We start from the raw sequence: 1,153,433 nt of genomic DNA, 5'->3' as shown, positions 1-1,153,433 counted from the left end.
GGTAAAACACAGGGAGCGAAAGCTATTTACGACTTGCACAGAATACAGATGACAGTTATCTGAATCGAGGGGCATGAAAGGGAAGCAGTGGTTGAGACGGGAGACAGGGTTGTAGCCTATCCCCGATTTTACTCTATCTGTACACTGAGCAAGCAGTAAAGGAAACAAAAGAAAAATTTGGAATAGTAAGTAAAGTCCAGGGGAAAGAAAATAAAAACTTTGACGTTTGAAGATGACATTGTAATTCTGTCAGAGGCAGCAAAGGACTTGGAAGAGATCTGAACGGAATGGAGTGGGTCTTGAAAGGAGGATATAAGATGAACATCAACATTGATCACATCACCCAGGACAAAACTTGTCCTACTCATTCACCTTAAGCAAGTGGTCTATTTGTATTCAATGCCGTGACGTAACCTGATACCGGTCATGTGATATAAAATTGGTGGAAAACCCCTGGACCAATGGGAGCACATTAAAATGGTGGCAAACCCCTCCCCCTCTGCCTAGGCAGATAAAATTAAAGCTCCCACTCCCCCGTATCATCCTGTGCAACTAGTTCAATCGTGTAGGCCTCTCATTCCAGGACTGTGCATCATGGAGAAAAAGTTCAGTTTTTTATAAACAAATTAACAATAATTCCATAGCGAAAGGTTTGGAAATAATAACAATGACATAAAAAATTAACTAATGATAATATTAAAATTTTGTTTTTTAGTAAATATTTATAGCATTTTGTTTATTAACCATTTTTTAGGGTTTTATATGAAAAGCTATTTGTTCCTGATTATATACACACAATAGTTGTTTTACAAAGCTTTTTTCTAATACAAAATCATTTTCAAAGTCAATTTTTCGTACAGCTTTTTTGTTGGTGTATGTACAAAACCATTCTTTTCTTTTATATATGGGTTTTATTTACAAAATAATTTATATTTTTCTTATGACTTATGACTACCAGTTGCTTTTATTTGTACTAAGGCTAGTATAGAAATACATTTCCTATTCTATTTCTATATGCAATATTTAAATTTTAATAGTTTTTTATTTCTGATAATTCTGTATACAGTGTTTAAATTTCGTTCTCATTATTCTCCGTATAGTATTTACATTTTAATCATTTCTTTCCATACACAATGCATGGGGAACGAGCACTTTCAGCAGCAGGTGAATACTACACACACACACACACACACACACACACACACACAACTATGGACTATATTTTCAGGAATACATAGTATGTACGCAGTATACATACACATATAGTATGCAATCATCCGTCCCACCCGGTTGGCCGTGCGGTCTAACGCACAGCTTTCCGCGCGGGAAGGAGCACCTGGTCCCCCGGCACGAATGTCACAGCACAGATAGGGAATGTAACAGACCAAATGAACAAGCTAGACAGTGATGTAAAAACCCTTACTGAAATGCACAATAACCTGACGACACAACTGACACAACTAAAAAGAGAGGTAGCGGATCAGGTAATAGAAGTGTTGCGTGAAGATCTAAACTGTATGAATCGAGATACTGATGATTTGAAAACCAAAGTCAAGGATGTGCAAAATCGGACAAGTAAATTAACTGTGTACAGCAAACCGAGCTCAATACAAAAATGCTTGACAAAACAGCAGAAACAGCAATTCGAGGACTTTTTAGAAGAAAAAGACAACACACATAAACCGTACTCTAGAAACAGAGCTACAAAAAGCAATAAGTAACACAATGGAGCAAGTATACACTACACAGAACACATTTGTAGTTAAACTGTAAGTTGACTTAGACAAGGTAAGGAAAACTGACACAGGACTTACCAGGTTGGCAGAATCAAATAGTCGAGCAACTAAACAGGAAACTTGGTACAATGAAAGAACGAAACCAACATGCAGCAGAAGAACTTGACAACACACCCACAGGTAAGAGCGACAGTGCGGTCAGTGAAAATCCTACCCCGAATGTACATGTGTATTCACCAAACTATGAGGTGTACGGTAATCAACGACACCGTGACGAAAGAGGGGAACAGCAGATAGCTGAACCCACTTTGTCATCAGTTTTGTTAGAACAGAGTCTTATAAAAAACCGTCTATTTCAAGTGTTTATCCCGGAAAAAAAAATCCAGGCATCCAGTAATTTTTATAAAGTCATTCAAAAATGTATTGCCTAAAACGTGGTCAGAACAGCAAAAGACACAATATGTTACGGGTTATATCCAAGGCGATAGAGCGTTATGGGCGATGGAAATGTCAGAAACTTATCAGACATTAAAACAGTTTGAAAACGCGTTTCTTTCAAAGTATTGGTCACATGGCGTGCAAGAGAGATTAAGAAAAGCCTTATTCAACCCTGAGCAATATAATCCAAAATTTGGATCACTCCGAAAGTACTTTGAAAAATATTTAAATAAAACAAGATTCTGGGATGAACTAGTGGCACACACGGACGTCCTACGCTTTCTAAAAGCTAAACTACCGCTAAATATTCGGGAATAGCTAGTACAAGTACCCGAAAGCAATTTGGAGTATTTTCTATCTGTCTTGGACTCTACTGACTTAATTAATGAGCAAACCAAAGCCACACCAATCAAAATAATTTCCGTAGCAGCGGTGGCAACCAGTCTCCGCAGCGCGAGCCGCAGTACGGCGTCAACAATGTAGCGTGCGCGGCTGAATCACGGCCGGCTTCTGTCGATTCCGCCGCAGCAGCGCATATGCCAGGCCCGAATTCGGGAGGCAATTTCAATAACTATAATCAAAATTTTAATCCAGGATTTAAAAGAAAAAGAAAAAATGAGGGCAGAAACTACTCTGGCTATTCCGGTAACCGGAAGCGAAACTGGAATGTCAAATGTCAAATGGCTCTGAGCACTATGGGACTCAACTGCTGTGGTCATAAGTCCCCTAGAACTTAGAACTACTTAAACCTAACTAACCTAAGGACAGCACACAACACCCAGCCATCACGAGGCAGAGAAAATCCCTGACCCCGCCGGGAATCGAACCCTGGAACCCGGGCGTGGGAAGCGAGAACGCTACCGCACGACCACGAGATGCGGGCGAAACTGGAATAGGAACGATAACGGAAATCAGTGGGATAACGCTCACAGTAATTTTCAGCCTCAATTTAGTAACAACACGGCTACCCCACGAAATGTGCAGTGGCAGTACCCGATTAACAATCAACACTATCAGTCGCAAGCTCAAAGTAACATTACGCCTGTTAAATTCAGGGGAAAATCATGGATCGCAATGTGCAATGGAGTAACAACACGTCGGGCGTGAATACTATAGAAGTGACGAACGAAACACCTGCAAACAGTAATAATGGAGCGTTAAACTAAACATGGCCTCATTATGCTCCCCAATGTTGGCTATGCTACCATGGTAATAACTTGATAAGATATTTAGATGAAACGGACATGCGTGATTTGTTAACCAATGAGGGAGAACCACAGTTGTATGAAGAGGATGGTATAATATAGGTAGCATACAGGCTATAGTAGGAAAATACACACTCATATCCTTGTGGATACTGGCGCAAAAATTAGTTTTATGTCGAAGGCATTATTAAAAGGGATTGACAGCCACAAAGCTTTACCGACCTATCCAGTGCAGAACTGCAGGATATTAGGAGCCATAAGTGGAAAATCTAAATTAATTAACGTACAAACCATGGTCGAAATACAAGTTGAAGATATTGTTTTTCAGGCAATTTTTCTATTAGTAAGGACTGACGGAACGGTGTATTTTTGGCATGGATTTCTTAAGGGGAAAATGTGCAAAAATTGACCTAAAAACTGGGAAGTGTTATCGGTTCATAAATGGGAAGAACTGTACTGTAGATCTGATAAATGTCAAAACTAGCAACGCCAAGCCTTGTGAAGCTATACACATCCAAATTTTAAAAGTCAACACCTTTCGATGCCATGACTCGAACGAAATGTGGTGTCAGCAAGAAGAGCAGCACGAATTTGAGGATAAAATATCAGAATGCACAGGAATCTCTCGGCGGACGACCTCAGAAGTGTATTGTTACGTCATGTACGCATGTTCGACAAGAAACCTGGAGTTATTAGAACGTATCAATCAATACCGCATGGATGTCCGGCCCCACGACACATTCTGCAAAAACACTTATTCCATACCGTGGTCACAAAGAGAGACAGTGGCCCACGATATAAGAAGGATGCTTGCATGGAATATTATAGAGACCTCCTTATCGCCATATTGCAGTCCATTGCTTGCAGTAAAGAAAGTGGATAAATCGATGAGACTTGTTCTCGATGCCAGGGAAATCAATAAGATTATTGTTCCAGTAACCACCCGACTGAAAACCTAGAAGAACAATTGCAGCGGTTTCACGGAGAACAATTTTTAACTATTTTCGACCTCCGAAGTTCGTATTGCCAAATTACCCATCACCTGAAAGTAGGAAATACACAACATTCATATTTGCAGGCAGGTCGTACCAGTACTGCGTTTTGCCCTTCGGGCTAAACGTGAGTGCTGGTGTTTTCATCACTGCACTCGACACTGTGTTAGGGCCTGACCTCTTAGACAAACTCAACAATATATATATATATATATATATATATATATATATATATATATATATACGACATCTTAAAAGCAACACCTACTTATGTTGAACATATAGAACTTTTAGACTGGATGTTACAGAGGTTTTCAGCAGCTGGTGTTACAACGAACCTTAAGAAATCTAAATTTGTAAGAAAAGACATCAAATTTCTCAGTCACATAATTTCGCACGCTGGGATAAAGACCTGAGAAACTATTAGCGATAAAAAATTTTCCAGCCCCTTGCACAAAGCGACAGCTAACGGCATTCGTAGGCTTGTGTTCATTTTGCCGCCGGTTCGTTCCGAACCAATTGCTCAATAGCCCTGCAATATCAGACCTATTAAAGAAGGGCAAACAGTGGAACTGGACGCAACAGTGCCAATCTGATTCTGATAGTATAAAACATGCTTTGGTAAACTCCAATATTTTAGGACATTCTGACATGTGGAAAGAACTTTTTGTATAGCGACAGATGCTTCATTTTCGGGATTAGGAGTCTGTCTGTTTCAACTGGACGAAGGTGGGGCCACAGACAATGTTAAAGTTATTGGTTTTGCTAGCCGCACACTATCAGAATGTGAACGCAGATATTCCACCACACAGTTAGAAGCCCTTTCTATTGTGTGGGCATTCAAGAAATTTAATTATTATCTATTTGGCAAACATATACGAGTCTACAGTGACCACCAGGCGTTAAGCTTTTTACTCACATACACTCCTGGAAATGGAAAAAAGAACACATTGACACCGGTGTGTCAGACCCACCATACTTGCTCCGGACACTGCGAGAGGGCTGTACAAGCAATGATCACACGCACGGCATAGCGGACACACCAGGAACCGCGGTGTTGGCCGTCGAATGGCGCTAGCTGCGCAGCATTTGTGCACCGCCACCGTCAGTGTCAGCCAGTTTGCCGTGGCATACGGAGCTCCATCGCAGTCTTTAACACTGGTAGCATGCCGCGACAGCGTGGACGTGAACCGTATGTGCAGTTGACGGACTTTGAGCGAGGGCGTATAGTGGGCATGCGGGAGGCCGGGTGGACGTACCGCCGAATTGCTCAACACGTGGGCGTGAGGTCTCCACAGTACATCGATGTTGTCGCCAGTGGTCGGCGGAAGGTGCACGTGCCCGTCGACCTGGGACCGGACCGCAGCGACGCACGGATGCACGCCAAGACCGTAGGATCCTACGCAGTGCCGTAGGGGACCGCACCGCCACTTCCCAGCAAATTAGGGACACTGTTGCTCCTGGGGTATCGGCGAGGACCATTCGCAACCGTCTCCATGAAGCTGGGCTACGGTCCCGCACACCGTTTGGCCGTCTTCCGCTCACGCCCCAACATCGTGCAGCCCGCCTCCAGTGGTGTCGCGACAGGCGTGAATGGAGGGTCGAATGGAGACGTGTCGTCTTCAGCGATGAGAGTCGCTTCTGCCTTGGTGCCAATGATGGTAATATGCGTGTTTGGCGCCGTGCAGGTGAGCGCCACAATCAGGACTGCATACGACCGAGGCACACAGGACCAACACCCGGCATCATGGTGTGGGGAGCGATCTCCTACACTGGCCGTACACCACTGGTGATCGTCGAGGGGACACTGAATAGTGCACGGTACATCCAAACCGACATCGAACCCATCGTTCTACCATTCCTAGACCGGCAAGGGAACTTGCTGTTCCAACAGGACAATGCACGTCCGCATGTATCCCGTGCCACCCAACGTGCTCTAGAAGGTGTAAGTCAACTACCCTGGCCAGCAAGATCTCCGGAACTGTCCCCCATTGAGCATGTTTGGGACTGGATGAAGCGTCGTCTCACGCCGTCTGCACGTCCTGCACGAACGCTGGTCCAACTGAGGCGCCAGGTGGAAATGGCATGGCAAGCCGTTCCACAGGACTACATCCAGCATCTCTACGATCGTCTCCATGGGAGAATAGCAGCCTGCATTGCTGCGAAAGGTGGATATACACTGTACTAGTGCCGACATTGTGCATGCTCTGTTGCCTGTGTCTATGTGCCTGTGGTTCTATCAGTGTGATCATGTGATGTATCTGACCCCAGGAATGTGTCAATAAAGTTTCCCCTTCCTCGGACAATGAATTCACGGTGTTCTTATTTCAATTTCCAGGAGTGTATAAGTTATTACATAATCGCCTTGCGCGGTTTAGTTTGTTTTTGAAGTCTTATGATTTTGAAATTATATATGAGAAGGACAAAGACAACGTAATCGCCGATGGACTGTCACGGTTACCCCAAGGATTACCCGAGTTTGAAGAGTTGATAGAACAAAACACAGAATTTAAGGTTCTGCTCATAAGAGACACTAAATTTAGAAAATATTTTTTGGATATGTGTAACAACATGGCGAAATTGCAGGAAGAAAATAAGCGGTGGAAGAAAGTCGGATTTCAATTAAACAATAACCTATCTGCACCTGTACGACAGCATTACAAGTTGTATAAAGATGTGTTATTCTATAGGAGAAACCTAAGCAGCGATGTGTGGTGCGTTTGTGTACCAGAAGCGTGTGAGAAAAGTTTAATTTGGCATACTCGTTTCACTTGAAGACACTACGGTGCCCCCAAATGCTGTAAAAGGCCGAATGGGCACTGCTATTTTCCCAATATGCTTCGACGTACACAACTACTTTTGAAAACTTGTATTGTTTCTCAAAAGGCTAAGCCTGTCAGTCTGAACTGCTAGGCAGAGTTACATCCTACTTTACCAAAAAACCCTCTAGAGCGGTATGCATAGATGCTGTGTGTCCTTTACCCTCTGCAAGAAGAGGGGTGAGATATATAATTAGTGTACATGATGTATTTTCGAAATATGTGAAACTGTATGCCACAAAAACAACCGCAGCTAAGCCTATTATTAAACGTATGCTAAATGACTACTTTCCGTCTGTTGGGAAACCGCAGGCGATCTTATCAGATAATGCAACCAATTTTACATGCCATACTTGGAAACAATTTCTAAAAGAGCAGCAGGTGAAACAAATTTTGATATCCAAATATAGCCCGCAATCCAACCCGATAGAAGAGTTTTTCGTGAAGTGAACGGGTTTATGAGGACATATGTAGCCAACAAACAGTCTAATTGTATTGAATACTTAAACGTTTTTGAACAGGTAGTAAATAGTCTTCCGATTTACGAAACAATAGTTACCCCGTCGGAATTAATATACCATAGGAGAGAAAACAACGCATGGGTTAACCCCATCCCATCTGTTCCAAGATAACCTGGAGATTTAAATGAAAAGGTAAAACAGGTATTGATCTCTTACAGAACAAGCTCAACGCCGTAAGAAACATTTTGACAAACAGAGACATGGTGTTACCAGATTAGTGGTACTTAAGACCCATGTGAAATCTTCTCTGGAGCCAAGAAAAACACTAAGTGGCAAATAAGATATACTGGTCAGTATATTATTGTACATATTCCGCATGACGGATGTTATTTACTTGCGTATCCTCACAATGGTAAAATCAAAGGACTCTATGCACACGGAGACTTGAGGAAATTCCATCATGTTTAAGTATCACACTTTATCTATGCACACGAGTGAAATAAGTAAACTATGGTAACAAGAAGAAATACGATTAGGTTAAAGTAGGTGTATCTTCCTATGCAGCTACGTGAATCAAAGCATTTCACTACTTCTGTTTACATTTGTCAGTGATTGTGGACTCAATACACAACCATGCTAGGACATAAACGTCAATCGATGACTAAGTAGCAATGTTAACATAGGATGTAGGCCTACTTGGAAGGTTGACTGAATAGTTTCTGATCACAGTGGTGTTTTAGTTTTAAGTTTATGTACAAAGGATTCTGGAGCGAACAACTAGCACAGACTTCGGAACAAAGTAGAATTTTTTTTTGCCATTTGTGTTTCAAGATAAGGTACAGGGTAAGTTACAGAAAACATTGGACTCCCTAAGGTACATAAGTATACGGTCACGCAAGTATATGCCATGTTGCAGAGAGAATTTTTTTTTTTTTTCATGTCCAAACCACTGGGCTTTATTTATGAATATATCGAGCAAAGTTGTATTAAATTTTTTTATGCTCCGATGATAGGATTTCTGGCTGCTAATGAAAGTTTAGCGTGTTATACACCATACGCACGACAACCTGATCTAAGTAAAGTGCATCCAAAGATAGAGTTTAGGAATGATAAATAAACTAGCGTGATCTTACTGAAATAAAAATAATTTTTCAACTTTATACACACGTTTGAGTGCAAGAACACTGCAGGCCGGAGTGGCCGAGCGGTTCTAGGCGCTGCAGTCTGGAACCAAGCGACCGCTACGGTCGCAGGTTCGAATCCTGCCACGGGCATGGATGTGTGTGATATCCTTAGGTTAGTTAGGTTTACGTAGTTCTAAGTTCTAGAGGACTGATGACCTCAAAAGTTAAGTCCCATAGTGATCAGAGCCATTTGAACCATTTGCAAGTACACTGCTGAGGTACGATTTGTAAACATGATATGAGGCATACTTAATACCGTCTCTTCTAGAATAAAGTAAAAGAAATATATACGAGGTAAGTTACAGGAAACTGACGGGCAGAGAAATTGGAAAATGCCGAAACAACCTTAATTCTTCACAGGCGGCGTTCATCGAGATGCTACGAGACTTCAATCGGCGAAGAGAAGCAACTATATTACTCTTACGTCACTACGACTTTACGATCTCCGATACAGAATATTACTAAGTGTTGTGACAGCAAGACAGCCAAGTCACAACGAGAGGAAGCCGAAAGGCACGCGTTAAGCTCACGCAGATTGGCGTGAGGTCTGGAACAGTTAACAGGAAATGAGAACTTAGAAAATGGACGCAGTTGCTGTAATACTTAACTTTAATCCACATTTGTAGAACATCTCTCGTTACGGTACATGCTTCATAATATTAATTATCAATTGAATACGGCGCCTTGCTAGGTCGTAGCAAATGTAGCTGAAGGCTAGGCTAACTATCGTCTCGGCAAATGAGTGCGTATTTGTCAGTGAACCTTTCCTTGCAAAGTCGGCTGTACAACTGGGGCGAGTGCCAGGACGTCTCTCTAGACCTGCCGTGTGGTGGCGCTCGGTCTGCAATTACTGACAGTGGCGACACGCAGGTCCGGCGTATACTAATGGACCGCGGCCGATTTAAAGGCTACCACCTAGCAAGTGTGGTGTCTGGCGGTGACACCAGACTAAGATCACTTAGAAGTACACTACTTGACACTCAGTAACACCAGAAAGTTTGAATAACTGGTCTTATGTCCGGCATGAGAGAACCAAGAATCTATGCTGACTTTAGAGCAATGTATGCACTGATTTTCTCTAAGTTATTCAATATTTTGTCCAATCAGTAGGAAACGTTTTGTGAAAAATTACGGTAAGAAAGGACTTAGGTCTATATATTGCCAGTGATACAATGATGCACACAAGTAATCATGAAGAAACACGGAAAGCAGTATAGGATATAGCGGCCAAGCTTCGTTTTCAATCTGTTGCTCGTACTGCCTAACATTTTAATTTTTCTATATATGTATGAATTTTAGTTTAGTGATTCATTTAGGTATATGTATTTTTTTTTAATTTCTTTCTGCTTGTTCTTGATGTGTACCATCCGTTGTTACAATCTTGGGCGATGTAAAGATGAAATTCTTCCCCCCACAGTAACTCGCGGGTAGTAAATGAACAGATTTTGCCTCGTTTGGAGACAATTTCTACAAGCAATTTTTGTGCGTTCATTTTTGCAGTGTCATTTCAATGCGTAGGTGCGTCTCTAGCACGATCCTAAGTTAGGGAAGTGCTGTTGTTCACGAAAACGTGTTCTATTATGCCCTGTGAGATGTCAGATGGTATCGCGATTGCGAGCTGCAGTACTAGAGGCACGTATGTTCTGTGAACACATTCACCTACCAACTTCTATAAAGAAATATTTTGAGCAATTTGTACCCCGGTGAAGTTTTGAACGAGAATACAGGAGCAAATAACGAACTTGGCCATAAACTACTAAAAACCAGCCAGTGGTCTCATGAGCTATAATTTATTATATTTTATTATTTTTTTTTTTTTTTTTGACAGAAAGAAAATCAACGGAACGGTGTATAGTTACCCAACGACAGTGAGTTATTCAGTGTCAGTGACATGTGAGATATACGCATAGGAACCAGTGAGAATACTATTATACCACAAGCTTTCTCCTTCGAAATAAAGAAGACTTGGTAAATCGAGAAAGCCTGTTACGGCACGAGTGTTTGTGCAAAGTACAGGACAGTGTGCCGTTGGCAAGCTAAATAATTAAGTGCAGTACTTACCTTCGTGCAGTGACCGTAGGAGGTGCCTTGTGGTCCCTTCTCACAGCCAAGGTGTACGACGAGTGGAAGCAGATGCAGTAGTTTCGTAAACGCTACGGATGCTGCACAAGACACTTCACGAAAATGTATTGACCGGCGCGAGCAAAATGACTAACATGACAAGCTGGACTCCAAACGGCGCGTAGCGTGCCGCCAGACTCATTGTTGCGCGTGCGGTTGCTTGTAACTGACACATTATTGACTGACGGCGTGGAGCTGGATAAATCTACGTTTAAAGGGACGCTCACCATAGTGCAAAGAGGCGTAGAGACTCGATTTCCTGACCTACTAAATAAAGTCTTACCACTATAGCTCATGATTTTCGTCCCACGTTACAAAACAAAATATAAAAAAACGACATCCATGCAGTGTTGCCAATGTAGCGAGTTTGTCGCTAGAAATGGTGACTTTTGCTTTCGTCTTAGCGACAAAAAAAACCTTTTTAGCGACAAAAATTATATAGCGGCTTATCTGGCGACTTTTGGAGTACAGACGACTTTTGAAGTACAAATCAAAACTATTTTGGGCCAATATTTTCATTAACAAAACCAAGATTTTAACTACAGAATAGGTACTACACTGACTTTGTTCTAGAATTACTAAGTTTAATTAAGTTCTTAGCAGATCATGTAGCATTGTTCAGCATTTAGTAAACCTGAATGTGGGAATTGCCTACAGAGTAAGAAAACGTTGACTGTAGAACAATTCATTATTCATTACCCAACAGCCAGTTATCGTCGATAGCGTATCGATCTATAATTCTTCAACTTTTGAACTCCCTTTGTTTTTCGAATTGACAAAACACATACGTAATATTAAGTGCAATAAAACACATTTCTGTCCAGCAACCTCTAATTTTTCGAAATGTTAACTCACAGTCAAATTATTACCACATGCACAGTGGTAACGCACGAACAATTCGGTGGGGGTATCTCAGACATTATTACGTTTTAAACAATGAGGAATAGGACTGATATCGAGTTACCGAGTGAGTAGATTGTGTCATGACCTCTAGTTCGCCTGAGTTTTAATGTTTTTTCAGTGATTATAAATTGGTGAAACTTATGTTGTGGTGGCTTATACAATGGATTTACCGTAGAAGAAGAAGCGGTACGCTCAAAAATATCGGGATGCGTGGGAAGCAGTGCCTGAATTCAATGGGTGGCTGAAACCAGTCGTTGGATACTTATCCAAGGTAAGATGTCAAGTATGTGCAACAGAGTTTTATGCTAAATTGTGTGATAATAGAAAGCATTCGAAAACTATTAAGCATAAACAAAATATTGATTTCAAAAAACACAAACCACCTTACCTGTGAAAATTGTTCAGAAACCTACAGTTAGAATAGCAAGCAGAGCAGAAGGCACCCTTTCTTTATTTATTGCTGAACATTGTTCTATTTCAGCTGTAGATCATTTAGGAATACTGTGCAAGAAGGTGTTTTCCGGTGATGAGGGCGCTAAAAACATGCAATTACATCGTACAAAGTGCACTAACATTATAACTGACGTTTTGGCTCCATGTTTTACACAATCATTGGTTGAAGATAGTAACCAAAAATACAGTGTACTAATAGATGAATCCACAGATGTATCAATATCTAAAATGCTAGGTATCGTTATACGGTACTATAGTGTAAACAACCAAACCATTAGATCAGCATTTCTCAAACTCGCTGTAGTAGAAACTGCAGATGCAAGAAATCTGGCTGCTGTTGTGAATTCTTTGAAAGATCTCAAACTTCCAATCGCTAATATTGTAGGAATTGGCACAGATAATGATCTGCAATGGTTGGAATAAACAATGGGCATTTCGAACAACTCATTGGAGAATATGGTTTGAAGCATTTGGTATTGATCCGTTGCATTTGTCACTCTCTTCAGCTTACAGTTTCGCAAGCCTCCGTGAACACCATACCTAGAAACAAAGAGTTTCTTGTACGGGAAACCTACAATTGGTTCTCCATTTCACCCAAAAGACAGGAGGAATATAAAAAGGTTTATGAGACAATAAATTGTGGAAAACAGCCACAAAAAATTTGGAAGGACTGTACAACACGCCGGCTTTCAATTGAACCAACAATACGAAGAATTCTGGAGCAGTGGGAAGAACTGAAGCTACATTTTTCACTTGCCATGGTTCAAGACAATTGTTACACTGCCGATGTATTGTGACGACTCAAATCATCTTTACATGTTTTACCTTAAACATGCTTTAAAAGACATACAAAAAGCAATAAAAGCTTTTGAAGGAGAAGATAATGACCCCACTAAATTACTAGTTACACTTGTATTTCTCATGCAGTCACTCAGGCAAAACATAGTTTTTCCAACTGTTGATTTGTTGACAACACCAGTTCCAAGCGAATGTATGTACACGTATCCGAACCTTGGCTTTATGTTTGAAGAGAAATTGTCTGAGTCAAGTTTGTCTGAAGAAAATAAAATTTATTTGAAATAGAGATGCATTCAGTTTAGTCTGAAACTCATAAAAGAAATTCAACAAAGACTGCCAAGTAACGTTACGATCCTGAAAAAAATGTCAATGCTGAATGTTGAAGAAATACTAAAAGTGAATAACAATAATGCTGTAGCGGACGTAGCCAAAGAGTTGTATTTTAGTGGCGATTTCATAGACGGTATGCTGCAAGAATGCCATAATATCAACTTAACTTCATTAGGTGGAATAACACTACTAACACTGTTCGATTTTGGAGTGCGGTTTTGCGGTATAATAACGCCGCAGGGGAGAATCCTTTTTCTTTGATTTCACAGCTAGCAATGACTGTTCTATGCCTACCGCATTCAACTGCAGAAGTGGAAAGAATATTCAGTTCTATTAACATTATAAAAACTAAATAACGAAACAGATTATCGTTAAAGACAATTAATGTTTTGATCATGTTGAATGACCAGCTGAAGAAACAAAATAAAAATTGTGCATCTTTTGACATACCGTCAGACGTATTGGAGATTATTGGAATGAACAGAAGTTACTCTTTTGCGACAAAACCAGTCGAACTGCAACATCATCTTTTGATCGACATTCAACCCTCTACATCAACTACAGTTCTGTCAGAGCATGAAACAGAAGAGTTATTCGATCTTCTGAGTGACGACGATGAACAGCTCACATACCGGTATGTATATATTTTGTAACCTAATTTGAGTTCTTGCTTTCTTTTGTTACAAATGTAGTTGTATATTTCTAGTATATTTGACTACTGTGATTGAAACAACAATTTATGTGTTGCATCAATTATGATAATGTTTAATTAAACGTTAGCGTATTTTATATGTATGTTGTTGCAAGCGATGCATCATTTAATTAAGACAATATAGCAATTACGTATGAGACAATTTTTATTAATATTTTATTCTCCCCCCCCCCCCCACCCCCCACCCCCACTGGCTTATTGCACCATTCACAGCATGAAATTTTCAGTACACCCCTAGTAAAATCAGTTTTAGCGACTTTCTAGCGACTTTTGATATTGAATCTAGCGACTCAGGTTTTTTAGAGTTGGCAACACTGCACCCATGTTCATTGGACAGTACCCATGTTTGTGTATATGTTAGTGTTAAGTTAGAATAAGTACTAATCTCTGTAAATTTCATTTGTTACATGTTTATCTTGCCCATGATGAGACAACTATAAAACCCAGAAAGGACATTATCAAATAGATTCTGGTATAAAGGAGGGAGGAAGTGGAGAGCATAAGCAACTATAAAGAAGAATTTCTCCCAATTACTATTCCAGATACCCTTGTAGCCATACAGCCTGGATTGATACACTCAAATATACGACCTTCTTGTAAAACTTTCTTGTTTTCAGCAAAAATGTAACTCCAGAATCATAGAAAAGACTTGTGAATTGTAATGTTATTGCCAATGTGCGAAGGCTACATAGGAACAATGACACTGTGAATCGTTGTAAAGACCTGAACTATAAATTTGATCTAAAAGACGATGTAATGTAATATCCATATATTTGATGTAAAATATGATGTAACGTAATATCCATGTATTTAATGTAAAAGACGATGTACTAATTTTTGTATCTAGTATGTAAGTATTTTGCGTGCCCTATTGTGTACGTTTGTTTTCCTTGCTAAGTACCAGTGCCAGCCCCAGAACTGAATAAACTAAGTGATGAAGAGAACTCCATTAAAGAAATGAACAATGCCATTTAAGTACGTGTGAAGAGGAGTCAAGAGCTATCAGTGTGTAAAGTAGTTGGGCTCATTGCCCGGAATTTGACATTTCTTCGGACAATTCGCCAAAGGGGGCAATGTAAAGGAATTATATAAATTTTTTAATGAATATATAGACACTAGTTCAACTACCAGAGATTAATGCGTAAAGCATTTGCTGACCAAAAGAAGCTTTACGCTCTTCGTTTATTAGTTTTAGAATAAGTTACCTATTGCTGTTAGCCTGTCCTAGTGTTAAGACGTGTTGTGCCATTTCTTACTGATAAAATTGGGTTAAATAATGAAAGTGATTTTGAAACAGCGATTTCGCCTTTTGTGAGACCATGGGTCCCAGCTCCTGAAATTCTGGAAAATAATTACTATTATTTTAATTTTATGCAGAGAATTTAGATGGAGGCGACGATCTTCACGGCGACGTGAGTGTGTTCATCTTTTTCCTTTCATGGCCGCTACCGTCAATTTCAATATATCTGCCGCGACATTCAGAACCTGCAGTCTTTCGTTTCATTTAATTTCGAAGTCCACGCATTTACGATCTAAGATGAATAAATGCATTTAACTGTAATTCTTTTTATCCAGGCCACGGGGGATGATTGCACTCAAAATGTACGTGCCTCTATCCCGTTCGTATGATCGCATACATTTGAGTGTGTACAAGCGTAACTATATTTAAGACTCATTTCCTACACAGTATTAACGCTTATTATTATTATTATTATTATTATTTGACCACTCATTCGCGAATGTAGGTGCCCTCTTATTTGATGCAGTCAGTCGGCAGTATTCTTTAATGACATTATTTGTAATATTCAGTGGATTAGTTTCCACAATTGATCTTTGCCTGCGTCGCAACAGCGCTTCAAGCGAAATATTTATTACAAGACATCCACAATAACTTTCATTTCAAAATTTCGACGACCGACTGAATAAAGATTTTTCTAAGAATAACAATAGCAAAACATAATAATGCAAGAGGACGCATTACAAAGACTAAAAAAAAAAAACAATCAAGACACGTTCATTGGATTTGTCGACCTGGAAAAGCATTCGACAATGTAAAATGGTGCAAGATGTTCGAACTTCTGAGAAAAATAAGGGTAAGCTATAGGGCGAGATGGGTAATTTACAAGAGCTAAGAGGGAATAATAATAGTGAACGACCAACAACGAAGTGTTCGGATTAAAAAAGGTGTAATACAGGGATGTAGTCTTCCGTCCCTACTGTTCAATCTGCACTTCGAAGAAGTAATGACGGAAATAAAAGGAAGGTTCAGGACTGGTATTAAAATTCAAGATGATAGGATTCACTGATGACATTGCTATCCTGAGTGAAAGTGAAGAAGAATTATATGATTTGCTGAATGTAATGAACAGTCCAATGGTTACAGAATATGGATTGAGAGTAAATCGAAGAACGACGAAAGTAATGAGAAGTAGCAGAAATCAGAACAGCGAGAAACTCAACATCAGGATTGATGGTCATGAAGAAGATGAAGTTAAAGAATCCTACTTCATAGGCAGCAAAACAACCAATGACGGACGAAACAAGGAGGACATCAAAAGCAGATACCATTGGAAAAAACGGTATTCCGTCAAGAGTAGTCTACTAGTATCAAACATAGGCCTTAATATGAGGAAGAAACTTCTGAGAATGTACGTTTGGAGTAGAGCATTGTGCGGTAGTGAAACATGGACTGTGGGAAAACAGGAACGGAAGAGATTCGAAGCATTTGAGATGTGGTGTTATAGATGAATGTTGAAAACTACGAGGACTGATATGTTAAGGAATGAGGAGGTTCTGCGCAGAATTGGAGAGGAAAGGAATATATGGAAAACAATGACAAGGAGATGGGATAGGATGATGGGACCTTTTTTAAGACATCAGGGAATGACTTCCGTGGTATTAGAGGGAGATTTAGAAGGGCAAAACCTGTAGAGGAAGACAGAGACTGGAATACATCCAGCAAATAATTGAGGACGTATGTTGCAAGTTCTATTTTGAGATGAAGAGGTTGACACAGGAGAGGAATTAGTGGTGGGCTGCATCAGACCAGTCAGAAGACTGATGACTCAAAAAGTAAAAATAAGAAAAGGAGTCCTTATACTGAGGATAGTTGTATAAATGTATAGAGCAGTGGCGATAATGCCGTTTTTGATTGTTCAAATGAACTTCTGAACCAGTTGAATCTGGAACAATCAAAAACGGGTTGCTGGGTTTGCACCAACCCAAGGAGAGGAAACTGCATTTGCCAACTGACTAGTCAGAGGAACTTAGTTTATCTAGCGGTAGGCTACCCACATTAAAAATCGATTTACGAGATTCAAACCAGGAGGAAAACTGTACCTGATAATATTTGCCAGAAGATTTGAGGGACTACAAAAAAGAAATACAGATTATGATCGGGCATTTAGAGGCCGAAGCAGTCGAAATGGTTCAAATGGCTCTGAGCACTATGCGAGTTAACTTCTTAGGTCATCAGTCGCCTAGAACTTAGAACTTATTAAACCTAACTAACCTAAGGACATCACACACATCCATGCCTGGGGCAGGATTCGAACCTGCGACTGTAGCGGTCGCTCGGCTCCAGACTGTAGCGCTTACAACCGCTCGTCCACCAGCGGTATGCAATGCGCTAAAGGGCCAAAGACATGCAGTGTGGCAGGTACAGACTGAAGTGGTACATAACAAGTTAATACAGAACGCTGTGAGGAGAGTTTAAGTAAGGAATCAGGACCCTAGCAAGTAGGAGACTTAGTATTTGCTAAATCATGTCTCATAAGTTCTAAATCTGAGAAGGAATGTAAAAGGTCTTTTTATTCATATGAGGGACCGCTAGTAGTGGAAACCATGCCTCATCCAAAAGCCTTGTTAATGTAACAGCCGGTGTCAGATGTTATTAAAGGCCTATATAGGGTAGACCAAGTCAAACCATTTATAGACATATAAGGGTGCGATGCATCCCCCTTGCGGGCCGGCCGCTGTGGCCGAGCAGTTCTAGGCGTTTCAGTCCGTAACCACGTGCCTGTTGCGGTCGCAGGTTCGAATCTTGCCTCGGGCATGGATGTGTGTGATGTCCTTAGGTTAGTTAGGTTTAAGTAGTTCTAAGTCAAGGGGACTGATGACCTCAGATGTTAAGTCCCATAGTGCTTGGAGCCATTTGAACCATATCCTTTGCGGAAGGTGTTGTAAGTTGTTAATAACTAAGCAATTAACACGAGGAGAGGAATGATTGATTTTCAGTTGTGTTTAAGTATGGAGAACAATTATGAAAGAAAGGAAAACTGATCCACAAGTCATTAATCGAAAACAGATATTAGCTGATAGGCTGTAAAGAGACATATGGTGCAGTGTTATTACAAAGCATTTGTTGGCGCGAAGTCTAGTTCATAGGATAAGGAATGCCTGAAGAGCCTGTTCTGAAAACTACTTAGACATGGAATTAGTTATTTTAGTTACTTACCTTCAAGCACAGAGTCAGAGAGCGTAGGTTGCAAATAATTCATAATAATAATATTTCAAACAGAGGAAACAGTAAAGTCTCATTGGTACCTGGCGGTCCTTGGTTGGTAATGAGGACCACTGGCGTCCGGGACATAGTTGTCCATGAGAAGACAGTGATAGTGTCTTTAATATGGGTTTGTGAAGATACTATCGGACAGTACTCCAAAACTGACGTCATTCAAGTTCTTCTCATAGTTTTGTTTAGAGACATATTCCAAGTCCCTTGACATGCCAAAGCTGTGCAGTACCACACTGAGTCTGCCTGCGCCTACGCGGATGTTGTCGCCTTCTAATCTTACAACTTGATTGTCATTGTTATCTGGAAGAAAGTTTGATGTTGTTGGGAATAGAGTTCCCTGGTGATGTTCCTCTCAACTGAGGTTTTATTTGACTTACGTTAATTAAATCACAAGACTTCAGGCATGAAAAATCACATTATGAACACTCAGATGCAGATAAACAAGCAACTGCTTAAAATGGCAAAATAGAAAAAATGGTCCAACACAAGCTAATATGATGTAATTTAATGAACTGTCTCAATAAAGCTGATTAGATACAGTTATTTTGTCAGAATGGGGATCCGGGCAAAAACAAAAATCGCAATTACACGTTCTGACATTTTAAAAATCAAGTAAAACGTTATAGTATGAAAGAATGTTATATGGATATTAGATGTTTAAGCAAAAATAGAATGTCTTCATACTAGATACGAAAGTAACATGCAAGCTTATAACTAAAGGGAATGTTGTCAATGCACCTAGAATAACCTTATTAATCGACAATGTACTGTCAATGGTTGCCATAGACTTACTTAAAATATAGACCGGAGGCAGGCTAATTTGAAAATAATTGGTGGTACATGGCACCAGCCATTTAAACACTAGTTTTGAGCCTACAGAATTGCCCCATAATAGTAATAACTCAGGTAGGAATGAAAGAATGCAAAATATGTATATAATAGGAGTTCTTTACTGACACTGCTCCTCAGTTTGTACAGCAGATAGATGACACAGTGCCAATTTGCCACATAACTTCCCTGTGTCGGTATACCAGTTGAATCCTAATAATTTTACCATTTTGTTATCATGACTATGAGCATTCAGATTGAATACAATAGCTTCAGCTTTACTATCATTCTTCTGCAGTACATTTGCCTCAAACCAAGTAGCTCATCTCTCCGTTGCCACAGCCAAGTTGTGTTGCACATTTTCAAGTCTGGTATCACATGTGATGAGCATTGTGTCATCAGCATATAGCACTGCATCACATGTTACAACTGCAGGTAAATCATTTATATAAATAATGAAAAGGAAAGGTCCAAGAACAGATCCTTGAGGTACACCCTTTACAATTGAGAGACATTCTGACATATGATTACTTACCTTGACTAACCGTTTTCTATTCTCCAAGTAAGGCAGCATTAGGCATAGAGCATTCTCTCTCGCTCTGTAGTGGTAGAGCTTTTCTATGAGAATATTGTGCACAGATAATATCTTTATTTTCAAAACAATTGTATACTTTTGTTACCATACTCTTTTGCAACCTTTTATGATTCCCACAGAGGTCTCCAGAAATGTCATAATATGCAAACATAAAGCATATTCCAAAATACAATAATACGCCTAAGGTTTTGTGCGTCTATTCGCCAATCCTTGTTCTAATCTACAATTATCTGCGTGCTTTCCAATCACTTGGAATGCTTCGCTCGTCTGGAGACCTTTTGCACATTGCTGCTAGAAGAGGGGCAAATTCTTTCGCATACTCTGTGTAGAATCATACTGGCATTCCTTAGACACACTGATTTTCACTGTACGTATGCAATGATGTAATGGAAATATATTAAGGCTGACGAAACTTTAAACTTCAACCATCCTTCCTATGAACAGAACGTGATGTAACTTCCGAGCTTGCTCTGCATATTTGAGCGATTCCTAACATAAATTATAGTTGTTTTACATAGGTCATCTGACATTTCCAGTAACAAGATACTTAGCACATTTTCATATGAGATCAAACTTAATAGTTCAGCTGTTGCAATGTCAGTGAGTGACAGAGAGAAACTTAACAATAGCTGCAAAAAAATACTTTATATTGCAGGAAATTTGTAGCAAGATGCTCCATGTCACATTTCAAATTGTAAACACCCTCAGTACATATAACTGTTATACAGCTTTATGTAGAGCACCTATCAAAACTTTCAACTTCAGGTATCCACAGCACAATAAGTGTACAAGCATAAGACTATACCCAGAAAGCATTTTGCATTACAAGTTGTTGGTATGTTGATTGGACTTAGTAATGTACTTTAGACAAAACGAAACTTAACAGTTCAACTGCTGCAATGTCGGAGAGATACTTAACAGTTGTCGCTATGTTAGAGAGAAACTTAGCAGCTGATATATTTTCAGCTGTTGTTGGATTTAGCAGTTCGTGCTAGAAGAGGGAAAATGTATGAGTGGAATGTAGTTTTCAAAAATTAAAGTGTGTAGAGGTGACCCAAGCAAGATTTCTGAGGAGGGAGAGAAGCCACGCCCCTCATGAGTTCCACTGTTACATACTTGTTACTTGGCTGACATATGTTGATGGATGCAGTGCCTCACAGGATAGTATGACTCAGCACCCAATGCACTACCAGGATTATGCGATGTGAACAGCGTTTCTCTGATACACTACCTGGACTATGGCATGGACCAGTATGGCGCAGAATATCCGAACCATACAATGTGTGGTGTTGTACACACATGCAATACCAGGCACAGCGCAGATCGGGGTGCAAGTTGCGGGTGATCAGCTCTTCACAGTGGGTCACGTGCACATTTTAGAAAAATTTTTGAAAAACCGCATTCCACACATACATTTTGCCTGTTTTCGTATGAGGAGGAGGAGGATATTAGTGTTTAACGTCCCGTCGACAACGAGGTCATTAGAGACGGAGCGCAAGCTCGTGTTAGGGAAGGATGGGGAAGGAAATCGGCAGTGCCCTTTCAAAGGAACCATCCCGGCATTTGCCTGAAGCGATTTAGGGAAATCACGGAAAACCTAAATCAGGATGGCCGGAGACGGGATTGAACCGTCGTCCTCCCGAATGCGAGTCCAGTGTGCTAACCACTGCGCCACCTCGCTCGGTGTTTTCGTATGAACTGCTACGTCCAACAACAGCTGAAAATGCATGAACTGCTAAGTTTCTCTCTAACACAGCGATAACTGAAAATGTATGAACTGTTAAATTACTCTCTCAGACATTGCAGCAGCTGAAGTGTTAAGTTGCATCTCGTGTAAGATAAGCTATGTACCATCAACGTACCAACAACTTGGACTGTAAAGTGCCGGTCTAGGTATAATCTTATGCAGGGGCGGATTAATGAAGTTTTGTGGGTCGGGGCGGTCGCCTAGAAGAGAAAGAAGATCCAGGGAGGCTTCTTTTGAAAGTTGAGGAAAAAACTTTCAAAAAGTACTGTGTTACACTGTTTTGACACTTAAAAATATCAAATAATTGCAAAAATGTTTTATTTTAGACAAAAGAGTTTTAAATTTCTTGAAATCTGTGGCATTCACAACCTTTTTTTGAGTAACTTCTTTTATATAATTGTTAACACACAGCAACAATCTCATAAGGCTTTTGTTAACACAGAGTTGGTAAGAAAATTAAAAGCAAATAAACTGAAATTAGAATAAAATACATTTAAAACCGTAGTTCTTAATTTGCTAACAGCTATATTTTTGCCAGTTTAGTTCATAAACATACATACGTTTATGTTTTGAAAATAATAATTGCAAAGTCTTAAATAGATACTCAGATATTTTTTTCTAATTTTTTTATTTTCAATAAAATCCACAAACCCTCTGTTTTTAAACAAACGTGATGGGAATATTCAGAACAATATAGTTGAGACTACTGTCTTCAAAGAAGTACAATGGAAACAGTGAGAATGATATTACATCTTTACAGTAGCTCAAAGTCTACCTGCAGGTACATAAGGCTGTAGTTTTGAATGTTATATTGTGTTTCTTTGATACACTGAGTCGTTAAAATCCGGCAAAGAAAATCTTTTTACAAAAAACCATCGTGTTTATGTTTTTCATTTTAGTTCTCTACACATGCAGTGCATATTTGGCATGCTTAATGCTTATTAGCATCTGATTCGCACTTTTTTCAGTTTTTGTACAAAATTGTAATATAAGTGTTTGGATGCTAATTACTCAGTCTTTTTACATCACAGAAGAACAACTGTCATTATATTAAATACTATCTGTACTTAAGGAAAGCGTATTCTTTTCGCCCTTCTTGATATGCATATCCATAATTTTTTTCTTTGTTAATAATGATGTCTCTATGGACTTACAGCGAAGTAAGCCCTGTTAAACGATTTTGCCCACCATGGTTTCTCAACCAGTTCTTAATAAGTCTGAGTGTCGAGAAAGATCTTTCTGCTGTTGCAGTTGACAAAGGAAGTGAAGCGGCAACTGTTCTGGTGGCGGCGCACCGCACCGCAGTGTGTGAAGGCTGGGACGCTGCAGAGAAGCACTTCTTGTTGGCGTCACGTCCAGGCGCTCCTGGATATGTACCTGAATTCTGAACAAGCAGGCTAACAATACTAGCAACAACTGCAATGGGGTCAAAACATATGGTGCCCTAAGGGGAACGCGAAGTGCATGCTGGTGTGGCAGATCGGGAAGCCCTGCTAATAGTTGATGCCCAAAATCGGAATGGGAGGGGGAGTACAAGTTACTGGCACAGATAGTACATTCTCTCGGGCACACAAAGTGGTATGGCTTGGTGAATGATGAATTAAATGACTTATTTCACTGACCAAGAGTCTAAATCCGCGTGCTTAATTTTAGCGCAGTTTACAAAAATTACCATTTGATTTTAATTTAGTTTCAAGTCTCGGCGGATCGCCCCTCCTTCCTCTAAACTAACCTTGATCTTATGCCCCTCTAATCTGCCCCTGATCTTATGCAGTGGATGTCTGAAGTTGCCCGTTTTGAGAGTTGTATACTTAAAGCAATGTAACATTTATGTCTGTTGAGAGGTGCTAACTTAAAATCTGAAATGTGGCATGGAGCAGTTTGCTACAACTTTACCGCATATTAATTTTGCTTTGAAGTACCAATTCCTTTAGCGTGAAATCGCCAATGCTGTTTGCAAGACAGTTACCTCTAGTGGTACACTGACACACCTCTCCGAATGTAGGGCGTTATGACAGGATGGGATTCAAAGCAACAGTCGGAGTGCAGACAGTGCTAGCCTGCTTTACTGTATACTGAGGAGATCGTTGACAGTGAAAGCAGGTGTATCTAAAGTTACTGTAACGTAAATTTGAGGTTTTACTACTGCTTTTATAAATGGTTTCAAAATGAAACTACTGGAGCAGTATGTAGTCCCCACACCAAATAAAATTTATTAGATCTTACGCCCATTTTTGCTTGTTGTTTAGGACTATAATTTGTTTGAGGCATTATGAGTTCATGGAAGTTCATGAATGTAGGATTGTGTCTAGTACAAAACGGGAATTTGCTTTCAAATATATCACATGTAATGATGGGTGGTTAATAATGGTCCCAAAGTGAAATCAACTCCTTGAAACAGTTGATTACTTCTTGTCAATTTCTTCTTGTTTTTTCGTTGCTTACTGTGATAATAATGGTTAGTTTTGTTAAAAATTATATATTTTTTCATTTTGTTGGTACCGAAAGAGCTAAAAAGGAGAGGTGTCGAACGTACGGTGAAAGCAGTACGGACGAAGATGTACCCGATGTAGAACAGATCGTGCGGATACAGATTCCAAAGTCGGTATCTGAAACGAATGTTTCAAAAAAACTGCAGTAGAAGAAGTCAAGGTAAGACTTCACGCAGAGGCCAATTTGACGCCTCACATGCAGCAGCAAGCCGTCAAAACAAAACAAGCGAACTATCGATAAGCAAAACAAGGGAAACAGTGCTTCTGCACAAACAAACACGGCGAAAGAACTTGTGCCGTCAAACTGACAGGAAACGAAAGAGAAAGTGGAAGCACATTGATGACTGTCTTTCTCACCACAGCAGCGATCTATATCGCTGCTTAGGTGTTCTGCTTATTACTTTTTCGTATTAAATGCAGTACCCAATTGCTCTGTTGAAATTGAAATAACAAAATAAATGGTCGTCCAAATAAAAAGGAACCTCACACAGTGACAGAAGTATGTGCTGCATTTGCCCCCGGGACATCTAGTACCAATTCCGCCTATAGCCGCACCATTGTACAGAATTGGTTTCTACCTCTTAGGGAGGTACCTGAAGTCCAAACAGGAATCAGTGCATAATAGTATGCACTGACTGATTACCTCACCGCTATACTATTGCCAAAGCTGTGCCGACTGCCAAAGCTCTCGAAATTGCTAGGTACCTTGTAGGAGACATCATTCTGAATCATGGAGTTCCCTACCACCCATAGACGAATGGCCTCACAGAATGTTTTAATGAAATGTTGATAGATATGCTCTTGATGTGCACTGATCGTGAACAGAGAGATTGCAATACAATAATATCCATTGTAAGATTCACATACAATACAGTGGAGCAAGACACTACAAGGCTTTATGCCATTCCTTCTGCTCCATGGTCACCAAACCAAAAGGGCAATGGATATATTATTTATTTCAACCAGATGGTACTCAGGATGATTACATGAAATACCTCATCAGCAGGACCATAGAAACAAGACAGTTGGCTCACATACAGATCATGGATGCCCAGGAGAAATACGGAGAGCCCTATAATGCCAAACACTGGCAATTGTACTGCAGCACGAGAGGCTTGGCATGAATTTTTACACCTGTGTAGAAAGTGGGACTATTGGAAGAGTTACTGAAGCACTACTTTGGCCTGTATCATATCCTCTGTCATGTAGCAGATGTCATATACAAAGCTGAGGATTATGACCATTCATCAAGAAGACAAAATTGCAGAGATGTCATCTAAGGTCCTCCATTCAAAAACCTACTATAGTCCTGAGGTGTGGATGGACAATGGGGACTTCTCACTCACGCACTCATGGAAACCGAAGACCTGATCAATGATCATGAAGCTTTGATGGGAGGGCTACCTTCAATGCTCATTATGGTGAACAGGATGTGACAACATGACCAGACCATAGAGATCCACTAGTGCTGCCATAAAGAGGACCATTGAAACATTTAGATCCAGGGTGCTGTAGTCGGCTCCAGCGAGAACTGAAACAGCGGATCACTGTTTCTCCAGGAGAGGGAACAATGCTGCAAAGGGTACTGCATGTAATGTGTTGTACTGGTTAGTGATACTGGGTAGCGTGTTTCAGGTCACCACTTCAAACCTGATGTTTGATGATGATGTTTGCTTTGTGGGGCGCCAAACTGTAAGGGAATAAGCGCTTGTACAAATTCCCAATCTTTACTCAGTCCAAACTCGCCACTTTCATGATTGATGATGAAATGATGAGGACAACACAAACACCCAGTCCCCGGACGGAGAAAATCCCCAACCCGGCCGGGAATCGAACCCTGGGACCCTGTGATCCAGAGGCAGCAACGCTAGCCACTAGACCATGAGTTGCAGACTCAGTTCAAACCTGACCACCAGCATTTATTTGTTATTTAATGCTCTAGCTAAACATTGGTGTTCATAATAAATGTGCTAAGTGCTGTATTTCATTGATGAACCTGCTTTTGGATTTAGACTCAAGTGTGGTTATGAAATGTCAGTGTAACAGTTACTGCTTTTCTTTTACCAGTACTTACCAGCATATTTGTTCAGACTGTAATTGATTATGTCAAATTTTGAGTCATATATATCCTTTACATGTGTTGAATTCAAGCTTTGTCACCCTAATAACGTTCTGATTGCTAATCTGTATCTTTTTGCTGACATTGTCTACAATGTCACTTTTCTTTGTTTCCAGACAGCCAAAAATTTATGTTTTGACATATTATTGGTAAAATGAGTGCGGTACACTTTGGTCCATACCACCAGTAGTGAATGCTTAATTATCCAGTGAATGCTTGGTAAGTGAAAGTCACCACATTGTTACTTTGGTCAGATTGTCTTCATAGTTTTCTGTGACTGTTGTAATTTAATTCAAAAGGACTCATAAAAGGATCACATCAAGTTGGCTAGAAATAACTGACTAATAAAGGATTTTTGCATACATTGCCAATGACAGCTAAATATTATGGCATTAGGTCATAACATGAAACTACAGAGACAATGGCATAATCATCGCATTTAGAGCAAAAGAAGAGAGGGAAATGGTTTTAATACACAATAAGCATAAAAGAAAAAGCTATGCCAGGAAAAAGCCACAGAACAATGTTCATGCACATTTGTCGTATGTTGTGTCTAGCGTATAGCTGTTGCTTATTCATGAAAGTCTGGTGTGGTAAAGTCACTAATATTTACTTTTCTTTTCTTTTCAACCTATTTGTTTACCTCTCTTCCTTCCATGATGAGGAATATTATAACATTATTATGAATGCTTCCACATAGTGCATATAACACCTACATTCCATTGCACATATTTGGGTTTGGGACAGCTGTTCATGTACCAGGGTAGCTTGAAAAGTTCTCCAATGGATAAGAAAGAAATGAGTTACCTCAGTAAGGGGCTTCACACATATATTGGGATAGTCAACTGCTATCCTCTAGCAACCAATGTATGCTGACTATACTGGTGACAGGCTGAAGCCTTTCCCTATACTGAGCGACATGTTGCACAAGCTGTTCAGCTGACATCCGCCCCTCTTGCTCTAAAATGGACTGGTTTAAGGATCTCAACAGACCTGGCTCCAGAGTTTGATTTAACAAGGTCAGATTCTGCCATGGCAAAAACTCTAAAGTGGCTCCTGGGCAGTACAGCTGTGGCTGCGTAACATTCAATTGTGCGACTCCTGAAATTGACGCTGGCAGGTGGGAGGTTGGTCCTATTATGTTACACTTAGTTCCATTGATTAAAATTCTGCTCCCCTCGAGCTCTAAGTTTCGCTGCAAATACTCCCCGCTCAAAACAACTTGCTACTACTACCAAATTCTCGTAGGTGGAGAGGATCCAATGCTTCCAGACCCATTGCAAGCTCAATTTTGGCTCCACAATGTCCCATGGATTGTCTATTCCTTTCCCCCTAGCTAAAAATAACTGCAGTGTGCATGTATCCAGATTGGTACACACCAGCCTCACAGGACATACTGTTACCTTCCCTACATGGCAGCTTCATAATTCCTCCATTGCCATCTCAGTGTACCGGTTGCTAGTTGCCAAGATCAGCAATACCTCTTTAGTTTTCACTTCTACAAACTTGCTCAACACTCCCCACTTCACTGGATATGGATGGACCATGTAACACTGAAACCTCACGTTCTTCCCCATAACTGGGAATTGGACCAAAATAAACACTTGTTTGCAGTCGATTGTTATGCTTACCGTTGCACCAGATAGAAAAATGGCAAATTTTGCTCGCTGGGCTCCATTATTAAATATAACCCTGAAGGTAGTTCCTTCTGCGTCTTGCACAACCTGCGTACATATTGGTCCAGCGGTAACAAATCGGTACCTATCTGGCCTTGCAATGCATGATGCAGCGCTTCTTGCAAGATTCGTTATTACTCCCTGCACATTCCACACACTGTCAGCTATTCCTTGCAAAAGTCTGGTTAACACCAATGTGCTATCAAGTACTTCTAGATGCCCCTGTAGGGTTCACAGGTTATGATTTATTCTGTCTTCCAACACTTTAGCGTATTCCACTACCTATCCTGCTAATGCACGGAGCAAACGTGTGTTATTCAGGACTTCCCCATCCAGTGTCCCTATCTGAGTTGCATGCCAAGCTTCCATTGCCCTACTCTCCTCTGCGAGATGCCTCACCGCTTCCACCGTGCTGTTCAGTTCTTTTATATTGCTTTTGTCTTTAAAAATTTTCCCCCCCGTGTTCAGTAATCCTTGTTTCCTTCTTACCCATGGCACCGCTTCCTCCATCCATCCTGCCTGCTTCCGTAGCATCTTATAAGCCTCATGCAATTTCTTATACTCCCCTGCAACTTCCTTCAGCATTCCCTTGCCATCTGCACATTGCCTAAGCTCTTCAAACACTTCCTCAAGCCTCCTTACTTCATTCCGCATTTCCCATACATTCCATATCAACCTTAATGCCCACTGGTGACTCGACACCACCACATCTTCCTGCCTTGAGTACAGTACACCCCCATCCAGGTGCTGAACTTGTAAGGCGCCCACCTCGATGGTGAAGAGATGAATCACTGCCACCGCTCACCCTTTCAGTGACCTGAGGACAGGGATCACCATCACCCTTCCTCCCTCTTCAAAAGGACTGCTGTCCGCAGCAGGCTATATTCGAAAATACATACAACATATGAAAATGCAATGCCTAATTACTCTACTCAAACCCAATGAACATGACAAGAAAACAAAAAAAACTACAAATACTCTACTACTTTCTGGATCGCAAAGCATACGGTACTTCATGCTGTACTCTATCTTCCTGGTTTTCTCTGTGCTTAGCACCTCTCTTCACTCTCTGTCTTCCTCTTTCCTTCCTGTGACACAGCTGGAATCACATCCGGGCAACCCTTAAATGGCCGTAACCACCCAATGTGTACTATCGTTGTTCTAACTGGCAGCTGAACCCTTAACGTTAATGGGTTATGTGGTTTCAACAACTTGGCATGGCCCTTGATACCTTGTGAGGAACTTCTTTGTTTTCCCTTTTTGCGTATAGGGGCTGGACGGCCTTACACATTGCCCCACTCTATACTGTGGTAAACTTCCTTCCCTCTTTACTGCATCTTCCTGCCTTTCCAAAGCCTTTATATTCACCTGTTGTACCCTTTTCCAAACATCCCGAATTGTCCTTGTGAACTGACATACAGATTCACTGGTCCTTCCTTTCTGTAGCCTCACCAAATCAAACAGTGATGGCATTTTTCGCCTGTACACTACCTCATATTGAGACAAACTGGTATTTGTATGGACTTTTGCATTGTATGTGCGTACAATATGCTCCAAATACTTGTCCCACTGATGGTGAAGAGAATCCACATAAAAACTCAGCATCTTCCTGATTGTTGTGTGCACCCATTCTGTCCTTCTGTTGGCCTGTGGATGCAACACACTCATCCTCAACTTCTTTATGTTCAGCAATTTAAACAGCTCCTTCATTAAATCCAACACCAAACTTCAAAATCCAGTTGTTTACTAACGCTTGCGCGACCATTGCTGCCTGTTGATTTGGCATAGCCACCGTCTCCACATACCTCGAAAAATGGTCTATTATTGTGAGAACAAATCTGTTCTCTGTTGGTGTTCACCTAAAAGTTCCTAAGACATCAATCCCAAACAAAGAAAATCGACATCTTGCATCCGGTAATCGTTGTAGCTGTATCTGTTTTTTACTCAAATCTGCTCTCTGTGTACATGGTAAACAATTCTTGACATACTGATCCACATCTCCTCTCCTACCTCTCCACCACTCTCCTATTTGTCACTCTACACCCACCATGACCAGATAACATGTGATCCCTCAATTTCGCTGGCACTACTGCCCTTGGCCCTAACTTCGTTCCCCTGCACAGAAGACCATTGTACATATTAAATTGTGGCTGTGTCCAATACAATTTACAATCGTTGTCCGTGTCCTGTAATTCTTGCCATACCGCTAGGTCATAACTTATGACTGCTACTTTTGCCACCCTCCTACTTAGTGCCTCTGCATTACCATGCTTCTTCCCAGGCTTGTACACCACCTCGTAGTTGAATTCACTAAGCCTCACAGCCCATCTAGCGAGTCTAGTGGACGGATCCTTCAATCCCAACAACCACTTCAATGCAGCATGATCTGTCACTACCCAAAATCTTCTCCCATATAAATAACATTTAAAATGTGTGATTCCATAAATTATGCTAAGCATCTCTCTCTCAGTTGTTGAGTAATTCCTCTCTGCTGCATTCAACTGCCTAGACACTTAGGCCACAGGATGTTCTTTCCCATCAATTTCCTGACTAAGAACACACCCTAATGTTTGATTCGATGCATCACATTCTAGTACAAACTCCTTTTCAAAATCTGGAAACACAAGAACTGGACTTGATGTTAACACTTCTTTCAGTTTGTCAAAAGCTACCTGACACTTTTCTGTCCTCACTAACAATCGTGTCAATGGCTGTGCTAAATCTGCAAAACCCTTCACAAACTTTTGATAGAAATTTCAAATTCCGATAAATGACTGCACTTCCTTAACTGTTTTCGGTTCCCAAAAATCCCTTACAGCCTGTACCAACCTCAGATCCGTTTGCACTCCATCCTTACTGATAATATGACCCAAATATTTTACTTCTTCTAATGCAAAATGACTCTTCTCCAGGCTCAATGTCAAACGAGCTGCTCTTAACCTCATAAAGACTTCCCTTAACCACTGTCTATGTTGCTCCGTACTACTTGAAAACACCATAATGTCATCCAAATAGACAAGACACTGCCATGGTTTCAAACCACTCAGGACACTGTCTAGCAACCTCTGAAACGTTGCTGGAGCGTTTTTCAAATCGAATGGCATTCTAATGTACTGGTAATGGCCTCCAAGTGCAGAGAAAGCAGTTTCTGGATGATCCTCTTGAGCCACCTCTAGCTGATGATAACCACTTGCCAAATACATTGTAGAAAAGTAGTGGCACTGTCCTAAGTGATCCAAAGTCTCCGATATCTTGGAATGGGGTATGCATCTGTTACTGTCTTATTATTGAGGTATCGGTAGTCCCAACAGAACCTGTAATTCTTAGTTCCATCCATAGATTTTTTAGGCACAACACAATGCCTGCTCCCCAGAAACTATTACTATGCTCTATAATACTGCCCGCAAGCTGCTGATCAATGAAATGCTCCACAATCAGCTGCAAATACCTCGGTATTCTGTATGGTTTACAGTAAACAGGTGCTTCATTCCCTGTTGGTATCCTATGTTGAACTAATCGAGTTGCTGGTAATAGCCCTTGTGGAAAAAACAAATCCTTAAATTCTCACAATAATTCTTCCTTGAGCTCTCTTTCTCCTCCTTTCAAATGCTTAATTTTGTCATGCAGTACAGTTCTGTCGGCAGTTAGTGGTTCATCACTTCGCCTACCTCTCGAACACCAGTCTTCGTCATCTGGCACATCCAAATTTGCTACTAAAACGCCTTTACTCAAATACGCATCTACAGCACTAAAATTACCCACGTTCATGGAAACTACTCACCCGTCATTCCCCTCCTGTATGCATACAATACTACGTTTCACAAAACAACCAAAATACTGTAAACACAGGTAGATTTATTTGACTCCACTCTTACCCAAAGCAACTTCCTGGTGCCACTAGACACACACTCATGTGACTTAAGCCTTAATGCTAATGTACACAGTTCAATTGATTTGTTCATTACACTGAATGCCCCTCACGACAGCTTTGCATTGACAACAGTTTCCCCTAGCTGAAATAACATTCCACCAAGTTCCACAGTTTGTTGTCCAAGGTCAATTTTGGCAAAATGTTGACGCAAGAAACCTACTCCTAGGATCATGTTGTAGCCCTTGCTTGCCCATGGTACTACCTCCATGCATGCATTAAATCAGACTTTTGCTATTCGAAAGTCAACTGTCACTGACTCCAAAGGCGTGACCTCCTTATCCCCCACTCCATGCAACCTATAGCGTGGTGGGTCTAGCTTCCTTCATCCCATGATATTCCTAGTAGCCACTGACACTTGTGCCCCTGTGTCCAACAAAATCTTAAACTTTTTAGTTCCTATGGATGCCACCATTGAATATTCCACCTCTGCATACGTATTCGTAGCATTGAAATTGAACAGGAGCTCCCTTAGGTGGGTCTTTGGCCCCCTCTGCTGTTTAACAATTGTCCACCCCTCCTATATCAACTTCTCCATCCTCCATGCTGCTGATTTCTACCCCTTCCTCTATTCCTCAGTGACTGGGTACATTGCCTCTGCACATATCCCATACAACCACACTTATAACATTTTATACCTGCTGTAAACACTGTTTGACTATCATGTACCCCCATTGCCACATCTATCTCCTCACATTGAATTGCCAGCTGAATGGCCGAATACAAATCTTTTGGATTCCCTTCACGCACTTTCCACAATATATGCGCAGGTAATCCTCTCAAAAATACATCAAGTGCCCTTTGCTCGGCCTCCTGCAACAGAACACCATTCGCTTCATCGCTCTGACCCAACTCGTAAGTGTACTCATTAATTTCTTTTATTCTGTCCACAAATTTCTCTATTGTCTCCCCATGTCTCTTTGTCATTGTACTCAACTTCCCCCTAAAGTACCGAGTGCTATTCTGTTTCTTGCACCTTTGTAAAAGCCCTCCTTCAACTACTTAAACTGTCCTGCCTTCCTTCAGGCTTCAGAACACCTTACATATGTCTTCACTTCACCTGTTAATCTAATCTTGGCTACATGTAACAACTGTTTATCAGACCATTCATCACAGCTGAAATTACCAAGTCCTGCACAAATCAACGCACATCCTCAGATGCCTTGCCAGAAAATGGAATAATCAAACTCGCAGCAGCTGGATCAATCTCCTGCTGTGGCATCCTAGACAACAACAACTGATCCAATGTTGTATCCCTTCTAGATGTTAATTCACTTCTCAACTGCATATTGTCTGCTGTCAATTGTTCTACCTTTTCCGTCAAAATCCTCACTGCTTCTGGTTCTGACACACCTTGCGTCCTTGACTCTGCTATTGTGTTGCTTTCATTCCCAGTTAGTCCCCAAACAAAAAATTTAATTACAAGAACAATCTGACTTCCTACAGTTCCATATCATCACACTCAGTATCATCATAAACCAATACAAAAGTAATTAAATGCCATGAAAAAAAAATCTTACTGCCCCAAATACACTAACACTTAATCATACAATGTAAGCTTTCACTGCAGTTCGCCGCTTTACCTCCGAGGATGTCTCCCGCAGTCGGAGACGAAACGTCAGGAGAGAGTTTTATATTTCGACCACGGCCTATCAGCCCGGAAGTTTTAAGTGAAGACACTAACACTTACACTGACAAAAAAAAAGCCTATGCAAAACATCTAAAATGTGGCTCCTCACAGGTCATACTCAAAACACAAAAAGGCAAGAAAAAGTCCAACACTCAAACGAAAACTGGTCAAAACTCACCATATCTTGTGAATGTAATGCAGACGGTGGGCTCGAACATCATACTGTACAGACGACGTCTGCTATTCTGGCACTGAATGTATCAGGATGACCAAATGTAGCAGGAAGAGGTAGAAGGCACCATATTAAAACTCATCTGAGCTTTCCAAGTGATTTATTGTTTCCAATTACAGCGCCCCGTTCACCTCCGTCCGCGTCACAGGGTCCCGCAATGCTGAGGCCACCACCCCAGCGACCCAGTGCAATGCACTGCTGCGTGTCGCCCTTGTAGGGCCGCGTTATCAGGGCTGTGCTGGCAGCCAACCCAGCAGTCTTCTTCCCCACTGACTCAGAGCTGCTCTGCTGGGAGCCGCCGAGTGGCCTGCTGCGTCCTTCCTCGCTGGTGTAGCTGAGATCGCGGCGACCTCAAGCACCAGCGATCCGGCATCCGAATCTGCGGCCCTCGCCTTGGGATGCCTCCAGCATGCATTGGGAGGCAAGACAACTGCCTGTGGTAGCGAGCAGAGAGTGGCCCGCCGCTGGCTGGCTGGTTACGGATCCTGCATCGGCCTTAGAGGGTTGAACCAACAATCCACCATGGACTGGGACGTTGGTGCCCCATCTGCTGTTGTGTGTAGCTGGTGGTGTGACACTCCCCGCCATCCAGGAGAGCTGCCACACTTGAATGACTCCCGTTAGAAAACGGCACCTGTTTATACTCAGCTGTGCACCCCTGTTTTCTAACACACCGCTCCGAGTCACGTACTCATAACATCTATGTTGTGCCAGTGGGCCCCTTCTGCCTGTAACTTGCACCATGCAAACCACTGCGTTTACTCTTTTCAGTGGTTCGACAGTCCTGTGGCCTCCATTCTATTTCACAACCACTGGTCAGCATAACTTACTGTCAACAGGCCCATGCCTGGCTGTAACTTGTGCGCTCAGAAATGTTGCAACAAATCTAACTTTCCTATCTTAAACTGTCGTGTCACTACAAATCACTTAAACCATATAAAGAAACTTTTTGCTTCCTATTCTGTAGATAAGACTTAATCCACTCATATGCTGTTCCATTTATACCACAGGATTGTAATTTCTGTAACAATGTCGTGGTTCACACAATCAAATACGTTGAGTAAGTTACAGAAAATTCCTATTGGTGACATTTTACTATTTAAAGACTCTGTATATTGGCAGTGAAACTGTATACTGCTGTCTCAGTGGAACAGAATTTTTGAAATGCAAACTTTAATTTACTGCGGAGATGGTTAACCGCTCTCGAGTACATTACTTGCTCAACAGTTTGTGAAAATGCTGTAAGCAAGGATACTGGCTGTAATTACTGACATCTGTGGTGTCCCCTTTTTTATAGACAGGCTTGACAATGGCATATTTTAACCTGTCCGGGAAAATACCTTGAGTTAGTGATGCATTACAGATGTGACTCAGAACATCACCTGTAGCTGCTCTACATTGTTTTAATACCTTGTTAGAGATGTCATCTACTCCAACAGAACATTTATTTCTCAAAGATTGAATGATTTTCCTTATTTCACAACAGGTTGTTAGATGAAAATTAATCTGAGTAGGATTTCTCAAAACTGACTCTTCCATGTACTGTTTGTCTGTTTCTTTTGAACTATGCGCAACAATTTTTTCACCTACACTTAAGAAATGGTTTTAAATACATTAGCCACTTGTGTACTGTTGGTTAAGATAGTCTCATTCTCTTTAATAGTAATATTACCTACCTCAGTGGTTATTTTTCCTGTCTCTCCTCTAACAGCATTCCATACTGATTTGATTTTATTGCCTGAATTGTTGATTACATCTCTAATATACATATTATTTTGATTTTCTGAAAACTTTTCTCAGTTTGTTACAATAATTTTTATAGTGTAAAATTACGTTTGAGTCTTTACTAATTCTTGCTGCCTCATACAACGTTCTTTACTTTCTGAAGACACTTTAACACCTGTAGTAATCCAAGGTTTCTTTGAAAATTGTTTGGTGTTACATCTAGTAATTTTTTTTTAGGTAACAGTGTTAAAAAAGGGATACAAATTTATCAAGAAATATGTTGCATTTATCATTGGCATTTGGCTCATTAACACATCTCCCCAATTAACATTTCTTAAACTTTCTCTGAAGTGCTCTGTAGATACCGGGTTGACCAGCCTTACAATATTACTTAATTGTTTCTGGACTGTACACCCTACTAGGTTTTGTAAGTTAATCAGTTGTGCATCATGGTCTGATAATTCATTTATCACAGGGAAAACATGTGTTAGTTTTACATTCTCTTGCTGTACAAGTACATTATCTATTAGAGCTATACTTGTAGGGAAATTGATCACTGATTCTACGTTATATGATATTAATAACACTTCTAGTTCACTTATCCTATCAGAACTGCTTAGGAAGTTTACATTGAAATCATTACAGGTTAACAACTTCTTCTTTTTATCTGACAGACACCATAATAGGGAGTCAAACTTTTTTATGAATAGCTCCCAATCTCCTAATGGGGACCAGTACACTGTTGCTAATATCAACACTACATTATTTAGCTATTATTCACATTCACAAACTTCTACAGTTTTGAACAATAACCTTGTTTTGTGTAAATGGCAACCCTTCCTTTATCCATGCTAGATCTGTAAGTGTAAGATGCTAAACTGTACCCATTTACATAGTAGCCATTTACACTGACACTTTCCATCCCCACAGTTTCTTGGTGTTCAGACAGACAAAGTGTATCAATCTCATTCTTATTTTTGAGATCATGTAAACACACCAACAGTTAATCTACTTTATTTTTTATTCCCCCAATATTTTAATGAAGTAAACTGATACTACTCTCAGCTTTATACCTATTTACTGTACATGAAGCTTCTTTTATTCTATTTTTCTTGATTGTTGTCTGCCTGGACTTTGGCTTTAACCTAAAAAAACCTTTCTGCCTGGTCCCATTAACCACAGGGATCATCCCTTGTGTGACTGTGCGCCCCCCCCCCCCCCCCCCCCCCATACAGTATCTGGTAATAGAGAAGCTAACTTATCTTTCCCCTTCCCATTTAGGTGCAGGCCATATATAGTGTATCCCCACCTACCAATAGCATCAACTGGAACAACATTTATGCGAGATTTTGCCAGTGTCTGGAGCATCCTGTTCAGCTCAGTGTTAACAAGTCTTATAGCAGTGTTTACCCAAGGCCGATCATGGCAGTGATGACCTCCACAAACCCCACATTTGTGTGCCCAGTTTCTGCTCCTATTTTATCCAGGTCACTCCTAATACTATATCTTGGATTCACAGCCAGGCTGTTTTCTGATCCCCCAGCTATAATTACCTGATCTTCCTTCTCCAAGTCCCTGCATAGCTGACCTACGTTTTCTGTGGCACAAAACTATTTTTTCATCAAACAGTATTTCTTGTTTGTTTATGAGGCTTCGCACAGCAATTTTCTGCAGTTCTTGATTTTTAATATGCCATTGATGTTCTGCACAGTGGTCAGAAACAATGTGTATGGACTGACCAATGTAATTTCTACTGCACTCACAAGGTGTGTCATAAATCCTGTGGAATCTGAGGGCAAGACTGTCCTTAACAGGACGTAGCATCTTCTATATCTTCTTAGGAGGTCAGACAACAGATCTTGTACCTCACCTTCCCAGGACTCTGCCTACTTTGCTGGATGTAATACCGCAGAAAGAAAGCAATACGGTCAGTTCATTATGTGAGTGTTCAACATTTTCATGTTTCCTTTTCTTGGAGAACATCACATGAACCATAGCCATTCTTTCATAACACATACCTCAGAGGATTAATTTCAGAATCCAAGTGGTCCTTGTTAGAAACGGGTTTTGCTCTGTGTACCAACAAATTTAAACTTCTCTCTTCTGGCCTGGGTGATGAAAACTCTGTGCACTAAGATATAAGACAGTGTGCATCGGCTTGAGTTACACTGAATGGCCAAGATGTCTGTCTGACTTTCTTTGTACCAGCACATCTCAAAATGGCAGCCTTCCTTCTTTCTGTCTCAACAGTGAGCTATATGTTTGTTTGCATATTGTTCATATTTCAATGAAGTGCTCAATAGCTTCTACACCATATGGTCAGACCATAAACATGTCAACATAATGATAAAATGGAGATGGATGCAGGGGAGCAAAACATTCCATAAAAATGTTGGCCTTTGCTAGACAGTGGAAAACTCATAGCAATTCCATCCGTCATTTCATGAAATTTACTGCCATACGAAAAGTAGGTGTTCATCATAACATGTCACAACAACTTTATTGCTTCAGGAGGAAAATACTCTGCCAGCAGTTTCAATGTGTCTTCCATATAAACTTCTGTAAATAGTGAGACCACACCCAGGGTGACTAAAATACTGTATGGGAGAACTCTATAATCTGTTTAATTTTCTCAAGGAACATCTGAGAGCTTTTTCTATGTGATGTTTGCAGTGGCCAACTGTCGGAGTTTTCTTGTGATTCTAGGTAATCTGTAAAGCCCGGGAGGTGTGAGCTCTCATGCTCTAAGGGTTTTGATAAGATCCTTTGGTAGACCAGAATTCTTCAGAAGCTCCACTGTTTTTCTGCTGTATGACAGAGTTGGGTCCAATTTTAGGCATTTGTATGTGCTATCTTCCAACAACAATACCACTTTGCTGTGATATTCAGTGGTATTAAGAACTACCATGGCATTTCCTTTGTCAGCTGCAAGCACCATGGTATCTTCATCTTCCCCTAGTGCATGGAGCCCTTCTCTCTCTCGGTTTTGACAGCCAGTCGCTCCTCACAAAGATGATGGCATTAACCATTGAAAGCTAGAGGTTTTACCCTGAACTGAGACAGCAAGACATCTGAGAATGTTTCATGTGTGTTTTCGGTTGTTACTGAACTGATGGTCATGTGATAGTGTGGTATATGCTTCATGAAACTATGGATCCTCTGTGTCAATGAGGCTGTGTCCAAGTAGGAGGTGGCTGAGTTATGGTATGAGCTGTATATGCATGATTGTAATTAGCCCCACTGCCCTGCTGCAGGGGCTACTGACAGTTGCATGTTAAGCAGAAATTCTTGCATCCCTGTCTAGTATGAGAGTACCCTGATAGGGATACCACATTTCAGCAGAAAAATGTGACATTCCATGACTTCCTGGTTACACATAGGTGGCTTGATGAACACTCCAAGAAGTCATTGCCTCCAATTGGCCTCCCCAGATCAAACGATCTTAACTCAAACGAGCATTTGTACGATGCTGTTGGTACCCCTGCAAGTTTGATGAAACCAGCACCAATTAACAAGGACAGCTGTGGGAAGCACTGCAAGATAGATGGATCAATATCTGTCCTGAATAATTCTAGTATCTTGTAGAGCCTATGTGTTGACATGTTACTGGAGTTCTGAGTCTTACATATGAGTGACTCGCTATTAATACCACATCTAGTGTTTTCCAACTAAGTGTTGTACATCTTTGATATGCACCAAACTCTACTTCTCCATCTGACAATGAGCTTTTTTCTAAATATTTTATTGGCATTTGGTGAGCATACCAATCAGTGACCACCATATAATATAAGAGGGTTATTGATAATCAAAGTAACCTGTTTAAGGACATATAGGCCACATAGTACAGAGGCTCTCTGTGAAAATAGTCAGTTAGTCATAAGTGCAGGTTACAATATTGTAAAATGTTTGTGATAATTGTATAAGATGCTATATTTCCTCATGGGAGTGTTGTAGTGATATTAGTGGGAAACTAGTATTCCAGATTCCTTAGACTCTTACACATTGAAGCTTGTTGCCCCAACATGAGAAGAAATATGGTATAAATGACATTGCACTTTTATTTCAATAGAGAATCAAACAATAACTAGTATAAAGTTCCTGCAGATTAGATAAACTTCAAACAATTGGGGGCTCTTTAGCTTGTATTCCTTGTAGTATAAATTTATTAATCAGGAACTAGTGCAAAATATGGGAGAAATGTCACTGCTTCCAAGAGCAGTGCATTTATCACTGTTCAAGGCATTTCTCAGATGCAGATTCTAATACAATGGTACTTTATTTTGTCTAATTTTGTAAGTACCAACTTGTTCGCACTGCTGTCAAAAATTGCACTGTAATCTAATAGTAGCCACACTAGTGGTTATTACAAATGTGCACATGGCAAGATGTTTGCCCTGTCAAGTATGGATAACATTTATTGCTTGTTCTGGCTTGAGAACAACATGAACATGTAAACAGTCAAAATAGATTTCACTTTAACTTTTACTGTGCAGTTTTCCCTTCTTGTTCAAACAGGAATAACATCTCTAGAACATGTTCAAGAAATGGTTAGGTTTTTCTGATGGGTTAATAGAAAGCTTAAAGACTTTCTACAGGGAACCATGTGCATTATCAGATCGAGGATGATGCATGTGTATGGGGGGGGCGGGGGGGGGGGGGGGGGGGAGGATGCTGAAAGTGATGAATCTCTGAATGAATTACTGTGTATGTGGAAATTTTCAAGTAGTACCTGAAGCTATATGAGGAATGAACTAGCTAAGTGATCCAGTAAGATTCCCTTATTTTTCTAGATAGTAATCACAATGTGAATAACATGTGATCTATTAAAAAAAACTTAATTCTGCAGGAGGCAATGAGCAGTGGACAGGGACAAAGTGATGATGATGATTTGAGGTGAGGGGCACTCAACATCATGGTCATCGGAGCCCTGACAAAAAGTCATCATGCCAATCTCATGGGTGGGGATGAAGCCTGTCCCCACATGCAGAGCGGGTTATAATGTATTAAAGTCTGCCTCCCTTCCCCACCAATTTAGGAATGAGGCCTGACAGTTTACAAAATTTCACCACTCTTGCAACACTGGAGTCACTATCTGTGAGGATGGTTGCCAGATCTCCAATGAGACTGAGGGCAGCCCTAATATCAGTATATAGGACACACATTGCCAAAATACGCTGAACTAAAAGTGGCACACCATAAACTTCATAGAGTGGTGTATCCTCCTGCCAGTGAAGGAAGCCAAGTGTTAAAATTCTATGTCTGAGGTGCGGTCTGATAAGCAGAACCTCTTTTCAGCAGTTGGGCTGACATGAAGTCCGCCATGCCTTTGTGATTAATTTGAGCAACCATAGTTTATTTTCTGTCATCTGCAACCATTCAGTCTCCCACTGGCACATGGTGTGTCTCTCAGAAAATGAGATGGTGTGCAGCGGGATGGGACATCGATGGACAGCACCATCCCAACATGCTTCCTTGGTGGCTTTGTCGGCTACGTCATTTCCCTGTATGCCAATGTGGCCAGGTACCCAGCAAAAGATCACCTCCTTGCCACAGTGTTAGAACTGCTACAAGGAGTCATGGATGAGCTGAATCAGCTGGTCTACTGGATACATTTGGTGAAGTGTTTGCAGTGCACTTAGTGAGTTGGAACAGATAAGAAATCTTGTGCGGTGATGTCTGTGAATACTCTCCAGTGCCATCAGAATGCCATATAATTCTGTATCATAATTTGCAAATTATTCGGGACTCTGAAGGCACCAAGGCAGCAATGTGTACCATCCCTGGCTGTGTATTTTGATGCCTGATAGATCCAGATCCCCGAGACAGTCGGTAGCACATATCCCAAATGGCTTGGCCACATGGGACCGATTCCTGAACAGCCATTAAAAGGTGGGTTGGTCAACTGCACTAAATGCCAATGACTGAGATGTCACTGAGAATTTCAGTGACTGTCAAGCCAAATGGGTACACCGTCAAATCCAGAGTAGTGGTTCACCAGCCTCGGAACTGGACTGGTTCGAAAAGCTCTAGTCGATATCCGAATTCCTTCATGGTGGACAGCATCTAAAATCTTGAGGTAGGAATTATGGGCCAATCCATAGACCACGCTGCCATAATCTAAATGTGATTGGGCAAATGCCCTATAAAACAACTGGAGGTGGGACCTGTCAGCTCCCCATGTTTTTCCACTAAGGCATTTCAAAATATTTAGTGACGAAAGCCCTTAGTTCGTAGGTCTTTCAGGTGTGGGAGCCAAGTTAATTTTGAGCCAAATAATAAACCCAAAAAGTGCACAGTTTCTTGAAAACATAAAATATTCTTCACCATTGTGAGCACTGGCTGGTTAAAACTTTGACGAGCACGGTTAAAATTGACACATGTAGTCTTCTCGGGTGAGAACCAAACACTTGTTGTCCTGGCACAGGTTTCCCGCCTCCTAATGGTCAGGTGTAGCTGCCTTTTCATCGTTATAACATCAGAGGAAGAGTACAAGATTGCAAATTCATCCACAAGCAAAGAGCATTTGACAGGGCTCCTGACTGGAGGAGATGTCATGGATAGTCATGGAAAACAATGTGACACTGCGGATACTGCCATGGAGGACTCCATTCTCTTTAACATAGCAGTCAGACAAGGCACCGCCAGTGTGATATTGAAAATGCTGGTCCTCGAGAAAGGATTGGATAAGAATTGGCACGCATCCACATAGTTCCCATTCATGAAGTTGGCGAAGGATGTTGTACCTCCAAGTAGTGTCATGTGCTTTTTCAAGGTCAAAACACACAAACCAAATGGTTTTAGTGTAAGGACGACTCCTGTATTGCTGTCTCCAATAGAATTAGGTTGTCAAGGGAGGAACAGGTGCCTGTAACCACATTGGGAGCGGCTCGGGTGACCTCCGGATTTGACCAACCAGATAAGGTGGCGATCATGAATCTTACCCATACAACTGGTAAGGGCTACACTCTGGTTAACTGTTAGAGGCACTACAGACCTTACCTGGTTTCCAGAATGGAATTAATATTGCCTCCTTCCAAGTTGTGGGTTACTGTCCGCCAAACCAGATCTAATTGAAACAATAGAGGAGATGTCCTTTTGCTTCAGGGTACAGATGCCGAAGCCTAGTGGATCTCATTAGGGCCTGGAGCAGTGTCTCTGGCTACATACAGAGCTGATTCCAGTTCCCACAAGGAGAACCGAAGGTTGTAGACTTCCTCATTATGCGAGAAGAAATTGAGCTTCCTCATCTTTGCAGTCCTACAGAACACCTGAAAAGCAGAAGCTTGTCTGGATGACGTAGCGATAGTAAAGAAGTTCCTAAAACTTGATCCGTGTCTTCTGGAGTGTCAACGAAGACCCCATTACTTGACAAGGCCGTAAGGGGACGTGTACTGCCCTTGCGTGAAATCCATCTTATCGAGTCCCAGACTTGTGCAGTGGAAGTGGACCAATTAATGGAAGTTGTGAATTCCCTCCAGAAAGCCCTCTTCCATTCTTTTATCACTCACCTCAAATGTGCTCTCGCAGATCTGAAGGCATGAAGGTTTTCTGTAGTTGGATGGTTTTTGAAGTTCCACACAGCTGTTCGTCTGGCCCTGATTGCTAGTCGACAGTCGTCATTCCACCAAGATATAGGCTGTCATCTGAGGTGGTTACTGGAGCGGGGGATGCACTCTGTGGCAGCCCATTGCGTCTCTCAAGTGATATGGACCACCATCTCCTGTACCCAGTCCTTTTGTTCAAAAGTAGCCTGTCGACTGTACTGCAACCAATTTGCCCTTTGTATCATCCATCTGTGTGGTCTCCTGACAGCCACCGTCCTAGTTGGCAGATGGATCCACACTGGTAAGTGGTCATTAGAATGTAAATCTGTAGCCACTTCCCACTGAACTAAGTCTGCAATAGATGGGGAACACAAAAAAATGGTCAATCGCTGAAAAAGACCCTTTTCCATAAAAGTGTGCCATCTGACCTGTGTTCAGAAGGCAGATATTCTCAGAATGAATGAGTCACTCTATTGTCTGACCCCTGGGGCAAATGGTAGCTGAGCCCCATAGCACATTGTGTGCACTGAAATCCTCCCCCCAGAGAGAATGAGCGTGGGAGGGCCCAGAAGAGTTCTGTCAGTGTGTCTGCTTTGGCATCATTAGGTGGAAGATACAAAGAACACACTGTGATATTAAAGGGTGCTAGAGCTTTCATGGCAATTGCTTATATGGTCATGGTAAGAGGAACAGGAGAGGAGTGGCATCTGTCACCAATGAAAACAGCTACTCCATCTTTATCCCTGACTCCAGTAATATCCTTTCTGTATGGGTGGTAACCTCGTAATGCAGGTGAGTCGGTGACTTAAAGATGCGTTTCTTGCAAGCAGATGCAGAATGGTTTCTCCTGGACCAGGAGCTGTAATTTTTCCAAATGTGAACAATATCCATTTAAATTCCACTGCAACACAGAATTCTCTGTGGAAGCCATTGTTTAGCAAAGGTTGTTCGTTCCTTTCTCCCTCAGAGGTGATGACTTACCAGGGGAGGTCATGGGTAATGTTAGCTGGTTCCTGGCCCTCCAGTTCCTCTGACTCTATGTCCGTATCCTCAAGAGCATAGTCTCCATCAGAGAAGGAAAGAGCTCGTCGATCCGAAGGTTTAATTACTACTTTCTTGGACTTGGAACTACTTTTCGAAGGACGTTTTTCTTTACTTATTGGTGGAAATGGTTGCTTTGTTTGTGGAGTGGTTTAGTTGGCTTGTGATGGTGGGCAGTGGTGTGACTTAGGTGGTAAGCCCATTACCAACAGCTTCCGAGTGACTTCTGTTTCATGTGGAGCATTTCCCCCATAGGTACACTAACAAGTACATGTGCTCGTACTTGAATATGTGGTCCGAGTTTGTGTGGAGGCGTCACACTTGGCGATTGGCACCTTAAGGGTGGATGCAAAAGAAGTAGCAAAAACCAGTGGTTGCATAGTTTTCAAAGCTTTTTTAGCTTCACCAGAGGGTATGCGCCTCTTGACTTTCAACACTTGAATTTTCATTTCCTCGTAGTAAACCTCACACTTTCTGCTCCACACTGGGTGGTCCTTGGAGCAGTTTTCACATTTCAGAGGAAGTGTACAAGAATTGCCTGATTTGTGAGCTGAGCCTCCACAATTACCACATGCAGCCCTCACATTACATCCCATAGTGGTATGGCCATATTTTTGATATCTGAAGCAGTGCACTGGGTTAGGAATAAATGGGCGAACCTTAAGACAGATACAGCCTGCAAGGATAGGCTCAGGTAATTCCGGAATACTAAATGTTAGATAAATGTTCCCGATTTTTCCAATTTGCCACTCTCCCCCCCTCAAATATTGCACTTCCGTGACACCCATATTTTACCATTCTTCATGTAACTCTGCAGGGTTCACCTCCATTATATTGGAACAGGTAATCACACCCTTACTAAAGTTAAGGGTGTTATGCAAACTCATCCTCGACTGGGTAGTCACCTATGGCTTCACATCCCTAAAGTTTAGATATTTGGTTTGAATTAGCAGTTTCAACTAGAAGTGTTCCCTTACAAAGTCATTTGACACTTTTTAGAGACCCAGCAATACCTTCCAATGGCTTGCGAATATAAAAAGCGGAGACCTTCTCAAAGGTTGCCCCCGTTTGCTTGATTAGAATGAAAGTGTTATGGCACACTAATGCCCAGTTACTATGATTCTGAGACTTCTTTTCAGGAGGACTGACCAATTGAGCTTTCTTTGATGAATGGGTGTAGGTACTACCTGATGGTACACCCGTCCTGTCAGGAGCAGTAGTTTGACGAGACCATTCCATAGGGATCCTACAAGACACTAGAGAAACAACCGTTTGACCCAGGCGGAGCCCTGCAAGCTTGAGCAATCCTTATAGAAGGGCGGCAGGTGCCCCAGAGGTTTCCCGCTAGAGATTGTTTTACTTCAACAGTCATTTCATCTCATCAGCACGTAGAACATCTTGAGGTTGGGGTTTTTTTTTTTTTTTTAATAGAGGTGTACTAACAGGTATCAGATAGATTATATAATGCTAAGACAGAGATTTAGGAACCAGGTTTTAAATTGTAAGACATTTACAGGGGCAGATGTGGACTCTGACCACAATCTATTAGTTACGACCTGTAGATTAAAACTGAAGAAACTGCAAAAAGGTGGGAATTTAAGCAGATGGGACCTGGATAAACAAAGAACCAGACATTGTACAGAGTTTCAGGGAGAGCATAAGGGAACAATTGACAGGAATGGGGGAAAGAAATACAGTAGAAGAAGAATGGGTAGCTTTGAGGGATGAAGTAGTGAAGGCAGCAGAGGATCAAGTAGGTAAAAAGACGAGGACTAGTAGAAATCCTTGGGTAACAGAAGAAATATTGAATTTAATTGATGAAAGGAGAAAATATAAAATGCAGTAAATGAAGCAGGCAAAAAGGAATACAAACGTCTCAAAAATGAGATCGACAGGAAGTGCAAAATGGCTAAGCAGGTATGGCTAGAGGACAAATGTAAGGATGTAGAGGCTTATCTCACTAGGGGTAAGATAGATACTGCCTACAGGAAAATTAAAGAGACCTTTGGAGATAAGAGAACCACTTGTATGAACATCAAGAGCTCAGATGGAAACCCAGTTCTAAGCAAAGAAGGGAAAGCAGAAAGGTGGAAGGAGTATATAGAGGGTTTATACAAGGGCGATGTACTTGAGGACAATATTATGGAAATGGAAGAGGATGTAGATGAAGATGAAATGGAAGATACGATACTGCGTGAAGAGTTTGACAGAACACTGAATGACCTGAGTCACAACAAGGCCACCGGAGTAGACAACATTCCATTGGAACTACTGATGGCCTTGGGAGAGCCAGTCCTGACAAAACTCTACCATCTGGTGAGCAAGATGTATGAAACAGGCGAAATACCCACAGACTTCAGAAGAATATAATAATTCCAATCCCAAAGAAAGCAGGTGTTGACATATGTGAGAATTACCGAACAATCATTTTAATAAGCCACAGCTGCAAAATACTAACACGAATTCTTTACAGACGAATGGAAAAACTAGTAGAAGCCGACCTCGGGAAGATCAGTTTGGATTCCGTAGAAATACTGGAACACGTGAGGCAATACTGACCTTACAACTTATCTTAGAAGAAAGATTAAGGAAAGGCAAAACCTACGTTTCTAGCATTTGTAGACTTAGAAAAAGCTTTTGACAATGTTGACTGGAATACTCTCTTTCAAATTCTAAAGGTGGTAGGGGTAAAATACAGGGAGCGAAAGGCTATTTACAATTTATACGGAAACCAGATGGCAGTTATAAGAGTCGAGGGACATGAAAGGGAAGCAGTGGTTGGGAAGGGAGTAAGACAGGTTGTAGCCTCTCCCCGATGTTATTCAATCTGTATATTGAGCAAGCAATGAAGGAAACAAAAGAAAAATTCGGAGTAGGTATTAAAATCCATGGAGGAGAAATAAAAACTTAGAGGTTTGCCGATGACATTGTAAGTCTGTCAGAGACAGCAAAAGGACTTGGAAGAGCAGTTGAACGGAAAGGATGGTGTCTTGAAGGGAAGATATAAGATGAACATCAACAAAAGCAAAACGAGGATAATGGAATGTAGTCGAATTAAGTCGGGTGATGTTGAGGGTATTAGATTAGGAAATGAGACATTTAAAGTAGTAAAGGAGTTTTGCTAGTTGGGGGAGCAAAATAACTGATGATGGTCGAAGTAGAGAGGATATAAAATGTAGACTGGCATGACAAGGAAAGCGTTTCTGAAGAAGAGAAATTTGTTAACATCGAGTATAGATTTAAGTGTCAGGAAGTCATTTCTGAAAGTATTTGTATGGAGTGTAGCCATGTATGGAAGTGAAACATGGACGGTAAATAGTTTGGACAAGAAGAGAATAGAAGCTTTTGAAATGTGGTGCTACAGAAGAATGCTGAAGATTAGATGGGTAGATCACATAACTAATGAGGAGGTACTGAATAGGATTGGGGAGGAGTTTGTGGCACAACTTGACCAGAAGAAGGGATCGGTTGGTAGGACATGTTCTGAGGCATCAAGGGATCACCAATTTAGTATTGGAGGGCAGCGTGGAGGGTAAAAATCGTAGAGGGAGACCAAGAGATGAATACACTAAGCAGATTCAGAAGGATGTAGATTGCAGTAGGTACTGGGAGATGAAGAAGCTTGCACAGGATAGAGTAGCATGGAGAGCTGCATCAAACCAGTCTCAGGACTGAAGACGACAACAACAACAACAACAACAGAGGTGTATACCTTCCTTGTGGTCCAGGTGGTGAATCCAATCCCCCCCCCCCCCCCCCCCCCATTCTCCGAAACACACAACATTCCACCGCTTCACTGCACAGTGATCACTGAAGCATGCCCAGAACATGCTTACCAGCCCCTAGCTCAGGAACCCCAGGGTTACAAAGCCTGTACTCAGCAAACAAATGCTGAGCCCCTGAGGGGACAGGCACGAAGTGTGCTATGAGGGAGTTTATGTAAATATTAGCAAATGACCGTTCTTTTCTATGGTAAATGATCTCTTTGCATTTGATGAGTAGTAAGCGATGGGGCCTGACAAAGAATATACGTTGTTAGCATTACTTAGGAACTTTTTGCCATCGTGTTTTAAGTACGGGTCTGTTTTTCAAACCTTGAACTGAGTTCTTATAATGAGAGAAGTTTCATAAAAAGGAGATCAATTTATTGACAGTGAGAAAGCAGGTTACAACAAGTGTGTAAATACGTTGTACTGGAAAAACAGTTTGAGCAAAGTCCTCCACAAAAGAAACTGAATAGATGATGCAAATTTGCTTACCAAATCTTTTTCATTAGTTATTGCCACCTGGGGGTAGGACTCAAGTGAGTCCACACATCTGAATTGGTTCTTCTGTTGCTAATATTTTTTATGCCTGTAATGTTTAGAGAGATTATAGTCAGTAGTTGTGTGAGCATGACCACCTATACTTGGCACTCTGTCCTTATGATTGTACATACTGTTTATTTTAAATTACACATGCCGATATCCAGTGATTTTCATACTCTTCAAATGCATATTGTTGATTTGACACAATACATAGCACAGATGGAGGAGATTATATAATTTATAAAGCATACAATCCAGAGAAGGTAATGCAGTCTTACTGAAAATTGTTACTAAAATACATGCTTTGCCAGCAATCTTCGTTTTTTAAAGTTTTTCTTCTGCTATTATTACACTGCAGATTGCCCCCATTCTGGCACACTGTCAGGACTGTATAACTGATTAGTGTTTGTCAGGATTTGCATGCTTTGAGAAACTAGTATTCTTCCAAATAAAACATTATTTGAATGACAATATGCCAGTAGAGAAATTATTAATGATACCACATTTCGCTCATGCCATAGCTACATCCTTGTTTTTACAAAGAGTACTCCATGGCAATGACCCATTGCATAGCTTGCATTTATCCCAAATCTCTTGTCCAGCACAAAGTCACACGCAACTGGAAAAAAATTGCATGTGACTCCAGTCTATAAGAAGGGTAAAAGAATGGATCCTCAAAATTACAGACCAATATCCCTAAACATCTGTTTGCTGCAGAATCCTTGAACATACTCACAGTTCGAATATAATTAAACTTTCTGGTGACAGAGAAGCTTCTGTCACTGAATCAGCACGGTTTTACAAAGCACCAATCCTGTGTAACTCAGCTTGCCCTTTCCTTGCACAATATACTGCAAACCATGGATGAAGGGCAACAAAGAGATGACATTTCTAGATTTCCAGAAGGTGTTTGACACTGTGCTCCATTGCACGCTGTTATACATCTACATGATTACTCTGCAATTCACATTTAAGTGCTTGGCAGAGGGTTCATCGAACCACAATCATACTGTCTCCCTACCATTCCACTCCCGAACAGCGCACGGGAAAAACAAACACCTAAACCTTTCTGTTCGAGCTCTGATTTCTCTTATTTTATTTTGATGATCATTCCTACCTATGTAGGATGGACTCAACAAAATATTTAGCATTTGGAAGAGAAAGTTGGCGACTGAAATTTCGTAAATAAATCTCGCCGCGATGAAAAACGTTATTGACTTTTATTTTAAAATAACACCTGCCACTTTAATGTGAACACAAGAAAAACAATAGATCAAGAGAGTACTGAAAGTATTGCAAACATTACACTACAGGATGAAAATATATTTTAGTCACCCTATGTCACACCCAAATCTTGATCTGAGCCAAGTCACAGTTATGTGATATAAAACAACAATTACTTTAAACCTGCAAACTAAACCTCAGATTATGTCTCTCAAAAACTCAATCAGTATGTTCAAAAAATTATTCAAACATTTTAAATTTTTTCCATCCATTTAATTCCTCATTATTTTACTCTTACCTCCATAACTTATTCTTGTTCACCATCACTATTGTTGGTGACACTTATTTGCCCTTCTCTGTATTAATGAATTATCTTCCCATTCTTATCTCCATCTTATGAACTACACTGAAATTCTTTCCTTCATTTACTGAGCAACAATGTTTTTTTTATTATTATTCCATCTACAATCAAATTCTGATTTACTCACTTCCTTTCTCTGTAAGGAATGCCAATGCGCAGTTTGGGTGATATGCGTAGCTGCTTCACAATGACACTAAAGCCAAAACTTTTAATTTGAGTCCACAGATAACAAGTTAAGAGTGGTAGCAACAGTTTTTACAGAGCACATATTCAGTATCACACTAGAAATGAGGGATGGAAATTTATCTTAATCTAGAATCTTTAGAAAAATAGCCACATTCTCAAAAGTGGTGACATGCGCTGCCTTTTTTTTTTATTTTAAAAAAAAAAAAAAAAAAAAAAAAAAAAAAAAAAAAAAAAAAAAGGCCACATAGGCAAATCAACATGCTGTTAGTGAGATGACCACTACCTATGTTTGCAGCTCTGGTTTACACTGTCTACGAATTATCACAGTCCCAAGAATGGTTATTACATTGCAAAATAACAGCTTCAGCTACTTTTGTCAGAAAGACCAAGTAAAAACGAATACTGTAAAAATAGTTTATTTTGCTTGCAATGAGAGGAAGACTTTTTTCTGCATGAAAGTTATTTAGTTCACCTATTTCCCTTCAACTTTACATCTAGGGCACAGATGCACTCACAGACCCAGCGCCTACAGTAATTTCAACTACGACACGCAGAGGAGTCAAAGTTTGCTTGGAAGTGCGAAAGTTCGGTCAGCATGAAAGATCTGCATTTCAGTTAAGCAATAATGGTAAACATGATGTATTTGACATATTGATGTCAATGTGGGAAAAAAAATCTGATAGAAATAGTGTGCATGTAGTACCCTCCACAAAACACTACAATGGATAAAAAAATTCACAATCCAACACCACAATGGTACTGACTGTACCATCACAAATACTATTTCTCTACAACAATAAAAAAATAGCTGAAGAGACACTGCTGATTTAACTACATCAAAAATTTGTGGAAGCCATCTGATGAAGCCACTAACAAAAACCTGGGGGCATGCATAAAATTGCCAGTGGAGGCATCAAGACTGCTAGAATCAGTTACTAAATGCTCCCAACGAGTGCTTATGCAGAAGAAATGAGACACTCTTAAGATCTATGTTTTCTTTGTGTATTTTTGTGAGTAAAAGTGTCTCTGTGACTTATTTTGATACTGTCACTAAAATCCCTATGCAACTTTCAACATCAAATTCCCTTTGTTACAGAACATTTTTTCAAAATCTCCATGTCAGCTTGAGAATGCGACCACAGGAACTGCTAAAAAGAAAGAAAATGGAAATCTGAATCATTTCAATGCTCGTTGAGCAACGGAAAATCCAGGATGGAATGTAACAATATTATGGAAAGGATAGTTGGTTCTCACCATATAGTGGAGATACTGAGTCGCAAATAGGCACAACAAAAAGACTGACGGAAAGTGAGCTTTCGGCCAGCATGGCAGAAATAGACAGTGTAAGTACACACACTCACGCAAAATGCATCTCTCTCTCTCTCTCTCTCTCTCTCTCTCTCTCTCTCTCACACACACACACACACACACACACACACACACACACACACACACACACACGAGACCACAGTCTCTGGGTGCTGAGGCCAGACTGCAAACAGAAGTGCATGGTGAGAGAGGCAACTGGGTGATGGGGGTAAGGAGGAGGCTGGGGCAGGAAATGGGAGGGATAGCATGGTAGGGGTGGGGACAAGGTGGTGCTTGTAGCAGTGTACAGAGATAAGGTGGAGAGATCCCATCAAAGGCACGGCCCCCTGCAAAACGAGTCATGTGATCTGCTAGCAAAGCAGCAACCACTGTGCTGCATGCTACGTGGGCATGAGAACCAGCAATCTGTCTGTCCACATGAATGACCATCAACAAACTGTGGCCAAGAAACAGCCAAACCACCCTTTTGCTGAGCATGCCATCCAACGCAACGTTCTTCATTCCAATGACTGCTTCACAGCCTGTTCCATCTGGACTGTTCTCGCCAACACCAGCTTTTCTGAATTGCACAGGTGAGAATGCTCCTTGCAATATATCCCATATTCCTGTAATTGTCCTGGACTCAACCTTAGTTAGTCATTGTTGTTACCCATCTAGCCCCTCCCCTGTTCCCATTCCAGCACTACACAGCCCTCTATTCCACAAACGTACCTCCTGATTGCACCTCGCAGCCCCCCCCCCCCTCTCTCTCTCTCTCTCTCTCTCTCTCTCTCTCTCTCTCTCTCTCTCTCTCTCTCTGTGTGTGTGTGTGTGTGTGTGTGTGTGTGTGTGTGTGTGTGTGTGTGTGTGTGTGTGAGAGAGAGAGAGAGAGAGAGAGAGAGAGAGAGAGAGAGAGAGAGATGAAAGCCTTGTTAAAGCTCACTTCCTTGCAGTCTTTTTGTTGTGCCTATCTGCAACTCAGCATCTCCGCTATTTGGTGAGTAGCAACTATCCTTTACATAATATAGTAACATATCACCCTCGATTTTCCATTATTTGATACAATACTTCAGGCAACACTGGTGGTTTAGCACTAACGTACATCTAAACAGATCTTTCATCATCAGAAAATAAGTAACATACTGTCATCATCATACCTGCATTGACAATCTGCAAGGAAGAGCTACTGGTTTATGCAGGATAGCCTAGAAATATTTTATGGTTCTTCAAATAGGTGAATCATGCCAATTGTATTCCACTGATACTGCATTTCATTTTTTGTGATATTTATGAAATATCAACAGACCCATTACTTTCTCTTCACAGCTGTCACTATGTACTACAAATATCTTGTGTTGTACTGCTCTTGCCTACTCAGTGACCAAAATGACTGAATTTTCCTCATTTGTTGTTTTGGTTTTCAGTCCTACACAACAACAAGTCTCCAATTCACTGTGGATAAGCCACATCCATGTTTATGACTCAGCCAATTGCCCATTTCACAAAACTCCGAGCCAACTGTTACCCTCCGACTCTCCAAGTGTTGCAGAACTGTGACATAAAAAGATGCTTACAGTACAAGGCACACTTTATAAGAAATTCATCAAAAGGTTCAATGTAACTGCTCTCATTTCCCATTCCTACTAAAAGATCAAACCGGTTTCAGCAACAGTACAAATGCTACACCCAGAAGAGGTATCAGCAATCTGAGACTACTTAAATTTTAGTTATCACATATCTACTGCAATTCTATTCAAGAGCAGATCTTATTCTGCATTAATATGCAGAATTCTAACTGTGTTTGCTTTCATTGTCATGTTTTTTTTCTATACTTGTGAGACCTTGCCTAATCATTTGCATTATAATTCAAGACACTGTGTTTGCATCAGTGTGCCAGAGGAAACTCAAATTAAATAAGCCATCAACAAATATTGAGTATGTTTCAAGACTTTCTTATTAAGTACGGGAGCCTTCATCAAGTGCTAAACAACAGCTTATTGCATTTCTTAGATATATGACGCAAAATTAAATCTGAAGCACTACCAATAAAAATTTAATATAAGGAAAAGAATTAACCAAAGACAAAGCATGTGTTTTATTGTTCTCTCTTTAAATAAAAATTTTATAGTGTTGACAAAACAGAGTCCCGTATTGCCAAGTTAATGTTCATTAATATACAACTTATAACATTCAATTACTCTTAACAAATATTAAGACTGTATATGTACAGCAATGGATCACTTGATTTAATAGGTTACAATTAACAATAACTGGAAAAAATACTGGATATCATTTCAGGCCACATAATAATTTTGTATTTATTTCCGTCCTCATAAGAAAGACTTGTTAAGAAAATTCAAATTCACTTAGATTTTTGTTACGTTACACAAAACTACTCAGAAATCATCACAAAGTTAAACAAAATGGTCTTCTGAGGACTTCAAAAAGTGGCAATGAGTCATAAAGCTAGTTCATTATCTCCAACCAACAAAACCCTACAATTTAGTTAAATGAAGTGGAATTACATTCAGGCAGTCAGTACCACTCAAATGCATAGTTACAAATTTTAGCAATTGACAATCACTAAAGCTTATAAGCTTAAACATGGAAGGTCATAACTTATAGAATCAAGACATTTCTCTTATATGATTCAGGATGTGTGTGAAAATTTCATATGTTATTTATCAGGAAAGTAATTTTTCATACTGACAGGTAACTTATGAGTACCACAGCATACTTTACTGTGGATCAAAGCATTTTGCAAAATACAGTCTTCTTTCTGGGTAAACTATCAACTGACACAGCCAAATATTCTGTTTATTTTATACATATATATAATATATCAATTTAAGCTGTAAAGACCCAGATGCAGAGACTTTTGCAGGGGTGTTAAACAACCAAGTGAAATCATCTGACACATCCTATGAAACACGTCAGTCACAAGAATTTACAAGGAAAATGCTGATAATTCCATCCACATTTCATTCTATCTTGAAAATAACAATTCAACAATCATCTTAGAATCAAACAAATATATTTCAATGAAGCAGTACTGCTATACTTTAATTAGTAAAAATTATGTACAATACTTATAGAAGAACAGAAACAATATGTAACAACTTTTACCAAAATATTTTTTTTTCTACAGTCTTACTCCACCTACGGTGCATTTCAAAATAATACAAATATTATAAAAAAGGGAACATATTTTCAGGAGAGAGATTTTGTGCAATAATGTTTGTTTATGGGCAAGAATGGCTTGCGTTTTCGTTTTTGAGGCTGCATGCCACAGCTGTACTACGATATGGCTTATTTCCAAATAATAGTTTTCTTACCATTTACCAACTTTCTCAGAAATAAATGATACATTCTTCAAAACATGGGTTGTGCATAATGACTTTCTGATAATGAAAAGGTTTATTTTTGTCCCCAAAAATAAATTTTTAGAAAATTATGAATTTAATCATCATTTAATTTTGCTCTATTATCAACAAATGCTGACAACACGAATCATGGGTCAGAAAATTTTCTAAAACAGATTTGACGATATAACTCTGGTGTCTGTTTATTCACATACGTGGGTATTTGTTTCCCACAAAAAACATATGCTACCAGCAAAGTATTAAAAATTATCTCTCAATTTTCCAGGTGTCAAATCTAATTTTCAGCTCTCAACATTTCTTGCTATTATCAATCACTAGTAAAAATCTCAATTTGTGGTCAAGTGTTGAACTTCTGTGCATAGATGTTAACTGTGTATTTTTGTTATAGTATGGCTTTCTTGAAAGAATGTTGATGGCATGATGAGAATATCATGGGTTCCCATAACAAAGAATTTAAGTCTGGATGCATTGAAAGAAAGTTAATTAAAAAGATATTCTTATCAACAATAAACAGACACATAATATGGAGCAGTTCTGTTAATTTATCTGTCCAAATTCCACAGTATTAGTTATTAAAACACAGAAGGTGGTATAATTATGTGTCAGCATCTTACAGGGTTAACCATACTCTTACATGCTTTATAGTATTAAAATGTGTGGGAGGCAAAGCAGCAAGGGAGACACAGGGAAACAAAAAAAATTAAAGATCTTGTACGAGTCACAAAATGAGAAATAAGAATGATATTATAATCAGTTATTTGTGACACTGTTGTCAATATATTTGTCAGAGTGTTTAAAAATATAATTTTCTTACTCTTGCTAACAAGAACACAGCTTCACATATAAAAGACATGAGAAAGACTTCTCATTCTGAACTGCCAAACCACATAACATCTCACCACCAGCCATCAGGGAGGCATCAAAGTTGTTCGCATCACACTGTTAAAATGCATCACTTCACAAATTCAGCATTGAGCTGACAAATCTACACATTTCCAGCAACTGTTAGTTGCTTATATCTACCCCTTCACATTCTTTTCATCCAAGAGTTAAGAATAGTAACATTTACAGTTTCTACAGCTGATCATCCTCTTTATATAAGCACACACTTCCTTTTCGGTTTAACTTGCAGCACTGGGCATAATACGGCTCGGATTGCCTCATCAAAAACTGTTTTGAGTCCCTTCTGAGTGAGAGCACTGCACTCAAGGTACTTCACTGCACCAATCTCCTTTGCCATAGCCAGTCCCTTTTAAGAAGAGCAGAAAATGTTATGTTAAGATTAAGTAGTGAAGATACTTTAGATACAGTAATATCAACATTGAATTCATTTCTTCAAGTTGTTGATAAATAATATTTTAACTCTTTTGTCAAATAAAATGACCAATGACACACAAGTTCATTTATTATAAATCAATAATAAATAAAATTATAAATTAATAATAAATAAGTTTAGTCAGCAAACTGTTAACTCAAGATATATGAAAAGTATCATCATTGTGGAATGGTGGTGATCTGTTTGTTTATATTCAATCTTCAGAAAACCAGTTAATATCAGAAAGTGCAATGTGAGAGAATGCAATTACAAAATTTAAAAAAATGTTAAAATACTCTTACGTTCTAATAATCCTGCAAAGCAATTATTTCCAAGATTACCAATGCCAGCTGATGTTTTTCTTTTATGGGCATTAAGCTCTTGTCCAAGGCATATTTCTCTGCCTTACATTTTGTCTTCCAACAAGCGAAGTGCCATCAAAGGCTATAAAGACTCAGACTCATATCAGTTTTGAAGTTAGACAAGATCAGCAAGCCAAACTGCTTACAGATGTCCATAAAAAAGTCTGTTCCAAGACATATTATGGTCAGTTTTGGTGTTTTATCACTCTTTATTGTGATTTCTGTTAATAAGCTAATGTCACAGTTGGAAAGTGTTTTCATAAGGCATATGGCATATCTCTAACACTGTCTCGCATCAACTTACTTTCAAAGGGACAACAGATTTTTTGAACAAACTGGAGAAGCTATTCATAACAACTGTAGTGAATTTTTATAGGGAAAAATCTCTCAAAATTTCTCAATTTTCTTAATGATAAGAGTGCTAAGATGAAGTTCACTATCACAAAGGAGAAAGGAGATCAACTTTCTCTTTTGCATATTAAGGTACATAGAAAACCTAAAAGAACTTCAGGGCATGAAGTCTATAAAAATCCACTCATGTGGAAAGATACCTTCACAGAAATTCCAATCACCATCCCAAGCAGAAAAGAGGGAAGAGTGATCAATATATTTATGTACCACGCTACAAGAATCTGGGAACCACAGAACTTGGACAATGAGCTCCATCATTTGAGAAATACTGTCAAGGAACAGTTACTCTGACGAAGTGAAATAAGGCATTACACCCTGAAAGATCTGAAGCTTCTAGTGAGAAAGAACCCGCCTAAGGTAAAGTTTCCTCCCATTCATAAAAACAGCCAGAGACAGCATCACCAGAGTACTAAGGTGCGACTGACACAGTGTTTAAATTAAAAGAAAGTTGTGTGAATATCTGAACACTTAAGGACATTTGCCCGCAACTTGTCACAGCAGGAGTACATGAAATCCCTTGCATATACTATCAAATGTTCACAAGAATGACAAAAAGGCCCATTAACATCCAATTTAAGGAACACAAGAGCAATTGTCATCTGAGAAACGTGGATAAATTAGTGATAGCACATCATGAATTGGGACCCGGGAACTGCCAAATTAGTTTCTCTGATACAAAGTTTTTATCAAGACTGAGTCACTATTATGTTAGGAGGTACAGACAGACCATAGAAACTCAAAAGCTCAGCAACAATTTCAAGAGGAGGAGGAGGAGGAGGAGGAGTGAAATTACCCAAGTTGTGAGCATTAGTTCTAAACAAAGCGAACCGCACCAACTCTTCCCCAGCTTAATAACAAGCGCAACTACATGATCTTAAGTAGCAGTCTGAGGATATTGCGAACCAACTGTTGCATGCGAGCCAAATGTTGCATGGATATGTATAGGCAGTTCAGCTTGCTGAGCTTGTTAAAGTTTGAAACTGCTCTCCGAGTCTCTATAGCCTCCGATTAAGCCTGCAGCACTGAAATACAAAATGTTAGGGACAGAAACATGCCTTGGACCAAAGCCAAATGAGTACAAAACAAAGGTCACCAGGTATGCAAAACACAGCTTTGATCATAAATGATCCCTATAATTTTTAGGTGACTGGTACTTCCAGCCACCACAACAGTCACATTAATTCAATGAACAGTTCTCACCTGTGGGTATGTAATTGGTGCTAACTTCTTGTCTTTTAGTTTTTCAATTGTGTCTTTGTCTTCCCTAAGATCCAGTTTTGTTCCCACAAGAATAATGGGGGTGGTTGGACAGTGATGTCTTACTTCTGGATACCACTGCAAACAGATGTTCCTGTGGTTAGTAAGCTCAAAATAAATGAAAATAATTTATCAATCAATCTACTCTTTAGATAAATGTAATACTGGTGTTGTATATATTTGAATACCAGAGTTTGAACCATATGAAATAAAAAGGAAACATTTGTTGGCAAAACCTATTACTATTTACACCTTTGTTTGCTTTTTTGACTTTGTTAGGTTCAAAAATCCTAATTCCTGCTGGACTGAAGAAAAGTGTTATTATCAAACATATCCCATTACTAGCCTCTAAAACTTCAGTGAAGTCTTGTGGAGCTTATAAAGCAAGTGACAGAATTATCTGCACATGTAAGCCAATTTTCGTAGCAACATGTTCATATTATAAATAAAGGATGCCGAAAAAAAAATTCATTTAACCTTCACTAAAATTCAGCAGATGGAAATGTTATTCTGTAGATATTATGTTTCCAATCACCACCACCAAACTGAATCCAACCTGTGCTCATAGTTTAAGTGTTTAATCAACCATCTAATGTGTACTGTCTTTCAAACTACAACAATCAAATAACAGAATTTTAATAAGACTCTGGATGAATCTGTATCATTTTATTTAAAATTCACACTGTATCACAAGTTTGCACGCAAGTGAACATTTTAGCCATAGCATGCATTTATAAAATCCTGTGAAAAAAGCCCCAAAAATACTGGATTACTACAAGAATGGTGCTACTGTCTTTATGTGGAGCATTTTTCTCAATGTTAACAATGGGTGTATTTCAACAACTGCAGAAGGTACTTGCAGCATCAACAGCTGTTAATGTGGAAACAAGTTTAATAATCCTCATTAAATGGGATACTTTACCTTCGCTCTAACGTTCTCGAAAGATGCTGGATTGACTAGTGAAAAGCAGATTAGGAAGACATCCTGAAAAAATTGAAATTATGAATCAGTACATGATAAATAACTAAGAGTATAAAAAATACTAAACTTTTAATTCATCTAGTCTCTGGCCCTAATCTGTAACACATTTGTAATTGTTTTAAATACATTCTCATCTCATGTGATTACTGTTTACTCTCCAGTTACATTTTCGTGAGCAGCAATTTTCCTTTTGTGAGAGACCACTTGTACAAGATCACGTCCCAATTTAAAGTTCTAGATTCACGTATTTTACTATTAGTGTCATTTTAGCATAATCTCTCATTGATTGTATCAATATCAATTTGTGTTGGGATATTGCGAATTTTCGAACATTCGTGAGTATTGAAATAAGGACTAACTGTTATCGTCAATGACAGGTTTAAACTTAAGTGTGCTTTTTTAAGATGTTTGAGAACAGTGGGCCTATCCACATTCAAAACAATCATTCCCTAATTTCATTGTACAAAGACATAAGAAATAAGTTTTTTTTTGTGAGAATTTTCGGACACTTACAAAACTGTATTTTTGTAAGTTATCAGTACAAATGTTTTGGGTACTTCGAGTATTTCATAGCAAATCAGCATTAGTGATTAGTTCTGCCAAAGAATATATCACCCTTGAACTTCATTGTATATGAACACAGAAATAAATGTGTGTTTTGCAAATTTTTGAAAGCTACCATTGCCCTTTGCATAATCTGTGAGCAATCTGTAGCAAATCGGCATTTGTGATTTAGTTACTATAGCTGATTTTCACTAACATATTGTGCTACATCTAGTTTTGCCTTTAAGAAAAGTAGCCCAATATATTATCTGCATTTATCACAAATTAAATCTGTTTTTGAGTTCGCTAACAACTATAATTAACCTCAAAACATTTTAGAACACTAGTAGTTATTGCCAAAGGTTTGTGTGTTGCTTTAATAGAAATCTCACTTTGTGTTTGTTTCACTTCTTATAGGGAATATTAATTGTCAGCAGTTCAAACATATGCCTGGGGGCCTCACTCAACTTGTGGATGAGGCTATTCCAGCAGCCATTGAAGGAACACGGTGCAACCAACTGCAGATTGTGGCACACGTTGGAACAAATAATGCCTGTCGTCTGAGTTCCAAGGTCATTCTTCAGTCATTCCAGTGACTAGCAAACAAGATTTAGAGGACCAGCCTTGCCCATGGAGTTTCAACGAAGCTCACAATTTGCAACATTGTCCCCAGAACTGATCGTAGCCCTTCTGAGTCGAATGGACAGACAGAACCAGAGCCTTCAAGGTTCTGTAACAAGGAAGGCTGTAACTCCCAGGACTTTTGCCATAGGGTTGAGAAATTAGTGTCACCCTAAATGGGTCTGGTTGTGACTACGCTCAACTGCTTTGTTTCTTCATTTGTTGCCTCGGTGTCAACATACTGCATTGTGATACTGGATAAAAACTGGAGTGTGGAAGAACAACAACGGACTACTTTAAATAATGTAGCCAATAGGTGCACAATTGCATTTCACAGTAGTTTATGTTCACTGTTTACAACCCCCCGATAATACACAATTATATATGCCCAGTGAACTATTGTTTAACTTTCGATAAGCCTCATTAATAAGTTGCAGGCGAACATCCACATACAGCTACAATAGTTTACTGATGAACATCTAAAAGCAGTAAAAAACATTATCACATAGTCCACAGTTCTTTCGGAATAATCAGGTACATATGGAGCAGACACTGTCATTGGTTTAACATATGTCCTATTGGTGTAAGATTTATTTCACTATTAAGTTGATGCATTGTTGTCATTCTAACCAACACAGGTTCCTCGTCTGAAACTCAGCCGTGGACTGACTGCCTCGGGACCAAAAACTGGGCCCTTATATATCCTCACAATGGTAGGTACTGAAACTACACATTGTTTGAAGTTAAACTTACAGATATTATAATTAAAACTTAAATCATTAAATTAACTGCATACATAAAAAAAATCTTTCCTTTCAACAGTTTCTTCTACCACAAGGTTTAGGCCGAATTATTTGTTTAAATGATTAAATTAACATATATAGATATGTAAACAATACTTTTGACAAAACTGTTAATTACTTTGGAATTAATGAAGGGCTGGTTTCTAACATGTTTTCGAATAGAGCCAAATATATTCTTTAAGAATACTATTGTTTTGTCTCCCAAATGTTTATAATTAGTACAGAATTTACATTTGTTTATACAACAACAACAGAATTTAAGTTACGAAACAATTACTGATTTCACCCTATAACATACGGTGCTAACTAGGAATAGTCTAAATAAATTAGAAAATCAATTACTTGCATAAAACTAAGCACAAAATTAGATCTGGTGTCACATTCTTTAAGACTCAGAGCCAACCTTTTTTTTTTATGAAAATGCAGTTTATACTCACATATGTTAATGGTAATTAGTTAAAACTGAAAAAACGGATTTAAGGAGGCAGATGGCAAAACAAGAGGGGGAAGTAAAAATATCCCAGCTTGCTTCATCACAAGGTGTGCGCTACACATCAAAGGGTGCTACTCAGGTAGCTGATTCTGTGTGGGGTGCACACAAGATTTTTTTTATATTAAGCAACTCTACATCCAATCCAGATAATGGCAGCTGTAGGAAACCCAGAAGTGTCAGTGTAAGACCGAAAGAAATGTATCCCGCAGTTGAGGATATTAAAGTTCTCATGGTAAACAGCCGAAGCAGTTGCAACAAAATGCCACAGTTTGAAGCTCTCATCAAAAGCAGTGAAGCTCACATAATACTAGTTACAGAAAGCCATTTGAAACCTAAAACTGATAGCACTGAGATTTTTGGGGAAAATTTAAGAGTATATCAAAAGGATAGGTAAATGGAGGTGGTGTATTTGTCACAGCAGACAAGAAACTCAAATCGCATGAGGTAGAAACTGAAGCTGTATGTGAGAATGTCTGGGTGGGTAGGCATAAATTGATAATGGATCCTTCTTGCGTCCATCAGATTCATCTCCTGATGCAACCAAAAGCTTCAGAGAAAACTTCAGTTCACTTGTATCCAACTTCCCCACTCATTTTGTAAACCCTTTGGCAACTTTAATCACCCAAAAATTAATTGGGAAAATTACAGTTTTGTTAATGTCGGGTGTGACAAGACATCCTGTGAAACTTTACTAAATGCCTTCTCTGAAATCTACCTAGAACAGATAGTTAGGAACCCCTCATGATGGAAATATATTAGATTTAATGGAAACAAATAAATCTGACCTCTTTGAGGATGTCCTCACAAACTGGTACCAGTGACCATGATGTCACTGTGGCAACAATGATTACCCAAGTACAAAGGACAACTAAAACAAAGATATTATGTACAGTAAACTAGATTAAAAAACTAGTAGTGTCATATCTCAATGAGGAACTGAAACTTTCAGCACAAGTCAGGAGCATGTAGAGTAAATCTGGCTCAAAGTTTAAAGAATAATCAACCATGGATTGGATAGGTATGTACCCAGTACAACAGTTCATAATGGGAGGAAACTTCCGTGGTATATAGTCACTGTAAAGAAACTTCTAAAGAAAGACAGGTTACTGCATAATAGGTGTAAAACAAAGTTTAGGACTATAGACAGATACTGAAGGAAATGCTTTTGACTGTCATGAGAGACATGCTTGATGCCATCAATGGCTGCCACAGCAGAATATTGTTAAATGATGTTTCACAAAATCCAAAGAAATTCTGGTTGTATGTAATGTTGTTAATAGCACCAAAGTTAGTGTCCAGTCCCTAGCGAATGAGACAGGAACTGAAATTGAGATTAGCAAAACAAAAGCTGAAATGCTGAACTCCATTTTCAAACATTCCTTTACAAAGAAAAACCCAGAAGAATTGCCCTAATTTAATCCTCATACCAACAGAAAAATGAATGAAATAAGTATTAGTGTCAGTGGTGTTGACAAACAGCTGAAATCATTAAAACTGAACACAGTTCCAGGGCCCAATGGAATCCCTGTCAGATTCTATACTGAATTTGCAACTGTGTTAGCCCCTCCTCTAACTATAATCTACTGTAGATCCCTCTAACAAAAAAATCATGTCGAGTTCTCAGAACGAGGTGGAGGTGACACCTGTCCACAAGAAGGGTAGTAGAAGTGATCCACAAAACTACCATCCAATATCCTCGACACTGATTTGTTGCTGAACCTTATAACATATTCTGAGCTCAAACATAATGAGATATCTTGAACAGAATGACCACTTGAAAGCCAAGCAGCGTGGATTTTGAAAACATCACTAATGTGAAACCCAATTCACACTTCTCACACATGGCATACTGAGCACCTTGGGTCTAGGCAATCAGGTAGAAGATGTATTTTTTGATTTCCAAAAAGCATTTGACTCAGTACTGCATCTATGCTTATTGTCAAAAATATCATATTGGACATCAATGAAATTTGTGACTGGAATTGAGGACTTTCTGGTAGGGAAGGCACATCATCATATCCTGGATGGAGACTCGTCGTCAGATCAAGAAGTAACTTCTAGTGTGCCCCAGGGAAGTGTGTTGGGACCATTTGCTGTTCATGTTGTATATTAATGACCTTGCAGACAATATTAATAGTAAAATCAGGCTTTTTGCAGATGATGCAGTTATCTTTAATGAAGTACTATCTGAAAGGAGCTGCACAAATATTCAATCAGATCCTTTAAAGTGGTGAAGAGATTGGCAACTTGCTTTAAATGTTTGCACTTCACAAAAAAGCCATGACTGTAATATCAATCCTATTGGAATCGGCCAACTCATACAAAATCCTGGATGTAACACTTTGTAGGGATATGAAACGGAATGATCACATAGGTTCAGTAATGGGTAAAGCAGGTGGTAGACTTAGGTTTATTGGTAGAATACTGGGAAAGTGTAATCAATCTACAAAGGAGACTGCTTACAAATCGCTTGTGCAGCTGGATCTAGAATATTGCTCCTGTACAAGATAGGACTAACAGGGGATATTGAACATACACAGAAAAAAGTAGTATGAAAGTTCACAAGTTTGTTTCATCTGTGGGAGTCACAGAGATACTGAGGGAACTGAACTGGAAGACTAAGATAAACATAAATATTTCCGAGCAAGTCTATTAACAAAGTTTTGAGAAACAACTATAAATGATTACTGTAGGAATATGCTACAACCCCCTATGTATCACTCACATAGGGATCATGGAGATAGGATTAGAATAATTACTGTACATACAGAGGCATTCAAACAATAATTCTTCCCACACTCCATAAGCGAATGGAACAGGAAGAAAACTCTAATCACAGGTACAATGTTATATACCCACTGCCATGCACCTCACGGTGGTTTACGGAGTGTTTTTGTAAATGCAGGTTGTGCAGCTGTTACTACAGAGAACGGCAGAAGGAGTAATATGGTTAGGGGAGGCTACTGCACCTGTAACACACTAAATCTCTGTAGCAACAGCCTTGTTGCTTTCTAATACTACTTCACTAAATATCCTGCTGACTCAAAATTCATAATCTCCTCTTCTGCTAACCAGTCGAACGAAATCCTACCGTAGCAACTACTGTATATGTGATACAGTTATGTAGTATTATGAGAAGCTACATCAAATTGCTTTTATTAAACATACCACTCTAATTACTATTTCACCAGCACTGTAATCCATATAAAAATCATCTGACAATCTTCTGCAGATTAATAAGCTATTGAAACTTCCTGGCAGATTAGAACTGTGCGCTGGACCGAGACTCGAACTCGGGACCTAGCCTTTTGCGGGCAAGGGCTCTCCTACCAAGGAGACGAGATACTGGTGGAATTAGAGCTGTGAGGAAGGGTCATGAGTCGTGCTTGGGTAGCTCAGTTGGTAGAGCACTTGCCTGCAAAACACAAAGGTCCCGAGTTTGAGTCTCGGTCCGGAACACAGTTTTAATCTGCCAGAAAGTTTCGTATCAGCACATACTCCGCTGCAGAGTGAAAATTTCATTCTGTAATATGCTATAGTTTGTATGTAGCTGAGTGCTATAGATTAGTTACTAATTTGCAGTTCTAACGTAACAGTATATCTTCATGGACAGTTTTCCGTAAGGAAAAATTAGCCAACTCCTTTAGTGCTGCCCCTAATTACTTTCCGACTTGAGCTAATATTTTCATCTTTACTCAATTATGGTAATCAACATTACACTGTTTTCCCTTACTGTAGCCTGTATGTACTTACAATTTATCCCCTTCGCTTTTCCTTTCAGCGCCAAATTAAGAATTTCTGAACTCGCTGCAAATATCCCAGTAACCCTTTCCCTTTCCTAGTGATTACGAGAGACTTTTCCACATATATATTTTTAATCTATCTTCATTATGTGCCTCATCCAGTCATGTAGCTTTAAATGTTTTTCAATAACACGATCTTTCAAATACTTCCACATTCTCCTCTTGAGCATTTCCTGTGTTCTATTTCTCACTTACGCACCCCAGATGAACACTTTCAAGAACTAATACTTCAATTCCACACCCATATTTGACAGCAGTAGAGCTCTATCTTAAAGGCTTTTTTCATCTGTACCAATGTTCGCCCTATTCTGGAGTACTGCTGTGTGGTGTGGGATCCGCATCAGGTGGAACTGACAGGTGCCATTGAAAAAGTTCAAAGAAGGGCAGCCCATTTTGTATTATCGCAAAATAGGGGAGATAGTGTCACAGACATGGTATGTGAAAGAGTGGCAACCATTAAAACAAAGGCGTATTTCGTTGTGACGGGATCTTCTCATGAAATTTCAATCTCCAGTTTTCTCCTCCAACTGCGAAAACATTCTGTTGGCACCCACCTACATAGGGAGAAATGATCATCACGATAAAATAAGAGAAATCAGGGCTCACACAGAAAAATTTAAGTACTCATTTTTCCCTCGTGTCATTTGAGAGTGGAACGGTAGAGAGACAGCTTGAAGGTGGTTCATTGAACCCTCTGCCAGGCACTTTATCGTGAATAGCAGAGTAATAACCTGGATGTAGACTTATTTTTGGTATCTTCCCTACTTTGGCTGCCATGTGTAATCTTTCAAGGGGCATTCAATTAGTAATGTAACACATTTTCTTTCTTGGACAATTTCATTTGAAAAATGCAGGATTTGTTGTGGAACATTATTGAATATTTCCATTTCAAGCCCCCTATAGTTTCTTGAAGTCCTGATAGGTGGTGGCATTATATGTAGCCTTCACAATGACATCTGTAACAGAGATTCTTTCCAAGAGGAGAGCTGTCATTGAGTTTATTTTGGTGGAAAACTAGAGCATTGTAGTTATTCAGAGGCACTTGCAGAATGTCTACAGAGATCTGGCTGTGAACAAAAGCACAATGGCTTGTTGGGTGACGTATCTGTCATCACTGCAACAAGGTCATGCAAACCTGTCCAATCTCCTGTGTGCCAGCCAGCTGCACACATCTGTGACTCCTACAAGTTTTGGATGTGGGGGCACACTCATTCGAGGTGATCAATAGATCACAATCAAATACCTCAATGCTCAGCCAGATGTCTCTGTTGATAGGACTGACACACTCTTCCACCAGATGGGGCAGTTAAAGGTATGTGCCTGCTGGGCTCCTCACCTCCAAACAGAAGACCATAAAGAGCAATGAAGCACCACATGTGTGGAATTGCTTGTGCATTACAAAGCTGATCGTGATCAGTTTTTGTTGAACATCGTCACAGACAATGATATATTGAGTCGCACTTCGAAGTGGAAATAAAATGGCACTCCATAGAGTGGCGCCATACCATTTCTGCCCTGGAGAAAAAGTTCAAAGTGCATCCCCAGCTGGAAAAGTCTTGGTGATTCTTCTGGGACTCTGAAGGGGTGGTTCTTTTTGATGTCCTCCATCGTGGTGTAATAATCAACTCCGTAGAGCTTTGTTATAGCCTCACGAAACTGAAGAAACAACTTCAGCATTTTTGTCACTACAAAAATGCAAACTAACTTCTCCTTATCAATGACAATGCAAGACTTCACACCAAACGAGAAGAGCTCACAATGCTTCATTGGACTATTCTTCCTCTTCCACTCTACAACCTGGATCTCACACCCTCAATCTTCTATCTGTTTGGCCCAATGAAGGGTGCACTCTCCAGGAAGCAGTACATGGGTGATGGGGGCGGTTATTGGTGCAGCAAGACAATGGTTCTGACACTGACCAATAGAATGGTACCCTGATGGTTTGAAGGCTCTCCCAGAAAGGTGGTGTAAGGCTATTGCACTGAACAGAGATTAAGTTAAAAATAGGGTTTTGTAGATGAAAGAATGGGGGATAATATGGTGTATTAGAATCCTGACTGAAAGCAACTTGCGTTCATAAAAAAGTGTTGCTTTCTTCATTAACCATACCTCATACTTCCTGGATAAGAAACTACTTTTAGTTTTTCTACTTCTATGCTGCTGCGAACTTTTATATTAAGCATATTGCTACCCAACATTATATTCTATCATTTTTATATAGTTTCAGTTTATATCTCACGTTCACCTAAGTCTTTCTTACTTTCAACTCTGAGAGCAATGCCATCTACAAATCTTAGTATTGCTGTCACCACAATTTTATTTCTCCTCTAAAGATTTCCTTAACAGCCTTCATTGCTTCTTCAACATGCAATATATTCAGTGGTGACAAATCACATCCCTGCACCACACCTCTGCTTACACTAACTTATTTCTTGCTTGATCTTCCCTTTTAATACACCCACTCAATTTTTGTAGGGATTTATTTTCCAATCTATTTTATTTTCCTTAAAACAAACTGATTTACCTCCAGTAACACTTAAATTTTTCTTTCAATTCCTTTATATGTTTGTAAATCATAAACACAATGCCATCTTTACTGACAGCTGTGCGTTTATCTACTTGCGCCTCCTTAAGTAATGTGATGCTAATACTTTTCTGTAAATCTAATAAGTCACTTGGTTGGCAGATGCCTAACAGCAGCAGCTTAATAAAATATCTAATTTTAGTAACCACAAATGCATATCACTGGCTACTGCCCCTTATGGAAACCATAACAGAACATTTGAGTGACCTGAAAATATAATTCTAGTGTCTTCCAAAAAGAATCTCCTTACTTTCAGGATTGGAATTTAAAAGAGACTACTTTCATCATGAGCAACCTTTCATGAAAAATTGTTGGTTTACTTTGGAGTGTCTTTTGTCCACTGTTTACAACTATAGCACAAACCCAGCCACAATAATCCTATATTTTTCTGACAAAATCTATTGCAGTGCATAAAAAAATAGCTCTGAAGTACGTCTTGGATGGCCTGTCTATTGTCATGTATATTCAGATCTAATTTCTTAAGTGTTAACCTTCCCTGTATTCTCAATAACAACACAAATCTGTTGGTGATCATCCACACTTTTTCAATCTTTCTTGATAAAAATTCCAATGTAACACTCAATTATATTATCTTACATTAACTGCTACACTATTTGTGTTTTATTTCTCCATAAAACCTCAAACTCATCACACATTTCATAAAATCAAAGGATCAACTGAACCTACTGATACCGGATGTTTGCTTCATCTTGTAACTTGATGTGGCACGTGACATGGTTATGCTAACAGAAAGAGAAGTTAACACTGACAATATTTATTTTGCATCTATATTAGTTTTTTTTTTTAAGCTGTGGGAACATACTAATCTATAGTGTAGCCCAAGGTGTACATTAGTTCAAAAGGTGACAGTCAGTGAGTTGAAGTGGTATCAAGTGTTTCAGTTAGTCCATCAATACAATCTGAAGTATTTCAGATGGCACCATGGAGTTTTTTCAGAAGCCTTCCAGAAGTGAAGGACCATAACATTTATTGACAATCTCAAGAAGTCTTTTGAGCTTGAAGAAAACTAGAGTGCCTATTTTTGCTGTTATTGAAATCTATGCTAAGTTTGGCATAGGTGGTTATTTGCCTTGATGAAAATCATGAAACAAAGTATGTCTAAAATGTTTGAAAACTTTCACTGAATTTATAGCTGGAGTCACGAACGATGGCAGTCGAGTTTAGGCTTGTTCTGCACGACTATGTCACAGACACTCCGACAGCCAATGAGCGTTCAATAGTGTTCTGAGCACTCTGCTCCGAGTGCGGTAGCTAATGCAACCATTACATGTGAACATAGCTGTTTAGTGAATTTCTATTTCATTTGTTGAGAGTTGTCGTTGCTGGTGATGGAGGCAAATGATAAATTCTACATGAGCAAGTGAAAGAAAATTTGCAGGATGTACGCTTCCTTCAAGCCGAAAGCAGGTGCGTGCCGCTACTGACACTTGGAATGTCAACAATGTCTTTACCGCCCTTGTATTTACGTGCACAAACTGCCATCATTTGTGGATCAGACTACAGTGTTTAAGCCCAGTGTTCACAAATATTAGACATTTTTATTCTAAAGCTTTAAACTTAACACTGCACAAGGATTACAATCTGTGCCCCCCCCCCCCCCTCCCCTTAAAAACAATCCACCTACACACTTTAAAAGCATAAGCATGTAAAATGAATGATGGTTCAACTGACATTTCTAGTTTTGAACGTCATACATATATTTGTAAGTCAAAGCAACTGAATTTGATACAAGATTAATACATCAAAGTTCAGTGCTTGTGAACTGTTTTGTGGCAAAATTTACCATCTCCTTCTAAAAAGGCTGATGTAGTACCATTTCAATAAATTTGGGTATCCTGGCTACTATTTCTTCTGGACTATTAATATTTCACAGAGAGATGTTTATAATAAACTGGTAACATGACTACAGGGAAGAAATATTTTACTAGTAACTGAGTAGTATTAAAGAATAATATGTTCAATCTTGTTAAATTTAAACAATCAAACTGTCTGCATGTAGCCATATAGCGATCTGTAAGCTAACTTGCTACATCGTATCAATAAATATCATGCAGTATATATGGAACATGTAACTAGCTAAAGATAAATAAAAATATAGTTCTGCACATCTACATCACAAAATGCCTTTAAAATAGTTCGCTACCAATTTGATCAAACAGTAATGAAATACATATTTCTTAAGTTAAGCAGTTTTACAGATATTACATGGATAAAATGCATATGGATTTTTGTTTCAATAATTTTGTAAACTGAATACAATTCTAATATTACTGCCACTTGTCTTCGTAGTGTGAATGTTACTCAAATTCTCTCTACTTACAATCACTAATTTCATTTACTTTTTGTTGGTAACACATTTTCCTGAGTCCATACTTCCAACTGGCCACAACAAATACCTGCCTATTAACTTTCTGTAGTACTAATAAAAAACAGTATAGGCTTCTTAGCATTACCGTTTGTGGATAAGACAATGGCCGCAGCCTATCGTAATCTTCTTGTCCTGCTGTATCCCATAGACCCAAATTGATAGGCTTCCCATCCACCATTACATTGGCAGAATAGTTGTCAAACCTGGAATAATAATGTCAAAATGTACAAAATTATTAACACACACATCCAAATTAAAAGATGATAACTACAGCAATGTTACTTACACAGTGGGAATATATTCTCCTGGGAAGGCATTGGTTGTATAACTGATGAGAAGACATGTTTTACCCACGGCACTGAAAAACAATGCAATCAATTAACAGCTGGTAACTCAGAGTGCAAGAAATTGGTTGCATTGTAATACTATGGGACAAAGCTATGATTTTAACTGGATCAAAATAATGATGCTAAATAACAGAATCAGCTGAACACTCAAGACTGGTCATCAATTTCTTGTCAGAGTAATAAGCAAATATTGTTTCCTTTGGCTCTGAATATAATAAATTAAGACATTCAGGAAGCAGATTGCATACAAGTCAAATAATGCTAAATATAAACAGTAGAAAACTGTCTTAAACCTCTCAACCTCAACCTTCATTTGACATCAGAGATGCATAATGAGATAGATCTTTTCCTACTACAACTGTAGTATTTACATTTAGAATAGAAAACATAATGAAGATTTAAACCTTCATAGCAAAACGGGGATTCTAAACCCTGCAACCAGGGGAAACAAAGCAGGCAAGCAGGAAAGAACCGAAATGGGAGATAATGGGAAGGATAATTTTTGTTACTGTATTGGATTAAAACTGAGGCACATAATTAGACTGCTGAACTTTGTGGTGAATTTGATATGGAATAACAGCATTTTGTTTAATCCTTGCAATACCAATGCATTTTCAATAACGCATACTACCAAGAGGAAGGGGGGGGGTTACCTTTATTAAAAATATAAATTTTGTTCATTGTTGTTGGCTTTTATTAACAACATACTTTTCCAAGCGATAGTGATGTATAAGTAGGATCCAGACACTGAAGATATTGAATATAGCTTATGCTGTGAAAAGTCAAGTCTGCCATTATGGCAAATTTTTGGCTTAAGTTTACCTGAAAAATTTAAAATATGAAGTTAACACCTTCCCCTCCTCTGTTGGTATTGCTAGGATTAATACGTAAACCATAAAAATTTGTTTGAACAGATTCAAATTTATGAAGAATAGTAACATATTTGGTGGAAGTGTTTCTTCTGCACTGACAAACAAAAACTAAAGCGTGCATATATTTTAACACATTACAGAGTCTATGCCTTAATGAAATGTTTTCAGAGTTATGTCTGTGTAAAAGCAGGCTACACACACACACACACACACACACACACACACACACACACACACACACACACACACACACACACACACACAAAAGATTGTTAGTTCTTAAAGTTCCACTGATGATCAGAAGGTGGATGGAGGACAATCACTGACTGGACAAGTATGTGGATGAAAATCTGCCTTAAATTTTTTGAAGGAATCGTCCTGGCTTGTACATTAAGTGACGTACCAAAATCACTGAAAAAATACTTGTGGATAATTTCTTTGCAAAGGATATGGATTAAATGTAGATGGCTGGATGAGACTTTAAATCCCACCTCTCCCAAATAATGATTTGGTTCTTTAACCACTACATCATGTCACTTCACATACAGCTTGTAAAGCTGCGCAAGATCTATATTTCCATAACAATGAAAATGACTACCATAAAACTAACCTATACATCTGTACAGATAAGTTCACCACCAACATCAAAGTACCAGTAAAGTGTTATGTTGGGGAAAAACGCACAGTACATTTCAGAAGTTTCTATTATTTGGTTATTTTCTGAAAAACGCTTCCTTATAAACATCTAAATCTAAGACTATAAATTTACCAAAACTTTAAAATTAAATTCATGGAGGCCTAGCTCAGAAACATCTGTGTGAGAGAAGTGCCACCTAGTGGACAGTAACACTTTTCATCAGAGCCTCTCATCTCATTGCTAACATCCTGGCAATTTGCACCTTGCTGGAAACAGCTACACGTCAGCCTCCACAGTGAACCCTGCCGGAACTTATCCGTGCAAATTACAGTGTCACTTAGAGCAGCTTAGCACATTTACAGTAGCATATATATGGATCCACAATAGTGGAAAGCCATCATCAAACTACTTCATGAAAAAGGCACACCAAATTGAGTCAACGGTGTTAATTTTTTCAAGACAGAAAGAGAAAACCCTATACTTTTCTCATTCTCAATAGGCATCTGAATGATGACATACATTAAATACAGGATTGAATTTTTGCCACTTAACCAAAAAATTCTGAAGCAAAGTGTGTTATGTACAAAATAAACAACAGAGCCATAGATGTTAAGTGCTTCTGACTGTTTCTCTGGTACATACTATTAAAATACTTTAACATGTGTATATTACTTGTAGCCACATCACAGCAAATCATTATCTAATTACTGGTTACTGTAATTATGTTGTGACAAGATAATGTAACAGCGGGTATTTGGCAACAAGCTAGCTGACAATCCACAGGAGCTACAATATTATTGTCTCTCGAATTCTTTGTACATGTAAACCAATGGCACAGTTTCTTTATTTGAATTACTCCTTAGTCTCTATCATCTGGCTGAGTTCTTATGGGACTGCCTTTTGAAGAACTTGATATTTGGCAACTTTTCTTCCTAGATCTGAATGAGTAATACGGGACGGAACATGCAACCACTGAATGGAAATAGCTCTGACAATGCTAGTAATGGTCTCCCATGGCCTTATTCAGATGTGCAGCTTTCTCAGTTGTAGGTGCACTGTTTTCCCATAGAGGAGCACAATATACAGCAGAAAGTACACAAGTGAAACTGCAATATTGCATAGTTTATATGGATTTGCTCCCCAGCTGCTTCTAGCTATTTTGTGGTGTAGATTTAACCTTCAGCCAAGCTTCTTTGACAGGCTCACGCAGTGCTCCTTAAGTGACATGTAGCTGTTTAGGGAAGCAGTTATGGGGAAACTTTGACCCCATCAAATAGCATAAGATACTTCCCGTGTTCTGCTTTATTATGGAGATGTATCACTGTGACCTCTCTTTTGCTTGGCTTTGGCTGGATTCTCCAGTTGCAAATGCACTCTATCAATATGGTGAGGTCACTTGACAGTGTACACAACTTTCATAATGCTCGACATCTTTGTTCTGACATGTTAATGACAAGATATCTGCATGCTGAATTTTTTTGGAATTAAAATGTCGTGGGCAGACAAATTAAACACAATGGGAACCAGGACTGATGCTTGCAGCAGACAGTTGTTTTAAAGTTCTTGACCTATTAGCTGTTCCATTCAGAACAACTGAAAACCACTCATCAGAGAACATGTTGCTGAATGAACTTGCCAGCTTGTGACCTACAGCAACTTGAAGAAACCTGACCTCAGGCTCTCTCCATACTGTATTGTAAAGCTAATGTCAGACTGACAAAAGCCTCAGCCGATTTGAGACATCTCTGAAATCCAGATTCAACTCATCTTGTCACAGCACCTGGTCTCAATAACTCTGATTTTTGTAAAGCCATCCTGTTGGACTGGATTTAATTTATGAATGACCTCGTTGATAGATTCGAGAATTTGCCTCTTCCGATTTCGTCTCATTATCTGAACGGGCAGTACGAACAGTGAACAGCTGCGACAATATGATTCAGTTTTTGAAAATAACTAATGTGTAATCAGTATCGTGTACACAAAGAGGAGTTAACGGCCTGGTAGCAGCAGGCTAGAATTCAACTACAAGGCAGTCTTGCTCGAGTTCTACTGCACCCAGCACGTGAGGAGTTATCAGTATAGCGGACCTGCCCTACGAAGTGCCGCGCGACCAGTGAGCGAGTTCTGAATCACTGGCGTGAATCAAGCGTCGGGTGTCCTTCCCGCAGGCGCCTGAGTCAACTACCCAACGTCAACGGGGGTCACTGGGCGAATCACTCTTCCGCGTCCAGCTGCCAGATCTCTCCTCGTTGTCTCACTCTTCTCTGAAATCTGTCTAGGTCCTCGAACTCTGATTGCAACACACAACAACCGGAACTGCAGAATTCTGTGGTCTGTGCATTAACTTTTAATGTCTGACTACAGCCCGATTAATAGTAGTGATCTCTTGACAGGTAACGGGAAGGAGTGCTCCCGCCAATTCGAACCTGTCGCTGTCGGCTGCCACTAATTGCTTCGTCCCCTGCGGAAAGCATTAGGCTTGCCAAGTTCTCAAGTGCTAAAGTTTTCTGGACCCGACTATATCGCCTATTTCAAAAAACGTTAACTGTCATTAATTAATATTAAGGGTTGATTTTTACATTATTAACTAAGAATAGAGATCTATACAATAAGTGAATTGCGATTATTTTTACGCTGGTTTCATGGAGGTAAGAGGGTTTTCAGTGATTTTTTTTTTTATTGCCGCAGAGAGCTATGGCGACTGCCTGCAGGTAGTATTTAACGGGACAACATCGCAACTTGGGACCTTAAACCTCAGGTGCTAATTAATTTAAATCGGAGTACAGTTATTTCGTAGGAACAGCTGTTCCAGCACTTAGTAATTAAGCTATCGTTATTTAAATTTAGGTTCTTTTTTACTCCCGTATTCCGCAATGCCGCGGTTCGTTGTCCTTTGTTTATACACAGGTGACAACGAAGGGAATTCAATCTACGGTAATAGATCCTGCCCGACTCGTCTTCTTACAACCGTTAAACGCTTTATGTGATAGTATTTCAACGTTTCATTGTGACTGATCTTATTTTTGAGTTTACTAAATCACAGTGAGTGCTTCCGCACTTAAGCCGGTTTCGAATAATGCACTGGAAGTAGGGATTGGGAAACTGGTGAGCACCGGATAGCGGAAACCATTCCACGTCATTCATCTGTCACGCCGGACGTGGCTTCAGTTCCTGTTTCTCAAGAAAGCACTTAAAGTGTTAAAAATGTGATCAGAACTTGCGTTCTTCACATTAATATTTGTAAACAATAATAACTTCTGCTACTTATCAAACGAAAATTATATTATTTTAACCATAATACAGAGGTATGTAGCACAGCAGTATCCCAATCCACGATGGAACACCTGGTTGGCGCAACCACAAAAGACAAGGTTAGTCGTGGTTACGATATTCGTGGAATGAACCTTAGGTACTACAGTTTAGAAAGACCACAGTGTGAAAAATGTACAAAATAATGAAAACGCACCCGTCAATCGAGATCGATGTGAAATATCTCTGGCAAACCAGCGCAGTTAACATTTCCGCAGTCTAAGGTGTGTAACAACCGTTAGCAGCAGCAGCAGCAGCAGTAGTAGTAGTAGTAGTGCGATCTTCACTTTGTTGCTTATCTATACTTCGAAACTTCCGTCTGTCAGTAGGCAGTAGGTCAGTAGACTTCCTGCTATTACGGATGCAATAGCGGAAGCCTGGTGTCTTTCCGCAACGTCGAGCACCCGCTGCTACGACTTCCCTAACGCGATATTTCAGTTATAATCCTAGAAACGAAATCAAAATTGCGCTTCCTACGAATCAGGTCTTTTCACCTCGCTCCTTCAGCCCCCACAACGAGTTTTTTTTGTAATAATGTAACCAAATTGTAGCCGACCAACGGATGGAACGAGGCACACGAAAACCGCACAAGGCTGTAATCCTGGACAAAAAGCTCAGTGTGTGTCTAAGAATCACGAATCATCACGCATCAGAATATAGCTTCAGACGGACGCATATTTCCTCGAAGTTGAACACAAAATTGAGAGACGAAAAAAGAACACTATCGACCTCCTCTGTTCGAACTAGAACGGACGCTGTGACGAAGAAAAGATCAACATTATATAGGTGAATAATTGTGGGGCTGAGATTGCAAGTGTTATAAGTGAAATTTCACAAGAAAATGATCCATACGCACATTTGGTAATTGAAAGTGTGAATATCTCTTCCGAGAAAAAGAAGTACAAGCGATTTCCCGCATAGTGGCGCACTATGTATTTAGACTACAACTAGTACAAGTGAAATGGGGGACAGAAGGAGAATTGCTGCAATCTTTAATGAATGTTCAGGTACGTAATTTTTTGAAAGTACTGTAGTAGCTTTATGTTTTTGCTTTTAAGAGTACTCATAGAATTATTTAATGCCTGTTTAAATAGGCAGTATTTTGAAATACTGTTTGTATACTGATGCAAAGTCAACATACTGACAACAGATCATAAGGCACTTTAACCTGGCCATACACATATGCAATGTTATAAAGATTTTGGTTTTTCTGGAAAAGCAAATAACAACGCCAAACATGTATTGGTTCCCTAAGGCTGGAAGCAAACAGCAAAAAGTTGTCGTAACGGAAATGACAGAAAACTTTAACTGAATGGAAGTCATTAATACCATAGCGAAGGACAAGTTGCAAAACATAGAAGGGAACAAATTACAATGGAGGAATACGAGATGAATCTAAATCGGCAAAGCAAACCCTATAAGCATAGAGATCAAATATTCACTAAGCCGTCATCCTGAGTTCATAGAAGCGGATTTTTGGAGGCCCCAATACTGGTCCCCCATCAATACCTCTTCTGCTGCGTTTGCATCAAGATGAGTTTGAAATAAAATGAGGAATGGAAAAATTTTCATATGATAAAGAACTACTTCCCTCCACTTTATCACAAGTTCCATAACAATAAATCTCATGCCCAAACAGCAGTTACCATGAGTGTAATAAAAGACCGTGGAGAAAGATAATGACATGGTCACAGAAGGGGGGCGGGGAAGACTGAAAAAATGCACCACACAATGGTACAGCATCACAAGTTTTGCCCAAGAGAGAGATTCTTCAATATACATCACATAAGGAAATGATTATGACTTTAGACACTGTCTTTGAGGGCATTATAGTGACTATAAATGATCTCTCGTATATGTTGGCACCACTCTAATATATTTTCGTTTTGGTGTTTTAATTTTGTTATTCACCTATTATTATTCATCTTGTTATATAAATTTCGCTTTAATTACAAATACCTGTCTTATGATGAACATGTATTTTGCTACATAGGTATCATCTGGGTGCTACCACGGAAAATTTTCAAAATATAGCACAATAAATAAAATGTTTTTGCACCTTTAACTGTTTCACTCTAAAAGTATCAAAACCAGAAGAATATAAGCGTTTTTAATGTATTTAAAAGAATAACGCTGGAGCACTACAGTCTCCACCCATAACTGGAACTAAACACAATGAGCCAAAACATTATGACCACCTGCTTAATCGCTTCTTTGTCCATCTTTGGAACGAAATACATCACTGACTCTGCGTGTCAGGCATCCGACAGTTTGTTGGTAGGTTTGTGGTGGTATGTGGCATAGATGTCTACGCACTGGTAATGTAATTCGCGTAAATAACGAGCCGCTGATTTACCTACGTGGCGATGGCGCCCGTTAGCGACCCAATTGGGTCCCATAGGTTCATATTAGGCGAATCTGGTCGCCGAGGCATCAACTTGAGTTCACTATAACGCGCCTCAAACTACAGCAGCACGGTTCTGGCTCCGAGACGCGGACAATTATAATGCTGAATGATGACGTCGCCGTCGGGGAAGTCATCAAGCATGAAGGGATGCTGGTGATTCGTAGATGTCAGCGAGTCTTTGATTACTACTATAGGTCCCATGTAAGCGCAGGAAAATGTCTCCCATAGAATAATATTGCTCCCGCACGCCTGCGTCCGTGGCGTGCTGCACGTTTCGAGCCGCTGTTGATCTCGATGATGGCGTTTGTAGAAACGATAATCGACCTAGTGTAACAAAAACATTCACTCTAAGAGCCGACACATTTCCACTGAAGGAAAGTCGAGTCCCTATGGTTCCGTGCCCACTGAAATCTTAACTGACCATGTCTTTGGGTCAACCATGTGAGAGAGTATACGGGAGAGTATTCAAAGCAGTGAGATGCGTGTTCTAAGGCCCTGTGCATGATTTTGATACTGATAAGTTAATTGTTCCAGAGCTCCTTATTCAACACTGCACGATGAACGATGTGCTCTGGAACACCGGTGCGTGCACCAGCACTGCGCTCTTTCCGTACAGATGCCACTGATAATTATCCTATTTTACACAGCAGACAAGCCTCCGAAACCCACGTTCTGTGAAGAATCGTGAATGTCCAACCATTTAGCACCTGGTGGTAGTTTCACTGTCCTCCTAACTCTTTCCGTAGATGCTCGCGACAGAAACATGTAAACATTCGACATGCTTTGCCGTTTTCGAGATAGTCGTTCGTGGTCAGTGGTCATAATGTTTTGGCTAATCAGTGAATACTGGACTAACTGACAGTTAGGGAAAAATATCTGATGTTTCGACAGTAATTCACGTAATTTATAAACAGCCATTTAACTTTGGCAGTCAGGTAGCTTCAGTAAGTACTTGTACCACTTGTACCCTCAGTTCTGAGTGAAGACAGTATTACCTGCGTAATGAAAGCATAGCTGGTCGATTTATTGTTTTCCCATATTTTCTATAAGTCTGCATAAAACTCGACGTAACGTGTCGCACTTTTGTAACGGTCCAGTTACGTGAAGTTCTTTATTCCTTACTAAAATACTTCAAATGTAAGCTAGGAAGATATTGATTTTTGCTAACTGATGAGAGAAGGGGGAAGTGAGAAAAATCTTTTTACTAACGATCTTTAGAAAAAACTGTTACCATGTAATCGACGGAGAACTTGCGAGCCGCCAGCCAGCTTGGAGTTTCGGGGAAAGCTGTACCCAGAAGACTTGTGCATGCAGTGGCTGCGCGGAACAAAGGGCCAAAAGGCGCAGAGAGACGCAGACAACCCGCTGCTGGTGTGCAGAAACTGACTGTACCAGCCAGTCAATGCTTCGTATCCACTCTAGTCTAGACTGACGTGTATGTATCTGTGCCTTGCTACGGCAATTCCAGCTACCATTAACACTAATTTCAAGACTGTTACGAAGTTGTTATAAACATGCACAGTGCTTGTAATTTTTATTTCAAGAATATATAATTTGTTGTTAATACCGTGATCGATAGTATTCTCTACAACGTGAACTAAAGCAAAAGTGAGTATTTTATTTTCAATCTATATGTAGATTATGATTTTCTTTTAACTGCGGCTGGAACCACGGAAATGAAGGAAACCTCTACAGTAGAACATCGGTAAACCGTCCCCTACGGGACCGACATCATGGTCGGAACGCAAAAAAGGTTAGATTTCCAGAGGAACAATTTTATTGATCCGTAACATCACAATACAATACAGTAATTTTCAACTGTTCTATGTAAAAAAAATCGATACACTAAAAAGTCTTATACGAAAGAGTAATGTAAAGTAGCGTATGTATTCCAAAATACGTCTGTATCGTACGGTAAGACATAACTATTGTGGGTAAAATTTTAACAGCTGTACATGCCTTACTACAGTACTGCAGTGACACAAAACTGATTCGCAATTAACTGTTGAAAACATGAGACAATACGATAAAATGTTTTGTTCTTAAGCAGGACGAGAAAAATCTGTAATGAGCTTTTGCTGTGCAACCAACAACCTCTATTTTACCGCGATGTTCCGCCATTAGCTATCCACTAAAGTGGATGTACTGAAAACCTACGTCAAATGCATTTTTACCCTGTACGTGATACTCGAGCCGTAAGTTTATTGTCTTCGTTGGCGTAGTCATTTTTCTCGTTCTCGTCGGTTCTTCGATTTACAGCGTCAATCATTTGATCGTCAATTGATTCTTCTTCCGTTGTGCAATCAAAGTCAGCTGTACTGATCCACTAACTCACGTCACTGGCTCCACGTCCGGTTGTAAGGTTTGCAAATACCTCAAAATCGCTGGAGTGTCTATGTCTTGATTCATCACTTGCCGGATGGTCTGTTTTATCTTATTCTCTTCACTCGTTCCTTTACATGTTTTATCTTAATTTCATTCATTTTTGGTCAGTTTGCGTTAAGATTTTTCAAGCGTTTATGCTGGCATTTCTTCCCAAACTTTGGCAATTACGTGGATCATATCTTTCATATTTATTGATTTCATCGCTTGAAACAAGCAGCTGCCTTCATGTGTCTTGTCTAAAAGCTACTCTCTTCAGTCACTCATTAACCTCCTGGTCCATGGGTTGGATTAGGCATGTTACGTGGGCAGGGAGAGCTAAAACTTTTACTTCGCCTTTTAATGTTCATCTTCAGATGGATCAAATGTCGCATTGTCGAATATCAATATGGACCGTTTAGGGACGCTTTTTTCCTTTTAGGTATTTTGTAACGGCTGGGACTAACCTTTCCTTAAAGAGGCTGAATTTCTTCCATGTTGACTTTTGGCTACAACATCATATAGGTAGGGCGATATTAATATTTTTGAACACAGGACGTATACACAGCCACTTCGGTTGCATAAAAGTTTTTCAACTGACACAGTTTCGATTGCTCTAGGGCAATGTTCACCAGAATAAAAAGTTACATGGAATACCTGTAATCAGAATTTTCATTTTCAAGTCTGCATTTCGTAACAACCTTAGAAACGTGGACAGGTAGGAACCTCGAAACACAAAAACTTGAAAATGAAAATTCTGATAACAGGTATTCCATATAACTTTTCATTCTGATGAAAATTGCCCTAGTGCGCAATCGAAACCGTGGTGAACTGACGAAATTTTGTACAACCGAAGTGGCTTTATATATGTCCTGTAATTAAACAGCGTACGGTTGCTGGATCACAGCCAATCAAATGTTTCAAATTTCATATCTGAACACCTTTAGTTTTTTGTCTTTTTCATCACAAACAATGACATCTTATGGCTGCCGTTAGCAGTACTACAGAGGGCAAGTTTTCTACCTGTTCCAGACTGATTTTGTGTAGCAAGAATTCTTGTAGGAAGCATTTTGTTGTTGAAGCTAGACTAATCAATGTTATACGCCAGACTCATAAATGTTATACGCTTGATCGGGAGTCAGGTAAAGCTTCAAGTTTTCAAATTTCGGGCCAAATTCGCTGGCGACCGTTTCGTCAGCAGACAGCTTCTCGACAGAAATAATCACATTTTGAATGTCATGACGTTTTTTCCGTCAATGTGACAAGCCTCTATTCGCTGTAAACTTTTACTGTAATTTTCACACAAAGTCAGTGCCTTTTCTTTTATGACTGGTCTGGACAACGGAGCCCCTTTTCTCCGCCGCTGCTTAAATCACATCCACGAAGTATTGTCTAGAACTTCACTTTTAGGCTTCTTCAAAGTCTTGCGTATTTTTAATTCTTTCAAATCACTGATCATCTTAGTATAACTTAAAGAATTTTTGTAATTTTTTATCCAGGCTAACAATTGTTATGCGAACCCCTACCTCACTTGCAATGTTTTGAAAAGACACGCCCTATTTAACTTTTCAAGCCCTGCCAGATTGTACACTAAAGACCTCGTCAAATGCTTACGTTTAGTTTATGGCATAGATTAGTTTTACACATTTTCATATGTAAGAAGACCAATGTCAATAATTTATAAAACAAATGTGTGCACAATAAACCTGTTGATAGAGTTAGAAAGAAGTTATTTCATACTAAAAGTGACGTAACTACCGGACCTATCAATGGTCAATTACCTACTGATTAATATCTCAATTGCCTACTGATTAATATCGAAGACGATGAGTTATCGAAGTCCAAAAAAAACACCGGAAACGGGATGGACGGACTAAGCGGGGAGTCGGACCATCTGAGGTCGGATTAGCGAGATTCTACTACATTAGTAATCTTTGGTGGTTATCGACGTCCCGAGTGACGGGAGAGTATTCAAAGCAGTGAGATGCGTGTTCTAAGGCCCTGTGCATGATTTTAATACTGATAAGTTAATTGTTCCAGAGGATTTTTATTTTAAGCAACTTGTAGCAGTGGTTCATTCGAGACGGACTACAGTAACTAACATTAAGCGCTGCGGATTCAGTCTTCAATTTTTTGTGAAAGTGAATCGCCACACTGAGTCCGTCACAAATTTCGAAATTTGTGGTAAGTTCCTATGGGACCAAACTGCCGAAGTCATCAGTCCCTAGGCTGAACGCTACTTAATCTAACAAAGTAACTTACGCTAAGGACAACACACACACACACACACACACACACACACACACACACACACACACACACGCACACACACGGGAGCCGCGCGAACCGTGGCAACGCGCCCAGACCACGCGGCTAAGGCGCGCGGCAGTCCGTCACATTCGAGATACCTAAAGTACCATTAGAAGTCAGGCGACGATTGTTCAATAAGAATTCAAACTTTTTCTGTCTTACGGAAGAAAAGCGGTTATGTTTATTGTGCTTTGAGAGATACGTAATCTCAGCAATAACGTTATGTATGTTGATGACTACACAAGTTTTTCGTGGACTAATTTTTCAACTTTCGACACACTCCCGCATATTATTGGTTGGTTTTTTATTCAAATACACCATCAAGTTGACATATTGTTAACTAACTATAACTTGGCATTTGAATTAACACAGCTTTACCTTCACACACCTGATACTCTAAATAACCTCCGTTTAAGAATCTGCCGAGTACGTGGTAATCATTTCAGCCCAACATGTCTTATTAACCGACGATGATGTATGTCTTTTGGATTATCTAAAGTAAAACGGCAAGCAGAAAGAGAGCAATAAGCTATTTTTTCCGACATGAAACTGCTAAATAAATTTTCTGGATATAACATGGCTTCCATCACGCAGAAGATGATTAAATAAGACATACACCGATGAGCTAAGACATTGTGACCACCTGTTTGATAGCGTGCTGTTCCACTTTTCAAACAAAGCACAACAGAGATTCTACAAATCCTCGCAGGGTTCGAGAAGTATATGGCACCAGTTTTCTACGCACATGTCAAGCAATTCCCGCAAATTCCGAGATGGTGGTTTACGGGCATGCGGCTGGCGCCAGATGTGTGTTCCAATGGGTACAGATCAGGCACATTTGTTGGCCAAGACATCAATATGAGTTCACTATAATGCTCCTCAAACCACTATAGCAAGATTCTGATCTTGCAACACGGGCAGTTATACTGCTGGAATATTTCATTGCCGTAAGGGGAAACTTCAAGCATGAAGCGATGCAGGTGGTTTGCAATAATGTTCACGTAATTCACTGCTGTCACGATGCCTTCGTTTACCATCATCACAGATTCCATGGAAGCCTAACTCCATACACCCCATAGCATAATTCTGTCCTCATGAGCACGCATCTGTGTTGCGGTACATGTTTCGTGCAACCATTCGCCTGGATGACGGCGCGTAAAGAACCAACCATCGACCTGGTGTAGCAAGAAATGCGATTAAGCCTACAGGCGACACGTTCCTGTTGAACCACGGTGGAAACTCAGTGATGCTGTGCTCACTGCAATCATACTGACAGTGTCGTTGGGTTAACACAGGAACACGTAGGGGTCGTATGACGTGGAGCTCCATGTTCAACAATGACCTTTGAACGGTGTACATCGAAACACTTGGACCTGCTCCGGCATTGTACTCTGTCGTCTGACTTGTCACAGATCGCTGGGGGGGGGGGGGGGGGGGGGAGAGAGTGTCGATTCCCCCTCGTCACATACAGCTTTCCGTCCAGCACTGCCCACTGTAATAAGTGTTCACGATTTCAATAACAAAATGTAAGAAGTTTAAAACAACAGTAAGTTGTTTACATGACACTTCAGTATATCGCTGTAGCTTAACGTCCAAGACATTGCATTTCATATAAATATAGCATCTGAAACCATTAGACCGAGAGTTCGATAAGTACGTACATCATGCGGTTCATTTAAGAGCTATAATAGCAATACATTCTTACAACGGTAACAAAATCATAATTTACACAACATAAAATCAAAGTGTACACTAATCACAATTGTAATCAAATGTCTGTAGATTGGCCATGTGAAGCGTGTAAATGAGACGAATGGTGTTTGTTTTAATCGCCTCCTCCTACTTTCCTCGGTGGACGCTCTTTTTCCTTTGTCTTCCTTTAGCCAGCTTCCTGTAGTTTACCGGTTCCACTAGTTGACTCACAACCCATTTGCGGTTTATTGCTGACGGCAGATCAGTCTGAGAATGTGCACTGGCAACTAGCTGGAATACCATTGTCAGGATCTGCATGCCCATTCACAAGGGCAGCAAGCTCTCACAACAGCTACGGAGAAGTATAGTGTGTTAAACGTAGCTTGTGATTTCTAGTATTTATGGCCAATTTTGAGACTTCGTGTTTATGCTACTTTATTCTCCCAAAGTTAGCTGAGAAATTTGGAAATTGATAAACGTAAAAACAAACGCTATCTCGCGTGTGTGTGTGTGTGTGTGTGTGTGTGTGTGTGTGTGTGTGTGTGTGATATATATATATTACCCCACCCTCTAACGCCCCCCCCCCCCCCGATCCGCATAGTGAACGGCTATTTTTTGCTAGAAAATTTAAGTGTGAATTGTGGCGTATACCTCGGTGACCTGTATCCATACGAAGCTCATCTCTCTCGTTCTGCTGCAGTTCAACCACCTTCTGCATTAGTTCATGAGGTGCTTGCTATGATCACAACTAATTTCCCAGCTCGAACAAGTTAAAACAAGATGTCGCGTATTACCAATCCTGTTACTACAAGGTTCAAGGGCCATGTTTTTCCGGTAGAGATGTGCCTAGTAGGGCGGTATGTATCCAAATGGGTGCAGCGGCCTGTACAGAGCAGAGGCCTTCACGCAGGCTACGGCGGAGCGCGTGTCGCAATATGGTGTCGCGCCGGCATAAAAACCGAGTTTCACCTTCGTGCTGCCGGCTGACTGCTGCTCCCCCCGACCTTGAGCCTCTGGCTGCAGACAGCCTCCCACCGCACACTCCACACGCCCGTCTTGCCAGTTCGCATACAGCCACGTCTCAAATACATGTTTTTTCGCAGTTGCCGAGTATCGATCGACACAAAACATCGATTTTGCAAACGCTGGCATCGCCTGCGAGGGCCGTAGCGACAGTTTTAACTGAGGTACAGAAACATCGCCGCAGGTCGCGTATTATTTACTTGACTAGTTTCGCTCATCGAACGCACGCATCCTCCACTTCGTGTTGACTGTGGTGCCGAGCGGAGCTTTAAACCTCTAACGTGTTGCCGCCGCGGCAATGAATGAGTATGTGAAGCTAATCAAATAAATAATACGGCAACTTGTGGTAGGTTGCCTGTACATAAAGATAAATTTACCTCTATTATGTTACCCGGAAAAAGTTTGCCAGCAATTTTAAAATACAGCATTCAAATCTTTTCTATGGTTTCACTTTCTTTCTGTCAAGAGGGCTACATGCTACGTTCACAAAATTAATGCATGAATCGTGGTCAAGATCACTTAGGTAAATGGTCCTTTACCGCATGAAGCAGTAAAATCACCGTTGACTTAACGATATTACGTTCAGCATCTGTGTACTTGGCGAATTTCTTGCGTAAAATAAACAATAGTTTAGAATCATTCTTTCCTAAAAGCAGTGTTTAAGGTAATTTGTATGTAAAGGTAAGATCCGCGTTTAGTTTCCTTTCGATATTAAGACGGCGGAATTCGCAGTTACAATAACATAACACACTTCAAATTCTGCTATAGATTCAAAAGGAAAAATGAAGACACAAGCGGTGGTGGTGCAAGCATACGAAACAAACTCTAGGTGCGGAAACGTGTAACAACGGTTCAAATGCTTTCGCGACGAAAAGAAAAGTCGATGATGTGTTAAATTTGACTCTACTGTCAACAACTACGAGTATAAAGAGACAATACAAGAATGTGCGACAGATTACAAAAGTCAGCTACTGTTTCTGATATCTGAGAAGAGGAATGACTGTATTAACGCAATTATTGACAAACCATTTGATTTGACAATGGATCTGTTACTGAGAGTGCCGTGCAAAATGGTCTAAAAGCAGAAGGCACACGTGAATGAAGATTTCACTGACATGTGGCACATTCATCATTCCTGCAAACCTCACAAACTATAGGACTTGATGCTACCAGTTCAATCTGGTGTAGGGTACGCAACAATCAAGGTCGCCGTGTGTAACTTTTCACGGTAGATTTCGACAGACGTGTAACGTCAATGGTCAGAAGATGATTGCTCAATATTGAGTCCATTAAAAACGAACGAAAGTGTTTCTTCGTTATCTTCCACTTAACTTGTGATACCATTGGCCGACCAGATTTCACACACTTTCAACATGAAAACATTTCATTTTGTTATGGGAATAAAGCGTTTGTCTTCAAATCTCTCTCTCTCTCTCTCTCTCTCTCTCTCTCTCGTTCGTACTACTTGATAAGGGGTTCCACAATAACGAACCATACTCAACAATCGATTGGACAATAATATAGTAAGGCTTGTCCCACTTATGGATGAATTAAATCTCCTTTGGTTTCCTACAATGCATGTTGATCTGTCTACTTACAACTAGGTTCATGTGGTCTTTCCACATTAAATCGCTCCAGATGGGCAACCCTTGACTTTGGACTGGCAGTTTTGAGAGCAAAAATACGGGGTGTTTTCAATATTTGAAGGCATTTAAAAAGCTGCTAGTCCTTTCACCAAATGCTGCCAATATGTACATCTTCCGCATTTCGCAAATATTTTCTAATGATGCGATTTCCTTGAACAGAATTATTTTCTCAGTTCATTTGTCCACTCCGTCAACAGCAACTTTTCTAGTACAGTTTATTGAAGCTTCTGAGAAAATCGTAAGGAGTTCTGTTACCTAGGTAGTCTTCAAAATAATCTCATGCGCGGTCTGACACTCCGAAAAAATAAGGCAGCGGTGAGAAACCTTATTAAAAAACTCTCCAAAAGTGTAGAAACAACATCAGTAAACAGACGCCTCAATGACGATCAGAATGAACGATTTTTTTTAGTTTTGGAAAATTGTACGTAAATACGTAACTGTGAAACGCATTTACGAGGAGATATCGCAAAGTTTTAATTATCATCCGATAATTATTACGGTATACTGAGAAAATTTTGTCAGTGTTGTCAGTAGTCCCTCAGCGCACGATGTTGAAAGTTTCAGTTAATTGTGCCGCCGCCGCCCCCCCCCCCCCCTCTTTTTTACGGGGAGTGCCAGAAAAGATTAAGGTGGAAGACGAAAAAAAAAAAAAAACTGAGGCTCGTAGTGTGATGAAGCTCCTGCGTTTGAAGGGTAAAAGTGATTGGGAAATCAATGATGAGATGACTGTTTATGGAAATTATTGCCCAGCTTATGACACTATTAAAAGATGGAACAGGAATTTCCAAACTGGCCACGTGTGTCTGACAGACGAGCCTGTCAAACCATCACAGGTAGGAACTACAGCAATCTTTTGAACAAGTTACGCGAAGCTCTGATTAAGAAACGCCGCGGTATACTTTCCAGAGGCGTTCGTCTTCTGGCTGACACTGCACCAGCTCACAAATCTCAAGTTGCAGTTGACAAAACGGGGGCAAGTAGCTTCGAATCTCGCAGCTTCCGCCTTATCAGATCTCTGATCAAATGACTTTTTGTTCAAGAAAATACAGAGTCGTTGCGTAGTCGCCGATCTGACAACATATACGTCGTCATTAACGAACTGGAAGAATGGCTTAAGATAAAATCTGCAGACTTCTACAATCAAGGCATTCGGTAGGTGAAGAACTTTGGGGTAAATATATGGTGACTGTAGAGAAGAATTAACAACAACAACAACAACAACAACAACAACAAACAACTATCACATTTTTAAGGTTTATAATTACAACTTGCCGATATCCCCTCATATGCCAGTGATGCAGGCAGACCTAATGATCTCGGCGGCCCACGGCCGACGAGTGTGGCTAGCGCTGTCCCCCACGTGCAGCCGAGCACACGGGAGGTGAGTGCTGGCGATAAATATACCCCATCCCGCCACGAGCGCGTCCGCACGCCGTTCTGCTTCCCTGGCTCGCGCAGCTCGTGCGTTAACCAACCATATACAGGTCAACGGTATGCTTTGGCCGCACAGTACGCTGACGCTCATTTCGCTGGTTAGTACAGTGCTCGACAAAACCCATTACAACAAATTTCACTTTCAAACTACATAAAAGCGAAACCTTTTTTTTTTTTTATAGCTACAGCAACATTTTCTATGACCTGTGGACGGGGGGAAGGAGGGGTGGGGGGATGCAAAGCGCTGTCGGAATTTTACACCTTGCACAATCCTACGTTTTTATTCCACCAAGCACTGAATACAGGCCTCGATGGAATAACTGTAACGGTGAAAAAGAAGTGCTCACACTGAAAACCAATGTGCAGCAGTTACAGCCCATATAAAACGAACACATACTACACGTGTCTAAGAGTGTGGCCTTTGGTCCACGGAAGCTCTTCCAACAGCGAAGTGTCACAGAGGCAAATAATCTGCCGTCGTAACTTTATAACGCATAACGAGTAGCAGCGGTAAAATGCCTACCATCATCTTACTCTAGGCTGTTACGTAACAGATGCAGAGTTCCATTTTACAAGGCTTTGCTGATCACTATCTTTAGCAATTGCATTGATGTTCGCGGATTCTTTTCCTTCCACTGTTACTTTCGTTATTAAATTAAAACAGTGCTGTCAATGACTTAGTAACGTAACAACACCATCCACAAACGAAGTAAAAACGTCTACATGCGTTATGGAATAAATAGAAGTAGTGTTTCGAATTTGTCACGAAATAAATTATTAAATCTTATTGATTCAGAGGCATTATTTAAAATCCAATGATCTCGATAACGAGGAGGCTCACTACATCTGGGATATTCCCCGATAACGCTACATCAACCACACGGAAAAGAAGAATGGCAAAATTGTAAGCACTTTTTCGCTGCAAGTGGACACAGTGCAGAATCATTTGAGAGCCTAGAACATTTAACCAGCTTTCCACGTTTTTTTGAAGACTCCACGAGTTAGAGAATACTCAATTCCCTATCAGGTGGCGTGGTTCTTTGGTTGAATATAACATGTGGAATACACTAACGGGATAGTTAGAACTCACCTTCAGATCTATGATCTCAGACATCTGAATAACTCACAAAACTCTACTTTCCTGTAGTTCCACTCTACTCCATTAGATTTTACATACATGCGACTGCAGAAGTAGGTAACTTGTTGGCAAGTACCCATTTAGTGGTTTTGTTCACCAACCAGTGCCTAACTCACTACTGTATCTAGTACCTCATCTGGCGCTATCGTGTTCTGCGTTTTACCAATGGCGATTCCTACTTTTAACTTGTGCATGGGAAGTAGCTCTTGAAAGTTATATTATGGATTCTCCAAATATCGAAAGATTAGGTGCTTTGTGGTACAACGTATTACCAGTTGCAGTCCATTAACTTACTAAGATATGTGGCCGCTACCGGTTTATTTACAAACGTTCCCACATGCTTACAGTACGAATGAAATATTTGTTTAGCAGCGCTGTCGTTGCCAAATTGACCCCAGAGGGCAAGAAAACACGTACGGTTTTGGCTCGCCTATCTACAAAGACATTACATTACTTCCTGCCATTCTGCAAGACCTTGACCTTTCGCGTCTTCGTAGAGCGCACGTTAACGGTGTTGGTCGCCAGTTTCGCATGCCTGACCGAGCACATAAACTAGAGAGAGCGACGCTGCCGCGTACAACATATTCGATTTTGTTTGCGCATATTGTTGGCATTGTTGTACATCATTAAATGCGAGGATGGAAAGTTTTAGATATGGTCCATCGTAACAAAAACTATCGTATTATGGTGGAATCATCGCTATTAGAACACACTGACGAATAAATCAACATGAATTATTCTTTCTTAACATTACAGAATATGACTGATGCAATTTTCGAGAGCAAGTGATAGTCACGCATCGCGGATAAACAAATTAGCGAACAAACTTTCATGTTGCAGACTGATAAACCAGGAACAATCGTTTAACTCAGATCGGATGTCGTGCAGTACTCCGAATTTTAAGAATGAATACTAAATACACACACAAAAAAAGTTCTGCATCACCCCCGTTCCCTGAACTCCTGAAGATAGACGTTGACTGTGGATATTGTATCACAGACACAGTCCCTTTGACTGTTCAGAGATGTCACTAAACCCGCCCAAAGATGTAACCAACGGTGCGTAAGCAGCGCCTATTAGACGGAGGGGGCCAACAGCCGCTCAGTTCCAGTCATTCCACCAGGAAGGAGGTACACGTCTCGTATTGTCTGTAGATCAACCATGCCTAGAGGGTCCGCATTGTTACTTTGTGCCACGAAGGGCTCGAGGGGAAGTGTCCAAGTGTCTCGGACTGAACCAGAGCCATGTTGTTCAGACGTAGAGGAGATAAAGAGTGATAGGAATTGTCGATGACATGCCTCGTTCAGACCGCCCACGGGCTAGTACTGCGGTGGGTGACCGCTACCTACGGACTGTGGTTCGGAGGAACCCTGACAGCAACGCCACCATGTTGAATAATGCTTTTCGTGCAGCCACAGGGCGTCATGTTATAATTCTAACTGTGCGCAATAGGCTGCTGATGCGCAACTTCACTCCCGGACGTCCATGGCGAGGTCCATCTTTGCAACCACGACATCATGCAGCGCGGTAAAGTTGGGTCCAACAATGTGCCGAACTGACCGCTCAGGATTGGAATCTCGTTCTCTTGCCGCGCCGTCTGAGGCGCCTTGTCACGGTCCGTGCGGCTTCCCCCGTCGGAGGTTCGAGTCCTTCCTCGGGCATGGGTGTGTGTTGTCGTTAGTTTAAGTTAGATTAAGTAGTGTGTAAGCTTAGGAACCGATGACCACAGCAATTGGGTCCCATAAGACCTTGCCACAAATTTTCCACGTTCTCTTCACCGATGAGTGTCGCATATGTCTTCAACCAGACAATCGTCGGAGACATGTTTGGAGCCAGCCCGGTCAGGCTGAACGCCTTTGACACACTGTCCAGCTGCTGATGCTTTGCAGTGGCATTATGCGGGGCCGACGTACGCCGATGGTGGTCGTGGAAGGCGCCGTAACGGCAGTACGATACGCGAATGCCATTTTCTGACCGATAGCGCAACCATGTCGGCAGCATATTGGTGAGGGATTCTTCAGGGACAACTTGCGCCCCCATCGTGCACATCTTGTCAATGACTTCCTTCAGGATAACGACATCGCTTGACTAGAGTGGCCAGCATGTTCTCCAAACCTGAACCCTATCGAACGTGCCTGGGATAGATTAAAATGGGCTGTTTATGGACGACGTGATCCACCAACCACTCTGACGGACCAACGCCGAATCGCTGTTGAGGAGTGGGACACACTCCATCAAGAGTGCCTTGATCAACTTGTGGATAGTATGCCACGACGAATACAGGCATAAATCATTGCAGGACGAGGAGTTACTGGGTATTAGAGGTACTGGTGTGTACAGCAATCTGGACCACCACCTATGAAGGACTCGCTGTATGGTGGTACAACATGCAACGTTGGAAATGATGTTTATGTTGATCTCTATTCCAATTTCCTGTACAGGTTCCAGAACTCTCGGAACCGAGTGGATACAAAACTTTTTGTGATGTGTGTATTTTATTGAGTTCAATAAATGAAATGTTTTAAAGTTCCCGTTCCCCCACCCGAGCACAGCTGACAGCACTTAAGCGTGCGTGTTGCCACGTGGGTTGCGGAGGCGTCGGTCTGAAATAGACCGTGGTGCTCTGGTATCACGTTCGAGTCTCTATTTATACAGCCGAGAATGCTGTGAAGTGCTATCTCAGCTGCACTTGCTGGGAGTGCCTCCTCCCCCTTAAAACACACACACACACACACACACACACACACACACACACAGACACAGACACAGACACAGACAGAGAGAGAGAGAGAGAGAGAGAGAGAGAGAATTCACTGCTACAGGACCACAGTTAAGCCCTTCGTTGTACTACTGTATTAGCTCGTCCAAAAAGTATCGAGACTGGGTTAATTAAAAGTACAGAAAACTTAAGATGGTGGGTTTAATGCTTCAGACGTTCTACACACTCTTCCTCACATGCGTAAAGGACAGACCCTTCACACAAGCAAGTGAAACTGTCAGAGAAGCCCTCCTTTGAGATGTTTAAGCCGCGCGTCACACTGGCTCGCATGTATGTTCAAGGCATTGACCCTTCATGCTATTTTATTTATTTTGCAGTTTTGTGGTACGTTCGTATTAATAATATCACTTCGTCACATGTGATTATTTCTGAAAAAGGTACTGTCCGCGAGTCCTCGTTCGTGAGTCACAGCGTGCGGGACAAACTTTGCACGCACTTTTCTCTTCATCAAAACATTCTGGAGAATGTTTAACACATGAGTCACAGATATTGCTCCATTCCGACTTCTGGCAACAACAATGACATGTTCACTGCACGTTCACTAGTTAACACTACTTTGTCAGAACTGACTTTTCGAAGCACATTTGTTGTTATCATTAGAGTTCAAGCTGACACCGCAGTTACTGCGCTGACATAGCTTATACGCCAGGAATACAATGAGTTTCGAAACTTTTCTGACAAAGTGTAATATAGCGTGAAAACCTAGAGAAGTGAAAGAGAGAACTATAAAAGTGACAGTTATGTTGTGAACGAACAGTAACTGATCAACAGCTCAGAAAAGGCAGATAAGAAAGGGACGAGTTGTTTTCCACAATTACGATTACCGCAAAAGAAAGATACACAGTTTTTGCAAGAGGCAAAAGTTAGACTCAGGAATTGTCTCAAGATTCCGTGAAGAAAATTATTTCTTATTGAAAGTTTTCGGATTTTCACATATACAAAACAAACCGTCACTCCCACTGACTCCTGCTATATCAGAATTGTATATTATAGGGTAGGCCTAAAATTCAGTTAACTACTTCTACGGCTACTAGCGACATTATAGCTTTTTATGTGCAGTTATTCAGTTAATAATGACTTGTTGAGACCAAACTTCGAGCTTACCAATACGTACCGTTAAAAAAAGTTTATCACTGTTAACGTAAAGAAATACAAAGCAGAGCAAGCAACAGAATTTTTTTTACGGTAGCCACACCGATCTTTATTAATAACCCGAAAAATTTGGTGACGGCAGTTTTAAGTTCCACAGAGTCTTAAAAATGTCTATCATCCTCCCACGTTACAGTCAGGAGTAAACCGCATCCGTCAACGAGGCTTCACCTTACTGCTGGGAAAACTCCACTGAGCTGTCATAGTGATTGAAATGTCTGTGTCTCATGTTAAGTTTCCCTGCCTTTGGCTAGGCATGCATTGCATAAACAAAGGTACGTCTGCTGAGTATGTACCGGGTGATCAAAATGTCAGTATAAATTTGAGTACTGAATAAATCACGGAATAATGTAGATAGAGAGGTACAAATTGACACACATGTTTGGAATGACATGGGGTTTTATTAGAACCCAAAAAAACACAAAAGTTCAAAAAATTTCCGACAGATGGCGCTTCATCTGATCAGAATAGCAATAATTAGCATAACAAAGTAAGACAAAGCAGAGATGATGTTCTTTACAGGAAATGCTCAATATGTCCACCATCATTCCTCAACAATAGCTGTAGTCGAGGAATAATGTTGTGAACAGCAATGTAGAGCATGTCCAGTGTTACGGTGAGGCTTTGACGTCGGATGTTGTCTTTCAGCATCCCTAGAGATGTCGGTCGATCACGACACACTTGCGACTTCAGGTAACCCCAAAGCCAATAATCGCACGGACTGGGGACCTGGGAGGCCAAGCATGACGAAAGTGGCGGCTGAGCACAGGATCATCACCAAACGACGCGCGCAAGAGATCTTTCACGCGTCTAGCAATATTTTTTTCCCTAATAATACCCCATGTCATTCAAGCATGTGTGTGAATTTTTACCCCTCTATCTACATTATTCCGTGGTTTATTAAGTTTTCAAATTTATACTGACTTTTTGATCACTCGGTATGTGACAAACCTGTGAGAAACTATGTACTTTTTATACGCGAGGAAGTATCACATCACTCTTGACATGTATGGATTTCCTTCTCGTCTTCGGAACCAAGTTTCCTCAGCGTTAATTTCGAACACTATATTTGCGAAAAATAGTGATTTCTAAGACACTCGATATACATTTCTCCCGATTACAATTGAATAACGCACACCTATAGGCTGGAAGTCTAAGATCTCCATTCCTCTATTTTGAGTCAAACGTCGCGTTTACTGTTCAGTACCACATATGAACTTAGCATTCCTCTGGTGTAGGGTTCTCTCTTACGTTATTTTAGTTGCTCGTTTTCTCACATTCTAGTGAACCGAAACCGTAATTTCCTTTACTAACGGAACTGCCTTTGCATAATCAAAATGGGAAATTATTGTCGTCGTCGTCGTCGTCGTTGTCGTCGTGGTCTTGTTCAGTCCGAAGACCGGTTTATGCTTCCTCAAAATAGGGAGTTAGTATGCACCCGTAATATACAATTAGTATTTTGACATCGATGGAGCTAAGTTTGATTTGTGATCCCCAATCGTCTAGTACTTACCTGGAAAAAACGACTGTTAGTATGTCCCGATCCCTATATGCTTCAGCCAGTACAATCAAAGATTGTTGTGGATGGGAAAGTATATGCTACTAAAATGCACACCACACACGCTATTTTCGTGAACATCATTTGTTCGCACTCTGGGCTGTTATGATGGTCTTCCAATTTCTATTGCCTAAAATAACTTTACGAACATGCGGCACAACTTCTCGCCACTGTCTGATGATACGCACATGCAGCTTTAGAGTTTGGAGGACAGCTGCAAACTAATGTGCTTTCCTTCCCACAGCGTTTCCCATTTCAATAAAAGCTTCTTCACTGCAATATTTTTAAAAATTATTTAAAAATTGCTTGTAATTTGTATTTCCCATTTCATACCGCACTGATTTACTGGGAACGAAAGCGAAAGAGACGATGAATGTGAAAACAAATATTCGGTGTACCATGACTATTTCGTGTAGCACATGTTCGACTACCATTCGTGTACACAAAGAGGTGGTAAATTCCCCCTGCCTACTCTTGATAAAGCCCAATTACACCTGACTCTTTACTTACGAGCTGCGTGGTCTCAGGCGTCTTGTCACGGTCCGCGCGGCTCCCTCCGTCGGAGGTTCGAGTCCCCCATCGGGCATGTGTGTGTGTGTGTGTGTGTGTGTGTGTGTGTGTGTGTGTGTGTGTGTGTGTTGTCCTTAGTGTAAGTTAGTTTAATTTAGATTACGTAGAGTGTAAGCTTATGGACCGATGACCTTAACAGTTTGGTCTCATAAGATCTTACCACAAATTCCCAAATTTACTTAAGATACGCAGACTATGGGTAGGATTCATTCTAACGAATAACAATGCCTGTCATGAGTTCCGATGACGGATAAGCTCTGAGAAAACACAGAATGATGTTGCAACTATACGTGGTTGTGAAAGACAAAGGGCGTCAGAAAGACTATTAGGATCGTAAGCGAAACGGCAATGCGATAATTATTTCCTTAGGGTAATCAACAGCGCATGGCGATAGCAATGCTAAGATGTCTTTTTCTGTTATAACGCTGTTGCTGAACGAACTTTTCACATGCCGCTGCAATGAGGTAATACAGTTCCAAAAGAAAAGGAAGAACACTGGGTTTTTACGTCCCGTTGATGATGTCAGAGACTGAGCACAAGCTTCATATCGGTTATGATGGGAAACTGGCCTGTCTTTTTCAATAGAAGAAGTACTTACATATACCTTTGATTGTCTTATGGAAACTATGGAAACGCTTGATTTGTGTGGTTCTATGGGGATTTCAACAGTCGTCTTCCTCCCGAATGCGAGTCCAGTATGCTAGCCACTGTGTGCAATGTAGCCGAGTAGTAACTTCAATGACGAGTTATTTGACTTGCATTCGACGATGAAACCACAGAAGCGAAAATATTGTTGACGAATTGTGTACTATGAACATTTCTCCGTCCAATCTACAATACTTTATTACGTCAATTTACATCTGTCTCACAGCACAAGAACCTTAAATAACAGAGATATGGAGACAACCTTATTCTACGAGATCCGTTCGCAAAGACGAAGCAAGTATTCTATCGATGGGAGGCAATGAAAACCTCGTAACTCCATTTTATTAAACTTTACAGAAGCAAAAACTGTTTCTTAAAAATAATGTAAAGTGATACAGATAAAGTTGCTACATGTGTAACTGTAGACTAGAAGCCTAGTTTATGACAGATTAGGGAAATCTATGCACTTTGAAATCTCTCTTTGATAACGGAGTTACTGGTTACTGGGATTACGAAGTTTTCGCAGACAAATGGAGTTAGAAAGTTTTCATTGCCTACCATTGCTATGCCAATAAGTTCTATTGAGAGAAAAAAATTCAGGAACGATCAAAAGAGGCGCAATAACAATATATAAGCCCAGTTGATACATCCTACTACTTGCAGTCACCTTCTTATGAACTTAACGTCATTCATGTACACTACTTTGATCAAAAGTATACAGACACCTCTATGTAAGGCGGAATTGACCAGAAAATGTCACGAGCGTCGGAGTCGGCAATATAAGAGGAGGCGGGGAGCACTGCGTTGTCAGCACACAAGCAGTAGTAGCGGAACTGGTCGGTCAGGAGAGCTCACTGGATGTCGCCAGAGTAATTAACCAACCAGACTTTTCAAACCACATAATGCTGCACAAGTCGACTGTTGCTGTGGACTGAAGTGGAAAAGTGAACGAACAACCACAGTTAAAACAAGACAAGGCAGACCTCAAGTACTGACGAACAGGAAGCATCGAGTACTGCGGGGGATGTTTGTAAACAAAACAAATAAAAAAACAGCATTAAATCAAAGGAAGGAATCACTCTTGAGTTCGAAAGTGCTACCAGCACTCCAGCTAGCACAATGACTATGGGTGCGGAGATAGAAAGAAGGGTGTACAATAGTTGAGCAGCTCCTCACATAACACATATTTCTTCTGCAGCCAAAGCTAAGTGAAGCTTGAGGTGGTATAAATAGCGACGCCACTGGGCAGTCGATGGGGAGGGGGTGGAGGGGGTGGGGGTGGAGGGGGGGGTGGGGAGTGATGAATCACGCTATACCCTGTGGAAATCCAATGCAACAGTTTGGGTTTAGAGAACATTACCTGCCGTCACTCGTACTCTTAGTGCCATCTGTGCAGTAAGGATGAGGTGTTACGGTGTGGCGATGTTTCTCGTGGTTATGGTCTCGTCTCGTGATTGAGCTTCAGAAAACGCTAAATACGGAAGACAGCAACACATTTTATAGTATTATATACTGCGTACAGTAGAGGAACAGTTCGGTGACGACGATCGATTTTATTAGCATGACAATTCACTCTGTCATATAGCAGCGTCTGAGAGGTAATCATCTGAGACAATGACGTCCCTGAAATGCACTAGCCTGCTCTGAGTCCTAGCCTGAATAAAATGGAACACTTTTGGGATATGTTCGAACGTCGACTTTGCTCCTGACCTCAGCGTCCAACATCTCTACCTTCTGTAGTTTCGGCTCTTAAGGAAGAATTCCTCCCCAAACATTCAGACACTTCACTGTAAGTGGCCCCAGTAGAGTTCAAACCGTTATATAGATGAAAGGTGGAACTTACCCTATTAATATCCACTAATGTAAGTCCAGATACTGTAGTCACATCAAGAACATAGCGAGTGCACACAAAACAGGAATTCGATGTCTGAAGACTTGTGTTCAATCTTTCTCTAACATTACGTGCTGTACGCAAAGTGTACCACAAGTTGCTAAATATTTACTAATGACGTTCACAGTAACCAAACACATTCTACAGTTCTTCCCTCAGCTATAGAAGGGTGAAAAACGAGCGTGTTTTTAGTCAATTGTGTTATACTTTTAACTTTGTTTTTATTTCAGTGAAATCACAGTTCAACACTTTCGCTCTCCTACCCGTACCTAACGCGATGAACATGTTAGCATACTTCCTTTCTTGTTCACTTTTTTTGTCTGCCTGGGTGTACATTAATGAGCAAGTCTGATTTATGACAGGTGGTGTATCGGTTTTAGCTGAACTAGTTAATTAGAAGCAATCTTTGACAGAAGTCAAAGAAAACAGTTAAGCCATTTAGCGCTTCATTCTGATGTGTGAGCACCTTGTCACAGAACTGCGCCCTCACCTCAAACTGAAATGTTAAAACGTAGCGGTAGTACATCGACGGACCTATTTATTCGCAGTTGCTCGTCGTCACTACTGGAAGTAGCCCATTGTTGGGGGTACCCACAAATTTACGCAAGGTTTTTTGTTGGTGAGGGTGGAGTGTGACTAAAATCGCCACTTTGATATAAATGATTTGGTCAGTCTCGAGACATGTCATGTCACAACAGCTTAATTTTATAGGTTACACAAAAAGCTTACAATATCCGAGAGAACTGATGGTTATTGACTCACTTCTAGAAGTGTATTAGACTTATGTAATAAAAACCTCTCCAATCTTGAGTCCAAGAGGGACGGAGAGGCATGGAGGGATGGGAGGGTGAGTGCCACTCTTGCGGATGCCTGTGCCTATTGCAGTCTTTGCTTGATAGCGAGATTGATTCTGTAACTTTCTTTTTTTTAATGAAATGTGGCTTCATTTATCGGGTAGCTGGAAGCAAATCGACTTGGATTTGTAAAACCCCTACTATTTGGATCAAGAGCCATGATTAGAAAACAGGAGTGTGGTGTACTACGAGTTATTGGGCTCATGTGTCACAACCAAACCACTGTGTGCTATGCGATCAATGTACTGCTGCCTTTTTTTTCCGGAAAAATAACGCGTAAGGAAAAGAGCAACTGTTGGTTTATGCAGAACAACATTAGAAAACCTACAAACAAGGTTTTCATGCCAGTACTACTATCAAATTCACCTCATTTTTCTCCGTTTTCTTTCCAAAGCGCTCGGAACCAGGTTAATTCGAGTAATACCCTTCCTGTCAAGAGTCCAAAGGAACGGGCCCGAAGCGTATGCGGCGATAAGGGCCTGTCTTTGCGGCACTTATTTTCTAGCAACGCCGGGGCAGAGCCTTTGCGTCGTACTTAAAGCACTCTGTCAAATGCAGTTAGCACAACTCCACTGTAAAGTGATGGCGAAGGTTACTTTCCAGCAATCCGATCTTAGGCCAGGCTTACAGCCTATCAGGTGAGAATTTAATACAGTTTGAAGCAATTCGAGAAACATTTAAGCCAATAATAATACCCGTGGTTAAAGGGGATCTACTTCCAGCATCTGCATGACAATAGAAAAACCACTATTTCGTAGACGGCGAACTATATATGGTATGTTCACGAGAGGAGCCGCTGCACGAAAATCTGAATTATTCCCCTAGCAAAACAAAGAACATTTCGATCGGCAATAAGTGAAAGTCGTGTTATAAGTGGTGCGAAAGAAGCAAAGCGCAATGGGAAGGAATGAAATTAGTAGTAGTAGTAGTGTGTATTTTACGCAAAGTTACCCATCACTGCATAAAACAGGGCTCCAAAATTATCGTGACGTGCCTACTTGACTATAGTTCGGTTACAATTACTTGATAATTTACGCCTGTCACTTGGTGCTAAAGTGTTGTCACATCGGCTGCCGGCTATCGCTTGTTACAGGTAACACACAAACACGGCAGGTCACATCGCAAATGCTATTATGTGTAACGCGGAGCAATGTTGGAGTGGCCGCCGCGAAGGTTGCCGAAAATGCGAGATGCTCTGTCGACTGCTGATTTTAAGTGAGCAATGACTTAACTGCGGCAGACGACACGTTTTGTAGACCTGAATTCAAAGTCATGTCCTTCGCTAACCACAACCTCGTGATGTGCAATGTATCCGAGGAAACAGCGGTTAATCTTCGTCAGAACTAAAACCATGATAGTTTGTTAACGGTGATTGAAGTTAGCGTCTACGAGTAAACACAAGGCAGGAAAAAATAATTTTTAGTCCTAAATCCAAATTGTAATTCGTTACCTGAAACTATTATCACACTGGATACAACAGCTGCGGCTTTACCAGCCAATGAGCAGTCCTAGTTGGCACTTGTTTGCAGATTATAGGTGACGGCAGATTTCAAACGAAAAACGAATGATAGACAGAAACACACAAAAAAATAAAATCAATACGATGAAGAAAAATGATGGGGCAAATAATCAGAAACAAAAAAATTGCATTTAAACCAAGTAACTAAATAAAAGTAATAATCAATTTCTTTTGGTTATATTTAGAAATGAAAAATATTTCGCTACATTTAATGAGATTTATAGCTACGACCTTCTACACGTCAAATCAGTACGCTAACCTTTGCGCTATGCCACATCACTGCGTGAAGCTGATATATTTATGGCTGTGGTGACCCAGTCGCAACGATGAATTGCAGCCTTAAAATTAACATTACGTGTGTGTGATTTTTATCTTGTGTGATGAAATACGAAATAAAAGTGCCAGACCATGATTCGGGATCCAAAGACATCAAGAAAGAATGCCGGACAAGGAATTGGAAGTGCTCTGACCAACTTTTGTGAAAGTTTGGCAACGGGGAACGGCTCGGGCGTGACGTTGAGCGCCCTGATTGGAGGAAACCAGCTCCAACAAGTGAAGTGTTAACTATCGAGTAATTTTAATCTGACTATGGACAACTGTGAGAGGCAGTGACCAGCCTACACGAGAGTGTGACGACAGTCTAGAGAGTGAATCGCGTGGCCCGCGTCCAGCCCCGGACGGCATGTGTGTCAAGGATGGGCGGCCGCCGGCCCACTTGGCCCCTCCCTGCCTGCCTGCACGTCACTGCCAAACGTGGTCCGCCGGCCGCCGCCCACGCGCTCAGCTGGTCGACCCAGGCGACGCGGCGGGCCTCCCTGCTTCCGCGCCGTCGCCAGGCGACAGGGCACGCTGCTCCTGGTTTTTTATGGCTGCACCCAGTCTCAGACCCGAAGCCAGTTCTCTAGTGTCACAATGCTCAATCTGCTCCGCTACAGCGACGACGCTACTCGCCTTGTCGCAAGGGCTAAGCGCACACGCGCAAAAGAACATTTGATCCCCTCCATTACAAACTGGCATCTGCCCTTGTAATAGAACCATGAAGTCTGTATAATTGATGGTTCATGAACTGTTAACCTCAATGCAGACTGTAAGATATGGATAGAAATTGGCAATTTACTTGGGCAGTCAAAGATCACAATATTTCCGTTACGTTTACTTGTTTACGTCGTACAATTTTCATTGATGTGGACAAAAGTCATGGGATCCTGTTAATATCGTGTCTGACGTCTTTTAGCCATCGTAGTGCAGCAACTCATGGACTGAACAAGTCGCCTGATGTCCCCTGTGGAAATACTGAGCCATGCTGCCTCTACAGCCGTATATAATTGCGAAAATGTTGCCTAGCAGAATTCTGTGCACGAGCTGACCTCTCAATTTTGTCACATAAAATGTCGGGCGATTTGGGTGGCCAAATCTTTCGCTTGAATTGTACAGAATGTTCTTCAAACTCGTGACATACTGAAGTCTCATCCATAAAAATTCCATAATTTTTTGGGTACTTGAAGTCTATGAATGGCCGCAAATTGTCTCCAAGCAGTCTAACATAGTCAATTCCATTCAATGATCGGTTCAGCTGGACCAGGAGCCCCGGTCCATTCCACGTAAACACGGCCCACACAATTATGGAGCCGCCACCACCATGCATATTGCCCTGTTGACAACTTGGGTCCATGGTATCGTGAGATCTGCGCTACATTCGAACCCACCACCAGCTCTTATCAACTGAAATCGAGACCCATATGACCAGGCCACGGTCTTCCAGTCGTCTAGGATCCAACAGATATGGTTACGAACCCAGGAGAGGCACGCGACGTTGTGCTGTTAGCAAAGGCATTCACATTGGTCGTCTGCTGTCATGGCCCATTAGCGCCAAATTTCGCCACACTGTCCAAACGGATACGTTCGTCGTATGCCCCACACTAATTTCTGCCATTATTTCACGCAGTGTTGGTTGTGTGTTAGCACTGGCAACGCTATGCAAAAACCCCTGCTCTCGGTCGTTAAGTGAAGGCCGTCGGCCAATGCTTTGTCCGTGGGGAGAGAGAATGCCTCAAAGTCGGTATTCTCGGCACACACTTGACACTGTGGATCTCGGAATATTGGAATGCCCTATGCATCTATATGTAACAATCATTTTGTGTTCAAAGTCTGTTAATTCCTCGTGCGGCCATAATCACCTCGTAAACCTTTTCACATGAATCATCTGAGTGCAAAGACTAATGTACTGCCCTTTTTACCTTGTGTACGCGACATTGCCGCCATCTACGAATGTGCATATCGCTGTCCTACGACTTTTGTCAACTCAGTGTACGTTATCTTCAGGTTTTGGTAGAAACATATATGAGAGAATATGATGTAAACCATAATTATCATGTGCTGAGACGTATCAACGTACTTGCCAGAACACGTAACTGAGATTATAAACGGCTGAAAACTGTGACAAATTAAAATGGTATCGATGCGATCGTTGACGTAAACCTTTAATTTACCACCCTCAAACGCGTAGAGATTTGTTTCGTTTCCTCGTATACAATGCAAAATTTTCTGTAGTGTAAACGTATAGAACAGGGTTCGCTAACTCGTGAGCTGGTAGAAAATAACTAACACCCAAGATCCCAAAGTGGCGTCAGATCCAAATGCTTGCATCAGGGTGGGAGCCACACAAGCAGGTTAGACTATGACGATACCATAACACTGTGGACGCGAAGCCAGCGACTTCACTCCGCCATATGTTGGGACTAAAACACTGTCAGTAGAGTGTGTTTACTGCAGTGTTATTCAATGAAATGCAAATATAAATTGTCTAAAAATGGTTACTCGTGCAACCTACGGGTGCACAACCATAGGCGGAAAGTCTGCTGTTACTTCCTGTAGGTAAATACTTAAGCTAAAATACACATATCAAAAAAGTTTTGCATCGTCCCTGTTCCCAGAATTCCTGAAGATAGACGTCGACTGCGGATATTTTATCACAGACACAGACCCTTTGACTGTTTTAGAGATATCACAAAACCCGCCCAAACATGTAAACAACCATGCATGAGCAGCGCCTATTAGACAGAGGGGGTCCGACAGCCGATCAGTTCCAGTCATTCCACCAGGAAGGAGATACACGGCTCTTAATCGGGCAGATAGGTTGGAAAAATTTTAAAAGGGAAACGGATAGGTTAAAGTTATATATAGTGGAAATTAGTGAAGCTCGGTGGCAGTAGGAACAGGACTTCTGGTCAGGTGAATACAGGGCTATAAAAACAAAATCAAATAGGGGCAATGCAGGAGCAGGTTTAATAATGAATAAAAACTAGGAACGCGGATAAGCTACCAAGATCAGCATAGTGAACGCATTATTGTAGCCAAGAGAGACGGAGCCCACACCTACCACAGTAGTACAAGTTCATATGCCAAATAGCCCCGCAGATTAAGAAGAGATTGAAGAAATGTATGATAAAATATGTTATTCAGATAGTTAAGGGAGACGAAAATTTAAGTCATGGGAGGACCGGAATTCGATAGTAAGAAAAGGAAGAGAAGGAAACGTAGAAGGTGAATATGGAATGGGGGTAAGGACTGAAAGAGGAAGCCGCCTGGCAGAATTTTGCACAGAAAATAACTTAATCATTGCTAACGCTTGGTTTAAGAATCATGAAAGAAGATTGTACACTTGGAAGAGACCTGGAGTCACCAAACGGTTTCCGATTGATTATATAATTGTTTGAAGAGATTAATAAGCCAGATTTTAAATTGTGACACATTTCCAGGGGAAAATGTGGAATCTGGCCACAATTTATTGGTTATGAACCGTAGATTAAAACTGAAGAAACTGCAAAAAGGTAGGGATTTAAGGAAATGGGACCTGGATAAAGTGAAAGAACCAGATGTACAGAGTTCAGAGGGAGCATTAGGGAGCGATTGACAAGAACAGGGGAAAGCAATACAATGGAACAAGAACGGGTAGCTGCTTTGAGACACAAAATAGTGAAGGCAGTAGAGGACCAAGTAGGTAAAAAGACGAGACCTTGGACAAATTCTTGGGTAATCCAAAAGATACTTAATTCACCTGATGAAAGGAGAAAACATAAAAATGCAATAAATGAAGCAGGTGAAAAGGAATAAAAACGCCTCAAAAATGAAAGACAGTAAGTGCAAAATGCCAAGCGGGAATGGCTAAAAGAAAAATGTAAGGATGTAGAAGCGTATATCACTAAGAGTAAGATAGATGCCGCCAACAGGAAAATTAAAGAGACCTTTGGCTAAAAGAGAACCACCGGAACTAATATCAAGAGCTCAATTAGAAAATCAGTCCGAAGCAAAGAAGGGAAAGCAGAAAGGCGGAAGAGGTATAGAGATCCTATGCAATGGCGATGTACTTGATGGAAATAATATGGAAATGGAACAGGATGTAGATGAAGAGGGATATATGATACTGTGTGAAGAATTTGACAGAGCACTGAAATCCCTAAGTTGCAACAAGGCCCCAGGAGCAGGCAACATTTCATTAGAACTACTGACAGCCCTAGGTGAGCCAGCCATGAAAAAACTCTTCCCTTTGGTGTGCAAGATGAATGAGACAGGCGAAATACCCTCAGACTTCCAGAAGAACATCATAATTCCAATCCCAAAGACAGCAAGTGTTGACAGGTGTGAACATTACCGAACTATCAGTTTAATAAGTCACGGTTGCAAAATACTAACACGAATTCTTTACAGACAAATGGAAAAATTGGTAGAAGCCGACTTCCGGGGCGATCAGTTTGGATTCCGTAGAAACACAGGAACACGTGAGGCAATACTGACCTTATGACTTATCTTGCCAGAAAGGCAAACCTACATTATAGCATTTGTAGACTTAGAGAAAGCTTTTGAAGATGTTGACTGGAATACTCTCTTTCAAATTCAGAAGGCGGCAGGAGTAAAGGCTATTTACAGTTTATACAGAAACCAGATGGCAGACGGCAATTTTAAGACTCGAGGGGTACGAAGGTGAAGCAGTGGTTGAGAAGGGAGTGAGACACGGTTGTAACCTATCCACGATGTTACTCAATCTGCATATTGAATAAACAGTGAAGGAAACAAAAGAAAAATTTGGAGTAGGAATTAAAATCCACGGAGGAGAAAAAAAAATTTCTTGAGGTTTTGTCGATAACATTGAAATTCTGGTCGAAGTAGAGGATATAAAATGTAGACTGGGGATGGCAAGGAAAGTGTTTCTGAAGAAGAGAAATTTGTTAGCATGGAGTACAGATTTGCCAGGAAGTCTTTTCTGAAAGTATTTGTATGGAGTGTGGTCATGTATGAAAGTGAAACATGGACGATAAACAGTATAGACAAGCAGAGAATAGAAGCTTTTGAAACGTGGTGGTACAGAAGACTTCTGAAGATTAGATGGGTAAATCACGTAACTAATGAGGGTGTACTGATTAGAATTGGGGAAATGAGTACTTTGTGGCACGACTAGAAGGGATCAGTTGGTAAAACACGTTCTGAGGCATCAAGGGATTACCAGATTAGTATTGGAGGGAAGCGTAGAGGGTAAAAATCGTAGAGGGAGACCAAGAGATAAATAAACTAAGCAGATTCCTAAGGATGTAGGTTGCAGTAGTTACTCGGAGATGAAGAGGCTTGCACGGGACAGGTTACCATGGAGAGCTGCATCAAACCAGTCCTTGGACTGAAAAACAACAGGTAGAGACGGCAAGTTTCAAGTGGGTGATGGAGGAATGCCCCTGGCTTCAGCCAGTGCCTGTGCTCAGCATAGGCAATGCCATCTTTATTCTAATCTCCTTGAAGCCACTCAACACTTTTACTACGGTGGATCGCCAGAGCAGCCAAGTGTTGCGTGCCCAGGTGCGGTTGGCTGCCACAGCAGTCGAGCTGTGACTTGCATATACAGACGGAAAAAATATAAAAAATGTAGATTAATGAAATTTTGGTAATACATTTGACTAGGTAACATATTTGATTGACATTACAAGATCACAGATTAATGTAGGCGCGAGATAAGCCTTTGCAAATGTGAAATGCTAGTAAATTGATAACCGGTGTAACCGCCAGAATATTTAATGCAAGCATGCAACCGTGCTCACATTATGTTTTAAGGTGCCGGATGTCAGTTTATGGGATAGAGTTCGATTGGTTAATGCTGGTTGTGGATGACTAAGAGTGGTCGTCCGATGTCCCATATTTGCTTGGTTGGAGACAGATCGTGTGATCTGACTGGGCAACGCAACATGTCGACATCTTACGGAACCCATCTGGGTCGCTATCGAGCGCCATCACCGCGTAGGCAAATCAGAGGCCCGTTATTTTCGTGTATTACATAACCTGTGTGTAGACATCGAACGTACCAACCACTGTGGGATCTCTGATACGCAGAATGTATAGTGTATTTTTGTTCCAAGGACCGACTCAAGCTGTGAAACAGGTGATCATAATGTTCTCGCTCACCAGTGTACTTGGTACACTACAGCACAAGAATACAGGGTCGGTATTTTCTGCCATCAGAAAGTCAAGACCTCTGAGCTTGTTCAATTTTACAATATACCAATGTTTAGCACACAGGCTAAAACAAAGCCGTGTTTTCTGCTAAACTACGACAACGCACATGCACAGATTAAACAAACGCTTTTTTTTTTAATAAATCGGTAAGTCGGCCACCCAACTTCTTTAAGGAATCGAACTCCCATATATGAGTCAAACGTCTGTTTGCTTTACAAATGAGTTAATGAATTAATATTTGACGGTAAGCATGTTGGCGAGAAAAAGTTTAGAAGAGGTTTCAAATTATGTTTAGTTTGTTAGAAGTCGCTAAGTGCTCTCTAGAATATAGTTTAGATAATTTTTGCGCTGAGAGTTACTATGCCTCGAGACATTTACAGTTTCTAACAGTTTTTAATTTTAATGCTTGTGTTAGGTTAGGTTAGGAACCTAACCTAACCTAGGTTACTCTCCTTGCAGTTGCAGATTACGTATCTAGCGGCTTCCAGGACCAACAAAAATTAGATTTGCAGTATTTCACATAATTATTGTCCGAATTTGAAAGTATAAAATCTTATAATCTAGCAGTTAAGTCTTTCGTGTAAGATTATACCTCTTAACTGCTAGATTATAAGATTTTATACTTTCAAATTCGGACAATAATTATGTGAAATACTGCAAATCTAATTTTTGTTGGTCCTGGAAGCCGCTAGATACGTAATCTGCAACTGCAAGGAGAGTAACCATTACAGCCGTTTTTTTATCGCAGCAAGAAACAAGCAGACCGCCAAAAAGTACCTTTACATCAACCAAAAGCATCTATTTTGGTTGGCAAATGACGTTCGCATACATTATATAGTATGTGCGTGGGATATGTCCTGGTTATCATCGGAAAAAAAATTGAAATGCGCCAAACGTGCAACGTATTATCCGCTTTTAGGTGACACTCTTAAATTAGCATATAAAATCATTTCTAACGTATTTTGCATTTTTTTGTACGTGGGACGGGTAGGTCACAGTGAGCACGGCCCTTGGCCGTACCCCTAACCCCACCGACGGCGGCGGCACGCGGCGGTGCAGTAGAGCGCGGCGTTGGACCAACAGGTGTCCTGACGTCACTGGCGGCTGTTGCTGACAGGCTGGCGCACTGGCAGCTCGCCTCACTGGAGCGCCATCGCCTTTACCGACAAAGCGAGGTCCAGTCCCAAAGGAGACGGAAATAGCACGAGCCGGTACACATGACTTTATAAACTTCATCCCTTCTTTAACTGAATACTGTCTGAATTAAGCTCTCTCTTCAATGCTCGGTTCACAGTTTCAAGTCTGCATATAAATTCGTACAGAAAATACACCTACATTTGTCACACGTTCTATTTATACGTCAATCCAAGTGTTTGTACTGCTTAAGTATGATAAATCGCATGTACAAATAGCTACATTTTTGTACCTTCGTACTGACTAATTAGGATCACGTAACTCTTTCTTTGCGGTTTTCTTTTTTACCAGTACTCCATGTTCTTCTCGTGCTTCCCCTTATGCCAATTTGTGCCCGATTACTGATTTCTTGTGGCTCTAAAGCCTAAATTTAATATTTTATTCTTGAAGAAGTTTCTTTCCGTTAGCCCCGATTCATTGATGTTTCTTTCTAGTTCTTCCTTATTCCTGTGATCCATGCTGTTGTCGATGTCGGTTCTCATCCATTCAGAAGACGCGTCCAAAAAGATTAATATTCGCTTTGCCACTAATTCTGATATTTTTTCTATATTTTGTAGAAATCCTTGTTACCTTTTTCCAACCACGTGTTGTTTGTATTGCAGCCATTATTTTTCTAATAATCCGTTTTTCAAGCACCTCTATTCCATCCAGCTTACAGTTCATTGTTAAGAATTCACAGGTATATACAGATTCTGGTCTTACAATTTTAGTATCGCGTTTCAGTTTTGTTTTTCCAGGCACGCAATGTATGTAAATATTATTTGTCAAACCATATGCTCTTTCCATTTTATTAACTCTTATAGGTTAGCACACTCACTTATTTGGGAGGACGACGTGAACCGTGGAGACCTGAAAGACATTGAGAAAATTGGAATACATGTTGCACGCTTTATTTCTCTCCGAGACTACTGCTGCATGCATGCCAGTACATGTTGAACAACAGATTTACTGTACTGTTTCCCTTCACTTGCCATATTGCTTCGTTAATCCTCATTAATTTATTCAATTTCTCTGTATTAATTTCTGTCTCCTTTTGTGAAGGCCATTGCAGAAAAAGACTGTCTCCTTATACACGCACGTTTGAGATGGTGACGTGTGTATGAAAAATCCAAAATCTTGTGAGACACAATCCCTCCCAGACCTTTAGGTCAGTAGCTAAAAACTAACTGCTTAAACAGTTTGCGCGAAACATACTGCTTCACCTACGTTCGAGGAAGCAAATATCAGGACGGTGTCTTCTACACTATCGGTTTAAACACAGCCATATACGAAAATTCTTTGTGGGGCGAGGTAGACTTAATACTGAACTGAAAAATCCCATGCTCATGAGAGACTAACAAATCTTCCAACAAGCAGCATGCTATTTTGTCATTCACAGCACTGGACAGACGCAGAATACAGCATAAGTAAGTCACATTGAATCACATTAGCCTCTCGCCATGTCAATGTAGGAAGAGCCTTGATACCATGTGTAAATTTTGTGTACTTAGGGGAAAACTTTGGCCCATTTCCGGGACTGTAGTAAACATTAGCATCTGTAACACTTCGGTCACTTCGTGTGCGAGACGAAATGAGCAGTTAATGGGGCCAGTGACGACTTGGCTGTCAATCAGCAAGAACAAGCGTGAGCAGTAAGTGCCACGGTGAAGTTTAATTACTGCTGTCGTAACGAGCGGCAGAAGTACGCCATGCAGCAGCTAAGGTCCTGGCAGCGCGACTGATTCACTTTGTGCTCTTGGCTCGGAGCGCCGGCAAAAAACCACCGCCGGCAGGAAATTGCGAATTTCGACGGGGAAATTGGCTACATGACTGCCGCGGCAACGCAAGATGGAGGCGCCGCTGTAGCTGAACCTACGCTCGCTCCTTCAGTTACTCTGCACCCTGTCGCTAACGCGGAGCACGTATAATGTCTGACCCACATCTCAGAAAATCTTAGTCGTCGAAATTTACATTATTCTACCGCTCATGTTAAAAATAAGCTCGTCTTGCGGTCTTCCAAAGTTGATAAGATTCTCCTTCCCTTCTCTTGGTTAAGTCTGGAAAGTCTGATGCACGGTATTTCACATGTTCGAAAAAATGTAATGTGAGAATATGTTATCAAAATCGTTTCGCAAATACTTCTGTACCGGTATATTTTTTTATAATACAAATGGTCAAATACATAACTAAGAGGATTTTCGTTCAGCGGTACTTTGTGCCATCATCCTTCCTCAATTGGCGACCGACCACCAATTGAAGAGGCCGGCGGACTGGATTGGATTGATGGGGTTAAAGGAATCAAACTACGAGGTCATCAGTCCCTCCGTCCTATGTGTGCCAAGCTGGGAAGAGTTATCAGAGAGAAACGACACGGAAGATACAATACGATGAACGCAACTGTAAACGACAATCAATAAAACCAAGAGAGAAGCAAGCAGAAGTGAGAGATGGATAAGTGGGTGAAGGTGGGTGAGCTGCTCCGCCCACAAAGCGGCTGGAGCCCTCTGCACATGTTATGCAATGGGCCCTCTGCATCCGACCCGCATTTCCCCACCATCTACTTACACACGAAAATCTTGCAACGGACGCAAGTTGATAAAATTTCAGGAAAGAGAAGAATGATGACGAGACAAACTAACGACAGACAGAGAAGAATACGAAGAATTAAAAAGGTGGACGGTCAGGAGCAAGGCTGGACCACCCAGCAAGGGCAGCCAAAGGACGGGGGAGACCAGGGGGGGGGGGGGGGGGGGGGGTTTGCGAGAGAGAGTGAGAGAGAGAGAGAGAGAGAGAGAGAGAGAGAGAGAGAGATATCTGGTGTCACCGGGAACTCTGCCTTGGGTAGAGAGGTGGTACATATGAGGTCTGGCGGCATGGGGACCACCGAAACCTCCTCTGTGTTGGAGATGATCTGTTAGTCACTCTTCTCCTTGGATGATTTAGATATCTGCAAGGGCTTGTCTGTCTTAATTTCAGGAACAGAGGATGAATGCAAAGCTCTTGTGGCTCCTTCAGTCATTGTCTGGTATCAATTGCAGATCAGCAAAATCCTGGGATGTGACCCCACCTTGGTGAGAGATGCCAGAAAAGGGCGTTTATTCTCCATCTGCGGGTTGGGGATCGACATCGCCTGTGGGTTGGGAGTCAACATTCCCAAACTGGGTGTGGGGGAAACGATAGGGGGGGGGGGGGGGGGCTGGCCCCCAACAAACAGGAGAGCAGGTTTAGAAAGGCTATCTTGAGGGTCCAGCATGGAAGACACTAAGGGCATTGATACTGTCGCCAAAGAGCATGAAGTCGTCATAGCTGTAGCAATCATCATCATCAAATAACCACCACCAAGTCACCACCAAGTCACCACCAAGTCACCACCAAGTCACCACCAAGTCACCACCAAGTCACCACCAAGTCACCACCAAGTCACCACCAAGTCACCACCAAGTCACCACCAAGTCACCACCAAGTCACCACCAAGTCACCACCAAGTCACCACCAAGTCACCACCAAGTCACCACCAAGTCACCACCAAGTCACCACCAAGTCACCACCAAGTCACCACCAAGTCACCACCAAGTCACCACCAAGTCACCACCAAGTCACCACCAAGTCACCACCAAGTCACCACCAAATCACCACCAAATCACCACCAAATCACCATCAAATCACCATCAAATCACCATCAAATCATCATCAAATCATCATCAAATCATCATCATGTAGATGGTCATATTACTTCTTGGCCTTCTGATAACAAGTATAATTAAAATGCAGCTACTCGGACGTGCAGTGTCGACTGTAATTATCGTATGGCAGTAAAACTTTGTAGATATTCTAATGTGTTAACGAGGAACAGTTTTTTGCTGAGAAAAACATTAGGTCTAATTCTGGCCACCTGGTGCATATCTGGAAACTACAGCATCTTGTCAACCTATCCAGTGCTTATATTGAACAAATTGTGTAAGTGGCAGTTAATAAGAAATCTTCATCATGCCTTTCTCACTTGTTTGACTTTTTTTGCCAATGCCCCATTTCTACTCTATTGCACATGGTAACATTTCAATACATCTTTCTTGCATTCATAGCGCCAGATTTGCACCGGGTGGTCAAGACGAACTAATTTTTTCTCAGCGTGAATCAGTTCCACATTAACACATTAGAATATCTACCAAGTTTCGCTGCCATACGATAATTACTTCTCACATTGAATCTCTCTGAGTAGGTCAGCAGTCTTATTCTAGGATTTTATTTTCTCTTTAGAAGATGGAGGAGTCCATTGGACAGTGTGAATGGTGCTCTCTGCAGTTGATACAGACCGGGGTGGAGGGGGGTGGGGGAGAATGGTGGGAGCCATAAGGAATGTCCGAGTGCAATTGACACCCACAATCCTTACAGATGGGGCTGCGTTACAATGCGAAGACATGTGCCCCGAACCACATACGTTTGAAGATCTGCAAGGGTGGGAGACATTCGGGTTTATTACGCATTGATACAGCATCGGTTTGACCTTTTCAGACAATGAGTAAGCCAAGGCTCCAGCATCAACCCTACTGTTCTTTGCCCGCTGCTGGACATGGACAAAACGCACACCGTGTCACTCGAAACTGGCAAGAAACTCTCCATCCGTCAGCAAAGGATGTCTTAGTGGGAGACGATACCTTGTACCATATTAACACTGTTATGGAGGAGGGGGGGGGGGTGTTGAGAGTTACAGGAATATCACTGAGCTTGTCACAGGCGAGCAGCATCCTCAAATGGTGGGGACGACATCAGAATGGAACCACTTTTCTTTTACGAAATCGCTGAAACTTCCCCAAACCTGTTCTCAAGGTGTTCAAAATAAAAGAATAGTGGGTTAGTGGTCGAAAAGGAATCGCCCTCGGTTCTAGAACAAACTACGCGCTGTGGGGAGTATTTCTCCCTTTGTCTCTAAGCTATATGTTCCTCCAACAGCACAGCCAGGGAAGGGAACGTTGTGGGGTCACATCTATCTGCATTGTAGTAGTTTTTCCTTTACAAGAGACTGCTGGAGCCTTGCAGCCACCAGCGGAAGAAAGTTTGATCCACTTCATTTATGAGCCATCTGCCTTGTTGGAAACAAACCCAAATTGGAGCCCTCCGAATGGGTGCCCCTAACCACAGCAATGCCAACCTGACCGATTAACCAATTAGTTCTCCTGAGTAATTCATCATCCTTATTTCCTTCTTAGGCGAACCTGTTCACTTACTATAAACAACACTAATGGCAGATAATAAACTGATGAACTTTAAAAAGATGAAGTACATGCAGTAAACTATAAATGTGAAGTGCCTGAAACTTTCCACTGTCCGTCACGTTTACAAATGTACTGACTGCAACTTCTAAAAATTTATGCATTAAAAAATTTAGCTCTAGACTGGAGGATCGAAGTATTCTTCCAGTTTAAAATAATTTAGAATAAAATGATGCAGGTAAAAAAAATACAATATTTTCGATCTCGTCAGATTTTATTACAGTACTTCAAATCGATATCTTGTTAAAAATACCTCTCGTAGGTCCATAGTATACACTGTAAGTCTATAATCAATATATTGAAGGTCCTGGTATGGAAGCATCTGAGACACGGCGTGTTTCGCTTACGCTTACTCTCTGGCTCGGGCACACCGCGCTGTAACATTGCCGTAATTTGATCTCTATCTTTAATTATCGTAGACAGTGTAGAGTTAGCATAGCAAAACTACATTTAGATTTTAGTTTTCGGCCATCAAATACCTTGTTGAATTAAAGTGGAACAGCGATTTCTTTTATACCAAAGTGTATACCACTGTGTCAAAGAAAACACAGTACCTCTATTTCACAACAATAAAGACGGAAAGACAGAGACGAAATTCACTGATCTCGATACTCAACTTATCATCTTCAACATCCATCACCAGTTTCGAAAACTGAAAAGTTTTGACCAGGCAGTATCCAAATACAGGCGGTAAAGTAGCAACCATTATTTACTTGAATGAAACTTTCACTTTGCAATAGAGTGTGCGCTCATATGGAATTGAGGAGATGAGGTATTGGTGGAAGTAAATATGTGAGGACGGATGCTGAGTCGTGCTTGGGTTGCTCAGTCAGTGGAGCACTTGCCCTTGTCCCGAGTTCGAATCTCGGTCTGGGACAGTTTTAATCTGCCAGGAAGTTTCATTATTTACTTCGTTAGGGAAAAAAGAAAAAAAAATCTGATGTCGCAATAGCAAGACACGTTTACCCGCGAAGCGAAATCTTTTCCTGGTCACAGAAAGGAAATGTTCGGTATTACGTTAACAGCTGCTCAGAAACTGTAGTATTGTTCCATGTTAACCGATTGTTCGTGCCAAGCGTTAATTAATTTTTACTCATGTTTATACATTTTAGCTAGTATCGATCTTACTGTATGTAACTTGTGACAATGTCCAGTTGGTATTTATCTGTTTTTGCTCAGCTATAAATCACCACGATGATAACCGATAAAATGTAGTGCCCATGTTACAGCACACACATACCTTGCAGAACGCTCTGAAGACAGAAGGGCCACTTCGCGTGGGAGAGCCTACTCCAATTAGCAGCGTCAAGTGAAGTTCAAGCACTGCTGATCCCTGACCCCCTCTTGTGAAACACTAAGCCCTCGCTGCTGCCGCCCCAAACTTGAGCGGTTGACCCCAATCATCACGTGAAACGACGGCAATCAGTAGGACGAGTTCCAATTAACCCAAATAGACAGCACATCGACCTCACATCAAAATACTGCACTTCGTCCAGTGTCCATGCTACTGGTGTTATCTTTCTAGATAGAACAAACAGTATAAGCACAAACTGCCAGGGATAAAGGTTGGTGGCGTGTACGTGGGACTGTGTGAAATGCGAAACAAAAGATTTACATTTTAGCCATAACGATGCCAACGTATATAGCAAAAATGAAAAGGGACAACTACTTTCATACCTTTTTTTAAATTTCCATTTTTTCCTGAACAAAGGAGAGCAGTGTCAAAACTGTGAATTCGTCATCGCGAGGAGCTGTGTCCAAATATAGACGCAAACTTTCCGATTTGTTTAACATGTTTTGGCTATGGTTCCTTCCAGTGGAGATCCTTTTCACATTTCCCTTTTTTCCCCCCAACTTAATAACTGGTTTTGTCGCGAAGGATATTACATAACAAGGAGGGGTGGTGGAGTGAATTATCTGACGTGAGTTACTAACGCTGCTTCTCACCAGGAAATTTATCCCCCAATGGATGTACAAGACCAAGTCAGTGACTGACAACCCAGGTGTTCAAGCTAACTACAAAGCCCAAGCGACTTACAAAGGTACGGCGAAACTGTAAATGTGAAATCGTACACGGTCGATAGTTAAGATTAGATATGACACGTTATCGATTACAGCATTTGTTTCAGAACCCACTGGTTCCATTTCTTCCAGTTGTTATTCCATACCTGTATCTTTAATGTCGCAATCTCGACTCTAGCGGCGTGGAATCTGCAAGCTTTCCGATCCCGTTATACGACCATATTCGTCAACATCCTGACAGAATTGTGGCAACACATGATCATCTAATCATTTGTCTCTCATGTCTTACTCTGGCCGAGTCTACTTTTCAAAAGCAAACATTTCATTCTAATGTCACCTGTATCTCAATTGCGAGAGTTTACTGGATGTTTGTTATCTGGATAGTTTATGATATTTCTGACTGTAACGAAAGAATGAAATATGACGCGCTTATTAACGCCCTGTCGAATTCACACGGCCCACATTGTAAGGACTCAATGATCTTTTCCTTTCCTTCCTTAGTCTGCAATAGATCATTTCGAAAGGATAGTAATGTTTTACTGAATGGGCAAATAATGCCGTTATTACCAGAAGAGTTTCTCGCATACCATTTGGACTTACAATAACGCCGATTAATTACTTTTGTTAACATGAATAAGACAATATGCCAATTTTAAGTACGGACAGAAATTGGCGCACGTATAACTTTAAATTTCGCGTTCATAAAATTCTTTTTACAAGCCACTTAGTACTATAAAAATATTTCGCGTTTCGTTCTTTAATAAATTTGAGAGGGAGAAGTATTTAATAGGGCATTATTATTATTATTGTTAAAAGGTTTAACTCATTCTTCTTTCTGATGCAAAAGCGGTTTTACGTGATCTGAAAGCCCGGTTCACTATTAAACCAGTCCGACTTTGGACAATGTTTAATCCATATATGTCCAAGGGGTCGAAAACGACCCTGATGCGACCTGACAAGGCGCCGACCCGCGCAAGTTGTACCAGTCGGGTAGCACCAAGCATTCGGTAGGTTTCCAAACGCTAAAACTCAGCCTAGGCCACAACGGCAAATGATGAAAACTGCACATGTTTCTGTAAGAAAACATTTAGCTCAAAATACTATTCTCATTGGCCAGATCAGGTCACAAAATGTGAGCACTGTAAAAATAAAACTGTCAAATTGTGCCGCAAATGTTACATATATTACCTTGACTAAGGATTTGCACAGTTTCATGCACAACTTATTATGCTTTATGATGATTGAATAGTTCATAACTTTTCACAATACAGTGATTATCAAATTTCTATTAATAAATACTGATTAGAGTAAAATGTGTTTTTATTTTGATTATTCCTGTACCACAGTGGTGTACGAGCTTACCGTGCCCATGGGGTCATTATTGGCCATCTGTAAAAACTTCCTTTCAGAACGGAGAACTACGAATTACTGTTACAGTTGTCATCTGTAATCATTAACAAATGATACATGTGAAAATCACATAACTCAGTGACAAAGATTCTGGGCATAATGGGTTAAACGTTAAGATTCTTTGCAATTCTTTTACTACTCAGATCGCAAGTGCCGTTACAACATGTTTCCAAGGTTGTTTTGAGTACGCTGCAGAAGTATGCGGTTTCCATATTTTTGGAGCCCTGAAGACAAACATTCGTGGCCGTCGATTTGATTCTGATGAAGAGGTGCACGCCTTCGTACAATTACCGTTCTGTAGGCAATAGTAAACATTTTCCCACGGAAGCACTGACGTCGTATCTAACAGTGGGATAAGTATCAAAAGTTATAACGATTATTTTTGGAATAATAAACTGTTTAACTTACCTTTTCCATCTGTCTCTTTTTCATTTGACTGCCCCTTGAAGAGTAAGAAGGTACTAACAATCATGATACCGACTATGTAACAACATAAAAGAAAGATACTGTGATATACCTTCGTGCCGTAAATTCTGATCTATTATTTCGTCTCTTATCAGAAAAGGACGCAGATAGTGCACACTGTACACTGAGGTGACGAAAATCATGGGACACCACCCAATATCCCAACACATTGTCTCTAGGGATAACACAATGAAACAATATTTTAAAAAATTAATAGTGACTGCGTATCTTTATTTCCGTATTGAGAAACTAGCATCACGTAACAAATTCAAGTCTCTTCAGTGTTTTCTGTTTTTCCAGTAGTCCATCTTCTCACTACGTTGTCTTTCACTTCCACTTTTTGGCCGGCGTAGTGCAGCAACTCGACCTAGCATGGACTTAAGTCGCTGGAGGCCCTTGCAGAAATACTGAGCCATGCTACCTCTATGGCCGTCCACATCTGCGAAAGTGTTGCCGGTACATGATTTTGCGCACAAACTGACCTCTCGATTATGTTCCATAAATGTTCGATGGGATTCATATCGGATGATCTGGGTGGCCAAATTATTCACTCTAATTGTCCACAATGTTCTTCAAACCAGACACAAAAAATTGTGGCCCAGTGATATGACCCTGTCATCCATAAAAACTCCGTAGTTGTTTGGGAACATGAAGTCCCTGAAAGGCCTGCAAATGGTTTCCAAGTAACCGAAAATAACCATTTCTAGTCAATGATCGGTTCAGGCTGGACCAAAGGACCATCCAATCCATGTAAATACACCCCACATCGTTATGGAGACACCACCAACTTTAACAGTGGCTTGACAACAACTTCGGTCCGCGACTTCTTACGGTCTGCGCCGCACTCTAACCCTATCACCAGCTCTTACCAACTGAACTCTGGACTCATCTGACAAGGCCACGGTTTTCCTGTAGTCTAGGGGCCTATAGATATGGTCACGACCCCAGGAGAGGTGCTGCAGCCGATGTCTTACTGTTAGCAAAGGCACTCATATCAGTTGTCTGCTGCCATAGACCATTAACGCTGAATTTCGCGCACTATGCTAACGGATATGTTCGTTGTACACCCGACATAGATTTCTGCAATTATTTCACGCACTGTTGCTTGTCCGTTAGCACTGACAACTCTATGCAAACACCGCTGCTATCGGTCGTTAACCCAACGTCGGCGGCCGACACGTTGTTCGTGGTGAGACGTAATGCCTGAAATTTGGTATTTTCGGCACGCTCTTGACACTGTCTAACTCTGAACACTGAACTCCCAAATGATTTCCAAAACGGAATATAAATGTCACATGTGTGTAGTTCGAACTACCATTCCACTTTCGAAGTCTTAATTCCCGTCGTGCGGCCATAATCACGTGGGTTCAAATGACAGCTCCGCCAACGCACTGCCCTTTTACACATTGTGTACGCGATGCTACCGCCATCTGTAGATGTGCATACCGCTATCTCATGACTTTCGTCACCTCAGTGTAGTAACTAACGTAGTTACTGTTGTGGCCCGTGATTTGCTGCCAGAAACGAGTGCGACAACCGCGTTAGGCGTTACGTATGAGGGAAAACGCGCCGTAAGGATGTCGGTTTGCGGTAACGGAAGCGCAGTCCGCACGCATCCCGCCAGTCTGCAGAGTTCCTTCAGAGCGTCGGCGCTCCCAGAGGGCTCCTATTACGGAGCGCCGTGGCGCATCGCCCAAGGTCGCCGAGCCAGGCGCAAGGCAGGGCTGTGGCCCACGCCACCTCCGGCCGCACTGGGAGCGGGACCCGGCGCAGCGGGCGGCTTTAAATGCCTGTTTACCAGTCGCTATCGCGCTGCTCTCTGTCCCGCGCTTTATCGCGCTATGCCTGAGTCAACCGGCCGCGGGCGGATGCGTGGCCCAGCAGAGGCTTCCGCGCTTTTCCTCTCTCCACGCCTCAGCTCAATTACGTTCGTCTACAACTAATGCTGCCACAGGTCCGACGTACGAGGTTATGAAATCAGTCGTGAACCGCTACGCGACTGAAAAGGCTAATAAATGCTGTAGAAACGAAAAGTAACGATACACGATCAGAATAGCTGAAGTACGGAAGCGTTTCCGTTGTCTCTAGGGAAACAATATTTAAAAAAATTAATAGTGACTGCGTACCTTTATTTCCGTATTGAGAAACTAGCGTCACGTAACAAATTCAAGTCTCTTCAGTGTTTTCTGTTTTTCCAGTAGTCCATCTTCTCACTACGTTGTCTTTCACTTCCTTCTGTCCATGTTGTTCCAGATTTCTTATTTCTCCTGCATTGAAAGCCCTCTAAATTTAATAATTTATTCCTGAAAAGATTGGTCTGTTATTTCCGATTCTTTGATGTTTTTTATATGTAGAATTTTCCTTATTTCTATAATCCATGCTACTGTCGATTTCTTCTTCAGGAATACAGGAGTATTTTTTACGTGATCCTGTCCTCATTATCCAAAAAAGATTACCTTTCCCTTAGCTACTACTTCTGATATTTTCTCTACATTTTTGTATCTCCTCATTACTTCTCATATTCCAGCCATTTGTAGTGTATTACATCCATTATTTTTCTACATCTACATACATACTCCGCAATCCACCATACGTTGCATGGCGGAGGGTACCTCGTACCACAACTAGCATCCTCTCTCCCTGTTCCACTCCCAAACAGAACGAGGGAAAAATGACTGCCTATATGCCTCTGTACGAGCCCTAATCTCTCTTATCTTTGTGGTCTTTCCGCGAAATATAAGTTGGCGACAGTAAAATTGTACTGCAGTCAGCCTCAAATGCTGGTTCTCTAAATTTTCTCAGTAGCGATTCACGAAAAGAACGCCTCCTTTCCTCCAGAGACTCCCACCCGAGTTCCTGAAGCATCTCCGTAACACTCGCGTGATGAACAAACCTACCAGTAACAAACTAGCAGCCGGCCTCTGAATTGCTTCTATGTCCTCCCTCAATCCGACCTGATAGGGATCCCAAACGCTCGAGCAGTTCTCAAGAATAGGTTGTTTTAGTGTTTTATAAGCGGTCTCCTTTACAGATGAACCACATCTTCCCAAAATTCTACCAATGAACCGAATCCGCCTTCCCCACAACTGTCATTATATCCTTGTCCCACTTCATATCGCTCTGCAATGTTACGCCCAAATATTTAATCGACGTGACTGTGTCAAGCGCTACACTACTAATGGATTATTCAAACATAACGAGATTCTTTTTCCTATTCATCTGCATTAATTTACATTTATCTATATTTAGAGTGAGCTGCCATTCTTTACACCAATCACAAATCCTGCCCAAGTCATCTTGTATCATCCTACAGTCACTCAACGACACCTTCCCGTACACCACAGCATCGTTAGCAAACAGCCGCACATTGCTATCCACCCTATCCAAAAGATCATTTATGTAGATAGAAAACAACAGGGGACCTACCACACTTCCCTGGGACACTCCAGATGATACCCTCACCTCCGATGAACACTCACCATCGAGGACAACGTACTGGGTTCTATTACTTAAGAAGTCTTTCAGGCACCCCTATATTCTGTCCAGCTCATAGTTCATTGTTAGGCACACACATCCATATAAACATTCTGGTCGTCTCACTATGGTATAGTGTTTTTGTTTTCTTTTTCACGGCATGCTTTTCTTCTTGTAAATATTCTTTGTCAAACCGCAACGCTATCTCCATTTCGTTAACCTTTACAACTGCCGCAAGTTTTTCTAGTCCATTCTACTTTAGAAGAAAGTTCCCTAATTGGGGGGGGGGGGTCCTCAATTTGAAGTGGTCATGTATTTCTGTCAAGTAGGTGGTGCTATCAAACGATGAACATTGGAACTAGAGGAATGCCATGTACTGACCTTGGACGCCCACGTTCAATAGGGCGCCACTGTATTGTGTTGCTACAAGCAGAAAAGCATTCTTCACGTTCCTCAATTTTTGATCGTTGTTAGAAGCCTGGAACTACGTTATACAGAGGTAAGTAAATGATTACGTAATTATACATACATTAAATCTATGCTGCTTTAGGACTGCAATGAGAAATAGTTTCGTTACTAACAAACTGCATAGTGTAATGAAACACGTATTATGAGCACGTGCAGGTGCCTCAATTTCGGGAAGTCTGGGATTCCTAATATGGGGCTCCCCAAACTGGGATCCCAAATTATTTGTTTTAACTTTAAGTTCGTCTGTATGTATGTTTAATCACATTTGCTTTCTATTAAATTAACTTAAGATAAATCCTACTTCTATATCGGTAAACATGTTTTCATTCTGTGTGCTCAATGACATACCAAAAAACTATATTAATAGAAACAGAGCGACAGTTCCTAACAGATCTATGTTTCTTTCGTAGATGGCAACCAGAAAACGCTGGGACCCCTAACAAATGAAGTCTGCCATTTTACCCATGCGCAATAAAGAAATGGGGAGCTATAAAGCATCTCCCGTCTTCAGTGTTCCACAAACAAAATTAGAACGCTTTGTTAAAGACTACAAACGTGCAGATGAATCTATGAAGACCAAAATAGGAAGGAAAGCTATTTTCCTGGAGAACTTTAAGAATTACTGCATCTAAATAGAACAGCGATTCTATGGTATCTCCAGAAAAAGTGCGCGTGGGCTTGCCTATCAGCTTGCTACAAAAATAATATTCAAACCCCATCTCCGGAAGAAAAACTGGAAACTGCTAAAAGTAGTTATGCGACTTCCCAAAAAGAAATCCTGATCTCCCTGTTAGGTTTCCCCAAGGACTTCCATTCGCTAGAGCTAAGGGTTTCACAGCCGAAACTGTTCTTTGACGTTACGATCCGACCTTAGCTTCAATCAAAAGCTCTCCAGCCAGACTAACTATGACGAAACTCTTATCACACTTGTGCAGCATAAGCACAGTGGAACTGTTGCACTGACGGGAGAAAGCAAATCGCTTCTCTGCACGCTGGTGAAAGGGGTGCACTAATTACTGGAGCGATAGGCCTGAGGCCTTCAGGATACTTCATGCCAGCTCTGATGATTCTCCTACGGAAGTATATGAAGACAGAATTATGGATGGTGCTCCTTTGTGTTCCATTTATGCATGCCATTCTTCAGGGGGGATCTAGCCACATTTTTAAATAATGGTTTCACCGCTTCTTGCTCCAAGTGAAACAGAGCAACAATTCCTAACAGAACTATGTTTTTGTCGTAGATGGCAACCAGAAAACCTGCGGTTCTCGTCGTTGATGGACACTTCACCCATGTTAGAAACAACGACTTTATTAATTTGGCCAGGGTAACCATACCTCCACTGTCTGCCTGCCGCCTCATAGCAGCCATAAAATGCAGCCATTGGACGTTTCTTTTTATGGGGCCACTGAAGACATTTTATGCCCAGGAGACAGAGCTGGCTCAACTGCCACGTTGTTCGTGTTGTAACTGTGTACCAAGTAAGCGACATTTTTCGAAAAGCTTACGTAAAGGTAGCGGCAGCAGGAACAGCAGCTAACGGTTTCCGGAAGACAGATTTGTTCCCATGTAATTTCGGACTCCATTAATTTGCTGCAGTTGCAAAAGTGACTGTTAAAGGTGCTACAGGTGCCAAACATTTGATTACTTGGTTTACATAGAATGGTCATAACGCCTCCCCAAATTAGGAACTCTTTTTCAAAAGAGAATTGTGTAACATTTATTTTGCAGCATGTCTAATGTGAATGTATAACGGCAGAAACTGAATATACATCATCATTCTAACGTGTTAAATGAGCTATGTTTAGTGTTTGTGCTAACATAAATGGTTTTCATTTTCTTCTACAACTTGCTTAAAAAAAAAACCTCCCCAAATTACGCGACTTTCCTTTGTAGTTCCTCCAACATATTTGAATTTACTTACTCGTTCTATTCTACCTATTTGTTTGTCTATGAATTTTGGTGCATTTTTGTGTTTGTCATGAATTTTGTTTTTCAGTTGAAATTCTGAGAACAGTTCCATTGCTATTTCTTCTGTTATTGTCTCGTGTTCACCCCATAAGTAAGCCAGGTACTGCAAGTTGTCCGTTAATTTAATTACAAAAATTATATGAATTGTGCGCGCCATGATCCATGTTTTTACGTGTCGCTTTGCTTTGGGAACTCGATTCCACACGGGTACGATGTCATTAGAAATCTGTATATTGCGGTATGTTTGTTCTAGTAATCAGTTGAATCATGTCTCTTTCTGTGTACCATATCGTGACAAATTTTGGGCGCGCAAAGCTATGTAGCCTCTGAATTAAACTTTCTACTTGCGGCTGACGGTTTTAACTGGACAGAGTAAAGCTCGGTTTGTCGCTTTGTACTATGTCGATCTGGCGTCTTTTGTTATTATTTTCATTGCTAAATTTTCCTAGACGATTTACTGATTGTGCTCAGTCGAAAGGAGGTAGGCTGCGAAAGCATCTTGCCGGCGCTGCGGTTCGCCGTGTTGCAGTTTGCCAGGCGGCAGCTGTACGTGCAAAACGCGCGCAGCTTCTGGAAAAAAAAACAAAAAAACGCGACTGGTTTTCAAACAACAAACCTTTGCCTCACACCCACACGTAAACTGTTGCGCCCTTCGAGCGCTGCGGCTGGATATACCTTCGGTTGTGTAAGCCATCTGGCGAGGACGTTTACAAGCGGAATTCTGCGAACTCTGCGCAAATACGCAAAACCAGCTACGTCGACAAGATACATACCGCGCACAGTCGGGGAGATATACCACAAACGTTGACCAGAACTAAGCACCTCGAAATATAATGTCATAATTACTTTTTTATACGCTAAATTTTCTATGTAAACACCTATGAGCTATCAAAGTGCCAGTAACAATCTGTTTCCTTCATATCCAAACGGGAAGAATTGCAGATGAAACCTACAGTGCAGATGAATGACAAAAAAAAATGATAAAATCATCCTACTGAGTATTTAGTACGTTTGAATCGCGCCCTGATTTCTGATTCTTGGGATATGGAGCAAATTGGACGCGCGTATGTGCTGACGTTTAATGAATTGCGCATTTTGTTGTTTAACGGCAACCTGCATTCCTGTATAAGTAACGAGATGCTGAGAGTCTTAAGATTATGATAACGTTTCGGGGAAGTGAAACAGAACGGCGCTGCGCAGGTAACCGAACGGACGCTGCTGGAATTTCGGCTGAGTCAGCTCTGTTACTGACGTATTATCGGCGTAGCGAGAGCTGGGGGAAACTGGTTTTGTTAATTGATGTTAACAGCGGCCTGTACTACTTTCTTCTCGCTGGAAAGGCAAACCTACGTGGTTAATGAATGGGGATAATTAAAATAAATAATAGGCAGCGTTTGTTTTGCTTTGACGAAGAAGGGTTTTAAAGGATATCCAATACCATCCCTTACCTTAAATGGTTGCATCTCCTTCAGAGTAATAATGTGACACACACACACACACACACACACACACACACACACACACACACACACACACACACACAAAACCTTTGTGGATAATACCAGTGGCTCCGTAAACCTCTCTTCTACGTTCAACACTAAGTCTGGTTTCTATCAATGTATCCCACATCATTCATGATCTGCTGCATGTGAGATATCCTAGGTCAACATCGGCGATTCCTCCCCCGTATAGCTTCTTCTGCTATTGTGGCAATAATGCTGCTGTGTATTAAAATGTGTCCTCTGAGTCTGTTTCCTCTGTCTTGTGGTGCTTCCACAGATATCTGGTTCCCTGCCCCTTCCTGTGAATCTCTTTATTCGTAACTATCTCCGCATCTGATCACCACCACCACCACCACCACCACCCTGTAGCACCGAATCTCCAGGGCATGTAGCCGATTTCTCCTCTGTTTTCCTATTGTCCAAGTTTTACAACAGTACAGGACTACACCCCAAACAAATGCGTTCATGAGCTATTTCCTTACTTCCAGACTGATGTTTCTGTTGAGCAAGTTATTTTTCAAATTAAATGTAATTTGGCCTGCTGTATTCTGCTCAGAATTTCTTTCTAGCTAATATCATACCCTGTGATCCTGCTTCCCACATACGTAAATTCCTCCATCACTTCTAGCTCCTCTCTCCTACTTCTTATTCTTAGTGGTTCATATTATTCTTCTTCAGTACTGCATACAATCTACCTATGGCTGTTATCATATTATTATTACCACACTCCAGAAACATTCCATACCGGCAGAGGAAAGAAACAAAGGGTAATTCAAACTTATCTCGAATTTTACCCCGCAAGGCACGTTACGGTGTGTGGTTGAGTGTACTTAGTGTACCAGTATGACTTCGCCCTTAGCCATTCCTGTCTCGAATGGTGTGCCGGAAGATTATAATAAGCTACCGTGTGAGCTCGAATATGCCCAATTTTACTTTCATAGTCTTTTCGCGAGATAGACGTAGGAGGAAGCAATGTATGGTTAACTCCTCTACGAACGCACGCTTTCGGAAATTTAACAGTCAGCCACGTCGTGGTGAACAATGCCTCTCTTGTAGCGTTTGTCACTGGAGTTGAAATAGCATCTCCGAACGCATTCACGATTACTAACTAAACCTCTTAGGACATGCACTGCTCTTCTTTGTATGTCCTCTGTACACACTACCAATCCAATCTGCCGTGGTTCCCAGACCGATGAGCAGTGTTTAAGTACAGGATGATCGAAGTATTTGCAAGCTACTTACTTCGTTGTTTAAGCTTATTGGATATTCTTCCAACGAATTTCAATTTGACACAATGCGCTTTGTTTTACAGGGTCGTTCCATTTTAAATCGCTGCGTACGCAGACTCCCGGATATAATGAGTGTCACTGCTTCCAGGATGATAAAACGTGCAAAATTAGTGAATGCAAAGAGAAATGGCGGCAATGACAGTTGTACCACAAGTAGGGCCTATCATCCGCCATACTCCGATAAGAGTTTTGCGGCGTGTCTATTCGCTTTTGAAAGTGTCAGACACTACTCCACCTGATTTCGTTCCTAAGAGGAGAGCACATGGTGCGTCATATGTCACGCATTTAACAGTAACAAAATCACAGAAGCCGTGATTACTTTTCCACAAGAAATCACCTCGTTAGAATCAAATTCTAAAACTTCTTTGTATGACAGTAGCGAACTACAAATTTGAACTGTCAAAGCTTTACTGGTTATTTCCAACCGGTGGTGTCATGTGGAATTATATACTGAGAAAATTCTGCATTCTGATAAAACACAGTCTATTAATAACAATACAGTGAAGATAATATATGCATGCTGTACACACTTAATACTTACCAACGATTAGTTCGCTAGATTTGTGTTAGCTATTGCGCCCTAAAGTTTTCGATGTACACTACGCCATATAAAATTCGCTAATTCTTTCTATACACTTTATCAACAAATCCCTACATTTGCGCTTTTCAGCTCTACTGTCATGAAACCCCTTGCGCATTTTCTAGATCAGTTGCTGTATTTCAAGATAACACAAGCTGCCAGTTGTGCAAATGTAAATGTTTTCACAAAATTGCCTTTGTTGTGGTTCTGAAAAATCAAGTCCGGCGTATATAATAATTGCTGTTTAACGAAATACAAATAAATCATTATGATAAACCACCCGAAAAAGTTCTGCAACAACTTCGTGAGGCGTATAGTTTGCGTGTTCTTTTTTAATTTTAAGTATTTCTAAGTACGCTTTTGATCGCACGAAGTCGCCCCGTAAAGTCACCTTTGTAATGGACGTAAAGAAACAAAGTGCTGTCAGCGCATTTCGGTAGACAGCGCTTCGACTTCTTCATGAATGGTGCAACGCGATTTGTATGAATTGTTCAACCCGTCAACAGGCCTCGAACGTTCATTTCAAGCTTAGGCATAGTGCATTGTCACTTCACAGGAAGAAATTTGTTTCGTATGACTCAGGCCTGACTGACGAGCTGTGAATCAGTGTACCTGTTTATACGAAAGGAAGATGGAGTTTAAATGCTCTGTCTACATGGTTTAGACTGCGAATAGCGTGTACACATTTTGGAACTCTATTACAGAAGCTGCTACAAGCTTTGCACTACCTGCGTATCTGCTACCGTTAGTGGTCCTAGATTCATGGGGAACACAATGTAACAGTTACTCTTACTAAACCAAAAATATGGTTCGACGTACCTAGACGCTCCATGATACTAGGGGTTTGTACTGCTGTTCGTAATGGATGACTGGAGGTCTAAACGATTACGTAGAAATGTTTATAATGTCCGGGTCTAAACAACCCTCCCAGTTACCTGCAGATATTTTTTCTGTTATGTTCTCTTCGCGGTACCTAGGAGCAGCTGCTGTTGACTGGGAGCGATCATTATGCGTTTGAATGATATCACTATGGTGTACTCCGATTCTGTGAGGAACTTCCCGTGCTGACAAACCGCTCTTTCCCTAAAATGACAAGTCAAAGGTGACTCCCTAACTCTTCAGCGGATTAATATATTAATCCCATTTTGTTTGTAATCGAATTTCATACAATTGCAAAAATATTTACGCCTACCCATTTCGTCACTGATTTTCAAAACCATAATCAATGATGATATTCTGGAAACATCTACATTTGCACTACTGGCAGCTTGTCTTTTTTTTTTGCATTATGTCAACTGGTTTTGAATATTACGGCATAGTTACCACTATCATATCTACTTATAAAAATTATTAAGTAATTATTCCTGCTTGAACCACAAATGTGTCTTGCCAGCTTGTTGCAGTACACCCAGAACGATAAAATAAAGTGAAAACGCAAGACGTCTTAGTCGGTGGACTTACGGTGAGGAAGGAGGTTTTGAGAGCGAATGAGCTATTTGCACTGCATACTTTGCAAGAAATGTAGTCAATCTCATACTAAACACAGGCACCCGGCGACACATTATGTGAAATTCCATACGTTTGTTAAATTATATGGCCGTGTGCGTCTAAGATCGACAAGTTTGCCAGTGTTTGACGAGTTTGTGTGAAATGTCGATAGGCGGCCGGTATGACCAATAAATTTGACGGTTTACGCATGCATTTGTCAAATAATAGCCAGGTGGTTGGTGGAGTAGCACCTACAACATTGAGATCTGGCAACTGGAGCAGATTTCCAAGATTTAGTAACAACTAAATATTGTCAAAACACTTCGCGACACGATACGCAACGCGTGACAGCTGCTTCAAAAGTGACGTTAAATTTGACAAACTTGGTTGATACGGCTGCGCTTTTGTTTCACAAGCTCGTCGATTGCTAACAGCTAATTTGACAAACAAGTCGGATAGTTTACACGGGCCTTTATTGCTGCAAACGTCGACTACGCCAGCCATTGGGAACAATGAAATGATTTACATTTCATGCTCAGAGCCACAACCAGTCGCTCAAGTAATAGGACAACAAGGGGATTTTTGATAAGACAACTTCTTCGGTTATGCTTAGTACATATGTTTAAAATTAGCCTTTTAACGTTAATGAATCCCTTGCGTGATGTTTTGGCATTGAACAATTATCTCCATTAGTGCCTACTGTCTTCACCTGCTTCATCGTATACTTGATTTTTTATATATAATCACTGTGCTTTGAATCAGCCTGTGAGTGTCATAGGCAAAGTGCAGTGACAGACGCACCAAGAAAGAAGCTGTATGTGAAGGAACGCCCTTTTCACAAAATTCGAGGAGCCACTTTCCCAAACGAATCAAGAAATACATTACTTTCTCTCATATACGTCTAGCATCACGGCTACGACGGTGCAATTTGGTAAATTCGGGCTCATTAGTACAGGAGTATGCCCAAGTTTTCTTCCCTGGTACCATCCATGAAAGGAAAAGGACGAGGATAAATGAATCTTGTACGAACGTACCCTCTGCCACATAGCGTACGTTGGTTTGGGAAGTACAGAGGCAGATGTCAAGCCGCCTAGCAATTGCACCTCCCAGCGAACAGAACGAATTTATTTCTCACAGACTGATTGTGAGTGAAGACGTTCGTTAACAGCGAACTGAATGTGCCCTTGTACCGGATCGGTAGCAGTCTTTAAAAGTTGTCACGTCAGGAGTTGTGCCTGACTATCACTACTGTGACGCGACCAGTAACATGAGACGGCAGCGAGGTTTGGCTTTTGTTCACGGCTTGTGTTCGTGTAGTGACGCCAACGCCCTCGTCGAGAAAGCGACCGGACGGGCGGGCATTCCGTTACCACGTGCAGCGTAGCGTTGCAATCAAGTCGCGGGCTTGGCTGATGCTCCCGGAAGCAGCCAGCAACAAGACTCCGAGCGTGCACTGACTGCCGACGCGATCACATCTTCCTTCTGTGCCTTATCGTCTTTTTATCGGTAGCCCTTTCCGCTAGGATAAGACTGGTAGAATCAAACTGACTCCACTGGTTTTTTGTAGGCCAATTAATTTCATGCAGCTTCGAGAACTTCGCATTTTAGAATAACTACACTTTTCGTTTTTTCTCGGCATTATTGCACTGAAATATCTGAGTAAACGTCAACCAGCAGCATGCTACTCACAGGTTGGAATTACAAACTATTCGCTGAGTGAGATAGGGATAAGATTTGGTTCAGTGTCTCTTTTATCAACAGTTTTCTGATGCACTTGCATACTCGTCTGTATATAATAATAAAATTGAGTTTCACACAAAGGAAGAAACTCTTCAAACAAGAGTAGTGACTGTATGTCTGATCTTATTTATTATTTTATCTCTAGCGATTTTTAACGCGTTGCTGCTAATCTTAAACAAAAAGTACTTAACATTAATATGCGTTTTCCACACCAGCCTGTATTTAACTAACCAGATGATTAAGTGTGTAAGACTGGAAATTTTTCCTACTACCTGCAGAGGAACTCGTCAAGAAGCCATTAAATGGAAGGAATATATTATGTATATGACAAATAGAAGCACAAGCATTTAAAGCAGCAATGCTTTAAAGACTTCCATCGCTGAAGATACACGGGAAAACTTAACACTTTTTCCACACAGAATCTTCAAAAGGATCGAGTCCAGATCGTAGTGATCTATGAATATGTCGTGAAGAATGAATATTTGTGCAAGACCGGGACTGTAAACAGCAGTTCCTGTTTTTCGCCTACGGCTGCCTTAACCATTAGGCAAACAGAGCACGCCTCCAGGCCCTATTCAAACTTTCATTGTCTCTACTGTTCCCATTTATGATTTTCAAACATTACTACCAGAGTGTCTCCCCCATTATCCCCAGAGGCTATTACGCCTCCGAATTACACTGGGGTTTCTGTATTTCTGGCCGCTTTTCGTTGATACATTTTGTCACTGCATCTTCATTTGATTTCATTCCCATTATCACCATCAGCGAAGCTAATCAACCGATATAGTAATTTATTTCATGTCTGTTACGTCAACACTACCCGACTGTGTGTTTCTGCGACCAAGTTATGCGAGTTGGCGTAGCAGTGTGCTGATTGAAATGTGTAAATGTGGTACGTTCGTTACAAAAATGAAAATAGAAATCACTGCATAGATAATATGAAAAGATAACAGTAAGGTGTGTGATAAGAGGGATACTTTCATTGCAGTCTTTAAGGGCCCAAAAGATCTTAAGTTTGTGATCAATGGTCTCTACTATTTTTTTTAAAAACCATAATCCGGATGCTTACTGAGAGCCCGGTTCTTGCACTGAAAAGGAACAGTTAACGAGAATCAGCCTTTCAGTAAGTCAAGTAGACTATGGTACTCCAATAGAGGGTAATCCTAGTTATCATTTTCATATGGAAGAGAGGAGAATTCCTTGTTCTTGATCTAACTGGGGTGTGCCAGCATGATATCTCTGAATGCTAGGAATCTACAAACAGCCTGTAACAGCCACATTTAACAATCGTGGACTACAACAGAAAATATGGCAGGCACTGTCAGCAATATATGCAGATTTCTAGGAATTACAAAAACTGCCGATTACAAACCAAAATATAACATTTCAAGAGTCGAGATATTAATTTGTTTAGTGTTTTAACTTTTTCACGAACCAGGGCTGATTTGCGTTAGTGTGTTTTGTTTCGTGTGAGTATTACTAAAAAACTAAGTTGGCTTCCGACGTACCATACATCCGAAAATGTCCAGTTATTTGTGTTGGTACGAAAGTTGAAACAAACATTTTCATTGAACAAATTAAACAGCGAAGCCAGCACATATTAAAGGCCTAATTATTACCTTAGGACTCAGCTGAAGCACAAATTTTAACTGCAGCCTTCCTTGCCATTTTGTGGCAAGCCCAGGGGTGGCAGTGTGTCTCGAGCGCACACAGTTCTACTGATTACAACCGCAAGGGCCTAAAGCACGCCGACATCGAGCACACATTTAAATGACTTTCAGAGAACCAGTGATACAGCTTTTCGTGAATGTTCATACACACAATGTGGGCCTACAGCACTCACCTTAACATCAACAGATGTCAGAAGCACGAATAAATGCTACACTCTCGCAATCTCCGATGACATGCTTTAGGTCCTTATGGCTCTCTGCGCCTCGAATCTATTGTGTGTCCTTGCTTTCTCATACAGCTGCAGCTACGTCTGGTTATAATACAGAGAGAGAGAGAGTTTTATCGCCGGTTCTGGGCGGCGATTTGTCGCGACAGACTTTTTCCACTTGTTTACATAAACCGCACTTTGAACTGTCCTTCGCAGCGCATTTCGAATAATCTCGCGCGGACTTGAAGGACGCGCAAAATGAGACTGGAGTATTTATGAGGGTAGATTACTATGGCGTTTCTCTTACGTTATTCGCTTTATAAAATGCCAGGGTCTGTAAGGAAGTGACAACCTTCACAAATCAAGTGAACACGTCAAAAGCTAGCTATATGGTGAGTGGTGTCTTCTAGAATCGTCCACACACAGCGAGAAATTTCTTAATGTCTCCTCGGTTCTGCAAGTAAACTAACTCACAAATAGTACAAAATTCTGTTTCAGGCACTCTGAAATCATCTTATGAATGACGAAATAAGAGGTAACGAAATGGAGAGTGTAAATGTTATCAGAATTGCTATTATTTTGCTGTTTCATAATGGTATCATTCCGTACTTTTAATTCACTGGTTAGATCCGATGGTCTGCTCCAATTTTTGTCTTCTAGATTGCTTTTTAAACGGCTGTAACGTCAAATAAGGTGCCCAATTAATTTAGTTAGGCTTCTCTGCGTCACGGTAATATTTTCTCTTTGATATCTTTTACTATTTGTTCAGTAATTTTTTTCAGTCCAGGATGCTTTCTTGTCTTTTCCGTACACATTGCTCTATTAAAATTATAACTTAAGATGCTCCAAATACAATGTGAATGAAACTTTCTCGTTTCTGTATAAAAGTGTTAATTAATACACTAATATTATTTCTGAAGGCTAATTCAGTCTTTGTATGTTTTTATATTCATTATACTTCTGTTATCTACTATTGTACTTCCCAAGCAGCAAAATTCACTTACTTCCATTATTAATGTACTTCCTATCTTAATATGTGCCCTTACTTGTTTGATAGATTTACCTATCACCATTATTTTAGTCTGTTTTGGAATTATTTTCAGCTGGTGTTGCCCATCGCAGCAGATAAAATTTTCAATATAGTTCATGTCCTTTTCAGAATCTGCTAAGGCTCATCAGCTAATCGAATGTCTTTTTTACCATTAATTTTGATCCTCTCTGAACAGCTTTTCATCGTTTGTATTGCACTTCCTGTAAATAAGTTAGAGAAGCAGGACAGCTTTGTTGGACACGTTATTCTTTCTTAATGTCACTGTGCTCAGTTCTGTATAGTCTGAGAAACGACCTTTTATCTCTTCAGTACATCTTGATTGTGTTTAGTTCTCTTAAACGTTACCTTCCAGTCAGTTGGAGTTTAATATGGGTTGAGCACGAGGTCTTGTTTATGGAACTGTACAGGCATTTTCCAGTATCTGGAGCACCACAGAAAAAAAAAACCACGCCAGTAGTAAACGCGGCTGCTCCTCAACATGAACTCTAAGCCTTCAGTACTGCGCCACAACGCCCGTCACACGCAGTCTGACAAGGCGGTAAAGAGTGAATGCTTTTCAGGCGAACAGTTTCAGATGCGGTGGCTGCCTCGCCACGAACTAAAATGTAAGAGACACCGGCATCAACTGAGCGCTCTTCACAGCGTTTGATGTACGGCGTGGTGCGAGGCTCTTTTACTCCGTGTACCGTAGAGCTCGCTTTAGCTACGTCTTGCGAAGTTGTGCAGGGTGAATTTTATCGGCGTCGGGTGCTGGGGCATTATAACGCGACGCGCGGTCCAGCGCGTTGTAAACGTCCCGGCAGAATTTACTACGCTGCGGGGGCGGTGACGGGCGGATGCCAACGCCGTGACCTGCCAGCCAATGAGAGCTGCACCCCATACGCTGAACACCAGCTACAGCAGTAGTAGTAGTAGAATTTTTTGCTAAAGAACCAATACTGAAACTGGGGGAGGCACCTCGGGCCGCATACTGTATGTAGCGATCTTATTATTAATTGGTAACCGACAAATTAATATGTTACGAGCCCCAAAACATTAGCTATAGTAAGGGTGCAATATGTTAACCGGCGGCCCCAAAGGACTGATCGTTGAAAGTCGGCACCATTCGTGTCAAGTGTGCTCTGTTGCGGATTGCTAGCACACATAGCAACCCAAAGTTTTGACAACGTAATTGCCTTACTAAGTGTTGTTCTGTCATCTGTGTGAATTAATGATTAACTGATTAGTAACTACAATTGTACCTACATTTAACACATTCACTCCAGCGATGATAAATGTTTTTCTGGCTTTGTAGCGGCGCGTATATTCATACTTCATTTGGTGGCGTTGCTTTTCGTGTTTCTCGTCGTGCTGCGTTGGTAGTATTCAAACGCCCGAGGTTACTATTTCAGCACACTGACCTTTACTGAATTAACCACTACGTATGTGATCTCATTTGTTCAGAAAGCACTCTCCGCTAAAGGGTCACACAAAATAACCATATTCAAAGCTGTTCATTGCGCCTGGCTGATAAGTAATTCATTACACGTTAGCGTTTTCCTGGTAGCACATTTGAGAGGCAACTGGGGCTGGACGACCTGCCGCTCAATCTCATTTGCCGTTCTCGGAGAATCACATTAGGGCGGCACAACTATAAACTGACAAACGGTCCGATATGAATCTGTATTTCATTACGTGGTGACCGAAATCATCAGGGCGGAAAGTTGCCAGAGATAATGAACGGTCATTTTAAACGAACATCAAAGCCGACTGTATTTACTGTGTTTCTAGTTTTTTAATTATATTAATTACTTTCTTTTACCACAGCCAGACCCCTCAATGGTCTATTCGCAGTTACAACTTCGTGTTGGAAGCTTTGTATAGCTCTTTAAATCTGTACATGCTGACGACCAGTTTGTCAAATAATAATAATAATAATAATAATAATAATAATAATAATAATCCACACATCTGTGAATACGGCAGTATGTAGAATGCCCCCCTTCGTAACGTTAGTGCTGACTAACATGAATGAATGCTCTGTTTGCCACATTTTTATGTTTGACGATGTAATTTATGTTGCTATCTGACAAGAGTGTAGTGTATGATGTGAACATGGTTCTTAGACTTCAATAAAGAATATTTATCAGTAGCTCTTGGCGGTAAAACATATCGGTTCTTGAAATTGCGGCGTATGTTGGATTCGTGTATTTTGGCTACGAAATACGTTCACTACACTGTTCGTTGCAGCCTAACTGCAATTATATTTTCTTTTTCATTGTTAGACTTATTGCAGCTCAGCTCATTACTCCAGAGGCCAACATAGCTGAGGTGCTTGCGCGAATTACAGATTCGTTTCACCGCATGAAATACACTTTTCCATGCTCGACTCAAACAGTCGCTGAGCATATAATGATGTTCATGGTAGACGCTACACCTGTTGGAGTTTATGCGAATACGTTATTCTTAAAATGTAATTTGTGTACAATTTTTATTTATTGATCCATGAAGTTCTGGAAATGCAGCAGTATTTCGGCTGAGAATAGTCGAGCCATCTTCAGCAGGACACACACACAAAAACAAACAATTTTTAATACTGATTGTTAACACAATGTTTTTTCACTCTGCAGCGTAGTGTGCGCTGATTTCAACTTCTTAGTATGTTAAGACCTTGTGCCGGGGCTGGAGAGAGGTGTGGATGATTCTGATAAGTCTATTGAAGTTGTAGAAAGTGGTGGGAGGGTGTAATTCCCACGTACGCTCTGTTAGCAGGTTTAATAACTCTTCATAATGAAAAATTTTAAAATGACTTCAGTGTGCGCAGCAATATTTTCTTTCGCTCTAGATGAGCCGTCTCTTACCCAGTACGCAGAACATTGGCTTCAGAACTGAGAGCAACGAATGTGGTAAAAGAATTGTGTACACAGGTGTAAACTGAGATATACTGTACATTGAGGTGACAATGTCGTGGGACAGCGATATTCACATCTGCAGATATGCAGATGGCGGCAGTATCGTGTGCCCAAGGTATGAAAGAGCAGTTCATTGGGCGGAGCTGTCATTTGTACGCACATTATTCATGGGAAAAGGTTCACCTCGTGATTATGGACGCAAGACGGGAATTAACAGACTTTGAACATGGAATGGTAGCTGAGCTACGCGCAATGGACATTCCGTTTCGGAAATTTTTAGGGATTAAATATTCCGAGAGCCGCAGTGTCAAGTGTGTGCCGCGGATACCAAATTTCAGACATTATCTCTCACCACAGAAAACGCAGTGGCCCACGGCCTTCACTCAACGACCGAGAACAACGGCGTTTGCGTAGAGTTATCAGTGCTAACACACAACCAACACTGCATGAAATAACTGCAGAAATGAATGTGAGACGTATGACGAACGTATCCGTTAGGACAGTGCGGCGAAATTTGCCGTTAATGGGCTATGAAAGCAGACGACCAACGTAAGCGCCTCTGCTAACAGCACGATATCGGTGTGCAGCGTCTCTCCAGGGCTCGTGACCATATCTGTTGGACCTAGACGACTGAGAAACTGTGGCCTTTGCAGATTAGTCCCGATTTCAGTTGGTAAGAGCTGATGGTAGGGGTATTGTGTGACGCAGACCTCACGTAGTCATGGACTCGTGATGTCAACAAGGCACTGTGCAGGCTGATGGTGGCTCCATAATGATGTGGGCTGTGTTCACATTGAATGGTCTGGGTCCTCTGGTCCAACTGACCCGATTATTGACTGGAAATGGTTATGTTCGGCTACGTGGAGACCATTTGCAGCCACTCACGGATATGTTTCCACACAATGATGCGCCATGCCACCACGCCAAAATTCTTTGCGACCGGTTTGAAAAACGTTCTGTCCCATGGAACGTTTATGGGCATAATCGAGAGGTCAGTTCGTGCACAACGTCCTGCACAGGCAGTATTTTCGCAATTATGGTCGACTATAGAAGCAGCATGGCTCAGTACTTCTGCAGGGGACTGCCAACGACCTTTGAGCCCATTCCACGTCAAGTTCCTGCACTACGCCAGGCAAAAAGATGTCAGACACGATATTAGGAGGTATCCCGTAACTTACCTCACCTCAGTGTACATACAGTCTTAACTTTTTCGAAACAGGCCTCATCACGTTTAGAGAAAAAACGGTCTCGACAAGCGGCAAATGTGTGTTTCTTGATGAGTTTGCCACCTTCCCAGTTGCTCTAGTTTCTCCGCCTCAAAAGTTGAAGCGCTCGTGCGAACCGATTTAAACCACTCGAAATAGTACTCTGCGCCTACGACGTGTTTCTATATGACGGAGGAGAAAGGCGTATCGTTGAGTCGTACGCTGTTTGGCAAGAGGCACTTTTAGACGCAAATTGATTATTTCTTAAATAGGGATGTGAACTTAGGTTTGCGAAAAATTGAAAATAACATTCCTTTGACACAAATATCCGTATGACCTCCGTAATGCCCCCCAGTGCTATTGGTAGCCGCAACGAGTTTTGCAAATCTCTAACATTTTGTACACCTTTCGGTTTTTGCTTTTTGGTTCACCGTCATCCAAGCGGATTTTTCCAAGTATTTTTCACGCAAAGAAACAACACCGAGAACGAGAGGCAGGAGGAGGAGGAGGAGGAGGAGGAATTGCAGAAGTCTAGACAGGCTGCACCAATTTCGTAGCCCTGCTCTCCGAAGCCACATAATCCTCTACCTCACATTCTGATGCCTTGTCCATCGGCATAATAGGTAAGCTCTCCTACACAATAGCCACCCTTGGAGATGCACTGATCAGTTATAAAGCGAGGCACTGGAGGGTATCACCATAGGGTCGGCCAAAGCTTCAACTTTCCTGGCACACTTCCCTTGTACTGGAACGTATCAGGAATATCAATCTCGAACAGTCCCTGTAAAGTTAACATAATTCGCCTACAATTAACTGTCCTCCAAAACTGAAGTACTCTACAGAATCAGTTCATAGTAGACGTACCTCAACAGCAATTTTAACTAGAACACTGTGTGTGTGTGTGTGTGTGTGTGTGTGTGTGTGTGTGTGGGGGGGGGGGGGGGGGGGGGGGGGGCGCACGCGCGCGCCTGCGTGTGTGCGTGCCGCTTGGTCATTTGACTAAACCACAAGTCTCCAGAGTTCCTCTGGCTGCACAAAATCAATGGGCTGCTAAAAAGAAACATTACTTTTGTTCTGCGATCATGGAAGGTACTAACGGCAACTTAATTATCAGTGCGAAAGAGTGTATAGGCTCTTGTCTCTTTTTCCGCAACAGCTAGTGGCGTGACAAATGCCTTTTGCGATGATATAAAAATTATTAATGGAGTCTGCCAATGAATGACATAATACAGCACAGCGACAGCAATATAAACAAACTACTTTTGGACAGTAGAAAGGAAGCTTCACACAATCTAGATCTCACTACATAAATTTACCTTCCGCAACTTCACATCAACTTTGAATGCTTTGAAACACTTTTTTCAACCTGACGTTAGCATTGGATTATATGCCTATGCGATACTACTATCTACGGACATTTCCACCATCTACAGGATGATGGCAGGAAGTTTCAATTTTCTTTTACAGATTCCGTAAAAAACAGATACACAATTCCCGAACGAGTTGTAATATATCATTTGCTACAGTACCTGACAGACTGGTGCCTGGTGAGTCATCTCTTATCTCGTGATAAAGCCTGTCTACGCAAAATGCCTCTGATATCTTATCTTGCAGCACCAAACGCGCTCTGCTCTAGTTACCAGGTACCTACTTTGAACGTCTTTTAAGTACGAATCAAACAAAGATATACCCGATTCACTTAATGCAGAGGGTTTTACAGCTTACATCATAAATAAAAGTTATAAGTACATAAGCTAATCCCAACAGCCGGGAGAGCAAAAAGAAAAAAGCTCTGCTATACAATGAAGACATCTTCAAGTTCCTGTATCCCTGAGTAAATTTCCGTCAAAAGTCAGGTATCGCTAAGAAGAGTGTGCTGGGTAAATTCTAAAAGGTATCTTGTAAAAGAGGCGTGTCACTATTCGGGTGGGGGGCTGGGAACTGCATTCATAATCGGTCATATAGTTTACGGCCGCCATAGAAAAACCAAGATTTGAAAGCGAAGGAAACCAGTAATTTACGAATGGGTATTTCTTCGTCTGTCATCTCGAGAAATGCGTTTTCTATCTTTAAACAGAAAGATTTATTTTACTCCTTATGCTATCTGCGTGTTGTCAATAGACTAAGACTGTAAGTGCGCGCAAACTTCACCACTAACAATGCCTTCTCTGTAATGTTTAGTGTGTCCAGAGAAAGTATTCTGCGGTTTCTTTTTTTCTGGTATATCCGTAACACAAATGAAAACAAAAAAAAACAACAAAAAATACGTTTCACCCACTTCGCAGGGAGTATTATAGTCGCAACCAGTGCGCCAATTCTGACGTTTAAACGGTCCCTCTGCTTTCCAACCAGTAATGGTTTTAGCTACGGGCTGAAACATATAAAAACGTTCTATTTTAATCACGCAAAGTAACTAGATGACTTTATAAGCGGATACAGCACACTGGGTTACTTGCAAGTAACGAACCAAATTTTAGAACGGAACACTCGTTATCAGTTACTGCGTTGACAGATTCACGGACTTTCCGAAAGCTTCTGACTCAGTTTCAAGAAATCAGTGCTAACAGCCCATGAGAAACAAGGCAGTGATTCATCCTAAATTAGCCTACTGAAAATTATATACGCCAATGCTTCAGTTTCCATCACTCGACATGAGGATAATCAGAACTTTAGAATTGAAAGGTAACTTAGGAAAGTGCGGAGAAAAGATTAGTGTACGACAAGGGCATTAGACAGTAAAAGCTCGGTTTGAGGGAAGACAGGGAGAAAAACCACACCTGTCCTTTTCTCAGGGACCGTCCTAGGATTTTTCTTAACCGATTTAGGGAAACCATGAAAATCCACAACTTGGATGACTAGTCATCGAATGAAAATGTCGTCCTTTCGAATATCAGACCAGTAGACCACTGCAGCACCTCGCTTGGTATTCTAGGGAATTCCGTATCAAAACTTTTTACCAGTCCTAGCCGAAGTTTTTAGATCTTTAAAATGGGAAAATGAAGGAATACATGCCCACGGAACATACCTCAACCATCTTCGTTTTGCTGATGACACTGCAGGTAGACCTCAACAACTAATGAAAGATCTTAATAGTTAGGAGTACTCAAAATCATTAAGATTAAGACAATGTATGACCAACATATATAAAACAAAACTGTATAAAATAACAGAAGTCAAAGGCAGTCGAGTTATTGCATTTAGCACAGTCGAAGACGACTGGATTGACAGCAAGAGCAACAGCAAAGTAGAAACGGCCTAGTGTGCTTTTGGCAAACAGACTTTTAAAAACACAGATTTTGATGAGTCTGAAACGAGGACTTTACAATCCGTGTATACTGTGACTGTGAGACATGGGCTAGAAATGACAAAACCATCCAGAACTGAGGGTTGCTGAGAGAGTAATGGGGAGAAGAGAGTTGATAATTTCAGGGAGAGACAGGAAACAAACAAACGCCTCAGAGACGAGCTCGGAGCAGAATACAAAGAAAATAAAGCCGGGCTGCACCTATAGCCAGGTGAGTGAATAGTAGATGGATCAAAGATGTCCTTAGGTGGAATCCAAGAGATAAGAAAAATTCGAAATAAGTAATGGAAGGCGGCCAGGTGGCATCAAATACCTGTAGTAGCAACGTCGGCTCATAGAGCTGGAGACCTTGTGGAAAAGTCTTGAGGGGGCCTTCAAATAGCAGTGAATGTCAAATAGTTGAGACACCTGCAAGCGTGATTACACACTTTTCCACATTTTCCTCTTTCTGACGCAATACCGTGTTGCTACGAACGGGGACAAAAAGGAAATTCTTTCTCCACCTTAGTGCCGACACCTTTATTCGAGAAAACTTATTTCTTGGAAATTCAGATATTTTATTTACACTAAACGAGTACTTGTCTCAACAGATCTCAGAAGCGACGCTCCTATGACATGAGACCGCAGCTGTTTAGCAATTACTTTATTTCTTACGGAAATGAATGAGTACCCGTGTACTGTCATCCGAAATCTAATCCGTGGTGTCCAAAACAGTTTGTCTATCTGAAAGATTAGATAATTTTGCCTGACTATAGCCTTCGTTTGAATAATTCTGTGCTACGTGAGACTTCAACGTAATCCTACCTCCTCCCCCTCCCCCCTTCGCTTTTCCCTGGCACATCCACTTATGATTTTCTTGTGCTGTTAATAAAACACGACAAGAACTTACAACAATATAAACCCATATGAGAAGCAGATCGAAGTGAATTCACGTAAATACCATTAACACATGTTGCAAATGAAGGGCGTACAAGCAGCACGAAAGTGGTGTTGAGATCCGATACCATGTAAAGTTAAGACCTGACTGCAGCTATAACTGGGCATGAACAAGGACGCGTTGGCATATTTTCCAACCTGTAGTGGCATGAGAGACCAATTTCAGCGGGCCACAGACTCACACCCGAGGTAAAACGAACGATGGTGACTCATTGGCCAAAAGCATTAAATGGAAATACACAGTCACGGCATAGTACCCGTAGAGGAAACGTTTATCAGATGAAATAAAGCAGTGTGTAGGATTCAATAGAAGTCCAGGCTACTGTTGAAGCCCACACTAACAGGATTGCTGTAACTGTCGGCCAATTGCTACTTTGTTGCCATTGGCGTACAGATCAACGACGGCAAGCTGTCTTCAGTGACCTGCATATTCATAGATTTTTATGGAAATTTTGGCCTGCGGGCTGTTCTTTTTCTCTGCGCCTTTGATATTTTACCAACGGCACGGTAGCGAGTATGCCATGGGCAGTAAACAAATACAATGTTCATCACAGTTAAACAAGACTGAGCGTCATGAATTTGAACGGAAGCGAAAAATGTTTGTACATTCCAAACCTAGGAACCAGATGCAAATATCAGTATTCAAGTTGGAACAGAACATTGAACTCGTGTAGTAGCTTGAGATGTAGGGAACAGGCAACGGACGCGTTTGCCCAATCGCCTGCTCAGAGCGAGACAAACTAGCGCCCGGCGGGACAGTTTATGTACACTCGGAGCGGTCAGAGGACAGGCAACTCATGACTCGAGAATTCCGCAATCAGCGCGTGATCGTGACCTTTCCCTCTTTATCCGTTCCCAATACGGTAATATCACACACATGCGAGGGGCGTATGTCATATGAAAGCGTCCAGAAGGATAGCAAACTTTACAAAAAAGGGGCCGCCCAGAGAAACGAACACAGTCGGGTAGTCGTCAGGGGACGCTACCTCTGTGGCGGTCGGCGCCGGGCTACGAACTTAGAACCATCAAAGTATGTCAGATAAGAGCATCGAGCAGAAGATATATTGGAATTTGCGGGAGAGCCGCCGAGTACATTAGCATCAAACCTGAAGTTAGTTAAACGCCGTTCAGTAGTGCCAAGGGTAATAGTCCTTTTTAAGCCTTTTTACCCACAGTTTCATTGGATATGAGTTCCTTGAGATTTGCTCCGCATTCCTGATCACCCTAGTTAGCTAGTAAGCTTTCCTGCAGTTGGAGACCTGCAAGCTGTCAACGTGATCAGCATCTCTGCGAGTGCAACGGTTGTTAATCAACAGCATCTTCACTCCCTCTCGGGATACGACAAGATGATCGAAGTAACACCTTACTGGCCGGCCACTACCCACTCCGCGAACAGAATACGAGACGTCGGCCTGTTACGAAGCGGCGGAAACTGGTGATCGGATTGGTTCAAAGGCAAAGCAAAGGCACGCAGCGTCGTGGTGCAGCTAGCATAAACACAATGTCATGCGAACCCAACTTGCGATTTTCTCACGGGACGTCTTTAAAAGCCACAGATCAGAGCTTTTCACACAGGATACCTTTAAAAGCCACAGATCAAACTAATCAGATAAATGACACACTTCTTTACTTCTGACAACCATTTGACTAGCCAACACACCAATGTTTATAAACAAAAGCATGGCTGCACGGCGCGATCAACAAAATCTTTGACTAAAATGAGTATTTTTTAGGGAGGAATATCCAGTGGACGAAGAGAGACAGAAGTAATTTAAGCCATGTCCCAGGGACGAGCGTTGGCTCTTTTCGTTCATGTTGCACAGTAATGACCTGGCATACAATATGAATAGTAACCTCAGGCTGTTCACAAATGATACAGTAACCTATACCAAATAACTGAAAAAACTGCACAAATATTCAATCGGACACTGATAAGCTATCAATGTGCAGTAAAAACTGGCAACTCGCTATAAACTTAACAGGTGTAAAATTGTACTCGTCACATGGAAGAAGAAAAAAACTGCATCATCCGTGATTAACAATTAGAATCAGGCAACGGAATACAAATACGCGGGGATAAATCTGTAGGAACATGAAGTGGAAGATCAAAACGTCTCGTTGTTGAGGCAGGTGGCAGACTTCGGTTCATTGGCGGAACACTAAGAAAATACAATCTACAAAGGAGACTGCGTACAAATCATTTGTGCAGCCCATATTAGAATTTTTATCAGCCATTTGTTACTAATACTTTATTAGAATACTGCTCAGTGTGTGCGACCCATACGAGATAGGAGTAACAGGTAACAATGAATGCGTACAAAGAAGGGCGGGCACAAATGGTCATCAATTTTTCGTGATTTATGAGAGAGCGTCACAGAAACGAAAAACCTAAATAGAAAAAAAAACCAGGAGTTAGCGCCAACTATCCCACGTAAGCGTCCTTAAAGTCTCAAGAGAAAGTATTACGTGAATATTCTTCAATCTCCTACCTATCGCTCCCGTGCGAATCGTGCAGATAAAAGTACACTGTATACAGCAAGTGCTGAGGCTTTTAAGCAGTCATTCCATCCTTGCTCCATCCGCGATGTGTTACCATGCAAGAACCCCCTTCCCTGCACTTTAGTGGTAGATTATTCTAGGCAGGATCGATTATAAAAGCAACATGGAATGTTGTAATGAGTCATAATGCAGTTGATTTCAATTACACGGCGCCTTTTAAGGCTCAACATCAAATATTTTTCTATTCGCTTCCCGAACACGGGGTCCTGGGTTCGATTCAATCATCATGGTCGGAGGAAGGCAATGGCAAACCACCTCCACTAGGACCTTGCCTAGTAAGGCGGCGCGGGTCTCCCGCGTCGCTCTCCTACGCTCTCAAAAGGAGTATGGGACTCATCATCATCATCATCATCATCATCATCATCATCATCATCATCTGAACTGGTGCCCGGATGGGACGCCTTTCTAGCTACGCACTGTTTTTCATTCCTAGAAAAAAACCACATAAATTAACAGTAATGTTTGCGTCGAAAGGAAACCAACCGAAGACAACGTTATTTGAGACAAAGCACAAACTCATCTCATATTGCTGCGGCACTAACCTCGGTCTGATGGTGTTCACATTACACTTAAGTCATCAAAACTTAACTGAAAGCTTTTTATTTTCGTGCTAACCTTACTGGAGGTCAGTCAACGGTCACACTTATAAATCATTTTTCCGTTGAAAATGTTCTTATGTCAAGCCAATGAAGCATGTTTACCACATAATGTGTACACTCCAATTACCTTCTGTTCCTTGTTTAATTTACGCAATTTTATTTATGCAGTAAATATAAGACTTCAGATGCGGAAGTTTGTGCGGATGCACTAGACAAATGAAAAAACTGTTCCTAGAATAATCTACGTATTTTCGGTCGTACACGGTACTTCGTATATGTTAGTGAAGACGTATCGGAGGATTTTTATTAGTGTTTGACAAAATGGAGAGAGAACATTTCACCGATCCATTTTAGTAGTGTTCAAACAAACCTTCAGCTTGTAAAATGCATAACGCTAATCACAAACTATCTGAATGTAAAAATCATGCCTTGTTTTTTGGGAATTTTTTTTCCCCTACCCGACAGTCATTGCACACGACAGGCACGGAGTAAGCCCTAAGCCCTAGAAGAGAAACTTCCCAATTCCCCCCCCCCCCCCCCAAGCAAAATAGGAAAGTGAACGGTCCAAGCTCAATATCTGCAACATGGAGCAAACTTCAAGAACGGCGTCGTAGTTGTGTGGTCATGGTGTTGGACTGCAAAGGGGAGATATCCATGTTCAAATCTCCCTCGTGCCCCATGTTTCTCACAAAATTATGAACTTTCCGTCCCGTCACTGACGTGTCTGTTCTCGTTCTGTAGTCTTGGCAATTGTCATACTATACACTGGTTACAGAAAATGAGTCATGTGTAAGGATATATTATCGTCGCAAGTTAATGTGATGAATAAAAGGAATTCAAGAGTCAAAACTTACAAAACGGAACGCAAGATTCATAACATGGGGCACTCGTACAGAAAAAACAGGATGTACATACGTCTGGAGGTCCCTTCCTTACAACTCGCTGTTGCAAACAGACGTTGCACCTCGACACAGACCAATTTTAATACAGTGAGCAGACACGCCAATGAAGGACGGAATGTTCGCTAGACTTTCATTTGCTCGATGTTGCACATCTTGTGCTTGGGCCGTTCACTTTTTCAATTTTGCTTTTTTCCCCACAGTTCATTGCACCTTCTTCCCGTTTTCATGCTTGATCTGTGTTCAGTTTCTGACGGGCTATCCACTGGGCCATCTTACCACTATATCAGAGGAAGGGACGGAGAGTGCGATGGGGAGTTTTCCTTGTTAGATATACCACCGTTCCACAGCAACGATGTCGACTGCAGCCTAGAATCGGGAACGATAACGGAAGAAATTTAGTACAATTAAATCAGTCCTAAATACCGAATTTTAAAAACCAAAACAAATGAAAAGTTTACGAAATATCCGCTATCACGAAAACGACTACTATGAAATTTTGGGCTGGCAGTAAGAAACGATTGGCTTTAAATCCGGGGAAGGGTACCACATCGGGCCGATGGTGGGAGGGGGGTGTACAATGAGATGAGGGGCGGTAGCACGTGGATCTGGCCGCTTCTGGCACAATCGATTTGGCGGAAGGGAAAAATGAGCATCCCTCGGACTGACCCAATTCCTGGCGACGGCCGCAGCCGGCTCTTACAGGTGTGCAGCCGCAGTCCAAGGCTGGGCGTACAAGCAGAAGCTGCGGTACCTGTCACTCCAACATCAGCACAGAAATCTCAACTCCGCTTCCTCATCCCTAAGACTAGGTTCCAGTTCGACTAAGTGTTCGTTGACACGTCGAAACCAAGGTTTGAACTTAAATTGTCGAGATCTTATATCATATCCTGGGAAGGCGATTAATACTCATCTTACCCGTTTGGTTAATGTAGGAAACTGTAATTACGAGACCAAGATCTACATTCAGTGTTTTCTGGCTCCTGTAACTGACGTCCAATACAGATAACAGTAAGCGTCTTTGTGACGACACTTTGTTCACGGTGTTACTAAATGCCTTCCTGTGAATTAAAAGATTTTGTTAGCTGCTATGCTCTGACAATATTTAGGGATAACATTATGTAACTACAGCAGTTGAAAATCTACTGGTTTCATACTACCGGTACACACTTCAAGTTCAGTTAGAACTGCGCCACGGCTGCGAGATTACCAGTTTTTAAATATTCCTTTGTATAACAATTTAGAAAGCACTTTTAATATAAAGTAAACAACGAATGAAACCAGCTGAGGTAAAGCCTTCTGTATGATAAAGTCTACATATGGCATTAAAATGAGATATTTCAGCATCGATGTACTTGTCTGAAGTAGCAGCATTCTATTTGGCAACGCGGTGGTGAACGGTTTACAAACAAGCTACGGTAAAAACACAAAAATCAAATCGAACAGGTAAAAAATTCCAGTGCTGAAGAGAAAACTGCCATGTCACTGTAACTACACCACTTCATGAGGTAAATGTGATTTTATTTGGTATTTCCCATTTAGGATGAAACTGGATTGCATCTGTACGTAAATTAATCAAATATGGTACGACTTTCCCTTCTAGAAGCGAGAGAAAGCCATTTAAAAAAACTAAAGAAATTGCCACACTTCCAACAACCTGTAGCTTCCTGAACCTCTCTTAATACATTTAGTCGGTAAAATAGTAAACTAGCAAATTGATCTATACTATAAAATTATAAGCCAATGGACTAGAACCAATTATGGGACTATAACACATTATGCAAGTAGAAACTTGTCATTGCTTAAAGCCATTCGCTGTGATATCCTTAAATAGCAGAATGTAATGTTACTCTGTAGTCACTTCTCAAAAGAAAAGAAACGAGAACTACTGGTCAGGGCAAAAACTTATTCCATATTGAAATCAGCGGCATAAATATCTGTTCTAGCTATAAGATACACAGATTCTATGCAAAAATCTGCTAATCGCTTCTTGAGACATGACGTCACATCCTAAATTCCTTAAATACATTTTTTTACTATTATGTTGTAAAACATCCATGTTGCACGAAGAAAAATGTTCCTGAAACCGTCCAGTCGCCAAGTCACTACTTGTAGGATAATTATCAGATGGTTAACAGTATGCATCAACTAAGTGTTAAGACAGTTGCCTTAAAGAGTTCAGTTTCTGACGTTAGTCCGTATTACAATAGTTTTTATACAGGCCAATTTTGTGTTGATTTTTACAATACAGGTCAAAATAATGGGCAACTGATAGCAAAATACTCTTCCTGAGAATGAAAATGTACTTATTCTCAAATAAACAGATAGTCTCCACAGTATGATTAATATCAAAAGCACACAAAATATAACACGACCATAGCAACTGCTTTAACACCAACATCGGCGATGTCTAGTCGACGAGTGGTACATGTAGTACCATAAATAAGCCGCAATGAATCAACAGAAGTCTTAAACTTCTATTTTAAGTAATAGTACCACAACAACTTACCCATCACCAACAACAACACATTTAATAGCTTGCATTTTCACTGCACTGCACGTATCTCCTCTCCTTGACAGAATCAACGGAAATAAGCATCCATGGGCGGGGAGAAATATGGTGGAGATAGCTACCAAACCCAAGTTCTATACTTATTTTCGAAAACAATATTCCTTCAGTTTCTTTACATATAATAACTATATTATAACACTCACATTTTGTCGCGTATGTATAGAATAATATTATTGAAAATGGTTTTGATTTTCCACTCTCATTTGACACTCGTATAACCGAAAAGTTGACATTCTACAACATCAAAACAATGGCTGGCGTGTGGCAACAGCAGGTGTTTGCTTTGGATGCAAAGTATAATGCTCATCGAGCGCCTAATCATCCAAACTTTAGTATGTGTCTTACACTCCAAATTTAATTGCTGTAGACAATCCCTGAAATTCTAGCCTTGGTTATGAAAAGTTTCACTGTTGGGGGGACGGCACCACCAGAGCTGTCAATTCGTGAATCAGTAGAAACACAAACATATCAAATGTTTTTGGAGTTTACACTGCTAACGCTCTAGGACTGATATAATGTTTTGATTTTTACAGGAACTTTGTACATTCGCAGACGAAGCCAGCTTCTGAGAGAGTATGCCAAAGGAGAGGTAAAACTATTTTATAAACTAACAAATGTACGCTCATTTTTACTCCTGAAATAAAAACTCCATAATAGTTTGCATATTTGCTGCACTCCGACTATTAAACAATGTGGTCTTGAGTTTATTATTTCAAGTTACAAGACCTCTGCAGTTGTTGTCATTGATTGCGATGAAAAATGGATGGTTTAGTAGATAACAATATGACAGAAATGCCAGTTACTGCCATATAAGCATTGCTTACTCCCTATGATCTTGGTAGCAAACGAATCATTCCAGATGAGAATGTTATTAATTATAGACGCTTCTGATAGAAGATCTCTAGAGGGCTCAGTTCTTAGCTAAATTCTTAATATCAGTAAGTTTTACCACACTACTGGTAATTTGTCATTATGGCGCTGCGTTTTGCGATGTTCAGGAGTGTTCCTCACTTTTTGTAACACCATAGTTTGATCGTAACAGTATTTTCTTGCGGCCCATTTTCTCTTACTTCTAAACTGGTTAGTATTTGCTTAATAGTCTCATCAGTCTTCACTTGAATCTGACCCAGCTAAATTATTTGAAACTAATGTACCAATACTGCCAAAGATAACCAACTATAAACACTTGTAATTTGTGCATGATATATTTGATGATGCTCCATATTTCACATTCATAGACGATCACAGGTTTCACAATGGTACTGAAGGTACTATTGCTTCTCCGTAATGTGAATAATTTGATGAAAGTGCCATTAGCCTTGTGTGCCTATGTTTTAACATCTTCTGTTCTGCATGTTTCTGTAGCAGTGTTCCACTGATGTTTCTAATAATACCATATGCAACAGGTGTGGATCTTGTGCTTTGTGATTTGTAAATTTTGTCGTAGACAGAATATCATTTTATTGTGAACGTGGTACAAGTGTCTCCCATATACCAACATACATTCTGTACAAACCTATCTGCCCTCAGCATACTTGATACACAACCATCAAAGGTATTTTGCAGACGGGTTACCTACTGGAGAAAGAAATTATTTTTATGATAAGTTGGCAGTTACCTAAAACACTATTCAAATATGTTTTTTGAATTGTAATTAAAACTTTCATGTTAATATGCTCCATTTTTAATTGTTTGATTTTGAGTCAATATGAGATAGGCTATCTGTCATTCATAATTTAATGATTCCATTATAACTTAGTGATTCTGAATTATCAGTGAAATACTAATTTAGTTGTTCCAGAAAATCATTGGCACTACCTTGACGTTTGTTTTCCAGAATTAATCTGGGTTCTATATCTATCGATCTTGCTTTGATACATCATTAAATGCTAGCATAAACTTATGTGTATTTAAATAGTTGAAATAAATTTAGGTTACTGAAGAGAGAAAGGCCACACATATCATATATATACAGATTTTGATTGGCACAACAGCTGCATAAATTTATCAGTAATGAATCTCTGTATTTTGGAACCGCAGATCCATACTTAAAGACCAGAAATACACCACCTGACAAAAAAAGTGAAGCATCCAGAAGACATGGTTGGATGTCAGTATAACTTTGTGCATGTATGTACCATTGCCAGGTATGTAAATGATTAGAGTTGTGATTCTTTGTGACAGGTAAAACGGCTGCCACAGTGCATTAGTGTTTTTCTTAGTATTTTTACCGGGCCTGGTAGGGTATGTAAGGGATGTGGGCAGCATCAGTTGTCGAGTACTCACTTTCAAGGACAAGGACGTGTTGTGTACTCAAATGAGACAGCATTATCAGTTCCTAATATAGTTTAAAAGAGATCTAGTTGTGGCTGGCTAGACGAATTTTGCGTTATCCAGATTTGTGAGATCTGAGGTAACAATGGGCTGATGTTCAACTGCGTGGGAACATGAGCACAGGCATGCTCATTGTCAAGGTTCTGGTCGACCATGTCTGACCACCACAAGAGGGGTCACCATATTGTTCATCAAGTACATCATAACTGCTTCACATCTGCACCTGTCATCAGAGAACAAGTACTCTCAGCAACATTCTGTGTCATCCTGCACCATTGGTTGGAGACTAGCAGCATCTGGATTAGAGAATTAGCATCCCGTGTGTAGGCTGCCATTAACACCACAACACAAACAACTCTGTCTGGAATGGTACTATGACTAGGAAGCATGGACTACTGATGAATGACATAACATTGTGTTCAGCAGTGGATCACAGTTCTGCATTACCCTGGATGACCATCGTCTGCAAGTATGGTGGCAAGCTGAGGAGGGCCCCATTCTTCCAATGGTGTGGAGAAGCACACGGTGTTACCCTCATGTCGTGGTGTGAGGAGCCACCAAGTATGACCTCAGGTCATGGCTGGTAGTGTTCGAAGGAAATATTGACAGCACAATAGTACATTATAGTTACCTTGCGACCTCATATGTTGCCTTTCATGCGCCAGTATTGTGGTGTCATTTTTCAACAGGGCAATGCTCCTTTACATGTGACACATGTCTGTATGAACTGTTTGTGATATGGTGTGGTACTCCTGTGGCCAGCAGGATCTCCAGATCTGTTCCCAATAGAACATGTATGTGCAACCAGCTTGGACGTCAACATTGTCCCAGTGCCAGTAGTTAGGATATCAAGAATCCATTGCAACAGTTGTGGGCCATTTTACCTCAGTAGCAGATACAGTTGCTGTATGATATCTTTCCATCCAGACCATACAGGGTGCAGTGTCATGCAGATAAGTGGGCTCTTACTGCCAAGTTGTTAAATTTGTTTCTTCTCTCATGTTCTTTTGACTTTTGAATCCCAATTGTTTCATTCCCCCTCCTCCACCTCTCCTCAACTTCCATTCAGTCCGTAATCATACTCTGCAGATTCTAAGATTGCATGAAGCAGAACATCCAGGGAAGTGGAGTAAGTCAAAGTACATATTAACAAAAGACATGCAAATCATACAAACATTGTCTCAACACTGTATTAACAATAAACTGTCACTATACTGTATAGTGCCAATTATGCTTGTGCCAGCTAAATTGAAGCAAGTAAATTAAGAACAAAGTTCATACTCTAAAAAAATTTGATGCTTTCTTATTTATATTACCTGCTAGTGGTAGCTTAATATGTAGTTGCTTACAATGATATTTTTCAAAGGAAATAGTTATGTGCATCTGTAAACACAGTGTCTTGTTTACAGTATTCACACATTACTACTTGTCATAAAGCATTACAATGTACACTGCTAATTGCCGTACAGCTAAAAGAATTTTTCAATCTTCGAGTGTTGATGTTGGGTGGAAGTGGGTAATGAGGTGTATTTTTACTTTTCTTTTGAATTGATTAGGAGTCCTGATTTTTTAATTTATGTTTGGTTGGAGGCTTGTGAAATACCTTTATGCCAAAGTCAATTTGATCTAAACATTGACAAGGATATAAAGTCTACATGAAAATTTATTTTCTTTGGTTTCAACTGCTGACATTTTAATGCAGCTTAAACTGATTTCTGTTGCCAGAAAAAAAATCATTAAGGAGTAACTGTACCTGGAAGTAAGAGTAGTGTAGTGCTTTAAAAAAAGGCCTCTCCAAGGTTATCCATTTGGATCAATATTCTTGCTTCTCACTTCCACTGAATAAATAAAAAAGTTCGTGAGACAACAAGGAGTGAAAAAAATGCAAAAGAAGCCAACACTCTTGTCATTAGGGCGACACAGATTGAGAGACATTTCTAAGGACAAAATATTGTGAACGAAGGTTCTTGATTATTTTATTCATGTGGTATTCCTCTTTAACTTGTTGTCTAACTGAACTCCTAGGGAGCTTACACAAGAGTTTTGTTTAGTGTATGACCACTAATGTCAGTTTCTGATGCTAGCTGGTCACTTTTGCTTGTTTGAAATTGTGTAATACTGGTCTTTGTGAGATTAGTTCTTAAACTCTGTACTGTGAATCAGTTGTAGGTCTGTTTAGCTATCATTTGACTCAAGTCTGGTAAGGCTGAGTTTGTACCATTGATTAATATTATTGTGCCATCAATGGAGTGATGTGTGCACCACGACCAAATAGTGGATAGAATTGGAAGGAGAATCAGCATTGGCCATATTTTGTTGTTTTATTGTCAGCAAAATCAATTTTCAGTCGCTTAGTGACCATCCAATTTTAATTGTATATTATAGCACTGAGGATGGTCACTAAGTGACTGAAAACACATTTTGCTGACAATAAAACAACAAAATACAGCCAAAGCTGATTCTCCTTCCAATTCTATCCTTTAAAGTAATTGGAAGATCATTTGTGTATATCGAGGACAAGAATAAGCTCCTTAATGATCGTTGAGTAACTCCACAAGTTATGTCACCCATTATGTGGTTAATTTTATTCCTGTGACACCCCAGTAGTCAGCATATTGGATTTTTGACATTTGATGCGCATTTTGTATGTTTGTAATGTTAGGCAGTAGATTGTCATTTGTTTAGACATGCTTGTATCTGGATCCTGGTGCGATTTGCTTTTAGTCCACACTATTGATTTCCACAGTGCTCTCTGAAAGTCTGATATCTGTGGCAGTGATACAGAGCCCTGGGTATTGACATACAAATTTATTGGGACAGTGTTACCCTCGTTAGCTTGTAACATCAGTGGATGGAAAGCTGACAATTTTGTTTATGTGTACTGTAGGTGCCATCAGGTATTGGTGTGAAAAGTTGATGTGAAGTATGTCCTGCTTTGTTTCAGTCACCATTGGTAAATGTGGAAGTGAAGCTATATCTGGGCAGTAACTTCCACTTAATTTACCAGTAGAATAAAACTACTGCTGTAAGTGAAGTACCTCAATCCCCTTCTACCAGTTCTTTGTGCCCACTAAGCAGATGTGTTTACATATTTTTTAATTATTATGATAGTGCTATCATGCTGTTTTTGTCTGTCAGAAGAGTACAAGAACACATCTCTAGTTAAATACTGACCCACCTAGCCAGTAGGCCTACCTTACAGTTGTCTTTAGGCTGTTTTTTGTTTTTATCTAATCGACGTAATGTATAGTAAGAAAGAGTTGCAAGAATTAACAAAAAAAAAAAAACCCATGCAGTTTAACCATAACTCTGGAAGTTACATTCTTATCTTATCTATGTTGTAAATGGAAATTAAGGAAGGCGAAGTTTCGGGACAAGGCAGTAGTGTCATAAACAATTCATGTGTTGAGAGCATCCTTTTTCTGTTGTATCTGTTGGATAACAAAACTGTAGTTTAGACTGTCATTACCTTGTTTATTTGAAGAGCTATAGAGTAAAGTTTTCTTATTAATTAATTATTCTAACAAATATGGAATGAGGCTTTGTAATTAACTAATCATTGTGAACATATGTAATCATTGATATGTAGCTTTAGTTCATTCACACTAATAACATACAGTGGGATAATCCAAGCCATCAACAACTGTTCCTTAGGTACAACTGTCTAGTCACATATATTAACATGATGATAAATAATTTGTCTAATTATTATGTTCAAGTAGTTACAATGATGTGTTCCATCAAGTTGGACTGAGCCACTAGAGGTTGCATACTGTATAACAGAATTGTAAACAATAAATGTATCATAATAATGGAAAATCCAGGATGGAATGTAAAAGTATTGTGAGGAGGAAAGTTGCTACTCACCATATAGCAGAGATGCTGAGTTGCAGTTAGGCATTGTGAGAGTTCTTTTGTTGTGCCTACCTGCTACTCAGCATCTCCGCTATACGCTAGCAACTTCCCTTCTCATGATAATGTATCATAATATTTAGACACACCATAAAGAGAGAGCAGTAACAAGAAGTGAAAAATGTAAACAGGAAATGCAATTCCTTCTTAAATGTGTTTCATCAGCACTTTCAGTATTGTTTTCCTCGCAGACCATAAAGGGGTAACTGAGGAAGAAGGATTTCCACATCTTGGATCAAAGTACTGTTTGTCAGGTGGGCGATGGTACCAAATTCAGAGTACTAAGAATTAGTAATTGAGGCTGCACTACAGTCGGTACTGTGACATCCTCCATGTCATAAAAGAAACTGAAAAGCAGCTCCTTGCATGACAAAAATTTGCAAAAGTAAAAGAAATTGTTTGATACATTATTGAAATGGAAAAAAGAAAGTAAGAAAACTAAGATACTGTTACCTATTTGCAGTCATGAGAAATAAAAAATAATTTAAAATTAGTGACCACCATATCCAGTGAATTAATATTTTCAGTGCAATTATGGATACAGGAGAGAAATGGAGAGTTCTCTCTCTCTCTCTCTCTCTCTCTCTCTCTGTGTGTGTGTGTGTGTGTGTGTGTGTGTGTGTGTGTGTGTGTGTGTGTGTGTGTCATAACTTGTTCGTTCGCCACCCAGAGCTTTCCAGCATCATATCAAGTGTGTAAATGGTATATTTACTGTGGAAAACATCTTGTATATTACTAAGGGATATCAGCTTCAAAGAAAAACTCACTAAAATGATTACAGCAATAATCAATTTTATTTTATCCCTGCTGAATCTTGTGAATTTGGCAGCCTTTAAGGATTGTTGGTGAATAGTGCAAACAGCCACAATTACTTTTAAATGTGCTATATTTCAATCTCATAACCATTTTCTGGCTATCATGCTCATCTACAGATGGCTAATGTCTCTGATTTTCAATAGAAGCATGTTGTCATGCTGTGTTAAATATTTTTGTGTAGTGCAGGAGCAGAAAACGTACTGCTGATGAAGGCATTAATTTAATCGGAAACATTAGCCATCTGAAGAGGCACTTGATAATGTAAAACCAGTTATGGCATTGAAATAACATGTATTTAAAATCAAAAGTATTTGTGGCAGCTGGTTGCATTGTCCACCAGCAGAAATCCTTAAGTTGTAGTAAGTGTGCTTAATGATGTACTGCACTGTTGCACTGACTTGATATGACCTTCTTTGAGCATTTTACAGTCAGTCAATGACTTGGTGTACTTTATGAAGTACTGAAGTATAGAGTAGCAACACATTTTGAAAAAAATTCTTATTGTGAATGCATCTATGTCTTTCAGTCTTCTCCAAAACCATTGAGGTAATAGTATACTGTCGAAAATATGATTTGATCTCACTAATGTAGTTATGACAAATCCAAACAAGGAAAACACGTAGCACCTTCAGTGACCTGTTGAATGTGTTTGGTAGTATGGATCACAAAATTTTAACTATGGAAATCGTAGCTTCATTGTACTAATTATTGGCTCATTAAATGACAGGATGTTTACATTCTTAACAAAAAGAAAAGGAAAAAAAAACAGACATTACTCAACAGTGCTGCAAAAAGAGAAAAACTTACTTTTCCTACTATAGCAACCCTCTAATGCTTGCAGGGGCATATTGACCAAAAACACAATGTCAACCACATCTGACACATTTAAGATAATACCTGAACAGATTTGTAATTCGTTCTCAGGAATCAGTTTCACTCTTAATCATAGAGAAGTAACTATGACCTGGCCCCAATAATAGGTATTTATAGTTATGCTTGAAGTGAAGAGAAGAAGGAAGAAGATTAGGATGACATGCCTCACTGACAACAGGCACTTTAGAGAAACAGCACATACTCAGATTAGGAAAGGATAAGGAGTAAATTGGCTATGTCCTATTCAAAGTAATTATCCTGGCATTTGTTTTATGCAGTCTAGGGTAAGCATGAAAATCCTGGGATTTTACTGGTTGGGGATTTGAACCACGATATTCGTGAATGAACAGTTCTATTGTCCGCAAAAAGAACTTGTTTCTCATTTCAAATTAAATGGTAAATCATTATCATTTAGACAAACAGCAGAAACCCCACAGTCAAACCATTCAGAATACTATTTTGTTTACCGTCTGTGCAGATGACATGGTATACGTATGTAAAATACTTGTGTTTGCATGTTTACAAAATTGATGATCATTGCTCAAAGTTATTGCACTATCAGAACTAAACAATATGTTGATAACAGTAAGTATTTTCCTCAATTTAACAAAAGCATTTGAGTGTGGGTCATGCAATACTTCTGCATATGTTGGCATTTATGGCATTATGGAAAATGTTCAACAATGGTCATTTCATATTTGAAGAGTACGAAGCAGATTATCCTCCAGCATTGACAAATAGAGGAAAGGTCTGCATCTGACTGGAGTTATACAAAGTGAGGGGTGTCACAGAGTTCCGTTCTGTGTCCATTGCTTTTCTTCTATTCTCTTTATAGATAACACAAGTGTTATTGTGAAAGGCATGGAATATAATATAAATAATATAGCTAACAAGGCAGTCCATAACAATAGTACATGAAAGAACAGATTAACACTTAACTACAACAGAATGCAATGCATACAGTTTCTGACATGGAAATCTTGTAAAAGCAAAATTTTATTGTCCCGGTCTGATTAAAGGGTCAGTGGAATTGATCATTTTAAATTCTTAAGACTGAGGGTGAATGGAAGACTATCTTCAAAGTATTACGTTCAAGATCTTCTGTAGAAACTGAATGCTGCTGTCTTTACTATAGAAATGATGTCCAGCATCTCTGACATTGAAATGCAGAGGTTTGTTTACTTTGCTTACTTTCACTTGACTGTCTTTTGTGGTATTACATTTTGGGGCAATTCTGTGCACTCGGCAAGAATATTCTTAGCTTAGAAAAGGGCAGTGTTGTTTGCAAACTTCATGTAGCCTATTGTTCAGATATTACAGAATTCTAACTCTGCCATCCTTGTGTACACACACACACACACACACACACACACACACACACAAATACACACAAAATGCAGCATCAAGAAGGATTAGGGCAGCACAAATGAAAGTTGGTAGGCATGATTCTACATCTGGAATATGATTTCTATACAAATTTCATGCCATTCGCATAAGAGTGGCACTAGTAGTGCCACTGTGAGGATGAAAATCAGGTTTCATTTGAATGTACGCTGTAGCAGTCGTGAGTTAGTTATCTTTGAGATTGGATGTAGTGAGTTGACGTTAGTCAAGAATGCCATTAATGTGACAAAGATTCCAGTATCAGCACCACACCGTGTTTGAACAAGGTCATGTAACAGGGCCTTGACAAGCTGGATGTTCCCTCTGTGATACTGCAGAAAAACTAGGCAGGATGCAGCCACTGTACTTGACGGCTGGCAACAGTGGTCACCAGAATGTAAAGTCTCAAGAAGACAGGTCTCTGGATGACCACACGACACCACCGACAGGGAAGTCCATTGTGTTCAGTGTATGACTCTGTCACATCAGTAATTTGAGCAGCAGTTCGCACCACAGTGACCCAACAAATTGCAACAAATCAGAAACTTCAAGGACAGCTCTGAGCCCAGCACCCTGTAGCATGCATTCCATTGGCCCCAAAACTGTCATTTGCGAGTTCAGTAGTGACAGGTGAGAGTTCATTGGAGGGCGGGGTGGAGGTCTGTTGTATTATCTGCCTCAGTGCCAGTGACGACCATATATTGGTTAGGAGGAGGCCTGTTGAGAGCCTGCAACCAACCTTTCTGTGTATTACACACACTGGATCAATGCCTGGAGTTAAGGTCTGGGGTGCAATTTCGTATGACAGCAGGAGCACTCTCTTGGTTGTTCCACACACCCTGACTGCGAATTTTTACATCAGTCTGGTGATTCGACCTGTAGTGCTGCCATTCATAAAAAGCATTTCACAGGGTGTTTTCTAGCTGGATAAGGCTTGCTCACATACCACTGTTGTAACCTAAGATGCTCTGTAGAGTGTCAACATGTTGCCTTGGCCTGCTTGATCACCAGACCTCTCTCCAGTGAAGCATTTATGGGACATCATCGGATGACAACTCCAGCATCATCTACAACGAGCATTAACCAACTGTCCCTGTATTGATGGACCAAGTGCAACAGGATAGAAGTCCATCCCACAAACTGACATCTGGCACCTGTACAACACATTGCATGCGTATTTGAATGCTTGCATTCAACATTCTATGAGTTACATGATTTATTAATGTAACAGCACTAACTTGTAATCCTGCAATATTAATCACTTAAATATTAAACCTAGACAAATGTAATCCCCTTATCTCATCACTCTACATCAATTATGTTTTGGTGTTGGGATTTTTTTTTCTATCAGTGTATTTAATGGGATTTTTGGTTGTCCATATTGAGTCATTCAAAAGAAAGTGCAACATTCATTCAGTGAACACTAGAAAGATAAACAGTATAAACTGGGATAACACTTCCTTAGGCATTAACTGAGTAATATGGTGCAGTGGTTAGCATACTAGACTTGCATTCAGGAGGATGACAGTTCAAATCCCCCTCTGGCCATCCAGATTTAGGTTACCATGATTTCCCTAAATCGCTTCAGGCAAATGCTGGGAGTGATCCTTTTTAAAGGATACGGCCAGTTTCCTTCCCAGCCTTGAAACAGTGTGAGCTTGTGCTCTGTCTCTAATGACTTCATTCTCAATGGAACTTTAAACCCTAGTCTTCTTTTGTTCCTTGAGCATTGTACATTGAGGTGTGCACTATTCGGTAGGTTTTGTTTTCAGTTGGCTTCCAACATAACTAAAAAAATTGGGTGTCAAATTCCAAATATTCAAATCCAAGTTGAAAGGTTTCCTTGTGGCACACTATTACTGTTCTGTACAGTAGTTCCTCACAGACATTGAGAACTTTTCTCTATAATGTGTTATTTATTCAAATACTCCCTTGTAATTTTGCTGTGTTTCATTAATTCCTTTGTTAATGAGTTTTGTAACCAACATTCTGTAAACTATGTGCTGACTTTACTTTGTGACCAAGTAGCTAGTTTCACATGGTCCCACAGAGCCTGATAGATAAATAAATAAATAAATAAATTGGTAAGACAGATCAATGCTATTATATAAGGTCTAGGAGCTAATAGAGTACCCTTGTCAAATATGCAGTCATTTTGACTTTCAAAATGAACTTATTTCGGCAAGAATTGCTCAATATAAAATGTACATTGTTTATACTATTTTCTGTTTGTTGCTATCATCATTCATAAGCCTGTGTCAGTTTTGCCTTCTTTCATTGCTATTAACTTCATGTAGCTGAAAATTTTCTTTTTTTTTTAAATGACATATTACCAAAATAAGTGTACTTGTCATGAAGAATAGTTTTGAGTTGAGACCCCTAATTTTTATAGTTTATCTGTTCAATAAATTATTTGTATGCACCTCACAATAATGACAGAAATAATAATTAAAAACCGAATGAGGTGGTGCAGTGGTTAGTACACTGGGTGGGCGTTCACAAGGACAGTGGTTCAAACCCATTTCCGGCCATCGTGATTTAGATTTTCTGTGATTTCCCTAAATCACTGTAGGTAAATGACAGGATGGTTTCTTTGAAAGGACATTGCTGATTTCCTCCACCATCATTCCCTAATCTGATGGGACCAATGACTTTGATGTTTAGTCACTTCCCCCAAATCAACCAACCAATAAATAAATAAAAATGAGGAATGGCAATGATTCACATGTAGCTAATTGATAAATTAGTTTAGATTGTGTGTGGTGTACAGACACATGTAATAGTACAGAAACTTTGCTAGCTTTTGAGACACCTCACCTTTTTCTAGTTTAAGTACACACACAACTAGAGAGACACTCAAACGAACACTAATTGAAACTCTAGTAAACTCTCTGTACTGTCACATGTGACTATGCACCTTGCACAAATCAGCTGTAGGCAAAGTTGTCTTTCCCCCCTTTTGTTTATTTAGTTGTAGAGCAGTACATAGTACTGCCTATAAGAAGTATTGTACATGTGGGTTAAATTATGTGTGGTTGTTATTTGCTTAAAGGATACAGTGTTGCGAAAGCAGTATATCAAAATAAGAAGCCAACTCCTGCAACAGAGGTATGGCCTATCATTTGATCAGAGCAGTCTACGTAGCAGGAGTGCGAGGAGTAGCAGTCGGGTAAGAAAGAAACTGTTCCAAAGAATGTCAAGCCTTATGTAAATTATTGCACTATCCATAAAAATGGAGAATTGTTTCAGTTGATGTAATTTATGCCAGGGTAGATCAGTGAATCTCCTGAGAGCTCAAGACTACAACAGGAAAGTATTATGAGTGAGCAAGGAATAGTGGTACCTACAAAACAGGCAGAGGCATCACGAGCTATTGTGGGTGGCACAACAATCGCTGAGAACTATGCTTTTGTTGGAGTGCATCATATATTTGATCAGGTAATCGTTAATGTGATATTTGGAGGAATAAATCTTTATCCTATGATGTCTTTCTTGCAATAGTGTTCTCTTGCATTTTCAGCACACAGCTGCTGTCACAGTATTGAAATTTGCAAATAATGATCGTTCTCATTTATGTTGTGCATCTTTTGATGGAACTGTTTCCATATGCAATGTGACAGCAACTCCTCCATGTGTTGAAGTTATTTTGAGAGGTCATAAGAAAGCTGTTACAGGTGTGTCAGTTACATAAAATATTGAGCTATACTTTTTCCACTACTCTTTATAATTGTGACATGAAAATTAAAATAAGAACAATTAATTTGCAGATTGTGATTGGTCTGTTTCAAATGATCTAATGGTAAGTTGTTCACTGGATGGGACACTGTGCTTGTGGCATGTGGCAACGCAGAAATGTTTAAGAGTTGTTAAAGACCAGATGGGTTCAGAAATGCTTTCCTGCCTCTTTCAGCCAGCAAATAATAATATGGTTGTTGTATCCTTTTGACACATTCATTGTGAAAGGATATCAGACTTAATAGCATTCAGTATTATTTTGGACTGTAGATTTTTATTCTGTTCCATCCCTCCCTGTCACCCTCCCCTCTCGTGTATGTATGTTTACGTGAACTTGGTGTTTCGAAGTATTTCTTATTAGTAGCCGAATACATGAGTCTATTTACCAGCTGATGTAATAATAATTTCAGCAGTTAATAAGTTGACACTCCTTATCTTCCCTTACAGAATTAATGTCTTATTTTCTTCTAACTATTTGTGCTTGTACCTTTTCTTTTAGATTCATGAAGGTGATACCAGAAACTTAAGGTTCACTTATGTTTCCCTTGTTACTAAATCTGAACTAATGAATGTTATATGACTGACTGCCAGTTGAGAAATCACTCTGAAATTGTTAAGTAAATTCTTGAAAACTGTATGTTTTGACTAGATTTTAATTCTATTGGTGATGGATAAACAAAATATTCAGCTCATAATGACTAATGAACTGATATTATTAGAAGAGCTAATAATATATATTTAAGTAAGTAAAGCTGTCCTCACACTGAAGGTAGGTTTGAACACTAAAGTTCTTTACAGTGCACAGTCCTGTTGGTATACCTTTGCCTTCCTCTGACTTTTGAACTGACTTATCCAGCCAATTGTAAGTAGGCTTACTATCTTTTTTGGGTCCTGAAACATTAACTTCATTTATTCAGTTGTACTCTCCACTAGATATAACAATAATTGCCTCAGTTTTAGTTCTAACAACTTGGTTCATGTCTAGCACTGTGGTATGATAGAGTAGCCTCTTTAGCAGCACCCTCCAGATCACTGTTATTCCTATTTTTGGCATTAAGAAAATCTCTTATATTTGATGAAGCAGTAGTATCAATAGCACTCGTATATTTAGCTGTTCACATAGTATCACCCTTTTCTTTATGTGCAACAGAAAATTCCCCAGTTCATAGTGTACAATTACAAAAGTTCATATTTGTGTTGCATGTTTACATTAAACACACTCTTTCTTTTTACCCATTGCTAAACGATAAGACAAAAAATGAATAGAGATAAAATTATCAAAATATGTAGACAAGTTACTTCACACATAAAAACAACATAAATACAGTGCCCCTGCTGTATTACCAAATGACTAAGGGAAAACTGGTAGAACAGTTAGGCACTCTTTCCCATTGCCATCAATGCTTGCTCCAAGGTCGTCTCAGAGAGGCACAGCGTAAGAGAATGTTTAAAAATGTGAACTCAAACATATAGGACTAAAGCTTAAAAAATTAATAAAATTAAAAAAAAAACTTCTTCCCAATGGTAAAATTTTCAAACAGCAGACATTTTTGTAAGCCCGGAGAGCACTAAAAACCAGAACTGTCCAAGCTAATACTGAGCAAAAGGTAAGCCTGATTATAAGGAGAGCTACAGTTTAATGTTGACTCGAGAACATGATTCAACTTGACAATTTTCAGATTAATAAATCATTGCCAGAATTGAAGGAAAAAGTAAGTGTCAAAAAGACATAGGCTCAACAGAGCATTGAACTCGAGTCCCTGGATTTGTAGTTGGGCAGTTATTCACTTAGTCATAGAGTCACATTCACTATACTGTAAAAACAGTATATTGACAGACTTTATGTCAAGGATGGAGTAGGCATTAATAATAAAGATAGAATTTTCATGACTTTTTGTGTTGTAAAGAACTTGTTAAGGAGAACTTGTAGAAGGGGAAACTGGTTTAGCATTAGTAAAAGAGATGGACAAGGGACACCATCTCTACTGTGCTTTCTAATCTGAGTCTTGAAAAAGCTTCAAATGTCTGGTTACAAAGGCAGAAAGTCAACCCAGATATGTCCGTGTGCTAATGATATAGCAAATATTAGCAGAAGAAGAGTTTCACTAGAGACAACAATAAGTGACCGGACAGAGGCCATACTTCCTAGAGGTTTTGCTATTAATGAAATTAAGACTAAGTACATGAATTTCAGGAGGAAGGAAAATAATAACTTTGATAAACCATCAGCGGATAAAGTATTAGCAGTGGAGTGTGATCCCACTAACATAGTGGACAAGAAGACCAGGGCTCTCCGGGAGAAAACAGAGATGGCTGATACGATCAACAGACAACTACAAGCACAAGCACCAGTGCCACCTGGACTATACGATCTGCCTAAAATACACAAGAACCACAAATGGAATGCAGCGGACCAAAAACGGAATGCCAACGCTTTAGCAGATTGCAGTGAGCAGGAGTGAACCACAGGGGGAATGCCTGGTACCTCAGACAAAATTCCAAACACAGCAGACCAAAGATGGAACACCCAGGAGTGGGTCTGGTGGCTGCAGACCACAGAGGGAACACTCAGAATGAAAGCATATGGAAAACAGAATGACAACATCCCAGAAGATCACAGCGAGTGGGCACGGACTGCAGAGGGAATGCCTGCAACCACCAGTGGAGGAGGAAGGCCACAGACATAAATACTGGATCAGATCCACTTGAGGAACAGTCTCAGGTTGCACCTGATGAAGGTTACGAGCTACGTTACCAAAATATCGTGCAAATACGAAACTGGTATCCGGCAGAACACCTGACAATCCAAGATGTCATTAGATTACCGGGGAAGCCTGAAGAGTTATATCTGCAGCTGGTTTCAATTTTCAACATGTGCAGAACTTTGACTGTTTATGACCTAAAAGGACAAATTCCATGTCAATTGAAATAAAACAGCACATCTTAAATGGTAAATAGATGCTTCCACATATTTAAGAAATTATTGGCCTCTAGGTAATTAAATAGCCAGCTGAAATTTGAAATTTATAAGGTAATGATCAGGCCAGTTGTAACCTACAGTTGTGAAACATGGACACTAACAAGTACTGATGAGCAGCAGCTCAGGATATATGAAAGAAAGGTTCTGCTCAAGATCTATGGGGCAGTTTAGGATAACAATGGTCTTAAGAGATCTAGAACAAACACTGAGCTGGATTGCCTCACAGAAAGAGTTGACATTGTGAGAACAGTAAAAAGTAGGAGAATAGCCTGGCTTGGAAATGCCCTTAGGATGGGTACTGGACGAACAACTAAAAATGTTTTTGAATGGAAACCCGCTGAAAGAAGGCAGAGAGGAAGCCCATAAAGTAGTGAATAGATGATGTGGAAGAAGATATAAAATCTCTGTGCCAGAAGATGGCTGACAACTGTGCTGAGAGAGTAGAATGGAGGAAATGTGTTGAAGAGGCTAAGACACTTGCAAAGTTATAACACCATAAAAAGAAGAAGAAAGAATGAACTTATCAAGCAAATTTATTACTTTGCACTTATGAAAGTTTTGAAGTTTTTGGTCTTTAAATTTTTTGTTTCTCGAGGTACTGCTAGACCGGACTGTTATATTTTGTTTTGTCCCATTTGTAATAGTGACAGTTATGATAGTAGAATGTACACCAGACAGTAGCGTTATCTGGAGCTGACATCTAAACTTACAGGCATGTTAGTCAGGAGCCAGTCATATCATCAGAACTTCTTATAATAGCATAGAATGTTTGTAATTGTATTAGTCATTTGAAGGAATTATTTGTGACACTTCACATAAAGTTTTCACTCTGTAAATCTTCACCAATAGATTCTTAGCACTGCAGACCTGAAAAAGGCACTTGCAGTGGGGACGTGCAGCCAAGAAGACAATAGTAGCATCAAATACAGGAGTCTTGCGTTGATTAGCATAATGTCTTGATAGCTCACTGAGCTAATTGACAGTTGGAAGCTTAGCTGAAGGACAGTAGCATTAAATTCAAATCCATTTTGTGCTTACGTTATGTATTACTGCATTAATTTAGTTTACATATGTTATGAGAGCATAGAGACTTTAGTTCATACATATTGCAGGATTGGACCCTCAGAAGGACATGGGAAAGGGCAGTTAATAATGCATCCAAATGTAAAGAAAATAAATTCCTGATATGAGTTTGTAATCATAATGAACTTTATTAATAATTCTGTTTGTGTCATATCAGACTTTTCTATCATATTATATGTGTCAGTTCTTGATACATTCATATTATTTCATGTTAAATGTTTCGGCTCTTGGCATACTCTTGGAACCAAAAGTTGGTTGAAACCAAAAATAAGTAGCAGTGAAACTGACAATGGAATATGTGCAGAGGGGATAGGTTTGACACTAGTGATGGCAGTGTACTTATCACTGTAAAAAAAACTTCATAATATATAATATATACTGAGATATACACAATTAACGTGCCAGGTAATCTGGGTGGAAATATGGAGTGAACTTGGATGTGAAATAATAATCTGATGTTTCTACTGGCCTCTCATATCCAGTAACATAGTGTGTATCACCTGAGGAAAAGCATGGAAAATAGATACTGTGTGTAAATTCCACAATCATGCTGTTGCGATAGGAAAAGATATTAATCTGTTTTCTATGCATTTAGAGTGGGATTCAGGGACAAAAAATCTTGTGACACTATACTAAACATATTTTCTGGAAATTATTTAGAGCAACTGGCGAGACACTCCATGTCCAAGGAAAATGTACTGGCTCTTCTGGCAATGAACAGGCCCAAACTTTTCAACTCAGTGGCTATAGAGACAGGAATCAGTTATTGGAGCATCCTTGATTACTCAAACAAAAATTTAAGGAAGGTGGAAAGATATTGCTGCTTAAAAAGTATAGAAGTGAAATGATTAGAAATTACTTGAGCAGTCAGCAGCAAATGTTTAGCTCTGGAGAGGAGAATGAAGAAGATCTGTGGCAGAAATTCAGGCTTGTTGTAGGCCATGTACTAAATAAGTTGGTCCCATGGAAGATAGTGACGGATGGGAAGGACCTACCATGGTTCACTAACAATATTAGGAAGCAAATATGAAAGCAAAGAGAACTGTATAGAAGTTCAAACAAAGCCTAACCCTTGCTGGCAAAGTCCAAAGAAGCATAAGTACAGCTGTGCTTGAAGTATTCAGTGATATTGGAAGCAAAATCTTACCTACTGAGTCGTCAAAGAACCAAAAAATTGGTCCTTCATAACATCAGTTAATAGAACAAATATTTTTTTCCAGATACTCGTATATCATGACAACACTGCAATGGAAGATGATCAAAGAATTTCCCAAGATACTAAACTCTGTCTTTCACCAAAGATTAGAAAGCGCTTTCCATGTTTGACTGTCCCACAGATGCAAAAATGGCAGATACAGGAAAAAGTAGGTGCAGAATTTAAAAACAGTTAAAATCGCTTGATAGAAAAAAGACCACAGGAACTGATGAGGCACCTGTGAGGTTCTATATTGAATATCCAAAGGAACTGCCCCCTCACCTGTTATAATTCAGAGTAAATAACTGGAACAAAATAGCAGGCCATGTGACAGGAAATTGCCACAGGTTGTTCCAATCTATAAGAAGGGTTGCAAGATGAAAGCCAAAACTGTAGACTTATAAACTTGGCGTCAATTTCTGGTAGAATTATGGAATGTGTATTGTGCTCATATGTGATGACGTTTCTGGAGACTGAACTCATGTTTGGGAAAACGGTAGTTCAAATTGATAGCTACCACTGTTTTGATAAACATATTTTGAGAGAGAACATAAATGCACAGTTTGATTCACCTGAATTATTTTGGACCATCAGTTGTAGTCTAGAGACTTATTGACTGCCGCAAAACAGTTCCTTGAAAAAAAAAATACCAGTTTGTGAATTATTTGCAGACTTGTTGATTACAATATAAATAAAATTAATGTAGCTGGAACTGATTATATCAAATGAGCTTGGGGACACAAGGAATACCTTGAAATTCAGTAGTTTATTCATTAAAATATGATTCTGTTATACTCAAGATGTCCCTCACAGGTCACGAGTAATTGATCAAATTGTTAATTCCAAAATGTATTTCAGTGCACAAACTTATGAAAACCCTGAAGTTTGTCTCTGGTCTCAATCGCAGAAAAATTCTGTCACTAAGTGAACTGGACTTGCAAAATAGTGAAGTTCTGCTATTTTGTTGAAAACTGACATTCTGAGCCCGTGACTGTGTACAAAATATAGGTTGACTCTTACAGAGAAGACAATAGCAACCAGACACTTTTTACAATTACAATTCTATTTATTTATTTAAATAACGCCGTAACTGGTTTTGAAACGAACTGTTCATCTTCAGTTGGCTAGTTCACGTTAAGATACATTTTACATTAACTTTCACTCTTGTTTTCCCAAATGATGAAATTTCCTTGGGATGGTGATGTACAGAGATATGTAGATATTTACATATGTATGTGACAGTAGGAATTTACAAATTACTGATGTTCCATTACTTACTATTTATATTAAAAGAGACTGGTTAAAATTAAGATAAACAAATAAGGAAGCCAGTTTGTTATAAAGTAATACAGCAGTGATATGATGTACATATTATGGTATACATTAGAACCAAAGTATATGATTCAGAATGGATGGACATAGATTACAACAGTGGACATGACATTTTTTTTCCTTTTTTTATAGTGAAAACTAGTGTAAAATGTATCTTAACATGAACTAGCCATATGAAGATGAACCTTTCTGTTCGAAACTGGTAACAGCGCTACTTAAATAAATAAATAAATAGCATTGTAAAAAGTGGCTGGTTGCTGTTGCCTTCTCTGTAGGAGTCAACCTGCATAGTGAGAGTCCTGCCGGTACACCAGTGAAGGCACATCGGCACCCACTGTCTAACATGTCATCTACCTGCTCCAGCCCCTAAATATGTTGACCAATCCAAATCTAATACCAGAGTGCACCCATTTGCCCCCCCCCCCCCCCCCCCCTGCCACATACGCACACATCCTGTCCTGCAATATTTCTAAAGAAACAAAACAATTACCACTGAAGTTTTATAAGTTGTGCTGTCAGTTCATGACTTGAAATTCATTCTGTTAAGTGCTCCATGTTCAGCATTCCTCATCATAATTCAATAACACAGTAAAACCCACACTCAGGAGTTCCCTGGTGGCCATTTGCATTGCTTGGGATACCTGTTCACGTAACTGAGAACCTTCATCTACACACTGAAATTATAGGTCTGCTCAAACAAAATGCAGGTGTCCATATTGTAACCTATCAAAATCCATGTTCTGACATACAGATTTACATTTTCTGCAATCTCTGTCACTTAAGGCAAATGCTGGGATGATTCCTTTGATAGGGCACAGCTGGTATCCTTCCCCAATCGAAACTTCTCCATCTCTGATGATCTTGTCATTGATGGGACACACAAACCCTAATCTTCCTTCCTTACTTTTCTGGATACTGAACATCTGCTACATAGGAAACAACGTGTATGCGAATGCAGGCTTTCTCGACAAATCACAGTGAGAAAACCTTCTCAGCTTTGCCTGAAAATGGCAAGTAAGAAACTTGCTGGAACATTGCCAGAGAACGATGCATTGACTCAGGTGTGAACTTGAGAAGATTTTATCATCAAATGAACAATATGGTTTCCACAGCACCCAGTTTATTCTGTTCACTCATGAGATTCAGAAGATAATAGAAAGTGGAGCTCACATTTATACTGTGTTTCTTGGCGTTCAGAAAGCATTTGACGTAGTTCCAGAGCATTGCTTGGTAAACACAAAACATGTATGCAGAATATACACTTTAACCGAAGACTTCCCAGTTGACAGAAATCAGTTTGTTATCCTTAATGTGACAGCATTGCCAGAAGAAAATAAAGTACAATGACCACATATATCACAGATGGAAATGCTCTTTACAGGTTGACAACAATCTTTAGAAATTTGTTACAGAATGAGAGGGGCTTGCTGATGATCAGAACCTGGAGCTAAAATTGGTAGCCCACCCTAAACATAAATCTCAGGTTTTTCTGTTGCCGTATTAGAACTCCTGTATTGCGTACTAACTGCTCCAGTTCTTAAAGGGAATTAGTAATACTTTAAACTTAACAGATACAGAAATTCAAAGGGAACTAGCAGGCCTATTTTGAAGCTGTTTACCAGTCTGTAAAACATTACCACAATGCAGTCTCACTGTGAATGCAGTTCTCTAACATGAGGTGACGTAGTTGAAAGTGCTAAGCACCTGGGAATCACATTGACTATTGTCAAATGATTGGAAGTGGCTGCAAATGTGTATGTTGCGAGAGCTCCCAAGAGTCATAAACCATAGACACCAAATATAACTCAAGTACTCTTCTCTACTGTGGATCCTATGTCTTCTACAAGAACCCATCACTATCCATTCTCTTGAGTGGGAGCTGCATGTCAGTGGTAGAGTATGTTTCCCTGGAGGGGGTAGACAGGGACCAGGGAGAACTCAAGATTCTCAAGATTTTAAACTAATCTTCCTAACAAACAAGTTTGAGGTGCTTTCTTTCTCTGAAACTGACCCAGTGAGACTCACTTCACCTGTTGGCAAACATGGTGCAAGCAGTCAGAAGAAACACCAGGTGCATTCACTGGGGGCCCAATTCAACATGTTTGAAGAGGGTATTTCAGCAGCCATTGAGGGAACTGGGTAACCAACAGCAGATTGTGGCACACATTTGAAATGATGTCTATTGTGTAGGCTCTGTGGGCATACCTGGGTCATTCCAATGACTGGGAGAGAAATTTGAGAAGACCAGCCTTACACATGAAGTTTCAATAAAGCTCACAACTTATGGCATTGTGCACAGAACTGAGTGTGGCCTGTGATTCTGAGTTGAGTGGAAGAATTGAGCCAGGAACTTTGAAAGTTCGGTGACAACTAGACTGTACGCTCCTGGACTTGTGCTATTGAGAACTTTAGGATCCCCCTAAATGAGTCAGGCGTACACTGAAAATCAGAGACCACTGCCAAGGTAGCGGACCGTATGTGGAGTGAGCACAAGATGTTTCCTTTTTTTAATTTTATTTTATAGCCTGGGCAAGTCTCTTTTCAATCTAGATAAAAATAGATGAAGGGCCCACAGAAGAATCACAATTGCCCCCCACAAACAAGAGAGTTAAAATCCTATTGGTTATCTTTTGAACCATTCAGGAAAAGTGTCAGAATTTGAAATTCTCATTAAAGAGCTGTGGATCTCCCACTATACATTGTAGAGATGGCTGGTTAAAACCCAAAATTGATAGCAGTGAAATATTTGGGGAAAATTTAATAGTATATTGAAAAGATAGGCTAACAGTAAATTGAGGTGTTATATTTGATACAGTAGACAGGAAAAACAAATCCACTGGGATAGAAATTGAAACTGCATGCCAGATTCGCTAGGCAAGACTCAGTATCAAGGATGGGCATAATCTTATAATGGGATCTTTCTATCAGCCATCAGATTCACCTCAACCTCCATATGTAGCTGAAACCTCTAGAGAAAAACTAAGTTCACTAGTACAGAAGTTTCCAAATCATACTTTCATCATTGGAAGAAACTTTAATTACACAACAATCAACAGAGAAAATTAAGCAATGGAAAATCCAGGATGGAATACTGACAGTGTTATGAAAATGATAGATTGCTACTCACCATTTAGTGGAAATGTTGAGTCACAGACAGGCACAACAAAAAGGCTGTTCAACAAGTAAGCTTTCAGCCAGAAAGCCTTATTCTGAATTAGGCAACACATGTCTGTGGCTTAACATTTCCACTATATGGTGAGTAGCAATCTAACCTTTGCATAGTATTGTCAATTGTGAAAATCACAATTGTTAAGTGGTAAATGTTACTAGACATCCTGTGAAACATTACTGAGTGCACTCTGCAAGAACTAGGCAAGACCAGATTGATAGGAAGCCCTCTCATGATGGAAACACATCAAACAAACCTGATTTCTTTGAGGTTGTCCACACGGAAACTGGTATCAGTGACCATAAGGCAATTGTAGCTACAGTGATTGCTAAAATGCAAAGGGCATCTAAAACAGTTATAAACATTTATATTTTTGCAAACCAGAGGAGGAGACAATGCTGTTGTATCTCAATAACATTTGTCTCTGAACAGGACTGTATACACTACTGGCCATTAAAACTGCTACACCACGAAGATGACGTGCTACAGATGCAAAATTTAACCGACAGGAAGAAGATGCTGTGATATGCAAATGATCAGCTTTTCAGAGCATTCACACAAAGCTGGTGCCGGTGGCAACACCTACAACGTGCTGACACGAGAAAGTTTCCAACCAATTTCTCATATACATACAGCAGTTGACTGGCATTGCCTGGTGAAACGTTGTTGTGATGCCTCGTGTAAGGAGGAGAAATGCTACCATCACGTTGCTGACTTTGATAAAGGTCGGATTGTAGTCTATCGCAATTGTGGTTTATCGTGTCATGACATTGCTGCTCGCGTTGGTCGAGATCCAATGACTGTTAGCAGAATATGGAATTGGTGGGTTCAGGAGGGTAATACAGAATGCTGTGCTGGATCCCAACGGCCTCGTATCACTAGCCGTTGAGATGACAGGCATCTTATCTGCATGGCTGTAATGGATCGTGCAGCCATGTCTTGATCCCTGAGTCAACAGATGGGGACGTTTGCAAGACAACAACCATCTGCACGAACTGTTGGATGACGTTTGCAGCAGCATGGACTACGAGATCGGAGACCATGGCTGTGGTTACCCTTGACGCTGCATCACAGACAGGAGTGCCTGTGATGGTGTACTCAACGACGAACCTGGGTGCACGAATGGCAAAATGTCATTTTTTTGGACGAATCCAGGTTCTGTTTACAGCATCTTGATGGTCACATACATATTTGGCGACATCATGGTGAACGCACACTGGAAGCGTGTATTCGTCATCGCCATACTGGCGTATCACCCGGTGTGATGGTATGGGGTACCATTGGTTATGCATCTCGGTCACCTCTTGTTCTCATTGATGGCACTTTGAACAGTGGACGTTACATTTCAGGTGTGTTACGACTCGTGGTTGTACCCTTCATTCGATCCCTACAAAGCCCTACGTTTCAGCAGGATAATGCACGACCGCATGTTGCAGGTCCTGTACGGGCCTTTCTGGATACAGAAAATGTTCAACTGCTGCCCTGACCAGCACATTCTCCAGATCTCTCACCAATTGAAAACATCTGGTCAATGGTGGCCGAGCAACTGGCTCGTCACAATACGCCAGTCATTACTCTTGATGAACTGTGGTATCGTGTTGAAGCTGCATGGGCAGCTGTACCTGTACACGGCATCCAAGCTCTGTTTGACTCAATGCCCAGACGTATCAAGGCTGTTATTACGGCCAGAGGTGGTTGTTCTGGGTACTGATTTCTCAGGATCTATGTACCCAAATTGCGTGAAAATGTAATCACATGTCAGTTCTAGTATAATATATTTGTCCAATGAATACCCGTTTATCATCTGCATTTCTTCTTGGTGTAGCAATTTTAATGGCCAGTAGTGTAGAATAATTGTTCGAATGGCTTTAAGCACTATGGGACTTAACATCTGAGGTCATCAGTCCCCTAGACTTACAACTACTTAAACCTAACTAACCTATGGACATCACACACATCCATGCCCGAGGCAGGATTCGAACCTGCGACTGTAGCAGCAGTGCGGTTCTGGACTGAAGTGCCTAGAACCGCTCGGCCACCGCGGCCAGCAGAATAATTGTGGTTCAGGTGTAGAAGAGTAGTTGACCATGCATTTGGTAGATATGTATCTAATAGAACAGGTGATAATGAGAAGGACACTCTGTGGTACATCACTGTGAAGAAACTTCTAAAGAGACAGAGACTGGCACACAATAGGTGTAAAACAAAGTATTGGGCTAGAGATACGGAGATGCTGAACGCTGAATTAAATGTGTGAAGCCTTCAGTGACTACTATAGGAGAAAGTTGTTGAAAGATCTATCACAAAACCCAAGGAAATTCCGATTGTATGTAAATGCAGTTGATGGCACCAAAGTTAGGGCCCAACCACTTATGGACAGCAGGAACTAAAACTGAGGATAGTAGCAAAGCTAAATCAGAAATGCTCAATTCCAATTTCAAATTTTTTTTACAAAGGAAAAACCAGGATTATTGCTCCAGTTTAATTCACATACCATCAAAAAGATAAGTGAAATAGTTATTAATATCAGTCACATTGAATAAAGAAATGTGTCCAGTATTTGGAAGGAAGCATGGGTCACACCTGCGTACAAGAAGGGTAGCGGAAGGGATCCACGGAACTATCATTTAATGTCCTTGACATCAATTTCTTGTAAAATCTCAGAATGTATTTTCGGATCAGACAAAATGTGGTATCTCGAACCAAATGAGATGATCCATGCCACCCAGCATGGATTCTGAAAACATCAATCATGTGAAATCCAACTTGCACTTTTCTCATGACATCCTGAAAACATGGATCAAGGTAATCAAGTACATGCAGTATTTCTTAATTTCCAAAAAGCCATTGACTCAGTGCCACATCTATGCTTATTAGAAAAAATACAGTCATATTGGGAATCAATCAAAATTTGTGTCTGAGTTGAGGATTTTCTGGGGAGGACACAGCATGTTATTTTGGGTGAAGGGTCATTGACAGATTAGAAGTAATTTTGAGCATGCCCCAGGGATGTGTGTTGGACCTCTGTCATTCATATTGTATATTAATGACTTTGCACATAGTATTACTAATAACCTCAGATTTTTTGCATATGATGCAGTTATCTATCATGAAATATTGTCCGAAAAAGCTGCATAAATATGCAGTCAGACCTTGATAAGATTTCAAAGTGGTGCAAAGCATGACAGCTTACTTTAAATGCTCAAAAACATGTAATTGTGCAATTTGAACAACAAAAAACTTAGTGTCCTATGAGTACAGTAACAACAAATCATGTTTGGAATTGGTCACGTCATACAAATACCTAGGTGTAACCTAGGTAACCTAGGAATATGAAATGGAACACCCACTTAGACTCAGTTGTACATACAGCAGGTGGCAGACTTGGTTCATTGGCAGAATGCTAGGGAAACTCTATCAGTCTACAAAGGAGATTGCTTACAAATTACTCATGCAACCCATCCTAGAATATTGCTAAAGTATGTATGACTCATGCCAACTAGGACTAATGGAAAATACAGAATGTATACAGAGAAGGGCAGCATGAAGGGTCTCAGGTTTGTTTGACTCATGGGAGAGTGTCACAGACATGTGGAACAAACTAAAGATAGATGCAAACTTTCTTGAGGTAGCCCACTTACAAAGTTTTAAGAACTGGTATTAAATGATGATGCTAGAAATATACAACAACAATATATGCATCACTTCTTTAGGGATTGTTAGGAAATTTTTTCTTGTACAGTGCTCACAGAGGCATTTAAGGGGAGTCAGAACAGAAAGAAATGGTTTTTCACATTTTTGGATTTTTTCTCTCGTTATAAAATTTTTAATTTTCTGATTAAAATGATATATATATATCACTTATAAACTCACATGGGAAGTATTTTATTTTTTTAAATCTTCACCAGTTCGAAATGTTAAAATTTTTATGTGCATTACTTAGAAATCTAATAAAATCGGTAATATATATATATATATATATATATGACCAACACATATATATATGACCAACACATTCCATATATATATATATATATATATATATATATATATATATATATATATATATAAGGCTGTGGATTGCTGTGTTTTAAACTGGAATGTGTTGGTCATGTCCAGAAGAGGATGGGCACCAGGTTGAGGAAGTTGAAACAAAGTTTGAGAGACAAGAAGCTTTCTGATTGTAAAACCATAAGAGGCAGACTGACAGATAAAATGACTGATGAACCACAGCAGTATTGTGGGATGACCATTAGAAATAATATGGAGGATTTGTTGAAAATGAAGCAGACAGTATGGGCTACCTTCTTCCACAGAGTGTCAACTTATGAAAAACCAGTACACCACCTTTGCCCTCCTGGACCTGATTCATGGTGCAATTACCACAGTGTACAGTACTTAAACAGTTCATATAGCCATAAACATCCAATCCCAGCAGCAGTCAGGGATATCATAAAACTTGTTTACAGATACCTTCTGAATTACTGAAGAAGTGTCTGCATGGTCAGACTCAGAATCCCAATGAGTCATTCAGTAATCTTATATGGACTCGCTTACCAAAAAATTTTTTTTGTTGGAATGAAGACACTAAATTGGGGGGGAGTCAGCAATGCTGTTATTGCTTTTAATGATGGCAACTTTGATAGGGTGAAAGTGCTACAGCATATGGGAATTAATCCTGGAGTAAACTGCATCAGAGAACTTGAATGGATGGACAAGGTTCGCATTGATAAAGCAGAGTATGCAGCACAGTTGGCCACTAAGGAGTCCAGAAAGAAGAAAAGAGGAAATAACTTGGAAAAGATCAAGAGGATGACATACAGTATGGTGCAGGATGCTACTGAGTGACTAAAAATAAAAATGAAGCATATTTTAAGTGAGTTACCGTCTTTTGAAACTTTAAAAGTCATTCCTGAAAATTTACATTATTCTATTGCATTTTTCCCTAAATCTCAGAAACCACTTTGAGTAGGGTATTCAAATTTTCAGGGGGTAATAACATACATATCCTGAGTCTACTGCACTAAAAGAACATGATGTTATGTATAATTAAAATCAGGATAATGTACAAGAAAAGTACACAAAATTTTAACTGTAATTGAAAAATTGTATTTTTGAAAGCAGTGGCTGAATGCAATTATTGTAGTTCAGTAGACTCAAAACATACAGTTTAATGTCCTGTAAAAGTTTCATGTCAATGGCTACAGTGGTTCCTGAAATACAGGGAAGCATAGTCACTAAATTTAACAGTGACGGGATAGAGCATTCAACTCCCTTTAAACAGTCACAGTCATTTAAACACAACTGATATGTGAATAGAATGGCCAGAAGCCCTAGTAACCTGTAGAAAAGGAAGTACCCTTTACCAAGCACTTCACAGTGGTTTGCAGAGGGTGGATGTAAGTGTAAGTAAGTGTAATGTAATAGGTGTGTAAAAATCAAATAATGGAAACTCCAGGTAGGAATATCAACAATGTAGGAAAAGACAGATTGCTATTTACTGTAAAGAAGATACATCAAGTTGCAGACAGGCACAATTAAAAGATACTTACATATATAGCTTTCAGCAACAGCCTTCATCAATAAAAGAGAGACATACACCATTCCCACACACAAGGAAGCACAACTCGCACACACACGATTGCCAACTCCAGAATATCAGGCTGGAGTGCAGCATCATGTGGGATGCAAGCAGCAATTTGGAGGGGCTGGGGAAGGGGAAGGGATGGTGTGCAGGTGGGGAGAGAGATGGATGCTCTCTGGTGTAGTGTACAGGGACTAGAATGTCAGCAGGTGCAGCGTCAGAAGGTTGTGGGGAAGGGAGGTGAGGAAAAAAGAGGCAAAAAAGGAGAGGGGTGGGGAAAGATGGGTGGATGCATTGGCAGAGGGTTGCAAATAAACAGGGTGGGAGATGAGAATGGGAATAGAGTGGGGTGGAAACTGTTGGGTGGAGGGTGTGGGGGCAGTATGTTACTGTAGTTTGAGGCTGGGGTAATTACTGGAACGGAGAATGTGTTGTAAGGAAAACTCCCATCTGTGCAGTTCAGAAAAGCTGGTTGTGGAGGGAAGGATCAAGATGGCTCGGGTAGTGAAGCAGCCACTGAAATCAAGTTTGTTGTGTTGAGTTGTATGTTGTGCCGCAAGCTAATCTACTTTGCTCTTGGCCACAGTTTGGCAGTGGCTGTTCATCATGGTGGACAGTTGGTTGGTGGTCATACTATATATAAAAATCTGTGTAATGATTACAGGAGAGCTGGTAAATGACACGGCTGCTTTACAGGAGGCCCGCCCCCTGATGGGGTAGGATAAACCTGCCCACTACACACAGGAAGCGGCTACACGGGTAGCGTGGGCTGTGTGGAAGGGACTGGGCAGTTTTTTTAGGTTAGAGGATCTCAGGAAATCATGAAAAGGGCGTTTGTCTAAAAGGGGGCGGGTAAAACACAGTAAGGTAGCTGCAGAAATGATTGGTATTGTAGTTGCAAATTGTCATAGCTGTGTTGGGAAAGAACCAAAGCTCCAAACATAATAGAAAGCACTGAAGCTCAAATAGTTATAGGTACAGAAAGCTGGCTAAAGCTTGAAATGAGCTCAGCCAAAATTTTTTCACATGACGTAACAGTGTTCAGAAAGGATAGATTGAATACAGTTGATGGAGGAGTATTTATTGCTGTCAGAAGTTGTTTATCTTGCAGCAAAATTGAAGTAGATAGTTCCTGCGAAATAGTATGGGTAGAGGTTATACTTGACAATCAGAATAAACTATTAATTGGATCATTTTACTGATCCCCCAACTCAGAAGATATAGTTGCCGAACAGTTCAAAGAAAACTTGTGTCTCATTTCAAATAAGTACCCCGCTCATACAATTATAGTCGGTGGTGACTTCAATCTACCCTCGATATGCTGGAAAAACTATACGTTTAAAGCTGGCGGCAGGAACAAAACATCATCCGAAATTGTACTGAATGCTTTCTCAGAAAATTATTTGGAACAATTAGTGTGTGACCCCACTCGAAGCATAAATGGTTGTGAAAGCATACTTGACTTCTTGACAACAAATAAACCTGGACAAATAGGGAGTACCATGACGGTTACAGAGGTTAGCGACCACAAGGCAATTGCTGCTAGGCTGAATACCGTAACACCCTCAACCACCAAAAAGAAACACAAAGTACATCTTTTTAAAAAAGCTGATAAAAATGTCTTAACACATTTTTAAGAGACAGTCTCCACTCCTTCCGTTCTGATAATGTAAGAGTAGAAAAGATGGGGAATGATTTCAGAGAGATAGTATCAACAGCAATTGAGATATATATACCACATAAATTAATAAGTGATGGTACTGATCCCCCATGGTACACAAAACAGGTCAGATCACTGTTGTAGAAGAAACGAAAAAAGCATGCCAGATTTAAAACAATGCAAATCCCCAGGATTGGCAGATTTTTGCAGCAGTTCAAAAGATAGCGCATACTTCAGTGTGAGATGCTTATAATAATTTCCACAATGGAACTCGGTCACATAATCTGGCCAAAAACCCAAAGAGATTGTGGTCATTCACAAACCACACCATTGGCAAGACACAAACAATACCTTCACTGCGCGATAATATCGGCGAAGTCACTGATGACAGTGTCACAAAAGCAGAATTATTAAATATGGTTTTCCAAAACTCCTTCATCAAAGAATATGAAGTAAATATTCTTGAATTCCAATCAAGAACAACTGCCAAGACAAGAAACAGAAATAGATATCCTCGGTGTAGCAAAGCAGCTTAAATCACTTAATAAAGGCAAGACCTCCAGTCCAGATTGTATACCAGTCAAGTTCCTTTCAGTGTATGCTGATACAATAGCTCCATATTTAGCAATTATATGAAACTGCTCGCTCACAGAAAGATCCGCACCGAAAGACTGGAAAATTGCTCAAGTCGCACCAATACCCAAAAAGGTAAATAGGAGTAATCCACTGAATTACGGGTCCATATCACTAACATCAATTTGCAGTAGGGTTTTGGAACATATACTGTGTTTGAACATTATGAATTATCTTGAAGAAAATGATTTATTGACACACAGTCAACATGGATACAGAAAATATCATTCTTGTGAAACACAACTAGCTCTTTATACTCATGAAGTAGTGAGTGCTATCGACAGGGGATGTCAAATTGATTCGTTATTTTTAAATTTCCAGAAGGCATTTGACACTGTTCCTCACAAGCATCTTCTAACCAAACTGCGTGCCTATGGAATATCGCCTCAGCCGCATGACTAGATTCATGATTTCCTGTCAGAAAGGTCACAGATTGTAGTAATAGACAGAAAGTCATCGAGTAAAACAGAAGTAATATCTGGCGTTCACCAAGGAAGTTACAGGGCCTCTATTGTTCCTGATGTATATTAACAACATAGGAGACATTCTGAGTAGCTGTCTTAGACTGTTTGCAGATGATGCTGTCATTTACCATCTTGTAAAGTCATCAGATGACCAAAATGAATTGTAAAATGATTTAGATACAATATCTGTATGGTGTGAAAAGTTGCAATTGACTCTGAATAAAGAAAAGTGCGTAGTTATTCACGTGAGTACTAAAAGAAATCTGCTAAATTTCGATTACGTCATAAGCCACACAAACATAAAGGCTGTAAATTGAATTAAATACTTGGGGACTACAATTACGAATAACCTAAATCTGAACAATCACGTAGATAGTGTTGTGGGTAGTGCAAACCAATGACTGTGATTCACTGGCAGAAAACTTAAAAGGTGCAACAGGTCTACTAAAGAGACACCACACTTGTCCGTCACCACACTTGTCTGCCCTACTCTGGAGTACTGCTGTGGGGTGTGAGATCCGCATCAGATGGGACTGATGGATGACATCAAAAAAGTTCAAAGAAGGGCAGCTCATTTTGTATTATCACAAAACAGGGGAAGTAGTGCCACAGACATAATATGTGAATTGGAGTGGCAGTCATTATAACAAGGGTGTCTTTTGATTCAATGGAATCTTCTCATGAAATTTCAATCACCAGTTTTCTCCTCCAATTACGAAAACATTCTGTTGGCACCCACCTACATAGGGAGAAATGATCATCACAATAAAATAAGAAAAATCAGGGCTCACACAGAAAAATTTAAGTGCTCATTTTTCCCGTGCACCATTCGAGAGTGAAACGGTTGAGAGACAATTTGAAGGTGGTTCATTGAACCCTTTGCCAGGCACTTTATCGTGAATAGCAGAGTAATCACATAGATGTAGAATAGGAAGGGCTGGGTGGGTGAATTAGGCAGAATTTACACCTGGGTCTTCCACAAGGATATGATCCTTGAGATTGGGAGTGGCTAAGGATGGACTAGTATGTTGTGGAGGTTGGGTAGGTACTGGAACTGCACTTTAGGAGGGATGGAAATATCTCGGGTAGGGTGTCCCTCATTTCAGGGCATCATAGTAGGTAATAAAGCCATGGCGAAGGCTGTAGTACAATTGTTTCAGTCCAGTGTGGTACTGGGGACATTCCTGTGTCTGGTTCTTGAGGTGGTGGAAGGATTTGGGGCGAAAGGGGAAATGGCACATGAGATCTGTTTGCAGAGTAAGTCTGGGGGATAGTGCCTATCTGTAAAGGCCTTGGTGAGATTTCCAAGAACCAGCTGCAGAGGAGTGTGGTCTGGAACAACTGAACCACATCCTTTCTAGGGCTTTGATTACCTATTATGATGTCCTGAAATGAGGGACATCCTACCCAAGATATTTCCCATCCCTCCTAAAGTGCTGTTCCATCACTCACCCAACCTCCACAACATCCTAGTCCATCCCTATGCCATTCTCAATCCCAGACCCTTGCCACAAGGATCATATCCTTGTGGAAGACCCAGGTGCAAAACATGCCCAAGCCACCCACCTAGCAGTTCCTACTCCAGCCCTGTCACAGGTTTTCCTACTTCATCAGGGCCCAGGCTACCTGTGAAAGAAGCCACACCATTTATCAGCTCTGCTGCAATCACTTCACAGTTCTTTATATCGGTATGACTGCTGACCAACTGTCCACCAGGATGAACTACCACCGCCAAACTGTGGCCAAGAGCAAAGTAGACCACCCTGTGGCACAACATACAGCTGAACACAACACACTTGATTTCAATGACTGCTTCACTACCCGAGCCATCTTGATCCTTCCCTCCATCACCAGCTTTTCTGATCTACACAGATCGGAGTTATCCTTACAAGATATTCTCCCCTCCCGTAATTATCCCAGCCTTAACTTACATCTACATCTACATTTATACTCCGCAAGCCACCCAATGGTGTGTGGCGGAGGGCACGTTACGTGCCACGGTCATTACCTCCCTCTTCTGTTCCAGTCGCGTATGGTTCGCGGGAAGAACGACTGTCTGAAAGCCTCCGTACGCGCTCGAATCTCTCTAATTTTACATTCGTGATCTCCTCGGGAGGTATAAGTAGGGGGAAGTAATAGATTCGATACCTCATCCAGAAACTCACCCTCTCGAAACCTGTCAAGCAACCTACACCACGATGCAGAGCGCCTCTCTTGCAGAGTCTGCCACTTGAGTTTGCTAAACATATCCGTAACGCTATCACGGTTACCAAATAACCCTGTGACGAAACGCGCCGCTCTTCTTTGGATCTTCTCTATCTTCTCCGTCAACCCTATCTGGTACGGATCCCACACTGATGAGCAATACTCAAGTATAGGTCGAACAAATGTTTTGTAAGCCACCTCCTTTGTTGATGGACTACATTTTCTAAGGAATCTCCCAATGAATCTCAACCTGGCACCCACCTTACCAACAATTAATTTTATATGAGCATTCCACTTCAAATCGTTCCGCACGCATACTCCCAGATATTTTACAGAAGTAACTGTTACCAGTGTTTGTTCCGCTATCATATAATCATACAATAAAGGATCCTTCTTTCTATGTATTCGCAATACATTACATTTGTCTATGTTAAGGGTCAGTTGCCACTCCCTGCACCAAGTGCCATGTCCTACCAACCGATCCCTTCTTCTAGTCAAGTTGTGCCACAAACTTCTCTTCTCCCCAATCCTATTCAATACCTCCTCATTAGTTACGTGATCTACCCACCTTATCTTCAGCATTCTTCTGTAGCACCACATTTCGAAAGCTTCTATTCTCTTCTTGTCCAAACTGGTTATCATCCATGTTTCACTTCCATACATGGCTACACTCCATACAAATACTTTCATAAACGACTTCCTGACACTTAAATCTATACTTGATGTTAACAAATTTCTCTTCTTCAGAAACGATTTCCTTGCCATTGCCAGTCTACATTTTATATCCTCTCTACTTTGACCATCATCAGTTATTTTACTCCCTAAATAGCAAAACTCCTTTACTATTTTAAGTGTCTCATTTCCTAATCTAATCCCCTAAGCATCACCCGATTTAATTTGACTACATTCCATTATCCTCGTTTTGCTTTTGTTGATGTTCATCTTATATGCTCCTTTCAAGACACTGTCCATTCCGTTCAACTGCTCTTCCAAGTCCTTTGCTGTCTCTGACAGAATTACAATGTCATCGGCGAACCTCAAAGTTTTTATTTCTTCTCCATGAATTTTAATACCTACTCCGAAATTTTCTTTTGTTTCCTTTACTGCTTGCTCAATATACAGATTGAATAACATCGGGGAGAGGCTACAACCCTGTCTCACTCCTTTCCCAACCACTGCTTCCCTTTCATGCCCCTCGACTCTTATAACTGCCATCTGGTTTCTGTACAAATTGTAAATAGCCTTTCGCTCCCTGTATTTTACCCCTGCCACCTTCAGAATTTGAAAGAGAGTATTCCAGTTAACGTTGTCAAAAGCTTTCTCTAAGTCTACAAATGCTAGAAACGTAGGTTTGCCTTTTCTTAATCTTTCTTCTAAGATAAGTCGTAAGGTTAGTATTGCCTCACGTGTTCCAACATTTCTACGGAATCCAAACTGATCTTCCCCGAGGTCCGCTTCTACCAGTTTTTCCATTCGTCTGTAAAGAATTTGCGTTAGTATTTTGCAGCTGTGACTTATTAAACTGATAGTTCGGTAATTTTCACATCTGTCAACACCTGCTTTCTTTGGGATTGGAATTATTATATTCTTCTTGAAGTCTGTGGGTATTTCACCTGTCTCATACATCTTGCTCACCAGATGGTAGAGTTTTGTCATGACTGGCTCTCCCAAGGCCATCAGTAGTTCTAATGGAATGTTGTCTACTTCCGGGGCCTTGTTTCGACTCAGGTCTTTCAGTGCTCTGTCAAACTCTTCACGCAGTATCTTATCTCCCATTTCATCTTCATCTACATCCTCTTCCATTTCCATAATATTGTCCTTAAGTACATCGCCCTTGTATAAACCCTCTATATACTCCTTCCACCTTTCTGCCTTCCCTTCTTTGCTTAGAACTGGGTTGCCATCTGAGCTCTTGATATTCAAACAAGTGGTTCTCTTCTCTCCAAAGGTGTCTTTAATTTTCCTGTAGGCAATATCTATCTTACCCCTAGTGAGACAAGCCTCTACATCCTTACATTTGTCCTCTAGCCATCCCTGCTTAGCCATTTTGCACTTCCTGTCGATCTCATTTTTTAGACGTTTGTATTCCTTTTTGCCTGCTTCATTTACTGCATTTTTATATTTTCTCCTTTCATCAATTAAATTCAATATTTCTTCTGTTACCCAAGGATTTCTATTAGCCCTCGTCTTTTTACCTACTTGATCCTCTGCTGCCTTCACTACTTCATCCCTCAGAGCTACCCATTCTTCTTCTACTGTATTTCTTTCCCCCATTCCTGTCAGTTGTTTCCTTATGCTCTCCCTGAAACACTCTACAACCTCTGGTTCTTTCAATTTATCCAGGTCCCATCTCCTTAAATTCCCGCCTTTTTGCAGTTTCTTCAGTTTCAATCTGCAGTTCAGAATCCACATCTGCCCCTGGAAATGTCTTACAATTTAAAACCTGGTTCCTAAATCTCTGTCTTACCATTATGTAATCTATCAGATACCTTTTAGTATCTCCAGGATTCTTCCAGGTATACAACCTTCTTTCATGATTCTTGAACCAAGTGTTAGCTATGATTAAGTTATGCTCTGTGCAAAATTCTACAAGGCGGCTTCCTCTTTCATTTATTCCCCCCAATCCATATTCACCTACTATGCTTCCTTCTCTCCCTTTTCCTACTGACGAATTCCAGTCACCCATGACTACCATGACTATTAAATTTTCGTCTCCTTTCACTACCTGAATAATTTCTTTTATCTCGTCATACATGTCATCAATTTCTTCATCATCTGCAGAGCTAGTTGGCATATAAACTTGTACTACTGTAGTAGGCATGGGCTTTGTGTCTATATTGGCCACAATAATGCGTTCACTATGCTGTTTGTAGTAGCTAATCCGCACTCCTATTTTTTTATTCATTATTAAACCTACTCCTGCATTACCGCTATTTGATTTTGTATTTATAACCCTGTAATCACCTGATCAAAAGTCTTGTTCCTCCTGCCACCGAACTTCACTAATTCCCACTATATCTAACTTTAACCTATCCATTTCCCTTTTTAAATTTTCTTACCTACCTGCCCGATTAAGGGATCTGACATTCCACGCTCCGATCCGTAGAATGCCAGTTTTCTTTCTCCTGATAACGACGTCCTCTTGAGTAGTCCCCGCCCGGAGATCCGAATGGGGGACTATTTTACCTCCGTAATATTTTACCCAAGAGGACACCATCATCATTTAATCATACAGTAAAGCTGCATGTCCTCGGGAAAAATTACGGCTGTAGTTTCCCCTTGCTTTCAGCCGTTCGCAGTACCAGCGCAGCAAGGCCGTTTTGGTTAATGTTACAAGGCCAGATCAGTCAATCATCCAGACTGTTGCCCCTGCAACTACTGAAAAGGCTGCTGCCCCTCTTCAGGAACCACATGTTTGTCTGGCCTCTCAACAGATACCCCTCCATTGTGGTTGCACCTACGGTACGGCCATCTGTATCGCTGAGGCACGCAAGCCTCCCCACCAACGGCAAGGTCCATGGTTCATGGGAGGGAACGACATGATACACGAGCAAAAAACATGTTCTAAAATTCTACAGCAGATCAACGTCAGAGATATACGTCTATAGTTTTGCGCATCTGCTCGATGACCCTTCTTGAAGACTGGGACTACCTGTGCTCTTTTCCAATCATTTGGAACCTTCCGTTCCTCTAGAGGCTTGCGGTACACGGCTGTTAGAAGGGGGGCAAATTCTTTCGCGTGCTCTGTGTAGAATCGAATTGGTATCCCGTCAGGTCCAGTGGACTTTCCTCTGTTGAGTGATTCCAGTTGCTTTTCTATTCCTTGGACACTTATTTCGATGTCAGCCATTTTTTTGTTTGTGCGAGGATTTAGAGAAGGAACTGCAGTGCGCTCTTCCTCTGTGAAACAGCTTTGGAAAAAGGTGTTTAGTATTTCAGCTTTAAGCGTGTCATCCTCTGTTTCAATGCCATCATCACCCCGGAGTGTCTGGATATGCTGTTTCGAGCCACTTACTGATTTAATGTAAGACCAGAACTTCCTAGGATTTTCTGTCAAGTCGGTACATAGAATTTTACTTTCGAATTCACTGAACGCTTCATGCATAGCCCTCCTTACGCTAACTTTGACATCATTTAGCTTCTGTTTGTCTGAGAGGTTTTGGCTGCGTTTACGCTTGGAGTGAAGCTCTCTTTGCTTTCGCAGTAGTTTCCTAACTTTGTTGTTGAACCACGGTGGGTTTTTCCTGTCCCTCACAGTTTTACTCGGCACGTACCTGTCTAAAACGCAATTTACGATTGCCTTGAACTTTTTCCATAAACACTCAACATTGTCAGTGTCGGAACAGAAATTTTTGTTTTGATCTGTTAGGTAGTCTGAAATCTGCCTTCTATTACTCTTGCTAAACAGATAAACCTTCCTCCCTTTTTTTATATTCCTATTAACTTACATATTCAGGGATGCTGCAACGGCCTTGTGATCACTGATTCCCTGTTCAGCACTTACAGAGTCGAAAAGTTCGGGTCTGTTTGTTATCAGTAGGTCCAAGATGTTATCTCCACGAGTCGGTTCTCTGTTTAATTGCTCGAGGTAATTTTCGGATAGTGCACTCAGTATAATGTCACTCGATGCTGTGTCCCTATCACCCGTCCTAAACATCAGAGTGTCCCAGTCTATATCTGGTAAATTGAAATCTCCACCTAAAACTATAACATGCTGAGAAAATTTATGTGAAATGTATTCCAAATTTTCTCTCAGTTGTTCTGCCACTAGTGCTGCTGAGTCGGGAGGTCGGTAAAAGGAGCCAACTATTAACCTAGCTCAGTTGTTGAGTGTAACCTCCACCCATAATAATTCACAGGAGCGAGGTGGTGCAGTGGTTAGCACATTCGGGATGAAAACGGTTCAATACCGCGTCTGGCCATCCTGATTAAGGTTTTCCGTGATTTCCCTAAATCGCTCCAGGCAAATGCTGGGATGGTTCCTTTGAAAGGGCACGGCCGACTTCCTTCCTCGTCCTTCCCTAATCCCGTGAGACCGATGACCTCGCTGTCTGGTCTCCGCCCTCAAAACAATCCTACTCAAGTGCCTAAAACAAAGCAGCAGCAGCCTTAACTTATGGTAACGTACTGTCCCCACACCCTCTACTGAATAGTGTCCACCCCCAACCCCCCCTCTATCCCCTTTCTCATCCACCCTGTTAATTTACAGCCCTCTGCCAATGCATCTGCTCATCTGTTCCTGCTCCTCTCCTTTTTTTGCTCTTTTTTTCCCCACCTCCGTGCCCCACAACCTCTCGATGCTGTGTCTGTTGACATTCCAGGCCCTGCACACTCCACCAGACAGCATTCGTGTCTCTCCCCACCCGTAGATCATCCCTTCCCCTTCCCCTTCTCCCTCCCATTACCCTTCTCCTTCCCCAGATCCTCTAGATTGCTGTTTGCATCCCACATGATGCTGCATTTTGGCCCGAGATGCTGGAGTTGGCTGTCATATGTGCTTGAGGTGTGCTTGCTTGTGTGTGTGTGTGAATGGTGTGTGTCTCTCTTTTGCTGATGAAGACTGTGGCTGAAAGCTGTATGTAAGTGTCTGTTAATTGTGCCTGTCTTCAACTTGACATGTCTTCTTTATGGTAAGCAGCAATTTGTATTTTCCTTTATTGGTAATATGTGTGTATATAGACAAAACAATCTTATATCATTTAACATCATGGTTAGTTTCAGGAGTATCAGTCACAACCTTAAAATGTCAAAGTGTCCAAGCAATTTAAGGTGGAACAACCTCTTAAATCTCGCCATGGGAAGGTCATTGCTAGACTCATTTATTGGAGGCATCCTACAGATATGTAATTCACATACAGAAGAGGACAAAGATCCTTGTTTGACCAGTTCTCAAGCATTTTTCATCACTCTAGGATATTTACCAATTGGACTGCAACTACATCTGCAGCCATACTCTGCAAGCAGTGTGAAGTGCTTGGCAGGGAGCACTTCCCAATGTACAATATACTGTATTAGGGCTTAGGGAATTAGTACGATCAAAGGAATCAAAATAATTTTGAAATTCTTGGGAGGATTTTCAGTTACTGATGACTGAAAATGGATATAATTGGTTCTAGGGATATTGCAGTTTTTCATTTCTGAACACTGTTTACTGTGATTAAAAGTGAATCATCAGAAAGTTGGAAGAGATGCTGTATTCTGATTCAGACAAAGACATGATATCTTTAATTAGATTTAAAAATTTGCAAATCCAGTAATTTCTTATATATATTTGTCCATTATTTCATGGCTGTGGATTGCTCATCATTATATCCTGTGTGTGTGTGTGTGTGTGTGTGTGTGTGTGTGTGTGTGTGTGTGCGTGTGTGTGCGCGCGTGTGTGCGCGCGCGCGCACACTAGAGCATTCATTCCAGCAGTGACATACAGAAATTTTTCTTAATAAAATCTTTAGGCTGGTAATTCACGAGGTATGATGGAGGTACTGAATGTATCAACAGGCATCTATCCAAGAGGTGGTAGCAGCAAGCTGGGAGGCAAAGTCTTAGGATTGGCATTTGATTCCAGTGGACAGATGCTTTGGGCGGGAAATGATAAGGTATACTAATAAATGCTCTTAATTTTCAATTTACAAAGTATATCCTATGTTCCTTACCTGCTTTATTACCTTCCATGAGCCTCACTCTCCTCATGTAATTTTGGTATGCGGTCCTTACCCATGCCATTCACAATTTAAGTACATTCAGCGTATCATGCGATGTAGTTTGCTTGTCCTATTGAGCAGTGGATTCTGTGGCACTTCTGTTCTGTCAGCAATCTCTGTTACAATTATAAGGCAACATTTTGTAAAGACGTTTCTTCAAGGGCTGTCTGTGAATGTAGGTTATAGTTGCAGATTTTTTTTCCCACTAATATACCAGCTTCAGTCACAATATTTTATTCTCCTACATAAGTCCAATGTGTTTTGGAATGACAATGCAGTTTTATTAAAGGAATTTTTTTGCATTACATCTGTTTCAGTTTAGTGCTTGTGATAAGATGGAGCAGTCTTATGTCCAAAAACGTTGATGTAGTCCCTGAAAATGGAGTGGTAGCTCCAGAATGCATTAGACTTAAACAGGAAACTAAAGACAGCATATTACTAGCAAAAATATTCATAAACTGTTAGGCCACTTTTACATAAATTGTGTGTTTGATCCTAAAGTCCTAATCTTTTCTATCAACCACCTTACATTATCATTTGTTGTTTTCTGTACCTGTTGTTCCAGAATCTAAAATGTCAAGAGGAACACATACATACCAACTGCCAAAATGGACCAATTACAGCTTGGCCAACAGACACAAATGTAATCAGTAGTGTGGGTGGAACAGACAAAAAACCTCCAACTTTCAGAACTTCAAAACTAGTTCCTATGTCAGGTGGAAAGGATAAGTAAAGATTTATAGGTTACTGAAGGTTTGTGGTCTTGTACTGTGGATAACATAAACAGTCCACAGTTGATGCACAAATCTGTGTTCTGTAGATGGCGATAATGCTGTAATATAATTTGCAGTATACAAAAGCTGACAAACATCAAGTCTACAAGATGTTCTTCCCTACTCTAACAAGGCTTTTCTGTATTGTCTGCCCACTTATACTATTCTTTGTTTTGTCCTTTGTTTTTGGTTTGGCTTTGTATCATAACGTAAGTTTTATTCTGTTCATTGCTTTGTATTCTAACTTAGAGAATTCTGTAATACAATGATGAGAATAATTTTTTAATGTCCATATTCCTTGTCTCCTCTGTGTCTCTGTGGTCAGATATCTTTTATTTGGTGTTGTTTAGAAATCTGTTAACTAGCATTAAGCATTCTCATTTCAGAAATTCAAATATTGCCATTCCCTTTATTTATATTCCCTTGTTTGTTGGTGAGCGACAACCTCGTCCCCCCTCACTCTCCCCCCCTTTCCAGTCTCATATCTGAGTGTTCCATCCTCCTCTCATATTGTCTTTCGTTTCCCCCTTTCTACAATGAGTGTCTAATAATTAACCATTTCTTAAAATCAACATAATGAGCATTAATATTTATTTTCAAGTGTAATTGTAATCACATTATAATTTTGCTCCTGTCTTGTGAGTGTAGCGTTATTAAACCATTTATTATGTGTATGATAGCTTTATGTAACATTGTATTGCAAATTTATGTTGGTGTGTGCTTTCACAGGGTGTGATAGTATCTTTCTTGTTTGAACTGGCTACTGGTCGTTTGAGTAAATGTCGTCGTATTGTGGTAGCAGAGAATTGCCCTATAACTTGCATTTCATGGCGAGCATGGATCAGTCGGGAAGCAAGAGATCCAACACTTCTTGTCAACTGTGCTGCAAATGTTGTTTGCCTTTTCAGGTATTTGCATACAATTTTAATTATGAGATTGATAACTTCTTGAATAGCTTCTCTTCTGCATAAAATTAGAATGTACACTTAAAATTTGATTGTCACTAGCACTTATGTACATATCCTTTTCAGAGAAACATTCTCATTTCACTGATAAAATAACGAAGCCATTTTTATTAAAATTCTATTTCTTTCATAGTTGTTTTTACAGACACTATTGTTCATTTTATAGGCCATAATGGATAAAACTAAATTAAACCTCCCATGCTAATAGTTATGAGCACTCAGAACACCATAATAAACTCAGTAAGCTAACAGTTAGTTAAAAATAAAAAAAATAACTTTTTTTGCAAAAATCATTAATTGCATTTTTGGTTTGAACAAATAAAGATTCTCAAACATCAAAGATGTCTAGCAACTAGTATGATCCAGTCTACTTGAGCCCAGTAAATGCTTTCTATCACTTGCAATTGCTGCCAGGTTATATACATTGTTTATTGTTACTAAAATGCATGGAACAATGTTTTATCAATGTGGAGTGACACATACATTAGAATTGCTTATAAACATCACAAAAAATTCTGATAATATAATCATTATTCCATCCTGGATTTTCCAATGTTTGAAAACACCTAAAAAAAAAATGTTGAAGTTTCAAGCAGTACAGCATCCAATAGCTGAAGATGGTTATTGGTGCAAACTCTGGCTGCTGATATTTTTTAGATGGTTTAGTAAAAAATATTTAGATCTGGGCTCGTCTTAGTTTCTTCAGGCAGTCTCTGAAAATCTAGACATTGTTCATCACATGAAGGAGGGACAGGTACTTCACATTAATATTAGTGACTTTTTGTTCTGTTCCTATATTATATACACTAATCTTTCACCTCATTGTCATAGCTTCTATGGTAGGTAGACAATAGAATCAGCAGAACTGTTAATTGATATTCCTCTGAGTTCTCTCATTTACCCAAAAGGTTTTTGTTGGCAAGTAAGCTAGATTGTCTACCTCAAAACTGGAAGAGTTATTTCATTGCCTGTTGGTTTCACCTAAACTCTCAAGTAGACATTTTATGTGTGAGTGCCTAAGCCTGACTAGGTAGTTTTCCCCTGTAGAGGCTGGCACCCTTGCATCACATTCCTTGTTCTTGCACAAAAGCAGTTATGTGTAGGTTTTTATGTATAAATTGAAATCAAAACATATTAGGAATGGATTAAATATACTAATGCAGCAGATTGTATTGTATTTTCACCTACTTGCAGACCATTTTCTTTGTGAAGTATTTTAAAAGATGGTACAGCACATAAAAGAACTATGTGTCTTACACCATTAAGATGTTCACTTTGATAGCTTAGTGGTGAGTGCACTGACTGCCATTCAAAGGACCTTGGTTTTATTTGCACTACTGCCAGGGATTTTTCTTTGGTGGGAGGGCTGGGATTGTGTGCACTTCACCTTGTGATGCCAGTTGAGGAGCTTCTTGACTGAGTAGTAAGGACTCCAGGTCACTAAAACTGACAACTGCCAGGAGAGCAGTATTCTGAACCTTACGTCACTCTGTACTGCATCCAGTGATTTCATTGGCAGTGTGTGATAAGGTGATCAGGTGGTACTGATACATCTGCCAGGGTCTGTGGATGGGTTTACTTTTCTTTAAAAACATTAAGATGTCCATGTGAAGTTCATTTTTCATTCTATATCCACAAATCATTGTGAGTTATGAAACCAACTGGGAGCTATGAAGCTGACTCCATAGTAGTTGGATCTGTCAGAAATGGCTAACAGGAAACCTTTGTTGTGCTTCGTGAAACATTTGGTAGAATATTATAACACAAGTCACTGATGGCATTTAAGATGGACGGCCAACAAATGATCTTGCAGTGCAAAGAGAGAGTTTATTTTTCACAGAGACTAATCATGAATTCCATTTTGTTTTTTCCATCACCAATTTTTTTCCAGAGAACATAGGCATTGAAACATACAACCTCCAAGAAAAGGCAGAAAAAGCTCTCGTAGGATGTTTTAGTCCATCTTCCTGTATGGCACACCTATGATGACTTGTCTTTTGCATAGCGCCATTCTTATAATTGATTTCAACAAATAAATTGTCATGGAGTGTGCTGATGATTTTGACATTTTTATTGCAATTGTATTTTATCAACAATATACAGGGTGATTCTTATTAACATTAAAAAACCCAATGTGACATAGATGATGCTGAGACAAGTAATTTAATATGACACATGGGGTCGTAAATGCTGGGAAATACTTCAGACGTGAATGATAAATGTTGAACATGTGACGTCACCGGATGACATACCTTGCCACATGTGCGGTGGTTGAGCCTATTGGTCTGTCACATCTGATCATCCCAACCCAAGTCAAGTATTCTGGTTGACAAGACTCTGGGGCTACGCGCGCTACTTTAGTGTATGGGGCTCAGGGTTTGAGTCTTGCATCTGACTGGTAGTATTTTTTCATTGTGTTTAGACAATTGGGTGTTTACATTGAGGTAAGATTTTCCTATATTATTTACTGGTCGTGTAGTCTATGGTGGTTTATTGCAAGTACAGTACAACAAACCCTACCGTATCATGTTACAAATAAATGAGTATAAACTTCTAAATTGTGTCATTACTAGTAAGTAACTTAAGATTTCTGTACTAAATAATATTGTAAACAAAAAAGAAGGATCAAATGGGAAGAAACACAAAATAAGAAAAGCTTTTGTTTGGTTATAGGGAGGACAATAATTTTGTAACTCTTATGTTTACATCAATCTTATTTATAAAAGGTGTTTGAAATTTGTACTGTTCTGCTTGAATGCAAGTATTGCATTTCTGGATCATCTCTTCAAGCTTATTCTCAAAAATACTCTCCATATTTTGGATCTCTGCAGCGGCAATGGCTATGTGGGTCATAAGGTCCATTTGGGAGGTGAGCTGTAAACTAGCTCCTCCATGTGACAAAATCTAGTGGGTTTAAGTATAGAGATCTTGCTGGCCAGCAATTTGGTCCTTGTCACCCAATGCACGTATCTGCATACACCTGCTTTCAGTACCTTCCTGTTGTGGTGGCATAGTGTGGTGGAGCTCCATCCTGCTGTAGCCACATGTTTGCTCTTGCTGTCAGAGGAATATCTTCAAGTGGCTGTGGCAGAACCTTCCTTAAAAAGACTGAGTAATATGGCCATTTAAATTATTGGGTAAAATTTGTGGTCCTATTGTTTGGTTTAGAATTAAGTTTTTCGTAACACCACTGTTATATAAAACATTCTCGGACTACTTTCCGCATAAATACACGATAAAACCTCAAGCTTTCAATGATTATCTCCATTGTCTTTGTCGAGAACAACTAACGGTCTAAACTGTTGCTGTGTTGGCCACACGTAATCCACAAATAGATTGTGACTGGTCAATAATTATATACTGCTCTGTCACAGATGGTGTCAATGGCTGTGCTACTGGTGCCACCCCCCCCCCTCCCCCCACCGTACATGCGTAAACATTACGATGAACACCTCTGCCTTTTCTTTCCATGGAGAGTTCGCTGTCATGGTTGAAGTTCTTCTCACACATTCACATTATTTCTACAGCCTCTTTAATTACAGAATCCGGGTATATAGGACCCTGGGAAACACCTTTCATTTTGTCAAACAATAGGTTTTGTTTGTTTGTGCAGTTTTGCTCAACAACTGCAGATTTCTTCAGTTATCGATTTTTTAATATGCTATTAATGTTCTGCACAGCAGTCAGAAATGGTATGATGGACTGACCAATGTAATTGCTTCTGCACCCACAAGAGTTGTTATAAATCTCAAGGATACAAGATGCAGTGTCTGCTTTATCTTCTTAGCAGGTCAGAAAATAGATCTTATACCTTGTCTTCCAAGGACTCTGCCTATTTTGCTGGATGTAACGCCACAGAAAGGAAACAATACAATTGGTGGCTCATCACATGAATGTTCAACGTATTCACATTCACATTTTCTTTTCTTTTCTTATATGGACTTCATGTCACGTGAACCATAGCCATTCTTTTGGAACACAAACTTCAGATAATTAATTTCAGAATCAAGTGGTCCTTGTCAGAAATAGTTTTTCCTCTGTGTACCAATGTATTTAAAACTGCTGTCTTCTGGACTGGACGATGAGGACTCCGGGCTCTGGGACTGTTGTCATCTCATAAAATGGCATGCACTGTCATTGGCTTGTTGGACAAGAAGATGAAGGCACTGTTTCAGCCCTTAATAAAGTATTAAATTTCACTCATATACCACACACTGTACCTGTCATGGATCTCATTAGTGGAGTGGAAAAGGCAGTGTAACATCTCTCACGAGACGACACCGACGAGGCAAGACTTACCACCAGTCACATTTTAACCTCAGCCAGGCCACCCAAATCTAACATCAGCAGAGCAGAGAGAGAGAGGATGGTGGTGGTGGGTAGTGTTTAACGTCCCGTCGACAACGAGGTCATTAGAGACGGAGCGCAAGCTCGGGTTAGGGAAGGATTGGGAAGGAAATCGGCTGTGCCCTTTCAAAGGAACCATCCCGGCATTTGCCTGAAACGATTTAGGGAAATCATGGAAAACCTAAATCAGGATGGCCGGAGACGGGATTGAACCGTCGTCCTCCCGAATGCGAGTCCAGTGTGCTAACGACTGGAGAGAGAGGAGCTCCATACATTGTGGGAAGGTGACGAGCTTGTAGTACTTACGACTGAGAAGGGAAATGTGATGGTTGTTCATAATATTATTGAATATCACAACAAAGTGGTATCATTGTTAGAGGATAGCACTTACAAATACCTAAAATGGGACCCAAATCTGTCACACCGCAAAAAATGGTTGAGCTTCTGAAGAATTCTGGTCTACCACAGGATGTCATGAAAAATATTAGAACATGAACTCTGGTCTACCACAGAATGTCATGAAAAATGTTAGAACATGGACTCCTAGACCGCCCAGGCTGTACAGATTACTTAAGTCTACAAGAAAGGTATTATGTTGAGACCAATTGTGTGTGCCATTGACTCTCCTACCTATAGGCTAGCCAGATATTTAACTGAGATAATGACTCAGGTATTTGGTTGCTGCTCAGATATATCTTGAGAAATTTAACCAGATTACAGTTGGCCCAAACAATATTTTAGTCATCCTGTATGTTGTCTCACTATTTACAAAACTTCCTGTGAAGGGCACATGGTAACTGCTGGCAGAGCATTTTCCTCGTGAAACAGTTAAGTTGTTGCAACATTAAAGTTGTTCCAACATGCTATGATGACCACCTACTTCTTGTATGGCAGTAAATTTTATGGAGTAATGGATGGAATGTCTATGGGTTTTCTATTGTCTTCAGCAGTGGCCAACTTTTTTGTGGAACATTTTGAGGAATGTGTGTTAAATTTGGCTACGTTTCATCCACCTTCATTGTATTCCAATGTTGACAACATATTTATGTTCCGATCACACAACATAGAAGCTCTTGAGCACTTCCATAAATACATGAACAGCTTTCACCCAAACACCAATTTCTCTGTCGACATAGAGAAAGAAGGATTCTTAGATGTTTTGGTACAATGAAAGTCAGATGGACATGTCGGCCACTCAGTATACCGCAAGCCAATGTACACTGAATTATATCTTAGCACCCAGAGTTCTCATCATCCAACCCATAAGAAAGGAGTTTTAAATGCATTGGTGTGCAGAGGCTGATTCTGACGAGGACCACTTGGATTTCAAAATTAATATTCTGAAGTATGTGTTCCAAAAGAACAGTTTTGGTTCATGTTATATGAAGTTAACATTCTACAAGAAAAGAAAATGTGAAAGTTTTGAACATTCATGTGATGCCCCACCAGATGTGTTGCAGAACTACGTCCAGCAAAATACACTATGTGATCAAAAGAATCTGGTACCTCTAAAAACATTTGTTTTTCGTATTAGGTGGATTGTGTTGCCACCTACTGCCAGGTACTCCATATCAGTGACCTCAGTAGTCATTAGACATTGTGAGAGGGCAGAATAAGGTGCTCCGCGGAACTCACGGACTTCGAATGTGGTCAGGCGATTGGGTGTCACTTGTGTCATACGTCTGTACGTGAGATTTCCCCACTCCTAGATATCCCCTGGTCCACTGTTTCCAATGTGATAGTGAAGTGGAAACATGAAGGGACACTTACAGCACAAAAGTGTACATACAGACCTTGTCTGTTGACTGACAAAGAGACGATTACACAGGAATTCCAAACTGCAAGCCCATTAAATGTAAATCATTTCATCTTAGGCTTGTATTACTGCTGCCACAAGCACTACTGTATCAAACTGCAAGCCCATTAAATGTAAATCAATTCATCATAGTCTTGTATTACTGCTACCATGAGCACTACTATATCACATTGGATAATGCAAGAATGAAAACAGAATAGCCTAGTGGAGTGATTTGTAGCACAGGATCGACAAACCCAACCACTGCACATGCGGCAAGTGAGGTATGTGATCTGGTGATGTCGTGTTCAACATTTGTCATCAACTTTTGTGGTATTTCCTGACATTTGCGATCCCATGTGTCTACATCAGTTCATGTGTTTTTTAACATTAATAAGAATCAGCCTGTATATTTTCTCCTTTATCCAGTTTTTATTTTTTTTATGAATCAAGGAAACTCTTTTCTGTCTTTCAGCATAGCGATGTATATTATAATGCCATACTGCCATCAGAAGGCTTTTCATCTATTTCACTTTTCTCATTGTTTATATCTTTAAACTTCCAGAGCTGACAAGGAGGTGTTATCATTTTTTTGAATGCAGCCATTGTACCTGTGAAACAGAAAGATGACTTCTTTTTACTTACTGAGCAGGGTGGTGCAATGGTTAGCACATGACTGGCATTCGGCAGGATGACAACTCTAATACCTGCCCAGCCATCTGGATTTAGGTTTTCCGAGATTTCCCTAAATCTCTCCAGGCAAGTGCTGGGGTGGTTATTTTGAAAAGTGCATAACTGATTTCCTTTCCTCATGCTTTTGTAATCTGAGCTTGTGCTCCATTTCTAATGACAGCACTGTCAACGGGACGTTAAACTCTAATCTTCCTACCTTCCATTCTTTTGGCCATTGTAAAAGATCACTCATTGGCAAACACTGTGAAAGCAACTAATATATGTAATTGAAGCAACTCATGTAAGAAACCATAGACTCAAATGAAAATACATTGTGCTAACTGATGATCACTACAGCCTAGTGAAGTAAGTATTAACTGACAGTAATGTAAGATCATCAGGCCTGTAATTTATTGCTCCCAGTGGCTAGAAGTTAAAGAATGCTACAGACACAAATATCCATTCAAGCCACTGTGAATGAACAAACTATAGATGTATAAATGTTTTCTGTCCACTGGAAGTGTTCAATAAGTTAATTAAACTCATGTGAAAAGTATAAGCACATTAGTTATATTGTCACATTGTAACCACACTCAAGCCCAAATCCGAAAGCAAGGTCATGAGAAACATGCAAAACTGAAGTAAGCACTGAAAGCACATTTATTGTGAGCACCAATGTATGGTCAGGACAGAACTGAGCTCCTTGATGGGAAGTGCTGCCATTTACACAGGCATTTAATATTCCGGAATGTACAAACAACACAAAGATAAGAAATTTCAAGAACCTTCTAGGAATAATAAAAGCTAACAACAGACAATTGTGAATGGTCAGGTTTGAACTGGTGACCTGCAGGATGTCAGCCAGTGGGTCTAGCCACTGTGCCACACTGCATGCACTACAGCTTGCAGTATTGCTCCATTTTGTGGAGAAACAGTGACTTGCTGTTTCCTAAGTTCTCATTGGAGCTGACTGGAGCACCATGGATATAGAGCTTGTCAGTGGTCCTGTGCATGGCATTGTTATTGGATCCTCACTTTCTGATCATGTTATTATATCCTCTCCACAATGATGATTACCAAAGATAGCCCTTCCCATCGAAGCTTCCCTGTCATTGACCAGGTCTTCAGTTGGCTTGAATGAAAAGCTTCCACTACCTGTCTATGCTTCGGAGCTATAGTAGGGCTGCATATGGATGACATGTATGACATCTCTACACTTATTCATGAAGGGTCTTAATCCTCTACTTTCAACAGGCAACATAGGATGTGAATATCCCAGAGTATCACTTTAGTAACTTTTCTGATTGTCCCACTTTGTGCTCAGCTGTAGTAATCCATACCATGTCTCCCAAGCTGTATCTCACTGAATGGTGCTTGGTGTGGCAGTGCTCTCGGTCTTTCTCTTGGGTGTCCAGGTTTATTAAGCAACTGTCATCCTCCTCCAATCCTGATGAGGAGTCGTTTCATGTAGTCATCCCAAGTATCATTTGGTTGAAACAGGAACAATGTATAGATTATCCTTTAATTCTTGTGACCATGGAGCAAAAAGAATGATGTGAAGCCTTTAGTGTCCTGCTTCATTAGATTGTATACAAATGTCATGGTGAGGTGGGCAGTATTGTATCCCAATCTCTGTTCATCAACATACATCAAGAGCATGTCTGTCAACATCTTATTAAAGCATTCTGTGATGCCATTTGACTGTGCGTGATATGTGGCTGACATCCTGTGGGTGATGCCAGAACATGAAATTACCTGAGGGTGACCAGATTTTCCTTGTGAAAAAATGTGACATGCGGAAAAAACAGGCACTTGACAAAAAGAAAATATTCTACATATATGGCTATGAAAACGAAAGTTTATACTCATAAAAAGGCATATATTTTAACAAGACACTTCAAAACATGCTTGTAATGGCACTGCATCATATGATAATTCATCGTTTTCCAAGAACTGATTATAATTCAAAGTGTTGAGAAATTAATAGAATAATTTCTAACAAATGAACACCACTGTAGGTATGAAAAATCCATAGGCCATTTAACTACTGTATCAGGACTACTGCCATTAACTTTGTGTTTATCGGAAGACTTAAAATCTTTCAAAAACTTTGAATTGGTTAACAGCAGGTTGTAGAACTCCTTGCAGGTAAGTTCTTGATAATGAGTCTTAATTATTACAATTTCTTCAGTAGTTTTGGTGATAAAACAGTTTTCCTCATCAATCCAAAGGGAATTTACAATTGAAAATACACTTTCCACAAGGCATGTGCAAAACTCACGAGCATCTCATATACTTTTATGTGAAGTACGTGAGCTTTTAAGTATATGGAATACAACACATTATCTCTTATTTGTTTCCAAATTAGCTTTTTCCCATTTCTCAAGTTTCTCATATACAATGTTGTTCATACATCCTACATCACCAAACAATACATCTTCATGTGTTTGAAATGTTGCACCTGAATCTACTGTCTTAAGAATTTTCAGACAGTTTAAAAGTTCAGCCCAAGAAGCAGTGTTATCCAATGAAATGATTTCAGAGGTTGAAATGGATAAGTCCACTTTTCTAAATAAGTAGCGGAAGTGTCATAAAATAAATTGGTAATCATCTTGTATTTTGACTGAGTGAAAACACATTCCTTTTCCAAATTAATTAAAATTAAGAAATAACTAAAGTTTGAAAATTTAGTATATCTCCTGATACTGATTTTTTTCTTTAAGTAGCTCTAACTCTTCAGCTGATTCTGTAGCTGATATCATGGTCTTTCCAATTTTTGGATGGATTTTGAAAACATTTTCAATTGTCTTTGTGTGAAACGATGCCAAAGAAGTCTACATTTACATCCATACCTTGCAAGCTACCGTATGATGTGTTGTGGACAGTACCATGTACTACAACTAATCGTTTCCTTTCCTGTTCCACTCACAGGTAGAGTTAGGGAAAAACGACTGTCTATATGCCTCCCTATGACCCCGAATTTCTCAAGAAGCAAAGTTGCTACTCACTGTATAGCGGAGATGCCGAGTTGCAGGTAGGCACAACAAAAGACTCTCACAATTACAGCTTTCGGCCATTAAGGCCTTCATCAATAATACATGCACATACGCACGTACATTCACGCACACTTGGCAATGTGGTTTGAGTTGCCTGAGAATGCAGTCGTGTGTGTGTGTGTGTGTGTGTGTGTGTGTGTGTGTGGGAGCGCGCATGCGTTCGTGCGTGCGCGTGTATGTGTGTCTGTTGTTGATGAAGGCCTTAATTGCTGAAAGCTATAATTGTGAGAGTCTTTTTGTTGTTCTTACCTGCGGCTTTCCTTCTCATAATATTGTTACATTCCGTCCTGGATTTTTCGTTGTTTAGTTTCTCATATCTTATCTTTGTGGTTCCCATGTGAAATGTATGTTGGTGGCAGTAGAATTGTCTGCAGTCAGCTTCAAATGCTGTTTCTCTAAACTTTCTCAGTAGTGTTCTTCGAAATAATGTCTTCTTCCCTCCAGGGATTCCCACTTGAGCTCCCAAAGCATAGCCATAACACTTGCATGCTGATCGAACCTACTGGTAACAAATCTAGCAGCTCACCCCTGAATTGCTTTGATGTCTTCTTTCAATCTGACCTGGTTCATATCCCAAACACTCAAGCAGTACTTAAGAATAAGACACACTCGTATCCTTTATGCAGTCTCCTTTACAGATGAACCACACTTTCCTAAAATTCTCCCAATAAACCGAAGTCCACCATTATCCTTCTCTACCACAATCCTCACATGCTCTTTCCATTTCATATCGCTTCACAACATTACACCCAAATATTTAAATGACATGGCTGTGCCAAGCAGAACACTAGTAATGCTGAATCCGAACATTACGGATTTGTTTTTCCTATTCATCTCCTTAAATTACAGTTTTCTACATTAAGAGCAAGCTGCCACTCATCAGATTATCAGTGAACAACTGCAGATTGCTGCCCACCCTGTCTGTGAGATCATTTATGTATTTATAAAATAGCAACGGTCCGATCACATTTTCCTTGGGCACTCATGATGTTACCTCCGTCTCCAGTGAACACTTGCCGTCGAGGACAACATACTCAGTTCTATTACTTATGAAGTCTTCAAGCAGTCTCATATCTGGGAGTTCATTCCGTATGCATATACCTTTGTTAACAATCTGCAGTGGGGTACCGTGTCGAATTGCTTTTCAGAAATCTAGAAATATGAAATCAGTCTGTTGCCCGTCATCCATAGTTTGCAGATTATCGTGTGAGAAAAGAGCAAGTTGGGTTTCACGCAAGCGATGTTCTTGAGCCATGCTGATTCATGGACATGAGCTTTTTGATCTCTAGTTAATTTATTATATTCAAACTCAGAATGTGCAGCAAACAGATGTTAAGGATATTAGTCTGTAATTTGTCAACTGCACTTTTTCCCAGTCGCTTGACACTTTGTTCTTGTCAAGAGATTCACAATAAATGCAAACAAAGTAAGGAGTCAATGACGCAGAGTACTCTTTGTAAAACCAAATTGGGATTCCATCTGGACCTGGCGACTTATTTGTTTTCAACTCTTTCAGTTGTTTCTCTATGCCAAGGATGCTTATTACTATGCCTTTCATACAGGACCTGTGTGATGGTCAAACAGTGGTACATTCTCCTGTGTGAACAATTTCTTAAATGTGGAATTTAAAACTTTGGCACCCCTTTTGCTATATTCTACTGCCAAACCAGACTGGTCAATGAGTGACTGAACTGAAGCCTTAGACCTGCTTAGTGATTTTACATAGGACCAGAATTTCTTTCAGGTTCTCCACCAGAGCTTCAGCCAAGGTATGATGGTGGTAGCTGTTCTGTGCTTCGTGCATAGATCTTTTCACAGGTCCTCAAAGCTCTACTAATCTTTGCCAGTTGTCATTTGCACGTCTTCTTTTGGACTGAGTGTGCAACAGTCTTTGCTTCTTCAGCATTTTCTAGATTTCGTTATTAAACTATGGTGGGTATTTTCTGTCCTTATCTCCCCCTGCAGGTCCGGGAGTTAGAATAGGCCCAAGGTATTCCTGCCTGTCGTAAGAGGCGACTAAAAGGAGTCTCTCATGTTTCGTCCTTTATGTGATGGTCCCTTGTAGGGTTTGACCTCCGTTTTTCAAAATTTTCCCAAAGAGCGAGCCAATTGGGAAAGGGTGCCTTACAAGGTTGCTTAGTGCCCATGTGCTGAGACCTCTCACATCCTTCATCAATGTAGACCTGCACTTCTGGTGATTCTCCAGCTGTTGGGCAAGGTCACCCTCTTGGGTGCGTTTTCCTCCATCCTCTGTGCAGTATTGCTTTCCACGCTGTTGATGATTAATGGACTTCTTAGCTCATTTGCACCTGATACCCAGCATGGTAGCCACTCCGTTGTGATCGAGCCGCCATGTACCGTGTTGGTTATAGCCCCCAGACCACACAGGGATCACTCTGCTGATGCCTGTGCCATTAACTCCCCACATATGCAAGGAGTAGATGCCCATCACCCTGGGGCATTGGGACTCCCAGCAGTGGCCATCCTGCCAGGTGACCTTTGCTGCGGCTGGGTGGCGCCCATGGGGAGGGCCCCTGGTCAGAGTGTGTGGCATCAGGACGGATGACATGCCAGGAAGTGTAGTTTGTCATCTCTTGCTGGTGGTCAAACACCGTGGTCGAAGTCTAACTTCAATGCTAAGAAATATGACCCCAAATTGTCCTACCCCCCCTCCCGTCTGGTCACACAATGGGAGGAACGCTAGGCTAAGGATGGCAGCGAAGCTTATTCAACTCGGTAACTCATATGTATGAGAGTTGATGGGGAATTTTTTGTGTCCAATAAGCCTCAGTTTTTGTGGAGCATTTGTAGGACAAGTTTGGGGAAGTGGAGGGCTTGATAAAAACAGCATCCTTTGCCCAGTCACAGGCACTACTTGCCTGTGACAAGCTGGAGGATGATTCCGTAACCATCACGCTCCATAAGAGCTTCAATATGTTCCAGGGTATAATATTTGACAGGGACCTTATTTTGCAGTCTGACGATGGGCTGCGGGGAAATTTAGAGCGGTGAGGTGTCCATTTTGTCCGGCACGTCCACCGGAGTCCAAGGGGTAATCAGGTTGCCACCAGTGCCTTCATCTTGGCCTTCGAGGGTGAGACATTACCCAAGAAGGTGAAGGTGATGGTCTACTGCTGTGATGTAAAGCCATATATCCCTCCCCCAATGCAGTGCTTTAAGTGCTGGAAGTTCAGCCATATGTCTTCCCGCTTTATTTCCAGCATCACATGTCAGGGTTGTGGACGTCCTTCACATCTCAATACTCCCCATGCCCCGTCTCCCATCTGTGTCAACTGCGGAGAGCACCATTCGCCTTGCTCTCCAGACTGCAGGATTCTCCAGAAAGAAAGAAAAATAATGGAATACAAAACCCTGGACTGTCTGACCTACACTGAGAAAATATGAGAGGCTACATCCTGTGCATATGACATCAATCTATGCTGTCGCTACAACAACGGTTCTATCATCTTCCGTTCCACCTCGTACAGTTGGCTCACAGAGCCCTCACACTCCACCTGCCTCCTTGATGGTGGGGGGCACTTCTCTCCCTGTTGCTCCTGCTCCACATACTTCGGGAGCAACGCCGCCCCAACCATCAGGGACATCAGTCCCCATGTCTCAGCTGGAGAAGCGTCAGTCTTCTTCGGCTCCTCTCGTCTGGAAGGGATCCGTTGGGTCACTCCCTTCCCAGGTTCATACCAGTGGCAAAGCTGACACCTGCCAGTGGCTGAAGCAACCACAGGTAGCTGGTCAATAGGGCTTCACAGTACTCCTCAGTCCCTGAGACTGAATCAGTGAAACCCTCCCAGCTGGACAAACCTAAGGAGCAGTGAGAGAAACCTAAAAAGAAAAATACTCCGAAGAACTAAGGCACTGCAGTGGCACCCACACCACCACTACCTTCAAGCTCTGTGTCCGAGGATGAGGTGGAGATTCTGGCGTCCGCAGAGGACGTAGATCTTGCTGGGCCCTCAGACACAATGGATGTCGATCGTGTAGGTACTCATCTGGTGGCAGCAGGTGACCCTGAGGCATAGACTGCCTCATTGAGTGTTTCATGCCTTCCCATTCTCACGATCACGTAATTTTTCAGTGGAATTGTGGCGGTTTTTTCCACCACCTGGCTGGGATACGGCAATTGTTTAGCTGTACACCTGCTTTCTGCATTACCCTCCACGAAATCTGGTTCCCGGCCTTGTGGACCCCTGCCATCTGTGACTATAAGGGATATTACAGGAGCCATAGTGACTTTAATAGAGTGTCAGGTGGAGTTTGCGTCTATGTCCTGAACTCAGTATGTAGTGAACTTGTGGCCCTTCAAACCCCTCTTGAAGCTGTGTCTGTCAGGATAAGGATGACACAGGAAATAACTGTCTGCAATGAATATCTTCCTCCAGATGGTGAGGTACCCCTGAAAGTATTGGCTGCACTGATTGATCAACTCCCGAAACCTATCCTACTTTTGGGAGATTTAATGCACATAACTCCTTGTGGAGTGGTGCCATGCTTACTGGCCAAGGTAGGGAGGTCGAAAATTTCCTGTCACAACTTGTCCTCTGCCTCTTAAGTACAGGTGTCCCCACACATTTCAGTGTGGCACATGGCACATATTCAGCCATTGATCTCTCGGTTTGCAGCCCTGGCCTTCTCCCATCTATCCACTGCAGAGAACATGACGATCTGTGTGGTAGTGACCACTTCCCCATCTTCCTTTCACTCCCTTGGCGTCATGCCCATGAATGCAGCGCCGCAACAAGCTCCAACAACGACAAAGGTAACGATGCACGATACCTCGAACTAACACAACCACACCTTGCATGCACTGTCGCAGATAGCAAGCCGCTACTGCCCTTACTACCCGTCCTACTGTCGCAGAGGTTTTTTTCCCTTGGCGCTGGCCTTGGCACTTTTTTTTTCCTCTGCTCTTACAACCGCTACCCTTCGATCGCTTTCGACCACTTCTATCTCCTGATGGACCATGTTAATGAGTAGTCTTACCCAGACACATGGATAACATCACAGCCTGCATCCTGTGACGCCTGATTCAAAACTAACATGCATACGGAGGTGACAGTAGAACTTTTGTGTTGGTCACCACGTTGGTGCGGGCGTGGAGGGGCCCCATCCTTAGCCCATGAATGCCTACCCAGATGGGCTTTAAACAAGGCAGACTGGGAAGCCTTCACCTCTGCTGTCACAGCCCACATGGTGCCATCGGTGTTGTCGTTGAGCAGGTCACTACAACGATCATTTCTGCAGCAGAAAACACAATCCCTCATTCTTTAGCGTGCCCTTAGCAAAAGACAGTCCCTTGATGGTCGCTGGAAGTCACTGAGTCAATTAAGAGCATTGGCGAGCTCTACAGCGACGTAAGTGACACCCTTCCCCACAGCACCTAATTGCCTTTAAGGAGTTCGATGCCCGCGCTTGCCAGCTTATAAAACGACGGAAACAGGAGTGTTGGGAGATGTATGTGTCGACCATTGGGTGCCATACGTCACCTTCCCAAGTCTGGATGAAGATCAGACACCTTTTTGGGTACCAGACCCCAACGGGTGTCCCTGGCATTAACATCAAGGAGATTGCTGAGCGCTATGCTCGAGCCTCTGCATCAGAGAACTACCCCCCAGCCTTTTGCACCCTCAAACGGTGGATGGAAAGGAAAGTCCTCTCATTCACTACATGCCACAGTGAATCCTATAACGCCCCATTTACATAGTGGGAGCTCCTCAGCACCCATGCACATTGCCCCGACACAGGTCCTGGGCTGGATCAGATCCACAGTCAAATGACTACGAGTGACATCTCATCATCATTTTCAACCGGATCTGGTGCAATGGCGTCTTCCCATTGCAATGGCGGGAGAGCACCATCATTCCGGTGCTCAAACCCAGTCAGAACCCGCTTGATGTGGATAGCTACTGGCCCATCAGACTCACCAACTTTCTTTGTAAGCTGCTGGAATGTATGGTGTGTCTGTGGTTGGGTTGGGTCCTGGAGTCACTTGGCCTACTGGCTCCATGTCAGGGCTGCTTCTGCTAGGGTTGCTCTACCACTGATAATCTTGTGTCCCTTGAGTCTGTCATCCGAACAGCCTTTTCCAGATGCCAACATCTGGTTACCATCTTTTTTTGATTTACGTAAAGCATACGACACAGCCTGGTGACATCATATCCTTGCCACATTGTATGAGTGGGGTCTCTGGCGCCCACTCCCAATTTTTATCCAAAACTTCCTGTCGCTCCGTGCTTTCCGTGTCCAAGTTGGTGCCTCCGTTAGTTCCATCCATGTCCAGGAGAAAAAGAGGTCCTGCAGAGCTCTGTATTGAGTGTCTCTTTATTTTTAGTGGTCATTAACAGTCTAGCAGCAGCTGTTGGGTCATCGGTCTCACCTTCTCTGTATGCGGATGACTTCAGAATTTCGTACTGCTCCTTCACTATTGGTGTTGCTGAGCGGCGCCTACAGGGAGCCATTCGCAAGGCACAGTCATGGGCTCTAGCCCATGTATTCCAGTTTTCAGCCACAAAGTCGTGTGTCATACACTTCTGTCGGCATCGCACCATTTATCCAGAACCAGAACTTTACCTTAATGATGATCCACTAGCTGTAGTGGAGACATATCCATTCTTAGGACTGGATTTCAATGCCTGATTGACTTGGCTACCTCACCTTCGTCAGCTTAAGCGGAAGTGCTGGCAGCACCACAATGCCCTCCGCTGCCAGAGCAACACCAACTGTGATGCAGATCGCTCTGCACTGCTGCAGCTCTATGGAGCCCTTGTTCAATCCCACCTTGACTATGGGAGTCAGGTTTACGATACGGCGTTGCCCTCAGCTTTGTGTTTACTCAACCCAGTGCGCACCACTGTGGCGTTCGCCTAGCAATGGGAGCATTTAGAATGAGACTGGTGACCAGTGTCTTGGTGGAGGCCAGAGTCTCTCCATTGAAGATAAGGTGTGCACAACGGCTCGCCAGTTACGTTGCACACATTCATAGTTCTCCTGTGCATCTGAATTACCGTCTCCTTTTCCCAACCACGGTGGTTCATCTCCCGCATCGGCAGCCCAGGTCAGGGCTTACGGTTGCAGTTCATGTCCAGTCCCTTCTGTCTGAACTTGAGTCCTTCCCATTACCACCTCTCCTCGAGGTCCATTCACTTACACCTCCGTGGTGTACACCTAAGCCACAGATTTTTCTGGACCTTTTGCATGGCCTAAGGACTCCATTAACCCTGCAGCTCTCCGTTACCGCTTCCTCTCAATTCTCGACATGTACCAGGGCCATGAAGTGGTTTACACCAACGGCTCAATGGCTGATAGTCACATAGGCTTTGCGTGTGTTCATGGAGGACATATTGAACAGCACTCCTTGGTAGATAGCTGCAGTGTTTTCACTGCAGAGCTGGCGGCCATATTTTGTGCTCTTGAGCACGTCCATTCATGCCCTGGTGAGTTATTTCTCCTGTGTACTGACACCTTGAGCAGCCTACAAGCTATCGACCAGTGCTACCCCACCATCCTTTGGTAGCATCCATTCAGGAGTCCATCTATGCCCTGTAAGAGTCCCGTCATTCAGTGGTGTTTTTGTGGTCCCCAGGAAACGTCGGAATCCCAGGCAACGAACTTGCCGATAGGCTGGCCAAACGGACTAAGCGAAAACTGCTTCTGGAGATGGGCATCTCTGAAATTGACCTGAATTCTGTCTTACGCTGCTGGGTTTTTTGGCTTTGGGAGACAGAGTGGCATAACAGTACGCACAACAAACTGCATGTCATTAAGGACACTACAAATGTGTGGAAGTCTTCCATGCAGTCCTCTTGCAGGGAATCAGTTGTTTTCTGCCAGCTCCGCATTGGCCATAAGTGGCTAACGCATGGTTATCTCCTCCATCGTGAGGACCCACCTCGGTGTTGCTGTGGCTCACAGATGATGGTCGTCCACCTCTTGCTGGACTGCCCACTTTAGCTGTTCTGCGGCGGACTTTTAATGTTGCCAGCACTGTAACTTCAGTGTTAGAAGACAATGCCTCAACAGCAGCTTTAGTTGTTCGTTTTATTCGTGAGGGTGGGTTTTATCCTTTGACCTAACTTTTAGCGCATGTCCTTTGTCCCTCTTGTGTCCTACACCCTGGTGCTTTCAGGGTGGAAGTTTTAATGTGTTGCAGAATGGCTGGCTTCTCCTTTTTATTCTCATGATTGGTCAGCCAGCCATGGTAATCTGCTCTCTTGTTTTGATCTCTTCTACATGTTTCTAGCATGTCTCTGTGGTTTTCTTGTCCGATTTTGTCCATTTTAGTGTTTGTTGCCCTTCTGTCATGCTTGTGGTTTTCTCCTTTCTGCCAATTGTGTTTTGTATGTCTCAATTATTTTACTCCCTCCCTTCTGAATTATTTTAATCGGAATCAGGGACTGATGACCTAGCTGTTTGGTCCCCCCACCCCCCCACCCCTCCCCCCACACACACTTTTAAACCAACCAACCATCCTTAATCCACTTACTAGGTACATACTTGTCCCAAGCACAATTTAAATCTCTTTAAACTTTGCCCATAATTCCTCTGTCGCCATCATTCTGGAACTGTGTGATTGCAGATCATTGTCTAAGTGAGATGCTAACAACTGCTTATGAGTTCTTTCTAGCAGAGACACTCTCTTAGCCCTCTTGACTGTTTTATTAAATTTCATAACCATAGTCACTATGACAACATCATGACCATTAATCCTTGTCTCTATACTGATGCCATTGATGAGGTCCAGCCTGTTTGTAGCTACAAGGTCCAAGATACTTCCATTGTGTATTGGCTGCTGAACTAGCTGCTCAAGATAGTTTTCAGAAAATGTGTTCAAAAGTACTTCACAAGACTGTCTGTCTGCACCCCCTGAAGTGAATTTATATGCGTCCCAGTCTAGGGACTTCGTAGGTTAAAGTCACCACCAACTAGTAATGCATAATCCGAGTATTTATGCACAACTGACCATAGACTTTCTTTTAATGAATCTAGAACTGTCACAGCGGAGTCAGGTGGTTGGTAAAAACATCCAACAATGAACTTGGGTTCACCTAGACCTGTTATGTGTGACCAGATAACTTCACTCAGTTTCAGCCTTAGTAGAGACAATATTTTTGTTGACTGCAATGAGCACTCCTCCTCCTAAGGCATCTAATCTGTCTCTTTGATAAACATTCCAAGATTATCTAAATCTCTCAGAGCTTTTTACTTTGGGTTGTAGCCAGCTCTCAGTCCCAAGAATAATTTGAAGTTAAGGACTTTCCTGGAGGGCAGTAAATTTGGGAATTTGTTCTGAATACTTCGACAATTTACTGATAAAAATTTGTACAGTAGAACTGTCTTTACTCTGAACACGGTCTGTTTTCCCTACATGCGTATCCACTGGCGAGTGTTCATGAGAGTACTTCAAACTACACCCTAGCCTGAAAACTCCCATAAGCACTCCACAAGTACCCTGGTACCTGAGTAGCTGCTTCCTTTGTGTAGTACACCCCTGACCTGTCAAGGGGAGTCTTACAAATCCCCACCTCATAACGCAGGTCCAGAAATCTGCAGACAAGACCAACACAGAGACAGCAAAGCCTTTGGTTGAGACCCTCCACTCAGAACCCCGATCAGCTCTGGGAACAAAGTTGCAAATTGCGAGCTCTGCCTGCACCTCCCGTGCGAGGCCAGCAGTCTTCAGTACCTCCATCAGCTGCCTGTAAGAACTGAGGATGGCCTCAGAACCCATGCGACAGGTGTCATTGGTGCCGACGTGAGCCACAAGTTGCAGATGACTGCACCCTGTATGATCGACGGTCACAGGCAAGGCCGCCTCCACATTTCAGGTCAGGCACCTGACGGACATACCAAGTGCACATTGGCTTCAGTGACTGTGGGTTCTCAAAAAACTGTTTCATCAATGTAGGGTGCCTATCCTGAAACAGAAAATATTTCAAAGGTTCGCACATATCAGTAACTCTTGTAACTTCCGGCAACAATAACAACCATCTAGTTTTAATACTACCTAGAACGTGCTTGTATTCAGTATCAATGAAAACACGTAATGATTTCAGTTCCTTCACATGCACAGTGTAAATTGAAAATCTTGAAAAATTTTATTCACTAAGGTTTTTATGTCAATGGGAGGAATGTCTGCACTTGTATGAACTCGATTGTGTACCACATGGACTGCAAAACTGATGCCATGAATGTTCATCTTGAGAATGCTGTTCAGTTTGGAATAAACATTGTTTGTTCCTACCCTCTTCTACCCACCAAAATTGGTATTACAATTATCTGTACAAAATGCGACACTCTTGTCAACTATATTTTGATTTTTTAATATATCCAGAATATGATTAGCTAATAATTCTTCCATTTCTCCACCAGTGTTCTGAAGGCAGTTACTTTGCACTCAACGCCTTTGGTAGGAATGAAATACCCAGCTAGAATCAGCACTAGCTTTAAGCTTTTGTGATTTGATGCATCCACCATCAAAGTCACATACTTAGCATCTTTAAATTCTGACTGAATTTCATGCATTGCATACGATGATAAATACATTCACTAAAATCAACTCACATGTTGTCCTAGAACATGAGAATTTCTTCCCAAATAGGTCTCTGATGAGAAGAGCCATGAGATCCATTGAATGGAAAGAATGATTAGGTTTTGCGGTATGGAACGCAAACCTTCTTCTGCAGCGATATGTTTGTCTTCCTCTGTTTGCAGTTTATTTGTACTTACTAAGGAAGTTATGCTGCTAGAAATTTTCACAGAAAATGGGAACAGGTGCTTCTTTTTCTTCGTGTGCTGCATTATATCAGCAGGTCCTTCGTGTTCAGTGGAAGAAAATGAGTGACACGATGTATATTCTACCTTCATTCTCATAGTTTCCATTAAGAAACGGAACTCATCTTTAATGGTTTTCATGAAAGAACTCTTTCTTTTCCCCATATTAATGGGCACGAGTTAGTACTACACACAGCAAATGACAGACAATGGAGCACACTAAAGCAAGGTTTCTGAACCCAGTGTTGAAACAGTTGCTTAATTCTCATTGTTGCCTGTAATAGTCCGAAGACATCATGTCAGTTGCATCTACGGTATATTTATGTCATCTAACAGTGAACAGATAATTTGTAACTACAAATAAATTGACTATTGATAGCCGTATGACATTTTTTAACAAAAACTTGTTACATCTATCTGTCATTTCTGCAATAGCAAATAATGGACACGAATCGCGAAGATCATGCATAAGTCACTGGCACTGAGCATGATGGCGGAAAATCTTCTGTTCACACCTCACCTCATCTCATGACAAAAATAATGCTTCTTTTATTTTGTCTTTGCATTGAAGACAAAGCAAGACTCAAGAAAATGTCAAAAAACTATGTCTGTGACACTACTTTGATGTAAAAATAAATAAAAACACAAAATGAAGCAAATAAATGAGGGTACTGCTTATTAAAATGGGATGTTTGGCATCCTGTTGAAAATTTTGTGGAACGACAGGGCACAGAATGAAATAAAAGGAGAGTCCCATTAAAAATGGTGCATCACGTCACCCAAAAATAATGGGATTTCTGGTCACCTTAATTTACCTATGATACTAGCGTTGACTGGAAAACTTACTCAGATATCATCACACAGAGTGCATTGTGCTTCAAAATGATGTTTTCCACAAGGAGCTTCACAATTTCTGGAGCTTCAGCAGTTGGCACAGCTTTGGTAGCTGTGTAGGGAGTGAAGTACTCAGTCCACATTCTTATCAATAAATTCACATTTTTCGACTCTAAGAATCTCACCAAGAGACCAATTCCAGTTTCACGAAATGGTGCTGCTGCAGGTGGAAATGATACCACATGCCCTGGAGGTAACTGTGACATTCCTTGCTCTGGAGATGCTCAGTCGCAGATAGGCACAACAAAAAGACTGTCACAAATAAAGCTTTCGGCCAGTAAGGCCTTCGTCAACTATAGACGATCACACACACACACACACACACACACACACACACACACACACACACGACTGCAGTCTCAGGCAACTGAAACCACACTGCAAACAGCAGCACCTGTGCATGGTGGGAGAGGCGACTGGGTGGGGGTAAGGAGGAGGCTGGGGTAGGAAGGCAGAGAGGGAGGGATAGTATGGTAGGGGTGGCGGACAGTGAAGTGCTGCAGTTTAGGAGGAGGGCATGGGGACAGTAGTAAAAAGACCAGGTGTGATGGTGGAATGATGGCTGTGTAGTGCTGGAATGGGAACAGGGAAGGGGCTGGATGGGTGAGGACAGTGGCTAATGATGATTGAGGCCAGGAGGAATATGGGAATGGTGGATGTATTGCAGGGAAAGTTCCCAGCTGCGCAAGTCAGAAAAGCTGATGTTCGTGGGAAGGACCCATATGCCACAGGCTGTGAAGCAGTCATTGAAATGAAGGATGTCATGTTTGGCAGCATGTTCAGCAACAGGGTGGTCCACAGTTTTTCAGGGGCCATTCATGCGGACAGATAGCTTCTTGGTTGTCATGCCCACATAGAATGCAGCATAGTGGTTGCAGCTTAACTTGTAGATCACATGACTGGTTTCACAGGTAACCATGCTTTTAAGGGGTAGGTGATTTTTGTGACTGGACTGGAGTAGGTGGTGGTGGTGGGAGTGGGAGGATGTATGGGACAGGTCTTGCATCCAGATCTATTGCAAGGATATGAGCCATGAGGTAAGGGGTTGGGAGCAGGGGCTTTGTAGGGTTGGATGAGTATATTGTATAGGTTCAGTGGACAGTGGAATACCACTGTGGGAGGGGTGGGAATGATAGTGGGCAGGACATTCCAGCATCACAACCTGTCTTTTTACTTCTCTCCTTTTCCACTATTCCCCTCCCCTCCCCCCCTCCCCTCCCCATCACCACCTCCACCTTGCCCTTCATCTAATGAAGGCATTACTGGCCGAAAGCTTTATTTGTGACAGTCTGTTTGTTGTACCTATCTGCAACTCAGTATCTCTGTTATATGGTGAGTAGCAACTGTAGCAACATTCCTTTTCATAATATTGTTACATTCCATCCCGGATTTTCCATTGTTTGATTCCTTGATGTGGCTCTCACATACTGTCTTAATGGGTCAATAGAGACCTGTCCAGTGATACCTGTGCCTGATTCTACCTAGAGTCTTCACGAATTTGAGGTAAACAGATGTTGGAGTTTTGGGGAACTACTTCAGGCACCTGGCCACAGATAATCTGGAATGATGAGCAAGTATTTCCACCCTGTTGGATCATAGGTCCTCTTATATGATACTCTGTTTATTAATTGTAATTTAATGCAGGACTGATTGAGATTCATCCATGCTGCTGTGTTTTGCCCAAGGGTTCCTCGAAAGGCAGTTGGCATCCTTGTGTTTACATCCTTTTGTGTACTACTGTGACGTAGTCCTGAATCCTCAGTGTCTATCTTACCATTCAATCTGATGGATCCTTCTGGTTAGTCAGCCATCATAGAGAATGTTGGTCCATCACAGCAGTGAATGGTTTGCCAAACACTTACAGCCAGAACATGTTGATGGCCCAAACGACTGCAAGGCATTCTTTCTCAGTTGTAGAGTAGTTCGTCTTTGATTTAGAGAGAATTCTGGAATCATATGCTATCACATTTTCAGCACCTTACTGAATTTTCACTGTAACTGCACCTATCCCACAACTGCTAATGTTGGTGTGAAGTTATCTCTGGGAATTCTCATCATACAACAACTAGGACTGGAGAAGATGTTATCATCTTCCTAAAGACAATGAAAGATCTTTCTTGCACCTTATTCCAGGAAAATTTGGTGTCTCCATGCAGGACATGCTTTGGTATAGAAATCCCAAATGAATTGCCAGTAGCATGAGCACATTTTGAGAAAACATTTAACTTCACGAATGGGCTGAGGAGTTGGCAAATCTGCAGATGCTCTTATTTTCTGTTGATAGAGATGCGCTCCTTCACCCTAGGTGCCCCAAGATCATTTCTTTGCTGACGAAAAGGCACTTTTTCACATTCTGATTGGTACCTGCAGTCTGAACACACTTCAACACGTTTTTCAGGTGCCGTACTTGGCCTTCAAAAATAGACTGTCATCTGGATGACAAAGACACAATGTCCATTTCAGTTATCAAAGCAGGTTGCCCACCATACGCTCAAAGGTGGCTGGAGTGTTACATAGTCCAAATGACTTAACTTTGAATTCATAGAGGCCATCAGGGGTTATGAAGACAGTCTTTTCGTGGTCAATCTTGTTAACCTCAGTTACTAGTAGCCTGTCTGCATGTCCATTGTTGAGAAATACTTTGCTTGTTTCAGTCAGTCTATTTTAGGGGGTTGTCAGTGCGCCGCAATGGATAGGAATCTTTCTTTGTAACTTTATTCAGTCATTGGTAGTCAACATGAAAATGCCATGTGCCATCATCCTGTTTCACAAGAACCACAGGGGAAGACCACAGGAGAGGACCAAAGGCTATCTGAAAGTTCAGTGGTGTCATCTTGCAGCCTCTTCTCCACTTCCACCTGGATTATCCGTCATTCAGCCAGCGACACCCTGTACAAGTGCTGACTAATTGGTGGATAATCCTCAGTGGCGATACAATGTTGGTCTGGTCTGTCTTTTCTTGACTCTGGATTTTAAAACATCTGAAAATTGGTGCAGAATGGCTGGCACTCACTAACTTTGTTCATTCGTCACTCGTATCCTATTGGCAGTTTGATAGTAGCTTGCTTCTCTGTGTTGTTAGTAGCGGTAAGGGAGCACAATTCTTCATCAATGGCACTAAGCTTCCCTTCCTGGACCAATTCAGCTGTGCCTATGCAGATACCTTTATGGATGAGTTGTAGCTGCCAGTAACAGTTAAGTGATCCGAAGTTTTCCATGACCACCTGCAATGCTTATGATCCTCAGTGGCTTGTAGAAACCTTTTGTGAACCTGAGTGGCCTTTTGGAACTGACAAAAGCTTCACAGTTCAATTGAGCACCTTCTTTTATGACTAGAACTTGCTTGTTGATGATGGCAGGATAATAATGTCTTCAGGAGCAAACACCTGTCCAAAGCAATCTTTGTTACGTGCACTTTTTGAAACAGCTTCATCAATCTGGAGCTTTGATCTTCCACAGTCAATTACCGCTTGTGATGCCTGCAAAAAGTTCATTCTGAGAATAACATTACAACAACAAACTTGAAGGGTTGTGTTCTAACATTGGTAGTTATTCTTGCAATACATGTTGCTGTCAGCTGAACATATTTCCCATTTGTTACTTTCAGTCCAATGATTTTGCATCACAGAACATAGCCATCGTTAGCTGATGACTATAACTATTCAACATTACAGAAAAGGAAGCCCCTGAATTGACTACTGCCCCAATAAGTCAGCTGACGATGAGATTTCCTGACATCTTGGAGATTGTCATCCATGAAGGATTTTCATATCTGACAGCCTCATGTCCATAGATGGTTTCCTCACTTAGTTTTCGTAAATTTGATGGCAAGGCAGTAATTAATACTTCCATATGGCAATAGGGAATGGCTAGGGTGAGATAGACAGGAACCTCATCCAACAATTGGCAATGGGCTTCATCCTACAGCTCAGCTATAATTGTCTGCACTTGATTGGCATCAATAGAACTGTAGTGATGGCTATCAACTGGTAGCAAGGTAGTCATTAAAAACTCACCTTCTTTCTTTGCAGCAGCCCCCAGGGGCTCAGCATTCATTTGCTGAGTACGGGCTTGGCGATCCCGGGGTCCTGAGCTGGGGACTGGTCTGCGCCACCAGTCTCCTGTCACCGTAACCCCCGGACATGCTTCAGCGACCACCGTATGGCGTGGCGGTGGAATGATGTGTACTGCGGGGAATGGTAATCTTGGCTTGACCGCCTGGATTGCGAGGAAGGCCAACCTCTATAAAAAACCCTCAATCTTACGGTGTGCTCCGCGCCTATGAGATGCATGGCTGTTGGGGTGGAACAGTCGCAAGCGGGCAACCTCTGGGGCACCTGCCGCACCCCAGTTGTATACGGCTTACTCAGGCATGCGGGGCTCTGTCTGAGCGGACCTTTAGTTCCCTAGCTGCTCGTGGGACCGCAATGGACCCTTCGACCTCTACATTTCCCCCTACCAGTGGATTGGGTGGGCCACTGGTAGGCAAACACACCTCATCGAAAAAGCGACTTCATGCTGCGAGTCCTCCAGCTCCTGGTGTTGCTAGCGATTTATCAGACTGTCGTAACAGAGCACATGCTGATAATCAGAATGTGTTTTTGATTATTAAACGGAAGGAGGGTAGCTTTGAGAGGGTTTCTCCCTTTTACATCCACAAAGGTCTTGAGGGAATTGCAGGTACACTTAAATCTGTTAAGCGACTGCGCAATGGTACTCTGTTAGTTGAGACTTCTAGTTCCCGTCAAGTTGCTTCTCTTCGGAAAGCAACCTGTCTCAGAGAGTACGCTATCGAGACCGAGCTCCACTCCACTTTGAATTATAGTATGGGTGTTGTGACATGTAGGAACTTGGTGGATATCTCCACAGACGAGTTAAAATCTGAGTGGGCTGACGAAGGTATTGTTGACGTGCAGCATATTATGAAACGAGTCGATGGGGACCTCGTCAAATCCGACTCGTTTATTCTCACGTTCAGTTGCCCGAGACTCCCAGAGCATGTTAAAGCAGGGTTCTTACGTTTGCCAGTACGACCATATTTCCCCAACCCAATGTGCTGTTTTAAATGTCAGCACTTTGGACATACTACGTTGGGGTGCAATGGGATAGCCACTTGTGGTAAATGTGGTCAGCCTGCCCATGAAGGAGCCGATTGTTCATCGCCTGTGAAGTGCGTGAATTGCTCTGGGAGTCACCCTGTCTGGAGCCGGATCTGCCCCATCTATCTTGTCGAACGGAAGATCCAGGAGATCAAAACATCTAAGCGCATCCCCTATGGTGAGGCCAAGAAGCTCTTTAAGGCCATGCAACCTCCTGTGTTTACAACATCTTTCGCTTCCGCTCTGAAACAACCGGTACAAATGGCCACTGTTGCTACGCAAACAGAGGTTGCTAGTGTTAGCACTAATACCTGCGTTTGCCAGTGCACTTGTGCTGCTGCGGTTGTTTTGAAACCTGCGGCTCTCCCCGCAACGTTGGACAAGGCCGTGGTTGCTGACATTGGGGTACTTCCTGCCTCTTCCCACATGGCGCCTTCTGCCCAGGCGAGTACAGCTCCACCTGCTGACAAGGCTCTGCATTCTAAGCCCCCCAAGACAAAGACGCCGAAGGTGAAGGTTTTGCCACCTGAGGAGACTGGTCAGGGTCGGTCCGATGACGAGGCCATTGTACTGTCTGACATCTCCCGTGGGTCGTCATCGGAGCTGATGGACATTGATGTCGACCGGGGGCGATCTACTCGCCCCAGGAATAAATCTCCGGCCAGTACGGGCTCTCCTCCAAAACACAGAGGCAGGGTGAAAGTTCAGCCACCCTGATCACTGGCTCCCATATTACAGTGGAACCTGATTGGGTTCAGGACGCATGTGGCCGAATTACAACTCCTTGTACGAGAGTGCCCTTTGTGCTTATGTCTCCAAGAGACACATTTTCAGGCCACTGATGCTCCTTCTTTACGGGGCTATACCGTATATCGGAAGGATGATCTGACAGGGGAAAGGGCAAAGGGTGGTGTTGCGGTTTTTGTCTGTGACATGCACCCATCATCTGAGCTCCCTCTCGTTACAGACTTGCAAGCAGTTGCAGTTGACCTTCATGTGGGTCGGAGGCTCACAGTCTGTTCACTTTACTTACCACCTCAGGATGCGATAGACTCTGAGGCTCTCACAGACCTTATTAGCCAACTCCCCCACCCATTTCTTCTTCTGGGGGACTTCAATGCTCATAATGTCTTATGGGGCTCTTCGACTACTTGCCTCAGGGGTCGCATTCTGGAAAGCCTCATGATGTCTGAAGAACTGTGTATCCTCAACTCTGGTGCTCTCACTCATTTCTGTACTGCTTCTGGGTCGTCATCAGCTATTGACCTTTCCTTTTGCTCTCCAGCACTCGCGGATTCTGCTCTGTGGGAGGTTGCTGCTGACCTCGATTCTGGTGACCACTTCCCCCTTTGGATTCGCCTCCTGGATGAGGCTATGGCATTACCAGTGCCGCCCCGGTGGCACCTCTGCCAAGCTGACTCGACACTTTTCAGCCAACTGGCTGTTTTGGAACACCGTGCCAGCGTCCACGAATGGGTAGACCATGTTACAGCCGTGATCTCCCATGCTGCTGAATTGTCAATCCCACGGTCATCCGGTCATCCCAAGAGGCGTCCTGTCCCTTGGTGGACCGCTGAGTGCCGCTCAGCCATCCGAGCCCGCCGTGCAGCTCTGCGCTGCTTCAAGTGCTGTCCCTCAGCTGACAATCTTGCGGCCTTTCGGGTGGCAAGAGCCAAAATGCGGCGAGTGATTAAAGAGAGCAAACGACGGTCAAGGCAATCGTTCTTGAACTCCATCTCCCGCTCCACTAGTTCTACGAAAGTATGGGAAGCCATCAGGAGGATTTCCGGGAAGCTCCGCCAGCTACCTGTCACGGCATTGCTGCATCAGGGAAGTCTTCTCCCGGCGCCGAGAGACATTGCCCAGACACTGGCCATGCATTTTGCGGCATCTACCACCACTATTAACTGTGATCCAGATTTCTGCCGCTACCGCACTGCCATCGAGAGGGGTCACTTGGACTTCCGGTCTCGGTCTCCAAATTCTGAACCCTACAACTGCCCCTTCACAATGTGGGAACTGGATTTGGCGCTGTCTGTGGCTCATGATACTGCACCTGGTCATGATCAAATCCGGTACAGCATGCTGCAGCACTTGTTACTGCCTTCCAAGGAAGTTCTCTTGAATTGTTTTAATATGATATGGTTATCCGGCACGTTCCCTGACTCGTGGAGGGAGGCGATTTTGGTTCCCCTCCTCAAACCAGGGAAGGACCGAACGCATCCCAGTAGTTATCGGAGTATTGCTTTGACGAGCTGTGTCGGGAAGACGTTGGAACGCATGGTCAACCTTCGCCTGGTTTGGCTGCTCGAGACCAGGCAGCTCCTTAGCCCCTCTCAGTGTGGCTTTCAGAGATGTCGTTCCACTATCGACAATTTGACCCTGCTTGAGGCGGCCATCCAGCAGGCCTTCCTACATAACCAGCATTGTCTAGATGTATACTTTGATATTAATAAGGTGTATGATGCTACTTGGCGCCGCCTAATCCTCAATCAACTCCATCAGTGGGGCTTTCGTGGCCGTCTCCCCATCTTCATTCGGTCCTTTCTTTCCCACCGCCTCTTTCGATATCGGGTTGGTACTGTGCTTTCTGATTTGTATGTGCAGGAGAATGGTGTTCCTCAGGGAAGTGTTTTAAGTGTCACCCTCTTTGCCGTCACCATTAACAGTATCGTGTCCACTATCCGGAGTCCTGCCCAATGCTCTTTGTTTGTGGACGATTTTGCTGTTTTCTGTTCTTCCTCTAGTCTTGTCACTGCTAGTCGGCAGTTGCAGCTTACGATAAAGCGATTAGAGGCATGGACTGCGAAGACGAGTTTTACCTTTTCTGCAGACAAATATGTGTGTGTTCATTTTAATCGTTCTCGACGTCTTTTTACCTCCCCTGAATTGCATCTGAGGGACACCATTCTTCCTTTTAGAGACACTGTGAGGTTCCTGGGCCTCACTTTTGATTCCAAGTTGTTGTGGTTGCCTCACCTTAAAGACCTCAAGGTGCGGGCCCTGAAGGCACTGAATATTTTGAAGTGTCTGAGCCATCGGTCCTGGGGAGCAGATCGGGCGCATCTGCTGCAATTTTATAGGGCTTTCGTCCGATCGCGTCTTGACTATGGTTGCACCGTGTATGGGTCAGCAAGGCCTTCGTATCTGAAGATTCTTGACGCAGTACACCATGAGGGTATCAGGCTGGCCACTGGTGCCTTCCGTACTAGTCCCATCCCCAGCCTGTGTGCTGAGGCAGGGAAACCGCCGCTCGCCGTCCGGCGGAATCTCCTCATGGTGCGAGGGGTGTGTCAATTCCTTGCCTGTCCTACCTCCCCTGCGTACCCTACCGTTGTCCGACCGCCTATGGAACGTCTCTTTTCCAGTCGTCCCAGGGCAACGGACCATTTGGGATTCGTGCCAAGCATTTGCTTGCGTCCCTTGGTGTGGAGCGTGTGGCCCCCCAACGACTGGGTTTTACTCGTCTCCCTCCCTGGTTGCTCCAGAGGCCGAGCGTCCTTTTAGACTTGTTGGAGTACCGGAGGAGCTGCACTCCTGCGTTTGTTTTTACCTCCTTATTTTCTGATATTTTACACCAGCATCCGGACCATGTACCAGTATTTACGGATGGCTCTAAACAGGGGGACTCTGTTGGTTGTGCTGTTGTTTTCCCTGATCGAGTCGTCAATTACGGCTTCCTGCGGCGTTTACCATCTTTGATGCCGAATTGTTTGCGATCCTGCGGGCATTGGAGCAGATGAGATGTGTTCCCAGTCGTAAGTTCCTCATCTGTTCTGACTCCCTGAGTGCCCTTCAGACCATTCAACACTCGTACCCAGCAGATACGGTCGTCCAGAACATCCATGATGCCCTACTCCACCTGCAACGGCAGGGGAAGGAGGTTTCTTTCTGCTGGGTGCCGGGGCATGTGGGTATTAGGGGAAACGAACTGGCGGATGTGGCTGCCAAAGATGCATGTTCCTTCCCTCACGTTGTTGAATGTGCCATCCCCCCCCATGCTATTACCTCCCTCCTGCATTTTCATGTTATGTGTCAATGGGAAGAGGAGTGGCTGGCAGTCGGTGACAATAAGCTGCGTCTGGTCAAGGCCACCACACGGCCATGGCGTACGTCCTACCAGTCATGCAGGCGGGATGAGGTTCTCCTCACTCGCCTCCGCATCGGGCACAGTCCCTTCACACACGGTTTTTTACTCCGACGGGAGGATCCTCCAATCTGCAGTGCTTGTGGCGTCCAGATTACTGTCCGCCACATTTTATTTGACTGTCTTTTATTCTCTGATCAGAGGGCGGTGGTTTCTTTGCCACCGGATTTGTCCTCTATTTTGAAAGACGACGCAACGTCTGTGGTTAAGGTTTTACGGTTTTGTGTCCTGTCCAATTTGTTGCCTCGGATTTCAGGGAGAGGGTTTTAATGTGCTGCTGGATGACTGGCTCACCCAGATTTTAGGTAAGAGGTCCGCCAGTCACGAATACTTCCTTGTTTCCCTTTGGTTTCTGTCCTCCCTTCCTTGTGTTTCCTTTCCTTTTTTAGTGCACTCCTTCTCCTCTTGTTTTGCCTCTGTATGTGAGGATTTAGAACTGCGTGAGGTCTGTGTCTTTTAGCTGTTCCCCTTGTTCGCTGTCCGTCTTAGTCCCTTCACTGCATATGTTCCTGTTTTTATGCGTTTGGGCGCTGATGACCCCGCTGTTTAGCGCCCGTAAACCTCAAACACACACACACACACACACACACACATGCACACACACTCTTTGCAGCAGCATATGATATGTCCAAGGCATCCGCAGTGGAAACACACTGGAATGTTATCCTCTGTCCTCCAAGTTTCTGTTCTTCTTCAGGTATTATACTTGGCGCCAGAGTTGGCAGAGTCCATTTTTCCTGGCACATTGAACTGGTGGAGGAAATTGATGCTAAAAGATTGAAACACCTCTTCTTCAACATTGTTTAGTACCTCCCGATGTATTGGGTTGATATTTATGGCAGGTATCTCCTGCTTACTTGGTCCAATAGTTCTGGTTACTATAGATTGCTGTATCTCTTCTCTCACTAATAGAAGTGTGTGAGAGAGAAAGGCACGGTGATCTTCAGCAGCTGTCATTGTGACCACATTAAGGAGTTGGTTATACTTCTTTCATCCACTCTTTTTTGTTGCATTTCCTTGATACACTGGTGCCTCTTAATGAATTCTTTGGTTGTTGTGACATTGTTTGCCAGAAGAGCTTGGTACGTGTCTTTTGGGACCTCTTTCATCAAGTGTGAGATTTTGTTGGCTTCTGTCATAGTGCCAAAACATTCTGTATGTGGGACTGTGTCATCTCCCATGATTGGGCCCCTTCTCTTACTGCCGATTATTACCAAACGTTTCCTTCAATTCAACGTGGAATTCACCCCAGAGCTTCTCTTCACTGTTCCAGGACTGTGCTATCTCGAAACCTGGCAGAAAATCCAAAGAGATTCTGGTCATATGTGAAGTATGTTAGCTGCAAGAAACAATCGATGCCTTCTCTGTGCAATAGCAATGGGGATACTATTGAAGACACTGCTGCCAAAGCAGAGTTACTAAACGCAGCCTTCCAAAATGCCTTCATAAAAGAAGACAAAGTAAATATTCCAGAATTCGAATCAAGAACAGCTGCCAACATGAGTTATGTAGAAGTAAACATCCTCAGAGTAGTGAAGCAACTTAATTCACTTAATAAAAGCAAGTCTCCTGGTCCAGACTGTATACCAATTACGTTCCTTTCAGAGTATGCTGATGCATTAGGTCCATACTTGACAATCATATACAACCGTTCGCTCAATGAAAGATCCCTACCCAAACACTGGAAAGTTGCACAGGTCACACCAATATTCAAGAAAGGTAGTAGGAGTAATCCACTAAGTTACAGGCCCATATCGTTAACATCGATATGCTGCAGGATTTTAGAATATATATTGTGTTCAAACATTATGAATTACCTTGAAGAAAATGGTCTATTGACACGAAGTCAACATGCGTTTAGAAAACATCGTTCTTGTGAAACACAACTAGCTCTTTATTTACATGAAGTGTTGAGTGCTATTGACAAGGGATTTCAAATAGATTCCGTATTTCTGGATTCCAGAAGGCTTGTGACACTGTACCACACAAACAGCTTATAATGAAATTGCGTGCTTATGGAGTATCGTCTTAATTGTGTGACTGGATTTATGACTTCCTGTCAGAGAGGTCACAATTCATAGTAAGTGACAGAAAGTCATAGAGTAAAACAGAAGTTATTTCTGACATTCCCCAAGGTAGTGTTATAGGCCCTTTGCTTTTCCTTATCTACACTCCTGGAAATTGAAATAAGAACACCGTGAATTCATTGTCCCAGGAAGGGGAAACTTTATTGACACATTCCTGGGGTCAGATACATCACATGATCACACTGACAGAACCACAGGCACATAGACACAGGCAACAGAGCATGCACAATGTCGGCACTAGTACAGTGTATATCCACCTTTCGCAGCAATGCAGGCTGCTATTCTCCCATGGAGACGATCGTAGAGATGCTGGATGTAGTCCTGTGGAACGGCTTGCCATGCCATTTCCACCTGGCGCCTCAGTTGGACCAGCGTTCGTGCTAAACGTGCAGACCGCGTGAGACGACGCTTCATCCAGTCCCAAACATGCTCAATGGGGGACAGATCCGGAGATCTTGCTGGCCAGGGTAGTTGACTTACACCTTCTAGAGCACGTTGGGTGGCACGGGATACATGCGGACGTGCATTGTCCTGTTGGAACAGCAAGTTCCCTTGCCGGTCTAGGAATAGTAGAACGATGGGTTCGATGACGGTTTGGATGTACCGTGCACTATTCAGTGTCCCCTCGACGATCACCAGTGGTGTACGGCCAGTGTAGGAGATCGCTCCCCACACCATGATGCCGGGTGTTGGCCCTGTGTGCCTCGGTCGTATGCAGTCCTGATTGTGGCGCTCACCTGCACGGCGCCAAACACGCATACGACCATCATTGGCACCAAGGCAGAAGCGACTCTCATCGCTGGAGACGACACGTCTCCATTCGTCCCTCCATTCACGCCTGTCGCGACACCACTGGAGGCGGGCTGCACGATGTTGGGGCGTGAGCGGAAGACGGCCTAACGGTGTGCGGGACCGTAGCCCAGCTTCATGGAGACGGTTGCGAATGGTCCTCGCCGATACCCCAGGAGCAACAGTGTCCCTAATTTGCTGGGAAGTGGCGGTGCGGTCTCCTACGGCACTGCGTAGGATCCTACGGTCTTGGCGTGCATCCGTGCGTCGCTGCGGTCCGGTCCCAGGTCGACGGGCACGTGCACCTTCCGCCGACCACTGGCGACAACATCGATGTACTGTGGAGACCTCACGCCCCACGTGTTGAGCAATTCGGCGGTACGTCCACCCGGCCTCCCGCATGCCCACTATACGCCCTCGCTCAAAGTCCGTCAACTGCACATACGGTTCACGCCCACGCTGTCGCGGCATGCTACCAGTGTTAAAGACTGCGATGGTGCTCCGTATGCCACGGCAAACTGGCTGACACTGACGGCGGCGGTGCACAAATGCTGCGCAGCTAGCGCCATTCGACGGCCAACACCGCGGTTCCTGGTGTGTCCGCTGTGCCGTGCGTGTGATCATTGCTTGTACAGCCCTCTCGCAGTGTCCGGAGCAAGTATGGTGGATCTGACACACCGGTGTCAATGTGTTCTTTTTTCCATTTCCAGGAGTGTATATAAATGATTTGGGAGACAATCTGAGCAGCCGTCTTAGGTTGTTTGCAGATGACGCTGTCATTTATTGACTAATAAAGTCATCAAAAGATCGAGGCTAACCAAAGACTGCATTTTATTGGCAGGACACTTAGAAAATGTAACAGATCTACTAAGGACACTGCCTGCATTATGCTTGTCCGTAATCTTTTAGAATACTGCTGTGCGGTGTGGGATCCGTACCAGGTAGGACTAACTGAGTACATTGAAAAAGTTCAAATAAGGGCAGCATGTTTTATATTATTGTGAAATATGAGAGAGAGTATCACTGAAATATACAGGATTTGGGCTGGACATCATTAAAAGAAAGGCGTTCTTCGTTGCAATGGAATCTTCTCACGAAATTCCAATCACCAACTTTCTCCTCCAAATTTTGTTGACACCGACCTACATAGGGAGAAATGATCACCACAATAAAATAAGGGAAATCAGAACTCATACAGAAAGATATAGGTGTTCATTCTTTCCGCACGCTATACGAGATTGGAATGATAGAGAATTGTGAAGGTGGTTCGATGAACCCTCTGCCAGGCACTTAAATGTGATTTGCAGAGTATCCATGTAGATGTAGAAGTAAAATTACGTATTTACCAGTATGTCACGAAACTTTGCCACCTGCTGTATATGGTGACTTGGTCAAATCCTTTCAGCCATTTCATCAGATCCTGACCAGTGTCTCCAGAAAACACTGATGGATGCCTGATCTGCAGGTGACTGGGTGCTATTTTGAAATCCTTTTGTTTCCTGAATATACAAATGTTAGGAACAATGTACTACTTGTATTCTGGTTCCGTCAGTGTAGGCGACAACTTTTCTGTTGCCTACTAGGAGCCACAGTGATATATATGTTTTGAAGTATGTGAGATCTCCTCCAAACAGTTGCACATCTTAACAACCTTAAAAGCCGGTCGCTGTGGCTGAACAGTTCTAGGCGCTTCAGTCAGGAACCGCTCTGCTGCTACGGTCGTAGGTTCGAATCCTGCCTTGGGCATGGATGTGTGTGATGTCCTTAGGTTACTTAGGTTTAAGTAGTTCTAAGTCAAGGGGACTGATGACCTCAGATGTTAAGTCCCATAGTGCTTAGAGCCCTTAGAACAACCTCAAATCCGAAAATAGGCTCATTGGTGATACATAATTCTAAACAGCTTACTCATGCAGAACTAATATGGGAAAAGGAGGTATTGTTGCATATATTAAGACAGAACACAAGTTCAAGGGTGTTGACACGAGTAGATTTTGTAGTGATCAGCACATAAAGTGTTTGCTTGTGAATTAATGCTGAAAAACAGTTCACTTTTAATTGTGACAGTATACAGATCCCCACTGGGAAATTTTGAATTATTTATGAGGAACCTGGATTCCTTATTGTGCTGTCTGTAAGACATCAGCAAGCAGTTAAAAGTCCGTGGTGACGTCAGTGTAGATTTTCTAAAGGATCCTGATAGGAAAAAGGATCTAGAAACCTTATTTGGATCCTTCAATTTGCTCTCAGTAGTTAACATTCTGACATGGGTGGATAAAGAAGCAGGTTTCTAATTGATAATGTTTTCTTTGGTGCAAGAAAATAACTGTTTACCCAGTAACAAATGCTCTCTCTCTGATCATGATGCACAGTTAGTCAGGATAAATGACATAGTGCCTTACAGTGTGGATATACCTCAGCGGAAGGCATTTAGAATTATTAATGATGACAGGGCAAATGTTTTTAAGAGTAGTTTACAAGAAACAACCTGGGGTGAAATTTATAAATAATCAAATGCCAATATAAAATTTAATCTGTTCCATGGTAAATTCCTATCAATATTTGAAAATAGCTTTCCGCATAAGCTAATTAGAAGAGACATTAAACAGCCATGTAAAAAACCATGGACCACTAAGGGGATTAAAGTATCTTGTGAAAGGAAAAGGGAAATTTTTCTTTTGGCAAGAACAAGTAGAGACCCTGCAGTAGTTGTGCACTACAAAAACTACTCAAAATTATTAAGAATGGTCATTAAAAACTCAAGAAACATGCACATAATATCAGAAATCAGTATGTCTGACAACAGCGTTATGGCAACATGGAATATAGTGAAGCAAGAGACAGGACAACCAACTACAGAAGAGGATAACATTACTATGGAATTGAATGGAAGGTTTATAAATGACAAGTCACAGGTAGCAAATGTATTTAATAACCATTTCTTAAACATAGTAGAAAGCTTAGGGATCAACAGTTCAAGAGATAGATCACAGCAATATGTTGAAGAAATAACTCTCATAAAATTACATCATATGAATGTATCAACAACTTCTACTTTTGAAATTAAGAGGGTCATACATTCTCTCAAGAATAAAAGCTCTTCTGGTTTTGATGGTCTTTCCAGGAGAGTACTAAAGACTTGTTCCCATATAATAAGACTGGTATTGTCAAAAATATGTATTGCATCACAAACTCAAGGCATTTTTCCAGAGAGACTAAAACATGCTGTTGTTAAACCCCTCTTTAAGATAGGTGATAAGAGTGCCATCAGTAACTACTGACGTATTTCACTCCTGACATCATTTTACAAAATTTTTGAGAAGGTGATGTATTATAGAATAGTATCTCACCTTGGCTACAATAATATCCTCAGCAAATCACAGTTTGGGTTTCAGAAGGGTTACTGAACTGAGAATGACATTTACATGTTCACACACCAGATATTACAAACACTAAATAACAAAATAGCACCGGTAGGTAATCTTCTGTGACCTGTCCAAGGCATTTGATTGTGTTAATCATAGTATACTGGTAGATAAATTGAAGTTTTTTTTTATGGGATTGATGGTATAGCCAACCAATGGATCGTGCCATATCTAAGCAAAAGAATGCAGAAAGTTGTACTTAGTAATAATTCAACTAACAGAATCGACGGACATAATTCTGACTAGGAAGAAATCATGTTTGGGGTTCCTCAGGGCTCAAACTTAGGTCCACTACTGTTTCTCATATACATAAATGATCTACCATCTAATGTACAACAAGCAGAAATAGTTCTTTTTGCAGATGAGACCAGTATTGTTATCACTCCCAGTATACACACAGAAATGGAAGAAATGGTGAACAAAGTTCTCAAAAGTATCATTGACTGGTTTTCTGCGAATGGTCTCACCCTGAATTTCATAAAGACACATCATATTCAGTTCTGCATCTCTAGGGGTACTGCACCAGTGATAAGTGTAACGCATGGTGATGAAATCAAACACAGGGTGGAAACTTCAAAATTCTTAGATGTTCCTATTGATAAGAATTTAAATTGGAAAAAACACATTTTGGAACTCCTAAAACAACTTAGTTCATCCACATTTGCACTTGGAATCACAGCAAATTTTGGGGGGAGAGAAATCAGTATGTTGACATATTTTTCTTATTTTTATTCAGTAATGTAATATGGAATAATATTCTGGGGTAACTCATCTCTAAGAAAGAAGGTCTTCTTTGCCCAAAAACTTTCTATAAGAATAATATGTGGTGCTCACTCGCGATCATCTTGTAGATGTCTGTTTAAGGAATTGGGCATTCTGACTACTGCTTCACAGTATATTTATTCCCGTATCAAGTTAGTTGTAAATAATCCACTACAATTCAAAAGGAACAATGAGGTACATAATTACAGTACTAAAAGAAAAAATGACATTCATTACTCAACATTAAGGTTGTCTTTAGCACAGAAAGGGGTGCACAATGCTGCAACAAAAAATTTTGAACACTTACCCAGTAATATAAAATGTCTAACAGACAGCAAGGTAAAATTTGAAAATAAATTGAAAAAGTTTCTCCTTGACAACTCCTTCTATTTTGTAGAAGAATTGCTATGTTTGTAATGTGTAAAAGGTGTTGGGGAGGAATTGCTAACTCAATCTGTATATCCTGTTTTCATTTCGGAGGGAAAAAAATTATATGGTGATGTTTAGAGTACAGATAGATGTACAAATTAATTTGCAATATGAATGTAAAATGACTCTTCCACATCATGACGATTTTTCATGCAAAATGATCCATGAAACATGAAAGTAACTAACTAACTAGCACTGAGAGCACGTTTGTTACGAGCACAAACATATAACCACAATAGTACTGAACTCCTGTATGGAGAGTGCTGCTATTTATACAAATATTGAATATTCCAGAATATACAAATGTAAGACATTGTGAGAACCTTCCAGAAATGATAAATACTAAACAACAAATAATTTCTGGTGTTAAGGTTTGAAATTGTGACCTTATCAACCAGTGACACTAACTGCTGCACCTTACAGCATGCAGCACAGTTTGTGGCAATGTATACTAAGTCTGACTCAGGAATAAAATACAAGAAGAAAGTACTTAGCCCATGGTCTGCAGTGTAGGCTCAAATTCCAGCCCTGCGATAATCATGTATGTTCTCTGCTGGTTTCGTAAATCTCTTCAAGAAAGTGTCAAAATGGTTTCTCCACAGTAAAGCTGGCAATATTACATAACACTGCTATATAGGCTCTTGTCTACATTTCTATGATGATCCATGTGAATTCCAGAAAATTAGGAACACTGTCCTGTTTTCACTGTCGTTAATTACCATATTATGTCAGTCGCCCCCGCCACCCCCCCCTCCCCTTTCCATCGACTTCTTCTCGTGTTCACGTTGTCAGGCGTTCTGCTACATTCTTTCTCCTCTGCCATATGCTGTCTTCTTTTTGCAACATTCATGTAATTAACCTTTACAATAACAAGGAAAGATTTTCTGAAAGAGAGAAATGCGTTAATATCAAACATAACTCTAAATCGCAGGAAGGCTTTTCTGAAACTAAATGTCCGGGATTAGCCGTATATGGAAGTGAAATATGGATGATAAACATTAGAGGCAAGAAGAATGTAGAAGTTTCTGAAACATGGCCTTACAGAAGAATTCTGAAGATTGGGTGAGTAGATGGAATTACTGTTGAAGAGGTACTAAATCGAGTCAGGTCTTTCTGGCACAGCTAGACTAAGGAAAGTGATATGACATAACCTGAGGCATCAAGGTATTGTTAATTTGGTAATGATAATGGTGGTAGGGGAAAATGGTAGAGGGAGGTTGAGACTCCTCTATAGTAAGCAGGTTCAAATAGATGCAGGTTGCAGTAGTTCTGCAGAGATGAAGAGACTGGCATGGAGTGCTGCATAAAACAAGTTTCCTTTTACAACACGTGGTGTTATGTTTGATCCTGTTGTAATTACCTTCATTCATAAAATGATAATATCATCTGTAGAAACAAACAAAGTAACTCAGATGTAATTTTGTTTACATCAGCGTTGCCAAAACTAATTTAGTAAATACCTGCCACATTATAACTTTTTGAACTTCTGCCCAAGGGAAGTGATTTTAAACATATTAAATGTTTACATCTGCAAGACAAAAGAACTGTATAATAAGAGTACAATCAAGTAAGGTCATCTGCAGCAGCAGGTGTAGGCCTTCTATTCATGCCCTGCCATTTTTCCTAACCTGAAGTCCTAATTTATTTTCATAATGAGTTACTGAAAAGTCCTATTCCCACCAACCCTTTACTGTCTTCTGCTAGACGAAGGAACTCCTGGTTCTAAAAGCTAGTATTTGGTTTTCCCCTTTTTTGCGTTGACATATTCTGTGACAAAAATATTTTTGTATCTCTATTTTCTTGCAATTATACATTAATAGCTTGCTGTTTTAGTTATTGACTATTATTAATTATTGATAAAATTATATTTGACCCACAATGTTAATTTTCGTTAAATTTTAGGGTTGTAGATAAGGAAGGAAGTCTGCAGCTAAGGCGCAAGTTCTCTATCAGGCACAAGAATTACTTAGTGCGATCCACTTTCTGCCCTATCATGTCCTTCCGGCAGGGAGCATGTGTTGGTGAGTTTTCCTCTTTTTCTCTCTCTCTCTCTCTCTCTCTCTCTCTCTCTCTCTCTCTCTCTCTCTCTCTCTCTCTTTCTCTCTCATAAATGTATGATTCAGTGTTGATGGCAATGAGATTGTCAAATTTATTTGTATATTTGTTTCCATACATAATTTTCCATTAACATATTTAAAAACTACACTCTCTTAGCTAAGCAATTGTGGCTAGTAAGTATCTGTTATGAAGTAGTAGCACTTGAATGTTTGGTGATTAACAAACACAGTTTTTCAGAAGTTTAATTTTGTTAGTAAGTGTGCTATATTTTCTTCTTCTGTTTCCCTTTGCTGCAAGAACATATGAAAATTTTGTTGGTAGTGGACCGTGAAATGCTATAGAGTGCATGTGAAATATGTTAACTGCTCTCAAAAATTGTAAATTTATTTATGCTGATGGTGACAACACAGATCCCTGCTGCTCAGTTCCCTCTCATTTTATCTGAGTACAATATAGCAGACTCATATTGAACTGTAGGCAATAATTTTCAAATGGAATCTACAGAGTAAGATTTTAAATTGTGTAACAACCTCAGTGTACCATAACATTTAATTCTAGTTTAACCTTTTGTTTTTCATTCAAGCTTTGTAATTGTTAGTTTTGTAAACATGATTGATATGATGTCCTTAATACATATTGTGCACTATAAATGCCTTCAGTGCTGTGTATTGTCCATGACCTTCTAGAAACTATGTATTTGTAAGGACAAAAAAAAGGAGGTCACATAGCCTTACAAACATTTTTATGTTATCTTTTATTTCAGGATTTTGTAATGTAACCTGTAAGTAGTTTACTGTTACAATTCTCAGAAGTACTTCATGCAGACTAACTTAATGTTTCCTATGTTTAACAACACTTTAGGGGACAATTATTTGTATTTAATATTGTGAACTTTAAAAATCAACCTTCAACACCTACATCTAGTAATATACACACTTTGCGAGCCACTGTACAGTTCATGGTGGAGGGTAATTGCTACCATTGCTTACCATTCCCTTTCTGCTCATAATGGAATGAGGGGAAAATGTCTGCCTTGTGGCTCCATATGAGCCCTAATCTCCCTTATTTAGAACTTACGTGATATGAATACTGGAAGCAGTATAATTGTTCTGCAGTTTGTTGCAAATGCTGATTCTCTAAACATGCTCATTGGCATTTGCTTGCTCTCTAGGGATTCCCATTTAAGCTCATGTAGCATTTCATACTGATTTAACCAGTAACAAATGTAGCAGAATTCCTCTGATTTACTTACATTTCTTCCTTTATTCTAGACTGGTGAGGATCCTAAACATTTGAACAGTACTCAAGAATGGGTTCCACAAGTCTTCTGTACATAGTTTGGTACACTTTCCCATAACTCTCCCCGTAAACCATAGTCAACCATTTGCCTTCCCTATAACAGGCTTTACGTCCTTTTTCTGTATCACATTATTTCTCAATGTTATACCTAGATGTGTGTAATTGCCATAACTGAGTTGAGAAGTGTACCATTAACACTGTAATCAAATATTACAGGAATTCTTTCCTATCCATCCAAATTACCTTACATCTATTGACATTTAGAGCAAGATGCCATTCCTCCCACCGATGAAAATTCCGTCAAAGATCTGAAATGGTCTATTAAAATTGTTATCGGTTTCTGAGACCCTTTTCCTAAGTGCTTACATGGCAAAATTATCATTATGTAACAGGCGCAATTGGAGATGTAGATGAACTATTTCATGAGGTTAAAAATATGTTTATATTAACTTATAGATTTCCTTTCATAATTGACAATTCTAGTAATTTTCAATTTAGATATCAATTTCAACATGAAGAGTTAAATAATATTTTTTCTTTTCCTTTCTTCACAGTTACTGGAAGTGAAGACTCCTGTGTGTACTTCTTTGACATTGAACGCGATGGGAAGGCTTGTGTCAACAAGTTGCAAGGACATGCTTCTCCTGTACTGGGTGTTAGCTTCAACTATGATGAGTCCCTATTAGCAACAAGTGATTATCAAGGTCTTGTTATAATATGGGAGAGAGAAAAACGACCCGGAAGTGAGAAATGTCGGGGAAATCCTAGCTGATATGCTATAGCTCACTATTTAACAAATAATTTATGAAATGCAATATTTTATTTACAGCATTTATGTTCAGTATCTGCAGTGTCTTATCATTTTTTTTGTTGTGTATTGTTACTACTTTATATACTAATTTATTTGGAAAAAATGTTGATTGTTACTATTTATTACGAGAATCCTAGTGAAGTTTTTGATGTTAATGTTCTTAAGAACTTTGGTGGGCACACTGTAATTACATGAGGACAATAAAGCACATTGTATTCTCTGAATTGTTGTTGTTGTGGTCTTCAGTCCAGAGACTGTTTTGATGCAGCTCTCCATGCTACTCTATCCTGTGCAAGCTTCTTCATTTCCCAGTACCTACTGCAACCTACATCCTTCTGAATCTGCTTAGTGTATTCATCTCTTGGTCTTCCTCTACGATTTTTACTCTCCACGCTGCCCTCCAATACTAAATTGGTGATCCCTTGATGCCTCAGAATATGCCCTACCAACCGATCCCTTCTTCTAGTCAAGATGCGCCACAAATTTCACTTCCCTCCAGTTCCATTCAGTACCTCCTCATTAGTTATGTGATCTACCCATCTAATCTTCAGCATTCTTCTGTAGCACCACATTTCAAAAGCTTCTATTCTCTTCTTGTCTAAACTATGTATCGTACACATTTCACTTCCATACATGGCTACACTCCATACAAATACTTTTAGAAAAGACTTTCTGACACTTAAATCTATACTCAATGTTAACAAATTTCTCTTCTTCAGAAATGGTTTCCTTGCCATTGCCAGTCTACATTTTATGTCCTCTCTACTTCGACCATCATCAGTTATTTTGCTCCCCAAATAGAAAATCTCATTTACTACTTTAAGTGTCTCATTTCCTAATCTAATTCCCACAGCATCACCTGATTTAATTCGACAACAGTACACTATCCTCATTTTGTTTTTATTGATGTTCATCTTATATCCTCCTTTCAAGACACTGTCCATTCCGTTCAGCTGCTCTTCGAGACCCTTTGCTGTCTCTGACAGAATTACAATGTCATCGGCGAACCTCAAAGTTTTTATTTCTTCTCCATGGATTTTAATTCCTACTCCGAATTTTTCTTTTGTTTCCTTTACTGTTTACTCAATATACAGATTGAATAGCATCGGGGAGAGGCTACAATCCTGTCTCACTCCCTTCCCAACCACTGCTTCCCCTTCATGTCCCTCGACTCTTATAACTGCCATCTGGTTTATGTACCAATTGTAAATAGCCTTTCACTCCCTGTATTTTACCCCTGCCACCTTCAGAATTTGAAAGAGATTATTCCAGTCAACATTGTCAAAAACTTTCTCTAAGTCTACAAATGCTAGAAACATTCCTTGATCTATTTTCTAAGCTAAGTCGTAGGGTCAGTATTGCCTCACGTGTCCCAACATTTCTACGGAATCCAAACTGATCTTCGCCGAGGTTGGCTTCTACCAGTTTTTCCGTTCGTCTGTAAAGAATTCGTGTTAGTATTTTGCAGCCGTGGCTTATTAAACTGATAGTTCACTAATTTTCACATCTGTCAACACCTGCTTTCTTTGGGATTGGAATTATTATATTCTTCTTGAAGTCTGAGTGTATTTCACCTGTCTCATACATCTTGCTCACCAGGTGGTAGAGTTTTGTTAGGCCTGGCTTTCCCAATGCTGTCAGTAGTTCTAATGGAATGTTGTCTACTCCCGGGGCCTTGTTTCGACTTAGGTCTTTCAGTGCACTGTCAAACTCTTCACGCATATCATATCTCCTACTTCATCTTCATCTACATTCTCTTCCATTTCTATAATATTGTCCTCAAGAAAATTGCCCTTGTATAGACCCTCTATATACTCCTGCCACCTTTCTGCTTTCCCTTCTTTGCTTGGAACTGGGTTTACATCTGAGCTCTTGATATTCATGCAAGTAGTTCTCTTTTCTCCAAAGGTCTGTTTAATTTTCCTGTAGTCAGTATCTATCTTACTCCTAGTGATATGCGCCTCTACATCCTTACATTTGTCCTCTAGCCATCCCTGCTTAGCCATTTTGCACTTCGTGTCGATCTCATTTTTGAGACATTTGTATTCCTTTTTGCTTCATTTACTGCATTTTTATATTTTCTCCTTTCATCAATTAAATTCAATATCTCTTCTGTAACCCAAGGATTTCTATTAGCCCTCATCTTTCTACCTACTTGACCTCTGCTACCTTCATTATTTCATCTCTCAAAAAGCTACCCATTCTTCTTGTACTGTATTTCTTTCCCTCATTCCTGTCAATCATTCCCTAATGCTCTCTCTGAAGCTCTCTACAACCTGTGGTTCTTTCAGTTTATCCAGGTCCCATCTCTCAAATTCCTACCTTTTTGAAGTTCCTTCACTTTTAATCTACAGTTCATAACCAATAGATTGTGGTCAGAGTCCACATCTACCCCTGTAAATGTCTTACAATTTAAAACCTGGTTCCTGAATCGCTGTCTTACCATTCCATAATCTATCTGAGACCTTCCAGTATCTCCAGGCTTCTTCCATGTATACAACCTCCTTTTATGATTCTTGAAAAAAGGGTTAACTATGATTAAGTTGTGCTCTGTGCAAAATTCTACCAGGCGGCTTCCTCTTTCATTCATTCCTCCCATTCCATATTTGCCTACTATGTTTCCTTCTCTTCCTTTTCCTATTATCGAGTTCCGGTCACCCATGACTACTTAATTTTCGTCTCCCTTCACTATCTGAATAATTTCTTTTATCTCATCATACATTTCATCAATCTCCTTGTCATCTACTGAGCTAGTTGGCATATAAACTTGCATTATTGTGGTAGGCGTGGGCTTTGTATCTATCTTTGCCACAATATTGTGTTCACTATGCTGTTTGTAGTAGCTTACCCACACTCCTATTTTTTTATTCATTATTAAACCTACTCCTGCATTACCCCTATTTGATTTTGTATTTATAACCCTGTATTCACCTGACCAGAAGTCTTGTTCCTCCTGCCACCGAACTCCACTAATTAACCTATCCATTTCCCTTTTTAAATTTTCTAACCTACCTGCCCGATTAAGGGATCTGACATTCCACACTCCGATCCTTAGAACGCCAGTTTTCTTTCTCCTGATAATAATATCCTCCTGAGTAGTCCCCACCCAGAGACCCGAAGGGGGCGCTATTTTACCTCCGAAATATTTTACCCAAGAGGACGCCATCATCATTTAACCACACAGTAAAGCTGCATGCCCTCAGGAAAAATTACGGCTGTAGTTTTCCCTTGCTTTCAGCCATTCACAGTACGAGCACAGCAAGGTCGTTTTGGTTAGTGTTACAAGGCCAGATCAGTCAATCATCCAGACTGTTGCCCCTGCAACTACTGAAAAGGCTGCTGGCCCTCTGCAGGAACCACACATTTGCCTGGCCTCTCAACAGATACCCCTCCGTTGTGGGTGCACCTACGGTACGGCTATCTGTATCACTGAGGTATGCAAGCCTCCCCACCAATGGCAAGGTCCATGGTTCATTAAAATATCATGATCTATAAAGCAAAAGAAAAACAACATCCTGTGTAAAAAATACGTATGTCCCCAATGTAATTTATTTGAAGAAAAGACATAGAATAATGAAGCTTGATGTGATTTGTAATTCAGTAAATGTCTCTAACATTAGCACTATAAGACAGGAGGCGTGGAGGTGTACATGCTGTCAGCTTGATTATGTCACCTTTTATGTAGAAAAGGCAGATGAATCATAGACCATCTGAGACTATATTTACCCGATGATAAGGCGAGGTTTTTACCTCAAACTTGTCATTAGAAAAATACAGTGTCATCTTACGTTCGTGTATTAAACTATTGCGGCTGAGGTTAACATTTTGACATTGTTTAATAGACTATATAGGGGTTATCTTACATTTACCGATAAAGCCATGGCTATTGACGTCACATGCAGATTTAATGTGAAGAATTTAGAAGGGCAGAAGGCTCAAGATTTCTGGATACGCTGAAGTGCTCGATACGCATGGAAGTAGTGCAAGGGATATGCGAGAAACTACGAACTAGGCACTACAACAGACTATTGTTCTGCTTAAAATCCGAAAATTTTGTGAAATGCAGGAGGAAACAACACTAAATTCTGTCATCTTACAAACACATGTTGTACTTGAACAGGTTTTTTAAGTAAAGGTAACATTCAAAAGCAGAAATATTGACCTTCAAAAAACATTACTTGTTTCAGAACCCAGATCTGTATTGTATTTGATTGTGAGATAATGTAATGATTTACTATGTGGGTTCCAAATGAGAAATTCAGTCACTGTTCATATATTAGAATACCAGGTAAAAATGTTACAGTACCAGCTTTAATCAGCTTTAGAACACGATGGCGACATTCAGATGAAACAAGAAGAAAAATTAATCCATAAATCATAGTAAACTAACTATTGTCACAAGAATAAACTACAAGACCCATTGTGGAGATAGTAACAAAAGATTTCAGTAAATTGCAGGAGGAATGAAAGTTTGAGAACTAGACTGAACCATGATTGTGATCTTTAATTTATGTATTAGTTGCATATGGCTTGCACAAGGGAGATATTTGTAATCCGTGTTTCACTGTTTCTCAAGCACAGCACTCTGGAGGGGTTGGAGGGGGAACAGTTATACCAGCTTCGCTGAGAACTAGACAAGTGCAGGAAGAGGAGTAGTGATTGGGCATGAATTACATCATATTGCGAACTATGGGAATCTATACCACATACTTTGGTTTTTAGGGACATCTACCATGTTTAAACTGCAGTTTGCCTGAATACATTTATAGTCAAAATTGAACTGACTTTAAAATTGGGCAAACACTCAACAATAGTATTCATTTCTCCAGGAGGCAGTAAAAGTCTAGATAGTCACCAGTTGTATACTCATGTGTTTGGTGCTGCAATGTTGTTGACACTTACCATGACACATGATGGGAACGAAAGGGGGTGAGTCAGCTGCTGCTCCTGCACAGTCAGTGAAAGAGTGGTGGGTAGACAACATGTTTGGAAGCAATAGACATTGTAAAATTCTCACAACAGAATAGAAGTGAAATCTGATATGTATTCAGATAAAAACAGCTGTGTTCTCAGGTCCCACAACCTCAGAAATCACATGTTCAGAAGAAACAGCTAAATATTTGTGACAACAAAGGAATAAATTTCACAGTTGTACTATTAGGACGATGACAGGGCTAGCAAGTGAAAATGTGGAAAAGAAAATGTTCCTCAAATTAATGTCAACCATTTATTTTTGTTTATTTTATTTCTGCTTGTATTATCAAAATGTAGAAAAACAATAAATGGCATAAATTTAGAATAGGTGTAAGTTAACTTTTTAGGCAGATACTTTGTCAGGATGATTAGTCGAAATATGTTAAAAATAATATTTTTTCAAAAAGCCTCTTGAAAAAAGGAAATCGTCTTATGATAAGGGTCATCTTATATGTGGGTCAATATTGTAGTTGACATAATAGCACAGTTATTGCCCACTTTACAAAATAGGAGCTTTGAGCTTTTCACCCTTGATCATCTGGTACAACAAGTTATAAGAAGAAATGACATTGAACAGGCCTGTAATAAGAAAAGAAAATTAAGGAAGTGAAGTTAATATATCATTTTTTTATATAATGAGTACATCGGAAATAAACATCGACAGATGTCGGCTACAGCTGAGATACAGCATGTAGTAAATAATGGTGATGCTGACTCAGTATTGTTTCTACTTCTATGTGTATACTCCTCAAGCCAGCTTATGGTATGTGGTGGAAGGTACTTTGTGTATCACTATCATTCCCCCTCCCCTCCCTTTTTCTTCTTGTTCCAGTTGTGGATGATCTGGATTAAGAATGATTGTTGATGTGCCTCCTTATGATCTCTAATCTCTCTAATTTTACCTTCATAGTCTTTTTGAAAGATGTACGTAGGAGGAAGTATTATATTTGGTTGGATCTTCTAAGAACATAGGCTTCGTAATTTTAACAGTAAGCCACACTGTGCTGCAGAATACCTCTCTTGGGGTGTCTGCTACTGGAATTGACTGAGCATCTTCATGATACTCCCACATATACTAAATGAACATGTACCAAAATGTGCTACTTTTATTTGAACCTTGTCCATTTACCACATCAGTCCTATCTGAAACAGATATCAGGCTAACAAGCAGTATTTAAGTTCAGGTCTAACGAGTTTTGTAAGCTACGTCATTAATAGGTGGACTACACACCTTGAGTATTCTTCCAATGAATCTCAGTCTGGCATCTGTCTTTATTGTGATGAGTTTTATGTACCTGTTCCATTTAAATCACTCTGTATGCATACTCCTAGATATTTAATGGATATGACTGTTTCAATGATTGTTCTGTAATCATCTAATCATACAATAATGTGTATTTCTCTCTGTTTACATACAATATGTTACCTTCATTTTTGTTGAGTCAACTGCAATCCCTGCAGCAAGTGTCGATCCTTTGCAGGTCTTCCTGCATTCCACACCAACTTTCTAATGTTGCAATCTCTCTGCATGCAACAGCATCAACTGCGAAAAGCCTCATGGAATTTCCAGTGTTATCCAGTAGCTCATTTATATATATTGTGATCCTATAACACTCCCTTAGGTAAGCTTTAAATTACTTTCACATCTGAAGTCTTCTGTTGGTTAAGCTGGTACACTAGGAACTCTTCAATCCAATCACACTGCTGTTTTGATATTCCGTATGCTTTTATTTTGTTCATTCAGTAGCAGTGTGGAACTATATTTAATGTTTTCTGAAAGTCAAAGAAATAGGCATTAACCTGGGTGCCAGTACCTACTGCTTTGTGGATCTCACTGCATCAACCAGCATGCCAGAACCTACTGATTGTGGGTCTTTTGAACAAGGAGATGGAGCTTGATTTCACAGATTCATTGTTTGCAGAATCAATGTTGATTCTTACAGAGAAAGCCTACCACAAAATTTTGTTTTCCGTTATAGTAGAATTTATGTGCACCCACGGGTAGGCAGCCAAGAGTTAAGCTTTACACAACACATTTCGATCATCAAAACTAAGGCTGGTGTGACACAGTACTTCATTCTTGTCCATTGCAAAGTCTTCTCTTCATTTGAGCATAACTATGGCCTTCTACATTGTCAACAATCTGCATTATATTCTCTTAACTAGGAATCTCCCAGCATGTCTGCCCTTCCACTTCCCTTCAGTTACAGTTTTCAATAAAAACTCATTTAATATACACCCAAACATTCTATTTCCCCAAGCTCTTTATGTTATTTCACATTTTTGTCTCATTGGCTAGTTGCAGGACATCTTCATTCTCTACTCAATCTATTCATCTGATCTTCCAACAATCCCCTGTAACACCACATAAAAAAGTTTTATTTTTGTATTCTCCAAATTTCACACCCATACAAAGCTGTGCTCTAAACTAACTTTTCATTAATTGTTTTGTTGTTTCAAGCTGTTTCTTTTTATAGAAAGTCCTTTTGTCCTGTGCAATTTTTGTTACTGTATTTTTCTTGTAAGTTTTCTTCTTTATCTGCTTTACTTTCTGAGATAGCAAAATTTATCCACCTCTTCAAAAGTATTTTGTCTGACTTTAACATTTAGCATGTCCACCTGATGTTTATACCATCACCTTAGTTTTATTTTTGTTTATGTGCATATCATAGCCATCACTTGCACTCATTCCATTTCACTAAGCACCCAAATCTGTTTCCATTCACTGTCAGTTACTACTTACAAGTCTTATCACACTGATTTTCTGTCCATAACAAACAATGCCTACATTTAAATTGCTTGGCATAAAGAGAACTGAGTACTTTCATATCTGTGTAATTGGTAGAGAACATCATATTCCATTCTATATTATCAAAAGCTTTCTCCAAATACAATGTACACTTCCATATTTTTCCTAAATCTGCCCCTCTTGTTGACAGCAGAACCAAATTGTTTCTTGTGTGACACTACTACTCCTACAACCAAGTTGGTTTGCTCTTAATTTACTTTCAGTTTTCCATTTCATTTTTTGATAAAGTATTCAAGTGAATATGTTTGATGCATGTGATACTACACTTATTTTGCAGTAATTTTCATACCTACCTGCTCTTGCTTTCCATGGAAGCATAATAATTGCACATTTATGACTGAGCAAGGTGGTGCAATGGTTAGCACATACAAGGATGACAGTTCAAACCCGCATTTGGTCATCCCGAGGTTTTCCACAATTTCGCTAAATCGCTTCAGGCAAATACTAGGATGGTTCCTTAGAAAAGGCACAGCGGACTTCCTTCACCATTCTTCCCTAATCCGGTGACCTCACTGTTTGGTCCCCTCCCCCTAATCAACCAACCAACCAACATATTTCTGATGGCACAGCCCCAGCAACATAAATTTTTATTTCTGTCCTTGTTTATTTTTTGTTCTACACTTTGGCTTAATGCCTGTAAGAGTTCCACTGGTATTTCAAAAATATCTGGAGGAGAGGTTGTGCTGCGAAATAATTGTTAGGAAAAAATTTGATTGCATCTTTTCCTACTTATTTAGCATTGAAGTTAGCCAATCTGTTTTTTTTCTCACGAAAATTCAAGCACTTGCACACACTAAAAAGCAGTAATTCAGAGGTCTGTGAGTCCATGAGTCACCACTTTTTGAAATGCTCATTACCAGTTAAAATGTGTCTTTATCGGAAGTGATAAATTTAAGCTATGTGAGCAGAAGACATGTTTGTTCAGTTTGAGGAAACCAACTGAAGAACTGTTTGACAGCTCTGCCTCTGGCAGGCTGCTTGCATTTGCACACAGTGATCTGATTGGCTAACTTCAACGCTAAATAACTCAGAAATAGTGCAACGTATTGAATCTTTTTCTTAACATAAACTCCCCTGCAACATCCTCATAAGCGTTTCAGGCTGTTTTTGACTACCCTGTACAGCGCACATGACTTTGAGTCAGGTGTGCAGTCTGTTCTTTCTCAAGAACCAAGTTTATATGCTGCTGAAATAAATTAGTATGTTGCTGACATATGTCAAATATTCACTGTAAGAAGACTCTTGGCATAGTTGTTTCTGGCCACTACTAAACTTCACTTCGGTACTATAATCCAAGAGAGTCGTCGTTATTTAACCAATAAGGAAGGGATAGATTGTTATTCACCAATAGAGGAGGCAATGAGTTGCAGACAGGCACAATGAAAAAGAAGGTTATAATTGTTCATTGTTATTCCATTCTGAACTTTCCAATGTTTGACTCAGTAAATTTAAATTTATGTGAAACTCAGTTACATATAATTACAATATTATGAAAAGGATACGCACGCACACGCGCGCGTGCGCACACACCATGTCTGGCCACTGAGGCCGAACTGAGAGGCATTGCGCACAATGGAAAAGCAATGTGCGTGGTGAGGGGAGGGTGGAGTCTGGGGCAGGGTGGGGAAGGGAAACAGGGTAGGGGTGGAAGCATGCAGGGACATGTTGGGGACAGAGTAGGGCAGCTAGGTGCAGTCGGGAAGTAATCTACACCTACATGGATACTCTGCAGATCACATTTAAGTGACACGGTTAAGTAACTGCCATCTGCTTCACATCTGCTGTGCAGCGAGCTATATTAATTTAAGTATTAACTGTGTTTTTCTTACTTGTCACTTCTTGTTCCATGTGTTTTTGGTTTTAGGAAGCTTTAATTTTCGAGTGCTAGTAATAGTGTTCCATAGATTTTGTGTTTGTTTTGAATACAGACAGAGAGAGTCCCTTTAGTCAGCTGTAGTGCCGGTAGTGCTAGTGTTTCTTCTGAATACAGTCCAGAGACAGGTAGTGCTTATTTTCATTGTTTTCAACAAGAAGTGTCTAGTAACCACAGTTTGGTCAGCTATCAGCTGCCTTTAGTGAAATAGCAGTCTAGTTAAAAGTTGATTAACTCTCTACAGTAAATTGATTTCTTAGGATGGATAGGATGTGTGACTGCTGTGTACAGATGCAGGAGGAGCTGGCCACTGTTCGCCAACAGCTGAACGTGTTGATGGCCACGGTCAGCCGTCTTCAGGCTGCTTCCTTGGAGTACAGCGGCAGTGGGGAGTCTGGTGCCTCGCATGGTACACCTCAGGTGTTACATGCTTCACCCACGGTCCCTGCTGTCGAGACATCTTCGCGGATACCGGGCGTGGTTGGGCCACCCTCTCCCCAAGGGGAGTGGCGGGTTCAGCGACGTTCGCGCCGCACGAGGCAGAAGGTCAATGTGGAGGCTGGCCGTGTGGCATTGCCCACTCTGCCTGTGAGTGGACATGTGGCCGCTCCTTCAGCAAGGTCCGAGCAGGTACACGGGGGTAGGGGTTTATTAGTGATTGGGAGCTCCAACGGTAATGGTAGGCAGGTGATGGAGCCCCTTAGGGAAATAGCGGAAAGGTCGGGGAAGAAGGCCAGTGTTCACTCTGTCTGCTTGCTGGGGGTCTCACCCGAGATGTGGAGGAGGCCCTGCAAGTGGCGACAGAGAGCACTGGGTGCACCCGACTGCAAATTGTTGCTCATGTTGGTACCAATGACTCCTGCCATCTGGGTTCAGAGATCATCCTCATTTCATGCAGGCGGTTGGCGGAGTTGGTGAAGGCGGAAAGCCTCGCTCGTGGGGTGGAATCTGAGCTAACTATTTGTAGTATCATTCCCAGAACCGATCACGGTCCTCTGGTTTGGAGCCAAGTTGAAGGCTTAAACCAGAGGCTCAGACAATTCTGCGGAGATCTGGGGTGCAAATTTCTCGACTCCGCTATTGGGTGGAGAAATGTAGGGTCCCCCTGAATAGGTCAGGCGTGCACTACATGCAGGAAGCGGCTACAAGGGTAGCGGAGTACATGTGGAGTGGGTTTTTTAGGTTAGAGAATTCCCTCCCTAGGCCCGACAAGGTAGTAGTAGGCAAAACGCAACAGGGAATAACAATTTTAATGTGGTAATAGTAAACTGCAGGAGCGTCTATAGGAAGGTCCCAGAACTGCTCTCATTAATAAACGGTCACAATGCCCACATAGTACTAGGGACAGAAAGTTGGCTGAAACCAGATGTAAACAGTAATGAAATTGTAAACTCAGATTGGAATATATACCGCAGAGACAGGCTGGACAGTGAGGGGGGAGCTGTGTTTATAGTGATAAAAAGTGCAATAGTATCAAAGGAAATTGACGGAGATCCAAAATGTGAAATAATTTGGGTGAAGGTCACGGTTAAAGCAGGCTCAAACATGGTAATTCGCTGTCTCTATTGGCCCCCTGGCTCAGCAGCTGTTGTGGCAGAGCACCTGAAGGAAAATTTGGAAAATATTTCAAGTAGATTTCCCCACCATGTTATAGTTCTGGGTGGAGATTTTAATTTGCCGGATATAGACTGGGACACTCAAACGCTTATAACAGGTGGCAGGGACAAAGAATCCAGTGAAATTTTTTTTAAGTGCATTATCTGAAAACTACCTTGAGCAGTTAAACAGAGAACCGACTCGTGGCAATAACATATTAGACCTTCTGGTGACAAACAGACCTGAACTATTTGAAACACTTAACACAGAACAGGGAATCAGTGATCATAAAGCGGTTACTGCTTCGATGATTTCATCCGTAAATAGAAATATTAAAAAGGTAGGAAGATTTTTCTGTTTAGCAAAAGTGACAAAAAGCAGATTTCAGAGTACTTGACGGCTCAACACAAAAGTTTTGTCTCAAGTACAGATAGTGTTGAGGACCAGTGGACAAAGTTCAAAACCATCGTACAATATGCATTAGATGAGTATGTGCCAAGCAATATCGTAAGAGATGGAAAAGAGCCCCCGTGGTACAACAACCGAGTTAGAAAACTGCTGCGGAAGCAAAGGGAACTTCACAGCAAACATAAACATAGCCAAAGCCTTGCAGACAAACAAAAATTATGCAAAGCAAAATGTAGTGTGAGGAGGGCTATGCGAGAGGCGTTCAATGAATTCGAAAGTAAAGTTCTATGTACTTACTTGGCAGAAAATCCTAAGAAATTTTGGTCTTATGTCAAAGCAGTAGGTGGATGAAAACAAAATGTCCAGACACTCTGTGACCAAAATGGTACTGAAACAGAGGATGACAGACTTTTTCCAAAGCTGTTTCACAGAGGAAGACTGCACTGTAGTTCCTCCTCTAGTTTGTCACACAGATGACAAAATGGTAGATATTGAAATAGACGAAAAAGGGATAGAGAAACAATTAAAATCACTCAAAAGAAGAACGGCCACTGGACCTGATGGGATACCTGTTCCATTTTACAGAGAGTACGCAAAGGAACTTGGCCCCCTTCTTGCAGCGGTGTACCATAGGTCTCTAGAAGAGCATAGCATTCCAAAGGATTGGAAAAGGGCACAGGTCATCACCATTTTCAAGAAGGGACATTGAACAGATGTGCAGAACTATAGACCTATATCTCTAAAGTCGATCAGCTGTAGAAATTTGGAACACATATTATGTTCGAGTATAATGACTTTTCTGGAGACTAGAAATCTACTCTGTAGGAATCAGCATTGGTTTTGAAAAAGACGATTGTGTTAAACCCAGCTCGCGCTATTCGTCCATGAGACTCAGAGGGCCATAGACATGGGTACCTAGGTACATGCCATGTTTCTTGACTTCCGCAAAGTGTTCAATACAGTTTCCCACAGTCGGTTAATGAACAAAGTAAGAGCATATGGACTATCAGACCAATTGTGTGATTGGATTGAAGAGTTCCTAGATAACAGAATGCAGCATGTCATTCTCAATGGAGAGAAGTCTTCTGAAGTAAGAGTGATTTCAGGTGTGCCACAGGGGAGTGTCGTAGGACCGTTGCTATTCACAATATACATAAATGACCTTGTGGATAACATCGGGAGTTCACTGAGGCTTTTTGCGGATGATGCTGTGGTATATCGAGAGGTTGTAACAATGGAAAATTGTACTGAAATGCAGGAGGATCTGCAGCAAATTGAAGCATGGTGCAGGGAATGGCAATTGAATCTCAATGTAGACAAGTGTAATGTGGTGCGAATACATAGAAAGAAAGATCCCTTATCATTTAGCCACAATATAGCAGGTCAGCAACTGGAAGCAGTTAATTCCATAAATTATCTGGGAGTAGGCATTAGGAGTGATTTAAAATGGAATGATCATATAAAGTTGATCGTCAGTAAAGCAGATGCCAGACTGAGATTCATTGAAAGAATCCTAAAGAAATGCAGTCCGAAAACAAAGAAAGTGGGTTACAGTACACTTGTTCGCCCACTGCTTGAGTATTGCTCACCAGATAGGGTTGATAGAAGAGATAGAGAAGATCCAACAGAGAGCAGCGCGCTTCGTTACGGGATCATTTAGTAATCACGAAAGCATTACGGAGATGACAGATAAACTCCAGTGGAAGACTCTGCAGGAGAGACGCTCAGTAGCTTGGTACGGGCTTTTGTTGAAGTTTCGAGAACATACCTTCACCGAGGAGTCAAGCAGTATATTGCTCCCTCCTATGTACACCTCGCGAAGAGACCATGAGGATAAAATCAGAGAGATTAGAGCCCACACAGAGGCATACCGAGAATCTTTCTTTCCACGAACAATATGAGACTGGAATAGAAGGGAGAACCGATAGAGGTACTCAAGATACCCTCTGCCACACACCGTCAGGTGGCTTGCAGATTATGGAAGTAGATGTAGTTGTAGATTTAATTGCCTGGCCGAGGGTTCATCGAACCACCTTCAGACTTGGGAGAGGGAGTACAAGAGGACAGAAGTAGAGGAGTGGGAAAAAAGGCTGTGATTGCATTGGTGGAGCAGAAGGTTGTGCAGTGCTGGAGTGGTTGCAGGGAAGGGGATAGGCTGGTGAATAACAGGGACTAATGAACATAATCAAATGAAACATTTACAGCTATCATTTTGCTGTTTGTTTATTGTATAGCAACCAGTTTCGGTGACTCAGTTCACCATCTTCAGGCTTTAACTGATACTGCAGGAGTGAACTCCAATCATATGAATGATCCTATCAGTGGTCTACATCTATGAACTGGCTTCCGTAGAATGTGGTAAAAACAATATTGTGGCTGGAACAAACAACTACCAGCTGTCTGGAGAAACATTCAAAACAGAACGTCCAAAGAAATGAGTCAAAAATCAATTACTTAAGTGAACAGCTGTCCTACAGACCGTTAACCACACGGATGGACATACAGGGATGGGGGTATATTTCAGGAAGAGTTCCCATCTGCACAATTCAGAAAAGTTGCTGTTGGTAGGAAGGATCCATATGGCACAGGTTGTGAAGCAGTCATTGAAGCAAAGAACATTGTGCTGGGCAGCATGCTCAGCAACTGTGTGGTCCAGCTGTCTTTTGGCCACAGTTTGTAGGTGGCCATTCTTGCGGACAGACAGTTTGTTGGCTGTCATACCCATGTAGAACACAGCACTGTGGTTGCTGCTTAGTTTGTAGATCACATGGCTGGTTTCTCAAGTATCCGTGCCTCTGACAGGATACGTGATGCTTATAACCAGACTGGATTAGTTGGTGGTGAGAGGATGTATGAGATAAATCTTGCATCTAGGTCTGTTTTAGGGATACAAGCCATGAGGCAAGGGGTTAGGAGTAGTTGTGGAGGAGGGATGGATTAGGATATTGTGTAGGTTCAGTGGGTGCCGGAAGGATGGGAAGGATAGTGGGTAGGGTACGCCTAATTTCAGGACACAACAAGAGGTAGCTGAAACCCTGACGGAGAATGTGATTCAGTTGCTCCAGTCATGGGTGGTACTGAGTCACGAGGGGAATGCTCCTTTGTAGCTGGGAGATGGTGGGACTCCAGGGAATGGTGAGAGATTGGAGGGATAAAGCAGGGAAGATCTGTTTCTGTACAAGGTTGGAAGGATAATTTCAGTCTGTGAGGGCCTTAGTGAGACACCTGGATATTTGGAGAGGGACTACTCGTCACTACAGACATGATGGTCATAGGTGATTAGACTGTATGGAAGGGACGTATTGATATGGAATGGGTAGCAGCTGTCAAAGTGGAGGTATTGCTGGTGGAAGGATAATTTCAGTCTGTGAGGGCCTTAGTGAGACACCTGGATATTTGGAGAGGGACTACTCGTCACTACAGACATGATGGCCATAGGTGATTAGACTGTATGGAAGGGATGTATTGGTATGGAATGGGTAGCAGCTGTCAAAGTGGAGGTATTGCTGGTGGTTGGTACATTTGATGTGGATGAAACTACTGATGTAGCCATCTTTGAGGTGGAGGTCAACAATGAGGAAGGTGGCTCGTTGGTTTGAGGAGGAGCAGGTGAAGTGAATGGGGGGGATGAAGTTGAGGTTCTGGAGGAATGTGGATAGGGTCCTCACCTTCTATCCAGATAGCAAAGATGCTATCAAGAATTTGAACCAGGTGGGGCATTTAGGATTCTGGAATTTTAGGAAGGATTCTCCTAGATGGCCCACGAGTAGGTTGGCATAGGGTGGCGCCATGCAGTTGTCCATTGCCGTACTACAGATTTGTTTGTAGATGATGCCTTCAAAGGTGAAGTAATTGCGGATGAGGATATAGTTGATCATGGTGACCAGGAAGAAGGTTGTAAGTTTGGAATCAAGTCAGGTGTTGGGAAAGGTAGTGTTCAACAGCAGCAGGTCCATGGGCATCAGGGATGTTAGTGTAAAAGGATGTGGCATCAATAATGATAAGCAGGGCACTGCATGTGGTAAAGGAACAGGAACTGTGGAGGGTCAGTTGAGGAAATGGTTGGTGTCTTAAAACAGGAAAGCAGGTTAGGCAATAGGCTGGAGGTGTTGGTCTGTGAGAGCAGAGATTCTCTCACTGGGAGCAGAATAACCAGCCACAATGGAGCAACCTATGTGCTTGTGTTTAAGGAATTTAAGAAGCACGTAGAAGGTAGGAGTATGGGGAATGGTATGGGTGAGGAGAGAGAGAGGCTCAGGGAAGAGGTTTTGGGATGGGCGTAAGGATCTGAGGTGAGACTAGAAGTCCTGTTGGGTTTCTGGAATGGGGTCACTGTGGCAGGGTTTGTAGATGGACAAATCTGGCAGCTGGTGGAGTTCTTCTGTCAGGCAATCCCTGCAGTTCAAAACTACAGTGATTGAGCCTCCATCGGCAGGTACGATTCTGGAATATTAATGGGGGGGGGGGGGGTGATTTGGGAGCTGTGGGGGTGGATCACAGTTGGATGGAGGAGTGAATTGACTCAGACAGAATTCAACATTAGTTTTGGGTTGAGTCCGATTAGTAGAGTTGGTGGTGAAAAAGTGTATCCATTGTAGGGACCAGGAGAAGGATGATGAATCTGGTAGTGGAGTAAAAGGTATGGCCTTTGGAAAGGACTGATACTTTTGTGGGACTAAGGCATTTGGAGGAAAGGTTCGTGACTGTGTTTTGGATCTGTTTAGGTTCTGGATTCTGTTTGGCGATGAGGGTGTAGTAAATGTAGTAAGATGTGTGAGGCAGGGTTTAGCTATGAGGAGATATAGGGGAGGTTTGGAGACTGTTGTAGAAGTGGTGGATAGTGGGAGTCCAGGATGGAAGTAACATTTCTGAGGTATTTAATTTCATGTGTTACATCTGCTTTTGTTTAAAAATACCTAAATGCACTGTGACCACAGTATCATCTGCTAGATAAGGTTGAATAGGTTGGATTTGCCGAGAAGGCTGTCAGTAGCAGCTGAGGCCATGTTACTTCTATCATTACATCTGTTGCTTTCAATCAGTGGATCAAGAGTTGCTTTACACAGAACAGTTATTAAATGACAGTGGCTCAAAAGGATTTCATTTAACATAATGGTCTTAGCCCGATTATAGACAGAGGTATAGCTGAGTCAGAAAATAGCGGCATTTTTGTTTGAAGTATTGAAAGAAGAAGCAGTATAGCATAAAAGCCAAAATGTTAGTGCCTCCCAATCTTCTGACTGGTTTGATGGTGCTCACAATCTCTCCTATTTCAGAGTATCCACAGTTACACCCAGTGTCCTCGTGTCCTCAATTATTTGATAGATATATTCCAATCTCTGTCCTTCCCGACAATTCTTGGCCACTGCACAACACCCCCCCCCCCCCCTCCCTCCTCCTCAAATAGCATCAAAGGTTTTCTCTGATGTATTAACACATATCGTATCATCCTGTCCCAGCTTCTAATCAGTGTGCCATATATTTTCTTTTTGATGTTGATTCTGTGAAGAACCTCCTCGTTTGTTATCAATCCATATAATTTTCAGAATTCTTTTGTAGATGACATGTCAAAACACTTCAGTTCCCTTCTTTTCTGATTTTCCCACAGTCCAAAATTGACTATGATACAGTACTGTGTACTAGATGTACATCCTCAGATTTTTTTCTTCCAGATTCACACCATTGTATGGTACTTCTGATGAGAAGTGCTCTCTTTGTCTGTGCTAGTCTGCTTCATATATCCTCCTTGCTTTATCCGTGAAGTGTCATTTTCCCTCCAGAATAGCTAAATTTCTTGTTTACTTTGTTTGTCCCTATTTAGATGTTAATTTTATCACTAATCTCATTTCTGCTCCTCAATACTTTTGTCATTCTTTGATGTACTCTCAATTCATATACTGTGCTAAATAAACTGTTCATTCCTTTCAATAGGTCCTGTAATTATCTTTAACTTTTCCTGAAAGTATCAATGTCGCCAGTGAAACTTGTCATTGATAGCCTTTCACCCTAAATTTTAATCTCACCCATGAACCTTTTTTTTATTGCTGTTATTGTTTCTTCTATATATAGATTGATTAATAGAGATGACACACTGAATCTCTATTTTCTCCCATTGTAGTCTGATCACTTCATTCATCGTTTTCCATTCTTATTTTTCCCTCTTGGTTCATTTACGTATTGTATATAACTCATCTATCCATATATCTTACACCCATCTTCCTGAGAATCTCAAACATCTTGCACCATTGTACACTGCGAACACTTTTTCGAAATTGATGAATCCTATGAAAGTCACTTGCTATTATCAAGGGCGTCACAACTTCTTCTGGGCTGCCTTTACCTTTCCTAAAGCTAAGCTGAACAGATCCTCAATTTTCCTTTCCATTCTTGTATATATTATAATTTTCAGCAATTTGAATTCCGAGCTGTCAAGCAGATTTTGAGATAATTATTTAAACTTGTTATTCTCTAGATGATAGATTTAGTTACATCATTAAATTTGAAAAACAATAAAGTGTCTGCATTAGGATAGATGACTCACTACTTACTGAACAGAGGCAATGTTGAGAAGCAGACAGGAACAGTACACAAAGAAGGCTGATTAGCACTTAAGGTGACAGATATAATCATTCATCAGAGAGTTAAAGAACAGTTCAAGCATTCACACATGTACTCTTCCATTCACAGGTCAGATTACACAGATTACATGAAGTTTAAATGACATAGTATTGCCAAATGTTATTTCATGTGACTTGTCAAAAGATTTTAATTGTGCAGTTCATGGTATTCATCTTGAGAGATTAACATTTGGCATCAGACAACTTGCTGGTAACTGGTTTTCATTCTATGGAGCAAAAAGGATGCAGAGTGTTGCAGTAAGGGACTCGGGGAATGTACACAATGAAATGACACCTTCCGAATAAAGAATAATCACTTTAGGTGTACCACAGGGATCAATACTTGGTCCACTCTTGTTCTTGGTAAAAGATCTTCCATCATATATTCAAGAAACAGGTATAGTTTTCTCTGCTGATGATGCAAGCATTACATTGAAGTCTAATGGAGTGACATCAGCTCTTGAAAATGTAAACGATATTTCCCTGAAAATGAACAGATAACACTTAATACGTGAAATGCAGTACTGCACAAGGCCTGACCACACCCTTAGAAATAATGCAGGAAAGAAAATCAGTAGATGAAATAGAATAATCTATGTTATTGTGTGTTTACATTGATAAGAATTTGAACTAGGAGCCACATGTTACAGATCTTCTTAAACATCTACAGGGGATATTGCACAACAATCCATCACAAACTGCACTGGCTTAGTGCAACAGTCATCTGGCAACAGAACAGGTGGATGAGGAAAATTAGTGCACACACTGTCCACATGCTGAAATAGACAGCGGTTCTTAACTCCTGTGAATTCGCAGATGCCCACTAGGTGAATGATTATGCACGCGTGCACAGAAGGGGGTATGCAGTGCATACTTTTGGCATTATTTGTTTATGGTGTAGTGTTATAGCTGATGTCTGTGGCCAGCAGCTAACATTGGGTTTTTGTACTGCAGATTCGCATATTTTTCAGTGAGCAAATTTTCATAAATGCAGTATTTCTTCCTAGCATACTTTGTTTTATACAGTTGTTTGTGAAAACGATTCTTTTCACTGATTGCTTCATATTCTAGAAATGGAATGGACCAAACTTGCATTAAGCATCCTAATTTAAGCATCTAGTGAGCAAAGGTTTCTGTATGATCCTCATGATCCTCTGTATCATAATAATATACCTTAGCAGTCATTTAATTCTAAGTAAATATACATATAACTGTACATGCATGATTTGGATTTTTATATAAAGTGCCATAACTGATGAAATTTTATGGTTGATTTGATTACATCTTTTACTTTATTTCAGTATGAGAAACTGTCAATAGTCAGCAAGAGGTCCAATCACAAAATGAATAAACAGATGGTTCAATTTTTACTTCCAAGTAGGTGAAATAACTTAATCATAAATCTGTCATAAAAATATGGAATGAGGAACAGCAACCAATCGAACTGTTGCTGAAGTGCAACTGTCAGCTGTCGTTTTTGAAAACCCTATTTAGGCTACCAGTTTCAATGCCTCAGTAGTGTCTTCTTCAGGCCCCTATGTGATTACAAACAATATTTAAAACAGTAAAGTTTAAAATAAGGTCGATAATAACAATACAACTGTTGCATCAAATAGATATAAATAAATAATTATGAACTGAATATAATAGGGAAACATTCCACGCGGGAAAAATATATTTAAAAACAAAGATGATGTGACTTACCATACGAAAGCGCTGGCAGGTCGATAGAAACACAAACAAACACATACATACACACAAAATTCTAGCTTTCGCACATGGATATGTGTGTGTGTGCGCGCGAGTGTATACCTGTCCTTTTTTCCCCCTAAGGTAAGTCTTTCCGCTCCCGGGATTGGAATGACTCCTTACCCTCTCCCTTAAAACCCACATCCTTTCGTCTTTCCCTCTCCTTCCCTCTTTCCTGACGAAGCAACCATTGGTTGCGAAAGCTAGAATTTTGTGTGTATGTATGTGTTTGTTTGTGTTTCTATCGACCTGCCAGCGCTTTCGTATGGTAAGTCACATCATCTTTGTTTTTAAATATAATTATGAACTGAAAATTATATGAACAACAGTAGCTCATAGACATAAGGCATGAGTACATCAGGTCTGTTGAGACAACTATGGAACACAATGGTGTCACTCTAATGGGATGTAGCAAACCTACAAATTCAGTGTCCAAGATATGAATCACATTTAATACGAAATCAAAAATAAGAATAAACCACAAACAAGATGGAATAGGGATGGTGTAAAAATATATAGTCATAGAGTATGAAAGATATACGCAAATTAGCACTAGAAAATTACAAAAATACAAAAATATGCCAAGCTATGCAGTGAAAATCATACAACTGGCACATGTGCGAAGTAGAGTGAAAACATGTAAACAGTAGCAAGGAACAGTGGCCACTCGGTTGCTAAAACATCCCATTGGTAAGAAAGGTTTGGAGTACTTGTCAACTTAGATAAGAACAGAACTATGGCTTGGAGACTAACAGGATAAGAATTTGTTAGCCTTTAGAATGATGGGAAGTCATAAAAATATGGATTGGTGTACCTTATCATTGAGTATATACATTATCCAAGAGATAACATTATCTCAGTAGAAATCACTATGAAAAGAAGTTTGGACTGGATTAAGATAACAACCCTGAGACAAAAGAGCAAGAATGTAGTGATGTCCCCAGAATGAGATTTTCACTCTGCAGCAGAGTGTGCACTGATATGAAACTTCCTGGCAGATTAAAACTGTGTGCCGGACTGAGACTCGAAATTGGGACCTTTGCCTTTCACGGGCAAGTGGTAGAGCACTTGCCCTCGAAAGGCAAAGGTCCTGAGTTCAAGTCTTGATCTGCAACACAGTTTTAATCTGCCAGAAAGTTTCATGTAGTGATGTGTTTATGTGTGCAACCCAAGAAGATCTTGTATCAAAATGATAACGAATGTGATGGTATGTCGTACGAGAGCGAACTCAGAATTAAGAAACACTGTGTAAAGGACCTATGTAGGGTTCAAGTGAAAAACTACACTCTGGATATATAAAAGGTATTTAAAATAACAATAAAATTACAATCATAAATAAGTAGAAAGAGATATGGATTAAAAAATTGCCAGACATACAAACATTTCATTATCACGTGGATGACAATGTGTCATTAAAATTCCAATAGGTGCATATAATTAATGTGGATACACACCAAACAGGGGAAAAACACATAAATCAAGTGAAAATACTGGGTAGGAAATCGTTTAAAATAACCACTCAATTAGAAAAATGAACAATGGAAAGTTGTAACTCAGATACGAGTAGCACTTAACACACCTTTTTGACAATTTATTTCCTTTTAGCGCCACTTGCACCAAGAAATGTTTTTCTCTAAAGTCATCAGTGATGACCCTCACTGATAGTCACCTGTAATCAGAGTACTCAGTAGCTGTACACTCTCTAGCAGTAGCTGTGCAGTGTTGGTTCTGAAGTTGGAGTAGCAGATATCTGTCTTCCAGTTACCAAATGGCACATGTGAACTGTGCTGTGTTTCAGAACACATTTCAGAGCTGTCTATTAGCTAGGAATTGAAGTCCATGCATTGATATAGTGAAGCATGCATTTGTGAATTGAGCTCATCATATGGTCTAAATGCCATAGCAATTTCATGCGATTACAGCTTGTCATTTCATGCAACTGGTTTAGGAACAGTAACAACATAATTCTTTGATAGCTGTCACAGAGAACAACATGTACTTCAGCAATAGGAACCCAGAGTCCTCAAAATTATTAATTTGACTGACAACTTTGCAAGAAATTAGGCATTCCTATTCCAGTTTCATGAGTTATTACTGTCCAGTGAGCATGCATGGGTTCACACTATGAATATAGGTATTGTGTAGTCGAGTGAAGTGAAGCAGTCTGCAGTTCCAAACCTGTATGCTTGGACATTGCTGAAAAAGTGTACATCTTAGGTATACGGTTAAATAGGGGCTTAATCACTGAACTTCTGTGTTCTACATCTACATCTACATGGATACTCTGCAAATCACAATTAAGTGCCTGGCAGAGGGCTCATTGAACCACCTTCACAATTCTCTATTATTCCAATCTTGTATAGCGCGCAGAAAAAATGAACGCCTATATCTTTCTGTGCAAGCTCTGATTTCCCTTATTTTATTATGCCGATTGTTTCTCCCTATGTAGGTCAGTGTCAACAAAATATTTTCACATTCAGAGAGAAAGTTGGTGGTTGGAATTTCATAAGAAGATTCTGTCGAAACAAAAAATGCCTTTGCCTTAATGATATCCACCCCAAACCCTGTATCATTTCAGTGACACTTGCTCCCCTATTTCCGGATAATATAAAACGTGCTGCCCTTCTTTGAACTCCTTTGATGTACTCTGTCAATCCTATCTGGTAAGGATTCCACACCATGCAGCAGTATACTAAAAAAGAGGACAGAAAAGTGTAGTGTAGACAATCTCTTTAGTAGATCTGTTACATTTTCTGTGTGTTCTTTTCAATTTAAGTTATTCATAATTGTAATTCCTAGGTATTTATAGCCTTTAGATTTGACTGATTTACTGTGTAACCAAAGTTAAAAAGATTCCTTTTAGTACTCGTGGATGACCTCACACTTTTCGATATTTAGAGTCAATTACCAATTTTCACACCATACTAAGCATGCAATTTCACTACAAGACACTTTTGTGGTACTGTGTCAAAAGCCTTCCGGAAATCCATAAATACGGAATTAATTTGAAATCCCTTGTTAATAGCACTCAACACTTCGTGTTGTGTTTCACAAGAGTGTTTTCTGAACCCATGTTGACTGTGTCAGATAATATAGATTTTGGAGAGGAATGTGTCAAATATTTGACTATTTTTTTTCATTTTCATTCCCTAATATCCTATGGTATCAGATCCTGTGGTAATTAGTCATTGAGGAAAAAAAGTGTGTGTTGCACAAAAGCCATGGCGTATTTACAATTTTGTTTGAGGAGGGGACTATGCCTTTGATTTTACAACAACTCAAATTGAAATTTAACTTTATTGATCCATAAAAATGTCCAAAATTATACAAATAAAGTGTATCATTTGTTTATTTAGAACACTGATGACATTATCAGAACAATTTATTGAGTTATTAATTATGGTACATCATGAAATCAGTTTTATAAGAGTATGAAGTTTGAATAATTTTAATAAAGCATGATCTAATTGCTAAGAGACTTTTCTGTGCTGATTTTGTTAATTATCTATTTTTACAGTCTAGCCGCATGTTAATTTACTTTTAACTATTTAAAATATGCATTGTCTGATACTTTAATACAGGTAAATAGAACAAATGATTAAACCATTTACTAGAAATTTAAAGTACAAAAGGAAGACTGAAGGCTCTCTGTTTTGCCACATCACGTATCATGATTTTGACATCAGTCCTTTCTTCTCGATAAAATGTCATCATGGCAAACACATTTGGACATGCCTCACTAGTAGTATTCTGTAAATAAGTCTTGATTCTCTTAAGGTTGGAGAAACTGCACTTATTCATGGTTGTTGTCACTGGTCAAGTTGCCAAGAGTTGTAGAAACCGAAACACATTAGAACAGATCCGACAGACAAAGCTTTCATTGCATTTTGAGGCAACTGCTCCAGTTGACTCAAACACTGATGAAAGAGTTTCAGCTCAGCCTTTGTCATTATTAAATCGAAATGGAGTTTTGAAACTCCAGCAATGATATCTATGTCTTCAGTTTATCAAAGTAGAAGACAATTAAAGCTGTCAAAAAGATCAGAATGTGTCAATAACTGACACTGCTGTGAACTAATGAAGGCATCCAGTAAGGGTATGAACACTGACACTTTGTAGTAACCTTGTACATTAACACTGATATCCTGATTTGCATGATGTACTTGCTTGGTGTAAGTGCGTGGTTGCTCGATTTCAACTCCACTGGATGAAGCTAATTCCTTGGCTTCAAAGAAAAGCCTCTTGAAAGTATCATTAACATTTTTTCTCACTGCCAGCAGTTCCCTTTTCAGATCCCTCACAATGTTGACTAACTCTGCAAATCTATATCTTGATCAGACAACAGAATCTCTCTTGATGATGGTCGCTAACAGAATTATGAAACTGTAGAATGTGGTCTTATTGTCAAATTCTTGAATCTTCCTCAGAAGTGAAACATCACAACTGTATATTATATGTAAGTTGAGGGTGGAGAGGGGAAGAAAGGAAAGGAAAGGGAGGCGATCACTGCTGTCAGCTGCAATTGGATATTACATGGCATCAGGTGACGACGAGTGAAAATGTGTACTAGACTGGGACTGGAACCCAGGATCTTCTGCGTGCTAGGCAGGTGCGTTAACCACTGCGCCATCGGGGACACAGCATTATCGCAACTGCGCGGACTATCTCGGCATGCCTCACGGCCAATTCACACTCCCATCGAGCACCACTTATCCACAGTCCCTGTCCATTTTCTCCATGTCCATTCTCTGAGATTCCCTCAGGCAGTTAGATGTATTTGTGAATCCGCACTGAAGAAGGTGGGTCCACTCCCCAAGTAGGCCCATCAAATTATATGAAAGCATGGAATCTGTTCTTTTGGACATGTCTGAAAGAACAGACACCACGCATTCATACAACCATACATTTCCACGAAGTCTTGTGCACTGCAAAGACACTCAATCCATCTAGCGAGTATGGTACATTTCAAACTCATGATTCAAACATCAGTCTGGGCATCATTTAAAATTTGCCTACATGTTGGGTGGCCCAAAGAAATTATGTATCATTTCCAGTGTTCCTTGAGAAGTCCTGATAAGTGGAATGCTGCTAGTGTTGGTGACTCCCAAATTGAAATTATGAGCTGCACAATGACAATATACAGACAGCTAAAGGGTAGTCCTTTTGTATGAATGCATGGGCTTTTCCTGACATGGATGCAACACTGTCATAGCCCTGTCCTCGTAAAAAATAATGCAGCAATACTAAATTTTACGAAGTTTTCTGTTACATATCCAGTTAATTCTTTGCCAGTCACATCAAACACTGGAACAAATTGCAGGAAATCTTCATGAATCTTGAGATCTGGGGAAATATAATGGGCACAGAGAGAGTTGCTGTATTCCAGCAACATCAGCAGTTTCATTTGCAAGAACTGTGGAAAATATCATTAACACACTAAACACTCCTTCCCAGGAGTTGGTTATTGATGCAACTGATCTGATTTTGGACTAGGCCACTGATGCACTTGTCACATTTACCAGTTCCTTCTAAACTTGCTCATAAGTTTTTGTCACCTTTCACACTGTATTTTAGAATGGCACAAAAGTTGTACACATTCTTGTCAATTTCAACAGGTCTGAAGTCCCTTTGTCCCCTTAACACAATTTCCCGGCATCCATTGAGAATCATTGCCTCAATGATAGGAACTGTGCATTTTCAATTTTTTCTCTCCTGCTCTACCAAGTCTTGATCCAGGCAACATTTTATACCTATTGTCTTGTTCATCATCAAGTGGACAAAATTGCCACCATCGATAACAGCAGCCTTATGGTAAGCACTACTCGTGTGGATGTTGAAATATTCAAGAGCATACTTCCACGAAAACTTGGAGGTTACCAGAACTCCAACATTTTGATGACTACCTTTACCTGAACTCATCTTAGTGAAAAATGCACAGTACTTACAGAAGGCACCTTCCTCTTTGGGTGAGTATACTAACCAAAAATATTCATCCAACTTAGGTTGAACTTAAAATATGGGCCACTTTGCAAAGTGAGGGGAAATTTGTAAGTGGTTTTAGACATAAGAACGTTTGAAAACGTTGTAGCTTCATGTGGTCATCAATTTTTCGTTGTTTGATAGCAAACAATCACTTTATGTCATACTTACAGCCTGGTGGTGGATTGTCAGAGCTTGATGTGTCAATGAAAGATGTCGAGTTTGCTACAGGACCCAACAAAGGTGATTCTGAATTAGCAATAATGCTACTATTGTTTGAAAACAGCAGCAGTGGCAACTGGTGGATCATCCATTTTCCCGGAATAAGAGAACAGAGTTTCTTTTAGTGATGGTGGTTTGGAGAAGTGGTTCAAAATGTTTCCACTTTTTGTTTTGGAATGCATTGTCTTATGTCTCAAAATGGAGATTTCACTATAGTAGCTTCAATAACACTGGTTTTCCTAATACTGTCATATTAACAATTTAACAACTGGTAATGCAGAGAATTGTGTACAAAGCAAACTAGAACATTACCTGGTCAGCATTTACAACAATGTGTGCACCACTATTATAATGCACATTGTTTCTGCATTCATTAACATTCGTTTATGGGTACTGCAACATGCTGTAACTGAGTTAATAAACTTTGTATTTAATTCGTCATTGGTGTGTGTTACCAAAAGAAAACTGAAAACATGTAATGTTACTACATAATGGAACATTTAGCTTCAATAAATAAGCTCGAATGCTTTGAAAAAAAAAAGTATTGGAAGCAGTCTGTCACTGGCATACTGTAGCAGCATACAACCTGCTTCTTTGTATACTGAAGCAGAGGTGTTCTTAACTCTTGTTTTCACTGCACTAAAGTACATGATGCTACACACAGTAATCCATGTGCTGATACCAGGTGGGATGAACTGGGCATCTAGCATCAGACTTTGTATAACTGCAGTCAAGGAAGGTCCCTCAAGGAAACAAAGCTCAGCAATGTGGTGCAGAAGACACAATAGCACTTCCCACATTAACCATAGTACGGAAAAACATGGAAACTGGACGTGGGTATGAAATCCTCCTGTTAGCGCAAACTCTGGCGAGACGTGACAGCTGACGACATGAGCCACATGGCGTTGCAAGGGATGAGCTGCCAAGAGCATGGCTGGGAGATGTTGCCTCATCGAAGCGGGAGCAGAGGCTGATCAAGTGATGGTTCAGTGTGCATTGCCCCCAGAAAGCATGGCAGTCTAAGCTCTACCTGGGGCAGAAGTGACTAGAAAGAGTGCTGGGGAGCTGCGGTGGTATTCGGCCAGCAGGCACTTCACTGACCACTGGTTTTCGGTTAGTGCAACCCGTCGTCTGCTGCTACAGGTGGAGGTGAATGGAAGGAGTCTCCATATGCTTATGAACTTTGTTGTCAGTGATCAAGCACAGTTTGGAAACAACAGTAACAGCCACAAATATAATACTAGAAGGAAAAAACAATTTAAGCTACTGAGCCTCTATTACAGTTACCTTTATCATTTTCTGCTCATTCTATTTTTCTGAATTATTTTCTTGTCTCCCGTCTCTTGCACATGTATCCTGGGGCAGTCTGTGGCAGTAGTCCTTGGGTGATCCATGTGATTCATTCTAGGTCATCTGTAGAAACACTGGACTTTAGGGTTTAGCAATATCATGTCCTAATCCCCCCTTTCAAATCCCTGAGATGTCATAGCTTTTGTCCCTAGTACCACTTCTTGCTGCATTTTCACAGCTTGACCATGACTGCTGATGAGAATGAGTGGTGATCTGATATTTGTAGCTAACCTTTGGTCACCAGATGCCCAGTACACTTCTGACTAACAAACTGTGTCTTTCTTTGGTGGCTGACTTATTGTTTATGAATGTCATTTCTGCTTGTGTCTGTGTATGTGCAGATGGATATGTGTGTGTGTGTGTGTGTGTGTGTGTGCGCGAGTGTATACCTGTCCTTTTTTCCCCCTAAGGTAAGTCTTTCCGCTCCCGGGATTGGAATGACTCCTTACCCTCGCCCTTAAAACCCACATCCTTTCGTCTTTCCCTCTCCTTCCCTCTTTCCTGATGAAGCAACCGTTTGTTGCGAAAGCTTGAATTTTGTGTGTATGTTTGTGTTTGTTTTTGTGTCTATCGACCTGCCAGCACTTTCGTTTGGTAAGTCACATCATCTTTGTTTTTAGATATGTCATTTCTTAACCTGTTTCACAAGATATTTTCTTACTTCAATTTCTGTTCTATTCTATATTTATTATTTTTAATTTTGTTGTTATCCTTACTTCATAGTTCATGTATTCATTATCTTCACCACTTTCATTTTAATTCTGTCCTCTTCACTCTTTTCTTGACTTTACTTTTGTTTTTGTTGTTTAAGCCAATCATCACATATCATGTAACTCCATTGCTTTGCAAGTCCCTGTTTCACTTTTCACTCTTTGCTCCATTCCTGTAGCCCACATGTTCTACCTCCCTAATCAAAATTAAATCCTACCTATTTACAGCTCTTTCCAGCCCATCCCCACCCCTCCCAAAGTTATGGCTTGACCATTGAAACACACGTTTGGCTGTAATCCCACTCTGTAACCCACACCGACCAATTCTGCAAAGGTATGTCTCCCATGCACAAGCATCAACCAACAACATACAGTCCCTCCAAAGATACTCTTATTTCTCGGTGCCAAATTTCTATATTCCATTCCCAAAGTGAAACTGTTGTCCACAAAACAGATCAACACTCACTCTCATCATCACTACATTTTTTTTCTTTTTCTAACACACTTTTAGCTAATAGCACCATGAGAACAAATGGGTGTCATGTAACAGAACTTTGTATGATTCTTAGATCCAAAACAGGATTTTGTGTCAAAGCTCAGCAGCTAATCAACCATTTGTATATACAACTCTGTTAGTTAAATGCCTCTTCTAGATATGTATAGCCCATCACGTTTATTTGATCACTGTATTTATGTAGGGATATTATAGTTACCTATACTGAGGCTCCATCAAATCACTTAAAAAAGGAGTAGCAGCAGTAGCAAACAGTAGTACTTACTAAGCAGGATGTAACATAGCTGTCCTCTCCAAACGGTCTAAGTTTTTCTTTTATTTAGGTATTATTAAACTACCATGTAGTGCAGAGAGAGAGAGATAGAGAGAGAGAGAGAGAGAGTGGAGGGGGAGGACCTAATGCAACAGGTGAAGGGTTTTCATGGGTACTGATGATGTATTAAGTAATTCTGCTGCTATCTGATGGACATTTTCAGATATTTGTGCAATTAATGTGGTTTTCAATCACATATAAATATTTGGTAATCACCTATCACTAGTTCCCACCACAAATGGAGATTCTATATTTTATTTAATTCCTGGAATTGGTATAAAACCCAGATTATTAATAGTATTTGTAAAAAATGCAAACTGTCGAATCTCGCTACTCCTTGTGTCAGACATAGGCCTGGTTGTATAAAAGTCTCTGACTAGAGTTCAATTTTGATCTTAGTTCAGAAAATGAACCCAGTTCACAAGTTCATGATGTTGTATGACACTAAACTCGGATCTACTCAACAGAATTCAACATTGATCTGAATTACCATGAGCTAGACTTGGCAACACTGCTAAATTAGCCATCCAACACAATTATCACACTTTCACCACAGATAATAATTGCACATAGGAGGTACACAGTATTTATTATTGAAGGATACATATTGTAAACACGGAGCAAAATATCCAATAGAAACTTCTCACTCTTCTTCAAAAAACTTCTCCATTGCTGAAAAACACTGAAGTATAATTCCCCAGCTCTTAAGCCTCAGGAACACAGTCTGCTGCCCACCACAGCAGCCCAGAGCTCTAGGAAAACAGCTAGTATCCAGTAGGTGTGGTTTCAAAACAGTGTTGTCATATATGTTCATAATTAATATCATCAAGAATACATTATTATGCAGCCAAGATTCATCGCCACCTGTTGTTGGCTATTAATTGGTGCAGCAGATTTGGCTTTGAATACATGCTGTAGACAACCATGGCACCATGACAGACTTAAGTTCAATGAACATGAAGAAAACATAAATACAAAAGATCGTTGACCATGGATTTAGACAGCTTTCTATGTGGACAAAAGTTCCAATAGTTCACAGGTTCTAAACTATTGTTATGCAATGGTAAGAAGCTATTGATGTGGAGAGGAACATAAATGTGCATTTGCATTGTCTGTATATGCTGGGCTGTCATTAACCCGAAGCTTGGTTTAACCACCAATCTCTCCTTCCTCAGACTTTTGAACAGACTTGCTCTTCCAGATATATGGAGGCCTATGGTTGAATGTGGACTTAGCCAGGGGAGCGAGTGCCTGCAATCATTGAGCCCCTGAGATATAGTTTCAATTTGTTATTAGTTGATTGATATGACTTTGCTAATTGACTTACATATTCTTCCTATTCACAATCTTTAACATGTCTGTTAATAGAAACTGTGAGTACCTTCAATTGATCTCTCCTGAAGAAGATACTCATAGTAGTATCAAAACGTAGGTCAAGTTTAAAGAAATAAACTTCTGGCAACTGGTTGGCTAATTACTATCAATTGTTCTTACTATTTCTATTGATAAACGCATGGACAGTTCTCATAGCAGCTTAAGCACCTATTTGCCAGCTAAAAATTTAATGTGAATTGTGTATTTACTACTTTTCAAGCCTAGAGAGTATTTTTGTAAGAGATGTTAAATCATTATTTGTTGTTTTTGAACTCCATATTGAACTTCACAGCAATTAGTTAGAATTTCTCTTTCTTACTGTACCACTAAGTGTCTATGGATTGCTTTCAAACTTTTTTCATTAATTATAAGTTGTTTCTAATTATCCTTATGGGAGTAATTATTATCTGCACTTGTTATGTATGTCACCAATATTATCCTCAATCTAGCCTTACACATTGAAAAAGTTATTAAAAATTCAGCAGTGTGCAGATGTTGATAACAACTACTTTTCAACTTTTATTTGCACAGAACAAAATCCATTCTTTTTTAGTGTCACTATGTTCTGAACAGATGATTGCATTTGACTTGATCTATGAAATTTTGCTACTCAGAGTTGATCGTAGTTCATGATGAAAGTGTCTCAGGCGAACATTTATACAATATGATTTCAGAGTTCTGCTTGATCCAAGTTCATTTTTTGTGCTAATCTAAGATCAGCTGTTTTATACAATTGATCCATAGTCTAAATGCCAGTTTTCTTTTCTTTTTTTTTTTCTTTCTTTCTTTTTTTTTACCTTGACTTATGATGTGCAGGCTTTTTTCTGAGTATTCATATATGAAATCTGCAATGCTTACCATTTCTAGACAAATGCACATATTATGGCAAGGCAAGTACTACCAGCCACAGTAGGGTGTTCATTCCTATTAAAAAGTGGGACATTTAAAAAGTTTAGAAAAGAAACTGGGCCAATTTTAAGCAAAAAAACAGGACACAAAATGTATTCACAAAATTTAATAGACATAGAACTCAGCCTTCACATCACTCACTCAGTTGATATCAAATGAATTTTTCAATTACTTTCCTGCAGTGTTATTACACTTTTCACTTTTTTTGTATTTTACCAAGAGATGCATTTTCTTTTGGCATTTTGTCATAAAAGTGAGCACACGATACCACAACTCAAACGTGTTTCGATGATGAGTGGGGTCTTCACTGTTTCAAGTTTAATTTTTTTTTCTTTTCCCACCCAATGATGAAGAGTTCACTAAGGAAAACACATGTACATTTCACAGTTTCTCCACTACCAGTGATAAAAAGAAACTTACGTTTTTAGATTCTGGTTGCTGGTAAAATTACACTTTCGTTTTGGCATGATGAAACAGTGACTGCATTGATTTAAAATTGTCAGGTAGCCACTATCACATCTTTACATTGCTTACCACAATTCGTGCTATGTAAACCAATCAAGAATAAAACTTAATATGAATCAGTACAACAAATAGTGCAAAATACTAACTATAAATTAACTAAGATTTTTGATCAAGATGTACAAACGGTGCTTTCTAACATATATACTTACACAGTAAACTGCTAGCATGAAATACTTTAGCCATATGGAATCACAAAGAAAGCAGAATCACAAAAAAAGTGGAACATTCTGGGGAAAAAATAAGATTACTCGAAGAACAATGGGATGAATGGACACCCCAAGTTACAGTCAACTTTTAGCATAGCAATAGATAGGATATGATACCAACAGAAAAGGATGTGTCATTCATTCTACAAGAATGGGCGAGGCATTGCAGGTGGTGATTGTAACACTCTGGAGATATACATTTCTCTTACTTTTTTCTGAGAACGAGAAACAGATACAAACCATTCATTTAGCTTTTTTAGAACTTTCAATAATATGTCAGAGCTTCTACTGACATTGCAATTGTGTATTTTGAGAGAACTCGAAGGTCATACTATAATTATTGCTCTTGGTATTAAATATGTTTAGCTGCTATTTAAACTTTTTCCTAGCTGTAACCTACATTGTTCTGTTATGAATCTGTCAACTCAGTTTCTAAAAATAAAATTTTACAAAAATACTGTTATTTAATTAAGTAATCTTTGTATGTTATTTATAAAGTGTTAAAAATGAATATAACAGTTGAGAATTCCTCACATTGTATTGAAGAATTATGACTTCGTTATCTTCATTTTAAATTATCCCTGAAGTGTAAAGTATGAAAATTAGCAATTTATCAATGCAATGCAGCAAGTTTTTGTGGTAGATATTTACAATACAATTGCCACATATCTTCTGTGTTGCTTTTGAAAACATAACAAATCTGCTGTTTGGCACATTCCTGATATTCATTGCAAAACATTATGGATGTATATCCATCTTCATATGAGATGTGTGTGCTACTTAAGACACAACTTAGTAAAAGGCTTAATGTTTACTTATTAAAAAAAAGAAAAAAAAATTGTGGCAAAGCCAATTACCAGATACTTTGGGCCTAACACTGAAACTTTTATTATTTTAATTGCAGTGTTAAATAAATATATTCTCTTTAGATTAATAGTTCCCACTGAAAGAACAAGATCCGCAACATTGCTGCTTCATATATTCTATTAGATAATAAAAAGGAATTAAAGTACAGTTATTATCCTAGTATTGTGGGTACCTTTCACATCCTTCAAGAAATTGTTACAAAAATCTGATACTTTAAGAAGTATTTCGGAAGTTACAGCTAGGTACATCATGCAAAAGACAGCATGTGGTGCCGAATTCTTGTTATTTAAATAGGCCTAGTTACAAACCACACAAACATAAGGAATGGTGAAATACCATCAACGAGTTGACAATTCAGTTTGGTCATGCTGTATAGAGAATGAATGAACAAACCACCTCTCTCTCTCTCTCTCTCTCTCTCTCTCTCTCTCTCTCTCACACACACACACACACACACACACACACACACACACACACACAGAGAGAGAGAGAGAGAGAGAGAGGTGGTTTGTTCATTCATTCTCTCACACACACACACACACACACACACACACAGAGAGAGAGAGAGAGAGAGAGAGAGAGAGAGAGAGAGAGAGAGACAGACAGAGTTACATGTATATGTGACCCACTATATTGTAAGTTAAGGAACAAAGGAAAACTCAACAGCCAGTATCCATGAGGAGTCAACAGCTTATGCCCTAAATGGTTCCTGGGAATAAACTGTATTAGAACTAAAATATGTGTGCAAATTCTAAGGCAATGTATTAGAATAGAAGGTCAGTCAAACACATGAGCTTTAATTCAATACCGATATCATCACTTCGAAAGAAAAACAATGGTTATTATAACTGCAAAGGGAGCTGCAATGACTCAAGGCTATTCTTAGTTTCAGTCTTAAAAAAAGTGAAAATTACTTTACACTACATTCAGTAAATGTACTGTCTAAAAATATGGTAAGAAGTGTGTCATACACTGACAGCTGAATATCATATCTGGACATAATTTACACACATTTCCAGCTCCCATTTCCAGAGATTCAATACACACAATTTCACTTGAGTATCGTACTTCATATGACATGCCTTTTATTTTAATTAACCAAAGATAAAGTGCAAATATTTTTTTCTAGTAGTCTAATAGTAAAAGGAGAAATTCTGCAACACTAACTGTTTATATATGGATAAGTCCAAAGTCCTGTGTTTTTATTACAGCATTGTTAAATGACAGAGACAGTTTAAACTGAAAAACACACACATTACATGGTATAAAAAATACGTTCACTGATATCTGTGCAAAGACTATTTAGTGAATTAAATTAACAATACTGATGTGTTATCTGAATATGAGTGCACTGTTCTCAGTATACCAATTATTGCTCCTTAGAGGGTAACGTTCTGCAAGGTTCTGTGAATATGAAAAACTAAATACATTAAAACAATATTTATTCACTTCACTCAGCTTTAATCATCATCACCAATTTGTGATACCTTTATATCTGATGATGCACGGAAAAGATTACACCATAGCCTAAAATGTGAAAATCTTCCCAATAATTACAGTTTTACAGTGTTGCCTTTAAAATTCGACTGTTCATGTCAATATATCATCCAGCACCTACTAATTGGACGGCTTCAGTTTTAGCTATCATGAGCATTATAATAAAATGAATCTCAGCTTGGAGTACATACAAGCTGTTCTTTAAACTTAAGCTTGTTCAAGGAGCAGCAGCAGCAGTAGTGCATATGCTTCAATAAAGAGAAACTCTAAACTGAAAGAACAGGAAAAACAATATGCAGATTATAAATAAAAAAGATTTATTCTCTAACAAGTGAACTGTATATCTTATAAAACTACTTTGTTTAGGAACACCATTTAATTTACCAAAAATATCTAGATAACAAAAGTTACTTTTTGCCTTCAGTGTAACATTTCTCCAGTAAAACAGCATTGTGTTCTATAAATCATAAATTCTTGGTAAACACAAACAGACTGAACATTTACATCATATTCACTACTGTCTGATACAACTGTGTAGAATACACAGATACAGTCAGAGTCACATAATCACAAACTGTTTAGCTGTCATTTTTATATTTTGAAATTTACAGGATGTCCTGATAGAGAGCTGGTACAGCTTTGTAATTCCACAAATACGTTTAAAGATAGGTTCACTGTGCTTTTCCAGAAATGATAGTGACAAAATTAACTAAGACACTGCGTAAGAATTGTCCTTTCTAGAGGTAAACAAGTTGCTAACACAACTTCTCTGTTAGCAAACTTCAGTAAACTAATCAATAAGTTCTTTTATTTTTTGATGCACTACTTTACAATACCATTTCTAATTTAAGTTCTTTAACAGAACAAATACTCAGTCCAATGAAGACTGAATCAGTGGTAGAGAAAATTGTTGTCGTGCCTAACTAGAAGGGAGAGTCACTTGAATTCAGCTTCACCTTTGCTGCACAATCTTTCATCTAAGTAACGAACATGCACACACAGTGTACAGAGACTGTTTATATGACCCTACACATGGGTTAAACAAAAATTAACCCCTGAGCCAAAACATATATAACATTTATTAAACTCGTGCTGAAAAAGCACCCCTGGGGAAGGAACACCCCAATGAGAACAGAGCCTTTGTAAGCCCTGCATGCCCCAGTGCACTGGTCTCTCTTGTCAAACCAATCACCTTCAACCTGATTAAATTTTAAAATGAAAATTCTGTTAACAAACTACAGTCTCATGACTGCACCTTTTCTTGTAAGGTGCTCTGTTGTTAACTAACAATGGTCACAGCCTTCAAAAATTTATATGTCCTTGGGAATGCCAGCTTCCCAGCAACTGATATAAAATTTTCTTCCACTCAACGTTCTCAGGAAGTGTCACTACAGTTTATATGTGACCAGATCCCTCAATCACATCTCCACCACGATGGCCATTGCTGGACTCAATCCCACTGTCTTCAGTCTCTTCTCCACTGTCAAGCAGCGACGCTTCTCCTTTAACAGCTTCCACCAGAGATCTGCGTTTAGCACCACTTGGAGGGTCAAGGAGGAAGGGAGATCCACTAGGCGGCAAGTCAAGCTTCAGGCGATCACGAGTATGTCTCAGTTCACCAAGGCCTGAAGGGGATAAAGGAGATGACGGCGATAGCAGTTCAGGGGGAGAGTCCCTATCATCAGGCCTTGCTACCCTATCAACTGTCAAAGGCGTCCCCTGTTTGGGCCTTAATGTAGGAGAGTCGGTAGCCAGTCTATCTTTCGACTCAATTTTTGATGAATTCCATGGAAATTTCTTGTCCTTGAATTCCAACTTCGTTGGGCTACCTGTAACACCTTGTGTCTGAATCTTTTGGGGACTAGTCTCTGCCACACAGGTACTATTATTCACTGTATCTGTGTGGTCAGCCTCACTATCACAAACACTTGGAACTTGCAGTATCTCCAAATTTGTACAATCCGAACTTTTTACACTGCTTAACATGGACTCTTTACCAGGGAAGAACTGACTAACATTGCTTCCAACAAGTGAGTCTGTACTTGATGGATTGAACTGGAATGGACGTGCTGTACTACTGATAAAAAATTCTCTGTCTTCGGGAACAGCACCTAGAAAAAAAAAAAAAATTCTTTTTACTGTTATAGATTTCAATGTTCATTAATATAAGCACAAAGCTTAAAGCACAAACAACACGTTTTTAAGTTAGACTATGTGAAAACTATTATTTAAATTGCTCCATACTTTTATTGCGATTAAGTAAAAGTAGATGTCTTAGATATAATGCGCAACGCTTTGGGAGATATAGTCAATGTGTGAAGAAAAAAGTTTAATCAACAGGTGGTTTACTATGAATAGCTAACGAGCTTCAAATGTTTAAATGAAACTACTAGGGATGTAGTTTCTATTTGTTGTTCATATTCAAGTGATAGAAATAACCTGTTCTTCAGTCTTTACCACTGGTGGCAAAAGCATACATTTACACAGATGACTGTTTCTTCTCGGTTGTGAATTGACTGGAGTAATGATCTGAAGGACTAGCTGTGTTTAATGACATTTTGGATAACATGTCACATATTTACATAACAGTTGAGTATATAGCCATCTTAAGTTCCATATATGCTGCAGAAAAGCACAATTTACACTATAAATGGCAGAGAATATATGAAACTCTGAAGCATGACTGTTTGTTGCAAAATGCGTGACAGGCTGCACAAGTTCAATTTGTGAAATATGCATCTTTATTATTATTATTACTATTATTTGTTCCACTAGATCCTACATGTACAAGGACATACAAAGATACTGGACAAACTTGAAGTTTTTGAACAAAATTCACTTTACAGTATGTGATACAAATTTTAAACTATAAATTATATGGCATTGCTAAACAGATAAGATTATGTGAGATGATACACTCATAACTGAGAACAACACACTTCATCAGACTAGATTTACATTTAAAACTTAATTAACGGCAAATTAGCGAAATTAAAAATTAAAACAAAAATAAATTCATAATAAGAAACTCAGGCCAGTTATACACTATTCCATAAACTTATACATTCAGATAAATGGTATCCGTAAATTATCTTTACAATGTAGCACTTAAATAACTTTAAAACTATACTACATATTAACAAATGATTTTCAACAGGTGAAACTGTGGACGCCACAGGAAGAAGCTCAGTGATTGGGCTGGTTCGTCCAGGCAATGCCCAAAACCTCACACCACTGGACTTCCTCCTGTGGGATTTTGTAAATTATCTGGTGTACAGAACCACCTACAGGACTCTAAGGCATCCATTTGCAGTGCATTTGAACATGTCACTGTCGAGATCTTGAATCATATGTGGAGAGAAATGGAATTCTTACTGGACATTATCCATGCCACTAAGGGTGTTTTGCTTTTTTGTTTGTTTGTTTATGAGATGCTCCATTAGAATATTTGTAATACTACGTGTGCATATTGTGTGTGTGTGTGTGTGTGTATGTATGTGTGTAGTGTAATGTAATGATTGTGTGTGTGTGTGTGTGTGTGTGTGTGTGTGTGTGTGTGTGTAGTGTAATGTAATGTAATGTTTGTGTTGGATGATGATGATGAGAGATGGTAAAACCTGCTGCTGCCACATAGCCTAATCCTTGCGCCATGGGGGCCACCATGCTTAATCTCCCAATCTGACTGATGGCTCACCATCAACAGTGTCACATGCCCTCACTTCACAAGACACTGCTGAGAGGTTTGGTATTGAAACCAGGACATTGACACAAAGTTTGATGATCAGGAACTTTGCCACCCTCTCTCCTTCCCTTCCCAGCCAAATATTGGCAGTGAAAATTTTTCCCACCAATGGATTCAAACTGGCTAACCTCAGAGGTGGAGCACCACCACACAAGCATGCGTTAGCAACCTCGGCAATGGGTGTGGGGGTTGAGAGGGGGGTAGGGGTCACTAGTCACTAAGGGTGTACACACTGACATGTATGAATGAGAAAACAAAGTTTTATTAATTGTCTTATCACATGCTGTAAACCATTTGTTAATACCTAGCGTTATTTTAAGGGAATTAAAGTCTTAAGTTGTAAGATAATTTATGGGCACCTTGTACTCTAGTACAGTCAAACACTGTTCACTAAGATTACAAGAATTGTTAAAACAAATTTGATTTCAAGCAGTCAACAACAGAATAAAAAGAATGTCTAAGAAATATATTTTTCACTTTATTCCCAAATGTGTTTCTATTTTCCCTACTGATACAGGTAATTAATTGTACAGCACAATGCCCACATTTCTAACATGAAGCAAAATTTTGGTCAGTCTTTGACTGATAAGGCAAATGTCTGCACTAGAACGAGTATTATGATCATGAACAGATTTATTGGTTCTTATTAAGAAAGGTCACAGTTTTCAGATATAAATGCAGGGAACAGCCAATATTTTCAATACCTGGAAAATACGCTTAGTGGAAGTATGGAGAGAACTTGCTTCATTATCTTTAAGACCCTATTCTGCATCACAAAAAATTTATCAAACACTGACCCCCAAAGTGGGATTTCATAAGTGATCAAGTGTACTAAAGCAAAATAAACTGTTTCTAGTTCTTATATATCACAGGACTTACTAAGAATCTGAAAAACATAGCACAGACTGCTCAAATGTCTTTAGCAGCTTTTTCTCTATGAATACTCCATATTACGTTACTGCCTGCTCACACTCTACTGAATCCCACTAACTTGATCTACTGTTTCATCATCAATTTGCATGGGCTCCATGAAGGTAGGATGATCCTTGGAGGCACTGAGAAAAGAATGCAGGCAATTTTGATTTTATTTAATAATAGTTTGTTTCTGTGTGTACAGATAATTAGCCTGTTTATAGAATCTGTTACTACATCCTCAACAACCTGAAGAGATGGATTTAAAAAAAAAGGAGATTTCTGTCATCTGCAACATTAGACGTAAAGTGTTGTCAGACAATGGGAAATCCAGGAAGGAATGTAACAACATAATGGAAATGATAGTTCTACTCACGAAATAGTGGAGATGCTGAGTCACAGAAAGGCACAACAAAAAGATGGTCAGAAAGTTAGCTTTTGGCCAACAAGGCCTTTGTTAGAAACAGGCAAAACACACACACACACACACACACACACACACACACACACACACACACACACAAAAATGCAACTCGCACACCCACGACCACAGTCTCTAGCTGCAGTCTCCAGCAAAACCATGTCAGTCAGCCCCAAACATTTTCAATACCTCCTCTCCATCCTCAAAATTCTACTGCTATGCAATCTCAAATCCCTGGATCCCATATCACAAAATGAAACTCTTGCCCTTCAGAAACTAGAGCAACGTGCACAACACCACCTCAAAAACTCTCTACCCTGTTCTCTTCCCCCTCCTGCCTTGGACTACCACTATCAACCACCTTTACAACCACCTCCAAACCTCCCCCACATTCCCTCACAGCTCAAAAACCCTGTCTCACAGACCTACTACATTTACCCCACCCTCAAACACTCCCTCACACCACCGTACAGAATTCAGAACCTAAACAGACCCAAAACACAGTCATGAACCTTCCCTCCAAAAGCCTTATACCCACAGAAGCATCTGTCCTTTCCAAAGGCCTCACCATTTGTCCCACTTCTAAATTCAATCATGCAGGACTTGTTAAAGACCTTCTCTCCTTCTCCCAGTCCATAAAGTGGAAACACTGCTTCGCCACCAACCCTACCAGCCATACTCAACAAAGATCTTACTGAGGCCTTCCCAGACTGTAAATATCCTCCCAACCCTGTACAAAATTGAATCTCTGATGCCTTATCTTTCCACTCACCCACCACCTCCCAAAGTCCCACCATTCGGCCACAGAGGAGCATTCCCCCCGTGATTCAGTACCACCTAGGACTGGAGCAACTGAATCAATTCTCCACCAGGGTTTCAAGTACCTCTCATCGTGCCCTGAAATAAGGAATGTCCTACCCGTTATCCTCCCTACCCTTCCCATAGTGGTTTTCCACTGCCCAACGAACCTACACAATAGCCTCATCCATCCCTACACAACCCCTGCTCCCAACCCCTTGCCTCATGCCTCATATCCCTTAATGTATCTAGATGCAAAACCTGTCACATACATCCTCCCATCACCACCACCACCACCACCACCACCTACTCCAGTCTAGTCACTAGAATCAACTATCCCATCAAAGGCAGGGCTACCTGTGAAACCAGTCATGTGATCTACAAGCTAAGCTGCAACCACTGTGCTGCATTCTACATGGGTAAGACAACCAACAAGCTGTCTGTCCGCATGAATTGTCATGAACAAACTGTGGCCAAGAAACAGCTGGACCATCCTGTTGCTGAGCACACCACCCAACATAACGTTCTTCATTTCAATGACAGCTTCTCCGTCCTTTTCTGCAATCCACCCTGCCCTTCGTCTAACCTCCCGTCTGCAACTAGCTGCCCTACCCTCTCTCCACCTCATTCCTGATGTGCTCACAAGCAGTACTTTGCAGTTCCACACCCGTACCCCACTATCCCCCCCCCTCACCATCCCAGCGTCTTCCATATCCCCAACACCCAGATGCCTCTCCCATCATGCGCTGCTGCTCGCAGTCTGGCCTCAGCAGCTAAAAACTGTAGTCATGTGTGCGAGAGTTGAGTTTTTGTGAATGTATGTGTGTATGTTGTCTATTTCCAATGATGACCTTGTTGGCTGAAACCTTACTTTCTGACAATCCTTTTGTTGTGCTACTCAGCATCTCCGCTATATGGTGAGTAGCAACTACTGTATTTACTCGAATCTAAGCCACACTTTTTTTCCAGTTTTTGTAATTCAAAAAACAGCCTGCAGCTTATAACCGAGAGCAAAGTAAGTGGAAGTACTGAAAAATGTTGGTAGGTGCCGCCACAACTAACTCCTCCCATCGAATATATTTAGCGCTACACAGGCATGCTTTGCAGGCACAAAGATAAATAATAGTGCCAAAGCCTCTGCGTCAGTAAATAAATTAAAAAAAAAAGGTAGAAGATGAGCTTTTTTTCTCCACCCCAAGTGTCGACCGCTGCATTTTCATACATTATCCAAAGAAGTAAATAGAAACTCCGTACTGTTCGTCTTCAAATGTAGCAGCAATTCAATTATTCATAGCAACAAAAATAAATTTCTTTACACAAAAATACCAACAATGCACAAGGCTTTAGGATTGTTGCACGAGTTGATATGCTGGGCTCAATAAGATTTCACGTAGCAGCACCTATTGCTTTGTGGAATTTTGTAAAGTGCTTGTTGGTGTTAGTGAACCATAATGAAGCACTTTCATTATAGTTTCAAATTCAAGAAGGGAGTTATTTCTTTTGCGGAACAAAATCTAATCATGCTGCAGGTCTGCAATACAGGATTGACGAGAGCAACATCCGGCAATGGCAACTGCAGAGAGACAAATTATTTGAATGTTCAAGTAGCAGGAAAGCATTTAATGAGCCAAAGTGTGACCGATATTGTGCACTAGATGTGACTTTAAATAAATTTGATAAGGAACGGTGTCAGAAATTCCTGCACATGAAACTGCTAGAGAGCAAAATATCGAAAATATTAAGGCTAGTTGCAACTGGATTGATCTGTTTATGAAGCACTGGGGTTTTTCACTTCAGAGGCAAACTTCAGTTGCACAGAAGTGGCTGAAAAATTATGAAGAAAAACTTGTGGAATTTCAGGACCTCATAATTAGGCGGCGCACAGAAAATCAATAATACCTTCTTGGTCAGATAGGAAATGCTGACCAAACTCCCATATATTCTGACATGCCATCAAATTATATGGTTGACACCAAAGGAAAGAAAGACATAAGTGTTCTTACATCAGGCGGTGAAAAACAGCAGATGTCCGTCATGCTTGATTGCACAGCCGGTGGACATAAATTACCCCCATTCATAGTTTTCAAGCAAAAGACTTTACCGAAATCAGAAGTGTTTCTAAAAACTGTTATTGTATGAGCAAACGAAACTGGGTAGTTTTCGGAGGACATGGTGCTGGAATGGATTAGGCGTGTGTGGAATCTTCATCCTCGTGCAATGCTCGGTTTCTGCACTCTGTTGGTATTGGATGCGTACGCAGGCCATAACAACACCTGCAGTAAAACGAAAATTAGAGGAAAGCAAAACAGACTTGGCAGTAATTCCAGGCGGGATGACATCAATTCTGCAACCACTTGACATCTGTTTGAATAAACTATTTAAGGACAAGCTTAAACGCATGTACACAGACTGGCTTTCAAAAAGCGACAGACAATTGACACCAACAGGATGTGTAAAACGCGCAAGTTTGTAGCAAGTGTGCCAATGGATTTATGATGCATGGAAGTGTGTTCCAAATCAGACTGTGCAACAAGCATTTAAAAAATGCTCGATATCCAATGCACTAGATGGTATGGAGGACGATGTTCTGTATGAAGAAATGAGAAACAAAGAATCGAGTGATAGTGATTCAGAATCGTGACTGATATTGTAAACATTTCATATAAGATGTATTACAAACCTAATAAAATTTCAGCATTTAATTTCTAAGTTATTTTCATTCTTATTTTATAAGTGTTGCTACTCTGCATTGCACAGGATAGAAAAGCAGAGCTGCATCAAACCAGTCTACAGACTGAAGACAACAAGAACAACAACAACACATTCGGCATTTGAAGTCATCACTAAAAATCTACTACGAAAATACAAGTGGCAGGACTGTTTGGGATGTATGTCAATATGGCCAACTCAATGTTCTGAATTTTTTCCTACCTGTGACAAGAGATGGTTGCTAATAGGAACTTTTATGAATCGTGAATGACATTCAGTATTCTCTTCACCATAAAAATAATACGAATGTAAACACTATGCCAGGTATTCTTTTGTGTTAGCTGCTATCTCATTTAAACCCTGTCTGCCTAATAAATTACGAAATTACAGTGAGGCAACAGCAAACGCAGAAGAATATACATATCATGTCATGTTTATATTCGTGTTATTCTTATGCTGAATAGTGATGCAGTCAGAAATGAAGCAAGGCAACTGACTAGATTTTTAAATCTAAGTTGACTCTAATTTCTGCGCAGAATGTAATGTACTAAAGAGGCGTCTGCAAAGATTTTCAAATGGAGAAAATTTTTCGCTAAACTCTCATTCAGAACATCATTTATCATACGCATTTTCACTAAGCTCTCATTCAGAATATCAACTATCATATGCAATTTATTATTTGGTTCTTGTTGATCATTATCAAAGAAAGCAGCAGTGTAAGTAACAGCAAATAGCAGTCTCTTCCCGTTGTTTCGCTATTGAGACAATTCCTCTCTTTTTTTTAATTTTTTTTTAATTTTTATTGTAAGCGGCGGTAGCGGTCACAAAAGCAAGCCATGCCTAGAGCTGCGACAGGTCGTAAACACTCATTATCAGAATGTGACAAACAATGCACGACACAGTACAATAATGCATTTTCAGCTTAGAGTGACGTAAACACCTATAACAAAGAGAACGGCACTTATCAGATCATAGCAAAATAAGCAATCAATTCAAACCAGGCGAACCATGTGAAAAAGGAATGGTACCCGTATAAATATGGACGGAGCACCTGACGCATAGCATTGGCTACCCGGTAAAGCTTAACTGCTAAGCTTACGACTCGAACCAAACTACTGTAGCTGTATATTCACCCAATCTACCTACATTGTGTCTCATGTTATAATGGACCAACTTTGTTTCGAATTGGGGGCGCGGTCTAAAACTTTTCTCTCCCTTTGAATTTTGAGTCTCTAATTTCAGGTGTGGCTTAGATTCAGGAAATTTTTTTTTTCCTTGATTTTGAGTCCCATGTTTCAGGTGCGGCTTAGATTCGAGTAAATACAGTACATATTTCATAATACTGTTACATTCCATCCTGGATTTTCCTTTGTTCTTTGAGAACTTTACTACCTGTCTCCCGTTAGTAAGGTGTGACTGAAACATTGAAACCAAATTTTGCTAGTGTCTCTAGTATGAAGTAACTCAAGTTTTTCACATAGCAGAGAGTGACCGACTAAGTCAAAAGCTTTAGTCAGGTCTATGAAAAGACTGAAATCACTCAGAACTTGATCAGTAAAAGAAAAGAAAAGCTTCATTTATGGATCCATTTCTGAGAGAACGAAACTGATATTTTGCAAGCATGTAACATCTATCAAGGAATGAAATTACACAGAAATCTTCAGTATGGCAGAAAGAATGAAGACTGGTCGATAATTTTTGGTATCATTTACGTCTCCTTTTCCAAACAGATGAATAATTTTAGCAATTCTTAAAACATGTAGGAAACAGCCTGCAATTAGGGAACTGTTAATTACATCACAATGTGAAATATAATTTCTAGAGCAATATTTTTAATACAAGAAAACAGATATCAATACTAAATGAATATGAACTGCTACTTCTGCTCGTAGTTTTTAACATTTCCCCTTGAATTACTAGTGTTAGAAACTATGGTTTTCCTGATTTTATAAACCTAATGAGAAAAAGACAATGCAGGTGAAGCAATCTCTGATGAAAGAGCAGAAGCAATACTTGAAAAATGCTTGTTAAAAGCTTCACTTATCTCCTTTGCATTTGCTATTTTAGTTCCATTATGTATTAGATGAACACAACCTTCAAAATCTCTAGTTCCAAGGGTGGCTCTGATGACATCCCAAATTGCCTTACTTATGTTGTTAGAGTTTTTTATAATTATTATTGGTGATTTTCTTAGCCGTACTTATGACTTGTCTAAGTATCTTTTTGTACTTTTTAAAAAATATATGAAAACTGTAATCATTTCTTGCTTTACTTTCTGCATATAATTCTCTCTTTGTAGCACAGGAGGCAGTTATTCTCTTTGCAATCCACCCCTTAAAAATTTATTATTTGTGCTATGAGTTGCCAGACTTTCAACAGGAAAGACAATATTAAAATAATGGGCCACAAGGTCAAGAAATATTTTTGCTTTCTTATCTGTATCATCCTCACTGAACACAACCTTCCAGGCTTCATAATACAGCATAAACCTAAATTTTGGGGATCTTTATTTAAACACCTGTAGGTAAATTCTGGCTTATAAGAGGTAATACAGCATGACAGCTCCAGTTTCATCAAGATCCCTTGGTTGTCAGAGAAGCCATTTGATGTACTTTCAACATTTAATAATGAAGTGTAAGACTACTTACCAAAATTGCATCAATAGTGCTGCTAGAAATAGCAGTTATTCTAGTGGAATTACTGAACATATTTGCCATATTAAATATAGTCATAAGGTTGCTTTCTTTGAGTGAATTTAGTGATACACTGGAGAAGTTAACATTTAAGTCCCCATATAAGATAATTTTCTTTCCTCTTGCACTATACACATCCATCACACATTCCAGGTTTTCTAAAAACTTTTAAAAAATGCTGGTAGGCAATCTGCATGCACAAATAATGGTTACTTTATTAAGAAGAACTTCAAGCACAAAGTGTCCAAAATGTTTATCATCATTAAAATGATTGGTTTTGTTTACAAAAATCAACCCTTTTCTCACAAGAATCAGACAGCCATAGCCACCAATACATAACTGACAATAGCTACTGTCAACTGTAAAATTAACAGTCCTTCATCCTTCAGGCAGTGCTCTGTGAAATTCATCAGATCTACACCATCAATAACAGTTGAGCAAAAGACTTCTAATTCAGGAATTTCTCTCTTACATACTGAATAATCTGATAATAAACACAGATGTTATTTGCACATTTTGCAGGGTTGTTATAATAATTGAGAACAGATAAAAACTCTTTACATTGATTTGGTGCACATAATGATCCAAAAGAGTTATTTTTATAAACTGAAATGTGTAAAAACATTTAGTTGGGCTATGGTATTTGCAGGGATCCAAAATTCAATACGGTATACAGTCTTTCAAAGATTCACTACTTGTAGAAAAAATTCCATGGAAGCTGGTCCTCTTTACTAGTTTCCCTGTGGAGGGACATCAGTTACAAAGATACGTTTATCCTTTATAGTTTTCCCAAAAACAGTAACTGTATTTTCATTGTTGAAAATGCAATATTTAACATCAAAAGTTTTAGTCAGTTGGAGTCTGTATTTAATTATCTCATTGATTCTGTTACATAAATACTACTATTCATTATTGAGGTGCATTCCATGGCTAGTGTGTTTTCTGCTGAAATCAGTTACATTTAATACATTGCAATTTGCATACTGTGAAAACAGCTTCCTAGATTTAATGTCTGTATTTCCAATATCTTTATTTATGCAAGAGATGTGAATTAAATTATGTCTAAAGGGTATTGTAATGAGTATAGTATTCCAGAATGAAGTATCCACTCAACAACAGAGTGTGCACTGATGTGCAATTTCCTGAAGTGTTAAAACTGTGAGATTTATATATGCAGACTGAAGCTGTGAATGAAAATTTGTACAAAGGCTGAGATTCGAACCTAGGTCTCCTGCTCACTAGGGAGATGCACTAACCACTACACCATCCTCACACAGATGCTTTGAACAACTGCATGGACTACCATGGCACACCTCCTCCTCAATCTAAATTCCCATTCACACCTCAGCCCATTGGTATTTCCCCTAAACTCGAACAGTACTGGGGAGGGAAGCATGCTAGGGTAGACTGTGCAGTTGTGCAAAGCCACTGTGCCAGAGTGGCAAGGTGGTTAGCCATATACCCAGGAGCAGGTGACCTGGGTTCAAATCCCGGCCATTGTATATATTTTCATTCATCACTTCAGTCTGCATATACCATATTTTGTGGACTTTTTTTCTTCAAAAAATTTCCTCAAACATTTAGGTGCATCTTACACTCAAAATTAATATAAAAATGTCCAGTGTTTGATCTAAAATTCCCACCAATCTTAAAAATCGCCTTATACTCGATGCTGCAGGAAACCTCTCTCTATCTGGCAACACTGGATTTACCTGGCAGCAGCAGTGCACCAATGTGATGAACAAACGTTGCAGGGCTTCACAAGCTGGCTGACACTGTCTCCCTCCCTCCCTCCCTACCAGCACGAACTCAGAACACTGCCTGGGTTATGATACGTCATTGCAGTCTACGGTGCCCGTGAACTTGAACTAAATGTGATTTGTGTTTTTGGTAACATTAGAATATTTCTGTTAGTAGCTAGTTTCATAATGGAAAAAAATAAAAGTTATTCATATGATGCGGGCTATACATTGAAAGTAATAGCATATGGAGCATGGAAACAGGGCAGCTGGGCAGCAGCATGTTGGACCTCCACTAACAGAAAAAACCATTCACAGTTGGCAGGCTGGAAAAGAAGAAGCGAAAAAAATGAGGATGACTAAATGTGCAAATACAGGATCAAATGCAAAATGGCCAAAACTAGATGATAATGTATTGAAATGGATTCAAGGACACCGCCAAAATGGCACTGGAATTAATACACAAATTATGCAAATATATGTTCATAATATAGCACTTTAATGGAATTAACAGACTTTAAGGCAGGACTTGGTTGGTGCTACAGGCTTATGAAGCATCATGGACTTCGCATGTGAACCAAAACCAGAATATCTCAGAAAATTCCACAAGAGTAGGAACAGAAAATATTATCTTTCCATCACTTTATTATTCAACATTGAAAGAAAACCAGTGTGGATCTAAACCAAATGGTGAATATGGACAAAACTTCTCTGACATCTGATATGCCAAGTAACAGAACTATTGCCATGAAAGGTCCTAAAACCATAACTATAAAAAGAAGTGGATACAAAAAAATGCACTACACTGTTGTCCTTTCACATTGTGCTGACTGTACCAAACTTAATCCAAGGATTATTTTCAACTGTAAAACAATGCCAAAACCTTCTGAAATACCACTGGGTGGTGTTGTTTACATACATGACAAGGATTGGAGGGCCAAGATTGGTCTGAAATTATGGGTTAACAGTGTGTGGAAGACGAAGAAAAGTGCTTTATCGAAGAAAGAGTTCTCTTCTTGTGCTAGATCAGTTTAGCAGTCATTTGAAAACATCTGTGAAAGAGAAATTGAGACTGGGAAATACAGTGCTTGCTGTTACTCTGGGAAGGCTTGCTTCACAACTGCAACCTCTTGAAGTCTCGACAAAGAAACCATCTAAAGTGTACATGAGAGAGGAATGGAACAAATGGTTGATGGATCAGACCTAACATGAATTCACACTGAAGGAAACTTTAAAATGACCTATAATCAAACAAGTGTGTCAGTGGATAAAACAGTCACAGTCTAGAGTGAAAGAACACATTATTGTTAAATCTTTCAAGATATGTGGCATAAGTAATGCTCTCAATGGCAGCAAAGACCATCTTATATATGAAGAGGAGAACAATGATGAAGAAGAGGAGGAGGAGGAGGAGGAGGAGGAGGAGGAGGAGAAGAAGAAGAAGAAGAAGAAGAAGAAGAAAGTTCAGATGATGATTTTCAGGGATTTTAAAAGTCAGTTCAGTTTTATAAAGTAAGAATTTTTTTTTAGTCTGGCTTTCCAATCTAATAATAAAACTGGTAAAAATGTTATTTTTAAAGAATTGCTAAAAAATTAAGGTGCATCTTAAAGTCCATAACACTGTATACTCCATAAAATTTGGTGTACAGCATAGATGTTTGAGACTTGAAAAGGTCTCTGGAGCCACATAGTTTCATTTGATTAAAACTATGTGATTATAGTGTTTTTAGATTCATTAATTCTTTAAAAAATTCTGTCGAGATCCCAGACAAGCTTCTGACTCCTTCTATCATTTGTACCCATAGTACAAACAATGAAATCATTTGGTGCAACATTCACCAATTGCTGCAAGCTTAATATACATACAGAAAGCTTTGGTATTTCTCTGTTGCAGTTACTAGAATCGCTCTTCTTCACAATACAGCTGTAACTTTTTTCCACAGCAGCTTTGCTCACTATACATGTAGAGACTTTGTCCAATATCTAAAATTAAGCCAGTGAATTGATGCCAATTCTCAATTTAAATAATGTTTTGAACCAATAAAAATCATTTCACTGGCATAATATTTCTTAACTGTCATTCTGATTGTAGTGTACCTATTCCCTGATCACATAGATCAGCACTCATTGCTTGGATCAGATATTCTAAATCTTCTACCTCTTGTAGTTTATAATCTTTCATCAACTTTTCAGTTTTGCAAGTGAGCCTATGTGGTTCTAAATTTTAAATCAATATTTATTCACGATGCTATTATTCAACTGAATTTAAATTTTGTACTGGGTGGCTATAATTGAAGTGCAGCAACTTGTGGAGATCCAGTGTGGGCTGTAATTATCAAAAGGCAGTGAAACTCATTAGATATGCTAATGCATTCATACGGAATTGATATACGCTGGAAAAAAAAAAAATAGTTCCAATTTTGGCCACCAGATGCAAATCTGTTGAAGTGAATGCAAGACAGACATACGTACACGTCTCCATATGTAATGGTACCCCTAAGGTAAGTCTTTCCGCTCCCGGGATTGGAATGACTCCTTACCCTCTCCCTTAAAACCCATATCCTTTTGTCTTTCCTTCTCCTTCCCTCTTTCCTGACGAGGCAACCATTGGTTGCGAAAGCTAGAATTTTGTGTGTATGTTTGTGTTTGTTTGTGTGTCTATCGACCTGCCAGCGCTTTTGTTTGGTAAGTTTCATCATCTTTCTTTTTAGATATATTTTTCCCACGTGGAATGTTTCCCTCTATTATATTCATATCATTAATTTGAAGCCAACAATCACGTTTGTTATTGTTATCGTTATTGTTATTGTCACTGTTACATTTCGAAGTCTTTTCTGTCGTCTTATTTCCTCCTTCTGTTTTTGCCATCACTTTCTATTCACCTTCTCCTTTTTTACCGTAATCCAGTATACAATTTTATCCCGTCGATATACACTCAATAATACGTAATAATACGTAAATCACTTCCAAACCATAACCAAAAAAATTTTTTTTTTCCGCTTTGCTGCTATAAAATCCACCGTTTCCAGTCCACAAACAGTTCCTTTCAGCTATTAAACAACCCTTTCGGCAGTTTTAATAACTTTTGCTTTATTTCCATTTCCGTTTTTCTCACATCACCGATCATTTTTAGCCGCTTCCCACAGGTTTTAACGTCATTATTTCTTCATCAAACAATTGTTAGCTTCATTTCCATAATCTGCCACCACCAAACCACTCCTTTTAATACATCCTCACGTAGTTTTTTCGAAATTTTCCCGAATTTCTCCACCCTTTAACGTGTTTTGGCGGCAACACAACCACCTAACCTTTATGCACATCATTATCTACCTACACAAGTTCACCACAGGATCAACATAGCCCAGCCCTAACCAACCCTTTTTCGCCTTTTTTCACACCAGATCTCCATTTGCTTTCTAATTTTACCTTTATCTCTCCCCATATATTTTTTCATATTTATTCTCATTTTCATTTCAGCCTCGTGTTCCACTTTCCACCTTCTAGTACCATGTCACCCTCACAACACCTTCACAACGACCCCATTAAGTTTTATTTACATTCCCTCCGCAAACATGCCTTCGCCCTAGCCAGATTACACTCCCATATTTTATTTTCTCAGGCTTGTCTGACATTTGGCATCACCCCCAAAGGCCTCACACTTAAAGTTCCCATCTCTGGCTGCAACCCTTCTTTCCATCAGTCCCTATACCAGTTCCAAACCAAACAATCCATTGCCCTCACCCACCTAATCCTTCACCTACACATCCACTCAGCCAATCAACACGCCCATCAACTCCTATCCTTTATAAAAATCCTCAATCTTTCCTCTCCCACATCCACACCTGTTGTTCAGAGCATCCTCCTACAGGCCAACCGCAAATTAGAGCAGCATGCCACCCTCCACCTTAAAAAACTATCCAATCTCCTGGTTTCCCACCTCCGGAAAGGCAACTCACTCACCCTTCACAACCTTTCCAGCAAACCTCAACCTCCTCTCATTGCACACAAACCCAGTCTCTCCCATCTACTCAATCTCCCACTTCCAGCTCCACTCCCTCCAAAACCTCAAAATTCCAATCAACGCAATCTGGAACCACAACACCCCAATTCAGTAGTTAACCTTTCCTCCAAACCTCTCTCCCAATCCGAAACCTCTGTCCTATCCAAAGGCCTCACCTTCAGCCCCACTCCCAGATTTAACCAAACAGCCCTCATCAAAGATTTACTGTCCTACACCCGTACTCTCTGCTGGAAATATCACTTTGCCACGAAGAAAAATGATCCTAATCCTACTCCTAAGGATCCAACTCCCCAAGACACTATCCAAATTGAACCATGCCTGGAACAGTTCCGTCCTCCGTCACAGCGGGACCCACCTCCTCTTCCTCAAAATCACCCTCTCCTAACCTTCCAGGAATTTCTGACTTCCAGCCTTGCCTCTCAATCCTTTTTAAAAAACCTTAATCCTACTCCCAACATCACCACTGCTGAAGCCCAGGCTATCCGTGATCTGAAGGCTGACCGATCCATCGTCATTCTTCCGGCGGACAAGGGTTCCACAACTGTGGTACTTGATCGTCGGGAGTATGTGGCTGAGGGACTGCGTCAGCTTTCAGACAACACTACTTACAAAGTTTGCCAAGGCAATCCCATTCCTGATGTCCAGGCGGAGCTTCAAGGAATCCTCAGAACCTTAGGCCCCCTACAAAACCTTTCACCCGACTCCATCAACCTCCTGACCCCACCAACACCCCGCACCCCTACCTTCTACCTTCTTCCCAAAATTCACAAACCCAATCATCCCGGCCGTCCCATTGTAGCTGGTTACCAAGCCCCCACCGAACGCATCTCTGCCTACGTAGATCAACACCTTCAACCCATTACATGCAGTCTCCCATCCTTCATCAAAGACACCAACCACTTTCTCAAACGCCTGGAATCCCTACCCAGTCTGTTACCCCCGGAAACCATCCTTGTAACCATTGATGCCACTTCCTTATACACAAATATTCCGCATGTCCAGGGCCTCGCTGCGATGGAGCACTTCCTTTCACGCCGATCACCTGCCGCCCTACCTAAAACCTCTTTCCTCATTACCTTAGCCAGCTTCATCCTGACCCACAACTTCTTCACTTTTGAAGGCCAGACATACCAACAATTAAAGGGAACAGCCATGGGTACCAGGATGGCCCCCTCGTATGCCAACCTATTCATGGGTCGCTTAGAGGAAGCCTTCCTGGTTACCCAGGCCTGCCAACCCGAAGTTTGGTACAGATTTATTGATGACATTTTCGTGATCTGGACTCACAGTGAAGAAGAACTCCAGAATTTCCTCTCCAACCTCAACTCCTTTGGTTCCATCAGATTCACCTGGTCCTACTCCAAATCCCATGCCACTTTCCTTGACGTTGACCTCCACCTGTCCAATGGCCAGCTTCACACGTCCGTCCACATTAAACCCACCAACAAGCAACAGTACCTCCATTATGACAGCTGCCACCCATTCCACATCAAACGGTCCCTTCCCTACAGCCTAGGTCTTCGTGGCAAACGAATCTGCTCCAGTCCGGAATCCTTGAACCATTACACCAACAACCTGAAAACAGCTTTTGCATCCCGTAACTACCCTCCCGACCTGGTACAGAAGCAAATAACCAGAGCCACATCCTCATCTCCTCAAACCCGGAACCTTCCACAGAAGAACCCCAAAAGTGCCCCACTTGTGACAGGATACTTTCCGGGACTGGATCAGATTCTGAATGTGGCTCTCCAGCAGGGATACGACTTCCTCAAATCCTGCCCTGAAATGAGATCCATCCTTCATGAAATCCTCCCCACTCCACCAAGAGTGTCTTTCCGCCGTCCACCTAACCTTCGCAACCTCTTAGTTCATCCCTATGAAATCCCCAAACCACCTTCCCTACCCTCTGGCTCCTACCCCTGTAACCGCCCCCGGTGTAAAACCTGTCCCATGCACCCTCCCACCACCACCTATTCCAGTCCTGTAACCCGGAAGGTGTACACGATCAAAGGCAGAGCCACGTGTGAAAGCACCCACGTGATTTACCAACTGACCTGCCTACACTGTGAAGCGTTCTATGTGGGAATGACCAGCAACAAACTGTCCATTCGCATGAATGGACACAGGCAGACAGTGTTTGTTGGTAATGAGGATCACCCTGTGGCTAAACATGCCTTGGTGCACGGCCAGCACATCTTGGCACAGTGTTACACCGTCCGGGTTATCTGGATACTTCCCACTAACACCAACCTGTCAGAACTCCGGAGATGGGAACTTGCCCTTCAGCATATCCTTTCTTCTCGCTATCCGCCAGGCCTCAATCTCCGCTAATTTCTAATTTCAATTTGCCGCCGCTCATACCTCACCTGTCTTTCAACTTCATCTTTGCCTCTGTACATCCGCCCCGACTGACATCTCTGCCCAAAAAATGCCCAAACTCTTTGCCTTTACAAATGTCTGCTTGTGTGTGTGTATGTGTGGATGGATATGTGTGTGTGTGTGCCAGTGTATACCTGTCCTTTTTTCCCCCTAAGGTAAGTCTTTCCGCTCCCGGGATTGGAATGACTCCTTACCCTCTCCCTTAAAACCCATATCCTTTTGTCTTTCCTTCTCCTTCCCTCTTTCCTGACGAGGCAACCATTGGTTGCGAAAGCTAGAATTTTGTGTGTATGTTTGTGTTTGTTTGTGTGTCTATCGACCTGCCAGCGCTTTTGTTTGGTAAGTTTCATCATCTTTCTTTTTAGATATATTTTTCCATATGTAATGGATTAGAAATGGGACATGGGCAGAAAAGGTCAAACAACTGACAAAAGCAAAATGTTGATTTTATTATTAATTGCATACACGCAGTTTGTTCCGTATGAGAACTGGAGATATCTATGAGATAATGAACATTGCCAGATGTTTATCTGGTGGCTGCAATTGGAACTAATTTTTCCAGTGTGAAAGCAGTTTGACATTAACACATTACCATGTCTACTAAGTTTTACTGCCATAAAATAATTACAGCCCTCACTGGACCTCTGTGAGTAACTGTACTTTAATTATAACAGTAAGTGCACATGAATTCAGTGCCAATGTAGTATCACTTCCACACAATACAAATTTAGGACAGTAGTTCCAACATAGTGTGAAACCAGAAACTGCTACTCCCATTTTAAGGGAGCTTTTTCCTTGTATTATAACATGGTTTACAGAGCAAAGGATTTTATCAAAAAAGTAGGAAAAATTAATGTCTGTTCCATACAAAATTTCTGTCAAGACAATAAAATACAGTTTATGAACATGAAGAAGAATTGTTAATTCTGACCTATAAACCTAACTCTCTCAGCTGCATAATTCTGAGACACTGTGTGTGTGTGTGTGTGTGTGTGTGTTTGTTTGTTTGTTTGTTTGTTTGTTTGTTGGCAAGGGGTTTATTCTATAGTGTTGGTTGCAAAGAAGCTTTTTAAGATGACCATATGTTCAATGCTGTGGTCTACTATTGGATGGTCAATCTTGATTCTGGGCACAGTTTGATAGCGGGCAATTGGTCCATTTATTAAAAGGCAGTGCAATACTTGTAATAAGCAGCAGAATTAATATATTATGTGGCCATACCTCATACTGTGTGTCATCCCCTGCACCTCCAACCCCACTCCCGTCTCACACAAGCAATTCAGAAAAAGTTTAGGGTGTTGCTTGCCCATCTGTGGCTGCAATTATTTTAATTTTTTTTAATTTTTAACACAATTAAGATAAAATTGTAGTCTGCAAGATGAAGTTCACATGAAGGCTAATGAGGATACGTCACACAGTGCATGCTGTTCTGCAGAAACATCAACTGAGAATTTCACTGTCTTGTACAAATCATACTGTGAAGTTGGTTTACAAATACATGATTTTATTACTTATTAAATGAATTTATGGATAGAGGATTGATATTTGCAAGGGAGTAAAGGCACAACAAAGCTGTCTAAACTTCAAAATTAGACAACTGCAAAATTTTGGACACAGTATAGGTATTTACGGTGCAGTGTAAACAAGGTTTCGCCAACATAAGGTGATAAATCAAGAATTTATGATGTTCATGAAAACCCTTCCAACTACATCTATCTCTATATATTTCCTAAAAATTAAACTGCAGTACTTAACATATGAACTATACTAAGGTGTTACAAACAACCACATCAGAACAGGATTAGAACATTTTAAACCATGATAAACTTTGTCATACCAGAGGCAAAGTCGTAATCCACGCTGCTCAGCTTATAAAAGTCAAACTGCTCAATAGATGATGCCTTCTTGACGTCAGGTTCTGCATCAGTATCTTGGCTTATCTGCTCTGGCACATCACCTTCCAACACTAGGTCCCAATCTGATAAAAAAAAAACCTCCAGATAAGTTGTTATAGTTTCTAGTGTCATATGGATGGTTATCAAAATAATAAAAAAACAACATAACAGACGGATTAATCTGACACTGAATATGGAGCACCATATACTGCCTCAAACCAGCTCTAATTAACAATTAATTGGATGTACACAACTTATTAATCATTTCCAGAGGAATTTTGTACCATGTGTCACATATCATAGCATTTCATTTTGGCAAAGAAACCAACCACAGGTGATTGATAACAAAGTCATGTGATTAGGCAAACCAGATGAGGTATCAATGCGTACTGGCTCTTCCGTCAGACCGTACTTGCAAACAGCAGTGAAAGTATTTCTTGATATTATGGTTAACTTGTTTATAATCCATTATATTAAAAACATTGTACACATAAATAAATCCTTCTGTCAGCCAAACTTTTCTGCAATAATATGGTCATAGGTGCGCAGGAATTGATTAACATAGTAGCTGATGTGATTCTTGAAGTCTTCCCGGCATCACAAGTATTCCGTGAGTTTCCAAGGATTGCAACCAGGTGACATCAACATCTTGCTATGATATTTTGGCTGTCACCTATTCATCTTCAGGTGAATGAGTTATACTGGAGGTTGCTGGTGCATGCCACTAAGTTTATACCAACAATTGGCATGAAGGTGTGTGCACATAGGTTACTGCTGTATAAGTGGCCTCTGTTAAAAAATGCTCCTGTTGAGTGTGCAGGCCCATGCGTAATGGTGATATTGCAGGCAGTTCCTCTGTTGAGTTGCAGGACTGCAGAATGTCAACATAATAAAATTAACTGTGGCTAAACATTTCATTAAGTGTAAACTGCTGTCTTTCTGAAGACATGAAATAAATCACTGGGTCTCACACCTATCCAGTTGATCTCCTCCTCCTGATTAATAAGATCATCCAACAAACATTCCTTAATAATTTAATCATTGTGTCCACGATTTCCTTGGCAGAATAATCCATAGAATGTCGTTTGGAGATGCAATGCTTGGCTGTTGTTGACTTACTGGCTGCAAAACATGTGTGTGGCAATCACATTTCATGCACCTTTCACATAATTTGTGTGTGGTCTGACCAATGTAGATTTTGCCACACTGCCATTTTATTCCACAAATTCCAGCATTCTGCAAACCCAGATTATTATTTACCATGCTCAGAAAAGCACACGTCTTTGTAGGTGAATGGAAGAGTACTTTATCATAATGTTTCTTCAAGATTCTGTCTAATTTCAGTGAGATAGTTGATAACATATGAAAAAAAGGCCCTGGACTTGAACAGTTCCTTCTCCTCTCGATCTTTTAAGCGGTCATGATTTTTCCTTCTTAAAGCTGTGCTAATATGTTGTGGAGTATATCCACTATCTTTCACCACAGACTGTAATTGTTCCAGCTCTAATGCAAGGCTTTCTCAAGCAGTTACAGCATGTGCCCAGTGTATCAACATCCAAAGGATGCTCATAGTTTGATAAGAGCAATGTCAGCTAGATGCCTGCAAATGTAGGTCTATGTATGTAGGCTTATGGTAAACTGAATGCCCTAGTGATCAATCCACTTTCTGAATGACTAAGATATCTAGGAACTGTAGACTTTTTCACTTCCATCGTAAACTGGATATTCTCTGGGATAGAATTTAGATGTGAAAATTGTGCCGCCTCTTCTTCACTATGGGGCTTCACTACAAAAGCAGAAGTGTGACTCAGGCATGCGAAGGTACTTTGTGGCCCCTGCCCCTCCGATAATTAGAATTAGGGGCCTAACCCCCCCCCCCCCCCCTCCCCAATATTTATAAGTAGTGGTCTCATCTCCCACCCCTCCCCCTCCCACCATTCAAATGTGCATTTCTCACCCCCTCCTCCCTTTACTGGGAAATCTATTAAAACTATCATGTACATTGCTACATAATAGTATGTAATCATTAACATGAAATAAATGCTGATTTAATGAGCTATTACAAGTTCATCTCTGCTACTGCGTTTACCTCTGCACGTGACGAGCTGTCTTGATGGGATTTCCCCTGCTCTTGTACTGATTATAAACCTGCTATATGGAAGCATGCTGGGGGTGGAAGCTTATGATTGGCCCGTAGGTCATTGGCTGCCCTCATTCTCCCAGGGCAGCCAGCTTACAGCTTATAAAAGAAATGAATGTGTAATATGGTGCTGCACTGCAGAAGTGACACAAAAGTTCATGACAAGTTGCTAGAAGGACCAGGTACGGGTAAAGATTCTTTATGCATTTTTATAAATAGTACTGATGACCACTAGGTACAATACTGCGTGTGAATCAACACTAATCAATCATCTGAGTTGCTTGTACTAATACAGCACACAGTGGATAGCATCACTGGTCAGCTAGTTTTACTGTGACTTGGTCAGATTATAAGTCAGTCTTTCATGCTACAATGCCCAATTTAAAATGGGAATTTTTTTAATTAGGAAGATAAATGCTACTGTGCAAAGTGTTAGTGATGGTGAACCTAGACCTAGTGTCAGTGGTGCCATGGGTGAAAATGACAGAAAAACACTTTTGTAGGAAAAAACCATCAGTTACCAGCCCTCATGGAGCCAGTAATTTACATGAATAAATAACTGAAAAGTAAAGGATGGTACTTTTTTGCAAAATTTGCACACAAGCATTGAAGAAAATTGTTTTCAGTTTTCTTATAAAATGGGAAAAGCTTTCATAACAACTAGTTTTTTTTTTTAAATGGAAGAAATGGGTAGAAAAGTTGAAAGTCCTGAAACATTGTGCTGTCATAGAGAAGCTGTACTGAAACTCAAATCCTTAAAATCAAATGTCAATGTATTTAGCCAGATTTCAAAGGAAAAACTGACACAAATGAATGAAAACCAAGCTTGTTTACCAAAAATCTTAACTTCCTCTGTTACTTAGTAGTGGAGGGGTTGCAATACCAGGGCATATTGATGAAACAGGCTACAGTGCAAAACTTATAAATGGACAGGCCGTGATGAAAAAAATTAAATTTTGACTATGAACAGTCTGTGATGTACAAAATGGAAGTTTGACTATGTTAAGTCAAACACTTCTTAGAAAATTATTATCGATATTTTAATATGTTTTGATTTGCCTCTGTCTAACTGTGGAGTCCAGTGCTATAATGGGTCAGCTAAGATGGCTGGGTTATACCCTAATGGTGTCCAGGGCAAGTTTACAGAAACTGAGAAGAGAGCCGTTTTTGTGTACTGCCTTGCACACTTTTTAAACCAAACACTACAAGACACTGTGAAAGCAGTCCAAGAATTTCAAAATGCACTGAATGTTATGAAGGTATTTAGTACAGTTTGTTAGAGGTTCACCTAGGAGATTAGATCTTTTTGTTCATTTAAAGGCAGATGCCTCTACAAATTTGAAATCACTCTGTCCTATTGGGTGGGCCATAAGGTACTTGGCGATGTTGTCTTCAGTTTTCTTTGACTCTACACAACTTCAGATTTTTTTCTAAATGTTTCAAAAAATGACAGTTCAGACATTTTGATTTCTTTTTCACATTATCAGTTTTTGTAAAACTGTTTGTTCCTGTAAAACTGTTTCATCACACTGACATGGAGATCACAGCAGTACAGAGGAAGTCCCTACACTTAGAGGAGGCCAATAAAGTGATCTGCAACCTTATAACATTGATTAAATTTATTAGAAATAATTTTGAATCATTCAACAAAATGTAAAGTTATGGACACTGATTCCCCAAAACTAACACATAAAAGAGAAACCCTTGTGAAATAGGACGACTCCAACAATTCATCTGTATATATATTCACTGAAGTATGCAATAAATATAGAAGATTTTATTATGAAATAATGGATTTGTCCATTAACTTCTTGGAATTATCCTTCAACACACAATCATTCAAGTTTTCTTAGCTTGGTCTGTGAAATTGTGGTTGGAATTGTTTTTGCTGGTTTGCTAGTGAGTTACTTTGATTTTGCGAATTGTGGCTAGTGGATTCATACTTGTGTTTAGAATTATAAGTGATATGTGTTGTTTAAGGCTGGAAATTTAAAGTTATTTTTCTTTTCTGACAGTTTTGGGTATGACAAATAAATTTACTGGGAGCTCATTGTATGCGGCTATGGGTAAAGATATATTGTCCACTATCAAGTTCTTGCAGTTATTTGGACTGTTTACACATGTACTGAGGGAGTGAGGTATGTGTGTGTATGTTTGTAGTTGTGTTTGTATATCAAAATAGGTGATGATGCAAGTTTCTATGAGTTTCAGGGTTTTTATTGTTAGTGTTCTGTAATTGTGTTAGACCAGGACTGGTATTGGTTTATCTTCATTTGTTAGGTTGAATGTTTGATATTAGTTATGGGAATGAGTTTTCCTTGGTGTACTATGGGCTTTGTTTTACCTAGCTAGGGTGGCCATTTGATGATATGAGTGTTATGGTTCTGGTATCACAGTCTATGTTTGAACTACGTAAATCATTTAAAATTTGCAATACTAGGTTTTTGAGATGTATGAGGGTTGTATGGTATCAAGGGCTCTGTTTGAGCAACATAGATCAAGGAAAACCTGTGATAATCGTGTTTTCAAGTTTGTGTGGTTCCTGGTATCGTGATCTTCATTTTGTTAAAGAAAATTTACTATACCATTTGTTTTGCTTTTTTTGGTTGCCAACTTTGTGTGTTTAATTTTTGGGTTAATATTTGCTGTTATTGGTGTTGTCGTATCTTTAGTTTGCACCACCCAAAACCCCCTACTTCCTGTGTTTGCCCTGTTAATTTCATGTTTTTGCTGCAGTTACAAAATTCATGGGTGTAATAAGTGAAATCATGGTTGTCATGCTGGCTATGCTTAAAATAGGGGCATCCACTCTCTTGATGATGTCATGGGTCAAAACAGATAGGTGGTATTTCAACTTCCAGTTTTGCCACTGGGAGCATTCAGTACATGAAAAATGTTGGCCACAAGTAAACAAATGTGAAGTTATCTGTCACATGTAGTACCCAAGTACCCACCACAATGATTCTATCCCCCCCCCCCAAATAACATTTTTATGTCAGCACCTCTGTACAAAAGTATCATCTGCAGTTTGCCAGAAGACATTTGCTTTAAGTTCCTCCAAATCTAGTGCATTCCTCTCAAAGTCATTCACAAAATAGTCTGTTAGCAGAGAAGAGAAACTGCGATGAAAGATCAGAAAGTAATTTACATTAATTTTACTACCAAAAAGTTTAATAGGTAACAAAACAAAAGAAAATCACATATTAACTTACATCTTTTACCTACTTTTCTACACAGTCACTAACATTCTCAGCACATTTCTCCCATTGTAGTACCAGTTTCAATATGCCCTGTAGATAAAAATCCATTTGGTTGGAGTATAGCCATCTGCAGACTGCTGATTTCACTTCTGCATCTGTCACACCGTGTTGACCAACCAGGAATTTCTTCAAGCAACCAAACAGCTGAAAGTCCGATGGTGCAATGTCTGGACTGTATGGAGGACGCTGGAGCACCTTCCACCCAAGTTTGGCAATTTTCTTACAAATAGGAGCAGCAACATAAGGACAAGCAATATCATGAAGTTTGACATGGTCAGCATAAATGTTGAGGTGTTTGTCATGAAGGGCATGATGCAGCTTAACCAAAGTTTTAATGTAGCCTACAGCATTCACAGTGGTCCTGTATTCAACAAAGTCCACTGAATAACACATCATGTATAGCCAAGAACACTGTCACACTTCTTTCCTAGCTAATTGAGTCACTTTGAATTTTTTCTGTACTGGGGAGGCCCGCTTGGTATCGCGTGTGTAGTGGTACATCCACGGCTCATCATCACTGTTGATTCTTTTCAGGAAGTCATGCCTTTCTGTGGCATAATGCGTTAACTGATACAAAATTTTCGTCATTTGCTGGCCCTTGTGACTGGTTTGTCACATTCCTAGGCATCCAGTGAGCACTAACATTACAAAATTTCAGCATGTCATGAATACACCATACCACAGAAATGTTGGGTTTCTAAGACAAGGTTTGTGGTTGCACACACCAGTCATTCAAAATTGCTGCCTCAATGGTTCCAACATTCTGTAGGGACATTCTGGAGGGTTGCAACTGTTACCAGCCATTGGAAATGTGGCAAATCACAGTTCACATGGCCCTCTTCAATGAATGCACACCACCTGGAGACATTGCTATGATTCACACAGTAGTCCCCTTACATGTCATGCACATCACTGTGAATTTCACTTGGTTTTCGCCATTTGGCACAGAAATGTTGAACTATACTGTGCTGCTCTTAACAAGTAAATGACAGTAATGTGCGGCATTTTTTGTTTCATTGTTCAGGCTTCTCTCACTAGAGCTGCACATGAAAACAAAATACCCTCTGTAGCACCAAACTTCAAACCATATTTCCATGAAATTTCAACATTCCAGCTGCAATATGAGAGAAGAAAAAAATTATTGTGCATTACTTTTTGATCCTCCCTCATACTCCTCATGGCAACACTGTCAATTTGTTCAAAGTATTCTCTCTGCAATAAAAGTAAGTTGAGGAAAGGGTATGATGTAGAAGTGCCATTATAATGGCTTTGAATTTACCACCAAAGAGTGACTACAAATCCGTGAGAAGGCCCCAACAAAGAGTGAGAAGACATCAAAAATTATTAGTAAATCAATAAATTTTAGTTGTAATGACTTCAGTCAGAAGAACTGCAAATATGATATGAACATTTTCCCACAAAAGGTTTCAGTCAAAGCAAGATATTCAAATAAGTTACACTTTGGTGTGCCAGTACTGCTCATTGGTCAGGGTGTATACATGAACAAGGAAAAAAAATTCCCGGGTTTTTCCCGGATTTCCAGTTGAAACTACACTTTCTCCCAGGTAAAAATAAACTTTTTCCATGTTAAGTGGCAGTATACTTTTCCTCGGCACTGTAAAAAAACTTATAAATTCTTTGAATGTTTATGGTTTCATACGCCGGCGTAGAATTTCCCAGCACTTTAGAAAACTAAACTCAGGTGGGGGGTGGAGGGGGGAGGGGAGGGGGGGGGGGGGGGGAAACACGTTTTGGAAATATTTTTCATGTGCACCAACATGTACGTTGCATATTTTTGTGTTACAAAGGTATAAATGTGAATTCCACCAAACACCGCATATTACTTTCTGAAGCACAGAAATCGAGATTGTGACGTGCTTTTCTAAGCCAGTTCTAGCTCATGTCATGTGATCTCGCCAGCTGATGTAGTCAGCCAATAGCAAGATCACTCTTATGAAGCACAAACATACATATAAGAAAAGTTAAAGGTTTAAATTAATATACATAGTGTTGCCACAAGAAAAACAAAGCTTTCACATATAATATTGGTCTACAAGATTTATAAGCTGCAAGAGAAGCTAAGCTTCCACATACAATGATGATCTTTCTTGCATGTGTTACACTTTAAGATACATCACACAAATGTGCCAGTAAATTTTTTAATAATGATGTAAATGTCTGATTTCTGGCCTCGAAATTCATCTAGATGGTCGTCCTCAGAGAGTTTATTTTTAAATGAGAGTCAAACGCTCTGTGATTTAAGAAATTCATCGTACATTCTCACACATAAGTCATCTTGCATAAAAGGAAATTTACTTTGATAGTAATGCTTTTCAAAACACCATTCGCAATATTTTCCCGTGACCTGTTAGAAACTGGTTCGTTTCAGTAGCTGCCATAGAGCACCAGGTAATGGGCGTCACTGTGCTTGTGCAGTTACGGTGACGCAGGAAGCCCACATGTTTGTATGTATAAAACATTAAAAGATCTTGCATTATGTCATAAAAGTAACAAGACAGTAGTGGATACTTCAAGAGCATCGGAATTTCATGAACCATATTAAAATGCAAAATAATAATTGGTATGTCCAGAGTCGGATGTAAATTTTCTTGAGTACCAGTACTGTATTATCAAACAGTTGAAACTAGTTAACAGTGTGAAATTAAACACTTTGTTTCAAATAAATTGACTGCCTCAGTGCAAAAGATTAATAAAAGCCAAATCTCTTTAGCAAACTGACAAAAATAACTTCACTATTCTGCAAGGCAATTAACGCTTGACTGTCAGAAAAGTGGAGGGGGGGGGGGGTTGTTTGGGGAAGGAGACCAGACAGCAAGGTCATAGGTCTCATCGGATTAGGGAAGGATGGCGAAGGAAGTCGGCCGTGCCCTTTCAAAGGAACCATGCCGGCATTTGCCTGGAGCGATTTAGGGAAATCACGGAAAACCTAAATCAGGATGGCCAGACGCGGGATTGAACCGTCGTCCTCCCGAATGCGAGTCCAGTGTCTAACCACTGCGCCACCTCGCTCGGTAGAAAAGTGGAAATAAAACCTCAAACTAGTAACATATTTTAGCCTTCTGTAACTGTACGAATGTATTTTAATTCATTTGATAGATTCCAACCACAGAAATCTGTTTTGTTTTCATTTAATGTGAGAGCAATAAATGACAAGGAAACAGCAAAATCTCTAAATGTAAACACAGGTCACGTGTAGTCTCACCACCTCCCCACTTCACCTCAGACTGCTCTGTGGAACAGCCCCAGATCTCCGATATTTCTGAACCGGGGCAATATTAGATAGTGGCGCCCAGCCACACATCTGTAGCCAAAAGCGGGAGAAGGTACTACTCATATGCAACTCACTGCATATGCACAAGAGCCCGCCCGCAACTACTCAAGTGAAACTAATGTAAACAGCTGTCACGCTCATCGGAGGCAATTTGTTGTTAGGAAGCACTGCACAGTCTTCCTAAAGCCTTTGACACACTTTGCTGTTGGAAGACACTTGTATGAGCACTGTGTTTTGTTGTTGTATATAGTGTATTTATTTTGTGACTTAAGTTTTATTTTCGTTTTTTTTTTCTCTCGTTCATGTTTTGTTGCTGAGTATTATTCTGCAGAAGTGGGATACAGTAAAATCACAAAAATTTAATTGAAAACTAAAACAACGAAAAATTCCCATAATTCTGAAAAATTCCCGGATTTTTCCCAGTTTTTCCTGGATGAAAAAATTCCCGGGTTTTTCCCAGATCTCCCGGGTCATATACACCCTGCTGGTGTAATGTTAGAACTTTATTGTGAGGTGACAAAAGTCATAGGACAGCGATATGCACATTTACAGATGGCGGTAGTATTGCGTACACCAGGTATAAAAGGACAGTGCAGTGGTGAAGCTGTCATTTATACTCACGTGATTCACGTGAAAAGACTTTTGACATGACCATGGCCACATGATGGGAATTAACGTACTTGAACATGGAATGGTAAGCGGAGCTAGATGCATGGGACATTCCATTTCATCAATCATTAGAGAATTCAGTATTCTGAGATCCACAGTGTCAAGAATGTGCCAAGAATACCAAATTATCTCTCACCATGGAAAATGCAGTGGTTAACGACCTACACTCAATGACCTAGAGCAGTGGCATTTGTGTAGAGTTGTTAGTAGTAACAGACAGGCAACACTGTATGAAACAGTAGGTCAATGGGGGTAAGATTTGGCATTAATGGGCTATGGCAGCAGGCAACCAATGTGAGAGCCTTTGCTAACAGCACAACATTGCCTGCAGTGTCTCTCCTGGGCTTTGTGGCCATATCGGTTGGACCCCAGATGACTGGAAAACTGTGGCTTGGTAACGTAAGTCCTGATTTCAGTTGGAAAGAGCTGATGGTAGGGTACGAGTTGGCGCACACCCCATGAGGCCACAGAACCAAATTGTCAACAAGCTGTTGGTGGTTCCACAATGGTGTGTACTATTTCTACAGGGAATGGACTGGGTCCTGTGGTCCAACTGATCACTGACTACTTGGAGATCACTGACTACTTGGAGATCATTTGCAGCCATTCATGGGGTTCATGTTCCCAAACAATGATGGAATGCACCTTGTCACCAGGCCACAATTGTTCACGATTAGTTTGAAGAATACTCTTGACTATTCAAGTGAAAGATTTGGCCACCCAGACCGCCTGACATGAATCCCATCGAACATTTATGGGGCACACTCAAGAGGTTGATTCACACACAAAATCCTGAACTGACAACACTTTCACAATTATGGATGGCTATAGAGGTAGCACAGCTTAGTATTTCTGCAGGGAACTTCGAATACTTGTTGAGTTCATGCCATGTCGAGTTGCTGCACTACGTCGGGCAAAGGTGGTCTGACACAATAATAGGAGGTATCCCACAACTTTTAGCACCTCAGTGTATAATCTGTGTGGGACAGAGTTTTGTAGCTTCTTGTGGAACGGATGAAGAAACTCAACAACGCTGAATTTTCTTTCTACCTTTGCTGCAGGATATTTATCAGTTTTCTGGTAGGTTGGTTCACACAACAGGCTGTAATTCTATTGGTCACAGACTTTATTTGACAACAAAACATTGGTGTTTCCCTCATCCACTGGATAGACATCACATGAGGATATTCTTGTAGCTTGCTTAGTGTAGTCCTTTCTATGGAGGAAATACACGAGATTTCAAAAATTAAATATTATTACGACTGGCCAAGTAATTATTATTGAATGCTACAATACACTTCAGAGTAAACATATTCACCAGGTCTCAGTGAACGGCGACTGGAACATTCTACCAATCGTTCAGTTCCTCAGTGATAGAAATCTGCTCTTTGATCATGGAGCCATTCAAGAACCACTGTGTGAACGTCATCATTGTTTGAAAAGCTCTTTCTCCCCTGATGTTACCTATCAGCATCACTCACATTTGTGTGTCTTGAAATTGTTGGCACCATTACACTACGGAAGGACATAATGTTGCATGTGGTCGATATACTGCCAGAATTTCACAGTGAATCTGAGTGCAATTTAGACATTTTGCCCACAAAAAACATATTGTCCTCTGCACTTTAATTTCGTGGACACTTCAAGTTGACATGTCATTTCAATTGCACACTGTGGTGCACCTGTTATCCATACTGCAAGAGAACTGTCTCTGCAGGAAACCCAGAACATGTACAATCTGACAGTACATCATGCTTGTCGCATAATGGTCTTAGCAACATGTGTAACTTACTTTCTGAAGTCACCATGCTTTACTTTTCTGAGGAGAAACTCTTGTTAGTGTACACAACAGCTTCTTCAATATCACTAATAAAATCAGTTAAAGGCAAGATTCTAGGTGTACGCCTGAAGTTCAATCTAATCTACAATCCCTCTCCTGGGAGAGGGTTGACGAAGTAAACTGGGTCGAGTCAGACTTGGTTCATAAGCAGTCTTCTTTGAGATAATCATCAAAGTTCACCCACCTGACAGAGCAACATCAACATCAGCGTAAGATGTTAGTCGTTAACGTTCCACGGTTAATTTCAAAGTTTTGGACAACATGATGCTATCAGTGCTTGGAAAATGTTTGAACTTCATAGCTATGCCTAGAACCCTGCCTTTACCTGATCCTATTAGTGCTGCTGAAGTTGCAGTTAGTCCTCTTCCCCATGATACAGCAGAAGGAATAAAGCGTGAAATGCTTACGAGAGTTCCTGAGTTCCTCCTCAGAAGAGTAATATTTCCTCCATGGAAAGATCCTCACATGATAGCTCTTCCAGTGGTCAAGGGAAAGCCACTGTTTTGTTGCCATATTAAGTTTATGGCCAGAAGAGTTTCAGCCTGTTGAGTGAACCAATGTACCAAAGATTGATAAAGATCCTACAGCAAAAAAAAAAAAAAAAAAACTCGGGTTATAAGGTCTTCCAAAAGGTCTACCATTATATCCTATCGTGGGAAACATTGACACACTAAAGTAGGACATAACTAGATACTGTGCATGGTTATTGAGATGCTTTGCGGAAAATTCTCACATCATATTTGTAACTCTGTTGACTTTATCAAGAGACTGAGTTTACTATGTCTCATGAATTGGACTTATTAATACTTTTTTTTATATTCTCACTCTTCACTAGGGTCCCCGTTGTGGATTCATTGTCACCCATTGAAACCAATATAACAGTACTCTTCCATAATGCCTTTTCCATAACTTAATTTTTTATCGAAGAGTGAGTTATTAGAACAAATTTATGATGTTTCCATGGGTAGACCTCTCTCTCCTCTGGCACAAAACTTTCTCATGGAAGACTTCAAGGAGAAGGCTCTCCATCTAACATAACTTAAACCAGAATTCTTCTGGCATATGTACATGATAGTTTTGTAGTATGGTCCCACAGTGAAGAAGAGCTGGTACAATTTTTACATAATCTAAATTCAATCCTTGAAAATATCTAATTTATAGTGGAAATTGGAAAAGGTGGCTACCCTTTCTAGGTGTCTCAGTCAGAAAGGGTATCAGTCATTCCATTTACTGCATGACTATATGTGGACTTATATTTGCAGACATCAAACTGCCACCACCTTTCTCAACTTATGGGCGAACCTTGCAAAAGAGCCAGAACACCTACAATCTGCATTCAAAGGTAATGGATGTTAACTGTGTCTGATCAGCACAGCTTTAAAGAGGGGGAAACCATGACCATTCGGAAGATCAAGAGGAGAAGGAGCTGTTCCAAAGACTTTCGAGTGTCCCCCTCATATGTTGGAAATATTTCATAGAAATAAGGCAGAATCCTAAAGAAACACGTTAAAGTAAAATCTGGCCACATACAAAAATCTTTCCTCTGCTCTTCTCAGCTCAGTAAAGGATGGGCTGGGGTAGATCACATTCACTGTATGTGAAAGGTGCATGGGGCACGATTTCCATTCTCACCTTTCTCAGCACAAGAAGTCAGCCACAGCTGGGCATTCTATCTCTACAGAACATCTAAAGATTAAGCTGCCATGGAAATATTGGTCTTGACAAGATCCTTCTGGGATACAGTTATTAAGGAATCTTTGGAAATATGTTTGTCAGACAATCTCATTAATCGAGATGGTGGCTTTTGACTGGTAAGCTGAGGGAGACAGTGATTTATTTAATGCCTTCACAAAAACATTGCAACTAATGACACATCTAATGACAGTTCATTTTTTTATGTAACACATGAATTTTAGCTCAGCTGGTTCACAACTCAACAGAGGGCAGACACCTAATATCACCATCACACATGCAAGTATATGCCGCAAGCATGTACCATGGAAACCTATGCACAGCTGCTTCTGCACCAATTTTTGGTGTAAATGTAGGGACATGAACTAGTAGTCTTCAGTGGCAAACACTAACCTGATGATCGCCGATGGTTGTCAGCTGAAATACCAATGTCATCCAGCTGCAATCCCAGAACCTCGTGGAAAATTTTGTGGCTGTTTGTTTCTTGGTGTCAGACATATTAAATCTCAAGAGTGTAAACAATATTCAGAGTATCATTTATAATAATTAAGCAATAAAACAATTGTAACTGTAAAATAAGTGAATCTACAGCTTGTCTAAAAACTACAATTTCCCAGTTCTGGCACTATTCAAAACCATTTGATGCTTAATGAATTTATTATATTATTATTATTATTATTATTATTCCAATTCTGCCAGCTGTGGAACAGTTTATTTCAGATGCATCTTTTCTGGAGTTTTAACTTTAACTTCCAACTAATATCCTATCACTCATTTTCTGTGAGCTGCCTTCCTTTCCTTGAGCCATTTATTGCCAATTTCCAACTTTTCCTTTCCTACGAAGTGCTGGTGTATTCCAAGTTCTTTCTGAAAAGGCCTCATTCCTGCATGTCTTTGTTTCTCTTCTAGCTCAGTGAATAGGGTATTTTTTCTTCAAAATAAATAAATAAAATAAAAATATGTACATGCCTGCTTGCACAGTCCTGGTTCATTTGTATTCTGTATCACAGAATGTGATCCTCCTCCACACTGTTTCACATGAATGTACAGGTTGTTGCTAAGCTGTCATCTATATTCACAATTCTATCTTAATAGGCCTAAGATCTTTAACATCTTTCTTTCCTCAGCTTTTGCCATTATGTTTCTGATCTTCACACACTATATCAATGTATGCATTTATATTTCAAGTTGTCAAGTCTCTCTGTAAAACAGTGTATAAAGCATAAGTTTGTTTTTGCAACAAAAAAATGATTATTTCTGACCTTTACTATTTATATCAATGCATGCACTTATGTATGTTACCTAAACCTTCATATACGTGAACTAAAATCTATGACAATGTCTGAAAACTGAATGTTATATGAACAGCAAACAAACAAACATTTCCCATTAATCACAAAGCATTCTACTGTGTACAGAGCCTATAGTCAAACTATTGCACGTTGCCATAGTTTGGCATTAAACTGCACAGGTCATTTGTTGTAAAACCAGACACCTCTAAACAGCTGTTACACCACTTCTCTCTTGTTGATCCTTTATATGAAGACTTCTTTTTCAGCAATGTTAAGTTCTATCCTTTTTTCTGTGTACTTGAACTTCTCTGCCCAGCTCATTTTTTCCTGGCATAGTTCCAGCTCTCTGAGCACAGGCTTGATGTTGCTCATCAACTCTACTTTTGAATGAGGTCTGGTGGCCAGCCTTGGATTTTGATTTATCATCATCATTACTATTAAACATTGGAAAATCCAGGATGAAATAATGACTATATTATGAAAAGAATAGCTGCTGCTCACCATATAGTGGAGACGTCGAGCCACAACTCACACACACATGACAATAGCCTCTGGTTGCCAAGGCCTGACTGCGAGCAGCAGTGCATGATGGCAGAATCAACAGGGTGGTGAGGGTACGGAGGACCTGGGTTGGGGAGGGGGAGGAATGCAAGGTAAGGGTGTGGGAACATACCGGGACAAGGTGCAAAGAGGGTAGGGCAGCTAGGTGCAGTCAGGAGGTTAGACGGAGGTTGGAGGAGGGGAGGGGGGCAGCAGAAACGGAGAGAAATAAAGAGACTGTCGGTGCATTGGTGGAATATAGGGCCGGGTAGTGCTGAAATGGGAACAGGAGAAGGGCTAGGTGGGTAAGGAATAATGACTAACAAAGGTTGAGGCCAGGAGGGTTACAGGAATGTAGGATATACTGCAGCAAGAGTTCCCACCTGCGCAATTCAGAAAAGCTGGTGTTGGTGGAAAGGATCCTGATGGCACAGCCTGTGCTGCTCACAGTCTGGCCTCAGCAGCCAGAGACTGTGGTCACGCATTTGTGAGTTGCATTTTCGCGCAAGTGTGTGTGTGTGTGTGTGTGTGTGTGTGTGTGTGTGTGTGTGTGTGTGTGTTTTGTTTAATTCCGATGAAGGGCACTTTGGCCAAAAGCTTACTAGCTGACAACCTTTTTGTTGTGCTTATCTGCATTTCAGCATCTCTGCTACATGGTGAGTAGCAGCTATTCTTTTCATAAAATTATTATTATTAACAATAATAATAATGTGTTGTTGTTGTTGTTGTTATTATTTTGCTCACCTAAAATGTCCACACATTCTTTCATCATACATTGTCCTAAGGTAATAACATCAAGCACGCCAGAATATCATAAAACTGTGGCCCATAGCACCCGAAGGTTGTCTCCATTGTTTAATGGTAAGAAACATATATGTAAGCTTCTTTGTAGTTCTGCCACACATTAACCAAACATGTCAAAAGTATGATGATAAATCTCATTACTCACTGTTGCAAATTCTCCATATCATTCAGATCATATTAATGTATTTGTGATGGGCAAGGTTTGAAACTGTGTCATTTGGCCATTATGTTAAGTCTTTGCAACTTTAATTGAATTATAATACAAAAGAAGATGTTTCTAGATCCTCTCTGAGTTCTTATGCCATCTGTTTTCCATGGTCATCACCTTGGGCACTAATGCTCTCTATAAATGTAAACCACTGGCAGTCTTCTATAAACCTGCTCAACAAACTTGCCTTGCTAAAAGTCTTTTGCTTTGTATCAACTGCATAGCTTACAACACACTAACATTTTCTAGAGCGCACACATGATTAGTATTACAATCTCACAAGGATGTTGTTTTTCAGACATACTATGATGTTTGATTTTTTCTTTGATATATCCTCCAAAAAAACAAGTGAGAACTTGGGAATCCACTTTGGTAGGAACTTCTGAAGACAGGCTACAACTAGCAGTGTACTTCACAATTTGTGCCTTTCTGTGGTCTTACTATTGTCACTCTTTGAAACATTGTCTTTAACTGCTGAGGGTTTGTGAGACTAGATATCACCAAACTGCACAACATACAATAGAAATTGGCAGTACTGAAGTCATCCAGATTATTTGCTAGAGTGAACAATGACTTGGCAGACCTGACATATAAACTCTGGTATTGTAAACACAGTACATCTTGTTTATTAAATGTGATGATGTGCCATATTAAACAGAAGTTACCCAGTATTGAGTTTTATTCAGTTGTCAATAACTAGTCATTGGTGGCCACATGATGAAGCAGTTATTGTTCAGTTGTAGCTTTAGATGCTAGCCGGTGCTAACCAACTACACCAAGTATGTCAATTTTCATCATGGGCAGAACATTGTTAACATTTCCCTTGGGGAAAAATTCCTAGTTCATCTCAACTGCACAGTTTACAGAAAACTAACTTCTTCTACAGCACACAAATCTCTTTCAATAATAGCTTTAATGGGCATGCGGCTTTCTTGATCAGCCACTGCTCAATTCGCAACCTACAGCACCAATTTCATTTCAACAAGAGCTGCTGGTCAGAAACAATAAATCAGGAGCACAGATGAGGTGTTTTGATGGATATAATATCATTCCTAGTCTTATACATCATAAAGGTATAGTGTAACTTAAATTTATGTATATCTGTATCTTCCTAGTCAAGAACATATGGTAGCTCATAGGTTTCTGTTACTCATATACACCTTCAATATCATAAATTCTATGTAATCATGTACAAACAATAACTTGTAAAACTAAACTCATTCAATTTCCTGTGAACTGTCTACATATGGGTCTATAAAGCTCGAAATAAATAAATAAATAAATAAAACTGGATGCTCATCATTGTACTTAAATGACCAATTAAATGGCGATCCCAAGAGTATGGCTATTTGCAATCACCAAATATGGTCTTCCACAACACAACATAATATGCTGTTGCAGGTAAGCAAAGTTTACAATGCAGTCGCATCAGGTAGTATTACTTTGATATTCATTCGTATTTAAGTTTGTTTCATTGAAACAGCACAAGTCAATGAATTATTTTTAAGTTTTACAGAAGACACTTGCCCATAAAAAGAGAGAGAAACCTGCTATGACATTCATTCTGATGTAAAGTAAAGGCAAAATAAATCTGAGAATAAATGATAGTTGGGTACTGTTCTATATGCCAGTCGAACTGTGACATTATATCCGAATTTAAATCTGACAGCACCCTCTCCCTTTTACTAATGTGTATTACTAAACCCTTTCCGTTACCCTCTTTTTATATTATGCTTCTCTTTTTCCGAGAGCAATATTTGTTTTCTTTTCTCATATCTTCCTTATTCTATCCTTCCCTTCTTAACTGAGCTCAAAACAAGTTCACCTTTTCAGCATTCTCCTACAGTAATATGGTATTGTTGACATAAGAAATATTACATTTGTGAAAGATAATGACTTCATTGAATACTGTGGTTTTCACATTTATGAAAGGTGTTTCTCAAACAAGAATATAGCCCACAGGATTATAAGATATCTCTTAGAAATATGTCTACATTATGCAGAATTGCATCTCTCCCCATATAGCTCAATCTATACAACTTTAATTCATTTCTCACGACATTAAGAGTTACACGTCACAAAACTTAACACACACACACACAGTTCCCAAATATTCCACAATCATCAGGTCTCTCCTTGTTGCATTGTCTCAGAACTCGTCCAACAAATTTTGCTGTATACTTTGCTAACTAAATTTATGTGGACAGTCAGCCTCAAACAAACGAGAATAGTCTGCACTAGCATAATATATTCACTCATTGTTTATAAGTACATAAATAACTGACTGACACAAAATGCTTCCCTTATTTTTGCATTATTAGTATATCAAAGCTCAGAAAAAGTATTAAATTATGAATGAAATAAAATTCGGCTTCAAACTGCACCAGACAGATACCGTTCTGGAAGATAATATACAAAAAGAGAGTTCACAACTGCAGCTAACATTTAATACACATCTATTTTGAAACTTAAATGATCAACAAGCAACAAAATGAATGATCTTTATCACCCAAAGGAGCTCTTGCCACAATTACTCCACATTTTCCCTATGGAGTTAATGATAAATATGTGACTTCACAGACAAGTTGACATACATTTCATTTGATTTTCCAGGCTTTTTATCCTTTTTTCTACCCTACACACCAATGTTGCTATGATATCATTGTAGTCATTAATTTTTATCCCCTATCTAATAATTATCTTTCATTTCCATATAATATTCCACAAATCCAAGTTCAAAGGATAACCTGTATGGATGTGGTTGTCACAGACTAATTTATCAGAGAGAAAGAGCTGCACTTATGTGATATTAATCAAACACATTTTGATTCATTTTGTTGGTACTTATGAGGACTTCAAAAACAAATTACTAGCCCAAACACCTGATATGTCTGTACTCCATATTCCTAAATAAATTCGCCATTTCACTTCAAAGGAACATTAATGCTCTAGAGCACTAAATACTGAAATCTATTTATGCATATCATTTGTGATCTCACACTTCTGAAAAATACATGTTTTGATGAAGGTCTGTCTATTGTACCGGGTGGTTATAATAAAGCTTTCACTATTTAAAACATTATAACATAAAAACTAATAACTGTTCAAGTACCAAACTTGGTAGCATTAATACCCAGAGCAGAAGGTGCACGATTTCTGTGCATCACAGTGCCACTGTGCAGTTCCAACTATAACCACCAGGTGCCGTGATCAGTCATTGTGATTCATACTCTCACGCACCTGACCAGTCACAGTGCACTTGTTGACATGTCAACATGAGCTTGGACAAAAGGAGCACGGCATTATTGGTGATGCTCTGTTATGAAAACAACAGTAATGCTGCAGCTGCACTTCAAGAATATCACCGGATGAAAGGATTACAGAAGTGTCTTTGTTCTCCACCTGTCATGTGGAGTGTGATGAAGAAGTTTGAATCAATTGGAGAACTGGGCGTTGCTCCCGGAAAAGGCCGATGACCAGTTGCACCACAGGTGGTTGATGAAATCACTGTTGCCATGGCAATACTGCGCGCAATTCCTGATCGTCAAGCAGTGCGCTTGCTGTGTCACAACAGTTGAACATCCATGGTCCACTGTATGGAAGGTGCTTCGAAACAGTCTCAAATAGTATCTGGACAAGAGCCATATGATATGGCAGCTTGCACCACAGGATGCACAACAACATGTTGACTTCACTCTCCACTTTCTTACAAAGATTGAAGTTGGTGACGGCTGACCCTGGACCATCCCATGGACAGATGGAGCTCATTTTTCTCTGACAGGTGAGGTGAACACACAGAACTGCCGAGTGTGGGGATCTTCACCTCCAGTCACTGTGCATGAAGTTCCTCTGAATGGTGAAAGTGTCACCGTATGGTGTGGCTACACAGCTACATTCATCACTGGCCCATTCTTTTTTGAACAGTTGGTGCTCGAAGACCAAAGATGTGCAGTGTGACAGGCTAGCATTACTGTGATATGCTTCACCAGAATGTCATACCCGCCTTACAGGGGAGAGAAATATTGAACTCTACAGTGGGGCCCCACCGCACATTGCTCATGAAGTTCACCTGCTTCTCTGAAACACATTTGGAAATGATCGAATTATCAGCCAATCAGTTTAAAATTTTTGGCCAGCATGATCACCTGACCTCACTCCCTGTGATTTTTGGTTATGGGGGTACCTAAAGGGTGGAGTTTACCAGGAGAACATTCACAAATTTGCTGATCTGAAGCACAGCATAACAAGAGAGGTAGCCAGCATACCTACAGACATGCTTAGTTCGTCTGTGCAAAATGCATTCCTGTGCTTTCACACTCTTCTGACACTGATGGATGCCATATTGAGCCCCTTTTGTAGCTGTAATGGTAATGGTATGTAATGGTAAGATGTACCATAGTAACAAATAAAAGTGTTTCAACTGAAATGATTCTGGTCTTTCTCTTTCCCATGTCCTTGACATTAATGCTACCAAGTTTGGTACTCATACAGTAATTAGTTTCCATGTTAAACAGGGAAAGTTCAATTTCACCCTCCCGGTATACTGCATAAATATTCCATCAGATCTCACTGAGATTAATATCCACAAACAGTAAGGAAATAGTAACCTTTGGCTAATGGATTAATTAGTCATAAGTAGAGTCATTCATGTCAAACAAATACCCGAGACAACAATATGTGAGTAAATAAAATGCAAAACAGCACAGTTAAGACATAAGTTTAGCAAATGTCATAGTTATGTCAGAGTTCAGTTTTGTGACAATACCTATGTCTTACAATGGAATACTGCTTCAGTTAGTGGCAGCACTTTACAATGGATCAACTGAAGATGACAACAAAAGCAGACACTGGGAGAAAGAAATCAAATGTTTCATGAAAACCCACTCAGAAAATTTCAAGAATCTGTTCAATTTTTTCCAGTAAACACATATAGAGATTTGACAAAAAAGCAAGTTCATTACTTGCATGAATGCAATGAAATGCAAATCGAAAACTTTCAACTCATACAAACCTGCATAGCTAGCGTAGTCCACGCTGGGAGGCTGGTACATGTCCCATCGCTTGCGACTTGGTGACTCTATTCCCTCACTATCTGAGTCACTTACTTCCCGAGGATATTCATAAACACAATGATATTTTTGCTTTTTAAATGATACATTTTTCTTCTGCTCCTGAAAATTTAAGAAAATAGAAATGCCTTAGTTCTAAATAAAATGTTCCTCTGATACCATTTCAGTAAATAACACAAAATTAGTTAGTTAATAATAAAACCACTAACTTACATTATATACAGGACTGTGTAACAATGGAACTAATTTTTATATAAGAGAAAAATTATTCCTGTATGTGCATTAAAATATTTTGCTGTATAAACACACTTTCTTGCTGCACCTTCAGTCTACTGTACATATGGGAAAATGAACAATTAACTTACAGCTGACTGATATGTGGAGCAAACACATAGAATGAAACAAAGTATATTCCACTAGCTCCTTCACTCCTGGGTAAACTATTTCTCTTTTCCAGTTCCCCCCCCCCCCAGTTCTAAGGGACACAATGAACATTTACACACTGTTACCTGGGTAGAAGAGAAGAAAGAAGGGTGGAGGTGGTTCACAGAGGTAGTGGTAACATGATGATTACATAAAATGGGCATTCTCCATCTCTCAGATGTTTCCATGAAAAAACTTCTGTTGATATCAAACATAAGAACCACCAACTGTCACAAATTCTACTTCAAGAAGTCCCACTTACCCCAAGGGTACCACCACCATGGGAGAGAAGGAAACATAGTAGGTGAATATGGATTGGGGGACAGAAATGAAAGAGGAAGCCGCCTGGTAGAATTTTGCACAGAGCACAACATAATCATAACTAACACTTGGTTTAAGAATCATGAAAGAAGGTTGTATACATGGAAGAACCCTGGAGATACTAAAAGGTATCAGATAGATTATATAACGGTAAGACAGAGATTTAGGAACCAGGTTTTAAATTGTAAGACATTTCCAGGGGTAGATGTGGACTCTGACCACAATCTATTGGTTATGACCTGTAGATTAAAACTGAAGAAACTGCAAAAAGGTGGGAATTTAAGGAGATGGGACCTGGATAAACTGAAAGAACCAGAGGTTGTACAGAGATTCAGGGAGAACATAAGGGAGCAATTGACAGGAATGGGGGAAATAAATACAGTAGAAGAAGAATGGGTAGCTTTGAGGGATGAAGTAGTGAAGGCAGCAGAGGATCAAGTAGGTAAAAAGACTAGGGCTAGTAGAAATCCTTGGGTAACAGAAGAAATATTGAATTTAATTGATGAAAGGAGAAAATATAAAAATGCAGTAAGTGAAACAGGCAAAAAGGAATACAAACGTCTCAAAAATGAGATCGACAGGAAGTGCAAAATGGCTAAGCAGGGATGGCTAGAGGACAAATGTAAGGATGTAGAGGCCTATCTCACTAGGGGTAAGATAGATACCGCCTACAGGAAAATTAAAGAGACCTTTGGAGATAAGAGAACGACTGGTATGAATATCAAGAGCTCAGATGGAAACCCAGTTCCAAGCAAAGAAGGGAAAGCAGAAAGGTGGCAGGAGTATATAGAGGGTCTATACAAGGGCGATGTACTTGAGGACAATATTATGGAAATGGAAGAGGACGTAGATGAAGATGAAATGGGAGATACGATACTGCGTGAAGAGTTTGACAGAGCACTGAAAGACCTGAGTCGAAACAAGGCCCCCGGAGTAGACAATATTCCATTGGAACTACTGACGGCCGTGGGAGAGCCAGTCCTCACAAAACTCTACCATCTGGTGAGCAAGATGTATGAAACAGGCGAAATACCCTCAGACTTCAAGAAGAATATAATAATTCCAATCCCAAAGAAAGCAGGTGTTGACAGATGTGAAAATTACCGAACTATCAGCTTAATAAGTCACAGCTGCAAAATACTAACACGAATTCTTTACAGGCGAATGGAAAAACTAGTAGAAGCCAACCTCGGCGAAGATCAGTTTGGATTCCGTAGAAACACTGGAACACGTGAGGCAATACTGACCTTACGACTTATCTTAGAAGAAAGATTAAGGAAAGGCAAACCTACGTTTCTAGCATTTGTAGACTTAGAGAAAGCTTTTGACAATGTTGACTGGAATACTCTCTTTCAAATTCTGAAGGTGGCAGGGGTAAAATACAGGGAGCGAAAGGCTATTTACAATTTATACAGAAACCAGATGGCAGTTATAAGAGTCGAGGGACATGAAAGGGAAGCAGTGGTTGGGAAGGGAGTAAGACAGGGTTGTAGCCTCTCCCCGATGTTGTTCAATCTGTATATTGAGCAAGCAGTAAAGGAAACAAAAGAAAAATACGGGGTAGGTATTAAAATTCATGGAGAAGAAATAAAAACTTTGAGGTTCGCCGATGACATTGTAATTCTGTCAGAGACAGCAAAGGACTTGGAAGAGCAGTTGAATGGAATGGACAGTGTCTTGAAAGGAGGATATAAGATGAACATCAACAAAAGCAAAACAAGGATAATGGAATGTAGTCTAATTAAGTCGGGTGATGCTGAGGGGATTAGATTAGGTAATGAGACACTTAAAGTAGTAAAGGAGTTTTGCTGTTTGGGGAGTAAAATAACTGATGATGGTCGAAGTAGAGAGGATATAAAATGTAGGCTGGCAATGGCAAGGAAAGCGTTTCTGAAGAAGAGAAATTTGTTAACATCCAGTATTGATTTAAGTGTCAGGAAGTTATTTCTGAAAGTATTCGTATGGAGTGTAGCCATGTATGGAAGTGAAACATGGACGATAAATAGTTTGGACAAGAAGAGAATAGAAGCTTTCGAAATGTGGTGCTACAGAAGAATGCTGAAGATTAGATGGGTAGATCACATAACTAATGAGGAAGTATTGAATAGGATTGGGGAGAAGAGAAGTTTGTGGCACAACTTGACCAGAAGAAGGGATCGGTTGGTAGGACATGTTCTGAGGCATCAAGGGATCACCAATTTAGTATTGGAGGGCAGCGTGGAGGGTAAAAATCGTAGAGGGAGACCAAGAGATGAATACACTAAGCAGATTCAGAAGGATGTAGGTTGCAGTAGGTACTGGGAGATGAAAAAGCTTGCACAGGATAGAGTGGCATGGAGAGCTGCATCAAACCAGTCTCAGGACTGAAGACCACAACAACAACAACAACAACAACAACCACATTTTCAATGGAGAGCATGGATACCAAAATATGCTGATAAACTTATCAGAGTCACTAAAGAAATACAATGTCCTGTCAGCTGGTCCTGGAAAAGATTTACTGTGACATTTCCCTCTTAAAGATACCAAACCTATTCCCTTCGAAAACTGGACCCTGTGGAGTACTCCCCTTATCATGTGTGCTTTGACTATCTCTTGCCATGTCACAATATAAACCCTGCAGTCATCCCCCAATGTAATACTCTGGCATCTATCAATCTACAAAATATCTTGATCTACCTCTATGTGACCGCTACCTCCATTCAGTCATTCTCTTGTGGAGGATCTAGTTACAAAATCTGTCACTTCCGCTCGTCCATCACATCATACAACATTTTAGTCACAAGTGTATCCTATCCAAACAAGGGTACAGCTACACATGAAATTCCAGCTGTGCTGCATTTACTATTCATTGATCTAACCATCTGTCTTCTTACATGAATAGCCAGTGCCAAACTGTCCCCAATGACAAATTTGATCATCCACTTGCAGAACACACTGCAGGCCACACTAGTTACTTGAACAACTTCTTCAATACCGTGTTTACTCGAATGTAAGCCACGCTTTTTTTCCAGTTTTTGTAATCCAAAAAACCGCCTGCAACTTAGCATTGAGTGCAAAGTAAGTGGAAGTTCTGAAAAATGTTGGTAGGTGCCGCCACAACCAACTTCTGCCGTCGAATATATGAGCGCTACACAGGCATGCTTTGCAGGCACAATGATAAATATTGGCACCAAAACCTCTGCGTCAGCAAATAAATTAAAAGAAAAGGTAGAAGAATGTAAACATAATGCCGTATATTCTTTTGTGTTTGCTGCTATCTCATTTAAATCCTGTCTGCCTAATAAACTACGAAACTAGAGTCAGACAACAGCAAACACGGAAGAATGTACATATTATGTCATGTTTATATTCGTATAATTCTTATGCTGAATAGTGATAGTCAGAAATGAAGATCTAAGATGACTAATTTCTGTGCAGAATGTAATGTACTAAAGAGGCGTCTGCATAGATTTTCAAACGGAGAAAAATTTTCACTAAACTCTCATTCAGAACATCTTCTATTATACGCAGTATATTATTTGGTTCTTGTTGATCATTATCAAAGAAAGCAGCAGTGTAAGTAACAACAAATAGCAGTCTCTTGCCTTTGTTTCGCTTATGAGACAATTCCTCTCCTTTTTTTTATTGTAAGTGGCGGTAGCGCACACAAAAGCAAGCCATGCCACAAGTGGCTACAGGTCGTAAACACTCATTATCAGAATGCGACAAACAATGCATGACACAGTACAATAATGCAGTTTCAGCTTAGAGTGACGTAAACACCTATAACAAAGAGAACGGCACTTATCAGATCAAAGCACAATAAGCAATCAATTCAAACCAGACGAAGCACGTGAAAAAGGAAGGGTACCTGTATAAATATGGATGGAGCACCTGACACATAGCAATGGCTACTTGGTAAATCTTAACCGTTAAGCTTACGACTCGAACCAAACTACTGTAGCTGTATCTTCATCCATTCGACCTAAATTGTGTCTCATGTTACAATGGACCAACTTTGTTTCGATTTGGAGGTGCGGTCTAAGACTTTTCTCTCGTCTTGAATTTCGAGTCTCAAATTCCAGGTGCGGCTTAGATTCAGGAAAATTTTTTTTCCTTGATTTCGAGTCTTATTTTCCAGGTGCGGCTTAGATTTGAGTGTGGCTTAGATTCGAGTAAATACGGCATCTGTCCCACATGGCTGTTCTGAACTGCTTGAATGGGAATGTCCTTTCAGCACATTCTCTGTTCTGGTAATCCCCTTGACCTAATTCTCTGCCACCCTCCATTCTCTACTCTTCCCTTACTGGTTTCCTACTATAACCCTTTCTTCTCTTATCATTTTTCATCCTACTTTTTTCTCATCTTTGTACCTTTCTCCTCCCACCCCCTGCCTCTATCTCCCATGATCCACTCCTCCCCTCTCTCTTCAGTTCTGTAGTTACTGATCTTTCTCTTATTTAATCCCAATTTTGTAACTGCCACAGAGTGTCATCGGTCTTCTCCTATGCCACACCAATCTGTCTGGACAACCATTCATGAAGAGTGGCCTTCATCCTAATCAGAAAGGAAATGAATGTCATATAAGGCAATATGAAGAAGCCTGCTGAGTATTGGACTGTTTTCTCGGTCACTTTTTATATTCTATACAGGACTTTTCATTATTGTAATTATGTGCAGATCAGTGTTCAAGCCACAAAGCATACTGTGTTTAAGTTACAGATAGTTCTATTATATAGAACTAAATTAGAGTACCATATGTTCTGGCTTTGGTAATACCTCTTTCAGCTTAACTGTTTATTTGCTTTTGGGCTTATGAAAATTTTCTGAAGTTAGTGAATCTTAAACTTTTAAAAACTGTACCTCTTTTTCAGGGATCTATAATTATAAAAGGACTCTGGATGACAAGACGTTCACAAGTAAATATGGAAATAAAGTGACTCAGTCTTTCTCTCCTCAAGTGTCTTTTTCAAGAACAGGGGGACGAAGCAAGGGGGTATATTTCCAGGGAGATGAATAAGCCATAAGGAAAACATCTTACATCATAACAAAATCAAATGAGTTCACTTATTATGAAAAGCTATCTGGTGAACTACCACAGGTTAAACGTGGCACTGCAGTGCAAAAAGTATCAGCTATATTAGATGATCTGTTGCATGTTCAACAATAGGTTGCACACATGCCAAATGAAAAATTCACTTAACATGCAAATACAAAGTGGTTTAGGAAAATCCAGTCCTGTACCAATGCTACTGCATGCATCTACAGGAAATAGCTGCAGAGACACTGAATGAAATAGTCAGGTGCAACAGTGCATGGTGCCATGATGAAGTATGGCATATCATTACCACCTGTGTGTGTCACAAAATAGTAATGCAGGTATCTCAAAAGCTGCATCACCACTCACCTTATAGGAGAAGCAACTAAATTTTGAAACTTACAATGAACTAATTCTATCTCAACCACTCTAAGTGGACAAAAGTGTGTAAATACAGGAAATGAAGATCTAAATCCCATTTTTCATTCTCTCTTCATCTACTGCACGCCAAGCAAAAAAATGGCTGGTGTTTTAGCCTCTTGAATGTTATAGTTCTATCAAAATTTAGATGTTAAGGAAGTAATATGTTTATTACAAGATAGACACACAAATACTTCTGCCTAAATTGTTATCTCCTTCAGTCAATAAACTAATCAGTGAAAGAAAATACTCTCTATTAAGATGCAGTAACTACCAACCAATGTTGCTGACATTAGCACATTTAATTAGCTGGACATCAAGCATTTATTAAGAATGGATAAAAAGTTAACAAAACCTAAATAGCATTTAAAAAGGCTCATTTGGATAATAGTAATGTTAATCATGAAGAATAGTAACAGAAATATTTTTGTGTGAATCTCATAATACTTTTTGATCTGTTTGAGTCAATCAATCTATTCTGGCATACAATTCATATAAAAACTTAAGATAATGAATGAACTGGAACCTTCCAATCTCCTCCACCCACAATCCCACTACCTCTGCCTACAACACACTCTTCCCACACAAAAGTTGTAATAGCTCATCTCACACATACAAAAATTCATTTATCTCATAAAATATGGCAGTTCAAAGTAAAATATTTGCAAATGAGGACACATTGAAATAAATAGGGCCTTAAACATTAGCTTCATGACCTGTTTTTACCAGTGAAATGAAACTTTTGCAAATACGCAACCATTACGGCCAAATCTTCTGTTTTGTTACAAAATACAATCTAAAATTCTTTATGTTTTTTCTTACTTTTGATCGAAGTTAAATTTTCTGTCCTTCACATCAAATTACAAAAAACACAAATAACATAACATAAAAGTAAATAATAATAACAATAACACTAATGATAATAATAAAATAAAAAATAAATTACATATGTTGTCTGTGACTGTTGATGAACCTCTGGCCAGTAAAAACAAATTTTCTTAAGAGAAAAACTGCTTTATAATACAGTACTTACAGATAATTCATCATCTTCCTATCCAATGCAGCATGAATAAATTTTAAAAACTAGTAACCATTTTAAAAAGTACATTTTTTGTAAAAGACAGCATGCAAAAACATACTATTTTCTTTTTACAAACTGTACACCACATAATTTGTTGCATATTTGTACACAGACTATATAAAGACTGTAAGTGTAAAAGTAACTGTGAATACCACATGTAGAATTAAAAGCATTCTCAGTGAATTAAGGTCTTGACATCTTGTGTCTTCTAACAATGTGATATACTGAAATGCTGTAATGTTCTCAATATCTGCTTTCCTCATTTTCACATTAAGCACGTAAAATATGAGGGTGCACTGAAAACTAATTCCTCCAAATATTTTGTTCTGTTCTCAATACAGGTCGAGGTGTTACATGTCATGCATATTACTCGGTCAACTTTCCTGATGCAACCCTGTGCTGCTAGAAGGTTCTGAATCATAGTATGTAACGTAACTATGTCAGTGCATGAGAAACAGCAGGCTTTAATCGAGTTCCTAAATACATGAATTTCAAAAGTTCATCAACACATGGAGCATCCTCTCCTTCAGCATGACAATTTCAGACCGCACACCCACTCTATGACATCTGCAACAATATGATGCCTTTGGTAGCTGTCATCAATCATCATCTGTATAGTCATGACTTGGTGCCACCCACTTCTCATCTGTTTCCAGAACTTAAAGAACACCTTGATGATAGTAAAGATGCAATGCAAGCAGAGGTGAGGGTATAGTTCCATCAGAAAAGCAAACAATTCTACAATAATAGAATCAATGAACTGGTCTTTTACTGGGAGAAATTTAAATCAAACAATGGAAAATCCAGGATGGAATGTAACAATATTATGAGAAGAAAGTTGCTACTCACCATATAACAGAGATGCTGAGTTGCAGATAAGCACAACAAAAAGAGTTTCACACTTAAAGCTTTCAGCCATTGGCCTTCATCACCAATAGACACACACACGCATGCGCGTGCACAAGAGGGCGGGTGTGCACACACGCACACAAGCACGCGCACACGTGCTTGCCCCAGCCCCCCCCCCCCCCCCCCCCCCACACACACACGATTGCAGTCTCAAGCAACTGCAACTACACTGGGAGCAGCAGTACCAGTGCATGATGGGAGTGGCGAGTGGGTGGGGGTAAGTCTGGGTGTGGTGGTGGAATGAGGACTGTCTAGTGCTGGAATGGGAGCAGGGAAGGGGCTGGATGGGTGAGCACAGCGACTAATGAAGGTTGAGGCCAGGAGGGTTACGGGAACAGAGGATGTATTGCAGGAAAAGTTCCCACCTGCGCAGTTCAAAAAAGCTGGTGTTGGTGGGAAGGATCCATATGGCACAGGCTGGGAAGCAGTCATTGAGAAGAGGGGTATCATGTTTGGCAGCGTGTTCAGCAACAGAGTGGTCCACTTCTTTCTTGACCACAGTTGGTCGGTGGCCATTAATGCGGACAGACAGCTTGTTGGATGTCATGCCTACATATAGTGCAACACAGTGATTGCAGCTTAGCTTGTAGACCACTTGACTGGTTTTACAGGTAGGCCTGCCTTTGATGGGATAGGTGATGTTAGTGAATGGACTGGAGTAGGTGGTGGTGGGGGGATGTATGGGACAGGTCTTGCATCTAGGTCTACAACAGGGGTATGAGCCACAAGGTAGGGGGTTTATAAGGCAACAAGAGAAACACAGGAAAGAAGTTTCAAGGCAACAAGAGAAACACTCGAAAGAAGTAAGGTCTTACAAGGCTTTTTGTTGTCTCAGCATCTCCACTATATGAAGAGTAGCAACTTTTCTCCCCATAATATTGTTACATTCCATCCTGGACTTTCCATTTTTGATTTTTGTCTGATGTTACTGTATTTCACAGTGAAAATTCTTACTTTTGACAATTACATGTAGACATTTTGGAGGATTTTAAAGTCTGACATGTGTTGAAGCAAAATCTTTTGCAGTACCACTTCAAAATGGCCCAAAGGCTGAAACTGCAATTGTGAAATAAATAAATTCCACAGTTAATGGCAAATATGATGTCCTTTAAGTAATTCTGCATGACCGTGGATCCCACCTTGAGAAGCTAATCAGTTGAAACTTTTAGCTTAGGACAGGAGCATATAGTAGAACTATAGCCGAAGTTTAAAGGTTTTTTTTAATCCTGCACTGAATAGATATGCACCCAGTAGAAGAGTTCATGATGTGAGGGACCCTCCATGGTATATTATTACTGTAAAGAAACTCCTACAGAAAGAAACTCTTAAAGGAAATGAGACTACTGCATAATGGATGTAAAATGAGGCAAAGGGCTATAGATAGAGAGATGCTGAGAAAAAAAGTGTTTGGTTCTGAAGAGAGCATTGAGTGAAGCCCTCAATGACTACACTAGCAGAATTTTGTCAAAGATCTTTCACAAAACCGACAGAAATTCTGCCTGTAAGTGATTGACACGACTCGTGGACAAGACAGGAACTGAAATTGAGGGTAGCAAAGTGAAAGTGAAAGTGCTCAATTCTGTTTTCAAATGTTCCTTTATAAAGGAAACCCAAGGAGTATTACCCAAATTCAGTTCTCACATTACTTAAAAGATGTATGAAATAGATATTAGTGTCATTGTCATTGCGAAAGGGCTGACACGGTTCAAACTGAGTGAAGTTCCAAGAACCAATAGCACCCTTACCAAAGTCCATACTAAAATTTTGGCTGAGTTGGCCCCTCTTTTAAGTATAACCTAACAAAGATCCCTTGAATTAAAAAAATGATCCCAGTAGTTGGAAGAAAGCATAGACAACACCCATCTACAAGAAGGGCAGCAGAAGTGATCCACAATACTAATCCACGAAACTACCATCCAAGATCCTTGACATCCATTTGTTGTTGGATTCTTAGAACATATTCTGAGCTCAAACGTAGTAAGATGTCTTGAACATGATGACATGCTCCATGGAGCAGCATGGATTCTGAAAACACAATTCATGTGAAATGCAACTCTCACTTTTCTCAAGTGACACATTGAAAGCAATCTATCACGACAGTCAGATAGATAGGGTATTCCCTGATTTTTTAAAACCATTTGACGCAGTATCACGTCTGTAGGAATTTTCAAAAGTGTGACTTGCCTTTGGTGGGGAGGTTTGTGTGCCTCAGTGATACATGTAGCCTTACTGTAGGTACAACCACAATGGAGGGTTATCTGTTGAGAGTCCAGACAAACGTGTGGTTCTTGAAGAGGAGCAGCAGCCTTTTCAGCAGTTGCAGAGGCCAACAGTCTGGATGACTGACTGATCTGGCCTTGTAACACTAACTAAAACGGCCTTGCTAGCTGAAAGCGAGGGGACACTACAGCCGTAATTTTTCCTGAAGGCATGCAGCTTTTCTGCACGGTTAAATGATGATGGTGTCCTCTTGGGTAAAATATTCTGGAGGTAAAATAGTCCCCCATTCGGGTCTACAGGCGGGGACTACTCAGCAGGACATTGCTATCAAGAGAAACAAAGCTGGCATTCTATGGATCAGAGTGTGGAATGTGAGATCCCTTAATCGGGCAGGTAGGATAGAAAAATTAAAAAGGGAAATGGATAGGTTAAAGTTAGATATAGTGGGAATTAGTGAAGATCAGTGGCAGGAGGAACAAGATTTCTGGTCAGGTGAATAGTGGGTTATAAAAAAAAAATCAAATAGGGGTAATGCAGGAGTAGGTTTAATAATGATTAAAAAAAATAGGAGCGCAGGTCAGCTACTATGAACAGCATAGTGAACGCATTATTGTAGCCAAGACAGACATGAAGCTCACACCTACCACAGTAGTACAAGTTTATATGCCAACTAGCTCTGCAGATGACAAAAAGACTGAAGAAATGTATGATGAGAGAAAAGAAACTATTCAGATAGTGAAGGGAGACGAAAATTTAATAGTCATGGGGGACTGGAATTCGATAGTAGGAAAAGGAAAAGAGCAAAAGTAATAGGTGAATATAGAATGGGGGTAAGGAATGAAAGAGGAAGCTGCCTGGTAGAATTTTGAACAAGCATCACTTAATCATAGCTAATACTTGGTTTAAGAATCACAAAAGAAGGTTGTATACTTGGAAGAGGCCTGGAGACACTGGAAGGTTTCAGATAGATTATATAATGGTAAGACAACAATTTAGGAACCAGATTTTAAATTTTAAGACATTTCCAGAAGCAGATGTTGACTCTGAACAGAATTTATTGATTATGAACTGTAGATTAAAACTGAAGAAACAGCAAAAAGGTAGGAATTTAAGGAGATGGGACCTGGATAAATGGAAAAAACCAGATGTTGTAGAGTGTTTCAGAGAGAGCACTAGGAAATGATTGACACAAACAGTGGAAAGAAAAACAGCAGAAGAAGAAGGGGTAGCTTTGAGAGGTGAAATAGTGAAGGCAGTCAAGGATCAAGTACGTAAAAAGACAAGGGCTAGTAGAAATCCTTGGGTAGCAGAAGAGATATTGAATTCAGTTGATGAAAGGAGAAAATATAAAAATGCAATAAATGAAGCAGGCAAAAAGGAATACAAACGTTTCAAAAATGAGACTGACAGGAAGTGCAAAATGGCTAAGCAGAGATGGCTAGAGGACAAATGTAAGGATGTAGAGGCATATATCACTAGGGGTAAGATAGATACTACCTACAAGAAAATTAAAGAGACCTTTGGAGAAAAGAGAACCATTTGTATGAATATCATGAGGTCAGATGGAAAACCAGTTCTAAGAAAAGAAGGGAAAGCAGAAATGTGGAAGGAGTATATAGAGGGTCTATACAAGGGCAATATACTAGAGTGAAATATTATGGAAATGGAAGAGAACAAAAACATTCCATTACATCTACTGATAGCCTTGGGAGAGCCAGCCACAACAAAACTCTACCATCTGGTGAGCAAGATGTATGAGACAGGCGAAATACCCACAGACTTCAAGAAGAATATAATAATTCCAATCCCAATGAAAGCAGCTGTTGAGAGGAGTGAAAATTACCGAATTATCAGTTTAATAATTCACAACTGCAAAATACTTACATGAATCCTTTACAGACGAATGGAAAAACTGGTAGAAGCCGACCTTGGGGAAGAACAGTTTGGATGCCGAAGAAATATCGGAACACGTGAGCTATGACATATCTTAGAAAATAGATTGAGGAAAGGCAAACCTACATTTCTAGCATTTGTATACTTAGAGAAAGCTTTTGACAATGTTGACTGGAATACTCTCTTTCAAATTCTGAAGGTGGCAGGGGCCAAATACAGGGAACAAAAAGCTATTACAATTTGTACAGAAACCAGAAGGCAGTTATAAGAGTTGAGGGCCATGAAAGGGAAGAAGTGCTTGGGAAAGGAGTGAGACAGGGTTGTAGCCTCTCCCCGATGTTATTCAATCTGTATACTGAGCAGGCAGTAAAGGAAACAAAAGAAGAATTTGGAGTAGGAATTAAAAACCTTGGAGAAGAAATAAAAACTTTGAGGTTCCCGATGACATTGTAATTCTGTCAGAGACAGCAAAGGACCTGGAAGAGCAGTTTAACGGAATGGATGATGTCTTGAATGGAGGATATAAGATGAACATCAACAAAAGCAAAACAAGGATAATGGAATGTAGTCAAATTAAATCAGGTGATGCTGAGGGAATTAGATTAGGAAATGAGACACTTAAAGTAGTAGACGAGTTTTGCTATTTGGGGAACAAAATAAGTGATGATAGTCGAAGTAGAGAGGATATAAAATGAAGACTGGCAATGGCAAGAAAAGTGTGTCTGAAGAAGAGAAATTTGTTAACATCAAGTATAGATTTAAGTGTCAGGAAGTCTTGTCTAAAAGTATTTCTATGGAGTGTAGCCATGTATGGATGTGAAACATGGACAATAAATAGTTTAGACAAGAAGAAAATAGAAACTTTCAAAATGTGGTGCTACAGAAGAATGCTGAAGATTATATGGGTAGATCAAAAAACTAAAGAGGAAGTATTGAATAGAATTGGGGAGAAGAAGAATTTGTGACACAACTTGACTAGAAGAAGGGATCGATTGGTGGGACATATTCTGAGGCATAAAGGGATCACCAATTTAGCGTTGGAGGGCAGTGTGGAGGGTAAAAATTGTAGAGGGAGACCAAGAGATGAAGGATGTAGGGTGCAGTAGTTACTTGGAGATGAAGAAGCTTGCACAGCATAGAGTAGCATAGAGATCTGCTCAAACCAGTATCTGGACTGAAGACTACAGCAACATCATCATCATCACCACCACCACCACCACCAACAACAACAACAACAACAACAAGATGCTTCTTTCTTTTTTGTTCTGTAATTTACAGAACTTATGGACACCTACTGAACATAATTTTACGACAGTCGACATCTCGTAGGCGTTGACACAAAGTGATACAAACCGGTTATCACTTTACGTAATTATTTTTAATGTATGTTAACAATTCTTTTGCTATTTGAATAAGTGCTGGATATCGTGCATAGTCTATGTTTAATTTCTCTAAAGTACGATGTACATTTTGGTATAAGTGACACTATTATTTGTCCTTCCTCACGATGGTTTCTCGATGATTGATGTATACTACTTGTTCGCACCTTATATTTGCACGGCATTTTAATTATTAAGTAACGGCAGTTTCGTACTGTGATTATTTTTTATATATTTGACTCCTTAGTATTAACGTTATTATTTCTTATATATTTGACTCCTTGGTATTAACGTTTGTTACATAAATTACGAACGTTGTACTTTTGACTTCCCACGCCAGATGGTGGGTGTTACGTTTTTTAAGAAAGACCTGTGTTGCGCCTCTTTTTATGTTGTTCATTTATTATTCTTTGGCATTATCTTTTGCTATTTATGGCATTATCTTTTGCTATTTATATGTTCTGCACTCTAACAACTTATCAATCTATTTTATGTTTTATAGTTTATAAAAAAGAATATGCCAATGTATTTTAGATATTCTCCTGCATCTGCTATGTGTTGTACGTACATTTTAAATTTGAATTACTACACCATTCACAAAAGTACAAGAGTTATTTAGTGTTAATAATTCGCAAAACCAATAATACTATGTCTTCACGTGACACATGTCACATAGAGGGCGTGTCAAGCCCCGTCACACCGAGGTCTGCTGAACAGGTGCAGGTAAACAGCGACCTCAGTCTGTGATTGCCGTAAGCTTAGTGACAACAGTGCATCCCAGTTTAAGTTATACAATATAGGTTTGTTTCTAACAAGTGTTATGTTCATATGCAGATGTAATTGTGATTTTCTATGTTGCACTCTCTGATCGTAATGTGAAAAAATTTTTAACTTCTAGCACTGAAGATGGTCACTCAGTGACAGAAAATAGATTTTGCAATAGTAAAAAATATATGACCAATGCTGTCTCTTTTTTCAAGTATAACAACAAGATCATTTGGGGTATCAAGCAATATTAGTGACCAGATTTAGGATTTTTCAGTAGGGAGTATACAGCAAGTTATCTTCGATAGAGTGTCATCATCAGATGTAGAAGCAACTTTAGATGTGCCCCAGGGAAATGTGTTGGGATCCTTACTGTTCATGTTGTACATTAATGAAATTGCAGACAATACAGACAATATTAATAGTAATCTCAGACTTTTTACAGATGATGCAACTATCGATAATGAATCACTGTCTAAAAATGCTGCACAGTTATTCAGTCATATACTGATAAGAGTTCAAAATAGTGTGCCAATACTGGCAACTTCTGTTAAATGTTCAGAAATGTAGAATTGTGCACTTCACAATGGCTATAATATCAACAAGTCACAGCTGGAACCGATTAACACACACAAATATCTGGATTTAATAATTTGTCAGGGTATGAAATGTAACTATCACACAGTCTCAATCTGTAGGTCAAGCATGTGACAGATTGCAGTTCTTTGGTAGAATACTAGGGAAATGTAATCAGTCTGCAAAGGAGAGTGCATAAAAAACATTCGTGCGACTCATCCTAGAAAACTGCTGAAGTGTGTGGAACACTTACCACTTAGGACTAACAGGGGACACAACAAATACAAAGGAGGACAGCACAAAAGGTCATGGGATTGTTAGGCCCACTATGCCCATGGGAAAGCACCATAAAGGTGCTGAAGGAACTGAACTGGCAGATGCTTGAAGATAGGCATAAACTATCCCTTGAAAATCTACTTAGAAAGTTTCTAGAATCAACTTCAAGTAAAGAATCTATGAATATGTTACAGCCCCCTATGTATTATTCCCATGGGGATCCAAAAAACAAAATTAGACTAAGTACAGAACACTTAAGGCAATTAAGCAATCATTCTTTCAGTGACCCACACATGAATGGAATAGGAGAAAGCTCTCATAACTTGTACAACGAGACCTATCCTCAGTCATGAACATCTGAGTTGTTTGCCAAGTGCATATATAGATGTTCTCATTGATCATAATATCAACAGAAATACAGATCTGTATTTACAAATAAACAAGTGGCATGACATTTTACAGTTAGAACTTGTACAAGCTACTCTACATCTGCAGTATGCACAATGCAGCTCTAAGGAAATTAAAACTGAAGTGAAGTAAAGGCATCACCACAATGGTACTGGGCACATGAATGATAACCACAGTTAACTGGTAATCTACCACATGACAGTTTTTGGTCACATCTTCGTCAAAAGACCACATATATCTTACTATGTGATGTGACATGCAGCCGGTAGATAGAATGAGTCAAATAGTTCATTATTCATGTTGTTGTCCATATTCCAACCACATTAACAAATGTAGGAAGTCTGTTAAGTGAAATATTTTTAGCTCATTCAATTTAGGAAAGTATCTAACATGACACGAGCACTGCCTAACAAAACTAACAATTTATATTGCCACAGAATAAAAAAAGAGAGCGGAAGAACTGACTTTTCTTGGAAGCCTTTCATTTTCTAAACTAATAAATGCCAACTTGAGACAAAATAGTGTTGCAACATGCTGTTAAAAAAACTGTACTGTGTCAGCAGAATAATTATACAGCAAGCCAAAGGAACAATGCTACTACCATACTCACAGATCTCTTATCTGGGCTCCGAAGTGCAGAACGATTTGGTGTTGCCTCGCTGTTCCATGCAGAAGGTACAAATTCTGCACCGCTGCCTGAACTTGAACTGTCATCATCGTCATCATCATTATCGTCATCATCCTCTTCTTCCTCTTCTATAACCTCCATGGGAAAATCTGAGAGTCCTTCATAGGCCTGCATGGCACAATGCAGAGGTCTCATTAAATTTTAAATACATTTATTTAGCTAAATTTTATTAAAAGAAAATTGTTTGTTGTATGAAAACTTGTTCAAATAGTACACTGAATTCAGAATGTTAAAATTGGAGCTCCTCAAGTTGAAAAAAAATTTCATTCACATATAATCTTTCAAAGTACTTTGTTTCACAGACCTTAAGTTTTTCTAGCACTCAGTCTTTAGTGGTTTATGTAATTTCCAAATCTTAGCATATTCTCCTAAACAGAGTTTTCAATGAGGAAAGAGAATGTTTTTACATGGACATCACATTTACAATCAAGTTATTGAATGGATAATGTTTCTAGCATGGCACTATTAAATTACTAATTTTCCTTCTTCAGTTATAAGTGTATCCACATCACATGCACAGTGTGCAATAAAAGTCATTCAGATTTAATGTTACTCAGCTGAAATCAATATGCATAATACTGTTCAGTGAAAAAATCTGCCGGTCTTTTACATGAGTTGTAGCAACTTTAAAAAATGAAAAACATAGAGAAAATAATGAAAATGTTGCCATAGTTTAATTTGGATCACTCAAGTGAAAGAGGAACACACAATGCAAAGGGCAACAGAAGTAATAGCTGAGGTTAGCAGACAAAGATTTTTATCTGCTGAGTGATAAATAATGTATAAAATCCAAAACAGGCTAAAGATAAGTGCTCATTAATCATTACAGATGAAGAGAAGCATAATTGTATTGGAGGAAGCAAATAAGACAAGCAGAAATAAAAAACAGAAAAAAATTCTAAAAAAAATAAAGATGAAAATGGCAAAATAGGATTAAATAATAAAGAAAATTGTGAAATTTTAGCAAATTTTTTTGAAAAGTTGTTAAACTGTCCCATTCCAACAGATAAATTAGAATTTCCAGTGACACCTCAAAATCTAGAGGAAGATTTCCCGCCAACAGAGCTAGAAATTCATGAACCCATCAAAACACTCAAAAACAATAAAGCAAGTGGTGAAGACTCCATTACAGCAGAATTATTGAAATGGTCAGAACCAAAAATCATAAAGGATCTACAGCTGCTTTTTCAGAACATTTGGAAAACTTAAAAGATTCCAGTTGAATGGAAAACAGCATTAATCCACCCGCTACATAAAAAGGGAGACAAACAAAATGTCAGTAATTACAGATGAGTGTCACTTCTGCCAGTGGCATACAAAATATTATAAAAAATTCTCCTCAACCGAGTGGTAGATACTTTAGACAAACAACCAGGAGAATATTAGGGTGATTTCCGAAAGGGAAGATCCTGTGCTGAACAAATTTTTAACTTAAAGTCAATAATTTGCCATAGAACGTTAACCAGCAAACCAATACTAGTGTCATTTATAGATTTCAAGAAAGCATTTGACTGTATAGACAGAGAAATGATAGATAAGGTCATTAGAGAATTGGTGTTAAATCAAAACTAGCAAACATAATTCGTGAAACACTAACAGGTACAATATCTAAAGTCAAATTTATGGGAGAAGTATCTCAGCCTTTTGAAATAAAAACTGGTGTTAGACAAGGTGATGGTTTATCACCTTTACTGTTTAACTGTGTTCTAGAAAAAATTGTAAGGATCTGGAATCCGGAGCTAAAAAATCACAAAATTGAACCAATAACTCTGGGAAGGAAAACAAATGGAATTAAGGTAAACTGCTTGGCTTTTGTGGATGATTTTGCAATACTTTCAGAAAACCTGACAGAAGCAGTTACTCAAATAAACAATCTGGAAAAATTAGCAAACAGAACTGGTCTCAAAATTTCAGCTGAAAAAACAAAATTCATGACAAATATAAAAAATGCACCAAAATACATAGAAACACAAATAGGTAAAATAGAGCAAGTAAATAAATTTAAATATCTTGGAGAAACTATACAACAGAATGGACTAGAAAAATCTGCAGAATGGACTAGAAAAATCTGCAATAGATGTAAGAATTAACAAAATGGAAAGAGCATATGGTTTGACCAAAAATATCTACAACAAGAAATGTATATCTAGAAAAACAAAACTAAAACACTACACCACAGTGGTACGACCAGAATGTTTATATGGATCTGAATGCCTAACGATGAACTATAAGATGGACAAACTAGAGGTACTGGAAAGAAGGATTATTAGAAAAATAATGGGTGTAATGAAAACTGCAGATGGTTGGAAAATAAGAAGTAATGAGGAGATCTACAAAAATATAGAGAAAATATCTGAAGTAATGGCCAAACGAAGATTAACCTTTTTCGGACATCTCTACCGAATGGATGGAAATAGACTAACAAAACAAATACTCCTATATTTCTGGAAGAAGAAATCGACAATAGCATGGATTACAGAAGTAAGAAAAGATCTTGAAAGAAACAACATCAAAGAATCAGAAATAGCAGAAAGAAACCATTTTAAAAACAAAATACTAAATTTGGAAGGCTTTCAAAGCAGAAGAAATAAAAAATCGGGAAAAACATGGACAGAAGAAAGGAAGAGACTTCATGGGGAGAAAATGAGGGAATACTGGAAAAATAGGAAACAACAACAAAGGAAGAAGAGGAACTGAAGTTGTTAATGTGATCCTAGTTGGTAAAAAAAAAAGAGCAGAGAGAACCATGTAGAGATGAACACAAATTAATAATTTAAATTACAGCAAGAAAGAGGAAATATGAAAGGAATGAAGAGAGTAAAGAGTCTAACATCTGCTAGAAGGCATTGTCCAACCTTTCAGCACATATGAATTCGAATAGCATGAACTGTAAAGCTAATTTTCAGAGTCTTCCTTGTTTTTAGCTTCTGGAACATGTATAACAATAAGGTACTTGAGTTTTTGATGTGCCCAGTTTGTCTGATACCTATTAAACAAAGATTCTGAGCTAATCAAACCAATAAAGAATGCTAGACTCCAGAATGAGATTTTCACTCTGCAGTGGAGTATGCACTGATATGAAACCTCCTGACAGATTAAAACTAATGTGCTGGACCGAGACTCAAACTCGGGACCTATGCCTTTCGCGGGCAAAGTTTGAGTCTCAGTCCGGCACACAGTTTTAATCTGCCAGGAAGTTAAAATGCTAGACTCAATCAACATGAAAAACTACAATTGAGCCAAAAGATAGTATGAGTATTCTCACAGTTTTCTCCCTCATGAATTCTATTTTATCACTTGCACTTCAGGGAATATCTGAAAAGAATCACAATCACTCATAGTTATCAACTTGCACGTTACAGCACAAAAAGAAAAAAGCTGCCCCTCTGACCTTTTGAAGGGTTGTTTACGATGTTTAGTACAACACAAAACCCGTTTAACTATAAGATCACCAGATTATACATGAAAAGTGGATGCACACAAAATGTTTGTGGCATATGTTAAGTGAATGTTCAAATTTGGGAAATGTCATGTTCTATAAATATGAAACGTTTAACACAGAAGAAACAACAACTGTCAAAATTAAGGTATCAATGAAACTGATGTGCAACCAGGTGTGAAGAGCCATGCACGGTAATGACTATCCAGGAATTCAGAAATCAGCAACTAAGAAACCAATAAAGGTCTGTTGCAGTGCAATTATCACATTAGAAATATCAGAGGAATTCTACAGCAATTAATGAATTGCCTATATGAGTATTACTGGAACAGTGAGTGGGTAACTAGTAAGAAAGATATGTGCCTACTTTACAGGGAACTGCATTCTGACTGCATGAAGGGAGATTGAGGGTAAGAGTTCCACCCAGTCACAAATTAACAGGGAGATGAGGATGAGAATTAAGTTTCTTATTAATGTCGCTACAACTCCGGTTCATGCTCCAAATAAAATGTATGAAGCAGCAAATTTATGTGGTTCTAGAGAGAAGCATTAACTACTGAGGTTGAATTATGCTGATATCAGAGGGTATGTGAAAGGGACATTTTATGGACTTATGTGGCCCATAATTAAGAGACAATAAATATCTTCAGCATATTTTGTTGTTGACTGATAACAAATTCAAAAAGTTACAATCAGAACTTAACACATGCCTTCTGGAACGGTCCTCTCCTGGCCAAGAAGGAAGCTGGTAGAGGCTTTGTATGCTTTGAAGAACTGGAGTGGACTTGTCGCTTTTGAATGTGTAGATCGGCAAATAAGTCACTGGAATACATTGACAAAAACTGAGGAAAATCTATGCACTGTGCTGCCTTTGATGAGTTCCTTGAGCATTTAAATAGAACAATATTTATGACACACGTGACTTCAGGCTGTCTTGGTGTATTTCAGCTATGAAATCTTCTTGGGTTATCAGCCGAAAGGCATCATCATCTTGTCGCAATATTTCAATGGATTCCGGATCATCTTTACCTGAAGATATGGATACGGAATCAACTGAAATGTTGCAACAAGATGACGATGCCACTTGGCTGATAATCTGAGAAGATTTCACAGCTAATATCTTGGATAATGCCAAAATCATGTCACAATTGTTTTGTTTTTGTTTTGTTTTAGGGCACAAAAACAACTGGGGTCACACATGCCCAAGTCAAAACTACAGAACACAAAGACAGAGAGGAGTTAAAAACTGACTACATGCAATCCCAATCAACTTACGAGAAGACAGCTAAAAACAGGGATGTGGAGAAAGGTCTATAAAATACACCATAGTGAAATGGAGGTCCAGAACTAAAAATTAAATGACCTTAACTATATTGCTACGATGGATAAAAAGTAAAACGCAGTCGACAGCCTGTGTGGCGTTTGCTTAAACGGCAGATAACTCAGACAGAAAACACAAGCGGGAATGTAAATGGTTGAAAAATGGGCATTTCATCAGGAAATGGTGGATGGTTAAAACTTGGGTGCAGTTCATGTTGTGATGAAAGATAAACATTTTCAAAGCAGAGTTCAACATCACATTTGGTATTGAAGTGGACTCCGCTTGTAGCTGTGTAAATTGAGTCTCCAATGTCCGAACTTCGTAGCTAATGTCAAAAATGTAGAACAACATAGCTTAATTTAAATTTCTCTTGCTTGAAGACAATGAAGTTACAGTTGAAATGCAGCCAAAAATGTGGTATTCAGCATTTCAACAAAGAAAATGAAATGTGAAATTTCACAGTGATTTTTAGGCACAGGAAGAGGAGATGAACAACAGACTGATAACAGGCCCTTGTAATACAATAACAGCTGGATAAGTATGAGGGGAGCAATCAGCTGGGCCTTATTGATAAACTATTTTCAGCAAACACTTAAAGTTGTTTGGTGGGATGACAATAACTACATGGGAAGGATCCTATGGACAATGAATGGAATGGCATTTTTTTAATCTTTGGCCAAGCAACCGAGTTGTAACATAGTTATTCTTTGCTAGTTTGAGTTTTGATAGTTCTCTGTTATTGATTCCACTGTCAAGTTGTTGGAAGAAATTTTGGAGAGAAATAAATAGTTATCATATTTACAGTCATCTTTCTGTGCAGTAGAGATAGTGCAATGGACTGTACCTGCAAGGCGGTGATCCCAGAAAAGCAAGGCAAGCAGTAAATTTGAGCACATCAAGAAAGCGCAATAGTAACTTCGCATTATGAATCCAAATGCAATCAAATACAACAATAAATTTCACTGCTACAGGGAGATTTGCAGAAACAATTTAAAGGCTTTCAATTGAAAATTACAGACAGGAGGACTAGATTTCACACCTACAGAGGCATCGGCAACAGCCTGCAGAACAGCGGCACATAATGCAGTCGCTGACCCATGAATGAAGACAAGTACCAAAGTTCCTACAAGAGAAGCCCAAGCTACAGTTTGCCATGTTGGAACTAGTATTCACACAGAACAATGTTACAGACATCAGCATTAAATTTTTGGTGACTGTCAACAATGTGGACACATGAGCAGTAGAGACGGAGTCAGATGTTATATTTAAACTGCCTGCACAAGACCAGTAGTGACACCTGAGAGACATGGTAATACAACATCCATGAAACTCCATATACCAATGGATGTAGCAGGTTCTGCATTCAGGCACCTTTCAAGTTTTGGCAGCATCTCTGAAGTATCGTAGACAATGTCAAATGACACACTATGACATGTCTGGGTCAGATACCTGCCACTGTTTGTAAAAATGGTAATAGTCACATGTACCTCTGATGACGTCAACTCTGTGGCAGACAAAATACACAAAACAGTGGGGTAAGTGGGCATGATAGTGATAACGCAAGGCATGGAAGATTTCAGCAAGGTGCAAGTTGCACCAATAAGGCAAGTGCCACGAGTTAACACTGATGCACAAGTCTGTGATATGAAGCTAAAAACCGATGCAATGCAGAAGCAGCTTTCAGCACTAGTGGCAAAGAAACAGACCTCTCTTGGACGACAGAGGCAGGAAGCGGGTGTACAAGATGAGCAGATATTTTGGTACTGCAAATTGTTCGACCCTGCAGCGATTATCGTGCGCTACACACCAAGGCAATCCCTGACTGCTACCCTTTTTCCAGTCTTCAGGATTTTACAAACGTGTTAGCCAGAGCCACAGTTTTCAGTGTGGTAGGTTGCAAAAAGGCCTATAACCAGATTCTGATGGACAAAGTAGGTGTTCCCAAGACTGCTGTCACAACTCCTTCCAGCCTCTTGAGTTTCTCTGCATGCAATTCATGATTTAAAAAAGTGCAGAGATTCATTGATGAAGTACTGAGAGAACTAGATTTCTTCTTCACATACCTCTGTGATATATTGTATTTTTACAGATGGCCAAATTACATGATGACCACCTCAAGATGGTGTTCGAGAGAATCGAGAAGTAAAGAATAGTAAAAAATGAAGCTAACTGTCTCCTCTGGCAGAAATAAATCACATTCTTAGAGCATGAAGTATCAGCACCAGGTATCTGTCCTCCCAAAGAAAAAATGTAGGCCATTAAAAACAGCCCAAGACTGGTGAATTATCATCAGTTGCAGAGGTCCACAGGGATCATCAACTTTTAAAGATGGTGTCTAGTGGGGATGGCAGAGATGAAGGCACCATTGGCAGCCACACTGCCAAGTAACAACTGTACTGGGAAACAGAACCTGCCTTGGATGTCTGTCATGCAACAGACCTTTGAGAGGTAAGAGCCAGTTTAAAAAAAGCAGTCCTTTTGTCACACCCTATTCATAATGTGCTGCTGGTGACAGTCAGCCAGTCTGTGATTGGGACAGCCTTGGATCAAAACGTTGTGGGTAGATGGAAACTTTTAGTGTTTTTGTCAAAAAAGCTTTCAAAAGCACATGCTAAGTGGAGTGTGTATGACAGGGAGCTCCTGGCCATTTACAAGGCTATCCAAAACTTCTGACCTTACGTCGAAGCTCAGCTGTTTACTGTTTATTCCGATCATAAGCAGATTACCTTCACCTTTCAGGGGAGGAAAGAAGATTGATCTCCACAGCAGTTCCACCAGCTGGAGTTCATTGGGCAGTTTACCACTGATAATAGGCACATAAAAGGGGCGGATAATATGGTTGCAGATTTTTTTTCTGAAGGTTCAGCACAGTTTATATGCTGGTAAATTTTGGCCAGCTAAGAACAGGGCAAGCCACAGCTGAATAGCTACAGCAAATTATTGCAGGGCAACTTGATGCCCCTTCAACTCAAGCAAGTGCAGGTACTAGGCAAGAAGGGGCTTATTTGGTGTGATGAGTCCAAACATCACATAAGACCATTCATTACTACAACAATGCAATGGTTACTATTTGACAACAATAAGTCACAGACAGTGTCGTGGGGGTGATGAAGCAAGCTGATGTGCTTGATAGAGACGCACCTGTACAACAGAAAGGTCAAGGAATGGCTATACCAACCACAGCAGCCCTATCTGAAGTGGGTACTGGGCAATCAACAGTTGTGACACAAACACCAGTGACTTTCAAATGTGGTGGGTTTGTCATAAGTACCCACACATACCAGGAGCTCCAAGTTATAACATAGTTATTCTTTGCTACTTTGATTGTTGACAATTCTCTCTTACTGATTTTGTTGTCAAGTTGTTTAATAGAATTTTGGGAAGAAATAGTTATTGTGCTTACAATCATCTTTCTGTGCAGTAGAGATAGTTCAATGAGCTATACCTGTAAAAAGGTCAGGACGGCTGGATGAGAACTGAATGCCTCTAATAAAAATAGCTATGAATTTAATGCAGTCTATTATGACAGATGTTATGACTACTTATACTGTCAGCACCAAAAACGTATGTAACTGCACAAAAACACAGTTTGAAAATATAACTGAGTTTATGATTAACACTACACTATGGAGGAGAAAATTGGCCAATTAATTGCTGAAACTAAGTTAGTCACAAAGCAAAAAAATATCTTATATATTAAACTGAAATTATAATTCAGCTCATAGTCCAGGACAGCACAATAAAAATAAGTTCTTATAGTTTTTCACAACAATCCCTTTGAATAAAAATTAATGAGTTTTTCAGTTACATCTATTCAACTGTTAATACCGATGGCCAGAAGATGTGAGTATTTGTGATGCACTACTGTTTCTGCATCTGCAGCCACTATTTAAAATTTTTCCAACTTGTCTCTTTATATTCACTGATATCTATCTGTCTATGTCCACTAAGTAACATAGTTTCCATTAAAAGTATTGCCACTAAGTTGAATTTCTGCAACTTCCTTTATTATAGAATTCCAAAATGTTGTGGTCTGGACCAGGAATTTTGTTTAGTTCAATGTGATTTTGTAACAATTTCCTAGGATATGATCTGCAACCACCTACTTGCACCACTTCCTCAGTTTCAGTTGGGATTTCTGTTCTGCACAGCATTCAGGAATAGTTCAAATTATCTGACTGAGCAAGGTGGTACATTCACTCAGATCTGTCAGATTTACCTTTTTCAATGTACATCAGCCACAGTCTAACACCCAAAATTTCAGTACTGGTAACTGATAAAAAGATACTTTTTTGTCTGTACACTTGTGGTTTGTAAGAAGAAATTAAAAAGGCATTCATGCCTTTACTACTAGGATCAATACATAATCATTGCTGCTTAACATTGACATTAAAATACACTCCTGGAAATGGAAAAAAGAACACATTGACACCGGTGTGTCAGACCCACCATACTTGCTCCGGACACTGCGAGAGGGCTGTACAAGCAATGATCACACGCACGGCACAGCGGACACACCAGGAACCGTGGTGTTGGCCGTCGAATGGCGCTAGCTGCGAAGCATTTGTGCACCGCCGCCGTCAGTGTCAGCCAGTTTGTCGTGGCATACGGAGCTCCATCGCAGTCTTTAACACTGGTAGCATGCCGCGACAGCGTGGACGTGAACCGTATGTGCAGTTGACGGACTTTGAGCGAGGGCGTATAGTGGGCATGCGGGAGGCCGGGTGGACGTACCGCCGAATTGCTCAACACGTGGGGCGTGAGGTCTCCACAGTACATCGATGTTGTCGCCAGTGGTCGGCGGAAGGTGCACGTGCCCGTCGACCTGGGACCGGACCGCAGCGACGCACGGATGCACGCCAAGACCGTAGGATCCTACGCAGTGCCGTAGGGGACCGCACCGCCACTTCCCAGCAAATTAGGGACACTGTTGCTCCTGGGGTATCGGCGAGGACCATTCGCAACCGTCTCCATGAAGCTGGGCTACGGTCCCGCACACCGTTAGGCCGTCTTCCGCTCACGCCCCAACATCGTGCAGCCCGCCTCCAGTGGTGTCGCGACAGGCGTGAATGGAGGGACGAATGGAGACGTGTCGTCTTCAGCGATGAGAGTCGCTTCTGCCTTGGTGCCAATGATGGTCGTATGCGTGTTTGGCGCCGTGCAGGTGAGCGCCACAATCAGGACTGCATACGACCGAGGCACACGGGGCCAACACCCGGCATCATGGTGTGGGGAGCGATCTCCTACACTGGCCGTACATCACTGGTGATCGTCGAGGGGACACTGAATAGTGCACGGTACATCCAAACCGTCATCAAACCCATCGTTCTACCATTCCTAGACCGGCAAGGGAACTTGCTGTTCCAACAGGACAATGTACGTCCGCATGTATCCCGTGCCACCCAACGTGCTCTAGAAGGTGTAAGTCAACTACCCTGGCCAGCAAGATCTCCGGATCTGTCCCCCATTGAGCATGTTTGGGACTGGATGAAGCGTCGTCTCACGCGGTCTGCACGTCCAGCACGAACGCTGGTCCAACTGAGGCGCCAGGTGGAAATGGCATGGCAAGCCGTTCCACAGGACTACATCCAGCATCTCTACGATCGTCTCCATGGGAGAATAGCAGCCTGCATTGCTGCGAAAGGTGGATATACACTGTACTAGTGCCGACATTGTGCATGCTCTGTTGCCTGTGTCTATGTGCCTGTGGTTCTGTCAGTGTGATCATGTGATGTATCTGACCCCAGGAATGTGTCAATAAAGTTTCCCCTTCCTGGGACAATGAATTCACGGTGTTCTTATTTCAATTTCCAGGAGTGTATTTTGCAACATAAAAATAATCAGATAAAAGTTAATTTTGTTTCATGCGTGCATTGTTATGCCTGTAACAGAATTATTGATGCTCTTCAATGATTGTATTTCTATATTATTCCCATAAAGATACTTGTATAGAATGATATCTCACCTCTCCCTCCAGGAGATGCTGCACTATGATAGGACTGGTTGTGTGGGTGGTGGAGTTTGTGTAATCACATGAAGTTGAGAGCTACACTGTGTAGCTGTGGCAAGGTCACTGCCCAGGGTTTCTAAGCTGTACAGGGCTCAGCAGATTAACCGTAGTGTGTCCCATAATGTCTCACCAATCTCATGTCACATATCCTGTACACCTCAACACTTCATACTACAACCACACATGATGATGAACCCCACCAACTTCAGTTTGGCAAACATACACAGAAGGGCAGCTCTCCAACCCGCAACACAAAAAGCATCAAAAATATATGTCTACAAGCTTCAAGAGAGATCACATAATCTTCTGCAGCGTACAACTGACCTACCATATGATGATATATCTTTACCGTCACATGTTCAACATATGAACTGTTTGTGAGGATGTCCATCTTCGACATTTAAAAGCAGTTGGAGGTGAGCTGAAAATGCTGTGAGCCTGGCTCTAGCAAGGCTTAGCATTAGATATGTGTCTCACCAAACTCTTTGCATCAGGCAGGCAGCTAGTTTAGCACAAATAGGTTTGTTGGACCCCTACTGCTAAGTGGACATTCCTGAGATGTTGGTATCTTGGCCTGGGTTAAAACATAATGGGAGTAATTTATTCTTAAAACAGGGCACACTCAACTACTTTTGTACTCAAATGCTGGCACACACAGTTCGATTAAAACAAAATATCTTGACTCCTTATGAGTTGACTGCTTCTACCACACCCATACAGGGACAATAAGAAGCAGGACACTTGTTTGGACTGAAGGTAAACTACTGAAACTGGGGGAATCAAACATATGCAGGAAGGAAGAGAATCGGATAGAACTACAGTCAGGAAATGTCTTTTACTACAGAGGTACAGGAAAGGAACTCAGGAGTAGGCTTTATCATCACCAAGAAAATAAAAGACTAAATTATTGATATTGAAGGAGTCCCAAACAGAATAGCAAGAATAGTATTATAAAAGATACTCATTGGAAATAATACTACTGAGCAAGGTAATGTGCAGCTGTAATATAAAAGTGGGGACAAAGTTTCAAAATGGCTCTTCACTAGGACACTTTGGATTCAATGCCAGGAATGATAAGGGAGACAAGGTAGAGAATTTTGCTCTCAACCATGACCACTTTATGAGAATCAAGGGTGGGAGTATAGCAGTTCATCTAAATTGGGAATTTGGAATAAGTTTTTATACCACTCTAACATAATTGCTATTTTCCATCTCATTATGATAGCCCTGTAATTGAGATTTTACACTTGATTCATTCCTGTGTCTTTAGCAAATCCAATTTCATACTCAGCATGTACTAAAACAGTTTTCTAACTGGCACTTCGGTTCATAGTAACTCTCAAATCCCATACTGCCAACACTACTTTACCCCAAGTATGGAGACATCTTGTCCATGTATACTGTTGGTCTTTTTGGTCTATTTTCAGTCTGCCATAGTGTATGTCAATATTCAGCACATTGTACTGCAATAACACCCTGCTCTATCAATAAGTGTCTGCCAAAGATTTGACAGCTCTCCAAAATACATTGCTTTTATCTGAGAAGGTTATCTTGCCTCTAACAATGGGGAGAACTTTATTAACTGGAAGAATGTCCTTTTATACTTCACAGTACTTGAAGAATGTTCAACACACTGAAATCATCTAGTTCCATCCTCTTCCAATGAGTATGATGTTTCCCATGTCTCATTCATAATTTATGTTTTTCCCACAATATGTTGCCTACTGCCTTGTAAACTCTTTGCACAGCTTTCCCAATAGAACAGCACGGCCTTTCATTACTTATTTTTCTAATAACTCACACAACATTGCTTACAAGTTTTCTGCTCTGCACTTGCTGTGATTTCTTTGAAGGTGTCTCGATCGTACTTATTTAAAGGAAAAAAAAAAATGTAGCAGGCATTCTGCACTGCAAGTAAATAATAACTACTGTACACTTGAGCAATAACTGGTGTGCCATAATCATTTCCACAGAGCATACCTACTGCTCTTATGACATGCATTTCCTCCATTCTCTTGTCCTTAAAGCTAACATTGTTAGTTTCAGTATTTACTGCCAGTAAAGATATTTCAGAGACACAACATCAAAAGTATATGGATTGTCACATTTTGTTTTGTTTATGTTTGGTTTAAGACATATAACAGATATCTATGTAACAGTAAAATCCACAAAATTTTTAGTGTCAGTCTCCCCAACCCTTGTTAAAACTGTTGTCATATTTATGGGTTTCAGTAGCCTCTCTGAGTAAACAAGAATGGTAATAGTTACTTTGTTTCAGAAACTTGATATAGTATGTTAAAGAGACATGCAATCCATAACAGTTCTCCATAAATTTATTCATCCTGATCACAATATAAAGACACTATTAGATAACTGGCTTCAGATGTTGAACAGCCATCTTCAGATTTATGAAAAGTACAGGATAACAGTTACCAAAATGGGAAATCATAGCAGCAATAGTTCATTATGCAACAAATCGGAATTATTTTGAAAACATTTAAGACAATGACAGGATAACACACCACAGCTCCCAATGCATCTGCCAAACAAAACTCATTCCTCACCCACCAAACACATGCATGTATGAATTCAGTATGAGTTTGAACAAGTGCAGAACATCTATTGGATATTCACTAGTACGAAATGCATCTCGATTCATGAAATTTTGACATCATGTCAGCATTTAATGCAAAAACAATATGATTTGCCCACCCTCCCTTTCTTCACCATCTCAGGTCCTGAGTACATCCTGCAATATTTGTTGGTTCTGTGGTATGTTGCCTCATTTTGACTTTGATGGTTTTTCAAAGATTTTTAATTTGTTATATCTGGAGCTTCCAGTAGCATGATTTTCATTACTAATACCCATTACCCTCCACATTCTGAAGATGATTGTTCAACAATTGAAGCTTGCTATGTAACTGCTCTTTTTATACTGTGATCAAGACAAATAAATTTACAGTGTTTGTTACTTTGGTTGTATCCTGCATGTAACTGAAATGGATGGCAAGATTAACAATTCTTCATTAATGCCTACCTACATCCTCTTTCCAAGCATCTTGTCATCCAAATGTATGATTTCCACAAGTATACGTACTGTTATACACCTTATTTTGCCTAGAAACAGTCATTAATCTCCCCCCCCCCCCCCAAAAAAAGCCATGATAAGAATTTTAATAAATCAATATCCATGCTCAAACTCAAAATGTGTATTTAAGATTTTTCTAAAATTCCTTTCCTTCTTTAAGCTTATCAATATTGCTCTCAAAATATTTGGAAAGGTTAGTACAGTATATGTGATGGTCTCACTTATGTCAAACATCTGACAACATTGGCTAGTATTCAGTCCATGTATTCTGCCAGCAGATATAAAAATACTGTTGAATAAATTAAGTTTGTATGTTCCAGTTAATACAATGGTCTGTGTTAATGATGACTGGTCACATGTGCCAGAGAATGCGACAAAATTGTAAGGAAGAAGGAAGGAATATTGAAGGTCAATGCTTCAACAACAATGAGTGTTTAAAAATGGTGCACTACTTCGGACTGGGTGATGATGAGGGAGGATATCAGCTAATGATATGTTTAAGGGCCTTAGCATTTACCTCTGGTGATCAGAGAAATCAAGAGTGTAACCACAACTATGAATAAGACAAGGCAGCTGCCAACCGCCCACCCCCCTTTCCTGTAAAAAATCATTGTTGTCCAAACTCACATCCTACCCTGTCAAACAAACCAGACCCATCAATTCAGTGCTAGTTTGAAGAAGGTCAGAATATTTAATGGATATTGACTAGTAGAGTTATCCCTTGAATCACGAAAACTCAAAATAATTTCATCATTTACCACAGAACTAATGTGACGAGTTGCCACTGCTTGCCCATGTCTACTCAGGTCCTGTATATGTTTTTGAGAGAAACTAAGAGAAACACACCATAACTTCAATCTAAGCTTTTCGGTTGAAATAAATACTTTCCTCGGCACTATGTAGGTACTGTTTTTGAGAAGCAGTTAATTACTGAGATGTTTACAGTGTCTGCAGTGCATTTGAGCATTTGTATGAACTCTGTACAGAGCTTACTGTACTGCTAGGGCATGCTATTCTGTATCTATAAGCAAACTTTTAACTGATTCTGAGTATGAACAGAATAACTATTTGAAATTTTCCAAACAATGACAGCTATTTCAAATATATTTTGGTAAACAATTTCCAAGAGCAAGCATTATCTGAGCAATGAATGTGGTTTAGATTGGGATATTAAACACATCAGCTGCTTGTGAATTTTAATTACAGTACAAACAGTGGTGTACATGCAACAGTTTTGTATCATATTACTGTATTGTCACTGCAATGTTATCCTATTCCAGTTTATTTGAAAAGAAAAAATGCAGGCAGTTAGTCAAGTTTTCTTTAGGTGACTTGGTCATCATTAAAACCACCATTTATTTCATTTTTCTTTGTGGTAAAATTGCTGTGCAATAAACATGCAGGTGAAGGAGTGACGAAGGATTAGTGTTGAACTTCCCCAACATTAATGTTGTGATAAAAGGAGAACTAGCTTGAAAAGAATGAAGATAGGGAAAAACTGTCAGTGGTCTTTTCAATTTCACCAGCACTGATTTAGAGAATTTGTGAGATTCATAAATCAGGATGGTCAGACAGGGATTTGGATCATACTACTCCTGAATTAGAGCACTGCTTCATTAGGTGCAGTGCAAATAAGGAGTCACATGAGGTTGAAACAAGTATCCAACACACTGACTTGGATCGATCACAGTAATTTCATCATATGAAAATCCATAATGGCAAAAAAGATTGCTAACAGACTAAACTATTTGTATCAAAAACAGAATGTTATATGCATACATATGGGTAAAATTTTACATGAGGATGCAACGAAATACAGCTGCCAAACAGATGTTATCCCAACTAGAGAACTGTGAAAATACAACACTGTAAAGGATTAAAAGTAGACAGATCAACAGAATATATGAAGGCCTGTCAAGTGTAATATCATTAAACATAGTGCAAGATGAAGACACAAGCTCTTCTTGTGTATCATGTTAACTATATACTTTGGAAGTTAGCAAGGTGTTTTGAGGTATATGATGCATTTGCATATAACACACGAAGGAAGGCAGAGCACAAGAAAACCCAGGGACATGTAATGATACGTTGCAATAGCCATTTCAGAGTAGCGGTGCATAAATAAGGCTGGTAGACACGACAAAGAGACAGGCTGAACAACTCACCTTCAACGGATTGCTGGCGGGTGTCACACTGAGAGCCTTCACCGGTGCTTCTTTGTCACCCTCCTAGCACAGGCCACCACACATGTACGCACACAGACAGGTAGAGAGAGACAGACACAGAGATAGAAATACACAAAAGAAACTTCAAGAGATGAAATTAACATAGGATAAACACAAAACACCCAATTACTAAGAAAGGTTAACAAGAGTTTCAGCTCAGTTACATGTCTGCATGTTCTTGCAAATTTTGGCAGCTAAGAAAATAATTAACAGGAAAAAAATTCATGCCATTACTACTGGAAATTAAAACTGTGATACTGTTTAATGGCAAGAGCGAATTAACTGCATAAAATAATGCAATTGACATTTTAATAATTATTACAAATATTAGCCTTAATCATTTCAGTTACTGCACTGAAGTCTTATTCCAGACTTGTTTAAATATTTAGCCAAAACATGCAAGACAGTATGTTCAAGCCACCAATGTAAGCACCAGAATGCTTACAAAAAATAAAATAAATAAATAAATAAATAAAATGAAACAAATTATCCAGAAAAACTATTTAAAAATAATAACTGAAGGTAATACTGCGCTTAAGGAATAAGATGTGCAAAAGAAAACATAAACTGAGTATAAAGTAACAGAAAAGTTGTGCTTCTCTAGTCAAACATGGTTACTAGCCACCAAAGAGATATGCAAATGAATTTTACCAAGAACATGTTTTCAAGTAGCAATAAGAAGAAAAGAAGCTGTAGCATGTAAGTAAGTATGAAAATGATTAAGATATGAAGATTGTAGTTTGACTAGCATTAAGGAAATTGTCTCCTCTTTCAAGAACATCCTATATGAATTACTGACAGAGGAACAGGTACAGCTCAGGGTTATTCCCATTAGGCCCATGCCACCATACATCTTCTTTTTCCCATTCATGTATGAATTATATCAAAAAGAGAGTGCTTGAATCCTAAAAGCTTCCTAACATATTGAAACTGTGTGTTAGATGAGAACTAGAACCTGTACCCTTGCCTTTTATGGCCTATACTCTTACCAACCAAGCTAGCCAAGTAGGACTGATGGCCTAGCTCAGAGTTTTAATCTGCAAATACCCCTCCCCTACCCACGTATCTCCTTCATAGCTTCCTGGTGAAGCTTACCTGGGAAAAACTCCATCCAAACAGGCCTCAGAAGGTCCAATGGTACCGACTGACCACCATGCCATGCTCAGCCGATAGGTGTCACTGGATGTGGATATGGAGGCATGTGTGGTCAGCACAATGCTCTCGCAGCCATTGTCAGTTTTTATAACAATGGCTGCTATTTCTCAGTCAAGTAGCTCCTCAATTAGTCTCACACGGGCTGAGTGCACCTTGCTTGCCAACAGTGCTTGGCAGATCAGGACAGTCACCCTTGCAACTTTGGTGATCTGGCGGGAACCAGTATTACCACTGTGGCGCGGCCATTGGCAGGAAAAAGGATAAGGTGGAGAATTATTTAGCCATAGCACAAAAGTTGTTTCCATAATGAGAAGTTGTTTCCATAATGAGCCTTTACTCTGCAGTGTAAAGTCTGCTGTGATAAAGCTTTCAGATAGGTTAATGTCAGTCTGCTAGACACGTTTAATTGACCACAAGTTTCAATCGGCTTAAACTACAATGTACTGTGAATAATTCATTCTGCTAGCATACTTATTTACATATCCTGGCAGGGCACTATTAGCAGCACAAGAAAAGACAAGCAGAGCTGATTCCTTGATCCATGAATAGGTAGAATGTGAGGGGGAGGGGAAGGGGTATATATTTCCTAATATAGTACCTTTACTGTGATCAGGTCTTCAAGATAAATGCATAAATTGATGAAACTGGTTAGAAAATATTATTTTATACAGAATACTGATAAATTCTGCTTTTTACTGTTCAGTTTCACTTCATAAAATTATGCTGAACAAGAAGCAGTTAAAAATAATTCCATTAATGCATCTTCCATTAATGCATTTTTACCTATCAACTACATTTTTAACAAATACCACTAAATAATGGAAACAGCACATCTTGCAGATAAATTTCTCAACTTCACATGAATCATGAGTCACAAAAAAATGACAGTTTTTGGCATCAGAATTAGCACATCTCCGTTTGGCACAAGAGGAGAGGCTGTTGCAGTATAAAAGAGCAACATGCTGTAATCAATATTTGCTATAGGGACAGCAGAGTATTGATTATCTGAACGTCAATCAACTGAATGGCTGCTTTAAAGAACTATTACTTGCTTGTGTGTGCCACCCTCCCTCAGCTATGGTCTTATTTCCCCCCTCTGCCCTCCCCTTCACTGCTCTTGCCCCTTCCCACTCTCTCCTGGATCAAAGCTGAGGTGCCAACGATAGTAACTGTTTGTATTCTGTGATGAACACTTGTGTCACCTTTGCGGTTCAAAGTTAACTTGCAATATGAAGTACCTAAGCATAAACGTGTTGTACTTTCTACGAGAAATAAATAGAAGGTTAATAAAAGGTTAGAGGAAGGTGAGTCTGCAACCAAGTTTTCTGATGATGAGTACAAGGTAAGTCGACATTTACAAATTAAAAAAAAAGAAAAAAAAAGAGCGTCATAACTTTTATATCTAAATTATGAATCTCACCATGAACATGGATCTAGATGATGTGGTTTACAAGTGGTTTATGCAAAAAAGATCACAAGGAGAACCTATCTCTACTTCCACTGTATGTGAAGTGGTAATTCACTTTATGGAAAATCTTGGGAGGACCGTCAAATTTTATAGTAAGCAAACGCTAATTAAAGTGCTTATAGTTGACACATGGCTTTCGTGAACTTCAAATACAAGGAGGAAAAATGTTTTCCAAGTCCTTCAAAACCAAACTTAGGGAAATATTGAGAAATTAGGGAAATATTGAGAAAAGAAAATTATGCTCTTTAAAACATTTACAATGTGGACAAAACTGGACTCAACAGGAAAGCTTTGCCAAGAAGAATTCTTGCTTTACGTCATGAATTAGCAGCACTTGGTCCTCAAATAAGCAATGATCGTATTATTGCTTTAGACCATTCTAATGTTACTGGTAGTCACTTATTGCCTATGCTCATTATTGGTAAAAGTAAGAAACTGTGTTGTTTTAAGCACATTAATGTGATCTGCCATGCCTATTGCTTACATCTCACAAAAGGGCACCTAGATGGATAGTAAGATTTTCATGGAATGGTTTATGGAAGCTTTTGTAGCCCCTGCTAAAGCTCGTCAGTTAAAGACTGGCAAAAGGGAGAAAACATTACTGCTATCTGACAATGCACCAACTTATCCATGATGTGAAATCTTAAACAAATAGGACGAGTAATGTTTCTTCCACCTAACATAACCTCTTTATTACAGCATATACATAAAGGCATCATTGAGAATTTCAAAAGTTCTCAAATTCTAATTGAAAATGACAGAATTAATGTCTGAAATGTGCTAAAAGAATTCAATTGTCATGAATGTGATGAAGAAGACATTCAAGAGCAGATGAATGAGTGTCAATGATGCAGATCCAGGACACCAAATCACGTAGGTTAGTGAAATTGTAAACCTCATCACAGAGCTGATGGCACCAGCATCTCTTCTACTCATGATCCAGAAAGTGAAGATGAAAATATACTGGCTGCTTCCAAAGAATTTACTTGTTTAGATATTACCTTGTGGTGGTTTGCAGCTCAAAATTAAAGTGACCTGTCCTGAAAAAAGTGTGTGACTTAGCTGCTCATAACTAGGTGGGCTTGCTTACACAGAGAAAAATTAAGGATCTTTTAAAGTGTTAATTCTGTACATGTGTACTGAACACTGCTCCTGAACACTGCATAGTTGTGAAAACCCTTCCTTCTGACAGCAGATTTTCAACAACACTGAAGATTTTGATTGTTCTTATCATCATTGCGACTGAAACTATGGAAACAAGTATCATGATCCTTAAAAAAGAAGTGACATATGCATTTAAGTTCCTTGCCACTTGCATCCCCAGCAATGTCCCTGTTTATGTCCAGTTTGAGATGTATGGCTGTGCAGAACACTAAGTTAGATTAAAGTACCATTTAAATTCTTTCATTCTACAATACCAATTTGTCACTCATTTTCTGTACAAAGAGAGATATAATTTCCAAGCAAAACTTGAAGGCAACATCTACTCAGATTTAAACATACAGCCAATGAAGAGAAGGTATTTTTTTCCAGGAATTAGTAACTAATTGCAGCAATTAAGGTGTTCTACTTAAGCCTGTTTTCATCTATTTTACTTTTAGATTACTTTGATCAGATAATGAAATGAAAAATTGTCTACTTGCAGGGAAGGATCTGTTCAGTATGTGTTATTGCGGATGCTCACTGAAAATTTATACACTGGGCTGGCTATACATATAAAATCAGGGAGAATAATGCTTACAATTTTTGAAAAAAATAATCAGAACAAAATCGCGTGTCTCGTCTCCTAGGTTTTCTTGGCGCAAGCAATAATCTCCAGATTTTTTTAAAAAAATTTGCCACAAATTTAATGTTATCATTTTACATTACATTTTGACAGCTTCCCCAGATATCTCTTCTGATTTGTCAAACACAGATCTCAGCTGCTCACTGTATGGACTTAGACAAAATAGCACATGAAATCAGCTGCAAAATACAATATCTGGAGATCAATGATATGGTTGACTGTACTACTAGCAAAATTTAACTTTAGAAGGACATGATGGGGGACAGAAATCAATGAAGATAAATGGTAAGGGGCAAAATTTTAGAACTGTTTCACCAAATTAAGAATAAAAATAAGACTGATTTCTTAACAAATGAAAATCACAGAAAGATGCTACAAAGCTCACCTTCCATATGAATTCCCCACTTGAACTGGAGTTGTCTTCTTCATTTGTGTCCTCTGAACCACTTTCCCAATCTGGAGTGTAACAATCACCAAAGTCTTCCTCTTTTAGACTGAAAGATGTTGACATGAGATCATCAGAAATTGCTGCTGGTACAGGTGAAAAACCTGTATCTTTCTCCTCAGCACTGTTCAAATCAGCTGAAAATGCTAACATTGATGGTAACTGTTTCCATGATTCCTCTTCTGGTGAAGGCATGGGTGCCTTGGTTGAAAGGGCACTGGCTTCTCGGCCTGCACTAAGCCAGTCACGTTCATCACTGATTGCAGCTTCAGCCTCTTTTCTTTTCCGATAAAGCTTCAGGGTGTCATTTAGAACAGGTCCTCTTTCACTCATTTGATCAATGAGTTGTGTTTCACTTTCTTCTTGCTTGGTTCCTTCATTTTTATCACTATCTGCTATCTTCTCTGAATAATTATCAGTCCTATTTTGATTCATTAACATTTTAAGTGAATTAAGAAGTTCATTGTGTTCTGTAAACTCTTTCATATCACACTTTTTATGAGAATCTGTGTCTGCTGATTTATCAAATGATGTACACAAATATGATTCGGGGCCTCTTTCACAAAAACTGGACACATCAAGTTGGTCTCCTGAATTAGTTTCTTCTGCTTGTGTTGTTAAATCTCCATCCTGTGTAAAACCTGTACTTAGATCATCATAGCACTGATGCCTTTTCAGTGTATTCTCCACTCCAGTTTGATGTGTTCCTAATGAAATTGGTTCTGATAATGCTTCACTAAATGACTCAGATTTTGAATTATCTTCTGGTGTCTTGTTTTCTGCTTCAGATAAGCTTTCAGACTTATCTTCTATGCTTTCATCAACAGATACAGCATCCATTTCCTCACTTCTTTTCACTTGCTCCTTACGATGTCTCTGAATAAATTCATCATAATCTTGGTCTTCTGTTACACAGGCTTTCTCTTTACTACTACTCATTGGTTCTAACAAAATTTTTGCAGGTTCATTATTCATATGATCTGTGGAGTTATTTTCATTCATATCACAGCATGTTTTACTGTGACTGTCACAATCATGAGATTCATCTTGGGTAAAACTACCTGTTATATCCAACATTTCATTTACCGGGGAACTTCTTTCATTTCCTCCAGGAGATATGCTATCTGGTGTGAATACTTCATCATCTGATGATATATCTCTGCTGAAATTAATACCACTTCTTATAATGGAATTACTGTCTGCTAACTGACTGGCAGGTTTTTCACTCATATCTTCAAATTCTTTTACAAATGCAACATAAGATTTTGGTTTTGGGCTTTCTAATAGAGTAACTTCATTAGTCTCAGTATTTACAACTAAAAAGTCGTCATCATAGTCATCATGTTGATTTACTGCATCCTTTACTGTCTTTTCATTTTTATCAATGCTTGCAACATCATTAGGTTGCTGGAAATCCTCCTCCAAGTCTTCAGAAATGACACTGTTTTTGTGCTGGTCACTGTCTGTGTCAACACTACTCACACTGCAATTTGCTAGTGCTTGTCGAATTTCTTCTTCAAATCTTCTCTTCTCCTGTTCTTCACAGTAATCAGATGATTCTCCAAATATATCATTCAAAAACACTGGGCTAACTGGCTCTGAATCAAATTCGTCTTTTTGTTTTCCTTTCATGATAGATGATGGAACGGGATAGTTTTCACTTATGGTGGCTGTAAGTGAACTGACACTTTCTCTTTCTTCAAGAATTGGTGAGAGCGGAGCAGTGTAAACATTGTAAAGAATAGTAATATCAGTGCGTTCTTCTTCTCTTTGTAAATCATCATCAACATCATCTATTTCATCAGGATGAGTTTGCTGCTGTGCACATGGTAGTTTATCACGAAGTTCATTTCTAATTGCAGCCACAAACTCTTCATCTAAACTAAGTGGAACATATTTATCACTGCCACTGCTATCATCATTTTTAAAACTATCTGAACTTGAACTTCCAGGGCTTAGATTTTCTTCTGGAATGTTCGAATCATAGTTGCAGCTGCATTCATCTTCATCAGAATTTTTAAATCTTTTATCATTTGGCTCATGCAAGAACCACCCAGAATGATCAGTCACAGGGAAATGGTCATTTTCTAAAAATATATCTTCTTTTTTTACAGAGTTTGAACAAACTTTCAATGGTGTTTCTGAAGTAACACCTCTCACAGCAGCTAGGACATGTACATTATCTGAGCAAATACATCTCTCATTACACTCCTCTTTTCCACAGTCGTCTTTGTTGTTAAGAACATCAGTATTTAACTGATCCTTTGACACACATTCATCTGACAACACAGGTACATTAACTTCAACAAAATTATCAGAAAACTGGTAGCTTTCATTTTCACCTTTCCAGGCATTTATGTTCAAATTCAGGTTCAGGGGCGAAAATTCTGTATTTAATTGCTCAAGAGAAGTTACATAATTAGTTGGTACATCACATTTTTCCATTTTATCAGGGTCATTTATATTGCTTTCCAAAATCTTATCAGAATCACATTTCTTATGGTTCATAATATCAATATTAGCTATTTCATCCCTGTTTCCTTGAATTGAAAAAGAGTCATCAGGAAAATCAAGAGCAGTACTTCTGTGTTCTGCATCTTCATCACATTCTTCCCCTTTAGCAGAATAGTTAAATCCACCTTTATTAAAAGTCTCTTCTAGTTCAGCTTCAATATCTTCTAAATTGTATTTTTCATCACATGCATCTTCACAGCTTTCACTAAGGCTACCTTTGTCACGAAATCCTGAGTCACTACTTCGTTCGTCATCTGGTGTAGAATGTTTCACAACATCAAGGCCCAATTCATCATCTAGCTCAACAATGACATCTTGGTTAAATCGTACCTGATAGTCATGTAGCTTTCGACTATGTTCATAGTTTTTCTCATCAAAGGTCACATGGAGCATTTCGTCACCAGAGATATGTGCTTTATGCTGATGGTTCCACTTCTCTACTTTATTTGGTGATGCCTCAGATAATGAATCTTCTCCAGAATCAAGAAATGATAACTGTTTGGATGTCAAACACATTTCAATCTTTTCATCAACACCTCCTCTAAGAAAATCAAGAGCAGCGTGATCCGTTTGTACTGCATTTTTCGACAAGAAAGATTCTAAATTGTTAATTTCTAGATCTTCTTTCTTAGTATCAATGTGAAGCTGTCTTGTGATTGTATTATTTATGTTGCCAGCAGGAATGTGAAATGATTTTTCTTCTGGGTGTAATCTGACACCACTGTCAGAAATAGTTTCCTTATCACTCTCTGTTTTACTTAATTCCACCAAAGGCAGTATTGCCTGCTTTGCTGCAAGTAAACATGATTTTTCTAGAGAACTATGGATGACTTCCTTGAGAATAAATTCTGATAATGTGGTTTTGAGATCACAGTTAGGGTCACTGATTGCTGATAGTTTTTCAGGATCTGCCACTCTTAAATTATCTTCCTCATTTAATGATGTACATTTCTGGGGTGTGTTATCTATCCACTCATCAACAATCTGTCTTTCATAAGCTATATCTTCGCCTGTCTTCCGCTCCTCCACAGGCTTTGTTGTGCTAACAAGTTCTACATCAAATATGTTAGCCACAATAGATGTATCTGGACTGGTTTGTTCTGAATCTACGGGTGTGGCAGAAATGAGATTTAAGCGTGGAATTTGTAATTCAGATTTTGTATCTTCTAATCCCATCTTTCCTTTCTCTGAAGTGCAGCTAATCATACTTTGTTCCTTAGTATGAATTTCGTACCCTGATGCTAGGTAAGGGCCTGTCCATATTTCATCATCCATACTCTCTTCTATTTCTTTCTTGCACTCATTAATGCTAGAGTCATTTCCTGCTGCATCAATGTTTAAAAATTCTGCTTTTCCATGGAGAGAATTTGAAGAACAATCACTAGACAATACATTAATGCTCTCTGTAACTTCACTTTCTGGAAGTAATGGTGGCTCAGTATAAACATCTTTTGAAACATTGTTTTCTAAAGTTGTAGTACAAATTCTGATGTGATCAGGCAGGCTAACACCAACTTGGGCTTCTACACTATGTGGTGCAGAACTGTTTACTTCTTGTTTCAGATTAACCAATGGGGGAATTACACTTTCTGTTTCCGCTTTTGTAGCATCTACCTTTGGTGCCAGTATTCCAATATTTACATTTGATGATTTGCTTTGATCTCCATGGAGCAAGTCTGCAACAACACATTCTGTCTCATTTCCGACTAAGTGACTGTCATCATTGTGCCCAGCAAAGGTTACCTTCTCAATCACAGTTTCACACTGGCAAATGTTGCTTGTATTATGGGTTGAAGACTCTGTAATTGTACTCTCAGATGATGGACGATAATTGAGCTCTTGCATGGGATTAGGATTATTGAGGTGAACATTGCTCAAAGAATAAAGTGCTTCTTCAGAAACTCCAGTTTGCGCTTTAGTACAGATAGTTTCGGTGTCATTATCAACAGTAAAGTGAACTGGACCACAGCTATCAGTTACAGCCAGTTCTGAAAACTCCCCTGGGGTTTCCTCTAGATATTTATCACTTTGTGGCATCTGCATGTAGTTTTCAGTTAATTTTCCTACTGTGTCTTGAGTATATCTCTCTGTAAGAACATCTGAATCGACAGAAGATGCATCTGCATTAGCATTCGATTCTTGACCACAATTTGTTTGTTCCAGACTTCTGCTGAACCCTGGATCTGCTTTGTTACAGCTATTACAAATGGAATCTATTTCCCCTTCAATTTTGGTATCATTCTCATTTTCTGAATTACTCTTTTTTGGAAACTGTTCATGTTCTTTAACTACCTCTGTAACAGCTTCTGATGATATGCTAATATTACTCTCATCTGGTGATAATGAAATACAACCTCCATTATTATTTTCTTTGTACTCCAATGGAAATGGAGATATATTTTCAGTAGTTGAAGATAATGTTCTTTCTGATGACACAAAATGAGTTAAGACATGTTCACCACTTAATTCTAATGGTTGTGATGTCTCATTCTGTTCCAGCATTAATTGAATGTGTGCCAAGGAGTCATCATTACCCATTTTTGCAATTTCATTAGGTTTTTTTACAATAAATGGAACATTCATACCTACCTCTAATTTACTGTCATCACCTCCCTCAGAATATACATAACTGTCACTGCCATATGTACTGTCATCCCTAAAGGCTGTATTAAGACCCTTAAAGTAATCCATAGTAAATTCTTCAGATGCTCCTAATATAACTGAACCATTATAATCTTCATCTGAACTTGTTATGTGTGGTATACTTAAATTATTACTTATTAGTATATTCTTTTCTCTTTCGTCTAGACTTTGTGTTGGTAATGAATGGCCACTGACTTGGATCTCATTGTCACTATCAAAATTATCACCAATTAAAACAGCAACATCTTGTTCACTTGTTTCATCTGGGCACAATTTCAGTCCATCTATAGAGTTGCTTCCTTTCTTTTCAGCATACAGTTGGTCACATACTGCATCAATTGATTCCACTGACTCATCATCAGCTGTACTTAACACATCTTGCACTTTGTTGACAAAACCTTCATCAGCAAAAAACTCAGGTGACAAACCCTTTAAACCACTAGCAGGTGCTAGAGTGGAAGTGTTACTGTCTACCAGCAGCATAGTAGAACCAGTATCACTGACAGAAATTTCTTTATTTTTTTTAATAGCAATATTTTCATTGTCACTGATAGGATATTGAAAAGAAGTGTTTGTTTTACTGCTATCCACATTTGAAATCTTATTATGTAACAAAGAAGGAACAGAGTCATTATTTGCATCATCTATTATTAAAGTATCTTCTCTCGCACTACTATTATCCTTAAGCCCTACACTATGATCTAAACAAGACTGCCTTTCAAATTCAGAACTATTATGAAATGAGTGCCTCGAGCAAGTTGAACCCATGGTTGGACAACAGCTGGATTGTCTTTCTGTTTCTAAAAAACTATTTATTAAACTTTTCAGTTCAGTAGGCTCTTGCTTACTGCAAGAAACCAAAGCATTTTCTATTGTGGATATCTCACGGTAATTTTTATTTGGTTGATAGTTCATATCAGGTAGGACTATCCTTTCTGTCAACTGTGAATCAATTAAAACTTCTTTTATAATTGGCTTAGCACTGTTTGAATTATCTGTCAGTTCAGATTTTCTTTCCGAGGCATTAATGGCTAAAAAATTTTTTTTATGCGGATGGTCTGAGGATAATAAACTATGTACTTCAGAAGCAGAATCATCACTGAAAGGTGATGATCTTTGTATGAGTGGATCATGCGTCGGAGAAGGAGTCAAATTAATTTCTGAGCTCTGTGATGACAATGAATTGATTGTCAATCTATTTTTGTTACCATCTTTTTGGGCTTCATGAAGTTTAACCAAAGTACTAAAGAACTCCTCACCCAATACTGCCTGGTGAATATTACCTTCACTGCCAGCTATCGGAAAACAAGCTGATTTAACAGCAGAGCCCCTGTGTTGCCGAGAAAGAGAATTTCTACTATTTACACTTCTCTCAAAATTCCATGTCAAAGAAGGAGGTTCAGAATCACTACCATCACTGCACTCAATGTGAGTTAGAATCATAAGATCTGCTACACTCTTTGATTTCTCTTTCACTTTTTCAGAAAACTCTCCACGTTCTATCCTCTTCCTCCATGTTTCATCTTCAGTATCTGTTCCCGAATCTGTAGTTTTACTTTCATGGTGGAAAGTTTTGTAAGGAAAACTCTCTTCCTGAAGACTGTCAAGCTGTGCTTCCGACTCTCTTAATTTACCAGTTTCAATTTCAGCTGGAATTCCAAGTCTGAAATCCAAAACAACATTCTGTTCACTTGCCACTATATCCTTGGCAGGACTCTCATGGTGCGAAACAGTGTGACTGGAAATTTCTGAAGATGATGATGAAGTTTTTTCTTGAGCAAGAGCATTGTCTAGATCTCTTATAGCTTCAGATATTTTCATTACAAACTTGGCATCTTCTTCATTTGTTGTTTCTACTCCCTGCAGCCACGAATCAAAATCAGGTTCAGATATTATATTTTCAAGTTCATTGTTCTTTGATTCAACTACACCCAAACTTTCTGAAAATTTCATTGTATTTCTATCATCATCTGCAATAGCAACATCTGTTCTCACAAAAGTATCTGAATGTTCATCTATTGATGTTTCACACAAATTCTCAACTGATCCATGTAGATCTTGAAGGCTAACAGATTTCTGTTTCTGCTGCAAATTTAGGGTAAAGAAATCTCCTCCTGAGCTGCTTGTCAATGACAGTTGTGGTGATGTTGTCATTGGTGAAGAACTGCTAACTTCTGGGGCAATTATTGACAGTGACATCACATCCATGCTTTCTCCAGATGGTCGTGGCAAAACAAAAGCCTTCTGTTCAATGAAAGAAATGGGCAGGCCACCTTGATGGTGCTGCCTAGGCAAAGTGTGATTGTCAGTCTTAGGTATGGTGTTTGGCTTGAAAGATTCCCAGCGCCTTTCAAAATCTTCATCTGTTTGTAGACTGGATTCCTCTCCAATGTATTGGTCATGGCTTAAATGCAGATGGTTTAACATTCTAACAACTTGGTCCAAAGCTGGCCTCTTCACAACAGGTTCCCAACAAAGCTTCATGAGAAGATACCTGCAAAATATGACATTTATGAATGGCAATCAGTAGTGTAAATGAAAAATGTAAAAAGAAATATACACCCCTTGTAAATTAATATGGAAAACATTTACATATAAATAACCATTTTAAAGTTGAAGTATTCAAAAAATCCAAATTAAAATGACATGTTTCTGTGTAATGAGATACATTAAGTTCAATAAAAACAAAGTAAGAAATACAGTCCAATTTGTCACTGTTTAAAATTCTGTGTGTCGTCCTTCCATGAGATAAAACTCTTATTGCATGATATAAGAAAAGTTTGTCACACTCAAAATACTTTTTTATAAACAAACAGTTGAAATGGACAAATTTTCTTGGAAAACACACATACTCTGGCATTATTATCTTCTAATAATGTCTGTGTTACACACACATCATGAAATTCAGCTGACATAATTACAAATATCTTGTAGATGACTGCTGGTATGATAATAATTTAGTAAGTGTCATTTCTTTACAAAAAAAGAAAATAATATTAATTTTGTGAAAAAACTATCCACCACTCTTATAACTAGTAAAAATAAATATTCCCATGATGCACTTCAGTAACAAGAATTCATGCAACATATATTGTATGCAGAGAATATTCTTGTTTCAGTGTCTTTAAAGTTTCTTTTAATATATGATATAATGATGTGTGATCTTCCAACAAATTTCAAATAATGTGGTCATCTGCATAAATTCTATGAAACACAATGACAAACGTATCAAGCAAAATACAATTACAAAACAAAACAAGCACTTCCAGTATGCGAAATTACATTCATATTACACATAAAGAAACTGTGAAAAGTTACAAAAATATTTGAAAATATGACATTTTTCCACAGATATACTGAAGACACTACATTAATCTACAGACTTTACACAAAAACTGCAATAACCTACATAAGAAAAATCCAAGAGTGACCTGCCAAACTAAAACAAAGGCTAATTCACATTACCAAATAACGACACAAGTAATCTGACATACTGTTCAACTTTCTGAATGTGTACCATGCTTCAAATGTACAACAAACACTAAACAGATGATACAGATACAACTGGAGTCACTTTAGCTACACATTCAGACACTTAATTTAAAAATGCAGGAAAGGGAAAATGGGTTTGAATGAAATACACACTTCATACAAGGCCTGAGAATCCAGAAGGCTGGAGGCAGGCTGCAAGAAACATAAGATTTAAAAGAAACAATGTTTTCATACTCCACAGCAGCAAGAAAATGTGTAAGTGAATGGTTATTTAATGAGAATGAATAGCAAAAGTAAAGTTGTGACAGTGACAATATTTTCTCAAGACTATTTCTGTGGCCTATTTTCAAAAATGTGTGTCACTACTGGGTGTTTGCTACATGGGACGACAAATAAAACTTATATTTCAGTTACTGAAATGCAGTACACTGGAAGAGTAGAATGGTTACAACTGTAGCATCTAAATATATGGTTTGCACTGCAATCCCTGTCCACATTTGCTCCTTTTCACTCACCAAAATACATTGTAACCAAGTCTGGCTCAGAAGTTATTAGATCTCCTCACAACTCATTCAAAAAACTGTGTACTCCATGCTATGTTTAACTACTAGATGTTGTCTTTGCCAGCACAAAACTGCTCATAAATTTTCTGTATGTGCTGACTTTTCAAATCCTTAGTTTAAAGCTAATAGAGAAATGTGATGAGAAAAAGGGCATGTTGCTGAAGACATTGCACATGATCATGATTCACAGAAGTAACACCACCTGATGGACTGAAAACTTTCAAAGTAAACTTCTCACCAAAAAGCAGAATTGTTATGTTGCCGATAGGTACACACAAGAAGAGAGCAAACTTGCTACTTTTGGAGCAATCCATTTTTGAGCTAGAGGACAAGCGCGCGCACACACACACACACACACACACACACACACACACACACATACACACACACATCCCCCTAAGCGCCTACATGGTGCCGGCTAGATGTAAATGTTCGTCCAGTCAGTGCACTGTAGCGGCATGGCCACGCAAGCGGGTGCACTCATTTGTGTGTGTTTTTCTGTGTATGTTTATATTGTAGCTTGAAGAAAGATTACTCTAAAAAAACTAGCAAGTCATCTTTCTTTTTTGTGTGCCTGTCGAGATTCAACACTTCTGCTTTTTGGGAGAGGTCTCCTTTAACCCATGTACACATTCACCAGGATTTTCTTATAAAACTTTCAAAGTGCGTCTATAAATTTTTTTAATATAAATCTCGATACAATTATTGAGCATTTGCGATTACACAAACACTAAATAAACACAGAAGAAATATCTATTTCAAAGGCAGTGACGTATGAAAGCATATACAAAATTTCACTGGCTTCGAGATGTTCAGGTTTCCTCACTAGCCAAATGAGAAAGGAAGTGTTGGCAAAAATTTACTTTACAATGGTCAGGTAACAAATTCCTTGAGTACTTTCAATGGAGATCCAGCAGGAGGGAGGAAGAGGGTAATTCAATACTGAAATATTATCAACAGACGGAACTTAAAAGTTAGAAGTAGTACAGAGAGTAAATAGTGTTTGAAACAAGGGCAGCGCAGGGCATACTGGGAACAGAAGTGCAGTACGAGAAAAAAATGGAGGATAGAGGCAAATAGTGTGGCTGTGATAACTCTGTCACACTGACTAATTTAATTTTCATTATTAGGCTGCATAAAGTGGGCAACAGTTATCCACACTGTACATTTCACTGCACAAGATCTGCCTCTTCTACAGTGCAGGGGCTACAATTAAGCACTTGCCACAGATGCTGCAATCTGGATGGGATGATTGCAGCCCTTTTAGGAGAATGTTTGCCTTCATAACCCCTGTTCCTACCCACATAGAACAGGATTATACACAAAAAATTATTTCATGATATTTTCTAACTATAATGTTGATACCAATTGACTACTAACCACCATAAGGAAAATGGCTACATGTGGCCAATCACATGCAATCATAACTAATATGTAGTTGTGCACTGCAACGCAGCTGTTCCATACATAGACCATGATGGAATCATACCTCCATGGATGCAATGTATAACTCATGAATTGTTTCTAAGTATTTGTTTTTGAAGATTTGACATTTTAATGGAGAGTATTACTTTGTGTTTTCAGATTGCATCTAATGCCATAATAAATAGTAAAAAAAAATGTATGCTGGACATTTTGCAATTCTGTGCAGCCATCCTAAATTATCAAATTTATTTAATCCACAGCAATAACAGCTCGACATGAAGTGAGGAAGGAGACTGTCTGATTTAATGGACTTTTACATTAAATAAATTTCCCTTGTGCAGGCTGTCATGATATCCAGCTGGGTAAACAACAAATGTTAGTTGTAATTGTCATCTCATGAGGTAGTCTGCCATGCAGGAAATGTTAAATGTGACCGTCTAGTTGGCTGGCGAGGTATTACCGAAAAGCCAAGGGCAAAATCAGTGAAAACAGAAAGTAAAACCAGAAATTGAAAAACATGAGAGTTTGAGTAAGAGGTAAACAAATGGCAGTTACACAAGTTTTTGCAGGCCAAAATGTGGAAACAATTACCATTAAAGATAATTAATGCAAGATGAACACATTTTAAAGACTGGAAATCATAAATAATCGCTTTCATCTCACAGACTGCTTAAACAATACAGAAATGTAACTACATAATCAGCCTGTTACTACAGATCGATAGTTGCCAAATCTGCAGCTGTTATTGAAAAAATTGTACTGCTACGTATTATATTTTTCACTTTAATGCAAGTAAAATGGTTAACTGTGATGTTTTAACGAAAATATTCCACAGAAGAATGATTTTTTCTTTCTTTTTCCGTTTTCCTTCATTTTCATTGCTTTGTCTATCTTGCATCTGCATATACTTCCTCTTCTTACCTGCATGATTAATTTTAGCTAGTGCACAATTTAGATGCAGCTAGCGTCTACTGCATACACCTTTTAAAAGTTCCAAGGCACATATAAGCAATGAGAGCTGCTTTCCAACAGTGTTTCTCTCTTATACTGGATTTAATTAAGGCACTGATCGAAGCTTAAAAATTAGCCATTACAAGTCGTGCACTGTCTCAGCTACAATGAATGACAAATTAAAAAATATCATGAGGTACTAATAACCAGATTTTAGGAACTTTAAATGAGAAGTTCTGGTATACACAATGATAATGTATGTTCTAGTGAAAACTGTTCCACATTTCCACCTTGCCTGTTTGATGTCAGAAGAGGTCGCTCTGCTTAGAGTTGCAATAGTGGGAATGCACATTGTTTCTTATTCACCTACACTAAGCATTCATAATGATTGTTTCAACTTAAAATTTCACCAAATGGGAAATCCATTCTGTATATGGTTTTCAGTGACAAAACAAACTCAAAACTATTGACATTCATCATAAAATTAAATGTGTATAAAATGTGTAATTAGTGAAGGTGTCATCTAGATAGCATCGACAATGACATAATGACAACAGAAGTCGCCATCCACCGGTAGTGGGTAATAAACAGGTACAGAAAGCTGACAAAAGATATCATGAAAATGTGTTCTATGATATCTCAACTGTCAATCAACCTTCAACAGACTTCTTGGAATGTTTCTCACGAGATCGTGAATGAATTGGTAGGGTATCATAAGTTCTGTGCTCATCTGATTCCAAAATTCTTATGTGAGAACCATAAAACTCAATAGATGACTGCTTCCCTGGATTTTCTTTTTTGTAAGAACTTGGAAATATAGAGATAGAGATAGAGATAGAGAGAGAGAGAGAGAGAGAGAGAGAGAGAGAGAGAGAGAGAGAAGGTTATGGCTATTGTAGTTTGAGACGCTTAAGCAAACCTGTTTTTGTATTTTATGGAACATTGAAGTACTGCCAGTTCTGGAACACTTCATGAGAAACATAAAAAACTTAGGGGAACCATTCAAAACAAGTGACATGACTCTCAACCAAAGGTATTATGTTTTTGTATGACAGTGCTTGGTCACACTATGCTAAACAGACACGAGAATTGTTGTCAGTTGCAAATATTTCTAAACATCCTCCTTACAGTGCAGACATGACTCCGAGTGTTTTCCACATTTTCACGAATATGAAAAAGTAGCTTGGCTCCCAAACCTTTGACTGCAATGACTGCAGCAGGATCTTATGGAGAGGGAATTTGACAACTCATAAAGAGAGATGATAAATGCTTGAATTTGAATGGTGACCATACAAACAAAGTAATAGGGAGGTGTCATTTCTAATTTTACACATGAATTTACCTTGCCAACTCCAGTATTTTATTTACAGCAAAACAGAGGTGAGTTTCCAACAGCCTTCACACAAAACATTCATTTCCTGATTTGAAAGAAATACCCACAAGTAGTTCATTCTACATAATGATGTCCTGCAGAAGATAATTGTACATGTTCACCAGCATATGTAAACAACGAGAAAATATTTTAACAGAACATGTACTATTTTTATTTAAGTGTGATTGTACTGCAACAGTTCAAAATAATTAAAATTAAATTTGTAATTTACTGTTATGAAAATAACTTCAAAATTTTCATTATGTAAATCACATCTGTTAACAGCAAACTTCATTATATTTATGACATTAAATTTCAGGTCCTGCTACCATATTTCTAGTAAATCAACTGAATGGAAGGAAGGGAGCTTCAGGGGTGTTATGACCATAAAACCTGGATACTGGCCAATGGTTCATGTAGTATTAATTTGAAAAGCCTACTTTGCATTTTCCTTGTCAAAGGATGTGGAAAACAACAAAGCAAGGGGTGCAGTCTAAGATACTTTGACAAACTGTGAAGCACTGTGAAGGTTCTTTAATGGTTTAAGCACTCATGTCATGGTTTTCAGTAGGCTCAATAGCCTGACTGAATGGAGAAGCAACTATTAAGTGTTAAGATAGCATTTTTTATGTTTAAGATGTTAACTCTTTGTCACAAGCATTGTTTCTAGGACATAACTGTTTCTTCCAATGTGATAATGTTCCCATAAACATGGCTGAAAATCTCCATAATTTGTTTGATCATTATGACACAAAATAACTTGTATTTCCTGTGATATCTGAACATTATTTGGCGATTGTAGTTTATATGGAAAGCCAATTAAGAGCCTATTACAGTCAAAGAAATTAGAATAGTTTCTCTACAAGAAACAGTATAAAATCCTATTAACCATCTTTTAGGACTTGTATACAATTAAAACTCCATGTGAATTCTTGCTGCTTTGGATGCAAAATGTATATTATTTGGTCCAGTCCCTGTAAGTGTAAGGGCAAAAAATTGAATCATAGATTATCTCAGTCTGGTCAGGATGTAATGTTAAGGGAGGGAGTAATATTGAAGAAAAGAAACAGCAAGAGTGAACCATGTAAAAAGTAGAGAACCACGTTGATGGGGTTGAAAAAAAAAATGTTAAAAACATGGTAAACAACAAGAAGACAATGTACAACAATAAGCTAAATTGAAGCAAACTATGTACAACACAATAAAACTAACTGGAGATGATCATAATCAAAATAATGACCCAATTGTATGGTAACAAGACACAAACATATGACAGAAGTTGAAATAATTACTAAACGCAGGTGTTCCATTTTATCACATATTGGGAAAAGGATAGATTGCTACTTACCATAAAGATGACCCCCTCCAGCTGGAGACAGGCACAATTAAAAGAATGTTAAAAATAATAGCTTTTGGTCAAAACCTTTTTCAGCAAAGAAAGCATGTACAAACAAGCACACCTCATGAGCACATGACCATTACCACAGGCAACTCCAACTGGATTCCAGTTGGAGATGCCCAGGGTAGCGGTATGTGTGTAGGAGGTGTGTTTGCTTGTGTGAATGTGTGTGCATCTTCTTTCCTGAAGAAGACTTCAGCCAAAAGATATAATGTGTAACATTCTTTTCGTTTGGCCTGTCTGAAACTCAACCGGTCACATTTACGGTGAGTAGCAACCTATCCTTTTCCTAATATTGTGATATTCCAACCTGAGTTTCCATTATTTAATCATTATATAATTTAAAATGATTTCATGCCAAATGATATATTTCACTTTGCACTAATGTGTGATCTGTGCATTCTACATAGTTGTAAATTATGTGCTACACTAGGAACTGAAGCTCGATCTCTGCTCCCCACTAGATGAGCTATCCAAGGGAGTTCCATGGATAGATATAGCTTCAGATTTACAGGGACTCCTCTAAAACCTCTCTTCTATAACAGTGTACAGTGATTCATCTGCCAAATAAGTCCAGTCTTCCAGTACATCTCAACTACTTTTCTATGCTCAATGGAAGTTCTACTGAAACTGGAGACTATAATCCCAAAATGGAAGGTTTTGGTGAAGAACAAAAGGAAATCTTGCAACTTGCAAGTAAGTGCTCTGCCTTACACTTTAAAACTGTGTCAGACAGAGCAACCACACAAAATCTCCTACTCTCAATGGTGTAAAATATCTCAAAAAGCATTAAGGGAATCTCAAAAAGGAACTGAAGTCTCAAAAACAGTGATACTGAAACCAGCATCACAACCCAAGGCTTCTTTCATTTCAGAAAGGTGACAGGATATTCATTCAAACTCACAGATTTGTTAAGTGAGAAACTGAAGGGAAATGTTTTCCTGAGTGTGCAGACTGACCTTACCAAACATTCTACATGATAGGGTTGAAGCTGCAAAACCTGGATATTGGAGTACAAAGAATTTCCCTGAAGATATCTACAAAACAAAAATATCTTTTGTTCTTGACAGTCATATCTCATAAACTGCTAACTATATGCACTTTGAACTTCTATATGTGCTGAAATGTAGAGATAATGGATGGAACTGAAGTACCAGCAAAAAAATATATACCTCATTCTAATATGAGGAAACACACACTACATTTTTATGTTACAATAATGTTTGACTTGCTGTACACTTGTGCTATCATACCACTCAGCAATAACAAAAATCATCACTTACATATTGTTCTCAAATATTGAAATCTCCAAGCAGATCTTGCCCAGATATTCCAAAATTCAAAAATGAAAATAAAAGAAGACAACTTCTTGGACACTTACAAGTTATTCCTATAAGGAGAAATATATGAAGGCAGAGGTAGCCGGTATGTTCCTTCACCCAGAACTTTAACTATTACTTCATCATCGGTCAGTTCAGCATAAGGCAACTTTCCAAACTCACATATCTCCCAAAGAACAACACCCAAATTCCAAACATTGGCATTTGGTGTAACCTGAAAAAAAAAAAAAAAAAAAAAGTCTGTTGAACATACATACAAAGCAAGCTCAAATATCCTGTAATATTTCTGTTCAATGTACAAATGAAAATCTAGTTATGAAATTGTGTACCTCTTTTGTTTCAATTGTAGTTTCTGTGCAATGTAATGTCTCTGGAGCACACCATCGAATAGGAAGGGCTATGTCTCCAGCACAATAGTAATCGTCCTGTTGAACATAAGAACAATATACTACGCTGTTCCAATAAAAAGAGTACCATCTATACAAGAATACAGTATGTCATGAGAGTTTATTGAAGGTAAGCCACTCACCTTGAAATTCTCAATGCTTGTGCCATAGTCTCCAATTTTGACTGTCAAATCTGATGTGATGAGACAATTCCTGGCCGCTAGGTCCCTTAAATAAAAACAGAAAGGAGGTTTTACATAAATTCATGACTTAATTCATAGTTACTAATAGATAAAATAAGAGACACAGAATGACAGTACTTAGCTAAGCTAATACTTAGTTTCAGACGATTCAATACTTAGTACTGCTAATAAAATCATTTAACGTAGAATGTAGTAATCATAGTTTTTACAACTATATGTTCCTTGTTTAAGGAGAAAAGAGTGATCAACACTGAAAAGTTGGAAAAAGGGGGGAGGGGGAATACATCAGATAGAGATTCATCATAAGACGTGTAAGATGCCCAAACGATGTCAATCAGTAAGGGCCATCCATGAGCTCTGGATAAGTTGTTCAGCGTTAACAACAGTATGGAAAGGACCAATTAAAATGTCACAATCAACATTACAAGCATTCAGTATGGCTGAGGTTTCTGCCACAAAATCAGTTTCATGGAAAACTGGAAGAAACGTGCAGAATTGAAAACGAAACTTTTGTCTTACCTACTTTCACACAGAAGAGAAATTTTATGGCTTCACAGGTGGTGACCTAAGTCGAATGGCTTGCCAATTAGTGACAAGGAATGACGTATAACAACTGTTTAAGAAGGTAGATGCAGGAAGAACCTGTTTGGATATATTTTTGCAATTTCATTGGAAATAGACAAGAATTATTTGCTTTTATGATAGGGCTGAAACAGATGATTCTTCAATGTGTTCAGTTGTTGCCAAGGGAAAAATTCATGTATATTTAGAGTTAAAATCACACGAGGGTTTGATACCATGGCTGAGTGATAGCTAGTAATTCATTTTTCTCTCCTGCAGTGTTTGAAACTAAATTAAACCCACATGAATCCATCAGCTTGCGATCGTAGCATTGACACCATTTAATAACTCACATTTACTTGCAAAAAAGGCAGATCTTGGTGTCAGTACAATTTCAAAAAACTTTTTTGATCTTTTAGCTACAGGGGGCTATTCAAACACATTGCTTTTTTTCTGAACACAGATGGGCCATATCCAGGATTCCAGTACAGCATGTTATTTCCCATACTTTTGGCTATGAAACCCTCTTTTTCAACATAATCTCTGGTCAATGCAATGGCCTTATGCCACCTTACTGGGAGGGCCTGCATGTGTGCATGGCACCACTCTATTGTGAACATTTTAGCCAATGTCTTGCTGGATCAATAACCCCCCCCCCCCCCCCCCCCAATCATCCATGTACTGCTTCCCGCAGAGTGCATCATTCATTGAGCCAAAGAGACGGAATTCAGAAGGTGCAGAATCTGGGCTTTAGGGTGAATGAGGAAGAATAGTCCAATGATTCTGTGCGCTCATCTCAGGTGCACTGACTTACTTGTTCAAATTGTTCTAAGATCTATGGGACTTACCATCTGAGGTGAACAGTCCCCTAGAACTTAGCACTACTTAAACCTAACTAACCTAAGGACATCACACACATTCATGCCCGAGGTAGGATCCGAACCTGCGACCGTAGCAGTGGCGCGGTTCGGGACTGAAGCACCTAGAACCGCTCGGCCACAGCGACTGATAACTTGTTTGTGATCTTGCACTGTCATGGAGAAGAAATTTGTTTGCATTCGTTGTGGTGATGAACATGATGAAGTCATTTCTTCAGTATTACACCTGTGTGGGGCCAGCCAGCACATAGGACATCGGATAGCGTTGTGAGTCTTTGTTGTGGTGATGACAGATGCCTCGCTCAACGACTCACCGCACTTTTATTCACTACCAGGTCTCTGGAGACATTCTGCAAGAGCCTATGAATATCCATGATGCTCTGGTTTTCTGCCAAAAGAATCTCAATGACAGTTCTCTGCTTGGAACACACCTCTATTACAGATGCCATTTTGAAGGCTATGTATATTGCCGCCATCTATCAGAACGTCATGGAATTATAGAGGCGGAAGCAGGAATATTCCACAATGTCCCACAACAAATTCCATATTTTTTCAACTGAAATTGGCTGAGAAAAATGTGTTGCTTTACTTTTTGAACACTGCTTGAACATTTGACTCAGAGTAATGTATTGTCTAAAAGTAGTGATCGGTACGGTGCACACTATCACACTTTTTCAATACAATATTTGTAAATCAAGTGCTTGAATGTTACAAATAATGAATAGGTAAATGGTTTATTAAGAAGCTAAGATTTCATACTACCATGTGCGAAAAAAATCAGTTTTTTAAATCATAAACTTACTTCAAAATTGACTGAGAAACGCTATCGAAAATTCCTTTGAAAACAAATATGAAATGAAGATTAGCAATTTTCTTTTTCACACACAAAAATTAAAGCTTTTGATGAAAAAATAAGTTCGTAAAATGGCATAGCATAGTCTTGTATACCTTGTAGTGGTTTTACAGAGTGAGAATTGGAGAAGTGGATTTTTCCCCTTTTTCCAGAGAGGATGATCAGGCCATTTGAACGTGGGATGCTTGAACAAGCATGAGGGAAGTCAAACACAATTGCTCCCTGTGAGCAAAGTGACTACACTGACATTTGCTAAACTTTCACTGAATTACATGCACCGATTAATTCGAGTGAGCACAAATGCTAAATGTAGACCTCCAGTAAGCAGGTGGAAGACAGGGACTACCGAATGTTGAAGCCAGAGGTTTACAGGGATGAAAAACATGTTGCAAACATAGTTCCCACATGTGCAAACTTGAAAAGCTAGAGTTGGTGGAAAGAATCCAAATGGCACAGACTGCGAAGCAGTTGTTACAGTGATGCACACTGTGTTGGGTGACAGACTCACCAACTAGGGGGTCCAGCTGTCTCTTGGCCACAGTTTGGCACAGTGGCCATTCATGTGGACAACTTGTTAGTTGTCATTCCCATGTAGAAAGTAACACAAAGGTTGCAGCTAAGTTGGTAGATCACATGGCTACTTTCACAGGTGGCCCTGCCTTGATAGGTAGGAGACACTCAAATATGAACTGACTGAAATATGGATGTTGTTTGGTTCCTACAATCTAGCATTAGAGAATAATTGATAATAAAAAACTGTTCTTACAGCAACTCTGGCTTTAAATAAACTCCCAGGAGTAGGAAAGGAAAGAGCATAAAAAAGATTCAATGCACACAGTAAGAAACAGCTGATTAATCTTTGAGCAAATTGCAGTAAGAAATTTGCAAAAATAAAATAAAAAAACTGCCATTATATGAGGGCTACTCATACATTAAACTTAGTGTGGTTATTAAAAATAAACAACTGCTTGTAGCTTCATGATAACTGTGTGTATGAAAAAGGATGTCATGTTGCATCAGCCAGCTCATTATTCCATTTATCAGTGTGTAAACAGCAAATTATCTTCATTGTTACAAAGCAGTTGAAATGTATGTTGTTAGTGTGTCTCCCATCAACTGTGATATACATTCTGTCATTCATTTCCTGCAAGCACATGGAGTCAATGCTGCTGTGATTCATCACCAATGTGATGTGTGTATGGGGCAAGGGTTATGAGTGATGGTGTTGTGAGGAAATAGTGCAGAAAATTCAAGGACAGTCACATAGATGTGCATGATGAAATCTCTCAAGAAAGACACACAGATGTGACTGATGAACTTGTGCAACATGTTTATGAAATTGTGAGTGCAAGTTGTCTATCCACAGTTCACACAGTTTCTGAAGATGTGGCTTGGATTTATAGGACCACCCTCTTTAACATCACAGAAAGGTTAGGTTAGCAGAAGTTCTGAGCTTGGATGGGCACCAAAATTTCTTATCAATGATCACAAAACTGAAGTAATGTGATCAGCCGAACACCACTTGAATGCTACATGGAGAGAGAGAGAAATTTCTGAACAAAATAGTGACTAGGGATGAGACAAGGGTGCAGTACGTGAACTCTGAAACTAAAGGGCAGTCCAAGCAGATGTTGTTATACCACAAAATGATTGTTACAGTTTTCTGGAATCAGAAAGAAATTTTGACAATAGATTTCACAAGAATATTTCTCGAGGACATTGCAACATCACAGGTTTATTGTGAGACTCTTTATGAAACTTTGAAGGACAAACCAAAACAAAACAGTACGTGATGATTACCGAAGTGATCATTACTACTTCACAACAATACACGACCACATGCTGCAAATTGAATGAAGAAAAAATTCAGACTTTCAGGCCAGTAGATTTTTCAACATTCTCCCTGCAGCCCACACTTGGCACCAAGCAATTTTTGTCTCTTACGAAGATAAAGGCCTAGCTGGCAGCTCAGCACTTCATGACCAAGGATGTACTCAAGGATGCTGTCAACAGCTGGCTGAAGCACCAGGCGGCACTGTTCTTTGAGGAAGGGATAATGTAGCTGGTGTCGCAATATGGCAAATCTTGCATGCCTGGTGATCTGCAGCTGTCAGATATTTATTAAAGGCCATCTCCTACACACCATGAATGGAGCTAGACAGGTTTATTTGCCAAAACTGGTTTTCAGGCTTATGACCCATCATCAGTGCTATAAACGTACATAATACACCACTAGTGATGCGTTATAAACCCAAAAAATGGTTTTGGCAAATAAACATTTCTAGTATAGCTCATGGTGTGTAGATGATGTCCTTTAATAAATAGCACAAATCATTGAATTTCCATTGTCTTTGTGAAGAACTAATGTCAACACTGTTGCTATCTGAGTCGTTATTTTGTCATTTAGAGATGGTGACTGGAGCTGTGAAGGCTAGAAAGTGGAGTGCCAAGTGGAGAAGTTGGAACATTTGTGACATTCTTCTGTCTGAGTTCAATAGAGGGGTGACAACAGAAGAGACAGCCAGAAATACTTGCACTGTGTATGGGGATAATGTCACTAGACAGAGCATGGCAGGAAAATGGTTTTCTCGTTTAAAGGAGGATTGTTTTGCCAATAGCGACTCTCCACATTCACAAAGACCTTCGGGGGTTGACGAACATAATTTAAATGCATTAATCCACAATGCCCCAATGTCGGAGTGCTCGAGAACTGGCAAATGTGATGATCTATGATCATTCCATTGTGCCACATTTATGTGCAATGAGGAATGTTCAAAAATCAGGTATGCAGATATACACTTTAGGCCTAAATCATAAAAATCAGTGCGTGGCCATATGTACATCACTGCTTGCTCAACGTCAATTGGCTCGTGAATAACACCGAACATTCCTATCACAAGAATAGGTGCCTTTATACTAATACGAGGGCTATCCACAAAGTACATTACGTTTTGGAATTAAAAATAAATAAATTATTGGAAATTTTTTTTATTATATACAGATGAAAGCCACACTTAAATACTACTTTTCTACATAGTTGCCATTTAAATTAAGGCACTTATCATAGCGATGGACGAGCTTGGAAATTCCTTCATCGTAAAATTCGGCTGCCTGCGCCTTCAACCACGTGGTTACCTCCCAAAAGAAGAGGTAACCACGTGGTTGAAGGCGCAGGCGGCCGAATTTTACGACGGAGGAATTTCCAAGCTCGTCCATCGCTATGATAAGTGCCTTAATTTAAATGGCAACTATGTAGAAAAGTAGTATTTAAGCGTGGCTTTCATCTGTATATAACAAAAAAAATTTCCAATGCTTCATTTATTTTTAATTCCAAAACGTAATGTACTTTGTGGATAGCCCTCATATAAGGAAAAGAAAGGAATGGCTGAGCTCAAACAAAGCGGTAACTCCCCATACAAAGACCTGCGTGCATCCACAAAACAATGTTCTGTGTCTGGTGGAACAGCAACTCTGTGGTCCAGTATGAACTGCTCCTTGAGGTGTAACCATCACTGCTGACATTTATTGTCAACAAGTGAGATGTCTTGCAGATGCAATCAAAGAACAATGACCAGGAGGACTGCAGAAAGTGATGCTACTCCACAATAACGCCTGCTCGCATTCTGGCAGACTCCTCTCTCTATCAAACAATCTTCAAGGATCTTCCCTTACATATGAAAATACACTTCAAATGAGGCTTGATGAGTTCTTTGCCTCAAAATCAGGTGACTTTTACAATTGTAGAATCAAAAGTTACCCTAGCACTGGGAGATTGTTGTAAATAGTGAAGGAGAATATACAACTTATGACTTACGCCTCTGTTATGCGTATATGTTATGGTTATTAAACTTATGGAAAAACACTACAAATTTATGCATCAATCTAATATGTAAAACAATTATGTAGTTTTTCTTTTCTAACAGCCAATCTGAGGCTAATTTATGAATATCCTTTGTAAAAAATATAGTCACCGAGATATTTTTTGTGTGAATGTAAAGGTGTGATTGATCTGTCTGAATACAAAAGAAGGAGAATCTGAAGCATAAATAAGTAGAACCAGAGAAAGAGAACTGATTAAGTGTAAAACCTCAGGTAGCTGAAACATTATATATTTTACCAACAAGTCACACACCAACACAGTTGGATACATGTTGAGGCTGATTTGCAGAAAAATAATGAAAACTACTTACGTATGTACAAATCCTTTTGAATGCATATGATGTAAACCAGCTGCAATATTGCAGGCCATTTTCAATGTCACACCTTGCTGATTAAGAACATCTGCTGTTGATGCATTCTGCATCAAAAATGTCTTCACATCTCCCTAAAATAAAATATCTTCCTACAGTGAAACAGATACAAAAAAAGTACTAGCATTGCACTTCACAGTTGCAAAAACAACTGCCTGTAACAGTAGTAACAAATTACAATGCAATCTTAAATAGTATTAAACAATGGAAAATCCAGGTTGGAATGTAACAATGTAATGAAAAGGATAGTTGGTACTCACCATATAGTGGAGATGCTGAGACACAGAAAGGTGCAACAAAAAGACTGTTGGAAAGTTAGCTTTCAGCCAAGAAGGTCTTTGTCAAAAGCAGAGAACATTCGCACAAGCACATACTCATGCAAATGCAACACGCACACACACACGACCACAGTACTTGGCAGGTAGAGCCAGACTGCAGGCAGCAGGGCATTATGGGAGAGGCAACCGGGCCGGGGGTAAGGAGGAGGTTGGGGCAGGGAAGGGGAGCGATAGAAGGGTAGGGGTGGGAGTGTGGGACAGTAAAGTGGTGCTGGAAGTGTGCAGGGATGAGATAGAGAGTGGGGCAACTAAGTGCAGTTGGGAGTTTAGACAGAGGGCAGGGGAGAAGAGGGGGGTTAGAGGAGAAGGAGACAAGTTAAAAATACTGGATGCATTAGGGGAACAGAGGACTGTGTAGTGCTGGAATGGAAACAGCTAGATGGGCACAGACATGACTAACAAAGATTGAGTCCAGAAGGGTTACGGAAACATGGGATGTACTGCAGGGAGAGTTCCCACCTGCACAACTCAGAAAAGCTGGTGTTGGTGAGAAGTTTACAGATGGCACATGCTGTGAAGCAGTCACTGAAATGAAGGACATTGCATTGGGCAGTGTGCTCAGCAACAGGGTGGTCCAGTTGTTTCTTGGACACAGTTTGTCAGTGGCCATTCATGCGGACAGACAGCTTGTTGGTTGTCACGCTCACATAGAATGCAGCACAGTGGTTGCACCTTAGCTCGTATATCACATGACTGTTTTCACAGGTAGCATTGCCTTTGATGGGATGGGTGGTGTTTGTGACATCACTGGAGTAGGTGGTGATGCGAGGATGTATGGGACACATTTTGCATCTAGGTCTATTACAGGGTTATGAACCATGAGGCAAGGGGCTGGGAGCAGGGGCAGTGCAGGGGTGGCCAAGAATATTGTGTACGTTCGGTGGGCGGCGGAATGCCATTGTGGGAGGAATGGGAATGATAGCAGATAGGACATTTCTCATTCCTGGTCATGACAGAAGATAGTTGAAACCCTGGTGTAGAATATAATTCAGTTGCTCCAGTCCTGGGTAGTACTGAGTCACGAGGGGACTGCTCCTCTGTGGCCGGATGGTGGGGCTTTCAGAGGTGTTGGGTGACTGCAAGGCATGGGAATCTGTTTTTGTACAAGGTGGGGAGGGTAATTATGATCTGCAAAGGCATCAGTGTGACCGTCAGTATACAGGGTGAATCAAAAAGGACCATACAATTAAAAAAAAGGCATAAATATTATGTTATTTGAGATATGTGTCATAAACAACATACTGTTGAAAATAGAAAACTCCTAAGTTTTACACGGTTCCTGCTTGGTACAGCAGTGTGTGCCCATTCAGTTCTAGCAAAAATGCTGTTGGGACAACAGAAAGCATTTTGTGTTCTACATTTTGTTCAGTGCAGGTCAGTAATAATTGTTCAGCATGACTTTCATACTAGGTATGATGTGGTTCCTCCTACAGCACAGAGCATTAGATGATGGCATGAACAATTCTGAGAAACAGTTTGTTTGTGTAAAAGCAAATCGCTGGTCCGTCCCCAAGTGTCTGACACAGACTTTGAACGCATCCACCATAGTTTCATGAGGAGTCTGCAGAAATCCATTCACTGTGCAGGTCCACAGCTCAACATCCCCCAATGTCCATCTGCTGTGTGTTTCATCAACATTTACAAATGAAAGCATACAAAATTCAGCTACTGCAAGCTCTTCATGAAGGTGACAAACAACAATGTGTGGAGTTCTGTAATACTGGCGAGATGGAGGATGACAGTTTTCTTCCACACTTAGTGTTTAGTGACGAGGCAACACTCCATTTAAATAGAAAGGTGAACTGTCAATGTGAGAATATGGGGTAGGAACAACCACATGAAGTTGTACAACATGAGAGGGACTCTCCAAAATTTAATGTGTTGTGCAGTTTCACAGGAAAAGGTGTATAGTCCATTTTTCTTTGCTGAGAACACTTTTACAGGAAGCACATATCTCTCAATATGCTTGAGACATTCTCACTTACACATTCTTGCCCTCTCTCTCTCTCTCTCTCTCTCTGTTCAGTTAATTATGAATTCTTACACTGATAATCACAAAAAACTACTGTCTTTCAAAACAGTTTCCACAATATGGAATTTCTGTATTGGTGACAAGTAGCTCAATTTTGTAAAATAGAATTTAACAGAAATTATGACAAATTCCTGTTCTAAAAATACAAAAACAAGTTATGGTAGAACACACATGAAGCAGTCACATTAATGTAACCACCAATCAAAAGCCTGAATAGCCACCTTTTACAGTATGAATGTGCAGGAAAAAAGCCAATGAGGTTCTGGAAGGTACTGACAGAGATGCGGAGCCATGCCGCCTCCAGTGGCATGACCAATTATGCTAGATTTTATGGTTGAGGATCCATGGTGTGAGCAGCCAGATTCTCAACTGGGTTTAAATCTGGAGGGTTTAGTGGCCAGGGTACTATGGTCAACTCCTCCTGGTGCTCTTCAAATTGCACACATACATTGCAAGCTGTGTTAACATGTAGCGTTAATCTGCTGGTAGATGCCATCATGCTGTGCTGAGGAAAAACAAACGTCATGTAGGGTGAAGATGTTGAGTCACACACAGGCACAACAATAAGTCTACTAAACACATACGTTTTCAACCAGAAGGTCTCCTTCCAATATACGTATTTTGGCAGCAAGTTTACGTGTTTAGTAGTTGTTTTATTGTACCTGTCTGCGACTCAAAATCTCTGCTATATGGTGAGTAGCAATCTATCCTTTTCATAATGCAATTATTATTATTCCATCCTGGATTTTCCATTGTTTGAAACTCCATGCAGAGGTGGTCATGGTTCCCAAGGATAGCTGCATACTTCTGTTAATCCTCTGTGCCTTCCAGAATGATGAGATCACCCAGGGAATTCCAATAAAACATTTCCCAGACCATAAGGCTCCCTCCTCTGGCCTGGACCTTTCCAGCAATTGTTATAGGTCTGAACACGCCAAAGACCATTTGTCGGATTGAGCATAACACATTATTCATCTGAAAAGGCCACTTGTCGCCACTCTCAGTTGCTGTCCAGTAGTGGTAATGGCATGCAGATTCCAGTCTTCATCGCCAATGAACATCAGTTAGCATGGTTGAATGAACCAGGTGCCTGCTGAAGAGTCCCATACACAGCAACATTTGCTGAACGGTCATTGAGGAAACACTGGCAGTAGCCCCTTGGTTCATATGGGTGGTGAGTTGCTCAACAGTTGCACATTTATTCACCAGTACAAATACCTGCAGCCATCATTCACTCCTCTCATCTATAGCTTGTGGCGCATCACAGTCTCCTTGGCACCGGTTTTGGATAGTGCCATTTTGCCATGCACAGTTTACTTTAACCTAGGCAGCAAGTGAGCAATTTACAAACTTAGCCATTTCGAAATGCTTCCACCCTTGGCCTGAAAGCCAATGTCATGCCCTGTTGGATGTCAGATAAATTGCTCCTTTTCTGCATTACGACAACAACTTCACTGTTTTCCGTGCCCTAACCCACTTTATATGGCCTCCACTGCTAGTGCTGCCACCTGCTGTCTGTGAATGGTTATTGCACAAAGATGTTGAACATCGGTGGTGGTCACATTAAAGTGACTGGACCATATGCACCAAGTTTTGGATAGGCATAATTCAGTGCTTCTGCTTTTTGGTGAGTGGTCTCCTTTAATCCAAACGTATTTACCAAACACTTTTTACTAGACACAGTGAAAATGATGGTAAATAACAGAAACTCCATCTACCTACCAACGTGTTAATCCAATGACACAAAATATCAACTGCCTTAAGTAAAACTCCAGCCATCTTTATTGTTAACATATCATGTAGTCCTTCCATCTCTGCAATGAGGAACATGTGATACTTAGGGGGATTAGTACTGAGAGCATTCCACACCATATATCCACAGAAATTTCACTCTGAAACTCTAATTTAATGGACAGTGAAGCCAATCAGGCACTGTAAAATGAAAATGTTATGAACAATTTGGATAACTCGGGAGTGATAATCAAAGGTCCACATGAGCATAATTTCCATGTGTTTCCTGCAGATATGGACACTGTGTCACATCACAAACTCTACAAATATACTTCAGCTTTTACTCTACATTAACAATCTGTCCACTGCTGTCTTCTCTGCCAACATATATTCAAAAGTATTAAGAGAGATGCTGACAGCTGTTTGTACTAGGTATAGCTCATGGCTGTTTTCATATGTGACAGAACAAATAATTTTCATGTTATAACTTAAGGTGGAAGTACAATTCACTGAATGATCTGATCTGTGGTATTTTTAAGAGCCTCTTCTCCTTTTTCCTTTTGCTTTTACTTAGATGCTCAGAAGTGGTATAATTAAAAAATCTTACCCCTGGACTAGCTTCCAACAACAGCAGAAAAGGATCTTTCTCAAGACACCGCCCAAGCAACCTAAGAATATTTGGATGGTTTAGATCCCGATGATACCGTACTTCGTGTAGGAAGTACATCTGATCAGTTGGTGTAGCATCTTCACGTAAGATTTTCACCACTACCTTTGAATTCTTCTCACTATTTATTATATTTTGAGCCTCACCTTCCACAACCTGCAATGAACAAAAAAAAAAAAAAAGTACATGAAAACTAACACATCAAAAACAATAAAAATATGTTCTTCCACATCACAGAAGAATTGTGTGACTAATAATAAATATATAATAGAGGGAAACATTCCACATGGGAAAAATATATCTAAAAACACAGATGATGTGACTTACCGAACGAAAGTGCTGGCAGGTCGATAGACACACAAACAAACACAAACATACACACGAAATTCAAGCTTTCGCAACAAACTGTTGCCTCATCAGGAAAGAGGGAAGGAGAGGGAAAGACGAAAGGATGTGGGTTTTAAGGGAGAGGGTAAGGAGTCATTCCAATCCCGGGAGCGGAAAGACTTACCTTAAGGGGAAAAAAGGACAGGTATACACTCGCACACACACACATATCCATCCGCACATACACAGACACAAGCAGACATTTTCCTTTACAAATGTCTGCTTGTGTCTGTGTATGTGCGGATGGATATGTGTGTGTGTGCGAGTGTATACCTGTCCTTTTTTCCCCCTAAGGTAAGTCTTTCCGCTCCCGGGATTGGAATGACTCCTTACCCTCTCCCTTAAAACCCACATCCTTTCGTCTTTCCCTCTCCTTCCCTCTTTCCTGATGAGGCAACAGTTTGTTGCGAAAGCTTGAATTTCGTGTGTATGTTTGTGTGTCTATCGACCTGCCAGCACTTTCGTTCGGTAAGTCACATCATCTGTGTTTTTAGATATAATAATAAATATATGTGAACTACATAGTATATCTACATATTTGTGTGAAAGCATTTGTTCTTCATAAACAACTACAAACTTTAAAAAAGCTTCTCAAATAAAATCTCATCCTAAGTTGTGATCCAGTTCTTAGATCCAAAGCAAAAAGAGGTCAATACAGCGGGAATTCAGCCATTGGCATAGTTTTTAAATTCTCCATTCAAATGATGTGTTCCAATCAGAAAGAATGCAACTTTAAGACATTCAGTGTTTTGAGCTCTCAGATCAAACATGCTTTCATCTCAACTAACATGCAAAGACTACAGAGGGACATGTATTTCTCTGGAATAGTTTCCTGTTTATCGTCAGCACATTTTGCAGTCTCATCTTCCATTCCTTTTTGAATAAGGATGATTTTTAAACCATGATATTCTGTACACATCTAAATTAGTGTTTGCTGTACTGTCACACATTATTTACATAAAAGTTGGCTATTACAGCACCTGTCTATACACAAATGTGTATAAGCACAGATAAAAATGTCAACAAAACACAAGTTTTGTACCAGATCTTTAAAAATGATCTTAATATCACTTTACTCAAAATATTCAGAGCTGCTTTAAAGTAATGGTGTTTATCTTAGTACTGTTCAACAGTTGAATATTATGAAATTTCTACTTACCCGACCAAACCACCCTCTACCCAATTCTCTAAGATACTTCAGCTGGTGTCTTGGAAAATTTGCATGGGGATCTTCTGAAACAAAATACATTATCATTTAAAGTAAAGCAAACTCTCAGTTATTTTACAATATTCTCAGATACACTATCCTAGAGAAAACAACACAAGTATCCTAATTTGATATAAAAATTACAAAATACTTTTATGTGTGAAGAATGTATACCAATTGCTACATCACATGTAAAATACATCACACGGATGATATTTTTTGATCAGCATCTTCATTTTATAGCATCTACTTTTCTTTTATTAGATTGGTTCCTATTTACACAGAAGTGAAACGTGGACAATACATGTTATAAGAAGAGAACAGAACTTTTGAAATGTTTTGCTCCAGAAGAATGCTGAAGATGGGCAGTCAGATACTAATGAAATAATATTGAATCAAGTCAGAGAAAAAAAAAATTAATGGCACAACTTGACTACAAGAATGGGCACAACGCAACCTGAGGCATCCAGAAATAGTTAATTTGGTAGGGGAAGGGGGTTAACTGTACAGGAAGACAAAGGCTTACTATAGTTAGCAGAGTCAATTGGATGTAGGTTGCAATAGTTATGAAGAGACTTTCACAGGAGAGAACAGTGTGAAGAACCGCATCAAACCAGTCTTTTGAGAGAAGACCAAGATCACCACCATCACCACCACCACCACCAACAACAACAACATAGCTGGGAGTTTTCTTACATATCTACTTTGCCAGTCTTATAATGCAGGTCACACGCTACGAAATTTAGAAGTCACATCCTAGAAACAGTCATTGCAATCTGAATTGACAGGTCCTATCTGTAAACTTCTTTTCAAGCATTAATAGAAGGCGTTAACCAAAACTGAAATTGCCTTATTGACATGTTTAGTAATAGCATATTTTGCTACAAATTATGATCTGATCAGTAGTTGATGGAGAAAAATCAGCAGCAGGCCAATAACTTCCCAGTTAAGCATTCCTATGTCTCATTCTTGGAGATCGAATATCTCACTCCTGGTCACAGCCATAATACATGCACTTGTAGCACTGTGCAGCATATGAAATAAGTAATATGATACATCACTTTGTCAGTTCATGAGGAAATGTTTATTAGCACATCAGATGCAATTATCAACAGTGTTTCACTTATAAACCAGTCTTAATAAGATGTCATGTTGCTTTGACCTGCAAAAAAGGATTAAAGTTATCACTATATCATCACAAAAACTCAAATGTCCTGTCATAACTTAACTGTATTTAGAAATATTCTGAAATTTGACCAATTAACTGGAAAACATGCTGCACAAATAGTTGATATGTCATTTCTAACTGATCCCTTGCACCTTCTGCTGATAATCTGTTCAAAGACAAACTGGGATGATTGGTGAAAGTGAACAAGTCCCAAGGCACACAAAAACACAACACTTCAAGATTCCATGGAAAGAAGTCCAATTGATTAGCTTCAATTAGATGTCACTATACCCATCCTCTTTCATCAAACTACCTCCGGCTAGCTAATGGCACCACAAGCTGACACAACATTGCTGCCTATTGACTGTGTGCACAATCACTGAGCCACAACATTCAAATAGATAAAAATTGAAAACTCCAAATCTGCACAGAGAAATGCACATGCAAATTCCTCTAAACTTTCTGTATTGATCACTGAAGATCAGAAACCTCCTACCTGAAACACACAAAACTTTTTAACATCACCTCCAGCCCACACCTCATCTCCTTCACCAAGAAGTGCTGCCACCTGACCTCCCAAACTGCTGATGTCCAACAACTTCCAAAAATGTTCAAACATTTGGGCCTACCTGCCACTGAGACTCATGAGTGGTATGCATTACCTTCAGCCACTAAGACAACACCTCTGGGAAGTGCTGCTTCCCACCAGGATTTTTGACAAGTTTATTTCCAACAATTGCTGGAGAATATCTGCTGTACTGCAAAAGTCAGCAGCCCTTAAATCAGTGCAGTAGCCTCCAACCATCAATCAAATTAGGTTTGTTAACAGACCTGCCCATCAGCTGTAAGTTAGACAATGCACATTTTCACTATATACCAGTTCTGCATCCATAACAATCTCAAAGATGACCCCATAGCACAGCCAGAGAACGATAAGCTCACAAGGCAAGCAATTAGTTATCCTATCACACTAATAATGTCTCTCATAGCCACTAGCCTGGATAAAGGCCTAAATTCAGTGAGGAAGATAGTCACCAAAAAAATTGTGTAGAATAATCACCAAGAATATCAAAATATATGTCACGGTTCATGTTTATGGATATCTGAGTGAGTATGCCCAGGTCATGGTACAAAAGTCACCCCTAAAACATCACAGAACCATCTCTGGGTGAACTACATCTTCTACACAGTGCATCTTAAATACTTCATTGTGCTATCGGTGTACTCAACAGCTTGTATCATTTGAAAAGAGGTAAAATCGTGACTCAGTGAATCACACTATATGCCTCCAGATAGTTAATGTCTAGTTTCTGTACTGATTTGCCACACACAATGTACAGCTTTACGTGCCACTGTGAGGTTCTCAAAATGTCCATTCAAGCATTTACCTCCAAAACATTGTCTAAGAAACTGTTTAACATGTATATGTGGTGACCACACCTATCCCGTTTGAACTCAACTGTTATTAGCAAGGCGTGGCACTCAGCTTCAGTCCCTGTTGGTAGGATCTTTTTACAACTATTGTTCTTACACCATGTTAAAACACATATGTGTGGTATACCATTTCTTGTAGACTTTTGGACATTCTGTGATAAACACAACAAATCAGACAGCTTCATTCACAGCATCATCGTGGGCACATCCAAATGCGATAGCCCCATTCCATCACATTCTATGCTGACCCTGATTCCATACAAGGGAATGAGACATAAATACCACTTCAATGCCATGACCTATGAGAACCATAAAGGCTAACATCAATACCTGGTACACCAGGTGAAAGTGTGCTACATCTGTTCTGTTGAATCAGAACTAGCAAGCCAAACCCTCACGATAAAGTTCATAGTAAAAGCAGAGGAAGTAAAAGAGTAATGAGATGTACCATCTGCCGTTCACCAGAGACAGGCTGCCTGTCTCCTGTACATATGACGCTGACTGGCTAACATTCTTGATATCCTAAGAAAGGCAGCACCATGGTTTTAAGCACAAACTGATAGATGTCTCTGCAGTCTTAGCCATCTGGTCACATTACTATGGTCTTTCATAGTGGCAATAGACAGACTGTATTATATACACTCCTGGAAATTGAAATAAGAACACCGTGAATTCATTGTCCCAGGAAGGGGAAACTTTATTGACACGTTCCTGGGGTCAGATACATCACATGATCACACTGACAGAACCACAGGCACATAGACACAGGCAACAGAGCATGCACAATGTCGGCACTAGTACAGTGTATATCCACCTTTCGCAGCAATGCAGGCTGCTATTCTCCCATGGAGACGATCGTAGAGATGCTGGATGTAGTCCTGTGGAACGGCTTGCCATGCCATTTCCACCTGGCGCCTCAGTTGGACCAGCGTTCGTGCTGGACGTGCAGACCGCGTGAGACGACGCTTCATCCAGTCCCAAACATGCTCAATGGGGGACAGATCCGGAGATCTTGCTGGCCAGGGTAGTTGACTTACACCTTCTAGAGCACGTTGGGTGGCACGGGATACATGCGGACGTGCATTGTCCTGTTGGAACAGCAAGTTCCCTTGCCGGTCTAGGAATGGTAGAACGATGGGTTTGATGACGGTTTGGATGTACCGTGCACTATTCAGTGTCCCCTCGACGATCACCAGTGGTGTACGGCTAGTGTAGGAGATCGCTCCCCACACCATGATGCCGGGTGTTGGCCCTGTGTGCCTCGGTCGTATGCAGTCCTGATTGTGGCGCTCACCTGCACGGCGCCAAACACGCATACGACCATCATTGGCACCAAGGCAGAAGCAACTCTCATCGCTGAAGACGACACGTCTCCATTCGTCCCTCCATTCACGCCTGTCGCGACACCACTGGAGGCGGGCTGCACGATGTTTGGGCGTGAGCAGAAGACGGCCTAACGGTGAGCGGGACCGTAGCCCAGCTTCATGGAGACGGTTGCGAATGGTCCTCGCCGATACCCCAGGAGCAACAGTATCCCTAATTTGCTGGGAAGTGGCGGTGCGGTCCCCTACGGCACTGCGTAGGATCCTACGGTCTTGGCGTGCATCCGTGCGTCGCTGCGGTCCGGTCCCAGGTCGACGGGCACGTGCACCTTCCGCCGACCACTGGCGACAACATCGATGTACTGTGGAGACCTCACGTCCCACGTGTTGAGCAATTCGGCGGTACGTCCACCCGGCCTCCCGCATGCCCACTATACGCCCTCGCTCAAAGTCCGTCAACTGCACATACGGTTCACGTCCACACTGTCGCGGCATGCTACCAGTGTTAAAGACTGCGATGGAGCTCCGTATGCCACGGCAAACTGGCTGACACTGACGGCGGTGGTGCACAAATGCTGCGAAGCTAGCGCCATTTGACGGCCAACACCGCGGTTCCTGGTGTGTCCGCTGTGCCGTGCGTGTGATCATTGCTTGTACAGCCCTCTCGCAGTGTCCGGAGCAAGTATGGTGGGTCTGACACACAGGTGTCAATGTGTTCTTTTTTCCATTTCCAGGAGTGTAGTAAAGTGGGTAAAGAGTTTGCAAGTTTTTGAACACAATAGTTGCCTATTATATGCATCAACTTGTTACCAACAGAGCATCATTTTTCATAAAAGTTTCTGTCATGTACTTGAGCTGAAGTGCCCTCCCCCCCTCCCCCTCCTCAAAAAGGGCAATGTCTGTCAAAGAATGAAAGAACAGAATTGTGCCCACCTTGCAGATGCAAATTTGATAAGAAAAGCTCTCCATGGTGACAGAGACTTTGAAACTGAACAGTGGAACCATAAAAAAAATTGAAGATCCAAATGAAAGTAGAAATTGATTTTAGATTTGTAAACAAGCATGCTGCAAATACTATTTAAGAGTGAAACTACTAACAAAATACTCACACGTATCATAGACTACCAATAGGGGAACTGCCTTGTCCAGTATAATGTGGACTTCATTCCATGGTGCAGTTTACAATTTTATGTGATAACAAATCACTGCCAGATGTGAAAGAAGATGAATGAAAAAAGTCAGAGCATCAATCCAGATTATTAAGTTAGTAGACCAATATTTACCAACTGAGCAGCAAAGTGGGCAGTTACTAACACTTAAACGTATGCATACTATCACATAAATAGATAGATGGTTGTTTATGTATCTATAGATGATTTATAAAATTATATAATACATGTAATGTTCATTAAACAGGAAACAATTTTTAAAAAAATAAATAGCTGATGCATTTAGCAATGTTACATTGCCAAAAAAATAATTTTACACGTCGTTTGGCTGATCTTAAAAAGCTGAATCAGTACCATACCTAGATGAATGAGACTGAGGTCAATAGCATGAAAAGAGGTTAGAATTTTCTATAACAGAACCTGAGCATAGGATTTGACAGTGAGCATAATTGAGTTATTACAGTTCAGTACTGACTAACAGTGTTTTGTATTTAAAAAGTGTCAATTTTTTTACCACCTTCTTTTCAGTGTTATCTAAATAACTGTTGACTTTGAAGTATGAATTATGTTGAAGATGCATGTCTTAATTTGCTATTTACATATTTGCATTTTAATTGTCTCATTAATCTGCTTCAGTAATTTAATGTATAATTTTATTTCACTGAAGAAAATGTTGATGGGTGTTGTTTGCTTACTCCTGGTAAATGCAGTTTACTCCAGCTCTTGTTCCATGATCACGAATGCTGCTGTTTGTGAAATAATTACTGATGTTCTTGATGCACATAAGAGTGTGGTGGAGATATTCACATGGTGCACTTAGAATCCTCAGCTGTTTAAACAGATCTTTACAAGGAACTCCATCATTACTATTTATAGTTAGGTATTACTCTAATAGTCCTTTTTTTGTAGTTTGAAGACTGTGTCCATGTTTTGTGTATGGGAACCTTTGAAAAAATGGTTCCACAGATACAGATGGAATGCATATAGGAGTAGTACGTAACATAAAGTACTGTCTGTTACACATTGAAGACAGGGGCCTATGGGCATAGCACACAGCTGGCATTTTCTTTCCTAGTGTATGTTCATGTTCATTCCACTTCATAATCAACATTAAGTCTTAAAAATTTTGTGTTTGTTATGATATCTATGAAATATTTATCCACATTTAATTTTATGGAGTTACACTGAGGTGACAAAAGTTATGAGATAGCGATATGCACAAATACAGGTGGCAGTAGTATCGCTTACTCAAGGCATAAAAGGGCAGAGCATTGGCAGATCTGTCATTTACACTCAGGTGATTCATGTGAAAAGGTTTCTGATGTGGTTACAGGTGGACGATGAGAATTAACAGACACTGAATGTGGAATGGTACTTGGAGCTAGACACGCAGGACGTTCTATTTTGGAAATCATTAGGAAACTTGGTAATCCGTGATCCACAGTGTCAAGAGCATTCCAAGAATACCAAATTTCAGGCATTACCTCTCACCACAAATGAAGCACTGGCCGACTGACTCCAGTTAATGACTGAAAGCAGCAGCATTTGCATAGAGTTGTCAGTGCTAACAGTCAAGCAAAACTGTGTGAAAAAGCTGCAGAAATCAATGTGTGAGTTACGATTAACGTACCCTTTGGGACAGTGTGGCAAAATTGGCGACAATGGTCTACGATGGCAGACGACCGATGTGAGTGCCTTTGCGAACACCACAACATTGACTGCATTGCCTCTCCTAGCTCGTGGCCGAGTCACTTGGATCCTAGATTACTGTAGAACTGTGGCTCGGTCAGATGAGTCCCAGTTTCAGTTGGTAAGAGCTGACGGTAGGGTTGAAGTGTGGTGCAGACTCCATGAATGCACGGACCCAAGTTGTCAACATCCAAGCTGGAGGTGGCTCCACAGTGATATGGGAGCTGTTTACATGGAAGGACTCTGGTCCAACCAGAGTGATCATTGACAGAAATGGTTACATTCTGCTAATTGGAGACCATTTGGAGACATTCACGGACTTCCACGTTCCTAAACAACAATGGAATTTTCACGGGATGACAATGCGCTTTGTCACAGGGGCATAATTGTTTGCGAGTGGTTTGAAGAACATTCTGGACAATTCAAGCGAATTGTTTGGGCAACCAGATCTCCTGACATCAGTCCCATCGAACATTTGTGGCACATAATCAAAAGGTCAGTTCGTGCAGAAAATTCCGTACCAGTAACACTTTCGCAATTACGGACGGCCACACAAGGAGCGTAGCTCAGTATTTCTGCAGGGTGCCGCCTACAACTTATCGCGTCCACGCCACATCTAGTTGCTGCACTACACCGGACAAAAGGATGTCCCGCTTTAAGCTGAATAGCTCTGTTCTCTTTTTCGTTCAGTGTGAGTCGCAAACTCATTTGTCGTGTAAGACGCAAGAATGGACATCTTCAACTTTTGTAGTCCTGTCTTCCTCAGTTGCGTGTAATATTATGGTATATTGATAATTTTTACTCATGGACCGTCTGACAGCAACTGAATAAAACACAATTTTAGTGCCATACGTGTTTCGCCTTTACTTTCTGCAAGGCGTTGTTGAGGAACAATCAATACATAGAAAATCTCATAATAGAAACTGAACTCATCCTTACACGTGAAGAACAACAAAATAATTGTGGAATAAACATAGGACTGGCAAGAGAACTAGTAAAAGAAGAAATAAAAGGCATAATAAAACAAACACGGTAGACACACAATAAGAACAACCAAACAGAAGCAGCCACTATGAAAAGGTTATGCAACAGGAGCGTAAAATGTAAAAATTGTCCACGCAACCTGCCACTGATGATGCCTTGCAGAAAATAAAGGCGAAACCCGTAGGGCACTAAAATTGTGTTTTATTCAGTTGCTGTCAGACGGTCCATAAGTAAAAATTATCAATGTACCGCAAGAATGGAGCTCGCAGATTCTCAGGTGTGAATGAAGAAAAGGCAGCAACAGCTTCTAAATATGCCACGGAAATTCCTCTCGAAGAAGTGACGAGCTGCTGCTTGAGTCGGCCTGCTAGAGAGTAGGATTCACGATAACGTGACCGCACAGACATCCCCCGGCATCGTACAGCTTTTGTCACCCCAGAGTACTTGGCCTGCTAGAGTGGCTACCACAGTGTAGGATGACGATAGGCTGAACCTCGAGGGCATCTACCGGTATTGCCTGTCCCTCGCGACTTACCGAGCCAGTCGCGGGCGGATAGGCCGCCGCTGACGACGTTGTTGAAGGAGGCGGGCTTGCGGCTGGGCGCGGGCGCCTGCGGCGGCTGCAGACGGGCGCTGCCCACGTCGGGCAGCGGCTCGAAGTGCACCACGGAGGAGCGGTCTCCGGGCGCGGCCGCTGCTGCCGCCGGCGGGAACATGGTGAACTCCGCGGAGCTGGCGGCGCTGTTCACGTAGCCGACGCCGCCCCCGCCGCCCCCGGGGCCAGGACCGGCGGCTGCCGCGGGCGTCGCGTTCGCTGGCCCGGGACCCGCCAGGCTGTGGCTGGACGCGCTGTCCGTGAACTCCTGCGCACACACAGGCACCTCACGTAAAACGCGCACACGAAAACACCACCCTCACTGACTCGAAAAGAGGTTATAGGATGAACATCAACATAAGTAAAACAAGGGCGACTCCAATATAGACGATTTAAATCAGAGAATGTTGAGGAACTTACACCAGGAAAGAAAGAAGTCAGTTTTATTATTTGGGCAGTAAAAAGTTGTTGTTGTTTTTTTAGGGAAGGAGACCAGACAGCGAGGTCATCGGTCTCATCGGATTAGGGAAGGACGGGGAAGGAAGTCGACCGCGCCCTTTCAAAGGAATCATCCCGGCATTTTCCTGGAGCGATTTAGGGAAATCACGGAAAACCGAAATCAGGATGGCCGGACGCGGGATTGAACCGTTGTCCTCCCGAATGCGAGTCCAGTGTGCTAGCCACTGCGCCACCTCGCTCGGTGGGCAGTAAAAAGGGCTGTTTCCACCATTAGGTAAGGCTACGCGGCCGCCTTGGGCGGCAAAATGTTAGGGGAGGTAAAAATTAAATTTCAAATCAAACAACGAAAAAATTGAGCAAATGAGGAGAAAAAATAAAAAAAAGAGGAAAAATTAAAACACTGATGAAAAAAAAAATCAAGCACATTTGTTGTCCTCAGTCAATTTTAAAGTAATGGAAACTGAGGACTGTCCCCAGAAACTGAGGACGTCTGGTCACCACAGTTTAATGATTAAAAGTGTAAGCAGGCTGTTTAGGTGTAAGTAGGCTGTTTAGGTTTTTTTTATGTTGGTGACGCCAGGTAGCGCTCTGTATGAAAATCACTGGCTGTGCTGTGTGCAGTCTGTGGCTGGATGGCATTGTTGAAATATTCGCTACTGTAGTGTTGGGCAGTTGGATGTGAACAGCGCGTAGCGCTGGGCAGTTGGAGGTGAGCCGCCAGCAGTGGTGGATGCGGGGAGAGAGATGGCGGAGTTTCGAGAGCGGGTGATCTGGACGTGTGTCCATCAGAGACAGTAAATTTGTGAGACTTGATGTCATGAACCGATATATATATATTATGACTTTTGAACACTATGAAGGTAAATACATCGTTTGTTCTCTATCAAAATCTTTCATTTGCTAACTATGCCTATCAGTAGTTCGTGACTTCAGTAGTTAGAATCTTTTATTTAGCTGGCAGTATTGGCGCCCGCTGTATTGCAGTAGTTCGAGTAACGAAGATTTTTGTGAGGTAAGTGATTCATGAAAGGTATAGGTTATTGTTAGTCAGGGTCATTCTTTTGTAGGGATTTTTGAAAGTCAGATTGCGTTGCGCTAAAAAAATATTGTGTATCAGTTTAGTGTTGATCAGAATAAGTAAAGTGAGTAATGTCTGAGTACGTTCAGTTTTGCTCAGCTGTTTGAAAATCAAATTACGTAAGGGGTTTATCAGCACAATCATTCATAAATTTTTCTAAGGGAATGTTTCAAAAGTATAATAGGAGATTGCATTTCACGTGCGATGTTGGTGGCAGTGGAGCTGGGGAGGGGTATCGAGTGGAGGGGGGGGGGGGGGGGTGCGGGGGGGGGGGGGACAATTATATGGGGAGACTGATAGTAGCAAAAAAGACGGAGCGGCATTTCTCAATTCTCGCCTAGGGCGGTAAAACACCTAGCAATGCCCCTGGTAGTAAAATAACTCATGATGCCTGGCGCAGAGAGGATACAAAGTGAAGACTGACTACAGCAAGAAAAACATTTCTGAAGAAGATGAATTTGTTACAATCAAGTATCGGTAGAAGTGTTAGGATGTCCTTTCTGAAGGTTTTTGTCTGGAGTGTAGCATTGTATGCCAGAGACACGTGGACACTGAACAGTTTATACAAGAAGAGAATAGCAGCTTTTGAAATGTAGTGCTGTAGAGGAATGCCGAACATTAGAAGTGTAGATCAGGTAACTAATGGAGAAGTACTAGGTCGAATTGGGAAAAAAAGAAATTTAGGCACAACTTCGTTTAAAGAAGGGATCAGTGATTATGACACGTCTTCGGGCATCAAGGAATCGTCAATTTGGTATCGGAGAGTAGTGTAGGGGGTACAAATTAAACAGGGAGATCAACGAATGAATACAGTACGCAGGATAAATGGATGTAGGTTGCAGCAGTTATTCTAAGATGGAGAGACTTGCAGAGGAGAGATTAGCATTAAGAGCTGCATCAAACCAGTACCAGTCTTCGGGCTGAACGACATAACAACCTCAACAACAGCGCGTTCCATAAATTAGGGAACACTGTGTGACGGGTGCTCATAAAGTTTTAAGCTTTTTTTGAGTCATCAGTCTACTGACTGGTTTGATGCGGCCCGCCACGAACTCCTCTCCAGAGCCAACCTCTTCATCTCAGAGTAGCACTTGCAACCTACATCCTCAGTTATTTGCTAGATGTAATCCAATCTTTTCTTCCTCTACAGTTTTTGCCCTCTACAGCTCCCTCTAGTAACATGGAAGTCATTCCCTGATGTCTGTTAAGACATTCCCTGATGTCTTAACAGAAGTCCTATCATCCTGTTCCTTCTCCTTGCCAGTATTTTCCACATATTCCTTTCCTCTCCGATTCTGCGTAGAACCTCCTCATACCTTACCTTATCAGTCCACCTAATTTTCAACAACAGTCTACAACACATCTCAAATGCTTCCATCCTCTTCTGTTCCGGTTTCCTCACAGTCCATTTACCACTACACACTACGCTGTGCTCCAAATGTACACTCTCAGAAATTTCTTCCTCAAATTAAGGCCTATGTTTGATACTAGTAGACTTCTCTTGGCCAGAAATGCCCTTTTCGCGAGAGCTAGCCTGCTTTTGATGTCCTCCTTGCTCCGTCCGTCATTGGTTATTTTACTGCCTGGGTAGAAGAATTCCTTAACTTCATCTACTTCGTGACGATCAATCTTGTGTCAAGTTTCTAGCTGTTCTCATTTCTGCTGCTTCTCATTACTTTCGTGTTGCTCCGATTTACTCTCAATCCATATTCTGAACTCATTAGACTGCTCATTCCATTCAGCAGATCATGTAATTCTTCTTCACTTTCACTCAGGATAGCAACGTTATCAGTAAATCTTATCATTGGTACTTCACCTTGAATTTTGATTCCACTCCTAAACCTTTCTCTTATTGCCATCATTGCCATAATTAAATATTTTCATGACGATTATTTCAATGTCGACAGTTAAGACTCCAGCAGCACTTGATATAGTATTGTGAACAACATGGGCAGGCCATCCAATTCCTTCTAAATTTTTTCCCAGTTCTTTAATTTGGTGAAAAACATTCCGCTGACCGCATCGATGAAACCCTCCGACGTTGGTGTTGGTACTGGTATTGCCTGCACAAAAAGCGATTAATTTATCTAATGGAATTTGCAGTTGTCTTAAACAGTCTATACAAAACTACTCAATTGTCTCCGATGTTTCGTTATTCAACTTCAACAGCTTCTGTTGGATTCCGCCAGTTTCTGCGTAAGAACTTACACAAACACACCAATATATATAACACAATACGAAATTGCAATTTATGCAGACCTTCAAAGTTTTGCTATTAAATTTTGCTAAATGGAACAGATTCCTATATTTTGTATTATTATTATTGTTCTCGTTGTTGTTATGCTGATTTTTTTTTTCGTTTCAATAAGTTGCATGCAAAGATTTATACTATGATTTCAAATCACTGACAGAGGTCTTGCTTAATAAAAATTAAATAAACAAAGTTATTCCTTATCTTGCACCTTTCTGTTGTTCTCACTGGTGGTGGTTGTGTTTTTGATGAACTGTGTCAACCACAGGTTACAGGGTGATACAAAATGTTACCACTGGCGCCGATGACCCAAGATAACACTCAACTTAGTTCTGTTTTACATTATGTCATTTATCAGAAAAATTGATGACACAGGCAAGGGATGGTTGCCCTTGTATTTATGAAAGGGCATAAGCCGTCATATTTTCTAAAGACAAAATTTTACTCACCTTAATGACCTTCCTCTCGTTCTCCTGGAGGCGTGCAAGTAAAAAAGAGACATGTGTTAAAAGAAGCGGATAAATATCTTAACGATACAGCTAGACAAAATCATTGTCTCATAACGAGTCGAGTTATATTACGCTGAAGTTGTAAAGTATCTTTTGGGACATCCTGTACACACCGATGGAAAAATAATCGCAACACCAAGGAAGAGTTGTGCGACATACACGAAACTGATTCTACATCTGAAAGATGATGTCTGTTCAAATTTCACATCATACGCATAAGAGTGGCGCTAATACAATACAAATCCCGTTTGCTTTAAATACACGTAGTAACGGTTTTGAGAGTTAGTTACATCTGAGACTGGACGTGGTGAGTTGATGTTAGTCAAGCCTTTAAGACGACAGAGACGCCATTATTATTTGAACGAGGTCGCTTGATAGGGCTACACGAAGCTGGATGTTCCTTCTGCGGTACTGGAGAAAGATTTGGCAGGAATGTAGCCCCGGTACACGACTGCTAGCAGCAGTGGTCACGAGAATGTAAGGCTCCGGACGGCCGCGTGGCACTACCGAGAGGGAAGACCATAGTGTTCGGCGTGTGTCTCTGACGCATCGTATTGTATCTGCAGCAGCAATCTCAGCAGTACTTGGCACCACAGTGACACAAGGCACTGTTACAAATAAACGGTTACTTCGACATCTCCGAGCCAGACGCCTTGTAGCGTGCATTCCACTGACCCTAACTACTGTCATTTTCGACTTCAGTGGTGTCAAGCGAGAGAAGATTGGAGGGCAGGGTGGAGGTCTGATGTGTCTTCTGATGAAAGCTGAATCAGCCTCGGTGCCAGTAGCGGTCGTGCGTTGGCTAGGAAGGGGTCAGTTGAAGGCTTGCAACCAACCTGTCTGCTTGCTAGACATACTGGACCTGCACCTGGAGTCATGATCTGAGGCGCGATGTCGTCAGACAGCAGAAGCACTCTTGTGGTTATCCCACGCACCCTGACTGCAAATCTGTACGTCAGTCGGTGATTCTACATCTACATCTACATACATACCCCGCAATCCACCATACGGTGCGTGGCGGAGGGTACCTTGTACCACAACAAGCATCTTTTCTCCCTGTTCCACTCCCAAAAAGACCGACGGAAACATGACTGCCTATATGCCTCTATATGAGCCCTAATCTCTCTTATCTTATCTTTGTGGTCTTTCCGCGAAATATAAGTTGGCAACAGTAAAATTGTACTGCAGTCAGCCTCAAATGCTGGTTCTCTAAATTTCCTCAGTAGCGATTCACGAAAAGAACGCCTCCTTGCCTCCAGAGACTCCCACCCGAGTTCCTGAAGCATTTCCGTAACACTCGCGTTTTGATCAAATCTACCACTAACGAATCTAGCAGCCCGCCTCTGAATTGCTTCTACGTCCTCCCTCAATCCGACCCGACAGGGATCCCAAACGCTCGAGCAGTACTCAAGAATAGGTCGTATTAGTGTTTTATAAGCGGTCTCCTTTACAGATGAACCACATCTATCCAAAATCATACCAAAGAGCCGAAGACGACAATCCGCCTTCCCCACAACTGCCATTACATGCTTGTCCCACTTCATATCGCTCTGCAATTCTACGCCCAAAAATTTAATCGACGTTGACTTTGTCCAGCGCTACACTTCTAATGGAGTATTCAAACATTACGGGATTCTTTTTCCTATTCATCTGCATTAATTTACATTTATCTATATTTAGAGTTAGCTGCCATTCTTTACACCAATCACAAATCCTGTCCAAGTAATCTTGTATCTTCCTACAGTCACTCAACGACGAGACCTTCCCATACACCACAGCATCATCAGCAAACAGCCGCACATTGCTATCCACCCAATCCAAAAGATCATTTATGTAGATAGAAAGCGACAGCGGACCTACCACACTTCCCTGGGGCACTGCAGATGATACCCTCACCTCCCGATGAACACTCACCATCGAGGACATGTTGTGCTGCCATTTATGAACAGCATTCCAGTGTGTGTTTTCCAAGAGGATAACGATCGTCCACATACCGCTGTCGAAGCCCAACACGTCCTACAGTGTGTCGACATGTTGCCCTGGCCTGCTCAATCACCAGATTTGTCTCCAATCGAGCGCATATGGGACATCGTCGGACGACCACTCCAGCGTCATCCACATACAGCATTAACCGTCCCTGTACTGGCCGGCCACGTGTAGCAGATACGGAACTCCATTTCACAACATGACATCCGGCACCTGTACAGTGCAATGTATGCACGTTGGCATGCTTGTATTCAACATTCTGGCCGTTACACCGGTTGTTAATGTACCAGCATTTCATATTTCCAATGGCGTATCTCGCGCTTTCATTAACCGGCTATATTGCAGTGTTCATCACTTAAATATGTTACGCAGACATAAGCATTCACTAAATTTCGTTACACTACATTAATTATTTTTTGGTGCTGCGGTGTTTTTTTTTTTTTTTTTTTTTTCGTCAGTGTATCTTCGTAATCTGATAGCGGAAGCGAGAAACTGGTAATATTCCTTGCACATGTAGACTGCTACACAACAACCGTACAGCCTTGCCCATACACAAAGACCGAGATTAATATTTTTTTGAAAAAATTTTGTTGTTCTGGATTATTTGAAAGCGAGACGGGCAACGAAGTGTTCCGCCCGTACCAGAGGGCACGATTTCGGGACTGATTGCAGCCGCCTTTGTCTGCCTGCCACGTCGTCGTTTATCTCCCTCGGACTTCGAAGAAGACAATTGTTCTAAAGCCTTGTCCCTTCCTTCCCGTTTCCCTTCTTCGTTTTCTGTGTGGTGCGCCCCCCCCCACCCCCCCACCCACCCCTTCCCTCCCCTTCCCAAGCCTTCCCACGCCATCACCACCGTCTGCATCCACTCCGAATGAAAGAAGGCGGCCGTGAAATGGCGAACAGAAAGGGTTGGAGGAAGTGGGAAGGGGCGGAACTTAGGGCGCTGACAAACATCCTGCGGGCAGGCGACAGTGGACTGTGCTGCAGAGGAGTGGAGTGGAGTAGAGTGCTGGCATCGCCAGGGGTCCTCTGCAGATTGCGGCGCCCAGGCGCAGCTCTTATCGGCACCTGCGGCCCTCGTCTCCGCAGTTCGTCAACGCCCGCAATCTCCTTCCCATTCCTAATGCCAGCCTCGCAACAACGAGTGGAGTGCTTCTGGTAAACTGCAAAGAGTTCCCAAAACAAAATTTTCTAGGTGTGTGTGAAACTTTCAGTTCACAGCGCGTTTTACCGGTATTTCATTATGACGGCGAAATAACGACTTTACACGTGAAAACCATTCAAAACTAGGTGTTACTCCATGAGCAATACAGAGATGCTTACAGAGAATTAAAAGGATATAGAGGAAAACAAATATACCGAAGTGGAGGACGTAATGAAACTGAAATGGAGAAAAATATGGCCAGGCGACTTAATGTAGATTGGCCAAGGAAGTACTTTGTTCAATTCCAAGCGTTAATAACTGATCTAGATGATGACCTACTCGAAAATGAGTACATAATATCGGAAAATATATTATTCATATATCTTTCCTTTCTCAGACATTATGTCTGGTTAAAATTGGAAAGTGACGCGGACCTTGATCAAGCGTGACTTCCTTTTAACGGTACGGTATATGATACATTGCATTTAGGAACTTTCGGGTAATTGAACATGTATCAATAATTACAGATTTCTGTAGTTGTATATATACGTTTGGATGTAGATGTATTGCGTTGATGTACTGGTGGATAGTGTGTGGTATGACTCCTGTAGTTGATAGTATAATTGGTATAATGTCAACTTTATCCTGATGCCACATGTCCTTGACTTCCTCAGCCAATTGGATGTATTTTTCAATTTTTTCTCCTTGGGTATGGATATTTCGATTAGTTGTGTTAATTTCTTCTTTTTATTGGTGAGTATGATGTCAGGTTTGTTATGTGGTGTTGTTATATCTGTTATAATGGTTCTGTTCCAGTATAATTTGTATTCATCATTCTCCAGTACATTTTGTGGTGCATACTTGTATGTGGGAACGTGTTGTTTTATTAGTTTATGTTGTATGGCAAGTTGTTGATGTATTATTTTTGCTACACTGTCATGTCTTCTGGGGTATTCTGTATTTGCTAGTATTGTACATCCGCTTGTGATGTGATCTACTGTTTCTATTTGTTGTTTGCAAAGTCTGCATTTATCTGTTGTGGTATTGGGATCTTTAATAATATGCTTGCTGTAATATCTGGTGTTTATTGTTTGATCCTGTATTACAATCATGAATCCTTCCGTCTCACTGTGTATATTGCCTTTTCTTAGCCATGTGTTGGATGCATCTTGATCGATGTGTGGCTGTGTTAGATGATACGGGTGCTCGCCATGTAGTGTTTTCTTTTTCCAATTTACTTTCTTCGTATCTGTTGATGTTATGTCATCTAAAGGGTTGTAGAAGTGGTTACGAAATTGCAATGGTGTAGCCGATGTATTTATATGAGTGATTGCTTTGTGTATTTTGCTAGTTTCTGCTCGTTCTAGAAAGAATATTCTTAAATTGTCTACCTGTTCATAATGTAGGTTTTTTATGTCGATAAATCCTCTTCCTCCTTCCTTTCTGCTTAACGTGAATCTTTCTGTTGCTGAATGTATGTGATGTATTCTATATTCGTGGCATTGTGATCGTGTAAGTGTATTAAGTGCTTCTAGGTCTGTGTTACTCCATTTCACTACTCCAAATGAGTAGGTCAATATTGGTATAGCATAGGTATTTATAGCTTTTGTCTTTTTTGTTGCTGTCAATTCTGTTGTCTGTATTATTATTATTATTATTATTATTATTATTATTATTATTAAATGACTGGAGCGGACCTTGAGGAAGATGAGTTTGGGTCCGGAGAAATGTAGGGACACGCGAGGTAATACCGCCTCAACGATTTATCTTAGAGAGTAGGTTAAAGAGGGGCAAATGGACATTTATAGCATCTGTAGATTTACAGCGACTGTTGACAATACTGACTGGAATACACTCTTTGAAATTCTGAAGGCAGCAGGGTAAAATACAGGGAGGGAATGCAATTTACAACCTGGACAGAACCAGACGACAGTTATAAGAGTCTGGGAGCATTAAAAGAAGCAGTGGTTGAAAAGGGAGTGAGAAAGGGTTGTAGCCTGTCTCTGATGTTATTCAGTCTGTATACTGAACAAGTAGTAAAGAAAACCAATGATAAATACGGTGATGGAATATCCGTTCAAGGAGAATACTTTTAAACTTTGATATTTGCCGTTGACATTGTAATTCTGTCAGAGATAGCAAAGGAAGAAAAGGAGGATACCAGCATTTAACGTTCCATCAACAACAAGGCTGTTAGAGACGTAGCACGAGGTCATATTAGGGAAGGATGGAGAAGGAAAGCGGCTTGCCCTTGCGTAGGAACCATCCCGACATTTCCCTGAAGCGTTTTAGGAAAAGCACGGAAAACCCAAATCAGGATGGCCGGGTGCGGGTTTGAACCGTCGTCCTCCCGAATGCGAGTCCTGCGTGCCACCACTGCGCGACCCCACTCGTTGACAGCAAAGGACTAGGAAGAGCAGTTGAACGGAATGGACAGTGTCTTGAAAAGAGAATATAAGACAAACATAAAAAGTAAAACAACGATAATAGAAGGTAGTCGAATTAAATCATACCTTGCTGTGGGAATTATATATTACGAAATCAGACACTAAAAGTTGCGGATTTCTTTTGCTATTTGGGCAGCAGAAAACTTGTAAGTCCGAAGTAGAGAGGATATAAAATGCAGACTGGTAACAGTAAGAAACGCGTTTCTGAAAGAGAGGAATTTGCAAACAAGTAATATTAATTTAAGCTTTAGGAACTATTTTATGGAGTTATTTGTCTGGAGTCTAGTCTTGGACAGAAGCGAAACATGGACAATAAAGAATTTAGTGGTTGATGAATCTCTCAGGGTCTTCCAGTAAATCTCTCAGGGTCTTCCAGTAAAAAGCGTCATACCACTCTCCTCTTTTTCTAAAAAGGATTTGAAAATAAGCCATGGAACACAAGTACAGCAGTTTATTTTTTTATTTATTTATGTAATCACCGTTAGTGTTTCTCCTGCTGCGGCACCTGCTTAGGGCGTACACTTCGTGTCTAAAGAGGGCTGACGAACCACAAAAGAGCGAATGGTAATGTGTTTTGGACTTCGAATGTGCTTCCGCATAAAATCTTCTTCTAAGATCAAGAGAGTAGTAGTTCTTCCCTTATTGCCAACTTATTTTTTCTCTCCAGCGAAGTTTGTTAGTTTTGATGGGTGAGAGAATGCAATAATATACAGAATTAGCACACCTGCACTTGATCGTCTTGTCGTCTCCTGTTTAATGGCTACACATTATCCGCCGATAGTTTTGCCATACGCTTCATTGGTAACGGCTGTTCGTGACAGGAAAAACTCACACTGCAGCAAGTTAAATCGTGAACAGATTCAACATACTTTGCACTTCAAACAACTGAGCTATGAGAATTTTTCTTTTTTTCCGTTGGCGAATCGAGATGTTTTCATTTCTTAGATTTTAGTTTGGACTACGGAGCCAAGAGCAAACCCATGTGTTTCGTCGCTTCTAGTAACATTTTCCACGCACTTGTTTCCTTCATACGTCAAGATAATACACTGGTATTTACGAAAGTTGGCACCACCTAGAAGATCACACACACACACACACACACACACACACACACAGGTAGAAGAAAAACAGCTGCCGCGGACCTAGAAATTGCGCGTTAGCGTTTCAGATTACTGCCTTGTTAATAGAACATCATTACAGGGGGAGGGAGGGGGAGAGGGAAGAGACTTACTGATCCACCAAGGAAATAGTAGTGACCGTTTATTTATCTCCTATAAATGTGTCGAAAAGTTAAACGACTGGACACCTTAAAATCACGACGATGTACGGCATAATGGAGTAAATTGTTGTCAGGATTATTTTATGCGACATGTTTGCCAAGTTGAATAACAATCAGCAAAATATGCTAATGTATTAGGAAGGCAATTATAAAAGATGATACCATCCGTACCCATGTCGTAACTAATCTCAAAACGAGATGCTTTGCTAACCATACACAGGTTTCCCACCAAAGAACACACACCTGTGAAAACAGCATTACTTTTTTTCCTTTGGTTCTGCAGGGCAATCTTAGCCAAATATATTCTCTTTTAGAGGTACGACTTCAAAGACTCCTCTGAACGATAACCACATCCATAAAATTTAAGTTAGTTCTTTCACTAAACACCAGTACAGAAATTGCAGGAAGTGTTTTGGCTGACAACGACTGGGATATGAACCCTTCTCCTAAGAAAACTTCTCATCATAACTGCTATTTCAATAAGTAATATATTCGTATATCCTATAACGAAACAACTATAAATTACGTAACCACTGATATTCGATGGTTTTAAGTGCAAACGAAAAATCATTGTTTTCATGTCGTGACAAAAATTTAAATGATCGATTCTTTCCTTTTGGCAATGTCAAGCTGTACAATTGTCGTCAATGTACTTTCCTCTTCTGGGCCTATTTCCTGTTGTTAATCTCTGGAGCTCTTTACGAGGCGATTGAGTTTCGTTGCCACACGTACAGACATACGAGGTGTGCTCAAAAAGTAATGTGAATTTTGTAATATCGGATGTCTTTTAGTCTGATCTGCGCTGTTTATTTCGTTGTTGTGTAGGTAAACATGTCTGATAAGGATCTACCACAATATCGGATATTTGGTCTGTTGTCAGCTGTCAAAAAGGTTACATGTGTTGGGTAGTATCGGCGATTAGTTACTTTCTACAAAAATAATCACAGTATTTCTATTAAATTTCACTATAAGAATGGCTAAAGTACAGCACAGTTGTAGAAATCCTAAATATCGTTTTTGAAAAGCCTGCTATGAGTATAAGAAAGGTTTACGAATGGTACAAGCGTTTCGAAGAAGGCCTGAAAACGATGAAGATAAGAAGTGCCCTGGAAGCTCTAACTATCATCAGCCGATGAAATAGTGAAAGAAGTGTTCACAAATTGTTTAATTTCGAACAAAGTAGCAACGACTTCAAAGTTCATCAGGAGTCGTAAGATGAAGTCAATAACGATGCAGAACAATACTAAAACTTGGCATAACAGGTGAAGAACTATGTGTTTACGAATATGACGTTGAAATTCAAGCTCTGTTGTCTCGGTGGAAGCGTTCTTGATCGCCTAGTCTGAAAAAATCTCAAGTGCGATCAATCAAATGCGAAGGTTATACTCACTGTGTTCTTCGATTTTAACGGCACAAGGCATCTGAATTCACGTCACAAGCTCGAAGGCTCTATGAGCAGTTTACGAGTTCACCGCTGTCTGCATGAAGAACTCCGAAAAAAAAAAGAAAAAGAAGAAGACATGGCGTCTGCACCACGATAAGGTATGTCTCACACACTTCGTTGCTTATTCGTGAACTTTTGGTCAAAATCAATACTGTAATGATGACCCGGCCGCCCTATTCGTCAGACATAGCTCTACGTGACTTTTCTCTGTTCCCAAAAATTAAAAGGACCGTCAGCTTACAAATATAAATGGGGTTAAAGACGCATCGCTGATAGGGCTAAACGCCATCCTAAATATCAAGTTTGAGAAGTGTTTCGGGGATTAGAAAAAGTGCTTGAATAAGTGTGTAATATCTAATAGAGACTATTTTGTAAGTGATAACATTGATATACGTGAATAAGCAAAATGCTTTCCAAAAAACAAAAATTCCAGTTATTTTTTGAACATACATGGTAATACCTTCTGTATAAGTAAAGTAGGCTAAAAAAAGTTACTAGCTCGCGATCAAACTCACTCTGTTTGACTCTTTACTACTCGCAAAAAGTTGGCTATTTCATCCACTTTCACCTTTTAATGTTTTTAAGATTCGTCATCCATCATCTTCGCAAGCCATTACATCAAAGGCGGGTGAAAGTAACCATTACTCTTCATTTCCAACTGTCGACAGGCACTAAATTCATCAAATTTGCTTTCATTAATTATTTCCGGGTATTTCAGTCTTCTGCAAATCCAGAAGCTTATCGGAAGGACTCGTGTTTGAAAACCCAAAGGTCAGGGTTCGAACACTACACAGAGCTGTACGCTGACTGCCATTCTTCCCAGAGTAACAATACGGAATTTTTTCTTCGTATTCAGTGTTCAATGTTAGAGTCAGTAATAACGCTTCCATTCTTAAATAACACGTCAGTGTACCTAGTTTTAAACAGCTCATCATCCAGTGGTTTGTAAATATCTTTTGGCGGTACTGCTGATGCTTTTCCTTTGTTATAAGAGATTTCTAACAATTTCGGACCTTTTCCGGCAATGTGTTTTTTATTGTACAGCCACCATTTTAAATAAAAAGGGAATGAATTACTTTGAAGATGGAAGTGAAATTCACGTTTTTACAAGAGGTAGATGCTCCTAATTACTTTACTTGTACTTGCAATGTCTGCGTTGATTTAGTTGTTTTGCTCAGTTTCAGTTTCATTACTATCAAAGAGACCTCATTGGCCTCCTGTGGTATTACCTAGTCTATATTCCAGCAGAAATCGCGGAGGTTCTCTTTCTATAGATGGGAAGCTTCAAATGTAATTAGGAAAATTGTATCCCATATTAGTATATGTGGACACATACGCGTTTTCATTGACCTATCACGAAAACTAAACAAAAGCTATTACATTTGACTGTCTCAGATCAGCACCAAAAAAAGGACGAGAGCGGCTAGTCCTTATCAGATCCAAACTATATAGCTATTATTTTACGTAACTAAAGAAGTTTTTCTAAGTGTTTTATTTTACACATAAAGCAATTCAGTAGCCTTGAAAATACACACTTATTATATTGTTGTATAATGTCTTTGTTGAAAATTCACATTATACAATGTCTCTTCAGACACGCATGCAAATCTGAAAGAACGGTCACTGTGTGACAATCCACAGCTGCTCATTAAATATTACGAAATTTGATTCGTAACTGAGAACCTAAACTGACTTAGCTGTACTGTTTATCGGTGGTATGAAAATTTGCGCCGGACCGGGGCTCGAAACCAGATTTTGCTTAACGTGAGCGGTCGCCTTTTCCACTTCGGCTATCCGAGCACACTTTCAGGACCGCTCACTCGCTCGCTCGCTCTCTTTCTCTCTCTCTCTCTCTCTCTCTCTCTCAATGTGATACCCACCAAAGAGGGACATTGTATGTGATGTCTGAAGGGACAGTGCATACTGTGAATTGTTTAACACAGACACTGTGGAATAAGAGAAGAACTATTACATACTTTCCCAGGTTGAAACGACGATCACATCGAACTTACCTCTTTGCCGGGGAATCGCATAGTGTGTGTGCGTGTGGGGCGCGGGGGGAGGGGGGGGGGGGGGCGAGGATTGGGAATTGTGAGCAAGTGAACCTGTGGAGGTCTGGGTCGATTTTGGAAGTGCGCTCGGATAGCCGAAGTGGTTAAAGCGACTGTTCGCGTTAAGCGGGAGATACGGATTCGAGTCCCAGCCCGGTACAAATTTTCATGTCACCGATGAATAAAACAAATGAAATCAATTTCGATTTGCAATTTTTGAATCAAATTTCGGAATGTATTTGTAAATATGTAATCGATAGATATACTCTCTCGCCTCGTAAATTCATTATTACGAATGTCACATTAAAACTACGCAAAATTTTTCGTAACGATAGCCTTACTATACTGAAAACATAAAAATAACGACAGCAACTTCTCGGAGTGCTGAAGATGATTATGTCGTGTACATCATCATTATCATCATCATCGTCGTCGTCGTCATCAGTCATTATCACCCCGATCCCCCAGCCCTCCCAGTAGAGTCCAGAATGAATCTTTCACTCTTTAGCGAAAGGAAGGTTATGGTTTAACGTCCGTTCGACAGCCACGTAATTAGAGACGATGCACAAGCTCTCATTGTTCTGTTAAGGAAGGCAAAGGAAATCGGCTGTGCACTTTCAAAAGAACCAAGCCTGTTTTTGCCAGGAAATCACGGAAAAAATAAATCTGGATGGCCGATGGCGGATTTGAACTGCAATCCTCCCGAATGCGAGTCCAATGTGCCGACCAGTGTCCCAGCTCGCTCGGTCCATCATTGTGTTTCGAAACTTCAGTCTGCTAGTTCAGCTGTTTGCGCACTCTACAAAACGCTACGGCACGCGTGCCGGCCTATTACTTCACGTAGATCTTGCTAGGTGAGTTCGAGTTCTATTCTGGCACAAATTTTGAAAATGTCCAAACATTCGCCTTCTAAGAACGATGTCTTGCAGCAAATTCTGGAATCCCGAAGAGTATATGAATTACGGGATATACGAGTATTTAAGGCCTCCGAAAGCACTTTATTTCGGACTAGCAAATCCTGACAATATCGCTGACTGGGTATGAACGGTATAATTTGCTTCGCGATTGACAACCAGAGAAATTACATGCAATCGTAAAAAATAACTGTTTCAGAAAGATATGATGGCCTTCCGTGCCATTCACTAAATTCTCGCATCCTACGTTTTCTGATGATGTGCACCACTCTCCACAATCCCTAAATAGCTCACGAACCTCATGAGTCACCCACAGAATCACCTGTCGTGCGGATAAATACACTAGGAAGGAAAAAAAACTCTCGCCAGCGAACCAGCCGACCATGTGCTCTAACACAGGTGCCCAGAAAAGTCCAACGGAGGCCGGCCAGTGTGGCCGAGCGGTTCTAGGCGCTATAGTCTGGAACCGCGCGACCGCTACGGTCGCAGGTTCGAATACTGCCTCGGGCATGGATGTGTTTGATGTCCTTAGGTTAGTTAGGTTTAAGTAGTTCTAAGTTCTAGGGGACTGATGGCCTGAGAAATTAAGTCCCATAGTGCTCAGAGCCATTTGAACCATTTTTGAAGTCTAAAGGAAGACTTTCCCCTTATCTTGTCGGGGGATACAACACTCATCCACAGAACTGGACACACGTAAGTCTCCAATGATGGATAAGGTGGCTAATTACTTGCCTTTGATTCTGCGGGCAACCTGCCTTTGCAACACGGCGAAACCAGTCTTAGTGCACCTACACACAACTACCCACACACATACGGGTCCGTAGATGCAGTAAGCTCGCATCGTGCTGCAAAACGCAGTTTCCAGCAGCACTATTTCACGTAATTGTCTGTTCCACTGAGTAAGTTTAGAAATGCCTGTTAAGTCTAGAAGTGATTTACATCACTGGGCGTGTCCGCTCACCAACCGAACGAGGTAACGCAATGGTTAAAAACACTGAACTTGTATATGTAAGCATACCGATTTCCATCCCTCCATCCTTTCCCCACTCAGCAAGTTATCTCTCTCTAATGACTTCGAAGTAGAGACGTTAAAAATCTAATACGTGTTTCCTTCAGAACCCACGCAACTGAATCAAAAAAGTTACCAACCTAAAGCCATAGCTTCCAACCTCCTCTTTCTATTGTTTTTAGTTACCGATCCGTTGCTGCTGAAGATGGATTCTTGGGCTGGTCAGGATAGGGTACTTCCAGTTCACTTGGGAGATGGACATTTAGAATTCCGTATTATTGCAATGGAAGATACGTGTTGTATAGAAATATCTGTGAAACAGTTTCCATGGTAAAGAAAGTGTCTCCAGTTTTTTTTTTTTTTTTAATTTTAGACAGACAGCGAAAAAATTACATTGGGAATACGTTGTCGGTGGATATACTCCTACGACTTGCAAATTCGTTATTACTAGTGTCAAAATTAGGCAAACATTTTCGTAACGGAAATCTCGCTACATCTAAAACCTAAAACTAGCGTCATTTACAACAGAAAGCCCCTCATCAAAACTTAGCTTTGTAAAGACGCGCCTATGACAATTTTCTATCATAATAATTAAATGTTATTTTGACCACGTGATTCTCTGTCTGACAGTACCTCTGTTTACTTCTTTCTGATTACATCCAGTCCAGTTAATGTAATATTAAACACAAAAATTTAAAACTGTACCGATACGAATCTTTTGCCTGCGGAACATCTTTGTTTCTAGCAGATCATTCTGCTGCCGATCAGGGAGAAGCTTAACGAACCCTTGAGAAACTGTGGACTGGTAACGGGAAGTTGTAGTGTCTTGCCAGAGACGTTAATTGAGTCTTGCCATAAAAAGACCGTATGGTTCACACACCACTAAACGAGTAATTCCATCCTGATATGTCAGTAATATAAGCTATCTGTTTTGCATTATAACCGATACTCTCAGATCCATTACAAAGCAAATTTAAGTAATTACATGTGATTAAATTTACTGTCTGCGGTATCATCATCAACAACAACGAACAATACTAGGTAAGAGATGGACTGAAGCAACTACGGAAAGAATACCACTACAACATTTTCATCTACATGCGACTGCATAATAATAGCTCTTTTCCTTATAACTTCAGCCTTTGCATCAATCTAAACAACCAGATTTACAAGGACGTCGACTGGAATTTCGTATAGTGAGCTCTTCAGTGAACCTTGGAAAGGTTCGTGTGCGTCGTATTTGGTTACCGATACGATTAAGAAACGCGTCTTAACTGGAGAGTAATAGGAAGTGCCGTGGTAATTATTCCAGGAAGGGATGTAGATTATGTGGAGACATCTCGTCAGTGTCTAAGTCATTAGAGACAGAGCAGCAGCAGTCAAGTTGGTGAAGAATGAGGAACTAAACAGTCGACTTGATAAAGGAAACAGCCGGGCACTCGCCTTGCATTACCTGCGGTCGCCATAAAAGACTAAACGTAAATGGTCGAATATTTACTATTAAAAACAGTCTTGATTACGATTTATTTATTAAGGTGACTGGTTTCGACCACTACTGTGGTCATCTTCAGACCATTGAGTAGGAACCTCTTTCTGCTGGAGTAGTGATTCTCCAGCAAAAAAGAGGTTCCTACTCAATGGTCTGAAGATGAACACAGTAGTGGTCGAAACCAGTCACCTTAATAAATAAATCGTGATCAAGACTGTTTTTAATAGTAAATACTTGTAACACATTGATCACTGTCACTCCCATAATGTATTCAAAAGCAAGTAAATGGTCGCGATTTGAAATTCGCTTCTCCTCAAGAAGTTCGGAAGATTAGTAGTTAACATTTCGTCGACCACTACGTCATTTAAGGTACGTCTAAATGGACTATATTTTACAGAAATATTTGACTGCAACAGCGTTGCAGTCAACATTGCTGCAATGTTACTGCAACAGACAGCAATTTTGAGGTGTGGGTGGGCAATACTGCCGATGTTGCAAGTAGCGGCCAACGAATTGCCCAGGGTTGCCGTGTTGTCCACCAGAGGTAGAAAATATTTCGTATTGCAGAGCAGTATCTCTCGATGTTCTACTCTGTAAATGCTTCCCCCGGCTCTCATCTTTGGTTCCTATGTCTCTCGCCGACAGCGCCTGCAGTCAAGTGTTTGAGCGATTTCGCTTTTGTTCGGAAGTTTGCACGTACATATTATACAGATTTTTGTTTCGTGGTTTCTCGCTCTGAATTTGTTTGTGTATAGCACGTCAGTTTGTTGTTTGTGTATAAGAATGGATAAGTGGTCAAATGAGCGAACTACAATGCTTATAAATTCGAGCCACCTACGACTGGAACTATAAGATCTTCGTTGATCCATTATGGATCGTGGGACGACGGCTGGCATGAACTTCTTGATGCAATAATTTACCAACAGCCGTACGTATTGTAGAAATTTATTTTGTTTTATGAACTTCTATGTGCTACCAGTTTCGGCATTACACTGATGCCATCTTCAGGCCTCACTCGTCATAGTCGTAAAATCGCTATACACGGAAGGAGCCATATAACTGGATCCGTGAATCAAATCGTCCTGCAACAACTACTTCCGGGTATAGCGACTTTACGACTATGACGAGTGAGGCATGAAGATGGCATCAATGTAATGCCGAAACTGGTAGCACATAGAAGTTCATAAAATAAAATAAATTTCTACAATACATACGGCTGTTAGTAAATTATTGCATCAAGAAGAGGAACTATAAGACATCGAAAGTAATGTTTACAAAGATCGGAATGCGAAAAAGCTGGCAATCTGATGCCACTGAGTTCGGAAACACGGCTTTCGATGCTTACAAACAAGTCCAAAGTCTTCGAACTTGTGCCAAATGTAAGAAAAGAGTGGAAGTGTTGGTGGCTCTTCATCCACGTGGTTTCATTTGATACAACTCGTTTCATCTTATCTCTAGATATACCTGAAGCAGGGACTGACAGTATGAACACAAGTTCAGAGGTACGAAAAATTTTTATAACAAGTCAATATAAACAAATTACTGTACAATCACCTTAAGATTATAGATTTTTCTAATACATCTCTTGCTACACTATCCGACTCTGATCACTTACTACATAATTCATGAACTCTTCTCTATTGTTTTGGACCTTGAACTTGCGTTCCTCGCTACTTGTTGAAGACACGCAATACTGACCTCGTTGTTTCGCCAAGATCTCGGTATCAGCATCTGCACAGTCAAAAACCCTGACGGTGAATACAGAATCTTGTTCTGTGCATTACGGCGCAAAAAACTGAATAGCACATATTATGCAAGTTATTTTTCCATGTAATAAGAGAGGGAGAAATTCCTAACCAGCTGTGAGCAGCAGAAAATGTAAAATACTGGACTATCTATGGGTCAATGATGGGACTGGCTACGTTGGATGAGAAGGAAACCGTGCTGATGCCCCCTGAGGCCAGCACATGTCCAGAAGGGTGAGTGTTTGCGTTCAGCTTTCGGCCGGTTGCACACATTTGCAAGGGTAAGAGGAAGCAGAAGCAGAGGCAGAGGCGGCAGGCAGCTCTCCATTAATTCCGAGCCGGCGGCGGCGGCACGCGCGCGCCCTGCTGACGCGTCAGAGCATCAGCAGCAGCGCGTCAGCGGCCAGCTCAGCTCTCCCCGTCCGCCGCTGTCGCGGGTTCCTTGACCTGACCCGGCGGTCAGCAATACGTGACTCTTCCACGAACCGTTCTCAACGTGGGCAGTGCGTCGCGATAAACGGATAAGCAACTCTTTCGAAAGAAACAAAAGCACGCGGTCAGAACAGCTCTGCGTTCTCTTGCTGGTTCATGAAAATCTTTCCTGATACGTGCCACAACTCAATTCTCTGGTGGCAGGTCGTTAAACCTTCACAAAAGGGGAACGCCGCTCGTGAACTTCGCTGAAAAGATTGTAACAGTACGCCGAACCGGGATTCGAACATCGATACAATGAATCACAATTATACATCATACTCTGAGTCACCTGAATGCCCACAACAGACCGAGTCAAAACATAAATCTATGAGTGCCTCTATACCACTTTTTCAGACTCTAAATAGAGCCATCTGCATTCCTTGTATGCTATCTGCTCCAGACAACACGTTATGGAGAAGAATCGCTTCGCAATAGACTAATGTTTTGTACCATACTCCGGTCGCAGGTTCGAATGCTGCCTCGGGCATGGATGTGTGTGATGTCCTTATGTTAGGTTTAAGTAGTTCTAAGTTCTAGGGGACTGATGACCTCAGAAGTTAAGTCCCACAGTGCTCAGGGCCATTTGAACCATTTGTACCATACTCCTCTTTCGTACTGCACAGGCGTTTCGTTGTGTAACCACTTAGTTTAATTCTGGAGTAGCTTAACCACAGCCGAGGTGTGAAGTTCTATATGAAAATCTCGCTCTCGAGCGAATATCTACATCGAAAGTAGCCCCTAACCTCCGGATATGCCATTCTCTCCCATTCGTTTTCCAGTGGCGGGTTACAGAACGGTACATAGGAAATGCTCTGTGCTCTCTCGAGATGTACGTTAGAGTTACTAGCAGGTTATGATCGCTTGCTTTGTCGGGGTCGCCGAGAGACTATTTATTGTGCGGTAAGCCTCTGTTGCCATGTAGTCAGGTGGAAGATGATACTTTCACGTGTAGTACTTGATCCACAAGGGAAACAGGTGTGACAGTGTTACTGATAACCTAATGCTGCGCTGATCTCGTACTTCTATACTTCCCTGCAATGTTGAGAGAGAATAGGTCTCTCTCTTGATAGTGTTCCATCCCTCGGGTGAGGGCGTTAAGCTGGACGTTATGTGACGTTAAAGCGCTCTAGCGTTGTGCGTCACCGCGCTTCCACGCTGGGTTTCAAGAGAAAATACTACCAAGTGTCTCTTATATAATGCGTTGTTAGTGTGGCGCCAAAGTATCATGCCACAATCGAACCTGGCGAGTTATCCTGGAGTTCTTTGTTCGAAGTGACTCCCAAGAAGACAGGAATTTCAAACTCAAGAGAAGCACCTAAGGGTGGGACTTCTTACGGTCTGTATTTGGATCCACGTTTCATATTTCTCGTTCCAAAGTCGAATGAAACTTTATCTAGACATTGCTCAAGTTCTCAGGGGCCGCTGTGTGTCTGAAAGGTGAGCCTGAAGAACCATTCCAAAGGGGCGTATTGCTGATGTCAGAATTTGCAACACGTTTTAAGACCGTTCTGGAGACTGAAACTAATATGTGGATGGATTTCGGAAACAATGATCTTGTGAAACAAGCCATTTCGATCGTCCGCGAGATCTACAAGGCTGTATAGTGGCGACCGTACTGATGACGTGTTCCCCAGCTTCCGGAAAGCGTTCGATGGAGTCTTAGGGTTTAATGTCCAGTCGACGATGAAGTCATTAGAGACGGAGCGCCATCTCGGATTGTAGGACAAGGAAGAAACCAATCTCTGATTCCCTTCAAGCGATTTAGAGAAATCACGGAAAACCTAAATATGGATAGCCGGACGGGAATTTGAACCAGCGCCTTCCGTAATACGCGGCTAGCGTCTCACAATATCGACATCTCGTACGGTCCACCAGAAGCCGTTCGACACAGTTCCGCACTATCGCACTATGAACAAAATACGAACGTGGGAAATGCAACGTGACAGTTACTGAACTACTTGAAAAAAAAGCTTAAATTAGTTATAAACTAAGGCGTGCACACACTTCATTCGACATGTAAACATCACTACAGATATTCGGATTTAGGTAATGTCATGTTCGATATGCCTGCCATCATTGGCGATGATGTGGCGCAGACGAGTGGCGACACTCTTCATGACCCGCTAACGTGTCGGAGCAACGATGCTGTCGATGACCTCCTGAATGGCTGTGTTCAGCTCAGCAATGGTTTTGGGTTTACCTGGTGTACCGGTATGAAATGAGCGTTTTTTTTTTTGTGTGAAAATGAAACACTAATTTTGAATTGAAAAGTAAAAACATTTTATTCAAAGTACTGACCATTGCTTTCTACACATTTTGACCACCTTTCTGGCAATTTGTGGACACCACGCCAATAGAAATGTTATCAGGCATGACTAATGAAGAGATCATTGAGTTGATCAACAGAAGTAATCCAGATGAACCTGACAGAGTTTGATAGATTTTATGATGAAGATGGTGCTTTGACAGAAAGAGATCAAAGTGAAGAAAGTGCATCAGAAAAGGAAACTGTGCCTCTTGCTCAAATTCGACAAGGATACTAATTCTGGAGACACAGAAACGAGAAAAAATAAGAATTTCTGTCTAGCACTAGACAGTTTACTTAGAAAACTCACTTGCCTTCTTTCAGTTTTCAGATGGGTGACACTTCCAGTAACCTCCAATCTAATATTGCAGTCAGCAGCCCAAGATGAACTCAAGAAGTCAGTAGAATATTTTACCAAATACTTTCTTGAGTCATGTTTTGAGGATATGTCTCGGTTCAAACCAGGGTAATCGCTTCAGTCTACTATAGGAGAAATGCACAAGTGTTACGGAGTCAGTATTGTTGCAGCACTTTTAGATGTACCAAGACTGAGAATGTGCAGACAGAGGGAAACTAGCTACCCACTAATTGCAGACAATGTTTCAAAAGGACAGGTTATATACCCCCTGTGGAATTATCTGAAATTAGTTGACGACTTATAAGTTTTGGTACCAAGTTGTAGTTTTAGCTATCTTGATACCTACAGCAAGTATGAACAATATGTGTAATGTTTATGACTGCGTTCTTGGTAATAAAGTAACATGAAAGTGTACGGATGAGTGTATAACTGTTCTGCTTAAGGCCCCAGCTAAAATATATGATATAATCTAAAAAAAATTCAGTATAGGCCCAAAATTTTTTGAGGATCATTGATTGTTAACGAGCATTAACACGAATGTAGCTCACTTCCTTTTTTTATACGTGCTCAATACTGAAGAGGGTACGTAAACCAATAACAGCTCGTAAACTTCCTTCGAACTATCTCCTAACGAATTTTGCGGATAATCTCCACAAACAGGAATACAATTCAATGTTAACAGATCAAGAGGCACACAAAAATTACTAAAATTACTTCGAAGACGAATGGAATTTACTAGATTCTGTTAAGCGTCACTCCGTCCGCTTCGTTCTGTGAACACTACATTCCGCTAACTAGTGACTTCACGGTCTGTTACAAGACGCCTGCTCTATCGAGCACTTAAACGTTCGCCAAGACCGCGTTCACATGTAACTCTCAAATCTGGACTTAGTAAAGTGATTTATCTCCCAGTACCGCTTCTTGGTTGGACATGTAAGCGCTCCAAAATCGATTCTGAAAATTCGGCTCCAGCTGCAGGATTTAATCTTCCATAATCGATTATCGGTTCTATACAAACGCACAACCGTTTCTGAAACGTGCTTGGTTTGTCAGTTCATGTCTTGTTCTTTCAAACTTTTCAGCTAATCTGAGAGGAGAGACATTTTGTGCGCCAAAGGAGAATTAGAAATTTTAGACTGCGTACGAAGCTGTCTACCTGTAATAATTAACTGAAGAGAAACCAGCCATTGTGTTGACTAAATCAGAATCCGGAACAGCTGATTTGCAGAGGCCATTCGTGTAAAACAACTTACGGCCGGAAAATAGACGGTTGACTGGTCTAGCAAACCGGCCGTAATGTGTAAACACGACGGCGAAAAACCGTTTCCGAAATCCGGGTTTCGCCTTCCCGAAGTTGTATATCTTGCAAACGTAGCATAAATGTCTTAAGTCCCCTAGAAAACAGGAAAACGACCACATAGGTTTCCACACCCACACAGGGGAATGGGCTTGTAGGATTTCTAAAAAAAAGTGGTTCAAGTGGCTCTAAGCACTATGGGACTTAACATCTGAGTTCATCAGTCCCCTAGACTTAGAACTACTTAAACCTATCTAACCTAAGGACATCACACACATCCATGCCCGAAGCAGGATTCGAACCTGCGACTGTAGCAGCAGGGCGTCTCCAGACTGTAGCGCCTTGAACCGTTCGGCCACAGGGGCCGGCTGTACGATTTCTGCACACGGGAATGCGCTTAATATGATTATAAGCTTTCCGTACACGAAGAGTGTAACTTCGTTGGTCACGAATGATCATTAACTACCGACTTTCATACACTTTACAACACTAATTCCGCCCTACAGGGCTGACGACTTACGATCTCAGCTCCGCCAGGGCTGTCGGCCGACCCCTAGCTGTCACTCTGTACGAAACAGTTATAACAGCTAGTCCTTTCAGCTGGTCAGACTGGGGAACAAAAAATCAGTCATTTCCATTGGCCATTTTAAGGCGCTATTTCCTGTCATGACTTACGGAAGTTTCTTTCCAAGCGGTGTTGGTAAACGACGGTCATCGTTGGAAATCATAAGCCCTTCAAGCAGTCTAGTCAGCTACGATTACAACCCATTTTGGAGGACTACGGAAAGAGCAGTGCATAATCTTCAGGTTGAACCAGAACCCCCTTCCCGCGGGCACCTTAATTAATGAGAACACAGGTGCGGCCAGGAGATGATAATTCATTACCATGTGACAGAGTGCACAGGCACTGCATGGTGGCTAGGAGAGTGTGACGCAGTTTATAGTGCTGGTAGCATACGGACTAAAAGGATACAGCGGCACATTCGTAGAGAGAGACTTCATCACAGAGGCTAAGGGAACTCGAAGGGTCCCCTGCAGCAGCATGGCCAGCGCGCAGATAAACGCGCCAGTTCGGACGATAAAGGGGGGGAGGGGGCAGAACACGGGCACGGGCTGGCCTAGCAGAGCACGCGAGAGGCTGCGATAACGCGTGACTCACCGCCGTTCCGGCCAGATAGCAGCTCCACGGGGCGACCGCTGCTGCGGAGCCTGACCTCTGGCGCAGCGCACTGGCGGCTTCTGAAACGTTCTACGCTCGCGTTCTACAGCCTTTCCGGAGGCCCAAAATTCTACTCAAAAAATGGTTCAAATGGCTCTAAGCACTATGGGACGTAACATCTGAGGTCATCAGTCCCCTAGGCTTAGAACTACTTAAACCTAACTAACCTAAGGACATAACACACATCCATGCCCGAGGCAGGATTCGAACCTGCGACCGTAGCAGCAGCGCGGTTCCGGACTGAAGCGCGTAGAACCGCTTGGCCACAGCGGCCGGCGAAATTCTACTCAACATGGATCCAGCATACAGCGATCGTGTGAAACCGAGCTCGTTCGGTTCGTCCACGGGAGCCAGAAGGCAACAGATACCATCGTCCAGGTCGAAGTCGTGTCTCTTGACTTCCGGGAGGCGTTCCAAGGAAGATCAGCGTTCGACGTCCCGTCGACGACCAAGTCATTAGAGACGGGGCACAAGCACTGGTAGGAGCAAAGATAGAGAAGGAAATTGGTCGTGCACTTTCAAAGGAACCGTCCCAGCAATCGTCTCAATCCATTTAGGGAACTCACACAAAAACCAAGTATAGAGGACCGGACAAGGATTTGAACAACGTGAGCCGCTCAGCAGCGGCATCTGATAATTTAATTCGGTATCCTCTCTTTCTCTGTCTCTCTAAAACGTGTGCGCCTACGCCTAGAGAGAGAGAGAGAGAGAGAGAGAGAGAGAGAGAGAGAGAGAGAGAGAGAGGGAGAGAGGGGGGGGCGGAGGAGGAGGAACAAAGTCTTAACTTGTGACATACGCAACACAGAAATACATACACTGGATGACAAAAAATGGGTCACACCCACAAGAAGGTGGGCAGGAAATGAAACGAAACTTCATGGTTAGAGAGGGCACATCATGTTCTTTCAATGATTCCAATATCGAAACAAACTAACATATATCTTGGCAGTATGAGCCAAATTATCACTATGACGTTGCACCTCTGCTGGTCTCGATGAATGGACTGATTCGGTTTGGAAGCGTGTCATAAGGCCGGTTTATCCTCTCCTGTATTGTGGTGTTCACGACAGCCTCTGCAAGGGACAGTAGTTCTCTAGTGGGGTTGCAGGGAGAGCGGTATTTGTCCCCGGATGGCGGACGCAGATGTGAAGGGGTTACGATGTGCCTGGTGCACAATGCGACTGGACACTGCACGATTCGACCAGACAACCAATTGACGACCCTGAGTAAGGCATCTTTCGAAGTCTGTTAGGTGTTATAATGCTGTCTCATCCGAATACGTGGCATTTCCGTGTCCCTGAGAGTGATCACTTAAGACGTGACGCTTTTACGCCCGTTATATATATCAGCCAAGATCGCTATTGTACAGCTTTTATTGTGATGACCGGTTTCAGCAAGCTACGTTGCCGTCATCAGATCTTCTGCAGCACATATCACTGATCCAGATTCAGTGAAATGTACTGCAGAAGATCTGATGATGGCAACGTAGTTTGCTGAAACCAGTCATCACAATTCATGCTGCACAATTGCGATCTTGCGTTGTATTTCTGTTTCTACTGCCATAGAGAATCGCAACTCTTAATCATTTACTTACATGTCCAACAATAGTGAGAATGTGCCATCCCACCACGCTTAACATTTTACAGGCAGTGTGCATACAGTGTGTCTCTTCAAAGAGTCGTCACGCGCATTCTGTCTCGTGTGTCGGCGCACACCGATAAACTAAAACAAAGGAACCACTGCCAATACCGGCAGCTATTCCGCTGTACAGAGCGAGCAAAAGTTCGACCTCAACGTTCTGTGGTGAGTCGTGGACGTCCAACACCCCATCGTCTACTCTTGGTTTCACCATCCTTAAACCACTTTCCATAGACGCTCATTATATTTGGACACGAACAGCCGATCAGTTTCGCCGTTTCCAAAATGCTTGCTCCCATTCGCGGAACCATAATGATCTGCCTCTTGTCAAAGTCGCTTATGTCAGTAGATTTGGGGACCATTCACGTGGGCATCCATGGATCCAGTGGAGCTCACGCCAGGCATCATGACGACTAAAGAATATCGTACATTGGTACATTGGTTGCAGACCATGTACAACCCTTCATGACGACCATGTTTCCCGACGGCAGTAGCATTTTTCAACAAGATAATGCACCATGTCACAAGGCCAGGAGTGTGATGGTATAGTTCGAGGAACACAGTGCCGAGTTTCAGTTGATGTGCTGCCGCCCCCCCCCCCCCCCCATTTGCCAGATCTGAACGCGATCGAACACATCTGGGATGTGACTGAACATGGCATCAGAGATCATCGCCTCCTCCCCGGAATTTACTTGTGGGTGCAATGTGACGCCAGCTCCCTCAAGCGACCTACCAAGGCCGAATTGTTTCCATGCCACGACACGTCGCCATGCCAAAGGTGGACACACAACGGTTATAAGGTAGGTAGACATAATGTTCTGGCTGATCAGTGTACACTCCTGGAAATTGAAATAAGAACACCGTGAATTCATTGTCCCAGGAAGGGGAAACTTTATTGACACATTCCTGGGGTCAGCTACATCACATGATCACACTGACAGAACCACAGGCACACAGACACAGGCAGCAGAGCATGCACAATGTCGGCACTAGTACAGTGTATATCTACCTTTCGCAGCAATGCAGGCTGCTATTCTCCCATGGAGACGATCGTAGATATGCTGGATGTAGTCCTGTGGAACGGCTTGCCATGCCATTTCCACCTGGCGCCTCAGTTGGACCAGCGTTCGTGCTGGACGTGCAGACCGCGTGAGACGACGCTTCATCCAGTCCCAAACATGTTCAATGGGGGACAGATCCGGAGATCTTGCTGGCCAGGGTAGTTGACTCACACCTTCTAGAGCACGTTGGGTGGCACGGGATACATGCGGACGTGCATTGTCCTGTTGGAACAGCAAGTTCCCTTGCCGGTCTAGGAATGGTAGAACGATGGGTTCGATGACGGTTTGGATGTACCGTGCACTATTCAGTGTCCCCTCGACGATCACCAGTGATGTACGGCCAGTGTAGGAGATCGCTCCCCACACCATGATGCCGGGTGTTGGCCCTGTGTGCCTCGGTCGTATGCAATCCTGATTGTGGCGCTCACCTGCACGGCGCCAAACACGCATACGACCATCATTGGCACCAAGGCAGAAGCGACTCTCATCGCTGAAGACGACACGTCTCCATTCGTCCCTCCATTCACGCCTGTCGCGACACCACTGGAGGCGGGCTGCACGATGTTGGGGCGTGAGCAGAAGACGGCCTAACGGTGTGCGGGACCGTAGCCCAGCTTCATGGAGACGGTTGCGAATGGTCCTCGCCGATACCCCAGGAGCAACAGTGTCCCTAATTTGCTGGGAAGTGGCGGTGCGGTCCCCTACGGCACTGCGTAGGATCCTACGGTCTTGGCGTGCATCCGTGCGCCGCTGCGGTCCGGTCCCAGGTCGACGGGCACGTGCACCTTCCGCCGACCACTGGCGACAACATCGATGTACTGTGGAGACCTCACGCCCCACGTGTTGAGCAATTCGGCGGTACGTCCACCCGGCCTCCCGCATGCCCACTATACGCCCTCGCTCAAAGTCCGTCAACTGCACATACGGTTCACGTCCACGCTGTCGCGGCATGCTACCAATGTTAAAGACTGCGATGGAGCTCCGTATGCCACGGCAAACTGGCTGACACTGACGGCGGCGGTGCACAAATGCTGCGCAGCTAGCGCCATTCGACGGCCAACACCGCGGTTCCTGGTGTGTCCGCTGTGCCGTGCGTGTGATCATTGCTTGTACAGCCCTCTCGCAGTGTCCGAAGCAAGTATGGTGGGTCTGACACACCGGTGTCAATGTGTTCTTTCTTCCATTTCCAGGAGTGTATAATGACAAAAATAAGATGTGTCGTTAGGATTCCTCGTTGTTCTCCAGAGTCCCGCGGAACTGTAGCGTTATCAACCTTCTTTACGAGCCCCTGAGCTGCGCATCTGACCTGCACTGCTGGCATTTCCCCACCCCCGACAACCTACGTACGCAGATTTCCCAGAAAGCAACGACATGTTACTCTGCGCGCTGTTGGCAGAATGGGACGATGCGCTCTCACCTGCATGCGCCACGTTTGCTGGAAGCAGAACGCGATTCTGTTTATTAAGAACTAATCGTAGTCCGTATTTTGTAAAAGATTAAACGGCGCAAAAAACACAGGGAACGAGTACAACATATTAGAGCGTCCAGCTTCATCGTAAAACCTACGACTAAACTACGCAAGTCAAACAAGTTCGTTTTCAAAAAACAGACCAAGTGCGAGTAAGACCTCGCGCACTGAGGGTTCCACACAAACATAATTTGTATATACATAGTTCATATACCCTGGCACTCGAGAATCTCGATTTTTCTCTGTTATCGATATATCAATACTGACAAGATAATTCTAAGACCGTATGAAAATCTCTACAATAGTTCCTCAGACTAGAAGAGACATACAAAAAGAAGCGAGCAGATGACTTCAGTTTATATATGTAGAGGCAGAAGATTTAATAAAGCATTTTTATTTACTTAGTAAAACACAACTGCAACTCATATTTTACGCTTGCCTGTTGTAATGTTCGTCTACGTATTATGCATTTGACGGATTATGAATGCAATGTATGCTGAAATGGCAAAATATATTTTTAGGTGATATAATTACAATTTAACAAGTTTCAGATCTTTTTCCTTTACTTGCATTGTGAAACTTTCTTGTAAAATTTCATAATTCTCTGTCAACGGAAAACACCCTGCAGGTTTTGATGAGTAGGTTTACCAGTATCAAAATATGCGACACAGATGGCCGTATCTTTTGATTCCACCGATTTGGAAGCTTAAAATTTTGATGCCGCCAAGACACCATGTGTGACATAAATCTGAACATCACACGCCAACCGGTTCCACAGAAAAAGGATGTTAAGAGACGGGACGGACGAAGACAGATAAAAAATGAAAAAAATATTTTTCGTGTCATATAATTCCAAATTAACAATTTCGGGTTTTTGCTTTATTTTTACTGCGGAACATGCTTCTTGCCAAATTTCATGATTGTAAGTCAACGGACAGGCAGACAGACAGACACAGCAACAAATCGATCCCACAAGGATTCCGTTTTTACAGACTGGGACATGAAACATTAAAATTGTACTGCTTGGTCTAGAATGAATGTTCAAATTGAAAACAATTCGATCCGTAATATCGTGATTTGCACGGACGTATCTCCCTTCACCAGTCTACTGGCTCAGACAATACTGTTAATTATTTAGATAAGCGATCATACGTACAGATGTCAGTGGTATACGCTGTTCTCGTAAACTGACGGTAAACTAGGAACTAAACTGGATACTCCGCGGGATAAAAGAGCGCAGGAGACTAAGAAAAAAAATCTGTATTTATTTTGACTGATTGGACAAAATTCTTCGACTATATGCAACACGTCAAAGAGTAGTATAAACTAGAGGAAGCATAATTTAGTTTTTGAAAATCACAATCATTGCAGACAGGAAACCGAAAGGAATTAAGATAAATACATTACTTTGCGATACTTCCAGTAAATTTGACAAAAGTCTCTTTTACAGAGAATGGTGATCCGAGCTTGTGTCCGAATGTTGTCTGAGAAAAATTTCTGGCATAAATAAATCAAACACAAAAATACAGGCTAGCAAAAGCATGTAATATACGAGTATATGAAAGGCAAGAAATTTAAGTATCTTGGAAATCGTACAATAAAAGGTGTTAGTAGAATCAGTAGACACAACAAATGGTTTGTGTAACTAAGAACATCTACGTCAAACAAAAGCTAATGAAATAACACTAAAACATTTAGATCATAGTGGTATATGTATACGAATTTTGAACAATTAACTGTAAAATGGATGTTCTACGGATGTAAGAAAGAAAAATTGCAAGAAAAACTACATTTGCAATTCCAAGAAAAGATGTGTCAAAAAGACAAGTAATGAGAAAATTTGCCGAATGGTAGAGAATATCGGAGGGAATCTTAATGTGAAATCTTTGGATACCTACACAGCCGGCCGGAGTGGCCAAGCGGTTCTAGGCGCTACAGTCTGGAACCGCGCGACCGCTACGGTCGCAGGTTCGAATCCTGCCTCGGGCATTGGTGTGTGTGATGTCCTTAGGTTAGTTAGGTTTAAGTAGTTCTAAGTTCTAGGGGACTGATGACCTTAGAAGTTAAGTCCCATAGTGCTCAGAGCCATTTGAACCATTTTTGATACCTACACGGAATGAATAAGGACAGATTAACCAATACATATTCCAGTGGTTTTGGAAAAATAGGTCCAGCACAGCTTACATCACGGAGATCAAGAGAGACCTAAAACGAAAGAATATTATAGAATCAATCATGCGAACGACTTTGACTTAATCAATCACAGTGCCGGTGCGATATATGAAGCCGTACATGACGCGGGTGGTTACCGAGAAACTTAACGGATTATCACGGCACTGCAACTGATTGAAACAATTTCCATAGCAAATCATGTTCGGTAATGAACAGAGATCTATCACTACGCTACTGAATGCATGTGAGCGGAATGAAGCAAATATCCCTGTCGCACCCACCGTCCTAGACACCGTAAAGTCTTCCGGGGGAATCCAAGAGTTTCAGTTCTACACGAGACGCCAATTAGTAACATCAGTGCTCTGCAGTAGGAAATATATCTACTGGCTTCATACAGAAGACGAACACTATCGTAGAGCCCAAGAAGAACGAAGAAAACGTGAATATTAGAATTCTGGTTTTCTACCCCCTCCCGCCCAAGGAGCCGGTCAGCTTCGGGTTACCGAACCCCACAGACAGTCAGTCATTTTCTCATGTGATGATGCCTGCAGGGCTTCGAATCGCACTTCTCCAGTTTGCGGTGGTCACTCCAGACCATGGTTCTACAAGTTGCCATTGCCTCGTTGCTACAACGAAACAACGAATGGGCGACTGTCTGTTTCACAAAGATAAGAATGTATGGCGTGCGTATGAAGAAAGTTCTGTGGACGTACATCGGTAGTTACGTGAAGCAACGAGGAACGTGCTCGAACGGAAGCGGAATACTGCGTTGAAAAATAGTTCGTGTCGTAGTCACAAATTGAATAATTGCTTATTCACTCAGTAACTGAATTATCTGGTGAAAGCAAGAACTTTCTTTCCATACATCCGATTCGTATTCTCGTTCGAACTTCGGACATTCCGTGGTGGAATTCATTTCTCTTTGACGTGTTCTCGTCGATTCTTTGAACTAGAGCCCGCTCATGTTTCCCTATTCTAGGCTGCAGAGGATACGGAGCATAACCAACACAACTGTGTGTTACAGCCGTTACGGAATGTAATAGGTCTTGTTGCCGCCCACAAGTAATGCGAATAAAAAAAATTTGAGGAGGCTTCGCTAAATTATTTATATTGAATTATTGTGTGCGTTATGCTCAAATGTGTTTAGAATTCTGTATCAATCATTTTGAACGACGTTTCGCAGTTTAATCACTGAACGGAGGAAAGCGTAAAAAAGTTTAAGTTTGATATATGTACACATATAAATAGCAGATACGTCAACCGGAAATGAATATGAAATGATCTATGGCTTTATTGGCCAGGAGACTCTTATTTGGGGTTGTTCGCCAACCTAGTGCAAGTCTTTTTATTTGCCCGTCAATGATGATGAAATGATGGTGATAACAATGACACCATGTATGTGCACTGAATGGCTGCAGAGTGAATACAAAATGCTAATAAGATTTAGGATTTTGTATCACTTTGCAGCCATTCATTGCACATATATGGTATCATTGTCAATACAGACATATACTTATCACACCAAATATATACATACAGGTGAGTCAGGAGGAAACATACATGATTTTAGGGGTGATAGTGATACTGAACAAAAACCGCCGTATGAACGTATGTCCTGTTCTTAAGAGTTTCCTCGGAAACTCATGAAAATAATCGGGACCATGAGAAATGCAGATGACAGTGAATGACACATTGTGATCTAATGTCTTGTTTGAGGACATTTCCTCATAAAACATGTTCAATAAGTCCAACGTCAACTGCTGCTTTGTTGCTGATACGAGCTCAATCGAGGGAGGCGAGCCTGTCTCGGACCGAATCCTCCTTTACTTGAGCACACGCATGTAAAGTAGGAGCGAGGCGTTCCTCCTTTGTGTCCACTCTGCGCTTGTAGACTTCGCTCTTAAGTTAGGGTGATCAAATTATTTTCGGTGAAAATCGGGACACATTTTCCCGGGTGCCAATGGACACCTCATTCCACATGTACCCAGGTTTCACAATTATAAATATTAATGTTTTGTTGATACATTTTGTTAATCCGATTATTATAACTAATAAGAGGATACAAAAGATTGATATAATCTAGATTCTCTGTATAATTAATGACATTTAATAAACGTATACAGTAATAAATAAATGTATTACGATTTTACAAAATTTTACAGCCATTCAACTTTTAATCAATTAATATTAACATGAGCTTTAATATTACTGAGCACTTGTGTATGGAATTGACGGTCCTTGGAGAAAAGGGTATTTTTCACTGCCTCCAGCCTTCTTGATCATGTCTTTGTTCTTTGAGACACAGTGATAAAACTCGGCACAATCCATTTTGTAGTTGTACAGGATCTGCAGAATTGCTTCAAGAGAGAGTCCACCTCCATTCTGTTTCTTTCATCAGTCCACTGGATATTCATGAACGAAAATATTCTTTTCACATAAATACCTTGCAATTATTACCAACTCAGATTAATGCTGAAGACAGTCACAGCTTTAAAAAAAAACTCACCCACTTCTCATGACATTCCAATGGTGCTTTTTTTTCATCATTCCACTTGTGAAGACTTTCTTCAACAAAATTTGTCAGTATGCCGAACTGATCAAAGAGAATGGAATCATCGATTTTAATCTCTTTACTCTTCAAATAAGAAACTGTCTCTTCAACACTTTCCCATTTTGCACTCTCTTCAGTAGCATCCAATCAAACACCGGCGATGAGCGTAAATATGAGGCGCTCCACTTGTTGAGATATTCTACACAAGTGTCATAAAACTTGTTAACTTCTTCTCTAAAACTCCTTTCTGCTGCTTCTGATACTTCTGCTCTTTTAAGGACAGATTTAACATTAAAAGAAATGAACTGCTGTTCTCTTCTCTTAGTAACAGTTCCCAGAGTATTTTTCAAAACATCATTTACCTCTATTACACTTTTCGTGCTTCCTTCAATTTCCTTTATCCCATGGTGCAAAGTGCTAAGTTGACTGTGAATGAACCATAAGTAGGCTTCACTTAAAGGGGTACTGAAAAACTGAACCAATATTTTGGGGGCCTTGTCTTCATTTAGGAAAAAATCTTTTAACGGTTCAAACAGGCGGATTACTCTTTCAACTGCTGGAAACAGTGATAACCAGCGAGTTTTCGAGTGACACATTACACTCATATATTCAGTTCCCACATAATCACAGAACTCCTTAAGTCTCTCTGTTCTAACAGTATATGTGTAAAAGTGTGAGTATACCTTCAGGACGATACTTTCAACATCACAGCTTAAACCGTCAGCAGATGTCTGCACGCTATTGTGTAACACATATGCAGGGCACCCTATGCCTTCAATGTTGCCTTTAATTTGGTAAATACGTTGCATTTGCCTTGTCTTTTTAAACCACCAAAGTTTGTGTTGGTGTTGTCTCCACAAAATACCACACATTTATTTTTCTCAGGATCAAACATTTCGATAGTATTCATACAAAATCTTGAAATTTCGTCAGATGTCTCATTAGGTAGGGATCTCACCTTCAAAAGTTCGGTTTGAATTCCCTGATTAATATCGAAAAACTGAACAACAAACGGAAATATTTTAGTGGCCTCATGGTTGCTAGCATCAGTGGATATCCCGTAGAAAGAAGACTTTTTGATGTATTCAAGGCTTTCCTTTACACTCTGGGGAGCAATAACTCCTTTCACTAAGGCTGACACTTTAGTTCTTGCTGAACTAAACTTTTTTGCAATGGAATAATCATCAAACATAATGCTGTTAAGCTTATTAGTACAATCACTAGATCTATAAGTTTGGTGATGTTTTACCGTGTGGTAGGCTAGTGTAAGCTCGGCTGCTCGAACTTTCGTCCCTTCACTTGACTGATGTTTCACAAAATAATTTTGTAGAGTTTTACTGCAGCTCGGTGCACTGTATCTGTTAATGTGTTTCTTTGACCTGATGTGATCAACTATGTCGGAACGTCCACCATGACTTATACTAATAAAACAGTTACATACGGAACACTCTGCTTCGTAATCAAAACGACCTTTCTTAATGAAATTCCATTCCTTGCAATAACAATCACTGAATTTGCAGGCACGTTTCGGCATTGCGTTTCACAGTACTGCAGCAATAATACCACTAATATGAGAAAAAACTATTGCAGTTTGTCTGACAAAACAACTGCTACACTGTTCTGATAATGAGTGTGTGAGTAATTGGCGCAACAATCGGACGGTTTCATAGCTCTGTTACAATAATACAACTTACTACTTGTTGGCCAAAGTACCGCTCAAAGTAAATTATTGCCTGAGTGTATCAATACTGATACTGTGATTACTAGTATGGGACAATGGAAGTTTTAGACAAATAAGCTAAAATATATTAATTTCTTGTGTTGTATTTCCTTTAATATAGCGAAATCCCAAAAATTTGAGAAAGTTTCACGAAATGTATTTAAAAACTGAATTCCGGGACTTTTGAGCGTCCCGAAACAAATTTTCGGGACACCGGAACACAGGAATGAAAACCGGGACAATCCCGGTTTTCCGGGACGTTTGGTCACCCTATCTTAAGCCAACCCCACAAACACCAATCTAATGCAGTAGGATCGCGTGACCTCGGTTGCGCAGAGTCGTCGTTAATCCACCCACAAGTGAAGTGCGAACTGAAATGGCCAGTAAAGAGAACACTGCGTAGCCTAATGTCGCTTTGGTTGTATTCGCATGTGAGTGCTGGTGAAGAAGGACATGTGACTGACGCCCGTGGCTTCAGTCTGGAACCGCGCCACCGCTACGGTCGCAGATTCGAATCCTGCCTCGGGCATGGATGTGTGTGATGTCCTTAGGTTAGTTAGGTTTAAGTAGTTCTAAGCTCTAGGGGACTGATGACCTCAGATGTTAAGTCCCATAGTGCTTAGAGCCATTTTTTGACGCCCGTGATTTTCAGAGAGCTGCATGTCGGATACATTTAAGAAAAGGGCATATGTTAATTTGAAGATTTTGTTCAGAATCACCAATAGCATCACCAGTGAAAACAAATTCCTTTCCTCCTAACTCATCCTGTACTTCGAACAATGTGCGCCCTACACACTCTCCTCACACAGTGTTACGTGGTTAAGGAACATATACGAAACAATGGATATGGTGGCCGAAAATGTGAAGACAATTCGCGTTGTCTTCTGTGTCACACAATCACATAATGGAGACTCGTATTATAGCTTCTGCATTGGTAATTTAATAGACTGCGCATAATTATTATTCAATCATTTTCCACCCGAGCTAATTCCTCACACGTGATGAACTCGTCACCGACGGGAAGGCGAACCGTAACTCACTTCTTTGCATGATGAGGGCGAACTCCCGTTTTCTCCCAGAACGAATTTTCGCTATGGAGCGAAGTGTGCGCTGATTTGCAACTCATTGTGAGATTAGAACTACGTGCTGGACTGGGACTCGAGCCCTAAACGCTCGCCTTTTGCGAGCACAGTGGTTAGAATCCCGGTCCAGCACAGAGTTTTAAATCGGCAGGCTTTCTTGTTGACTCTTATACAGTGATGTTTGGCGAAAGCGAATATTTGAGTCAGTGAGAGCGGAGACGACCCGTCTGCGTGAACACGTGCGGCGCTGGCGAATGGCGCCGAGGCGTCCTCTCCTCCTCGCCAGCTGTGGCAGGGGAAACAGGAGCCCGGCCGGCCGCTTTCCGTACACCACTTGTTTGGCTGCCGTCTGGAGTCCTTAATGCACCCGCGCGGTGACTCACGTAGCGCAGCGCTGCCTTGCGTAACACCTGCGAGGGCCACACGCAGGTGCGGACAGACTTATCCCGGTCACAGCCCAGCAGCGCACTTGTGACCTCGCAGTCAATCAGGCGGCGGACGCTCCTTACTGCAGTCCTCCATGGGCCGCGTGGTCACCTCCCCCCAAGCCAGGCTGCGCAGCCGTTGTTACAAACTATCAGATTCAATCTTACATCTGCTATGTCCCTTTCTCGTGCAGCTCTCACCTGAGATGTCAGATGATCAGACTGCCTCTACTCAGGGACCGTAACGAACACTTACGACTTTCTATCTTATCCATCCTAGACGCTGAATACCGTGATTTTGGTTTAAATTAGCGGATGATTTGTATCGAGATTGCAACCAGTCGCTTAAAATCTTATTTTAGCTTTCAGTTTTTTATATTTCCGTCTGCTTGCTGTTTTTAGTTGTCCCAAGTATAGAAATGCAATTGTTTCTTTAGCTTCGTCATTAACCTTTACTATTCCCCTACGGGTTTGCTAATTGTACATTATCTTGTTCTTACTATAGTTAATCTTCAAACCTTTTGTTACTCTCTCTTCAGTTATTACACCTCTTCTGGATCCGAAGCACAATACTACGTCTTCAATAACTCAAAGATCGTTCGGATAGGGTTTGCTTATGTGCAATACAAGGTGGTTCTGAGAAGTTCGATAGATCGTGTAATACGAGTATTTATGGCTTAGCCAGCCATCATACTAGGCTCCAAGAAGCTGTTCCCAGAGCAGTGGAGATGCAAGAAGTATATAGATGACGAAATGTGGTGTGAGGTACCTGTGACAGATGTTAGATTCGGTACCATTCCCGTGAGAAAGACCGCCTGCATAATGCTAATGCTCTGTGATTGGCTGCTGTGTTCAGAGCAAGGGCGCCAAAACGTTAAAGTATAGTTATTATTATTATTATTATTAGTTAAACTACTCATTGGAATGACTTCACTTTTTAATATAAATATCTCTCAACAGCTGAGGATCAATCGGTCATTTTAGAATTATTGAAAACAATTTAAATCAAAAACAAAAGACTGTCGAAATTGCAGACGAAGCACTTCGGAAGCGTTCGGGTCACGCCTTTTCTGGTATGGCGCGCGAATTGTTTCGGGCTGTTCGTCACTCTGGATTATGCAGTCGAGAAGAACAGACATGTTGTCTGCCGTAGGATGTGTTTCCAATTTTTATTTAAGTTCAAATGGCTCTGAGCACTATGGGACTTAACTTCTGAGGTCATCAGTCCCCTAGAACTTAGAACTACTTAAACCTAACTAACCTAAGGACATCACACACATCCATGCCCGAGGCAGGATTCGAACCTGCGACCGTAGCTGTCTCGCGGCCCCAGACTGCAGCGCCTAGAACCGCTCGGCCACTCCGGCCGGCTATTTAAGTTCCTGTTCGTCACTCTGAATTAGGCAGTCGAGGAGAACAGACATGTCTGTCGTAGGATGTGTTTGCCAGTATTCAGTATTAAAAGATTCACTCCGGTAGTCATGAGGCACAGACACGTGCCACAAATAGTGTAAAGATACATTTTCGTAAACATTGTGTTTGATCATGTACTTTGCTGTATCAGAAGGTGTTGTATTAAGATCATGTAGTCTTCTCGTGTGGTTATATTAAAATACGCGAGTGGCATCCCAAAGATGTGATACATTATTTCAGAACCTAACCACGCTAAAAGTCAGTTTCAACCTCAAAATACAGAACCTACGACCTGCGTACTGTTTTCTGCGCTGGGGACATCAACTTGAAGACAGCAGGTTAGTGAACTATAACAGAACCTTCGTATTCCGCACAGTGCAGTGGAAACAACTGGGCGCCTCACGTGTACTGCAAGCACAGAACAAATGCGCTCAGTGACACGTCATCTGCAGTAATGCAGAGGAGGTAAAGGAGGATGATCGTTATTAACACCATCAATCAATTCATTCTTCCTTTCTTGCCGGCCGGAGTGGCCGAGCGGTTCTAGGCGCTACAGTCTGGAACCGCGCGACCGCTACGGTCGCAGGTTCGAATACTGGCTCGGGCATGGATGTGTGTGGTGTCCTTAGGTTAGTTAGCTTTAAGTAGTTCTAAGTTCTAGGGGACTGATGACCTCAGAAGTTGAGTCCCATAGTGCTCCGAGCCATTTGAACCATTTCTTCCTTTCTTGCCGTAATCGCCGCAAAAAAAAAAAAAGTTATATAGGCAAAATACTTTTTCTGGCCTTCACCATTAGCTATAACACACTTTAGACATCGGTTGTAGATCTGTTAGAAATTGTCGGCAAAGGCTTCTTGTGGACTCGCCCAAAGCACCGTAATCGCGCGTTGCCGGAAATCCGCGTCTGCTAATGATCGCCAAAGAATATTGCTCACACTGTCCTCCACTATCTTCTGCTTTCATTCTCAAAGACAACCGTCGATCATCTGCAAGCATCTGTCGCACTCGTCTCATTGCAAAATCGCGCAACGCGTTGTCATGAAGTTTTGCTCCTTATTAGGGAAAGCCACGACAGGGACTCATGGAATGTTCGTGCAAGTGTGCGGCGTTGCAGCAGAGAGTAATAAGTGTGTCTTTGAATGGTTTAAACGCTTTAGGACGGTGTCGAGGATGAACCGCATTCGGGTCAACACAATCGCAGAAAACAAAGACCGAACGAGAAGGATGCTTGCGGTTACTCGTCGGCTGTCTTTGAGAATAACAGCAGAAAAGTTGAAGATGAGCAAAAACAGTGTAATCATCATTATTCGCTAACATTCGCAGACGTTGCGGATATCTAGCAACGCGTGACCACAATGCTTCGAGTGATTCCGTAAGAAGCGTATATTGACAGTTTACAACAGCTTTACAATCGATGGCCAAGAGTGTATTACCGCTAATGGTGGTTACTTTGAAGCCCAGTAAAAGTATTTTGTTTGTAACACGTGTTTCTATTACTTTGTGAGGCCATTCACCGAACTTTTCAGACGCACCTTGTAGTGTCGTTGAAATGGACTCCTCTTGTGGAACCACTTTCTTAACTGTGAGCACAAATAAAAGGTAAAGCAAAACTCTGAAAACGCCCTTTGTAGTACTTCGCAAGGTCCAGCAGGGTCCACAAATGAACAACAATAAATACGGTAAATATTTACATAAAGGGGCGGGGCCTCTGGTCGTACGCAGTGTGCACACACACGGTTCAGTGCGCTGCGGTGTAGAGATATATTAATTATGCAAGACAGTAGTGAATGTTGAGTTGGAAATTCACTTTCCTGTAGATGCTACTAAGAGGAGACGTATGAAAAAGTACATGTATACATAAAAGCTACTTTAACTTTTACTGTTTTGATAAATAATCGAACCAAATTTGGCACATTCTGTCATTATATTACGGGTTATAATCTGGATTATTTTCGATTTTTTCGTCAAATAATTTGATTAGGACACCGTTGGATACTTTTAGAACTCATACTATCACACGAGGAACATTTTCTCAAAGGTTACTGTATTTACCACTTTCCAAATTTGGTAGGTTATTCTTAGTAATTAGACAAACAAATCTGTAAACCAGTTTTTTTACTGTCAGTCTTATAACCTCGCAATATTTTTTTCTTAAAAATTATGTGTACGATACATAGAAATTTTTGTTTCACAAAACTTTAAATAAGTTTGACACTAATGCACTTTCACAAATTTTGGGCCACAGTGAGTGGTGTTGCCACACGTACAAGATCTGTAGCAAATTTCACCTGTTTATCTTCAGTGGTCCAGCAGAAAATGTTCCTTATACAACTAAAACTGAAAGTTGCGGGAAATGTAGAAAAAAGATTTTATTAGCATTTATGCCGAGAACAGGTGCCTTAATGTTGACCATAACGATACGTTTGGTCTTTATGTAGCTCTCTTCTCCTTGTGTTACACTCATGGAACACCACACAGCCGGCCGGTGTGACCGTGCGGTCTAGGCGCTTCAGTCTGGAACCACGTAACCGCTCCGGTCGCAGGTTCGAATCCTGCCTCGGGCATGGATGTGTGTGAAGTCCTTAGGTTAGTTAGGTTTAAGTAGTTCTAAGTTCTAGGGGACTGATGACCTCAGAAGTTAAGTCCCATGGTGCTCAGAGCCATTTGAACACCACACAAATATCATGTGAGGAAATTCTACCAGTAGTAGGTGAGAAAATGTTATCTCTGGGTGGTCTGCGCGGCTTCCCCCGTCGGAGGTTCGAGTCCTCCCTCGGGCGTGTGTGTGTGTGTGTGTGTGTGTGTGTGTGTGTGTGTGTGTGTGTCGTCCTTAGCGTAAGTTAGTTTAAGTTAGATTAAGTAGTGTGTAAGCTTAGGGACCGACGACCTCAGCAGTTTGATGCCATAAGCCCTTACCACAAATGTCCAAAATTTTATCTTTGGGTGTCTCTTCTAAATCACTTTATTAAAACTTTCGTTCGGGCGATGTGTTCCTCCATTTGTCCATTTATATCGTGCATTAAATGGTAATTAATTGCATCGTATATGGGCTCATAGCCTGCTATGCTCTACCGTAGCCATTTCTGATGGCCGGAAACAACAAAATATCGTAAAAAAGGACAGTATCGTGTAGAAAACGGGATGTGGCACTGCTTGTTGCTTGAAACAATATGACTTTTACATCATCTGTAGCACAAATTAAACTCTGGGAACTGGAGACAATATTTCTAACATGTTACAGAACTATTTGGTGGAAAAAAACGGCGTTTTTCACCAATTTTACATACTTGCCCCTTGACAAACTTGTCGTCTAGGTGGGCGAAACGTATGACAAGTAGAATAAAATAAAGTAGGAATAAGAAAACGGACGAGTACGTTGTGTGGGTGTGTAAACGGTCAAGGTAATACTTTGGTGTTCCCCGCGCGTGGGCCTGTTTATCGCGACGGGCGGTGCAGCGGCGGCGATAGAAAGCGGTCATAGCGTGCGCGAGTCCGCTGCAGCCGGGGGGTGGACAACTAGAGCGGGACCCGCGCCCGCCTTTCACTGCTGCTGCACTCCTCTCTCTGGACACCGGCGTTTCAGCGCCGAGCCGCTGCCTCCACAGGCAGAGGTGCCAACTATAGCATCTACCAACAGGGACACGAATACAGTGTCGGAATCGACATCCTTCATGCCGACACCGATGCTTTTGTACTCGATACTTTTCACTGGATACTTTTACCCATATCAGTACTGTACAGTGTCTATTGTATGATCGTAGTGATGATTTATTACAGTTTTATTATTTGCCCAAAATTTACGCCACACGACTCTCTTGCAGCACTTTCAACACCTGAACGCGCCTGCACCAACAGGTCATCATGTGAACGAACGATGAGCGTGCGCCGGCCGCGGTGGACGAGCGGTTCTAGGCGCTTCAGTCCGGAACCGCGCGACAGCTACGGTCGCAGGTTCGAATCCTGCCTCGGGCATGGAAGTGTGTGATGTCCTTAGGTTAGTTAGGTTTACGTAGTTCTAAGTTCTAGGGGACTGATGACCTCAGATGTTAAGTCCCATAGTGCTCAGAGCCATTTGCTGAGCGTGCGAACGGCAGAGCGAGTGCACGAAAACATATCCGACGCTTCATGCGCAGCTCGTTCACTCTGAAATCCCCTTATTTTCACGATTCAACTTACTTGTTTGTTTTTGTACTGTTACTTAAAACAGTTGAAATGCAATAATTAGCGAATCAATAGATAGAATGATGATTAGCGAAAGTGAAACTAAGCAATAGCAAACAGGATAGTAATGAAGGAATGTGCACTGTACTCTTATGTCTTCGCGAAATACTTCAAACTTTTAAAAGCATTTAACAAAACAGCTCATCACAACAGTAACGTAAAATTATTTATTTAATAACATAACAGGGCATTGAATAAAGCGTTACATATTTGTTAGTGTAAATACATGACGACACGGCTGGAAGATGTGATTAAATCAAAAAATATGGTTCAGGGATATTAGAGTTTCAAAAATTACGGTATTAAAACGCTGTCCTAGGAAATCTTAACTTAACAAAGCGATCTCCCATGACAAGCTTGGCTAGCCCGAAGATTTCACTTCAAATACTTTTATAGCTTTGTTCACTTCAAATACTTTTATAGCTCTGGGAATTATTTCTAGAGCATGTGTGAGGGAAATCACGGTCAAGTCACATCAATGTGACCACCGCCAATATTTGACGTGAACGTGCTATAATGACTCACAGACGGCAGGTGGTAGCAGCAGCAGCAAAGGATATACAAAGCATGTCGGGAAGGTGGGACGTGGAAACATAGCACTATGCAATTTTGTCATATGATGACATGGTTGGAGACCGTGACTGTCATTTGAAGACAAATGTTGGTGTTGGGACAGCAACCAGCCACAAACTTACTTTCAGTTCCTTTTTTCAAAGGGTACCGTTACCGGTTTCGAATCGTTATGATTCATCTTCAGACGGTTTACACGCTTTCCTTATAACACGTGGTGCGTTTTTTACAGATTAATTGTCGTGAAATGTCGGTTTGGAGTGTTTGTTTTCCTACATTCGTCCCACAGATGTGGATACATTCCCACTGCCGTCTTATTGTTGCACACGTAAATTTTTCTCACTAAACACTTTAGATTTGTCACAGAAAAGATTTCTACTACGCACCACATGTTTTATCAGTATGTATCAAAACTGTATTTTGGGATTATCCGTATTTTCTGGTACAGTCTCGGGTTCGCACTGGCTCAGATAATCGGGAACGTCAGCTTCCAAGTTCACTGTACCTAAGCCATTAGGACTTCTTCCCGTTCCACTGACGTACGGGGCGCAAGAAGATTAATTGCTTAAACTCCTCTGTACGCGCTTTACTTATTCAAATCTTGTCCTCGTGATCCCTATGACAGCAATATGTAGGAAGCTGTACACTCATAAATGTATCACTTAAATTTGGTTCTAGAAATTTTCTAAGCATATCCGTGACACTATAACATTGCGCAACATGTGACGACATACGCTCTCTTCTGTTTAAAGTATTTCTATAGAGTCACTGTTTTCTACTTTTACAGTATCAAATATACACTAGTATCATATCAATATTATTACCTCCTGATAGTGGCGTAGTAAAATAAATAAATAAATAAATACGCACACACTGAAATGTCACGTAGGTAATGCTGATAATGCTAACAGTAGGTTAGATTTCACTCCGAAACACGAAACTGCCTTCAGACAGAACAAATTTGCATTTAAATTACAATGTCAGCTCACTTAATAAGGAGTATAATAACGATCACTGATTTAAATGCATCATGTATGATGTTACCACGGCGGCAGAAGCCGGCGTAAAAAAAAGAAAAGTTAATTTCTGTTTGCGACGTAGCGTCCGCTGACACGTAAAAAAATCTTTATATTTTTGTTTGCTTCCAAATATTTATCGTTCTGTGAGTACTGACGTCTTGTCGGTAGCCGATACATGTGACGATGTTCTGACAATCCCTTCGCGATATTCCTTTGTGATAATACAAAATGTGAACAGAACATCAGAGTGTCGTTTAACGTTAGTAAACCAGATCAAATTCGTGGGGGAAGACCGCCTTAACCCAGCGCTGACAAAACAAAGAATGACCGCCATGACCTCAAGAATGCGATTTCCTCGCTATTCATTTTTTCCACTTGTATTTCCAGCACGCTATATTATTAATAGTTAAGTAACAATCTCGTTTCAACTGACACCGTCTGCTTCACTCGATTAACTCACTATATCGACTAAAAACTAAGAACTGCTCAGAAAATAAGAGCATTCGGTGTACTGATATTTCCTTATAAATACGTGAAGATTGATAAACACGACTAATGTAACTTACACCATCACAGCGACTAGTATTTTAATTGTATTCCTTACACAATACGAACACAATTGACCGTAAGTATATTACAGAATGGCTTAATTGTTATGTTAGAGAGAGTGCAGGCGCGAACTTCATGCATACTTGAAACTTGAATAATTAACTCTTCCGTTATCCATTACGGGATTAAGAAGAGTACGGATCCGTTTGTCGACTGATATTTTCTATCAGTAGGTTGATAGATAATGTGTAACATGCGAATTGACGCATCTCTAATCAAGAATGCAGATTCTGTCACAACGAGAAATATTTCGAACACCCTTGTTACCGAGAGGGTCACAAATCAGTCATCATGTAGAAGGTAACTATCAAGATGCTAATTACTCCCTTCTAACTGAAGAGTAATAGCAGTACTTCCTCCAAGAAATGGCGGCACAGTTGTGATTGGTTTGCAGTATGTGTAAACACAAAAAAGCTATGCAAGAATATTCACTTTTTTAAACTTTTCATTGCAAACCACGGGATCTATAAATGTGTTAAAATATAATGTCCTTTCACTAACAGTTTTTTTCTCAAATGCATTTTGTGTGTTTCTATCAAGAGAAAGCATCAATGTTAAAAAAAAGTAATAAAAGAGAGAAAAAACGACTGTTTTAGAATAGTAGTGATACTGAATAAAATGTGGAAGGCTCGCCATTCTCTTTTGAAATTAGCCTCAATTTTACTTTTGCGCCTAGTGTAATGTATCGTTGGAAGAGTCGCCTACAATCGAACATTTATCGACGAGTTTACGGTTGACGTCGCTTAGCAACTTCTTCACATAACCTCAACAAAAGCTTCGAAGATCCATTTCCATTAGTGCAAGAACGTTTTTTCAAGGTAATATTTTCATCAGATACGCTAAAATTGTGCTAAAACATTAGCTTTGTATTTGGCTATCACAGCGCGAAGCACAGACATGGAGATAATGTACCAATAATCTTCGTAATGCCGCAGCCCCCAAGAAGCCGATTAACGAGATTGTCAGCAGAGGAATCTTAAAAAAAAAAAAAATATTATCGTCCCGATATTGAACTGACTAAGTCTTTTCGTACTTAACACGCTCGCCGTTCTCTTTAGAAATTAACCTCAATTGTACTTTTGCGCCTGCGCCTAGGTGTACTGTACCGTTGGAAGAGTCGCCTACAATCGAACATCGATCGGCGTTATGTTATGCTCTAAGTTTACGGTTGATGTCGCTTAGCAACTTCTCCACGTAATCTCAACAAAAGCTTCGATGATCCAATTCCAACAGCGCAATAACGTTACTATCAAGGCTGAACTTTTATCAGATACCCTAAAATTATTGTATTTGGCTATCACAGCGCGAAGCATACACATAGAGATAAGGTACCAATAATCTTCCTAATGCTGGAGCCATCATGACGCCGATTAACGAGATTGTCGGCAGTGGAATCGTAAAACAAATCATATTATCGTTCCGATATGAATCTGACTTACGTCTTTTGGCACTTAAACAAATATTTTTGTTGTTGAGCTTTCTTTCACTCACACATTTTTCTTACGAGCACACTGAGACACAGGAGCACTTATCAGTCATATTCTCGTACTAACACTACAGAATGCACACACGAGCTTAGACTGTTGGGTGATAACTGAAAGAAAATGCAGGTCTCTGAAATAAACCAAAGACAGATTAATACAATTGGAACAAGTACAAGACATTCTACGCCAAATGCTGTGAATGTCGTCGTAGTACTTGTTTTTAGTGATAACACGACAATATGCACCTCCGTTGTCAACAAGCCTAGCTATGGATCTTCAGCTGACAGGAGGCCGCCGTTGTAACACTCTGATATGATGAACTGTTTAAAATTCTGCACTGTTAGACCATTTGCTCTGCGTTGCATATTCTCCATCCTTTGTTTAAGTGCCAAAAGACGTAAGTCAGTTTCGTATCGGAACGATAATATGATACTACTCTTTTTTCATACTCTCATTGACCAATTGGAATCCCGTAACAACTTCAACTGCTCTTCTTCTTTGATGTTTCCAATTTTCTAGTTCTCCTTCATTTTCTACCCATGTTGTCTTTTCCTTTCTTCTTTATATGTGATTTTTGATCTTTTTTAAACAATTTTATCCGCCTTGAAAGCATTCTTTGTTATTTATGATTCCTTGATATTCTTCCTTTCTAGTTCTTTTCTTATTCCTCTAGTCCATGCTATTGTTGACATACAGGAATATTTGTTTCGTTAGCTTCTTCTCATTCATTCAGTAACGGCATCCAAAAGAAGATTAACCTTTCATTTTCCATTACTTGTGATGTTTTCTGCATATTCTTCTAGAGCACCTCATTACTTTTCGTTTGCCACCCAACCGTAGTTTGTACTGCACCGTCATTTTTGTAACAATTCTCTTTCAAGGGTATCTATTCTGGCCAGTTTCGATTTTATTTTTAAGTGTACACATATTACCATTTTGGCCTTATCACTGTGGTATTGTGGTTTTAGTTTTGTATTTTTAGAGATGCATTTCTTGTAGATACTTTTAGTGGCTATTACATTTATAGCAATTTTTTCTACTCTATTCTGCCATATGGTTTCCCCAAAATATTCAAATTCGCTACCTCGTTTTATTTCACCTATTTGTGCGTGTATATATATTTTGGTGCATTTAAAGATTTTCATTGAAAGTTTTTTGCTGAAATTCTGAGACTAGGTCTATAGACTATTCTTGCCAGATCAAGACTAGGTCTATAGACTATTCTTTCCAGATCATTTGAGTATCCTGTTAGACTTTTTGAAGTATTGTAAAGTTATCTGCAAAGGCTAGGCGGTTTACCTTCATCCCTTTCGATTTCCTGCCTAGATTCATTATATTCATTCATTTATTTATTTATTGTTTTTCACCTCCATATTCTAGATCCTTACAATTTTGTTTGTAAAACAGAGCTCGACAGTAAAGGCCATTTCGTACATCCTCCTCACACCAGTTTTTATTTCAAATAGCTGCAAATTTCACTACGCTAATTATTTATTTATTTTTCCGCCTCTTGAAACAATAATAACGTGTGAACATGTCAGATACTTCAAGATGAGTATAGAATAAAAGATAAAATTAGAAGTGGCGCGAGATCTGTGGTGCGGGCGGTCCACGTTCCGTGTTCCAGGCGCATGAGTCACGTCCGATGTGGTAACAGGCGGCGCGGGAGTCGCTTTCACTGAATTGCGCTAGGCTTGCTGCTGTAAATGGGATTGCCGGGAAACGCGCGCTGCCGCCGAGGCTACAGCTACAGGCCGGGGCCATTGAGGGTCGCACAGGCACAGCCGGCTGTTCGCCTGCTGCGCAGCGCGGCCCGCGGACGCGGCCGTATCAATGACTTAACAAGTCGACGACCACGGTGCGCCATCGTTGCCAACTTGCCGCCGCCTCAAGGTGACGTAACGACCTTCGCACTGCAGGCCGTTTTTAAAAGCTGCCGTACCGGTGACACTGGACGCACTCGCGGCAGGAATGTCCGTTGACACAGACTGGCTAATCTTTACGTAATCATTTTAGCATCCGCTTTTCACAATTTTTGCAATTTTATTTTTAATCCGCTCGAAAGAAGGCGACCCGTTACAGGAGTCTTAACGATGCTTGTTAAAAAAAATTATCGGTTAAGAGATGCCTCCAAGCTCAAATCTGATTCACCTCGTTAGCGAAGCGGCTTAAAACACTTAAGAAGGGTAAAGCCTCCGGCCCAGACTGTATACCAATCAGGTTCCTTTCAGAGTATGCTGTTACAATAGCTCCGTTCTTAACAATCATATAAAATCGCTCGCTCGTACAAAGATCCGTATGTAAAGACAGAAAAGTAGCACAAGTCACACAAATACCGAAGACGGGAAACAGGAGTAATCCGCGCTGAAATCAAGACCCCTATCGCTAACGTCAGTTTGCAATAAGATATTGAAACACACACTGTGCTTGAAAATTATGAATTACATCGAAATAACGGTGTATTGACAAACAGCCAACACGGATTCAGAAAATACCATTCTTATGAACACAACTATATTTTCACGAAATAATTATTGCTACCGGCAAGAGATGTCAAATGGATTCCATATTTTTAAAATTCCAGAAGGCTTTTGACACAGTTCCTAACAAGCGACTTCTAATCAAATTGTGTGCCTAACACGTAAGTCTCAGATCTTTGTGTCTGGATTCGAGATTCTCCAAGAAAAAGGCCACAGTTCGTAATAACTGACGGAAAGTCATCGAGTAAAACAGAAGTAATATCTGGCATTCCCCATCGAAGTGTTATAGGCCCCCTGCTGTTACTAATCTATGTAAACGATTTGGGAGAAATCTGAACAGCTCTCTTTTGCAGATGATGCTATCATTTACAATCTGATAAAGTCATCAAACGATCAAACCGAATTGCAAAATGATTCAAACAAGATATCTATATGGTGCAAAAAGTGACAATTGACTCTAAATAACGAATAGTGTGAAGTCATCCACATGAGTACTAAAAGAACGAATAACTTAAACTGGAACGATCACATAGATGGTGTCAGGGGGAAACCAAAACAAAGACTGCGATTTGCTGACAGAACACGTGGAAATGGAACATATTTACTAAAGAGACTGCCTATACTACGCTTGTCCGCCCTCTTCTGGAGTATTGCTGTGGGGTATGGGATCCGCATCAGGTAGGAGTGACGGAAGACATAGAAAAAGTTCAAAAAAGGTCAGCTGATTCTGTGTTATTGCTAAATAAGAGAGAGAGTGCCGCGAATGTGATACACGAATTGAGGTGGCAGTCCCCTTCTATTTTTAGTCAAGTTGTGCCATACATTCCGCCCCTATTCGATTCAGTCCTCTTCATCAGTCATCCGATGTACCCATCCAACCTTCACCATTCCCCTGTAGCGCCACATTTCAAAAGCTTCTCTTCTCTTCTTGTCCAAACTGCTCGTCGTCCACATTTCTGTGCAACTACCTTCAAGAAGACTTGATACTCGACACTTGCTACTGCTTGCCTGCATGTTATTTCCCAATTTGATGATCAGTAATGCCAAAAGAGCGAGGTGGGGTACGTGGTGTGTGTGTGTGTGGGTGTGTGTGTGTGTGTGTGCGCATGGTCCCAACTGGAAATTTTCTTGCAGGAACGTAGGCACGGCGTCGATATTCTCCTTGCACATTTGCAAGGACCTGAGCTTTTGCAAAGATTGGGGAAAATAAGTGCGGTATTGTACAGTCATGTTGGGATATGCGTGATATAAGACCGGTAGAAGGCAATTTCCATACCTGCTACTAGTTCACTGCGTGTAATAAAATGGCATGCAACTAAGATGTTCGTTCTGTTGCACATTGCTATCAAGTGTACGGCAATTTCGTAATGTACAACGCTAATACTCTCAGCAGATCCGTTGGTACACTGTAGTCTTCCATTCATCCGATGGCAGCTGTGAAAACTACGAAAATGTCAGTTTCTGCGGTCAAGGTAATTTGTTAACTAAATCAGTAAACAGTCTATTATCTTATCAGCTCGAAATTTCGTCAGCGGATCTGCCTTGTAAATGCCTTGACACGAATCTGATACACATCGGGTAAGAATATGTCTTTGTCTTGTGTACAGTAAGTAAAATTCCATTTACAGCCCGAATTTCACAGAACTTTTAACAAATACAAGAATACATTCTCGCAAGATTTACGTGAAACTGTTACACACACACACACACACACACACACACACACACACACACAGAGAGAGAGAGAGAGAGAGAGAGAGAGAGAGAGAGAGAGAGAGAGAGAGTTGTATTTCATATATTTCAAGAGAATTTCAGCATAGCGTATACCGAGTTCCGAAATATAATACATTTACAGGTGCACCAGTCTGACTTGTCTTCAAATGAAATGTGAGACGCTTGTCTTAAAATGAAACGTGAGACGCTGCTCTTTAAGCAAAGGGGCGCTACACCAATTAGAGCGATTAAAGTAGTATCGCTTATGTCTAGGAGACAGACTAAATCCACTTATTTTCGAGACAGTCCTAGTCGCTTTTTTATTAATTTATTAGCTGGTAAGCGATCCCAACTATGCCATCTTTAGACAAGTATATTAGAGCGGTGACAACTCAGGCAGCATTGAGACTGTAGTTCCCTACAGTGGCTACCAGTTAACTGTATGAAACGAAACAACCTACTACAGAAATGTACGGAATGTTTGACCTCCACGGTTACAGTGAAGATGCATGAACAATTTGTTTCAGTATTTCAAACGGTTACGGCGATCACAAACAAGAAGTGGATGGAGCAAGGAGCCATCTCGCCAGCTAAATTATGCACGTTTTTCATCGTCAAAAAAAAGAAATTCTCTATCAGTGATGACCTGTATCACAAATCATTTCATAGTCGATACAAACATCGTAGCCTCACAGTCTCAGAAATAAATTTACGCTTTACTTACGATTAAAACATTTCCCGTTAGAATTTTATATATTTAACATGGGCTACGCTCTCTTTACAAAGTGTGATGTATTTATGCGCCTTCTTTATATTCATTTTATTGTTTAGTTTGCTTTCCTGACGCACTGCAAATGTTCTCGAGGACTTAAATATTTTTTGCATGGGTGTTATTCAACGGACCCATTCGTACAGCGGAATGGGCAGCGCGCTAGCTTGCGCGACTGAGGGGTTAGCCAGACCCGGATCGGACCCAAGCGGCGGATCGAGGACCCTCTAGCCAGAGTGCGCTTTGTACAGTAAATAAATGTCGAGGATCCGAGCTGTCTGGACTACACTTTTCGCATTGTTTAACTTCACGGAATATTCCCGCCTCCGTTGCCAACCTTGCTTTGCGGTGGCACGCGAACTGTTGGTAAACCTGTTCGAATCCGGGGGGGGGGGGGGGGGGGGGTTCCTTGCCGGTATTTTGACTGCATTGGGAGGAGAGGTGGTGGCGTAAAGTTTCTGATCACCAGAATTTGCGACAGTGTCTTGTTTTTAATTCCAAATCTCTCGCCAGTGTCCGGTAAGGTGAGGGCATGTAACATTGTTGGCGTTGATCCGTCTGTCGGAGGGGGACGTTAAGCTTGGCGACCCCCTTGGTGCTATTCGAGAGGAGCAGGGTAGGCTGTGTGCTGGCACCGGCTTTACATTACACACACACACACACACACACACACACACACACGTGTAGTATTACAAATATTGTAATGGAGCATGTTCGAAATAAATAAATAAACTTCTCGGAGTGGACATACAAACTTTGTCAAAATAATCATTATGAATTTTGCTTTGACCACTAATAAACTTTACTGTTGCTAGTTCCGTAATTCAGATACTTCATTCTTGATTACTGTTCCACGAATGGTATCGCACGATCTCTCCTGCACTGCTACGTACTGGGCTAACAAGGGGTCCGTATGAACTTCCCTCGCCGATCTGGTTCATATTTGACAGGATGTGTAGGGCATGACTACGATTTCGACATACTTAAACAGTTTTTAAATATCTTGGTTCAAATGGCTCTGAGCACTATGGTTCAAATGGCTCTGAGCACTATGGGACTCAACTGCTTAGGTCATTAGTCCCCTAGAACTTAGAACTAGTTAAACCTAACTAACCTAAGGACATCACACACATCCATGCCCGAGGCAGGATTCGAACCTGCGACCGTAGCGGTCTCGCGGTTCCGGACTGCAGCGCCCAGAACCGCACGGCCACTTCGACCGGCTCTGAGCACTATGGGACTTAACATCTGAGGTCATCAGTCCCCTAGAACTTAGAACTACTTAAACCTAACTAACCTAAGGACATCACACACATCCATGCCCGAGGCAGGATTCGAACCTGCGACCGTAGCGGTCGCGCGGTTCCAGACTGAAGCGCCTAGAACCGCTCGGCCATTAAATATTTTGTATGGTCGCTAGTACTCAAGTAGTCCGAGACCGAGCGTGTTGAGCGGTTCGTTTCAGGAGCACGAAGTCCATGGATCGAATAACCCGGCCTGCACTTCTTTCTTTCCACAAGTTATTATTATGACTCTGCAACCTTTCATTATTGAATGATTCATTTATTATTTTGATATACTTCATCATGAAAAAGTAGAAATTTTTTTTTTCTTAATGTGATTGGAAGAAATGGAACACAAGAACTTTCAATCAAATCAGTATAGTTGTTTTATTTATATTTTTTCTATCTACATGTGTGGCAAGTATAATATGCAGCCTATGGAGCACTGTACGAATCAAGATGATACGGATCACAGAAACATGTGAAATAATAATTATTGCAACATACAGCACTTGTAACGAACGCCGAATCTTCGCATGTGTATCTGTTATTAGAAGTATGTGGTAATGATAAAAAAAAAGAAGAGTACTGGAGGGGAGATTCGATCCAGTGACCTCGCGCTTATGAAACTAAGCGCTTACTTGCTTGGCTGCGGAATCCTTGATTACTAGCGACCACACGAAATATGTAAGCAGTCCACCTCGATAGCTGCGCGGTCAGCGCGACAGATTGCTAAGCGAAGGGGATCGGATCGATTCCCGGCCGGAGTGGAGGTTCTCTCCGCTCGGGGGCTGGGTGCTGTGTTGTCCTTACATTCGCATCGTCATAATTGATATTACTATTGATATGGCTGAATGGGCACTGCCCGAAAGCCAATAAATTGAAAAAAAAGGGTATGTAAACGCGCGCAAAATCTTCGAAATCGATTTTCTCGAAAATCGTCGAAAGTTGCGTCTTGCTATTTACACCACTGGCCATTAAAATTGCTACACCAAGAAGAAATGCAGATGATAAATGGGTATTCATTGGACAAACATATTATACTAGAACTGACATGTGATTACATTTTCACGCAATTTGGGTGCATAAATCCTGAGCAATCGGTACCCAGAACAACCACGTCTGGCCGTAATAACGGCCTTGATACGCCTGGGCATTGAGTCAAACAGAGCTTGGATGGCGTGTACAGGTACAGCTGTCCATATAGCTTCAACACGATACCACAGTACATCAAGAGTAGTGACTGGCGTATTGTGACGAGCCAGTTGCTCGGCCACCATTGACCAGACGTTTTGAATTGGTGAGAGATCTGGAGAATATGCTGGCCAGGGCAGCAGTCGAACGTTTTCTGTATCCAGAAAGGCCCGTACAGGACCTGCAACATGGCTATGACGAATACACGCTTCCAATGTGCGTTCACCGCGATGTCGCCAAACACGAATGCGACCATCGTGATGCTGTAAACAGAACCTGGATTCATCCGAAAAATGACGTTTTGCCATTCGTGCAACCAGGTTCGTTGCTGAGTACACCATCGCAGGCGCTCCTGTCTGTGTTGCAGCGTCAAGGGTAACCGCAGCCATGGTCTCCGAGCTGATAGTCCATGCTACTGCAAACGTCGTCGAACTGTTCGTGCAGATGGTTGTTGTCTTGCAAACGTCCCCATCTGTTGACTCAGGGACCGAGACGTGGCTGCCCGATCCGTTACAGCCATGCGGATGGGATGTCTGTCATCTCGACTGCTAGTGATACGAGGCCGTTGGGATCCAGCACGGCGTTCCGTATTACCTTCCTGAACCCACCGATTCCATATTCTGCTAACAGTCATTGGATCTCGACCAACGCGAGCAGCAATGTCGCGAGTCGATAAACCGCAATCGCGATAGGCTACAATCCGACCTTTATCAAAGTCGGAAACGAGATGGTACGCATTTCTCCTCTTTACACGAGGCATCACAACAACGTTTCACCAGGCAACGCCGGTCAACTGCTGTTTGTATATGAGAAATCGGTTGGAAACTTTCCTCATGTCAGCACGTTGTAGGTGTCTCCACCGGCGCCAACCTTGTGTGAATGCTCTGAAAAGCTAACCATTTGCATATCACAGCATCTTCTGCCTGTCGGTTAAATTTCGCGTCTGTAGCGCGTCTTCTTCGTGGTGTAGCAATTTTAATGGCCAGTAGTGTACATATATTGAAGTCCTACTCGTGCCTTTTACAAGCTGTCAATACGAATCAAACTGGTGGGGGAAGTTTGCACGGCGCCCTTGTAAGCGAAGCGACGTTATGTCAACGTTCCGCCTCGTGTGATTCGACGGTGACGTTGCCCTCTGTTCCGTTGACGACCAATGAGGATCGACCTTCCTAACGACATCACTCCCAGCTGGGTAAGAGAACGTGAGAGGATAAAACGGGACTAGCTTTAACGATATTTGTGAGCATATGTGAGCAGGTCGGCGGCAGGCGCACGTGAATGAGTGTAGGCGGAAGCGCTGCCCCTCATTTCGCTGAATGAGCGCTCGGATAACCATCGCGAGCGCCCCTTTCCGTTGCGACGTCCGTCCGCGGCTGCACTGCCCGTTACAATACAAGTCCCCTACAACGGCCGTTTCATGGCGCGACCACTGCTGACATTAAAACAAACGGCAGGCCGTTATCACAGAGGCATATCAGCTTATTCGTTCCATTAGTCTGCTCAGTGTTCTGGCAAAAGGACCCTACCAATATGCGGCGCGTACGGCGTACGTCATATTTTGGTAGAGTACACCAATTTACACACGAATGGGCAGTAGCGGTTTTGTGGAGATTTGAACCATATCTTGGCCGATGATACCAGAGTGTGTAGTGCCTAATAAGCTTTCTTGGAAATTCACCTTATCATTGAATTTTGAGAAGGAACCCTTTTTCTTCTTGTGCTGGCCATTAGAAAGAAACCTTTGTTCACTTTCTTACATATACGAGGTCCTACAATAAAGTAATAAGACTGATGTGAAAAAAATTTTGCTTACCGTTTTAGTCAAGTTTAGTGTTGTCTCCTTCAAAGTAGTTCCCTTCTGATTGCACACACTTTTTCCAGCGCTTCTGCCATTGATGGTAACTTTTCTGAAAGTCATCTTCTGTAATATCCTCCAAGACCCTCGTCACAGCTTTTTGGACGTCTTGTGTTATTTGAAAATGGTGTCCCTTGACCTCCCTTTTGACTCTTTGAAATAGAAAAAAAGTTGCTTGGAGCGACATCTAGTGAATAAGGTGGCTGTGGTTGTACCGAAATTTGTTTTGAGGTTAAAAATTGCTGTACTGACAGAGCAGTATGGGATGGCGCATTATCGTTATGCAGAGTCCAATTATCAGCAACGTTTGCACGTACATGAGGAAGTCTATTATGAAGTCATCCTAAAATTTCTTTGTAGTAATATTGGTTAACTGTTTGTCCAGGAGGCACCCACTCTTTATGAACAATTCCCTTGGAATCAAAGAAGCACACAAGCATGCATTTCACTTTTGACTTTGACTGCGAGCTTTTTTTGGTCTGGGTGATCCCTTTCAGCACCATTGCGAACTTTGGCGTTTAGTCTCTGGATCGTACTGAAAAAAACAAAAAGCTTACCGTAAGTTGTTGTCGCGTTTTCACCTAATTTAATGCAAAAAGAAATGGCATACCGTTGCGCAATATTATGCGGTTCCATTTCCGTGATGAAAGAACCATTTGAAGAGTGACATATTCTACCTGCAAGAAAGTCTTGAATTTGCAAGGAAGTCTCGAATCCAGTTGCAAATCTGCTCCGATACTCGATAAGCTCGTATTTTTTTCCCATACGGCAGTGCGGGACGGTGTCAAATGCCTTCCTGAAGTCAAGGAACACGGCATCAACCTGAGCGCCATCGTCTACGGCGCTGTGGATCTCATGGAGGAACAGAGCGAGCTGAGTTTCGCAGGGTCTCTGTTTCCGGTACCCATGTTGATTTTTATAGACGAGATTTTATTCCCCCAAAACGTCATAATTTTTGAGCATAAAAGATGTTCCATAATTCTACAACACATTGACGTCAACGACATGGGTCTATAATTGTGTTCACCTGTCCTACAGTCCTTCTTAAAAACAGTTTCTTCCAGTCGCTAGGTACCCGTCGTTGCTCAAGCGCTCTACGTTAAATTACTGTTATAAGGCGAGCAAATTTTTTCGCAGGATCTTTGCAGAATCTTATAGGTATCTGATCTGGTCCTGATGCCTTTCCATTACTAAACCAACGTAGTTGTTCTTCTATTCCGCGACCGGTTATCTCAATATCTGCCACTGTGACGTTCGCACGACGATTGAAAGGAGGGACCGCGGTGAAACAATTTCGGAAGCTCGAATTCAGTATTTCTGCTTTCTCTCTATTATCTTCCGTTTCGGTGCCGGTATGGTCAGTGAGTGAATGAATAGATGAGTTTGACCGACTTACTGATTTTATATATGACCAAAACCTCTTAGGATTTTTACTCATATGGGTTGACAAAGTTTTACTTTCAAAGTGATTGAGCGGTTTTCTCCTTACGCTAATTTTCACTTCGTTCGGCTTTTGTTTGTCAGCTAGGTTTTTACTTCTCTTGAATCTGAGCTGAAGTTTCTTTGTTTACGTAGCATTTTTCTAAAACGGCTATCAAACCATGATGGGTATTTCCCACCCCTTAAGAACTTACTCGGAACAAACTTGTCTAGGGCATATGCCTTTGAATTTTTTTCCATTTGTTCTCCGCATCCTCGTCATCACAGAATATTTTATGCTGCCTGCTCAGATACTCTGGAATTTGTATCCGGGTTCGGTAAGTTCAGGTCTGCTTGTTGCCAGGAGGTGTAAGGCGCTACCCTCACGAGCTGGTTCTCTATATATCTGTTCAAAGTAATTTTCGGATATGATTTCCACAACATATATCACACGGATCCTTGCCAGTGGCACCAGTTTTGATAGCACGACACTCCCACTCTATTTCTGGTACGTTGAAGTCACTCCCTACTACAACGACATGATCATGTAAGTTACTAACGATATCCTGCAAGCTCTGTCTGAAGCGTTCTACCACTGGAGCTTCTGACCCAGTCGGTCTATAAAAGCATCCGACACCCTTTTTTACCGATCTTTAATACTTACCTTCACCCAGCTTAATTCACAATCGGAATCCGTGATAACCTCGCTAAATTTTATCGAATTCTTTACTGAAATAAACACGCCCCCACCATTGGCGTCTAACCTATCCTTACGATAAATATTCCAATCTGAACTTAGGATTTCGTTGTCACTAACGTCCGATTTCAACTAACTTTCTGTTCCTAATAATATATGTGTACTATAACCTTCAGTAAGAGATACTGATTCTGGGACCTTTCCTTGGATGCTCCTGCAGCTTACTAAAATCGTATTAACCTTTTCTATCCCTGATCTGCTACAACGGGCATTCGCTGAGGACATTGTGGCTAATTTATCAGGCAAATCGGCTTTGATCTCAAGGAAGGGTATCTCTAACCTAAAGAAGCCCCTTGTGCACGCTACACGTACTCCACTACCCTACTACCCGCTTCCTGCGTGTAGTGTATGCCTGACTTATTAAGGGGAACCCTACAATTCTGCAACCGATAGCAGAGGTTGAGAAATTCGTGTCCGATACCGTCGCCGAGTCGACTGAACAATCGAAATGGTCTTCAGTTGGAAAATGCGCATCTGCTTTGAACAGAAACTGAAAGTGTCAGAGAATTGGTCTCTGGATGCTCTGTACAATATATCTGGTTGACAATAGTATTCGATGTCCCCTATCATTTCAGCGTATAGACCAACTCTTTCTTATGTGCTGGTCTGGCTGACAAGTAAACATACCCAAGGGATACACTTCGATTTCGATCGGCTTCAATTATGTTTTAGTGTAAAGCAAACTAAGAGATACATATTTTTTTATACTTGCCCATACGGCCGTTAAGGTGGTTAAAAAATCTCTTGGAAATATGAGTGTAATATTTCAGAATCAGCACCGATGAAACGGTAACAGAATTTAAAGAAAAATCCTTCCAATAAAAGTTCTATTGTTTTTAATGTACGTTATGACGATGCAGCCCTTTTTGTCGAAATTAATTTTTTTCCAAATCTCCTCCAGCCACTATTTTGTTTTTCATTTCGACATTTCAAATGGCTCTGAGCACTATGGGACTAAACAGCTATGGTCGTCAGTCCCCTAGAACTTAGAACTACTTAAACATAACTAAACTAAGGACATCACACAACACCCAGTCATCACGAGGCAGAGAAAATCCCTGACCCCGCAGGGAATCGAACCCGGAAACCCGGCGTGGGAAGCGAGAACGCTGCCGCACGACCACGAGCTGCGGACTTTCGACATTTGACTAATAGCAAAACGTATAGCATCGCGATACTAAACTCCGTCATATAAGATGAAGCGGTATTCAAAAGCCGAAATAGTCAGAAATAAGCTACAAATACCTCTATATCGACGCGCGAGTCCGATGTTGTCAGCTTCAGTGTCAATTGTCATGTTCATTGTTTAATAAGTCTTTCTCAGGTAAGTTTATTCTAAACCTTCACTACTGCCCATTAAAATTGCTACACCAAGAAGAAATGCAGATGATAAACGGGTATTCATTGGACAAATATATTATACTAGAACTGACATGTGATTACATTTTCACGCAATTTGGGTACATAGATCCTGAGAAATCAGTACCCAGAACAACCACCTCTGGCCGTAATAACGGCCTCGATACGCCTGGGCATTGAGTCAAACAGAGATTGGATGGCGTGTACAGTTACAGCTGCCCATGCAGCTTCAACACGATACCACAGTTCATCAAGAGTAGTGACTGGCGTATTGTGACGAGCCAGTTGCTCCGTCATCATTGACCAGACGTTTTGAATTGGTGAGAGATCTGGAGAATGTGCTCGTCAGGGAAGCAGTCGAACATTTTCTGTATCCAGAAAGGCCCGTACAGGACCTGCAACATGCGGTCGTGCATCATCCTGCTGAAATGTAGGGTTTCGCAGGGATCGAATGAAGGGTAGAGCCACGGGTCGTAACACATGAAATGTAACGTCCACTGTTCCAAGTGCCGTCAATGCGAACAAGAGGTGACCGAGACGTGTAACCAATGACACCCCATACTATCATGCCGGGTGATACGCCAATATGGTGATGACGAATACACGCTTCCAATGTGCATTCACCGCGATGTCGCCAAACACGGATGCGACCATCATGATTCTGTAAGCACAACCTGGATTGATCCGAAAAAACGACGTTTTGCTATTCGTGCACCCAGGTTCGTCGTCGAGTACACCATCGCAGGCGCTCCTGTCTGTGATGCAGCGTCAAGGGTAACCGCAGCCACGGTCTCCGAGCTGATAGTCCATGCTGCTGCAAACGTCGTCGAACCGTTCGTGCAGATGGTTGTTGTCTTGCAAACGTCCCCATCTGTTGACTCGGGGATCGAGACGTGGCTGCACGATCCGTTACAGCCGTGCGGATAAGATGCCTGCCATCTCGACTGCTAGTGATACGAAGCCGTTGGGTTCCAGCACGGCGTTCCGTATTACCTTCCTCAACCCACCGAGTCCATATTCTGCTAACAGTCATTGGATCTAGACCAACGCGAGCAGCAATGTCGCGAGTCGATAAACCGCAATCGCGATAGGCTACAATCCGACCTTTATCAAAGTCGGAAACATGATAGTACGCATTTCCCCTCCTTACACGAGGCATCACAACAACGTTTCACCAGGCAAAGCCGGTCAACTGCTGTTTGTGTAAGAGAAATTGGTTAAAAACTTTCCTCATGTCAGCACGTTGTAGGTGTCGCCACCGGTGCCAACCTTGCGTGAATGCCCTGAAAAGCTAATCATTTGCATATCACAGCATCTTCTTCCTGTCGGTTAAATATCGCGTCTGTAGCACGTCATCTTGGTGGTGTAGCAATTTTAATGGCCAGTAGTGTATATTCTATATATATTGTTCTATATATTTTTACTTTTAATTTTGTGGGATATAAAACAACTTGTGTTACATTTTTGTCTAAAGTTTACATTTGGTGTTATTTCCTTGTTTTCAAGTTGTAGCCTTTCCACATTTAATTGTGTTATATTTGAAATTGTTTGTACATCATTGTTGTAACGTTATTGTAAATCTGTATGATAATAAGGGAGCGTAGAATTGTTCGGGTCAAAAAAGTGCTGAATGCACTTCGATTCTGTGCACCAGCACACCGAACAGTAGCAACACCACCTCAACATATATGATTGAATTTGGTATTAACGATGCTGAACGTTTTACTGTCAGTCAAGTGTCGAAATGAAAAATAAAGTAGTGGGCAGGCGGGTGGGCGGAGGAGATTTCGAAAAAGTAGCTTTTTCGACAGATTTGGATACACCGCGTAAAGTATGCTAGAAAACATAGAACGCTGTACGGGCACGTAGAAAGAAAATGTGTCTCATTTTGCTTTACCCTACAACATATTCAAAGCCGATCAAAATCGAAGTGTATCCCCTGGGTGGGCTTATGTTTGAGAAGCCTGCGGGAGGCGGCCGGCTGCTGACGGGGCAGCACTCAGCGGGCAGGCCGGCCAGCTTCCGCCGTTGTCAGCGCCGGCCCGCAGCACCTCTGCATTCCTCGCCCGCCACGGTCCACTGCGCAATTCGCAGCAGCGTTCGGAAGCGGCGCGCCTCGCTGAGCACCTGAATTCCCCGTATTGTTCCAGTAGCACTGGGTGCACTAGCTGCTGAGCGCGAAGTGGCTTCGAGAAACACGAGACCGTTCATTCGGGCGAACTCTCAACTCGTTTCTAATTTTAATCTGATGCGCTCTTCGAACAAATATCCACAACTCAACATTGTATAAACTGCAGTATTATGCGAGTCAGAGAAAACTACAGAATTACCGTCTCGTAGGGGCAGACGTATAGGATAAGGTGCAACTTTCGTTGATAGAAATCAAGTTGGCCGGCCGGAGTGGCTGTGCGGTTCTAGGCGCTACAGTCTGGAACCGAGCGACCGCTACGGTCGCAGGTTCGAATCCTGCCTCGGGCATGGATGTGTGTGATGTCCTTAGGTTAGCTAGGTTTAAGTAGTTCTAAGTTCTAGGCGACTGATGACCTCAGAAGTTAAGTCGCATAGTGCTCAGAGCCATTTGAACCATTTTTGAAATCAAGTTGGCAAACTAGTACTTTCTTCAGTTGAAACTTCCGGGCTGAGAGGCCGTGGTCGATGTATAAAATTTCCACCTAACGTTTCGTATCCATCTGCAGGAGACATCTTCTGAGTTCGTCCGGCTATTGCCACTGAGACTCTAGGTTCTGTCGGATTTGTAGAGCGCATGGAGGGCACCACCATTCGTCACGTGATGCCGACGGTGTGTCTATCTTTGGACGGCGTCATCATTCTCGATTAAGAGTAGTCGATTGTCATTCTGCTGGCGCACGGTCGACATCCATATTTTGTCCAATTTTAAAACTTCTTCTTTTCTATTAACATTATTATGGTGTTTGTGAATCCCTATTGCTTCTCTATAAATGAGCGCATGATAATGGGATGTTCGTGTTAGAATGCTTGTCTCATTAAAATTAATTTCGTGGTTCCTACATCGAAAAACATGCTCAGCTACGGCCGATTTTTCGATGTGTCCTAAGCGACAGTTTCGTTCATGTTCGGCTAAGCGGGTGTTTACACTTCTTTTTGTTGTTCCAATATATACTTGTCCACAACTGCATGGAATTTTGTATACCCCAGGTGTTGCTAGGGGTGTCGGCCATCTTTTGCAGTTCTTAAATATCCCTTAATCTTCTTGGTGGGTCTGAAGATTGTTTCGATCCCATACCTGGCAATCTTCAGACCCACCAAGAAGATTAAGGGATATTTAAGAACTGCAAAAGACGCCCGACACACCCTAGCAACACCTGCGATATACCAAATTCCATGCAGTTGTGGACAAGTATATATTGGAACAACAAAAAGAAGTGTAAACACCCGCTTAGCCGAACATGAAAGAAACTGTCGCTTAGGACACATCGAAAAATCGGCCGTAGCTGAGCATGTTTTTCGAGATGGGAACCACGAAATTAAATTTAATGAGACAAGCGTTCTGCACGAACATCCCATTATCATGCGCGCATGTATAGAGAAGTAATAGGGATTCACAAACACCATAATAATTCTGATAGAAAAGAAGTAGTTTTAAAATTGGACAAAATATGGATGTCGACGTAGCGCCAGCAGAATGACAATCGACTACTCTTTATCGAGAATGATGACACCGTTAATACATAGACATACCGTCGGCATCACGTGACGAATGGTGGTGCCCTCTATGCGCTCTATAAATGCGAGAGTACCTGGAGCCTCAGTGGCAATAGCCGCAAGACCTCACAAGATGTCTCCCGCGGATGGAGACGAAACGTTAGGCGGAAATTTTATACATCGGCCACGGCCTCTCAGCCCGGAAGTTTCAACTGAAGACAACACCGGCCGTGAAAGCCTACATTGTATGATTGAACTAGTACTTTGTCAGTATGTTTGATTGAGAGGAACAGGAAAGGAAAGGACAAGTACGGTGGCACGGGGGGGTATCGATGTAGATGTAGGTTTACAGAAGACCAGAATCAATATTTTTATTGCTGTCATATTTATGTGTTAGGCTTATGTCAATTTTTTTCGTTCCATCAAGATCACATATCGGTTTTCCAAGCGTCAGTACTAGAGTTCCGATCTGGTCAAACGAAGAAGTGACGTTGCTTTTCCGTGTCCTTCTGTGATGCTCTTGCTTTCGCCGAGTTCTCTCTGTCTGAAAGATATGGTTCGCAACCAGCTGGTTGGGGAGCACCCCCTTGATACGGGGAGCCCGGCGCTCTGCAGTGCCTAGCGAGTCTGCCGGGGCATCGCGTGGTTCACCGCTTTGCCGCACGGGTGTTGTTGCGGCGCCGATGGCTGTTGGTGAGCGGAACTGGAGTCTGGCTACAGTGACCAGTGAACAAAGGCTCTGCCCAAGAGTCGTTCCGCCTTTGCGCTGTGACGAGAACTCCGGAGTTTGGCCTGGCTTGTACATCTATGGCAGCTCCCTTGGGTAATTTTCAAACCGTGATTGCTCCGCATGGACACACTGTTTGTTCGACGAGTGTTCTTCTAAATTGCCTGAGTGTTGAGTTTGCTATCAGTTCTTGATTGCTGTCAGTTGTGGCCGATATTCGGCGAATTTGTATCTTGCCTGAGTGAATTGCTACTTCCACAACTTGTCAAGCAATTCCTCACCTACATGCTAAAGGTTAACTTTCAACTTAAGTTGGACTTTGCTGTGCCACTTTCTGCCTATGGGCGGTTGTAACTCGCCGAAAACCCTGTGCCGTCAAAGGGCGGTCAGCATCTTTCCTAGTTAAAACTGTGGGCAGATTTTCGTTCTTTACAAGATCAAAGTCCTGAGTGGCTCAGCAGATTACCTTTTATGAATGATAATTTGATTCAAGCTGCCTTAACGGCAAAATTAGCATGAACTGTAGCTGCAGTTTATTATGCAGTATCGAATTTAAGAAACTTTGAGCTGAATCTTATCTCAATTTGTTTTCTACATTGATGATGCTGTGCTTTACCGTTGTGGTGATTTGTTTCCGTGAACTGTACATTTAATGTTGGTTGTGTGTGTTACAGAAGCTCTTGTCAGCGTACACCAGATGCTGGTTCATGTTTCCGTTCGGGTTTCATGCGCGAAATTCAGACGCGACGCCGATGTTGAACACCAACCGTCAACAGTGCGCTAATTTATGTTCACTCTTCTCAGGTTACTGCATTATTTATTTGTTGTTATGCTTTTCTCTATAAGTTGCAGATTCTTTGGTTGCTCAAATGCCATACACTTTTTCTGACAAGACAATTTCTGTGTGTTTGTGTGAAATCTTATGGGACTTAACTGCTAAGGTCATCAGTCCCTAAGCTTACACACTACTTAACTTAAATTATCCTAAGGACACACACACAGCGGGACTGCTACGGTCGCAGGTTCGAATCCTGCCTCGGGCATGGGTGTGTGTGATGTCCTTAGGTTAGTTAGGTTTAAGTAGTTCTAAGTTCTAGGGGACTTATGACCTACGATGTTGAGTCCCATAGTGCTCAGAGCCATTTGAACCACTTGAACACACACACACACACACACACACACACACACACACACACACACACACACACACACACACACATGCCCGAGGGAGGACTCGAACCTCCGCCAGGATCAGCCGCATAGTCCACCAATAGAATTTACATTTGAATAATTTGAAAACTTCTAGCGTGCTATAAACTGTTACCCTATTGACATTCCGCACGGGCCGGCTGGAGTGGCCAAGCGGTTCTAGGCGCTATAGTCTGGATCCGCGCGACCGCTACGGTCGCATGTTCGAATCCTGCCTCGGGCATGGATGTGTGTAATGTCTTTAGGTTAGTTAGGTTTAAGTAGTTCTAAGTTCTAGGGGACTGATGACCTCAGAAGTTAAGTCCCATAGTGCTCAGAGCCATTTGAACCATTCCATACGGGACTATCATTTTGCCAGGATCAAAATTCGTTCAGGCAACTTACATCAGTAGTTAAGTTTTTTTTTTTTAATTTTGCTTGTAGAGTTAATTCTGTGTAGCAGTAATACTATTTTTATTAAAGTTACGCGCTGTAATGCTGTTTACATTGCACATCTTCAAGAATTGTTTGCATACATGGGTTGTAATTTTTTTTTACATTTTGATTAATTAATTATGTAACCATGAGTATACCACCGGTTGCTTATGATAGTATTATTCTGTAACTGTGTTGTTACCAGTGTTTGCAGCTTGGTTTTGTCAATTTTTTTTCTTTTTTTACTATATCGTCTATTGGAGCCCAGCATTCCACTCCACGAAACCTTGTGCTCAGCTACCTACCTTACCAGTTGCCAGTGTCTTTGTGACTCTCCTGCGTTTCAATGGGCTTCATGTTTCCATTAGGATTATTCTACTTCCTCTTGGGCCTCTGCGTGAGGTTTTCAGAAACATAAGTTCGCCGTGGGGGGCCTAACGGGTTTTGCAAGTATGCACTAGGAAGTAGTGGCTAGGCCACTAACAAGAGATATTTCTGACAACTGAAACTATCTAGGAAGGACTAGACGTAGGCCATAAACGAACCTCTGGTGAACATGTAGATTATCTGTAGTGTCCCAATAAGTGTGAGAGGGCCGTTACTATTTACGATAAGAATAAATGGCCAAGTGGATGACGCTTGAGGTTACACAAGGCTGTCCGCAGACAATGCTGTTGTCTACAGGAAGCTTGCAACGCCAGAAGACTGCAGCGAAATACAAGCAGACCTAAAAAAAGAAAGGCAAGAATAGTTTAACGTTTCGTCGACAACGAGGTCATTAGAGTCGGAACAAAGGCTCGGACTAGGAAAAAATGATAACTACGGTAAAATGCCTAAGAGTTAGCATACTGAGCGACATTAAGTGGAATGGAAACATAAAGCAAATTGTAGGGAAAGCAAATACCAAGTTGTGTTTCACTGAAGGGTTCTTAAAAAAAATATCATTCGTCCACTTTCAACAGATTCTTAAGTACTGCTCTGGAAAACAGAAACAAGATCCAACGAAGAGGGGGCATTTCGTCACATGATCGTTTAACTGGTGCGAGAGAGCTCCGGGGACGCTGAACAAATTCCAATGGCAGACGCTACAAGAGAGGTGTCGTGCGTCCAGAGGAGGTTTACTGTTGATATTCCGAGAAAATCGGAAAGTTAGAGCTCATACGGAGGAGATGAGAGAGAGAGAGAGAGAGAGAGAGAGAGAAATGGTTCAAATGGCTCTGAGCACTATGGGACTTAACATCTTAGGTCATCAGTCCCCTAGAACTTAGAACTACTTAAACCTAACTAACCTAAGCACATCACAAACATCCATGCCCGAGGAAGAATTCGAATCTGCGACCGTAGCAGTCACGCGGTTCCGGACTGAAGCGCCTAGAACCGCACGGCCACAGCGGCCGGCAGACAGAGAGAGAGGGGGGGGGGGGGGTACAGTAAATAGCCTTCCTCACACACGTAAGGTGCCCTACGGAGTATAGATGTAGATGGCTGCGGACCTAACATTTGTACATTTTAAACTGAAGTACTAACACGAATATAAAAATACGAGGGTGGTTTGATAAATCTCGTAAAAAAGCAAGGAAAAAACGTTTGCTTCGTAAACATCGCAGACAGAACTTGGAGGGATATACACTTGGTCCCGTGATCCTCCCACTTTTCATCCCGGTGGAAAAAATAGGTTCTGTCAAACTGTGCAAAATACTCTTTGGCTGCTACTATCACTTCCTCGTTTGATGAAAATTGCTTCCCAGAGGACCAAAGTTTCAAGTTTGGAAACAGGATGAAGTCACCCGGCGCCAAGTCCGGTGAATAAGCTGGATAAGGAACCAATTGAAAGCCCAATTCACGCACATTTGCCGTTGATATCACTGACGTGTGGGATGGTGCAATATCTCGGTGAAATAGCAATTTTTTTGCATGCAAATCTTGGTCTTTTTTCAGCCAGTGCAAGTTTGAGACTATCCAACAATGAATCATGATAAGGTCCAGTTATGGTTCTACGCTTATGAGGATTAGTCCTTGGGAATTCCGATTGACTGGCGTTTTGACTCTAGTGTGTAATGACGGTTAAGCTTTTATCAACAGTCACCAATCGGCGCAAAAGTCTTGCGGATTGCGATTACACATCGTCAAACATTGTGTTGAAATGATCTTCCGGATGCGCTTTGGCTGACTGAACAGTCGGGCACCCACCTCGCACACAGGCAGTTCTCCGTGCCGTGTATTATGCACTCGCTCATTGAAATACAGTCTCAGCAACCTCATGAATTTTTATTCGGCGGTCTTGTATTTCCATATCATGGATTTGGTCAATGACTTCCTTCGTGGTGACCTCAGCTGCACGTCCGGAACGCGTTTCGTCTTCGGTGCTTGTCCGACTGTGTTTAAACTCATTAATCCAAAAGTAAATGGTCTTCAAGGATGGTGCAGAGTCCGCTTGAACGTCATCCAATTCTGTTTTGATTTGAGCGGCGAACCAACCCTTCAAATTAAAATGTTTAACAATAGCACGAAAGTCAGTTTTTTCCATTTTCAACCGCAGTCGATATACTGACCAATTCAGACGGCTGTCAACAACATGAACTGTGTGGTGCACATTGTTGAAATTCTCTATATGATCCCTGGAATAATCGGGCTTACCAATCACGGAGGAGCAACAAAAATGTCCCGCTCTTTCACGGAAATTTACCAGACTTATCAAACCTCGCTCGTAAACTTGAGTATGACATTGCATACAAAGACAGTTTGATGATGAGGCGCGCTGTATTGATTTGGCACTGAACAATGGAACAGGAAGTGTTAAGGCGTTAACAAAATCTTCACTTTTCATGGCATGACCTTCCACGGCTTTGAGAAGACATTTAAACTCTGACCTCAACTCCTCCTCCGTGAGAATTGGAAATGGCATATACTACATGCTGGAAGAGCTGAAACCCGAAGAAGAAAAACGCAGCCACCTGTTGATCTGTCACTCTGCACCGAAGCATCTCGCTTTGTTTCATGTCACGGACAAAACTGCACGCAACAGAGAGTTTACGCCGCTACGCTGTTGTAAATCACGCAAATTTACGAGGCGGGCTTTGTGGGTCTGCAGATGGGCTGTGTAACGGTGGAGACGAGACCGGAAGCCGGCTGGCGCCGCGCTCCAGTGCCCCTGGCTGCTGCACGGAACGGCTTCCCTGAATCACTCTGCGTGCTGCTCTACAAACTACGCACTCTGCTGCTCCTCACGTTTAGCTGGACGCGAATTCACAGTACAAACACGGTGAAGCTTTGAACGTACAGTATTTTACATTCGTCTGATTTACGGGCAAATGTCGCGTAAGTATTGCAGTTTCTGCTTTAGTCTCATCTCTGCCAGTCATAAACAAGCTCAGTACTGAGAGGCGAAGATCGTCGCTCGTATGCCACCAACAGACAGTCTATTGCTCCTTCCGTACGTACGTACGCCTGACAGCGACTGCTGGTGCGCCCGTTCGAGTCGTTCGTTGCCCCTCGATATGACAACTGGGCAGAAACAATTCAAAGGAGTGTTCCCAACTACGGTAGGTTCTCTGCCAAAAGTACTCAACCACTACTGAAGAAAAACATGATTCCTTCTCCACGAATTATGATGTAAATACGTTCATTACGCTCAGTTTCTTGCGACTGTCACTGATGCTAATCACGTTGCCAAAGTAACGCTGGATGAACTACGAGGCGTGTTTTTTTAAGTAAGTACCGTTTTGAAATTAAAAAATGACGTGCTAAGATATCTCAATAATTTTATTTTTACATGAAAGCCTGTACCTTAATGTACACACTGACGCCATTACGGTCTGATCCTTCCTTATTTACGTTGTGTATGAGTGTTTAAGATGCCTCCGATAATCGTGAGTCCCGCCGATTGTGAAGTACGGGCTGTTATACGATTTCTTAGTGTAAAAAGCCTAAAAGCGATTGATATTCATCATGAGATCTGTGCAGTTTACGGAGAAAACATTATGAGTGATGGAATTGTAAGAAAGTGAGTGAGAGCATTTAAAGATGGCCGCACAAATGTGCATCATGAACAACAGAGTGGGCGTCCTTCGGTCGTTAATGAAAATTTGGTGCAGGAAGTGGATAATAAGGTGAGAGAAATCAGAGGCTTTACGATTTCCTCCTTGCGGGATGACTTTCCTAATGTTTCTCGTAGTGTCTTGTATGGCATTGTGACCGAGCACTTGAATTACAGAAAATTGTGCGCACTTTGGGTACCGAAAATGTTGACAGATTTACACAAAACCAAACGTTTTGACAGTGCATTGACTTTCCTTGAGCGGTACCATAACGATGGTGATGATTTCTTAAGCCAAATTGTTACGGGCGATGAAACATGGGTGGCCCACGTCACACCAGAATGAAAGAAACAGTCCATGGAAGTTGAGCAAGGGCATCGTTTTGCTGCAAGACAATCCCCGTCCGCATGTGGCAAATCAGACCAAAGATCTCATCACATCTTTTCGATGGGAAACTCTAGATCATCCTCCGTACAGCCCCGATCTTGCGCCCAGTGACTGACATCTGTTCCTGCATTTGAAGAAACACCTGGGCGGTCAGCGTCTTCAAGACGACGACGAAGTCAAAACAGTGGTGATGCAGTGGTTAACAAGTCGGGCGGCTGACTTCTATGAGGAGGGTAAAAAAAAAAACTTGTACAACGTTATGACAAGTGCTTCAATATTAACGGAAATTATGTAGAAAAGTAGATTAAGATAGCACGTCTTTTTTTTAATTTCAAAACGGTACTTACTTAAAAAAACACGCCTCGTACATTCTGTGTAGTTGACACCCTAGAGCTAGTACTTGTAACATTCTACTGAAGATATTTAAATAAAATGACAAAAAATCAAATTTTGCATTCTGGCGTCTAATCCCTTTTGAAAAGCATGCGACAAAGTACTTAGGTTATTCGTTGCAGAATGCTACTTAGATCTTCTCCGTTGTTATAAGGGAGGTTAGCGTCGATTCTTCCTCGCTGCATTACATTCCTAATGGATTCAATTCGCTCCCAGGAACAAAACTGTAGAACTCTATTTAATGAAAAGGTTGTACGCTGGATTCCCAGTTCAACTTCAGTGTATTAGCAAATCTCCTTACGTATATCGTATCTGACAGAGACATAGCAGAGCAGACTGGGCAGAAGACACACCAAATACTGCCTCTCAACATAGACTAAATGGAACCGAACTGCTCTGCCGGGATCTAAATGGAACTGAACGGCTCTGCCGGGATCCGCCACAAGACTATAAATAAGGTTTAACTATCAAAATGTTACATACTGTTGGTATAACGAGTATAATTAAACTTAAAAATTGTGTTTCTACATAGATCCGGGTACAGAAATGTGTCCTAAACAAAAAAAGAAAAAAATGGAAATGATCTTTACATGAACTGAATCGTTAAATATGTTTTCCTATATATAAAAAATATAGTTCTCAGATGTGTTACGTCAACAGTTTCAGTAAACATCATTTTACTTTTTAACTACGAAATAGCTTTTATCACTAAAAATCTTGATTCGGTAACGAACATACGTCTAGCGAAATAAATAATTTGGGAATGCGACTTCAGGAATTGATGTCCCATCAGTTTTATCGAATTTCCTGTGAAAGTGAATTTACGTACAATAATGATAATTTGAGGGTCGGAAACGAGACTATCTACGCGTAAAGATAACTGAAAGCTTTTATTCAAGTGGAATCAAGAACGGCCACATTAGCAGTCATTTACGAAATGTACGTTCCATACGCGATGTGTGTCGTAGGAATGTGCATCAGTCCTGGGATCGGTAACTTCATTATATTCTTTTCTGATTTATACGCACTGACACACTGACTACATGTACAAATATATCATCTAGCGGAACGATTGATCATTTGTACAGGATGACTATAGAGTTCACTTCTTTTCAGTCAAATAGCAGTCGAGCTGCCAGAGGGGAACAGGCCAATGTGGGATACTTGGCAGTGGATTGCTGGACCTTCGGGCCAACTGTCATGCTTGCTCTGTTCAGTTACTCCATCTTTCGCTGACATTGTTCTCGATGGGTAGCAAACAAAGCAACGTCATCAGCAAATCGAAGGTGATTCAGATAAGAGCAGTTTATACGTATTCCTCCTCCAGCCCAGATTAATGATTTGAAGGATTCTCCTATGCAGAAAATAGTTTATGTGCTGGGGCGACAACAAATGCTTTCATAAATTGGGTTCTGAAGGATATCTCACACAACATAGGATTTCATGGTAGCCGCAGTGACGATTCTTAGCGAAATAGACACAATGACGTTAATGGAAAACTAAGTTTGTCTGCTGTGTTTACAACAGCATTTTTGTCTGTATGCATTTTAAAAAACAGATTCATTGGTCAGGGCTTCAGTTGTTATCCAAGGACTTTCAGTACGATGTCAACACGCGAGAAACTTGTAGCTCTGGGAGTTATAGTGCGTCGTTAGTTGCAGATTTTAAAATGGTGGTGGAACGTACACAGAATTACTGTGCGTAGGGAGTTAAAAGGAATAGGTACAACGGTAGAGCGTCTCCTCACAGGCCACACATTTCCGTGGCCGATGCTAAGCGACGCTTGATTTGGAGCGATGAATGTGGCAATCCGATGGAAGGGTTCAGGTTTGGCTAATGCATAGAGAACGTTCCCTGCCATCACGTGTGCTGCCAACAATGAAAAAGTTGTCCGCCTCGCTAGCTGCTCGGTCAGCGCGGCGGATTGCTCAGCGGAGGGGGCCGCTTCAAAAATGGTTCTGAGCACTATGGGACTTAACATCTGATGTCATCAGTCCCCTAGACTTAGAACTACTTAAACCTAACTAACCTAAGGACATCACACGCATCCATGCCCGAGGCAGGATTCGAACCTGCGAACGTGCGGTCGCGCGGTTCCAGACTGAAGCGCCTAGAACCGCTCGGCCACTCCGGCCGGCAAGGGGGCCGGGTTCGATTCCCGGTCGTGACAGATTTTATCCGTTTGGGGAGTGGGTATTGTGTTAATAATAATGTCGTGTGACGAGGGCCTCCCGTCGGGTAGACTGTTCGCCGGGTGCAAGTCTTTCGATATGACGCCACTTCGGCGACTTGCGCGTCGATGGGAATGAAATGATGATGATTAGGACAACACAACACCCAGTCCCTGAGCGGAGATAATAGCCGACCCAGCCGGGAATCGAACCCGGGCCCTAATGATTGACATTCCGTCGCGCTGACCACTCAGCTACCAGGGGCGGACTGGGTGTTGTGTTAACCTTACTTTCGTATCGTCGTAATTGACATTACTATTGAGATGGCTAAATGTGCACGGCCAGAAACCCAATAATCGAAAAAAAAACGAAATACAGAGGAGTTGGCGTTAAGGTATAGGGCTTTTTTCGTGGTCAGACTATAATCTTCTTCTTGCGCTTAAGAAAACGGTCATGTTTATATCATCGCGACAATGCACACTGCCATAAAGCAGCACAACTGTGTGAGGCACTTGTTTGTGGGGAATAAAAAAACTGTACTCCATCCGACCAGGCCTCGGAAGTTCCATCGTTACCGACCGATGACCGTGTCATCCTCGGCCGATAGGCACCACTGGATGCGGATATGGAAGAGCATGTGCTCGGCACACTGCTCTCCCGGCCGGTGTCAGTTTTCGTGGCCGGAGCCGCCACTTCTCAACCAAGTAGGCCCTCAGTTGGCCTCATATGGGCAGATTGCACCTCGCTTGCCAAGTGTTCGGCACACGCGAAAATAGCCGTGCCTGACACCACTTAAACTTCGGTGATCTGATAGTAACCGGTGTTACCACTGCGGCAAGGTCGTTGACTGGTATGTGGGGAATAGCGTTTCTGAAATGGACTGGCCTGCACACAGTCCCAACTTTAACCCAATGGAACATACCCAGCATTCAACATCACTGTCTTCACTGGTTTTGCCTCTTGGGGAAAAACTGGGCTGCCATTCCTCCATAGACATTCAGACATCTTACTGAAAGAATCTCCAACAGAGTTCAAGCCGCTATAAAGGCGAAGCGGGAACACACCCCATATTAATGTCCACTAATAGGTGTCCGGTTACTTTTGATCAGGTAGTGTATGTTCCAACCCCAACTTCACAAACTACAACATGAACGCATGGTAGCTCTCATGCATACGCCGTTCCTCGGCTGTTGGCATCGCAGTGAGGTTTCTTAACGAGCGTACGGACTGGGCAACGAACGGCAGCCAATCGCTTCGTTAGCCGAAATTTGCTTTATGTGCGGGAGGCAAATTTGAGCCAATGAAGCGGTTGACCTTGCTGCGGATCAGTCTGCTGGCGGTAACATCGAAGCGTTGGCGTTTGTTTGGCGTTGGGATCCCTCTCCTAGCTTGGACGCCGGGTCGAATGTCGTTGGTTCGGTAGCGATTTGTTCTCTCTCTAAACCGGGTGTGTTTTTAAATGTTTCAGGAGAGCCACAAGTCGCACTGAGTATTTCTTATTGACCGGTTTCACTTATCACTTTCTCAACAGCATCATCAGAAACTGTGCTATTTATGTTTAAAGTACAGTAGTTGATGTTAAATTGAACACCGGTCAATGAAACACACTGAGGGCGACTTGTGCCTATCCTGAAAAAAACTTAATTTCAACAGTCGCTGTTTCCCCGAAGGCAGTGGCTGCTCTCGCTAAGGCCGGTATTACACTATCATATTTGTTTGACAAAGAAATATGGTCAAATATTCGCCAAATTTCTTTGACAAAGAGCTGTGACGTGACACTTAGTAGAGGTATTCACTGTCGTCACATTTTTCGTCAAATGTCAAGATGGCGAACAACAATTTGTTACTATGCGCTTCAGTTGTTATTACCGCAATTGCATTGTGTGTGTATTTGGAAAAAAAGCGGCGGAAAAAAGGAAACGAACTTGTATGAAACCATAGGTATTACGTCGAGATAGTAAAAGCATTCGTCAAAAATTGTTACGAGAGCCTGCAAGTGGAGGACGTCAAGTCGTGTATATAAATTACTTCCGAATGGCTGAGGGCGCATTTCATTATTTGCTCAGTAAAGTGCCTTCTCATATCACAGAACAGAATACTCTCTTGAGAAATGCTATTCGTGCAGAGGACAGGCGGACTGTGGCATTGTGATTTCTTGATGCAGGAGAGAGCTACTCTAGTTTACAACACAGCACTCCAATATCACATTGCACATCAACCAAAATAATTCCAGAAATGTGTGAAGCGATTTATAAAGCACTAACGTGGGAATATGTGAAGGTAAATAAATGTTTCGTACACTACATGGGCAATAAGACCTATTTTCATTTTTGGATAATTTAATTAATGGAATTAGTTTTCCAACAACTACAAAATTAATAAAAAGAACGAAACAGGCGAAGCGCTTTTTTAAAATAGACAAAGCAGAATGGAAAGCTAAGAAAGTATTTTTTATTTTACAGTATGACCACATCGTCTATTCCGGCTTGCTGAAGAGCTGCCTCGATGTTTCCAGATGTAGAAATGGACGGCTGTAGCGATGATGGGACATAAAGTCGCCTGCAGCATATTCCACCTGCCCATCAACACACAATTAATAGCATGCAATGTGCCCCTTGCTCACCCCCCACCCCTCACCCTAGTCGAAGTAAGTTTACTAAAAATAAGAAAAAAAGAGAGCTAAAAGAGTCGAAGGAACACACCAACTTCGAAGCCAAGTTTACAAACACACTACAGACATCAAATATCTGTAGCGATGCCAGCGCTCCAAGTGGTTACATTTCACAATGTAGTGAACAGAAGACGAACAACTTTTATGATCAAATCTATGGCGAGGCTCTAGATTTGATCACATTTATTTGACGACACGCAAGATTTGACAAAGTTCCGTATTAAACCATCAAATTTCTTTGGCATAAATATTTGACATATCAACTTTGACAAAGCAATATGATAGTGTAATACCGGCATAAGGGCGTGCATTTATTGTGCTTAAAAATACTGGAGTATAGAGTGGAATATGGAGAGCATTAAAGTGGATAGAGTTTTGTCGTGAACGGAATATTTATGGGCCCCTCCGAACTGCGATTAAACAAAACGAACTGAAAGAAGTTGACGTTGGGAGGGGAAATAACTCAGCTATTAAGAAGTGATACGCACGATGTGAGAAAGAAAATAGTCTCTTTATTGACGACAAAGAGAAACAAACAAAACTGGGAGTGAGTATTAACTTTCTGCTTCAAGCACAGCTGTCCTAAAAGAAGTCTTATCTTTGGAAGTTTTAGGGCCTACAAAATTCAATAAAATTCGAAATATGTAGCTTTCATTTGGAAAAAAAGTATTAAGTAGTCCATATGGCAATTGAGCTTCAAGACAGACTTTAATTTTATTTGACCGAATCCAGTCTCTGTCACTAGTTGGCCTAGGGTGTACGCTAGGGTTGTTGATAAAATATCGATATATAACGGCGGTATTTTCTCCCCCGATGTTTCGATATTAAAATGGCAATATCGAGTGCCGTTATTTTTATTTTAAGACTTTTTTAAAAATTTTGGGTACATATTTGTTCTTTTGAAACTGTAAAAGAACAAAGTCTTGCCGCTTTTTGAGCTTTCAACACGTCTAGTCTTTGCCTTTGACTATTTCAGATATGAAGAAATAGCACGCCACCGGCGTTAGAAAACAATTTTTAACGCAACTTGTTTGCTATTTCTTCGCATAGGTTTTTTCAAGAACAGTTGCTGAGAGTAATGAGCAAAAATGTAAATGACAAGATTGATCTTTGCGATGGGCGGAGACGTGTAAGGGGTAATGATGAAGTGTTCCCGAAAAATCCGAGATGTGACGAAACAGAGCGACGGACCCATCGGACACCTTTTAATGTGCCACTCTAACGCAATTACCATTGTTAGCAATGTGGTTATCGGCAAGCGTGAACGTGCATCGTTTTCCTTTCAGTTCTTGCACTAAGAGGGATAGGCAGGCTGCTAGTTTGTTGTTGTACAGAATCTCTAATAATAAATCAATATTTAAATATACAGCTCTAAAACCGGCAGTATATTTACAATGTGAAGTCGATATTTTTATGGGCCGGAATGTCGATATTTTTTCCGTCGATGTATCGATAATTTTTCTCGGCGTAACGGGCACCGATAATGATATTTTTTTAAATATGGATATATCGGATCGCGATATTTTTAAAAACATCAACAGTCCTGACATTAAGACAATTTAAAACCTAAGCAATTGGCGGAGTTAAAACGCTATTAGGAAGACAGTGGGTGGGCGGGTTCCCCTACTGAATTGTCGAAAGCACGTGATGACGAAACACGGTGCGGGGTTTTTTGGTGTGAGGCAGGCGGGCATAAGCGGAGAAGAGCGGCGACCGGGCGGCCGGGGTCAGCTCGCTACGGCGCCACAAAGCAGGCGGCGCGGCCTCATTAGCGGGACGCCTAACCAACAGGCGCGCCCTCACCGGCCAACAAGCACTCGCCGCGGCGGCGCTGCCCCTCCGGTTCCTCCCCTGGAGCCCTGCAGCAGGCGCCCGCAACGCTGCTGCCGCTTCACGATGCCGACGACTCACCCTGTGACAGCATGCAACTGATACTGTCTCGAAGGTGCTCTCCACCTCCGTCCACGCAATTGTGACAGATGGTATCGCCAAAAGATACACGGCAACCGCCGGAAAGCGACTGTTTTTGAAACGCAGAGGACTCAGTTTTTAATATAAAATCAACTTCACAGCATAGAAAACTTCGCAACATGTCATTAATGTGTAGTACGATTTAAAGATACTGTCAGATAGGTGATGTCCTTTTTTTTGAACGCAGCTTTCGAGCTTTGCTGCAAATCCGTGTGTCAACATCGATTGATCAATTTTTGTCGCTTTCTGTTTGATACCCTCTGCGATGTTCCGCTGGTTTTTTCTCGTGATATCGAGTGGCGAGGAAAAGTCTGATCGACAGCCAAGACTTCCTGTTGTTTAATATCGCTCACATTATTTCAGCACACTCGCCAATTTCTTCCGACCGAAATTCTTTTTCCGAAGTGCTGCAGTTACTGCTGGAAGCTGAGTACAAATTCAACATCCAACTCTCAAAACCATCTTTCACTATCGAGCCGAATATTGGCTAGTCCTTGATGATGCATCTTTGGCGATGAAGCTCTCTTGGTTACTATCTTTGAACTACCGGTCTAAACTTCATACTAGATACTAACCACCTTCCACACGGAGCACGTCCGTATCTTACCACCTAGTATGAGCCGCATGCAGTTGACGTCAACAAGTGTATGGGCCTGAAGATGATGATGTTACAACGTTGAAACTAGTTGCCAAAATAAAATCGACACCTTAAATACAGCTGGAGGAATTTCTTCATTTTTAATATATATTTATACCAGCTGTCGTTCCACTGTCCTCCATTTCAACTATGGATGTACGAAGAGTTCACCATTCAAGCCAAGAATGGCAGCGGTGTGCAACGTATTTTAAAATTTTGTGAAGTGTTGGGCGAGCTACCTAGTATGTCTGGGAGAGAATGACGATGTTTCGTTCACTATTCTTTATTAATTATTCAGTGGTGCACATATTACAGGCAGTGTTAGCTTTTTTATTTAGCACATCCTCGTTCCATTACGCAAGACGTCAAACCAAAATCAACTACACTACGAATCACACGAAGCAGAAACAGCGAGCTGAATATTTTAAGTGTCACAGTTAAGTGTACCATAAGCACGTTTTTTTTACAAAAGATTGTTGGATTTGAGCACATGACAAAGGAATTGATCAACATTTGTGTCGATATGGCCCGACATTCTAAAGACGTTTGCTAATATGTTTTAGCCGGGGATCGTCGTAGCAATTTCGCTAGCGAGAACAGACGTCGTTCAGTCGAGAGTTCTTTATGTTGATATGCGGTAAGGGCTCTGATAACCGTGCTATTTAGTGGCCTAATTCGATTATCTTCATAGTCGTCGTCATCATTTCAATCAGCTGATTACGTAAGTGGTAAATAGGAGGATAAAAATATTGGGAAAGGACCTACAGAGCAAACTGTAGCTAGCCGATCATAGGAACATAGCCTGCTAACCTGTATTGGGACACAAGCTCTTTAAAAGTTTTTGATAATTCCGTAAGTTGTTGTACCTTTTGATGTGGGGACAAGCGTGATACTTGCGGGAAACTCGTGTTCGAACTTTCTTGGTGTGTTGCGCACGCGGCTGTCAGTCCTAGCACTACGCAACTAACAAGGGAACCTCCCTATCGCACCCCCCTTCGATTTAGTTATAAGTTGGCACAGTGGATAGGCCTTGAAAAACTGAACACAGATCAATCGAGAAAATAGGAAGAAGTTGTGTGGAACTATGAAAAAAATTAGTAAAATATACAAACTGAGTAGTCCATGCGAAGATAGGCAACATCAAGGAGACCGGGAGTCAAGGAGCGCCGTGGTCCCGTGGTTAGCGAGAGCAGCTACGGAACGAGAGGTCCTAGGTTCAATTCTTCCATCCAGTGAAAAGTTTAACTTTTTCTTTTCAGTTTATGTGACAAACTCTTATGTTTTCATCACTTTTTTGGGAGTGATTATCACATCCACAAGGAAACCTAAATCGGGCTAGGTAGAAGAATCTTTTTACCCATTCGCTAAGTGTACAATTTAGGTGGATCGACAACATATTCCTGTCATGTGACGCACATACCGTCACCAGTGTCGTATAGAATATATTAGACGTGTTTTCCCGTGGAGGAATCGGTTGACCTATGACCTTGCGATCAAATGTTTTCGGTTCCCGTTGTTAGGCAAGGCGGTGCTACTAATCGCACGGTTTTGCGGTGCGGTCGCAAAACACAGACACTAAACTTATTGCAGTGAACAGAGACGTCAATGAACGAACGGACAGATCATAACTTTGCGAAAATAAAGAATGTAAAATTTTCAGGCGAGGGAAGACTTGAACCAAGGACCTCTAGTATAGTAGCTACTCACGCTAACCACGGGACCACGGCGCCCCTGAGCTCACAGTCTCCTTGATGTTGCCTGTCTTGCGCGTGGACTACTCAGTTCGAATATTTTACTAATTTTTTTCACGGTTCCACACAACTTCTTCCTGTTTTCTTGATTGATCTGTGTTCAGTTTTCCAAGGCCTATCCACTGTGCCAACTTATAACTAAATCTTAGGGGGGTGTGATGGGGAGGTTCCCTTGTAAGGAACACCTGTGAGTGGTAGAGGTGGCGTGAGTGGCGCGGCGGGACGTGTGCTCGGCCGGTGCTCCACAACAAGCGGTGCTGCCAGGTGGGCAGGTGGGGAGGCAGCCAGACGTACCTGCGCGGCAATGGCGAGGCTCTGCGCTGCGACCCGCGGCCCGACTGCGGCTGCCGCTTCCCGGTCGAGGGTGGCGTGCGGCCGGGCCGTTTGCAGCGAGCGACAGCTGTGCCAGGGACCGCCCTGACACCCACCACGCTGCACGCGCGACTCGCAGCCAACTTGCTCGGGCCGGGCCTCTGTTTCGTTCCTTCGGTTTTCATCCTTGTCCGTGTTCTACCTCTCTTAATAGCCCACAGCCAGCACGCCGTTGTCGAAGTTGTCAACAAAGGCGTGCTAGTTAGCGAGGCCATTTTGCGCAATACGCTCTCGAAAACAGAGTGCCTTTGAAACATTCCTTCGTCCCATCTTTCAAAGTCGACTTTCGTGGCCGGTAATTTTGCATCCTTTTGATTTTTGTGACTTGGATATTAGGCCGCGTTTCCGTGCTTAACGTCCCATCTCCTAATGCTGAATACGACGTCAGAGACTGTAAAGACGCAGTAATTTCAAACTTAGACAAGCTCAGTGGACAGGCAGGGCCGGTTCTAGAGGCGGGGAGGAAGGGGGGGGGGGGGCGGCGTGCCACCACCCAGGGCGGCATATGGTTCCAAAAGGATGAATTAAACTAGATAAATAAAGAAATATGAGGATAAGCTGGAAATACAATCATTCATAAAATCTAGTGGCTGGCTCTGAGCACTATGGGACTTAACTTCTGAGGTCGTCAGTCCCCTAGAACTTAGAACTACTTAAACCTAACTAACCTAGGGACATCACATACATCCATGCCCGAGGCAGGATTCGAACCTGCGACCGTAGCGGTCGCGCGGTTCCGGAGTGTAGCGCCTAGAACCGCTCGTCCACTCCGGCCGGCCATAAAATCTAGTGTATTACTGGAAACCATATACGCAATTGTGAAACAGACCGCAAATGAAACGTTGGATTTGGTGACATTGGGTACGTTTTTTCAAACTAGCAAAGCTTACTAGTGGCAGTGTTGTCAACTGAATTTCTACCATGCACCTCTACACAATACTACGTCAGCTATCTTGCCGCAGTGGATACACCGGTTCCCGTGAGATCACCGAAGTCAAGCGCTGTGGGGTGTGGTCGGCACTTGGATGGGTGACCATCCAGGCAGCCATGCGCTGTTGCCATTTTTCGGGGTGCACTCAGCCTCGTAATGCAATTTGAGGAGCTACTCGACCGAATAGTAGCAGCTTCGGTCAAGAATACCATCATAACGACCGGGAGAGCGGTGTGCTAACCCCACGCCCCTCCAATCCTCATCCTCCTCTGAGGATGACACGGCGGTCGGACGTCGGAGTGCTTTATATTGGTTGATGTATGACGTGTCATGTCATGCATATTACTCGGTTGACTTTATGGTTTCGCTGACGCAAGTTGCAGCCCCCGGCCGCAAGAGGCTCCGAATTGTAGTGGGTAACACGACGGTGCAGGTACCCATCTATGTTGGTGCGTGAGGAACTGCGTAATGTAATCGAGCTTCTAACCTCTGAAAACTTCGTCCACACACGGGGCGATATCTCCTTCAGCGTGACAACGCCAGACCACATACGAGAGCTGCTACGCCTGCAACAATGCGACGCCTTGCGTTCACTTTCACGTGTTATCCTCCATACAGTCGCGACTTGGCCCCATCCGACTTTCATCCGTTTCCACAACTTAAAGAACACATTCGGCGACTTTGCTTTGAAAGTGATGAACCGGTGAAAGCGAAGGTGAGATTGTCCATCAATAAAGTCAAACATTCTACAGAGATGTTATCAACAAACTGGTCTTTCGTTGGGTAAAATGTTCCCCGACAGGGTGACTATGTTGAAGAATAAAGATGTAGAATGTTAATAATGTTTGTTTTATTTAAAAAGCTTTCCCATAAAAAAAGGAGGCATTACTTTTCAGCTCGTCCTCGTAATAAAGATGAATGTTAGCATGTGATGGCCTAACAGTTCCTATACAGCAACGTTAAACTCCTACAGCAATATCGCTGAAAAAAAAAACACTTAGTAAGAAATAAAGAGTAAGTATAATATGCACTGTATACGGGTGTTTCTGTTTCACTGGCTGGTGTCCCATGCCTGGATCTGGTCTTAAAGAGGTATTCAAGTCAGAAAGACGTATGAATAAGTCTGATGTGTGATCATCATAGATGAAATTCAACCTTTGTCAGAAGAAAGACGATGTCTCACAACGTATGGAGCGGGACGGGAGAGCGAGTGCACTTTCCATACGAGGCGGCAAAATACCTGGAACAGGCTCTGCAAGCAGAACTGCTTATGTGTAGTCCCGACGTCATCAGACCGCTGCCTACTCGCAGAGCCCGTCAGACAGTGCTAAGACGACGCCGTATTGACACGATCTTTAATCCGACATGAAAGGTGCGTGAATATCTGAACAGTGCAAAAGATCTAAGCCCGCCGGATCAACAGCTGTACGCAAAACCCTTTCGACGTCCATTCAAATGTACCTAGAAACGATTAAAAGAAGCATTTATACGCGGCTTGAATACACAAGAGCAGCTAATAAATCTCCAGTAACGCATCATGCACTGGGACGAGGGAACAATCAAATTTCTTTCCCCGATTCTATAGTTTTGACAATGCTACAATGTACAGATAGACCACATAAATTCAAAAGCATAAAAACGACTCCTGCAGACGAGGAGGAGGATTGAAATTAGACAAGTTGTGAACCTTAGTGCTAAATAAAGCAAACATGACTCCGCGGTTTAGGCCACATTTTCTGAAACTGTGTCCCGCGGAACACTGGTGTTTCGCGGCAAGTGTATAACTGCTCCGAGAAGAACTATTAATAACATGGCGTTTTCTTCCGACGTCTTTTTTTTTTTAATTCATTATGATTACTGTTCTATTAGTTATGACTCAAAATTGAAGTAATGATTGAATAAAACAAGTTTTTCTCATGTTCTAAGATTTTATTAATTTTATTAACGTTCAAAATAAACAGGGTGTTCCATCAAAGTACCAGGGTCCTCAAACTTTTCCGTCAGAGAAAATGTTTGGGAAACCATATTCAGGCAGCGGTCTGTGAAGCCACGATCCGATCGCTGCGTGTTTACGTGTAAGCAGTTCGGCTTGATCAGCTTTTAGGAGACTATAACTGCTTCCTGAGTCGATGCCTTGGATCATGGTGTAATGCTCATATAAGAAACACAGGCGCCGGAACAGTCTATCTCTGGCGCTGTAGGTGGCACGATGCGGCCAGAATCCACGCTCTGCTAATAAGGTCCGCCGGCGAGGCAAATTACGCGCTATACTGCATCACTGATTACGAAACTTCATATACAGTGAACTTTGTTATATCTCCACGCTGCTACATTGATCTATAAGTCGAACAAGCAATGGCTGAAATAAAAGAAAAGTTCAGGAATGGGATTAAAATTCACGGTTAGAGGATATGACATTGCTATCCTCAGTGAAAGCGAGGAAGAACTGCAAGATGTGTGTAAATGGGGTGGGATTATCGACAAACTTAAACTTAATATCAAACTTTGGGACCTCGAAGTAGATGAAGTGACGAAATTCTGCTACCTTGTAGGCAAATAACCCATGACGCACGAAGCAAGTACGACTTAAAAAGCAGACCAGCACGGGCAAAGACGGTATTCCTGGCCGAAAGAAGTCTACTAGTATTCAAACATAGGCCTCAATGAGAAGAAGAAATTTCTGAGAATGTACGTTTGGTATGGTAGTGAAACACGGACTGTAGGAATACCGGAAAAGAAGAGAATCGAAGGTTTTGAGATGTTGTGCTATAGAAGAATTGTGGAATCAGGAGGATATGTGAAATAAGAAATGAGGAGTTTCTCCGCACACTCGGCGAGGAGGGCAACATATGGAAAATATTGACAAGAAGAAAGGATAGTATGATTGGACATATGTTAAGACATCAGGGAATAACTTCTGTGATGTTAGAGGAACCTGTAGAAGGTAAAAACTGTAAAGGAAGACAGAGACTGGAATATACTTAATAAATAATTGAGGACGTAGGGTACAAGTGCTACTCCTAGATGAAGAGGTTGGCACAGGAGAGGGAATCGTGGCGGCCGTATCAAATCAGTCCGAAGACTGATGACAAAAAGCATCTCACTATGACCCGCTAATCGAGGTTACAATACCGACTGTAAATTCCCTCTAGCATTTTATGCCAGGATCAAGAGAGACCCAAAATCAAAACAATTCGACTTTTTACGGATACAAATGCAGTTTATTACCTCTAATTAGACTTCAACACACCCGTTTCTCCCACCAAACACGACCTTCAGCTCGTTAACAGCCCCAGCATACCATACTAAAACTCACGCTCTAAGTCTGTACACTCGTCAAAAAAATCGAACTTATTTATCAGTATTCCATACCCGCCCACGGGAACAAATTTGCAAACTCTTTTAAGCCTTCCATGCCAGCACAATAACTTTATTGACCACTGAGGATCATTAAGTCCCGAATAGTAATATGTAACACACCATCTACCGAAATCCTCGCCTGTAAGGAGCTACTTCCTTCCAGTGCTTCTCACCTTAATCGACGCTAGAAAAAATATCTGGCAACATAAGTCTTTACTCTAGCACGTTCGCATAATCCCATTCAAAACTACACAACTTAGTACCTCTATTTGAAGCACAGGATCCTGTCGACAATCTGCATTTCATGCATAAAGCGATGAGTAGGAACATGCGCAACAGCACTAAAGTATGGAATTCTCCGATATTTCAAATTATTGTTTGTTGGGAAGGTTATAACAGCACTTTAGTACAAACGATTTTTCTTATCTTCTCCCACACGCCGGCCGGGGTGGCCGAGCGGTTCTAGGCGCTACAGTCTGGAACCGCGCGACCGTTACGGTCGCATGTTCGAATCCTGCCTCGGGCATGGATGTGTGTGATGTTCTTAGGTTAGTTAGGTTTAAGCAGTTCTAAGTTCTAGGGGACTGATGACCTCAGATGTTAAGTCCCATAGTGCTCAGAGCCATTTGAACCAGTTTTTTCTCCCACACGCACAAAATAAATATTTGGAAAAAGTACCACAAGAGATTTTTCCTGATCATCAAACTTTGGTTTTACCAAAGTAGTTAACTGTGTTAAGTGTTGTACGGTTCGCAGCGAACAATTTACAAGGCGAACGCATTGTCCTCTTTTATTAAGTAATGAAAGCTGCATCCACTATAAATGGCGCATGAACAAAAATAACAGCGAAAAAGTAATCGAAATTATTCTTACAGATTGTGACTGCAATAATTGCTAAAGTCGTATTACGATGATGAGGCTATGTCCTGTTAACGAAGGTACAACATTGGTGACAGTGTCGTGATAGTGTTTCATCAGTACACACTGTCGCAACAGTAAACTTTTTGTGTTTAACAGAAAGTCCTGCTCATCATCTCTATGTAGCTGTTTATCAAACAATTACCGTCGTTATCACAAAAATTACACGAATACCTTACGAAGTGGAGTAATTTTTTTTCTGATCTCATTGCAAAAATTAGGGCAAGCTAAAGCACATCGTGCGTTTAGGAACGAGAAGTGGTCACGAGCTCGCAAGCAACAAGTTGTTGAGCCAATTACCTCCGGAAATTTGCGACATGCGATCGTTACAATCTTGGTCTGTCACGAGATACGCCAAAACGCAATTACCAATTCTACGAAGAAGGTGCATTCCCGAGTCCTCTCCATCAGAGTCTGCCTCATGAACGCCGCGCCAATACAAGAAAGTTTTTTTTTTTTTTACGTAGACTATACTTCGGCACCCTATTATGAACCACGGACCTATCCGATGCGGGTTGGTTTGCGGGCTTCAACGAGACAGATAGCCGTACCGCAGGTGCATCCACAACAGAGGGGTATTTGTGGAGTGCCACACGGACCCGTGTTTCCTCAAGAAGGGCAGGTATCCTTTCCAGCAGCAGGATGGGCAACACTCTGGATGACTCACTGATCTGGCCTTGTAACATTAGCCAACATGATATTGCTACGCTGGTAATGCAACCGGCTGAAAGCAACGGGAAACTACAGTCGTTCTTTTTTTCACCGCGAGGGCACGCATCTCTACTGTATTTCTTAACGATGATGACATCTTCTTGGGTAAAATGTTCAGGAGGTGAAATAGTACCCTATTCGGATTTCGGGGCGGGGACTACTCAGGAGGAAGTCGTCATCAGGAGAAACAAAACTGGCATTCTACGGGTCGGAGCGTGGGATGTTAGATCCCTTTATCGGGTAGGTATGTTAGAGAATTTAAAGAGGGAAATGGATAGGCTAAAGTTAGATGTAGTGGGAAATAATGAAGTGCCGTGATGCAAGAGTACGCATAACAATGAATAAGACGACAAATATGGGTAAACTAGCAGGAACAGCATAGCGAATGCATTCTCGCAACCAGTCTGGAAGCGAAGCCAACACCCACCACAGTAATACAAGTTTATGTGCATGATGATATAAATAAAATTGTTCAGACAGTTAAAGGATATTGAAACTTAATACAATGGGTGATCGGAATTCAATATTAGGAAAAGCAAAAGGAAAAAAATAGTAGGAGAAAATCGACTGGGGGAAACGAAATGAAAGAGGAAGCCGCCTGGTAAAATTCTGTACGGAGCATAATTTAATCAACGCCAATACTGAAACTTCCTGGCAGATTAAAACTGTGTGCCCGACCGAGGCTCGAACTCGGGACCTTTGCCTTTCGCGGGCAAGTGCTCTACCACTTGCCCGCGAAAGGCAAAGGTCCCGAGTTCGAGTCTCGGTCGGGCATACAGTTTTAATCTGCCAGGAAGTTTCATATCAGCGCACACTCCGCTGCAGAGTGAAAATCTCATTCTGGGAACGCCAATACTAACTAAGAATCATGAAACGCTGTAAACGGGGAAGATACCTGGGGACACTGCAGGGTTTCAGATAGATTAAAAGGCTGAACAAGAACTCCAGAGGGTGTTCAGGGATACCGTCTGAGTACGAGTATTCTGGTATGAGGCACTCACCGTCTCCGGAGCTCGTTACAGAATAACAATGTAATTATAATTTATTCAGTTCGCTGCGCCAATTACCTTAGTTTCTAAGGAAATACCGTCAAAACAATGGAAAAGACTGTAATATGCAATCACTAAAACGTATAACACATCCGATTTCTCCTAGACACCGATGTATAGATGTAAAAAAAGACTGTAATGTGGTTGCGGTACTGCCGGAAAAACGAACCCTAGAACATGACCGAGCCAGTAGTGGATGCAAGTTTGAGAGTGAAGAGTAAAGTGGGCGTTACTGTCGTCAAAAGCAAGTACCGTGAGTGAATGGAACAAGTTTATTTTCAAACACGACATGCACAGCGTACCGTCGACATAAGCACGGCTGTCCCCTATTTTCGGATTCAAAGCTAATTTGGGCAAGAAACCAAACGAAATGCAATAACTCGGTAACGAAGCGCCGGGGACCTTTGGGTCTCTGATACCAAAATACTCTCAGAATGTATCTCTGAATAACCTCTGAACGTCTGTCGAAATTCTTGTTCATCCTGTATAATGGAAGACAGATTTCGATATCAAATTTTTAACTGTAAGACTTTGTGGAGGGACAAAAGGGGACACTGACTATAAATTATTTGTTCATAACTGCAGCGCAAAACTGAAGAAACTGCGAAAAGGGAGTATATTAAGGAGACGGGACCAAAAGAAATCGAAGGAATCAAAAGATTGTTCAAGGCTTCAGAGGGTACATCAAGCAACGTTGGTATGAAACAGGGAAAGGGAACATAACAGAAGACGAATGGGTAGTTTTAAGAGACAGGGCCTAGCAAAAATCCCTGGATATCTGAAACTATTAGCAACAGGCTGTCTCTGAGAATTTTGTGAATATTTTCACAGCTATGCTATGGAAGCTTTTCCGAGACAGCAAATGCTGAGAGGGCGACGAACATATCGCGTCGAACAGTGTCGATGAAACTCACATCATCACAACGAATGGCTACAATGGTAAGTGCTGGTGGAAGATCCCAGGAGGGAGCTAAATGTCAATCTATGTCGAAGAGGCGAGGTGGGATCAGAAACTATTGGTGTATAAACAATATCACTAGGCCTGTAATAAGGACTGTGAAGTAACAGTAGTAGTGCAGTAATGCTTCACGCTATCGTTGCAACTGTTTGTATACAAAAGTACGATAGTGGAGATTTATGCGTCAGGTTCTCCACGTACGCTAACAACGTTGTGAGTTCGTCTGAATACAGGGGACTGGATGCTAACACGATGTTTGCAGAACAATTCGTTTTGGAAACAGTTATTTTATCACTCATCTTGCCCCCCAGATATAAAAAAAACAAAAAACTGAAATTTAAGAGCATGTTATCTCCCAATAACAAGAAGTTTGCACATGTAAACTTCTTGTCATTGTGAGATACTTGCTTTTTAATTTCAGTTACTTTTTTATATCTGAGGGGACAAGATGAGTGATCAAATATATTCAATTTCTACACCACACTGGATGTGAGCACTTTATGTAGCCAGGTGTCATTCTCGTCGACACTGCGTCATTTAACCTAAAATGAGAGAGCACGCTGAATACTCTTATATGTCCGTTAACTATATGCTCTCGGTTTTCGTCTTTTAACTGTTAAGTCTGGCGCGAGTGGGGACACCAACCCGATATTTGCACACGTGAGTGTAGTACTGTAGTAGAGTCTAGAAGTCCCAACAGGTGGGTCGCCCTACCAGACCAATGTTAGTTAATTTTGGTGCAGATTCAGCCAGTCAGTCAGTCAGGGTTTGAATCACAAGCCAGTGGGCCAGGCAAACCATTTCACTATCATCTTTTTCGGAGTGACGGCATTAATATTTGATTACTTTAATTAATGTAGAGCGACAATATGCAAAAATATGTTTACGGTATTTCGTTTTCCAACGTAGGGATGGGTGAGTACCTCTGAGATTTCAGAAGACTACACAACATACAGAAAACACACCCATCAGTGGACACAGTATCTCTCCAAGTATTTCACTCACATTACGGATGCTCAATACGGGCAAAGTTTGTGGCGCGGCAAACAGCAATATATGCGTGCAATCTGTTGGACAGAGTCGTCCAGGAAGGCGTGACAGCAGTCCGCGTTGCGAATCTGATCATTGTGTTGCCTATCTGCAGGAGCGAACTCATTCCATGCGACAATACGGAGCGCAGCGGGGCAGTGCGTTAACAATGAAGCTTAAAGACAGCACAACCTACAGGTGCGAGTCGTGATTATAAGAATTCTGCAAACCATTAGCAAGCTTCTCTTTACCGGTGGAGATTTGATACATAGCAAAACATGCAGCAAGCTCCCACTGGTTCTCTGATAGCCTATCTTGGGATATGTACCTCACAAGAGTGCCAGAACACTACTAAGTCCTGTAGGGGTACCTTGCTCCGTGCTGTGTATATTTCCAAGTGACATCGCAACAACGGTATTCATAAGCACGCACACACTGCCACTGATCTGATGAAATTTCACAACGAATGGCTTTTACCACAGAATGTTTCAAAAAGATTCATCCGACTGCATCTTGTGTTCACCTGGGGTGAATTTTTAAGTACGCGCTGAAAATAGGTGTATGTTTCCGCGGTTGACATTTTTACTGGTAGTGGTCACCCTGGTGCAGCGTGGTGTGTAGCATCAAGTATGGACAGGGTGAACTGCGTATCTTGTAACGTCACTTGGTTAGAAAATCCTTAAAAGCTTACAGTTGTATGTCCTGAACGTTGTGACTTCAGTTATTCCGAAAGCAGTTTTATTGGTATTCTTTACGCTGGCAACGCGCGGAATGAAACATTTTCCTCGCGACTCAGTATGACCTCTCTTAGTAAGCCACGGTAACGAAATTATTAGTAGACAAGTTTACTGCGTGCTCAGGAAGGAAATCATTGCAATCTATAAAACATCTAAACAACATATTATTAGCGAAATGTAAACAGTACATTTTCCGATTTTTTAAAACATGAAAATGTAAAATGACTATTTGCGTAATTTTCTAGTAACATCCCGTAATTCCGTAATTAAGGCGATAAATCCGTAAGAACTACGAACAATCCATAATAGTCGGCAATTCCGTCGGATGGTTCTTTTGAAAATGAAAATTTTTTACTCCTATGCAAAGTAAAATTCCCCCCATTTTTAGTCTTCATTCATGTAAAAAATAAAGTCTTGTCGTATCGGATGAATCTCTTTGCAACACACTGGATGTTCATGTCCTGTGCGAAGGCTACAAAAAGTTTAACTAAAGATAGCACAGCAGCTTTCTTACAGTAAATTACACTTTACCTAGAGTTAAGTTCCCACTTCAATGTCTACGTCATCGTCATCTTCAAATTATACCGGGTGATTCAAAAAGAATACCACAACTTTAGGAATTTAAAACTCTGCAACGACCAGAGGCAGAGCTAAGCACTATCTGTCGGCGAATTAAGGGAGCTATAAAGTTTCATTTAGTTGTACATTTGTTCGCTTGAGGCGCTGTTGACTAGGCGTCAGCGTCAGTTGACGCTAAGATGGCGACCGCTCAACAGAAAGCTTTTTGTGTTATTGAGTACGGCGGAAGTGAATCGACGACAGTTGTTCAGCGTACACTGAGAATCCGCGGGAAACAACTCAGTATGAACGTGACTCGCCTAAGGTGAACGTTTTCTGTGCCATTTCAGCCAATAAAGTTTTTGGTCCCTTTTTCTTCGAAGGTGCTACTGTAACTGGATTACAGTATCTGGAGATGTTAGAGAATTGGCTGTTCCCTCAGCTCGAACAAGAAGCACAACAATTCATATTTCAGCAGGATGGAGCGCCACCACATTGGCACTTATCTGTCCGTAACTACCTGAACGTCAACTACCCGAGGCGATGGATCGGCCGCCAGGCAGCCCGTGACAGAGCACTTCATCACTGGCCTCCAAGGAGCCCTGATCTTACCCCCTGCGATTTTTTCTTATGGGGGTATGTTAAGGATAGGGTGTTTCGTCCACCTCTCCCAGCCACCATTGATGATTTGAAACAATAATAGCAGCTATCCAAACTGTTACGCCTGATATGCTACAGAGAGTGTGGAACGAGTTGGAGTATCGGGTTGATATTGCTCGTGTGTCTGGAGGGGGCCATATTGAACATCTCTGAACTTGTTTTTGAGTGAAAAAAAACCTTTTTAAATACTCTTTGTAATGATGTATAACAGAAGGTTATATTATGTTTCTTTCATTAAATACACATTTTTAAAGTTGTTGTATTCTTTTTGAATCACCCTGTATAATGCGCAAAGGGTGTAGTAAAATACTGAAAAAATATAAGGCTAGAGCAGCATGGCAATACAACGCAGCTTTTAATTATAGTTCGAATTTTCAAAATTATTTCCACAATAATATTCCTGTTGCTTTCTCTTTTGCAAAAAAAGCATATAAAATGTGTGTTCATTAGCAATAACATCGACGCTGGGTAATTCATAATGAGCAATACCGCTGCAACAGCAATCATTCGATGTTAATAAACCAGAATATTACATACAGTTTCCGTAACACTGACAAATGGAGCTAATAACTTTGATCTTCTGCTGGTGCCCCTCCCCAATGACTCGTAACAACATCCCATCGGACCCTCAGCTCAGATATAAGCGACAAATCAAGTTGTAGATCCGTTAATACAAATGTAAGCGGAAGTACAAGTAAGCCTCTCAGACTACAGACAGGGCGGTCGGCTAAGATATTTACTTTTGCATTCTTTGCTTCTCTCTTTGCCTGGTTTTGATTTCTTTGTCTCTCTATCAGTTTACCAAGGCGTTCAGCATTCCTATAGACAGTTATTAGTACATCCCCAGCTCCCAACAGCAGCAATAGGCGCAGCATAACCCAATGTTTTAGACAGAAGGAATCTATTCAGTTAGAGATTTACATAGCTTATTTGTTTAAATTTCATCTATTATAAATAGTAGGTGAAAGGCTGTAACCGTAAGCACAATCTTTTAAATATTTCTTGCATGAACCGCTTCGGAAAATAATTCCCATTCGCAAGTAGGTTTTTCATGTATTATGGCATTTATGCATGATATAACGTAGAGATCCTTAATATAAGAAAAATGCAGTTCGTAATCAGAATCATGTCTTGAAACTGTTCATATTAGAAATATGTAAAAGCTAATCGTAACTGACAGAAGCAAAAGCTACTTCATTTCAAGCAAAACCAATATACAGCTTACTCAAAGGCACGCCAAAAATCGGTCTTTGATTACATACAACAGCTTCTCCTCTTCCATCTATCTATATTTAAATAACCTGTTACACAGTCCATTTACAATTGCTCTTCTTCTTCCATCTCTGTGTATGGTTCAAGTGGCTCTGAGAGCTATGGGACTTAACAGCTGAGGTCATCAGTCCCCTAGAACTTAGAACTACTTAAACCTAACTAACCTAAGGACATCACACACATCCATGCCCCAGGCAGGATTCGAACCTGCGACCGTAGTGGTCGCGCGGTTCCAGACTGAAGCGCCTAGAACCGCTCGGCCACCTCGGCCGGCCCTCTGTGTATTTAAATAAACTATTACATGATCCGTCTACAGCGCTTATGACGTCTTAGTTGCCAAAATCCGTCCGTAAAGCCCCTACGTTCTACGTTATTTGTGGAAGACTCGCTCTTGACTTCAGAATATTTGTGATCTGGGTGAACTAAGCCTGTTGTAACCCTGCAGTGTCTGCCCTGCGTTTCTCCCAGGACATCTACCTTTATTAGAGCACTATGTTTATTATTATTCGTACAATAGCTGATAATTTACTGCGCGATTGTTTCAGGTTTTAGTGTCTTATGTCATTCTGGGAGACGGCAAACGTGTAGGCAATTCACGCTTCGTGTCATATCTTCAGCGTTTCTACAATAGACCATTGTATTTCTGCAAAGATAAACCTCTGACGCTTGACAACGATAAGAATTGCTGTTCCCTTTACACAGCTACACTCTCGAAATACTTGCTGAGTCAGATGAAATACGAGGATTAAATACAAACTGACTTGTGTTTTCAACAGAAAGATACCAGTAACCGATGATAAAGCTCTTTATCGTGCGTGTTATCAAAATCCCCTCAGCAGATGTTGAGCGTGCTTTATTATAGCTACCTGTGTTTCTTCCACAATTTACGCTTTCTTTGATCTCCGCTGAATGGATTTTTTCACTTATAAAACAGAATAGGGGAAAGAAGTGCGTTCCCCACACAGAGAGAGTAATGCGCTAGTATCCATAACCACTGGTCCATTATCACCGCTGTCACGTGAGAGTACTCACCATTCGTCCTTTAAGCTCTACAGACGAATCGCAGAATCCATGGCACAATCACGTTTATATTTTGCAGTTGTAAACCCCCCCACCCCACCCCTTTCCACAAATTAAAAAACAAAGCCTCTTTTATATTGCCACGTACAGTACAAACACTACTCAACGGCGGACGACGCACATCACCTGAGAATATTGTGAGTTCTTCACTACCCTCATGACCGGCCTTGGTGGCCGAGCGGTTCTAGGCGCTTTAGTCTGGAACCGCGCGACCACTACGGTCGCAGGTTCGAATCCTGCCTCGGGCATGAATGTGTGTGATGTCCTTAGGTTAGTTACGTTTAAGTAGTTCTAAGTTCTAGGGGACTGACGACCTCAGATGTTAAGTCCCATAGTGCTCAGAGCCATTTCACTACCCTCTTGAATTTGTGACGGACACTTCTGTGTGATTAACTATGATCACAAATGAACTCGTTACTGACGAAATTATTAAAAAGCGTGGACAATGGGGAACGTTGTGTGGCTCTAGTTCTTGTGACTGAGGCATACAAAGGTATTGCTGGCAGTTCACTTCCATACGAAGTGCCTATTCATTTCACAGATACACCGGGGTGTCCACACTATAATTCTATGGAGCTTCACAACATATTTAACCACTATTCAAGTCTGCGGCGAATAACCAGTCACGATTTGAAATTAATTAGAGGATCCTTTAGGAACAAAAATGGCCTCCACTAGCGACAGCGTAATCGTACTTTAGTACAGACTGTAATTAAGGTTAGCATCTATAAAATATCTCACCACATCGCTTGTGGACTTAGGATACTAGCAAAAAGTGGAAACAGTTTTAAAAATTGGCTGAGAACTTCTTGAATAACGATTCCTCCTACTTCACGGATTAATTTCTAAATAGATAACACCTGTGTGAGATTACATTACACACTACTGGCCATTGAAATTGCTACACCAAGAAGAAATGCAGATCATAAACGGGTATTCATTGGACAAATACATTATACTAGAACTAACATGTGACTACATTTTCACGCAATTTGGGTACATAGATCCTAAGAAATCAGTACCCAGAACAACCACCTCTGGCCGTAATAACGGCCTTGATACGTCTGGGCATTGAGTCAAACAGATCTTGCATGGAGTGTACAGGAGTAGCTGCCAATGCAGCTTCAACACGGTACCACAGTTCATCAAGAGTAGTGACTGGCGTATTGTGACGAGCCAGTTGCTCGGCTACCATTGACCAGACGTTTTCAGTTAGTGAGAGATCTTGAGAATGTGCTGGCTAGGCCAGCAGTCGAACATTTTCTGTATCCAGAAAGGCCCTTACAGGACTTGCAACATGCGGTCGTGCATTATCCTGCTGAAATGTAGGGTTTCGCAGAGATCGAATGAAGGGTAGAGCCGCGGGTCGTAACACATCTGAAATGTGACGTCCACTGTTCAAAGTGCCGTCAATGCGAACAAGAGGTGACCGAGACGTGTAACCAATGGCACCCCATACCATCACGCAGGGTGATACGCCAGTATGGCGATGACGAATACACGCTTCCAATGTACGTTCACCGCGATGTCGCCAAACACGGATGCGACAGTCATAATGCTGTAAACAGAACCTGGACTCATCCGAAAAAATGACGCTTTGCCATTCGTGCACCCAGGTTCGTCGTTGACTACACCATCGCAGGCGCTCCTGTCTGTGATGCAGCGTCAAGGGTCTCCGAGTTGATAGTCCATGCTGCTGCAAACGTCGTCGAACTGTTCGTGCAGATTGTTGTCGTCTTGCAAACGTCCCCATCTGTTGACTCGGGGATCGAGACGTGGCTGCACGATCCGTTACAGCCATGCGGATAAGATGCCTGTCATCTTGACTGCTAGTCATACGAGGCCGTTGGGATCCAGCACGGCGTTCCGTATTACCCTCCTGAAACGATTCCATATTCTGCTAACAGTCATTGGATCTCGGCCAACGCGAGCAGCAGTGTCGCGATACGATAAACCGCAATCAGGATAGGCTACAATCCGACCTTTATCATGGTACGCATTTCTCCTCCTTACACGAGGCATCACAACAACGTTTCACCAGGCAACGCCGGTCAACTGCTGTTTGTGTATGAGAAATCGGTTGGAAACTTTCCTCATGTCAGCACGTTGTAGGTGTCTCCACCGGCGCCAACCTTGTGTGAATGCTCTGAAAAGCTAATCATATGCATATCACAGCATCTTCTTCCTATCGGTTAAATTTCGCATCTGTAGCACGTCATCTTCGTGGTGTAGCAATTTTAATGGCCAGTAGTGTATTAAATTTTATTGTAGAGTAATATTAGATAAAAAATTAATTTATTTTAATGGTCAAGAAGTGACCATGTTTTCACAGAGAAAATTTATATTATTTATAATTCGACATGACCAAAGCTGTCGAAAATATGATCAACGGGACTGTGCGATCATTATGGTATCGCCACTGTAAATCTCGCGTAGAGATAGAGAGATTAAAGTAAGTGAGAAGGGAACGTCCAGACGAGTATAGATTGTCATTTTCCCCTCGGTGAATATGTGGTTGGAATAGAGATGAAACTGACAATATTGGCACGATGCACCCACCAGCATGCACTGCACAGTGGCTTGCTGATTATGTAGATGTGGGTGTAGATGTAGGGCGAGGGCGCACCGCGCCCTCCCACACGAATGAACGGCGCCCGTTGCCACCTGTTGAGGGGCACGCCGGGCCAGTGCAGGGCCACATACAGGTGTGGGCTGGCCGACTGCCGACGCCGTGGCGATTCGGCACACGCCGTATAGCCGCCGTCACTTTCGGCCGCTTTCTCCGCGGGCAGTCAGGGGTCTAATTGTGCTAAGTCTCCTACCTCCTGCCACAACGACGCCCCCAACCGCACATAATAATCTCTCAAATGGTTACTGTCCGCGAGTAGCGAAACAAATTAGCATCGAATTAGATGCGGACTTAATGCAAATTTGCTGATTACCCTTTGAAATTCTAGTTCGGTTTTTTTTTCATCTTTTGTGAGGAACTAGCTCTACCCGGACACTCTAGCCTAAAATGGAAAAGAAAGAAAAGAGAAAGTACACGTTTCTAATAATTGGGTATACGTCATAATCTTCTCCTCTCCATTGTCTCTGTCCACATCGCCCTTCCCCTTTCTTTGTACATCTTCTACTCCTTCCCCCTCCCTCTGTCCATCACCTCCGCCTCCCTCACACTCTCTGCCGTCTTCCTCCTTCCCGTTTTCTACAATATGTCCATTTACTCCCACTCCTCTGACCATCTCCCCCCCCCCCCCCCACCACTCGCCCCATTGTTTATTGTTACTGAAAATTCAGATTCTGTAGTAGCATCCCAATCATAAACTAACAAGGCATAAATACAACTTTACTGTCTGCTAACAACGTTTCAGTACTGTATGTATATAGTCTACATGCGTCTATAATAATAGGGAAACATTCTTATATAAAAATCTCAAAAGTTACATATACACTACTGGCCATTAAAATTGCTACACCACGAAGATGACATGCTACAGATGCAAAATTTAACCGACAGGAAGAAGATGCTGTGATATGCAAATGATTAGCTTTTCAGAGCATTCACACAAGGTTGGCGCCAGTGGCGACACCTACAACATACTGACATGAGGAAAGTTTCCAACCGATTTCTCATACATAAACAGCAGTTGACCGGCGTTGCCTTGTGAAACGTTGTTGTGATGCCACATGTTAGGAGGAGAAATGTGTACCATCACGTTTCAGACTTTGATAAAGGTTGGATTGTAGCCTATCGCGATTGTGGTTTATCGTATCGCGACATTGCTGCTCCGGAACCGCGCGACTGCTACGGTCGCAGGTTCGAATCCTGCCTCGGGCATGGATGTTTGTGATGTCCTTAGGTTAGTTAGGTTTAAGTAGTTCTAAGTTCTAGTGGACTGATGACCACAGATGTTAAATCCCATAGTGATCAGAGCCATTTGAACATTGCTGCTCGCGTTGGTCGAGATCCAATGACTGTTAGCAGAATATGGAATCGGTGGCTTGCATCAACCCACCGATGAACATGGAATCGGTGGGAACGCCGTGCTGGATCCCAACGGCCTCGTATCACTAGCAGTCAAGATGACAAGCATCTTATCCGCATGGCTGTAAGGGATCGTGCAGCCACGTCTCGATCCCTGAGTCAACAGATGGGGACGTTTGCAAGACATCAATCTGCACGAACAGTTCGACGACGATTGCAGCAGCATACACTATCAACTCGGAGACCCTTGACGCTGCATCACAGACAGGAGCGCCTGCGATGGTGTACTCAACGACCAACCTGGGTGCACGATTGGCAAAACGTCACTTTTTCGGATGAGTCCAGGTTCTGTTTACAGCATCATGATGGTCACATCCGTGTTTGGCGACATCGCGGTGAACGCACATTGCAAGCGTGTATTCGTCATCGCCATACTGGCGTATCACCCGGCGTGATGGCATGGGGTGCCATTGGTTACACATCTCGGTCACCTCTTGTGGACGTTACATTTCAGATGTGTTACGACCCGTGGCTCCACCCTTCATTCGATCCCTGTGAAACCCTACATTTCAGCAGGATAATGCACGACCGCATGTTGCAGGTCCTGTATGGGCCTTTCTGGATACAGAAAATGTTCGACTGCTGCCCTGGCCAGCACATTCTCAAGATCTCTCACCAATTGATAACGTCTGGTCAATGGTGGCCGAGCAACTGGCTCGTCACAATACGCCAGTCACTACTCTTGACGAACTGTGGTATCGTGTTGAAGCTGCATGGGCAGCTGTACCTGTACACGCCATCCAAGCTCTGTCTGACTCAATGCCTAGGCGTATCAAGGCCGTTATTACGGCCAGAGGAGGTTGTTCTGGGTACTTATTTCTCAGGAGATATGCACCCAAATTGCGTGAAAATGTAGTCACACGTCAGTTCTAGTATAATATATTTGTCCAATGAATACCCGCTTATCATCTGCATTTCTTCTTGGTGTAGCAATTTTAATGGCCGGTAGTGTATTTATATATCATAAGGTAAAGAAATAGGTGCCTCAAAACACGCCTTTATTAGAACGCAACGTTGTGTCAAAATTTCAAAGCAATTGATGGAGGACTTTCGGAAATACACGAACATTTACACGTTTGCGTAACTCTATCGTGTTGAGTGTTGTAGAACAGCAACTCATTTCACATTATGTTACAACGTCACCGATTAAATAAACATCCATTTTAGTTGCAGCTCTGGCTGTCTCTTTTTGCATTCACAATTTACATTTTTAATTATATAGATTATAGACGGAGAAATTTGTCGGCTAGATAAGAAATCACTAGAAAAGACTTAATGAAGGCATTAAATCAGTATTGTTTGGGGAGACACGGGGAGTCTAAGTAATGATAACAGGGCAAAGATTTTAATCCGGTTCCTTCAGTGTCGGTAGTAATCCCGGTCTCTTAAAAAAGACAGCTACCTACATCCATGGGACGCGCTACCTGCTCAAATGGTTCAAATGGCTCTGAGCACTTTAGACTTAACTTCTGAGGTCATCAGTCCCCTAGAACTGAGACTACTTACATCTAACTAACCTAAGGACATCAAACACATTCATGCTCGAGGCAGGATTCGAATCTGCGACCGTAGCGGTCGCGCGGTTTCAGACTGTAGCGACTAGAACTGGCGCTACCTGCAACACTTAGATCGCAGTGAAAAATAGCATACGGTTGGATATTCTTTATACGTCGTGATCTCTAAAATAACTCCACTGCATTTTGTTAGATATGTTGTGCTGCAAGCAAACGGTCCATCTGACCGAAGTTGAAGTTCTTTTTTAACGCACTGCAAGTGTCTGCAGGCATCAGGAGAAATATTTAGGCCACATAATAATTAAATCACCCTATTACCTATTAAACATCGATCATAAATAAATGTGTTGTGCAGTTCCTTCACTATTATTTTTCAAGTATTACTGACTACGCGCAAGTGATGTAGAATTACAACAGTAACAACAATTTCGAGTCCCTCGATATCCGGGTGCAAGTCTTTCAATAGGACGCCAGTTTGACGACTTGAGTGTCCCCAATCTACCACTAGTTATCCAAGCGGGGAAAGGGGACCCACAGTTTAACATGAAATTCGAACCACGGTCGTTCCTAGCGACTCCTTCCATCATTGAGGAGTCATGGTTCGATTAAAGGCAGACTAAAAATTGGCTTGGTCCGGCAGGGATTCGGTTTTCAAGTAACACTCTTTACCACTAGACCACCAAGATATCTATTCAGCTATAAACAGATAACTGCACACAAATATTGTAGCATTACAATAGTAATTCAATTTAAATTGAAGAATTTAAAACTGAGTAACTATTATAATGCTATTATTTGCCTGCAGTCAGTTGTACTTAAACTTTATCAGCAATAGATAAGAAACTGTATAGCACTCTTACAGTTATTGTCAATATAAATAATCCTCAAAAATTTTCTTAGGTGTAACCGATTGCTACCTCGAATATTCCAGGAGTTCACGTACGCTGATTATCTCTGCCACTAACGAGCACTTAGCTGCACAATTTGAAGAGCGCCGTGTCTTGCACGAACTGTTGCTTCGCGACACCATGTCATGGAGCGTAAGGAAATAACCAAAAACGATTAACTGTTCCGAACGAAAAAAAGTAACCACAAAACTTTGCCTAGTGGAAGAAAATATATTAGCGGCCCATCAGTATTTTGGTGTCTCAATTCTGAGTAAGTCTGCTGACTCTCACATTACCTGTAATACTACCTAACCTAGGAAACTCGCTTTTATTTTGTACACAGAGGCAACACAATTCGGAAAATACAGCGAATTAGTTTCAATCACTATAGCGGCTAAAAAAATCAGCTATTCGGCTTTGGACTCTAATACATGAGGAAAATAAGGCTACGTAAATATTGAGAGCTTCCTTTCTTATACTAGAATCGTTTACTAACGATCAGGTGTCCAAAGGAAGTGCCAATTTTGGCTATTTAACAAAATAAAATAACATTAACATCAAGTGAGCTGCCAACACTGGGCTCGAACGCTTCGTCGAAGCCTGGGGTTCTTGCTGCGATGAACGGTTTTTCCCAGGTGTCTGTAGCTTAGCCCGAGGTCTAGGTTAGGTTGGGAGGTGACAATTTAGTTGTGAGTTGGCGAAGCCAACGAACGTGAAAGCACAAAACTACCGGCAGCGTCTCTGGCTCCGCAGAAACATCAACACATTCTAACCTCGGACTAGTGCAATTACGCACAACTCAAAAATTCGTCAACACACCTCATCGCGTAACAGCTACGAGTAGCTTGCCTTCCCTCACAGAATGCGTAAGATCATTTTCTGATCAGGTTGAGGAAGTCATTAATATTGGTCAAGTTAAGTGTAATAATGTTTGTTAGGCTGAAAGAACTGAGCGTGTTTTGCAGCCGAAGCAAAGCTGTTTATTGAACGCCACCGACACTATTACTTGCACCTCGCTGACATTGGCGAAGGTCGCGCGGGTTGATAAATGCGAGAATAGGGAGTACTTGAAGTAAACAGTTTCTTAAGTGACGTGTTAGCCTGGCGGGTGACGTACTTAGCTTGGCGCCTGCGATTCCAAAGAAAGGAGCGCCAGACAATGGTCGGGGAACGCACGCACAGTTCACACGGCGCACTCGCTGACGCATGCGCTCAGGTCACCCACCATGCTGGCCAGGGCTTTGCTGGCCGCCGTAGCATCTCGCCAGCACAAGGGCTGCACGGGCGTTTGCGCGACACTGAAAGGCGCAGTAGTTGTCAACATCGATCGGTCGCCGGTTCGGACCTGCCGTGCCACAGGGATTTTATATCTTCGAGATCGTTTTAGATCTCTTTTTTCTGCTACTGGCTATGCGCAATACTGAGCCTAAAGTAACGTCGCGTGGTTCCATGAAATCGTAATAGGACCTACAATGTTCTCAGTACATACAGGGACTATTTATCATACAGGATCAGCAGCTGTACAAGATTATTCGCAGACTATGGTGTCGTCTGCAGATGGTATCGCCGTTGGACGATTGTAAGGAGATTCTGAGGGACTTTGATAAAATTTCAAATTCGTGTAATGAATGACAAGTCTCTTTAAATATGGATTTACGGAAGATAATGCTTACAACAAAACGAGGAAGAACCTCTCAGTATCTGTTCACAAGTTTAGTGGTCAAGATCTTGAACACGTCACATAGTAAAAGTATTTAGGAGTAACATTAACAATCAAAAAAATGGTTCAAGTGGCTCTGAGCACTATGGGACTCAACATCTTCGGTCATAAGTCCCCTAGAACTTAGAACTACTTAAACCTAACTAACCTAAGGACATCACACACACCCATGCCCGAGGCAGGATTCGAACCTGCGACCGTAGCAGTCCCGCGGCTCCGGACTGCAGCGCCAGAACCGCTAGACCACCGCGGCCGGCCATTAACAATCGATATGAGATGAAGCCGTCGAGTAAAATCTGTGGTAGGGACGGTGAATGAAAGACTTAGATTTGTTATAAATATTCTGGAAAAATGCAATGAATCTCTAAAGGAAATTTCCTGTCAGAGAGGTCACAGTTCGTAGTTTCCTGTCAGAGAGGTCACAGTTCGTAGTAATTGACAGAAAGTCATTGAGTGAAACAGAAGTGATTTCTAGCGTTCCCCAAGGTAGTGTTATAGGCCCTTTGCTGTTCCTTGTCTATATAAACGATTTGGGAGACAATCTGAGCAGCCGTCTTCGGTTGTTTGCAGATGCTGCTATCGTTTATCGACTAATCAAGTCATCAGAAGATCAAAACAAACTGCAAAACGATTTAGAAGAGATATCTGAATGGTGCGAAAAGTGACAGTTGACCCTAAATAACGAAAAGTGTGATGTCATCCACATGAGTGCTAAAAGGAACTCGTTTAACTTCGGTTACACGATAAATCAGTCTAATCTAAAAGCCGTAAATTCAACTAAATACCTAGGTATTACAATTACGAACAACCTAAATTGGAAGGAACACATAGAAAATGTGTGGGGAAGGCTAACCAAAGACTGCGTTTTATTGGCAGGACACTTAAAAAATGTAACAGACCTACTAAGAAGACTGCTTACACTACGCTTGTCCGTCCTCTTTTAGAATACTGCTGCGCGGCGTGGGATCCTTACCAGATAGGACTGACGGAGTACATCGAAAAAGTTCAAAGAAAGGCAGCACATTAGGTATTATCGCGAAATATGGGAGAGTGTGTCACAGAAATGATACAGGATTTAGGCTGGAAATCATTAAAAGAAAGGCGTTTTTAGTTCGACGGAATCTTCTCACGAAATCCCAATCACCAACTTTCTTCTCCGAATGCGAAAATACTTTGTTGACACCGACCTACATAGGGAGGAACGATCACCACGATAAAATAAGGGAAATCAGAGCTCGTACTGAAAGATATAGGTGTTCATTCTTTCCGCACGCTATACGAGATTGGAATAATAGAGAATAGTGAAGGTGGTTCGATGAACCCTCTGCCAGGCACTTGAATGTGATTTGCAGAGTATCCATGTAGACGTAGGCATACAAGAGGCTAATGCGACCAATTCTAGAGTATTGTTCAAGTTTGTGGACCCTTATCAAGTAGGCACGGCAACAGATATCTAATCTATTTAGAGACACGCAGCTAGGATCGTAAAAGAGCAGTGTGTGTCAAACGAAAATGAATCGACAATGGTCGGAGAACCGAAATATGAAATCCTGGGAGGGAAGACGAAGCACGAGTGGCGTTAAATAAGTAATGTAATAGATTGTTTTCTGAAATAAGGTTGGCTTTATTCAGGATTCCAATACACCATACTATGTCCCACTCCTTTTGCTACAAAACCCTCCCGTTCAACATAATCTCCGTTCAGTGCCACCTTACTAGAAGGGTCTGTACGCCCGCATATTACCACTCTACTGATCGACGTCGGGGCCAACGTCTTGCGCCAATGCCGGAACAAAAACCCCCCTATCAACCACGTACTGTTTCCCGCAGACTGCATCTTTCATTGGGTCAAACAGATGGAAGTCGCATGGTGGGAGTTCCGGGCTGTAGGGTTGATGAGGAAGAACGGTCCAATGAAGTTTTGTGAGCTCCTCGGGGGTGCAAGGACTTGGTTGTCAAGGAGAAAGAGAAGTTCGTTTCCGTTTTTGTGGCGACGAAGACGCTGGAGTTGTTTCTTCAGTTTCCTGAGAGCGGCACAATACGCTTCAGAGTTGATCGTTGCACTAAGAGTGTGGAAATCATACAGAGTAATCCCTTCAAAGTCCCAGAACAACAAATCTGTCTAAGTAAGTGTCGCAAGCCTCGGCTTCATCCGCAGGATAGGGTTAAGTTTGTCAGTACTTCAAAGTCAGTAACACAAATCACTGTAGCTACCTAACTACTCTCAGGATAGATTACACGATCCGATCACTGCACTAGATAATACACACCGCCTCCATCTCTTTCCTACTAAATTCCTTTGATTATCCCCACAAACACAAAAACCGTAAAGCTAATTATTAGGTAGAGACACGCGCGAAAAACACATTAAAATTTCTACAGAAACAAATTGAATTTATTTGCTTCAATTAATCTCGCAAAGTCCGCTACCTTCTTGCGAAAAGTAGCTTTGCTGATCAAGAAGGACCACTAACTCACCACTTCAGAAAGACGCTATGAAATCAGCACCTCCCTCCCCCCCTCCCGTTGAGAAAGCACGACTTCTACACCCAATAAAGGCTGCCGACCGACTCCTTGATTTCTCGAGCTCCAAACCGTTCCACCAAATTATTTCAACATTCAGCCCTTTCGGCCTATCTACATCTACATCTATACTCCGCGAGCCACCTTACGGTGTGTGGCGGAGGGTACTTATTGTACCACTATCTGATCCCCCCTTCCCTGTTCCATTCACGAATTGTGCGTGGGAAGAACGACTGCTTGTAAGTCTCTGTATTTGCTCTAATTTCTCGGATCTTTTCGTTGTGATCATTACGCGAGATATATGTGGGCGGTAGTAATATGTTGCCCATCTCTTCCCGGAATGTGCTCTCTCGTAATTTCGATAATAAACCTCTCCGTATTGCGTAACGCCTTTCTTGAAGTGTCCGCCACTGGAGCTTGTTCAGCATCTCCGTAACGCTCTCGCGCTGACTAAATGTCCCCATGACGAATCGCACTGCTTTTCGCTGGATCATGTCTATCTCTTCTATTAATCCAACCTGGTAAGGGTCCCATACTGATGAGCAATACTCAAGAATCGGACAAACAAGCGTTTTGTAAGCTACTTCTTTCGTCGATGAGTCACATTTTCTTAGAATTCTTCCTATGAATCTCAACCTGGCGCCTGCTTTTCCCACTATTTGTTTTATGTGATCATTCCACTTCAGATCGCTCCGGATAGTAACTCCTAAGTATTTTACGGTCGTTACCGCTTCCAATGATTTACCACCTATGGCATAATCGTACTGGAATGGATTTCTGCCCCTATGTATGCGCATTATATTACATTTATCTACGTTTAGGGAAAGCTGCCAGCTGTCGCACCATGCATTAATCCTCTGCAGGTCCTCCTGGAGTACGTACGAGTCTTCTGATGTTGCTACTTTCTTGTAGACAACCGTGTCATCTGCAAATAGCCTCACGGAGCTACCGATGTTGTCAACTAAGTCATTTATGTATATTGTAAACAATAAAGGTCCTATCACGCTTCCCTGCGGTACTCCCGAAATTACCTCTACATCTGCAGATTTTGAACCGTTAAGAATGACATGTTGTGTTCTTTCTTCTAGGAAATCCTGAATCCAATCACAAACCTGGTCCGATATTCCGTAAGCTCGTATTTTTTTCACTAAACGTAAGTGCGGAACCGTATCAAATGCCTATGAGACTACGTAACCGCATGCAGCGTTAATTTCATAACAAACATTACTGGCTATTTCCCACTCGCGCTAACACACTTCTGTAAAATACAGCTTTCTGGCAGGAAGCTTCTAAACTTTATTACCTCTGGGAGCTGCGAAAACTTGACATTTTACGCCCTGTAGGCCTCCTACACAACCCATTTAGGAGGACTAGACCACCTCGCTCCAAGCCCAGGAAACCGACTCTGCTGTACACAACAGCCATTGGCACGGCCTGAAAACGGTATGTTACACAACGACAACAACTACTCCTACCTCACAAGAAACAGTGCCGTCCTCAAACGGGACGAGCTGGTTGACGTCATCGCGCTCTCAGCGCTCTCCAGCGGCATTCGTCGGCTACATTTGGCCCGCAAACCACACAGTTTCTTTACAAAAATGGACGTGCATAGAAAAGCTGCGTTAACTCTGTTATCGATCATCGGAGAAGAGCGGAGAAAATTGTGAAGAAGAGTCTTGACTCGTCGGTGGCTTGAACAGCGAACTGCTGGTAGAACAACATTACACAATGCTACACAACGATATGAGATACATTTAAGCCGAGATTATTCGGCAACTCAATTGAATTTTCATCCCACTTCCGGCTTTTAATAGAATATGGTTAAGGTATAGAGTCCCATGTCACTTTGCGCATCATGATATCCATTTTCTTGACACTGCCATGACTACTGACAATTTGAAATAAGGCAGTTCATCACAGAGATTTTAAGATCGAGATTCTTTTCGTAGTTTCATCCGAATGGAAGGAGATATTTTCGAAGCTGACCATCATTGAAAAAGATTTACTGGAAACATACAAAACACGAGTTATATATATATTACAGAATGTTTCGTAACAGCCACAGGGAATCATTCCAGTTGTTGGCCTTTTGAACAAGAACTGCAGCAAATACATTGCTTATAATAAATAACATCGACGATTGAGACAATACGTCCATCAGACGTATAAGAGACCCATAATCTTTTAGGACACGAAAGGTGAAAATAAATTTTTTGGGAGGTGGACGCGAACCTGAAAGACATGGCAGCTCCTGCGTTCGGCTTGTAACGTAAAACGTTGACCCGTCTCATTGGCCACGCTCCACTCCACGAGGCAAAACTCTGACATGCCAGAGTCTTTATTTCACGCTCCGCAGTGTATTGGAAGGTGGAATTCCACGCTGTGACGTCACCAGCTCCTAGCTAGACAGAAATCTATAACTATAGCATATTTATAAAACCGTGGAAAAAGTATGTATCTCGAAAATAGGTTGCCCGCTGCACAGCTATTCAGAATTGTAATCCTAGTTTTTTACGCAAAATTCTACAGAACTATTAAAATGTTTACAGAGAACTCTACAACTACATCCATATCTACCAATAACTCTGACAAAATGGATATATCTCGAAAATCGGGTGGCAGCTTCGCAGCACTGTGCATATGGGTCCCCAATTATCTCAAACTGTTATCTTCACAAAAAATGTCATTAGGGTTTTCTGTAAAATTTCTGTGGTGCTATTCAGAATTGTGATTACTTTCTTTTTCGCAAATTTCCCAATTAATTTTTTTGGTACAAGATTAAAAGTTTCCCCGTTACACGTGTTTCCTTCGCGAAATTCTGCAGAACTATTCAAATTTTGTACAGAGAGCTTTAGAGCTATTACTTTGAGTCATCAGTCTTCTGACTGGTTTGATGCGGCCCGCCACGAATTCCTCCCTTGTGCCAACCTTTTCATGTCAGAGTAGCACATGCAATCTACGTCCTCAGTTATTTGCTGGATGTATTGCAGTCTCTGTCTTCCTCTACAGCTCCCTATAGTATCATGGAAGTCATTCCTTGATGTCTTAACAGATATCCTATCCCACTGTTCCTTCTTCTTGTCAGTGTTTTCCACATATTCCTTTGGGACCGATGATCTAGCAGTTTGGTCCCTTCCCCCCCTCTTTTAGATCAACCTACCACATATTTCTTTCCTCTCCGATTATGTGCAGAACATGCTCATTCCTTACCTTATCGGTCCACCTAATTTTCAACATTCGTCTGTAGCACCTCGTCTCAAATGCTTCGATTCTCTTCTGTTGCCGGCCGGGGTGGCCGAGCGGTTCTAGGCGCGACAGTCGGGAACCGTGCGACCGCTACGGTCGCAGATTCGAACCCTGCCTCGGGCATGGATGTGTTTGATGTCCTTAGGTTAGTCAGGTTTAAGTTGTTCTAAGTTCTAGGGGACTGATGACCTCAGAAGTTAAGTCCCATAGTGCTCAGAGCCATTTGAACCATTTTTTCCCTTCTGTTCCGGTTTTCCCACAGCACAGTCCATGTTTCACTACCATACAATGCTGTGCTCCACACGTACATTCTCAGAAATTTCTTCCTCAAATTAAGGTCTCTGCCTGATACTAATAGACTTCTCTTGGCCAGAAATGCCCTTTTTGTCAGTGTTAGTTTGCTTTCAGTGTCCTCCTTGCTCCCTCCGTCATTGGCTATTTTGGTGCCTTAACTACATCTACTTCGTGGCCATCAATCCTGATGTTAAGTTTCTCGCTATTCTCATTTCTGCTGCTTCTCATTACTTTCGTCATTCCTTTACTTTCAATCCATACTCTGTACTCACTAAACTGTTCATTTCATTCAGCAGATCATGTAATTCTTCTTCACTTTCATTCATGATAGCTATGTCATCAGCGAATCCTATTATTGACATCCTTACAACTTGAATTTTAATCCCACTCCTGAACCTTTCTTTTATTTCCATCATTGCTTCTTCGATATACAGATTGAACAGTAGGGGTGAAAGACTACATGCTTGTCGTACACCCTTCTTAATCGCCGGCCGCGGGTGGCCAAGCGGTTCTAGGCGCTTCAGTCTGGAACCGCGCGACCGCTACGGTCGCAGGTTCGAATCCTGCCTCGGGCATGGATGTGTGTGATGTCCTTAGGTTAGTTAGGTTTAAGTAGTTCTAAGTTCAAGGGGACTGATGACCTGAGATGTTAAGTCCCATAGTGCTCAGAGCCATTTGAACCATTTGAGTCTTCTTAATCCGAGCAGTTCCTTCATGGTATTTCTATGAAGATATCTGAAAAAAATGATGTATATTTTTGGACAGTCGGGTGCCAACTTCATAAGACTCGTCCCGTGAGACGACGGCTTAAGGCTTAACATAGTCCATATGCTGGACGGGGACGAAAGACATATAAGATAGCCAAGAAATTGCGGATAGAAGTTACTACGCTTCTGCAGGCGGGAGTAGTGTGCTGCGAACGTGTGCGTGGGTATTGCGCCTGCGCCGGCGCCGGCCTTCCCAGAGAAGCCGCAGCCTGCCGTGACGCAAGCACCGTCTCCCCCTCCCCCGCCACTCCTCTCGGCCAGTGACGTACAAGGCCGTAGTTCCGCTGCTGCAGCGAACAGCCAGCAGCTACCAGCCCAGCGGCCGCTCTGACGCACGGCCGGACCTTGCCGCAACGCCAAGTGTCGTCAGCTGCTTGTGTCCGGAACTCGCCAGGCTACTATACCTCAACTAAAAGGGGGCGCCACAAGTAGGGCGCCTTTAAGAACACACGCCGGCACTGCGAAGATTATCAAAATAGTAGTTGTGCGCTGCAAGAAGCCATGAAAACACTTGCATTGGACATTCATATAGCCTGATACTGACCGACATGTGTCGGCTGAGTAGACATCAGAGGTGTACAAATTCTCCTTCTAGCCTGCCTGCCCCTAACTCCGCCGCAACTGCTTAACTTGCCGCAATGGAGACACGTGAGTACATGTGTACCGAGGCACAGTGGTTAAAGCAGGCCAGCTTGGCTTTCCGCAAACCTTGCAAGCTTCCGTTCAGCCCGCTGCACCTGACAACAGACTGCGGTATCAGTCAAACGCGACCTGCCACGTACATGTTCACGTAGGTAGTTTCAAAGTAGCTCATTTACCATAAAGTTGGGAGCAGCAAAATAAACAAACCAAACATACAGGAGATTGAGGGAAAATGAAGAATTGGGGAATATATACCATTCACAAAGCCGAGTCCAAGTCCAGCAGCGGGAAAAAGTTCGTGAGTTTATGAGGCAGTTTCAAATGGAAATGCCGTGTGAATAGGGTCTCCCGGCGGGTAGGCCATTCGCCTGGTGCAAGTCTTTCGAGTTGACGCCACTTCGGCAACTTGCGTGTCGGTGGGGATGAAATGATGATGATGATAATGACAACAAAACATCCAGCCCCTGAGCGGAAAAAATCTCCGTCCCAGACGGGAATCGAACTCGGGCCGTTAGGTATAACACTCCGTCGCGCTGACCACTCAGCTACCAGGGGCGGACTAGTTTCAAATAAATCGGTACGTGTCTCGCAATGGAAATTGGCTAAAAAGTTACTAAAACCTCATTCGGGAACCTCGAGTATGTAAGGACGTGTTTGCAGATTTGACCAGCAGTTTCCTCACCACATAAACATTTTGAAACAGGACAAAGACTTTGTGGCTGAAAAGTGTGTGGAAATGTATGCTAAGGACTTGAGGCCATTTAGGAGTATATATAGGCTTTCTAAATTTAGGGTACTAGGAAGAAAATACGGCTCACTGGATATTAAAAACCACAGTCTGGTGGTACTCACCGTAGTGCAAAGAAAAGCTTTGAATGAAAGAAAAACAACTTTCAGTCAAGTACTTTTTAGATTAAAATAATATGAAAAAGAAATTCGTGTTTGCTAAAATGCATTTGGGGAATTTAGGATGAACTAGTTTGGTCAGTTAAAATTAATTCATCGAACCCACAATACACGTTCTGGAAAAAAAATTAAAATCGGTATAAATGGGGTCATATTTGGCTGAAACACACTACGGTTACAGAAACTAGACTTCCAAAAACTTGGCCTTGCAGTGTAATAGACATCTTCAGATTCTTAAATGCAAAGGATCTCGACTTTCGGAGATGGTTCTGCTTACTACAGGAAACATGTATCAGAGGCGACCTGATGATGGCTCGAATTGAGACTACCCAATACAAGCAGAAAGAAGGTGAAATTGCAGAGAAAACTGTTCATTTCATAATAAATAAAAAAGCCCGAAATACGCCGAAGTATGTGCGTAGTCATTACGTGTCACGGCTGCAATTATTAGATCCCATCATGGCTGCAAAGCAGAAACTGTTAATCAGTTTGTAATAAGTTTTAATAAAGTAGCATCTGGTCCAGAGAATGAATAAATTTCATGATCAAGTCTGTTTTACATGAGCGACATCCTGCTCAATAATGGCTACCTTTCGCCCCTCCGTGTAAATCATCAGCCAACCAAGTCTCAAGTTTGTCTGTGATGCAAATAACCTATAGGCTGTGCCGAGGTGTGAAGTTCTAAATTTCCAAGTATGCCGTACACTGCGCATGCGCAGAAACAAGGGCTGGCATCTGCAGATAATGGTCACATAAACTTTACTCTAATGCCGTCAATCTGCTAACATGGGACGTTAACATCTTCCGACTGAGCTCACTCCTGTTATGGAAATGGAATTTCTGCTTTCGTGTCTTCTTAATCTTTGTTGTGTTGTTTGCTTTGTTTTCGTGACACTGGTTCTGGTACATGAGACAAGAAAAATATGAAAGCAAAAAGAAATTTACGTTTTACAAAAAAAGCCTACACTATGCGTAGATAAGAACGCAAGTAGATAAATGTCTTTTAATTAAAAGTTATTTTAACAGTGAAAAAGTAAGAATTATTTACAGAGGAAAATACTTTGTGAAGTAACAAGAGGAGACCAAATAAGAATCAGGACACAAAGGAATTAAAGACATTAGTTGCCAATGGGCACTGATATAGAATGATATTTCACTCTGCAGCGGAGTGTGCGCTGATATGAAACTTCCTGGCAGATTAAAACTGTGTGCCCAACCGAGACTCGAACTCGGGACCTGTGCCTTTCGCGGGCAAGTGCTCTACCAACTGAGCTACCGAAGCACGACTCACGCCCGGTACTCACAGCTTTACTTCTGCCAGTACCTCGTCTCCTACCTTCCAAACTTTACAGAAGCTCTCCTGCGAACCTTGCAGAACTAGCACTCCTGAAAGAAAGGATATTGCGGAGACATGGCTTAGCCACAGCCTGGGGGATGTTTCCAGAATGATATTTCACTCTGCAGCGGAGTGTGCGCTGATATGAAACTTCCTGGCAGATTAAAACTGTGTTCCCGACCGAGACTCGAACTCGGGACCTTTGCCTTTCGCGGGCAAGTGCTCTATCAACTGAGCTACCGAAGCACGACTCACGCCCGGTACTCACAGCTTTACTTCTGCCAGTACCTCGTCTCCTACCTTCCAAACTTTACAGAAGCTCTCCTGCGAACCTTGCAGAACTAGCACTCCAGAAAGAAAGGATATTGCGGAGACATGGCTTAGCCACAGCCTGGGGGATGTTTCCAGAATGATATTTCACTCTGCAGCGGAGTGTGCGCTGATATGAAACTTCCTGGCAGATTAAAACTGTGTGCCCGACCGAGACTCGAACTCGGGACTTTTGCCTTTCGCGGGCAAGTGCTCTACCAACTGAGCTACCGAAGCACGACTCACGCCCGGTACTCACAGCTTTACTTCTGCCAGTACCTCGTCTCCTACCTTCCAAACTTTACAGAAGCTCTCCTGCGAACCTTGCAGAACTAGCACTCCTGAAAGAAAGGATATTGCGGAGACATGGCTTAGCCACAGCCTGGGGGATGTTTCCAGAATGATATTTCACTCTGCAGCGGAGTGTGCGCTGATATGAAACTTCCTGGCAGATTAAAACTGTGTGCCCGACCGAGACTCGAACTCGGGACCTTTGCCTTTCGCGGGCAAGTGCTCTACCAACTGAGCTACCGAAGCATATAGGAAAAGACGACTGTTTTACGACCTAATAACTGACATGGAAAGCCTTGTGAGACGAACTGCCGCATAAAATCATGTATACTAGCATAAATTCATCTGCTTTTCTTCACGACAGAATTGTTATAAGCTAATTGTTGTTACTTTTTCATTCGATGGCACAATTGTTTCAAACCAAGGAGGTTACACTTCCCCAGTTACTATGTACGTTATATTTAAGAAATAAGAAATAAAAACTTTGAGGTTCGCCGATGACATTGTAATTCTGCCAGAGACAGCAAAGGACCTGGTAGAGCAGTTGAACGGAATGGACAGTGTGTCTTGAAAGGAGGGTATAAGATGAACATCAACAAAAGCAAAACTAGGATAATGGTATGTAGTCGAATTAAGTCGGGTGATGCTGAGGGAATTAGATTAGGAAATGAGACACTTAAAGTAGTAAAGGAGTATTGCTATTTGGGGAGCAAAATAACTGATGATGGTCGAAGTAGAGAGGATATAAAATGTAGACTGGCAATGGCAAGGAAAGCGTTTCTGAAGAAGAAAAATTTGCTAACATCGAATATAGATTTAAATGTCAGGAAGTCGTTTCTGAAAGTATTTGTATAGAGTGTAGCCATGTATGGAAGTGAAACGTGGACGATAAATAGTTTAGACAAGAAGAGAATAGAAGCTTTTGAAATGTGGTGCTACAGAAGAATGCTGAAGATTAGATGGGTAGATCACATAACTAATGAGGAGGTATTGAATAGAATTGGGGAGAAGAGGAGTTTGCGGCATAACTTGACTAGAAGAAGGGATCGGTTGGTAGGACATGTTCTGAGACATCGAGGGATCACCAATTTAGTATTGGAGGGCAGCGTGGAGGGTAAAAATCGTAGAGGGAGGCCAAGAGATGAATACACTAAGCAGATTCAGAAGGATGTAGGCTGCAGTAGGAACTGGGAGATGAAGAAGCTTGCATAGGATAGAGTAGCATGGAGAGCTGCATCAAACCAGTCTCAGGACTGAAGACCACAACAACAACAACTATATTTAAACTGTCCAATTATAATAAGTATGACAACGAAAATAATACTTCGAACAATCTAACGTGACTGCAATTCGAGCGTCAGCTGTCGATCGCGTATTATAGGCAGTCTTCGGTCCTTTTCGCGAGTAAGAGAAAAATGCAAGCTTCGAGCGAACCGTGCCCACACGGCGATACAAATGCCCTCAGTGCCCGTGGGCAGATCACGCGCCCAGCCCTGGTCTTTCGGTTAAAAGTGGCTCGAGAGCGCCGCAGTCTGTGTTAAGCACGGCTCTGGGTGCCTCTCTTTTACGCGTCTTCTATTGATGCGATATTCGATTTGTGGGTCTCGGACGAGATGATGGTACCGCTGAGAGGGAGTTTGAGACGAACCGGTTTTCGAGGCGGCGCCTGAGAGGCTGGCCGCAGCTGGGAGACTCGGCCCGCCCCTGGTGATGCAAGACGGCGTTAGTCAGACCCGGCTCGGGAGCCCGTGACGGGCGGGTTGCCTGGCCGCCAGGCGCGGCGCAGCGCGGCGCGGTGACTCACCGCGGCGCAGCGCGGCTCGGAGCAGCTCGCGCCACAACAGACGGCGGGCTATTTCCTGCCCGCTGTCCGCCGACCCGCCGCTGACCCCGTGGGTGGGGTCGCGTGTCGCCCGCGCTAGCCAGCCGCAGCCGCCGCCGACGCCCACACCTGCGCTCTTCTCCTGTGTAGCGCCGTCTCGCATAGCGCATTACTACAGATAGCGGAAACGGGAAACTAGCTCCTGTCTGCGCAATCGTCAGTTCCTCACGAGATAAAGTTTTTTCATCTGCGCAACCGTCGCTTCCGCACGAGATAAAGCTTTTTCACATATTGTGTAAAAAATCAGCTCTTGCGAGCATGACGCCATATCAGAGTAGGAATTTTACTTGCGTACCCTCACTGCAATAGCAATATGTATTGCACCTCCAATGTGTACTGTTTGTAATTTCGCCCTCTTGTAATTATAGACCTGTTAAAATTACTTGATAATTGACACTTAACGCGTTGGAGTTGGTTTTCTCTGATCAGAGCGCACAACGTCACGGTCAAACCGTTGGCCGTTGCCAAACTGCCACAACAACTGATCAGCTCGCCTCCAATTCATATTCCGTCTTTCTTTCTTGATGCGTTTGCATCCCGTATCCTCGGTCTGACCCTTCTACTTCGTATTTCTTCACACATGATAACCACACCAAAAACACACACACACAGATGCTAAAGAAATACACACGTTTCATACATCGCACTGACCAAACACTACCGCATCCTTCCGCACAAGATGCGATTCACCGTCACCTATACAGTTATTACAATCACAGAAAATGGCTTACATTACAAAGTTCCGCACGACATTGCATGTAGTCAAATTTTAGAAAGCTGCAATTCAACGTTGCGACTGGGATGCCAGACTCGTAAACATAACCACACACAAATAGTGTGGTTACTGCATAAACCCGACGTGTAGCTGGTTTTAGGTTTGAATCTTGTAAAATACATTACGTTTTTTATTTCTAAATCCAATGGAAAGACTTTATAATAATAACAATAATTCAATTAATGGGTTTTAACGCATTTTTATCTGCTACTTCGCTGTGTCATTTTCATCATCGTATTGACTTTTTCGCCCATATTTTTCTCCCTATCACTCTGTTTTCGTTCTGAACCCGCCTATGTCGCCTATGATCTACAACCAAGTGCCAGCGAGGACTGCCCATCGGTTGGTCAAAATGGCAGCTCCTGTCGCCAGTGTAAGGATATTTTCAGGTACGCTATGACAGCGAGAAATATCAGTTTGGTTTTAGCGCTGAAACTGAAAATTTTCTTTCTTGAGTTTGCTAGTAGAGGTTGACTTTTAATTGCGGGGAACACAGCGATCGTGGTTTTACTTCTGGCGTAGATTATTGTTGGCTGTCGTTTTCTCGGATACATTGCACATCGCGAGGTTATGGATAGGTTAGGACACGAGTTTAAATTCGGGGCTACAAAACGCGTCGTCTGCTGCAATTCAGTGATTGGTCGCTTAAAATCAGCTCTCCAAAGAGCATCTCGCATTTCTGCTTTACCTCGCGGCGGCCGCATTGCAAATTAACAGCATTTGTGAAGTAACCCGCCGTATTTTTGTGTACCCTTGACCTCAGCGGTAGCCGGCAGCCGATGTGGCAACACTGTAGCGGCAAGTGACAGATGTCAACTGTCACGTAGTTTTAATCGGACTATTTAGTCTCGCGAAATTTTATTTCGTGTATTGTGAGATAGCATTCTACAAAAGTAAAACAAAGATACCCGAATGTAGTCGAATTAAATCAGGGAATTCTGAAGGAATTAGGCTGGCAAATGAGACACCAAAAGTAGCAGATGAGTTTTATTATTAGGGCAGCAAAGTACGTGATGGTACTCAAAGTAGTCTGGCAATGTATGTGTCTGGAGCGTAGGCTACTACGGATGTCAAATATGGACGATAAACAGCTCAGACAAGAAAAGACATGAAGCTTTTTAAACGTGGCGGACAGGATAACTAATGATGAATCTAACTGGAAAGAAAATAAATTTATGGTACAATGTGACTAAAATGGGGCACATCCTGTGGCACAAAGGAATAGTGAATTTGCCAAGAAAGAGAGCTCTAGGAAAACAAAAATTTTAGAGGGGGACCAAATGGATGCAGTAATTACGCAGATTTAATGAAGCTTTCAAAGGACAGGGGAGATGCATCAAACTAACCTACGGACTGAAGAGTTCAACAACAACGTGAGATACAAACAATGAAAAAAGAATTATTATACCGGTATCGTGATAGTTATAGCAGTACGAATGCTTGTTCAAAGAAACCTTACCACGAGTTGCATTAATCTATCTGGGTAAACCATGGGAAACGTACACCTCGGTGGCCGGACGAGGGTTTGAAACCCATTCATCTTAGATGCGAGCTCAGTGCGTTAACCACAGTGCCACCTTGCTACTCTCCCTCCTGGTCGCCAGTCTAAACAGGCTGCACCATCCTGACAGTTTACCATAAAGAAATTCATTTTGTGATGACCACTTTACAGAGTCAGTGTGCATTTGTCACTCAATCCGATCATTTTAAGTTAGGTTTCACTGTTAGGCTTTCGGTAAATTTTTAGTTTCAATTGGTGTTCCTGAACCAACGGCCGGTCGCTGTGGCCGAGCGGCTCTAGGCGCTTCAGTCCGGGACAGCGCGGCTGCTACGGTCGCAGGTTCGAATCCAGCCTCGAGCATGGATGTGTGTGATGTCCTTAGGTTGGTTAGGTTTAAGTAGTTCTAAGTCTAGGGGACTGGTGGCCTCCGATGTTAAGTCCCATAGTGCCTAGAGCCAGAGTCTGAATCAACATCCTCTGTCAATATTCACAAACTACACTGGTTACAACTAAAATACCAAATGTATCTTGTCTATAGTTTCATTCGATATACTCTACCGATTACTTTACCGCACCAGGAGAAGTGGCATCAGATAGTAGGTCTCTCAGCAGGCGCCGCCGCTACAGCCTGAACTACCAACAGTGGCCCACTAACCGCACCGAAAAAAAAAAAGATGGCTCGAGTTTGCCTCGAGGACGTCACTATTCGAGCTGCGCATGCGCACAGGACACTTTTCTCTTATCGCGTCCCCCTGACCCCTCTGACAGCAGACAACTTGTGACGCGACCATAGGACACTAGTTACGGTTCAAAATATTGGTGGACATCAGAAGTAAGGTGATTGTACTACCTACTTATGTGAAAATGTTGAAGTGACATACAGCTTTCACCGGCTTTTTTCCGCATCGCTATTAATAGTTTCTTTATTTTTGTAGCAAGCTCTCTAGAAAATGTACTGGACGTATTAATGATTTTATATTGTTCTCTTACACTTTAAGGTACTCCAGTCAGAGTCTTGGACCGAAAGTTCTGATTTGCATTTTCATAGGTCTCCTCAGATGATTGACAGTGGACGATGCTGAAACGTGCAGCGCGCTGAGCGGAAAACAGGTGCAGGGAGGAATGGACTGCACCTAATGACCTTGCCGCTGCAGTCAATCAGCTATTTAGTAGTGACAGTAATGAAAATGTAGAACAAAATCATCCAGAGACGGAAGTGTATTTTTGTCACTAGTGTTGCTGCTGCGATGGTTGTGTCTTCAGACCGAAGATGGGTTTGATGCGGCTGTCCATGCTAGTCTATCCTATCCAAGCATCTTCTTCTCTGAGTAACTAGTGCAACGCACATCTATTTGAACCTGCTCACTGTATCCAAGCCTGGTTTCCCTGTACAATTTTTATTCTCTCCCTCCTCCGCCCCTCACCGTTCCCTCCATTACCAAACAGAGGCTTCCTCGGTGTACCAGAATGTGTCCCATCAACCGATCTCTTCTTTTAGTCACATTGAACCATAAATTTCTTTATTCCCCAGTTCGATTCAGTGTGTCCTCATTAGGCATTCCGTGCACCTATTTACTATTCAATAATCTTCCGTAGTATCACATTTCAAAAGCTTATCGTTCACGTTTCATTTCCGTACAGTGCTACACGCCAGACAAATACCTTCCGAAAATACTTCCTAATACACCATTTTCAGAAATGCTTTAATGGAACACAAATTTCTAGCCGAGATTGATAACGTACATTTGCGCTGTTTCGCTTGGCCCTGAAATAACCGGTTCGAATCCTGGTGGTGGAAGAAATTTTCAGCACCAATGATTAAGTGGGAACAGGGGCGACTTGGCGGTATACCAAAACGCGGGATTAAATTCCAAACACCTCCGCAGCGTGTGATGGAATGTGAGTATGTCACAATGTCGACAGCTACACATACGTTAAACTGGGGAAGAGGACGGGGGGGGGGGGGGGGGGGGGGGGGGGAAGGGCGGCGACGGCGTCATTTACTTTTGGGCCATCTTCAAACTACACCAAAGGATACTCTCTATATTGTATTCTTTCTTTCCCCTTACCAGTTTTTAGTTAGATTTCAACTATTGTCCGCCTATTTTATACAGTGTTTCTTATGAGTAATGATCAGTATTCATGGATATGATAGGAACGCTCATTTGAGGTGAAAATCTTTATATGGACACATGCCCTATTGCGAATGGTTTCAGAGATAGAACATACATTAATAAACTTTTGGTTTTGGGCTAGTGGCGCACTTAGTTCAAAATGGTGATCATTTCCACGAGCGTATCGTAAGCTACTTGCATAAAACCCTCTATTCGTAAACTGATGAAATTGCAACAACAACTTTCTATCCGAGGCTACGTTTAGATGATTCAGATTGCGCTCAACGTTAGCACAGCATGTAGCTGTAGCTATGAACAATCACAATGGATTTTTACACATAAGAAGTGTCATCAGCAAAAAGTCGTAAATTGCTGCTCGAGTCATCAGTCAGATCATTCGTATATACAGTAAGAGGTCCTGTCACATCCAACTCCCTCGGGTACCCCTGACAATACGCTTGTCTGCGATGAGGACTCGGCCTCCAGGACAACGTGCTAGGCCCTATTAGTTGAAGGGTGTCCATACCGTCTGCTGCACGACCATTGCAATTTTCCACAAAAACCAAACACAAAAGAGGACAGACATCACGTACCAGACAGTCCCCAACAGTCCGTCTACGAGTGACGCGTTCGATGACCACTCACACTCCCTCCCTCTCTCTATCTCTCTTTCTAGATTCGCGAAATCGGTTAAAACTGGAGCAGACATTTTCCATTCCATACAATCACTGCCCTTTTGGACTCCTGAGACAGCGCTCTCGTGATATGGCAACCCGCCAGTGAACTAATTTATAGGAATCGGCCTTCACAACGATGAACTTTCGCTCCAGTAAGCGGCCGATATCGTCCTCCGGGCCGCCCGTGATCCAAATCGAGCTGTTTGTTACGGTGAGAAACACAAGGAAGGAACTACTCCGCGCTGCCGGTACTGGTAGTCTTCTTGTGTTGTTCTCTTGCCTAGCCAGAAGCCGAGGTTAGCCTGAAGACTGCAACAGTCAATATTAAGATAAAGTAGCCGAATTTCGATGTTAGTGAATGATAAACTTATACCGCTGTTATTTCTGAACTTTATTACACTTCCGAAGTACTTTTCGTCATCGGATTTTCATTGAACAAGATTTTCAAGGAAAAGTAGCTTACAACATCAACAGTACCGGGTTCTCGAAGGAGTTATCAATCATCTCCTAGTCTGTCTAGGACAGAAAGTCACTGAGGTACGTTTTACTGATGACATAGGAGAGTTCTCGCCGAAATTGAACTGGATTGAGTCGGTTCCTTAATGCAACTGAATATGCATAACCGACCAGATCTGTGACTGGATTGAGAACTTCATTACATTCTTCTATCAGAAACTGACAGAAGTTAAGGTGATAATTTTATATAAATAATGTAATCCACTAAAATGGGAATAGCCCAATTGTATCTTCGGGAAGCAATACTGGCGCCATATCTTTGCATCCTGCATTTTACGGAAACTAGCAGTGTGATTGGTGATTTGCGTGACTTAGAATGCCTGCTCAATCAAGGAGGCACAATACCTGTAAGTAGATACACAATAATATATACTATTTTCTAACAAGTACCAAGAACTGCAGTAAAACCACAGAAAGACGACTGCAAGGCAAGAGAAGCAGAACACCACACACGCAGCAATCTCATAGAATATTAATGTAAATATTTGCATTTGTTCCAGTGTTTTACTGCAAGGTTATTACAAGTAACTGAAGCGATTTCGTAAATACACTGTGCTAAATCAATTGACACATTATCACAAAACTCAACACTCATAAAGAAAAACTCTAAAGTTTTATATTGTTGCAGCCGCACTTCAGATTCCTGCCACGAGAGCGCAGCTCCTAGCAGTTAGGTGAGATGGGGAACGGCGCCGAGAAAGTGTGTGTTGTGCTTGAAATGCATTGATGTCGGTCTGCCGTAACAGTCCAACGACGCTTCAGAACTAAGTTCCACAAACATCCACCACCTGCAACGGTGCAGACTCACGTCTTAAAGTTTACGGTCCCTTTTTCTTCTGCGAAAAGACAGTTGCAGGACACACAGAACGTGGTGGCGCAGTGGTTAGCATTCGGGAGAACGGCGATTCAAACCCGCGTCCGGCCGTCCAGATTTAGGTTTCCCGCGCTTTTCCTTAAATAGCTCCAGGAAAATGTCGGGATGATTCCTACGGTCTCTAATGACCTCGCCGGCCGGGGTGGCCGAGCGATTCTAGGCGCTACAGTCTGGAGCCGCGCGACTACTACGGTCGCAGGTTCGAATCCTGCCTCGGGCATGGATGTGTGTGATGTCCTTAGGTTAGTTAGGTTTAAGTAGTTCTAGGGGACTGATGACCTCAGAAGTTAAGTCCCATAGTGCTCAGAGCCATTTGAACCATCTAATGACCTCGATCTTCCCACACACACACACACACACACACATTATATATATATATATATATATATATATAGGGCTATTACAAATGATTGAAGCGATTTCATAAATTCACTGTAGCTCCATTCATTGACATATGGTCACGACACACTACAGATACGTAGAAAAACTCATAAGGTTTTGTTCGGCTGAAGCCGCACTTCGGGTTTCTGCCGCCAGAGCGCTCGAGAGGGCAGTGAGACAAAATGGCGACAGGAGCCGAGAAAGCGTATGTCGTGCTTGAAATGCACTCACATCAGTCAGTCATAACAGTGCAACGACACTTCAGGACGAAGTTCAACAAAGGTCCACCAACTGCTAACTCCATTCGGCGATGGTGGCAGGTAGGTTAGAAAATTTAAAAAGGGAAATGGATAGGTTGAAGTTAGATATAGTGGGAATTAGTGAAGTTCGGTGGCAGGAGGAACAAGACTTCTGGTCAGGTGACTACAGGGTTATAAACACAAAATCAAATAGGGGTAATGCAGGAGTAGGTTTAATAATGAATAGGAAAATAGGAATGCGGGTAAGCTACTACAAACAGCATAGTGAACGCATTATTGTGGCCAAGATAGATACGAAGCCCACGCCTACTACAGTAGTACAAGTTTATATGCCAACTAGCTCTGCAGATGACGAAGAAATTGAAGAAATGTATGATGAAATAAACGAAATTATTCAGATTGTGAAGGGAGACGAAAATTTAATAGTCATGGGTGACTGGAATTCGAGTGTAGGAAAAGGGAGAGAAGGAAACGTAGTAGGTGAATATGGATTGGGGGACAGAAATGAAAGAGGAAGCCACCTGGTCGAATTTTGCACAGAGCACAACATAATCATAACTAACACTTGGTTTAAGAATCATGAAAGAAGGTTGTATACATGGAAGAACCCTGGAGATACTAAAAGGTATCAGATAGATTATATAATGGTCAGACAGAGATTTAGGAACCAGGTCTTAAATTGTAAGACATTTCCAGGGGCAGATGTGGACTCTGACCACAATCTATTGGTTATGACCTGTAGATTAAAACTGAAGAAACTGCAAAAAGGTGGGAATTTAAGGAGATGGGACCTGGATAAACTAAAAGAACCAGAGGTTGTACAGAGATTCAGGGAGAGCATAAGCGAGCAATTGACAGGAATGGGGGAAATAAATACAGTAGAAGAAGAATGGGCAGCTTTGAGGGATGAAGTAGTGAAGGCAGCAGAGGATCAAGTAGGTAAAAAGACTAGGGCTAGTAGAAATCCTTGGGTAACAGAAGAAATATTGAATTTAATTGATGAAAGGAGAAAATATAAAAATGCAGTAAGTGAAACAGGCAAAAAGGAATACAAACGTCTCAAAAATGAGATCGACAGGAAGTGCAAAATGGCTAAGCAGGGATGGCTAGAGGACAAATGTAAGGATGTAGAGGCCTATCTCACTAGGGGTAAGATAGATACCGCCTACAGGAAAATTAAAGAGACATTTGGAGGAAAGAGAACGACTTGTATGAATATCAAGAGCTCAGATGGAAACCCAGTTCTAAGCAAAGAAGGGAAAGCAGAAAGGTGGAAGGAGTATATAGAGGGTCTATACAAGGGCGATGTACTTGAGGACAATATTATGGAAATGGAAGAGGATGTAGATGAAGATGAAATGGGAGATATGATACTGCATGAAGAGTTTGACAGAGCACTGAAAGACCTGAGTCGAAACAAGGCCCCCGGAGTAGACAATATTCCATTGGAACTACTGACGGCTGTGGGAGAGCCAGTCCTGACAAAACTCTACCATCTGGTGAGCAAGATGTATGAAACAGGCGAAATACCCTCAGACTTCAAGAAGAATATAATAATTCCAATCCCAAAGAAAGCAGGTGTTGACAGATGTGAAAATTACCGAACTATCAGCTTAATAAGCCACAGCTGCAAAATACTAACACGAATTCTTTACAGACGAATGGAAAAACTAGTAGAAGCCAACCTCGGGGAAGATCAGTTTGGATTCCGTAGAAATGTTGGAACACGTGAGGCAATACTGACCTTACGACTTATCTTAGAAGAAAGATTAAGGAAAGGCAAACCTACGTTTCTAGCATTTGTAGACTTAGAGAAAGCTTTTGACAATGTTGACTGGAATACTCTCTTTCAAATTCTAAAGGTGGCAGGGGTAAAATACAGGGAGCGAAAGGCTATTTACAATTTGTACAGAAACCAGATGGCAGTTATAAGAGTCGAGGGACATGAAAGGGAAGCAGTGGTTGGGAAGGGAGTAAGACAGGGTTGTAGCCTCTCCCCGATGTTGTTCAATCTGCATATTGAGCAAGCAGTAAAGGAAACAAAAGAGAAATTCGGAGTAGGTATTAAAATTCATGGAGAAGAAATAAAAACTTTGAGGTTCGCCGATGACATTGTAATTCTGTCAGAGACAGCAAAGGACTTGGAAGAGCAGTTGAATGGAATGGACAGTGTCTTGAAAGGAGGATATAAGATGAACATCAACAAAAGCAAAACAAGGGTAATGGAATGTAGTCTAATTAAGTCGGGTGATGCTGAGGGAATTAGATTAGGAAATGAGGCACTTAAAGTAGTAAAGGAGTTTTGCTATTTGGGGAGCAAAATAACTGATGATGGTCGAAGTAGAGAAGATATAAAATGTAGGCTGGCAATGGCAAGGAAAGCGTTTCTGAAGAAGAGAAATTTGTTAACATCGAGTATAGATTTAAGTGTCAGGAAGTCATTTCTGAAAGTATTCGTATGGAGTGTAGCCATGTATGGAAGTGAAACATGGACGATAAATAGTTTGGACAAGAAGAGAATAGAAGCTTTCGAAATGTGGTGCTACAGAAGAATGCTGAAGATTAGATGGGTAGATCACATAACTAATGAGGAAGTATTGAATAGGATTGGGGAGAAGAGAAGTTTGTGGCACAACTTGACCAGAAGAAGGGATCGGTTGGTAGGACATGTTCTGAGGCATCAGGGGATCACCAATTTAGTATTGGAGGGCAGCGTGGAGGGTAAAAATCGTAGAGGGAGACCAAGAGATGAATACACTAAGCAGATTCAGAAGGATGTAGGTTGCAGTAGGTACTGGGAGATGAAAAAGCTTGCACAGGATAGAGTAGCATGGAGAGCTGCATCAAACCAGTCTCAGGACTGAAGACCACAACAACAACAACATGCGCAGTTTAAAGCTTCTGGATGCCTCTGTAAGGGGAAATCAACGGGTCGGCCTGCAGTGAGCGAAGAAACGGTTGAACGCGTGCGGGCAAGTTTCACGCGTAGCCCGCGGAAGTCGACGAATAAAGCAAGCAGGGAGCTAAACGTACCACAGCCGACGGTTTGGAAAATTTTACGGAAAAGGCTAAAGCAGAAGCCTTACCGTTTACAATTGCTACAAGCCCTGACACCCGATGACAAAAAGTCAAACGCTTTGAATTTTCGGCGCGTTTGCAACAGCTCATGGAAGAGGATGCGTTCAGTGCGAAACTTGTTTTCAGTGATGAAGCAACATTTTTTCTTAATGGTGAAGTGAACAGATACAGTGTGCGAATCTGGGTGGTAGAGAATCCTCACGCATTCGTGCAGCAAATTCGCAATTCACCAAAAGTTAACGTGTTTTGTGCAATCTCACGGTTTAAAGTTTACGGCCCCTTTTTCTTCTGCGAAAAAAAACGTTACAGGACACGTGTATCTGGACATGCTGGAAAATTGGCTCATGCCACAACTCGAGACCGACAGCGCCGACTTCATCCTTCAACAGGATGGTGCTCCACCGCACTTCCATCATGATGTTCGGCATTTCTTAAACAGGAGATTGGAAAACCGATGGATCGGTCGTGGTGGAGATCATGATCAGCAATTCATGTCATGGCCTCCACGCTCTCCCGACTTAACCCCATGTGATTTCTTTCTGTGGGGTTACCTGAAAGATTCAGTGTTTAAACCTCCTCTACCAAGAAAGGTGCCAGAACTGCGAGCTCGCATCAACGATGCTTTCGAACTTATTGATGGGGATATGCTGCGCCGAGTGTGGGAGGAACTTGATTATCGGCTTGATGTCTGCTGAATCACTAAAGGGGCACATATCGAACATTTGTGAATGCCTAAAAAAACTTTTTGAGTTTTTGTATGTGTGTGCAAAGCATTGTGAAAATATCTCAAATAATAAAGTTATTGTAGAGCTGTGAAATCGCTTCAATCATTTGTAATAACCCTGTATATATATATATATATATATATATGGAAAATTGTTTGATGCCACAACTGGAGACCAACAGGATGGTGCTCCACCCAATTTACACCATAATGTTCGTGAATTCCTAAACAGGAAACTGAGAAACCGATGGATAGGTCGTAGTGGGGTTGATGATCAGCAATTCATGTCATGGTTTCCACGCTCTCCCGACCTAACCCCATGCATATATATTTTGCATGGGGCTGTGTGAAAGACTCAGTGTTTCGCCTCCTCTACCGACAAACCTACCACAACTTGAGCTCGCATCAACAGTGCTTCTGAACAGATTGTTAGGGACGAGCTTCGCCGAACGTGGAAAGGACCTGATTGTCGACTTGATATTTGCAGAATCAGTAAGGGGGAGGAGTGGGCGAGGCACATATGGAGTAGTTGTAATATGCCCAAAAAACTTTTGAGTTTTTCTTTTATGTGTGTGCGAAGACCTGTGACGATATGTCAAATAATATAGCCACAGAAAAACTGCGAAATCACGTCTATCATTTATAATAACTTTGTATTTAAATCGCTACTTAGGGTTGCTTCGCCGAACAACAATCTGAGCATTACTGCCACATTTGATACGCACAGAAAACAGGGTTTAGTTGGAACTAGTATCTGTATAAGTTGCCAGTTTAAGCCAATATTTTGTGACACGTCGGGAAAGCCTGTTTGGCAGTGGCTGGTCGGTGGCACAGTGCTCAGAGCTCAGAGCTGGTGCCTTTCACCCCGCGGCGTGGCGCTTTCTCCCAGCCTTGGGGCATCGGCCTCCGATTCCTCCTCCTCCTGATGCCGCGCACGCCGCCGTGCGATATTTCACTGCCCTACTGCCGGCCTGGCCAGGTTATCCCCGCGAGGCCGCTCCGGCCCCCAGACCGTTGCCATGCAGAGCAGAGCGCAAGGGCGTGTGCCGGCCGACACTCACTCGCCAAGGTTACCTGCCTACCCGCGCGTTGTGGCTGTGTGCCGACTCGTGGAACGGAACGCTGTTATGTAGCTGTAGCGGATCCCAGGTAACTACTTTCTCTAGTAGTGCCTCATTACATTCAAATAAATTAGATCTGACAGGAACAGGCGAACAGTGGCTACTCAATAATTATATCCTGCTCCGTCCAGGGCAAAAAGTTGTCTGCAGTAGCATGAAAAAGACAGTCCCTCTCACACAGATACATCATATTCACATGTGCCTGCCAAGTGGAGCTTCGGCCAAATGCGACAGTCCCAGGGGTCATCCGTTTTGGATGTTAGTGTTTTAGATTCTGGAGTTTCCTTCTATACGAAGGAATATAGTACAAAGCGTCAGGCTACAACCCGTAAGACACAAGATAGACAGTCATAGCGAGAGGCAGAAAATGCCACTGGGATGTCGCAAAGGGCAACTTCATGACTTGCGTCGCTTTTAAAGAACGGAGAGGTATTCTACGGCGATCGGGGACAAATTCGTCCAGGGCCATCACTGCCTCCTCCTCAGTGCAAAAGGGAGTAGAATACCGAGTCAAGCATGTGACGTAAGCTAACAGGGTTCCTGCATTTACATTTGTTTATGTAACTCTTCGTTATTCTTCTCCTGAGAACACGACAGTGATAGTTTTCAGAGGTCAGGTCTAGGGATGAATAGGGAAGGAGGCATTTACCTGTGTTGACAACAGTGGGTGCTGTTGAGTTAACTGAAACATTTTCTTCATAAAACACGTCGTATATTGTTTATAAAGGAAATTTCATGACCAACCTGAAAGGAGTCGTTGCCAAACCAGTAGGACCGTGGACAAAAATTGTCTTGTGCTTCTCGGGCGCGGTCCTATTCTCAGATAAACATAACGGACAGACAGAAAGAATGGCCCCTAGTGACTGTCGCGACGAAGAAGAGGTTAACCGTATGATACCTGGGTGTTAATAGCACAAACAAGCGACAGACGTCCAGCTCCAGTAATTGAGAATCACGGGATAGAGGGGTTCATTCAGTGTGAAAACGCTCATGGTACCAGCAGGCATCAGGATTACATATGATATTGTATTTTTTTATACTCTGTGCAAGTTATCACCTTTACGTGAGACATCATGAACCTAATGAAAGTCTTATAACTCAGCTGGCGAACTTGCCCTACGGATTTCTGAATGGAATGATGCGTTTGGCAAACAGACATACTGTCAGTGTTTGGTAAGTACGATTATTTCTCGTATATTAGAAATGGCTACATCTACAAGTCAAAGCTAGTAATTAAAAATATCGGTAAGATTGTCGATAAAGTCCGGATTCACCCTTTCGTAGTATACAGGGTGGTCCATTGATAGTGACCGGGCCAAATATCTCACGAAATAAGCATCAAAAGAAAAAACTACAAAGAACGAAACTCGTCTAGCTTGAAGGGGGAAACCAGATGGCGCTGTCATAGGTCAAACGGATATCAACCGCGTTTTTTTAAAAATAGAAACCCCCATTTTTAATTACATATTCGTGTAGTACGTAAAGAAATATGAATGTTTTAGTTGGACCATCTTTTTCGCTTTGTGATAGATGGCGTTGTAACAGTCACAAACGTGTACGTACGTGGTATCAAGTAACATTCCGCCAGTGCGGACGGTATTTGCTTCGTGATACACTACCCGTGTTAAAATGGACCGTTTACCAATTGCGGAAAAGGTCGATATCGTGTTGATGTATGGCTATTGTGATCAAAATGCCCAACGAGCGTGTTCTATGTATGCTGCTCGGTATCCTGGACATCATCCAAGTCTCCGGACCGTTCGCCGGGTAGTTACGTTATTTAAGGAAACAGGAAGTGTTCTGCCACATGTGAAACGTCAACCACGACCTACAACAATTGATGATGCCCAAGTACGTGTTTTAGCTGCAGTCGCGGCTAATCCGCCCATCAGTAGCAGACAAATTGCGCGAGAATCGGGAATCTCAAAAACGTCGGTGTTGAGAATGCTACATCAACATCGATTACACCCGTACCATATTTCTATGCACCAGGAATTGCATGGCGACGACTTTGAACGTCGTGTATAGTTCTGCCACTGGGCACAAGAGAAATTACGGGACGATGACAGATTTTTTTGCACGCGTTCTATTTAGCGACGAATCGTCATTCACCAACATCGGTAACGTAAACCTGCATAATATGCAATATTTGGCAACGGAAAATTCACGATGGCTGCGACAAGTGGAACATCAGCGACCTTGGCGGGTTAATGTATGGTGCTGCATTATGGGAGGAAGGATAACTGGCCCCCATTTTATCGATGACAATCTAAATGGTGCAATGTATGCTGATTTCCTACGTAATGCTCTACCGATGTTACTACAAGATGTTTTACTGCATGACAGAATGGCGATGTACTTCCAACATGATGGATGTCCGGCACGTAGCTCGCGTGCGGTTGTAGCGGTATTGAATAGCATATTTCATGACAGGTGGATTGGTCGTCGAGGCATGTTCACCGAATCTGACGTCCCCGGATTTCTTTCTGTGGGAAAAGTTGAAAGATATTAGCTATCGTGATCCACCGACAACGCCTGACAACATGCGTCAGCGCATTGTCAATGCATGTGCAAAAATTACGGAAGGCGAACTACTCGCTGTTGAGAGGAATTTCGTTACACGTATTGCCAAATGCATTAAGGTTGACGGATATCATTTTGAGCATTTATTGCATTAATGTGGTATTTACAGGTAATCACGCTGTAACAGCATGCGTTCTCAGAAATGATAAGTTCACAAAGGTACATGTATCACATTGGAACAACCGAAATAAAATCTTTAAACGTACCTACGTTCTGTACTTTAATTTAAAAAACCTACCTGTTAGCAACTGTTCGTCTAAAATTGTGAGCCATATGTTCTTGAGTATTACAGCGCCATCTATCACAAAGCGAAAAAAGTGGTCCAACTAAAACATTCATATTTCTTTACGTATTACACTAATATGTAATTAAAAATGGGGGTCCCTATTTAAAAAAAAAAAAAACGGAGTTGATATCCGTTTCACCTATGGCAGCGCCATCTAGCGGGCCAACCATAGCGCCATCTGGCTTCCCCCTTCAAGCTAAACAAGTTTCGTTCTTTGTAGATTTTTCGATTGACGCTTATTTCGTGAGATATTTGGCACGGTCACGATCAATGGGCCAACCTGTATAGTGCGCGACAAGTCGTGAACGAGGAATAGTTAGCGTCACACCTGTCGTCATAATAATTGGGCTCTGTAGTACACTCCTGGAAATTGAAATAAGAACACCGTGAATTCATTGTCCCAGGAAGGGGAAACTTTATTGACACATTCCTGGGGTCAGATACATCACATGATCACACTGACAGAACCACAGGCACATAGACACAGGCAACAGAGCATGCACAATGTCGGCACTAGCACAGTGTATATCCACCTTTCGCAGCAATGCAGGGTGCTATTCTCCCATGGAGACGATCGTAGAGATGCTGGATGTAGTCCTGTGGAACGGCTTGCCGTGCCATTTCCACCTGGCGCCTCAGTTGGACCAGCGTTCGTGCTGGACGTGCAGATCGCGTGAGACGACGCTTCATCCAGTCCCAAACATGCTCAATGGGGGACAGATCCGGAGATCTTGCTGGCCAGGGTAGTTGACTCACACCTTCTAGAGCACGTTGGGTGGCACGGGATACATGCGGACGTGCATTGTCCTGATGGAACAGCAAGTTCCCTTGCCGGTCTAGGAATGGTAGAACGATGGGTTCGATGACGGTTTGGATGTACCGTGCACTATTCAGTGTCCTCTCGACGATCACCAGTGGTGTACGGCCAGTGTAGCAGATCGCTCCCCACACCATGATGCCGGGTGTTGGCCCTGTGTGCCTCGGTCGTATGCAGTCCTGATTGTGGCGCTCACCTGCACGGCGCCAAACACGCATACGACCATCATTGGCACCAAGGCAGAAGCGACTCTCATCACTGAAGACGACACGTCTCCATTCGTCCCTCCATTCACGCCTGTCGCGACACCACTGGAGGCGGGCTGCACGATGTTGGGGCGTGAGTGGAAGACGGCCTAACGGGGTGCGGGACCGTAGCCCAGCTTCATGGAGACGGTTGCGAATGGTCCTCGCCGATACTCCAGGAGCAACAGTGTCCCTAATTTGCTGGGAAGTGGCGGTGCGGTCCCCTACGGCACTGCGTAGGATCCTACGGTCTTGGCGTGCATCCGTGCGTCGCTGCGGTCCGGTCCCAGGTCGACGAGCACGTGCACCTTCCGCCGACCACTGGCGACAACATCGATGTACTGTGGAGACCTCACGCCCCACGTGTTGAGCAATTCGGCGGTACGTCCACCCGGCCTCCCGCATGCCCACTATACGCCCTCGCTCAAAGTCCGTCAACTGCACATACGGTTCACGTCCACGCTGTCGCGGCATGCTACCAGTGTTAAAGTCTGCGATGGAGCTCCGTATGCCACGGCAAACTGGCCGACACTGACGGCGGCGGTGCACAAATGCTGCGCAGCTAGCGCCATTCGACGGCCAACACCGCGGTTCCTGGTGTGTCCGCTGTGCCGTGCGTGTGATCATTGCTTGTACAGCCCTCTCGCAGTGTCCGGAGCAAGTATGGTGGGTCTGACACACCGGTGTGAATGTGTTCTTTTTTCCATTTCCAGGAGTGTATATTACACTATATCTCTAAACTCGTTCTCCTACATACGATATTTGAAGTAAATGAAAGGTTTATCTTTACAGAGCGAGTGAAGAGTCGTTTGATCCATCACAATTCGGTTCATTGTTAAGATACTTGCAAAAAGCAATTAGTCTACAAAGGAGAATGCTTGCAAAACACTCGTACGACCCAGCCTAGAATGATGGTCAAGTGTGTGGGACTCGTATAAAACAGTTCTAAAGCACGGTATTGAACGTTTACAAAGAAAGGCAGCCAAAATGATCACTAATGCTGCACTCAAGGAGGTATCTACCAGTCTTTCTTCCCTCGTACCCGTATGCGAATTAAGCGGGAAGAAATGTGTGGCACAACGGCAACTGCTCTCTGCACTGAACTCTGCAGTGGTTCGTGGGGTACAGATGTATTTTGTTTCTGTTCGTGCAGGTAAGGATAAGGTGGTAAGGTGTACGGTCACTTGCCGCACAGAATGCGAGACCCGAGCAAATGCGTGGCACGCCGTACCACAGCAGAGCAGAGCAGGGCACGTGGCACCTCGGCAGCAGACGGAGGCAGGAGGCGGCGGTGCCAAAGCCCCGGCGTGGGCGGCGCGCCTGGGCGAGGCGGCGGCCGGACGTGGGCCCGCGGCGCCGGCCTGGAGGCCGTCCAGCGGCAGCGCGCCGCGAGCGCCTCCGCATTCTCTCCGCTGCCCGACTCTGTACGGCGCTGTCGTCGCTCTCTCCAGACGCGTCAGACAACCATAGCGTCTGGAGTTTCTTACACGACAGCGTGGTTGTTTTCGTCTTCAGTCCGACGAATGGTTTCATGGTGCACACCACGCTATGCTACCCTGGCCAGCCGCTTCATCTCCGCAGAATCACCAACCTGCTTACTGTAGTCAAGCTTTGGCCTCCTTTTACAATTTTCGTCCTCACACTTCCCTCATTACCGCAGTGACGATTCCTTGATGTCTCCGTGTGTGTCCCATCAACTGTCAAATGTTAGAGCGGAACGAAAACGAGACGCCCTAGTTAACTATGCGATGAGTGGGAAAAGGTCAAAAGAGGTACCAAATTGACCACCGCGAGGTCTAGTTTAGAGAGAAAAAGAGTTACATGCAAATCAGGGTAATTTCAGAAAAAAATTAATTACTCATATGAGGGAAATTTGAAATATTTCACGAACACTTGTCGGTAGCTGTGTGAATGAAGTGTCAAAAAGTATCAAATCACAGGCACAGATTGAAACTTCTCTGCCATTCCAAAAAAATTGTTTGTATAGAGGGAAGGCATTGTATAATTATATGTACGCAAACACCAGCTTAAGATTTTTTTTAATGATTTCTATCAACGTGGCTGCCACACCATCAGAAAAGGCAGTTTGTGTAGTTCATGCCGCAATTGCGAGAGACAATGATAACTTCATTTTTAAACACGATGGTGCTCCACTGAACTTTCACAACGATGTTAGTGAGTTCTTGGATACTGAGCTAGTAAGAGGATGGATCGGTCTTGCATCACCTGGCTATGTACAGTAGCTGACATGATCCCCCCCCCCCCCCCCCCCTCCTCATCCACGTTCTCTGGATCTGACACTGTGTACTGTGTGATTTTTAACTTCCTGATTATATCAAAGACACTGTGTTCACACATTCACTTCCCCATAACACCGCTGACTTACGAGGACACATCAGGGCGACCATGACTGACATGTATGTGAAGACTAAGTGATTGGGCTGAATTGGACTGTAGGCAGGACGTGTGCCGTGTGACTAGCGGTTCACACACTGAACATTTGTGAACACGGTACAAAAAAGCTCCCTGAGTTGTTGTTTCCATAGATATAATAATTTCGTATCTAACCTCAATACAATAATTGGAAGTTTCTACATCATTTGGATAACCTATACATCATATTTCGTTATTTCTGAACAGAACATGAAAATAAAGCTAAAAATTTGAAAAAAACCTGTAAAATGTTTTGTGAAGTGATTTGTTTTAAAGTTCAAAATCAAGCAAATTCGTGAAACATTTGTAGCGCCTTTGAATAATACCCGAAATCGTTTACGGCATATAAGGCGATGTTTGGGAATTTAAAATCCAACATTTAGCTTAGAATCTTAGAAGTTAGAAACGTACTACAGGATATTGGTCTCGTGGAACTTAAGTCAGCGGTCTCTTTACGTAACTAACGTATGAGTATCTCAGGTGTTACACGAGGGCTATTCAGAAAGTAGGGAACGTTTTGGCATTAAAAAAATTAAGTACAAGTAATATATTTTATTATATACATCTGAAAGAGCGACTAACATACTACTTTTCCACGTAGTCGCCAAACACGTTGAGGCACTTATCATAGCGGTGGACAAGCTTTGAAAGACCTTCGTTGTAAAATTCTGGCGCCTGAGACATCAGCCAGTGAGTCACGCCCACCTGGAGTTCCGCGTCGTCATCAAAGCGGTGCGTTGCAAGCCAGTTCATCATCTTGGGAAACAAGTGGCAAACGCTTTGTGCAAGATCGGGGCTGTAGGGCAGATGGCGGAAAATTTCCCATTTGAATGAATTAAGGAGTTCTTTAGTGTGAGGTCGGGCATTGCTTGCAAAAACAAAATTTTTGATCAGCTTTCCTCGGCGTTTGTTTTGAACTGCTTTTCTAAGGCTGTGCGAAGTTTGACAGTAGCGGGCAGAATTTATGATTGCTCCACGTTCGAGAAAATCAATAAGAAGCACACCTTGCCTATCCCAAAACACTGTCGCCATCGAATTCCTTACTGCCAAGGTTTGCAAACATTTTCTTGGTTTTTGGAGGGACCTTGTGTGCCCCCACTCCATGGACTGTAATTTTGTCTCGCAATTGACGTGTTTCACCGAAGTCTCGTCACCGGTTACAATTCTATTCAGTAATGAATCACCAAGTTTGTGGTAGGCCTCCAGAAATGTCAACGTTGTCCCCATTCCCTGTTCTTCATGATGCTCTGTAAGCATTTTCGGCACCCATCGTGCACAAAATTTGTGGTAGCCTAGCTTTTGAGTGACAATTTCAAACAACAAAGTCCGTGAAACTTGTGGAAAAGAAAGCGAAGCTCCGTTATTGTGAAGCGACGGTTTTCACGAATCGTTTCATCAACTTTCGAGGGAAGATCGTCAGTCATAATAGGCGGGCGTCCACTCTTCTCTTCATCATGAACTTCGGTTCGGCCATTTTTAAACCGAATACAAGATTTCGGGACGGAACATTCACTCATTACGTTGTTTCCGTAAACTTCGCACAGTTCACCATAAATTTCTATAGGTTTTAGGTTTTTTGCCAACAAAAACCATATCACAGACCGCACCTCACAATTGGCGGGATTTTCGATAGCAGCGCACATTTCAAACTCGAATAACGAAAAAGCCAAACACGCAGAGACGCTCCCGCTGTCACGGATGGATGCCGACTAACTGCCGAGCACGCACATACTAAAATATACGCGATCGGCGCCCGCCTAGACGCGTCAGACGGAAACGTTCCCTACTTTCTCAATAGCCCTCGTATATTCAAAGGTAGGGCCTATATCAAATGTTTCTCTACCCCTGTTAATTTCGTAACTTGTGACAAATCATTTCGCAAGACATTTCACAGTTCTTTTTCAAACTGTTTTAGCCAACTTCAGTCATTAATTTGTTTTATCCCCAATTTCATTAAGTACCTCCTGATTAGTTAGTCGATCTATTCGTCTGACCTACACCATTTTTCCGTGGTATTACATTTAAAAAGCATCTATTCTCTGCTTTTCTATACTCCATATAAATACCTACAGAAAAGACATCCTAAACCTTCAATTTATGCTCGATAACCTTTTTTTCTTTTTGAGAAATGCTTTACTAACTGTTCCACTTTATATCTTCTCTACTTCGCCCGTCGGCTATATTTTCGCCTATATTATAACTTCCCTATTACTGTTGGAAAGTCGTTTCCTCACCTCATTCCCTCAACATCGCCTGATTTAAATCCACTGTGGACGATAACCAAGACAAACACGATGACAATAGAAGCTTTTGGAATGTGGTGCCACAGAAGATGAAAATCCGACGTGCAGAGTGGAGGTCTTCTTTGAAAACGCAATTAGCCAGATGTGTCTACCATCAAAACTGTCTACGTTATGGTTGGTTGGCTACCAAGACGTCAACCAACCGCTGTTGATGGTTTTGTAGGTTTCCATACAAACCGCACGAACAGAAACTGTCCAGCAACATGTCCTGGTCCTATTTGACTCCGAACCACGACAATCAGAGGCCCAGATTGCAGTAAGTGTTGCAAGTTGTGGCAGAGTGACGCCATACTCAATTCTCAGTCACAATTCAGATGCAGCTCTCTAACATTAATCATTTGTGTATTATTACGTACTCAATCTGTAGTGTAATATTTCTACATCTTTGCCTATCATTTCCTCCCCTTCTCCGTTGCCCCCATGCTAAGAATGACTGTCGGCAAACCTCTGACAGCTCAGATTTTTCTGATTTTCACGTCACAGTCACTTCGTGACACGTATGTGGGAAGGAGTAAAGTGTCGCCTCTCTCTTCGTCAACTGTGCCTCTCAGAATTTTAATAATAAATCTCTTCGTGACGCTCAAGGCTTCCCTTCCGTTGCTTGTATCCTACTTCGAGCTGCAGTTTTCACACAATTTAGTATATGTTTCCGTAGCTGTGAATAAAAACTATGTTACCATGTAACCATATTGCAATCGATTTCCTTCTCGGCATTTTATGTCTCAGCCTTATGTAATTCCTTCTCAGGGAAGGGACTACAGAAATACCAGAAGCGTACGTAAAAACGCAACGTCTTACAATTAAAAGGTGCTTTGCTTCAGCCAACAAATAAAACATACAGCCGCAGAACCCTTCTGTTTTGTGTGAAGCAACCGTGAACTTAACTGGTGCTTCCTGTAGTATTTAGATGTTCACGCATGTACTGAAGAGTTTGAATGATACGTCAAACGACTCGTTTCCTGGACGCTAGAAGTATACTTTCCTACTTCCTTCAAGCAATTTGTACATAATTTCCCCGTACGAAACTCCAACAAAAATATGGAAGACTACTTCTACTATGTTGACTGAGCTCAGTTAATTTTCCGCTCGGACGTAACGTTAGATAAACAATGGTCCCACTACAACGCTACATTCGTGCTAGTACCTGAGGGAATTCATGTGTTTCCGAAATTGTAATTTTTTAGTACAGTGTTCTCAATCATTCAGTTTGTTACCAGGTAAAATTAACGTTTAGGTTTCAACACAACCAAGACATGCCATTGTTCGAATGTTCTGCGTGACAGCAGTGGCGTGCATAGCGTGAGAGCTATCGGGTTGGATCGGAAGGCTTGTGTTAGCAACGGAATGGTACGGCTGTGACGAAGTGTGCCGTCTTCCCGGTTGGCGGGATGTTAGCTAAACCGCGACGAAGGACAGAGAAGAGGTAGGAATTCGCGCCTTACGTAAGCTCGATTCTCTTGTCGCCAGACGGAACGCTACTTGCTACCATGCCAAACGAAACCGCACAGATTTCTGAATATCGTGGAATCCAAATTTGGCAGGACTATACGCAACTAGGAGCTACTAATTCTATAGATAGTAATTTGGCGCGGTTATGACTACCTGCAACATAAAAGAAGTGTAAACGTGAACGGAATTATGTCGCAATGTGTTGAAATTTTTCGTGCTTTTGTTGTAAACTGCCAACGACGTAAAATTTGTCAGAGGTACATATTTTGTGTAGAAAGAATACTCATCAGGTCAAGACAGAGATAATAAATAAAGATCTTGCATTCACTTTTGTAGCTAGTACGCAGTACGAATATATTCAGACTGACTGACTGACAGAGACGTAACTCTACCCTGCAACAATCAACTGGGATTCCAAAACAACGATCGTGTGAAACGCAGTTCGTTCTGTTCGTCCACGACACCCAGGGAGCGACAGATACCGGTATCCACGTAGATGCCGCGTTTCTCAACTTCCGGGAGGTGTTCCGACACAGTTCCGCATTGCCGTCTAATGAACAAAATACGAGCGTACGGAATGTCAGACCTGCTGTGATTGGACCGAACACAGCAAGTCGTTCTCAACTGAGAGGTATTTTCAGACGTAAAAGTAACTTCTGGCGTTCCCCAAGGGAGTTTTATAGGACCATTACTTTTGACAGTACATATAAACGACCTAATAGATAACATCAGAAATTTCGTGAAGCTTTCCGCGGATGATACTGTTGTATACAGTGAAGTCGTAGCCGAGAAAATTGTAGCGTAATGCACGAGACCTCAAGAAGAATGAAGCTTGGTGCAGCGATTAGTTGTTGAACAACGACATAAAAATATACTGGGGTCCACAACCAAAGCAACAAAAGGAAATTTTGCAAGGTTGCGTTTATTTTGTCACAAAAGTGTAAACAGTGCAGTAAAATACAAACAATGTAAAAAAAAAAAACAGAATGCAAACGACTGCAACATGCATAACTGTAGACAAAAATTTTCTTAGTTTTTTTCCAACTTAACGCATTTGCACACATATTCCGATAACTGGTTAATGTGCTCAATATGGGGGACCACCTCTAGCAGCAATACAGGCCTGACACCAACGGGGCATGCTGTGAATGAGTGAATGATGTCATCAGTCTCATGTTGAAGCAATAATGCCAATTCTTCCTGGAGAGCTGCTCGCAGTCTTGGAGAGTGGTTGGTGGATGCAAACGTGATGCAAGCCGTCTCCCCAGTGCATCCCAGACATGCTCTATGGGATTCAAATCGGGAGAGCGAGCACGTCACGCCTTCATCAATACGACGTCTGGGCCCACAGTATTTTCCAACAACCGCAGATGAGGTCCCCAAGATCTCGTCACGATACCTGACAGCAGTTAAACCTTGCCGATTCACCCGCACAATTCTTGAAGAGGGGTTCGAGTGGCAAACGTAATCCCTGCTCACACCACTAGGGATCGATCTCGATCTCTTTCCACAATGTCCGGGTACCGAAATCGTGTTTCACCGTTCCCTTCAGATGCGAATACATCGAGAATCACTCTCCAGACTAAATCGGGACTCATCTGCGAAAACAACATAGGTCCACTGTTCGACCGCCGAGATGGAATGTTGATGACTCCATTCTAGACGTTCCTTTCTGTGAAGACGCATCAGAGGTAGACATACAATAAAGACCACTCTGCCGAAGACACCCGCACACCGTTTACCTCGATACAACACGTCCAGTGAATGCTGCGATCTCACGTGCCAGTTGCCGTGCAGTACTAAGGCCGTAATGTCGCGTCTTTACAGCCAAATAACGGCCCTGAAGTCACACGTGGTCGACCCTGCCCTGGTCTTCGGGATACAGTTTCGGCCTCTATAGACCGTCGCCACGTCCGAGAAACAACATTAAGCCATCGGGCCAAATCAGTTTGCGACTGTCCTGCTTCCTTTCTTCCTTCGGCCTTCCACCGCAGAGTGTCTGCTAGCCATCTTCTCTGCGCCATACTGCATACACCGTCTGTAACTGTGTACACAGCGATTGTGGATGTGGGACTATCCTGCAAACACTATCTCGTTCCATAGGTGTCCTGACGTCATCGTCGGCATGGTTGTCCGTTGACCGAAATACCCGTCATTGTTGGCATCGTTGTCCGTTGACCGGAATGCCATCTTCCGTGCAGAACACGATCGTACGGACCTCTGGTTGACAGTTTGTATGATAATATCGTGAATTAGACACCGGAACGGGAAACAGAGGTTTTTTGCTTTAATTTATAAAACCAATGTATCTAATACATTGCCCACAAATAGGCAAAAAGACCCATTACTGCATGCGTACCGAGCGATTTAAAGTGAAACGACCACAGAAAACTAATCGCATATACAGTAGATACAGGGCTGACATTCAAATTACCTAGCAAGTGCACAAAGGTGACACAAAAAACATCGTTCGACCAATACCTTAATACTGCTCGTTAGTCTGGGACCCGTACAAAATATGACTGATACAGAAAATAGAGAAGAGCAGGGGGTTCGTTACAGGTTCATAGTAGGCGCACAAGCGTTACGCAGATGATCAGCCAATTCAGGTGGCAGATGCTGCAAGAGATGCGTTCTGCGTCACGGTTTTCATTTCATTCCTAGAGGAGTCGACCAATTGTATTGCTTCTTCCCAAGTAAATCTCGCCAAAAGACCATGAACGTAAAATTAGAGAGATTCGAATTCGCACGGAAGCTTACCAACAATAGTTCGTCTAGCAAACCATTCGCCACTAGAATAGGAAAAGGCAGAACTGCCAGTGATACACAAAGTACTCGTCGGTACGCACCATTAGGTGGCTTGAGGAGTATAGACGAAGAACGTTCGTACGAGGCATATTAGATAATAAGTACCGTTCAACTATCAAAAAACCAATTATATTCGTTAGAAACAAAAGTGTATTCACGGTCTCATATCCGTAAAAACCTACTTCATTTCTTCAAGTAACCGCCGTTCACTTGTGTGTGGTTTTCGAAACCTTGGATAAGCCCGTTCCACCCAACTGAATAGACTGGATGAGAAAGGCGGATCGAGTTACTCGTCATCTTCAAACCGTTGTCCATCAAACCACTCGTCGCGTCCCGTCACCAATAAAAACTTTAAAGTAAATCACCTCCAGCTTAGGGATTGCGTTTCAAAGACGCTCGTCTACTTGACATCCCTTGTTCTTTATGTTGGTCGCTTCGATATCCACCTTTGACGCAATTTGTGATATCACAGCTTTTCTGTGATAATCGCGTGTATAGCGGTGCATCCAACATGTGATATCAGATCTTTTCTGTGCCAATTGAGTATATCCGTACAATGGAATCTCAGTTTATAGAGGATGGCTTTGAAACCCGTCAAGAAACGGGCGTGGTCTTCGTGGATCTCACAGCAGCGTATGATACTGTCTATTATCGGTTACTCCATGCAAAATTATACAAAATGATCAAGAATGCCCACCTCGTTAGACTACTCAGCACCTTCCTCCAAAACCGCAAGTTTTTTGTTGAAATTCAAGGACAACGCAGTCGCTGGAGTGCGAAGAAAAATGGTCTACCTGAGGGAAGCGTCTTGGCTCCACTTCTCTTCAACAATTATACCAACGACCAGCCACTGAGCCCAGGTACAAGGAGATTCTTGTATGCAGATGACCTAGCCCTTGCTACGCAGAGCTCATGCTTTGAAAGAGTGGAAAGAAACCTGACAACAGCACTTAGAACACTGTCAAGCTACTACAATCGGAACCAACTCAGACCAAACCCTTCGAAGACACAAGTGTGTGCCTTTCATTTAAGGAACAGGGAAGCTAATCGTGAGCTACATATTGCATGGTCAGGCATCCAACTCCAGCATCATCACGCACCTGAATACTTGGGAGTCACTCTCGATAGAACTCTGACATTCAAAACTCATTGCAAGAACACCAAAATAAAAATCTCCGCTCGAAACAACCTAATTAGCAAAATAACGGGGACACAGTGGGGATCACATCCACAAATTATTCGTTGTTCTGCAATGGCACTGTGCTTTTCCACTGCTCAATATGCTTCTCCAGTCTGGTACAGGTCATCTCATGCCAGACAAGTAGACATCGCTCTCAACGAAACCTGCAGCTTGATCACAGGTTGCTTAAGACCTACCCCAACTGAAAAGCTCTACTGCCTGGCTGGAATAGCGTCACCGTGGGTACGCAGAACAGTGGCTGCCAACAAGGAGAGACTGAAAGTGGAAGAGGACAGTGCCCATCCACTGCACGGACATAATCCACCACAGCAACGGCTGAGATCGCGAAAGAGCTTCCTGAGAACATCAGAGAAGCTCACCATTTCACCAGAGAAGGCAAGGCTGGAGTTATGGAAGAAGTCGACGCCTCACCTGCAGACGCCAGAAGCTGAAGAACTACCACCTGGACAAAACGAGAGCTGGCTGGTATGGAAATCTTTAAACAGATTACGATCAGGAGTTGGACGATCCAGAGACAACCTGAAGAGATGGTGCTTCATAACAGAAGATACGCCCTGTGATTGTGGACAAGAACAAACCACAAGCGACATGCTCCCAGTGCCTTTTGTGCCCTACATCCTGCAAGAAGATTGATCTCCTGCAAGCCACTCCAAGCGCCTTGGAGGTTGCAAAGTACTGGGCACATGTAATATAAATATATACATATTTACTGATGTGTATGGCTACTGTAAATTTGTATGTTTCTGAGAATAAATAAATGGAATGACGACAATGAACATTTGTGCCAGACCGGGACTCCAATCCGGATTTCCCGCTTATTTCAGGCGTTCGCATTACGATTAGGCCAGACCCAAACCCTCACGTGTCGTCAACCATTTGTCTATAACATGTACTCGTACAGCCATTACATAGGTATATTGCCGTACAGTGGAGAAATTTTAATTTTAAGTCCCTTGCCCGGTGTCGGCGGATAAATACGAGTACAATATAGCCGGCTGGAGTGGCCGAGCGGTTCTAGGCGCTACAGTCTGGAACCGCGCGACCGCTACGGTCGCAGGTTCGAATCCTGCCTCGGGCATGGATGTGTGTGATGTCCTTAGGTTAGTTAGGTTTAAGTAGTTCTAAGTTTTAGGGGACTGACGACCTTAGCAGTTAAGTCCCATAGTGCTCAGAGCCATTTGAACCATTTTTGAGTACAATATTGCTGTGACTGTATTATTCCGACGTACGATGCAATGTTGCTGCGGACATGCATGTATGTCACAAGAAACACTGCATCGTATTTAAATACAAGCAGTCGCCCCCTACTCTTCTGTTACACCACTAATTTTTCGATCAGTTGTCTGGTAGGTTCGGTACGGCCAGCCATGAATTCCTCTTCTGTGGTAATTTCTTCACAGAGTAGCACTTGCACCCTACATTCTCAGTTAATTGTTGGATATATTCCAATCTATGTTTTCCTGTACAGATTTTACCCCCTACAGCTCCCAGTACCACAGAAGTTATACCTTGATGTCTCAACACGTCTTATCATCCTGTCCCTCATTCTTGTCAATGTTTTCCAAATGTTCTTCCCCTCACCGATTCTGTTGAGCACCACCTCATTTCTTATCTTATCAGTCCACATAATTTTCAGTATCTTTCTATTGCACCTTATTTCAAACACCTCGATTCTCTTGGCCTGAGATGTCCTCTCTGCCTGTGCTAGCCTACTTTTCATGTCGTCCTTGCTTCGACCGTCGTGTGCTAATCTGGTTACAAGGTGGCAGAATTTCGTTACTTCATCTGCTTCATGGTCGCCAATTTTGATGTTACGTTATTCGATGTTCCCATTTATGCTACCCCTCACTGCTTTCGTCTTTCCTTGTTTTCCTGCAATTCTTACTCACTTTCACCAAGGATAGCAACGTCATCAACTTAAATAACCACTGATATCGTTTCACTCTGAACTGTACTCTCATTCCTGAACCTTTCTTCAATTTTCGTCTTTGCTTCTTCGATATATAGACTGAACAGTTGGGCAGAAAGACTGCATCCCTGCCTCATACATTTCGTAACGCTAGCACTTAATTTTCGGTGCTCCATCCTTCCAAATACGAAGTGATAAGAGTTCTCTCTGCGCTAAACGCCTACAGAACTCAAAATATGTCGATCGTGGTAGTAAGGGCGAGTGACACGCCACTGAATTGACACAGCGTTTAACGTCTGCTGTATGCGCAAGGCGAGGTCAGTGTATCAGTAGGTGCGGCCTCGTGCGTTGCCTTATATACCTGACCGGCACAACAATTTCTCTGGCTGACGTCAGCGATAATTCTGCGAGCACCGGTTCCTGACCGATCGGGGTACTCAAGGTTGATAAGACCTACCCTCCCTTCTCGAATTCCGTCAACTCTTGCTCGTAGTGGGCTCCATTCTTGCCAGTTGAGTACGTTTCCTGGTCTACAATTTGCTTCGTGTGATTCTAGTTGCATGTGACGTTTTTTTTTCCTCTCTTGTATTCCAGAAACTTTAGTTGGTAGTACTTCCTCCCAATCCGTTCTGTTTATGACTAAAATCACGCTTTCGCCACCAGCCTTTAACTGCGCCGCTGCTAATTCAAAATTAGTGTTTCTATTTTATAGGCAAGACACTGACTACCTTTTTTGTATACACAGTTGAATTAGGTTCCACAGAGGCGGTATGAGTCAATGGAGAGGGAACATAAAGCTCAACAGTGAATGCGTGGGATAGCAATAATTCATGACCCAGATGATGGAATCATCGCTGTTTCACACACACACACACACACACACACACACACACACACACACACACACACACGCCCGCACGCACACACAAAATGTAACGGGTGTTATTAACAATAGTGTTCCGGAAGAAACTGCTAACGGAGTGCAATATTTTCATTTCCTTCATTGGCTCTAGTCATCATTTACTTATCTGTTTGTGTTTCTCAAATAATTTTCTTAATGGTATTCGCTTAGTGCACTATTACCTTTATCGAAAAAAATGTCAAATTGATTCATAAGGGAATTATCCGCCAGTCCCGTTTCTGGTATGACGGCTGAAGGACATGACAAAATTTCATCTACGTTTTACTCAGTCGATCATTCATTGGGTGATAAGCAAAGCCAATGAATCTGTCCATCTATGTATGTAAGTACTAACAATTCTGGCGAAGCAGTATATCATTAGTACGATAATTGTTTTTCTTTAGTAGTTAAAAAGACTAGAGAATTCTGTATCATAATGACTGTTGGACATTAGGACGCTGTGGTTAGAGCACGAACCATGGTAGAAATAGGGATTCAAAACGTATCAGTCATATACAGTTACCAAGCCAAGTATTTAGTGGATACGGTAACTTCTGTTAGACTGGTGCTTTAGCTTTGGCAGTTATCACTAACTGTAATACAGATAATGGGAATTGAAGACACTGGCATGCCGCACGCTTTACCCCATAGAGTACACCCCTCGAAGCCAAAGAGCGTACTCCAGCCAGTAACAGCTTTCAGCTGAGGCAAGTTATTTCTATCTATTTGTGTTCCCACAGCAGTCGTAACTGACTGTTCGAGAAGTTACGAGATGAAAACAGAGCAAAACAGTCCGAGAGCATTCTTCAGATAACAGTGAAACGTGCCCAGTGCAGCTTAAATAGTGCTGCCGACGGCTTCAGTGATACATTCTTGGCACTAGCCAGAAAAAAATGAATGCTTATGTGCGTGTGCTACAGTACGCTGGATCCCAAATAACTTCTTTAGGGAGGCTCCTCTCGTTTCTCTCAGCGACATGAAACAAACATCTACGAGCAAACGTTATTGTTTGGTAGCGCTAGAGGGGAGGAATCTACGATCTAACGGTTCGACTTGGTGTGTCCGAATGTCCGATATAGACGGTGGCTGGAAATGACCGAAGTGCTGAAAAACATACATAAATCGAGGATTTAAGTTAAATATTTCGCTATATTACCCTAGACTTAACTTACTGAAAAGTTTCATTATATTTCTACGACATGGAGCGTATTAACAATTGCAGTAACGTGGCCTTCAACAATTTTCTTATTTCATCAGTCGACGCAATAGATCAAAATGCTCGTGGAAGATTTGATGGGAGTCAAGTCAAGACTTATACCATTGTTGGCTGCGATAGAGACTGCCTAAATGGAAACGTTTTCCTTCGTCGCGCACTATGGCCATTTTCCTTCGTGAAGTGTGTGTTGCGCCTTAAGAATGTCTCTCTAGTGTAGGTGGCTACGATATGTTAACAACTGAATTACGATGTGTTATCAACTGAATTAAGATCGCGAGCAACGCGTTATGCAATAAAAAGCTTCTGCGTGCACGAAGCTATTGGAGACGGAACACCACCTTCAGGCGTGAGCGGTCGGGGAGGCTACAGAGCACTCAAAGGCAGCGCTTTTGAGCTCGGCATCAATTATATGGTCCCACTTGACATCGCGCGGATAGACAGAGAGACTAACTAAATGAGCAGTAGTAGCAACACGATTTGAAATCAGTGTCTCTTTTACTTCCTAGGTATCACAGTGGCTAAAAACGAAAAGTAGTCACAGTGACCATCATTTAGTGAGAAGTAGAGTCCACAATTTTCTTCAGGTATAGCATAGCTAGCCGAAGCCACACGGTGATTATTAGATCCCGCAGAGAAACCAAATTGCGGGAATGTTGATTTCTACGTCTCCCAACTGTTCCAACTAGTCACAGACATTCTTTCATTGTACGCGTGCAGCTCTGTGAACACGCCTGTTGCCATCTCGAAAGACAGCATTGTCCACAGCAAACTCATCTTATAGATCCAGAATGAGATTCTCACTCTGCAGCGGAGTGTGGGCTGTTATGAAACTTCCTGGCAGATTAAAACTGTGTGCCGGGCCGAGACTCCAACTCGGGACCTTTGCAGCTTATAGATGTAGAAGAAAGGGTGAACTTGGTCACGTAGAATGTTAAAATACACTAAGCCGCCACTGCACTCCACGCATCACCTGAAATTCGACAAAATCGCGACTCGTGAGACGATATTACACACCTGTAGTCAGGTTCCGTGTTGCTTGGCACAATGGAAGCGTTTAGCTCTACGTACTGCAATAGCCTTTTGCGAGATAGCCGACTTCAAACGTCCTTCGCATGCAGTTCCCTTCGTAATGATCACCTGGGATCTGGTTGAGGTTGTCCTGCTGTCACTGACGGCAGAAACTCCTCTTGGGTTTGAAACTGACAGTCGCTGAAAAGGCGTGACGCTCGTCTCTGGACCCTGTCGGATTGCACCTTTTTACGACCATTGTTCTTACGAAGCTTTACACAGCTGCCAGTGGTATGCCTTTCTTTGTATACAAGTTGGGCATTACGCGCCGATAAACTAACAAATCGGCAACAACATTCGTAGTGTCATCATGGGCACGTCCGCACACTATAGCTCCTTTCTGTCATTCTATTGTGTCTCCGTGTCCCCATATCTTACAGTGCCGATTCCACAGAATACACATCTTTTCAGTTCCATGACTTAGCTCAGCCTTGGGGATTCACATAACACCCTGATACTAGTTATATACCATCTACAGCACTCCACTGCGACCAGTGATCAGCATTTTGTTCTATTCGATGAACCAGTCCATTACTGTCTAACAAGCGGCTGAAAAATGGCATAAAGATAGCACCTACAAATGTCGAAGCGATTTATTGTGGCCTTGTCCGTACTGCGGGCTCCTGTACAGTACTACTACAGTTATTCGGTACGATATTTTCCCTTCAGTATAACAGTGACTTTGCATGGGCTCAACAAGTTGTGGCAAGTACCCCGTAGAATATTGAGCCATGTTGCCTCTATAGCCGTCCATAATTGTGAACCCCAAATCATTCGTTCGAACTGCTCAGAATGCTTTTCAGACCAATAGCGAACAACTGTAGCCCGTTGACATATCGCATAGTCAGCCATAAACATTCCATCATTGTTTGGGAACATTAAGTCGATGAATGCCTGCAAACGGTCTCCCAGTACTCGAACGCCCCGAGGACACAATACATTCCATATACACACAGCCCACACCGTTATGGAGCTACTACCAGCTTGCACGGTGCCTTGTTGACAACTTGGATCCATGGCTTCGTAAGGTCTGCGCCAAACTCGAACCCTACCATCAACTCTTACCAACTGAAATCGGGACTAATTTGACCACGCCAAGGTTTTCCAGTCGTCTACATCTACATATATACTCCGCTAGCCACCAAGCGGTGTGTGGCGGAGGGAACAATTCGCGCCAAAGTCATATTCCCCCCCCCCTCCCCCCCCCCTCACCCCCCCTCTCTGTTCCATTCGCAGATCGCGCGAGGGAAAAACGACTGTCTGAACGCCTCAATACGAGCTCTTATTTCCCTTATCTTTGAATGGTGATCATTGCGCGATTTGAAAGTTGGTGGCAACAATATGTGCTCTACATCCTCGGTGAAGATCGGATTTCGGAATTTAGTGAGCGGCCCCTTCTGTTTAGCGCGCCGTCTATCTGCAAGTGTGTCCCACTTCAAACTTTCTATGAGATTTGTAACGCTCTCGCGGTGGCTAAATGTACCAGTCACGAATCTTGCCGCTCTTCTTTGGACTTTCTCAATCTCTTGAATCAGACCCAACTGGTAAGGATCCCATACAGCCCATACTCCAAGACTGGATGAACTAACGTATTGTAAGCTATTTCCTTTGTTGAAGGACTGTATCGCTTCAGGATTCTACCAATAAACCGCAATCTACAGTTCGCCTTACCCGTTACTTGTGTAATCTGATCATTCCATTTGAGATAATTTCGAATAGTCACACCCAGATACTTGACGGACGTTACCGCTTCCAAATAGGGCATTTATTTTGTACTCGTACATTAATGGGGATTTTCGCCTTGTTATACGCAGTAGGTTACATTTAGTAATATTGAGAGATAAGTGCCAGTCATTACACCACGCATTTATTTTCTGCAGATACTCATTGATTTGTTCACAACATTCGTGTGATACTACTTTCCTGTAGAGTACAGCATCATCGACAAACAGTCTAAGGCCGTTATCAATACCATCAACCAGATCGTTTATGTAAATCGTAAAAAGCAGAGGACCTATTACGCTGCCCTGGGGCACACATGAAGTTACGCCTGTTTCTGTTGAAGTCACTCCGTTCAGGACGACATGCTTCTCCCTGTCTGTTAGAAAACTTTCTATCCAACCGCTTATGTCATCGGATAGACCGTAAGCGCGCAATTTTTGTAGCAAGCGACAGTGCGGAACTGAGTCGAACGCCTTTCGAAAGTCGAGAAATATGGCATCAACCTGGGAGCCGGTATCTAGAGCCTGTTGTATATCATGCACAAAGAGGGCCAGCTGTGTCTCGCATGACCTCTGTTTCCTAAAACCGTTCTGGTTTCTGCAGATGAGCTTCTCAGAGTCAACCGATGTGGTGACGAGCCAAGGATGGGCACTTGCAGGTAATGTCGTGATGTGCTGTTTGGAAGGCCACTCGCGTAGGTCGTCCGCTGCCGTAGTCCATAACGCTCAATTTCGCTGCCCTATTTTTTCGTCATACGTCCCACATTCATTTCTGTCGTTATTTCACGCAATGCTGTTTGTTTGTTAGGATTGACAACTAGACGCAAAAGCCGCTGCTCTTGTTCGTTCAGTGAATGCCGTCGGTGACTGTGTCCACCACGGTGAGAGGGAATGCATGAAATACGGTATTCGGCACACTCTTGACGCAGTGGATCTCCGAATATTGAATTCCCAAACGATTTCCGAAATGGAATGTCCCATGCGTGTTGCTCCAACTACCACCCAGCGTTGAAAGTAGGTTAATTCCCGTCGCGCGGCCATCGCCGCGTTGGAAATATTTTTACATGAATCGTCTGAGTACAAATGACAGTTCCGCCAATGCACTGCGTTTTTTTAATAGTTTGTGTTGCGATATTACTTCCACCTGTATATCTGCATATCGCTATGCCGTGACTTTTGTCACCTCACTGTAATACGACGCAGTCGGTATATCGCGAGTGTGCACGGCCGTGGACAGTCTTCCGGTTCTAATGGCTCGTAAAGCGGTGGCCGTCCGCTTCCCCGAGCGCTGTGTTTCTGTTTACACGGGGAGACAGCTGGGCGGCGGTTATCGCGTTTCGCGCCTCCCCCTATAAATAGCGGATCCCACGCGCCGTCCCACGCACGGCTGGCCGCGCCGCCGCACCTGCGCCAACGCGACAAGGACGGCTGTGCGCCGGTCTCCTTCCAGGGCAGGCCGCTTCTCCCACCTTCCAGCCGCGCCGCGACTCACTCGCAGGTCACTGCAGTGTCGCCTCACTTCTCGAGTTTCGCTGTTCCAAGCGGTAAGAGCAGAGCACTAGAACAGTGTAAAAGTACAGGGGCGGGTATGTGGTGCGTTCTCCGCAGAGAGGGGCGGAGAATACTGTGCGGCGACGCCGATGTGCTCTCTGCCTCTCCAGCCGTGCCTATCCTGGAAAGTGGCGACACTGGACAAAGCGGAACACTGAGCTACTTATTCTGCTTATGGTTCTCTGGAGAACTTTATTTCTTCCAATAATAGTCCGCGTCGCTTCTTAACGGAATACTTGTCTTGTTTCTTTTACGCGATCCATAAGGAACATTACAGTGGCTAAGTACTTCCACCACAACTACCTTGCATGAGGAAAACGTCCTAATTATGTCCTAATCGCACCGCGAAGCGCGCGCTACACTCAAATGCAGCAGAAGGACATTATAGAGTGGCGCGTCTCGTGGTACATCGGCAGCGCGCATCGCCCCACCAGCGGCCTTCTTGCGTGCACACTGCCACAGCTACACTACTGGCCATTAAAATTGCATCACCACGAATATGACGTGCTACAGACGCGAAATTTAACCGATAGGAAGAAAATGCTGTGATATGCAAATGGTTAGCTTTTCAGAGCATTCACACAAGATTATGAGGAAAGTTCCCAACCGATTTCTCATACACAAACAGCAGTTGACCGTCGTTGCCTGGTGAAACGTTGTTGTGATGCCTCGTGCAAGGAGGAGAAATGCGTACCATCACGTTTTCGACTTTGATAACGGTCGGATTGTAGCCTATCGCGATTGCGGTTTATCGTATCGCGACATTGCTGCTCGCGTTGGTCGAGATCCAATGACTGTTAGCAGAATATGGAATCAGTGGGTTCAGGAGGGTAATACGGAACGCTGTGCTGGATCCCAGCGGCCTCGTATCACTAGCAGTCGAGATGACAGCCATCTTATCCGCATGGCTGTAACGGATCGTGCAGCCACGTCTCGATCCCCGAGTCAACAGATGTGGACGTTTGCAAGACAACAACCATCTGCACGAACAGTTCGACGACGTTTGCAGCAGCGTGGACTATCAGCTCGGAGACCCTTGACGCTGCATCACAGACAGGAGCGCCTGCGATGGTGTACTCAACGACGAACCTGGTTGCACGAATGGCAAAACGTCATTTTTTCGGATGAATCCGGATTCTGTTTACAGCATAATGATGGTCGCATCCGTGTTTGGCGACATCGCGGTGAACGCACAATGGAAGCGTGTATTCGTCATCGCCATACTGGCGTATCACCCGGCGTGATGATATGGTGTACCATTGGTTACACGTCTCCGTCACCTCTTGTTCGCATTGACAGCACTTTGAACAGTGGACGTTACGTTTCAGATGTGTTACGACCCGTGGCTCTACCCGTCATTCGATCCCTGCGAAACCCTACATTTCAGCAGGATAATGCACGACCGCGTGTTGCAGGTCCTGTACGAGCCTTTCTGGATACAGAAAATGCTCGACTGCTGCCCTAGCCAGCACATTCTCATGATCTCTTACCAATTGAAAACGTCTGGTCAATGGTGGCCGCCAAGCAACTGGCTCGTCACAATACGCCAATGACTACTCTTGATGAACTGTGGTATCGTGTTGAAGCTGCATGGGCAGCTGTACCTGTACACGCCATCCAAGCTCTGTTTGACTCAATGCCTAGGTGTATCAAGGCCGTTATTACGGCCAGAGGTGGTTGTTCTGGGTACTGATTTCTCAGGATCTATGCACCCCAATTGCGTGAAAATGTAATCACAGGTCAGTTCTAGTATAATATATATTGTCCAATGAATACCCGTTTATCATTTGCGGTTGCGAATATAAAGAAATCTCCAATTACAGCTGTCTTGTGGTTCATTCTATTTCCATGCATTATGAAATTTAACTCTTGTGGCTGCCCGCATTACAAAGTTCTATGTCTTCAGAAGAATGGATAATGGGCAACAGTTATAAACCTTAGAGCTAGTGGAGGAGGCTAATTCTAAAATACTTTAATAGAAACCCTCATCTGCCAACAGGTATCGTTGATATACCTCAATCGGGACAGCTGAAAGTGTGTGCCCCGACTGGGACTCGAACCCGGGATCTCCTGTTTACATGGCAGACACACTATCCATCCGAGTCACCGAGGGCACAGAGGATAGCGCGAGTGCAGGGACTTATCCCTTGCTCGCTTCCCGTGAGACACACATTCCCAACTGTCCACAACCTACATTCCGTACTGTTCCTAAAGGATATTTGCCCATTCACTTATCACTCGCGCCAACTAAGGTGACGATTCCCGTAAGGGTTCGGGCAAAGTGTGTGCATTCGCACAGAAGAAGGTCAATGGCCGGGTAGCCTTTAACTATATGAAGATAGTAACTGTGTTGAAAGAACAAATACCAATAATGACCATGCAGCTTCTCTAGAAAGAAGTGATAATTAATCGAAACTCTCAGCTGTCAACAGGTGTTGTTGATATAACTCAAGCCGGTCGAAGTGGCCGAGCGGTTCTAGGCACTACAGTCTGGAACCGCGCGACTGCTACGGTCGCAGGTTCGAATTCTGCCTCGGGCATGGATGTGTGTGATGTCCTTAGGTTAGTTAGGTTTAAGTAGTTCTAAGTTCTACGGGACCTGATGACCTCAGAAGTGCTCAGAGCCATTTGAACCATTTGATATACCTCAACAGTTACTATCTTAATAAAGTTAAAGGCTACCCGGCCACTGACCTCCTTCCGTGCGAATGCACACACTTTGCCCGAACCCTTACGGGAATCGTCACCTTAGTTGGCGCGAGTGATAAGTGAACGGGCAAATATCCTTTAGGAACAGTTGGGAATGTGTGTCTCACGGGAAGCTAGCAAGGGATAATAAGCCCCTGCAGTCGCGCTATCCTCTGTGCCCTCGGTGGCTCAGATGGATAGAGCGTCTGCCATGTAAGCAGGAGATCCCGGGTTTGAGTCCCGGTCGGGGCACACACTTTCAGCTGTTACCACTGAGGTATATCAACAACACCTGCTGGCAGATGAGGGTTTCGATGAATTATCACTTCTTTCTAGAGAAGCTGCATGGTCATCGTTAGTATCTGTTCTTTCAGAACAGTTACTATCTTCATATGCCTAAAATAAAAAAATTGGCTGTGAAGTCTAAGTCTGTGCAAATAAAATAGAATATGCGCAATATAGTGAAGTCTAAGATTTATTCGTTCCATCACTTCAGTTCTGTCATCCCTGTTTCTACTGTATGCAAAAAGTACGAGTTGATCAGCGTTGTCTATTAGAAGGGATAGAAAAGATGGGCAGTAGCCTGTCTCCTGCCGCCCGCGAACTCGTGCCGCTCCTCAAAGCCGCCGGCGATTAAAGAGATGAGGAAAGACAGGCAAAAAAGAAAGTGGGAGCGGGAAAGAGGGGGGGGGGGGTCGTCCTTGCCTCGGTGGCGCGCTTACAGGGCAACTTCATTAAGTGAGGCCCGGGACGCCTGCCGCGGGGGCCGCAATCACTGCGCAGCTGGACAAACTGAGTAGCCTGGAGAGCACAGTCCAGCCGCTGCGGCGGAAGCGTCCGAAACAGGGCGTCATCCAAGTCTCGGCGTGTAACACAGGAAAACAGCAACAGCCGCGAGTGCAGAGTGCACCGGTAATGCACTGATACAATGAACAGTACAGCTCAGCAAGCTTCGTATTGTCCGGCCTGAGAATTACCTGCATATAGTTCAGAGATTTAAAAAATAAAATAAAAAACCGTGTCTAATGTAACCTGTTATAACTGGGACCTTTAGAAAGCAAATTTCTGGTTCGATGGAGTAATAACGAAAAATTTCCGAGGCTGGCTACACAGCGATGTGTCTATGACCTGAGATCTGGACAGATCAAGTGACGCGGATACAGTGTGTCCCGTAGAGGAAAAAATGGAAATGTCGTGTGGCTAGGGCCTCCCGCCGCGTAGACCGTTCGCCTGGTGCAGGTCTTTCGATTTGACGCCACTTCGGCGACCTGCGCGTCGACCCGTAGAGGAAGAGAGACGAGGCGAGGCGATCGAGGAGCCGTTATCCCGCACACCGGGCCACTTAAGTAAGATGATCTATTGCTGGAGTATACACGACAAAATTCATTTGACTATTCCGCTGTTTTCGGCTCAGAGGGAAAAAAAAGGAATGAAAAACAGAAAGTACTGGACATAATTTTCCGTAAATGAAGTCCTTGGGAAGTAACGCGTAAGTAGCTTGGCTTGCACATGTGATAATTAGCTTTTTTTCCTAAATACAGTAAATAACAATTTTCCTGTAACAAAACGCAAGTATTTTGGATTATTCGCGTTTTTTTCGATAACGGCGCAGTCTTGGTCCTCATCAATCCAAATAGGGAACCACTGTTGTAGAAGTGTAGGTGACAACCTACATATTGTGACACAGGTGACCAAGCATCTGTATCCATTCGAAACACGTCGAAATGAAGCACTGGGTACCAGAGTTATTGCTACAACTAGGTAGCGGCGTTACGTGTTAAGTTATCGAATGGGGGAAAAACACTGTGTTGTTTTCAAAACATTATTCGAATCATAACATCTTTATTTCCCTTAACTGCGACTTTCCATGCCGACAAAACAGTTAGCTTGAATATGCTAAGCAAACACAAATGCCTGTTAAAGTAGCAGATAAATTTGAGGGCAAGTATACAAGACGCACCAAAATTAAGCTGCGTGGTATTACCAAACAATGAAAATAGTATATAATTTTAACATTTTTTGATCCTATCAACTTGCACCACTAGCTCTGAAGTTGATAACAACAGATCATATAATCATATTTTTTCTGTTTACGTACCACGACAACGAAATATATGAAATTATTCAGCTTGTTACAATACTGATTATAATGGTAATAAAAACTGAACAAAAATATACGTAGAAATATTAAAAATAAATAAAATTAAATGCAACAATTAATTTCGAATATAATGTACAAGCAAAACTTCGCCGGTCCACAAACAGATTCTAAACTCAAATTCTGCTGCCTTTTGGCTCTGTGCGGGCTTCGGAAAATATGACGTCACAACACCGTCTATACCTCGTTTAGCATTTCAATGTCATGAGTGAAGTTCAACGATTTTGGGGGAATTTAACAGAACTTGAGTCGCCGATCCCGCACAAATCAGAAGTTTTATTGCGCTCAATATTTCCAGTAAATTGCAGTTGTTTCAAAGTATTTCCAGTATTTGTGCAAAAAGAATGTGTTTGAGCATTTCCTTACGTCAGGGACGGTCGCTGGTTTTGGACCCCCAGCTGTGCACGCGTTCGACATTTTGTCGTTATGCTTCTCGAAATTCGACGTGGTGCAATGTGCACAATTTACTTGTCGCCTCTTAGATTATTAATGTGGCGCACTGTTTGACACACACTGCCGTATTCTGGAGTTGAAACCCCTGAATGGTCGCACACTCTTAGGTTTCCGTGTTTCCGAAATCCTCCAAGGCGAATGCCCTTATGCTTCGTTTCAAAAGGACACTGACCAATTATTTTCCCCATCCTGGTCCATTCCGTGCTTGCGCTTTTTGATAGATTGTTAAACAGTACTTTCCCTTCCATTTAGTTTTCTTCCCAAATGGGTTGAACGGGCCGTAAACATATTTTCTACTGAAGGCTTCTGAACTGCACACTTTCACCAACGTTTCATGCGTCTCCAGTGTCATTTGTTGCGATTTGCAGAAAAGCCTGATGCCTATACGTTGCTTCTGTCGTACGAGTTTTTGCCGCATTAAATTGGCGCAGCAGACAAATCTGTTTCAGTTGATTGTGTTACACGCTATCCAGTCCATCTGGACATTGTCCTTACGTGTTCATGGGTGTATCAAAGTCGAAATACTTCACTATTTAGACCCCCGATTCTTCTCCGAAATTTCTAGGCGGCAATAGGACGCATATCAAATAAATCGTGAAATCTTCAACAGTGCTCGAAGCACACACCGCGACTCGTAATTATGCACCTGTTTTAACTTTTTGGCAGAAAGGTATTCACAAGCGGAGGCTTCGAGTAACGAACACAAACACGTACTGTTGGATTGGTGCATAAGTTCGTAGCGTTTTTGTTCTGGATGTTAGTATTTTGGTTGCTATGGGTTCAATTATCTATTGCCATTTTTTATTTGTAGTTCACTGTTATTATTTGAGTTTACATATTGTCATTTTGTCGTCTGGAGATAATGAGTGAAGCTGTGGACGTTAGAAAACGGAGTGCCAGGTGGAGAAACTGAACTAAACTACTAAACTCCTCCCGAACAGGCCATGAAGGCCCAACGGTACCGACTGGCCTCCGCGTCATCCTCAGCCCACAGGCGTCACTCAATGCGGATATGGAGGGTCATGTGGTCAGCACAGCGCTCTCCCGGCCGTATGTCAGTTTACGAGACCGGAGCCGCTACTTGTCAATCAAGTAGCTCTTCAGTTTGCCTCAAAAGGGCTGAGGGCACCCCGCTGGCCAACAGCGCTCGGCAGACCGGATGGTCACCCATCCAAGTGCTAGCCCAGCCCGACAGCGCTTAACTTTGGTGATCTGACGGGAACCGGTGTTACCACTGCTGCAAGGCCGTTGGCTGGAGAAACTGAAACATTTGTGATATATTCTTTTGTTTGAGTTGTACAGAGGGGTGATCAGCGGAGGGAGCCAGAATGTGACGTTTATGAGGATAACGCCTTTGGGCTGAGCACGGCAAGAAAATGGTTTTCTCGTTTTAAGGAGGATCGTTTTGACATTACTGACTCTCCAAATTCAGGAAAACCTTCGGGGTTAGATGAAGACCGTTTAAATGCATTTATGCGCAATGACCCACATCAGTGTACTCGAGAAGTGGCGAATGTGATGACCGGTGACCATTCCACCGCCTTGCGGCATTTCCATGTAATGGAGAAGGTTCACAAATCGGGTGCATTGGCACCGCATGCTTTACGCCAAAATCACAAAAATCAGCGGGTGACCATATGTGCGTCTCTGCTTGTTCGTCGAAAAAGCATCAGCTCCCCGTACAAAGACATGCGCAGGTCCACAAAAGATAATGTTACTTGTATGCATCTGGAGGCAAAGCGAGAGTGTGCTGCAGTACGAATTGCTTCGCCGAGATGCAAACATCACTGCTGACATTTACTGTCAACAGCTGAAACGTCTTGCAGACACAGTCCCAGAACAACGACCAGGAAGACTGCATGAAGTGATGCTACTCCACGATCACGCCCGCCCGTATTTTGTTGACTGACAGAAAACGCTATACAGAAGTTGGGTCGACAAGCCATTTCGCACCCGCCTTATTCACCTGGTCTTGCGCCCTCGAATTTTCAACTTACCCGCTCTTTATCGAACAACCTTCAAAGAACTTCCTTTCGGGATGAAAATGCATCCGGCCGTTGTGGCCGAGCGGTTCTAGGCGCTTCAGTCCGGAGCCACGCGGCTGCTACGGTGGCAGGTTCGAATCCTGCCTCGGGCATGGATGTGTGTGATGTCCTTAGGTTAGATAGGTTTACGTAGTTCTAACAAGGGAACCTCCCCATCGCACCCCGCTCAGATTTAGTTATAAGTTGGCACAGTGGATAGGCCTTGATAAACTGAACACATATCAATTGAGAAAACAGGAAGAAGTTGTGTGGATCTGTGAAAAAAATAACCAAAATATACAAACTGGGTAGTCCATGGGTCACATAGGCAACATCATGGACCATGTGAGGTCAAGAGCGCCGTGGTCTCGTGGTAGCGTGAGCAGGTGTAGAACGAGAGGTCCGTGGTTCAAGTCTTCCCTCGAGTGAAAATTTTACTTTCTTTATTTTTGCATAGTTATTATCTGTCCGTTCGTTCATTGACGTCTCTGTTCACTGTAATAAGTTTAGTGTCTGTGTTTTGCGACCGCATCGCAAAACCGTGTGATTAGTAGACGAAAGGACGTGCCTCTCCAATGGGAACCGAAAACATTTGATCGCAAGGTCATAGGTCAACCGATTCCTCCACAGGAAAACACGTCTGATATATTCTATACGACACTGGTGACGGCATGTGCGTCACATGACAGGAATGTGTTGTCGACCCACCTAACTTGCACACTTGGCGAATGGGTAAAAAGATTTTTCTACCTTTCCCGATTTAGGTTTTCTTGTGGATGTGATAATCACTCCCAAAAAAGTGGTGAAAACATAAGAGTTTGTCACATAAACTGAAAATAAAAAATTAAATTTGTCACTCGATGGAAGATTTGAACCAAGGACCTTTCGTTCCACATCTGCTCACGTTACCACGAGACCACCGCGCTCCTGCAGTCCAAGTCTCCTTGATGTTGCATATCTTCACGTGACCTACTCAGTTTGTATATTTTGCTTATTTTTTCACAGTTCCACACAACTTCTTCCTGTTTTCTCAATTGATCTGTGTTCAGTTTTTCAAGGCCTATCCACTGTGCCAACTTATAACTAAATCTGAGGGGGGTGCGATGGGGAGGTTCCCTTGTAAGCATAGGGGACTGATGATCTCAGATGTTAGGTCTCATAGTGCTGAGAGCCATTTGACCCATTTGATGAAAATGCGCTCGGAGCATGGCTACACGTGTTCTTAGCCTCAAAAAGGAGAATATACAATTGATGACGAAGTCTCTGTTATATTTGTTTGTTGTGTTCATTAAATTAAGGAAAAAGATGTTATGCACCAACGTAATTTTTTACAGGTCAAGCCGAATGGAGGGCGACCCAATTAACTCTCATAGGCTGTCAACACTGTCGAATAGCTGAGTGAAAGTATCCTCCCTTCGTTAAGACGAAGGCGGTAAGAAAGTTGTTTACGGAAGACGCCGCCAGCTATTTAGGAGCCCGTCGAAAGCAGTGATGTAATTTGGCTCGGTTAATTAATCTGGAACACGGCCGCGGAGAGCGGTGGCAGATAATCTTAACCGGCGGCCCAGATTCAGAACGATAGCGCGTCTTAACAGGCGCTAACGGACGCAATTAGTAAACACAATTAGGCGTCCCGCGGCGCCGCGGGTCAGGCTGCAGTCGCCCCCCGGTCCGGCGTGCGCCGCACGCAACCTGCGTGAAACGAGGAATTTCCGGCCCGCCGCCCATCTAGATTCTGCTCCCCTGCAGTCTAGGGTCGCACGCCAATCACTGAAGCGGGCCGGGGACAGGCGGCACAGCCCTTGACCAGGTGTGTCGTGTATGAGGATAGGGAGAACAGAGAAAGGAAACATGATAACTGGAGAGAAAATTGCTGCTGAAGAAAGGTTAGGAGTAAATGAAATTTCTGCCGACACGAAGCGCATTTCAGTGATACTTACAAAGGAACCTCCCCATCGCACCCCCCTCAGATTTAGTTGTAAGTTGGCACAGTCGATAGGCCTTGAAAAACTGAACAGAGATCAATCGAGAAAACAGGAAGAAGTTGTGTGGAACTATGGAAAAAATAAGCAAAATATACGAACTGAGTAGTCCATGCTCAATATAGGCAACATCAAGGATAGTGTGAGCTCAGGAGCGCCGTGGTCCCGTGGTTAGCGTGAGCAGCTGCGGAATGAGAGGTCCTTGGTGTGAAAACTTTAATTTTTTATATAATCAACTTCGCTCTCCAAAATTCCAGGACATGTTCAGATTTGCTTGGACATATGCTGGATTTGACGGTCTACACACGGAAAAATTTGAAAACGTTAAAAACATACGTTTTGACTGAGCACAGGGAAAACTGTGCGACTGTGAAACTGTTGCATTCATTTGTTGCAGTTTATGTGACAAACATTTATGTTTTCATCACTTTTTTGGGAGTGATTATCAGATCCACAAGAAAACCTAAATCGGGCAGGGTAGAAGAATCTTTTTACCCATTAGCCAAGTGTACAAGTTAGGTGGGTTGACAACATATTCCTGTCATGTGCCGCATACGCCATCACCAGTGTCGTACAGAATATATCAGACGTGTTTTCCTGTTGAGGAATCGGTTGACCTATGACCTTGAGATCAAATGTTTTCGGTTCCCATTGGAAAGGCACGTCCTTTCGTCTACTAATCGCACGGTTTTGCGGTGCGGTCGCAAAACACAGACACTAAACTTATTACACTGAACAGAGACGTCAATGAACGAACGGACAGATCATAACATCGCGAAAATAAAGAAAGTAAACTTCTCACTCGGGGGAAGACTTGAACCAAGGACCTCTCGTTCCGCAGCTGCTCACGCTAACCACGGGACCACGGCGCTCCTGAGCTCACACAATCCTTGATGTTGCCTATATTGCGTATGGACTACTCAGTTTGTATATTTTTCTTATTTTTTCATAGTTCCACACAACTTCTTCCTGTTTTCTCGATTGATCTCTGTTCAGTTTTTCAAGGTCTATCGACTGTGCCAACTTACAACTAAATCTGAGGGGGGTGCGATGGGGAGGTTCCTTTGTAAGTATCACTGAAACGAGCTTCGTGTCGGCAGAAATTTCATTTACTCCTAACCTTTCTTCAGCAGCAATTTTCTCTCCAGTTATCACGTTTCCTTTCTCTGTTCTCCCCATCCTCATACACGACACACCTGGTCAACAGGGAATGTCGCACTCGCGAACTCTGTCAGCAACAGAACAGGAGCTACGCAAACAGGGGATTGCAAGGCGAGCTGAAATTTCAAAACCATTATCAGTGATGCAAATGCCCGTAACAGGAAAGCTTAGTGCCGAAGGCATAAAAAATGAACTATGGAGCAATGGAAGAAAGTCATTTGGTCGGATGAGTCCTGTTTCCCACTGTTACTAACTTCTGGCCGAGTTTACATCCCAAGAGTGAAACATGGCTGGGATTCGATGATGATATGGGCAGTCGTATCGTAGCATTCCACGGGTCCCGTAGTTACTCTGCAATGCCGCATTACGGCCAAGCATTATGTGACGATTTTCGCTTATCAGGGCCATCCCGTGGTACAATGTTTTTCCCCAGTCGTGATGCTGTGTTCCATGACGAAAGGGCCCAGGTTACGTAGCTCACATCCTCCAAGACTGATTTTGTGCGCAAGAGAATGCATTGTCGCACCTCCCCTGGTCACCAGGGGCACCATACCACAATATTATTCAGCCTTTGCAGTCTACTTTGGAGAGCACGCTGCCCGATCGCTATCCGTATCCATGATCGGTATCTGAACTTGCAACTGTTTTGCTGGAAGGATGGCGTAAGATTCCCTTGAAGATCACATAGGAGTAGTATTTATTCATTCCGAGACGACTGGGATCTGTTAAATGCCAACAATTTTCCAACAGTTTATGAGCCGTGGTAATGTGTTGTGTTCCTGGTGTTCCCACATTTCTTTAGACAGCCCTGAGTGGCAGCCTTTGATACTGTGAGGGACAGGGGATAATACTTTGTTCGATAAGTCGTGGATCTGAAAAGGTCAGTAAGCCGACTCAGCATTTGGTAGAGCGTGGCCCGGAAATCCCAGCGCGGCAACGAGTGTTGTCACACACGATTAAACATCTCAGGGAAGAAACAGTGTTGCCGGATTCAGTCCACAGAAAATGGAGACATATCGATTACTGGTTTACAAAATCATTGGGCTTAGCACTGGCTCAAAATGGCTCTGAGCACTATGCGACTTAACTTCTCAGGTCATCAGTCGCCTAGAACTTAGAACTAATTAAACCTAACTAACCTAAGGACATCACACACATCCATGCCCGAGGCAGGATTCGAACCTGAGACCGTAGCGGTCGCGCGGTTCCAGACGAACGCGCCTAGAACCGCTCGGTCACTGCGGCCGGCCATCAAAAGCTAACTATACGATAAAATCTATAGGTAGCTTATTTTATCAAAGGCTCTGAGCACTATGGGACTTAACTACTGTGGTCATCAGTCCCCTAGAACTTAGAACTACTTAAACCTAACTAACCTAAGGACAGCACACACATCCATGCCCCAGGCAGGATTCGAACCTGCGACCGGAGAGGTCGTGCGGCTCCAGACTGTAGCGCCTAGAACCGCTCGGCCACTCCGGCCGGCCAAAATGCTTATTTTATCCTCCAACGTCACATTTCCCAACAGTTTACCACAACAACTCATAGTACAAGACGCGTTTTGGAGAGATCTTTAATGTCGTGCATGTTAGCTTCGGATGTTTGATGCTTTGTGCGCTCTAACCGCGCCGTTTATGAGCTCGTTTGACGAAACAGCGATGTTGCCATGACGTCACGCATCTATTGCTGTGATTGGCTGACATGAGCCACCCGAGCAGCCGCACCACTCAGCTCCACTTTGTACGTTGCTCTGTTAAAATTGCGTGTATACCATTGCCTGTTTTTATTCTTGATTCGTGTTTACATCGGGTCCGAGCGCACAAATTTCCTTCACTTTCATCCTAACCGCATGTTCCGAAATTTCACCTGATAAATTTCACACGGAGTTCATACTGTGTTGTTTTCGAACTCGTGGTATGCTGCTCTTATTCGCAAGAAATCAGATATGCGTTACCCGCAGTCAGCAAGTAAGAAACTACAGAAACGGGATATATTTTGCGCACGGGTTTTACTTTGCGCGCTTTTTGCTCAAATCATTCGTGAAACTCTCACCAGGTGATGAAACTTGTGTTACCGTAGTCAAGCGCACTCTGGCGAGACATTTGCAAACTTATTCCAAGGGTAGAATGCAAACCCAATGGCAGAAAAAAACTGTCTATAACTCTATCAAAACGTCGATAATGACAAATCGAAGCATAACAGACAGACCGGGATCCAATGCCGAAGTTTCAACAACTCTGTTCATTCCCTTTTGATGTAAGCGTTGGAGCGTGAGAACTGTGTCCACTTTGGTAGGACAGCATTAGGCTGAAACACCAGAGCCCTCGGGACGTCCGTAAGGGCTGTATTCTGAGGAAGAAACGCACCCAAACCGCTGCTACATAGAGCTAAGCGGCATTTCAAGGCACAGCCTTAAGACTGACTAGTACCCGTTCAAAAACATCGCTTGGTATCACATATCAACAGTTATAAAAACGTAGACCAGTATTATTTAAATCAGTGTGGGAAATATGTGAAATGCGATCATTTTAATATATGTTTATGGGCGGCTCCGCCTCAGAGCCTTTAATTAAGAGCCGCAGCTGGACTATGACCTAAAACTGAGATAAAAAAAGACGTTACATTTTCAATCATTAGACAAGTATTTACTAATATTTTCAATAAAATTTGGTAGACTGGCACAAATGTACTCAAAAGTACTGTTCTGTTAATCAAAAATACCAACTTAAGGCTGGCAATAATTTCTGACGCGCTTCAACACAAGGCAACAAGGTATTTAACATTAATAATCATCTTATGACACGCATAATCAATAGTTGAGCTGTGCATGCTGGGCAATTTTTCTCGCCGCCTAACAGCCGTTTCGCGGTCACCTTGACTAAACTCAGGCAGGAAAGAACTATCGCTACAGAAATGACTATGTGCGCACGAGCTGCAAGAAAACCGGTTTTTGGCGGACGGAGCCACGAAGTCAGTCAGGTATTCTGATGCTTTTATAGTTAAATCGTGAAATCGGCGGCCTTTGGTGACCAAGAGGGCTAAAGCGTAACTGATTGGAGACATGATAAGAGTTCTAAAGATCTATGCTGTTTATCGTTCTGTATTGTAATAAAGCAAGAATAATATTTCGCAAAAAAAAAAAAAACTTTTAATTGGTGTTCTTGACACCAGTGACTCATAAGATCATGTACAAAAAACCCTTAATACAATAAGTATGAAGATACAGACGCAAAATTAAAAATTGCATGAAGAAGGATTTTGCAGTGAGTGACTGAAGTAAGCGAGAAGAAGAAATTGGGAACTCCGAAGACATTCAAACTACACTTCCTGCTGCAAGTACTGAAGGATAGGAAGCACGCCTAAAATCTGGATTTTGCAGTGAATGGAGAAAGTAAGGGCTAAAAGAGGTAGAAGATGAGGTTTGCGCAGAGACTCCAACCACATCAACTGTCATAAATACGAAGGGAAAGCAGAATTAGAGGTTAAGTAAAAATTTTGCAGTGAGGGGAATAAACCAAGGACACGAAGCAGTGGAAGATAATGACGATTCTGCAGAGCCTCCAAGCCTTCAAGCTCAGGATTTTGGCAAATCCTGATGACTAGATTATATATGCAGAACCTTATTGTAGCACACATACGGAAATACCTAAAACTGGCCTTGGTGAGGGTGGGGATGTAGTGACTGGTTTGATTCGGCATGGAAATATACCAAGTGGAACAAAAATCTACTTTAGCAATTTGTTTTAAGTCAGTTCCGCTGCTGGAACAACTGTGTAGAGAAAATTTTGGTGGTACAGGGACAATGCGAGAGAACAGAGATGAATAGCACATGAATCTGACATCGAAGAATGAGTCTGGAAAACAAGAAAAAAGAAAATGTATTTCAGTATCTAACGCGGCCAGGTGACTGCAGTGAGATGAAATGACAATGCAGTAGAAGCAGTTCTTTCCAACTGTGATTATGTAGAACCTTTACGAAGCGTGGAAAGATTTAGCAGTAAGGGAAAAAAAGATAGTAACGATAAAGATGCCTGATGCTGTGAAATAATATAATCAGCATGTGGAAGAAAGTGATCTGAATGATCAATTCACAGCTCTCTAAAGGACAAAAGTGAGGATTAAAAAACGTCAGTGGTCTCTGTTTGCGTGGGGTATTGACGTATGTTGCGAAGAGGAATGGTTGCTATATCGGAGGTTGGCAGATGATTTGCCGTATCTTCAGTTTCGAAGGCAAGTTGCCTCAAATTTTGAAAATCCATGGAGCCCCAAGACCACAATCTGGTCCAAGATCACAATTTCTATCACTAGATGATATAAGACGGGACAGTAAAGATCATCTCATCGTCAATGAACAATCTAAGTATCGTAGGTATCAGGTATTTAAGAATCGAACTGTGTATATATGTGTGAAATACCAGGTATCATTTCATCCAGATTATTTTAAGGGGTTTCGTATATTTTGAAATACTTGCAAGATAAGATTCAGAAGAGAATTTCTCTAATGATTCAAAACGGTTTTGACTGTTTAAATATCCTTTCTTTTCAAATAAAGTAAGAATGTATAATAGAAACAGTTCGAAAAATAAAAATTGTAAAACATCTGGAAATTTGTTTCATTTCTTACCTTAAGTGCCCATTGGCAACTTTAGTTTCCATTAATATTCATGACTGTATAAATGAAAATTAAACTGAAATTATATTTTTCTGTAAATCTGCTACAAAACAACAACCCACAACTATTTTTAAGCAGAAAAACAGAACTTAATAATTTTGGGCACTAATGGGTTAATTTTTTGCGTTTCGTATTCCCTGAGGCGAAAGTTGGGGACCAGCGCAGCTCAACCTAAACGCGTCCATCACTCACCCTTTTAGGCTGGCCAATGTATCACCGCACAGCCATTAACTTGCCCTGTGGATTCGATTCGGGCCTGGGCCACCTCCCTGTCCCGCGAACATGCGCACTGCCCGGTATGGCATACAAGCAGGTCTCAACACGCCTTTAATGGGACGAAACAGGCAAGTGTGAAGGCAATTTATAGAGCACCTGATGAGCGATTTAGTGCCATTAGGTTCGAATCCTGCCTCGGGCATGGATGTGTGTGATGTCCTTAGGTTAGTTAGGTTTAAGTAGTTCTAAGCTCTAGGGGACTGATAACCGCAGCAGTGAAGACCCATAGTGCTCAGAGCCATTTGAACCATTTAGTGCCATTACTGCTGACGATCATACAGGATGATATAGCTGCCCCTGTTGGTTTTATGCAACCTGCAACGCCTTCAAAAAGCACACGCGCTCACTACACGCTAACTATTAGTCCAACAGAAAAAAATTGAACAGGGCTTTTTTGTAGGAAATTTAATACACTATTTTTTGCTGGCGACCACGTCTATTGAGGCAATCAAGAAAAGCGCATTTTTTTCTTGAATACATCTACATCAACACTCTGCAAATCACATTTAAGTGCCTGGCAGAGGATTCATCGAACCACCTTCACAATTCTCTATTATTACAATCTCGTATAGCGCGCAGAAAGAATGAACACCTATATCTACGTACGAGCTCTGATTTCCCTATTTTATCGTGGTGATCGTTCCTGCCTAGTTAGGTCGGTGTCAACGAAATATTTTCGCATTCGGAGGAGAAAATTGGCGATTGGAATTTCGCGAGAAGATTCCATCGCAACGAAAAACGCCTTTCTTTTAATGATGTCCAGCCCAAATCCTGTATCATTTCTGTGAGACTCTCTCCCATATTTCGCGATAATACTTAATGTGCTGCCTTTCTTTGAACTTTTTCGATGTACTCCGTCAGTCCTATCCGGTAAGGATCCCACACCGCGCAGCAGTATTCTAAAAGAGGACAGAGAAACATAGTGTAGGCAGTCTCCTTAGTAGGTCTGTTACATTTTCTAAGTGTCCTGCCAATAAAACGCAGTCTGTGGTTAGCCTCCCCCAAAACATTTTCAGAACTACATTGTCTAGCGAAAACGTATCGCAGTACAAAATTTAACTACATAAAATTTTCTACAAAAAGGTCCTGTTCATTTTATCTGTAAGACTAATAGTTTGCAAGTAGCGAGCAAGAGAATACGAAAATCTTAAGCGTGGCATCAGAAGGTGTTGCGTGCTGCATAAAACCCATAGGTAGCGGTAGCTTAATCACCCAGTATATGCAAGATGTTAAAAAAATAGTATCTGAGAGGTGGTAATACTCATCCAAACAAGAAAAATAAGTCCAATAAACATTGGTCCGGAAACGCATACTTCCAGAGAAACACATGTTTATAGGAAGGGCTGTGCGACTCTTGGTTGTCTGTATTACCACCGTGTTGGCATTGGCGCTCCGTCAAATGTGGCTGCAGGGTATTATTATGGCTTACAGTACTCTACCTACCATTAGGTTGTATGCAGTCACTTGTATGGTTCGAGTCGTATTGTTGGCTACGTTAGTTTTCGTCGTGTTTGTTTGCCTTATTGTGCAGTACTGTCAACCCTGGATACATATCATGGTGTTTTACCTTCTACCAAACGCTGATTCACTTATGTGTTTACTCTCATTGCGCTGTTTGTACATACAGGGTGTCCAGAAAAGGACTCCCTGATTTCAAAACTAAATATCTCGAAAACAAAGATCGATAGAGGATTGCAATAAACGGTATGTTTATTGTGAAAGCTGTAAGAAGTTTATACAGGAGTTTGAAATAATAGTTACAAAAGCTGCTAACAGATGGCGCTGTAATCGCCATACGCAATGCCTAGTATAAATAGTGATCGGAAGCCCAGAGCGATCAGTTCCACTATTGAAACGTGAAAGGAGGTTAGCGTACCGAAGGAAGAGATTAAAACCATGTACTCCATTGAACAACGCGTTTTTCTGGTGCTAGAGTACCACAGGTTAGAAGAGAGTCCTACGGCAACAAGGCGAAGTTTTCAAGCACGATTTAATGTTCCAAAAGGACCCGATGCGAAAACCATTCGTACGCTCTTCGCAAAATTTCAACGAACAGGCAGCGTAATTGATGATCTAGTGGGGCATGTTGGCCGCAAGCAAACCGCAGTTACGCCTGAAAATATCGCCACAGTTTCTGGAATTATTCAGCGAAATCCAATGTCATCCGTTCGTAGAATTGCATCTGAGACTGGTTTGAAGCGTTCCAGCACGCAGAAAATACTGAGAAAGAGCCTACACATGTTTCCATTCAAAATTCAAATGCACCAGGCCATACCCGTACGAGCTGTGCAACAATGGGTTGCCTTTGCTAATCAGATGCTCACAATGATTGATAGTGAAGGATTTGATGTTGGCTGCATCTGGTTTACAGATGAATCACAATTCCACCTGAATGGATACGCGAATAAGCAGAACTGGCGATTTTGGGGTTCCGAAAAGCCATATTGGTGTGAAGCGAAACCCCTCTATTCTCCTAAAGTTACTGTGTGGGCTGCAGTATGCAGCAGAGGCATTATTGGCCCTTTTTTCATTCGAGAAACGGTCACTGGTGCACGTTACGTTGCAATTTTGGAACAATTTGTCGCCACGCAGCAAGCGTTAGAGAATCGACCAGGTACTGAATGGTTTATGCAAGATTGAGCCCGACCACATCGGACCGAACAAGTGTTTCGCTTTCTTGAGGAACACTTCGGGAATTGAGTCATTGCTTTGGAATATCACAAATTTACTGGTGCAGGCATGGATTGGCCTCCATATTCGCCGGATTTGACTCCCTGTGACTTTTTTTTGTGGGGTACAGTGAAAGACATGGTCTACCCGAAGCATTCCGCCACGCTGGACGAGCTTGAATCGGCGATCTCTGTGGCATGTGAATCCATTTCGGTTGACACACTACGAAATGTGATGGCGAATTTCATTCTTTGTTTGCGCCACCTCTGTAGTGCCAATGGTGAACATTTTGAAAACATTGTGATGCGACTGTTTGCAAAGATTGATTTCATACGATTATTTCACTTATGTATGCTGATATGAGCTGTACAGCGTACAGCGCCATCTGTTAGCAGCTTTTGTAACTATTATTTCAAACTGCTGTATAAACTTCTTACAGCTTTCACAATAAACATACCGTTTACTGCAATCCTCTATCGATCTTTGTTTTCGAGATATTTAATTTTGAAATCAGGGAGCCCTTTTCTGGACACCCTGTAGTTAGCAATGGAAGCCTACTACTCTAAAAGTGAAATGCCGGATATGATATTGTGCTATGGTTTGGCAAATACACATAACCTGCGAGCCCGTGCCTTATACGCCGAAAAATACCCAAAGCGTAATGTGCCTTCTGATAAGCTGTTCGACAGACTTTTCCAGCGTCGGAGGGACACGGGTACCCCCGCACCTCGGAAGACTGACAGTGGAAGGCCCCGCACCGTCCGCACGCCTGACACGGAGGAACGTGTGCAACGTTCGGTGGAAGAAATCCATGGCGCCAGTGTGCGACCCTTAGCGGCAGGAGAAAAAATGGTTCAAATGGCTCTGAGCACTATGGGACTTAACAGCTATGGTCATCAGTCCTCTAGAACTTAGAACTACTTAAACCTAACTAACCTAAGGACATCACACAACACCCAGTCATCATGAGGCAGAGAAAATCCCTGATCCCGCCGGGAATCGAACCCGGGAACCCGGGCGCGGGAAGCGAGAACGCTACCGCACGACCACGAGCTGCGGACTATGAGCAGGTGTACTTGGCGATAGATTAATAGCGCCATAACTGCTACCACAAAGGTTAACTGGGCCGCATATCTGGACTTTCTCATTGACGTATTGCCTACCTTGCTGGAGGTTGTGTCCCTGCAGGAACGAATACAAATTTGATGCATGCATCATAGCGCACCAACGCACTTTCGTCACATCTGACGCAGACATTTCAGGATCGCTGGATAGGTATATCTTGACCTGCTAGTTCCCCAGACCCCAATCCTCTAGACTTCAAGGTTAGGGGGACACTTGAAGGAACTGGTCCACGCCACACCAGTCAACGACGTGTGGGCACTATGGGGTCGCGTCTTCAATGCATGCCAGCAGGTATAACAACCGGGTATACTTCAAACGATGCGTCATTCCTGTCACCGGATGGCAGAGGTATGCATTGTCATGAATGGACGCCACGTTGAACACCTCCTGTAAACAAGTGTTTATTGGACTTACTTTTCTAGTTTCGTTGAGTACTACCATCTCTCAAAGTATTCGACACTTTTTTTAAAAAAACGCTGTGTAAATGACATGGTTGGTGACGTTGGAAGCACCGTGGGGCTGTTCTCGGATGAAGCTGTTGTCCAAAGAAGTCTCAACGGATGAAGACTGTAGCGAATCGTAAAATGATCAGCAGAGGACTGAAGTTGGTGCAGGGGCTGACAATTGACACTTAACGTGAATAAAAATGTCATATTGTGGATAAATATGTCGAAAGAGCCATCAATGTTCAGTTAAACTAAGGGCGATGAATCACTGCAAATTATAACCACCGTAAAATCCATCTAGAGCACATTAACCAAGTTGCAGAAAAGCAGAACCTAGAGTGAGATTTAATAGCAGAATCCTGAAGAAATTTAGTTCATCCACGAAACAAGTGGCTTACAAACCAACAGTAAATTCCAGTCGTTAAGTATTGTTGATAAGCCTGGGGCTCCTACCAGTTTGGATTAACATAATCTTCGTCACTGGATCGTTTGGAAAGCACGATAGCTTTGCGTAGATACTCAACATACACGAGAGGCAGACGCTGCAAGAGACGCGTTGTGTATCACGAAGAGCTTAACCGTTGAAGTTCCGAAAGAAAAGTCACGCAAAATATTACTAACTTGCAAATGACCATTCGTGAATGGAACAGTGAAGGATGTTAGTGATAGTGGAGCCAGACGTACGTCTTTCACACAATGAAAGGTGGATTGCGTAATATACACTCCTGGAAATTGAAATAAGAACACCGCGAATTCATTGTCCCAGGAAGGGGAAACTTTATTGACACATTCCTGGGGTCAGATACATCACATGATCACACTGACAGAACCACAGGCACATAGACACAGGCAACAGAGCATGCACAATGTCGGCACTAGTACAGTGTATATCCACCTTTTGCAGCAGTGCAGGCTGCTATTCTCCCATGGAGACGATCGTAGAGATGCTGGATGTAGTCCTGTGGAACGGCTTGCCATGCCATTTCCACCTGGCGCCTCAGTTGGACCAGCGTTCGTGCTGGACGTGCAGACCGCGTGAGACGACGCTTCATCCAGTCCCAAACATGCTCAATGGGGGACAGATCCGGAGATCTTGCTGGCCAGGGTAGTTGACTTACACCTTCTAGAGCACGTTGGGTGGCACGGGATACATGCGGACGTGCATTGTCCTGTTGGAACAGCAAGTTCCCTTGCCGGTCTAGGAATGGTAGAACGATGGGTTCGATGACGGTTTGGATGTACTGTGCACTATTCAGTGTCCCCTCGACGATCACCAGTGGTGTACGGCCAGTGTAGGAGATCGCTCCCCACACCATGATGCCGGGTGTTGGCCCTGTGTGCCTCAGTCGTATGCAGTCCTGATTGTGGCGCTCACCTGCACGGCGCCAAACACGCATACGACCATCATTGGCACCAAGGCAGAAGCGACTCTCATCGCTGAAGACGACACGTCTCCATTCGTCCCTCCATTCATGCCTGTCGCGACACCACTGGAGGCGGGCTGCACGATGTTGGGGCGTGAGCGGAAGACGGCCTAACGGTGTGCGGGACCGTAGCCCAGCTTCATGAAGACGGTTGCGAATGGTCCTCGCCGATACCCCAGGAGCAACAGTGTCCCTAATTTGCTGGGAAGTGGCGGTGCGGTCCCCTACGGCACTGCGTAGGATCCTACGGTCTTGGCGTGCATCCGTGCGTCGCTGCGGTCCGGTCCCAGGTCGACGGGCACGTGCACCTTCCGCCGACCACTGGCGACAACATCGATGTACTGTGGAGACCTCACGCCCCACGTGTTGAGCAATTCGGCGGTACGTCCACCCGGCCTCCCGCATGCCCACTATACGCCCTCGCTCAAAGTCCGTCAACTGCACATACGGTTCACGTCCACGCTGTCGCGGCATGCTACCAGTGTTAAAGACTGCGATGGAGCTCCGTATGCCACGGCAAACTGGCTGACACTGACGGCAGCGGTGCACAAATGCTGCGCAGCTAGCGCCATTCGACGGCCAACACCGCGGTTCCTGGTGTGTCCGCTGTGCCGTGCGTGTGATCATTGCTTGTACAGCCCTCTCGCAGTGTCCGGAGCAAGTATGGTGGGTCTGACACACCGGTGTCAATGTGTTCTTTTTTCCATTTCCAGGAGTGTAGATGTAGATTTGTTGCCACGGATCCATTCAAATTCTAAATTTACCCCCGTGCGCGTTGCGTCTCGTCAACAGCACTTCAGACAGAGCAGAAGGGTGCAGAAGGCGGGCGTGCAGGTTTATCAGTGTGCAACACTCGAGCAGAGAGCGTTTGTGGGGGAATGCGAGGCGACACGGCCGCGGCGCGCTGTGGCGAGAGGGCGCTCCATTCACGAGAGCTTCCCTCCCCCTCCCCCTCCCCCTCCCAGCCCTGCGTGAGTCACGCGGCGGGCACGCCACCCAGCCAGCAGGTGCGTGCGCACGTGTCTCTCACCAAACAAGTGGAGCTCAAGGCCGCCCCTCTCAGCCTCTTGTTGTTGTGTAGTGTTTCTGGGGACAGCACCGTTACGCAGACCGCTATTATACCACCACATCAGAATTACGGAAGTGCGTGCGCTCCGAAAAGGCATTTGATGAGGACCATTGATCTAGTTTTTAGGATCAAAATAACTGCAAATGTCAGTCATGATTTTTACTTATCTATCCACGCGATGTCTTTTGGGAAATAATCCCCATTTGCAGCTCGTTGTTTTCGTCTTCTTCTTCTTCTTCTTCTTCTTTTACAATCCCATTGGACCACTTCAGTCAATCATTTTCTGGCCAACTTCTTCAATAGGTTTTCTACACGAGTTGTCCAGTATCTTTTAATTCGTTTTGATCTTTTTTGTGCTTGGTTTAAGTCCTACTTTTATGTTTTTCAGTGTCTTGAAATTTTCTGTTTTGTTTTGCAAATCGCCGAGCGTTAATTCTAGATCTTTCACGCCCTCTCTAATTTGCCTTATCCATCCTACTTGTTGCTTCATCTTCCAAAGTTTCTCTACAACTTATCTTGATAATCTTCTTTCTGATATCCTCACTGCGTAACAACAAAAAAGGCGATCCTTTTTTCAGTGTAGCATCTGTAATGGGCCCCAGTTCGCTATACACCACTTCATTTGGCACTATCCGTCATTGCCCATCTTTTTGGTATATACATTTTATTATTTTACGAAATATTTGATGTGAGCTGCTGCATTGTTCTGGAAATATCTCTGTAGCGTAATCGTGCGAATATTCATCGTTGTTTATGCAACTTGTCGAACAGTTACTACGAAACTAGTAACTAAATTCACTTCAGAAATTTTTGGTGTCTGTTACGTAAAAACGCACGCATATCGATCGTCACTTTCCCAGTTACTTGCCAACAACATAAACATAAACTTTGTTATAAAAGCTGGATACGACTGATATTTCAAACAATATGAAAACAGAATACTGAGTGAAAACTCGAAAGTTACTCAATTAAGTATTAGGGAAGCTTCGAAAATGTTTTGAATAGGGTGTGAGAAAAAATGCCGAGAAGAAAAAAGTGACCATGACGTTATTACGTTAGCAAGTACTATTCTTTATATTCCTAAAAAATCTTATGCAAGCTCTGTTGGTGAACAGTATATCTCTGTGTCTTGTTTGTTTGTTTGTTCGTCAATGATTCACTTTATTTGTTTGCGTAAGTGTACTGTGCAAGTGACGATCGCGAGATACTCAAAATCACGCACGTAAACCTACATTCAAATTTCCCATATTTGTAGGGATAGAAAAGTCGGTATCGAAAATTTTTCACTACAGTTACGATTACAAGACGATACAAAAGCTTAAACACACAAAGCGACACATTTATCCAACCATAAGACTTTGAATTTTGAATTAATTTCCGAAACGAGTAATTTCCAAAGTAAATAAAAGTCCTGACAAGCAGTAATAATTATTCTAATGTATACTATCGTTTCAGTCGCACGCTTCCGATAACTAGTTGGTAACGGATGAGAGATACTGAAAACAGTAACTGTTTAGGAATGAAAATGTGGCCGTACAGGGATAATGCATCAACTATAATTTACTTTTGAAGCGCTTCCAGCTATCACAAGACGAACTGTTAAAGACATTTGAGAACTCGCAGACTATTACTTCATTACTAAAGGTGTATCAACACGTATCAGACAGGTCGCTACACCCATGTTCAATATGTTTCAGAAGCAGGGAACTTGTATTCTGCAAATCTGAAATCAAGAATCCACGAATGTGCCTTTTGTAGCACGGCAAGGAGCGTGATCTTGCGAAAGTGATCCCCAATAGATTATTGAGCCTGTTCTCCGAGCCATTTCTCAACACTTCTATCCACGTGGAAAAACGTAGTCTACTGTCTTGCTGAAAAATTTGATTGTTGCGAAGAAAGAAAGAGAATCTCTGTGAGGAGGATGTGACCTTCGAGAATGAATTGGACCAGGATGCCTTTCGCAAGATCAACGATGTTAGTGAATGCTCAGATCGTAACACAGCCCTCGCCGCTCTGCATTCTTCCACCAATAGTTGAAAAGTGGCGTTCTGAAATTTCTCGCCGCAAACGACGACGCCCTACAACGCAGAAAACGCGAATCATCCGTGAAAGCAAGTCCAAGCCCCATAGGGTGCAAGATTCACTGACCTGCTGTAGCAAGCACGAGCTTGGTCGCCTCCTGCTTCATTTGGGCTATGAGCTGTTCCAATATAAAAGGCATTGGTTGATCTTCACACAGTGTCGCAATCGGTGTTCACCAAATCTGTCCATAGCAAACTGAGATTCACAGTTTTCGCGACAGTCTTTCACATTGGTGGCACTTTCTGCTGCAGTAAGGATACATTTTTACCATGCTGCCGCCTCCAGTTTACAAACATCCTGTTCCTGAAATATCACGCCCGAGATTCGACGTTATACCTGTTTTCGATCCGTGTAATTGGCTTCCTTTAATTCTAACCGCGAGTAGTGGCAGTTTACGAGTCCCCTCAAGAAAAACTTCTTCGCCAGGGCAAATACCATGTCACACTTCATAAGCGACGTACTGTGGGTACCAACATTCGTGAGATGGTCACAATAACGGGGTCAACAGTGCATAAACCACACCAGCTCCTCGGAGCTGCACAAAATTCGCACAAAGTTCTCCATGCTAAACAGTGAAGGGAACACGTGTTCAGACATCATGGAATTATTTCCGTGGTACTTGAGGCTGACGTGAAGGGCGAGAAACTGTATGACTATTTAAGGACATTGGTCGTAAGTCTACTCTTAGATGAAGAGAACTTGGAGGGCAATCTCAAACCTGTGTGAGAGTGACATATTTCCTGTCCAAGTATCAGTGCGAGCGACGTTGCCTATTTTAGTCGCCTCGGCCAGTTTCCGGCTCCAGGAGGAAGGTGTTTTTATTCGGCCTGGATAAAATGGGCTGGTCTTTCCCTAATCCTCCTAAATGGGTGTCGGTTGGAGTCAGCTAGGTGGATTTTAAGGGCGAGTAATTTCCCCATGAGGACGAGTAATTTCCATCATTCGTGGCAGAGAGATTTCTAAAAGTCATGCCAAGAAGCAGCACCTTTCAGAAACGGTGTAAGCGGCAGCAGAAAACAGCCAATGAAAATGCCAGCATTATGCTCTTAATTCTGACTGGCTGTGGGTCTTAATGTGAAATAATTTCGTTAAGTGGTTTGTAACTCGCAGAATCGGAGAGTTAGCCGGCAGGCCTCGTTGGGCGGACGTGATGTTTACGTAGTGTATTTCAGAAGTTGGCAGACGCGGCTCCTTTTTTGATTAACCGCGTTATTTCTTGACAGGTTCCGCAAGTGTATTCCCAGGCGCGGGAATGGATTTCGGTTTGAATTTTCCACTGTTCTACGTGTCGCCTTTAAGCGAGTGCGCACAGGATCGGTAGACAGAGCCCTGATAGCAGATCGCCGACTCAGTAGCTACGTCGACGGCAGAGTTCCAGGGAACACGACTGGCTTAGTAGAAACCAATAAATTATATCTGTTTCCGTGAACATTTGAGACTGATGCTCCTGTGCGGCTCTTTCCCTACTGACGTTGAAATTTATCCCTGTTTTGTTGTTGCGGTTATTATCGGCGGGAGTTGCTAGTAGCCGGTGAGGTTTGGTGTACTGAACTGTTTGCGGTGAACATGTTCCAGTTCAGTGGTCGGATCTCTGAATGTTTCCTGCAAGTGGTTCGATAATTACAGGTGCTTCAATTATTGACTTTGGAGTTGTGAGACGCTTAACCCAGTCTCGCGAGTCAAAGCGAGGCTGGCGATCCCGATAGTGCAGTGGCGCAGCGATTTAATGCGGACGCGTGTCCGCCAATTACCGTTCCCAATCGAGTCCGCTGAGCAGTACGTCCCATTATTTGTCTCGCGCGCTGCACGTCGCAAAGAGACTTCCGCGACATCAGGGGAGCTCCGAGAGACTGACAAAAGGGGTGTTTCAAGAGGACACACGACAAAAACAGTGGCCAAATACATAGCAATCCAAGCACGACACAAATATAAGAGTCACACTACCGCAATTATAGCCATCGTCAGAGATGAAATTTCCATCATTCAGGGGTGTCGACGACTTCGGCAATTACGGTGTATCACTGCTTCTGTGTGCTCCATTTCTTGACAGGACAGGTGGGAAGAATGACGTGAAAATAGATACCATAATCTAATAGTGACCTCCTTAAGTTTTCAGTTATTACGACTTAGAAGTGCTAGAGACAACAAAGTGGATTCGGCTTCCCAGTGTCTCGAGTCAAATAGTCCGAAATCAGAAATTATTTGTCCTTAACACAAATTTGAGTTTCGGAAGTAACAAAAAAATGGTTCAAATGGCTCTGAGCACTATGGGACTCAACTGCTGAGGTCATTAGTCCCCTAGAACTTGGAACTAGTGAAACCTAACAAACCTAAGGACATCACAAACACCCATGCCCGAGGCAGGATTCGAACCTGCGACCGTAGCGGTCTTGCGGTTCCAGACTGGAGCGCCTTTAACCGCACGGCCACTTCGGCCGGCTCGGAAGTAACAGCACGAGCGCGACTTGCATAGTGATAAAGAACAGTCAAACACTTTGAAACTTCCTGGCAGATAACAACTGTGTGCAAGACCGAGGCACGAACTCGGCACCTTCACCTTTACGGGCAATTGCTCTACCAACTGAGTTACCCAAGCAATTTTACTTCCGCCATTACCCTCGTCTCCCATTCCCAACTTCACAGAAGTTGTCCTGCGAAAGACGTGGAATCAGCACTCCTGGAAGAGAGGATATTGCAGAGACATGGCTTAGCCACAGCCTGGGAGATTGTTTTCAAAATGAATCTTTCACTCTGCAGCGGACTGTCAGCTGATACGAAACTCCCTTTCTTCCAGAAGTGCTAGTCCCGCAAATTTCGCAGGAGAACTACTTTGAAGTTTGGAAGGTAGGAGACGAGGTATTGACGGAATTTAAATTGCGAGGACGTGTCGTGAATCGTGCTTGGGTAGCTCAGTTGGTAGAGCACTTGCCCGCGAAGGCAAAGGTCCTGAGTTCGAGTCTCAGTCCGGCACACAGTTTTAATCTACCAGGAAGTACACTCCGCTGCAGAGTGAAAATTTCATTCTGGAGTCAGTCAGTTTGTTTCACAATTAACAATACGTATTAGGGAATCAGTACCAAAAGTTAGTTTGTAATTCCACAACAGGCGAAATATTTCGCTATTTTAGAGTTCCCACACCAGCAGCAATACAAAAATTCGGACGAAAAATGACGCATAGTGTACAACGCACGAATGCCGCCGACTTCATGTATCTGGAATACAAACGTTAATTCAGTCAAGTTGCTACAGACATGAGCAAATGCAGGCCTCGAAAAGTGACTGACAAAGAACAAAAGGAAACTACGACGCTGAAACATGTTACCTGAGTGCAAACGACAATCTCTACAGCCCCGAACGCCATTTACTTTTATGGTACAACAGTGAATTATTAGGCGATAAGCGAGAAGAGCTATTGTGTAAAATTACATGAAGCAGAGCTATTTTAAGAATGTGAGTTTTCCAATAATGCTGTGACGCGGAGGTAACAAATAATAACAGCTACGAAATGCAATACTTTTTAATGTCCGTTTAGTTTACAACAGAGGCTATTACTCTTACAAATGCTGCTTGCCTTAGCAGTGGCCATTAAAACTTTTGAGCTACAGAGAGCTACGAGCAACAGAGATGTGTTCCAGGAATCAGTTTCTGGTGCTTAACGCCGACAATACTTCACACGCTTCACATCGACAGACATTGTGTAACACTTCTGCTGTAAGAACAGTTAGGCGCAAAATCCTAAAAGGTGCAGTTCACAGCACGCTACGTTAACGTTTCTCGAGTTAAAACTGAACATCACTACTTCAGTATTTCTTTAAATAACTTACTACGTACTGGATTCTTCAACTATTTTAAAGCGATCTCCGGTTTCTACTCTGGCGCTGCGCAAATAGAAAACGAAACTCATTTCTTAAGCAACTTATCACGACGTGTCATTGGCATGTGCCGCTCTATTAATAAGACGAAGTTCACAGCCAATGCTATTGTTCTAGATCAACACTTTGACTCTCAGTTATCGCTTTTAAACAGTTTCGATATTTGGAAAAAGAATGGGACGTAGGCAATAGAGTATCATAAGAAGCTTCCGCAATATGCCAAAGTTGCGAATCTTTAAGCTCTAGATTTACACTGAGGTGACAAAAGTTATGGGATTCGTCGTGTCCGACCACCTTTTGTCCGGCAAAATGCAGCACCTCGACGTGGCATGGATTCAATAAGTCGTTGGAAGTCTCCTGCAGAAACACTGAGCCATGCTGCCTCTCGTCCATAAATGCGAAAGTGTTGCCGGTGCGAGATTATGTCCCGTAAATGTTACGTGGGATTCATACTGGGCAATCTGGGTGGCCAAATCATTCGCTTGAACTGTCCAGAATGTGCTCCAAACCAATTGCGAACAATTGTGGCACAGTGACAAAATTCCATTGTGGTTTGGGAACATGAAATCCATGAATGGCTGCGTCTCCAAGTAGCCGAACGGAACCATTTCCAGTTAATGATCGGTTCAATTGGACTAGACGACCCAGCCCATTCCATTCCATGTAAACATAGTCCACACCATTATGGAGCCACTACCAGCTTACACAGTACCTTGTTGACAACTTGGGTCCATCGGTGATCTGCGCCACACGCTCTTATCAACTGAAATCGGGATCATCTAACCAGTATCCTGGTTCAAATGGCTCTGAGCACTATGGGACTTAACTTCTATGGTCATCAGTCCCTTAGAACTTAGAACTACTTAAACCTAACTAACCTAAGGACATCACACACATCCATGCCCGAGGCAGGATTCGAACCTGCGACCGTAGCGGTCGCGCGGTTCCAGACTGTAGCGCCTAGAACCGCTCGACCACCCGGGCCGGCTAGCCAGTATACTGCTTTCCAGTCGTCTAGGATCCAAATGATATTGTCACGAGCCTACGAGAGGCGCTGCAGGCATCTTATTCTGTTGGAAATGACACTCGCGTCGGTCGCCTGCTGCCATAGACCATTAACTCCAAACTTCGCCGCTCTGTCCTGACGGATACGTTCGTCGTACGTCCCACAATGATTTCTGCGGTTGTTTCACGCAGTGTTGCTTGTCTGTTAGCATTGCCAATTCTACGGAAATGGCGCTGCTCTTGGTCGTTAAGTGAAAGCCATCGGCCACTGAGTGGTGCGTGCTGTGAGGTAATACCTGAAATTTGGTATTCTCGGCACACTCTTGACGCTGTCGATCTCGGAATATTAAATTTCCTCATGGTTTCCGACATGGAATGTCCCATGTTTCTAGCTCCAACTACCAATCCACATTCAAAGTCTGTTAATTCCCTCGTGCTGCCACAATCACGCCGGAAACATTTTCACCTGAGTACAAATGACAGCCCCACCAATGTACTGTCCTCTTATACCTTGTGTACGCTATACTACAGCCATCTGTATATGTGCATGTCGCTATCCCACGACTTTTGTCACCTCAGTGTATAATTACAAGGATAAAAGTTTCGCAAGTCGTGACGGGTGAAACACGGATGCAGCGTTTCTGCGACATCCCACCTCGTCACATTCAGGAAAACGACCTCCTATTCCAGCAGAGACCTTGTGGCAACTTTTCGGTGTGACGCTCAGCGCTTCCAGGAACACGGTCAATGTTCACTTGGTAAAGGTGAAGGACAACTTCTGTTCATCCGAACATTATAATTCAAGTTCGCCGCCCTAAGGAAAAGCATTTTCCTCTTACGCCTTGTAGTTTGCACTTTTAGAGTTCTCAGTGACTGACACACACGCACAAGAATGTGTACATTTTTCAGCGTTTGCACGGCTAACAGAACTCATGACGTGTCTAATTCTACGAAGCTCTGACGCGAACATGGAACAAAGTCGGAGCAAGCAGCTCTCCTAAGATCGTACGTGACGTCATTGGTTAATGCTCTTTGTAAAACAGAAAAACAGTCGCTTATTTATAAAGCCATCACACATAGCGGGAGACTTAATTTTGTGACCGCATCCCGCTACGACAACTGGCACTGACTAAGGCAATGCCTGCTTAGCATTTGAATGCATGCTGGAGTTTGATACCGATAACGAAACATGGTTTTGCGTATCGGTTCCTTTTCACATCATCCAATAATTGACAATTCGTTTTTCAAATTATAGTTAATTATAAGCTAATCCACACTGTGCGGTCACACTCAACCCAGATTGCTGATGTAATACTGCATATGGAAATGTATCTGGTCTGAAGAGAACAGGTGTAAGCGGACTGCTTTTGATGGACGGGATGCCCATCTTTGCCTGAGTGAAATCATAAACTACTTCCCAGAGTTATCCACTGTGGAACCATTCTACAACTGCCTCATCAATCAATACTGAGAACGTTACGCTCCGCTCCAACTGTCGACAATGACTGATGTATTGGCCACAATACACCATTAACAAGTGCTATAAAACTATGAAACATAAGAATTTGAAGTCATTTTGACTATTTTTCGATGGTGACTATCACAAGAAATATGTAAAGTTTTTTTTTAAATTACCGCTACCAGTCACAAACTTGGTTAACTATTGTATTATTTATTTATTTATTTTGCTACATGTTTCGAGGGAATACCTCATCTTCAGGCTAAGTGGGATTACAAAAACAATTTCACAATAAGATTATACTGATATTACATAGTCTTTTCATCTATGCTGTGGTTATCCTGTGGAAGAAGAGGAAACGTAGAAAGAGGCGATGTCACTTTGGAAGCTGTACTGATGTTTGCATGAAAATGTTTTGTAACACTCACTCACTTAGTTCTTCTGGCGTGGCAGTCTCGTTGTGATGAGCTGGGGTGTTTCCATTTCCGTGGCTCTCTTGGCTTTCTTGATCACGGAAATGGAAACACCTCAGCTCATCACAACGAGACTGCCACGCCAGAAGAACTAAGTGAGTGACTGTTACGAAATTGTTTTTGTAATGCCTAGATTGTTTCGACCACACAGCAGAAGTTGCGCTGGGAAGCCCCTACACTTTCTCGATACAGTCCCGATCTCTCCCCATGCGATTTCCATATCTTTGGAGACCTAAAAAAAAAAAAAAAAAAAGACATCCCTGGCCGTCAATTTGCTTCGGACGAAGAGGTGCACGCCTCGCTACAATTAAGGTTCCGCAGGCAACCGTGACCTTTTTCGCATAAAAACATCGACCATCCTTGTCTTAAAGTGGGATGTGTGTGTTTACAGTAGTGGTACATACTTTTAAAATAATGAGCAGTTTACTTATTTTTCCCCCATACGTCTCCTTTTCATTTCGCTATCCGTTGTAGGTTATCTACATGATCACCATATAGATAATCTCACTCTCCCCTATTAATCCAACTTGGTAAGGGTCCCGAAATATAGAGCACTAGTGAAGAATCGGTCGAGTGAGGGCCCTGTAAAGTATCTACTTCGTAGATGAATTAAAATTCCTTAACACTCATTCAAAGAAAGTCAGTCAGCTTTTCTTTTACATTTAGTTTTACGTGCTCATTTCTTTATAAATCGCTCACAACTAGTACATTAAAAGTGAATACAAATGTTACTAAAAAGCAGAAAATGTACTTTGATTATGCGAGTTACACAGAGTAACTGGCTAAGCGTCAAGTCAAAAAACTCAAAGGTTCGGTGCCAATCCTAGAACTTCACTGTCACCATTTGTTTGACGTCCATCAATAATTTGTTAACGTGAAAAATGGCAATCTACACCATAGTTTGGTTCCACACTACGCTGCAGATCCCATTGTAAGTGGCTGGGAAAGTAAGATCAAAGGTCGGAGGAAGACAAGAGCATCCTACTTGCTGTAGGAGCATGCCCAGTAAGGCACTGTGGTGTTCACACCATGTGTCAGGTTAATCTACAGTTACATGTACATTCCACAAGCTGCTATACAATCTGCAGCAGATGATACCTCGGCCCCAAAATTACCGGTTTTCTGCTATATTCCATTAATCTACTGAGCTAGGTAACGTCCCTAGCCAAGATGAATGTTTACGTGCGCGATAGACAATGGTGGTAGCAATACTGTTGCAAAAAATTACCGCAATTACCGTTGTCCAAATTTGTCCAACGGGATTTCGAAAAAACAATATTGTCTTTCTACCAAAGATACCCATTTAACGTCCCGGTCACCTCTATTACACTTTCATACCGGATTTTACAGATCTGGTAGCATTGTGTGCCTGAATCCGTTAGATGACACCTTCAGCTTTAACCCTTTCACGACCAGTTTTTTTTTTTTTTTTTTTCGGAGTGAAAGACATTATTGGTGGAAATTTCAATTTATGTCGTAGGCAGAATTAACAAAATATTTCCCTCCGTTCCGTTTCCTTGAGGGGAGGTCATATGGGGTTATATACACAGGGTGGTTAAGCTGCCCCTGCCGCTATCGTTTTATGCAACCCGCAGTGTTATAGCCGGCACTCAAACATTTCTCTCGCTCGCTACGCGCCAACTGTTAGTCCTACAGCAAAGACGAGAACACCTTTTTTTGTGGGAAATTTAATGCAGTAATTTTTTTTAATGGGGAACGTTTTCGCTGGAGGCCACGGTTTTAGAAATATTCAAGTAAAACGTACACAAGTGACCTTCGAATGCACCTCCACCCCCACAGTCATCCATCATGAGTCAGCATTCCTAGAATTTCCGACTACACGAACTCTTTCCGATATTATATCTTTTTTTACTTCTATTGATTGGGCTATTACGCCACCAGCATAGTCAGCTACTTCGTCAACATTATTAATTTAGCCGTGCTCGTGAGGGTAATGAAAGAAAAACGACTTTTGTAAACGTTACGCTAAAACTAATTACGTTGACAATTCGATCCAAACATAACCTTTACAAGCACGATAGTTTCGTAGTCAGAAGGACTGATGATACAACGATGTAATTGTTTATTTTATGCTGTTAAGGTTCACAAAACTGTTAGGTAAAATTTACACAAGCTCGACTAAGCCGGTGGCGTAACAAGACTAATCAATGGAGATAAAAAAAGATCGAACGTACGAAGTCGCTAACACTTTTACAGTAATAGGAGGGAGTGTCAGATTAACATACTAGAAATCCAGACTGCTGGGGGGGGGGGGGCTGAATGTGGCAGTGGGGGAGGGGGGGGTGAAGATAAGTTTTGTACGTTTTTATTGAGTGACTCCGAAACTACGCCCTCTAGCTAAAACGTATCCCAGAACAAAAGTTAAATACATTAAACTTCCTACACGAAGGTCCTGTTCTTATTTCCTGTAGGGCTAATAATTTACCCACAGCGAGTGAGAGAATATAAAAATTTCGCACGAGGTTTATGGAGGTCATCTATAACATTGCTGGCTGCAGAAAACAACGGCGGTAGGGGCAACTGACTCATGCCGCATAAGTACCTCCGAAGTTCAGGAGACGACCGTGTTAAAACTACAAGACATAGAGAAAACAGACAGGTCAGTCGATAGAGCATCTCTATAACTTTTTAACTCACATTACAGGTGCTCAATATGGTGAGCGTTTGTGGCAAGCCAAACGTCAACCCGTTCATGCGATCGATTGATAGGAATTGACCGGGAAGGCAGGACAGCAGCCCACTTTGCAAATCTGTTCACTGACTTGCTTATCTGCAGGCGCGAACTAATTCGATGCGTTTGAAGACAGTGGAACCTACCGGTGCGACTGTAATAATAAGAATTCTGGATACCATAAGCAGGGATGCCTTTACTAAGAGGGACTTTGACACATTGCAACAACATACAGCAGATTGCTACGGATTTTCTGACAACCTATCGTGGGACATATACATCCCAGTGCCAGTGAAAGGGTCAAGTGACGAGCAAACTTCCGCGCAGTCGAAAATTTGGAAGATGACGCGGCGAAGGCGCCAGCGACGTAACGGTGGATATACGCGCGGCCGCCCAGGTGGGCACGTGACTCAGAGGCGGGGCGGCCCTGATTCGCAGGTTCGTGCTTTCCCTAGCCGCGTCGCGCAGGCTGAGGCGGCGGCCGCCGCTTCCCAGAAGCGCTGACTTCACCAGTACGGGCGGTCAGCTGCTCAGGCCCGTAGATAAGCTAGACCCGCAGGCACAGCAGCGGGTTTAAAACGTAACGCGGTTGCACTTTTTCCACGGTGTCTAACGGCAGCTTCTTTATTTGCTCTCGAAAATGTCAACACGGTCTTCAAGATTTTAGTTCGAGGGTGGCCTTTTTTCAGTCGATACAACAGCGCTACTGAATAACCATACGCCTATGATCTCTACCGTTCTACACGTCACTCTCTCTCTCTCTCTCTCTCTCTCTCTCTCTCTCTCTCTCTCTCTCTCTCTCACACACACACACACACACACACACACACACACACACAGGGAGAGGGGAAGGGAAGGGAGAGGGGGAGGGGAGTTGGGGAGAGGGGAGGAGGAGAGGGGGAGAGAGAGAAAGTTTTGGCCATGGGATAAAGTAACTCACTGGATAACTATCGGCGAGTTGTACGGACAGCGAGACAGTTTGCGAGACATGGAAGAGAGCCAGAACCGGATCCAATCCGCGAGGCGGATTAACGACCGTTGGTCTGATACTCTGGCTAGCATGAGTAATGGGCGTCAGTGATTTTCCACGCTCGTTCATGCTAATGCTAGGCTGGTCTGCAATCTCCACCTCAGGAATCACGATAGCACACAGAACAAAGTTTATCCGAGTCACTGCGATACCGTAGGTTAACTAAAGACTATGCCGACAGACAGTATATCGGTAACAAAATTTATCAGAAATTAAATTTCGCAAAAAAAAAAAAAAAGCGTACGCTGTACCACTGGATATATGCTGAGAAAGAGAGAGAGAAAATATCACTCCTACCCCAGAATTAATCTACTACTGTCTGGCCTTCCGTCGTCAACGATTATGGCTAAGAAATTGTCAGACGTCTGAGACAATTAGAAAGATATCCAGTCTCTGGCTGATCATTTAGCCGCATTAAACTGTAGCGAAATACTGGAATACTTGTCGAGGATCGATAGTTCGCGCGCATGGCCTCGCAATTGACCCTCACCGTCAGAGTGTTGAAAAAGGTATCACATATTCCTGCAGGAGGTAGTATCCATCAAAACTTGAAGAACAGTTTGTAAAATTACATGTTCCGAAACCAATATCGTTTGAGATGTGGACCGTTTTACTTCTGACGAGTAATGTACACGATACGGTGGTGGTGGTGGTGGTGGTGGTGGTGGTGGTGGTGGTGGTGGTGGTGGCGGTGGTGGCGGCAGTACTATTCGCAACAGATTACAACAATATTCACGAGTGTCCACAAGCAAATCCTCTAGCAAGCATGGAGATGACGCATTAGGATCGCTTTAGTACCAATGTATAAGCAGGAGTAGTCACTGACAGACTCATGGTGTTATACGCTTTACCTCACAGATTAACAGGTGTTGGCATCACCTATTTCTTCCCCAGGAATTACCAGCGTTATGACGGAACGCTACTCTTGCAGAAATGCGACTGTGATTTAAACACGATGGGGCCTCATCCCATTCACTACGGGTCGTGCGGCAGTACCCCACTCCAACGTTTCATGGACAATGGATTGGTCAAGGAGGTCCGGTAGCACACCAACTCAATAGTGGTTATGTTAATCCATGATTTTTGAACACAATGTTCTACAGCTGTGATATATTGCACGAAAGACTCTTTGACTGACACCTTCCGCTGCTGAAGTAATCTATAATTTTTATTCACTACCTGTTTCAATTTTCAGTAACAAAGTTGAAATTCTTATCTGCGTGTCATAAGAATTATCACTGTCACAGACTGGTTGCAGTTATTGAGTAAATTCCCACTTATCTTAATCATTCTAAATAACTTTTGGCCTAAAAAGAAACAAGAAATCTATCAAGCAAATGCTGTTTAGCTACCAGCGAGACATTAACCAGTATGGTTGCCTACATTGTATCTTTGTTCGTTACGAAGATATGAAAAGCTGTTTTTCTTTTTTGAGTCACACCTGTATTTTTTATTCCGTAACCTACTTCCTCCCCTCAAGACCTCTCCAAAAACGTACCACAAAATCGACTAGCTCTCGTGTGCTAGCAGAAGTCGCTGGTATCCGGGGGTAACGTAGGTCGTCCCCTTGCTGCAGATGACAGTAAACAAGGAGAAACACGAAGGAAATGCACGCGAATCACTCAGCCAACCGTCTTCAGTTGAAGGTTTGTGTGTGAGCTGCTCAATGTACACGAACGAAGTATAAATGCTACTCAGCTTGTAGTAACAATATTTTCTCAATTAAAATACGGGTAAATGAAGGACGCAAATACTGATGCTGCAATACAACACCGCCTCAAATGTGCCCCATTAGTATGAAGACGAAGCTCGAAGCTACTGTTATAACATCTCTCTCATGGGTGCGAAGAATGGACTGCTTGCTGAAAAAGTACCACCAGCTGTGCCTGAGAAGAATTTTACTAGTGAAATGGCAAGAACGGCGCACTAGCATTGAAGCCATGATCATCAAGCATCAACTCCGTTGGACGGGCCATATTGTCCCGTCTACTAAAACAAATTACGTATTCCCAGCTAAACTATGGTCAATGAAAAGCAGGAAGACCAAAGAAACTGTACAAAGGTTCATTAAAGGACAACATGAAAGGATGTCAAACTGAATCTGGTACTGGGAAACTACTGCTCTTAATCGCCCAGTATGGCGTCGCAATGTTTGGGAAGGAATCCAGCGCTTCGAGCAACGGAGGCGGAAAACAGAAACTGATAAGCGCAATGCTAGGAAACAACGGGAACTCCTGAAGATGAACAACGCTACGCAGCCAGTACGTACCAGAACAAACGTGTGTCGATAATGTGGAGAAATACACAATTCCAGAATTGGCCTCTGCAGCGACTTAAGATCCCATGGATACTGAGTTTCGTAGAAGACAATCATACTCGTCAGCGAGTACAGCCCATCATCATCACATGTAGTACAGTACTGAAGTACCTTCAAAAGATATGTTGTGCGTAGTAATGGCAGTCCTTTACTAAAAGCGGCATCAGCATTACTTTTCTTTTATTCTGGTTGAAGGTGGGAATAATGCTGCTCAGTCAGTGGAACTCTTAGAGGGTGATACCTTCCCGACGGTTGACTGAACGACTGGAGTACGTGTTCTCCGTGTTCCCATTTATTTACTGTCAAATCCAGCATGTGAACGAGCTACGTTGTGCTAGTGCAGGACGAAGTCAGTTTTGTATCACGTTTTTATTAGCGGCATGTTTACTGTATATGAATGGTACACTGTGGTACTTTTTTGAACAGGTGAACAGAGGAAGTGGATTACTGGATAAAAATATATATGGAGCCATTTGAAAAAAAAAAAAAAAACTCACCGCCGTTCATGCTTTCGTAACGAACAATGTTACAAGAAAGTCAATCATGCTGGTTAATGTCTGCCTGGTACCTGAACAACATTTGCTTGACACTTTTTTTTATTTTTCTTCTGGGAAAATAATTATTTGAGGTATTCAACATTAATGCACTGACTGTGCTGTGGTAGTGCACATACATACACTGACGTGACAAAAGTCATGGGACATCTCCTAATATCGTGTCGGAGTATTTTGGCCGACGTAGTGCAGCAACTCTACGTGGCAAGGTCTCAACAAGTAGTTGGAAATCTCCCGCAGGAATACCGAACCATGTCGCCTCTATGTTCGTTTCCGGTGCAGGATTGTGTCCATCAGCTGACCTCTCGAGTATGTCCAATAAACGTTCGACGGGATTCATGTCGGGCGATTAGGGTGGCCAAATCATTCACTCGGATTGTCCATAATGCTCTTCCAATCAATCGAGAACAACTGTGACCCGATGACATGGCGAATTTGGCAACATGAAGTCCACGAAAGGCTGAAAATGGTCTCCAAGTAGCTGAGCATAAATTTCCAGTCAACGAGCAGCTCCGTTGGACCAGAGGACACACTCCACTGCACGTCAACACAGCCCACACCACTATGGAACCAGCGCCAGCTTGCACAGTGCCTCGTTGACACCTTGGATCCATGGCTTCATGAGGTCTACGCCACACTCTAACCCTACCATCAGCTCTTACCAACTGAAATCAGAACTCATCTGACCAGGCCGCGGTTTTCCAGTGGTCTAGGGTCCAACTGGGACATGGTCACGAGACCAGGAAATGCGTGCTGTTAGCAAAAGCACTCGCGTCGCTCACCTGCTGCCATTGCCCATTAACGCCAATTTTCGCCGCACTGTCCTAACAGACAAGTTTGACGTACGTCGCAAAAAGATTTCTGCGGTTATTTCATCCATGCTGCTGATGAGGCTATGCAAACGCCGCTGCTCTCGGTTGTTAAGTGAGGGACGTCGGCCACTTCGTTGTTTGTACCTGAAATTTGGTGCTCTCGCACACTCTTGACACTGCCGATCTCGGAATATTGAATTACCTAACAATTTCCGAAATGGAATGTCCCATGCGTCTAGCTCCAACTACCACTCCGCGTTGAAAGTGTATTAATTCCCGTCGTGCGACCATAATCACGTCGACACCTTTTCACATGAATCACCTGAGTGAAAATGACAGCTGTGCCAATGCACTGCCCTTTTACACGTTGTGTCCGCGATATTACCGCCATCTGTTGATGTGCATTTCGCTGTCCCATCACTTTTGTCACGTGAGTGTGGTGTTACTTCAACCGGCATGTACGTGAACTATTGTTTACGTTCGCTTAACCGACAGATTTCAGTAGGTTCGATGACCATCTATGGAAGCACAGCAGGCGTGGGTGGTGTTTGAGCGCAGCGCCCCACGGGCACTTGTTGCGCCGGCCGCGGCGGGGACTGACCTGGAAGCCCTTGTTGTGCCTGCAGCAGGTGCAGCCCAGCAGCAGCAGCACGGCGGCCAGCAGCACCGCCACCGACACCAGCGGCGCCGCCCACAGCCCGGCGCTCGCGCCGCCATCTGCAACAGCACAGCCGACACCTCAGCACCGGCAGCAGTACGAGGGGCACCTTACACACCACATATAATAACTTAAGTAATGACGTTGGGACCAGGAGAGTTCCACTGGATCGCCATATAGAATTAATTATATAAATAAACGTAAGTGAGGAACGGGACGTAGATGTGTGTTGAGCTGCATGCCGTTGCCTGACCGCCACTGTAAAGTGCTGGGACTTATGACTTCTGTGGACCAGGGGTTATTGGTTCAAATCGCTCTGAGCACTAAGGGACTCAACATTTGAGGTCATCAGTCCCCTAGAACTTAGACCTACTTAAACCTAACTAACCTAAGGACATCACACGCATCCATGCCCGAGGCAGGATTCGAACCTGCGTCCGCAGCAGTCGCGCGGTTCCGAACTGAAGCGCCTAGAACCGCTCGGCCACTGAGGCAGGCCAGGGTTTATTCTCCTTCACATCATGTGGTAGGTAAGTAAAGAAACGGTGTGTCTTTAAGGAAGGCACAAAGTCAGGGTTTGGTTATACGACGACGAGAGGTGAGACGGTGGGTGCGGGGTGGAGGTTCACGTTTTGTTAGTGGCTTTCCATAAAACTTATCACCCTGACTTCTAACATGCCACAGATGCCAATGATTTTAATAATACAGCTACAAAATTTTTAAACTTAATAATAATAAAAAAATAATAATAATGGAAGAATAAGAGAGACTACAAAATTTAACTATCCTTGGACAAAGGACAAAGCTTAGCAAGGGTAGGGAAAAACGAAGGGGCTTTTCAATTAACAAAACGCCAGTTTAACAATAAATCTTTATCCATGAGTACAAAATTATAACGTTACAACACAGTCATTAGACCAGAATCCCTGTCGTCAAATACAGCCAAACAATTAGGTGAAATACGAAACAACCAAGAAAATATTGGGACCAAAATATAACAATGGGAATTGAGAAGTAATAAAGAGGCTTATGAAAGAACACACACTTTCAGGAAGAGAGGTGTTCTATTCTGTGGACACTTAAAAGGCTACATAAAAATTTTATAACAAAAGAATTTTTAACTTTTTTTACAGAAACCCAAAAATTTCCAACGACATGGATCAGAGCAGTGTAAGTAGACCTGAGGGATATGCAAATAATGGAGAAAGAAACAGGAGAAAGAGAAAAGTTCACAGCAAAAGTAAAACGTTTCAAGGGTTTCCAAGAGAGACAGGAGAGAAAAAAAAGGCAGGCGCAATATGAAAAGAAGAATGAAGAGAGCAACACACAGAAAGGAGGAAAACTACTGGAAAGAAAGGCCAAACCAATAATAATAATAATAATAATATGTTTAGATCAGTGCTTAATACAGCACCTTAACATAATTTCCAAGAAATTTCAGTACAGAGAAATACACTCTACGACAAAATAATAATAATAATAATAATAATAGCAAAAAACAAACGACGTACTACCGAGTTGGTGAAAAATTGATGTTCATAGAGGCAAACATAAAAAATACGGATTTGTAAACTTTGGTGGCCGATGGATGAATGTCTGACGTTGCAGCGCAGTCTCACCGCGCAAAATGGCCCTGAGCACTATGGGACATAACATCTGAGGTCATCCATCCCCTAGAACTTAGAACTACTTAAACCTAACTAATCTAAGGGCATCACACACATCCATGCCCGAGGCAGGATTCGAACCTGCGACCGTAGCGGTCGCGCGGTTCCAGACTGTAGCGCCTAGAACCGCTCGGGACATCGTAATAATACAGGAAGTTGCTGAGTATGTTACTTCGCTGAAAAATTGTATAAAATTATAAAAGAGTACTTATTATAAACAATAAAATGTTAGGATATGATTTCTTTCCGCGTATACCAGCAGCTAATAAACAAACAATAACGTCTACTGCCGTTTGGAATTTTAATAGCGAGTCAAGAAGAAATGAGAATACGGGATATTTTCGTCAATACAAGACTGGCACCAAAAAAGTTTTAGTGATACCAATTCCGTCGTCATAGGCCCGCTCTTATTTTCAAAATACAGTATGTTCCATGTTAAATCAAAAAAAAGTAATACTGGCTGTTTCAAAAAGAATGACCTGATTTTAAAAAACCCATATTTATTGATAAAAACATACTGCAAACATGGAGCGAATTGCAAAATACTCATAAAATCTGGAAGTTTTATCTACGCTATTACAAATTCTCTGTGTGTCCACTAACAGCAGAACGAACATATCCAGACTATATATAAACTTTACACCCAGTGTATCTGCTTTTACAGACGTTACGGCGGCTGTTATTCTGTTCTTAACTTCTTCTACGTCACGAGGTAAAGGGGAGATGAACACACTTTGCTTGACATTGCATGCGGTGATGTTTGGCGATCTTGGAAGCCAAAAATACAGGGCAATATCTCGGGGTCCCGTGCGCCCTATTCAGCGTTGAGGCAGAGCGTCACTGAGAAACTGTCGTACGTTGTCGTCGTGGAACTCCATCCTGTTGGAAAACGAAGTCATCGGAGTCCTCCTGAAGCTGTGGAAAAAACCAGTTCCATAGCATTTGAAAGTAGTTAATTCTAGCCACTGCGGTTTCCTCAAAATAGAAGGGACCGGACACTTTTTCGCGAGAAGTGTCACGAAAATCGTTCACTTTAGGTGAGTCTCTTTCGTGTTCAATAAAGTTATGAGGGTTCAGGAGCCTCCACATGCGCACGCTACCGATAACATGAAAAGTTGGTTCATCACTGAAAATTCGTGGTAAAAATGTAAAATGATGTTGTTCATGGTGCTGCTGGGTGACACAGAGCATTTGTAGTAAGTAATATAGCTAAAATTAAGATTAAGCAATTTATCCCACGTTTGTGGTATGTTTTTATACAGAAATGTGGAGTTTTCAAATCAGGTCACTCTTTTTGAAGCACCCTGCACTTCACAAAAAGTTCTATATACAAAAACAAGAGTTTCAGCAAGTGAGATTACGCAGTGGTACGGAGTGTTTTGCTGTGTGCTTAACGCTCTTTTAAAAAAAATTCTACCGAGTTAATTGACCAACTTTTCTGGAATACATTAACGTACTGGTTCGTAGCTAGTGAAAAGAAAAGAACGGTGCTGTAACACACGCCAATATTACCAGCGTAAAAAATTCGCCGCACGTTAACTGCGTCTAAAGTGAGGCAGAACACAACGGCGCAGTGCAATTTCTCGTGCACTTTCACAGAAGCGTGGCGTAAAGGGGCTGAAACAACGACATAGTAGCCTTGGCTCTACAATATTCCGTTATTTCAGTGGAAAACTTTTACTGCCATACCTTTACGGGAGCTACATCGCCGTACTCCTATTTACCCGGGCTATCGATTGCCGAAACTAAAGTACAGTGTTTCCTTATAAATTTAAAGAAGTACATTGCTGCTTCAACATCTCGGTGGGTAAAAACTCTAAATATTCGCTCCTTAGTGCACTACGGCGCACTGAAACAGTTCTTTCCATAATTTTGATAATTAATGAAATACTAGGTGTACCCACGCACTTTTTGCGCTGGATATGGTCCAACCGACGTTAGGTGCCTCTTTTCGTCTTTTTTTATTCAGGACATAGTTACAGTTTTGTTTTTGTAATGTCTACGTAGAGTTACACACCTTAATACGAACGGTAAATTTCCATTCGATTTTCATTACAAGTGTAATTTTGTTTCCCCAATGGATAGTGTGGCCTAAACGTAGTACAGTTCGATATTCAATCCAAATTAATTATTTATTGACGTAAATAACAAAAAACGAAGATCAATCACAAAATCAGTATTTACAGTGTAAACAAATTTCAGCTGAGCCATGTATATGCTGTGTGGGCAGCATAGCGCAACACACGTTTCTATCAGTCCATGCTGGAAATTGTGATTACTCTTCCTGTTTACCATTACCTACGAGAAACAACCGGATGTCGCACCTTATAAATTCTACCGCCCCCCCCCCCCCTATTTATTATAAACACAAAATTGCCGTTTTAACGAAAATTCGCTGATAGTGACAGCCAAGACGAACGTTTCCGTTGACAGTGGGCGTCGCATAAAACAGATTCCTTTGGACAGACTCTATCCATACATTACAAAAAAGAAATTGGAAAGAGACGTCGTTGTACACAGACTGCAAAAGAACTGTCAGACAACGCGAGCAGCATACACAGCTTCCTTGCTGTTGACGCAGTCGTGTACACGAAAGTAAGCTTGATGTGTAACTGCAAGGAATTTCAGAATGATTTGGGTAAAATGTAGATAGCAAATGTGCATAACTGCAAGATAATGCGCTTTAATAGCTTTCGAATTATTCAGTTTATGGGTACAGTGTTAATGATATGCCACTGGATTCAACCGTAAGCAAGTACATCAATAATCAACCCGAAGGTTGTTTTAAACACCACAGTTGTTTACTGGGCATGATCCTACTGGAGATGATGATGTGCCTTCCTCCATATCTTGAACTGACTTACCCAGCCAACTATTGGTGGGGGGGGGGGGGGGGGGGGCGGAGGCTGATGTTTAATACGGAATACGAAGCATGCCGCTTTTCGCCTAACAAATATAGTCAAATACAAAGAGACAGCAAAAATCCTAGGACTGACAGTGCATAGAACTCTAAACCTAGGATTTGTAGTTCTATTACGACTATTTGTGTCTCACTTCTTTCACCACTGCTAATTATTTGTAAAGTACAATAATATCGAGTTTCAACGTGGTTTAGAGTCCAGATTAAATTGTAGGGCCCCTTAACTGGCTGCTCAGTTCAAAGGTCGGAGAAAGGCAAATATATACCAATTTCAATAGGACCATGGCTTTTCGAGCACCTGGTAGTCAAACCAATCTTCCCATAGATTACTGTTTACTATTACCCATCCACCGAGCCACAGATCCTATTACACAGGGTGTCCAGAATTCCTAATCCACGCTTCCAGGGATTGTAGAGGTCAGTTAGTATACAATATTTTTACGAGGAAATGGAGTCCTGAAATGTACCGTTTGGATATAAAATAAGTCTGAAGATCTGATCACGTTCAAATCTCCCGCTTCACGATACGCACAAAAACTGCGAAGAGGGCGCCGCCTTCAGTCTCTGTTGTAATTATGCTATTGTATAGTATTTTCGTCGGGCTATAACAACGGCACCGCGATGGTTCAAATCCTCCTCCAGCCAAACAGATTTACGTTTTCCATAATTTCCCCGATATCGCTCCAGGCGAATTCCGGGATCGACCGATTTCCTTCCCCACTCTCGACACATTCTGGGCTTGTGGTGCGTTTCTAATAATCTCAACGTCGGTTGGACGTTACACACTAATCTTCCATCCTTCCTTTTTACAACGGCTGCGACCAATGCTACGTTCGCAATTAGGCGAGTCACTGTGGTGCTCCAGGGACGCACCGCGCTGTCGACTTTCAAGGAGACGTCCTTCGTCACGCAGAAGACACCCGATGACCAGTATACGAAAAATTGTTCATGCCAAGAGCTCCTGTGGAGGATACGGGTCAAAGCTCATTGTCCCTGCTGTTTGAGTTCCACGAAGCGGGAGATTTGAAAGTGATCCGATTTTCAAAGTTACTTTTACATCCGAACGGAACATTCCCGGTCATTAAGTCCTTATCAAAATATTATCTACTAAGTGCCTTGCAGAACCACTAAAGTCTGTAATAAGAGTTGTGAATTACCCTGTATAGACTGGATGTGTAGGCGTAACACTGCGAAGCAATATGAAGTGCGAAAAATACACGAAATGGGTTAGAGGAAGCGGCAAACTTCGGAAAAAAATTGGACGACTATCGCGAAACCCTACTGCACAGGTTTAAGTCGAAGCTGGATACAGACTGTACCATGATACTTGAGATTACAGCACTCATAGTCAAATCTTCCCGATCCGTACGTGACTGGAAAAACGAAAGAGAAGGGGTCGGTAACGGTTCGCAGTTACACTTTTTTTACTGGCAGGGGTAGGGGAGTTAGAGCGCATAACAGGTGTCAGGGAGTTTGAGCGCATAACAGGTGTCATAAGAGCCCAAACCAAGACCGAAATGGGCAGTTTGCTAGGAAAAAAATTCCTCGATTCTTGAAATTAGTTGACGCAGAGGAGCCTAAACGGCATTATTAGGTGGGTAAAACGATGACGAATACTGACAGTGAACTTAGAACGTATTTAAAAAGCAACAAACATAGTAGAAGGTGAAATGGATCACTACAACGACCCTACTGTTTAGGATGATTAAAGCAAAAGGCAATAACAAAGTGACATGTTAAAAGCGGCTCGCCATCTGTGGTTCGTTACAGTGAGAGATAAGTGACGCGCGATCGCTGCTTAACAGAATTACATCTACATATATACTCCGCTAGCCACCAAGCGGTGTGTGGCGGAGGGCACTATTCGCGTCAAAGTCATATTCCCCACCCCACCGCAGTTCCACTCACGGATCGTGCGAGGGGAAAAACGACTGTTTGAATGCCTCAGTATGAGCTCTAATTTCTCTTATCTTTGAATGTTGGCTGAAAGGACAGTGCCCATTAGGTCTACGTGGTCCACTAGAAATTATCTTCTCGCGACGAGATGGACGCGAAGAATCGCCCACAGGCTTGTTACCACGGAGAGACGACAGCGTTCGTGGCAGGATTACTACGTAGGAAACTTTGGAATGACAAGAAGGTGTGCCCATCTTCGGTCTGGCGATCCTTCGCAGCTTGCTGACGTCACTGCGGTAAGACAGTGACAAATTTCAACATGCTTCTCACCGGCTGCCTCCATCGCGAACGGAGCGGCATATTTGGAGCGTCGACCTGCAAGACGGCAGCAGGTTTTTGATTCGGCACGCCTCGCCACCTGCGACCACGCACGCCACTCAGCTGTAATAGAGGGCGTGGTTTACGAAGGTTCTGCCCTCGTTTCCATTCTAGCCACAGGTCTATTTCCCTTAATGGTAAATATTTTTACGTTAGAGTTGTCTGTAGGCATTTCAAATGAATGACAAATGAAAAATATCTCCAAGACCTCCATTACTACACGCAATTTCGTACTGCGGCTGTGAGTGATCGTCGGAATATTTACTTCCTTTCTAATCCTGACCTCATAGGCCGTCAGGATTGGCTCGACACTCGACACTCGACACAGCTACATTCCCGCTGCTGTTGAGACAATAAATTACCGCACGATACCGAACTTTATCAACGTAGTGCGTGTTTTGTTTTGGCTCCTCTTGCGCCGTTTTATGGTACCGTCCCAAGGGGATTTCAGTGTGTACCACTCCGGACACGTAGCTAAAATAAAAATATATTTCTTCGACGTGGTAATTAAAACTTAATGATTACTCCTCGTATTACAGTTTCTTTCTGTAATTACTGTCGCACTAGAGTAATGACTGTTTTACGATAGCTGAAGACGTAGTGGTGTAAGTAGAGCTGTTAGGACGGGTCGTGAGTTGTGTTCGGATGGCCCAAACGGTAGAGCATTCTTGCCCGCAAAAGTCAAAAGTCCCTCGTCCAAATCCCGGTCCGGCACACAGTTTTAAAATGCCAAGAAGTTGCAAATGAATGGACATTCCGCAGCAGAGTGAAAATTTAATCTGGAATGACAGATTTACACTACTGACCATTAAAATCGCTACACCACGAAGATGACATGCTACAGACGCAAAATTTAGCCAACAGGAAGAAGATGCTGTGATATGCAAATGATTAGCTTTTCAGAGCATTCACACAAGGTTCGCGCCGGTGGCCACACCTACAACGTGCTGACATGAGGAAAGTTTCCAACCGATTCCTCATACACAAACAGCAGTTGACCGGCGTTGCCTAGTGAAACGTTGTTGTGATGGCTCATGTAAGGATGAGAAATGCTACCATCACGTTTCCGACTTTGATAAAGATCGCATTGTAGTCTATCGCGATTGCGGTTTATCGTATCGCGACGTTGCAGCTCGCGTTGGTCGAGATCCAATGACTTAGCAGAATATGGAATCGGTGGGTTCAGGAGGGTAATACGGAACGCCGTACTGAATCCAAACGGCCTCGTATCACTAGCAGTCGAGATGACAGGCATCTTATCCGCATGGATCGTGCAGCCACGTCTCGATCCCTGAGTCAACAGATGGGGACGTTTGCAAGACAACAACCATCTGCACGAACAGTTCGACGACGTTTGCAGCAGCGTGGACTATCAGCTCGGAGACCATGGTTGCGGTTACCCTTGACGCTGCATCACAGACAGGAGCGCCTGCGATGGTGTACTCAACGACGAACCTGGGTGCACGAATGGCAAAAACGTCATTTTTTCGGATGAATTCAGGTTCTGTTTACAGCATCGTGATGGTCGCATCCGTGTTGGCGACATCGCGGTGAACGCACACTGGAAGTGCGTATTCGTCAACGCCATACTGGCGTATCACCCGGCGTGATGGTATGGGATGCCACTGGTTACACATCTCGGTCACCCCTTGTTCGCATTGACGGCACTTTGAACAGTGGACGTTACATTTCAGATGTGTTACGACCCGTGGCTCTGCCCTTCATTCGATCCCTGCGAAACCCTACGTTTCAGCAGGATAATGCACGACCGCATGTTGCAGGTCCTGTACGGGCCTTTCTGAAAATGTTCGACTGCTGCCCTAGCCAGTACACTCTCCAGTTCTCTCACCAATTGAAAACGTCTGATCAATGGTGGCCGAGTAACTGGCTGGTCACAATACGCCAGTCACTACTCTTGATGAACTGTGGTACCGTGTTGAAGCTGCATGGGCAGCTGTACCTGTACACGCCCTCCAAGCTCTGTTTGACTCAAGCACAGGCGTATCGAGACCGTTATTACGGCCAGAGGTGGTTGTTCTGGGTACTGATTTCTCAGGATCTATGCACCCAAATTGCGTGAAAATGTAATCACAGGTCAGTTCTAGTATAATATATATTGTCCAATGAATGCCCGTTTAACATTTGCATTTCTTCTTGATGTAGCAATTTTAATGGCCAGTAGTGTAACAAGCATCCAGGAATACGCGTCAATATTTGCATAATTGGAATACACCATTAGTCAATACGCTATTAGTCAATATTTAAATTATTTCATTGTCAACATAATTATAAATTTTGGCAGTCGCAAGTACAGTGGCACCGGTGTCCGAATGTTTTAGCGTCTTTCAAGAAAAGAACTCAATTTTCAGATGGCTCAAATGACTCTGAGCACTATGGGACTTAACATCTGAGGTCATCAGTCCCCTAGAACTTAGAACTACTTAAACCTAACTAACGACATCACACACATCCATGCCCGAGGCAGGATTCGAACCTGCGACGTAGCGGTCGCGCGGTTCCAGACTGCAGCACCTAGAACCGCTCGGTCACTCCGACCGGCAATTTTCAGATTTACTGCTGCAAAACACTTTGACTCTCCGGGTCACACCCCCAACGCGTTACCTGCAGCCGCGCGATTCTGCTCCATGATCGAACGTTTACTATTTGTTCCAACACAACACTGCTCTGTGGAAACGGTTGTCAAAACATAAGTAAACTGGCGCACTGAAACCGGTAGAATGTTATCAAACCTCGACAACAAAACTGATTAAAATTGGCCCCGTATAAACTCTCATACACGTTGTGCAATTACATAGACGTAACAATTCTAAAGCTGTCCCTTAGCGAAATACGTGATGGAAAGTCACTCGACTGTATAGCATGTGTAACTGAGCATCATGAAATTCATAACACTTATTACAGTAATTGAGGATGGCCTACAACAGTTAAACTGTCCTTTATCTGTGAGTATTTTAGGCGGGCGGGGTGGCCGAGCGGTTCTAGGCGCTTCAGTCTGGGACCGCGCGACCGCTACGGTCGCAGGTTCGAATCCTGCCTCGGGCATGGATGTGTGTGTTGTCCTTAGGTTAGTTAGGTTTAAGTAGCTCTAAGTTCTAGGGGACTGATGACCACAGCTGTTGTCCCATAGTGCTCAGAGCCATTTGAACAATTTTTGTGAGTATTGTATGTCATTAAGTAAATGTTGGATGCATGTATGGGGTGATTTAAATAATAAAACACTGCAGCAGTTACAGCTTTTTTTCATGCACAGCATTACGCGTTTCGAGAATTTATCTCATTATCAAGTGTAAATACTGACACATTGGTATTTTAAGTGATGTTTGCGTGTATTTTGGAGGTCAGAAATGAGATCCGTATACTCGCTTTAAACTCGCCAGCCAGTCCTATGACGACACGTCCGAACCCGCCGCTCCGTGTGCTCGTCGACCCGACTCTTGAGTCGCCAGCGCAGCCCCATCGTCATCAGTCTGCCGTCGGCTACAAGTGGACTCAACTCATTCAGGAAGGGCAGCGAGTACACGAGTTCGCAACAGCGGACTCGCGGCGTTCCCGCTATATACGCAACCGTTTTGAAAGAAATTTTCGCCATTAAACTGTAAATTGCTGTTCATTTATTTCACACGATCATGATTACGGCTTTACAGCCATTCTCAAGCGCAGGTTGAAATATCGTAAAATGTCCCACTTGCCTAAATGACATAAGCAAATACTGAGCATGACTATTATTATATACCAATATAATGCCTGACTGGAATACTGTTGTGTTGATAGAGATCTATATTTATATACGAGGTCTGTTGCAAAATTCCGGAACTTTGTCGACAAAATTTTTCTACGCTTACCTTTGACTTATCGTGCGTAGTATCCTTCAAAATACTCTCCTCCACAGTTGATACACCGCTCCCAACGCAGTTACCACTTCCGGAAGCAGTCTTGGAACGCCTCTTGCTGGATTGCCATAAGCGCCGTCTGAGAATTTTCTTCTATCTCGTCTATCGTTGCAATTCTTCGTCCTTTCAACGGGGTTTTCACCTTTTTTTTATTTACAGCCCGCAGGGGCCAGGTCTGGAGAGTACGGAGGACGAGGCAGTACAGTGATTTTCATTTTTGTGCAATAGTCTCACGCCAACAGGGATGAATGTGCGGGTGTTGTCATGATACAATAGCCATGAATTGTCTCGCCACATTTCAGACGGTTTGCTTCTCACATTTTCTCGCAGGCGTCGCAACACGTCCCAATAGTGCCATCGATTAACAGTTTATCGTCCATGTGGCATGAATTTCGTTGACGTACCTGACATGAGCGTCGTCGGTAGACGTCGACGGGCGTCCTGAACGAAGGTCATCTTTAGTTTTCGTCCGGCCATTTTTAAACCGTGTGAACCATTCGTTAACACCGAGTACGGCTTAAGCGCTCATCACCATTTGGCGTGTCTTGGTAAAGGTTTTCTGGAGTTTCACGTGAAATTTAACGCAGACGTGTTGCCCCTCTAACTCTGCAACCTCGAAATTAGCAAATAGTGCTGCACAACGTTCTACTGAATATGGCACAGAACAATAAGTACCAGACATGCAACAATGAACCTTTCGGCAGTTACTAATCAAACACACGGGTGTGCTGGGTTGCCAACCGCATTTCGCTCCAACGTACCATTGGCGCGAAATTGCGAATGTTCCAGAAATTTTTGAACATACCTCGCATTACACACACACACACACACACACACACACACACTCACGGAGAGAGAGAGAGAGAGAGAGAGAGAGAGAGAAGTTTTTCTAATACAATCAATATCTACTCAGAGAGTGTCTAACAATTACGTTGACAAACGCACGCTTTCGAGATGTTCCCGAATCTGTGACGATAGTATCAGGAAAGATGACATGAGGCAAAGTGCAATCTATAAATGGTGATTAATTATTAAAATACATTTATAAGTATTCGAATAGTTTACAGAAACGAATGATACGCTATCTGGAGACGCTGAGAAGCATCTTCTGATTTTAATGCATGAACAACAGGCAATCGAGAGGGACGCATGTGCAGGTCCACGCTGGATACTCGACCGCATGATCGACGTGTTACGCCGGTCTCTTGCAACAGGCTTCCGATTGATTTGGTAGGGCTTTGAAGCATTTTCTGGTGAACTGCAGCGACATTTTCTGGTGTACGAGCACGTTTCGGAACTTTTTTTGGCTTGCTCAAAACAGAACCTGTCTGACGCCATTTTCAGACTAAGCGTTGCATGTTTGCACGGCACTCTTTGCTGGCACTTTGACACCACTAAACTTCTCAGCAAACAACTGACCACACCGTTTCCACGATTCTGTTGTCACGCAACTTTCCACAACGAACATTCGTCGCGTACCGTCGTCCCTTCTGCACTGCTCCACACACACTGACACAGCATGCACTACACTCTGAACCGGTGTGGATCACGTGGCGGAAGTACACGTGGTGTGCGCGTCACTGGTTGCAGTTATTTGCATGCATTCACGTCCGATCGTATCTGCTCGTGCGGACCACTTTTATTTGCCCCACCCTCTCTAATTTACATCAAGTTGTTGCTTACAACCACTATACTAATATCATTGACTATTTAAATTACTGCTTCAAATTTTGAGTGGACTGTATAAAGGTATGGACGTATCTACACATTTGCTATAGTTATTATGTACAGGTTAATATTTGAAGAAATTAATTGAGTCACTACCGAGCTTATGGTTGATAATTTTTTTCTTTCATTTTGCTCTGTAAAAAAAAAGATCCTGCTCCTACCTTACATACACTGGATATGATTTCTGGAAGTGTTGGAGTGTCTTAACATCTCCTATGTTTGTGAACGAGTATTTCTTGTGTGTTTTGCTAGGACTGATTTTGTGAATTGGTTTTATGTGTAAAAGCTGATGCGGTCATTGTATCTAGTATGAGAGATCCTGTCAATCTGTCCTACGTAGTAGCTTGAGCAACTTTTACATGAAATTCTGTATATTACCGAGTCTGAGAATTTTTTTTTTTTATAGTTTAAGGAATGAACTAATCTCTGTTGTAACTTATTGTTTGTGGAGAAAGTCACTTTCGCTTTCTGGAGCTAAGAAGGTTTGCTACTTTTTGGGAAATACTTCCTACCAAAAAGAGATGCACGAGATATTTCGTCAGAATCAGTGTACAAGTACCATTACGAAGTCGTCTGACCATCGAAAATTGAAACAGGCCCAAAATGAACCGAAGCCAGACAACAGGCGGTACGGGCAACGTCGGGCAGCCAGTCCCGAGCAGCGAGACGCACACTGTCGGCCCGGCCACTGCGGGTTCCGCAGCAGTGGAGCGGCCCAAGCCACGCACGGCCGCAGCCAGTCGAGCGCGACCGCCTGCGCCGAGCTGCGGCTGCTCTCCGCGTACCTCTAACTTCCTTCACTACTGCTGCTCTCACCAAGACACTACAAACTCACTGCGTTTCTCCTTTTTTGTGAGCTTAGGAAATAAAAACCGGTCCCCTTAAAGGATTCGCGACCTGAGAAAAATATAAGTAGAACAGCAATTATTGTAGACTTGTAATGCAGTTACCATCTGTTCTCATTGCGTTTCACGCGTAGCTACAGAGGGTCGACAAAAATATGGAAACGCCATTAAGTCATTACCATTTCCAATACAGCGTAGGAAAGCCGTTGGGATTCAAAACAGCTTTCAGTCGATTCGGAGTGGATAACTACAGGACCTGTATGGTTTTCAAAGGAATCTTATGCCATTCATTCCTCCTGTAAAATAGTGGCAAGTTCAGGAAACGATGCGGTCGTAGATAGCAATCATGTGCCCTTCTCTCCAAAGTAGTTAATATTGAGATCTGGTCACTGGTGGCCAGGGAAGATTATCCTAGTGCTCGTAAAGCCAGTCCTGGACGATATGTGAACGAGGGACCTGGGTCTTTGAACGCATTACCACTGTGGAACAAACACTGCACCGTGGGACGGACCTGATCACTCAAAATGGTCACAGAATCCTTGCCAGTACTGCGACCTTGTCGTGTAACTGCTCCATGACCCAAGTTGTAAGGATTCGGCACCACGTTTTCCTGTTGAGGTCATTTTCGTCACTGATGAGTGGTTCCGAAATTCCAGCTCGCCGTGCAATTCCCTGCTTACGGAGCTACCTCCACGTTGTTTTGATGCCGACAGGGTTCGCGAGTGCATAATTCGGTTCTACGTGTGATTTTTGCTGCTGTCGTCTCCCATTTTTCTCCACAATCCTCTCCAATCACCGTCTTTCACGATCCCTCAACAAACACTTTCGTCCCCGTTGTGACTTATCAGATGATGACTTTCCACTTTCCCTGTGTGCGGTATAAATTTTCGATATGTTGCCTCTTAAAACATCAAACACTTTGACTGCTTTGGTTACAGAAGCATGCACCATACGAGCATCAACAACTTGCCCTCGCAGTAATTCACTTAGCTCTGACTTAGTGCACTCACAACTAGATGAACTACATGAACATAACCACGACTGACACTTGCAACGTATTCAGGACATGGAGGGGGTGCCGCCCGTTGTCAGATATAACAGCGCAACCTGTGGATTTTATTTACGATGAACTTAAATCTCCGGCTGCCGAATCCAGAACTAGTTTGGACCTCTTTATCTTCTTCTACGTATACCGTATACAATCCGTAAGCGAAAGTACAGTGCATGGCGAAGGGTACTTTGTACCAATATTATCTATTCTCTGTCCTCTTTCATTTGTGTATTCAGCGAGGGAAAAGTGACTACCTATATGGCTCTGTACATTCCTTAAAGAGATATCCGATAGTGAAAAATAATGATCGCATAGTTTTCCTTGAATACATGATTTCTTAATTTCCCTGAAAGACTTTCGAGAGAACTACGTCATTTTTCTTTCAAGAATACCCATCTTAGTTCGCCAGTACTTCTGTCACATTTTAGTATGGATTGTATTGTAGTTTACGTGCTATGTGAGGCTGACACAAATGACACTCCACGTGTGACGTCGCCTAGCTGACGCCACATCACGTCAAGTCCTACGTGAAACCCCGTACGTTACGGACGAGACCCAACCATCAAGGTTCCACTTATGGGCTGCATGCTTCCAGTAAGGGAGGACCATCCGCTGCTTTCGAGCACTGTTAGAGTTCAATATTTTTCCAGATTTGTATGTCTTCGCATCAGAAAACAGTCCACGGACTGACGTCAACACTAGGTACGTACAGTCAGCTGTCTTTTCGTTTTATAATTAGCCCTTGTTTAATACTGTGCATCATGTTTGTTCTGGCTGTCGAGGACGTTATATCGGTGTGTAGCTCGTTCTAGACACTTAAAGTGGGGCATACCTGCTGCATATCAAGTTCTATACCATAAATTACCGGACAAACAAGGGAAGAAATACTTCAACGTTTTTTAGTTCCTAAACGTGAAAGCATTCGCTTCAGATCGTTACAAGCAGAAGAGCGTTATCAGCGACAGTCACCCTCGGAAGACTCCTACGTTCCCAGTCAACCACTCTTCATTTTGGTCTCACTGCCATAAACATGTCGAGCATTACTTGAAGTACGAGGCGTGTTTTTTAAGTAAGTACCGACTTGAAATTTAAAAAAAGACGTGCTAAGATATCTCAATAATTTTATTTTTACATGAAAGCCTGTACCTTAATCTACGCACTGACGCCACTACTGACTGATTCTTCGTTGTTTACGTTGTGTATTGAGTGTTTAAGATGCCTCTGATAATCGTGAGTCCCGCCGACTGTGAAGTACGGGCTGTTATAAGATTTCTTAGTGCTAAAGACCTAAAATCGATCGATATTCATCGTGAGATCTGTGCAGTTTACGGAGAAAACATTATGAGTGATGGAATGGTAAGAAAGTGGGTGAGAACATTTAAAGATGGCCGCACAAATGTGCATGATGAACAACGGAGTTGGCGTCCTTCGGTCGTTAATGAAAGTTTGTTGCAGGAAGTGGACAACAAGGCGAGAGAAAACAGACGCTTTTCGATTTCATCCTTGCGGGATGACTTTTCTAATGTTTCTCGTAGTGTCTTGTATGGCATTGTGACGGAGCACTTGAATTAGCGAAAAATTGTGCGCACGTTGGTTACCGAAAATGTTGATGGATGTGCACAAAACCAAACGTTTAGACAGTGCACTGACTTTCCTTCAGCGGTACCACAACGACGGTGATGATTTCTTAAGTCAAATTGCTACCAGCGATGAAACATGGGTGGCGTACGTCACACCAGAATCAAAGCAAGAGTCCATGGAAGTTGAGAAAGACAATGCCCGTCCGCATGTGGCGAATCAGACCAAAGATCTCATCACATCTTTTCTATGGGGAACTCTAGATCATCCTCCGTACAGCCCCGGTCTTGCGCCAGGTGACTACCATCTGTTCCTGCACTTGAAGAAACACCTGGGCGGTCAGCGTCTTCAAGACGATGACGAAGTCAAAACGGTGGTGATGCATTGGTTAACAAGTCTGGCGGCAGACTTCTATGAGGAGGGTATTCAAAAACTGGTACAACGTTATGACAAGTGCCTCAGTATTGACGGAAATTATGTAGAATAGTAGATTAAGGTACAGGCTTTCATGTAAAAATAAAATTATTGAGATATCTTAGCAGGTCTTTTTTTTATTTCAAAACGGTACTTACTCAAAAACCGCGCCTCGTATATAAAAGCAGAAAAGAAAGTTTCTTTCAACAAGGAAAGTTCTCCGTGTAAACAAGTAGCGTAAAGAGACAGTGTGGGAGCAGATAGAAGCTCCGTGAAAGCTGCGCGCCTGAGGGAGCAGATGGGCCAGCAGCCAGCTCCTCAGCTCCGCACGGCTCGCCGACGGGGTCCATCTGCGGCCCGTCTCTCCAGCTGCTTGCTGCAGATGGCGCCCACCAACAGCGAGGACCGTACAGTTTATAACGACCGGAGCCACGTCGCAGTTTCTCAGCACTTCTACCACGCAGTTTCGATATAGATACGAGCTCGTTACACATTACACCCAGCGCTGTAATAGTACAGCACAGGGATTGGACAAATTATGGAAACACCGCGAGAAATACATGCCTGAATACAAATGCAGATGATGGCCAAGTCTGTAGGTTGCGCTGTTGTATTTTTCCACGAACGGTACCTGCACGGTGTTATCAATAATTTGCAAGTGTCAGCCATGGTCAAAACAGTTCTCTGTGTAGCTGTGAGTGCATCACGCCGGAGCCAAGTAAATTAGAAAGCACGACTCTTGTTGGTGCATGTATGGCGGATACTTCCGTAACCATCGAAGATTCATACCACATACAGGGAAATCGAGAAAACATCATCCGCTATGTCGCATCGCGGAATACAGTGTGTTTTGAGTGACTGTGCCGGAAGGCCATTGAAGAGGATTGTGACGAAAAGTAAGAGTACGACAGTCGCAAAATTCACTGGAGAACTGAACGTCGCACTCACTAATCCTGTCAGCACCAAAACAGGAGCTACATCTAAATCTACCTGATTACTCTGTTATACACAAAAAAGTGCCTGGCAGCGGGTTCAGTCAACCACCTTCAAGTTGTCTCTCTACCGTTCCATCCTCGAACGGCGCGTGCGAAAAACGAGCACTTAAATTTTTCTGTGCGAGCCCTGATTTCTCTTATTTTATCGTGATGATCATTTCTCCCCATGTGGGTGGGTGCCAACAGAATGTTTTCGCAATCGGAGGAGAAAAACTGGTCGCAACGAAAAACGCCTTTGTTTTGATTGCCACTCCAATTCACGTATCATGTCTGCGACACTAACTCCCCTATTTCGCATTAATACAATACGAGCTGTCCTTCTTTGTAATTTTTCGATGTCATCCGTCAGTCCCACGTGATGCGTTAACATAAATCAGGAACAATAGAGGGCCTATAACACTTCCTTGGGGAACGCCGGATATTACTTCTGCTTTACTCTATGACTTTCCGTCTATTACTACGAACTGTGACCTTTCTGACAGCAAATCACGAATCCAGTCGCACAACTGAGGAGAAGCCCATAGGTATGCAGTTTTGTTAGAAGACGCTTGTGACGAACAGTGTCGAAAGCCTTCTGGAAATCTAAAAATATGGAATCAATTTGACATCGCCTGTCGATAGCACTCATTACTTCATGAGTGTAAAGAGCTAGTTTTGTTTCACAACAACGATGTTTTGTGAATCCGTGCTGACTATGTGTCAATAAATCGTTTTCTTCGAGGTAATTCATAATGTTCGAACACATTATGTTCCAAAACCCCGTTGCACCAAGTACGCTCGATAGCCGCCGGCCAAGCCGCTTCTACGTCGCCGATGAGACCCTCTGGCAAAGACACCGAGTGCACACTGGGGTCCTATCCTAACATGCCTGCTATTTCCCTGAGGCTCTCCATTAGTACCCTAACGATGGAGCTCCCAATGACTAGCATATTCGCCTTCTGCACGTGTCCGGACTGGGCAGATGGAGAGGCAACCTCTGCTGGCTCAGAACTATTACCAATACTAGGTAGCAAGTCGTACCTATAGCTGAGGTACAAGAAGCCAGCCGTGCGGCTCTTTTTTTTCGCCTTCCACCCTTACGACACGCGAATCTACCACTGCCCGCCACCCACTCTCGAGTAAGACGGACCGGTCAGATCTTCCGCATCGGAAGACACAGCGACAAACCCATCACCAGGGGATTTCCTAAGGCACCAATGCTGTCGCATGCCTCGTCATTGGCGCCCCGGTATCGCCGCAGCTTTGAGCAGTAATCAGAAGCCTGTCTACTGTTGCTAATGCAGCTTCTAGCTGTTTATGGACAGCAGTCAATAAAAATTTAGAAATTTGTGGTAAGATCTTATGGGACCAAACTGCTGAGGTCATCGGTCCCTAAGCTTACACACTACTTAATCTAACTTAAACCAGCTTACGCTAAGGACAACACACACATCCATGCCCGAAGGAGGACTCGAACCTCCGAAGGGGGGAGCCGCGCGAACCGTGACAAGGCGCCTGAGATCGTACGGCTACCCCGCGTGGCAGCAGTTCAAAAATGGCTCTAAGGACTATGGGACTCAACTGCTGAGGTCATTAGTCCCCTAGAACTTAGAACTAATTAAACCTAACTAACCTAAGGACATCACACACATCCACGCCCGAGGCAGGATTCGAACCTGCGACCGTAGTGGTCTCGCGGTTCCAGACTGCAGCGCCAGAACCGCGCGGCCACTTCGGCCGGCCGTGGCAGCAGTCATTACTCCTTGTGTTCGCTCACAGCAAGCACAGTCGTTAGCCACACTGCACTGTATAAAAAAACTGAATAAGATCTCAAAAAATACAATCAGAAGAGTCAGGAGCAACCGAGAACTTACAAACAGACCGCTGCAAAAGAGAAAATTAGCCGACTGATCTAAACTATATGCTGTGTTCTAACACGAGACTTAAACCGAGTCACGTGACGAAGTTCTTCTGGCGGCCGGGAGCTACCAGAGAATGTTGCCACACACAAAGCTATGCAGTAAAATTACGCAGAAGAACCCGTAGAGTAAGTCAGTAAATAGTAGCCTAGAGACTAAAATACACAGGTAAAATTCACCTCTCCGCAAAAGGACGTGGGAAACAAACTAGTACAGCTGCAGAGATGTCCTCTCTGCTCTGCGGTTGGAGCTACACTGAAGTTCGCACAATAATTCCCAAACGAATGGTGTCCTACGCTCTGGTGGTGCTGCAATGAGTTGTCGGCTTACTGAGTGCTCTGAGTCTGGCTGCTCCAACGAAAACAACAAACGTCTGTGGCGGTGCAGTCGGCGCAACTAGACACTTACAGTTATTAAACGCTAGACTGCGCCTAGCAAGCACGAAAACACGCAAGAAATTTACGAATTTAACTACTAAAGACACAGGTAAATGAAAATAAGTCACTTCACTTTGAAGGTTGTACAGATAATTCACAAACGAACTCTGTACTTTCCAGTGGTGCTGCTGGAACAAGACCAGAATCGAACAAAATCTTCTGTGGTGGTTCAACAGCCGTGATAAACTTTCTCTGAAACTATAGAGAACTTTACTATAGATTTTATGGTAAAGGAGCCGAAGCATTGTTGGCTAGCAAAAACTAAAAGACACCAAAACATGCGTAAGGAGAGCCATTTGTGAAACGTAAGCGTTCAACGAATATGGAGGTAACACCGATTGACAAAAAGTCTTAAGTGAACGGATCAATCGCATGTATACATTCACACAGTGACCATACTGGCAACGAAACAGAGGATGACAGAGAGAAGGCCGAAATACTACATACCGTTTCCCGAAATTGTTCACTGATGGTCGTACTAAGATCGCTTTTCTCGATTGGCGCATCGATACCAGAACGAAAGATAACGACTGTGCATTGAAAAAAATCAACTGAACTCGCTCAACCGCGGGAAGGCAGCTTACGATTCTACATGGCGTGTGCGAAAAAACTGCTTCTCCTCTAACAGCAGTCTGTCGTAGGTAGCTAAAAAAAGGAGACACGCGTTCCGAATTATTGGAAAAATGTGCAGGTCATTCCCGTTTTCAAGAAGAGGTCGAACAGATGTACACAACTTACGGCCTATATTGCTGACAATCTGCTGTACAAAATCGGAATATGTTTCAAGCGCACACTTTTCTGGGACCTAAAATCTCCTCTGTGGCAGTAAGTATGGATTTTCCAAACAATGATCTTGTGAAACTCTGCTCGCTCTGTTCATCCACGAGACTTAGAAGGGTTGGGGGGGTTGGGGTTGTTTGGGGAAGGAGACCAGACAGCGAGGTCATCGGTCTCATTGGATTAGGGAAGGACGGGGAAGGAAGTCGGCCGTGCCCTTTCAAAGGAACCATCCCAGCATTTGCCTGGAACGATTTAGGGAAATCACGGAAAACCTAAATCAGGATGGCCGGACGCGGGATTGAACCGTCGTCCTCCCGAATGCGAGTCCAGTGTCTAATAGACTTAGAAGGCATATTGATGCCGTGTTCCTTGGTTTTCGGAACAGTTCCGCACTGGGGCCTAGTCACCAAATGCAAGTGAACGGAATATCACTATCGCTTTATGAACGGATTGTAAGTGTTCCTAGTAACCTGAACACAGAGTTCAGTAATTCCGAAAGGAGAGAAATCTCATAACATAAAATCACCTTCGGGTTGTTCCAAAAGACTGCTACAGCACCGCTGCTGTTCTATTATACACATACACAAGAGGCCACGTGGATATTGTCTTAGTTCCATGGTGTTGTTGGCGGATGACGACATTGGACACAGAGTAATACGGAAGGGGAAAAAAAAAAAGTTCCGAAATGCAGAACGATTCACAGTGAATCGACCCCTGATGGAAGTAGGTACTCAATATGAACGAACGTAACGAATTACGCATAAATAAAAGGCGGAAGGACCCATTATTGTCTGATTACACAGCTGCCGCACAATCACTGGAAGCAGCCACAATCATTAAGAACAATGTAAAAAAGATAATACCACGAAGACATCATCCGAATGGGACGGAAATCGATAAGTGTGATGTACATGTACAGACAAACAAATGATTACAGTTTTAGAGAAATTGGATGATATATTCAAGAGAAACAGCTTTACAAATTGAGCAAGTCAGCAACGCGTTGGTCCACCTCTGGCCTTCACGCAATCTGTTATACGGCTTGACATTAACTGACAGACTTGTTAGAAGTCCTCATGAGGGATACCGCGCGAAATTCTGTCCAACTGGCGGTTTAAATCGTCAAGAAACCGAGCTGGTTGGGAGGACCCTGGCCATGATGCTCCAAACGTTCTCAGCTGGGGAGAGGTCCGGTGATCTTGCAAGCCAAGGTAGGGTTTGGCAAGCACGAAGACAAGCAATAGAAACTCTCGCCGTGTGCGGGCGGGCATATCTTGCTGAAACGTAAGCCCAGGATGGCTTGCCATGAAGGGTTGCAGAACGGGCGTAGTATATTGTTGGCGTATCTCTGTGCTGTAAGAGTGCCGCGGATCACAACCAAAGGGGTCCTGCTTTGAAAAGAAATGGCACCCCAGACCATCACTCCTGGTTGACGGGCCGTACGGCAGGCCACAGTCAGGTTGGTCTCCCACCGCTGTCTGGGGTGTCTCCAGATACGTCTTCGCTGGTGATCAGGTCTGAGTTCGAAGCGAGACTCATCACTGAAGACAATTCTACTCCTGTCAATGAGATTCCAGGCCGAAGACGTGTCTGGAGCCGACCCGAACAGGAGTGGGATACCAACCTGACAGCCCGCCCGACAACCAGGACTGATGGTCTGCGGTGGCATTTCCTTTATTAGCAGGACCCCTTTCGCCTTTCGTTATCATCCGTGGGACCCTTACAGCAGAGCGGCAGTCAGTGACATTCAACGCCCCGTTTTGCTACCTTTCATGGCAAGTCATCCTGGGCTTACATTTCAGCAAGATAATGCCCGCCCACTTGTCTTCGTGCTTGCCACGCCCCACATTGTCTTGCAAGGTCGCAGGATCTCTCCCAAATTGAAAACGTTTGGAGCATTACGGGCAGGGCCCTCCAGCCAATTCGGGATTTTGAGGATGTAACGCGCCAGCTGTACAAAATTTGGCACGACATCCTGCAGGAGGTCATCCAGCAACAATCAATCAATGCCAAACCGTGTAACTGCTTGCATAAGGGTCAGAGATGCACCAACGTATAATGACTTACTCAGTTTGTGAAGCTCTTCTCCTAAATAACTCACCCAATCTTTTTCTGAAATTGTCTGTATATGTACATCACATCTACAGATTTCCGCCCCATTCGGATAATTCCTTCGTGGTGGACCTTTTTCTGCCTTATAATGTATCTAAGAGAAAGCGCACAGAGCGATTTAAAGTGGAATTATCATATAAACATAATCGGAGGAAGGGTAGATGCCAGCCTGAGATTAATTGCACGATTCCTCAGAAAGCGTAGTGCGTCCATGAGACAGCTTACGGTACTTTACAATACTGTAAGTACTGTTCCCGTGGTCTAGGGATAGCGTCTTTGATTAATGATCAAAAGGTCCTAGGTCCCCACCGCTTAAATTTTGATTAATAACCAGCATTTGGCGGTCCAAGACTTCCGGCATAAGAAGTCACCCTCATTCTGCCAACGGCCTTGTCAAAGAGGGCGGAGGGGCGGACAGAGATTCAGGGCACTCTCTTGTCCTTGGGGTGGGAAATCAGCAATGATAACGGCATGAGGATGCAGAAGGCAATGGAAACCACTGCATTAAAGCCACATAACGTGTATCTGCAGGGCATGTGGCCTCTAATTGAAAAAGTGTCATTATGATCTCTCCACTGGCTAAAGATTCCGGAATAGTTCCCCATTCGGATCTCCAGGAGGGGACTGCCAAGGGGGAGATGGCCATGAGAAAAAAATTGAATAAGCAACGAAATCTAAGAGTCGGGGCGTGGAATGTCAGAAGCTTAAATGTGGTAGGGAAGCTAGAAAATTTGAAAAGGCTCAATCTAGATATAGTAGAGATCAGTGAAGTTAAATGGAAAGAAGATAAGGTCTTCTGATCAGATGAGTATAGGGTAATATCAACAGCAGCAGAAAAAGATATAACGGGTGTAGGATTCGTTATGAATAGGAAGATATTTCATCAAGTGTGTTACAGTGAACAGTTTAGTGATAGGGTTGTTCTAGTCCGAATCGACAGCAAACCACCGACAACGATAGATCACGTATACATGTCGACGTCGGAAGCTGAAGATGAAGAGATAGTGAAAGTATATGAGGGATATTGAAAGGACAATATACTATATAAAGGGAGATGAAAATCTAATAGTCATGGGGGACTGGAAATGCAGTTGTAGGGGAAGGAGTAGAAGAAAAGGTTACCGGAGAATATGGGCTTGGGACAAGGAATGAGAGACGCGAAAGACTAACTGAGTTCTATAACAAATTTTAGCTGGTAATAACGAATACTCTGTTCAACAATCACAAGAGGACGAGGTATACTTGGGAAAGACCAGGTGATACGGGAAGATTTCAGTTATATCACGGTCAGACAGAGATTCCGAAATCAGATACTGGACTGTAAGGCGTACCCAGGAACAGATATAGATTCAGGTCACAATGTAGTACTGATGAAGAGTTGGCTGAAGTTCAAGAGATTAGTCAGGAAGAATCAAAGCGCAAAGAAGTGGGATACAGAAGTACTATGGGATGACAAGACCCGCTTGAATTTCTCTAAGGCTATAGATACAGCAGTAAGGAATATCTCAGTAGGCAGTGCAGTCCAAGAGGAATAGACATTTCTAAAAAGGGCAATAACAGAAGATGGGAAGAAAAACATAGGTACAAGAAAGTTAACTGCGAAGAAACCATGGGTACCAGAAGAAATACTTAAATTGATCGATGAAAAAAGAAAGTACAAAAATGTTCAGGGAAATTCAGGAATGCAGAAATACAAGTCGCTGAGGAATGAAATAAACAGGAAGTGCAGGGAAGCTAAGACGAAATAGCTGGATGACAAATGTAAAGAAATCGAAAAAGAAATGATTGTCGTAAGGACTGATTCAACATAAAGGAAAATCAAAACAACCTTCGGTGACACAAAAACCAAGGGTGGTAACATTAAGACTGCAACCGGAATTCGACTGTTAAATGCAGAGGAGAGAGCGGATGGGTGGGAAGAGTACACTGAAGGCCTCTTTGAGAATGAAGATTTGTCTGATGTGACAGAAGAAGAAACAGGAGTCGATTTAAGAGAGATACGGGATTCTGTATTAGAATCAGAATTTAAGAGAGTTTTGGAGGACTTAAGATCAAATAAGGCAGAAGGGATTGGTAACATTCCATCAGAATTTCTACAATCATTGGGAGAAGTGGCAACAAAACGACTATTCACTTTGGTGTGTATAATTTACGAATCTCGGGACATACCATCTGACTTTCGGAAAAACATCATCCACACCATGACTGCAATCAGCTTAACAATTCATGCATCCAAGTTGCTGACAAAAATAATATACAGAAGAATGGAAAAGAGAACTGAGGGTGTGCTAGATGACGATCAGTTTAGCTTTAGAAAAGGTAAAGGCACCAGAGAGGCAATTCTGACGTTGCGGTTGATAATGGAGCAAGACTAAAGAAAAATCTAGACACGTTTATAGGATTTGTCAACCTGGAAAAGGTGTTCGACAATGTAAAACGGTGCAAGATGTTCGAAATTCTGAGAAATACTGAGAAAAATAGGGGTGAGCTATAGGGTGAGACGGGTAATATACAATATGTACGAGCCAAGAAGGAATAATACGAGTGGACGACCAAGAACGAAATGCTCGTACTAAAGAGGCTTTATAGGAATTCCTTTCATTCAGTGTTCTACTAAATCAGACGGAAAGTTTGATACACAGTACGAAACTGGAATAGTTTCACGACGAAAAGTGATCAAGCAGTGGCGCCAGCGACGACACAGCTTACATTTAGTGCCTGGCTGACAAATAAGTATGTTCTGCGCTAGGATGGAGCGCGGGCCCACCTTTGTTCCTGAACGGCAGTGTATAAATTAAGCAGCCCGCGGCAGCCGTGAACAATGCCGAGCTTCCCCACCGCGGCCTGCGTCGCCGAGTAATCCTGTAGACCACGTAACGTGGCTGCGTAACCACCGCGGCACTCGCCGTTGCAGAATCCCAGCAGGAAGCTCACAGATGCTATCACATCTTGGAGAGTCGCCGGGAAAGGGAACGGTTCTCAGTTAACGTAACCGCCAGCGTGCCGGTAGAGCAGTTCCTCACGTTGTCAAACAACTTGATTCCTCACACATGGAAATAAAATTGTATTGCGAAAAACAGTAACACTGTTTCAATATCAGTGTACATTACTGTTAAAAAATGAAATATCGATAAAGCTGTATCAGAGTACGGATTACGCATCTATTTTAGCGATATCCGAACCTATTTCAGTACAATGTAACAATGTACACATTAACAACAACAGCCTCCTGTCCACTACGAATAACATCTATGTTAGCACGCTGTAACAGATTCTTCATCGAGCATCACATCCAAGTGTTGTATACACTTTTGTGTAAATTAGGGACATGGAGAAGGTGGGATCACGATATGCCAATCACTTGAGAAGATAGAGAATTCTGTTACTAAGTTAGAGCTACACAAAAGTACTACAGGTGAACCACTGACCACGGAACTCGTTTGAATTGTCGCATATAACAGACGATACCTATCCCCTCACTTCAAACAGTTTCGAGACTGGATTAATAAAAAATAGAGAAACTTAAAGATGGCGGTATTAATGCTCCAGGTGTTCTACGTGGTTCCCTCCCCCTTCTTGAGTATAATGCACAGAACGTCCGCAGAACCATGTGGAACTATCAAGACAAGTCCTCCTTTGGGATGTTGTTAAACTCGCGCTTCATACTGACTTGAATGTCGCTTATGCCGTCAAAGAGTTGACCCTCAGAGTGGATTTGTGCACTTCGTCGATTTGTGGTAACACCGAGCGTCATATAGAAAAGAAATACCCGCGATTTGGGTTGCAGTCCAGTCGCGGCAAGTGTCCACTTGTCTTTGTAGTGGTGTAAGGGATGAATTTTGCACACTCTTGTTTCTTCTTCAAAACATTCTGGACAACGTCTTTAATACCTGATTTAGAGACGTCCAAGTATTTTTTAAGCCACCGCAATGCCAAGTGGATCCGCATAGCTCAAAATGTGTGATATAGATCACATGCTGACCATGCACATCAACAACTGAGCTATGTGGATCCATTTCAGTTTGTATTGAGGTACAGCATACTTAGATGTCACTTGTCCAAATCTGCTCATGACGTAAGTCTCAACCTGTACTGTTTTTTATTACTATTACTGTTATCATCATCATCATCATCATCATCATCATCATCATACTGGTTACGGGCACTGAGAAATGAATCTGAACTGGCGACTGTACGCTAGTTTTACAATAGTACATAAATGGTTCGCATTGAAAGTGGAGCTATTAGCTGCATGATGGAATTTCTTTCCCCTACACAACCACGCACGTGGTCGATATCAGGAATCCCTGGATCCGTCTATTTGTTCTAAAGGCTTCGCGGTATCTAGTACAAACTGTATGGAGGAGCCGTTGGCAAACTGGCGATTCGCTGTTATGCACTTGAAACACAAACGCAGACGTAGACTCGTTCTAACTATACTTAGACGCAGAAAGCATCATGAACGTCGAAAGTCATGAGTGCGTGATCACTGAACTGTAGCGTCTAGTGGGAGCGTTTTCGCTCCGCGTCCTAAGATGTGTCAATGGAAGGATGTTATTTTCGCATAGGCATCGTGGTACACGTAGTTTTAACAGTGATGGCGCTCATGTTTTAAATTGGAGACATGGCGGAACTCGTTATCATCCGTCAGATACGCATGAAAGAGAGATCTTCGGACGAAGCAGCGCTCACATATATGTTTAAACGGACCACCTCTTCCCTCGTGGAGCTTTGGCTGCTTAGAGATGATAATATACTTGATATTTATACACGTCTTCTTTCTGGTGTAATTGATTACGTTATCGTACAACAGGACAAAAGCCGACAATACTGTGTTTGGTTTACACATGGCACAGCCACACCGTTCCGATAACAGCTTCCTGAACGCATAACATTCACGCCCTGTCCTTTATTTTTTATGATGATGATGAGTTGGGTTGAGGGGGCGCTCGACATCACGGTCATCAGTGCCCTTACGAAAGGTGAACCTGAAATTTCATGGGTGGGGACGAAGACTATCCCCACATGCAGAGCAGTTTATAATGTACTAAAGTCTGCCGACCTTCCCCACCAGTTTAGGGATGAGGCCTGATAGTTCACAAAATTTCACCACTCTGTTAACACTGGTATCGGTACCTGCGAGGTCGGTGGGCAGATATCCAGCGAGACCAAGGGCTGCCATATTATAAATATGCAGGACACAATTAGCCACAATATACTGAACTGAAAGTGGCACGCCACAAACTTCACAGAAAGGTGGATCCTCCCCCGGGAGGAGGAAGCCATGTGTGAAAGAGCTATGCCCGATGCGCAGTCTGGTAAGCAAAACCTCCTTCCACGAAGTCCGCCAAGCTTTTGTGGTCGGTTTGAGCGACCGCAGTTTGTTGTCCGACACCTGCAACCATTCAGTCTCCCACCGACGCGTGATGCATCTGTCAGAAAAATGAGATAATGGCGTGCAACGGGATGGGACATTGATGGACAGCACCATCCCAATATGCTCCCTTGGCAGCTTTATCAGCCATGTCGTTACCCTGTATCCCAACATGTCCAGGTACCCAGCAAAAGATCACCTCCTTGCCACGGCGTTGGAGCCGCTGTAAGCAGTCATGGATGAGCTGAATCAGCGGGTCTACCGGATACATTTGGTGAAGTGCTTGCAGTGCACTAAGAGAGTCGGAACAGACAAGAAAACTCGTACGGTGATGTCTGTGAACCCTCTCCAGTGCCATTAGAATGGCATATAACTCCGCATCATAATTTGTAAATTGTTCCCCTATCAGGGAAAATCACAGAACAACCGAGAGCATTCCCCTTCTGGGATCCATCTGTATAAATAACGATAAAACTATGGTACATACTTAAAATAGACGAAAACAAAGTTGTAAAAACCATATCTGGAGTACAATTTTGCCGGTACTGCGTCACGCTTGAAATCACTTTGGGCCTCCGAAGACACCAAGGCGGCAGTGCGTTCCATTCCTGGGTGTGTATTTGCATACTAGAGAGATCCAGATCCTTGAGGCAGGCCGTAGCACGTATACCAAATGGCTGGGTCGCTTGGGGCCGATTCCTGAACAGTCGTTCAGAGGCGGGTTGGTTCACTGACCTAAATGCCAATGACTGGGGTGACGCTGAGATTTTCAGTGCCTGTCGAGCCAAAAGGATACGTCGCCGAATCCAGAGTGGTGGTTCACCAGCCTCTCCACACAGACTCTGAACCGGGCTGATCCTAAAGGCTCCAGTCGATATCCGAATGCCCGCATGGTGGACAGCATCTAAGATCCAGAGGTAGGAAGGACGGGCCGATCCATAGACCACGCTGCCATAGTCTAAGCGTGATCGAACAAATGCCCTATAAAACTGTAGGAGGAGGGACCTGCCATCTCCCCATGTTTTTCCGCCAAGCCATTTCAAAATGTTCAACAACCGGAAGCCTTTTGTACGTAGGTCTTTCAGGTGTGGGAGCCATGTCAATTTCGAGTCAAATAATAAACCCAAAAAGCGCACTGTGTCTCGAAAAAGTAAAATACGGCCCCTCACTGTAAGCTCTGGTTGGTTAAAGCCCCCGACGAACACGATTAAAACTGACACACAAAGTCGTCTCAGGTGAAAACCGAAAACCAGTTGTCTGGGCCCAGGTTTCCAGTCTCCTAATGGTCAGTTGTAGTTGCCTCATCGTCGTTTTATTTTTGAATTATTATCAGACGTGTCCCTTTAATTCAGTGGTTTCAGTTGCCTTCTGCATCCTCGTGTCGCTAGTCATTGTCGATTCTTCCACTTTTTAGGAGAAGTTTCCCACCCCAAGGCAAGAGGATGCACTGAAACTCTATTAACTCCTCTGCCCTCTTCGACAAGGCCGTTGGCAGAACGAGCGTCACTCCCTATACAGAAGTCTTCGGCCCCCATTACTGATGATTTTTGTTTAAAATTTAAGCAGTGACTGGGATCGAATCCAGGACGTTTTGATTACTAGTCGAAGGTGCTACCTTTTATTTTTTTAAAATCTCAATGTGTTCGTTTTTCGTTCGTTGTATCTGCTCGGGGCGGACGACGCAAGACACCCGTTTCAGTTCGTCGTTTATCCACTGACTCAGTTTTTTTTTTTTTAATACAGAGGGCAGCTAACTTTCTGACCGAACACGCTGAGTTACCGTGCCGGCTGCCCCTAGACCACGGATCTTCGCTCATACACCATCATTAAAAGCATCATACATCGCAGTAATGTACTACGTTATTGCTTTGGATAATCACATTTTTTTTCACTGCTCCTGCTTAAGCCAGACTAAACGGACACGCCTATTTCCTTCATGACAAACATTTCTTAACATCCAACAAACCTTCATGTGGACAGTGATATCAGGTTTCTGAAACATAACCTTCGGGTTCAGCTCTTTCCGTGAATTTGAATGGTTTTGCACAAGAAACCAGTGCTGGGAAATAGTCACCTGTTCGCGTTATTTCTGCTTCGGTTTCCAGAGACGATTTTTAACAGCTCGGAGGACACGTGCTGTGACATGTTCTCTCGTCGCCTTATCTAGCCGAGACCACACCGCGTCACTCGAGTCCGCGTCCGTCGTCTAAACATCCTCTCGCGCACCTCGTCGACTCAGTCTTGTGTTCCAAACAAACTGGCTGACGTCTCACCGACGACAAAATCACCGACACCGGCCTCTGGAAAGTTTCCGTCAGACGACTGCTCAAGAACGGCCATTTTATGTGCGCGATAGGGCGTTCCATGACTGCAACAAAATAAGCTTTTATAAAAATACAAACGAAAGGAAGGGATATTAGTTTTTAATGTCACTTAGTAACTCAGTATAGCTCAGATCGGAGACAGAAAGCGGTTATGTACAATTAAAATTAATCATCTTGGCATTCCCCTTAAGCGATGTAAGGCAGCTGAGAAAAACCTGAAGCCGGCCGTGGTGGCCGAGCGGTTCTAGGCGCTACAGTCTGGAACCGCGCGACCGCAACGGTCGCAGGTTAGAATCCTGCCTCGGGTATGGATGTGTGTGATGCCCTTAGGTTAGTTACGTTTAAGTAATTCTAAGTTCTAGGAGACTGATGACCTTAGTAGTTAAGTCTCATAGTGCTCAGAGCCATCTGAACCAAAAACCTGAACCTGGGTGGCCAATAGCCGACGGAAATTTGGAGCTCGGTTCCTGTCGAATGCGAGTTGTGTGCGTTATCCATTACTAAAACGCACATAACCTTTTCGACTATCAACAATAAACTAAATATTCAAAACAATTAAAAACGCAAACACACATCAGGAACATGTGTACCAACATATTAAAAAAAATCGGTTGTATGAAGTCCGCGATATTTTTAAAAAAATCCCCGTTACTCCTCGATCACACCTCGTACGTGTCTGACATGTACGGATATCTTTTGCGGTTGCATACGGTCAACTGGGGCCAGAGTTTTTATTTAAAACCTTCGCACTCAAGTGTTTCTCAGGTTCATATAACCGCTTTCAGACTCTTTCTCTGCCGTTCCATTGTCTAATAACACGTGGAAAAGTGATCCCCTAATTATTTCTTTGTGAGCTCTGTTTCATTTTATTACGATGATCACTTTTACATATTTGGGTGGGAGCAACAAAATTTTTTACAAGAAATGTATTCACAGCTGCAAATACGAACAACTATCAGCTGTATAAGGGATGACGACAATGGAGACTTGTGCCGGATTCAAACCCGGATTTTCCGCTTTGCGTTTGGAATTTTGGCTGTGGCAGTTAGTTCAAATGGCTCTGAGCACTATGGGACTTAACATCTGAGGTCATCAGTCCCCTAGAACTTAGAACTACTTAAACATAACTAACCTAAGGACAGCACACACATCCATGCCCGAGGCAGGATTCGAACCTGCGACGTAGCAGCAGCGCGGTTCCGGACTGAAGCGCCTAGAACCGCTCAGTCACAACGGCCGGCAGGCAGTTAGTTACGTATTCCATGGATCATTTCGCACGACAGATCGTAATTATGTGGGAAAAGTCATTTTACATTCGCACGGCTAGCCAAAGCGGTTAAGGTGACCGCTCGCGTAAAGCGGAAAATTCGGGTTCGAGTCCCAGTCCGGTACAAATTTTCACTGTCGTCATTCCCTTATGCAGCTGATGGTTGTTCGTATTCGCAACTGCGAATACATTTCATGTATTTGATGACGGCTGTAGTCGCCACAATGCCTGTCCCTTCGGACATACATGCACGTCAGAAGGAACATTGCACGGTTCTTCTCATCATCAGAAGCACTGCAGTATCGTACAAAATGTTTTGCCATTTCGTTAAGTGCCGTATACCGCGAATCCAACATCATGGCATTAGTCGATGCGTCACAGTGTCGTCATCGCTGAGCCACTGCGGCGGTGCAGCCGCAAGCAAAACTGCTTGGCGCCAGAGGGTGTCGAGTTGGTGGCGCTGATGGGGTGGGGTGCTCAATCAGCGGCTCAGCCTTAATTGCGGGGGCTTGTGGTTTCTCCCGGGCTCTTCCTGTGCTTTCCCAAGTTAGCGACTGACATCAGAGCAGCGGGTGGGGGCGGGCAGTGGCGGGGGCGGGGGGCGAGGCCGATCGATGGCGCGCCGCGAGTTTGTACCTGGCGGGCACGCCCTGCGCCCTCAGGGACACCCCGTGCCGTCACATAAAACACCGCGGCCCCGCGCACCACGGCGCACTACACTCAAAATCTAATAATTTACGTACTGCTCTAAAAAAGAAACACCAGACAGCCAGACTGAGCACAAAAAGCACAGGCACAGTGCCGCAGCCGACGTACTTTCTTTAGTAAATGGGAAAAACTTTGGTGGACTAATGAGAAAATGCACAGAAAAGTTACAGTCTGTTTTTTAAGGCACTCTCCACCAACAAATCACCTTTGCTGCAGGATTGTTTCATTTTCCACGGTGAAAACTAATCGCTGTTATGTACTGCGGCACATCAATATTTATCTGGGAAAATGAAGATAACCCACTTTTTTGGGCTATTTAGAATCCCGATTAAGTTTCATTCACGCAGACAGCAATTAACAATACTTCCGTTATTCTCACTATTGCTTAGTAATACACTCAACCATAGCTATATGTCGTATACCCTGACCTGACGCGAACTTACACTTCCCTAGTTCTATGGATTCAGCACGATGACACACGCGTGCAGACAAAAAAATGGTTCAAATGGATCTGACCACTATGGGACTTAACTTCTGAGGTCATGAGTCCCCTAGAACTTAGAACTACTTAAACCTAACTAACCTAAGGACATCACACAACACCCAGTCATCACGAGGCAGAGAAAATCCCTGACCCCACCGGGAATCGAACCCGGGAACCCGGGCGCTGGAAGCGAGAACGCTACCGCACGACCTCGAGCTGCGAACTATTAAATACAGTTTTTCGAGGAGTTGACTATGCTGCTTTCTAACCTCTGTATATATTTACACAAAGTTTTCGCTCTAATTTCCAAACTTTACCTTTTTTCGAGTTCAATACTTTTCGATTCACCTCCGGGAATTTCTTTCATAATAAAAGATGGGTGGTTATAATGGTCTTCTAATCTGCCGCGCCAATCCACTAAAATGGTCGAACATGTGCTACAATCTAAGTCGTATCGCTGTGTGTTCTCTTTACGCATCTTCATTAGCCAATTATTTTCCTTTCGAATTCATTAACCGAACCGTTCATGAAATACCAGAGCTGTTGGTATTGCGTGCGAAAACCGTATGCCACACGCTTTTTCATTAATACAGTTTCACTGTCAAGCTCCTAGCAGTGTTATTCTGAATAAAAATAGACACCACAGTACTTTTCCGTGTTACACAAAATGATGAAGCAGTTGGAAGGGCACATAAACATAAAGGTAGACGGAGCACTTTGGCACCAATTCAAAGACAAGCCATTTTCCAAAGGCCCGAGAGCTCAGCAATACGCTGGTGGGAAGATATTGGGAATTAAATTTAAAAACTGTAATAATTTCGAAACGGAGAATGCACAACGTATCAGTTCACATTTACCGCAGACGTAGCTCGTAAACAAGTGCAAACACCTTGGCACTGCGTCCACAGTGAAAATACAGGCGTTATTTTTGCAGCGGACTCTCCACTGACCACACACTGCGGGAACAGTGAGCGATTCTTCCGTAGCTTAAGTATATTCAGTACAAAACAAGAGAGGCTGGGGTGAACGGTGGGGTACACCGAGGTTCTACTTTTGGACAAATGCTTTGACTGACGGTGAACTTTTTCCGTTTGCATATGACACAAATATTTGTTGATAGATATCTTGCAGACTCTCCATAGGTCGGGCCGAAACACTGGAAAACCTTGAACGAAATGTATTAGCCTAATACGGAATACATCGCATGATACGTGTATACATAAAAAAAGAGCTTTTAAGCGTTCACTTTTCACCTTACCCTGGGGGACGACGAGTTTCTACTTTCTCGTGACTTTCCTATCAACATTCGATGATGTATGATTCAGCCCCAATGACCAAGTTCCTTTGACTAACTCGGTGCAAAACATGTCAGAAAGTATATACACAAGGCAAATGTAATTACACCGAACAACACATTTCGGCTTTTACTTGTGCAACCCTGCTAATAATTAAAATATGAAGCACACAAGCTATATGAATGATGCTGCCCAAAGGCTGGTCTGATGCTACTCAGCACGCTACTCTCTCATCCACGAGTCCTTTAATATTTGAACAAAAATATAGCCGACTACATCTGCTTGAACCTGCTGACTCAATTCAAGCCTTGGCCTCTCTTTATAATTTTTACACCGTCCGCTCGCCTTCTTCACAACCAAGTTAACCATTCCACCGATGCCTGACGATCATTTCAACCGATGCTTCTTTTAATCAAGCTGCGTTACAAAGATTTTTCTCCCCAGTTCGACTCAGTTCAAAATGTTCAAATGTGTGTGAAATCTTATCGGACTTAACTGCTAAGGTCATCAGTCCCTAAGCTTACACACTACTTAACCTAAATTATCCTAATGACAAACACACACACCGATGCCCGAGGGAGGACTCGAACCTCCGCCGGGAGCAGCCGCACGGTCTATGACTGCAGCGCCTCAGACCGCTCGGCTAATCCTGCGCGGCTCGATTCAGTGCCTCTTCCTTTGTTGCTCAAATTTCCAATCTAATTTCATCTTTCTTCTATTGCATCACATTTTAAAAACTATTCTCTTCTTGTCTATACTGTAACATCCACATTTCACTTCAGTATAAGGTACGCTTCAGTCAAATACATTCAGAAAAAAATCTTCTTAAGACATTTACATTCCATGTTGACAAATTTCTCTTTTTTGAGAAACGCTTTTGTTATTGCAAGTCAGCATTTTCTATCTTCTTTACTTAGGCCATCGCTTGTTCTTTTTCTGCCCAAACAGCAAAGCTCGTCTAATACTTTCAGCGTGTCATTTCCCGAACCTAATTCCCTCAGCACAACATGATTTAATTCGATTAACTTCCATTACATTTATTTTACATGCGTTCACGTTTACCTTATATTCTCTTTTCACGATACTATCCATTCTGACCATCTGATTTTCCAAGTCTTTCGCCGCCCTAAAAGAATTACACTGTCACCATTAAACACCAAAGTTTTTATTTCTTCTCCCTAAACTTTAATTCAGTTTCCAAATTTCTCATTAGCATTACCCAGCTCTTACTCAGTATCCAGACTGAAAAAAAAATGACAAAATAGGCTACACAACGTTGGCTCACTGCTTACCTTTCAAGCTCTTCGACTTTCAGAAATGCACTCTAGTTTCTGCACAAGCTGCAGATACCCTTCCGCAACGTATTCTTCATCCCTGAGAACTTCAGAACTCCGAAGACCGGGGCTATTTTATTGACAGATGCATGTATTTAGAGTATGTCTTCATAGAAGAAGTCCGTAAGTCGGGGCGAGGCATTAGCGATCGAGCAGGATGCAGCTAGTTCGACTGGTAAAAGTATTTTCACCACCAATTTTTAGCCACAAACCAAAGCAGACGTAGCAGTGTAGAACGCCTTATCACTAGACTGTGCACCACTGAACTACGAGGGTGCGCTGAAAGGCAATGCCTCCGATTTTTTTATGCGAAAACTCTAAGGTTTCAAAATAAAACAAACGTTATTAAAATTTTATTTTTGTGTGGTCCACAACCTCAGCATGTTTTGAGAATGAAAAGATCGTCCACGCAGAGTGCATTCTTTTTATTTTATGTGTGTGAACTTGGCCAATTTCAACCAAGAGTCATTTTCAAGCACATGAAACGAAGCTGGAAGCTTATGATATATACTTGAAAATGACCACGGTTGAAATTGGCCAATTACACAGAAACGAAAAAGAATAGAGCCTTCTTGGACCATATTTTCTTCCTTAAAACGTTATTAACATTCTACATCTTTATTCTTCACAATCATTTGTTCCTCGTCATAGTCACCCTGGCGAGCAACATAGTTCTCCCAACGAGAGACCTGTTTTGTTGATACCGTCACTGTAGAATGTTTCACTTCTGCTTGCACCGCTTCATCACTATCAAAGTTAAATCCTCGAAGGTGTTGTTTACAATTTGGAAACAGATGAAAGTCGGATGGGACCAAGCCGGAACTGTACAGAGAAGGACTGATGGGAGTCAACGCAATGCGTAGGATTGTTGCAGATGTCGCAGTGGTCTTGTGTGATCTGGCATTGTCATGATGGAGAATGTGCCCCAAGTGCGGACAAACTCCTTGAATTCAAAATCGATTAGAGAACGCTGTTTCTCACGCACCGATATGGTTAAATTACACACCGCCACGTTATACGCCGTAATACGGAGCCCTCTAGCGGAAAACGACTGCAAATTATAGATATGAAGAATGAGGATGCAGAATGTTAATAAAATTTGTTTTATTTGAAAAACTTGAAAAGTTTTCACATAAAAATTTCGGAGGCATTACTTTTCAGCCCACCCTTGTCCATTTAATTGTATATCTCAGCACGGTGTGTTGCGGCATAAGTAACACACTACCGAGTGGCATCCGACATTATGGAGGCGATTCGTAGCTGCAGGTGCTTTTCCAGAAATTCTGGTGTGGTGACAACATGGCGTTTCGCTCTCCAAACCAATACCACGACACCGTTGTACGTGTGTTAGATCATTAGTCATTACAGTCATTTAGACGACGCAATTTTTTACATGCCTCATCAACTATATGTCTAAGAAAGGCAACGGCAAATCAGTTTCTGAACAGAGAAACAGTGTAGCATTCAAATGGAAAGGCGCTGCTTATTGCCACTGCAATAACTAACCACGCAGTTAAGCGGCTAATATCGTAACACGCGGCTAGAACGTGATGAGAGGTTACCAACGTACACAAGAAGCACTTTACTCATATGAGTCACCGAGACATCGTTAAATTAAGGGCTGCATCAATATATCGACAAAACGCATGTCACGCAAGGTCACCGCCTGCGCGCAGCAGGCCAGGGCTCGGCAGCAGACAATATATTTTGTTGAGGCACGCAATACATAAACTTTTCGTCGTATGACCTGAAGCACCTTAGAGCGCGTTCCGTATAGTACATAAGAAGATGTAATAAATAATAATACAGTAGAATGTATAATAATTCAAATTATCACACTGTTTCCGAGAATAAAAACTGATTTCAAGTCTGCTGTTTCTGAAAACGTACGTGCAGCCACACGTAATGTGAGCGTCCCCCCTATTTCACAAACGGCTCGAGATGTTGAAAGAATGTTAAAAGTGGCACAGTTCAGAGGAACGAGCATGTTGCTGTGTCGTTAATGCCGTGCTACGTTTAAATCTATCGAATATTGGAACAGCTTTTCTTAAAACTTGAATAATGTAGTTTCTCATAAACCCATTTACGGGCTCATAAAAATGAGCAGCGTCATGTGTAGTTTACTTTACACCGTACTCACACTCTGCGTGAGGAAATACGGCGACTGCTTAAAGGAAGAAGGTACCTTCTACCTCTACCATGTTAGATTGAGCGTTTCCACTGTACTTTTCCTCAGAAAGTATTAACAATAGAAAACAGGAATGTTTTGAAGTATATTTCACTGTTTGCTAACATGCTCACATTTTTATGAATAATATATTGAAACTGTGACTTTGAAAAAAGTTTTAATAATTACCCTTTTTCGGACAATTATTTAAAATAAGGAAAGACTATAATATCCTTTATAATACCGCTAAAAATGTCACTCCATGCTCGTGTACCAATACAAATGACTGTTAAAATTTCATTGCTCTGGGATAAATGGTAGCCTACATAAAGCCAGAAAAACACCAAAGTTACGGGAAATAGAGTTTAAAGTTCAAATGCACTGAAAGTGCATTTAATACAGTCCTGCTATGCACTCGTGACTTAACTTCAAAGTTCCTTTCACTGTATATGTCATAGAATCCTCCACCACTGATCTTCCAGCAGCATGCAGTAGAGAATTATATTTCAGAAATTTTGTAAGAGGGCTTGGTAAGTTCATGATGGCACGTTAAGTTTGCTTTCCTGTTACTCTCGTTCCATTATACGCATGGCACGCACAAATCTAATACTGTTTTCATTACATTCTTTATTTTCTTCCTTCTAGGTCCTCAAGACCTATTCAACAAAACTTTTAAAGTCGATCTCAGCATTTCTTTGTATAGAAACAAATAACCCGAATATTGCGTTATTACCAAGGAGGTTTGTTTTAACCTACTTCGTTATTACTAAGTGTAAGAAAAGGAAACAACCGAGTACAGGACAAGAAACAATGTAGCCAATTGCTGAAAGCTCAAAGCAACGGAAAAAAATTTAGTAACACCCGTCTCAGAAGACGTCCTGCAAACGTGACGTCAGACGCAACACCGACAATCGACGCAGCACGCGCCATATTCATTTCGGTATAAGGAGCTCTTTTTGTATAATAACTTGCAGTATGCCGTTTCAAGGCAACGGCACACTGAAAATCAATCACAAACATCTCACCCTTATCATTAGATGGCTGTTATTAACGCATCAGTGATATTAAACTTCAAGAAACATTATGATAACCGAGACATAAGACAGAAACAGCATGATAAAGCCTTAGCGCAGCAGATAATGTTGTGGTTTACGGTGTCGAAGGGTGCAGCTTCGCATCCCGCTATACTGTATGCAAATTTTTTTTTTTTTTTTTCATCTTACAGTTGTTAACACATTCTGGACTTTCTTGTGAATGTAATACAAGCGTGTTCAGCAAAATGTTATTTAGCATTTAAGTCTGTTTAGAGAAAGAAGGATAAAATAAAATATTTGGCTGTATATTTCCGAATATGTGGCGATTTCAAAGTGTGTGGTTAGGCAGGAACCTAAAGAGATTAGCTTAAATTGCTGCGAGTGAAACAATGAGAAGTAACATTCACATTCTTCCTTTTCACAAATATTTCGCGGGTAACTCTCATCTAGCAAGTCTTCCTGCAAATAAATGGCACTTCCGTGTGGTACATTTCTGGAGCTATTAACTTGTGTGAGCTGTTATCCACGCGAGAGAGGCCGGCTTTGAACGTTAACGATAGTCGACAGCAGTTCCTGCAGTTATCGATATTGCATGTAACGCCAAAATGACGTCACATTCTCAGGCAGTCTTGCGAAATGAGTGTTGCCCCAAAACAAATTTTCTTGGGCATATGAGTTCAAAGAAAAGAAGCCATAAAGGAACAAGTAGGCGTGCCTCACTCGACAAGCTGTGTATTAAACTGACGTTTAGGACCTATAAATAAGGGTTTCGTCTGACATATTTTACATTCGTAGAAAGTAAAGTTCAAACCATGATAATCACCAATAAAAAAAATCAATTTTTATCATTTTCGAGATAACTTCTATGTTTAGTAAGAACACCAAGAATGTTGTCACCGAGCAGATTGCGTCTCGTTATATCCGGCGTTTATATGGGAGGCCAGATGAAAATGAAACGTGCTGGTAAATCTTAGAAGTCATTAATAGAATAAAAATGAAGACTACAAATGCTCTCAATTTCGTTAAAATTACACGTAATTACATTAAAAAAGTGGTTCCATATATTCGTTATACATAGGACGTGTGACTATAATAGGTACATACCACACGAAAGGGACGAGTAGAGGACAATGAAAAAAAGCAAATAATCCTAATCGACTTTGGTCCCCAATACGACGTTTCCGACTGAGTACTTGAACGCCTTATAACAGAGTCCTCGAGAATCCAAACTGCATATACGCAGTCGAGGACAAGCACATCGCAACAAGTGTTCCACATGGCTAACGATCATGTGAGTGCAGGCTTCAGCACGTCTCCTCGTCGATACCCGTACACGTTCAAGAAATCCTAGGCGTGTTCCGAATGCACTGATAACCATCCACAATGCGTTACCGGAGTTCATCGACACTACGAACAGGGCTGGAATACACCACAGCTTTTTAATATATCCATACAAAAATTCCAGCAGCTTCAAGTCTGGGGACCTTGGAGGACATGATACTGGTGGACTCCAAGCGAAGATTCATGCTATTTGTTCCCGAACAGCCACATGAAAGAGTGGCAGTGCACTATCACGCACGTGTCACACACGCATCCTTTCCACCATAAGGAATATCTTCCTTAGACTTTATGAGTGTTGTACACGCGTCGTATTGAGGTAACCACTGGTTTCCGGACCCATGTCTATAGCGTTAATTTGCTTGTTTCTCTCTATTCACCACTTTCATTTGTGCCTATTATAGTCAGACATCCCGTATGTCCGTACATAAAGAGTTACAACATTTAACACAGCAAAATTCTTACTCCTTTCACATACTATCATTTGCACAAAATCTTGTTAAGATATTCTAAACCAATTATGAAATATTACAGTTTAAATTTTCTGACTCGGACACAATGTTTGTTTGTTAGTCTATAGCACAAGTTGTTCCCGGATGATTCGGATGATGCTGCCGTATTTAGATGAGGCGCAACGGCAGAAAACTGTAGCGGGATGCAGGACAACCAGCTGAAGATCGACGCTTGGTGCTGGGATTCCCAGTTGGTCCTCAACGTAAATAGAGTTGCTCTTTAGATCACAAATGCCTTAATCGCATTCGGTGTATTTGCTACAGTTAACGGTTTCGACTTTAACGAGTCATCACCACCAGGACTTTAAACATAGAAAGCAAAATTGCAATGTCAGACTTCATTGTAAATAATGGGTATCTGGCATAAATCGAGGGAAAGACCCATGTTCGGTCACATTAAAGACGAAAAATCCCTGGAAATAGTTGCAGTCTTAAAACAGCTAGAAGTCTCCCGAGTCACTTTAGGTGGATCGACCATGTTACACTAGTTATCGAAAAAGATTATGGCTGAGACACTGGAAGAATCTTACGGAAATGTAATTCACCCAATAGAAAGATAGCTTACCACACCCTCGTTCGACCGAGTGTTGAGTATTGCCAGTTACTTTGGGACCAGTGCCAAGTAGAATTAGTAGAAGGAATAGAGGTGATCCACAGAAGTGCACCACATTTCGTCAGGGATCCGTTCAGAAGGGAGACATCATACGTTCAAAGAAGAGGCAATTTAAGTGCTCGTTTTTCCCGCGTGCCGTTCGATAGTGGAACGGTAGAGAGACAGCTTGAAGGTGGTTCATTGAACCCTCTGCCAGGCACTTTATTGTGAATAGCAGAGTAATCACGTAGATCCAGATGTAAAAGATATTCATTTCTCCCATTTCAAGCAAAATGACCAATACGGGGAAATAAGATAAATTAGAGTTCATGTGGACACTTCCTGACGGCGATTTTCTTACCCATCATCCACGAAAGGTGGGTAATAATAGTACCGACAGTATCCTCTGTCATACAACAAAGTGATCTGCGGAGTATAGGCGTAGACGCAGATGACAGATTGATGCAATTTCACAAAGTCATTCAACAAGTAATAACTGGATACTAGAATTAAAACACCGCTCAAAATTCATGCCTCAACTTTAGCCACAAGAAAGTTACCACTGGAAATTACGTGGGCAGATATCGCAACAACACAATCGTAAAAGAGGAGTTTACAGCGAACGATCAGAAACGTAAACGGCAATTAAAAACTAAGGTCGGTCGGATATGCAATCTTTTGCTAACTCTTCTCTCCGAAGAGCGTTTCCGAAACGAGTATCTTCATCTTCGTGAATACGTTGGTTTATAGAGTGCAGCAGTAAACCTTAAAATAGTCACTGCATAAATACGGCAGGTAAAGGGAGTTTGGCACAAATTAAACGCGCTAAATGCGCCGTCATGACAAACTATAATTGCAACTGCATAATTAATGCGCACGCCATAGGCGACAATGAAGCCGGATCGTCACTGCTGGAGTCGTTGGTTGATTATGGTAAGGCATTAGGCGTCATAAAAAAACTGCGATAAATGAGACTCTCAGAAGCAGAAATGCAATACGAGCCAGTGAGTCCAAACACGTACCCAAATTTTACAACGTAATAACCCGTTTTACAAAATTAAGAAATGAACTGTAGTTTTATTCATCAATGGACTGTGACTGTGTAGCAGTGTTTGAACTAAGTTAGCCATATGCATCTCAAACTGTTCTGGCGTGGACCCATCTATCCGCACTCACGGTGAAGATATATTTGAAAGTCGAAATACTAGTGGACAGTAGTCTTTTGCAACTGATATTTTGTGTTTTATTTTTACAGACGTGTTTGACTGTTGCTTCAGGCGCCAGCAGTAAATCCTCTTCTTCTTTTTCGTCCCTCCTCCTTTTTCCTAGGGGGCCACTCAAACACACGACAGTTACGAATGTCTCTCTGTAAGTTATTTTTATATGAACAACGTGATGATTAAGGTTACATTTTCTATAAACAGAAAAGGCAATAAGGGCGAAAAAGATGTCAGAAATGCATTTATGATGACTGGAACAAAACGGTCAAAGACGTCTGCATGTTTTATACATAAACACAGCACACAAAATTGCGTTGCAGAACTTAAAGTGTGTCTATAAAGATCAATCTAAAAATCTCGGAGCGTCAAGAAATCAAAATGTATTCTTCTATAGCTTCTAGATAAAACGGGTAATACCACAAAGTCAGAGTTTGTAATCGGCACACTTCAATCAGTTGGAAGGTCGTTCCGCATTAGGGAACAGCTAGATGCAGTCTCTCTCCCCCCCCCCCCCCCCCCCCCCTCTACACTGTCTTCTACAACCCCTTCAAATTTTTCATTGCGGTATCCCTTTCGCCCAATTTTATTGCTGTCTGTTGTGACGGAACAGTTGGTCTAATCCAAGCATGTTTTAAGAGAGGTGATATATTTGTCTTTGGTTTCGTATGGTTTTTACCCTGTTTCTAATCAACACGGCAGGGGACACCGGAAAAATAAGATTAACTGTTGAATCTGCAGATTGGCTTCGTGTTTACTCGTTCTTCACGACTGGATTGAAGGCGTGGGCATTTGTAACGTATAGATGACGATGAGAGCATTTTAGTAATCTATAGGATCGAAAAAATGGCTCTGAGCACTATGGGACTTAACATCTGAGGTCATCAGTCCCCTATAACTTAGAACTACTTAAACCTAACTGACCTAAGGACATCACACACATCCATGCCCGAGGCAGGACTCGAACCTGCGACCGTAGCGGTCGCGCGGTTCCAGACTGAAGCGCCTAGGACCGCTTGGCCACAACGGCCGGCTATAGGATCGAACTCCGGACGAAATGTACCAATAAAGTCTTGGGGGACTACTCAGAAAAAGAAGACTGTGATATTTAATACAAAACTGCTGCATAATCAACTTTTTTCATGAAAACTCTCGTTCGGTAACTTCTACGTGCACACAAGGCATTGTGTCGGAAAAAAACCACCACTGAAACTTCCTGGCAGATTAAAACTGTGTGCCGGACCGAGACTCGAACTCGGGACCTTTGCCTTTCGCGGGCAAGTGCTCTACCGGCTGAGCTACCCAAGCACGACTCACCCCCCCGCCAGAATTAAAGCTGTGAGGACGGGGCGTGAGTCGTGCTTGGGTAGCTCAGTCGGTAGAGCACTTGCCCGCGAAAGGCAAAGGTCCCGAGTTCGAGTCTCGGTCCGGCACACAGTTTTAATCTGCCAGGAAGTTTCATATCAGCGCACACACCGCTGTAGAGTGAAAATTTCATTCTAAAAACCACCACTGTTATACTTACGACCATGGTAAACTATGTAGAATCCTAGAGTGGAGTGATATGATTGGCTTACGGTATTCGCTGCCGAGATTTACAATGTTGGTTATTTACACAGTTATCTTGATAAGGTGCAACTGGAGTTGGGTTGGCATTGCTCGCCCATCCAATTTGTAGATCATGTCAGCTGTGTAACTGTATTATGTCGGTGTTTGTACTGATAGAGGGTGAAAGTACGTTAGTGAAATTATCTTTCCACATCCTCATGAATAGAAACAAAAAGATCGTCGCAATTAGTGTCTCCATGCTATAGTGGATCGCCATCAGCGGAGTCACACACCTTCAGCCCATTACTCACGGAGAATTTCTAATAGTTTGACATTTTTCATAGGATGTGGTCTTAACGACCAAAGATTAGTGATTTTTTAAAATTAATAATGTATTTATTTTTTATGCGCCAAGACTAACGAGCGTTTTGTGGGGCGTGGGCCATTTTAGTAGTCTGCGTTAGCCACTTCGGCTACAGAGTTTTAAGAAAATTCAGATGGAAAATCGGAATCATGAGGTGACAGTATTGTATTCGGAGGGCTTTTGAATAAATTTACTCTGAAGCGGCGAGGAACGAAGTTTAAATTAAGCGACGTTACACAAATCATCTAGGAATGTGATTCGGCGCTCCACATATCGCTACCATAGGTACCGCGAAGACAAGATAGCGCAGACACATTTAAGCATTCTCTCCGCGTTTCATACGCGATTAGAACGGGAAGAACTCCCAACATGTTGAAAATGTTAAATACCCTTCGCCGTGGACCTCAGAGTGGTTTACAGAGTATAATTATAGATGTAAACACAGCTACAGCTGTTATCTGCCAGGTCCTTAATTCGAATATATATTGTCAACAGCAGCCATCTACCTTATGCTTTTTTATTTGTCTTAATACGTATGATCGCCAATATGTGCCAAACGCTACATCCTTGTTGCCTCCCGGGCTTCGCTTTCGTATTCTACTGTGAACGCTTCATCCGGCGTTACCTGTTACCATCCGTTCCCAACGAATGAGAGTCTTTCCTTCCTCTCCCCCCCCCCCTCCCCCCCTCTTTCCCGCCCATCACCGCTCCACCACCACCAGCACCCGACCAACATGTTGGCACCGTGCCCACGCTAGACTTTCTTCGCTTCCACATCACCAACATCAATAAAGTACATTCTTAGGACAATAAATTGTTGCCTCAATATATATATGATAATTGTTTTAGATTTGTGTAAGGCTAACTATGTAATATTTTGTATGTTCAATAAATTTTCATAATTGAATTTAGTTTGATTTTATTGCTTTTTGGCGTTTTTTAATTTAAAAACCGCATATTTTTTTGGGCCTGGTTAAATTATAACAACCGTGCTTTGCTCTCACTGTTACGGATCACTGACGGTACGCCACTTTCTAACATAATGTCAATTTTTTAACCCCTTACACTTTCATGGTAGTTTGTCTTCTGAGCTGTCGGACGTTTGATCGTTAATTTCACCTTGTCACTATGTTTGTTGCTTTTTAAGTAGCGCTTAAGGTTCACTGCCATTATTCGTCACGCTTTTACCCTCCTACTAATGCCGTTTAGGCTCTTACGTGTCAACTGATTTCAAGAACGATGCCTTTCCACAGAAAATTCTCAAAAAATGGTTCAAATGGCTCTGAGCACTATAGGACTTAACTTCTGAGGTCACCAGTCCCCTAGAACTAAGAACTACTTAAACCTAACCAACCTGAGGACAACACACACATCCATGCCCGAGGCAGGATTCGAACCTGCGATCGTAGCGGTCGCGCGGCTCCAGATTGTAGCGCCTAGAACCGCTCGGCCGCCCCGGCCGGCGGAAATTCTCAAACGATTTGCGTATCAGTTTGGATATTCAATAGGTCATAGCCTGGCAGAGGAAGAAACGTTAAGGATGCTGGAAGGTGTTGTGCACAGGGATGACGGTTATCGCTGAAACAACCGGTTTTCGGTTATGTCGATTTATTTCAATGCCAATTTAATGAGACTGATAAAACCGCTCAATATATGCGGTATCTGAAATAATCGATTTTTGGTTTTTATTCTTGTTGTTTCATGTAATTAACAAAGAACCTGAATGAAGATTGGAAAATTTTGAACTCCCTCAGTTTAAAGACAAATAGTATCAAAATATTACATTACAAAAGAAAACCTAGATTCTTCACTGTTCGCTTGTGATCAGAGGTTGATTATTACAAAAAGGAAAAAAAAAATCACCAGTATTCCCTTACTGGGCCTACGTTTTTAAACTCTGAGAGGCATATTATCTACACACTGGAAGTACATCAGCTACTTTTTATTTTTGTTGTGAAGTATGAATGAAATGTTAAGCTTTTAAGTTTTCTCCTTACATGATTTTCCAAGTTTGTTATAGCTGCGCCGGTAATTAAGCTTTTAAATCAAGTGGAGCATTGTACTTCATTGGTGCCGCACTTCATAAAATACTTCCAGGACTAGGGATAGTGCTATTTTGCGATACAACAGCGACAGCGAGAAATTGCCGTATAGACCAGATGGGTGCACACTGCATAACACGCGTACCATAAAGGCCACGTCACATGGTAACAGGTACATTATTGTCCCATCAATGCTGTACCAGTTCTAATGCCACGTCTATGATACTCGTTGTTATTAAACTAGCGCTTATGGCTTTTCTCATTTTCTATAATAAAGCAATATTTCAAAGCAATGGAAATTTTACGAATAAAATTACTTGTTTTTAAAAAAAGGTTTACTTAAATAACAAGAATTTTAGCGCTACTGCTGTGTCCAATTGATATTTCGGTTGTTTCACCCGATGGGTTGTAAAAATAGAAAAAAAAGACATTGTAATCTACCCCCCCCCCCTTACTACTTCCTTCTATTGTCCACATTAAGCAAAGTCTTTTATGAAGATTTGAGAGGAGCAAAGATTACAATAAACTTTCTAGTTTACTTACCTTGCAATGTTGAGTTGGCTCCAGTTCTTGTCTAGGGGTCTGATTCTTAAAGATTTTAATGTCACATCAGGTCCTGACGGTTGGTTTGAACTAAATAAATTTGAAGACTGTTGTTGCAACATTTCTTTACCCACATATATTTTCTCACATTTTAGTATATCATACGGTATTTTGATTTTTCACAATAACAAACACGAAATTGCAGTGTTCGCACAAAAATATGTCCGATCACATCAGAGGCATGCTTACAACTCTTAACACTCTCCGGAAAAAAAGTTCCAAAGCGTTTAGAATTTTTCTTAACAAATGAATACCTACTAGCTTTCATTGCATTATTATTTTTATTATTATTTCATAAATTGACCTTAAAAGAAACATAGTAAACAGTACAGAATTGCGCAATTAATAATAGAAATTTTAAATGTGCAAATATTTCGTAATTTCAAATGTTTCTAAAAAAATAATTTTGACTGTACATCCAGAGGTATCATTTATCGATTATAACTTCGAAACTAAAGCTTTTATAAAGCAATTACTTTTCATAAATTTTAGTTTGAAGTTTAGCATACCGTGTATAAAATTATATGAAAGTTCTCAGAAAAGCACTTGAGATAGCATTAACCTATCCAAAATTCGAAAAATAATATTGGTTCGACAATTACTTTGAGGAAAAGTAATGCTAGAGGAGGATGCCCTGTTACAACCTATTACAACCGAGACCAAATAAATACCGAAAAATTAGATATTCACAACTACACTGAAGAGCCCAAGAAACTGGTACACCTGCCTAATATTGTGCAGGCCCCTGCGAGCAAGCAGACGTGCCGCAACATGACGTGGCATGAACTCGACTATTATCTGAAGTAGTGCTGGAGGGAGACCATGAATCCTGCAGGGCTGCCCATAAATACGTAAGAGTGCAATGGCTGGAGATCTCTTATGAACAACTGTTTCAAAGCATCTAAGATATGCTCATGTCTGGAGAGATGGTGCCCAGCAGAAATGTTTGAACTCAGAAGAGTGTTCCTGGAGCCACTCTGCAGCAATTTTGGATGTGTGGAGGGTCGCATTCTCCTGTCTAAATTGCCCAAACCTTTCGGAATGCACAATGGACATGAATGGACGCAGGTGATCAGACAGGATGCTTACGTACGTGTCAAGTGCCACAGTCGTATCTACAAAGCCTCTACCAGCTTGAACAGTCCCCTGCTGACATGCAAGATCCATGGATTCATGAGGTTGTCTCCATACCCGTTATGTTAAGTTATGTTAACCGGGGACCTAGAAACGAGGGAGAGGCTCCGTCCCCGCCGCAGCCGCAGTGGTCCACAACCCCACGACGACTACCGCAGTCCACTTCACCCCTCCGCCGCCCCACACCGAACCCAGGGTTATTGTGCGGTTCGGCCCCCGGTGGACCCCCCAGGGTACATCTCACACCAGACGAGTGTATCCCCTATGTTTGCGTGGTAGAGTAATGGTGGTGTACGCCTACGTGGAGAACTTGTTTGCGCAGGAATCGCCGACATAGTGTAGCTGAGGCGGAATAAGGGGAACCAGCTCGCATTTGCCGAGGCAGATGGAAAACCGCCTAAAAACCATCCACAGACTGGACGGCTCACCGGGACCTCGACACAAATCTGCCGGGCGGACTCGTGCTGGGGACCAGGCGCTCCTTCCCGCCCGGAAAGCCGTGCGTTAGACCGCACAGCCAACCGGGAGGGCTCTCCATAGCCGTACAAGTCCATCCGCTCGATACAATTTTAAACTAAACTCGTCCGACCAGGCAACATGTTTCCAGTCATCAACAGTCCAATGTCGGCGTTGACGGGCCAAGCCGAGGCGCAAAGCTTTGTGTCGCGCAGTCATCAAGGGTACCCGAGTGGGCCTTTGGCTCCGAAAGCCCATATCGATGATGTTTCGTTGAATGGTTCGCGCGCTGTCCCTTGCTGATTGCCCAGCACTGAAATCTGCAGCAATTTGCGGAAGGGTTGCGCTTCTGCGACGTTGAACGATTCTCTTGAGTCGTCGTTGGTCCTGTTCTTGCAGCATCTTATTCTGGCCGCAGCGATGTCGGAGATTTGGTGTTTTACCAGATTCCTGGTATTCACGGTACACTCGTGAAATGGTCGCAAGGGGAAAATCCCCATTTCTTCGGTACCTTGGAGATGCTGTGTCCCATCGCTCATGCGCTGGCTCTAGCAACACATTCAAACTCACTTAAATCTTGATAACCTGCCACTGTAGCAGCAGTAACCGATCTAACAACTGTGCCAGGCTCTTGTTGTCTTACGTAGCCGTTGTCGGCCGCAGCGCCATATTCTGCCTGTTTACATATCTCTGTATTTGAATACACATGCCTGTATCCGATTCATTCGCACTTCAGTGTGAAATACCAGTATCGGTTTTAACGTGTCAGTTTTTCACATACTTTGTTGGGCAGTGCGGCCGATAATGTGACAGTGGATGGCAGCGGGCGGCAATGAGAGGCGGTTTCAGCGCCTCGGCTGATCCTGGCAGCAGCAACGTCAAGACAGGGTAACCGCAGCAGCGGCCGCCTCCGGCCGCGGCCGATGTTGCGCAAGCCGCCAGCCTAGCCCCTAGGCTCGCGGCGCCGTGAGTCAGCGCGCGGGCACGCGGAATGCGGCGGGCGCGGGCAGCGCGGATGGCCGGCCAGGCCTGGCGCCGGGCCGCCACGCGCATCCCGCTCTGCTCCCCGCCTCCTGTTTCTCCACAGCGGCGGGGTTGCGACACAGCTCGGCACGAGGAAAGCGGGCTACGGGTTCTCAGCCTCATTGGTAACTTTTTTATTATTATTTTTTTTTTAAAAAGGAAAGAATCGATGGGGGTATCTGCCACCTGGCAGCACCAACAACACTTCTTCTGCTATAAATAACCCCGCAGGGCTCTTGTCCAACAGGAGAACATTTGCCGCTACGGCAACTCCACCAGCTGGTAGATAAAACATACCTGATCAATGTGTCCGGATACCTGTTAGTGAACATTAATACGCGGTGTGTCCTCCCTTCGCCTTTATGACGGTTTGAACTCTGCTGACGACGCTTTGAGCGAGGTGCCCGAATGTCTGTAGAAAAATGACACCTCGTTCTTCTTCAAGAGCTGAAACCAGACAAGGTACTGACGTTGGACGCCGGGGCTCGCGAACAAAGTCGATTTTTTAACTCATCCCAAGAGGGTTCAGACCCGGACCCTGGGCAGACCAGTCCATTTCAAGAATGTTATTTTTCCACAAACCGCTGTCTCAAAGATGCTGCTTTATCACAGGGTACAAACAATCATCTCTCCGAACTGTTCCTCTACTGTACACAGTACACAAAGCTGCAAATCGTGTTGATATCCATCCTCATTCAGTGACTCCTTAAGCGTAATGCAAAACGAGGATAATGGAATGTAGTCGAATTAAGTCGGGCGATGCTGAGGTAATTGGATTAGGAAATGAGACACTTAAAGTAGTAACGGAGTTTTGCTATTTGGGGAGCAAAATAACTGATGATGGTCGAAGTAGAGAGGATATAAAATGTAGACTGCCAATGGCAAGGAAAGCGTTTCTGAAGAAGAGAAATTTGTTAACATCGAGTATTGATTTAAGAGTCAGGAAGTCGTTTCTGAAAGTATTTGTATGGAGTGTAGCCATGTATGGAAGTGAAACATGGACGGTAAATAGTTTGGACAAAAGGAGAATAGAAGCTTTCTAAATGTGGTGCTACAGAAGAATGATGAAGATTAGATGGGTAGATCACATAACTAATGAGGAGGTATTGAATAGAACTGGGGAGAAGAGGAGTTCGAGGCACTACTTGACTAGAAGAAGGGATCGGCTGGTAGGACATTTCTGAGGCATCAAGGGATAACAAATTTGGTACTGGAGAGTAGCGTGGAGGGTAAAAATCGTAGAGGGAGACCAAGAGATGAATACACTAAGCAGATTCAGAAGGATGTAGGCTGCAGTAGGTGCTGGGAGATGATGAAGCTTGCACAGGATAGAGTAGCATGGAGAGCTGCATCAAACCAGTCTCAGGACTGAAGACCACAACAACAACAACATTAAGCGAATAAAGGGACCAGACCCTAACCTTGAAAAGTTATCCCACACCATAACACCACCTCATTCAGTGTTGGCACTACAAATGGTGACGTTCACTAGGCATTCTACAAATTCATCTATGCATCGGATTACCATAGAGTAAAATGTGTTTCATCACTCCAAATCACTGGATTCCACTCATCCGCTGTCCAGTGGTGCAGCTCTTTACATCACCTCTACCGTCGTTTACCAATGATTATAGAAACGAGTCTTCCATCATTGTACCCAATGCTTTTTAATTCCCAGTACACAGTCACTGAGACAGCTGAACTGCTCACCTCTCCTGGGTATCCAGTAGCTTGCAACCGATGCACCGCTGTCAGTTTACTGTAACCATCGCACACTCACATCGACGATGGGACACACAAATTGCTTGGGCCATTGCATACTGAAGGCTCTCTGCCGACGTCTTCCTTCAGGAGCTTCCGATTTCAGTAACCACCCTCCACAGTGCTCAACGATCCTCGTCCTTCAGCACATGAGGTCTGGAGGCAGACCTCATATGCTGAAGGACGAGGATCGTTGAGCACTGTGGAGGGTGGTTACTGAAATCGGAAGCTCCTGAAGGAAGACGTCGGCAGAGAGCCTTCAGTATGCAATGGCCCAAGCAACCTCGGTTTAGCTGAGGTTGTGCCTTCGCATTTCCAGTTCACAAACACATTTTCAACAGTCGATTTGGGCAGTTTTGCAGGGATGAGATGTCCCTGATGGTTTAGTTACTCAAGTGACATCCAACGACTAGTCCCCGTTCGAAGTCACTGAGTCCTCTTAACTGACCCATTCTCCTGTTACTACTTCTCTACTGACAACACGACACTCCCCGCCCTCCTTTTGTACTTGTGGGTCCACCTCTCGTGAAATCTTGTTGTCACTCCCGCATTACACAAGCGTGTCCACATACTTTTAATCAGTGTATAGACCGGTCCTTGAACGCATACTGTGAAGTCTTCATTTCCTCCGCGTCGTCGAACATGAAATGCTGACAGCCGTCGTGCACACTACACACACAATGTGGAACGGACGCAGTTCTGTTACCAGATAGTCAGTAAGGAAAACATTTACGAGTATTATGCATTTCGGGATTATACTCTTCCACTATTACGTCCAGTAAGAGTCACCGGCCTCTTTTCAATGCTTCGTAACAACATTCAATAGCCTTACGCCTAAAACATTCATACCAGCCCTGATACACACTAACTGCATTCAGGGAACTCCAAATCCGACCACTGGACGAAAACTTCATTTCTGCTTGCCATCTCCATTTAGACGGTTACTGGCATGTCTGTACATCCTTGAATATCTAAAAACAAAAGTTCTCGGATAAGAGTTAACTATAAATGCAAATACGTAATATACGACCGGGGCAACACAGCAAATCAGCTATAGCTGAACACCACGAGGGTTGTGGCCGATCAATTAATTTTCAAGAACCTCTTGTGCTTGCTCGGCAGCGAAAAGCAAGAGAGGCTACCGAAATACACATATCAAAAAAAAGTTTTGCATGACCCCGGCTCCCAGAACTCCTGAAGATAGACGTTGACTGTGGATATTGTATCACGGACACAGTCTCTTTGATCAGAGATGTCACTAAACCCGCTCAAAGATGTAAACAACCATGAATGAGCAGCGCCGATTAGACGGAGGGGATCCGACAGTCGATCGTTTCCAGTCATTCCACCTAGAAGGACGTAAACGGCTCGTGTTGTCTGTATTTCAACCATGCCTAGACGGTCAATACCGCGGTTCGATCGCGTCCGCATTGTTACTTTGTGCCAGGAAGGGCTCTCGACAACGAAGGTGTCCAGGCGTCTCGGAGTGAACCAAACCGATGATGTTCGGATTTGGAGGAGATACAGAGAGACAGAAACTGTCGATGACATGACTCGCTCAGGCCGCCCAAGGGCTACTACTGCAGTGGATGACCGCTACCTACGGATTATGGCTCGGAGGTACGCTGAATAATGTTGATAATTCTTTTCGTGCAGACACAGGACGTCGTGTTACGACTCAAACTGAGCGCAATAGGTTGCATGATGCGCAACTTCACTGCCAACGTCCATGGCGAGGTCCATCTCTGCAACCACGACACCATGCTGTGCGGTACAGATCGGCTCAACAACATGCCGAATGGACCGCTCTGGATTGGCATCACGTTCTCTTCACGGATGAGTTTTGCATATGCCTGCAACCAGACAATCGTCGGAGACACGTTTGGAGGCAATCCGATCAGGCCGAACGCCTTAGACACACTGTCCAGCGAGTGCAGCAAGGTGGAGGTTCCCTGCTGTTTTGAGGTAGCATTATATGTGGCCGACGTACGCCGCTGTGGTCATGGAAGGCGCCGTAACGGCTGTACGATACGTAAATCCCATCCTCCGACCGATAGTGCAACCATATCGGCTGCATAGTGGCGAGGCATTCGTCTTAATCGACGGTAATTCGCGCCCCCATCGTGCACATCTTGTGAATGACTTCCTTCAGGATAACGACATTACTCGACTGCAGTGGCCTACATGTTCTCCAGACATGAACCTTGTCGAACATGCCTGGGATAGATTGAAAAGGGCTGTTAATGGACGGCGTGACCTACCAACCACTCTGAGGGATCTACTCCGAATCACCGTTGAGGAGTGGGAGAATCTAGACCAACAGTACCTTGATGAACTTGTGGTTAATATGCCACGACGAATACATGCTTGCATCAATGCAAGAGGACGTGTTACTGGGTATCAGAGGTACCGGTGTGTACAGCAATCTGGACCACCACCTCTGAAGATCTCGCTGTATGATGGTGCAACATGTAATGCATGGTTTTGAAGAGCAATAAAAAGGGTGGAAATGATGTTTATCTCTATTTCAATTTTCTGTACAGTTTCCGGAACTCTCGGAACCGATGTCTGTAATTAAACGCCCTAACAGCATGAACAGTAAGGACAGCTGCAATTTACGGATGGCTTGGCTGACAGCGATGCCTGTCCATAGCGCCGCGTTTGTTCACCAGCCAGCTACACCACACGACCCGCGTTCAATGATACTGACAAGCTACCGCATCAACGTCTCGCTGCAGGAAACCTTTATCCCTGTGTACAACTTGTCGAGTCGCCATTGCTTACTAATCAAATGGTTCAAATGGCTCTGAGCACTATGTGACTTAACATCTGAGGTCATCACTCCCCTAGAACTTAGAACTACTTAAACCTAACTAACCTAAGGACATCACACACATCCACGTCCGAGGCAGGACTCGAACCTGTGACCGTACCAGTCGCGCGGTTCCGGACTGAAGCACCTAGAACCGCTCGGCCACATGGGCCGCCGCTTACTAATCACTTGGCAGAGCAGCACAGGCAACTGACTACCGTACAGCTGCAGCCAACCTCTCCACAGTAATCTTTACTCCGAATTGTCCAACGACATCCCTGAATGTGACGTCGATAGGCACCTGACAGCAGAACTAAAAAAGTAAATAGGGAAATACCATCAGCAGAATGCAATAGTTTCTCTCCCTCAAAAGAACCGCTGCAAAGTCAGCCGAAATGCCGCCATTTCACTTTAGTGTTTTATAATGACGCGGCCGAACATCCAAAATGATTTTATCGGAACAAACGAAACAAGACTTTACTCACTTCGAAGAAACCTGTGTAAAGCCGATCCTTTGGCCACAGCCTCCTCCAACCACCTATTAGCATTAGCCCAGGCGGGCAACAAAACGAGAAACATCGAGCGCTTAGGCTACTATACCACAAGGTCTCTCTACATGTCCCTTCCACATTTGTCACCCGCGAAAATAATTACAACCGCGTAACTACTGGGGCTGGGGGCAGACAAAGAGATGTCTGCTTGCTCCCTCCTACCCTCCCCAAGAAAAAATAAATAAAATTGTAAAACGAAATTTCATCCTGCCTCGCCTGACAGACAGGAACATCCGTTTGGCATTAATCTGAAGAACGCCAGAACATGTAATGGGCAATTGACTAGTAGCGAGTGAACGCATAATAAAGTGCCAATGATGACACCTGAACTTTCAGACACGTTTACCAGTCCAGAAGCTCTGATACGACCTGTACGACTGCGGCCAAAATTAAACTGTTTGTACAGATGCCACGCCTATCGCAGACACCACTAATATTTTATGAAACCGTTCAATGCGCCGAAAGAGAGCTTCGAAAATTGGGCGGGTATTCTGTGGCAAGGTCACTCTCCTGTCTCGATTTTTTTAAGCTACCGAGAAACTTTAAATCAGTGGTGTTTAGCTCACCATCGCCTCACCCACAACGGTCTTTTCAAGGGCATTCTGATGTCAAAAATGGGAGTACAGAGATATAATGTACGTTGATGTTACCCACAGCCAGGAGACGAATCAAATGTGTAGACCAAGTTTGCCGATACATCACTGCTTGATGTCCATTCTCTCGTAAATATCGAATAACTAGGCTGGAACGCATTCAGTATGACGGTGTTGCATATCAGGAAAGAAAGAAGGGAAAAACCGGAGGGTGAATGGTAAAGAGTAACTGGCATGTCACACGCCCTCCGTCACATAGTTCGTATCTTTCCCTATTCATATCTGGGCCCGTTTAGTGAGAAACGACTGGTGTCTAAAAATGTGTGGCAAACAACCGATTCGCAATAAATTAGTATTCTTGGGAGAAGCATAGTGTTGCAAGAGAATAGCACGTGACGGAAGACAATACGAGTCTGATTGTCCTATGGGTACATGTTATTACAGTACTCTGTATTTACTGTATAAGTTTCTGTAGTACAGTCATTATTGAATTAATTCGAATCAACGGCTAGTGTGACTTTAGTGGCCGCGCGGCTGTCCGAGTACAAATCCGAAGGTTCGAAGTTCGATCTCAGATTTGTCTAGAAGTTTTGTTGGATGGTTAGGCGACCAGTTTCTTGTAAATCTGTATGTACATGTACGAGGTGTGTGAGAAACGTCATGAGACTGATTTTTTATCAACCAAATCTTTGTTTCAAACAACAACATTGTCCCCTTCAAATTGGTTCCCTTCAGCAGCATTGTTAAACGTCGGTCTTATCTCACAAGAGCACGCATACGTTCTACGTTTCCTCTGTTATTGAAACTGAAGGTCTCCCAGAGCGAGGTCGATCTTCGACGTTTTCTCGACCTGCCAAAATGGATTTGTGCCAGCGAAAAACTTGTGCTCTTGATAATCCTGTTTCAACTTTTCAGAGGCCACACTCGTGGATTCCCTAAGTTTAACACAAAACTAGATGACATAACATTGCTCTAAATTCCGTTGTTCCATTTTCGTAACACACAACAAAATCACAACTGCACTGATGACGCTATCAAAAATTACATGATGGTTGTCCGGAAGTGAAACTTGGACTGAGCATCTGGGAAGAATGAAGACACTGGTCTACGTAAGTAGAACATTATAGCGTTGCTATATCGCTCGTTCATCATTTCATTACTTTTCTCACACACATCGTATGTGGAAAAAAAGTTAAAGCATGACACGGACTCTAAGTTATCCTGCAAATCCTCTTGTAAGAGGTTGGGTCATCCGATGTCGGAAAAGGGCAAGGGTATTCCATCTCCAACAGCACCGTGGCTCATACGGCACTGTACTCATATCGACATTGTCGCTGATAGCGGCTTTACTTTGAACTTACTTATCGGATAGCTTTTGTACAGATCAATGGCGCGCGCGAGTAGCGGTCAGTAAGCGTGCCAACGGCGGGGTCTGTGTTACGTGGCAGGCGTCCAGCTATGCGTCTGGGCCAGTGGCTAAGGTGAGGTGGACATGTCGGCATCCCGCTGACGCATTCGTCTGGCGCCACTCCTAATAGTAGCCACTGGCCCGGCAAGGCTGCGCCGCGCGCCAGCTCTTGGGAATGGCACGCCCCGGTATCCTTTTCATACTCCTCTGCATAGCTTATTTTATTGTTTGTCATCTGGCAACTCAGATATGCAAGTTCTAAAGTACAAACAACAAAACAAACAAACGCTACCAAAAAATATCACTTTGACGCAGCATTCCGCAGTCACAAATCTAGATCAACATCACGCATTCACCTACCAGCTCCAGTTCTAGTTACCACGATGTCAGTAAGTTTCCCAGTCTCTCGTCTGTTGGAGTGCTACAGGAGCTACCACTGGCATGACCTGTTCCAGTCCGGTAGCAAATCTTCCTCTATTGTTCTTACCGTGGTGCTGATATAGTGGAGTCTTTGTAGCCACTGCGATGGAAACCCTTGTTCAAATTCCACCTCTCTTCAATGATTCCTTCTGGAGAAAGGGCTGACTGTGCTTCAGGACATCATGTTTCCACACAGGTCTGCAGGCTGGAGCGTGGAGAGTTATCCAGTATGGAGTGGACTGGAAGTGTTCTTAGAAATATGGGAGTATGAAGTTGAAACTTCCTGGCAGATTAAAATTGTGTGCCGGACCGAGACTCGAAATCGGGACCTTTAAAACTTCACAGGCGTTTTCAGAAGCCAGGTCTCCACTATATCCTTTCTTCCGGGAGTGCTGGTCTTACGAGTTCCGCAGGAGAGCTTCTGTGAAGTCTGGATGGTAGGAGACGAAGTACTGGCGAAGGTAAGGCTGCGAGGACAACTCGTTAGTCGTGCTTGGGAAGCTCAGTTATATTAATAGAGCACTTCCTCGCGAAAGCCAAAGGTTCTGAGTTCGAGTCTCGGTTCGGCAAACAGTTTTAATCTGCCAGGAAATTTCATATCAGCGTACGCTCTTGCTGAAAAGTGAAAATTTCATTCTGAGTACGAAGTTCTTTCCCACACTCTAATGCTAGCCTGTTGTTCCTCAAGCCTAGTGGAGCGATTTTTGAAAGTCAAGGTACTGAAGTGGATTTCACCATTCCAACCACAACGTGCATAGTACCTTTCGGGTACTAATCCCGTTGCAATTTCTGTCTTTCATCGTCAATGTGAAGGTCCAAGGGTTACGGCAAACCTGCAGTGGTGGAAGTACTATCAAGTACCATTCTTAGACGCGTAATACAAGTGTTACATGACAATAAGAATTTCTATGCCTCTTTTGATTTCATCGTCTTTCTCTAATCCACCGCTTCTTACACAGACTCTGAAGGATACTTAATTGGTAACAGGAAAGCAACATGACATAAATTAAAAGCAGCACGGTTGCACTGAGAATAGCGGTATTCCATCGTAAATGGGGATGGTATGGCTGACAGCGACAGAAGTGACGCAAGTTTGATAAAGAAAATTTTAGACAATAATACGACAGCAAATTCTTTGCTGGTCAATGCCTGTCTGATGGTCCCTGACATTAAATGTCTTGACGACGACAGAGATACACGTGATGCCGCATCCATTCCTTCATTCACGAAAAAATAACGCTGAAAGGTAAACTTGAAATTCAGAGCAGTTAATAATCTGTGAGAAAAGTGTCCACAGTTCCGTTCTTTCACCTTCGCTACAACGACATAATGTATATGACTCCTCACGCTACTTTCTCGTATTATAGGAAACAAATTGGAAAACCACACCCATAAGGAAGTACATTAATACCGAGGGGCTGGAGATTAAATATCTACAGTAAATACCTGGGAAATTAAACAGTTGTTTGATGCATGTTAGTTATTGACTTCAGCTAATATCGTGGAGTGCCCAATGTTATTCCGTAAATATCACCTGTTGCTGTGTATATTTAAGCTAATTTTGTTTACACAGATTGATGTCAAACAGAGGAACGAAGAGTGGAAACAAATATCAAACGAACATATATTGCGAATGACGCGTTTTCCATGCGCACGATGTAGCACCCTGAGTAGTACGTATCTGTGAACAGCATACAGGAGTTCACTGACAGATGGCAGCAGCGTTTTCCATGAATACTGTTCATTGCAACGTATCAATGAAGGGGTTGGAGCAAGAAAGTGCTAACCTTCAATTTAGTAAGAATGAGACAGATCATTTATCTGTTGCGTTTTTGAATATGCCACACACTGCAACAAGTAGTTACACAACGGTAGAAAGAGCTGTCAAAAATGTAAATTGTTTTGTCTCATTGTATTTAAGTTCTTGTCTTTAAATAATATGCAAGATCTCAAAATAACGCGCTTGTGGATTAGCGCACTATTCCGTCGACTCATTTGTTTCTCATCCTTTCTTATCCTTTTTGGGGTTGTCCATCGCTAATTATGTCGTTCAAAATAATCTTGTACACATTTATTTATGCCAAGATTATGACAAGGAACTAAAATTATGAGAAGAAAGGGTAATATCAAACTTCGTTTTTCTCACACTAGTTTTAGTGCCAGTAGTCGACGTTTCTTAGTACGTGCTTCTTTCGCTTTCTGATGCCTTGCAGGAATACAGAAGCTATATATGTACTGTTTAAGTTGCTACAGGTTGATTTCGTGACACAGTGGACGAGTGACAGACTACAAGTCCAGTCCTCAGTAGCCCAACGATTATTTCCGTCACTTGGTTTCTGGCGATGATTCATTGAAGTCGAAAACACCAAGTTTTACTACGGTTGTGAGTTCACGTTTAAGTACAGGTCTTCCCCCACCCACCCTCCATAACTGGATGCATCTATTCGGTTCATCATAATCATCGTGATCGTCGTCATTTACTGTATTAACGAACCTTCAAGGCCTACAGCAGAAGCAGCACAAGAAATACCAGTACAAAGCGAGAAACACGAGCACACTACAAAAGATATAAAGCGACACATTACAAAAGCACAATAAAAAAGGAAATCAGCCAGCCACAACAGAGAGGAGATGTACTGCCGACGCTAGTCCATCGCTGCCGGTCTCTAGCTTCATCCTCCACCGCTGTCGGCTCCATCTGTTTGGGGATGGTTAATTCTCGATATTGCCATTGCATCCTTGGCTGTTGCGTTGGGAGTTTTCCAGCCGGTTGAAAATGAAAAACGCCGTATGGTGTTTAGCTTGTAAACATTAAAAGGGTACAAAAGACGAAATTTTTGTTCAAATTTAATGTCTTACCGAAAAGGTGTAATAAGAAAAGCACCTATTTCCTGGGCGTGGCGTGAGAAGGAATTCAGTCCCCTTTATCACCCAGCGGCATGTCACACTGTAGTAGCTACAGCAGTGTTATCAGCGTTTCAGGAGCACGACATGTTTGACATACATATTGAAAACCTGCGATCTACAGATATCAACAGTCAATCAACCTTCGCCGACACGATAACACTCCACAGAGGCGGACAAAAAAATTTAGTGGTTTATCAAATGTGAGTGATTCGCGGCTCTTCATGAAGAAAATGAAACAAGACCTCGTGAATTTTGTCAGAAAGATCTACATCGTCTCGTTCGTTTATGTCTTACAAATATTAAGCTCGAGTCTGCGACACAGATTTTCTGAAAAACGCTTGTTTTCGGCAATATATCATATACGCCGCACGTGGTACCCGACTTTGGCGCTACCGTCCAATTACTGCGGTTACAGCACTGTGTTTACGGCAGTACAAGACTACCCTCTACCAGAAATTATCCTGCAATGAGCCTGAAGTTAGAGAGCCCTGAAGGCACAAAATACGGTCGCTGTTGCTGAGCCCTTTTCTATGCAATGCTATCTGCTTTCTTTTTTTCCTGCGGGAAAAGAATTACTCTGTGACGTAACCGGTAAGCAGTTCTTTGCAAGTTCTGCTTCATAATGACTCAAGGCCGTTAAAATGTTTGCAGAAAAGCAGTTTAGATAAGAGAAAGGTTTTTTGCTTTTGTTCAGAAGCTGAACCTCTTCCGTTCCTCTTCCTTAAAAATAATACTGCCGTTTATGTTTCGGCGATGCTTTGCTGATCATCTAGTACGTGTTTACGCTCCATATTCCTCGGCGTTTCTTCTTTTTTTTCCTGGATCTACTTACTACGTGCGAGGCTAAGAGAGCAGATCAAGTTGCCAGTCTTCCTTAGAGGATACTGAAACTAGAAACAGCGAGCCCTTTCGAAGCTGTTGATATGCAAATATCGCATGTCATTTCTCTATGATTGGAGCTACGAGGGCGATTATAGGGTTTTTTCGTTTTTGTCGTTAATGTTCTACGGGGAGCAGACGGTGAAGTCCTTAGGGACGGAACATGTACTGAATTTGATACGAAGAATAAGCACAGTTACGCGCTGGAACCTTATTAAAGCAAACATCGTGTTCACTATGAGCGATGTATGAAAATAACGGGAAAATTTATCACAACGAAGATTCTAACTCTTCCTGACTCTAAATACGCAACTTTGCCACAAAGTCATCTAATCTGGGGATTACATGTACCAATACTGATAACTAAGAACGTGCTTTACAATTTTCATTTGTTATGGGTATTAGATGAAACTGTATTCTTGTAAATTCCGTTACCGTCATGTCACATACCGGAGGAACGAGAAATATCTTCTCTTCCTTACCTCAAAAATTCTGGTGGTGGGGACGCACATCTGCAATTGGTTGTTTCACTCCCACAATTGCTTGCTTTCAATTGTGGTTGTATGCCATAGGAATACTAAAATACACTGCAACGTTAACAACAACTACATGATAGTCATTATTAGTTTGAGACATGTAATTCAATATTCATACAATAATCACTAACAAGATATTTACGTGGTTTCTTCTAAAGTATCTAAACCTATACTAACTCAGAATGACAATATACATACCCTGACGCAAAACAACAGTAACTAAGAGAGCTAGCAGTCTCAACTGACGCATCAAACAGGTGACGGAGGCTCAACAGAACCCTGCAGCTACTGCATTGGAGCCACTGCACAGTTCATTGAAAGTGTGGCCGAATCAATTCACGAACAAAACGAGCTTCGTTCACACGATGTCTATATGTTCGACAAGGCTGCTTTACGTTGACAGAATATCTGGATAACTAATGGTTTGCGGCTTAATGATTCGTGCTGTAATGGTCTGATAGTCACCCTTATCTTATTCTGTTGATCATTTTACTTATTTTTTTATTTTTATTAATCCATTTATTTAAGTGAGTAATATAAGGATCATCAGGTCCTCTCTTACGAGGGAACTTCAAAAAGTAAGCTACACATTGTTATGGCAGGTCAAGTAATTGTTGTTGTAAACATCGATACTACAAGAGCCGGCGGCTCGACGAAGATTCCTGCGGGTGCCGCGAACGGCGCTTTCGTCACCAATAGGAGGTTTTACGAATGAAGTACCTGCAGACTACCGAACAACGAAGACCGCCAAGACGTTGTAATATGCGGTAGGCATCTTCTAGTTCGAGGTTAGTTCCATGTTGTTAGTTGGGGCCGAACGTTACACCGACCTGTTGATAGCTAGCTCTACCGAAAAACATTCACTAGCCACGGCTGCCACTAGTTCTCACCAGTGTAGCAGTTCTTCAGCAACAAGTTGAGTAAAACATAGTTATTTAAAGTGGATCTGTATCAACTACTCTTTTGCGTCGCCTGTCCAGATTCCTATGGCGACACCTTCCTTTGGCCAGCTTCCACCCATTTATCATTAGCAACAAAGACATAACATTTGGCTTCTCGAATGTAATGGTTGGCGACTTCCATCATAACCATTTTTACGGAATGCCGCAATGTAATGCACTTCAGTGTTACACATATACATGACACTATTCTTCATGTCTTGCAAGACTCTAAAAAAAAAAAAAACAAAAAAAAAGTGACAGAAATCTACAGCTTGGTCAGGAGATATTCGAAAACCGCTGCGTGAACGTTCCAATCATTGTAAACATATATTCGTCCCCCTTCTCACCCCACATGTTTCTTGAGCTTGTCGAAAAGATGGAAGCCACATGGTGCAAGCTCTGGACTTCACGATCAGTATCATCCACTTCTGTGCGACCTTGGTCGGATTTTTGGTACCATTCCACTACAGATGGAGGCGACATTGCATTTGGTCCGAATACCGCCAGAATTTTACGCTGAATGTGTCTACAATTTCAGCAGAACTGTGTCTGCTGGTAACCCATAACATGTACTCTCTTCTGACAACGTGGCACTCTTGTTACGCCCTTCTCCTAGCGCACGACGTCATGTGTAACTTACCTTCTGAAGTCCCTAGGCACATCTAACCAGGCATTCTGCGTATTTTACGAAAGCGTTCTATAAGTAATGCAACACACGCTTTTTCTCGGCCAATTAATGTTGAAAAAATGTGGAGATTCCAGAATGAGATTTTCACTCTGCAGCGGAGTGTGCGCTGATATGAAACTTCCTGGCAGATTAAAACTGTGTGCCGGATCGAGACTCGAACTCGGGACCTTTGCCTTTCGCGGGTAAGTGCTCTACCAGCTGAGCTACCCAAGCATGACTCACGCCCCGTCCTCACAGCTTTACTTCCGCCAGTACCTCATCCCCTACCTTCCAAACTTTACAGAAGCTCTCCTGCGAACCATGCAGGGCTAGCACTCCTGAAAGAAAGGATATTGCGGAGACATGGCTTAGTCACAGCCTGGGGGATGTTTCCAGAATGAGAAATCTCTCGTCCACTAGTTAGGGTACTCAAAGGCGTGTGGCCGCTGCGTTACTCGCCGCCTTAAAGGATACCATAAAGAGCAACGAAGGACCGTATGTGCGGAGTTGCTTGCGCGTTACGAGGCATATTGTGATAATTTTTTGTCGAACATTTCACATGGGTTCGTCACTTCGATCGAAAACGAAACGGCAATCGATGGAGTGGCGCTGCACCACCTCTCCTCCGAAGAAAAAGTTCAAAGCCGCACACTCAGCCGGTGAAGTGATGCCGACGGTCTTCTGGGACTCTGAAGGTGTTATTATGTTTGATGTCCTCCCTCATGGTGCAACGATCGACTCTGAACTGTACTGTCCTACCCTCAGGGAACTGAAACGTGTTCGTCGCCATGGAAATTAAAAGTAACATCTCCTCCTGCATTACATCACAAGCTCCCACACAAGGTTGCGCACCCAAGATGAGCTCACAAAACTTCTTTAGAATGTTCATCTTCATCCATCCTACAGCCCGGATCTCGCACCTTCCGAATTCCATGTGTTTAGCTCAAAGAAGCGGGAGCTACTTGGGAAGCAGTACATGAGTGATGGGGACGTCATTGCTGCAGCAAGACGTCGGCTCCGACGTCTAGCAGTCGCAGAGGGAAAACTGACCATGTAAGTTAATTTTTGGAGAAACGTAACGGAGATGACACGAGGAAGTGCCTCAGCTCCGCCTAAAAATCAATATGGCAAAGAATTTTGCGCAGAACGTTTTGTAACAGGGCAGATTGTCCCAGAGGCGGGAGACATCAACGGAGGAGGGTGCGAAGGTCTTTGTTTTATGGATGAGCACTGCTCGGGAACTAGATATGTGAGATCTTGTGTTTCTACTGTCACGAGATGACAGCTACTTAATCTCTGATGCGAGGTACTGGGGTGCACGCGCACTTAGAAAAGTCGATGAAGTAGATATAGCGTGTAGTAGCAACGTATTTTGTCTGGTCGCAACCAACCGAATTGGGCACATGAAGCATCTACATGGTCATATATATGGATGTTGCAGATGTAACGCAGAAGAGCACTCGCGGTTACTTCCAACTGCCTAGAGTCCTCACTGATCTTGGATTGTAGCACTACATCGTAAGTTGGGAGGTTGTTTACCGCCCCGGTGGCTTGTAATCAGTTGTCTCCCATGACATGAACGTATTAGCTACCAACGATTATATATCTTAAAACAACAATACAGTCGCGTAGCCAGATAGGACTGAAATACTGTTGTCGCAGATGCTTTTCTCACCTCCTTTGCCTATCAGAAGCGCGTGTTGTTTATAGTACTATTTCGCTGCGACTACGTATTGGGGTGAATGGAAGTGATCTGCCGACCACTACTGCCTGCGTGCCTAACATAAACTGCTCACCGCGGCGACGACATCGCTCGGTTTCGTATTACACTTTTTACGAATTTAACGCAGAAGTCAATTTACCCCCCCCCCCCCCAAAAAAAAAAAATCGGGTCTCAGCGGAACTGAAGTACAAGATACAGTCAACAATTATTTCTGGGAACCTACAAAGGAATCATTACGATCAAGAAATGTATCAGTATTCAGAGTGGTCCTAATTCTTACTCAAAGCAGCTACTCATATACGCAGAATCCTGTTAACTGAATATCACTGTAGTAAATAATTAAACAATATTTTTAATATAGTATGTTTTTAAATCGGACTAAAAAGTATAAAAAAATTTCCCCTCGTCCCATCCGCTTTCCTAAGCCATACAGATACTCTTGAAAAACAATGCTAATGAATTTTTAATAGCTATGACAATACTTTTACGATTTATTACGAAAAACGAGAGGGGAGAGGGCAGAAGCAATATGTAATTGATGTATCAATAGTTCATCTCCTTACTACACTACTGGCCATTAAAATTGCTAAACCAAGAAGAAATGCAGATGATAAACGGGTATTCATTGGGCAAATATATTACACTAGAACTGACATGTGATTACATTTTCACACAATTTGGGTGCATAGATCCTGAGAAATCAGTACCCAGAACAACCACCTCTGGCCGTAATAACGGATTTTATACGCCTGGGCATTGAGTCAAACAGAGCTTGGATGGCGTGTAAGGGTACAGCTGCCCATGCAGCTTCAACACGATACCACAGTTCATCAAGAGTAGTGACTGGCGTATTGTGATGAGCCAGTTGCTCGGCCACCATTGACCAGACGTTTTCAGTTGGTGAGAGATCTGGAGAACGTGCTGGCCAGGGCAGCAGTCGAACATTTTCTGTATCCAGAAAGGCGCGTACAGGACCTGCAACATGCGGTCGGGCATTATCCTGCTGAAATGTAGGGTTTCGCAGGGATCGAATGAAGGGCAGAGCCACGGGTCGTAACACATCTGAAATGTAACGTCCACTGTTCAAAGTGCCGTCAATGTGAACAAGAGGTGGCCGAGACGTGTAACCAATGGCACCCCATACCACCACGCCGGGTGATACGCCAGTACGGCGATGACGAATACACGCTTCTAATATGCGTTCACCGCGATGTCGCCAAACACGGATGCGACCATCATGATGCTGTAAACAGAACCCGGATATCAGAAAAAAAATGACGTTTTGCTATTCGTGCACCCAGGTTCGACGTTGAGTACACCATCGCAGGCGCTCCTGTCTGTGATGCAGCGTCAACGATAACCGCAGCCATGGTCTCCGAGCTGATAGTCCATGCTGCTGCTAACGTCGTCGAACTGTTCGTGCAAATGGTTGTTGTATTGCTAACGTCCCCATGTGTTGACTCAGGGATCGAGACGTGGCTGCACGATCCGTTACAGCCATGCGGATAAGATGGCTGTCATCTCGAATGCTAGTGATACGAGGCCGTTGGGATCCAGCACGGCGTTCCGTATTACCCTCCTGAACCCACCGATTCCATATTCTGCTAACAGTCATTTGATCTCGACCAACGCGAGCAGCAATGTCGCGATACGATAAACCGCAACCGCAATCGCGATAGGCCAAAATCTGACCTTTATCGAAGTCGCTAACATGATAGTACGCATTTCCCCTCCTTACACTAGGCATCACAACAACTTTTCACCATGCAACGCCGGTCAACTGCTGTTTGTGTATGAGAAATCGGTTGGAAACTTTCCTCATGCCAGCGCGATGTAGGTGTCGCCACCGGCGCCAACCTTGTGTGAATGCTCTGAAAAGCTAATCATTTGCACATCACTGCATCTTCTTCCTGTCGGTTAAATTTCGCTTCTGTAGCACGTCATCTTCGTGGTGCAGCAATTTTAATGGGCAGTAGTGTATTACCTTCTGCATGTGCCCCACATTTTTTCTGCTATTTGAGTGATTGAGTCGAGTAAGAGGTTGAATGGATGACATCGCGACCGTTGCCTGCCTAACAGTTCCAGCGGTAATACCTCCGTTACTTTGTCTGAAAACAGTAGTCAACTGGCAATCACCACTGTTGGCAGCTACGGCGGGCAGTTCCAGCGGAGTAGTAGCTTCGGGTAGACAAGCCACCGAGGCCTATGTCCGATAAGTAGCAGATCTTCTTCCAGTTCGCTGCCATGAAAGACTACTCGGGGAATGGAAGACAGAAATGGATCAACGAGTTACCTAAAATGACATGTGCGTATGTATGTACGTATGTGTGTGTGTGCGTATGTATGTACGTGTGTGTGTGTGACGTCACGCTGGAGTATTTCGACTGCCCTGCCAGCCTCCGGTATGGAGACTGCTGTTCCCCGAGCGTCACGAGGAGCAGCAGGCGCGAGTGGTGGTGCGTCCGCCAGCCGGCTCGCCCCTGCTCGCGGGTTACGCTGAGCGTGGCGTCATGCCAGACAGCGCCGTGTGCCTGCGGGACCTTGAATTATACAGCACTGACGTCTGCGAAGCGCGTGTTTATCGCGGCGACAACCGCCATTAGCACAGAACAGCGGGCCGGCGCCACACCAGCCGGCCGCCACCTTTCTGAATGTTGCACTGGCTACAAACTACAAGCCGTCTTACTGGTCTCGGGAGTAATGACACGAGAGTGCAGCTTCATGTACGCGAAATTCGGTGGCAAAGTAAAACGGGACGAACGTTAACCTGAAGAGCGCACTCTATAAGCGAAAAGCTGCCGGAAACTAGAACCCCCGTCAAGAAAGACATAAACCGGTACTTGCTTTATTATTAGTTTCACTTTACGACAGTTGGTCGTATAGATTTAATTACCACCCCGATAAAAGAGTAGCAGAGGTACGTGTCTGGTTCATACTGAAATCCCCGTACCACATTATAGCAGCAAGCTGCTAGAGCAACCGAAAGAAAATGGTGCAGCCCACTGATAACGTGGAAACGTTCTGCGCCATTTTCTTTCCATTCCTCTGGCAAAGAGGGTCCCAAACTTCTGCTGTGACGGAACACTTTTAGAATCCTGTTACTTTAAGGAAAAACCTTATTTGTTCTGAAGATTGATAATTTTTTAAAGTTGAGAGAAACTTCTTTTATTCAGTGATTAGTCCAATTTTAATAAAAACTAATAACACAGATATAACAATTAAAATCATTAGTATCGTCAAACTGTCGAGAAACAGCCGCCATATTGTTAACAGTTTCTGGCGAAGCACTTATTCTCTTCTGGTTGGGAAACCCTACTCTAGTAGCGTGCTGCGGTACTGCCGTACGGGGATTTCAATGTGCACCAGGGCAACAGCCAAGCACCTGTGAACAAACAAAAAATTAATTACGTAACTTTCTTCGGGGTGATAACTGAAACTACACGACTACCCGTCGTAGAGTGAAACTAGTAATAAAGCAAGTAGCGGTTTGTGCGTAAGAGATGATAATTAAAATTTTATGACCACGTCTCGCAGTAACGGAAGTGTCTTCAAACACTCATTGCCCTTGCGGTGGCAACACGTAAAAGTTCATAACTCTACTCAGCACCAATATGAGAGCAAAATGGTGTTCTGGAATGATGGTGGCGCTGAACGGAGCTTTAAACCTGTAATGTGTTACTACGAGTTCAACGAGCGTCTGGACAAGCCCTCGTTTGTAGCGTTGTATTCTCCGACAGTTTATTTGTACTTAAATTTCTATTGATTGCTGTTTGCCCTGTAGACGATGCTTCCATTTTCCGAGACCTTTGCCAGCATCTCGTGGTCGTGCGGTAGCGTTCTCGCTTCCCACGCCCGGGTTCCCGGGTTCGATTCCCGGCGGGGTCAGGGATTTTCTCTGCCTCGTGATGGCTGGGTGTTGTGTGCTGTCCTTAGGTTAGTTAGGTTTACGTAGTTCTAAGTTCTAGGGGACTTATGACGACAGCAGTTGAGTCCCATAGTGCTCAGAGCCATTTGAACCGAGACCTTTGTGTATCACTTCATTTAATACAAACAGTACACTGTACCGCCGCCTTTAGCCGAATTAGACGTTGGAGCTTACCACATCGTTAATGTCCAGGTAAATACGGAGTGAAGATATCCTCCAAGTGCAAAGCAAGCTGGCTGTTCGAAAAGTGGTTCAACTGAAAAGCGGAAGTTGCAAAAAATAAAAAACAATCAGGCGCCAGTTTCATGTCTCGCCGACGAAGAGAAACTTCGATTACACGAGTATGGAACACAGAAATAGGGCATGGCACATTTGTAAGAATCTTTCCTAGGTTACCCGAAGTGTTTATTCGTAAGTAAACCCGCAGAAATTAAAACTCTGGTTAGCAGAGCAGCGATCTGAACCCTGCTCTACCTGGATACAAGAGCAATGTCGTAACCACTGCGCCACCTCGCTCTCTGGTTGGCTTCAACACTGTTTTATAAAATACAGCTCACATCACAGGGAGCCAGCTGCCTTATTCCTCGCTCGATAAACGCAAAATTTCATTTAAATGCTTACTAACGTTTCGCCGTGTTATATGAAAAAAACCTTAAAATGCTAAAATAATCGACGTTCATACTGAAACATTCGACCGTTGCTAGAAGAATAAGTAGGAGTACACGTAGCTGTCGATCGACGCAAATCCCCACAGGCCGTACACGCCCTTCGAAGAGCTGTTAGGACCGCGAAGGGATAAAAAAATGGCTCTGAGCACTATGGGACTTAACATCTGAGGTCATCAGTCCCCTAGAACTTCGAACTACTTAAACCTAACTAACCTAAGGACATCACACACATCCATGCCCGAGGCAGGATTCGAACCTGACACCTAGCGGTCGCGCGGTTCCATACTGAAGCGCCTAGAATCGCTCGGCCACTGCGGCCAGCGCGAAGGGATCCATAAGAAAGATACATGCCACTGGACTGTTGCACACTGAGCTGTTTATTCTGATACAAACTTCGCTTTGCCGCTTAGCTCGAAGAAGCAAAACAACAAAACACGCGAATTAATACGTTTCAGTAACACTAGTCGGGAACAATTGTCTTTTAAGCTTATTTTGACCGTCATCTGTAAATCTGAAATACGCTCACTAGACAAGAATCTCTGGAGGAAAACATTCTATAATTCAGCCGAAAGGAAATGTGTATAAGGAGCACCATCTCACAGCATCACAGCATTCGTAAGTGTCGTAAACAAGTGTTTTTTTTTTTTTTAAAAAAACACACAATCACACTTAATATTCACCACCGACGAAAAAGAGCTTCTAACAACTAAAACAAAATACACTGTTGCATTCGTTTCGCTCTGAGTTAAATACAGTCGTCGAACATGTGCACGTCCAGACTTCAGTGATACAGACAGGATGAAAACGTAGAGGAAAATAAAAAAAAGAGGAGCAGAAAAAAACGATGAGAGATCTTTGATAACATTATTCCATGTATTTCTGTTGTCTGTCGACCTTAACAGATGAATGCAATATTGGGTTACAGATTTAGAAACCTAGCTTAAGTGTTTTTAATAATAATATCGCTAACGACAACAAGAACGAAGTGATCTCTCTATAACTTACGTCAACTACTGAAATATAGACTGAAAATTTCTTACGGATGATCTGTTACACGTTAAGAGGAAGGCACTGTAAATACCGCGTATATGGTAAGCCATCATTATTTCCCTCATGCAACACAATGTACACCAGAGCCCATATCCTCGTAGCAAATAAGCTGTTAAGCTGTTACGGTCAAGTAATTCCTTGCTAATGTATCGCAATATGCGGAGTTTCCACCTTTGTTGGAGTGACTGATTTAGAGTGGTATCGACATGGTTAACAGCATGGTACGAGTGTACAGTAGTTTCCACTGGAGAACCTTCCGCTTCCCCAAGTAGAACACAGGTGGCAAGTACGCGCGCACACGCACACGCGCGCACGCACGCACGCACGCACGCACGCACGCACACACGCACACGCACACACACACACACACACACACACACACACAAAGAAATACAGAAGGTAACTGATACTTTCACAACTGTTGTTCCTAGCTTTCTTTATTTATTTTTTATTCAACACCGACTTTATTGTGATGAAAAGCTGGAACTGATGTGGGATGCATCTTTGCAGATCAACTTCTTCTTAAAATCGGAACTCCTAATCCGATTCAGTTGGCTCTAAGATCAATTTCTTCACTAATAATTGAGAAAATCCAATGAATGATCCCTCACCCGCCTTTTGGAGTAACTTGTAGAACTGCAGCTCGTCGTAAGTGCTTTCCTTAACGAGGCGTTCCTCAATATCTGCCTTCTTATTTTACGAGCACTTGCCTTCACAACTGACTTGCCTTGCACATGGCACCGCTTGCTTCTTTCGCATTTCAAACCCCAAATTTCTCAGCAGCTTTCTTTTTTTTCTTATTTAGGTTTTCGCACAGACTTGTCAGTTTAGTCTCTCGTATAGGTACTGCATCAATAGCTATGGGAACTCTGTTTCTTACGCTTTCAACGTTAAAAGTTTATTCATTTTTCACTGATGTCGCAACTGCTCAGTCTGGTGAGGAAACCACATCTGCTGCAAATACTCTTAATTATTATGAGTCTTGACATGGTCATGTTTATGGTGTAATCTAAAATTTATTTTATCTTGATCGCAAATTTATACATGGATGTCTGGTTTTGACTGACCAGGCAATCGTTTTCAGGTCATTACAACCTCATTCCAGTGAGTATCTCACGAAATGTGGCACAAACACATATTTTGTCAGTAAACCTTCTTCACTATCTTTACATTCACGGCTAACCAGTTTCAGCCTGTTTGGTCATTTTCAAACCACGAATCACAATTAGCTGTGCCTAAGCTTCTGACCTGTGACCTCGTCGCATTCCCAGTCGTCCCAGTCCAGGCGCGCGTGCCAGCGCAAAGATACGAACGTGTTTGCTTAGTGAACCATGCCACAGCTTTAAGAGAACGTTTTATTTTCATTACAGCTGTAATTTTAAACTTTTTAGTATTCTTGACCATAATAATCGACTAGATTTAGACTAGATTGAAAACCTCGCCGACTCGACCCAAAACGAAAACCAGTCCCTACAACTGTCGGCTGCCGAAAAGAACGCACGCACGCCAACGCGGTGTGCATAGTGAATAGAACAGTATGCGGCGATCTGAAAATATTGACATTTACGCAACGATGTCAACATTGTGTTACTGGCTTGATTACATGAAAGCTGCAAATTTGGAAATTTGTGGTAAGGACTATGGGATCAAACCGCTGAGGTCATCGGTCCCTAGGCTTACACACTACTTAGTCTAATTTAATCTAACTTACGTTAAGGACAACACGCACTCCCATGCCCGAGGGAGGACTCGAACCTCCGACGGGGACAGCCGCGCGAACCGTGACAAGGCGCCCTAGACCGCATAGCTACCCCGTGCGGCTATGCAAGCTGCGTAAACGTATTAAAGCCATCACACCTTTTCAGCGTATTGATATTTGTGGAATAACAAGTCCATTTCTTCGTTTGTGTGTCTATGACATCAGTAGTTGCTGGATTAAGTGTCTACTAATACTACTGCTGTGCATGCAACTACTGAAATGCTTTTCTTCGTCACACGACACTTACCTCCCTATTCAAATACAACACCGAAACAGGAGAGAGGGGTCCCATATAAGGGGCGTTCAAAAAGAAACGAGCCGGAGGCATAATTACAGAAACCAGAACCTGTATTTTAGAAGCATTGGCCCTGGCTGTTGAGGCACTTGTCCCACTGTGACACAAGGCGGTGAATGGCTGTCTCATCATGTCCCCGGGGTTGCAATATTAACCAGATCCACATGTACAGCTGGACATCCTCGTCCGAGATAAATCGTTTGCCCCTCAGAGCCTTTTTAATCGGAGCACAAATGGCGTAATCACAGGGAGAGAGGCCCGGACTGTATGGAGGGTGGCCGAGAACCTCCCATTTGAATTTCCCCAGGCGTGCCGCGACTGTGTTGGCCGTATGAGGCTTTGCATTGTCGTGGAGCAGAATGACTCCACGGTTGAGATTGCCTGGTCATTTTGATTTGATCGGCTGCAGAAAATGAATCAGAAGGGGGGCAAACGATTCACCTCGGACGACGACGTCCAGCTGTACATGTGGAACTGGTTAACATCGCAGCCATTCACCGCCTTGTTTCACAGTGGGCAAAGTCTCTCAACAGCCAGGGTCAATGCTTCTAACATACAGGTACCGGTTTCTGTAATTATGCCTCCGGCTCATTTCTTTTTGAACGCCCCTTATATTTCTCGCCTATAATGAGGTTTTGATGTCTGCACACATGTTTCACAAGAAGTTTCACTGCTGGCACTGATGCTCAAAATAAAAAACGTGTTAGAACACTCGCATCAAAAGTAAAATTTGTGTGAAAGGATAAGAGGACAACACACCCCTTCGTAAGCGAGAAGGAGAAGACACAACGCCACACTGGCATACAAAATGTTATCAAAAATCCTTCTCAACAGAGTTGAAGAGTTTAGAGAAACAACTGGGAGAATATCAGGACGGTTTTCGAAAGGGAAGATCCTGCACTGAAGAGATTTATAACTTCAAAATAATAATTCGTCACAGAATGTTAACCAGCACACCTGTAACAATGTCGCTTATTGATTTCGAGAAAGCATTTGATTCGGTATACAGAGAAACGATAGATGGAATCATTGGATAGTTTGGCGTTAAAGCAAAATTAGCAAACATAATTCGTGAAACTCCAACAAACGGGATACGTAAAAGTTAAATTTATGGGTGAAATATCTGAGCCATTTGAAACAAAAACTGGTGTAAGAGAAGGATATGGCTAATCACCTTTACTGTTTAACTGCGTTTTAGAAAAAGTTTTAAGGACCTGGAATTTGGAGCTAAAAATCAGAAAACTGAACCAATAAATCTGCGAAGAAAAACAAATGGAATTAAGGTAAACTGCATGTCTTTTGCAGAAGATTTTGCAAACTGTTACATGCTGTTATTCGACTAAATGTTTCAGAAAAAAATTTCAGAATTTCAAGATAAAGATAAATGCACAATAAAAATAAAAAATTCGCCATATACATACATTCACAGATAGGTAAAATAGAGGGAATTAGTAAATGCAAATATCTTGAGGAAACTATATGTCTTAATAAAATGGGAAGAGCGTAACTTTGACAAACAGTTCTACAATAAGAAATGCATATCGGAGAAAACAAAACTAAGTCATTATATGAAAGTGATAAGACCAGAACGTTTACATGCACGTAAATGCTTAACGATGAACTATAAGCTGGACTGAACAGAGGTTTCTAAAAAACGGATTATTAGACAAAATAATGGGTGCAATACAAAATACAGGCGGCTGGAAGATGAGCAGTAAAGAGCATATCTACGAAAATATAGCAAATAATGGGAAAGCGAAGATTAATCTTCTTTGGACACCTCTACCGAAAGAATGATAACAAGCTAATGGAACAAATATTCCTGTATTTCTAGATAATGAAATCGACAACTGGGTGTGTTACAGAAATAAGAAAAGAACTAAACAGAAACAACATCGAAGAATGCGAACTAACAGAATGAAACCTTTTTAAGAAAAAAACACTAAGGCTTTCAAGGCAGAACAAGTAAGAAATCCGGAACGACCTGGACAGAGGGAAGGAAAAGACAACGTGGGGAGAAGACGATGGTGCACTGGAAAACCAGGAAACAGAAAAGAAAAGAAGAGAAAATGAAGTTGTTACGTGATCCTAATTATTCAATATGAAGATAAAAAACGCAATTCACTACCTAAATATACAGTTATTACTATGAATAAAATATTCATTTCAGAGTCAGTACGTACTGCCCTTCTTTGCATATACAGCTGAACGGAAGAACGAATTATGACACAGCAGGACTGGCAATTAACTCTAATAGTGGGGCAATATTTTCCGGATGACCTGTTATCACTGACCACTGGCAGAGCAGCCAAGAGACGGAAGGGAGAGAGGGGAAGGAGTGTTTCCCCACACCCCGCGCAGGCACTCTGTTCTCAGCTACCTGCTGTATTAGTAGTGAAGCAGAGACCGTATTCTTTCGCATCTGTCGCCTTCCACTCACCGTTGAGACAACAGGAAAGGCACGGCGCGGGCGCTAACTACGCCAGGGTCTGGCACGCAGGACCGCTACTGACAGCGCCACCGGGTGCGCTTAATGCGCCCGACACCTCCCTGCGCCTGAACTAATTTCATATCCCGCGACGCCGCGCCGCCTCGCTCAATGGTCGCCTCTGATTATAGCAGCCGCTGGGGGAACAGAAGTGGCACCCTGAGAGACGGCCACCAGGAAAGCCTGACGAAGAGGACACACAATAACCACCGCGGGTGTCGCTCTGTTTGTGTCGCGTGAAGCATGTCACCATCTAACTGGCGTCAAAGCAGGGTAGACAAGTCTGCGCGTATCAAGGCATGCTGGTCACCGCTCATATTTCCTCAGCCCTTTAAGATATCGTAATTCTGTTTTCACCCAAACGAATTGGGGAAACATCCTCACTAAATGACGTACGGCCTGTTTTCATATCTGTATCAGTTACAGAGAGAGTGGTATCAACTTCGTTTTTCCAAATGGAACTGTGGTAATTTCTGCTGCTAGTATCGTAGATCTAAAAGAGACTAAATCAACGGCCTTTCACGCATCAAAACCCGATTAGCAGTTTAGGAATAATCACAATATTTAGAACTTAGTATTTATCTGCTTTGAACATGACAGCCATTGCTGTTTTGCATGGAAGTTTGTATACATATTCGGAATTATATGAAGATGGTATCTGTTCTTCCGGACATGTCCGAAAGAACCGAAAGAACAGATACCATCTTCATACAGTTAAGACTAACCAGCCATTGACCTTCTTCTTCTGTGCTGGATGCACACGCATTGCCCGAACTCTTATGGGACTCGGTAAGATTGCCGCGCGGGATTAGCCGCGCGCTCTAAGGCGCTGCAGTCATGGACTGTGCGGCTGGTCCCGGCGGAGGTTCGAGTCCTCCCTCGGGCATGGGTGTGTGTGTGTGTGTGTTTGTCCTTAGGATAATTTGGATTAAGTAGTGTGTAAGCTTAGGGACTGATGACCTTAGCAGTTAAGTCCCATAAAGTTTCACACACGCATTTTCGGTAAGATTATATGCCGCGAGTAATGAGTATAATGGACAGGGACACTACTAATGTAATGTGTGGACAGTAAGTTGGGAATATGGGTCTCACAGGGAGCGTGCAAAGGATAAATTCCTGCAGTCGCACTATCCTCTGTGCCCTCGGTGGCCCAGATGGATAGAGCGTCTGCCATGTAAGCAGGAGATCTCGGGTTCGAGTCCCGGTCGGGGCTCACATTTTCAACTGTCCCCGTTGATGTGTATCAACGCCTGTCTACAGCTTAGGGTCTTGATTTAATTATCATTTCATATACGGAATTGTCGCGTCAGGTTGACGGAGAACTTTAGCTTGGCGCAGCTAAGAGAGTCTAACTACAAAAGCGGAATGGTGGAGAAAAGTTGGCTGCATCGACTCATCAAATGGAAGGCAAAGCACTTGGCACCTAAGGATGATTCAACAATTGTGCTCTTGTTTTTGCCGGCACCTTGAAAGAGAGATGCATGTTAAAAACTGAATGGATTTGTGAAACTGGGAACTCACGTCTAGCGATTGTTAAATAACTTTGCGCTGTGAGTTTAATGTCAAGATACACACTAACATTTCAAAATTACCCCAGTAGCAGCAACAAATAGGAAATCAAAAAATTGTGGTCTCGTGAATACTTCCATCTATGCCATCAAGTGTTGGAAATGCCCACCTTCTACTGCCACACACGTTTACATTCGACGGTGCGAAGCCTTGTGCACAGACTGATGAGACACCTTTGACATCACTGAACATAATGGAACAACGAGACGTTTTAAACCGTCTTGGGTTGTCGGAACGTGCCTAGATTTCATCTTTCGCGTTTCCCCTAGACAAAACAAATCCAGTAGCGTCGAATCAAGCGATGTATACTCCAATGATAATGTCTTTACGACATAACTAGGACCACTAATGAGCTGAGTGCTTTCCTAGCCACAAGCAAGTAGTAAAGAGGGTACCCATCTTGCTGGTACCATATCATATCACGAAAATATTAAGTAAATATAAAAGAAATAATCAAATGGAATAAAAAATTAGAATACAAGCTTCTTATGACCACAACTTCGTCATTTGTCTGCTTTAGGTTTAAATCTTATTTTTATGTTTTTCACTTTCTTTAAATTTCTGTTTTCCAAATCGTACATAGTTCATTCTACCTCTTTCATATCTTCTCTAATTCATTTATCCATCATAGTTCTTGCTTCACATTCAAAAGTTTCTCTATAATTTTTCTTGGTAATCTGCTCTCTGGTGTCCACATAATGTGACAAAAACAAAAGTGATCATTTTTTTCAGTATGGTATCTGGAATGGGCTCCAGTTCGCTGCGGGCCACTTCATTTGTCACTATCCGCCACTGTCCATCTTTCTGATATTTCTGCATGTTCTAACTATTACGTTCTCTACTTTGAGGATTTTATGTTTTTCTGGGTGCAAAGAGTTTCACTTCCATATGTCACCTCTGGTTGAATCATCGTTCTGATCTAGTTTTGATTGATAGACATTATTATTGAATGTAGACCATGTTAATTTTTGAGGTTTTGTAATTTGTTAGTTTTTTCTTGCCATGCAGGTTTCTCGTCTAAGTTGTATGTTATAATTTTCCCTAGGTATTTAAACTGTTTCACTGTTTTTACTTTGCTGTTATTTACAGTTATAGTTGATTAGCAGAGGATCTGCTACCAAAATCTTTTAGAATGTTATCTGCAGTCCTATTTTTTGTGCTATATTAATTTTGTAGGCTTATTATTTGCTTTCTGGCTTCTCGAATGTTACTAGCTAGTGAACTTTATTCCGATGAATGTATTACACTATTCTGTTTATTATTCAATCTTAATTTTCTATTAATAATAGAGATTAAACACTATAAATTACACGTGTTTCAAGGGGTACTTCCTCTAGGAAAGCCGGGAGCACTTCGGTAAGAAACTGTGCGCTGTTTCACCCGTTAAGGTTTCTCCAATCAAGCAAGCACCAATCACGTAGTCTCCAGTGATTCCGCACCGAACGCTCGCACTGCACTGCCTCCGATGTTCAACCTGCCCTCAGCCAGTGCGGATTCTCAGTGGCCCAATAATGCTTTTTTCTTCGCTTTAGTTTTCCATTATTTTGTAAATACAGCTTTATTGGTATATAGACAATTTTTTGAAGAAGAACCTACTGTCCTGATGTCACACCAAAGCAGAGCGACCGAATTCTGTTAAAATTCTGCAGTCCAGCTGGTTACTCTGCTGCTGAAGTGACACAGGTTACGGATACAAGCTACACGCAAAATATGAGCAGCGCTGAGCTGACTTACCCACAGGTGCTCACAATTTCTGTGGAGATAATATGTGGGCTATCAGCAACAGATTCCAAAAAACCTATTTCGTTCGTTCCGCTCGTTGAGGCTTGCACCTTGCCCTTTGCCTAGTATTCCAGTGCCCCTTCAATAACGATTTTTTTTTTATACGTTCGCTGACTTGTCATTCCTGTTAGACCATCTGTCGCGATACCTTCCTACGTGCAACAAGACTGTTCTCTCCCCGTTCCTTTCGCATTCTGCACAAAGAAGTAGCATATCTATTTTGTCTTTGTGTGCGGAAGACATTTGTTTGCTCAAACTGAAAAGCACTCGTGTGTCGAGTGACACGTGAATGACATAGACAGAATGAAAGCTACATTTCCTTTGTGCCGCTATTGTACCGGACTCATTTCCTTATTTTGCTATGAAATCACCAATATCCGAATAAGAAATCAATCGGTTTCACGTTCACAACAGATAAAATTAAGCTCTAACTATTACAATTACACTGGTTCTGAAGAGAGCAAAGCCGCTGAATACGACTGTTTTAGAACTACAATACTATCAACAGAAATTATCGTTTTTACATTGGAAACAGCGATGTTAATACCTACATCTCTGTAATTAAATAGCTATGACTTAAACTAAACGTCGTTTAATAAGGACTTTATTACAATTAGTGTGGGTGATTGGTTCAAATGGCTCTGAGCACTATGGGACTTAACATCTATGGTCATCAGTCCCCTAGAACTTAGAACTACTTAAACCTAACTAACCTAAGGACAGCACACAACACCCAGTCATCACGAGGCAGAGAAAATCCCTGACCCCGCCGGGAATCGAACCCGGGAACCCGGGCGTGGGAAGCGAGAATGCTACCGCACGACCACGAGCTGCGGCCTAGTGTGGGTGAAAACGGATTTACGCCATCATAACCGGTCCCCTTGAACAGCTTGATTGAATCGCACTGCGTATGGTTGAATCACACTGTACACGCGGACAGCCTCAATAATAGCAACTCTGAGATTAAAATTTACATGACAGTGTCAATGTTATTACCTGATTTTCGTCAAACTTTGAACGCGATTGTATGGAGCAAAGCTTGTTATGCGCTACTTATATTTAACAATAGGCAACATGTGACAACCTGGACCGTGACTTCCCCTAATTGCCCAGTGTCACGGAAAAGTTCCGCAGAATATTTCACAAAATCCATTGCAGTAATCACTACAGAATGTCAACATAAATAACGAGCAAAAATGTTTTGTCCCGCTCTTTAAAGCATAAAGAAATTTTAAACCTTGGCACTGACACTGAATATCTCTGCAGTGGGATTCCAACGACTTGTTGGGTCGATGCCACGTGGAGCTGCTGCAATATGTTGGGGAGGAGGAGGTCCGACGTGATATTAGGAGGTATCCCGTGACTTTCGTCAACTCAGTGTAATGTAAATTATTTTCTGAATCAAGTGCCGGTTAAACACATTAAGGAACCAAGAGGCCGAAAAAAACTAACATACGGGCGCGTTTCTTGGTGGGGTAAGGCTTGGAGGCAGCGACGCTATGGTTGTCGCTAATGACAGAAACGTTGCGGGTGACGCAGGTGAATTGCTGACAATGATAGCTGCATGTTACCGAAACGTCATCCGTCAGGTTAGGGTCTCCGGACAGAAACAGGAGAGAAATCGGCTCGTGCCATACAGGCTGTAAACAGAAGAGTCCCTTGCATACAGCTGTCAGCAAATTATTGCAACATAACTTCCTGGGTTAAGGTTAGTAACTTCACAGGATTGCTGCGACATCATATAGTAGTTGCCATTAATGCTGCAGCCCCTTGGTTCAGATCAGTTTTCTCTATTAAAAGGGGATATAGTGTTCAGAAACGGTTTCCTGCACTACTGACTTCTCTTTCACCGAAGTTTTAAATATTCCTGACCCTTAGCTTTAATACTTTCTTGGTGAAATTTTGGCTGGAGGATAAGAGAAAGTCAATGAAAACTAAGTAGTCATTAACCTTAGCTATAACTGCAGCCATGTTCTCTCACTTGGACGATTTCGTTACTGATGTGGATTGATGCTGCAGTCGTGTATACTCTCACTCGTCTTTTGCTCAGTGTTAATCGTAGTGTAAAAGCTAGTAGAAGCTATTAGTAGTACTGATTCTTAGTGTGTAAGTTGGGCTTGAATACTTTTGTGGACTCAGGATTGCATTCCGACGATGCTGCTCTGCCAATTGCGCCCAGCATTACTATCGAGAGTAAGACGTGGCTGGCCGGTGTGGCCGAGCGGTTCTAGGCGTTTCAGTCTGGAACCGCGCGACCACTACGGTCGCAGCTTCGAATCCTGCCTCGGGCATGGATGTGTGTGACGTCCTTATGTTACTTAGGTTTTAGTAGTTCTAAGTTCACGGGGACTGATGCTCTCAGATGTTAAGTCGTATACCGCTCAGAGCCATTTGAACCATTTGAAGTGAGACGTGACTGGTACGTAACAAGTTACATGTTGTCGAAAGTTAGCAGCGGCAGGGGCGGAGTGTTTTGACGTCCTAAGAAGGTGATAGTGGTCGGACGGCGGACGAGGGCTTGCTGCTCTTTCTTTTTTGTGCGAAATGAAAGGTTTAAATGTATCGAAAAGTCAAGCGTAAACGACCAAACCAGTCAAGGACGATGATAGGATTTTTGTTGGTGTGCCACAGAGTCTTTTATGAGAGCCAAAAAGTCAAAACAAAAACAAAGTTCAATCGATAGAGCGATTGAACCCTAGTTTAACTAGCAGAATAACGAACTGCTATGGCAACAAAAGAAAGCCGAGGGATCAGTCGTAAACGGACATGGGTAAAAATCTTGAGGTTGATAATTGCATCATTTTCTCTCTCTTTACAGCCATGGAAATTTTTCTCACGCAAAAAAGTCTTCAGTCGTTTAAACAAAAACAATTTTCGATCTTCCTACAGATCACAGTACGAAAGCTGTTAGTACGTCTTTATGTAGTAATGACCATACCTGCAGCTGTATTTATGTGTCTATTTTTATTTGCAATAGATTTCGGTGTTACACTGCATCTTCATATACAAGATGGGTGACCCTAACTCTATCCAGTATGGGGTTTGAACAACTGCTACCTCCACCTGGTTATAAATCTTCCGAACAGCAGCGACGGCTGAACAGGATTTTGTATATCTCACGTGTGTAAATTTGGTCTTTTTGTTTGTAAAATACGTTGCAACTTGTCCAGGAAAGAAAGAATTGTTCTTTGTTAAGTGTTGTTTCCCTTACGAGAAAATACGTTTAATTCATCTCATTGCGATCCCAAAAAAATCCCATCATCGATTTGTTGCCTGTCCTGCCAGAACTGTGGTGTCTTTTGACTCGCAAATGCCTTTTACTCTCACGATCGAAATAAAACAGGCTTCCTACCATATGATGACTTTATGAAAGTTTTGTGGACAATGTCGGCGAATTGCATCATTTGGCGAGAGGTGTGCCACCTATCGTACTTTTGAAAAAGAAATCAAGCCATTCGATTAGCGCGAAAATTCATCAGTTTGCCATATGTTTGTGTTGCCTGCTTCGTCTCGTGCTGACACATTTCCATTGGTTGTGATTGTTGACGGTGTATCTGAACGTGGATTGTCGAGACACTGCATCAATCAGGATGCAAAAATTGACGAATCCATGGAAGCACATCACTTAATTTCATTGTTTTGTACTCACACAGGCAACAGCTGATTTTGAACTGAAGTTATCCCCCGGTTTCGAAGAGGAATTCCATGAGTCCACGTTGGTGTAGTAGGGTGATAGGTTGACCATCCACAGTGGCTTACCTGAAACAACAGGAGACAATAATTAGATACAGAGTGGTCAGGAAAGGACCAATACTTCTAAATACTAAATCTAATTTCCGTAGCGCTTAAAAAATGCTGAACTGTAATGGAATGAGTTATTTTCTACCGGTATTTTTAATACGGCAACTAAGCGTACAACTAATACAAATAGTAACGAACATACATATTTTAAAAAACAAAAAATTCTCTCTTGCAAGGCAGTGTTCTTCCACTATTTTTTATCTACGTATTTCGTCGACATGTAGATCTGCTTGCAGGTATACAACATACCGAGCAAATCGGCTACACGGTAAGTTATTTGAGGTATTAGCGCAGACGACTAAAGGAAATCCAGGACCTATTTCCATATTATTGAGACGCTTTCGTTGAGACGCCACTACGAGAAAAGCAGCCCTGCATCAGTGGACGATTCGCTTTCACTGGAGTGGAGAGGAAGCGACTGCTGAATTACGTAGGACGTATCCCGCGAATATCTTCCTGTGATAGCTTAAACGCTGCAATCTTGCTCTTATTTTCGGGCGTTTCACAAAACTCTCGGAAACATAGATTTCATCACGTTCGCTTGCTCTTCTTCTAACGCTTCTCTCTTCATCTTTCGTTTCCCTGCTGTGTATCTACAGCGAAAAAAGGGTTCCTCCGTTGAACTGTCGTTCCTCATGCCACTATACCACCTGAAAACGGTAATCACTTCTAAATTACGAATATTTTCTTATTCCTGTGTCTTCTAGGCGCGAAGTCAAAGCAGACTTAAATCTAATTAACGACTGCTAGGAAACATGTTCGAGCCCTTATTAAGACAAAATGGAATCGATTTCCCACTTAAGCGTTCTTGATTTTGGTTTCCAGTTGTTCCTCCAAATAACCTTACCCTACTTTCACAGCTGTTTCAGACCAACGAACCCTAGTCTACCTAACACTATCTAATACAGCTGCTATCAATAACTCAAAACAATGAGTTCGGGTTGTGCTTAAGATACTTATGTAATGTATGGCAACTTTCCTGGAATTTCTTTATTTTTCTATCTCAGTTACACTGACTACTTTGGTTAATGATGACTAGTTTCGAACGTGTCCGTTTACCGTCGAACCATTACCTCAGTGGTTCTGAAATGATCAATAAATTGCTTACGAAGAAATATCACGTTTTCCTAAGCGTGATATGTAGCGTATCTTGCAGAACTACATAATCTTGCAGTTTAAGAAACTATTTCGAACGCAAAAAACTGGTGATACATGAAATACTAACAAGTACATCATTATACCATTATGTATTTCATAATACGTAATTCACTATTCAGAACCAAGTAAGTGGTCCGACAAAAATGCTCTCCAAGACTACACATCAAGCTGGTAACCAGAGCATCATAAAACGACATGTTCATTCCAGAATGGCGTAAGAGAAGGCTCTGTATCTTCTTTGGTTTGCTCGAAATACACAAGCATCGAGCCGCCTCTATCGTCGAAGTCGCTAGCGGACGTCAGTTCGAATTCTGATGGCGGCAGAAATTTTCACCGCCAGTATTTGGATGGCAAGGTTGAGAAGACGAGATGGTGGAAAGTTCCTGGATCACTAGACTCTACCCCAGTGTCTTGTACTAAACTCCAAATCTCTCCGCTGTGTATCATGGAATAAAGCCATGTGAAACAGTTGATGGTGACCCTCCGTCGGGTGAGGACGTTAATCTAAGCGATCTCCATGACGGTATTCGGAAGGAAAAGAATTTGTGCTGGCACCAAGTTTCACCCCCTCGCTTCTCTGGGCGTCATACAACACAACGTGACACCCATCTATAGACACACATCCATTACAGCAGATATATTTTAATACACAACTCTCATACTTCGCGAAGGAAAGGTGCCATTGCGCGCGAAGATAGAAAAACCTTTCCATTGGAGTAGCTGAACCTGTCCCTCGGGATCTTCCAGTCAGCCATACCATACCATACCATACCATACCATACAATACGCCACGTTGATTTGAAAAAAGCAGCGCATGTGACGGGGATTAAGCTTTATGGTGCATGGAAACTGCGGGTGGTTCCGATACTTGCAAATGCAGAAAAAGCTTTTTGAGAGGTGAGGGTGGTGGCAATGCTCAGAAATAAGTCTTGACTGCCATGGGAATTTCAAATGAGGACCTTAAAAGGACTGGCCTGACGTCTTAAACAACTTAGACGTCAGACATGCTCTCCACGGCACAAAACAGATAAGAGAAATGCCCTGCTTTTTTACACAAGCTCCAATTCTCAGCAGCCAGTTTGTATTTCAAGCATTTCACAATACACCCCTCTATTTTGCATATTAGTTCGCTGACTAAGACTGATACCAACTAAGGTACGTCAGCACTACGCTCTTTCGTCGTGCGCAATCGCAGACGCACGGTAATAAAAGGGCGCGCACAAAAATTTGTGGAAAGGACGCATGTAAGCATGGGCGTTCTCGTGTCCACTCGTTGCCTCATTGTCCATGCAGTCTGCTATCAATATCCTTCTTTGCTTTGGAGTTTTTGTTGCGTTTGGTGCGATTAAAAGGCGACAAAAAAAGAAAACGTAGAAATGACTGTAGGTAAAGAAGTTTCTAAATAACAGAGGTACGACAAATTCAAAGTGATGACAACGTTTTGTCTGCAAATTTCAGGAGGTGGTCACAGAGTGTTTTTAGATTGTCTGGTGGGAAAATGCAGCGATAAGGGGGGCTAAAAAATTTCGTTATCTATAGAAACCGGCAACTTGTAGACCAGTTTGAACTACGTATTTATTTATACAACTTTAATCATGTAAGATGGTATGTAGGCTAACATTCTCGGACTTGATAAATTTGGGAATTTCATTGACGCCAGAATCCAATATAACGGAAGTTGCCTTTTTCAATTTTGCATTTATTGCATCATCAATGGGCTTCATTTCTAGTGATTTATTGAGGAGCTACACATACCCCATCACTTCTTTTGTTCAGACGTCGGGCTGATCGGTTGTTGTGCTTCTAAGTCGCCACAGCATGTATATTCATCCACAGTTTTCATTCATACTTTTTATAAATTTCTGCTTATTTCTCTCTGTTTTCCTTTTTCGATACTTACGGTATCTTATTCTGTACAGTAACATGATCGGAGATTTTTTTTTACCTCATACTTGTCGCACAGGGTAACACATCTCAAATTTTTATTCTAATAATCTTCAGAAGCGGCATCCAATATGGCTTTTTTTTCTTTGCCTGTAATTATCTATAAACTTACGTGTGCTTCCTTTGAAGCCAACAGACATTACTGCACATAAATCGCTTCACAGCATAGCCTCAACACACATAAGGGTCCCAGCTGCCTGTCGTCTGCTAAAAAGCGCAAAGATTCCCACCGAAGGCGGCTAGCTAGGCGCTTTACGCACTGCCTTCATTTCCAGGAAATCATACACTCCAAATGCGAATGCATAGGTGCGCTGCTGGAAATTTATGGGCGCGAAATGGTTCAAATGGCTCTGAGCACTATGGGACTTATCATCTGAGGTCATCAGTCCCCTAGAACTTAGAACTACTTAAACCTAACTAACCTAAGGACATCACACACATCCTTGCCCGAGGCAGGATTCGAACCTGCGACCGTAGCAGTCGCATGGTTCCGGGCTGAAGCGCCTGGAACCGCTCGGCCACTTCAGCCTGCTTATGGGCGCGAAGTTGAACACAAAAAAGACATCGTATGGAACTTTAATACAAAGAATGCATTATACAGTTTTGACCTGTTAAGTAAGTAACGCTCTTTCGTAACCAGCCACAGGTTTTCGTGAAGAGTAGCAGAGGCTTATTTACATACCATTCTCGAGGCAATCGTTATGTCCTCAAGTGCCAATCTGAGTGGCACATCACGTGCTGTGCTTCGTCTCTGCATTAAATCAGCTCCTACTGCTTCACAGACCAATGGGGGCCTATCTGCACCAGCTAAGCAATGTCGCCCCGCCGTTCTTATAATCAAAAACTTCTGAGCTTCCTGAAAACAGAGTACCATGATTCTTCACTGACCACTGTACTAGAGGTGCAACGGAGGTCTTGTGCACTGGATGACTGTTTTGTATAGCACGCTTTAAATATTGTGCTATCAGTTAATTTTTTAGGCTTATAAAAAGAAGGAACATCCTTAGCGCTTCCAGTTCGTAAATAAAATCGCCAACCGCCTTCTCCGTTGCTTTATCCTGAGAGAAAACACATTTCTGGAGTAGATGCATCGCGTCTGCACTAACAGAGCCTGAAGTCGCACTGGGTGAGTTCAGTGGAGTTACCGGAGACTTTTAGCTATATAGTATTGTGTTACGATATCTTTCAGTGACGAACAAAACGAATCATGCATTTTTTCCCCTAGAAGCAGATTGGGTTCGCAGAAGTAAACCAAAGGAAATTTTATGAGGGTGAGTGGACGTGAAACACGTTTCAGTATGAAACAAACAGTGTCTCACAGCATCGTCCTAGTTATCTATCGTGGATAAAGTTAGAACTTGTATTTTGGTACCTAAATGCTTCAGAATTCAAACCCGAAGCGTCCAGGAAGCCCCTCTTACTCTCGTGGTCTGCGCTGATCACGCACTGATCTCTAACTGGCCACAAAGGGGACGAAAGAGAAACAATGAAAGCCAGTGACGGCACACAGCTTACACCAATTGGATAACTCCTAGACGGCCGGCGAATTTAAATCTGCTTATCCGACGAAATGATGACGCCAACAGTGTCACAAACCCCACATCCCATGAGTTGCTGTGGAGACGTTTGGGATTTAAAACGCAAGGCCTCGCGATCACAAATTGTCGCCGCTAGCTTTCCTTCCTGTTGTCAACGACCGTGCCAAGGTGGATACACCGGTTCCCGTCACATCACGGAAGTTAAGCGCCGCCTGGTGTGGCCAGTAATTGGATCGGTGACGGTCCAGGTACGCCGCTCGCTGCTGATATTTTTTTCGTTGCCTTTACGGTAAAGAGGAAACGAGGGTGGTGGCGTGGAGTGCCTGATCAGATGTCTTTGCGCCAAATGTCCTGGATTCAATTCCAAATCACTCCGCAGTGTCTCAAGAAGTGAGGATATGAGAGACTGTTGGCGGTGACCCACCCGTCGGATGGGGACATTAAGTTCAACGGCCCTTTTGTGCTCTTCGAGGGGAGTAGGCTATGTGCCGGTACTGGGTTTCACTCACTCCCTTCTCTCATCGTCATCATCATCATCATCCAACACATACATGGCATCACACTACACTACACTACACTACACTACACTACACACATACCCATCACAATCACCAACACTTAATAGATACGATTACGTACACAGTTCTCATACACGGCGAAGGAAAGGTGCCTACGTGCGCAAAGGATAGAACATGTTTTTTGCTCGCGTATCATGTCGTTTCTGGAAACCCAGAATCTACTCTGAAGGAATCAACATGGATTCCGGAAACAGCGATCGTGTGAGACCCAACTCGCTTTATTTGTTCATGAGACCCAGAAAATATTGGATACAGGCTCCCAGGTAGATGCTATTTTCCTTGACTTCTGGAAGGCGTTCGATACAGTTCCGCACTGTCGCCTGATAAACAAAGTAAGAGCCTACGGAATATCAGACCAGCTGTGTGGCTGGATTGATGAGTTTTTAGCAAACAGAACACAGCATGTTGTTCTCAATGGAGAGACGTTTACAAACGTTAAAGTAACCTCTGGCGTGCCACAGGGGAGTGTTATGGGACCATTGCTTTTCACAATATATATAAATGACCTAGTAGATAGTGTCGGAAGTTCCATGCGTCTTTTCGCGGATGATGCTGTAGTATACAGAGAAGTTGTAGCATTAGAAAATTGTAGCGAAATGCAGGAAGATCTGCAGCGGATAGGCACTTGGTGCAGGGAGTGGCAACTGACCCTTAACATAGACAAATGTAATGTATTGCGAATACATAGAGAGAAGGATCCTTTATTGTATGATTATATGATAGCGGAACAAACACTGCTAGCAGTTACTTCTGTAAAATATCTGGGAGTATGCGTGCGGAACGATTTGTAGTGGAATGATCATATAAAATTAATTTTTGGTAAGGCGGGTACCAGGTTGAGATTCATTGGGTGAGTCCTTAGAAAATGTAGTCATCAACAAAGGATGTGGCTTACAAAACACTCGTTCGACCTATACTTGAGTATTGCTCATCAGTGTGGGATCCGTACCAGATCGGTCTGACGGAGGAGATAGAGAAGATCCAAAGAAGAGCGGCGCGTTTCGTCACAGGGTTATTTGGTAACCGTGATAGTGTTACGGAGATGTTTAATAAACTCAAGTGGCAGACTCTGCAAGAGAGGCGCTCTGCATCGCGGTGTAGCTTGCTCGCCAGGTTTCGAGAGGGTGCGTTTCTGGATGAGGTATCGAATATATTGCTTTCCCCTACTTATACCTCCCGAGGAGATCACGAATGTAAAATTAGAGAGATTCGAGCGCACACGGAGGCTTTCAGACAGTCGTTCTTCCCGCGAACCATACGCGACTGGAACAGAAAAGGGAGGTAATGACAGTGGCTCGTAAAATGCCCTCCGCCACACACCGTGGGGTGGCTTGCGGAGTATAAATGTAGATGTAGATGTAGAAAACCTGCCATTCGGGGTCTTCCAGCCATTCAAGCTATACGACTTTCCTCATCCCCCCCCCCCCAACCCTTTCTGACCAAACGCTCGCAAAGCAAAAGTGCTTCCAGATCTAGTACTCCAAGCATTTACCTCCGTATCTAGCATCCCCACATCAACGTGCGTTAAAGAGGAGAGCGATATGATATACCGGTAAGAGTGACAGTATAAACCTTTAGGAGGCTAATACAGGCCGTTCTAAACGTTTCAAGACGCAGTGCTGTCCGCAGTCGGCCATAAAGACGTATAAGACAGCGCCGTGGAGAGGGAGGGGACGAGTGTAGGGCGGCGATACGCAGGCAGCTCTCGTGATCCAATTATGAGCCGTACCACTCGCAGGCTAGCGCCGTCTGGCGGCGAGCACGCAACACAACACACCGCCGCGTACTCTGTCTGGAGGAGGCAGGCATAGAAGGCACATTACAGGTCCTTGTTGCAACTGTTAGAACGACGTAGTTACACTACACACCACCAAATTTTAAGTTCAACCGCTGGCTACTTACTAGCGCACACTCCATAATCTTAGGCATCCGTCTAATGTGCTTCGTTCAACACACACACACACACACACACACACACACACACACACACACACACACACGCAGTGGAAGCTGGCAAGATCGAAACTACACTGCTGGCCATCCAAAATGCAACACCAAGAAGGACTGGAGGTAGCACAGCAAAACTGATTTGGGGGATAACACGTTCTATAAATATCACATGACTGAAAATAAAGCGCGCGTCCGGTCATCCTGATTTAGGTTTTCCGTAATTTCCCTAAATCGCTCCAGGCAAATGCCGGGATGGTTCCTTTGAAAGGGCACGGCCGACTTCCTTCCCGGTGCTTCCCTTATCCGATTAGACCGATGACCTCGCTGTCAGGTCTCCTTCCCTAAAAACAACTCAACAACAAAATAAAGCGCCTTCTGAAGGAAGGAAGATGATGAAATCAGTATTTAGTTTTGCCGCCAACGCTCGCTGGCTATAACCGCTGCCACACGCCTCGCCACTGAATAAAAGAGGCTCTGGATGTGTTGCTGGGATACAGCGCTCCACGCTGTTTCCACATACTGCCACACTTTATCTGCTGTGGCAGCAGGTGGTGTATCCCGCGCCAGTAGCTCGACAATTATCGACCGAACGTTTTCGACAGGCGACAGATCGGGAGAACAGGGTGGCCAAGGTAGCAATGCAATCCGATGGACAACGAACAAATCCTGAACATTGCTTACCTCGTATGGTCGCGCATTATCCTGTTGCAATCTAGCCGTAGGCACGCTCCGAAGGTACGGGAGAACAACAGGCTTCAACACTTCAGAGGTGGAACGCTGGCTGGTTAGTGTGCCGGCAACGCGTACTAGGAGGTGCGGGAGTGAAATCAAATGCCACCCAAAACCGTAATTCCGAGCGCACGTCCAGTATGGCAATGGATAAGGCAACAGATCAACTACCTCTCGCCACTGTGTCTTCAGACTCTAATACGACCAATGTGGTGGAGCAGGCATAATCGGGATTCGTCGCTAAAAACAAAGTCGTCCCATTCGCACCATTGCCGGCACTAACGCCTATGGCGTCGACTCAGTGGCAAACGCAGCAATGGACGCCTTGTGGACAATCCAAGGGAATGCGCGGACACTGCTTGCTGCGCAACATACCAAACTTGTTGTGATAAGGTTCGTGATGTGACAGAGCGATCTATCACTGTCATGCGCACAAAATGCCTGTCATCGCGTGTAGTGGTGCAACGAGGTGGGCGCAATCGGTCCCATCTCCCGATCCAGCGATTACAGATCAACCTCACAGTTGTTTGGTTCCGTCTAACACTAGCACCGGTTTCTCTGAAGGATAATCCACAATCCCTACACGCAACTATTATTCCTCGTTCGAACTCCAAAACGTGCTCGAAAGACGCACGCTGTCTTCTACGAGGCATACTAAGCCTGCTTACGCAAAACAACAGCACGAAAGAACAAGTCCAGCACGTTCACATGGCAGTCTGCCCCCCCCCCCCCCCCCCCCATTATAGCGCTTGCAGCTGATGCTACTGGTTCCCGTAATGTGCGCCTGCGCTGAAATGCTAATCATGTGCATCTCTCGTCGCCGCAAACGCATACTGCATTTTGGGTGGCCAGTAGTGTATGTAACAGTACAAGGAAGAGCGTTCCATTACGTTATGTATCGGCAAAAAAGCAGTTTGCGAGATAATTCTGAATGTATGGTTACGAGCAGTCACTTATTTCAGAATTATATTGTCCTGATTAGTACAAACGTATCTGAATGTCAACTTTTCGTCTAAGTCCCCATCCAGCTGCAGTAAAAATGTCACCCATGCTCTACTTGAATAAGAAATATTATGTTGGTGCGTAAGTTCGTAGCGTTTTTGTTTTGCTTGTTGGTAGTCCGGCTATTATGGGTTTATTTATCGATTGTAATTTTTTTATTTGTAGTTCGCTGTTGCTATCGGAGTTCACACATATTGTCATTTTGTCATTTGGAAATAGTGAGTGCAGATGTGGGCGCTAGAAAATGAAGACTCAAGAGGAGAAATGGGAACACTTCTGACATATTCTTCTGCTTATGAGTTCAATAGAGGGGTTACAGGAGCGAAGGCAGCCAGAAACACTTTGCGCCATGTATGGAGATCATGTCACTTGACGGAGCACGGCAAGAAAATGGTTTTCTCGTTTTAAGATATCATTTTGACATTAGTGACTCTCCACGTTCAGGAACACCTTCATGGATTGATGAAGATGGTAATCCACAATGATCCGCGTCAGTGTACTTGAGAATTGGCAGATGTGGTGAACTGTAATTATTCCACCATCGTGCGACATTTGCATGCAGTGGCGAATTTTCAAAAATCTGTATGGGTACCTAGTGCTTAAAGCCAAACTCACACAAATCTGCTGGTGGCCGCATGTGCATCTCTACTTGCTCGTCGTCACTTGGCTCATGAACAAAACCCACCGTTCCTATGCTGCAGTCTGCCAGATTGACAAAAAACACCATACACGAGTTGGATTGGAAAATCATTCCGCAGCCACCTTATTCAGCTGATCTTGCGCCCTCAAGATTTTCACCTTTACCGCTCTCTATCTAACAACGTTCAAGGAACTTCCTTCCAGGATGAAAATGCGCTACAAACACGGCTCGACGAGTTCTTCGCCTCAAAACCACTTGGTTTCTACAGTCGCGGAATCGAAAAGTTACCCCAGCGTTGGCAGACTGTTGTAAATAATCAAGGAGAATATATTATTGATGACTAAAGTCTCCGTTTGTGTATCTTTTGTGTTTGTTAAACTTATGAAAAAACGCTACGAAATCATGCACCCTGTACTTTGAGGGTATTGTGCAGCAGCGCAGTTTCGTTTTCGCCTACCGACAGTGTCCAGTTATCCGTCGGTGATCTCCAGCCATGGATGCCCTGTAGAAAAGCTCCTCCAGAACGAGAAACATTAAACGGATCCACATGACGCATTAAATTTTTTCTAGTTCGTCCGTCGAGCAGCCTGGTGTAAATTACACCACGGGAAGAATTCAAAGTTCCATGGGCCTCCACACGAACAGGGTAACCCTGGAGAAGCGAGGCAACAAGCAGTTGTTGTGCTTGAGAATCAGAAGTAGTCTCCAAAAGCAAAGTGCCATTCGGTAAACGGGAGCAGGATTTCACAGCACCGGCAGTTGCATCAACACCTTTCTGAATTATAAACGGATTTAACGCGGCGAAGGACTGACCATCTTCAGTACGTGAGACCACGAGGAACCGTGGTGCAGAGGGAAGGGTCTTTGAATCATTAGCCTCATTACGTTTAAGTTTAATAGACGTTGATTGGTAAGATGATTGGCCAATTGCGAGAAAACCCCATGACTGCCAGCGTCTCCGACGGCGCGCTCCTTCCAACTGGGGCTCCCTTCACAAGGGGGCGCACCCGTCTTAGGTGATTGTTCACACCTCCCGAATACCTGACAGAGGGACCAATCGGCAATTTGGGAACGTTGCAGCTCAGGCAATCAGCCCTTCCTGGGCCTGGCCTGTACCAAGAGGTACGTGCGAACACTACCTGTCTAACCGGGGTTGGGAATTACGCGTTATCCAAGTCACCTGTTACGCCTCAGACGCGTGGGCCGGCCTCCAGGAACACACAGGGAGGAAGAAGAAAAAGAACCACCTCAAACGCCGAAGCGGAGGAAGGAGAGGAGAAGGGAAACAAAGAAAGGAAAAGGGAGCGAAAAACAAAGGTGAGACCGTTCTTACGTCAGCGACAGACAATGCAGAACATTCCCAATAACATCCCAGACATGTTCCCCAAGGGAGGGGAAAAATAATAGCAAGAGGATAGACATGCAGCACGGAAGGAAAAAAATGCTGCAAAGGCTGGGGCCACATGGACATGAGACTGTGTTTTATGCACCATCTGTAAATACTCTGACTTCTACACATTTAAGTGCTGTATTATATATTAAAGCTATTTCGTGAATATTGTTAATTCTTTACTTACAGAGTTTTATGGTAAGTAAAATTCTATATATTTTTAAAACTATTTACATAACATATGGACGATTAATCATGAATGATCTTGTAGCCTGAAATGGAACAACGTCACTTATCACGGTACGTGGTACGTGCGATATTTGCAAATGAACTGAATTTCTTTAATGTTTCAACAATTTTACCTCTCTTAAAAAAGAAAATTCATGATAATTACAATAACTTGTGTTTCAAAACGTCTTTTAACTTGTAAGCTGCTTTTGACATTACTTCTACTTCAGTTTATTTCCCTTTTCTGAATAGTGTGTGCAGCAGAGTAATAATGTAACTGACAGACTGTTGAACACAGTACTGTCAAGATTATCTCGAATGTAACGCTTTTAAATTTCAACAGAATATTTGTTCCTATGTACATGGTCGTATTGTATCCTGGAACTGTTTTTCCCATTAAGAAGAACCTTACTTTTTCGGAGTAACTTATGCAATTTCAGAAAAAGACTGCGGCATACAAAAAGTGAATGCTATCATTTAAAAACGGAATAAGAAAATATATTAAATTTCTATTACAGGATCTGGTGAAGGCCAAAGTCTGGAAAGTGTTCCAAGGCACAACACTCCCTCCTCCTACTCCAGCTATGATGTAAACTCACACTCCTCAAAGCAGATGTTTCAAGTGTTGTCCTCGTGCAGCTGGATGCAATACTGCACTTGTCTCTGCAGTTACTTACGAATTCTTTTAAATGCCCCAGGATCATCCCCTAGGGCTTGACAAGACTGTATATTGCGCTCTTACAGTTCTTCAGTCGTATCAAAGGGATATATTTGAAATGACCCCGATACGAAAAATCAATAGGATTGAGTTCAAGTGATCTTGGAAGCCCTGCTCAAGCTATATCCCTTGGAACCATATTGGTGAATTACATGTCGTCTTGCAGCAGCAAAATGTGCTGGTGCCTTATTATGAGTCTACCGCGTTCCTCAAATATGAAGCACAACTGAAATTTCAGGCCAATTAGATGGGAACGTAATCAAAAAGTTTGTTTCAAATACGTTTGTACTGACTACGACAATACTTCGTACTGAAGTCCGTGGTGGCACGTGATTACTCATTCGCAGTTATCTCGCATAACGGCTCATTTGCCGACCCATGTTTACAGGAACTTTTTTGCTTCTGTTATCACCGTGTCAGTTTGCGCTATTAATTATGATCGTATGTAGAGCATCACGACAGCTCACCCTGTACACCACACTGTACAGCAGCGTAACAGCTCACTTCTGCAGCTCTACTAGTCTGTCGAAGTGCGCATCAGCAGTATAGCTCCACAGATATATTCCAAGATTCATAAATAGTAACATCGTCCCACAGTCTACTGTTTTTATTATATACTATTGTGGACAACTGTAGAGGCAAGTATAATGGACTGCTTACTTTTCCCACGCGCAACATTTACATATTTTTCCAGCGAAGATCTTCATGTAACAAGAGGGTTCCATGGACGGGCAATCTTCGATCTGAAACTCCCTACAGATCAAAACTGTGTGCCGGACCCAGACTCGAATTCGGGGCCCTTATCTTTCGCAGGCAAGTGCTCTACCAACTGAGCTACCCAAGCACAGCTGAGAGATTTACTTCCGCCGGTATCTGATTCTTCTACCTTCCAAATTCAAACAAATTCTCCTGAAAACGTGTGAGACTATGGGCCTGGAAGGAAGGAATTTTTCACTCGGCAGCCGTGTGGGCTGATATGAAAATTCCTCTCTTCCAGGAGTGCTATCTATTCTCAGTAAAATCGCCTTTTATTTAGATTCTATATTTGGTAACAAATGGAAATATTCATTAACAAATATTGATAACAACTTTTTAATAAATGCATTTTTCGTTTTTAATTAGTAACGATCCTGGCGGACCCATCGGCACCGACCGGCCTTCGTGTCATCCTCTGCCAGTGGCATCACTCAGTGTGGCATGAAGGAGCGTGGATCGCTACTACTCGGTCAAGAACCTTCTCAGATGGAATCATGAGGCCAAGTGCTCACCGTCCCATCCCTCCCGCTTAGAAAAAATCCCTGGCAGTAGCGGGAATCGAATCCGTGCCCTTCGCATGGCAGTCAGCCGTGCTGACCACTCAGCTAAGGAGGTGGACATTCTTAATTAGTACAGGTACTAAAATGCGAGAATTCGCAAAAGAAATTCGAAACACCAAACAGAAAATGAAAAACTTAGTTATTTTCAGAGACTGAAGAGTATTATATATATGGTTCAAATGGCTCTGAGCACTATGGGACTTAACTTCTGTGGTCATCAGTCCCCTAGAACTTAGAACTACTTAAACCTAACTAATCTAAGGACATCACACATATCCTTGCCCCAAGCAGGATTCGAACCTGCGACCGTAGCGGTCACGCGGTTCCAGACTGAAGCGCCTAGAACCGCTCGGCCACACCGGTCGCCCATATATATATATATATATATATATATATATATATATATATATATATATATATAAAAGACATCTTGCATGCCTTTCTGTCTCATTATAAAATTCTAAATATAACAAGTTGTCATTTTTATTGAAATTATGATTCAAAATTTGTTGCTGCGAGCAAACCAATTTACATGTATGCACTGAGATGACGAAAGCCACGAGATACCTCATAATATCGTGTTGGATCTCCTTTTTCCCGGCGTAGTGCAGCAACTGGACGTGGCATGGATGGACGCGACAACTCACTGGAATCCTCTGCAGAAATATTGAGCCATACTGCCTCTATAGCCGTCCATAATTGTGAAAGTGTTTCTGGTGCAGGATTTTGTGCTGGAGCTGACCTATCGATTAAGTCCCACAAATGTTCGATGGGATTCATGTCGGGCGATCCGGGTATCAAACTATTCGCTCGAATTGTCCAGAATGTTCATCAAACAAATCGCGAACAATCGTGGCACACTGTCATCCATAAAAATTCCGTAATTGTTTGGGAACATGATATCCATGAATGGCTGCAAATGGTTTCCAAGAAGCAGAACATAACCATTTCCAACAGTGGTCGGTTTAGTTGCACCGGAGGACCCAGACCATTACATTTCATGTAAACACAGCCCGCACCATTACGGACAACGTAGTCCCAGAGCTTCGTAGGGTCTACGCCACACTCGAACCCTACCAACATATCTTACCAGCTGAAATCGGGACTCATCTTACCAGGCCACAGTTTTCCAGTCGTCTAGGGTCCGACTGACGTGGTCACGAGACCAGGAGTGGCGCTGCAAGCGATGTTGTACTGTTAGCAAAGATACTCGTGTCGGTTGCCTGCTGCCATAACCGATTAACGCCAAATTACTTCGCACTGTCCCAACGAATACGTTTCTCGTACGTCCCACATTGATTTCTGTGCTTGTCTGTTTGCATTGGCAACTCTACACTAACCGCTGTTTCGGTCGTTAAGTGAAGGCCGTCGCTCACTGCGTTGTCGGTGGTGAGAGATAGTTTCCGAAATGTGGTATACTCTCAACACAGTCTTGACGCTGTAGATCTCGGAATATTGAATTCCCCAACGGCTGCCGAAATGGCATGTCCCTTGCGTGTAACTGTGACTACCATTCCGCTTTCAAAGTCTGTTAATTCCCGTCCTGCGGCCGTAATCACGTCGGAAACCTTTTCACATGTACCACCGGAGTACAAATGACAGCTCCGCCAAAGCACTGCCCTTTCATAACTCATGTATGGCGATACTACCGCCGTCTGTATACGTGCATATCGCTATTCCATGATTTTTGTCACCTCAGTGTGTTTTGCTAACCTCATAAAAACCTACTACAGCCATCTGGAGATGAGTTTCCAAGGCTTCGTTGGAGGTATTTTTTTTAAACTGTTTAAACTGTTTTATTCTATTTAACGTGAAAATGAGGTACTTTCATCAGTGATTACCTTACGAAAATAAAAATTAATTTCCGAATGGATAAATCTTTTATTCAATATACACAATTCGAATGGAGATCACGCATACAACAGTAACAAGTTTATGGAGGCTTTGCACCTGACTTTATATGCATCGACGAGAAAGACCTGCCGGTGATGGGTGCCCTTTGATGTGATCTCTCTCTCTGCAGCAGTCGATACCACGCATTCCACAGAGGGTATGACTGCTACTTCAAGTCTTGCCTGAACCACTGACTGTGTGTTACACCGATGTCGCAGTCAGTGTCATTCTAAACAGATGCTTCGTCGGCGTACAACTGCTATAGAAACACCTTGTCTGCATTGTAAATAGGATTTGTCTGGGAATTACTTTCTCGAAATATTCTGCACGCATAGTATGAGTCCCTTTTCGGCCCAATTAAGACTTCTTGCTCGCTTTACTAACAGCTTCCCCAATCATACCTACTGTCTTCAAATTTTCTCTCTCTTTTTTTGGTAGCTATTGTGGTGTAAGCCCAATGACACGCAACAACAACTCACAAACTTGAGACTTGAATCTACTGAACATACGAGGGTAATCCCAAAAGTAAGGTTTCCTATTTTTTTATAAGTGCAGAACTCTGTTCGTGTGGCAGTTGGTCACACTGTTATGAAGAGTGCTTCACGCGCTTTGTGTATTCATGCGCACACCGCGCTGAGGCGCTCACTCTGGGCTTGGCAGCCGTTGAGCTCCCGTTGGATGTTACCGCTAAGTACGAATTGCGCACAGTTACTCGGTTTTTGAACGCAAAGGGCACTGCACCGATTGAAATCCATCGCCAATTGACAGAAGTGTATGGTGAGTCGTGCATGGAAGTCAAAAATGTTCGTAAGTGGTGTAGAGAGTTTGCAGCTGATCGGACCGAAATTCACGACGAACAAAGGAGCGAGAGACCATCAGTTTCTGAGGAGACAGTGTTGAACGTTGAGCAAAGCATGCGTGAAGATCCGCAGATCACCCTGGATGATCTCTGAACGTTGGTTCCTGAGGTTTCCCAAAGCACCACTCACAGAATTTTAACGGAAACATTGAACTACCGGAAGGGGTGTGCAAGATGGGTGCCACACATGCTGACGGGGGACCACATGCGGCAACGAGTTGACCCTTCCCGCGCATTTCTTCACTGCCTTGCAGCCGAACAGGACGACTTTCTGGACTCAACTGTCATGGGTGACGAAACCTGGGCATACCACTTTACACCTGAGACCAAGCAACAATCACGCCAGTCGCAGCCTCCTTCTTCGCCAAAGCCGCGGAGCTGGCGGCGAGCTTGTATGACATGGGCATACAAAAACTGACACAGCGTCTACAAAAATGCATCGACAAAAATGATTATGTTGAAAAATTGCTAAATGTTCAAGCTGTAAACTGATGTACACCATTGTAGAAATGAACAAGTCATGTACTTATTAAAAAAAAAAAAAAAAAAAAACAACAACAGGAGACCTTACTTTTGGGATTACCCTCGTATTACCCAACATAAAATCAACACAAATCACCGCAAGCTGTAAGATGAGAACGACAGAATTTGGCTGTCACGTCTGTTTCAAGTTTGGGGTGAATGGACGCCGTCTGACGAAGCTCATACACACTTGCAACAAAATGGTGACAGAACACACTTGCAACAAAATGGTGACAGAAGTTTCTACATCAGTATCCATGACTGGAACTTTTGGTCTCTTCTGTCTCCTTCTAAACTAGTCAAGCCATCTTTTCATCGGTTTTCCGAAAGATCTTCTACCTTTTAGTTTATTTTGTTTTATGGCTTTTCTTGCATATAGCTTACGGTCTACATGTTCTTACCATCTTAACTGATATTAAAACTAGACATAATTGTCTTAATGGGATTGCCGCGATAGTTCTTTAAATAAAAATATGGCATTTCAGTCTTTGATCGCTATTTTTTATTTTCAATGGCCGGTTTCAGGTTAGCTGCCCATCTTCAGATCTGTTACTTTGTCGAACAAGTCATTGAAAATAAAAAATAGCGATCAAAGACTGAAATGCCATATTTTTAATTGATATTGTTTTATTATGACAATTAAGTTTTGCATATTCAATTCCGCCTGGATGCCATCATTTCTCTTTTCATCCAACAAAGAATATCCAGTCACGTATCTAAGGAAATTCATATCACGTGCGATCAAAGACTGAAATGCCATATTTTTAATTGATATTGTTTTATTATGACAATTAAGTTTTGCATATTCAATTCCGCCTGGATGCCATTATTTCTCTTTTCATCCAACAAAGAATATCCAGCCACGTATCTAAGGAAATTCATATCACGTGCTTCTATTCTCTTTTCACCTCTCTTCTTAAGAGTCTAGTTTTCGCATTTACAGAGCAGTGCTCAGTACTGGTATAGCCATATCCTTATATATCTTTAGTAGAGTATCTCTGCGGACTCGGAGACTGCCGCCTTACGGTCGGCGGTGAGGTTTGTGCATCCTGCTAGGACCAGGAGAGCTGTGCTAGCGGCAGGTTAATCTCGTGTCACAGGCCACCCAAGCCGGACAGGTCTCTTAGGCAGGAGTCAGCGAGGAGCAATGTACGACGTAAGGGGCAGAGGGAGGAGGGGGGGGGGGGGCGGCGGCGGCTCCTAGGCTTAGGGAAGCCAACTCCGATGAAAAACAGGGAAGGACATCCTACAAAACCTGGGAGAGATGGATCCACAGCTGTAGTGAAATCAACCATCTAAGGGGACACAATACCAAAAGAAAAATAGGTGTTCTGGGATACTATAAGGTGGCGGCCCCAGCACCTAGCAACCCTGGCTGTAGGCCGGTATCCTGTAACGCGGGAATCATATCACTCAGAATCTAAAGACAGAAGTTTATTTAATATGAATTGTGGTTTTATTTCATAACGGCATAGTTTTCTAACGTGAGGCACAGGATAACCGTCGGCGTCAGGAGACTGCCACAACGTCTGCAGCCTATACGAAGCTTATACCTTAGTGGGAAGACTCAGCTCGCGGCCGGCCAGACACCTGCAGAGGTAAACATGGCTGAGCGGTCGCAGCTGCAGGAGGATGCAGCGCAGGAGCAGCCTGCGGGCGTTGCAAGAACCGCCTTCTAGGAAAGCGTTACGTAAAGAGCGTTGCGCAGTTTTTGTCACGGTAGCTGTACCAGTAGCGGCGACTGTTAATTACAGGCGACCAGAATTGAAGAGTAGCCTTGAACTCTGAGGCTTCGCCAGCTTCGATGAGCTCTCTTGAAGGCTTCACTCTCACGGAAAGGGGCTTCACCAAAATTAAAGCCTTACAACGCCCTCAGAGTGTCACGCACCAGCCGTCTAGGATTTAAGTGAAGCTACATTACAGCTTACCTCAGATACAGCTTTGCTGAGCATCATGTATTACGACTCAATTGGTTCTACGGTTCCACCGCGTATAATCTAAGTAAAGGAAGACGCCTTTTTTCTGTCTCGCTAAACACTCAGAGATCGATGGAATGATTCACTCGCAGAAGGCCCCGTATTTATGATGCCAGCATCATCCCTAGTTAGTCTTCATCATAATCAAGTAGAGACGGACCCTACTTCACGCACATTCCGCTTTGTGAGAATCGAGCCTGTTTCTACAAGTGGTAGTTATAACAACATGTATGTTAAAAGTCCTCCTTCGGGATGATATCAACTCACGCATCAGACTGACTTGAAAGTCAGGTATGTGGCCAAAGGGTTGATCCTTCAGCTGTATTTCTGAACTGTGTCCCACTTTGTCGTCACCTGTGGTGAATTTACCAGAAAAGAATTGTCCGCTTTAGGCATTTCAGTCACGTCATGGATGGCGTCCATGCGTCGTTGCTTCTGATCGGGAGTCAAGGTGTGCGGGACGAACTTTGCATACACTTTTCTCTTCTCCAAAACATTCTGGAGAATATCTTGAACACTTGTTTTAATGATGTCACTAAATTGCGATTTGTGACACAACAATGCTAATATATTAAGATCGCATTACTTGACACTGTCTCCTCACAACTGACTGGTCGAATGCAAGTCTGTTGCTTACAGTTGTCAGTTGAAGCTGCACCGTAGTTACTGCTCTGAAGTCGATTAGACGCCAGGAATAAAATTAGTCTCGGAACCTTTTGGACGGACGATGTAGATACACTGTAATAAGGAATGTGCGTACTGTAACGAAATGCAGCGTGAACCCAAAAATCTACCGACAAAATTTCGAAAGTCTTCGGGGATATTTTCAGAGCATTTTGGCGTGAAACGCTTGTGTTCTCTGTTGGTTCGTTACAGAGTAGATTCTACAGCAATCATCATTTATTCGGTTTTTTACACAAATTACATTTGCTACTGTAAAAATGCCTTCAAAACAGTGAAGAAGTCTGTAATATGCAATCACCACACGTACAACACAAAACCCAAAATAATGAAACCACCTTCATTTTCAAAAGAACTGTGATGTGTTGCTCTTCCACGGCACTCAGTGAATGAAAGCCGAAACGAGGTGGATATGAGCCAACTCCATCAGTAAACTGTATCCCTATTGCCATGGATCCCTACCAACGTACCTATCACTGCTGAAAAACTGTGACAGAACAGAGCAATATTAAGCGCAAAGTCGCGGGCTAATAGTAAAATGTGTTTTATTGTTGTCAATAATACACATTTGTACAATTGTACGGTGGGAAAATGGAAGAATTTTATTTCCAAACAAGAAGCACTGCTCATAACGTCAGCATCTGAACTGATGTGCACATATTTAAAAAAAAAAAAAAAAATGGTTCAAATGGCTCTGAGCACTATGGGACTTAACATCTATGGTCATCAGTCCCCTAGAACTTAGAACTACTTAAACCTAACTAACCTAAGGACATCACACACATCCATGCCCGAGGCAGGATTCGAACCTGCGACCGTAGCGGTCGCGCGGTTCCAGACTGAAGCGCCTTTAACCGCTTGGCCACACCGGCCGGCCATTCTGTGATCCACTTGCATAGAATCGAATTGTAAACATGGTAGGGATTCACAAGTTCTCGCTCGCCCTTTCTGCTTTTCGTTTTTAGTGGTTACCCTGAATTATTTACGGCGAATGCTTGGATGGTACTGAAGATGACCACATCAGACTTATTCTCACATCTACGTCTGCCTGTCCTACTGCTTGAACTTTGCTGTCTACACCGTTGATGGGGTTTTGAACTTCAACCACCCTTCCTTTCGCAATTGACACTCCACTAGGCTTTCAAATGCCACGATGCTTCTGAGTTTTTCTCACTTTGTTTCTCAAAATTTGGCCTGTGATTACGTGGGATCCCTCTCCTACGTCCTCCATTTCCATTTCGCATACAGAAAGATGTTGACCTTTGTTTTACGGGACGCACAGTCCCTCGGGCCGCGCAATCCTCAGCTGACACCAGTGATGCGGAGGAAGAACAGTGGCTGTTTTCCGCACTAGAGGTAACTATGCCGGTACGATACTGAAGTAGGCTCAATGAGTAACGCAACAAGAACATCTGGGTTTCTGATGGCCTTTTCTAGTAAGGGAGGACCTTGCTGCAGACCTCTGTGAGCTGGATCTGTGGGGAAAGACTCGTTCCGTACGCACCTAAGCCTCACATTAGGGATAAGTAGCTGATGTTTGGTAGTCTTGATAAAAAGGGGGCACTAACAGATTTGGGAGAGGAGGTAGATGTTCGTGGATGCTGCAAGCTGAAGGTTTGGGGAGTAGCTCACCCTCAGCATACATCCCCAATATCAACATAGGACTACAGGGTACGCTGAAGTTTATTCAGCCGCTTTCCCTCCTGTGAAGCAGGGTTTGCCTGACAATTTAATTCCTTCTACATCAGACAAGTATAAAGACGACTGCATTCACTCGAGGTGGATTTTCTTGTTAAATGATAAAATCTTGGATGAGCCTAGTGTTGTTACTTCGGTGAGCAAAGGGTTGTGCTTGCCAGGTATCAGAAAGCCGTTGCAGAAGGAGATTTGTGTAACGTTTATTTTTGTGTCTTGTGTGACGAAACTAGTCGGAGGAGGGGCATCGGAGAGACTCTGTAGACATTTACATCGTACGTGAATTTCAGAATGAGTTATTTGTGGGAGACAGATTTTTCTTGTGCCTTTGTCTCGCAGCGGCGCAGGGTCGGCGTGATTATGAACGGTTTTGGCGTAGTTAATTTAAGGAGTGGTTGGGTGCCTTTTCTGTCTCTCCTCCCCCCTACCCCTCACCCCAGGACGGAATATGCGATGCGTGTACCCCAACTGTCTGTGCGTAGTTTTACTAACGTGAAAGTTGGTGAGGGTTTTTCTAAGCGTTTCATGTGAAAGTTGGTGAAAGTTTTTCTACATGTTTCCGAATCGTGTAACTGAGGCGAGACTTGGGTACCAGCCCAGTACTCACCCAGTGGAATGTGAGAAACCGCCTAAAACCCACATCCAAGCTGGCCGCCACACCGACCCTCGTCGTTGATTCGCCGCACGGTTTCGTTCTGGGGCTGGCGCACCTTCCCGACTCGGAGGTGGCGCTTTAAGACGGACGTCTATCCGGGCGGCTATTAAACTTTAAGTTCTAAGAGTTAAATAACGACAAAACTGCAAAAAGAACGCCGTTTTTACAAGCTTATACAGAACAGAACGCAATGCAATACTCAAATTTTTAATAACGCATTTCCAAGCGAAATATTTTAGCCATCAACAAGAAGAAAAAGCATTTCAGTGACTTCCAGAGTTTTCGACGTATGACATGATTTCTTTAAAGCTGTTTCCCGAAAGGGGAAATCTCGTTAATTTCCATATCGGAAAATTAAAATTAAGAGCAGATATTCTACCTCCTTAAAGACATAATAGATTTTTAAAATAACTTTCGTAGAAAAGTTAGACTTCAAAAAGGGCCAACGCTGAGGCGGTTCCCTGCAACAGTACTTTTCGCGACAATGTCGCAACAATTATGACCCGTGCATGTTGTTCAGCTTTCGTAATCTAATGTACGTAACGTTCAGTCTTAGTGAGAGTACTAAGTGCTATGCAAATGAATGTTTCCGCGGCGCGTCAGTGCAATAAAATCTTCCCGGTTCTTTTTGCCGTGTACATTCGGAGTGTAAATTTTCTTGAATGTGCCGTTAGCACTGCCAACGTTGCTGCCGCAGCGCTGGCTTCGACGGTGATTATAGACTCGAGCTACTTTTGGGGTGATCAATTTACCGTTCAGTACCAATATGGCCGTCGCGCCATTAGCGTGACCGGTAACGACACTGCCGACGACCGGAACGTGTTGGAGGCGCATTACGCCTCTTGGAAGCACACCACATTCGCAACCACTCTCCATACGTTTTATATACAGGGTGTTCGAGAAGCCCCCGTACCCCTCTCGATGTCGTAAATTGTGGAAACATTTTATTGCTACTTCTGCTTTGAAGCTGACTACAAGTAGTGTTGCAGTATTGTATCGTTGACAATGTTCATGAGTGTGTTTACAGAGTGCTTTGCCTAGGCGCTGCCCCGTAAAGCAACAGTGCTTAATTGAGGGAAAGGCACTTTTGTTTAAAGCAAAGTCAAAGACAGGCCCCGAAGCGGACGTAAGAAAAGCGAGAGCATACTTGTGGCACCATCGCTCCATCGGTTCGGCAGCCTCCAATGAAATCCATTCGCCAAACAGCAGTTGAACTTCAAAAGCACCGTGGTCAACAACGCATGACCACGATAATGATCGAAGCAGACGAAATGAATTAAAATTTGTGCTGCGGCCGGGACTCGAACAAGGGTCTTCTTGCTTGTAGGCAGAAATGCTAACAATTGCACTACCACAGCACAATGGTCAACATCGTCCTTCTACCATTGGTGACCTTATAATTAAATCATTATCGTACATAATAAAAAGAAACTTAAATGTCTCAGGGAAACATTTAATTATAAGATCTATAAGATCACCGATGGTACAGGAACGACCCATTACGTCCAATGCTGGGGTGCTTGCCAATATCGGAGAGCCCCGGCAGTAGTGGCAATATATAAGGGAAAAATGAATTGAAGTTTGTGTTGGGGAGGGCACTCATCTTAGGTAGTTCGTGCAGCAATGTTGACCATTGTGCTGTGGTAGTGTTATGGTTAGCATTTCTGCCAAGCAAGGAGACCCGTGTTCGAGTTCCGGCCGCTGCACAAATTTTAATTCGTGTCGTCTGCTTCGATCATTATCGTAGATAGTAAAAAGAGACTTAAATGTCTCAGGGAAACGTTTAATCATAACGCATGACTACATCAAAAAACTTGAAAGGGAGAGAATTTAGTCCGGTGTCTGTGAATAAATTATCCGACAACGACATGAAGCAACGGATTGCAGCCTGCCGTACTTTGTTAGCACGTTTCCCGACTGGCGTGTCTCGTTCAAGAGTGACCGAGCGAGGTGGCGCAGTGCTTAGCACAAAGGACTCACTTTCGGGAGGACGACGGTTCAAACCGGCGTCCGGCCATCCTCATTTAGATTTTCCGTGATTTCCCTAAATCGCTTCAGGCAAATGCCGGGATGGTTCCTTTGAAAGGGCGCGACCGACTTCCTTCCCCATATTCCCCTACAACGATGACCTTGCTGTTTGATCCCTTCCCCCAAATCGACCGATCATCCAACATCCAACCGTTTAAGAGTGTTATTTCCTAATAAATGTGCGATATATCGCAGTTCTCATAGGCTGACAGTATTTTCTGGTCTTATGGGAATTCCCGTTGTGTGCAAGAGTTGGAAAGAAACAGGCTTCATGTTACGATATGCGCCGGGATCTCGTGACGATACCTGTTAGGGCGTTATTTTAATGGTGCGCGAATTGAAATTCTTATTTGTTCATTATGCAAACGTGGTTGACAAGTCGCTCGAAGATAAGGGGCTCGTGGATCACATGCGGTCACAGTAGCGCGGAGCTGCAGCACACATTACAATTCGGGTGCCGAGGCCACTGAACTTGGCGTGGTTCAGCATCTCCAGCCCCACTGAAATGGCGAACACGAATCCCAGTCCTTACCTAGACAGACACTAATTACGGGGAATTATCAATCCCATATGGCTAAATATCGGCTAAAGTATCGAAGAAGCCTTTCGAAATGTAACTCCTGAGATGCTCCACAATGCTTCAAGGACGATTTGGAGACGCACAATTCTCACTGTAATGTGCTGTGGTGCATATACAGATCGTCTGGATGTACAGTTTTTATAAGCAAGTAGGCAAATGTGCAGTATACAATATACTGTTTTGACTTTAGAGGGTGGCGACTTTTGCAGCTCCGCAACAGTAAACTCTATGCTTATCGCACCAAGGTCTCAAATGTCAATGCCCGGAGTGTAGCTGGCATGAACGAAGCTCTTCGAAGAGGGCAGAGTACAGTCTCCAGCGTCCCTAATTAATTTCCCTCTCACTTCAACCAGGTTCTGAAACCAATCAGACCATGCAGAGGTTTGTGTTGTCAATTTACGTCGACAACTTGACGGTAGTCATACACTGCGCGGTGGAGAGATAAATAAGATACGAAGACCTCCCCAGAAAGTGAGGAAAAAATTATTCGAAGGCCGACGCAGCTGACCAGTGGCAGTAGCAGGAAGCAAGGCCGCATTCCTCTTGGATTTTTTCACCTTTTTTTAAAAAGGGACGTAAAATCAGACACGCAGCGGACAGTAGCTGCCTGCTAGCAGTTGGAAAATTTCTGCACGATCTCGTGGAACACGAAAGCGCTACGAGTTTGTAGGGATATTGACTTGTCAACGCAAGGCATTCATGGAAATACAAACGGCCGTAGATATATCTCGCTGTTTATCTGATTTCACAGCTTAACTTGCTTAACGACAACAATTTTCCTTCCTATTCCACGCCATTCCAACGAATTACCTTCGTAGAGGGTATGAAATTTTAAAGATGTTAGAGTTGTACAAAGTTACACCACTGACAGTGATAGACCAAGTTCGCTGTCTACGGACAGTACGACAATAACTGGTGCGATCAGTAACTACTTCACTGTCAGCCGCATAACGCCAACATCTCGCGCGAAATAAACCACATAACTGAACATCAGCTGTACAGGATATGGGCCTTCTCTGAACGGAGAGCAGATGACATGGCTGCTAGAGGGCAGCACATGAATATGGGAGCAGTGTTCATCATCTCAGCGTTTAAATCTTGTAATGCTCCAGTTTCCTTATTCAGCGGTTACCTTCATGGCCGCTGAGAGCCAGGATTGGGCCCGGAGCAGGATGTATGATTGGCCCCATCTCCAAATATAGCAAACCAATATTTTATCATTTTAAACAACGTTTGACATTTAAATATAAGCTTTGCAACTAGTTGGTTAATTTTATCAGTAATTTCCGTCATTTAAGGTTAGACTAAAGATGTTCCCAAACCAATGTATCCGATTTTCCTGAAGTTTTCCTTGTTCACCATACAACTATTTGAAATGAGAGTGCCTAAGTTTATTTTCACCCATCTTATAGTTTCTGAACAGCAACAGGCTAAAATTATGTAACTGATGAATTACTTTCGCTCATAGTCTTATGTAGTTTAAATATAAAGCAAAAAAACTCCATTACCAACGGTCGCGGATATCGACAGACAACGCCCCCCCCCCCTTTCACCCCTCCCCCCCCAAAGAGGGAAACTAGAACTTAAAATAAATGACAATAACAGATTTAGAAAAAAGGTTTCGTTTGATTGCATGGAAAAATGTCAATAATATTTCTTACTTACCGAAGTAATTTTCCGCCATTTTCAGCTTGTAATCATCACGGGAATAACCAGCATAATAATATCTTTGTTTTTTGCTGGCCCTCAGATTTCGAAAAAAAAAATGCTTCATGATTTTGAAGTGGTAAGAGAACGAGACGGGACTGTATTCGATAAAGCAAATGTATATTTATAATATTTTCAATTCCAGATACAAACTGAAAGCGATACTTGTAGTCCTGTGGGTTACGCTCAATGCCATAGAGAGGTATGCAAAGCCTTACCCGTAGGGCACATCGTAAAGAATATTCAGTGAAGAGTCATGAAACAATTTCTTAAATTTTGTACGGTTAAAACAGACAAAAAATTTTCTTCTTGACACAGGCTCAACGTACGAAAAGTGTAATGCTAAAGACGGGAAGTAAATGCAAAGATCAAAATATTATGAGGAAATACTGTATTCATTAAACGTGTAATTATCGTGGGTGCAGTTTGTATTGAAAGGCAATCATCACCACAGTTTGGCAGTGTCGATCGAATCTCCTCGCTCATGAGCTCTTCAGTCCAGCTGTGAGTTATGCTGACGACGTCGCGGAAACGAGAGAGCTGGATGCATGGGCTGACCGAATCTACTTTTCCATGTTCGAAGTGTTGTGCAAGATGCCGAAAAGTGACCCAGGACTGACTCTCTCTTTTTCCCCTAATGTCTCAATCTTAGCACACCGATCTTCCACCACCAGGCCATCCATTTATCTTGTGATTCGCGGCTCTTCACAGAGATATGTATGCCTCTTCGTTCTTAGACATTCTTTGGCCATACTGGAGGTGTCTGCGCTACCTAACCACTTTTTCACATGACTGTGGACTACTGTGGCAATCTTCCCCTTTAAATGTAGAAAACGTACTACCGAAGGGCACTCAAATTTATCAACCAGCTCCTTATTCTCGTAATGAATTTCATCGGCATGGTACCTCAAACGGATTCTACATATCTAGATTTCCAGAAGGCTTTTGATACCGTTTAAATCTAATTGCGCGCCTATAGATAACCTTCTCAGTTCTGCGACTGGATTCGTGATATCCTGTCACAAAGGTTGCTGTTCATACTAATTGACAGAGAGGCGCTGAGCAAAATAGAAAGATCTGGAATTCCCCAAGGAAGTGTTATAGGCCTTCTGCTGTTCCTAATCCGCATAAACGACTTAGGAGACTGTCTGAGCAGCCCCCTTAGATTGTTTGCAGATGTTGCTGTCTGCTTAAGTAATCGAAAGATCAAAACAAACAAAAAATGATTTAGACATGTCAGGTCATTCATATTACTACTAAAAGAAATCCAGTAAATGTCGGGTTACACGATATACCACACAAATCAAGGTTGTCAAGTCAAGTAAATACCTTGGGATGACAATTACGAACAATTTAAATTGGATCGATCACACACACAATGTTGTAAGGCGAACCAAAGACTGCGTTTTATGTGAGAAAACTGTTAGAAAAGTACTTGTACCAACTCTCTGCTGGAGTATTGCTGTGCACTATGGGATACCACAGAGGATTGATGGAGGACATGGGAAAACTGAAAGAAGAGGAGCTCGTTTTGCACTGATGAGAAATAGGGGAATGAATGTCATCGATGATACTCGTGTTGGACGGCCAATGATTTTAAAAAAGCGTTTTTCGTTGCGGCGAGACCGTTACACGGAATTTCATTCACTAACTTTTCCTCTGAATGCGAAGACATTCTTTGGACTTGCGCCTACTATGGGACAGTCAAATTAAAATGAGACAGATGAAAAAAAGTAAGTAAAATCTTTATTATTTAAAAAGCAATCTCCGTAACTGTTGATACATTTAGCTCAGTGTGAGACAAGACGGTCAATATCTTAATGGAAAAATCTTTGCGGTTGTCTATGTAAATATGATTGTATCCAGGCGAGCCTTCTTCATCAGAAGCAGATCGACGGCCACGAATGTTGTGCTTTAGGGCTCCAAAAATATGTAAATCGCAGAGAGAGAGAGAGAGAGAGAGAGAGAGAGAGAGAGAGATAGAGAAGCTGTATGGAGTATGTGTAAGGGCTTCCCAGTGAAACTTCCGCGGTATAGTAGAAACCGGCACGACAGCTCCGTAAAAGCAAAGATGACCTCTTTCTCTGACTGCAAGGGCCTGCTGCTCAATTGCTTTCTGAAACCTGGTGCCACAATTAACGCCGAGCGTTATGTGGATACTTTGCAAATATTGAAGTGCGCCATCAAGTCCAAACGCCCAGGAATGTTGACGGCCGCTATCATTCTGTTGCAGGACAGTGCCCGCGTACATGCTGTCAAGGTTGTGTCGAATACGCTGCAGAAGATTCGCTCGAAAGCCTTTACACATCCTCCATACAGTCGAGATCTGTTCCCAGCCACTTCCCATATTTTTGGAGCTCCGAAAGAGACTTTTGTGGAAGTCGGTTAGCTTCGGACGAAGACTTGTACGACTGGATACAATCATGGCTACGTCCGCATCCGCAAATATTTTTGCATGGAGGCACTGATCGTCTTGTCTTCTCTCACAATGAGATAAATGTAACGAGAGTACGGAGATTACTTTTGAGATAGTAAACATTTTTTCATTTTTTTTCATTTGATCCGTTTTTATTTGACTGACCCTTATTCACAGGGAGAAATGATCATCGTAATAAAATAGAGAAATCAGAACTATCACAGAAAGATTTGTCTCTTCGTTTTCTCCCCGCTCTAATCGAGAGTGGAATGGCAGAGAGATAGTGTGAAAGTAGTTAGATGAACCGTCTGCCAGGTACTTAAGTGTGAATTGCAGGGTGATCACGTACGAGGGGCGTTCGATAAGTAATGCAATTCATTTTTTGGTGAAAGCAGATTGGTTTTAATCAGGATTCCAGTGCACCATATTATTCGCCACTCTTGTTGTTACAAAACCGTATTTTTTCAGCGTAATCTCTGTTCAATGCTGCGGCCTTACGCCATCTTACTGGGAGGGCCTGCATGCACCCTTGGTACCATTCCACTGGTTGACATCGGAGCCAACGTTTTGCTGCATCACTACCCTCCCCGTTGTCCACGGACTGCTTCCCGCAAAGTGGATCCTTCATTGGGCCAAACAGATGGAGGTCAGAAGATGCGAGATGGATGAGGAAAATGAAGTTTTGTGGGGTCCTGTCGCGTGTGCAGACTTGTGTGAGGCTTCGCGTTGTCTTGGAGAAGTTTGCTTTTTTGTGGCGCCGAACACGCTGGAGTCGTTTCTTCAGTTTCCTGAGGGTAGCACAATACACTTCAGGTTGTTACAGCGTGAGGGAGTAGATCAAACGAAATAACCTTTTTCAGAGTCCCAGAAGACCGTCGCCATGACTTTACCAACTGAGAGTTTGGCTTTGAACCTGTTATTCGCCGGCCGAAGTGGCCGTGCGGTTAAAGGCGCTGCAGTCTGGAACCGCAAGACCGCTACGGTCGCAGGTTCGAATCCTGCCTCGGACATGGATGTTTGTGATGTCCTTAGGTTAGTTAGGTTTAACTAGTTCTAAGTTCTAGGGGACTAATGACCTCAGTAGTTGAGTCCCATAGTGCTCAGAGCCATTTTGAACCTGTTATTCGGAGGAGGGAGGTGGTGTTGCCCGATTCCATGGATAGCCGTTTCGTTTCTGGCTGAAAGTGATGAGCCCATGTTTCATCATCTGCGACGATGTTGGACAAAAAAACGTCACGATCAACCTCGTAACGCGCAAGCGATTCCGCACAGATGGTTCCTCGATGCTGTTTATGGTCTTCTGTTAGGCGGCGAGGAAGCCAGCGGGCGCACACCTTTTCAGTACCCCAACTGGTAGATGGCTGTGCCAGCACTACCAACTTAGACATCTGGTTGTGGAGCCATAAGTTTGATTGTGATCCGCCCATCGCCTCGAATGAGAATATCCGCACGTTCCAACATTGCAGGATTCACAGCTGTGTGCGGTCGGCTGGCATGCGGGAGATCGGACAGGTCAGCGCGACCTTGCTGCGATGATAACAGACGTCTTGCCCAACTACTCGCCGCGCTTTTGTGCACCGCCAGGCCTCCATAGACGTTCTGGAAGCGCCAATGAATATCTGCGATGCTGTGGTTTTCCACAAAAGAAACTCTCTAATTGGAACGCACGTACGCTACAAATGCCATTCTGAAACGTAAGTGTAGTGCAGTCACCTATCGGAACTTCCTGAATCTATTTGTGCTGAAGCGGGAATATTGCACGATGCTGCACAACTAATTCCGCATTTTTTTCAACCTAAATTGACCGAAAAAGAAAAGTGTCTTATATTACCTACTGATCGCCCGTCTTAGATGAAGATGAATGAACAGAGCAATTTTGTTTTGGCTACTGTAGCGGTGTGCTACCGTATTGTGGCATGGAGATTTACGAGGCGAGTTTTTTTAAGTAAGTACCGTTTTCAAATTTAAAAAAAGACGTGCTAAGATATCTCAATAATTTTATTTTTACATGAAAGCCTGTACCTTAATCTACGCACTGACGCCATTACTGACTGTTTCTTCCTTGTTTACGTTGTGTACTGAGTGTTTAAGATGCCTCTGATAATCGTGAGTCCCGCCGACTGTGAAGTACGGGCTGTTATAAGGTTTCTTAGTGCTAAAGGCCTAAAAGCGATCGATATTCATCGTGAGATCTGTGCAGTTTACGGAGAAAACGTTATGAGTGATGGAATGGTAAGAAACTGGGTGAGAGCATTTAAAGATGGCCGCACAAATGTGCATGATGAACGACGGAGTGGGCGTCCTTCGGTCGTTAATGAAAGTTGGTGCAGGAAGTGGACAACAAGGCGAGAGAAAACAGACGCTTTACGATTTCCTCCTTGCGGGATGACTTTCCTAATGTTTCTCGTAGTGTTTTGTATGGCACTGTGACCGAGCACTTGAATTACGGAAAATTGTGCGCACGTTGGGTACCGAAAATGTTGACGGATGTGCACAAAACCAAACGTTTATACAGTACACTGACTTTCCTTGAGCGGTACCGCAACGACGGTGAAGACTTCTTAAGCCAAATTGTTATGGGCGATGAAACATGGGTGGCCTACGTCACACCAGAATCAAAGAAACAGTCCATGGAAGTTGAGCAAGGGCATCGTTTTGCTGCGAGACAATGTCCCTCCGCATGAGGCGAATCAGACCAAAGATCTCATCACATCTTTCCGATGGGAAACTCTAGATCATCCTCCGTACAGCCCCGGTCTTGTGCCCAGTGACTACCGTCTGTTCCTGCACTTGAAGAAACACCTGGGCGGTCAGCGTCTTCAAGACGATGACGAAGTCAAAACAGTTGTGATGCAGTGGTTAACAAGTCAGGCGCCAGACTTCTATGAGGAGGTATTCAAAAACTGGTACAACGTTATGACAAGTGCTTCAATATTGGCGGAAATTATGTAGAAAATTAGATTAAGGTACAGTCTTTATGTAAAAATAAAATTATTGAGATATCTTAGAACGTCTTTTTTAAATTTAAAAACGGTACTTACTTAAAAAACACGCCTCGTAAATGTTTTCAGGGCGACAGGTAAAACTGTTTAAAGGCCCTTCGTACAGTCGGTGGGGCAGTGTAAGACAGGCCCTGCGAGTAGAGTACGCATTACTTGCGTGATCAAGTTCATCTTATCAACTTAGCATAGCTAGGCCACAGCTGATGAGACGAGCCACCGTGGAGGGTACGGAAGTGGGGAGTGATAGCCGGCGAGGGGCGCGCTTGCAGCGGCGTGCCCGGTCCTAGGGTTGATAGCCGCCCCGCCCCGCCGCGCGCTGCCCCGTAATCGATAATTGCGTGCCGCTGCGGCGCTACACAAGGAAGCTGTGCGGCTGGTCGGCCAGCCGGCCCAGGGCATTCCGCTGTCCACAATTGCCTGCGACGGCTGCGGCGCGGCGCGGCGCGGGGGAGCACAGCGCAGCCCGTAAAACGTGTCGGACCCGCAGCCCGCAGGGGGGCGAGCGGCATGAGCAGAATCCAGCACTACGCGTGCTCGTGTGTTCTCACAGCTTCTGCCGACTTGCTATGCTGTGCAGGGATGGCGGTTATATCTGTCTTCTGAGTCTTCCGCTACGGCATGACACAATAAAATTTTCTTGGTCTCCAACCGGCGTCAATTCGCAAAAAGTCTCGAGCTTTCGATTACCATCTCCGCCACCGTCGTCAGGAGTTTAAACCACTGAGGACGATGGCGGGCATAGTAATCGAAGGCTTGAGTATTTTATTCGAATTAACGCCGCTTGAAAACCGAGATTTTATTCAGGACGGTTTTAGCTGAAACAGCCAATTTTCGGTTACACTTTTTTCTGCTCAAGTTTAAGCTGGCTGTTAAAACCGCTCGAAATATTTGGTTTCTGAAATAACAGATTTTTTAATTGTATAGTTTCGAGCAATAAAAGTAGAGACTTCAAATGTGATTGAAAAATTCTAATGAAGGTGAAGGAGTAGAAGATCTTCATCCATACAACGTTGAGCCTGTGGAACAAATCGGTCTTTGTGTCTCCAGGAGGACCAGAAGCATAACAGCGCTGGAAATCGCCACTGATGATGCTTCCCAAATAAAAGTAGCGAAACGCGTATGGCAATAAACAAACTGCCTTCAATTAGTTGCAGACATACCTTCACGAAATCTCACAAGTCGATGACTTTCCTGTTTCGTTACTTTCGGATGGTATCAATTTCTCATCCTGTATTGCTACCGCACTTCATAAAATACTTCCAGACTAGGCATGGCGCCATTCTGCAACAAAATTCATATCCGACGACGACGACGACGACGACGACGACGGCGAGAAACTACCGTACAGACCAGGTGGGGGCAAGTCCTGCGCTGTCTTGTCGCTCGTTTCTAGCTGTCGGCGTTGTTATTAACCCTGGCAATACCAACGCATTTTCCATAACGCATACTACCAGGGAGAGGGGGTAGTTTGTACCTACCACAAAAAATTAAAAAAACGAACAAACACATTTCGGTAATTGTTGTTAACTTCTGTTAACAACATATTTTAAAATAGGTGTAACTAGCATGCAGAACCTGAAAATATCTTTTAGCACAATCTTAACAACACCGACGCATTTTCCGTAATGTTGAGTGGTACGTTATGATCACCATCAATTTTTTACTCGCAACGTACTTTTTAAAGATATATAGATGTGGAAGTGTCCTAAACTCGGAGATATGTATTGGACATTTGTTGTGAAAAGTCACATTCAACGCTAAGACTTCAGTTTTTGGGTTACGTTTTACTGAAAAATTCAGACAGTTACGGAATCTGCTATAAGAAAACATTAAAAACAATAAATATATTTGTCAAAACTCTAAAATTTAAAGGTCATGAGTAGATTACAAGACTTCCAGACCGTGGGCATAATGCACCCTCCCCCTCGGTATTGCGATGGTTAAAATAGCACTGATAGCGTTCCCCATTGTCTATAACAACCCAATATTTCAAAACAATGGAAATTTTACTAATAAAAATTACTCGTCTGTAAAAAGTTTTATTTAGAAACCAAAAAATTCAGCATTCTTGCAAATTGATACGCTCGTTATTTAGCAGGTTACTAGTAAAAATTAAAAAATGTGTTACAACCGAGACCAAAAAAATACCGTTTACTCTGAACTAAAATACTGGTATAGGTTTTAACTGGTCGTTTTTCCCTATTCTTAAAGCTGTGTCTTCTTCAAGGTCCGAGACACCTAGCTACGCCACGTATCGATGTCTGCTTCGGATCACCGTTACCATCACATCGTTGCCAATGTCTCACATTGGACGACACAACTGTCTAACAACGGGCGATAACAATGCTGATATTATCACCATTAGAGATAATATGAATAACTTAGAGTCCGGAATTAGTTCGTTTTCATGAATTCGCCACACGACGTAGCACACGCCCTACGGGCTGACGGGCTGGAATCGGGAGACAAGGTGATAGCAACGGCAGCCCTGGAAATCATTTCGTGCAGTCCGCAGATGCATCGCCGTTTCAATCATGACACAAGAGAGAATTACCAGTGATTTTTTGTGTTTTTCGTACATGAAATATGCATTTCAAGACAAACTGTTACATACATGTATACCAGCCGAGAAGCTGCAACGCGATCACTGAGTTTCGATGTTAATTATTAAGTCGCGTTTACACTGTGGATCACAGCACAGTTTGTAAACACTAGTTTTGTTGTGGCTTGCATAAAATATATCTCGGCTGTCAATTTGTCCGGAGTTTGTCACACAGAACCTGTAAAGCACCTATTCTTCCGATAGTCGTGTATTCCACTTTTGCCCTGCAGTCGTCGAAAACACAGTGTGAGTTGCAACCAAAACTTTTTTCTTACATTACAATAAAAATGCTTTCTCTGCTGTCCCTCCAAACTTCAAAGAACTTCTCCTACAGCCGCGGAATTAGCACTCCCACAAGAAAGTACAGGGCTAAAGTAAATGATTCATTCGTTTTCAGAGTTCTGTATTTTCCGAACTATTCCATGTACAAATACCATTCACGAATGAATATAACCGTAAAGTCGCCCAGCTTGTATTGTGCCCATCACCTAACGCTACAACTGTAGTGCCTGTACATATCGGTGACAGAGCAAGGAAAGAGTTTTTGTGTGTTGGATTATGCGAGATGTTTATCTATCACCTTCCATTTATCTGATAAGGTTAACTGCCACAATGCCACTGGGTGGGGCGCTGAAAGTCCTCATAAAATTGTGGTGCATGAACGAGATTAGCGAAAGGTGCACGTTTTCTCTGTAACGTCGCTTTTCTTCTGTGAGACGATTCCGGCAGGTACCTCTTACTTGGATATGCTGTGGTTGTTTCCGCAGCTGACTGCTAATTCCGAGACGTTCATCTTCCAAGAAGATGGTGCATCCATTCACTGGACCATCGATGGCGAAGTTCCACATAGTTGGACTGCACGCACTGGTGAAGATGATGAGGGTCTGTTCGCTTGACCCCCAGGTCTCCTGACCTAAAGCCTTGCGCTTTTTCCCCAAAGTATGGAACGACCTTTACTACCGCTTGGGCGTTGTGTTCTGAAAAAATTTGGAAATTTGTGGTAAGGTCTTATGAGACCAAACTGCTGAAGTCATCGGTCCGTAACCTTACACACTACTTAACCTAACTTAAACTAATTTACACTAAGGACGACACTCACACCCATGCCCGAGGGAGGACTCGAACCTCCGAAGGGGGGAGCCGCGCGGACCGTGACAAGACGCCCTAGACCGCGCGGCTATTGTGTTGTAACCAGAGGGGCACTCATAGAACATTTGTAGAGGGCAAAATGCAATTTTTTTGTTTACGGTTCTATTCACGAATCAATCACATTCGTACCTTGGGAAAGGTCTTCTTCTTCTGTCGGTGCCTATCCATTTCGGATGATGGCGATCATGATGGCTATTCTCCTCTTGTTGGTAGCAACACGGAATAGTTCTGTTGAAGAAATATTGAACTAGCATCCAAGGTTGTCAAACCGAGATATTCATCTTCTGCCAGGACCTCTTTTACGGTTCATTTTCCCTTGAAGTACTTTTTTTATAAAATCATATCTATTTTTATTCCTCATGATAAGTTCTAGATTTTGCAACTTTCGGCATTCCACTATGTTGATTAAGCGCAGTGTTCACTCTTCTGAAACCTTCTACGTTTTTCACTCTCTGGGTCCGTGGAATTCTTACTATCCGCCTATAAATCCACAATTCAAAGCCCTCTGGCTTCTCCATGTTTTTATTTTAAGCCCTTGTCTGTACCCATAATGGGAGGACAGAATATACATAGCAGTACAAAACTCTGATTTTTGTTCTTAAAGTTAGATTATGGCCATTGAAGACAGTACTCATTTTCTGAAACAAAATTCTTGCTTTCCCAAAGCGAATTTTGATTTCTTGCGAGTTATCCAAATTTTCATATATTATGGTTCCATGCTAAGTATATTGTTTTACCCTTTCTATAGTTTGTTGGTTTATTACAAGTTTACTCCTGTAGTATTTTTCTTACCTACGACCATGAGGAGACTTACCAATATGCGTCCTTTCCACGCACCGTTCGCAACTTAGGACAGGAAAGGGGGCAAGTGACAGTAGCACACAAAGTACTCCTTCTACACACATTACATCACAAGGTGGCCTACGGAGTATAGACGTCGATGTCACTGTCAATGTCGCTTCGCGTGTCGCCCATTGGCATTAGGCTCGGGATACTATCTTCGCTTTTTTGAAAGGAATAGACTGCGTGCTGGCTTCACGTCCCGCCATCTCCTCCTCCTTTGTCTCCCACCGTCACGAACAAAACAAATAAAGCTCTACACTTTCGAATATGTTCCTGATTATTTAAAATCCTCTAAATGGAAAGAGGGGTACCAGCTACCTCATTCTACCTTCCTCAGCACCTTTAAAGATTTTTCCAAAAATTTTGGCACGCGAATATATTCGCTCTTTTTTGTGCTGAGTCAGAGGAAGACAGTAGCAGTGTAAAGAGACGGGAAAATTGTAAATACTGGAAGATAGAAGACAGTGGTCGCGTTATAGAAAGAACGAAGGAGACAATGTAAGTGTGTGTGTGAGAGAGAGAGAGAGGGAGAGAGGCAGTGCAATGTAGCTGTAGCTGATATTGACAGAGCAGTGCTCCTATCGGAGCATTTTTCCACTGGTCTTTCTAAATACAAAAAACAAACGCGTTCACATGAATATTCAATTAAGGAGGCATTAAAACTGTACGTCTCGGAGACAGGGCGTCGCGGCGAGTGCTGCTGCAGGAGAAATCGGCCGGCAAAGCGCTCCCGATCGGCGGCGCCGGCCGGCCCGGAAGTCGAGCAGGTGACCTTTCGAAAGCGGCGCCTGCAGCGATCACCCACCGCCAATGCCGCAGCACGGCGCGGCGCGGCGCGGCGCAACGCAGCCGGAGAAATTTTGACTCGCTGCCAGCTGCCCGGCATATCGATCTCTCATGCAGGCTGTTTGTTAATCGACTGCAGCTGACCTGACGCCCGTGACTGGGATCGCTTCAGCCAGAGCCATTACGTAAAGGTTGATCTGGAAGGTGACTCATTTTCATCGGAGCGTTCACATTGTCTAGGGGGGGCTACTTTTCTACGCCAGAGAAGAACTTTTTTTGCAGATATCCATTGTCTTTACGGTAATTTAAGACACTGATACTCGTAACGAGCACTGGGTTTAACGTTGATTTGTGACTCCTCAGAGACGAAAGACACGGGAAGACATGACGAGAATATCTCTCGACTAAAGTGATGCGCTGTACACGAGGATAAATAAAACAGGTAAGAAACACTTCACTATAACGAAGGACTTAATTTGCTATCATTAGACCAAGATTTATGCACAACTAGAAATGAATCGTTTTTTTAAGAAGCGAAAAATTAATTACCAGCATCCTCATATCAGAAAAGTAAATAATTATAATTATTAAATATAACAAAAGTTTTACTATCCTTTTATGTGTTTTCGAAGACGAGCTATGTCAACCAACTTCCAGTTGCACTGTTAGTGCACATTCTTTCTATTACAAAGAACAGAGATCCTCAGAAAGTATCCCAAATGGTCCATAATTTTAAGTAACATTTCGGCGGACAGCGATCTTATTAAACTTCCTGGCAGATTAAAACTGTGTGCCGGACCGAGACTTAAAATAGGGACCTTTGCCTTTCGCGGGCAAGTGCTCTACCATCTTTTTTATTTTTTTTAATTCCACAAAAACAGTAACAAAAATGGCTAGCTTACAATGAAATGACATAAATAAGGTGACAGACAATTGAAGTCATAAATTACAGCATTCAAAGAATGAGGAATGATATGCATTTTTTAGCAGTAGCACACATTTAGCACCTCCACTGTTACCTTCAACCGGTGGCAGTTCAGCATGCACATTTTCTTCTTCTGCAGCCTGAAGTTCCTCATCATCATTTCCCAGACCCAAATTAATCATTCAGTAAATCCTCGATGTGTGTTACTTCCAGGGTAAATTACGTGGACAGAAGAGCAGTCACGAACAGCGACATCGTAAAGTCCTTCACTGCCTTGTTATTTTTGTCAGTTCCAGCCTTCTAAAAAACGTCCTTAGGAAATTCAAGATCTTCCTTTATAACAGATCCCAGATGTTTGCCGTCATATTATTGTATTCTGCTGTACTACTGATTTATTTTTCATGTGTGACTTGCAGGTGAGGTTAGGGTCGGGAACATGACACAACCCACCCCCTCTCCACGGGGAATCCAGCTCCTAACTTTCCATCTGAGCTACCCAAGCACGACTCATGCCCCGTCCTCACAGCTTCACTTCTGCCAGTATCTCGTCTCCTACCTCCCAAATTTCACAGGAGCTCTCCTGTCAACCCTGCAGAACTAGCACTCCTGGAAGAAAGGATATCGCGGAAACATGGCTTAACCTTAGTCTGGGGGATGTTTCCAGAATGAGATTTTCACTCTGCAGCGGAGTGTGCGCTTAAATGAAACTGAGGTTTGGAAGATAGGAGACGACGTATCGGCAGAAGTGAAGCTGAGAGGACGGGGCTCACAGCCGGGCTTGGGTGGCTCAGATGGTAGAGCGCTTGCCCGCGAAAGGCAAAGGTCTCGAGTCCGAGTCTCGTTCCGGCACACAGTTTTAATCTCATTCTGGAGCGATCTTATTGTGATACAAAATATTTAAAAGCAGTCTTCATCGCAACCGATGTTAACTTCTGACCGGTTTCGGCTTTTTAATTATGGGCCATCATCAGAGTTTGCACTGTGATAACAAAAATAATTAAAAGGGCGAAACCAGTCAGATGGTAACATCGGCTGCGATCAAGACTGACTTTAAATAATTTTATCCCTACTGGTGAACCCAGGCAGAACCACATTCAATGAAATCAATTCCAGTGAAACTGCAACCTATACAAAGCGTTCCAAGACCCTCCCCCGCTCCCCCCCCCCCCTCTCTCTCTCTCTCTCTCTCTCTCTCTCTCTCTCTCTCTCTCTCTCTCTCTCTCTCTCTCTCATCCGCTCCAGTCTTCAGTGTGACCAGGTGTTAAGCATCTGTCTTTTCAACCAGTGAGGCGGACAGATTTAATCCTACACAGGTCTGTCAACCATTCTCAGCTGCAGAGACGAGCTTCCTTTCATATTTGTTGAGAACACCACGTCGCTCAATCTCTCCTTAGGAAGCCAGTTATTACGCAGGACAGAGGTTTCAACAAGGACCGGAAAACTAAAGGTGAGCTAATTTACGATTAGATGTCGCTTCACTAGCACAGACATCACTGAATGTGATTCCTTGACTTCAAGGAACCAATGACACATTTCCGCACAGTCGTTTAATGAAAAAATACGAACTTACCGAGTATTGGGCTACATTTGTTATTGGATTCTGGCTTTCACTGCAGACGGAACTGAACAAATCGCTCTTAACGGAACAAAATCGAGAGATGTAAAGGTAACGGCAGGAGTACCCCAAGGATTTACGACAGAGTCGTTGCTGTTTACATTATATGTAAATGATCTAGTCACTAGCGGATAGCGTCAGAAGCTCCACGAGATGGTTCGCAGACGACACGGTTGTCTATAGGAAGGTAGTAAAGCCAGAAGAAGATTGTACCGGATTCTAGAGCGACCTGCAGAGGACCAGGGACCGGCAACTACCCTGAACGTATATAAATGTAAAGAATTGCGCATAAATAGCTAAAGAAATCCCTTATTGACCGACTACACCACTGATGACAAATCACTGGACCAGTAACTACCGTAAAGTACCTATGAGTAACAACCTGGAGCTAAAGTGGAACGACGACATAAGACAAATTGTAGGAACAGCTGATGCGAGACAGAGTCAGATGAAGAATCGTAAGGAAATTTAATTAATCGGCGAAAGTACTGGCCTACAAAATACTCGTTCCACCGATTGTTGACTACTGTTCATCTGTCTGGGACCGGATTAATAGAAGAGACAGATAAGATCCAACGAAGAGCGGCGCAGTTCGTCACGAAGCCGTTTACTCGGCGGGAGAGCGTTACGAAGATGCTCAACAAACTCCAGTGGTAATGTGTTACAAGAGAGAATTTCTGCTGAAATCCTGAGAGAGTACCATCCGGAAAGAGTCGGGAAAAATATTATTCCACATAAGTCTTGCGAAATCACCACGACGAGAAAATCAGAGTAACCAAAAGTTCATACGGATTGTACCGCCAAATCATTTTTTTCACACTCCATTTGCAAGTGTGACAATGAAGGGGGCGAAGATAGTTACACGAGAAGCAGCCTTCGGCGCGCACCATAATGTGGTTTGCGGCGTACAGATAAGATGCTGTTCCCATCCTTGGGATATTACCTTCTGCGCGGTAATACGAGATTTCCTGAGTGATAAAACCAAGAAGAGGGATCGAATACAGATTTGGAGTAAACATAAATTGCACATTCATGTTTGACGATTACCAAAGTACGCGAAATATTAAATCGCAATGTACCATAAATAAAGGGGAAACAGTGGCGGCAGTTATAATTGTATGTAGATGTTCAGAAGTGTAAATCTCATATGACGGAAAGCTTTAAGTTTACAGTGAACAAAGAAGTACACGCGCGACGTAAATTGGTACTCCGCGTGGGACATGCTGGGGGCGGATAATTAAGGAGGACACAGTGACTCATAACAGCCCTCGCGAGGTTACGCTGTCAGTATATCGAATGAACGTTATTGCGAAATGCAACCCGAGTTTGTCCGTAGGTGACGCAAGAAAGTAAAACAAGTGAAAAATGTTTAGACAAATAACGTTGTAGTTAGCCAAGAACTGGAACTGCAATAAAACGTAAATTGAAAAAAGAGAGAAAAAAAACAGAAAATCTAATAGGGAGAGGCAGAAAAAGAAAACGGCAAAGTTGGAAATATTATATGTAAAGCGCATTTTCTCGGATTCAGTTACATAGGTAAGTTGCACTTCCTGGCGCCTTTTGCGCTGAGAAACTATTGTCGCAACGCAGCCAGTGTTCTCACCTCGAGTTTTCTCTTTCAGGCGCCACTGCCGTTCTTATGCGAACCCGTATGTTGTGTACTATGGAGTACAACGTCCTCACACTGGTTACTCCGTCCTGCTTCAATTTACGAAATGTGTGCAAGCATGTGCGATAACGACGGTATCTGTCGTCATGCAGGTCACGTCTTCTGTAGGTTTCAAATGCTCCGCCATCTTACGCCTCTTGACATTCAGAAGCAGCTTATAAAGTCTGGAACGCCTGTGAGAAAATGTTCATATGAATAGAAAGATGTCCCGCAATAAACTTGCTCTACCTCAGTGTTCCGATCGGTAGCTGAAATTAGTGAAATTTTGGGCACAAATAGTTGTTTAGCTAGTTGTGCTGCTGCTGCTGCTGTTGTTTCTGTTGTCGTCTTCAGTTATAAGTTAGGGTTTATGCAACTACCCACGCTAGCCTGCCATGTAAATCCACTTGAAGATGTTCGCTGTGCCGGCTAGAGTGGCCGAGCGCTTCAGTCTGGAACCGCGCGACCGCTACGGTCACAGGTTCGAATCCTGGTTCGGGAATGGATGTGTGTGATGTCCTTAGGTTAGTTAGGTTTAAGTAGTGCTAAGTTCTAGGGGACTGATGACCTCAGAAGTTGTCCCATAGTGCTCAGAGCCATTTGAGGCATTTGATGTTCGCTGTAGTCAAGCCCAAGTCTGCCTCTACAATAATGACTCCTCATTCTTCCCTCCATTAACTGCCTGACTATTTCCTGGTGTCTTAGGATATGTCTCATTAAGCGATCCCTTCTTATAGGCAAGTTGTGCATAAACTTCTTTTCTCTACAGCTCGATTTAATGTATTCATTTGTAACTCGGTTTACTCATCTAATTTTTATAGTGGAACACAATATTTCAAAGGATTCTATTCACTTTTTACCTTTACTGTTTATGGTCCACGTTTCGTTTCCATATAAGAGAAAATCCCGGATAAATACTTTCAGGAAAGACCCCACAGCACTGAATTATATTTTTACATCAACAAATTTTCCTTTTTTAGAAATTCTTTTCTTGTTGTTCTCAAACAATATTTTCTACACGAAATAACATGGAAATTTGTAGCACATTTCAGCTCAAGCGTGTGAAATAAAACTTTCCCTTGCCGCCAGTTTTAAGTCACCGATTCATGTAGTAGCGCTTGGAGAGCTCGTTCGCTCACTAGCTTTTTTTTTTTTTTTAATTTATCGTCTTTCGGGACGTGCCCATACAGCGATCTCAATAGTACAGTATCAATTATGAGGGTACGAACATAAGGACAACACTACACCCAGTCTCCGAACACAGAAAAATCTCCTATTCGGCAGGGAATCGATCCCGGGCCCCTTCAGTTAGCAATCCGCCGCCCTGATCGCGCGCGTACCGAGGTGGACGGCGCTAGTTTCTTCATTACGCAGTGTGCTTCGAGTCGAGATAGCGAGAACGCCGTAACGAAAGGCACTCCATGCTCTCCGCTTCTACAAATGTAGGAGCAATTCAGCTACAGCTGAGCGGCGTGACTTTCGTCCGGAGTTCGTGACTGCACCTCCCTACGGTGGATTGGCTGTGAGGAGCGTCCGTATCTGGCACCGGACCACTGGCCTTCGAGGTTGGCTGATCTGACGGTATGTGGTGGTTTCTTTTTGTGGTTTGTGAAAGATTCCGCCTGTGTGCCTCCCCTTTCAACAATTCTGGGTGAACTGCGGCGACGCATCGCAACACCAGTGAACCAGTGAACGCAGACACGCTCGCAAAAGTGTGGGACGAGTATTGACTGTCGTCCGGATGTTTGTTATGCGTCCTGTGTAGGACACATTGAACATCTGTGAAAGGTAAATGGAAACTGGCTGTAGACGCAATTGTAAGAAGTGCTTAAGGTTGTACGAACTGCTTGTAAAATACATACGACTGTAGACGTCTATATCTTCATTCAGGTAGAAGAGATAGTCTTGCGAAATAGGAAGAATATTTTTGAAACGCCACATAAAACTATGTGTGTCTGATGTTAGCTATTTTGCTGCCCAAACGGCTGCCTAACTTATCTAATTACCTCAGTATTTCATGAGTGAGTTTACTACCCTTCCTTTACTTTCTTTGCTGTACAACGTAAAAATTCTTTCTTAGAGACTAAATACTCAGAAAAAATAAGGACACAAGAACGAACTCCTGGGACTAAAAAAGTGTAAGACACGGGAGGCAGTTTTTCACCGGTACTGTTGAATCTACACAACGAAGAAGCAATGACGGAAATAAAAGAAAGGTTCAGGAGTGGGACTAAAATTCAGGATGAAAGTATGCTAGTGATAAGATTCACTGATGACACTTGTTCCCTCCGTGCCGGCCGCGGTGGCCGTGCGGTTCTAGGCGCTGCAGTCCGGAACCGCGGAACTGCTACGGTTGCAGGTTCGAATCCTGCCTCGGGCATGGATGTGTGTGATGTCCTTAGTTCAGTTAGGTTTAAGTAGTTCTAAGTTCTAGGGGACTGATGACCTCAGATGTTAAGTCCCATAGTGCTCAGAGCCATTTGAACCATTTTTTGTTAAGTCCCATAGTGCTCAGAGCCATTTGAACCATTTGTTCCCTCCGTCAAAATGATGAATTGCACGACCTGTTGAGCAGAATGATTAGTCTGGGGTAAACCGAAGAAAGATGAAAGTAATCGGAAGCAGCAAAAATGAGATCAGGGATAAGCTTGACATCGAATTTTGCGACTGTGAAGTAGAGGAAATGAAGGAATTCTGCTTCTCCGGAAGCAAAGTAAAACTTGACCGACGAAGCAAGAGGACATCAGAAGTAGGCTCGCACACGTAGAGAGGGCATTCCTAATCAACAGATGTGTACCCTGAGGGGCGATCAGATAGTTACCGTTTGCGGGCGTTGTTGCATCGCGTATGCAACGTAGCGAGACTCCGATGCGGGTATACGGGGTGCTCCATTGATCGTGACCGGGCAAAATATCTCACGAAATAAGCATCAAATTAAAAAAAACTACAAAGAACGAAACTCGTCTAGCTTGAAGGGGGAAACCGGATGGCGCTATGGTTCGCCCGCTAGATGGCGCTGCCATAGGTCAAAGGGATATCAACTACGTTTTTTAAAATAGGAACCCCTACTTTTATTGCATATTCGCGTAGTACGTAAAGAAATATGAATGTTTTAGTTGGACCATGTTTTTCGCTTTGTGATAGATGGCGCTGTAATACTCAAGAACACATGGCTCACAATTTTAGACGAACAGTTGCTAACAGGTACGTTTTTTAAATTAAAGTACAGAACGAAGGTACGTTTAAAGATTTTATTTCGGTTGTTCCAATGTGATACATGTACCTTTGTGAACTTATCATCTCTGAGAACGCATGCTGTTACAGCGTGATTACCTGTAAATACCACATTAATGCAATAAATGCTTAAAATGATGTCCGTCAACCTCAAAGCATTTGGCAATACGTGTAACGACAACCCTCTCAACAACGAGTAGTTCGCCTTCAGTAATGTTCGCACATGCATTGACAATGCGCTGACGCATGTTGTCAGGCGTTGTCGGTGGATCACGATAGCAAATATACTTCAACTTTCCCCACAGAAAAAAATCCGGGGACGTCAGATGCGGTGAACGTGCGGTCCACGGTATGGTGCTTCGACGACCAATCCACCTGTCATGAAATATGCTATTCAATACCGCTTCAACCGCACGCGAGCTATGTGCCGGACATCCATCATGTTGGAAGTACATCGCCATTCCGTCATGTAGTGAAACATCTTGTAGTAACATCGGTAGAGCATTACGTAGGAAATCAGCATACATTGCACCATTTAGATGGCCATCGATAAAATGGGGGCCAATTATCCTTCCCCCCATAATGCCGCACCATACACTAATCAGCCAAGGTCGCTGATGTTCCATTTGTCGCAGCCATCGTGGATTTTCCGTTGCCCAATTGTGCATATTATGGAGGTTTACGTTACCGCTGTTGGTGAATGACGCTTCGTCGCTAAATAGAACGCGTGCCAAAAGTCTGTCATCGTCCCGTAATTTCTCTTGTGCCCAGTGGCAGAACGGTACACGACGTTCAAAGTCGTCGCCATGCAATTCATGGTGCATAGAAATATGGTACGGGTGCAATCGATGTTGATGTAGCATTCTCAACACCGACGATTTAGAGATTCCCGATTCTCGCGCAATTTGTCTGGTACTGATGGGCGGATTAGCCGCGACAGCAGCTAAAACACGTACTTGGTCATAATCATTTGTTGCAGGTCTTGGTTGACGTTTCACATGTGGCTGAACACCTCCCTGTATAAGCACAGACTTGCGGGCGAGGGATTAGTGTGGCATTCGTGTCTTTCTGACGTGGGTGTGGTGCATGCGGAAACATGGCGACTCTATTACAAAATGGATCCAGCGTGCTGTTATCGTTTTCTTGGCTGCCGAAGGACTAACACCGGCAAACTTCCACTGGAGAGTGAAGAATGTGCATGAGGCAGCATGTCTGCCGAAAATCACCCTTCCGGAATGGTGTGCCAAGGGGTGCTGATGATTCATGATAACGCACGTTCCCGTATCACAAGTATCGTAACGCGGAAGTTACGCCAACTCAAGTGGCAGACACTCGAGCATCAGTCCTGTAGTCCAGACCTCTCCCCATGCGATTATCACGCCTTCGGTCCCTTAAAAAAGGCACTGAGGGGTCGACGATTCCTGTCGGGCTAGTACGTGCAGCATGCAGTTGCCAACTTCTTTATTCAGCAGGACACGGTGTTCTACCAAACGGATGTCTTCAACCTGGTGCATCGGAGGGATGATTGCGTCAATGCTAACGGCGACTTCGCTTGATTGGCAAACCGATTCTGGACTGTACGGCCTTCAAACTGAAACTTTTTGATCGCTCCTCACAGTATCAAACACAGGTTTTAATTTGATGAACACCTCTCTGAGAATGTACGTTTGGAGCACATCACTGTATGTAAGTTAACCACTGTCCACCTCCGGTAGCTGAGTGGTCAGCGCGACAGAATGTCAATCCTAAGTATCCGGGTTCGATTCCCGGCTGGGTCGGAGATTTTCTCCGCTCAGGGACTGGGTGTTGTGTTGTCCTAATCATCATCATCATCACTTCATCCCCATCTACGCGCAAGTCGTCGAAGTGACTTCAAATCGGAAGACTTGCACCCGGCGAACGGTGTACCCGACGGGAGGCCCTAGTCATACGACTTCATTCAGTAAACCACTGACAGTGTGAAAACCGCGAAGAAGAGAATGGAAGCGTTTCAGATGGAATACAGCAGAAAGATGCAGGAAATAAGTTCGGGTGACAAGATAAGAAACGGGGTGGTTCTCCTCAGAATCGGGGAAGGAAGTAACGTAAAGAAAACATTGACAAGAAGAAGGATGATTGGAGACATCTTAAGGCCTCAAGGAATAACTTGTATGGTACTACGGGGGGGGGGGGGGGGGGGGGGTGTAGAGGATAAAAACTGTAGGGGAACTGAGTGGCCGGAATATGTCCAACAAATAATTAAAGACACTAGACGCAAGTGGTACTCTGAGACGAAGAGGTTGGCACAGGAGAATGATTCCTGATGCGCCGCATCAAACGAGTCAGAAGGGTGATGCCCCCGTTTCCCTGGGAAGGAAAAACTCTCATCTTGAAGTTCGTTTGCCGTTTACTGGTTGGCTACTGGTGTAGCTGCATGGACTTCCCATTGACAACAGCAGCAATAGGACGGAAATGACAGAAAGCCGCTACTGAGGAACATGAAAGCCGGGCCGGCGTGTCGGCGCCGCGCAGAGATGCAGTACTGGCTGAGCCAGCCAGGCCCCGCCTGGCGCGCAACTGTTTGGCAGCGGTACGCGGATGCCCGCCAGCCCGCATGCCTCGCCGCGGCCCGCCGCTGCGACGTGTACGCGAGCGTGCTCGCTTCCAGGGCGCCGACGTGCCGAAGATGTCCGCTTCTCGCTCACTCTGCACAACATCCAGACGACCTAAACAGCGGAACAATCTCCTGGATAATGACGGGCAAATACAAAGTGGCACTCTATGAACTGATTATCGGTAGCGCTGCTGGCATCAGTCCAGGCCCCGTTGTTTTCTCTCCTACTCGTTCCGGATCCATCGAGATACACGGGCCCTGTGGCATAGTTCACAGCACATGAGACCACATGTCTTAATAGTTGCGGTGTCGTCTCCAGTGTGAAGCGAGTTACTGTTTGAGTCCACTTCAGTACTTCGTTGCTGCACGTTTAATAGACTCAAGTTCTCGATAACATATGAAAAAAGTTAAGATTACTGATTTCCTGCCTAGCCCCGGACGCAGCTGAGCGTTCAAATGGTTCCAATGGCTCTGAGCACTATGGGACCTAACATCATCAGTCCCCTATAACTTAGGACTACTTAAAACTAACTAACCTAAGGACATCACACACATCCATGCCCGAAGCAGAATTCGAGCCTGCGACGGTAGCGCTCGCGCGGTTCCACACTGTAGCGCCTAGAACCGCTCGGCCACCACGGCCGGCGCTGAGCGTTCACAACGTACGTCGGTCAGGGTACTAGTGTGACGTCACAAATTCGTTGCGGCGCCCGTATTTACCGTGGGCCCCTGTACATTCTAGCTGACCTAAGTAGCGGAATGTTAGCATTCATTTCTAGGCGGAGGGCACTATATGGTATTCAAGTGGAGACGACATACCTGAGGACGAGGTAAAGCTATCCTCAACCGACTTATATATGAAACGTCGACTCAGAATTATGGTGCGAACTGGTCTTTCATCACATACATGATCATTGCTAGAGACGAATACGAGCGATACTACAAAAAATTCTGAGACAGACTGTGGATTCAATTCTAAAACATCAACAGCAAAACGAGTCAACACAGTTAAAATCAAAACGGATATACAGAGCCACTGTAAATGATTGATTCGTTTTCAAAGTTCCATATTTTCCAAAGTACATGTAGAAATATGACTGATACATGAACAGAACTATAAAGTCACCAATTTTGCATTTGCCCACCTGTTGGCACTACGAGTACAGTGCTCTGACAAAATGGCGACAAAGTAAGAAAAAAGTTTGTGTGTATTACATTATGGGAGATGTTTATCTGTTACAACCATGCACCGTGAATTCAGAAGAAATTATGGGAAATAACAGCCATGTAAACAAAGCACTGTGCTTTGACATCCACAATTTAGATACACTGGTTGTTTCTGCGAACAGAAAAGTACCAGTCGACGAAGTAAGTCAAACGTAACCGTGGTAAGGGCGAGGAAAAGTTCCGTACACCGTCAAAAAACATCAACATACCACGCAAACCGTGAACTTGAAATACCGCTGCAAACTGTGTGGAAGATTCTGCGACGCCGGTTACATTTCAAACTGTACCGTCTGCAGCTCATGCAACAATTAAAATCGGAAGACTATGGCCGGTGTCGTCAATTTTGCATCACAATATAGGAAACACTTGAAGATGAACATTTCGCCCCCAAACTGATACATCAGCGATGAAGTAACCTTCCGTTTATCTATATAGGTTAAACAACGCAATATGAGAATATGGAGCATTGGATATCCTCAAGAAATTATGACACATGAACGAGATTCGCCGAAGGTTAATGTTCTCTGTGCGACGTCATAGACGAACCTGTAGGGCCCGCTTGTCTTCTGTTGAAGACTGTGGTGGGTACCTAGGCTCAAGTATAGTACACAGTTTCAAATGGACAGTTTCACACTAATACTCGAAAAAGTAAGTACGAGTAATCCGATGAATTACAGACCCATATCACTAACGTTGTTTTCCAGTAGGATTTTGGAACATACACTGCGTTTGAACCTCGAAGAAAATGGCCTACTGATACACAGTCAGCACGGATTCAGAAAATATTGTTTTTGTGCAACACAAATAGCCCTTTGTTCTCACGAAGTAACGAGTTCTATCGACAAGGGATCTCAAATGGATTCCATATTTCTAGATTTGCAGAAGCCTTTTGACAACGTTTATCAAAAGAGACTTCTCATCGAATTGTGTGGCTATATATTATTGCTTCAGTTGTGCGACTGGATTCGTGGTTTCCTGTCAGAAGGTACCAGTACGTAGTAACTGAAGGAAAGTCATGGAGTAAAACGGAACTGATGTCCGGCGTTCCCCAAGGAAGTGCTATATGCCCTCTGCGGTTCATAATCTATATAAACGATTCAGGTGACAGTCTAAGTAGTCGTCTGAGACTGTTTGCACGTGATGCTGTCATCTGCCGTAAAATAAAGTCATAAGAACACCAAAAACAAACTGCAAAATCATTTAGAGGCAACTGACTCTAAATAACGAAAGATGGGAAGTCGTACACACGAGTACGAAAATAAATCCATTACTCTTCGGTTAGACGATAAACCATACAAATCTAAGGGCTGCCAATACAACTAAAAGCCGCGCGGAGTGGCCGTGCGGTTTGCGCCGCCCCTCCCCCCGGAGGTTCTAGTCTCCCTTCGAGCATGGTTGTATGTGTTGTTCTTAGCATAAGTTAGTTTAAGTGGTGTGTAGGTCTAGGGACCGATGACCTAAGCGGTTTGGTCCCTTAGGAATTCACATACATTTGAACATTTCAACAACTAAAAACTAGGGATTAAAGTTGCGGAAAACATATACTGAGCGACAACAAAGATAATGTAGTGGAGAAGGCAAACCAAAGACTGCGTTTATTGGCAGAACACTCAGAACATTCAACAGCTCTACTAAAGAGACTGTCAACACTAATCTTGAACGTCCTCTGCTATGCTATTGCTGTGCGGTATAAGATTCTTACCATATAGGATTGACGGAGGACATCTAAAAAGTCCAGAGAAGGGCCACTCTTTCTGTATTATCGCGAAATAGGGGAGAGAATGTCACGGATATGATAAGCGAATCCGGGTGGCAATCTTACAACAAAGGCGTTTTTCGTTTCGGCGAGATTTCAATATGAAATTTCAATCGCTAATTTCCTCCTCGGATTGCGAAAATATTTTACTGTCGCCAACCTAGATAGGGACAAGCGATCATCGTAATAAAAGCAGAGCTCGCACTGAAAGGTTTAAGTGTTCGTTTTTTCCGGGCGCTGTTATAGAGTGGAACGGTGGAGAAATTGTCTGTAGGTGGTTCGAAGAACCCTCTGCTAGGCACTTAAGTGTGAATTGCAGAGTAATAATGCAGCGCTTAAAACTTTTCATAATTGTGACCAGTCAGATACCTACATGTAAAGTAGTCTTCAATTCCAAGTGGTTTACTGTGCATTGTTCTACTGGAGGTGAAAGGCCGTGCCTCGTGGAAGTGACTTACGTAGCAAGTTACAATGGAGCTACAATTTTGCGTGGACGCTGCAGATTGAAATTTTTCACATTGCTAGAGCTGAAAGCAGACACTAGTAGAAAAATTCAGGATCCACAGAGGAATCAACGTGGAACCTACTGACCTGCTGTCTTATGGCACTGAGTTACCAAGCGACCTATCAAACGCATATAATTACATACACAATTTATTACGATACAACTATAAGATAAAATGGCCAACAAACTTCATAGCTGCGAAGATAATGTATGAGTGCAACTTTCGGTTAATCATATCAGTTATTCCTATACTCAGCTGGACTGCACGCGACATGAGAGGCGGCGTGATTTTTACACGCTCTCTTTTCTTCATGGGTTTCTTAGTCTGTGTCGTCCTCAATACTTCTCTTTAAATGTCAAATACCTTTCATCTCTCCATAGCTGAAATACCAGATAGGATATGCCGAGCATCTTTACCTTTGCGTAACACTAACTCTTCCTCTATTTCCTTCTCCATTTGAGCAACAAGTCTGTAGAACAAATTATCCTCCAAACTGCACCTAATCCTAAATTGAAATCGATTTGAAACAGAAATAAAGATTTCCACTTCAATGGCCAATGCTGATCCTCCAGTTGTTACTAATACTGGTATGGTGATCGTGGTGTACGCAAATCCTGAAGTCCCCATTCGACACAACAAAAACCTGAGTTACATACAACCAGAAAACAATTTTCATAGTTTCTAGTGAGCTTTGTACAGGAAATACAGTATGGAACCCTACACAAAGCATTGCCTTGTTCTGTATTATTTGCCGTGTTAGTACTACTTATCAGGAAGGGCATTTAGTGAAAAACCGTGCGCTTAAGTGACAATTTCAACTGTCTGAGTAACTCCACAAAAAGGTGGTGTACGCATATCAGCGGTAGCTGTGGGGAACGGTGCTGGCGAATTCCGCGTGGATGAATGACTTTTGTAAAACGCAGTGATGAACTAGAACCGCATTGCCGCATGTGGTGTAACACTTCCATCTCTGTAACTACTAGGAAAACTCCAATCTTAGTCTGCGTAATGGGAACTGAACTAAATATTATCGTATAGTTTTAAAGAATGTACCTACATTGAACATGCCAGAACATTATGACCACCAACTTACTATCGACACAAACCACTCCTGTTGATAGCAGCGTCATCTGGCGAGGAATGACTGCTAGTCAGACACACGCACGATGCGTGTAGCATCAAGTGAGCGTTCTGTCTGTGTGTAGAATGAGGAAAGCGCACGATCTATCTGAGATTGACCGAATTGCAGATTGTGAAGCTCAGAGGCTCGGCACGAGCATTTAGGAAACTGCACGACTTGTCGGGTGTTCGAGGAGTACTGTGGTGAGTAAGAGGAGAACCAACGTCAAAACCACGCCCAGATGTCGTGGGGTTGGGCGCCCACCTCTCATTACAGACGTTGGACGTTGTTGGCTGGGCAAACTGGCATAACAGGACAGGTGGCGAACTGTGGTGAAACTAACATCAGACTTTAATGCTGGGCAGAGTTCAAGTGTGCCTGAACACACAGTGCACCGAACATTCCTAACGATGGGCCTCCGTAGCCGCCAACAATGTTAACACCACAACATCGGTAACTGCGACTGAACAGGGCACATGACCATCGGCACTGGACGTTGGCGCAGTGGCAGACTGTCGCATGGTCTGATAGATCTGATCTCTTCTTCATCATGCCGATGGAAGGGCGCGAATCGGTCATCTTCCAGACATTCACGGGGCATCCATCGGTCCAGTGGAGTTCGTGCAAGGCACCGTGAAGGCCATGGAGTATCTTACAGTGGTTGCAGACTACGTATACCCCTTCATGGTGATCATGTTTCCCGACGTCAGCGGCATTTTTCAGCAAGATAAGGGGCCATGTCACAAGGCCATAAGTATGATGGAGTGGTTTGAGGAACACATTGGCGAGTTCCACTCGATGTGCTGGTCCACCCAAACCGCCATATCTAAATCCGATGGAACACATCGAGGATGTGCTTGAACGCGGCGTCAGAGCTCATCACCCCTCTCTCCGGAATTTACGGGTTCAAAATGGTTCAAATGGCTCTGAGCACTATGGGACTTAAGATCTGAGGGCATCAGTCCCCTAGACTTAGAACTACTTAAACCTAACTAACCTAAGGACATCACACACAGCCATGCCCGAGGCAGGATTCGAACCTGCGACCGTAGCAGCAGCGCGATTCCGGACTGAAACACCTAGAACCGCTCGGCCACAGTGGCCGGCTTCTTTGATTGTAATGATCATTTTTTCTTTTGATCCCAGCAATTCAAAGTTGCAAGTTAAGTTCAAATGCTTCAAATGGCTCTGAACACTATGGGACTCAACTGCTGAGGTCATCAGTCCCCTAGAACTTAGAACTACTTAAACCCAACTAACCTAAGGACATCACACACATCCATGCCCGAGGCAGGATTCGAACCTGCGACCGTAGCGGTCTCGCGGTTCCAGACTGTAGCGCCTAGAACCGCACGGCCACTCCGGCCGGCTTGCAAGTTAGGAAACACGAAGAAGTCACTTGGGGCGAAGTTTGTGAATACGGTAGATGAGAAACCAATTCGAAGCCCAATTCACGCATTATCGAGATTGGTATCCCTAATGTGTGGGATAGCGAATTATCCTGGTGAAGGAGCACTTGGCGGGCCAATCTTGGTCTCTTTTCAGTTATCACAAGTTTCAAATGATCCAACAACGAAATAGCTCCCCCCTCTTTTGCAAGAAATCTATGAGTATTATTCCTTGGGAATCCAAGAAAACAGTGGCCATCACCTTACCCGCTGACCAAATGGTATCTGCGTTTGATGCACTTTCACCAGGCTTTGTCCATTGTTCTGACTATAATTTCGACTCTGGTGTGTAATGACGGATCCAGGTTTCATCAACTCTAACAAATCGGCTCAAAACGGTTTGCGGACTGCGAAAAAACATCGCCAAATAAGGTGCTGAAACGTGGCACCGGACGTGCTTTTGGCAACTGCGAGAAATCGCAGCACCCTCCGGGTACTCAGTTACTTGATAAACAATCCTCCATGCAAGATATTATGCACTCGCTCAGTTGAGATAGCTACAGCCTCAGCAACCATTCGACTTTGTATTTGGCGGTCTTGCATTTGGTCAATGGTTTCCTTTGTTGTCACCTCAAATGGACGGCCGGAGCGCGATTTGTCTTCGGTGCTTGTCCGACCACGTTTAAATTCGTTAATTCAAAAGTAAATGGTCTCCAATAATGGCGCTGAGTCCACGTGAACATTATCCAAGTCTGTTACGATTTGTGCGGCAAGCCAACCCCGCAAATGAAAATGTTTAGTAACAGCACGAAACTCGGTTTCAATTACAGTGCACACACTGACCAATTCCAAATGCTGTCAACGATGAACTGTGCGCTGTATTTTGTTGAAATTCTTTATATGATCCCTGGAATAATGGAGCTTACCAATAATGAAGCTTACCAATCATGAAGGCGCAACAAAAATGTTACGTTCTTTGATGGAAATTTACGAGCTTCTCAAACCACCCTCCTTCAAAACCGCAGGTTTTTTGTTGAATTTCCAGGACAACGCAGTCGCTGGAGAGCGAAGAAAAATGGTCTACCCCAGGGAAGCGTCTTGGCTCCACTTCTCTTCAACATTTATACCAACGACCAGCCATTGACCCCAGGCCCAAGGAGATGCTTATATGCAGATGACCTAGCCCTTGCTACGCAGAGCTCATGCTTTGAAAGAGGGGAAAGAAACCTGACAACAGCACTTGGAACACTGTCAAGCTACTACAATCAGAACCAACTCAGACCAAACCCTTCGAAGACACAAGTGTGTGCCTTTCATTTAAGGAACAGGGAAGCTAATCGTGAGCTACATATTGCATGGTCAGGCATCCAACTCCAGCATCATCACGCACCTAAATACTTGGGAGTCACTCTCGATAGAACTCTGACATTCAAAACTCACTGCAAGAACACCAAAATAAAAATCTCCGCTCGAAACAACCTAATTAGCAAAATAACGGGGACACAGTGGGGATCACATCCACAAACTATTCGTTGTTCTGCAATGGCACTGTGCTTTTCCACTGCTCAATATGCTTCTCCAGTCTGGTACAGGTCATCTCATGCCAGACAAGTAGACATCGCTCTCAACGAAACTTGCAGCTTGATCACAGGTTGCTTAAGACCTACCCCAACTGAAAAGCTCTACTGCCTGGCTGGAATAGCGTCACCGTGGGTACGCAGAACAGTGGCTGCCAACAAGGAGAGACTGAAAGTGGAAGAGGACAGTGCCCATCCACTGCACGGACATAATCCACCACAGCAACGGCTGAGATCGCGAAAGAGCTTCCTGAGAACATCCGAGAAGCCCACCATTTCACCAGAGAAGGCAAGGCTAGAGTTATGGAAGAAGTCGACGCCTCGCCTGCAGACGCCAGAAGCTGAAGAGCCATCACCTGGACACAACGAGAGCTGGCTGGTGTGGAAATCTTTAATATGTCCTGTGATTGTGGACAAGAACAAACCACAAGCCACATGCTCCAGTGCCTTTTGTGCCCTACATGACACACGAAGATTGATCTCATGCAAGCCACTCCAAGCGCCTTGGAAGTTGCAAAGTACTGAGAACATGTAATACAAATACAATACATATATATATAAATATATATATATATATATATAAATATATATATATATTTATATATATATACAGGGTGTTACAAAAAGATACGGCCAAACTTTCAGGAAACATTCCTCACACACAAAGAAAGAATATATGTTATGTGGACATGTGTCCGGAAACGCTTACTTTCCATGTTAGAGCTCATTTTATTACTTCTCTTCACATTAATCATGGAATGGAAACACACAGCAACAGAACGTACCAGCGTGACTTCAAACACTGTTACAGGAAATGTTCAAAATGTCCTCCGTTAGGGAGGATACATGCATCCACCCTCCGTCGCATGGCATCCCTGATGCGCTAATGCAGCCCTGGAGAATGGCGTATTGTATCACAGCCGTCCACAATACGAGCGCGAAGAGTCTCTACATTTGGTACCGGGGTTGCGTAGACAAGAGCTTTCAAATGCCCCCATAAATGAAAGTCAAGAGGGTTGAGGTCAGGAGAGCGTGGAGGCCATGGAATTGGTCCGCCTCTACCAATCTATCGGTCACCGAATCTGTTGTTGAGAAGCGTACGAACACTTCGACTGAAATGTGCAGGAGCTCCATCGTGCATGAACCACATGTTGTGTCGTACTTGTAAAGGCACATGTTCTAGCAGCACAGGCAGAGTATCCCGTATGAAATCATGATAACGTGCTCCATTGAGCGTAGGTGGAAGAACATGGGGCCCAATCAAGACATCACCAACAATGCCTGCCCAAACGTTCACAGAAAATCTGTGTTGATGACGTGATTGCACAATTGCGTGCGGATTCTCGTCAGCCCACACATGTTGATTGTGAAAATTTACAATTTGATCACGTTGGAATGAAGCCTCATCCGTAACGAGAACATTTGCACTGAAATGGTGATTGACACATTGTTGGGTGAACCATTCGCAGAAGTGTACCCGTGGAGGCCAATCAGCTGCTGACAGTGCCTGCATACGCTGTACATGGTACGGAAACAACTGTTTCTCCCGTAGCACTCTCCATACAGTGACGTGGTCAACGTTACCTTGTACAGCAGCAACTTCTCTGACGCTGACATTAGGGTTATCGTCAACTGCACGAAGAATTGCCTCGTCCATTGCAGGTGTCCTCGTCGTTCTAGGTCTTCCCCAGTCGCGAGTCATAGGCTGGAATGTTCCGTGCTCCCTAAGATGCCGATCAATTGCTTCGAACGTCTTCCTGTCGGGACACCTTCGTCCTGGAAATCTGTCTCGATACAAACGTACCGCGCCACGGCTATTGCTCCGTGCTAATCCATACATCAAATGGGCATCTGCCAACTCCGCATTTGTAAACATTGCACTGACTGCAAAACCACGTTCGTGATGAACACTAACCTGTTGATGCTACGTACTGATGTGCTTGATGCTAGTACTGTAGAGCAATGAGTCGCATGTCAACACAAGCACCGAAGTCGACATTACCTTCCTTCAATTGGGCCAACTGGCGGTGAATCGAGGAAGTACAGTACATACTGACGAAACTAAAATGAGCTCTAACATGGAAATTAAGCGTTTCCGGACACATGTCCACATAACATCATTTCTTTATTTGTGTGTGAGGAATGTTTCCTGAAAGTTTGGCCGTACCTTTTTGTAACACCCTGTATATTGATGTGTATGGCTACTGTAAACTTGTATGTTTCTGACTCGAGAATAAATCTCGTAGTCTATTCTTCAGCTGCACGACGAGGTGCCTGTCATTTCGTTAATGTGTGTGTGTGTGTGTGTGTGTGTGTGTGTACTGAGTGGATCGGATCGGCCACCGGCCAGGACGGGCGCCCGCTGCCGGCCTCCTGCTAGACGCTGCTGAGCGCCCCCTGATCGGCGGCGGCTACAGCAGGTGCAATGACCGTGCGGCATGCGTGCCGCGCCACGCTGTCGGAACGCACTTACCTGCTGGCAATCGCTACTGTTAATAGCCGCACAAAACTCCACTTTACAAAATTACTTATTTATGTATTAATTTTTTATTTACTGGTATTTATTAACTATGTAAACGCAGAGCAGCGAATTCAAAGAAATAGTATCGACGGCAGTTGAGAGATATATACCAAATAAATTAATAAGCGATGGTACACAAAACAGGTCAGCACACTGTTACCGAAGCAACGAAAAAAGCATATCAAATTCAAAAGAACACAAAAACCCCAACATTTTCGAAGTTTTACACAGGCTCGAGATTTAGCACGAATTTCAATTCGAAATGCTTTTAATAATTTCCACAACGAAACTCTGTCCCGAAATCAGGCAGAAAACCCACAGATATTGGTCTTATGCGAAGTACACGAGCGGCAAGACACAATACCTTCGCTGCCGATAACGATGTTCTTACTGATGACAGTGCCACTAAGCAGAGTTACTAAACACAGTTTTCCGTAGTTCTTTACCATAGAAGACGGAGCGAATATTTCAAAATTCGAATCAAGAGCAAATGGCAACATGAGTAACTTAGAAGTACGTATCTTCGGTGTTGGCAAAGCAGCTTAAATCACTTAATAAAGGCAAGACCTCCGATTCAGATTCTGTACCAGACACGTTCCTTTCAGAATAAGCTTATACAAAGCCTCAGCAGTTATTTACAACAGCTAGCTCGTCGAAAGACCCGTACCTGAACAGTGCAAAGATGCACAAGTCACGCAGATTCCCAAGAAGGGAAGTGGGAGTAATCTGATGAGTTACTGACGCATGTCGCTAATGCCGATTGGCAAAAATGGTTCAAATGGCTCTGAGCACTATGGGACTTAATATCTGAGGTCATCAGTCCCATAGAACTTAGAATTATTGAAACCTAACTAACCTTAGGACATCACACATAACATTGCTCGAGGCAGGATTCGAACCTGCGCCCGTAGCGGTCGCGCGGTTCCGGACTGAAGCGCCTAGAACAACTCGATCACAGCGGCCGGCGCCAGGATGTTTCCTATCAACATGTTCTTTATTTTAGTCAAATTGTGTCACAAATTTATTATTCCCCAATTCGATTCAGTACCTCTTCATTTGCTATTCGAATTACTCATGTAATCTTCAGCATCCTTCTGTAGCACCACATTTCAATAGCTTCTATTTTCTTCTTGTCTGAAGTGATTATCACCCACGTTTAACTTCCCCCTCTACCCCGCCCATCATGAAGTTTTGCGGCTCAAACAGAAAAAAAAAAACAATCGTCTACTACTTTTAGTGCCTCCCCTGCGCATCGACTGACTTAATTTATCGTAGTTACATTCCATTACCTTTGTCTTACTTTGACTGATGTTCAACTTATAATTTCCTTTCAAGACACTATCCATTCCGGTAACTGCTCGTCCAAGTCTTTTGCCCTTTTCGAAAGAATTACAATGTCATCGGCAAACGTCAAAATTTTTATGTCTGCTCCCCGAATTTCAATTCTCTTTCCAAATTTCTCCTTGGTTTCCATCACAGTTTGATCAACGTATAGATTGAGTAACATCGGCGATAGGCTACGGCTACAACACTGTCCCACTCCCTTCCCAACTACGGCTTCTCTTCACTGAGTTGGTTTCATTTGACATATGTAAATAAGACCTTTTTTTTAATACCGCGTTTAAAAGTAGTCAGATATCTTCACTAGATTTATAAAGGTCACGTTTCGATGTTAGTCCTTCTCCTGCCGCTGTGTTGTAAATACCTTATTTAATGTGCTTCGGTTTAACTGTGAATTCCAATTGTGTTTTCAGAGTTCCTCTTCCGATAATATCGAGATACGCTTACAAAACATCCGGGCTATATTCAAGGCAGTCCTCAAGAGTGAGATTCCTCTATCGTCATCATCGACCATTCATTATCTCTTGCTGATTGAAGACTTCATCTTGCTTTTCCGTATATTACTATCTTCATCTTTAAGCATCCATCTTGCTCTTGGGGGTCCTCGAATGGAATCCATCAACAGTCCTTTGTGCCAGTTTCTCACATTTTGTTATGTCTTGGAATCCCGCATATAACTTCCTCGATCCATGTAGACCCTCTCGCCTGACTTTATGTCCCACATACCTCTATTCCATTTTAATTACGATCGTAATTACGGCATCCGCCCCAACGTGTTTCTGATCCATTTTTCCTACCGGTGATTCCAAACATGCATCTCCCCGTTGTTCAGTCCATCCAGGCGTTTCTTTAGTTTCCATAGATACAAAAATTATCGAAAAAATTTGTTCTATGACTTTATTGTTAATTAGTACAATTTTAATTTTGATATGTTGATTTTAAAACTCTCTCATTACGTCGATTCTTGTCTGCCTTCGGTACAATTTTTGTAACTGATTTGAAAGTAACTTCCCGATGAACCAGAGATATGAAATTTTAAAAATCACTCAGAACTAGATAACAATGCATTATTAAGTCACTTTCTTGTCTGTTCCGTAAGGGTGGTACTGGGGGTGAAAAGATCGGCAACGCCTGACATCTCAGCTGCCCTGCAGGACCTGCGTGTCGCACGAGTGGACGGGCAAGGCTGAGCAGAGAAAGGGTGGAAGAGGAGATGTGTGCACTATATGCGACATATGTGTACATGCATAAAGCCACAGGTAATAAATCTATGTACAGGGTGTACATAAAGTCCAGGAACACTTTCAATTATTTATTGCACAAGAACTAAGCATTGTACATATGTCATATTGCATTTTGAAGAGAAACTCTGGAAGTTTTCTTTACAAACACTCGATATGCGAACCATGAGTCACCCGGCATACGTCAATACGGTAATCGAATTTTTGCCATACCCATCCCAGCATGGCATCGTCGACTGTGGAAGTCGCTTGCCGTATTCTCTCCCGGAGAGGCGGTACATATACCAGATCTTTAATGTGTCCCCACAGAAAAAAAGTCACACGGAGTGAGATATGGTGATCGGTGAGGACATTTCACGAAACAGCTTCCCTCCGCACCTGAACTCGCCATGTTTGCGACTAGCGCTGACTATCAGCAAATTACCAAACTACACTGCTACGCTGTGGCGGTATACATGAAGAAAAACTTTCAGGGTTTCTCTTCAAAATGACGTATGAGTGATATCTGTCCAATGTTTGGTTCTTGTGCAATAAATAATTGAAAGCGTTCCCGGACTTAATGTACACTATATATTATTCGTGTGTGAGCTATGACAACTTGTTCAGTAGAAAACATGCCTTTCACAATAGAGAGGATGAACAAGTGCTCATATCTTTTAAGGAATGTATTTTAGAGTCCATATTCAGTCGACATTTTTTTCTTGTCTTGCGTATCAGCACTTCCCACAACATAGAAAGCAAAGAGCTTGCAGTAGAAGGGTATCGTCAGGTGTGTGTGTGTGTGTGTGTGTGTGTGTGTGTGTGTGTGTGTGTGTGTGTGTGTGTGTGTCAATTCCTAACGGACCAAACTGCTGAGGTCATCGGTCCCTAGACTTACACACTACTTATATTAATTTAAAACTAACTGATGCTAAGAACGACACACACACCAATGCCCGAGAGAGGAGTCGAACCTCCGGCGGGACGTCAGGAGTGTCCCAGGAAAGTGTGATAGGACCGCTGTTGCTCTCTAAATACATAAATGATTTGGCGGACAGGGTGGGCAACAGTCTGCGGTTGTTTGCTGATGATGCCGTTATGTACGGTAAGTTGTCGAAGTTTAGAGTATGTAGGAAGATACAAGGTGACGTTGACAAAATTTCCAGTTGGTGTGATGAACAGCAGCTAGCCCCAAATGTAGAATAATGCAAGTTAATGGGGATGAGTAGGAATAAAAAACCTGTAATGTTCGGATACTGTATTACTAGCGTTCAGCTTGACACAGTTAAGTCGTTTAAATATCTGGACGTAACGTTGCAAAGCGATATGGGGTGGACCAACTGTTGTAGGGAAGGCAAATAGTCGCCTTCGGTTTTTTGGGAGAATTTTAGCAAAGAGTGGTTCATCTATAAAGGAGACAGTGTATAGGACGCTGGCGCGACCTATTTTTGTGTACTGCTCGAGTGTTTGGGATCCGTACTAGGTCGGATTGAAGGAATACACCGAAGCAATTCAGAGAAGGGCTGCTAGATTTGTTACCGGTAGGTTCGATCTAAACTTAAGTGTTAAGGAGATGCTTCGGGAATTCAAATGGGAAACCCTGGAGGGAGGATGAAGTTCTTTTCGGGAAATGACGTTAAGAAAATTTAGCGAACCGACATTTGAAGCTGACTGCCGAACGATTCTGCTCCCGCCAACACACATCTACATGTTTACTCTGCAATTCACACCTAAGTGCCTGGCAGAGAGTTCATCGAACCATTTTCATACTACTTCTCTACCATTCCACTCTCGAATGGCGCGTGGGAAAATCGACAGACAGTTGTTTTTCCCTCGCTCTATTTGCGAGTGGAACGGGAGGGGAAATGACAAGTAGTGGTACAGGGTACGCTCCGCCACGCACCTTACAGTGGCTTGCGGAGTATCTATGGATGATGAAGTGGTCATAGGTCTTAAGGTATGTATTTTAGAGTCCGTGCCTACTAGACATCTTGCTTCGAATGATAGCTCCTTTCATGACCCTGAATAACGACTATAGATTTAGGTGCGAGGAGAGCTGTTTAAAACCAATCTTCAAACTCTAGGCAGCAATTCGGGCTGAAAAAGTACGGCAATTGCCTGTGCAATTTGAACGATCTAAATCAGTTAACAATATAAAAAAAAACTTGTAAGTACTTCTTACTGTACTTTCGGCGCAGCCGTTGCGGTTCACACCTACTGGAAAACGGCGAACCAGCTCGGTATTACAATTTCGACTGGAGACCGCCCTGTTGGAGGTGCAGTTGGTGGTGGAAAGCGGCGCGGCCTGCAGAGGGCGGGCAGCTTTCCCACGCCAGATTTCACGGAGCGCTCGGCGCCCGCTGGCGGCAACCTGTGGCACCGGGCGGACCGCTGCAATGCGGAAAGGGTGTGGTCACCGGTCGGCCGGAGGAAGCGCCGCCGTCCCCCTTCCTGATTCACGGCGCGCACCACACCACTCTCCCAAATGAGCTTTACGGAGCGCGCTTACGCGGACTGCGCATTCTACTCGCACACGTGCCCGTGTACGACCCCGTATACAAAATTTACAAATCCCTGCTCAGGGCACCAGCGGCAAGAGCTCAAGCCTAATCTTCCTCAGTTGCGGTGTCTGGGACGTTTGAGTGGAACGAATGGTCCGCGTGTGCGCGCTTCCTACAGCTTACCCGCAAGTCACAGCTATGACGTCAACACTAAGGAAGGAAGGAATCAGTATATAGTCCTCTCAGTGACAACTGTATTCAGAACAGCCCCGTTCAGTGTTGTATTTTCCTTGTAGAAATAGCCACACGATACGAACAATGAGGGAAAAAATTGAGACAATGACAAAACTTGCTCTTCAGATTGAATAATCACAATCGAAAGCACAGTTCACATGTCTACATCTACATGATTACTCTGCAATTCACATTTAAGTGCTTGGCAGAGGGTTCATCGAACCACAATCGTACTATCTACCTACCATTCCACTCCCGAACAGCACGCGGGAAAAAAGAACACCTAAACCTTTCCGTTCGAGCTCTGATTTCTCTTATTTTATTTTGATGATCATTCCTACCTATGTAGGTTGGGCTCAACAAAATATTTTCGCATTCGGAAGAGAAAGTAGGTGACTGAAATTTCGTAAATAGATCTCGCCGCGACGAAAAACGTCTTTGCTTTACTGACTTCCATCCCACCTCGCGTACCGTATCTGCCACACTCTCTCCCCTATTACGTGATAATACATAACGAGCTGCCCTTTTTTGCACCCTTTCGATGTCTTCCGTCAATCCCAGCTGGTAAGGATCCCACACCGCGCAGCAATATTCTAACAGAGGACGAACGAGTGTAGTGTAAGCTGTCTCTTTAGTGGACTTGTTGCATCTTCTAAGTGTCCTGCCAGTGAAACGCAACCTTTGGCTCGCCTTCCTCACAATATTATCTATGTGGTCTTTCCAATTGAAGTTGTTTGTAGTTTTAACACCCAGGTACTTAGTTGAAATGACAGCCTTGAGAATTGTACTATTTATCGAGTAATCGAATTCCGACGGATTTCTTTTGGAACTCATGTGGATCACCTCACACTTTTCGTTATTTAGCGTCAATTGCCACCTGCCACACCATACAGCAATCTTTTCTAAATCGCTTTGCAACTGATACTGGTCTTCGGACGGTAAGTTACAGCATCACCTGCGAACAACCTAAGTGTCTGACCGTGTAAAAAAATGTACATGGTAATGCAATGAATACGCTATATACAATAAACAGAATATAGATTACGGTAGCTAGCTGGACTCAGAAATCAAGATAACTTTCCAGATAACTATCGAACATTTCATACACTTTTTCGGCAGAAAGGATTAACTAAAATTCAGACTGAAATGACTGCAAGAGAGCTGCATCGCCTCCTATCAGCGGGCCGTTGACAGCGAGCTAAACCTTAATCGTCCTTCCTTCTTTCCTTCCGTAACACAACATGATGGAACAGGTTAAGTGATAGCATGTAAATCTTGATCGCAATGCGCTCCAAAGCAACACTTGAATCGTCTTATCTAACGACCGCGGTAACAACGCTCAGCAACTAAGACACACACAGTTCGCCGTAGGTGGTGCCGACAAACATTTTTGATCAGCTGTATTACATTCCCAATATGCTAGCTCCTGCTCAGTACCTGGTTCTGGTTCCTGGCTGAGGAACGAGAGAACTTTCGTGAGTTCGAAAGAAAGTGCTGCTTGAAGTAAAATAAAACGGGAAATTACCGTCGTGACTAATGATGCCCATTTTCATCTGATTGCCGAAGTCATTAAACAGCATTTCCACTACTGGACCAATGAGAATCCGCGTAAAATGTGGCAGACGTCTCCATTCAGAGCGTGTAACAGTACTATTGCGACAGTCACCACATAATGTTTTGTTCACATATGCAGCATTTCTTTGCGTTCACAACTCAGATTACGATGTCTACTCAACACTAAAAATGTTGATTTGTAACCCTCTATACGATTAACGTGGTGTCCACCCCGATAGCTGAGTGGTCAGTGCGGCGGACTGTGATGCCAAGGGGCCCGGGTTCGATTCCCGGCTGGTAGGAGATTTTCTCCGCTCAGGAACTGGGTGTTGTGTTGTCTCCATCATCATCTCATCCCCATCGACGCGCAAGTCGCCGAAGTGGCGTCAACTCAAAAGACTTGCACCAGGCGACTGGTCTACCGGACGGGAGGTTCTAGCCACACCACATTTCATTTCAATGGGTGTGGCTCGTAGCATCTTTCACGGAAGTGTTTTGCCGACATCCCCTGGACCCCTACATTCCCTGTTTGTACAACTTGCAACTTTTTCTGTGAAGATAACCCAAATTACATGTATTTACTCACAAAACTCGTACTTTACACGACCTGCGGAAGGCAATCAACCAATACGTGGCAAAATCTTATCGTGAGATGTTGGAATGCGTATACGCAGATTTTCAGCAATACTGGAAACTGTGTTCAGGAACAAGGACATAACCTATGTAAAATATCTGAAAATTATAATACGCTTTGAAATTGACATGCGAATACGAATAATAAAACTGCTTTTTCATTGAATGTCAAATGAATATAGTTGATTCTAAAAACGTCTGTTTGCCGGAGGTCACGTTTTACATGTAGCCTCGCTACGGTAGGTCCCGACGCAGCCGAGTTAATTCCCACCGAGGCAAGACGACGACAATGCTGGAGAGTGGCGCAGTGAGAGAGGATTCCCTCCGGCAGCCGCCGCGCCTCCCAGAGGCCACAGCCCCACACATCAGCCGCCTCCCCCTGCGCGCCGCTTCCTCCTTCCGCATTGCGCCTGCCAGCCTCTCACACCGGCAGCTGCTTCCGGATTCCCACTGTCCCTGGGCGGGACCGTCAGGTTCTCAATGGGCGTGCACTCTGCCTTCCTTGCGCTGGTGTTGCCCGCTCTCCAAGTTGCCACCCTTCCCAGTTCGGGCTTACAAAATGCTATGCAGGGCCCTGGACAGACTTTCTCTTCCTGGCATCTCGCCTAACTAGCTATTAAGTTTTCAAGAATGGTCGTCGAACAGACACACAAAACTTCTCTAATGTCGATCTGATGTAGACTTTTGGGACATTTTATACTCGCGTATTCTGGAGAACGCAAATCTGCTCTGTGGTTATAAACATCGGTTCTCAAAACAACGATCTTATGAAACCCAGCTAGTTCTGCTCGTCAGAACCAGAAAGTGTTCGATATAGGCACCCATGTAGCTGCCACAATTCTTTACTTCCGAAAGGCATTCCGTACAGTTCCCCACTGCCGCTTAGCGATAAAATACGAGGGTGCCGAATACCATACCAACTGAGTAATTGAATTGAAGAGTTTCTAGAGAACAGGACACTGCATGTCTTCTCAACGGGAAGAAGTCTTGAGACGTACAAGTGACGTCGGGCATTTCCCAAGGGAGTGTTATAAGAGCATTAATTTTCATAATAATGATAAAATACGAGCATGTGGAATATCAGACCAGCGATGTGATTGGATTCAAGCGTTTCTAAGAAACATGTCATTGTCAACGGAGAGTTGGACCATTAGTTTTCAAGTACATGAAAGACCCAATAATGAATGACAACACGATTGCAGAACAATCACTGGTAGCTGTTACTGTCATAAAGTATCTAGAAACGTACGTACGGAGCAATTAAAAATGGGACGACTTCATAAACTTCCCTCGTTCGACCAATATTTAGTACTGCTCGTTAGTACCGAACCCGTACCAGATAGGATTGACAGATGAAATAGAAGAGATCCGAAGAAGAACAGTGCGTTTCGTCACAGGTTCATTTGGAAAGCACGAAAGCGTCAGGGAGGCTCTTACGCAACTCCAGTGGCAGATGCTGGAAGAGAGATGTTCTGGATCACGGTGTGGTGTACTGTTAAAGTTCAGAGAGAGTACATTCTTAGAAGAGTCAACCAATATACTGCTTCCTTCTGCATATATCTCGCGAAAAGACCAAGAAGATAAAATTAGAGTCATTCGAACCGACACAGAACCTTGCCCGCAATCGTTCTTCCATCGAACCATTCGTGTCTGGAACAGGAAAAGGGGGAAGTGGCAGTGGTACAGAAAGTACCCTCCGCCACATACCATAAGGTAGTTTGCGGAATACAGATGCAGCTTACGACAATAAGCAGCAGACTACCTGTTCCTCTCGCACTTCTTTTCCAAACTGAAGGGAAAACGTTAATCGGCGAGAGCGTCAGTTGTCATATGTCAGCGAAATACGAAGACAAGAACACAAATACAATAAGACAAAACAATTTACGAGACGTAGTAAAATAGTTACCCCTGGAGATAATAAAGTTTCGGGTTTAATTTTTTGTTTGTTTGCAGGTACATCTACGTAGTGCTGGTACCGTAGCACGCCGCTATAGTAACGAAAAAAATATGCTGCGGCCCATGTCCACTTCATCAATGGGTTGTGCCATATCCCCTACAAAAGTCAAAATTGATTCCGCGAACAGAGATCTTGTAATATTCAGCTCGCCCTGTTCGCCCACGCGATCTATAGCGCCGTAGACGACGGCGCCCAGGGTGATGCCATGTTCCTTGACTGGCGGAAGGTAATGGAAGGAAGGAAGACTGGTTTTAACGTCTCGTCGACATCGAGAAAAAAGTTCGGATTGTATAAAGGATGCGGAAGGAAGTCAGCTGTGCCCTTTCAAAGGAACCATCCCGGCATTTCCCTGAAGTGATTTAGGGAAATCAGGATGGCCGGACGCGGGTTTGAACCGTCGTTTTCTTTTCTGTGAGAGTTCTATGTGGCATCTTGGCTGCCCTCACTACTCATCACATTTCCTTGTGACGGTAATATATTCCTTCCACATGAGTCGTATTCTACAACCATATTCCTTCCACATGAGTCGTATTCTATAACCAATCTTATAGTATGACAATTGCCAAGACTAAAGAAGAACGGACATGCCAATGACCGGACGGACAGATCATAAATTTGTGAAAAAAGAAGAAAATGGGACAGGAGGGAGATGTGAAAACGGATCTCCCGCTTTGCAGTCCAGCACCGTGACCACACGACCACGACGTCGTGGTTCTTGCGAGTCGCTCGACGATGCACATCTTGAGCTTGGACCGTTCACCGTTTCTATTTTGCTTCTTTTTTCACAGTTCAGGACCCGTTCTTCTTGTTTTCATCGTTGATCTGTGTTCAGTTTCTGACGCAGTATCCACTGGGTCATTTTACCACTTAGTCCCAGGGGAGGGGGGGGGGGGAGAGGAGGGGGGGGGGGGGAGAGGAGGGGGTGCGATGGAGAGTTTCCCTTGTTAGTACATAAAAGTTCGAAATGTACCGCCTGGAAATAAAATAATTTCGAAGATCGCATCACTTAAGTCTTCCGGTGCACGGTGCACACACAAACTGGGAAGAGGGCGCCGTCGTCAGCCACTGTTGTAATCACATACGATTTTCGTCAGCCTACAGTAACATACCAGAGGAAGTGGTACGTTCGGCAGAGGGAGGTTTGATTTTGGTGCTCCACGGAAGCGCCGCACCCCACATTGAAGAGGACGTCCATCCGTCACGTAGGAGAGAATCAGACAACGAATACGGGAAACATTCCACAATGCGTGGTCTACAATAAAGCACATACGTCAGAGCTCCTTATCTTCGCTCTGCGCCTACCGTGGAGCGGGAGATTTGAAAATAATATATATATTAGTTAGAAGTAATGCTACTATAACACTCCCTTAAGCCGTCCTCTCGCAGTGTTAAAAACCTACGTGGACTTTTAAATCGATTTCTTAAAGGAAAAACACCTGATTACGCCTTCCTTCCCGACGGGTATGGGCGACCTTGAACGTAACTGCTAGTCTATGTCAGAAAATAAGCACATGATACATATTGGAAGCTTTTGCTCTTTTGAAACTTCGCGTAAATTAAATATTCTTATCTCTTGGCTTCATGGACTGCCTCATATTTGTATCTTGTCGGAAAATATATTTTTCGTTGAAGCGAGCAGCTTCGGAAAAAATCTCATGTTGCACTCACATGGGAACTACGACATTGAAATCTATGTTATTTAGTACTTTTTTCAGAGTAATGGTTATCATTGCACTTTCGAGAATATGGGTATTACGAAAGCGTACACTGACATTAAAAATGGTTCAAATGGCTATGAGCACTATGGGACTTAACATCTGTGGTCATCAGTCCCCTAGAACTTCGAACTACTTAAACCTAACTAACCTAAGGACATCACACACATCCATGCCCGAGGCAGGATTCGAACCTGCGACCGTAGCAGTCGCGCGGTTACGGACTGAGCGCCTTAACCGCGAGACCACCGCGGCCGGTCACTGACATTAGACACTATAACTATACTCAATTTAAATCTGAATCCGAAATGCAGCATCAACTGAGTTAACGAATAACTTCTATTAGTAAGCATGTCAGATCGTCGTCCAACATTATTCGCTGTTCGTGTCATCGACGAGTCTAGACTCTTCTTCGCCATTTTCTCGGCTTTTCTTTGAAAATCGCTAACAGTTAACGGAGCAACTGTAGGCGCGTCCTTTCTCGTAAAGATACTGTGTGTTTTGCGCCCCAGACGCCCCACCAGATGCCGCAGACTGCCGCTGGAGAGCGCTCAGAACGCAAATCACGTTGGGGGGGGGGGGGGGGGGGGGTTAGGATGTCAAGCGGGCCGACTTGGAGCAGGAGAGGCACCACAGGACATTTTAATTTCCACTGTCTATACTTTTACAAACAAATTCGTCAAACTTTGTCAGCATGACCAGGAAGGATTCAGGATTCACACTTACAGCAGTGGAAGTTCAAAAACATAACAAAATTTTTTTTTTCACATGTGAAATTATATCATTTTTTCAGTTACTATTGGCTGCACTTTTTGCTATAGGTACATTTTGTTAATAAGTAAGAGATTCTTCAATGAATTTTACACAGCATACAAACCATACTTACAGGTGTATGAAAGTCTAGAATTTATTTAATTTACGAAAACATGAATGAGCTGCCACATTTTAATCTTCATGTTTAGCAAAAACTCAAATTTTATACGAGGGTGAGTCAAAGTGAAAACCTTAAATTTGTAAAAACAAATCGAAATTTCGCGCCGTTATCCTGTAAGTTGGTAAGCGTGCTACAAACAGCGTGCAGAATGGCCTGTAGGTGGCAGCATATTGCAGATGCACACATAGCGTCGTAGTATCAGTATAAAGATGGCCGCCCCATTTGCGACTTGCACCAGGGAAGAACAGCGTTCTGTTATTCGGTGTTTGCGTAGTGAAGGTGTGAAACCTATTGAAGTTCATCGACGAATGAAGGTTCAGTACGGTGATACATATTTGTCACAGCAGCAAGTCTACGAATAGAGTAGGAAGTTCGCAAATGGTGTGACTACAGTGGAAGATGCTCCTCGTCCAGGTCAGGCACAACGAGTTGTGACTCCACAGAATATTGCAGCAGTTGAAACCATAGTGAAGGAAAACCACCGAGTGACACTGAATAACATTGCAGCATGTTTACAGATTAGTCATGGGTCAGCACACCACACTGTGCATGATGTGCTCCAGTTTCACAACGTGTTTGCAAGATGGGTGCCACGGCAGCTAACTCCTGAAATGAGAGAACGAAATGTTGATGCTTGTGAAGAACTTCTTCCGGGCTTTGAACGATAACGTGATGGCTTCCTTGCAAGAATCGTTACTGGGGACGAAGCCTGGGTTCACTTCCACCAACCGGAAACGTAGAGAGCGAGCAAGGAATGGCGCCATTCCTCATCACCAAAACCAAAGAAGTTTCGAACAGTACCATCAGCAAGGAGGGTTATGCTGACTCTCTTTTGGGACGAAAAAGGCGTCAATTTGGAGCACTACATGCCTGGAGGTACCACTGTCACTAGTACCTCATACACAGATCTGCTAAAAAATCATCTGCAGCCTGCAATCAAATTAAAGCGACGTGGATTGCCGTCAGCAGGTGTCCTTTTGCAACATGACAATGCAAGGCCCCACACTGCCCGTACAACAGTTGCAACAATCACAGACCTGCATTTTGAGTGTCTTCCTCATCTACCATACTCACCAGACCTTGCCCCAAGTGAATTCCATATGTTTGGACCACTCAAAGACGCAGTGGGAGGAAAGAAGTTCTGTTCTGATGAAGAGGTATGCCACGCGGTGCATGAGTGGTTGCGCGGACTACCAAAAGAATTTTTTTCCAAAGGACTTTATGCACTGTTTTAAGCGCTGGAGGACTTGCATTGAGCGTGGGGGAGACTATGTTCAAAAGTGATACAGCTTTGTACCACTTCTGCACACTAAATAATATTTTTTTAAAAAATTAAGGTTTTCATTTGACCCACCCTCGTCGTTAATTATCTCAATTTTTACCACAGTTTTTAATACTTTGGAAAATTCTAGAGTTTCATACATCTGTAAGTATGGCTTGTATGCTGTGCAAAATTCATCGAAGAATCTTTCTTACTTATGAAGAAAAGTGCTCCAATAGCAACAAATGCGGACACTAGTAAGTGAAAAAAATGATGAAATTTCACATGTAAAAAAAATTATTTTGTTATGTTTTTGAACTTCCACTGCTGTGAGTGTGAATCCTGAATCCTTCCTGGTCATGCTGACAAAGTTTTATGAATTTATTTGTAAAAGTATAGACAGTGGAAATTAAAACGTCCCGTGGTGCCACTCCTGCTCCAAGTCGAACCGTTTGACGTCCTTCTCCCCTTAAACCAACTTGTCCCGTGACCCGAAGGCGTTCTCTCTCGCGTCCACGTCAACGTTAGCCGCCTCGTCCCGTGTGAGGACATCTTTGGGCCACGCCCTCGTTGTCTTCGAAACGTTAAACCGTAACACCCTTGTTTTCTTTCCCCTGTCGGGTCTTACAAGGCTCATTTCTGTGCGTACCTGGCTTGCAAAAATGACCTGCCTCGTATCGGGTGCCGCGCTCGGCTCTTGCGGCAGCAGCCTGGGGAGCGGCGGTCGATCCTCGGCGCCGGGCCCGGCCGCGCGCTGAAATATCACTTGGAAGGCTGCCACGCAGACGGCCGGCGGCCAGCCCAGGAGATCGCGAACTTGCCGCAGCTCCGTGCCAGCGAAACACACACAGACACACACACACGCACGCACACACATTCTGTGCGGCCGGCGTCAAGGAAGTCGCCACCGCCACAACCATCTGCGTCTGTTCCCCACGAGTCACAACACTTATTTTGACAGCGTGACACCGTCGTACGAGGTCAGCTGTCTTCATTATTTGGCAAATCTACTCTATTTTTATCTTTGTGTCCTGTTTCCCTCGCGGTAGCTACAGTCGCCCGTTCAGCTAAGGCCGTTCGCACAACGGACATGTTTCTCAAAGCGCAACACGCCGTCGCGATCAGTGTACGCTCGGAAGCGAGCTATTACAACCAAGCAGGTTGAAATATAGGGAGACGCCGTTATGCCGAAGAAGTCCAGCCAGTGTCCGCCATATTGGTGAGCCTTAGTGAATGTACTGCAGTTCCGCTCTTCGATTTCACTTAAAACAGGAATAAAATGGTCGGCTATTTTGCCACGATGTAGAATGAGAACTGGCGTTAAAAATTAAGTTTTCAATTGACTCACGAAGAGTATTCAGCAACGAAACTACAGGGTGTTTATAAATGAATATCGGGGTTTTTAACGCTTTATAATATTTATTACATTTAACTTACAGTTATAAATGATATGTCACATGAAAGAGCAACTCAAAACAGTTGTATTTGGCACCAGTGCGCATGCGCAGCGCGCAATGTTTCCGCCGCAATCCGAACTTCACTGTACCCAAGAGCTGGATAGGCCGCAAAAACAGGGCTTACTTTGCATGGCCTCCACGTTGAACCGACCTAACGCCATGTGATTTTTTCCTTTGGGGCTTCATCAAGGATCGTGTTTATGCGCGTCCGCTACCAGCAGACCTCCCTGAATTAAGAAACCGGGTTGAAGCAGCTGTTGCTACGATCACTGAAGACACACGTATCAACTTTTGGGAAGAACTCGGCTATAGACTTGATGTGTGCCGTGTGACAAATAGTGCTCATATTCAACATTTATAACGTTCTTGGCAAAACTGTTTGAGTTGCTCTTTCATTTGACATATCATTTATAGCTGTAAGTGTAATATAATAAATATTATAAAGCGTTAAAACCCCGATATTCATTTATGAACACCCTGTATATTGTTTCAAAGTACACACTCAGAACTGACTGTCAGTTCAACACATTCACGCTAAGAGGGTAGCTTTAACACAGGGCTTTAACCACAGTGTAACATATACAGTCGCGACACTCACTGCTGTGAAAATTGTTACCGTCTGACAGTTGGTGCGACACTAAGTGTCCCAAGCGGCGAGAAATCAGTCGTAAAATTAAAGTTTGTTTTTAAATATTTTTTTAGTTAATTAGCGAAATAGTTATTACATTTTTGCGTCCCAAGTATTAGTAAATTATCAAAAGATATGAATAATCATGAAATACATGTAAAAACGGCCGAATCTCCTGATTCAGTGACATAAGCTATAACTTAATGATGATGAAATACTTTCCAATATGTACATAAGTGCAGCTTAGTCGGCTGAAAACAAGAGAATATGAACACATAGTAAATGCACGAGATGAATATAGTTCTTTTCTTGTCTGTTCTTATTATGACAGGTACTTTTCTTGACACGTAACAACACTGTAGGGAGCCCAATGTTTCGCACAGTCTTAACACTTCATTCGACTTTCTAACACTAAATATTGTGGTAAATGTAATTACTTTTGCTTCAAAAGCAAACGTGTTGGAAATTCATGCCATTTGTGGCTCAGACGCAGCAACAATAGATTATGGAATTGGTTTCTTCTGTTTGGTTTTTCTTTCAGCAACAGTTGTCATAGCTTATCTGCTACGTTACATAATGTACGTATTGCATTCAATATACGTTTCCTATGTTCCACATTCATTGATTTGACTGGAAGTGTACTGAAGAAAACTTCGCGTTCTTGAGTAGATATTCCACGCCTTTTGGCAAGAAATTAGGTCTTCTATTGTTTACTGTCAATATTTTGTTCTTGAAGAAAAAGACAAACTTGGTATCCTCTCCTTGACGTTTCCGCAATATATTGCGCTACAGACGCTCCCTACAGACGCTCCCGTCTGTAAAAACTATTCTACCGACAAATATAAACAATTACAATTCGCTTTCGCTTTCAGAAGATCTCACCCAATTCAATAGTATACCTTCCTGGCCGCTTGGCGCGCTACAATCGCAATGGGTAACAGAAAAGAGACGGAGCGTAGCGACTGTTATGTTTGACTGTGGCTTTAACGGGGAAACATACTTCTAAGACTCGTCAGGATGGCTGACAGCTTTCAACTGACATCTATGCCTGGCACATATAACGCGATCTCCCCTTTTGTTCTAACCTCTTGGCTACAAGACGCGGAGCGTCACTTGCGACTGCAGCGCTCTCCGGCGGCAGTTGCCTATATCTGCCATTGAAACCACACAGTTCAGGAAAATGGACCCGCGTAGAATTACTCCATTATCTCTATTACAACTTACATTTTGCATCACTGTCCATCAGCTCCGCACAAATAAACAGAAACTCCAATATTCATAAATATGATACTAGGCAAAAAGAAACGTTGCGTTTTCAGTCATTAAGTGCATCAGATTCCATTACAAACAGTGCTATACGTACAGTACTTGATTGCGGCCAACTCTGGCAGTGATGTAGATAGTAATCCAGCAGTTCAGTGGCCGACGTTCCCTGGAACGCTCCTAAAATCTTAACATACTCGTGGGAAAGGAGAGCCCTTATTTACACATAACATCGAACATTACAGACCGTGTTGTTGTTGTTGTTGTGGTCTTCAGTCCTGAGACTGGTTTGATGCAGCTCTCCATCTACATCCTTCTGAATCTGCTAAGTGTATTCATCTCTTGGTCTCCCTCTACGATTTTTACCCTCCACGCTGCCCTTCAATGTGATCCCTTGATGCCTCAGAACATGCCCTACCAACCGGTCCCTTCTTCTTGTCAGGCCGTACTTCTCCTAAATTAATAAGAAGGTCGCAGAATCTTTCAAAAAACGTGATGAATAAAAAATATATGCGTGAAGCAGGACGCGCACCGGCAAACTTCCAAATTACAATGCGCAGTCCTGTCGTAGATGACAAATACTGTACGTCTTCGGTCTTACGTTGGCGTACCTAGAAGCTGTCATTAACGACGCGTTTCTGAAAAACCTTTTATTTGAAAGTATGCTTTTCAAGGAATCGACAAAGTCCTGTTCACCTGCTCGGTAGGATTAATAGTTTGCGCGTAGCGAACGAGACAATATGGAAACCTCGAGCGCGGTTTTTGAAAGGCAGATATAACATTGAAGGCTGCATAAAACGACAGCGGTAGGTGCGGCTAAATTACCCTGTATTTATCTGCTTTAATTAAGTAATAACGTCAACTGTTTTCCTCTTCTTCCTCCTTAGCACACTGCCATATGAAATCAATGTTCTAATTATGAGTACCGAACAGCTTTCCATTCCGCAGACCTTCAGATTAGCGAGTACTTCTCACCCGCAGGGTGGCTCGATGCACGGCATTGCGCGCATATCTGGTTCAAGGCGTTCGCCATCTGGCAAACTCTCCGCAACACATCGGCGAGCAGCGAGACGGGGCTTGCCGAATGCCACATGTCTGCTGCAGTCTTTACTGAAATACACACACGTCTGGAGCCAGCCATGAGCGTTTGGAGGAGTGATATCCGATTTTGAGTTTAACTGGGGCACAGATCTTTTGAATCTGACCAGACAGATGGTCGCGGCTTCGGATATAACCTCACTTTGAGCAAACAAGACTCTACGACCAACCGATTTCTCACAGAGAAGATAAAATGGTGAAACCAGAAAAAGCAGGTGGAAACAAATTGCATACAGAAACACAAACATCTAAACCCACTCACCCCCCCCCCCCCCCCCACACACACACACACAAACACAAACACACAAACACACAGAAGAGTATAAATGTAGATGTAGAAGAATAAAATAATGTTAACTATAAAATTCCCAGTCCTAATTTTTAAATCTAAGTAACTTTCTACATTAAGTTCTTTATGCATGCAGAATAAAAACTGCTGTAACCCAAAATACAGAAAACCACAAAAATGACAGCACGTGCGACAGGATGCATAAAATTTGTCTGTTTTCAAATACTTGCAGTGTTTTTCTTCATAACTGAAATTTCTATATCGTCAGGTACCTAAGACTAATTTTTCTGTTATTTAATATAAAAGAACTTCAGCGAAAATTGTCTGGCTAAAAAGAAGAAAAAATATGTTTGCTGATGGTGTAACATATCCAAAATGAAATTTGCTGGTAAACAAACTCGGGCACAAGCGTAGACTTCGATCTCAAAGTGAATGGTACTATCCCACCACAACATTATTGCACTTGGCCTCCCGTGGGCGTTATCGGAAACACGTGGTGACGTTACACTAAAGAAGTACAACAGTGACTAAGGAAACTACACTGCAGTGAGAATGATTTCAAGACAGTTGTGCATATACTATGAAGTGTTTCAGCGTGTGCTCGTAAAATATCACGATAAAAACTCGCGATAAGACAACCAAAGCGCCATCACTCCTAGGCGCAATAATATCGTGGTCAAGTAAAACTGGTTTACTGCCCATCTCATGCGGTGTAGGTTACAGCAGCTCAGAGGAACCCATGTAGCACCTTGCTCAATTATTGTGAATACAGACGTAGTGGACGAGCTAATGGTCAAAGCCTCAACACGAATCCTCGCATCACAATGGCACAGATGCTAGGTATATGATAACATTGGTTCACATTTCACTGCCAGACAGATGTGAAAAGAGTATCTGTAAACAGATCGCAGCTTTGATCAAATCTCTCAATCTGATTCCCGGATTAACCGTTTACCGGGGCATTAACGTATGAAAAATGTTTGCGACACAAACGCTTATGATTCAGTTATTGGAAATTTAAAATAACGGTTCATTATTACGCTATCGGCCGGCCGGTGTGGCCATGCGGTTAAAGGCGCTTCAGTCTGAAACCGCGTGACCGCTACGGTCGCAGGTTCGAATCCTGCCTCGGGCATGGATGTGTGTGATGTCCTTAGGTTAGTTAGGTTTAATTAGTTCTAAGTTCTAGGCGACTGATGACCTCAGAAGTTGAGTCGCATAGTGCTCAGAGCCATTTGAACCATTATTACGCTATCACAATACTCGAGTTAACAATTTAAAATTCCCAATGAATTAAATGAGCTTAGCGACAATTGGAAATTCACTGCCTTCGATGTAGACAATTCTGTGTGTTTTGCCTTACTTACATTTATGAAGCTGCAGAAGAAACAGCAGACCACGAATCAAAACATACCTGCAACGAGAAATATATTATTAAAACATGGTTACATCATGTAATGAGTAGCATAATAGGAACACAAAACGAAAGATAATGAGACACGAATTCTCAATATGATCATCCGGAAGATTTATATTTTTTATCCTGTAAGAGCTCTGTAACGTTACTCTGCATTCATAATACACGTTATAATCTTAAATTAATACTAATACTAATAATGTGACAACATGATATGTTACTTTTAAGTTACTCATAATGCACAGAGTATGGGACAGCAGGTGGTCACTGACTACTGTAGGAACTACCCAGCATTCTCCTGAAATGGGATGACAATGGAAAACGCTATGCAACACCGGTGATACTACTTTGCATGGGTACAAACATCTACAAAATGTTAACAAGAAACTCTAGCGGTCGGCACATTAAATCAGATCGAAGAAGACAAAGCACAGAGCTGTGAGTATAGGTATTGAACAAATGTATCCAGAACGCACGAAATGAGCAAAAAGAAAGATGAAAAATGAGACTGAAAGATTTATAACAGTTGGTAGAAACAACAAGCAGTTGAAGTGAGCCGTTCTTTTTTGCACACATGACGAGTTTATTGTATATTTGCACAAGCAAGACGACACACTCGCGTTCATGGGGGAAAGAATCCACACCCACTTACAGGGGCTTGCCTCTTACTGGAAACGGACAGCAAAGGCAAAAACGTGTAGATTCTATGTAAAGACGGGTCACGAACTTCCAAATCACATCGCTTTCACTGTTCAGATCTGTTTTATAGACGCGAACTGTACGTAAAAAATGGGCCAATGAGCGCTTGGACAATTAACAAGGAGAGGTCCCCAACGGTAGGAGCGGCTTTTTGAAACACTCTATACCGAGGTGTTGGTTAACGTCCCAAGTATTACATCCTGCAACCATTCATCCTGGTGGGTCCTTGTTTGCGAGTAATCGACGGTAAAAAATGGGAATTTTGCGTGATGCTCTACAGCTTTAAACAAGTGGTCTTCTACGAACTGGTAACGCAGTGAAATGGTAATGATGCTGAAATCATATACAAGAGACACTGGTTTCAAAACTTGTTAAGTGCATCGAATTTTTTTCATTTTTAAATCTATCGAAATGATATTGATCATTATTTTTACTTAATTAATTCGTTTAAATGTATTTTTTATTACTACTCCTGTGTCACGTTAATTTAATCACCGTATTAACTTTTTCAGTTGCTCTTATTTTTAATTTCCATCACTCATTTTCGAGTTGGAATCTTTGTGTATATGAAGTTAATTATTTTTATTTATCTGACATAATATTTAAACAACTGAAAATGCCGAACTATCGGTTGAAAAACAAAAGATAATTTATTTATATGTGCAGTAGTTCCAAAAACGTAATTTTCGTTACAAGATGTACATTTTCTTGGTTGGTAATCATCATATACATTTAAAACATAAATTCTTGTAGCACTAAGGACGCAGATATAGATTTAAATGAAAGGAAGGTTATAAAAAATGCGAAAGTCAAACAAAATGAGAAATACACATAACAAATGCAACAACATGCACGAAAATATGGAATGATGAAAAGAATATGGCAATCTATAAAACCAAATTTACAAAGAATCCAACTGGAAGACAAATGTTGGGAATTAAAAATGAGGTCAATTGAAACAGTTAATACGGTGATTAAAATAGCGTGACAAAATACATTTAAGCCAATTAATTGAATAAAAATAATGACCAAAGTCATTTAGGTAAAAATTTAAAAATAAATTTCGAAGCATATAACGAAACTCAAACACACAACCTCTTAGGTATGAGTGTAGTATTGTACTATCACGCTACGCAATCTGTCCCGAGAACACGACTTTTTTAAAGCTATATAGCATCACGCAAAATTCCGAATTTTTTCCATCGCTTACTCGCAAACGAGGGCCTACTAGGGTGAATGGTTTCAAAAAGTCCATCCCACCGGTGGAGATCTCTCCCTGTAAGACCGGACAACAATCCCCCCCTCCCCCCCCCCCCCCCACGCACACGCGGAGAGGAAGAGTGAGAAAGAGAGGGAAGGTTCTTTTCCTTGGGGGGGGGGGGGGTCTAGAACAAGGAACATCCTATCTTTTCCCCTCACTTCTACAGTGAATGTTCTCTACGTGTTGTTGCTGAATCTCCATTGTGCACATACTAGTTACTATGAAGCCTCATCGCTCGTCCACATTCTTTAAATAACCGCTCATATCGAACTCCTTGTATTCACAGTAGTCTACATCAAAGTTATAGTCAGTTTCATGTTCAATGGATCTTTTGCGCTACAAATCGTAATGGTATTTTATATTCAAATCGCAAATTAATTTTGTATTTCTGGCTGCATACTGAAAATTTCTAAAGTTACTTTATTTTATTTTAACATACACAAGTGAGTTAGTAATTCCTACCCACAACGTTTTACACAAAACAATAATAAAAGTTCTTCTACGGAATAGAAGGGCTTATCAAGGAGCAACGTTTTCAGTTTGTTTTCAAATTTTACTTTGCTGTCTGCCAAACATATTTGATTACTGGGTAAGTGATCAAAAATTTTAGTACCAGCATTGTGCACCCCTTTTGGCGCTGAAGACAACCTTAATGTGAAGTAATGAACGTCATTTTTCCTTCTGGTATTGTAATTAGATACCTCATTGTTCCTCTTGAACTGTAGTGGATTATTTACAACAAACTTCACGAGGGAATAAATACAATGTGAAGCAGCAGTCAGAATGCCCAACTCCTTAAACATATGCCTGCAAGACGATCGTCGATGAGCACCACATATTATTCTTACGGCACGTTCTTGAGTAATGAAGACTTTCTTAAAGATGAGTTACCGAAGCACATTATCCCATATGGCATTATTGAATGAAAATGCGCAAAATATGTTAACTTACTGATTTGTCTATCGCCAAGATCTGTACTGGTTCTAAATGAGTTGTGGCCGAACTAAATTGTTTTAGGAGTTCCAAAATGTGCTTTTTCCAGTTTAAATTCTCATCGATATGGACACCTATGAATTTTGCACCTTATTTAATATTTCCTGACTATGCGTAGACTTATCACGGTTGTAGTACCTCTAGATGCGCAGAACTGAATATGCAGTGTCTTTTTAAAATTGAGGATGAGATTATTTGCAGAAGACCAGTCAACTCATGGCGTAAACACAGAAACGTTGATAACTGACGATTGTCTACTCTTACTGAGAAGTGGATGGGCCCAAATTACGCTTTGGCTATTCAGGATTGCATTACTTACACGTGTCATATGCGATCGTCGCTTTGTTAAAATGACCACTACCAAATGTTGGTCCACGCAAAGCAACTGCCACAACCTCTCTTTACCGCAAAATATATTTTTTCTGAAGTAATGGAAAAACGATTGCCGGAGGTCTAGTTTTATTACTTTTTATGAACACGCTATTTGCAAATAGTGGCACTGTACGAGTTAACTTATGAGCCATCCAAGTACTGCGTCTTACTTGTGCGCGACTCACGGCCTATTCTGAGCAATCGAGTCTTAAAGATCTGAAGTTGAACGGGATTCAATTATCAGTTGACTAAGATGAATTCCTTTCTTAGTTTAGCTTCTTTTCACAATTTTTCATTGTGCGCTTCGAATCAACGTAGAAAATTATATCTCCAATCCAATATAGAAGTGAATATGTAAAGAGGCAATGTAACTTCGTGATTCACTGAAATAAGCGGCTGAAGACAAGGACATAGTACTATCTACAGTGATTTTTTATTTCTGAGTATTAAATTAAAAACAAAACGTGGAACTTCGAATTTTGAATCAAATGTGAGCCCTCGTACAGCATGGACAGATAGTATATTATGGAGAAAACACGAAGTCTGGATTTCATAATACGAAAGATAGTCTTTTTTTAGAAAAGTTTAGCACACAGTTGGTTGCGAAGTTATCAGAGATGAACAGCAAAGCTAGGCACAGACTTTATGTTATGTTTCACAGTTGTCAGCAAACCCAGGTGACTTCGCAAAACATGCTGGACAGTGCTGGCAAAGCGTTTCCCAGGCACTGGTGATAAAGATGAGAGACAGGTGGCGATGAGTGCACTGACCCTCCAGCACTTGTTAAGATCCCTTATCGCGGTTACGCGGATAGCTCCCGTGCTCACTCTGTTCATTGTGCAGTTTAACACGGAAGTAAATATTCCACTATGTATTCCCCCGCGTTTGTAGTGCCCTTGAACTCCGTGTCTAAGTCTGTCGCTTATGACTTGCTGTTGTTGTTGTCATCGTCGCCGTCGTCATCGTCACCGTCGTCGTCGTCATTGTTGTTGTTGCAATTGAGCCGTGCTGCGGCTCGCGTTGATGTTGTTTGTAGGTTTCCGCTCTCTGTTGGAGGCCAGACTGTATCCTTTAGTTGGCATGGTTGCGGTTGTTTGTCTTCTTGTCGTCTTGACTGGCGCCACTCGTTTCGCTAGCGTTGCCTGTCCGCTAGTGGCAACAGCGGCGGTTATCGCTATGTAGTAACTGTTTCCCTATCTTTCGGGCGACGTCGTCTTTTTTCCGTGTTGTGTGAGTGTGGCCAGATCGGTTGGGGATGCAGGAGGAGCCAGATCCGCGCAGTGCGACACCACGCCAGGACCGCTGGCGGCCCACATGGACTGCAGGATGGAAAGGCTGTGGTCACGAGGGTGCACGACCTCGTCGTAAACCAGATCCTACACGCTTTAAGATGAGTGCATTTCAATTCAAGTAGAGAAAACTCCACCATTGCGATATCTCGCGATTCTCCAGTGACTTGGGTTCGTGTTGCTGCTCGTAGTGTCGCCGAGGCGATGAGCAGTGAGTGGAGTTCGACCATTTGGCATGTCTGCGTTTTGACAGCTTTCTTGATTGTAGCCCGGTTGGTGATTCTTTTACTCTGGTGGTAGTGGTTCCTTTCTCGTTCAGGGCGCTCTAAACACAGTATTCTGGACCGCCGGTTCCGGCTTTGGCGTATTGTTCCATCGTTGCATTTGGCTTATCGGAGGTCAGGCAGCTTCAGCAAGATTATTATTAGTCATTCGTTAGACTGCCACTAATCTGAGTTACCATCTTGTGAAGTGAATGAAACTTTTGGCTGCCTATCTCATCGCTCGCCGAAGTGTTTGTTACTGGGCGTTCTCAGAGGTCGAGTCCTCGAGCACCGTCTGGATCAGTTGCTTGTTTAACTAACTTCTGCCATTGTATTTGCAGTTTTACAGCCGGTTTCAATTTTTTTTATATTGTTGCCGTTCCTGGCGTGTAAGGCCTTCTGCCGTGATTGTGGTCATTTGCCTTAAAATTTTAATCTAGTATTTGTATTTTAGCTGTAAGCCTTAAAACCTTATTTACAGCCATTCCTGGCGTCTGATGCCTTCTGCTGTGTTTGTAGTCAATTACTTTTTAATATTTCAATACCGGTAAGTCGTAATTGTAGCGAGTTCTTAAACATTCTTAAATTATTGCCATTCTTGGAGTGTAAGGCCTTCTGTCGTGATCACAGTGGCTTTTTTTAAACATTATCTGTATGTATATTTTATGGTGATTGCTAAATTGTAACGCACTGAAAACACTATTATTTACACAGTTGTTTATTCCTTCATTAATTTTTTATTTATGGTTGAGTCTGGAATTACTGTTTTAAAAATAAATGTGTGTAACTGTAAAAGGCAACCAATAGTAACTGATTACAGCCCTGTCCACAATCGTAACAAAATCCTGCCTTCCCTTGACTATAAGGTTTCAGCTATTATTGTCAGAAGACTGGTTTGATGCAACTCTACGCTAGTCTATCCTGAACAAGTTTCTTTTTTCTGCGTAACTACTGCAACGAACATCGTTGTGAACCTGTTTCCCGCATTCTTGTGCTCGTCTCCCTCTACTAGTTGTGCCTCCCACATTTGCCTCCATTACCAAACTGATTATGGCTGGATTATGGTTGTTGTTGCTATTGAGCCGAGGGGAGGGGAGGGGAACAGGACAAGGGGCAGGAGGAGTCCATTACCCAACTCCAGGCCATGAGTGCTTCAAGTCAAGTGGTAATACCCAGTTTTTCATACGAAGGTTCACAAACGAGCCGATTTCGTTACATAGTCAGCTAGGATCTGCGGCAATTATTCCTGAAAATGTAATGTTAGTCGTTTGTCAATGTTGCCATAGTACGTAACTGCGTGTGACCTAAATACGTCCTACACGATTGCAACATAAGACTTTAGCTCCTCTCTGAGGAGCGAAGTGATGTCCAATTCTTGGTGCAGGCTTTTTATCGTTCGGAGTTTACTGGGATCACTCCCTCTTCTCCTCATTTTTCTAAGATATTGCGTCCGAGGATGTTTCGGGACCAGGTGCACTGTAGTGGCTTTCATGGCTTATGTATGACAGCATAGCTATAATCTGATATTAAGACTTGTATTACCTACCGTAAGGGGAGTAAGTTTTAAGTGAAAGCAATGGGACACAAGGCGCCCGTTGCAGGGTACTAGAAATTAGAGGTCCGTCACAAGATGAAACGTCCAATCAGTTAATGAAGGAACGTGTCAAATTTCACAAAAGGCTTTTCATGATGGACACATATCGTTATTCAACTACTGCGACTCGTGGCAGCCATGGATTACGTAAATTGCAAGAACGGCGACATTTTAGGGAGCTGCTGTGGTGTTGCGGCAAGCTCTGCTTTTAGTTGCACAGCTGGCGGACAATGAGACAGCATTTTGCAGCGCTGAGTGTGTGTGTGTGTCTCGTGTGGCAGTGACGCGGCGGGGCAGGTTGGATAGCTGCCTCGGCGGCTATTGCGGCGTCTGGCAAGGGCAGGTCGCCCACGCGTGGGGCGGCAGTCCGCTAAAAGCGGCCGCGGTAAACACAGAGGCGCTGTGGCCGCCGCGGCCCGGGATCCGCGCTGCCGCCAGGTGCGTACCCGGCGGGGTCACCAGCAGCCGCTGTGTGATTCAGCCCCGTGTGTGTGTGTGTGTGTGTGTTCGCGCGCCGCCCGCACAGGCAGTCACGCGCTAAAACCGGCCTTCCCGGGCCGCTAGCAGCTGACTCAGCCGGAACCCAGGTGGACCTCGGACTCAAAAAACGCCGCCATTCCCTAATTAGCTAGCTGCGCTCATCTCGCTGACACGACTTGTGCGACCCGGCACATTGTTCGCTCAAGCGCTGGAACGATCCTTTTGTCCGCCCTCGAAGCTTCCGTGCCGTCGCGCGAGTCACACTCGCCGTTGCGACCAGACGCCACGCCCTCGCAGCGCAGTGCGGCGCACCAGACAAATAATGCGACTTGCTGCTCCGCAGATTTAAAAGCCAATGTATACAGACGGAGCCAGATCAATTTCCTGCACTGTAAAATCAGTCTCAGTAACATTCGCCAACCTCGCTTCGACCCGCGAGGCAGGGTTAAACTTCACAACTGAACTCGCACAAATTATAAAAATGGATATGCGTATGAATGTTGGAAAATGGCTCTGAGCACTATGGGACTTAACATCTGAGGTCATCAGTCCCCTAGAACTTTGAACTACTTAAATCTAACTAACCTAAGGAAATCACACACATCCATGCCCGAGACAGGATTCGAACCTGCGAGCGTAGCAGTCGCGCGGTTCCAGACTGAAGCGCCTAGAACCGCTCGGCCACAACGGTCGGCATCAATGTTCCACATCTTCTCCTAAATCACTGGATCGATTTTAACCAAACTTGGTACACGTATCACTTACCGTCTGGAAAGAATCTCTGTGGCGGTAACAACCACCCACCTATCAATGGGGTAGGAGTGGGGGTATAAAAGCAGTGTAATCCACCACGTGTAAACAGCCATGTTTACTCATCCAGTATTTTAGAATGAGAGCACTTAGATACTTGCAATAAACTTTACACACAATTTCAATCCTTTGAGAAACTTTTTTTCACTGACGAACCCCACCAAAATTATGAAAGGAAGAAAGTTTATTCGCTTACTACATTTTCGCTGTTCATGGAGTCAAACAGCCGCCTCAACGAGGCCCACGTGAAAGACAGGCTGTGGCGCTTACGTCACGAAGGCAGGCCAGAGCTAGCTCGCTCGCTCAACTCAGCAACCAAACTGCGTTTCTAAACCTGTTAACTTGCAACTGGGTGTGTTCGTACCAACGAGAATTGCATCTTCTACTGGAATCTGGTATCACAAAATCTTAGTGATTACAACTCGAACAACAAAATTTAAAATCAATTATAGACATAAATGGTATAACAGCTTGTTTGTAGCATTTAGTCTGTTCTGGGTAACAGTGCTCATTCCATACTAGATGTGGTGACTTAAGCAACTGATAATCATTTTGACATGATTTTCATTTTATTGTACCCCAGTGTAGCTGTAACAAATCATTAGCAGGCCCATGCACTTTCTGTCACTATAGGACTAAAAACAGTAAGATTCCATAAGTAGATTCCAGTAGAAGATGCAATTCTCGTTTGTAAATACACACCCAGTTACGAGTTAACAGGTGTAGAAACGCAGTTTTTCTGCTGAGTTGAGCGAGCGAGCTCGGCCTACCTTCGTGACGTACGCGCCGCGGCTTGTCTTTCTCGTAGGCCTCGCGCCTCAAGCATGACGATATAATTTACTACTCCTTTACTACTAACTGCATTCGCGACACTTTCCAGTGTTCACATACACCGCTTAATGAGCCAGAAAAATTACATCTGTGTACCACAATCAGTTCAAGAGATATCACGTCGTAAACAATGAGATGCGTGAAAAAGTATATACGATGTTTAACTGTACTATTTCGTTGCTGCTAAGGCTATTCGCAACACATTTAGCCGACAATATCCCCGAATGTACCACCAAAAATCTATCACTGTAGTTCTTGAGATGTGACGTCATAAACACTGGACTGCGTAAAAATGAAACTACACATTCAAATGAAATATGCTTACAAATACGTGTGAAATATGTTAACTATATATGAAATGCATTTCACAAGTGCTATACGGGCAAAGGCACGGGTAAAAACTTTACAGAAGGTCTCCTGCGAACCTGGAGAGCTTCTGTAAAGTTTGGAAGGTAGGAGACGAGGTACTGGCAGAAGTAAAGCTGTGAGTACCGGGCGTGAGTCGTGCTTCGGTAGCTCAGTTGGTAGAGCACTTGCCCGCGAAAGGCAAAGGTCCCGAGTTCGAGTCTCGGTCGGGCACACAGTTTTAATCTGCCAGGAAGTTTCATATCAGCGCACACTCCGCTGCAGAGTGGAAATCTCATTCTGGTAACAATGGGTTTGTTCATGGACTTCTTGCGTAACGCTTGCAACCGTACGTACAAAAGAAAGAATTTCTCCTTCTGATCGACTCTTTGGGTGGGCAAACATACCCGGCGTTATACGATGAGATGTTCCAGGACGATAAGAAGTTACCAACGTGCACTATAAAAGTATATAATATACACTATATACACTATAAAAGTCATTCCTCCAAAGTGCACTCCTCTCGTCCCACTATGTGACGTGTATTTTTACCGGCAGGTAAAAAATTTGATCAATCGCCTTCAAAATTGTGCTTTTTTAATCGAGCCAAACCGTGACATCAACTCCAGAGACGATTGTATAAAAATCCAATCCATCGTCCACAACCAATTGTCTTCTCAGTTTTTTGCCGATTATGACACGATACGCGTGGTATGCATCAGACCTGACGAACGATAGAACAATTTTTCAGAATGTCAGTCAGGTGTGTTTCCCAACAGATAATTTAAAAAACAATTGTTCTTGTAAAAACGCATCGTTTATCAGATGTGCTCGATGTCGTGCAGTTTTCTGCTTTCCATGTTTCTATGACAGCTATCACTCTGGTTCGTGCGATACTCCAGCTACTTCTGGTCACTAATTGTTAATTATGTGCGAGTGTATACCGAACTTTTCAATAAATTGTATCCACCTGAATATTATTTGTGATATTGTGTTTTATTTCAAGTATTATTTTTCCACGACAAACGACTGTCATCAACTTATTATATGCATAATTGTTGCAACTGAGTGTGTGTGTGTGTGTGTGTGTGTGTGTGTATACATTTGAATTACAAAAAACAAATAATAAAAAAAAGTCGCATGGTGCGAAATTCGATCCGGCAACCTTCGGATTACGAACCCGAGCGCTTACCGCTGCGCCACGACGCTGTAGAAAATTATTAATCGTAGAGAGTATTTAACTGTCGATTTTCTCGACAACGGCTGAGAAGTGCATCTTGGTGCTTTGCCACATTATACCTCTGGCCATGAGCTTTTATTATGCGCAGTATGAATCGAATCTGAATTTCACAATTGGCGGCCTCCCCTTGTTAGACGAACTGGTTGTAGTACTTCCAACTCGTCAACTCATGCTGGATGCATACTACCGTTTCCAGAATGTTCAAACACGATTTTGAGTATAACGTAATAGCAACTGTTCTGACAATTCGCAGCAATACTAAAGACTCTTGTACGCCAGTTACAACCACAATGGTGATCACCCTTCGGTTTTTTGGCTACTGCTGGTTTATACAGACGTTTGAAGTGCACTTCTCACCGAATTGTTGTTTGGTTCCAGAAGTTTGCAGTGCTTTGGTTGACCGACTCAAGGAATTCAATGAGATAAGTTTCAAATAACAATCGAATGTCTGTGTTTATACTTCACTGTGGTTCACAAATACAGTGACAGGACTATGAACTTCATAAATGTGATACTCCTACGACCATAGTTACACGATGTTGAAAGTAATGTATTCAAAGAACGTAAACTAAAAAGCGACAGTTGGCAAGTCATTGTCCATGAACACGGAAACACATCCAATGGAGCTTACATAAATGTTACATGTCCAAACACCCCATGCAGAATATAATTATTGCTCACCGTTGAAGGTCGCGTCCATGTTTGACGGTAGCAGCGTGAATGTCTTTCTCAGATTCCGAAATATCTCTGTTCCATAGCTCCGGTCGCAGATGTACGTATCGCGTGTTTACAGTTCATGGTTCTGTCGTTTGTCACTTCCACATTCTAACAGACGACAAATACATCGAGTACTTGGACACATGCGTACCAACTTCCGAAGTGAATATTGTTCCAACGCTCAGGTAACGTGACTTGGCATTGCAGCATTGTCGGCGTGAGAAACAGGAAGCAAGGTTGAGATTGAGAGGGATGCGTTAACAGACGCGGGCAGATGTAGTACGGCCCGGCCATACGAAAGATTCTCCACCCCTAGTGAAGAACACCCTAACCCATCAGCAACATTGCCATGTGTTGCAGCCACATTGCAGCAAAATTGACGGCAAAACTACTGCCGCCACACACTGCCGTAAAATATAGCCCGTGTGAACGCACCCTAACAGTTGACATCGTGATGAAGGATTATGCGAGTGGTGCCATCGTTTTTACTGATTTCGTTACTCGTTACTGCATTGTGGCAAACAAATTGCTGTGTGCCATTCAGCGTTAACTACAGTTCGAGTCCCTATGGGAATGGTCGCTACATATCCAGTATTACCAAAGAAAAACAAACAATGATTTTCTTAGAAGTGCTTCGCCAACGAACCACTTTTGTTCATTTCAGTTCATCTTTGAACAAACAACTGACTGCTGCTAAGTTTCCTCTTCAGTCAAGTTGCGTACGGAATCGATGTTTTTTTGGCAAAACAATCGACCTTCACGGAAGTCAAAGCTGAAGGAAGCACGAGCATGATGAAATTCAGCAAATCAATAATTGTATAAAAATTACTGTGTAGGCTTCCGTGGCCATACCGTTAACATAAATTTTGGATATGGCGCCACTTCACACTGTAAAGTAGCTGTCACTGAATAATACGGACATTTCGACCGCGGTTCCAGACTGCAGCGCCTAGAACCGCTCGGCCACTCCGGCCGGCAGCTTTGTTCAGCGGCAGTTACTTTACAAGACGCGACACCATATCCAGACAACTTGTACGCCAACCGTAAACCGTCTTTCCCGAAGGTGATTGACTACAAAAAGTTGAACGATGCGATTCGAGGCAACGTAGTTGTGTTAGGCCTTTATGAAAATTGTAAAAAATTATCCAGCGAAAACCTTTACATGAAATTTCCATTTTTTCCACAAAATATTTTTGGCGTTAACTATAAACGATGTAATAGGCCAATTTTTGAGTTGCCTTCTTTACAAAAATAAAAAATGATAAATTTTACAACAATATTAATGTCACATGCCAGGGACGCCATCTATAGATCAAATATTAAATTAAAAACCAAACTTAAAAGGTGACCGTCGTATTTGTGACATAGTGACGCGAATGTCACGAGAAGGGAACTCAACTGTACAGAATCCGTATGGTCCGTTTCGGCTGCTCGGAAAGGAGCTTCGAGGCAGATGCCGACAAGGAGTTGCCAGTTTGCCTTCATTTGCTCACTCGTAAGTTCATCGAACACAAGCAAATAAGTTTCGGCTGTCTGGCAAAAGGTCACATTGAATGCTAGTTGCAGTACTATATGGAGCAATCAACGTCTTGAGGCGTCCAGCTCGCATAATGCTTTGTGATGAGCGTCCAATATTATACGATGCGACCTCAGAGAGAGACCAATCAACATGCGGATCCGTGCTTTACCGCCAATCATCACGTAGCTCGCATACCAAGGTGACTGACTGGACAGCTACTTGTTTCACTGTCAGGATGATGATCATTGCGCTCATCACTATCCTCATGTCACTAAGCTATGCCAGTGACATTCCGCGACTAGTTCTATTGCCCTTAAGCAGAACTTACAGCTTAATGTCAACACGTTGCCTCTGATTGCGTTAAGTGAGATGGCGTAAGACAATGGTATCTATTCGAAAATAGCAAGGTTCGACGCAACGCCCAAACATCTTGATTTACGTTATTCTTCAGTAACGACAGGGAGATGGTAGTTTTAAGAAGACTATGACCGATTTATTCCTCTCCATGTTCAGATGAGACTAACGCCGCCACTGTGGCTTAATTGGTTCAAATGGCTCTGAGCACTATGCGACTTAACTTCTGAGGTCATCAGTCGCCTAGAACTTAGAACAAATTAAACCTAACTAACCTAAGGACAGTACACACATCCACGCCCGAAGCAGGATTCGAACATGCGACCGTAGCGGTCACGCGGTTCCAGACTGAAGCGCCTAGAACCGCACGGCCACACCGGCCGGCCCCAGCTTAATTAGAACTCGTCACCTGTTTGGAGTAAATGTTAAACTGCAGGTCCCCTTGTAATTGGCAAGGTAACTCAATTCATGGTGTGCAGAATGACAGCAACAAACTACCTTAAACTGGATCATGCCTATGGTTCATGACAGATTACCTCTGCAATACTTTCAATCTGTAAGGTTCCGCAAGCCACATCTAGGCCCTTGTTCACATCTTAACCTCAAGTCGAGAATACAGGCTAACACGAATACGCTCTGTTCCGAAGAAGTGTGATGGAATCCTAGCCCTAGGACAAATAATCAGGTAGTATTTGGCCAGCAAGAGGGCAACTGTTGAAGGTGGTCCGTATGCCAGCAAGAGACATTAAGCTTTCATGCACCCGAAGGTATCTAATAGCTGCAGGTTATGTACCGGCATAATGTTTCATTCTTTGAAATCCCTCTCGTCGGCATCACCAACACAAGCTTGAATCTACACTCTAACTGAGGCAAGAGAACCGAGACGAAATGCCTCCTGGTAATGCTGCGGACGTGCGACACGATATGAGAAGTAATAAGGGGAGCAGAGACGAATGTGGAACAACTATAGTGATGAAACGGCTCGAAAATGTGAGAAACCAACGACAAAAGTGATTTTGACAAGGGCAGATTATTGTGACCCGCTTTCTGGGAACGAGTGTTTAGCAGTCGGCGAATTGGTAGTTTCTTATAACGTGCTGCTATCACGAGAATCTATGGAAAGCTGTTGAAGGACGGTGAAACCACGAGTAGGCGACAGAGTATAGAGCGTCCACGCGTCATCGCAGTAAGTGTAGATTCGGGGATTGTCCGATCTGTAAAACCAGATGAGCGGCGATCTGTGGCAGATTTGACGACAGAGTACAAAGCTGACGCAGGTAGAAGTGTTTCGGAGCACACTGTTCAGCGCTCGCTGCTGAACATGGAGATCCGTAGCAGACGACTGCTACGAGTTCCCGAACGATATCATCTGTTACCATTGCAGTGGGGACGGGGTACTTGAGGTTCGACAACACAGAAAAGAAAACGTATCGCTTTGCGGATGGGCACGTTTCTTGGTACACCAAGTCGATGGTCGTGTCGCATACGTCTCATCCAAGCGAACAGCATATGAAAGATGCACTGCACCACGGACGTAGGTCAGTGGAGACAGTATTATGCTGTGAGGGACATTCACCTGGGCTTCCACGAAACCTGTTCAAATGGCTCTAAGCGCTATTGGAGTTAACATCTGAGGTCATCAGTCCCCTAGACTTAGAACAACTTAAACCTAACTAACTAAGGACGTCACACACGTCCATGCCCGAGGCAGGATTCGAATCTGCGACCGTAGCAGCAGCGCGGTTCCGGACTGAAGCGCCTGGAACCGCTCGGCCACAGACGAAACCTGTCGTAGTAATCAAAGGTACCATGGTACTGTGACATATGTGGACATTACTGCGGGCCACTGCATCTCTTCAAGCTCGATGTCTTCCTCGACAGCGATGGCGTCTTACAACAGGAAAGCTGACGATGTCACAAGGCCAGAATTGTGCTACAGTGGTTTGAGGAGCATGATACTGACTGACATTGCGTATTGGGTAAGAAACGCACCCGATATGAACTCGATGGGAAACATCTGGAACGCTATCGGGCGCCAACTCCGCGCCCAAAAATCAATCGCCCACCATTTACGGGAACTGCGTGTCCGGCACACAGACATTTTGGGAATCTACCAAGAATCCCTCGAATCCAGGGCACGCAAAGGTGTACCACCACGCCACTGAGCAGGTGGTCATAAGGTTTTGGCTCATTAGTGTAGACGACTGAACATATTCTCGGCAGTGGCCCAACCAATAATGCCGAACGACTTGTCTGTTTAACGTATCTCACTAGGATGCTGACGCGACTGGAATATTGGCGTTGCGCTGAGCTAGTGGCTAGGTTGCAGACCCTGAAAGAGATGGGCACCTGGTATGCGGCAGCCGCCACGGCCGCTGCTCCCTCTCACGGAGCGGACCGCGTACCGTGACCACCGGCGTCACGACGAGACGAGGAGACGAGAGCCAGCGCCACTTGGCCGCTATGCTCAGTGCTCTAGCGAGAAAGACGAGCGCTCACCTATCTATGGCCGAGAGGAACCACGTGACCGACGTAGCACGCGTGGTTACAGAGTTTTAAACATCACCCCACTAAATCAAGCGCCGACATAAAACTTTGTGTTAGTCCTTTTCTACATATTCATCGCGACGCACTTTTCACAACGATTGATGAGTTTGCGGGCTTCTTGGATCTAGAGGTCTACTTTTTGGCTGCGAAGGAAACTTTGCACCTCGGAAGTAAACTCGTCGTCATTCTGGGAATTCCTGTCACGCAAACATTTCTTCTTCATCTGAAGAAAGAGGAAGTCACTGAGTGCCATGTCATTCGAGTACGGCAGTTGTTGTAAAATATGACTGGCCAAGAAAGCACCATGTACACCTGTATCCCGTACAAAATAAGTTGGAGCATTGCCAGGAGCAAAAACACCTCAGAAGGGAGCTTTCTGCGACGCTTCGTCTTCACAGATTCTCGTAACCAAGTCAAGAGATTTCGGTAGTATGGCTCTGCGACGTATTGCCCCTTACCAGCAGCACACCATGGCCGTTCCAAAAACCCTAGCCACCACTTGTCCGATGATGGACAGATCTTCGCCTTTTCGGCGGTGGTGAATCCACACATTTCAGCTCCTCTGTCTCGGGGTCACAGCGACACACCCAGCACTTGTGCATGGTGATTACGCAGCTAAAGAAATCATCTGGAATGGCCTGACACGGCTGCACAGTTGCCGATACTGCCGCGGCGATTTGCGAGCTTTTTGAGTAGGTGTGAGCAGTCGAGGAACCCAGCGGGTGGCGAGCTTTCTCACGTTCAAAACGTCGCAAACCCATTCATGAGTTATTTCCACTTTTTCAAGTGTCGTCTCTACTGCTATACGCCGGTCTTCGAGGGCCACGCCCATCATTTCTTTTTTGATTCCCGGTTCTGCACAGAGACGGTCTGACACTTCATTCGCCATCATTCAGGCTTGTTTAATCATACAGGACGCGTCTGCGCCACTCAGGCACTTTGTCATATTCTGGTGCATTGCTGCTATACACTTGCACCAACTCAGCATGGACAGTCGCACCGTTGTTCCCCTTCAAATGCAGAAATCAAATTACCGCACGATTCCTCAGGTTATCGATGCACGAAATCTGATTTTGAGAACATCCGCAACTGAGGATCATATTAATTGAATTAGAAATCTGTGCCAGCTATAAATAATGTATCTTTCATTGCACGAATAGGTTCGGAGACTTATACCTCCATCAGGTGCCACCAAATAATTTATTACTCCAAGCCATGGGTGTACGGCCCAGGTCAGTCAATCACAAGGGATCAAAAACAGGTCTATGCGACGTAGGGGATCGTTGGCCCAGTCGATACAAGACACTCTTGTCTGTTGAAGAGGGAGGCGAGCCGTCGGCTGAACCGACGTTCCCGCGAGTCGCACAGGCGCGTGTTTGATCCCCTGTTATGACTGGCCCGCCCGCCATACACCCACGGCTTAGAGTAATAAATTATTGGGTGGCACGTGATGATGGAGGTATAAGCCCCCGAAATTAGTCGTACGATAAAAGATACCTTATTTACAGCAGCAGGACTAGTTTTATTTCAATTAAATTTATCAATAGAATGCGTCATTTTGTTTTGGCTCCGCCAACGACGTCTTCTGGTATTGTGGTGCAGGAACTAGAATGTATACCAGGTCTGCAGGCAAACAAGAAATTCATTACATAACTTCATTTTGTTACACGGGATGATTAAAACTTTATGACTACTCGTCGTATGCTCACTTTTGGCTAGATTCGTAAAGGAATGTGGATTGCGCACTTCCTAAACGGCGTTATAACGTAATGATTACTGACATTTACGCAAGCGGTGGAAAAGATGGCGAGCGTGTCAGTGTACAAACCCAGTATATAGTTTTAATCTCGTAAAAGTACAATGAATACATCGGTTTTCGCAGATTAAGAGAAAATAAATAGCATTAACTTGGAAAAACGAAAACAAAAAAATGACTAGTGTGTTGAGTGTCTTTATATGATAGTAGTAATACACAAAACCACACTATGCACTCTGATGGCGCTGCTATCACCTTGTACCATCTTTGCAAACCAATCTAAACAATAATGGAGAGTACGAAAGAAGCTATTGCTGTGAGAGCGACAGACTAGTTCAGCTTAAATGCGCAATCATAATTTACAAGCGGAACTACTTTGGAGGGCCATTGATAGATCATAGGCACGTCAAATTCGCGCGGTGGAGATCACTTGGTTACATTTTCGCCTTAACATTATTCGGAAGACGGTGGTAGGTTAAGTATCAAGCAGCTCGAGCGTCTGCAACGCGCATATGACCGTTATTTGTTGTTTACCAGTCTAAGTCACAGGATCGGTAATCCATCCCCACGACCTTTTAATTTTGCTACAACCACTGAACGGAAAACGTTCCATGCGGGTAACGTGTATAAGATGCGTAGCCATTTGTGAATCGCTGCCCTTTTACGGTGAACTCTAGAAAGCAAAATTCACAGCAAAGTCTCAGATTAACTAGCGAGGTGAATGCTGGCGCGATTCGTTTGGGGAAAAGCCGGAATCCGTTAGCATCCAACAAACACTAGCCAAACGAGTGCCTTCGGGCGAAGCAGCACAGTGTTGTGTAGGGTGTTACATTTGTAACAGGAACGCAGATACGTCCATGTCTTTCAAAAGGAAATGTGACTGTGGAAATGACAGTCTTGATCTTTATGTAGCGCAACAGGCAATGATTTAACGCTCCAAGACGATAATGTGCGACGTGACTGGACCCACATGCTGGACACACATTTCCAAATTCTCCTCACAGAGTGATAAGCTCCTTCCTCCAACCTGAACGTCACTCAACTGGAACTGCATATGGCATTTTCGGCCGACTGGTGCAAGTCTTCTTATTTCACGTCACTTCGGCGACTTGAGTGTCGATGATGATGAAATGATGACAACAACTCTCTCTCTCTCTCTCTCTCTCTCTCTCTCTTTCCAAGCATTAATCCCGACTTGTGGGGTCTGCTGTTTGCTACATCTCCTCCATTTCTCCCTGTCGTTGATATCTTCCGGTCTTACGCGAACAACGTTCATTTCTCCCCTGACGTTGGCAGTCCATCTCTCTGCCGGTCTTCTTCGTGGTCTTGTTCCTCCCTGGTTGATGTGAAGCGCTGTTTTTGCGACTGAGTTGTCTTGCTTTCTCATGACGTGGCGGTACCAGGGGAGACGCGCTTCCGTCACGTTATCGGTGATCGGCGCGACACCAAATCTTTGCCGGACGTCTGTATTTTTTACGTGGTCACATCGTGTCAGTCCCATGGACCATCGAAGCATCTTCATCTCCATGGTGTGTAACATTTGCTCCTGTTGTTTCATCATAGAGCGACACTCAGTCCCGATACATTGATGCTGGGCGTACCATGGTCTTATATACTTTTCCTTTAGATACTTAGGCATCTTTTTATCGCAGAGGACTCCAGTGACCTGTCTCCACTTGAGCCAAGTTGCATCACCCTCATCCGAGTATAAAGAGTTGTGTCGCAGTCTGAGGTAACGACGGACACTGGGTACTTAAAATGCATGGTTCTCTGCAGGTTTTCTTCGCCGATACTTATGGTGCCTCTGGTTTGGGATCCGCGTTCTAGGTACTCTGTCTTCTGTACATTGAGGTGCAGTCCATTTTCAGCCAGTTTGTCCTTCCACGTTTGAACCTGGTGCTGGAGTTCAGGGCGGGCTCGGTCGTCAAGTACCACATCATCTGCATAAAGAAGGGTCCAGAGATGTGAAGTCTGTATGTCAGCTGTTGCCTTATCCATGCAAAGGATGAATGGCAATGGTGAAAGGGCAGAACCATGATGAACACACACAGCGATATCGAACGGAGAAATTCCAGCAGGACTCCGAACAACACTAGTCGAATTACAGTACAAAAGTTGCACCCAGCATAGATACTCTTCAGGGACGCTATGGCAGCGAAGAGCTCGCCAAATAAGATCGTGTGGGATACGATCGAAAGCCTTTTCTAGATCTAGAAGTGCCATATGTACACTCTTCTGTCTCTCTCTGTGTTTTGCCATCGCGAGAGAGAGAGAGAGAGAGAGAGAGAGAGAGAGAGAGAGAGAGAGAGCGAGAGGAGGGGGGGTGTCCGAGCGGAGAAATGCCCGACCCGGCCGGCAATCGAACTGGTAATACCTGTGCAAGAAAGGTGGTACTCACTTTAGCAACATATGTAGGCATCATGACAAATGCTCCCCCTCGCCATCCCTCAAACCGCAATATATGCTTAGTTATTGCTCGGCAAAAAACACACTCCCTACTGACGTTAATTATGCTACACCAATCTCACCTGTTCATTGCGTGTATTTCACTGATGTTCTAAGTTCGAATACAAATAATCTGGAACTGTAGGTAATTTTTTCTTTAATTAGTGGAGATACTCATATTTTACACGCCTGCTACATTTGTTCACATTCGACATGCAGTTCTTGAGTTATTGTTTACCTTCATTTGTGGAAAGCACTGATATTCGGGTCTTGTGAGCAATATTATCTTGAGAATATAAAAGGTTTTTTTTTTCCTAACGCTATCCTGCTATCCGAGACAGCAACCACAATACAAATTGAAGAGAAAGAACTTCGAACTTTTTTGTAGCTGACATGTTTTCTGAGCGATGAGTCATCTTCCTATCAGATTCAGACGAGCAAATCCATTCGGTTCAAGTCTCCTGAGACGACGTGACAGGCAGATAAGCGCCCAGCGATCTGCTGTCATTAAGCGTGACAAACAGAGCTTGTCCGCTAGGATTTGACGACACGAATGACGACTCAGTGCTGCAAGCAAAAACATAACTGAGTACAATCGGACCTGGAATGCAACTGATGTTCTGCTAAAACGAATGTAGCACCTGAGACTGGTTAGTCCGATCTTTAAAAACTGGAATCGCCTTTGCGCTGGAAAATGCTAGCCTACTGCTTCAAGCAACTGATATCTTTTTTTGGACCGGGTTCTTCTTAAAATTCATCATTCCATCTTCAACTGTTGAAATTCTTTTTCTTTAAAATGTACGATTACACTTTCGGGTTTCGGTAATTTTCAAGTGAAACACTGCAGCACTAAATCAAGCTGTTCCTCTTGAAAATGTCAACGTTTGAAACTGCAATCGCAGACAGTATAAATGATTAATCTCAACAGTCGAAGATGGCACTATTGCTTCTTAAAAGCACTTAAAACCCACTGATAATGTTTCATAAGCATTACATATCGCACTATATTCGAGGGTGTATCTATTACATCTCCCCCAATCAGCACGCTCTTACATATATTACTAAAGTAACACCAGGCATTGCTTTTAGGTAATTTTAGGGAACCCACCTTCTTTGCTGCTAAATAACTAGCAGAGCAATATGTCCAGAAAAATTTACTCGTTACAGTGCGACGATATCTGAAAAAGAGCATTATTTCTTAATTTTTTGATGGTCTTTTTCTTAATTTTTGGATGTTCGATAGATCACATTTGTTGTAACAAGGTGTAACGGCGACTTCAGTGAGACTTTTCAAATCATTCCCTTTCCGAAGCATTCAGTTGTGAGAAATTTGCAAGAAGGTTCTAACATTCGCCTGCGCCGTCTACTACAAACGAACACAGTTCTCTTTAGTTGGAATATTGATAATTCAGGCCTGCTCAAAAAAATTGTGTACCGCCGTGATGACTTGCATAGCACGTGTTCCTTTCCTTATATCTCGGTAATCTCTTTCCCAGTACTATTTTGAACATAGGAAATGCTATACAGCAGTATACGCTATCTGATCGTAAGTGGACACTTATTAGTGAACATTAATTGTGCGGTATGTCCATCATTTGCTTTTATGAAGGACTGAACTCCGCTGGCGACTGTTTTAATGACGTGTCCGAATGTTTGTGAAGGAATGAGAGTCTATTCTTCCTGAAGAACCGAAACAAGAGAAAGTATTGATGGTGGACGCTGAGGCCTGTCGTAAAGTTGACGTTCTAACTCATCCCAAAAGTATTCCATTGGGTTCAGGTCGGGAAACTCAGCAGGTCAGCCGATTTTAGGTACGTTGTTGTCCTCAAACCATTGCCTGACAGATGCTACTTTATGAGAGGGTGCACTGTCATGCTAAAACAATCATTCAATGTCTCCGAACAATTTCTCTACTGCATGCAGTACACAATGCTGTAAAATGTGCTCATACCACCTCAACACTGTGGCACGACCTCATCCGTACTGCACTGTTGGCGTTATATGTGATGGTAGGTACAGTTCTCCAAGCATTCACCTCACCCAAACCCTGCAATTAGACTGCCATAGCGTATAGCGTGATTCATCACTCGAATTACTTATTTCCCGTCATCCACTGCCCAACGGCGTTGGTCTCTACACCACCTCAAGCGCTGCTCAGCACTGACTACAGAAATGTGTGGCTTACGAGGAGGTGTTCGACCACTGTATCCCACCCTTTTTAACTCCCCAGCACAGTGCTGCTGGTAGCACTTCGGAACTCGCGAGTGATTCCTTCCGCGGATTTCACTTAATTTTTCTGTCCCCGCAATGCTCGACGGTTCCTGTCCGTCCCTACCTGAAGTCTTCCTGGTCTTGGACTGGCCGTAGTTGTTCCTTCGCTTTTCCACTTCAGAATCACGTAATCAACAGTAGAGTTAGGCTGCTTTAAAAACGTCGGAACGTCACAGATGGATTTGACACTCAGGTGTCAATTTTCAGTCTGTCAAAAGCCATTAAAAGTCATTTCAACCTTGGACCGTGCACGTAGTGTCACTTTATGGCATGAAATGTTGTTAATGAAGATAGTACCGTTGATAACCCTGCAGCTTCTCTAGAATAAATGACAATTAATTTAAACCCTAAGCTGCCGACAGGTGTTGTTGATATAGTCGATGGGGACAGCTGAAAATGGGTGTCCTGACCGGAACTCGAACCCGGGATCTCCTGCTTACATGGCCCCGGACGGGGCACACATTTTCAGCTGTCTCCATCGAGGTATATCGACAACACCTGTTGGCAGCTGAGGGTTTCAATTAATTATCATTTAAATGTTGTTAACAAGTGAAGCACCCCGCCGAGTCGGTGTGTACTGCAGGAAAGTCATTACTGCGATATATATATATATATATATATATATATATAAAAAATTGACAATCTTCCTCTTAGTGGTTGCCCATGTTAAATATCAACCGATGACCGTTACCTATTTCTAATACGGCTCGTGGAGACGGCAAGTAGACCGCAACAACACTGAGCGCTGCCTTCTTGGAAGCAACTGGGAGAACTACGTCGACGCAGGCAGTGGGCAGCCGTCTCCATACGGACATTCAAGCTTCTAGACAGTCCATCACAAACAGCAGCAGGAGCCCGCACCGCCATGGTAAGCGAAGAAGGTGGGAATAGAGAAATGTTCAAATGTGTGTGAAATCCTATGGGACTTAACTGCTAAGGTTGTCAGTCCCTAAGCTTACACATTACTTAACCTAAATTATCCTAAGGACAAACACACACATCCCCGCCCGAGGGAGGACTCGAACCTCCGCCGGGACCAGCCGCACAGTCCATGACTGCAGCGGGAATAGAGAATCCCGGATCTGGTTCAATGGCGCCAGCTTCTCTTCACCGACGAGTGCACGTTTTGTGCGACTCCAGATGATCATCGTACAATAGTGAGCTGCCATTCATTGCACGTCGCAGGTCTGCAGTCCCACAGGGTCAGCAGTGAGATGTGTCACTCACGTTTTGGGTCTACGAGTGCGTTTTCATAAGTCTGTTAAAAGAGCAAGCAAAAATGTTTGTTTCGTAAACAATTCCTCGACATAATCTCCTTCGAGAATATACAGTTGGTCTGGTGACCCTCTAACTTTTCATTCCACCAGAAAATATGTTTTGTTAAATTATCCAAAATACTCATTCACTGCAACTAGCACTCCCTCATTTGATGAAAATTTATTACCAGCAAGAAAATGTTTCAAGTTAGGGAATAGAAATAGTCTGGTGAATAGGGTGGATGAGGAGCCAATTCAAAGCTGAAATTCTGCACTTTGGCCATTGTTATCAGTGGCCTGTGTATTATCCTGGTGAAAGCGCTTTTTTTTTTTTTTGCATGCCATCTTTGGTCTTTTCCCAGCCAAGACAAGTTTAAACGATCCAACAACGGAGCATAATAAGGTACAGTTATGGTTCTCCCACTTTCCAATCTGTGAGGAAAATTCGTTCGGAATACTAGAAAGCAATGGCCGTCACCTTAGCAGTTGACAAAATGGTCTGTGCCTTCTTCGGTGCACTTTCACCAGCCTTTTTCTACTGTTTACGCTGCCGTTTTGACTCTGTGTAACAATTAATCCAGGTTTCACCAACAGTCACAAATGGGCACAAAAGTCTTGTGGATTGCGATTGAACACTGCCAGACACTGCGTTGAAATGATACTTCCTGCACATTAAAGCTGTGTACCAGACCGAGACTCGTAATCGGGACCTTTTCCTTTCGTCTAGGTCCGGCACACAGTTTTAATCCACCAGAAAGTTTCATATCAGCGCACGAACCCGCTGCAGACTGAAAACTTCATTCTGGATTATGTTTAAATGTTGTGCCGCACGCGCTTTTGGTCGACTGTGAGCAATCACGACACTCACCTTGTATACACCTTCTCCGTATCCAGTTATCCGTGCAGGATATTACGCAGTCCCTTGTTGAGATGCCTGCAGTCTCAGCAATCAAATGAGTCAAATGGCTCTGAGCACTATGGGACTTAACTTCTGAGATCATCAGTCACCTAGAACTTAGAACTAGTTAAACCTAACTAACCTAAGGGCACCACACACATCCATGCCCGAGGCAGGATTCGAACCCGCGACCGTAGCGGTCGCGCGGTTCCAGACTGAAGCGCGTAGAACCGCTCCGCCACACTGGCCGGCTCTCAGCAATCTCTGGAATTTTTATTCGGCAGTCTTGCGTTACCATATCATGGATTTTGTCAATGGTTTCCTTTGCAGTGACCTCAACTGGGCGACTGGAGCGCTCGTCGTCTTTGGTGCTTACCCGACTACGTTTAAATTCATTAATCCAAAAGAAAATGGTCTTCGATGATGGTCCAGGTCTGCGTGAACTTCATACAATTTTGTTTTGATATGTGCAGCTGTCCAACTCTTTAGATGAAAACGTTTAATGGTATCACGAAATTCGGTATTCTCCATTTTCAATCGCATTCGGCACAGTGACCAATTCAGACGGCTGCCAACAATGAACTTTACGCTGTCCAGTGTTGAAATTCTTTATCCTTGAAGTAATCATGCTTATCAACCATAAAGACTTAACAGAAATGTTCGATTCTTTCATGGAAATTTATCACACTTACCAAACCACCCTCATATGTCAGGTACGAATGTCGGACGCATCTCATAGCTACTGAGGGTAATTTGAGAGCTGAGCGGTACGGGCACAGAATCCCCCAATCTTACACCCCTATAGTCTTCCAAGACGAAAGGTTCGTCTTTCAAGCCGATAATGCTGAATACACGGCGCCCACCTCTAACACACCACCTTCCCCGAGTCAGGAATCAACCGAATGTTACAGCTTGCTGATCTGAAGCCTACTGAGCATGCTTGGGACCAATTGAAATTTGCTGTGCATCGTCGCAGGAACTTACAATGGGTGATTTTAGAAGAGCCGCCGTCGAAGAGTGGGACATGTTCGAACAGCCATGTCTCGACTGCTTGCGGTTACAATGCCGCGGAGGATCCAAACACGTTACAATACCCGGGGTGAAACACCACAGTATTGAATGTTACTCAGCAGCACACTTTAATTTGACAGGTGTGCACTTTCCAACAGACTGTCATTATTTTGGTTATTTTCCTTTTATTTCCCATTGTTTTAGTTTCATACGACTTATTATTTGATTTTCTGCCCCGCTGGTGCAAAACCCTTTCTGGTGCAGTTGCACGTGTTGTCTACACAACTATTCCTGCAGTGATCAGTATAACCCTTCCTCGGTACAGAACAGTTTTCTCCGCAACAGCTTTTTAGGTCGTCCAAACATCAAACACGTGTTAATGGCGAGAAGGTCCGGAGGGGAACCGAGTCAGATATCTGCTAAGTCGTACGTTTAGCAAGGAGTCGAGGACTGTCACCTGTAAAACGAGACTTGTTAACAAGTACTTGAGGTTGGAGAGTAGCTGCTGGTATTGATATCACTGACGATGCGAATATGAGAGATTACAGAGTACTCTGCATTCTTCCGGAGCCTGCAGGATTATGGCTCGTTCGTCCTGTAAAAACATTCGCAGGAGCTACCCACTGTACTGCTACGGTTGAAGCTCACAGAGTTTTGGCGACAGTATTACTCTCTCCTTCCCTTTTTAACTTCATGAAGGCATTTGATCGACGTTTTTGCTCTAGGATTGTCCTCGTTAGGGAGTCGTCGTCGTCGTCTGATATAAAGTACTGAAAATATTGATGTAGGTTTTATGCACAGCTGCTGTGACAATCACATCGGCAGCATTTTTCGAAACCGGAAATTAATAACATCGTTGTTCCAGTAGATCTTAATGAATCCACAGTCCCGTGACTATTTTCCGCCATAAGTGCACCCCACCTTGTCAAGAAGCACAGTTAGGGAGGTCAAAGGCAGTCGAATTACCTGGTCTAATAGACTACTAGCTTCTATGATAAATGCACGTCATAGCACAACTTTGTAATAGGCTGGGGAATGTCGACGGTTTTCATATCAGCACTTTCAGAGTCAGAATATCGAAAGGCAGTTTCGATGCGTATTTACATTAGCAATATGATTAGTTTGGTTGTGTTTTTGCATACAGCCGTGTCTTACATACATCAATACTGTAAATACGAGAAGTATCATTTCTATTTCTAAATTACAATCTTCATTTAATCTAGCTACGTAGCCTTTATCTGCCTTCGTGAACTAGGTCCCTCTTTCATCGTAAGGTGACGCCATTTTCAATTATTTTCTTGTAGTATGAATCCACAGCTTATACATTTTGCTCCGAGATCCCATTTCATACGTGCTGCGTCTATCGATTCGATCTCTCACGATCAACGTATCAGAAGCACGCAGGAGTGTTATCCAAACACAACGTAGCTCTTCGGAAGTGGAGGAGGAGGAGATTAGTGTTTTAACGTCCCGTCGACAACGAGGTATTAGAAATGGAGCACAATATCAGGTCAGGGAGGAATGGAGAAGGATAGCTGCCGTGCCCTTTTGAAGGAACCTTTCCAGCATTTACCTTAGGCGATTTAGGGAAATTATGGAAAACCTAAATCACGATGGCCGGACGCGAGTTCCACTAAATACGGTACAGTAGCCATTTTGTAAAGAATAGTACTATCCGTTTTAGATGACTGACTGAGAGGCCGAATAATAAACCGGTAAATAATTGTAAAAAAGAAGTACTAGACAATGCACGACTTTTCAAAGTAGTGGACTACATACCCGTCTTGGAACAAACACACAGTACAAAGTGTGTGTCTTATTAACGTTTAAAAACCTCCGAACCGATATACGTAGATGACGCTAAGACAAGTAATTTGTTATAAGACACACATCGGGAAATATCCGGAAAGTGCATGACATGTGTTGAACATGTGACGTCACCAGATGTCGTAACTTGCTCGCCGCGCATGCAGTGGTTGAACTTGTCGATCCTACCCTCACTGGTACGGCGCAGTGCTGCGCATCCCTCAGCTAGGCTACTCTGTTTTGGTAAATGCAAACTGATTCATTATAGTCTTGTATTACCACTACCGCGAACAGTACCGTACGACACTGGATAATGGAAGAATGAATACAGAGTACCCTAGTGAAGCGATGTGTAGAACTGCCTCTACCAGCGAGATTACAATCGTAAAGCCGAGCCACTGCATCTGCCGTACAGGTACGTGAGCTGGTGACGTCACATGTTCAACATTTGTCATCCACTTTTGGGGGAATTCCCGACATTTGTGGCCCATGTGTCTTACGTTAAATTACTTGCGTCAGCGTTTCGGGGTTTCTTAAACGTTAAAAAGGTTCCCCTGTATATGAAGACAGAAGCGTCGAATGAAAATTTGGCTGGGATTCGAAGCTGGGTTTCCTGCTCGCTAGGCAGATGATGCTAACCACTACGCCACCCTGGGACACTGGCTTTGCACAACCGCACGGACTACCCTAGCACGCCTCCCTCCTCAATTCAAATTCCTATTCATGTCTCAGCTTACTTAGCATTTCTCCTGAACTCGAACGGCATTAGAAAGAGTCTCCAATTGTATTGCAGTAGCACCTCAGCATCGAACGAAACGGGGGATTGTGCCAGAAACGCAGTGCATCTGACTAGTGAGGAGGAGACCCGGGATGCAACCCTGTCCGCAGTACAAATTTTCATTCGACGCTTCACTCTGCCTATATACATCATAGACGTTTGAGACTTGAAAAGGCCTCTGGAACTACATAGTTTCATCAAATATATACCAGTTGTCACTTGTGTTCGACGAAAGAAAGACAGACGAGAGAACAAGATGCAACTGCTGCAGTGCGTCACTTGGAATTACAGCATGTTTTGCAAATTTCATGGAAATTATTGTATTTGTAGTGTCAATTTTATTTCGAAAAGTGAAAAATTTCTGAAAATGAATGAAATGAATGAGTTAATTTCATAATTATGGAGATACCAACTTTTTAACATTTTTATGTGACAAGAAAAGAAATGGGCTGTGGAAAGAGGAAAAATAGGAAGTGCAGACCAATGATAATCTGGCACATCGTTCTGCGTTTGAAGGGAAACAACGCTACAACGTTCCATGCTAAATGTTAAAAAATATATCGGCTCAACCACTTGTTTATAGTGTAAAACACTAAGATTGACGCGTTTCGGAAGTCAAGCTTCCATCATCAGAATAATGAAAAGTAAAAGAACCCGTTAAAACTCGCTAAAATGGAACATGCACCAAACACAATAAAATTGATAATAAATTAAAACATCGTGGCTACTTCCCTTGTTGCAGCCGAGTCTTCCAAGGTGCATCTCCACATAGTCTTCAAAATATAAAAAAACTCTAAAATGGTGTCGCCTATGGTGTTCAACATCTAACCACATGGCTCTCTCCTCTACCGTCGTAAACCGCCCGTACGTCTTCGTTGATACTACACACCACGTAGCCAAACACGACACTGAAACGCGAGTGAGCTCACGCGCAAGTAAACAAGGAAGTCACAGAGATGTCTATACAAACAGATAACGTATACATGTTCCAAGGACCTCATGAAATGATGGTATCCTGTCAATTGCTAAAAATGTAGTTATAAAAAGAAACAAGTGAAATGTTTGAAAAAGTGATTTGTATCACCAGTTAGCTGTTCATTCAGTGTGTTCTGATTATCCGCGCTATGTATCGTAATTTCCAGCTGTTCTAGTAGATCCAGCTTTTCGCCTTTGTCCTGTCTATGTAAAACAACGAGATCCTGATCTATTCCCAACATGGGGTGTCCCGTTTCCCAAATATGCGTGGCTACAGCTGACTTTTCGCTATGTTCTTTGTAACGTACTTTACAGGACCTACCAGTTTGGCCTACATAGCTTGCCTTGCACGTGTTACACTGAATTTTATAGACCCCAGCTCTCTCGCTTTCCTGCTGTAAATTATTTCTTAGTTTGAAGTGGTTGAGACGATATATTTTTTAACATTGACATTCACAACCACGGCCTCTCATCCAGTACGGATAAAATCAAAGTTCAAAATGGTTCAAATGGCTCTGAGCACTATGGGACTCAACTTCTGAGGTCATCAGTCCCCTAGAACTTAGAACTACTTAAACCCAACTAACCTAAGGACATCACACACATCCATGCCCGAGGCAGGATTCGAACCTGCGACCACAGCGGTCGCGCGGTTCCATACTGTAGCGCCTAGAACCGCTCGGCCACTCCGGCCGGCCAACATCAAAGTTCCATCCTGAGTTGGTGGAAGTGTACGAAAGCAATGCACCATCAAAAACGAAACAGTGTGCAGGTGGCACAGAACACGCACCTGGAAGAAAATGAAAAAAAAAAGATTAATTACTTTTTCGAAGTGATAAGCATAACTTTATGATTGACACTCGCAGTGGTCATTCATCACGGTTGTCTGCTTGCACCACGCAAACTTTTTAGGCGGCGACGGCAACACTCCCTTCGTTATCCAGTATTCGCTCGTAAGACACAGAGCCTCGCTGCGGAACTCCTTCCGAGGCCGGGTACAGAAAACAATCCGTTCCGCGCACTTCTCTCATTCGAGAAAGGAATTACAGACTGAGGCAGCGGCTCGCGACACGAGAGGGCTATTCTCGGGAGCCTCCCGCAGACTCCGACAAAGGATTCCGCGAGGGAAATCACCGCGTCGAGTGGCGGAGCGTCGCGCCGGCTCCACGGGCGGCGCAGCGGCTGGCGGACAATGGCAGCGGCCGGCCATTTATCTCCATCTGCTGCAACTCAACACCGCACCGCCGCGCAGCCACCGCCGCCGCCCACCTCGCAGCGCCGCGCCGCCCGAATTGGGCTCTTCCGGTTGTTCAGAAAACGGCGAATGGCCGGCCACATACGCCCCTGTGCGCCGTACCGGCCCCTCCCCTCTAGCGCATAGGCCAGCCAGTGGAGCTGCGCCGCCAGGCAACATACACAGGCCTACTTTCAAACTGGAGACGTTCAGGCTCACCGCAGTGATACCTCTCAGTGACGTCACTATGACGTGTACATGGCCAGTTTCGGCCATTTGGGATGTGTATCGACTTCGTAGTTTTTTCGAGTTCTGAGAAGTGGCAGACGCCATATTACATTATACAATTTTAAACATGGCAGTCAGCCAGCAGCCGTACAAAAATGGTTCAAATGGCTCTGAGCACTATGGGACTTAACATCTATGGTCATCAGTCCCCTAGAACTTAGAACTACTTAAACCTAACTAACCTAAGGACAGCACACAACACCCAGCCATCACGCAGCCGTACAAGAAAATGATTTGTATATTACAGCAAATTGCCTGTATTCTACAAATCACATTTAATTTTGCGGTTTAAGTTGAAATTCGTGTTTGATGCATTTTATATAATAACTTATGACCTGTGAAATATAGCACAAAATATCTCTCGAAAACTCGTTGGCATTGGTAAGATTCATTATAATAAATGTAAGACAATAACAGATCGCCGGTCAAAGCCTTCAAGAGATATAAGTTAAAATACACGGTTACGAGTTGTATCTATTTACTTGGTGAAGTGGACAGAGGTGTATGGTCACAAAGTGAAATGCAGCTGATGCTCTAGTTCGCGGTCTCCTACTCGAATACCTTTTTTTAACCTTCGTTTTTTAAAAGATTTTGGGACAATAAAAGTGTAGGGGTCGTTCAATAAGTAACGCAACACATCATTTTCTCGGCCTATTTCGGTTTAAAAAATGCGGAACTTGTCCCGGGGCATCGTGCAATATTCCCCTTTCAGCCCCTATTGTTTCTTAAGTTCCGATAGGTGGCGGCACCATACGTATCCTTGAAAGTAGCGTCTGTAACTTCGGTGCGTTCCATGCAGAAAGCTATCATCGAGTTTCTTTTGGCGCAAAACCAGAGTCTCGCCGACATTCATAGGCGCTTGCAGACTGCACGGCGACCTGGCGGTGAACAAAAGCACGGTGAGTCGTTGGGCGAGGCCTCTGTCATCATCCCAACAAGTTCGCGTAAACCTGTCACATCTCCCGCATGCCAGCCGGCCGCACACAGCTGTGACTCCTGAAATGCTGGAACGTGCGGACACACTCATTCGACATGTGACAGATCACAATCAAACACCTCGCTGCTCAACGAGAACTCTCTGTTGGTAGTGCTGACACACTCGTCCACTTAAAATTGTCTATACCCGCTGGGTTGCTCGCCGCCTAACAGAATACCGTAAAGAGCAACGAAGGACCACCTCTGTGGAACAGCTTGATAGTGACAATTTTTTGTCGAACGTCGTCACATGCAAACAGACATGGGTTCATCACTTCGAACCGGGAACAAAGAGGCAATCCATGGAGAGGCTCCGCACCACCTCTCCTCCGAAGAAAAAAATCAAACCTCCACCCTCACCCGGTTAAGTCATGGCGACGGTCTTCCGGGATTCTGAAGGGGTTATTGTGTCTGATGTCCACCCTCATGGTGCAACGGTCAACGCTGAAATGTGTTGTGTTGCCCTCACGAAATTGAAGAAACGATTTCAGCGTGTTTGTAGCTACAACAATGCAAACGAATTGCTCCATCTCCGTGACAACACCAGGCCTCACACAAGTCTGCGCACCCGTTAGGAGCTCAAAAAACTTCATTGGACTGTTCTTCCTCTTACTTCCTACAGTCCAGATCCCGCACCATCCGACTTCATCTGTTTTGCCCAATGAAGGATGCACTCTGCCGGAAGCCGACGAGTAGAGTGGTGCCATGCGGGCATACAGGCCTTCCCAGTACGGTGGCATACGGCCGTCGCTTTGAACGGAGATTATGTTGAAAAATAGGGTTTTGTAGCCAAAAGAATGGGGAATAATATGGTGTATTGGAATCTTAAATAAAATCAACCTGCTTTCAGAAAAAGAAATGTATTGCATTACTTATAGAACGCCCCTCGTATGTTCTGTAATATTCGGTGTTTGTAAATATAAAAGCGCTCTCTCCCACGAGTGAATAACGATTACTGATAATCACAAAAGTCTGCTCATATTGGAACTTAACCCTTCCAGACTTACTAAAACTATAGTAGTAGATTTTGTAATGTATCAAGAAGCCAACGCGTAAATGGGATAATACCGGCACCGCAGAGCCCTCTGTCTAGAACAACAATGTAGCTAAGTGACTTTGCTTCCGCCAGGCGGAACCACCAGGAGTCATTACCAATTTATCGCCTTCCAGAGATGACTTTTATATAGCCGTATGCAAATTTACATAGACTGCACAGCTGTTAACATTGTGACCGTGTTGTGTAAACTATTTTAAGATCGAGAAAGTTGTTTAAATCAATTTCAGCTTATATATGTGAATAGTAGAAGCGCCCAGTGTACGATTCTACTAGTGCATCTCGGCAATATGAAAACCTATAAAACAGCACTGGCATCCCATGGAGAGTGGATGATCTAAAAGTGATGGAAGAAATACAGAAAAATGGCATGTAAAATGGGTTTACCGATTATCGCTTGATGATCACTTGCAGTTTTAGAGATACAGCGGTTGGTACATTAATTCTTACTGGGCTGCTAAAAGGACTCGTTTTTATCTTACTGAGATTTATATGCATGAAAGATTGTGTCCCTCTCTCTTATGTTGATTAAATGCAAAAGTAATAAATACTTTTTATCTGCTATAAAATAACTGGAAGTATTTTCAGCTTTGTTGCACACATTTAAATATAACTAAATGAAGGAAAGCTGTGGTCAGTTAACTAAAAATATAAAATAGGTGTGGGTATGCGCACGTGTGTGTGTGTGTGTGTGTGTGTGTGTGTGTGTGTGTGTGTGTGTGAGAGAGAGAGAGAGAGAGAGAGAGAGAGAGAGAGAGAGATATAGAGAGAGAGAGAGAGAGAGAGAAAGCGTGGAGGGGGGGAGGGGAAGCTTTGTGACAAGTACAGGTAATGTGACACTCATTTGCAAATACTGTGTGATGTGCGAGTAAATAAGGATACAGAATCTATCAGTAGTTAATCGGTATGTGTGCAGTTTCTAGTTGACTTCAGTTTGGGGATAATGCTGTTGATTGATGGGGACACTACAAACGCCTATTTTACAGATTGTCAGACTGTCGTTTTCCTCCATTAAGTGTGCTAAAATATTTATGTGGACAGATAGTTCGGCATACTTGTGAACGATGTTGTCAGATTTATTGACTTCGTTATAAGTTTGTTAACCAGCAGAAGTGTGTATGACGTTGATATAAGACACTATCGCCGGCCGGTGTGACCGAGCGCTACGGTCTGGAACCGCGCGACCGCTACGTTCGCAGGTTCGAACCCTGTCTCGGGCATGGATGTGTGTGATGTCCTTAGGTTAGTTAGGTTTAAGTAGTTCCAAGTTCTAGGGGACTGATGACCACAGAGGTTAAATCCCATGGTGCTCAGAGCCATTTGAACCATTTGGTTTGTGCTAACGCATATGGAACTAAGAAAAAATTGCTTGTTGTAGGTAAATCAAAAAATTTCTAGGTGTTTAAACCACGTAAAAAATCTGCCAGTGCACTACAATGCCAATAAAAGTCCTGGATTACCTCCGAAAAAAGAAAGATACTAATTTTTGTTGACAACTGTCTAGCACATTCTGCACTCTCTGGTCTGGAGAATATTAAGATATTTTTCCTTCCTCCACATACGACAAGCTTATAGCAGCCCATGGACCAAGGAGTAATTAGGAAACAGAAATGCCACTATCGTACGCTCATATTACTGAAAATGATACAATGCATTGAGAAAAAGCAAGATTATTCCATTACAGTAATGGATGCGATCAGATACGTTACTAAAACTTGGAGCCGGGTCACAGTCCAAACCATCAAGAACTGTTTTCGTCATGCAGGAATCACAACAGAAGGAATACACGTCGCCGAAACTGACGATATGTTCGATGACACTGATGATCTACCGCTTTCTGAATTTCTGCCACAAATCGACTGTGATATTAACCAGTGCAACAACAGATGATTGTTACAACCGAATTGCAAACTGGAGACGAGATTGCAAACTGGAGATGAGATTGCAAATGAAGTGATAATCAGATTTACAGTGACTGTTGAAATGAGCGATGTAGACGATAAAGACGAAAGAATCAAAGAGTCTGTCCCTACTGTAAGCGACGCTTTAGAAGCCATTAGAATTGTGAACATGTTCTATAAAGCTAGGGGTTGGAGCAGTGAAACTGCAAATGAAATGATGAACATAGAACGTAATTTAGAAAGTATGTTGGGCACATACACTGCAGAGTAAACTGACGATTACTTCACTCCTAAGCAAAGAAGTTTGGTGAGTTCTCTAAGTACTGCTGTATATATTATATTCATGTAAGCTTAAGAGTGAAAATTGTATGTGAAATAAAACAAAGGCAAAATAAGCTGCTTTGGGTTTCGGGCCGTGTCCACTCAGCCATTTTACTAGTTTCATGTCAATTATGACAATACGAATGTAAGAACAACAAAACAGCCAGACAAGCGCGGAGAAAAACATCCGACCCGGTAGGGAATCTAACCCGCGACATTTGCTTAGAAATCCGCCATGCTGACCGCGCAGCTGCCGAGGGGATACACTGTTTGTATTGCAGCATCGTCTAACAAGGAAATCACCCAGCAATCGGACTTCTGTATTTTGTTTTTTAATATTCATGGTGCGTGAAGTTCAATGGGCTGCTGATTCGAATGTCATTAAGATTTTCTTTCCGTTTTATTTTTATGTTCAATTCGAATAGCTACATTGTTTAGACATAAAATTCATCAAATATATGCTAATTAACATATATCTAATAATCATGTCTCAATGAAAAATACATGTCTCCTTGATTATAATTACACACACACACACGAAATGTCAGTTTTCATTGCAAATATTAATTCCTAGTTGTCAGTATTTTATAAAAGATTGTTAATAAATTTGTGATGTTTTTTAAACAATCCTTATTATCAACTTTTGAAAATATCAGTAATTAAGATATTACATTTGGAATGAAAACTGGCATTTGGCAAGTAATATATAACTATAATCAAGAAGACATCCATTTTTCATAAAAATGATTACTAAATATTTCTTAATTAGCATACATATTAGATGAATTTTATATTGAAAGTATGTAGGTAATCGAATTGAACGAAAACAATAAAACGGAGAAAAAATACCATACCGAGATTTGAACAGGCGACCCGCTGATTAGTCACCAACTATTTTCCGACGCTACTGGGTGAGCCATGCGGCCGTCGCGAAAAATCGCCTTAACTTTAGTGGACTGAATTTCCTCGGAAATCTCCAAAGACGATTTACTCGAGAATTTTCGAGCGTACCATCGAACTGGTTTCGGTGACTGATATTTGAGTTACGAACTTCACGTACCATAAATATAAAAGAATACAAAATTCCGATTTCCGGGTGGTCTCATTGTGAGCCACGCATCTCAACTACGCGGCGATTAGACCGTCGACAGTTAATTGCTCGAGCATTCTTCGCTAGTAACGAGTACTGGTAAAGTACTTGTCAGGAGTACACTGCCGGACAATAGAGGCAAAAATTTTCATTTTTGACAATGTTTCCATATGGCATTAGCTACCCCTCTTACAATGTCCGCAGCCGTTTTATCAACACAAAAAGAAAACACCAGTCCCTTACATGACTGACTGACCAGCCGGCAGCCATCTGAATTCACTAAAGTGCATGCATTTTTTTCAATTTATCATGTACTAACTGACAAACCCGGAATTGACAGGGTACTCATTAGTCAGTTTTCTATTACAAACGCCGGCCGGAGTGGCCAAGCGGTTCTAGGCGCTACAGTCTGGAACTGCGCGACCGCTACGGTCGCAGGTTCGAATCCTGCCTCGGGCATGGATGTTTGTGACGTCCTTAGTTAGGTTTAAGTAGTTCTAGGGGACTGATGACCACAGCAGTTGAGTCCCATAGTGCTCAGAGCCATTTGAACCATTTCTATTGCAAACGAAAATAAAAAATGAACTGCGCTTGTAGTGTAATATCGAAAACAATTCATTTCCATGTGCTCGTGAAAAGACCCATTTTTTAAACGTCTCTGCGGCAAATCGTCTTCACAGCACTATAGACGACTCCTGTTTCCGCCTAAAACCGTCTGCGTTTCGCATTTGAAAGCTATCAAATGGGCTGCCACGTGTCAGGAATTCCTTTAAAGCCGGCCAGTGTGGCCGAGCGGTTCTAGGCGCTTCAGTTTGGAACCGCGCGGCCGCTACAGTCGCAGATTCGAATCCTGCCTCGGACATGAATGTGTGTGATGTCCTAGGTTAGTTAGGTTTAAGTAGTTCTAAGTTCTAGGGGACTGATGACCTAAGATGTTAAGTCCCTTAGTGCTCACAAGGGAACCTCCCCATCGCACCCCCCTCAGATTTAGTTATAAGTTGGCACAGTGGATAGACCTTGAAAAACTGAACACAGATCAAGCGAGAAAACAGGAAGAAGTTGTGTGGAACTATGAAAAAATAAGCAAAATATACACACTGAGAAGTCCATGTGCAAGATAGGCAACATCAAGGACAGTGTAAGCTGAGGAGCGGCGTGGTCCCGTGGTTCGAGTGAGCAACTGCGGAACGAGAGGTCCATGGTTCGCGTCCTCCCTCGAGTGAAATTTTACTTTCTTTATTTTCGCAAAGTTACGATCTGACCGGTCATTCATTGACGTCTCTGTTCACTGTAATACGTTTAGTGTCTGTGCTTTGCGACCGCACCGCAAAACCGTGCGATTAGTAGACGAAAGGACGCGCCTCTCCAATAGGAACCGAAAACATTTGATCGCAAGTTCATAGGTCAACCGATTCCTCCACAGGAAAACACGTCTGATATATTCTATACGACACTTGTGACGGCGTGTGCGTCACATGACAGGAACATGTTGTCGACCCACCTAACTTGCACAATTGGCGAATGGGTAAAAAGATTCTTCTACCTTGCCCGATTTAGGTTTAATTGTGGATGTGATAATCACTCCCAAAAAAGTGATGAAAACATAAGAGTTTGTCACATAAACTGCAACAAATGAATGCAACAGTTTCACAGTCGCACAGTTTTCCCTGTGCTCTGTCAAAACATATGTTTTCTACGTTTTCAAATGTTTCCGTGTGTAGACCGTCAAATACTGCATATGTCCAAGCAAATCTGAACATGTCCTGGAATTTTGGAGAGCGAAGTTTATTATGTGTGAGTGCCTGAACTTTGATAAGTGTCTGAAAATAAAAAATTAAACTTTTCACTCGAGAGAAAATTTGAACCAAGGAATCTCGACCCGCAGTTGCTCACGCTAACCACGGGACCACGGCGCTCGTAAGCCGACACTCTCCTTGATGTTGCCTACCTTGCACATGGACTACTCAGTTTGTATATTTTGCTTATTTTTTTCATAGTTCCACACAACTTCTTCCTGTTTTCTCGATTGTTCTGTGTTCAGTTTTTCATGGCCTATCCCTGTGAAAACTTATAACTAAATCTGAGGGGGGTGCGATGGGGAGGTTCCCCTGTCAGAGCCATTTGAACCATTTGATTCCCTTAAATGGACTCGACTGTACGTGGGTCTTAGCAGTAAAGAACAAATGTATTAAAACTTCATGCATGATGTGGCTTTTTTAACGCATCTCAGTATTCATGATGTCATTTCTCTTGAACTATGTGTCGTGCAATGATGTATTTGTGTAGGTACATTCAGAGGCAGAGGCATATGCAGATATTGTCTGGAAAGTGTGTTGCGAATAGAGTTAGTAGTAAAGCAGTAATAAAGTTAAACGTCATGCAGAATGCTGCAATTTAAAATGTATCTCATTGTTTATGACGTCATATCCTCTCAGCTGCGAGTGGTACCATGGTATAATTTTGTACGTGCATTTAGTGGCACATGTGGACACACGGCGAAATTTATTACAAATACAGTTAGTAGTAAGTAAGGAATAAATTTAAACGTCACGGATGATGCGGTAGTTTTTCTGGCACGTCATTCTTTATGACGTCACATCTCCTAAACTATGGTAGATGCATGAATTTATAGTTATGCAGTGAGGTTTTCACTACCGTAGTATCGTTCATCGCACATCGTTTTGTTTCCACCACGGCAATCCGAAATAAATGAATAATCTTACGTAATAAATTTAGGACTACCTTGTTTTCGACTCGACAGCCAAAACAAATAAAGTGTTCAGCACTCAGCTGCTCGTTGTCATCAAATCTACTTCACGAACGCCCCGTAAAAACCAAGAGCCACAGTTCGCTTTAGTCTTTGCTCTCTTTGACGCTCTTGCCATGTATCACAGCTCCAACATAAACGAACTCTTACACATTTATTCGGTGCTAGGGTAAAGTTCCTTCAAATGGAGGAAGGCACGGGCGAATCACATCGATAGTACCATGTGTAGTTCCGGAGGACTGTGGAGATAAAACCAACTTCCGGGTTAAAGACATCATTAATCACAATTAAGACGTCGATGAACTTGGCATGGGTTCGTAAGTGTGAAAATAACAAGATGCAGAGTGGTTTGAATTCCACATTAAACTGCAGGTTTCCCAATAGTTGGTTGTGTAGATAAGTTAACAGGATGGCAGGAAGCAACGGTGTATCACCTCATGCACGACAAAGGTTAGTGCAGCAATGAGATAATAAATAATGTGGTGTATGACAACTTTAAAAAAAATCTTTTCTTGTACAGAAAAATGATAAAACGGAGAGATTCCAGTCACTGTACATTGAACACAAGGACGTGAGTTACAACGAAAGAGCTATTTTCACCTACGACGTATTGAAGCTGTTCAGTAATGTCTAACATACATCCTATTGAAAAGACACTCCAAGCGTCCAAGAAGTTTTCCAATAAGCGCAAGGAGAGAGCTCAAACCGGCTCTGCAGTAGGGCAGGTTCCGCAGGATTCCTCCAGTAGAACTACCAGGAGCACTTATATGAATTCGTGATGCCTGTTCTTTCGGACACGTTCACACATGTCCGAAATAACAGACGCCACACATTCATACAATTAATTCGCGTTACTGTGCAATGAATCCACAACCTTCAATGAGGATGCACATTTGCGTTCGAACTCCAGAGGGAATCTAAAAATAAGCGAGCATGGAGGAAAAGGACGGAAAGTTCAGATAGGTGGCGCTAGGTGGGAGGGCGGGTCAACCTGGAAGCGTGCCAAGATAATACGTGCATTTGCGATAAACACTGTCCCGGTGGCGCTGTGGTTAACGCAGTGCCTAGTTGTCAGGAAAGCCCGAGTTCGAGTCCCTATGCAGCTGATATCACTAGTTTCTCCCCTTCCCCTCCCCCCCCCCTCCACATTCAATTTACATAATATCAAGAGCACTCTCCGAGATCACGAATTCGCAGCTGGAGCAATCTGTTACCTCCTGCTAACTCTACAGTCTTTGATGTAGAAGCAGAGAGGTGGTGAGAGGTTTACGCTGTTGCTCCGTCGTGAAGACTGCTCGGATGACTCGGCTGGATGAAACCAGCCACTGAAAAGCAAGTGCCCGAATTCGAACCCTGTTCCGGCATGTAGTTCTGATTTTATACAAATATTCAAACAGTAATGAATTCACTAAGTCACAATGTGGGGGTTGCTACCAAGATGTTAATTTCGCGGCAAGTAACTAGAAACATTTTTAACAGGAGATATTTAAATCAGAAATCTGCCAAAGCGCAATGGTAGGTCTAAGTTTTCATTATGAGCGGGAGAGTGTCCGGACCATCGAGCGTATGCAAGATGGGCAGCCGAATGGCCACAGATTCGTCCGACTCGCCGCAGGGTCGGGCAGAATAGAAGCTCACACAAAGACAAACAATCAGGCTTTGTTCCCGCGCTCCATTTACGAATGGAACGGCAAGAAACCGTAATACATCATACAATTAAAAAAAAAAATCCCCTCTTCGGTGGAGCTTCCAGTGTTTTACAGAGAACAGACGACCGATGTATGTGGACTTTAGCCATATAGTCAGAAAGAATCGTTCAAGTGATGTGTACTCAATTCATCGCGGTTTGAACAGTGATCGAAGATACATTAATAAGTTTTATCTAGAAAGAAGACCAGGGTCACTTCCCCGAAACTTTGACAAGAGCTAACTGGTGGGAACGATAAGAGGTTTACCAAATGGAAGCTTTTAATTTTCATCTCCTCATTTGCACGTTGTCCTACCGCTAGTGCTGACGGCTCTTAGCGAGCTTTTGTGCAGACCTTAGTTTCGCTTCACACGACATCAAACGCCATAACTTTAACAAAGGGAGGATGCTGATGACATCAATATCCCTAAACAAAAAGAATGATAGCTTAAGTATATACACAGACAAATTGATTTTCCAGCTTGGCCTGAAGTCGTGTACATTACGAAACTGTAGACTGAAAGATCCCGTTATTTTTGTATTTGGCCTAAACCCTGTATCTCCTATCTCTTCCAACTTTACCAACTGTAGATTCCCTGGACATCATCCGATTACTTTGTGAAAGAACCCAGCTCAAATGGTTCAAATGGCTCTAGGCACTATGGGACTTAACGTCTCAGGTCTTCAGTCCCCTGGACTTAGAACTACTTAAACCTAACTAACCTAAGGACATCACACATATCCATGCCCCAGGCAGGATTCGAACCTGCGACTGTAGCACGGAAAAGCCCTTGGACGTTGGCGCGCCAGGTACATATAATCTGCGGCCGGCAAAAAAAGAACCCAGCCTCTCCGACTATTTAAGAAATTTGCATACTCGTAAAAACATAAAATATACTAATTATTTAAATTAAATACTTGAGTATGAATGGGTGACACACAACATGTATGGTTTCATTAACTTATTTCACAGAGAAGTTAATGAAATTGGTGGACTACAGGAGTGACGTTTAACAACTGACTTCTTATGCCTGGACTCACAACTTGGAAAATGGTTCAAATGGCTCTGAGCACTATGCGACTTAACTTCTGAGGTCATCAGTCGCCTAGAACTTACAACTAATTATACCTAACTAACCTAAGCACATCACACACATCCATGCCCGAGGCAGGATTCGAACCTGCGACCGTAGCGGTCGCGCTGTTCCAGACTGTAGCGCCTAGAACCGCACGGCCACACCGGCCGGCCACAACTTGGAAGTTTAATCTGTCCAAGCATTGTTCAGTCCTGCTACACAAAGCAATTTCGGAAGGCGCCAGCACTTCCAAGTTTCTTAATTTCAACTTTTCCACGCTCCCTTCTTCTCTCGTATCGCAAGCGATATCAGTATCAGTAAATTCCTGTTTAAGCAATACAATTTGAGTTGTGAGCCGAAGTGTTGATTCTAAGGGCAAAAAACGTAATTTTGTAAAAAATAAATAGCGAAACAATAAATCTGTGTATGTTTGATTCTACTTGGGTTCAAGATAGGTAATAGTAAACAATGCTAATTTTGATCGCTTCACTAAGTAAGATGGAAATATCCCGAAAACCAAGCACCCTTGAGAAAAACTAATATAACAGCAAAAAAGGTGGTGAAATTGCAGTGCCTATTACTGTGTAACTACAATGGCGATGAAGTTCATGATTTTCATTCGTTATTAAGTCCACATGCAAAAAACCAAAAGCATTATGCTAGATCTGCGGTACGTGTAATTATATGTTTTTTGAAGGGGCAAGTCGAAGCTATACGAGGACGGTGGCCTATTAAAAGGTTAGTTGGCTGTGCGAAATCCGCGAGCGAAGACATGCGCGGGTGTGCAGCGTGCCAGTCACGGCTGAACTGTTTAGAATTTTTCCTGAACAGCAAAGCTAAGTTAAAGATCTACAAGACTTTTGAACAGATTCGTGGACTTTAACTCCGAACAGCAACGTGTTGTTAAAGACTTGTAAAATTTCCACATTGGCTCTTGGACTTTGAACACACAGCGTGGTGTGCCAGTCTTTGTGCATTCTTGATCGATCTCACATATTTATATGTTGCTGCACTCACATTAATAAGCAAGGGTTAAATAAACATTGTTATTCCTGAACAGTACCCAAGTTGTGTTAACGACATAATCCAGCCTGCAATTTAATGAAGATGTAGGAAGTTAACAATAACAGGGAAATGCAATAGGTGTACGGCTGTTGTCTAGACAGTCACACACTTCATTAAGTCCTTTTGTGTGAAGAGAGCGTAAAGACAGAATACGTCACAAGTTGCCAGCAAACAAAACACTTTTTAAGAAGTCTTTCCAGATCCTAGGAGACATGGTTCAAATGGCTCTGAGCACTATGGGACTTAACTTCTGGGGTCATCAGTCTCCTAGAACTTAGAACTACTTAAACCTAACTAACCTAAGGACATCACACACATCTATGCCCGAGGCAGGATTCGAACCTGCGACCGTAGCGGTCGCGCTGTTCCAGACTGTAGCGCCTAGAACCGCTGGGCCACTCCGGCCAGCCTAGGAGACATGGTAGCATCCATCGACATCCTGTTTGCCGCCTAACAAAAGTTAAGAATGCAGTTGTTTTGGACTGTTACTTAGCCGTATGGGTACCAAACGCGTATCGCATTTGCATTTCCTCTGCAGCTAAAACGGAGAAGTCGTATACATGGAACATTAAATAGAATAACGGAGGTTACAATTCAATACCACGTCGACATCGAGCTCATTACATACGGAACAAAAGAAAACGGCACAAGGGTGAGGCACGAGATCGGTTTTGATCTATCTGGAGGAAGTATTCGTCTGCAGTGATTGAGCGAAATGGCAGGTAACGTAAATGGGACTGTCTGGACGAAGATTTTGACACAATTCCATACGAAATAGTGTTCAGTGTAGTAACAATTGTACTATCTCGCTCTGTTTAAACTTTAAGCAAAAACTGAAAAACTTTTGCAAGAACAAATACAGCACACAATTTAAAAATAAAATTTAACTGCCGACAATCAGACACTGCTGGCACTTGAAGTGAGGCAAATGACTATTTTCACCGCTTGATTCCACACATCCGTAACAACTCGACACAGTACAGTATAAGCACTTTTGGGAGCTATACGAGACAGAAACACATTTGACACTAAAACAGTTTGGAGACTTGTATTGAAAACTTCTGAATGAGTAAAGAAACACAACGATTGCCATGCACAGAATACTATAGCCTTTGCGCATTCGAAAAGCTGACGGGTGCATCAGTTTACGAATTACTCACCTGTGCAAAAAACAGGGCTGTCACCAATCAGCTCGCTTTTACTAATTCAACAAACATATTAGCATTTGTGTATCTATTCCTATGTAATGAAAATAAAATGTGTTGTTTTCTCCGATAACGCAAAGAAAATTACTAACTCTCTGTTCAGCTCAACTTTTCCTCCAATACACGCAAAATCACAATGGCCAAATTAAACAACATTTTTTCAAGGAAGTGGCAACCTCAAAACCTAATCACGACTCAAATGTGGCGCAGCGTTTACGCGGAAGCTTAAATCCGACAACCAAATCCTTATTATCAGAATCGAAGACCAACCAGATGTGGTATTGCGAAAGAGGTTTACGAAAAGCCAGATATGGGACCCCAACACTCACTCTTTGGTTCTCTGACAGATTTTGACTTAAACAGTAGGTCCATACGTACTTTGCAAAACCACTGTGAAGAGCATGACAGAAGGGACTTCCCAAGTACATCAAAATATCACAGTTTCTTCTTGTTGATTCGCGTCTGATGCGAGGGAAGGCTGAATGTTTAAATATCTCTGCGCGCGTGCCTATTAGTTTTAATTTTTTTTGCGTGGCCATTACGTCCTGGATTCTCCACGTAATATTTCCTCTTCAAACTTTGTGAGCAAGCTTCAGCGGTATATTTGACGTCTGACAGGTCAAGTACTTTGTAAACGTTAAACATCACTTGGTAGTCCTATTTGATATGGGTCCCGTACACCTGAGGAACATTCCAGGACGGGTCACATGAGTGTTTTGTAAGGAATCTCCTTCCATTACCTTAATGTTCCACCAATGAACCGAAGTATGTCACCTGCTTTGCTTACGAATGGGCCCATTTGATCGTTCCAGTTCATATTCCTAATATTGTTATAATCAGGTATTTGTTATGAGCTGTTTGATTCCACCGGAAATCTACTGATATGACATTCATAGTATACTACGATTGTCTCTTCTGTTATAACCACAGTTACATTTCTGAACATTTAAAAATCTTTGCACTACTTATTAAGTTCTGATTGAATATTTACGCAGCTTTTTCCAGACAGGGCATTATAAACAAGCGCATCATCTATCGAGATTATTATTGGTATTTTCTGCTCGGTCATTAATACCCTCTAATGTGCAAAACTTAAGGATGAAAGTAACTTTCACATGAGTCACTGCCAAGTAACAGCTCTGTCAAACTTGGTACATACATAGAAAGAACTGGTACAGTACAGTACAGTACAGTACAGTAGGCGACTAAAAGAAATAACTAATGTGACGAACAGAAATTAAATTTTTTTCGAAAACAGTAATTACATTGAAGTCACCGCGATGTATGAGGCTACCCGAGACATTACAAGAGACGAGGAATGGTTCTTAATTAGGTTTTTGATCACCACTGAACGCCAATGCCTGCTCTGAAATGTGCTCCCATGCTGGCCACAAGGTTTGCAGGGCGTTCCACTCCTCAACCAGAGAGGTTGGTAACTGTTCGATGGTCGTGGTGCGTGTGGACGAGCTTCGATACGCCTCCCCAACGCATCACAAACGAGCTCGGTGGGATTTAAATTGGGGTAACAGGTAGCCCAGTCTAATCGCCGATCATCGTCTAAGTCCAACAGCACGTCCACCAGCGCATTTCGATAAAAATGAGGTCGGAGCCTAATGCACCGCTAAAAAGAAGTACATGGGAAAAAGTACACTGTCACGATAACGGTGAGTGCACCATATTCAAAGATTTGGAGGTCAGAACGCCCATGCAACATTATGCCTGCTCGCACCATAACACGTGGATTACCAAAACGACCATGTTCGACGATATTTTTCGTTCGATTGGACCCAGCAAAGGCTAACCAGACAATATACTACACAAGCACACAGACTTTACACATAAATATTATTTGGAAAACTTTACTGACATACTAGAACACGAAAAAAGCTGTACACATGGACAACAAAACATACTCGGACCAAAGGTATACTTCATAGCAAAATCCAACAAGAGAAATATAAAATTACTGTTGCTTAGCCGGTTATAGTTTGCGAACATATATCATCAGAGTAAACGAACTGTTAAATAAATGTCAAATCGTACTTTATACTAAATGAAATATCTAATAACGTATTCCATATTTTTATTATTACTACGTGTCACATAAATCTACGAATGAAGCAATGACAGTTTACTGTACATGGAGTGTGGACGTCACATAAAATAATTACCAATGTGCGATTCCAATATATAGACATTCACATGGATAACCACCATATGTGTAGAAAATTTCAGCAATGTTGTATTCGCTGGCTGAGAATGGCAATAAAGCCACAACAGCTGCCATCATAAAAAATACTAAACTTACTGGAGCTATTCTGGACCATTCGTTTTCAAAATGTACAATGTTTCTGGGCGCACTACGTACCCTCATATAGTGAGAGGTGGCAACTGTCTTTAACCCAGTTACAAATTTCGTTTTATATCGCATGTGTCCGCTCTTTTGTAAGTAGCAGTCAAATACTTTTCGGAAATCAAGATATATTCCGTCTACCCTGATCCATGAAGTTGCGTGGGAAAAGCGGGCGTTCGCTTTCACATGATCAATGCCTTCGGAATCCATGCTTGTGGGCGTGGAGGATGAAGGTCGTTCTGTTCGAGGCACTGTTTTAACTTTGAGCTAAGAATTGTTATCAGGTTCTACACCTGTCAGATGTCATTGATATTAGACGGTAGTTCTGTAGTTCATTTCTGCTGCCCTTTTCGTAGACGGTTGTGACTTGCGCTTTCGTCCAACTAATGGTCTACACTGGTGATTCACGAGCCACAGGTGAGCTGGAAAGCTGGCAGCGCGGGTGTCAGAGAGTCGTTGAGTCACAGAGTTAGCTGAGGTGAGGTGAGGTGCTGGCGAGACGGGCGTCGATGCGGCCTTGGGGCGGCCTCGAGTTCAGTGGGCGGGTCGCCGCTGCCGTCTAACGGACCGCCATCTCCGAAACACCACAACCTACCGACCTACTTTCGTCGGCTCCTCTGCTCACACAAACCCACTCATCAAGGCTGACGAAAACATCTCCAGTGCAGCGAGGGTGTAGACTAGAGCTTCAAGACTTTCACAGTCCTATCACCTGTTGACCACTCCGTGTGTGGAACTGCCAGGCGGATTACAACTGTGTGCCGGACCGAGACTCGAACTCGAGCATTTGCTTTCGCGGGTCTGCCGACTGAGCTACCCAAGCACAACTCATGACGCGTCTTAGCAACTCTACTTCCGCAAGTAATTCGTCTCCTAAATCCCAAACGTCACAAAGTGAGTGTGTGTGTGTGTGTGTGTGTGTGTGTGTGTGTGTGTATACGCAAACAGAGAAGAGAGCAGAACACTGACAATAATTCTTTTGCATCTATATTAGTTTTTGGAATGTAGGTTACGGTGACAGACCTGCAGTGCAGCTCGACGTCTCTGTTAGGTTGGAAGCTCATAGTTTGGTTGAGTATCGAGTACTTTAGTTAACCCTATTCTTGCTATCAAGAGTCTTCCGTCCTGGAAGTAGTCTTTCGCGCGCATATTCAGTACACGAAATTACGAATTCCTTTCGTCAATTGATACTCGGGTGGATCGAAAAACTCTCCGTTTAGGCCGCCTAAGAAATGCTCCAATGCTCATCTCTCTCAAGGAGAACCTGGCAGCATTTATCAGTAACAGCCAACTGAACACTGGCCGTCCCAAAACATCGCAAAATGACCTTCCACGATGAAGTCTGCATGCGCTTAATTTGGTTGTGGGGACAGTTGGTGCTTTCACTGCTTGGTCTCCGTGTCAGAACTATTGTCATTCACCTGCGACTACCAGCTGCTCAAAAAAATCGTCGGAAACTGGAAAAGTGGCAGTATTTTCACTGCCTCTCCCTTTGCCGCGTCATTTTACTTCGGCGTGAGAAAGCGCAGTCCCCAAGCGGCAGACGCCTTCTAGCATATCCTGAATCTTTTGAACGATGTTTATCACTGATCCATGATTACTGCACACTTTCTCCGAAATTGGCTGGATAGAAACACTCCTGGCTGCAAATGCCAGGGCGTTCACTTGCCTGGCAATTTCCCGTTCCTAGCTGAGAAAGAGTTTGTGGCTTCTTGTCTCATTCCACACTCTTCGACCGTACCGAAACGACTATGGTACTTAACAGCTGTGCCATTCTTGGGGCACTGTTTCGATCGCCTTCACAAGTCGTTATCGCCTAACAATAAATTAGTGGCTTTTCTCTTCAAATCAGGAAACCAATCATCGCTAGAACTTCCGTCTGTTTAAGAGGAACAGCCTACTTCATTTTTATTTTCTGCGTCTTCCAGTAAAGCAACAGAGCGGGGAACACTATAGCGGCATTTGATGCAGTACTTTGCAGCACATATAGTTATTCTTGATTTTGCGGGCCGGCCGGTGTGGCCGAGCGGTTCTAGGCGCTTCATTCTGGAACCGCGCGACCGCTACGGTCGCAGGTTCGAATCCTGCCTCGGGCATGGGTGTGTGTCTTGTCCTTAGGTTAGTTAGGTTTAAGTACTTCTAAGTTCTAGGGGACTGATGACCTCAGAAGTTAAGTCCCATAGTGCTCAGAGCCATTTGAATCATTTGATTTTGCGTGTCACAAAAAGAAATATGTTGTCGTTGGTGTGGTCTTCAGTCCAGAGACTGGTTTGATGCAGCTCTCCATGCTACTCTATTCTGTGGTAACTACTTCATCTCCAAGTAACTACTGCACAGTACATCCTTCTGAACCTGCTTAGTGTATTCATCTCTTGGTCTCCCTCTACAACTTTAGCCCTCCGCACTCTCCTTGATGCCTCAAAACATGTCCGACCAAACAATACGTTCTTCTAGTCAAGTTGTGCCACAAATTCCTCTTCACCCCAATTCTATTCAGTACCTCCCCATTAGTTACGTGATCTACCCATATAATCTTCAGCACTCTTCTGTGGCACCACATTTAGAAAGCTTCAATTCTCTTCTTGTCTAAGCTATTTATCGTCCATGTTTCACATCCTTAGATGGTTACTGTTGTGTCTAGACAAGACAGCCTAGACACAATGAGAGGAAGCCGAAATGCACGCTATAAGCTCACGCAGGATGGCGTGAGGTCTGAAACAGGATACGTAATGAATGCTATAAAGAAAAGTACGTAGCTGCTGGAATACTTAACTTTAATCCATCATCGTTCTTGATGAGACATGCTTCATACGATAACTATCAATTGCTATGGCGCCTTGCTAGGTCGTAGCCATTGACTTAGCTGAAGGCTATTCTAACTATCTGCCCGGCAAAGGAGCGAGGCTTCGTCAGTGTAGTCGCTAGCAAAGTCGTCCGTACAACTGGGGCGAGTGCTAGTACGTCTCTCGAGACCTGCCATGTGGTGGCGCTCGGTCTGCGATCACTGACAGTGGCGACACGCGGGTCCGACATGTACTAATGGACCGCGGCCGATTTAAAGCTACCACCTAGCAAGTGTGGTGTCTGGCGGTGACACCACAGTTACACTCTATACAAATACTTTTAGGAAAGACTTCCCGACACTTAAATCTATACTCGATGTTAACAAATTTCTCTTCTTCAGAAACGCTTTTCCTGCCTGCCAGTCTACATTTTATATCCTCTCTACTTCGACCATGATCAGTCGTTTTGCTCCCCCAATAGCAAACTTCATCTACTACTTTAAGTGTCTCATTTCATAATCTAATACCCTCAGTAGCACCTGATTTAATTCGACTACATTCCATTATCCTCCTTTTGCTTTTGTTGATGTTCATCTTATATCCTCCTTTCAAGACACTGTCCATTCCGTTCAACTGCTTTTCCAGGTCCTTTGCTGTCTCTGACAGAATTACAATGTCATCGGAAAACCTCGAAATTTTTCATCAGATTACCTTCCATTCGGAAAGTGGGTGCACTCAGCGACTGTTATGTGGCTTATAAATTATAGAGTGCAGTAATCAGTCGTTCTTTTTTAGATTTTATTACGCAAATCCAGATTTCGGCTAGTGGCTAGTCATTCTCAATGCACTATTTTCTATTCTCGATGTATGCAAGTCCCTGTTGTTCGGGCGTCAGTCATATTTCTTTGAATACTACTGTCACTCTTGTTCCTTGACAAGGTTTAAAAAACTCTCTATTACTGTTGGATTAACTTTCCTGCATAGTTTGTAACTACATGGGACATTTGTTTGAGTACAAAAGCCTTTTCGCATTAAATTTTGTGCGTCATGGTCTGAAAGGCCATTCACTATTTTACTAACGGAATGCCCATTAAGTAATGAAGAATGAATAAAAATATTGTCTATGGCTGTGCTACTGTTCCCCGGCACCCTAGTTGGAAAAAACACGGTCTACATCAGATCATGAGAATTTAGGAGATCCAACATCCTTTTTCTTGCACAATCATATACAAAATTAATATTGAAGTCACCACTTATAATTAATTTCTGGTACTTCCTATAAAGTGAATCAAGAACCTTCTCTAGCTTCAGCAGAAATGCTCTGAAGTCAGAGTTAGGGGACCTATGAACAACAAAAATTAGAGGTTTAGTTTCACTAAATGCAACTGCCCAGCACAACATTCAAATGTCTGTTCAGTGCAGTACCATGATACATCTATGGACTCAAATGGAATGCTGTTTTTATGTACATGGTCACACCCCCACTCCGCAAGGAAAAACAGCCAGGTAATCTGTATCCTGGTAAAGGAAGCGTCTGAATTGTCAAATTATTTAAGTGGTGCTCTGACATACCAATAAGTTCAGACTCAACATGTATAAGCAGTTCATTAACTTTGCCTATAATACCTCTCATATTTTGATTAAAAAAATGCTAATTCCTTCTCTTCTCGGAAACGCGACGTCCTCTGATGATGAGCCCTTAGTTAGAGGTACTTCCTTTAAGCAGGTATACCTATTAGCTGAATTCAATCTAAAAGTGATGTCTGCCCCTTCGTACCCTTACGGATTTATGGACAGCCCTGCAGGATTCATGGTGTCAGTTCCCTCCAGCACTACTTCAGACATTAGACGAGTCCACGCCATGTCTTGTTGCGGCACTTCTGTGTGTTCGCGGGAGTCTTACAGGATATCAGGCAGGTGTACCAGTTTCTTCGGCTCTTCAGTGTGGATTTAGCTACTCTCTCGCGTAGTGTAGCTAGTCTTCTATTCATCTTCTCGGGTGTTTATTGTTTTCACGGTTGTTTTACTTTTCCAGCCTTTGTATTTGACCGACCGTTTTACGTCTCCTCGGAGGTGTTGTCACTGCATATAGAAAACGCGACGAAAGAAAAACGAAAAGCAAAAGAATGAGCACAAATTCCAGTTGTCTGTATGTCTATACCAGCCCACCGAGTGAGCAGTACGCGGGTTCACCGGTGTCTCCACCTGCTTTAAATGGATCGTCCGGCAGCTGAGCCACCTGTGTCGTCGACGCAGCGGCGGAGTAGTGACTCAGCAGTGACGTTCGCACTTGCTGAGCCGTGCGGACGCCGTGCAGTGAACCCGCTTGCCGGGCGCCACGTCGCGCGACTTGGCGGACTGGCGGACGAACGGAAGATTACGAGACTAGCGCCAGGATCGACCGGCGCGCCGGCGAGAAAAGAACTCGCGGGAAGGCGATCCTCCCAGGGTGGATGAAGTGCTGCGCGGCTGAATGCGGCGCGTTATTACTGACGGGAGCACCGCGACTCCCCAGCCGGCTCCAAAGGCCTGAGGGAAGTGTCTCCCCAGTCCTCACTCCCGTACACACACACACACACACACACACACACACACACACCCGTCCCAGTCACCGGCGCACGAGCATCATCATCATAATTTTCAGTCCGCGCGCCTGTGCATTCCCCTCCAGTGAAACGCTTCCCTCTTTGCCTTCCAGTCTGCATCTGGCAGCCTATTCAAATCTCATATATATATATTTTTTTTTTACTGTAAGTATTATTTGCTTCCCTTACTCCTCACAACACTTTTTTTTTTTCAACAAACAGGTACTGTCTGAATGCGATTTCCGGTTTTCCTTCATGTGTAATAATTATCAACTAAACAAATTACATAAGTAATTCCTTCTTTGATTACAAGAACTGTCAGAGGAACCGTCTTGAGTTGTGTAGTTTTATTTATTTCTTGATGACTACTTTCGGACGACTGGTCCACTATCGAATCGTAGTAAGAAACGAAATTCATTAGCTGCTACGATACACGGCCGAGCGGTTCCAGGCGCTACAGTCTGGAACCGCGCGACCCCTACGGTCGCAGTTTCGAATCCTGCCTCGGGCATGGATGTCTGTGATGTCCTTAGGAAGTTAGGTTTAAGTAGTTCTAAGTTCTAGGGGACTGATGACCTCAAAGGTTAAGTCCCACAGTGCTCAGAGCCATTTGAACCATTTTTTTTGCTACGATACATAGCAATAAAAGCTTAAGAGGAAACGTCCCTGAACTGGCTGCGTTTTTAAAGTTCTCCTTCTCCTCGTAGTACTGCCGCCTATAAAGCAGAGGTAGCTCAAAATTTATAAAAACAACGAGGGTTATTTGTCAAAGCATTTCTGAGAAAAACAGTTAGATATTTATTAGACTGTGATGTTGGCAACAATATTTATAAAACGTTGTTTTTACTGAAGTACTATCTTCTTTGGTACCACTGACTGGACGGTTTAGAAAAACACTCTGGCTACGTTATAATTCCAATTTCCTTCTCTCATGCTGCCTTGTGAAAAGTGTACAAAATTTATTTTACTACGAGAAGTGTATTTAAAAATGTAGATCAACAATCACCATCACACATCAGAATTTTCTGAAAACAGTAGGCAAGGGAGATAGAGAAGGCCTTTCTAATTATACGTGCCAATTTTGCTGACTTTAAATTCAGTCTTTTGGGAGTAAAGTATACCTAAAGCATAAAAATTCAGGTTTCCGATAAATCGCAAAAAAAAAGAAAAAAGAAAAAAAATCGGGAACTTATTAGCTTACCACTATTCAGTTTTAGATAATTCAAGTTGCATATTTGTATTGGTCACCTGTTTCTCCTTGATAGCAGCTTCTGCAGCTCTCTCCGGTTCGGTTACTTGCAGCCGATTACCAACAGAGCTGAAACCTATTCCTTACAGCCCGTATATTAAATTTGTTCCGAACAGAAGTCGTAGGATCAGTGCCATTATTGAAAGTTACTACTGCAAAAAAAATGGTTCAAATGGCTCTGAGCACTATGGGACTTAACATCTATGGTCATCAGTCCCCTAGAACTTAGAATTACTTAAACCTAACTAACCTAAGGACATCACACAACACTCAGTCATCACGAGGCAGAGAAAATCCCTGACCCCGCCGGGAATCGAACCCGGGAACCCGAGCGCGGGAAGCGAGAACGCTACCGCACGACCACGAGCTGCGGACGTTACTACTGCATCCATCACACATATCTTCAACACTGTCAGCCAGACAAATTCATATTTCGGTATTCGCTCCCCTATGCAGCTGTTGAAGATTTCGCTAGGATTCTGTGAGAAATCATGGAGACATCTCCTAAAATTTGTATGTAACAGATCCCATTCTTTAGGCTTCATTGTCTCCTTAACAGCATGGTATGCTTACTGGTGTATTGTGTATCTGGTGAATCCAGTTTTTGTGGGTAAATGTTCAATCAAAAGATGTGTTTTATTTGACGTTGGTTTGAAATGGTTGCCTCATAACCAGTATTTGGTGTTAAATTTCTTTATTCTCGGCCTTCCTAACACACAAAACACATACACTGAAACATAACTCCGAAAGGATGAAGTAAACAAATATAAGATCTTTGCTTGTAGCTAAGCCACACCCTTCCAGATATGCATGTATAGAGATTCGGCCAGTCAGAGCCTTCTAGAACACATGTGTGTTTCCTATCCACGTCTAAGAACTTTTTTAAAAAAAGGAAACAACATCACGTATTCTGACGCATTTTAAAATGACAGAGGTGTGTGGCACCGCGGCAACATTACGTTCAAACATAGAACGTGAGAATGTCCATAAATTATACGGTTTTGCAATCAGCATGAAATGTTTTTTTCTATACAGTAGGATTTTTTTTTTAAATCTTTGGTCTTTTTCACTAACAGGTCCCTTTAACAAAACTCAAAATCTGCTCGACGGCAGATAACGTACCATGTACGTAAACCTTGTATTACCTCTTTCTTCCCGCCTGAGAGCAGACCATATGGTGCAGTGCAGCGGCAGATGGCTAGTAGCCGTAGGCGACCGCTTGTAACGTCTCATTTCCTGGCCGTGCCTCTGTGCCCTTCCTTTGGCCATTGTATACGACAGGTTAGGGTTCTTGGGGAAGAAGGTCCTCCGGCCTGGAGTTGATGCGCCGGGTTTTCCACTAATCATCCTGAATGGGTTGTGGTCAGAGCCGACATGGCTGGCTTAAGGAAGAGTGCATGACGGCAGTTGAAGAAAAAATTCGAACAGTCCTGCCAAGAGGCAGCACCTCACATAAGCTCTGTAGGTAGGACAAGGAAATTGCCAATGAGAATACCTACATTATGCTCCTGATTCTGACTGGCTGAGAAACCTAAATAATTTCGTAGAGAGGTTTGGAGCTCGCGAAATGGACGATACGGTAGGCAGCCCTTGGGGTATGTAGAAGTCCAAGTCTTCTGAGGCGGCGGTGGAGTTCTCGTTGTGTCTTTTTTGAAGTAGACTAGGAGATCCGTCGTGGTCAACCAACTTACTTGGTGCAGAACGGAAGACACAGACAACTGAAAATTCGTTCCCCGGCGCGACCGTATAATTCTGCTTAGGCACTTTACTGTTTTCCTATGTGAATGTCGCGTATTTATGTGCGCAGACTGCTTCGGTAAAAAAAAAAAAAAAAAAGAAGAAGAAGACGAAGAGCTCAGATTACTACGTGAGGACATTAGGTAACTGGAAGTGTTGTTACACAAAAGTGACAGAATTGGCTAGGATTAATTCACAGACATTAACTTAATTAGTTTCCTTGAAAATTTAGGCGTGATGTTTTGTGAATGAAATTTTCTCCATTGATTTTGAATGTGTTCGTATTAATCTGTTTCGCACGCCTACTATGCCAAGAGGACGTGAGTTAAGGCCGCGACTGCGAGTGTTTGTATGATTTCGCTCGCCTCCACGGAAGCTTCAAAGACGGACGGAACGAACGTTTCACGGCGAAGTCAGGTGCCAGTGAAAAGCGAGAAGTAACGACATAGCGGGAAGAGGTTATCGAGATCGCCTCCAAAGCACCAGTACTTATTGCTAACTATTAACGGAAACTGGTAACTAGAAGACACAGAGATATTCCGAAAACTATTTACTATGGCACGGTGATAAGCAAAATTTGAGTAGTTCAGTTGTAACTAAAGCAAACGACGGTTGTACTGACAATAGATCATTTCCGAACGTCACGCCCAAGACAAGTAACCAGTGGTTGCTGAGACATGATCTTGTTAACACATCCATATCGGATTGAGATTTCTCTGATACTAACGGGTAAGGTACTGAGCAATGCTAAGTGCGTCGACTTACATGCGGTTAAATCAGTTTAAAGTCTCGTAATATTGTTCAATTTACTGTAATTAGTGAAGTTATTTTTGCACATGCTGAATGCTGTGGGCAGCGTGTGTGAACTTTTCGTGTACACTCTCACAGGACGTGGTGCCGAATAAATATGTTCTAAAACCAGTCTGCGTCATTAGTACAAAATTTACGCACACTAGTAGCACAAGCCACCTATTCGTTTATTTTACGCACATATAGGCCGCAAAAAGCAATGGAGCTTACGCCGACCGGTAAGAGGCATGGGGAATGTCTGTGGTCGCAAATCACTCAGATGCTGCGAACAGTGCGTTCCTAACAGAGATTTCCCCGGTAGAACCATTCGACTGTACAGTTCTAAAGCCGTAGTAAGAGCAGAAAAGCTGTCATTCCAGTATTAAGTTTTATGACGAATTTGCAACGCATGGTCAAAAATTAATTTGTGATAACGAGTGTTGGCATTTGGTTCTAGAGGCTGTTGGCAAACGGCATAAAGACAGACCAGATCCGTAATTGTCATTACTGGTAACGACAAGGTGCATCTGAAAAGTTCGTTGAACGGTCTCAGAAAACAGAGGAAACAAGACTTACAAACCAGATACCTTTACTGGTTTTCAACGATTCACCATTAGTTACAAGACACTTCTGACATCGACTGTAAAGCTCTTGGTAACCGTCAGCAAATCCTTCTTGTGGAATCGCTCGAAGCACCGAGGTCACGCATTTTTGAGGTATCCGCAACGTTTCCGAATGTTTGTAAATAATGGTGCTTACGCTTTCTTTGCTTATCCTCTACTCTTCTGCTCTCAATCTCGAAAACAGCCGCCAATCACCGGCAAGCATTCGTCACAGTCGTGTCACTGCAAAATGCAGCAACGCGTTTACGTGAAGTTTTGGTACGCATTAGGGAAACCTGCGACAGGCAGCCATGGAATGTTAGTGCATGGGTGCAGCGTTGAAGCAGAAAATGTGTCTAAGTGGTTTAAGCGCTTCAGAGATGGAAAGGTCGAGGATAGCTGCGACCGGGTCAACACTCATAATCCCGCACACCACGAGACGAGCGCGACGGATATTTGTAGATGATCAGCGAGTGTCGTTGAAAACGAGAACAGAAGAGTTGAAGATAAGCACCATTATTCACGAACATTGGCAGACGTTGCGGACATCCAACAGCAGGCGACTACGGTGCATCCAGCGATTACACAAGAAACGTTTGCTGATTGTTCCCTACAGCTTTAGAGTCGACGTTGGAAGTATGGTGTAGCTACTAGTGATCAAAGGAAATTTAATCTCATTTGCGAATACGGACAAAAAAAAAGCCGTATAGTGGAAAGGCCATAATGAAAATTTGAAAGCAACCATCTTGTCATTCCGTAAGCTGAATAAGAGTCCCGTGTCTCAACAGTGCGCAGCCTCGCTGGATGCGCGCATGCTCCAGCCTTCAACATCAACGTCGCCACGACCACAATCGACAAAAGCAGCATCAGCAAAAACAATCGGCTTAGTACAGTGAGGTGACGAAAGTCATGGGATACCTACTAATATCGCGTCGGATCTCCTTTTGCCCTGTGTAGCGCAGCATATCGACGTGAAATGGACTCAACAAGTCGTTCCAAGTCCCCTGTAGAAATACTGAGCCATGCTGTCTCTATAGCCTTCCATAATTTCGAAAGTGTTGCCGGTGCGGGATTTTGGGCAGGAACTAACCTCCCGATTATGTCTCATAAATCTTCGATGGAATTCATGTCGGGTAATCTGGGTGGGCAAATCACTCACACGAACTGTCCAGAATGTTCAAAATAATTGCAAACAATTGCAGACCAGTGACACGGCTCATTAACATCCACAAAAGTTCCATCGTTGTATATGGACAGGAAGTCCATAAATGGCTGCAAATCGTTTCCAAGTAGCCGAACATAACGTCTTTCAGTCAATGATCTATCAGGTGGACAAGAGGACCATGTAAACGTAGCCGACACCATTATGGAGCCACCACAGCCATTATGGAGGCTTGCACAGTGCCTTGTTGACAACTTGAGACAATGGCTTCGTCGGGGTCAGCGCCACACCCGAGCTCTATCACCAGCTCTTATCAACTGAAGTCGCGGACTCATCCGTTCAGACCACGGTTTCCCAGTCGTTTAAGGCCCAACCCATATGGTCACGATCCCAAGAGAGGCACTGCAGGCGACGTCACGCTGTTAGCAAAGGCACTCGCGTCGGTCGTTTGCTGCTACAGTCCATTAACGTCAAATTTCGCCGCACTCTCCAACCGGATACTTTCGTCGTATGTTCCACATTGGCTTCTGCTATTATTTCCCGGAGTCCTGCTTGTCTGTTAGCACTGACAACTCTACGCTGTTCTCGGTCGTTAAGTGAAGGCCAACACACTACCCTTGTGTACGCGATACTATCGTCATTGCATGTGTGCATATCGCTATCCCGTGACTTTTGTCACCGCACTGTAGAACAGGGTCCGTACATCACGGCTGAAACTTGCACCGGAATGTGGGAAGGCAGCGGCCGTACGGAGAGGGCGCAGGGCGTCAGCAGGCACGCAGCACGCCCGCCGGCGGGTTCGTTCACCTCGCGCCGCCACCGCCGCCGCCGCCAGTACCACCAGCGGCACAACGCCAACGCAGCAGTCGCCGTGGTGTGGCGTGGCGTGGCGTGGCGTGGTGCGGTGCGGCGTGCGCCGCCGTGCCTTGCCGTGCCGTGCTGTGCTGTGCTGTGCCACCCACCGGCCTCACAAACAGGACCCGACTCACCGTCCTGTCGCTTCTCGTGTAACTAATCAGCTACAGTCAACAGCACGCCGACAGACCGCCGTGACACATTGCTCCTGGGGCTTGAAGATGTGCAGGGGCACACGAGGAGTATTTGTTTCGCTACATCGACGCTTGTACTTCAATGTTCGGTGCATGAGAGAGGGCACGTCTTTACAATTTTACCCAGTACCTCTCTCATTAAATTGCCGTATAGGAAGACAGAAAAAAATAATCACTCACTGTATGTCACCGCACTCGACTTACACAGATGTGAGAAAAGTCATCGGATACCTCCTAATGTCCTTCCGCCAGGCATAGTGCAGTAACTCGACGTAGCATGGACATAACAAGTCGTTGGAAGCCCCTGCAACAATACTGACAAGGGAACCGCCCCATCGCATCCCCCTCAGATTTAGTTGTAAGTTCGCACAGTGGATAGGCCTTGAAAAACTGAACACAGATCAATCGAGAAAACGGGAAGAAGTTGTGTGGAACTATGGAAAAAATAAGCAAAATATACAAACTGAGTAGTCCATGCGCAAGATAGGCAACATCAATGATAAAATGAACTCAGGAGCGCCGTGGTCCCGTGGTTAGCGTGAGCAGCTGCGGAACGAGAGGTCCTTGGTGTGAAAACTTTAATTTTTTATATAATCAACTTCGCTCTCCAAAATTCCAGGACATGTTCTGATTTGCTTGGACATATGCTGGATTTGACGGTCTACACATGGAAACATTTGAAAACGTTAAAAACATGTTTTGACAGAGCACAGGGAAAAGTGTGCGACTTGAAACTGTTGGATTCATTTGTTGCAGTTTATGTGAGAAACTCTTATGTTTTCATCACTTTTTTGGGAGTAATTATCACATCCACATGAAAACCTAAATCGGGCCACGTAGAAGAATCTTTTTACCCATTCGCCAAGTGTACAAGTTAGGTGGGTCGACAACACATTCCCGTCATCTGACGCACATGCTGTCACCAGTGTCGTATAGAATATATCAGACGTGTTTTCCTGTGGAGGAATCGGTTGGCCTATGACCTTGCGATCAAATGTTTTCGGTTCCCATTGGAGAGGCACGTCCTTTCGTCTACTAATCGCAAGGTTTTGCGGTGCGGTCGCAAAACACAGACACTAAACTTATTACAGTGAACAGAGACGTCAATGAACGAATGGACAGATCATAACTTTGCGAAAGTAAAGAAAAACTTTTCGGTCGAGGGGAGACTTGAACCAAGGACATTTTGGTCCGCAGCTGCTCACGCTAACCACGGGACCACGGCGCTCCTGAGATCAGACTGTCCTTGATGTTGCCTATCTTGCTCATGGACTACTCAGTTTGTATATATTGCTTATTTTTTCATAGTTCCACACAACTTCTTCCCGTTTTCTCGATTGATCTGTGCTCAGTTTTTCAAGGCGTATCCACTATGCCAACTTACAACTAAATCTGAGGGGGGTGCCATGGGGAGGTTCCCTTGTGAGCCATGCTGCCACTATAGGCATCCAATATTGCGAAAGAATTACCGGTGCAGTATTTTGTGCACGAACTGACCACTCAATTATGTCCCATAAATGTCCGATGGGGCTCATGTCGAGCGATCTGGGTAGCCAAATCATTCCCTGCAATTGTCCAGAATGTTCTTCAAACCAATCGCGAACAATTGTGGCCCGGTGACATGACGTCGTTGTTAGGAAACACGAAATTCTTGAATGGCTGCAAATGGTCTCCAAGTAGCCGAAAACAACCATTTCCAGTCACTGCCACATGTAAATACATCCCACGCCATTATGGAGCTACCACCAATTCTCACAGTGCCTTGTTGACAACTTGCTCAATAGTTTCGTGTGGTCTCCGCCAAACTCGAACCCTACCTTCACCTATTAGGCCTACCAACTGCAATCGGGCCTCATCTGATCACGCCACGGTTTTCCAGTGGTCTAGGTTCCAACCGATATTATCACGAGCCCAGGAGAGGCGCTGCAGGCGATGTCGTGCTGTTCGCGAAGGTACGCGCGTCGGTCGTCTGCTGCCCTAGCCCGTTAACGCCAAATTGTGCCCAACTTTCCTAACGCATGCGTTCGTCGTACGTCCGACGTTGGTTCTGCGGTTATTTCACGCAGCGTTGCTTGTCTGTTAGCACTGATAACTTTACGCAAACGCCGCTGCTCCCGGTCGTTACGTGAAGGGCGTCGGCGACTGCGTTGTCCGTGGTGACAGGTAATGCCTGAAATGTGGCATTCTCGGCACACTCTTAACATTGTGAATCTCGAAAAATTGAATTTCCCAGCGATTTGTGAAATGGAATGTCCCATGTGTCTAGCTCCAACGACAGTTTGCGTTCCATAGTCTGTTAATTCCGGCCGTGCGGCCATAATCACGTGGTGAACCTTTTCACATGAATCACCTGAGTACAAATGACAACTCCGCCAATGCACTGCCCTTTTATACCTTGTGTAAGCCATACTACCGCCATTGTGTATGTGCATACCACTATCCTATGACTTCTGTCAGCTCAGTGTACATTCATCCAGTATTTGAAATTGAGAGCACGTAGCAACTTACATTAAGGGTATCGTTGCAGCGTTTATGCAACGTAGTGCGATTCCGACGCGAGTATGTAAGCACCGACGCCTAGAGAAGGCATTACTGTGGCATTCGTGTCTTCCCAGCGTCCTTCTACATCTACATCTACTTGATTACTCTGATATTCACAATAATGTGCGTGGCAGAGGGTTCAATGAACCACCTTCATGCTGTCTCTCTACCGTTCCACTCTCTAACGGCACGCGGGAAAAACAAGCACTTAAATTTTTCTGTGTGAGCCCTGATTTCTCTTATTTATCGTGATGATCATTTCTCCCTATGTAGGTGGGTGCCAACAGAATGTTTTCGCAATCAGAGGAGAAAAGTGGTGACTGAAATTTCATGAGAAGATCCCGTCGCAACGAAAAACGCCTTTGTTTTAATGATTGTCACTCCAATTCACGTATCATGTCTGTGACACTATCTCCCCTATTTCGTGATAATACAAAACGAGCTGCCCTTCTTTGTACTTTATCGATTTCATCCGTCAGTCCCACCTGATGCGGATCCCACACCGCACAGCAGTACTCCAGAATAGGGCGGACAAGCGTAGTGTAAGCAGTCTCTTTGGTAGACCTGTTGCACCTTCTACGTGTTCTGCCAATGAATCGCAGTCTTTGGTTTGCTCTACCCACAATATTATCTATGTGATCGTTCCAATTTAGGTTATTTGTAATTGTAAGCCGGCCGGAGTGGCCGAGTGGTTAAAGGCGCTACAGTCTGGAACCGCACGACCGCTACGGTCGCAGGGTCGCAGGTTCGAATCCTGCCTCGGGCATGGATGTGTGTGATGTCCTTAGGTTAGTTAGGTTTAAGTATTTCTAAGTTCTAGGGGACTTATGACCACAGCAGTTGAGTCCCATAGTGCTCAGAGCCATTTTTTTGTAATTGTAATCCCTAAGTATTTAGTTGAATTTACAGGCCTCAGATTTGTTTGACTTATCGTGTAATCGAAATTTAGCTGATTTCTTTTAGTACTCACGTGAATAACTTCCCACTTTTCTTTATTCAGTGTATAAGAGGAAACGTGAACTACGGCGACATTATTATCAAATGTGTCTGAACAGGACCAACGTGATTTTCTTTTCTTGGCTACCGAAGAATAAACACCGGTAGACATCCATCGGAAATGAAGAATGTGTTTGGGGCAGCATGTACGTCGAAAACGACCACGACAAGCGGTGCTGGTGCTTCATTGCAGCCCGCGTCCCCATGTCGCAAATGTCTTAAGACAGAGGTTACGGTAACTCAATTGGGAAACACTCGCCCCCTATAGCCCTGATCCGTCTCCACGCGATTATAATGCCTTCGGCCCTTTAAAAAAGGCCTTGAAGGGTCGACTGTTCCTGCCGGACGAGGATATGCAGCAGACAGTTGACATCTTCACGCAACAGGACACGGCGTTTCACCGAAAGGTTACTTTCAAACTTGTGCGTCGGTGGGATTACTGCCTCAATGCTCACGGCGATTTTGTCTGACTGGCATAACGATTCTGGACTATACGGTCTTCGAACGTAAACTTTTTGATCGCCCCTTCTACGTGAGTAACAGACCATGTAATTACTATTGCTTCGTCTTCCGCTAATTACGCTCTACTTGAAGCTGTGCTCTGACAGGACTTCCCATTACCGCTATTTACACCATAACTTCCAACATAGTAAGAAACGACGTAGTCGGGAGCTCCTGATCAGTGGCACTGCATTAACTCCCAATGACTGGACTGACTCCCAATAACTGGGATCCACAAATGTAATGAAGAGCAAGAAATGTAATCGTATGTTTATGCCCTGCTTAGGTCCGGAAGCCACACTCGGGTAGCTTATCCGACTGGTCTTGAAACTGCTGTCTCACAATTCCGTTATTTCTTGTATCCCTGCACTCAGATCAGTAGATGTGAATCTCCGTTAAATGTCTAACTAAATTCTTCTCCGTTACCAGTAACCTGCAATGTAGAACATTTCTACCGACTACCGAACGAGATGGCTTGGATTTCCTGAGATTTGGCTTGTAATCTATGCCTGGTTACGCTTGATTTGGGTTCCCGTGATTTGTCTCAATTGCGCAGAAATGTTAGGTGTTACCTCCAAAACGCCCCGCCATATTTCCTTCCCGTAAGATGAGATTACACCTGTGCGCCTTGCGGCTACTCGTCGTGCGGTTGCGCTTGCCCCACACGCAAGTCAAGTCACGTGTCTCCCCTTTAACACTGCCAACCTGTTTCGACAAAACATCTGATAAGGATCCCTGATGTTCTAGGAGTGTCTTTACTTTCCTTTCTTCACCGAGAGTCAGCGAAATAAGCTACTAGGCGTGCATTCGAGCTGACCGCGGTTCATTTCCGCGTGCGGCCATCCAGAGTTAGGTATTCCGTGTTTTCCCTAAACCACCAGAGACAAATGTAAGAATGGCTCCTCGGAAAAAGATAGAGCCGCTTTTCTCCCATATTCATGCCCAATACCAGTTCTTTCTCTCTCTCTCTCGGTCACGTCGTCGACGGCACCTTAAGTCTTAATTTTCCTCTCCCTTTTTTGAATCGTCCGTGACCGCATTTTCCGGCAAGAGCAAATGTATGAAAAAAAAATTCGAACCTAATAAGATTACTCCTTTGTACATTTCTACCTTGTTCCCTCTGAAATATCTTCAAATATCTTGTTACATCTGCTCCTTTAGCACGAGTTCTCTCTGTACAAATTCGAAGTGGTCTTGTGAAAATTATATCCTCAGCGATCACGTACCGCTTATTTTTCTTTTTGTTACTGTTGCAATTAATGATAAATTATTTCCTCCATCTTTACGTATCAATGACGACATGAAAGAGGATGGAAATTACCGTACAGTCGAAATCAGATTACGAACGACTTAGGTAAAGATGTTGAGCGAACTCGGCCGTGGCCTCATGGAAGGATCCGATCCATTCCAATCCAGTATTTGAGGACGTGAGTTAACGACAACCATGGAAAGCCGAAGTCGGGAAGGACTCCGGAGAGCTAATGTACTGTTTGTATGTATTGAACTGGAGACCTAGAAACGACGGAGAGGCGTCGTTCCCGCCGTAGCCCTCAGTGGTCCACAACCCCACAACAGGCTACAGCAGTCCACGCACCCCGCCGCCGCCCCACACCTAACCCAGTGTTATTGTGCGGTTCATACACCAGTGGACTCCCCGCGAACGTCTAGTTCCAGACGAGTGTAACCCCAACATTTTCGTGGTACAGTAATTATGTGTAGGCGTACGTGGAGACAGTGTTTGCGCAGCAATCACCAAGATAGTGTAACTAAGGCGGAATAAGGGGGCCCAGCCCGCATTCGCCGAGGCAGATGGAAAACCGCCTTAAAAACCATCCACAGACTGGCCGGTACACCGGATCTCGACACTAATCCTCCGGGCGGATTTGTGCCCACCCGTTACGCAAATTCTCTTTGGTATTATAAAATCAAGAACGTCAACAGTTTTCACCAGAAGTGCTCCAAGCAATGCTTGACATCCAATTTACAAAACTCGTTCACATGAAAATGGGACACAAATTAAATATTAATTTACCACATTTAATTTTGCTCCGTGTTTATTGTATTGTATTACTGCAAAGTAAGTTGAATATCGGCATGAAAACAGAACAGCAGAAGCAACGTAGATTTATAAGTTTCATAGCACATATTCGTATAATATTCCCTCAACAGTTTTCATCCTGAGTAATTTCATTTCAAAGTTTGCGCTGATTCCCTCATAAATAGTGATAGCGCAAACAGAAGTCGAATCAGACAGTGCTGTGGTGAAAAGCGCACCACAAGGTTTCAGTATTAACTACAAATTATCGCCTTTCTTTTGAAGTGGAGATTCATCAAAAAGAGTAGAAAATTTATGAGTGGTGTGGCGCTTGTGTGCATTATGTCTGCCGGGTAACTGCCACGTATGTAAATCAGTAACTGGACGTAGACAACCAGAATAAGAAAACAATGTGACGTGCTACGTTGTGCCGACTTCTTCGCATTGCAGTGTATAACGTTAAGCAATATTGGTGGTGAGGGTCTAATACAAATAAAATTACGAGTCACATACAGAAACAAATAAATTAATTTATTCATCCAATATCAAAATAATTACTGCAAAACATCTGAAAGCAGCAGTTTGGTTTACGATCTAAAGTTGTAAGTGACTTGGCTTCAAATTTACTTGAAGTCCGATTTGTCGAACACACGGGAAGGAAAATAGCTAATTTTTTTTTGGCTTATAGTATACTTTATCTGACACAGAATATAAAAAGATCTTTGTAGTTGATCGAAATAAAACTCAAGGAGCTTTAGTAACCATATTTTTTCATACGTTCTACAACAGTGCGGAGGAACACAGTGATACAGCAACAGGATGTGCTTTTTTCTAGAATATAATCCAATACGACACCGCACTCTGAGAGTATATGATATATTTCTAGTTGAAAGTGAGGAAAATGGCGCTGTATTGACGTTTATGATAAAATTAACTGAGAACGCTTTTAAGTCAGGTCGCTAAATAAAAAGGATCCACTTGTTATAAACACTCTAGTGACGTGCTTCGGGCATAACCCATCATTAGAATATCGTAGTGAATTTTTAACAGGTGGATTCTTATTACTTAGCGAACTGAAGCAGTATTAGGGGTGTGCTCAGTTAATTGTGTAATGGTCGCATGCCTGCACGACATTGTGTCGCAAGTTAAGCATTCTGTAATAAACTCCTACCACCATTCACCAGTTGGGATCCCCCAAGCAGGCGAAATTCGTGACACGATGAATTTCCTTGAATTATAATTATACGAATAAATAACTGTTACGTGCAAATGTGTTCAGTTGATGGCACAGGCTATAATGACGATTAGGGTGACTGTAGTTATTTCGAAACGAAATGCTGCTGCAGACAGCCAATACAATAACCGTAAAATTCGAGCCAGACACCACCGGATGTTCACGGCTGCGTCAGTTATTCCAGCACCTGTCACTGTACACTATCTTTCACCCCCGCCTGTTAACCAGGCTGTAAGGTCGATTTCGTCCGCCTCGGCGAGTGTGGAGTGTGGCTGACGAGAGGCTCATTTGTAACGACTGACGTGAAAGCTGCGGCCCCCCGCGTATCTCGAGGTAACAAGGCGCGGCCCGCGGCAGATGCTCCAGCCACCCTCCACCCTGCACCCTTTGGGACCGCCGGCCATTATTGAGTCACGTGAGCGGCTCGGCTGGAAGCTGGAGCGGCAGCTGAATGGAGCGCCGAGTGAATGGCGGGCCGCGTGAATCAGCCGCGGTGGCGGCCTCGCGCTGACGTCATCACACACTGCGCCGCATCTCGCGGAGACCGGCTCAACGCGCCGCGCTGCACCCCAGTAACTCACTTGGTCACCCTGCCTCCCAGGCCCGCTCGTGCCACCACCTTCCTACCCTCCCCACCCTTGCTGCAACATCTGCACCTTTGAGCCCGAAGTACAAGCTTCTCATTAGAACGAGTATCAACTTTCATCTACATGTGTACGTGCAGACTGAAGCGGCGAGTGAAAATTTGTACCACGGCACGTGTTCGAACTTGGATGACTTGCTCACTTGGCGGATGCACTAACCACTACGCCACCCTTGCACGCCGCTGAACTCGAACGGAACTGAGCGGTTGAGGCGTGAATGGGAATTTGGGTTGAGGAGGGAGGTGTGCTAGGATAGTCTGTGCAGTTGTGCAAAGACACTGTGCCAGGGTGGCGTAGTGGTTAGCGCATCTGCCTAGTGAGCAGGATAGCCGACCGTGGTACAAATCTTCATTCGTAGCTCAATCTGCAGATACCATCATACATGTTTTTAGAGTCCTAAAGGCGTTCGATACAGTTCCGCGCTGTCGCCTGATAAACAAAGTAAGAGCCTACGGAATGTCAGACCAGCTGTGTGGCTGGATTGAAGAGTTTTTAGCAAACAGAACACAACATGTTGTTCTCAATGGAGAGACGTCTACAGACGTTAAAGTAACCTCCGGCGTGCCACAGGGGAGTGTTATTGGACCATTGCTTTTCATAATATATATAAATGACCTAGTAGATAGTGTCGGAAGTTCCTTGCGGCTTTTCGCGGATTATGCTGTAGTATACAGAGAAGTTGCAGGATTAGAAAATTGCAGCGAAATGCAGGAAGATCTGCAGCGGATAGGCACTTGGTGCAGGGAGTGGCAACTGACCCTTAACATAGACAAATGTAATGTATTGCGAATACATAGAAAGAAGGATCCTTTATTGTATGATTATATGATAGCGGAACAAACACTGGTAGCAGTTACTTCTGTAAAATATTCGGGAGTATGCGTGCGGAGCGATTTGAAGTGGAATGATCATATAAAATTAACTGTTGGTAAGGCGGGTGCCAGGTTGAGATTCATTGGGAGAGTCCTTCGAAAATGTAGTCCATCAACAAAGGAGGTGGCTTACAAAACACTCGTTCGACCTATTGCTCATCAGTGTGGGATCCGTACCAGGTCGGGTTGACAGAGGAGGTAGAGAAGATCCAAAGAAGAGCGGCGCGTTTCGTCACAGGGTTATTTGGTAAGCGTGATAGCGTTACGGAGATGTTTAGAAAACTCGAGTGGCAGACTGCAAGAGAGCCGCTCTGCATCGCGGTGTAGCTTGCTGTCCAGGTTTCCAGAGGGTGTGTTTCTGGATGAGGTATCGAATATATTGCTTCCCCCTACTTATACCTCCCGAGGCGATCACGAATGTAAAATAAGAGAGATTCGAGTGCGCACGGAGGCTTTCCGGCAGTCGTTCTTCCCGCGAACCATACGCGACTGGAAGAGGAAAGGGAGGTAATGACAGTGACACGTTAAGTGTCCTCCGCCACACACCGTTGGGTGGCTTGCGGAGTATAAATGTAGATGTAGATGTAGATGTAGCTCTGGAACCACCTAGTCTTATTTCATCTACATCTGCATAAATATTCCGCAGGCCACTGCTGTACAACGCCTGCGGAAGGAACATCGTACCAGTATTATAATACCTATCTGCCTATGTATGCGTCCTGATTTTTTGCTCATGATGGCTACGCGAAATGTACTTCGGTGGGAGCATAATGATCGCCGAGTCTTCTCCTACAGCAGATTCCCTAAAATTTACCGAAGAGTGTTTCGCAGGAGCTATGTCGTCTTTCTTTCAAGGATTCGCATTTAAGTTCCTCAAAGGTTTCTTTTAGACTTTAGTATGGGACACATAGGCATGCTACGATTCAAGCAGCGCATCTCTGAACTTATTCGGTGTCTGTTGTTATATCTACTTGATAAGGACTCCAAAAACTGGAACAATATTGGAGAATTGGTAGCACTGGCGTTTCGTATGAGATTTTCTTTACAGATGTGCCGAAGTTTTCCACAGCACTTCCAACAAATCTAAGGGGCGTCCATTAATTACATGCCCTCTAAATGGGTAAGGGGTGGGGGGAGAGGGGAGAGGGGGACAGAGGCTCATAAAAATCTCACCAAATCTTATTTAACACGGGGGTACTGAAAATCTCATGTCAACTTTTTAATTCTGGGAATATACATTACTGTAACGGACAATACTAAACAGCCCACCGTTCTTTGTGGCCTCTCTAAACTGAGCTGAATGCTTTACACGTGTCAGATTTCATTTGCGGAGACACCTGCCGCGCCAGTCGAAATCACTTTCGTGTCAGTCGCACATCAGTCGTGAAATTCTGCAAAGTGTATAAAGCCGAAGAAACAGCATTCGACATGAGTTTGTATAAAAACTTTTACAGTCCTTATAGTAAGCAACTTGCCGACAAATCGAAACAAAGGTGCCAGCCCGAAGTTAATCATTTGTCGAAAGAAGTTAAGTTCAAGATCACCGGCAATAATTCTCTTAGTGATCAAATAAAAATATTGAAAAGCTACGTAATCATACGGCTAAAAGAAATGTACGAACAATGTTTTCTTTCATCTGCAAAGCAAGTAAAGGTTCAATGACAGGTATTTAATATATCAACAGAAGTTCAAGTTTTAGTGCTCCGTCCAAACGGTTACTGCCATTTTCGTCGAGCGTTTCTGTCCATCTGTCTGAGCGTCCAAATACTGTCCAGGACTGGCATGTTTCAAACAAAGTTTTTTAATAACGTGTTAAAAACACTGCTTGATACACTTTATAAATCTATGTACTATATTTTTCTGTGAAATTAGAGATTAAAATGATAACTACCAATAAGTTCAACGAGTTTAATTAGATTAGTTGTCTTGAAAGCTGCCAAATGGCAGAGAAGATCCATTATTATAACGGATAACACTTTATTTCATATAGTTAATTTCCAGCAACCTAATAGGTATTTTTAGTGGTATGAAGCAAAAAACATGGATATAGAAAAGAAAATATAATTATTTAAAAATTATACGGTAAATTTCACGCGATGGAGAGGGCGAGGATCCCATCAAATCTTACCACGGTGGAAGGAGGAGTCCATATAAAAAGGAAAGAATATCTCACGTAAATAGTCTGTCTTCCATTCGCAAATACTGATTTTACAAGACCTTGCCAGTTCATTCTTAGCATTACCCCCAAATACTTATACGATAGGACGTCTATCTTCTAATCAGGCACTATCGGGTCCTTTCTTTTTGTTATAGGCACTATCCTACATTTATCCACGTTTAAAGAGAGCTCTGGTTCATTAAACCAAGTTGATATTTTGTCCTGTTCTTTCTGTAATTTCTTACGTTATACGAAAGACCTTACGTACAAAAAAAGGAAGGAAGATAAGAGATTATCGACCAGTAGACAACGAGATCATTAGAGGCAGACGACAAGGATGGGGAAAGGAACTGGGTGTGCCTTTCCGACGACCCATCCCGGCAGCTGCCATAAATGATTCACGGAACTACGTAAAACATACGTTTGGATGACAGGATGGGGATTCGAGCTGCTGTCCTACAGAACGCTAGTCCAAAGCGTGACCCTTGCTCGGTAACATCACCTGCTGCAGCACCGTGGAGAATTAACGAGTCATCTGCAGCGTCTCACTATGTACTGCATTGTCACCAATAAGCTTTCCTAATTTTAAATCAACTAACGACGTCTTTGCGGTTCGCTCTGAAATGGCTGAACGGCTTACAATCAAAATATCAGCAGAGGACAGTTTGGTTATGGCTGTTATATTTCAAAATCTAATTTTTTAAATGTTTTTATCCTTACGGTTATAGAAATAAAAACTGCACTATAAATGCTCACTTCCGCCTATGAAGGCTATTAGAACTAAATAATTTAAAAATTATATGTTACACTTTTTCTCCGGTCACGATCTGCATGCAGCGATATAATTCTGACCCATAGTTTTCGCCGTAAGCACACTCTCACACATCTGTGCTCAACACTGGCTTTACTACATCAACAAAATGTTCGAGGCACCCACTCCTTATATTCTAAACTGCTTTCAGTTTCCCCTCCTATCATCTGTTTACAACCGTATCATCCTGTGCTGCAAGAAACCCGCTACAAAATGAAGTACCATGTGACGTCAAATAAGTTAACACTACTACTCTTTAGAGATATATTACAGGCCTGTTTACTGCAATAACAGTACTTCTCACTGCAATCTTCCACGGTCTGTTATCGAAAGTCTTAGTCACGTTTCACCCTCAGTGCCTATTTCCTCTTATTCTCCTGTTTTACCATTTCTTTCAATCAGTTTTTATAATATAAATAGAAAATTTACTCTCATGTATATTTCAATGCAGTCTTAATTAGAGATACAACGAAAATACGGAATTTATTCTTTCTACGTAATCGAACCAGCAACAACAAGAAAATTATTCTACTGCATTCCAACTCGGAAAACTAATGTGGCTTATGCACTAGCAGAAATTATTGTTTCGAGCGGAGTAATATACAAAAAGTAAACCAAACCTTCGGAAGTCAGACGTACCGTCGCATCGCACTAGCCTGGTTGTCGGCCCCGACTTCCCTTACCTTTTCATTAGACATCTACTACAGAAGAGCCTCAATACTACACTAGCGTTTATCACACAGTCACTCACAAAACATATAGACGCATTTCACGCACTATATTGAGGGAAGAAGGGGACAGGGAAAAAGTTCTTCACCGACACCGTTGCAAACGACCCATATCGTCCGTGTTCGAATAACAAATAAAGCAAAGCTGCCTGCCATAACCACTAAGTACTCCACAAATTTTTGTTCTTTCCTCTGTTCGGAAATTACGACTATAGATACTGTACCCAAATTTTGACATTCGTTAACAGACCTTTTATACGAAAGGATCGCGGTTCATACCCTATCTTGACGTCCTAATATTGATTCCGTGGTTCATATAAATAATTTTCTGAGAATTCCGGTGTCGTAATTTGAACAACGTCACGGCTGGTTCCTTCCTAAAGTCACTTGCAGTCCAAGCTAGTGCTCCAACGACCTCGATGGCTTCGGGACAAATAGCTTCAATGTTTTTCCGTTTCCTACTACGATCCTTCTAAGACTCTACATGCCTATTCGCCAGTTTCTATGCCACGTACACTATCCTGGTGCTGTCAACACTATCGTTCAGGCGTTCTTTAGGACGATACGTGTTCCTTACACAAAAGAAACGTGACTGGTGTCAACGCATTCACTAGAATCTCCTCGATGATTTGATTCGTATCTCTGACAATTCATGTTATAGAGGACGGGTAATTTCCCACAGAGTAATCAGAAATTTTCAGGCTTATCCGTAATAAGGAACGACGATATGAAATCCGCATTTCTAAGTTTTTGTAGCTAACCCGCTGCGGTGAGTAATGAGTGTTTATCTGCACGAGCCCACGTACTCAAAAATGTTCTCCTAATTTTTTTTCCAGTTTCGAAACGTCGCTTATTTCTGATGAATAAATCCAAAAGTACCACCTGAGCACCGGAGGTCGGCCAGGTAATTCCTCGCCCTTGGCGTCCGGCTGGCTTGCATTGCGTTTGCGACATCGGCACCATGGTGTTGATTCAGCTGACACATCATCATACGCTTCCGGGATGTGACGATGAATTACACATGGACGCATATATTGTGTTCTGAGATCACACCTCACACGTGCCGGGACTATCGATTCGACCTCTCACGATTAACGTACACGAAAGCAGCACGCAAAAAGCGTGCGTATTAGTGTTTTAAGCTGCTTCGGTAAACCGGGGATATCTACTTCCAAGTTATACATGCTGGCAGTTGTTCTTGATTCGAATTCTGGAATATTTACTTCGAATTCTGTGAAGGAAATTCGGAAGGCTCTGTTTAGTAACTCTGCTTTAGTGACACTGTCACCAATACCATCACCAGTGTTATAACGTAGTGAAGGTATTGACTCCGTCTTGCCACTGGTGTACTGTTATTGTGTGGGAGATGGCTGACTTAGTCGTCAGTCGCTACAGATTTCTGTTGTGAAAGACCACGTGCATGACAGCTCCTTCGTTTTCCGCCACAGATGACGAAAATCTTGTCGACGAAGTGTCTAATCATCCGTCACTGTGGTAGCTGTCGAATGCGTCCTATAAAGATCAAGGGGTCAAGGACAATATATGGACTGACACTGCCAATAAAGTTGGAAAAACAAGTTGTTCTCTGTTATTTAAACACCTTTATTGATGTTATTATTACTGTAAGACAGTTTTAAAAAGTTCCTGACATTTTGTTCGTAACTGAGATCGACGGAGCAAGGTTTTTCTGATAGCAGTAATACATGGATGACAATTATACTACAGTAATTAATTTCGGTTCGTTCTATTAACTCGCTGACTCGATAGCCCAACCTTCCATCAGTGCTGGAATATGCGGCAAATGAACCACCTACTTCAAATCTTACAACATTAGTATACACAAGAGGTCTTGCCAAACTAATCAAAGAGTTTCTGGGCGAATGTAGCGAAGAGTCTGGTTCATGGTAAGATGATCCAGTTTTTGTTATATAGGCACCCCTCAGTATGTTGATTAAGGAACAGGAAATTATTACAGCGTCGTCGATAGTTTCGGGGAGTAAATTTACTGGGGCATAGAAAATGCGAAAAACATGTGCTAATACGCCAAATGCACTTTCAGAAATGCGGCGAGCACGGCACAGTCTGTAATTAAATGAAGTTTTTCGAGTTGCCCCTGACTGTACTTCCTCGCGAGTATGGTTTCAACATATTTTGATGTAAGCGAAAAGCATCATTACGGACAAGCGCGTGAGATAACACCATGTAGGAGGTGGGTACCTTGCTTGGGAGGTGTTAGCAGCGCTCCATTATAGAACATTCTTTCCAGAGCAGACCGAAACTTCCAGGGTCACCTTTTTCATAGGATCCCACTTCGATATGAACGAATTTACAATTTGTGTCGACAACTGCCAGAAGAACTATGAGAAAAACGCTTTGTAGTTATTAAAAAGAGGAGGAGGAATTTTTCAGGTAAACAGTTCGAATATGTTTTCCATCAAGACTCCTGGAAAGATGGGAAACTCCCATTTCAACTCGAATTCTTCTGCTTTTCTTTTCAACTCTTCTTGAATGCTACTAATGTGTGTGTTGTAATATCATTACTTACACTTCATCCAAATTGAAATTGCAGCGAATGGAAGAATTCACCAGTTGCCAAATACCTGAAAATAAGAACGAGCAAATAATTATTACTTATTAATTTCTTATTGGTTATTATATTCTAAAATAGCAATTTATGTTAGTTTACTAATTATAAATTTGTATGCAGTCGGCCAATGCAAAAAACGCTGGATAAACATAAAACATACCTATGTTACAAAAAACCATGGCTCAGCAGCTACTCCAAGGGGGGGGGGGGGGGGGAGGAAGGGAGGACTCTGAGGAAAAAAAAATATTTCTAAGAGCATCTGGAGAATATCGTGGGTAGTAGCCACTTTTCAGAATACATAAACTATTACAGATGACATTTACTGTATATGAGTTCCTTCTAGGAACTTCTTCAATCCCAAAATGTCACAACAAAAGGATGCAGATTCACCTTCGCCAAGTGACGAGCAAATTTCACTGATGCAAATCTCAACACCAATGCTAAGCTTGCCAAGCAAACCTCCACAGTGACGCCAAGAACAACGCCGATCCGTCTTCTTATAATACCGCAACACTCAGAGGAAGAAGATCAAGCAATAGAAAAAAAAAAAAATTGCTAACACCACAGAAATGAGGCAGTCTGAGCGAAATCAAATTATGATCGCATTGCTTGTACAAGAAAGTGATGATGATGACCTCTTTTTCAAAAAGTTCGGCCAAATCCTTAAAAAAATAGCACCTTCTTTACAGGAATTATTAAAAACTGAAACGTTACACGGTATAACAAGGCTGGAAACTGAACTGAGGGAGTGAATACAATAGTTGCAATAGCCAAAGCTTTTGCAGTGATTCTTGAGCTACTGTTGTGCCTCAATCACTTCCTCTCAACCTCATATTCCTTCTTAACCTCCGAAAATTTTGCCATCCGCGATGCAGCTCTTACATAAATTAATGGATGTAGAATTTTTTGCTTTCTACTGTTTGTATATTTGGAACATTATCTTTCAATAAATTTGTTCAATATATAATTATTCTTTTTTATTCAGTAAATGTAAGTTCTGAAAATAAGACAACAATTTCAGAGTGTAAATAACAGTATCACTTGTTTCAAGGTAAAAGCAAGTTTTTCATCTGGTGTTACAGGTTAAAGATTTCTGTTGTATGATTCTAAAGACTTTTATTCACTAGGGAAGGTAGATATCGCTGAAACAACCAATTTTCGGTTATATCGTTTTTTTCCAACGTCAGATTACCCTGTGTGTTAAAATCGTTCACAATAACAGTTTTCTGAATAAATGCTTTTCGGTTTTTCATTCCCATTATTTCTTGCAATAGATGTGCAAATCGATCAAAGATTGAAAAGTGTGACTTCCTCAGTTTCAAGGTACATCGAACCAAAATATTAAATGAAATAGGCAAATATAAGAAAACTTGGTCCATCTTCCATTCGATGCTTTTCTCTAAAAGTAATTAATGTCTGAATACTACTAAAAATGACAATTATTTTCTACTGATTCTAATTTTTTGAAACTCTGCTAGAAAGTAATGTTATAATTGAGGATCATACAGCTATTTGGTCATTCCGAATATTTAGTGCTCAAGGAAGAAAACTAAGATTGAGGGAACTATATTTTTCATGTTAATTCGTCCAACTAAAATACCAATATCGGTTTTAACCGGTCGGTTTTTCCCATCCATACCTCACGCAGATGGGTGATGAGTTACGACATATGGTGTGTTATGGCTCTTTTCGTCCCATACGTCTGGAATCGTATTTCGTCGTCTTCCATCTCATTTATCAGAAGGCATTCAGGTAACACTCCTTTACGCTTATTGAACTTTAAACTCATTTTATTAACCTTCCCTAGAACAAACTGCCTGTTGGCTGACGTTTGTTTGATGATTTTTCTGACGTTTCGCCAGCACGAGTGGCTGACACTGTCAAAGCTTTACCCTCCATTGCTGATGGTGGACTGGAGTCCAGCTTCGCGGCAGTAGATTATATGTACCCGGCGTGCCAACGTCCAAGGGCTTTTCCGTGGTAATTTCCTGTATGATTCTCCCCTTGATGCTTGGAATGTTCATTCGCTGGACTACGGGAATCCAGAATCCGTTCACCTTGAGGCTTTCTTCTTGCGTGCTGAAGCTGTTCTCTTGTTTGTGTAATTTTATAGCTTCCTGAACAAGCGGGTGTAGCAGCTCTGCTCTACAGTAGGAACTTCTGTGTTGGCGAATCTTACTATGTGGTTGGTCTCACACAGCGCGTGCTTTGTGACGGCCGGTTTTTCCACCTGCCCCAACCTGCAAAGCCGCTTGTGGTCTGTAAGCTTGGTGTTGATAGATCATCCAGTCAATCAGACATAAACCTTTCTGGATGTATGTGGAATATTGCCGACACTGCTAGTGGGTCCCTTTTCTCCTTTGACGATGAGAGACAATCTCTGATCTTCTTTGTCGGTTTATAAATAGTCTTTACGCCGTGTTTGCACAATATACGGTCGATTCTGTCCGTCACTCTGGGAATGCATGGCATAAAGGCCGTACCCGACGTTTCCTTTTCCGATGTGTCACTTCGCCGAGTGTTTGACTGTGACACTTCTTGTGTAATTGGTGTAGTATACATTGCTCCTCAGAACACTTTCCAGGAGTTGCATCTCGTGTCTGGGGTGCCGCGGCTCACATATTCGTCTTGCTCGCGTTACGAGCGTATTAATCATGCCTCTATTCTGACTCGGGAGGTGATTTGACAGTTTGTGCCGGTATCGGTCCGTGTATATCGGTTTTCGACACATGCTGTGTCCGAGTTTTTCACCATCTCGTGTGACCAGCACATTTAGAAAGGTAGTTGTTTGTCCTTTTCTACTTCCATGGTAAATTTTATGTTGGCATGAAGGCTGCTCAACTGCTTTAGGAAGTCACCGAGCTGTTCCTAAACCAAGACTCCACGAAGCGAAGATATCGTCGACGTATCTATACTGCATCTTAGGTTTCCAAGGTTCCAAGTCAAGTGTCTGTGTTTTGAAATGTTCTATGAAGAAGTTGACCATCTCTGGACTAAGACGACCACCCACGGAGATGCCTTCCAGCTGTTCGTAGAGGTTGCCATTCCACGTGAAATAGCTCTTTGTGAAACATACTTAAAAGAGCTCGGCAATATCTTGCGGGAGAATGGAACGATATGCTTCAGAGAGTCAGTGAGTGGCATTTTGGTAAACAACGAAACATCAAAGCTGACCAGAATGGTGTTTGGTCCAAATTTTAGTTTCTTCAGCTTCCCAATGAAATGTCCTGAGACCTCCATGTACAGCATGTGTCAGTCTTGTCATAATTAATAAGCTCGTAACGCGAGCAAGATGAATATGTGAGCTGCAGCACCTCAGACGTGAGATGCAACATCTGGAATGTGTTCTGAGGAGCAATGGATACTACACCAGTTACTCAAGAAGTGTCACAGAGTCAAACACTCGGCGAAGTGACACATCGGTCTTTCTGCCACACATTACCAGAATGAAGGACAGAATCGGCCGTATATTGTGCAAACACGGCGTGAAGATTATTTATAAACCGACAAAGAAGATCAGAGAGTGTCTCATATCGGCAAAGGAGAAAAGGGACCCACTGGCAATGTTGGAAATATACCACGTACATCCGGAAAGGTTTATGTTGCAACGACTGGACGGTCAATAAACACCAGGATTACAGACGATAAGCGGCTTTGCAGATTGGGGCAGGTGGAGAAATCGGCCGTCGCAGAGCACGCGCTGTGTGAGACCGACTACATAGTAAAATTCGCCGACACACAAGCTCCCGCTGTAGAGAAGAACTACTACACCCGCTTGTTCAGAGACACTATAGAAATACAAAAACAAGAGGATAGCTTCAACAGGGAAGAAGAAAGCCTCAAGGTGAACGGATTCTGGATTCCCGTAATGCAGCGAATGACCATTGCAGGTATTGGCGCACCAGGTACATACACTATGTGATCAAAAGTAACCGGACACCTCAAAAACATTTCATATTAGAAGCATTGTGCTACCACCTACTGCTAGGTGCCCCATATCAGCGGCCTCAGTAGTCATTAAACATCGTGACAGAGCAGAATGGGGCGCTCCGCGGAACTCACGGACTTCGAAAGTGGTCAGGTGATTGGATGTCATGTCTGTACGCGAGATTTCTACACTCCTAAACATCCCTAGGTCCACTGTTTCCGATGTGATAGTGAAGTGGAAACGTGAAGGGACACGTACAGCACAAAAGCGTACAGGCCGACCTCGTCTGTTGACTGACAGAGACCGACGACAGTTGAAGAGGGTCCTAATGTGTAATAGGCAGACATCTATCCAGACCATCACACAGGAATTCTAAACTGCATCAGGATCCACTGCAAGTACTATGACAGTTAGACTGGAGGTGAGAAAACTTTGATTTCATGGTCGAGCGGCCACAAATCACGCCGGTAAATGTCAAACGACGCCTCGTTTGGTGTAACGAGCGTATACATTGGACGATTGAACAGTGGAAAAACGTTGTGTGGAGTGATGAATCACGGTACACACTGTTGCGATCCGATGGCAGGGTGTGGGTATGGCGAATGCCCGGTGAACGTCATCTTCCAGCGCGTGTAGTGCCAACAGTAAAATTCGGAGGCGGTGGTGTTATGGTATGGTCGCGTTTTTCATGGAGGGGCCTTGCACCCCTTGTTGTCTTTCGCGGCTCTATCACAGCACAGGCCTACATTGATGTTTTAAGCACCTTCTTGCTTCCCACTGTTGAAGAGCAATTCGGGGATGGCGATTGCATGTTTCAACACGATCTAGCACCTGTTCATAATGCACGGCCTGTGGTGGAGTGGTTACACGACAATAACGTCCCTGTAATGGAGTGGCCTGCACAGAGTCCTGACCTGAGCCGGCCGTGGTGGCCGTGCGGTTCTAGGCACTTCAGTCCGGAACCGCGTGACTGCTACGGTCGCAGGTTCGAATCCCGCCTCGGGCATGGATGTGTGTGATGGCCTTAGGTTAGTTAGGCTTAAGTAGTTCTAAGTTCTAGAGGACTGATGACCTCAGATGTTGAGTCCCATAGTGCTCAGAGCCATAGTCCTGACCTGAATCCTATAGAACACCTTTGCGGTGTTTTGGAACGCCGACGTCGTGCCAGGCCTCACCGACCGACATCGATCTCTCTCCTCAGTGCAGCATTCCGTGAAGCAAGGGCTGTCATTTCATCCCCATCGACGCGCAAGTCGCCGAAGTGGCGTCAAATCGAAAGACTTGCACCAGGCGAGCGGTGTACCCGACGGGAGGCCCTCGTCACACGCCATTATTATTATTATTCCCCAAGAAACCTTCCAGCACCTGATTGAACGTACGCCTGCGAGAGTGGAAGCTGTCATCAAGGCTAAGGGTGGGCCAACACAACATTGAATTACAGCATTACCGATGGAGGGCTTCACGCACTTGTAAGTCATTTTCAGCCAGATGTCCGGACACTTTAGAACACATAGTGTATAATCTGCGGCCGCGAGCTCGACTCCAGCCCACCATCAGCAATGGGGGGTGCAGCTTTGACAATGTCAGCCACTCGTGATGGCGAAACGTCAGAAAAATCATCAAACAAACGTTGGCGTAAGAACCCGAGACAGAAGCCAACAGGCGGTAGCCACGAAAGCCTTTACAATTTTGTACTTCGCTAGAACGATGTGACTGCGAATGGAAACACGAGCCTAATGAAAAATCTATAAAACGCAGATGTTCCAAGCAAAATGGTAACCAATGATTATCGTTCAACAGAAATCATTAAAAATCGTTACAATACCCAGGAAAATGTATCTTATGCAGCAGTCTGAAGCTGTCAGGAAAGGTCCGTTGTGTGGATACATATAAACAAATCGGATTGTTGAGGTTGTTCGAGTCTGTAAGTCTTTCTGGACCGTTAAAGCCTCTGATGGTGTCTGCAGTACTGGAAGACGAAACGTTAGGCAGAGAATGATGCCCTGGAACACGGTCCATGAAACAAATATCAGCAATCACGCAAATACCGGTCGTGGAAGCCTGCATTCTATAACGTCTCATTTCATTAGTATTCATGTGACGTGGTCTTAATTTATTAGTAACTTCGTTTCTCGGAGAAACAAAGAGAGGTATTGAATCAGTTGCTGATTCGTTCACTATTATGTATGTACTTTTGATGTTTCGGTCCATATTCACTGGCACCGTCCATTCAGTTTTTGCTTGACTGGCAAGAGTGCTATGGTAATCACTCAACAGTAGGGATTCGCCGGTGGGAAGCAATTAGTATGTCAGACTGCGCATTCGTTGCCCCTAGTACCAACATGTCCTGCTGTCCATCGTGGATAAATCAGTTGATCCAGCACCTCTGCTCTGTTGAAACTTCTCATTATATCGAGTGCCAAAGGAATTACTTTTTCCTTCGACTGTCCTCTTATGAGATTGCAGGACGATCGTCGAATCAGTTGATATTATGGCTTTATCGACTTGTAAATCGAGTATGTAAAGAATAGCTTGATGAATGGAAAACAACTCTGCAAATTGGTAACATCGCCTCTGTATGCAAAAAGGTTTGTCCTCGCCCTGTTTGACTTTCAAAAAATGCGGTCTGTAGTGACTTTTGACATGTTGGAACCATCTATTAATAATTTCTACCAGTCGAATAGTAACGATCCAACTCTGAGAGTTATAACATCTCTTCTTGTCCGTTCTTCTTGATGATTTCGTTTGATTTGTACTTGGCCTCGGCTGAAACTCGGCGACAGTCGGTAGAGTGTTGAGATCGTTATTAAGTTACGAAGACGACGTTACACAAAAGAAGATCGGGGGGCGCTGAGGCTGCCTGAAGCTGACTGCGCGTGCGTCGTCGCTCTTGTAGTCAGCGCGTCGCTGTAGGTTGGTGCGGGCTGCGTCCTGCGACGTCGGCTCGAAGTTCTGCGTCGGTGAAGAACATGACGCAAAACAAGCGCCCACGCCGATCTTTCGTTGTAGTATAATTCGTTTAGGACGTCAGGTTTTTTTATAACCGGACGCTTGAATATGTCTCCTTGTACGAGCCCCTGGTTTAGGGCGGCGTTTTGTAACTTCTTTTCTTGTCCGTTGTCTTGTTCAGGCCCCACGTTGGGCGCCATTTTGGAGTGTAGAGGGTCTCATTTCTCTCGAGGGTACTGAGCCTTCAGTTCATTGCCTATCTTGTATAGCAGGGTCTTTGCAAGTGAGGTTCCGCCATTCCCTTATTCGCCAATGCAACAGGGGGTGGGTTATGGTAGCGCACAGGAAAGCAACGCAGAAGTACGATCGGACCGACGGGAAGGCGCGATGCATGCGGAGAGGCATACCTAGCGATGGCGAAACACCGGCAGGGATAGACGGCTCGCGCTGTGCCGCGCCGTGGCTGTAGGAAGAGCCGACGGCTGTGGTTCCGCCTCGCCGCGGTATTCCCGCTTCACGGCCGACTGGAGTCGCGTCGGCCCGGCCCGTTACACCATTTTTGCGGGTCCGCGTCCCTTCCGATTGGCGCAGCGGGCGGCGAACAAGCCGTGGAACAAACCCGGCGCCACTCTCAAGTCTCAGCTCTCAGTCCGGACGAAAAAGCCGGTCCTATTATGGCAATGCGCGCTAACTGCGGGCTTTTTACCCCGAATGTGAAACTCCACGTCTAGGACGACTTCGTGACTTCGACACGCCCGTGGATGCGCTCCGAAGCCAAATAACTTAACGGAAGGGACAAAGGTGTTTCACACTGTGTCACATCGTCGACTAATAACCAAAATACTAGGGCGCTTCAGGAAGCAAGTTACATATTATTACGGGAGCCCGAGTGACTTTTATTAAATGCTGCAATACACTTCATAGTGACACACGTACGAGACACTTACGGACAGATATAACCGCCGTCTGACTGTGTGATATGCTTTATACTCTAGACTTCAGCTTTGGAATAAACGACAGTAAAAGTACAAATAGCAGAAAAGTAGGGCAAATATATAATTAATGCACAGCATTGTATGGAACACAAGTCAACGTTAAAACATGCATAAATGTATACTCATTTATTCCAATTGCGACATCTGAAGATTGCCTATGATTGAAATCTAGATCGTGTAATAAAGCAATCATACAATCAAATGGCAGTTATATCTTTCCTTAAGTTTCATATCACTGTGGCTTCACATGAAGGAAAAACATGTGACAATGCTTTTCAACAGAGTCACGAAGTCTCCATAAACAACGGTCGGAACTTTCTTGCAAACGTTCAATACCTCGACGACAGAAATCAGGATGTGGTCACGGAAGCCGTTCGAGATGTGCAGTCTGAACGTCCGCATCGCTGGATAATCTCCACTGCCCCGCCCCCTCCCCCCATAACTTCTTATCCAGCTTGCCGAAAAGATGGAGATCGTACGGTGCAGCAGGATTTGCACTTTTCGTAGAGCATCACCCACGTCTGTGCGGCCCTAGTGAAATTACTGGCACTATTTCGCTACGGCCGGAAGCGACATCGCGTTTCTTCCAGATACCGATAGAATTTCACGGTGAATCTGTGGGCGATTACGAGAATCGTACTGTCCCGCATTCTTCAACTTTGGAGTACATTTCCAGTTGCTTTGCCGTTTCAATTGCATACTTTGATTTTGAACTGTTGTCCGCGCGACTGCGGCAGATTTGTGTCTGCAGGGAACCAGGCACTTGTACTCTCCTGTTGCGCAATGGTCTTGGCGTGCGACGACACATATTAAATCCCTGAGTATATCTTCGTACGTATGCAGTTGGCTCAACGAATATTTGACTACTAGACACCAGTACGTTCTAGAGGACAAGAAAAGTTGAAAAGAATCGAACGGCTGAAGTAGCGACACAGTCACCAGGGAGTACCACCAACATAAAAATTTTCTGTCTTGATCACAAAGTATTTTTAGTATAAAATGACTTGTTTCAATGCCTTGTGCACCATCATCAGATATAAAAGGGTTGGCTACGAACAGGACGTCAATGTGAACTGCAGCATCACAAGCAGCACAATCAACTTGATAGAATCGGGTTGGTATACGTCACATCGTTTAAATATTTAGATGTAGTACCAATAAGCCACCTCAAATGAACGAATACGTAAAATCAGTATTAAAATGAAAGACTTAGAATTGTGGAAATGGTTATGGGGACGCGCCGCTAGAATCGTGACAGGTTGTTACTGCTCATACGTCGGTGTACCTGAAGTGTTGCTAGAATTTATAGTCCAGTCTGTGTTTGGTACTCCACACACTGTAACGGCTCTACTTCCATCAACTCTGTTGTGAGGTTATAACCGCAGCGTGGCTACGAGACACGATGGGATAGTCCCTACGTGCTACAGCATGGCCAGTGGAACGCTACCGGCTGGCTTTGCAGCTCAAACAAGGGACATACCCTCCAAATGCACTATAATCATCCGCTATAATCAGTCACAACTTTTTGTAAAATAACTGTCGCCAGAAGTCTCGTGTATTGTGCTTATTTATTTAATTTCACGATATTCTTTAACAAAAATTACATTTCGATTTAATCTGATAGATATCGGCAGTGTCCGAGAGTTCACAAACCAGGACACTTTGATACCTCGCACGTCAAGTCAGATAGGCCTACAGCCATTCCTACAGTCCGTGCCATAGTGACTGTATGCATACAAAGAGATTTCAGCAACTTAGCAGTAATTCCTCATTAATTAGTCTGCAGCACACTTCCACTGCCATATTCCCATGTCAGATGTTCCGGTATGCAAGCAGAGATGTGTTCTTTGTCAGTACATAGTTAGTGAGGACTGAAGTTCGCCACATTTCATCTCTAGGGAGCATGCGTTTAAAATACTCTTGCATTAGCTTCTCCTTTTACCGTAACTTCAAAGGAATTATCATGCTGATAATCGAAACTTTTTTGAACGCCTGATTGTAAATATTAGTAGCCAGAGGTTCAGCCATGAAGCAACAGCAAGCAAGCATGACTGCAACAGCTAGACGAGGTGGCAGAGCCTTTGTGAATCCTGTTAGTGAGCCGACAGCTAATCAGTCCGTAATCACAGCGCTTATTGGCTAAAGAGTGAAGCTTTAACCCCCCCACCCCCCCGAGGAATTACTCTGGACTTGACTCAACAGTCAACTGATTCGTTACGAAGAGTGAAGAGGGTAGTTTTAATGTACTGTGAGATGACAAGTGGAACTTATGCTTTTTATCAGCGGTTATGATTTCTGAATGCTTGTGCTGTAACATCCTACACGAGTTTTACTTTTCTTTTCCATGACAGTCCTGTGTAAGGTTGCAAAGCTTCAGGCACGGGAGAAAAGTTTTAATCAGTGAAAGGTCTAGGTTAGGTTTTCTGAAGTAATTATCTGGACTGTTTCCGTGGAAACCAAGTATCGGCTTTGTGAAATTGCATGACTACAGCATTTTTCAGATACTATCGCCAGACTTCTCTCAATCTTAGGATACTTTCGACTTTGCGAGAAAGGACAGATCGCATTACTAAAATTCGTGGTTTCGCCATAATTCCACTAGAATGACATGATGCTGGTGTTTTCATCAACTGGTAATAAAAGAAGTGTCTCAGAAGCTAAACAGCGAGCTACAAGCTGCTCACGATGACCGGCAAGTGGACTGCAAAATAACCGTGGATGAGTTCCACTTGCCGCAACAATGTCAATGCGCAGCCTATTAACGATTTTTTAAAATTGGCTTTCGGGTCGTGCTCATTCAGCAATCTCAACGGTAATGTCAGTTATGACGATACGAAAATAAGGACAACACAATACCTAGTCCCTGAGCACAGGAAGTATCCGACCTGGCCGTGAATCGAACCGACCCCTTCGCGCAGTAATTTGTCGTGTTGACCGCGCATCTAGTGAAGCAGACTTCGATGGTATTTGCAATGGTCACATCCACTACCTGATAGCGCGTGTCGCCCATATGCTAACTCCGTGGCAACGCGGCTCGAGGTTTCGACCTGTACGAGCAAAACTGGCCGCAGCTGTCCGGCTGGTCTCTGGGCGGGAGAGCCTGTCGGTGGCGGCCTACGTCACAGCTTTCGCGTGTTCCGCTGCAAGCGAGAGCCGTCCGCCAAGGTCCTTTCCTCCATGCTGCCAGACTGGTCTGCAAGGCAGTGCCGGGGCTTCGCTTCCTTGGTTGCAGCGCGGGTTGGTGCGGACTGCAGGCGTCCATTTATACACTTGCTACTGTACGCTAGACGAGAGCAGTTACACTAACAGTCGCCGCCGTCAGTTTACACTCTCCCACTCGTCACACACACACACACACACACACACACACACACACACACACACACACGATAATCAGAGGGCTTCGTGTTCTGTTCTTGAACTTTCAGCCAAGCCTTCTACTAAAATAAGTGTCTTGCTTTTGTCTTCTGCTACTAGACAGCGTCACATGTTACTTCTAAGTCGTTCACACAACACATAAACGACTCCCACGGAAGAGCCAAAGAAACTAGTACACCAGCCTAATATCGTGTAGGGCCCCGCGAGCACGCAGAAGTGCCGTAATACGACGTGGTATGGACTCGACTAAAGTCTGAAGTAGTGCTGGAGGGAATTTACACCATGAATCCTGCAGAGCTGTCCCTAAATCCCTAAGCGTACGAGGGCGTGGAGATCTTTTCTCAACAGCATGTTGCAAGGTATCACAGATATGCTCCATAATCTTCATGTTTGATAGCCAGTAGAAGTGTTTAAACTCAGAAGAGTGTTCCTGAAGCCACTCTGTAGCAATTCTGGACGTGTGGGGTAACGGATTGTCCTGCTAGAGCTGCCCAAATCCGTCGGTATGCACAATGGACATTAATGGAGGCAGGTGATCTGACAGGATACTTACGTACGTGTCACCTGTCAGAGTCGTATCTAGAGGTATCAGCGGTCCTGTATCACTCCAACTGCACACGCCCCACACCATTACCGAGCCTCCACCAGCTTGAACAGTCCACTGCTAACATACGGGGTCAAATGGATTCATGAGGTTGTTTCCATAGCCGTACACCTGTATCCACTCGTTACAATTTGAAACGAGACTCGTCCGACCAGGCAACATGTTTCTAGTCATCAACAATACAATGTCGGTGTTGACGGGCCCACGCGAGGCGTCAGGCTTTGTCGTCGTGCAGTCATCAAGAGTGCACGAGTGGGCGTTCGGCTCCGAAAGCCCATTTCGATTATGTTTCGTTGAATGGTTCGCATGCTGACACTTGTTGACGGCCCACAGTAATTTGCGGAAGGGTTGCACTTCTGTCACGTTGAACGATTCTCTTCAGTCGTCGTTGGTCCTGTTCTTGCAGCATCTTATTCCATCCGCAGAGATATTGGAGATTTGATGTGTTACCGGATTCCTGGCGGGCCGCGGTGGCCGAGCGGTTCTAGACGCTACAGTCTGGAACCGCGCGACCGCTACGGTCCCAGGTTCGAATCCTGCCTCGGGCATGGATGTGTGTGATGTCCTTAGGTTAGTTAGGTTTAAGTAGTTCTAGGTTCTAGGGGACTGATGACCTTAGAAGTTAAGTCCCATAGTGCTCAGAGCCATTTCAACCATTTTGAACCGGTTTCCTGATATTCACGGTATACTCGTGAAATGGTCGTGCGGAAAAATCCCCACTTCATCGCTACCTCGGAGATGCTATGTCTCATCGCTTGTGAGCCGACTGTAACACCACGTTCAAACTCACTCAAATCTTGATAATCTGCCATTGCAGCAGCAGTAACCGATCCAACAACTTCGCCAGACAGTTGTTATCTTATATAGGCGTTGCCGATCCAGCGCCGTATTCTGCCCGTTTCCATATCTCTGTATTTGAATACGCATGCCTACAGCAGTTTCTTTGGCGCTTCATTGTATTAATCGACATGAAAAAATGATCGTCTGGAATTGCCGGCCGGGAGGCCCCGTCCGAGGAAGGTCGGCCGCTGGGTGCTTATTCCAGGTGACGCCACATTTGGGCGACTTGCGCGTCGGTGATGATGAGATGATGATGATGATGATGATGACAGCACAACACCCAGTAAATGGGCGGAGAAAGTCTCCAGCCCGACCGGGAATCAAACCCGAGCCCGCTGCATGGTGGGCAAGCGTGTTACCACTCAGCTAAGCGGGCGGACATAAATCGAGATAAATCCACCTGATGACGGAGGTTTACACCTGTGAAACACGCTGCGAAAATAAAATAAATAGTTACTGGCACGGATTTATGAAAAAAGGAACTGTCTATGTCGAATATAAATTGAAGTGTTACGCAGCCTTTTCTGAACTTATTTGCCTCGAGTTTAGCCTAGTACGGAAATGAAACGTGGACGAGACAGTTCAGACAAGAAGACAATAATTTTGAAATGTGGTGCTACAGAGAGCAATACTGACAATTAGATGGATAGATCGAGTAACTAATGGAGAGTTACTTAATCGAAATGAGGAAAAAAGAAAGTTGATAGTGGAAGGAAGTGTGGAGAATAAAAGTTTTTGAACTAGACCAAGACATGGTTATAGTAAGCAGGTTCAAATGGACATAGGCAGAGCTGCTTATGCATAAATTAAGAGGCCTGCACAGGATAGACTAGCATGGTGAGGAGCATCAAAACAGTCTTCGGAATGCATAACGATAAAAACAAGGAAAAAATAGTTAATTCGTAATTTCAATTGACGTCCATGTCAGCAGCTCTTGGTCTTGTGGTTAGCGTTGCTGACTCTCGATTGCGGGGGCCCGGGTTCAAAATGGCTCTGAGCACTATGCGGTTTAACTTCTGAGGTCATCAGTCGCCTAGAACTTAGAACTAATTAAAACTAACTAACCTAAGGACATCACACACATCCATGCTCGAGACAGGATTCGAACCTGCGACCGTAGCGGTCGCTCGGCTCCAGACTGTAGCGCCTAGAACCGCACGGCCTCTCCGGCCGGCGGCCCGGGTTCGATTCCCGGCTGGGTCGGGGATCTTCTCCGTTCGGGGCTGGGTGTGTGTTTTTCCTCATCATCAGTTCATCAATACCGACGCCCAAATCGCCGAAGTGATGTGAAATAAAAAGAGTTGCTCGCACCAAGAGGCCGAACATCCCTATGGGGTCTCCCTGGCCAATACGCTCAAAACCTCGACGTTGAGCGCCCCTAACCCACACTCCCGGACTATAACGTCATACGCAGATTTCATTTCATCTGATACCAATAACAGTAACGGTAAAGCCTCATCACATAAAATGTCCGCATTTAAAGCTACAATACTTGTTAGAATAGAAGTTCATTCGTGTGCTCTGTACTTTGTCAAAATTCATTATTAAAACATTGCACTTTACATTAATACAGGTTGACTATTTTATTGCAGTACTGAATCTGAAGTACAGCTTATTATCATGCCAAATTAATAACGTTACATGTACTTTTAGCAGAGATGGTTTAATAGTCAAGTTTTACTCGGTAAACATTACAAAAGCTTCCTGCCTAACATAACCAGGTGTGGTTTGCCTAGCTTTGACTGTTCAGTTTAAACCACCGACTTCAGCTAATTTAACTGACATCAGGGCTCTTTGTCATAATAGGTATTCGCTGGGGCAAGTTGGTTTAAACGCACACACTTCCGAGCGCTCATCGCTGGTTGGCTGTCGTTTCATGGTTATGGCTTCGCAAAGGTGCGTTTCTTTCCCGTGCCTTCGTGCCACGTGGAAATGCCAAGAGGGGCTACCGACAGGAGGCCCTCCCGCGTTGACTGCTCTGACCATCTGTCCGGAGCGGCAGGTTTAGACACACTCCGTTTGGAGTTTCGGAATAGACGCGTGAGTCAGGGGACGACGAAAACAAGCGGCCGTAAAGTGTGGCGGCGAACCAAACGGGCTGTGGTTACGCCACAGGTCCGCGGCGGCGGCGAAGGCAGCGCGGACTTGCGGAGATGTGTAAACAGGCGCCCCCGCCCCCGGCTGAGTCAGGGCTTTGAAATACTGCCTCCAGGTTGGCCGCAGTCACTCACTCACCGCGCCGCCGCTTCCGTGTTTCCCAGGGCTACAAACGTCTGGACTGGCCTCCAGCGGAGAGAAGGCCGCGAATCTGTTATCGACGCAGTCAAATTCTCGAATGGCGGAGAATCCTACAGATCCTCCTCTCCTTTCAATTACGTTTCGATGCCTCCATCTCCCCAACCCTTTCACCTGTGTCTCGAAATTCGTGTTTTTTGGCCAATACACCGAACACACACACTGCGAAACCATCGGAATGAACCTCGAGCAACAAAAAATTACTTTATCGAGCAAGGAATCCTTAAGCAACCGCCTCGTGATGACTGGGTGTTGTGTGATGTCCTTAGGTTCGTTAGGTTTAAGTAGTTCTAAGTTCTAGGGGACTGATGACCATAGCTGTTAAGTCCCATAGTGCTCAGAGCCATTTGAACCATTTGATCCTTAAGCAACTCAAAGCAGCGACACTTTTTTCTTGCCTTTATCTATGCTACGAAACGGATAATCCGGAACATGGTCCCAGTTACAGATTTCCTCTATGACGGATTCCAACGGCAAAAAAAATTGATTTTCTATATTCCACATACTTTTCTCACAAATTTAAAAATGTATTCTTAACGAACTATAATCTTGCGTCAAAGGTTTAACACAATAAGTATTATAGCGCACGAATTACCCAGACTATGCTGAAACGACGAAAGTCGTGAGATGCCTCCTAATAACGTATCGTACCTCCTTTTGCCCGGCTGGAAGCCCCTGGAGCCATGCTGCCTCCATACCCGTCCATAATTGCGAAAGCGCTCCCAGTGCAGGATGTCGGGCACGAACTGGCCGCTCGATTACCTCCCACAAATGTTCGATCGGATTCACGTCGGGCGATCTGTGTGGCCAAATCACTCGCTCGAATTGTCCAGAATGTTCTTCAAATCAATCGCGAACAATTACGGCCCAGTGACAGCGCACTGTCACCCATTAAAACTACATCGCTGTTTGGGAACATGAAGTCCACGAGTGACAGCAAATGGTCTCCAAGTAACCGAACGTAACAATTTCCAGTCTATGATGGGTTCAGTTGGCCCAGTCCATTCCATGTAAACTCAGCCCACACCGTTATGGAGCCATCACCAACTTACACAGAGCCTTGCTGACAACTTGGGACCCATGCCTTGGTGGGGTCTGCGCCACACTCGAACCCTACCATCAGCTCTTACCAACTGAAATCGGGACTCATCTGACCAGACCACGTGTTTCCAGTCATCTATGGTCCCACCGACATGGTTACGAGCCCAGGAGTTCCAAAGGCACGTTCCATATTGATTTCTGCGGTTATTTCACTCAGTGTTGCTTGACTGTTAGCACCATGGAGGTAGAATAAGGGGAGATGGCGCTACAGACTTGGGCTGTACGTTGTTTTGAAGCCAGTGGGCGGGGCTTGCCGCCATCTTGGATCCCCCAAAACATTAGCAGACGAGTGTTTACAATTGCTTCTTGTTCGTTATTTATGTCGTGTGCACGTGATATTTGTTTTATATAGTAAATGTTACTCGGTTTTAGTGAACAACACAGCATAAGGAACGCAACTTCAAACGTTTTTCTGGTCTTAAATGCGTATTCGATACAGTAATACGTAAAAATATTACGCTTCTTGCCTCAGTACTGTAATTCCTTTTTGTTTATACACTTAGAATAACCGAGAAGAGACGTATGTGCTATTAAAAGCGTGCTTTTGTAATCCATTTCTATTCACTTTCATTGTGTTTGTGTCGATAATTGATAAAGCCAGAACTCCAAAAACAATGATTGATAGTTTAGAGGCACCGATTTGTATTCGTTGCATTTTCAAGTCAAATGCAAATTTTAAATGTTCACGTTTGCAAGAAACTTACCTTATTTCCTTTGGTGTCCCATAGATGTATACAGGGTATGATATAAACAAGCCAGCTGTCATGTCAACAAAGTGAAAAATACGTTAAATTACGAAGGAACAGAACTGAATTTAAGATTGTCAGGCCCATTGCAATTTCCACATCTGCTTTCTTTTTAAATTGTACCTACCAAATGACATTCAGCGTGGCAAAGAGCAGAAATTTACAGGGTAATACGACAACACAGCGATTAATGTAATGATCTAAGCCTGGACTTCGATAGGGAACTTTGCTTTAACAAATATGTAACCATTTAAGTACTTATAATTTAACCACTGTAACAGGTGTTCCACACGTTTTACTGAAGATTTAATTAACTACATGTAGTTATATTAAATTATTGCATTTTAAAACATTAGTCCCCATTTCCAGGATATTTCTTGCCAGGACTTTTCAGTTACTTCAGAATAACCACACAGTGAAAACCAAGTGTAATGCTCACTTCCAGGCAGCTCTTCGCCTTGGATTGATAGAAATCTAAAGTTAAATCACAGAAATAAAACCATACTGTAAAACTTCACAGTGCATCAGAATTTCAAGTATATATAAGAAAATAACGCTTAAATAAGTCCACTTACGAATGAAATGTGATTTGTTTAAACTTTAGACTACAATCAGAACGATTAGTACACCCGTGAGCGACGCAAGCCCGGCATTTTTTATCAAAACACTTCACGACTACACGGAATCAAACCACCAGAAGCGAATGTTTTGGGGTAGCTAACATGGCGGACCTTCTCTTGGGTCGGCTTCAAGTTTGTGACGTCATGACAACTCCTCTTATTTTTACCTCCATGGTTAGCACTGACAACTCTGCACGAACGCCGCAGCTCGTGGTCGTTCAGCGAAGGCCGCCGACCACTGCGTTGTCCGCGGTGAGAGGTAATGCCTGAAATTTGGTGTCCTCAGCAGACTCTTGACACTGTCTCAGAATATTGAATTCCCTAACGATTTCCGAAATGGAATGTCTCATTCATCTAGCTCCAACTGCCGTTCCGCATTCTAAGTCTGTTAATCCAGGTCGTGCGGCCATAACACGTCGGGAACATTTTCACACGAATCACCTGAGTACAAATGACAGCTCGGCCAATGCACTGCCCTTCTATACCCTGTGTAAGTGACACTACCGCCATCTGTATACGTGCATATCGCTATCCCATGACTTCCATCAGCTGTGTACATTCATCCAGTATTTGAAATTGAGAGTACGTAGCAACACCCAGCAAACTTTACACATATTTTCAAATCTTTACGTAACTTTTCCTCCCTGACCCCCCCCCCCTCTCTCTCTCTCTCTCTCTCTCTCTCTCTCTCTCTCTCTCTCTCTCTCTCTCTCTCTCTCTCGCGCGCACACACACACACACACACACACACACACACACACACACACACACACCCAAAATAATGAAGTGAACAAAGTTTATCGGTTACTACATTTTCTCTGTTAAGGCAGTAAAGCTATAGAATAAAGCAACAGTAAACCACCCCCACTTCAGTGATGCTCGCAACCCGCACTGTCGAGTAAGAGAGATTCATTTTGATTCTGATGTGAACGTTAGTAGACGGAGCCTACTTCTAACAAGGGGAGGGCACGACGTTGGGGTCAAGGATTTACTTCAAACCTTGTACAACTTTAGCAGGCCATTAAAACATCGTAATGTGCAAGTAGTAACGTGCACTACTCTGACAACTCCGAGAAAATCGCAAGAGAAATTCTACAAGTCTATTATGTAACTGACGTACCTCTGCGTAGGGCCGCACCTTAAGAGTTCATGGTTGTCAAACGTTTAGCTTTTCAGCTTCGTAAGACAAACTTGTATGAGGCAACGGTTCGACTCCCGCTCAAACCTTGATTTTTGTAGTACAAGTGTAAATTCTGTAATAGTCAAATTATTTGCACCTACACTATTCGCACTTCCTACATTTACAATGTCTCACTGCTACGCAGGTTGACTGCCCAATGGGGCCTGCCTCTGTCTCTTCAGCTCGAAGCGTCGTGGTGCAAAGCAGCTCCGGGTGCCTTACCAGTCTGCATGTATAAGGGATTTAGCAAATCACGACATGCATACATTTTCAAGGAAAACTCTGTGTGTTTATTTAATTACTTGCCGATAGCCTTGAATGAACTGTGACAGGAGCCCTAACAACAGGCGACAGACGTACAAGGACATGCATTGATACTATGAAGTAGTGCACTGAAATGGTTAGGCACTAGCCGAAATCTAGATTTACTTAAAAAAACCTGAAAGAAAAGGATGACTGATTGCTGTGCTCCATCATTTTGAAAGTCATATGACGGTCGTTGAGAGCATCCACATTCCTAATGGAAGGTAACTTTATGAGTTACAAATATGTTTTTTCAAATAATTTAATGTAATTAAAAATAGTAGGTAGTCAAATAACATGAAATTCACCAACACTTCATGCAAATACACGTGGTTTTTTAATTATATTACCTACCAAATGACATTTAAATTAAATAATATGACCACTGATGGAAAAAATATAGATTAAACCTTAAGTTTGAGCAGGAGTCGAACCGTTGCCTTATAGACGTTCGTCTTGTGCACCTCGAACGCTAACCAATTGACCACGATGAACTCTAACGTCGGACTCCTACGCACAAATACGTCAGTTACATAATAGTCACGTAAAATTTCTCTTGCAATTTTCTTGAAATTTCCAGAGTGGGATACTTTACTATATGCACTTTATAGTCTTTTAATGGCTTACTACAGATGTACATAGTTTGAAGGAAATCTGCGATCCCAGTGTCGTAGCCTCCCCTTGTAACTTTCGCAGAACAGGAGAATGTATGACAATTTTAATTTTATTTTTTCTTAGCTTCTTATAGATCATCAAACCCAAAACTATGCCATCATGTGACTGGTCATAAAGTGCACCTTTTAATTCATAACATATCAAATAAAAAAAGATACGAAAACACGAGATTTGTTGTGGTACATTCAAACAATTAATAGAACACCACTAATTTACAGTGAGAAACACTTTTTATAAAATAAATGTGCTGCAAGAATCGCTTTCAATTTTGATTTGTAAATCTACGGTTTATCACTCAAATTCTTAATTTCTGTTGAAAGTTTTTTTGAAAATGGAATCTCCTACGTAGTGCACAATTTTCCGTACGATGTTGGAGAAATAGTTATCCTATCTAGTTTTCACTGAATAAATGCTGCGATTATTTTAAATGACCAGATATTAACCGTTGGCATATGTCTCTTACGATATTTCAACACTGTCACCGAATTGCAACAGCTCCGTGCCATCACAGTTTCACCATAGACTACTGGAATAGAACATATTCTGGCATCCAGACAGATCTATCATGCATGGAAACTAATACAGCCCGCAAGTGTTAATGGAATTTTTAAGTCGTTGGGGGACACGCGTACCGTCTCTACACAGATGGATCCAGTATTTTAGATGGCGTCTGAAGCGCATGTGAGGACCCGACACGCCATATTGTAAAGGTTCAAATCCCATCGGCAACCTCGTTACATGCGCCAGATCTCTCTGGTATACTAGAGGGACTTTATTATGCTGCTCGCTTAGATACTAATAAACGCATTATTCTGACGGAGACACAACCAGCATTGCTGCTCCTACGTCATTATGTGCCCAATAACACCAGCAACTACTTCGTGTACCAGGTTGTACACCGGATTGCTGAACTACAGCACCGTGACAAAAAATCGCCATGCTGGGAGAATGGGGGGCAACGAATTCGTCGACGCTCTTGCAACGAGTGCTGTTCATCACTCGACAAAAAAGTACAAACGTGTTCCTTACAAGGAACTTCTGCACGACATATTGTTACGGCAGATAAGAATCTTACGGAGTAACAAGTGGCGCCTATCGTCTAAGTTACGGGGATGTCATTATGCAACCATACTACCGAGCATCGCTGCACGAGCGTGGTACTCCCTTGGCAAGCACCACAGAAACTTTCTGGTCACCATATTCCGCCTTCGCTTTAACCACGTATGGTTCCTACTACCTCTACAGCCATACGTGATTGCCTCACCCCTATCTGATTGTGGCACGGAGGTGGACATCGACCACATTGTCTTCGGCACCCACTGCGAACCCACACAACGACCAATTTGCTGCATTGTTTAGTGCTTCTTGAACAATGCACGATGTGTCACTGTGTGTGTGTGTGTGTGTGTGGGTGTGTGTGTGTGTGTGTGTGTGTGTGTGTGTGTGGGTGGGTGGGTGTGTGGGTGCGCGCCACAAGAGAGGCATTGTGCGTCACGGAGAGGTGGGAACGCAAATTCAGAACCAAGCAACAAATTACTTCCTCCCACATATGTCACGCGTAATGATCTTGACGGTAAAATCAGTGAAATTCAACAAAAAAGCCTACTGCCTGTTCTTTCCGTGAACGGAAGAGGAAAAGTGGCGAAACGACAGTGAAACGCGAAACCCTCCACCACAAACCATAAGGTGCCCTGCGGAGTATACTCGTGGAAGTAAACACGGAAGATACACACACCAAAAAATATTTTGCATCACCCCGGTTCCCAGGACTCCTAAAGATAGACGTTGACGATGGATATTGTATGACAGACACAGTCCCTTTTACTGTTCAGAGATGTCACTAAGTCCGTCCAATGATGTAAACAACGATGCATCAGCAGTGTCTATCAGACGGAGGGGGTCCGACAGCCGATCAGTTCCAGTCATTCCACCAGGAAGAAAGTACACGGCTCGTGTTGTCTGTAGTTCAACGATCGCGGTTCGCATCGTTACCTTGCGCCACGAAGGGCTGTCAACAAAGGAAGTATCCAGACGTCTCGGAGTGAACCAAAGTGTTCTTCGGACATGGAGGAGATACAGAGAGACAGGAACTGTCGATGACATGCCTCGCTCAGGCCACCCAAGGGCTAATACTGCAATGGATGACCGCTACCTACGGATTACAGCTCGGAGGAACCCTGACAGCAATGCCACCATGTAGAATAATGCTTTTCGTGCAGCCACAGGACGTCGTGCTACGACTCAAACTGTGCGCAATAAGCTGCATGATGCGCAACTTCACTCCCGACGTCCATGGCGAGGTCCATCTTTGCAACCACGACACCACGCTGTGCGGTAAAGATCGTCTCAACAACATGCCGAATGGACCGCTCAGGATTGGCATCACATTCTCTCCACCGATGAGTGTCGCATATGCCTTCAACCAGACAATTGTCGGAGACGTGTTTGGAGGCAACCTGGTCAGGCTGAACGCCTTAGACACACTGTCCAGCGAGTGCAGCAGGGTGGAGGTTTCCTGCTGTTTTGGGGTGGCATTATGTGGGACCGACGTACGGCTGCTAGTGGTAATGAAAGGCGCCGTAACGGCTGTACGATACGTGAATGCTATCCTCCGACCGATAGTGCAACAATATCGGCAGCATCTTTCATGGACGAGCCCCCATCGTGTACATCTTATGAATGACTTCCTCCAGGATAACGACATCGCTCGACTAGAGTGGCCAGCATGTTCTCCAGACATGAACCATGAACCCTATCGAACATGCCTGGTATACAGGGTGTTACAAAAAGGTGCGGCCAAACTTTCAGGAAACATTCCTCACACACAAAGAAAGAAAATATGTTATGTGGACATGTGTCCGGAAACGCTTACTTTCCATGTTAGAGCTCATTTTATTACTTCTCTTCAAATCACATTAATCATGGAATGGAAACACACAGCTACAGAACGTACCAGCGTGACTTCAAACACTTTGTTACAGGAAATGTTCAAAATGTCCTCCGTTAGCGAGGATACATGCATCCACCCTCCGTCGCATGGCATCCCTGATGCGCTGATGCAGCCCTGGAGAATGGCGTATTGTATCACAGCCGTCCACAATACGAGCACGAAGAGTCTCTACATTTGGTACCGGGGTTGCGTAGACAAGAGCTTTCAAATGTCCCCATAAATGAAAGTCAAGAGGGTTGAGGTCAGGAGAGCGTGGAGGTCATGGAATTGGTCCACCTCTACCAATCCATCGGTCACCGAATCTGTTGTTGAGAGGCGTACGAACACTTCGACTGAAATGTGAAGGAGCTCCATCGTGCATGAACCACATGTTGTGTAGTACTTGTAAAGGCACATGTTCTAGCAGCACAGGTAGAGTATCCCGTATGAAATCATGATAACGTGCTCCATTGAGCGTAGGTGGAAGAAACTAAAATGAGCTCTAATATGGAAATCAAGCGTTTCCGGACACATGTCCATATAACATCTTTTCTTTATTTGTGTTTGAGGAATGTTTCCTGAACGTTTGGCCGTACCTTTTTGTAACACCCTGTATATTGAAAAGGGCTGTTTATGGACGACGTGACCCACCAACCACTCTGAGGGATCTACACCGAATCGCCGTTGAGGAGTGGGACAATCTGGACGAACAGTGCCTTGATGCACTTGTGGACAGTATGCCACGACGAATACAGGCATACGTCAATGCAAGAGGATGTGCTACTGGTTATTAGAGGTACCGGTGTGTACAGCAATCTGGACCGCCACCTCTAGAGGTCTCGCTATATGGTGGTGGTACAACATGGAATGTGTGGCTTTCAAGAGCAACAAAAAGGGCGGAAATCATCTTTATGTTGATCTCTTTTCCAATTTTCTGTACAGGTTCCACAACTCTCGGAACCGAGGTGATGCAAAACTTTTTTTGATGTGTTTAGTTGTGAATACATAAAGTTGTCCCATAATTTGACACCACAACACCAAACAAAGTGAAAGTACGTACGTAAATTTCACATCTCAGTGCCAGTGAAACTGGAGATCGTTCTTATTGTGAAGTATCAGATCTAAATTTCACAACAGCTAAAAAATGTGCTATATCAGGAAACTCACTTTCTCCGTCTAGCACCATATTTAATGCAGAAGGGAAAAATACGGACGACTTCGTATTCGTCATCACCGCCGACTTAAGAGTTAGAAGGTCTCAGTAACTCCGGCGCACCGCAGTCTTAAGAGGCCTAATTAATTCTGGCGCCCAACAACAATAAGAAAACAGCAGTTTATGGTTCTGCATTTTATGATTCTTCCTGCCAGACTGAAACTGTGCGTCAGCCCGAGATTCGAAGGCAGATTTTTATATTACGTTCCATAGTCTGCTCCGTCAAAGGACGCCAAAAGCGCAGACTTAAAAGTATCAACTTGACAATACACCACCTCGTTTTTTGCGATGTTCTCCCGAGCACCTAGCTGGGACTAGCACGCCTGCGAAGAAATATAAGGTCAGGCATAAACTCGCACTCCGCATCTGAGTCTGCACTTGAATTAATCTTCCTGAAGTAAAGCTTTGAAATGAACCGCGAGACGCACTCGGATGGTTTGGACATTCACGCGCTTCCTCCGAAAGGCATACATCCGGGATCGATATTCGCAAGAGACATACTTTTTAATCTGTCAAGAAGGTTCGTTTTGGCGCACACCCCCTCGCTGAAAGGCAGCGCACGCACGGCAGACTGTAGACAAAGAATATCGGGATTAAAATCCCACCCTGTGACGATGGCAACACAAAACCTCATGGGTCTATTGCCGTCGCTGCAAATCTTAACGAACACGTTGTCCTTCACACTTCTTAAGCAGTAAGCACAGGGATCTTACTACAATCGAACGTTGAGCGTCCTGAGTTTCTGACATCGTAGCGTGGAAAAAGCACGTTGAGGAGTCTTTCCGGACGTTCAGAGAAATATCTAGGGTCACAGATATACTGAACGTGCGTCTGAATGTAGAATAAGCAGACAGAAGAACGCCACCATGTCATAGGCACGCCGTCTCTCTTCAGTTCTGAGTGGCGAGACGCCATGCTGGCTTTCAGTTCAAGCCTGTATGTATACATGGTGAACATTAGTAAAACCGACAAACTGCACGGACGGATTTCTGACTAGAAATAGAGGAAAAAAGGTCCTATGAACGTGAGTGCGGAAATACATGTTGCCACGGTAGATGACGCTGACAAATGACTGTACCTCTGACCATGTGCCGTGCGTTCCTTGTAAGTTGCATGCTGTGTTATCGACGCAGCGAACTGTACGCAGCAGAATGGTCCGGTATTCATGTCGGGAACAAGCCGAGATGGTGTTCTGTGTGGCCAAACTGATGTAAGTGGTCGTGAAGCAGCACGGCAATACCAAAACAAGTACAATCACAGAAACCAAATGGGTCAAACAACCTTTCAAGCCCTTTTTAGGCATTTGTGTGATCATGGATCCTTTGAGGCAGACGAACATGCGTACACCAGATTTGGAGGACCGAGTTCTACTGGATATTGTTTTGTTTTGTTTTAGGACGCAAAAATAACTACGGTCATAAGCGCCCAAATCAGAACTGTAGAACACGAAGGCATAGAGACGAGTTAAAAACGACTACATTTTAATCCCAAGTGATGGAAGAGAAGACAGCTAAAAACAGCAACGTGGAGAAAGGTCTATAAAATACGCCATAGAGAAACGGAGGTCCTGAAGCAAAGATTAAATGTCCCTCGCCGTATTGCTACGACGGATAAAAAGTGAAACTCAGTAGACAGCCCGCGCGTCGTTCACTAAAACGGCCGACACAAATGGGAAGGTAAGTGATTTTAAAAAGGGCATTCCCTCAGGAAATGGCTGACCATCGTAGGTTGAGATCAATGAGCACTAAGTGGTGGGTAAGCACCACTTAACAAATGGGGATGGCTAAAAAATATGGTTCAAATGGCTCTAAGCACTATGGGACCTAACATCTGAGATCATCAGTCCCCTAGTCTTAAAACTACTTAAACCTAACTAACCTAAGGACATCACACACATCCATGTCCGGGACAGGACTCGAACTTGCGACCGTAGCAGCAGCGCGGTTCCGGACTGAAGCACCCACAACCGCTCGGTCACAGCGGCCGGAGGATGGCTAAAAAGACAGTGCCCAATACGCAATCTAGCTAAACTGATCTCCTCGCGACGAGAAGGCCGAGAGGAATTCGTCTAAGCCTCTAGGAGAGACTTAATTCCCCAGAGCTTGTTACCATGAAGGGAGGACCAATGGTGATGCCAAAGTGACACCACCTGCTGACAGACGCCAACACAGAGATCATCGGAGGGAATGTAAGAACTAGCGGGCTGGGGTACGAGGACTGCAGCCTATGCAGCAGCGTCAGAGGCTTCGTTTCCTGTCAGTCCGACATGACCAGTAACACACACAAACATCACAGTGGCTCCATCAAGAGTGAGCAAGTAACAGCTTTCCTGGATCCGTTGCACTAAGGGATGGACGTTGTACCGGATATTGAGATGAACTTTAGTAGAAGTTACAGGCAAGTGGCCCGCCAACATGGTATAAGCCAAAAATACGATTAAATGTATCCTGCATGACAACCGCCACTAACCGTATCAACTACGATCCCATGGAGACTATTTCAAGATCTGTTGTGATGTGGATGCGATACAGCTCCGTACTCTGTTCAAATGGTTCAAATGGCTCTGAGCACTATGGGACAACTTCTGAGGTCATCAGTCCCCTAGAACTTAGAACTACTTAAACCTAACTAACCTAAGGACATCACACACATCCATGCCCGAGGCAGGATTCGAACCTGCGACCGTAGCGGTAGCGCGGCTCCAGACTGTAGCGCCTAGAACCGCTCGGCCACTCCGGCCGGCTCTGTACTCTGTTCCGGGACGATTTGTTGTCGTTGCAAGCACACCGTCCATTTCCAGATACATGTTCATACGACCTTTCTTCCTCCACTTCCTAGTCAGGAATGGGTCTCTGCAATTTCTTGGTTTTATTGATGTTCACTCTGCACGTGCAATTTATCAATTTATAAGCACCAGAAAATTGAGGATCTCTCGAAAACCCGTCGTTTATTGTATGATTTGTTGTAATAAAATGACGGGAAACATTACATTGGCGGTTAAAGAATCATTGTAACTTGTGTATTACGATATTATGCCGTTCCAGGGCAATGTAACGTTGAAGATTCATCAAAAACACGTTGTCACTGTCAAAAATTGATATAATTAATAATTAAATAACATATAATTACAATTAATGATTAAATAACATATCTACGACAAAAGCTTCCAGGAGATGCTAACTATGGTCGTAAATCATTCATGGTCTGCCTAGCGTAATGAGTAGATTCGTAGAATTGTGTGGCATCAGTATATGGACCAGGTCTCACTGGATCCAAACATTATTTTTACTAACGTTCGCGTTTTCTGATGTTTTGTACTTTTGATTAGTTTAAGAAGTATGTTCTATAATATTCGATGCTATGTAAACACAACGACGCTCTTTCTAAGGAGTGGGTTTGTTCGATCAGCTTTATCTACAAGACGGCTTGTACTACTATGTACTTTTGTGTTTCACGTGTTGTAAAGTTCCTATGATCAAGTAAGTAAGTATTACTAAAAAGTGAGAATGATGAAATAATTTTTATCTTATGTAGAGAACTAATGGAAATTTGTATCGCACTATTTGTAATGGAACTTTTATAAGCGGATTTCCTTACTATCTGGACGTGGCACTTTTATTTTTGCCCTATAAAATGTTCATGGATATTTAAGTTTTTATTTTTGTATATTGCAGACAGAATAACGTGACCAGGATACGGACAAGGGAGGAAATGTACGTTTTAATGCAGCTGACGTAGGAATTTTTACACCGGTCCATTTCGTAAACAGTGTGATTTGCGAACCAGATACAGCCGGCAACTGATGCTGGAGCGCGCTTAGATCGCGATAACACCTTGAGGCACACGTGTTGTATGCACAATTTGCATCGTTTCTGAGCGTTACGCAGCGCGTTGAACTCGGCGCGCTTCACGTTGATGTTCGAGAGAGCGGTGCGTGTGCCGATGGCTTTAGCTATCATTGCACCTCGCCCACCGACAGGCCCCCACCGTAGTACTGAGAGTAGTGTGTGTCACTGGCTCGAAAAGCACGGGAGTCTGCTTGGAGCTTCACCTCCGCCATGAAGATGGTTTTTAAATGTCTCACTGGTGTGTGTGTGTGTGTGTGTGTGTGTGTGTGTGTGTGTGTTCTATACCAATGTACAACACGAAATGAAGCAAAATCAATGTTGTAAGTAAGTACCTCGCACCACGGCTATAACTGTAACATGCACGAGTTTCAACCTTGACGTGCTTGCTAAGTCATCTACAGGTAAAATAAGCAAAAATGAATAAATAAATAAAATAAAATTAAATAAATAAAATAAAAATGACAAGCAATTTATCACTGGTAAAGTATGAAACAAATCCCGCGAACACTAACCTCTATTTAAACTCCATCCTTAGGAACCGTAAGCCGTTCTGACTCAACTTAGGAGAAGTTGTCCAAAAGAGGCATATTCAAGATAAGTTACATTTTAACCGGATAAGATATTTGCCTACATTAACAACGACTTCATACACAGACAACAGTACACATTCAACGTCTCAGTTGGAAAATTTGATAAGAATCAGGACGGAAAAGGCCGCCTCTCCCGGTTTGAGAATTAGAAATCAGTGATATTTGAACATAACTATGCTGACGATCTAATAGTCATTCACGAAAACGTAGATATACTGCAAATAGGGATGTATATACTACATCGGGTAAGCTCCAATTACAGTTTTAAAACTCAGCTACCAAACATAAAGTAAAGGCACTCCTGAGAAACAATCCAGGTACTTAAAAAAACCGTCATCGTTCGGATGACACTCGAGCAAACGACACATTCCCATTAAATTGGGTGCGATAAAACTTATGAAGAAGACAAAATTATTATTAACAAGACTAACACCTACCACATGAAAAACTGAAACATCCCAAGGACACCGAGTCGAAAAGCAAGACCCAAATACTGTTTTACGAAGTGCTGGACAGTTTTAAGTTATTGTAAAAGTCAGTGTGCTAAGCTGAGAGAAGGAAGACCCTAAACACAAGCATCGGAAATTAATTTCCTCAGATCGGTAAAATGTTGCAACACAACAAACAAATTCATAAATGATTACGAGACGAAAGAGCAGGGAGTGCTATTAATAATAGAAAAAAATACAGAACAAGGTTAAATTGAAAGAACATTCTGGCAGATTAAAATGTGTGCCGGACCGGAACTCGAAGCCTAACCTTGCTGTCCGCGGCCAATGCTCTTATCGACTGAGCTACCACGACCAACGGCACATCCTCTCGGCTTTACTTACACCACTACATCTGTCCTACCTTCAGCTTCACAGAAGAACGATTGCCGTATACTTACTTCGGCGTAGCGAATCAGGAAAATTACAGAAATCCTTGAAAGAGATGGGCAGCAGGAGAGAGCGTATCATTAACCAGTTTCCAGAAACTACATTTCCTCCTTTCGTTGTTCCTGTGGCCATCTTCTCTGCAGCTAAAGTGCACGTGTCTTACAAACAAGTTTATGAAGAGAATTCTTACGGAAATTGTACCAGATAACTTGAAATGCCATTTGTATACTCCTACCCACGAAAGTGAATAAAGTGGTCATTAAAATCTTTGAAGTTTAGTTTGGAACTAAAACTTCGCAGTAAACACAGATCGTACGGGGCGTATTTATAGACTTTTCTGTTCCCGTGCGGGCAATCTGAGATGTAAATCACCGTCTTTGTGAAATTATTGTCACCAGCAGTCACGAATTGGCGTCGCGCTGCAGCAAGAATAACGATGGACGTAAGGCGGCCGAGAAGCACTTGGCGGGGAATAGAGACGACGGAAAGGATCGATTTCCCGACTTGATCGTGCCATCGAAACTAGGTCACTCCTTCCAATCTATTATGGAAGGCAGAATGAAGTTCCCTGCTTTGGGCAGTGTACAAAGTAATGTCATCTGCACGACGAAGATTTGCAAGCAAATTACTCTGATATCACGTTCTATTTCGCTGTCCCCTCCCCCCCACCCCCACCCCTCTCTCCCACGTTATCTTTATGCTACTTCCGTCTACAACTAGATGACGAGCCAGAAGTCAGAAAAGAAACTAAACGATTTAGCGCAACACAAGCCGAAGTTTATCTGCATACTAGCAAATGGGAGTATTTGGCTCGATGGCCCACTGATTAAGCGCCAGACTACAGACCCAAACGGCTGGAGTTTGAAATCACGTCGGTCGTAAGATTTTTATCTGTCATACATCGTTTTTTCACCTTTGTCGATGTTCGTTAATGCGAAAAATGCCAAACAGCACTGAGGTTCATAATCCACTTTAAACTGTAGATGGCGCTACAATTGGCTGGATAAACCGGTGCGACGGTCGAAGGAAGGCAGGGCCAAGTCACTTCCAATAGGACCGTGCCAGGTAAAGTACCGTGGTGTTGAAACAAATCTCCGGGTTGATGACTATTTTATCTTTTTTATAACACGTGAGAAAAACAAACACTTGCAGCTGGTTCGGAATAGTTCTGCAATTTATTCGAGTGATTTAGTAACTAAAGGTTAGTTTGCTAAAATGGTTTAGTTGTTCCGATGCATTAAGTTGCATAGTAATCTGTCATTACAATCTGAAAGTGAAGGTACGTGCTCTAAAAGACAGTCGGTGGGCAAATAAAGCAAATGAAATTCAGTTATATGCCGACACACACCAAACGGGCAGATTCTTTGAGTCCCTGAAAACTATCTTTGGTCCAAGAGTTGGGAAGATAGCACCAGTCTATAACAAAGATAAAAGTTGTCGGCTGACGCAACAGAGTGACATCCTGTCTCGGTGGGCGGAACATTTTAATGACGTTCTTAATCCCGACCATCAGACAACCGATATTCCATACATAGAAGCACTTGAAGACCTCCCAGTTGAGGAACAACTTGCGGATGCCCCTTCCTACGTTGAATTCATTTCAGCACTGGCTAAGCTGAAAAATGACAAAACAGCAGGATTAGATAACTTGCCATCAGAGCTATATAAATATGGGGGGGCCAAACATCAAGAAACCATTGTTTGCTCTGATCTTAAGGATTTGGGAGTATGAAATGATTCCACAAGACTGGAAAGATGCTTGTATTTCCAAGATCTATAAAGGCAAGGGTGACATATCAGACTGCAGCTCCCACAGGGGCATTTCTCTTCTCTCAGCAGCGGGAAAAGTCCTTGCCCACATAATTAACACCCGGTTAACACACTTTGCAGAAAAACTGCTACCAGAGACCCAGCCAGTGTGGCTTTCGCTCAAACAGAGGCACAGTGGATGCCACATTTGTTGTCAAACAAATGCAAGAGAAAAGCTTAGAGCAACATCGGCCATTGTTCATGTGCTTTGTAGACCTGGAAAAAGCTTTTGATCGTGTCCCACGGGAAGCTCTCTGGATCATACTAAAGAAAACTGGGTGCCCTGACAAAATTGTCAGTTTGATTCGGCAGTTTCATGAAAACATGATGGCAAAAATCCGCCATGAGGACAAGCTCTCAGAACAGTTTCCCGTGACATGTGGTGTAAAACAAGGCTGTGTTCTGGCTCCCACACTCTTCTCACTTCGCAGTTGTTATGAGAGACGCGACCAAAGCCTGTAGTAATCAAATTAGGCTAGACATAAGGACAGACAAAAGTGTCTTCAACATCTCTCGCCTCAGAACAAAAAGTCACGTAACCAAACTATCCATCTTAGAGATTCTCTACGCGGATGATGTATGCATGATGGCTAATTCTTGCGAAACTCTTCAGACTTACATAAATCTGCTAAATGCCTCCTGCAGAAGATTTGGCTTAGCCATTAGCATCACTAAGACGCAAGTTCTCAAACAGCCACTTAGAGGTCTTAATGCAGATGACTCCAGTATTGAGATAAATAACAAACCCTTGCAAAATGTGTCAAATTTCAAATACCAGGGAAGCCAAATTAGAAGTGACAACAGCCTGACAACGGAAATCGCAGCGCGTATAGCCAGCGCAGCCTCAGCCTTCGGTAAGCTTAATGACCGAGTATGGAAATTACATGACCTCAAACTACAAACAAAAATTGCAGTCTACAAAGCAGTAGTATTATCCACCTTACTCTATGCCTCGGAAACCTGGCGCTGTTACAAAGCTGACATTAAGAAGCTAGATAAATTTCATCTTCGATGTCTGAGATCAATTCTGCGCATCAATTGGGAAGACCGTGTCCCAAACACGGAGATTTTGCGCCGCGTGAAACTGGCTGGTATTGAAGCTTTAATAATGAAACATCAACTGAGATGGAGTGGTCACATAGTACGCATGGATGACAGTAGGCTACCTAAAGCGGTGTTCTACTCGCAGCTCTCGTGCGGGAAGAGGAGGAAAGGTGGTCAACACCTGCGATATAAAGACACCATTAAACGCCACCTTGCAGCCTGTGGCATTCCAAGCCGATCGGAGTGGCGATCAACTGTACATAAGAGCATCGAACAATTCGAGCAAAAGCGTCTAATGAACCTGGATGCTAAAAGAGAGCTCCGAAAATCTCAGCTCAAGCCTGTCTACACGTATACTTACAACTCTGCTGGTCAACTTCACTGTGCTTCACGCAACAGGATATTCAAAGCGAAATTCGGATTCGCGAGCCACATCCGAGCCTACCACAACAAGGACAGAGAAGACTGACGAAGTCGCTGTCGCCGGACACGGCGAGGAGGACATCATCAATCTGTCATGTAACATTCAGAGTGGTTCACCTGCAAAGGAGACCACATATAGGACGCTGGTGCGACGTATTCTTAAGTACTGCTCGGGTGTTTGAGATTGGTACCAGATGGGATTGAACAAGGCATCGAAGCAATTCAGAGGCGGGTTGCTAGATTTGTTACCGGTAGGTTCAAACTACAAGTAAGTTTACGGAGATGCTTCGGGAACTCAACCGGGAATCCCTGGAGGGAAGGCGACGTTCTTTTCGAGAAACATTATTGCGAAAATTTAGAGAACCGGCATTTGAAGCTGACTGCTAAACGATTCCACTGCCGCCAACATACATTGCGCGGAAGGACCACGAAGAGAAACTCGAGAAACTAGGGCTTATGCGGAGATATATAGATAGTCGTTTTTCCCTCGCTCTATTTGCGAGCGGAATAAGAAAGGAAATGACTAGTAGTCTAGAAGTGGTACAGGGTACCCTCCGCCACGCACCGCACGGTGGCTTACGGAGTATCGATATAGATGTAGATCTGTTAAATAGCTTCACCCTCCCCACCTCACTCATCACTGGTCAACCGTAAGCACCGTTGTTTGTCAGAGTAGGCGGCATTAGTAGTCCGTTTTCGTTCCGCTCTAGCTTCCCCGCCATCTGTTTCTACTGGATCGACAACACGACTCGTTGGGGTGATGATAGGACGGTCAAGATTACTTCCACAACCGAAAGACGAAGCGAGCTTGATGGCGTAGTGGTAAGACACTCGACAAGTATAAGAGTGGATGTTGGTTCATACATGCTTCTTGACATCCAGGTTTAGCGTTTCGGTGATTACCCTAAAGCAATTAGGGCTAATGCCGGAACGCTTCTTTTGAAAGGGAGCGATCGACTTGTATCCCTATGGCTTTCCAGTCCGTGCTTATGCTGTATGTCTAATGACACCGTCGTAGACGGAACGTTAAACACCATTTTCTTTCTTTCGAAAGAGGTGTGTTTGCGTTCTTAAACTGTACCCAACAGCAAGAAGGTATAACACTGCCTGCTGTTTTGTTTTGATGCTTTCTCTTTTTGACGAGCATGCGGTAAATTTGCGAATATCTCGGTGTGTGGAAAAGCACTGTATGTTCTCTAACAAATACACTGGAGCTCCATGCAAATCTATTCAGCTAATTCCACTTTCGTACCCGTTATCTCCTCTTTATATTCTTCTTCCATGGTAAGCTTTTGCTGCGAGATGTGTTGTTTGATTCGCCTCCTCCTCGCCCCCCCCCCCCCCCCCCGTCCGTCTCATATTGCAGCGCATTCTCGCAGAAATCGTCACTTGAGTACCAGTTAAACCGTATGTGAACGCACACTCGACCACTTGTTTCCTTATTTAGTAGAGCTACCGAATCACTCGTCAAACTAAATTACGGACATTATATGAAATAGCGTCTGCAGTGTAAACAAAAACTGGCTAGAGTAGTGTCAGTGGATGCTGCAGCCGGGTATCCATCGTCATTCAACGCTATACGCAGCTAGTCGGCGCGAGAGCGCTACGGAGATGTTTAACCCCATGGCTGTTACAGTACGTGTGAGATCTAGCTGTGTCTACGGTGTCGCATCTCCGCGCCTCTCTCCACGCGATGGACACGGAAGATGTGCCCGCCATCTCTCAGATTTTTTACCATACCGGGCTTTGAACTGGCCACGGTATAGTCTTGAGCAGAATTTATTAAAAAAATTTACACTCTTTACTTCAGCAATAACAAGCAATGAACTCTCACCCCCCAACATGGAAAGATGCAGAACTGAGAGAAATCACACGCTGTGTACTGAAACGTGAACTATAGAATTTACAACAAAGCAAACGGTGTAGAGAAATCTCTCCTAAGATGCTAACACCGATCTATCAACGAAATCCTGTACCGCACTGTACACTGAATCACCATATGTAGGGTTTACAACAAATGGCGAAGTTTGGTTTAGGTCTGGTGAAAAAGCTGACGCTGAACTGACAACAAAGTTCATTGAAATACCATTCGCCAATAAATTAATTAAAGCACTTTTAATGTAAAAACTTTTAATTCCTGTAAATATAACATGTATTATGTACTTGTATAGAGAAAACTACGGTCTAGGCATGGAAAGTTTTTTACATTAAAAAATTTATTTAATATACTATAATAAGACCACCGTCTCGTCCTTGACAGTTTCAGGCTTCACTAAATATAGATTGAGTTTAGAACGCCAATACGACTGCATTCAAACTGACCTCGAGCGCCGACCCAGCTAGGTTTATCACGAAATTTGTTACAACGTTCAGCTGCTTCACCACTTTTTCATTACATTTTGAATGATTGAAAGTAATTTCAACAAAACTATTTTTTTCTTCGAACATTTCTTTTGAGAACCTGTCGAGAAAGAAATAGAAGCCGAAATACTTCGAATTTTAAATTAGAAGTTCATTGTATTTCACTTTTTTTTGTCATATAGAATAGAGATCATTTACTTACTGCAGAGTATCCTTTGCTACAAAAGTAGTGTTGCTTTATGCATGATTAGTAATATTAAGTGAATGCATGTGTGCAAGGATGTATTATTATTATTATTATTATTATTATTATTATTATTATTTATGCATGATTAGTAATATTAAGTGGATGCATGTGTGCAAGGATGTATTATTATTACTATTATTTTTATTTCCTATGTGGTTATATTTTGCCATATCAACGTCCCATTTAACACGTCAACAAGAATAAGTTTTTCTCTTTTTACAAATCCCGATTTCAAAACTGTGCAAACCTACAAAACAAAGGATCTACAACTGTGTGTACTTTCATTATTCCGTTGTACCACGGCGTTGACCAAGCCGATACACTCACGGTCGTATCTCATAATAACGCAGGAAAATTAAATAGCAAATCTCGACGGCCGCACAACAACAAACCACACCACGCCAATTCAGCGCTGCATAGCTGTGTGGCAGACAACTGCACTCAGGGCGTCAAATGGTTTGACTGCTGTTGGCAGTCCAACGCAGTCGGAAGGTAATACTCCAGTGACGGACGCTATAAGACAGGCGTTGTGCATCAGGGAGAGATTTGACGTTGAAATTGAGTAGGAGGCCTTTTAAAAAAAAAAGTAAAAAGTCGACATATTATTTCCTCCAGTATACGTCTCGCGAAATGCCAATTGTGTGAAAATCGCAGAAGTTAAAAGGCCGTGGCCCGACTGGAGCGGGGCGGGTAGCGTTGACGCTGCTTCCCCTACAGCGCGCAACACAAACGTAGTTGAGTATACTGGCGGCAAGCGTTTCGGGAGCCGTGTGCGGCTGGCAGTAACAACGTACTGCGGGGCGCGTGCGCGTGCAACGCAAACCAGCCTGTGTTTCTGGAGTGTGCAACTAGCGGCGGGTCCTTCGAAGAAATTATCAAAGCGCGACAAGAAACGAAAGAAATTTGTCGGTCTCTCTCCGCATAAAAATAGATCGCCTGGAAGGAAGATATGGGGTGAAATGGCAGTGAAGCTCAGTGATGACGATTTTTATTTTTATTAAGTAAATATTTTTATTCTGACAAATGTAACTGGCAAACATGGCCGTGCGGGGTGGTCACGCGGTTAGAGGCGCCATGTCACGAATCGCGCGTCCACCGGAAGTTCGAATTCTGCCTCGGGCGTGTGTGTGTGTGTGTGTGTGTGTGTGTGTGTGTGTGTGTGTGTGTGTGTGTGTGTGTGTGTGTCCAGGGACCGATGACTTCAGCAGTTTGGCCCCTTAGGAATTCACACACGTCTTGCACATTTCTCGCCACTCGTGATATTAGATGCAGTTGTTTAAATTGAGTGCCACTATTGTAGTTAAAAATGAAATTCGAAAATGCAAAAGTGAATTCACTTTTACTTATGTCAAGTTAACCACAACTTTTTGCTCTGGCGATACAGTTGAATGGAAATTGGTGCAGGGTACTCTCAAGCGTACGCCGATCTTTTTCAAAACGTAATCAAATGTAGACTCAGACGTTATCGTGCGTTCGGGTCTTTATTAGGAACTGATCGTAAACTCTCGTACAATGTACTAAACACCCCAAAACAATTGTCTGTTTCACCAGACTACTTGGACAGTTCCTTACACTGAATAAATTTACTTTCAGAAACATATTTCTTTCCATTATCAAATCAGATAGCAATACGTCCGACTCTACTATTTGATCTCTGCAGGACGCTATTACACACGGCTGGACAAGAACTGCAACTTTGGGCACTACTGCGTCGGGTCGCGTTATGACGTCATCGAGCGTTCTGTCCGCTTTGCGGCACGCCGCACTCGTGCCGTAGCCTAGGGACCATGCAGACGTTTATCGGCAATCATTCATCCCAGGCGCCATTCGCGGGTGGAAAAGGGGAGAAAAGCGATAACATATGTACGCAGTGTAAGGTGGCTTGCTGCGTACATATGTAGCCAACAGCACGAGTGATGTATGTGCAGTAGCTCGGCGTTTGGGGAGAACATCCGTCCAGACGGGACAAAGCCCGCCGTGCGAGTGAAGCCACAGGAAGTGGACAGTGGCAGAGGGGCTTCGTGCAGGACAGGTAAGCTAAGGCGAGGCGAGGTAAGCGACACCGAGCCTCGCAGCTGGCGGGGTCGGTCGCGCCGTGAATGGAAACTCTACACGGCGCAAACAAACGCCCGCCGCCCGCTCCGGCCAGCGCGTTTTCTGTCCGGCTGGAGGTGGCCCTCTAAAAAGCGACAAACAAGGCCGAGTTCGAAGGGCTCGGCCGGCTCTTGATATACAATCGGAGTGCCTTTCCTACCGCACTTAAACACTGTTGAGCGCACGGCGGAAATAACGAAAGTGGCCAAAGCAGGCGTACTTGGCAAATTCGTGATTAGTGCATAGAAAGGGGCACTTCCCATTGCACCACTTATTATAGTTTCTTCCCGCTCCATTCGAGAACGTAGATCGAGAAGAGTGACTGCTTTAAACGACTCTGAGCGCGTAGCAATTTGTGTAATCTTTCTTTTTTTTCTTTTTTTTTATGAAACGATACACAAGAGACTGTAGTATATTTACGAGTCGACTGATTGCAACTGCGACTCACACTTCCGGAAGACTTCCTAACACTTAAATTAATAATTGAATTTAACAAATTTATCTTTTTCGCGAATGTTTTTCTTGCCACTGCCAGTTTTCTTTATCTGCTACTGTCAGTTATTTTACTACGCCAATAGTAAACGCATCTACTTCTTTTATGGTCTCATTTCGTGGTGTAATTCATTCAGCATTACCTGGTGTAATTAGACTTCGCTCTATTATCCTTGTTTTACTTTTCTTGATGTTCATCTTGAACCTATTTTCTCGATTCCGTTTAAGATATCTTCCACACCCTTTGTCGTCTCTGATGAAATTATAAACCATAGAAGTTTTCATTTCGTCATTTCTTTTACCCTCTCCGGTTTCCTTTTACTTCTTCCTCAGTGTTAAGATTAAGGTACATGGAGATAGGCAAAAACTATGTCTCACTGTCTTCTGAACTAGTGCCTCCCTTTAAGTCTTAGGACTGAAGGCGAGTTTACGTATAAGATGTAGTTATCCTTACGCTTATTGTGTCATGTGCCTCTTAACTTCAGAGTTACAAACAGTGTCCTGCAGTCACCATTACCAAATAATTTGTTGGTCAAGTGTTTGAGCGGAGCGATAACAAGACTCGCTAGAAACTACGTAATGGATTTGTGTTCGAAATTTCATAGCCAGAAGAAGAGCGAGAAATGGGCTATCAAACTGACCAGCGCGAGGTCTAGTTTCTAGTTTTGAAAAAAAAAAAAATTGCTTGAAAGTAATCAAGACAATTAAAAAACTTAATTAGTGATGTGAGTAAAAATTGAAATACTTCACGGTCAGCTGTTGCTAGCTATGTAAATGAAGTGTCTTTTTTTTTTTTTTTTTTTTTTCAAAACAGAGCATAGATTGAAACTTCTCTGCTTTAATAGAATAGCGATCGATATTACGGAAACACGACTTAGGGCATTTGCCAAACTCCACTGAACAATTATTCAGGACTGGGTGTGTTACCAAATTATACCTTTATCTGTCACGAATGAAGTACACAACAAAACAACATTACAAGCCCGTTCCTTTGCGTAACAATAATTGAAATATCTGACAGGTGTCAAAAACAAAGTGCAAACAAACATTCATCCCTTCTCTCTGGGTGCTTTACACAGGACCTTGAGGGTTACAATGACCTGTATGTCCTCCGTGAGCGTTTATCACCGCCTGACACCTACCTGGCATGCTTCGTATACGTCTACGGAGGTCACCTTGCGATACTCGATCCCATTGTTCAATTTGGGCCCTTGAGAGTTCTTTGAATCTGTGGCAAATAGGACGACTGAGAACACGTCTGGCATGTCCCACACACATTCAATGGGATTTAGCTCAGGACTCAAAGTTAACCATTCCGTTACTTCGATGTCCAAGTTTCGCAAGACATCCTTGGTGATGCCCGCCACATGGACTGTGACACCGTCATGCATGACAAGGAATTCGGGGACACCATCGTATGCAGCAGCCACCACTTGGTTCAACAGGATCTATTCGAAATACAACCTGGCGGTAAGATGATCATGGACAACCACAAGACCCGTACGGCCGTGAACACTGAAGGCCGTCAACACTGATGCCTCCTCGCACCATCACAGAACCTTGGTGGAAGCTGTAGATTTATTGGACAACATTTGGCAGGTACCATCACCACAGCGTTTCCACTTACGAACATGGGCACCACCTTGCATCAGAGGAAATCTAGGATAGTTTGTGAATAACACGTTTTATCTCTGACGAAGTTGCCAGTTGACATGCGAACAGAAGAAATGAAAGCGAGCTTAGAGACATTGTGTCAAGCGCGGTGCTTTAACAGGACGTGTGGGTCGTAGATTCCTTTCTTGTAACCTGTTCCTTAAAGTCTGATCGGACACAGCGGCTCCAGTGGCCCTTCTTGCGGTGGTCTGGCGAGATGGACCGAGTGAGGTGGTGCAGTGGTTAACACACTGGACTCGCATTCGGGAGGACAACGGTTCAAATCTGCGTTCAGCCATTCAGACTCGGGTTTTCCGTGATTTCCTAAATCGCTCTAGGCAAATGCCAGGATGGTTCCCTTGCCACAGTACGACCGATATCCTTCCCTATCCTTGCCACAATCCGAGCTTGTGCTCCCTCTCTAATGACCACCATGTCGACGGGATGCCAACTTTTGTTGTTCCCTTCCCGTCATACGATGCTCTGGCGGTAGCCGTACTACGCCGTAACGCACAGGTGGCCAGATTCTGGTCTTCCCGTGGGGTTGTAATGCGTCAGCCACTTTGTCCATCTAGCCTTGTGTATTTACTTGTCTCCTTACAACGTGTCCACAACTTCTGGATGGAGGATTGATGTTGGCATCCGTAGCAACACGATGGAAAGTCCATCCTTCTTGGGTCAGACAGACAGCCCTTGTAGCTCGCATTGCATTAAGATGTCGCACTGCATGTCCCTGGTTGAGTGGAACATCCACAAATAGCGAAAGATTTTAGCAGCTGCATACATTTAAAGCGAAGATCTCAAGCTACGCAGTAAGACCACAGGTATCGCCAGTATCAAAAGTTATTAAACATACCGGACGTTGATATATGCGTTTCCCTAATTCTTTTGAGCAGTATATTTCATTTAATGTGCAACAAGTGGTCAAATACTTTGTGTTAAGATATGTCTAAAAGTACAAAATAAAACAAGTCGAGAAACATCTGACTCACCTTTGAATGATGGTCGAAATCACGTACAGCAGCTGAGACCTTAGTGACGTACGGAAACGACTGAGTGAAATTCCACCAGACAAATATCTACATCTACGTGATTACCCTGTTATTCACAATAAAGGGCCTGGCAGAGGGTTCAATGAACCACCTTCATGCTGTCTCTCTACCGTTCCACTTTCGAACGGCAAGCGGGAAAAACGGCACTTAAATTTTTCCGTGCGAGCCCTAATTTCTCTTATTTTATCGTGATGATCATTTCTCCCTATGTAGGTGGGTGCCAACAGAATGATTTCGCAATCGGAGGAGAAAACTGGTGATTGAAATTTCATGAGAAGATCCCGTCGCAACGAAAAAACCTTTGTTTTAATGATTGCCACTCTAATTCACGTATCATGTCTGTGACACTATCTCCCCTATTTCGCGATAATACAAAACGAGCAGCCCTTCTTTGTACTTTTTCGATGTCATCCGTCAATCCCACTTGATGCGGATCCCACACCGCACAGCAGTACTCCAGAATAGGGCGGACAAGCGTAGTGTAAGAAGTCTCTTTCGTAGACCTGTTGCACCTTCTAAGTGTTCTGCCAATGAATCGCAGTCTTTGATTTGCTCTACCCACAATATTATCTATGTGATCGTTCCAATTTAGGTTATTTGTAATTGTAATCCCTAAGTATTAAGTTGAATTTACAGCCTTCAGATTTGTGTGACTTACCGCGTAATCGAAATTTAGCTGATTTCTTTTAGTACTCATGTGAATAACTTCGCACTTGTCTTTATTCAGGGTCAATTGCCACTTTTCGCACCATAGAGATGTTGTTGTTGTTGTTGTGGTCTTCAGTCCTGAGGCTGGTTTGATGCAGCTCTCCGTGCTACTCTATCCTGTGCCAGCTTCTTCATCTCCCAGTACCAACTGCAACCTACATCCTTCTGAATCTGTTTAGTGTATTCATCTCTTGGTCTCCGTCTACGATTTTTACCCTCCACGCTGCCCTCCAATACTAAATTGGTGATCCCTTGATGCCTCAGAACATGTCCTACCAACCGATGCCTTCTTCTAATCAAGTTGTGCCACAAACTTCTCTCCTCCCCAATCCTATTCACTACCTCCTCATTAGTTATATGATCTACCCATCTAATCTTCTGCATTCTTCTGTAGCACCACATTTCGAAAGCTTCTATTCTCTTCTTGTCCAAACTATCAAAATCATTTTGCAAGTCGTTCTGATCATCTGATGACTTTACAAGACGGTAAATGACAGTATCATCTACAAACAATCTAAGATGGCTACTCAGACTGTGTCCTACGTCGTTAATATAGATCAGGAACAATAGAGGGCCTATAACACTTCCTTGGGGAACGCCGGATATTATTTCTGTTTTACTCGATGACTTTCCGTCTATTACTACGAACTGTGACCTTTCTGACAGGAAATCGCGAATCCAGTCGCACAAGTGAGGCGATACTCCGCAGGCACGCAGTTTGATTAGAAGACGCTTGTGAGGAACGGTGTCGAAAGCCTTCTGGAAATCTAAAAATATGGAATCAATTTGACATCCCCTGTCGATAGCACTTATTACTTCATTCTTTAAAATTTCTATTCTTTCTATTCTTTAAAATTTCAATACTCTAAGCTAAACACTGAACTTCAAATTCTCAGTCGGCACCTTATTTGCTGTACATCATTTCAGTTATGATTCAAAGGGGAGTTCAGATGTTCAGATGTGTGTGAAATCTTATGGGACTTAGCTGCTGAGGTCATCAGTCCCTAAGCTTACACACTACTTAACCTAAATTATCCTGAGGCCAAACACACACACACACCCATGCCCGAGGTAGGACTCGAACCGCTGCCGGGACCAGCCGCACAGTCCATGACTGCAGCGCCATAGGCCGCTCGGCTAATCCCGCGCGGCAAAGGAGAGTCAAGTGTTTCCCTAATCTATTTTATTTCTTGCTTTTAGACAAATCATTTCACAAAACATTCGACTATCGTATTTTTTTTCAATTTTTGTTTAATTCTCACATGTGGGAAACGATGATTGTCTCCTTTATAAAGGTACCACCATGAAATGAGAAACGAAAATCTGTATAGCCAGACGGGAATCCTAGACCGCGTACGAGTCGAGTGCCTGACGTACTGCACCACCCCAGTTGGTACGGAGCAAGGATTTGCTCTACTTAACGGAACAAGTGGCACCCAGTCGGCCGGTGGAACGGTCTCCCTGGCAGGCGGCAGCTGAAGTGAGCCCGACAGCCTCCAGCAGGAAACGTGTGGCGTGGCGTCTCTGCCCGGCGGCCACGACGCACGCGCAGCGCCGTGACGCTCCGAGGGCCGTCAGTTCCGGAAGGCACGGAGGGCGGGCCGGGCGCGAGGTCGCAGCCTGCCACCGACCCCTGCTGCCTCGCAGTTCGCAGACCTGGCTGCAGGGTCTCGCTCCAATGTGGCCACCTGTCTCATTACCATATCCAAATACCGCACGCTTACACACTGAGGTGACAAAAGTCGTGGGATAGCGATATGTACATATACAGATGGCGGTAGTATCGCGTACACATGCTATAAAAGGGCAGAGCACTGGCGCAGCTGTTATTTAGACGTATGGAACATTCCATTTCAGAAATTGTTAGGGAATTCAATATTCCGAAATCAACAGTGACAAAAGAGTACCGAGAATACTAAATTTCAGACATTACCTCTTAGCACGGAGAGGTCGGTGGCTTTCACTTAAAGACCCAGGGCAGCAGCATTTGCGTAGGGTAGACAGAGCTAACGGACATGCAACATTGCGTGAAATAACCGTAGAATCAATGTGGGACGTAAAACGAACGTATCTGTTAGGACACTGCAGCGAAATTTGGCTTTAATGTGCTCTCGCAACAGACGACCGACCCGACTGCCTTTACTAACAGAACGACATCGCCTGCAGCGCCGCTTTTGGGCTCGTGACCATATCGGTTGGAACCCAGACGAATGGAAAACCGTCGCCTGCTCAGATGAGTCCCGATTTCAAATGGTAAGAGCCGATGGTAGGGTTCGAATGTGGCGCAGACCCCTGCTGCTCCGTAATGGTGTGGCTGTGTTTACATGGAACGGACTGGGTCCTCTGGTGCTACTGAACCTCTCATCGACTAGAAATGGTGGTGTTCGGCTACTTGGAGACCGTTCGCAGCCATTTATAAACTTCATGTTCCCAAACAACGATGGAATTTTTTTGGATGACAGTGTGCCACCTCACCACAGCACAATTATTTGCGATTGATTTGAAGAACATTCTGGACAATACGAGCGAGTGATCTGGCTACCAAGATTGCCCGAGATGATTCCAAACGAACATTTATGGAAGATTATCGAGAAGTCAGTTCGCGTACAAAAACCTGCACCGGCAACACTTTTGCAGTTATGGGCAGCTGTAGAGGCAGCATGACTCAACATTTCTGCATGGGACTGCCAACGATTTGGTGAGTCCATGCCACGTGAAGTTGCTGTATTACACTTGCCAATAGGAGGTCTGACACGACATTAGGTGGCATCCCATGACTTTTTGTCACCTCTAAGCACGTCCGGCGTTATCTGAATGACACCCAGTCGCCCGCATCTCGTGGTCGTGCGGTAGCGTTCTCGCTTCCCACGCCCGGGTTCCCGGGTTCGATTCCCGGCGGGGTCAGGGATTTTCTCTGCCTCGTGATGGCTGGGTGTTGTGTGCTGTCCTTAGGTTAGTTAGGTTTAAGTAGTTCTAAGTTCTAGGGGACTTATGACCACAGCAGTTGAGTCCCATAGTGCTCAGAGCCATTTGAACCATTTTGACACCCAGTCGAGGATGGTAGATTGGAAGCGGAGGAGCAGAAGGTGAACTTCATCGCCGGTGGCCTCCCATGTCTCCAGACCTCACCCCTTATGACTTATCTGTGGGGTTATGTAAAAGATCCTGTTTTTTTTTTTTTTTTCCTCCCCTATGCCTAACACTGTTGAAAGTCTGCGACATCGTAGATCGAGGTTGGACTGAGAAATATCCATGGAGGTTGGATGGATCAACTTAAGTACACGAATCAGTATGGTTTTAGAAAGCATCGCTCGAGTGAAACTCAGCTGGCCCTGTTTTCACACGATATACTGCGAGCTGTGGATGAAGGACGACAGGGAGTTTCGACATTCCTAACTTTCCGAAAAGCATTTGACACGGTACCCCACTGCAGTAGTTAACGAAGCTCCATGTGTGGCAAGAAATGAGAAACCGTTCTGAAATTTGTCGTGTAACACATCGTGCTCACAATGAATGCATAAAAATTTGAACTTTTTTCTTTCCGGGAACATTGGAATTGTGTTCCTATCTTTTGTAGTTTAGAAGCAATAAATGTCTGAAATCTGTTTCTTCTTTTTGAATAGCCCTGTATTTTGCGACATTTTATTCGCTAATTTTAACGTTTTATTGGGACGAAACAGTTGCCACCGAAACTACTTTCTTAAGCAACAGGATAGAATAGTACAGCGACGAGTAAGAAATCGTTCTTACGATAGGAACACATTGAGCTATACCGCCCGGGCCACCAAGCAGCGACGCAGGCCGCGCCATATGGCGCTGAAATATGGCAGTGAGTTGAGGGGCTTCGAGTAAGCAGTGAGAATGTATCTTACTCGGAGATTCTGCACGCCGGGAACCCCCAACAGTTTGGCGCGAAGCCAAGTTGTTCTCTTTATTAATTATTAAAAGCCACCTTTAGCATATTAAGTGCTACGGAGAACCAGAAGCGTCATGAAAGCTTTGATACTACTGCGCCAATGTGCAGTAAACTATTTATATCGGAAAACAAACGACAATAATTATTTTACCGACAATATCCTTGTAGTTACGAAGTGTACTAAAGACTTCTGTTGCGCGCCATGCTAGTCAGTCGGCGTTAGAATGCAATCCAGACCTGACTTCTGTGCAAGCTTTGCTCTCGATATCACCTATTTTCGAGTTGTTTCTGTTTCAAAACGTTGACTTTTGATTGTTTTACGGATGTTGTCAATAAAAGCACCGTAATGACAATTCAGAATTAATTTAAGGTAGATCAGTTACCTGCATACCCATTTATAGTCGTGTAGCTAGACTTATTGCATCTTCAAACAAATCTAACAGCGCTTCAAGAAATGCTTCGTGGGAGTATATCGGCGAGAAAACTGCACAGAACACGTAGGAAGGAGTGCTAATCGTCAGTTCAATAAGCTGATGCACGAATGGGTTAATTTAACATTTGGAGTCTCGAGTGGGAAGGAACCAGCAATTCTATTGTAAGTCGCCTATATAGCTTACTACAGATCGAGGCTGGACTGAGAAATATCCATAGATGTTGGATGAATCAACCTATGTACACGAATCAGTACGGTTTTAGAAAGCATCGCTCGCGTGAAACTCGGCTGGCCCTGTTCTCACACGATATATACTGCGAACTGCGGCTGAAGGGCGACAGGGAGTGTCCATATTTCTAGATCTCCGAAGAGCATTTAACACGGTATCCCACTGCAGACTGTTAACAACTGTACGAGCATATGGAATAGATTTCCAGATAGGTGAGTGGCTCGCCGACTTCGTAAGTAACAAAACCCACTGTGTTGTTCTCGAGGCGAAGCATGGGTACTATCAGGAGAGTCCCGGGGCAATGTGATAGGACTGCATTTATTTTCTATATACATAAATGATCTACCAGACAGGATGGGTAACAATCTGTGGTTGTCTGCTGCTGATGCTGCGGTGTACGGGAAGGTGCCCAAGGTGAGTGAGTGGAGGAGGATACAAGGTGACCTAGACAAAATTTCTAATTGGTGTTATGAATGGCAGCTGGCTCTAAATGTAGAAAGATTTAAGTTAATGCGGACGAGTAGGAAAAACAAACCCTTAATGTTCGAATACAGCATTAGCAGTGTGCTGCTGGAAGCAGTTACGTCGATTAAACATTAAGACCTAACTTTGCAAACTGATATGAAATAGATCGAGCATGCGAGGACTGTGGTAGGGATGACGAATGGTCCACTGGGAGGATTAGCGTGGTTCATCCGTAAGGGATACCACACTGAGGAAGCTAGTCCGAACTATTCTTGAGTACTGCTCGAGTGTTTGGGATGCCCACCACATAGGATTAAAGGAAAACATCGAAGCAATTCAAAGGCAGGCTGCGAGATCTGTTAACGGTAGATTCGCACTATACGCAAGCGTTACAAATCTGCTTCGGGAACTCAAACTGGAATCCCTGGAGGGAAAGCGACGTTCTTTTCAAGAAATGCTATTGAGAAAATTTAGAAAAACCAACATTTGAAGCTGACTGCAGAGCAATCCTACTGTGGCCATCGTACATTTCGCCTAAGGACCACGAAAATAAGATACGATAAAATTAGGGTTCATCCGGAGGTATATAGACATTCGTTCATCCCCCGCTCTATCTGCGACTGAAACAGGAAAGGAAACGACTAGTAGTGGTAGAGGGTACCCTCCGCCACGCACCGTACGGTGGGTCGCGGAGTACGGATGTCGATAGATGTAAATTTAGTGCCACGGGGATGGGGGGATCTTGCCAAGTATCGCTGTAATGATGGTTTTGCAAGCAATCTCATTTGTGCGTGGAGCACACTTCCTAACCTGTCTATCACGATTTCTTGTGCGTGTTCGTCCCATTTTAAATAGCTCCGCACGCATACACCATGGTATTCAACAGACGTGACTGCTTCCGGTGACTGTTCAGCAATCGTGTAATCACATAGTAACAAGTCTTGTCGCCGATTTATGCGCAGTATTCTCCCATCAGCTGGATAAAACGAAAATGGGGCATCAGCTGCCCACCACTGTTACGAGCTGCAGCGACGAAGTTTGTACGCCCATTTAAGTCGTTCAAGCTTTGTGTGATGTCCGCAGAGGGTCGTCGGTAGCTTCAGCCTATGTGGTGCAATTGACACCGTACATTCCTGCCAGCAATCTGACTGCCGTCGACAGACCGTGTGCTTCTGCCGAGTCGACGTAACGTCCTCCCGTCTCAAAGCCGTGGTTGCAACGGAGCGCTGCGGCAAGACCAGCGCGGCGCGGCGAGCACAGAACAGAGCTGGCGCAACAAACCAGTGCTGCTCACTGCGCGTGATTGTAGTGGCGCATCAGAGTGGCGCGGAGCAGAGCGGCGCTAAGCGAATCAAACATGTTTGTTTTACAGAGCGGCGACTAAGGCGTTCGAGAGAGTCCGGCTGCATTCGGACAACATCGGCAGCATTCGGCCAATGCTGTGCGTAGCAGAATCAGTACTGTTGTTGGCGCCCGTGTTTCGATTGTAGTACTTATTGAGAAATGGCATCAGCGGAAACCTTGATAAAACGTTGCTTTTACTCGGCGTCCTTTTGGGACCAGCGAAACAAGTATCATCACAACTGGTTTATTTTCGAACAGAGTACATTTCCTAAATCTCTTATTCCTTTTATTGTCTCAAAACGAGAGCCGATAAATAAGTTGAAGTAGCACAGCAGACAACCATACAAAAATTGTGCTTTATTATGCGAAAAAAAGGTTCCAAAACCGTCTCATTTGGGCAGCTTCATCTGAAGCTCTGTTAAGTTTCGTTCTGTCTGATAAGTACCGTGTATAGAACGCTCTACTTCTGCTGTATGTTGCTCATCGACACTCAGCGCTGTGGAGAGCATACACATTTCACAGTATTATCAGCAACTTTTGGTGAAGTTTCTGTTGCCTTCCAAAATGTCCTCCACTTACTGCTTATTATTCCAAAAGCACATTCAATAAAACGGCGTTATCCGGAAAAGAGTTTGTTGAGATATTCTTTCCCTACATGTAATATCCATCTACTGATCTACTGCAAGATCCGATAAAATGCCTAGACGATGGAAATGCCTCATCTCCAATGAACACTAAAGGCGAGACACATCATTTCTTTTGCCGTGAGAAAGTCTGGCGGTATATGAAGCTTCCCTTCTTCCATCAAGCGAAATACACTAGAAGAATGAAATCTACCATCTCCTCTTTCCTTCCCATATCGCCCAACATGAAGTATACTGAATTTCCCATGAGGATCTGCGGCTGCTTTTAGTATGATTGAATGAAAATGGAAAATCAGCTTCAAAAGTCACTCTCATGTGGTGTGGCTGGTGACAACTCCACAAGGTCCCGGCGGAGGTTCGAGTCCTCCCTCGGGCATGGATGTGTCTGTTTGTCCTTAGGATAATTTAGGTTAAGTAGTATGTAAGCTTAGGGACTGACGACCTTAGCAGTTAAGTCCCATAAGATTTCACACACATTTGAACATTTTTTTGAACAACCCCACAAGATTTTGGTAGTTGAGTTAATAATTCTTACAATGATTCCAAAACCTATTGTGAATGTCAGAGCAATGTCTCGAAAACTACTTTCAGTTTCTCACAACTTGGAACAATTCTCATTTCACCTGCTGTCGATGAGCATTAAAAATCACTTTATTTCATTTAAAAAAAGTTTGTAGTTCCTTGTACAAAGCGCTAGATAAGAAAAATGGCTCAAATGGCTCTGAGTACTATGGGACTTAACATCTGAGGTCATCAGTCCCCTAGAACTTAGAACTACTTAAACCTAACTAACCTAAGGACATCACACATATCCATGCCCGAGGCAGGATTCGAACCTGCGACCGTAGCAGTCGCGCGGTTCCAGACTGTAGCGCCTAGAACCGCTCGACCACTCCAGCCGGCAGTGCATTGTCAATGCATGTGCAAACATTACGGAAGGCGAACTACTCGCTGTTGAGAGGAATGTCGTTCCACGTATTGCCAAATGCATTGAAGTTAACGGACATCATTTTGAGCATTTATTGCATCAATGTGGTATTTACAGGTAATCACGCTGTAACAGCATGCGTTCTCAGAAATAATAAGTTCACCAAGGTACATGTATCACATTGGAACAACCGAAATAAAATGTTCAAACGTACCTACGTCTTGTATTTTAATTTAAAAAATTTAGTCCACGAAAGGCGTCTGTGGCATCCTAAGAATGAAAAATTTCATAATCAAGATATGCGGTAGTTCGTAATCTATTGACTGAAATCACAGCTGAATGGGAAATTTTGGACATAAATTATAAACCCAAAAATGATCTGTTCAATGAGAAGGGTGGCGTACCTTATGCTTAACAACACGGTCAGTTGCTTTATCTTCCTTCAGGCAGCTATTCTTTTGGACTGAACAACAAGCTACTTGAGAATACTACGTGGGATTTCCTAGGTACGCAACCCTAACGTTTCCATAACAAACTCCTAATGAAACTCAAGTCTTCCATTCACCCTCATCAGAACTGATTCTGCACTTTTTTTACACGTATAATTTGTTCCTACCTATGTGTAACACACAACTCGTTACGCATCGATGTACTCTGAAGTGTCCAACAAACGTATCAAATAAAACAAGTAAGAGTAACACCAAGTAATAGTAAATTTTCAAATGGCTGCTGTTTGATATGAGTTCGGTTCTAAACTGAAATTCCTTTTCTGCCAAAATACCGGATCGCGAAGTTACTTCACCCAGCAAACGAGGGAACGTTAAACCTTCGGCGCAGACCTTTCCCTAAACACCGTATGGAATCGTTGCAACTGGGCGCCTGTGCACAGCCGCAGAGAGAAGTATTTCTCGTGACTCATTAACAACTGCCAGCGCTATGACAATTCTTTAAACACAAGGGATTCCTGCACAAACACTCCGGACCGCATCAACGCTTGGCAGAAATGCTCCCTTTCTGCCTACACTGGCACGGAGATAGCGACAAAGGGCTAATTAAGATCTACACAGAGAACCAGCATCATTACAATGTGTAGTCTTCCCACGCAGCGATACATCTCCCGACCAAGAGGGCCGCAGTAAATAGGTTGTGGCTACCTCGCCGGGGCATACTGCCAGCGGTCCCGTACTTTTAAGCGCATTCCGTTTCCCTGCCGCCTGCACAAACACTAGCGAAAATCCCAATTATTTTTCATAGTTCTAAGCAACAGGTGCGTCTCCTTAGCGTTTTACGATATGTTCTGTGGATGTTTTTTCAATAAGAAACACCAGTTATACATTATAGCCATTACATTAAAAAATTTTATATTACGACTTAAGATGACGTTAGTGAGTGTTCTATTCAATATGTGTAATTTTCTATTTGATGTGTTAATACTAACGCGAAATATTTGCAGTTATTGTTATTGGCAACCAAACTTCAAATACTTCGGTTATAAGCATTTTTTTTTTCCTCCGATTGCGAAAACATTCTGTTGGTACCCACCTACATAGGGAGAAATGATCATCACGACAAAATAAGAGAAATCAGGGCTCGCACGGAAAAATTTAACTGCTCGTTTTTCCCGCGTGCCGTTCGAGAGTGGAACGGTAGAGAGACAGCATGAAGGTGGTTCATTGAAACCTCTGCCAGGAACTTTATTGTGAACAGCGGAGTAATCACGTAGATGTATAAATCAAGGGAAAATAACGGATTTTTTAAAAAAAGAAGTGAACGTGGAATACTTGCCCCTGCATGACTTATATATAAGAGATTGAGTTTTCGACCTAATAATATTGCGGCAGCAAGCGCTATCTAATGTGTTCCAAAACGCCGTGCACAAAACGGGATTTTTCCGTAGCTTATACCTCGGGTGACATTGGCGATAAAAAAGGTAGGATCAAATGTTCTGAATAGCCGCTGCACGAGACGCCATTTGTATGACCAACTGGAGGATCATCTTACTGAACTATCCTACAGTACGGTGTAAAATTTTGATTATTACGCTCTTCTTCCAGCTTAGGCAAATGGAGAAAAACGGTTAGTTCTTTTTGCATTACGTGTGATCTACGGTGCGCCTTAAAGGGCTTATAGAGGCGCCACTTAGTTCATGTTCGGAACCTGGGGAACCTGAAAAACATGGTTTTTGGGTACCAAAACCGAGTCGTGGATACTAAGACGGCTATGCACAGCAAATGGCTGAAATTTTTACGGCATATTGTCGTCTCGAACAATGTTGAAAATGTTCTTGAAATCTTTATTCGTTTCAGAGATACAGAGGTTCAAAGTTACTCCACATACACGTAAAACCAGGCGTGAGACGAAAACATGCTCTATAAAGTGATGCAGTATGGAGAAATATGCTGTAAAGTGTCTTCAATATCAGCAAAAAGGGTCTGAGAAAGACATGTTGTCACAGGACTGAAGCACATGCAGAATTTTCGTTCCTTTGAAATCCGGTCTGAGGTGTAAAATCAGTTTTGTATTATTTCAATTTCACATAACTAAATTATCAAAATTTTACAGACCCATAAGTTATTTTCATACGAGTGACATTCCCTGCTGTGGCAGGAAAAGAAGAAAACCAGCGGAAAAATGCTCCTATCGGGGCACGAAATAGGCGAATATGCTTCTGTTTAAAAGACTGATCGAAAATCGGGGTACAAGTTGTCTCATTCTACCTTCCTCAGAGTCTTTAAAAATTTTCGCAAAAAATTTGAGATGCGAACATATTCGCCCTTCTTTATGCTGAGAGGGATCAAGACAGTGGTAGTGGCAAAGAGACGGAAAAGTAACATATACTGGAAGATAGTAGACAGTGGTTGTAGAGTAAAGAAGCGAAAGAGACAAAGGCGGTGTAAGAGAAAGGAAGGAACACTGTCGCAGTATAACGTAGTTGACAGCGACAGAACAGTGCCAGGAAATGAGTGATGCAGACAGTGCCAGTGCGACAATTGAATAGAGAGAAAGAGAAAACGGATAATGAGAGATACAGTCTGTGACAATGACAACGACAGAGATAGTAACAGTGACAGCAACTGGACAGAACGAAGGAGGCAATGGTTGTGAGACAGCAGACAGTGACAGACATAAAGAGATATTGACAATAAGTTGGGGTGAATGAGTGAGTGAAGGAATGGGCAAGTGGGAGTGAACAGGTATGAGTGACTTAAAGCGATGAACTGGATGGCGTGAGCAAGTTATAGTTAGGGAAGCTTGTGGGAATTTGAGTTGAATTGCTTGTTAAGAAGAGCGCGTTAAGTTCGCATGCCAAAATTTTTTGGATTATTTTTAATGGTGCTTAGGAAGGTAGAATGAGGCAGCTGATAGTCCACTTTTCAGTCACATCTTTAAATAAACAGGAGACTACTTGCCTTTTTGTGCTTCGATAGCAGCATTTTTCCGCTAGATATTATTATTATTATTATTATTATCATCATCATTGGGCGAGTTATCACTGTGTTGATGGTAATGCACACGCTTTCGGGAGCAGCGCGTTCAATTCCCCACCAGTCATTTACCCTGAATAAAATTTTCCGTGGTCGAGCGCATCGGTCACGTTGAAAACAACACATTTACTTCCCACAGTTCTCCTACCCCATCTTGTGTTTCGTCTTTTAACGACCTCGTCATTGCTGGCCAATGAAATAATTTATCTACCCTCGTAATTATCAGCAACGGAAAACTTCAGTATTAACACAACAAAGCACTGTGTCTGATTACAGATCAATATGACTGAGACACTGGCCACCCATTCGAAAGAAGTGAGGCCTGAATCACCTTTCAGCGACCTAGATTTACCTTTTCTTAGTTTCTTTTAATCACTTACGACGAATGTTGGGACTGTAATACTTCGACGCTAACTGAACTAGTGTTCCGACTTTTGATGACATTACTGCAGACCACACGGTGAGTGTCATTACAGCAATCTTTGCTCAGCTTGCGAGATGAAATGAAATCATCGTATGGCATTTACTGGCCGGGATATCCCCTTCCGGGTTCGGTCACCGTACTGCAAGTCTTTTTAGTTGACGCCACTTCGGCGACTTGCCTGTCAATGATGATGAAGGACACACAACACCCAGTCCCCTGCCGAGAATCGAACCCGGCCCCCTTGCGTGATAGGCGGTAACGCTACCGCTGCGCTACAGAGGCGGTGGTACAGTCGTTATGACAATGGGTTCGTTGAATGGTTGTTATTTATGTTTAAAACGCTCAACATCGACGTTATTAGTTCTTACTTGGACTCGTGTATCATGGAGTGATGTAATATCCACCTGACAGTTTAGATTTACTGAAGTTTTCACAATACCCTTTATCCAAACGTGGTAATGGTTGCTTTAGTGCAGTTAACAAGCTTTACCCGTCAATTACTCTTTGTAGCTGGCCTGATAATCTGGATGAGTTGAACCTACCGATACCAGAAGTGGCCCTATAAGTCGTGACTTAATGGTGATGTGGTGTGTGAGATCAAGAGTGTAGAAACAGGGGTAGAACAGAATACGGACAATATTTATTTTCCTTGTCGTTTTGGAGTACAGAATGTTGTGTAACGTACCCCGAGGTGTAGGTTATGTTGGAAGCTAACTGTTTGATTGTGATTTAGCGAAACGAATGAGTGTGATCCCATGAGAAAAATTATAATTCTTGAAACTTTATGGCAGATTAAAAAGTGTGCACCAGACCGAGAATAGAGTCCGAAATTTCGCTTTACCGACTGAGCTCTTCAGGGATTTACTCAAAACCCGATGGACAAGCACGGTCCCGACTTCGAGTCCGGGACCAGAAGACAATTTTAATGAGAGCGGAAGTTACAGATCAGTACACACTCCGCTGCAGAATGGATTACTTATGGAAGTTACAATTCTTGTTACGACCTGCGTGACACGCATATTGTTGATCGTTGAGTGGTTTATGCCCTCCATTTTGATGAGGCCATGGGTCAAACCAGACGAGTGACATCGACAGAATAAATATTTGCGTCATATAACTGTCAAGAAGATACTACTAACCGACGCTTGTCTATGACCGTCCGCACACGGAGCTACTCACAAGAAAGCGCAAAAAAGGACTCCCAAGATCAATAGACAAAATATATGATAATACCTCGACATGACGTGAAGACATTTCACTAATATTTTAAAGGTGTCCATTGCTTCAGTTAACATGGTGCCCCTACCATGAAACCAAGAGAGGTGGTGCAGCAGATGGCACATTGGAATCGGATTCCGCATGTCGACGGTTCAAATCCGCGTCCGCCTATCCTGATTTAGGCTTCAGGCAAATGCCGTGACGGTTCCTTTGAAAGGAAACGACCAATTTGCTTCCTCAATCTTCCGTAATCGAGGACTGTCTTTCGTCTCTAATGACCTCGTTACCGATGGGACCTTGAACTCTAATCTTCCTGCTTCCTTCTGGTACCGTAATGAGGTTGGATAATGATTTCCGAACGTTTTGAACAGTGTGAAATCGTAAAGACTCTAATGGTGTGCTGGAGCAAAAGCAAGTACAAAATGAGATATTGGGGAATAGTGGTTCAACATACTTCAAATACGAATCATACTGCACTGTCTATGAGATGTTACTGGGCAGGAGGATATTTACTCTATCGAAACTAGCTATGCTATAATACTGCTTGCAGGCCTTGACATTTCATCCCCATCGAGATTAATGTATGATGAAAATGACAGCGCTCTTTCCTACTGCGCGGTCCAGTCACGTTAATATGACGAACGCCTATGATCGACGTCACCGTATACCAACAACTCAAAGACGGCATGTGACAGCACTAGCAGTGGAAGGTATATAAAGCGTGTCGACGGGGGGAGGGGGGGAGCCGGGGGGGTGGGGGGGGGGGGGGCAGTCCAGTCATTGTCGTAGTGTGGAAACGGTTAGATTTATCAGATGTCCAAAAGGCCATGATCACTGGCTTTCGGGGTACGGGTGGACGCATTCCCAAAATGGCTAAGCTTATAAAGTGTTTGCGTGCCGCCGTGGTTACGGTATACCGTGCATGGCAAAACGGCGCTATTCAAAACCTGCGCCGAGTCAACAGTGGGGCACCACAAGTCATAGATGACAGGCGCGCACGATGGTTGCGGAGATGCGTACCTACGAATAGACGTTCAACTGTTGAGCACCTGACCGCCCTGTTGAACAACAGGGCTACCAACAGCGCCTACTCCACGGTCGTTCAGCGGAAGTCGCTGCATGTGGGCCTTCGCAGCAGGCGCCTGGTTCATGCACCCATGTCGATTGCTGTTCTGAGGCGCCGAAGGCTGAAATTTGCATACCAATAATGCAACTGGACGTCCACTGAGTGAAACAGGTGGCCTTTTCGGATGAATCACGTTTTATGCTGCATCGGGCAGAAAACAAACACTCTGCAACAACCATCCAGGTCCAGGTCGCAGAAGGGAGCGTTATGGTCTGGGGAATGTTTTTGTGGCATTCCTTGTGTGACCTCGTTATTCTGGAAGGAATAATGGATCAACAAAAGTATGCACTATACTTGGGGACCCTGTCCATCCCTATATGCAGTTTGTTTATCTTCTGCACGATGGTAGACAACTGAACATGTCACACAACTCGCAATGCACTTGCTTGGTTCGAAGAGCACCGGGTGAGTTTACTGCTCTCCATTGGCCACTAAACAGCCCGCATTTAAACCCAACTGAGAACCTGTGTGATCTCGTCAATCGGACTCTTCGCGCCATGGATCCCCAACCAAGATATCTAGTGCAGCTGGTCACTGTACTGGAGTCGGCAAGGCTCCAAATCACTGTCGGTACTCTGCAGAAATTCACTAACACACTTCTTGCACATTTCGCAGTGGTCCGCGTTCCAAAACGTTGTTATTCAGGCTTTTGACAGGCGGCCACATTAATATAACTGGACAGTGTATTTTACAGATGACCAGCTGCAGTGCCCAGTGTTGCTCGGGATGTTTAATATCTGCCACACAGAGTGACTGGGTCTTTGCCCTGTTGATAATCATAGAGAATGCAAGCTGCATGGGAAACTGCAATCGCTTTAAATCGAAGGGCATATTTGAGTCACTAGGTGTCAACGGAATGCGACGAATGGATGCTTCTTCACCTCTATGAAAAGATGACGAGTTGCGGCATCTATTGCTACATTTGGCACTAAGTATCTCGAACTTTTGATCGGTCTGCGATCTAGTGACTTTTGTTGGTACTATATCCACGACTTGGCTTAGCGTTTGCATGACACTGTGGATTTTAATAAAACAACTGTGAAACACGGACTAAAATATCTTCCAAGGTTCACATATATAACAAGGGCTACTAATGAATAAATACTAGTTTTCAATGATGTTTCTGTCAAATTATAGAGCTTTCGACAGTCCCGCCATCTAGCGACGTCTGATAGTCATATCTCCAACACTCTCGCGATAGAAATTACAGTTGATTTACGACGATATATTTGGTTTGTTAGGCATTTAATTTATTACTAATTTTCTTCATTGTTTCTTATGAATGTATAAATTTGAAGTAAATCTGCCTAGAGCTTTTAGAGATTTTTTTTTGTAACAACCTTTCCCCTTCATAGATTACGTACATGTATATGTCAGATACCGAAATCTTATGTTGACCGTGATCCTCCTCTCTTCTTGGTGCTTAAGTGTGCAAAATTTCATCAAGTTCGGAATAAAACCGTACACACACACACACACACACACACACACACACACACACACACACACACACACACACACACACACACACTATATATATATATATATAAAACTACTCTCTTTGTGAACTACTTTATGGGAACATAATTAAAAAATTTGGATAATATGAATATAATTTTTAGCTAAAGATTACGCAGAGGAAAGAAACACGACCGAATGTGAAATGTTAAAAATCCGTTCACTCGCCAACAGAAGAACACACTTGATCCCTCGGAGCAGTCCCGGGCGATCGCCGTGCCGAGTAGCATGCAACTGTTTACAAATGTAAATAGTCTTCACGGGTTTGCCGCCAGATGACGTTGTGCATATTGCACAATATGTCCTCGGAGCACCTGTCCAAAATCTTCACGTGGTTGAACCTTGCTGGTGACTAGGTACGACTGACCATCAGCAAGGGTCAAACACCTGAATATATGGAACAATTGCTCTCAGGAAACATTGTGAAATTTGCACGTCATCCGGCGGCAAACCCATGAAGACTATTTACAACATATCCGCCGGGAAAGCTTGAAGAGTCACATCTGGTTGAAAATTGGTTACTTAAGAGTTTCTGTCTGGTAGAGCCGTGTGCACCATTCCACTGAATCACACAGGAAGCTACTTTTAAGCAGCCTGTGCCAACTCACGTGACAAAACAATTAGAGCAGCTCCATGTGCAGACAGCTTAGTACTACATCGCGTTCAATTTTTAGGTCCAAACTTATTTGTTGTTCTCCTGATGTAACGGCAGAAAGGCGAGGACTTAAACCCCGCTGGGCCAACTCGCAGATCCACGGAACGCAAATATGGTCGAGGCGAGGAGTAGATGCAAAACGGAAACGCACCGTTATCGGTAGCAAGGCTGACAGATCGCTGTCAGATGAGAGCGGCGCGTGCAGTCCCGTGGGCAGAGCACAGCGGCTAACGCCGGCGTCGCACGCGACCCTAGCCGAGGCGCCAATATGCAACATCCGCCCGCCGGCGCCCCTGCGAGCACGCAGCCCGCGCACCACCCTGCCAACAGCTGACCCTCCGCATTAGCTCCTATTAAAATAGCGGCCCATCCAAGGGCACGTCGTTTCTCCCGGTAAATCTAGCGTTCTGCGACCTTCATGTAGCAAATTATACCGACGCTACTCGTTACTGTAGTGATATTCAGTCCAAGGGCCGGTTGCACGCATCTCACTACGCTAGTCTACCCTGTGTAAGCCTCCTCATGTAACTACAGAAAACTATATCCATTTGAACCTGCGTACTGTACTCAAGTCTTGATCTCTTTCTACGATCTTAACCTCCCCTGACATCCCTCCATTACCAAACTGACGATTCCTTGATGCCTCGAGATGTGTCCAATCAACGGATTCTCTCGTTTAATCAGACTGTGTGAACGATTTCTTTATTCCCCAACCTGCTTGTTAGTAACTCGATCTGTGGTGTACTCAAACACCACAGAAGAAGAATTTGCGACAATTAGTACCGTAAGTACCGTGGACGTCCCTCCACAGCAGCTACATCACTGCGCGCAAACCACCACCCTGCCTGCTAGAATCACTCCCTCTGTAGCCACCAGGAACAGAGACGCGCGCTTAAGTAACCGTGCACGAGCGGAAGTCGTCAGTTGATAGTTGTCAGTCAGTCCGAGTCTTGCTAGGGGGTTCATGCAGAACGTTCGTCCTGTCCTCAAAGTCTTCAGGTCGTCGAGTGAGATACAAAGTGGCCGATAGACAGACAGTAGAAATGTAACTGTGAATATCTTATCGTTTATGGACAGAGACCACCTGCTTCGAGATTTAAACTGAGTATTGTTACTCGAACAGTCCACGGGTAAACTGCCGGTTCATAGTGTCCAACGGGCACAATATTTCGGCGATCAGACATGCGCTGACGAACTGAGCTCTTGAGGGCGGGCGGCCGATTTAAATCTCCTCCCTCCGGGGGGCCGCTCTCTTCGCCGTCCGCGCACGCGCGCCGGCGGTCGCGAAGTCGTGGGCGTCGGAATCTGTAGTAGTGTCGATGTGCTTGCTACGTCCGCTCTGGTCGCCAGTTCGTACTTCTTGTTGAGAGTCTTCTTAATTGCATTCAATGCCGGGTCCCAAGCCTTGCTGAGATTGTAGCCGCAATCTCGATTGATAAGATCTTCCCTGGTGCGAATTTCGATAGCCTCCCTTATAACGCTGTTCCAATATTGAGAGGTCTGGGCCAGGGTCTTGGTACGCTCATAATCCATCTCGTGTTTCTCGGACAAACAGTGCTCTGCTACCGCCGACTTATTTGGATATTACAGTCGAGTGCGCCTTTGATGTTCTCGGCAACGATCTTCGATGGTGAGTACTGTTGTCCGAAATACGTCTTCCCACACTCACAGGGAATTTGGTATATGCCGGCCTTCCTCAAACCGAGGTCATCTTTCACACTTCCCAGTAATGCCCGTGTTTTATTGGGCGGGCAAAAGACGGTTTTAACTCGGTGTTTCTTTAATATACGGCCGATTTCCCTGATAGTGCGCCATTGTACGGAACAAAGGCAGTGGCTACCTCTTCTTCCGTGACTTCATCCGTCTCCACAGGTTGTGCTGTGGTGGTGGGACGGAGAGCGCGTCTAATCTGCCGTTCCGAATACCCGTTTTTTTCGGAACACGGTTTTGAGGTGTTCCAATTCCTGGGGCAGATTCTCTGCGTCTGAGATGCTGCGCGCCCTGTGTACTAGTGTTTTTAGTACTCCATTCCTCTGAGAAGGGTGGTGGCAGCTGTCTGCATGCAGGTACAGGTCAGTGTGCGATTTCTTCCTGTACACACCGTGGCTCTTCTCTTGACCATGACGTCCAGGAAAGGTAATCTTCCTTCTGCTTCGGTCTCCATAGTGAATTTGATGTTTGGATGTATGGAGTTTAGGTGTGTGAGAAATCCAGGAGCTTGTTCCTACCATGGGGCCAGATGACGAACGTGTCATCGACATAACGGAAGAAACAAGTAGGTTTCCAACTGGATGACGCCAAGGCTTCCTCCTCGAAGTACTCCATGTGCAAATTCGCGACCACCGGCGAGAGTGGGCTGCCCATTGCGACTCCATCCGTTTGCTCATAGTATTCCCCATTAAACAGAAAATACGTTGAGGTCAAGACATGCCCAAAGAGTTCGGTGGTCTTCTCGTCAAATTTCTGCCCAATAAGCTCGACTGACTCTCGTAGAGGCACCCTGCTAGAGAGTGAAACCACGTTGAAGCTGACTAGGATATCAGTGTCCTTCAGTCTGAAGTTGTCTAGACGTTTCACGGAATTACGGATATGGTGAGGGCATTTATCTCCAAAGGGACTAAGTAATTCAGCCAGATATTTTGCCTGTATTGTTAGTTTGGAGCCGTTCTTCGAATAGTAGATCATGACATAAGTTTAGTTTTCTACTGGCTTTAGTTCAGAGAACATGATTTAATTTGTGTTAATGGAACTGTAGTCAACGCAGGGAGGGATAGGCTTCATTCATCTGCATTCTACAATTGCTGTAAACAGCGTTCAAAGTTGAGCAATATAATTTACTATTGACTAGTGTGTGTGTGTGTGTGTGTGTGTGTGTGTGTGTGTGTGTGTGTGTGTGTGTGTGCGAGCTGCCCTAGAACCCACGCATCCGTCCTATCAGGACATCTTCATGTCTTTTCCAGCGGCAGCCAGATTTTCATCAATGTGTCCGCCCCAGTCGACAACACGATCTACCTATCCCATCTTTAGTATTCTTCTGTAGCACTACATTTTAAAAGGTTCTATTCTCTCCTTGTCTCATCTGCTTATCAACTATGTTTCACTTCCGTACAGGCCTACACTATACACAAATACATGCAAAAAGACTTTCTGACACTTAATTTTACATTCGATACTAATAAATTTCTGTTTTTGAAAAAAGCTTTTCTTGCTATTGACAGACTACATTATATACTCCATTTGGATTGTCCACCATTAGTTATTTTGCTGCCTTAACGGCAAAACTAATCAACCACTTTTAGTGTTCCATTAAAGTCGTCTCCGTAGCTGAGATCACCATAACGTACGGAAGTGCGATGTCTCTCGACTTGCATGTATGCCAGTTCGAATCCTGGGGAGGATGTAATTTTCACTGTCTGTATTTGATAGGCGAGGGGAGGAGAGGTGATGGTGCAAAGTTCGTAATCGCCCGACTTTGCGCCAGTATCCTGGATTAAATTCCAAACCTCTCTGCAGTGTATCATGAAGTGAGGGCTTTTGACATTATTGATGATGATCCGTCAGTCGGGTGGGGCGTTAACGTTAAGTTCGGCGGTCCCCTTGGTGGTCTTCGACAGGAGCCGGCTGTGCGCCGGCACCAGGTTTCCCCCTCTCCTTCTCTGGTCATCTCTATACTACACAAACATAACACCACACTATACACATATGTATTACACCCACATACACTCAACAAATATATATTAAGACAACTATCACGTCCGCAAGGAAACGGCCGTTGTGCACGGCGGAAGGAAGTACTCTTTTCGACTAGGCTGAGCCCACCCCTTGTGATCTCCCGGCCAACAATGCCATACGAATTAACTTTACTTTCCTAATACAGTTCACTCAGCACTGACTGATTTAATTCAACTACATGGCAGGAAACTTGTTTTACTTTTGCTGATACTATTCATTCCGCTCAACTCCTCTTCCCAGACCTTTTCTGTCTCCGACAGAATTACTATATCACAGACAAACAGGACTTTTTTGGTATTGCTGAATTTAAATTCCAGTTCGAAATTCCTCCTTGGTTTCCTTTGCTGTACATATTCAATAGCACTGGAGATGGGCCAGACCACTCTCTTCATCCTTTCTCAACCACTGTTTTCATGTCCTTTGATTGTTATGCTTGTAGTCTGATCTGTACAGGGTGCAGATAACCATTCACTCTATGTAACGCGAACGGCCTTGCCGCAGTGGTAACACCGGTTCCCGTCAGATCACCGAATCACCGAAGTTAAGCGCTGTGGGGCTTGGCTAGCACTTGAACGAGTCACCTACGGGTCGGCCGAGCGCTGTTCGCAACGCCAACCGAGGAGCTACCTGTTTGAGAAATAGCGGCCCCGGTCACGAAAATTGAAACTGGCCGGGAGAGCGGTGTGCCGACCACATGTCCCTCCATATCCGCGTCCAGTGATGCCTATCGGCTCAGGCGACAGGGCGGTCAGTCGGTGGCGTGGGCCTTCCGAGCCCTGTTCGGACGGAGTTTAGTTTAGTTTTGCTCCCTGTATTTTATCATGTTACTTTCAAAATGAACAGCCCATTCAACTCTGTAAAAAGCGTTCTCTAAATTGACAAATGCAATGAAGATACACTTCCCTTTCTTCATTCTTTTATCTAAGACAAGTACGACGGAGAGCATGATCTAGCGTGTTCCTGCATTTCCCCAAAATCCGAACTCGTTTTTTTTTCCATGGGCCTGTTCCTATGCGTATTTCCATTCTTTCGTAAATAAATTATTTTACGAAGAGGTTCTGTAACAAACATTTTTATCATTCACAGTTTGCAAGCGTTGTCGACGTGTAGTTGTGATTACAAACAGGATAAAAATACATTACGTATCTTAATCTGTTGCAGCGTTTCTAATCACCACCAGATGTTGATAATAGATGCATTTTTATTTTATTTTCAATACTACTATATAAAGTGTAGCAGACGTGTTAAGTTAGTGACATTGCATAGTTCTCTTGTGTAGCAACTGGATATGCGAATTTTATAATCCCGTTATTTTGTACCGTTAATCTATTTTACATGTGACCCTTCAAATTGTATGGACATCCTCATTTTTATTTTTAAATCTGAAGACGTTCATTTGAGACGGTGGAAATCGGTCGTCTGTAAAGATAATTGTGACTGTGTCGAAACATTAAAAAAAAAAACTTTTAAATATTGAGGTTTAGCGTCCCGTTGACGCTACGTCATTACAAAGGGAATACGAGTTCGGATTAGTCAAATACATAAAATGGAATCAGATGTGTCTTATTGAAAGTAATCGTCATTGGTCATAAGAGATTTGAGGACACAACGACAACTCTAAATCCGGATGTCCCGACGAGGATTTCAGCTTCGTGAAGTATTAGACGGAAGGCGCCTCGTTTTGCGTGAGGCTGAAGTAAACAAGAATTACAGCTGTGTTACCTCAGAATCAAGCAGACTACTACTTCAAAAATAGCAAAAGGAGCCACTGTAGTATGATTTGACATCCCATCAAACGTGCAGCGCGGATATCAAAATACAGCAAACTTACGATTATCCGGGTTAATGGGGACCAGAAACTGCAGGGATAACCGAAAAAAAAACGCATAAGCCAAAAAATCACATGTTATTTACCGGAAACTGTTATTTATTTTATTTACAAAACGTCCTATATGTGGCATTTGAAAAATAATGGTTCAAATGGCTCTGAGCACTATGGGACTTAACATCTGAGGTCATCAGTCCCCTAGAACTTAGAACTACTCAAACCTAACTAACCTAAGGACATCACACACATCCATGCCCGAGGCAGGATTCGAACCTGCGACCGTAGCGGTCGCGCGGTTCCAGTCTGAAGCGCCTAGAACCGCTCGGCCACCACGGCCGGCTGGCATTTGAAAGCCCACAGTATTACTCACGTGTTACTCAGTGAAAATAACAGCCTGGAAATTATCGACGTTTAGCTCTTAAGGGAAGACATACGCAAACATACACGCAGAAATCGGCAGCGATTACAAGGGTAGAGGGCCCTCAATTAGCTGAAACTGCAATAGGAAGCAGCCGGAAAGTACTTCAGGGAGGTCAGGCGGTGAGATAAGCGCTCCAATCGTTTCCCAATGACAAGGCATGAGTCACATCCATAGCAGTCTATTCAAAACGAAAATATTCGTTGTAATTGTAAGAGAATACTACAGACATCCTTCTTATGTTTTTCAACAATCGCCGAATTACAAACAGATAATCTGCCAACCGAATAATCGTGAGCTTCTTGGAGCCGACAAAGAAATACTGTACCCAACACTACTCGTTTGTATGGGAGTCGTTGAGGCAGAAACTCCTGCAGCAGGCGGGGCAGCGGCTGCTTGCACTACTACTGCTGCTGCTGCTGCTGCCGCCGCCGCCGCCGCCGCCGCCGCCGCCTCTTGGAAAGCGCACTGACCTTGGCACGTGAGCGCCACTTTATCAGCCCACACATTGCCACCAATTCGTGGCGCTGCTACTGCTGCTGCTCCTAAGGGGCACGCGGGAGAAAACTCATTGCTTACAGTATGCAGCAGTGCAAGTTTGGCGTAATTATATGCTGCTCGTCTTCTCGTACTTCCACGTCTGCAGATTGCATTACCTACAGTAGATGCGGACCCAAATGAGGGCTGGGAGCGTCCTCTCCCACAATAAAAAAAAGGCAAAATAGTCGTCTTTACACATAAAAATCTCAGCAGCAAATAAGAATCACCAAACAATGTAAAATTAAGACTCTGAAAAAAAAAATCACGCCAGAAACGAAGTACCTCGGGTTTAATATGGACTCAACATTATCGTGGAAACATCACATAGACGACACAATAACAAAAGTCAGAAGACGGATTGATAAAGTTCATAGAAGGACGCATAAACGGAGCCTCGAACGACACCCTAGTGAACACATACGAAACACTAATCCGACCTTTACTACAATATGCAGCACCTGTGTGGATGACAAAGAAATACCAGATAAGTAGAATCTTAAGCACAGAAAGAAAATACCTACGAGTAGCCACAAGATCCGCCCCAAGAACAACAAACAACGCCATTTAAGACGTAGCAAATATCATACCACCACGACATAGACGCACAGATCTAACTAGCAGAATTAGACTGAACAGGATAAACATAAGTACAGTAACTGTGGAACTCCTCAAGGATATCACCATCACCCTCAACTTCCCGAAGTTACACCACACGATAGCACGATGCATCAGAGCCACAGAGGAAAATGAAAACCTAGCTGACTTACAAACTGGACCCACCAACAACATCAATAATCTACTAATTTAAGGAAGAATATAAACCAAAAGTACAATATATGAAGATAAAGAAACTATTTGCCACAAAAAAGAAACAAGAACGCAAATATAAATCAATAATCCCGGGTGAGGTTTTAGAGAAAGTTCCCCTGCTCGTAAGGCGAATGCCGGGGTTGTATTCATCCCCCCACAAAAAAAAAGCAGATCATAAGAAACCATAGAAGAAAGGAATACAATAAAATGAAAAGACTGCAAAAGAACCAAGTGAAATGAAAATACCTCCACATGCCAAAAAGTAAATAAATTGTGCCAAAACATAGTAACCAAAACCTATGACGGAAAATGGTCCATGGTCTCCCATCTGCGTACTCTCTCCCTTCTGGAGTGAGAATGAAAGATTAAAAGGAAATAAGTCCCCAAAATTTCTCAGTTAACTTTGGGATCGAATGCAGTGGCACGACAACTGTATCTGAGTCGGCGTATGTTGGTCCCCGACAGTTGGGGTGGGCTGGGCACGGAGGCTTCGCCTCACTCAGTAACGTATCTCGATGTAGACGTCTTACGGCATCGTCTCAGTGTTGCCACAGCTCTGTAGACAACTTCTGTTTTCACCTACAGGCGTTAGCGCTTCGCAGTTGAAAGCTGGCAACAGCGCTGCGGTATGTCAGGGTACTTCTGATGCCGTCTCCACTTTATAGTACTCTAAAAAATGGCGAGGAACACTAGAAACTCACAAGCCATGTTTAACACAGCATACTTTTCAATTGCTAGCTCCCGTGGATGGCTTAGCGGTCTGAGCGCCAGCAAATAACATTCCAGCCGGTTAAAGGCGCCCTTTCACTGTCTGACACCGCTGCCAACAACTAATGCGACAACCTTCTGAAGTCCACAGGGAGACTTGGCAAACTAAAGGTACTCTAGTCAGACAAGACGGAATGTGAAAGACCTCCAATAAGGAGGGGGGCTGACTTTCCCGAACATAGGAGGAAACGATTTCAAGAAAATTTACATGCACGCGTAGCCATAGTCTGCAAGTCCTGTGTTCAAAATCGTGGAACAAAGAGAAATGCTAGTGATTGTAAGTGCACGCTTCGATTTTGTATCATACTACACTGACAAAGCTGCGAGGGTCTTTTCGTATTATAATTCTTAAGTTAAAAAGCCTACGAAGTCTTACGTAAAAAACGGTGAGTGGTTCGAAATCCTCTATTCATTCACTCAATGAGCACACATGCACCGAAACGTAAGATAACAGAGAGAAGGCCGAAATACTGAATTCGGTCGTTCGAAATTATTTCATCGCGGAAGATCGTAACATGGTCCCATTTTTCAATCATCGTACGAAAGCAGAAATGTCAGATACTGAGATAACCGATCCCGGAACAGAAAGGCAACTACAATCGCTTAGTAATGGAAAGGCATCAGGACCAGAAGAGATACTTACAACATTCTACAAAAACAATGCGAAAGACGTTGCTCCCCTTCTAGCAGCAGTTTATCGTAAATCGCTGCGGCAACAAACGGTACCTAGAGATTGGAAAAAAGAGCACGTAATTCCCGTTTCCAAGAAGCGTCGCTGGACAAATGCACATAATTAGAGGCCTACGTCGTTAACGTCAATCTGTTGTAGAATTATGGAATATGTTTTATGCTCAAGAATCATGATGTTTTCGGAGAACGAAGATCTCCTATAAAAATCAGCATCTACTCAGCTGACAGAGATCTCGCGAAACTCAGCCGGTTTCGTTCTTATATGAAATCCGTACCGCTGCAAACAACGACGCTTAGGTTGATGCCATGTTCCTTGGCTTCATAAAAGCATTTGACACCGCCTCGCACTGCCGTTTAGTGCAGCAAGGTCATCTGTGCCATCGGATTAGGGAAGGATGGGGAGAAGTCGGCCGTTTCCTTTCACAGGAACCATCCCGGCATTTACCTGAAGCGATTTAGGGAAATCACGGAAAACCTAAATCAGGATGGTGGGATGCGGGTTTGAACCGTCGTCTTCCCGAATGCGAGTCCAGTGTGCTAACCACTGCTCGGTTTTGCGACTGGATTAAAGATGTCCTTGCAGATAGAACTCAGCACGTCTCCCTTAAAGAAACAAAATCGACAGATGTAAAGATAATTTCCGGAGCACCTCAAGGAAATGTCAAGAACCTTTACCGTTTAAAATTTAAAAGCTTCGGAAACTCTTTAAGACTGTTCGCTGATTATGCGATTGTCTATAAGAAAGCAGCAACGCCAAAAAACTGTCGATTTTGCAGAATGACCTGCAGAGGGTTTACGAATTGTGCAGGTTCTAGCTCTGGCAACTGACCCGGAACGTAAATCAATTTAACAAACTGCCCATACACAGGAAAAGGAATCATTTACTGTACAATTACGCTACTGGTTACAAATTGCTGGAAACAGTATCTACCGTAAAATATCTAGGAGTAATTACCTAGAGCGACCTTAAGTGCAATGACTACAAAAAAGAAACAGTAGAAAAAGCAGTTGCAAGATAGAGATTCGTAGGAAGAATCTTCAGGAAATGTAACTCATCGACAAAAGAAATGATTCTTCAGTACAGCTCATAAGTATGAGATCCTTAAGTAGGGCTGATAGGAGAGGAAGGGACAGAAAGGGAGGGAGGGACAGAAAGGGAGGGAGGGACAGAAAGGGAGGAAGGGATGGAGGGGGGGGAGGGATGGAGGGGAAGAGAGGGAGGAGGGGGAGGGTGGCAGGAGAGAGGTGGAGGGAGGAGAGGGGGGAGGGAGGAGAGGGGGGAAAGGGAGTGGAGAAGGGAAGGGAGCAGAGAGGGGGAAGGGAGTGGAGAGGGGGAAGGGAGAGGAAAGAAGGGGAGTGGGGGTGGAGAGGGGGGAGAGGGGTAGAGGGAGGAGAGGGGGAGAGGGAGGAGAGGGGAGAGGGAGGAGAGGGAGAGTGGGAGGGAAGATCCAGCGTAGAGCTGCGCGTTTCGTCACGGGATTGTTTAATTGGCGTGAGAGCGTTACAGAGATGCTCGATAAACTCTAGTAGCAGACGCTACAAGAGAGGCGTTGCGCCTCATGGAGAGGTTTACTATTGAAATTTCGAGAGAGTACTCCTTGGGAAGAATCGGACAACAGTTTACTTCCTCCCACATGCATCTCACGAAGTAATGACGACGAGAAAATTGTGAAATTACAGCTAACACAGAGGCTTCCATGTGCCACTCGCGGGTGGAGCAGGGAAGGGGAGGGGGTGTCAGTTAGTGGTACCAGAAGTTCCTTCCACCACACAGCGTTAATTATTAATTTCCTAAAGCGTCTGTGGTACTCTAAGTGTGGAACTCAAAGTAAATTATATGTGACAGAGGGGGAGGAAGAGAAGGAGTAGCAACCTCCATCCACCCCTTCGAAACGGGCACCGGGGCAGTGCCTGAGCTACGAAAGTCAAAGGTTGTCTCAGCGAACAATGCTGGTGTTTAGTTGAACTGTGGGAAGGGTATGGCGTAAGAAATTCGCACGAGTAATAGACCGATCTGGTCTAACTAAAACTGTAATTTGTTGCTTTTGAGGCAAAACACAGAAATGAAGCAGCGTTGAACGTCTGATTATCGAATTACCAACCCATAAACGGAATCAGTCGCGCTGACACAGATACCTCAGAGCAGAACTGCGGAGCAACAAGAAAGTAATGATGGTATGCGCTCAACTTTGTGTAAAATAAACTGCAGAGTATGATCTGTGCACTAAGAGGCATACAGTCTTTGTAGGGAAACGTGTTGCGCTATCAGTTCTAGCATACTACGTGCACACGTAGACATGAAAGATGGGAATGTTTGGAAAGAATATTAGAATCTGAAGTCCTATCGAGGTCTTCGGAGACGCAGCCACTCTTGGGCAGCAAAAGAGTGGGGAAACAAAATCGCCAGTGGTTTCTTTAAATGAGTAACCGGATAGTAGTTTAAAAGCTGTTTTGTGAAATCGTGAAGCCTAAATCAGGAAGCGCTGAAGAGGATAAAAAGACTGCTGATCCTCAGTAAGAAAGAAAAAAGGATACTATGCTGGAACGTCCCGTCGACGACGAGGTAATTAGATACAGAGAAAACGGCGTATAGTTTTCAAAGGAATCAATCCGAAATTTGCCTTAAGGGACTTACGGATACAAACAAAAATGGCTCTGAGCACTATGGGACTTAACTTCTAAGGTCATCAGTCCCCTAGAACTTAGAACTACTTAAACCTAACTAAGGACATCACACACATCCATGCCCGAGGCAGGATTCGAACCTGCGATCGTAGCGGTCGCGCGGTTCCAGACTTTAGCACCTAGAACCGCTCGGCCACCCCAGCCGGCATTTAGGATACATATTATGCTCTGAATTGTTGGGCAGTATTTGTATTGCCGGTCTACAGACGTCACCTTGAGACTGAAGAATGTTGCAGTGGACACATTTCATTCTTCTTTTTCCAAGATAGGCCCCGTTTTTCAAATTTATGAATGTTATAGTTATTCTTTCAATCTGAAATACGGGCAGTCTACTGTATGTCACGTAAAAAGCGCACACGCCAACGTTTTAAACGCACCTGAATCTGAACAACGTAAGAAAACTTAGAACTACTAATGCAAGATAGATCCGCACACGGGAGAGATTACGACAAAAGCGAAAGGGAGAGTTAAATAGCGACTATTTTAATTTGCAATCCGGAAAAATTCAACGCACCATGTCACATGACGCAGCACAATGTGTAACAGAAAACAGAGACGGGAAAGAAACGGCAACACGAATCGCATCACTCCCTAGAATAGATCTCGTGTCGTCTGCCAAAGCGATGGCTGTGCCTGGTTAAAAAGTGTTCTGCACAAGCCGTGTGCCAAGCCTACACCACAGTCCCGTGCAGGTAACCTATGCCTGGACTACGGCCAAGCGGCGCGGCGTTAATGGGTACGAGTGAAGCTATGAGGAGCGTACCGGCTTCTCCGCGTGCGTTATGTCACTCCTCCGTGGGATCGATGACAGGTGAACCGTGCACGGGTGTTGCGTCAAAGTGCGGCCCGTGTCCGGCACACGTTCGCAGCCGCCGCAGGACGCGGGAGGAAACAGGTTTTCCAGGACGAACGGCTGCAGCAAAGCGTCGTCGTCCTCGCGGCTCACTCGCTCTTTCCGCGACAGTGATCGGGAACGACGCGGCGGCAGCGGCAGGCGCACAGAACGGTCCAGAGAACAAGCGTTTCGGGTAAAAACAGCCTCGGAACGCGGAAGCCTGGCAAACGGTACTCCCTTTATACACACGCTTCGCACGCCGCTAGGAGAACGAGGCCCGGCGCCTTCCTACGCCATTCTGTCTCCGGGATATCCACAAAATAGGCTACTGTTCCACATATCTTTTATTTTTGTTGCTGTAAGCACGGGATTCCAACAAATCGTTATTAAAATGTTATTTCTGCGCCTGCTTAGACGATCCTTTAAATAATCTGAGATAAAACCGAGTCATCATCATGATCAGGGGGCAAGGTTGACTGGGAACCACCGATGTCAATGTTCTGCAGAACACCCCCTCTCAACTCTCTAGGTGAGGGTTTTGTCTTAAGACTAGAGACGAGACAGTCCTTATACACCCTTGACCAGGCTGCGAGCACCACCTACGCATCCCCAGCTGAAATTTATTGGGATTTTAATTTTAAGTATCTACACGAATGGATTTCATGAAATTGTCATTCGTTATCATACATACAACAGTAAAACATGTAATCCGTCATGTAATACTAAACTTATTTTTTAAACAGAAAATCTACTTTCTGACCATTTGCAATGGGTGTCAAAGTTTAAAAAGCAGGACACTGTCTTTTAGACTACTTCAGTTTTCAAAGAAAGGTAAGATACAAAAGGTGTAGTTAATTTACAGAAATAACTACGCGTTTAGTGTCCCAGCCGTGACAAAAAACCACGAAAAGGTTAAGCCTCTATCTCGGGAATTGCAGCAATTCTGTTAATTTTAGGTCAAGCATGAGAAAAACCAACAAAAAAAACCTAGTAACAAAGCAGCGTTTAGCATGTAAATCATCATGTATAAATGTTAAAAGTAATTGCGTGCCACCTGTGACAGTTTTCTAGGTTGTTACAGAAATCTAACCCGTTTAACACTTGCTTGTCTTTTTTAAGTTATGTTGGTTATCAGCGCCTTAATGGTTTATACCATTTCTGGCAACCTATTTATTCAGAAAATGAGGAAAATAGCGCCAGCACAGCATATAACAAACCTTCCAGAAAAATTACACAAAGAGGCCTACAACAGAACAACCATAAAGGAAAAGAATGAGAGAGAAAACATGATAGAAAAAAATGAAATAAAATGCATCCGCCCATGAGAAACGTTTAATGAACATCGCAATGTTCTACGAGCACTTCCATGGGGATTAAAATACATATGGATAAAAGAAATTTAATTTGTATTTTTTTCAATTTAATTACCTTTACTAACTATATTTTATAAAAAGTGGTAATTAGGAATTTATATATGCAATGACCCCCCCATGAACCATGGACCTTGCCGTTGGTGGGGAGGCTTGCGTGCCTCAGCGATACAGATAGCCGTACCGTAGGTGCAACCACAACGGAGGGGTATCTGTTGAGAGGCCAGACAAACGTGTGGTTCCTGAAGAGGGGCAGCAGCCTTTTCAGTAGTTGCAAGGGCAACAGTCTGGATGATTGATTGATCTGGCCTTGTAACAATAACCAAAACGGCCTTGCTGTGCTGGTACTGCGAACGGCTGAAAGCAAGGGGAAACTACAGCCGTAATTTTTCCCGAGGGCATGCAGCTTTACTGTATGATTACATGATGATGGCGTCCTCTTGGGTAAAATATTCCGGAGGTAAAATAGTCCCCCATTCGGATCTCCGGGCGGGGACTACTCAAGAGGATGTCGTTATCAGGAGACAGAAAACTGGCGTTCTACGGATCGGAGCGTGGAATGTCAGATCCCTTAATCGGGCAGGTAGGTTAGAAAATTTAAAAAGGGAAATGGATAGGTTGAAGTTAGATATAATGGGAATTAGTGAAGTTCGGTGGCAGGAGGAACAAGACTTCTGGTCAGGTGAATACAGGGTTATAAACACAAAATCAAATAGGGGTAATGCAGGAGTAGGTTTAATAATGAATAGGAAAATAGGAATGCGGGTAAGCTACTACAAACAGCATAGTGAACGCATTATTGTGGCCAAGATAGATACGAAGCCCACACCTACTACAGTAGTACAAGTTTATATGCCAACTAGCTCTGCAGATGACGAAGAAATTGAAGAAATGTATGATGAAATAAAAGAAATTATTCAGATTGTGAAGGGAGACGAAAATTTAATAGTCATGGGTGACTGGAATTCGAGTGTAGGAAAAGGGAGAGAAGGAAACATAGTAGGTGAATATGGATTGGGGGACAGAAATGAAAGAGGAAGCCGCCTGGTAGAATTTTGCACAGAGCACAACATAATCATAACTAACACTTGGTTTAAGAATCATGAAAGAAGGTTGTATATATGGAAGAACCCTGGAGATACTAAAAGGTATCAGATAGATTATATAATGGTAAGACAGAGATTTAGGAACCAGGTTTTAAATTGTAAGACATTTCCAGGGGCAGATGTGGACTCTGACCACAATCTATTGGTTATGACCTGTAGATTAAAACTGAAGAAACTGCAAAAAGGTGGGAATTTAAGGAGATGGGACCTGGATAAACTAAAAGAACCAGAGGTTGTACAGAGATTCAGGGAGAGCATAAGGGAGCAATTGACAGGAATGGGGGAAATAAATACAGTAGAAGAAGAATGGGTAGCTTTGAGGGATGAAGTAGTGAAGGCAGCAGAGGATCAAGTAGGTAAAAAGACGAGGGCTAGTAGAAATCCTTGGGTAACAGAAGAAATATTAAATTTAATTGATGAAAGGAGAAAATATAAAAATGCAGTAAGTGAAACAGGCAAAAGGGAACACAAACGTCTCAAAAATGAGATCGACAGGAAGTGCAAAATGGCTAAGCAGGGATGGCTAGAGGACAAATGTAAGGATGTAGAGGCCTATCTCACTAGGGGTAAGATAGATACCGCCTACAGGAAAATTAAAGAGACTTTTGGAGATAAGAGAACGACTTGTATGAATATCAAGAGCTCAGATGGAAACCCAGTTCTAAGCAAAGAAGGGAAAGCAGAAAGGTGGAAGGAGTATATAGAGGGTCTATACAAGGGCAATGTACTTGAGGACAATATTATGGAAATGGAAGAAGATGTAGATGAAGATGAAATGGGAGATATGATACTGCGTGAAGAGTTTGACAGAGCACTGAAAGACCTGAGTCGAAACAAGGCCCCCGGAGTAGACAATATTCCATTGGAACTACTGACGGCCGTGGGAGAGCCAGTCCTGACAAAACTCTACCATCTGGTGAGCAAGATGTATGAAACAGGCGAAATACCCTCAGACTTCAAGAAGAATATAATAATTCCAATCCCAAAGAAAGCAGGAGTTGAAAGATGTGAAAATTACCGAACTATCAGCTTAATAAGTCACAGCTGCAAAATACTAACACGAATTCTTTACAGACGAATGGAAAAACTAGTAGAAGCCAACCTCGGGGAAGATCAGTTTGGATTCCGTAGAAACACTGGAACACGTGAGGCAATACTGACCTTACGACTTATCTTAGAAGAAAGATTAAGGAAAGGAAAACCTACGTTTCTAGCATTTGTAGACTTAGAGAAAGCTTTTGACAACGTTGACTGGAATACTCTCTTTCAAATTCTAAAGGTGGCAGGGGTAAAATACAGGGAGCGAAAGGCTATTTACAATTTGTACAGAAAGCAGATGGCAGTTATAAGAGTCGAGGGACATGAAAGGGAAGCAGTGGTTGGGAAGGGAGTAAGACAGGGTTGTAGCCTCTCCCCGATGTTGTTCAATCTGTATATTGAGCAAGCAGTAAAGGAAACAAAAGAAAAATTCGGAGTAGGTATTAAAATTCATGGAGAAGAAATAAAAACTTTGAGGTTCGCCGATGACATTGTAATTCTGTCAGAGACAGCAAAGGACTTGGAAGAGCTGTTGAATGGAATGGACAGTGTCTTGAAAGGAGGATATAAGATGAACATCAACAAAAGCAAAACAAGGATAATGGAATGTAGTCTAATTAAGTCGGGTGATGCTGAGGGAATTAGATTAGGAAATGAGGCACTTAAAGTAGTAAAGGAGTTTTGCTATTTGGGGAGCAAAATAACTGATGATGGTCGAAGTAGAGAGGACATAAAATGTAGGCTGGCAATGGCAAGGAAAGCGTTTCTGAAGAAGAGAAATTTGTTAACATCCAGTATTGATTTAAGTGTCAGGAAGTCATTTCTGAAAGTATTCGTATGGAGTGTAGCCATGTATGGAAGTGAAACATGGACAATTAATAGTTTGGACAAGAAGAGAATAGAAGCTTTCGAAATGTGGTGCTACAGAAGAATGCTGAAGATTAGATGGGTAGATCACATAACTAATGAGGAAGTATTGAATAGGATTGGGGAGAAGAGAAGTTTGTGGCACAACTTGACCAGAAGAAGGGATCGGTTGGTAGGACATGTTCTGAGGCATCAAGGGATTACCAATTTAGTATTGGAGGGCAGCGTGGAGGGTAAAAATCGTAGAGGGAGACCAAGAGATGAATACACTAAGCAGATTCAGAAGGATGTAGGTTGCAGTAGGTACTGGGAGATGAAAAAGCTTGCACAGGATAGAGTAGCATGGAGAGCTGCATCAAACCAGTCTCAGGACTGAAGACCACAACAACAACATATGCAATGAAAACGAAAGTTTGTGAGAGTGATCTGTAATTAGAAATAAGAATACCTGAACTTTTATAAAAATGACAAATATGTGTTAATTAGCGTACAATTGATGAATTTTATACTTAAGTGGCATAGGTATTCGAACTGAATGGAAAAAAGGAAAAAAAGAAATAATTACCGAAACGAGACTCGAACCAGTGATCCAGCGATTATCAGTCTCGGGCGCTATTAATTTTTTTCCATATATCTGAAATGAAATGATTGTACAGCACTGTTGGCCGGGACACCCCCTGCGGGGGTGTTCGGCAGCCGGAATTGCAAGTCCTTTTTAGCTGACACCACTTCGGCGACGTGCGAGTCAATGATGATGAAATGATGATGAAAGACATACAAAACCCAGTCATCTCGAGGCAGAGAAAATTCCTGACCCCGCCGGGAATCGAACCCGGGACCCCGTGCGCGGGAAGCGAGAACAAGACCACGAGCTGCGGACTTCCATATATCTATTTTACGATTCATCGAAATTCTCCCCTAACATGCACCTCTCTTTAAACATTTGTATCAGCCTGAATCGAACCCAGGCCTACCACATGGAAAGCGCACACACTATCATAGAGCCACTCTACCTGTCGAAAAATCGACCTTACCTCACCTTATTAAAGCAGCTTGTAAAACTTCAAAGTCGATTTTCTCGTGAATTTTTGAGAGCTGCATTGAATTGCTTTTAGTGATTGATTTTGACTTATGAACTTAACGTACCATAAATATAAAAAATTACAAAAAGCCCGTTTCCATGTGGTCACCTTGTCCACTATCGAGCACTGGTCGTCAGCCTATGGCCCTATTCAAGTATTCGTGCGGCTCGCGGTTCTCAGCTGTTTATTATAACATGCACTTAGCAACTAACGGTAAGACCTTCTTAAGAGTGTAGTTTTTCTGGTCAGAAAAAAACTTATAAATGAAGTAGTATTTTGAATTGTGCTTAATTTAAATTGACTTTGGTTAATTCGGCAGTCAGCTAAGTGGTGGCGGCCGGTTACATCAGGGGCTGTGTCGCACGTAAGTAGTGCGAAATGTTTTATTATTGTTTGTCTTCCAGCACTGACAATTCACGGGAGTGTCCTTCTAGAACTGGACAGCTGCTACGGTATAAATTTCAAACGGAATTATCATGGATTCGTATATGCGTATTATAGAGGTTATCTTCAAACAAAATTATGAAATTAAATTAAATGATGGCTGTTGTAATACACCGCAATGAGTAGGGGAAACATAGCATTCAAAACATTTAAAATACACTTGTGATTGTGCTTAATATTGTATAATGCTTTTAAATCTAAATATAATTACTGTTATTAATCACTTAATCACTTAGCCAACATAACAACACTTCGTCAGGCAACTACCTGATACAGACCACGGTCGACACTAGGTGGTGCGAATAATGCAGACTTTTAACGATCAGCTAACTTGTCACGTCCTTACTACAGAAAGACTATTGGGCAATCGCAACATAACAACTTATGCAGGTTACCAATTAATAACTGAATCGATACATCTGCGACCCGAGGTGCCAGTCCACAATCTCAGTGTTGGCTCTTGAGCAACAACGTTTGACTACCACTGCTCTAGTGTGTCGCCATATTGTTACGGTCAAACACCACAGAGGCCGCACACAACACCGGCTATACTATGCTTCCGCATTGGGTGACACAAATAGTTGCTAAGTGAACATCCATCCGCCAAATGAGGACACAAGCGGGCGCACGGCTCCACTCCGACAGAGAGTAACCACACTTCGTTCGACAGTATTAGGACGTATCTACCGTCGCTACCCGCAAGAACCCAACTGCACATTCTACTGGTTCTCGTTCACTGTGTTGAGAACTAGACCAGTGTTCATAGGCAGATGAGTGCAAGTGAACTACACTGCTATGCATCCTCACTACTCTCAATATATGTAACGTGTGATTTATCTTAACGAATTATTGCTGCCGTGGTCTGCCTACACCTACTTGGTCCTGTGACGAGCCTGTGCAATCAAGCCATCTCATTAACAGCAACTATTTTCAGTGATAGGTATAATCTTCATGCCACATTAATGTTTAACGCCAAATATAATATTAGTGAATAAAACACCTCCGAAGGCAGAACATGGACGTTCTATGGAGTGCCATTCACCTCGGCAAATGTGTACCTTCAAACTACCACAGCTACTGACGAGTACTTCCTGTGCTAATTGTGACTTGCGTGGTAGCGCTAATAGTTACTAGATCTATTTATGGATGGAGCGCAGAACATATAAGTTCAAACATGTGATTAAATCCAACCATGGCCGGCACAATCCCATCCTTTTCAAGATAGGTAAGTATTGCACGTCCCTATGACACTCCCATATAAAATATGGTGATAAAAAATTATACCATACAAAAAATTAATGGTGCTCTTCATGCAGATGACCAATATTTATGTATCATAATTGTGAAAAATATAACTTGAAATAAATAATGAAGCAACTTAATTCATTTCTAGCGTTCTTCGTTCACCATTTACAATACGTTTCACCGAGTGTCGATCTCAGTACTCTTGCTATTAAGTTTGCTGCACGAGGCCTTCGTTGGTCCACAACAGCGAATTTTTGAGAGACCACCATGGAATTCCCGAGTGAACACGCACAATGTTCTGCTTCGCTATTGAAGGAACGAGCGGTTGCCAACTACGGGAATTCCTTCGTACTCCACGGCTTGGAGAGGACTTCCTGCTGTAGCCGCTCGCAGCACGAGGAAAGTTTCTGTTTACATTCACACGGCGTCAACAGCGCAGCACGAGGCCGTATCTCATGCCAGATAAGCATTGCAACCTGAGCTCACACGCTGCTGAATAGCAGGGATGCGTCATTCGAAGGATGCTGGCCACAGTTAAATGGCACTGTCAGAAGGCGTCATCCACGGCCACGATAAGATTATGGCGATGCCACGGCTTATCACCGCCTAAGGCAGCTGAGAAGCTGTCATTTTGCTCAACCTGCAGTACGAGGCGACAACAACTAGCTGCAGCTAATTCTGGGATGCCTGGAGCAGAACACGTCAAGGTCGACGGGTATGGGTAGTTCCCCATCTGGTAAACTACTTTTCTAAATTGCTCTGTCACCTGCTAGGCAGCAGAAAAGTAACTATCACGCACGATTCGGGCGTCTCTTATTCTAGAAAAGAAGTTGCTACGGAACAAGAGCTATTTTGTGATGTATGACCCGAATCGCAGTTGTACGATACATGTATACCTGACAACCTTCAAAAAATAGAATACCGGGACATTCAATTTTAAAAATCATGAAATACGAATGATCAGAAATCGCGGTTCATTCCAGCATAATTACCTATGCCGTCATAAAGCAATATAACGGTTGCAACAACACAACTCAAAAACTAGAACTACCCAAAACGCTGATTCCATAGCCCTTCCTGCAGTGATGCCCAAGGCAATCGGTACTAAGTTGTGATAATTTTTTTTGTTTCAAGAAAAAAGAAGTATGACAGCTGTAAAACACTGTCCGCCATATTGTTTTGTGAGATACACATGCAAATTGTAAACAGAGTCTCGCCGACAGGCTCTCGGGCGTATCTTGAAATTCTGACAAAACCGCTTCTTTACTAAGTTTCAGGGATAGAATCTGTACTACTTCTGCATTAAACCCACCACATTCGGCTGTAAGAAGCTACTCTTAGAGCAGTGTAGAACGCAGCAGTAGGAAGATGACGTAATGAGGCGTGAGGTACCGGTGACAAATGGTTTATTCGGTACGTGTATCGTGGGAAAGACCGTCTAAATTGTGGTCCTCCTCCGCGATTGACTGCTACGTCCAGAAATAGGACGCCAAAATGATAAATTTCTGTTATTAATATTAGAAAACTAAACAGTGAGATTACCTGTCTTTCATATAAAAGCATCTCTCAATAGCATTAATAGTAATTCCATTATTTCAAAAGCGTTAATTACCAGCAGAAAGACAAACTGTTGCTAAATGTAAAAGCAGACGAGGCACTTCGGAGATCTTCGGATCGCGCGTAACTTGGATGGCGGGCGAAGTGGTTCGGCAGTAAGATCACAGCTGGTTCGGCAATCTCGGAAGACAAAGATGTGGTCTACCTTGGTTCGTATCGGTTTAGGAGTTAATTAACAGTCTCTCGTTATTTGGATATGTAATTGAGAACAGTTTGATAGTAATTACGCAAATACGCAGGTTATTATTTTGTTTATTTTATATTAAAGTGTGAAGAACGAAAATTATTTATGATTCATAAAGGGGAATATAATTCTGCAGTTTCTCGTCTTCTGCTAATAAAAAGCGAGTGGCATCCCATACAAACAAACTTATTGAACTGCGGGTTGATGAACGTTATTCAGAACTTGCGCATTCCTCGGGGTCGTGGAAGTAAATAGGCACCTCGTGTATACTGCAATCTTAGTTCAAATGAGATCAGTGACACGTCATCTGTGGTAACACCGAGGTGGTATGAAGGGAGGAAATTTTCGAATATCATATACACGTAAAATCCTACCACTAGTGATCTCGATCTCTCTCTCTTCCAACTACCGTACATCTACTTTCTCCTCATAAAATTTCAGACATTATATGACAGGATTTTTAAAGCCAGCTGATATTATATATTTTCAAGAAAACTATGTCATTAAAGAAAGCTGTAAAATATTCACAATATTTAACTCTTAGTTATTTAGCCTATTACTATTCAGTTATACTTAAATATCTATAGCCGCTTACAGAAAAATAAAGCAATCCAGGGATTCAGGGAAGAAAATAACAATCATAACCTCTGCCCTAAAAATTTATACGGATTATAAAAACGTTGAATAATAGCCGACTTCACTTACGCACAATGACAACACAGAAACACAAATCCAAGCGCAACAGCACATTGACCAATACGAGTATACATTATTTAAAAAATTGCGCGGTAAAAGAGAAAAAGAACAATCGATATACAGGTCGCACCCGACATCCTGATTTCTATAAGCTTTGATACGAATATCGATTAAAAATGACTTAACTTCCGAAGACTGGTCAAAAAAATAGACTGGGGATTTTCAAAACAAATGTCTTAGGTTTGACGATAACTAGTTAAAAATCTGGAAAAATAATGGAATAACCGGGAGGCGGGAGAAAAAGCGTAAAAAGGGAGTATCTCACTTTTGGCAGATACGTATTATATGTTTTCTGTTTTACAAATTATGGAGCATTTTCTTTAATATGAAGTACGCAGAAGTGCAGAATAAATCTTAATCTTTTTACACACCAAGGAAATCACCATAGCACGTGCGCCTGTTCCTTGTCTTTCTAAGATCTGTCGAAAAATAAAAGCATCTTTTCTGCACGTTTGGCGGTGAGATAGGTTTGTTCAGCGATGTCTAACGAATCCAGTGTGTGTGTGTCCCTTTAACAAAATTCTTCTCCAGTATTTCCGCTCGTGTTGAGAACAATTTCACGGGTCGCTCGTAAATTTTAAGGTTCGCACGCGTCGTTTTAGACTTTTTAAATACAAACCTTTTTACTACAGATTTATTGTGAAATAATGTCGGCGTGTAAGTGTACAATTTATTGTGATTACATGACATCGTCAGTGAAGCAGGAGGTGATCTTCTATATTTGTTAGTCTAGTATCCTTTTAGAATACTTTATTGCCTAGATTGCAGGCTTTGTTACACAGACAACCTGTTTCAGCCAGTTCAATGGTCATCTTCAAATCCATAATCACTGAACTTACAACATCTTAGACATTGTATGGAGTGCTGAGCACACTCACGTTATGGGGAAAAAAAGACTGAATCCCGTGTGTATGATGATTGTACACTCTTTTAGCTGAATCCCGTGTGTATGATGATCGTACACTCTTTTAGATAATAACCATAAGCAATATAACACGGCTGGTGCATGACAAGGGAAAGTTTATCTGTTTCCGTCAGCGGGAATGGTTCAAATGGCTCAGCACTATGGGACTCAACTGCTGTGGTTATTTGTCCCCTAGAACATAGAACTGCTTAAACCTAACTAACCTAAGGACATCACACACACCCATGCCCGAGGCAGGATTCGAACCTGCGACCGTAGCAGCAGCGCGGCTCCGGACTGGAGCGCCTAGAACCGCACGGCCGCCGCGGCCGGCCCATCAGCGGGGCAATTTCAACTGGTTCCCAGGTCATGCAGGATGGTGTGTTACATTGTTTATGTGGTTATTATCTAAGTGCAAGATCATCATATATACGGGATTCTGCTTATAATTTTTTTTTTTTTTTGCATAACGTGGCACGGCAAGGAAAGTGCACAGGCGGAGAAGAGACGAAAGGGGAATCATTCTAGCGACGATACGGGCCATATGGGGAAGTCCACAGCAATAAGCGACTTTGACAAAGGGTAGATTGGCACGACTTGGCGCCTGGGAGCGAGGACCTCTGAAACGAGGATGCTAGTCAGCTGTTCGCCTGCTACAGTCGTGATCATCTGTGGAGGTGACTGATGGACGGTGGAACCACGAACAGGCGACAAGGTGTTGGACGTCCACGCCTCGTCACAGAACGTCGAGGCTTGCCCATTCCGTGAGGAATTACACTGATGAGCCAAAACATTATGATCATCTGCTTAATAGCTTGTTTACCCGTCTTTGGAACGAAATACATCACTGATTCTGCATATCACTGATACGACAGTTTGTTGGTAGGTTTGTGGAGATGTGTGGCATTAGATGACTACGCACACGTCATATAATTCGCGTAAATAACGGGCCGCTGATTTGTGAAGGCGGTGATAGCGCCCGATAGCAAGCCTGTTTCTATAGGATTTATATCAGGCGAACTTGATCACCGAGACATCAACTTGAGTTCCCAATAATGGTTCAAATGGCTCTATACCCGGGCCGCTGAAACATTGCACTTGACGTTTGCGTATGAAGTTGGCAGCGTAACAGAGTAACAAGTGAAGAACGATAGGCGCTAGGCGTTCAGCGTGAGGCCAGTCAATCACAGCGCAGTGAGCACTGCTGTTACGTGCTGTGACGTCAAAGTTCCCGCGTTGCCGGCTTTGTTTAGTGAATGTGTATACAACGTGAATTGTATGTTGTTTACCGCGTGTTTTCGTTGTGCTGTGTGCTATATCGTGACTTTTGTTACGTTGTGAGTGTACATACTTGGAAAATGCCACCGAAAAGACTTCGTTCACCTAGTGGCAATCCTTTGCGTCGAGGGGTGCCGCTAAACAGGCAGGCACTGGAGTTACTACGCAGAACTCGTCAGTTTTACGAGCATGAGAAAAACTACGTAAGCATTCATGGACAGCCATCAATTCCTGCCGACAAAGTGGTGGAACGTACGTCGAAAACTCTTAGTATTAGTGCAAGAACCGTAGTAAGTAAGGGAGTATTACTACAAAACTTGGAAGATACTGAAGTAAGCTGTAATGATTCCGAGCTGTCTGGATCAAATAATACATTTTTATCAACCCTGGGAAAGAAGAAAAAGGGGCCTAGTCCTATCACAGATTCAGATTCTTTCCAGACTGATGCAATTCGTAGGCATGTTTATGCTTACTACAGCAGAAAAGAGTATCCGACTGTAGCTAAGTTATTAGTCTCTTTAAAAGAAAGTGAACTCTTCAGGGGTGGTAAAACATCACTAAAAATAGTGCCAAAAAATATGGTTTTCCGTTACAAAACGCTAGACGGACGGAAAGTACTGTTAGAAAGGGCACATATTCTTACCGCTCGAAGCATTTTCTTGCACAAAATTGTGGGCAGAGACATTCATTCCATAATTTGGCTAGACGAAACGTGGGTTAATGCCAGGGAAGCTGTCAGTAAATGCTGGACGGATAACACACCCAGCAGTAGCGGCCATCAGCCGACGGGAAGAGGAGCTAGATTAATTGTGGTCGATGCAGGCTCCTCCAGTGGTTTTGTTCCTGACGCACTTTTAGTTTTTAGATCAAAAAAGACTGGTGATTACCAAGAAGATATGGATCACACACGATTTGTTGAGTGGTTCAGGAGCCTTTTAAAACAATTTCCTGTCCGTACAACAATTGTAATGGACAATGCTCCATATCATTCGGTGATACAGAACAAAGCCCCAACCACAAATGATCGGAAAGAAGTTATGGTGCAGTGGTTACAGGCCCGAGATATTGCAGCGGACATGAGTGTGACAAAGGTTCTGTTATATTCTCTTGTTAAAGAAAATAAGCCTACGACACCTACATATGTAGTAGACAAAATTGTCAAGGAGCAGGGTCATACTGTAATAAGGCTGCCACCATATCACTGCCATTTCAACCCTATTGAGTTCATATGGAGTGATGTAAAAATGTATGTAAGGAACAACAACAAGTCCTTTACAATAACAGAGGTGGAAAAGTTGTTGCGTGAAGCTCTTGTGACTGTGGATGCAGCCTCATGGAGAAAAAAAGTAGAGCACGTCGAGAAGCTTATACGAGCAGCACAGACAATAGGAGGCATTATCAGTGGCCATGAACAGTTAATGATTTGTCTTGCTGATGACGATGATGAAGACGGTTTTGGCGATGAATCGGACAACAGTGAGGATGGCGAGCTGGATGGAATTGCGCCATTATCGCTGTAAATTGGTGAGTGAAAAATTACTAATATTGGTTACTTATTGCAATCTCGGTTATTATTTATTTTGTAAACTACGTACATTATTGATTTTAAAGTACCTGTCGTCAGATGCTTGTTTTTTGTATTTCTTTGCTGCGTTATCGAAAGGGTGCGCATTGTTGTGCTTTTACATGCGTTATTATACGGTTGTTTACTTCCTGTCATTGCAGTACAACTAAAAACCAGTTTTTATATACACTGTAATTGCTCAATCGCTTGCATTTACCAGACGGGACGGAAAACTGTATCGTCGGTTGTGTGTATAGAGGCTGCTGTTGCAACATCGCTATTACGGTATAGCCAACCTAACTAGACAAAAAGCGAACTCTCAAGTGCAATGTTTCGCCGGCGGTGGTATAAGCACTATGGGACTTAAACGGCTGAGGTCATCAGTCCCCTAAAATTAGAACTACTTAAACCTAAGTAACCTAAGGACATCACACACATCCATGCCCAAGTCAGGATTCGAACCTGAGACCGTAGCAGCCGCATGGTTCCGGACTGATGCGCCTAGAACCGCTCGGCCACCGCGACCGGCTCCCTATAATGCTCTTCAAACCACTGTAGCACGGACAATTATACCGCTGAAAGATGACATCACCGTCGGGGTTGACATCAAGCTTGAAGGAAAGCAGGTGGTTCTCGGCTGTCAGCGCATCTTTGATTACTACCACAGCTCCCATGGAAGCGCAGAAGAATGTCTCCCGTAGCATGATACTGTTCCTACCAGCCTTCGGCCGTGGCGGAATGCGTTTGTGGAGACGACCATCGACTTAATGTAAAAACGGAAAGAAAACGTGATTCACCGGAAGAGCTGACGCGTCTCCGTTGATCAACTGTCGAATCCCGATGGTCTTGGGCCTACTGCAATCGTAACTGACGCCGTCGTTTGGTCATCTGAACACACAGGGGTAGTTGCTGAGGACCTCCACGTTCAACAATTTACGATGAACGGTGTGCTCCGAAACACTTGTGCGGGACGCCTCAGCAGTGCGGTCTTTCGGCAGAGATGCCACACATCACCAACTGTCCTATTTTACACAGCAGACAAGCCTATAAACCTCAAGTTCTGTGAAGGGTCAAGGACGTCCTACCATTTAGCGCTAAGTGCTAGTTTCACTGTCCTACTACTGCTTTACGTAGACGCCCACGACAGTAGCACGCGAACGTTCGAGCACCTTCGCCGTTTTCGAGATACTCTTTCGCAGGCTCTGCGTAATAATAATCTACACTTTGTCAAAGTCGCTTATTTCAAAGGATTTTCCCATTTTTAGCCTATATCTTCGCTAGGATGATCCTTCGTCCGTGTCTGCTCCGCTTACTTACTTTTGTTACCGCTCAAGGTACCCGCAACGCCACTAGGCGGTAGCCAAGGTCACGGTGCGCAGTGGACATAATGTTTTGGCTTGTCAGTGTAGACACGGAGATCTGTGGCAGGTCTGATGACAGTGTACAATGCTGGCTCAGGACGGACGAGTGTTTTGAACCACACCGTTCAGAGCTCCGCAGCCCCGATATGCTCCTGAGCCGACGACATCGTCTATTACGAGTACCTTGGTAGGGAACGGGATGATCGAGACTGGACTGCAGATCAATGGAAACGGATCTCCTGGTCGGATGAATCACGACCCTTCTTACACAAGGTCGACGGTCGTGACGGATACGCCGTCATCCAGGCGCGCGTGTGTTCGAAACATTCACCGCACTACGGACACACGCCAGTGGCAACAGTATTGTGCAATGGGAACATTCACCTGAGCTCTCATGGGACTTGTGGTAATAATCGAAGGCACAATGAAGCACTGAACTAAGTAAACATTATTGGGAAGTATCCGCATCCCTCCATGCTTTGTGTGTTCCCCGACAGCGACGGCGTCTTCGAGCGTTGTAACTGTCCGTATCACAAGACCAGAATCGTCCAACAGTGGATTGAGGAGCGTGATAGTGAAATCACGTTAATTTTGGCCACCAAATTCGCCATATGTCAACACGATGGAACACATTTGGGACGCTATACGGCGCCAACTCTGCCTCCACATATCACCGGCCCGTGATTCAAGAGAACTGTGTGACCTGTGTGTAGACATTTAGTGCCACAGTGGGTACTTCCGGATATCTACCAAGGACTTACACATGAATAGTTGGAGTGAAAGGAATGGAAACGAGAAAGAGATAGGAAGGAAATAATGAATTCCAGCAGCACAGGGCATTGGGGCAATGCAACGGCGAGATTTGAAAATTTGTGCTGGGCGGGGACTCGAACCCGAGTGCTCGGCTTCTCTAGAACGGTTACCTTCACCGCCTCAGCCATGCGGACTCGCTTTCTGTCATATCCAGTTTCCCTACTTATCGCTCGCCACACCGGAACGACCCCGCCCGTTAAACCCCTGCTCGCAGATTTCTGATACCCGCAGGAATTCAGAATTGGGTATGCATCCTCACTGAAACTTCTTCATCAAACATCACTCACAACCATAATTCAATGGGCGCAACGGCTGTCTGATGAAAATGCTTCACTGCCGATGGACAATCAACATCCGAACTCCTACGGCAATCAGAACTCTGCGAGTAGGGGGATGAAAGGGCGTGAGTCGTCGCAGCGCGGCGAGCGGGAAGTTGGGAATTTGGATCTGATGGAAAGCGTGTCCGCATGGGTGAGGCGGTTGTATTGCAGCAATGCCGTGTCCGGCTGGAAGTCGTTACTTCCCATCCCATTTCCTTTCCATTCCTCTCGCCCCAACTAGCCTATTCATGTACATGTCCCGCCTGCTTCATCGCGAGTGTTGTCAGACGGAACAGACACCACTCACATCTACAATACGAAGGACCTGTCGAATCCACGCCACGCAGAATCGCCGCTCTACTGCGTTACACAGTTGGCCCCAAGCGCTACTAAACAGTTGCTTTCTCGGTGACTCAGCGGGTTTCAGTTGCAATCCTCCGTCATTTCTATCTGTCGCTTGTCGCTTCTTTCACCTCTGGCAGTTATTTTTGTTGGTGAAAAATGCAAAGTTGCGCCGTAGGTCGGAGTGAACATTTAACTGTATGTCCCGTAAAATTGGTTGGTACGCCATTTCGAAGACCGGAGGAAGGGAAGGACGCCTTCCATTCACAGTTTGAGACTACCTCCAGTTTTCTTGGTACCTCACTGTAATGCCTAGTTAGGTAAACTGTACCGTCTTCTTTGTACTCTACAGCCTATAATCACTTGTTATAAGAGCTACACTCAATAACGTACAACAGAAATTGCTAAATAACACTTCGGTCCGCACATATAACGCATTGCTTACTAAGGTAGATACTGTATGGGTAATTACCCCATCCCCGTTGAGGAAAAATATACACAGCTTGACTATGATAGCAAATTACAATGTGGGCTGTCGAGGGGTACAGAAAACGAAATTCATGATATATTAGTGACTGGGAAACAGTGGTGTGGTACTTCCGTCGTACACACGCAGGACTTGCTGCGCAATTTCTGCGATCCTGGCGAGTTTACATAAAGGAAGGAGCAGTAACTACTCTTGACATGGTAAAGAAACCACAATAAATGCCCGAGATCTTCCACGCTCAAAGTAAAAACTGTTCACTAATATAGTCCCTACACATGATCCAATTATTCGTCACCAGCAAGGCAGCAGTTAGATTACCCCATCTTGCCCAGTGTTGATGTGGACGGTGGGAGTATGTGTGATTTATCTTTGCCTCCTACGTCACTTCGATAACCCTAGTCTTCGTAAAACGTAATCCTTTAAGAAGCTTAGAGCTTATCACTACTTGCCGTTTTTACTTTGTATGCGTCGGCCGGGATTACTCCAGAAGTTGCACACTTGGACGTTAAACAACATCTCCATTCACGGAATGGTGGTTACACCAATGGAGGAAAAGAACAGTATAAAGAGTTCGGCGCATATTTCTTTCTATCAATGATGCATTGCGTCATGTGTGTATCACATTGCGGGAATCTGAATGCCCCCTTTGGCAACAGCTCACTTGCTGTAATGAAGAGGGATGAAAAAAACTCGGGAATAAGTTCGCACTTCCGATTTCAATAAATTGTTCCCAAAATATTTTTTTCTTGTAAAATAATTAGCATTTCAGTATTATAAATAGTGTCACCCACTTTAAACAGAAGAAATCTGCAATATTGATGCCGTTGTATTCATCTCTTTTACGACTACTATACTAGGAGCAGAAAGTACTGTAGTTCCGTTTGAAAAAGCGAAGTTGATACCGATACCTCTTTCGTTAATGTAGTTATGAGAAGAGACTGACGCCAATTACTGAGGACTTTTTCACAATATATCTGGTGAAAACGAAATCACGTCTTAAACGGTTCAGACAATATCTGAGGTGAACAGCATAGCTGAATGACCCTGTAAATCGATGTAGTCGTCAGAAAACGGGCGTAAAAATGACTTAACACATTTATAAACACAAAACTATTCGGAGACGATCAATTTATTGTGTGAGGGGCACTCAAATGACGACAGATGGAAAAAAAGTAAACCGTTTATTATTTCAAAAGTAATCGCCATAACTGTTAACGCATTTCTCCTGCTGCGCGCACCTCTTCGCCTGAGGCAAATTGTTGTTGTTGTTGTTGTGGTCTTCAGCCGAGAAACTGGTTTGATGGAGCTCTCCATGCTGCTCTATACTGTGCAAGCTGCTTCATCTCCCAGTACCTACTGCAAACTGCATCCTTCTGAATCTGCTTAGTGTATTCATCTCTTGGTCTCCCTCTACGATTTTTACCCTCCAAGCTGCCCTCGAATGCTAAACTTGTGATCCATTGATGCCTCAGAACATGTCCTACCAACCGGTCCCTTTCCTCTTGTCAAGTTGTGCCACAAACTCCTCTTCTCCCCAATTCTATTCAATACCTCCTCATTAGTTATGTGATCTACCCATCTAATCTTCAGCCTTCTTCTGTAGCGCCACATTTCGAAAGCTTCTATTCTCTTCCTGTCCAAACTATTTATGGTCCATGTTTCACTTCCATACATGGCTACACTCCATACAAATACTTTCAGAAACGACTTCCTGACACTTAAATCTATACTCGATGTTAACAACTTTCTCTTCTTCAGAAACGCTTTCCTTGCCATTGCCAGTCCACATTTTATATCTTCCCTACTTCGACCATCATCAATTATTTTGCTCCCCAAATAGCAAAACTCCTTTACTACTTTAAGTGTCTCATTTCCTAATCTAATTCCCTCAGCATCACCCGACTTAATTTGACTACATTCCATTGTCCTAGTTTTGCTTTTGTTGATGTTTATCTTATATCTTCCATTCAAGACACTGTCCATTTCGTTCAACTGCTCTTCCAAGTCCTTTGCTGTCTCTGACAGAATTACAATGTCATCGGAGAACCTCAAAGTTAGTCCTGCAAATTTGTGATTTGAATTTTTAATAGCTACGAAAATGCTTGTAAGATTTAAAAATTAAAGAACTAAGGCAGATGCAATAGCAAGGAGGTGAACTATTCATGCATCAATTATATACTGCAACGGCCCTTCGTGTTTCGTTATACATCTTACAAGTACTTTTATAGCTATGACAAATTCACAGTGACAAATTTTGAGGACTACCTGTATGACGGTAAGGCACTTGTCGAGGGTAGGTGAAATTATTTTATATTTTTTAGTCCAATTAAAAAACGTGGTACTCCGTCTTCAGGCCACGAGTGGCCTATCGGGACCATCCGACTGCAGTGTCATCCTCAGAGGAGGATGCGGATAGGAGGGGCGTGGGGTCAGCACACCGCTCTCCCGGTCGTTATGATGGTATTCTTGACCGAAGCCGCTACTACTCGGTCGAGTAGCTCCTCAATTGGCATCACGAGGCTGAGTGCACCCCGAAAAATGGCAACAGCGCATGGCGGCCTGGATGGTCACCCATCCAAGTGTCGAGCACGCCCGACAGCACTTAACTTCGGTGATCTCACGGTAACCGGTGCATCCAGTGCGGCAAGGCCGTTGCCCACGAAAACGTGGTATATTAAACACTTATTGCCGGCCGGGGTGGCCGAGCGGTTCTAGGCGCTTCAGTCTTGAACCGCGCGAATCCTGCCTCGGCATGGATGTATGTGACGTTCTTAGGTTAGTTAGGTTTAAGTAATTCTAAGTTCTAGGGGACTGATGACCTCAGATGTTAAAAAGTCCCATAGTGCTCAGAGCCATCTGAACCATTTTTAAACATTTACTGTTGTTTACATAATTGTTTACTACTTTTTAGATTTGTGTACCCGAAAATATTCAATTGATTTCAAATATTTTGATGAGAGTACAACAGTGATGCGTGGTAAATTTCAGGTTTATTTCGGTTTTTCTTCACCTGTCTCAACCAATAAAATGCTTCCTCCTATGTACATGACGCAAAAAGACCATGAAGGTAAAAATCAGTGATTCGAGCTTACATTTGCGACTGGACAAGATAAGGCGGGGGAGGTGGGGGGGGGGGGGGGGGGGAGGGAATGGGAGTGGAATACAAAGTACACGCCACCAACTACCAGGCAAGAAAGCGAGTTCATATTGCATTGTCATCAACTTCTAAGTTATGTTTAAAATTTCGAGGCTGTAGGTCATCGGAAATTTAGTTTAAAATCACTGTGGAATTTGTACTAGACATACAAGCTCTATCCATCCCCTCTTCCCTTCTCTCTCTCCTCAGATGCGCCCACCCGCTCGCATATCGCCTGGAACACATTCCGATACTAGCCGCACAATACACCTGTGGTGTCACCGCCAGACACCACACTTGCTAGGTGGTAGCCTTTAAATCGGCCGAGGTCCGTTAGAATACGTCGGACCCGCGTGTCGCCACTATCAGTGATTGCAGACCGAGCGCCGCCACACGGCAGGTCTAGTCTAGAGAGACTCCCTAGCACTCGCCCCAGTTGTACGGCCGACTTTGCTAGCGATGGTTCACTGCCTACATACGCTCTCATTTGCAGAGACGACAGTTTAGCAAAAAAATGTTCAAATGTGTGTGAAATCTTATGGGACTTAACTGCGAAGGTCATCAGTCCCTAAGCTTACACACTACTTAACCTAAATTATCCTAAGGACAAACACACACACCCATGCCCGAGGGAGGACTCGAACCTCCGCCGGGACCAGCCGCACAGGCCATGGCTGCAGCGCCTTAGACCGCTCGGCTAACCCTGCGCGGCGACAGTTTAGCATAATCTTCAGCTACGTCATTTGCTACGACCTAGCAAGGCGCCATATTCAGTTACTATGTCTTCTGAACAGATAATATTGTGACTCATGTACCGTCAAGAGCGACGTTCATCATTAATGGATTAAAGTTAAGTATCAAACTAATTACGTCCGCTTTCTGAATTCTAATTCCTTGTCATGTTCCAGACCTCAAGTCAGTATAGTCCTTCCCTCCTCAAGCCAGCCTGCGTGAGCTAAAACGCGTGGATTTCGGCCTCCTCTCGTAACACGGTGTTGGCTCTTCTGCCAACACATCATGACCGATCTTGCGGGGCAGCCGAAATGCCATGCTTTGCCAATTCTTTTCACCTCCTGCACCACCGAAGCTAGGTGGATTAGACAGACAAGAAAGCGCATTACTACTGCATTGTCACCCTGTTCCGAGCTGCATGTAAAATTTCAAGTCTCTGGCTCACCGGTAAGTTGGTATAAAATCAATTGCAAAATCTGTACAGCGAACAGACAAGAAAGCGAACTAACAGAAACGTGGTAAAATAACGCGCTGTGGCGCCACTGACAGCGCGGGGTCCGTGCCACGTGGATAAGCCGGCTGTACAGAAAACGAGCTCGCGCTCGTCGGAGCCGGTGGGCTCCACGCTGCGGTGCGGCTGTTTGCTCTGCTCGGCTCGGCTCGGCGGCGGGAAGCGTGCGGCGCGAAGCGTGCAGGGCGGTCAATACGGAGCCGCGCACAGCCGCTCTCGGGCGCCTACACGTGCACACGCCTGCCGTCGCCGTCCGACTCGAACCAACCGCTCGCCTCCCCTTACCGCGCTCTGCAGCTCGCCTGCTCCACGGACACCGCGCCACCAGGTTGTAATCGGGGTGCTGTTGGTTTACATCCTTACGTCAGCGTTTACTAAGGGGTCGAAAAGAGTACCTCATCAAAACAAGAGGCAGTTCACCGGGTTAACTGCCGGAGCCGCTAGTATAGTATCTACAGGGTGAAAAGTACGAGGGTTGTTTTTTAAGTAAGGGCCAATTTTTTTTTTTAAAAAAGATACAAATACTTTTGTAAAAAAACTTTTATTTTCTGATTCTACACACTTTTACCTTTTTTTCTACATAGTTGCCTTGTTTATTTAAGCACTTGTCATACCGTACAACTAAGTTTTTAATTCCCTCTTCAAAGAATTCGGCCGCCTGCTCCGACAGCCAAGAGTTCACGGCCGCTTTCACTTCATCGTCGTCATTGAAGCGCTGCCCCCCAAGATGGTGTTTTCAGGTACTGGAAAAGGTGAAAATCGCTAGGAGCAAGGTCGGGGCTGTATGGTGCACGGTCCAAAACTTCCCAGCCAAAAGAATCAATCAAATCCCGAGTCTTTTGAGAGGTGTGAGCCCTAGCGTTATCGTGCAGGAGCAAAACTCCTTTTGTCAACATGCCGTGCCTTTTGTTTTGAATTGCTCTGCGGAGCTTCTTTAGAGTTGCAAAGTAGGCATCTGAGTTGATTGTCGTTCCTCGTGGCATAAAGTCCACTAGCAAAACACCGCGCCGGTCCCAGAACACAGTTGCCATAATCTTGCGCTTTGACAGCGTCTGTTTGGCTTTGACCTTGACGGGTGAGGTTGTGTGTCGCCATTCCATCGATTGTCGCTTGCTTTCGGGAGTGATATGGGATAGCCACCTTTCATCTTCAGTGACAATTTGACTCAACATGTCATCCCCTTCTTCCTCGTAACGAATCAAAAAGTCCAATGAAGTGGCAAATCTCTTCCCTTTGTGGTCCTCTGTGAGGAGTCTGGGTACCCACCGAGAACACAGTTTCTTAAAGTTTAGGTTTTCAGACACAATTTTGTACGAAACCGATCTTGAAACTTGTGGAAATTCCAAAGAAAGAGTGGAAATTGTGAATCTTCTGTCCTCACGAATCCTTGTTTCGACTGCAGCCACCAAATCATCAGTGATCACAGAGGACCGTTCTGAGCGTTCTTTGTCATGGACGTTTTGACGGCCATTTTTAAACTCTCTAACCCATTGACGCACTTTACCTTCATTGCATTCAAGCCATAAACTTCTGTTAACTGACGATGAATTTCTGCAACTGATAGGCTTGTCGCGGTCAAAAAACGTATCACTGACCGTATCTCACACGCGGCGGGCGATTCAATAATTGTAAACATTATAAAGTAGCACAGCGATGCGTACACGTAGCTACAGAGCTGCAACTTGCATCAGTGCGAACGGGAAGGATGCCGGCAAGTGGCGCGGTGGCTTGTTGCGGCGTCCGCGCGAACTACGGCACTATATGCGCGAACGACCCTTACTTAAAAAACAACCCTCGTATTTAAACCGACAGACTCTGGGAGGTTGTAGGGGAAATCAAAACAAATATTTTTCCCTAATGTCATTTTTTCCTATGAGGATTGTTTAAACCGGTGGAGGCCGTATTACGCTCGTAGAGGCCGTATTATGATCTTCAGTTGTTTGACGGCGTATCACGCTCTTCAGTTGTAGGCACCAGTGTAGTAGTGCATTGTCTCTGTTTACTAATGGAGCGACACACCTGCAGTGAGTACACTGATATGGTTTGTGCGTACTACGTAGCGCACCACAACGGACGAGCTGCACTGCGGTTTTATCAACAACAATATCCTAATCGCCGTATCCCGCATCATACGACCTTTGCTGCTGTGTACCATCGTCTGCGTGAGACCCGGTCATTGAGCAGGTTACCTCGACAGGGACGCCGTCGCACGGTAAGAAAGCTGCAAGTTGAGGAAGCTGTTTTGCAGCATGTGGCGCAGGATCCTTCAATCAGCACTCGTGCAATTGCACGTAACATGGGGACGAATCAGAATGTAAGAACAGTCCTTCGAGAGCAGTTGTTAGGTCCATTTTAGTTATAGCGTGTCCACAACCTGGAACCAGTTGATTATCCACCCAGAGCACAGTTTTCGCAGTGTTACCTTGAACAGTGTTAAATGCATCCTACATTTCCATCCTCTGTGTTGTTTACCAATGAAGCAACGTTCGGGCGTGATCGAGTCTTCAGCATGCACAATTCGCATGTTTGGAGTTAGGATAACCCACATGCCACAGTTACTAGCGCACATCAAGTGCGGTTTTTCCTTAATGTGTGGGTCGGTTTTGTTGAAGACTGTTTAATTGGGCCGTATGTGCTACCTAGGCCATTAAATAGCAGGCACTACTACAGTTTTCACGACAGAGCATTACCAGAATTGTTGGAAGACGTCCCGCTCCCTACAAGACAACGCATGTGGTTCCAACATGACGGGGCGCCGGCACATTTCAGTCGTCGTATGCGTCGATTCCTGGACCGATGGTTCCAAGAAACGTGGATTGGCAGAGGTGATCCCGTACCATGGCCTGCTCGATCCTCAGATATGTGTCCTCTGGACTTTTTTGTGTGGGGAGAGATGCGCAACCTTGTTTAAGCAACTCCTGTTGCATCAGAAGAGGATCTGGTTGCCCGGATAGTAGCAGCAGCAGGAACAATTCAGGATACTCCTGCGGTTTTTGCCTGTGTCAGACAGAACATGATCCGACGGAGTAACCTTTGTTTACGTGTCAATGGAGGCATTTATGAAAATCTACTGTAATTGACATCGGGTTGTGTTAATATGTTGTCTCTTGGTCATAAAAAATGGAAAAGTGCTTGTTGGTTTATTTAATTTGCGGCCAGAGAAATCTTCCTCTACCGGTTTAAATACTCCTCACAGGAAAAAATGACATTAGGGAAAAATATTTGTTTTGATGTGCCCTACAACCTCCCAGAGTTTGTCGGTTTAAACACTTTTCACCCTGTATACTCTGCAAGTCATCTTACGAGATGTGTGAGAAAAGTGATGAGTCTGCTTTTCGATCTACCACAATTAAAACAACAACAACAATATTGTATCCTACAATGCAGTTTCATTCGGCAGCTATACACCGCCTGAGTCGTCGTTCCTGGTCTTGGTACCAGCGCTGAAAGGCTGGTAGAACCTTGAACATGTCGGTCACATTCGTTTGAATGCTCTCCAGAATGAATTCATGACGTCCTTTTACTTCATTTTTCAATTTCGAGAAAAAAGTAACTAGGACTCAGATCGGGTGAACAGGCGGAGGCCGGCCAGTGCGGCCGAGCGGTTCTAAGCGCTTCAGTCTGGAACCGCGCGACCGCTGCGGTCGCAGGTTCGAATCCTGCTTCGGGCATGGACGTGTGTAATGTCCTTAGGTTAGTTAGGTTTAAGTAGTTCTAAGTTCTAGGGGACTGATGACCTCAGATGTTAAGTCCCATAGGGCTCAGAGCCATTTTTTGAACAGGCGGGCTGTGCAACAACAGGGATGTCTTTTGAGGTCAAAAATTTCATAATGGAAGCGGCCGTGTGACATGGGGCGTTGTTGTGGTGCAGGATCCACTTGTCTGTAATGTCTGGTCTAACCCAATTCCTCTGTTCCTGGATCTTTTAAGGGAACTTTGTAAAACGCTTGGTTGACGATTTGTCCTGGAGGAACAAGTTCTACTCCTATTGTAAGGAAAAGCATTGTTGTGATCTTCGATTTACCCATTAGATTTTTTTTTCGGTGATGTCTCATTGTGATACACCCTACTTTGCCGCTTAGTCTCAGGATCCTATCCAAAAATCCAGGATCTGTCACCTGTGATCACGTAACTGAACCATTCGTGGTCGTTGGCAATACTCTCAAGAAGTTCAAAGGGACGCGTTTCCTCGACTGTCCTTCAGCTCAGTTGTGAGGTTTTTCGGAACTATTTTTGCACAAACCTTTCGCGTGTGCAAAATTTCAGTCAAAATAAGGTGAAAGTGTTCAAAAGGTCACCCATCATTCTTATTGTCAAACGTCGGTGTGATTTCACAAGCGCACGCACACGTTCTACATTTTCGTCGCTTTTTGAAGGTCTCCCTGAGCGAGGTTCATCTTCAATGTGTTCACGGCCTTTCAAAAATGATTTTTGCCGACGAAAGACTTGTTCTCTTGATACGGAATGTACCCCGTAGACCTCGTGCTGCTTGTCAAAGGTCACATTCGCGGAGTCCCTCAGTTTGACACAAAACTTGATGGCATACCGTTGCTCTAAATTCAGCTGTCCCATTATCCTAACACACAACAAAAGCACAAACAGCTTCGATTGTGCTCTCAAGAAACACGTGGCGGCTGAGCGGAACAAACTCGCACTGAACTCCTGGAAGGGATGAACACTCTGGTCTACACAAGTAGAGCAACAGCGTTGGCAGGTTGCTCGCAGTGTAGTCAGTCTCATTACTTTTCTCACACACCTCGTACAGTGTGCAGTGGACTGTACCTGTGGCGCCATACCTGTTCCTCTTTCCCTGTTCCATTTGCGTGATGCACGACGCCTCTTTTGCAGCGTCTTCCATTGGGATTTGTTAAGCATCTCCGTAAAGCTCTCGCGCTGACTGAACGATCCCGTGATGGGTCGCACCGCTCTCCGTTCAATCTCTTCTGTTGTACCAACCTGATACGAGTCCCAGACGGTTGAACAAGTGTTTTGCAAGCTGCTGCTTTCGTGGAAGAATTACATGCCCATAAGTGTCTTAGAATAAACCGAGCGAGGTGTCGCAGAGGTTAGCACACTGCACTCGTATTCGGGAGGATGACGGTTTAAACCCGCTTCCGGTCATCCTGATTTAGATTTTCCGTGATTTCCCTAAATTGCTTCAGGCAAATGCAGGGATGGTTCCTTTGAAAGGACACGGCCGTTTTCCTTCTCCATCCTTCCATAATCCGAGCTTGAGCTCCATCTCCAATGGTCTCGTTGTCGGGCGGAACGCTAAACACTAGTCTCCTCCTCCTATGAATCTCAGCTCGCATCTGCTCTTCCTATTACGAGTATTTGATTTAAGTGGTCATTCCATTATTGGTCGCTCTGAATGATCACTCCTTGGTGTTTTACGGTATTTCCTGTTCAAGTGATTTGTCACCAAAAGAACAATTGTACAGTAGTGGATTTCTTCGTCTACACGCAATAAGTCACTTCTTTTTAGGTTCAGGATCAACTGCCAGTTCCTACAGCAACCATTAATCCTCTACAGGTCTTCCTGCAGTTCGCTACCGTCTTCTTATACACAACCACATCACCTGCGAGGAGTCTTACGAAGCTTACGACATTATCCACTATATCATTTACAGATATTGTAAACAGTAAAGATTCTTTCACACTTTCTTGAGGTTCACCTGAAATTACCTTTGCAGCTGTCGATTTTGTTCCGTTAAAACCGAAATGTTGAGTTCTATCTGAAGTCCTGAACCCAGTCACAAATATGGACCGATACTCAGTAAGTTTAAATTGTTTTCACAAACTGACAAATGCTTTTCTGAATCAAGGAATTATAAAGCTTTTTTTGCGGGTCTTGGTCGTGAACCAGATCAAGTCATTTACTTATTTAGTTAGTCAGACAGTTACATAGATCATCTAAACGGTTTCTTTGTTGAAATGATGAACGAATCAGTTTAAAAAATGGTTCAAATGGCTCTGAGCACTATGCGACTTAACTTCTGAGGTCATCAGTCGCCTAGAACTTAGAGCTAATTAAATCTAACTAACCTAAGGACATCACATACATCCATGCACGAGGCAGGATTCGAACCTGCGACCGTAGCGGCCGCTCGGTTCCAGACTGTAGCGCCCAGAACCGCACGGCCACTCCGGCCGGCGAATCAGTTTACATGATCTGTATACATAATTAGTACTGACCTTAGTGAACATATCATTTTATGCCCACTCATGCAGCTACACTTAAAATATTATTTTTTTAGTGGTTACCAGTTTTTAAGCAGAAATTTTTCAATGGAATAGGAGGAGTTATCCAGGAGAAATGACTTTAAATTAGATTTAAAACTTGCTTCGCTATTTGTCAAGACATTTTACGTTACTAGGCAAATGATGAAAAATTTGTATTGCTACACGTTGAACCCCTCTCTGAGCCACTGACAATATGGAATCCGGCTACCAGTTTGACGATCAAGTGTTGTTTCATGCTGTTTCCGACACCTGGCAAGGATGATATCTGGACTCTATCCTCATCCTAGCATTAAAAAACAAACAGTTAAAGTGCGGAAATACAATGAACAAAACTCACTATTATCAGAAAGAGGTACAAGGCATACTCTCTCATCTACGGATAAAATAACAGGGTCGCCAGAGGAACTGCGTTTCACCACGCAAATGAGAAGCCTGCTAATCCGTGAATGGTATAAGATGGGCTGATACTTGTACAATATGAACCCTCTAATACACATCACATGGCGGCTTATACAGTTCAGATGCAGTTCTACATGTAAACAAATATGAGAGCAATACCAGCGACAGAGATTTTTTTTGTGGGGGATGGGGAGGAAGGGAAGGGACAATGGAGTGAGGTTAATGTCAAACAACAAATAAGAAGGTGCACTATTAGATTCTCGTTTCTCCCTAAATTTCTTTGGCATCTTAACATGACTTACTGTGTTGTTAAAAATGCAAAGTTCCACCGCGATTCGGATTCATCGCCAGAGGCACATCGAAAAACGCGGAGGACCGTACATGCATATATGACAATTTCTTAAAAACCAGTAACCAGTAAATCCCTGATTCTCTAAGGAAACTAAAATACGTGTATGGAACAATTTTAAACTGCTGATTACTTTACAAATGAGTTAATATGTTGATGCTAAGCATGTAACCGACAAAAAGTTTAGAAAATTTCTGCAATTGTGTTTAAAGATCGTTGGAAGTCCTTAAATGCTCTCATTATGAAACACTGGCTGAGCATAGTCTGGGTAATCTGCGCAAAAGCTAGTTTTTCACGCATCTCAATGTTTATGAAGTCACGTAGTATGCGTGGACGCCACCTGCAAAATGTGTTGGGAATAGAGTTAGTAAAGAAATAGTAAACTACAACGACGTGCCCGATGTTGAAGTTTTACTGCAAGAATAGCGGTTAAGTATTAGACGATAACCGATAACTTTTTTCCTTACAATATTTTGTGGGGGGTGTCAGCGAGAAAAAGTGTCGTGATGGTTTGCATTTTTGTTGGGTGTCGCTAGGAGCTCTCGTTCTCAAATACTGGATGAGTGTAGTCGAGGTAATTTACGCTTACTGAGTTACGTTGCCTCAAGACAAATGCATAGTTTCTAACTGTAATACTTGCCGTAATGTGTTAAAAGACTGACGTATGTTTATACCTCTTAATGAGTATGTTATGACAGAATTTTAAAGTTTTTAATTCGGTCCAATGATACCCAAAAGTTCCCGGAAAACACCAACAAATAAAATCCCCCTTTACCTGGATCTTGTTTATCACCATCACCTACAAAGTGTCAGCAGTTCGTGGTCTTGCGGTAGCGTTCTCGCTTCCAGCGCACGGGGTCCCGGGTTCGACTCCCGGCGGGGCCAGGGATTTTCTATGCCTCGTGATGACTGGGTGTTGTGTGTCTTTCATCATCATTTCATCCCCATCGACACGCAAGTCGCCGAAGTGGCGTCAATCGAAAGACGTGCACCAGGCGAACGGTCCCCCGACGGGAGGCCCTAGCCACACGGCAATTCCATTTCCATTTACCTACAAAGTAGTCCACTTGAGAGATGCATACATCGTTCCTAGTTGTTTCCATCATCCGAAAGATCGTTGGAATGCAGTTTTCATGAGCCTATTTAGTATCAATTGCGATTCTGTTCGAATCTCCTCAACTGTGTGAAATATTCGGCTTTTTAACTTGAGTTTCATGCTGGAGAATTTAAAAAAAAGTCACTCGGTGAATAAAGCGGATGATGAACAACTGGCATTTTGCTTTTTGCTACTAACTCAGCGTAACATTCCTGGATGGTTTGCCTACCACCGTCCAAGAACGTATTCCGAATGGTATCGGTATTTTCAGTAGCAATTCCGGCTATGGCTGCCATCTTGAAAACGTTTAAAACAGCTTACGTGTGACTGCGACCTATGGCGACTTCTCCAAATGCTTCACCATGTCATGCGTTTATGTAGCGATTCTCCGAGACTAAAACAAACGTTTATGTTCACACGTTGTTTCCGTACAACTACCTTCGTCAGTTTCGAAAGACAGACAACACACGAAAATTGGAAAATGAGCAGAAAAACTACACGCGACAACCTTTGAGAAAGCCGCTTGAGACACAAACTCTTCAAGGATACATGAGGTATTATCATGTAGCGTTTCGTCGTATTAACTGGACTTCACCAACTACACACATATTCCGGGAACATTTGGGTAGGACTTCGTATCGAAAATCAAATTTCTGTTGTCCCTAGAAGCTCTTAGATAGGCAACCTGCAACAGGATCGGCTTCCGGATTGGTCGCTTACAAGGGGAGGCCGCCAATTGTGAAATTCAGATTCGATTCATACTGCGCATAATAAAAGCTCATGGCCAGAGGTGTAATGTGGCAAAGCACCAAGATGCACTTCTCAGCCGTTGTCGAGAAAATCGACAGTTAAAAGAAACCGTTGCGGTGAAATACTCTCTACGATTAATAGTTTTCTACAGCGTCGTGGCGCAGCGGTAAGCTCTAGGGTTCGCAATCCGAAGGTCGCCGGATCGAATCTCGCGCCATGCAATTTTTTTTATTATTAGTTTTTTGTAATTCATATATATATATATATATATATATATATATATATATATATACTATTAATGAATTGCTTATGCATGTTGGTGAAGGCGGATCGCTCTCCAATTGTACCGCCTCCATTTTTCCGTTTTTTTTAACAGGGTGTACCAAAGCTCTCCCGTCCGCACTGATTTTCGACGATGTTATAAGTTGCGCTAGGGACCGCATCTACCTTCTTTCGAAGTTAAGCAGGCAACTACGCTGTTATGCGGCGGCTCGTTTCGGCCCATTCAACATCTGTCCTTCAAGTGTAACGAGCGAGTAACGGAGTTGATATTTCATACCTCCCACAGCGAATTCGTGTTCGTGGGGTCTCTATTCTAATTTGAACGTTTGACTTACGCTATACGTATTCGTTTCGGAATATCGTTTCTACGTCTGCCGTTAACTATACATGGTTAACATTATGAAGACAATTAATAACATTTGTGAAATACAACTTGGTTTGCGGAAAACATAATGATGTTCGAAGTCGCCAGTTTTTCCACGACAAACGACTTTCAACAAATTATTATATGCATAATTATTGCAACTGATTGCCGGGAATTATATATATACATTTGAATTACAAAAAACAAATACTAAAAAAAAAGTTGCATGGTGCGAGATTCGATCCGGAGGCCTTCGGATTACAAACCCGAGCGCTTACCGCTGCGCCACGACGCTGTGGAAAATTATTGATCGTTGAGAGTATTTCACCGCAACGGTTTCTTTTAACTGTCGATTTTCTCGACAACGGCTGAGAAGTGCATCTTGGTGCTTTGCCACATTGGTGTAAGGATTTCGAATTACACCACTGACCTATGAGATTGAAGTTTTTAACTGGCGTTTCTTCTGAAAGACTCCGTGTATGCGCCTCCCCTTTCAACAACTCTGTGTGAACTGCGAGACCGCACAGTGACACCAGTGGATACAACAGCTCGAATGTATGGGGCGAGTTTGACAACCGTCTGGATGTTGTCGTGCTTCCGGTGGAGGGCGTATTGAATATTTATGAAAACTAAATGAAAACTTAGATCCTCGCAAAATCGTAAGGTTGTGCACGTAAAAGTCGGATAGTTTTTTCGAAATCAAAAACTTCTCTGTCCTGCGCGGAAGATGAGATTCAGCCCAATTTTCTATCTTCACCCATAGATAAAATACAGGGGGATATTCGATGAATATTTTTGAAACACCCTGTGTATCAACGTCACGCGTGTCTGCAGTGCCACAGTGTTTTCTTGAAGAAGCCCACACACAGATATTTTTCAAAAGGAAGTGTATGTCCCAAGGCACATGGTTGCTGTTTTCTTCCACTATCTTCACAAAGAAGATGAGTTTGGGAGTCAGTGTCTCGTGGACAACGAAATCGAGACGCAGTATAAATGGAGACTGGACAAGGATGAGGCGTGAAATTGGAAGCGACCTTTCTGAAGAAACCACGACGGTATTCATCCAACGTAATTTTGCGAATCTGGGGAAAACTAACATAATGTGGCCGTGACAAAATTTAAACCCTACTACTTATGTCTATGAGTCCGAGTCAATTATTGTGTCCGGTGCAAATTATTCAGGTTGTCGCTCTTAAGGTGGGGACCTCTGTTTTTAACAGCCCGTGATACTGACAGATTACAACAGTAAAATGCAAATGATTTGATTTATCTCAATCTATTTAATAACATAGAAAAGTTTGATCTAAGAACATTTTTAAAGAATAAAGTTGTGCACATTTCCAATTACATTTCGAATATCTCGAAAAGGTGAATATAACGTTTGTGAATACTTAAACTGGTATATTTTGCAAATACAGCTGTGAAACAAGTTCACTGCAATAACAAAGGCTGTCGGTCTTCATTGTTATGCAAGCATCATCATAAAAGATATTCTGGATTATATGTAAGCAGTGCCGACTGGACACTGTTTGTTTCCAGAGATACTAGGGTTGAAATTCACTCACGAGGAAAATACAGACACTTCTGTAATTCCTATGAAAGCAACTGAACTGCTACGTGTATCGACAGCCTAGGCACTGAGACATTTCCCAATCAGCAAATAACGGTGTTTTTCCACATCAGCCTGAGTCAGTGACGACAAGGGGACGATTCTGAACTGTGCCACAGAGAGTATCGTTATGGGATGAGTGTGTACAACAACGATACGTCTTCCTGTTTTTATTGCCATGCCGTTCAAAAAATGTCGCTTCTGTGGAGATGGATTAACGAATATCAACGTACCTGTCCAGGTCGATGCAGTACGACTGAATTTCTTTTCGCGAAGATATCACACAATTTGCACTTATTCGTACATATTGGGAACACGGTCGTATCGGAAACTTACGTGCAAGCTCCACTGGCGCCCTGTTCGCCATCATGAACCCCCGTCGAACGCCAGGTTCTCAGTAGCATGGGCCGCGAAGCGCTCGCTGCAAGCCCACACGCAGCGTTCGGGAATTCTGCTGGCCTCGTTCCATGTCTGCTGCAACTGACAGTCACTAGGCTCGCGTGCGGAATCGTCTCCGCTTGCTCTCTCTCTCTCTCTCTCTCTCTCTCTCTCTCTCTCTCTCTCTCCATGCTGCCACACTGCGTCTCTCGTGCTCTGTCAGCTGTGTACTGCTGATTGGAATCGGAAATTCTTCCGCTCAAGAATCTCGAGACAACTAATCCAGAATTTCATAAGGTACCTCCAGGGACAGAGAAGGGGTGGGTGTGCCAATCACAGTATACTGTTAGACCAAGCACACATTGGGGACGCACGGTGATGAAGAGCAGCGCGTGTTTCTGACACGCAGATTCTGTAGAGGAGCGTGAGTTGCGGCGCACGGCAGAACAGCACAGTACCTGACATGCGCCACGTATTGTTCGATGCACAGCTTACTGCGCACGCGTACTGAAGAATCTCTCCTGGGCATTTAGAGTCATCCAGCATCTCGGTTTTACGCATGGGTGGTTTAAAGGACCACGAGACACAAGCAGCCGCTTGGGCCGCCGAGTTGAGGAGGAGCCGTACTTTAGGGTAGGTTAGTCCCCAACCAAGGGACATATAACCATCAACAGTGTCATACGGCCTAACGCTCCGAGAAACTACGGAGTGGTTTGGTTTTTTTAACACTGGAAACTAACGCACAATCAAGTGATCAGGTACTAAAAGTAATACCTCCTCTTCACTTTCTGATCAAATCCTGGCGATGTAATTTCCTTCCAGTATCACTTATCAAGTTACCTACTACAATCGCTCTATCCGGTGACAGAGTGAGGATTACTATGTCACAGTCGGGACAATTTCATACTCTGATCTACAGGTGCGGTGCAATAATTCTCGGGTAGATAGACTTTTAATCAGAGCTTTATGGATTCAAGACTGTTGGTGGCGCAGTGGCTATGGCATTAAACACCAAGAAGAATTTTGATCATCATTAAATTCGGGGGGAACTAGAGGTTCAATAGCCGTCCAGCCAGGTGAATTTAAGTTTCCCGTAGTTTCCTTAGATGACATCAAGCGAATACTGGGACGGTGTTTTGAAAACGTAAAATGTCGGCGTCGATTTCCTGCTCAACGCACTATCGTGCTGTACTCAACAACCTTAATGTCGTCGGGACGTTGAACTCTCTCTTCGTAACCACTTCGTTCCTCTCTTGGCTTGTATATGTTGTGTTTGCTCAGCAGTGTCAGTTAAGACGGAACCTTTTCGGTTCGGTCTGTGTCAGTGAGCGTCAAATAATTCCAGCGCAATTTCCGAACCAAAGTTGTATTTGTTATACCAATATCTTGAAACTATCACGGCACATCATCTTGAGAAGCATACAAAAAAACTGTGGTGCCGCCCTTAACAACTGTAAGCGCGCACGGAGAGTCATATAACTAACAGAAGCGGTTACGCCATTGCTTCTAACTGAAAATCATCAAACACTGCAGGATTTTTGGCACATCCTACTATAATCTGAGATAAGGCAAACATTTTACATGCAAACTATTGCCTGTCGAAACAAAGTACATCGAGTGACAGTTCGCATTTGTGATGTTAATTCTGTTTCTCCGATGCCGGGGGATGGCTGGTGAGGGTGGACATAGACTCAAACTTAGATCGAAAGGTTATGAGACTGTTGCTCATGGTCGCCAAACCCTTGGTTCACACGATAATTAACGTATGCTCTCAGTGTCTGACTAGTATTTGTGTGTTAGTGTCATAGTTACAACTCACTAATCTAATCATTACGTTATCGCGTTGGCTTTCGCGAGTCAAAGAAATCCTTGTAACACATAGCTCATACAGCCTTTTAACCTAGATGGTTACAAAATAGCCCAGAATAGGAATACTAGTGCAACTTTTACATAGCCTGCGTTTTGTCAAACGTTAACATCCGCTTTCAGTAAAAGAAAGGAAAAAAAAAAATCTGTACACAATCAAGTTTAAGACTACGAACTTTCAGATTGGGAACGAGTGTCTGAATCACCTTCTGTGGACTGAGCTCTCGTGAGATTTTATTGTTACTACTTTGCCTGTCGCCCCCTTTAGCCTGACATACAAAGCAACATCACAAATTTGGAAGACCCTAGCAACTTACGACCTTAGCACTGACCCTGGTACATTATATGTACGAAACAGCACCACCAGATGGAAGATGCAGGCACCGGTTGTAAATGAATTCACAAATGGATGGGTAAAAACAGCGAAGATTATAATCGCTGGTAGGTTGCTAGCAGCACACTTGGAAACTGGCCGTAAGTTTATCACGGTGAGATCCTGTCATATTACTTACTGTGCGTTGACTATTTATGGGTACCAAAAGTGGTAATAGATATGCCTACCTTAGGGAGAGCAGGCCCTAACGCACGTGGACCAGAGATTAACTTATCGTTAGTTTGTTATTTGGCTCAACATATAAGCGCTTCATCTCGAGACTGGTTTATTCTTTGTTGCCAGAGTGCGAGGAAGTGACATTTTCACGTCAGCAACAATCAATTTGATCAAATTACGAGGAAAATTTTGAAATAGAAGCAATAATTAAGGCAAAATACAGACTAAACACGCATCCAGCTGCAGGTAGTGATGGATTAACACTAGCACACAAAGGAGGGTAAATAGTAATTACATTACTGACTGTTTTCGAAAACGCTGCCGCCTCTTGCTGAATTTCTGTGGTTGCTTATGTCATTCTATAGTGACTAGCTGCAGGTTGATATACATTTTTTTCTGTCCAAGTGCAATTAAAAACACACTATTTTCATAAGGCCTTCTCAGACAGATGGTACATTTGTTGTTCCACTGATGAGACGATACTAAAATAAAATTCACACATGCTATTCAACATAAGATTCAATTTACTCCTACTATTTTTGAAAACTGTTTGCTAGTCTGGATGGCAGGTATTTATTTTTATGGGTTTAAACATCGACTCTTCTCTCCTGCACAGATAAACATTTAACCTTAATGCATAAAAAGAAATACTCCCCCCCCCCTTACTTCATACATATTACGATTTCTATAAATCACTTAACATCCAAAGGAATAAATATAGTTTAAAGATAGTTCCTGTCCCTGTAGCGAGAAAGAGAGTTACACATTTAATCTCTAACGAAAAATGATTCTTCTCTCTTCTAGAAATTACACTGAAATTGTCTTTGAGTTGTGAACCATATGATGCCTTATCTCGGTTTCAAGAGAAAGAAGACATAAAAATCTAAAATGAATTGAACTTAACTAAAGAACTTCATTAACAAATAAATTGTTAGCGGTCAACTGCGTTTTTTAATCTGATTACAGTAATTTTGATCTGAAAACTTATGAATGTATGCCCTAAACGGTATGTATAACAAAGAAAAAAATGTTACTTTGTTATGCGTGTCAGTACATTTATTTGTGATGGCTAAAAAGTTTGTATGCTTGAAGTCAGCAAAAAAACAAAAAACAAGAGTTGCGAACATCTCTGTAACACATGTTTCATGCCACTCCAGCGACAGTGATGCTCAATTTCTTTTTTTTTTTTTTATTAAATTAGATTAAACAGTTCATTTAGCATAAAGTAACGCCTACTGCTCTCTAGTACCAACAAACAATATCATGAAACTCGCCACACAAACAAGGAAATTGTCCATCAAAGCACGATTCCACCGACTCCGTGGTATTTAAATGTATTTATAACTATCACAATGTGTGAACTAGCAACATGTAAGGGGAACTTACCTTGTGTGCGTACATCCACTGGAAAACCGCTGCAGATGTGCAGAAGATAGAACGCCAGATACACATACAATATACGCGGAGTTTTCACCATGGTGTTAGACATTATGCTTTTTCTTCTGAAATTCTCATTACTTTCACTGACCTAAGCAAAAATAAAAACGAGCAACCCGTACACCACTACATGTAACTTGTATGCATTGTGGCAAAGCACACTTGAATCGCATTGCTGATGAGAAAACGCTCGATTTACACAACACTCTTTATTCGGGAAGATCCGTATAAACACAAGGCTAGTGTTTCTGTGAACCACTTCTCTCGACATTCATTGTGAAGTAAATCCAGCCGCGAAGTCATATGTCAAACACTCAAACATTACCACACTCCAGCTCTTCGTACACTGACTGTAGCGTTGATACGCTATCGATATACAGGTATCGGAACTCAAGTATCGATACGTAAGTCGACGTTCGCCGTCGGCGACTATCGACGGCGTTGTATTAACTTAAAGTGCGAGGTATTGATATTTCTGTTTTACTATTTTTGTGTCGTTGTCGTACAGAATGTTGTACGAGATTGTACATTGCTACGGAAGTGAGACAACTGGACGATAAAATTGCTGGCTAAGATTGTTGTGATGGAAACTTCTCTATAAACTTGTTAAGTGCATGACGTCAAACAGATGAGTTTGTGTCATATGAGCAAATGAAATAATTGTAGGTTATATTATTGTAAACAACACGAAATTCTGTTGAACACGATACAGTAAGAAAGCATAGTGCAGTTAACTTAATTATCTTTACATCATTACATGTAAGGAGGTAAGACTGAAATAACTACGAAATGTTTAAGGGCTGTCTTTGTTTTAGCTCCACGTCACCTTGACATTAGACGAATACTTGTACTCCCCTTCGCCACATTACCAAAAGAACAAACTTATTTGTAAGGGTGTTTTTATCTTCAATATTTTTATTTGTTTGAAATCAAACTATTCATATTTTGTGGAAATATCCTCACGTCAACACATAACATCCGTAACTTGATTTACATGTGTAATAATTTTGCCCGTTCAAACTTTCTTTTCAACTACAGTTTCCTGAGCCAGATCAGTTACTCGTCGATATGGTCGCATATCTTGCAAACTAATCTTTTTACGCTTTTAGTAGTCTTCCTTCAAGTATTGTTTATATCAGTTAAACATGTTTCGTTTTTATATACTCACATGATTTTAACATGCATTTCCAACCTTATAACCTTACCTAGATGTTGGGCTACGTCGTAGATCAACCCGTCACTACTCCAAAATGTAGATTCCAGCTATAGCTTATCACAGTCGTTGGCTTCACAAACTCTCAACCAAATTTTAACCATCCAGCCTAACCTAGACCTTAGGCGCCGCTATGTACAGATTAGTTGAAGGGTTTCAGTATCAGCCCCCAAAATAATTACCACTTTCTCACATGTCAGTGTTCCCTGCCCTTCAATTGATTGTAAGAATCGGACATGTTGCCATGGTGTACACTTTAGTGGGACAGTACCTTGACTTACTTGACAGTAATGCAGGAGTAGGTTTAATAATGAATAAAAAAAGTAGGAGTGCGGGTAAGCTACTACAAACAGCATTGTTCCAAGATAGACACGAAGCCCACGCCTACTACAGTAGTAGAAGTTTATATGCCAACTAGCTCTGCAGAAGTTGAAGAAATTGATGAAATGTATGATGAGATAAAAGAAATTATTCAGGTAGTGAAGGGAGACAAAAATTTAATAGTCATGGGTGACTGGAATTCGACAGTAGGAAAAGGAAGAAAAGGAAATGTAGTAGGTGAATATGGATTGTGGCTAAGAAATGAAAGAGGAAGCCGCCTGGTAGAATTTTGCACAGAGCATAACTTAATCATAGCTAACACTTGGTTCAAGAATCATGAAAGAAGGTTGTATACATGGAAGCACCCTGGATATACTACAAGGTTTCAGATAGATTATATAATGGTAAGACAGAGATTTAGGAACCAGATTCTAAAATGTAAGACATTTCCAGTGGGAGATGTGGACTCTGATCACAATCTATTGGTTATGAACTGTAGATTAAAACTGAAGAAACTGCAAAAAGGTGGGCATTTAAGGAGATGAGACCTGGATAAACTGAAAGAACCAGAGGTTGCACACTATTTCAGGGAGAGCATAAGGGAACACTTGACAGGAATGGGGGAAAGAAATACAGTAGAAGAAGAATGGGTAGCTTTGAGGAATGAAGTAGTGAAGGCAGCAGAGCATCAAACAGGTAAAAAGACGAGGGCTGTTAGAAATCCTTGGGTAACAGAAGAGATACTGAATTTAATTGATGAAAGGAGAAAATACAAAAATGCAGTAAGTGAAGCAGGCAAAAAGCAATACAAATGTCTCGAAAATGATATTGACAGGAAGTGCAAAATGACTAAGCAGGGATGGCTAGAGGACAAATCTCACGAGGGGTAAGATAGACACTGCCTACAGGAAAATTAAAGAGACCTTTGGAGAAAAGAGAACCACTTGCACGAATATCAAGAGCTCAGATGGAAACCCAGTTCTAAGCAAAGAAGGGAAAGCAGAAAGGTGGAAGGGGTATATAGAGGGTCTATACAGGGGCGATGTTCTTGAGGACAATATTATGGAAATGGAAGAGGATGTAGATGAAGATGGAATGGGAGATACGATACTGCGTGAAGAGTTTGACAGAGCACTGAAAGACCTAAGTCGAAACAAGGCCCCGGGAGTAGACAACATTCCATTAGAACTACTGACAGCCGTGGGAGAGCCAGTCCTGACAAAACTCTACCATCTGGTGAGCAAGATGTATGAGACAGGCAAAATGCCCTCAGACTTCAAGAAGAATATAATAATTCCAATCCCAAAGAAAGCAGGTATTGACACATGTGAAAATTACCGAACTATCAGTTTAATAAGTCACAGCTGCAAAATACTAACGCGAATTCTTTACAGACGAATGGAAAAACTGGTAGAAGCCGACCTCGGGGTAGATCAGTTTGGATTCAGTAGAAATGCTGGGACACATGAGGCAATTCTGACCCTATGACTTATCTTAGAAGAAAGATTAAGGAAAGGCAAACCTATGTTTCTAGCATTTGTAGACTTAGAGAAAGCTTTTGACAATGTTGACTGGAATACTCTCTTTCAAATTCTGAAGGTGGCAGGTATAAAATGCAGGGAGCGAAAGGCTATTTACAATTTGTTCAGAAACCAGATGGCAATTATAAGAGTCGAGGGACATGAAAGGGAAGCAGTGGTTGGGAAGGGAGTGAGACAGGGTTGTAGCCTCTCCCCGATGCTGTTTAATCTGTATATTGAGCAAGCAGTAAAGGAAACAAAAGAAAAGTTCGGAGTACGTATTAAAATCCATGGGAAAGAAATAAAAACTTTGAGGTTCGCCGGTGACATTGTAATTCTGTCAGAGACAGCAAAAGACTTGGAAGAGCAGTTGAATGGAATGGACAGTGTCTTGAAAGGAGGGTATAAAGATGAACATCAACAAAAGCAAAATGAGGATAATGGAATGTAGTCGAATTAAGTCAGGTGGTGCTGAGGGAATTAGATTAGGAAATGAGAGGCTTAAAGTAGTAAAGGAGTTTAGCTATTTGGGGAGCAAACTAACTGATGATGGTCAAAGTAGAGAGGATATAAAATGTAGACTGGCAATGGCAAGGAAAGTGTTTCTGAAGAAGAGAAATTTGTTAACATCAAGTATTGATTTCAGTGTCAGGAAGTTGTTTCTGAAAGTATTTGTATGGAGTGTAGCCATGGATGATAAATAGTTTAGACAAGAAGAGAATAGAAGCTTTCAAAATGTGGTGCTACAGAAGAATGCTGAAGATTAGATGGGTAGACCACATAACTAATGAGGAGGTATTGAATAGAATTGGGGAGAAGAGGAGTTTGTGGCACTACTTGACGAGAAGAAGGGATTGGTTGGTAGCAGATGTTCTGAGGCATCAAGGGATCACCAATTTAGTACTGGAGGCCAGCGTGGAGGGTAAAAATTGTAGAGGGAGACCCAGAGATGAATTCACTAAGCAGATTCAGAAGGATGTAGGCTGCAGTAGGTACTGGGAGATGAAGAAGCTTGCACAGGATAGAGTAGCTTGGAGAGCTGCATCAAACCAGTCTCAGGACTGAAGACCACAACAAAAACAACAACCTTGACTCTCAATGCGTGTTATTCCATCTGTGAAACAATGAAAATGATGTGATAGTGATAATATCCCAAGAGAAATGATTTACCCCTTATTTGACGAAACTTTATTTTTCGACCTTTTTTATATTACTGTGACACTCTTAAGTGACAAATGAAAGAAAAAGCTGTTTCGAAAAATTTCAGTGTATTAGTACAAAAACCATATATTATCCCATTTTTAAGACATTGGCAAAATTAGCTATCAAAATGCACAATATTATTGTCAATACAAAAAACTGTAAGAAACATTGTGAACAAAATAAAAACACTGTTTGTAGTATTAGTGAATATCTGTTCCGTATGAAATGAAGCAAAACATATCACATACACTAACATTGCACCTATCACATATTTTGGTGGCTTTTTTTCCGTGCAGTGTGTACATCTCTTCTGTGTTTTACTTGGCACAGTCAAGTGGCTTCCTGGATCTAGTCATACGTCTGTGCTCATTCATCCTACCATTGGTTTGAGAATTGTTTGTTTGTGGTCCTCTGTTTTTGTGTTGATCCTGTCCTTTGAAAGGTACATCATCACTGTTATCCTTAGCACATCCAAAATTGAGAGCTTCTCATGTAGGTTAGCAATTTGGTATGTGTGCCATGTGTTTACCATGCAGATATCAATCATCTGGGTGAATAATACCCCCCCCCCACTTCTTTGATCTTGTACTTATCTTATAATGTGATATTGCTTGTCTTGTAGATCAGTGCCACCCATATGGGTGCTGCATTCTACCATGAGATTTAGCATTGTAACAGATATTTTCTCATTTTTTGCCTGCAAGTATCTTTTAGTACATCTCAAGGGAGATTCACTACCTGAACTTCATTCTCTTTCTCAACATATATTTATATTATATACAATAAAGCCAAGGGGCATACAGTAGTTCACATATATCTTATTGTTCCAACAGCTTTCATTTTCCTCTTTCCCAGTGTGATGAATGTGTTAGCTCTGGTGAAAAAGTTGTCAAAGAAAAACTTGCGATTTCGATACTCTGATTGTGGAATCATGCAGGTTCCATGCACCTAAAGACTCCGGTTTGATGCCTGTCTTATCACAGTTTGGTGAAAATAATCACCACTTCTAAGTCAACAGTTCCATCCGCACTTGCTTCATAGCTCTCCAGTTCTGCTAGAACTTCAAATGTGAGTCCATGTAGCACATTTCTAGCCTGTTGGAATCTTAAAATGTGAAAGGGAATGTTTTACTCTACTGCCTAACCTTGGAGGAAATCTATACAATGTAAGGGAAGTAGTTCTCAGCAATGTAAGTAGTAATTTTTTTGTATTTAAGATGTCTTTACAGTAATATGGCACATCAACAAAGGAGTGAAAAAGTAACATGCCATTGTCCCATTATTGGGACACACAAAATAGTGATATTGCATTTATGGTACTTCAGGAAATAAGAAGTACCATATACTAAATGTGACATGAAAATCTGTATTTTCATGACAAACACACCCTGAAAACTAAATCACAATCAAGTGCAAAGAAATTGGGCAAATTAATTCCTTTCCTAAAGAGAATTAATTAGAGAAAAATTGTTTCTTTTCAATTTGCAGGCAGTATAGCAGTCTGTACAACCATCAAGCTAAAAGTTTATTTACTTGTATAGAAATAAATATTTGTGTCCCAAAAATGGGACAGTGATAAACACAGGAGTACAGGTGAAAGAAAAGTAAAAAGAATAAAAACATTTACAGCCATCAGCTTCCTCTCCACAATGAACAATGTTTTCACTAAAATTATAACTTAGTGTCTGATTGGCAGATAGATAGAGAGAAAGAGAGATTGGATTTTAATGGAACAAAGGAAAAGTTGCAGTTTGAATTTACGTAGCACAATGCACATTTACATTCTACCAGTACTTCATATGGAAATACGAAAGTGTCCGATCCCACCCGTCTGCTATGACCCATGATGTCACAAATATGGCGGAAACGACCATAAACCACGATCCCAATATGGCGCATATAAAGTTGGTACGTACACATTATGAGGACAAAAATACATCGAAAAACACACACACTTTCCACAAAAAGCCTAATGACACTAACAGGTCAAGCGCGGGAAATGGGGTGTTTTTGGGTGGGGGCAAACTAAATATAATCAAATTTAGACACCCACCACCATACAAAATGACGAAAAAAACCGACATCACAAAACTCCCCAAATACCACTAAACACAATATCATCTGGAATTGGACACTTCCCTTGACCTACATAGTTCAACAGCAGCTCCCGATCCCATAAATTAGGATTAAACACTTCCCTTGGCCTACATAGCTCAAAAACATCTCTTGATACCAATATCAACATACACAGTCACACATTGGGATCGAACACTTCCCTTGACTTGCGCACTGTTAATTTTATCCGTCGTATCCATTCCTGAACAAAAACAACAGCCAATTAATTTTACTAAAATTACCAAACAATGTACAGCAAACAACACTAAATTAACCTTCACACAAAATCGTTAACTCACCGAAACGAATTCCACTACAAACACAGCCGACACTCGAACAATTCTGGATAATGAGCAAAAGCAAACTGAGCCCATTACACCAAACAAACGAAAACCCTGAACATACCACCAGAGAGCACAATAAACCACAACACGACGACATCTACAAACACGCCACACCCACAAACCAAACTCTGCGCCGTCATGACGTCACACACGACAACACCCTTACGTCACAGGTCAAAGCTGACGCGTGGGATCGGACGCTTCTGTCGGCTCCTTCATACTGTATATCCTACACGTTAAGAATATGTATGTCAATATTTCAGATTTCATTACACTTCAGCACAAAGGTGGGAAATTAAAAAGTCTAAGAGGAGTCTGGCAAGAAGATATTGTATCACCAGTACTAGTTTCAGCAACCAGAAAAGATGTCAGATATGTAAACTGAAATAAACAAGCAATTTATGTTAATGGGGAATATCTACACCACCTTCATTCTTATGATAATGCACTATTTGTCTTTAGTTCAGGCAAACTTTGAGACATAATGGAACAAATTTGATATTTAGTATGGAAATCAGTTGTATGAAGACTAAAATAATGTGTCATCAATGAATTCGAAAGAAAATTGTACAAATTTACAGAAAAATGTGGTTATGGTTGCCTGTTTTGTTAAATTTATAGTGCATTTGAGCCAAAATGTGCACTTTGAATGGTCAGCCATTAAGTTGACTGTATATACAGTATGTTTCCAATCTTTCAGAGATGAAAAAAGGGCAAATGTAACAATTTGTGATAAAAAACCCTAATCCAGAAGTGGATAAGTAAAAAATTATAAGTGAAAATGTGTAAATTTCATATACTGCTGCCTGTATGCTGCAGATGATAAAAATCTAATTGGATGCATTTTTGTAGGTAATTTTATTTACATGCACAACTTGCACAACGTGCCACAATAAACAAATGATCTAAATAGTGTTCACCAGCTTCTATGCTGGTTGACATCATTGCACAAAGTTTTGTAATGCCTGCTATCAGTCATCTACAGGCAAAATCTGTGTTAATGACTTGTGTCAACTGTGGCGTGAGGATTTTCAACAATTCATAGATGACAGTTCCAACTACCGAGTATTTTGTTTGGTGCAACGGGTTCCCTCTTAGACAATTATATATACAGGAAAGTGCTACTGCACTCATCGGCTCAATACATGGGTCTAAAGTAAGCAGGAGTTAAAATTTGCCCTTCCTGTGAATAGTAGGAGTGCAGCTGCTGTTTCCTTATTACTTTCCATGCAGTACTGTACAGCAGCAACCTGATCTTCATGCAGATTCATGCACAGCAAAGGGGGTAAAAAATAAAAAAAATATTCCTGCATGACATATATTGTTAGTGGCAAATCTACAACATTTTTACAGCAATGTCCACATTCTTTTTTCTCTAATGGTAATGCCAATGCATGCTTCTACAGAATACTAATCAGTCCATGCCAGGTCTGCTGCAAAGAAACTGTTCCAAAGCTTATGTGACTCTTACAGCAAATATTTCTTAATACAGTTACTCCTAAAGTTTTAAGGAAGTTAAAAAGATGTGATGTTTACAGACAATTACCTTCATGTTCTATCTTCATTTTGTATGCACCAAGGCATGCAAAAACTTGGTGAAGGCTCCATGAACTGCCTTCTGTGATATTTGTTCAAGGATTGTTTCACAAGTAAACAGTTTTAAAAAAGTCTTTTTTATTTTTTTATATTACAAATCAGATTGTCATTGTCCGGACTGTATTTGGGTGCAATAGTGTCTTGATTTGAGACACATAGTAATGCATGCGATCTTCGCATCCAGTGAGCATACAAACTGTATTATGGGAACATTTTCCCTCTTTGTGCTTGCTACTCTACCTTATTCACCTGCAGGTCAGTCTTTAGTCCATTCTCCTTCCTCTCTCCACATTAAAATCAAACAATGGAAACTCCAGGTAGAAATATCAACAATGCAGGAAAAGATAGATTACTACTTACCGTAAAGAAGACACAATTAAGTTGCAGACCACCAAAATTAAAAGACACTTATGCAAAGCATTCGGCCACAGTTTTCATCAGCAAAAGAGAAACACACACCGTTCATACACACAAGCATGCATACCACACGCGCACGTGACCAGCAGCTAGGGCCACAGTTGGCAGTCATGTGTGCTTTCTTCTATATATGAATGGTGTTTGTTTCTCGTTTGCTGCTGAAGGCTGTGGCCGAAAGTTTCATGTATGTGTCTTTCAATTGTGCCTGTCTGAACATCTTTCCACTTTAGTTAGATGAACGACTTTGGGAAAGACGCAGCTGCATGGTTCATCATTTACCTTGTGAGGGTACAGAATATTTTAGTAATTAAGTCTGTAGTGAGAACCATTTGACATGGTAAAAGAGGTCTATGACCATTTAGTGTCTCATAAGCCTTGACAAATGTATTAGGAAATATATGCATTTAATATATTGTTATTTATGAGGTTCTTTTGGGATACCCACTGACTATGTAGCAAGTAGCAGCAACATCAAATGTTCAGGCAGCAGATGTAGATCCATGGATGCTAGCCACTGTTCAACATACAAATCGTATGTTACTGGAACAATGAAGGCCAGGATTGCTGATGTCAGTTTGTTTGTGCTCACTCATTATGTCTTTGGAGAACAAAAATTACCATGAATACTGCAATCAGAGAACTCGTGAAACTCTGCTCAGTTTACAAAATTGTTAAGGCTTTCGTGGCCACTTGTTGACAAACTGCCTATTGGTTTCTGTCTCGGGTTTTTCGGCCAATGTTCATCTAATGATTTTTCTGCCAGCACGAGTGGCTGGCATTGTCAAAGCTTCACCCTCCATTGCCGGTGGTGAACTGGAGCCGAGGTCGCGGGCGCAGACTATATGTACCAGGCGGCCAACATCCGAGAGCTTCTCCGCGGTTATTTCCAGTGCAGTTCTCCTCTTCCTAGCTGCGACGGTCATTTGCTGCAGCACAGGAAGACGGGATATGTTTACCTTAAGGCTTTCCTCTTGTAGAAACTGTTCGTGTATTTTTGTATTTCTACAGATTCTCTGAACCAGCGCGTGTGATAGTGCTTCTCTACAGCCAGAACTTCCGTGTCTGCGAATTTTATTACGTGGTCGGTCTCATTCAGTGCGTGCTCTGCCACGGCCGATTTCTCCACCTGCCCCAACCTGCAATGTCGCTTGTGCTCTTTGATCCTGTTATTAATTGATTTTCCAGTCATTCCAACATAAACTTTTCCGCACATACATGGTATACGGTATACTCCCGACATTGCAAGTGGGTCCCTTTTCTCCTTCGCCAATCTAAGACACTCTTTGATCTTCCTTGTTGGTTTGAAAATCGTCTTTACGCTGTGTTTGCGCAATATACGGCCGATTCTGTCCCGTCACTCTGGGAATGTATGGCAGAAAGGCCGTACGCGACATTTATTTTCCTGATTCCTTACTTCACCGAGTGTTTGGCTCTGTTACACTTCTAATATAATTTTTGGAGTACCCATTGCTCCTCAGAACACTTTCCAGGTGTTGCATTTCTCATTTGAGGTGCTGCGGCTCACAAATTCGTCCTGCTCTCATTACGAGTGTACTAATCATGCCCCTTTTCTGGCTCAGATGGTTGTGCAGGTATCAGTTTGTGTGTGTCGGTTTTCAATACACGCTGTGTCCCAGGTTTTCGCCGTCCCTTGTGACCAGCACGTCTAGAAATGATAGTTTCTTGTCCTTTTCTACTTCCATGGTAAATGTTATGTTGGTATGGAGGCTGTTCAAGTGTCTTAGGAAGTCACCGAGCTGTTCTTCACCATGGCTCCACACCACAAAAGTATCATCGACGTACCTGTACCACACCTTAGGTTTGCAAGTCGCCAAGTCCAGTGCCTGAGCTTTGAATTGTTCCATGAAGAAGTTGGTCACCACTAGACTAAGAGGACTACCCATGGCGACGCCTTCCAGCTGTTCGTAGAAATCGCCATTCCGCGTGAAATAGCTCGTGGTGAAACATGCATGGAAGAGGTTTTGATGTCTTGCGGGAAAATGGAACCGATGTGCTCCAGAGCGTCACTGAGTGGTACTTTCGTAAACAACGACACAACATCAAAGCTGACCAGGATGTCATTTGGTGCAAGTTTCAGTTTCTTCAGCTTCTCAATGAAATGTCCTGAGTCCTTTATGTATGTGTCGGTCTTCCCCACGTGTGGCTGGAGCAGAGAGGCCAAGTGTTTGGCCAGTTTATACGTCGGTGAGCCAGGAGCACTAGCGATCAGTCTCAGTGGAATGTTGTTCTTATGGATCTTGGGTAATCCATACACCCGAGGTGGTAGGGCTTCTGTGTTGCACAGGTTTTTCTGTATGTCCGCCAGCAGAGAAGACGCCTTGATTAATTGATTCGTATTCCGTGTGATATGCTGCGTCGGATCTGCGGCCACGAGCTCGGCTCCAGTTCACCACCGGCAATGGAGGGTGAAGCTTTGACAATGCCAGCCACTCGTGCTGGTGAAACGTCAGAAAAATCATTAGATGAACGTCGGCTGAAGAACCCGAGACAGAAGCCAATAGGCAGTTTGTCTGCTCAGTTTGTTTGTCTACATGATCCAGATCATAGTAGACAACGGCACCCAGGTTGATGCTGAGTTCCTTGACTTCAGGAAGGCATTCAGTACAGTTCTGTACTGCTGTTTAGGGAACAAAGTATGGGCTTACTGAGTCTCAGACAAGATTTGTGGGATGGTACGAAATTGACATTACAGTTTACAGAATATACAAATATTCTTGTGGATAACAAGTAAGCTTTGTGAGCCTGTTTGGAGACAGTACTCTTGTCTAAAGGAAGGTTGCAATGCTCGAAGATTGTAGCAAAATGCAAGAACAAATGCAACAGATCAGTACATGATGCAGGGTTGACAGATGACAGTGAATATAACATACTGTGCATAAATAGACGTGTCAATTCATTACTGGTTGATTACAATGTTGGTGAAAAATCACTGGAGCCAAAAAAATTAAATAACCAACAGGAGCTGTTAGGAGCAACCTAAAGGAGAATGGCCACTTAAAACTAGGGCGGTAGGAAAAGCATATGCCAGTTTGACATTCGATGAAAGGACCTAAAAGAAATAGCTTCATACATGACAAGAGTGATTTACAAAATGCTTGTTTAGCATATTCTTGAGTATTGCTAATTAGTTTGGGATCCTTACCACGTTGGATTAATAGAATAGAAAGCAAAGGCACAACAAAGAATGGTCTGTATCAAAACGAGATCACTGAGATAGTGTGAGAGAATTATGGAAATGCTCAACAAACTCTACTGACAAATACTACAGAAGAGACATTGTGCACTGCCATGAGGGTCACTATTGAAATGTCGACAGTATCCGTTCTGCCTACATATTACTCATGAGAAATTTGAGTTCTTTTATGAAAGCGCGACACTATGTCAAGTGGAGATTATTCTGCAACAACTGAACATTAATTCTGTATTGCAGTTTATAGTTGCAAATGCACCAATAGACTACAGTAATAAATTAGAGCTCATACATATGTTTCCCAAAACACGCACACAATTCCAGACTGGAAGAGGGCAGGGAGAAATAATAGTGGTACTAGGCACATTCTTTGCCACACCCCCTAAGGTGGTTTGCAATGAAGATGTAGAAATAGGGACTTGAAAGAATGGATATTAATTATTTATGTTGAACAAAATTTATATTTTGTAAATTACCTAGAAAATTGTGGACTGTAATGTTCCAGCAAATTAGGTGGTGATGTTCTTGAGATTATCAATAACCAACTGCTGGAGTTTGAAATAAATGTATGGGAAGAATTATAGTTCATCATCATATATTAAAAAGGAAGTTTACTAGATGCTCTCAGTCTGTGTGATTGATTAAGCTGTATTATCACCAGCTGTGTTGCTGGATATTTATTTTGATCTGCCTGAATTAAAACTATAGAGATGTGTTCACATAATTCCAAACACTGAACCTTCTCATCCACCCTTATATGCTGCCTAAATAAAAAAGTGAAGTGCTCAGAAGGGGAGGAGGAAATGAAATAAAACTTCATGGGTTGAGAAAGTATGTGATTTTATTTCAGTGATTACAGAATCAAGTCAAGTTTATAAAGAACTTTACAGAATGAGACCATTCATTAGTATGACATTGCAGCCCCCAGGGCCTGGATGCATACGCAGTTTCAGTTAGGAATAGTGTTGTAAAGCCATTGTTTCCTCTCTTAAGGGAAGCTGGCCCACAGCTTTTGTAACTGGTACTTGATATTCTGGGTGCTGACAGTTGGGTGGAGTTGACTTCCAAGTTGGTCCCGCATGTTTTACCAAGGAACAGATCTGGGAATGTGTAGAGCCTTGAGAATTTCGACGCAAATTCTAGAGACCTTCTGCTTTCCACCATCTTGAACACCTGGTATTTTACGTACGAGCGTGAAAAACGGGAAAGTGTCTACCTCACACCGGTTTTCTGTGTGCGAAGGGTGGATGTGTGTCAATAAAATGCCACAAGGTGAACGGTTGATCGGCGCAGGTAAGTGGTTGCCTCGCTCGTCACAGAAGTTACATGACCAGCACTAGGAGCAAGCGCGTCTTACATCATAATGGTGCTATCTCAGTCATTATTACGAACAGTTGGATTGTGTAAAAGAAAAGACACTTTTACTTACTTACTGACACTCTAGAGTTGCGGATGGTGGACTGGTGAGAGCCTTGAGAGATTTTTGAAACTGTATTTATTTATAAAAGTAATCAATAGTTTCTGACGGACCGGAAGTCATTGGATTTACGAACTATGATTCATTGATGTGATACTGTAATGTGGTGTTCTGTTTGTGGAAGTGAAATAAAGGAGGGTTGATTTAAAAGTATCCTGATGCATGCAATAATTTTAAGAGTAGAGAAAATTCCTCCAAACAGCATCATATCTTTGGAGAAGAAGTTGGGCATATTGTCGCAGCCGGCTATCCTGAGAAGAAGATCGGCTAAGCACCTCCAAGTAAGTCAAATGATGAAGGGGACATGTGAGTCTTGCACACCAGCACCACATTGCTTCCTGTAGTCTCCGGAAACTGCCAGAATGTGTGATCAGGACTCAGAAAGGAGAAATTTTACGACAGAAATTGAGATAAGAAGATAAAGAAACTGTTACGCAGAATTGCATTCTGCCTAAAAGAAAAAAGGAGTGAAAAAGTTAGAAAGCACTGAACAAACGAAGATGCAGAGAATAGTTTGACTAAGATGTTCTGGTGTTGACCCAGCTTCGCACACAGAAAACCGGTGTGAGGTAGACACTTTCCCGTTTTTCACGCTCGTACGTAAAATACCAGGTGTTCGAGATGGTGGAAAGCAGAGGGTCCCTAGAATTTGCGTCAAAATTCTCGAGGCTCTACACATTCCCAGATCTGTCCCCTGGTAGAACATGCGGGACCAACTTGGACAACCCAGCTAACGTATACGCAGTAACCAGCTGCCGTTGCCGTATGCAACTGCTGTTGACCATTGCTGACTTTGCGTCAGGGCACCGACGCCGCAACCTTCGTTTGTTGCTGCCACTGCCCATGTTGTTCACCGGTGCCGATCCTACACCTGCTCACCGACAAAGCCTAGACCTTTACGACGGGTGAGCGAAAACCAATAACTGTTTGATAAAGTTGAAAGAGGGACTATAAACTGTGAGTGTATGTATTGTACATAATATTGTATTTTAGGTTAGATGATTACAAGGTCAAAAAAAAGTAGAGAGATGGATAGTATTCAGAAAGTTGGGGAAGCTTCAGAGCCAGCCATGGCAATGACTGTAACAAAGGAAATGTCTGATTGGACTGAGGTAGCAAATGTAATTAAATCACTAAGCCTTAAATTAGATAACCAAAGACAAGAACTGAATGCTAGATTAGACAACCAGAGACAAGAACTGAATGCTAGGGTAGATGACCAAAGTGCTAAGTTGGATAACCAGAAGCCCAGTACAGCCACTTTAAATGAAAAGTTAGAAGCACAGGGTGAAGCTCTAAATTCTAAGTTGATTAGATTTAAAGAATCAGTTAAGTAATTCCTTAACTGTCCAAATAAATCAGATGTTTGCAGATTTTAGCCATAAGTAGGATGATCAGTTTCAGAAGTTGACGCAGAAATTAGAATATGATATTGAAGATAATTTTAACACTATAGAGTCTGAATTTAATGAAAAGTTAGGATAATTTCAGTGTGTGTGTATAATGTTACATTCGATGCAGTGAAACAAAGACTACAAACCTTAAATGATAGCATAGAAAGACAGACTAAGTTAATCACAATTTGCAAGTGTCAACACTCGAGTCGATGACATGGAGAGAAATTTTAAAGAAAAGCTAGCAACCTCAGACACCATAAATATAAGTGGTCTGGAGGAATAGGTAGAGGAAATAATTGACTGAAAAGTTGCTGAAAGGGTAAACCCAGACAACATTGCAGCTTGTTTAGCTTCAGAACTTAATGATGCTAAGAGAGGCACGGATGATTTGTGGAAAGAGTTTAAACTTATCCAGGATAAGGTAGAGAAAAGAGTGGCTTCACCGAATGTGGTGTTGACTAGCGAGCTGGTGACAGATTTACAATGGGAAGCAAATTCTCGATTGTCCAGACAATTTCCCAAATTTAAACCAGATGGAGACGTACACCCAACCCATTTCTCGAAACAGTTTAATCAAGCCTTGTTGAAGAATTGGGAAGACGCAAAAAAGATAGAATTCGCTGTAGGTTACCTTCCAGGAGAGGCCTCAGAGTGGGGCACAGTGAATATAGAGAATTTCTCGTCTTGGATGGACTTTCAGAAAAAGTTTAAGGATAAGTATTGGTCAATAAGTGCCCAAGAAAAGTTAATATCTGATTTGTGGGACCCAAAGTATTATAACAATACATGGGTACGATGAGAAAATATTTGGACTGGCATCTAACAAGGGCAAAATATTTAGATAAACCCATGGAGGAAGCGGGATTGGTAAGAATTTTGATAAGGCAATTACCCACTTACGCTAGGAAAGACATATTATGTAGCGGGCGTATAATAGCAATAGTAATTTTAAAAGACCTGAAACTAATTTAGCTAGAGTACACTGATATAGTCGGAATAGTGGTAACGACAATTATAAAAAAAAAGACATCCACCTTCGAATATAGGCCCAATAACTACACAGGAATTTGTACCCAGTAATAATAGAGATCAAAATGGAAATGTAATACCTTGATTCGGTAACCAGCCAGTAATTACCAATAATGAAGAAATATAATAGCAATAGTAATTTTAAAAGACCTGAAACTAATTTAGCTAGAGTACACTGATATAGTCGGAATAGTGGTAACGACAATTATAAAAAAAAGACATCCACCTTCGAATATAGGCCCAGTAACTACACAGGAATTTGTACCCAGTAATAATAGAGATCAAAATGGAAATGTAATACCTTGATTCGGTAACCAGCCAGTAATTACCAATAATGAAGAAAACCTCATAATAATTATCCTTCCTTTACACATAAAGTACCAACAAAAGAATGGTTACAACTAGAGGAACCTGGCATAACCACAGTTAATCCACAACTGATTATAGTTGGAAAAGTAGAGGATTTCAAAGTCAATATCTTTATTGATTCTGGTAGTGAAGTGTCGCTTATTTCTAGTAGATTCTTTAATGCATTCAAAACTAAACATAACTTACCACTGTTACCAGTAACAGGAGTATACATAGTAGGTATTACAGGAACAAAGAGCAAAGTTGTCAGACACAAGACTCAGGTAAACTGCAACATTGGGAATGTCCCATTTCGTCAGTCACCTTTAGTGTCGATAACATCAATAGAAAGGTATTATTTGGCCTAGATTGGCTGTCAGAATTTAACTTTATATTGAATTTTAAAGAGAGTTGTCTTTATTTTGGACTAAGTGAGGATAAATATTGTGTTAAGTTTATAGCAGACAGTTATATTGGTAAACAAACAACTGAACTCCAGCATTTGCAATTAACAGTGACAGCGCAATTGTCACCAAAATGGAAAACGTAAGTCATGCATCACATCGAGCTGACATACGAAATATAGTAAATGAATCCCTAGTATTAACCAACGACCAAAAATCAGATTTAACCAAAATACCATTAGAATATGAAATGATATTTTCTGATAGTCCAGGTAGCATTAGGGATTACGTATGTAAATTTAAGATCAAAGATGATACTCCATTTTTATTGTAAACCTTATCCGATACCGGAAAGCTTAAAGGAAGTGGTTAAGGAGGAGATAGGTAAAATGATAGACAACAAAATAATAGAACACAGTATGAGTGTTATAAACAATCCTTTGGTAGTAGTGAAAAAGGCTACAGGAGGTGTGCGGCTAATACTGGACACGTGCACCCTAAATAAATATAATAAACTAAAGCATACAGAAGGACCTAGAGTAATTCTTACAATTAATTTTTTAACATTGGGATATCCACCAACAAAGTGCAAGAATTGGCTCAGAAAATAACAAATAACATCCAACTTGATCCTTATTTTACAGATATATTTCTATGTGTATTAGGAAGTTGTTGCCTCCTAATCAAGATGGACAGTGGAAGACTGTAGGACATAATTTGTTCTGGAAAGACAGCAAGACAACACAAAATTGGCGTTTATGTATACCGAATTTGGTAGAAGACAAGTTAGTGTGGAACATTCATAAGGGGTATGGGCATTTCAGTGTAAAGAAATGTACTGCTCATTTGAATAAGTTCTACTACTTTAAAAAGTTAGGACATAGAATAGCATCAGTCATTAAAACTTGTGAAATATGTCAGAAGGTAAAAGAGGGTAACACTCACGTAAATATAAAATGTATCGAATCATCCCTAAAGCGTTACACGATCTAACAGCTGCAGATTTCTTTGGACCAATTCCAAAAGGAAAGGGAGGAGTGGCTTACATTTTTGTCCTCATAGAAATGTTGCTCGAAGTATGTTAAGTTGTACCCTATAAAGAAAGCACACACACCAACAATAATACACTGTCTGCAACAAAACTTTCTCGAGATAGGAAAACCGAAGCGGTTCCTTTCCAACAATGGACAACAGGTCACTAGTAATGAGATTAAAGAATTTCTAGCTTGGGAATTTCCAACTATAATCCATCTTCTAACCTGTGTGAAAGGGTTATGAAAGAAATTGGGAAGTCATGCCAAACATACTGCCATAAAGAACATACGTCATGGGCAACAAAAATTAGAGACTTTGAGCTTATTTTAAATCAATTACCACATTTATCAACTGGATTAACACCTTTGGAAGTAATAGGGCACAACAACGAGTAAATAAACATAACGAGAAGACTATCGAACCTCAGTATAAGATCGATGACCTAGTAAAACAGCATCTTCAGAGGTCTGCCCTGAAGATGGAAACACAATTTTTTTTGAAAAGTACATAGGGCCTTACCAAGTACAATTGGCAATCCACCCAAAAACCTTATTTTTAGTGTATCCTACAACAGGAGAAAAAAAAGGGAGATATAATGTTGTATACACCCCAGGATGTTAACGTTCTGTCTTAATGGGCGGAGTGACAACTGTCAGATTCCGAGTTGTGTTCGGTGTTACATCCATATTAATTTTCCTACACCAAATTCTCTTCAAAAAGGGCAAATAGGCAGACCAAGGAGAGACTGATGTATCCTGTGCAGGCAGGGGCACCAAGAAGGGTATTGACCTGTACCATAGAATAGGGGAAGATGAAAGGGGTGTACCTATTAGAATGGCAGGATAAAGGTTACCCATAGGATCAACCCATAGGTAAGGGACAAGTACTGTTCCAAATTTTCTCCAGAGTTCCTCCAAACCACAGAAAGCTGTATAGGATAGATAAAATGTTCAAGGGTCCATGACACCTGGAATTTACGAGTGGAATTGAAAGAGGGAACTTACCCTGTGAAGTTCAAGAATTGAGTAACTGAATATCTCAAAGAAGTGGGTTGTTATTAAGTATGATGTCAATGTACATATTGAATATGTATAAAATATCGAGTGTTCGAGCTAAGGGGAGGGATATGTAGTATCTAAAGAATTTCGACGCAGATTCTAGAGACCCTCCACTTTCCACCATCTCGAACACCCGATATTTTATGTACAAGCGTGAAAAACGGGAGAGTGTCTACCTCGCGCTGCTTTTATGTGTGCGCAAGGTGGACGTGTGTCAAGAGAATGCCATAAGGTGAACGGTTGATCAGCGTGGGCAAGTGGTTGTCTCGCTCATCACAGAAGTTACATGTTCAGCACTAGTAGCAAGTGCCTTACTCCGTGACGGTGCTATGACAGTCATTATTAGGAACAGTTGAATTGTGAAAAACAAACAAAAAGACGCTTACTTTTTCTTACGTACTTACTTACTGACTCTCTAGAGCTGCAGATGGTGGACTTGTGAAAACCTTGAGAGATTTTTTGGATCCTTATTTATTGTAAAAGTAATCGATAGTTTCTGATGGACTGGCAGTCATTGAATTTACGAAATATGATTCATTGATGTGAAACTGTTATGTGGTGTTCTGTTTGTGGAAGTGAAATATAGTAGGGTTGATTTAAAAGTATCCTGAGTGTACACAATAAAGAGTAGAGAAAATTCCTCCAAACTGCATCATATCTTCGGAGAAGAAGTTGGGCAGATCGTCACAGCCAGCTATCCTTAGAAGAAGATCGGCAAAGCACCTCCAAGTAAGTCCAATGATGAAGGGGACATGTGAGTCTTGCACACCAGCACCACATTGCTTTCTCTAGTTGCCGGAAACCGCCTTAAATGTTGTTGGCCATAGGAGCACCTCAGAATCATTGTGTTGAAAAATGGCATCACAATACTGTCGTATGAGAGGTAACACATGAGGGTGCAGGATGTCTGAAGTACCACTGTGCCTGCAGAGTTCCCTTAATCACTACCAGCAGTGACATACCCGATGGCTCCACCTATCATGATGCCAGACACAGATGTGCCTCCAAAATATTGGAAGAGTGAGACTTTCCGCACGTCACTGACTGGTCATTTTATCTGTCATAGAGAATTGCAACTCTAATCATGTTAGTACATGCAGAACATCTTACTTTAATTACTGAGCAAAAAATGCATTTTGTTCAAAATTGTCTTGCTGCAAATCACTGTTGACACAAATTCACAAGCAAATCAACTTTGAAATAATAAAAATCAATTATGCAGATATGTTTACTGTCTAATTTAATGCCCATGGCAGTGAGATATCATGTTAGGAACATAAATGGAATCCCATCCCAACAGCTGTCCTCCAAAGTGCAGAAATGCACAATGGCAGTCCATTCTCCAACAATTCTGAGTGACCCTCCTATACTTGGATATTATGTATTAGGAAATAAAAGCTACATTTAGACACATAATGAATACATAAACACCTAGTGAGGTGGCCGCAGTGGTTAGCACACAGGACTCGCATTCGGGAGGATGACAGTTCAAACTCATGTCTGGCCATCATGAAACAGCTTTGTGTGATTTCTCTACATCACTTCAAGCAAATGCCAGGGTGGTCCCTTTGAAAGGGTACGGCCAACTTCCTTCCCTAATCTGCTGGGACATGGGACAGTTGACCTCGCCCTTTTGTCCTCTCCTCCAAATCAACCAACCAATACATAAATAAAAAAATATTACAAAGTAGCACTAAAATTGTAAAACCTATTGATGATAGCTGAAAATGACATCTGGCTGTACAGGAGAAGAAATAAACGGAGGAGTAAAAATGATGTGGGATGCTTTTGATCTACTAAACAGGGTCCCAAACTAAACATTCAGTATGTAAGAAAGTAAGAAATTTAAAGTTTACAATCAGTGTGTATTACCATGTTTGACTTGTGACAGGGAGACATGGATATTAAAATGGGGGAGGGGGGGGGAGGAGAATCATAACTAAGGTTGCTCAGTGAGCAGGGGAGATTTGTGTGACAGGAATTTCTAAAAGAGAAAGGAAAACAAGTAAATGTATGAGGAAATAGTGTGGAATAGGGAGACATAATTATAAATGTAATGAAAATGAAATGGATATTGGCAGGAAGTGTAGCCAAAGAAATTGATGAGATATAGACTAAGTTCTTTGCTGGCTTCCAAAAGATCAGAAAAGACTAACACGGTGACCTGAAGGAAGGTCATACATAACATCAGAAAACATGCAGGAGAACACACAGAAATGTATAACATGAAAAAGCCTTGAGGACACCTTTATCCAGCTTTGGATGTCAAATGGCTGATGACGATGAGTTACAAGACATATAACCTTCTTTTAACAGATACATATTTACATAAATGTAAAGTCTTTACCAATGAACAGCTGCTGAATGATGCAGTTGGGGAATTAGTACCACTTTCCAACACCTTTTATAGCACATTTAAATACAGAAAGTATAAGGCAAATGCCATTCATACTGTATAAAGTTAGAAGTGGAACAAGAGTTCACACCACCACATTAAATCATTTGTTTTTTGGGTGAGTTTATTACTGGCCAAATATTTCACACCCTTTGTTACATGAAGAAGCTACATGAAGAAGCTTGAGTAGTGTGCACAGATGAAGACTGTGCAGAGAAAAAAGAACAGTGCATTGTGACATCGATAATTTGTTCTCGGTCTCTCTTGCTATCTTTGTCCCAAACACACACTTTTACTCCTCTTCTGCCAATCCTCATGCGTGCTTTTCATGTAATTTCTGCATTGGATCATACTTTTTTTTTTCTCCCCCTTCACAAATGTCTGCTGAAATTGCCAGTGACTGACCTGTCCGCTCAGGTATTTCCATTTACCACTGCACATCCCTGCAACACTCATCTTTGTACTTGATATTTGCTCTAGTGCAAGTGAGAGCAAGAACCGTGCTACTTCACATTTAATCATGGCATGCAGAGAGCCTCACACTGGGAAAAGTCCATGAAGGGGCCAAACCAGGCACAAAGTTTTAATCTGTCGAGAAGTTTTAACACCACTGAGTTAGACACAAACAGATTGAGCATGTTTGATCTGGTGTTTATTTTAGTGACATACTTGATTTTAATGTGGTGGAATGCTGTAGAGCTAATTGTAGGAGTTGAAAGCTGAAGTTTATCAGGATGTTTAGCGAACCAGAGAAAACATTTCTATTTTTGCACTGCACCAAGGAATATGAGGGAAAAGGAAGCAAATGGTAAAGTAAGTGCTCTAAAAAATATTGAGGCAAGACTGCTCATAATTCTGCTTTACTCTCACATTACACAAAATATAAATTACCTATAAATATTTAGTATCTAATTCACAATCCATGAATACTACAAATACATCTCTATAACAAACATATAAATATCACATCTGTTCTTTGTTACAAATTTTGTACAGTCTTTGTTAAGTAGCAAAAAAGCACATATAAGAACACACGAAAATAACGTCTATATGTTAAACATCAAATATCACATTGATGAAGAAGATGGGAAGAACATTTGGTGAATGGTAACAATAGCAACTGCTGTTGCCAATACAGGACTCATTACATAAAGTGACAATGGGCCATAGCACAAAGCAAAGACCGCAAGTCCATACAACATTTTTGAGACAGTGTTGTAGTATTTTCTGAAAGCAAAAATATAGTACAAGTTATCTCATAGCACCCACACTATAGACTATAGAATCAAAACTGTCTTAATTTTGAGTTACTTGCTCCTAAGTAGCTACGAGCTGGATGTCATACTCGAAAATATAATCAAATATGTTTGGGCTTTATAAAATAACTGTTAAGAAACAATCACATATTCTGTTGTAATTTTTGTTAGCATTAAAGTCAAGACATCAAAAGATGTGAAATGGTAGGAATTTCTTGCCATGGGTGGACAAGGATAAGACGAAGTAGATAGCAGTAAAATGCATGAGTAGTGGCACACTCTGAGCTACATGTCTCCTGGTAGTGTCCTAAGCTTACCATATATATTTTGATTTGTGTAATGACTTATCTCCCACTGTCTGAGCTACTCAGATACTTCTGTGAAAAAGGTGAAGCCCTAACAAATTAAGTTGTGGCTCCCATTGGCATAAAGCCACATACATCCCTCCACTACATCAGTCAAGTACTGTTACCATGTCATTGGCTCTGCTGCAACCATGTGGAGTGGTGTTTTTGGGGTGGTCATAATGTTGGTGCAGCCCATGACATCTTGTTCACTGTAATTCTCAGATTCCTCATTCTGCCTACACCATTGGAATCAGAAACGGGATTTTTCTGAGAATGTCACACCAGCTTGCACTACTCATTTCAACAGCAATATTTAAGATGTTATAGCAGACTTTCGGGTGATGGATGAAATGCCATTAGAATTGTTGTGCGTGTTACTGAGCATACAAGTCCTATAGTATGAAATGGGTTTGGAGAAATGTGAACTTTAACTCCTGGCAAGACTTTGAATAACTGGGAAACAGACAATATCAATAAAACAGCAGAAAGAATCCACTAGCATACAATTACAAGATTAATGGTAAACTTCTGGAGCCTCTTTCATTGTTTAAATACAGATGGGTAAAATTATGAAGTTTTACAAAATGAAGTAAAAGTCAGTAGCAGGGAGGACAAATGGAAGCGTTGTAGGAAAGTGCAGAGCTTTCTGTAACGAAACTGCACAGAAGATGTTTGTGCGACCAATTCTAGGGGAGTACTCGGAGCGTTTGAGATCCTTATCACGTTATTGACAGCATTTATTCAGTGAATTAAGAAACAAGCTTCTGCGCCTAACAGGCTAGTATAGCACATAAGAAACTGTAATAGAGATGGACAAGAAATTTAAATTGTGTTCTCCTAAAGAAAGATATTATGGATCTTATAAAATCCTATGGATAAATTTTGACAACCATTATTTGAAGTAGACTGTACAAGAATTCTACTGACCTTGTTGCATATTTCACATACGGATCAAAGAGAGATTTTAGCAGGTATGCCCATTTCATTTGTAATGGAATAGAATAGGATGTTGTGGTGCTGTACTGGTACTTGTAGAAAGTACTTTGTAGTAGGTACTGCACAGTGACTTGTGGATGCAGAGCAGGAGCACGGGGCTACTTATCAATCTTTCCATCACCTATGCTTCTTATATATCTTCTAAGAACTTGCGAATGAGTGTGTACAGCCTATCCTCTGACAACTGTAACTTCTCTGTCATGAAGTTTCAAACTCTGCCGTTGTACACAACTTGAATGGTGGTGACACACTACCCTTCTGTCTTGAACATCTCTCAAATGATACAGACACAGAGCGGCCCTCATCGATCTTACAATGGCCTGTCCCTCATCGTTTGTTCTTGTAAACTTTTTTACTCATCCTTCATACCCCCCAGAAAGTAGAGGGTGGACCCATATAGAACTTTGTCCTTGTGAGGCACTGACTGAAATTGAGGCAGGGGGATCCCACTTCGGAATATCTCCCCCCGTACATAGTCCGAGGGATTGGTTTGCAGCCTGTGGGATCAGTAAGTCTCTACACCCCTGCCTTACAGTCTTTACTGAAATGCATTACTGATCAAACACAGCAAACCAAATGTAACCGTTTACTTCTGCCTTAGTCTTTACTCCATAACCCTACAACACTGACAGACTGCAGCACATCTTTCGACGAGTGACCTCATACAGAACTGCTTTGTGTACCACTGTGACTGCCTATTTATCAGTGCCCTTTCATTGTAACTTCATGCAGATTAACCTCTGTAATGCTGTGCACATGTGGAAGTCCCACAGTTCCCTCAAAATTATCACAAATCAAGACTAATTAGTATTTTAATCATCTATCATATCACTGTTGATTTCCAGTAATGTTTTCAAAAGTTATTAATTATCAGAAATGTTACTGGATCAAAGAAACAAGTACACTGCTGGCCATTAAAATTACAGCATTTAGAAGAATTGTCAAAACAACATTTTAATTGTTGTGCATACACGGTATAGAGTAGGATTAATACATGGTTAAACGTGTGTGTCATTTGCCAATGCACAGGATGCAATTTTAGTACCCAGAGCTGCTACCTGTAGCAGCAACAATGGCTCTAACATGGCTAGACACTGAGTAGAACTTTTCAAAACGCTGTGGAAACAACCACTGCGCAGAATGATGTTAAATTTGAATAGCTTATTATTGACTCTTAATGTAAATGGTGTGGGCTACAAATGACAGATGAATCGCAATATGATGGGTTGCGGTTGAATTGCACAATACACTATCCGTACTGCTCAATGAGCATGACTGAACAAGTTTCACAGTCAACAGTTGTGGCACTGTTCATTATAAAAGCCCATTCACCACAGCAAGTTTGTACCACAATGGATGGGAAAAGTTGGTTTTTAATTATCCCGAGGCCAAAAACCACAAAAAAGTAAAATGACATTAGTTTCTAGTTATCATGAGACTGGTGAAAGACATGTTACATATGCCTTTCAATTGTTTCCCGCCACAAGTGTAAATTGAGAAACAGCATGTTGCACTACAGATTGGAATATTTCTGGTGTCACTTTCAGAAAGTGTGCCTCCAATTCAGCTATGCTCATAATAGGAGCACTGAACACAACATATTTCAGATAACCTCACAGCAAGAAGTTGTAAGGATTAAGCAGAAGTTGCAAGAATTAAGATCAGGTGATTTGGATGGCTAGGCTGCAGGAAATGACAGTTTATAATTCTAGCATTTCTGAATTCCTCTGCAGCGACTGCTTCAAAAGTGATCCTACCCACGCAGTTGGAGGCTTGGAATGATGAGGTAGCAACTCCTGAACATGGGTGGTTTTGTATGGACAGCAGTGCAGAATGTTTCATATGATTTTAAGGGCCATGCTTGCAGGCACGTCTAATGTTTGGGCAATTCCCTGCGCACTGTACGTTTGCACACTACCGCTCGACAACTCCTGCAATGCTGTGGCCATATCCTCAACAGATGTTGGATCAAATGCTTTCCTCCCTCTGGCACATTGTACTTCAAAATGACCTTTCTTTCAAATTCTGTAATCATTTTCTCCAGATCCTTAGTAGACATCGGACAACTGCCTTTTTTCATATCCTTGAGTGTCCGGAACTTCTAGCTGGGCTACTGGTGCACAGTCACTGTTCTTTTATAAGAGCTTTATCAGCAGCACACAATCCTGCATGGTGACAGTCATGTTGGGCCCCTGATTATATGCTATTCAAATTCGACCTCATTCTGAGCAGTGGTTCTCTTTCTACGGTGTTTTCAAACTGGGACTTTAATTATGGGCACCCTGTGTGTCATTCCATGCTGCTTCAACTTTACGCCAGAGTTCATAGCTCCAGTGAGTGACAAATGGTGTGTGCCAGCCTATTGGCAATCCATGACCAGATGTTTTACGTACATAAGAGATATAGAGAATTTACTGACCTCTGTATTGAGGTATGTCACTGTTGCGTGGGCAACACGTGGTCATGCATTATCTTGCTGAAAGATATCATCATAGAGACCTCGAAGACAGACTGCATTTGCTAACCTCAACATGCCAGAAATTAGAAATTTGATGTCCAAATTACTGGCTACGCAAACCAGAGGCACAGTCATGTTGTGTGTTGAATGGCACAACGTACCACACCAGGTGCATGATGAATGCAATCTAGCAATGTTAATTCTTCTCAGAGCTTCCACACACTGATATGTCCATTATGATGCTGTACACAAAACTTGGACCCACCTGAAAAGACAGTGTGGTGTCGACTGCTGTTGTTGAGTACTCCACAGTCTCTTCTTCTGTGTCAATAAAAGCCACAGCAATGGTCGCTATGCTGACAGTCTGTAGTGCTCCAGACGTCATCGCACTATCCGTGTTTTGCTGTGTACACGCCCCTTTCCTGCCTCATGGGACATGGCGTAATTGCATGATTCTGCATGGCAGAGTGGCCAATATGTCTGTCCAGTCAGGAAATTGTCACATGGAGCTCTTGAGATTCTGTATGACTTGAGTGTGGCCAATCTGAATAAATCATTTTCATATCTGCATGACAGCCATAGGATCCCAGTAATTGTGAGCAGCAATACTGTAGAATGATAAACCACAGTCTTGATAAGCCATGTGATCCTACCTCTATCTAATTTTGATACATGTTTCTCAATGCACGAGTCATATCACAATTTTCTCACAACCAACCGGTACTTAAATGTGGTTTCTGAATGATAAAGCTAATGCTCAATATTTCCTTAAACAGGGAATTCAGAGGGTGTTACTGCCACCTACTTTGTATGGTTGTGTTGAAATGCTACTCGTTTGTGTATCCAAGCTACATTTTGTATCTAATAACAATACTGGAAACTAAAGATGATGTAACTTAATCAAATCCTAATCCTGACCTTGTTATCCAGCAGAAGATTGATCCATTAATAATAATAATAATAATAATAATAATAATAATAATAATAATATCATTATTATTATGGGACACATCAATTCAGTTTTGTACATAAGACATCTGTTAGGAAATTATCTGACCTGTGACTGGGAAAAAAATGGCCTACCTGGAGTGTTGGACACCTAATCACCATCAAAGTATGAGGTTCATTCAAATGAAATCTGGTCAGTGCGTCTATCTTTGCCTTACACATAAGGTGGCACCACCTATTGGTAGAGAGACTGACAGGTGCACACTATCTGATGTTGCATTGTGCCATTGTGATTTCACACCAAAGAGATGGTGGTCACACAACTTATTGTCCACTACGGAACATGCAGGCGAGTAAGCAAGAACAAGGAGGAGTGATTTAATTTTAGGTGGTGGAGGGAGTTGGAGGCTGTGAAATGTATCGATGGATGAAGACTGTGTATGGTGAGTACAGTCTGAGTAGTTCAAGTGTTGTGGAATGGCACAAACGATTCCTTGAGGGGCACGAGTCACTGGAAGACGATGCTCGTCCTGGACAGGCTCATCGTGTCATCAAACCTGACATGGTTGCGGAAGTGAATGCTTTTGTCTTGGACAACCGCAGAATCACCATCAACGAGATCTATTGGTTACTGGGTATTAGCATGGCACCGCCCACACCATAATGTACCAACACTTTAACTATCAAAAAATCTGTGTGCAATGGGTTCCCCACCAAGCAATACTCGAGTGGCACTGTCTTTGAGTCATCTGCAATGTTATCATGAGGAGGAATACAGCATTCTGTCACGTATTGTCACAGGTGATGAAACGTGCTGTTACCATTTTGAATTGGAAAGCAAGTGTCAGAACAAGCATTGGAAACATGCAACTTCACCACCTCCAAAGAAATCAACAGCTGTGCACAAGAGTTCTGCTAAGATCATGATGTCCTCCTCCTTTTTTGAGCACAAGTGCCCACTACTTGTCGAGTTCATGGTACAAGGAACCACCATCAACGCCCAACGTTATCAAGACACTTTACAGAACCTTAGACAAGCCATCCAGTCAAAACACTGACGCATGTTGTCCAATGGCATTATCCTCCTGCATGATAATGCCCGCCCACACAAGGCCAATGTGGTGGAGATGACATTGCACCAGTTTCGGTGGGAAATGCTGGAACACCCACCATACAGTCCCGACGTTTCACCGTGTAACTTTCATGTGTTTGGACCTCTAAAACAAGCTATTCACAGATATCAATTCGCAATGGATGATGAAGTGTGTGACTGTGTCCAGGCATGGATCTGACAGCAGCCTAGTAGCTTCTTCAAGGGTGGAATCAACTGGCTACTGTCGCAATGGGATAAATGTGCCAACAGTTGTGGCAACTATTTTTTAGTATGTGTACTGTGTATAACTACAATTTTGAGTTAGTAAAATCATTTCTGCTACTTTACACTAGTGACCGGGTTTCATTTGAATGCCCCTTATAGTTCCCATTGGACTCCACACACTTCTCCTAAGCAGTGCAGCCACTGTTAGAAAGCACACCGAAAAAGCCTCTTTCACAACAGATTTTAGCTTGGCTGTCGTTGCTCCCACAATGTCCTCTCCTGTCTGAAATCGAGTTCCTTTCAATGACCTCTTGAGTTTGGCGAACAGCCAGAAGTCGCAGAGGGGCCTAATCAGGATAGTAAGGAGCCTGTTGATGCACACAAATTTGGTTTTTTGCCAAAAACATTTGAATAAAGTACAAGGAATGTGCTGGAACATTGCTGTGATGGAGATGCCAATTTCCTGTTGATCACAAGTTTGGTCTCTTGCACCGCAACGCATATGCAATGGAGGACATCCCTGTGGTACTCTTTGATGAGTGTTATACTCGTGGTGTACTACACTGCGGGAGTCAAAGAAAGCAGTCAGCATCATTTTGATGTTTCTGCACACTTGTCAGGCCTCCTTTGGTCTTGATGACAAGGAATGCTTCCACTGTAATGATTGGGATTTGGTTTCTGGGTCGTACTCTTACACCCAGGACTCATCACCAGTGATTATGGGGTTCATAAAGTCAGGGTAACTGTGGAATCCAGCCTGTCCTATGAGACTTCAACACAAAGTTGCTTTCGCTCCACTGCCAGCAGCCTAGGCACAAATTTCGCCGACACTTTCTTCATGGCCAAATCTTCAGTCACAATGAAATATGTTGAAAAAGTGCTGATGACCACCTTTTCCACAACTTCTCTGATAGACACACGACAGTCCGGCATCACCACAGTGTCCACCTGGTCATTCTGGCTTGTTGACAGCTGAATGGGGGTGTGGCTTACTCTCCACCAATGTGCAGCCATCTTTAAACCAGTTGTACCACGCCATAATCTGTATTATGCCCACAGCCTTGCACCAAAAGCAATTTGAATCTTCTGAATGGTTTTTACCTGGCTGTTGCTCCATCATTTCCCTTGCAATGAAAAACCGATGCAAGCACTACCCACTCTCACTCAACTGCTGCCTGCCAGCAACTGACGCTATCGACAGGAAAGGAAAGAATTCATGTATGTGCATGAAGGTTCACAGTCGGATCATGCAAATGCACTGGATTCAAATCCATCAGGTGTTAAAAAATAATTGGAAAAGATGGTTACTTTAACAGCAAAATGTATGATCAAAGAATGGGTTGTGGTTGCAGCTGTACACGTACCACACTTAAGTCACGCTGGAGGCCATATTTTGCTTTATTGGGCAGTTTTAGTTTTTCCTCAGAGACTTTTTTAGTGTTTGTTTCAACTTTCTCCAGTTAATCAATTCATGATTGCATTAAAATAGTTATATCTAAAATGTGCAACATGTTTTAGGAACTGAATCTTAAACTCCAGCAAAGCTCTGTTTCTACGCAGGTACTTCTACTACATATGACTCAGGACAGTCATCATCTACACAAAAATATGGTATCTTCCACATTTCAATGACAATATTATGAACACAAAAGATTGCTACTCACCATATAGTGGGCATGTTGAGTTGCAGAGAGGCACAACAAAAATACTACTAAACATTTATTTCTTCCAAAATAGGCAATAAACACACACACACACACACACACACACACACACACACACACACACACACACACTCACTCACTCACTCAAATGCAGCTCACACACAAATGACCACTGCCTCTGGCTGCTGGGGCCAGGATACGAGCAAGTGCTCATGATGGGAGAAGCAATTGGGTAGTGGGGCAGGGAGGGGGAGGGTGAGCAGGAACAATGCAGTACTGTTTGTGGGAGCATACAGGCACCAGAGATGAGTTGGAGAAACGGTAGGGCAGCTAGGTGCAATCGGAAGGTTACATGGCGAGGGGTGGAAAGGGCGAGGAGTAAAAAGACTGTGTGTGCACTTGTAGAATATAAGGCTGTGGAGTGGGAACAGGGAAGGGGATAGGTGGGTGAAGGACAATGACTAAGGTTGGGGCCAGGAGGGTTACGGGAACATAGGATATATTGCGGGGTGAGTTTCCACCTGTGCAGTTCACCCTTACCAGGTTCAAATTCATTGATGACACCTTTTGTGATCTGGAATGAAGGCGAAGACACCCTATCCACATTACTCCAGAACCTCAACTCCGCCATTCACTTCACCTGGTCCCCCTCACACCAACAAGCTACTTTTCTTGACGTTGATCTCCACCTCAAAGATGGCTACATCAGTAACTGTGTCCATATCAAACCTACCAACCACCAACACCACCTCCACTTCGACAGTTGCCACCCATTCCATACCAAGAAGTCTCTTTCATACAAGCCTGGCTACCCATGGCCATCACATCTGTAGTGATGAGCAGTCTCTCTCAAAATATACCAAGGGTCTCAATGAGGCCTTCACAGACCATCATCACCCTCATAACCTTGTACACAAATACAAGGTTATTACAAATGATTGAAGCGATTTCACAGCTCTATAATAACTTTATTATTTGAGATATTTTCACAATGCTTTGCACGCACATACAAAAACTCAAAAAGTTTTTTTAGGCATTCACAAATGTTTGATATGTGCCCCTTTAGTGATTCGGCAGACATCAAGCCGATAATCAAGTTCCTCCCACACTCGGCGCAGCATGTCCCCATCAATGAGTTCGAAAGCATAGTTGATGCGAGCTCACAGTTCTGGCACGTTTCTTGGTAGAGGAGGTTTAAACACTGAATCTTTCACATAACACCACAGAAAGAAATCGCATGGGGTTAAGTCGGGAGAGCGTGGAGGCCATGACATGAATTGCTGATCATGATCTCCACCACGACCGATCCATCGGTTTTCCAATCTCCTGTTTAAGAAATGCCGAACATCATGATGGAAGTGCGGTGGAGCACCATCCTGTTGAAAGATGAAGTCGGCGCTGTCGGTCTCGAGTTGTGGCATGAGCCAATTTTCCAGCATGTCCAGATACACGTGTCCTGTAACGTTTTTTTTTCGCAGAAGAAAAAGGGGCCATAAACTTTAAACCGTGAGATTGCACAAAACATGTTAACTTTTGGTGAATTGCGAATTTGCTGCACGAATGCGTGAGGATTCTCTACTGCCCAGATTCGCACATTGTGTCTGTTCACTTCACCATTAAGAAAAAATGTTGCTTCATCACTGAAAACAAGTTTTGCACTGAACGCATCCTCTTCCATGAGTTGTTGCAACCGCGCCAAGAATTCAAAGCGTTTGACTTTGTCATCGGGTGTCAGGGCTTGTAGCAATTGTAAACGGTAAGGCTTCTGCTTTAGCCTTTTCCGTAAGATTTTCCAAACCGTCGGCTGTGGTACGTTTAGCTCCCTGCTTGCTTTATTCGTCGACTTCCGCGGGCTACGCGTGAAACTTGCCCGCACGCGTTCAACCGTTTCTTCGCTCACTGCAGGCCGACCCGTTGATTTCCCCTTACAGAGGCATCCAGAGGCTTTAAACTGCGCATACCATCGCCGAATGGAGTTAGCAGTTGGTGGATCTTTGTTGAACTTTGTCCTGAAGTGTCGTTGCACTGTTATGACTGACTGATGTGAGTGCATTTCAAGCACGACATACGCTTTCTCGGCTCCTGTCGCCATTTTGTCTCACTGCGCTCTCGAGCGCTCTGGCGGCAGAAACCTGAAGTGCGGCTTCAGCTGAACAAAACTTTATGAGTTTTTCTACGTATCTGTAGTGTGTCGTGACCATATGTCAATGAATGGAGCTACAGTGAATTTATGAAATCGCTTCAATCATTTGTAATAGCCCTGTATATCTCCCATGCCTTATCAATCTAGTCACCCACCACCTCCTGAAGTCCCACCATCTAGCCACAGAGGAGCATTCCCCTCATGACTCAGTACCACCTAGGACTGGAGAACTGCATCACATGCTTATTTATTTATTTACACGTCAAGTTCTGTATGACCAAATTGAGGAGCAAAAATCCGAGGTCATGGAACATGTCAGTACATGAAATTACAACATAAAAGTAATAACAGATAAAAATAAAATGTGTATGAGCCCAAAAGAAGTCAAGCCATGAAGTTAAGTAAACACAATCAACAGTACAGCAAGAATAAGTTTAACATTTCAAGGAAGTCCTTGACAGAATAGGAGTGACCCATGAGGAAACTCTTCAGTTTTGATTTGAAAGCACATGGATTGCTCCTAAGATTATTGAAAATGGATGCAGCGGTATACTGCACACCTTTTTGCACAAGAGTTACGGCAGTCCGATCCAAATGCAGGTTTGATTTCTGCCAAATATTAACTGAGTGAAAGCTGCTTATTCTTGGGAATAAGCTGATATTGTTAACAAGAAATGACAGTAAAGAATATACAGATTGTACATAAAGTCCGAGAACATTTTCAGTTATTTACTGCACAAGAACCAAACATTGTACAGATATCATACATATGTCATTTTGAAGAGAAACCCTGAATTTTTTACTTCTGTATACCACCACAGCGTAGTTTGGTAATTTGACGATAGTAAGCGCTAGTTGCAAACATGGGGAGTTCAGGTGCGGAGCGAGCTTTCTGTGTGTTGGAGTTCGACAAAAACAAGTGTGCTACAGCTGTTCAATGGATGTTTAGACCAAGGAAGGCCATTTACCACTGGCACAACAAATTCCTTATGACGGGTTGATGTAGCAGAGCTCTGGAAGAGAATACAGGAAGCGACTGCCACAGTCGACGATGCCATGCTGGGACGAGTATGGCAAGAATTCGATTACTGTATTGATGTCTTCCGGGTCACTCATGGCTCACATATCGAATGGTTTAAAAAAAAAAAAAAAAAAAAAAAAAAAAAAAAAAAAAAAAAAAAAAAAAAAAAAAAAAAAAAAAAAAAAGAACCACAACTTTCAGAGTTTCCTTCAATTTGCAATATGTATGACACCTGTACAAGGTTTAGTTCTTGTGCAATAAATAATTGAAAGTGTTCCCAGACTTTATGTACACCCTGTATATATTGAGAGGCCAATGTCAAAATACGCAGACTGGTGAACAGGGGCGACAAGAGGTTCGCAAACTCACACCACTTATTGCCCAAACCACCTATTTCTGAGCCAAAAATATCCTTTTGGAATGGGAACAGGTACCCCAAAATATAATACCATATGACATAAGCGAATGAAAATAAGCAAAGTAGACTAATTTTCGCGTAGAACGATCACTTACTTCAGATAACGTTCGAATAGTAAAAATGGCTGCATTAAGTCTTTGAACAAGATTCTGAACGTGGGCTTCCCACAACAGTTTACTACATATCTGAACACCTAGAAATTTGAACTGTTCAGTTTCACAAATCATATGCCCATTCTGTGAAATTAAAACGTCGGGTTTTGTTCAATTGTGTGTTAGAAACTGTAAAAACTGAGTCTTACTGATGCAACGTTAGTTTATTTTCTCAAGCCATAAGCTTATATCATGAATTGCACTATTTGAAACTGAGACACTGTTGCACACAACATCCATTACTACCAAGCTAGTGTCATCAACAAACAGAAATATTTTAGAGTCGCTAGGGGCATATCATTTATATAAATAAGGAACAGGAGTGGTTTACCCCCCCCCCCCCCCCCTCCCACCCCCGCACTGCCCCTTTTGAGTGTAACCCACTCAGACCCCACATCACAGCCATTCTCCATTCTCAACAGAGCAACAAATGCCTTGGTTAAATAAAAAAAAAATATGCCTAGTGTTAAAAACCTTTTGTTTAATCCATCTCGTACCTCTCAGAGAAAAAAAGAATATAGCATTTTCTGTTGTTAAACGACTTCTAAAGCCAAAGAGTACATTTGATAGCAAATTGTGTGATATAAAATGATCAATTATCCTTACATACACAGCCTTTTCAATAACTTTAGCAAACACTGATGGCATAAATAACTTTAGCAAACACTGATGGCATAGAAATAGGTCTCAAATTGTCTATATTATCCCTTTTTTCCTTTTTATAAAGTCGCTTTACTATTGTGTACTTTAATCGTACAGGAAACTGACCATTCCTAAAGGAAAAATTACAAATGTAGCTAAATACAGGGCTAACATGTGCACCACAGTACTATAATATTCTGCTACGCACTCCACCATATCCATGAGAGTCCTTAGTCTTCAGTGACTTAATTATTGACTCAGTCTCTCCCTTGTCTGAATTAGATTAGATTATAATATAATAGAGTGAAACATTCCACGTGGGAAAAATATATCTAAAAACAAAGATGATGTGACTTACCAAACGAAAGCGCTGGCAGGTCGATAGACACACAAACAAACACAAACATACACACAAAATTCAAGCTTTCGCAACAAACTGTTGCCCATCAGGAAAGAGGGAAGGAGGACATATTTAAATATGTCTGCTTGTGTCTGTATATGTGTGTGTGTGTGTGTGTGTGTGTGTGTGTGTGTGTGTGTGCGCGCGCGCGTGCGAGTCTATACCCGTCCTTTTTTCCCCCTAAGGTAAGTCTTTCCACTCCCGGGATTGGAATGACTCCTTACCCTCTCCCTTAAAACCCACATCCTTTCGTCTTTCCCTCTCCTTCCCTCTTTCCTGATGAGGCAACAGTTTGTTGCAAAAGCTTGAATTTTGTGTGTATGTTTGTGTTTGTTTGTGTGTCTATCGACCTGCCAGCGCTTTCATTTGGTAAGTCACATCATCTTTGTTTTTAGATTAGATTATATTAGATTAGTTTTTCGTTCCATAGATCCATGCTGAGGAGATCCTCGTGGATGTGGAACATGTCAATTCTCCTTTTTTTTTTTTTTTTTTTTTTTTTTTAAAAAAAGCTGAAATAACAATACTAATAGTATGAATATATACAATACATCATTTGTCTCTATTAAAAAATTCGTCAATAGAGTAGGAGGAGTTGGCCACTAGTAAGTCTTTCAGGCTCCTTTTAAACTAATCTTTATTTGTAACTAAATTTTTTATGTTTGCTAGCAAATTATTGAAGTTGCTAGCAAATTATTGAAGATGAGTGTTCCTGAGTAGTGGACACCTTTTTGAACTAAAGTAAGTGCTTTTAAGTCCTTGTGCAGATCATTTTTGTTTCTAGTATTGTATGTATGAACTGAGCTGTTTGTTGGAAAAAGAGGTATATTATTAGGACAAATTTCATTAAGGAGTAAATATACTGAGAGGCAGTAGTTAGTATACCCAGTTCTTTGAAGAGGTTTCTACAGGATGTCCGTGAATTTACTGCACAAATAATACGTATTACACGCTTTTGGGCTCTGAAAACTTTTGTTTGATTTGAAGAGTTACCCCCAATATATTATACCGTATGACATTATGGAATGAAAGTAGGCAAACTTTTTCATTTTTATGTCGCCTATGTCAACCAACAGTCGAATTGCAAATACAGATTTGTTAAGGCGTTTCTGCAGTTCTGTGGTGTGCTCCTCCCAACTGAATTTATTATCAAGTTGGATCCCAGGAATTTAAGACTGTCAACCTCTTCTATCTGCTCCTCTTCATACTTTATGCATATGCTGGGTGGAAACCTCTTACAGGTTCTGAATTGCATATAGTGAGTCTTTTCGAAGTTTAAGGTCAGTGAGTTGGCTTTAAACCATTTGTTAATAGCCATGAAAATATCATTAGCAGATCTTTCTAGAACTACACTCGACATACTATTTATTGCAATACTTGTGTCATCTACAAACAAAATGAACTCTTCTTCTGGCAGTGTAACTAATGAGAGATCATTAATGTACACAAGAAAAAGCAATAGCCCTAAGATGGATCCTTGTGGGACACCACATGTAATTTCTTCCCATTCTGATGATGACTGATGACTTAATTCACTAGTCCATTGCACTGACGCCCTTTGTTTCCTGTTAGCGAGGTATGACTTGAACCATTTTGCAGCACTGCTCTTGACACCATAGAATTCTAATTTATTTAAAAGGATGTTGTGGTTCACAATCAAATGCCTTTGACAAATCACAGAAAATACCTGCTGCTTGTTATTTGTTATTTAATGAATTAAGTACATTTTCACTGTAGGTGTAAATAGCCTTCTCGATATCAGAACCCTTCAGAAATCCAAACTATGTTTTTGATAGTATGTTATTTGTGGTCAGATGGTTGAGAAGCTGCCTGTACATTACTTTTTCTAAAATTTTTGAGAATACTGGCAAAAGTGAAATCGATCTGTAGTTTGATGGTATCTCTTTATCCCCTTTCTTGAATAGAGGCTTAACATCTGCATATTTTAGCCAATCAGGAAATGTCCCAGTTATAATTGACTGGTTACACAAGTAACTTAGAATTGTACTAAACTCACAAGAACATGCCTTAATTAACTTTGTTGGTATTTCATCGTAACCATTAGAACACTTTGTTTTTAAAGATTTTATTATGGAAGTTATTTCTTTTGGTGAAGTGAGTGACATATTCATGTACCTGAAGCTATTCGTAAAGGCTAGTTTCAAATATTTAAGGGCATTATTTACTGATCCTGACAATCCCATTTTATCAGTAACGGATATAAAATACTTGTTAAATAGATTTGCCACACTATGCCCATCGGTTACTAATGTGTCATCTACCCTTAATGCTATTTGTTCCTGGTTGTACCAGTCTCCTCTTTCACTATATCCCATATTGTTTTTATTTTGTTCTCTGACATTGCTATCTTCTTCTCGTAGTGCATTTGTTTAGATGTCTGAATTACTTTTTTCAATATTTTACAGTATTCCTTGTATTTAGCTAAATCATCAGCATTGGAGCTATTCTTGGTCGACAAATACATGTTCCTTTTTGTCTTACAGGAATTCTTTATTCCTTGTGTAATCCATGGTTTTATTATAGACTTCTATTTAATTTGAGTAACTTTTAGAGGAAAACAGTTTTCAAACATGGTACTGACATTGTTCATGAATGTGTTATATTTTTCATTCATGTCATGAGCACTATAAACATCTTTCCAGTTCATATCTTTGAGCAGTTTTCTAAAACACTCAATTTTTGGTTGATTGACTGCTCTCCTGTACTCAGATTTAGCAGTCTCGATAATCTGCTTAGAATTTACATCTAAAACAAGGAGCTGCATGTCATGATCTGATAGTCCATTTATTACAGGTTTTGTGATATGATTTTGTTCTTTTGATTTGTCTATAAAAATGTTATCAATGGCTGCCCTTGAGGATTTAAGTGATCCTAGTTGGAAAGTTTACAGTGTGAGTTAGATTGAAAGACAATATTACTAACTGCAGTAAATGTTTACTGGAAGGTTGCATTAGAAAATCTGTATTAAAGTCACCAGCAATCAAAATTTCTTTGTTTCTTCCTGTTAAATAACCCAAAAGAGCTTCTAGATGACTTATGAATAGATTACAATTTCCTGCAAGTGCTCGGTAAATAGTTAATATTATATAGGATCTGTTATGGAACTCTACTTCTGTTGTGCACATGCTTCTAGATGCTGCTCTAAACAGAATTTATTAATGTCAATGTTCTTGAATTTATGGCAGTTCTTAATAAATGTGGCAACTCCTCCTCCATCCATATCTACTCTGCAGGAGTAGGAAGCTAGCTTAAATCCTGAAATGTCTAACATATCTATACCAGTGGTCACTTGAATCACAGAGGAGTATTTCAGACATCAATCTCAAAAATGAATTTGCCAAGAGAGTTATATGATTCTTTATTTAATTCACCAGCAATACTCAGAACATGATTGTTAAATACTGTACATATATCTGATTTATCAGTAACAGAACTATTTTTACCGCGAACTGAAAAAAATGGTTCAAATGGCTCTGAGCACTATGGGACTTAACTTCTGAGGTCATCAGTCCCCTAGAACTTAGAACTACTTAAACCTAACCAACCTAAGGACATCACACACATCCATGCCCGAGGCAGGATTCGAACCTGTGACCATAGCGGTCGCGCGGTTCCAGACTGTAGCGCCTAGAACCGCTCGGCCACTCAGGCCAGCACTGCAAACTGACTTTAGACCTTGCGCTGCTGAACAGACACTTCCTTAACAACTGACCATATGGTTTTAATTTTATCCTGTGAATTAGCTATTTTATTTGCATGCCACATACTCTTTGCCTTCCTAATAACATTTTAAGCACCTTACAATACTGTCTGTAATTGGCTACTGCAGCTTTATTGTGACTACTTCTAACATTTTGATATAATTCCCACTTTGTTTTACGTGATATCCCTATCCCACTAGTCAGCCATCCATGCTGCCTTTTACTGGTAGTACTCCGTTTAGAATGTTCTAATGGAAAGCAACTCTCAAAGAGCATGAGAAATGTGTTAAGGAAAGCATTATATTTGTCATCTATGTTGTTGGCACTATAAACATCCTGCCACTCTTGTTCCTTGACGAGGTTTAAAATACTCTCTATTGCCGCTGGATTAACTTTCCTACATGGTTTGTAATAATATGTGACATTTGTTTGGGTAAAAAAGCCTTTTAGTGTTAAAATGGTCTGAAAGGTCATTCACCCTTTTACTAACAACATGCCCATCCAGTAATGAAGAATGAATAAAAATATTGTCTATGGCTGTGCTACTGTTCCCCAGCACCCTAGAGGGAAAAAATACAGTCTGCATCAGATCGTGAGAATTTAGGAGATCCAACATCCTTTTTCTTGCACAATCATATACAAAATTAATATTGAAGTCACCACTTATAATTAATTTCTGGTATTTCCTATAAAGTGAATCAAGAGCCCTCTCTAGCTTCAGCAGAAATGCTCTGAACTCAAGAGTTAGGGGACCTAAGAACAACGAAAATTAGAATTAGTTTCACTAAATTCAACTGCCCCTGCACAACATTCAAATATCTGTTCAGTGCAGTACCCTGATACATCTATGGACTCAAATGGAATGCTGTTTTTATGTACATGGCCACACCCCCACTCTGTGCAAGGAACTCCTTGAAAAACAGCCAGGTAATCTGTATCCTGGTAAAGGATTGTCAAATTACACTCCTGGAAATTGAAATAAGAACACCGTGAATTCATTGTCCCAGGAAGGGGAAACTTTATTGACACATTCCTGGGGTCAGATACATCGCATGATCACACTGACAGAACCACAGGCACATAGACACAGGCAACAGAGCATGCACAATGTCGGCACTAGTACAGTGTATATCCATCTTTCGCAGCAATGCAGGCTGCTATTCTCCCATGGAGACGATCGTAGAGATGCTGGATGTAGTCCTGTGGAACGGCTTGCCATGCCATTTCCACCTGGCGCCTCAGTTGGACCAGCGTTCGTGCTGGACGTGCAGACCGCGTGAGACGACGCTTCATCCAGTCCCAAACATGCTCAATGGGGGACAGATCTGGAGATCTTGCTGGCCAGGGTAGTTGACTTACACCTTCTAGAGCACGTTGGGTGGCACGGGATACATGCGGACGTGCATTGTCCTGTTGGAACAGCAAGTTCCCTTGCCGGTCTAGGAATGGTAGAACGATGGGTTCGATGACGGTTTGGATGTACCGTGCACTATTCAGTGTCCCCTCGACGATCACCAGTGGTGTACGGCCAGTGTAGGAGATCGCTCCCCACACCATGATGCCGGGTGTTGGCCCTGTGTGCCTCGGTCGTATGCAGTCCTGATTGTGGCGCTCACCTGCACGGCGCCAAACACGCATACGACCATCATTGGCACCAAGGCAGAAGCGACTCTCATCGCTGAAGACGACACGTCTCCATTCGTCCCTCCATTCACGCCTGTCGCGACACCACTGGAGGCGGGCTGCACGATGTTGGGGCGTGAGCGGAAGCGGCCTAACGGTGTGCGGGACCGTAGCCCAGCTTCATGGAGACGGTTGCGAATGGTCCTCGCCGATACCCCAGGAGCAACAGTGTCCCTAATTTGCTGGGAAGTGGCGGTGCGGTCCCCTATGGCACTGCGTAGGATCCTACGGTCTTGGCGTGCATCCGTGCGTCGCTGCGGTCCGGTCCCAGGTCGATGGGCACGTGCACCTTCCGCCGACCACTGGCGACAACATCGATGTACTGTGGAGACCTCACGCCCCACGTGTTGAGCAATTCGGCGGTACGTCCACCCGGCCTCCCGCATGCCCACTATACGCCCTCGCTCAAAGTCCGTCAACTGCACATACGGTTCACGTCCACGCTGTCGCGGCATGCTACCAGTGTTAAAGACTGCGATGGAGCTCCGTATGCCACGGCAAACTGCCTGACACTGACGGCGGCGGTGCACAAATGCTGCGCAGCTAGCGCCATTCGACGGCCAACACCGCGGTTCCTGGTGTGTCCGCTGTGCCGTGCGTGTGATCATTGCTTGTACAGCCCTCTCGCAGTGTCCGGAGCAAGTATGGTGGGTCTGACACACCAGTGTCAATGTGTTCTTTTTTCCATTTCCAGGAGTGTATTTAAATAGTGCTCTGACATACCAACAAGTTCAGACTCAAGGTCTATAAGCAGTTCATTAACTTTATCTTTAATACCTCTTATATTTTGATGAAATACGCTAATTTCTTCTCTACTTGGAAACATGACATCCTCTGAAGGTGATCACTTATTTAGAAGGCACTTCCTTTAAGCAGATATACCTATCAGCTGACTTTAATCTCAAAAGGCACAGCTCTACCATCAACTACTATAGGAATTTTTCCATGAGTGATCCCACCACCACCCACTGCAATGTCACCTATAAGCTTTGCCAGCCTCCCCTTCTCATTCCTACTGAGGTGAAACCCCATCTACTAATAGACTCAACTGGCACCACTGAAATGTGACCCATGCCCTCTGCCATCAGTACCTCCTCCAGCCCCATGTTAACGCACCTAACCGTCGCATTAAGATGGGGCCGATCATGATGCTGTAACAGTTGTATGAAATGCAAATTAGTGCCACCAGTTGAGTAGCTACCTTATCCAGGTCACCACCTACATCATATTCCCTGTCCCTATCAAGACTACTCCCTGCCCCACCCACATCACTACCTGATCCTCTTTTGTAAAATTCCTACATAACTCCCCTACGCTGTCAGTCCCCTGAGCGAACCCTGCATTAGGCTTCACAATGCTGGTGACCTGGTACTCACTCCCCAACACTTCCTGCAACTACTGGCCCACACCTCAACCATGCTAACTACCTAGCAGCATAACCTTCTTCTTTCTGTTAGACTTTGCAACTAACCTAGGCCTCTTAACTGCTGAGGACTGCTGCATGTTTCCTACATGTACAGCAACAAGAGGCTCCTCTCCACTTAACTCTGACAGTTGGTCAAGTCTGTTGCATATACGCAAGGTATAACTGTCTGATACCCCCTCCTCAAACTGTCCAAATTATCTAGATCCTCCTTTGCGTATTTTAACTGCACCTTTAGGGCACAGATCTTATGCTCCTGTTCCTCTATCAACTTATTTCTATTACAGATTCTACATTCGCAGGAGAGGATCTTGCTAGAATGCTCACTGGCTTCCACACGGCATTCCCCCAATGAAAATACTTTGAACAAATCCCACAGCATAACCACTACTCACAAACTTATGGCATAGTCCACACTTCTCACTCAAGGCAAAATTTTAAAGTTACTGAAAAAAACTACATGTCTACGTTACCTAAGTTCAGTTACACCAGTAGAACTATTTATAGAACTAACAATAATGGTCTCGAAATTCTCTCTCTACTAAGAAAGCAACTACTTTTATTAATACTACTAAACCTCGACTAATACCAATACCAACAAAACTTCACAAAATTTTTAGCTAAAACCAAAAATTCAAGCAGCCACTGGAACTCTCAATGAAGTTAAAACAGTGAATGAAAATTTTACTGAAATAATTCACTAAAAACAATAAGAAATGTCAGCTGAAAACTAAAGCACGAAATTTACTAAACCACTTTAACGCACAGAAAACTGTAAAAGACACAGGAAACATTTCCAAAAGTTTATCAAATCGCTATTTTGCCACAAACAGCATGAAACACCATTGAAAACTATTAAATTTAATAACTGTGTAACAGTGCACAAATAACTTTGGCAGTACTTAGCTTTATAACCACTACAGTTGCAACTGCACGCTGCGAAATGTAAAAACACTACTGAGGTGTGAGGTTTGGCTTCTCTGCCTGGGTTTCGACCACCTCTCATTGTGCCCTAAAATGTGGAATGTCCTACCCACTATCCTCCCCTTCCCTCCCACAGTGATATTTTGACACTCACAAAACATACACAATATCATCCATTCCTACACAACCCCTGCCCCCAACCCCTTCCCTCATGGCTCATATCCCTGTAGTAGACCTAGATGCAAGATCTATCTCATATATCCTCCCACCACTTCAGTCTGGTCACAAGCATCACCTATCCAGTCAAAGGCAGGGATAGCTGTGAAATCAGTCATGTGATGTACAAGCTAAGCTCCAACCGCTGTGCTTCACTGTACATGGGCATGACAACCAACAAGTTGTCTGTCCGCATGACTGGCCACTGACAAATTGTGGCCAAGAAACAGCTGAACAATCCAGTTGTGTAGCACCTTGCCCAACACAACATTCTTCATTTTAATGACTTCTTCACAGCCTGTGCCATTTGAATCTTTCCTGCCAACACCAGCTTTTCTGAATTGCACACGTGGAACTCTCCCTGCAATATACCCTTTGTTCCCATAACGCTTGTGGCTTCAACCTTTATTAGTCATTGTCCTTCAACCATCTAGCCCCTTCCCTATTCCCACTCTACAACCAACTATTCAGCAAGTGCACTTCTCTCCTTTTCTGCCAACCCCCCTTCCCTCCACCCTGCTGTCCAGCCCCCCGACTGCATGTAACTGCCCTACAATCTCTCCATCTCGTCCCAGTATACTCCCACAGACAGCTGTTCTCCCCCCACCCATACCCTGCTCTCACTCCCCTCCCCATCCCAGCTTGCTTCTTCCGTCGTGCTCGGAGTTTGGCCCTGGTAGCCAGAGACAGTCGTCGTGTGTGTGAGCTGCATTTGCATGAATGTGTGTGTGTATGTTGTCTGTTTAGGAAGAAGACCTTCTGGCCGAAAACTTACTTGCTTAGTACTCTTTTTGTTGTGCCTGCCTGCAACTCAACATCTTTGCTATGTGATGAGTAGCAATCTTTCCTTTTCATAATATTGTCATTATTCCAACCTGGATTTTACATGTTTAAATCTGTAAATAGATTATGCACCTACACAGAGTATTTTTGCTTAGATATAGTAATAGTTTCAGCAAGACATACCTTTTTGATTGGCTCACAGACTTATAACCTGAGCCATATTCTTCTTCAACAAAGAATGTCAAAGAGTCTCTTCAGAGCTTAGAACAAATCTGGAGACGATGGTGACAATATGGAGCGAGACGAAGGCCCATGAGACACTGCTTAAATTAAACTTCAAAAACAGTGGCTGGAAAATTTTGATGTCCAAGTACTAGTCTGGACAACAGTTTATTTTTCATTAACAGTTAAATTTTTGCTCTTGGGAAGGAGAGACTGGTTGGGATAACTTTTCCATTGCGCTTACGGCTGACACTTACTACAGCTAGAATTATGGAATGAATCCAAGTACGCCTTGTAATGGGAAACTATAATTGTAGTTTTCTTGGAAAGTTATACATAATGGTCAATTGGAAAGTAGAGCAATTGATATTACTAGAGAAGTATGAAAGCCAAACTAGGAGTGACGAATGATATTTGGGATTTATCTGGCAATAATCAATGAAGAAGAAGAAGAAGACAAAGATTTCACTAGCACAGGCTGGTTATGACCTCCATTCGAACATGTACAGGCTGTGCCATGTCTACTTGACCAACTCCTACAGCATTCATGAAATGACCATCCTACACCTCTCATTCATTTCTACAAAAAAGTTCTAATCCCCACCCATGAAAAGGAGAACACATGTTAAGTTCCTGACCCTCAGATAGTGCACCAGATGTTATGCGTTAAGTCCCAAGCATATCCCATCTTGTGGAATGAGAGGAGTAACCGTTGTCAGAGATCTGTTATTTAGGTGGGGACATTCAGGTCCATCTGACCCTCTTAGTGCTATGTGCCAGAATCATGTTCCATTCTTTCTCCTCTCCTTGTTTCATTGTTACCAAAAATTTAAACACAATGCTACACTCTCCACACATTTCTCTATATCTCCCACCTACACAAAATATGTCAGAGTGAAAGTAACACTTGGACTTCCATTTGGTGTGAATTAAGAAAACCTTCTTGATTTAGGGAGCTGAATTAGGAACTTCATAGCCAACAATTGTATTTACATTTTAGTAGTGTGATGGTTTTGGAAAAATCTGTGCACTGCATGGTGCCAACATTCTAAAACCAAAGCAGACTTTTTCCTTTTGTGTGTGACCTCTCAGGATCATAACTGTATGATGAATGCTGATACAACAGCAGTCACTTTATTTACTTAAGATATATTTCTGACTCATATCAGTGAACTATTAAACAGTAATCTGGTCTTCCTGTTTTTTACAACTATGTAATATTTAACTAGTTAAAAATACTTACAAATTATTTTTTGGCACATTTGTCTGCCACAGAAATCCTGCACAAGTACAGAGAACAACACTTAAAGGCAGTGATGGATCAGGTTCCAGTCTTCTATTATACCTACATTAAAGGAAAAAGCTATAAGAATACAACAAAATATTGCATTATCAAGTCCATAAACATTATTTTTTTGTACAAACCTGTAATTATGAGCCCACACTAGGGCACTGGGCACATTAAGAGCACACACTGTGAGCCAGATTATAAAAATGGTAAAATTAAAATGGAGTGCAGAAAGAGAGTTGTCACTGTCCTTGCTTTCCTTTGCATCTGGAGTTGCTCCCTGTTCTGTTTCATCTTTTACTTTGTTTTCTTCATTACCATTACTTCCACACTTCTCATTTTTCTTCTCATTGAGGTCATCATCCTGGGCAGCATCATTATTAGTAACATCATTATTAGTAACATCATTATTTGTAACATCATTATTTGTATCATTTTCTTTGTGCTCTATTTCAGGAATTTTGTCATCATCTTTCCTAGTGTTCTCCAAAGCAGTTTTATTCTCTTTATTCTTTTTATCTTCTATATTGTTGTCCTCTTCCTTTTCTTCTTCCTTGTTCCTGTCTGGCAAGTTCTGTTTCTTTTTAGTAGCACCTTTCAAAGTTTTTGCAATGAAATGGAGAGACATTCTCACAAGTTGCTCGAGGTAATCTTCATACATTTTGCACAACTAGAAAGAAATGGGGAAATGATAGAGACACAACATTGATATATACTGTTGAACTGTCCATATTTCTTTTTTACATCTTAGTAGTACTAAGCATTTAAAATTAAATTTATTATTCACTGATTTAATGATAAATCATGATTTTAAAGATTAGGATTAAAGAAATCATTTGATTTTATCAGAAGGCTGCTTTACATGGCTGAGAGTTACAAGGAAAAATCAGTTGTATAAAATTGGTGATTAAATAGGTCTCCTAAAAAAAAATCACAATCTTTTTATCTAACTCTTTAGACTTCAATGATAAGCACTGTACATCCATCATATTATAAATCACCCTTCTAATGAAGAAGTGACCATACCTGACACTCTGAGAACACACATCATGATGCAAATGACATGCAACAAGTGCTGAGGAAACAGATCAATCATTCAAATGACTCCATGTGGAAAGCTGATGACTGACATGATTTTGGGAAAAAAAGGAAGAACACACAGTTTGTCAAAAATACAAAGTTCAGCAAAGAAATAACTGGACTGGTTTTCAACAGACAAACAGTGTGGGCCCAAAGGTCAAATGGTGGAGTCTTAGACATAAAAACTGATCGCCGGACGCCACAGAACGAAGTCTGACTCATTCACTGAAGATGGCCAATAAAACCAACTGCCCCTGAGAACGCTGCACAATCTGGCTACACTGTAAGATGTGGAAGTGTCAGGAGGAAGTGTTATCTGCTTCTGAGATGATGTGTTGTGTGAGCCCATGGTTTAGTGGTAATCACCGTGCATTTGAACGTATAGTCGCGTGTACGTGTCCAACTGTAATTTTTTTTTTTCTTAACCATATTTTGACCCTCATCTAAAGTTATGACTCTGATGGAACATCGAAAATAATTCGCTTCACATTCTACCCACCAGAAATAACAAACACTTCCAGAAACAATTCCGCACGACACCATGTTCCTGCTTCGTGATCAGAGCAGCTTACACTTGAGCATTTCCTCACGCTGCAGCGGTTACCGGCCACCGGCCAGACGCCACCTGCCACCTGAGATTGGGTGCCACCCAGGTGAATCAGCGCTATGCTGTCAGTGTATATATCAACTGTCATTTTCGAATTTGAAGTTCTAGTTATCATTTTGCAGTTAAGCACTGGATTTTCATACTCGAAAATCATTAAATACGGTTAAGCATTGTAAAATTGGGTTGCATTTGAAAAAAGATGTAATATCCGCACCACAATATTTACTTTTGGTATAATAGGGGGGTGAATGCAGAGGAGGCAGCACGAAAGATTTGAACTGTGTGTGGAGTGAGAGCTTTTGGGAAAAATACGCCAGAAAAAGATATTCTTATTTCAACAGAGATCATTCTGGCATGAATGATTTTCCACATTAAGGAAGTCTCGACTACTGATATACGTGATGGATTACCATTTAACCACTTTGCAACATTTGCATTCAACAGGCAAGGTTCAGAAGCCTGGTATAGGAATACTGTATTCTCTAATTCGAAACAACAAAAATCAACGGAGTGACTATTATTGCAGTTTCGCTTGAACGTCATCAAGTTCGTCATTGAGCATTCCTGTGCAGTACTGTTACTGGTTACGAGCTATTATGCCTTTATCATTAAGTTCCTAAAAAGAAATGAGAGGTTGAGCCCTACCAAAAGACATAAACTCGAGCAAAGAGCAGTGTAAACGTAATATTTTCCATCTGATAGCTCCAAAAGTGTGTTCTGCACTACAAAGTCTTCCCCAAGGATGTGTCCATCACAGCTGGAATTTGTTGCCAATGATTGAGACACTTTTTGGCCACAATATAAGAAAATCGACAGACAAAACTACACCACGTTTGCTACTGCACGATAACGCACTCTGTTGATTTGAGAAACGAAAGTATCCGGGAGACTGATGGGGAAGTCACATTGCTACTGCATGATAACGCACTCTGTTGATTTGAGAAACGAAAGTATCCAGGAGACTGATGGGGAAGTCATCTCTCAGGCACTTGTATTGATAGGTAAGTCATCTCCCAGGTACCTGTCCCTCTTGTCGTATACTCATAATCTTTTACCTTTCCCACTCTTTATCGATCAACCATCAAGGCAATTCATTTCTAGACGAAAATGCTCTTCACATTACACTGGTTTAATGACATCATTAGAACCAGTAGATTTCTAAAGGCATAGAATTTGTAAACTACTTTAGCACTGTCAGCCTGTTTTGTATCTTGTGAAAGGATATACTGTTGCTGATTAATTTCTCTTTGGTGATTACTGTTGTATTAAAATATTCACTGTACTAATACAAATTAAATTCAACTTACAACAGAAACATCATGGCGGCAGTCTATTTTAATAAAGTGTTAAGTGCCTGTAAGACGATTGTGCCTATTTTAACATGAATTAGTAGGACATTACCGATATTTGGCTTCGAAAATGTCTGTACTTACTTCATGTCCTGTATCATACTCAGGTATTATGAAAATGTGACAGTTTATGGACAAATTAAGTATTCACAACAACAAAAAATATGTCAGCAGAAAACAAAAGTACCATTATGAATTTTGCAGTACCATAAGGTTTCTGTTGTGATACGAAGGGGTACTGAAAGTAGCAAGACAAATTTTGCTCGAGCGTTGTCTTGTGATTCCCTTATTGTGTTTCTATTTGCCTGCTTGTATCTTTGCTACAAAAGAATTCAAAATCTGACTTTAAGTGAGTTTCAAAAGGCGAATCAAGGCATCTTGTACCTTGTAGGCAAGCACGTTACCATGGAGCTAGCAAAGAAGGGCAGTGTATTTGTCTTACTTAGTGGCCCACTAGTTGCTTTGATAGATATATGGCAACAAAAGAGACAAGAGTAGTTGTATTTCCCATGGCAAATGACTTTTGTGGGCTGAAAAGCATTAACTGATATCCTTATATCACATCTCAGAGAAAGTCACACACATTATTCAATTGAAATGATATGATGATACCAAGTGAATTTAGCAGGATAGTTCTGTGCCATCAAGGAAGGAACTCGTCAGTCACAGAGTTGCCCAGCATATTCTGCATTGTTGCCAAGTTTTAGTTATACTACCAGGAAGGATACAAGCTGGTATTGTCTGTGATTGACCTCGGAAGTGAGTAAAGCTTCGTCTCAAAGTTGTGGATGGCAAGGGCTTGAATATCCCATTATATGTGAATGAGTCTTATCCACATTTCTGTAAGTAGGTTTAGGGACTACAGTGCAATTACTTATAGTACATCAATGCACTGAGAGCAAACAAAACATCATAAATTAATTACTGCAACAATTATTTGTGTTTTACTGTCTTAATCAGACTGAAACCTTGAAAGCGTATTCACTAGACGCAATTCACAATTTTGGAGATTTTACAGTAGTTGAGTTGTCAATATATCTTTGCTATACAATATTGTTATTGAGATCACTGTCATTGGCACACCCTCCAGAAGACAGGCATGAGCTGGCTTCTTGTTGTCTGCTTTTCTGACAGATATTCTGCCATTGCTCAAAACATGAAGACTTAAAGGTGAATTTGAATATTCCATATGGCGAAAATCTGACGTTTCTCTTCTTTCAGCTCTGACATTCAAACAATAGTTACAATAAGCAGCAGAAAAGTGCCTGTGTACCAACAATTAATAATGCACTCATAATTAGTGGAATCTGACAAACTCCATCTGTCATCTGATAATTGTGAAAAAATACTTTTTTCACCTGCACAGTGCCACAGTATGACCTCAAGGCTATTGTAGGATTCCTATACTTAATTTTGTTGTGATCGTTTTCAGTGACAGTAGAGTAGGAGCGAAACCATCTGACTTGAAATGTACTTTTCCAGCGGGATATGAATCTTTGGCTACAGTAGCAGTAGCACATCCAGTGAGGTATCAAGAATGTGAACATTCACTCATTGCTGTATTATGGGCTAGGGCAGAAAGAAGCAGGTTTTCCACAGAGTATACAGTGAGAGACACTGTAATTAACGCATAAAGTAACCATCTGGCAAACATAAATTTTCCTGATCGCTTTCACTTATTAAACATGAATTGTTCAGAAAATTACAACTATATCTAGTGAAATGAGTAGGTTAATGCAGCTCCTGTCCATCACTATCACTGAGTTGCCAAACATTTTCCGAGTAGCACTTAAAATAAAATTGTGTGTGTGTGTGTGTGTGTGTGTGTGTGTGTGTGTGTGTGTGTGTGTGTTTTCATGTTCATATGTTCATGCACAATCTGAATCAATACTATTAACATTAGAGAGACAAGCAACAATAAATATTGCAACAAATATAACTAAATTATTTTAATGCAATGGCGAGTTTCTACAAACTGAATTATTATCCAACCCATGTCCTACATATTACATTAAGTAAGTAAGTAAGATATATCAACTCCATAATCTCATTAGCAGAGACAGTGCGCTCTTGTTGTTGCAGCCCATGACAAGTGCAGCAATTAGCAGTGCCCAATGCCGCCGTGATTTGTTTAAGTTGGCTGAGGGCCGCTGCAGCAGACACTTTGCCATAAACAGAAAGAAATCACCTTGGCTCTGTCTGCTGTGAGCGGACATCACTGCCTGGATGTTCTTATAGTAACCAACATGAGATTCTACTCACAGGTGCCATGGAGCAATTGGAATGGGTATCATGCCATTAGTCATCAGAATATTAACCAGTGATGAAATGTCCAGTGTGCACTCTATTTTAATCCCAAGAAAATAGGAACCTCCTCGGAAAGTAATGTAAGGTGATATCAAAATTTATCTAACACACAAAAATTAACTGCAGGGCTTTCATGCACACAGTAGTAGGACACAAGGAAATATTATGCTTTGGAAGCGTTTACTTCATTTTCTCCTCTCATATCAATGCCCTTGTTTTAGTATGAAGTGAGAAAATAAACACAAAAAACTAAAGCTTCTGAGAAGGATATAAGCCATTTTCTCTTTTTGTTTTAGTATCAAGTGAAAAAAATAAACAGTTTAGGCTTCTGAAGCATTAATGACACCAGATTCTTATCATAGGCTCTATTGGAAATGCAAAAAGCAGGGAGCTCTTCATTCTTTTGTCCAACAGTCTGTTTCCTTTCATACATTACTACCGCTCGCAGATTCTTATTTAAGGACTTGCAGGCATCAAGTTCTTCAGCAGAATGAGCCTTATGTTATTGTGCTTACTACGGTACGGACAAAATGCAACAAAGATGAGTTCCCCTATAGTAGCGACGATATTTGCACATGTCTGTATTCAGCAATGACTGCCAGCTGCCACAAGACTTTATAGAATTCATGTGGCAGGCAACACAACTATGAGTGCACTTTACACTTCATTCTCTATGTCATCAGGAGACAGACGGAAACGGCAAATCAACGTCACTTTCCACGTCATATTCAATCCAAAATGAGAATGGAGTAGTTGAGTGTTCTAGCAATTGCACTTTGATAATTCCCATAAGAGTATTCCAATAGCCAAAAGAACCTGTAAGTGTGAAAACATCGGGAACTGCATGAATATCAAACTGCTAGAACTCGAGACAATACGTGGACTCTTCCAATAGCTGGGTAATCTCTTACTGTTATTTAGGGTTCCTGTCCAAGGCATAATGCAAATGGAACTTCACATTTATGAGGCGCTTTCTGCAATTCTTGACAAACATCAGCAACTTGTAATCACTGAGAGTAACAACTGTGTGATGATACTGGTACAGGTTGTCAGCGGATATGGTGGTGTTATGCTGTCAAACTGCTTACAGTAATGTTAATGGTGGTGACATAATCTAGCACTGACTACCTAAGTAAAGACAATGTGGTGGTGTCGTGTCCGCAGCTCGTGGTCGTGCGGTAGCGTTCTCGCTTCCCACGCCCGGGTTGCCGGGTTCGATTCCCGGCGGGGTCAGGGACTTTTCTCTGCCTCGTGATGACTGGGTGTTGTGTGCTGTCCTTAGGTTAGTTAGGTTTAAGTAGTTCTAAGTTCTAGGGGACTGATGACCATAGATGTTAAGTCCCATAGTGCTGAGAGCCATTTGAACCATTTTTTTGGTGGTGTCGTGGTTTTTTTTTATTTGGCATCAGCTTGAGTAATCTGATTTAACGAACGTAGTACTCCATTCACAAGTTGCTAATGATGCAGTATAACTACAGGGATCATTGTGCGGGTATTACATTAATTTTGCAGTTAATTGCTTGACAGATATTACCGTCAGTTATGCAGCTGAAATGATTCACTACACAGGTACTCTATGTTGCACCTGGTTAAGTGATCAGCTTGATGCAATCCTGCTTCTACTGTTCTTAAAAATTTTAATATTGACCATTCATTATTTGACTAAATATGCGCTACAATCTGATTCACATGTATATGACATGGGTTAGCACAAAGCAATGACTAAGGAATGGATGCCGTTGAAGTCCCGTTACACTGATGGCATGACAAATGTTTGCAAATCACCTTATTGCCTCAAGAAACAATTGCATCTTTAACATCGAAGGGAAGATGTCCACACTGTCACAGGGTGTTGAAATACAGCAACAGATAAAAATTTGTGCCCCACTGGGGTTCAAACCTGGACCTCCTGCTTACAAAGCAAGACGCGCTGACCACTGCACTGTGTCTACAGTGGCCAGCCTCCCTGCAGGAACTATCTAAATATGCTCCTCGTCAGACACAAATTCCCATCTTTTCCACATTCCACATATGCGGTACCCCCATCCGTTATTCCACTTGCTCGCAGCCACAATGTATTCCCGCGAATGTTCAGATGATGATGTGCGTCTAGCACTGAAAACTTTCGATGGCCCATCGAGACCTGAATAATTATACAGGATGATTCAGGAGGAATAGTAAATATTGTAGGAAGTGGTAGTATAGACAAATTGCAGAAAAAATGCCATATAACGTGTTCAATTTCTACTGAGGACTTACAGCTGGGTTCAATGCATTTTCATTTTGTTTGTTGGTCCTTACAGAACCCCGTTGTCTACACTTCCTTGAAAATAAGCTGCCAGCATTACTGGAAGAGGTTCCTTTGGCTACAGGAATGCGTATGGTCATCCAGCACGATGGGGCTCCTGCACATTCTATTCGTCAGGTGACTCATCATCCAAACATAATATTTCCCGGAAGATGGATCAGTAGATAAGGGCACTTTTCTTGGCCACCAAGGTCCCCGGACCTTATCCCTTTGGATTTTTGCCTGTGAGAATGGTTGAAAGGTGAAGTCTACATAGAAAAAGTAAGCCCAAGAGCCGATTTGATCATTTGGATTATGAATAGTGCAGGCCTCAAAAAAGAATGCAAAGACAACGTCAGAAGAGCTACACGTAGCGTTATCAAGAGAAGTCAAAAGTGCATTGAAGTCGTTGAGACAAATTTTGAAAATGAACGTCCTCATTTGCCTTTGCTTTGAGTTTGTTAAGGTTATGTAATAGCAGCTGTATCTCTGTACTCAATAAAAAGTGGACATATTTATATGGAATTTTTTTATGCAATTCGTCTATACTACCACCTGCTAGAGTATCTACTATTCCTCCTGAAACATACTGTATATGCATATATGTGTGGTGTCTGCTCTTTTGGACATGTCTGAAAGAAAAGACACCATAAATGTGAGCTTGACCCTGGTCAGACACAAATTTTCATCTGCCACTGTAGCTGTGACAGCCTGGACATCTGTCCTTCGATATTTAATTGATTAACAAGGCTGTCTCTTTCGATTTGTAGTGTCCATTCTTCTGGACATGTATGAAAGAACAGACACCAAGCATGCATGCGGGCGCGCGCGTGCGCGCCCACACACACACACACACACACACACACACACACACACACACACACACACAAAATTCTATCTTAAGATCTTAAGTGCTACTCAGAAAATGTTTGTCAACTCAGTGATAGTGATGGACAGGAGCAGTATAACCTACTCATTTCACTAGATATAATTGTAACTTTCTGAACAATTCATGTTTAATAAGTGACAGCGATTTGGAAAATTTATGTTTGCCAGATGATTACTTTATGTGTTAATTTCAGTGTCTCTCATTGATTACTTTGTGGGAAACATGCTTCTTTCTGCCCTAGCTTATACTACAGCAATGAGTGAATGCTCACATTCTTGATACCTCACTGGATATGCTATTGCAACTGTAGCCAAAGATTCATATCCCGCTGGAAAAGTACATTTCAAGTGAGATGGTTTCGCTCCTACTCTACTGTCACTGAAAACGATCACAACAAAATTAAGTATAGGAATCCTACAAAAGCCTTGAGGTCATACTGTGGTACTGTGCAAGTGAAAAAAGTAGTTTTTCACAATTATCATATGACAGATGGAGTTTGTCAGATTCCACTAATTATGAGTGCATTATTAACTGTTGGTACACAGGCACTTTTCTGCTGCTTATTGTAACTATTTTTTGAATGTCAGAGCTGGAAGAAGAGAAATATCAGATTTTTGCCATATGGAATATTTGAATTCACCTTAAGTCTCCACATTTCGAGCAACAGCAGAATATCCGTGAGACAAGCAGACAACAAGAAGCCAGGTCATGCCTGTCTTCTGAAGGCTGTGCCAATGACAGTGATCTCAATAACAATATTGTATAGCAAAGATATGTTGACAACTCAATTACTGGAGAATCTCCAAAATTGTGAATCATGTCTAGTGAATAAGCTTTCAAGGTTTCAGTCTGATTAAGACAGTAAAACACAAATAATTGTTGCAGTCATAAATTTATGATATTTGTTTGCACTCACTGCATTGATGTATTAGAAGTAACTACACTCTAGTCCCTAAACCTACTTACATAAATGCGAATAAGATTCATTCACATATAATGAGGATATCAAGCCCTTCCCACCCATATCTCTGAGGCGAAGCTTTAGTCACTTCCGAAGTCACTCACAGAACCGATCAGCTGATATCCTTCCCAGTAGTGTAACTGTAACTTGCCAACAATGCAGAATATGTTTGGAAAGTGTGTGACTGATGAATTACTTCCTTGATGGCATAGAACTATCCTGCTAGATTCACTTGATATTACCGTCATTTCAACTGAATAATGTGAGTAATTTTCTCTTGAGATGTGATGTAAGGATATCAGTTAATACTTTTCAGCCCATGAAAGTCATTAAACACGGGAAATAGAACTACTCCTGTCTTTTCTGTTGCAATATATCTAGCATAGCGATTTCTGGGTCATTAAGTAGGATGTATACTGCCCCTCTTCGCTAGCCCCACAGTAATGTGCTTGCTTACCTGGTACAGGCTGCTTTTGTTCACCTTTTGAAACTCGCTGAAAGTCAGAGTTTGTAACAGAGATACAAGTAGGCAAATAGAAATTCAATAAGGGAATCGTAAGACAATGCTCGAGCAAAATTTGTCTTGCTACTTTCAGTACCCCTTAGTGTCAGGGCGAAAACTTTATGGTACTGCAAAATTCATAATACCACTTTTGTTTTCTGGCAACACATTTTTTGTTGTTGTGAATACATAATTTTATCTATTAGCTGTCACATTTTCATAATACTTGAGTATTATGAAAAGTCGGTAATATCCTACTAATTCATGTCAAAATAGGCACAATCATCTTACAAACACTTAATTCTTTATTAAATATAATAGAAGGAAACATTTCACATGGGAAAAAATATATCAAAAAACAAAGATGATGTGACTTACCAAACGAAAGCGCTGGCACGTCGATAGACACACGAACAAACACAAACATACACACAAAATTCTAGCTTTCGCAACCAACGGTTGCCTCGTCAGGAAAGAGGGAAGGAGAGGGAAAGACGAAAGGATCTGGGTTTTAAGGGAGAGGGTAAGGAGTCATTCCAATCCCGGGAGCGGAAAGACTTACCTTAGGAGGAAAAAAGGACGGGTATACATTCGCACACACACACACACACACACACACACACACACACACACACACACATCCATCCACACATATACAGACACAAGCAGACATATACAGAGGCAAAGAGTTTGGGCAGAGATGTCAGTCGAGGCGGAAGTGCAGAGGCAAAGATGTTGTTGAATGACAGGGGAGGTATGAGTGGCGGCAACTTGAAATTAGCGGAGATTGAGGCCTGGTGGATAATGGGAAGAGGGGATATATTGAAGAGCAAGTTCCCGTTTCCGGAGTTCGGATAGGTTGGTGTTAGTGGGAAGTATCCAGATAACCCGGACGGTGTAACACTGTGCCAAGATGTGCTGGCCGTGCACCAAGGCATGTTTAGCCACAGGGTGATCCTCATTACCAACAAACACTGTCTGCCTGTGTCCATTCATGCAAATGGACAGTTTGTTGCTGGTCATTCCCACATAGAATGCGTCACAATGTAGGCAGGTCAGTTGGTAGATCACGTGGGTGCTTTCACACGTGGCTCTGCCTTTGATCGTGTACACCTTCCGGGTTACAGGACTGGAGTAGGTGGTGGTGGGAGGGTGCATGGGACAGGTTTTACACCGGGGGCGGTTACAAGGGTAGGAGCCAGAGGGTAGGGAAGGTGGTTTGGGGATTTCATAGGGATGAACTAAGAGGTTACGAAGGTTAGGTGGATGGCGGAAAGACACTCTTGGTGGAGTGGGGAGGATTTCATGAAGGATGGATCTCATTTCAGGGCAGGATTTGAGGAAGTCGTATCCCTGCTGGAGAGCCACTTTCAGAGTCTGATCCAGTCCCGGAAAGTATCCTGTCACAAGTGGGGCACTTTTGTGGTTCCACTGTGGGAGGTTCTGGGTTTGAGAGGATGAGGAAGTGGCTCTGGTTATTTGCTTCTGTACCAGGTCGGGAGGGTAGTTGCGGGATGCGAAAGCTGTTGTCAGGTTGTTGGTGTAATGGTTCAGGGATTCCGGACTGGAGCAGATTTGTTTGCCACGAAGACCTGGCTGTAGGGAAGGGACCGTTTGATGTGGAATGGGTGGCAGCTGTCATAATGGAGGTACTGTTGCTTGTTGGTGGGTTTGATGTGGATGGACGTGTGAAGCTGGCCATTGGACAGGTGGAGGTCAACATCAAGGAAAGTGGCATGGGATTTGGAGTAGGACCAGGTGAATTTGATGGAACCAAAGGAGTTGAGGTTGGAGAGGAAATTCTGGAGTTGTTCTTCACTGTGAGTCCAGATCATGAAGATGTCATCAATAAATCTGTACCAGACTTGTGCTTGGCAGGCCTGGGTAACCAAGAAGGCTTCCTCTAAGCGACCCATGAATAGGTTGGCGTACGCAGGGGCCATCCTGGTACCCATGGCTATTCCCTTTAATTGTTGGTATGTCTGGTCTTCAAAAGTGAAGAAGTTGTGGGTCAGGATGAAGCTGGCTAAGGTAATGAGGAAAGAGGTTTTAGGTAGGGTGGCAGGTGATCGGCGTGAAAGGAAGTGCTCCATCGCAGCGATGCCCTGGACGTGCAGGATATTTGTGTATAAGGGAGTGGCATCAATGGTTACAAGGATAGTTTCCGGGGGTAACGGATTGGGTAAAGATTCCAGGCGTTCGAGAAAGTGGTTGGTGTCTTTGATGTAGGATGGGAGACTGCATGTAATGGGTTGAAGGTGTTGATCTACGTAGGCAGAGATACATTCTGTGGGGGCTTGGTAACCAGCTACAATGGGGCGGCTGGGATGATTGGGTTTGTGAATTTTAGGAAGAAGGTAGAAGGTAGGGGTGCGGGGTGTCGGTGGGGTCAGGAGGTTGATGGAGTTAGGTGAAAGGTTTTGTAGGGGGCCTAAGGTTCTGAGGATTCCTTGAAGCTCTGCCTGGACATCAGGAATTGGATTACCTTGGCAAACTTTGTATGTGGTGTTGTCTGAAAGCTGACGCAGTCCCTCAGCCACATACTCCCGACGATCAAGTACCACGTTCGTGGAACCCTTGTCCGCCGGAAGAATGACGATGGACCGGTCAGCCTTCAGATCACGGATAGCCTGGGCTTCAGCAATGGTGATGTTGGGAGTAGGATTAAGGGGTTTTTAAGAAGGATTGAGAGGCAAGGCTGGAAGTCAGAAATTCCTGGAAGGTTTGGAGAGGGTGATTTTGAGGAAGAGGAGGTGGGTCCCGCTGTGACGGAGGACGGAACTGTTCCAGGCAGGGTTCAATTTGGATAGTGTCTTGGGTAGTTGGATCATTAGGGGTAGGATTAGGATAATTTTTCTTCGTGGCAAAGTGATACGTCCAGCAGAGAGTACGAGTGTAGGACAGTAAATCTTTGACGAGGGCTCTTTGGTTGAATCTGGGAGTGGGGCTGAAGGTGAGGCCTTTGGGTAGGACAGAGGTTTCGGATTGGGAGAGAGGTTTGGAGGAAAGGTTAACTACTGAATTAGGGTGTTGTGGTACCAGATTGTGTTGACTGGAATTTTGAGGTTTTGGAGGGAGTGGAGCTGGAAGTGGGAGATTGAGCAGATGGGAGAGACTGGGTTTGTGTGCAATGAGAGGAGGCTGAGGTTTGCTGGAAAGGTTGTGAAGGGTGAGTGAGTTGCCTTTCCGGAGGTGGGAAACCAGGAGATTGGATAGTTTTTTGAGGTGAAGGGTGGCATGCTGTTCTAATTTGCGGTTGGCCTGTAGGAGGATGCTCTGAATAGCCGGTGTGGATGTGGGAGAGGAAAGATTGAGGACTTTTATTAAGGATAGGAGTTGACGGGTGCGTTCATTGGCTGAGTTGATGTGTAGGTGAAGGATTAGGTGGGTGAGGGCAATGGATTGTTCAGTTTGGAACTGGTATAGGGACTGATGGAAAGAAGGGTTGCAGCCAGAGATGGGAACTTCAAGTGTGAGGCCTTTGGGGGTAATGCCAAATGTCAGACAAGCCTGAGAAAATAAAATATGCGAGCGTAATCTGGCTAGGGTGAAGGCATGTTTGCGGAGGGAATGTAAATAAAACTTAATGGGGTCGTTGTGGGGGTGTTGTGAGGGTGACATGGTATTAGAAGGCGGAAAGTGTAACATGAGGTTGAAATGAAAATGAAAATAACAGGAGAAAGTAACTGGAGATCTGTTGTGAAAAAAGGCGAAAAAGTGTTGGTTAAAGCTGGGCTATGTTGATCCTGTGGTGAACTTGGGTTGGTAGACAACGATGTGCACAAAGGTTAGGTGGTTGTGTTGCCACCAAAACACGTTAAAGGATGGAGAAATTTGGGAAAATTTCGAAGAAACTGCGTGTAAATGTATTAAAATGAGTGGTTTTGTGGTGGCAGATTATGAAAATGGGGCTAACAACTGTCTGGCGAAGAAATAATGACGTTAAAACCCGTGGGAAGCGGCTAAAAATTATCAGTGATGTGCGAAAAACGGAAATGGAAATAAAGTGAAAGTTATCAGAACTAGACGAAATGGTTATTTAATAGGTGAAAGGAACTGTTTGTGGACTAGAAACGGTGGATTTTATAGCAGCGGTAGTGTTGAAAGCGGAAAAAAATTTTTTTGGTTATGGTTTGGAAGTGGGTGATGTATTGTTGAGTATATATAGGCGGGATAAAATTGTATAGTAGATTACGTTAAAAAGGAGGTGAATACAAAGTGAAAATACTGGCAAAAAGAAAAAGAGAAAATAAGACGTCAGAAAAGATTTCGAAATGCAACAGTGACAATAACAAACGTAATTGTTGGGTTCAAATTAATGATAAAAATATAATAGAAGGAAACATTCCACTTGGGAAAAAATATATCTAAAAACAAAGATGATGTGACTTACCAAACGAAAGCGCTGGCACGTCGATAGACACACAAACAAACACAAACATACACACAAAATTCTAGCTTTCGCAACCAACGGTTGCCTCGTCAGGAAAGAGGGAAGGAGAGGGAAAGACGAAAGGATATGGGTTTTAAGGGAGAGGGTAAGGAGTCATTCCAATCCCGGGAGCGGAAAGACTTACCTTAGGGGGAAAAAAGGACGGGTATACACTCGCACACACACACATATCCATCCACACATATACAGACACAAGCAGACATATACAGAGGCAAAGAGTTTGGGCAGAGATGTCAGTCGATGCAGAAGTGCAGAGGCAAAGATGTTGTTGAATGAGAGGGGAGGTATGAGTGGCGGCAACTTGAAATTAGCGGAGATTGAGGCCTGGTGGATAACGGGAAGAGGGGATATATTGAAGAGCAAGTTCCCATCTCCGGAGTTCGGATAGGTTGGTGTTAGTGGGAAGTATCCATACTAATAATAATAATAATAATAATAATAATAATAATAATAATGATGATGATGATGATACGGTCAGACACGAACATGTGACGATACGTTTTGAATGCATGGGCTCACGCAACGCGACAGCATCGTGCAAGTAGACCACACTTCCGCCTGACACTTCGACATCTTACAGTGTTGCCATACTGTGCAGATGGCCGGACTTAGTGTTGTCAGGGGTGGTTGGTTTTATTGGTCACCTTAAGTGAACGACTCGGACTTAGTGTCTGTGGCGGCCGGCTGGTAGTCAGTTTTTATGTCTAAGACTGTACACTGCCAAGTCATGTGACATTCCTCTCTCCACTCCCATCACTCATTGACCTGCCAACCCCTCACTCAGGCTGTGGCCAATGTTCATGTCACACAGTATACCTGCAGCCTGTCGAAAAACATGCTTAGCATTTTGGGAGAGTAACAGATCAATGTGAAATTTTTAGTGAAACTTTGAAGTCTGCCACAGATGCTCATTCTTAATTGAAATAAAGGTATGGTGATGAGTGTCACTAATGCAGTCAAGTTTTTGAGTGGTTTAAACAGTTCAAAGAGGAACAAGAAGAGACTGAAGACGAGTCACATTTAGGGTGACCCTCAACATGAACAATGGACAAAAATATTGAAAAAACTGGAGATTGAGTCCAAAAAGACTATCAGTTGAGTATTTTTGTCACTGCTGACAGTGTAAGAATCAACAAAGAAACACAGTCTGGCAGACTTTACCTGAACATTTTCACATGGGGAACAATCTGTTCAAAAATGGTATTTAAGGACCGGTACCTGTTAAATTGCTTTCAACCTATATTTACATCTCATAGAAACTCCGCAAGCCATCATAAGATCCCTGCCAGAGGGCACCACATATGACTGCTAGTCATTTCTTTTCCTGTTCCACTCGCAGAGTGAGGGAAAAAACAACTGGCTGCAAGTATCCATACAAGCAGTAATTTCCCTCATCTTATATTCATGGTCCTTACACTGAATGTACATTGGTGGCAGTAGAATTGATCTGCAGTTGGTCTCAAATCCCAGTTCTCCAAATTTCTGCAATAGTGCCTCATGAAAGGAGTGTCATCTTCCCTCCAGGAATTCCCACTTGAGTTCAAGCAGCATATCCATAATACTTGCATACTGAACGAATCTACTGATAATAAATCTAGCGGCATGCCTCTGAATTGCTTAGATGCTTTCCTTTAATTTGACCTGGTGGTGATCCCATACATTTGAGCAGTTCTTAAGTTTGGGTCACACTAGTATTCAATGTGCAATTTAAAGATAAACTATATTTTCCCAAAATTCTTGCACTAAAATGAAGCTGACCATACACCTTCCCTACTACAGTCCTTACATGTTCATTCCATTTCATATCGCTTTGCATCATTGTGGCTAGATATTTAATTGACTTGACTGTGTCAAGCAGCATTTTACTAATGCTGTATTCAAACATTACAGGATTGTTTTTCCTACTCATCTACATTAATTTACTATTTTATATATTTAGAGCAAGTTGCTATTCATCACACCAACCAGACATTCTGTCTAAGTCATCTTGTATTCCCTTACAGTCACTCAGTGATGACACGTTCCCATACACCACTGCAACATCAGCAAACAGCCGTAAATTGCTGTTCACCCTGCCTGCCACATCATTTCTGCATAAGAGAATAATAGTGGTCCTGTCAAATTTCCCTGGGGCACTTCTGAGTATACCTTTGTCCTCAATGAACACTCGCTGTTGACAACGTACTGGGTTCTACTACTTAAAAGTCTTTGAGCCATTCACATATCAGGAACAGTCTGCAGTGGTGTACCATGTCAAATGCTTCCTGGAAATCTAGGAATGTGGAATCTACCTGTTGCCCTTCATTCATTGTTTGCAAGACATCATGTGAGAAAAGGGTAAGCTGAGTTTCGTGTGAGCGATGCTTTATAAATCTGTGCTGATTTATGGACTGAAGCTTTTCGATTCCCAGCAGGGGACAGGGTGTTGTGTGTCCTTCATCATCATTGACACGCAAGTCACTGAAGTGGCGTCAACTGAAAAGACTTGCAATATGGTGGACGAACCCCCAAGGGGAAATCCCAGCCAATAAATGCCATACGATCATTTCATTTCATTATGCACCACTTAGAGAATTCCTTCCTAGGAACCCAAGACTCTAACTTTTGAATCAGAGATCACATTTGTAGATGACGCTTTTATGACCTGATGCAAAGGCACTTTGTTCTTATCATTTCATAACTTGGACATCTTGCTCTCTGATCTGTTTCATGTGGTTCTTTTTTTGCTTCAGTGAGTCTCTTTCCTGAACTTTTACATTCAGCTCAGGCCCAGTAAAATCTGCTGCCAATATTAAACACCCAGGTGCAACACTTAACCCATGCATCAATTCAGCTTATCTCCCAGTAGTCATTTACCAACACAGGAGGGCGTATTGCATGGATCATTATGTGAGTACTCCCACATGAACTACAATTATCAAATGGTAACCAAGGGCAGATTTGACCACCCAGTGGTAGAACATACTGCTCAGCTCAATATGTTGTACTTCAAGGATTGCTTCCCAATCTGTACCATCAGAGTTCACCCATAACAAAAACTTTTCTAGGCTGCATGAGTGACATCTGTCCCTCCGGAGTGCACCCTTCAGTCGCACAATGCTCCTGGCCCCAATCAACAGTAGACCATATCCACCATGTTACTCCATCCATGTTCCACGACATATCCAGTCTCTCCCCCCCCCCCCCCCCCCCCCCCTCCTGCAGTAGCCACCAGAAAGATCGTGGGAGGCACACATCGGCACGGCGCGTCACGGACGGTAGTTGCCGCAAGTAGAGTCCCGTCCACCAGAGGGCACACGAGAATTCGGACGCGACCTCTGCCGGCATAACAACAACAACAACTCCGACAGCACGGGCCATGCCCAGTCAGTTAACATCGGGCATGCCTAGGACACTGTCCCGGTCTATGCTAAGTGAAGTGTGACGTAAACGTGAACGGTGTTACTACACAATTGGCGACGAGTAGGGTTGTTCTTTCGCGTGTTGCGTCGTTGTTCCGGTTTCGCAGCTTCTCCTCGGCATGGAGGATTTAGTGCAGGTTTTGGTTGAGCAGCAGACGGAGCTCATGGCCACCATGAAACAAGTGCTTCCGGCGTTGCTCTCCATGCCGTCTGCTCCAGCGCTGTTCCCTCCTCCCTTTCCCCCATATGACGAGACGGCGGAGGATTGGGACGCATATGAACATCGCCTTCGGCAGCATTTTCAGGCGTTTCATGTTGCCAATGCGGAGGTATGTTGTGCTCTCTTCTTGTCTTTGATATCTCCCTCGCTGTATCAAGTTTTGCGGCAGCTAGCGCCGTTGCAGGAACCCTCGTCCTTGTCTTTTGACGCATTGTGTTCATTGCTGTCTTCATATTATCGCCGCCGCACGCATGTTGTGGCGGCTAGGGTCGAGTTCTATCAATGCAAGAAACAGCCCCATCAGTCTTACCGGGTGTGGGCCGCTACCCTGCACGGTCTGAGTCGCAAGTGTCATTTTGTCACGGAGCAGTCGCGAGAGTCGTATGCCCACGTTATGGTACGTGACGTCATTGTTCGTTCGGCCCCTGATAGGGAGGTCTGGCTACGGGCTCTGCAGTTAGAAGACCCTTCCCTCGAGGAAGTCCTGTCCATTGCTCAATCGTATGAAGTCTCTCACGCCGCAGGTCAACAGCTGGAAGCGTGGTGCGACGTCGTGGCGGTTCAGGGCGGCGCGGCCGCGTCCACTGTGGGATGGACGACGTGCGAGCGGTAAAATCCAGCCGTTACGGCCGCTCCCGCACGGCGCGTAAACAGAATTCCGGCCGCCGGCCCCTGTTGCCGTCCTGTGCGTCGTGCTATATACATCATGATCGGTCAGAGTGCCCCCAGCTTTGGGCCGTTTGTCGCAAATGTAATAAAAAAGGTCACGTTGCTAAAGTTTGCCTCTCAGCCTCAAAAGAATCGAAGGAAGCAGGTACAGAGGACATGGACGTTGACATTCAGGAAGTTTCATCGGGCCAGGCTCCCGACGCATCGGCACGCAAACTCTTTATCGAGGTGTTGGTTCGGTCGTGCCGGTTACAACTGCAAGTAGATACGGGCGCGGCAGTTTCGTTGTTGAATGCACAAACTTATTCCGACCTTGGATCACCCCCGTTGGTGGCGGTTTACCGGCGTCTATGTGGTTATGGTAAACAGTTCATTCCCCTACTGGGTCAATTCACTACTGACGTGACTTACAAATCAGTCACTTGGGCTATTACTTTTATTGTTGTCAGTGATGCAAGCTCCGCTAACCTTTTGGCCTGGATGCCTTTCAAGCTTTCGGTTTTTCTATCGCTGACACCATACAGTTGGCCTCCGAAGACGTTCCCTGTCAATCATTCGAATCTTTGATCTCAGACTTTCCAGATATTTTTGAGGAGGGCCTGGGGCGTGTTTCAGATTTGGAAGCTCACTTAACGTTGAAGGCATCGGCTCGCCCGCGTTTTCTCCACGCGAGGCAGATTCCCTTGGCTCTCCGCCCTCAAGTAAAGGAAGAGCTAGACCGGCTGACAGCCCTAGGAGTCGTTCTTCCCATTTCTTCTAGTGAGTGGGCTTCGCCCTTCGTTATTGTAAGGAAGCCCTCGGGAAAATTACGTCTTTGTGGAGATTTCAAGGCCACCATTAATTCCCAATTGGTGGTGGACACCTATCCTTTGCCTTGTGCTGATGAATTGTTCTCCACCATGGCGGGAGGCCAATATTTTTCGAAAATCAATCTTTCGGAGGCTTATCATCAGATACCACTTGATGAGGACTCCAAACGGCTGGCGGTCGTCAACACCCCGTTTGGCCTTTACCAATACCAGTGGTTGGCCTTCGGAATATCCAGTGCCCCGGCGATATTCCAGCATTATCTTGAGCACGTCAAGTCGACAATCCCTCATTGTATTAATTACCTGGATGACATAACTGTCACAGGCTGCAGCACGAAGGAACACTTGCACAACCTTCGCACCCTCTATCTCAAATTCAGGTCTGTGGGCTTGCGTTGCAACCTGCATAAGTCAAACTTCTTCCAACCGTCCATTGAGTATGTGGGCTACACCATCTCTCGGCACGGCATCCAGCCACTAGGTAGTTTGGTCCAAGGTATCGTCGACCTTCCTCGGCCCACTTCGCTGAAAGAGTTACAAGCTTTTTTAGGCAAGATAGCCTATTACCACCGGTTCATTCCCCGGGCTTCCACCATAGCCTGCCCCCTGTGCTGCCTTCTGCGCAAGGGTGTTCCTTTTGATTGGTCGCCTGCATGCGAGCGAGCGTTCACCTCGTTGAAGGGCCTCCTCACATCAGCGCCTTGTTTGGCTACTTTTGATCCCCATAAGCCGTTGGTCCTGGCTACAGATGCTTCACAGTATGGGGTGGGGGCGGTCCTGGCCCATCGCAACGCAGATGGTTCCGAGCAACCACTGGCGTTTGCGTCTAAAACTCTTAGTCCCGCGCAGGCCCATTACTCCCAGGTGGAAAAAGAGGCTTTGGCCATTGTCTACACTGTTACCAAGTTTCACCCTTTCTTTTATGGCACGAAGTTTCAGTTAGTCACTGACCATAAGCCGTTAATATCGTTATTTGGCCCCGCCTCTCAGATTCTGGATAGGGGGCGGCCCACAGAATACAGCACTGGGCCTTGTTCCTCTCTAAGTACCATTATGACATTCATTTTCGCCCTACCGGACAGCATGCCAACGCCGACGCTCTTTCCCGTCTTCCAGTGGGCCCGGATCCTACGTTCGATCGAGAGGAGATTCTGTGTTTTCATTTGGATGTGGCGTCCCGCCAAGCGGTTGATGGCTTCCCGATCACTAGTTCTCGAGTCGCCAGGGAAACGGCAGCTGACCCAGTTCTCCGGCAAGTAGTTCGCCTCATTCAGCAGAGGTGGTCATCCTGCCCTCCGGGCCGGGCCTTGGACCCTCTTCATAATTATTTTATTCTACGAGACCGCCTCTCGGTCTTGGAAGGAGTTCTCCTTCTGGCTACCTATGATACCGCTCCTCGCGTGGTTGTTCCTGCAAGTTTACGAAGGGAGGTCCTCACGTTATTACATGCGGGGCACTGGGGTGTTTCCCGTACTAAAACCTTGGCTCGCAGACATGTGTACTGGCCCGGTATTGTCAGAGAAATTGAGCACTTGGTGGCTGCCTGTTTCCAGTGTGCGAGCCAACAGGTATCTCCCAGGGCAGCATTCTCTTCATGGCCGCCAGCAACTCAAGCATGGGAACGTGTTCACATCGATTTTGCGGGCCCGTTTCTCAATGGCTTTTGGCTCATTGTCATTGATGCTCATTCCCGATTCCCATATGTGGTTCGCTGCTCCTCAACCACTTCAGAAGTTGCAATCCAGGCACTAGCAAAAATCTTTTCTGTGGAAGGTCTGCCAATCACCCTGGTCTCGGACAGTGGACCGCAGTTTATTTCGCAGACCTTCCAGGATTTTTGTAGGCGCTTCGGTATTCGGCACTTTGCTCTCCCCCCTTCCATCCACAATGGAATGGGGAAGCCGAGCACATGGTGCACACATTTAAGATGCAGATGAAAAAGTATGTGCACGAATTTCCTGCGGAGCAAGCATTGACGTTTTTCCTGACGGCATACCTGACCACACCAATGGGAGAACGCAGCCCCGCAGAGCTCCTCCATGGGCGTCAACCTAGGACTCTGCTGTACCTCTTCCGGCCTGGTCCTCGCCAGTCTTCGCAAAACGGAGTACCTGGCTTTCCACTGGGTATGTCGGTCTGGGCCCATGGGTTTGGTCGCAATCCACGTTGGATACCGGCGGTGGTCCTGCGCCGAAATGGCCGCCGGCTCTATACCTTGCAGGCGGGGGACCGGGTGGTACGTTGTCACCAAAATCAGCTACGTCCATGTTTGGGCACCCACCCTCCGACCTCTCGGACACCGGCTTCCCCATTGCCGGAACCTGTGTTGGTTTCGCAGGGGACGTTACCGCCTCTCCCCGCTGTGACTGCCGCACTGCGATGGTTCTCAGCCTTGGCAGCCTCCAGTAGCTCCAGCACCGGCATCGCCATCGTTCGAGATGCCCCAGCGAGAGCCGGCCCCCCTCGCAGGCCCGTTTTCTCAGGAGGCTGGTTCACCTGTGGTCGTCCCTTCCCCATCATCCCCGCCACTGGGTCTTGTCCCTCCTGAGGTGGAACAGGATCTGGAGTTCGACAGCTTGTCGCCCGTTCTGTCCCGGGCTCCGGTTGTGGGATGACGGGGGCCTCTTCGTGTGGGTCACTTCCAGCCGTATTCGAAGGTTCCGCCTCGAGGGTTGGCAGATCCCCTCGACTCCAATGGATGTGGAGGTCATCGGTCCTGCCCGACGCTCCACCTTCCGACGCAGTGGATCACAGTGGCTTCACTCCCCGAAGGAGGAGGAGTGCAGTAGCCACCAGAAAGATCGCGGGAGGCGCACATCGGCACGGCGCGTCATGGACGGTAGTTGCCGCAAGTACAGTCCCGTCCACCAGAGGGCATGCGAGAATTTGGACGCGACCTCTGCCGGCATAACAACAACAACAACAACAACTCCGGCAGCATGGGCCATGCCCACTCAGTTAACATCGGGCATGCCTAGGACACAGTCCTGGTCTACGCTAAGTGAAGTGCGACGTAAACGTGAACGGTGTTACTACACCCCGCCCCCCCCCTTCCCAACCACAAAGGTCTTTTTTTCTCTCACTTTAATAAGGAGTGTAGGTGCATGGACCTCATGCATACCATTTTCTTAGTAAACTTACTCAACACACTATTCTTATATCCATTTCCCTTGATGTCCCTACCTCTCTTCAATTTTGTTTGTCTCTTCCTCTTGCTTCTTTCATGACCAGCCCACCAGATATATCAAAGTTAACTACTTATCTCAGTTGACTTGCACAATTGTGTGTGTGTGTGTGTGTGTGTGTGTGTGTGTGTGTGTACAAGGACTCAAGTTTAAAATTTGTGCTCCTGCCAATACTAATATAAATTTTTCTCTTGCCTCATAAAGAGAAAAAACTGCATAAGTTGTAATAACTGTGGTTTCCAGCATTTTTTGAATAGTACAAGTATCAGTTTAAAAATTCTGGGTTATACATACCATCAAGAAGAAGAAAAATAATCCAATGCAGAGGCTCAGTGAACCACATGTACTAAATGTAAGTGCCAGAAGAATTACAGCAACAGTGGCAGGTAGGTGAGACAATGCTGACAGAGTCCAGTCAGACAGAACAATAACACCTGTTACAGTTTTGGCCAAAAATCTGCAACACAGTATACAAAAAACAATAATTCAGCAATCATAAGACAGAAAGGCTAATAAGACAATATAAAGCAATTATGAAAAGATTGTGAGCAAATGCCAGTAAAACTTTTAAAAGAATGTGGTACCAAATATAATGATTGATCTTAGGGAAATGTAGTAAGTATCACCAATATTAAATTTATTTATCTCCAACAGTTTTTACAATCTCTTTGCAATAATGTTGAAAAAGTTTCTTTAAATGTAAGTGCCACATCTATTATCAGTAACTATAACAGAAATAACAAAAGCTATCAATAAATTATGAAATAAAACACCATATGATTATCATGGTATCCCAAATAAGAACTTTTGAAGTAAGAAAAACTTTTAGTGAACCATTATCACCAGTGTTTCCCTGAGTGCAAGAATATTCCTAATAAATGTCAAACACTGAACTGTAAAAACCCCTCATAAAGAGGAAGTGACATATGGTATACAAAGCAACACACCAACTGAATTATTATCTAGCTTTTCCAAGAGCCATTAAACAAGCTATATATGATAGGGTACACACATAAAAGTGATATAATTACTTAGAAAACTCAATGTGGGGAAAGAAAAAGTGGGACCTATTGAACCAATATCTTCAACTTCCTAATTTACATTCTTATTACTGTGGACTGCGACAAATCAAAATATTAAGTTTTTATACATTTCTCTAAAGTGTTTAATCTAATGAACATGATAATCCCTCGCTCTAGTCAAGCTACAGTGCCAGTACAAGGTAGTTGGCTGGGACAGTACAATCATGCAGAGGTGTGAGGTGTTTGAAAGGATTAAGTACACAATTTTTCCAGTTTAAATTTTCATCAAAATGCACACTCATAGCATCTGACACATTCTACACTCGCTTACATCCAACATCACACTTCACTACAGAATGAGAATTTCACTGTGGAACTAATCCTCAGGTTGTGGCTAATCTACTCCTCACTGTGTTACATAACCATTTTCCAGAGTAATAGAGAAAATCTTTCAGTTCTTATATAAACTAGTTATTTTCTGTATATGTAATTGACACCACTGTAAACTTAGACAAAGCCAATAGTATGAAAAATACTGAAAGGCAAATAAAAATATTCTGTTCTATGTGTTTTTGATGTGATGATCAAAACTTTACAACTACCCCTGGTCTCGCCTTTTTACACTAACATTTATGTTCACAGTTTTTACTTACTAGATAAGATAATGAACTAAATAACACTTCAACTCACCTCAGTGCCATTTTGTGAGCTGCTTGCCCAGACAGAATAATGGCTGCCCAGCAAAATACTCCCATCAGGAAGACGATAGTGAATGAAACCATATACAGTATTGATGACAAAAGAAAAGTATCAGTGTCTAAATACTGCACAGGCATCACACCTGATTCCTTGAGGAATGACAAGGGCATTATATCCATGCACCACCTGCAAAATTTTCAAAGTTATGCTGTAGCTAGTAAAAAAATAACTTGTTAGCAATACACAGTGTTACCATCACTTTGCCAATCTCCATATTAACCCCATTAGGTGTTTATTACAATTCATCATGGGATTTCAGAGTGGACAGAAATGGGAGCAGTCACACAGTAAGTATTAGTATTTACAGAAGTGGTTTTTTGGGTGTTGGGGGCTGATGAGCAAGGAAGGGAAAGAGACTGGCAGCATCTGATATATAGTGCTAGAGAAGGATGTTAAAACATCATTCAGACACAGTAAAGAAAATGACATTTTGAACAGTCGATGAGGATGAAAAGTTTTCAGTGAAAACTTTACTAATTTTTTATTGTCTGCCTCTGTACAGTGCAGCAATGCTCAGTTCTTACCCAGTATCTTGTAACTTTGCTGTCAAGGAAGAGTTTAATTAATGTTATCACTTTCTACAAAACACCAAGGCTCATTTAATTTGCTTGTTTTTATTCCTCGTCATTTATAATTTTAGTAGTGCGGCTTTGAACAGCCTGAGCACCACAAATGTGTAGTTTGATCTTTTGTTTAGCGGCAACCACTATCAGGAAATGACGAAAATCTGCACTGGCCACAGCTGACAGGCTGCAGGTCTGTGCTGTTCTGGTATTCTGGGATCCCTGATGTTGCTGTGCACTCCATCTGCATGATCTGGCCAGTGTGTCCTCTTATGAAAATGAATGGTAGACAGTGATATCTGGATGAAATGTGTGTCATTGTTGGCTGTACAATTGTCCACTTATACCTTAGCAACAGAAGCAAGGAACTGTCCACTGTTAAATGTACATTTTAGAAAGCATAGAATACCTTGCAGAAGTGGTCAATGCAGCTTTTTTACATTTGAATTTACAGCAATACTTTTCAATTGGTATATAACAGAGTGTACTGCTGGTTTCTCTATCTGTTTCCCCCTTCGTTGTCCCATTCGGAAATGTCACATGGGAGGAATATTTGTAGGTAAGCCTCTATTTTAGTTCCTTTTGGGTATGTGCCTGAGTCTTCGCGGAATGTACTCTTTCAGAATTTTCTTGATGCACAGTGACATCTTGTACCATTTGCCACTGGAGTTTGTTGAACATCTCCATAACACTCTTGTGCTAACCAAATGATCCCATGACAAAATGCACCATTCTTCATAGGTTCTTCTCTAGCTCTTCTACTAATAAAACCTGGTAGCTGACCTCCAGTGGTGGAGAGATGCTTCTGAATCTGCACTGAAAGTGATTAACAACTTGTCTGGATCGAATATACAGACAACACAATGACTGACCATCTGTTTCTGAAGTCTTTCTTAAGCATCTGGTAAGATACAATAACTAACCCAGAAACAATCACCTTTCCTAAGTTTCAAGAGGGGGAAAGAAACAGTATCCCTCTAAAAGACAGGATAATGTTTAATCACCCAGATATAATTAAAAAGCCAAAAAAAATTATTTACTTCTTCCTAAATTCAGCTCCTGCATGGAGAAAGGGCAGCTGTATGCTTTGTCAAAGTCTCTCCTCTCGGCAAGCACTCTGTGGTGCTTTTTATTTATTCATCAATATTCATATTGTTCCCTTCAAAGTAAGCCCCCTCAGATACAATACACTTGTGCCAACACTTCTTCCAATCCTCTACGCACTTCTCACAAGCACTGTTTGGTACAGCCTTGAGTACTTCCAGCGATGCAGATTTTATTTCCTCAATCATTGAAAATCTTCATCCTTTCATAGGTCTCTTCAGTTCTGGGAACAGGAAAAAGTCACAGGGGGCCAAATCCATAGAATATGGTCATTTTGTTTTTGACCAAAAAAATCTCTCACAGGCAATGATGAACGAGGAGGTGCATTGTCGTGATGCAAAAGCCATGAATTGTTTTTCCACAATTCTGGATGTTTTTCTCACAAACGACACACAACGTCAAGGTAATACTCCTTATTGACCGTACGACCTTGAAGCAAAAATTCATGATGCACTATGCCACAGTAATTGAAAAAAAAAAAACAGTGAGCAAAACTTTGACATTTGATTGAACATGGCGTGCTTTTTTTGGACTTGGCTCTCCGGGATGCTTCCATTGGGATGATTGGGCTTTGGTTTGCATGTCATAACAGTAAACCCATGTTTTGTCATCAGTTATGAGCCTTTTGAGCCAATCAGGATCATCACTGACGTCATTCAAGAGCTCCTGAGCAATGCTCATGAAATGATTCTTCTGATCAAAATTGAGAAGTTTTGGAACAAACTTCGCTGACACATGTCTCATGCCCAAAACATCCAAAAAAATTTCATGGCATGAGCCGACCAATATGCCAACATTCTCAGCAACTTCTCTTATGATAATTCAATGATTTTCCAAAACAATTTTCTTCATAGCTTCAACATTATCATCTGTTGTTGACATGCTGGGGCATCCAGAGCAAGGTTCATCATTGGCATCTTCTCAGCCATCTTGGAAGAGCTTGTACCACTTGTAAACTTTTTTTTTTTTTTTTTTAATACTCAGAGCAGACTCACCATATGCCACTGTCAACATTTCAAGTGTTTCAGGGCACTTGATTCCATGTTTCAGTTTCACACAAAATTTGATGCAAATTCTTTGTTCCACTTTTTCATAATAACTGAAAATTGCTGAGCATACTAAAATACGTCTAACCTTTCTATCTGTCAAAAGCAAACAAAGTATGCTAACACTTGAAACTGTGAACATACTTGGGTACCAACATAACAAAACAAAAATCGACAATCGAATGTATGTTTCCCAAGCAATTTGAAAAGTCACCTTACTTTTTGAACAGCCCTCATATATACGAGGAAGTGTATAGCACAGTAATGAGTGATCAGCAATTAAAAGCGGAATACTACTCAACCAGTAAACTCCCAATTCTTCAAAGAATTTGATTTCCAGTATAAAACACCTTCAAACATCTGACTGCTTTACAAATGATTTAATGTATCAAATATTTGATGTTAAGCATGTACACGAGAAAAAGTTTAGAAAAGGCTTGAAATTATGTTTATAGCTTGTTGGAAGTCATGAAGTGCTCTCATTATGAAACACTGTATGAATATAGTCTGGCTAATTTGCACTCCATTTTAAGCAAAAGCTTGTTTTTCGTGCATCTCAATGTCTATGACATCATATGTCCTAAACTATGTGTCACAAAATCATATAATTTGGTAGGCACACACAGTGGTAAAGTGGATACTATGTGCAACATGTCATTCCAATAGAGTTCACATCCCAGCGGTGAGATTTAGTAGTAACAGAGTAATAAATTGAAACATCATGCCTGATGCTGAAGTTTTACTGCAAGAATTATGAAAATGTGGTAAAGGATAAACATTTTTGTTCTCGTCATTTTGTGAGGGGTGTCAGTGAGAAAAAGTTCTTTAAAGGTTTCACATTACGTGTAAAGTTTGTAGGAAAATGTTCTCATTCTCAAATACGGGATTCATTTAGTTGAGGTAATTTGCACACAGTGAGCTACGCTGCCACAAGATACGTACACAGTTAATGGAATGTAATACTTTTCTTATTGTGTTAAACCTTTAACATAAGAGTATACCTCTTAATGAGTAGAATATGACAGCATTTTAAGTTTTTAAATTTGGTCTATAATTGTATGAAAGAATGAAAATCTGACTTCTATTGCTTCTGGAAGCTGTTAGGTAGGCAACAAGCAACTGGATCCATGAACCATGAATCAGGTTAGTCAATGGATGTTAAAATTTGTCTCTAGGGTAACATGTCTAATACCAGAAATATCATATACTAGTAGACAGATTGAAGATTTTAGATAAAATTTTACATCAAGGATTTTCTTTCTTTCTTTTTACCACCCGTGATCCGATTTTGATGAAATAAAGGCTCTACATTGACCCAAGCTATGCTCAAGGTATATATGAAAATTCCATGAAAATTCATCCAGTAATTTTGGAGATTAATATGTTCAAACAGACAGACATGATGGTTTTACGGTTTTATTGTTACAGCATAGACCAACAACCATTTATATGGTTATTCGAACATCTGTCTTAACATAGCTATGTTACAGTATATTAAGCAGGGTTTGGACGATGAACCGGAGCTCACGCCTAGTCAAATTAAGTGAATCAATTAATTCTTTTTGCAAAAGATTTTAATTGGGCTGACATTAATGCTCAGTTAATGGTACCATTTGTATGTGCACCATTTGGTTTTTTATGTGCAAAAACAGTCACCCTCTTATAGATTTTATGTGCAAAAACATTCATCCTTAAATAACACCGGACTGGAGCATGACTGATGGTTCAGATTTGGTCCACAGGTGAATCTGACCTTGGTCTTAACTGTGTGAAAAATCTTGCTTAATTTGGATTTTATGTGCAAAACCACATTTCTATGGGAGGTTTTTGAAGCGCATCACTTCTATACTTAAGACTTGTATGAATCAGTTTAAACTCTGCACACTGGTAGATACATGGATAAAGTCAAAATGAAATTTTTTATACAGTAATCTTCATCTGTTGTAGAAATACGATGGTTAAGTCTTATGTGAGCTTCATCTGTTGTAGAAATACGATGGTTAAGTCTTATGTGAGTTGAATGCAGGGAAACGGTTTGTAGGGAGTCAATTAAAAAAAATTATATATATAAAAACATTGAAAACTCTTTTTCAAAAATCTAGCTTCATTTGGATTTTACATGCAAAAAACACATTTTTCATGAGGTTTTTTGCGTGTACCATTTCTGTGTTTCAAGCTTGTGTCGACTGTTTCACATTTTGTAAGAAGCCAAAACAAATATATGTAATTAATGGTCATCCTGTTGTTTTGTGAAAACTTTATCTGATGCCATGTTATTTCAGTCTAAAGTTGCATGTAAAACCCGGTCTTACACAAATTTAACGTGCTGATATAGCTGAAAGCAGTACGGATGATGATAATAATATGAAATATATTGTTGTGGTAATTGTAAGAAGCAATTGTAAAAATATTTCACAGTCCAGGTCTTTGTGTGAAAAACAACACATTTGCACATGAAACTGTTTTTTGTAGAAATTCATTGCATTTTCTATGCTGCATTTGGATATAATTTAAAAAAAATTAATTATTACAGTTGATTATCATTTCTTTCTTCATATGTTAAAAGATTTTATTCAACAATGGTTTAAAATCATCGAAAAATGTTTGGACATACAAAACAGTGCATGTACAAAACCAAAATTACACCCAGACTTGTAGAAAATGATTACTGTTTCATCGAGCATTTAAAGCTTTATTGATCACAACACAAAAAGTTAAACTAAAACGAAAATTGATATAAAAATAATTGTCAGAAAAAGGTCACCGTGTTTCTAACCAAAAGAAAATGTCTTACTGAATTTCATTCAAAAATTACTATGCCACCTCGTAGAAAATTTAATTGATGACAAAACAAACTTAATTTCATTAATTTTTGTGTGAGATTGAAAAGTTGATAGTATTTTGTCGTGTATACATTGTTTCCAGGTCTTCTGCTTATTTCAGCCAATCATACTCATGCTTAATTTGGATTCATTGTTGCAACAGTTACTACCAAAATTATTATGCGAGTTTTTCTAGCAGTAGTTTTTAATTTTCAGTTTTCATTATTGCACACTTTTAAAAACAATGATAAAAACGTTAAGAGCAATAATAACACAATACATGCTTTTCAGTAGTTTATTATTTGTCAGATAAATCTTCCAGCTTGCATATAGTACGCTTTTATGTGAGTTTATTTATGTAATATGGTCATACTGTAAGATCATTCACATAATATAAACTATTTACCAATGTTAACATCATAAACTTCGCACAGGATTTAATAATTTGTTCAGTATCGTATTTACGTTTACTGTTATTAGGTGTACTGTATTGAGCATTTACTATTATTTTTATAAGTTTGTGGTGAGTATAAAGCCAAGTGCTGAAAAACTTTTGGAAATGTTTGCTGCTGTGTTTTACAGTTTTCTGTGCATTGAAGTCATTTAGTGAATCTCGCGCTCTAGTTTTCAGCTGATGTTTCTTATTGTTTCTAGTGAAATATTTCAGTAAAATTTTCATTCACTGTTTTAACTTCATTGAGAGTTCCTGTGCCCACTTGAATTTTTGGTTTTAGCAAATAATTTGTGAAGTTTTGTTGGTATTGGTATTAGCTGTGGTGTAGTGGTATTAATACAAGTAGTTGCTTTCTTAGTAGACAGAGAATTTTTGAGACTGCTGCTGTTAGTTCTATAAATAGTTCTACTGGTGTAACTGAACTTAGGTAACGTAAATGTTTAGTTTTTTTTCAGTAACTGTAAAATTTTACCACGAGTGAGAAGTGTGGGCTCTGTTGTAGGTTTGTGAGCTGTGGATTATGGTGTTCAAAGTATTTTCATTGGGGGGGGGGGGGGGGGGGGGAATGCAATGGTGAAGCCATTGGGCATTCTAGTGAGATCCTCTCCAGGGATTGCAGAATCTGTAGTAGAAATAAGTTGACAGAGGAGCAGGAGTGTAAGATCTGTGTCCTTCAGGTGCTGTTACAATACACAAAGGAGGAACTAGATAATTTGAGGAGGAGGTATTCAGACAGTGGTACTTTGCGTATATGCAACAGATTTGACCAACTGTCAGAGTTAAGTGGAGAGGAGCCTCTTGTTGCTGTATGCGTAGGAAACAAGCAGCAGTCCTCAGCAGTTAGGAGGCCTAGGTTAGCTGTAAAGTCAAACAGAAAGTAGAAGGTTCTGCTGCTAGGTAATTCGCATGGTAAATGTGTGGGCCAGCAGTTGCAGGAAGTGTTGGGGAGTGAGTATCAGGTCACCAGCATTGTGAAGCCTAATGCAGGGTTCGCTCAGGTGACTGACAGCATAGGGGAGTTATGTAGGAATCTTACAAAGGAGGATCAGTGGGTGGAGCAGAGAACACTCTTGATAGGGACAGGGAATATGATGTAGGTCGTGACCTTGTAACACTATGGTAAGATGACAAATTATTTTCTTCTAATTAATTATATTTGACAGGAAGTGTAATCTCTGTAATATGTGCTCTGTGCTCAAAATATACAAAGTTACTATATAAAATAAAATGTTAATTGGTCTTGAAATTTATGACGAATTTTATGCTCATTGTATGTGTGAAGAGGTGTAATACCAGTTTATGAGCACCCACTTGTTGTTTTGTTCCTACTGAAGGTAAAGTTACAAGAAACAACATTATCTATGAAATCTGTTACTTCACTGCTTTTAAAGAATAGAGTGATTATCTATACAAGTGAATTTTATTTAAATTTGCGCTGTGTAGAAAGTATCTGATAACATAAGACTAGGTTCATGCACAAATGCCGGTCTAGTATTGACTTACATTTGTAGTGTTAATGAAGTTGCGCAGATTGACAAAGTATTTAGTACTGAAGAGTGTAATAGTGTCTGTTATGTTTGTGAGGACAGGTTTGTTTTACTATGACTGTTAGTACCCACTTCACCATTTTTAAATGCTTGTGACTGGGTTCATTACATTTTTGTAGGAAAGAAGTGCAGGCTGAGTTTTTCCACTAAAACTGTCTACCTTTTCTTTAAAAGAAATGTTTCAAATTTCTATGCCTAATTAGGCTGGTGCCTATATTCTAATTTATTTGAGTAAGTTTGAGTAGTTAAAACAGTTTCTAAATTAGATCTGTTACTTTCTGTGTGTTTTTCATAAAGTTAATTTCTTGTCCAACAGGCTACACCCTTTAGGCATTTCACGATCAAATCCACAAAAATCCTTACCGAGGGTAACATCATACAGCTTCTAAAGAGCATAATTGGTTAACAAATTAGTTTCAGAACACATACGAGAGGCAGTGATAGTGTTATAACCTGGTAGAGATAGTTACTTAAACTGGTGGCACTAATGTGCATTTCATGCAACTGTTACAGTGTCTTGATCGGCCCCATCTTAATGCGACTGTTAGGTGCATTAACATGGTGCTGGAGAGGGCACTGATTGCAGAGAACATGGGTCACATTTCAGTGGTGCCAGTTGAGTCTATCAGTAGATTGGGTTTCACTAGGCCTGGCCTGCACATCAGTGGGTAAGGGAAGGGAAGGCTGGCAAAACTTATAGGTGACAGTGTAGTGGGTGGTGGTGGTATCACTCATGGAAAAATTCCTATAGTAGTTGGTGTTAGAGCTGTGCCTTTTTGAGAATGAAGTCAGCTGATACGTATATCTGCTTAAAGGAAGTACTTCTAACTAAAGGCTCACCTTCAGAGGATGTCATGCTTCCAAGTAGAGAAGGAATTAACATATTTCATCAAAATATAAGAGGTATTAGAGATAAAGTTAATGAACTGCTTACAGATGTTGGCTTTGAAATTACTGGTATGTCGGAGCACCACTTAAATATTTTGACAAATCAGAGGCTTCCATTACCAGGACACAGATTACCTGGCTGTTTTTCAAGGAGTTGCTTGCAGTGAGGGCGGGAGGGGGGGGGGGGGGAATGGCTACGTACATAAAAAACAGTATTCCATTTGAGTCCATAAACCTATCACGGCACAGCACTGAACAGATATTTGAATATTGTGCGGGGGCAGTTGAATTGTTGAATTTAGTGAAACTAAACTTCTAATTGTTTTTGTTTACAGGTCCCCTAACACTGACTTCAGAGCATTTCTGCTCAAGCTAGAGAGGGCTCTCGATTCACTTTGTAGGAAGTACCAGAAATTAGCTATATGTGGTGACTTCAATATACATTTTGTGTATGATGGTGCAAGAAAAAGGATGTTGGTAGATCTGCTAAATTCATATGACCTGAGGCCGACTGTGTTTTTTCTCTCTAGGGTGAAGGGGAACAGTAGCACAGCCATAGAAAATATTTTTATTCATTCTTCATTCCTTGATGGGCATTCTGATAGTAAAAGCGTGAATGGCCTTTCTGACCATGATGCACAAATGTTAACACAGCAATAGAGAGTTTTTTAAACCTTGTCAAGGAACAAGAGTGGCAAGATGCCTATAGTGCTGATAACATAGATGACAAATATAATGCTTTCCTTAACACATTTCTCATACTCTGAAAGTTGCTTTTCATTAGATTGTTCTAAACCGGGTACTAGCAGCCCAGGTGGCTGACTAGTGGGATAAGGATATCATGTAGAACAAAGTGGGAATTATATCAAAATGTTATAAGTAGTCACCATCAAGCTACAGTAGCCCATTACAAACAGTATTGTAATGTGCTTAAAATGTTATTAGGAAGGCAAAGAGTATGTGGTATGCAAATAGAATAGCTAATTCACAGGATAAAATTAAAAAATGGTTCAAATGGCTCTGAGCACTATAGGACTTAACATCTGAGGTCATGACTCCCCTAGAACTTAGAACTACTTAAACCTAACTAACCTAAGGACATCACACACATCCATCCGAGGCAGGATTCGAACCTGCGACCGTAGCGGTCGCGCGGTTCCAGACTGAAGCGCCTTTAACCGCGTGGCCACACTGGCCGGCGATAAAATTAAAACCATATGGTCAGTTGTTAAGGAAGTGTCTGGTCAGCAGCACAATGTCTACGATATTAAGTCAGTTCACAGTAAAAATAGTTCTGTTACTGATAAATCAGATATATGCACAGTATTTAACAATCATTTTCTGAGCATTGCTGGTTAATTAAATAAAGATTTAGTTTCTACAGGGAATCATATAACTCTCTTGGCAAATGCCTTTCTGAAATTGATATCTGAAATACTCAACTGTGATACAGACAATAATTAAATCACTGAAGATTAAGGACTCTCATGGTTGTGATGGAGTGTCTAGCATACTATTAAAGTACTGTGGTCAACATGTTAGCCATGTATTTAGCCACATTTGTAATTTTTCCTTTAGGAATGGTCAGTTTCCTGAACAATTAAAGTACTCAGTAGTAAAGCCACTTTATAAAATGTGGAAAAAGGGATGAAGTAGATGATTTTAGACCAATTTCTATGCCATCAGTGTTTGCTAAGTTATTGGGTTGGGTTGTTTGGGGAAGGCGACCAGACAGTGAGGTCATTGGTCTCATTGGATTAGAGAAGGAAGGGGAAGGAAGTCAGTCATGCCCTTTCAAAGGAACCGTCCTGGCATTTGCCTAGAGTGATTTAGGGAAATCACGGAAAACCTAACTCAGGATGGCCGGATGCGGGATTGAACCATCATCCTCCCGAATGCAAGTCCAGTGCGCTAGCCACTGTGCCACCTCACTTGGTAAAAGTTATTGGAAAGGCTGTGTATGTAAGGATAATTGATCATTTTATATCACACAATTTGCTATCAAATGTACAGTTCGGTTTTAGAAGTTGCTTAACAACTGAAAATTCTATATTCTCTTTTCTCTGTGAGGTACTGGATGGGGTAAACAAAAGGTTTTGAATGCTAGGCATATTTTTTGATTTAACTAAGGCGTTTGATTGTGTTGATCACAAAATATTTCTCCAGAAGTTGGACCATTACGGAATACAGGGAGTAGCTCACAATTGGTTCACCTCTTACTTTAGCAACAGACAGCAAAAGGTCATTATTCACGATGTTGAGAATGGCTGTGATGTGGCGTCTGAGTGGGGTACGGTCAAGTCGTGGCGGGGGGGAGGGGGGGGGGGGGGGGGGCGGGATCAGTGTTGGGGCCACTACTGTTCCTTATTTATATAAATGATGATATGTTCTCTAGTATTACGGGCAACTCTAAAATATTTGTTTGCTGATGACACTCGCTTGGTAGTAAATAATGTTGTGTGGAACATTGGCTTGGTCTCAAATAGTTCAGTTCATGGCTTGTAGAAAATAAATAAAGCTAAATCACAGTATGACACAGTTTTTACAGTTTATAACACACAATTCCACAAAGCCTGATGTTTTAATTTCACAGAATGGGCATATGATTAGTGAAACTGAGCAGTTCAAATTTCTAGGTGTTCAGATAGATAGCAAACTGTCATGGAAAGCCCACGATCAGGATCTTGTTCAAAGGCTTAATGCGGCCATTTTTACTATTCGAACGGTATCTGAAGTGAGTGATTGTACAACGCAAAAATTAGTCTGCTTTGCTTATTGTAATTCGCTTATGTCATATGGTATTATATTCTGGGGTATCTCTTCCCATTCTAAAAGGATATTTTTGGCTCAGAAACGGGCAGTTCGGGCAATAAGTGATATAAGTTGACGAACCTCTTGTCGATCCCTGTTCATGAGTCTGGGTATTTTGACACTGGCCTCTCAATATATATAGTCCTTACTGTCATTTCTTGTTAAAAATATTAGCTTATTCCCAAGAATAATCAGCCTTCTCTCTGTTAACATTCGTCAGAAATCAAACGTGCATTTGGATCGGACTTCCTTAACTCTTGTGCAGAAAGGTGTGCAGTATACTGCTGCATCCATTTTGAATAGGCTACCACTCAAATTAAAAAATCTTAGCACTAATCCACACGCTTTCAAATTGAAAATGAAGAGTTTCCTCGTGGGTCATCCTTCTATTCTGTCGAGGTGTTCCTTGAAAAAGTCAGCTAATTCTTGTATTGTTGATTGCTTTTACTTTAAATTGTGGATGGACTTTTTTTGGGTTCATAAACATTTTATTTTTATCTGTTATTACTTTTATGTTGTAATTTCTTGTACTGAGATGTTCCATGAGCTTGGAGATTTGCTCCTCAATTTTGTCCCATAGAATTTGACGTGTAAATAAATAAATAAAAAATATACAGCCTCAGGCATGGATGTATAAAATGTGTTAACTATAAAACAAAAATTAAAAAAGTGATAAAAACTAAACAAAATAAAAAAACAAAACCCTTCCCATGTGCATGTGACGTTGATGTGGTTGTGAGGCCTGTGTGCTCTGAGGACAACACATTAGGCTATACTGGGCAGTTTCAAACATACCAGGCAGGTAAACATAGAGGAGACAGACTAATGATGCCCAACTCGAGCAACACGGTTCGAAAGACAGTTATTCGTCACGCGAGTCAACAAAAATCTACATTGGTTGCCAAACTATGATGGTCTAATATCAAAATTATGGTTGAGTGAAAGTTGGAATCCAGAATGAAAAATGTTCGTCGTAGCACAAAAAGGGCAAATAAGTCCTGGACAGAGTTAGGGATGTAAAAGAAGAGAAATAGCTTTTCAACTTCAAAAAATTTAAATCAAAATATCTTGACATGTTTGCACTCTTTTACCCTATATTGCCAGTGCAGTGAGCTCTCTTAGCTGCAAGGTGCTGGTGAACCTGGACCTTGCAATTTATTGACTACAGTTCAGTCTTGTGCCCAAAATCCAGAAGATTTGCCAGCCATAGTAAACAATATACACTGAGGTGACAAAAGTCACGGGATATCTCCTAATATCCTGTCGGACCTCCTTTTACCAATGTAGTGCAGCGGCTCAATGTGGCAAGGACTCAAGAGGTCATCAGAAGCCCCTGAAGAAATATTAAGCCATGCTGCCTCTACGGCCACCCATCATTCTTAAAGTAACGAACTGATCTCTCTATAATGTTCAAAGGGATTCATCTTGGGTAATCTGGGTGGCCAAATCATCCGCTCAAACTGTCCAGAATGTTCTTCAAAAGTGACTGCAAACAATTGCGGCCCAATGATGTCGCACTGTCATCCATATAAATGCCAACGTTGTTTGGAAACATGTAGTCCATGAATGGCTGCAAATGGTCTCCAATCAATGATTGGTTCAGCTGGATCACAGGACCTAGTCCATTCCTTCTAAACACAGCCTGCACCATTATGGAACCACCACCATCTTGCACAGTGCCTTGTTGACAACTTGGGTACATGGCTTCGTGGGACTGCACCACACTCGAATCCTACCATCAGCTCTTACCAACTGAAATCAGGTCTCATCTGACTAGGCCACAGTTTTCCAGTTATCTACAGTCCAATCGATATGGTCATGAGCCCAGGAGAGGCATTACATGCGATGTTATGGTTTTAGTAAAAGCACTCATGTCGGTCATCTGCTGCCACAGCCCATTCATGCCAAATTTCATCGCACTATCCTAACCGATACATTCAGTGTGCATCCCACATTGATTTCTGTGGTTATTTGATGCAGTGTTGCTTGTATGTTAGCACTGACAACTCTACACAAATGCCACTGCTCTCGATCATTAAGTGAAAGCCGACGGCCACTGTGTTGTCTGTGATGAGAGGTAATGCCTGAAATTTGGTATTCTTGTCACACTCTCGACATGGATGAGCTCAGAATATTGAATTCCCTATAGAACCCAAATTGTTGTCCCATGACTTTTGTCACCTCAGTGTATGATATCATATAGCTGAAGAGCATACATATAATAGCTAGTTGACTGCACAGCAGCAAGGAGAGCTCCACCTACCAACCCAAGGGAGCCAATGGGTCCGATGATGGTTTTATAGAAAAAACCGAAACCGGTTACTCATTAAAACAGACATAACGTGATCAAGACTGAACTTTAATCTAAATATAACAATTAATTGATCACTGTATTCCAAAAATGTTTACCAAAATTGTAAAAAAGTTTTCCTGGGGGGAGGGGAGGATAAAATTTCTGGGGAGGAGGGGAGATGCTAAAACAAGTTTTTGATTCCTAGGTGGCAGTTGATTCTTTTCCCCAAGGGGGTCATTTGTCGCCCCCCCCCCTCCCCTGATTACATGTATGGTGTGAGTGTAAAACCAGACAGACATAAATTTATATGCTGCTTGAGTGTGGGATGCATCTGCAGTAGGAAGTAATCCGAGAATGGGGATGCATTTATAATAGGAAGTATCCCAGAGTGGGGATGCTTGCATCCTAAACTTTAATGATGTCATTAAAAATGTGTCATTCTGCACGACATGACAGATGCCACGCTGAATGAAATGATGGCATAATTACTTCACTTGACATGATCCATTATATTACATGACATGGATAGTAATGCTAACAAGCAAAAAGCACAAATATGTCATAATGTTTTCATTTAAATGTCTTTGAAACTGCCAGATAAATTGAAAAGCTAGTTCTCTTCTTTTATACCCCTAACCCTACCCAAGATACATTCACCTTTTTTGTGCTGTGATAGGAGCATTTTTCATTCTGGTTATTAATATAGATGACCTTTAAACACTATGTTATATGGGTTGCATGTGGCAGTTCTAATACAAATTTACTGTGTACAGAATCCTTCTACAGAGTTTTCCTGTATGTCGGAACCACAACTGAGCATCAGTAACTTTAAGTGCCTTTAATTTACCTTAATGCATTAGGATATTGAACAGGTAGTTCAGTACATAAAAGAATATGAAAGTCAAATAGTCATTGGAAATTTGAATGCTGTTGTGTGGGAAAGATTAGATGAAAGGGTTACAGGAGAATATGGGCTTGGTTGTAGGAATGAGAGAGGAGAAAGACTAACTGAGCTTAGCTACAAACAGTGAATACTCTGTTCAAGAATAACAAGAGGAGGAGGTATACTTGGAGAAGGGCAGGAGATACAGGACAATTCCAGTCCGATTACAGCATGGTCAGGCAGAGATTACAAAATCAAGAACAGATATAGACACTGATCACAAGTTAGTAATGATGAAGAGTACGCTGAAGTTTAAGAGACTAGTCAGGAAGAATCAATGCGCAAAGAAGGAGGGTACAGCAATACTAAGGAATGAAGGGATATGCTCAAAGTACTCTAGGCTGTAGTTACTGCGGTAAGTAATATCACAATAAGCTCTTCAGTTGAAGGGGAATGGACATCTCCAAAAAGGGCAATCACAGAAGCTGGAAAGAAAAACATAGGTACAAGGAAGGTAACCATAAAGACACCATGGTTAACAGAAGGAATTCTTCAACTGATTGACAAAAGAAGGAAATATGAAAGTGTTCAGGAAAATTCAGAAATACAGAAACACAAGTCACTTAGAAATGAAATGAACCGGATATGTAGGGAAGATAAGGTGAAACGGCTACATGAAAGATGTGAAGAAATCAAAAAAGAACTGACTGTCAGAAGGACTGACACAGAATATGGAAAGGTCAAAATAAACTTTGGTGAAACTAAAAACAAGGGCGATAAAATTAAGTGTGCAATAGGAATTCCACTGTTAAATGCAGAGGAGAGAGTGGATAGGTGGAAAGAGTACACTGAAGGCATCTACAAGATGGAGGACTTGTCTCACAATGTGATAGAGGAAGAAACAGAAGTTGCCATAAAAGAGAAAAAGAACTTTGCATGACTTAAGATTAAATAAGGCAGAAGGGATAGATAACATTCCATCAGAATTTCTAAAATCATTGGGGAAAGTGGCAACTAAACAGCTTTTCATGTTGTGTAAAATGTATGAGACTGGCAACATACACCATCAGACTTTTGGAAAATCATCATCCACAAAATTCCGGAGATAGCAATCGCTGTCAAGTGCAAAAATTGTAAGACCCAGAGAGGCAGTTTTGATGTTGCAGTTGATAATGGGAACAAGTCTGAACAAAAATCAAGATATGTTCATAGGATTTGTTTAGCTGGAAAATGTATTCGACAATGTAAAATGGTTACATGCTGTTCCAAATTCTGAGGAAACTAGGTGTAGGCTAAAGAGAAATATGAATGAGAACCAAGAGCAAACAGTAAGGTTGGAAGACCAAGAATGAAGTGCTCAGATTAAAAGGTGTTTAAGACAGGGATTTAGTCCTTTGCCCCTACAGTTCAATGTATACATCGAAGAAGCAATGACGGAAATAAAAGAAAGACTCAAGAGTGGGATTAAAATTGAAGGTTAAAGGTTTTGACTGATAAGATTCACAGATGACATTGCTATCATCACTAAAAGTGAAGAACAATTACAGGGTGTGTTAACTCCAATAAAAAGCCTAGAAGTAAATAAAATGGACTGAGAGTAAACTGAAGAAAGACGAAAGTAATGAGATGTAGGAAAAATGAGAACAGCAAGAAACATAATATAAGAAATGGTGATCATGAAGTATTTAAAGTTAAGGAATTCTACTAGCTAGACAGCAAAATAACCCATGATGGATGGAGCAAGGAAGACATAAAAACCAGACTAGCACTGGCAGAAAGGGCATTCCTGGACAAGTGAAGTCTACTAGTATCAAATGCAGGCCTTAATGAAAAAATTTCTGAGAATATACGTTTGGAGCACAGCATTGTATAGTAGTGAAAATATGTGGGAAACACTGACAAGGAGAAGCGACAGAGAACATCTGTTAAGACATCAGGGACTAACTTCCATTGTACTGGAGGGGGTTGTAGAGGGAGAAACTGCGGAGGATGACAGCAAATAATTGAGTATGTAGGTTGCAAGTGCTACTCTGAGATGAAGAAGTTGGCGTAGGAGAGGAATTCATGGAGTAGCATTTGGGTGGAGGGTGCCACAAGAGATACAGCTGGAGTTGCCCGAGCCAATCAGGATGCAGTCCCACATGATTAAGTCGCGTCATCGTGGCCCAGAGGGGAAGTCATCTGGTGAGCCTCCTGGAGTACGGAACATGTCTATTCTCAGTTGCGATGTTGTTACTGCGACAATATTTATGGGAGATGAACTTTGGCTATGGACCTGGACACGAGTGATTATGCTGAGTTATGTTTCACCTTGTTTTCAGAATAAATCTTCTAAGTTGTAATTGATTCCGACTTCCATTTGGCAGTTTGTACCTGGGACACAACTGATTCTCTCTAGTTATTTGATGAAGTGTAAATCATTTTCTGTTGGTGCCTTGTGTATTGTAAAAACTACTGGGTCACTTTGTTTTGCTGTTGTTAATGGCTGAGGCATTGATATAGCTTTTCACACAAGTATGCAGATCTTATTCAAAAGCTATAATACAGGTCATAATAGCAAAAAATTCATCGCCATGGAACATTTATTTACAACATTAAATATAGTATGAGATACCAATTTACCAGTAATACATACCTAAGTATTTGAGAAGTGATTATGGCAACAAAGAACAAGTTATATGCTTTGCCACCTGTTCCCAAAGCAGTATGAAACATGACACAGCTTCCAGTTTTTGAGAGTTCTACTATTTGCTGGCGCAGTACAAGTAACAGTATGGTGGCCACATATGCTGGCAGCTGAGGTGAGTAGAATCGTACTAACTGTCCAAGACTGTCAGCTATGGAGGGCTGGATGCTGTACAAAATACACAGAAGTTGTAAATTGTAATTACATAATAATTTAATAGATGTCAAAAAATTGTGGGTATATGTGCACGAAGATATCTGATCTCTCAGAAATGGAAGTAAGAATAAAACATGTACACGGTAACTGACCATTAATACAATCAAAAGATGAAGAATTTCATACAAAACTCAGGCTTGATGTAACAAACACTGATTACTTGCACCAGCACAGAATATTGGGAACATTGGGAATATGAGAACAAAACAATCACCAGCACTCTAAAGTCCAAAGCAGAGGAGTAAAACACACTTTTACACTCATATTCCCAAAGCAGAAGCTTTTGGAAACTTTTGTTACATAGTTTTTTCTGTGTGAGATGGTATGACAGACTTAACGGGAAAGTTTATCAGGTAACATACGAGTACCAAAAGCCAGTTGACATATTGTTAACAAATGTGCACAACAACTCTGAAATATAATGTGAGAGTCTGAAGCTAGAGATGAGAAGTACACAATAAGATGCAAAAATTAAAATTAACTCTCCTGAACTTTCATAACGAGCTCACAGAGTATAGTTTAAATAAAGGCTTTTGTAATCCTGCTGGGTGTATCAATGGGTCAATCAATATAATACATCTGGCAAGGTGCGGTGCAGAAACACAAACCTGCCAGTGCCAAGTGACTTGGCAAAACACTGGGGCTGCCCCAAATTGCTGCAGCCTCACTTTTCACAACCAGCTGATGTTTACAAGTTCTTTGGTGTACCTACTGACTACAACCCAGTGTTGCATTGTTTTCTTCTGGACTGTTATTTGGACTTTTTTGTAACCTATTGGCAACGTTTGGTTTACACACAAACTTGTCTATCTGTCTAAAGCAGTACTGTCTCCACTCACTGTTCAAAAAATAGTTGTGTTTTCAGTGAATGAGCTGGCAGCATGTGGGTGCATCAAGAACGTGGTTTGTATCAAGTGATTCCCAGCCAAAACTACATACAATGTACTGCTCCTCTAATGTGAGTGTTATTCAACAAACTTCCATAGTGCTGTAAATAGGTTTCTTGCATTTTCAGAAGAGTCGGCAACTCTTACTATCTCTCATTTATTTGTACATAATTTGGTGAAGAAGCAAGATTTACGACAAGGCCCTCAAGTATGTGTTATCTGGTGGAAGCATGTACAAATTCCCTTTTTCACCAGCCCCCAATATCTACATAAGGCCATAAATTATTATAAACATTTCATCCTGAACACAGAAATTGTTACATTCAATTCAAAACGTAAAAGAGAGCCCAGACACTGTACTCGTTTAGATTTCTTTATCAGAAATTTGAGTGCCTTTCCCTTTATTGCACATGGGTATAGCAATTTCCACATCCAGCTGTAAACTTTGCTTTAAAGTAAGAAAGAAAGAAAGGGAGGAGGATTTCAAATTTTGAAATTTACCAGACATTCTTATACACAATCTGTTCAAATTTATAGATTTTTGTCACAGATCATGGTGTGTCATATGTCATTACTGTAGGAGTGCCACATGTGACTCTGAAAACAGGTCTCCAACACAGAAGGCACCCTGTGCAGTAATTCTTTCAGTCAAAGAAAGAGGAATAAGTCAGTGGGTGACCTGAAAAAATGCAGTAGATGAAGGAAGTTATTGAGAATTCAAAAATTTCACCATCATTGTTGGCCTTTTGCATCATTTTGTCAAAGATCTGTTGTGGTGCCCTGTTAATTCTTTTTCTATGCTGCATCATCATCTTGGATGAAGAATGTGTCTGTGTGAAAGGGAATCAAGTGTTTTCACTACTTGTTCTTTTCTTTTGTTTTTGCAATGGTAAAGTTAGTATTCATCCTTACAATGTGACGGTTGGAAAAGTCATCTTCATTTGTCTTGAACATTTTCAATATTGCCTGTGTAGAAATCTTCAGCTACTACTTCTGAATGTATGTTGACAGATGAGCAGCTCTAGCGTCAAATTCCTCTTGTACGTACTTCACATTACACATGATTGTAGATATTAAATCTGTTCACACTACACCAATGATACCACATTATTAAACTGGGAACTATATCAATGAATGATGGGGGACCTCACTACATATCCATTAAACGTCTTGTCAACATTCCTGTAATTAAGTATTTAGTTGCATTCCCTGTGTTATGAACAACACATTATCATTCTAACAATTGTTATGTACAAGGCACATTCAAGTTCTAAGGTCTTCATTTCTGTTTTTTATTATCATCACCATAGTCGTACAAAAAATTTTGAAACTTCTGTTATTTCTCAATGTAATCTCCTGCAGCCTTACACATTTTCACAATGTTGACACCCTGATGCTATGCCTGCAGCAAATGCTCCTTTAGGAGTCTGTAAAACTGTTGATTTAGTGGTACAAGTGAAGAAAGTGTGACCTTGGAGTTCATCTTTCATCACTGGATAACCTAAAAGACTGTTAGGAGCCAGGGTGGGAGAGTAATGAGTCTGAGAAACCATTTAAATCTGTCTTCATGAGGAAATACTTCTGTCTCATTTATCTGATGCAACAATGCAGTGTCTTGTGAAAGAACACACACACACACACACTCTTTTCCAGCCATTTTCTTCACAATGCTGAAGGGTGTTTGTTCTTCAACATACCTTGATAGTTTGCACCTGTCACCATAGTATGGTTTGGAACACAATCAATTAATGGTCATGCCATTGTTGCCCCAAAATGTGGCAACCATCATTTTTTTGCCAATAGCCTTTACCTGAAATTATCTCGGTGGCTGGGAGTCTTACTGGCACTTGAAAAATGACACACGTTTTATCTATTGTCACAACTATTGAAAAAGGAATCTCATTCATGCTGCCATCATGCATCAACAATGACTGGCAAATTGCCATGTGCAGAGCTTTGACATCATTTATCGGGATTTACGACACACACATGGAAGACATTTTCTACATTTTCTGGTCATCTTGCATGAATGTATGCACAGATCCCACAGAAATGCCATCTGCAGATGAGAGTATCTTGTCATTCTGCAATCCACACTCACATTGTACTGATGGCCAAACATTTTATATCTGATGACAGTGCACAAGGCATCACTGGAATAATTCCTATGTTACTAAACCACTTAGCAATCAACACCATTTTTTTGTTATTGAACAAAAATAAGGCTGGAATAAAATTATTTTGAAAGGAAGAACGTGACTTATTTTGAGTGATAATCAGTGGTTACTTGGGGCAATCATCTACAGCTCAAACCAGTTTATCAATAGAAATATAGAGCTTAAATAAAGTCATCATACAAACCAGAACAAGTACATCATGAATACTAAACAAATCAGAAAATCAGGCTACGGCTACAAATTATTAATGAACTTTTATTTTATTTTTGGATTCAGATTTTGATTTATCATAAGTAAGGCTACAGTGTTATAACAGTTAAGGGGCTATTGTACAACATCACATCATACAGAAATATTGATTACAAATTTCTATTTATTTCATCTAAGAGCATCAATAATGAAATTTTAAAGAAGGGGAAAACTGAAGGAAAAAGGGGAGAAGAGGAAGGAGGAACTGAAGTCTAGCAATTTAATTTCAATAAAGCTTTCTGTGACAGGTCTCATAATTTATGGAAATAGAGAGGAAGAACTCATTTAGAATGGAAAGTACCTACCTTAACATGTACTGACAAGAAGCATCCAATATTAGATCAATGTGTGGGTGTTTGGATCCATTGTATAATGCTGGCTTTGGTGACTGCAGTTTCACCTTCAATGGAGTTGCTGACTTGCCGCTAAAACATTAGTGAGATACGATTTTCTTAGGGGTCAGTGGAACTTAAAAAGGTAAACAGTTGATTTTTTTTCTATATCCATACGTTGCTGAAGCATTCACAACTTAGGAAAAATGTTAAATTAGAGAAAAGGATATTAAAATGTCAAAGAAAATTTATCAGAACAGTTATTTAAAAAATATAACACGATGTAGAATAAAAAGTAGTAATCTGATACACAGATTTCACTGTACATATTGCAGAAAGCACTGATCAATAAACACAATGATAAATTATTTTTATAATTATTACACATACATCAAGACATACTTTCCCTGTTTCAGACACATAAATGTATAAAAAAAGTAAAGACTGTGGTGAAAGTCCGTGACTGAGCTACTGGTCTGACCGTAGGCAGAGTTCAGCCTTTCTTCAGTGTGACACTAGCAGGGGGAGGGTGGGGGGAGGGCATTGCCCCAACCACCTTTTACCCCTGGGAGAGATCCCCAGTACTCATCTGCTAGTAGGTTAACTGGACCTGGGGTCATCCTGGAGGGACTGGTATGGGCAAAAAATCACCACCCCTATCTGACACTGAAAACATATACAAGATGTATAGAGATACTCCAATTTTATTCCATAAATAGAACCTATATTTAATTATGCCCCTAAAAAATTATGTTGTAAAATACAGATTTAAATGTATGAGATCTTGTAAATAAATATTACATTGCTGCCAGTAGAAGAGTCAAAAACAATATTTATTTTTTGGTAGAAAATAACTGTGTCCCTATCTACTTCAACAAGTTAATTTTTATTTGCACTTTCAAATCTTAAATACACTTTTTGCATATCAAGAACAACATTTTCGGTAGTAAGAAAAATGTCACACTTCCTTGACATTTTCATGTCTGATAATTTGGTTTATTTCTCTTTGCTGTCTCAACCATTATTCCTTGTGTGGGCATTCATCATGAAATGATAGAGGATAAAGAGAAAAAACATATTGTTTGCTGAAGTCAGTTAATTGTTGGTCCTAAAAAGTAATTTAAGTTATAAACACTTAAATCAAAGTGACAGTGACATTACTTTAGTTTAGCAGCAATGTTTTGTAGCCATTAACAGTAAACACAAGCAATTTGCCATGACATTTGAAAAAGCTGAGGTTAATAGCAGAAGGAAGTGGCTTGATACACTGTTATTAGATAATCCATTCAGCTGTTTTGTTCACACTGTTTACTTCATGAAAGATTTAAGAACTACTCAATTTCACCTTCAGACATGCCTGTAGCAGCCCGACTCGACCACAACACTGGAGTATATAAAGTTATCCAAAATGCAACCATGTCGAAAATCAGTAGTACTACCTATGAAGAAACAAACTATAATGTAAAGCTCTCTTGACAACTGCACTGATGTCTTGACAATTGTACTGTTGTCGAAGTCAGAAAATCCCTACATACCTATGTATGTATGTATGTGTGTGTGTGTGTCTGCGCAACATATGATAGTTCTTGTGTGCATCCAACGCAAAGGCCCGACACAGCAACCGAAGTTTCATACTTGAAAAAATTTAATTTAGGTTTTCCATTTTCACTTTTACTTCTTGTTAAACTGGAGAAGTAAATTCTTTGCACAATGTCAGACATAACTACCTATAAATGAAACAGGTAAAAGCCCACTTAATACCTAACTGATGTGCAAAAATTTATCCCCCTCCCCTCCAACCCCCAACAGTTTATTGTTTTAAGATAAACTCAAAAATAAGAGATCCATTACTTATCTGCTTAAAAATTGAATATAGAAATTTGAAAAGCACATATTTAAATATAAATAACATGCAGACTGCACTATAAAAGTACGTCTGCAGGCTGCAGCATTTTAAGTATTCAGCTCAACTTACGTCACAAGTTTATGAACTGCTTCCTTATTCCATGGCACATAAAACTTTGCAACTGCTTGGTGTGCACCACTGTGGCAAGTAACAGGTTTTATATAAAGTAGGTATGCTTGCCACAGCTTTTCCAGATCTGGCAAATAAAATCGGTAATGCAATGCCTTCTCATCTGTCAGTTTTGGTAATATACTAACTGGACGTGAAAATGGCAGTAAAGGTGGCAATGGGACTACAAAATGTCGCTCTGATGAATGGACATCTATATGAAGCTGCAGCTGAAAGATACAAAAAACATAATAAGTGTAAGATAAAACTCTGGAACAGTAGATTTTAGATACAGTTGATCAACAGGTCAAGTCATTGCAAAGATTTTCATTTTTTTTAATTTATTTTTTATTTTTTTGCTGAAGACTGTGTCTTGTTGTAAAACGATGTACCAATGTTTAGGCCACCGCTGTAAGTGCCCTTAATCAGGATATCAGGGATATACCCTGAAGAGGGCTATCTGCAATAGTGGCCCAAACACTGATACATCAATTTAAAATATGATGTGGTCTGCATCATGCAAAAATTTTCTGCAGATTGACATCAGCTAAGAAAATCAATGAAAATACATTACAAAGATGATGACTGAATTGCTTTACAGTAAACTTGTTCATTCTTTTACTAACAGTTTTGTCATGAAGGAGAACATTTAAGTGTGTGGAATATTTCAAGGTACACATTAATAAAGAGAAGCATCTATTAAAAACTAATTCTTTACAATATGTTAACAATTAATTTTCATTAATTGTCTATACATATATTCCACGTTCTTTTTGCTAACCAAAATCTGCATCCTGTGATAACTTGTGGAAATACTAGTAAAGATTTCATTAGTAAGCATGGCCTCTAACTGTAAAATTCTATAGAGAGAATAATGGATACTGTTCATGTTTGCAAATTTCAGCAGCCATGTTTAAAGCTGGTCATGGGATAAAATCAGTAACAGCCACAAAGATATAAGAGTTCCAGCCATTACTGCTTCAACAGCCAGCATAGGATGTTATAGAGAATGTTAAGTTACTTGGCGTTCTCCAAGAACCAGATTTTGGCGGCATTAAAGAAAAAATATGTTCATCATCTAGAATGGGCTGTGCTGAGAGAATAAAGCAAGGAACACAGTGAAAGTTTCATGTTGACTAAGGCATGAAAATTTTCATGCATATATTAATTGTGAAATGATGTATAACTAAGTGGGCATATCTATCAATTTGTTCACTGTTAAGACAGTGTACTCTATAACTCATTTTGACATTGTTTCAGCTTATATACTAGGTCATGAACTGCTGGTACTGGAGAATTTTGCTGAAGCTCCCGTGCTATTCCTATGGCTGTGCAATGTAGTTGGAGCTCAGATATTTTGAAGCACATTTAAAAAGACATGAAGACATGAGAAAATTGCAACCATATCACTATTTGACCATTGCATAAATTACAAAAAAGTGTCACTGAAATAATCCAGCACTGAAAAATAAGACCACTCAAAGTGAAAAATACATCACTCTCTGATGATGGTATTACCAGTCAGATTTTACATTGAAGACACTCTGGAATTAAATCCACATTTAGCTCATATTTATTGAGAATATCTCCAGCAATAAACAATTCTACGTCTGGAAAAGAATGTAGGTCACACCTATTTATAAAGAAAAGTACAACAGTGAACGGACTGAATTACAGACACAAGCTGCCACTTAGGGCACCAGACTGGAAGGGGCACAACAACTATAAGATTTCTATATGGACCGTATCACAATTAGTAGCAGCAGCTTGGAGCACCAAGCTGAGAAGGAATCCCAAGTGAGAGATTTGAATAAAGTGAGCCTCAGAAGTAATAGCGAAAAATGACATGGGTAAAAGTGTACGATAGAAAATAGGGAGGGTGGGAGTCGGGTGTGGGGAGAGGGGGGAGATGGACATGTATTGAACGAAAAATTGCTCAGTTGGAAAACTGTTCTCAAACCTGCCATTGATCAATATATAATATCTGTCTGTTGCACGATCCTAGAAGCTCAGAGAGTATGCCATTCTTAGAAAAGAAGCTTTTCTCAAAGAATAATATGGGTTTACAGAAAACACTTGTACCAAGACAGTTAATTTATTCACACAAAGTGTCTTGGACGTAGTTGATACTGATTACTGTTAACTGTATGGCAATGTCAAGTAATAATCAATGTACAACTATATGGAGTATCTTTACAAAGATGTGGATGGCTTGAAGAACATGACTAATGAAAACAGTACATTATACTAGATGACGAAAGTTCATCAGAAATGAAAGTTACACTGGAAACATAACAGCACTGGTAATATTCTCCATCAACAGAAACAGTTTATAAGAATGGTGTCGGTGGAGTCTATCAGCAGGACGGGTTTCACTAGACATGGCCTGCACCTCAACAGGTATGGGAAGGGGAGGTTGGCAAAGCTTATAGGTGACAGCATAGGTGGGGTTGGTGGGATCACTCATGGGAAAATTCCTGCAGTAGTGGGTGTTAGAGCTGCACCTTTTTTAGATTGAAGTCAGCTGATAGGTATTCCTGCTTAAGGGAAGTCTCTCTAACAAGGGAATCACTTTTGACAAAGCTTAGGTATCCGAGTAATGAGGGAATTAGTATATTTCATCAAAATATACAAGGTATTAGAGATAAAGTTAGTGAACTGCTTATAGATGTTGACTCTGAAATTATTGGTATATCTGAACACTTCTTAAATAAGGAGATAATTCAGACGCTTCCTTTACCAGGATACAGGTTGGCTGGCAGCTTTTCGAGGAGCTCTTTGTGGTGTGGGGGAGTAGCCATGTATGTGAAAAACGGCATCCCATTTGAGTCAATTGATGTTTCAAAGTACTGCACTGAAAAGGTGTTTGAATGTTGTGCAGGTGTGGTTAAATTTAGCGGAGCTAAACTTCCAACTGTTGTTATTTACAGATCCCCAGACTCCGATTTCACAACATTTTTGTTAAAGCTAGAGGAGGTTCTTGGTTCACTTTATAGGAAATACAAAAAGTTAGTTATATGTGGTGACTTCAATATTAATTGTATAAGTGATTGTGCAAGGAAGAGGATGCTGGTAGACCTCTTTAATTCACATAATCTTATGCAAACCGTATTCTTTCCAACGAGAGTGCAAGGGAACAGTAGAACAACCATAGACAACATTTTTGTTCATTCCTCATTACTAGAAGGGCATTCTGTTAGCAAAAAGGTGAATGGCCTTTCAGATCATGATGCACAAATTTTAACTTTAAAAGATTTTTGTGCTGCAACACGTGTTAAATATAGTCATCAGCTGTTCAGTAAAGCTGATCCAGTTGCTGTAGAGACCTTTGTAAACCTTATAAAGGAACAAGAGTGGCAAGATGTTTATAGCGCTAATACAGTAGACGATAAATATAATGCTTTTCTCAAGACTTTTCTCATGCTCTTTGAAAGTTGCTTTCCATTAGAACGTTTAACACAGGGTACTAGCACAAACAGGCAGCCTGGGTGGCTGACTAGAGGGATAAGAATATCTTGTAGAACAAAGTGGCAATTATATCAAAACGTTAGAAACAGTCAAAATCTAACTGCAGCAGCCCATTACAAACAGTATTGTAAGGTGCTTAAAAATGTTATTAGGAAGGCAAAAAGTATGTGGTATGCAGATAGAATAGCTAAGTCTCAGGATAAAATTAAAACCATATGGTCAGTCATAAAGGAAGTTGCTGGTCTGCAGAGACAGTGCGTAGTGAGAATGTCCGTGTTACTGATAAATCGCATATATGTACAGTATTTAATAATCACTTTCTGAATATAGCAGGTGAACTAAATAGAAACCGAGTCCCAACAGGGAATCAAATAACGCTCTTAGAAAAAAGTGTTCCGAGACTGTTACCTGAAATGCTCCTCCATGATACTGACAAGAGGGAGATTGAGTTAATAATTAAATCACTAAAGACCAAGTACTCTCATGGATATGAAGGGGTATCTAGCAGAATACTGGAGTATTGTTCTATGTATGTTAGCTCAGTTCTCAGCCATATCTGTAACTTTTCCTTTAGGAGTGGTCGGTTTCCTGACCGATTAAAGTACTCGGTAGTGAAGCCACTTTATAAAAAGGGAGACATTGATAATGTTGACAATTTTAGACCTATTTCTATGCCATCGGTGTTTGCTAAAGTTATCGAGAAGGTTGTATATACAAGGTTACTGGAGCATTTAAATTCACATAATTTGCTGTCAAATGTTCAGTTTAGTTTTAGAAATGGTTTAACAACTGAAAATGCTGTAGTCTCTTTACTCTGTGAGGTTTTGGATGGATTAAATAAAAGGTTGCGAACGCTAGGTGTTTTCTTCGATTTAACGAAGGCGTTTGACTGTGTTGACCACAAAATATTACTGCAGAAGTTGGACCATTATGGAGTAAGGGGAGTAGCTTACAATTGGTTCGCCTCTTACTTTAAGAACAGAAAGCAAAGGGTAATTCTCCGCAATATTGAGAGTGGTAGTGATGTTCAGTCCCAATGGGGCACTGTTAAGTGGGGCGTTCCCCAAGGGTCGGTGCTGGGGCCACTGCTGTTTCTTATTTATATAAATGATGTGCCTTCTAGTATTACAGGTGATTCAAAAATATTTCTGTTTGCTGATGACACCAGCTTGGTAGTGAAGGATCTTGTGTGTAATATTGAAACAGTAACAAATAATGTAGTTCACGAAATAAGTTCGTGGCTTGTGGAAAATAATTTGATGCTAAATCACAGTAAGACTCAGTATTTACAGTTTCTAACTCACAATTCAACAAGAACCGATATTTTGATCAGACAGAAAAGGCATATTATAAGCGAGACGGAACAGTTCAAGTTCCTATGCGTTCGGATAGATAGTAAGCTGTTGTGGAAAGCCCATGTCCAGGATCTTGTTCAGAAGCTAAATGCTGCTTTATTTACCATTAGAACAGTATCTGAAATAAGTGACACTTCAACACGAAAAGTAGTCTACTTCGCATATTTTCATACACTTATGTCGTATGGTATTATTTTTTGGGGTAATTCTTCTGATTCAAAAAGGGTATTTTGGCTCAAAAACGGGCTGTTCGAGCTATATGTGGTGTAAGTTCGAGAACGTCTTGTCGACCCCTATTCAAAAATCTGGGAATTCTGACATTGCCCTCACAGTATATATTTTCTTTAATGTCATTTGTTGTTAGCAATATTAGCCTATTCCCAAGAGTTAGCAGCTTTCACTTAGTTAATACTAGGCAGAAATCAATCTACATGTAAAATGCACTTCCTTGACTCTTGTGCAGAAAGGAGTGCAGTATTCTGCTGCATCCATTTTCAATAAGCTACCACAAGAACTCAAAAATCTTAGCAGTAGCCCAAACTCTTTTAAGTCTAAACTGAAGAGTTTCCTCATGGCTCAATCCTTCTATTCTGCCGAGGAGCTCCCGGAAGAGCTAAAAAATTAAGTAAATTGCAGTGTTACATTGTTGATTTTCTTCATTTACTTATGACTTGTCACCTGAATATGTTTTTTTATATTTCATTTTATCTGTTTCTAATATCGTGTTATAATTTCATGTATTGACTCGTTCCATGACCATGGAGACTTCTCCTTAATTTGGTCCCACGGAACAATAAATAAATAAATTAAATAAGTAGAAGGGGCACTTTCAGATTATTTACTGGTGGTGCTGTTGTCTGCAGCTGAACAATTGTAAGAAAATGCAATACCACTTAGGGAGTGTGTCAACATATTGTACTGAATGTCAGCTCTTTAAAATTAAATACATGCAATATAAAGTGCATAACAAAGAGAAAAAAATCCTACAGTACCCTATTATATGATTAACGGTAATCTTCTAGAGCCTGATATGCCATCTGAATATCTAGGAGTAATATAAAGAAGTGATATGAAATAGTATAATCACATGAAATCAGCAGTGTGAATGGAAGACTAGACACATAGGTAGGGTTCTGGGTGAATGCAGCACACCAGTATAGGAAATGCAAGAGCAAATAATTTTAGGCAGTAAAGGAAACCACTCAATAGCAAAAGCATTGAGTCGTTGACCACAAATGGGAAAAAAAACTTGTTAACTTTTGGAGTCAATTCTTTCTTGCACTAGAGTATAGACACCCTGTCCTCATTCCTCCACAACATCACACCATCTCTCCCACCTGCTTCACCTGGTCCCCCTCAACTCAATGTTCCATCTTCATGCTCATTGAGTGCCACTTCTTTGAAGTCTCCATCCATACCTCTGTACATATTAAACCCACGAACCACCAACAGTACCTGTATTTTGACAGCTGCCATCCCTTCCACTCCAAAAAATTTCTCCCATACAGCCTGGCCACCTGTGGGCAGTGTATCTGTATTGACAAGAGCTCTCTTGCCCAATATGCTGAAAGTCTCATGAGTGCCTTCACTGAAAGGCGCTACCTCTACCTCCCCTGCCCCCCAAAGCTCCACTACAAACATATATACCATGAAAATTAAAGAGACCTTTGGAGAAAAGAGAACCACTTGCATGAATATCAAGAGCTCAGATGGAAACCCAGTTCTAAGCAAAGAAGGGAAAGCAGAAAGGTGGAAGGGGTATATAGAGGGTCTATACAGGGGCGATGTTCTTGAGGACAATATTACGGAAATGGAAGAGGATGTAGATGAAGATGGAATGGGAGATATGATACTACGTGAAGAGTTTGACAGAGCACTGAAAGACCTGAGTTGAAACAAGGCCCCAGGAGTGGACAACATTCCATTAGAACTACTGACAGCATTGGGAGAGCCAGTCCTGACAAAACTCTACCATCTGAAGAGCAAGATGTATGAGACAGGCGAAATTCCCTCAGACTTCAAGAAGAATATAATAATTCCAATTCCAATTCCAAAGAAAGCAGGTGTTGACAGATGTGAAAATTACCTAACTATCTGTTTAATAAGCCACAGCTGCAAAATACTAACGCGAATTCTTTACAGACGAATGGAAAAATTGGTAGAAGCCGACCTCGGGGAAGATCAGTTTGGATTCCGTAGAAATGTTGGGATACGTGAGGCAATACTGACCCTATGACTTATCTTAGAAGAAAGATTAAGGAAAGGCAAACCTACGTTTCTAGCATTTGTAGACTTAGAGAAAGCTTTTGACAATGTTGACTGGAATACTCTCTTTCAAATTCTGAAGGTGGCAGGGGTAAAATACAGGGAGCGAAAGGCTATTTACAATTTGTACAGAAAGCAGATGGCAATTACGAGGTGTGGCTAGAAAAAAACCGGACCAGTACTGGTGAAACACTAAAACGAATGCAATAAAGCTGAAAGCCGCGTGGCCTGTCACGTGACTCTCGCTCCGCCTACTGCTCGAGTTTCATCTGCCTCCTGCACTCAGTCTGCCCGTGGCGTCTGTTTTAAGTAGTTGACGTTTTGTCTGTGCGTCGGAAAATGTTGAGTGTACAGAAAGAACAGCGTGTTAACATCAAATTTTGTTTCAAACTAGGAAAATCTGCAAGTGAAACGTTTGTAATGTTACAACAAGTGTACGGCGATGATTGTTTATCGCGAACACAAGTGTTTGAGTGGTTTAAACGATTTAAAGATGGCCGCGAAGACACCAGTGATGACACTCGCACTGGCAGACCATTGTCAGCAAAAACTGATGCAAACATTGAAAAAATCGGTAAACTTGTTCGACAAGATCGCCGTTTAACAATCAGAGCAGTGTCTGAGTTAACAGGAGTTGACAAGGAAAGTGTTAGGCAGATTCTTCATGAAAGTTTCAACATGAACAAAGTGTGTTCAAAAATGGTTCCAAAGTGTCTCACAATTTAACAGAAGGAACACCGAAGAATGATTTGTTCTGAGATCCTGGAAAACATTGAAAGTGATCCCACCTTCTTACAAAATGTTATTACTTGCGATGAATCGTGGTTTTTTACTTACGATCCCGAAACTAAATGCCAATCGATGCATTGGAAAACTCCTGGTTCTCCACGACAAAAAAAAGCACGAATGTCAAAATCGAAATTCAAGGCAATGATGATTGTTTTTTTTTGACATCAAAGGGATTGTGCACATTGATTGGGTACCAGAGGGACAAACAGTGAATCAGCATTACTACATTAGCGTCCTGGCTACCCTACGTGAGCGAGTACGGAGAAAACGGAACGATTTGTGGAGAAAAAAGTCATGGATCCTTCACCAAGACAATGCCCCAGCTCACAGTGCGTTGTCAGTGAAGACGTTTTTGGCAAAACACAACATTCCCATCTTAGATCATCCACCCTATTCACCTGATTTGGCCCCCTGTGACTTTTTTCTTTTCCCTAAAGTCAAGTCAGCTTTGAAAGGAACTAGATTTGAGACTGTTGAAGCAGTAAAAGAAAAAGCGACGGAAGTAATGTATGGACTTACCGAAAATGATCTGCAGCATTGCTATGAACAGTGGAAAATTCGTATGGAGCGGTGTAGAGACCGAGGAGGAGAGTACATTGAAGGAGATAACATGAAATTGTAAATAATTGTAAATAAATGTTTTTTCCAGCATCAGTCCGGTTTTTTTCTAGCCGCACCTCGTATAAGAGTCGAGGGACATGAAAGGGAAGCAGTGGTTGGGAAGGGAGTGAGACAGGGTTGTAGCCTCTCCCCGATGCTATTCAATCTGTATATTGAGCAAGCAGTAAAGGAAACAAAAGAAAAGTTCAGAGTAGGTATTAAAATCCATGGAGAAGAAATAAAAACTTTGAGGTTCGCCAATGACATTGTAATTCTGTCAGAGACAGCAAAAGACTTGGAAGAGCAGTTGAACGGAATGGACAGTGTCTTGAAAGGAGGGTTTAAGATAAATATCAACAAAAGCAAAACGAGGATAATGGAATGTAGTCAAATTAAGTCGGGTGATGCTGAGGGAATTAGATTACGAAATGAAACACTTAAAGTAGTAAAGGAGTTTTGCTATTTGGGGAGCAAAATAACGGATGATGGTCGAAGTAGAGAGGATATAAAATCTAGACTGGCAATGGCAAGGAAAGCGTTTCTGAAGAAGAGAAATTTGTTAACATCGAGTATTGATTTCTGAAAGTATTTGTATGGAGTGTAACCATGTATGGAAGTAAAACATGGACGATAAATAGTTTAGACAAGAAGAGAATAGAAGCTTTCGAAATGTGGTGCTACAAAAGAATGCCGAAGATCAGATGGGTAGACCACATAACTAATGAGGAGGTATTGAATAGTATTGGGGAGAAGAGGAGTTTGTGGCACAACTTGACTAGAAGAAGGGATCGGTTGGTAGGACATGTTCTGAGGCATCAAGGGATCACCAATTTAGTATTGGAGGGCAGTGTGGAGGGTAAAAATTATAGAGGGAGACCACGAGATGAATACACAAAGCAGATTCAGAAGGATGTTGGCTGCAGTACGTACTGGGAGGTACTGGGAGATGAAGCAGCTTGCACAGGATGATCACATAGGTTCAGTCGTGGGTATAGCAGATGGCAGACTTTGTTTATTGGTAGAATACTGGGGAAGTGCAATCAGTCTACAAAGGAGGTTGCTTACAAATCACTTGTGTGACCAGTTCTAAAATATTGCTCAAGTGTGTGGGACTCATACCAAATAGGACTAACAGGGGATATTGAATGTATGCAGAGAAGAGCAGCACAAATGGTCACAGGTTTGTTTAATCCATGGGAGTGTGTCACAGAGGTACTGAAGGAACTGAACTGGAAGACTCTAGAAGATAGACATAAACTATCCCAAGAAAGTCTATTAACAAAGTTTCAAGAACCGGCTTCAAATGATTTCTTCTAGGAATATATTACAATCCCTTACATACTGCTCACACAGAAACCATGAGGATAAGATTAGAATAGTTACTGCATGCTTAGAGGCATTCAATCGTCCTTCCTGTGCTTTATATGTGAATGGCAGAGGAAGAAACCCTAATAACTGGTACAATAGCATGTACCCTCTGCCATGCACCTCATGATTGTTTGCAGGTTATAGATGTAGACATAGATGTAGAATGGCCACTGCTAAACTGTGGCCAAGAACAAAGTTGCCTAACCAGTGTCACGGCATGCAACAAAGCACAACTTGCTTAATTTCAGCGGCTGTTTCACAACCTGGGCCATCTGAATCCTTCCCTCTATCACCAGCTTTTACGAACTACACAGCTGGGAGTTATCCTTTGCTTCACATTCTTCACTCCTGTAACTCTTCTGGCCTCCATCTCTATTAACCCATTGTCCCCACACTCTCCAGCCAACAATTTTCCCTTCCTCTGTCTTATCACCCACACCCAATTCACATTTCCATGACATCTTCAACGTGTGCCACTCCCCGCCGACTACAGAACATGCCCATCACATGCCTCACCCATACACCTGCCTCAGGCATTCCTAGCCAGCAAACTGGCTACCTCCCTCTGAACTGCAAGCTACCTACCCCAAACCCTTCATCTTGCCTCCCGCCTCTCTCCCCCCCTATCCACCCCAATCTATCCGACACAACCTCCACCCCACACTGTCCAACTGCAGAACAGTCTGTCAGAACTCTTCTACTAAAAATGCCTTTAGAATTATTATTGAACAGGGATGATAACAGACTTTGAAAGAATTTAGCACAGACTGCTAGGTTCTAAGTAGGTCAGCGTAGCCCATACAAAAGTGTGAGAGAGACGCTCAATGAACTTAAAAGGAAAATTTGGAGAAAAGGCAGTTTCGTTCTCGAGAAATTTAGGGCACTGGCTATCAAGGCAGTTTAGAGAACAATTCCACTGCAGCCATCACAAACCAACCACAAGGTCCATGACAATAAGATATGAGAGTTTAGGATGCATACCAAAGATCATACACGGTCATTCATTGCCTCACTCAGTATTCATTCATTCATGTACATAATTTTACTGTTTATTGACTGAGGATCATTAAAATTAATGAAACTCAAGTTTTTCTAATGTGTTTATCTGACATGTTCCACACCCAGAAGGAGCCTCTCTTTTGTGGGCCTATGGAATGAATAATTAATGTAATCTAATCTAAGAAAAGGAATAGTACAAAAAGTTGCATATACTGGTATGAAGTACCTTCTGTGTTGCAGTTTGCAGTGCTATGGCTATGATGACAAATCTTTACAAAGAACTCTCAATTAGAAGAAAGTAAAAGGCAAGACATGGGAAGAGGACCTAGCACCATGACAGTTCATGTTTCTTCAACTTGTAAAGAGTGTGATTGATCAAATCAGGAAGATCCTCTGACATAAATGTCTGAAGCCAATTTTTTTCGGGCAATCACAAAATGTAAGATCAATCAGAACTGCTACACACTGCTGGAGCATATGACATTATGTGTAAGTGTAACAAAGCATACAGAAGGGATACAGGTTGTGGAGTTAATGAAAGCTTAAAAGAGAATAAACAATATGACTGCCTCAAGCAAACCAGCAAGTCAGATGTAAATGAACACAGTAAAAACTGTGGTCAGAATACAGGCCTCACAAATTTTCATATTTTAGCAAAAGCCTCATATCAATGTAAATGAAAAGTCAGAGGTAATACAGACTGCTAAATGCCTCAACAGTCAGTACTATAAGAATTTTACTGGTGAATGCAAATATAAATTCTAACAAAGTGTCTCTCACACATCAGCCCACCGGTATAACAATAAACACTTCCATCATCATGACAATGTCATTAAATAGTCAGTCATCAACATCTATGTGATAGATATGGAAAATGCTGTCTGTAAATTAGAAAAATGTATGCCAGTGCAAAGCAGTTCACAAAAAAAGATTTCAACAGGAAAGCAGAAACATCAGTTAGGAAGATTCTGCAAGAATGATGCAGTACCAAGCCTAAGTGGTTTTAAAATCTTTGGCAACAGCTGTGCAAATCTACATTCTTATGTGATCTGTTTTAATATTTATGAGGAGTTGTTTAAGTGATTACAATTACCATTTACACTGAAAGGGAATCGTAGGTGAGAGTCAAGTATGTGCTGTGCAGTGCGCATGTGTCTTTTTATTCTAAATACCCATGTTACCTGCTCACATGTGACAACACTGAATGGCAAGCAACAAGTAGATCAAAGGAAATCTTCCATGATGGCTCCATACAAATGAAAATTCCACTTCAAAGTAATATTTTTTTCCACATATTTCCCACCCATACCATATTACTTTTATAATACCAATTTTATCCTTCTTATCCTCAATTGCTGAAAGAGTTGTTCAACATAATGCATGCTGTAGTGTTCCTGTAGTGTCTATAAATGAAACTAAGAGATGCACAGTACCAAAGATTATTGCAGTCCTTATCAGCCTCTAACAACATGTCTCATACTTATGTACAAGACAACCTTTTCATTCAACAGGTTTTAAAAAAATCTTAATATAAAGAAATATTCTTGAGCAGATGACAGAGGATGGGTGCAAACAAGATATATCAGCATAATTGCTTACAATATTGGTAACACCATGTACTCAGCAGTAGTGACAGACACAATAATTGCACCTCAGAAAGCACAGCTCTGTAACAGGATGCAAAGGATGGAACAAATATTAGGGTTTTTAACAGCCAGTCAAACAGTATGTATATAAATGCATTTAGCTATTGCTGAAATACAAACTATGCATATGGGAAAACTGTATCTACACTAATGCACATACATTAAGGATAATTGCAGAGTGTGGTGCCACACAATGTGGCACTACACAAAACTGGTGCTAATAGCATAGGCACATAGGGAATACACATGACACAGATTTGTAAGTCCACCGTATTGGTGATAAGTAGAGAAAACTGTCCCAAAACACATGTGTTGCAAAACGCGACTGTTTCGTGAACATGTAACCCCGACATCAATATGGGATATGATCATCATGCACACATACACAGGCCACACAACGGGTTGGCATACTCTGGATCAGGTGGTCGAGCAGCTGCTGGGGTATAGCCTCACAGCTGCTGCGGTATAGCCTCACATTCTTGCACCAGTGCCTGTCGGAGCTACTGAAGTGTCATAGGGGTTTGAAGACGTGCAGTGATATGTCGGCTGAGAGCATCACAGACGTGCTCGATGGGGTTTAGGTCTGGAGAACAGGCTGGCCACTACATTCACCTGATATCTTCTGTTTCAAGATACTCCTCCATGATGGCAGCTCGGTGGGGCCATGCGTTATCATCCATCAAGAGGAAGGTGGGACCCACTGCACCCCTGAAAAGGCGGACATACTGGGGTAAAATGATGTCGTGATACACCTGACCTGTTGCAGTTCCTCTGTCCAAGACATGCAGGGGTGTACGTGCACCAATCGTAATCCCACCCCACACCATCAAACCACGACCTCCATACAGGTCCCTTTCAAGGACATTAAGGGGTTGATATCTGGTTCCTGGTTCACGCCAGATGAAAACCCTGCGAGAATCACTGTTCAGATTATACCTGGACTCGTCTGTGAACATAACCTGGGACCACTGTTCCAAGGACCATGTACTGTGTTCTTGACACCAGGCTTTATGTGCTCTCCTGTGACCAAGGGTCAGTGGAATGAACCTTGCAGGTCTCTGGGCGAATAAACAATGTCTGTTCAGTTGTCTGTAGACTGTGTCTGGAGACAACTGTTCCAGTGGCTGCAGTTAGGTCCCGAGCAAGGCTACCTGCAGTACTCCATGGCCGTCTGCAGTCACTGAGGTGAGATATCGATCTTGTTTGGTGTTGTACACTGTGGACGTCCCATACCGTAGCACCTGGACACATTTCCTGTCTGCTGGAATCGTTGCCATAATCTTAAGATCACACTTTGGGGCACACGGAGGGCCTGGGCTACGAGCTGCTGTGTTTGACCAAACTCCAGTCACCCTAGTATTCTACCCTCATAACATCATCAATATGTGTTCTTTTAAGCATTTTCAACACAGTCACCATTAGCACATTTGAAAATGTCTGCACACTTACTCGCTGCACTGTACTCTGACATGCACCAACACACCTCTGCATATGTGGACTGCTGCCAGCACCACCGTGCGACAACTGCAGGTCAAATGCACCACATGTCATATCCCGAGGTGATTTAAACCCGCAAACTGCCCACCAGAGCATTGTTTTACCATTACCAGCATTATCCTTAATTTATGAGCATGAGTGTATTTTGTCTCTGACCGAAAACCTTTGATTAAGAAAGCCAGGTTAGGTTTTCAAATTCACACACATTCACACAATTTGTAACCCACAACAGTAGTGCATAAACGGAAGATTCCTCTTTAATTTTGATTGCAAAATATGTTATCATTCCAGAATGAGATTTTCACTCTGCAGCGGAGTGTGCGCTGATATGAAACTTCCTGGCAGATTAAAACTGTGTGCCCGACCGAGACTCGAACTCGGGACCTTTGCCTTTCGCGGGCAAGTGCTCTACCAACTGAGCTACCGAAGCACGACTCACGCCCGGTACTCACAGCTTTACTTCTGCCAGTACCTCGTCTCCTACCTTCCAAACTTTACAGAAGCTCTCCTGCGAACCTAGCAGAACTAGCACTCCTGAAAGAAAGGATATTGCGGAGACATGGCTTAGCCACAGCCTGGGGGATGTTTCCAGAATGAGATTTTCACTCTGCAGCGGAGTGTGCGCTGATATGAAACTTCCTGGCAGATTAAAACTGTGTGCCCGACCGAGACTCGAACTCGGGACCTTTGCCTTTCGCGGGCAAGTGCTCTACCAACTGAGCTACCGAAGCACGACTCACGCCCGGTACTCACAGCTTTACTTCTGCCAGTACCTCGTCTCCTACCTTCCAAACTTTACAGAAGCTCTCCTGCGAACCTAGCAGAACTAGCACTCCTGAAAGAAAGGATATTGCGGAGACATGGGTTAGCCACAGCCTGGGGGATGTTTCCAGAATGAGATTTTCACTCTGCAGCGGAGTGTGCGCTGATATGAAACTTCCTGGCAGATTAAAACTGTGTGCCCGACCGAGACTCGAACTCGGGACCTTTGCCTTTCGCGGGCAAGTGCTCTACCAACTGAGCTACCGAAGCACGACTCACGCCCGGTACTCACAGCTTTACTTCTGCCAGTACCTCGTCTCCTACCTTCCAAACTTTACAGAAGCTCTCCTGCGAACCTAGCAGAACTAGCACTCCTGAAAGAAAGGATATTGCGGAGACATGGCTTAGCCACAGCCTGGGGGATGTTTCCAGAATGAGATTTTCACTCTGCAGCGGAGTGTGCGCTGATATGAAACTTCCTGGCAGATTAAAACTGTGTGCCCGACCGAGACTCGAACTCGGGACCTTTGCCTTTCGCGGGCAAGTGCTCTACCAACTGAGCTACCGAAGCACGACTCACGCCCGGTACTCACAGCTTTACTTCTGCCAGTACCTCGTCTCCTACCTTCCAAACTTTACAGAAGCTCTCCTGCGAACCTAGCAGAACTAGCACTCCTGAAAGAAAGGATATTGCGGAGACATGGCTTAGCCACAGCCTGGGGGATGTTTCCAGAATGAGATTTTCACTCTGCAGCGGAGTGTGCGCTGATATGAAACTTCCTGGCAGATTAAAACTGTGTGCCCGACCGAGACTCGAACTCGGGACCTTTGCCTTTCGCGGGCAAGTGCTCTACCAACTGAGCTACCGAAGCACGACTCACGCCCGGTACTCACAGCTTTACTTCTGCCAGTACCTCGTCTCCTACCTTCCAAACTTTACAGAAGCTCTCCTGCGAACCTAGCAGAACTAGCACTCCTGAAAGAAAGGATATTGCGGAGACATGGCTTAGCCACAGCCTGGGGGATGTTTCCAGAATGAGATTTTCACTCTGCAGCGGAGTGTGCGCTGATATGAAACTTCCTGGCAGATTAAAACTGTGTGCCCGACCGAGACTCGAACTCGGGACCTTTGCCTTTCGCGGGCAAGTGCTCTACCAACTGAGCTACCGAAGCACGACTCACGCCCGGTACTCACAGCTTTACTTCTGCCAGTACCTCGTCTCCTACCTTCCAAACTTTACAGAAGCTCTCCTGCGAACCTAGCAGAACTAGCACTCCTGAAAGAAAGGATATTGCGGAGACATGGCTTAGCCACAGCCTGGGGGATGTTTCCAGAATGAGATTTTCACTCTGCAGCGGAGTGTGCGCTGATATGAAACTTCCTGGCAGATTAAAACTGTGTGCCCGACCGAGACTCGAACTCGGGACCTTTGCCTTTCGCGGGCAAGTGCTCTACCAACTGAGCTACCGAAACACGACTCACGCCCGGTACTCACAGCTTTACTTCTGCCAGTACCTCGTCTCCTACCTTCCAAACTTTACTGAAGCTCTCCTGCGAACCTAGCAGAACTAGCACTCCTGAAAGAAAGTAAAGCTGTGAGTACCGGGCGTGAGTCGTGCTTTGGTAGCTCAGTTGGTAGAGCACTTGCCCGCGAAAGGCAAAGGTCCCGAGTTCGAGTCTCGGTCGGGCACACAGTTTTAATCTGCCAGGAAGTTTCATATCAGCGCACACTCCGCTGCAGAGTGAAAATCTCATTCTGGAAACATCCCCCAGGCTGTGGCTAAGCCATGTCTCCGCAATATCCTTTCTTTCAGGAGTGCTAGTTCTGCTAGGTTCGCAGGAGAGCTTCTGTAAAGTTTGGAAGGTAGGAGACGAGGTACTGGCAGAAGTAAAGCTGTGAGTACCGGGCGTGAGTCGTGCTTCGGTAGCTCAGTTGGTAGAGCACTTGCCCGCGAAAGGCAAAGGTCCCGAGTTCGAGTCTCGGTCGGGCACACAGTTTTAATCTGCCAGGAAGTTTCATATCAGCGCACACTCCGCTGCAGAGTGAAAATCTCATTCTGGAAACATCCCCCAGGCTGTGGCTAAGCCATGTCTCCGCAATATCCTTTCTTTCAGGAGTGCTAGTTCTGCTAGGTTCGCAGGAGAGCTTCTGTAAAGTTTGGAAGGTAGGAGACGAGGTACTGGCAGAAGTAAAGCTGTGAGTACCGGGCGTGAGTCGTGCTTCGGTAGCTCAGTTGGTAGAGCACTTGCCCGCGAAAGGCAAAGGTCCCGAGTTCGAGTCTCGGTCGGGCACACAGTTTTAATCTGCCAGGAAGTTTCATATCAGCGCACACTCCGCTGCAGAGTGAAAATCTCATTCTGGAAACATCCCCCAGGCTGTGGCTAAGCCATGTCTCCGCAATATCCTTTCTTTCAGGAGTGCTAGTTCTGCTAGGTTCGCAGGAGAGCTTCTGTAAAGTTTGGAAGGTAGGAGACGAGGTACTGGCAGAAGTAAAGCTGTGAGTACCGGGCGTGAGTCGTGCTTCGGTAGCTCAGTTGGTAGAGCACTTGCCCGCGAAAGGCAAAGGTCCCGAGTTCGAGTCTCGGTCGGGCACACAGTTTTAATCTGCCAGGAAGTTTCATATCAGCGCACACTCCGCTGCAGAGTGAAAATCTCATTCTGGAAACATCCCCCAGGCTGTGGCTAAGCCATGTCTCCGCAATATCCTTTCTTTCAGGAGTGCTAGTTCTGCTAGGTTCGCAGGAGAGCTTCTGTAAAGTTTGGAAGGTAGGAGACGAGGTACTGGCAGAAGTAAAGCTGTGAGTACCGGGCGTGAGTCGTGCTTCGGTAGCTCAGTTGGTAGAGCACTTGCCCGCGAAAGGCAAAGGTCCCGAGTTCGAGTCTCGGTCGGGCACACAGTTTTAATCTGCCAGGAAGTTTCATATCAGCGCACACTCCGCTGCAGAGTGAAAATCTCATTCTGGAAACATCCCCCAGGCTGTGGCTAAGCCATGTCTCCGCAATATCCTTTCTTTCAGGAGTGCTAGTTCTGCTAGGTTCACAGGAGAGCTTCTGTAAAGTTTGGAAGGTAGGAGACGAGGTACTGGCAGAAGTAAAGCTGTGAGTACCGGGCGTGAGTCGTGCTTCGGTAGCTCAGTTGGTAGAGCACTTGCCCGCGAAAGGCAAAGGTCCCGAGTTCGAGTCTCGGTCGGGCACACAGTTTTAATCTGCCAGGAAGTTTCATATCAGCGCACACTCCGCTGCAGAGTGAAAATCTCATTCTGGAAACATCCCCCAGGCTGTGGCTAAGCCATGTCTCCGCAATATCCTTTCTTTCAGGAGTGCTAGTTCTGCTAGGTTCGCAGGAGAGCTTCTGTAAAGTTTGGAAGGTAGGAGACGAGGTACTGGCAGAAGTAAAGCTGTGAGTACCGGGCGTGAGTCGTGCTTCGGTAGCTCAGTTGGTAGAGCACTTGCCCGCGAAAGGCAAAGGTCCCGAGTTCGAGTCTCGGTCGGGCACACAGTTTTAATCTGCCAGGAAGTTTCATATCAGCGCACACTCCGCTGCAGAGTGAAAATCTCATTCTGGAAACATCCCCCAGGCTGTGGCTAAGCCATGTCTCCGCAATATCCTTTCTTTCAGGAGTGCTAGTTCTGCTAGGTTCGCAGGAGAGCTTCTGTAAAGTTTGGAAGGTAGGAGACGAGGTACTGGCAGAAGTAAAGCTGTGAGTACCGGGCGTGAGTCGTGCTTCGGTAGCTCAGTTGGTAGAGCACTTGCCCGCGAAAGGCAAAGGTCCCGAGTTCGAGTCTCGGTCGGGCACACAGTTTTAATCTGCCAGGAAGTTTCATATCAGCGCACACTCCGCTGCAGAGTGAAAATCTCATTCTGGAAACATCCCCCAGGCTGTGGCTAAGCCATGTCTCCGCAATATCCTTTCTTTCAGGAGTGCTAGTTCTGCTAGGTTCGCAGGAGAGCTTCTGTAAAGTTTGGAAGGTAGGAGACGAGGTACTGGCAGAAGTAAAGCTGTGAGTACCGGGCGTGAGTCGTGCTTCGGTAGCTCAGTTGGTAGAGCACTTGCCCGCGAAAGGCAAAGGTCCCGAGTTCGAGTCTCGGTCGGGCACACAGTTTTAATCTGCCAGGAAGTTTCATATCAGCGCACACTCCGCTGCAGAGTGAAAATCTCATTCTGGAAACATCCCCCAGGCTGTGGCTAAGCCATGTCTCCGCAATATCCTTTCTTTCAGGAGTGCTAGTTCTGCTAGGTTCGCAGGAGAGCTTCTGTAAAGTTTGGAAGGTAGGAGACGAGGTACTGGCAGAAGTAAAGCTGTGAGTACCGGGCGTGAGTCGTGCTTCGGTAGCTCAGTTGGTAGAGCACTTGCCCGCGAAAGGCAAAGGTCCCGAGTTCGAGTCTCGGTCGGGCACACAGTTTTAATCTGCCAGGAAGTTTCATATCAGCGCACACTCCGCTGCAGAGTGAAAATCTCATTCTGGAAACATCCCCCAGGCTGTGGCTAACCCATGTCTCCGCAATATCCTTTCTTTCAGGAGTGCTAGTTCTGCTAGGTTCGCAGGAGAGCTTCTGTAAAGTTTGGAAGGTAGGAGACGAGGTACTGGCAGAAGTAAAGCTGTGAGTACCGGGCGTGAGTCGTGCTTCGGTAGCTCAGTTGGTAGAGCACTTGCCCGCGAAAGGCAAAGGTCCCGAGTTCGAGTCTCGGTCGGGCACACAGTTTTAATCTGCCAGGAAGTTTCATGTTATCATTGTCACAATTTTATTAAAATTAAGATATTATGGTTTTATCACATTATACTACATAAAAATACCACTGTGAACCCAGTGTACTATGTAGAAAAATGCAGTTGGTGGGAATGTGTGAGGATTCAGTAACTTTATTGTTGTAAGTTAAATCAAAACAGACAGGTGATTACACAATTGTAATTAGAAGGCATTAGGCAAGAAAGTAATGACTGAAATGATAAAACAAAAATAACAGTTTGTTACAAAAACTGTACAAGTATATAAAATAGGAAATTCACTTGAAAAAAATTGTTTACATTATGAGACAGAAAGGGAAGCAAAATTCCTTGTTTTGCTGATAAAAACGCTTCCAGTAGATGATAATACTCTTAGAACTACACATTCCTTGTTGTGGAAGAAAAGATGGACTGGTTGGGGAAGTTAAAGGGGGGGGGGGGGGGCAGGAGGAGGGGGCAGGGGGGAGCAGGCAGGTGGACAAGCAGGTTCTCAGACTCTAGGATGCGAGGACCCACCTTTTGTAAGGATAAGAGGAGGTAAAGATGAAGGAAAAGTTGTCTGGAAGATAATTTGGTAGATTTGTCAGGGAGATAACTCGGTAATATATAGTACACTGGTAAGTACTGTTCCAGCTTTAGTCTAGAGAGGAATAGAGTAAGCAAAGAAGGATAAAAACAAAGACTGGGAATGATACAGAAGTTGAAGAATAGAGAGAAAAATGCCCAGAGCACTACCTTATCTCAAGGTTGCTATACCTCCAATAATTTCTGCTGTAAAACCCCCTTGGCCTCATGCACTGACCCACTACCATGTACTCCTTTGGTAAATTCTATAACGTTAAACACAAAGTATCGAATGAAACAACTCATGTTTTTCCTTCATCTTTGCTTCTCTCTTTGTCACCTGTGATCCTTCCCCCAAAATCCAAATCCCCTTTTCCTCCAACTTCTGATCTTTCCCAACCAACTCCTTTTTCCTTCTTGAAGAAGTTCTGAGAGCTCAAAGTGATGCTAGGAATTGCATCTCTAGCAGTGAAAACTGCAAATAAGTCTTCTACATCTACATTTATACTCTGCAAGCCACCCAACGGTGTGTGGCGGAGGGCACTTTACGTGCCAATGTCGTTACCTCCCTTTTCTGTTCCAGTCGCGTATGGTTTGCGGGAAGAACGACTGTCTGAAAGCCTCCGTGTGTGCTTGAATCTCTCTAATTTTACATTCGTGATCTCCTCGGGAGGTATAAGTAGGGGGAAGCAATATATTTGATACCTCATCCAGAAACGCACCCTCTCGAAACCTGGCGAGCAAGGTACACCGCGATGCAGAGCGCCTCTCTTGCAGAGTCTGCCACTAAACATCTCCGTAATGCTATCACGGTTACCAAATAACCCTGTGACAAAACGTGCCGCTCTTCTTTGGATCTTCTCTATCTCCTCCGTCAACCCGATCTGGTATGGATCCCACACTGATGAGCAATACTCAAGTATAGGTCGAACGAGTGTTTTGTAAGCCACCTCCTTTGTTGATGGACTACATTTTCTATGGACTCTCCCAATGAATCTCAACCTGGTACCCCGCCTTACCAACAATTAATTTTATATGATCATTCCACTTCAAATCGTTCCGCACGCATACACCCAGATATTTTACAGAAGTAACTGCTACCAGTGTTTGTTCCGCTATCATATTATCATACAGTAAAGGATCCTTCTTTCTATGTATTCGCAATACATTACATTTGTCTATGTTAAGGGTCAGTTGCCACTCCCTGCACCAAGTGCCTATCTGCTGCAGAGCTTCCTGCATTTCGTTACAATTTTCTAATGCTGCAACTTCTCTGTATACTACCGCATCATCCGCAAAAAGCCGCATGGAACTTCCGACACTATCTACTAGGTCATTTATATATGTTGTGAAAAGCAATGGTCCCGTAACACTCCCCTGTGGCAAGCCAGAGGTTACTTTAACATCTGTAGATGTCTCTCCATTGATAACAACATGCTGTGTTCTGTTTGCTAAAAACTCTTCAATCCAGCCACACAGCTGGTCTGATATTCCGTAGGCTCTTACTTTGTTTATCAGGCGACAGTGTGGAACTGTATCGAACGCCTTCCGGAAGTCAAGGAAAATAGCATCTACCTGGGAGTCTGTATCTAATATTTTCTGGGTCTCATGAACAAATAAAGCGAGTTGGGTCTCACACGATCGCTGTTTTCGGAATCCATGTTGATTCCTACAGAGTAGATTCTGGGTTTCCATAAACGACATGATACTCGAGCAAAAAACATGTTCTAAAATTCTACAACAGATCGACGTCAGAGATATAGATCTATAGTTTTGCGCATCTGCTCGACGACCCTTCTTGAAGACTGGGACTACCTGTGCTCTTTTCCAATCATTTGGAACCTTCCGTTCCTCTAGAGACTTGCGGTACACGGCTGTTAGAAGGAGGGCAAGTTCTTTCGCGTACTCTGTGTAGAAACGAATTGGTATCCCGTCAGGTCCAGTGGACTTTCCTCTGTTGAGTGATTCCAGTTGCTTTTCTATTCCTTGGACACTTATTTCGATGTCAGCCATCTTTTCGTTTGTGCGAGGATTTAGAGAAGGAACTGCAGTGCGGTCTTCCTCTGTGAAACAGCTTTGGAAAAAGGTGTTTAGTATTTCAGCTTTACGCGTGTCATCCTCTGTATAAAATAACAGTGTTCTAAATTCAAAATTGCTTTCCAAAACAAAATCAACCACAGGTCATGGTGTCTGCAGAGCAAGCAGACAGAACTATTGCTGTGTATTCATAGATACCTAATGAAGAAAGAAATGCTGATTCAACAATGGCTTAGCTTGTTGTATGCAGGAGTTCCCTGCATTTTGATTTCACATTTCATGTTAGTACCTGGATTTGTAAACATACAGAAAGGAGTAACAGGTTAGAGACCAGATGTGAACTGACTTTGTAATACTACTCCATTCAGTATTCTGTGCTGAAGTAGTTTTGTAGCAAAAGTATCACACACTAAACAAAATTTAGTTCCCATTTTTTTTACTTCTGATTATAAAAATTAACTGTCTGCTGCTTTTCTGGAGTGACAAAAATAGTGAAGAGATCATACAATATGGCATACACTGAAGCACCAAAGAAACTGCTATAGGCATGCGAATTCAAATACAGATATATGTAAAGAGGTAGAATACGGCACTGCAAACAGCAATGCCTATATAAGACAATAAGTGCCTGGTGCAGTTGTCAGATCAGTTACTGCTGCTACAATAGCAGGTTATCAAGATTTAAATGAGTTAAAATGTGGTGTTATAGTCGGTGCACTATCAATGGGACACAGCATATCCAAGGTAGCGATGACGTGGGGATTTTCCTGTACGACCATTTCACAAGTGTACTGTGAATATCAGGAATCTGGTAAAACATAAAATCTCTGACATCACTGTGGCCGAAAAAAGATCCTGTAAGAACAGGACCAATGATGATTGAAAAGAATCGTTCAATGTGACAGAAGTGCAACCCTCCCGCAAATTGCTGCAGATTTCAATGCTGGGCCATCAGCAAGCATCAACATGTGAACCATTCTGAAACATCATCGATATGGGGTCTCCGAGGCGAAGGCCCACTTGTGCACTCTTGATGACTGCACAACACAAAGCTTTACGCCTCACTTGGGCTCGTCAACACTGACACTGGACTATTGATGACTGGAAACAAGTTGCCTGGTTGGACGGGTTTTGTTTCACATTGTATTGAGCGGATGGACGTTTACAGGTACGGAGACAACCTTATGAAACCACAGACCCTGCATGTCAGCAAGGGACTGTTCAAGCTGGTGAAGGCTCTGTAATGGTGTGAGGTGTGCGCAGTTGGGCAATTCCAGCAGGACAATGCGACATCCCACACGTCCAGAATTGCTACAGAGTGGCTCCAGGAACACTCTTCCAAGTTTAAATGCTTCCGCTAAACTCTCCAGACATGAACATTATTGAGCATATCTGGGATGCCTTGCCATGTTGTTGTAAGAAGATGGGCACCAACTCGAAAGTTCATCATGTTTCTCCGCAGAAAAAAGCTAATTCTATCGGTAAAAAGAAATTGGGCACAGATCGCAAGGACGAAATAACAAAGTTAAAGGAACGTGTATCGAGCCTCCAATTTATAATCAGTGCTATGAAAGAAGATATTCTGAAATTTCAGCTCAGAAAAAGTGAGCCGAATTCTCTAAAAAGTTCCGAAAAACATGGCTGCTGCCAGTGAAAAGTGGACTAAAATCACATACAAGAAAAACACTCAAGAACTGCAAAATTGTGTGAATAGTAAATGTAACGACAATGCAAGCATTGTGTATGAAAATGCTTTCGAAGTGCTCTCAATTATATACAGTAATAATACAATAAAATGTGTCGAGCCGCATGGGAAAAAAGACTACGGAAAAAAAAAAAGCTTTAAACCTCAGGGAAAATACAATTCTACCGTGAGTGTGGTTGCCGACAGTGTTTCAAAATCAACAACTTCTTAAGATGGATTATCGACTGCTCTGAACAAATGACAAGAAACAAACTGTGTCAACAGGCAACACAAAAGTTCAGGTAGGCCAAATCACCATCCAACAAATTTTGGGAAAATAAACCCGTTTGCGGACAGTCAGGGGAGGAACATAGCATCTGAATTTCAGTGTAGAAGCATTCACAGCATTACTAGTACAGTGAAACCTGGTGCAACATTTCAAGCAATTTACGTTGAGAAAACAGCATCAAAAACAAAGACTTTTTCATGTTCTTAGCGGGAACGAACGATGTAGCAAGAAATGAAATGCCTAATAATTTCACTCAAAAGGAAGCTACATGAATTTAAAAACTCAAATGTTATCATCTTCTCAGTTCCACATCGACACGACTTACCAAATTGGTCATGTCTAAATGAAGAAGTGCGGTGAGCAAATAAGGAAATACAAAATATATGCTTGAGATTCGAAAACGTAACATTTGTGGACATAAGCGGCATAGGAAGAAGATTCCACACAACCTATGGTCTACACCTCAACAAACTAGGAAAAGACTTGGTTATAACATGGATTGAAGAAATAGTAAACAACAAACTGAATGCAGAGTGTTATGCTACAGTGGCCATCCCTCTCAAGGACAAAAATCACAAATTCACTGATGAATCAGCCACGAAATACCAGGTCAGTGATACAATACATCAGCAAGACAAAAGTGACTTTTTTTAGGACAATAAAACTTTCCACCAGAGCAACACCAGATGCAAGTGTAAGTGATCCACATATGCCTGAAGCAGACCTCAGTTCAAACAAGTGCAATTTATCGTTTCTTCATTATAATGTACAGGGTTTAGGAAACAAAATAGATGCATTTAAATCATTCATCACAGAGCTAGCTCCACATGTAGTAATAGTCACAGAACACCAAAACACGGTAGACAACATTCATCATTTCAGATTAGAAGACTATAACCTAGCAACATTCTACTGTATAACACAAAACTAAGGTGGTGGTGTCACCATTTATGTGAGAAAATGTAAGTTAATAACAGCCACAGAAAAAGTATTTTGGACAAAAAAATTCAATGTTGACAAAGATTTCGAAATTACAGCTCTTAAACTCACATTTTGTACTGTTTTGTTCATTGTTATAGGTATATAGATTAGATTAGATTAGATTTACTTTCATTCCAATTGATCCGTAGTGAGGAGGTCCTCCAGGATGTGGAACATGTCAGAAAAACAACAATACATGACAAATATTTAAACTAAAACAAATAAGCTAATGTACCATTCCACAGGTCCCAAGTGGAATGATCGTCATTTTTTAATGAACACTAAGAGTCATTTTACAAATACTATTGCACTGAATTTAAAATAAAAAAGTTTTATATTTATTTATAAGATAAGAAACATGTAATACAACTACTGTAATACTTATTTACAATGAACACATTACTGCACTGAAATGGTGCAGAAGTTAGATTATACTTACACACACACACACACACACACACACACACACACAAATTTTCAGTGAACACATTACTGCACTGAAATTGTGCAGAAGTTATGTTGTACTTATATACAAATCAGTTGGTTTTCCTCAGAAATTCATCAATGGAGTAGAAGGAGTTGGCCACCAATAAATCCTTTAGGCTTCTCTTAAACTGAATTTCATTGGTTGTTAAGCTTTTTATGGCTGCTGGCAAGTTATTGAAAATGTGTGTTCCTGAATAATGCACACCTTTTTGTACAAGACTAAGTGACTTTAAATCCTTGTGAAGATTATTCTTATTTCTAGTATTGATTCCATGAATTGAGCTGTTGGTTTGAAAAAGTGATATATTTTTAATGACAAATTTCATTAAGGAATAAATATATTGGGAAGCTGTAGTTAGTATCCCTAGTTCCCTAAACAGGCTTCTGCAGGATGTTCTTGAGTTCACACCACATATAATTCTTACTGCACGTTTTTGTGCCCGGAAAACTTTAGCTTGGCTTGATGAATTACCCCAGAAAATAATCCCATATGACATTATGGAATGAAAGTAAGCATAGTATGCCAGCTTTTTCATTTTTATATCCCCTATGTCTGACAAAATTCGCATTGCAAACAGAGATTTGTTAAGACGCTTCAGCAGTTCTGTGGTGTGCTCCTCCCAGTTGAATTTATTATCAAGCTGTAATCCCAAGAATTTAACACCGTCCACTTCTTCTATCTTCTTGTCATCATATGTTAGACATATACTCTTGGGACACCCCTTACAAGTTCTGAACTGCATGTAGTGTGTTTTTTCAAAGTTTAGTGACAAAGAATTGGCTAGGAACCAGTGATTAATGTCTACAAATATTTTATTGGCTGATCTTTCTAAGACTACACTTGATTTGCTATTTATTGCAATGTTTGTATCATCAGCAAACAAAACAAACTTGGCATCTGGTAATGTTACTGATGAAAGGTCATTGATATACACAAGAAATAGTAAGGGCCCCAAAATGGAACCTTGTGGGACCCCACATGTAATTAGTTCCCAGTTGGATGATGCCTGATAGCTTGATACATGTCTCTTTCCTAATAACACCCTTTGTTTCCTGCCAGAGATATAAGATTTGAACCATTTTGCAGCATTTCCTGTTACACTATAATATTCTAGTTTACTTAAAAGGATATTGTGATTTACACAGTCAAATGCCTTTGACAGATCACAAAATATACCAGTTGCCTGCAATTTTTTGTCTAATGAATTAAGTACATTTTCACTGTAAGTGTAGATAGCCTTCTCAATATCAGAACCTTTTAGAAATCCAAACTGTGACTTTGACAGTATGTTATTTGAGATAAGATGGTTATAAAGACGACTGTACATTACTTTTTCGAAAATTTTTGAGAATGCTGGCAACAGTGAAATTGGACGGAAATTTGATGCTATTTCTTTATCTCCCTTCTTAAACAGTGGCTTAACTTCAGCATATTTCAGCCATTCGGGAAATATTCCACTGATAAACGACTGGTTACACAGATAGCTTAATATGTTACTTAGCTCAGAATCACATTCTTTAATTAACTTTGTTGATATTTCATCATACCCACTAGATGTTTTTGATTTTAAAGATTTTATGATGGACATTATTTCTGTTGGGGTAGTGAGGGTCAAATTCATATTATGGAAGTTACTTGAAATGTCTGGTCTAAGGTAATCCATAGCAGCATCTACCGAACCTGACAACCCCATCTTTTCAGTAACAGTTATAAAATGTTTGTTAAAAAGTTCTGCAACACTATACACATCTGTCACCAATGCATCATTTACTCTTAATGCTATTTGTTCCTCTTCATGTCTGGTTCTACCGGTCTCCTCCTTCACTATATCCCATATTGTCTTTATTTTGTTATCTGATATGACTATCTTTTCCTTGTAATATATTTGCTTTGACATCCGTATTACAGTCTTTAATATTTTGCAGTATTTCTTATAATGTGCTATAGCATCAACATTGGAAATGTTTCGGATTGACAGATACAGTTTTCTTTTTGTTTTACAAGATACCCCTATTCCTCGAGTAATCCATGGCTTCTTTGTAGACTTTGCTCTAACCTTGGTAAGTTTTGGGGGAAAGCAGTGTTCAAATAAGGTAAGCACTTTATTAGCAAAAATGTTATATTTTTCATTCATGCCATGAGCACTGTAAACATCAGTCCAGTGAATGTCTCTGAGGAGTGTCCTAAAATAATCAATTTTTGGCTTACTGATTGCCCTCTTGAGCTCAGATTTAACAGATTTTATATCCTGTTCAGTATTAACATTTAACAGAAGGAACTGCATGTCATGGTCTGAGAGGCCATTGACTATTGGTTTTGTAATATAATTTTGTTCATTTGACTTTTCTATAAAGATATTATCAATGGCTGTTTGTGAGCAAGTGGTTATCCTAGTGGGGAACTTTACTGTGGGAATTAAGTTGAATGATAGTGTTACTAACTCAAATAGGTTCTTATTGGGAGAGTCTTTAAGGAAATCTACATTGAAATCACCAGCAACCACTATTTCTTTGTTTTTGGTTGTTAAATGGGCCAGTACAGCTTCAAGGTGGTTTACAAACAGATTAAAGTTACCTGCAGGTGCTCGATATACACTTAATATTATGAAAGATTTTTTGTGAAAATCTAATTCTGTTGCACATGCTTCCATATGCTGTTCTAGGCAAAATTTATGAATGTCTATGTTCTTAAATTTATGACAGTTCCTGATGAATGTGGCAACTCCTCCTTTCTCCATTTCTGATCTACAATAGTGAGATGCTAACCTAAACCCTGTAACACTTAAAAGTTCTATACCAGTGGTCACATGATGTTCAGAGAGGCAGATTATTTCAGCTGGGTTTGAAGACTCTAATTCATCTATGCAGATAGTTAATTCATTAATTTTATTTCTCAGTCCTCGAATATTTTGATGCAATAAAGATAGCTGACATTTCACATTGACTGACTTAAAATTGGATGGAGTTAAAATATCTGCTGACAGTTGAAAATTCTTAACCAATGGCTGTTTATGTTGATGTAATAAGCTGGAATTATGTTTTTTGATTTCTTTCTCAAACTGAAGGTTTGTCTCAGTTCTAACCTCTCTTAAAATTTGTTTTCTTTCTGTCCTCCCTACCCTAAAAAAGGGTCTTTTCTGAATCCTATAACCACTGGTATTTTACCACTCATGACAGTGCCTCCCCCCTTTAACTTTCCTGCTATTTCCCCAGCCAATTTACCCTTCCCCTTCCTGTTGAGGTGAAGGCCATGCCTAGTATAATCCCACCTACTGACAGAATCAACATGAACCACACCAATGTGTGACCCCGCACCCGACATGAGCAGCCGTTCCAGCTCCAAATTAACTCTCTTGACAGAAGAGTTCAAATGAGGTCGGTCATGGCGCCCAAGAACAGATACAAACTCAACACTGGTATGCCTCGATGCTGATGCAATCTTTGCCAGGTCACACTCTATGCTGTACCCAGGATCTCTGTCAATACTGTTACCTGCCCCACCCACTATAACCACGGTGTCTTCCTTAGTGAAATCTTTGCAAAGTGATCCTAAATCCTCTGTCACCTGCTCCAGACCAGCACTAGGTTTAAAAAAATTGGTGACCTGGTCCCCAAGTGGAAACTTGACGCTTTCCTGGAATCACTTGATGGCGTTCTAAGTAAATCAAAGTCAGGTTGCAGAAATGTAAACGTTATCATACTTGGAGATCTGAACATAAACCTTACTTGACAACCAGGAAAGCATGTGTTTTGCAGATTGCATCCTTTCTTATGGGGCTAAAGACATTCTTGGACTAGTACCCACTAGAATGTCTAACACACCTACATGAATTGATCATATCATTACAAATTATGACCATATCATCTCAGCAGACATAATAAATGGTTACCTTTCAGATCATTTAGGCCAAACACTAGTACTAAAATGCAATACCAAGTTCAAACCAAGAAAAATGTGTGAGCACAAGCGAATACTATCTGCAAACAACATTGCCAAGCTAAGACTTAGTTTAAGTCAGGAATCAGTTATTACTACCAATGGGGTAAACAATAAATGGAATGAATTTGTAGAAATCCTGACTGGGCACCTAAATAGGACCATGCCAATAACAAAAGTAAATATTCACAAAAACCAACCTTTAACATCAAAACCTGTGCCATTAGACTGTAAAACAAAAGATCTAAAAGAAAAAATGGAAAACATGTATCGCTTACACAGACTAACTGACTCAGAGATACATAAAGAAACCTACAAGCAGTACAAATACAAGTACCGCAAATAAGTCAGAAAATTAAAAGCAGAAAGAATCAGCCAAGAGATACGAAACTCAGATAATGCCTCAAAGTCTTGCTGGTCACTTGTAAATAAAATAAGAAATACGGAAACAGACACCAAAATTAATAATGTAGAATTAACTGTGAACAATAATGTCATTTCTGATCCCTTTCTGGTCAGCAATATTTTCAATAATTACTTCATAGACATCGTCGAAAATGATGTCTGTATGAAACAGGATAAACAGCACATATTCATGACTAGTGACAAACAGAACTGCAGTAGTACACTACCTGCAGTAAGTGCTTATGATATTTTGCAGCACATTGATAGGTTCAAAAACAAAAAATCAGCAGGAATAAATGAAATTTCTCCATATCTAATGAAGGGATGCAAACATGAACTTTTGAAACCACTACTTCATCTTATAAGCTGTACACACGAAGAAGGTGTCTTCCCTGACAGGTTGAAACTGGCTGTAATTAAACCATTACACAAAAAAGGGGAAAGAAAGCATGTACAGAATGACAACCCCATAGCCCTGATCTCAACACTCAGCAAACTAACAGAAAAAATAATATTAAAAAGAATCCTGGAACACTACAATAACGCTGACATACTAAGGGATTTCCAACATGGTTTTAGGAAGGGTCGAAGTACTATGTCAACAGCTGTACAATTTTTTCACCATGTCCTTCAAAACGTAAATGAAAAGTCTCAAATGGCAGGAGTATTCTTGGACCTATCAAAAGCTTTTGACAGAGGACATCACAATATACTCTTGTCAAAAATTGCGAAGAATGGTGTCACTGGAAAACTCGTGCAATTGCTTGAAACATATTTAAAAGGCAGGCAACAGTGCACAGAAACCCTATATTATAATGGAGAGCAGAAAAGGTCAAGTATAAGAAAAATACATTTTGGGTTTTCCCGGTCTCCATTTTAGGTCCAGTCCTATTCATATGTTATGCAAATGATTTCACAAGTTCTCTAGGCAGTAAGCAATTGGTCACTATGTATGCACCGAGCGAGGTGGCGCAGGGGTTAGACACTGGACTCGCATTCGGAAGGACGACGGTTCAATCCCGCGCCCGGCCATCCTGATTTAGGTTTTCCGTGATTTCCCTAAATCACTCCAGGCAAATGCCGGGATGGTTCCTCTGAAAGGGCACGGCCGACTTCCTTCCCTAATCCGATGAGACCGATGACCACCCTGTCTGGTCTCCTTCCCCAAACCAACCAACCAACCACTATGTATGCCGATGATACATCTGGTGTCTGTTGTGCAGACAGTGAGACCGGCCTGGTCGAAGAAATTCGTAGCTTTATTGAAAAGGCAGGAGCACACTTCGAAAAAGACAACTTGAAAGTAAACAGGGAAAAAACAAATAACATTCATTTTAAACCCAGTGCTATAAACAGGCATAACACTGAGACTAAGAAAACTCTGTCAAATAGCTGTTCAGATTGTAAATTCTTGGGACTATACACAGATGACAGACTCTCATGGAAGCAGCAAGCTGACCATGTCTGCAAAAAAATAACATCCAGACTATATGTATTAAGAAGATTATCACCATATTTCAATTCGGAAACTCTAAGGACTGTATATTATGGGTTATTATACCGTTTCTTGTCATATGGGATAGTACTGTGGGACAGCACATGCCAAACAAATATGAAAAGAGTCTTCACACTGCAAAAGTGAGCCTTAAGGATTGTAGCAAAAGTAAAACAAAGAACCTCTTGTAAAACACTGTTCACTAGACACAATATTCTTACAGTTTATGCCACGTATATACTAGAAACTATAATGTTAGTGAAAGACGACACTAAGATCACAAAAAGAAATATGGACATCCACCACTATGAAACAAGGCATAAAAAAGACTTTCATATGGTTACCACAAGATTAACTCTAACAGCACAATGTCCTTATATCCACGGAGCTGTCTTCCACAATTCATTACCAGATGAAATGAAAACAGTGACGGGCCATACTTTTATAAAGTGCATCAAGCAGTGGCTTATTAAAAATGCCCCTATAATCTAGACCTAAATGAATCATGAAGTAATAAGAAAGCAGATGTAATAAGAAATAATGTAAAAAGAAAATTCTAATTGGAAAAATTAATTTTTATTTTTTATATACTTTATATCCATTTATGATGTAATAAGAAATTAATTTTTATTGTTTTATATACATTTATAACGTAACAAGAAATAATGTAAAATGAAAACTCTAATTGCAAAAATTTCACATTTATTCTTCATATACTTTGTTAAAAAAGGCACATGCATGTAAAAATTACGTGTTACAAGCAAATGAAATTCAGTTCCAATTCAAAACGTGCTGTTTAGAAGAGATCTCTACATCGTCATACTCTTACGGATTTATGGACAGCCCTGCAGGATTCATTGTGTCAGTTCCCTCCAGCACTACTTCAGACATTAGTTGAGTCCACTCCACGTCATGTTGTGGCACTTCTGCATGCTTCTGGGGGCCCTTCACGATATTAGGCAGATGTACCAGTTTCTTTGGTTCTACAGTGTATCTCAGTAAGTAAGCCAGGGATACTGTAATGCTAGTAAAGTAGTGGGGAAATACCTTTCTGGGTATACAGAGATTAGCGGTGACATTTAAAATGCTGAGAGATGAAATCTGTTGGACAAGACAGAGATAACATAAGGAATAAAGGATGAAAGGAAGCCAAAACAAAGTTAGAACAAAAAATGAAGAAGTTTTATTTGATACTAATAATATATGATGGACTTCACAGTTAATGCTGTTTCATACAAACCTAGTTATTCAAAGAAATAATCTATGCTTTAAGTTGCATGAAAATTTCACACTATAACATTTTTTTAAAAATAGAACAGAAAAGAGTTGTGTTTACTTACATAATGTTTTGGTAGGAAAAACTGTAGCATGTCTAAGAGACAAACAAAGTGACAAATATTACAGCTTTCAAAATTTTTAATAAAATAATTTCCAAACCTTTCCCTTTAGTTCACGACTCTCCTGAGCCATTGTTTGTGAATGATTTAATGATGTTTTCTTTCATACCAAAGATTATTTTTCTTCCCACCCCTCCCCTCTCTCCGTGCCCCCCATCCCTCTCTCTCCTAAAAGAAACTGTGCATGGGATGCAAGTGTTAAAGAGGTCATGAGATTAAAAAAAGTTTTGCTTGCATCTGCAGCGTTCATCATAGTTTATGACTTTTGACAGTCATACATTTGTCCCCCATTAACAAAACAAACAAAGGAAGCAGCAACATTTTAGTCTTGTGAGAAAACTTGTGATTCTACATTTAAGAAATAATATGTGGCTTTATTTCACCTGGTAACATCTAGCACAAAGCACAGTTAGTATAAATCATAAACAAAGAAAGATTGGGACATATTTCCAGTTATGAAAAGACTACAGTCTTCCTTGACATAACATAAGGTGGCAATGTGAATAAGACAGGGTACAAATGTAGATTGTGCAATTTCCCCTCTATCAAGCACCAGTACATCTTACTTTTTTTTGCTCTGTTTCAGAGTTTTGCTATTCTCCTGAAGAGTGAACTTTTAAAGGCCAAAGATTCAACCAAACCACTCTATCTACAGGCCACAAATGGCCCATGGGGACCATCCGACCACTGCACCATCTGCAGCAGAGGACGCTGAGAGGAGGGGCGTGTGGTCAGCACACCGCACTCCCGGCCGTTATGATGGTATTCTTGACCAAAGCCGCTACTATTTCGGTCGAGTAGCTCCTCAATTGGCATCACGAGGCTGAGTGCACCCCAAAAAATTTGGAACAGCACATGGTGGCCTGGATGGTGACCCATCCAAGTATTGGCCACACCCGACAGCACTTAACTTCGATGATCTCATTGGAACCAGTGTATCCACTGCAGCAAGGCTGTTACCAAAGATTCAAACAAGGTTTTTTTAAATTTTTTTCATTCATGTACCCATCAGACCTGCTTCAGTTTTTTGCTTTTATTTGCTCAGTTACTAGTTTCTCCCCTTCAGTATCAAACATCATTAAAATTTATTTTGACATTCATTTATCACAGATTTATATTAAAACTGGCATTCTTTACAGAGTAGCAGGACATTAACTAGACTGTGAATTTGAAACATGATGACACTGTCACTTAACAGGACGTACAGAAAGATGGTCAGTAGCAGGGTGAAATGTCCAGTCAGTGTAAAAAGCTTCCACATATGGTTCAGTTAAAAGAGCATAGTTCACACAGCATATGGACACTAGCTTGATCTCAGTCTGGTGCAGTTTTTAAAATGTTTACAAGTGTTCTAAATGTATACTGCATGTGATGCAAAAATGTATATAAGCAAAAGAGAAACAAACACCATTAATATGTCACTGATGAAAACTGTGACTGAAAACTTCATGTAAGTGTCATTTAATTGCGCCTGTCAGCAACTTAACGTGTCTTCTTTATAGTAAGTAGCAATCTGGCTTTTCCTACATTGGTGGTATTCCTATCTGGCATTTCCATTGTTTATAAATACAAACCAATCATTTACTTACTGGATTACTTGTAGGTAATAACCGTAACACAACATGGGTGAATGATGTGTTAGCCTTCAATTTCAGTAAGTCCACGTGTATCATTTTTCTCTTCACTGATGCAGAAGGAAGGAACACTGTTTCATTTGAGAGATTGACACCAATATCACTGAAAAACAAATGGTCTGTGATCAATTACTCCAATTGGAAATGTCAAAAGATGTGAACTGGGTAATAAACAAAACACAAAAGATCATCTCTTAGGGCATCTAAGGAAAGAATTTTTGAATAAGGGATAATAAACCTTTATTTGCAACTGGTTGGCTGATTTTTCATTCTATTCTGAATCACACAGCTGCTGTTTTGCAGCCACATTTAATATTTTGAAAGAATTTTGTGTTGCACAGTGAAAATGAGGAGTGAAATTTGGAGAGATATAGGATACAAAATATGCAGAAGTGGAGAGGAATGAGACACATATATAATGATACCGGTTTCTTCATTAATCTATTCAATCATTCATTTAGCAGTGTTTTCTATTGCTCTACAAATAACAACTGCCATCAGGTGAGAATAATGTGTAACTCCTTCATGAACCATGCTGTATACCTATGTGCAACACCCCTGAATTACATGTGTCATTACAAATAATTTATTTATAAATACTGGTACTATGAAAAAGGTAAATATATGCAACTCAATGCAAACAAAACAGCTAAATTACATGACATCTATCTTACAGTGCTGCTTTGTTACATAGGGACATACATAATTTTGATACAAGATAAAAGAATGTTTATTATATACCAGGAAGACAGTTTCATTTAACTAAAATGTCTTCAAGATGTTGTGTGCACTTCACATAAGTGCAGCCTAAAAATTACAGAAAATAGGAGGTGATAAAGTAATTATCAGTATATAGTTTATGGGGTACAAGACAGCTGATGTCCTGTATTGGCACTATTCCAAATAACATCGCTTTGAAACTTCCTGGCACATTAAAACTGTGCGCTGGACTGAGACTCGAACTCGACCAGTGTCTTTCATGGTAAAGAGATCTACCAGCTCAGCTACCCAAGCATGGTTCGTGACCCATTCTAACAGCTTTATTTTCACCAATAATTCCCAACATGCCTTCCATACTTCATAGTAGCTCTCCTGTGAAACTTGCAGGCCTAGCATTCCAACGGAATATTGCTAAGGCATGGCTTGACCACAGCCTGGGGGATGTTCCCTGAATGAAATTTTCACTCTGCTGCAGAGCGAAAATTTCATTCTGAAAACACTGCCCAGGCTGTGGCCAACCCATGTCCCCACAATATCCATTCTTCGAGGAGCGCTAGTGCAAAAAATTTCACAGGAGAGCTTCTGTGAAGTTTGGAAGGTACAGGCAGGAGTTGAGCTGTAAGGACAGGTTGTGAGTCATGCTTGGGTAGCTCAATCAGTAGAACACTTGCTCACGAAAGGCAAAGGTCCCAAGTTCAAATCTCAGCCCAGCACACAGTTTCAATCTGCCAGGACATTTCACAGCAGCACACACACTACTGCAGAGTGAAAATTACAATCTGGAATAATACTTTGGTTTACACAAAATTTGCTTTTTATTCTATCTGTAAGTTTTCATTTTTGGTGTTAGTGTTTATCATGTAAAAATAGTAATGTTTATGTCTTAAACATTACATTTAATGCTTTTATGAAGTGTGGGGTCTTCCCAGATGGAATGAAGCTTGTTATGGTGAAGCCTCCCCACAAAAAAGGAGACACAACACAAGCAATAAACTATTGTCCTATCTCTCTCTCTTGACTACATTTGTGAAAAGCCTAGAGAACGTACTGTATTCCACATCTGTGAGGCACCTCAAAGACTTTCACATCAGTTGGGATTTTTGTGACCTTTCTACGGCATTAGACTGTATGCATCACAAAATACTCCGCAACAAAGTCTGCCACTACGGCATCAGAGTGACAGTGGGAAACCAACTAAACTCCTAACTTCAAGATGAGAAAACATAGAACTATCCTACGGCTATATCATTACCCTGAGATGTAGAATAGTGGTTAGCATTGCTGGCTGCTTTGGGTCACCAGTTCAAACATGACCAACAAATTTAGTACATATCATTTTTGGAAGGTTCTTGAAATATCCTATGTTTGCAGTGCTTGTACGTTCTGGAATATTTGATGTATGTATAAATACCAGTTTCTGGGATATTCAAAGTTTGTGTAAATAGCCGCACTTTCCACCCAAGAAGTCAATTCTCTTCTGGTTATATCTAGGTGTTAATAATAAAGTGCTTGCAGTGGTAAGTGCTGTATTTCATTGACGATCCTGCTTTCAGATTTTGGCTTTAAGGAAGGAAGATTTGGATTTAACATCTGTTTGAAATTGATTCTGAGTATGAAGTGACACTTTTTGGTGATACAGCAGTCCTTCGAAATATCAATACCACCAAAGCCTCAGTTAGATAACGTAATAGCTGTCACCTACACAGGTAGGAACTGCAATACAATCAGTACATTGTTCCAAAGGCCTATGTTTTCAGAAGATCAATGTATTCCAAATCAGCTGCAAATACGGCATCCGTCAGTGTTCCCCAGAGACTTTGGCCTGAACCTGATGAAATGGCTGAAATGATCGACTAAGTTACCAAATACAACAGATTGGGGGACATGTTGTGATTAACAAATACATACTTTTACTTTGACAGCCCAGCCCAGCAATGGTTAAAAAAAAAATGAAGTGAAGCTCAATAGCTGGGATAAATTCCCAGTCAAGCTGAAGCAAAAAATTGTCAACAATCAATAGCAAGTCTGCTTAGTGGAAAAACAATTGATGATCAGGCCCCAGTGTTATGGTAAAATGACACAGTCTTACACAAAGAATGTTTTAGCCATTTGAAATGTTGTGAATCCCAATATGACAGAAGTCAACAGAATCTCACACTTGATGAAAGGAGTTCCAGAAGACATAAACCAAGCTTGTCTGGTAAAGGATGTCACAACAACAGATGAATTCAAGTGGTGCCAGCATATCAAGGAAAGGCAACAGAAAAGAGTCAGATGAAACAGGTATGATTGATTCCCAATTGTTGTCCCTATGGTAGTGGTGGAAACCCTTATGACCTCACTTCATTCATATATCATGTTGTAAGACAAGATATACAGTCTTTTATGGCAGCTAGAACTGTCAGACTAGTACATTAAAAATAGTGGCTTAAACTTATGCCTTGACTTTTTTCGGGTTCATAAATATTTTAGTTTCATCTGTTATTACTTTTATGTTATAATTTCATGTACTGATGTGTTCCATGACCTTGGAGATTTGCTCTTCAATTTGGTCCTATGGAACTTGACGCATAAATAAACAAATAAAAAGAGAATATTGAAGAGGAGATGTAGTGATCTTTGGCACCAATCTTCACCACCAGTTGAACATATCATGGAGAAAGGACTTTTCCAACTCTGACCTCTGCCATCATTGTCAAACAACAACCCAGCACCTGACCAACGCAGGTACAATCAACTCTCCTCTGCCAAGTAAACTGCCCAACAGGAGAACAGACATTTACAGGACACCCAGTCTGTTTTCACTGTGGGCACCCTGGACACACTGTATGCAAATGCAGACAAAGAAGATAACTATCCAACAACTATTGCACTGCAAGACATCAACCATCACAACAGTCCTATTTGTACCAGTCAACTGCAGATTATTATAGTTGACTTGTAGAACAAAGTTAATTACCATACCCTGCACGAGGTCACTCCACAACATTTGGTGGCCTTTCCTTGCTGCTGTACGTAGGTACTAGTTGCTCACCTAGCCCTTGAAATCAGGAAAGCTAAGCATGCCATCTGTCTATGGAGGTGAGGCAGCCACAGATGGAAATCCACCATGGATGACAGTTACCAAGATGACAAGAAATCTCGTCAACATCATCAGCAATGGCCAACATGTCCAGGTGCCAGTCAACTTACGGGATTTCTTTTTCTGTAATGTCAAATGCTTACTGTTGTCAGCTAAAATAAACTATGTTCTGTGATATGAAAGTGATTGTGCTGAAGGTCACAATTGGGAATACATCCAGCTGATAGGAACATAAGTTGCAAAAGTCAATGACAGAATACAGCACTTCAGATTCCTCATTTTAACAGAACATAACCATGATATTCTCAGATGGGACATCTTGCAAGCATCACAAGCTGTCATTGATAGTGGAAGATCAGAACTACAGATTGACAAAGATGTTCCAACACGTGCACATAAGTAAGATTGTTGTGGTTGGTTGTTTGCCTCTGGAGATTTACTTATCAACAAGACTAAGTTCCAGTCATTAACCAATATGTTCAGTTAAACTGTGAAGCTTTTGTCAATTGCAAAAAGGTACTCAGGCTCACAAAATAAATCTCCATAACAGCTTAGATCATAAGCATTACAGGTGGTCAAGGAGAACTATACGTCAAACAGTGGAAAATCCAGGATGTACAATATTGTGAAAAGGAAAGTTGCGACTCCCTGCAATACTTCTCACAAGGGATGTTCCTTGTTACAGAAATCCTTTCTGGATCACTTGTAGAACAAGGACACTTCATGAAAACTTCTCACATCACAAATGTGCCAACGAGATGGAAAATCTGTGACTGCTCGTATTTTGTTTGGATTGGAACAGACTCGAAAGACTCTCTGAAGGTTTAATGAGGTCATCATGCAGCATCTTCTGCACTTCTTCCCAACTTATTTGTTGTTCAGCCGGCAACACTCTATGTGAGTGCTGGACAGTTGGTGGATGATCCCAGTGTTAATTCAGTGTTTTATTAAGGACCACAAGGTGCATCTTTTCTCCACTCCGGATTTGAAAGCATACAAAAATTCACACAGAATGGCAGTCACTTGCTGACATTCTTCCTCAGTCAGGCCAGATCCTATTGGCAGTTTGACAGTAACTTCACCCCTGCATTATCTGTAGCGATAGCAAGGCACCATTGTTTGTCATGAAACTAGGCTGCCCTTTCTGGACTAGATTAGCTGCCCTATGCACATCCCTTTAGGGCAGAGGTGTAGCTCCTTGTTACAATCAACAATGTATAGTTCTGTGAAAAGGAAAGTTGTTACTCACTATATAGCGAAGATGCTGAGTCGCAGATAGACACAGCAAAAAGACTGTCACAAATATAGCTTTCAGCCAGTAAGACCTTTGTGAAAATTAGACGAGTGTGTGAGTTGCGTTTGTGAGAGTGTGTCTGTGTGTGTTTGTCATCTAATTTCGATGAAGGCCTTACTGGCCAAAAGCTATATTTGTGACAGTCTTTTTGATGCGCCTATCTGCAACTCAGCACCTCCACAATATGGTAACAACTTTGCTTTTCACAGAGCTATGCATAACTGATTGTAACAAGCAGCCACACCTCGCCCCTAAAGATGTGTGCATAGGGACAGCTAATCTAGTCCAGAAAGGGCAGCCTAGTTTCATAGTTTCATGACAAACAAATGTGCTCTGCTACCACTACAGGTAATTCGGTGGAGGAGGGGGGGGGGGGGGGGGGAGAGCTACTGTCAAACTGCCAATAGGATTGGCCTGACTGAGGATGAGGAAGAATGTCAGCAAGTGACTGCCATTCTGTGTGAATTTTTGGATGCTTTCAAATCCGTAGTGGAGAAAAGATGCACCATGTGGTCTGTAACCAAACACTGAATTAACACCGTGATCATCCATCAACTGTCCAGCATGCACATAAAGTATCGCTGGCTGAACAACAGGTAAGTTGGGAAGAAGTGCAGAAGATGCTGCATGATAACCTCATTGAACCTTCAGAGAGTCTTTGGAGTCTGTTCCAATCCAAACAAAATACGAGCAGTCACAGATTTTCCATCTCGTTGGCACATTTGTGATGTGAGAAGTTTCACTTTGTTTCTGTTTTGTTCTAGTTTTATGCTTTCGTTTTCCCTGAAACAATGTTTTAACATTAACTGTACCATATTCTATTTAATCTACATTTACATATTCTTTAACTCATGCCTCATCCTAGCATTTCACACACATAAAATGTTGTACAGAATACGTATACAAATAAATTGCATGGCAGAGGATATTCCATACACATGGAGCGTGTGAAGAACAGCCTACATATTCCTGTGGATATTATAATTAGCTTAAACTCAATCTTGCAGGTCTTACAGGAATGATATTAAGGGTACTATGGTGTACAACTTGCTCCTTAGTTGTGTTTACTGAAACTTTATATGGAAGGTTTTTCAGGATAGCTGATGTCTATCTTCAAATACTTCAGTTCAGGTTTCCCAGCATTTCTGTGACATTCTCCTGTTGGTCAAACAAACTTGTGACAAACCATGCTGCCATTCTTTGTATATGTTCAATATCTCCTATTAGCCCTATTGGTATGGGCCCCATACATTTGAGTAATATATAAAGACGGACTGCACTTGGGTTTTATATGCAATTTCCTTTGTAGACTGACTGCCAGTTGCTTTATCCATGATTGAGCCTATGTGATCATTGTATATTAAAGCAAGAATGTACTACTCTTTATTCACAACATCTATTCAAACAAAGTGATAAATCTAAGGGCAATGCAATGAAGTAGCTTTGAATACGTGCACAAAGAGCAAGATCAGCAGATACTATGGCTACACAATTGGCAGATACTATGACTACATTTTCAGTGAAAGACGTACCACATTCTTGAAGACTTCCAAACAACATCTGCTGAGCATACAAAGATCCAGTCTTTGGCTTCCAGACCACTGACAACTACAGTAAGCCAATGATGTTTCTCATCATTCACCAAACGCACCATAGTATGACGTGTGCCTCGAAGTCCATATGGTTCTGATATTGATAGCTTTCTCTGAAGATATTCCTCCCATTCTGCATCTGCACTTAACAGCAGCTGATGTGGATGCTCCGATATGGAGAAACGTTTGCCACCTGTTCTCTGAAAAGTATTGAAAATGGACGTTACATTTAGAATCATTTTCTTTTTACTAGAATAATTCAATAAAGTAATGCAGCTAATATAACAAGTTTAATACACAAAAAATTATTATGAGTTTAAGGAAGGTTGTGGTGCCTAGGGCATGACTCGGTGGTTCTTAAAAATATATTTAGTCTGCTATGCTGACTGTATAATATGTGACAATACTGTCCAATATAAAATAGAAAAGGTCTCCATTTCATACTACTGGTACATCAACTTCTAATCTTTTTAGCTAAGGGAACTTTGATTTGTTAAACCATTTACTGAGCTCAATATTTCTCATTTTATAATTTGATGCTATAGTATTATTAAACAGCTAAAGGAACAAAAGTAATCTAAGGACAGAAACAAAAGCATAAAGATTAGTAAGTTTTGGTAAGGTGACAAAGCATACACTCTCGTCTTACGGAATTATGTTTTGGGGAGTGTACTTAAATTAAAACACGGTATTAACCCAGCAGAAGTGAGCAGTAAAAATATTCTGCAAAATAGATAACCGCAGATCTTGCAAAGGTCTCTTTAAGAATCTCAGAATTTGTACACTCACTTCTCAGTACTTTTACTCATTAATGTTTTTGTTGTTAGTAATAAAACTCCATGCCAGCTGGATTGTGATTTGTGCAATCACACTAAAAGACACAAAAATAGTTTTTTTCATGCAGACTTTGCCATCTTGTCTAGGGTTCAGAGTGGAGTTATGGATTCTAGTGTAAAGGCGCTCAACAAGCTACTATTGAAAATAAAAGCAAGAAACTGGAAAAACTATCAGCACAGTGGAAAATTAAAAATTACCTTGTTAGCCAATCCTATACATTATTTGAATATCTAGAACCAAGGACTGAAAAATTGTAAGCTACATGGTAACTGTAACTGTAAAGCTGGGTGACAAGTAGTAATGTTTGAAGATTACCAATGTAACCAAATAAGTGTTGAAATACCAATAGAGGATAAACAGCAGCTGTTTAATATAACACAGAGGGCTTTTTTCAAAATAATGACTTTCTTGCTAAATGACTGGGTTACATTTAACTGATATAAGCATAAATAATATTAAGCAGTATGGTCATAGTTTAAGTAGTATGATCATACACTAAAGCACAAAAAAAAAACTGGTATAGGCGCATGCATATTCAACGATAGAGATATGTAAACATGCAGAATACAGCACTGCTGTTGGCAAAGCCTATATAAGACAAGTATCTGGTGCAGTTGTTACATCAGTTACATCTACATCTACATTTATACTCTGCAAGCCACCCAACGGTGTGTGGTGGAGGGTACTTTACGTGCCACTGTCATTACCTCCCTTTTCTGTTCCAGTCACGTATGGTTTGCGGGAAGAACGACTGTCTGAAAGCCTCTGTGCGCGTTCGAATCTCTCTAATTTTACATTCGTGATCTCCTTGGGAGGTATAAGTAGGGGGAAGCAATATATTCGATACCTCATCCAGAAACGCACCCTCTCGAAACCTGGACAGCAAGCTGCACCACGATGCAGAGCACCTCTCTTGCAGAGTCTGCCACTTGAGTTTGCTAAACATCTCCGTAACGCTATCACGGTTACCAAATAACCCTGTGACGAAACACGCCACTCTTCTTTGGATCTTCTCTATCTCCTCCATCAACCCGATCTGGTACGGATCCCACACTGATGAGCAATACTCAAGTATAGGTCGAACGAGTGTTTTGTAAGCCACCTCCTTTGTTGATGGACTACATTTTCTAAGGACTCTCCCAATGAATCTCGACCTGGTACCCACCTTACCTACAATTAATTTTATGTGATCATTCCACTTCAAATCATTCCACACGCATACTCCCAGATATTTTACAGAAGTAACTGCTACCAGTGTTCGTTCCGCTACCATATAATCATACAATAAAGGATCCTTTTTTCTATGTATTCGCAATACATTACATTTGTCTATGTTAAGGGTCAGTTGCCACTCCCTGCACCAAGTGCCTATCTGCTGCAGATCTTCCAGCATTTCGCTACCATTTTCTAATGCTGCAACTTCTCTGTATACTACAGCATCATCCGCGAAAAGACACATGGAACTTCCGACACTATCTACTAGGTCATTTATATATATTGTGAAAATCAATGGTCCCATAACACTCCCCTGTGGCATGCCAGAGGTTACTTTAACGTCTGTAGATGTCTCTCCATTGATAACAACATGCTGTGTTCTGTTTGCTAAAAACTCTTCAATCCAGCCACACAGCTAGTCTGATATGAAACTTCCTGGCAGATTAAAACTGTGTGCCCGACCGAGACTCGAACTCGGGACCTTTGCCTTTCGCGGGCAAGTGCTCTACCATCTGAGCTACCGAAGCACGACTCACGGCCAGTACTCACAGCTTTACTTCTGCCAGTATCTGCCAGTTCTGCAAGGTTCGCAGGAGAGCTTCTGTAAAGTTTGGAAGGTAGGAGACGAGATACTGGCAGAAGTAAAGCTGTGAGTACTGGCCGTGAGTCGTGCTTCGGTAGCTCAGATGGTAGAGCACTTGCCCGCGAAAGGCAAAGGTCCCGAGTTCGAGTCTCGGTCGGGCACACAGTTTTAATCTGCCAGGAAGTTTCATATCAGCGCACACTCCGCTGCAGAGTGAAAATCTCATTCTGGAAACATCCCCCAGGCTGTGGCTAAGCCATGTCTCCGCTATATCCTTTCTTTCAGGAGTGCTAGTTCTGCAAGGTTCGCAGGAGAGCTTCTGTAAAGTTTGGAAGGTAGGAGACGAGATACTGGCAGAAGTAAAGCTGTGAGTACTGGCCGTGAGTCGTGCTTCGGTAGCTCAGATGGTAGAGCACTTGCCCGCGAAAGGCAAAGGTCCCGAGTTCGAGTCTCGGTCGGGCACACAGTTTTAATCTGCCAGGAAGTTTCATATCAGCGCACACTCCGCTGCAGAGTGAAAATCTCATTCTGGAAACATCCCCCAGGCTGTGGCTAAGCCATGTCTCCGCTATATCCTTTCTTTCAGGAGTGCTAGTTCTGCAAGGTTCGCAGGAGAGCTTCTGTAAAGTTTGGAAGGTAGGAGACGAGATACTGGCAGAAGTAAAGCTGTGAGTACTGGCCGTGAGTCGTGCTTCGATAGCTCAGATGGTAGAGCACTTGCCCGCGAAAGGCAAAGGTCCCGAGTTCGAGTCTCGGTCGGGCACACAGTTTTAATCTGCCAGGAAGTTTCATATCAGCGCACACTCCGCTGCAGAGTGAAAATCTCATTCTGGAAACATCCCCCAGGCTGTGGCCAAGCCATGTCTCCGCTATATCCTTTCTTTCAGGAGTGCTAGTTCTGCAAGGTTCGCAGGAGAGCTTCTGTAAAGTTTGGAAGGTAGGAGACGAGATACTGGCAGAAGTAAAGCTGTGAGTACTGGCCGTGAGTCGTGCTTCGGTAGCTCAGATGGTAGAGCACTTGCCCGCGAAAGGCAAAGGTCCCGAGTTCGAGTCTCGGTCGGGCACACAGTTTTAATCTGCCAGGAAGTTTCATATCAGCGCACACTCCGCTGCAGAGTGAAAATCTCATTCTGGAAACATCCCCCAGGCTGTGGCTAAGCCATGTCTCCGCTATATCCTTTCTTTCAGGAGTGCTAGTTCTGCAAGGTTCGCAGGAGAGCTTCTGTAAAGTTTGGAAGGTAGGAGACGAGATACTGGCAGAAGTAAAGCTGTGAGTACTGGCCGTGAGTCGTGCTTCGGTAGCTCAGATGGTAGAGCACTTGCCCGCGAAAGGCAAAGGTCCCGAGTTCGAGTCTCGGTCGGGCACACAGTTTTAATCTGCCAGGAAGTTTCATATCAGCGCACACTCCGCTGCAGAGTGAAAATCTCATTCAGCTAGTCTGATATTCCGTAGGCTCTTACTTTGTTTATCAGGCGACAGTGCGGAATTGTATCGAACGTCTTCCAGAAGTCAAGGAAAATAGCATCTACCTGGGAGCCTGTATCTAATATTTTCTGGGTCTCATGAACAAATAAAGCAAGTTGGGTCTCACACGATCGCTGTTTCCGGAATCCATGTTGATTCCTACAGAGTAGATTCTGGGTTTCCAAAAACAACATGATGCGCGAGCAAAAAACATGTTCTAAAATTGTACAATAGATCGATGTCAGAGATATAGGTCTATAGTTTTGCGCATCTGCTCAACGACCCTTCTTGAAGACTGGGACTACCTGTGCTCTTTTCCAATCATTTGGAACCTTCCGTTCCTCTAGAGACTTGCGGTACACGGCTGTTAGAAGGGGGGCAAGTTCTTTCGCGTACTCTGTGTAGAATCAAATAGGTATCCCGTCAGGTCCAGTGGACTTTCCTCTGTTGAGTGATTCCAGTTGCTTTTCTATTCCTTGGACACTTATTTCAATGTCAGCCATTTTTTCGATTGTGCGAGGATTTAGAGAAGGAACTGCAGTGTGGTCTTCCTCTGTGAAACAGCTTTGGAAAAAGGTATTTAGTATTTCAGCTTTATGCATGTCATCCTCTGTTTCAATGCCATCATCATCCCAGAGTGTCTGGATGTGCTGTTTCGAGCCACTTGCTGATTTAACGTAAGACCAGTACTTCCAAGGATTTTCTGTCAAGTCGGTACATAGAATTTTACTTACGAATTCACTGAACACTTCACGCTTTACTGCTGCTAAATGCCAGGTTATCACGATGTCAGTGAGTTTGAACACGGTATTATAGTTGGCGCACAAGCGATGGGACACAGCATCTCTGAGGTAGCGATGAAGTGGGGATTTTCTCATATCACTGTTTCATGAGTGTATTGTGAATATCAGGAATCTGGTATAACATCAAATCTCTGACATCGCTGCGGCCAGAAGAAGATCCATAATAATGGGACCAACTGCAACTGAAGAGAAAGATTCAATGTGACAGAACTGAAACCCTTCTGCAAACTGTTGCAGATTTCAGTGCTGGGCCATCAACAAGTGTCAGCGTGTGAACCATTCAATTATCATCAAGATGGGCTTCTGGTACTAAAGGCCCACTCGTGTACCCTTGATGACTGCACGACAAACAGCTTTACACCTCGCGTGGGCCCGTCAACACTGACATTGAACTGTTGATGACTGGAAACATGTTGCCTGGTCAGACGAATCTTGTTTCAAATTATATCAAGTGGATGCAGATGTACAGGTATGGAGACAACCTCATGAATCCATGGACCTTGCATGTCACCAGAGGACTGTTCAAGCTGGTAGAGGCTCTGTAATGGCATGGGGAACGAGCAGTTGGAGTGATATGAGGCCCCTGATACATCTAGGTACGACTCTGAAAGGTGACATGTATGGCAGTATCCTCTCTGATCACCTGCATCCATTCATGTCCAGTGTGTATTCCAACAGACTTGGGCAATTCCAGCAGGACAATGCAACACCCCACATGTCCAGAACTGCTACAGAGTGGCTCCAGGAACACTCTTCTGAATTTAAACACTTCCGCTGCCCACCAAACTCCCCAGGCATGAACATCATTGAACGTATCTGGGATGCCTTGCAACTTGCTGTTCAGAAGAGATCTCCACCCTCTCGTACACTTACGGATTTATGGACAGCTCTGCAAGACTCGTGTGGTCAGTACCTTCCAGCACTACTTCAGACATTAGCTGAGTCCATGCCAAGCCATGTTGTGGCATTTCTGCAAGCTTGCAGGGGCCCTACATGATATTAGGCAGGTTTACTAATTTCTTTGGCTCTCCAATGTAGCTTATTTTTAATATGGTGTACAGTTTTAGCTTCCGTGGGTTGTTTGCTTTTTGCCAACTCGTTCCACATCTCTGGAGGTTCTCCTTCTTAAAGGGGCCTACGAATGAATGAATGAATGAATGAATGGTCATTTGCTACAGCTCAGACTGGATGACATCTGTGGATGATCATAATTTTATTTATTTACTTGCTTACTTATTGATTTATCTATCATGACAAGATTAGGACCACCAGGACCTCTTCTGTACCCAACCAGGCATTCTACATATTTTTCCATTATATTAATTACCACAAACATAATTTAAGAGGTCTTGAACCCTGTACTTAAGAATAACTAGAACATAAGTAGATAAGTCTTTAGCGTTATCCAGAGTCACATGTAGGTTAAACATTGCTTCACAATTTACTACAAACATATATACTTATATATTACTTACATGGACTAGGTGATAGTAGAAAATGTCTTTGCGAAGTACTGGGTTGTCAGATATTTGTTTTGTTGAAATATCCACAATATCAAAAAAAGCTCTCACTAGGACCAAAACAAGTTGTTTGCACCACAGACTGCACAGATGGTCAGTGGACAGCCAAACAGTTGGCACATCTGTTGTCTGCAATATAGAGTGGAATTAATATGGAGAAGAGTGACAAAGGAGAAAAATAGGTTATATCTAATGGTCACAATCAACAAGTAGTGATATTAACATACTGTGAATTGACATGCTTCATTATGAGAGTAACTCAAGTTACAAACAAAGCATACAATTGCATATATTCTCAAACAGTTAAGACAATCTGACTTCAATAAATGGACTGTCACTAACAAATAAATTATTACAGATGCTGTCACCTAAATATTGGTGATCACTACAGACCAGATTATATGCATCATAAAAACCTTAAAATATGCATAAAAATACTAAGAAATTCATAAAAGTGTCGAAATATCCAAGATCAAATAATAAAAAAACATGGTAGTTACTGCATGCATTATATCTCAAAGTCAAACCTGTGCATATCAATTACAAGGAAGAGTGCTGGCCATTTGAAAAATCGGCGCGTTTAGAAAACTGATATCATTTTCTGAATACTTTCTGGCAATGATTAAGAAGGGGGCCTTTTGGGGTTTATTTTTCAAAAATTTGCAAACTGGGGATGCATACCACATTTCAAGAATCGTTCCTTCTTTGCTACTGTTGTCGGTAGCATGCGGATGCAATACGAGTGAGTCACAGCGAAACAATCGATCTGTGCAGGACCAAATCCGAGATACATCGCATGCAGAGAGAGCACGCTCAAAGACTCCGTAATATTTTATTTAAAAAACATACAACCATGAATGCTTTTGAACAGCATTAACTTTTAATTAATACTATTGGACCAAAGCATGATTTACAATTTATTTCAAATGTTTCTACTATTGTACACATAAATAGCCAAGTACTGTTCCAAATGTTCAGTAGTAAGATTGTGTCTTTGATCACTCAAAACATTTTTATGAGCAGAAAAGGACCATTCTACATCAACTGAGGTAACTGGGCAGTATTTGAATTTGGGTGCTAGGTTGGCACTTATTGATTCTGGTAAAAGTTCACGTCTCAATAATAAAACTATAAATTTGGCACAAGGATTCAAATCCTGGGTTATTGTTTAAAATGTTTTCAAACTTTTCTTTAAGTTTTCTTGGGAATACCTCCGGCAATGAAGACTTCACTAGAAGAATTTGATTCATTAGCTGAATAGATTAATTCAATGCCAAACCTTGAGTTTCAAGCTTTTTAATACTTGCAGGTATAAGGGAAAAATGAGTGCTATTCACAGCAATGTCTTTTTTAATACCGGAATCATTAAAAACTTCCTTGCACTGGCAAACTACCAAAGCCCCGGCACTATCGAAGGCATTTACTACCCCTCTAATGGCCTCAAAATGTTCATTGTAAAACAACACAGCTTCGACTCATGTACCCCAACGAGTTACCACTGGTTCGGGAGATAAAGGCACATTTGGTGGTTTCTCTTTGTAGGTCTTGATGTGAGCAGGAGCCTTTAGAAACACTTTCTTTGTGTATGAAATAAGTTTATTCACATTCACAAACCTGGAACATACTTCTTCAGCAAGGCGATGAACTCCATGAGCAAAGCACGTCACATGAATCAAATTGGGATAAAATACATGGAGTGCTATTCCTGCTTTGATCACATAGGGAACAACATGTGAAATAAACACAAACACCCTTTCATCTGCTGAAGATTCTAGAAATATTTTTCTAATCTGGTGATTGTAGAATGATTTACTTTTTCAAGTTCTTTGCAGGCTGCTAAATAGGAGGACGAAGGTTGTTCTTTTAATGCACCAACAATTAAATTAGCAATGTAACAGCCATAAGTGTCCGAAGTTTCATCAAATGAAATCCAAATAATGCTGTCCTTGAGTTCATTGTGTATTTCTTCCAGAACATTTAGCTAAATTGTCTGGTATATTTTCATTTAAGCAATACTTGTACATGAAGCCTTTGAGGATAGGGTTTTAAGTTTGTGAAGAGGAATAAATGCTTCACACAGATCCATGTTAAACCAAATTTTTTGGTTACCTTTGGACAAATCCCTGCTACCACAACTTACTGTTGTCAGAAGTTATTATGCCCCATTCTGCATTCCTGTGATATGAAGACTTGTCTTGACATAGTGGTCTATTTGAAACTTTTTTTGCACAAAAAGTTTTTCTCACAAATCAACAATATACAACAATTCCATCATATGTAAATGTTTCACGATGGTCAGCTAACCACAAAATGATGTTTCTTTTTTCGAGCAGCATGGCGCACAACACGTTACACACTACATGTTGTAAACACATTCAACTGTCTACAAGTAAATAGAAAGCTAAACTGAAACAAAAACACTAAAAACTTGCGTAGTTTAATTTAATTGCTGCCGACGCATACAGTATGACAGCATGTAGGGTTTTGAGAATTTCCGCGCAAATTCTAGAATCACTCAGCCTTCCACTGTCTCAAACACATGATATTTTAGATGTGAGTGAAAGAAAGGACCCTATCTACTACATATCACCTGTCTGTGTGCGAAGGTTTGAAGTTTGTCGTACGAATAAGGTAGACATGGTGGTCGAAAGTTGTAATGAAAGCACACTGCAGCACCAAGGAACTTCTGTGCTGTTTTGTAACTGTGACTATTGTTAGTGACAAAAGAACAACTGAGTGAAAAAAGATTTTTAGTAACTTTTAACTTGAACTTGCTGGAGGCAAGACATGTGTTTGATTCCTGTATAACAGAGTCATGGTTATCAAGCCAACTCTGTTGTAAATGTAACTTAATTGTTTCTCATGTGAGATGACACGGGTGACTTACAAGAATCTAATATTTATATTGAACATGCAAATTTGTTATTGTGCATGGAGTCCAAATATACTGACGGTGTTGCCGAAAGAGCACAGTTTTAGAAGAGAAGGCCTATATAAAAAGTCATCACAAAATCTTTAGAACTTGGCGACCATGACAGAATCGGACCAGACGCAATAAGGAATTTGCTCCGAGACTTTGGAACATGTCCAAGTATTCAAAAGAGAAAAAAAATTTGAATTGAGAAATAGCTAAGAAGATTCTAGTGTGTTTCTCTAAGAAGAAATATGCCAAGATCACTCTGACTAAGATGATCAGGTGTAGGGAGTATACAGCTCTCACATGCCTCGTGGGGACGCAGATGCAGAAATCAACATCAGACGCCACCGGCACAAGTTGCTGTTTACTTGTGCCAACCTGCCATCACATCCGCTCACCTATGCTGCAAGAATTCCACACTGGGTGAGTGCAAAACAGAACTTTAGTACCTTAGCAAGAAGTGATACAAACTATTTAATGGACTTTTAGAGTAGTTATTACACTTAACATTAATTTTTAAATGCTCACGAGGTCTAAAGCTTGTAAAATCATGGATCCCGTTCAGCAAGTTGGAGAGATGTCGGAACCAGCCAGGGCTATGAGAATTAATAAAGAAGGGCCTGACTAGTCTGAGTTAGTAAATCTAATCAAAGCTCAGAATCTTAAGATACACTCATTACATTCTAATTCAAATGCTCAGAGGGAAGCTTTGAACACCCAGAATCTTAAGTTAGACTCAGTACATGCTGCTCTAAGTGAAAAACTAGATGCACAGGGTGTGACTTTAAGTAGAGACCTAGACTTGGTGAAGTCCCAACTGAATGCCCAAACGGATTTAGGATTGTTAAATGCTAAAGTCAACTCACAGAGCAAAGAATTTAGTAGTCTATGCGAAGGCATGGATGCTTTAAAGACTGAATTTGACACCTTGAATAGTAAAGTAGAGGATTTGAAATTAGACTTAAAGAAAGAATTAACCAATCAATTGGATGCTCATGTAAATCAACTGTTCACTGACTTTAGTCCGAAACAGAATGATCAATTACAAGATTTAGCAAAAGAGTTAGAACTTGATATTGAGGGAAAATGTAATGCTGTAGAATCAGAAATCAATGAAAAGTTAGGATCATTTGAAAATGTATGCAATGTTAAGTTTGATGCTGTAAAGCAGGGATTGCATACTTTAAAAGAGAGTGTTGAAAAGCAAGATAAGTTAATGGCAATAATTCAGTCACAAATTACATGTGTAAGTACACGAGTGGATAATGTAGAAAGAAGTTTCCAAGAGAAAATAGCAAACTCTGATATCATAAATATAAATAGTTTGGAGGAACAAGTGGAAGAACTTGTAGATCGGAAAGTTTCCAAGAAAGTAACATCCAGAAACATATCTCCGATTCTATCTTCTGAACTTAGTGATACTAAGAAGAATATAGATTCAAACTTGTACAAGACAAAGTTGAAAAAAGAGTATCTTCACCTAATGTTGTGTTAACTAGTGAAGTGGTGACTGATTTGCAGTGGGGAGACTTTCAAAAGAAGTTTAAAGAGAAATACTGGTCTGCCAGTGCACAAGAAAAGTTAATATCAGATCAATGGGACCTGGGCGGTGTCATACATCCCCGAGGGATGTTAACAATCTGAGTTAATGGGCGGAGTGATGACCATTGGATCCAGAGTTGTTTTCGGTGTTTCTTCCAAAATAGTTTTCCTCCACTGAATTCCTTTAAAATCTTAAACTATTCTGTCATCTATTCCTAAAATCTTAAACTATCTGTAATCTCATATCTTAACTGGATATGACAGTCAAATAGAAAACAATCCTAGAGAATCACAGGTAAAAAGTGATATTTAGATAAAGAGAACTGAATGGAATATTATGTTTGTAGAAAATATAATATTGTGTGACTAGTTGAACAATATACCATAGTATATAGATTTTCTATTTTGTATAGAATATTTTATGCCTTTTGGAAGATGTGATATGAATGGGAGGGTTTGTATTAAGCTTGAAAGTGGTGGGTGTTGTACATAAAAGCATGGTTTACAAGAGCAAATAAATACACATCACACCTTTCAGACAACCCTCGCAATCAAGTGTGCCTGATTCTTCACCATTTGCCATTTCCATAGGGTTGCTAATATTTCCTTTGGAGACCTCAAGGGTGAAGGTGGGAATGTCCATTCTGTAGGAGATGAATTTACACCAAACCTCCTCCAGCGTCTCACTTAAGTACGTGCGAGGTAGGGATCCTGGGGAAGGGGGGTGGGAAGGGTTTCCTGTCTTTGGGGCTACCTTCTTTCTCTTCTTCAATCTTAGCAACAATTTCTATTTATTTCCTTTCTTACTTCTCATTTGAGGACCTATATATTTTTTCCCCTCTTTCCATATTCACCTACTTCTATCACAGTCCTTCCTAGTTTCTGTCGTTTCAAATAACCTACATCTTATCTTTTAATAAGAAGACCGAAGAATCAGACTACACGAACACACATCCACATACACACAAGAAGACATTTAAACACAAACATTAAAATTATTTTGCAATATATATGAAACCAAAAATTGGTCTTGGTAGTCATCTAAGAAAAGTCAGTATAATACATACTCAGATAAAGTGACGAATTGTAGGGTAGTGGGACTCGAATAGCCTAAGTAAACGTATTATCTATTGAAGAGTCTATACAGACATGGTATCTGCTGGAAGTATAGAAGTTGATAAGTAGAGGAGGACTCTAGGGATTAGATGAAGTATTAAGAAATATATGCGAAGTGTAAAGTAGATTTGTAACTTTACCAGACAATACTTAGTTATAGTACACATAGGAACATATGCTGGGGTAATGAACAATGAGGCCTGCTCAGACAGGATAAGGGGGGCTTACCTGGCATTTGCTAAGTATATGGGGCTGGTGTACCTACTTGGATATAGGACGACCTGTGGCTTGAAATAACAGGGAATATTTTATAAAGGGGCATACCTACCAAAACAGAAAGAGGACGTGCTCTCATATGGTCACCCCACAGGCAAGGTATAGATACTGATCCTAGGGGAAAGGGACAGTATCGTGAGAAAAGTTACAAAATTTTGTAGGGATTATTCTGGAAAGTTTGAATTCTATGCACAATGAGCATTACATTTTATGTAGGTTCATGAGTGTCAAAAAGATCACTTTCATTTTGCCTAGAGTTCCTCCACACTACAACAGATAATAAAAGATTACTAAAAACACGGAAAAATGTTCAGGTCTTGATGTCAAGGTGAAATAAGAACAGAATAAAGGAACGCTCAGCTAAAGATTGTTCTAGAGAAAAGAAAAGATTGTTGTTGAAGTGAAAGATGTATGTAGAAACATGTATATGAAAAGTATATTGTTATGATATGAAATGTTGTTGTGAGTGATGTTATTTACATAATGATTATGTATAAAATATCACATGTCCGATCTGAGGGGGGGGGGGGGGGTGGGGGGGGGGGGGGGGGATATTTAGTGTTTTGAGAATTTCTGCGTAAATTCTAGAATCACTTGGCTTTCCACTGTCTTGAACACATGATATTTTAGATGTGAGTGGGAGAAAGGAACCCTATCTACTGCGCATCACCTGTCTGTGTGTGCAGGTTTGAAGTTTGTTGTACGAAGACGGTAGACACGGGAGTCGAATGGCACTGACAAGTACTTGTCGGTCGGTCCATGGAAGCAAACAGCAACACTGAGGAACTTCAGTGTTATTCTGTGCTGTTTTGTAGCTGTGACTATTGCTAGTGAAAAAAGATTTTTAGTATCTTTTAACTTGAATTTGTTAGAGGTCAGACATGTGTATGATTCCTGTATAATAGAGTTATGGTTATCAAGCCAACTCTGTTGTAAATGTAACTTTATTGTTTCTAATGTGAGACAAAACGGGTGACTTACAAGAAGTCAATTGTTTACGTGAGAAGTGTGAATTTTGTCCTTTGGGGAAGTTCAAATATACCGATAATTGTTGAAAAGTATTCTTTGAATACCTCATTATTTCACAAAGAGAGAGAGAAAGTCTTAAAGGTTCTTCAGAGTAGTAGTTTGTAGAGATTCCAGAAGCTGGCTATCCAAATGCGCATTCCCAAGTAAGTCAACTTGTGTAAGAGAAGTGGGGAGTTTGCACATACACTTCACAGACTCTTAGTTGTCAAAAATGTTAGAAGCAGATAGTGATGTGGGCCGGGTATATTCCCAGTGGGAGGGAACTTATAAAATGGGCATATTGCTGGGAATATTTCTTTGGCCCGGGAAGATTCCCAAAAACTGGGAGTTAATGAAAATTTTTAGATTTGGAATGTTTTAACACTTATACAGTTAAAGAACCTTAAAACTAGGCTAAGTAAATTCACACATTTTAATCCAAGATTTATCATTCTATACATTAATTTCCTTGCAAATTCCATGCAAAACATCATTTACCGTAATTCTGACAGAGAAAATAATTTAAAATATTCGTTAGGCCTACTATTTTTAGACAAGTTGAAACCCCACATTTCTGTGAATGAAACCTAAACTTACAAAATATTACTCTGGAGATGTAATTCTCAACCGGCCATTACCTGTAGTATTTTTAATTTTTCCAGGCAGATGACAAGAGGTGTTTCACTTTCAGAATTCAAGGACTCCTCATTTCATGTGATGAATTATGATTTATAAATTTATTTTCTGAAATATAGCAATCACTTTCACTTTTAGAATTGTTAATTAATATTTTACCATGTTCTATGTCAATAAAATTACTTGTATTTTCAAGTAAATCATAAATTTTGACAACTTTACTCACACAATTTTTCCCCGAAATGTCATTTTCAATGACTAATGTTCATAAAATTTGCATGAGTTTATTTTAAACTTTATAGCTTAAAATACCTCTAATATCGACAGAAAACTTAACAAATTGAATAAACAAACTTCCCTGTGTATTTTAGTAACTTTAGTTACTAGAAGGCATAAAATATTATAAACTCGGTTTTTCTAAAGGTTCATTATCTCGACATTGGCAGTTCTAGGAAACATAAGTGTCATAAACGTCAATGCTTGGCAGTTCTAGGGCTAATTCTTTGATACTTAAAACATTGAAAACCAAAAAATTTGTTTATTTTTAACAAGGAGGTTAAGTCCAGATCCATATAAGATTTAACCATATGTTGCTTTTTACTATATTGCACGCAGTTCCAGTTCGTGGTCAATCTGAGAGACATCAAAACTAGATCGAGCAAGAGACCACCTGTCAAAATTTTTAAAATATTATAAACATACAGCAAAAATATGCATCATCACTAGTTTTTAGTTAAAATATACAATAACCGGTGAAAAGGAGCCACATATGCAAATGCATACGCAACATGCAAATGCATATAAGCCAGTCTTCCATAGATTACATTTCTGTACACAAAAAAATCAATTAACTGCACATAAAAAAAGTTGAAGAAATCTGGTCCATTCTCTAATCAACAAAATCAGTGTTAACTTTATTAATTTGCTTGAAAATAGATATCATATGTTATGGACTATAAAACATTTTTTCTTTGAAAAATTTCCTCCAAAATTAAGGTGCACTTTATACTCGAAATTAATATAAAAAATGTCCAATTTTTGATTTAAAATTCCTGCCAGTCTTAAAAATGCCTATATATTCAATGTCACGGGAAACCTATTTCTATTCAACTGGCAGCAACGGTGCACCAATGCGACGAATGTGAGTTATGGGGATTCACATGCTTGCTAACACTGTCTCCCTCCCACCCCGCCATCATAAACCGAGAACACTGTCTAGCCTATGATGCATTATTACAGTCTACAGTGCCAGAGAACTTGAACTTAAAGTGATTTATGTTATCAGTAACAGTACAGTATTATTATTATTAGTAGCTAGTTTCGAAATGAAAAAAAATAAAAGGTATTCATATGTTACAGGCTATAAACTGAAAAAAACAGCATCTGCAGAAGAACATGGAAACAGAGCAGCTGAGCGGCATTTTGGCCTCCCCATCAACAGAAAAAAACCAATCGCGATTGGTGGGCTAGTAAAGGAGACCTGAAAAAAATGATGAAGACTTAATATGCGAATAGAGGACTGAATGCAAAATGACCAAAACTAGAAGATCACATACTGAAATGGGTTCAAGGACACCATCATAATGGCATTGGAATTAATACAAAAATGATTCAAATACAGGCCCGTAAGTTAGCGCTACAGTGGAACCTAACGGACTTAAGGGCAGAGTTGGTTGGTGCTAAAGTTTTATGAAGCATGCAGCCTCACACCAAAATACCCTAGAAAATGCCACAAGTGTATGAAAGAAAATATTATCTTTCCATTGCTTTATTATTTAACATCAAAGGAAAATTAGTGTGGAACTAGGACAAATAATGAATATGGATGAAACTCCTCCGACATTTGATTTGCGGAGTAACGGAACTGTTGCCATGAAAGGTACTAAAACTGTTACTATAAGCAAATGTGGAACTGAAAAAATATGCTACACTGTTGTCCTTCACGTTGTCATGACAGTACTAAACTTAATCAATGATCATTTTCAAGTGTGAAAAAATGCCAAAACTTTCTGAAATACCACTAGGCGGTGTTGCTCATGTACATGACATGCGTTGGATGGATGGGGCTGATATGAAAGTGTGGATTAACAGAGTATGTGAGAGAATGAAAGGTGCTTTACTGAAGAAGAGTTCTCTTCTTGTGTTTTAGAGGTGATTTGAAAAATTCTGTGAAAGAGAAACTGACAAAAGGAAATACAGAACTTGCTGTTATCCCTGGAGGACTTACTTCAAAACTGCAACCTCTTGATGCCTCAATAAATAAACAATTTAAAGTGCATATGAGACAGGCATGGAACACATAGGTGATGGATGAAACAAAAAAAGAATTATTGCCAAAGGGAGATTTAAAATGACCTACAATCAAACAAGTGTGTCAGTGGATAAAAGAACCAAGGTCTAAAGTGACAGAAGACATTATTGTTAAACTTTCAAGAAGTGTGGCATAAGTAACAGTCTCGATGGCAGTGAAGACCATCTTATATATGAAGAGGACAACAATAATGATGAAGAGGATGACGAAGAAGAAGAAAGTTCATGTGATGATTTTCAGGAATTGTAATGGTCAGTTTGGTTTTATAAACAAAGAATTTTTTTAGTCTGGCTTTGCAATGCAATAATAAAAATGGTAAAAATGTTATTTTAAAAAAACTGCTTAAAAATTAACGAATGTCTTATAGTCCTTAGCGTCTTATAGTCTGTAAAATACAGTATTTGTCACGCAGAATATAAGCTTCTCCACTGGTCAGTACTCACCTTCTCAATGTACAACTTCCAATACAAACAATTAAAACATATAAGAGTAGACGAAAATACTCTGAGCCACCAGAAAAGCTGATTCCGTCTTTAAGGAGGCAAAAGAAATTGGTTAGGAGATATTTGACCAAGGAAGGGGAGGGGGAAGGGAGTAGGTCACTCAGATACCAGCATAGGAGGAATCTACATCTATCTTGTTTGAGGAGAAATTGAGGGAAAAGAAGGAAACAAAGGTGTCAGAGAGGACATGAAGACAATACAGTACATTAGTAAGTACTGTGCATCTTCAGTCCAGAGATAATAACAGGAATATGGTATCCCTGTGAGCCATTGCTATGCAACATAGATGTGTAGTGCTGATTGCCACTCCTCCAGGCCACTGTAACCACCACTGTGGGAGATCCAGGATAAGCAGAACGACCAGACGTCCGCAATGTATGTGCATTGTGTTTTTTGTCAGCTGCATCTCCTGCAGATGCCATCGTGCCACGTGTCATCATCTTTGCCAGTAGAAGCATGAGACACTGCCCCAATTAGTGTTGCCATTGTCAGCACAATTTTTTCTTCCGTAGATGACATGAACGCCAATCACTGTGGCAGTATTCGCCCACCAGGCACTATAAAGGATGCTGTCCAGCCAAACCAGACAACAAGAGCCAGTTTGCATCTGGAGTCAATCTGAGTCAAATCCCGACCATCCATAGTCCCTCAATCAGAGCCCCCCCTCCCCACTCCCGCACAGTCCTTTGCACAAAGCACATCCAAGTCTTCATTTGGCATTTCGTTTGAGTTCTCCAGCCACCAACACCTTCACTTTGAGCCATTTTCCGAACCTTCACTCTGTGCCTCATCTGAGTTCTGCACATTGGCCAATGACGTCTTTGCTCCAAGCCGTGTCTGAATATTTGTTCATGCTTCATTTGAATTCTCCATACCAGCCGCCAATACCCTCATTCCGAGCCTCATCCCAAGTCTTCACTAAGCATCTCCTCTGAGTTCTCCACACTGTACTAGACATCGGTGTATCTGCAGCCTGTCTCTGCGAAACTCATCTTCACTCCCAGACTACACCAGCTGCATCCACAGTTCATCCAATAGAGCCCATCTCTCCGCATCACCCACAGCAGCCAAGCTACCCTGAACTGACTATGAGTTTTACCCACCCCGTGAACTACATTGATACCTACTGCTCTCCGAAAATTTGGCCACACTGATGTCGCCCTTGTCAGCACTGTCCCAATGCTACGTCAGTGACTATCAGTGGATTGGAACCAATTCATGTTGATTCAAGTACGACTGACTGTAATGTTTATTTGATTACTGATTATTATTACTACTTGTAGCACATTAATTGGCATGGCTCTCTCAGCCATGACACAAAGAGGAAGAAAAGGAGTGAGAAGTAAAGATATATTAGAAGAAATGGAAAAGTTATATTAGTAATGCAAAAGAAGTATTTTAACACAGAAAGGTGTGGGGGGGGGGGGGGGGGGCGGGGGAGAGGAAGTAAGAGAGAGAGAGAAGAAAGGGGTAACAAAAATAATGGCAGAAAAAGGAAGAAAAGGAGTGAGAAGTAAAGGGGATATAATAGGTAACATAAAAATTACAATCACCAACAGCTACAGTGGGGAACCTGGGAGATATTGCTACAGGTGGTTAGCGACTACGTGCTGAAGAGTTTAGTGTTGGAACAGATATGCTTCTTGTAAGTAACTATAAAAGGTAGCATTTGCATGGAAGGGATGGTACCTGTCAAAGTGGAAATATTGCTATTTGTTGTTGCTTTGATGTAGACCAAAGTTGGGAAGCAATCTTAATGAGCTGCAAATCAACATACATAAAGATGGCTCTGCTTTTGGAGGAGGACCATGGGGGTACCCTCAGTATGGATTTGAGGTGCTTACCTCCTTAATGAATTCCTCTGTTCTTCCTGAAGTAAGAACCTGCAGTTTTGAAAGCTGGTAGGGCTGTGGTCTTATGCGGTTTTCAAAAGTTATGTATTTTTTATGGACTTCTTTCAACTATTCTGGAAGTTGTATCTCCTAGATGTAAGTTCTGGGTGGTGCATCAGTCTTTTTGTGAATGGAAATTTCCTTTATACTGTCTCAGCAACAAAAGAAATGAAACTGCTACACACACACACACACACAGACACACACACACACACACAAACACATATATTGTGGGGGGTGAGGGAAATAGAAACAGAGAGAGAGAGAGAGAGAGAGAGAGAGAGAGAGAGAGAGAGAGATGATTGGATCAAGATTTTTTTGCAAACTTCATAACTGAAGCCCTATAAACCATCAACAGTATATTTCAACTTTTTGTTAAACATCCTTTACACGAATAAAAATGAGACCCCCAAAACTTAAGTTCTTAATTCTCTGTAAAATAAATCATAAACACTGTTTCAGTGATATTTTTATATGGGGAAGAAGAGGTGTTGGAGGTGGGTAGCAGCTGGTGTGCTGGTTAGGAATGCGGGAAGGAAGGGGTAGCTTGTGATGTATGGGTGCTGGAGCCGATAGGTAATGGTGCACAATGAAGGTGATTTAGAAAAGTGGGTTAGGAGGGGGGTTATAGTGCAGAGGAAGGGAAAATGTTGGGTGGAGGATGTGGGGACAGAGGGTTAATTGAGATCTCTGTTAACCAGTCTGAGCATAAGTCATAAAAAAGCATTCTGAAATTTACACAAGAGATCTCAACCTCTTCAGATAAGTGGACTATGGCATGAAAGCAACATAAATATAGTGCACAACAACCCTTCTGAAATTCTTTCTAATATGTGGAAATAAATTGAAAAGTATTTGCACATCACATGGAAAGAAAAAGAGTCATGTAGAAAAGAGGCAAAGAAATAAAGACTCAAATTGGACTGAAAACACAGAATATTTTCTGACTTTAAGCAATTCTCCTGAAGCAACAAGAGCATGTAAGACTGATTTAGATGCCGACAAAAAAGTGCAAAACATGTCAACTGATTACACACAGAAGATAGGGAGACAATGACTGTTAACATCCGTAGCATACGAATAAGCTACACGTGTGTCCCAAGTGATGCTAAAGAACAGTCATTTTGAGATGGTCAAGTAATCATCGATCTTGATTGCTGATCTCCTGGCTAATTCTACATCGTATACCACAGATATGATTCCGGGCTTCAACCTAGTTAGTGCAATGCAACATCGTGCATATGGCGTGTAACATGAAGTTGTTGTCAAGATAGGAGATCTACCAGAGAGCAATGTGTGCAAGCTACCAACCATTCCCTGGCCTCAAGATGTCCTGCCATACCCAGCAACATATGTGGGGGATTTTAATAGCTACCACCCTCTGTGGAAACATAGAACAGGTGATGGAAATGGTGAGGCTCTTACTAACTGGGCAGAGAGTAACAACCTGTTTTTAGTTTTTTGACCCAAAGGACCAAGGAATATTTAGGTCAGCAGCTTGGAGAAAGGAATATAATCCAGATTTATGCTTTGTGACGACTGGCAATAACCATACACCACTAAGAGCTACAAGACATGTATTAAGAGACTTCCCTCATAGCCAACACCGCCCAGTCTTGATTGAAATTGGAATCAATATCCCACTAATAACAACCATACAACGCCCAAGGTGGAATTTCAGAAAGGCAAAGTGGGATATCTATGTGGAAAAATTGGATAAGTGCTTGGGATGGATTCACCCAACAGTGTGTAATTATGACAGACTCATACGCGCAGTTAAAAGTGCAGCGAAAGCTGCTGTCCCAAGGGGGTTCAGTAAACAATATGTACCAGGATGGGACAAGGAGTGTGAAAATAAGTATCAGAGACTACTTGGGAGTGGAGACCCTGAAATTGCAGATGACCTGCTGCACAGCCTAGACAACACAGGCGAGAGAAATAGATTGAAACTGTTGATTCACTTGATTTCAAGACATCTAGTAGACAGGCCTGGTCTCTCCTCCGAAAACTAGGTGGAGCTAAAAAACTACATCATAACTCAACAGATATTTCTGCAAATAGGATTTCAGCTCACATACAGGCAACATCTAGAGCGCCAATGGACAAGAAACATACAAGAATAATACTCTGTGAATTTAGTATTCTTAAGAAAAACAGTACACCTTTGGACCAGTATTCCTCGAAATTTACCACCAATGAAGTCAGAGAAGTGCTGAAGAGTGTCAAAGTGGGAAAGGCACCTGGATTGGATGGAATACACCCAGAATTCCTTCTTCACTGTGGGAAATACGCCAAAAAATAGCTTGGAGAGTTTTACTCAAATGTAATGGCAACAGAGAACATATCACAAAAAATGAAGAACTCAAATATCATCACACTGCTTAAACCAGGAAAACCAAGTGATCAGCCAAAGAGTTATAGGGCAATCACATTTCTCAGTGTCATATACAAGCTGCTCGAGAGACTCCTGTGTAACAGACTGAGCCCAAAAATACTGGAATCAATTGCTGACAAACAATCAGGATTTCGACCTAATAGAAGCTGCACTGATCAAGTACTTTACCTGACAACACATATAGAAGCAGGCTACTAGAAAAAGCAAAAAACATCAGTTGCATTCATAGACCTGAGCCCAGCCTACGACACTGTCTGGAGACAAGGCCTGTTGTACAAACTCATACATATAATCTCATGCAGCAATATCATCAGACTCATCAATAACATGATTGCCGGGAGAGCTTTTCAAGTGATCACTGGAGAACAAATGAGCTCTACCAAACTTCTCAACAATGGGCCACCACAAGGCTCAGCCCTTGCTCCATTGTTCTTCAGTCTTTATACTTCTGACATCCCAAATACACAATATAGGAAGTTTGGCTATGCAGACATTTGGGCTATAGCTGTGCTACATGAATCATTCGAGGCTACTGAAGACACCTTGTGCTCCGATTTGAAGCTGCTGAGTGGCTATTTCTGCAAATGGAAACTGTAACCAAATGCGACTAAGACTGACATATCATGCTTCCATCTTTGCAACCACTCAGCAAAAAGAGAGCTTAATGTCATCTTTCACGGGAAAATATCTAGGAGTCATATTGGACAGAACGCTCTCTTACAAGGAGCACCTGACAAAGACTGCAGGTAAAACAAGGACAAGAAACAACATCATCTATAAACTGTGTGGCACCACATGGGGCTCCACAGCAAGCACACTCCGCACATCAGCAGTTGGGCTTGTCTACTCGGTGGCAGAATACAGCGCTCCTGTGTGGATTAACAGCCCGCATACAAGCAGGGCTGATCTGGTACTAAATGACACCATGCGCACAATCAGTGGCACAATAAAATCAACGCCCACTATACGGCTGCCAACCCTGAGCCACATACCACCCCCAGAAATGTGGTGAAAACACTCTCTTCTCAGTGAGCTCAACAAGATAACTAATAACCCACAACTGCCCATACACAGCGACATAGCTGACTTGGAGTGCAGAAGACTTAAATCAAGAAGACCAGCATTACTCTCTGCTAAAGAGATGACGAACTCCAACTTTGGTGTCAACAATCTGTGGAAACAACACTGGCAAGAACACTGCCCACCAAAATGCCAAGTTTCATGACAGCTGAGAAACCACCTGGCTTCAACCAGTCGCGCAAAGTGTGGACAACTCTAAACCGCATACTTACTGGCCACGGAAGATGTGCTGATGCCCCCTACAAGTGAGGAATGATACCAACACCAAATTGTGACTGCGACACTGAAAAACAAACAGTCTGACACATAGCGGAAAAATGCCCAGTTTGAGCCTAAAAGGGAACCTTTCCGCGCTGCAACAGAAGAGGCAACTGATTATATTAAATGTCTTGATGTCAATCTATAATTAACATATGAATAAAATATATAAGGATTGTGATGTATGCCATACAATAAATAAATAAAATAAATACATAGAAGGTAGAAGTAATCATGAAATTATCAGCATAGTTAAATGAGGTGTGAAGTTAATTCTGAATCTAAAGTGAGTGCTGAAGAAATGTCACTATTAAACAGCAATACCTTTTCATGAGAACAAATGTTGTAGATAGGACTGAAATAAAAGAGCAAGATATATGTCAATCAACAGAAGACTACTCAAGCTGAGAAGTTAAAATGTTACCTTTTTCAGTTTCTCATCATGATTTACTTGAATATTTATGTATTAGAACTACTACACTTCCTACAGTAACTTAAAAGCTCTGCTCATACAAAAACAAACAATAAACAACAAAATCTGTACTTTGACAGCTGTCACTCTGCCTACACTCAAACACTCTTGTTTTCTACAGCCTACTCAACTGTGGCAAGGGTATCTGCTACACCACCGAATCCCTCATCACTTACACCAACAACCTATTCCACAATTTTCTCTCCCACACTATCCCAAAGATCTCACTCACAAACAAACATGCCAGGTTGTATCCTCCTCTCACTTTCTGACTAGTACAACATTCCCCATCCAGAAAGGGAAAGAAAAGGTATGTTTGCACCCAGAGAGATTGGTACAGGATAACCAAGAACAGAGGACTCTTAAATTTGATGAAGAGATACTCTAGCATTATTATTCAATGCCTGCAACCAGCACCAGAGCAATTTATTTTGTGTCATTCATCAGCTTGTTTGGAATGTCACAAAAGCAAACTGTTTACATCCTTATCATGCACAAAAGGACCAAGGTTTAAATAGATGATCCAAGGCGAACAAATTTTTATGCGTGGCTGTTAAGGCAGTGACCCAACAATGTGAATTCTCCCTAATTTATCCTGTTTAAGGAAGAGGCTACTTTTACTAGGGAAGCAGTATTTAATGTCCACAATCATCACCCCAATTAAATCAACATAAATGTGTTCAATTTCTGTAAGTGTAATTGTCAGTACTGTTGGAAGACATTCCTATTCACTTATGCCAAAGGATATTGTTCCAACCAGATGGTGCCCAGCTGCATTCCACTCTGGAAACTCTGGAAGACAGGCAACAATTCTATAAAGTATTCATGCATGTGTTAGTCAGGTGTGGTGGACTTTGAGAGTGGTCTCCCTAACTGCCCGGTTTAATACCACTGGACTTCTTTTGTGAGAGGCTTTACAAAAGACTACTTCAATCAGACACCAGTCAACAGCTCTGAACAGCTGGTCACAACAATTTTTGATGCTATGAGAATAATTTGTGACATTTCAGGAATTTTTGAAAGGGTTTTCCAACCATTTATTCAATGACATCGGCTTTAGTGTGATGCTGGAGGCAGAAATTTTAATCATTTGCTTTTAAATCTGTGTCAGAGATAAAAAGAATGATTAAAACTGAATATTGGTTTCCTTTTTCACCACTGTCTTAGTCGACACTTAATGATCTACAGCACTGTTAGAATAAAAATTCATTAGCAAAAATAAAAATATAGGGCCCCCAGATTCATTATTAACAACATTACACTCTTCAGTAATACATGTTGACTATCTTACCCCTTGGCTGTCTCTGCAGTACAGCTTATTATCTTAACAAATTGATAGCATTAGAGTACTTTCAGGATAGTTGATTTAATAGTCAAGGTTTAACTCATAAATAACACAGAAAATTCTGTTTAACATAACCAGCAATGAATAAGAATTTAAAGTTTGCCTAGCTTTGACTGTTCACCTGAAACAATTACCTTCAGCTAATTTACTTAGCTACTGAACTCTTTAGCACAACTAGTATTAATGGGACCAAGTTAGTTTAAATGCACACACTTCCACATGCTCGTCACCGATTGGCTGTCATTTTATGGCTGTACTCCACAATGGCATATTTCTGACCTATGATTATCTGGAATATTTTGATCTCTTTAACATCCTCTACCGTGCTCTAAACTTATTATCAGATTGTAGGTCTCCACCCTGTATATTTATTAACTATTTACTGAATGTGTGTAAATTATCATTACTGATCTGTCTACAATATTGTCCCCATATTGTAAACTGTATTTATTGTAATTTTTTGTATATAAATATCAGGTGAATCCTACTTCAATTTCTTTGTTTCACAGTTGTCAATACATAAAAATATCATGAGATTTTCAAAACTTCCCTCCAACTTTTGACATATGTAGAATAATGAAATAAAACAGAACAAAAAGGTTTAACAGAATCCTTAGTATATTCTTTCTGTTGCTATTCTTCATGTATTCTCCTAACTTATTGAAACTTACCAGAAAAAAGAACCATAAAACATTATTATTGTTATTATTATTATTATTATTATTATCATCATTGTCATCAAGTGTGGCAAGCAAATCATTCTCTAAAGCAGATTGGAAACAAACAAGACAAATGCAAACAGTAACTTACCAGAATGTTGATGTCAGCAGAGGAACTAATTGTAAGTGCCGACTGAACCATAACATCACGGTGTCCTCCACCCAGTGAAACAAAAGTGACATTCTTCAACTGATCATTCCTGTGTGTTCCCCAAAATACGTTGGTTTTACCAAAGTATGAAGATAAATGCCAGTCGACAGAGAGGACAGGAGATACATGTGGTGTTGCTAATGTCACTATCACTTTTACAAGTGATGTATTGAAATCAGGCAACATGAATAAGCCTCTTGCCACTACACCACCCTAAAAATATATTACAGTGAAAAACATTAACAAGTTACTGAAAGTTCTGTTTAATTTACACACTAATAAGCTACATAAAATTATTAAATAATATTATTATATTTATTAATTATTTAGCTACAAATATGCAAAGAAACAATTGTATATGTAGAGTAATAAATAAGAACAGGAACTGCTAAATACACTGGTGTGCAAAACTTAAGCATGAAAGTAACTTTCACATGATGTGTCACTGCCAAGTAACATACAATGAAACTTGAACCATACATAAAAGAACTGCTGCATTGTAGTACAGAAGGCAATTCACAGAAATACACAATGAGATGAACAGAAAAGATATTTTTATTAAAAGACAATAATTTCACTTAAGTCACAGCAATTTATAGTGGACCTTAGAAATGGCGCGACATGGTTCTAAACGGTGTGTTTATTTACTACAGCAATGCATGCTCTGCAACATGCTTTCGTGGTGGCCACAAGGCTGGTAAGGAGTTTTCCAGTCTCTCACCAACACACTTAGCTTTTGGATGGTGGTTGATGCATTCAGATGAGTTAACAGAACTTCCCAATGCATCCTACACATGCTCGATGGGATTTATGTTGGGGGAGTGAGCAAGCCAGTCCATTTGCCAGATACCCTCTCATTACAAGAGCTCACCCACCTGCACTGTTTGAGGTAGTTGCACACTATAATCCACAAAAATAAAGTCGGGCTGAATTCATCCCTGAAAAGACATACATGGGGATGAGTATGGTGTCACAAAAAGATTTGAAAATCAGTATGCACATGCAACATTATGCCTCCATGCACCATAACACCTGGGCCAAAAAAACGATCAGGTTCAACAATGTTCCTAGGTGCATTACATGTTCCACCTCTCACCATATGAGGGTACATCCACAGTCACTACTGTGAGTGAGAATCTGTTCTCATCCAAGACGAGCATACAACCCCACACATCATTGGTCCAGTTCCTATGCTCTTGACACCATCACAAACTGTGTCGCTGATGTGCGGGTGTCACTGAGACACAACATATGAGTCATCAGGCAATGCAGTAGCCGTGGCATTTGGAGCATGAGACTGTGTGCCCTGCTGTTAAATGTGACTGTAATCGCACCCACTGTTTGACATGGGTCCCTTCTTGCCTATTGCACAATGTAGTTGTCTTCAGCTGCTGTCATTGACAATGGTTGACCACCTCCTTTCCTTCAGGCAGCAGTGTCTGTGATTCAGAACACTTCCCAGGCGTGTGAAATAATGCTGCTGGAAACAACAAAATCCTGGTCTATGGTCATCGCACTTCATCCTCCTCCTAGTTTCTGAATGACTCTTCCCTGTGAGAAGACATCCAAGTATCGTCTCTAGACCATTCTGTAATGAAGAACAACGCTATAGTGTACCAAAACTGCTTGCTGATTGACACACACAGTCTTCTTTTCCCATTCCTTCAATACCTCATGTTGTTGGGCCAGCCCCCATTGTGCTATAGTCATGCTGACCTCACACCATGAGACATCCAGCTTTCTGTACACAAATGGGTGATCTCCAGCAATATGCTGCCACACTTTCATTCATTTGCACCAAGTTGCTAATACGTTAAGTTACTTCATCCATTTCATCCATAAGTGTTGCAGAGCTTTGTGTGTTTAATTTCATCAGGTAATTTGAATAGATATGCCAGAGAAACGGTACTATGTATATCAGAGAAAACAAATCTTGAATATTACATGGAAGTAACATGTGGAAATATAATTTCAAGTATTTTTTTAATTAAAGATAACAATTTGGGCTCAAAAATTCCCATGATGTAAATAATGAGTATCACAATCCAGAAAAATTGTGATATCCATGATACTTAGTGGCTTCCAATATTGCCACATCTGTAGTTCTCTGGAGTAGCCTTAAATTATGCACTCTGACAAGTAGTATTCAATTCAGAGTATTTCATGCAAACTTGACCTGACCATTACAACGGTATGAACGGAAGTGAGAAAATACATCTTTGGTGTGCAATCAATGGCCTGCCTGTAACAATGCCCAAACTTTGTGCCAGCACTTGAGATGAAGCTCTGTTTAAAATTGCAATTTAGATGAGGTTGGTCTTATCTCATGATGATGTTGCACCTTATGGACAACTTAAAGGATTATGGCTCGATTATATATTTTCTATAAGTTTTTCCAGAAATACATTTCTGTAACACTATTATGGAAGATACGACAAACCAGATTTATGACAGTCTTGAACTTGCTCCATCTGAATGCTAATTCTGTGAAATGGCAATATTTGACGTCAATAAAGCATTTTTACCTCCGATACAATGTTTAACACTGGCAAACAACAGCATAAATACAGACCCTTATTGTACGTATGAGGCACTGAGCAGTGGACAGGTAGATCAAAAACATTTATGAGGTTTCAGACACTCTCCTCATTCAGAGATGACTAGTACAGCTACATTGTCCCAATGTACTAATGTTCAACTGGGTACACTGAGCTGCAGCACAGCACACTGAAAACATCTTTTTGAGCACATACAAAGTACTTGTAGAGGTGAACTGCCTGCTTCAGCACAGAGTCCTTCTATTAATACATAAACAAAATTTTCTAATAAATTACAATATCCCATAAACAAACAAATACCAAAGCCTTCCAGAAATTACAAATCTTATACTCTGTGTTGACTGTCTCAAAATTTTAATACAATTTTCTTGCTAATTCTTTGCATTGTTATTTTGAAAAGCGGGCATGTATGTGACAATGAAAGAGATGCACTTTGTGGACCTGCTAGTATAGCTCAATACACTACATGTTAGCTTGTGAGATGGTGTGGGAGGTGGGGAGAGGGGGTTGAGGCAAACCCTGATCAAATCCACAAGCCAAATTAATCAGCTTCAGTTGGCCAGCATAAGTGAGGTTTTTAGGCAGTTTTCCAAACTTGAACCAAATACTGATCCTGTTCTGCACCTTCTTCGCAGAAACACAATATTTAACTTAAAATATGAGCAACTCAAGAACAAGGTGTATGTGATTCACAAACAGAAAATTACATTGACAAGACAGGGCTCTATTTTCAAAATTAAAGTTCAAAAAAATAACTGCTACATCTGCTAATTGCCAAGTTCCTAGTATTACAGGACTCAGCTGCAAGAGACAGATTCTGAAGAAACAAAGTATTCAATACATGCTACTGGACAATGAGAGCTCATCATACAGAAAAGTTTTGTCGAATGACCTCAAGCATTTGTTGCAGAACTGTTCATGTTCTCAAAATACGGTATGAGCTAACAGACAGAACAACTAATACTCAGATTTTTTCATGATGACGATATTTGCCGAGAAGTACCTTAACTGTCAATCAGAAAATCCAAGGTAACTTTATCTAATATTTTTATTTATGGTACTGTCAGGTTGTTGTTGTTGTGGTCTTCAGGCCTGAGACTGGTTTGATGCAGCTCTCCATGCTACCCTATCCTGTGCATGTTTCTTCATCTCCCAGTACCTACTGCAACCTACACCCTTCTGAATCTGCTTAGTGTATTTATCTCATGGTCTCCCTCTATGATTTTTACCCTCCACGCTGCCCTCCAATGCTAAATTTGTGATCCCTTGATGACTCAGAACATGCCCTACCAACCGGTCCCTTCTTCTCGTCAAGTTGTGCCACAAACTCCTCTTCTCCCCAATTCTATTCAATACCTCCTCATTAGTTATGTGATCTACCCATCTAACCTTCAGCCTTCTTCTGTAGCACCACATTTCGAAAGCTTCTATTCTCTTCCTGTCCAAACTATTTATCGTCCATGTTTCACTTCCATACATGGCTACACTCCATACAAATACTTTCAGAAACGACTTCCTGACACTTAAATCTATACTCGATGTTAACAAATTTCTCTTCTTCAGAAACGATTTCATTGCCATTGCCAGTCTACATTTTTATCTTCTCTACTTCGACCATCATCAGTTATTTTGCTCCCCAAATAACAAAAGTCCTTTACTACTTTAAGCATCTCATTTCCTAATCTAATGCCCTCAGCATCACCCAACTTAATTCGACTACATTCCATTACCCTCGTTTTGCTTTTGTTGGTGTTCATCTTATATCCTCCTTTCAAGACACTGTCCATTCCGTTCAACTGCTCTTCCAAGTCCTTTGCTGTCTCTGACAGAATTTCAATGTCATCGGCGAACCTCAAAGTTTTTATTTATTCTCCATGGATTTTAATACCTACTCCAAATTTTTCTTTTGTTTCCTTTACTGCTTGCTCAATATACAGATTGAATAACATCGGGGAGAGGCTACAACCCTGTCTCACTCTCTTCCCAACCACTGCTTCCCTTTCATACCCCTCGACTCTTATAACTGCCACCTGCTTTCTGTACAAATTGTAAATAGCCTTTCGCTCCCTGTATTTTACCCTTGCCACCTGTCATGTAGCTCACCTTAAATGTGGATAATGGAAGTGCATAAAGAGATGGAAACTTAACAGTATAAATTACATATCAGTTATAGCCTTCTGGAGTCAAGTACATTTATCAAATATGTTGTAGCACCTACATGCTGCATATTGTGACACTGCAGAGAGAATAATAAGAGAGAAACATTTTCACAAGCCACCCATTTGGAGCGTTCAGAGAACTTTTTAAATGTGCATCAACAAAATGGATCAATATCAGACTGAAGAAAATAAGGTAAGCCTATACAGCTGATAAAAGATGGATGAAACATGGTGATTGAAAAAAGACCGTAGAGGAGAGGAAGGTGCCATATGTTGTGGTCTGTGCCACAACCCCTACCACAGGTAGCAATGAGGACTGCATATGCACCAGCTAAGCCGGATTTCTGGGGGCCCTCCACAGACATCGCCAGTAGCAAGGGACTACATTCCACATCACTTGTCACATGCAGCCAACTGTGCAAAGAGGTGGTAACTCTCTGTGCTATTATATAAGTTGTGCCCCACAGTTTAGCTAGCAGTCAGTTCTGAGTACAGTTCTGGATTTGAGGAGCCAAGAGTTGCTGAGAGGAATTCCAACGTAAGTCTTTGAGTGGATCTGCAACCAACCACAGCAGCTCCGGCCACATGGTGCATTGGACCGAAGAGAGACAATCTTTGCCTGTGTTTGTAACAGGAGAGAGATTGCATTGTGAAACTGGACAATGTCCAAAAGGATTGTTATGAACTTGCATAATACATAGGACTTTAAGTAGAATATTTATGTTCTTGAAATAAAGTATGTCTTTGGAACATTATACTTCTGTCATTTCAGCAGCTATATTTTTTAGATGATGTGCCTGATGTGAAGTTGGGAGTAGCACTGCAATGACACTGGCATCAGCAGCATCTTGACAAATTAGACGAATCAGACTGGTTATTTCACAATTTTTAATGGAATATGTTATAGAATATTGAACTAAAGATCATGTTGTTGTTGTTGTGGTCTTCAGTCCTGAGACTGGTTTGATGCAGCTCTCCATGCTACTCTATCCTGTGCAAGCTTCTTCATCTCCCAGTACCTACTGCAACCTACATCCTTCTGAATCTGCTTAGTGTATTCATCTCTTGGTCTCCCCCTATGATTTTTACCCTCCACGCTGCCCTCCAATACTAAATTGGTGATCCCTTGATGCCTCAGAACATGTCCTACCAACCGATCCATGAAAACATGATGCAGCCATAAAATAAGAAAAAGGCCAGTCTCTTTGAAAGCCATCTTGACATTATAACTCATTATAAGCAAATAAAAGGAAAAGGCAATGAAGTGCATATATGCTGAGCTGGAAAATGTTTTATGTGCATGCACATCCCCCCTCCCTCTCACCACAACAATTATTACATGCAGATTATGTTATCAGTCCTTGCAAGTGCATGTAAAATGCATCTGCAGGTGACAGTGCAGTACCGCCATTTTATATGAGTCAAGTGTACACTTGTGTTATGAATACGATTTTATGGCTGTGCCAATTTGATGCAGGACATGTTGTCTCCCCTCACTGTGAATCTTGTCACTATAGGTGAAATTACGTGAAAGATGGGCTAAGTATAATATACTTGATAACTAAGCTTGTGGCTGGTTTACACAATGTACAGTCATATTTTGACAGGCCCTACTTCCCACCTCCAACCAAATAATTATTGTAATAGATTCTGTTAATTGTTCTACAATTTTGGCAGAGCTGCAAAAAAAAAAAAATAAATAAATAAATAAATAAATAAATCAATCAATCAAGTGGCAGTAAGTTTTATAGCTGATGAGGGGAAATCAACATAGCCCACTGACTTATGGAGTTCTGCCTCGGATTGTGCCACGTAAGTGATACAAGGTAGTACTCATGATAAGGGCTGGCTGGCTGACTCATTGACTATTATAATGTTTAGGTTCAGACTAAATATTTAGATATTTTAATTTTTCATGATACATTGCTTGATGTATTTTGACAAAGCCAACTGCATGATAAACGTGCTGAATGGCTAATAAATAAACATAGAGGAACATATAGATAATCTGGTTACATATGTTTCATAAATTAGGTCATACACAAGAACATGACTTGAATACAGGGAGGGTATTTTCTTTTTTTTTTTTTTTTTTTTTTTACAAAAATACTCATTCAAATTAAAATGTTGCTGGAGTTCTGAATGTATGTGTACACTATAATATGCAGTAATGACGTTATCAGTTCTTCCATTCTCCTTTCTTTCTGTGGCTAATAGTATAAGGTTTGATCCTTAACTCTATGCCATACAGGACTATTGTTCATGCCAATAGTAGTATGCTTTCATGGTAATTATACACAGGTCATATTTTGTGGAACTATTCCAAAACATTCAGATCAATGGGGGGGAAAAAAAATTAATAGCAACTACACCTAACCAACCTGGCATCACCTGGGTATTTATTTTGCAAATTTGCTATTCAAACGAGAAAGAAAAAAAAAACTGTATTTGTACTGAAGTATAAAAAATTTATTTCCATAAATTTGTTAAAACGCCTTTGAAGTTACGAAACAGTTGTGAAAAGAAAAGTGCATAATGTACAAATATAATGCTAGGGTATCCAACTAAGAAACACGATCACGGACAGTTTCTGTACATTGTGCACAGGTACTTCACATGTCTACAATGTGATTTTGTGAACATCTTCGTGGCAATGCCTCTTCGTTAGTTCTATAGAGGCTATTGTTTTCACCTACACCCGTTTGTATTTCTCAGTTGAAAGCTGTCACGAGTGCTGCCAGGTATCAGGGATTTCCTTAAGTTGAATTGACAGTAGGAGTGTCTTAGTGGTAAAGAACATCCATGATGCTGCATTTTTTCATGTATCTCAGTGTTTGCGTGGCTTACAACGATACTATATTTATGTTGGTACACTCAGCAGCATATGTGAGTAGTGTCAGTGAATTATGTTGCAAATAGAGTTACCAGCAAAGAAGTGATAAATTTAAACACTATGCATGTCGCTACATGTTTTCACGCATCTCATTATTCATGATATCGTAGCTTTTGCACTATGATAGGTAGGTCGCTCTTACCCCCACAACAACTGTTGCTTCATGGTAAGGGATACATGTATCAAGTTTGGTTGAAATTGGCCCAATGGTTTAGGAGGAGATGTGGAGGGGGGAAAAAAACCCACAATGATCAGGTGTTTCAAAATCGATTATGTAAATAAAAAATAAAAATCTAAATTTTTGTAAGTGAATTTTATTTTGACCTTACAAATACTATGACAGTGCATTCCAATTAAGGATCCATCAGCTCCTGATGGCTCAAACAAATATAATACAAGTCTCTTTATTAATAGAAAAAGAAACAACCTTTTAAAACAGAATTAATAGAAGGAAGTAACTGCTACACAAAAACAACTTATCTTGTATTAAAGAAAAATCCATAATGTGTGCTTACCATTGAATGTCCAACAAGTGCAACAGAATTTGGTTTTGACGGACTTCTCTCGTATAATGAAAGAATTCTCTTAATACTGATATGAAGGAATTCTGTTTGCTCTTGAAGGACCCCTCCAAACAATGCTGAATATTCTTCATTGAAATCCAATGAGAAATAATCAAAATGAAACCTTGAATGTGAGGAAATTGCTTTCCTGAGACTGACAGATGCCAATGAACGGACTGCAGGTGGGAAAAATAGTTATTAATAGACAGTGCAGATATTCAACAATAATTACATATATTTAGTCACATATTACCAGAAATTGGAAGTGATCACAATTCATAACAATTGTAAATCATTACAAGTGCACAAGACAAGTCTACACTCACTATGGTGAAGTATATTTTCTGTAGCACATCTAATTTTCAAAGTTATTCTGAAAGCTTCCTTTGAAAGGTATGGTCAACATCAAAATATTATATCATCTTTGTTTTTAGATATATTTTTCCCACGTGGAATGTTTCCCTCTGTTATATTCAAAATATTATAGATTAGAGATGTACTGAATCTCAGTATTTCTTATCTGAAATGCATCTTCTTCCTCTCTCAATAAAAAACTTACAGACAGATAACATAATAAAAAGCCATTACTGCATATGCATTTCAAGTAAAATATCATTAGTGTATAGCTTGTCAGTAAGGTGATGGTGTGTTTTCCATATTGTACAGTAACCTTCAAATGATGTACATGATTCGTACTAAACACATACAAATTTTCCCATTTTTCAGTGAATGTAAATAACATTTTTCAAATATGTTTGAATAACTTAATGGAAATGCAGCCAGCCGATATTTCGACAGGCGTACACCCTGTCATTTTCAAGGCAAAATTTACTCACTCACTCACTCTCTCTCTCTCTCTCTCTCTCTCTGACACTATCATCATCACCACAACCAAAGATGATTGATATCAAAAGTTATCGATAGTGAAAATTAATATGGTTACTTGCTAATTTAATTTCAACTGCTTCCTTACTAACATTATCCCAATATATGAAAGTGCATGCCAGAGTCTCTGTGTTGTTATATTCCATGAGATCACTGGAGCCAAGACAATATTCTGTAACAGTAGATTTGTTCAGATGTTGTAAGCGCATATGATGCTTATGCTAAGTTCACCAATCCTCCATGGTTCTGATAATGTGGCCAATATACGATGTGCCTCAACTGCAAGGAATACAATACACTAACCAAGATTATCCTTCATGGAAATTAAAAAGATCCTTATCTTAGACGGTGGTCGAAAAACATATTTCACGTTTACACAAAATACTATCAACCACATTGGAAATGCTCCCAGCAGAAGGCAAACAGGTAATAGACTTTGGTACCATCTTGGTATTATCACCACTCATCTGATGCCTGGTTGCTTGACAGCTCAATGCTCATCTGTCTTTCACTGCAACTATTCTGACAAAAGGAGGATCGGCTAACTCAGCTGACAAGCTCTCAGGGTTTGAGATGATGTGGATCCTGTGAACCAAGGTACGAAGTACCCCTTCATTCTCAGCTGGATGGTGGCAGCAATCACAACTATCAGCCTGTATCTGCAAGTCTGTGTGAGTAGCATTCCTATAAAACGCATGTCCCACCATACTATCACCAGGCATCAATCCTTTTCCTCCCCCATCATGAAATGAATATTCTGGTGTATTGAATCCAGGTGTTGTAAAGAGTTGTTCAAATTCTCACTGCTATGGGGCCAACTGTGCACTGGGTGAGTGATGATAATACTGAGGCGGCACCAAAGTCCATGGCCTCTTCGCCTTAAGCAGGAAGCATATCCATCAGGATTAGTCATCTTTTGTGGAAATATCATCTGAAATGTGTTTTTCGATCATCATCTAAGATTAGGGTCTTTTGAGGTTTCTGTAAGCAGTCGTCCTCAAAGTGGGGATGTGACCCCCTTATGGGGGGGATGGGGTACAATGAGTAATAGAGAGGCTTCCCAGCTTTCATGGAAATACTTATATTTCGTATTATGTAAGAAATAAGTCTTTTGGTAAATTAATATTGTTAGCATCAGTTTCTCATTGACGTGAACCAAGTTAGAAAGAACTCTGCCTCCTCCCCTCCCCTCCCCCCCCCCCCCCAAAAAAATCATTAATTTGCTGTCTTATTTCACAAGAACTGACCAGTTGATCCTGTCAGTAGGAACAGTGAGAAAAGTAATGAAATATTCCATTACACAACCCCCATTACCAATCATCCAGAGGATTAGCTACTTACCAAATATTTAACAACCACTAATGACAACAAACCACTTGACAACAGGACCACTGCTTCCTTGCAACACTGATTACAAGAATAGCTTGTTACTCATAGCCATTGTGATGATCCTCTACTTCAGCCAGGCTTCCAGAGTCAGTTCAAAGATAGTGTGTTAGCTAAAAGTTGCATTCTAATAACGGTTCACTGAAAATAGCTTACTGGATTTAAAATAGCCATTGCCATGGATAAGAGGCTGATTTGCAATGGTAACAGAAGATTCCGTGCAAGTGATTCCTCAAGTGTCTCTTCTCCTTTGAAAGTGCGCGATTCTAATAAGGAAAAAGATTTTAATTTCATCAAAGTACATTCTTCTTTCACGTGCCTCTTCCTCTGTTCCTATCAACAGCAATATTAGTTCTCAATGCAAAACTAAAGTACGTAAACTCAAGATGATTGCCTGAAATTAAGCTTTACCAGAATTCTTTTTGAATAATGAGGACCGGCCACAATGTGTTCCTTGTCAGGAGATTTTAGTCAGCAATAGTTTCAAGCCTATGGAACTAAAGCCACTTTTTCCCAAAGCTGTCAAAATTTGCAAAATCATGCACGAAAAAAGGTTACCAAGCGTCTAAAGTCAATAACACTCTCGGATGATAGTGATGCAATAGCCACTCACATAAAAAATCAATCACTACCATGTTTTCAGGATAACCCAAAATTTGCCCTGCAACTTGATGACATTACTCATATTGGAAATCTTTTCCAGTTTCTGGGTTTGTGCACTACTGCTATGAAAATGAAATGCAGGAGGACTTCCTATTTTGTAAAGCTATGGAAGGAAGGACTACAGATGAAGATATTATCTTTCTTGTGAATTCCTTTTTTGTTGACAACAACCATTCATGGACAAACTGTGTTGGTCGACTATGGGATTAAAAGTATCCGGACACCTTAAAAAATATACATTCTTCATATTAGGTGCACTGTGCTGCCACCTACCGCCAGATACTCCATATCAGCAATCTCAGTAGTCATTAGACATCATGAGAAAGCAGAATGCGATGCTCCACGGAACTCACAGACTTCGAACATGGTCAGGTGATCAGGTGTCACTTGTGTCATATATCTGTACATGAGATTTCCACACTCCTGAACATCCTTAGGTCTGCTATTTCTGATGTGATAGTGAAGTGGAAATGCGACGGGACACATACAGCACAAAAGCATATAGGCCGACCTCATCTGTTGATTGAAGAGACTGCCAACAGTTGAAGAGGGTCATAATGTGTAATAGGCAGACCTCTATCCACACCATCACACAGGAATGAACTCCAAACTGCATCAGGATCCACTGCAAGTACCATGACAGTTGGGCAGGAGGTGAGAAAACTTGGATTTCATGTTCGAGCGGCTGCTCATAAGCCACACATCATGCCTGTAAATGCCAAACGATGCCTCGCTTGGTGTAAGGAGCGTAAACATTGGACGACTGAACAGTGGAAAAATGTTGTGTGGTGTGACAAATCACGGTACACAATGTGGTGATCCGATGGCAGGGTGTGAGTATGGCGAATGCCTGGTGCACATCATCTGCCACAGTGTGCAGCGCCAACAGTAAAATTTGGAGGCGGTGGTCTTATGGTGTGGTCGTGTTTTTCATGGAGGGGGCTTGTACCCCTTGTTGTTTTGTGTGGCACTATCACAGCACAGGCCTACATTTATATTTTAAGCACCTTCTTGCTCCCCACTGTTAAAGAGCAATTCGGGAATGACGATTGCATCTTTCAACGCGATCTAGCACCTGTTCATAATGCACGGCCTGTGGAATGGTTACACGACAATAACGTGCCTGTAATGGACTGGCCTGCACAGAGTCCTGACCTGAATCCTATAGAACACTTTTGGGATGCTTTGGAACACTGACTTCACGCCAGGCCTCACCGACCGATATCAACACCCCTCCTCAGTGCAGCACTCTATGAAGAATGGGCTGCCATTCCCAAAGAAACCTTTCAGCACCTGATTGAACATACGCCTGCAAGAGTGGAAGCTGGCATCAAGGCTATGGGTTGGCCAACACCATATTGAATTCCAGCATTACCGCTGGAGGACGGCCAAGAACTTGTAAGTCATTTTCAGCCATGTGTCCGGATACTTTTGATCACATAGCGTATCTGTACAAATGGGCACCAGCATTTACTGGAACTAAAAAAGGGGTTCATGACAAGAGTGTGTGCTGTTTCTCCTTCTGTAAAATTCACATGTTGCATGATACACATGGAAGCATTGGCTTGTAAGGCAGTATAACCAGAAGTCAGTAACATGCTGAACGATGCAGTCTGTGCTGTAAACTGTGTGAAAGCACAAGCTATAAACAGTATGCTGTTTTCCATTCTTTGGGAAGAGACAGGTTCTATTCTACTGATGATCTGCTTGTATTGAACATGGAGATACAGCGGTTGTCTTGTGGTAAAGTTCTTTATTGCGTTGTAAAGCTGAAGGATGAACATCATCTTTTAGTACTGAACAGCTGAATGAACCTAATGTATCACTTCAAGGCTGACATGATAATATCTTTCAAATTGAGAAAATACTTGCATTTAATAGAAAACTTGGACTTTGTAGAACCCAGGTGGAAGAGGATAACTGCAAGACGTTTTCTTGTCTAAATGATTTCATAAAGGAAAAATGAGTTGGATGTAATTAAAATTAGTAGAACTGATGTAATAAATCTCAAAAACTTTGTCAACAATTGAAGAATAAATTTCCAGTACCTTTATCTAAGCATGACTGGATCCATAATCTGTTCGATATGAACACAAGAGGCCACTTGCCAACAGTAGATCAGGAGCAGTTCATAGAACTCTCAAGTGACAGAACATTTTGAAATGAATTTAAATCAAAGTCCCTTCAAATTCCTTGGGTGCAAACTCGAAATGAATAATCCAACTTAGCAAGAAGGGCAGTGGACTTGTTATTACCTTTCGCAACAACTTACCGGTATGAGTCAACATTTCTTGCAATGGCATTAATCAAGACGAAACATCAGTATACACCTTAGCTCGAATTACATGTGTGAGCTGCTGTTTCAAAGATCCAACCAAGACTGGATCTGCTTTCTTCACAAATTCAGGCATACACATCATACTAAATGTACAAACATCATAAAATTTCCAAATCTTGAACCTTGTGCATTTTTAATCTTGCTTATTGCCTTTTCGCATGATCAGTTTGAATATAATGGTTTTTAAACTGGCATTTAAATGTTGTCTATTGTTCTATCATCATTTGTACCCCCTGATCTTACAAATATTAAAACATTCTAATTGATTTAAAAGCAATATAGATGGAAACAATTTAACTTTAATTGACCAGATTGTGAACTAATTCATAATAAAAATACATAGTGAAATATATGTAACTGCACACACAGCCATGGTTATTTATAAAGCATTTGTAATTATTAACTTTCACCACCTTTGAATAATACAAATGTGTGATAATTAATAAAAATATTTAACTCTGATGTGCTTGAAGGACAATGTTGTTGTTGTTGTTATAAATGACAGTTGTCATAATCATACAGATGTAAATAGATATCATGGGTAATTTTTGTGCTGAGAATGAGAAGTGCTGAGGATGATGGAAAGAAAAAGGGGATGGGGAGGGAAGGGAGGGTTAAAATAATTTCTATTTCAGAAGGGATGGTGCAATGGAAAAAGTCTGAGAACCGCTGCCGTAAATGACGATCTCAGTTTGGTAACAGCAGGTCTCTATCGCATTCCTTGCAGTTGTGTCACGTAATGCATCAGTAAGACTATTAGAACCGTGGAGGACAGGTGTACCAAGCATAAGCATCACACACATTTACAACAGCCAAGTAAATCTGCTATTGCAGAACACTGTCCTGACACTGGTCACCCTGTGGAATATAACAACATGAAGATTCTGGCACGTAATTCCAGCTACTGGGATAGTGTTGTCAAGGAAGCAGTTTAATTTAATTAGCAAGTAACATTATAAATAGAGATGGAGGTTTTTGCTTAAATTCTGCATGGAATCCCACTCTCTCCATCGTTAAAAAACAGAGTTAATGCTACCTCACCTGCTAGTTATTAATTTTTGTTATTGGTAACTTCTGATGTCAGTCATCTTTGGTTGTGTGATGGAATATCTTTCCAGGATTGCACTGCAAACCAAGGTTTTTGAAACCCCTTGTTCTCTTGCTGAAGTTTTGCCTTGAAAATGACAGGGTGTGTGCCTGTAGAAATATTGGCAGTTGTTGGTGATGCGACACGGCTGCATTCCCATAAGTTACTTGAACATTGCAAATGTTAGGAGAAACTCAGCTCTCTGAATTTCAAATATGCTGAACAGTGGAAAATCCAAGATGGAATACAGCAACATGAAAAGAATACATTCTTAATCACCACATAGAGGTGGCACTGAATGGCAGACATGCAATGCTTCACAGCCTGTGCAATCTGGATTCTTCTCACCAACACAAAATTTTCTGAACAGCACAGCTGAGAATTCTCCCTGCATCATATTCTTTATTCCTCTAACTCCTCATGGTCTCAACCATTGTTAATCCCTGTACTCCACTTGCCTGCTCCCAATCCAGCTCTACACATGCTTTCTATCTCACCGGTGCACCTGCATAGCCCTTTCCCCTTTTCCAATTTTTCTGCCCCCTCCCTCCTGCACAGCATAGCCACTCAATGCTGCACCTAGCAGCCCATTACTCTGTCTACACTACATCCCTGCATGCACCCACATGCAAGACTTGCATCTTCCCCCACCCTTACCATGCTTTTCCTCCCTGCTCCGAAAGTCTTCTATGTCCCAACTACCCACCCATGCAAAAATCACTGCTCACCCCTTATGCAGTTGCTGTCATGCTCAAGTGCCTTGGTACAACTCTGGCCATTTGTTTGTGAGGTGTGCTTGAGTAAAGTGTGTGTTTGGCTGGCTATGTCTGATGAATAATATCTAGCAGTCATTTTCTTTGTGCCTTCCTGCCACTCAACACCACCTCAGTGCACTGTGCTACACCTTTCACACTGTTCAGTCTCAAATACGTATGTGATTGTTGCTTCTCACTTAGCAGCTTTCCAACTTTTATGATTATTTTGTACTTTATTCATTGTTAGAGCTGAGATTGTTGTGATCTCTGCAGTACGTCTATTTATTATATAGGAAGGTAAATATCATAAATGGTTTATTTCACTTGTTTGCGCATTGTACGTATAACATTTGCGACTTCTTGATATGATGTAGGATGATTCAGTTTTTTAACTATTACACACTTTCTCAGTTAGCTGGAGTATTCACAACTTTACAGAGCAACAAGTAAAAATGATTACAGTTCCAGTGAAAATCAGTATTAAAACCTGAAGTAAAAGCTGAAAGCTACTTATGGTAGTACTTTCTGTGATGTTAACCCAGATGCATTTTGTGCTTAGGTTGATAAGGTGGTGACATAAAAAGTTTTTAAGGGTTATCAAGTTTCTGAAGAATTCAGCTTTGAAATTTCTGTGAAACCAAGGAACAATGATAAGTATGTGTAAAGTAAAATAATGAACAGAGTTAAAGTAAGCACTCTCCACGTAACTGAAGCACGTAAACAAGGTTGAATTTACTGCTAAGCTTTCGAACAATATTCTTTCTAGGAGGTTAAGGACTCGTGAAAAAAATATATACATGTGTATTGGTAAACCAGATTTCTCCCTGGAAGGTCTAATCTTAAAACAAAAGCTGACCTACTTTGGACACACAATGCGAAGGCATGCCTCGCTGGAAAAAACATTAATGCTGGGGAAGATTGAAGGAACTAGAAGAAGAGGACGTCAGAGGATGAGATGGATCGATGGCATCACAGAAGCAATGTGTTCCAACCTGGAAGGTCTACGGGAGAAAGTGCAAGACAGGAAAAAGTGGCGTGATTTGGTTCATGGGGTCACGAAGAGTCGGAACCGACTAAACGAATAGAGAGAGAGAGAGAGATTGTTACATTGTTCTGCACTGCAGACTGACTGGAGTGAAGGGTCGTGTAAGGTGGAGTAGGTGACAGGAAGGAAGGTGAAGGGAGTGGTGGAGGCGTTAGGAAAGGATAGTGACAGCTAGGAGGAAGCCAGCTTGGGAACAGGTGAAGAATATGAGACCTGAGAGCCCATCCTGCTGCATGCAGATGAAGTTGTATGTGGCACATGTTGAAATGGAGGGTCATGTTTCAGTGTGTGCGGGGGGGGGGGGGGGGGGGGAGGAAGGGGTGGCAGAGGTGGGAGAGAACAGAGAAAAAGGGAGACTGGGGAGAGAGTAGTGTGGGTGTAGATTAATGGGATGAAGAAGTAGCCAGGGGTTGGAGATGGATATGTGATAACAGGCTAGAGGAGACTGAGGCAAGGATAGCTGCAAGATTGAAAAATGTATTGGAAGAACAATTCTTATGCATATCATTAAGATAATTAGGAAGCAGTAGGAGAGATCCAGGTGGTATACATTGTGAAGCAGACACTGAAATGCGCAGACATATGGCAGCCAGTGGTGTCCACATAAGAGGCAGTGCAGCAGTTTCAGCAGAGTCTGTATTTGACATGACTTCTTTCAAAGATAGGCCTACCTCTAATGAGGTAGGGTGTACAGGATGGTTATAAATACAGTGCAGCTACTCACAGAGGCCCAGTGTGGGCTGTAATTATCATATGGCAATGAAACTTGTTAGATATTATAATGCATTAATGCAGAACCAATTTACACTAGAAAACAAATTACTTCCAGTTTTGGCCACCAGGTGCAAATACGGCACAGTGAACACAAGAAAGAGGTATAGGAATGTTTCCATATGTAATGTACAAGGAACATGATGTGGACAGAAAAGGTCAAACAAGTGAGAAAGGCATAATGTTGATTTTATTATTAACCGCCACTTATACAGTTTATTCAACACCTACACCAGAGACATCACCAAGATGCTGCCTCCATAAAACAACAGGATCAACAGTTGCTCGCAACAATTCCAATGGTATTTGAGCAACATGGTCCCGCATACTGGCCTTTAGATAAAGTAGAGACCAAACACGTCCCCAGTAAATGCATTCTTTTAGATATTCCCAGAGCCAAAAGTCACATGGATTCAGATTAAGTGGTCTTGCAGGCCATGCATCTGGAAAACCTCTGGAGATAACAAGTTTGTGAAAAGTTGCATTAACCAGATCTTTCACTGGGTGAGGGAGATGAGGTGTTGCCTCTGTCTTGCCTGAAAATACTGATTTCCACATGGTTGGACTTTTCCAAACCAGGAATCACATGCTGTACAAGGAGACCCTTGTAATGTGCAGATGTTATAGTACAACTGACAGGGCATCTGGCTATATTCTCTTAAAAGAAGACGAATGGACCGAGAATAACAGTGATTTTGAATCCATACCACACAGTCATGTACGCCAAGTGCAATGGCTCTTCATGCAGAGCACATGGTTTAAAAGCATCCCAATTTCATTATCACAATCAAGCCTCTCCTCGGACCTTTCAGTTGGCGGTACTCTCTCCGTGCAGCACTGTAATTCCTGTAGTCCACAGAAAACAGTTTCACTAACAGTGCACGGTCTCTATTCTCGATAGCCATACTGTTCACTAACATTATCAGTATAATCGAGTCCATGTTAATAATTTAGCATGTCTACCAAGTTTCACTGTCGTACAATAATTACAGCCCACACTGAACCTCTGTGAATAGCTGTACTTTAATTGTAACTATCTAGTACTTGTTACATGACTGGAAAAGGATATATGGGTGGATAGGACAGGTGTTGCAGCTTCAGCAGGGATATAAACCATCTGGAAGTGGGTTAAGGGGAGGCACTGTGAAAGGAAGCTTTAAGACAATCAGCATCTGGTACAAGAATTGGAAGCTGACCCCAAACAGAACTTAATAGAATCAGAATATTACAATATATTCTGCATCAAAAAATATATTTAAATCATGTAGGAGTGAAAGAGAGAGCTGCAATTTCAACCACTTCCCAGGCCCACAAATTCCACAATATACAAACCTTCCCCAACCTACATTTGGTTTGTAACAGGGTGTTTGTGCACAAATAAACTCATTATTGTCGTGTTCTGAATGTTTTTGTTATGACTACATTTGGTTAATCCTCTGGTTGCATAGATAAGAATATAGTCAAGCATGTGGCATGCTAACGACGTTATAGCATGGGCATCTTTCTGCTAATACCCCTTCACAAGAGACAGAAATTCCTTTTCACATTATTATTGTTCACACAAAATTTCAATGTGAGGTTGAATATTATTTATTTCATATTATGGTACATCTGCTATCACGAGTGCATAACTTTTAGTCACATGTTCCATTTTGTTTGCAAAAGTTTTCTATTAATTTACTGTTGTTAACACAGTTCATTTCCATGGTTGTTTATTTTGTTTATACTCTCTATTTATTACACAAACCTCTATGTGTTAATCGATGAGCTACAGCAGCTCTCCAATAAGAATATAATTAAGGTAAGTGAATACTTGCCTTGTTTGTGGGAACCACTATTTCCTGGAATGAAGAGTACTGGTACGCCATTAAATATCATATGCCTCAATTTCTCAGTAAACTGGCCTTCTCCATAAGCATACAGTCCATAGCGGCTGTACTTTTTTGTTACATTTTGTGGGAGAGAGATTTTCTGCAAAAGCAAATATTGTGACTTGATTTACTCCATATTCAAGTCACACTGATGCTACATATGTGTACAGAATATAGTGTCATGTGAATTACACTGTTATTAAGGCAAATATATACTGAATGAGACGTTTATATTGACCATAATTCTAAGAATGATGAAAACTTTACCATTCTAATGAAAAATGTTTCTTGTTTCTGACTTGCAGGCTGCCCTGAAAGCACAGGGTTCTCCATTTATGAATGAAATCTTCTAATTCAAAACTCAGTTACAGCACACTGTTTCCCACACACCCTGACATAGTTACATTACACACTGCTCTGTTGCATGCTACAATTCACAAGTCTCTAACAGCAGAGGGCTGCAAATATGTAGACATGAAGATATAGATGTAAAATGGTAAAATGTTTGTTTTATTTAAAAACAGCTTTAAGAGTTTTCATGTAAAAAATTAAGAGACATTACTTTTCAGGAGGTCCTTGATTAACTGCCTGACAACTTTTCAGTTTGCGATATCACCAATTACGTTGCATTATTTTGCAATGGTTGTCCATGACAAGATGAAAATTCTGCACTAACTGGAATGCTTTGCATTTGGCTGTGCAATGAAACTCCACCTAATGTCAAAGAAGTGTGAATAATCTACCCAGTTATTGGCCACTTCTTTCTTCTGCGGGATCATGAAATCATCATCATCATCATCATCATCATCATCATCTGCTTCTTCAAATGAAGGCACCATCAAAAAGTTAGGAAGTGATGTGTGTAAAGTAAGAGACTGGAAATTGCTAGCTAATGCAACATTGAAACATCCACCACTTTGGCACTGCAAACTCTCCAAGTGCAAACACTTCTACATAAAAAAAAGCAAGTCATCTTTTGTAGTAAGAAGAGAAATATCATACATGTCTGACATTTCAGTGTATCGACCAATTATCCAAACTGGAAAAGGATTCTTTGGTGGACCCCCTGATGAGTTGCTATGTGGAGCATCTGTCAAACCAGAAAAGTTGCAGGTTGTAAACAAACTGTTATCTAAACATTAGGGTGCTCAATGGGCAGACAATGAAAACATGTCATATTATAAAGACATAACGTGTAAAAGGAACTATACCACTTTGGATCCTCTAAAAGTGAGGATGACATTCATGAACTAGAAGATGAATTGAGGATATAAAGAACAAAGGCATCAAGTCCTTCATTCTTTTAATACAATTACTCTGAACATTATGTTTAACTCATACATTAATTTCTTGTTGTTATTTCCTGATTATTTTTATGCACAGTTAAGGCTTGTTATTTTATTTGTGATTTGGAGATTAACAATATTCAATAAGATAAATTATAACCACATTAAGAAACCTTTGATAATAATTAAATAAGCTGTCTCCAACACAGAAGGTTTGTTAGTATTTGTTGCAAAATACCCTCCAATCACCGAGCTGCAACAAAACCTACCTTCTTGAGTGTATAGATTCACATAAAATCTTATCCAGAATACTATGCCTCATTTTGTCATAATGCATAAAGTTTGAGATATCAAACTTTGCAGTCTTATTTTTTGTGATATTAGCTATTTTTTGACCCATAGATTTTAGCATATTATTTAAGAAAGCCTTAAACAGGGTGGTCAGAAATAGTCTGAAGAACTTGTGATGGCGTTGCAGGGCAGGTTGTTCTGAGAAATAAATGTTAAGAAAAAATATGATAAATTGTGCTGTTTCCGAGATAAATAACATTGCAGTGAGACAGTCATGCTGTTGCATGCACAAATTCAAGTGGCCTGCCGGATATGGTGTCACCAAACACGTTCCACATTTGGTTTCCTAAAACTGAACAAGAGAGTGATACAAAAATTGGACATGGGATGGTAATAAGGATCAAACCTAAGCCAAAGGCTAAGCAGTCTCATGCACTGTCCCCTATGCTATAACAACTGACACTAATTGTATAACACAGACAGCTTGAATGTGTGAGTGCAACAACCTGAATGGATAACTTCGAAGCTAATTAACTTGCAAATGTATTGAATTTTTTTCTTAACAATTATTTCTCACCACAACCTACCCTGCAACACCCTTACCAGGTTTTCAGATTGTTTCCGAGCAACCTGCAGAAACATCAATGTAAGGAAGACACACTCTTGAGTAGAAGACAGTCACAACGGAAAAACACTTACACATTAGCTTTCACCCAAAGCCTTAATCAGCTTGCTTGTGTAAATGAATGTGCGTGGGTTTCCTTTACTGACAAAGTCTTTGGCCAAAGAGTAAGTCTCTTTTCGTTGCACATACCTGCAATTAAAAGTGTCATCTTTACGATAAGTGGTAATCTATTTTTCCTTACATTGTTATTCCAACCTGGACTTTGCATTGTTTGATTCAACCTGTAGAAACATTTTTTGTGGTTTGTGGAAAAACCATAAAAAAAATCAATAAGAAGATTTTTGGAATCTGACGCCTCATCCATATACTTGGCCTCCCCCATGGCTTCAGTGTGTACAGATTCAGCACACATATCACAATTTCTCCTCCCTACCCTCTGTGTCCCACCCCTTCCTCCTATCTCCTCCCTGTTACCTTATTTTCCAATCTCTATCTGTCCACCTTCTCCTCCCCACTCTCTGTCTCTCTTCTTTTCTCCTCACCCCTCACCTCTGTCTGTCCCCTCCTGCCCCCTTTCTTCCTATCCATCCTACCCCCTTCCCTCTGTTCAACCCGTATATCCATCTCTCATCCATGCCTCTCCACAAATGTAGCCCTCCTCAACAGGTCAGTGAAGCAGGCCGACACTACTCCAACACAACATGACTGATGTGCAGGGCAGATTACATGTAAGGGGCTGCTAATTTGTTTCTCACCACTAATGTGTAGGCTGCACATCTAGTGAAAAAACCACCAACAGAGTGACTGCTGTATCTCTGCTTCTATTGGCTCTAGAAAGTTATAAACCCTAGGCACTGATACTAACTGTTCTCCATGGCATCGCTCGCACATGCATTCAGCACATATATTGTACACGTCCCTCCCCCCCCCCCCCCCCCAATGTGCCCATTTCTTTCTCCCTCCCCCTCTCCCAGCTCTCTGTCCACCTCACCCTCCCATCTGTATCTGTCCATAACCTTCTCCCCAAAATTTTTATCCATCTCCTCCACCTCTCCCTCTTTCCATCCCCTCCTCACCATCTTCCTTTTCCACCTACCAAATATCCCTCTACACTTTCCACCTGCCTCTCCCATCAACTACTCCTCCACACTATCACTATCCATCCCTCATCTCCTCCTCCCCCTTCTCTCAGCTCATCAATTCCTCCACAACTCTTACCCCATCTGCTCCTCCCCTTCTCTCTCTCTGTCCATCCCCTCTTCCTCCCTCTCTAAGATCCACCTCTATCTGTCCATCTCCTGCTCCCCATTATTTCTGTCTCTCCATCTCCTCCTCTCCACTCTTTGTTTTCTGCAAGCCCACTACACCTCTACCACCTTTTCACCAGCTCTTGCATCTCACCCTCCTCTGATATTCTCCTCCTCCCCATCTCTCTACACATTCACTCCTCCCCCTCTCAGACTGACCCCTCCTCAACACTCTCTTTGTCCATCTCCTTCACCCCATTCCTCTGGCCAATTCAGCAACTAAACATTCTCTCTGTCCATTACTTCCTGCCCAACTCTTATCCATATCCATCTCCATCTCCTCCTGTCTCCTCTCTCTGTCTGTCCCCTCCTCTATCCATCTCAACCTTCCTCCATTTGTACCCACTGGAACGTGCAGTTCCTGCAAAACAAGTTGATAAAGCAGTCCAATACTACTTCAACACAACACACATTTTGTGTACAGCAGCTTATAAGTCGCCCACTGGAAAACTGTTTCCTGCCCCCTGACATGTAGGTTGCTTTCCAAAGTAAGTCTATAAGACAGGCTGATACTCCTCCCACACAACATGCTTGATGTGCAGGGCAGCCTGCATGTTAGGCTGTGAACACACACACATGCTGGAGTTACAAGGTTCTACCCTCAAGTACTGATACACATTACGTGTACTGTTGGTTGATTTGATCCAGGGTTTTAGGAGGAGATCACAGATGTACATACGTACATACATACAAACATACAAGCTGGTTTATACATGTACTAGTCTTACCATGAGGCTTCACTCACGCACCTGTTTGACATATACAGGGTGTTCCACTCAAACCTCCCTGATTTCAAAGACCCAGGAAAAAAAGCACAGTAGATACAACAATGAAAAACGCACCACATTGTAGAGCATCTCAAAGAAGTTATTTATTTATCATCAATACACCTCTACATGTGAAATATTTGTAGCATAAAGAATATCAAGCCTATATTCAATTTCTTGCCAAGTTTGTTGTAACATTTCCTATGTTGTTGTTGCAATCGCATTAGTGATACAATGTCGCAGCATAGGAATATCGTCCACTTTGGTTGCATACATGTGGTCCTTCACGAAATCAAGCGGCATAATGTCAGGTGACCATGATGGCCAGGCAATAGGTCCTCCACGTCCGATTAAACAATTGGTAAATTTCCTATCCACAAACTTGCGGACAGCCGTTGACCAATGAAGCAGAACTCCATCTTGTTGAAAAATGATGTTGGGTTGCAAGTCTTGTATCTGAGGGTACACAAACTGCTCCAACATGTCCAGATACACTGACCCATTCACCATTTGTTCCGCAAAGAAGAACGGTCCAACAATCCTGTCATGCATTAGTCCAAACCAGACATTTAGTTTAGGGCTATCACGAACATGTTCAATGACAACAATTTTTGTCCATGTGGTTTGTTGTTCGGTGTCAGACGTTGCACAATTTGCACACATACGAAGATGCTGATGAACTACACAATGCAATGTTGATTGAGGTATATCACGTTGCCTAGATGCTTGACAAATTGACTTACGTAGGCTTCTGAGAAATGTTTGTCTGATGTCCTCCACTGTCTCTTCTGAAACTCCATAACGTGCACTGCCAGAACGTTTCAGAACACTTCCTGTTGTCAGAAACTACCTGTACCATTCCTTAATTGTTTTCACATCAGGTGGATCACATTCATACACACGACGATAATTTTTTTGCACAGTAATCACCGATTTTGTTTCTGCAAACCACACTACTGCTTGTGTGCACTGCTGTGGAGTCACCATTTTCACTTCATGCAACCATGCTGCACTCTGGCGACGATACTTTCCACTTCTGATGTGGGAATATAAATTCTTTGAGATGCTCTACAATGTGGTGCATTTTTCAGTGTTGTACCTGCTGTGGTTTTTCTCTCCTGGGTCTTTGAAATCAGGGAGGATTTAGTGGGACACCCTGTACATTGCATTTTTGCCCCTCCAACCCCTCTCTATGTCCATCTCTTTCTTCTCCATTGCACATATCCCTTCCTTTCCCTCTTTCTTTCCCATTTCTCTCTCCACCTCATCCTCCTCCCTCTCTGACCATATCGTTCCACCCCCTCCCTCTGTCCATATCCACTTTCCCATATCCCTGACCATCCCCTCTTGCTTCCCTCTCCCATTCCACCCCCCCGGATCCTTCTCCCCCTACCCATCCTCTCCTCCTTCCTCTCTCTGTCCATCCCATTCTCTATTCACCTCAACTTCCCACACCACCTGTGTTGGGGACTGGAAAATTCTTCCTTGCCTCTAACATGTAGGCTACCCTGGTTAACACATTGATAAGGCAGGCTGAAACTATTCCCACATAACACACCTGTAGTGCAGGGTAGCCTGTACAGCAGAAAAAAAAAAGTTTCAGCCTGTATCTCCGCTCCTACTGGAGCAATCAGATTACAAACACTACAGTGCTGATACTTTTGATCCAGGAGTTTGGCAGAAGATTCCAGACATACATGCCACTTTACACATTCACATGCATGTCACCCCCCCCCCCCCCTCCCACACATACAGATACTGCCACCTGCCACTTTCCCTGCATCTTCAATCACACATGCTTTCAGCACATATATATTACACATCCCCTCTTTCCCCTTCTCTCTGGACCATTTCCTTCCCCCTCTTCCTTTCCATCTGCCCACTCCCCCTCTACATTTTCCATTTGTCCACTACCCCTCTATGCTTTCCACCAGCCTCCTGCGTCAGTCCCTCTTCCCCCATGTGCTTGCCATTTCATCCTCTGCCCTCTCCCTACCCAACCCCTCTTGCCCCTTTATGTCCCCCACCCCCTTCCTCCCTCTCCCCGTCCACCTCCCCACCCCCTCTCTCTAGCATTTTCCCCACAGCTTTGCCTGTCATACATATTGCTGACATCCCCTCCTCTCCCACACTTGGTTCATCTCTTCCTCCACCCATCCCGCAATCCTCTACCTCCCCTTCTCTCTGACTATTTTCCTTCTCCATCACTCTATTTTTCTCCTTCTCATCCCCCTCTGACCATCTCACTGCCCTGTCAGCCCACATGTACATGTCCTTCTCTTTGCTCATCTCCCCCTCCTCCTCCTCTTCCTGCTCTCTGCCTATATCTTCCGCCCTCCCTGCATGTCTGCTTATTTCCTCCTGCACCACACTCTCTGCATATCCCCTTCTGTTAGGGGTGCTCTGCCCATTTCCTCACCCCCCCCCCCCCCTCTCTCTCTGTCCATCTAACCCCTTCTCTCCATGCATCTCCTGTGTCCACTTCCTATTTCCATCTTATCCTCATCCTCCCCCCCCCCCCCCACCTATTTCCTTCTCCCCCTCTCTCTGTCCCCTTCCTGACCCCCGCTCCAATTCTATTTGCTCTCTGTGCATCTACTCCTGCCCAAACCTCTATGTCCACCCCGGTCCTCCTCTCCCTGTCTCCCCCCCTTCCCCCCCCCCCACACACACAAATAAGACTCATGCAATATGCCTTCTTGCCTCTACTTCTGTCCATATCCTCCCATCCTTCTCTCTGTTGTTTCCTCCTTTCCCCCTCTCTGTCCATCAGCTCGTGCCTCCTCCTTCCCTAGGGGCTTCAAAATCTTTATTGCCCCAGATGTATAGGCTGCCATGCAAAGCAGGTTAAAAAAGCTGGCAGATACTTCTACAACATCACACACCTGTTAAAATGCAGGGCAGCCTACAGGCTGGGATCTGAAAAATGGTTTCTTGGCCTTCTCGTGTAGGCTGCCCTGCAAAGCAGGTTGGTATGGCAAGCTGAGGCTGTTCCAACACAACATGCCTTTCATGCAGGGCAGCCTGCATGGGTGGGGGTGGGAAAATACATGTTTTTGGCACTATCTCTGCTTCTATGAGAGGTAGGATGTTGTCATCCCCATGGTACCGATACTCCTGAAGTATGCTCTTGGAGTGCCGAATTTAGCTGAAATTGATTAAGGGATTTCATATGTAAATAATGTTGAAATGGAGAAAAGGCTAATGTATATTAGTCTTTTCTCTGTGGCTATGCTCATGTCAATATTTGACACATACATTGCATACATCTCCTCCTCCCTTCCCCTTCTCCATGTTAACTTCTTCCTCCTCCATCTCTCTGTCCATCTCATCCTCCCACCTCTACTTATACATCTCCTCCTCCATAACCTCTGTGTCTCCGCATATCCTCCTCCCTTCTCTCTGTCCATCTCTTACACATACTATTGCCACAATGTGACTGTCATGCTGGGCAGCCTACAGATCAGGGGCCTGACTGCAACGTTTTCCCACTGTCTTCTGCAATGAACATCGATAAGGCAGGTTACTTCATCAACATCTACATCTACGTGATAACTCTGCTATTCACAATAAAGTGCCTGGCAGAGGGTTCAATGAACCACCTTCAAGCTGTATCTTCACCGTTTCACTCTGGAACGGCACGCGGGAGAAACGAGCACTTAAATTTTTTGGTACCAGCCCTGATTTCTCTTATTTTATTGTGATGATAATTTCTCCCTATTTAAGTGGGTGCCAACTGAATGTTTTTGCAATCGGAGGAGAAAACTGGTGATTGAAATTTCATGAGAAGATCCAGTCACAACGAAAAATGCCTTTGTTTTAATGATTGCCACTCCAATTCACGTATCATGTCTGTGACATTATCTCCCCTATTTTACGGTAATACAAAACGAGCTGCTCTTCTTTGATGTCATCCGTCAGTCCCGCCTGATGCGGCTCCCACACCACACAGCAATACTCCAGAATAGGGCGGACAAGCGTGGTGTAAGCAGTCGTTTTAGTAGACCTGTTGCACCTTCTAAGTGTTCTGCCAACGAATCACAGTCTTTGGTTTGCTCTACCCACAATATTATATATGTGATCATTCCAATTTAGGTTATTTGTAATTGTAATCCCTAAGTATTTAGTTGAATTTACAGCCTTCAGATTTGTGTGACTTGTTGCTTAATCAAAATTTGGCGGATTTCTTTTAGTACTCACGTGAATAACTTCACACTTTTCCTTATTCAAGGTCAACTGCCACTTTTCGCACAATACTGATATCTTATCTAAATCATTTTGCAAGTTGTTTTGATCATCTGATGAATTTACAAGACGGTAAATGACAGCATCATCTGCAAACAATCTAAGACGGCTACTCAGATTGTCTCGTATGTCGTTAACATTCAATTCAACATACCTGTTATGCAGGGCAGCTGTCACTTCAAAAGATGGAAAACCATTTCTTACCCTTAACATGTATGTTGCACTTGCAGGGGTCGGAACAACATGTTTTTGCCCACATCTCTGTTGCTATTGGAGCCAGAAGATTATAAACCTCACGTCACTGATACTCTTGAGGCATGCTATGTCTGTGCCAAATTTGGCACATGTGCGCAAGCACTCAAGGTGCACACACACACTAGTCTTTCCCCCATGGCTTTGCCTCCACAAATGTTCGACATGTCTCCTCCTCAACCCTGTGTCCACTGCTATGTCCCCCCCCTCTCTGTCCACCTCATCGTCCCACCTTCCCAACTCTACCTGTCCATTTCCTCCTTTGCCCCATCCCCTCTCTCTCTGTCTCTTCATCTCCCCTTCTCCTCTGGGCCCCCTCTCTGACCATATCCTCACCACTCCCTTTTCTGTCCATATGCTCACAACCCCTCTCTATGTCCATCTCCTCCTATCCCCCTCTCTGCCTGTACCCCAATCCTCTCTCTGTCCGTTCACTCCTCTTCCCCCCCCCCTCTCTCTGTCCACAACATTCTCCCCCTCTCTCTGTCTCTCCTTTCCTCCTCCCTCCCTCCCTTTCCCCGTCTATCACCCCATCCCCATTTCTTCCTTTCAATGCCTCCAGCTTCCTTCTCCCCATCTGTCCTTCCTGCCCCCTCTCCCTGTCCTCCTTTCCTCTATCCATATCAACCTTCCCCCGTCTGTCCCCATCAGCATGTGTAGTCCCTCCAAAAACAGTCCGATACTACTTACAAAACATGCCTGTCATTCAGCGTAGCCTGCAGCATGTACTGAAGTAACTCGTGTTTGCCCTTACCTCTGTTTCTATGGGAACTAAGTGCTTCTAGCCGTCTCCTCCTCCTCCCAGACTCTGTCTGTCTCTCCCTGTCAAACTCCTCCCTCCCCCTCTCTTTGACCACTTCCTCATGCCCTTCTCTCTGACCATCCCTCCCAACCTGTCTCTCCATGCTCTCTCTCTATGTCTATCTTCTACCCCTACCCCTCTACTGCCTTCACCCTCTTTCTTTGTCCATTCATCCTTCTCTGTCTCACTGTTCATCTTTTCCTCCTGCCCCTCACTACTAATCTTCTCCTCCTCCCTTTCTGTATTCATCTATTCTCACACATTTGTCTGTCCATCTCCTCTTCCCTACTTCCTTTCCCTTCCAGTGTCATCATCTCCTCCTCTCCCTCTCCTTGTCCATCTCCTATGCCCCTCTTTCTAACCATATTACCCTCACCACTCTCTTTAACCCTCTTCTCGTCCACCCTTATGCTTATCCATGCTCATCTGCACACTTAGCGTTTAGAAGGCATGCTGATACTACCCACACAACATTCCTCATCCTCTTTCAGTCCATCTCTTTGTCCTTAATCTCCCTCTGCCCATCTCTCATCCTAAAACCTCTCCCTGCCAATACCTTCCTCTGCCCTTCCCCCTGCACCTCATCCTCCCCCCCCCTCACACTAACTGCCCCCCCCCCCCTCTGCTCAGCCATTTCAATCTGCATGTGCAGCCCCTGAAAGACATGCTGGTGGTACCCACACAACATGCCTGTTGTGCAGGGCAGCTTACATGTCAGGTGCACAAAACCCTTTTGTCTATGTCTCCACTCCTATGGGAGCTAGTATGTTCTAACCTACACAGTTCCGATTCTCATATAGCAAGCAGCATGCGTACCATATTTGGTTGAAATCAATCAGGCGGTTTAGGAGGAGATGCTGGGCATACCTAGTATGTACATACATCCTGTTTTATATGTATATTAAGATATATTTCCATTGGGAAGCTCAGAGAAATTTTTGTCTTTTTCAAACAGTTGACAGATAAATAGTTTTCAGCTTGTATTTCTGGATAGGGTAATGTAATATTTCCTAAGTCATTTACATGCTTGCAACAACCTGCTTCTGCCTCAAGTCATGTAATGCGAAATCCTACAGGTGGCAGTGAGGATCCTTCCTAAGATGGGTTATGCTTGTCAGCTATGTTCTGTTAACCCATAAATTACTCTGTTGTGCAGAAATTCAAAGGAAAAACAATGAATTCAGTTTTAACATATTTCCATCAAATTTTGTTACTTTTTCTCATTTCTACTATTTTTGACTATAATGTATAGCAATTTGCGCAATTTTCACAATTTCATGAAGTACACACAGCAGTGGGAGCAGTCAACTGTCCCCTGAATTAATTTCTTTGTAGAATATTGCTGTTTTCCTAAGTACAAAGGTACTTGCATTGTATTTTTCTCTACTCAGAAACTGGTACCTCAAATATGTTATATGTCTTGCAGGAAACATCCCTATGCTGGGCGTTGTAACTTAACTTTTCAATCATATTTTTTTATGTTTCTGTTGTTAGTCGCCTTATGGTAGACAAAGTTACTTTTGTGTGTGTGTGTGTGTGTGTGTGTGTGTGTGTGTGTGTGTGTGTGTGTGTGCGTGTGTGCGCGCGTGTGTGTGTGTAACAGGCATTTTCAACTATGTCGTGTGAGCTTGGTCTTACTAATGAAGAGATTTAGCATGTTTTCGAGAATTCAGATAGTGAATCAAGAAGTTACTTTTGGATTCAGATGGTGATTTTATGCCACACATAACTGATAACAAAGATAATGAGACTGAGGAGTTACCTTCAGTAGATGTCTTCTCATCCTAATCCTTTTCACAACAATGTCAAGAAACGGCTGGCACAGCAGTGAAGATGGCAGCTATAGATGGGATGGGATGGATGGAATGAAAGGTAGTTAACATGTCATCACCTACAAGAGCTGCTTGGAACATCCGGAAGGAGAGAGGGGTGCTAACTGCATATGCCTGTCACTGAGCAGATGATTCCATCATCAAGTGCCTTCCAGCTTCTTTTTAATGAATCAATATTACATATTATAAAAAGCACACAGAATCAAATGCTCAGAATGAAATTAAAAAAAAAAAAAAAAAAAAAAAAAAAAAAAAAAAAAAAAAAAAATCATTTGAAACGTACTGTTAGGGGATTTAAAGGCATGATTGGAATCTGTTCTCCAGAGAGGCTTCTTGTGCTAAAGGCCTAATTTTATCATGAACAAAATGGAGAGAGAGAGAGAGAGAGATTCCACGAACTTATCAGATTTTTTATGCTTTCAACAAGTTTGCTCTTTATTTCTGAAATACAGAGGAAGTATGGACAAAACTGCCGCCACTGTTACTGCCCTGGTGAAATTACTGCAAATGACAAGCAGTTACTTCCAAGCAAAGCAAGATGCAGGTTTTTATGCAAAACAAACCTGGGAATAACACAGATGATAGTTTTGGATAGTTAAGTTTGGTATAAGACATTGAAAAATTTATCTTTGTAGATGACAGCAACATCACAGTCAAGTTTTACGAATAAAATCATAAATAGGCACTCCGAGTTCTTTTTCTTTGTTTAGCTGAGATCAATATTTTGTCTTCAAAACAGCCAATGCCAAAAATCCAGTTTCGCAAAAGCTGGACCTAGAAAACGGTAACATACGAAATACTATTTTTTCAGAGCAGAGAACTCTTTATCCAAAACCTGCACAAAATTCAGAGAATGATTCCTTACTAGATAGTCTTTTGATTTCGCCTCATGCCAGGCATTAATACTGAAAAGGTTGAGTAACACTGCAATATACAATTATAAAAAGGGTACAAAACTCATCTGTCACATTAACCATTGATGAAAAACTTATAGCCTTAAGATTTTGTGTGTGAATTCTTAAGGGACCAAATTGCTGAGGTCATCGGTCAAGATTTAGTGGATGAATACAGATCGTTAGCTAAAATGGAATGAGCACACACAAAGGTACTGGCAAAAAGAATGTCATAAGTATGTTACACTCTTAGGGCTTTAGTGTCTGTCTGTAACAGCCTAAGTCTTGTGGTGATGTACTATGCCTGAGTGCACTATATTCTTAGCTATGGTATTCTTTTCTATGGATCAAGGGAACAAAATACAGATAAAGTTTTTACACTACAGAAAAAGGCCATACGAATAGCAGCTAGAACTAGCAGCTGCACTCATTGTAAAGAACTACTTTAAAAAGTTGGACATCCTTAGAATGCCAAATGAGTACATCTGCCCATCTGTGGTGTATATCAGAGGAAACATTACCAAGTATTTCACTAATAGGTCTATACATCGAACAAGAGTCAGCTTGGAGTTCCATTTACCATGGAAAAAAAAACACCAAAGCAGCATTTTGCATCACAGACCAAAATCGAACATTAAAGTGCCAACGGAAATGAAAAAGATACATCTGTTTAAAAAGGCAGTCAAAATATTCTTTATAAGTAATGCACACTACACAATAAGGTTTCTTACAGCACTCAGAGTAATAATGGGTAGTAATGAAACTGGATAACTACAACACATATATGATCACAGTTTAATGCTTTCGCAAGGAAATCATGTGTGAAGATTCAGTATGTGCAACAGTAATGTATTGTCATTCTCCTGAATTCAACATCTCACTCATCATGGGAGGTTGCCGACTCCTTAGTTTCTCAGGAGGATTGAGGAGCATGGCTGAATGTGTAAAGGCACAGAATCTGCTTTCCGAAAGGACTAGAGTCAGTGCAAGGGGCACAGTAGCATCTTCACAATCTAGGAGTCTCCAAGGATATCACAAGTTACCTGGAACAAATTGTGTGTAAACCAACAAACACTGTACAACAGGGACCACCCGTTGCCAGTGCAGCTGTTAAGACACTGATCACATATTCGGCATTGTGGAGTTGCTCTTTTCAAGCCATCCTGATTTGAGTTTTCCTAAATCACTACGGCAATTGCCGGGACAGTTCCTTAACAATACAAGAAGAAGGATAATGTCATTATTCTCAGAACATTACAGCCTGAAGCAACAGTAAATGAAGGAGAGAAGAAACCAGAAACTGTTACCTTCTGTAGTATCATGCTGTGGATGTCATTGATCAAATGATTTGTAAATATTCAACTAGGGTTGTTTACAGGAAATGGCTGATGAATGTCTTTTACAATACCCATGGCAGCAGTAAATTCTTGGCTGTTCTACAGTTAAATAACCAAAAACAACCTAAAGGGGGTGGCATTCATTCATCAGCTGGTAAATGAACCTAGGAACAGAAAACAACAGAGGGTGGGACAGTAGCAAGAACATCAATCAAATGAAGAAGAGGCTGTGAGACCACACAAATAATAATAATAAAAAAAGCAAAGGACTATCAAACTGGAGTGTGCAAAGAAAGAAGACCAAGGGCATCTGTAAGAAACACAAAAAAGCTGTCTACAGAAAATGTGTACAAAAATTACCAATAGTATGTTCAAAGTGAGATTTAAATGTTTAGAAACAAATGTGTGAAATAAATGAAGAAGTGTTAGGAACTGTAGAAATACGTCAAATTTCTGGGTAGACATGCAACATATTGTATTCAAAACAGTAAGCAGAAAGTTTTGAAACTTCGAGGTAAAGCTGTGTTTTAACTATCTAAGTGACTTATAAATGAATGGAAAAAATATAGCTCTTGCTTTAACGATATTGTGGATGTTTAATGCAAATCTAGTTATGCGTGGTTTTTTCAGATTTTCCATTGTTGTTCTTAAGTACGATCACTTCATTTTGTTCACCTAGTCTGTAACTTTACACATTCATTTTAGCCTCAGATAATATGGTCTTCTCAACCTATTTTATCCATATTGCTCCACATATGTTTTGTGCTACTTCATTCATTCATTAATTCCTTTCATTTCACTCACTCACTCATTGTGTTCTGTGATCTCACCATGAAGGTGGAGGTGGAAGAGTAAAGTTATACAATAGCAGGCAGAAGCAACTGTCTTAACATTGACAACTACACTTACTATCTATCCATCAGCAAAGAAGTCAACTTCCATCTGAAAGTTATGAAAATTGGTGTATTGTGTTGGTCGTGAATTATGTAGCCCTAACCACCCTTTTGGTGTCCAAGTGGATTTCTTGTTAGCTTGTATGTAATATTAGTTAGCCTAGTTAGTTTTATGTTCCGTGAATCATTTTCCACGACATATTTTAATTATGTGGAATGAGTCATTTTACACTCGTATCACAAATTAATTTGTACAAATGGTTACATTCTCAACATTCCCAATTCTTTTTCAAAAAGAAGATACACAGATGTTGTAGTTAGTAAGTACTATCCAGCACATTTAAAACATTACAGAAATAGAAATTCTTCAGCAGGGTAGGAGGAGTTGCCAAGGACAAACTTTCTCATTTTGTTTAGACATTTTACTTTGCTTTGGATCCATATTAATCCATAATTTCCCTATAGATGGCTGATTATAAGGCATATAGAGAACATGAATACAAAATTGGTCTATTACAGCACACAGGCTGTCTGCTATGAGATTTGTAGCTAATGGAATTTCAATTATAGCCTTGTTATTCCATGCAGAACCAATAAAATTATACTGTCAGAAATATTATTGTCACATAGTACAATGATTTTCATTGTTGAGATAGGAAAAGAGTAGCAACAATGAATTTATAATGGGTCTCTCTTGTTATTTTCATTTGTGGCAGTCTTAGCTTGTATTTCTGAGCATAAGGTTACAGTGTGCAAGGCGTTTTAAAGGATTAAAAATACTGATAATCCAGATGATCTTTATAACTAAGACTGCAACATGTACAATTTGTGATATGATGAAGATGAAAACAATAATGTTGAAGTTATTGAAGAAGTTGATGATGTCACAGAAATGAGTGAAATGCATCAAATAACAGATCTATCACTGTAAGAAAATTTAGCAGAAAATGACACCAAGGAAGAAGATCCAACTATTTCAGGTAGACTGTGTTCAAATCTAGAAGTGGTCTAACATGACATTCTACACTCTTCCGTTAACAAAGAGGCCAGTTCAAAATATTGTTCGACAAAAGCCTGAACTTATACATGGCAGTAAAACTATAGATTCAATTACAAATGTATGTGCACTCTTTCTTCCTGAAAACATGCTCGACAGTACATGTATGTGAATTAATGAAAAAGTCAAGAAGTATTTCATATAGGCCTACACAAATAATTGCACCAAGAACAATCAAAAGAATAGCACAAGACGAATCAGCAGTTGCTGGCATTTATTTCCATATTACTGGCAGGAAAGACATGGAAATTGCACTGGTGTTTCCGAGCTATGGACTAGCCACCCATCTTCTTGAAATCCATGTTTCACAGCTCTTAAGTCAAGTACCAGTTTTCATCAATTATCAACTGTTTTTAAGTTTGATGACATAAGAACTTGCAACATTAGAATTGCAAATATAAATGACAAGCTTGAGGTAATAAGAGAGGTTTTTGATATTTTTGTGAATGCATACATAAGCCTATCGACTATCTCACTGTTGATTAAAACTGGCAACTTTCTATGGCAGATGCCATTTTGAGTATATATGACATTGAAACCAGGACTAAAAATTTGGGTATTGCAAATGCTAAAAATCGAAATGTAATTATGTGTATGCATGGACAACCAGAGAGAAGTAAATCAAGGGCAATGTGTTGTGCCATATATGGCTAGACCATATTTTCAGTTCAGAGGATACTTTTTTACTCACATACCACTATCTGAAATAGTGTTGGTTCACGACTTAGCATTAATTGGAACTCTTGGAGGAAATAAAAGAGAAATACCACAAGAGTTTTGGTCTAATGCAACACAAGAGAAAAACGTTCCAAAGAAAAACAAGTATCTTTTTCTGCTTTCGAACCAACACCATGACGACTCTGCGGAATAAAATGAAAACAGTACTATTAATTGCTCACTATAATGAGTCTAAAGGAGTATATACAGTGATAGGAAGACAAGACAATACAGCTATGTACGTAAAGCAAATCATTGGCTGTACCAAATATTTATGGAAATGGTGGACAGCACAGCTCTCGATGCATATATTCTGTGGTCACAAAAAACATCCAGGCAGGCAGAAACATTCCAAAAGGAGGAGGCCATTCAAGCTATTGGAACTGAAACAAAGAAGGTATATTCTACTGAAGATACCAAAGAAGAAGCTTCTGTCTGAGAAATGAAGACTGGAAAGCTAGATTCATGTGCATAAAATGCAATAAAACAGTGTATCAAAACCATGAAGAGAAACAACTGGGACAAAATGTTTTCAGTGTTAAAGTGTTGTTCTGTCCTGTAAGCAAAGTAATCTAGGATACCAAAAATCTGTATGCGTGGACAATAAACTGTGGTCCTGAAAAACTACCTCTGAAACGAGAAATCTTAATTTAAATTGTGTCCGAGGTAGAAGCAACAACGACGAAACCTGTAGATGCTTATCAAACAGAAGTTGAGTAATAAAACAATTACATCAGATAACTTTCTAAAACGCCACTCGCTTGCCTAGAATTTTATATCTTAATTTAGGATGTAGCTTTTTTTTTACGAATCCTAGAGTTCGGACTACTGCTGCTGCTCAAGCTTAAGTTTGCTGCTTCTTCGGAAAGGCGGTAGCACATAAAATAATTGTGTACCTCGGAGTAAACATAACCTTGCATTTTTTCCATATATTTAAATTAGTACTTACGACATATTGAGGATACTCGAACATATATGTCATTTCACAGCCATTTTCTTCAAAATCTACTAAAAAGTTACGAATGCCGATGCAGAAAATCATAAATACGGCTAAGGATAAGATTACGAAGGCGTTCACTGCAGCCATAACCAATCTCCTGCAGATAGGGATGACACGTTACAAAAACTTCTCCTTGTTTGACACTGTTCATTTTCTTTCACAGCAAACAGTACAGTAATAAACACAAATTATATTTCCATTTATTTTATCGCTGTAAATATACATCTTCACCCGGCATGCCGGCACTTGCGCGTCAGCGCCTTGTAGTGCAACCAAATAAAGTTCGTATCGTCGCCTGTGAAAACTTTATGTTCCATCGAAAAGCAGTTGGTGTTTTTGTTTTTTATTTATTTAATTATTTAATGAGAAATAGTTTCATTGAATGTGTTGCTGGCATTTACTGTTCATTCTTCATCATGAAATACTGCAGATTCAAAAATTCGCAACATTACGAGTTCAAATCATGACGTACGAATTCTGACAAACGCTTCATAAATTCAACAAAAACGGGAGAGCTTCGTTAGTGAAATAAGGAAGGAAGCTAAAGAGAAATTAGCTAACTAAAGCATTAAGCAACAGTGCCAAGTTCCACCGAGTAAGTTACTGGATCTTTAAAACGCTTATTGGCTCCAATTGACAAGACCCTAGACCCCAAATCATTGTTAGCAAGATCGGCGATACGATTTACCGCGTTTTAAGTAAAATTTTCAGTTAATTGCGATGAGTTCTTGCTTATTATTGCACGAAATCTCGACATTTACATTTTACAATAAAACGCGACATGTCAAAGAAATAAGCTTTTAAAAATATCTTACAAAACTATTGTGCAACAAACTTTATCACGGATAGAAATTGCCGCATTGGCAGGATTTATTTATATTTTCTGAAGTGTATTTCAAATGCCAGTGAGAGGTAGAAAAATGTCGAGCGCGCAGCTTTCGCAATAGAAACTTTGGCAGTTGTAGTGTTATTACCTATGACTATGTTTTTAGTGCACCATTTATTTGCCGAAGGACAATAGTTTAACGAGTTAGTTGGTTAGTGATTATCTTTTAGTACGGAGGGGTTTGAAAGGAGCAGGTAGTCTTCTACTACCATGTTCGGCGTACTCTCTTTTTTAAAGCAGTTTTTTTCATGCCTTAGAATGAATGTATAGTTGTGTACTGTGTAGGAAGCATACTCATCTTTTGTCTCTTATATCCGTTCGTGTGAGAGCAGTGGGTAATGGTTAACTAATTTTATTTTTCAAAGAATAGTTAACTTTGTCTACAACCAGAGGTTTGAGTACAGTACACTACCACTGTCAATTCAGGTTTACAATGAATACTGCTAGTTCTTTAGCCAACAGGAAATTTCAGGTTAGATGCGGGGTGTTCTTAATTTTGACTTCCGAGGGATTCCCAGATTCTTGCATTATGTTAGATGTTAGTTTGTTAAATGTTTCTGCACCAAAGTACCTAAGAGTATAAATTGAAGAGTCTTTTTTTCTGAATTTGCTTCGAGTGTAGTCTTGCATAGAGGTGAATTGTGGATGAGAAGCGATCAGTGCAAAAAGAGAAGCTTCTTTTGAATTGGGGTGATATAGAAGTATACTGAAGATGGGATTCGTTGATGGGGCACTTCTTGAGATGTTAAGGAATACTCAGTTTGGTAACTGGAGGGGGTGCGAAGGGTAAAAACTGTAGTGCGACACCTAGGCAAGAATACACCAAGCAAGTTCAAACGGATCTAGCTGCAGTCGTTACGTATAGATGAAGAGGCTTTTCCAGGGTAGACTGATGTGGACAGATACATCAGATCAGTCTTTGGACTGAAGATTGCAACAGACTACTACATAACATCATATCAAATCCAGAAAAGAGAGCGAAGCCCACACAAAATTATATTTGTGTCTCCCATTCATTTAAAGTCATGCGTGATATATTTGCTTTGTAATTGTATGTCAACCCCCCCCCCCCCCCCCCCAAATTACAACACACTCATGCCCGTAGGTGTCTGAAAGGGGGTGGCAACAGTTGATCACTTACTTCCTCCAGGAGCCAGGGTTCCACGCTTTTAAATTGTTACATACTCCTTGTTTATCTATATCAGTGATTGTCTAAGATTCTATTAACCACAGCTTTAGAATTGCTAAGTGTGATGGGGAAATGCTGTTACTTTAGCAATCATTATATAACTTAGCATTTTATGTCTGTAAGGTTGTGCATGAGAAATGGTGCTGTTTCCTTGTCGCAGCATCAGTTTTGGTGCTGTGTTGTCGTGAAGGCAGTTGCGAACCTTTAAATTATGGTGTTGAAAAATTCCACAATCTTTCCCGTGTCACTTAATTATACAGTCTTTTCCAAGTTGCAGCAAGGGATTGGTAAGAGATCTTGATGCTAAGTACTGTAGCAAATTATCGCTGTAACATACCTTGGCATTATCTGTCTGTTATTCCTCCAAGGACTCTCTCCCTCTTCCTGCAGTAAAACGTAAATTTGTGAGTTTTGCCCATCCACAGATATGTGCAATGATGCTTTGATGAAACAGTATTCAGTTTTACACAGTAAAGCAAATTTAGTAGACTCCAGAACATGGTCATTTTATATTGTAGATGTGCTCAAGTGTGCTTCATGTGTAGATCCAAATGAAAAAGTCAGAAAGAGGAAAATGTTTTCTGGTCTAAGAAAGGAAGACAATAGTGAAATTTCAAGATCAAAAAAATGTTCGTTCTCGGAGTTTGTACCTTCTAAAAATTCTACAGAGTGAAACATAGTGGAATAAGCAGTCATAAAAGTTAAGACTACTCCAACCCATTTGGCAAGGTTACACAGTAATGTGACAAATTGGGAGACAAGAATGTCTCAATTCAGTCGAAGAATGTTAAATCAGGTCTGTCGGTGTGTTTTTAGGGTGGTTTTCCACTTTCATCTGGTTGAATGCCGGGTCTGGATCAAGTTTTACACAAATAATCCCAAAATAAAGCTTTCAAAACACATTTTGTTTAACTTTGAATTATGCAGGTCACAATTTAAAAAATTAAAGGTATGAAAATAAGGCAGTAAACCCAGAATATGATACAAAGACAAGTTTTCTAAGCAGATGCTGTATAATGCAATTCATATAAGCCATTTTTTTCGAATTTTATTCCTTGTTTCTCCACTTTGAAGACTGTTAATCAGTGGCATTTTTTGCTGGTTGTTTATTTTATTTTTTTTGGCTGATATCTAGGAAACATATTTTTATGAAGTTGTGACTTCTTTTCTTGTTTCCAGATTTTAGTACTTTGTATGAGCCTAACATAATTGGTATATGAATAGAAATATATTTTGTGCATATGTTTTGGTTCTATTTCCTAACTTGCTGGACACTCGTGATTTAATCATATGATGATGTAGTTGCAGATTAATCAAAACAAGTGGTGTACATAATTGTGTTAATTATATAACAAGTTGCATTTTTCATGTATGCTACTAGTATAATCAATGTAATTTACCTTCAGAAATATATTGAGAATAATCTTGATCATGTGCAGCACCACAGCTGACACTAATTTTAGCGAGTAACAGAAACTCTCTCTTCTGTATTATCACACATTTATTCATAAACTGTGTGCAGAGTGCATACTTCTACCAGGTGGTTGACAGATAGTTTATAATCAGTGTTTTTGGAACTGGTCTTTGACATTACATATGATAACCAGATCATTCGCGTCATGACTTAAACACAGTTTGGCAACCTGATGAAGTTACACATGAAAGCAGTTGTAACACAGTAGACGTATAACATTACAGATGAATTGGTTTTCATTAATCATTTTACTGAGTATATTACTATAATTGCTGTTTAGGACATACGTTTAGTGTCCTTCTCGTGCACAAATCTTTACTTTTTTAAAGTAAAATAAGGAAAAGGAAGCTGCCCACCATTAGCCAACTGATATGTGGTATGTGTTCACTAGCTTTTGAGCTCTGGCTCTTTTTTTTTTAGTTGGTAGAACAGACATCCACACAGTCACCAAAACGCACACAACCCCATCCTCAGTGACATTTTATTATCGAGTGGGGCCTATCGATTATTGAGAGTAGATACTTACTCTGATATATGTGTGGAGGGTTCAGAGAAGGGCACGCAAGACACGGGCGGTGTAGTGCGGTAATGTGAGGAGGAGCAGGAGAGACACACAGAAGTCCCAATACTGTTTATAGGCATCACCTCTAGCCCAAAACATAAGTTGAACCATAGTGGACTTGTAAAGGACCTGCTCACCTTTACTCGTTCTCCGTAGTTGAAACATTTCTTTGCCGTGCAGCTCACTGACAACAGCCAAACAAAACTCCACATGGAACATTGTTTTAGAACAGTTTTAACCTCCCTCCAACTATGATAATCTTTCCCTCCCACACAATCATCCCCTGGTTGTCCTTCAAGAATTCCTCACTTCTAACCTGGCCTCATCTTATTTTCCCAAATCCCACCTTAGTGAGTCAAACATCACTTCTATGGAATACTCAGTTATCTGTAACATGAAAACGATCCAGACCATCAAATCCCATCATACCTCCCGTGAACAAAGGCTCAACTACTCTGGTCATGAACTGCAGTGATTATGTGGCTTAGGATCTTCACCAACTTACTGCACCTACTGCACATAAATCTTAGGGCTATGATTCCATCCCAGAAGCCGAACATGACTTCCAGCAGCTTCTCAAGGCCATAGGTCCATCCCAAAACTTGACACCTGAATCTGTCTCCTTCCTCACACTAGCAACTCCTGCGGTCCTACCCCTTACATACTCCACGAACCCAATCCCACATGTCTCCCTAATAGTTGTATCATTGTTGATGGTTACTGCCTTTGTTGACCAACACCTCCAAACTGTTGTTTGTAACCTCCCATCCTGCATCCAGGACACCATTCACTTCCTTCACCACCTTCTCACAGTTCTTGTCCCATTACCACAGACTTTGTGTTGGTCACTGTGAATGTGATGTCCTTGTATACCAACATACCATGTGTATTCCTTGGCATCCTCCTGATACCAAACCCATCACCTTTTTTGTAATTCTAGCTAACCACATCGCGTCCCAAATTTATTTCAAATCTATAGGCCTAAACTTCAGATTCATTTATGATATGGGCTCAAGGCAAGGATAACCTTTGTTCCTTTCTCCACAACCTTGAAACCTACTCCAAAATCAGCTTCACCTGAATCTTCTCAACATAATGAGCCATCTTCGTACATGTTGATTTCCAGCTCTCATTTAGTTCCATAAACACGTCTGTTCTTATGAAGTGCACCAACCACCAGCAGTACCTTTCCCTTTGACATCTGTCCCCATTCCATGTAAAAAAGTCTTTTACTAATAGCCTTGCCAGCCATGAATGCTGCATATAGCACTGGATAGCAGGAGTTATCGAAATTTACTGATAACTTACCAGACTCTTTGTTGACAGGCAATATACTATCCAGCTGATCCATAAACAGATCTTCCATGTCATCTCCTCCAACACCAGTAATTTGTTAACCAGCCTCTGAACGGCACTCGTCTATTCTCTCAGTATCAGGGCCTCGGAAAATTCAGCCACATCCTTCACTAGTATTTCAACTACCTCTCATCATGCACTCATCTTCCAAAGTAGTGATTTGCTGCACACACAACCTATAGAATATCCTTATTCCTATTCCAGTCCTGCCATCAATCTTGCACCACCTGTGTCATTGCCTTGTGGATGACCCAGGTAAAAGACTTGTCCCATACAGTGACCCACCACCTCGTGCCAAATTCCTGTTGCAGGCATTTCCTATCCTATAAAAGGTAGGGTCAGATGTAAAATCAGCCATGTTATATATCATTTATGCTGCAGTTACTGTGCAGTAGTCTATGTGGGCATGACAGATAACGAACTGTCTTCTTCCAGTAATTTTTGGGCTTGCAGCCAGATCCCATCATTTCCACGCATGCGAATCGTACTGGCGGTTTATGGCGCATGCGGTAGGTGGTGACATGCGCGAGACAGCCAAGTTGTGTGGGCTGCCCGCAGTGGTGAAGTAAGAACAAACTAATCGCTTAGTATTGACTGAGCATGTCTATTACGTTGTGACCGCATCATTTTAATAATAGGATTCCAATTTTTATCAAGCTGAAAGTTGTTGTCACGATTCATTAAATTATCAGCAAGACGTATTTCCATGGATTGGATCCATTAAAGACGATTTACAATTGAGGAAGCCTGGTGTTTATAAAATTCCCTGTGAGTGTAGCTCTGCATATATAGGTCAGATGACACAAACAGTCCACGAACGCTGTGTAGAACACGAAAGACACACCCATCTGTGGCAACCTTTAAAATCAGCAGTGGCAGAACATTGCATTTCCATGGGTCATTCAATTGATTACAACAACACCAATATTTTAGCACCAGTTTCCAGCCTCTGGGACTCTGTAATTAAAGAATCCATGGAAATAATGTCTTGCTGATAGTTTAATGAATTGTGACAACGGCTTTCAGCTTGATAAAAATTGGAATCCTGTTATTAAAATGATGATTTCACAATGTAATCAACATGCTCAGTTGATACTTTGCGATTAGTTTGTTCTTACTTCACCACTGAGGGCAGCACATACAACTTGGCTGCCTCACGCACGTCACCTCCTAACGCATGTACCGTAAACCGCCAGTACTGTTCGCATGCATGGAATTCGCTATGAATACCATGACTGCATCAGGTCTCTTCAGTACTTCGTCAACTCATGTGAGGATGGCCGGATGTCTCTGGGCTGAAATATCGTGGCAGAATGTTGGTGGTATCCGAATGCAGATCTGAAAATTACTGGAAGAAGAAATATGCTGGGAAAATTTCAGAAGTCACAACTGTCTTCTTGCATGAATGGTCACCATGAAATGGTGGCCAATTGCAAACTTAGTGTGATGCAGTTGCCAAATAGACAGCACACCACAACACAAATGGCTTTCACTGCTTCACTAAATGTGCCTTTTGGATACTTCCTTCCAGGACAGGATGCTCCGAATGCAGGTGGGAACTATCTCTCCAGCATATCCTGTGTTCTCACAATTCCCCTTCCCTAAACCTCGGCTAACCTTTCTCCCTCATCTCCCTATTCCATATCTCTTATATCCTCTATTCTCTCAGAACTCCTTCTGTCATGCTGTCTAGTGAGTCGTCTGTCTTTCCCACTGCTGTCTCGCACTACCCAACTATGTCCTCCTTGCCTCGTGCGTCCTTCCCTACTCTCCCCTCCCATCCATCAGCCCAGGCAACTGATCTCAGTAATCAGTGGTGCCGAGTCTGATACTGTGCGTTTGGATACCTGTGTGGTTCTGTGTACTTTTACTAGAATAAGAGCCAGAGATCAAAAGGTAGTGAATACTGTTTTCTGTTATGTGGGCCTATGTGTCTCGCATCAGTCTCCCATATATCAGTGGTTGCCGTTCCCTTATTTTTTATATTGTTCCATTCAGGAATTTCACTACCGTTACACAATAAAGAAATGTTTCAAAAAAATGGCAGTATTATAATACTGTCTCCTCTTGTATAAATTTCTTCAGATCCCGATGCTCTTACATATAATCATAATAACAGGTTCAGGAATCTGCTGCTAGAGGTAAATTCTTCAGGATACAGAAAATGTATTGACCTCTGTGGGGGCTGTACTACTACTACTACTACTACTACTACTACTACTAGCAGTGCACAGTACCTGTTCACAGAACCAGCGAAGCTGTACCACTATGTTAGCTTCCATTGTTGATGACAAAAAGCTCACGGGTTTCCAACTGGTTTGCAGTCTTAAAGATACCACAGCATTTCTGCAGGTGTGATACTCATCATCTTCTGGTAAAGGGTCGAGATATTATAAATGTCCCAGTATTTATAACAGTGGTGCACCTCCACAAACTGTCCGTGGCTCCAGCTGCCTCAGGCTAGGTGGAGGTGGCACATCACTAATAAATAATCTACATCTGTACTCTGCAATCCACCATGAACTGAATGGTAGAGGATACGTCCCATTGCACCAGTTATTAGAATTTCTTCCCATTCCTTTCACATATGGAGTGTGGTAAGAATGATTGTTTAAATGCCTCTGTGCGTGCTGTAATTATTCTAATATTGTCCTCACGATCCCTGCGTGAGTGATAAGTAGGTGGTTGCAGTATATTCATAAAGTCATCATTTAAAGCCAGTTCTTGAAACTTAGCTAGTTAGACTAAACTATCCCGAGAAAGACTACTATCTTCAGAAGTCTGCCAGGTTAGTTTCTTCAGCACCCACGGGTCGGACAAGCCTGTGACCATTTGTACTGGCCTTCTCCGTATATTTTTCAATATCCCCTTTTAGTCATATTTGTACTGGTCCCACACACTTGAGCAATATTATTCTAGAATGGGTGGTATGAGTGATTTGTAAGCAATCTCCTTTGTAGACTGATTGCTCTTCCCCAGTATTCTATAAATAAACTGAAGTCTGCTATGTGCTTTACTCACAATTGAGCCTATGTGATCATTTCATTTAATATCCCTGCAGTGTTACACCCTGTTATTTGTATGAATGGACCGATTCCAGCTGTGAATCATTGATATTACAGTCATAGGTTACTACATTTTTTTTTTTTTTCTTTTGTGAAGTGTACAGTCTACATCTACATGGATTCTTTGCAAATAATATTTAAGTGCCTGGCAAGGGGGTTCACTGAACCACTTTCACTATTCCCTATTATTCCAATCTCATATTGCATGTGGGAAGAACGAACACCTGTATCTTTCCATACGAGCTCAGATTTCCCTTATTTTATCGTGGTGATCATTTCTCCCTATGTAGGTCGGTGTCACTGCGTGAAATCTTATCAAGATCTGACTGAATATTTATGCAGCTTCTCTCAGGTAGGACTTAATTTTAGATAAGTACATCATCTGCAAAAGCCTGATTTTACTATTAATATTGTCTGAAAGGTGAACAGCAAATGTCCCAAAACGCTTCCCTGGGACACATCCAAAGTTACTTCTGCATTTGATGGTAACTCCCCATCCGAGATAATGTGCTGTGGCCTCCCTGCCAAAAAGTTCTCAATCCAGTCACAAATTTCATTGATATCCTACATGAATGTACTTTTGACAATAAGGTTAGGTGTGGTATTCAGTCAAATGCTTTTCAGTAATAAAGAAATACTGCATCTACCTGGTTGCCTTGATCCAGAGCTTTCAGTATGTCGTGAGATAGTGGAGTAAGGTTTCACACCATCAGTGTATTTGGAACCCATGCTGCTTGGCGTAGAGAGATATCTCAGAGCCCAGAATATGTTCTAAGATTCTACAAAAAATCGGTGCCAAGGATATTGGATGGTAGTTTTGTGGATTACTTCTACTACCCTTCTTGTAGACAGGTGTTACCTGTGCTTTCTTCCAACTACAGGGAATGGTTTTTGTTCTAGAGGTGTATGGATTATAGTTAGAAGAGAGGCTAACTTGGCCACAAATTCAATGTAGAATCTGATAGGGACTCCATTGGGCTCTGGAGCTGTATTCAGTTTTAATGGTTTCAGACGCATGGTAGTCATCAGACCAACGCCTTTTTTCAAAACCTTTAGAGTCCGGAACTGCTGCAGAGCGGCATGTTCAGTCATCATTCATGTAATACAGCTTTACAAGCAGAGTGCAATCCTGCATTGAGAGGGTCATGGCAAACGTTGCAGATGCAAAAGAAGGAAATGCTGTGTACCTGGCATGTTTATACCAACTTCAGTGGATCATGCGCACGACAGGTGTTTTCATTTACATATTCTGACACATACAGCACCATCTGTTGATCAATTTCACACTAATTTTTTTTTTTCTTCAGCTGTATGTTTTCCCCCTTGTCTGATAATATTCCGTTACAATTTGACATCATTGTGATCAGTGGTGTTATTTCTACAGCATTTTGAAAGTTTAATTATAATCACCTTTTACGCTAGGAAGAGACGTTTAAATCTCAGTATTTTTAATGCGTACTTCTGTACTATAACACGTGAAAAAGTTTTCATGACTAAATCAATTTTGATCAAATTTGGTACCAAGACAGCTTAATAAATAAACAGTCAACACTTTAAAGTGTGAAGTAGTGGATGAACATTGATCACTTTTAAAAAATTATTAAATTTGTTGTACCGTGTATACATTGTAAAATTTGTACACTTCAGCAACATGATACCTAGATGTCTGCTCCTGCCCTCACCTGGCTGCATGCAGTGCTCGGCAGCAACACAGTATGCGTGCCACATCGTCATGCTTTGGGGCAGTTGTGGAGGCACAGGAGGCGGAGGGGGAGGGGGGGTGGAGTTAGTGGTAGCACATCACAAGCTGTGCTTATGCAAATAGCAGACATGTGGGGATAGAAGATGTTGTTGCAGGTACAATAGCTTTCTTATTCTCCTTTACTTACTGTACTGAAATGCGAGTGCAGTTGGTAACAGGTGGTGTTTTAATAAATGTACTTTTTCTTTGACTTGATGGTTACACAGTTAGTTGACATACTGCAAATAGATTTGACCAGTCCATGTCTCCTATAATTTGCTGGGTGAGTTAGTTGTCAGATGAATAGAGGACAAAGAGAACCCATTTGTAATAGAATTATGCTTAGTATAACATTGTTATGCTAAAGCTAATAATAGAGTTGATGACTACTTTTGTTACATACTTGTGTGGCCTCAGCCGCCAGAGATGCGCGCTGTGCACGTTCAATCTCTGACGAAGGCCTTGTTGGCCGAAAGCTCACTTTTGACAGTCTTTTTGTTGTGCCTATCTGTGACTCAGTACCTTCGCTTTATGGTGAGCAGCAACTATCCTTTTCATAACACTGTTACATTCCAACATGGATTGTTGAATTTTGTTATACACTTCTGTTTATTTGTTTAATCTTACTTGGGCCATGTAAAACTTTGCTGCATTTGGCAGTGACCTACAATTTTTTCTAAGCCAAAAAATTCCTCCAGTAGTGGAGTCCTTCATCCAGAGGGCACTGCATCTTGGCTATTGTTCATCTCACATCAGTTCATCCCACTGGTGGGTGATATCTTTTTGTAACCATTTTTGTGTTTGATTTCTACTGTTTGGATATGTCATTTGTGGGTGTCTTGTAGTAAAAGTCAAATATATTTTTGGTTAAATCAAACAACGGAGACTCCATGTAGGAACATCAACAATGTAGGAAAAGACAGATTGCTACTTACCATAAAGAGGACACGTTAAGTTGCAGACATACACAATGAAACATTTACATAAAGCTTTTGGTCCTAGCCTTCGTCAGTAAAACACACACACACACACACACACACACACACACACACACACACACGCGCACACGTCATTCATACATGCAAGCAACCTGCACACATGACTACCGGCCGCATTAGTTAACCTGTTCTGCCCATTATTTTGTGGTAACCATGAAATGAAGCTCATATTTTGCATATCGTTCCTGCAATTTACTGTAAACTTCTGTGTGGTTGTTTTGTTGTTATAACAACTGTTGACTTGTAATTGTCTTCCAGAATTATTCTAATGATTTTGCACTCTTGCCTCTCCCTCTTTCTGAGGAATCCTGTACCACCTCTGAGATATTATGTTTCAGCTGGTTTCAGAACTATTATATGATGTATTTGAAAAGCATGATGTTTGGTTTTCTTTCGTAAGACTGCATAATCATTCTGCAAATGCTTTCTTATTCAGGTCATTTTTCATTGTGGTCTCTCCTATATGCTTGAGTGTTTCTACTTTCTGATGTATCAGTATTTTGACTGAAGTTTTGGTGGGGCACCTTTGATGTTGATTACTTCCTGAAGAAGATATCTAAGTTGGTTTGTTTGGTGATTTCCTTTAGCAGGTTGATTTGGATCCTTTCAGTGATGCTGTCAGTTAAATCTTCCTTGATTATTTTACATTTGGATCCTATTTTCAGTGTACGTTATTAGTTTTCTTGTTAGTACTATCCTCCAGATTCAGATGTCAATTTTGTGAATGGGCTCGATAAAACCAAATGAGACAGATAATCTCTTTGGATTTTGCGTTCACCATGGTGTCTAGGTGTTGCAAATCAACCCTGAATTGGTTAAGGATATCTAACAAAAGCTCACTGTTTCAGTTATAAAATTCCTTAGGTTCAGAAAGATTGACATGGTTTTCATGATTCTAATGATTATTTCAGAGTTTTAGTTTAATTAAAATTTCCTAAAGTTTATTCAGCATTCCATTTGATGCTTGACTTTGGCTTCTTATTGCCCCAGGATAGCAAATAATATAGTGTTGATCACTGTTAGAAGGAAATACCTTTGTTATTGCTGACATTCTTTATTTAAATTATTTTATCTATGTTTTTTTTCTTGTACCCACACCTTCCTCTCATGATATTTTCTACCATTTGTGTTGTGTGTGGTATTTTTTTTTTTTTTTTAAAAAAAAAAAAGCTGTTACTTTCACTTGTCAATTACTGCCTACGCTTTATCTTTCCTGACCCAGGACTTTTTGTTATATCATTGTCAGGAATATTTATATCTCCTTGTGCAAAAGCTCTGTGGCGACTCAGTTAACATAAAGATTTTCTGTCTTTATAGTCATACAGTGTACTACATTATTTGTCACTAAGCAGATGAAACCAGTGTGGAGGTTGCAGTAGCCTTCCTTTTGGTCTACTAATGCAGAAACTCCATTTACAGCATGGTGTGACCCTATATACAGAAGTATGACGAAAGGAGAAATGCTAAACGACATATTTACAACAAAGATGTACACTTCTACACAGATAAACACAATATCAAATTTGCAATGGGTTCATAGCCCCAAGTCCAGGTTTGAAATACAGTCAGAAGCTTCTGCATACAACTTGTGAAGATCTCCCATTGTCCCTCTGAATGCTCTGAGGGAACATTCAGATGTTATGTGATATACTGTTTGCTGCTCTTCGCCACAGTTACATCCAGGGCAGAACTTCCATCCCCATTGGTGTAGCAGTGTTCCACATTTTTCCAGTTGAGTTCTGATCTGATACAGTATGCACCAGTGTCATTGGGGTGGATAAAAACCTACTGGTCACTCCTAGGAAGTTTTGATTAATTGGTGATGCTTCATGGAAGATTGTTCCTACCACAATTGTTCCAGGCTTCTTGCATGTTGAAGTTATTACACTTCAGGCTGTTTGCTGTATGGCACAATGGCATCAGTCACTGGGGTTCTGACGATGAAATTTTGAAAGAATTGGTAATTGTGGGTTGTTTTTTTATTCTTGTCCACCTGTTCAGCAATGACGCTGATCATGTTGTGGATGGCGGTGGAATATTACTAAGGACCAGCCAGTGTGAATTTGTGGGACACCCAGTGATGAGGTGCATTTGCTTAAGATGTGCGTCAATTCTTTTAGTATGAATACTGTTTAGCTAAGTGGAATAGCAGTACTCCATGGCTGAGTAAGAAAAAGCTAAATTTTATGATCTGAGGATTGTTGCATGGCACCCTGGTGATTCCTGTTAGCTAATGGACTATGTAGTTCAGAGTTTTGATTTTAGTTGTGACCTATGTCAGAGAACTGTCTAGGGTCACACGAAGGTATTTTGGAGTGTTGCAATATTGGAGAGTTTGATCTCTAAATGTGATGTTAGGTTTGTAGTTTGCTTAATTCTCTCATAGGTAAAAAGTTGATACAATGGGCTTTTGAGGATTTGGCCACAGAGAGCTGTTTGAAGTATTCTTCCATCATCTTCAGGTATCATGTTAGTGTTGCTTCAGCTTCCCCAAAGCTTTGATCTTGAGCATTTGGAGCAATATTGTCAGTGTCAATAAATTTCCTGGCCTGCATTTCTGGAAGGTCGTATGTATCCAAATTAAAAAAGAGTGGGGCCAAAACAGAACCTTGTGGGATACCATAATTTATTTTTAGACTTCTCTAATAACACCTGGAAGTCTCTGTTGTTCAGCATGTTGCCAGTTAGAGTGGTTAGTCTGTGACACAGAATGTCATTGATGTACGAGGTGCATTCAAGTTCTAAGGCCTCCGATTTTTTTTCTAATTAACTACTCACCCGAAATCGATGAAACTGTCGTTACTTCTCGACGTAATCGCCCTGCAGACGTACACATTTTTCACAACACTGACGCCATGATTCCATGGCAGCGGCGAAGGCTTCTTTAGGAGTCTGTTTTGACCACTGGAAAATCGCTGAGGCAATAGCAGCACGGCTGGTGAATGTGCGGCCACGGAGAGTGTCTTTCATTGTTGGAAAAAGCCAAAAGTCACTAGGAGCCAGGTCAGGTGAGTAGGGAGCATGAGGAATCACTTCAAAGTTGTTATCACGAAGAAACTGTTGCGTAACGTTAGCTCGATGTGCGGGTGCGTTGTCTTGGTGAAACAGCACACGCGCAGCCCTTCCCGGACGTTTTTGTTGCAGTGCAGGAAGGAATTTGTTCTTCAAAACATTTTCGTAGGATGCACCTGTTACCGTAGTGCCCTTTGGAACGCAATGGGTAAGGATTACGCCCTCGCTGTCCCAGAACATGGACACAATCATTTTTTCAGCACTGGCAGGTACCCGAAATTTTTTTGGTGGCGGTGAATCTGTGTGCTTCCATTGAGCTGACTGGCACTTTGTTTCTGGATTGAAAAATGGCATCCACGTCTCGTCCATTGTCACAACCGACGAAAAGAAAGTCCCATTCATGCTGTCGTTGCGCGTCAACATTGCTTGGCAACATGCCACACGGGCAGCCATGTGGTCGTCTGTCAGCATTCGTGGCACCCACCTGGATGACACTTTTCGCATTTACAGGTCGTCGTGCAGGATTGTGTGCACAGAACCCACAGAAATGCCAACTCTGGAGGCGATCTGTTCAACAGTCATCCGGCGATCCCCCAAAACAATTCTCTCCACTTTCTCGATCATGTCGTCAGACCGGCTTGTGCGAGCCCGAGGTTGTTTCGGTTTGTTGTCACACGATGTTCTGCCTTCATTAAACTGTCGCACCCACGAACGCCCTTTCGACACATCCATAACTCCATCACCACATGTCTCCTTCAACTGTCGATGAATTTCAGTTGGTTTCACACCACGCAAATTCAGAAAACGAATGATTGCACGCTGTTCAAGTAAGGAAAACTTTTAAGTATTTAAAACAGTTCTCGTTCTCGCCGCTGGCGGTAAAATTCCATCTGCCGTACGGTGCTGCCATCTCTGGGACGTATTGACAATGAACGCGGCCTCATTTTAAAACAATGTGCATGTTTCTATCTCTTTCCAGTCCGGAGAAAAAAAATCGGAGGCCTTAGAACTTGAATGCACTTCGTATTTGAGCATGAGTTTGTCATGCCAGACAGTGTTATAAGCTGCAGTTCAATCTAATACGATACCCATGTTTATCTTCTGATTCTCAAAGCCATTTTTGACATGAGTTGCTACTGCTAGAACCATTTCCTTACATCCTCTTCCTACACTAAAGCCAGCTTGCTTTACCGGGACTTGTTTGTTGATGGCTGAGCAGATACTGTTACAAATGGTCCTCTGAAGGACCTTGAACATGACATTGAGGGTAGTAATGGTGTAGTAGTTTTCAACTTTTGAAGGATCTTCATTTGGCTACTGTGCATCAGTGATCTTAGTTTTCTCAAAGATAAATAGCAGATGACTTGTCCCCAAGATGTTTGAAAAGGTTTCAAGCTGTTTAAAACTAGCAGAATGACAGTGCAATAGAAACTGGTGGTAAATACCATCAGTGCCTGCTGCCTTTCTACTTTTCATGTTGTTCATAGCTTCTATGATCTCTTCCAATTGAACTGTGCTGGAAAACTTAGATATTTGTGGAGCTGACCATTTGTTTACTTTTAAGAGAGGTCTTGCTTCGCTTTCGATATGTTTATCTTGGGAAGCCTTGTTGGGGGAGGTCGTGTAATTCGCCATAACATCTAAATTTATGTTACATTTATGTCGGATGGTGGTGTTTGCTGTATTTAGCTTTATGATTAAGAACCATTCTTTCCTGCTGAAGTAAGTATGGTTTAAGGAGGGTACGGTTTCCTTCTGTCTTTTCTGTCAGCTCTCATTTAGCAATTGTGGAAGGTCAGAGACAGTAGTAGGATCACCATTGTATTCATATCCTTGAGGATCCTTTTGCTATCCTCATTTCAACCAAGAATGTATTTTTTGCAGTAACCTCTTAATATGCATTGTTTTGCTGAGCTTTTCCCATTCTATGTTGGCATCTGTTTGGAAAATTAAGATCAGTTAGCTTTTGTAAAGTTCCGTCTTGGCTTTGGGCAGGAGTGTATGATGGGTATGAACAGTCCTTTCTGGGGAATTATTGCACAGTGCTGATTGTGGGGAACTCTGGTTAGGGCTCTGTGGTGCACGTCATTGGGCATTTTTGGAGTGTGTGTGATAAAGGACTTTGGCTCACATCTCCAGGTATTACCTCTCTTACCATGCATGTGTCCCCTGTGTGGTGCTATATGAGCAACAACTATTAAGATGAGACCACAGGGACTTAAACAACATTTCCGTCGGAGTCCATGGAGGAAAGATAACCAAAGAGGTCCTTTGTAGGACATTCAGATTCTTAAGGTTGGACTTTCAGTATGAATTTATCAACTGAACATAGAAGGCATAAGCAGAGGAGAAGAAGAAAAAAAAAAAGACTGTTTATCCAGAACACTGAAAGAACACTGAATTTCTCATTTCTACATCTATACTCTGCAAACCACTGTGAAGTGCATGGCAGTGGGTACGTCCCATTGTATCAATTGTATCAGTTATTAGACTTTCTTCCTCTTATGCGTGCAGTAATTATTCTAATTTTACCTTCCTGATCCCTATGTGAGTGATATGTAAGGGGTTTGTAGTATGTCCCTAGAGTAATCATATAAAACCCGTTCTTCAAACTTTGTTAATATACTTTCTCGGGATAGTTTACATCTGTCATAGAGTGTCTGCCAGTTCAGTTCCCTCAGGATATGTGACACTCTCTCACGGATGAAACAAACCTGTGACCATTCGTGCTGCCCTGCCCTTCTCTGTATATGTTCAGTATCCCCTGTTAGTCCTGTCTGATATGGGCCCTGCGCATTTGAGCCATATTTTAGAAGTGGTTGCACAAGTGATTCATAAGCAATGTCTTTTGTAGACTGACTGCACTTCCCCAGTATTCTACCAATAAACAAAAGTCTACCATATGCTCTATCCAAGGCTAATTCTATGTGATAAATCCATTAAACGTGTTGATTCATTAATTGATTCATTCCTTTATTATGTGCTGCAAATCCTGCCACGGTAGGGAACCTTCAGGGTACATGTAACAAGTCAAGGTATACCTATAGATAAGTCAAAGACATCATAGAAACAAACTGCATAGGTATCAGCAATAAACTGTCACTACTACTTACTGCATTTTGTGCTTATCAAAATTTAACTGAGTAAGTTATTAAACCTCAACCCGTCGTCATGTCTTTATCGTAACGTGAGGCATCGCGTGGGGTCATGCGGGACCCCAAAAGGATAAACAGCACCTTATTGCTGTTATGACGTATGTTTTGGATATTATTTTATAGGATTTTTTTTGTGCAATAGTACTATAATGAAATAAAGAAGTAATTAACTTACAGTTATTTATTTATGTTGTGTGCACATAGTCTCTTTGGAACAAGTTTATCATGATATTTCTTTCTTTATGCAAACTAAGCAATTTCTTTAAATCTTATAATTATTTGTGTTCAACACAGACATAAAACTAATTAAAAATACAAAGGTACATGAACTGATAAAAAAATGTATAAACTTTCAAACACCTAAGTGGGCCTAGTTTTAGTTTCGAACACATACGGTGCACACTGGTTTGGCACGAGCTGGGCGTATATTACCCTTGCAAAATTGACAAATAGATGTGAATTTTCTATCTGCTCATCTTGGACAATGAATGAAACGCTTTCTCGTTGGTACAAAATCATTATCATCAGGTGGTACATCCATGAATCACAATGTACACTGTTTCAACTCGTGAGGGAAAGTCATTATAGTTGCTCGTAAATGCAGTTGAGGGCAACAGTTCAAATGCCAATGTTTCCAAGAAAACTTTGTTACATTTTGTGTGACTGATTGACTGCTGTGTCCAGTATTATGTGAGCATTCAGCGTACCAACGTCCATAAAAGTAAAGAGCAGCTGCAGTGCCCATCAGTGGCAAACTCACACAACAGAGTAGCTGTGGATAAGTTGGTTCACTACATCAACTCCCCCTTCTGTTTTATTGAGGGGGGAGGGGGGGAGGAACCTTAACAATTTCAGGAAGTTTTTTGTGGACACTATCATCTATGACACCAGTGTGATGCATTGTGAAAGAAGTATTACTGTTTCGTTCTTTGGGCAATAAGACAGCAAAGTGATTGTTGGTTGATAACCAAAAATTGCTGGGCATTGTTGCATACCTTTCTGCTTGAATTCGCTTGGAATTTTTGGTTTATTTTTTCGAAGTGTACCCACCACTGTCAATCTGTGATCCCTCAGTAGTTCTTCTGCCAAAGGAATGCTTGTGAACCACTTGTCCAGTGTCACATTTCATCCATTACCTGATATGGGAGCAATTAGCCACTTGACAAGTGCGTTGGTCGAAGTGTCTTGATAAAAAGGTCCTTCCGGCTGTTTACCAAAATAAATCTCTAATTTTCTGGTGTAAAATGTAACAGCATCTACTAAAGGTTTGCTGGGCATGTATTGATGAAATCGACAGGATCCTCTGAAATTCTGTAGCATCTCATCCACTGTAACGTACTCATTGTTTCTATAATGTTTCTTGTAATCATTGACAAAGACGTATAATCACCTGATCGGTGCCAACTTGTCTTGTTAGATTTCGCTCTCAACGTGTGTGAATGTCATCAAATCTAAGAGCTCTAAGTAAAAACTGAAATTGCTGTTTAGATATAACAACACAACTGAAATCAAGGTCAGTTCCATTAGTAATCCAAATGTCATCAATCGAAGTATGTGACTACTTATGTACATGATGCCAAACAAAGCTTTAAACTCAGTCAAATTTGTAAGCCCGCGTTCTCGTTGTCTGTCATTGATGTTATTTTTATATTTGTGCAGTCTACTATGTACTGCAACATTTCTAAGTCAATAAACAATAACCAAGATTCTAAAGAGTTACTAACCTCACATGCTGCGCCTTGGGGACTTGGTTGTTCTGTGACAATATTATGAAGTCATCTTCTAGCAGCCTGTTGGTAAGGAGTGTAGGTTCCGTCTTTTTTTGACAGAATACAAATAATGTGACGATAAATTCGATAATGAAACGTAATCTTCATCACTATATGAAGATTCTGGTGATTGAAAATGGTCTTGAGAACTGTTATCTTTGCGGTCTTGCTTTGACTCTGTGCCGTGACCACTAACTTCCACCGGAAAATTGACATTCTCTTCTTCATCTTCTTCAACACCAATAATTTCGTCATTTTCCTCTTCCAGCCATCTCAGAATTCATTCACGCTATCATTCATCCATGTTTATTTTATTTGAACTGCTCTTCAACAGAATGAATCATTGCTGTAAATACTGTAACAAAAGAAACTTAAAGTCACAAAACAAATAAAGAAACCTGTAGAACTTCACTTACGCTAGTCATCGTGTGGGGTCCCTAGAGCCTCGTGCAGAAACACATGCCAGTACCTAATGGCACACGTGTGCAGAGTGATTGTTGGCAGCACGGTTGTTAAGTATTGTTCCTTTTAGGAAGCTACCAAGAGTAACAGACTGCTGGAAAACTTTTAAAAGTATGTAATTGACATTTATGTAGAAGCTAGGCTTCTGAAGACCCCACGTGACAGGTCAATGGTTAAGGAGGCTGCTGCTGTTTTTTGTTTTTGCACCCACTCTTGTTTGCATGTTTTATACTGGAATTTTTTGTTCATGGTTTTCCAAAATCTAATAGTGGTATGACTTTATTTCAGTCTGTCATTATTTAAAAAATGAAAATACTGACACAACTGATTGTAAAGGAATATGTCTTTGGGAGCGTTGCAAGATTCCTGTCTTCTAAAGTGCCACAGAAACCAGTGTACTCAGTAACAGAAAAGCACTCACTCCCACCAGAAACAAAAATTGACCAAAATACCATAGAACTTCTTGAAAGATTGTCACTAGTAGATTTTGCAAATGAGAGAGGGATTGAACAACTTGAGGAAGCTATAAGATTTGCAGATCAGATTCGATTGGTTGATACCACAGATGTGGACCCTCTCATAACGGTTCTTGACATGTAAGCATTATTTTTGTTTGCTGAAGCAGTAGTGATAAGCTGTGACAATTAATTTCATTGTGGTATTCTTTTTCTTATCTCTAGGAGTTTATATCTTAGAGATGACAAAGTTACAGAAGGAAACTTGCGGAAGGATGTGATGGCAAATGCTTCTGTAACAGAGGAAGAATATTTTGTTGCTCCTACAGGAAACATTCCGTTTACACCAAGAGACAAGAAATCTGAAGAATGATTGAGTCTATCAGAATAGAATTAGTTTGTGCAAAAAATTGTTAAAGATGCAGAAAATATTGCAGATATGTGAAAGACATTCACTGGCAAAACCAATTTTCTCTGAGAACTCTTTGTACTGTATGAAATTTGGGCCAGTTGGTGAACTGTTGAAAAAGTTTTTATGCCATGAATGGTTACATGCCAATGTGATTAGTTCTGAAATAGGTGTCTTCCCTCATTATGTGAGCAGAAGTGATGCTGGACATACTATTCATGGTGAGCTTAATCATAGTAATGTACATTCAGAATGTAACATTTTGATTAAAATGGTAGTTATTTCTGCAGTGCAATCCCATATATTATCAAAAGGGGATTCTTTTCCAAAATTGTTCATTTGGTAGTTTATTGTTCATGGGCGATGCACCACTGAATGAGTAAATGAACATAGTTATCAATTCTGATAAGTAATAGTTCTGTCACCTTGGTGGTGGTGGTGGTGGTGGTGGTGGTGGTAAACAATTGCACTGTCATTTACATTCAGGAGAAAACTACCATTTCCCATCTGTGAAGGTAAACTTTATGCCAGGAAATTGTAGTTTATTCTCATTACAGTTTGAAAGAATTTTGATCCAATGCAAACAAAGTTTCAGAAGCACTGTGAGTGAGTCCTTATTGCTAATTTTTTTAGGAAAACTATTAGTATTGCTACACTTTTATGCAGTGCATCAGGTAGTAATGTTTATCTCTAATTTCTTCATTTTTCTTTTTTCTCCACCAGACTTGAAAGAAGCATATGAATATGTGAGAAATTTAAATAGTGGACAGTTGCCATTTGGAGTAGTAGTTGAGACACCAAATCTCTGTGCAGATAAATATTGCGAGAAACAGCAGCATATACTTGATGAAAGTCTATACTTCTACCCTAAGAAATGCACATTCTTGAAAACATTTATGTTTGTGGCACCCTCAAAGGCAACACATTTTTATTATCAGTGGCAAAGACATAGAAAAATGTGGTGGAGAAAGGTAATGATGCTAATTGATAGTATTTAAAAACATTTTCAGATTTATGCACAATAGAATGTAGATAATTTATGAGAAAAATCCTTGTGACTAGTTTTCAGCCTGCCCAAGTCGTTTTGTCCTGTCTGATGTACAAAACAATGAGAAAAGCCAGTCAGTGCACATTCAAGCCAATTTCCCATGGGGCTCACAAAATGTGGAAACACTAAGTTACTGGACAACAGCAGATCAAGACTTGGCTATCAGAACTGTGTTTGAAGTATGTAGAAGTTGTAGCACCATTTCTTGTCTATGATGGACTCTCTCTGTTTATTTTAAGACATTTGCCATATGCTCCGAACAGGCAAAAGATGGACGGAAGAAAGTTACACCTCACATTGTTGAAAGCACTTTGTCTGTAGAACGTGCTGTATTTACATTCCTTTGTGATGGATATGATGAAACAGCATTTGCTGGATTACCAAGGGAAGTAATGAGATTCCACAGAAAGCTAGCACCTTTCAAATTGAGCTTTTCTGCATCTGCATCATGTAAGTAGTTCTTGTACAGCAGACTGTGAACAGCTGTCACAGTACTGATTGACACTTAATTATTCTGAAAAATATCATAATGCCCAAACTTTTTTCATTGTTTATTAATTCCATGTGGTGATTATAATTAAGTAAAGCAGGCATAAACTTGAAGTTTGATTTGTGGTAACACACATCTCAACTAGACATGGTCCTTCTGGAGATGGAATGTCGCTGCCTTTGTTTGAACTGTGAATCAGCTCACACACATTGTTGTATGGTGACTTAAAGTTTAGTACTGAACCAGAAAAAACAAACACACACACACACACACACACACACACACACACACACACACACACACACACACACACAATTTTTATAAATGGTAAGTCAGACAACAATTAGCAGTTTATAAAGCACCTTCTGAAAGACTAAATGCAAAACTATAACAGTAGTTATCTTTATTGACCCCTTTAATAGCACTAGTGACCTGATCTATTTCACATTGATTGTGACACTCCTTTTCTTTATGCTGATACAGTCTTTGTGCTCGAAGTATCACACATCACACAGTATTAAACAGCCTGTCACCATTTACAGTAAGTTTTAAAAATTATGCTGTAGAGTCATACAGAATACCAGTGTGTGTAGACTTCGATATTCAGCTGTTGTTTGCATTATATGTTTCAGCTTCATCTGCAGGTGAAGAACTAAATCAGCTTGCAGTTTACTTAACAAAGCAAACACGTGATAGTGGAATTTCGACATTGTTGTTACCAGATTTGGTTAAGAAGTCTCTTGAATCACAATTTGTACGCAATGATGAACTTGGCATTCCATACACTGCTGTACTTAATGACACGTCACTGAAGAATGGCATTATAACTCTCAGAAATCGTGACACTACTCTGAAAGTAAGTTGCTATATTGCACTTTATAACTGTGTCTTCCTTAATTTCTACCTCATAATATAAAATTTTGATACTTTGCCAACAGGAACAGGTCCACATAAGCAAACTGAGAGAGTACATGGAGAAAATTTTAAAGAACTATTAACCAGATGTCTGCTGACTTTGCTTTGGATGCTTTCTATTTCTATAGGAAATATGGAATAGCCTATACTCATATACACTGTAACTGACAGCTTGTGGCAATAATATGAGTAGTATTTCATTTGTTGTGTGAAGACTGCCAGTAAGCCATTCTCGTGTCATTCAGTGAGTTCGTCTTTGTTCACTGTTGCATGGTGCAAAAATGCAGCAGACGGAAAACTAGAAGCTAAGTTACATTGTTTATTATTTACTCCATAAGTCTTAAATATATACACATGCAATATTCAGTGTAAATACATTAAATTTTCCCATTATCTTATTACTGTAAATATGTAATCGTAAATAAAGACTGAAAGTTATTATGTCTGATTTCTCCTCCTGCTGTTGATAATTGGAATGTAGTTACCAGTTTAATCAGCAATAAAATTATCTAAGAAATCTCAAATGGAGAGTAAGATTTGTAAGGTTAATACACTGCTGTAACATAAATATTGCACACCCTGTATTCATAATGACAGTCACAGGGGTGTTACAGAACGAAACATGAAAGTGAGAGGGAGATGGGGAGTGAATGTGGGAGAGTGAGAGGGAATACTAACACTACCCATAGTGAAATGGACGTTGTTCAAAGAAAACCTTGTATCAACAGCAGAAGCACTCTCTGGAAAAAAAATCATTAATGGGCAATTGGGAACATAATGGAAAGGTGCAGATACAATGAAAACCCCACCTCTCCTCAACGAGCTTTTTACTACAAGTATTTAGATTTTTTCATATATCAATTTCCATTTCTGAGCTGACGTTTGTAGAATAAAGTAGCATGAAAACTACAATGACAAGAAATCATGGAAAAATTCAAGCTATGTTTGACACATTATACTTTTCAATGCTTGCAAGAGGGCTAGCCCATGTAGAAGGGTTTATAGTTTGGCTCACAGCAGAAAAGATTACAACCACAAATAGGTGTTCATTTGTAGTCTGTGGCTGTATTATGTGCTGTCAATAATAAATCATACCAGGTTTGTGAGCCCACTGGTAGAGCTGGCAAACCACAGGGAGTTAAGGTAGACAAGACAGAAAGACAAAAACCCCCAACTATGGAACATGCAGAATGTACATACACTACAGATGAACAAACATATGCAGATGACAATAAAACATATTCCCACAGTTACATGCTGACATAGCCATAACCATGATCATCTGACCAGTGATCACAGCTGTAGTAATGAGTGAAATACCGGTAATGGCTCATGGAAAGTTTGATTTTATATTGTGAAAATTATGACATTGTCAACTTGCTGTAGCAGCTCTTGAAACAACTGCAAGGCACTTGTGCACTCAACACCAAAAAAATTGGTCTCCCCTCAGAATTCTGTCTGGCCATCTGCACAATCCGGCAACTCCGTAGGATGTGAAAATGTTTGGAGGAAGCGTTGCTGAGCTGTTAGTGTTGTGCCTGCTCATGGTCTAGTGGTAAATTTTGCACCTAGAAGCAAGTTTAACTAGTCATTTTTAACTACATTTTGGTTAACTGCTAAAGGTATCAGTCTGAGAAAGCCACAAAGGCAGTGTGCTACACTTTCTAAACTACTAGCAATAATGAAACCTTCCATGAAAGACCTCATAGCTGCATCTAGGTCAGAACATTTTATGCTCAGGAGTTTCCTCATCCTGTAATGGCTATTGGCCACTCGCCACCAACTGCTTGATGCCGGCAGCCATCCATTCAGATGAATGCAGCATGGCGCTTCTTGGGCACATTTATGCCCTCGCATTGGTAAGCATAAATTGTTTCTCATTGTAGTTTCATTTTCTGTGTGAAATAACTCTGATAAACTCAGTGAAAACCATGCAGTTAAACAACATGTGTAGGTTAGTATGAGTGTGTTCATCAGCTGTCATTTTCCGTGACAAATTTACTTTTTCTTAATCTATATATAAATAAAAATGTAAATGATCGTTTGTTCAGTATCTCTTTGAAAATTCTTGACTTGTTGCTTTGAAGTTTTGACACAATGTGGCATTCTAATACAGGCAAGTTTCTCATAACAACCTTTCCCTGTTATTAAATTTATAAAAAAATGATACATTACATATATTTCTAATAGGTATATAAAAACACATTCATATTGTAGTGCAATATTGTCAAAATTTCAAAGTATTTGGTCAAAAACTTTAGAGATTTACATTTAGAAACATTTACAGTTTCTATGTAAGTTCTAATGAAGATGTTTGTTTCTTTAAAATCTCAGATCTTCTGAAGTCCTTCGGATTGCTTTGAAATTTTGACACAACATTGCATTTGAATACTCGTGTTTTTATATACCTACTGGAAATCCATGTCCACAAGTTGCTTCTTGTTGACCGCCAGCAAGAGAGACCTTTGCTTTAGAATTTATTGCTCACATGGAAGTGGACAATGATTGGCCGTGGAAGATTTTGTGCACAGACAAAGCCTACTTCCATGTGACAGGATATCTCAATATGCAGCACTGTCAGGTATTGGCAACAGAAAATCCACACGCAAATCAGCCAATACCACATCATCCTGGAAAGGTTACTGTGTGGCATGGGTTTACGGCATCATTTATCATATGGCCATATTTTTTCAAAGAGACAGGTGCTTCTGGTCCTGTTACCTGCACTGTCACTGGTAAGCGTCATGAGTGTATTTTGCGCAACCATGTTGTTCCAGCTCTCCAACAGTATGGATGTGTAGATGGGATAATTTTTATGCAAGATGGCGCACCTCCACACATTGCAAAACCACTTTAAACAGACACTGAAGTGCCATTTCGGAAATGCTAGAATTATCAGCCGCCATTTCCGCATAGCCTGGCCACGCTGATCATCTGACCTTGTTCTGTGTGACTTCTGGCTGTGGGGCTCTCTGAAAGATGTTGTGTTCAGTGTTGCGATTGCAAACTTAGCTACAGTGAAGGCATGCATTGCGCAACGCATTCTGAATGTGGCCCTGGAAACACTTCAGTCAGTTGTGAAACATGCTGTTTCTCGATTTCAACTTGTTGTAGAAAATGGTGGACAGCATATTGAACATGTTTTGTGCCAGTCACAAGGAAATTAATAATCTGATTTGATTTTGATTCATGCTTTTTATGCGGTTTTTGGCCTCAGGACAATTAAAACTGGGTTTTTCCCATTTGAAGTGATATGACCTTGCCTTGGTGGATGGGATTACATAACAGTATCACACTTGTACACCCATGCACACTGAGTAGTACAGTTTAACGTCAAACATACACTGTAGGCATTGTATGATTCATTCGTCATTTGTTGTCGACACTATTAAATTATGATGCTACAGCGCCATCTGTTGCTACATTTTGTAACTATTTATTTTTCTTCTGCCATACATTTTCCCCCTTCTCTGATAATATTAGATTGCAGTTTGATGTCATTCTGACCAGTGGTGTTATTTTTTGTACAGCGGTTTGAAAGTATTTAACTTTAATTATAATCATTCTATATATATCACAATAAACAAGGCGCAAGGTCAGAGAGAGGGCGGAGAAGAGATGGCACTGTGGGAGGAAATGATAGGAAATGAGGGGGAGGAGGGAGGAAGGGGGGATGAGGTAGAAGATGGACTGAGAAAGGAGGTAGGAGGAGATGGAGATGGAGATGGGGGGATGAGAAGATAGGAAGAGGGGGGAGGAGGGGAGGTCGACAGAGGACGGAGAGAAGGAGAATATGACACACAGTATATCCAATTCACATACACATGAGAAACATGTTCTCTCTCTCTCTCTCTCTCTCTCTCTCTCTCTCTCTCTCTCTCTTACTTTTTCCCCATTTAAACAGACTGAGCCACAGTAGTGTGTGCCCCGGTACAGCTAGTTGGTTCATATGAATCTTGTTAAGCATCATAATTAGTCACAAGAAGAAAAGGGTAACATTTGTGACATGTTGTTCCCTTTGGGTTTAATACAGGACTGAAGGCAGTGGAGGCAGCTTGAAAAATTTGTGTCCTGTGTCGGTGGCTGCTATAAGACGAATTGCGTCAGAAAAGGATTTTCTTGCTCCAAGAAAGATCATTCTGGTGTGAATAGTTTTCCACACTATAGACATCTTGATAACTGACAAATCTGATGAACTGCAGCCATGTAACCTTTGTGAGACATTTCCACTCAGTAGGCAATGATCAGAAGTCAGGTGTAGGAGTACTGCAAACTCAAATTAAAAGCAACAAAAATTAAATGGTTGACTACTACTGCATTTTTATTTGAATGTCATTAGATTGCTCATTGAGCAATATTGTCACTGGTGATGATTTATCATGCCTTTACGTTAACTTATAAAGAAGAAATTAATGGCTGCACCCTAATAAGACACCATCGTAAGCAAAGGGTAATGTGAACAGATAATATTTTGCTTCTGGTAACACAGAAGAGTGTTGTCATTATGAATGCTCCCCAGAGGTGTGTGCATCACAGCTGGCATTTGTTACCAACAACCAAAATGCTTTTTGGTCACAATGTTAGAAAAAATGACCAACAAAACTGCAGCAACTGTTGCTATTACATTATAATCCTCACACTACTGATTTCACAAATAATCTGTCGAGGGAAGTCATCCCTTGCACACTTTCTCTCCTGATCTGGTGCCCTAAAATGGCCATCTTTCTTGCTCCTTATTGAATTACTATCAAGAAAATTCATTTCTGAATGAAACTGCACTTCAAAGATGGCTTGACACCACCCTCATCTCAGTGGAGTTGGTTTCTAGAGACATGGAATCAAGAAACTACCTGATCTGTATCTCTAATCTTGTATTCAATAAACTAAAGGGAAATGCTATTAGAATCAGCACTCTACTGATACAAATTCATTACAATTTACTACCATAACCTTACAACGTGTATCTATTTTAATAAAACATAAAATTTCTGTTATGTGAATGTGCCTATATCACTTCTAATAAGTAATATACACTACTGGCCATTAAAATTGCTACACCAAGAAGAAATGCTGATGGTAAACGCGTATTCATTGGACAAATATTTTATACTAGAACTGACATGTAATTACATTTTCACATAATATGGGTGCATAGATCCTAAGAAATCAGTGCCCAGAACAACCATCTCTGGCCGTAATAACTGATTTGATATGCCTGGGCATTGAGTCTCGCAGTGCTCAGATGGCGTGTACAGGTACAGCTGCCCATGCAGCTTCAACACGATACCACAGTTCATCAAGCGCAGTGACTGGTGTATTGTGACGAGCCAGTTGCTCGGCCACCATTGACCAGACATTTTCAATTGATGAGAGATCTGGAGAATGTGCTGGCCAGGGCAGCAGTCGAACATTTTCTGTATCCAGAAAGGCCTGTACAGGACCTGCAACATGCGGTCATGCATTATCCTGCTGAAATGTAGGGTTTCGCAGGGATCGAATGAAGGGTAGAGCCACGGGTCGTAACACATCTGAAATGTAACATCCACTGTTCAAAATGCCGTCAATGCGAACAAAGAGGTGACCGAGACGTGTAACCAATAGCATCCCATACCATCACGCTGAGTGATACGCCAGTATGGCGATGACGAATACACGCTTCCAATGTGCGTTCACCGCGATGTCGCCAAACAAGGATGTGACAATCATGATGCTGTAAACAGAACCTGGATTCATCCAAAAAAATGACGTTTTGCCATTCGTGCACCCAGGTTCGTCGTTGAGTACACCATCGCAGGCGCTGCTGCCTGTGACGCAGTGTCAAGTGTACCCACAGCCATGGTCTCTGAGCTGATAGTCCATACTGTTGCAAACGTTGTCGAACTGTTCGTGCGGATGGTTGTTGTCTTGCAAATGTCCCCATCTGTTGACTCAGGGATCGAGATGTGGCTGCACGATCCGTTACAGCCATGCGGATGGGATGTCTGTCATCTCGACTGCTAGTGATACGAGGCCGTTGGGATCCAGTACGGCATTCCGTATTACCCTCCTGAACCCACCGATTCCATATTCTGCTAACAGTCATTGGATCTCGACCAACGCGAGCAGCAATGTCGCGATACGACAAATCGCAATCGCGATAGGCTACAATCTGACCTTTATCAAAGTCGGAAACATGATGATATGCATTCCTCCTCCTGACACGAGGCATCACAGCAACATTTCACCAGGCAATGCTGGTCAACTGCTGTTTCTGTACGAGAAATCAGTTGGAAACTTTCTTCATGTCAGCATGTTATAGGTGTCGCCACCGACGCCAACCTTGTGTGAATGCTCTGAAAAGCTAATCATTTGCGTATCACAGCATCTTCTTCTTGTCGGTTAAATTTTGCGTCTGTTGCACGTCATCTTCGTGGTGTAGCAATTTTAATTGCCAGTAGTGTATCACACACTTTGGGCAAAAAAATGGTCTATGTTCATGTGTTGTCCTGTATTGTATTCCAGTTGTATGGAAACAAGGCAATTGGAATGGACACACAAAGAAACCCAAATTATTCATTACCACAATTTCATAAATAAAACTGTGTATCCACAAAAATAAGAAAAAGTATCAGAAAGAGAAAAATGCTCTATCAAATTGTAAGATTTTTGTCCTTCTGCTATGGGGTACTGGAGGTAGTGAGAAGTTTCCTTAAGATTTGCTTATTCATTTCTAGTCTGGCTGCTTGTTGCTCCATCACAGACTGGGTGCAAAAGCTGGCCTACAGTGATCTTTCAACGAATTGCCTTTCATCTTTCACTTCATTGTGAGACTCCGTTAGCTAAGAGCTACCGAAGATGTGTTTCTCTTTCCCTTGCCTCAGTTGCGGCTAGGACAGCTAACTCCCAATGTAAAAGACAAGGCTAGTTGCAATTTCCATGTGGAATGACTTTTTTTGGAGTCAAAACCATAAACTGATTACAAGATGCTAAGTTTTTCTCTCTTAAGCATACTGAAAATGGACAATCTCATTCACCAGACAGGATTCACCATTTTTGGAACTTCGCCAGTGGTTGTACTGCAAACATCATGAGTAGGCAACATGTCTTTTTGATCATTATGGGTGTAGGAAATGTTGTAAGGTATGAATAATATTAATTTCCAAATAAAGAACATCTACTGTGCCAGGAAAGCATACACAATGATCGAGAAAGCTGGCCCAAAAGCCGCGATGAAACCAGAAAATGTGTGTGATGTTCATTCACTCATGGCATGCGTGATTTCAGAGAGAGAACACCGATGCAGTGCACAGGCCCACTTACAGAGGTAACCCAGGTCGGCCCCCTGGCGTGCTCTGCTGAGCTTCAGACTGCAAAACAGAAAACAACCATCGGAGATTGCTAAGGTGGTCTTTGGTGGAAGAACCCAAAACAATGATATTGTCAAGGTAATTGATGCAACTGTGTACAGAGGCTGTCAGCTGTTATAAAAAACTCAGGAAAGTTGTGGGCACAGTAGCAATGCCAAAAGGAAAGCATTGATATTGGTAGAGGCTGAAAGGAGCTTTGACAATCAAAAGGTACCTAGTGGCCTCAATCAAGGTGAGCTGGAGGTATGCTTCTGACAAATCAGTCTTGGAAAAGCAGTAGCCGCCTGATAATTTTGCAAACAACTTGTCAGGGCAGGGTAGAGCGTATGCATCTACCACGGCCTCTGAAGGCCGTGAAGTGAAGTCACTGCATAGGTGAAGCTTACCGGTCAGCTTCTTAACAATGACTAGTGGCGTTGACTGAAGACCCACCAGTTGAAGAAACACTAGAGTAACATATACAGGGTGGTCCATTGATAGTGACCGGGCCAAATATCTCACGAAATAAGCATCATACGAAAAATCTACAAAGAACGAAACTCGTCTAGCTTGAAGGGGGAAACCAGATGGTGTTATGGTTGGCCCGCTAGATGGCACTGCCATAGGTCAAACGGATATCAGCTGCATTTTTTTAAACAGGAACCCCCATTTTTTTTACATATTCATGTAGTACATTAAAAAATATGAATGTTTTAGTTGGGCCACTTTTTTCACTTTGTGACAGATGGCGCTGTAATAGTCACAAACGTTTAAGTACGTGGTATCACGTAACGTTCCGCCAGTGCGGACGGTATTTGCTTCGTGATACATCACCCGTGTTAAAATGGACCATTTACCAATTGCAGAAAAGGTCGATATCATGTGGATGTAAGGCTGTTGTGATCAAAATGCCCAACGGGCCTGTGCTATGTATGCTGCTCGGTATCCTGGACAACCTCATCCAAGTGTCCGGACTGTTCGCCAGATAGTTACGATATTTAAGGAAACAGGAAGTGTTCAGCCACATGCGAAACGTCAACACGACCTGTAACAAATGATGATGCCCAAGTAGGTGTTTTAGTTACTGTCATGGCTAATCCGCACATCAGTAGCAGACAAACTGCGTGAGAATTGGGAATCTCAAAAATGTCAGTGTTTTATAGAGTTTTCAGTGTGTTGAAGTCGTTTAGTAAATTTCGTGCTTTAGTTTTCAACTGACGTTTATTATTCTTTCTAGTGAAATATTTCAGTAAAATTTTCATTTAGTGTTTTAACTTCGTTTAGTGTTACAGTGGTCGTTTTAATTTTTTGGCTTTAGCTAATAATTTTGTGAAGTTTTGCTGGTATTGGTATCGGCTGTGTTGTAGTAGTATTAATACAAGTAGCTGCTTTCTTAGTAGGCAGAGAATTTTGAGACCATTATTGTTAGATCTACTGGTGTAACTGAACTTTGGTAACGTAGACGTATAGTTTTTTTTCAGTAACTGTAAAATTTTGCCATGAGTGAAAAGTTTGGGCTCCGTCGTAGGTTTGTGAGTAGTGGATTACGGTGTGGGATTTGTTCGAAGTATTTTCATTGGGGGGAATGCAGTGGGGAAGCCAGTGGTCATTTTAGGGAAATCCTCTCCTGGGAATGTAGAATCTGTAGTAGAAACAAGTTAATAGAGGAGCAGGAGCGTAAGATCTGTGCCCTTCAGGTGCAGTTACAATGCGCAAAGGAGGAACTAGATAGGTTGAGGAGGGTGAAGGGTGGTGGGGAATGGGAACTGGCAGTTGGCAAAAAGGTAGCTAGGAAGAGGAGGTATTCAGACAGTTTTACTTTGCATACATGCAATAGATACGACCAACTGTCAGAGTTGAGTGGAGAGGAGCCTCATGTAGCCATAGATGTAGGTAACTTGCAGCAGTCCTCAGCAATTAGGAGGCCTAGGTTAGTTGCAAAGTTTAGCAGAAAGAAGGTTCTGCTGCTAGGTAGTTCCCACGGTAGAGGTGTGGGCCAGCAGTTGCAGGAAGTGTTGGGGAGTGAGTACCAGGTCACGGGCATTGTGAAGCCTAGTGCAGGGTTGGCTCAGGTGACTGAAAGCATAGGGGAGTTATGTAAGAATTTTACAAAAGAGGATCAGGTAGTGATAGTGGGTGGAGCAGGGAACAGTCTCGATAGGGACGGGGAATATGATGTCAGTGGTGACTTGGTTAAGATAGCTACTCAAACTGGTGGCACTAATGTGCATTTCGTGCAACTGTTTCAGCGTCATGATCAGCCTCACCTTAATGCGGCTATTAGGCGCGTTAATGTGGGGCTGGGGAGGGTACTGATGGCGGAGGGCATGGATCACATCTCAGTGGTGCCAGTTGGGTCTATAAGTAGATCGGGTTTCACCATGCATGGTCCGCACCTCAATAGGTATGGGAAGGGGAGGCTGGCTAAGCTTATAGGTGACAGTGTAGTGGGTGGTGGTAGTGGTATCACTCATGGAAAAATTCCTGTAGTAGTTGGTGTTAGAGCTGCACCTTTTTTAGACTGAAGTCAGCTGATAGGTATACCTGCTTAAAGGAAGTGCCTCTAACTAAAGGCTCACCTCCAGAGGATGTAATGTTTCCAAGTAGAGAAGGAATTGGCATATTTCATCAAAATATAAGAGGTATTAGAGATAAAGTTAGTGAACTGCTAATAGATGTTAACTCTGAAATTATTGGTATATCAGAGCACCACTTAAATAATTTGATAATTCAGAGGCTTCCTTTACCAGGCTACAGATTAGCTGGCTGTTTCTCAAGGAATTCCTTGCGGGGTGGGGGAGTGGCTCTGTACATAAAAAACAGTATTTCATTTGAGTCCATAGATGTATCATGACACTGTACTGAACAGATATTTGAAAGTTGTGCAGCATTAGTTGAATTTAGTGAAACTTAACTTCTAATTGCTGTTGTTTATAGGTCCCCTAACTCCGACTTCAGAGCATTTTTGCTTAAGCTAGAGAGGGTTCTTGATTCACTTTGTAGGAAGTACCAGAAAGTAGTCATATGTGGTGACTTCAGTATTAATTTTGTACATGATTGTGCAAGAAAAAGGATGTTGGTAGATCTCCTAAATTCATATGATCTGATGCAAACTGCGTTTTTTCCAACTAGGGTGCAGAGGAACAGTAGCACAGTCATAGACAATATTTTTATTCATTCTTCATTACTAGATGGGCATTCTGTTAGTAAAAGGGTAAGTGGCCTGTCAGACCGTGATGCACAAATTTTAACACTAAAAGGTTTTTGTACTCAAACCAATGTCGTATTCAATTACAAACTATGTAGGAAGGTTAATCCAACAGCAATAGAGAGTTTTTCAAAACTTGTCAAGGAATGAGAGTGGCAAGATGTTTATAGTGCCGATAATATAGATGATAAATACAATGCTTTCCATAACACATTTCTCATGCTCTTTGAGAGTTGCTTTCCATTAGAACATTCTAAACGGGGTACTAGCAGTACTGGACAGCCCGGTTGGCTGACTAGTGGGATAAGGATATCATGTAGAACAAAGCGGGAATTATATCAAAATGTTAGAAGTAGTCACAATCAAGCTACAGTAGCCCACTACAAACAGTATTGTAAGGTGCTTAAAAATGTCATTAGCAAGGCAAAAAGTATGTGGTATGCAAATAGAATAGCTAATTCACAGGATAAAATTAAAGCCATATGGTCAGTTGTGAAGGAAGTGTCTGGTCAGCAGCACAAGGTTGATGATATAAAGTCAGTTCGCAGTAATAATATTTCTGTTACTGATAAATCGGATATATGTACACTATTTAACAACCATTTTCTGAGCATTGCTGATGAATTAAATAAAAATTTAGTTTCTACAGGAAATCATATAAATTTCTTAGCAAATGCTTTTCGGAGATTGACGTCTGAAAAACTCCTCTGTGATACAGACAAGAGGGAGATTGAGTCAATAATTAAATCACTGAAGACTAAGGACTTATGATGGAGTGTCTAGTAGAATATTAAAGTACTGTGCTGCACATGTTAGCCCTGTATTTAGCCATATTTGTAATTTTTCCTTTAGGAATGGTTAGTTTCCGAGCGATTAAAGTACTCAGTAGTAAAGCCGCTATATAAAAAGGGATAATGTAGATAATTTCAGACCTATTTCTATGCCATCAGTGTTTGCAAAAGTTATCGAAAAGGCTGTGTATGTAAGGTTAATTGATCATTTTATATCACACGATTTGCTATCAAATGTACAGTTTGGCCTTAGAAGTCGTTTGACAACTGAAAATTCTTATATTCTCTTTTCTCTGTGAGGTACTGGATGGGCTAAACAGAAAGTTTCGAACACTTGGCGTATTTTTTGATTTAACAAAGGCATTTGACTGTGTTGATCTCACAATATTGCTCCAGAAGTTGGACCATTACGGAATAAAGGGAGTAGCTCACAATTGGTTCACCTCTTACTTTAGCAACAGGCAGCAAAAGGTCATTATTCACAATGTTGATAACGGCTGTGATGTGGGATCTGAGTGGGGTACTGTCAAGTGGGGGGTGCCCCAAGGATCAGTGTTGGGGCCGCTCCTGTTCCTTATTTATATAAATGATGCCCTCTAGTATTATGGGTAACTCTAAAATATTTCTGTTTGCTGATGACACTAGCTTGGTAGTAAAGGATGTTGTGGGCAACATTGACTCGGTTTCAAGTAGTGCAGTACATGACCTCAGTTCATGGCTTGTAGAAAATAAACTAACATTAAATCACAGTAAGACTCAGTTTTTACAGTTTCTAACATACAATTCAACAAAACCTGACGTTTTAATCTCACAGAACGGGCATATGATTAGTGAAACTGAACAGTTCAAATTCCTAGGTGTTCAGATAGATAGTAAGCTGTCGTGGAAAGCCCACGTTCAGGATCTTGTTCAAAGACTTAATACTACCATTTTCACTATTCGAACGGTATCGAAAGTGAGTGATACTTCGACACCTAAATTAGTCTACTTTGCTTATTTTCATTCACTTATGTCGTATGGTAATATGTTTTGGGATAACTCTTCCCATTCTAGAAGGATATTTTTGGCTCAGAAACGGGCGGTTCAGGCAATAAATGGTGTGAGTTAACGAACCTCTTGTCGACCTCTGTTCACGAGTCTGGGTATTTTGACATTGGCCTCTTAATATGTATACTCCTTATTGTCGTTTCTTGTTACCAATATTAGTTTATTTCCAACAATAAGCAGCTTACACTTGGTTAATACTCGGCAGAAATCAAACCTCCATTTGGATCGGACTTCCTTAACTCTTGTGCAAAAAGGTGTGCAGTATACTACTGCATCCATTTTCAATAAGCTGCCACTCGAATTCAAAAATCTTAGCAGTAATCCACGCGCTTTCAAATCGAAACTGAAGAGTTTCCTCATGGGTCACTCCTTCTATTCTGTCGAGGAGTTCCTTGAAAAATTAAGCTGATTCTCATTGTATTGCTGATATTGTTTGCTTAAACTTATGGACGGATTCTCTTTCAGGTTCATGAACATTTATTTTTATCTGTTATTACTTTTATGTTGTAAGTTTATGTACTGACAAGTTCCATGACCTTGGAGATTTGCTCCTCGATTTGGTCCTACGGAACTTGACATGTAAATAAATAAATATAAATAAATAAATAAAAATGCTACATCAACAGCGACTGCACCCGTACCATATTTCTGTGCACCAGAATCTGCATGGCGACAACTTTGAACGTCGTGTACAGTTCGCCACTGGGCACAAGAGAAATTACGGGATGATGACAGATTTTTTGCACGTGTCTATTTAGCATCAGAGCGTCATTCACCAACAGCAGGAATGTAAACAGGCATAATATGCACTATTGGGCAACGGAAAATCCACAATGGCAGCAACAAGTGAAACATCAGCGACCTTCGTGGGTTAATGTGTGGTGCGGCATTATGGGTGGAAGGATAATTGGCCCCCATTTTATCTATGGCAGTCTAAATGATGCAATGTATGCTGATTTTCTACGTAATGTTCTACCGATGTTACTATAAGATGATTCACTGCATGACAGAATGGCGATGTACTTCCAACATGATGGATGTTTGGCACATAGCTCGTGTGCGGTTGAAGCGGTATTGAATAGCATATTTCATGACAGGTGGATTGGTCATCAAAGCACCATACCTTGGCCCGCATGTTCACCAGATCTGACGTCCCCAGATTTCTTTCTGAGGGGAAAGTTGAAGGATATTTGCTATCATGATCCACCGACAATACCTGACAGCATGCGTCAGCGCATTGTCAATGCATGTGCGTACATTACGGAAGGCGAACTGCTCACTGTTGAGAGGAACATCGTTACACGTATTACCAAATGCATTGAGGTTGATGGGCATCATTTTGAGCATTTATTGCATTAATGTGGTATTTATAGGTAATCACGCTGTAACAGCATGCTTTCTCAGAAATGATAAGTACACAAAGGTACATGTATCACATTGGAACAACCGAAATAAAATGTTCAAATGTACTTATGTTCTGTATTTTAATTTAAAAAAACCTACCTGTTACCAACTGTTCGTCTAAAATTGTGAGCCATTTGTTTGTGGCTATTACAGCGCCATCTGTCACAAAGTGAAAAATGTGGTACAACTAAAACATTCCTATTTCTTTATGTACTACACAAATATGTAATAAAAAATGGGAGTTCCTATTTTAAAAAACGCAGTTGATATCCGTTTGACCTATGGCAGTGCCATCTAGGGGGCTAACCATAGCGCCATCTGGTTTCCCCCTTCAAGCTAGACAAGTCTTGTTCTTTGTAGTTTCTTCATTTGACGCTTTTTTGTGAGATGTTTGGCCTAGTCACGATCAATGGACCAACCTGTATAGCTTGCAGGATGGTTCAGCAGAGACATCTCAGAAGAATTAGAGAGGAGACTGCATCCACATTGGTACAAATTCTCTTAGAGGCAGCACTGAAGAGGAAATTGTAAGAGAAACACAAAATTTAATTCAAACTGCCAGTAACCTCTATAAAATGGCAAGAATTGTGGTGAGTGGTAATATCTACAGAAGATCAGTCAGTGATCAGTATATTGAGAGAATAAACTACGATTTAAACAAAAATTGTAACGCTCTAGGAGCTGTGTTCATAAATCCTAATAAATTCTTAAGCAATAAATGTTTGGCTAAAGATGGTCTGCATTCAAGGTAGGTTAGGATCCAAACTTTGTAGTAAAATGTTCGCTGATACATGTAAATTCTGCAAAATTGGGAAAACTTATAAGAAATGGTGGGGATGAGAAACAGTGTTTGGTAACAAAAACAGCAAGACCAAAATGATACCCAAGAAAGAGTTTACTTGAGACCATAAATAGAAAAGAATGTCCCTACATTTTAATATAAGTGGTCTGAGTGCTGACTTTTCAAACAAAAGTCATAAAGTGGACGAATTACAAATTATTCTATCTGAATGTAGAGATATCAAAGTTAGTTGTCTCAATAGACATTGGCGTACATCAGACAATATTAAAATTCTTAATAAAATTGAAAATTTCGAATTAACCAACAGCTTTTGTAGACTAGAAAAATCACATGGAGGCTCTTGCATACTTACTCATTCTGATATAAAATATGAAATGACTTTAGTCATTTGAGTGACGAGTGTATATTTGAAAGCTGCTGTATTGAACTGAGGGACCTAAATGTTGTAGCAGTTTCTATTTATAGAATACCAGAGCAAGCCACAATTGAAGCCTTTCTGGTGAAATTATGTTGCCTGCTTGAAAAGCTTGGTAAAGAAAAAAGGAAAAATACAGTAACAGCTGTTGACTTCAATATTAATATCATAGTTGAAAGGAATGGCATGTCCAAATTCACTCACTTAATAAAAAACTTCGGCTTCAAAACAAACTTCATGCAACCCACAAGAGTAAATGCACAGTCAGCTATCTGTATTAATAATATTCTAATAAATTATGTATTTGAAGGTGTTTATAAATTTTGCATAGATTTGGGAATCTCTGACCACTTTGCATTATTCATTGAACTACAAAAAATTAAGAATGAAATTTCATGTAACAAAAGCCATATGAAAGAGAACTACAGTGAAAAAATTGTTACATTTAGATATGAGTTAAGAGAGATTGATTGGCCTTACAACAGCTGTATTTTGAGTAATGGTAACTTTAACAATTTTTTAAGTAGCTTACTTGAAATATTTAATGAAACTTTTCCACTTAGAACCACATGCAACAAATGAATAATAAACTGAAATATAACCCAGGGCATAAAAATTTCTAGTGCCAGGAAGAGGAAACTCCACAATGAACTGAAACATAATAAAAACAGACATTTTACTGAGTATGTTCATTATTATAAAGTTATATTTGAAAAAGTTGTGAAAGCAGCCGAACAAATGGCAAACAAGAAGTTCATTGTACAACATAAAAGTAAGACAAAGGCAGTGTGGTCTGTTGTCAAATCATAGTTAGGTGTTAGAGTTAGTGGTAATGAATTAATACCTAGGATTCAAGTAGATGATAGCTTTGTTGTAAAACCGGCTCAAATATCAGAGTGTTTAAATGAATTCTTCATAAATGTGGCAAAGTCAGATGTTGATGTAGCAGAGTATCAGAGTAAAGTAAATCCCTATGGAATCCACCAAGAAGCCGAGTATCTTTTGGATTTTAAAAAAGTCAATAAAGGATGTGGAAAATGTTATACTATCATTAAAAAAAATAAAAGCTCTGCTGGGTTGGATGGGATAGTCAAAAGTGATCAAAACAGTGTGTGGCATAATAGCACTTTGCCTAACTAAAATATTCAACCAGTCTTCTGAACAGGGTTGTTTTTCTGTTGTTTTAAAGTAGGCCTATGCCCAAGTCAGACATCTGTTCAAGAAAGGGTTGACAGAAGACATGGGAAACTATCAGCCTATTCCTGTTCTTTCAGTCCTGTCAAAAGTGTTGAGAAAGTAGCTGCAAACCAGATCAAAAACGTTATTGTAAAAAATGATATTATTATAAGTAAAGTTTCCATTTCAACCAGGAACAAACACTCTGGATACAGTGAATAACTTTGTTGAAAAGATAGGAAAATCATTCGATCAGAGGAATAAAATTGCAAGTATCCTCTGTGATCTCACAAAAGCATTTGACTCCCTGAACCATGACTTTGCTTATCTACAAGTTAGACAAATACGAGATTAAGGACAATGCTCTAAATTGGCTAACATCATACTTACATAACAGAAAACAAAGGGTAACTATAACCTCAGATGCAGTGAATCATTATTATAAATGGAGTACTCTCCATTTTGGGGCAATAGTTTTCCTATTCTGTGTATATGACTTACCCATAAATATAAATTCCCCATCAGTTCTATTTGCAGACGATACTTCTGTTTTAATTGAAGATGACGATGCAGAAAAAAATCAGAGCTCTTACATAAGCACACTGAGAATGTTAAAAAACTGGTTCCAGTTAAATGGGTTGAAACTAAGCATTGCAAAAACCCATATTGTACAGTTCACAACCAAACATTCGAATTAAAATCAAAAACAATCAACCTATGAAAGAAGTTAACATGGTCAAATTCCTGGGACTAAATGTGGACAAGAACTTAAGTTGAAATACTCATATTGACTTCCTATCAAATAAGCTAAGCAGTTTTGCATTTGCAATGCAAATACTAGCAAATTCCACTGACTAGAGTTCACGAAAAATTGCTTATCATAGTTGTTTGGAATCTCTCATTAGATATTTGATAATTTTCTGGGGAAGTTAAAGTAGTGTATCTCGAATACTGAAACTGTAAAAGAAAATAGTCTGATATGTGTTTACTCCACAGCAAACAGAGTCTTGTCATTCATTGTTTTGGAAACTACAAATCCTAACTGTTCCCTTCATATACATTTGTGAAATTATAATCTTCCTACACAGCAGACAAAAATTATTTGAGAATAATTTTAATCATACATACCTGTGTAACACAAGAAATAATAAAAAAAATTATGCTACCCACACACCAGTTGAAATTATGTTTGTGGACTCGGCAGTATACGGGGATAACAACATACAACAAATAATGGGCAAAAACATATTTAATATGAAGATAGAAGTTTTAAAAATGGGGCTCCAGCAGATTCTGTGGGAGAAATGTTACTATTAAAAAGAAGAATTCATAGAGGATGAAATGATAATTTGAGCAAGGGGTAATGGAGTATTATATTTCATTTTATGTATATATAACAAAATTGTTATTATTATTATTATTATTATTATTATTATTATTATTATTATCATGCTGTTTGTTAACATCAGCTGTTCTTTGTTTATGGTGAAATTTTACCACTGTTTGAAATGTTCTTATACCTGAATCAAATGATTTAGATTGTGTATGTTTGGAGGCAAATAAATGATAATTCACAAAAACCCATTCACTGAAGAAATAGGCTGAATGATGTTGAGTGACATCAAACGGTCTCATTTGGCCCTGACAGTGCAAAAGGCGACTGCCCCACCCGAAAAAAGCAAGTGCGCTTGATCTCTTTCATGGTAATGTGGACCTAAAATACTGGTAGCACAACCTGGCCCACGGGAAAACAGAGATGAAAGCTCAGAGCAGAGGGACTCTAGTTGCTGAAACGAAACTTGATCTGACACTAAATTTACCTCTTTGGCTATGGAGAACCTGAAAGCATTAAACACATCTAACCCAAACAGGTGTGTGGTATGGAAATAACCCACAAGGAAGGTGAGAGTGTGAACAACAGATTTGTAAGTGGCAGGATTGGAGATCTGACCTAGGATCGTTTACTGTAGCTAACCAACTTCCATGCAACAAGTGTGAAGAGAGGAGAGCCCAAGTCAATGTACATTTGTGCATTTACTAAAGTCTCTGCAACTGCTGTGTCCACTTCCATTTTTAGTGGTTTATTAAACGTGCACAAGTCAATAAACAATTTGTTCAGTGAAACAGACATTGTAGAGATACAGTTTATGTCCAACAGTACTACTGTGTCTGCCATGTTTGAACAGGTGTTACTCACCAGTTCAGTGTGGCCTTTTCTACAACACTTGTTGCAGCACACTCGTGTTGGACGAAGCAGTACAAGCAAGACAGAAAGGGGCATGTGGCCACTGCTGTGATGTGGCTTGCTGCTGCGGTCATAACCAGTGTTGCCCCATGTGACACTTAGTTGAAGGTTGTATTGCTGCAATGGCTTCCCTGTTATTCTGAACATTTGTAGCACGGCTGACAGGGGTCGACTGAACAACTTCCGATACCTCCCCCCGTGCAGCAATCCGATTGCCTGCAGCCTGTGACACTTCAAAAGAATGTGCTATAATGAGCACGTCCATAAGTGTCAGATTCTCACATTGAAGTGCTTTTTTGTGAACATCCCAGTCTGTGATCATACAAATATCATCATGCACCATGTGATCAGTGTAGGATTTGTGATGGGTACTTGTGACAAATTTATGATGGCTCAATCCATATAATTCTGCAGCCCAAGCTTTGTAAGATTGGTTTGAGCATTTCTGACAATGGTAAAATTCTACATACATTGCAATGATGTGTGTTCTGTCACAGTAATTGGTTGAGAGAAGCTTGCACATTTCATCAGATAAGCTGGCTGGTTCTTGCAAAAGTGCAGGTTGGCACAACAACTGAGACACATGCTGCGGAAGCCAGGGAAGAAAGAAAGCCCCACACAGAGTAGCATTGCCTATATGAAGAATCTGGAAATGTTGGTGTAACTTTCTTGCAAGAGACCCAATCTTCAGCCGATTCATCGTATGCCGGAAAGGGCGATTGTTGCTCTGACAGGAGAGTAACATGTTGTGAACACGCAGACACCACTTGATTGAGAATGGTTGCGAGAGCCTGCGTTGTTCGGTGAAAGCTTACTGCTGGGAAGAGAGACATTTGAGTATTTCTTCCATGAAGATGTTTCTCAGCTGACTTAACACTGACACTAACATGCAGTGAAAACATAACCCTCTCTTGTCGCCAAGTTCGTTACAGTAAGAACAAAAACGATGTATGGAATATAGTACTTTATAGAGCAACAGGATGTGCATAGCCCTGAACACCTTGACTGGACAACAGGGATATGGTGTAAAGAATAGGCTAAGCCACTTGTTTGTGATCGCTTAAGTAATGCTGTTTCTTAGGTGGCTCACCAGAGAGTGCCAAGACGCTGACCCAGGTGGCCTTTGTAAGTGGGCCTATGAACTGTATGGACACGTGCTCTCTGAAATCGCACACATCACAATTGAAGGTACATCAGTGTGCTGTACAAGTTCAATTCCAGTTTTTGCTAACATTAAAGGCAAAGCAGTTGGTATCAAAACCTGGAACAACAGACACAAAATTTTGACAGTAATTTCCAGAATAAGTCATTCGTAAGCAAAATTGTTGTTCAGTCCATAAATACTACAAGAATGACAAGTATCATCTACCTGTAATGGTTACAATATAACTGCTGTTGATGCTTTGTCAATAAAAACAAAAAGCACCTTAGTTGAAGAGCTTTTCACCTGGCAGCATGCGGAAGACAGACATAACCTGAAATAATCGTAGGTTCACAAAACTGAGTTTGGCACCGATTTTCTATGGAGCACCTCAAAGTCAGCAGAGAGTGTTATTAATGTATTCCCGTACCGTGTCATAGTAATGATGCCTCCAGGCCACTAAATATTCACAAGAAAATTGTTGAGGTGTAATGCTACAGCACAGATAGGCACATGGTTCTAAAATTTGCAGAGATTGCTCATACAGTATGCTGCTCATTCATGAATCTAAAGTACCATTACTTTATTTTAACTTTACTCATTGTTAGCTGGATTATAACATATTTGTAAATCAGAGTGCTTATTGTATTAATTCAAATAAACAATTCTCATCATAATTCAGGAAAGTGGAAGTAGGAGTGCAACGATGTGATTACTTAACTAAATGTAATAATAGAGTCTTGCATAGTTTATTGAACATAATAGTAAACATAAGAGAGAGATTAATCAACAACAATATACTCTCTAACATTGCCTAAAGCAGTCTGATAATGCTTGGCCACTTTACCGATTCCACACTTGTAGAAAACTTGTTCCGAATTTAAGATGTTGTCAAACCAGGTCTGAAGTGCATTTTCATCCTGAAAGGAATTTTTCTGTTGGTTGTTCTGTGAGGAGTGGGAGAGGTGAAAATTTTAGGGCACAAGATCAGAAGTATAAGTGTGGGATGGATGACTTCCCTGGATAGATTTATTTATTTTTTAAGTCTGCAGAGAGCAGAGTGCATTACTGTGTAGTAGCAACACACGATGCTGTTTCGTTGATCATTTTTCTTACATCACAATCGAAAGGTGTCTCAGTTATTGGCAACAAATGCCAGCTGTGATTGAAACACTCCTGGGGAGGAGTTCATAGTGTACAATACTTTTTCTGTCCATTAGATGCTGCTTTTTGCTAGGGCTCAGCCATTAATTTCTTCTTAAAAAGTTAAAATAAGGACATCATAACTCTTCACCAGTAACAGTATTGCACGGGAATGCTCAATGAGTGAACTGATGATGTTGAAACAAAAATGCAGTAATAGTCACCCCTTTGGTTTTTAATATGACCTTTATTTATCTGCATCATGATTTTATAAAGTATGACCAGTGTCGATTGTTTTACCAACGATATTCCATTCATAAAATATCATGCCACATGTACAATCAAGTACTGGGTCATTCATATATTTCTTTTTTAATGATGCATACTTGATTGTACAGCTCGTGGCTTGTTACACTTCATAACGATATTTTATGATCTGAGGATTATTGATAGCACAATCAAAACTGGACAAAATAAACCTATGATTTAGACAAATAAAGATTATATTGAAAATTATTGTGCGTGTGTGTAGCTCAGCATCTCTGATATATGGTAAGTAGCAACTATCCTTTACATAATATTGTTACATTCAACCCTGGATTTTCCATTGTTTGACTTATAAGACCTTCGGTTTTTGTTGCTTTGAATTAGGACATGCGGTACTCCTACATCCAACTTTGTAACCTTGCCTGTTGAATGCAAATGTCACATAAAGGGTAAATGGACGCAGTCTTCACATTCAGTCTTGAATGGGAAAATCGTTCATGCTACAGTGATCTTTCTTGAAACAAGGAAATACCTTTCTAACATGATTTGCCCAATACCACTCACCACACACATGACACAAATGTTTCAAGCTGCCACTGCTGTCTTCAGCCCTCCACAAAATGCAGAGCGAACAATATGTTGCAAATGTTAGGTTTTTCCACTTGTGACTCTATTTTACAATGCTGAATAACATTCATATGAATCAATTAAGCAAACAAATTTTCAGCTGTAAGTCAAATAATAGAACTTCAAATAAGAAAATGACAATTGATAAGTACTCTAGTGTCAACATGTGCAGATTGTGTAACTGCATGATGTGCATTCAGTTTATTGAAGTTATTTTGCATGGAAAATAAAACTACCGTAAGAAACAAATATTTGCTTATCAGAGGAAGGGCAGAAACATGCTCAGATGCATTGTGCTATGTTTACGTGATCAGATGGCACCCAGCATCAAGCAGTAGGTAGTGGGGGCCCGATTGCCATTGTAGGGCAAGGAAACTCTTGAGCATAAACTTTTCTGTTCTTGACACAGTCTCGAGATCTTTCACAGAATATTTTGCTATTACTGGTGGGTTAAAAAGTGCAGCAAATTATCTTTGAGGTTGCAGAAAACAGCTTAAATCCGGTTAAAAAATAAAGGAATGATTGGATGGGAACTCATGACTTTGCCTGTACATTGCATGACACTTACCTGTAGAGCATGAGGAGATACAGCATTGTAATAGCTCAAGTGGAAGACAGCATCTCCTAAAGACATTTTCTGATTCTACAGTGCTGCTAGATTTTGCAGCTGGCCAGACTGAGTGGCAATCATTTTTTTGTGTTATCAGTGGTATGTCTCAAACATTCAGACAAATGCTTTACAAATTATGTATTTTTCTGGATTGGTATTTCTTGGAAGCTCTGTTAAAGAAATTTACTAAAAACTGATATAAGCACATTTTTATATTTTTAGACGTTTTATATATTCTACTCTTCCCCCCCCCCCCCCCCCCCCCCCCCCCTCCGCCCCCGCCCTCTGCCCAAGTGCCATTGACATTGCTGAGGTGGGATGGCTAGTATGCATTACGTATAGCCATACAGTAGGTACAACCACACTTGTGGAGTATTCAGTATCCATACGCTGAACATATGGTGACAAGCAGACAGAAGAAATGGACAGTGTTAAATTCTTGGGGTTACAGAACTGCTGAAGCATCTAAACAAATCGCTATTTGCAATGTGAATTCTGTTAGACATAGGGGATATAAAAATGAGAAAGCTGGCATACTATGCTTACTTTCCTCCATAATGTCATGTGGGATTATTTATTGGGGTAATTCATCAAGCCAAGAAAAAGTTTTTTCGGCATAAAAACGTGCAATAAGAGTTATATGTGGTGTGAACCCAAGAACATCCTGCAGAGGCTTGTTTAGGGAACTAGGGATACTAACAACTGCTTTCCAATATATTTATTCCTTAATGAAATTTGTCATTAAAAATATATCACTTTTTCAAACCAACAGCTCAGTTCATGGAATCAATACTAGGAATAAGAATAATCTTCACAAGGATTTAAAGTCACTTCCTCTTGTGCAAAACTTGTGCATTATTCAGGCACACACATTTTCTATAACTTACCAGCAGCTATAAAAATCTTAACAACCAATGAAATTCAGTTTAAGAGAAGCCTACAGGATTTATTGGTTGCCAACTCCTTCTACTCCATTGATTGTAAAATGATCCTTTCATATAGTCTTCATAAAATAAAAAAATAAAAAATGATCATTCCACTTGGGACCTGTGCAAGGTACGTACATTAGCTTATTTGTTTCAGTTGTAAATTTTTGTCATGTACGAGGGTCATTCCAAAAGAAATGCACATTATTTTTGTAAAAATACAGTTTTCATTCTGCATGTGTGAAAGTTTTACGGTGTGTAGATACATCCTTCCCACTTGTTTTCAAACTTAGTTCAACCTGTTCCCGTGAGTGGCGCCATCACAGCTTGTCTTCAAGATGGCTGCTACACTTGACGTTCGTCAGAAGCAACATGCTGTCATAGAATTTCTGTGCTGTGAAAACGAGACAGTGGTAAACATCCACAAGAGGTTGAAAAAGGTGTATGGAGATGCTGCTGTCGATCGCAGTACAGTTAGTTGGTGGGCAAGCAGGTTACGTGATGAAAGCAGGCATGGAAATATTGAGGATTGTCCTCGCAGCGACAGGCCTCATACTGCACACACTCCAGACAATGTGCAGAGAGTTAACGAACTGGTGACTGCTGACAGACGCTCACAGTGAACGAATTGTCATGCTATGTTGGGATAGGGGAAGGAAGTGTTTGCAGAATAATTTATTTGTGAAAATACAATGTACAATCTCCTACAAATTTCACATATTCACAAGTACCTTTACCTTTAATCCATATAAAAACAGTTTCATTAACAGATATCTTACGTCTATTACGTGTATACAAGGAAAAGGGTGAGGGTGACATATATGTTGATTTGCCAAAGTCTTTATTAGCATTTTCAGTAACATGATATGTTCGGTATGCAATGATGTCACGATCAACAAAGCTTTCCAGTTCGGATACATTGGGTACGCCTGTTCCACCACGTACAACAGCGACTGTTAGCCATCCATTTCCGTGGGTAAACGAATCATTGATGTCGATGCTGAAGTTCAGTCTGCATCCACAAAAGACTGCAGGTCCGTCCAGTAGAGCGTGTGCAGCGACAGATTTGATCGTATTCTTTTTCTTGTCGGCGGCAGATGTAGTCATTTCAACGTCTTCAATTGTTTTATATATAGTCTGTCTTGCACGACGACGCTAATATTCATAAGTACCTTTACCTTTAATCCATATAAAAACAGTTTCATTAACAGATATCTTACGTCTATTACGTGTATACAAGGAAAAGGGTGAGGGTGACATATATGTTGATTTGCCAAAGTCTTTGTTAGCATTTTCAGTAACATGATATGTTCGGTATGCAATGATGTCACGATCAACAAAGCTTTCCAGTCCGGATACATTGGGTACGCCTGTTCCACCACGTACAACAGCGACTGTTAGCCATCCATTTCCGTGGGTAAACGAATCATTGATGTCGATGCTGAAGTTCAGTCTGCATCCACAAAAGACTGCAGGTCCGTCCAGTAGAGCGTGTGCAGCGACAGATTTGATCGTATTCTTTTTCTTGTTGGCGGCAGATGTAGTCATTTCAACGTCTTCAATTGTTTTATATATAGTCTGTCTTGCACGACGACTAGTGCGACTAGTGCCCGCGTACGGGATAACGCTCTGCTGGCACTGTGAAATTTTCTAAGTCCCTTATCTCTCGCCGCTATATATATATAAAACAATTGAAGACGTTGAAATGACTACATCTGCCGCCGACAAGAAAAAGAATACGATTAAATCTGTCGCTGCACACGCTCTACTGGACGGACCTGCAGTTTTTTGTGGATGCAGACTGAACTTCAGCATCGACATCAATGATTCGTTTACCCACGGAAATGGATGGCTAACAGTCGCTGTTGTACGTGGTGGAACAGGCGTACCCAATGTATCCGGACTGGAAAGCTATGTTGATCGTGACATCATTGCATACCGAACATATCATGTTACTGAAAATGCTAATAAAGACTTTGGCAAATCAACATATATGTCACCCTCACCCTTTTCCTTGTATACACGTAATAGACGTAAGATATCTGTTAATGAAACTGTTTTTATATGGATTAAAGGTAAAGGTACTTGTGAATATGTGAAATTTGTAGGAGATTGTACATTGTATTTTCACAAACACTGGTGACTGCTGACAGACGCTCACAGTGAACGAATTGTCATGCTATGTTGGGATAGGGGAAGGAAGTGTTTGCAGAATAATGAAAGTGTTGGCGTTAAAAAAGGTTTGTGCCTGGTGGGTTCCCAGGATGTTGACAGTGGAGAAACAAGAAAAATGGTATGCAGTGAACTTTTGGAACAGTACGAGAATGGTGGAGATGAATTTCTTGGAATAATTGTGACAGGTGATAAAACATGGCTCCATCATTTTCACCAGAGATGAAGAGTCAATCAATGGAGTGGCATCATGCAACTTCACCCAAGAAAAAAAAATTCAAAACCACACCTTCTGCTGGAAAAGTTATGGCTACGGTGTTTTTTGATTCTGAAGGACTCATGCTCATGGACATCATGCCAAATGGAACCACCATAAATTCTGATGCATATGTGACGACACTGAAGAAACTTCAAGCTCAACTGAGTCGTGTTCAACCACATCGGCAAAAGCAGGATGTTTTGCTGTTGCACAACAATGCATGGCCACATGTCAGTCAAAAAACCATGTAAGCGATCACAAAACTCGGATGGACAATAGTGAAACACCCGCCTTACAGTCCTGACCTGGCTCCATGTGACTATCATCTCTTTGGGAAACTGAAAGACTCTCTTCGTGGAACAAGGTTTGAAGATGATGACTCCCTTGTGAACACTGCCAAATAGTGGCTCCAACAGGTTGGTCCAGAATTTTACCGTGCGGGTATACAGGCGCTGGTTCCAAGGCAGTTGAGAGGGATGGAAATTATGTGGAGAAATGAAAATATTGTTCCTAAAGGATGTATCTGCACACTGTAAAACTTTCAAACATGTAGAATAAAAAATGGATTTAAAAAAAATAGTGTGCATTCTTTTGGAGTGACCCTCGTATTATTGTTTATCTGACATGTTCTACATCCTGGAGGACCATCTCACTATGGATCAATTGGAATGAAAGTAAATCTAATTTAATCTAGTTACACTGAAACACAGAACCTGCAGAAGGGCATAAGGTTTTTCAGTAGTAGCTCATGCAAGTTTGGATGATTGACCGATCTGGCCTTTTAACATGAATAATATGTCCTTGCTGTGTTGGTACTGCAAACAGCTGAGAGTAAGGGGTAACTACAGCTGTCATATTTGGTGAGGATATAACTTAATGATGATGACGTCATCTTCGGTAAAATATCCTGGGTGTAAAATAGTATCCCATTCTCCAGGCAGGGACTATTCAGGAGAATGATTTTATCAGGAGAATCAAAAGTGATGTTCTGTGGTCAGAGCATGGAATGTTAGATCTGTTAATCGAATACAAAAGATTAGAGAATTTAAAAAGAGAGGTGGATGAGTTGATGTTAGATGTAGTGGAAATTACAATGGCAGGACTTATGATCAGATCCACACAAAATCAGTACTGGAGGAGCAGATCAAATGAGAAACAAGCTAGGAATGTGGGTAAGCAACTATGAACAGTGTAGTGCACACATTACCATAGCTGTGGTTAACACAAGGCCCCAACCTATTGCAGCACCTACTACCTTTCTTGTGCTGCAATCATCAATTTCAGACTATTCTTGCTTTTCTTACTCTCAAACCCATGATGGCAGTCTTTGATGCTACCCAGCTATTTCTCTAGATTAATTTACACCTTTATCCATTTCATTTATATCAGACATCTTGGCTGAAGTAATGTTTGTTTCCTCTTTTGGGTCTTTCCTTAATTTTTCTAATTTTTCCCCCCTGTAATGCGAACTGATTAGGGAGGGCACCACAATAACTGTGTAGATTCTTACCAGATTAGTAGAGCCCCCTGGAAACACAGGGGTCACACTTCTGACACTTGAGCTGCTAGCCCCACACACATGCTATGGAGGAGACGCCCGTCCTCTTGGGCATCAGGACTCTCGACAAGCGCCATCACGCCGATGACCTTTGCTGAGGTGGGGTGACACATGTTGGGAGAGCCCTTGATCACAGTAGGTGATATCAGGGCAGTTGTTTGGCACATGATACAAATTAAACTGAAGCATCATAATGGCTGTACTGATCTGGCTGCTGTCTCAACAGAGAGGGATAAATACACTCCTGGAAATGGAAAAAAGAACACATTGACACCGGTGTGTCAGACCCACCATACTTGCTCCGGACACTGCGAGAGGGCTGTACAAGCAATGATCACACGCACGGCACAGCGGACACACCAGGAACCGCGGTGTTGGCCGTCGAATGGCGCTAGCTGCGCAGCATTTGTGCACCGCCGCCGTCAGTGTCAGCCA

The 1,153,433-nt window shown here is 41.9% G+C and overlaps 6 protein-coding genes, 1 non-coding gene and 1 pseudogene across 8 annotated transcripts; 4 read left to right on the top strand and 4 right to left on the bottom strand.

Annotated features, from left to right (window-relative positions):
* Nucleotides 1-53,682: 53,682 nt before the first annotated feature.
* Nucleotides 53,683-147,993, bottom strand: LOC124596560 (ras-related protein Rac1). The gene is made up of 6 exons (XM_047135745.1): nt 147,876-147,993; nt 70,844-70,915; nt 70,643-70,760; nt 59,262-59,324; nt 58,283-58,417; nt 53,683-56,243 (listed from the first exon to the last, which is right to left on the bottom strand). The coding sequence occupies exons 1-6, from the start codon at nt 147,908-147,910 to the stop codon at nt 56,088-56,090; spliced, it is 579 nt and encodes a 192-aa protein (XP_046991701.1). The 5' UTR covers nt 147,911-147,993; the 3' UTR covers nt 53,683-56,087.
* A 185-nt stretch (nt 147,994-148,178) lies between these two features.
* LOC124596235 (WD repeat-containing protein 13-like) lies at nt 148,179-232,411 on the top strand. Its single transcript, XM_047135299.1, has 10 exons — nt 148,179-148,270; nt 148,472-148,527; nt 160,309-160,425; nt 160,530-160,694; nt 160,777-160,930; nt 161,024-161,190; nt 187,749-187,892; nt 189,500-189,678; nt 229,922-230,040; nt 231,931-232,411. Exons 1-10 carry the CDS (start codon nt 148,189-148,191, stop codon nt 232,146-232,148), a joined length of 1,401 nt encoding a protein of 466 aa, XP_046991255.1. The 5' UTR covers nt 148,179-148,188; the 3' UTR covers nt 232,149-232,411.
* A 33,328-nt stretch (nt 232,412-265,739) lies between these two features.
* LOC124594047 lies at nt 265,740-908,254 on the bottom strand. The gene is made up of 15 exons (XM_047132397.1): nt 907,869-908,254; nt 570,990-571,105; nt 383,604-383,931; nt 375,255-375,328; nt 373,649-373,864; nt 368,881-369,014; nt 362,339-362,423; nt 362,139-362,234; nt 361,851-362,023; nt 346,051-353,761; nt 341,197-341,259; nt 325,096-325,281; nt 308,737-308,896; nt 287,931-288,071; nt 265,740-268,790 (listed from the first exon to the last, which is right to left on the bottom strand). Exons 1-15 carry the CDS (start codon nt 907,969-907,971, stop codon nt 268,075-268,077), a joined length of 10,302 nt encoding a protein of 3,433 aa, XP_046988353.1. The 5' UTR covers nt 907,972-908,254; the 3' UTR covers nt 265,740-268,074.
* On the top strand, nt 534,810-534,884 carry Trnat-ugu. The gene has a single exon. It is a non-coding gene; the product is annotated as a tRNA-Thr (tRNA).
* Nucleotides 538,379-538,496, bottom strand: LOC124597658 (annotated as a pseudogene).
* A 21,591-nt stretch (nt 908,255-929,845) lies between the features above and the next one.
* LOC124591983 (GPI inositol-deacylase) lies at nt 929,846-1,103,181 on the bottom strand. Its single transcript, XM_047131785.1, has 15 exons — nt 1,102,846-1,103,181; nt 1,085,539-1,085,692; nt 1,074,744-1,074,967; nt 1,066,559-1,066,831; nt 1,047,953-1,048,126; nt 1,041,515-1,041,774; nt 1,034,842-1,034,989; nt 1,000,459-1,000,727; nt 998,457-998,576; nt 994,572-994,790; nt 977,457-977,651; nt 976,039-976,201; nt 953,163-953,695; nt 952,981-953,082; nt 929,846-930,228 (listed from the first exon to the last, which is right to left on the bottom strand). The coding sequence occupies exons 1-15, from the start codon at nt 1,102,981-1,102,983 to the stop codon at nt 930,069-930,071; spliced, it is 3,132 nt and encodes a 1,043-aa protein (XP_046987741.1). The 5' UTR covers nt 1,102,984-1,103,181; the 3' UTR covers nt 929,846-930,068.
* A 689-nt stretch (nt 1,103,182-1,103,870) lies between these two features.
* LOC124595067 (DNA polymerase subunit gamma-2, mitochondrial) lies at nt 1,103,871-1,126,320 on the top strand. 2 transcript variants are annotated; one of them, XM_047133648.1, is made up of 7 exons: nt 1,103,871-1,103,933; nt 1,123,246-1,123,650; nt 1,124,153-1,124,400; nt 1,124,492-1,124,656; nt 1,124,741-1,124,927; nt 1,125,600-1,125,823; nt 1,125,906-1,126,320. In XM_047133648.1, exons 2-7 carry the CDS (start codon nt 1,123,440-1,123,442, stop codon nt 1,125,963-1,125,965), a joined length of 1,095 nt encoding a protein of 364 aa, XP_046989604.1. In that variant the 5' UTR covers nt 1,103,871-1,103,933; nt 1,123,246-1,123,439; the 3' UTR covers nt 1,125,966-1,126,320. The 2 variants fall into 2 exon arrangements, with proteins under 2 accessions (XP_046989604.1, XP_046989603.1); XM_047133647.1 differs by lacking the exon at nt 1,103,871-1,103,933 and adding an exon at nt 1,103,983-1,104,117.
* LOC124594046 (glutamyl-tRNA(Gln) amidotransferase subunit C, mitochondrial) lies at nt 1,122,872-1,123,393 on the top strand. Its single transcript, XM_047132396.1, has 2 exons — nt 1,122,872-1,123,161; nt 1,123,246-1,123,393. The coding sequence occupies exons 1-2, from the start codon at nt 1,122,872-1,122,874 to the stop codon at nt 1,123,391-1,123,393; spliced, it is 438 nt and encodes a 145-aa protein (XP_046988352.1).
* Nucleotides 1,126,321-1,153,433: the final 27,113 nt, after the last annotated feature.

Source organism: Schistocerca americana, chromosome 2 (assembly GCF_021461395.2).
Source record: "Schistocerca americana isolate TAMUIC-IGC-003095 chromosome 2, iqSchAmer2.1, whole genome shotgun sequence".
Taxonomy (NCBI): Eukaryota; Metazoa; Arthropoda; class Insecta; order Orthoptera; family Acrididae; genus Schistocerca; species Schistocerca americana.
The sequence above is the reverse complement of the archived record's forward strand: the minus strand, read 5'-3'. Positions and strand labels throughout refer to the sequence as shown.

What these genes read in the sequence shown, in the direction of transcription:
- LOC124594047 (XM_047132397.1), bottom strand. Translation starts at nt 907,971, where the DNA reads ATGTCTAACACCATGGTGAAAACTCCGCGTATATTGTATGTGTATCTG. An exon ending in TCTCCTTATAGGAATAACTT is followed by an intron (nt 353,762 to 361,850) that starts GTAAGTGTCCAA and finishes CATATTTTGCAG; the next exon opens with GTATCTTCTCATGAAGCTTT. An exon ending in GGACTACGCTAGCTATGCAG is followed by an intron (nt 288,072 to 308,736) that starts GTTTGTATGAGT and finishes TTTTTTTATCAG; the next exon opens with ATTGGGACCTAGTGTTGGAA.
- LOC124594046 (XM_047132396.1), top strand. Translation starts at nt 1,122,872, where the DNA reads ATGAAAATACTGACACAACTGATTGTAAAGGAATATGTCTTTGGGAGC. An exon ending in CTCATAACGGTTCTTGACAT is followed by an intron (nt 1,123,162 to 1,123,245) that starts GTAAGCATTATT and finishes TCTTATCTCTAG; the next exon opens with GAGTTTATATCTTAGAGATG.
- LOC124591983 (XM_047131785.1), bottom strand. Translation starts at nt 1,102,983, where the DNA reads ATGGCTGCAGTGAACGCCTTCGTAATCTTATCCTTAGCCGTATTTATG. An exon ending in ATCACTTCTCAAATACTTAG is followed by an intron (nt 977,652 to 994,571) that starts GTATGTATTACT and finishes AAAATTTTGCAG; the next exon opens with GTGGTGCATGGATATAATGC. An exon ending in AATGTGCCAAAAAATAATTT is followed by an intron (nt 930,229 to 952,980) that starts GTAAGTATTTTT and finishes TTTTGCTTTCAG; the next exon opens with AAAATACTACAACACTGTCT.
- LOC124596560 (XM_047135745.1), bottom strand. Translation starts at nt 147,910, where the DNA reads ATGCAAGCTATTAAATGTGTTGTTGTTGGTGATGG. An exon ending in GGAGAATATATTCCCACTGT is followed by an intron (nt 70,761 to 70,843) that starts GTAAGTAACATT and finishes TTATTATTCCAG; the next exon opens with GTTTGACAACTATTCTGCCA. An exon ending in CATTGTCTTATCCACAAACG is followed by an intron (nt 59,325 to 70,642) that starts GTAATGCTAAGA and finishes CAATTTTTTCAG; the next exon opens with GATGTCTTCCTAATCTGCTT.
- LOC124596235 (XM_047135299.1), top strand. Translation starts at nt 148,189, where the DNA reads ATGGCTGGCGTGTGGCAACAGCAGGTGTTTGCTTTGGATGCAAAGTAT. An exon ending in GTGCGAGGAGTAGCAGTCGG is followed by an intron (nt 160,426 to 160,529) that starts GTAAGAAAGAAA and finishes ATGCCAGGGTAG; the next exon opens with ATCAGTGAATCTCCTGAGAG. An exon ending in CCGGCAGGGAGCATGTGTTG is followed by an intron (nt 230,041 to 231,930) that starts GTGAGTTTTCCT and finishes CTTTCTTCACAG; the next exon opens with TTACTGGAAGTGAAGACTCC.
- LOC124595067 (XM_047133648.1), top strand. Translation starts at nt 1,123,440, where the DNA reads ATGCAGAAAATATTGCAGATATGTGAAAGACATTCACTGGCAAAACCA. An exon ending in TGCTGGACATACTATTCATG is followed by an intron (nt 1,123,651 to 1,124,152) that starts GTGAGCTTAATC and finishes TTTCTCCACCAG; the next exon opens with ACTTGAAAGAAGCATATGAA. An exon ending in CTTTTCTGCATCTGCATCAT is followed by an intron (nt 1,124,928 to 1,125,599) that starts GTAAGTAGTTCT and finishes TATATGTTTCAG; the next exon opens with CTTCATCTGCAGGTGAAGAA.